This window comes from Gopherus flavomarginatus, chromosome 21 (genome assembly GCF_025201925.1).
Source record: "Gopherus flavomarginatus isolate rGopFla2 chromosome 21, rGopFla2.mat.asm, whole genome shotgun sequence".
Classification (NCBI taxonomy): Eukaryota; Metazoa; Chordata; order Testudines; family Testudinidae; genus Gopherus; species Gopherus flavomarginatus.
The window spans coordinates 5,086,960-6,055,286 of NC_066637.1; the positions used below are offsets into that span (position 1 = coordinate 5,086,960).

The window sequence follows — 968,327 nt, forward strand, 5'->3', positions numbered from 1 at the left end:
CCTGGGGCTTGAGAATGTGGGGTTGAATTCTCTGCGCTGCCACAGACTTCCTGCGTGACCTTGGGCAAGCCAGTTAGTAAAATAATGGACTTGGAGACAAATAAGGATCATAGCACTGCCCTGCCTCCCAGGGGTGTCGTGCAGATAAGTGTGTTACAGGCAGTGAGGTGCTCAGCTATTGTAGTGATGGAGGCCATGTCAGTGCCTAGGATAGGCAGCAACACAAGCTCCTTTCGTTTGAAAAGTCTCCTCTTGCAATTACTGTGATGTTGTTAAATTAGCAAAGAGTGTTTCAATGGTCCGTGCAGCTGCACATAGCTGACAAGAAGGAAACCAAGCCAGCAGTTGCACACAAATGCATTTTTATTTCTCTCTACAAACATGTGATACAGATGCATACATAGTATGCACAGAGCCCACAGGGCCATTCCCAGGCATGGGAGAAACTCACCATCCACAATGAATGAAATCGTTCAGTACAGAGAACAATCATTATTATAATAAACATGCTGGAAAGAGCTAGGCTGACAGCCCAAATGTATAACATTGAACTACCAAACCTTGCATCTACTTTCTTTTGTCTTTAATATAAAGCATTAAAATATTATTTTCCTAAACAGAAAAAGCAGCAAAATGGTAGAAATATTCCCCATCGTTTTATCTACTGACCTCTTGCTAGCCCTACAGTGTGACGGGTGAATGGAAGCTAGGAATCTATCGTTGCTGCTAAGCAAGAGCTGCAAGCAAAGAGAGGGGAAGATAACTTGGAAAACCATTCATCAACAGTGAGGTACTAAATTCGTCCTAAATCAGAGTGAGAACAGGTTGCTAGGAAAGTGGAAGCAAAGCTGACAGCTTTTACAAGCAAAATTAGAGAATTCTCTCCTACAGAGATTGTTATCTGTTACAGTATTAACACAACTGTAACACTGATAACATTTAGCCACCTACAAAAACCTCCTTCATTATGAAGGCACGTGCCCCTAGACTGGGTGCCCTGGTGTACATTGCTATCACCAGTGTCTGCACAGCTTAAATACCACTCAACAGAATACCTGAACCTTTTCCACAGGATCTCACATGAAACTGAAGAATCAAAAGTATCCCATTCTTTCCACACATAAATAAAATGGGAAATAATATTCCCTACATAGAGAGGATCAGGGTGTGACTATCAGCTGCAGTCACACCCATCCTCTGGAATATAAAAGACAAAGGTCCATAGAGCAAGCGTTTCCTGTCCCCCCTCCCACAGTCTACCAGGGTCTCCAGAGAGCATTGACGTTCTTCAGGGATGCTTGCTTTGGGGTGTTCTGGCTGGAAGGGGAGCAGATGACCTCTGGGGCAGTCAACTGGCTCTTCTGGAAATGACTCAAGAGCTTGCTCTGCGTTTCTGTTTGGACTTTATGGAGAGACAGGAAATGGAAAGCCTCCTGCAGGCACCTAGAGTATCCTTCCTTGAAGTCGAACTGAGAGTTTTTACGGATGGATCCTGCAGCTAGAGAAGGAAAGAGAGAGGGGAGAGAAAAGAGACCATGATTTAGACTCATTCTTCATGTCACTCTCTGGAGCTTCATACAGTACATCACTGCTTTGCACACACCCAGGACTGAGGCCAAGTCTGGATACTCACTCTTTATCTGCAGCTGGCTCTGCTGTTTCAGGTAGCTAACAGTCATCTCCAGGATGTCGGCTTTCTCCAGCTTAGAGTTGGGCTGGTATCTCTGGAACTCCTTCTCCAGCAGGAGTTTCAGCTGCTCAATGCTGCTGTTAATCCGGTCCCGGCGCATTTTCTCCACCACCGGCTTTCTCAGCTGCAAAAAGCAGGACAAAAGATTTGCTTAGAAAACATCCTCACTCTGCCACATCTCTGGACTGTTTGGTCCATAGCTTCAATGCATGTAAGTAGTATGGGCCAGATCCTCAGCTGGTGTAAATTAGCATAGAAATAGAGTTACGCTTATTTGTACCAGCTGAGGCTCTAGCCCCATCAGTTTCACTGAAGCAGCCAGCAAAGCAGACTGTGCTGGTACTTACTTTGTTTTTCTCTTTTGGTGTCAGCAGGTTGTTGTGCTCCATGAAAACAGTGCTGGGGGCCATCTGTCCTGAGCTAAGGAGGCAGATCTCAGTTGTACTGAAGTCCTGTGGAAGTGTGCTGCTGGAAGCTGACTCTGCCCTATATTTATACTGCACAACCTTGTTCAGAATCTGTGGGTCTCTGACTTGGTTGAGTTTCCCACACTCTAGAGCCAATCAGAGATAAGCAGGACAATAGATGAAGCATCTATTCTTGCACGCTCCATTGCCAGTGAATAGCTGGGGGATAATGACCTTCTCCCAGATGAGCAGGTGGGGAGTGTGTGGTACGTGAAAGACTGGGATCCAAATTACGTGTTAGAAGCTGGGAAAGAGCTGGCCCTTAGTGAGAAAAGGCTGCTGTCTGATGCTGCAGATCAATAGCTTTCCGGGCACACACAATATTCAGTTCACATACAATGGTGAATGCGGGGGCCAGTTGCTGATGGTGGGAAAGAAGCTAATCTGTGCAGAGGAAAAGATGGGATTGTATCTTTTTTGAAAACATACACACCAAGGCACACACTTTGGGCGTGAACACACACAGACACAGCAATGAAGGCAAGCAGCACACTTGCTTGGAGATCGCTGGGTTCACTAGTTGCTGAAAATAAACTATAGATTTTATTTTGCTAATTTAAAAACCAGGGTTGTTGTTTTTTGTGGGTTTGTTTTAATAACAATGAGCCAGATTCTGAAGTTCCTCCTCAGCTGACATCAATGTGAGTGTTGCCTGACTCAAAACAGAGTGTGGACTCCATGGTCTGGCTCAGGATAAACAATGCACTTCATTGTGGGTACACACATCTATACAGAGTGTTGTTATTTACTTATTTACACAAAAGACAGTCTTGTGGTTAAGCAGAGGACTGGGAGGAAGTAGATTTGAGTTCTGTTCTCAGATGTCCTGGATGACTTTAGGCACTTCCCTTCTCATCATCTCAACTTCCCTATATGGGAAAAATAGTCATAATAATACTTTATTTATCTGTTCTTAAATAGGAGAGAGAATCCACAGGTAAAAGAGGGAAATCTTAGTGGGTGCTGAATATCTGTAATACTTTTGCATTTATGCATTACCTTCATCCACAGAAATCAAAACATATAATGAACATTAATTTCGCCTCACAACCCACTCCCCTCCATCCCCATCATGAGGCAGGTTTTAGTGTGATTATCCTCATTTTACCAATGGAGAAACTGAGGCACACAGCACAGTCATGCAGCAAGTCAGAAACACAACTGGAAATAGAACCCAGGAGTTCTGACTCTCTTTCTCCTTCTCTAGGCTACAATCCATACTGGGATTTGATTTTACTGGCAGTTTCTGCTCTAGAGAGACCCAGGACTGCACTAGCAAGAGATACTGCTGTTTAGGATATTAAGATGTATTCTTAGAGCTGTGTGTTTCCAATAAATAAAATAATATATAATAATAATAAATAATAATAATACATAATAAATTGCACTACACCTGACCTACACTCTGCCTGCTCAAATAACAAGGAATCCTCACTCACTTTTCTGAGCATTAAATTAACTCTCACAAAGATAAGCTGAGTATCAAACGGAAGCAGACTGATTTCTGCACCATCTGTATGTTTAGTACGTCTTCCATTCCAATTAGTTACATTATAAGGGTAGAGTTAAAGCATGGAGCCAGGCTGCTGAAGCATGGGGTTCTTTTCCCAAATTTGTTCCAGATTCACTGTGTGAACTTAATCAGGTCACTTCACTTCTCTGTGCCTCAGCGTTCCCATCTGTGACAAGGGGATTGTAATATTCCTTTCTCTCACTATTCTTATGTGGCTCAGTTTATATTTGTTAAGACTTGGGGATCCTGCCATGGAATGTGGTATAAAAATGTGTGTAATGTATATGTGTGTAATGTATATGAAAGTGAACACACACACACACACACACACACACACGCACACACACACACAGTCATCTGTCTCTAATTCAGTTATTCTTAAAACCAGGTAAGGCATAAGTGACCTCTTCCAGGATCTGCTTTTCCTTCCTCCATTGTACTGCCCTTGAATAGGCTCACTTCTTTTGTACAGAACAGCAGCTGTTGAGCTCGGAGTCTTTTATGTCAAGTTGTGGGAAAGTTTTGTGACACCATCTCACATGTTTCCTCCAAAGCGTGTGGATTAATTCTGAGCCCATGTAATGCCACCTAGGAACCCCATCGTTTGCTCTCCCGCGCCCTTCTTGGGGACAGCCTCTGAAACAGACCTCTCGAACAGCAAACTCATTTCTAGGGCTGATTAGCCAATGACACATAGGAAGAACCCTGTCAGTTCCCCAGCCCACACATTCACTAACAGCTTTGCCTGAGATCGTTCCTGCTTTGCAGATGAGCTTACTAATAACCAGATATGGGAAGAGCCATAAATTCTCCCTGCAATATCAACCACACACATGCAAGCCCCACGTTTGAATCTAACAAAGCAGTTTTAAGTGTCAGATGCCCCTCCCTGTAATAACCAGTTGTACAGAACAATCAAAGCATTTCCACACTTACCTTCATTTGAGGGGTGGGGAGAGTCCTGTGCCCTGTGAGTTTTCTGGTCCATCTCAGGACTTTTATTTTTGTGGAAGACAAATGAGCTTTCAGTGGTAAAGCCTGTTAGCACAGACGTGGGGGTGGCCAGGTGACTGGTGCTGCATGTGCCTGTTTATCTCAGTTTGGGCTTCCGGCCACTTCTGAGGTCTGGTGCTATGACTCAGAATGCTCTTTCAAACAGAGAACCTAGGGGGTCAGACTCAGAACTGGCCAGATCCTCACAGCTGTCAGTTGACTGTGCTGGGGTAATCAGAGTCACTTTTGTCCCCTTGGTTGGTATAAATCCAAATCATTCCACGGAAGTCAATGGAGCTACACCCATTTGCACCAGCTGAGGATCTGGCCCTTGTTTATAGCACAGGTTCTCAAAATAATAGAATCTGAAAACAGACATTTTACTTCTCAGTTGAAGGTAGCCTGAGTAATCAAAAAAATTACATGGGGACAAATCTTGCCACCTTGAATTGCTATAGTTCCATCGAAATCAATGATAATTTAACTCAATTAAGGACTGCAGAATTTGCCGCATTGGAAAAAAGAACAAAATATCTGCCCCCCCCCACCAGGTCCCCAAGGCTTTTGGAAATTGATCAACACCTGCAGGAAATTAACTGTGTGGAATACAATCCCTGCTTGATTCCCCAAGAACCCTGCCAATAAGCCCTGCAGGGGAATTACTTTCTAGTTCTGTTTGGTTTTTTGGTATGTTTGAAATTTGATGGACCTTTTTGCAAGAGCCATTTGATTATGGCAGAGTTGGGGCTGGGAACTCTTGAATCCCAAGTTCTATCCTTGACTCTGATATAAGCTCTGTGGCCTTGAGTCACTTAACTGCTGTGGGCCTCAGTTGTAAAATAGGGATGATTGTAAGGTCTGTTACACTGGTTTTGTGGGGTTCATCTATTGTCTGTAAAGTAACATAAGTGCAAAGTCTCCCTGACTTGACAGCAGCTTTTCCCTGCCTCCCTCCAAGTCACACAAGGATACTGTAGTTCCTGGAACAAATGTTCTAGTCTCAGGAAAAACAAACTAAAAAAATGACTCCATGGTTTTTTCTGTGGCTTTGCAATCAACAAGGGAAATTAACTAACCAGTGACGAACTAGCTTTGGAGACCGTCACTTTGGCAGGACACCAGAATGAACGGCTGTAACTGCAGTTTAATTTGGAAATCCCAACGAAGGGCAATGAGCCAGATTCATCCGCACTGTAAAGCTATAGGTGTCAATAGAGTTACACCAGGGATCATGAATTTAGAATTAATTTATGTCCCCAACATCGGAATGATTGCTTTCTACTGTAGGACCGGAGCACACGGCATGGGAAAGAAAACAGATGATGACCGTAAGACCCTACATACAGGTACCATACTTGAAATGTGGAGTAAACACTATCCAGTCTCCTGAATCTCTGCCAGATGTTGGCTTTCAAGGCATTTTAAAGGAGCTGCTGCTTTCCCAAGTCTTCAGAGATCATCACTGCTCTGATTGCTTCCTTTCTGATAACTGCTACCCAGATGGCCTTTTGGGAGTAGGGTTTCCCACTGAACACAATGCAAAGTCAAGCACCATTGCTAATGTGGTTTGTAGCCAGGCACACTTCTTTTGTGTGGGGAATGAATATAGTTAAGAAATGGTGTGGGAAACTTTGAGGTACACAAACTTCTACAGCCTTATGTTAATAAGCCGCTTACCATGGTAGGGTACTCAGGAGAAAAGGAACTCTATGTGAGGGATGGGAAAGGCGGCAAGATCTTGGCGGACTTGGATATACAAAGTTAGCACTGAACCCTGGAGACCTTACTCAGGGAAAACTCCCACTGGGCCTTTCCAGGAAGAAACCTTCACTGAAGCCAACGGGAATTTCAGCCTGAGCAGGACTCATGGACTTGATCCATATCCTTTGGCACTTCCAGGGCCATATTCTGATCTCGGCTACACCAGTGTAAATCCGGAGTGATTCCATCATCTTCTAGAGAATTATCTCTGATTTTCACCAGCATAGCTGCAATCAGAATCAGGCTTTTCTATCCAAGCAGCTCAGAGCCCTTTTCAAGCATTTATGAACAAAGAGGGTAGAATATCCCATTTCACAGGGTAACTGAGGAGCCAATAGGCTAAGAGCCTGATTTTCATAAAGATCTGGGCCTACTTTTTTGAGTGTACTTCCCGTGTGTGTGTCCAAATCACATGATTTGCACACGTAGGAGGCTACATAATTGCTTGCGTGTGCAAATCCGCATTTGACCTGTCACACACAGTAAGCACAAATGTAAAGCAGACATACAAGTGGGCATCTACTTTGAAAAAAAAAAAAAAACAAAAAACCCATCAGGCCCTCAGTGACTTTTTAAAGTTCATGCAGGAAGCATGACAGATGTGGCAATAGTCCAGAGGACTCCCATTGCTCACACAGCCATCCTTCCTCTCTGGCTCTGTGAATCAGAGAGCTGCAAAACCTCTGCAGCAAAGCTGTGCAAATCAGGCTCTGGCCTCCACTGCCAGCTCAGGACTCAGCTCGCATCTGGCAATTGTTTTGCTACAACTCACAAACTTTGGGCTCAGTTTGTGGTTTTGCAGGGATGGCCTCCACATGGAAGACGACTCGGCTTTGACTGGGTTTTGAGGACTTTGTGGATTTGAGTTCACTGGGTAAGGACGCAGTGAGCCCCCAACTATGGTGCAAAGCCAGTGGACAAGTGCCACAACATTCAATACTGCTAATACACGGATCTGCTGAGGGTAGCAATGTTTGTTCAGACTGTTCCTGATGACAGCAGCTGTCCTGGCAGAGCTGGGAGTGGTTAGAGCAATGGACTGGCAGTTCAGACTTCTGAACTCTGTCATGGACTGTCATGGGCTCTGTCATGGACTGTGTGGCCTTAAGTAAATCACTTCACTCCTCTGTGCCTCAGTTTCTCCAACTATCAAATAGGGAGAACTACACCTCCAAGAGGGCCAAGCAGCCTGGTTCATTAATATTAGCAAAGGGCTTTGAGCTCTCTGCATGAAAGGGGTCAGACCCCTGGAATGCTGTCATTGCTGTGGCCTCAGCTCTCGCTCTTGCCGCTAAGAGCGGACGTACGGAGCTGCACCGAGGAAACTGTTTGCAAAATCCAGGAACCCATACTGCATACTCTGGAGCAGACAAAGCACTAGGCAGTATGCGTGTATGGATCAGAGAACCTAATACAGGCCCAGCAGTGCAGCTCCACTGAACTCAATGGGACTGTTTCTACGGGCTTGAATGAGTGTGGGATGAAGCCCTAGGTCTGCTGTTTTCCCCTAATCAGTCCCTGTGCTGCTGCTTGTGAGCGAGGGGGGTTTATATATTACTCAGAGCTCCCTGTTTGAATTTCCAGCAATTTCTCTCTGGCTTCAGTAACCTGATTTTTTTTCCACTGGCTTTCCTCTCAACCACCACCCTTCCAGTTTTTTATAATGGGATTTTTCTTTCTGTCATTCTTTCTCTTTGTGTCTACAACAGGCAGATGTGGGACCGAGGACAAGAGTATGTTACAGGCCCTCAGACAGTGAGTTTGAAGTTCCTCTGAGTTTCCCACACTGCTTCTCTATTCACCGCATTCAGGCAGAGGATAATGAAAGTGTGCCATGCTACAAGCTGAATTAGAAATGGTGTTTGACTTCCCTTTGTACTTCATAGAAGCCCTGTTCTGGGTAGACCATCTGCATAGCACTTACTGTGGAGAAAAACATTGATCAAAGTCTGTCAGCCTGAGCTGGGGGAACTTGGGAAAGTAATTCCTTGTGCCACTTCAGTTCTTTAGGGCTTAACATCTGGCCTGGGCAAGGGGGTTTAACAATCTCACTTCCTTTAAAACTTTCTTGACAACATCCAAGTCTGTACACAATAGCCTGAACTTGTGATTCTAATGATGCGGTGAGGGATCACATAACGGGGAATAATATCTAGTGCTTTGCATTTCCAAAATGCTTTACGAATAGTTGCTGATGAAGTCTCGGAACTCCCTTGTGAGTGAGGGTTGTTTAGTAGCTGCATTTTGCAGAAACAGAGAGGATCAACCCAAAAGATACAAAAGCAGCCAGTGGTTTTAGGTGCTCAATTTCACATGCCTGTTTTGCAGAAATGCAAAGCATCCATTTTCATTTTAACTGGGTACTTGATGCTTCTGAAAATGAGGCCCCAAGGTGTCATCAGTTAGGCACCCAAATACCAGTGGCCATTTTTTAAAATTTTAGCTAGAGTGACTAGTTCAAGACCACAGATGGAGTTAGTGTCAGAGCTGGGGTGACAAGGCAGGACTTCCTGGCCCCTAGGGCTATGCTGAAACCTCTCTCTGAACTACACAACGTATTCAGTAACAAGGGACTAAATAGGAAAAGAGTGTAGGTTTTGCTCTGTAAGCACTGATCATAGGCGCCGACTCCGTGGGTGCTCCGGGGCTGGAGCACCCCCGGGAAAAACTGGTGGGTGCAATCCCGCCACCCCACTCCAGCTCTCCTCCGCCTCTGCCCCTAAATGCGCTTTCCTCACTTCTCCTCCCAGCTTGCCACTACAAAACAGCTGTTTCGCGGCGTAACAAGCTGTGGGAAGGAGGGGGGAGGAGCGGGAATGTGGCGTGCTCAGGGGAGGAGGTGAGGAAGAGGCAGGGCTGGGGCGAAGATTTGGGGAAGGAGTCCAATAGGGGCAGGGAGGGGGCAGAATTGGGGCAGGGACTTTGGGGACGGGGTTGGAATGGGGGCGGAGCTGGGGATGAGGGGGGCACAAGCACGCACTGGCGCCAGAAGCTGGTGCCTATGGCACTGATCTCATTCGTTCTCCCAATACACGCTCACATGGATCTGTTAGTAACACCTCATTTTTAATCCCTAGACCTGAAGCTCTTGTGAGTAAAGACTGCAATTTATATTAAATTATGCCAGACCTTTAGCTAGTTGCATGAAATATGTTTTGGCTAGGAACTGGACTAGCCCAGCGTACTGAACAGCCTGCAGATGGTGATGAATTTCTGCTACTAGGGATAGGGCCGGGATTGGAACCAGTGACTTACGGTATGTCTGCACTAGAGACCCTACAGCGTCACTGCTGTAGTGCTATAGTGTACACTTCCTACAGCGACAGGAAGGGTTCTTCTGTCCATGCAGTAAATCTAGGAGGTGGTAACTAAGTCAATGGAAGAATTCTTCCCTGGACTCAGTTCTGTCTACACTTAGTCTTAGGTCGGCTTAGCTACATCTCTCAGGGGTGCACAGTTTTTACACCCCTGAGCGACGTAGCTAGGTTGACCTGACTTACTAGTGCAGATCAGCCCTTAGAGCTGAAAGGCTCCATAGCCCATTACCAGCCTCTGGAGCCATCAAGTGATCAGTACCAGACGCAGCTACTGCGCTAGGAGTGGATTGTGGCTTTATACTGGAGGTCCTGCAGAGGTACACTGCCCTGGTGGCAGCTCCTGGAGGCATTATGCTTGACTCCCCTTGGGGGTGCATACAAAACAGCACCTACTGCTGCAGCTTATTTCGGGGAGCAGGGCTTGCTCACAACCGTGTCATCGATGCTAAAGGAAGCAAGTCAGGATCTTGGCCCCCACCTTCATTCCATCCTGTCCCACTTCTTTATGGGAGTCTGGCTCTATTTAATACACTGGACTCCCCTGGTCTTGTACCCCAGTAGTGCAAGGAGGATTGGTGAGGCAGTCTCTTAGCACACAGCACCCCCTTGCACTCCCACTCAGGGCTGAGCTCTTAGACTGCACAAACTCTTTCAGTGGGAACTACTGCACGCTCCCATGTATTAGAGAGAGTGCTGGGACTCTGGCAGGCTCACAGGCCTGTTCTCTGGCTTTTGAAAGCTCTTCCTGCAAGGCAGCCGTCTGCTCTTAACAGACATAATCTCCTCACTTTATTGCCAGCGGAGCACATGTTCCTGGGTCCCACAAAACCCACCTGCCCAGCAGGGTGAAAAAGACCATTTCACAAGACACACTTCCATTGTTCTCTCCAGCACCGTGACTGACAGCCGCTGAGCATGAGAAAGTGCAGCCATGGAGGAACTCACATGCTGAGATCCAAGCTGGGATACTGGAGGGTTAGGGCCAAGGGGGATTGCCCTGTAACACAAAGGAGGGACTGTCTGGATTAGAAACGAACCTGTCCCAGAGGTGGGTGCCCGTTCTGGAGGCATTGCCTCATACCAATATTCGCCACAGAACTAGCACCTTACATCCAAGGCTCAAAGCACTGTAGGAACATTAACTGATCCCGCCTCAGAAGCCTGCTACGGCTGAGCAGTTTAATATCTGACTCATTCACTATTGGCTATCTGGGAGATAAATCCTGCGCTTTCAGGGGAATGGACTGGATTATCTACCATTAATACACCCTTTTCCCATCACTGACTTCAATATTTCTATGTGGTAATTGGGGATAGAGCCCAGGAGTCCTGACACTAAGTCCACTGCTCTGTAATAATCTCTCATAAGAATGGCCATACTGGGTCAGATCTATGTCCCTCTAGCCCATGATCCCGTCTCCTGACAGTGACCAATGCCGGGTGCTTCAGCGGGAATGAACAGAACAGGGAAATCAATGAGTGACTCCATTCCCTGTCACCCACTCCCAGCATCTGGCAGTCTGATGCTTAGGGACACCCAGAGCATGGGATTGTGTCCCTGACCATCATAGCTCAGAGCCATTGATGGACCTATCCATCATGAATTTATCTCATTCTTTTTTGAGCCCAGTTACACTTTTGGCCTTCACAACATCCTCTGGCAATGAGTTCCACAGGTTGACTGTGTGTTCTATGAAGAAGAACTTCTTTATGTTTGTTTTAAACCTGCTATTAATTTCATTGGGTATCCCCCCAGTTCTTGTGTCATGAGAAGGTGTAAATAACATTTCCTTATACACATTTTCCACACGACTCATGATTCTATCATATCTCCCCTTATGTGGGAATATATGAGACTTTCAGCTTGCTCTCTCACTTAAGAAAGAAAAAAAAGAGAGTTTCTAGCCTGCAGAGAAGAACTTGAAAGTGTGATTCAAATGCAGTCGAAAAGACTCAGAAACCAAGAAGCAAATAAAAAGAACGCCAAATACTTATTTATACACCAAAATAGCTCACATGATTTTAAGCCAATCTTATGATTATTGGGCACCTGATTCGTGATAATCTGGAGCTGGAAATATGGCCAGATCCCAACAGATGCCGAGCACCTGTTGAACAGCTCCATCAAATTCACCACGAGATGCCCAGCATGTGCTCCGTAACTCTTAGGGTTTACCTCAGCATCAGCCATAGGCTATTCTCCTAGTGTGGACAGAGTTCAGGAGGTGAAAGGCTCCACAGCCATCTGTCCCCTAAGATACCCAGGCCCTGCTATAAGTATCTGGGTTTAAAAGATCATTTTAAGGATTGTAGTAGCAATGAAGTTGGCCTGATGAGGATTCAAAGCTACTGCTGTTTTCAAGCATATCACCATCATCATCGTGATGTTCCCATTATGCAAGCATATAGAACTAATTAAATGAAGCACCCAAATTAACCTTCACAAACCGAAGGCTAGGTCTACACTGCACTTTCGTTGGTAAAACTTTTGTTAATCAGGGGTGTGCAAAAACAAAACAAACAAACGAAAAAAACTACCCCTGACTAACAAATTTTACAGATGAAAAGAGCCAGTGTGGACAGGGCTTTGTCTCCCACTGACAAAGCTACTGCCCCTTGTTGGGGTGGTTTTATTTTGTTGGCAGGAGAGCTCTCTCCTGCCGACAAAGAGCAGCCATGCTGCCTAGCTTGCAATGGCACTGTTGTAGCGGCACACCTGTGCTGCTGTAAGGTGTGCCATGTAGACGGAGCCAAAGTTTTAACTGTGTAGCCAGGTCTGTGAACAGAATGTATGTGTGTGTATTGTTAATCAATGACTGCCATCAGTGGGTCTTTGATCTAGAGACAATCACAGATCTCATTAAAGTTGATGGGTATGCTAAGCACCTTTCTTTCATGCTATATGGAAGGAACAATTGAATGTCTCTTGATAGCTGGAAGCCATGGTTCACATGGCAAGGCAAGTAAGCTGTGTAGGCTGAAGGGTTTCCCTGGCACTGATTGCAAATGCAGGGTTTAGGGGACTGATTGGTTGTAAGTGTGTATGCAGAAAGCCAACAGAAAGCGAGAAAAGCAGTAGTGAGTGTGCCTCTGGGAGGAAGCTGTGAGACAGAGCTGCTTTTGGACACAGTACTTGCTGGAGTAACAGACCTGGATTTTCAAGTATGGAAACTGCCTGCTGTTTTTTGCTTTCACTGGATTTGGGGAAACAGGACTTTGAAAACAAACAGGGTTCCCTGGACTTGACTCCATCATCAATTTCTTTTCCTAATGGAACCAACCCAGCAAGGCCTGAATATTGGCGAATCACTCAGGCCTAAAAAGGACTACAATATTTAGGGCACCTCCCCTGACATAATTAAAAAAGGACAAGTCATTGATATGGATAATGCAAACATCCAGTTACATTAGACAGAATGAAATATTGAAAAAGCTACAAAAGCCCTCATGATTCAGGGCAGTTAGCCAACCACTGACTGATAGGGTTAAAAAGAAACTTCCCCTCTAGGCAGGTTATCCCGTGATTGTCCGTTAGGGGGGTTTCTGGCATCTGATACTAGATACTGCCTGTGCCAGGAGGACACTGAGCTAGCTGGACCACTGACCTGATCTGCTCGCTTCCTAGGTTCCAGAGATCATTTCCGTTCCGGATCTGAGGGCTGCTCCCTCTCTTTTTCTCACCAGGCTAAGTTAAGGGCCCAAGGGCCCTGCTGCCAATTACTTACTTGGGGATACAGGGCTCCTTTCTCGTCCCATTTAAGTCAATGGGAGCAGCAATAGAATCATATAATCTTTAACACTTGGGGGGAGGGATAGCTCAGTGGTTTGAGCATTGGCCTGCTAAACCTAGGGTTGTGAGCTCAATCGTTGAGGGGGCCACTTAGGGATCTGGGGCAAAATCAGTACTTGGTCCTGCTAGTGAAGGCAGAGGGCTGGACTTGATGACCTTCCAGCTCTATGAGACAGGTATATTCTCTCTATATATATATTTTTTGTGCTGCCTGTTCAAATCCAGCACAGGTCAGTAATATCAACAAGGCTTTACCATCCCAGGGCTGTTCAGTGGCCTGTGTGGAAGGGGTGTCAATTCAGCTTCTTGGCTGCCACTTCACTTCAACTACCATTACCATCAGAGGGGTAGCCGTGTTAGTCTGGATCTGTAAAAGCAGCAAAGAGTCCTGTGGCACCTTATAGACTAACTACCATGACACTGACTGGCAGCCCTGCAGCAGGGCAGGGCTAAGGGCCACTGGCAGCCCATGCAGAAGGGTAAGTGCCATGCACAGAATATGCAGGAGTGGCCTCGGCTGGGTATAATTCTTGCATTAACCCTTCAAGAACCAATCCTTACCCATGCATGTCTCTTTCACCTTTGCCAGCTTGGGGCTGGGAGGGAAGTTTGCCCTGCTGGTGCCCATGTTTCTATGGATCACTAAAGGATTTCAACCTGGCATCTTTCACTGAGGCCATTTAAAAAATGCACAGAAAGAGGACGGAAGATGCATGGAAATAGATCTCTCTGATTTTGGAGGGGAAGGGGGCCACGGGGGAATAAAAACGTAACATGGCTGCTTTGATAAACCCCTGCTCCCAGGGCAATGTGTTCCTTTGAGATGTAACCAATTCCGGCCATCAGGCACCAGCCTGCTCTCCCAGAGGGTCAGCACTTTCCCACATCCAAACACATTATCCTACAGACCTTGCCTTTTGTATAACACACTCCATCTATTCATGTGCAAAGCAGCTGTAATCCCCAGGCCTTTCAGAGTCAATATACCAGGAAATAATAAATCCTTCTTGTGCACCCTTGAATATACTAAGAGGTGACTTGTGGGAATTTCCACTAGGCAGAAAAAGAATAACTGCTTAATTTTTAATAATTTTTAATACTTGCTGTAAGGAGAATATGTCATTGATCCATTAATATTTCAGGGTCACTCGCTTAAGCAGTTGGGGAAATTGATTTCACCTCTAACTATCTTGGAAATGCAGATCAGGTTGGATCATGCTTTTTGTGTTCCCCAATGATCAAAACCTGCTTGCCTTCCCTTAAGCACCTCAGAATGAGTGTTTCAGGATGCTGGATCCAAAAAGAAACCAAAAGGTTAAACATACAGGGAGAATGGTTTACAGTTGCATTACAAAAAAGGTCTTCCTCATTTATTTTTTTTTTGGTCAGCATTAAAAAACCCTGTACCTGCATCGGGAAGGTGAGAGGAGGAGTCATCCAGATAATGGCATAGTAACAATTAATTATACATAATGGGCCCAATCATCAAGTCTTGTTCTCTGAAAGGGGCAGATTCGGCCACAGTTACACTATGTAAGGTAGCGCACTGGACTGGGTTACCTAGACAGGTGATGGAATCTCCATCCTTAGAGGTTTTTAAGGTCAGGCTTGACAAAGCCCTGGCTGGGATGATTTAGTTGGGAATTAGCAGGTGGTTGGACTAGATGACCTTCTGAGGTCCCTTCCAACCCTGATATTCTATGATTCTACGTGGCTCCATTGGTTTATTTGTGGGGTGAAGTACTACTCAACATGAATGAAAGTGGCAGAATCTGGCCCAGAATGAGGAGTTTTACCTAAGGACCACAGGATCAGGTCTTATATAGCATCTTTCACCCTACAGCACTTCAGAATCTATATTCCATGCACAGTACACGACCACTGAAATAACACCATCTCTGAGCGGGGGGCATTAGCACACTGAAGCAGAGTGGATTTTATCCAACAACACCAGTTTAAACTGCTACTCATATAGAAAGTGCCAAAGGATCGTTAATGGTCATGCACGGTACACAGGAATGATTTCCCTGCCCCGCCAGGTCTCATCCAAGAGACCCTCACGCAGAGTAGAACATGGAACTCAGTCTATCTACCCAGGAAGATGAAGAGCTGAGTTGAATCTGCTGATATTTGACAGTGTCATTCTAAAAATCTAGGAAGCTTAGCCTTAGAGCATTAGTCAGTTAAGTGAGTTGGCTACAATGATGCTAACGCAGGGCTGGCCTAAAATACAAGCAAATGCCTTTTCAGGAGTGCAGCCCAAGCAGGTTCTGCAAGGTTTTTACCACCCATCCAGCTGCAGTGCCAAGGTGAGGCAGAAGAGGTCTCTGTCAGACTCCCCTATGGGGGGAGAAGAGAATTTGCCAGCTGGAACTCTCATGGGTAGGAGGAAGAAGCCACCCATGGCATTTCTATCTCCAGAGAAGTACTTTCCCTACAGACTCTGCTCACACGGTCATCCTCCTTTGGGTCCTATATTCAGCTTGTCTCACCTGCCCCCTCACCTGCCGTATCTGCCCTAGAGGCAGGAAAGGCAACCTGGAGGCACTGCAAAGTTGGGCTCAACACTGAGGCTTGCAGGTAGACCACAGACAGTCGTAGCAGGACCCCTCTGAGGAAAGTCAGTACCATATCCCCATTTCATGGAAGGTAAACCAAGGCAGAACAGCATCTATGGACTAGGCCAAGGTCATAGAGGAGTCAGTGGCAAAGCCTAGATTTTCTGAATTCCAGCCCTATGTGTAAACCAGAGACTGGTGTAATTCTGCACCTTGCCCCACATACTGTCCCTTTCCTTGCTAAACAAGGATCTCTGAGACGCTCCGACCCACATGGCCATCCAAGCACTTTAGTGACGCCCAGAGAAAAATCATGTGAATTCACGGTGCATTGACAGAAGCGCAGGCTCCACAAAGGAGTTATTAGCACCAAGCTGTGTGGGTTTGAATTTCTCTGAGTTTCCCACACTTTCCCCCATTGATAACATTTCTTGTTTGGACAATAGACGTGTGCCTTGCGACTACTTGCAACATTAGTGACGGTGCCTGAGCCTGAATGAATTCAAGGGAAAAAATTCAACTCCCAAAAGACCATCTGGCTAGCAGTTATAATACAGCAATAAAGGTCAGGGCTGCCTCTCAGAAGTTGGGAAAAAGATGCTCTTTGACACTGAAGAGTCTCTTTAACCAGCTTGGTACAACGACTACCTGTCAGACTCTAGCTTCAAGGTCCCTCGCCATCACTCCAGCGCTTTGGGAAAGATGACATTAGATATGGCCTTTTGGAGACGGGGCGGTGAAATGATGCAAGGAAAAGGGCAGCATCTTATTAGAGCTGGCAAAAGCCAGCGGTGCTGGTGAACTGTCACTGGGCTGCATCTTATCTAATGTTTTAATCCTTTGGCTGGATCAAAATGTTCATGAGATGACCTATCTCCTGGCTTTCCCAGAACACGGGGAATAAAAGGCTCTGAGGACATCTGTCCCTAACAAAGAACTAAGCCCATTCAGGCCTATACAATGAAAACCATGAAACTGGCTATTTCCCTGACTTCCCTTCCTGACAAATGCCTATTAAATTCAGGCTTTACTTCAGGGTTTTCCACATAGGCAACAGTCCCTGGCTTTCTTTAACCATTGCTGAGTTCCCACAACTAAAAACAGTTCTGTTTCTCAATTCCTCAGCCTTGCCTCCATGTTCCATGCCCATCGTTTGCAGAGAAAGAAGAGCTCCTATCCTTTAGACAGTATGGAGCAGATCCTGTGCTGGTGTAAATCAGCATAGCTTTACTGAGATCAGCTCCATGTGTAACCCTCTTTAATCCATCTCCATATATACCCCTCTATCATATGTCAATGGAGCCATCCCAGTTTACGCCAGCTGAGGATCTGGCCCTATGCTATTTTCACTGCTGCCTTTAAGATTATGCCCAGGGATCAAATTTATCCAATTGGATAAAAATCAGAACTGACCTGAACATTTGCCCCAATGTGAACTGAACCTAAAGAGAGAGTTCTGAGGCTCAAAAACGTTAGTTTATATTTTAATTAAAAAAATTCTTAGGTGCCTCTGTACTTGCTGATTTCGGGGGTGGGGGGAAAAGAGGACACTCGGCATGCATTTGTCTCCATGCCCTTTACAAAGATAGCTGAGTTAGTGGCAGAATCTAATGGATTCTACTCTGGAACCCAATCCTCTGGACCAGATGGCCTACCTGAGTTATCACTCTACAGTGAAAAAGGGCAATATTGCTAGCCATCCCCATAGGCTCTATCCATCCCCATACACACCCCCACCTAGTCATTCCCATGAGCTCTATTCATCCTCATACACCGCCTTACCCAACCACCCCCATGAGCTCTACCCACCCCCGTAGACACCCCCACCTAGCCATCCAGCAGTCATCACTTAGAATCTCCTCAGCACTTAAGACCTGCTTTTCTAATGGGCCTGTCAATTTACACTTAGGGTATCTCTACATCTACAATTTTGCAGCGCTGGTTGTTACAGCTGTATTAGTACAGCTGTATAGGGCCAGCGCTGCAGAGTGGCCACACTTACAGCAACCAGCGCTGCAAGTGGTGTTAGATGTGGCCACACTGCAGCGCTCTTGGGTGGCTTCAAGGGGGGTTCGGGGAACGCGAGAGCAAACCAGGGAAGGAGACCAGCTTCCCCACGGTTTGCTCTCGCGTTCCCCGAACCCCCCTGCAAACCGCAGGGAAGGAGACCTGCTTGCACGGGGGTTCGGGGAACGCGAGAGCAAACCGCGGGGAAGGAGACCTGCTTGCACGGGGGTTTGGGGAACGCGAGAGCAAACCGCAGGGAAGGAGACCTGCTTGCACGGGGGTTCGGGGAACGCGAGAGCAAACCGGGGAAGGAGACCTGCTTGATTACCAGAGAGGCTTCCTCAGGTATGCTGGGATACCTGCTTATTCCACGGAGGTCAAGAAAAGCGCTGGTAAGTGTCTACACTTGATTACCAGCGCTGGATCACCAGCGCTGGATCCTCTACACCCGAGACAAAACGGGAGTACGGCCAGCGCTGCAAACAGGGAGTTGCAGCGCTGGTGATGCCCTGCAGATGTGTACACCTCCTAAGTTGCAGCGCTGTAACCCCCTCACCAGCGCTGCAACTTTGTGATGTAGACAAGCCCTTAGACAGTATTTTACTTTGCCATTCAGCCAGTACTGGGGAAACCCCAAGTACTCTACAAAAGAAGCATCCTCAGTAGGTAAACTCTGTGATAATGGGGTTGCGTGTTCAATGCTTTCTCTAGAAAGAGCAGAGAGATGGAAGCAGAACTCTTTTTTTAACCCTTAAGGCACTGCCCCCTCCTTTTCCCGCCTTCCCTGAAACGTGTGCCTCCATCCCCAGTATGAATGTGACTGGCACATGCTGTGACTCTGGAATGCAATTGATCCCAGACAACCAGCTGGAGGGTCAGTGCTTTCCCAGATCCTTGTGCAGCCCTGCAGCGCCACATTGCACACTCCACCAGTTGGTTTGGGCAGAAGGTTATTCTCTCTGGGGCATTTACAATCAATGTATCATGCACTAATAGATGCCGCCTCTATTGTTTGACCATGTGCCTGGATTGGCTGAACGAGTGTGGGAAACAGCAACAAGCCTCAGATTCACATATCGGCTTGGCCACTCTGGGTATAAATACAGGCAGTCACACAGCCTTGTGCTCAGCACAGGAACCCCTGATCCACAGATCTGTGGCCCTAACTGGCAAGGATAAGAATGGCTCCCAGCAACAGCTTCATGGCCCATGTGGAGGAGAAACTGCTGCCAAAAAAGAAGAATAAAGTAAGTTAAACAATGGACAGGGCTGGAAAGTGTGTGTTAGGTTATATTCAGTGGGACTCCTAATGCATCTGAAACTTCAGAGTTAGTTGGGTGTTTACCTAACTGATTTTATACAGGAACATGGGAGAAAGAGAATAGATCAGTGAAAATAAGAATAAAGAGATAGAGTAAAAAAGATTTAAAGAACAAGAACAAAGTTTGACGCAAAGATGGCAGATGAACATATAGAGGTAAAAGAGGAAGACGGACAGACAGACAGACACGCCAGGACCATAGACTTCCTACTGAGTAGAAATTTGTCCTAATGTACATGGGTGGAAATAATGGAGATTATGTAAATTGGATCCACCTGTATCCCTAACAAACTGGCCCTTCTCTTGTACAGCTGAGGAAGCCGGTGGTGGAGAAAATGCGCCGGGATCGGATTAACAGCAGCATCGAGCAGCTGAAACTCCTGCTGGAGAAGGAGTTCCAGAGACACCAGCCCAACTCCAAGCTGGAGAAAGCCGACATCCTGGAAGTGGCCGTTGGCTACCTGAAACAGCAGAGCCAGCTGCAGGCACAAAGTGAGTATGCAGCATGCTTTATCACTCACTCACAGATGAGGCTTCTCTGAAGGCCCACTCCTACAAATCTTTGCTCACACAAATAGACTTTACTCCTGCAGGAATTAATGGGACCATTTGCATAAGGACTATCCACATGAGCAAGGATTTGTGGGAGGTACCCCCTCATGTTGATCCCTTCAGGCGTATTTACACTGCTCAGAGTTTGGACAGACCATTAACAGGTTGATTTTCTCTCATTTATTTTCCAGTGGTCAGTCAGAAGAGCCCAGAACAGGATTTTAACACTGGTTACCTGCAGTGCCTGAAGGAAGCTCTGCATTTCCTCTCCTACTGTGAGCCTAAGAAGGAAGCTCAGGCCCGGCTGATCAAGCATTTCTGCAAAGCTCAAACTATTCCAGACAAGCTGTGCTCACCCCCCATGCATAGCTCATATTCATTGCCATGTCTGGTACCAAGGAAGCATCCTTCCCAGAACAACATCCCTGTGGCTGTTGCTGCCATCTGGAGACCATGGTAGACTGGACATTAGTATGTGTGTGCACGTGTGTGTGCTGCAAAACCAAAGGGATCTTTGATTTAAGATCCCTCTTTAAAGTAGGAAACTTTGATTTCCAGGAGGGGGTTTTATTGTTTGTCATGAGAAATGGTCTCTGCAGCAGTTTCCCTTCATAGTGAAGGATGGTGTCTGTATCCTGCAGCAAACATGCTGCTCTTATAGGTGGCTCCTAGCTGAATAGGGGGCCAAGCCCTTTGACACTTTACAGAGCAAATCTCCCATTGGCTTCCATCAGAGTTTAGCTCAATAAGGTCCTCTCTCCAATGCCCTTTGAAGTCAATGGGAAACTTCATGGATTTCTATGGGCATTGATTCAGGAGCTGTTTTGGCCCTATATTAGGCATTGACCTTCAGACAGACGGGGCATTTGAGGATGTAATTTGTATCACAAAGAGAGTCTAGCCTTCACTTTTTGAGTGAAAGATTTGATTCAGAAATATTGATGTTTCTGAAGTTCCTATACTATTTTAGTATAATCTCTTGTGCAAAGTTATTATGATAACGAATGACTGTAGGAGAAATTCTCTTAACATGCAGCATGGGTTAATCTCAGATGAGAGATAATTGATGCCTTTTGTAAAGGAAGTACCTGCTGTGTATCTTAAATAGTGGGGATGGGAGGTGGGAAATGTGTACTCTACACTCATAGACTGAATGTGCTGATGAGCTTAACACGCTTTTATAAAGTTGCCACGTGTTCATCATATGTGATGTTGAAAGTGACATTGGTTCCATCCCTGTAAATGTCAATAAATTTTTTTTTATTTATTGATCTTTTGTTTGAAGTCATTAAAACACAGAATTTTATTGGACAATGTGTAGGGAAAGTCAGGACTTGAAGTGTGTGGGGTGGGAGGAGAATTGCAAGGGATCCTGGGAGATCGAGCAAACACATTTTTTCAGAATCAAGCCAGATTGCTTAGGGTCGGGGTGCTCTTTATGAACGTGGGCCTCTCAGATTACAATAGACCACCCTCCTTTTTTAGTCTATATACAGAATGAGGCTATGTGGGGATGCTGCTGTTTGTAAATGCTGCAAACCCTAACTCTAGTGTGTACACTCATGCAAGCAGCTACACAGATTTCCGTTGGAAGAGAAGCAGGATTTGGCCTAAAAAGATAAATGAAAAAGACTCCAAAATAACAGTGACAAAGGCCTAATGTGTATTAAAGGTGAACTGAAATGCTACAGACGGATGTGTAAGATTCCTTAACAAACCACGCAGAGTTCAAAAATAAAACATCATGTAAAATTTCACTGCCCTCCCTCACCAACCCTATTAATTTATCTATGAAGTCCTGAGTTCAGAGTGCTATGCTTCCATGCTACCCACCCCTGCAGGGCAAGAAAAACACCTTATAAACTATGAAGAATTCAGCTCCTTGCTCTGCTTTAGGGTCTAAACCTGCTCCCACTGAAGTCACTGGCAAAATTCCCATTTCCTTTAACAGGAGAAAATTCAGGAGTCACTTGGTGTTTTGATGTTAGCAACTCCTGTTCACAGAAACCTCATTAGCGGAACGCTGGTCCTCACAGATAACACAAAGCTTCTCCTTCTTCCTTTGAAAGGAAAATTGCAAGTCTATATAATCTGGTAAGGATTTCCTTTTCCAGATAATTTTCTCTTGTTTTCTAAAAGCACTTCACTCTCATCTTTAAGGAACCCAAGTAAGGCTCAGACATTCAGCGTTGTTAGTCCAGGAGGATCAAGCACAGTGCTGGGAATCAAGAGATTTTCGTACTACTCCCTGCTTTACCACTGATTTGCTGAGTGACCTCAGGCGAGTCACTGCACCTCTGTGCTTCGGTTTCCCTATCTGTAGACCTGGGATGATGTTGCCCCACCCTTTCTAAAGCACTTTGCAATCTCTGAATGACAATTGCTAAATGAATGCTAGATGTTATTAACCATACACTTTTAACTTGGGCTAGTTTGCCTCAAGGAATTACTGCCACACTCCAGCAAGCTTTAAAATATTTAACACAAACCCTATTAGCTGAGATATAAAAATGACAGTGACAACATGTCCCCTTTGATCCTTCCCCCATCCCCCAAACACAGAAAACAAATCTCACATGGCCTCCTAAATGAAGGGTTACAAAAGCCTGAAAACCCCACCACATCAATTGGATGACCCAAGCTAAACAAATCCACGGTGCTAGGCTTTTTGTGAAACACAGATGTGGGTGCAGTAGCAACATTACCTAGGTGCTGCCCCAGCCATGTCTGTTCCTGAGAGCAGGCAGAGGATTAAAATTGACAGGTGCTTTGCTTTAGAAGAGGCGGCTTGTCAATTTCACTCCCTGGGCATTGGAAAAGAAGCACAAAGGCAGCATTCTATTCTGTACTAGTCTATAGAGCAGGGGTTGGCAACCTTTCAGAAGTGCTGTGCTGAGTCTTCATTTATTCACTCTGATTTAAGGTTTCGCATGCCAGTAATACCTTCTAAAAACATTTAAAAAGTCTCTTTCTACAAGTCTATAATATATAACTAAACTATTGGTGTATGTAAAGTAAATAAGGTTTTTAAAATGTCTAAGAAGTTTCATATAAATTTAAATTAAAATGCAGAGCTCCCCAGACTAGTGGCCAGGACCTGGCAGTGAGTGCCACTGAAAATCAGCTTGCATACCGCCTTCGGCACACATGCCGTAGGTTGCCTACCCCTGCTATAGAGGTGCCTGTACCACCTCATCACTGTAGCATATATGGCTGTGCATTAAGCGACATGGCTAACATCTGCTACCTGTTTTCTCTATCCTCTGTGCTCTAAAGTGCTGGATGGGGTGGAAGTGTGTCTGTAGTGAGGTGTTTTGGGGGGGCGGGGGTTGAAGGTTTGAGGATCCCCATGCTGCTCTGTGTATTTGTTAGAGCTGACAGGTCAGAGAAGTGAAAGGTGGGGAGGCTTGTGATGGTCTTTTGTGCCTGCAGGAGTTTGTTCCAGAGTCTCAGAGCAGCCCCTGAGAAAGCTCCGTCTCTCGCGAAGATGAGCTTCACCCTTGTGTTAGAAAGTTCTGCTGTGCCTGAGCAGAAGCAGCATTGTCCACCACGGTCACAGGCACACTAGCCTGGGCTTTGAGAGACATTGGGGGGGGGTCAATTCTGATTTGCCACAGACTTACTGAGTGACCTTGGGCAAGTCACTCAGTCTCTATGTCTCAGTCCCCAGCTATAAAATCAGTTTAATAGTAATTACCTGACTCCCCTGGGTGTGCGGAGGACAAGATACATTTTAAATCGTGAGGTGCTCAAATAGTGCACTAGTGGCGGGGAGCGGGGAGGATAGGTACCTTAGAAGAACTTTTATGTCCATCCTTCACTCAATCATCAGGGACAGAGATTAGGGAAGGCTAGGGAAAATGAAGGAAGACCGATGGAGGAGATTTGAGGATGGGAGGAAGAAGTCCCTCCAAGCATGACTTTACTCGGTAACACAAAGCCAGCCTTGAGCACCTCCCACACTCACTCTCTCACAAAAATGTTTTATAGAATTTGTTATGGGTCCAGCCACCATGTGGGCAGGATGGCACTGCAGCACCCAGCCTCGGTTTCCCCCTCCCCTGGGTTTCAATGTAACAAAAGTCCAAACAAACAAGAGTTCTTCCACCCCACTTGGGCTATTCTTTAACTCACTCCCAAGCCTTCCAGCCTGCGGTCTTTCCCCTGCAGGAGCCTCTCTGCCACTCTCCTGCAGCCTGCAACTTTGTGTTCTGCTTCCCAAAGTCAATCTCAACAATGGTGACATAGGGGCAAACCTTCCTCAGGTGTCCCAGTTGCCCACAGGCACAGTATACCTTCTCTAGTCTCCCTATCTGTGGCTACAAATGTTTTCATTTGCAGGCTCCCCAGTAGGGGCTGCTGCTGTTGCTACTCCTCCAAGACTGCCAGCCGTCTTTGCAGATACAACAGCGCCTCCTGCTGCCTCTACATTCCCCAGGAGAACTTCCTGGATTGGCTTGTGCCATCTGTCCACTTTGAAAAACGGGAACAGGAACCGCAGCAGTTACTGCTGACCCCACATACGCCTATTTTAACCACTGCTGCTACTCCTCTTTGGCTTCCTCTCCTCCATCCTCCGCTCCAAGTGATGGGGATTCACAGCACAGATCCTGCTGACTGCACCAGTGTTAGAGGTCATCGCCCACTGACCTAGGGTGCCTCTAGAACAACACAGTATCAGTTCCCTCTCTCAGGGCATCTCAAAGAACCCTGCCGCCCGGTTCGTCTGCTGAGGAGACTTGGCCCTCTGGCTAAGTCATTTAACATCTAGGATATACCCGCCAATACCAAACCAACACACACATACAAATCCACAGCATCTGCAGCCCAGCCTCAAGATGGACCCACCAGTCCTCCTGTCCCGAGGATCTGGTCTGCCTTCCTACTCTTTTACTAAGCACTGGCAGGAACTCGTGCACTTCCTTCTTCCCTGCAGAGAGAGCCCCTCTGCTTCTCTAGGCTCTCTTATCTTTGTTTCCCTAGAGCCAGTCACCCAGTGACACAGCTAAACAGCGATTTCTACAGTCAGTCACTTTCAAACCCCATCCCTTATCTACAATAAGATTTCCCTCACATGTAAGAAGTGCCACTCCTCCAGAGAAATCCCACTCTTTGGCAAGCTCAGCAGGGGATGTTGAGGTTTTATTTTCCCTGCCTACAATTCCCAAGGAAATTAAATCTGCACATACCTGTCAAAAATGCTAGTTTACAATATTATTTCTAAAAGTTACTGTTGGCTCCTGTCCTGTGGTACATTTACGAGGGTCTATGGTAGGGAATCATCTTGCATTGAGAATGGATGATAGATGACCCACCACTGGCTGATCTCCCCTGTAATTCCATGAAAGAGATGTACTTGAAAAGCTACAGACCAGTTAGTTTAACTTCTGTGCCAGGGAAGATAATGGAGCAGGTAATCAAAGAAATCATCTGCAAACACTTGGAAGGTGGTAAGGTGATAGGGAATAGCCAGCATGGATTTGTAAAGAACAAATCGTGTCAAACTAATCTGATAACATTCTTTGATAGGATAACGAACCTTGTGGATAAGGGAGAAGCGGTGGATGTGATATATCTAGACTTCAGTAAGGCATTTGATACAGTCTCGCATGATATTCTTATAGATAAGCTAGGAAAGTACAATTTAGATGGGGCTACTATAAGGTGGGTGCATAACTGGCTGGATAACCGTACTCAGAGAGTAGTTGTTAATGGCTCCCAATCCTGCTGGAAAGGTATAACAAGTGGGGTTCCGCAGGGTTCTGTTTTGGGACCGGTTCTGTTCAATATCTTCATCAACGATTTAGATGTTGGCATAGAAAGTACGCTTATTAAGTTTGCGGACGATACCAAACTGGGAGGGATTGCAACTGCTTTGGAGGACAGGGTCAAAATTCAAAATGATCTGGACAAGTTGGAGAAATGGTCTGAGGTAAACAGGATGAAGTTCAATAAAGATAAATGCAAAGTGCTCCACTTAGGAAGGAACAATCAGTTTCACACATACAGAATGGGAAGAGACTGTCTAGGAAGGAGTATGGCAGAAAGAGATCTCGGGGTCATAGTGGACCACAAGCTTAATATGAGTCAACAGTGTGATACTGTTGCAAAAAAAGCAAACGTGATTCTGGGATGCATTAACAGGTGTGTTGTAAACAAGACACGAGAAGTCATTCTTCCGCTTTACTCTGCGCTGGTTAGGCCTCAACTGGAGTAGTGTGTCCAGTTCTGGGCACCGCATTTCAAGAAAGATGTGGAGAAATTGGAGAGGGTCCAGAGAAGAGCAACAAGAATGATTAAAGGTCTCGAGAACATGACCTATGAAGGAAGGCTGAAGGAATTGGGTTTGTTTAGTTTGGAAAAGAGAAGACTGAGAGGGGACATGATAGCAGTTTTCAGGTATCTAAAAGGGTGTCATCAGGAGGAGGGAGTAAACTTGTTCACCTTAGCCTCCAATGATAGAACAAGAAGCAATGGGCTTAAACTGCAGCAAGGGAGATTTAGGTTGGACATTAGGAAAAAGTTCCTAACTGTCAGGGTAGTTAAACACTGGAATAGATTGCCTAGGGAAGTTGTGGAATCTCCATCTCTGGAGATATTTAAGAGTAGGTTAGATAAATGTCTATCAGGGATGGTCTAGACAGTATTTGGTCCTGCCATGAGGGCAGGGGACTGGACTCGATGACCTCTCGAGGTCCCTTCCAGTCCTAGAGTCTATGAGTCTATGAGCTTAATTTCTACAGAAATTGTTTGTCTTTAAAAACCCAGGGCTAACTGAGCACACCTGGTCTTCTCAGATGGCCTCCCAGCCAAGCACTAGCCAGAATCAATCCTGCTTACTGCCAAAAACCACGACGATTGGCCAGTCACCACCTAGCTTTGGCAAGGAATTCGCAAGAAGTTTGTTACTTTTTTTTGTTCCTTTCCATAAATGTAACCAGCCAATAGAAGAATCGTTTGCATTTCCTCAGTGTGTTTACACGGACCCTTCATGTTATTCTTTTACTAGGGATATAGGAGCTAGCCTCAGTAATTTAATACATTTCCACTTTTCCCCCCTGGTTTTGTGATTAATTGAAGGCTGATCCTGATTTGTGTGACTCGATTAATTATTCACAAGTATTCACCAAACAATTCAAATTGAAGACTCTTCAAACTGTAATGACCCAGACAGATCACGAGCGAGGACTTGGAGACCTGAGTTCTGTTCCTGGCTCATCCCTTGGCCTGCTATGTGAGAATGAGAAAGTCACTCTCTGTGCCTCAGTTACCCCATCTGTAAAATTATTATTATTAATTATTTGGACTACAGCAGCACCTCGGAGCCGCAGTCATGGACATGGGAGATAATTATACATATCCACTCCAAATCTATGATAAAAAACTGCTAAATAAGAGCTAGAAATTATCATTATTTAGCTAGTTGATTGCAAACTATTCCCTATGGCTATTCACTGTTTGTAGTATTTGATTGTTCATAAGGCATATTTTCTGCTTCCAGATTGGCTGAATGAAACTTTAACATGAGAATGGTGAGTAATGAATGCCATGCTTCAGCGCAAATATGAAAATTTTGTGAACATTTTTATAATTACTGGAAGTCACATATATGACAAGTAGGGTGACCCTCTTCCCCAAATTTCAGACGATCAGATTCATATATGTGCTCTCTTTTTTTTTTTAAATCTGTCAACCAACTAATGAATGAAAATTACAAATGAAGACTAGGGACATATATTCCTTCTAGTTAGATCAGAATTACCCCATGTCACCTTCCATCCAATCTGTACTCAATACAGACAGCGACTAGAATCACCTACATTTTTCTTAGATATTATACATTTACTCAGGGCTTATCTACACTGCTCACAGGATCGGCGGGCAGCGATCAATCCAGCAGGGATAGATGCAATAAATCGACCGCTGAGCGCTCTTCCGTCGACTGCAGTACTCCACCAGCACAAGGAGCGCAAACACCGTTGACAGGAGAGTGTCAGCTGTCAACTTACTGCAGTGAAGACACCGCAGTAAGTAGATCTAATTATATCAACTTCAGCTACATGAATAGCATAGCTGAAGTTGTGTATCTTAGATCGACTCTGTGAGGTAGTACAGACAAGCCCTCAGAGTAAACTACTATTATGTATATAACTATCTTATACAACTAACATACATCTACTTGGAGTAAACTGCGCCACAGAACCTTGATAAAAATCACACCGAGCAACATTTTGCATTGATTGAGTTTAAACTGATGAAGTCAGACAGAAAAACAGAAGAGAAAAACTCTGAAAACAACAAGAATTTAGTGACCGCTGGGTCTGAATCTGACCTTGCTTGCGCTGGTTTAAATCAGGAACAAGTCAGAAAAATTACACCTGTGAAAAACTGGCGTGAGATCAGAATCAAGCCCATAAGGCAGGCATCTCCTTCCACTCATCCTGATACAAATCAGGAAGAGCGCCTCTTGCATTTCCACTGCCAGGGTTGTACCTGCTCTGTGGATAAAGAGAGAAGTTCATTCTTCTGGGCTGTGCTTCCAGCATTACATTCACATAACCTCTTTTGCATTTTATGCTACTTCCTGACTTTATGTCACCCTGTCTCATGAAAGGTATCGATATTGCATGTGTGTGTGTTTTAAAAGAACAATCATCATCTTTTTCTGTACCTTAGATATCTTAAAATCTAGCTGACAATCCATCCTCAAGCCACCTATTTAGTGTCAAAGAGCATAACATTCTCAAGTTTTAAAAGGGCCTGGATAATACTGATCGATCAACGTGCTCCTTGGGAAAATAGCCCTCCAGATGGTCTATTGGGACAGGAATTGCTGGTAATCACAATGTGGAGTCAAAGAGTGTCACTAATGGGGGCTGTTGTGAGGCACGCTTCTTTTGTGATCCTCTTGAATGTCATAAATAGGGAAGAAAGTGTGGGAAACTCTGAGAAACTCAGGCCCACACTCTGAGGTTAATAGGGTCTTTGTCAGAAGAGTATCCCTGGGCTGTAGGATCAGCATAATAAACACCATGCTCCCCAAGGGCGGGAGAGTGCTGAGAAAGGAGACAGTCACCCAGGATGAGATGGGAGTTTAAAAAACAAAACAAAACAAAAAAAAAACCACCAGCCCTATATGTATTTGAATGTTATGATTGATAAAATGTTGTGGGCCTGATTCTCATCTACACTAAGGCCTGGCCTTATAGGAGGTGGGAGTCACATGGCCATAGCATACAGGAGACTCAGGCTTTGTGACATCACTGATTTCTGGTGCTAATTTTTAATCAATATAAAATAATGAATGTAACTAGATAGATCAGCCCCTCTATTCTCCTAGGTGATTCTTCTCATACTTTTGAAGCTGTTCTATATTCACAGTGCTGCTATTGACTGTTAACGTGATTCACGATTGAAGAAGGCCACTGAGAAAATGAACGTCACAGGTGCAATGGCTTAAGTGCTCAGCTGCAGTCCATCTCTCAAGATCTTGTCCATATTTCACAGCAATGAAATATTACAGGAAGCATTACAATGAAGAGTGCACTACATGCCCCCAATAGCACCTGTATGGGAGAAACAAGACAATCACTGTGCTCTTGAATGAACTCTCAGAAAAAAATGATTAAAAAAAAAAAAGACAAAAACACTATATCACCTGTGTCAAGTATCAGGGGGTAGCTGTGTTAGTCTGTATCCACAAAAACAACAAGGAGTCTGGTGGCAACTTAAAGACTAACAGATTTATTTGGGCATAAGTTTTCATGGGTAAAAAAACCCCCTCACTTCTTCAGATGCACGGAGTGAAAGTTACAGATGCAGGCACCTGTGGATGAACACTTCTCAGTGATCGCTCTGTATCTGACTTCTCAGTCCTCATCCTCAAACAAAACTTGCACAGCACCTTCAAAAGATGAGCCTGGGAGCTTAAATTAATAATTTTGCTAGACATTAAAAATCATGGACTGTTTAGAGTTACTGGATTTATGGCTTATTACAACAATCCATAACTCACTAACCACCCCTCCCAGCTTTTCCCCTCCTCCTACTCTCCCCCCTGTGACTGGAGAGGTGTTAAAGGCCACTTCACCTAGAACTGGTCCCTTGAAATGTGTGTTAACCACTTATGCTACACAATCTGCTCCACCTTGTATTTAGCTATGACACTCTGAGTACCTTTCCCAGACCTGAGGAAGAGCAGTGTAAGCTCACAAGCTTGTCCAATAAAACATATTACCTCACCCACCTTGTCTATGTAATATCTTAGGATCAACACCGCAGACCACTACTTCATAAAAAGAAGAGGGTAATTATTTAGACCACTGCAGTTAGCAGATCTATAAAAATTGGAAATACCTGATTAGTACAATTTAGATTCCCAGTGTCTTCTGTGCATGTTTTATTTCTTTCAATCTATCATTCCATTAACAACTGGGGGCAGGGGAAGGAATGGGGGGGGGGGAAGAGAGGTGGACTTATAACCATTTTTGTGAGTCTCACACAAAACAAGATTCTCTGCTTCCCCTGCAGTTACTGCTAGTGGAAAGCCACAAACCCCTCCCACAATGGGTGATCTTGGACCATAAGCATGTTTTTAACAGGACAAACTGCTATAGAAACTGAACTTTTCAGCTTCCCTTTAAAAAGCAAAACTAAACAAAAAATAGCCATGTTTGTCAGATGGAAACAAGACAAACATTTTAGTTACTAACCTTTAATAAAAGAGAAATAGATTGTTGACAAGAGAAATTATTTTCTTCCAGAAGGGCAAATATCTTAGATGTCCACAAAAGTTTATGCCCAAATAAATTTGTTAGTCTCTAAGGTGCCACACGGACTTCTCATTGTTTTTGCTGATACAGACTAACAGGGCTACCACTCTGAAACCAATAGATCAGGTTTTTTCATTCAAATGGACTCCTAAAATGTCTTGCAGAGTTAAAGAAAATCAGACAATGACGTTAACTTGGATAAACTGAAAGAAGTTGTGCAAAGGACATTAGAGATAGATAAGACAGATAGAGGTGGGATAAATTTGTCCTTGAGGTAACTTTATTGATGGCAATACCACCAGGAAGAATTTGACCTAGTGAATAGACTACTTACATAAAGATATGTTGATGCACAAAGAAGCTTTGCAGGTGCTCAAATGTAACAGTGAATATTTGGGAGGAGAGGAGAGGATGACTCCAGCTAAAGTACAGTAGTATCCCATTCTAATCACCTTGATGCTCTGATTTCCACCATATTCAGAGGTGATAATGATTATATAGTCAATGTTTGTCTTCCTTGTGGAAATAAATGCAATATACATTACATATGAATCTACTTATGTGGCCGCCTTAAATTCGGGATTTTATTAATCTCAGATTACTATGTGAGGAAATATTCATTCACAAATATTCACTTAACCATAAAGTATTTAGACCTGCATAATAATACAATCAAAGCAAATACAAAAGGAATGGCTCGTTTCTTTGATTTGTCAATAGGTGTGGGTTGGGAGGCGGGAAGCAAAGGGGTTGGTGCTAGAGCTTTGGTCTTTTCCAAGTGATGGGGGGGGGGGAAAGCTGGCGTTTGTAACCCCAGAGGCTTGTTGTTTCGTGCATGCAATGCAAGGCAGCCTGCCTGGTTCACCATTCACCTCAGATGGTGTGAGTCTGGAATTTTGAGAGTTTCCCACACATCGCTCCATTCACAATGTTAAACTGTCAACAATAGAAGTGTGCCTCTGCGGGTCCTGAGCAGAAAGCTAATGCCTTCTATACCATCTGGACAGCACTCGGAGAAAGCTTAAATCAATGAGGGCTGGTTCAGCCCTTTGCGTTCCCGGGCATTGTGCTGGCGAGAGGATGGCATTATTTAAAACCACGCATTTCATATTTCCAGAACTGAAAATTGGATCAAAAGCTTCCCTGGCCAAAGGAAACCTCCCACCTCACGGTGCCCTTCTGCTGCTGAAAACACATCCCTTCTCATCCAGCATGTGGCATGACTTACCGTCCAGTGCATCTGACGTACTGCCAATCCTGGACACAGAGCTTCGAATTATATTTTCACTGTGAGCTACAACTATCAAAGTGTGTGTGGTCCTGTATTGCTAATATAGTGACCTAAGGCAGACTTTTATTGGGACTTGTGTTGCTGAGTCACCCACGTGCTTTGAAAAACAATTTAAAAAAATGAATAAGCTATTAACCTATAACATGCCCTGAGGTAGCTGAGCTATGGAACTCATTGTCACATGAAGTCATGGAGTTAACTACTACAGCAAATGAATTACAAAAACAGCTAGATAACATTATGACAATTTTATGACCAGTATAATAAACTTTTCAGGATTTCAAACTTAAAACAGATTCGCCCTTTCAACAACTCTGTGTGTGTTATTATTTATATGCAGCCATACGTGATACCATTGTTAGCCCCATTTTTCATATGGGGAAACTGAGGTATGGAGAGGTCATACAGTCCGCTTAGAGAAAAAAGGTTTATTTAATTATTCTCTGCATTTTAAAATGTTGACAAAGTGTTAGATGAGGTTTTCATTAACGTCTTTGTAATAATGGGGAAACTGAGGCTTGTAGAAACTCTGGTCCTTAATCTGTGAACAGCAGAGCTGAAGAGCCAGGTTCTGTGAGAGGAAGCCTGGCTCAGGGAATAGAGCCCTGGAGTGCGACGCAGGAGATCAGTATTCTATTCCTGTCTTGACCACTGAGACACTGGATGATTTTAGACTCAGACTTCAAGGCCAGAAGGGACCATCATGATCATCTAGTCTGACCTCCCACACATCACAGGCCACAGAATCTCATCTGCCGTGCAGTAGGCCCATCACCTCTGTCTAAGTTACTGAAGTCCTCAAATCTTGATCTAAGGGTTTCATGTTACAGAGAATCCCCCATTTACTCTAGTTGGGGGGGGGAACACAACCCACAAGTGACCCATGCCCTACACCACAGATGAAGGCTAGGTCACTTCCCCCCTCTTCACCTCAATTTCCCCATCTGTTAAATAGTGATACTGTAAGTGCTACTGCTGAAGAGCACTATATAAGTGTTAGATATTATTTCTGTCTCTGGGTACTCTCTCAGGCCCCAGCTTCCAATTCTGGAATGTGTAGTGCCTGAGAGGACAAATTAGCACACACCAAACCCCACTGAAATGCTATAATGCATCAAACCCCATTTTAGGTGCTCCAAGCAAACATGGCAGTTTGACCAGGCATGATAGAAAGAAGTGGCACCTCTGTCAATACAAGATCTCGCATACTTGCTCTGACATGATTCTAGATTCTAACATCCTGGCTCAGGTCAGCACGTGGCTGTGCCTCTGGTGTGGTAGACAACTAGAGAGTGGAGCTTACTGATATCTCAGACCCTCCCACTCCACTTTAAATGGCATCTTAAACTTTTCCCCCTAAAAAGTGATTCCTTTTTGTTACCATCCCCTGTATTTCCTGTGCGCATGTTGTGTGACTTTAGGAGTGGTTTTTTCAAGTACACTACTTCTGATTGCTCTTTAGGATTACACTATTCAATTGCAGTTCACCCTCTGAACCTATGTGTGTAGCTGTGTGTGTCTCTGATGGAGAATCATAGCAATGTAGGACTGGAGAGGTCATCTAGCCCAGTCCCCTGTGCTGAGGCAGGACTATGTATTATCTGGACCACCTCTGGCCTGCTTTTAAAAACATCCACTGATGTAGCTTCCACAAACTCCCTAGGCAATTTGTTCCAGTGCTTAACTACCCTGACAATGAGGAAGTTTTTCCTAATTTCCAACCTAAACCTCCCTTGCTGTAATTTAAGCTCATTGCTTCTTGTCCTATTCCCCTATTGCACATGGGGGCTGAGGCACAGAAGAATGTTGTGAGGCTTAGTTCATGATCGTTTGTTTAATGCTCTGAGATATCAAATGGAAGATGCCAGGGAAGGGCAAAACTTATTATTATTATTGTACAGATTTGCCAGACCATCATAAAAGGAATTGAGACTGCCCAGAAAAAAAGCAAAAAAAATCAAGATTTAAGTCTTTTAAAGAATAACAGAGGAAACAAAATGTCTATAAAAGATGGAGAGAAAAGCATTTTGAATTGTATCTTTCTTAAAAAGATCCCCTCCCCAAAAACATGTTTTCCCTTTTGATTTTGATCTCAGTTGCCCGAAAATTGACAAGCACTGTATTCATTTAAGTACGGTTTAATGTCAATGAAAATGTTTAGTCTCTCTAATTCTGGACTTTTTCCTTTACAGCTTTTTTTGGGCACAGGAAAGTAGGGGGCATTTTCCTTTCCTGGGAGCTGTCTTCTGTGCTTAATTTCACCACAGCCTGGGAAAAGGCAGCATATTGAGATGTTGACGTTCTCAACATCAGGCACAAGTTTGATTATAATGACGGCGAACGCTTTCCCACGTTCTTATCCTGTCCCTCCAAGGCCAGTCCCTATTGTGTCACACGCTCCCCAGTCCACCTGCTCCGTTGGGAGCAGAGTATTATCCTCAGGCAATTCACAGTCAATTTACCATGCTGTAATAGATGCTTTCTCTATTGTCCTGATAAATGCATGGATTGGCTAGTGAGTGTGGGAAACTCAAAGAAGCTTAGGACCCAGACATTTGTATGCAGCTTATGGGTATAAATAGAAGAGCTTTCCAGCTCCCTTCTGCACTGGCTAAACAGCAAGATCGGAAGTGAAACCTGTACTTGAACGTTTGGGATAATGGCACCCAATACCTTCTCACTGGAAATCCTAACAACCAAAGAGAAAAACAGAGTAAGTATCCACTGCATATTGCAACATGCACTGGCTAAAGGGCAAGCAGCTGATACAGGCTGAGCTGCTTACACAGAGAAGATGGGAAATGGATGGAAAAGAGAAATGCTGTCACTAACTTTCTCTCCCCTCTTGTGTTACAGCTGAGGAAGCCGATTGTAGAGAAGCTGCGCCGGGACCGGATTAACAGCAGCATCGAGCAGCTGAAACTCCTGCTGGAGAAGGAGTTCCAGAGACACCAGCCCAACTCCAAGCTGGAGAAAGCCGATATCCTGGAGATGACTGTCAGCTACTTGAAATACGGTCAAAGTAAGTGCCTTCCCCTTTGCTTTTGAATAACTCCCCTGCGCTGTATATATCCCTGGTCCAAACTCCAGCCTCGATGTCCCTATCTAAAACCCATCTCTGTCTTCTTTCTCTTCCCAGCTTTTGCATCCTCTTCTCCAAGCCTGCAGCAGGATTACAGTGAAGGGTATTCCTGGTGCCTCAAAGAGGCACTGCAGTTCTTGTCTCTCCATTCCACGAACACCGAAACCCAGATGAAACTGCTGTGCCACTTCCAGAGGCCTCAAGTTACAGCCAAGGACTCAAATTCTCCAGCTTCATCCTCTGCAGCCCACCAAAGGTCTGCAAAACAAGCAGCACTGAAACCCACCAGCAGACTTTGGAGGCCCTGGTAGATTAGAAGGACTTTTGTATGGTTTCTGTACATTCACTCATATTCCAGAGGAGACTGTGACTTGCTGTACAAGTCCTCTCACTCCTCTAATGAGTAGGGAAGAATACTTTCCTTTTACAGAGCATACTTATGCTTGGATGTCAGTTTCCCTTCTCCTAGAAGGATCTAAATGCTCCCACCACGGGGAGAGGTAGCTATTTTAAAAGAATGTGCGAAGTAATCCATGGTAGGATGACAAGCATTTGTTCAAAAGGGAATGTTTAATGGTTTTTTAACCTTGCTGAGGTTTTTGAGTGTATTTGTTTAGAAAGAAGTAACTTCTAGGAAGTTTAGGCTACAGTTTTCAAAAATGTCCACTCAACTGGAGTGCCTCTGTTTTTAGCAGCCCAACCTGAGACTCACAGAACATTGATTTTCAAAGCGTGCAGCATCCCACTCCACTTGATTTCAGCTGGAATTGTGGGAGTTCAAAACTTGTGAAAAATCAATGTCCTACGAATCACAAGGTGAGCATCCAATCTTAGTGGCCATCTTTGAAAATCTGGCTCTCATGTTGTTGCTGTAAGGGGTTCTATAATGTTTATAGAGTTTATTGAGTGTACTTGGAAAAATGTTACACCGTAACTCAAGCTATGTAGAGGAGATTCTTCAGGATGTATTACTCTAAAAAGCAGAGTATTGTTTCTTATGTTCAGGATATGCAATGCCTTTTATAAAGGCAGTAACTTGTTTTGTATCCTCATAGGAAGGAAAGTATCAGCTTGTGTTGTCGGTTTTACGAGAAATATTTAGCAAAAGTCTTTCATGAAAGGCAACCGTACAAGTTATATTTACATTTTTGGTACCATAATGTTATGGGAGATAGTCTATTCACTATAATCCTCAGAGGATGCTGTGATGTGTATGTGTCAGGTGCACCGATTGTATGATCTGTGTTTGAAACCATTTTGAATGTCAAAGGTTGCAGAAACTTTGCACACTGTTAAAATAAAATCTGATTACTGAATCTGTATGCAGCAAGTCATTCTCTCCTATGTAGAAATCCCTAACTGATGCCCCTTTGACAGAGGCTTCACAGGATAGTGCTGTTTAAAGAACTGACATAGGAGACCTCACAATAGATACACAAAGATTGCAGTTCAGCTGTGGAGCAGGTTTGCCAAGTTTGGTCTGAGGCACTGTAATCTGAATGACTCCTATTGATTAACATACAGAATGGCACTGACAAGGAGCCATAGTCAGCCTTCCCCAGCTGTGAGGAAGGGTTTGCAGGATCAAGCACTCACATTCTGTATTGCAGCAGCATGCCCATCCTCACTCACTATCCAGAGTCAGGATTTCTTTAATTCAGAGGTGTCTGCTTTTGGGTTTAATAAGGCAAATCCACTGTACTCATAGCTGATATCCCTGTGTTGTTGAGACTGTGCCAGGAGACAGTGAGGGGAAAGCAAAGCCCTCGCTAAGAGGAAGACTCGAATACATATGATTCTATAGCAAACTTCTCATAGATCTCATAATCAGTTAACAAGGCTGCTCACAAATTAGTTCAAAGACTGAGACACTTAACTTTAGTACTGTACTTTTAACTGATCCTTTTGTGGCTTCTTATTCACACGCTAGATATACTTCCTTTAACAAACAAAATCAAACACCTTGCAGACATCCAACAATAATATGAAGCCCTTACATATTACGATTCCCACTTTAGATCTAGAAGCACTGAGACAGAGATTAAAGAAAAAATATTCCAAACAATTCTCTAAACTTCAGATGCCCAACTTCAGACACCTAAGACCTGATTTTCCAAGGTGATAAATACAGTATGCACAGCTTCGCTGACTTCACCTGGAGTTGTGAGCGCTCAGCACGTTCAGAAATCACTCCCAAAAAATGAAGGCAACCAAACATCAGTAGACACTTAGACCCAAGTGACTTACCCAACATCACAGAAAAGGTGAGTGTCACAGCTGGATTTAACTCGGGAGTTCATGGGTCTCAGTCCCATATTCAGACTGATAGGTCCAGGATGGCTCTGATGTATCTATGAATAAGAAAATAAGGGCCATCATTTTAGATGCAGATAATCCATTTCAAGTAAGGAAGAAATAAACTTCCCAAGTGAAAATAAACTTTGCTAGGTACTTAATGTTTAATTCCCTTCTTTTTATATATTAAATAGATGTGGGGCAGCAACAGTTACTGGTAAGACATGCAGCGAAATTTAGATCCAAATAGTTTTCCACATAAAGCAGAAATATTTGTAGCTACTTAATTCATCCTTGCGGGGAAAAGCAAGTATATATGGGGCTTGAACCCGTAACACTGATGTGAATGGGATCAGTATTAGGGCCACAGAGTGGGAAAATTAGAGGCTACAAAACTCAAACTATATGTTAGGCCAACAAGCTATCCCTTTATTCAGAGAAAAAGGAATAATGGGAGCTATTAAGTGGATGATAACCCTTAACTCTCCCTCACTTCAGTTAAACCCAAATGTATCTCCATTCCGCACCAACCTGCCTTTACCTCATATTTGTCAGTGCAAATGTTTTACCTAAGAATGCAGAAGCACATAAAAAAGGAGCTAGAAAATGGTGTTTGCAATAAGGGAATGTATCCCACCTTATCTCTAGCTTGCTTGCTAGCATATATATACCTGCCCCTGGAAATTTCCACTACATGCATCTGAGGAAGTGGGTATTCACCCACGAAAGCTCATGCTCCAAAACGTCTGTTAATCTATAAGGTGCCACAGGACTCTTTGCTGCTTTTACAGATCCAGACTAACACGGCTACCCCTCTGATACTATCCCACCTAGAATCACAGAAATTAGAGGTCTGTCAGGTCTCACCTAATGTGTCTCCTACAGCACATTTGCAAGTATTTTGTCTAGTCCTGTATAAATATCTCAATTGTTGGAGTTTCCAGCTGTAAGCTCTATGTATTGCCACTTCTCTTGTTGTTTGCCCTACTGCTAGTTTATGACAGGGAGAGACTTTTGTTTGACTTTATCTTCCAACAACTCCCGTCTTCTTTACCCACATTGAATCATCACTCATTTTTGACTTATATATTTTCAGGGAGGGATCATGTGATGTTTGCTGCACAAGCAGCACTGTAACCTCCAGCTGTGCTTTGCCACCTGTGGCCCAATTCAAGCACTGTGTCAGTATGAAATAGCAAGACTACTGAAAGTTGCAACACCTTGCTCATTTGGGTGAGTTTGGGGTCTTCAGAGTAGATATAAAAAAAAAAAAATGTGTTACTGAATCCATTAGCAATCATTTGTCCTCAATTTTTTGTGCACTACCTGGAAAAAAATCTCCTTTTCTCTCACCAGAAATGGAGCAGGGGTATGAACTCACTCAAGAGCAGGGAGGATCTGCAAACTACAAGTATTTATTTGGGATGATCTACTGTTAAGTGCAGGATATTATTGTGTACTAGTATTATTAACAATTTATGATCATAAGGTACTTTGAGATCCTTGGATGAGAGATCCCATAGAAAGTATCATTGCTAATAAATGATGATGCTGTTAGAGATGAGGCAAACTGGGATTATTTGTATCCATGTGCCTTTTCCCCCTCAGTAACTTTGGGACTTCAGATGAATGGAACACAAACCCCGCAAACACCCCACCCCTGTTCAGTAACCCTGTGGGCTGAGGATAAAATGAGGCCAGGTGCAAGCCCCTCAGCAACTCTGAGGTGCAAATAAAAACGAATGCAAACCCTGACACACCTGTAACGTTGTGCACCCCAGATCTAGAGCCCTGTAATTTGGGGGGGGAGCAGGGGGGGAGAGTCTTTGGGATGAAGATCCAACCTACCAATAACTTTGTAAGGTAAAAAAACATGGAGCTCAGTTCCACACACACAACCCATAACTTTGTCGGTCGCAGATGAAAGGGGGCTACGATCCACCTCCTCACACCCCTCCCCGGGAAAAAAAGGCTGAATACTGGCAACGCTTAAGGGAGCCCAAGCCCGGCCTCATTTGCATAATATATGCATCATATCAGATTAATATGTAAAATATGCGCATGTATTTGCATGCCGATGAGGCCAGGCAAGGGGTGGGTGGCGTTCAAAATGGCGGAGCGGGGCGGGCGAGGTACCAGCAGCGGCGGTGACAGCAGCCTGGACAAAAGCATCACACTCCCGCCCGACGAGATCTTCCGCAACCTGGAGAACGCCAAGTGCTTCGCCATAGACATCGGTAAGCGGCCGGGTGCCTCGGGGGCGGCAGCGGCCGAGGACGGGGGGTGGCTGGGTCTGCTCTGGAAACCGCCGGGACGGGCAGCGAGTGGCGCGCAGGGCACGTTGGGAAATGCAGTCCCGCTGAGCGCGGCGCGGACTGCCTGGCGCTGGAGACGGACTACGGCTCCCGGAGTGCGCCGCGGTTGGCTGGCGGAGCGGGACGTGACGGGAGTTGTGGTCCAGAGGCGCTCCCGGGGCGAGGCGGAGGGCGGGCAGTAGAACTACGAATCCCAGCATGCCGCCGGGGGCTGCTAACGGACTGGCCGGGGTGGTAAACAGGCTGGAGGGGCCATCCTAGCAGAGGGGCGTGGACCCCATTGAGGGGGCGATTAAAGGGGGCAGGAGGACAGCAGCCTAGGCGGGGGTGGCCCCGGGGAGGGGACCAGGGGATGGACCCCTTTGAGGGAAGCCTCAGCAAGGGAGAGGACTGAAGGGGGTTAGCCCCTGGGGGGGGGTATGAGACACCCCCCCTTACATGGAGGTGCATTCAGTCCCCCGCTTAGTTGTGGGGTCTGTTCAAACCTTAGCCCCGTGGAGTAGCTTGCTGCAGCAAGACTCTCTGACAATGTCTACACTACAGCCTAAACCCAGGGCTCAAATTTAGGCTCAAGCCTAATCCCCTCCCCCATCTACACACATCACGCTAACCCAGGACTTGGCCCCAGGCTCTCACACTGGGACCCAGGGTTCAAGCCTATTGCTTTTCAGTGTAGATGCAGCCCCTCCGGACTTGTGCTCTGGGAGTCCATGGGCTGACTTTCTTTATCCTCTGGCCCATCAAGTTTTCCCATGCTGTACCACAAACAAAGGGCTAGAGCGGTCACATTTTGAGAGGGTGCTAGGAAGTCTGAGATATGCCTGGTTGAACTCTGGGCCGCATAACGCAGTGTAGATGCGGGAGCCCCAGGCTGAGCTAAGGGTTCAACTATTCCTAAACTCAGATTGTAAATTAGTGTAGATACTGAAAAGCTAGGCTAACAACCCTAGGGTCTGCTAACATGAGTTGTACTAACCCTGAGCTTACATTGTAGACAAACTCAGGCTGTTGTCTTCCACTCACCCCCTCAAAAAAACAAACACACACATCCCATTCAGGAGAAAGACGTAGTATTGTTAGCTATGTGTGTTTTTCATGATGTTCCTCCTGCTTTCCCCCTCCCCTTGCTTTAGGGAGAATGTAAGGACTGTGGGGGTGATGGTGGAGGGAGGGCTAATTTCTGAATTTATAGGGTGCCAATAGCCTATCAATATTGACAGCTGACTGCTGCATGTGTGTGCATTTCCCACAGCCACCCAGGGAGATGGGATTTTTCTTCTGTGAAAGTACCAATATGCACTGGTGAAACCCTAATGGGCATATACACAAAGGTCTTGACATCTTGAACCAAGGTGCATAGCATGTCACAATGTAATCAAAAAATGAAAACTTAAATGGGAAGATGAAACTACTATGTTTCATGTTAGAACAATGTTGAACTTTTATGCCAGGGAACAGAGAGGCTCAAGGGATAGATTTCCCCCAGCTTTTCATATTCCTTGCCAGCATTTGATCATTGCAAAAATGGCACAAAGGGAGGCAAGATACTCCTCTAGGTGCAAGTGAAGCAGCTCAGGGTCAAAATCCTGCTTGTAGTAGGGACCACTCCTGCTGCTTTCATAGAAGTCTAGGGGAGTGGAATTGGACCGTTCGCATTTTTCCTCTTACTGTTCCAACTGTTTCAAGTCAGTGAAGTTGTTTGGAGTTCTTTATTAAGCAACGCATTCCCCCTCCCCATTAGATTTGAAGTTAATGTTAAATGCAGACCCTGAATTGAAACTGTCTAGAACTGCAGACTAATCACATGGGGTGTGTCTGTGTCTGTCAGTGTTGGAATGGAAGGGAAGAGGGACAGGGGTGTATTAAAAATTGATCACCCTTTGTAATTCCTCTGAAGGGGACAGTTATTTATTCTTTAATTTTAGTCCCTATTCAGTAAACAATAAATTAGTGTTACCTTTCAGTGAGTCAGAATAGAATTAAAGCAGTGGGTTAGCGATAAACTCCAGGCACAGTGAGTGTCCACCACAGGTTTTTAAGTCTTTACAAACTGGGAAAATAAATCTAAAAGCAATTTAGCTAGATAGGGAATTCCAGTGCAAGGTAGATATCAAGAAATAACTCTCTACTTCTGTAGTTCCTTTCATCTAGGGATCTCAAAGTGCTTTACAAACACCACTTTAATTTCACAGCGTCCCTGTCTCTTGTATTTCCTTATTTTTAGAGGTTGAGAAGGTAAGTGTACCTTCTCAGCAGAGATCCATCAAGCTTGTGTTGATCTCTGAATTTCTTTTTTGAAGTTCAAAATTAGGAGAAGGGTAAAATTATTTTCTTATCAACTGGAAGTGACAGTTTCAGCTGATGCATCAGAATGGGAAGGTCTGAGGGTTATTAAGTTTCACTGCTTTTGTTACCATAGATGGTCATCATTGATCTTATGGAATTAACCATCATATGCTGCTTAATCTATCTGGAACTCAGTGTCGCCTCTGTACCACTTCTTTAAAAAAACAAAACAAACCAAAAAACCACTTTCCTCGTTTGCCTAGATTACAAACGTTTAGTGCTGCAAATTTTAGTTTGCGGAAGCATGACACTGAATTTACCAATGGAATGTGTGCAGTCCAGGAATCAGTTGGTGAAGCAGTATGATATGGTTTAGTGCATACAGATTTTCACTTGGAGTTTGGAAAAAAAATCACAGGCTGTGTCAGAGATTTGGCAGTTCAGCATCCGGAACACTGCTGTGGACCATAAGAGTGCATTGTATGTTTTCTAGGAGAATTGCAGCTCTTAATAAGGGGACACTGATCCAGCTATTTGGTGAGGAGACATAAGGTGGAGAATTAATTGTATAGTTATTTGCAAAACAGCAGCATGAGACCTAGAATCCTCCTAGGCTCTGTTCTAGGAGGAGAGGAGGCACTATCTTCCTTCAGGATCTGTGATTCTGAATTCTTTTCCCTGTGTTGGCTACAGCATATCCCTGGCATCTTTCAGTGCAAGGTTCAAGATGTGTTTCTTTGTATGTAGGTGTGGGGGGTGGAGGGAGGGACTTATGCGATGTGTAGCCCATAATACCTTTTAAATCATATTTTTTACTTGTGGTTAATATAGGGGTTTATTTCCCTCTCAAATTGCCCAGAGGCTTTTGGGCATTGACACCTGTAAATTAACAACTGTCCAAAAGTCAGAAGCTAGAAGAAAATTATGAAGGAAACGGATGTGCTAGTACAGTGGTGGCTTAAGGGTTTTAAAAACTCATTTCCAGTCAGTGCTCAGATTTGGTTCTCTGTGTGTTCTTGGTCATGCTGGGTTTCTTGGGGCAAAGGCAATGCTGATCCATTTTGAAGACAATCAGCTTACCAAAAATCCTCTTGGTGATCAGGCTGTTGAGAAAAGGAATTCAGAAATATGAATTCCTCTTGGTGATCAGGCTGTTGAGAAAAGGAATTCAGAAATATGAATTCCAGTTACAGAGCTTAAAACAAGACTGTTGGTAAGGGTTTATTTTTACATGATGGTAGGAAGAGTGAGCTCTTTACCTGTTTCAGTAGTAGCTCATTCTAGATACATTTGTAACCTTTTGGCAGGTCTAGTAGCTTTCTGATGTGGGTTTTTGTGTGTGTGTGTTTTGGGTGGGGTCTGTCAGAGTGGGTAATCCCTGTATGGGATGGGACTGGAGAAACAGAACAGCAAGAAGGTTGTCTTTGCTCAGTGCAAGAATGTGTGTTAGATAACCAAGAAGCCTTAAAGGTGAACTGAAGTCTACACATTGTTTATTTCACATTTACTGATGGGTTTGAAGCAAACCCTTTTGAAAGCTCCACTTTTACTGGTATGAAGTAAAGTGTTTCCCATGTTCTGGATGACAACCACACTAAATACTGGAAATGTAATCAACTAAAGCAAGAGAAACAGGTTTCATGTGAAGGCATATTTGTAATGTGCCTGTCAAAGTATTTCTATGTAATGCAAAGCAACAAGCACTTACGACATTCTAATCAACAGCCTTAAGAAATTATTATTGTAAAACAAGTAGTCTCAAATTATTTTGGCAGTTATAAAATAGTTAGATGAACAAGTACTTTCCTAAGAACATCTCTTTGTAATTATATTGGCCTTTAATGCAGTTCTATAAACTGTTGGCAAAAATGGCTTGGATACTTGTTAGTTTAAAAGCTTTGTTTTTTTAATCCTCTAATACTCTGTCTAGCGAAAGTCATAATTCATGATGTACAACCTTAAACATGAGCACATTCAGTTTGAAAGCTTGATTTCATTACCTCAGGTAGAGAGCCTGGCTGTGCTAAGGAGTTTTATTTCATAGGGGAAAAAAGCTTTCTGCTTCTAGGGTCAAATCTAAACTTGACCGAGGAAAACCAATAGTTAGCATCAGCAGAACTGTTTTTTGCCTAAGTGAAATGAGTTTGTGGTGTTGCACTTTCAGAACGGAGGCCAAGGGCTGCATGGATACATATACATAGTTCCCCTGGCAAGGCATCTCAGGGGAAGCTGGTACAGTCACTGTCAATGCTGTATTTGTTCTGTGGCTAAGTAGATAAGACATCCTGGATTGTCAGGCCACTATTCGTCAAGGAGTTGTGCATCCTGGGCTAGAAAAAAAGAACGTCAGCCTTCTAAAAGTTGTGTGTATGTTTGGTAGCAATTTTTGCTGAAAGCAGATTTAAATTTATTAGCTAGTCGTGTTGCTTACTGCACTACTGGAATGCACTAAGTCAGAGTGATGAGCGCTGCATGATAAGCTATATAAAAAGAACTCACTATTTAAAATATGCAGTTTCATAGAAAAGGGCTAGAGTGAGATAAGCTTTGGGTGGGGAATCCTTGGGTAAGACAAGTTTCTTGAACACTTACTGCTCGTGCATTATGTGTAAATTTTTCAACATCTAATATCCCTAATGAGTCTGTCAGCGAATCACTCGGACCCAGATGTTTAAGGGGTTGAATCACTCAGTGTTGCAGGGCCTAAGTCTCATTTTCACAAGTGACTTAAGCTTTGCAATACTGTGCAGAGCAATGCCTGAATACCTTTAGAAATCTGAGCTTCGGAGACTGATTCTCTGCATATGTTAGCGCTACTCTTACATCAGTTTAACTCTATTGACTTCAGTGGAGTGACATGGTGTGCACTGGTATAGCTGAGAGGAGAATCAGGCATTTAGGATCTTTACACATGCAAGCTGATGCTTTGGAGGAAACAATGGGATGTACACTGATGTTGTGGTCACCAGAAGTTTGTGACCTCCACGGCCTGGCAGACTTGGGGGAAGCCTCTGGGCCAAAAGCTGAAGTTTTTATTCAGTTTCTACTTGAGCAAAATTCTTAGTGACTCACTGAAAATTAGTGAGTTTTTTGCTTGTGTAAGGACTTCAGGTTTTGGCCCCCTAAAAATATCCAGCTGCATGGAAAAGGGTCTGTTTTTCATTGCCTTTGGTGCTTCATGCAGCTTGTTTCTTTTAGGATGTTGATCAGTTTTGAAGCCAAAAGTAATCCCTCAGCAATGTCGTTATTCAGCATTTAATTTCCTTTATTTTAATAGAAGCAGAGACTTTTTGCAGTGTGTCCTTGAAGATTACTTAATGTTTACTTAAGCGTTTCAAGTGAAACTTTGTTGTTTGAGCAGTATGCCTCATGAACAACAAACATGGCAAACCTATTAATCAAGTTTGTTAAAACATGCAGGATTTTAGACATTTCTTAAACAAGTTTAACAAAGATAAGCAGTGGATGTGTGACTTGTCCCTCCCATCCCTACCCCTCCTTAGAGCTTTGAAGCCCAGGCATAGTCTGAGCACAGACAGGACTGAGTTATAATCCTGCCCTGATATGCTCTCCCCTCATGGCCTTGAGCACCTTCCCTGCCTAGTTTAGCTATCTTGGAGGGGCTGGAGGTTAAAATTCCGATCCTGCAAACCCTTAGTCACCTGAATAGCCCTTACTCAAGCAAGTAGTCTGCTTACATGCATACTGTGAGGTAGCTAGGAAGTGAACTCATGACCTCCGTTCATCTTCAGCCACCCCAGCATCAGTTCGGTTTGAGTGCCTCCTGTGGAGCCTGCACCTTCAAGCAATGCATCTGGGTCTAGCTATGCTAAGACAGTCCCCAAATGACTGTTCTTTGGTTCACTGAATAAAGAGCTTCACCTAATTAGCTTTGCTTGAAGCCACGCCATTCTTAAAACTGTGCTAGGTAACTAATACTCAGAAGTATCTAACTTCTTTCTGTCTGACCCTGAATTTGAGATGAATAATGTCTTGTTTTTGATAACAGGTGGGTCGCTAACCAAGTTGGCTTATTATTCAACTGTGCAGCATAAAGTAGCAAGAGTGAGATCTTTTGATCATTCCGGAAAGGTAAGAATTGCATTATATAGCAAACCAGAACTGCTAATGTGTGCAGTCACGAGAAGAAAAAAAATGGAAATTTGAAACACAGGGCATTTTCCATAATATCAATTTTCAGATGGCACCAGGAATATTTATTAATTATATAGCCCTATAGAAGTGCATGGTACTTCAGAGCACAGCTCTTGCCATGAGTTGCTCATAGTATTAGAGTCCAATCCTGCAAACCCTTCATGGTTCCTACTGTGAGGAGTCCCATTGACCTGAAGCACTGTAATAAGGGCTTACAAGTTTGCACCCTAAATTAAGAGGTGTTAAAAACAAAATGGGAGGCTTAGCACAAGGAAGAATTGTAGGTAATGACAGTAAGGTTGTGTGCTCACTTGGGTGAGTAATGTACGTACAGTATCTGAAATGAAAAACAAGCCTAACATGTCTAAGTTTGTCATCTTGAAGTGGATTTTGAGAATGGGTGGAAGTCAGGCAGCTGGGGGTCAAGAAGGGAATTCCAGGGCAATTGTCCTACTTGAGAGCTTAAATTATCAATTATTGTTGTCCTGCATTATATCTTGTAATGCGGGAAGTTTTGAGTGTGCACCTAACTGCTTGTAGATATTTGCATTTCAGGTTAAACGTGTGTGTGAGACCCTTGTTTTTGTTCACACCTATAGAGTTTAATTCAGTATCTCTGGTGAAACAACCATTTGGCCCAGTTTTGCCAGCTGACTCTCATATTTCATTGTGGAAGCTTATTACAGTTCTAGTCCCAAGCTTGCATGAAGAACACTCATTATGCAAACACAACAAACTTGTTAAAAGGATGTTAAGGCTTCTAAGTCAAGCACTCAAAAGTTAGGAAATGCCAGATCTGATAGTATGTGATCACATAATCAAAGACTACTTTTTTCACAGAACCTCTGCCTCGTTTGATCCCCCCCCCCCGAGTGATAATTTGGACATATTTTCACAAGGATGACAAAAGACACATTCCTGACACAAATTTCAAGTCCCTGGTGTTGGCTCTCATGTATTGAGCCAATGTTCATACATACTGTACTCTTCATGGGCTTGGGTATTAAGGAATGCTTGACTCTATGCAGCTGATGTATGCAACATCAAGGTCACCATCTTATATACAAAATGTAAGACTGCTGAAGTGTGGGAAGGGAGTCAGTCCTAAACACAAGTTCTAGGGAAGATCCTTTCATGGACTGAGAACTGGTTAAAAGACAGGGAACAAAGGGTAGGAATTATGGTAAATTCTCAGAATGGACAGGGGTAACTAGTGGTGTTCCCCAAGGGTCAGTCCTTGGACCAGTCCTATTCAATTCATTCATAAATGATCTGGAGAAAGGGGTAAACAGTGAGGTGGCCAAGTTTGCAGATGATACTAAACTGCTCAAGATAGTTAAGACCAAAGCAGATTGTGAAGAACTTCAGAAAGATCTCACAAAACTAAGTGATTGGGCAACAAAATGGCAAATGAAATTTAATGTGGATAAATGTAAAGTAATGCACACTGGAAAAAATAACCCCAACTATACATACAATATGACGGGGGCTCATTTAGCTGCAACAAGCCAGGAAAAAGATCTTGGCGTCATGGTAGATAGTTCTCTGAAGATGTCCACGCAGTGTGCAGAGGTGGTCAAAAAAGCAAACAGGATGTTAGGAATCATTAAAAAGAGGATAGAGAATAAGACTGAGAATATATTATTGCCCTTATATAAATCCATGGTACGCCAACATCTCGAATACTGTGTACAGATGTGGTCTTCTCATCTCAAAACAATATTCTAGCACTAGAAAAGGTTCAGAAAAGGGCAACTAAAATGATTAGGGGTTTGGAGAGGGTCCCATACGAGGAAAGATTTAAGAGGCTAGGCCTCTTCAGCTTGGAAAAGAGGAGACTAAGGGGGGATATGATAGAGGTATATAAAATCATGAGTGATGTTAAGAAAGTGGATAAGGAAAAGTTATTTACTTATTCCCATAATACAAGAACTAGGGGTCACCAAATGAAATTAATAGATAGCAGGTTTAAAACAAATAAAAGGAAGTTCTTCACACAGTCAACTTGTGGAACTCCTTACCTGAGGAGGTTGTGAAGGCTGGGACTATAACAATGTTTAAAAGGGAAAAAAAAGAAATACTTAAACTCTGAATTTTTTAGGACATAGAACATGAATCCCCATATGAAATCACAGTTCAAGAGGAGATCACAGCTCGACTGCACTTCATTAAATTTGAGAACACTTACATTGAAACCTGCTTAGATTTCATTAAAGACCATCTTGTCAACACAGAAACTAAAGTGCTCAAAGCCACAGGGGGTGGTGCCTACAAATTCAAAGACCTTATTGAGAAGAAGCTTGGACTGAAGTAAGTGGAAACTGCTTGACACTCATTAGGGGATAACTCCTCTTTTTGAAAGATAAAATACTGTCACTAGTAAATGTTAGACTGCAGCCTTATGTGGTTGTACTGTAATCTTCTAGGACCTTATAAGCTTAGCAAGGCTGGGCTTGAATGGGTGACATCAAGGAACAAGCAGCAAAGAGTCCTGTGGCACCTTATAGACTAACAGACGTATTGGAGCATGAGCTTTCGTGGGTGAACACATCCGATGAAGTGGGTATTCACCCACGAAAACTCATGCTCCAATACGTCTGTTAGTCTATAAGGTGCCACAAGACTCTTTGCTGCTTTTACAGATCCAGACTAACATGGCTATCCCTCTGATCAAGGAACAAGTAAGTTCTAGATGATGTGATTGTAATTCAGTAGGAGATACTTCTCCCTCTGTATTGGTACTGAATTTCCCCAGCATGTTGGTAGGGTGTGCTGTGCTGCCATACATGCTATTTTTCAGTTGACAAGTAACTAAGGTCACTAAAGATCTAACAGTGTGACACAATAGGGGTCTTAATCTCAGGGTCCTGGCTAAACTCCAGCATAGTTAGTATATTCTGCTTCCCTAAAACTCTCCCTGCAGTTTCAGCTGCACATGGTAATCATACCTTTGTGTCTTAAACACTGGGTAGCACAACTCTGATGTTAGACAGTTCGACTATCTCAGAGGTGGCTGCATTTCAGTGGTGGGCAAGTGATTCTCTATCAGTTTCTAAAGTGCTTTGGATTCATTTTGAGGATAGTTCCTATCAAAGCTATCATTCCTATCTCTGGAATACCTATCACAGTGGAATAAAAATTTGAAGCTCTATATAAATGCTATCAGTTCCTTAATAACAGGAATTGCAAAGCTCTGGAATCTTTAGCCTGTAACTATTGTATTTTCTCATGTCAATATTTTTCTGTACATAACAAATCTATTTAGTCTGTGTCCAAAATCAAAAGCCATTAAAAGGGATTGTTTTGTTTTCCTGCCAAGTGTTGCTTTTTACTTGTTGTTGGATTTGTGTGAAAAAAGGTAATTTTTAAAGGGCATATTGTCTTTAGGATTATTCTAAGTGTGTGTGTTTTCTCTTCAGGGTGGATAAAGAAGATGTAATGACTTGCCTAATTAAAGGGTGTAACTTTGTGTTAAAAAATATACCCCATGAGGTGTTTGCATACCAGAAAGATTCAGATACTGAATTCCGATTTCAGACAAATCATCCAAATATTTTCCCTTATTTGCTAGTCAATATTGGCTCTGGGGTTTCTATAGTGAAGGTGAGTAAGCCATTAGACTATTCCATTAACTGTGTGTGTGTGTGTGTGAGAGAGAGAGAGATCTACATGTAAGGCTGTCAGATTGACATTTGTTTCCTTTCTGGGTTGATACCAAATTTTAAACAAAAAACCAAAACTGCACAAGTTGACTTCCATTTCTTAACATAATCTTTACCTGCTTTTCCCCTGGACTACATCTGTCCCCTTTTAATTAGATAAGGCTGTGGTTAAAGAGGCTGGTGTAATAGCTGCAAATGACATACATAATACCACCCCCCCCCCCCAAAAAAAAATCATACAACACTTTTGGCAGCCACTTGTGAATAAAACTTAGGGCTGGTCCATGCTGGGAAATCACATCTTCATTGTTACGTCTCTGGGATGAGGTGGATTACCTTTACTGATGAGAGTACCCCCTCCTGTCAGTGTAGGCAGTGTTTAGACTGAAGCACTGCAGCAGCGTAGTTGCACTGCTATAGCATTTCTAGTGTAGACAAGCCTTCAGCCTTGAGATGGATGCTCTGAGCAGAATCAGAATACCTGCTTCTAATTGCTTTGCCTGAACTTCTCAGTATAGAAAGTGGGTATGCGGGGTGGCAATGCTTGCCTGCTTCAGAAGTTTTAGAGGATTGGTTATGATCAAAAGCACTGTACATTGTGTTAGTGACTAAACAGTTTCCAGCTCTCAGCATGTGACAAGGGTTGTGTTGTCATAGTTAATATCCTCTAAATTAAATCTAGTAATCATCCCATGCACATCTGTAGCGGTTAAAATCACGGTCAATCCATTAAAGCAACTCTTTCTGTAAAAGCACATCTGTAGTTCTGTAGAGTGAATCTCTAAGCGCCCTGGGTTAAATAAAAAGCTATATGGTAACCAGTGGGCCAGATACAGAGTGAGAGATTATAGGAGCAATGTAGGATTGCAAAGTCTAACTTGGATATGTAACAAAGACAAGGAATCTCTGCCTACAGATAACTTCTTATATTTTTGTAACTATTGTGGTAGAAGTACCCAAAGGCCTCAATTAAGATTGTGCTGTGATCTGTACGAACATGTTAGACACAGTGGGTAGGTCTGCACTGCAATACAATACTAGTGGCTGGCCCATGTCATCGGGCTGGAGCCCAAAGAGCTACACTGTAATTCTGTAGCCCCTTACCCGAGTCCCATGAGCCTGAGTCAGCTGACTTGGGTCAGCTGCAGGTACTGTATTGCAGCGCAGACATACCCAGTTCTTACAATCTAAAGACAAAGATGCTACAAATTCTTTACATAAGATAATTTTGCCATTGAAATGCTGCCACCTCTGTTGGAGTGTGGCAGCCAAGTGGACAGCTGGCACACTGAACATGTGGGGAGAAAAAAAGGGAGGGAATTTTGGCCAGGGCTCGTAAGGAGTCATCCTGAAGACCATAAACTGAATTTCATGCAGCAAGTCTGTATCTAAAGATAAAGGGCTAAATGGATCCTACTGCGATTGGATCGTGTAGTTCCATGGTGTCCATATGTTTCACACCTGGTATTTAGATCATTAAGCTGCCCTGTTGACAGCATTTATTCACACTGTGTGCATCTGTTCCCTTGCCTGGAGTCCATATGTTAATCTGTTTATAGGTGTGTTGTGTATTAATACATACTTATATCCATGATTGATTGTTTGATAAACTTGTGTTTGACTCATAGGTGGAAACAGGGGACAAATTTGAATGGATTGGAGGGAGTTCAATCGGAGGGGGAACATTCTGGGGTCTTGGAGCTTTACTCACAAAAACAAAGGTATTTGACAGTTGCACTTTAAGTAGAATGGGGAAATACAGGGGTGCTACTAAGAGGCCTTCAGTTGTGTTGATCCTCTTTAGAAAAGAGGAAAAGCCAATCTGGTGGAGAATGATGATTTCTAACCTTGCACATTAAGAACCACTATTCCGCCACAGAATTTTTTTTAATTGCCATTAATGCACTGTGCAGTTTATCTTTATATTCTCTATTAAATGCTCTTTTGTTCCTTGTTGTGTCTGCTGCTGCTATTAAACAACCAACCTGCGCCCCTGAGCTGTGATAACATCCTCTGTGATACTAGTGCATAAATCCAGGCAATACACCAAAAGAGCCCCATTAGAAACACAGAGGACAAAGCAATAAAGAAATACCTGTCAAGTGTGCAAAAGGCTGTCACTGCCTGGGATAGAGGATTTTTTTTCCAGTTTCTAGGATTGTGCGAGGTGTGGGTGTGGTATAATTCCCTTTTATTCTTTAATAGTCTTTTCCCTCACTGTGTACAGTTTGAGTACAGTCTGCTCCATGTTACCTGTTGATTTTCTATGCCCCGTGTTCCAACATGAATGAGCTGCTCAGACCTTGAGATCTGATCTCCAGGTTCAGTTTCAGTCTAAAGTCCTGAAGAGCAGTAAAGTCGAGAGCGCTTGAGTATTGCAGTATATCTGAGGCAAGAGGCGTAGCTCAGTTCCTGTTGCATTTCAGGGGGTTTGTACGTTCAGAGAACTGAAGGCCAATTGCCAATCCACAGCCTAGTCTGGTGCTGCTGTGTTTAACTCAACACCGTTTAAACCAGGTGGTTTTTCCATGTCCCAAGATTCATGTGACTGTAAATGCTAGTTACACAGGAGAGAGTTACATATCAAGAACTTGTCAGGGGAAGGTCAAAGAGAAGAGTTCATATTTGCAGTGTTTTTTTGGATACATTAATTAGTCGGAGACTTTTCAACAAGTCCTCCTTTACTGGACTTGTCGGAGCAACATGTCTAGGCTTCTAACAGGGTTTATAGCTGAACTGTAAGCAGTGGGGGAGCCAAAACGGGCAGGACTAGTCTGCTGCTAGGTTTATTTTATTTTGGTGCTTCCTTTAATAACTCTCTAGCTGGACAGACGGCCTCCCCTTTAGCTTTACTTTTGGAACTAAAATACCCGAGACATAATCCCACTTCATCATATAACTAAGCCCACTCGGCCTCTTCTTCCGCCACCCCACCCCTGGAGTAAGGGATAGGTGCGCTGCCCGTGTGTCGGGCTCTGGCTGGAATTCTATTCATACTGATACCTGAAAGGTTGCTAGGCTACACCAGCAGTCCTAGTAACAAGGGAAGGAATGGAAAAGATGGCTGAGCATTAAGAAGTTGATCCAGAGTAGCTCTTATGAGCTTCACTGCAATTTACTTAGGAACATGTTATCCCTGTAACCAGGGTGAGGTGAAGGCTTTTTGCTAATCTGCTTCTTGAAACATTATAGAATCCCAAGTATCTAGGGCTACTGGGACACATTCTATTTATAGATGCCTGTGCAACCCTATTTGAATTCTGAGCCATTAATGGGAGTTGTTTGGATGAAAGGTGGCATATGTCTTGTTTTGCACCATGCTAGTCTAGGACAGAGTTCTCTGCCAGAGAGCAGCAATACTCTAAAGGGTTGCAAGCAACAAACTTGGAGGACACTCACACATTCCTCATTTCCAGTCTTCGGGGCAGGGTGCAGGGGGGACATCTTTCAACCAGTTACTTGCATAAGGTCATCTGAGGACTGATTCGGAGAGAAGTGGTTACAAGATGAGATTGTGAAGCTCTGCTCTAAGATTAGGCTAGGGAATCAGTCCCGGAGATCTTAAATACAAGGAATGCCTGTTTGTTTGGTGGGAGCTGGGGTTTTTTGAATGACTACTCTTACTAAGAGTTCTGCAGAAGTTTGAGATTCAGACAAGATTATCTGGCAATCCAGAAAACCTGGAGTAACACTTTGCTTTTCTTCTGCAGAAATTTGATGAATTGCTGCAGCTTGCTTCAAAGGGACAGCATACAAATGTTGACATGCTGGTGAAAGATGTGTATGGTGGGGCCTACCAGACACTGGGGCTAAGTGGAAATCTAATAGCTAGCAGCTTTGGGAAATCTGCCACAGCAGATAAAGGTACCAACACAGGGCAGGGGGGGATGAGTCTACTCAAGATTTGCTGTATGGATCATATTATATTTTGCCTGTTGCCCATTTTACTTTAATATGCTGATTGTGTGAATATTTGAGACACTTTCAAATACTGAAAGGATGAGGATGTAGTTACCAGCTTCTCTAGTACTCATTTCCCTGTGTCATGGGATTTTTATGAAGTCCCCACAACCTCACAAGGACCAATGTCTATTGGCCTGATTCTTCAGAGTTCTTCTTTCTAGCTAGTGGAGAGGAATGGATGCAACCATGTCCTTTCTGGCCCTCTGAAGACTAGGTTGGTATCTGTCTCCAAAGGAGTAGGCTAGCTTAAGATCCTCCTTTCCTGTTCTGCTTTAAATGCCTATAAAATCTGTCCCTTGTGCTTTAACTGCACAACTGATGGTAAACAGTTGGTTTTACATCTGTCCTCTTCAGCACTGGGGAACTAGCAGATCAGTTGAGTCCAGTCTCAAATGGACCTAGCAGTGTGTTCATACAGTGCATTATACTGTCACAAGAGTCTTATGGCTGGAGCTATGGGGGGAAGGTCCCAAATATTAAACTGTTTTAGGATTTGCTGCACATATGGCTTTGTGGTCTTATCTGGTTTGAGACATGACATCTAGAAGTCTCAGAAGGGTTAGCTTGGCACTCATTACTTTTAAAGTAGATAAATTGAGTACATGCAATTTACTGTATATGAGTCTTTTAGGTGATACTGTTTCCCTGCAGGGATGTTAAAGATCCCAGAGCACTCTACTTAACTGGTAGTAGCCACACTATCCTTCTTAACAGATTTCCTCTCATCATACATGTATGATCCTGTGTATGTATGTAGAAATAAAAATCACTATACAAAAGTAAAGTTATTAGCTATCAATTTAGCTTTCTATCCTGGAGACTTCCAATAATTTTTCAAACAAAAAAAAAAAAGTGTCCTAATCCCATGAAACCAGCTATTAGAGCTGGGCAGGAAACTCTTTTTCCCCATCCTGTGAAAATCAGATTTTGAAATCAGGAAAAAGAGAAATTTTCACAAACCTAAAAAAGTTGATTTGGATTAATGAAATGTTTCTATTTTGAAATACTTTAAAAGTTTACTATAACTAGCTTCAATTTTAAAAGTCCTTTTGAACCAGAAAATGAGAACTTTTCATTTGGAAAACTTCTAAAGAAACTGACAGTTTCAAAGTTTGTCAATTTTTTTTTTTAGTCAAAAAATTCATTGAAACTGACCCTTTCCCACAGTTTGTTTCAGCTGGTCAGTATTTTCTAATGAAAAAATGTTTTGCTGAAGAATTCCTGACCAACTCCACTAGCCATGTTAATCCCCATGGAAGCAGGAAATGAGCAGTGTGATAGGGCTGAACTTCCTTCCTTGAAGCCAAATTCATCACTATTCTAGTCTAAAGAAGCCAGTGGAGCTACCCTGGGGATAAACTTTGCTCATAGTCTGCCTAAAAATGTCCACTTGGGCATGGTTCAACCATTTTTAATGTGTTTTATTATTTCTTTCCTTTAGAATTTTCTAAAGATGATATGGCAAAGAGTTTACTGCACATGATCAGTAATGACATTGGACAGCTTGCCTGCCTCTATGCTAAACTCCATAACCTACACAAAATTTACTTTGGAGGATTCTTTATTCGGGGTCACCCAGTCACTATGCGCACAATCACCTACAGTATTAACTTCTTCTCCAAGGTAATAAAAACTAAGCTCTCAGGAACACAAGAACAAGTCTTGGGTATCTTTCCCAATTTGCTGCAAGACCTTAACATAGTTGTTTTCAAATGTACCAAGCTGGCAGCATGATCAAAGTAATGCAGTGAATCTGTAACATATGGTTATTTAATAATGAATGGCCACTGACTGGGGCCATCCTTTACTAAAGGTCAAGTACTGCTATAAAGATCAGTTGCAACAGTTATGCAGAGTACTTGTCTGTGGGTTTTCTAACAGTCTCAGTTGTCCTGTAGCTGCTCAGCATTGATCCTTTCCATCTTCCTCACATACTACCATGATTATTCAATTCCTCTTGTAAATTTCAAATTCTCTTGTCAAATTCAGTGTGGGATTGTTCTTCTATGATAAAACCTGCAACTGATATCTGCTTTAAAAAATATCACGGCCATTCCTTTTAAAATAGCTATCTGAAATCATTTCAAAGTGTAATTTTCCCCTTTACAGAGGCTTTCCCTAGTTCCAAAGTTTTGTGACCTGAGAGTGTGGGTGAAATCCAGAGCCAAGAGCTAGTTTTAGATCTGTTGGTTTGCCAGAATGGGGACTAGTCTATATATGTGTGGCAGCTTTATAAACTTAATGGTATTTGGACCCCCTAAGCATTGATGCTTAGATTTTTCACTCTCAACTCTCCAGGGTTGGGTCTCTAGATCTTTTTTCAATTTCTCTCTGATCTCCCTCTGTCATACCCCTGCAATGCCTTTTTATAGACTAGCTGCAAGCTTTAGGAAACTGATAGTTTCCTCCTTAACTACTAGTGTAAGTGAGTTGTGAAGTCAGTGCTGGTCTTTTGCTGTACCCCAAGCAAATGTTAATGTTCTTTTGTGAGCTTCTCTATTGGGGAGCTGATTTTGTCCCCTCTCTCCCTCCCAATTTCCACATTTCTCATTGCCTAGGAAGGTGAGGGCATTTGGTGGATAATGGGTACACCTCATTTGCACTCTAAGATTCCTGCATTGTATTGAGGATGGTCTTGCTTTCTGGTGTTGACAATGAATATCTCCTTGACTGGTTTAATGAAGAGTGTGTGTGTGCAGGTGTATTGGCTCTCTCTATTTGCATGGACATTGCAGTGTGTTCTTGGGTCTTGAGCCAGTGTGATGCGAGAGGGAGTGAAGTAGAGGAAGGAACTGACTGTCATGGTTCTGAGAGACGCACTGCCAAACGTGAATGAATGTGCCAAATGCCGGGACATTAACAGCACTTTTCCTTGGGAAGTTGCAGTAGCTTTCTGTACTGAAGCACTGGCCAATTACAGTTCCATGATTATTCAGTCTTAGAACAAACTGGATATTCCTCCTTGCACCTTCCCTGTCTGCCTCATAATCCTGGGCTGGTAGGTGTAAGTAGCACATGCTGAAAAGAGATGTTTCAAATATGCCTCCTGCAGCACCATTGACATTATTGAAGTGTGTTGGGAATGTAGCATGGACACAATAAAATATTCTAGCTGGTTTATCTGTGTTATACTTAAGTGTAAATTAGTGACAAAGTGCATGTTAGCAATCAGGGGCCATCCAAATGCAATGTTTCATATTGTGGCAGGGAGAGGTTCAGGCATTGTTCCTGAGACATGAAGGCTACCTGGGAGCCATTGGGGCATTTTTAAAAGGAGCTGAACAAGACAGTAAGTACAGCATCACTATGTTCTGTATATGCAGTGTTCTAAAATGTCAGTGTCAGTCCAAGCTTCTTTCAAGAGGCTGCATGTAAATCATTGGTTAATCAAATACATTTGCCATTAACAGCACAGATTTATTTTGTAAACACTTATTTTCTTCTGGCAGGGAGATCTCTCTTTACTCCATTTCCTTGCTCCACTTTGAGGGGCCTGGAGGATTTGCTTATTCTCTCTCCCCTCCCCCAAGAGCAACCTCCTCTCTAAAGGCAGAGGGAATCCAGGTTTCTGATTTATCTCCTCTCCAGGGAGGACACTTTCTGAATATGGCCAGTGTGCTAGTGTAGAAATAATGGAATTATGAAATTGCATTCTTTTGCCCATAAAAATGCCTTAGTAGTTGAAGAGCACATGTCTGCTCTTAGCATTTTTCTGTTACAGGTTGCTTTTGCTGAGTACAGAGCTCCGGTGCTGCACTCTCTGATTAGTTACCACTATTTGTGGTTGCTGTATTGACAAGCCACTCAGTTTGTGTGTTAGGGTGGGAACAGAACCAGACAGATTGAGGTTAATAAAATTTTGTTACTTATCCAGCGATCTCTGCATTTGCAAAGATTATTAAGCCTCATAATACTCCTGTAAAGCAGGAAATTTTCATACCCATTTTACAGAGAGGGAAAACTAAGGTACTAAGAAGCTATGCAAATTGGTAGAGGTTCTGTGGATCTGGGAAGAGTAACTAGGAATCCCCTGCTACACAAGGCATGCTTTTTCTGTAGCTGTATATCCCACACTCTGACTAGTGCATTTTTTCTATTTATTAAAAGAACAAATTCTTCCTAGAAATAACTTTAAAGAGTTTATTAAACTAATTGGTTGCAATGCATTCTTAATAAAAGAATTAAATATTTTTAAAGATTAAGATGTACTAGGTTTGGAAATAAAAATAGGTGCTTGGAGATAAGAGAAAATGTTTGTTTTTTTTCTTCCTGGAATTGACAGTATCTTCTCCCCACCCCACCCCTCTCTTTTTAAAGGTTTACTATATAAAAAGAGATGTAGTGATCATTTCTGAAACTTAGGGTTTCTGCCCCTTCCCAAATTCAGTAAATAAGAAGCCCCAAATTACTAATTAACTGGATGGTTGAGTAACTCTGGACTTTTAAAAACATTATTTCCATGGCTCTTTTTCCTTGCATTTGTCTTTATTTAAAACCTACACAAAGGCATCTAGACATTAAAATCACTCGTGGTATAGACAGTCTTACTTTCAGTTTATGGCCTCCATCTTTGTTCCTCCAGATCCCAACGAGTACAGTTGGGGAGAGAATTATGCTGGGAGTTCGGGCCTTATGAGCACTTCACCCGATCTCTGCCCCATGCAACGTGCAAGGAGTGGCACGGTAAGTTACTGTCTTTCTATAACCAGAAGCTGTCTTCCCTGAGAGATCATTTAGAACCCTCATGAGACTTCAGGACTGTAATAAAACTATCAAACTCCTAACTACCTTCCCTGCACACACACACTGCCCCATCTTAAATAATAGTTCAAGATCTCAAGTAATTAATTTGCAGCCTGATTTCCTCCCCCAAGAAAGTTTGACACCCAGTTGAATGGCTGTCAGTCTTGTCATCACAGTTAATGAGACTGCACATGCAAATCAGTTGTGTACATAGATGGCCACTTAGACCCAGAGTGGTTTGAGTTGCAAATTAGTCCAACAGTTGTGCATAGAGTGTTGCATGTGCAGTTGGTAAAATGTATCTTGAAAACTGAGCCCAGCATTTGCAAGTCAGCTTTTTAAAACCAAGTAAGTGAAAATCAGATCCTCAAGTTGACATTCAAAAAACAGTGTTGGTGTTTCTTCTATAGCCATTGCCACAGTTAATGCCTAAAGCAGTATAAAGGAGTACACTGAACTATTTCAGACGCAAGTAATGTCCTTAATATGATCCATATGCTTGATCTTGAGTCTCAACAGGTGGAAAACCTGTCTGTGTGTGGTGTACTCTTCCTGTCACTCCAGGGAATGGTGATAGGATTCTTTAGTAAAGAAGCCGCAGTCAATGTTAATTTTGCAGTAAAAAACACTTTTTACTTGTATGATTTACACTCAATCTTGGATAATGTTTTAGGAGAATATTTAAATACAAAAAAATTGGGAATTCTCACACACAAGATGTTTGTGAGACATTGAGATGCTATCCAAGGTCCATCAATGTCAACTTCTTGTTGATTATTGCTGTGCCTAGATAAGGAGTAGCATATACACTAGGAATAGTGTTCAGAGGCTGTATGTAAAACCACTGAAATACTTAAGTGCTCAGTTTCTAACCTTTCTAGCTCTTATCTGATTGGGCAAAAATGTAAAGTAGGTGTCTAAGTTGTACATATACATACGTGAGAACAGGTAACTGTGTGTGCAAAATATGCAGTTTCATTTGCAAAAATAAATCTATGCACTTTACTAGGTTTTTTAAAATATGTAGCAGAATATTTGTACAGGTAGAACTGTGTGTGTGTGTGTGTTGCCTGTTCTTAAACTTACCGGAAACATTTGACCCTAAAGGTGGTTTTAAGGCCTCTGGGGGAAGGGCAGCAAACAGGAATGTGTTAGCTGAAATGGAGGGGAAAATGTGTGCTCGAATCTTTCAGAATGATCCCACCTCTCGTTTTACCAGGAAGCTTGTGGGAAGGGGAAAGAAATCGGGGGATTACTAGAAGCTTTTTTTAAATGAAAAACTCCTAAGATGTCAAGGCAAAGCTTTGTCAATTGTGGAAACATTCTTTACTATACTCTATGCACACTCTAATGCAGCTGTCCAGTAAGCTGTAACTACTGTTGGCTAGTCTCATTACACATCAATCTTACTGGACCAGCCTGTTTGAGTTAGTTTAATTAACCTTTATTTTTCCCATCACTTCCCAGTTTGACATGTTCGAAATGGATCGGTTGGAGCGACCGCTTGTTAACCTGCCCTTGCTAAAGGACCCATCCACGTACATCCCTGACACTGTTGACCTCACTGATGATGCCATGGCCAGGAAATATTGGCTCACTTGCTTTGAGGAGGCTTTGGATGGGGTACGGATCACAATGCAATAGTGTATCTAAACATTTTCATGATTTGGCAAATAGATTTTTCTGAGGGCTGACATGGATGAGCTCAGACTGCTAACTTGAGCACACAGTTACACTTATGGATGAATGGAGACTTCTCCTCTTGCAAATCCTATAGATGCATCGGTGGAAGTCCTCTGGACACACTTACCTCAGCACAGTTGGAATTACTTTTTTTTCCTTGTGACCTTTTTTGAACAGTTTTCAAAGCATTTTATTATTTAAATTCCACTGTATGCTCCTGGTTTAAAAACACACACACGAGGGGGCAAAGATGGTAATGCCTAAAGGGCCAAATCCTGCTGTCCTTATTATTTTAAGCAGTCCCACTGACTGCAGTGGAACTATTGGTGTGAGTCAGATGAATATGGTTTGGCCTAACTTAAATGAGTCACATGACTGTCATACTCTTAACTGATTCTGTGTTTATAAATCACTCCTGAATTCCTGTAGCCATAGTATGCAAACCCATCCAAAGAATGTATTAGATATAAAAAGAGTTACCTAAACTGCATGTTAACTAAAGAGCAGATGATCTGAATTTATTGTAGCAGACTGGTAGAATGTTGTATCAGATGTTTCTAGCTTTTGGGATTATCTGGAATGCCCCCCTCTACCTATATTAGTCAAACAGTAGTAAGCACTTATTTTTAGATGACTCTTTCCTCTGAATGCATATCCTTCACCCTACGACTTGAATCTGGGGGAAAAACCTCAAGTCTAAACTTCTTTGGGGGTGGCGTGGGGGCACTGAACAGTACAGAAGGCAGAACAAATATTTCCAAGCCTGAACTTCAGCCATTGAGACTGTTGCCTTCTACCCTCATGTGATGGGTAACGCATCTGGCATCTCTAATCCAGCCTCCCTGTTCCTCTGTCAGGTAGTGAAACGTGCTATGGCCAGTCAGCCAGACTCTGCTGATGCAGCTGAGCGAGCAGAAAAGTTCCGACAGAAGTATTGCAACAAGCTCCAGACACTCAGACAGCAGCCTTTGTAAGTGTGGGCTTTTTCCAGTGAGTACAGTTAACTTCGATGTGATTTAGTAAATGTTTAATATGCATGTGTTAGCAAGCAGCTCACTGTTTTGTAATTCTTTGTTCCCTGCATGTTACATTTATGTCATGTGCATAAGAAATAAAGTTAAAACTACTGATTTTATAGCTTCCTACCCCACAGTAAGCCCCATGCATATAGAGGTGACTCACCAGCCCTTTCCAGGTTGGGTGCAGCATTCCTGGGCCTTCTGCTTGGTTGCCTCCTCCTGATGGCTGTTTAGACCCTCTGTTGATCTGGCTGAGTGACTCGGCCCTCCAGCCAGCTCACACTTAAGAGTTCAGTCCCTTTGCGGGGAATCCAATTCCAGCTGTAACTAGTCAGGCCTTTATTTGGCTTCTTCAACATCCCTTCACGTGGCACCTCCAGGAGCCAGCAGCAAAGTCCTTCCAACTCAAACAGAATTGAACAGATTGACACTCTTCTGTCAATCTCTGGGGACCCCTCAGTAGAACTCAAAACAACAAACAAAGCTAAATTAAGCATCTTTAACCCTTCTCCAGGCTTGAGCCTCTCAGGTTCCTCCGGAGCCCACGGATTGCCTCCCTGGAGCTTGGCCCCTTTTTCCAGTCACCCACCATAGGAGTCACCTCTACAGCTGCAGTCCAGCTGCCACCCCCTGATGCTGGGCTTCCTCCCTTTTTAAATCCTACATCCTGCACGGGTGTGGTGAGGTGAGGCTATCTGAACAGATTGGCTAGCCCAGGGGTTCCTTACCCTTAAAGGGGCAGGCCACCTGTTACAGATGCATATGGGAAGAAATTGGGTTTTTTTTATATAGGATGCTCAGGCTCATTAGTAGGAAACAAAATATTTCTACATCCCAAGAAATCCAAATGACAACTGTCTCCTAGGGTAGGAATCAACATTCCATTGTATGGCCATAAGTAAAGCTTGCTGTAGGCCTCCATTATTGATAATCTTGGCCCATATTAAGAGTAGACTGTGGACTGATATTTCAAGAGGTAATGTATGAAAAATAAGGGTAAGGACCTCTCTAGAGTCAGATGTCCAGCTAATCAGTACTGCGTCTCGTTCTAGCTAATTGTGGGTGCACAAACCACAATGGACAATCTTCTATATGGTAGCCTTTTATACTGTAGTGCCTTCCTAGTATCAGAGGCGCCTGTGCTCCTAGTTAACCATATTGATTTGACCACAATTACTTGAACTTAAAGATATTTAATATTTATAGCACAGTAACCGTGATCGTCTAGACACTGCAACTATCCTAGAAGTAGTCATTACAGTGTTTAATGGCCAGATGAAGATGGTGGGCATGGGGAGAGAAACAATTCTTCCTCCACTCTCTGAAGCAGCTGATCCTCCTTTCTCACTCTTTCTTTCAGTGCCTATGGCACCTTAACAGTGAGAAGTTTGTTGGATACGAGGGAGCATTGTCTAAATGAATTCAACTTTCCAGACCCCTATTCAAAGGTAAGTCCTTCTTGCTTTACAGGGTGGACAAAAATGTAAGTTCAAGAAATTTTTGCATCCTCTCAAACTTGATGTAGGTGGGTAGTTGCTCATGGTGAGGAGTAGGGGACTGGATAGCTTAAGGCAGAATTCTCAGCTGGTGGGTCACTATCCCCAGGGGATCATGAAAGGCAATCGGGGTGATTGCAGGGCATTGAATATTTTTGTTACAATCTAAATCAAAGAAACGTCTTGTTCCCCTATTCCCAGCACACCTTTACCCTTTTAAGTCAGATATTCTGTTAACCTCTCAAAACACACACATTATATCGGCTAATCATTATCATTGGGGTTTTTCACTGTTACATTTATAGTAAATATAAGGAGGATGCATGCATTTTGCAAGGCTGATTATCATGGGGATGCCTTTGCTTAGGCTTGTTTTTGTTTGTTTGTTGTTGATGGCTCACTTGACACTACCTCTTCCTGCTGGCCAAGATCCATTGTCCTGTCACTGTCTTGAAAAGAAACAATAGCAATTTCTGCTCGTTTTCTAGCATTAATACGGTTATTAGCAGCCGAGGAGATATTTTATTTTTACTTGTTCATACTAAGCATGCTGATAACAGTAACTTGTTGGTCCATTAGAGGCCATGAACCTAGAGGAGAATGCTTGGAGGTGGTCTTGGCACTGAGGCAACCAATGATGGGTAAGAATTTTTCATCTATAAATCCAATGTCTCATATCTTTCTTACAGGTAAAGCAGAAAGAAAATGGCATAGCGTTAAAATGTTTTCCAAGCGTAATCGAATCTTTGGATTCATTAGGCTGGGAGGAGAGGCAGTTTGCTCTGGTGAAAGGACTTCTTGCGGGGAATGTCTTTGACTGGGGAGCAAAAGCAGTCTCAGAGTAGGTGCTAAATATTTTAAAAACACCATTTTTAAGACACTAAGTATCCCATCTTTCTTTTAACAAATTCAAGTGCACCAATCCAATTTTAATGGAATAACTTGTATTTCACCTTCATATGCTGATTGTTTATTTGCAAGACTTGTGGTGGTGCAGGAAATTCACCATCACCCCTTAAAATGGGCAGATGTGTCACTATGAATGTTTGAATGCAGTAATAATAATACAGAAGTTCACATTTGAAAGTCTGCCCACTTTGCTTGTAGTGGACATCTTTAGCACTGCTTTGGGTATGTGTTCCACTTAGCTCAGCATTACGTTCCACGGCTATTCTGTGCTGGCCTAGTAGCTTATATCACATGTTCACCGAGTGGTTTGTAATTAGGGATGGCTGAATGGGTTTGGATGGAATGGGAATCAACGTATACTTTGCTCAGACTAAACCTTTATCTGGAAAACTTTTATTAAACTCTTCCACACAAATTCCTCATTCCTGTCAGCCCTAGATACTGTGAGAATGCGGGTATTTAGGTATCTCACGGTTGGCTGCCTTAAACTCAGGAAGTCTGACTTATGGGAGATGCGTATACGAAACTCCCTTTTAAAACCAACAGGAGGTAACCTTGGGCATCTGCCAGGATGATTTGGCTCTTTGGCTTTCTGTATAAGCTTGATATGTTGGGATAGACCCCTTCCAGAAAACACTCTTTGGGAAGTACTTTAAACAGACTTGTATTCTGTGAATGCTTCCATGGCCAATCCGATTTAGCCTAGTATTTCACAGAATTTCAGTTTCTGAAATGACCAACTGTAGTTACTAATATAGATCTGAATACCCACCTATTCATCAGCGCATGTCCTCTTCCCTCAGAGGAGAGGATTAAGGGAAGATGTCCAAGTTAATGTCAAGTATCAGAGGGGTAACCATGTTAGTCTGGATCTGTAAAAAGCGACAGAGTCCTGTGGCACCTTACAGACAGAAGTATTGTGATCAGTGATTCTTGCCTGCATATTTATACCTGCCTCTGGAAATTTCCACCACATGCGTCTGACGATGTGGGTATTCACCCACGAAAGCTTATGCTCCAGTATGCTCCAATACATCTGTTAGTCTATAAGTTTATAAGGTGCCACAGGACTCTTTGTCGCTTTTTACAAGTTAATGTCATTCACAACTGGCTCGAGAAAGGGTCAAGGATGGTGGAGAAACCCAGCAGAGCCCTGAAACATTTCACTGCTGATCACTTGAAATTAAACCAGGCCACCACATATTCCTGAATCGCCATCGCATCATCCACACCACCATTTAACTGTGGTTGGGCTTTTTGCTTAAAATGTCTAGCTGATGGGGAAGTCTGTAATATATTGTCAACCAGTTTTCTAACTTTAAAATGGCTTTGTTTAAAAGAGTGACAGAATGCTCAATACCAGTTCTACTGCTACCTTTAAACTAAACATGGCAAATTACCGCTTACTGTACAAAGATCTCCGAAGTTTGTCTTGCAGTTTGTCATGATTACATATAAATCATAAATAATGTTTACATGAGAATGTAGGTGATACCATTTGATGCTTTCCTTAGAATTTATTGTTAATGACTGCATGTTTTCATAGGGTGCTGGCAGCTTTTTCCTTTGAGCATAAGAGCTCTTATTATTTGAGAATAAATCTTTTGTTTTTAAAAATAATATAAAGCACCTATTGTTCAGCCAGTGGGTCTCTGCACACCCCCACTAAAACTGATGCTATAAAATCCCCATCTGATACTTGTTTGTTCAGTGCAGAGCTGTTTGGACAGGGCACCTATGTGGGATAAACTTGTTTAATGCTGTCCTATTTGTCTGTCTTCTGATGCAGAGTTCTGGAATCTGAACCACAATTTGGATTTGAAGAAGCCAAGGAAAAATTGCAAGGTATAGAGAATCATTCTGTGGCATCTTGCCTTTGTGTGTTGACACAAGAATAAGAATGGAGGTAGGCAAAAAAGTGTCTAGTGGGAGAGAGTTCTGCTACCAAGGAAGGTCACATGAAATCAGTGGTGTCTAGTCTTTATTCCAGATGACTATGCTACAGTACTTCACTGAACTGCTACTATCTGAATTCCAAAGGTGTCAGGGCCCCATTTCCTCTTAGTCCAGAGCACATAAGATTTTTTTTTTTCCAGTGAGCAAAAAGGCTCCAATAAACACTTCCCCTGAATGTCAACCATCTTTGCCTGCTTGCTATTCTAAATATACTTCCTGCTTAGCAACACCAAATAGAAAGTGGTGGTCATGGTTGTCCTACAAGGGGCAATAGTGTGCCACTGGGGACACTGACTCTAATCTCTTATGACTTGTCCCGTATTCTTTATAAAGTGCTAACTGATCTGCTTTCACAGTTATGAGCCCAAGAGTTCTTTGAACATACAAATTTAATATTACAGCATCATCCAGTGCTCAAATGTTTTAATGTTAAAGTAGATAGAAATGTGTATAAACCTGACCTGCCTTTTCTAACAATGCTTGCAAAGATTGCTGTGAGAAAAATGCTAACCTGCTGATTTTGTCAACTCTACAGAGCGCCCATGGCTAGAAGATTCCTACAGTGAGTGGATACAACGACTAAAGGTAGGCTTGGGCCATTGTGACTTTAACTATGAGAGATTTACTTAGATTTATGCAATAGTTATAAAAATTACTCTGATCACCTTTTGAGTTGCCTAATGCAACCAATGTCTCCGGCGTAAATTTCCACCTTAAAAAAAACAAAAACGTCAAGCTCTGTAATTACTGATCAAATTTGTATTTTGTGATCGAGGTTATTAAAGTGGAAAACCTATTACTTGCCTTGTACAACTTAAAAACCCCGAAGCAAAGAAGGTTTGTAACTCCTCATCAAAACCTCAGTCAACGTTTAACGAAAATACTTTAAGCAGCATGAATTGCAGTGCCATAAGACTGGTTTTAAAGTTTCACAGCATCAGAATTGGAATAAATCGAAGGGGAGTGGGACTAGGCCCTAAGCTTGTAATTTTAGTTGCCTAGCACTAAGCCAGCCCAGATCAGTGGTGGAAATGGAGTAGTCACATCTTTGGCTGTTCTGTAGCCTCAGTTGGTATTGATGTGACAAACTGCCCCATTTCACTTTAGTTGGCAGGCCTTCGACTAATTGATCAGAGTCTGAAGATGCTACCCCTAAGGGAATAGGGTAGTTCAAGGCTGCTTTAAACCTCGTTGGCAGGACTGTGTTGTGGAAATCTTGCTCTACTTGTACTGTTTCCAGGGCTGTCAGCGTAGCCCTCTTCAGCAGCAGGGGAGCTGAGCTGCTTCCAAGTAATGGTGACCCATGCAGACATTTGCCAATGAGGTCATTAATTTCTGGATATTTAGAGTCTGGGGATTTGATCTGAATCTTTGTAAATAATTAACACAAATTAGTTATTGAACTTATGAGAACTGGCAACTCAACCCTGAATGCACTGGTTTTCTCTTTCAGGAAGGTCCCCCTCATAAATGTGCCTTAATTTTCGCAGATAACAGTGGAATAGACATCATTTTAGGAGTCTTCCCCTTTGTCAGAGAGCTACTCTCTAGAGGTACAGAGGTGAGTTTGAGCACTCTGGATTATGGATGCTTCATGGTCTTTATAATTTGTCTGAAGTGTTCACTAATAGTGAAAGACTTAACACTACTTCCTGCTAACATCTGCTAAGGCACTTCTGTGCACCAGAAATTCTAATAATGTACCCAACTGAGAGGAATGTGGCCAAGTGATATGTGCAAGGGAATTTAGGAGTCAGGACTTCTGGCTTCTAGCTCCATCTCTGCTCCGACTTAAGAAAATCAGAACCTCTAGCTCCTGAGCTGTAAAATGGGTCTAATAATAACCTACTGCAGGAGAAACTGAGGAATTTTTTGAGGGAGGTGTAAATTAAAAGTGCTATGATCTCTTTAGTTGAAATGTGCTAGAACAGTTTAAGGAGTTACTAAATGGCAGTAAATCTGACAGTGTTGGGTCATTGACTGCTGATAAGGGAGTTGTGAGTGTGGTGACAGGGACCTTAAATGGTGATGGGTAAATTTTAGTAATAAATGGCTGTTAGGTTTGAGGTCCTCAATCCTTTTAAGTAAAGCTAGGGTATCTGAGAAAAAGTTTAGGAAGTCTTGGTAAAAGTAATAACTCTGTGAAATTGGCAACTCCAATCCAAAATGATGATGTATTAGGAGACAGTAGTGGAATAAACTTTGTTTATTCTTTTTAGTCTGATACAACCACTGGCTTTAGCCAACTAAAAATCATGCTTCTATCTGTTTGTGGAAAATATTTAATTTCTAAACTTAGAAGGGAGAATACATGCATGGGTGCAGCTGATGCTGGTTGTGTTGAGTTTCCATGCGGTAATCGGGGAGGGAAAACAAAAAATAGAAAAATGTCATTGTAAAGCCACAGTTTGGCAGGAGCAATTTGAGGGTAGCCATAGAGCGTGAAACAACCCTGATCATCTTTTGAAATTGAGATTTCAGCTAGACATTCTTCCACCTCCATCTGTTTTGATGAATGTGTGAGTATCTTAGATAAGCAGGGAAATCTTCTGGTCTCTTCGCTGCAGGTTATATTGGCTTGTAACTCTGGCCCTGCACTAAATGATGTTACCTACAGTGAATCCTTGATTGTCACTGAGCGGATAGCAGCAATGGATCCCATTATCCAGTAAGTCTCTCTGATCCCTTTTCTGAATTGTGCGAAGAAAAAAGGCCACCTGACCGCATGTATAAATACTTACACTAGAGCCTGCACTTTGACCTGCCCTTAAAAGGAAATACTGTCTGTGCTGAAGGTGTAGAATATGGGATCTACACAAGATCCACTACATCTTAACTGTTAGTGAAGACAGAACCCCCCTGTAATGATTGTAGCTCATACTCAGCCCCATTTGGCTAACGCATGAGAACCAGAACCTGAAATAAATGGAGACTCACTAAAGTGAGACTTAATGAAAACGGAGCGGAAGTTGAAAACTGCCTATTCTGCAACAATAAGCTAGAATTCAAACACTTTCAGCTTTCATGATACAAGATGATAAAACGCCAAAGAAATATTTTAACTGTTCTTGGGGATCCCTTCCATAATGCCACTCAAATCCTTACAGACATTAACGTTTTTGAATTATGAAATGAGAGAAATGCACATTAATGTGGTTACAGAGCATCTCTTCTAGCGCTGCATGAGTGAAATACATCCCCACTGTCCAAGCAACTGCTTCATAACCTTTTAACAGGTTTAGAGTGAAATTCTGGAAAAGGCTGAGTGAGTTGCCCCCCTTTCTAGGTACATAAGATTGTTTCTCAATCATCAGCAACAGGCACTGAGCATCTTGGTGGCAGGGTATGCTGCAGTGTGCAGCCATGTGTCCGGATACTCACAATTCAGCCTTAGTGTCTAGGTTGCCCCATCTGTCTCCATGGAGTAAGCTAGAGCTTGGCTCTGGTCTGCAGGGGGGAGTTAAGCCTTGGATTGTTTCCGACTAATACCAGCCTGGCTGCATTATGGGCCTGGCTTTCACTAGGGTCTTCTTGCCTTCAGGACTTCCTTGTTTAGAGGGTAGTGTAAGAAATCATGTGGTTTGTTTGATTTTATTTTATTTTATTTCCCCCTTCCCCACCCCCCAAAGATCTGCGCTGATGGAAGAGAGGCTGCTGTTGGTACAAACAGGTTCCAGTTCCCCATGTTTAGATCTGAGGTATGTTTACCAGTGGATGAAATGTGTATTGTAAATGCTCTGCCTCTGCCATGCAGTGGAGGTAGATTCTGCACTTTAGTACAGTAACCACCCAACCTCTTTCTTTCAAGAGAAAGCATTTCTATAAAATCCACTATACTTGCTGAAACCTGCAAACAAGCATGTATGATGATGATGATCAGTCTGTGCTGCCTGTCTGAGATCTTAATTCTCTCCTGCTGCAGCAAACACATCTACTTTCACCTTCACAAGTGGATTAAACATTAAAAGCTTTGGCTCAGAATATTCAGCTACTCTGCATTTTTAAGTAACTACATCAGGTAGTTATTGCAGGAAATGAAAAAATGGTTCTTAAGGATAATAGGCCTAATCCTGCTGTCATTGTAGGCAGTTCTGCCTGGATCAGCTTTCTGTCTTAAAGTAGTTGTTTTCTCAGTCACAAGTGCCTTATGTACAGGATGTGGTAGCAAGCACAATCTGCTCTCTGCCATACATGAGGTTAACTTGAGTCCTTGCCCCAGCGTGGAGAAAAGGGGACTTAACCCCAAGATTCAGTCTCTTTGCAGATTCCTATTATCTAGTGCTTAAAACAAAGCTGCAGTAAGATCTTTAACTTGATGCAGAAAGAAAGCGATCCTTTTCAGCAGCCCATTGAGAAACTGAATGCCACTAGTGCTTGGTTTCTTTCTAACATCCTGATCCCATCTGTACTTGGCACAATCAAACATCTTACAGCTTTGTCACTTGCAGAGCTCGATGTAATGCTTTATTTCCTAGCCCTCATGGTGTTGCCTTGGCACCCTTCAGTTTCTCTAAAGTAGTTAACTGGAGCCCTTTGCTTGCATTCGAGCTGCCGTCTCAAAAGACAGGTAGAAAGCAGAGCGCTGTAAGCCTGACTTGAGAAAATTGCAAGGGGAGATGGGAGCTTGAGGACATCTCACAAGCCCTGCTCTGTGTAACTTGGTTTCTCTCAATTGGCAGTGCCAAATGGATTACAAAGAGCCACAATGATGCTCCTGCTCCCTTCTCTTTCCCTAGCTGTAGGACTAATTGCTTTAAAAGAGGAAACAATGCATGGGGAAAGCAAGATAGCCCTCTTGAAAGAATAATCAACCATTTCTAACCTTCCCTGATGGAAGGAGCGAACTATCACCTAGCTGGTCTGCCTAAGTGTATATTTCCATTGAAATCATGGAGTGAGTGCAGCTTGTGTAGCCATACCTGAGCTAGCTTCAATGGTGCTAGCTCAGGTACTGGAGCAGTAAAGCCATGGTAGCATGGGCTAGCTACCTGAGGGTCTGGGGAGGCTGACATCAGTACACTGTTAGCTAGGATGTCTAACACAAGCTGCAACTACAGCCTGTGATTGCAATGTAGACATTAAATCCACCTGCCTGCAGGAGAAAGTCTCTGGAGCCCCTGAAGGTGTTCCCTGCAAGCCATATGGACTTTAGAGCCGTGGATTATCAAGTAATCTTTGGGTGCATCTATACTACACCGGCATAGCAGCTATGCTGGTGTAGCGTAGATACTTCATGCACCCATGGAAGGGGTTTTTCTATCGACGGAGGTAATCCATCTCTAGCTGGTAAGTGGAAAAATTCCTCAGTTGACCTAGCTGCATTGTCAGTGGGAGTTATGTCTACTTTACTATGTCACACAGGGTGACAGATTGGTCACAGCTCTGAGTAACATCATTAGGTCAATCTACACTTTAGATGTAATCAGACCTTACTACATTACTTACGTAACTGGCCAATTACATTTTCTGTCTGCATCTCATTACAGCCGACTGGACAAAGGCCTGGCCCTGCTGGTCAGGGAGCGGAAGACTGACTTGGTTATAATTGAAGGGATGGGCCGCGCTATCCATACAAATTACTATGCAGCTCTGCGGTGCGAGAGCCTCAAACTTGCAGTCATCAAAAACTCTTGGTTGGCTGATCGTCTGGGTGGGAAAATCTTCAGTGTCATCTTTAAGTATGAAGTGCCACGCAAGTGACTGGGGCTGGAGGCCTGAAGCGTGGCAGCAATGGACTTGCACTAGTTTTACTTTAATTGTAAAGAATGTATTTTTATTACGACAGGGAAAATGAGTTCACATGAAATTCCATATTTATATTGTGCTTTGTGACTTAAAGCAACAATATTCATTATATAAAAAAAATACACCCAAAATATATATGTATATCACTCACTGTTTATTTTGGTAAGTGTTTATTTTAATGCTGCAGTATTTGTGATGGAAAGACTTTATTTTTTTGTTCTGTGAGACATTCATATAGAAATATATTTAAATGTCTATGAAATCTTTTTATATATCTCTGCTTACTATGCCAGCAGTGACTTGGCACATACCAAATAGAGTTTTTAAAGTGCTGAAAGCGTTTGACTTTGCATTTGAATATTTTAGTTCATGAAATATTTCAGACCTGTCTAAATTCTCTCTAGTTAAGCTAGGAAGAGACTTACTCCCTGAGCAGTGTTATTTCAGACACACAGGAACCTAGAACAGTAACTGACCTGATCATCAATGAGAGTAGCAGATGGGAGAGTTATTGCTGCTAAGATTTAACCAACTGCTGCAGGGTGAAGTTAAATTCCTGAAGCTTACCCACTTCCATTCTTGGCTCTTATAGTCTTCTGGATCCCAGCTAAATGTGGTAAGGAAAACCAGTCTCTTCAGCTAAATTGTGTAAGTTTGGTTCAGTTCTAAAAAGCAAGCTCAATTCCTCACCTATACAGCTACTTACATTGCAGCAGGAATTAATCTGGAATAAGGACTTCAAGAATTCCCATGTACTCACTTCTTCCATTTGATTTTCCTACCCTAAAGACAGAATCAGCTAACGAACATTTATCTACATCTGGTCTGCTTGTTAAACTCTCCCTTGCAATAAGGTATTAGCCAAACATACACATATCCATGCTAAACTACTTCGCCTTTATTGATTAGCTCAAAGCACTGTACCTGTACAACTAACAAGTGATTTCAAGTCATGCTCACATTCATTTCAGCTCTGCTCCAGTTTCCCTTAAATAAAGACAGGTAATTGGAGTGTTATGGCTAGATCTTCAGCATCAAATAGCCATTCAGAGTGAGTGGTAATGACTCCCACCTAGCCATTCTCCAAAGCTACCTGGGAGAAGATGCCTGTTTCGCCTCTGCTCCTGATATTCTAAAGAGTGGAAAATCTGTAGTAACATAAGCCTGCTAGCTGGTGAAGTTTCCATTAGCTTGTAAAGAAAGATACACCTCTACCTCGATATAACGTGACCCGACATAACACGAATTCAGATATAACACAGTAAAGCAGTGCTTCGGGGAGGTAGGGGGGGGAGGGCTGCGCACTCCAGTGGATCAAAGCAAGTTCAATATAACGCGGTTTCACCTATAATGCAGTAAGATTTTTTTGGCTTCCGAGGACAGCATTATATTGAGGTAGAGGTGTACTCTAGATCCTTCACTGACTTTCACTGCAAAAACGTTAAATATAGCAGCAGTATACTATTGCATCTCGACTCCAACTCCACGCAAGTCTCTCTAAGGTACTTACACACCCACTCCTGTGTTGCATCTAGCAGCTCAAAAAAATTTTAATTTTTTTTTTTTTAAACCAACCAACTGCATGAGAGGGGAAGTACTTCTTCATTTTACTGGTAGACCACTGAGACAGAAATGCCAGGCCAGTGCCTAGACCCCAAGGCCATCCTGCTGCTGCAGGCTACATGAATATGACATTCAGAAGGGACTGAGTACAACCCTGCTACTTCTACTTAACAGGTCCCAATAAGCGCTGGGATGAAAGAGCAAAGTCAACTTGTCATGAACTAATTTAATGTAGTTTTAACTAAGTCACATGCTCTTTTTCAAACTACTTTTTTTTAAGTGAGCAGATTGGTTACCTTTGCAGTGGTGACAGGCTTTCATAGTTTTGTTTTATAGTATTTGCTATGTGGCTCTCAGCCTTGTATTAAAGCACTAGCTTGTTTCTTACAAGAGGAGGGATAGTCTCGGCACAGAAGTCTGCTGTCTCCCTAAAGCACCATGTATTTGCACAGTAAGCCAGAGGGGGAGTATGAACCATAGTCAACATCCTTCTTCTGCCCTCACCACCCAGCCAAACAGTAGGTGAAGGGCCCTTACCTTTCTGGGGGTAGATGGAGATCACCACATACTTTATTCTCCCTTAGATTAGATCCCTTATATCATTCAACCAAAACAAACCACATGGACAGTATCATTGAATGTTTAATTTGAAAATTCCTACTCTGTAATAGCCGGGATTAAACATGTCCTTAAGTAACTTCAACCAAGTGATCAGACTGGACCTCTAACGTTTTTAGCATCCCTTACGCTTTGACAGAACTCTTAGTTGCCAGGTGCAAAGATACTCTCTCCAGGTGTTTTTGCTACCACAAGGCAATGCAGGTTTCTCAAGCTTTGCAGTTGCCAATAGTCAGTATGTTACTGAAACTGACTCTGCCTCTTTACCCTTTCCCACTACACCCAAGCAAAACGAGCAGCAGATACAAGGCAGTATATACAGGAGGGCAATGCATATGCTGTGTAACATGCCACCAAGCCCAGATCTTCTGATATGCTGAAAGGCACGAAAACTCTGCGAAACCAAGCATAATAACAATGCAGTGCAATGTTTGATCACACATTAGTTAAGCTGGGACCCTTTAAATTGGCCCTGCTGGTTTAAGAGCTGGGTTATTTTAGTTGATTTAGCTCATTTTATCTAGTTCAAGCTCAGCATAACTGAAGCTATTACTATTCCATTGCAGTCACTCTTTCCACGGGTGGCTGAAACTGAGTCACTCAATTCGAAAACTGCAGGCAGCAAGATTTGCACCCCCCTCCCTTTGTTTTTTTAATAGGCTGATGCCAATACATTTTCACTGTGAAAAACTCACCTTTGTGTAGTAGGTGAGTGAGACCTGGGAACCTGAGACTGGAAGTTTTGCACGGGAGTGAATCTCAACCTCTGTGCCCTTCAGCATGCTCCTGGCTAGCAGACGGGTTTTGAAATCTCCCTGGGAGGAAGTTATACTGATGAACATTGGCAGGTGCCAGGCAGCTGCATTAACTTAAAAGCTAAATATCACCGTTTGCTTTTTAATACAGTTGTTCCCATGCTCTGGAGCCGAATAAGTGTATTCTGTCCAGCAAAGCTGTTCTTTGATACGTGTTTCGTTTTCAGTACTCAGAGCTCTGTACAGACATGATCTTTGTCATCCTGAAAAATGGCAGGTGGGAACCTACGCAGCACCATGGAAAATGCTGCTCATTCTATTTTATGCTGCTCTGGAAGTCTCATTATAGTTCTAGAATATTCACACTGATCCCACTTCACTCGCAGCTCCAGTTTTGAGCATTTAAAAAAACCAGTTACCACTGATGGAAGTTGCTGGCTTGACAGCCACAATCCTCTGCTTCGTCACAGAGCAGGTACAGCCCAGGGGACAGGGCAGAGACACATCAGCGGCTGTTGCTTATGTGCCTCAACGCTGAGCTGCAGGGTCCACTTCTAAAGGTACGTCTACCCTGCAGCCGAGGGCGGGCCTGGCCCAGACTGTAGACAGACCTGTGCTAGCTGGTACTCGCGCTAGCTTACCCTACACAAGCTGCCAGTCACGTCCCCCGCTGCAGTGCCGCCATATGCTGAGGGTATGTCTACACGGCAGTCAGGTGTGATTGTGGCACACAGACATACCCAAGCTAGCTCAAATAACAAGAGAAGTGAAGCTGTGGCAACATGGGCTAATTGCTTCAAAACATACCCAGCAGCGGGAGGCACTATCCGGCCCGTGCTGCTAAGGCTTCGCTGCTACTGTTAGCTGCTGCAGCCACACCGACAAGTCCAGTGTAGACAGAACCTTTTATGAATGAGGTGCTCACTCACCACGTTTGCTCAGTCCTCAACCTTGAGCTGGGATGGTTTTATGTGGGCCATCTGACAGCCATCAGATGCTGACATCTTCAGTCATCATTGCTAGACTGAATTTAGCGCTCTAGAGCGGCTAGGATCTGGAATCAGTCCTCTGAGCTATGTAGTTCTCTGCATGCGGTTCAATCATTATAGAGACTGACCTTTCCTAGTGCTAGGGAAGCTACACTCTAGGCGTACAGAGATATAGTGCCAGTGCAGAGAAACAGCTACTAGTGAATACACACAGTAGGAAAGAAATTGATTAATACTGAGACTCCACTCCACAAAGAGCTTCTTATGGTTTAACCTTTTCTGGATTCTCTCTTACACCTTCTTTTATTCTGAACCGATGACTCATCTCCTCGCTGAGAACAGAGCAGCAAGATTTCTGAAAGATACGAAGCGGGTGGGGGAAGAGGTGTTCCATGTGACTCAGAAAAGTCCCCTTCAGTGTGCACAGTGTCTCAGCTGTACTAAGGAGTCAGCTGAGCACAACAAGGCTGAGATTCAAGTACAGAAACTGCAAGAGCGGTCTTTTCCTTCCCTTACCTGTCAAAGCATTCGTTGGAATTACTGGTACTTTAGAACAAATTATCATTGCCAAGGAAACAGGACAGAAGTAGCAAATCAAGTGGGTGTACTGCCAAGACTTTCCACTTGCACCAGTTTTACAGCAGCATAACATAAGCAATTCAGTTGATGTTAATTCTGACACACACTCATCCTCTGTCTGTCCACACCCAGCAAGTTAGAAGCCACACGGATACTCACTGATAACTAGAGTTAAACAAAACAATCAAGTTTTTTTCTTATCTCCTCCAGTTTATTCCCTAAATGAATTCATAACCCTCAATGATATCATCACGAATCACAGGCTGTGGAACTGTTAGATCATCGCTCTTGGTGAGGAATAAACACAGTTCTTTCCATAATGGAGATCTTAGTTTTGTGCAAAGATCTGTAGTAATACAGAAAGATTGTTTCTAAGGATACATCTACACTGCAGCTAGAGATGTAATTTCCAGCTTGGGTAGATGTAGCCACACTGGTTTTGATCGAGCACTGGTGTCATGAGCTAACAGCTCATGCACAATCCTGTCTGAGATCCTAGGTACATACTCAGACACTAGCTTTGTAACCTGAGCTGGAAATTACATCTCCAGTTGCAGTGCAGATATACCTTGTGTCAAATGTTTTCCCCCAGGTGGGGACCCGGACACCTCTCTGACTCGCTAGTTACAGCGTACTGGGGGTGGGGATCTAGGTCCACCACATGAGAGCAATGCTGTGCAAAAGTAAGGAGGCATCACAGTGCCACTTACCTTCTCCCGTTCAGCAGCGTGTCGGCTCCTGTTTGACAACTCCACCAAAGCCACAATCACTCCCAGCACGAGGCCGATCGCAAGAACCAGGAAAAGTCCACCCATGGCTTGGGGTTTCAGAGGACTCCATGTGTCTGGGCCCTTATGGAAACAGGTGGTTTCCCACCACTTGTTATGCAGGTAGTCTAGGTTGCCTGATTCGCCCAGTTTCAGGACAGCAAGGGAGAGTTTATTGGCCCAGGGTGATCCTGCAGGGTAGCAGAGAGAAATGAACTGGACCATTATACGACACTTGCACAACTTAATGGTAGCTGCTTAGGCACAACCCATAAATACGCAGCGTGCAGTCGGCTGGCTGCTGCTTACTACCTCTGGGATGGCTGCAGTTCAGGTATATTGTGAGTGTGTAACTGCTGAAGCTCTTTGGCATAACCATGACAGCTAATGTTAAATCTTTGCATTTTAAAAACAAACAGTCATCTCTCAAAACAGCCAAGCAGTAGGAGCGGCTGAGCTGTTGAACAGCTATGCTATCCTCATGCCAGTCCGCCTAAAAAAATAATTAAAGAGATACAGGGAAAGGCAATGTAAAAAGTACAGGCAGCACAGCCATTAAAGAGAACAACCATCAAAGCCTTCCCTGGAGGTGGCAGCAAACTTTTAAAGTCCTCAGAATGCATCGGCTGCTATTCTGGGACGTTGGGGCTACAGAAAAAAATTAACCAATCACTGACTGGCAGAGGATTCTTTAGCCTATAAAGAATGAAAGGTCCATGTCAGAAAGCAAAACTTTGGGAGCCCAAAGTCATCAGAAGAATTAATACGTTGGATACTGACATTGCTTTGGGTCACTGAGCTCCCCTGGCAGGAGAGGCTGTTGGGACCTGGTCCACTGAAGTTGTCCAGTGCCCCATGTGCCAGCAGAAGGGCACTGAAGTGGATCTAGAAATCAGGGGTTCTTAGCTCTGTGGCACAGTTGCTGCAAGTGAGTTGAAAGGAACTGGTGGGGTGGAAACAAAGCAGCAGACATGTCTCACCCTTTGCTGTAGCAATGCCGAATCCCCGTGCTCCAATGACCTCGGGGGCCCTAATCAAATTGCAGTGCCTGGCTGCAAGAAGGTCTTGGGATATGGATTCCCCGATGAAGGCGTAATTCGATTCCAGCACACGCTGAAATGCCTCGTGGTAGTTTTTGACTAAAACGTGGTCTCTCCTCTTGTCCATGTACTCGTAGATCATCTGATGGATGGGATTCCTGGAGTTCTGCAGCCCACAAAGTAAAGTGTCAAACCTCGCAGTGATCACGAGAGCTGCTGTACTAGACCAGGGGGCACCAATTGCAAAATTGCCATCTGGAGAAGACAATTTAAACTCTCTCTCCCTCTGAGCCTCTGTATAGAGCTGCCAATGTCTGGCGGGGAAGTTAACCAGTCTCTCAGGGAGGAACACAGGTTTCAGATAAAAGGTAAAGTGTCACCAGGCAGACCAGGGATACACAGCTTTAAAAGTCAGCAAGAACTGGAGTGGGAACACATCCAACCTATCGAGGAAGCTCACTAGCTAAGCAAAAGAAGCTCATCAAAGCTTGGCTGGCATAAGCTGTCTACGTGCGGAGTCTGACTCTGAGCACAATCACAGCTCCTGGGCTCGTAGGAAATCTACTAGAGGGTCAGGCACCTTGAAGAACTGAAACGTGGAGGAACCTTCTACTGTCCCAAACTCGATCTCTCTCTGCTTCACAAGATCTTCAAAAGTCTGGATCGGAAGCGGCTCGTTCCCAGAGCTCAGCAAGGCGGTGAAATTGGCAATGTAGGCAGCCAGCAGAGAGATGGTGAAAAGCCACCAGATGGTGGCAATTATTCGCCCGGACAGTGCTTTGGGATGAGGTGCTGCACCTGCAGAGGAGAGAAGGCAGCTGCAGGGTTAGCAGCTTGACATGCGCACAAAAGGGACAGCGAGGGCAGCTGGTACCGTACCGTGTACACATGTATTTAAGAAGTGCGTTTCTCTTTATTTAACGACACCCGTCCGAACCGAAACTTCCCCTGCAGCGCTGGAGACCAGCACACACAAGCCTTGTGCTGTGCATGAGCCCTGGCAAGCGACACTGCCTCAGCCCGATTCACCCACCCGCGGCATGGAAACACACTGATGGCCAAAAGCAAAGGAGAGGTTGGCACCCTCCAACCTCAGAAACACCAGTGTTAAGTTAACGTCCCTTCAAACCACCTCACATTGAAGCCAGACTCCCCCGCCCCTGCAGTACTCAAGCAGAGCGATGACTAAGGTGCTGTCTGCGGACAATACTCTGTAGATGGCACCGCCTGTGGGCACAGTTAGTGCTGCTGGGTGTCCGGCAGAAATCAAATGGGCAGGGCAGTCCACAGAGCACAGCATGCCTGCCACACAGCCGCATGCGATGGATGTGGGCCGAAATGGTACATTGGCTCCCTAACAGCTGGAGTTTTATCTGGTCACACCCACAGCCCCACTAGGGTCCTACCTTGCAGGGTAAGAGCTCCCGCTCCAAACCAGAGGCTGTTCAGAAAGGTGAAGTGGTTCTCCTCACTCTTGGGCTCCTTCCATTCACAGGGGCTCAGCCTATGGCAAGAAACCAGGTGTCACAACAGCTCTACCAGCATCAACCGCAGAGAGGCCGGGGTTGTTCCACGCCCCACACAGCTCCAGTCTAGGATTCAGAGTGACTGCGTTCCTGTTTGGAGGACCTTGGAGGCAACCAGCTGATGCTGCCCTTGGCCTGGGGTGCGTCGCAGCAGTGAAGCCTTGGGACGGGGGCATCGCCCAGAAACACAGATGACGAGCCTCGTTCTCCCAACCTGGCCCAGATTGGCAGCCAGCTGGGAGTAACAACTGCTGGGCCGCGAAGCTGGGCTTTCCGCAGGGAGAGAGGCGGCGCTGAAGGAAAAGACCTGGTATAAAGTGAGGTGTGTGGGCCCCAGCACACTGAGTGCACTCAGCCCTGGGGGCTAATGGGAAGGGCATGAATGGTGGCTAATATGCATTGGCACCGGGGCTGCTTAGCTGCCCCAGCCTATACCCAGGCCAAGGTAGAAGAACAAATCCAAGGAGGCAGTTCCAAGTGAGAAAGGAGGGGGAACAGCCCAGACGATCATGAAGGCCTCTGGTTACTGGGGGACTGTGCTAATAGTGGGCCTGTTCACATCCTCAGCTGTACTGACGTAGCAGAGTAGGGTTGTGCAGGGCGCTTGGGATGGGTGACGCAGCTCGTGGATCTGTGATTCCACCGTGAAATCCCAGCACAAGGAACGCAAAGCAGCACTTGCTGTTCTAGCCTGTGGCTGCAGAGGGACTACACTGTAGCTGGCTTGGAAGTGAAGTTCTTCCTCCTGCAACACGCCTGGATATCCCTGCTCAGCATGGGCGTGAAAGGAGAGAGAATTCCACCCACAGAAGCCAGTGGGAGGGAAGTACCCGGAGGTGAAATGCAGCAGGGGAGTTGCGCCTTAGACACAAACATGGTCGGGTTTAAGAGGAGAGAAGTAACGGTGATGAAGGTGAAAGCACAGGGGTGACATTCACGTGTTTAAATGGAGCATCCAAAGCTTCTTACAATGTTAGAGACATGGTGCACTGTGTATCTAGAGGGGAAGAGACCCTGATTTTGCTGTGATCTGTCCACTACCGTGGGCCTTAGGAGAGACACTTTATCTGCACTTTTAGCCCAGTGAGCTGTTCTGAGCTGTGCAGGAGCAAATGCTACCCAGTGCTTTGGCTAGGAGTCAGGATCTGTTCGGTGGCTGGGGAAAGCAATGGGTCCCAGAGAAAGCCAAACACACTGTAGAGAACAGCAGATGTATTTTTACCTGGCTGCAAGAAACAGGCAGAGGCAGGTCAGCAGGTAAGCAACCATCACGCCAGTCCAGGTCTCCTTACTGAAGGGAGCGAGGAAGCCGAAGAGAGAAGCACCCTGGGAGGCAGCCTCCTTCCTGAGCAGGATCCCAATCCCCGTGGCCAGGAATGGCATGGTGAAGGAAATCACCTCGTCTCTCGCTGACGTGATTGTCAAGGGAGCCACAGCGAGGTCTGCTTCCTGCAGGGCAAGCGAGGACGTCTCAGCAGCCCTTGAGACACGAGCTGGGGGCGTCTCAGTTCCCAGTGGACAAATGGCCACCAGACAAACCCCATCACTGTCCTGCTTAGCAGCCTCCTATTTGCCATTGTGGCAAACCACCCCCATTTCGGGAAGAGCCAGGGCTGAGAAGCGAGCTCTGCCTCTCACTTCTCCAGGCTGCAGCATTTACAGGCAGGAGCCAGAGCCAGGATTTGGAGAGCTGCAAGTAGGTACACAGGGCCGGACTCAGGGCAGCGTAGGCTCTAACTTGCAACTTGCCACCAGGTGGCAGCACAGGACAGGACAAGGGCCCATTCACACCTGTCCTAGCTAGTTTCTTGTAATTAACTTAGCTGGATGCATCCAAAGAAGCCGCTTTCTCCCTCCCTCCCTCCTCCAAAATCTACCTGGAGCTCCATACGCTTGGGCTGGCCCTTTATTTCTGGCCCAGCCCTGCCATGTATCCAGATAAATCCATGGAATATGAAGAGCAGGAAGCGTACGGTAAATCCACCCTTGTTGAGCAACTGCTATGACCAAGAGTTTTAAAAGTTACTCATGTCGGTCCCAGGAAATCAGAGATGAGGCAGGTGAGGTCATATCTTTTACTGGACCAACTTCAGGTGGTGAAAGAGACAAGCCTTCGAGCTACAAAGAGCTCTTCTTCAGGTGGAGAAAGCGTGTCTCCTTCCCCAACAGAAGCTGGTCCCAACTATCACCTCCCCCAATTTGTCTCTTTGAAAGCTGACAAGTGAGTTTGTCCTAGCCTCCAAGGTGTTTGCATCAGTTTCATTCTGATCCCACGATGCCAGCCAGCAAGAACGGCACCTCGGGTGTATTTCAGACAATTGTTTGGTTTTAAGACCATTTCCTTTAAAGCTTTTATCTTCAGCACATTAGAGTGAAAGGAACATTGTGGCCACTCGGTTGCAATCCAGTACCTCTCAGCAGTCCAAGAGGCAGCGCAGTCTAGTGGTCTGAGCACAACACAGCAAGCCAGGACCTCCACTTTCCTCTGTGGTCTTGTGCACAGTCACCTCCCAGCTCTGTGCCTCAGTTTCCCTATCTGAGGAATGGGGATAATGCTACTGGCCTACCTCACAGAGAGACCTCCATACCGAATGCTTGCCAAGTGCTGCGTGAAGAGATGGGCTAGGCACTTGGATTGTTAGTGCTGAGGTGAAGTGGGCAGGGTGACAGCTCCCTGGGGTTGTCAGGGAAACCAGAATCCCCGGAGAGGGGGAAACAGGCTGTCACAGACAGCAAATAAATGAACTGCTAATATGGTTGTTTCCACCCCCACGCGTGGGGAAGTTCAGCCCTCCTGAGAAAAGTCACCTGTCTGACGATCTCGCCGACCATCCCTGTCCAGTTCCCGCCGGAGGAGACCGCCCCATAGCGGCCATCTTTCACTATCGTCACCTTATAGTTGAAGTGCAGCATCTTGGCGAGTGCGTCCAGCAGATCTAGGCAGTAGCCCTCCAGCTCTGTGCCTCTTGCCATCGCATAGGGATCTTGCTGCACGCAACGAGGGAGGAGGATGTTTGAAACCAGACAGTTCCACCATCATCAACCAAAGACCGGCTGTGAGATCCCTCCCCATTTCAGCAGCCTCCACCCCCTCGGCCTGCCAACCCCCCACGAGATGGCGACCTGCAGATGCAAGACCTGGTGGCAGAACCCAGGATTTAGCTGTAGTGCTTCCAGGGCCTGGAAATCTGCTCCCCTGGGAGCCTCCCCACACACCTCCTCCCTGGTAAGAGATGCTAAGAGTCACTCGTTCACGTGAAATGTGGAGTTCGTCACCAGCCCCTGTATGGGACTCCCCCACTCTTAAAGCAAAGTGGCCTCATTTTTCACCACTTAGGCTTTCGTTTGCTTTTCAAAGGATCTGTTTCTCGCTGTCTCCCAGCAGTAATGAGCAACAAGTCTGGGCACTACTGACTTCCGCTGCGGGACACGAGCAACTCCTGCTGCGCTCAACAGGTGTTGGCCATGTCTAGCTGGGAACAGGCCTGGCTCTCAAGATAAAATGTGTCTGAAAGAAGCATCCACCCAACCCTCCTGCTGGATTGGGCCTGTTCTGTCCTGGAAGCCACCGGTCACCCTGTGCTAGCTGTACCTGAGTGCCCTAGGAAGGCTCATGGAAAGCAGACAGAGGAAGGGAGTTTGGACTCAAAAACAGACAAAGCCACATGCAAGCCTAGGGACGGGACAAAGAGACTCTGTTACCCCAGCCACTAGCAGCAACACCCTCCTTGGCCTTACCAGGATTGTTGTGACAGTCAGCGTCTGAGGATCCGTTGCCTCTTTTCCTTCCTCATCGTTGCCCTGCAGTGCAAAGCATTCAAGGTGAGTAGCTGGATCTCAGCCATGAAGGGCGTCCGCTCAGCCCGACCTATTGTTATTTGTATTGTACCTTGGGGCCTGGTCATGGACAAGACCCTATAGTGCAAGGTGCTGTACAAACACAGTACACAGACAGTCTCTGTCCCAAGGGCCTTACCATCCTTACGAGACCTGCATTCTATTCTCAGCTCTGCCACTGGCCTGCTGGGTGACTGCTCTGTGCCTCAGTTTCCCCACCTGTAAAATGGGGATGGTGATACTGATCTCCTTCATAAAGCACTTTGAGATCCACCGATAAAAAGTGCTGCATCAAAGCCAGACACTTAACAACACGGCCCTGCAAAGCACTGGATAAATACCCTCTACCCCCACAAGAGTCCATTTAATATCATTATTCCCCATGTGACAGATGGGGAAACAGAGGCACATGGCGATGCCAAGGCCAGAGGAAAAGCAAAGTGTCTCCTTTCAAGGTGCTCAGCGTGGAGATGGGAGAAAGGGCTCGATCCAGCAAAGCAGGCTCGTTGCCGCTTTCTGCACCGGGACTCCGGGGCAAACGCATCTCACAGGCATGTGTTAAATGGCTCTAATAATGGCAGACCCACCGCTGGAGTTTACCCGATTCACATGCTAAACACCTGGCAAGGTCCTCTGAGCCCTTCCCGCTGGCGCAGGCGGGCATCTTGCAGCATCAGAATGCCACACCTCCAAAGTACTAGGTTTTGCAGCAATCCACTTGCCACATGGTTCTGCAGGAGCACAGGCCCCATTCCTCCAGTGCAGTCCCCCGGAAGTCTGAGCACCAGGGGGCCATGTTCAGGGCAGCCAGCACTGAATGTCTAGACTTAAAGGGCCAGATTCTCAGCTGGTGTAAGTTGGCACAACCCCACTGCAGTCAACGAAGCCACACTACTTTTCGCCCGCTGCGGAGCGGACTCAGCAATGCTTCCCCCTTCCCCTTGACTCTGTCACCTGTCACTTGCTCCCCAACGGTAATTAATAAATCACAACCGTTTACTTTATCTCGTGTTGCCAACATATTTTACCCAAACAAAAATCACTTTCAATGTTGTCTCACTTCTTGGGATACACAGCACATACACATTCTTTCAAAAACGATCAATTTACACTGCAGACAAAACAGCTGGAAGCCAATTAAGGCCTCATTAGAGCTCACTTCCAGGAGGCACAGAACAGCGGGGAGCATTAGATAAGGGGGAGGCAAGGAAAGTACAGATTCAGTTCTGCATGGAGCACTGAACAGCATTTTCCAACCTTCACAGCCCTCGCACAGCCACCCTGTCAAGGTGTTAGGGCCAGAACCTGACCTATTCTAAAGCTCTTCTGAGCTTTGCCTGAAAACAGTCCAGGTTCTACACGACTTGTTTACATCTGTATTGCTGCCCAAAGAAAAACCAAGCACTACTATTTTTGCAGGAGGTGCAACAGAAAAAGGGGGTCTAATCTCCCAGGGTATTGAGTGCCCCTGGCATGGAAGGAGCTGGGTACCTCCCAGAATCAGGTCCTGAGTTGAGGGCCATCTGTCAGCAGTTAACTGAGACGCTGTTCTAGAAGCGATGCTGCCACTGCCCCTCTAGCACAAAGCTGTAAACGTCCGACGAGCTGCGTTCGGTCCAGTTCCATTTAAAGAACTGAATGAGCGGAAGAGACAAAAACTTGCCCAACGGGAAGAGTCGTGTTGATAGGGGAGGAAATAAGTGACCCTGCAAGAAGCTGAAGTATTTTTTTTTTTTATCAGCAATCCAGTGACTGAATCAATCTCTTTATCTCCCTACCAGACGCAGCACAATCTGGTGGATAGAGCACCAGCATGGGATTTGGGGCATGTCTTTACTGCAAAGAAGTCCCCCGAACCCCACGGCAACTGCCACGGGCTTGCAAGGCTCATGCTACAAGGCTAAAAATAGCAGTGTACATGTTCCTGCGGAAGCTGGCGCCTGAGCTCCAAAACCCACCCCCTTCGCTGGATTCCAGAGCCGCCTCCCGCCAGAATGGGAGCAACCACACTGCTACGTTTAGCCGCGGAGTGCCAGCCGGAGCCACTGCCCCAGGGGCAGACTGACTGACACAAGGGGTCGTTTTTTTGGAATGTAGTCATAATCCAGGAGAGCTGGGTTCTGTTCCCCACTCTGCCCTACTGTGTAACCTTGGATAATCACTTCCCCTCTCCGTGCCACTGTTTCCCCTCCCTCCCTTTGTGCGTACAGCACCTTGCACAACAGAATCCCTAGCTTGGCTTGGGCCTCTACATACTACCTAATATCAATATGATATAGGGTATGTGTACCCAGCAGTTGGAGTCAGGTAGATACATCCATGCTAGCTTGAATCTGGCTAGCGCGACTCAAACAGCACTGAAGGCCTAACAGCGCGGACCCTGGCTCAGACCAGGAATGCAAGTGTACCCGGGGTTTCAGGCAGGTTCAGGCAGCACATGCCGTCATGCCTTCATTGCCAGCCTTAGCCAGATCACAGCTAGCATGGGGATGCCTACCCGAGCTGCTATCAGACCTGCAGGCTTGGTAGGATTAGATTTAATTAGTAAACATCCTTTAATTGCCTATTTCTTCCTTCATGCAAAAACCTGAGGCACTGTCTCCCCTTTCCCGAGTTATTGTTAATTGAAATTATTGGCAGTTAAAACACAACTTGAGGGCTAAGAACAAGGATTTTGTGCGTGTCTGGCTAAAAAAGCAGCATTCCATCATGCTGAAAAATCAGACTATCCAGTGTTTGTTATGACCCTCAGTGAGGAGTTTATTTCTGTCATCCTGAAATAATAATAGCTGATGGTGGGTTTTTCCTTGAGGCTTATTTGGCTTATTTTGATACAGCAAAAATTAAATCCATTTAAAACATACACACAAACAGATGTCATGACCCATGAAAATTCATTACAAAAATAAATCCTTCCTGAGCGAACTTTATGCACTGAAAACACTAATACCAACAACCCACTCTGGAGTGAAACAGGCCTTTTCACATGAACATTCGCAGCTGTGTATTAACAAACTTTGACGTACCTTACTGACAGCGTTTCCAGTCTCGATAGCTCCTGCAAATACAAACGAGAGGTTTCTGGCGAGGGTTACTCTCAGGACCAGCTCCAGTGTTTTTGGCACCCTATGCGCACGGCCATTTTGCCGCCCCGCACGCTGCTCCCGCGGCTCCGGTGGAGCTGCCGCAGGCGTTCCTGCGGACGGTCCGCTGGTCCCGCGGCTCCGGTGGACCTCAGAGGTGTGCCTGTGGATGCTCCACCGGAGCCGCGGGACCAGCGGACCCTCTGCAGACACGCCTGCGGCAGGTCAACCGGAGCCGCCTGCCACCCCCCCAGCAAAATGCCACCCCCCAATAATCCTGGCGCCCTAGGCGATTGCCTAGGTCGCCTAAATGGAAGCGCCGGCCCTGGTTACTCTGCTTTTAAAGTGAAATTATCACGTTTCCTAGGGGGGATTCGATCCAGGGAATGAATCTCCTTGACTTCAGGGGGCTCTGTATCCAGCTCAGAGTTTGGCATCATGACACTTGGTGGGTTTATTCTGTGTGCTCCCTTGTTCCCATCGCACGGTTAGTGGGCAGCAAATACCTACAGATACATGTGGCCAAATGCCACAATCCCAGCTGCCACCGGCACAGAAAGCCCTAAATGTTCGCTCCAGGAAAGGGTGCTCAGGGACTTCACCTGCATCCCTACGGGAAAGCCCTGTCGCAGCTGATAGTGATGGAGACACGTTCCCTAGTGTTTCTGAATCATCTTCCCTATGAAATTCTGTAGGGGGAGGGAGGGAGTTATTAAAAACCCCCACCCAGACATCAGAGCGAGGCTCCCATGCTCTCCAGTTGTATAGGGCCGGGGCAGCAGAAGGCACCCAGCCATGCAGCCACCAGGAGAGCAGACAGGAATTATTCCCTGCCACACCCCATTGTGGAGAGCCCACTGGCCCTGGCGTAGCATGCGGGCTGGGAAGATGAAGTGTCTTTGAAAAGAGAGTGAAATGAAGACAGACACCCCACTGGGAAGAGAGAAGAACAGACTCCAGCCTGAGCTGTGCCTCACTGTGCCACCCTTGGGAGCACACAGAACAAAATGCCAATTACTGCTGCAGGAGTTGTGTCTGGTGCGTGACAGCACGGCCTAGTGGGCAGGGACTCAGGACACCAGGGCTCTATTCTTGGCTCTGCAACTGGCCTGCTGGGTGATATTGGGCAAGTCATTTCCCTGCCCTGTGCCTCAGTTTCCACATCTGTGAAATGGAGACAACGACCCTGCCTCTATGGTAAAGTGCTTTGAGAGCTGCGGCTGAGATTATTAAAGCTTAAAGCTGGACACTATTATTAATGGAGAGATCAGGACTCCTGGGTTCTATTCCCAGCTCTACCACATGGCCTTGAAAAAGTCCCTTTGCGCCTCAGCTTCTGTTTCTGCAAAAGTCCAGCTAACACTCACCTCCCGCTCCGGATTGCAGGGCTAAATGGAAGTGCTGGACTAAAAGAGTGAACAGTCCAGAGCATCGTTTACTAGTTGCAGAGACTCAGTTTTCCACGGGAAAACACAAGCCTGTGTTTTGGGATGAGAGAGATACTGACCTACCAGCCTGCAAAGCCAAACCCCGAGCAGAATTCAGAGCACTTTCAAATGGAAGCTGCTGGGCTCTTTCATTTAACAAAGGTTCATCAGTTTTGCCTCTTCTGTTCTCAGGCTGAACTCTGGCTTTCTCCAGGGAGCTGAACCTCCTCAAAGGAGCTGGCTTGTTGTTTCAGAGGTTAGAGCCAGCACGAGTTCCTTTGGGCTCCTTTTTGAAGAGTTTCTTGGAACTCTTGAAAGAAAACAAGCGTCTGTACTGAAGTATTCAGGCCCCCCGCAGCGGTGCTGCATGGGGCCGGCCAAAGCCTCACTGTCGGAGCCGCATCCAGCTCTCACCGTGTGCAAGGACCGTAAATAACCGAGCGGGGTAGCACTCGCTCCAGGCCCCGACAGCGCCATTTGCACCCAAATCCACGGCCGGCCCTTGGTGAAACTCCAAGGACACAGCACAAAACGAAGGGGGGAGACAAACGGGAGCTGTGAGCCACCCAGCCACAGAGCAACCAGTGCTGGGGAAGACTGAAGTGCTCCCTGCCCCTTCGACAGCAACAGGCTCTGCTACAGGGCCAAACCACCACAGCCATTTCCCGCCCCTGCGGCGAGGGCGCAGGCCACAGAACGAGACGTGGGTTCAGATTTCGCAGGTTGCAAAGGGTGGGAGGCTCTTGGGGCCAAGCCCGTCTCCAGTGTACCTAGGAGAGGCAGAGAGTGGGAGAAGGGGCAGGATGAGGGACTGCGCTGCAGAGGGGACACGTTCAGCCCCCAGGAGTGGTCTGGGCCTTGTGCGCCACTGGAGGGGGGCTGTGATGGGCACTGACTGTGCATTTAGGGAACAGCACAGCCAGCAGTGCCTTCGTCCGTCCCCCTCCGTGCCCCTGAACTCGAGCCTCTCCCAGCCGCAAGAGGCCATCTCAGCTTCCTCAGCAACAGACCTGAGATCTGAGAACTGCAGGTCTCATATTCTCAGCCCTCACCCCGTCTGGTCGACATGTCACATGGCACAAGGGGCCTGCCAGAGGAGACCTTAGTCCAGGGCTTCTCCGTTCTGCACGGGCAGTAAGAGACTCTGCACCACTGTTCACTGTTCAGAATAGGGGGCTTGACCCAATTTCCTGCCCCCTCCCTGCTTGCCTAGAGCTTGTTACTGAAGCAGAAGACACGGGAGAACCTAGGAAGTGGAAGGAACCTGAGCAGCTGAACAGCCTGGCTGTGCCATCAGCTCCCTTGGCTACACGAGCCCTCTGAGCAGAGGAGAGCAAACTGGCTCCTTGTGCAGAGGGAGGGGTGAACCTACCTGTTCCTCACTGGGCCAAGCCCCTGTTGCTATCTGTGGACAGCACTGGGGGATGCAGCATCAATTATTCACAAACCAACCAGGGCTTTTCTCTCCCTCAAACACCTCCCTGGAACCAGGACCGGAGCTAGGGGTTTGAGCGTCCTAGGCACACGGCAATTTCACCACCCCGCGCCCTGGTCCCATGGCTCCTGTCGAGCTCCCGCAGTGGTGCCTGCGGGGGGTACACCAGAGCTCCACCAGAGCCGCGGACCAGCAGACCCTCCACAGGCACGACTGCAGCAGCTCCACCAGAGCCGCCTGCTGCCCCCTCCGGCAAAATGCCGCCCACCAACAATCCTGGCGCCCTAGGCGATTGCCTAGGCCACCTAAATGGAAGCGCCGGCCCTGCCTGGAGCCCCTGCGTTCCCTCAGGAACACATCATGCCAGGGAGGCCTGTCGGAGCCACTGGTTTCACACTTCCTTTCCAAGATGCTAATAAGTTACATGAACATACCACTGGCAAGGGGCAGTTAGAGTGGGGAATGCTGGGGAGATTTTAGCTACAGGCACCTCACTGATGGGGTTTGGCAAAACCCAGCCTCCCTTCTCAGTTCTCTCCAGCCATAGTTTGCCTCCTGGCCCCACTCATCCCCTCTGCAACCAAAACCGAGTCAGGAGACTCAGCCACGTGTCTTCTAACCAGGTGAGAGCACGGTTACAAGCTGCAGCTAAAGCCTTGGACAGAGCAGACTGCACAAGGGACAGTCCCTTATGCTCCCATCAATGAGGGAGCTGCACAGGTGACCGCATCCCAAGGCAGAGCAAGAATGTCTGCATGGTCCCTACCACTTCTGGGGCAGTCTTTGCTCTCACCTGCCAGGCGCGATCCCCGCAGGAGCAGCAGACCCATCATCACACACAAAGCCAAGCGAAAAGCTTCCTCCATTAGGGCGGAAACAGCTGGTGCTCAGAGGGAGCCCTGCTAGAGACAAAAGGCAGGTAGGGTAAAGTCAGTTTCACAGTTCATTAGGGTTGGGAAAATGTCACCACATCTCGGATTTTCTGCATCGTATTTTTAAAAATCTCTGATTCAAAGGGAGGTCTCCAGGTGAAAATACAACAGCTTATGGGACCTAGACATAACCAATACGCCTGTCTAGGCACCTCAGTGATGGGTCACCAGTGCATTTCACTGCAGCAAAAGGGCCAGGCCACACCACAGCAGGGCTTTCTCCAGTCAGTTCTTGCATCAGTGAGAAGGGGAAACGGGAGGACCTACATTTGCTCCATTGTGGCAATCAGTGTGCCAGAGGCAGAAGGGAAGTGGCTGCAGATGGGTGTGGCAATGAGGTGCTAATGAGGAAGCAATGCTCCTCATTAGCCTGCTTGGGCTGGCAGGGAGAGTGAGCACAGAGCAACTGGACACAGGCCAACCACTGAAATCTTGCTGGTTTGTGCTGCAGCCTGAGTCACAATTAGGGCAGGATAAACAACAAAAAAAGTGGGATTTATTTTCTGGGAAAAGAGTCAGAATTACAAGTGTCAGCTTGATGCAAAACTTTTCAGGGATTTTTCACCACAATGCTTTGAAGTGAAACATTTTCATTCTGCACCAAACAACAGTGAACAAATTTCATTTTGAATTGTTTCCTCACAAAACTGGAAACGTTAGAACATTATGAAATGATTATTTTTTTTTACAGAAGTTTTCCTATAGTTTGAAAAGTCGTTTGTCATTGAAAAACTCGGATGAAAAATTTGCAATCAGCTGTAATTGCAATGACAGATGCAATGGTGCTGTATTACGCCAAGTCACAGACCATTGCAACAGCCTCTATTCCCTCTACTGCCATAGCAGGAAACCACAAAGCCAGTGCCTGCCCCAGAGAGCTCACACTCCAGATTAGACCGGAGAGAGGGCAAGGTGCTGTAACCTTGGAAACGAAATTCTATGATTCTATGAATCGCTCCCTTAGTGGTTTGAGCAGAAACTGGTTAAGAGACACGGCAAGGGGAGGGATCTCTGGTTCCCGTCCATAGAAAATAGGGCACAGCAACTAGCTAAGGCCAAGATTTTCAGAAGCATCTTGTTATTTTGGGGGCTCAATTTGGTGCATTTTAAAGGGCGTGATCTGCAGATAATGGAGCACTTGCCCTCTGGAGCTCAGGACCCCTGGTGGTGCCGCACGCAGGGTGCTCAGTATCCAAGCACTCAAAATGACTAGCCACTTAAAAATCTGAACACGCTTTTCCAAGGCCCTGCTCACACTGCTGAGTTACCAGGGCACAGTTTGGTAGCATCAGCAGCCTGTGGGGTTCCCACCACCATCACCTCAGATCTTGCTGGAGAGGGTAGATGGAATTCTCTGGCCCTGACACACAGCCCAGGCCTCCTCTCTGCGGAGAAAAATAGGTTTTTCCCCCCAAAGCTGATTCGCTCTAAAACCCCACCTCACTGGCTGAATGAACTGGGTCTGCACAGCCTTCCAGATCAGCTCCTGGCCCCCCTATCCCTAGTTCAACCCTTAGCCCAGGGAAGGGACCTGTGTCTCAAATTTGCCTTGCTCCAAACAGCTCACCTCCTTTTTCAACTGGACAAACAGGCAGCAGCTCCTCGTGTTTGAATGCTGAGCTCAGGACTCATGGGCCAGTTCACACAGGTCAGATCTTGAGAGAGGGCTGGATCCAGGGAGGTGCTGAGTGGCTTCAGTTCCCATTAACAGAGAAACTTAGCCCACTCAGGATCCAGTCCAGAGAGACTGTCAGCTTGGCAGCCAAGAGGGTCCCAGCACGTCTTGGTGCTGGACAGACTTACAAAGCTCCCACAGCTATTACCCTAGTGTGGGAACTCAGTAGGGGAAGGGACCCAGGGCTAAAACAACAAATTCAGTCCTCAAGGACTAGCAGCTGGAGAGCTCCCACAGTGGCTCATTCAGCACCTGTGCTTCTCAAACTGCCTCTTAAATGCTTCCATTTATTTTTTACTTCTTCCTCCGAGCTCTAGTGGAGCTCACCCCCAGCCCAGGATCCCACACACATTCTCGACAATACAAAGACACGGTTGTTTCCCTAGCGGATTCTCTCTGGGTTTTCCTCCTCCCCTCCAAAGAGAACAAGAGGAGTTGAAAGAAACCAAAGCTGATGCAAAAGCAGCCCTTCAGGAGTAAACATTACAGCTGCCCTTCTTCATAAAGAGACTTCAAAAGTGGGGTTTTATTGTTAAAATCTCAAAGGAAGGGGCCAGAATTCAGTCTGGGGTTCACACCTGAGTTTCTGGAAAATCACTGCAGGGTGGAGACTGATTAGCAGCTGCAGTTAGCCATTGCCAGAACACCAGGTAAATCAACCACCACTGCACATAAGGGAAAACAGCCCCTCCCTTCTCCCAGGTTACACTGCAAATTGAGCTCTCGGCCGTTTACAACAGAGCACATACAGAAAAGTCCTGGATTTATTTCTATATTTCCACACACACCTCGCCTCAAGGAATAAACTGGATTTGCGCTGGCAGTGAATTGCCTGTGCCAGCCATAAGGCAAACAGCCTGGTGAAATGCTGGTTATCAGGAACAGATTCCAGATGCTTACACTCAGGGATAAAACCCAGGAAGGCCAGGCAAACATGTGTCATGCTCCACTAGGAAACAGCATGTGATATGGTCCCAGTAAGCTCAGGCCCAAGGGGAAGGAAAGCCCCAAGCGGTTTCAGGGCATCCCAGTCTACAGAAAGCTAGAGAGGGGCTGGAGCGACACAGCTCTAGGGCATGGTGGCTTGCAGTTAGCATGGGAGAGGGCTAGTCACTTCACTAGAAGCAGGAGGGGAGACAAGCAGAGCTGGAATGCAATCTTCAGGGGCTCTCGCCTTCTACAAAAAGTTAAACACCAACGCTGCCAGTATTACCAGCTCCACCGTTCGCAGAGTTCTTGCAAATTGCCATGTTCACTGCCAAGTCCAGCTGGCAGGATAGAGGAGCCCAGCGGATGAAGCTGAACAGACAGTGGTTAGCAAACAGCCAGCTCACATATGCCCTTTCAGCTAAACAAGAAGAGGAGCAATTCAAGGTAGCATCTCACTTACAGCGTTTGCCTTTGCCTCTCCTAAGCTGGTTTGTCTGCCGTGGGACCTCAGCAGAACCGACTCTGAGCTGGGATAAATCGAATATGCAGGCTGGCTCGCCCCTTCCCCTAGATAAAGGGTCGGACTCAGGTAGGAGGAGCCAGGCGAAGGGGACTCCAGCGGGGAGAGTGCTAGCTATTGGCAGCAAGATCCCCTTGCTGCTGGGAGGGAGAGAGGGGGCTCAGCCCTGTCCCCCATGCAGTGTCATACCAACAAAGCGGAGGCTGAGAAGCAGCGTGCTCCAGCAGGCAGGGTGCTGGGCTCGCACTCAGCAGACTTGGGTTTGGTTCTGGCTCTGCCACTGGCCTGCTGAGCGAGCCTAGGCAAGGTGCTTCCCCCACTCTGTGCCTCAGTTTTCCCTCCTGCTCTTTGGCTGGCTTGTCTCCTTACACAAGTTCATCGGGGCACATCAAAGCCTCTAAGGCTTTGGGCTGGGGCATCTGATTGGTCTGTTATTTACCACCGTGCCCAGGCCTCCCCACAGCATCAGGACCCTGTTACGCTAGGTGCAAACACAGATACAGTCCCTGTGCTGAAGGGCTTCCAGCGTAAGGCTACAACACGTGGCCTACAAAGCCTGGGGGAGCCAATCAGATGCGTAGAACATACTTCCCAGGATCGAACCCCCTCGCTGCAATAACGCGCCAGGAGACAGGCAAGCTGTCCCACATCAAAGGGCCCACAGCTTTCACAGACGAGCCAGGGCCTGCTCCAGCAGTGAGTTCAGTGTTTTTGCAAAGGAAAAACTGACTTGCAGCAGGCGGGTCTTGCCTCTAGCTTCACGTTAACAGCCCAAATTTCAGCCACGTAAAGCACACTCAGACACCAAGGTGACAGTCATCTTAGGAAAACTGTAAAATAACAAGCTGATAAAGCAAGGTATGGTTTGCTGGACGCTCCTTGCTGAGCATCAGGCTACTGGGAGGCCCTCATTACTATCTGAAGCCTTGGTACCCCTCATTAACCAACTGTTTAAGTGAGGAATGAAATTGTTTTTATTAAAGATTTTATTATGATGATATATTAAAAACTGGCAAAATGATTGAGAGTTTGTAGGCGTACTCGCCAAAGCGTTTTGAAACATGCTGTAAAATATCTGATCACACACAGATTTGTGTGAAATCCTGCCCCTGCCATGTCTCCTTTACCAATTTCCACTTCAGAAAGAGCCCCCCTGGAGCACAGCGCTAGCCATGCAGAAACTCTGCTGTGCCCGGTAACGTAGATACATGACCCCTGGAAGTTTAAATTGCTACCCATTTGCAGGAACAGAGCCTCCCTTTCATAGGGAACGCAATGCAATCTGTGCAACTCACCTTGCAAGGCAGTTGACGTTTGAAGGCTCCAGACCTGGATTAGAAGGCACAATTCCTGCTCCAGGGAGCTGCTGCCCCTTCTGCTGACACCAGGGTTCTGTTCTGACGCCAGTGTCACCCCTTTGTTGGGTGGTGCCGGGATGGCCACGGCCTTGCAGGTTGGCTTCCCAGAGGACGATAAATCAGTGCTGTGGAGGCTGAGTGTACGTTACGTATACCTGGCTTTAGATACACACATACAGCAGAGAGGGGACAGGGCAACCCCTCGTGGTAAGATGAGGCCCTGAAACACAAACCCTTGTACCAGAGGCCCGGTATAAGGCTTAAGGCCTGAACTAAAGTAATGGTCAAGGCTTTGCTAACATAAAGCAGAGTTAAGCTGTGAGCTAGAGGCAGGCCCTGCTCACAGAAGCTGGCAAGGAAAGGGCTGATGCTGCAAAAACACACATACCTAAAAAGTACTGGACACTAGAGATATAAACATGTGCCAGGATGGTACTAGAACACTGATACTTGCATGTTCCACACAGATAACAAGGAACAGGCTGACCCATCCTAAAGACAAGGCAAAAGGGTAATGTGATGGGTAGAGTTGTTTTGTTTGAACCAACATGTACCAGGTGAGAGCTGGCACCTTACGACGTAGAGGGGTTGTACCTCAATGCGTCAGGAGTGAGGTGCAACTTGATTGTACCTGTGTATAAGAATTTACCCCCGAGGAGTTGCCTTGTCTGGCCTAGGGGGCAGTGGTGAGTCCCGACACTGACTGAGTCGGTCAATTGTCAGGGAGCACATATGTACTAGCAGAACTGTAGACATCTGATCCGGGGAGCCAGAGACTGTGTTTTGTTTGGCAATAAACCTGGCCGGGTGCCTTCGGCGTCTGTGGTCACTGGGGGGTTCTCTCAGGCTCTGCTGTGTCAGCGATCTGCACAGAGCCGGGGCAGCACACACAGGGAACACATCCATGCAGCCGACTGTTATCAACATTGAACAGAGCAGAGCACCACACTGGTGACGTCTGATAACACCCCTTCTTCCAGGAATCTTGGCCCACCACCGTTCCTAGGATGCAACTCTGCCTCCAGCCCTGGCTCTACTCAGAGACCAAGGCAGAGAACAAACTCTCCTCCAGAGCTGCCTCTGCACACACCTTTGCCTAACAGAACTGTCAATTCAAGGGCATAAGCCAAAGCCCACTGAAATCAATGCGAGTCTTTCTAGTATCGTCACTGGGTTTTGGATCTGGCCCTCCATTGAGGAGACCGCACAAGGAATGACAAGAGACTACGGTGGATGAAAGCAGGGGCAGGGAGAGAAAATGCTCAAATGTTTTCTCATTCTTATGGCTGCAGAGAACCCTGAGAAGCTCCGTCAGCCATCTCTCTCTCTCCTCCTGGCTCCCCTTCAGGGTCAGTCCCCAGCTCCTGTGGTTGGCACCAACACCCTTCCCCTGCAGCTTAGTGTCAAGGCTAATAAGACCATCGCCCAATTTGTTTTCCACTCTGCTCCCAGGAGTCAAGCAAGAATCCAAGCAATTGTGGAGGTGCGGGGCAATAAGCAGCTTCATGCTGGTTCTTGTGAACATTTTCCGGGCTATAAGAAGATGCAAATTATGTGCAGGATTATGCCCAGCTGGTGGCAAGTGAGGGATAATCAGCTAATAAGTGCAACAAGGGGCTGCTGCGCAAGTTTTGCTTTGCCAGGATCAGTCTTTAAAAATACAATGACGTGCTCACCATCGGCAACACCAAACCCTGAGCTACAGGAGGGGCTGGACGACAAACCCTCAAACTCTGCAGGGTAAATAGCTTGTAAAGTGGAAACCTTGGTCCTAGTCGCAGGGGTTCAATGAACTGAGCAGCATGCAAGGCCTCATGGGAAGAACTGAGGGCAGGAGAAAACTCTTGCTGTCTCCACACTGGCTGCTGGCTGTTCAATGCAATGCTTTTGCCTTTTTCAGCAAGCTGTAGTGCTGGGTGCATGGAACACCTTACCAAAAGGAGCTACAAGGGATGAAGAGCCCAGTATTCAGAAGCCTTGCTCTGAAGACCCCACTGCTGTGTCTGGTCCAAATGTCCAGCACGGGATGGATCACTTGGTGATTACCTGTTCTGTTCATTCCCTCTGAAGCACCTGGCACTGGCCACTGTAGGCAGACAGGATACTGGGCTAGATGGACCTTTGGTCTGACCCAGTACTGCCGTTCTTCTGGGCTCCAGAGCAAACAGTTTCCTTTTTTGGTGTTTAGAGGGATGAAATATTTTATTCTAAAGGTGGGGGTGATATCACAGCACTGAGGCAAAACACACTGCAAAATACTTGCTTGCATAGGAAACCCTGTAGGCAGCAAGATGACTCTAGATACCCCATTCGTCACACCTGCTCTTGTGATTCTACCTAACTCCCCTGTCCCTTGGCATCATAGCAACAGATGGCGAAGACCCTGTTTCTTTCCTGGGAGACAGACACAGCTGCTCAAGGCCTCCATTCCCTATTGCAGAACTGGGGTAAGAATACATCCCTGGGATGCTGCAAGGCCTAGATAGGACGTAGAATAGAAATGGATCCAACCCACAAAACTCAGATCCAAGCTTCCTCAAAGTGGAGAGGTGCTTGGATTTGGGGTGTGACCGATAATCCAGTCTTATGTTTACATAGGGCCCAGCCTCCAAGCTTGGGTCTAGGTTCAGATCTGTATTACAGGAGCAGAACTAGAATTTGTATTCAGACCCATCTGTGGCAGTCTGGGACTCTTAGGAGAAAGATACTGTACCGAAGGGCAAAGCGCTGGCTCCTGCTCCCTTCTGACAATTCCAGTCTCCCGCTGCGTTTATAACGAACTTTGGAAAATTCCAATAACCATAATACCGACGGATGATACACTGAACTTGGGAGAGGTGGGGAGACAGCGGTAACTCAGCATCCACACACTCACAGGGGAGATGGAAAGCAAGACCACAGGAAGCTCACAGAGCAACGGATGTGCAACACTGTATTTATTTCCTCCTGTGCCTGGCGGATGCCAGGGTCTCTGAGGGGTGCGCCAGCCCCTGGTGATTGTATGAGCGTGACTGAGTTATTACATACAGCACTGGGCAGCAACTCTCACAGTGCAACGTCCTCAGGGTTTATTTCAGCTTCCTTGCCTGTGCTGCTCTCTCTCTACATGCCCTCGGAGTAGTTGTATTTATTTTGGGCCCAGCTGACCCGTATCGCTTTTCTGACTTGTGCCTCAGTAACAACATTGTTAATACTGTTCCATCTGCAAGGCCAAGTTCTGCATTCGGTTACCCCTGTGCCAATGCTCAGATAGCAATGCATTGGCCTGGGTTTGACTTGGGGACAAATTAGTAGTCTATGAGGTCTGCCTGTTAGTAACTGAGGATGGAATTTGACCTGCAGGGTCTTAATTAGCGATGACGATGCTTCAGCCAGAATGAACTCCATCTCTGATCACAAGCAGAGGTTGCAGGATTGATGCTTGTCATTTTTTTAAACTTGTAAACCAGGAAGGCTGGAGCTGGAAGTCAGTGGAAAGTACTGAGCCAACACGATGATATTGTAGGACTCACATCTCAGAGCAGAAAGGCAGCGTTCGCTCTCTGGCCTTTCCATTACTGGCCTTATGGAAGGATGCTGAATTCACCTGCCCTTGCTGCTTATTCCCCCTCTGAACTCCTGCTGCCATTCCATCTCTGGCCCATGCTTATTCCAGACCTGAAGGCAGGCTGCTATTCTGCTGCACAACAATCCAAATGGGCCCTGGCAAACCAGGGTGTGTGCAGTATCTGCCAGGGCTTTAGGCTGTTACATGGAGTTAACAATATAACAGGGATAGCTTCTTATATCTCCCCTATGGCTCTCTGAGGCCAGAGTGCGCTATAGAACCACTTCACCTGTTATAGTAATGGGAATGTTTGCAGCTACTGACTGGTCATAATTATTATTGATTACTGCAGATGTGTGGGAGTGAATGCTGCCGGCAAGGCAGGGGGTGTCCTGTGACTGCTGCTTATCATCACCAGCATCAGGCTGTTAATTTGTGCTCTATTTGTGGTATCCACCCTTTCTTAAATGTTGATTGTAACCTCCATCAGGCAGGGCCTGCCTATTCACTGTGTCTGCTGGTATACTGATGGAAGGGGAGACTGATCAAAGGCAGGTAGTGGAATTAGGCGCCTGCCAACTCCCAGTGGAAGTCAGTGGGGTTTGAGGACCTGACTCCCACTTGTATCTTGAAAAATCCCCCCCCACCCATCTCACAATTGTTTAGGCAATATGGTGAGTGACAGCACTTCCCCAACTTCCCTCCGCAGATCAGCTCTGGACAGCAGCATCCAACCAACCGAGCAAGAATGCAGAAGAGGACGCAGAGAAACCAGTGTGCCAGCCAACAAGATTAAACGCAAGGAGAGAAGTTAAGGCAGCTTATTAAACTTCTGTAGACACCATGAAAGAAAACTCCCTAGAATAGCTACTTGAACACATCATTAAAAGTCTTCTGTGTAGCAGCATTCACTGTCCCCTGGGTTTACCGGAACATAGCGAACCGTCCAAATATGCTTAAGAGACAGCTGCTATAGACCTACAAGCAGGTGACAAAATCCAAATAAACCAGAGGGTGTTAAAACAAGATGCAGGTTTCATAACTGTGAAAGAAGACAAGAGGCTGGAAGTGGTTCATGGTTTTAGCTTGCATATTGTGCGTTGGTTAAATAAAATGGTACTTAATATGACATGAATACAGAGAATCAGATTATTAAACTAGATTAAAAAAACCCCAAACTAAAATGTGTTTTAAATGCCTCTTCTCATTTCTTACATTAACCCAGCAGGGAGCTTAAAATAAACTATTAACATTCTCAGACCAACACACTCTGCTTTATGTACGTATAAAAGACATACAGCTTTTCAGCCCAATGATAAATGGTGTTAGAGTCCAACTTGGTGTCTCGTGAATATTAATGAAAGCGGTTTTGTGTCGGTGACAGTGCAGGACGAGTCCTGGCAAGCCATGCATTCCGCTTTGCCAATCGGCATTATTTTTCAGAGATTCAAAAGGCCCCATTGGGTCACTTCAATAAGTGTTACCATAGTCCCTGTGCCCTAGGAGTCTAGCAAACCTTTTGTCCAATTGGCAGTTGGAGTGATAAGATTTCCATATGGGAGATTTAAGGATGTTGGACTTTTTCAAGGTCACTTTAAAAGCTCTGTCGGAGAAGCTAGCCACCCCTAAGCCGTCCCTCTATGCACTGTGATCAAGTCACTAGCTATCATCTGATACGGTGGCTTTATGATCCAATATCCAGGTTTGAAATGCTTGTGGCCAAATTGACCCCTACTATCTGTGGGTCTGACTCCATTAGTATTGGATACCCTGCAACACAAAGGAGGTTTATTGTCCGTCCAGTGTAAATAGTGTGAACTGAGCAATATGCACCTTACTGCACACGAGGGGGGGCATTTTTGTATGAAACCCACAGAGACATTAAAGAGCAAAGACCAAGGGCCCTTCGCAATAAGAACGGAGGTTTGCTACTATGTCTTCAGTCAAGCTTCACCTCACCTCCACCACTGCAACACTGCTTCACAGAGAAAACAGCCCAAGTTTACCTTCCCTCCGTTCTACTCAACACGCACAGCTTTGGCTGTCATGGAACAGCTCTTACAAATGAACGATCCAGAAGGTTGCAGCTGCCCAGGACTGGATCTTGCACATTTTAGCAGGAGGCTCCAAAGCAGCAATAGAGACACTTCATCGAACAGCTTGGCAGCCATTGAGGATATCTACAGGAATGAGCCAAATCTCAGTGCCTTCAGTGGGAGTCTTCCATTGACTTCAGTGGACTTTACATTACGTCTTTGGTTCAGGCCTTTACAGAGGGGGAAGATACAGGGCCACCTAGAACAGTAATCTAGAGGCACCCCCATCCCTTTGAACCCCACCCCAAGTAATGATTGTGAGGATATGTAACGCAGCAGGAGGCCACCCTCCAACCAGAGTGGGCTGCATTTCGGTGGAACTGATGGACATAAGTTGTGTGGGATCCAAAATGGGTGGCCCCTCGGAAAGGTGGTACATCAAAAGGCATGTATCATGCAAGTGAGAAAAGAGGAATTAGCCACATTTCCATAACAAACTTATAGGGAGTATAAGAAACCCTGGGAATTTCTCTTGTTTAGCTGCAGCTAAACAGTTCAGAAGCTGAAAAAGGTTAAATGCTTTTATTTGAGTAGTGTCAGACGGCTTTACAAATAGATTTTAAAATTTTGAACTATCCAGAGAGGAATCATTACAAACAAAAACAAAAATATCCCCAATAAAAGGGATTAGGCAGACTGAAAATAAAATTAAAACTTTAGCTCCACTTTAAAAACACATCTCGACAAACATTCTCCTTCCCCACCAATAAAATGTACATCTAGTCTCAAACAAAAAGTGATAATGCTAACAAAAATAAACTAAAAATAAAAAAGGTTAAAAAAATGAAAAAATTATTCCATTTAGGTTGGGTTTAATTCTAAATATGTTCATCTAAAAATCTGTATATATATATATATATATATATCTGTATCTATATCTCTCTTTTTAAAACATATGCTCAAAAATCTTGTATGGCAGTGCATAACAGAAAAATTCATCCTGAAGGTGCTATGTACAGCAGCATGGTTAAAATCTCACCTAAAAGGGTCAATTCTCTTTTCAAAGGAATAGTAGCATTCATTTTAGCTATTGCAGAGCTAAACAAAGTCAATAGAAGACATTTCCTGTCTGTTTTCTAGCACCTTCCTCCTCCCTCAAAATTAGGTTCTGAAACAATAACTCAACACAGTTTGTATACGTGGACAGACTGGGTTAAAAAGCACTGCTTCTGAACATGGAGAGATTTCTCTTTCTCAGCTTAAAAGAATGAGGCAACGGGGACTTTCACTGGAACATACAAGACCAGGCTGGGTGGTGGACTCTGCTGTCTAGATTATTAACACAGAAAACAGCTACACTGTGGTTTTGACTATCTCAGAGTGCCTCTGCCTCTTCTGAAAAACAGCCAGGGGCCAGATTTTAAAGCTAGGCCTCCCTTTATGGACCGCAGTTTGCAGGAGCAAGTAGCTGTGGGCACAACTAATGTCACACAGAGGTTTACCTGGAAGGCAGAGGCAACATAGCTTGAGCGCACAGATAACTGCAGGTGCAAATTGGTGGCCAGATAGAAAAAAAAGGCCAGATTAGAGGCTGCCAAAACAAAACAAGGCACCCAAAACCCCAGACCCTTAAAACTGAAACCGTATCTGCAAGCCACTGACTCCACTGGGCCTGCCCTAATTCTGGACGTCCAATACGCTGTCATCCATCTCTTCACAGCCCATCTCTTTGGTTGCTTTATCTTTAATGAGGGCGAAGAAATGTTATCTCGTGTGTGGGCATTTCATGCCTCTTGGGTTTCCGAGTTTTGCTTGGACAGGAATGTAAATATCGACCTTGTTCAGCGCTTCCCAGCATTAGAGTTTCAGCATGAAGAAGACCTCAGTGTCCTGGTTAAAATCCGTTTGGTTCTTTAGCTGGGGTGTAAACAGACTGGGGGAAGCTGAATCCGTACAAACTCCTTTTGCAATGCAGCAGGCTCCCTCAGGGTTTCCCCTCTCCTCAATGGGGCTCCCGTTGATCTGACCCAGGCTCTGCAGCCGCTGCCTCTCCTGGGCTTGCTTGGCTCGGTTGGCAATGTACCGCACCCTGCTCTGGCTGCGAGAGGATGACCTGCGGAGGAGCAAGCCCTCCTCTTCCTCCTCGAATTCAACTGGCTCGAGGCTAGTGGGGGAGGTGATGTCGTTTTCCTCCTGAAAGGCTGTCAGCTTCTTCAGCTGCTCAGTCAGTTGGTCCTGGGGCTTGGCCGAGGACTTCATGCCTGAGGAGCGGCGTTGCTCTCGCATCGACTTAGTGACGAAGCTTCTGCTGATGCTCCGGTACTTGCTTTCAAAAGTGCACACGATGTCATCGGAGGTGAGATCCCCAAGGCTTTTGGATTTTGCCTGGCTGGTCCCTGCTTTATCCTGGGCTTTGGACTTGACAGAAGACTGTTTGAGACTTTCCATGTAGAGCCTGCTCCAGGTATGCCTCCTCGGGATGGAGGCTAATGCATCTTGAGGAACCCTGGCCAGCGGCCTGGGGTGCAGCTCATCAATTGACATCTGACCGGCCCGCAGGTTGGGATTGGATTTGCTCTTGGTCACTACTGGCATTTCATTACCAGACGTCGTAGCAGACCGGGGGCGCATGCCCTTTCTCACAGCAACAGTCTCAATGTTTTCATGACGGGTTCCTAGATCTGGAAGGCTTTTGCGAGCTAGGTTGGGCAGAGAGAGGTCTATCACAGTGTCGTTGGATGACATGCTGGAGGAGGAAGACATGCTGTCCCGATGACTGCTGGAATCTAGCTTGCTCCAGATCTGGTCATGAACAGTGGCATCAGAGTACACTTCTGCTGCCGGGGACAGGCTACTTGGATTTTTCATTAAGGCTGAGTAGTCGAAATTCTTGTGCCCTTCGCTCTTTGACCTCCTCACTAACATGTGAGAGCTGGTCAGAGAAACAGAAGCAGCTGGAGCCCAGGCAGGCTGGATTCTCTGGAAAGCATCTGGAGGCAAAGTCGGCTGGGTGCTGTTACTCAGGTGGCTTGGTCGTGGTGGGCTGGTTGTGGCACCATCCTTCTGGCTTATGGGTTCGGCAATGCAGTTCACATCTGGTAACATTTGATCTACATGGTCTTGTTGCTTCTGACAGTTTTCAGTGGAATGGACTGAAGTATCCCTTGGTGCCAACATCCCCCAGGTTCTTTGAGGATACACTGCCAAACCAGACTGATCTTCTCTGCTACCCTGGATCTTTTCCCTGTCACCCCCACCTTCGAGTGGTCCCTTTGTGCTTCTACTTTCATCTTCCTGGCCCAACATGCTTGTGGCTGCTGTCCCTGGAGTTACGAGCACTTGGTCTTCTGAAGCCAAGCCTGCTCGTGGTTCATGAGCAAGAGGAGCTTTCTCAGGTTGGTCTGTTGGGCTACTTCCTGCCAATCTAGATTCACTGGAATGATGAGACACAGACCCTTGTTCAGAATCATTGCTGGGGTTAACAGGCTGAGGGATGCAAGAACCAGCATGTTGTTTTTCATTGGCAATGATGGGCTCTTCGGTCATAGTTTCTAGGCTGCATAAAGTAGTGACTGACCTCTGCCTTGAGAGCTGGCAGACACCTAATGGGAGGGAGAGAAAGGAAAAAATACATGGGCGATGCAAAGGTTAATCAAACTATAACAATGCTGATTCACTTACAGATGTATATTCTACACAATATCCCTTTGCTATGAAAGCTGTCATTTGTAAGAAACGTTGGCCAAGATTTTCAAAAGTAACTCATGGTGATGCTGGGTTCCCAACTGAAGACATGCAGTTTTCAGAAAGCGATGAGCATCCAATGAGACATACAAAAATCACTAGTCACTTCTGACCATATTTGTAGCATGTTACTTCACTGATTATACATATCCAAAGAAGAAAAACGTATGCTTGTCTTTGTACTGATGCCTACAATCCTAACCCCATCCCCCATCTGTTTGAACTGTTCTATCCTTCGGCAGAACTGAGAACGGCCAGCATGAAATAAAAGTCAGAAGATCACTGCTTGATCAACTGGTGATGTGTTTGGCATCCACTATATTTCAAGAGGAAGGTGGTGCTGGAGCAGCAGAGGAGATGAAAACCCAAGTGATTTAAAAAAAATCTTTTTAAGCAATTTGCCCATTTTGTTACTTATCAGCGATCACAACCTTATTTTGACAAATGAATTGGTTATTTCTTTTTTAAAGACCACACACAAAGGCATGCTGATGAAAACAAAGTCGACAGTCCACTCTTGAGAAGTCACTGGAGTAGCCAGTTGCCTGAACAAAACAGATGCTTGGGTTACTTTCTTTATCTTGTATATCCTAACATACAAAACAATCATGCCAAAAAAACAACAACAAAAAAGGCTGCCCGCTGACCAAAATGCAAACATGCTCCAAGAACTAGCAAAGCAGCAGAAAGAAGCCAGGCAGCAGTTTTAGGAGGACAAGGAGGAGGTAATTATAAGATGCCTGGAAACTAAAAAGGAGCACAGGCAACACAATGCTTGCATTAGCGACACTCAATAAACAGTTACCTTGAACTTGCTTGTCCTGTCAGTTCTTAACTACAGAGAGAGAGAGTGTGCATGTGGAATAGGATAGAACAGAGGAAAAAATCCAGTTAATTTATGGAAGGCAGGAGCAGATAAAAGGATCATTTAGTGGGGAGGGAGAGGAAAATAGACACAGACAGCAATACATTTTTTGTAGGATCCTAAGAATTTTTGACCAACCAGAGCACACAATGGATTGCATAAATTGGACCCAGACCAAAGGTTTTTGTATTAAAAAGAAGTTGGCCAATTTGTAACTGTTCAAGGAAGTTTTGGAAACACGTAGCCCAAGTCTGAAAGCCCCTGTGATTTTTACCTTACTTGACATTCTAGAGTTGCTATAAAAGCACAAATGAGCTTTCCAGCAGATGCGAGTTATCTTGAGGTGAGCAGAACGTAACACCAGCACATAGCTGCCCGACGGACACACACAGAAAAGACGTATCACACAAGCAGGGCATGCATGCAGCAAGGTTAATCAACAACAGGTCTAGACATATCTGACAGATTCAGAGGTAGGTTCCTTGTCATCTGGATGTTGCCCATTCATCCATCTCCAGCCATAGTTCCTAGCTGACTGGGGGATCAGTCTAGTGATCTAGCGGCATGAAAGCAGATGCCTTGCCAAGAGTCAGCCTTGCTGGTTTCTATGAGGACCGTTAAGTAGCTTCAACTTTCTCCCCTCTCCAGCCCTTTTCCTCCCAGGTAGAAGAAAAAGTCCCAAAGGCCCAAATCTGCTCCACTGAAATCAATGGCAAAGCTGCCACTTATGTCAGCATCCCTGGACCTGGCCCAAATCAGTATGTTTCCTAGACTGCCTAGGGGCAGGCAAGGACTCTAGGTGCTTTCATAGCCCCTAGGCCAGAGGGGAGCCACATCTGGCCCGCAGGACCCTTCCCTCTGGCCCCTGAGCTCCTGCCAGGGAGCAGGATCAGGAAAGGCTTGCGGCGGAGCCAGTCCAACTTCCTGGCAGCACGGTGAGCGGGGCGGAGGCTAGCCCCTGGCCCCTCTCCTTCTGCTCCCCTCGCTCCCTCGCAGTCACAGTTCCCCCAGCACCTGGGCTGCATAGCTGCAGCTCCAGCCGGGCGGAACGGCCACAGAGCTGCCAGACCTGGTGCAGGACGGCGTAGTCAGGGGGCAGGAGCAGAGGAGGTTCCAGGGGGAGAGGGGCAGGGGTGGTTGTATGGGGGTAGTCAAGGGGCCTGGGCCCTGCTGCCGGGGACAGGGGCAGAGCAAGCCAGGGCTCCACTCCACACCCAGCATGCTTGGCCCCCATCCCCAGCAGCCAAGCCCAGACAGGGAGAGAGCGACTGCCAGGAAGAGCAGCCAAACGAGTGGGAAGCCCAGGGGGGACAGTCAGGGAGTGGGGAGCAGGGGGGACTGGATAGGGGTGGGCGTCCTGGGGGCTGTCAGGAGCTGGGGAGCACGGGGGATTGGATAGGGGACGGGCGTCCCAGGGGGATGGTCAGGGCAGAGAGCAGGGGTGTTTGGATAGGATGTGGGAGTCCGGGGGGGCAGTAAGGGTGGAGAGCAAGAGGGATTGGATAGGGATGGAGTTTCCAGGGGGCTGGATGGGGGCAGGGGCCAGGCCACACCTCACTGTTTGGGGAGGCATAGCCTCTCGCAGCCTTCCCTACTCGGCCCTGCGTGTCATAAACAGATAGCTAAGGGTTAATGTCTCTTTCACCTGAAGCACCTGACCAGAGGACCAATCAGGAAACCGGATTTTTTCAACTTTGGATGGAGGGAAGGTTGTGTCTGAGTCTTTGTTTTCTGTCTGCCTGCTTTCTCTGAGCTTTGGAGAAGTAGTTTCTGCTTTCTAATCTTCTGTTTCTAAGTGTAAGGACAAAGAGATCAGATAGTAAGTTATATGGTTTCTTTTCTTTGGTATTTGCATAAATATAAGGGCTGAAGTGCTTTAATTTGTATTCTTTTTAAATAAGGCTGTTTATTCAATATTCTTTAAAGCAATTGACCCTGTATTTGTCACCTTAATACAAAAAGACCATTTGTATGTAGGTGACCAATACAGGGTCAATTGCTTTAAAGAATATTGAATAAACAGCCTTATTTAAAAAGAATACAAATTAAAGCACTTCAGCCCTTATATTTATGCAAATACCAAAGAAAAGAAACCATATAACTTACTATCTGATCTCTTTGTCCTTACACTTAGAAACAGAAGATTAGAAAGCAGAAACTACTTCTCCAAAGCTCAGAAAAAGCAGGCAGACAAAAAACAAAGACTCAAACACAACCTTCCCTCCACCCAAAGTTGAAAAAATCCGGTTTCCTAATTGGTCCTCTGGTCAGGTGCTTCAGGTAAAAGAGACATTAACCCTTAGCTATCTGTTTATGACAGCCCTCCATACAATTTCTGTACCCGATGTGGCCCTAGGGCCAAAAAATTTACCCATCCCTGCCCTGGACCACGTTAGTGGCTGCACACCGACTCCACGCCATGCCATCAGGCTGGAGGAAGTGCCACGGGCTGAACATTGACTGTCCTGTTAGTGTGGGCTGAGGCACGCTAGCACGGCAAAAGAACCAAGGCTCACAAGGTTGCTGCCAGAACTCTCCCTATTCCGTGGCACAAACAATGGTAAATGGTTCCATATGTCTTGGAGCTTATGAAAAATCTAGATACACAAAGGGTTCTGCAGTTTTGGTTTAATTTCATGCTATGCGACTTGGCGATAAAATATAATCCAGATGTTCAGAGCAGATCCTTTAAAACAAAAGTAAAAACTGAAATTAAACAAAAGATTCAAACAGCAGCCTAATTCATGGAGGGCAAATGTGTCTGGGCTTCCCCTAGAAGCTCTTTAGGCTTTGGCTGGGGCTCTCAAAGGAGCCTGAAATAAACTACAGTGAAATTTAACAGGGGTTGGCAGTAATCTTTTCAAAAGCACCTAAATTACACGTTCCTGAAATTTCACCCTGGATGTCTAACTCTATTAGCTGCTTTAGAAATCCCAGACATACAACCTTAAGATGGCAGATGGCAAAGACAGGGAATGGTATTGTTTGGAAATAAAAAATGTTTCCATTTTAATAATCTATGATGTCATCAGCAAGATAAGCAGATTAAAAAAAAACAAAGAAATAGAATAAATTTTAGTCTTGACAGTGTCCTTTAAGAGAATTAAAGAGGACATCCATGGTAGGCTCCCACCTTGCAACACACAAATACTTCACTTTAAAGCATGTGTGTAAGTTGCACTGAAATCACATGCTTAAAGTTAAGCAGGTGCTTACGTATTTGCATTGTTGAGGGGCTTATAGATTCATAGGGTTTAAGACCAGAAGGGACTATTATGTTCATCTAGTCCAGTGGTTCCCAAACTTTAACAACCTGTGAACCCCTTTCACTATAATGTCAAGTCTCGTGAACCCCCTCCTAAAAATGAATATTTCCAGGGATTTTCTCCTTCATCTGAGTATAAATTATAAAAGCAGGGATCTTGGAAATATAAAATTTGTTTTTATGACATGCTTATTACACACTATTTTGTATTATTATTTATCACTGCAGTATTTTTATTACATTATGAAAATGGCAACACTCTTCTAAGATCTCACTTTCATACCTTGTATCACTTTGAATAAGGCTGTTATAAGACAAGGCTCCTATGTTTCATCAAGGAGTATCAGATGTGAAACAGAATGAAGGTATTTAAGAAGCCAACTCAGAGTTCCTCCTCCACAAGCATTCAGGTCTTGAGCAATCCAGGCAAACAACGCACATTACAACAAAGCTTAAACTTGTTCTTCATAATAATTTAAAAAACAATACTAGCTGCCCATTTAATTTTAAAAACAGCAAAAAATATCCACCTCCCTTTCCATTTCTTATATGGAGTCTTGAATTTTCAATCTCCTCAGTGTGATAGATATGCTCGCTTTGATCTGCTTAGCTCTTGGAAGTCCAAGGGCTCTGGGCTGCTGATCCCATTCTCCCTAGGGACAGCTCTGTCCGCCATTAGGGAATTGTTTCCCCAAGAACCTCACGAACTCCCAGGGGTTCATGAACTCCAGTTTGGGAACCACTGATCTAGTCTGACCTCCTGCATAGCCCAGGCAAGACAACCTTACCCAGTAATTCCTGCATGTAGCCTATAACTAGTAGCTGAACAAGACACTATCTAGACTGTAAGCTCCTTGGGGCTGGGACTATCTTTAATTGTGTGTTTGTACAGTGCCTAGCATAACTAAGTCCCTGTGCACTCTACTGCAATACAGATCACAATGCCAGTGAGGATGACAATAGTTAGGGTGGACAGCAGTGCTGCTTTCCCCATTCAATCTCTAAGCAATGCTCTGGTTGGGAGTCTCAAAATTTACTTAGTATCATACTAGATTCAGGATTAAAATCTCCACTCCACATTCATGGATGACAGATGGATGTGCTACTGCAGATCGTTTGCTAGTATGGAAAGGACCAGTCTAGATCAGTCACAACTAGGGAACAAAAAGCACATTTATGCAGAAATGTTTTTCTTTCACTGAAAAAAACAAAATGAGCTACGGTGGCAAAATAAAAATGTGGGAGCGTCTAAGGGGAGGAGCTATGAGGATGCCAAGACAATGAGGTGATGATCTAAGGCAAATGGGGTGAAAAAAATCTGGTCTTACCAGTAAAGAATATAGGGGATTTACTTCGAATTTCCTCCAATTTTTGAACAAACAAGGCATTCATTTCCCTCTGAAGGGTGCCCACTTGCCTTCGGGAGTTCTCAGACAAGCGCTTGGGGAATTCTGGGCTTCCAAGACTCTCTAGACTGCTGGAGTTGGAGGATATTGAGCCATTGCTGGCTGTCACCAAGTTGACAGTGCTTCCATACTTGCCACCTGATTGGCACTGCCACCTCTGCCGGGGATGACCTTTCATCCCATGACATTTAGTTTCACCATTTTTCTTCCCTGGAGTCACAAAAGACTGAGTGCTCCTTGGTTGATCACTGGCCGTTCCAAGGCTGCTGCAAGTCTGAAAATCTGACCGAGGCCTGGGTTGCTCTGTTATACCCCAATTTTTTAGTTCTAACCTCTCGTCTCCCGTTATACTGCTATATTGGTCATGGTGCAGCAGATCTTTAGCGACTGGCCTGGTAGCATGGTCACTCCACTTGCATTCTAGATCGGGGCTCTCCTTGGAACCAATCATGCATTTCATGCAATTGGTTGCCACTCCGATCCTACCAGAGCCATTGATGGCGCAACGTGCAAAGACGCTCTGTTTCTCCTGCTGGTGCTCCTGAAGACGGACTCTGTTGGACCTCCGTGTGGGCTCACTGAAAGTTGCACCCCCGTGAGTACGAGTTTGGTGTTTACCTTTACCAGAACTATCAGCCTTACCTTTCAACCCTTTGCCATGTACCTCTCCGTTGGCCCCCTCTCTGGGAGCCAGCGATGGAGAGGAGCTTTCCGGCTCTTTGTCAAAGCGAGGCTGTGAAGAATCTTCCAGTTCGCGGTCTTCACTTGCCCCTTCAGAGCTGTTGTCTTTGGCGTCGATAACAATCTCAGGAAAGCCTTTCTTGTTCTTCTTCTGACTCTTGGTAGGGGCGCTGGCCGTCCGCCGTAAGATGTGGCTGCTAAAGGAGTGTTTGCGATGGAGCTGACCAGCAGCATGACTGTCTAGCGAGGCCTGTTTTGGATTTCTGAGAAATAGACCTTTTAAGCCCAGAGCTTGCTTGACCTGGAAAATAAAAGAAACCCCCATAATAGAAGAATTGCATGTCTGCCCTGGCGCACAAGTACTTGAGGTGCAGTAAAGTACAAAGGAGTGTCCCCCTCCCCAATTCTTACGAAATTGTCACTGCCCAGCACCATAGCAGTTTGGAAAATGAGAGGGATAGAGAAGGCAAATGGGTTTGCAGAATTTCATCGCTGTTTTTCATTGAAATGTTGTTTTCATTTTTCCAACCAGCTTTATTCTTGTATTAATGACCCTTCCTTTAGCTTTATTCTTGTATTAGTACTACGCATCTCCTTACAAGGAAATCCACAGGGGTAAGATACTGGGAGGAAAAACACTAAGGACCTGAATTCTGAAAGGTGCAGAGTACCCCAATGCCTACTGAAAGCAGCAAGCTTTGGGGTACTTGGAAATGTACAGACCAAGGATGAATTTCAAGGAACTTTTTCAAAATACTAGTTATTGTTTTGCTATCTCCATGGCAGAGCTGGTGGGTCAGCCCTCCAATGTGCCCACAAGTGTGAATGGTTCACCCCCACAGGCTCACTATGAGGACGCAGAGCAGAACTTGGGGGTGAGGGGAGAAGAGGCAATCAACTCATCAGTGGAATCCAGGGTAAGTAGAGACTTACAAATTTAGTGCTTTCCTTTAACAAAATAAAAGTTCTTAAAATCATTAATTTATATTTAATTTTAACAAACCCCGAATGTGTTTTAATATTTAAAAATACTTTAACAGTAGTAATACCAAATGTAAAAAACATATTAAGAATGTACATCACAGCAACTTTGAATGTCTCTGGTTACCCTGATCAGCCAGTTTCTTGAGTCCCACAATGATGGCACTCAACAAACGGACAACAATATTACACCTGTAGTGTTCACCGCAACTTCTTCGCCGAGTGATAGTTATGGGTCTGATCCAACTCCTATTTCAGTCCACAGGATTCTTCCCCTGACCACAATGGAAGTTGGATGAGCACCTTAAACAAAAAGTAGTGGGTATCGTGAGTGAGTTACTCTCTAGCATATTACATTGCCGTATCTATCTATCTAAGGCAAGCCATTAACCCACGCCCTGGCTCTCCAATGCAAAGCTTCCTAGAAATGGGGCAGGCTATTACTCAACAAAATAAAGACATCAGCTATGCGCGTCCAGGGAACAGCTTGCTGTTCTTTCACTGCAGTGTTTTACGCAGCTGGCTTATCTGAGCACCACGTTCATCCCCGCTCTCTGCTACAGGAGAGAAGGAAAGGGGAAATAGCCAATGGAAAGAGTCCCTAGGGGCTGCCCGTGTCAATTTGTGAGCCTACACACTGTGCGGCACTTTTTAAAATCAGAGGCTCCCTGAACATCTCAGTGGACCTTTCGCTAACCCACTGGGGTTGGCAGAGCCCTTGCCTCACTAAGCCAGTGATGACAGCAGGGATTTAGCCAGCCTGAGTGACTGTCCCAAGCCTCTTTCCTTTCACCCTCATCCTGGGCCACCTTTTCCTTGGCTACGGACCAAGGCCATTCCCCTTGTGCCCGCTGCCACCAGGAAAGACACAAAGTCTCAGAGGAGAAGGCTGCGTCACCCTGCAGAGCAGTACTGCATGTAGTGGCACAGGGCTTCGCCTAGGCCCGACCAGAATACAAATAAAACTAATAATATAGATTGCAAACAAACACTTATTTTAAAAGGGTCACTTCATCGAGGCTAGGCCAGTCTGGCAGAAAAACTCAATACAGGTTTTTTTAAAAAGTCATTAAAAATATTTTTGCTATTAAATAAGTCACCTGTAATACTGGAAACCCAGACACAACAGCGCCGGGCTCCTGCAAGAGTACCAGGCATAAAAAGTGAATAGAAACAGGGGGCCTGTATCTCCACCGTCTTTCATCTTGTGCTGTCAGTTAACAACTGTGCAGAGTGGGTGTCAAATGCTTCCAGTCAGAATTCTCCCCTCTCTAAAGCCTTGTTTACAAGGCCACTTACAGCACTGAAACTCTTTGCTCGTGGGTGTGAAACGCCCCTCCCCCCCAAGTGCTACAAGTTTCAGCGCTGTAAAGTGCCTGTGTAGACAGTGCACCAGCACTGGGAGCTATTCCCCTCACGGAGGTGGTTTTATTACAGCACTGGGAGAGCTCTCCCCTCGCACTGGAGCCGCAACCACACAGCTGCATAGACAAACCCTGACACTTTGCACAGGAGTAACTGAGCACATGATGTGCAAGGGAGGGGAGAGTCAGGGTCCAAAGCAGAACTGAGAGGTGCAGACCGACTGACACGCAACAGCTGAAAACACAAACAACAGAAATGGGGTCAAGCTAAAACTGTATTTTCAAAAATCATTCCAATTTTAATCAGCCAAGGCATTCTTAGTAACATGGGTGAGGTTTCAATTTTTAAGCTGACAGTTTAATCAGACAATGCCCCTTCAATTAAAAAAACCCCCCACATTCCTCATCAAAAACCAAAATAACCCTGTAATTCAAATTGATCTTTACATTTTTTTATACCTGTAGGGAAGTCTAAAACAGCTATAAAATGCCACATTTTGTTCTATACATACATAAGACTATCACGGGTGCCATAATAATAGCATACAGGAGACCAGGTATCCAGGCTCCAGCACCAGAAATGTTCCCGTCTCAAGGACAGATTCTGTCCCTCCCCACCCATATGAGTGCATTTTAATCAATTCCTACCAGACAACCTCCTCATCCAATGTCCCTCATGCACATTTTCATCAGTGGAGAAACATTATAAATAAGCAAAGGCAGTCATAGCCATAATAGATACATTTCAATGCTTATCCAAATGTTAAAACACAGACAATTCCCCACACCCTCCCACAGTTGATTTACAATCCAGTGAATTTTACAAAGCTTCAGCATTCCTATAAACATTCCAGGTGCACTTGCCAACCTTGAAGTAACAAGCTGCCCGTACATAATAAAGGGCTCCTTTGGTTCTGATTGTGTGCTCAGAGCATCTTGTACATAACTTGCTTCTGTTGATCTGCTTTAAGAATTTCTCCTCTAACCAGTTCATCCCTCCCTGAACTCTGTCACTGCAGTTTGATCAGATTCTCCTGAAGTAGCAGGATAATTTCTGTCCTCTATCTGGGGTGTAAAGAGGAGCACACGTGCTCTTATCAGAGGCCCCACAGGCCAGGGCTTGAAATTTATCAGCTATGAGATAGAGGTTGCAACTGATTCAGTGTCGCTACCAGCTAGAAGTCAGCTTGCAGTCACCTTGGATCTTTTGCCCTGTGATGTCACAGAGGAGGTCACGTTTCTACAATACCATTTGTAAGTGCAGAAGTGTCAAATTTAAGTGATTTACCTTCCTGCCCCAGAACACATGGTCAGATCACCAGCATGCTCTGCTTGCTCTGTATGGCTTCAGAGCTAGGAAGCAGCTGCACACCCAGTTCAACCAGCCAGCAAGGCTGGGTTTAAAGCTGCTCTGTGCAATCCTATAAACCGAGCCCATAAAAATCATAGGTTAAGGGCCTGATCCAAAACCCACTGAAGTCAACGGTAATGTCTCTTTCAACTTCAGTGGGGTTTGGATCAGCCTTATACCTGGCAAGAGTAACCATGTTTCTGAGTGAAGAAGAGATAAGCAAGAGAAACGTACCTGTTTAAAGAAAGAAGACGGGGACCAATTATTCCCATAAGCCAACAAGGGCAGTGCAAACAGTATAGGGCAGGGAAAACTGAGGTTAAATATCAATAAGCTCTGTGTGGGTAAAAGAGACCCGAAGAGCTTTGTGTAGCTCCAGACTCTCTTTCTCCAACAGAAGGTGGTCAATAAAAGAGAATACCTCACCCACCTTGTCTCTCTAATATCCTGGGACCAACTGGGCGATAAACAACACTACAAACAAATACAGCCTCTGTGATATTTAGGGCAAGAGAACAAGCTGTTAAGGGAGGTTGCGGACTCACCATCACTGGAGAAATTCAAAGCTAGGTTAAACATTTGTTGTTGAGCAACCGCATCTGCTAATAACTAGAGCGGGAAAGAAATTATACAGTCAAAATATGAAGTTTCCAAGCAGAATCCAATTGAGACAAGTTGGCAAGTGCACTCATTTACTAAATGATAATCAGACCCATTATAAAATACTTGCAAAATTCAGAAAAATCTCCAAACACACACACACAAATAACCCCAATTAAAATGAAAGAAAGTGGCCCACTGATGGAATGGGTGATGTGCAGTGAAGGGCCCCAGGTATCATTCTAGCTTATCTGGTGCATCTTTGTTAGACTCGCCATTAATGCTTGAATCAAATTACCGATTCAAGATCCCAAATCCAGTGCAAATTTGGTTTAAAAAAAATAAAAAGGTAAAAACAAGAGTCATTTAGAAGAAGATCCAGAATATTTGCTTTCAGCTCCAATTCTAGCTTTTGAAAACAGTGCTGGCCATTTCCTTCTCCAAAGCAGACCTACAGAAATCAGCACCAGAGCCTTTGGTCCTTACAGTTGACTTTCCGAAAACTTAACCACATTACGTTAAATGATATCACATACAACTGAAGGAACCGGTTTGAACTGTAGTTTAAAAAAATGAACAAAAAAAGGTATTAGGATGTAGGAGAAGAGACAGCATGTGAGAGAGAGAGAGAGAGAGAAAAAAAAAAAAAGAGAAAGATTTTTATCCTGGATCTGCTTCATAAATGGTGGGCTCTCTGGCTGATCAATGACCCGACAAAACTGACCAAGTAAAACGTCACAATCCATGTTATATGAGTTGAACAGTTTCAAAATGCTAATAAGGAAACACCAATGCTAATGAGTTCACTGGTTAGAGGCATGCAGGTGTGTGGTGGTGCTCACTACACCTTCCTGAGTCAGGAGGGGGTACCTTCAAGGCTCCTAAAAATGCTCTGCTTCTAAAAGTAGACTTTTTTTGACATAGAGAAGTCCACTGAAATCACAAACAGACAGAGTAAAGGCAAGTAAGACACAAAACAACATTGAGGGAGGATCTAAGAGATATGCACATCTAGAAAAACATGAGAAATTCCACAATACGTGAATAGACTACAGAAGAGACAGAAACAGAAGATCAAATCTAGGAGACAGAATGGTCCATACAGAGGTTTTAGGTTAACTAGAAGTGCTGGGACACCCTGGGACACCCTATTTTTGCAATTATGAATTATCGAAGAAACTACAATACCTAAGTTTAGGAGAATGCCAGTGAAGAACAACATTTGCACTGGAGCAAATGGATCAGTAAGAATAGGCAAAACCAGGGGTTGATTATGTTGTCTGGAGACACGTGACATGGCTTTCACCCAGGTGTATGGGGAAATAGTCAGATATGCGGTTCTGGTTTTGACCCATCGCTACTGATTGATAATTGTTTTTGAAAATTTGTTTGTTCCAATAATATAAATACAGCACAGAACCACCCAAAATTAACATGATCAAGGCATTTGCACAGGTTTCTACCACAGGTCAACTCAGGGTTCATTTTCAAGTAAAGTTGGTTGGAAAATGCCAAGAGGGGGAGATTAAATTTTTTATCTAAGAATGTTCCCAATTTTTGGACAAAAATAATAAGAAGAAAACAACTCAAAGATTTTCCAACCATCTCTATTTATAAGCAACATCAGATATAAAGAGCTTGATTTTCAGAAGCACCCTCCCATTTGGTTCTTGAATAGAAACATGGGGACATTTTCTAGTACACAGATGTCTAACACCAGCAAATATTAATGCCTGCAAAGTCTTTTAGCATTTATATCCAGACAGACTTCTGCTCCACTCCATGTTTCTTTCTGAAAAACTGGAGTCAACATCCTTTCAGTTTAAAGGTTCATTCTCAGTTGGTATAAAACAGAATAGCTTCACTGGCGTCAATAAGCCAATTCCCCAGCAGGTGTAAACTGGGCATAGCTCCAATGAATACTCTGATTTACACCATCTCATGACCTTGCCCTAAATCTAAACAATAGGAACTGATCCAGTGATTTGAGACCAGACAAAACCACAGAGACCTGAAGCAACATTGCTGAAAGGCTGAAATGCAGGAGACTTCAACTCTAACCATTAGCAAAGCAGACAAACAGAAGTTGATCCAAGCATATAAGCAAGAAGTCTGAGTTAACAAGAGGTGCAGGGGTTCCGATGGAGGCTACAGAAGTCTTGTTGACTATAGTCTTTATAATCAACTGGGAAGTGTTCCAGATGTAGATTGTGGGTCAGATACTTCCATTTTTGCTCTTGTTGAGTCTAAATGTACTCATCCGCAGGTCTGTTGATTCTAATGAGTCTGCTTACATGTCAAGGTACTACCTAACATGAGAGAAGCAGAATGTGGTCCTAAGAGACTGGGGTGAGCAGGTGTTGTGCGAGGTGGAGACACAGGGCTGGCTGGAGGTATTTTGTCTCACATTCCGTAGAATATGTGATTGGAAGTGTCCACAGGCTCATTAAAAAGCTGTGTCTTCCGGAGGTGAGATCTTAGTATTACCATATGCACACGGCAAAGCTAAGGAGGCCGAGGTGGTAATGAGAGGCAACAAGAGGCATGTGCAATATACTGAGAACATGAAAAGGAAATAAAGCAATCAGAAAACAAATCAGCTCAGTAGACTGGAAGCTAAGAGATAAAGACAGGGATGAAACAGCAAGACACAACACGGGTCCTTTGATGTGCTTAACGATAACTACTTGTGTAAGACAGCGGAGAAAAATCCAACCACCCAAAAGTTCCTGTAAAGGTTTAAACAGATGAGTCACCCTGCTGCAAATTAAAATGATCTATCAGCAAGTTACTCAAGGGGAAAAAGGAGAAATCAAGAGAAGCAAATAATTATGCGAGACTGACCAAGGATATAATAACAGCGAGTGCCTGCCTTCAATTAAAGAAAGGCAAATTTAGATATGAAATAGTTTCCTAGGAGCAGTTAAACCAAGAAACAGCCACACAAGAGGGGGCTAAGGACACTTCAGAGGAAACATTCACCAAGATTAGGGATGACTATGATTTAGGAGGTTATCTTCCGCTTGCTGTAACAAACAGGGTGCACTGAGGAGAGACCGTAGAACTTGACCTGTAGATGAGCAGGGCTGAAGAGACCACTTCTCTGCATCTAAGAATTATATAAGGCAAACGGATACAAAACCAGAGACCACATGCCAGTCCACCGGCAGCAAGAGGATAGAAGGAAGTGGGCACCTTAGAAAGAAATTTAACTGTAAATTAAATGCCTTCATCTTATTGCTCTCCCTTTCCATCCCCTCTGATCCCAGCACGTGGCTGGCCAGGTGGGCACTTCCCTTCCCCATCCTCTGTGGCTGTTGCCAGGCAACACTTGAAAGAGTTTTACCCTCACACCATCAGAGGCTGGCATCAGATGCTCTCAAGCTTCCCCTCGGACTTCTTTGAACTGATACAAAGTCTTTATTGTTTATTTCGTTATTTCTTGCTGCCCTAATTAAAATCTCCTGTCACTTTCTCCAGCCTTTAATTAGGACTATGTTTAAAAGAAAAAGAAAAGAAAACCACACATTTAAGCTTTTTTTAAAAAAAGAAAGGAAAAAAGAGTTGAAAATATGCCCTCTGAATTTAACTGATGTCCAAGTTTGAGAATGGCTGGGCATTGAAAAACAGCCCCCTGGAGGATAATGACAAAGCTCCCATTGACTTGAAGGGAGCCAAGATTTCACTCAATAAGAGAAGAATCGTAGGCTATGTCTACGCTACACCATGCTGCGTCACTACAGCAGTGCTGCTAAAAGGTGCGCAGTGTAGGCGCTGTTTGTTGGCTCTCGTGCTAACAAAAAACGTCTACCCCTAACGAGCGGCGTTAGCATTGTCGGCAGGAGAGCGCTCTGGCTGACAAAGCACTGTTCACACCAGCGCTTGTCGTCAACAAAACTTGTGTCTTTCAGTGGGGGTGTTCTTTTAACACCTATGAACGACAGAAGTTTTGTCTTTCACTTGTCAGTGTAGACAAAGCCTTTGATGGCTCTGGGAAAGTTGGAACAGGAAGGGTATATGAGGCCTTTCACCTTCGTAGGTATATGTACAAAAGCTATAGCCTACGGTTGTTTTAAAAGTCTCTTCTTTCTTATCTCCCACTCTCATCCCCAGGTTTGTTTTCATTCTTGGCATCTTCAGATGGACAAAAACTAGCCTATCTCCTTTTGCCTGTTACAGAAGAAAGGGCCAGACGTGAACTAACTCTTATAAAGAGGGAGGAAACTCAGGAAGTAACAGAAACAGAGTAATCTCTTGATGGAACATTCCTTCTCTGTACATCCCCTCTCCAATCACCTGGGGCCATAGATAAAGCCCTGATGCTCCCCCCTCTACACCCTACAACCCCCCACCATTGCGGAGCTTGCAGTAATTAAGTGCTAAGTAGTATTTGGGAAGCACAGGATTTAAGCTCCAGAAGCTGCTTCTTCTGTAACAGGCAAAATTTTCTGGAGCTAAATAATCACCTGGGCACTACGATCTGCAGCACTGGTAATCGTTTGGCCTTTTTCTCTCCCTTGTTTTGGGTTTGCAGCAAGGATAGCAGCAGCCGTTCCTTTCTGGGGGCGTTTTTGGCAGGAGGATGCGGGGGGAAAGATGGCAGGTCAAATATGAAGTGGACCATTCTGGGAACTGCTCCAACAACTGAGGCCCAAAAGCAAACACAATTAAACAGGTTTATAGTGGCAGGGGAGTTGTGAGTTGTGCCATCACTGACAGTCTCAGAGGCTCGGGGCCATCTCCAATTCAGCAAAGCATCTGCACCACAGCTAAGAAGTTACAACAGGGTCTCATGGGAACCAACAGACACTCTCGGGACATTTCCAGTGTTTCCTAGCTCAGGCTGGGTCAGAAATAGCAGACTCATATTTATGGAACTGCCTAAGCAACAGAGGTCTCACAGCCGGCCACAGCAACAGTGTCCCTGAAAGGAGCACGAGAAAGGAGGGGGTCTGGGCAGCTTAGCCAGACACCTTATGGTCTACACTGCAATTAAAAAAGCTACGGCTGTCCTGTGACAGCTAACCTGGGCTCAGGCTAAGGGTCTGTTTAATTGCGGTGTAGACAGGCTGCAGCCCAAGCTCTGTGACCGTCCCACCTCAAATGTCTACACTGCAATTAAGCTTCTCCCTAGCCCAAGTCAGTGGGCAATGAGCCAGCCGCGTGTGTGTCTAACTGCAGCGTAGACATATGCACAGCGTCCTCTGATGGAGGGCAACATATTCCACGATCCCTCTAGCACACAGTAGCTGTAGCAGCACAAACACACATTGCATCAGGAGGGAGGGAAGAATGTACCTGTTTTGTAGCATTATGACTGGGGCAGGGAGGAGAATCTGCATTTAGAAAATGTTTTGCTTTGGTAAATTCTATCACTTCTCTTTCCATGACCGGCCTTCAGTAGAGTTAACACGGAGAGCTGCGGGTTGGCTGGGAGGGACATTCAGCTCAGTAGCCGGGCTAGTGGAGCAGAGAGGCACTGTTAGGCGATTGCAGGTCAGTGCAAGGGGTGCAGTCCTGAGATGCTTTGTTTCACCTTCGTGGCCCATGTCGGCATGCACCGGCCACTGTCCTGAGGGCCCTAACCATCTGTCTCTTCCAGTCTAGGTATGTGGTGGGGCAAGAGGGGCCAGGGAAAGAGGCAATCAACCTGCACATAGTGACCCCGGAATCAAAAAGAGGTTTGTGGGGTAAAACTGAATGATGCTGCTTGAATCAAAGCCAGGGAGCATGTATCTGAAAGCAGGTCCGTGGGGCAAACCACACTCTTCACCACAGAATTATAGAAGGCTAAATAAGGTCTGATTTACACCATGTGCAACTGCTTTGATCTCAGGCACTTAGCAGCGGTAGCTCAGGCAGAATCAGTCTCGTAATAGCTATTCTCAGCCTGTCATTTATTCTCCTGTTCCTGGAGACTGGCATTAACTGGCGTGGGCATTACCAACATGTGGATGGGCTAGGCACACCACAGACTGGAGCGCCGAACACTGACCATGTTACTGCTCATTACCTAGCACCAGCCGCTTCCCTCTCATCCAAAGCTTTCAGGTCTCCTGCTCCTGAGAGCCATGCTCCTCTCATGAGGAAAATGACATCCTGGATCAGATGCTGCAGACAAGGCTGCCAGTGAAGTCAGAAAGGAGGGAGCTGTGCCTGCCGGAACGCTGTCAATTCAGGCATTAGATACCTGGGCAGTAATAGCCTGACACTCCTCTCCTTGTAGGGGCATTAACTGAAATGAGCAGTGGGATATCCCTACCTGAAACCCACCCTCTTTCTACGCTCCAAAGTGCAGCTCTCCCATGAGTTATCCCAACTCTTTCCTATTTTAGAATTCACCTAAAATAGCTACATTACTTTAAAAAAAATATCCTAAAATGAGCAACACTAGAAACCTTTAGGACTCCTGGCCTGTTCAATACTGCCTCCTGCTGTCCGAATGCCGGTATTTCAGCCTGCTGCCCCTCTTTTGATCACCTTATACAAAACAACAGTTGCTGTTTCCAAAGCACTGCAGGGATTTAGCCACGTGGGAGATGTGTAACTAAACGCTATGGACTGCAGAGGAAAGAGTCTCCGACCCAGCTATGGGGGAAGCTTAAAGTTCTTAGGCTGTACTTTCAACCTGGGAACTGTTGATATGAAATCAGAACATGTCATCAAGGCAGTTCTATTTTGACTGCATGTGAAGCAAGCCAAAGGCTGGACAGATGGATGCAGGTGAGGAGCGACCACTGAGCACCACAACCCAGGAGGGAGGCCACTTTGTGTACTTCTCAGCGCAACAAGAGTCAAAGACAGACCCGAAAATGAAAGTGCAGCAGCAGGGATCCAGTCTCCAAGCTGGCAACTCTTCAGCGCTATGTTTAAAATGCTAAAGCATCAGGGAGGCAGAGCGACAGAGCATTCCTGGCATAAATTCTGCAGCCAGAAAGCCTCAACAATTCAGGTCTGCACTTTTAATTTAGGAGCACCAAACCAGCACCAAATGCATCAGACACACCCATATATACGCACACACATGTGCTGAAGTGCTATACCCCTGCCTATAAAACACTATCACTCGCCAGGGTGCTGCCAACCTCTTTTGGCCCTTCTGGAGCTCTCCACCAATTACACAATGCGTCAGGGGTGGGTGCTTTAGGGGTCCTTCATTTTGCATGAGTGTTTGTATCAGTGTTACAATGGGGGGTGTTCAGAAACCACCAGAAGATGCGTTATGTAATGTATAGACAGCCTGACACATTTTTATATGGTCTAAATGCTCCATTTTCTTCGGATTCCCCCACAAGGACTGGAAGACATGCCTAGTGCCTGGAGAGGCGTGTGGTGATGGAGAGAGAGCACCTGCTCACTGAACAAGCAGTTTCTCGCCAGTTTGTGCTGCTGCATCTGGCTGCATTGATAGCAGGACACTTAAGCGAAATCCCGAAGGCCTTGCTCAGACAATGGGCTGAATTCTGCCATTTCAATGCAGCCACTTCAGAGTTACACCAGAGCTCCTAGCCCAGTTTTGTCCAGTAGCCGTAAGGAGTAAGAACTGCGTCAGGATTTGTCCTTCACTAGGAGCAATATGGAGTGGGAAGCGATGAAAGAATGCCCCAGAACCGAAGCACTGTAAGGGGAGTATCTAGATAGGAATCTAATAGCCGTGCAATGGGGGTTCCTTATCTGGTTGTGCCACCTGCTTATGCTACATGGATGTTTAAAGAGATCTCAGGCTACTATAAAAACCTCAGAGCGGCAGTTACTTGGATTCCACAAATGGGTTAGCTTGGGCCCCACCCCAGGCTCTCCCCCTCCCTGCATGGTACAAACCCCGCCAGCATGACTACAAACGCAGGCCGCATTACAGCACTGAAGTCCGTCACTCACCTTACCACAGATGTCATTAATAGCTACATGAACGAAGATGGACGCTTCTTCTATGCCTTCCAGGTACACATGCCGATAGCCTGAAACACAGCGCGAGCAGAGATGAAGGCCTCCTGTTGCGACAGACTTTCCATTTCTAACTACGGGGGTGGGGGGGGGCAATGTTACAAGCTTTCTCCCGGCCATATCTAACCACTGAGCACTCAGGCTTGTACATCATCTTGCCACACTTGATTTGTGTAAGAGACACACACCATTTACAAAGTTTACTGGTGTTTTCCCCTGTCCATTCCTTATTAAAAAATAAAAAAGGCACACTATTTTTTTCCACTTTACACTCTTGCTGCTGTCAATTCTGCAATGTATAATTGATTAGCTTGTCCCCGGCAGGCTTGGGGCCATTATTAATACTTCAGCAGACGTTACAATCATTACCCAGATAGGGGTTGTGGGGTCCCCCCCTAAATAAACCTAAGATTCCTCTGCTCTGATGGATAAAGAAAAACGCTGCACACAGGATGCTTTTATGTGAAATAAGACTGCACAAAAAGCAGGAAATAGACAGAAAAAAAACCAAAAACCAAAATACCCGAAAAATAATAACAAACAAATCCCCAGATCTCACCAGCAGCCCAACTAGCAGCCTGCTTTACATTCAACTAGCACCGGCAGTAATTGTGGCCACTAGTGAGCTGTCAGCAAACACGAGACCAAGTGCGACTCCAGCTTTGCTCAGGAAGGCTTTTGAAGTTTGCCCCACTGTATCTCATTTACACCGTCAAAAGCCCCAAAGCTGCCAAATAAAAATAATACATTTGAGAAAAAAAAATAAAAAAGTTGTAGAACAACGGGACAGAAAGAAATAGATCATTTACTATAGCCGTTCCAGTCCAGCATGCTTAGCTATATAGTGCTTCCTTAGGTCCCTCCTGGTCCTCTGCACTTCTACCCACTAGCACTTTTAAACCTAAGCATCGTAAGACATTCATTCATTAAGCTGCAGAACATGCCTCTGATAGAGACAAGGATTAGCACCCCCATTTTACAAGTGGGAAAACTGAAGCACAAGGGACCATATTTTCAAATTAGCTCAACACCAGTGTCCATATAAGTGAGAACTTCTGGACACTGAGCACCTCTGAAAATCTGACCCGAGGAGGTTAAGTGACTTGGTCATGGTCACACGATGAGTCAGTGGTAGATGTGGGTACAGAATCCAGGAGTCCTGACTACCCAGTCTCCTGCTCTAGCCACCGGCTCACAACAACTCCCCAGTGCAGATGCACATTTGTGTGCACACATGGTAAAGCTACACTGGGAGATATTTTCCTTGTCACAATAAAGGAATTTTATAGAACAAGGCCTCAGCCAATCGATCCTGTATGTCATCAAACAGAGAGCACGGCCTTACCTGGCATCATGCTGGCAAAAGCTATCGTCCTCTGGCCAATGAAATCCCGCCCAATTGGATCATGATCCCACACCAGAAAGCGAACCAGTGCAATCTCCGGCATGTGCACTGTGAACACCAGAGTCTCCTCCCACATTGGATTGAAACCTGGGAAATGGAGCATCAGCTTTTGTTATTTATACTGCAGTAGCACCAAACAACCCCAGCGATGGACCAGAAACCCTTTCAGTCCTTTCTATGTTGTTCTGAAGATACATCAATTCCTACATAATAATGGTCACTCTAATTGACCATAAAGGCTGGTTCTGTATTCCTTACACATTCGGAACTCCCACTCCTATCAGTGGGAGCTGCAATGTGTAAGAAACACAGGATTTTAATGTCTCTCAAACATTTTTATCTTCTCCGAAGGTCCACCAAATGCCAGAACAAGGAGTGATAGACCTGAGAAGTCTGGTCTGCTGGCTTCCAGTCTCCTGTTGTGACCACTACCCTTCTCTAATGAAGAGGAGTGTGATATAAATAAACAGATTGATCTGTGTGTCTGATCTCATTGCATCAAGACTGTAATTACACAACACTCTCTTACCTAGGCCCTGATTCAGCAAAACACATAGGAACATGTGTCATTCTCATTGAAGTTAACAACATTTAAGCATGTGCTAAATGCTTTGCTGCAATGGGTCCCAAGTTTGGCCCATTTTACCTCCATGTGACAAAATGACCCTTCGAACGTCATGTCCAAGTGTGTACGAGATGGCAAAAGTGAAACAAAAAACAAACAAACACCCAAACCACGGACTTACCATTATCATCAACTACTCTAGTTTGCTCTTTGTAGCAGTCCACTGGTAACCCTATGATCTCTACCTCTACAAATGGATCTATAATCTGGAAACGAGAAAGGAAACAATATTTTAAAAAATGAAAACAAGAGAGAAATCAAGTAATATCCTTATCTTCACCACGCGAGCATCACACGCTATTGCAGATGAAACAGGAAGGGTCATATGGGTAACTTGCTGCTTTGCTGCTAAAAGATGCAGGACTATATCACATTAAAAAAATATAATAACCTTCATCATCATCATCATGTGACCACTTCCCCATTGATTCAAAATGGGTGTTACAGCTAACAGCAAGTTAACAGTTCTCTCTGTTTGAATATCTTTCAACTCAGTGTACGTCTAAACAGAAGCTTTAAAAATGTCTTCAGGGTGGTCACCATTGCAAATCAGTTGTAAAGAGACAACTTGCAAGACAACATAAACTGAGCGAGTGCAGGGAACGTCTGGTCGTGGAAGATCTGGGTGACTAGGGAAGCAGCCTGGTCCAGTGGATAAAACAATGGACTATGACTCAGGACATGCAGGTTCTGTTCAAGTCTCTGACTGTGGGCAAATTACTACTGCTCTCTGTGCCTCCGTTCCCACTCCTGCTATCTGTTTAGACTTAAGATCTTCATGACAGGGCATGTGTCTTGCTGGGTGTTTATACCTGCCTAGAACAATGGAGCCGTGATCTCAGTTGGGACCTCTACAAACTAAAATTAACAATAGTGGAGATGAAGAATAGTAACTCAGCAATTAGTTAGACCCTAGGAAAGCTGGCTACTGCTTTCAGTCAGTGTATGCTGAACACAGAGCGTGTACAACCACCAGGCAATACAGTCCCAGGAAGGGGAAGAGCCTTTCAAGTAATTGCTGCCCACAAAACTGACAAAAACGATAAGGAAGCATCTCAAATCTGAGACCAACTAAACTGGGATGACAAAACAAACAAACAAAACCACAGAGTGGCTGGACTGAGTAATGGTTGAATGCCAGAGTTTTGGTGTTCAGCAGAAAACAAATCTTCAGCACAGGGGATACTTTGTCACTGCAGAAAAACACAAGCGTCTTAGCTCCCTTCCTTACTGCTTTCAAGAAAGCTGAATATTCAGTATATATGATCCTTGTTCATATAACTGTATTCTGCAAAAGACTCTGGGGCAGGGCCTCTCTTTTCACAACATGTATATAGTACCTAGCAGAACGAGGCCCATATAATTGATTGGGGCCTCTAGGTCCTACCATCTGGCCAATAAAATAAAGGGTGGGGTTTCCGAAAGCAGCTAAGGGCTTGTTTACACTTGAAATTCTACAGCAGCGCAGCTGCAGCATGTCACTGGAGACATTACCTGTGCCAATGGGAGGGGTTCTCCCATCCCTGTAGTTAATCTACCTCTTTGAGAGACAGTAGCTAGGTCAACGGAAGAATTCTTTCATTGACCCAGCACTGTCTGCACAGGGAAGTTAGGTGGGCTTAGCTACATTGGGCAGGGGTGGGTGTTTTTCCATGCCCTGAGCAACGTAGCTAGGTCAACCGAACTTTAGGGTAGGTCAGGCCTAAGGGACTTTAGGGCACATGGGTCAATGGTGTTTCTAAGTCATTTAGGGTATGTCTATGCTGCAGTTAAACACCCACAGCTGGCCCGTGCCAGCTGACTCAGGCTTGTGGGGCTGTTCCATTCCATTCAAACTGGAATTTTAAAATTCTTGACGTTTCAGTGAAAGCCTTGACGCCCTGCTATATTTCAGGACAATGCACTGTGTAAAGATTGACCTGAGCTGTGAAACTGGGATCCTTAAAGATTAGAGTTAGTCGAAAATTTTCTGACAGAACTATTTGCTGCTAGAAAAAGCAGATATCTACCAGATATAATGACCATCACGGGTGTTGGAATCTGGAGTTTTGGGGCAACACCCGCTCATTATTTTTTGCTTTTCTCCACCCTCAACCTTTTCTCTGTTTTATTTTTAAAACTTTATTAGGAAACTATCCCTGCCAAAAGGACCCACTTGTCACCACCCTCTGCTTGGGACACCACAAACCCCTCCAGAAAATCTAACTGTGATGTCACAAAGTGAGGTTTGCCTCACTTGAGGGTGGGGAATACACAGGCAGGAGAGAAAGGAGATGAACATTCTCTCTGAGGAGAAGACAATCTGTGCACAGCCTAAGTGCCCTTGGCAATTAAAAAGGGAAGTGAAAGAAAGATGTTGACTCATTATTTTCTATGTGGAGCCCATGGCCCATTAATCTTTCAATATTAGCAGCTCCTCCCATCCCACCAATAAATACCATTTCTACTACAGGAGCACCTAGAGGCTGCAACTGAGATCAAGGCCCCATTGTGCTAGGTGCTACACAGATGCAGAGACAGTCCCTATCCCAAAGAGCTTTCGCCCTCTGCACACAAGACAGACAAAAGGCGGGAAAAAGGGAGACTATTATCCCCGCTTCACAGACGGGGACCTGAGGCACAGGGAGATTATGTGACTTGCCCAACAGGGAGTTTGTGGAAAGCAACAACCCAACAATTCAACCGCACACCATCCTGCTGCTTCTGGCCAGAATCTTCTTTTGGATTATGAAAGCCATTCCAGCCTCGCAGCTGGATTATGACAGCCATTCCAGATTGATCCATCTCTCAACACTAAGCATTCAGGGAAAGAGTATTTCAAAGTATTCGTGCCAAATCCAAGCATTTCAGAACCACTCAGAGGTTCCGTTCTAGTTCTAATTCTAATGGGCTAAAGGTTCCAGGGGAAGTCTTACTTGGAGCCAGTTGTTCGCTGTTCGTCTTTCCTGAAGACTAATGTTTAATTAATAAAGGCACACTGGCCACACTCCACAACCTTCAATTCAGAGCAGCAGAAGAAATTAAAAGCCCCAACACTGTCAAGAGGCTAAATTTTTTGCTCATTACAGGCTGGCTGATTCTGCTTCAATCAGAGTTGCCAGAGGCTTTCAAAGAACAAAATAAACTGCCACAAAATACACACACACACTAAGCCAAACCAAACCAAAGGGGGTGAGCAGAGAAGGCACACAATGCGCTGTGCTGGGGAGTGGGAGGCTGGGAATAGCATTCACACAGGCAGAGGACAAGAGGGACCCTCAAGTAGCTTCATTTGTCTTGCTGACGAGCTCAGCAGTTCTGTGCACTTTTAGGGGACGCAGGGTTTTGCTGGCTCTGTCTGGGAGTTTAAGTGCGCTGCAGTGAATAGGGACCCATCACAGTGATTGAGCATCTTGGCTTTTCCTACATATCCTAGAGGCACCGTATGAGAATAAAGCAAAACAGACTAGCTCTATAATGCTTAAGGGAGGAAAGGCACCTGGTGCTCTTGGAAGCTAATGAGCTGCATGATATATTCGAAGTGAAGCTCAGTGTTTCCCATAGAAACAAATGCAAAAAGTTAAGGCCTTGTCCAGAGCAGCTCCCAAACAGACACTCTCAGTTATGAGAGCCTCATTCCCCGCTCAGCATTCCCCACCTCTCCTCTGTCTCCCAGCATGGAGTCCCGGGGCTTCGGTAGCTGTTGCCCGCTGATTATCCTCAACACCAGCTGCTTCTTCAACTGATTGGGGAGCGGGTCTTCAGAATTTGGGTTAAAGACACCTGTGGGGGCAAGAATCAACATAAAGGAGGACTGGCACTATTTTATGGATGGTGACATTTTCCTCAAGCTCTTCCTCTCTCTTTTCCCTGTGTATTTGACTCTACAACCAGTTGTTACAAACTGTACTTAGGAAGGTGCCCCACCCAGTCCCCTCAAGCACCTATAGGTACAAACATCCAAAAATGCACCATAGTCATTAACATCTTTACAAGCAGGTAACACACTGGCACAGTATTTTGGATACTTTTCAGCATAGGGAACACCAAGGACAAGTTAATTGCTTACAAAGGCCATTGGAAAGAGCTTTAGATGCAAACACTGCATGTTACCAAATTAATCACCAGGTAGTAGGTTACTGATCTGGTGGCACTGAGGCCACGTCCACACTACAGAGTAAAATCGAAATTAATAAAATCGATTTTATAAAACAGGTTTTATAAAATCGATTTTACGCGTCCACACTAGGGCACATTACTTCGGTGGTGTGCGTCCATGGTCCCAGGCTACCATCGATTTCCGGAGCAGTGCACTCTGGGTAGCTCAGTAAAAGAATGGGACCAATAACTTCGATTTCCGTCCACACTAATCCTAAATCGATATAGTAATATCGATTTTAGGGTTACTCCTCTCGTTGAGCAGGAGTACAGAAATAGATTTTAAGACCCCTTAAAATCGATTTTAAGTGCCTTGTAGTGTGGACGGGTACAGCGTTAAATCGATTTAACGCTGTTTAAATCGATTTAATGTTGTAATGTGGACCAGGCCTGAGAGGTGGGGCCAAACCGAAAGTTGGATCTGAACAACCCATAATTTTGTGTGGTGGATTTCATACAAGGGCTGTTTAATTGCAGGGTAGACATTCTGGCCTGGGCTGCAGCCTGACCCCTGGGACTCTCCCACCTCGCAGGCTCCAGACTGATCCTCAACGTCTACACTGCAATTAAACAGCCCCTTTGTCCAAGCCTCGTGAGCCTGAGTCAGCTGTTGCAGTCCAGCCACAGGTTTTTAACTGTGGTGTAGACATTCCCTCTGTTACTTAGAAACCCAAGTCCTGCTGACTTTCAATAGGACTTGTGGCTCCTACATCACTCAAGTGGTTTTGAAAACCCCACCCCAAAGTCTGATGATTATTATGACAAACAATTATATAAACCCACATGCAGCAGGACCAAGAGATGTGTCTCCTGTGAGGGCTGGGTCCCAATCCTTGTACCACTTTGGATACCCATCAATGCTATTCCAGCTTTATTTACTACGGAATCTCTCCAGTAGGATGACGTTTGGTTCCCTGTGCTATGTTTTGTGGATTTAGATGGAGAGCAATTTGTCACCCCTCGAGGCTGCAGAGCCTGTCCAACTTACATATACCCGTCAGCTGATTCTCTTTAACGAATCCCAATTTAGAATAAGGACAGTGCTGTGGGGGTTTGTGAATTCTTGCCTGACCTGGCTGGGCTGAAGGGGAGAAGATGGTGCCTTACAGAGTGAAAGCCTTATAGAGATCCAGGAAAGGGATATTTGATATACTGAGCCCAACCCCTCTATCACTGTGGATGCGAGCAGTGGTTAGTGTGTAGTGGCGGGTGTGTAGGTTCCTTGCTGCAGTCATGCATACTAAGACACCATCCCTGGAGCAATACAATCCAAACTCCATTCAGGGGAAAACCATCACAACCCCAGCCAATGGAAATCTGGATGCTGTAGAGAGGATGAGTCTTTCTCGTGTGTGGGGAGAAACATGGGCCTCATTTAGCTTTCAGTTACCTGTGACTACCTTAGATGATGTTTCATGTGCCTATAGTTACACACAGCCCATGTGACAGTACACGCAGTCTCTACTTTCAAGAAGTAATAACGAATAGTCTATGGTGCATGTACTGCAGGAAAATTAATCCATCCCAATGCCTTCAGAGACACTTGGGGATACTGGGCCAAACCTGCTCTCACTTGCACCAGTGTAATTCAGGAACAACTTCACTCATGTCAACGGTGCTCACGCCAGCGTAAGAGCAGGGTAAGGCCTGAAGTTTCAAAGGGCTTCCTAAAGCTGGAGGAAAGCGCCCAGCAGCTGTACACGTACTGTACACGTACACTCCCCTACCACTCGCACAACTTCGGAAACCGCTGGAAAAATCAAGCCCGAACATAACGAGTTACTGACTCTACTGCTTCCATTCCCATCGTTTGCTGGCACATCCCACAATGCATAGTAGTGCCACGCATCTTTCCCGCATAAAGTACCGTTCCCAAACCCAGGAACCTTCGTCTCCCTCTGCAGTCCTCACTGGCTGGCTTTTCCTTACCTTGACACATGCACTTCGGTTTGAGGATATAGCCACAATTCCCATTGGCATTGAACTTGGCCCGGTTCAGCTGCAGCATTCTCCCCTCTGACTGATAGTTTAATGCAACTGTTGCAAAGAAGGACGCAATGACATTAAGTCTGTTGAGAGCATTCACAGGAAAGAAAACCTATGCATGTTTTAAACTTTGTTCTCTGGTGACAGAGAGACACATATGTTGGAACAGGGACTCTCTTCTCCTTGTAAACCGAAGATAACATAGCTCCAGGGATAGAGACTCCCAAGAAGAGTTTTTCCTCCTGTCTGTAGGGTTTCTTGCATGTGGGCAGGAGGGCATTGCTTTCCATGTCTCAGCCACCAGTTGCCACTAGGCATATGCATACTCAAGGCTTCCTACCCTAGAGACATAGACAATACCCCAGGTACCAAAGACCCAGATGTCAAGAGAGCTGGATGATCAGGTAACCCAGGGGTCTTTGCTGGGGCTTTCTGTTCAGCCTCTCTTTTAAAGAAAGATTCTGGGACCTCATTCATGCATGAGACTTCCACCTAGTTAAAAAAAATAAAATAAAACAGCACGTCCTTTTTGCTTACCCATCTGGCAGCCAGCGTTCCAGAAGGGCTGGGGATTGTAATTGCTGGAATCTACACGATAGGAAGACGGATAGATGCGGGACAACTGGTGCTGGTTGAAACGCAGATATTGTGCTGGCTTTTGCTGGAGTATCTGGTGGGCCTTTGTCTCGCTGAAAGATGAGACCTGCCAACTGGAAGAAACTGCAAGGAGAGAAGAAAGTTAGAAGGGGATGACTTCCCCTTAAAAACAAATACCTCCAACAACAGCCCATCAGTTACTAATAATTCTCTTGAAAACACAACCTGATCAGATATGGTTTTCTCTCTCCATCACCACATTTTGTTTCATGCATGGAAGAGTTAGAGGTGGGAAATCCAGGTCAGGTACAATAAGTGATCTCAACCATCACACAGAACTTGACCTAAATCTTTTAGGTTTGGGGATGGCTTGAGGAAAGTTTAAATCCCCTAATCCCTCAATATTTCTCTCTGCTATAGGTGACGTGGACTTCCTGGTTCTGCTCAGGATCAGGTGCAGAAAACATACAAGGAGGGCTAAAATCCCCAAGCAGTTGCATTTTGCAGAATCAACTGTTTTGAAGCAGCACCTGAATTTTCATATACTTAGCCAAAGTTCTGAAGATTTTCCTATTGCTTTGTAATGAAGATTAAAATTTCTTATGTAGTGATTCCTCTCCAAAACACCAAATTCTAGTTGGGAGCAGCATAAATGTCCTTTCAGAATTGTCCTGCTTCTTAAAGTGTAAACTGTCACATAGCAGCCTTTCTAGCAATTGGCAGTAGCCAATGGGTTCCTACATCATGTGGTTATTTTTATCCACTTTAATGAAGTTCCTGCACAAATCCAGATTCACGTTGCAGACTCCAAGTCTTAACAAATGATGACTGGCCACTTCGAAATGACACAGATTTATTGCATGCAGCTCTACTGTCAACTTCCTCTTGGACTAAAGCGTTTATAATCAAAATTAGGTGCAAGAACATAAACCTTCCGTGCCAGTTTCCAAGCTCTATGCACAGCAGTGAGTTCAACCTACTTTCAGTTTCAACATCATGGATCCCAACAGACTTTGTATACTTCACCAGGTCAGAGAGAGCCCGGGAAAGCTTCATTGTTTTCTTCTGTCTGCTCATCCTGGGTGAATAAAACAAACCATTTCCCATAAACTGATCAAGGGGCGAATTCCTCCCCACTCCCCAAAACTTTAGTTTTTTTAAATAATTGGCAGGGTAATGAAATACAGGGAGGAGTCTCTTCTAATAAGGAGTGCTGCCATGCCCAGTCTGTCCATTCCCTCTGGGCACCTGGCACTGGCCACTGTCGGAAGACGGAATACTGGGCTAGATGGACCTTTGGTCTGACCCTGTATGGCCATTCTTATTTTCTTATGCCATAGTTGTAGGGACACCACATGAAGACTCATTGTAACAGTACAGGCTTCTGGTTAAACCAGCACTGGAAGCACCCAGAAAGACTGTCAATGGGCTGTTGGCTCCTGAGCACCTAAATCCCTTTGGAAGATGAGACTTTGGCATCACAACACTGAACACAGTAATGCCTAAATATCTTTTAAAATTTGGGCCAAAGAGCCTCATCTTCTTGTATGTTAATGGCCAAGAAAAGACTTGAACTTCTGGCTAAGAGTTATAATTTAAGATCTGATATGTTGCAGATACTCTATGCTGCTAGGCAGGAGGTTGAACTGTGGACTTTCCCTTTAAAAGGTCTTTTTCACCTCCAGCTGATATGATAAGATAGTCCTTAAAGGACGTATATTTTAAATATCAAAGAATTTGGTGCCCTGATCCTTCCCATTTGCTTCAGATTACCACCACAATGTGCCAAGTGGGCTTATGATCTCAGCATGGAGCTCTCTGACAATGCTGCTGGCTGCTCCACTGGCATTTTTCCAACACACCCTCTTCTGCCCTCCATTCAGCTCTCCTGGTAGCCCCAATAAATCTCTCCTAAGCATCCCAACCTGATTTCCATCTGACCTCTTGCTTCCAGTGTCTGGAACCTATCAGACAATCTCATTAAAAAATCTTTGGCTTTAGGTGTTTTGAAGGGCTGATTTTCAAAAGCAAAATCAAAGCAGCACTTTGACCCTTTGGTGCTATGCCATTTAACAAATTAAACAGCCATGGGCTTCGTGCTCTCACCACAAACCCCCTGTGCCTCAGGAAGGCTACCAGGGCTAAAATGCTACTCCAACTTAAAAGACATCTTCACACTAGAGCTGGGAGAAGTAGCGAAACCTCAAGCCAGGTCTGAACAACATGTCTGGCTCAGTCGTCCACTGACAAATTAGGAAGAGCCATATCAGGAGAATAATCTGATGATGGAGCCACAAACATTTTGGATCTACCTTTACATGGGCTTCCCATCATATGGTTATAGCTCCCAAACTTGCTACACTTGTGTACACACCTTTGTAGAGTACTAAATTGCCAGGATTCCTTGTTACCAACCTGCTATAATGCACCGCGCCCCTGGCTAAGTTTCCTTGACAGTCTAGGTCATCTTCACCTTCTTCCAGGCTGGATGCCTTTTTCAATTTGCTTCCTTTTTTCTGCATAAAGGAAACAAAGCCATGGTACAAAACATGCATCACTGTTCAGCAGAGGTTTATGTAAACATTTAAAGGGTGGTGTGTGTGAAAAACGAAAACAGATTTAGTCATGTGTGCCCGAGTGCTACGAGCAGAGCAGAGCAAACCTCCTAGGATTTGTTCTGAAAAGTTGTATGCAGGGGAGCAACGAAACAGATGTCTGCAAAATTCTAAGCGGGACTAGAAAAGGAAAAGGGTGATAAAAGGGCGAAGCCTTTTTCAGAGGATGGATCAGCTAGTCTGGGGTTAACCATTCACATGCAAGCAAGCCATGTTGGTGGTGCAATTGCATATGGTGGCAAATAATTCTGGACCCAGATTTTCAAAAGTGACTAGAGATTTATGGGTGCCCAACTTGAGGAACTTTAAAAGGGGCCCAGATTTTGAGCACGCATTTTGTGAAGAATTTTAGTCATCTTTGAAAATTCTGGCACAGGAGTTGATCCAGGCCAGCTAGATTTTAAAGCCACATCCATCAGACTAGCTGATCAGGCTGCCCCATGCAATTCTGCTTCATTCTTTCAAGGAGCATGTTTCCTCCAAGGAATGGGAAATGGTAACCTTTTACTACAAGAGATTGCACTATGCCAGAACTGATCTGTGCACACATGGACGAAACAGCCCGGGGTTAGAGCCTTTCATGATGGGACTAGAGACGCTAGCATGAAAGGTGCTGTCTAAAGGGGAATTATTATTGGGGCTACTATGATTACTATGATCAGAGAGGGCATGAGAAAAGGATTAGCTTGTTCCATTGTTACTCGAAGTCACGTTGCAATATACTGCTCTACGAGAGTTTAAATTAACCTTATTGCTTTTCAGGTTGGATCTGATAGCTGGAGATTGTCAGCATTTGCTGTGAATTTAAGCAAGTTGTTAAGAATAAAGGCGACTGGTCATCTTGCCTGCTTGGCCATTGGAGTGGGACTCTGTCAGACTGTGTGTATTATATCTTCCTTCTCTCTCTCCCCTCTCCTCCCTCCCCACATCTGGGAGCTCAGTGCTTCTTCTGCTACCCAGTACAAGTTATCTGTTGAGAGACTAACCTTGCGTTTGGAAAAGCTGCCCATCAGCGATCGGCTGTACCGTTTGTTGGTGCTTGAGTCTTCCCCAGATTCCACTTCATCCTCAAGTTTGTTCTACAGCAAGAAGAGAGCAAGAGAGACTATGAAAGGATAGCAGACAGGACAGCAGTGCTGCAGAGAACCACACTGAAATACATCCAGAAGTTTGAAAAATTCATCCTAAAACCTCAATATAACTCAGATTTATACCAACGTCTCCCCTACCAGTTCAACGCAATACCTTTGAAGTCAGCAGCATGATCTTATTAACTGCTCTTTTCTGCTGTTGTAGTCACAGTCCATGGGCACTTTCACAAGAATCACATAAAGTACCCATGCACCAGTCTCTGGTAACTTCATTACGTTGTTCATTGTGGCAAAAACTGGGCGACAAACTGTGTGTCATGCACCAGTATTCGATTGTTTTGCAAGGCAAACACTGCTCGGATTTACTTCTCTCACAATAGCTAAGCTGTCTACTCTTTAGGATTAACAGGATTAGGTCAAACAATTCTGCTTATTCTTTGAGTGGCTGTATTTTTGCTAAGAGGTGTAATGATAGAATACCTCACAGTAAGGAAAAGAATTTTCTTATGACTCTAAAGGGAGGTTCTTCACTGAGGCCACTGGATGCAGACAAGAACCTGGGGTTCTCTGTCTCACTGATTGGCTCAACACAGCCTGTTCTGCCTAGTGCAGTCCCTGACCTGGACTACACTCCACGATACATTGCAAAACCAGCTAGGTTTAAAAGTATGCACAAACTCAAGCCCTAGCAAGACTTGGGAAGCAGAGTTCTGTTTCTAAGCCTAGCTTAGCTTTAGTTCCAAGATGCTTACTAAGTAACCTGTCTAGAACATTTCTAATTTGCATGTAACAACCTTCCCTAAGCCCTTTGTGGCTAATTATAAACTCTAAAGTGGCAGTGCTTCAAGTTCATGCAGCTTAGTCAGTGGGCTGAGTACATTTTTATAAATAACTGTTATTACAAAATTAAAAGTGTGAAATAACAGAATAGACACTTTTTTCTTACACAAAAAGCCCAAATTTTTAAATGCACTTTATAATGGAAAACAAATTCTGTTTGCTCGAAAGAAAAAAAGTCACCTGTGTATATTTCACGCTCCAGTTGCCTTGTGCTGGAGCCAGGAAAAAAGCTCTGTGTCTCTGACAATGCTGCTCACCTGGCATCATCATTAACTGTGTGCATTCAGCTATGGAAGCTGAAGTCATTTATAAACAATTTATACAGAACGCTAATAAAATCCAACAAAGTCGATTGCTAAACACCTTTTCCTCCATAGTTCCAATCTGCATTTCCAAAGACTGCCACACTCCATTATTCATGTACAATGAAAGATTATCCTCCTGTATCAAGCATTCACTATAAAAATTGCTAATAAAAATATCTCATCCTTAAAAAGCAGAAAGATGCCTCTAAATGGACATCAACAGGAGAGACATTTTTCTTCATAAATAGCTTTTACATAAACAACATAAAGTATCAACAAAGACCCATGACAAAACATTACAGCAGAGGGAAACATGCTTTTCCTTTCTATTTTCTTAATATTCTCAGTCAGAAGGAAATCTTGGAGTGTGGTAAGAGTGGAACAACTCCAGTGGAGTACCTCTGGATTTATAAGCGTCCAAGAGCAGACTATGTCCTGTCTCTGGGTGCAGACAAAAAGAAACCAAACAGCACAGGTAGGTAAAAGTACAGTTAAATAGAACAAGCAGGGCTGCTGGCATACCTTTGGCCAATGAAGATAGGGGACATTAATATCCTGAGACTGAAATAGGGAGGATATACCTTAGGGACATTCATATTGGTCCTTACATGTTACATCACATGACTGATATTTGACAGGATTCCAATATATGAAGTAAGCCTTGTCTTTGCTTCATTCTGTTATTTCCAGTACATATTTTGCTGCTCCTGATACATATAGTCCCACTTTTTAGGGGTCCCTCTAGTGCAGCAATGATCATGGCAGCAAACCAAGCAGTGGGTCACGATGAGCACAAGGAGAAAGATGGTGACAGGCAGGAACTATTCTCAGGTGTCTTTTGATTTAACCAACATTTGCTGGTTTGGATGCATCTTTATTTCACTAGTACAAAACTGGTGTATACCAGATAAAACCTAAAGCTTACACTGTGCATTAGACCCATCAGCTGTGGTCAGCAAAACGCTTTCACATCCAACTCAATGCCAACCCAACAGCTTTCCAAAATAGAGAGGGAATAAACTTCGCTGGATAACCTAAAGACACCCAGGGTGCCCTGCAAACCAACTGAAGAAATCTAAAATGTTCCAAGTTATATGGAAAAGTCCTACAGAATTGAGTAGTGATGAAGCCAATAGTGTTGATCTAGAGCTATAAAAATGAATATCAAATTTCAAATGTAAGCTTGGAGCATTCTATAGCATGGAGAGAATTCTTTAGAAAGCTTCACAACCCCCCAGAGAACAGCTATTTTCTATTAAAATCTACAGGACAGTTCCCTAAGGGAGGCTTAGACTATCCTCACTCTTAATGGAGCACACAACAGAGTTTTCTAGGCTAAGAAAGCTTTGTGCCTCTAGAGGGCACTGGTCCTACGCAAAGAAAGCTATACCACTTACAGAGCGGCCATTGACAGTGTGAGGGATGAGGTGTGGGGGGACGAGACCATGCTTTTAAAAAATAAATATCAAGAAAGAAGGTCTAGGTGGGTGAGGTAATATCTTTTACTGCACCAGCTTCTGTTGGTGAGAGAGACAAGCTTTTGATCCATACAGCGCTCTTCTTCAGGGCTCGGAGAGGTACTCAGAGTGTCAAGACAGAACAGATTATCTAGCATAAGTAGTTAATACATATTTCAAGGGCCCATTCCCGGTGAAGTGGCCCATTAACACCACTTGTGTAGCTTGAAAGCTTGTTTCTCTCACCAGCGGAAGTTGCTCCAATAAAAGATATTACCTCACCCACCTTGTGTCTTTAATATCCTGGCATCAACCCTGCAAACAAAGAAAGAAGGTATCCAATTACTGGGATAACCAGGAGTCCGGTGGCACCTTAAAGACTAACAGATTTATTTGGACATAAGCTTTTGTGGGTAAAAAACGCACTTTTTCAGATGCATGGAGTGAAAATTACAGATGCAGGCATTATTATACTGACATATGAAGAGAACAGGCCCAAATACCCATGAAAGTTTATGCCCAAATAAATCTGTTAGTCTTTAAGGTGTCACCAGATTCCTTGTTGTTTTGGGGGCTACAGACTAACACGGCTACCCCAATACTTAATTACAGGGATAGCTTCTCTTAGGTCTGACCTACATTAACTTTCAAGAATCTCCCTCCTCTCTAAACAGGGCCGGCTCCAGCTTTTTTGCCACCCCAAGCGGCAAAGCGGGGAAGGGGAGGGAGGAAATAAAGCCGTGACTGGCAGCACTTCAGCGGCAGCTCTACCGCGCCACTTCATTCTTCAGCAGCAATTTGGTGGTGGGTCCTTCGCTCCAAGAGGCACTGAGGGACCCACCGCCAAATTGCCGCAGAAGAACTGGACATGCCGTCCCTTTCCATTGGCCATCCCAAGCACCTGCTTTCTTCGCTGGTGCCTGGAGCCGGCCTGGTCTCTAAAAAGCCGAGACATCACATCTCTTCCATACACAGCTACTGCATTTTTAGAACAGAGAGAACACCTATCCTACATATATCGGCAAATTTGGGGTTTGAACTACTTAAATGGTTTTCTTCTTTAATATTAAAAATGGCTTTTAAAAATGGCTATTTCTAGTTATAAAATATTTATTAAGATCTCTTTAATAACTTACAAAAGCATATTACAAAACTGCATTATTTATAAATAGTTGATTCCTGACAATCTGTCAGAGCAGGTGTAGATGTTGTTAAAATAAATGCTCGTGTGCACTGAACACACGGAGACAGGCTGTTTAACCATGTTATACAGCTGCAGACAGCTGACAAATCAATAGTGATCTGACCTAGCCAAGAACCGGGGGTCAAGTCTGGAATCAAAAGCAACGGAAAATTCTAGAGCCTAAGCTAAAGTTAATTATCTCTGCTCAGCCGGGGGTTCTTGGGTGCCACCACAAATAGAACTGGATCACAGTCTTTGGTTCACTAGCAATTCCAAAAACAATTAAAAAAATTAGTTTAGGGTTGAACCAAAATCAACATTTTTCAAAATTTTCAGCAAAATAATTTTAAAAATCATTTTTGGTCAAAGAACGTTTAGACAAAACCAAAACGTTTCATTTGGATTTCAACCATTTTTAGATAATTTTATTTAAAAAAATCAAAAATAGGAGAAATGTTGACATAAAAACTTGTTTTGAACCCAAAAAATTGAAACATGGTGTTTAGAAAATGTTGAAATGAAATATTTTTATTATTTTAGACTATTTTTCTCAGGATTTTTTTGACCAAAAACGATTTGGCAGAATCAGCATGAATTTACTAAGTGTTCCAGTGGCACTTTATCTGCATTTCTGCAAAAAAGGTAACCCAGCTCTACCCAAAAGTATTCAGAGTCTCTGTAAAAGCATAATCTAGGATCTCTGCTCCTGCAAACTGTGACATTTTCAGGATCAGGAGAATTTTTCCATGCTAGGGAAGTGGTCTTGGAAATTGCATGGAGTCCATGGAACACAGGATCTGAGAGCCCAGCCCCTCTCCAAAAGGTGGGTGGCAGGAAGCCAGGACCCCCAGAGCGCCTGCTCTCATTGCTCAGTCAGGAAGCATTAGAGGTTACAAATAGGGTCTGTCAAACATTTTCAAATCCTCCAACAACATAATGTCAGGGCAAGACTTTCAAGCCCGAGTTGTCAGCTTTGTGTGCCCTTTGAACTGCCGCAATCTCAAAGGAGTAATTCTCTTGTCTCTGACAAGAAGGAACAGTCAGGACAGAGTGGAGTGGACAGCTCTAAAGGCTCAGGAGTCCCCTCACAACGGTTTATCAACAACTGCAGGGTGACAGGCAAACCCCGCAGGTTGCGGGCTCATCTCTGACTGAAGTCACCAGAACATTTGGATGTTTATCCCAGTGCGTGGGCCCCTGGGGACACGAGAGAGAGTTCTACATGAGAATGAACTGCAGAAAAGGTAGCGACGGTGCTTCTATTTACCCTCCCGCGTGATACAATAACATGCAGACGCAGCAAGGTTCAAACTGATGGGAGAGGAAATACCCCTGTCCAGTGCTATGAGCTAGCCTGTGGAATTCACAGCCACAACACACTCTGGAGGCTCAAGAGTTTAACAGTTTAACCATCCTCACACACAATAGTCTTCTGATTTTGGAAACACAAACTCATCTCTTTAAAACAAGTCCATCTGTGTACTTTTATCATAACAGACAATTCACCAGAACAGCCTCTTCCACAGTATTTCTGCCTTTTCCTGCCTCTCTCAGTGTTTCAGCACTTCCATTTCCAAATGGCACTAGACAGGGCAGCCTAGCACAAGGAGGAGAAATGGTGACAGGTCACTGAAGCACATGTTTCAGGTGAAGGGCTGACTTGGGTTAATCTGCATTGTCTTGCTCATTCCTAGCTGGATAATTTTTGCATTTTGGCAATTCCTACCAGATTCTGTGCAAGTTCTTCCTCTATTTATTTCCAGTGGGGTAGCTCACCAGGGTGTGCCTGGGTCTTACAGACCAGACCAGAGCTGATTCCAGCCTGTAGCATCCAAATTGCCAGATGTGATATCTCAGTAGAGAAGTTTATGAAAGCAAAATACAGAGAGGGACAGGAATACCTCAGTGGACTTAAAACAAAGGAAGTAAATGAGCATTAGATACAGATCCTAGTGAAAGATAAGTGCCTCTGATGAACAGGGGTGAAACATGTTAAATAAAAGGCATGTAAGCCATTTACCATAAGGTCATAGAATCAAAGAGTATCAGGGTTGGAAGGGACTGCACAGCGTGATCAAGCCACAACATCAGTAGGGTGTAAGGAACCTGCTATTCATGTCCTCGAGGGTTTCTAGACCAAAATGGCAATGTTTCCTATATCAGATTAAACGAATCATTTCACATGCACACGCTTGGACAGAGATGTGGGAGGGAAGAAATTATTTTCTTCCCTTCTTTCATGAATTAGATTTAGGACAGTTAGAAATTTCTTCCTCTGAGACAAGAGCCCCAAGATGAAGATTAAATCTGAAACGGAGAGGTTTCAAAGGTGGAGGAGGAGCTTTGGGATGGAGTCTCAAACTCGCACCCTTCTATCAAAAGGATCCCAGAGAGGAAGGAGGGTCTTGATTGCAGCTCATGAAGTTGAGCTCATTTCCTAGATCTGTCACAAACTCACTGTGTGACCTTAGGAAAAAGTCACTCGATCCGTCTATGCCTCAGTTTCCCCATCTGTAAATAGGGATAATAATCCTGCCTCTCTCTGTTTTGTCTATTTAGATTGGAAAGTCTCAGGGCAGGAACAATCACTTCCTGCAGCAAGAGGAGTGGCTCAGCTTTAGCAATGATGGATTATCCTATAGCTTCATCAGTGCTAGTGGCCTCAGGTTGACAGAGTCAATTCAACACCAATTTCCACCTGATGTTCAGTTGCTGCCAGAATAGATAAATGATACCAACGGACAAGGTGATGGAACATCTCCCTTCGTCACCACTTCATACTGTCAGCCTTTTACTTCTCTCTCCAAAGTGTTCTGTCAGAGCTGGGCAAAGAAATTATTCTATTTCAGGGAGGATTTTTATATTTTGAAATTTAGCTTTGTTCTGATTCAGGACAAACCCCCAAACTTTAGACATTCTCCATGAATGGGATTGGAACCCTGGAGCCAAAGTAGTCTATGTGGCACACTGCCCCACACCCTGGAAGCCCAAGAGTGCAGGCTGCTAAGGAGCTGTGATCCTGGGAGCCGGGCTTCCAATCCCTGGCATCCCACCAGGTGGGTTGCTGAGAAGCCAGGCAAGCAAGCGGGCAGGAAACCAGACAAGACTCCACTGAAATCCTGCCTGGGTTCGGTCACAACTTCACTGAAATCAAACTGTCTCCATGAAATGTTTCACTTCTGATGAAGAGGCGTTCTCAGATGGAAAATGTTCCGTCAGAATTTCTAACCAATTCCCTACTTCCCATGTCTGCATTGTAGGTCCTGTCTCCCATGAGTCACAGCCAGCCTAGGGAGCCTACTGACGCCCTCGGACAGCCAAGAGTCAGACCCCAGTTCTAACCCTGAAGCACAGCTCTCCTTTTACTTACTCCACTGCCAAGAACAGAGTTTTCCTGACACAGGGATGCACTGAATATGTAAGATCACATTCAACCCCTAATCCAGTGAAAACTGGAGATACAGAGAGGAGTAAATGTTCCATCCCAGGGGTACAGAAAGCCATTACTTCACATCTGAACAGCTTTATTTTCTGCTGCCAAGAAAGGGGAAGAAGAGGTTTGCAATGATTTGATGTGAAGCTGCAGCAGCAGAACATCGCAGTGCTGCCTCCTGCAAAGCTACAGACTAAAAATATTCACATTGCAAGTTTCCTCCTGCTGGAATGCGGTTCCTAGCTTATGGGCTATTGTTATTTAGCATTATGTAATGCAGGATCCCATTTGTGCAAATCAGTACCGAGGCCTCCAAGCGCTTGAATGTTTAAATGACAGCCACTGTATCTCTGCAGGCTGAGCCCTTCTGCACTGTTCCTAGCGCTGCGCCTCATCCCGAGACTGAATTATTTACTAGAACAAGGCTATCGGTAGCAGCTGCCCTTCAAAGTAGAGGCAATTCCCCCTCCCCTCTTTATACGTAGGACTGAAGCGGTGCAAAAAGTAATCAATTAATTTGTCCATTGTGCCTTCCATAAATAGCTCTTCCCAGTAGGATTCTTTAGGAGAGGAGCCCTCATTTTAATGCTGTGCTACTACAGTGCTTTGTATCATTTGATGTAGTGACTGTTATGGGATGCAGTTCAAACAGTGACTTGTTTGAAGATGGACGGCGGGGCATCCTTACGCAAAAGATTAATTGACTCCATCTTCTCTCCCTGCCTTCTTCACCCCCAAATCCCCATCCAAAGAGAGCCAGGGGATGCACAGTGGTTTTGGTGGTGATGGGAATGAAGAAAGAGGGTATGTTTATTATTGTTTCTATTACAATACCACCTGCAGGTTCCAGTCAAGATCAGGACCACATTGTGTAGGAGCTGTACAAACACACAGGCAGAGTGTGTCTGCTTCAGACAGCTTGCAATCTCAATAGACAAGACAAAGAGGGGGAGAAAGAAATTGTTCATATCTACATTCCACAGACAGGGAAACTGAGGCAGAACTTTTTTTTTAAATTAAGGCTGGGATTTTCTAAGGAGCTGGACACCCAGCTTCTTTAAGCACCTTTGAAAATCCTAGCATGAGTCACTTTGCTGAAGGTCACACAGGGAGTCACTAGAAGCAGTGGGAACTAAACCCAGATCTGCTGAGTCCCACTCCAATGCTTTAGCCGTGACGTCATCCTTCCTCCCAACAAGGCAAAGGGCTAACACTTAGTTTTTCTAATCTGGATAGCTCTGTTCTATCCCTCTAGTACAGTGGTTTCCATCCTTGGGGCCACAGACTATGTCTAAGATTTGTAAAGGGGGCTGCACCTGCATTCAACAATTTTAGGGGTCTGCAAATAAAAAAAAAAAAAGAGGTGAAAACTGTTGCATTAGAAGCATGTCTCCCCACTGCATTCGCAGCACAAACACAGCTCTGACCAGCACACAGAATGTGAGACCATTTTTTCTTTCCCCTCCTTTTACAAGCAAACCTCCAGCCATCCAGCAAAGTGGCAGAGATTGCTCACAACAGCCTCATCCATAAAAACAACAGGCACAACTTCTAAAAGTGCACACACAGCACCCCCATCTATTATCCATAAGCCAAAGCCTGAGAGGAGCACAGCATTTATCGGTGCAAATCATTTTTCTCCATTACTCACCAGCTCTGGGCCAGGCTGTTAGCTCCCACCCAGTGCTCTTTCCTCATCTTTCTTCTTTAATGAGACAACCTGGCAATATTTTATTTATATCCTTTTTATAAAGCTGGACTGGACTTGCCATGCACACTGCCATTTACAGATACCAACCCTTCAACAAAACTCAACCTGGCCGGCCTCTTTCTCCCAGCCCCTCCCAGAAACGGGTGTGAGCAGTTTGCCACCTCCTAGTCCTGAACAAAAGTTTCCAGTAACAATTGGGGTTTTGAATGAAATTAACTCTATCTCTCTCTCTCCTTTCCTCCTCTGCCCAGAGGGAAACATATTCCCTGCTTCCTACCTGGTGCAGTGGCAAGGGCTGTGTGTGTGCCGAAAAGTGATATTAATGGTTTATTACAGGAAAATGAAAGGCTTTGCATGCCTCACTGCACTCGAAGCATCTGATGCCGCATGCTAAATGATGACGGTGGATGTGGACCGACAAATATTTATTATGATTAAGGGGAAAGCCAAACAGTGCTATTAACGCTCCAAGCTAAATTAGCACCATGCGGCAAAACTTATTCCCCACCATCATTCAGGATTAACGGTGATTATGTGCCTGACTCCATCATCATAGAAAGCCTCCCAAATAATAAAACATGGACTTACAAACTAAAACCCCCTCAGACTCGTGCTGTGTCTGCTGAAACGTACTCTTTGCCCCTTGCAAAACCAGACAACCCCCTCTGCCCAGTGACACGATTATTTAAGAGGCGGGTCTCATATGAACTCAAGTGACAATGCGCTTGGCACCATATGAAACAGAACCGGGTTTCAGGCAGAGACGGAAAGACTGACCAGAAAGCCTCAGAGTGCTTTCCTTATGCAAGTCGCCACACCTTTTACATTACTGAAAGGCAGCTATGGATGTACTGAGGCCTGGTCTACACTACACGTTTAAACCAATTTTAGCAGCGTTAAACCGATTTAAAGCCGCACCCGTCCACACTACGAGGCCCTTTATATCGATGTAAAGGGCTCTTTAAATCGGTTTCTGTACTCCTCCCCAACAAGAGGAGTAGCACTAAAATCAGTATTACCATATCGGATTAGGGTTAGTGTGGCCGCAAATCGATGGTATTGGCTTCCGGGAGGTATCCCACAGTGCACCACTGTGACCGCTCTGGACAGCAATCTGAACTCGGATGCACTGGCCAGGTAGACAGGAAAAGCCCCATGAACTTTTGAATTTCATTTCCTGTTTGCCCAGCGTGGAGCTCTGATCAGCACGGGTGGCGATGCAGTCTCAAATCCAAAAAGAGATCCAGCATGGACCGTATGGGAGATACTGGATCTGATCGCTGTAGGGGGAGACAAATCTGTTCTATCACAGCTCCGTTACAGAAGACAAAATGCCAAAGTGTTTGAAAAAAATCTCCAAGCTACACAGTGCTGCATGACAAGTGTAACGGAAAGCCAAAGAATCTAATGGACGCTCATGGAGGAAGGGAGGGGGTACTGAGGACTCCAGCTATCCCACAGTCCACAGCAGTCTCCGAAAAGTATTTGCATTCTTGGCTGAGCTCCCAGTACCTGTAGGTTCAAACACATTGTCCAGCGTGATTCAGGGTATAGCTCGTCAATTTACTCCATTCCCCCCCACGTGAAAGAAAAGGGAAAAAAATAGTTTCTTGACTTTTTTTAATGTCACCCTATGTGTACTGAATGCTGCTGGTAGATGTGATGCTGCGGCAGTAAAGAGCAGTATCCGCTCCTCTTCCCTCTCCCGCGGCAGACGGTACAATATGCTTGATAGCTGCTGAGTACTCCTGGCTGGCCTCAGGTGAGGCTGGCCGGGGGCGCCTGGGTAAAAATAGGAATGATTCCCGGTCATTCCCAGTAGATGGTACAGAATGGCTGGTAACCGTCTTCATCCTAACAACTGGGGGCTGAGCTCCATCAGCCCCCTCCCTTTCATGTGTAAAGAAAAGATTCTGTGCTGCCTGGACTATCATAGCAGCGGGATGCTGGGCTCCTCTCCCCCACACCGCTTAATGTCCTGCCTGGACTATCACAGCAGCTGGAGGCTGCCTCCCCCTCATTTTATCTCACTAACAAGTCAGTGTTTCTTATTCCTGCATTCTTTATTACTTCATGACACAAATGGGGAGGACACTGCCACTGTAGCCCAGGAAGGTTGGGGGAAGGGGGAAGCAACAGGTGGGGTTGTTGCAGGGGCACCCCTCGTGAATGGCATGCAGCTCATCATTTCTGAGGGATCTGACACGGAGTGGCTGTGCTCTCTGGTTCTCTGATACACTGGTTCTCTAGTACACTTGCCCCATATTCTAGGCAGGACTGACTCTATTTTTAGATACCATAAAGGAGGGATTGACTCGGGAAGTCATTCCCAGTTTTACCTTTGCGCCCCAGGCCGACCTCAGCCGGGGCACCCATAATAGCAGCAGACGGTACAGAACGACAGATAATCGTCTCTGCTATCATGCAAAAGAAAATGAATGCTGCTGTGTAGTGCTACAGCATCGCGTCTGTCAGCGGCATCCAGTACACATACAGTGACAGTGACAAAAGGCAAAACAGGCTCCATGGTTGCCATGCTATGGTGTCTGCCAGGGCAATCCAGGGAAAAAGGGTGCGAAATGATTGTCTGCCGTTGCTTTCCCGGAGGAAGGAATGACTGACGACATTTACCCAGAACCCCGCGACTATGATTTTTGCCCCATCAGGCACTGGGATCTCAACCCAGAATTCCAAGGGGCGGGGGAGACTGCGGGAACTATGGGATAGCTACGGAATAGCTACCCACAGTGCAACGCTCCGGAAATCGAAGCTAGCCTCGGTACGTGGATGTACACCGCCGAATTAATGTGCTTAGTGTGGCCGCGTGCACTCGACTTTATACAATCTGTTTTACAAAACCGGTTTATGTAAAATCGGAATAATTCTGTAGTGTAGACGTACCCTGAGTGAAGTGCAGACGGGACTTCCCCTACACATCTCTAGGAACCCCTCCTGCATTCCCTCAGCTTTTCCACTCCCAGCTCCTATGCAGCTGATTTGCGGCTCTTCCTGCCCCAGTGATCGTGAGCAACCAGATCCCTGCTATTTTAGTCTCAAACAGGGACTGCCTGCTCTATGGCAATTCTGTGATGGGCGCAGGTGTGAAACAGGACGAGACTCAAGAGTCTTCCACTTGGGACACTGGACGCTTTCGCTGCAGTCATTGCCACAGCAACCGCCTGTGCTGCCACAGAATGATAGAACTGATTCCAGCTGCAGGGTCCGATGCAGAACCCAGCTTTGCGGTGGGGTCCACGTTGCACCGAACTCCCCAGCAGCCAGATTGAGGAAGTCTTCAAGAAGCAGAGATCCTGTTTCCATGACAGGAAAGCAAAGTATAGGAAAGTAGGATCGAAATATCAACCCCTGGGATTTAACTTCCCTCAATTTTTATTCCTTATGACACTGACATGAAAACAGGGACATGACTGCCTAGTAATCCCATGTAACCCAGCTCCCTCTTGCTCCAAATGCGTCACAGTTCTGTTTGAAACTGCAGCCTTCTCCACATCAGCCACATGCGGAGCAGCCTTCTCTGCTAAGTGGTTGAAGCATAGGAGCCAGGAGAACTGGCTTTCTGCTTCATACTCTGCCCCAGACTTTTCTATGAACAAGTCAGCATTGTGCCTTGTTTCCCCATTTGCAAACTGCAGATGGGATTTACTAGCATAACACTTGGGCTGTGAAGATTCATTTGTTAATGGTTGCAAAGGGCTTTGAGATCTAGGGATGGAAAGCACTAGGGAAGGCAAAGTATTATCATTAGAGCAGTCAACAGACAGAGCCTGCTAAGGAACAAAAGGAGCTCTTTGCAACAGAATGTCCCCATGCATCAAAGCAGAAAGCCACCCCCCAGGAACTGAAATACCAGAGTATGACATAAGAGCCGAGCTGCCTTATATAGAAGGGTTTTCAGAGCTCTCTGGGTAGCTTCAGTTGCTCTGTAAGATTAAGCAACATGTGGGTGTCCCTATTTACAAACAAAAGCATGCTGTTACTCTAAAAATACAGCCCAGCAGCTCTCTTGTAGTCGGCTACTAATACAACTCACACTAATAAAACCAGCCACCTCCACTCGCCCTGCATTTGGCAGCTCAGGCAGGTGTGTCACACAGGGTACGGTTGCACTGCAGGCTTAACTCCAGGCTCTCACCTCGGTTTTGGCCCAATCCCACTACTGTCCACACACACACACAACCCATAAAACCGGGTTTACCTGAGCTCATTCGCTCAGTTGGGGGTATAGCTTAGAGCCAGGCAGGACAGGCTCTGACCTGTCTACTCTGCAACATGATGCAGCTGAAGATAGATTGCAGAGCTTCCGTTTTGACAGCTCTCCAATGCCATCCCAGGCCTGTAATTTTCCCACTCTTCCACCTACTTACTTCCCAATCACCTCTACGTACTGGAAGCTTCCTGTTGGTTAATATACACATTGTCAAGGCTGCTTTAGACTTACATGCAAGAGACCAAGGGGCTGTGGGATAGAGACAGACAGACAGAGAGGCTGTTTTGGGAATGATATCTGCCAGTTATAACAAACTGTCAACCTACTGCAGCTAGGTCCTTCATGGGCATATGGAAGGACATGCAGGATGGAGATATTACAGGCTTTCCTGATGACTCACTCCTAAGAGCCTGGCTACTTCCATGACATTAACTGGAGCCAATCAGAAAAAGAGATTCACTGAAGTTTTTACTTCTCCCAATTTCACAAGCACCCCTATAGTTAATTAAAGTTAGGGTCAATCAGAGGAGTAAATCACAGTGATTTCCATGCAACTTAATTGCATGATTAAGGACACCAGAACAATAATTAATAGAAATCTCCCAAGAAAGCTGGCTGTCTAGAACTCCTGGGTGTTGCCAACTCCTGACATGTTATTGCAAGTCTGTCTGTAAAGGCCTAGCTTCTGGAGTCATGTGATTAGACGAGAATCTACACCTTCCTTAATAAAAGGTAAGTTTTTAGATCTCACGATTGCAGAGAGAAGCTGGATAATGTGAATCATAAAGGCTCAAAATCAGAAGGCAAATAAAAAGAAACTCAAAAGTATTACAAAAATTCATAATTTGGGGTGGAGGAGAAGGGCCAACACCTGATTTTTTAATGCTTGAGGTTCCCAGTATGGTTTCTTTCCAATTTCTGATCCCAAGAGCTTTGAGATCAGCATCTGACTTTTTTAAAAAGAGGCAGGTTTGGCCTTATTTGCCACAGTTTTTGGGGTGGTGAGGGTTCAACCATTGTTAATTAATATGGTTTATCATTCCCCCTCACTGAAGTCAAACTAGAACTGGAGTTTTGCCACGGATTTCAAACAAGAGCAGGCTTTAGCTGCTGATTCTTTAAATTTCCATGATGAGATGTCTTTGCAAATACAAAGAGCGATTCCGGTCTATATTTAGCTATTGCATATGGTGAAGTTCAACACAGCGCATTCAACATGAGGCACAAATTTGTTATGTAGCCAGCAAGGACATCTCCCAGGCACACAACGGCTACTGCAGCACACACTCAGAGAAGAAACAAGGGATTCCAGTGGGACTTGGCATCAACAGCTGGAATATTATTAGTTTTTTCGTGGTCTTGTCTGCTGCAGAAAGCACCACAGAACTACAATTCTGCAAAATTAATATTCAAATGGGCAGTCAAGGCTCCCATGCAGCCAGCATTTTTAATAAGGAAAAATATCAATCACAGTAACCTATACTTTTTTATAAAAAGTTTCATGATTTATAAGTTGAGATCAACACACTTTGGAATGCTCCCAAATCAAAAGTCATGCTGGTTATTACAGTAACACACCTTCTTCAGGCTAAAAGACTATTGGTTTTTAAAAGGAAAGAACAAGACACACCGATTAAGCCAAAAAAGGGAAAGAGGGCAGAGCTGAGGGCCTGAAGTTAGGCTTCTAAATCCATATCCAATCGCCCAAATAGAAGAGATCTAATTTAATAAAGGGGTTGTGCATGCTCCAATCCCATGGGTGTCATGAGAGTTGCAGGTGCTCAGCACTCGTAAGCCAAGTCAGTTCAATTTGGGAGTCTGACTGTGTGTTTAGAAGCCTGTAAGCATGCAGCTCTGGAAATGTAGACCTTTATTATTCTTAAAATTTATTGTACTAATGTATATCAGGGGAAGAGAGAGAAAACTGAAAAGTCAACTCTGATATGGGTTGAGAAAGACAAAGGATTTTCACCTTCTTGATGTCGGACTTTTGGCTGAGTTTCCCAGATGGTGGCAGAGTGGTGACTGTAAAATTGTTTGGATCTTCACAGTCACGGATTTTGGATTCCTTTATCAGTGAGTCAAGTTTCTTCTTTGCTATATTCTCTACTCGCTTCCGATTGGTAGAAGCCTATCAATGAAATATGGTCATTAAACAAGGGCACAACAAGAGGCAACACAAACTAAAACAGTACATCAAGGGGGAAAAATAAGAAGAAAATGAGGCAAAAGAAATGGACTGAGGCTTTGCTCTAATGGACTATTATTAACTACTGCTCCCCATGCTAATAGCCCAGCCGCCTCTTAGTTTGTACACTATGAAATACAGTAACATTGTCAGTTATCTGCAATTATAAGAGTGCCCAGTGTTGGGCTTCACAGCAGATACGTGTGAAGCCCTAACCTGAAGCCACAATGGAATGAAAGTTAAACATTTTGCAAATTAAATAAATAAATAAAAATGTAACAACTTCTAGTTGAATGGAATCAAAATCGCTTGTCAGCAAGGCTGCTCATGTGGCATGGACTCTGTTACCAAACCATTGATATGCTACCTGGAAATGGCTGGTATTGAGGTGATTCCTTGGAGACCTGACTAGTGCAGGCTCCATTCTGTAGTATTCACTTCCAAAAAGTCTGATCTATTTCATGACAGTGACTGCACTTTGCCATTCTCAAGGCAGTTCAAGTTTTGCACACCCACAAAGGCTGAATAAAACATGGCATTTCTATTGCACATCAAGTCTGAGGGAATATAAAGAGCTCAAAACCACTAACTATTTGCTATGGAAGAGCTTGTGTCTGCAGCCACAGTGCCTGCAGGATTCAACTGGAATGGGAGCAGCTGGAGAATCAGGCCTTCCACAGTTAAAAGGCAGGATTTATTGCATGTTCCTGCTCCCTTCTTCCATTCAGGCTGCTGAACGACTGAGGTGAGGAGTAGTCTGGGGGAACAGAGATGGAAACACGGTTCCCTTCTCTAGCAATGCAGTTTACATGGAGCAACTCCCAGCTTCAGATCTTTGGAAGGTTTTAAACACCCCCCCACACACACACAGTTTGTGTTTGCTTAATGGGCCTTAGAATGTCCTGATTAATTCCATCAGGAGACAAGTTGTCATTTCCCATGCTTTCCAAAGCCTCACTCTAATGTGAGCCGGGTCTAGCAAATCTGGAATCCCAGATGTTGGTACAAGTCAGACTAAAACAAATTGTTAGTTAATGAAGACAAAGATGTAAGCAAGGCAGGGGCTTTATGGAAAGTAATGTGCCCAGCTCTAAGATGTAGCAGGGAAAGCAGCCGAGTCTCTTTATAAGGAAGAATGTTTCTCTTACTAGCTTCCAGCTCTCTCTGCCTGTTTGAAGAAGGAAAACTTCCTTCTTTTAGACAAAAGCTCACGTGAGAGCTGTGTCAAAGAGGGCTTGAGAAAAGCTACCAATGGGAGAGTTACAAAAGTTTGCTTTTGACCAAGCATCCAGAAACACGAGTGTTTACTTGAACTGTCTAATAAAGGAGGCCGGAAAGCCTGCGAGAACAGGCTCTTGAAACACTTCCTGGTTCCAGCAGGGATGTGGAACTGGCTCCCTTGTTGCTTTCTGATACGGGACGAGTCCAGCGAACGGAGACAAAGGCAGGTGGGAAAACAGGAGGGAGAAGAACAACAAACTGCATGAACCTGGCCAATGGCAGTAAAAAAACTCAGTTCAGTTTGGGTTGAAGTCTGCAGACGTGGGTATCTCTAGCTCCTCCGTATACACAACCATAAAGGCCGGGGGATCAGATTGTCTAGTTCATGTGACTGTGGGACTTGTAGTACAATTTGGTTTGCTTTTCACCTCAATACCCTCCAACAATTTTTTCTTCCCTGCTCCACATGTTCACTCCCTGGTAACAGGACTGATTCCAGAATAAGGGCTGGCAGCCTAACCTCTACCACCACTGTAGGTGTACAGTACCTTCCACTTTGAATGGATGTAATGCCAGGCAGAGGGAGACACAAAAACCATAGGAGCAAAGTGTCAAAACATCGCAGATCTCAAGATTAAGAGGAAAAAATTAAGCGTGCTACAGTAGAAATATAACTAAACAAAACCAATTCTCCTCCTTAAGATGGATTTCAAGGTCCTCCCCCTCTTCCATGCTAGCACGGCTCTAAGGAGAGGTTTCTCTTCTAGTCCTAAAACAAAACAATTGCACCCACAATAGGAGAGAAGGAAATAGTCTAAAGGACAAAAATAAAGGGCCGCAAATGTGACACATGTCCAAGGCAATTTTGTTTAATGTTATTAAAGGTTTCTGCTGACCCTTTTATATTAAGTTTCCATAAGCTGCAATGCCATACTCACTGCATGCCAGAAGAGCAAGTGTCAGAAGAATTTTACTTCTAAAAAGGGACGAATGAATAAGGTGTTTTCAGGCTGAAGTAAGCAGAAATTACTTATTTTCCTTTTAACACTTTTGTACAGTTAAAGCCAACTAAGCACAGCATTCGGCATGTCAAAAAGTGCTCAATAAAAGGACCACTGAAGCTGGGGAATTTATTCTCCAGAGAAGGCCCAGTTTGAGATGGGATGGGAAGCACTGAAAGGGGACTCAAATTTTTTGGACGAATACTCCACTATACAACCCACCAAGGTACCAAGCAACCTGCACGCGCACGCACACACACACGCACACACACACACCCCTTAAAAACAGTCTCACAAACTTTGAGAACCCTATCTGCCTGAACCTACTTTCTCATTCCAGAACTCAGCATTCATCCCACCGCAGTGGAACAGGGCAATATACATTTGTATTCATGTATCCGTTTCACTTACATCTCCATTCATTAGTTTGCAGTCATCATCAATCTCATCAGCACTGTCCTCATCAGACACTTCCCCTTCCTCTGCATCATCACTGATGGTGGCTGGAAGTTTCTTGCCCTGGGAAACAAAAGGATTAGACAGGCAGGTCAAGATGCATCTCTTGGTACGATGAGAGGAAAATGATAATGTGCAACTGAAGACATGAGAATGGCTGGGAGTCCAGACAGGTTTTCTGGGGTCTGTGGAGTCCATATATCATGGGTTCAATTAAGTTTAAGGTTGTCAAGTGACCCGCTCAAGAACAAGAAAGGACTCTCTTTTAGTCTGTATTGTAGGGAAGAAAGCATTCCACCTTCTTGGTCCTTTTGCTGTAATTCTTGCCTTGGCCCAAGGTGGACTGAACTAATGCAAGAAACCTAGTCAGGGAGGAAATGGTTATGAGGAGAGCTGCTGCTTGGGGCCAGATTTTCAGAAGAGTTCAGTGTCCAGCCACTCCAGAGGTTCCCAATAGGAGCTCACACATGATGAGCAGTTCTGAAGGTCTGGCAATGGAATCTCAGACCAGAAAGGGGACAGAATCCTTCACTGGTGAGTGGACATGGCTTGGAAAAGCCTAGCTTCCTTCTCACATTACATATACACCTAGAAAAAGGATAGTGCCCATCTATCCTGCCTGCCCAAAGGAGATACTTTCCCTTCCATTGCTGCCCATCTCCCTCTCCTTCCTCTAAACCTAGCTGCTACTGCCTCTCACAGCAGCTGCTATGAGTGGGGACTCCAGACATCATAGCATTCTTCTACATGTGCCCCAACTCACAGAGTAAAGGGTGGCAGAGGGGAATGAGCCTGAATTACAGCTTCAGGCAGTGATCTGGACAGATGCTTGAAAGTTTGAAAGTGACTTGGAGCTTTTTCAAGAAAGGGTAGAATCATGGAACCTTTCAGAGCCTTCTGGACTAAGAGTCATCGCTGCTGCTGAAGGGCAGGATTTAATGGGGGCTTAAATCTCCTCAACGGATGCCGATCACCATTTGCAGTAGCTGAAATGGCAGCAAAAGGACGAGCAGGAGCTGGTGATATTATTTAAACAGCTGAGTCTCCAGCTGCCCTCTCCGTTCAGTCCACACAGAAAAGGGATTTCATTTCATCCAAAAGGGCAGTCACCAATACTTGCCAGCATAAAAGCAAACTCAGCATGTACAATTAAACCAATTACCTGTACAGCTCCAGCAGAAACTCTTTGACCTACTAAGAAAACATTCACACCACCAGAAGTACAGAGTGTGTCAGCCCAGTGCCCCAGCATTTCTGACTCTACGAGAATAGCAGCAAAGGTAAAGTAATTCATATTGAAACTGCGGACGTTTAACAGATAAATGTGATATTCTGTGATTCTGTGAAAGATAAGTAATATCAGCTGCAGTGCGATTATTCCTGAAGACAGGTACTTATAGCCTTGCTGAACTGAGCTGGGCAAGCAGCATTCATTTCTGGATCAGTCTGAGGTGAAGGCTTGGTTTGAGACCATCATGCCACTCTATGGCAGTTCATCCCCTGCACAGAACCATATGTCTCATGAGATTCCTTGCACTTCTTTGGTATGGGGTAAGTCAGAAATGCCACAAGAAAATCTTCTTAGGGCATTTCCACTTGGGTACAAAACTTGAAGCGAGAAGGATGTGAAGAATACAGGGGATAGAGAAATAAATCCATAGAAATAGGTTGCCCCAGGGTTTTTTTCAAACCTCAAAGATTGGCACAAGTTTCGAGTGGTCAGCCTTGATCTAAGCCAGGTGGCCATCCCAACTCAGAGAGTAGCTGATTGGAGCCTAGCTCATCTCAGTCCCAGGGCACTCACCACAATATCTGCACTCAACAGTGTGTCTCTCTGCTTCATTCTGTGTTATATTAGGCCTGGTCTACACTTAAAAATTAGATTGATCTACCTATGTTGCTCAGGGCTATGAAAAAATATCATGCCCTGAGAACTGCAGTTAGGTTGACCTAACCCCTTGTGTAGACGTGGCTAGATTGATGAAATAATTCTTCTGCTGACCTAGCTACCGCCTCTCCGAGAGGTGGACTTCCTACATCAATGGAAAAACCCCTTTCATTGGTGTAGGATGCATCTACACTATGGTGATATAGCAGCACAATTGTGCCGCCATAGCATACCCTTAACCCATTTGTTCTGGTTTCATTCCATCTCTAAAAACATCCCTGACATTTCCAGTGGCCCTTTGGATAGATTAGCCTTGAATAAGTTAAAAGCAGCTGAAAGTTATTTCTTGTTAGCAGGTGCCTAGGAAATGACAAGATTTGAGGAACTTGTGCTAAGTATCTAATGGACTCTAATAGTCTGGAGATTCACCTATTGCATCTGTTATGGAGATGCCAGTGTCTTGTGCACCAGAAATGAAACCCAGACCTAAGCAGGTTAAAAGAAACAAAGAAAAACTCCATCTTTGAACCATGGAACCAGTTCAAGTACATGGCAGGCAACGTAGGTATAGCACAGAGAGGTTTGAGTTAACTAACAAATAGTTGTAAAGTTATTTGGATTCCCAGGATAAAAGAGGTGCTAAAAACCCATTATCATTCTTGACTGGAGAGGAGGAGAAAGGCTGGCAGAATGGAGTGAGGAAGGCTGCATGGCTGCATTAATATTTAAACCTCCACAAACAAAAGTGATTTATTTTTTAGTGTTTGGGGCCTGCACTCAGCACCATGTAAAATGAATCTCCCTCATGAGCTACACTGGAAACCTACCATTAAATGTTGAGAGTAGGGTAAAGAAAAATCATTTCTATTTCCACCCTTACATTGCTATGTTTGACTTACCATCTTGTAAATCTAAGAACATACATGGACTTCAGGAGACTTTGTTTTTATACATTTAGTTTTTCCAGTAAAAGGTGCAGAATGGCTGGGATGGCTGGTTTGGATGCACATCTGGAATCTACTGCCAGTCATGGCTAGCATCCTACTGTGCCTCTGCCCTGTTACTTGCACAACACGTAGATAACAGGAACCCAATCGGGAATGAAGAGACAAGTTAGCCAAGCACAGAGATGAAAAAAAATATACTGTTGATCCAAGACTGGCCCTGCCCTCCGGAGGCAAATTTTACAGGCTACTTCACACATGGCATTAGCTCTTGATTGATGCTGGAAGGATTCCACAGAGATGCTGAATTTAGCTGTAGTCAAAGAGTTATTTATCTAGACAGGTAAAACCTACTTTAAGCAGCGACTATTTATAGTGCCTTAAGGAAGAGTCAGATGGATCAGCCCTGGCTTTGAAAAGAACTAGGGACCAAATACAAACACTCCATTTAACCAGGCAATGGATGCGGCTGTGCACATCGTCATCCGGCTGCACAGGTAAGCTCTATGTCCATGCACGAGGGGCGAAGTATGGCGGGGGGGGGGGGGAAAGCAGTCCTACTTTGGGAAGTGGTTGGCCTAGGTGCCTCAGTGGGTGAGAGATAGAGCCAGGGGCTGACCCCAGAGCTCTTCTCTGGCTCTAACATTGCTTAGACCACAAACCTTCCCTTCAACGAAGCCTTCAGTCTGAAATTGCATCCATACAACAAACTTGTGCAAGGCAACAGCTTGGGCAGTAAGTCACAAGGGGCAACTATCAGCTTTACACTGTATGATTTACCACCTTAGATTCTGTTTCAGAAGTGGCGTCAGAGGTAGTCACAATCACGGATCCCCCCCTTTTCTGCATCCCACCCCTCCACACATAGGCGACCCTTAACAGATCAGATCACTCGGAGCCTTCTTCAGCAAGAGAAAACACACCCCTTCTCCCACACATGAGTTCCTCTGAGGGGAACCCAGGTACTCCTTAAGCTATCGTGAGCAAAGGACAGAAGTTTGACCCTGGTGTTCCAATGAAGCCACAAGACCTGCCAAATTAGCACCCTTCCCTTTCATCTGGACTGTAAGAAAGCACCTACAATAGACCTAAAAGTTTAAGACATTTCCAAAATGAGACGGAACAGCTTTGGAGGTAAGGAAAACTGTTTACATGGAAAACGCCTCATTGAAAGTTTCATTTCAGTGACTGCATTACTGGGCCAATAGATAACACAGGCTCCCTGAAACAGCTACACTGCTTTACACTTAACAGAGAACAGCTCTTATATTACGTCAGCCTGAGGGGCCGTTCATGCCAGTTAGGAACATATCCCTCTCAATGAGACATTAGCATTAAAAGCACTTACATGCTCCTCCCCCAAGGAAGCAGAAAAGATATCAGCCAGAGTCTTGGTGCAAGAAAACATTCTTACAAACAATTTGTTAAAATAATTTACAGCATGAGCAGGTGCAGTGAACCAGGATTCTAAATCCTATAACCTTGTCACCTCTTATTTATTTCCCCCCCACCAAAAGATACCCAGAGGCATCAGAGTCGACATCACAAACTACCGGCCTGAAAAATGTTCACTCGTATAAAACACAAACACACACATACAGGTGACATCTTCCAATTCACAGAAGAGCAACTTAATATCTAAGCGAGAAACTGTGATGTTTTGTGCAAATGTAAAATGAATACAGAAAACATCAAGCCTACAGTGAGAGCCGGCCAGACATATTTACCTTAATTTGGGTTATAAAAACAGAACCTCCTAGTTGAGTTGAGTGAACGATGCTCTGATCACCACCCTACCATAGCAAAGGCAGCAGGCAGTGCAAGAACAGAGCAACAGGCACTCAATTACCCACTGATAAAAGGTGATGGGGAGGGTGCAAAGGGATGGTATGACAAGCACATTCAAGTCCTTCTTCCTACCGTCCCCATTAGCTGTGTTTCATCTGGATCATCACCTGGGTTTTTACCAGCCTTAGAAGTGAGAAAAGCTGTATCATGTATTATGAGTAGAGCTGGTTGAACTTTTCCAAATTGCAATTTTCTGTTGACACTTTTTGGCTGAAATTTCAGTTTTCAAAACTGCAAAAATAATTCAACAAAAAGTTGACAAATTTTTCAGGAAAGTCTGGCTGTAGGTGCTATGTCAGGGGAAGTTCTCTTCAGCCAGAGCTACACTAAAAATAAAAAACAAACCTCCCCCCGGAGATTGCTCTTCAGCCCCACCTGAGACAGCGTGATGGACATTTTTCCACACCCTTTGTACAGCTGGCAGGTCCTTCCCACACAGCCTGGTTGCAAAAATATTGGTGGTTCAGCTGCAGCGGAGAGCTATTTTCGAAGCGCACTCACTCCAAAGACTGTGCCCACGGAGCTTCCCTAGGCACCGCCGTGAGAAACGTCAGCTTTGAGCCTCTCCCCAGTCATCGGACAGTAAATCAGCTCCAGTTATGGACACAGTCATCGTCTGACAGTGAGCCTAATATCACAGTCTCTTGGGACATCTGTGCCCATTTTCAGTCCTTCCCAGTGCTAGGAACTACCCCTGCCAGGTGCTGAGCTTCTCCCACAATCCAAACCCAAGAGTGTGGCTCAGAATCCAAACCCGGACCCCAGTGTGAATAATGGCTACTCGTTCTAGAGAGAGGAACCAAAATCCCAGGTGGAATTTTGAGCGATTTGAAATCTGGATCCAAGTTCTGTGACTTGAGAGCACCTCTAATGAGCTGATTTAAGTGAAGCTGCAAGGGGTTCATAACCCAAAAAGAGCTTAAAACCACCAAAGAAGAGAACTAGAGAGCAAACACAAGCAGGTCTTTTACCTTCACTAATATCTTTCCTTTAAGACTTTCTGGGGAAGGCAGTTTGGTGGAATCCTCATTGCGCACTGAAGACAGGTCCAGCTTGTCCCCTAGGATTTCGATCAGATACTGAGCCATCTTCTTCTGCTGGAGAACGCTGCAGTGGTTCTCAATGGATAAAACAACAGGATACCTGGAAAAGAACCAACCAGGAAACATCATCTGCACAGTCAGCTTTTTACAGAGCTGATGGAGAAAGAACCATTTAAATCCAACCAGTTCAGCAGCTCAGTCTGACTAGGGACAGTTACTGATACTCTTATGGGATTGATTCAGCCAACCAGGGTACAGGGTAGTGTTCTGTTACAGATCCAAAACTAATTGCAACCTCTCAGCATATCTTGGTTTTCATGTCTGGGAAAAACGTTTGCCTATGTGCTTCTCACAAAATGGTTCCGTGGAGACTGTTCCTGGATTTGAGAGAATAAAAGCACAATAGAAAGTGTTACGTTTAATAGTCACTCATCTAGAGATTTTCATCCATAAATCTACAGGTGCTTTTACCAAGGAAAGTCAGCATCATTATCCTGTATTGGGAAACTGAGGCAGTGAGCAGTAAAGTGACTTGCCCAAGCTTTTCTAAATGCCAGACCTGCATCCTATTCACTTGACCACACTACTAATCATCATACACTTTGGTACAAAGTCATTTTTACTTGTTTTTTTAGGTTTGCAACAAACAATTTCATTTCATTTGTTAAAAAATCAAAATTATTTTCAGTCGGTATTCCGGCCCCCAAAGGATTCTTCTATTACAGTGGTTCCCAAACTGGGGTTCGTGAACCCCTGGAGGGTTTGCGAAATGTTACAGGGGGTTCTCAGGAAACAATTCCCTAATGGCGGACAGAGCTTTCCCTAGGGATCCTGGGCAGCACAGAGTCAGCAGCACGGAGCCCCTGGACTTCCAAGAGCTAAGCAGATCAAAGCAAGCATATCTATCACACTGAGGAGATTTAAACTTCAAGACTCCTTAAAAGAAATGGAAAGGGAGGTGGATATTTTTTCCTGTTTTTAAATTTAAATGGGCAGCTAGTATTGTTTTAAAAATTATTATGAAGAATGAGTTTAAGCTTTGTTGTAATGTGCGTTGTTTGCCTGGACTGCTGAAGCCCTGAATGCTTGTGGAGGAGGAACTCTGAGTTCTCTTCTTAAATACCTTCATTCTGTTTCACATCTGATACTCCTTGATGAAACACAGGAGCCTTGTCTTATAACAGCCTTATTCAAAGTGATACAAGCTAAGAAAGTGAGATCTTGGAAGAGTGTTGCTGTTTCCATAATGTAATAAAAATATTGCAATGATAAATAATAATTAATACTAAATAGTGTGTAATAAACATGTCATAAAAACAAATTTTATATTTCCAAGATCACTGCTTTTATAATTTATACTCAGGTGAAGGAGAAAATCCCTGGAAATATTCATTTTTAGGAGGGGGTTCGCGAGACTTGACATTATAGTGAAAGGGGTTCACAGGTTGTTAAAGTTTGGGAACACTGTTCTATTAAAATGCTTACCACTCATCTGGTCTCTAACAGCCTCACTTTACTCATAGCATATTTCATTGTCTGACAATTGCATAATAGCGACAGGAGTCATAAGTAGCTTGTTGACAAGTACACAGGCAAATTCTAATGGTGCCTTATTCATGATCACGGCAGGGCTCCAAGCCCATTTAAAAAAAACAGATATGAATCACTCTTCCAAAGACAAGACATTCAGAGGTGATAAACAGTGAGATGGAAAGTCCCATAAAAATGATGGCAGCTCGATAAACAGAGTATGAAATACCACCCAATTTATCCAGCACAGACATTCTCAGGTCTTATAATCAGCCACCTCACTATAGAAATGGAAAGTGGGCAAACCAGAGCCAACAGACACTTTTTATATGACACCATTCATTTGGATGTTCTTGGGGATGCATGCTTCTGCTAACAGATCAGTGATCTTTGGAGCAGTTTAAGTCAGTGAGAGCATTTCTATGGACTTCAATGGGCTTTGGACCATGTCTAGAGTTCTTCCATTTTTTTCCAAACTGGAAATACAGACAGAAGGTTTAGGATTTGGAAAGATTAAGTCCAGACTGCTTCCAAACGGGAACAGTATCAAAGATATGTGGACCACCTACAACAGCACATTGTTACTTGGAGAGCAGGACTCAGTTTGAAGCTAAACTCTAGATTATTGTTAAGTAAAGACCACCAAAAAGAAACATACACACAAGTGGAACTACTGCCAAAACAAGTTCATTATCAAGGTCTAACAACCTAGACAGCATCCTGTAAAGGGCACACCTTGGAAGCCCATCAATTTCCAGCGTTATTTTTCATTTTCAGCATCTATTTTTGGGTCCTTCTGGCTGAGGCTAGGAAATCACATTGCACTCCTTAGAACTCGTCAAGGAGAATTCACAGAATTTTGAAACCAAGGTGATCGGCACTATATATAAACCAAAGCCAGATGGATTCCTGTTTAGCTTACAGGTGACATGATTCTGGGACAAGTGCAGAATCCAACACACAAAGGGATTTTTTTTTAAAGTGTGATTTCTGAAAGTAACGCAGATGGTGGGATACAAGTGTCTGCTCTATCACCTAGCACCTCAAAGCACTGCATTAGAAGGAGAAATTACATTTTGACCTGGACAAAAAACACACAGGACAAACCCCCAGACTGGTAGTTAATTTGACCTCAGAGCTTTTGCCAAAAGCTTGCATCTTAGTTTGATTTTGCACCAGTCTGTACTGTCCTAGGAGATTTGCACTGGGGAGGAAAAGACCCATAAATCCCAATGCCTTTGCTTTTCTCTGGAAAGCCAACTGTTGGTCCTTACTAACAAATAAATAAAACATAAATAATTAATGGTAACAAGGTCCCAGTTACCCCCCAAAGAGGCATCTTTCCTTAATGGCACTAGGAGTTACCAGCATTTTAAAGGCATTTTGGAAGCTAACTTTGTTGCCTTCTGTTCTTTTGTATCCCAAAACCCTCTTGCAAACAGCGGGGATTTTTCAAGTCACCAGCATGTATAGTAACGTTGCTTTAGCTGAGATGTCAGGAACAGCTTAGCTCTATTAAGGATAGCTGACTGGCTTCAGGGCACACTTAGGGACCTAAATCAATGCTCAATGAAGTCAACAGTGATTTCCAATTGACCTCAGTGAGCTCTGGCTCAGATTATCAGACTCTTAAAATCCCTAGTAGGCCAGCACCTGTTTGACAAAACTTCATTTAGACAAAGCCCAAATGTTTTGGAGAGCGGGCTGTTCTGACAGGAAGGTTTTTGGGAGGGAAGGAAGAAAGCCAAAGAGTCTCTCTCATATTTTAGCCTAGTGGTTTGGGCACTGGCCTGGGAGGTTGGAGACCCCAGTTCAACTCTCCCTGCTCACTCTGAATCAGATAGATGCAGGATGCAAAACTCTACTCTGAACCAGGTAGAGTAAGGATTTATAAACCAGGTTTCTCACAGCCCAGGTCTAACCCCCACATGACAGAGAGACACACCAGCACATAAAACTGCCTTCCTGAACCAAAAAGCTTGGGCTTTCATCAGAAAATGGACATTTTGACACTATTCTGTTTTGCAGACATGTTAGAAAGGTCTGGCTTCCCTTCCAGCGTCGAATGAAAACAAGATTTGAAACCTCCAAAACCTGCTGCCAAATGGAATCAGCACCCACGGGCCTGCTCTAAAAAGTACTGAGTAAGGGCTAGTATCAGCAGGAACCTCCTCCCCTAATGCTCTCTCCACTGAGGCACATCATGCCCTCCACTGAAAAGACAAAGATATGTGGCTGGTGGTATATGGGATACGGCTGAAAACATCCACTGCCTATAAGCTGAACACCATGAACAACGTACTGGGGAGGAAACATGGCACTGCAAACACTGGCGCTTCTGCAGAAGTGTGCTACCTAAACCAGCTGCCTAAACAGGGATCTAGGACCATGCAGCCAGGGGATACCACAGGAGGTAGCAGCAGGCTGGGTACGTACTCATTCCTGATGAAGGCATATTTGTTGATGGTTTCAATCACATCTTTGAAGAGTATCTTGGAGGTGAGGGTGTATCCATGGTGGACAATTGGCTCGCCGTCTGGCCCGTCCCAGCAGTCAACTGCAGAGGGGAAACAAAGGTCTCATTTATCTTTAAATCTTAGGATCATAGATCATCCAGGGGTGGCCAAACCATGGCTCGCAAGCTGCATGCGTCTCTTTTACAGTTAAAGTGCGGCTCGCGGAGCCCCCCATGCTCTCCCTGTTCTCCCCTTAAAAGACGGTGTGTGTGGGGGAGGCCTGGGACCTCTGCCTTGCAACGAGGTGGTGGGATAGGGCCTTCTACCCAGTGAGGAGGAGGGTCTCATGGCTTCAGCCCCACACAGCACTCCTCCCCGGGCTCAGGGCTTTTGCAGGAGCGGGGCTGAAACCCTGAGCCTCAGCAGGTGCACCCCAGCTCTTGAACTTCTGAAGATTATCATATGCGGTTCAGCATGTTTGGCCATCCCTGTTATAACACATAATTCAGACAGACAGACTGACTCAAACCCATTAAAAAGAGAGCCAGAGATTTTCCTGGTACTGGGTGCATCTTGCCAAACAGCATAACCACCCATTACAGTAGCGTCATCCTGCCAAGAGTGACTTGGGGCCATGCCTCTGCGAAAGGTTCTGAGAACCTGCAAGCCAGCCACAGCACCTGCCCCCACTGTCTCGCAGCTGAGTGCGGGCTTGCCTCCCCCCACCAACTCATGCGTGTCTCTCCCTATAGATCGCTGAGCAGTTTCCTCTGCAGGCACTTGCTTGCCATGAAATTCTGTTGTGAACAGATGACCCAGATCCCTTCAGTTGAGAAAGCCCCAAGCAAAAAAGATGTTCTTTTGTGAGTGCGGAGGAATATCTTCCTGGGGAAAGATATTAAAGCATAAAAATCCCATTCGAATTCAGCACTAGAACAGAGAGCAGATTCTCAGCAGAGCTCCTCAGGGTAGCAGTAATACCAAGATCTAAGCACCTCCGTCCCTCCCGTGAATTTTCCCTATCCTTAGACACACCTACAGGCATATTTCCATGTAATGTTTCATTCCCCTGAAAATGTGTTACCACATCCACAGACCTCGACCTGAGCAGGCTGCCATGCTTACTTCCTGGAGACTGACCCTCTATATAGTGGTCAAGACCTTGGAGACAGGGACAACATGGGTACTGCTACCTAGAGGATAGTAAGCTAATAGACTCCACGACTGATTCCCCAACAACAAAGAACAGACCCACTGCGGAGTGCAAGGGCTGTCACAACGTTTTCATAGCTTGACGCCCTTTTCCATACCTGGGACTCCCTCCAACTCAGCCACAAGGCTGCAAATCCCTGGCTAGTATGTATGTGCACCAATGCCCTGTATGAGAGGGAATCAGAATGGCTCAACCATACACCACAAGCCCTGGGCAGCGAATGGAGAACTAGCACAGAATAGCTTTGGAAAAAGAGCCTTCTCCCTTAAAAGATGGATTCATAATTTTTTATGAGTATAAACAACAACACTGACCTCAAGCCTCTTCCTACTGCTGTGTCATGGAAAGCGTACCAGCAAGGAGGCCATAAATACTGCTGTCATAGAAACCCTGTCTTGCCATTGCTTATACAGGAAATGCACATTGTGCAAAACCTTTCCCCCAACCCGTCTACTTTGTTCTCATGGTTCTTATCCTAAAAGACAAGACACACAAACTATGGAGCCTCCTGATTACCTCACAGTTATTCCCTTCTGTCTTTACCTTCCACGCAGCGGCAGCCAGACTGCAGCACCCAGGCGTACATGTCCACCCTAGACTGAGACATCAGCTGATCCCCCATGAGGTAGGTGTTATGGGAAGAGGTGATGAAGTAGTGGCTCAAAGGCTGGGTCATGTCCTGGTTCACCTGGTAGTGTTCTGGATTGAAGATGTCCCCCGATGGGCTCCGTGTGTAATTGGTGAAGCCTGTAGGAAAAACCGATAGGCCAGCATCAGCATTTGTTGTTCTGTTTGAGAGCAGAATGTGAATCAGAGATTGCTCCATATAAATTCTCCCTTATCTACATTCTTCCTCTTTCCCAACACACACCAGTCTGATACAAACACCTCTGCACCCCATCTGCTGTGAAACAGTCTGAACATCAAATTCTCATGAGAGCAGTGGTGAGTTTTCCTTTTACAGGATGGAGGATTTGGACTCTTTCCATGTCTAACGGGCTCATTGAGACTCAAGAAAAAGCAAGCAGAGAAATTGGGAGGCCAAGATCACCTAATTTCATAGTTCAAAATCAGCAATCAGAGAGAAGCCACAGTCATACAGCTGTCAAAGTCCTTTTGAATTATGCAGTCTAAACCTCGGCCACTGACCATTTTGGCAGCCTATCAGCTTCGGCTCCATGAAGACAACATTTCTACAGCCATCAGGCCAATGACCCCCAAATGGCAACACCAAGTGGTTCCAATCCCCTGACCTGGGGAAAAACCAGCCCCAGTTTAAGAGAACTCCTGGTTATGTTGGTATCCAAGATGATGGTACAGAAGCAAAACCAAGATGCTCTGCATCTGACAAAGTGGGTATTCACCCACGAAAGCTCATGCTCCAAAACGTCTGTTAGTCTATAAGGTGCCACAGGATTCTTTGCTGCTTTTACAAGATGCTCTGGTTCTTTTCCTATATGATGCCTTTCAGAAACCCTTACTTTCCTTTGCAAAATGACAGCTTACTGATGGGAATTACTCAGCATATGGGTCTGTACAAACAATGAGACAAATGCACCCACTTGAAGAGAAATCATGTCTGCATTTATAATGTGTAAATGAAAAGGTTATTCATGCTTTTCTGCTCCCTCTGTGTTTATTCCCAATGTCCACTGTTATTCCTGGAGGTCACCAGAGATGATGCTGCGAAGCTGCTAACCCCAGAGGAAAGGAACTACACTGCAGACAGATTGTTAGGTAGAGTCGCTAGGCCTTCCTTCTCCTATAACCCCACTGAACAGGCTTTTTAAATACTCCATTTTGAGGTCAAGAGCGTATCAGGATGCAATAAAGGAATGAACATTTATACTGATAAGAAGAACATTCAGAGTTTCAAGAGCAACGATTTTAAGACACATTTTGGAAGGAATATAAACCTCTCTACTTCAGGGCTTGATTCCTATTGGGAAACTTTCTTCAGGGATAAGTGATCCCATAAGTCCCAATACAGGGTTTCTTGCACCTTCTGTGGAGCATGTGGTATGGGTCACAGTTGGAGTCAGGATACTACACGAGACAGACCTCAATCCTCGGATCCATTTGATTCAGCCTGGCTGTACCTACGAATGTTGTTTTACTCCTCTCAGTGAGATTTGAACAACAGCTCAGAATGGTCTCACTCGCATATCCCTCTGCACTCCTAGAAGGGTAACATGTTCCTCTTGCCGTCTTTCACATACCTAGAAATTGCCAAACTAGACCAGACCCAAGGTCCATCTAGTTCAATATCCTGCTCCAGGTGTGGCCAGTACCAGATGTTTCAGAAGAAGGTGCAAAGAACCCCTGCAGTACCATATATGGGGTAAACTGTCCCGTACATTAGGTCTCATCCTGGTCTCTAATAATTAGGAATTGGCTTAAACCCTGAAGCAGGAGGTGAAATATCTCTTCCAAACAATTTTCAAATTAATTGGAATAACTCTGGCCAAGGGGATTAGAATCAGGATGGAGATCTTTTCTCCAAAAGGTAGCCAGTCCAGGTTAGGTGTTACTAACCTGATTCAGCTCAGGCTAGGTGTTACTATTAGACTTAGAATGTAAATTCTTCTGGGCAAATACAGTCTTTTTGTTACATGTCTGCACAGCACCTAGTATCATAGGGCCCTAGCATCTCGGTGCTAGAAAAATATAAGCAATATATCATAACAGCAGCGATAGGATAGGTGGCCTATGTGACACAAAGTTAGCTGGGCAACAGAACTGGAAGCCATGTGAAAGTAATCTGGTTTTATGTCACGGTATTAATTCAGACCAGGTTCATTAAGGCTTGTGTACTCTGGCCCACAGTTTTGCTCATCATTCATGACAGAGTGTGTCCAGGTTCCATTTGAGAGACTAATCCTAATTCCTACCGATCAACTGGGTTATCTCCACGACTGACTTCTGACAATTAATGTCCTCTACGGACAGTATGTGCCACAACTGACTTGTGATCTCCAATACTCCAATACAGTAGCAGCCAGCTCTATGGAGATTTAATTAGACTAGAAAGGCTGACCCAAATGTCAGATTTGGAAGTGAAAGACTGCAAGAAAAATCCGAGTTACAGAACTCCTAAGTATATAACTATATTAAGAATCTGAAACGTATCTGGCACGGTCACAAATGCTAGCATTCCATCCAGAGCAGCGGATGCTTTCTCTCTGGCAAAAGTACTATAAAGCTACAAACAGTTGATAATTGGTCTTAAATACAGGTTCTGACACAACACACAAGTCCATAAGCCTTCCATCAGCCTGTCCTAATATTCCTTTTACTTTTCAGTTGCGGCTTCTGTATCTCTTCAGCTTTCTGATGCTGCTTGGTCTAGCTCAGGGGTTGGCAACCTTTCAGAAGTGGTGTGCTGAGTCTTCATTTATTCACTCTGATTTATAGTTTCGTGTGCCAGTAAAACATTTTAACGTTTTTAGAAGGTCTCTCTCTGTAAGTCTATAATATATAACTAAACTATTGTTGTATGTAAAGTAAATAAGGTTTTAAAAATGTTTAAGAAGCTTCATTTAAAATTAAATTAAAATGCAGAGCCCCCTGGACCAGTGGCCAAGACCCCAGCAGTGTGAGTGTCACTGAAAATCAGCTCGCGTGCCATAGGTTGCCTACCCCTGGTCTAGCTATATCCTAATGTTCCCAACAGTGCTACTCTTTGACTTTGTGTCTATGCTTGGACTGTGACAGATTTGTCAGTTTTGTTGCTGTAACCTTCGGAGCAAGCAGTCCTTAAATGTGTTTTTGAATTCACCTAGAAGGTCTGCAGTTTAAAAAAACAAAAAATTAAAAACCAGACCCCAGCATAGACAGAACTCAAAACTGGCACATGGCTAGAGTCTGATCATTAGTTTTGAGGATGTATTGTTTAGAGTTTGTTTACTGCCTAGATTTGATGATTCAGGTTCATTTTATTAAACAGATGCTGGCCAAGGGTTGAGCAGATGGAAGCCTCTGGAGACCTTTGCGTATCAGTGAGATGAGTTTCGGGGACAGTAGTCTCATCCCAGTCCCTTGGGGACATGACAAACCCACACTACTACTTGGCACATTCAGAGCCCCCCCAAGCCAGGAATTAGATATTGAGAGAGCAGTGTTGCATGTCAGGAGTAAGGGTCATATGAGATTGTCTGGACCAAACCTTGTCCCCCTAACTTAGCAAATCCAGTGTGGGTTCACTCCACAAAGAGAGGCAGGATTTGAGGACCCATCTCTCAGGGGCTGCTGGCATCCTGCACATTACAGAGTGCTGTTCCACAGGTGTTCCCTGCATCAGTGTCTGGAGTATGAAGGTTTCTGGTTGGTTGAGCCATGATTACATAGATGCACTGGCCATTCTCCTACAAGCAGAGGGAGAGTAACAGATGCAGGGGTTACTGTCATCCATGCAGACAGGCTCCGATGCCTGTCCACAGCCTCCAACGTGAAAGGATTCCTCTCTTTCCTCCAACTCCCATGAGAGCCTTCCCGAGAAAGTCTCAGCACCCAACCCATCTGGCATGGCTGTGCATTGGTTCTTGGTCTCCCCTTCAGTAGGAGGGCAGCATGCCTGGCTCCTGCAGACAGACACTTTAATCCCTAACTTTAACAGGCCACCATGTTTCCACATGTGCACACTGACAAGAAAGAGGCCAGCACATTACTGTCTGTATCTTTATCAAGCTTGCAGGTCGCAGAAACACTGTGGATTCGGCACCATGCCGCTCGTTAGCAGGACTAGGCACAGAGATGCTACCTGAAGAATTAGCTTCCCAAAGCGATGGAATCTTTGTTGATCATGCAGACTCCTCACCTTGAAGGACACTGCACAATGATCCATGGCATCTTCTGTCCCTTTTCAGAACTAGGGGGGAAGAAGGGACTGGTGAAGTAGCTTTGGGACACTGATTTTCTCCCATAGTTGAACTGTTGCCTCACATCCCAATGCGTGCAGAAGAGAGGATTATTAAAAACCATAACTTTCATCCCAAGTGTCCCATAAATTCAGACAGATTTTGTTCATCTCCACTGAAATGTGGTATGTTCCCCATTTGCAACTGGGTCTTAACAACTCTCCACAACAACGAGGACTTTATTCCTTGGGATCTCTGCTTCGTCATGAATCATTCCCCTTACTTTCCTTATGGACTAATGAGAGAAATGTGAGGACTATATAAAGATGCTGCTACTTCCTAAATGAATTAGCATGCTCCCCTGTTGGGGTCGGTCCTGATTTGAGTAGGGGGTTGGACTAGATGACCTCCTGAGGTCTCTTCCAACCCTGATATTCTAGGATTCTACTGAAACAATACATTAGTCTGTCACGGAGTTAGAGGACTACTCAGGAAATTAAAACGCAAAGAAACAATCATCTGAATCAGCCTCCCAAGACTGGCCTTCAAGCTGCAGGGAAAATTAACTTGGGGATAAATTGCTGCAAAAACATTTCTTTTATGATGGTTCTTGCTGGTTTCAAATTCTGACTGAGTGTTAATTAAATAAGCTTATTAAACTGAACTGTTAAACACAGGCCACAACCAGAACTTTGGTTAAGTGCTGAATAATCCACCCTGAGACAGCTCTGGAAAGCCTCAACATAGCCCGAGTGCAGTCCCTGCTGGGGTAGGCTCTAAACCAAAGCACGGCTCTTTGACACAGGCTTAACTTGAAGCAGACAAGTGATCCCATGAGCACACACTAAGTGCTGTGCTGAATCAGGGGTTCCTACACAACTCTGCAAATGGACATCAACCCCAGCAGGGCACCTCACATTTCCCCCTTTCATAATGGCGTGCAAAGCCCGCCAGTCCTGCCTCCCTAGAAATAAGGTAGACCAGAAGCAAACACTTGCATAAAAAAAAAAAAAAATTTAAGAGTGCAACACAGTCATTTTAGCTCAGATACCTCCTTACTGGTAAAAACAAAGGCAACGAATGGGAAAAACTGAATTTCCACTAGGGACAAAGTGTAATTTTTCAGATGTTTGTCTCCACGGGGATTTTAATTTTTCCTGCAAGGGAAATCCCTGTATACGCCATCTTAGATGCCAAAAGTTTCACCTTCAAAACAAAGTCTGTAAGATTTGCAAAAATGTAGTAACGCTCCTAGCAGAGATGGTCAGTTGCATTCAGCTGTGTCCTCCCTTTCCATACAATTCCATAGGACGTATCACGAAGGTTCAAGAACTAAGGGTACGTCTTCACTACCAGCCGTATCGGCGGGTAGCAATCGATTGCTCGGGGATCGATATATCGCGTCTCATCTAGACGCGATATATCGATCCCCGAACGCGCTTATATCGATTCCGTAAATCCACCAACCCGAACGGAGTTGCGGAATCGACAGGGGGAGCCGTGGACATCGATCTTGCGCCGTGAGGACGGTGAGTAATTTGATCTTAGATACTTCAACTTCAGCTACGTTATTCACGTAGCTGAAGTTGCGTATCTAAGATCTATTTTTCCCCCTTAGTGTAGACCAGCCCTAATAAGCTAGGTCACACTACTCTTATGGAAGAGTTCTATGGGAGGGAATGGAAAAGAGTAACACTTTCACAGGCTTTCCAGCCATCCCGTAGACCAGTGGTACTCAAACCTTTCCTGTCACTCTCCCCTCTTACCAGTAATAGAATAAATTCATGTCCCTTTCTGGTCCTGCACAGTTGGCTCAGAGGAGTTTGAGCTGAAGGCAGAGCTGGGGGGAGAACTGGGGATGGGGAGGAACTGGGGCTAGAGGCAGAGCTGGACTGGGGGTGGAGAGGAGTTGCAGCTGAGGGCAGAGCTGGGCAGTGCTCCCTCTGCACCCCCCCATGGGGGCTGGCCCAGGGCCCGATGCATCCCCCCAAAACGTTCTTCAGTGCCCACCCCCCAGGGGTGCATACCCCACAGCTTGGGAACCACTGCAATAGAATGTAACAGAGAATTCTGTTCCTGCAACAGAGAATTCAAATACCACCTACAGAAAAGGTTCTCATTATTTATTAACATTCGATATGTTACAGTAATTTCTGTGGAACCCAGTTGGTTTAATTCCTATTAAACACAACAGGGACTTTTCCATAAGAGTAACCAGGTTAGTACATGTTGAAAGAAAAACAATTGTTCACTAATTATTATTATATTTAATTGTTCAGTTGTGGATCTGTGAAGATAAACTGATTCCTGAGCTTCATTTATTAAATCATTATATGCTTGGTTTGCATTCATGCCACTTGTTTTTAAAGAAAAATCTATCTTTGCTGGAACTGCAAAAATACCAATGAACTACATAGGCTAGTCACACTGCTACTGCTACCTCTCATGGCAGTGGAGTACAGGAGTCAACGGGAGAGCGCTTGGGGGTCGATTTATCGCATCTAGGACTAGATGCGATAAATTGACCCCCGCTGGATCGATCGCTGCCCGCCAATCTGGCGGGTACTGTAGACACATCCTAAGACACGGCAGCTTTAGGTCAGCTCACAAGAGAATTGAATCAGAACACCTCCTCCAGCAAACCATTACCATAGCTTGAGTAAAAGCAGGAGGCTACCCAAATAAGATCAGCTAGGATGAAAAATCAATAGGATGTATTGCACACTAGCAAAAATAGTACCAGCTGCTCTCAGCAAATTAATCATTCTCTCATTCTGGAAGAGAGATTTGACTGCTGAAGGAATGGTTCTGTGTATCGCTAATTGGGCACCTTGTGAACTGGCCCTGTTGCTTGTTTCATGCACTTGCTGAAGTTTAAGGCTGAAATTGCCATAATTAGCTAACACTAACTGTGACCGTCAGCTCTAGAATGAAGAAAAATGAATGCCTAGGGATGCTGTCAGCAGTGTGAAACAAAGACCTCAAGAGCTTGACTCCATTCTCAGGAAAGCCTCCTGTCACACAAAGTGCTTTATTTTGCTCAACAGCAAACAGTGATCCTATTAAAATTGTCATCTCAGTCCAGTTCCTACTGGTCAGGTGCCACATGACAAGAAGCCACCACTAGGGAGGACATAAATTAGATCCCTACTTGGCAATCTCAACAGATCACCAGGAGCGAATGGGCTCTCCAAGTCATTGGCAGGGAACTTGCACAGCATGGCATGTGGCTGCACTGGTTCTGTGGGCAAACAGAGGACTGCTGTCTCCAGCACTGTTACAGTCCAGCTTCTCTAGCTCGCCCTATTCCAGCTAGCCTTTACAGAGGGCAAGAGAGACTAATGTCTAGATAGCACAAAGCCACAATAAGAACAACTCGGTACTAGATTACATAAATGAAACAGCAGCATTCTGAAGTCTAAGGAGGTTATAAGATTATATAACATTCTATGGTGAAAAAAAAACGTTAAGAGGACACGGGGCTGGCTAGACATATCAGAGTGGACAGCCCTGAAGAATGAACTTTTCCCTGAAGAAGATGCCAATTAAAAAAAGGTAGTGGAGTAAGAGGGAGAATGCTTGGGAAACAACAGCCCTACACACCCCCCCCCCCAGACACTGTCTGAGCAAAAGAGAGGGGCTTTGTCCCCCTCCATCCTTTCTTCATCCTAATGAAAAATAACTCCTGGAGCTCACATATTAGTCTCAGGCCTGGCTATTGCCCATCCTCAGCAAAATCTAGTACTCTGTAAGGTGTGTTCTCAATCCCCCCTTCCCAAACAGATTATCTATTTGATTAGGCATGCGGTTTCTCAAAATCAGGTCACGGGATAAAATATGGGTAAATGAGATGTGTAGACCAGCAGAAAGAATTGCAATAATTGCTATGCTTGCAAACAAGAGCCCTGGATACACATGACTTGTCAGTCTTCTACACATTTCAAAACAGGGTCAGGTGTAAAAGCAGCAAAGAATCCTGTGGCACCTTATAGACTAACAGATGTTTTGGAGCATGAGTTTTCGTGGGTGAATACCCACTTCGTCGGATGCATGTAGTGGAAATTTTCAAGGGCAGGTATATATATATGCAAGCAAGAAGCAAGCTAGAGATAACGAGGTTAGTTCAATCAGGGAAGATGAGGCCCTGTTCCAGCAGTTGAGGTGTGAACACCAACGGAGGAGAAACTGGTTTTGTAGTTGGCAAGACATTCACAATCTTTGTTTAATCCTGAGCTGATGGTGTCAAATTTGCAGATGAACTGAAGCTCAGCAGTTTCTCTTTGAAGTCTGGTCCTGAAGTTTTTTTGCTGCAGTATGGCCACCTTAAGATCTGCTATTGTGTGGCCAGGGAGGCTGAAGTGTTCTCCTACAGGTTTTTGTATATTGCCATTCCTAATATCTGATTTGTGTCCATTTATCCTTTCCCGCAGAGACTGTCCAGGGTCAGGTGTGTATCCTAGATATGCAGCCCAGACAAGACATTTACCAGACTTACTCACACTCTTATCAGTTTTTGACAGACCAAATGCTCAGTCAATACGAGGTAGGATCTTATAACTGCAACCAATTATCAATAAAAAGTTGTAGAGAAATAGAGCACGTTTCATCATAAACTCCTTTAACTATCCAAAGCACTTGTTTTATATTTCGAAATCACAATAATAAAGGGCAATGCTCTGTGCTTCTGTAGCGCCAGGATCTCAAAGTGCTTTATAAAAGATTAGCAAAGTGAAGCTGTAATTCTCTGTATGTATAAATATCTTCTTGCTGTGCATCCGATGAAGTGAGCTGTAGCCCACGAAAGCTTATGCTCAAATAAATTTGTTAGTCGCTAAGGTGCCACAAGGACTCCTGTTCTTTTTAAAGCTTTACAGCCTCCTGGCAAGAATAGAGAGGAGGAGTAATAACTCTGACATTTGCAGGGGGGAAAACTGACACAAGCTAATCTAAAACCAAGGTTACGTGGGGTGTCTGGCACAGAGCTAAGAGTAGAACCCAAGTCTGACTCCCTATTTTGTGCCTTAAGCACAAGAGCATCTTCTCTACCCATAAGAAACTGTATCTACAAAAAGAAAGACAAAGAAATCATATGGAGTCTCTCTGCAATAACTTCTTAAATGAGTACCAAGCTACTGGTTCCTGTGTTAGACTTCAATTTCATGGTAGAGTAACAACTGTGCTCCAAAATCTCTCACAGGAGCACAACCAGCTGTGAGTAATGTAGTTGTGTGCCTCTTGTCAAGGTGACCCCACAGTCTATGCTTTGCCTGTTATGTGTAAGTACTGTTGCTCACAAGCGTGACTTCTCCATAAGCAACGCTTATAGAACCTAACAGGCAATACAATGTCGTTAATATCTGTGCAATCTGTTTTTTGAGCACAGCAACAGATTGCATGGGAGTTACTGCTCACACCACTTTTGAGTTTGACGGTAAGAAGGAACAGAAGTTGTGTTAAAACATAATGAGAACAAAGTTAGATGCTCTCCCTCACCCAGATAACCTGGGTTCAGTACAGGAATTACTCTGTTATACAGGAGATCAGATTAGATGACCACAATGGTCCCTTATTGTCTAACATCTCTAAGTCTCAGATAAGATCAGGCTAACCTCCAGTCGCAAGGCAGCCAAGCAGATGGACCTGATTCTCCGTTCTCACACTCAGGTGAAGTGGTGTAAAGCACAACACATCCCGAACGGAGTGTTTTTCCTGCTGTGCTCAGTTTGCTCTAGTGTAGAAGACGACACAAGGGACAGGGCAACAGAGATTTCAGTCCCCAGAGCAGGAGAGGCCTGAATCCATTATATAGGGACCATTCTTCATCAAAGACAAAGAGGTGACTCCAGGTATTGGAAACTACCCCATTCATTCAAGTAGAACAGACTGTACCAATTTATACTTGGCCGTTCTGCATTAGTTCAACACAGCCACAGAAGTGGATACTATGTTGTTTTTTTTAAAACATGACTCAAGACCCTTCCCGTACAATCTATTACCAAACAACATTTCCAGGGCCTGACTAGCGCTTCCTGTTTGCTTTTGGAGTTGATGGGACCTCTGTGGATAAAGGGGCCACTATATTGAGTCAGGGATTCAGAATCAGCCCTAAAGCAACATGTACCATCTTGTCACCATTGAAGTCTTGTTCAGCGAGAGCCCATCACCACCGGGCCTGCTGAGTATGTGCTTCTTGGGGCGACATTATTTACCACTCCCATTGTAAATTTTGACACATGCTCAGAACATTGCTTTTATTAAAACTCTAACATTTGTTGTTCATTGGGGGGGGGAGGATTAATATTTTTGCTGGGATTGTCACAGAAGCCTAGGGGAGTTAAGTGTCAAATCTCATTGCATTTCAATAGGACCCGGGGAGAGACTTTCAAAGGCATATATGACAGACAGGCATCCAACCCCCATTGACTTGCAGTGACAGGAGCTTCATCCCTCTGGGTGTCTAACTCCCTTAGGCTCATTTGAAAATCCCAGCCCACATCAATAACATTAACAGAAAAGCACAGGCAAAGCATCCCCTATGCAAGGTGACACCATACAGTACTCACACCAGTGTCAAATTCAAACGAGCATTTAGCCTCCATTGGGCATTTTCCATAACAGCAGCAAAAAACAACTTACCGTCTATTCCCAGAGCCCCCTGCTTCTTGTTCTCCAAACACGGTTCAAACTGATTGATAATTTCCAGGCAGTACTCCTTGGTCACATTGGTCATCTAGAAAGGACACAAAACATGAAGCAGAAAACATCTTATTAACTAAATAATCAGCCACTGCTCCCCTAGTTCTCTTCTCTGTATATAGTTTGAGAACTGGCTGTATTTTCCACACTAGCACTAGGATTTTTACACTGTTCACTAAAATTCCCACTCCTGCCACTCAGTGTCAGGTCAGATAAGAATCAGGCAGCTTAGTGAAAAGTTAGTCCCATTGGCAGCTGTCTGATTGCACACAATAAAACACAGAGCCCGATGTCTGCTTTGTAGGTCAATTTTGTTTAGTGTTTTTAAGCCCACAGGGCAGCCAAACAGCACATGTTTTGCTATGGCCCAATAGGGTCTTTCGGCTGCAGGATTAATTTGTATTGTCAAAAGATTCTCACTTTAGAGGCAAGCAACAAAACAGAACTTCAGGAGCCAGTGGAGAGAAGGATGAATTACAATAATTGGCCACGTATCAGAAGGACAGGAGATTATTGGAAGCGTTTCTAGGGCGTCCGTTACTTTGATGAATGGCAGGATTTCATTCTGATCTTCAAGATGTGTGCACAGAGAAAATTCTGCATGTTCTGAGACATTGGCAATTAAAAGTCAGGACATTTATGGTTAGCTCCGTTTCTGTTAAAAAAAGGAATTATACAGCCCTGCACTATGTAAACAGAGCTGGGTGACCAATTATTTACTACACCTGTTGTCAGTAGTGCTACAAATCAGGATCAAGGCTTCATTGTGCGAGGTGCTGCGTGCGCACACGTGACCATATGGTGCCTGTCCCAAAGAGCAGCTCAGATGAAAAAGCCAAGCAGAATCTTTCAAAAATACGCACGTAAAACCAAAGTAAAGCATAAACAAGAGGGACAAGGAATTAACATCTCATGGAAGATGCTGGGAGCTGGGCATTTTCCATCCAGCTGCAGAAGAGCTATAGCATGACAGCAGCAGTGCAAGCTTCTCTGGAAGTGCACAAACAGAACTGTTTCCTGCCGAGGAGGAACCACTTGCAAGGGGACTTCAGAGTGCACGGACCATTCCGTCCTTGCCCTCTCTACTGAGCCTGCCAACAAAGGAACTAATTACGGTGGCAGGTTGGCCAACGTGGACCCATGCCCAAAGGGTCAGCACTTTTGACACTGCTCTGGAGCCTTCTCATGGGGAGGTTCAAAACACAACAGAATCAGGAGCATGAAAAAAGCACTGTCCCTCCACTGGATGCCCTGGCTAGGCTGGAATGGGCTGAGACACAAAAGCTCAGAAGTCTCCCTACCAAAACACAGTTCTTGCAGTATTCACATTTTGGCCATGACCAGCAAAGGCAGGATCTCATAAGAAAGCTGGTTTTCATGAGATTTCTAGTCCCAATCCCACAGCAAGGCTTTTTCCTGCTCCTAGCTCAGCAGGGCTGCTGCATGCTTTTGTTCTGTTTTTACAAGGCTCAAACCTACCCTTGCTCTACACATACTGCATTACAGAAGGCAGCACAGTGCCAGTGATTAGCTGAACTGATTGAGTCCTGTGGCTGAAGTTAATTTGTTCTCTGAGCATGAGGAGGATCAATAGGTCCAGTGAAAGAGAAACACAGCCTAACTCATTTAAAGAGACAACAAGCACAAAGGGATGAGTCTTCATTTATTTCATTTGCAGGTGACTCATGAGACTCTATTAGCGCATGAAAAGCAGAAGCACATGGACAGAGACAGCCTAACCTAGGAGTTCTCATGTTGACATCACCATTACTGTCCATCATATTTTTTCTTTCCGACCCCATCTACTTCTACAATTCTGGCGAGAAAAAAAAAAAGTCCTGGCTGAGCTATTATTTTGCTGCCTCCTATGCCACCAAGAAATGCCTCAGCCTGGTCCTGACAGAAGTACAGGAGAGAAGGGGTTTTATATCTGGTGGGGTGGGATAGGACTAATGGGCAATAGAAATGCTCCCTTTCTACTGAGGACGTCAAAGTGGGCAGAGAGACATAAAACAACTTCACTAAAATCTCAGTCTTAATTAAATCTTTGAAAGATTTCACTGGAATCCCTCTTTCCTTTATGAAAAGAAATACTCTGAACTGCAGGGTTCTCTGGTTGGATTTTACCGTAGTTTCATGGCTCATCTTCCTTTGGGGCCATACTGACCCAAGAGCATGTTTTCTTCAGCTTCTGGCATCCGCCTTCCCTCTCCCCTTTCATTTAAGCATTGCAATATGGTTTTTTATTACACGTTCCTTCGGTTACATTTGTAGTGGGCTGGTTTCCCTGTCCACACTGCTAGCAGCACTCTAGCTTACTAAATCTCTCCTCTATTACCAGCCGACTTAAAATAACCACCAGCCTCTTCATTGCAATAAGCTTTAACTTTCCCAGAATAGACCAGCCAACAACCTTGCAGTTCGAAGGTTTTAGACAGCTATGCATTAGAAACCACTCAGAAGCCGGTAAGAGGAAGTAGTAAGGTACAGGTACAGTAAAGCACATTCCCATTAAGCAACAGATGAATGGGTCACAAAATCTGGTTAATTGGCACTTCTGGCAAGGTCTGCCAGCTATTTGCAGCAGTCATCAGCACATACCGGCGTTTGCTGCCATAGCTGCCCTACGAGGTGGCACCCTTTGTTCAGTGCTTGTGGCTGCTGAGAGAGAGAGAGGTGATATTAGCTGTCCAATAACATCTGTATTTTTCCATCATTCAGGGCTTATTTTAAAATGATCAACCCAGTGAAGCCACCAATAACCAAGACGATCACTTCACTAGCTGGCAGCTGGCTGTTCCCACCAAGGTAAGTATAGTTGAGATTTGATGCAGAAGATGGAATAGATCAGTGCATTTGTATACACATATGTATGTATGTGTACAGAGAGGAAGCTAGTGTTAGCCATGAGAAAATAAAAGCATGGTACACCTCGATTTGTTTCCTTTTCACAAAAGCCTACAGGAGCTGTCAGGAAAGGGAGCCAGCATCTCTAATCTGCAGCCATGGTTGATGGATAAGTGACTAATATGCATAAAGAATGCAAACCTTCCTGTTTAGCCCTCGTCCACATGGAGCAAATAATTAATTCCACGGTATGTAGCAGCTCCTGCAACAGGATGCATGGGGATTATTTTGCTGCTATTTAACTGAAGCCCATCGATAACTATGACAAGGGCGTCTAGGTCAAATTCAATATTTGACTAGTAAAGCTTATAAACCCAGGAGTTAACATCTCTGAAGACCTACGAAACGTCTGATTTTATGAACAGTGTTAGGTGTAATGCCTGCCGTTTGGTACTGGCCAAGAATAAAACTCTTCTAATAGAGAACCTCCTGTTCCGTTGGACCATAAACTCTTCATCTCTCTCAAATCAGATGAACTGATAGAACAGTGTGTGGTTTGTAACACCCACTAGAGTGGCAAGAGAAGGACCAAATAGTTAGTACTTTCCTCTCCAAAGTGCTGTCCAAGCCAGCAGTGAATCCTCTCAACAACCCTGGGAAACATGGCCACCCTCCAGTGGGCAAATCACGTCATTACTCTACCCCCAAGGCCAGGCAGCGAGACAGAGGTATCAGGCTGCCTCACACTGGGAAGGTGTTAACTGGAGAAGTGTTAACAGTTGAATGGTCCCTTACAATGCGTATTAACTACTTACACTAAACAATCTGTTACATCTTGTATTTAGCTGGATACTCAGGGCATCTTTCCCAGACCTGACGAAGAGCTCTGTGCAGCTTGAAAGCTTGTCTCTCTCTCTCACCAACAGATGTTGGCCCAATAAAAGATATTACTTCATCCCCCCACCCCACCTGCATCTCTCATACTGGGAAGAGTCAAATGTCTCCATCTAGCCAGCTGTCTACAGAATTTTTTTAAAGGAAAAGTAAGGGGAAGGAGGGAAGCTATAGCAGAATGATCTGCATTAGGGAGCTAGGGAGGGAATAAGGAGATTCCAGGAAACATTCACACCAGGCCTGAAGTGGTATCAGCAGTCATATTAAAATTTCAGTGGCTTTTGTCTAAGTCATCCAATTGTCTGAGTGCCCCACACGCCCCGGGATTGGACTGGCCGGACACAGGTAGCTATTCGACTTTCCAATTGCATCTCAGAAATGCTCTCTACTTTAAACAAATTAAAAATTCATTCCACCCACAGAATTAAAACAGGGCAGATTTAGAACCCAGGGGGCAGTCAGAAACCTCTCAGTAAGGCTTAGTTATAAAGCTAGCTAGCCATTTATTTTTTCAGTAATAAATGTCTAGTAGAGTAAAAGCTATTGTGAACCAAGCTTGTGAGGCGGTGCCCATCAAAGCAGCTAGTAGGTGTGAAACTGCAAAACACATTCCTACAGTGACAATTGCTCATTCAACAATATTACAGTCCTCAGCGTGAAACTAAATCTTTATTCAAATAATCACTGAAAATGGGAAAGGTGAATTCAGTGGTCTGAAGTGGACAGTGATGCATTTTTCTAGGCCATATGGAGTTTGGCCTGATCAGAAGGAGTACCTTGTGATGCATTTTCAGACATATGAATGGCATGTTTGTATAGTACCTGCCCATCTCCTGCCTGCTTCTGGCCAGTTCTATTTGTCCTTCTCTTTTACAAGCACTAAATTAACATAAAACAGTATTAGGAAGGCGCCTTGAACCAAACATATGGCAAGCATTAAATTTTGCTTGGATTATTCCCTCTGCCACCAAAAGTCATGCCTATGCTCTGCTGTGCACAATTAAAGCGCTCGGTTATTACTGCTTTAAAAATATTAAATTAAAAAATAGAAGCTCCACTTAGCACTCAACCCACAAGCTGTCCAGTGCATACAGAGTATGCTATATACAATGACATCCAATTTTGAGATTAGGTGGGGTGTGCAAATTATGACCATTAAGAAATCAACATACCAGGCGAGATGCACAGGAGTAAAACACAATCCATCTTCCATGCTAAATTAGATGGTTAGCCCATCTTTGCTCTCCCAGTTTATGGAGAGTATTAATTTCCCCAATGTTCCCTATATGAGTAGGCCGATTATTCAAACCTGCCAAGAGTGCTGTATGTAAAGAGAAAGAGAGGCAGCACTAGCTTATCAGAGTCCTCTTCCCATTTTAAGACATCAAAACCAAGAACCCAGCTGGGATAAATAATATTGAGTGGCAACAGGCTTTAAGTTTCTGTGCACAGGTTTGGAAATGCTCCAAAACCTTTGCAGGTAACCTTGTTGTCATTTTATGTGATAAGGTTTGATAGGATTTCAATCCACCTTGGGAAGAAGCCACGAGCGAAACATTAAAAGGTCATCTTTAAATGGAAAGTTGGAACATTGTAGCTTTCTAAGGGAGAAAAAACAGGGTTCTGCATCCAAGCTGCAATTCTCTCCCTGGTGTTCACCTACCTTTTGCTCAATCTCAAGGAAGCGCTTCAGGTCATCCGCATCCAGATAGTCCTTGTGGTTGCTGTAGGTGAGCATGAGCAGGTACAGATCACGCCGCGTCGACATCATCTTGTAGAAGGCGCAGAACTCATCGAAGCCCAGCGTGCCCTGGTTATCGTCCGTATCAGCCTCCTGCGATACGCAACAGCAAGGTGGCATTAAGGTGCCCCGGTTCCCAGAAAGATAATTACAATTGAAGGAATTGAAAAAGAAACCAAAACTAAAACCAAAACACACAACCCCTTGCGTTTTACAAAAACGTTGTTTTTAACCTGAACACAGTCTCACCTAGCAACGCACTGCTCAGGAAGATTTGGTTCACCAGGCTGAAACTGGCATCATGAATGGCTTGCAACCCCACTCCCCTACACACACACACACACACCTCTTTTAGCCTTCCCAAATATCTGCATTTTAATGCAGGTTTCCAGAGCTCGCTTTCCCAGAGGCAGCAGTGTCCACTAGGTCTCCCACATCAGGAAAGTTCTCCCATCTATGGCAGTGAGGCAGGGCAATACGTAATTGAGGACTGGGGAGAGGACATGCAGGTGTCCAGGAGAAAGGGGCCACTTGTGGTGTCTTGGGAAGGTCACTAGAAACAACATCATCCCATCGAGAAGCCCATGGCTCAGGAGCATACCTGTGAATTCCTAGGGCAGAGATACATACCCGCATGTTAATTTAATAGGGTCCTACGGAGGAAATAAAGCAGCAGCAAAATACACCGTCCTCAGGCACCCAGCCTATTAAGTGTATGCATCTCAGCGGTTCTCCACTCTTTGACCAATTGCACCAGCCTACCAGGCACAAAACCTTCCCCTCGATCATAGCTGAAAGGGAGCTGTTCCAGACCAGTCTCATGCAGGTCAGGACACCAGTGGGGCCCAGCACAGAAGCTTATCACTGAGGTGGGCATGATCCTTAGAGCACCACCAATTGCGTGCATGTCTGTGACTGGAGGCCACTGAGATACACATCGTATTACAGCAGTGCCTGCCTAGAGGTCGCAGCAGAGTTCCTGCACCCGTCACGCTAGATGCTGTACAAACACATGAGACGAGAGGGCCTCCCTGCCCAGACAGCTTACAATCTAAACAGGCCAGACAAAAGATGGAACAGCAAATATTTCCTGCGTTTTACTGAAGGGGAATAAGGCACACAAAGTATACCACAGAGCCGACGATAGACACAGATCCTCTGCCTCTCAGGCCAGTGCCTTAAACACAAGGCCATACTTCTGCTGTATGGCTATAGGATTCAGCGCATAATTCGCAGAGACAGTGAGCCACACACACCATCTCCGGAGATGTTCTACATTCATTTGGCATGTTTCTCCCTGGGCACACTTTGTGAAAACACTACTGAAAAAAGTCGTTATTCATCGATTAGAAATACGTGGAGATACAGGAGTGTGAAAATTTCCCTTAGAGCAAACTATCCATTTAAAAACAAAAATCCAAAACAAACCACACCGCAGAAAATGACCCAATTCTCCCCAATTATCCTCTGATGTAGTGGTTCTTCACCTATTTACCTATGTGGGCAGCATACAATACTACCTGTATAGCCCTGAGGATGTCACATGGGCAGCAGCTGTGTGCTGACTGGGCCGCAGACGGGCTGCGGGTTGAGAACCACTGATCTGAGGTTTCAAAGGGGACAAGCACTTTTTCCCCTTTATGACCCATCAACAACAGGATTCTTCACAGGGTTTTAAACCTGGATTAAGTGCAAATATAGTCCCCTGTCAGCAAACGCCATTATATCAGAGCCTGTTGGACTTCACCTTTGACAATACCAAAAAGAAACCCCACATCAGTTTGGATTAGCAATTTCACATTGTATCTTAACTACACCGGTTTATTAAGAGTTGTTTTACACCTATAACTGCTTTGAGTACAATAATCTGATTCCATTTTCACTCTGCCATCACGTAGGCCTCACACTCCATTAGATTTCAGTGGCGCTAATGACTCAGAACTCCTGTGCGATAATGCTTTCTGATGTCCTCTGGAATATAGATCAGCTCCCATTTCTGTTACAGGTCTCAAGCAGTATTGTCACTCTTGGTCCTCTCCTTCCCTTCAGTCTTTTTGCTCTCTATTAAAGGGAGCCTCGGCTTTTTGGATGCATGGATCCCAAAACTAGAGGGGAGCATGATAGGAGAAGTGTGGAGAATTACAGACGGACAAAAGGTTTGGCATTTGGATTACCATTAACGATGCACCGCTAGCACGCCTTTCATCCAGCAGTCTCAAAAGCCCTTTATAGGCATTAAGCCTCACAAGAACATGTTAAGTAAATACATTACAGCCAGCAATTCTACAGATGAGTGAAATGAGTCCCAGGGATGTCTATGGAGTCAGTGGAACAACCATGATCAGAACCAAACAAAACTCAGCTCCGTGCCCTAGGCAAGAGTCTCAATGATTTTCCTACTGATTTTGGGGAAGTAGGGGGTGGTGGGTAGGAGGGGTAATTTGCATGAGATATGATTTTTAAAGGGTAACTATTTTTGGTAGACAAAACATGCAATGGCAAAAATTGCACCTGTGAAGTCCAGCCACGCAGGGCCTATGCATCTGATTTGTGACTGCAGCTAGGTACCTGTCCATTAAAGTACTCAGATTTCTACTCACAACAAGCTGCAAGCCTAAAGAATGCATACACAGAAATTCTGCAGGTGTGTATTGTAGCACTATTCCCCTTGACCCCACTGACGCACCCACAAAAGTGGCCCGTGTAAATATAGCTGTTAATTTGCATGTCAGTTTATGGGAGCTAGCTGTGAAAAGACCCCTCACGCTCACAAACTGAATAAAGGAGAGCTCCACTGCCATAAAGTGTCTCATAAAAAAGAACAACTGATGTGAGACATAAGGTTTTGTGCCTAATGAAAAGGACTAATCAAATCTCCCAGAGCTGCTGGGCTGAGCAATACCAATGGCATAGCTTTAAAAAGATTATTCAGAACTAATGGTCCACCCTTCCCTCAGGTAATCCCTCTCTAAAAATTAATTCTGAACAGTCTATGATGGGCAGATGGAGGGAAAAATACTTTGTACAATGCAGGCATATGAAATATGCAAAACGAGCTCTGTTTAATGAGCAGGGCAGATAAGGCAGAGTAAAGTCAATACAATGGCATAAGACAACTTTGGGGTATAATGAAAAAAAGGCATTCATCCAGAACAGACAGCAGCAGATCTCCTGAACAGCGAGAGTAATCCTAATGCAGCTCAGTGCTTCAGTCTAGAGTTGACCACATCAACACTGAAGTTTCAATTATAGTTGAGCAGCCGTTACGAAGAGGAGAGGAGAGAGAAGGGAAAAAAAAAACCAACTAGTAAATCATAAGGATTAAAAACAGCCCCTTGAAGGCCTTAGGGTTCAGTTGCTTTGTCTGAAGACACATTATCTGATTGTATCTGGGTGATGCTTCGGAATGAGCTCCGAAGTTTCCAGTAAGGCATACATACCGATGATGCCAGGGGAAAAGATAAGACAGCTGCTGAATACTTTTGTAGTACTGCTGATCTGAGTCAGCCGGTGCACATCTCCGCTGCAGTGTCTGTAAAAATCAGGACCACTATCAGCCATAGACGAACTTTGAGAAACGTTGGAAGGCAAAACACTCAGACATCAGCCTGAATCAAAAAATTCAGAGACCAGAACCCATCAAAAGCTTAAGAGTGTTCAAAATCCAAACTCAGAACTGAATTTTGTTTGCTGAGCATGGCCCCTCAAAAAACACTCTTATGGAAGATCTCAGTCCAATGAACATCTCCCACCAAAGGCGCAGCGGTCAGGTCAGACCTCACCAAGCATTCAAATGGAGAAGGGTCCTGTAGATGGTTTAGGAAACAGCTAGTCCAGCATCGTCAAACTCGATCAGTCACACAAGTCTGGGAATGCTGAGCTACTTCGGGTATGCCTACACTGCAATCAGGCGGCGTGACTGCAGCACGGGTAGGTTAACGCCACCTACCTGAACTAACAATAACAGTACAACTACTGCTTAAGTATGTAGCCACAGTGCAGGGAGCCACCTATGCTGTTGTGACTTCATTGCTATTGTTACTGGAGCTAGATCCGGGTATGTCTACACACCTCCTCACTGTGGCGCGATCATACCCTTAGGTTACAACAACTCCAGACGCCTCCATTCCAGACTATGAGAAAATGCAGCTGGCAGTTTGGCAGATGGCAGGCAGAACAACGCACTATCCAGCCAGATGCCACATGTGCTGATCTTTTAGGATAGCTCTGAATCAGCACCTCCCATCCTTAGTCTCACTTGGTCCCATTCTTATGGACATGCCTGTCAGCGAGGATGGAGAATTAACTCCTTGACTTGACAAAATGGGAAATGTGTCTTGTTGCAGAGGCATGAGAGAGAGAGAGAGAGGGAGAGCTGAGAATCAAAATTGCTCAGTAATTATCTTGCTAGGGTGGTGCTAACTGACTCCTTTCCTGAAGGGAGCTCTGTGTAGCTGGGCAGCTTGTCTCTCTCACCAACAGAAGTTGGTCCAATAAAAGATATAACCTCACCCACCTGGTCTCTCTCATATCCTGGGACTGACACAGCTACAACAACATTGCATACATTCTTTCCCAGTGTCAGACACCTGTGCTCATTTACCATACAGAGCTTACCCACCCCTTTCAGACATTGTCCTTTGGAATTAAACTGCTGCATTATCAAGCCAGGATGTACGTCTCTCGCATAGTATCAGGACTGAAGATCCCACAGACCTGTTTCAATGTTGAGCTCCTCCCACATCCCCCACTTTGTTTTCCAGCAATTGAGTTGTCAGCCAGTTGCTTTGCACATTTTTGCTGTAGACAAGCCTAAGCACATTACAAATCAGAGACCGAAAGTTTCAGGCTTCTTGTACAGTCCAGATAACACTTCTTCACTGCATTCCCTTGACCTGGTGCCAGGAAGGCTGCAGTTTTATCAGTTAGTTGGGAAAGGTCTCAGGGAACATAACACACCAAGACCACGGACAACAGCACCGAACTAACAGCACAAATTCCATTTAGAAGTCCCAGGGTTCAGTACCCATGCATAGCTAGCTCTCCAAGAACAGGGCAAAACTGAAAATCCTTGGTTTACCCAGAGAGAGACTCTCAATATGTTATCAGCGATACATTATCAGCTTCCTAGTCTATTCTCAGTCCCCAAGGAATCCACACACACTTTCTAACTCTTGCTTGCCCTCGATGTTAGATTTCTATTTAGCAGCTGACACTTTACCAACTCTTGAATTGTAGCAACCACAACACTGAAGCCAAATTTTGTGTAGGCTCTGAAATGGTTAATAGAATTAGGTGCCAGTGTAAAACAGGTCAATCAATGCAGAGACACTGAACTTAAAGGAGCCCAGTGAAACTTATCTGAATGTACTTGTAAGCAAAACCTTGCTAATAATAAAATTGCACTCTTCCCTCCTCCCACCATGAATGAATGGAGGGGAGGTGCAGCAAACATACAACACTAATCTCCTTTAAAAATAAAGTTCCGGGTAGAATTAAAACACACCACTTTAATAAAAGCAGGCATTCATCTGAGTCAGTGAAAAGATATTAATTAGAAAAACTGAACCCAAGGGGACTGCCTTCAAACCCCATGTATGATGTACAATGTTAGTTTTACCAACATACTGTTTAGTTCTTTCGTTAGCCAAGACAGAGATTTCTGCTTTGATTAGGCAATTCAAGACTGCTTAATATCAGGAATTTTATATCACAGAACACCAATTACATCCACAATTCAGACCAGGCTGCTCTCATTTACACACTTCCATATGGAAAAGGCACATCCATTTTTTCCTCCCTTAACAGGATTTCTAAAGTGCCTGGCATATATAATTATTGCCATTCATCTGAAACTATTAAGACAAGAGTCTAGCATGCTACTAACAGAAACCCGTACTCTAGTCACAGAGGTTTTACCAGTCTCTACCCTTTGGCTCCCATCAATCTGAATGAGTTACCCTAGAAAGCGACTCCCTTTAATCCACTAATTTTAATGAGTTTCTGAAATTTCGTTTTCCACAGTGCTGCATTTGTGAGCGTGGTATTTGCTGGCATCACAAAGAAGTTTTATTAAAACATTATTAAAATGTTCTGCCAGGTACAGAGACACCATCTCCCCCCTTCCCAAAAAGCCTCATTACAATCCAGCCCAATTGATGAAAGGACAGGATTCTCAGTGGAGCAGAAGTAGATGGTGCACAGGGTCGAATAACACAGGTATCAGCAGATTATAGTGCTGCCAGGTGAAATGCATATTAATAGATGTATGAGTATTATCTTCCCACTGCCAAAGGAGGGAAGAGCCTTTGTTCTCCAACAAGCTTTTGACAAGGGCCTCTTGTGTGCGCGGACACGTACATGTTTCTACAAAGCTTTTTAGCCTGGCATCTGCCCTCAAATGGAAGTAAATGCACTGAAGTGTATGGGACCATTGGGCTAAAGGTGGGGTAACTAGATGCATGTGCACACCCGTGTGCTCAAGTGGACTCAGCACACTTGCTTTAAGCTAAATGTAAAGATGCTCACGAGGAATTCAGGCCCCATCTGGTTGGAGGCATTCAGGTCCTGAATGTGGCTCAGCAGAATGCACTGGGGAGAAGCTGCTTCTTTGCCTTCTACAACACTGCATCAGGCAGCAACATCACCACCGCGCTCCCATCTAGCGCTTTTTATCAGGCCAGCTCAGAGCGCTGTATAAGGGAGGCTAGCATCATCACCCTCCTTTTGCAGGTGGGGAAACTGAGGCATAAGGGCAAATGACTTGCCCAAGGTAACCCAGCAGGCCAGTGACAGGGCCAGCAATAGAACCCAGACCTCCTGTGCCCCAGTCCAGTGGTCAGTCCACTAAGTAGCAATGCCTCCTGAAGTGCAGGGGGAGCATGGTGCCTGTAACATCCATTCAAGGGGAGCAGAATGAAGCCAGGCACTGAGGTAAGACAGTTACCAGACACAGTAACACATACTCCTTGGAGATGGACCTGGACTCCTTCCCTCCAGCTGGCCTGGGATTTTTAGAGGTCAGGGAACTCTCCCTTAGCTGATGGTAGCAGGGCAGCCACTAGAGGATGACATGATTCCACAGGCCAGCATTTAATGGCCTTCTGTGGCATGTGTTAGGGTCAGAAGCCCTACCACACCCGCTAAGGAGCCCAGCACCCCCAGAGGTGCTACAGACCCTCTTAGTGCTCAGACACTGCAAGGACATGGATGCAAGTGTGTCAGGAATACTGTGTGGGGAGGATGGGGAAAACCTTTACGCTAATGTGCAGGGCTGGCCATAACCTAACTAGGTTGCCAGGGTTTCCATGCAGCTCAAGCTTATTTCTCAGTTAAGAGGTATCCCCTGCAGTGCTGTGAGACCGGACTTTGCACTAGTGCACAAGTCCCAGAACAAACCTAATAAGTTTCAATTTGCACGTGTGTTTGATTCATCTGAAACAGCGCAGATGGTTATAAATATCAGGGCTATGATAGCCAAAGCTGACCAGGGGAACAGAGTGCCCAATTCTCCTGGGCATCTTTGGAAAAAAGTCTCAGCCCAGAGTTTTAAAATCCCTCCTATTTTATTCATCCTAGACTTTATTCAGTAACACAGACAAACTAGCTGAGTGTGTGAGGTTTACAGTTGAAAGACATCACTATAAGCAGCTCCTGTCCTGGTTTTTCCATCTTTTAGCTGTGAGCTGTTATCAATGCAGCAATTTCTATACCTGCAAGACACTGAAGTTATAGGTACAATATATGCCCATGTATATGCTAGGGTAACCTGTATTTTTCAGTTGCTGGAGGTTTCTCAGCCTCTGCAATAGCTTCTCCGTCCCTCACCCCGTCCCTGCGCTCCTGCAAGCCACAGAACCATTCTGTTTTCCACGCTCCAGTTGAGCAAATCCTACCATTGTATATCCATAGAGGAATCTACACTGGACACAAGAGACAGCAGGGCAGGCTTTAGCATCAGCTGTCAGCAGGATGAAGAAAATATAGCAGGAAAAGTTGCAGGCTAAAAATATTTTCTGCCCGGAGGCACCAGAATAAATCTGCTACCACAGTAAGGAGGCAGGGGAAGGAATTCAGAGGCGGCGTCTTCTCTCCCCACGATCAAGCCAGATCATTTCCAAAGTACCACCTTGCCCCCGCCTCCCCTCCACCTTTTCCTATAAAACTCAAGGGGAAAACCAAAATCATAAGCCATAAATCCTCAAAGGCTGCTTGTGGTGGGTGTGAGGGTAATGCTGCCTTCCAGTAAGCAAGGGGTTAACTTTGCCTTCCTTTCCCTCCCCAGTTGCATGGGCACTCTAGCGAAGAGCAGAAGGAGAGGAATCCAGAATGGCACGCACATGGGTACCGAGGGCTGGGAAACCCAGCTGGGCAGGGGTGTTTTTGTACTGGCTGGGATGTCTGTAAAACAGATTGATTGACTTGATTTCTGCTGGGTCACACCAGCAGTTAGGGTATGTCTCCACTACCCGCCAGATCAGCGGGAAGTGATCCATCTATCGGGAATGGATTTATCACGTGTAATCGATCCCCAGTCACTCTCCCGTCGACTGCTGAACTCCAGCTCGGCGAGAAGCAGAAGCAAAGTCGACAGGGGAGCCACGGCCGTTGATCCAATGCCACGAGGACGCGAAGTAAGTAATTTTAATTCGCTCTAAGATACATCGACTTCAGCTACACTATTCTCGTAGCTGAAGTTGTGCATCTTAGATCGACACTCCCCTCCCCCAGTGTAGACCAGGCCTGTGAGTAACAACAATACAGGCAGCTCAGGCAGGGGCAGTAAGTGCTATCCGTGAAGATACCTATTCACACAGGGTCTGCATTGCAAGGGAAAATCTAACTCTGCTCCCACCCTAGGGCAATGTTACAACTAGTTGTTAATGTTCCTAGTGCCTTTCATTCGAGGATCTCCATGCACTGCCCAGACAGCGAACCTATGCACCACTCAAGTCCTGCCAATAGGATTTAAGCAGTGTCTAGCCCTCTGCACAGGGTTGCATTTCACCCACAGACATGCAGTGCGTCAGTGGTAGAGCTGGTCAAAGAACGCAGAAGCCCCAGTTACGGAAGTCCCTAGACAACATGCCAGGGAACACTAGACTACAGAGATTGGCACTGAATGGTTACAGGAAGATCATTTTTGGGCTCCTCCCAACTGAGACACAAAGCATCAGAGCTCAGTCAAGGAAGGTCTCACGGCACAGTGACCACCACACTAGGATTTCAAAGGAATCTGGTAGCAGTTCAAACCGTACTGTGCCTCAGCTGCATTTCCCCTGACTGCAGTTTGGAATGATTTTCACCCAACTGATTACATATACAGGTCAAAAGCAGTTTAACACTGGCAATGACTCCAAGATTCCTTGTTTGTCTAGCTACAGAGCAAGAGGAGAGGCTCACTATGTCAAGGCAGATTCATTCCAGTCCTATTGGACCAACACAAGCACAGAGAGTCCAGAAGGCTGGACAGAAAAACTCTAGGAGGATGAAGGGATGGACTTGGAGAGAAATCTTTCACCACTGAGTCTTAAACCGGTTGCAGTCTGTACAAGAGCTGTACAAGTCTGCACAAGAGCTGGAGACACTACCTGGACAAACAGTAAGAGAGGAAGGATGGTCTAGTGGTTAGGGCACTAATCTAGAACTTGGTAGACCTGGGTTCAATTCCCTGCTCTGCCACAGATTTCCCATGTGACCTTGGACAAGTGTAAAATGAGGATAATAGCACTGCCCTACTCCACTTGGGTGTTCTGAGGGTAACAACATTAAAGACTGAGGTGTCCAAAATCTCAGAGGGTCATTGGGAACTGAGTGCCTCGCTCCTTTGAAATCCCACCATTTAGATTTTTTTAAAACGTCCTTTCTCTCCAATTTCCAGCACATCAACAACAGCAAGGCCGCCTCTTTAAAATTCTGCTACTGTTGGCATGTTTCTGAGTGAGGCACATGGCATACAGCAAAGGCTGTAGTTATTTGCCTATTATAAAAACACCACACTGACTTAATTCCCATCAGGGTACCGTGCAAATCAGCTTTTTGATCATTGGTGTGGAGGCAAAGATGTATCTTTAATCCTCTCCTATTCAATTAGACAATAAATTGGGTCAAGGACAACAGCAGAACTAATTGCAAAGGAGTAGCTATCTGCATTGCAACAGACATGTATGCAGTGTTGTTGTAGCTATGTCAACATGACATATATGGGTATCTGCATACTTGATACAACACTCCAACAAAAATAGAGATAGTAGCAGGTGTGATCGGAGGAGACCAAGTCAGTGACTGGACTTCAGATCAACAGGTTTGTCAAGAAAGATTTCTCTGCAATAGTCATACAGACACATGCTTTGGCCATATCTAGCAATGTTATCTTTGATATCTGGCTGCCTCAACAAGAAACCCTGATAAAGCAATTTAGCAGAAAGTTATCTGATATTGAATGGGCTTCAATTTTTTTATTATTTTTTTTTTTTTGCCAGTGAATGTCTTTGGATATAAAAGAACCAGACTTTACACTTCTCTGCAGAGAAGTCTATCACCAAACCAGACTTTAAGAAACCAATTTTTACAGTGCTGCTGTATAAATGGGAGATATGACTTGTTAAGTTCTCCACTACGAAGGCTTCAGAGGACAGATCCTCAGCTGATGTCAATGGAACTAGGACAGTAACACCACCTGAGGACCTGACCCCAGGACAGGATGTGATGCTAAAACACATGCACCTTACAAATGTCCTTCCTTGATCAGAGAAGTTTTGGAGGAATCCTCTGCATCTTACCAGCAGAGTAGATTTTAAACAAAATATGTGAGACCCAGAGGTCAGCAACATCTCATTCCAATGAACAAAGATCTTATTGTAGTCAAGTTTCCTAACTGCTTTTGTTTTTCCAGCAGCCATCTGTTAAGTGAGGACTTAATTTAGGATGTAAGCTATGTTTTCTGTTAATGTCTTGGCATGCTTTGGGGCTTTTTAAAGGGAAATTATTATAGTCAAGCTACAGTTTCCAAAATGAATTTGGTCCATATTCTACAAGACAGGTTAGTGCACAAGTCCCAGGATGATGGTCAGAACAGGCACAGCCCAACAGAACTAGACAGTAGATCTCAGATTCAGGACTCCTGAAAAAACACCAATGCCACCTCTTTAAAAAAAAAGAAAAAAAAAGTCTCTACATTCACTATAATCCCTGGGGTGATGGCTCATGTCTAGTCTGAATTTTAATTAAAAACTAGCTTAATAGGTTCACCACCACACCAAGTAGCTGCCCACGTACACAGAATTCACCACGAGGACCACAATTCAGCTCCTAAGGAGACTAACCCCTTCTCACCCAATCTTGCACATACAAAAAGAGGGTCCCATTGGTGGGCTTCTGGGTTTACTGCCTGGCAGCTTAAGGGCATATTTTCAACAGCAGGATAAAAATAGCAGGAATTTGGACAGCCATTTATCCCCTGTATTAAGCCAATCACATTCCCAATCTCTCTTATGCACACTCTCCCTCTCCTCACAGACAATCAATTCCTTTCACCTCACTCATTGCTCCCCGTAGCCGGAACCTCTACAAGGGCATTTTAGCCCAACTCAAGTGGACATTTAAACAAAGATCAACTTCAAGCCCAGCCACAGATCTTTTCCTTCTCCACTGACTATAAGTAACATATTCTGGGCTAAGCACCCAGCATGTAGGAGGAGAAAGGTTGGGCACTTTACTGGGCATCCCATAATTTACCCACTAGAAGCAGTGCAATTCACAGAGTGCTGTGCGAAAGGGAGCGTGGCAGTCATAATTACTCAACAGAGATTTGGCAGGAGGATTAAGACATCATTTGAAAGAACAGTCAGAGCACTTTGGAGAAAGGAGGAAATGCCAAGAGAGATCCCTGGAGTCAAGAGGGAGATAACATCTTAACAACTCATGTGACCTAATTCTAGGCCAAACTTAAAGAAGATGAGGGACAGTGAAGAGGGAGGAAAGGGAGTGACAGAGAAGGAAAGTGAAGCCACAGCCCCACTGTTGCACACAGTAATCACCCCAAGCAGCTGTCCACAGCAATGCAATGACTTCCCTGTTTGCCAACAGCCTGGCATCATGAATGAGTCACTTCACTCTATTTAGCAACAGCACTTTGCTAGACCATTAAAAATTAGGACAATTAGCTTGGTGAAATGGGGATTTAGCTACAGATCAGGTCACTGGAAACTGAGTCCCTCAGAGTGGGTAACTTTCAAAGTCATTGGACCTAAATCCAGGTTTTGCTAATTAAGGTGTTTCTCAGTCAATCCATAGGATCTTTAAGTTTGTATCTACATTTCCCTCCCATAATACTCCTTCGGAGTCATTTCTTCCTTTCAAACTTGGGAATGGCACCCCAGTTATTTGTAGAGCAATAATTCTGCTCACAGAAGTTACTTGGTGAGAGGCAGCAGCTGGCTTTTGGAAGAAGCACGTGGTTTGCGAGCACAGTCCACCTAGTCACCATCACCAAAGGAGCAGTCCATTGCACGTGGAAGAATGCCCATTTCACTCCACAGCTGGAAATGATCATGGATAATCAATGACCATAGAAGACCAGGTTTATAACAATACTGGTCAAATTTTGATACTCTGTGAGAGAAAGGGTATCATCCTACTCCATGAGTGGTCCCAACAAGTTCGTTACTTCTGGAGTTAGAGGAATCATCAGACTGGAAGGGACTTCAATAGGTCATCTAATCCAGTCTCCTGCAGTCATGGCAGGGCTAAGTATTATCTAGACCGTTCCTGACAGGTGTTTGTCTAACCTGCTCTTAAAAATCTCCAATGATGGAGATTGAGATTCCTCCAATGAGGAAGGCATGGTTCAATGCAAGTAAGGGTATGGAAATCTGGCCCCAAGCATAGGAGGGTAGGGCATGGAAGCTGAGAGAGACAGATGCACTTTTCTTGTCCTTACACTGTAAAACTCCAGAAGCAACTTGGTGCAAGTATCTTTTCCCTTTGCAGCTAAGAATTTACTCATGACCCCTTTGTTTCCAGAGTTCTCTCTGACTTGCTGAAATGCACAATGCGGCATCCAGTGAGGGTACAAAAAGGAATTTGCTAGCGAAGCATTTACTCTCTCTCCTGTCGTGTTGCACATTAGATCTCTGCAGCTCAGCCCCTTCCCCCTTAGAAATAATCATTCTCAGTTCTTACCTTAAACATTTGCTTGACTTTCTGTCGGGGGAGGTTCACATTCAGTTTGTGCATCAGCTGGAGCACCTCGTTAATACTCAAACTGCCATCACCATTTTTATCAGCCTCATCAAAGGTTTGCTTCAACCACATTTAATTGGAGTTAAGAAAGGCAATGGAGCATCAAGGGACCTTACTGGACACTATTTGGGCCAGGTCTATACCTGAAATGTTCGTGGACCTAATTCATACCCCTGAGAGATGTTGATACTTGATATTTCCATTGACCACTAAAATGTTCTGTTGACCTAACTACCACCTCTCAAGATGGTACATCTACTAGAGTGGTGGAAAGACCCCCTTCGTCACCGCAGAAAGTGTCAACTCTGCAGGTGCTACAGCAGCAGCACTACACATTAGTGGACTTCCTACTGAAACTATAAACCACACATAAAAATCAAAGAAATAGAGCTGAAAGGGATCTCAAGATGTCATCAAGTCTGACCCCCTGTGCTGAGGCAGGACCACGTAAACCTAGAGCATCCCAACAGGTGTTTGTCTAACCTGTTCTTAAAAATCTCCATTGACAGGGATTCCACAGCTTCCCTTGGAAGCTTTTTCAGGAGCTTAACTGCACTTACAGTTAGAAAGATTTTCTTAATATCTAACCTAAGATAGTTTAACTAGAAAAACAATAAAGCAGCTCTATTGCCCATGGACTAGATTTGTCACTGGGAGTTCTGAAAGCCTAAGCCGGATATAAAACCCCCCTAATCCAAATGATGCAAATGCACCTCAGGTGCTGTACACAAGCTTTCAACAGGTTCCCAGCACCTTTCCTCGCTGGCACTCGTTAAACAGATTATTGGTCCCAAAAAGAGCTGAAGTTCTTTGCAGCCTTCCTGAAGGCTGACAGTTTATCACATACCTTGTTATGGTGCCTCTTTCCCAGGCTAGGATCTCAGACTGCTCAACCTAACGCTGCCTTGAGCTGTTAGCTAAAGGGACCCCAATGCCCTTTTCTTCTCACCAGCACAAGAACATTCCCCCATAAAGGGAAATAATAGCTGGCTACATGCAATAGTAGGGGACAGGCTTTCCTTTACAGAATAGGATCTAATAAGCAGCAAAGGCCTCCTACCTGCCAGAGTTAACATCAGAGATACCGTACAGTGGCCATCACCAAAGAGACAATATTTGGCAAGTCTATCATCTGTTTCCTAGTCTAAGGACAGGGAAAGAAAATGATGGCATCTCGGAGAGATCTCACTGTGTGGTCACTAGCAGCAAATTCGGTCTTGCAGTGGTGATCACAGTAGACACTCTGCAATAGACCAGCATAGCGGAGCGATCCAGGTATTGCAATAAGCAGATATCGATGGTGCTTTTAGCATCTCAGCAGCAGCCCAGGGCCAGGATCTCACTGCCTAATTTGGGGTTTGATGTAGTTTTGTCCATGCAGACAATTTCCTCCTGTCCCTGATGTTAAGGTGTGGGAAGAGGATTTTGGTCTGCCTGCGCATGAGCTTTAAATGATGCCTATTAAAATCCTGCTCACGTGAATCTTCTCAGCAGCAGCACTGGCTATTTACCCACAAATACACAATGAGAAAAGACTTTAAGCTCTGAACAAATATGAAATTAGGGTTGAATTCTGCAACCTGCAGACATGAATAAGGCTGTACAGGGTCTAACTGAAGGCAGAATGTGGCCTTTAATTTTTTAAAATTCCATTCTCCCTCCATCATATGCCTAGCACAGGCCTCTAATCCTCTTGAAGGACTTTTGACATGCAAAGTGTCAGCTGTTGAGACTTTCCTGCAGGATGACAACTGGTGATAAGACACAGCACCCACTTTCTCCACTCCCCAGCCTCTCTCACTCATTTGCCCCTTATTCTCAGCTCCGAAGGCTGAAAACTACCCGCTAAGGGTATTGTCAAAGACACAAAGAGCAGGTAGAAGCCCATCTGCCACTGAACGTCAATGGGAGTCATGCACCTAATTTGTGCCTTTGAAAATATCCCTCTGGCTTTTTCAGGATGTGCGTGAGTGAAAAACAGAAAACAGGAGAGCGGGTGTGTGGGCTGAACTGGAGGAGGGGGTCCAAATGGGAGTGCGCAGAAGGGAGAAATCTCCTCTGGGATGAAACAGAGCATGGACCGCTGCACCTCATACTCAGGTGTGTAGGCCCCTTTGGGAACAGGCGCATGTGATAGGACCCATTGTGCAACTCTATGCCTCACACTTGCTGCCCGTGAAATAAGCACTAAGGACAGCTTCACAAATCCCTTTAGGAGTGATACTGCCCCCCCCCCCCCCCCCCGCTAGACACCCTTCCCCACAGCACAGAAGGATATTGGTCTCTGGTCCTCTGCCGTTTTGATAGGCTGTCTTCATCGCTGATCCCTGCCATCAGGTACTTGAGCCCCGTGATCCAGGTGCGCGCCTCCTCCCCGCTGGAGGACACCAGGTCGAGAGACTCCATGTGGTCTCCATAGTAGATGCTGAAGCAGCAGTTGGGGTCGAAGCTGCCATCGGCATAGCGCTGGAAGATCTCCGACTGCTTCCCCTCACACACCTCCTGCATGGAGTCAATGGAGACTAGAAGAACAAGAGAGGCAAGTGGCTCGTTACAGATGGTCAGTGGAAGATTATTAGTGTGTGTTAGTTACAATCAGACTCTTGGACGGAAAAGGATCCTTTTTTTTGTCCTAGAAAAACAAATCACCCCCTTTATCCTCATTGCTGAGCATTACCACTTGGCCAAGGACTTAACAAATGAGAGCTTTGCCACTGGGGGGCGAGGCATGGGGGAATGATTTGTAAGAAAATGTGCTCAGACGAGCAGCCAGATCTTATTTTAGTCTGAGAAGGTGAAGGGGCACGAGGTAATCTGCATATTAATACAACAGGCTCTTATGACACACAGTTTAGTTTCCAGTACTCTCGTGCCTTTCCTTTAAGCTTTTGTAACCTGTCTGTATTGACATTCAATTGTTAGTGACTCTTTTCCACTATTCTTTGTGGACGTATTCAGGTTTCTATATTCTCCAGCTAGATATAAAATCAAACACAGTTTGCACATTACAGTGGTTTCCCTATACCCAATCCATTGTAAAGAGAGCCTACACATTGTCTATGAAGGAGTCAGAAGCACATGCAGCCAGCCAGCCCCCGCCATGTCCTCACCAGCGTTTACACAGGCATATGGAAATAGACAGGCTTTCTAAACACACACAGTATATTTTACAGTTTATCATGAAATGCAGCTGGATGCTATTTACGTAGATCCACCCAAATTTAGCCAGTCTTGCTACTTGGTTTCCTTTTTGCTGTTTCCACAGCACATGGGATTTCTTCATTCCTGTCCTTCATAGAGATAGACCCAAGCTGCAAAGTTTTGAGGCGGGATTCCCCAAAGGTCAGATCTCGGGGTGTTGGCTTGAGCTCCATCTTCTCTCTCGAAGTGCAGTGCAGCGGCATCTTTTATTATTTTAATGCTTCTTCTCTGTAGTGCTTTTACCTTAAGAATAAACTAGGCTTGCATAAAAAGAGCTGTGTGGCATCTATAGCTCTGGGCACTTCATACTGTTGACCATCTCTGGAGAAAAAGCAGGCAGGCCTGCTTGGGAAGCCTGTCTTTGCTGGGAACACCACAGTACAGGCCAGGAACAGCTCAGCCTGGAGATACCCCAGCCAGAAGGGAGAGATGTGCGTCTCCACCCAAGAGAGAAGTGATGGCAGGGTTGCCAGAAGCCTATGAGTGGGTGCCTTTACTGAAGGGAAATATAGGGGCAGTTACACTGCATTCTGACCTAAGTCATTTAGGGTGACAGCATGTTGACCTCTAGGGAAGGATGAGCAGAGAGGAGATGGGGTCTTGTTATGCTGGGGTCATTAATGGGAACCCATCAACTAGTTGTTTGATCTACAAACACAATTGCAGAGATGCTTGAGGCCTGAGGCTGTGGCTGTGGAAAGAGCTGGCAGAGGTGTCCTACTGTCCCCATTTCTCTCCCTTTCTCCAAATCAGTAGGGTTCTAGCCACTGATACCTAGAACATGCTGTGAGGTTTGGAATGGATCACTAGGTTGGCAGGAGGGCTTCACCACCTCAAGAGCCAGGGCCTACACTGAAGGGAGAAGCAACACCGTCCACGTAGTAGTGTCTTCACCAAGTGCTACAGCGGCGCAGCTCCACCGGTTCAGCTGCAGCGCTGTAAATGTAGACAAGCCCAGAGCTGTTCTTCAGGTCTGGGAAAGGTCCTCTCAGTGTCACAAGAAAATGCAAATACTGAACAATCTGTTCCCCCTTGCATTTTGCTGTGACGCTCGGAGGACCTTTCCCAGACTCGAAGAAGAGCTCTGTGTGCCTTGAAAGCCTGTCTTGTTAACCAGCAGAAGTTGGTCCAGTAAAAGATATTACCTCACCCACCTTGTCTCTCTAATATTATAAATAGAGAAATGCTGCTGAGTTGGGTTTAAGGCCTTTGCAAGCTCAGCCAACAAGGGACACAGGCAGCAACAGAAGAGGCACATCCTAGTCTGTTGTGAAGCATCCTGTAAATCTTCTTGGATAAGATTAAACACAGTATCAGTAGAACATCTCTAATAATGATAGTGCTTAGAGCCCTCAAGTGGGATCCATTGCGATAGGCACTGTACATAGACAGAGAGACAGTCTCTGCACTGAGGAGCTTATGATCTAAATAGACAAGACAGGCAAAGGGAGACAAAACAGAGAGGTGAAGTAACTTGCCCAGGTCACACAATAGCTCAGTGGCAGAGCCAGGATCAGAACCCAGGAACCCTGACTCTCAGACTATCCACTGAACCACACTGCCTTTCCTATATCCTAGTGCCATTTACTCAGGAACGAATTCTTGCCTTTGCAGGACTTGATCCAACTGATAATTAACAACTCTAGCTACCAGGTTCCTTCCTACATCTAGGTTTGGGAGTAAATTACCAAGATATTGGTAACGTTTGTCAACCCGCATTCCTCTTCCCCTTGAATATACAAATCTTGAAAAGGTACAGAATGCCCTTCCGTGTAATGAACCAGCGTCTAGCATCCGCATGCACTCAGAGCCAGCACATCCCAGAATTATTTAAACAATTTGTTTCCCTTCTAAAGATCCTAGATCCGGAGCATCAAGAAGAGAAATTTTAACAATAAAATAAACCCCAGCACAGAATGTAATTTTGCAGATTACAGTGTCCTCCTGAGATTACAAGAAGCGTGGCTCTCCCTAGAAGCAGACATCTGTCTGCTATGGTATGTGTACTGTGCAGCTAGAGAGTATACATTACACAGATCTACACATGCCAAAAGTTTAAAAGATTTTAAAAAGGAAAAGTGTTGCAGCAGGGCAAAAATCCAAACTGCACCATTAACTGTTTCTAGGGGGAAAGCAGTTTAGCTCAAGATGACATAAGGAGAACATTTAAAATCCAACACAGACTCCAGTCCCAGGCAGAATTTCTTCATTTTAAATTAAACTAAGCAGAAAACACCAAATTTGTGTTTTGTTATATCACTGCCCTCTGGACTTACTGTTATTTAGCAAGGGGGTATGGAACAGTCACAGACACACACACAGCTCAAATAGCATTAGACAAAGCAAATGTCAAAACAGGAAATGCAAAAAAAAAGACTTAACATCCGGCTTATGAGCTTTCTGTGCTTGCTGACAGCACAACTCACGCCAAGGACAACGTAAACGCCAATCACAGCCTTTAATATTCCAGAGCAGTCTATTTATGTGCAGTCATTTTACAAAATGGGGCAAAAATTTAATACGTTGGACATTATCCAGGTGGCTCGGTACACTAGTCAAAACTGGAAAGGGGCCGCACTTTCAAATGCTCATAAACCTCTCCCAGAGATGGTGGGCACTTTTGAAAAATCTATGCTAAAACAGACAAAGGAAGTATTATTATTCCCATTTCACAGATGGAAAACCTGAAACACAGAGAGATTAAATGACTTATCAGAGGTCATAAAGCAAGCTTATTGCAGAGCCAAGAATTGAACCTAGATCTTCTACATCCTAGTCCACTATGTCCCTAACAACTATGCAAGCACCCCTCTCAGACCAGCTGTCCTCCCTGTGCATCTTTATGTGCCAACAAACAGGTCACATGCAGAGATGCAGATTGTGCCAACATTGACATTCATATTTGTAGTTATAAAAGGGGAAACAATAAGGTTAATTTGGTCCCCAAGCTCTCCGTCTCCCTGCTCCTCCTCTCAACATGATGGTTGTCAGACAGCTCTATGCAGCGTTTCCTTACCAGCACAGTTTCACACATCTCATTAAGTAGCTCTTGTTAAACAAATAATTGAAGTCCCTGTTTTCTTGCAGGTTACAACTTGTGTCTGTGAAGCAATCATTGCTTTTCAATCATTTATGCTTTCATTGGAGTTGATCAGCCACCATCTGGTGAAAAGAGACACTGAAAAAAACACAAACGCACACATGCACACATATTTGGGGAAAATATTACAAAGCAGCCCCCGTTAAAGAATGAAAGTCCCGACAGGAAACCCCCCTTATCCTTAGGCCACTGGGAGATGGGGTGGGGCCAAAAATGAGATGCAGCGTAGTCTAGTGGGTAGGGCACTGGCCCAGGACTCAGGAGAACTGAGCTCTGTTACTGACTCTGCACTGACCGGCTGGGAGACCTTGAGCAAGTTCCCTGTGCTTCCCTTCTCAACCTTTGTCTTGTCTATTTCAATTGCAAGTCCCTTGTGGCAGGGAGCCTCTCACTATCTTTTTCTCCAGCATCTAGCACAACTGAGCCTCGATTTCAGTGAGGGGGCTTTCAGCATGACTGTAATAAAACACAACATGTAGCTGAATGCAGAGACATATCAGCCCTTAGAGCCAGAACACACAGCAGGTTCTGCGAGGGTAGAACCCTGTGTCTGAATGGATCCTGATGGACTCTAATGGGGTTTTGTCCACATAGGCCTGGTTGCAGGACTGGGGATCTTTATTTGAAAACCAATAATCCCTGTCTTTCTGGTGAATGATAAACCCTACAAAAGCAGCCTCAACCCATCACGCAGCTGGTCCACGTGACCTCAGATCCTGCCTCCAGCAATGACCACTAGCAGGTGCTTCAGAGGAACGTTGCTTCAACCATAAATACAGCTAGTGAGCCGTGCTGTATGGGATATGGAGGTGGAGGGGAATATCCCTTCCTTCTCCCACAGACATTTTTAGTGAAGACCCAAACCTCCAACTGCAGACACTCCTAAATCTGGGGTTATTCACACAGAATTTGCTTGGAGCTCATCTCCAAGTGTCGGGTTATTTTAGCCCTCAACTAGCAGAAGTGTTAACAACATTCATACAAGTCAGGCACAGTCCTGTCAATCCAGTCACAGGATTTGCCTTGGTCATCTTCCATGTTACCGAACCCCTCATGTCAGCTGTTCAGTACCAATGCAAACCTCTCATTCTCAGCAGAAAGGCCTGGGTGGCCGGCACTTACTTTTGGCTTTCTCATTCTTTCGCGATGGTCTCCAGCGAATACACGACTTGTGCTCATCAAGGTAATAGAAGCGAACTAGTCCTTTGGAACTGCCCCGGAGTTTGATCATCTGGGTACCAGCTTGCATAGAGCTCATACATCTTTCCACTGGAGAGAGAAAAATAAAAGACAGCCTGAGTTAGACACAAGACTGAAATTCTTCAAAATTGTGAAAGGCACAACCTGCAGTTAGGCACTCAAATGCCCCAGGAAGTCAAAATGGGAGGTTCTTTGGCCTCAGTAGCACAGGAAGTCAGACCAGATGTTCACAGGGATCCCTTCTGGATGACAGCTCCCAGCCGTGCCTCTGAAAAGCTCCACCTACATGTCTAAGGTGGCATCCACTGCAGCGCAGGTCAGCACAAGGTCTAGGCACCACTTAACTTGGACTTTTATGATGTCTAGGCCTTCTGCTGACTCTGCACAGGGGGGAATTTCAACCTTTAGGTCAAATGATCAGCAGATATAAAACTGACATAACTGTTACCATCAGTGGAGCTACACAGATTTACACCAACCAGCTGAGAGCTGACCTTTAAACTTCCAATTGCTTCTTTGGCAAAAAGATAACCCCCCCATCCCCCCATTTCTCACTGCAAAGTCAGAAGTTTTGGGCAGCAGCATCCCCAGTTAGAAATAAATTTGCTTCCTGGGAAGTGGCTGAATTAGCATCCTGCCTACCCAGAGCCCAATTAACTAAAGGGAAAAAAATTTAATTACCCAACTTGGCCACTCAGAATATAGCAAATATTCTGGAACCCAATAAATAATTCACAAAAGTCCTTAGTGTACAAATTGCTTTAGAAATAAACTGTTTTTCACTATAGAGAGGAGGCATTAAAAATTAACAGCACAAAGGTGATTAGAAACACATACTGGATTCAATTTATTTATTTATTTTTTGAAAGGACCATCTGCTAAGATGAAGGCTGCCTCAGAGGCTATATTCTTATAAAATAGTCTGCAGTTATCTTCTGTGTAATGCTAAGTGCCTTGTACGATAGCCAGAGAGATGCACAGCTGAACAAAGCATTCCAAAACAGTTCCCTCCACCTCCCTAAATGTGCTGCTCTTTGAAAAAGCAACAAACCAACTTTGCTCTATTGCTACCTCCTGCATCCCATCATTAGGAACCGAACAGCGAAAGCTGTGAGTCATTTTGATGCTCAAGTGATTACTACTAGAGCTTGGTAATTGTTCGCAGCTCACCACAGTACTAATACTGCCACCATGCTCATTCTCATTATGCATCATATACTTCCGTAAGATTTAAAAAAAAATCCCAACATGCATCACTCTCTGCACTGCTGTGAGTCAGATGCCAATATTCTCAGGCTCATTTCATGTTAACGGGCCATCTGAGCCCAATGTTAAGGTAAGTTAGTAGATAAAAATGAGACAGATTTATTAATAAAAAACAGCAATACGAAGCAGTGGCTAAGTCTGTGAGGGGGTGAGTTTCTAATGTGCCAACTTAAAAAAAAATAAAAATTGAAGATAAAGATGCAGTTGCCTCTCTCTGAATGCTCTGGTTACAGCTCCGAGCTCTGAACTCCAGCAGACAATAAAGCACTCCCATCTGCTGCTGAACTATTCAAGGGAGGATCATTAAACTTTGTCTGCTTACAGCTGTGACAGTCAGATAGCAAAAAGCAGCACAAGCTGGCTTCTCCGAGAATATTTAATCCAGTTCAAGGTGCTCAATGGCCTGGGCCCAGGGTATCTAAAAGATCAACTAAAGCTCCAGGATGAAGATTGTGGTCGACAGCTCCGCTCCTCAAGCGCACTGGAACTTTCTACCATTGGGGAAATAAAGCTTATTTGTGCAGGAGACAGAGCTTTCTCAGGAGCCAGCCCAAGACTTTAGCCTGAACTGTCCCAGGGACTAAGGATCCAAACCGGTCCTCCTTCTACGCAGTGCTGTGCTTCGCACTTTTCCTTGAGCTCCTTTCTCTAACAAACAGAGCAAGGTGTGTAATATATATTTTAAAAACATCCAAACCATAAAAAACAAAAAACCTCAACTGCACCCTCTTCTCCGGCTGGGCAGAGGAGGAGAGAACAAAACACGGGACACATGCTAGCCACGTTGCTTGATGCCCTGATTGGAAGGCACTCAGATACTGCAGTGATGAGCACCTATAAGAACCTATACAGGATAGAAAACAAGAAAAAGCAGTAAGAAAAATCAAAACCCCACATCTGTTTTAATGCAGATTTGAAAAATAGGAGTTCGTGGAACACTTTATAGTTAGAGTGAAAGTATTAAAATGTTGACTGAATGCCCAGTAGTGCACGAGGCCCAGAGTGAAGACAGTCCTTGCCCAAAAAGCCCTTCAAGTCTAGAACCCAGATCCTGCAAACACTTACACAAATTAGTCAACTTTTAGCATGTGAGCAGTCCCAGTAAAACGTCTCATGTTGCTTAGGTATTTGCAAGTCTGGAGCCTAAAGTCTAGTGGTCCAATACTATGTAACGTACTGTACGTAATTAAAGCTTAGAAGACAAACGTTTATCCCCCCCTCCCTGATGTCTGCAGATTTGAGTAGAAGAGAAACCACATCAGAGAACCACTGTGATAAGTGGAATAGAACAGAACCACCCCTAGGTTTGCAATACTAAAAATATTTCCAAATGTTGGCAAGTCTCAGCTAAACTCACTCCCATAATTTAGGGCAAGATCAGGAGAAAACATTAAGCTGTTAGAAGTTTCTGGCATAAAATGCATGAAAGTTCAGAGGCAAGACTGATTTGCAGTCCTCAACTTGTCTGGTAGCACACTAGGGTACTCCAGCATGCACTGCACTTTGTAACAAAGTTTGTAAAGAAGAAATAAAATTAGGAATATTTTGGTGTGGTTTGAAAGGAGAGAATAAATAAAATCAATAAAAATATAAAAAAGAATCGGGAACAAGCTTAATGTGAATTTATCAGCAATATTATGTTGGAAATTCCTTTTTGTCTGTTTGATAAGCAATGGAACAAAGATATGATTCTTTCCAAGTTAAGAAAAATCTTCAAATGTTGCACCCAATGCAGAAGTCAAGACACCTGTACCTGTGTAACATTCAGGCCACCCAGAGTCACAGAGGCGTTTCTTGTGCAACACTTTTATTTGTCATTCATGGGGCAGATTTTCAGAGGCATAAAAAAGATAGCGAGGCATTAGGTGCTTAACTGCTATTGAAAGTCAATCTGAGCGGGAGCCTAACTGCTCTTGTGTATTTGAACATCTATTCCCCCAGCCGTCTGGATTGGTGCAGGAGCTCCAGTAATAAGAGTTTTACTCAATGGTCATGTTTTGACTTTGACTCAAAGAAGCCAAGATTCAGAGGGGGTGGGGGGGAAATAAGGCTCTTTTAGGTTAGACCATTAATGCTCTGGAAAGCCAAACTGGATTATCAGCTTTTCTTCTCCTCGCTTCTATGGATTAACGCAAGTCAGTGAACCTCATATGTGTTGCTAGAGGCTTCAGAAGGAGAATGACTTTTTTCCTTCTTTCAAAGAACTCAAAAATGTCCACATTTGGGGTGAACAGGAGACAGCCTTTTCCCCATGGCACACACTGACTACGCTGATGGAGGCTGTAGAGGACTCTAAAGACCATCAAAGGCTTTACTGCAGGGCATGAAGAGGTAGTGCAGCACTTTGCCCCAGTAATTGTCAGAATCAATAGCTTATCTGTCACCGGACAGGGTATACTTTATACCAAGGTGTTTTATGAGGAGGGGGACGGAGCACCGAGAACGATAGTTCAAGCGGAAAGGATAGGTGCGAATATCATAGCGAAAGCTGCTCTTCTGTAATGTAATGAGTAGAAGTTAGGAGGGACCTATACAAGTGCCAAGCAAGGGTTATTATTGCAATGTATCAAGAAACTCTGCATGCTTAACCACCCATTAGGGCCTGGAAGACATTCCACCACACCTGGACAGCATGGTCCAGGTGCTCGCATGAATGGGAGGCAGAAGAAACAAGTTCTATTCCTGCTTCTGATTTCCTACTTAACCTTAGCAAGCCACTTAACTCTTCGGTGCCTTGTTTCCACTGCCCCCACCCCATCAGAAAATGGGGAGAATCACAATGCTCACCCTCCTTCATACAGTGCTTGGAGCACTATAACTGCAAGGAAAGATTAAAAATCCAGTGCCCACCTGAATGCTCTAGAAAGGAAAGATGGACCAAACACACCACACTTGAGTCAAACACTCCAAGCTGGCAGGTGCGAATCTGATGATTCAGGCCCATCTTTCAACCGACAAAAGCAACAGTCCCACAGAGAAAATTAACAAGGCAGGCTATAGACAAATACTACACGAGAAGAGGCACCTCTGGGATGCTAAAGCCTCCAAGCTCAAAAAAGCCAGACAACTTCAGATCACTTTCTTGGGCCAAGATTTCCCATTACAGATTAGTTTTTGTTGACAAATTATCAATATTTCTAGAAAATTTAGACTTTAAGGCTCAACACTTTGGGCTGTTCTATTTACTTTAAAGAAGTATATTTGGGTGGATTTTTGCTTTTAAAGGACAGGCAACATAATCCCTTGTATAAATTATATTTAAAAGCTGGCCCCTTGACCTTAATCAGAACATGCGTTAGCAACATAGTTAGAGTCCAAGTCGTCACACTGTATTACCACTCACGCTCAGCGCAGACCTTACAGGGATTAACTACAGCATTACACTACAATGCTTCAGGGAGGACTCAGTTTCCCCATTTGCCCTCAGAATGTAATAAATATAAACCTTATTTTACGGAGTGAGGATAATAAACATGGGAGACATCTCTACACATAAAGAAGTGCCATACAGAAGAAACAAGCGGCACTGAAAGGCATTGCACAAAATAAAAGTTCAGATAAATGTATGTAGTGCAGGGATTGTGTTACCTTGATGTGATTATGGAAACTCTGGATATATGTTTATTGAGTTGAATATTGCCCCAGCTTTGATTATTTTTAAATGTATCCGGCAATAGCTCTTCCTGAAAAGGTCACTCATTCCTTCTGAGGGACTGTTGACCAAATCCACCCACAGTGTACGATACCTCAATATCCATTCAGCTGACAGTTCTGTTTAGTTTGAAATATTGCACTACTCTTCGGATGGTTCACTGCACAAATTACCGTTTGTGCACCAAACCCAGAGTTCAGACTGAAGCACCTCTTCGGCTTGCCTGGGAATAGATCAGTCAGACATCTAGAGGCTCTTACAGTCTTGCTTGCTTTGCTGTCTGAATTTGAGAGACAGGAGGAAGGGAGAATAAGAAAGTGTCTCATTCATGCTTTAGGGGAAAGAGATCCAAATTCTTACTAATGGTGGAAAGAAGGCAGCCCTGGGGAGGTTTGGGGGTAGAGGTGAAGGGGCGTGCTAGAGAGGGCAGAGGAATTTCTGGGGTAGAGTGGGGAGCCCAAACATACAAACACACTCCTTTCTTAGGGACCTCCTAAGGTCTAGTGCTCCTTCCCCTAGAGGAGATGTGCAGCTGCGTGGAAAGGACTTCCATGGTGGTATTTATACCAAGGAAAGTTACAGGCAGAAAAATCTTAAGAATATATGAGAACAGTCATGAAAAGGTGGATAAATATTCCTATTTGCTCAGAGCTCAGCCACCTTCCTTAACTGTTCATTTCTGCCCTTTCACTAAACCCCCCACAGCACCTTCCTGCAAACGCTAATTCAGCTTCACAATACTCTTGTGATACAGGGATGCAGCCCTACTTTACAGATTGAGAAACCCAGAGAAAGAGATTACACAATCTGCCACAGGTTAGAAAGAAAGGCAGAAGCAGAGCAAGGAATAGAAACCCAGGTCACTCAGTGCCTACTCCTGTACGTGAACTAGACATAAAAAAGGTTCTTGATAAGGAAGATATAGCTTCCCAAGGGGCAGGAAGTGGCAGCCGTAGAGGAACAATAACTGATTTGATGGGAACAATAAGAAATCACCAGATTTTATGTCCTTGAGGATCTCCCCACATGTGAGAATAGGCCCTAGTTCCATGATTGTGACTTGACACATGCTCTGATCTCTCTTTCTCTGGAGTTGTTTCAATGGAATTATCTTTCCTACAAGGGGGGTGGGGGGAGGAGACTGCCTGTAGCAGATGCAAGGGAGAAGTTGTGTATCTTCACACCTGGGCTCAGATTTCTCAGAACATTCGGGAACAGAGCTTGGCCCGGTTGCATCATGCAGCTTTGCTAGCACAGTCAGTCTCCCTAGGAAGGTCAGAAGCCCAGCCGCTTCCAACTCTGCTGAACTTTTCAGCCCAGTTTTGTTAACAGAGTCTGACTTGGAACCTACAAAGTGCATGTTTTCGGCATCCTGCATGACAACGGCTCATCTGTACGCTGCAGGGGGTGGCGGAGACAGAGAGAGCACGCACTTAATGAGAGTCTCATTTCCCTTTCAGGGATCTCCAAGCACGTGACATTTGCCAGCTCGAAGCAGCCCCTGCATGGTCTAATGCACACGCCAGCCTTACAGCTGTAGTCTCATTGCCCTCAGCAACATTAGTCCCAATTTACACCGGGGGGAGGAGGAATGAGGCCCACATACAATTTAGACCCCAGTGGCTTACTCCAGCTCTGAGAATTCCACTCCATTGAAGGGCCACAGAACTGGAGGACATATTAAAAAGCCAACCCACTAGCGGCACAGTGGCTTCCTGGGAGCTAGTCCTTTCCCTGGCCAGGGCCATCCAGAGGATTCAGGAGGCCTGGGGCAAAGCAATTTCAGTGGCCCCTTCCATAAAAAAAAGTTGCAATACTATAGAATACTATATTCTCGTGGGGGCCAAATTGCCCCACTTGCCCCCCCCCCCATGAGCACCCTGTCCCTGGCAACTCACCTTAGAGCGCTCAGTGTAAGGTGCCTTGCATTCCACTCACTCTTACTCTGCAGAAATTCACCCCGAGTTCTGTTACTACAGAAATGTGATGATCTGCCACTGGCTGCAGAGAGTGGCTTTTGCCACCAGCGGCAGACGCCCCTATGCTGATGGTGGGCATTCATAGCACTGCCTGCTGCTCAGGACGCTGCCTGAGGAGTTACTTTAGACAACTCTGTAACCGAGAGCCTTTGAGGCTCTGTACACAAATGGAAGTGGAAGACAGACGTTCTGTAAATGCTTTTCTTTGCAGCATTAACGGAGAGGGGAAATCTCTTTTTACACAACGCATGGGCTGCTGTTCACTGGGCTGACTTCATTTCAGACAGAGAGCAGGGTATTGCGTTGCAGTGGCTGGTACAGGCAGTGGGCCGAGCCAAGGATACTCACTTATGTCAGAGCTGCACCAGGCACAGAGACCTGCCTTGATAGCAATTTGCACACTTGATTCCAGGACCCAGCTCAGTAATTGCCTTTCTCAGACGTCTTCAGCTTCCCTCTGCCTGGTTTCTCTTTGTACTCCTGCCTCTCTGTTCCCTCAGTGCTGGACAAACAGGTCTCCTTTGTCCCTGCACACTGTCTCGTCACTCTTGGTGCAAGAGCCTTCTTCTCTGAAGTTCTTGCCTGCATTGACTCATGTCTCATTTCAAATCTCAGCTGAACCCCATTTCCCCTTGGCTGACAGCCCTTAAAACATCAGGGAGAGGGGAACTGAGCTTGGGGCTCTTTAAACCTGCAAGTGGAGGGCTGGGCAGTGTTTGTACAAATGGTACTATACAAAGCAGAGTGTACTGGACTGCATCCATTATTAAAGCGCAAAATCATTAACAATGAGAAGTTAATGTGAGAAGAGACACTGGAAATGCTGCAAAAATTAAAAAGCTTAATTTATAGGCAATCCGTTGATTCTGCAGTTGCTCTTCTGGGCTGGAACATCCATTCAACCACCTAGAGGCGGGGCACTGCCAAGGCATTGTGCTCAACCCATGATGGTGCTTCTGGCCAGAGTTAAAGCAACTAGCTCTGATCAGTTTTCAAGCAAGCCCTAACCCAGGTTTCCTTGTAAGGAGTAGATCTTTGAACAGTGTAAGTGATAGAATGCTCTGCAGGCAAACCCCTTTCTACAGAGTCTCGGTTACGTCTGGGTAAGCCCACTGTTATCAAGTGACAATGCACCAATGTAACAGGAGGCTTTGTTTGTTCTATCACATTACTATACTGTACCATGCAGATATTTATGATACCATTTCTAGCCAGGTGTCCCCTTTTTATTCCCTAAAGAACAAAGTGCTCTCATCTCATCCAGCTAGTGCAGAATTTCAACCCTGAGGTCAAAGGATTGTGCCATGGCTTATCAGCACTTACAACTAAGCACCCATGAAGGGATCTGAACCTGGGAAAAGAAAACGCGTCTCCTTCAAATACACAAGGGTGAAGGATTCAGTTTGCTGAAAATGGACAGAGTGTGAAAAGCAATGAACCAGGAGGAATGGTTCACACTGCACAAACTCTTGCTGCTAACACCAGATCTGCCCAGTCAACCAACTTACTTTACTTTTTTGGAGGAGGTGCTGGGGGCAGGGAGGGAAATCTATGGCAAAAATAAAATAGGGATTTTCAAAGTCCACGCGTGTTAAGGTGCACACATTTTATTCAGATTGTCATAAAAAGTGAAAGTGAAATCAAGAGTCAAAATATAATTCAGAAGTTCTTGAATCTTTCACAAAAATAGAGAGATATGCCGGGAACTCATAAAGCAATGCAAAAATAAAAGAACATTGGGGCTGCACGCTCTGCAAATGTGTGTCAACATCCTCCTCCCCACCCCAGCTACAGCTAGACAAAGCTGTCATTAAATAAGATGTAAATGTGAAAGCCTTTAAGATGCTATTGTCTTATGCAATTAAGCATCAGGGACTCTGACATTCTCTGTCTTACCAATCTGGCCCATCTTCCATTTTGGCGTAGCCACGATGCTACCCCCAATCCAGAAAAACTCCTCGGCCAAGCAGGCGACCGAAAACTTATTTTGAAGCAAGGGAGATTTGGAGGTGTCCATGTTGGAGACAAAAGGGAGCTTCTGCATTGTATGCCAGGGCTCCAAGGAGCTCTCCCCCTCAGCGGAGGCCAATGTTCTATAGTTGCAATTTCCAGTACACCACCATAAAAAAAAAATCTTCACGCTAATCAGTGAAATAAAGAGTCCGATGTTTCTTCAGGCTGTTTTCTTACACAGCAATTTCATGGTTTAATTTAGATTCTTCCCACCTGCTGCAAAACTTTGAATATTAAAATACACTCAGTTGTCATTCTATATGATGGGGTTTGGGTTTTTTTAAATCGCTCAGTTAAGAAGGTGTTTTTTCAAGTTTTCTATTTTAAAGTAGAGACCCGAAGGGCTCCAACAGTCCCATGAGGTAAGGCAGCAGTTGGAAGAATGCATTCAAGGTGCACAGAAAGACCTCTCAGGCATATTTTTATTTTCTTTCCAAAAGTCATTAGCTGTTGGGAACCCAGTGTGCCATTACACTAGCCCTCAGCTGTCAGGAGTCTGCATGACACTTCCCCCTTTCAACTGCGATTTTACACACAGGTGACTTTATCCTCATACATGCTGGATTTGTAAAGCACTTGAAGTCTCGCTCCTGCAAGGATCAGCCTCTATCTCCGACATTCATGAACAATAATGTCTGTCGGAATAAACATAAAGGACACTGTTCAGAACATCTTCCCCGCCACGAGTCCATCCAGGTGCCTGAGTTCTTCATTCTCTTTCCATCTCTGTACGCTCATGTGTCCTTCTCATATAGCTCTTTCAAAGCCTTGCCTCAAACCTTCCTCCCTTTCAAGCCTCAGACGGGCCTTTTGAATATTCTAACCGGCATGTTTAGAAGAGGAAGACTATTTCTTTCCAGCAAGGAGAAACTACACACAATTCAAATACAGCAATACATGTCCGCCTGTAATCCTAAATCCTCCATACGCACTAATCCTAAAGCTCTGGCTTCTGCCCTATCCAGTCATGGCATTTAGGGGGCATGTGCTGCAGCCACAGAAAAAGGAGAAGGGGGAGGGAAAAGAAAAACCACCACCACAACAAAACCTCAGATTAATTTTCCTCCAGTCTAACTGCACAGCCCATTCAAGAGTGCCAAGCCCTAATGAATGGACAGCCCCACAAAAGAAGCCTGCTCAGGACACCAGCCAGCCAGCACAGCACAAGCACTGCTAGCGGGGAGTGGAAAGGGCATTCCAAGTGCCAGGAAACAGGCAGAGCTCAAAACTGGTAACAAGGTTATTTTAAACCATAAAGCTGCCATTTCTCATCCTGTGGGAGCCTTCCAGGAGAAATATCACCCTAAACCTTCAGCGTGGCTGCATTCACCTTTTGGAATGGTGTCAAATCTTTTGTGCCTACAGTAGATCATGGACACGCAGCCAGTTCGCTCCTGCCATCCCTGGGCCAGATGGGGAGTATAATATGCATCTTACAGCTTCAGTGGCAGCGGGGCTCTGCCTGTCAGTTCTGCTTAAGAACAGATCCACTTACCTCTTGGGTGCCTAGAAAGACCTTTGCATATTAAGCAGCACTAATTAAAATATCCTCAGTGGAGCTGCAGAATAGCTAAACCTAGAAAGAAGTGACTCAAAAAGGGGGAGTTTGATGGTCTTTTTGCCTCAAGTCCAGAGTTCACATCCCAGGCCAGGGTCAGAAGTTGGGGTGGGCTGCTGGTCTCCCAGTTTAGAGATTTGTTCTTAGCAGAATCCGGCACAGCAGATTGGGAAGATTGCTGATTGGGACTGGAGGGAGGGTGAGGAGCAGATGGATGTGCTCATGAGCTTGCCACAAACACCTTGCAGCTGCCTGCTGCTCAGCCACACCAGGAGTAAAGCACTCTAGCAATATCCTTCCTGCTGTCTCATGTCATTTCTCAGGACAGAGACAGCGGATACCGCACCAGACTACAGTCAGGAAACCTGGTTCTACAGCTGGCTCTGCCACGGACTTAAGTGCGTGACCTTGGGCAAGTCATTCCTCTCCCACCTTCTGGGTCTCAGGCTCCCCGTCTTTGTGGTATGCTCCAAGACCTATGGATGAAAACCTGCTGCACTGGAGACAAAGAGGCAGGATCCACACAACCTGGTTCTAAAGACACTTCAATCCCTTTCTGAGGGGAATAAGAGCCCAGTGGTCAGGGCACTAGTCTGGGACTTCGGAGAGCAGGGTTCAATTCCCTACCCAAGCAGAGAGTTCCTGGGTGCTGCTAGGCAACCTTCTTAGCCTCTCTGGGCCTCAGTTCCCTCATCTGTACAATGGGGATAACTCTTCCCTGCCACACACCACTGTTGGGAGGGTAACTACATTAAGGACTGAACTGCTCATCTACTACACTGATGGTGGTAGCAAAGATGTAATATACCCAAGACCCTGTCTATGCTCGCAGCAACATATAGAGTGCCTGTCGCTACACGCTGCAGTGAAAGGCTCCAGCAAGGTGGAGGCAGCAGAGAAAAGCTCTGGTAGCAGGACACTCTGCTGCTCAAAACTAGAAGCGTGTAGGGAACACACCCTGTGAGTCAGGTGTGTCATGCATTCTTCTCACTGCAGCAGTGCCTCACCATCTGCACTGCTAGCTGAGCGTGCAGTGTCAGCGCTCACCTTTAGACAGTGCTTACGTAAAACAATCTGAAATGCCCGGGCCACAGTATTATATAACATTGTGCGTGTGGTACTGAGCTAAGATTTAGGATTATGCTCACCTGCTCCCCCCTCCTCTCCCGAGGAAAGAAAGGGTATCCCATCGAGCGCCTTCATTCCCATGCACCATTCCCATGGCAAGTTTGACTCTCCGGGGAGAATAGGTTGGCAGTGCTCTGAGCGGCCTGGAGTGCCAAATCCTGGTAGCTGGCTCACCTTGCACGAGGAGCAGCACTCATTCTAAACAGCAGCATTTGCAGCAGGGACATCCTAGATTCAGCATTAACCATTCATGTGATATCAATCCCGGGAGAGGGAGGGAGGTGGAACAAAGCTCCTATAGGAGCATTACACAAGATATTACGTTGACAGCAGTCCTGAGCTGGAATCCCTTCAACAAGAGCCTTCAGATATTGGGTTTGGTATTTCCAGAGCTCAGAACTAAGAAATGCTGGTGGCTTTGAACCCAGCAGGGGTGAGGTGTGGAAAAAGCCATCTTCAGATACAGCTAACGCTAGATTTGTAAGACACGGTTAGGAGGAAGCTTTCCATCAACGTAATCATTGTAGTTGACAATCAATCAGTCCTTCAGGTCACTTACAAAGAGGATCACACAGACAGCAAACACAAATACAATATTTTAAAAAATGCAAACAAAAGCTCCTCCATCCACTGATCACCCACGGCGGGCACTGGGCAACCATGCAGGGAGGAGATCGGAAATCAAAAAGGGTTAAATGTGACAAAATCCCTCCCCTAACTTCTTCATAGAGCATATTGAGCTGAAGTACTTAGGACATAAGCCTATTGAAAAGGGTTTCTATTCTTGCCTCATTTGACATCCTTAGAAAAATCTTCCTCGAGTGACAACACATAGATTAAAGCCTTGTTTCCATGGCACTCTTAGAGACTTCCCATTATTCCCAGCAGACACCAGAGGCTTTTCATGGCATGAACAGTATATATTTTTTTTAATGGAAGTGACCAACTTTGCCCTGTGGCCATAGATAGTAGCAGAATTCTAAAGTCTTCAAAAGCAGCACTGTGTGTTGGGCAGTCTTGCTAGAGAAGTCACTTAGATTAAGAGTTAAGGAAAGGGGTAGTTTCCTAAGGGAGACATGAGCGCCTTTGAGAAGATACATGATCCTGGCTGATGCACTGTAAGAAAAGGACAAGGAATGGAGATTCCTAAGGGTGAGTGGGTACGTGACATGATTCACCCATCAATGCTTGGGGTATGTCCAAAATGCTGGTTCTGAAGCTTCCTGAGATTTCTAGACACATCTCCTCTCCCTTCAGGAGAGTTTCAAGAGAACAAAGAAGAATTCACCATGTTTCTGGAACTTCCTAGTCAGAAATACAGCCCAAATAGCCTCTCGGCTTTTTACAGGTCTCCAAGGGACAGCAAGGAGGCACTCACTCATGCCATCCTAGAGGTTCTCTCTCTCAGTTTATTGTTGTCATCTATGCAGTAAGATTCCAGGAATGTCACTCTGGAATCTAAAATGTCTGTTGAGTCCGTATGGCTGCTTCCACCACTTCAGAAGCACAGTTGAGAGCTCTTTTTGTTCAGAACAGCATCAGGTTCAATCATCACTGGGACCCACTGTCTGTCACTGGCCAGTTTTAAAAGTTCTCAGCCATTTTTCTTCCTCCCTCTTCCCCCATATGCACGTGACTTTACACATTGCTACCCATGTGACAGCACTGTCTTTCAGTTACTAGTTCCTTGCATTATGGTAACATCAGGAGACCCTAACTGAGCTCACAACTAATCCCCATTGTGCTAGATACACCCCTGCCCCAAAGAGATTACAATCTAAATAGACAGAACAGTCAAAGAGTGGGAGACAAGAAGTATCATTTCCTTCATGCTAAATATGGAGAACAGAGGCAGAAAGGAGGTTGAGGGCCTGATCCAATTGCTATTGAAGTAAATGGAAAAAGCTACCAGGGACTTCAAGCAAAGCACGTGCTTGGTTTGCTAGTGCCTAGAGCTGGTCCTGGTAGGACTTGGATCAGGCCCTAAATGATTTACCCAAGGACACACAGAAAACCTGTGACAGAATTTGAATGCAGGTCTCATTTAATCAATCACAGATCAGGACCTACCAAAGGCCTCCATCTGGAAGGGAAGGCATGTAGCTTTCCAAAGCCATTTTGCAGACCTACCAGCTCACCCTATCCAAATTTCAATACAGAATATGCATAGGGCCAGTTTCTGATCTCTCACATACCAATTTAAATCAAGATTAAATCAAATGAAGTCAACAGAATAAAGCCAACCTAAGTGAGAAGGAGAATTCGGCCCACAACATAGTATCAAGAAGTGTCCATTTAGATTTACTTTAGGCACCCATCTTTACAAATGCAGAAACCATCACGCTCATTCTGCAGACTGTTCGGGAAAGGAGACTGAATCAGAACCTGCAATTTAGATGAAAACTTGAATTCATTAAAACCTCGAAAGAAAAAACAATTGTCTCACTAAACACAGAAAAATGTAAAAGCTCTTCCAAGTAGAGAGCCCATGACCCACAGAAGAGCACTGGAAACTGTAGCCATTAACGGTTGGTGGGTACCCCAATTGTGACAGAAATTATATCTAAGAGAGAGACTGGAGGGGAGGAGGAAGAGAGCCTGGTTAGAAGTGGCGGCATCACCCATAAAATGAAGTAGCAGCATGTCAAATGTGTAATCAAAAAACTAGGAAGTTAAATGCAAGAGTTTCAAAGTAGCAACATTTCAAATGAATAAATATGAGAGATGATAACTTAGCCAAGATACATAAGAGATTTTGAAATCCAATAGAGTGGAAACATTTTCTTAAAAACGCACCACCAGTAAATGCAGATATTTTTCTAAACTGTTTCTAATTAACTAAGGCACAGATCCAGGTCCACCTTCTTCCACCAAAAAAATCACAAAATTATGTCCATATTGACTGTCCTCTCACAGCAGAAACAGTCATGCCAGGAGCACAAGACAGATTGACCTGGTCACCTAAAGTCATGACACTAGTGCGAGCTTTCAAAATGCAGGGTTTCCATTTCCGCCTTTTCCCAGGAGAAACCATCTTCCCATTCCTGATAATGCAAGCAAGCGCCTCTCAGACAGCGAAGGAGAGCAGCATCTCCTCTTTTCAGCCACTCTTCTGTCAGGCTGGTTATCCTGGAGTCGTTTCCCCTGTTGTGTGTTCAGCATGTCCTCATTCCAATACCCTTTTGTCTCACAGAAAGGGGAGTAAGGGGGTGTAATGTAGACAATGACTAGGCAATCCAGGGCAGGAGTTAGGGAAAACCCTGTCTGGTGGCACCAGGCAGCACAAACTGAGAGCCTCCAGGAGCTACAGAGCCAGAAGGAACCACCAGCAGCAATAATGACCATTACGGATTTTTTTTTAATTTATTCTTTTCTGTGAGAGTTCTAACTTCTCTCTACAAGAGACTTCAGGGGAAGTCATCACATGTGCCTGTGACAAATCCATCACTGCGTTGGCCACTGGGTCCCTCAGAGGAACAGGTACTGTCAGTGCTGCAGCCCTTGCTATGGGAGGGAGTGGATTAAGGAAAAAGAAATGCCATCAGGGAACCAAGGCTTTTAATTGGTTACATTTGTAGTTTAGTTTCTTTCTGGGCAAAGCAACCACGATCATGCACTTAAGTAAATAGACGTATGTTATTCCCAGTCTGGATACCGAATAGTTATCTCAGTTTAAAAGCTCCTCGGCGCTGTCACTTTCACACAGCTCCGTCAACTCCCAGGGGGAAAGTACCAACAGATGTCTGAAAACACATGCGGAGTCATGGCTGGGTTTCCTGCACCTCCAGGTTCATGAATTCACAGGGCTGAGAAGGCATTTTCACAGGACCAGCTGGGTCACAGCAATACCATGACAATTTATAAGCTGCTTTTTCTTTAACTCGAACATTTAGAAGTGTTATAGGTCTTTAAATGAACTTCAGCATAGACACAATCAGAGTAATATCCAACTACAAACTGTGACACCAGATGGGCAGCAGCGCTAAGCACTCTAATCAATCCATGCTCATGCCTGAAGCCACATATCTCCACATGGCAGGTGAGGATTGTGTTGTTTACTGTCTCATACACATTCACCCAGTTTTTAATCCCACATGAACTCAGCCAGAGCCCAGCAACCTCACGAAGAGCCAGCGCTGACCTAAGTAGCTCAGATATATCACACAACACACCTCTTTAGTTTGCGCAAATGTAAATGGCAAGCAGTCCCACTGAGAGCAGTGTTACAGCTGTAGCCCGACACATTCCATTGTGCATTCTGAAGCCTAAGACAACTTCAGCACTGGAATTCGTGACAGGGAAAACCTCCGGAAGGTCGCTTCAGATGAGTGGCCGTAAGTTTGGAGATGTTCAGTGCTTCCTGATTTCAGCCAAAGTTGGAAATGTTATGCGTAACGAGTCTCCTGCATGGTATTTTTGCTCGCGGCTTCTGCACATCCTAGCTTTGGCAGAAACACAGGGAAATTCCAATTTTACAATAAATAAATAAAAATAGATAAGTATGTATTGAGCTGAGCCTTGCAAAACTCTACTTAATCAGACTCATGTTGGGTGAGTAATTTTTTATTTTATACAAATGGAGGCAATTTTCATTAAGTAGTTTTCTTGTAACGGTAGAGGCCAGGTAAGCAGATTTTGTGCCTAGGTTACGTGAATTTTCGAAGGCTGATTACGACAAATGCTGAGTCATCCAAGATCTCCCAGTTGTCACTGGGCTGCGCAGTGTGGCCACTCAGCACTCCAATCAACCTGCTCTGGGATCAGACTAGGGAATGTGACACACAGCTGAGCACTTCCACTTCCATTCGGAAGAGGACAATGATATGCACACACTGTTTCACCACATACACAGGGCATGATCATGATCTAGTTTTAACCACTCCACTTGTCCCATCTCTTACAGGAAGGATTTATCCTAATTACCCTACTGGTCACATCACCAAGAACTCCAGGTCAGGAAGCAGTTTAGAGAGGAGGGAGCCAGTGCTGAGGCATGGCATTAGTGAGCAGCTGTCTTCTCTGAGATTATTTAAACCTTCTTTCCAATGAGCTCCTGTCACCAGGGAGCTTTCTCTGACAAGAGGAGCAGGTTCCACAACCGTATGTACATAGGGCTGGCTTAGCTGACATGAGCAGGCCCAAGTTAAGACAAGACATGCCTGAATGAGCAACTGCTGAACAAACTCCAGCAACTACTGTGAATACATTTATAGTAAATAAGGGAGGCAGAAACACACACAACAAAGTAGGCAGAAACACTCTAAACTGGTAAGCTTGCGTTGGGCAACTTGCAAAGCAATTGGTCTTTACATGGAAGAACTGTAAATATATACATCTTTCCTTGCTACTAACAAACTGTGTGGTGTGTGACATGAATAAGAAGTGTGGTATTGCCCTGTACCTAAACCACCTGTGTCTGGACCTAGCCAGTCAGGCTGAGAGCAGTTACGTACCTAATAAAGTAACCTGAGCGATGAGCCAGAGCTGAACCGAGTTTGTTGCGTCTCAGAGATCTGGAGGAAGTGTTCTCCCAGAACTGGATGAGGTCATGGATAAGGTCTTGGTGTGAATCCCAACAGTGTAAAAAGAGGTTTGAGCCAGAGAAATGCTGGATGGGTGGACTAGCTGGTAACTGCTCATTAAGTCAGTGTGCCCATCATATGCCTCCAGTTACAAGGGCCAGTAGAAAAGGCATGTGTGGAGTTAACTAGCCATTGTCTGTTTTTCCGCCTTTAGAGAGCAGTGCAGCACGCATCTCACTGGGAGGATGACACTGTTTCTTAAGTTGGAAGAGAAGAAAGACTCCTAAAACTTGCAAATAAGCAAGGGATTGGTGCCAGGAAACAGACAATGCACTATGGGACCAAAATGCACCCTCAAAGCATCACCTGGTCATCTAGCAGCCCCGGAGCAATTATCCTCCGTGGAACAGCAAAAAAGTTGGTGAGATATTAAATTATCTGAATCTGGAGGGGACTGATGTGATACAAGGATACAGCTGCAATCAGTCATCCGAGACTTTCAACAGGCAGTGATCCAATGGCCCACTCTGCAGTAATGGGGGCTTGGTTATGGACAGGCTGGGCTGGGAGGCTCACCCCTTACTCAAGGAGGAGCTCCAGCTGAACTGGAGAGGTTTGAGGTTGAGAAAAACCCGAGTTTATGCACCAGCAGCCAGATATTAGTGGCATCTCCTGCTTTTGACCCCTTCTCTGTTGGGGTAGGATGAGCTGACAAGGTTCACTTTATTTTATTCAGTGCTGCAGAGTCTTAGTTACATTTTCTAATGGCTTGGTGAGTGCCTTGGTGGGGGGCAGGGGAAGACTACGGCAGGATATTGTGCCAGTATAGACAGTGTGGAGCTAAGAGAAGACAGAGTTAAAGGCAATATATCCTCCCCTCAACCCTCCAAAAACGAGATAAACCAAGTTCTACAGTTGCTTATATATTACTCACACTGCCATCTTCCAGAAGAGAACTCCTTCATTAATCCCCCATCTATTCCTCTTTCATATGATCCTGCCCTGCCCAGGTCCTTTTGCCTGTCCAATTAAGAAACCCATCGCATTTAGCTGTCTATCACTCCTCCCACCCCCCGAACAATAAAAAGCGAGCAGGAAACATTCCCTCACTCACCAGCAAAAGTTCTAGCGTCCAGGACTAATGCTTAAAGTGCTATACATGTAATGACAGGAGCTGCTGCCTTTACTTAATGAGCACATAACCAATATCTAATTCACCATTGACTTCATTAGGAAGGTTTTGTAACATACTTTGGGATCTGAAAGATGCTTTGACACCCATGTTCTAGTCCATGGGTAACATCACCTAAAAGGCAACACCGAGCCAGTTCAATGCGCAGGGGAATTTGGGGGAGGTTGGGAATTACTCTAATGGGGAGATACAGCTAAGTAAATTCCCATTGCCAACCCAGAAACAAGGGTGGAGGGTAGAACCAGTCAGGAATTTTCCCATTAAACATTTCTCTCCCTAATCGGAAAATAGCAATTTTCCATATCTTAAATGGTTTATGGATAGGGTCGGTTTTGACAAATCTCTGATTAAAATAATTTTTTAAAACAAGTTTTGAAATGGTCAAAACCTCCTGTTTCAATGTTTTTGAAATGAAAAGTTTGGGTTATTTTTTTAAATCCAAAATGACTCTGTTTTGTAATGTTAGTTAATTTATACCAAGGTAAAAAACATTACAATGATTTTATATATAATAAAAAGATCAGAAAGGTCAGAATTAATATAAAATGTTTTGACTGATCAGATTCAAAATTTTCATGAACTGATAATTGGGGCAGGGGGAGGGAAATGAGGTTTTTCAGTTTTCATCTTGATTTACAAAGGGAAAAAGAAATCAACATTCCTCATGGGACAGGAAAATGATTTCCAGCCCAACTCCAGTGGAGGCATTTTCAAAATATTTGGGGTGTTAGTACAAAATAAATAAAACCCATTTCACAGTCATATGCTGTGCGTCTTTATTGCCTTGTCTGACTCTGGGTTTGAAAACTGACACTCCAATTACTGTGATGCATCACTCTCTGAGGATTAGAGCCAGCACTCCTTAGCACAGAAGTGAAGGAATACGGCTGGCTGACACCACGAGAGCACCCACATCTCTCACTCTTGGCGGGGATGTGAATGGAAATCTTATAGTTGCAAGTCATCTGAATGCACTGAAACATTTGTCATATTCCCTTGCAACCCTTTGTGGAGTGCAGATGTGTGCAACACAATCCGAGTGTTCAGAAACTGCTAGCCTCATTCTTAAAGACTATATATTTGAGTGGCAGAGTTTCCATTGACATCGGGTACATACATTTGTAATAACAGCCAAAGATCATGCAAATCTCGGATTGGACTATTCAGTCCCATGAGACAGTGCAAACTATCTACATCACAGGCTGCAATTCCTGCTGTCTCTAGTAGACGAGAGGATGCCAACCAGTAGCAATTTGACAAAGAGAGTGAGACAAAGAACGAACAGAATATGGGTCGGAAGAGTTCTGACACCCTTGGATGGCCTGTGCCAGAGCTACCATATCAAAGAAGCCCACACAGACAGACCTCCTTAAAGACATCAAACCCAAGTATTGATTTTTTTAAATCTATATTATCTAATTCTTTTTAGAAACCCAGATAAAATAGAGACCCTCCTGCACACACAAACATACCTGCTACCCACTTGACCCACTTCATTGCTAAAGGATTAGAAAGAATTAACCTATAATGGTCCAGTAAGTAGGTCGGCTAATAAGAATATTCTCTACCAGCCCCCGAGAAGCCAATTGTTAAAGTGAAGAATGAGAAAGGGGACTATAATTACCAGTGCAAGATCACAGGGTGTTCTCAACAACAGATGCATTTTGCCCTCCTTATTTAGCTGTAAAGCTAAGGCCAGACTGTAACTGGTGTCTTCTGCTAAAGATTTTTCTGTCACAAAATAAAAATGCAGGAGCTAGGGATGAGGTTGTGGACAACACTCCTAGAAAAATATGCTGGGCTCTTTCAGCCTCCTCTCTCTTAGAGGAGAAAGTGTCTTTCATCATCCTTTCCCCTCTCTGTATGGGGCCGATAAACTGTAACCTCTCTGTTCCCCCAAAAGAGACCCCACAACACTTCCTCTTGGCAGCTAACTCACACTTTTTTTTAGAAAGCAAAAATATCCCGGACAGGCAGATCCTTCAGTGAGATGTACACTCTGCGGTATCTCTGCCACAGCCTGAGTCCCCAAGTAAGGTGTATGCCTTCTTATGGGCATGCTGCGCCCATATACAAAGCTATATCCCCTTTATGTGCAGTATTATGTAGAGACTTATGCGAGGAATCTGTTTGACAGCTGAAAAATATGGACCAAATCAGCAGAGAAAGATTTTTCAGGCTTTCGAGTATTGAAGAATGGAAGGTAACGTACAAGAATTAGGCTTCAAAACCACATGGCCCTAAAAGTAGAGCTAGCAGGGGCCTGGCCCGTGCTCCAATGGACTGCATGGCCCTGGAGGACTTTTTCCTGTGTGATTCCAATGATTGTAGCAGAAGAAGGGAATGTTGCAATCTCTCTCCACACATTCAGTAAACTTTTGGAGGTGGATTTTATTTCCCCCAGCGCATCCATTCTTTATAAGGATTTCTAGTGTATTCCCTGTTATTTGGGGGAAGTTGGAAAGGAAACCCCGCTTAAAGAATGAGAGCGAAGTACTGTGTGGATGGACAGAGAGATGGAAGCAGTGATCTTCATTTCTATGGGAGTTAATTGAGAGAAGATTCACCAGAATTGCAGCTTATGTAACCCATCACCCACCGCAGCAGCCCAACTTACAAGGGCTCTGCAAACAGTGAGACAATACTGGGTTGGGGGGACGACACAGGGAGAATTATCAGTTTAATTCCTTGGCAACACTTCAGGCTAACAGGAGTTCCACGTCATGTGCCATCACAAAGTACTTACGTTTCCTTTTTAGCTTGGTTTCATTCTTTTATGGGCTTGGACATGAAGCAATTATGCAAGCACCAGGACAGATTTTAGACTGTGGTGCCATTGGCGATGCCCCTATCGTAAGCACCGTGACATGGCCTCAGCAGATTGTTCAAAGCAGAGAGTATTTTTATAGCAACATATGCACAGGGGTCAGTCAGTCTCCAGCTGTGACTGCCCCCCCAGAGCTAGAGAATTCCTTCCCTTATCCCAATGACAATCCAGGAAGTGGATTTAACCACATTAGGAAGTTCCTTTTCAGGGCTCAGTGACTTTATTTATGCTTGTCACCTATCAATTTTTAAAAAAGTTTCTCCTCTCATTTTACACGTCATTCAATCTATAGGCATTTGATTATAAATCAGTTTTTCGGGGCCTGGTCCTTGATTCTGGAACTTGCCCTCTAGGGGTCAGGTAGATGGGCTTTCATGCTGCGAAGCTTACCTCCCCCAGCTCCAAGTGTCTGCTGGGAAAGGGGGCTGGATGGCCTGACAGGGTCACGTCCTACTGTGGCTGGTTTTGGGAAGCTTTTGTATTTTGAACGTTAGTGATGCACACAAATTGGGAATGTGAGTAGAAGTGCCTCCTCAGGGCTGATGGGAGCATTTTTAAATAAATAAAAGAATAGTGAAAGTACCTGGTATTGTGTAGCAAGGCAAGATATGCATGCAGAGTGGGACTTTCAAGAGAGCCCATGGGAGTTTCAGAGTCATTGCGATTTGGGCATTTAACTCTCTCAGGCTCCTCTGAAAATCCCAGTCAAACTGCACAGATAACAGGAATTCTTACAGGAAGCTGTTATTCTTTCTAGCAAGTTAGTGGAAGGGCAACAGAGTCACATTCCATATCACCAGATTATGTCAATCTTTATAGCCTGCACAGTCAAGGCAAGGACTGTGTGATCAGACAGCAAACTGCCTGCAAAGCAGAGCCTAAGAAGGTTATAGGAGCTAAGGTCCCAATCCTACAATGAGCCACGTAGGCAGACTCTTGTCTTTTAAGAGCAGACGTAATGAGTTGTGTAAAGAAAAATCAACTGCAGAGCACACAAGAACAAGCTTTATTGGTCCAATAAATCCCAGGAATTACACCGAATTTCCTGAGTGACATTTCCTGGTACCTTAACTATTTACATATACATAGATATTGGGGTAACGGTAACGGTGCCTGCGATCAGCCCCACTGACTACCAGCAGAGCTCCCGGCCAGAGCGGGGGCCTGTCCTTGCAGAGCACACTGCAGGACCAGGGCCTATCCTGTCTTGTTCTGGACAGTGAGAGCAGCACAGTTCACGGCTCCTCTCTGGCCAGGTTAGAGTCATGCAACAGAGGGCTAGGAAATAACACAACGTATTCGTTATTCAGGGCAGCTCCTTCCAAACACACACACACAGCTAATCGCATACATTCCACAAAAATGAAAACCTAGTGAGATCCAGTCACTTCCTGCAAAGGTTTCCTTGTTTTCAGTTGTCAGAAAAAATAAAGCTCAGTTTGCCAACTTATTTTTTGTATATTAAAAAGCCCCAAACAAAGCTTTTCCCTCATTCTTAACACACACATTTAAGTAAAATGCAGTCCCTGATCCTGCAGTCACTGAGCCCCATGTGTAAATTTACTCTCAGGAGTAGCCCCATGCAATGGTTAAGCATTTGCAGGATCAAGATCTGTTATCGATATATCCATTTAATAATCACAGTGGATTTCCCACCTCCATAGCATCCAAAATACTCCAACACATTCACATAAATAAAAATCCCGAATTTATCTTAAGTAAGTGTTTAGCCCTGGCTTTTAAAGTCTCCAAATAGCTTCTCTGGCCTAGAAGAAGGCTGCTGCTTTAATAAATACATCCCAAGGTTTTTATCGTGTTTTACCAATTAAGCACTAAAGGTGTGCCATGGATTTGTCCCTCAGGCATTAAAAAAAAAGGGGGGAGGAAACAGGGTCTGACATTTTAAAATGTCTTAATTAAATTTTGTTACCAGTACAAACAGCATTATCCCTTTTCCATTTAAAATATACATCAGCCTTGCAATATTTCTCTAGCTTTCTGCCTCCAAAGATATAAAAAGAGAGAACTACTGATGAACTCCACTAAGAATTCTGAAGCTATTTGATAGAAAGAGTTCAGCTTTCAAGATCTCTTTAGTGAAACAGTGAACAAAATGTGTATTAACTATTTTACATGAAAATTTTAAAAGTGCAATTTTGCATGTTTGCAAGAGAAATGCCAGGATAAAATATTCTTTTCCCCCTCTATGCCTGTAGTAGGAACTATAAATCCTGCTCTAAGGTCACCTTGTTTGCCAACCTCTCGCTGATATAAGAAGACACCCTACACCATCACCGAGGTAAGATCTTAAACTCTTTACATCCACAGATCGTACAACACTTTACCATCTGTTCAGTGACGCGAGTAACAAACATGGGAAGGGAGATTTAAATTAGAAGAAAATCAATCCATCACCGTTACTGAACCATTAGCCACTTTTAAAAAGTGGAACAAAGTCAGAGGAAGAGCTCAAGACAGAGTTAAGATAAAAAGCAAAGCCCCTCTTCCACACAGATGCACTACACTTGCCCACCACTACAGGTCTCACTAGCTTTGCTCACCTCGCTGGGAGAATGGCTTCCTGAATCTAGTGCACATGGAGTCAGCTTGGTCAGGGAACAAACCTGCTGCTCAAGTCGCCATTCCCAAAGGCAGCACTCTGGGTAGCCCCCACCAACTCCCCTGGGGGATTTGCAGCTGCACTACCTTCAAGGAAACAGGAATCCCACACATGCTGCAGCTTTATTCCACCTGTAACAACTCTCTCCTTCAGGCCTTTTATACCAAGTTTTATGCCTCATCAAAAAGGAACAAAGACTGTGAATCATCAGAGGACTGAGACACTAAGTGGAAGCTCCAAACTGCAAGGAGTCAGACGAGGCTTGAACTACTGTCTAGGGCAGGCTGTGAGAACTCAGACTTCTTACCTGTGTTTCCCCTATGCCAGAGACTGAGGCACTCTCACTCTCCACCCTCCCTGAGTGCACTCCCTAGCTCTTGTATTACCCAGGAGCCAGCCATCTCACGGAGACACTCTCAGGGCTGCTGGCTTTCCCCCCTGCTGTAGATCTAGATGCAGTACTAGAAAGCTTCATGCTGCAGGTCCTAAAAGCCCAGGGATTGACACTTCCCAGCTCCAGGACTGTAATGGGGCTATTTGGGCCCCTTGGGTTAGTGGTTTATATAACTCAATTGTGGCTATTTGCTTTTAACTGGTGCTTGACAGACAGTGCAAGACTGGAGAACAAGGAGGAGAGAGCATGGAGAATGCCAGTGAAACACAAACATAGGCAGCTTCTTGCAAAAAGTAAGTCACTTAATGGATTTTTACGTGAATTAAAACCTCACAGTGTGCAGACCAGGGCTAAGGAATAGCACGGAGGTCCCCACTATTCCCTGGAGGGGCTGAATGCACTGGCTTTCCTTTGCTGCTAGCAAGAGACCCAGTACAGTGGCCAAAGACAGGTGCTGGTGTGAAGGGTGTCGGCTGCTAGACCAGCTTCTCTCCCTTACACCTGGTTTTCTGAGCAGCAAAGGACATGAGCTCTGTTTGGATTGGGCCTACATCCGGCTTGCAAATTTGACCAGTTACACTAGTCCCTGAACTTGCACAGCTCGAGCTCTCTGAGCCTCTGCCAGCCTGAATCAAACCTGCATCTCCCTGGTGGCACAGCATTAACCAGCACGCAGGGAGAGCTCCTTTCTTCCCCCAGCAGCAGAGGGAATGAGTAATAGGTGGGACTGCGTACTGAATGAAAACATGTCTGCAAAGCAAACCACGGAAGTGCAAATACCCCCCATCCCCCACCCCACTTAAGTCATCAGCAAGATTGGACCAAGATGGACTTACTTTGCAAAAAACACGAGCTTCTTCCACTAGAGCTAAAAGTGTTACTCTAGCCGGTAGCTGTAGTAGGCTGTTATCCTACAGTGTCCCACCCCTCCCTCCTCCAAGGGGTATGTGACTCACACTTTGTGTGGGTCAGACAAAGAATCGAGTCTTTTCCCTCCACTGACTCATTCCCATTTTCTGGAATTAGGGAATTCCATATTGAGGGCCTCGTTTTCCTCACCTTCTCTTTCTAGGCTCGTCACCAGATTCCTTAGTCCTCCCTGTTTTATTTATACATCTGTGTTATCGCAGCTCCCTCTCCCCCATGTGAGGGATCTAGGACTCTCTCTGCAATGATACATAGCACATGGATTGTATTTAATTCATCTTGGAGTTGCAGGGTCCTGTCTGTGTCCACCTCAATAAAGAATCCCCCTCTCTACTCATTACAATCAAGTCCTGTCTCTTTTCCACTACAATGGACTTTACAAGGGTCTTGCCTTCTGTTGCACAGCCTTGCTAGCAGGCAGTATCAACCAGAACCACTGATCTGAATTGTTCAAACTGCAGTGGGTTGGGTAAAAGGGAATTGAGCTCTGATGCACCCCTGCATTCTGGATTTAACGCAACCAAAACCACTCTAATCTTGCCCATCCTACTGCCAACTACCCTAGGGACTGTGGCTGATACCTGGTTTAGGCATTTCTCTCTGCCTGTTTTAGGAGACAGGGTGTTCACAGCATCATTCTTACTAGTTATGAATACACTGAGCTGACGCATTCTTTAGTTCCTCATCTGCAATGTTATGTCAGGCTCGGGTTCATGTCCCTCGTTTACATTTTAATGGGTGATCACTCGTGATGCTGGCATAATAGGATAGAGCAGGAAACGTATAATCTCAGTCTACGGGATGGTTTATAATGTCCTACTGATAACGTTTATTCTGAGCAAAAGCGGAGCATGCAGCATTCAGAGCAACGGAAAGAAAAATGGGATCTCAAAATGCAGGCACTCCCTACACATTTTCTTAACAGATGTGTCCACGGCAGCGTTGATATTCTGTCACTGACCAACAGAAATTCAAGCTGTTTTAGCACATAGGTTCTCAGCTGGGGAAAACATTAATTAACTACCTGTCTTGCTGGCTGAGTCAACCCCTTGTAGGTATTCCCTGTAAGTACAGGACATACAGTGCTGGGAGACCGCGTGATATAGTGGATGCCGCATGATACAGACCACCAGGACCTGAGTTCTGATCCCGGCTCTGCCTGTGACCTGCTCTGCAGTCTTAGGCAATGGCTTAGGAACCAGTCCTGCTCCTGCTGAAATTAAGGGGCCTGATTCTCCTCACACACCAGTGCCACTCCCTTGAGTCCAATGGAGTCACTTCAGTTTTATGCCCGTGTAACCAAGAGCAGGGGTGGCCGTAAGGAGCTTTCCCATTGACTTCTTGGAGAGCAGAACTAGGCTAAATCCTGCTTGCCCTGCTCATTGCCATTCATTCAGTGACTAAGAGGAGAAGGAATTGACCCTTTGTCAATAAAGTCCTTTTAATCATCCACAGAGCAGCTGCACCAGGGGCTTCAGTACTGCAAGCTTCCCCCATTGCTGCCCCATCGCTATGTTCCAGGAATCCGCTCTAGGAACAAGAGGGGAAGTCAGCCTCCATAGCCTAGTCTGTCCTTGGCCCCTTGGCTGCCAGTGGTGGTACCATCAGATGCCAGGCGAGAGAGTGCTTCTGAGAGCGTGAATGCCTGTTGGCTAGAACTTATGCATTCCTCAGCGCTCACCAGACCATACCAGTAACTTCCAACAGCAACACCTTGATCTCTGTTCCCCTAGTGAAGTTAAAAAGCTTTGTAACCCTTTACCAATCCCCTTTACCATCTAGTATGCCCCGTACTGGCCTTCTGAGCCCTACGGCCAGATTACTCACCCCAGCAGAGGGTTACATTCCTGTTCTACACTGCTGCTCAGCATCGTACTCAGGCAAAAGCTCCCCCTGACTCTAGAGCTCACCATTCACTGCCTTTCTTTGCTATTTAAGCCTAAGCCTGGCATTAAATGTAAATACAAGGTAGGATTTTCAAGGGAGCCAAAGTGATTTGGGAACACAATTCCCACAGAAAGTCAATGTGACTTGTGCTCCTAAATCACATAGGCTCTTTAGAAAATCATACCCCTAGTATTCATCATGCTGAAGTCCTTCACCAGTTTTTATTCAGTCCTTACTCAGGCACAGCTCCCATTGGACCGAGTTTTACACCAGCGAGGAATTCTTCCTGCCAGTCTGGCGGTTTCCCTTGGGCGGTGCAGCCCTGGGCCTGTTCAGCACAAAGTATATGCTGAGCTATCTACTCTCCAGTGCAGCAGCCTCAGGAAGTGAAGGGAAATCTCCAGAGACGTTCACTGGGGAAGCAGTTTTGCCAAGAGCGGCAGAAGTCTCCCTAGCAAGAGGTGTTGGGGGGAAGCTGCGACTTCTCTAATACTGCCTTCCTTCCCCTGCAGGCAGCACAAATCCTGAACCAGCTGAGCCATAAACTCACTTCATGCATTTGCAGAAACTATTTTGGGATTTTCAAAGGCAGCCCAGCTCTGAGCTGCTCTCGCATTGACATGATGCCCTCAGGTACCAAAACTAGTCTGAGTGGATTGCTGCTATAACAGTTTTATAATGACAGCCTGTCCTGTTAAATGCTCCCATCTGATATTCAGATTGGTTCTTTGGCATGTCCACTCCCAGGTGCATACTGAAAACCTGTCAATCAGACACTCTAAAACAGGAGTAGCCAACCTATGGCACACAAAACGAAGGTGGCACACAAGCTGATTTTCAGCGGCACTCACACTGCCCAGGTCCTGGCCACTGGTCCGGAGGGCTCTGCATTTTAATTTAATTTTAAATGAAGCTTCTTAAACATTTTTAAAACCTTATTTACTTTACATACACCAATAGTTAGTTCTATATTATAGACTTGTAGAAAGAGACTTTTTAAATGTTTTTAGAAGGTATTAGTGGCATGCGAAACCTTAAATCAGAGTGAATAAATGAAGACTCGGCACAGCACTTCTGAAAGATTGCCGACCCCTGCTCTAAAAGCATGTGTGTCAATTTTTAACAAGGCCTCAGTGTCACCTTGTACAAAGGCAGCCATTAGATGATGCATAATCCAAACAACATCTCCAGCATGAGATGACCCTCATAGTGCCAAGACATCAGATTAGGCTTGCAGGCTTTGTTACAAGGGATCTACCTTGGCTTGTGCTCCATGGGCCGGAGCCTTGGCCCGTGTTCAACTCAGCTGTTACATATTAAACAGAGTTGGGCTGGATCAGCACTTGTATGGGGGACCCGCTAAGTGCAGAGAGCTCCAGCAGTGGGGCATGTGTTTGTATAGTTCTTCTCTACAACTCAGCACTGAACACGAGGCCCAGCCTGGTGTTAGCAACTGAAATCTTCCTCACCAAATGTGCCCATTAAAGAACCCACGATACACTGAACAAGAGCAGGGTTGCTAGTCTTGCCCACATTCCAAACTGTACTCGCTTACTCTGCAGCTTCAACTGACTTCAGTGTTTCTGCTGCTGCCTAGCATTGCTGTGTGCTGCTGAACATCAGTGGCTGGATTCTCCCCTGCCTTGTACCTTATGTTGTCATGTAAAGTGCTACCAAACCAGAACTCTCAACTCGTTTGCCCCACTAGTAGCACCTTATGCCCACACTACGATCCCTTAGCAAAGGTACAAGCGGCTGCACAACAGGCAAGGAAGCTCCTAAGTGCAATGCACCAGCTCAGTTCCACCCCATAGGTGGCTGCATTTCAGTGAGGGGTGAGGTGATTCAGGGACTTGTGATGAAAGGTTCACTGTGGGATGTTGTTTGTCATGATTTTACTGTCAGCTAATGCCTGTACTTTGGATCTTTCTAAGGAAAATGCTTCCTTGCCAGCAATTCTATTATATGTGTGTGTGCCTTGTTTGCTGCAGATGATCACAAACTCCTCTCTGCATTTTCTTTCTTTGTATTAACCCATCTTGGAAATGGAATATGCAAAGACCTGAAGTTTGGCAGTGAGCAGAGACTTTGGGGATAAAACACAGAATAGCATTGTACAGACATTTCAGATGCAACACATAAAGGCCCCGGATGTTACAAAGATCTAATTATTACTCCTAGGAAAGAGTCCTTCGTTAATTCATCATGCTCACTAATTGGGGGTGGGCATCAAGGTATGATTGAACAGGGAGCCAGGAAAAAGGACTCTTGGCTTCTAATCCCAGCTCTGACACTAACTGCTGTGTAACCTTGAGCAATTCATTTCACTGCTCTGTGCCTCAGTTTCCTCATCTGTAAAATGTGGATAATAATGCTTCCCTACCTCACTATGCTGTGAGGTTTAATTCACACTTGTAAAGTGCTTTGCAGTCCTTGGATGGAAAGTGCCAGCAACATACACTGCCTTTATTATGATTAATGATAATCAACTAATCCCTTCCCAAAATAACAGCCAAAAATGCATCCTCAAGGGAAGCCCATGCTGACATGAAAGGAAGATTTTTATATATCTTCCAGATCCTGGAGATGGGTCCATTGCTGTTTCAGACCAATAGGGCTTCTTAACTTAAGACCAGAGTGTGCAAGGTGCTGAGCACTCATACATACTCATACTCGTGCACACCACAAAACAGCTGATCAGGAGGTGCAGGGAGGGAGGGGGTGGCACTGACTTGGGGGGCTGCTGGTAGGTGGGAGGCGCTAGGAGCTGATGGGGAGTTGCTGACGTATTACTGTGGCTCTTTGGCAATGTACATTGGTAAATTCTGGCTCCTTCTCAGGCTCAGGTTGGCCACCCAGCTCTAAAGGGCCCATCCAACACCCACTGAAATTAATGGAAAGGCTCCGACTGATTCGAAGGGCTTTGGATCAGGCCCTAAATGTTGTGCTGAAGCTTCAGTTCTGACAGGCACAGCACGTTCCCTCACTCTGCAGCCTAGATAAGCAACTGTTTGGTTCACAAAGTGCTAAAATCCAGGCCTAGGTTTTCTATCTCCACAAAACAATCTATTTCATCCCCTTGATAAAAATCAAGAATTGAGAAACACCCTTGACCACCTCAATCCACCTCAAGGAGTTATGATTAAATCTGAGCGCAGCTACTGATGGCTCCAATCTTCAGGCCGGGAGGGAAAGCAATTTTCCTTTAACCACAGTATCACTCGGGGTTCAGAGGCCGTCCCGGTCTCTGGCACGACACCGCCATCTCGGCTTCATCTCAACCTTGTCAGTGCAGATTACAGATTCACTGGAGCATCTCAGCAGCACTCCTGAATCCACGAGATTTACAGGTCTCTGTCTCCTAGTTAAGGATCAAGTGAGACAGAACGCAAGCAGGTACCTTACAAAGGGATGGGGTCGTTTTCCAGGAAGCTGCTTTGCAGAGTTAATTGCAGTGCACAGCCAATCTCAGATGGATGTGGGGCCAGTATTGGAAACATGCATTTTGTTTGTTTATTTTGGTGCAAAGCCATTTTCACCACTTGTGAGAAATAGCTTAGTTTACTTTTTGATATCACGAACACAGGTTATAACACTTTTCTCTAGCATCCTTCATCTAATAAACTCAAATATAGCTTAAAAAAAAAAAGAACACGATGTAGCTAAGTATTTTCCTAATGTTAGGCACCTACATCCATATTTTGGCCATGAGTAAGTCAATGGGAAATGAGTGTGCTGACTGCACTTCTAAAAATCAACCCATTTATTTAGATGTCTGACTATGGATTTAAGTGGTAAACTGAAGGCACCCAAGTTTGAACATGCAGACTCAGTTGGAATTTTCAAAGAATCAAACTGACTTTCAATGGGAGATGGGTAGCTAAATCCTTTGGGCTGCTCTGTAAATTCCAGCAGAGCTACTTGTGCTGGGATGCACAGGTAGGTAGAAATAAAATCCAGGAGTTCTGAAACCCTGATCCTAAACATTTCACTAAACACACCCCCTTACCCCCCCCAGCAAAACTCGCCCTGGTGAATCTTCATTTCCTAGAAATTATGAAGGGTAAACCATCCAAATCGAACTACACATAAGAGTACATCTCCTTGATGTCTAAACAGCTAAACTTCCAAAATGTTTTCAGGAGTTTAGAATGAACAGAGTGACTCATACAGGATTACAAAAAGCAACATCAAAGCAAATGTAAGTGTCTGTGCTATCCATATAATCCATATATACAGGGTGGATCTGTGGCCATTATGTCTGTTTGAGTCATATTACTGAACCTAATTAGCACTTTTAGTTTCCAGCTAAGGTACTTGCTCTGCAGGAAACTGCATCCTCTTGATATGGCTCCTGTGAAATATTTGAAGCAGAACCTTCTATTAAATTACAGAGACAGACATAAACAAAAATGCAATATGTGTCTCAGGACAGAACAATCAGCACAAACCAGGATGCTGAGAGATGCTCCCAAAGCTTTACCAACAACTGACACAGGCAGCAAATCTGCCTTCTACACTAAACACAAAATCAGGGCGAGTTCCTTCCTGACTTTTAATTTAGCTTTGGACCTTTAATAGGAAGTAATTAAAATATTCCAGTATAAGAGGAAAACCACAAGACTTTGGCTGCATTATGCTATACTGCAGCCATCCAGATGCTCTCCCTCCCTCCTGCCAGTCTCACCTGGTGCGTTAGATCCACAACGTTAGGTGTGTGTGATCTGCTTCCCTTTAACAAAGTTTGTGTCTATTGACCGTCTAGGAAGGAGGAATGGTCTGGTGGTTAATGCACCAGACTAAGCCACGGGAGAGTTCATCCCTATTCCGCGAAGAACATCGGCATGTGCGCAAGTCCCAGTGACACTGGGATTTAGGCACATGCACAAAGTTAAGCATGTGCTTTGCTGAATCGGGGCCTTGGTATTACAGTGATGGCTGTTACAGAGACACCTAACATGGATGGAGAGACAGACAGAATCCTAATGAGATAAAACTCCCATGTGTCCGGAGATCTAGCAGCAGGGGCAGTTCACACCCCAGTGGAAAAGGCTCACTCTGAAGTCTGACATTGATTTCAGTGAGGGCAAGATCAAGCCCTAAAAGGGACCATTCTCTTTTGGGTGCAGCTGGTTTCTCTCCTGTTTGTTTTAAACCATCTGTCTCTGTGTCTTGGATAATACATTCTCCTGGAACACCTTGAATGGAGCTGGCTGCCCTAAAAGGTCACATCCAATTTCTACGGTCCTTTGTGGGTTGATGAAGATGGAGGACTGGCTTCAGTAGGAATTCACCATTTCCCCCTTAAAAAACACAATCCAGCTGAAATCCTAAATCTGAGAGAACAGAGATTCAAATCCTCATGTGGTGAAAATCATCCTGACTCCATTAAAGTCAATGGCACCATGCCGTTTTACCTAGCCGAGGAGCCAACTTGTCCTGTGTAATTAACCAGCATTTCTTCAAGGTGATTAATACATACAGCAAAGCAATGGATCGACCTGTGGGTCTGCTAAAACATTATTTCTTATACAAACTTTTAATTGGCAACTACCTCTTTTTCTGAGACAATACTTGGAGGAAAATGATGTATTGCAGGATCTATTTATTTATTGCAGTGTTGTATTAGCACCTGCTTGAGAGTTTGTTCATGTTCTCATTAGAACACTATTTATTTTCAAAGATCCGTAAAATCTCAAACATTTTTCCAGGCTGAAATTTGATGTAAAAGCTTTCCAGAGATGGAAAGGTCCCTTAATTTTGTTAACCGTTTTTACAAGAAATCTGTCCATTTCAACAAGAATGTCACTTTGCTCCTTGTGAAAGGTACAAGGTGCAGAGTCCTGGAAAATTAAATCCTCTGTTCATCCATGCAACGAGTACAATGTGTGCATCACCACTGGCTTCCCCACACACTGGCTCCTGCCAAGCTCATTCCTTCCATTGGCTCAAATCTTTGTGTGCCTTGAACTGTCAACAAATCCTGGGCCTCCCTGCTGAGACTCCCAGCAAGGGTACCAAACAGTGCCCGGGACCACACTGCATATGACGGGTGTTACAGTAGTGCCTGGAGGGAACAGCTGAGATTGAAGCCCTGCTAGCTGCTGTACAGAGACACAGTGTGAGGCAGTCCCTCTCCCAATAGACCCGACAGACACAGGGTGCAGGAATATCATTATCCCCATTTTACAAACCGGGAACTGAGGCTCAGAGACAACCAAGTGACTTGTCCAAGGTGACTCAGGGAGTCTGTGGCAGAGCCAGGAATTGAACCAATGTCTCCTTTGCCAAAACATTACCTGCAAGACTAGCTTTTCCCTCTCTGTGCCACAGACACCCATTCACTGGGACCATAAAGCTCAGCCCATCGTTAACTATCTAAGTAATGAGAAAGAATCATTTTTCATTAAGATGTTTGGTGTCAAATTGCTTCTCAGGCCTGACCTTCAGCATCTCCTGTCTGAGCCCTCTGCAGACACAGAGCATGAGGCAGACTGAATGGTACCAAACCATGTGGCACTTTGGAGACAGGCAAAAAGAATGAGCCAACCAAGCACACTGACACTTGTGACCACGATGAGCCAGGACAGGAGTGTGGAGATGTTAACTAACTTGGATCCTTTCAGTCTAGCAAGGGCCATGACCAGCCCTCATTCTGCCCAGATGGCTCTCTGCGATGTCAGCAGAAGCGGCACATTTGGATCAAGGGCAGCATATGGCTCTGTTCTCCATGTCTTTTACCAGAACTCCACATGAGGACTAATAAAACCAGGTGGAATGGATTTCACATTCTGACTCTGTAATATTGTGTGCTCCTGCACGCACACAGCCATGGCACACAACAGAGTGGTCCCACATGGTGAGCTTTTCCCGTGGATGCTATGGATGCATGTAAAGAATTGATTCTTGTTCCTACTCTAATGCATGTAATTAAATGCATGTTGCTAAACTAATGCACGTGAAGAATTCATCCTCGTTCTTATGCCAATCTCCACGAGATTGCAGAAAATGTCCCCAGGCGCCTGGCTTCCCAAGTCCTCCCTTTTCTTAATTTGAATGCTACACATTAAAATATACCTGCTCCTTCCCACCCCCAATACTGCTGGGGCCTCCAGTTCCTGAGGGAAAGAGGTAAAAAGCATGGCAGGATTTTTATATAGGGATTAGACGTTTATATAAATGATAAAAGAACCCCATCACCCCCAGTTAGCCTGGTTAGGATATGCAGGCCTGTTCCAACAGAGAGACTCCCATAGATTTTAGTGGTTTTGGATTAGGGGCTAAATTCATAAACTCTCCTGATGCAAGGCACTAGCCAACCTTCTCTCCCAGGGTTAGAGAGAAACTTCCTCCAAAGGCATGTTATTACAACTCCCTCTGGACTGGAGCATCTAGAAATGGCCACAGTTGGAGTCAAGGCTAGATAGAGCATGTATTTGACTAGTTCCTGTGCTCCGATGGAAAACAAGTGAGACCTTAGCTATCACTAGGAGACAGTGGCAAGAGCTGTCAAGGTAATCGGCTGCAAACCCAAGGCATATCCAGGTGTCTTAGGAAGAAAAGAAATGTGCTTTTAACTTTAGCTATGACTTCCTTATTTATGTGGATTTATGTCACATCAGATTTTTTTGGTGTACTGCTGCTCAGATATTGGCGTTTTCCTTCACGTTAGCCCTTTGGAGCTATGAATATTAATGTTTTTACTTAATGAGCCAACAATTCATCAAACCAATACAGAGCGGTACTGATCTTTCTTCTAAAAAGTGCAGAGAAATGTGTAGATCTGCATGTGTCTCCTCCTGGGGAAAGTATTTTTCTATTAGCCTCATGGGAAACACTACACTTAATTAATGCAATCAATGATATTCTGAAATAAAACTATCGACCCGCTGTGAGACCTCAGGCCCCTGCAAATTGATTGTATGCATTAATTTCAGTGAATTTAGCACTTGTGAATAGTACACTGGTTGAAAATTTTCTTGCAAAACATTTTTTTAACCAAAATGAATATTTCCACCTAAGATTTTTTCTTGGTCAAAATTTTCTGGTTTTATAACCAAAAAGCCCTCTGAAATCCAAAAGAGATTTAGGAAAACAATTCCGTTTTTGCTAAAAATGTCTGACTTACAAAAACTGATCATTTTAACCAACCTCCCCTGACTTTTGTTTTAACTGAAAATGGCTTTTCAAAAAATGATAATTCCACAGGCAAAATTCTTTTTAAAAATTTCCTCCCAAAACTAAGTGACAGTCTTGGACGAGCTCCAGGGAACGGAGCTGAAGACTTCTGCCATAGAACTGGTGTGGGGAAAAGCTACCCGGCCAACTAGTCCCTCCTGGTGTACTTCAGCCTGCTATCAAAGGACCACCATTGGAGTTGGTCATTTCATTCTTCATATCCATTCTCTTCTGGGCCTCACTTGCTGAGTATGCCAGCAAGAAAACCAATTGCAAAGTGGACACCAGTCCACATGGAACACCCAGTTCATGCCATACCAGCCACAAAACAACTTTCCGATGAAACAACAATTTATCACTGCTGACCTGGTTAGGACAATTATCAGTGGCCTGAGACTCCCTAGAAGTTTCTGTGTCAAACACATTTCTTCAGATGCAGAATATGTATAAATCATGGATTCAGTGTTTACCTCTCATGGCTCATAATTTTTCACTGGATGCTAATGGACAGTTCACTATTCTAGTTTCCTGCATTTTTGGCAACAGTAACAAATTAGATTTATCGCTTTGGAACTTGGTTGTGTTACAGGCCCATCAAGCAGAATTCATGGCTTTTTTATATGCTGTGTAGTTTTTTAATTGGGCGAATCTCATGCTCATAAAAATGAATGACTGATGGCAGCAGCTAAAACCGGCCACGGTCCAGGCAGGCACTCTGCTGGCTTCCTCCAGATACTTCTGCTAGCACATCTCAGTCCTTCTACTCTAAACCCCTCTGCTCTGCTGGGTTCCCAGATCTACAAATGCACCTCAGTCCTGCATGCCTCCATGGCTGCTGTCCCATAACTGGCCTTAGGGTCCTCCCAAGCTTAGGGCTGCCCTGTGCCAAGTAGAATCTGCAAGAGCCTCAGGAAGACATCTACAGCCTGCTCAGTCTGATGTGGGTGTTTGGGAAACTGTCAACTGAGTGGGACTTCATGGTACTTTTTACTCCAGGAACTGGGAGGGATTCAATAGCTGTGATCAGGGTGCCGGACTGGGGAGTTATAAGGAAGAGGATGCTGGGAGCATTGGACTCCAAAAAGCATGAGATTAGACTCAGGAAATGGCTAGGATCGACCTTTCTCATGGCTCTGCCAACAACCCCTCTAACGTCACTTGCAATTTCCTTCCTTTTCCAGGTCCCATGTGTCTCCTGAGCTGATGGCCACCTGGGCTGAATTGAGTGGTGGTTTCATGCTGTGCACAAATGTCCAGACAAGCCCATTTCCATCTGGGAGCATTACCTGCAGGTCCTCCCGGAGAGGAACATTATTTAACATTTTGATCAAACGCTTTTGAAAACCAGCTATCCAGCAATTTCTTATTTATTTCTTTGTCACAAAAATATTACACTTTTGAGAAGCCAGAATCTGCAGCTCTTGGGAATCGATCACAGGTCTTTTTGTAATAATTTGGATGAAGGATACAACTGTACTTTATCCTGCCTTTAGCAGCAATCATCTATTGTATTCCCAAAGTGAAAATGTTAACAAAATTATATGAGATATGATTGATGTGGTAGAAAAGGTGAATTCTGATTCTTCCCACTGTGGCTCAAACCGATAACAAATAAAGCCTTAGCCCTCCGTATCTGACATTTGCGAGTTCAAGTCCCATCACTGTCTCAATGCCTGCAAGTCAATAAAGCTCACGGCAGAATATTTATGAGGCTGGGATGCAGTAGTTAGAGTATTCACAGAGGAGGGAAAACAATTGCTTCTGGGCTCTTAAGGGAAAAGTCTTCCTATTTTTTGCAAGGTCCCCCAATAACCCCTTCAGTTTGAAGCTTAGCTGTCAGGCAGACATTCCCCTCTGGGCTGCAGGAGCAGAAGATAGGCAGCTAGTTGCAGCTTGGAGAGAGTCGTTGCTGGCTGAACTGTGAAAGTAGGCTCCTTGGGAACAAAACTTAGCAGAGATCCAGATTTTACAGAATTGCTGAACTTCCTTGGTTCCAGAACATCCGGTCACAGGCATACATTGCTCCCCCATCAGATGGAATCATTAGATTTGCACATACCAACACTAATTACAGCTCTCGTGCTCTCTCCAGGCAAGGAGAGCTTTCTCTCCTTGCAGCCTGCACCTTTCCCAGAGCAGGGAGCACTCTCTCTCTCACATTCTCCCTGAGCAGAGAGCTCTCCCTTTCTTATTGCAGCTGGCACACTGTCCCAGGGCAGCGGGTAGCATAGGCTGTGCCTCCCCAAATACCAGGCATGGCCCTGCCCATGCTCCACCCCAGCTCACCCATCCTGCTTCCCATTCCAGGACTGGGGGGGCTGCAGCTGTGCACCGCCCGCTCCCCCAGCGCTCTGGGACTGGGGCAGGGGGTGCTAGCCTGTGGGGGGCAGAAGGGGCAGGGCTAAGGGCTAGTCTCCCCCAGTCAGCAGGAGAGCTCTCTCTCTCGTTGCAACCTCCTCTCTAGAAGTTGAAATGTTGTTTCCACGGCACTTGTATCTCCTGCTGGCCTAGGGAGACAGAGATGGACCAAGGAATCCAATCCAGGTGTCTCAAGAGCAATGGCCACAAGGACTTGAGCCTGCCTATGTTAAAGCTTTCTCCTTGCTAAAGGAGAGCTGTGCGGGGAGGAGCCCCAGGCTCCCTGCAGCGGTTAATGCAGGGAAGAAGGCAGACTTTGGTAACTGCAAACTCATCTCCCATTCTTCACAAGCAAACACAAGAATGACACTTGCTGCACGGAAATTCGCTCTGAAACATTTATTTATGTATGCAAAAATGAAGGAGAGAAATGTGCACACCTCTTTGAACTTCAGGCCACAATTACAGTGCAATGTGTGTGTGTTCTTGGGTACTAACAAATCATCAGTTGATAAGATGCCATGGGGGAAAGGGGAAAAGAGAACAGTTGTGCACTGATTCTGTGTGGCAACCTAGCCTTCAAAAATAATCACCTTGATTTTTTCGACTGCTCACTGCAAGCCTTTCAAAGGACCTTTGCAAAGAGCAGAGCAGGAGAAATGTTTGATAAGGGGGCTTGTACGCTATAAAGCAGTCTCGGGTAAGCCAACTTAATTCAAAGCCATGTGAGTCGGTTGAGCTGGGGAGCAAACTCCTTTCTCCCTGCTTTAATCAACTCAGAATAAAGTAAGTACAAACAGCAACAATGGTGACAAGAAAATCCTTGTAAAGAAATTCTCTCTGAAAATCAAAGCTGTAAGCACACGAAAAATCAAGACATCCCATAATATTAAACTGTAACAAGCTGATAATTCAACCAGAACATGCTGAAATCTGGGTATTCCTGTGCTGCAATCCCGCCTCCAAAAGCACCAATTATTTCAAAATTAAAACTCCTTTGAAACTAAGAGCAACAAAAGTGCTGAGTTTGGCATATTTAAAGGGAACAACTATTGCTAGCTGGTGATTTATTAAAGGAACAACAAACACATCCTCCTCCCTCACCCCGCTGACGTTAAAGTGGTGTAATTCAGTGGTCAACCAAGCAATGCTTGACAATAGCTGATCATCTGGCATGCTGTGACTGATGCTTGACACTAATCACCGTCATCTCACTGTTACCTTGTGTTCCCCCGCCTGATGGTTATCTCTTGTAATGTACCTAGGGCTTGTCTGTACATGAAAATTAGTCTGGAATAAGGGAGGGTATGAATTTAAGGTGGATTAACTATTCCTGATTAACTCTATGTGTGAAAGCTGTTATTCTGGAGTAAGAGTGCCTTATTCTGAATTTGCGTAATCCTCTTCCATAGTAGATGTAGATCCACTTCTGGCATTAATTGTGCAAATATGCACTCTCCCAGCTCTACTAAAAGTAATATTACTTGGCACTTTTCCTTCAAGGACCTGAACACACTTTACAAATATGAATTACCCCAAGTGAGGGTATCATCCTCATAGTGATGGGCCCAGGGTCACATGTGTAGTCAATAGCAAAGTCAGAAACAGAAGCCCATGCTCTAAGCATATATGGAGTGTCCCGTCTCAAGGATGCACCTATGTGTGTGAGTGGATTCCCTCTAGACAGAACCTTGAGTCTCAATGAAGACTTTTAAATGCCTGTTAAACCTTTTCACGGGTTTCTGCATTTCATGTAATTAAGGTTTTACTCATATCTGGTAACTTTCTTCAGAATTTGGCATTTTTGTCGATGATTAACCTTTTTAAAAAAATCCTTTCTTTTATAAAACTCCTCTGGGGAGATCTGCAGCATGTAGCCAGGTTCAGCACAGACAGCATTCTTGTTCACATTAATCATGTTCGACAGGCCCATCAAGACTAAACTGACTCTATAAATAGCCCATTTCACAGCTTTATGCACTGCCTGATTCCTCATATTAATAACCCTCCACTAGATTCTGTCATAAGCATCAGTTACACTCGCTTTCCCTGGGATTCTGTGCTCATCCCTCCTCCACTGTATTCATTCACAAGGCTATAAAACACAAGCTCAAAGGGCAGCACTGATTGTATTACTCACTCTTGATTTATAGCCCATCTGATGGCAGACAGAGAGGCCTCTATCAGAGTCTTCTAAAGTCTTTCCTTGGCATTCAAAATGTGTCCCACTAAAAGACAAGACCTCTGAAGTCCCATCAGATGGTTTATACACTTTGGGTTACCTAGTGGTTATAGCAGGAGAGTGAGCGTTTTATTTCCAGAGCTGGCACTCACCTTGCAAGGTGAATTCAGCCATTTCACTTGTCTTCTCTGGGCCTCCGTTTCTCTGTCTGTAATAAGATGTAGCACTCCAGTGACACACACCAGGGCTCACCCCTGCTTGGAACCCTGGGCCTGTGCTCGTACAGCTGCTGGCAGCGGGGTCCGTGCTGCCATAACCTCACTAGCTAGATAAAGCTAGTGTGAGTATCCCTCCCCTGAACTGCAATCACCCCTCCAACTGCAGTGGAGCCAAATCCCCAGTCTCTAGATCTGTCGACCCAGGACCTTTCATCCACACTGGATGTATCTGCTTAGAAACCACAGGCAATGGTGTCTTCTGTTCAGCAGGAATTTGAGCAGGATTTGCCTTACATTGCCTTGGATCAAGTCTGTTTTCTGTATCTGGCCTATGCTTGAGGCTTCCAAGGAAACCAAGACCACTCCCACTCATGCACATTGCTATGTTACAACTGGGAAAAGACAAATTCCTTCCTGACCCCTGAGATTGGCTTCACTATCTTAGGGCTCAGTCACATCAGGTCCTGAGCAGTCTGTCCTCAATGCAGCAAAGCACTTACGCATATGCTTAACACTATGCATCTGAAGAAGTGAGCTGTAGCCCAGGAAAGCTCATGCTGAAATAAATCTGTTAGTCTCTAAGGTGCCACAGGTACTCCTGTTCACTATGCATGTGAGTAGCTTCAATGCCCTCACGGTACTCAGCACATTTATTATTATCATATACTCATATTACCATAGCACTGGGACTCAAATGAGGTCAGGGCTCATTGCATTACAAATAATAGGACATCCCTGACCCAAGCATCTTACAGTCTAAATAGACAAGACAAGAAAAGGGGAGGATGGGAAACAGGCGCAGAGAGGCAAAGTGACTTGTTTAAGGTAACAAGGCATCTTATGGCAAAGACAGACCAAACTGCCTCCCAAGGATGTCAGTCGGGGCTACCCCAGGGACTGTCTTCTCGTTGCAATAACTAGAAACGGAATTGTTGCTCATAAAACATTTTCCTGTTCACTCCAGTTGGGTTTTTAATTTACTACTGATTCCTCTTTTATTAGCACAAAGCTCTACAAAGCCAAGAGAAAATTATCAACATTCATTTTGCAAAACAGCTCCCAGCCACCAGCAACAAATAAAAACAGTGAAATAATAAAGAAACAACAACAGTAGCACAGCCAAATTCAGTGCTGATGCACACCCTGTGTAAGCCAGCTATAGCAGTGGTTCTCAAACTTTTGCATTGGCGACCCCTTTCACACAGCAAGCTTCCGAGTGCAACCCTCCTTATAAATTAAAAACACATTTTTTATACTTAACTCTATTATAAAAGCTGGAGGAGAAGCAGGGTTTGGAGTGGAGGCTGACAGCTCGTGACCCTCCATGTAATAACCTCATGACCCCCAGTTTGAGAACCCCTGAACTAGAGTCAGCACAGATTCAGCCCATGATATTTATACCAGAAATGAACTCTCAAAGCCTATGTGTTGTATAGAAACCCCGACTTGGCAGCCAACATCTTGCTCTTTTATCAATACAAGTCAATCCTGTGGGCCAGAAAGATGTAGCTATGGTGAATAATTCAGACTTTCTGGTGATGCAATTGGACAGGACTTTCCAGATCATCTGGTTCAATCCTGTAAATCTAGCACGTTATCAAAGGGGTCTCTTACAGCCCAATCATCTGTGATTTATGGGAAGCCTCAAAAGGGTCAGAGATCTGGTTCAGGTCAGCATCCAGAGGTCTGGATGCTTCTGTGAACTATCCAGACATGAAAGGCTCAAGGGCAGAGCTGTGTGAATAATGGAGTCTTTAGTTTGAAGGAAATTCCAAAAACGAACTTTAAAAAAGAGTTCTGGGTTGAGCCAAATTTTTTTGGCAAATCGAAAAGTTGAAGAAAAGAATGATTTCAGTTCACATGAAATGTTTCATTTAGATTCCGACCATTTTAAAGTGTTTTGGATTCGTTTTGTACAAAATCAAAGGAAATTCTGAAATGAAGAGTAATTTTAAACCAAAAAATCACATTTCATTTTGAAAATGTCAAACAATGAAACATTTCCACTTTGTCAGAATTTGTTTGTTTTCCTTTTCTTTTTTAACTGAAACTATTTGGCAAAACAGACACAAATTTGTGAAATGTTCTGGTGTTACCAAATGTGCATTTTTCCCTGAAAAAAAGATTCAGCCAAAAACCTTTGCTCAGCTGTACTCCTGGGAGCCTAAGTTTTCCGCATCTTCCTGCTTGTATCTAGGGCAGAAATACATGAAAACAGCATTTCTCATTTCTACCTACACTTCCCATCTCAGCCAGAACCCGGAGGCAAAAGCCTAACAAAGTGACTGAACATCTACTATCTGCTCAGGCTTAGTCTGAGTTTTTGATGAAGGTCCCAGTTGGTTTTTATTTCATCTGTACTCATTCATTCATCTGCAGTCCAGAGAGAACTGAGTCTCCCCAAGATAGCTGTCTGCATGGTGCCTTGTGATAGAAGATTGGTCAAAAATTCAGAGGAGGCCTGCAGCTAATTGGCTGCAGGAAGCAATGTGGAATCTGGGCTGGAGATTTTCCTTGATTGCCTGTAGGATATGAAAGCTCCATGAAGCCTTCACTAGAGGAGGAAAAGCTGAGTGCCAAAGGAGAAATTTGTCCCTTGCTAATACAACCCTGCTCATGGTTTCAGATGGGAGCAAAGCACAAAACACAGTTTCATTCACTATTTCATTATATATTATTCCTCAGCCAAAACTTGACTCATAAAGGTACAAGTCCACAAGTGATGAATTCCATCGTTCTGTATACCTGTTCTGGTATTATTATTGATTTATTTGCATTGCAGTGGAACCTAAAGGTCTGTCTAGATGGCAACCAGAAATGCACAGCGGTGAGTCTCAGAGCCTGGGTCCACACATTCAGGCTTGCAGGGCTCACTCTAGGGTTATAAAAATAGCTGTGTGGACCTTCGGGCTCAGACTGGCTCTCAGAACCTGAAGCCCACCTCCTCCCTAGGCTTCAGAGCCCAAGCTCCAGTTTGAGCCCAAACATCTACACAGGTATTTTTAGTGCCATAGTGTGAGCCCTGCAAGCCTGATTCTGTAGGCTCTGAGACTCACTGCTGTGGGGTTCTGCTAACCATGTAGACATATCCTAAGAGCCTCAGTCATGGACAAGGATCCTGTGGTGCTAAGCAGGGTAGAAACACAAAGCAAACAATGGTGCCTGCCACAAAGAACTTACACTCTAAGTGTAAGAGAAGAGAAAATAGGTGGATAGACAGACAGAGGTGGTGGAGCACAAGGAAACAATGAGGCAATATGGATCAATATGACCAGCAGCAGTTTCATCACACCAGTTCCTAACCATCATCATTTTTTTTTGTCGGCATCACAGTAAAGGAGACTTGTAAAAGGGATGTAAAAAGGACAAGGCAGTAGCTCTGCGGATGCTTACTGGAAGCTCATTCTAAGCGTGAAGGGGAGCACAGAGGTGTGGGTTTGAGAATGTAACAAGTGGGTCAACAACTCGATAGCAGATGAGAAATGATAGGTGGGATCAGGATATACTGAGAGGGACCCTGAACGGGAAGACACGTAGTTTGGTCTGATGTGATGCAGAAGGAGGAGCCACACAATGTATAGCCGTCAAAAGAAGGGTGATATGGTTAAAGCAATGAGCTATGGATATGATCTTTGCAGCAGCATTCTGAATGAACTGAACAGGGCAAGATTGCATTTGTCAAGGCCAGACAGAAGGATGGTGCAGTAGTTGAGGTGTGAGATGAGAGGCTGGACACATGTTTTAGCTGTGTGGATGTGTAGCATGGTGGTGCCTAGGGGCTCCGGCCTCATGGTGGTAGGCACCATACAAACAAATTACAGAGACAGTCTCTGCCTTGAAGAACTTACAATCTACACATAAAACTACAGGCAACAGGTGGATAGAATAGATAGAGGAAGCACATATAGCACGCCCATCCCCATGGTCTCTGAGCTGAGAACAACACCACAAGCAAGTTGTAACTATAAGAAATTTAATATGTGCATATAAAAAAGGCAACTGAAATCAGCCAAGCGTGAGTTTCTTGTAAAGGAGGATATAGCACGCCATGTGTTAGGTCCTAATCCTTTGAGGTGCTGAGCACCCTTGTCTTCCATTGAAGCCAGTGGGAGCTGTGGTAATGTTATCTGATGTTTTGTCTGAAACAGGTTTGAATGGCTGAGGAATAGCAAGCTCTGAAACATGTAACCAGAGACTGGAACCAAAGGTAAACTTTACTCTCCCACAATGACTCCGACAGCATCTTAAGAGTGGACAGAAAGACTCACAAGGAGCTCTTTGCAAGCTCAAATATACGAATGGAAATAAGGAAACCAGCAAGTGAGCTGATGGGTCAATTGTTTAACTTCTGAGTAATATCTGAGCACGGCCCTGAAATAGGAGGTGGTAAGTTGAGCAGACGTCCTTTATCAGATCAAGGTCCATTTTGGAACATAATGTCTTGGGCCCTGATTGATAGAGCCCTGCAAATCTGTGCATATGTACTTTATATCCATGGCCGGGTTTGGAGATCACGGATGGATGTGGATATCCACGGACCATGTTTGTGGATCGCGGATCGGACGCAGATACCAATTTTGTATCCGCGCAGGGCTCTAATAACAGAACGTTCTCCGGCTATCTCTGTTTTATATCTCAAGCTGCTGACTGAATGTTAAAGACTCCACCCATCACATGAAATGACTCTGACTCTCATAAACTCTTATACTCGCTTTACCAGTTGATTTCCCTGAAAGAACTTCCCCTGGATGTGGATCGTTTTCCTCATTAGACCGGAAAACCAGAGAGCTGGGGATTGTTAATTAGCGATGGGAAGACTGGCTGGGACACAATCAAAATTGATCTTGAACCTTCCCCATAACGTGTACCTAACTCTTCCTGATGTTTTAAAAAGTTTAGTAAACTTGGAAAAATCTCTGTGTGGTCTCTGCACTAGCTGGCTTGGGCTGGTATGGGAAGTGGAAATGCTAAACTCTCATGAAAGAGGCTATTTTTGCAATACTGCCAACTGGCCTGTAACTTGTAGTTGCCAGAAATCTCCTGAGAGCCTCAGGATGCTTTTATGGGAGTTGTGACCTGAATTCAAGACCAAAGAGATCCAGAGAAATCTGGACAATTATTCAGACTCTTGGATTTGAAACAAACCTCCACATTCTTTGAGGTCGACCCATCCTCATAATTCAATTCTTGGGGCATGATTCTCCTGTCATTTACATCAGTAATTCTGGAGTTACTCCCTTGTTATAAAGAAGAGTGAGATCAGAATCAGATCCTTGAGCTTAGCTCAAGGGCCATGATGTGATCTAATCTCAGAAGAAATTTGTCCAGAATGTCAGTTTCCTGGGAAGCTTGTATCCTATTCCCCACCACTCAGTCTCAGGGAACATACTAACCATAAAGGGTGTGCATGGCCTAACGGAGTCTAAAATCCTTTGGGATCTAAAAATCTTTTTAAATGTAAAGAGCTAAGAGTTGCATTATTCAGTTCATTTAGTTACCGTTTAAGAGGTCTGAGAAGAATAGCTAGAGGGTTTTTAAGCTCCTGGAAGGAAATGGTGCATATATCACAGCAACAAGGATCTCTCCTATTCTTTCATATCCTACTAAAGATAATGACTGATCTTGATTTACACCAAAGACGGTAAAATTTCTCCACTGAGAAATCCTGATTTACAGTCCTAAAGCTAGACAAAGATTCCCAGCAGCTACTGTGCATTATTATGAGTGACAGTACATTCCTCCTCTCAAAAGCAGGACATTCATCATTTCCTTTCCTTCCAGTGCGAAAGACTTCTACTTAAATGGGCCAAATTAAACAACCAAAGGGAGAAAAGATAGTTTGCCCTGAATGTCTGATTCTTCCTTCATCCAATCCAGTGGTTTATGTGCAATGAATCAAGCAGTCACACAATGATCTCCCCAGCTAAGTCTTGATTACAGATAGATCTGGGAGAGAATAAGGAAAATATCCTTTTTGACAAGAATTCACTTTGCGATGCTCATACCCATTTTGTGCATGTTTCCCATAGATAGTCACACAATAAAAGTAGTCAGAAAGCGAATTTCAAGCTTACATATGTGAACATTCACAGAAACCAAACATGGAATTTATACATAAGAGAATCTGTGTTGGAAGTGCTTGCCTGCTCATCCAATCAGGGAGCAGTACACATTGTCTTATCTGGCCAATCAAAATTAAGCAACCCAGAGGAATGTAAAGTATCTGTGACCAATCCCCGGAGAAGAAAATCAGAAAAGGTATCTGTTGATTAAATTGGACAGAGAAATACATTTAACAGCATTGCCACCTGTGAAGATAAAAGGAGGCTAAATCTGAAGAAATTATTATTTGCAGGTTATTTGCTTAGTTTATGGGATGCTGCATAACACAGACTGTGAAGTTTTGCTGTCAATCATCTTTAAAAATCAGACTCCCCTATAAAGTGTAAAAATCTTGAATGAGCAGCATTCATGTGTATTTGATTGCTGTATGGTTATAGTTATAGTTCACTGTCCTCTACAAACAAGTCCAATTTGCTCACAACAATAACAAAAGAAAAAAACAGCACAAGAAGAAGTTAATTTCAGCTAGAATTTTTTACTAACTTTGATTCATGAACTCTAGTTGTTGCAGAGCCACTGAAATCCAGGTAGAGTCCAAAGGCCAGGTTCTGATCTCAGTTATACAAATTCTCAAATCACCACAGTGAACAAAGACAAGCACCAGTCGTAGGCATCACTTAAAACCTATTTTGCAGGCCTAAATATATGGAGATGTACCTATCTCATAGAACTGGAAAGGACCCTGAAAGGTCATTGAGTCCAGACCCCTGCCTTCACTAGCAGGACCAAGTACTGATTTTACACCAGATCCCTAAGTGGCCCCCTCAAGGATTCAACTCACGACCTTGGCTTTAGCAGGCCAATGCTCAAACCACTGAGCTATCCCGCCCCAAACTTAAGCGGGGAATTATGTGGTGTATTATCCCCTCTGAATAGGGATGAATTTCACCCAGGTAATCTGGCTTGGCTATGTTTCTCTTTAATAAGTTCAGTGTAATGTATTCAGAGGGCTCCTCCTCCCTCTTTCTCAACACCGTTTCCCTCAGCCCTCTCCCCATTTTGTTGTTTTATGAATAAAGTATTTCCTCCCTTTCGTTCCTCCATAATGCAGGATATATAATCTTTCAAAATTGCATTTTATCTCCTTATCCATTGCCTGGCAAACTGCTTGATTCAATACATGTATTATTAATAAGGAAAGTCAGCTTTTTTTGAGGCAATAAATACACTGATAATATGTTTAAAGCAGGGAGTGGAGTGTAAATAGTACAGCTAATGTGTGTAGAAATGTAGATTTATGTTAAATTATCTCCCAGAGGCCCACAAAGGGTCAAGATTCTGAGAATTATCCCTTATATGCTGCTTAGGGACGTCATTAAATGACAAACACACCAATTTGTTGTGCTTTTGGTATTAACTTGTGCTTTCTCCTTTTTTAACAGTTCTATAAATTTTAGACTACAAATTATAGTAGCTATCTTCCATAGATGTTATACACAAAACAGTTATGTTAAAAGAATATTAAGCTTGCAAAGCCAAGCCCTGTAAAGTTAGGGAATGTCAGAAATAAGGTTGTCTGCGTAATCTTAATTCAACCCTCTTGTGCATATGAATTACGATACCGTCTTTAACTATAGGATCACGTACTATTTTTTCCAGGCCTTCTGCCTCATTCAGTGCACAGAATTGATGGTGCTCACTTAATGAGAACCTATGTAATATTTTGTTTTCTCCTTTTTGTTCAATGTGGGGCCTTATGCCTTATTTACTGCACACTGTTTAAACCCTGCTACGAAGAGTTACAAAGGTCCTCGATGGTTTTTCTATGGCACTCAGCACTATGATGTATCAGTGCTTCATAAACATTAACTTACCTTCCCAGCACCCTGGTGAGGTAAGGGGGTGCTATTTTATAGATGGGGATCTGTAGCACAGGGAGTGCTTAGGTGCCCAATTGAGACCTTATTTTTCAGAGTCCTTACCATTATACAGCACTTTATTTGTTCCAAGCACAGCTCCCACGGCCTTCACTTGCAGCTACGAGTACTCGGCAATCAGATCACAAGTCTGACACCCAGAAAATGAGAAACACAGTTAGTGGCCCCCTGTGAAAAGTCTGGTTTAAGCAGTTTGCCCAGCATCACACAGGAACACTGACAGAGGCAGGGATAGAATCCTGTTCTCCATTCAGCTGCCTTAGCCATGAGACTATCCTTTCTCCTCCTGCAGTCCCTGCGACATACCACTTCCTCCGACTTCTACAAGAAACAAAACTGGGGTCCTGCACACAACAGTCTCCTTAACTACACAGTCCTGATTCATTCCCAGAGCAGGTCCATTCTGTGCACTGACTGTGGCAGTGGACAAAATAGTATGTGATCATATAATTAAAGACGATCATAACGCATGCACACAAGAGGTGCGAATTAAGTTTGCTCAGACAATCTTAATTCTGGCATTTCAGAGATTTTAGCTTCTAAAATCTAAGTCTCTGCTGAGCATGTGCAAACTGAGATTCTTCCAAGGCTTATAACTAAGGCTATGATTTTATTATGGACATTTTTAGTAAAAGTCATGGACAGGTCATGGGCAATTCACAAAAATTCAGGGAAGCCGTGACCTGTCCCTGACTTTTACTAAAATTGTCCATGATAAAAATGGGCCTGGAAGAGAGTCCAGCACCCAGGGCCGCCCAGAGGATTCAGGGGGCCTGGGGTCTTCAGTGATGGGGGGTCCCCACGGCCGAATTGCCGCTGAAGACCCGGCACTTCGGCAGCGGGTCCCGGGGAGGAAGAACCCTCACGCCACAGGTCTTTGGGGCACTTCGGTGGCAGGTCCCAGAGTGGAAGTACTCTCCACCGCCGAATTACCGCCGAAGACCCGGCACTTTGGCGGCGGGTCCCGAGGCGGAAGAACGCTCACGCCGCAGGTCTTTGGGGCAATTCGGTGGCGGGTCCCGGAGCGGAAGGACCCCCTGCCGCCAAAGACCTAGAGCAGAAGAAGCTCCAGGGTCCCGGGCCCTGCGAGAGTTTTCCGGGGTCCCCGGAGCAAGTAAAGGATCCTGCTCCCGGGGCCCCAAAAAACTCTCGTGGGGGCCCCTGTGGGGCCCGGGGCAAATTGCCCCACTTGCCCCCCGCTCTGGGCGGCCCTGCCAGCAGCCTGCTCTGATGTGGCAGGGAGCTGCAGTCCCTGCCCTGTGGCTGGGAGGGACCCCGCCTGTGGGGACTGGGGACCTCCAGGGGATTTCCCCCACACCCACAGTGGCTGAGGAGCTGTGAGGGACTGCACCACTCCAGGCAGCAGGAGTACCCCGAAGCTTCTGGCCACCAGGAGAGGTGGGGGTAGCCTGCAGCTCCCAGCTGCTGTGGGTTGAAGTCACAGAATCCATGACTTCCGCAACCTCCGTGACCAAATCGTAGCCTTACTTAGAACCAAGGGAGCTGGAACAATTTGTATAGTGGGGTGCTGAGAGCCACTGAACCAAACTGCGAACCCTGTATATGATGGAAACCGCTTCAAGCCAGGGGGTGCAGCCCCAGCACTCCTAGTTCCAGCACCTGTGTTTACAACATGCTCAAATGTGGGCAGATTTTCACCGGGAAGGCAAAAAGCATATCTCTGATATAAAGGTACCTGCCTGCCAAATTTCCAGTCCCTGTTTGAAAGCATCGAGACTCCAGAGCTTTACAAAGGAAAGGTTACCTGATTTATTGAGTTATTTATTGCATTGCAAAGCAACATATTTTTCCTTAGCCTCATTGTCATAAACAACTGAACCATTCAGGCTACAAATTTCAAAATTCTCCTGAGGCAGACACCCTCCATGGAAAATTTCAGCCCGAACTGTTAAAAGTTTGGCAAAGTTATAAGTAACTCAAAATAGGGTCTTACACTGGGAAGTGTCAGGCAACCTTAATATTAGGTGGTGCTACTAACTCCACTCATGATGCAACAGCAGGGCCAACCATGTAATTCAGATTCGGACAGAATAATTTTTTTTACACATTTACAGTACTAGCTACCTATCTGGTCCCCCATTCTCTGCTCCTCTGCACTTTGTGTCAGCTGTTATGTCTGTGCAAAGTGGGTGTGAAAATGCTATCACTTGCTGTGAGTGGAGAACTCAGATCAGGTAACTTTTTAAAACCACTGTTTACAGCAGGGGTTCTCAAACTGGGGGTCGGGACCCCTCAGGGAGTCATGAGGTTATTACATGGGGGGTCATGAGCTGTCAGCCTCCACCCCAAACCCCACTTTGCCTCCAGCATTTATAATGGTGTTAAATTTCTAAAAAAGTGTTTTTAATTTATAAGGGGGGTCGCACTCAGAGGCTTGCTATATGAAAGGAGTCGCCAGTACAAACGTTTGAGAACCACTGGTTTACAGCTACAAATGACCACACAAAGTGCAAGGTCACAGAGAATTAGGCCCAAATGTTTCCTAAAGATAAAAATAAATTCCTCCACCTTAATTAATTCACTGACCGTTGGCAAGTGTAATAGGCTCTTGGATGTATCAGATTTATTGTTTATCTCACTTCGACACACATCATGCAAGCAGATCAGGGAGGGCTGTGCCTACTTCTTCAAGTGGGATTTTGTCATTCCTTCACTTTTCACACCAAAAAGTGACTAGCACAAACCTCCTCCACAGATGGACTATCAGAAATATTCCTCCCCATCATAAATTAGAGTGTTTCCTCTTTAGACACTGATCCTGCTAAGACCCTGCAAGAACAAATAGTGCAGTAAACTCACCCATAAGAACCCACTGAACCTAGTTTATAAATCAACTTATCTAGACCCTCCTCACCATAGTAACAGTGCAGCTTCCAGTCATTAATGGGCTTTGTCATCTCAAAACTCCACTATGTAGTAGGGAGGCATCATCCCCTGTTGACCAATGATTCTGACCTGACCTTAGACGGTTTATTGTCTTGGGTAAATTATAATTTCTTTGTTAAGCATACTTAATGGAAGGTATCAAAGCTGTAACAGCAAGCAGGAGAACAAATAATTAGACTATTAGGCTTTGCTGTAGTTAAAGACCTGTGCTATTAGTGTGAAGCCTTGTGAGAGCAGTCATGCTAAAGGCTGAAGTTTAGGGTTAAAAGCCAACAGGCCCAAGAAGATAACCCCAGGTCACAAATTCTGCACTCTCATTTCGAGACAAACAAGTAACCACAGAAAGTGCAGCACGCTGCAGAATTCTGCAAGAAGGGAGTTTGGGGAGAGAAGGGGGGAGGAATCCGGTTACTAGGCTGTAACTAGGTAGTTAGACCGTAATAATGTATAGGAATTATTCAGAAATGTGTGATATATTTTAGCAATATTCATGATTAAAGGCATAGCTATGGAAAGCTGGAATGCCACATATGGATAAGGGGCAGGTATTAATCTTGTTGCATGCATGGAAATTGATCAAAGAAGGACGATAAATCTAGTTTCTATTTTTTAATTCATTGGCTCCCTGAGACAGTGTAAACCAAATCAGGACTTCCCTGCTGATGAGCTCCACTTACTTTTCATACTGTCTTTGTTTCCAATGATCTCCATAAAGTTGTAAGTATACACAATTCAAGATTACAAATATAAACAATGCTGGAAACCATATGACTGTACTTCTTATTCTTATATTTATGTATACTGATTTTTTTATTATTTCGATTATATTTGTCTGTATGAAGTAAAGCTCAAAGTTTGTGTAGGTGTTTCACCAAATTTCATCTTCTCCATTAACTCTAAGTAGCCACCTGAAAAAAGAACTGTCACATGTGACAAGTGCATGTTGCACCTCGATAATGATCTGGTAAGTGCAATCATTGATTAGGCTACATCCCATCTGATAGATGGGGAACCGAGGCTCAGTCTAAACTAAGCAACTTGCCCTAAGTCAGGAATTGGAAATTGAATTCAGGTGTGCCAAAACCCAGACTCGTGCTCTACTCGATAGACCATCCTTCCTCCCCGATGTCTTTCTCCGTTGGAAGAGAAATATATTGCATCAATTACCATAGCTGGATGAAAATGGAAGCTACATGTATAAGACTGAGTGGAGTGCGTGATGCAGATCCATGAGAGGTGACAATTTTACCCATAATGGAAGAGACCAACTATGTATTTATCTCCTACTAAAGACGGGACCCAAATCCAATCCTGCCCCAATGCTTTTGGCTGAGGATCCAAGCCAGGAAGGAGTCTGTTCAGACTGGATTCAGCTCAAAAGGGCAAAAATATCACAAAAGCAGCTGTTCTTATAGATTGCTGTAATTTGGGAGCAACAACCTTGCAGCAGCTCATGAGATTTCATCACCATCAAATCCAAGCCATCCTTCAGTCTCAAACCATGAATCCCAGTCTCAGACGAACACCAGCTCTCTGGCCCGACCTTACTTCACATCAATAAAGCTTGTTATCAGATTCCATTTCTGGGAGTAATGCAAACAGGACCATGTTGCTCTTGTGAGGTGTGTAGTAAGTAAAAAGTTTCAAAATAGAATCTGATCCTGGAGTGCTACTTCAAAGTGTCCTGTCAGCTAGCTCGGTACCACTGCTAGATAGATTGATAGGAGAGGACATTGAGCACCACAACAGGCATTTTCTGCCTGACACTAGCTAAACTGACAGCCGGGACTGAGTACAGTGAGATGAATGTCAGGGAGCAGCAAAGAGACAGCTAACTAATAGGAGCAACGAGGATGTCCATAAAAGATGCCCATTCATATCTGATAAATTGGCTCCCAGCCCATTGTATGCTGGGGGCCTAATTCTGCTCTCAGTTAAGATGGTGTAAATCCACAGCAGCTCCATTCACTTCAGTGAAGTTACTCAGATTTACCTCAGTGTGGAATATTGGTGTTTCCCAAATTACAGCTGTGTGATCACTGCTGGAATTCCAGCTTGATTCTGTGGTCACATCTAATGGGAATATATATTTGACTTCCTAACCAACCCCCTAGATCTGACCCACAAGGTGCTGCCTATCAGGGCAGTGGGGAGTCTTACCAATGCCATATGGAAAGGAAATTCCTAATACTGTAAAGTCCCTTCCACAGATTTTGGTCTCTACTACCTGAGGGCCCAATCCTGCTCCCACTGATGCTTGTTTCCAATCTCCCTTGTGTCCTGAGCAATTGCTCAGAGTTTGGGAGTCTGCTGCCTAGCAGTGCAGCATTGTTTTTCTAAACAATTATGGGGTGATCTTACAGTGTTTCTGCAGGGAAAAAGCTCTCTGTTTCTTACCGACTTGTGGGTCACTCGCGGGCTTTGGCCTGGAGACCTGTTGAGCTGGCACCTTTCATCACTACCAGGCTGTAATTCAGGAATACAAAACATTCCAGTCAGGGGCTGGTTCTACTCTCTCCTATCCTAGTGTAACTCCACTGGCTCCAGTGCAGCCATCCCTGCTTTACACTAGGGTAAGTAGAGTAGGGGCGTAAGGGGATGAGAGCTAAGGAAGCGTTCTTCTAAGTCAGCCATGAAAGTGTTGCCATATTGTGGGGCCATGCGGGTGCCCATAGCAGTGCCGCTGACTTGAAGGTATATATTGTCTCCAAATGTGCAATAGTTGTGGGGGAGGACAAAATCACAAAGTTCAGCCACCAGTTTTGCCGTGACATTATCAGGGATACTGTTCCTGACGGCTTGTAGTCCATCTTTGTGTGGCATGTTGGTGTAGAGGGCTTCTACATCCATAGTGGCCAGGATGGTGTTTTCTGGGAGATCACCGATGGATTGTAGTTTCCTCGGGAAGTCAGTGGTGTCTCAAAGATAGCTGGGAATGCTGGTAGCATAGGGCCTGAGGAGAGAGTCCACATAGCCAGACAATCCCGATGTCAGGGTGCCAATGCCTGAGATGATGAGGCGTCCAGGATTTCCAAGTTTATGGATCTTGGGTAGCAAATAGAATAGTCCTGGTTGGGGTTCTAGGCATGTGTCTGTACAGATCTGTTCCTGTGCTTTTTCAGGGAGTTTCTTGAGCAGATGGTGTAGTTTATTTTGGTAATCCTCAGTGGGGTCAGAGGGTAATGGCCTCTAGAATGTGGAGTTAGAGAGCTGCCTAGCAGCCTCTTGTTCATATTCCAACTTATTCATGATGACGACAGCACCTCCTTTGTCAGCCTTGTTGATTGTGATGTCAGAGTTTTTCCTGAGGCTGTTGATGGCGTTGTGTTCAGCACGGCTGAGGTTATGGGGTAGGTGATGCTGCTTTTCCACAATTTCAGCCCGTGCACATTGATGGAAGCAATCTATGCAGAAGTCCAGTCTGTTGTTTCGGCCTTAAGGAGGAGTCCACGCAGAATCCTTCTTTTTGTAGTGCTGGTAGAAAGGATTCTGTGGGTTAGTATGTTGTTGAGAGGTGTGTTGCATCTGATGAAGTGGGTTTTAGCCCACGAAAGCTTATGCTCAAATAAATTTGTTAGTCTCTACAGTGCCACAAGTACTCCTGTTCTTTTTACAGATACAGACTAACACGGCTGCTACTCTGAAACCTGTCACTAAGGTAAGTGAGAGGAGAATCAGGTTCTCAATTAACACAAAGTGATAGTAAGGAAACACCTGCCCAGTACAAAAGAAACACAATGTAATGGCCTTGCTGCTAGCCTTACAGCAGAGGCTTGTAGTACCTTTGCTCTTTCTTCTTGCTCCAGCACCCTTTGCTTCCAAGATACTTCCTATCGCTGGCTTAGAATGACACCCGCTGGCAAAAACGGAGACTTGGTGAATATCCACAAACCACAGTTGGAAAATGCTGGGGCTTAAACCACGAAACTCAAATAAGTAACTGCGATTGACTGCTTCCCTGCGGCCTGGGAGATGAAAGTCTGAGAACTCATCCCTCCAATGTGCCCCAAATCTGTTCTTCCCAGACAGACTAACAAGCAGTAGCAAGGTTGCTATTAAGAGGTTACGGTGCTGCAGATGGTATGCTTCCCACTCCACCACTGCTTCCCCAGGGGACATTTCCTAGGTGTGGAGTGGCTGACCTTGGAGAGCAAAGATTAGGCCCAATCCTGAAACATGGGGAGTACTCTCAACCTCTAGTCAGGTTACCAGGAATCGGGGGCACTCAGTATCTTCCTGGAGGCAGTCAACACTAGAATTGGTTGGGAATCTTCCAACAAAACATGCTGTCATGGGAAATGATGATCTGTCAAAACTGAAACTTTTGACAACTCCCCCGTTTCAGAACAATTTTGAAAAAAGAAAGTTTCAAATGGTTGAAATGTCCATTTCAAAAGTTCTGGGGTTTGGTTCAAAATGGCCTCTCAATTAGAAATTTAAGTTAATTTATCAAATTTTTAAAAAGGTTGAAATTGAAACTTTTCAAAACTGTCTAAACAAAATGTTTCAATTGACACAATTCAAAAATTCTCTCAGATTTTTGGGACTGACTTTTTGTCACAGTTTGGGAGAGGAATTTTTTAAATCTCGAAAATTCTTATGGAACTGGGAAACCATTTCCCACTCAGCTCTCCTTAGCACCTGTAATCAAGTGACCAGGGAGACTGAAGTGTTCACCAACTGTTTTTTGAATGTTATAATTCTTGATGTCTGATTTGTGTCCATTTGTGTCCATTTATTCTTTTCCATAGACACTGTCTGGTTTGGCCAATGTACATGGCAGAGGGGCATTGCTGCACATGGAGAACACTTCAGTCTCCCCGGTCACTCAATTACAGACCTAAAAGTCACAATATTACAACAAAAAAACTTCAGAAACAGACTCCAATGAGAGACTGCTGAATTGGAATTAATATGCAAACTGGACACCATTAAATTAGGCTTGAATAAAGATTCGGAGTGGATGGGTCATTACACAAAGTAAAACTATTTCCCCATGTTTATTTCCCCCCACACACACACACGGTTCCTCACACCTTCTTGTCAACTGCTGAAAAGGGCAATTTTCATTACCACTACAAAAAGTTTGTTCTCTCTCCTGCTGGTAATAGCTCACCTTAACTGATCACTCTCCTTATAGTGTGTATGGTAACACCCATTGTTTCATGTTCCCTGTGTATATATGTATCTTCCTACTGTATTTTCCACTGCATGCATCCAGTGAAGTGGGTTTTAGCCCACGAAAGTTCATGCTCAAATAAACTTGTTAGTCTCTAAGGTGCCACAAATACTCCTGTTCTTTTTGCGCATACAGACTAACACGGCTGCTACTCTGAAACCACTCAGAGTTAAGTTGATGTAATCATTAAAGCATGTCCCCCTGTTGAATCTCAAATACTTCTATCATTTTGTTTAATACTTTGCAGACCCCATGGGACAGTGGTTACAGCTTAGGTAGTCTTCAGGAATTTTGCTGGGCATCCAAGCCACCTGGGTTCAGACTGTGAGCTTCACTGTAGTTAACTGAATTACTTGGGTGAGTACTGTACAGCTCAACACTGTGAGTAAGGGGCCCACAGTCTGGCCGTTTACTCTCTTAACATGTCAGATCGTAGGTGACGTTCCCCAGACTTCCCTTGTTATTCTAACGCTGCTGAAATGATGCAGTATAGCCAGGCTTTTAAAATCCAGTTGGCTTTAATTTTCAAATCCACATCTTTGGGTTGCCAAAGCATCAGCCGCTTCAGTGATGAATGACTGAAATGGTCCCAGCCACATTGATCTGAGCCTTTCTAACTTTGGGGAAGTTAGAATCTGGATGTGAATTTTCCAGCCAGTACCCATCTTTAGTGGTGTGAAAGGGACGCCCGGTGAATATGTCCTTGGTCTGGTGTGGCAAATCTAGGGAATCATGCCCACTGCGGGCATTCCAACAGATGTGAAGGAGATAACTGACATACTGCACCCAGTGCACACAGAGAAGCCATAGAAGTCACTGCAAAACAGTTATAAAACTGTATAGCTACCAGGCATAAAATACAGTGCTATAAAATATGTAGAGATAAGTAGTTAGTCATTTGACTCCATTAATGTAATGTTACAGCAACTCAGGGTTGCTGTCACTGGCCTCTTTCCAAAGAAGTCAATAACAATTATACAGTTTTAAAAATAAAGAGAGAGGGGATGGTCTATACTAGGCAGTTAAGTCAGATAACTACAACACTCAGGACTGTGAAAAGTCCACACCCGTGACTGATGCAGTTAAACTAACCTCACCCCTAATGTAGACAGCTTTGTTGAGGGGAGAATTCTCCCACTGACATAGCTCCCACCTCTCTGGGAGGTGGATTACCTACACCGAACGGAGAAACCCTCCCCTCAGCGCAGTAGTATCTACACTGAAGTACTACAGTGGTGCCGCTGTAACATTTTAAGTGTAGATCTGCCCAGATACTGCACACGTTTCTGCTCAAATTATTATAATTTCTCTAGGTAACCGTAGGAGCTGAGGGTATGACCCCCAAATTCATGTGACTGGGAACGTCTGCAGCAGCATCAAACCAGCTGGAGGCAACTCATAGAGAGGACCTCATGTTCCATCAGGGATGAGTATGACTCAGTGTGTTTCTAAGGACTCTAGCCTGGTAGGTTTAAAAGAAACTGTATAAAATTAAAAACTAATCACACATATTCTCTGAAAAGCAAACAGCTGAATCGCAATAGTTCTGGGAGCCTTTTTTTCCTCTTCTGCTGTGGGTAGCAAAAGGTCTGAGGATAAAAATGGAAATTTCTTCTTTATAGTGAGAGCCAGCTATCTAGGCAACAGAAAAGGGAGACAGATAGAACTTGTGCTTCCTCTCTGCTCATCGGTGAGAAGCAGACCCTGGCTACAAACAAATGTGTGCGCGTGTGTGTATGTGTACATTTATTAAGGTTTGTTGGAAACGTCAGGAAAAGCCAAGTTACTGCAAAGACTCACTCAAGAAACTGCTACATCTTTGCACTAGACATCTCAGTTTGAATAAAACATAATATCAACTCCGAATGTAGGCTGAACTAAGCATTCCTTCTCAGTGTAACTAAATCTTTGAAAAGGTTACAAACAAAAATCTTCCCTTACCTTTATCTTGACTGAGGCATCTAATGGTGCTTACATCGTCCATAGTCCAGCCGGACTCAAGTGAAAGAAACAGCAAAGGAAGCAATGAAGACCAAAGCAATGCTCATCACTGAGCCTTTAAAAGCATCCTCTAAAATAATAATAATAATAATAGTAATGCATGCACATTGGTCTTTAATGCAAGATCAGAAAGTTCCTAAGAATGCTTTCTTCTTCCTCTGGACTGTGCAGGCTCATTTCACTCCCCGTACAGTATGTCAGGAGCCGTTGACAGGTAGAAACCAGCACAGGAGTTAAATGAATTTTACCAGCCTTTCACTGCAACTCAAGTGTTCAGCCACCTGGGATAATCGGGAATTAACTCTTTGCTCCCTACTCTTAACTGAGATAGGGGAGCCTGTTTTGCTTGGTTCCCTTATGAAAGTGCCATGGGAAAGGATGGTGGATGTTGCAAAATAAATAATAAACAGGTAACACAGTCATGTTCCCCTGAGACCTGTTTCATTCAGTAGGCAGCTGTCACCAGTTTCACTTCTCACCAGCAGGACGTCAGTTCATTTTTTAATCTTAGCGTTACTTTGGTCTTCATTGATGCTCTGGTGTTTTATGCTTTAACACCTCCCCTGCACCAGCTCTGTACCCTACAGCCTGTTAAGATCCTCTCTCCTACTCGGCTAGTTTTCAGAATGCAAGTGTAGAGTTACTCATAGAGACATGCAAGCTGTTGTCTTTGGACTTTTGTCTCGTTTATTTTATTTTTTTAATTTTTTGGCAAATAACTCGTGTTTCTCTCCTTTTTTATTTTGCCAGGAAAATATTCACTCAGAACTGATGGACACTAACCAGTGAATGATGCAAATGCTTGGCACTCTGTTTGCTGTGTCCCAACAAGATGGGCACAAACCTCTGTGTCCTGGCTAACTTGTAACTGGAATAAATACATTCCGCCTCACTAATTGATCGTACGCGAAAAGCTTACTGGCCCCAACCTAGAACGGGCCCCCATTGTGCTAGGTGCTGTACATATACACAGAACGAGACAGTTCTTGCTTCAAAGAGCACACCATCTAAATAGGCAAGGCAGACAAAGGAAGTGTGACTATCCCTGTTTTACAGAAGGGAAACTGAGGCACAGGGCGATGAAGTGACTTGCCTAGAGTCACACAGGAAGTCCATGGCTGAGCCTGGAACTGAGCCCAGGTCTCCTCGCCCCCTGTAGATTTCAACAGGTCTGGAGTTCTCTTCACCGCAATCCTGAGAGGGGCTGAGAACTCAGCTTCCACTGATTTCAGTGAGTGAGAAGGAGGATGATTCACATGGGCTCATAGCATCCCACAGGTAAGACACACTCATTTCCTTTCAGGATCAGGCCATTCCTTCTCTGACTGGCTGTGTAGTGTTGTTATAATGCTGTTGCATCTCATTTCTGAGGTGTCTGCATTGCAATGGTGGACATAAGAAAGTCTGTGAAGGCCTGTGGGGTCCTTTGGGTTGAAAGACACTAGGGAGTGAGGACTATATTCAGCCTTGTCAAACTAGAGGAATGGCAAGAAATGCACACATATTTCTCTCCATTGTTAGAGTCTGATGGCTCTGCTGGGTTTTCATTCTATTTCATCTGTTTCAGGCACTCATCACTGTAAGGTCTGGTTATCGCCACTGGCTGAGACAGGAGACTAGACAGCTCATGGGTCTGTCTAATCTGATATGGCAATTCCTACGTGCTGCTCCATCCTCATGCATGCGACACTCCTGCTGACATCATTGCCCATCAGTGCAAGGCTGTCAGGACTTGGCTCATGCATGCATAGCTGCATGAAAACAGAATCTCTGCTGCTTACTGTTCCCCTAAAGCCACCATGCCTCTGAGACATTGCAACTATCTCCACAGCAACCTATTACCATAGGAGCACTTATTGCAGGAGGCCTCTGGGACATCATGCACTCACACTGTTCAGCATTTGTTTTGTTTCCTATTGTAGCTGCTGGGCCTTTTAATAATGGGAGCTCCTCAGGGCAGGGGCCTGCCAACTCCTGGCATGCCTCGCCCATTGTACACACGGTACACACTCAGGGTTCCATATGAATAATAACTTAGTTTCACAAACAGTGGATTATAACTTAAGTGGAGAAATAAGCAGCAGCAGCAGGTGAAGTGTTTGAGCTGCACCTGTTTGCATGTAGGTGACTTGCATAAGGCAAAAACCACAGCAGGAGAAATGCTGACCAATAGAGCAGATCCCTACACAGAACGCCGTGCCAAGTTTTTAAAGGGATGTAATCATTACATGAGTGATTATGGGGTTTGCTCTCCCATTGGCTTACTGGAGATTTAAGGATGAAAAGGAACATCTCTCCTGAATTCTCCACGCAGCAATGGAAGAGCAGAACACATCTCACCTACCCTTCACTCGTCCTGCTGGGCTGCTAAATGAACTGCTGTTAGTACATGCTGATCCCCGTCAAGGGTAAGGCTAGAAAAGGGGACGGTTTTGTTATTTAAACATGAAGTGTGAGAACCTTATGCTGTCTGGAAGCCCAGGTCATCCCTCTGTCCTGCTGAAGGAGAGAAGATGAGTTCCTTGCAGCTTAGTGGAGGGGGATCTTTCAGATGTCTATGTCCCACATAATTAACCCAAGTTAGCTAACACGAGAGACGAGGTGTGTGTGTGGAGGGGGAGGGGGTATTATCTTTTATTACACCCACCTTGTCTCTCCAGTGTCCTGGGACCAACACTGCAAACAGTGAACACAAGTCAATTATGTGGCACATGGCACTTGAACGTTTCCAGAACTCAGGAAGAAAACTCAACCCCACAGAATGAGACTTAGATTCTTGAAGCAAGATGTCGCTAAAACAAGCAGTCAGGCAGAAATGTTTTATCCTTCGCAGCTTCCAGATTTCGATGAGGCTTAAAATGATTTACTCTTTGATTGTATTTTCAAAGCTTCCAAGCAAGTCAACATCAAATGATGGTCAATGTAATAAAGTTATTAATGAGTCTGACCTTAATGCATACAAGTGAAGATCCTAATTTCTTGGAGCACAAATCTGGGATGGAGTTTTGCTTTGATTTTGGATGTGGTACAAAAATACGTCTATGTCCACATGCTACTTTATCTTGCTGGCAGCCCCATGGCTGTTTCTTTATTTGGCTAGATACGGATAAACTTACAAAGCAGTTTTTCCTATCTCGTTGTGTTTTCCTTTGTCTCTGTATTGTGTAAACTATAGTCTATTTGTTATGTTGTCTGGAGGGGAACAATCCATAATAAACACCCTAGGTTCTTTCTGGGCATTAAAGCTCCTAGAGCACTTCTGGGGAGAGTCAGCCTGTAGCCAAATGACCTTGGCTAAATCTACCCATACCCTTACAGATGTGCAGAGTGTTGCACAGCAGTTGCCGTCAAGCCTGCTGCCCTCCACCTCTTAGGCCGCTGCATTCTGGCAGTGGCTGACGTGTGCCCTCTCTGGATACAGTCTGTAAAATGCCTTGTGATGAAAGGTGCTCTCTAAAGGCTAGGCTGTGATTCAAGCAAGACTATTTGCCTCCTTGCTCCTTTCCTGGAGTAGGTGGGCAGGGAGTGGACAGGAAGGGGTGGGAAAACAGCTGGAGTAAGCTGAGCCAACACATGGGCAGGGTGCTGTAGGCAACCAATGAATGACTGCTCCCCTTGGCAGGGGAGGTGAAGGGCAGGGGTTGCAACTCTCAGGAGTGCCTTTGAGGCACAGCACCTCTGGGGCACCGAAAGAAACAAGCTTGCCCTCAGTAGATTATTATTCTGTGCAAGTTTGCTCAGAGACAGAGAAAATGAAAAGACACCAGCTCCAAATCTCTGGGGCTAATTCACTCTCAGGTTAGCATCTAATTTCAAACTCATCAACGTTTGCTGCTTTTTTGGGTGGGTGTGGGGGAACAGTTTGTTTTTAAATGGTAACATCTAACTAGGAGGACAATATATATTCAGAATCAGTATGGGTTATTAGAGATCTACATATAAATATTCAAAACACTGCAAGGGAAAGGGTTTCTCTCTCTGTGGTTATAAAAGGGTCACACAGCAAATGTGTCACAAACATTTTGATGCAGGGCAATGTTTTGCATGCAAAGAGAAAACAGGCTGCCCTATTATGATCATTCTTCAACCGAAGATGCCCTCCATGGACAGCAAGATGATGGTTTTAAGCATGGGAGATTTATGCAGAAAGAGCCTACTTCAGCAGTTCTCAAGCTGTGGGTCACGACCCCATTTTAATGGGGTCGCCAGGGCTGGCGTTAAGACTTGCTGAAGCCCAACCTCCACCACCTGGGGCCAAAATCAAAGCCTGAGGCCTGCTGCCTGGGGCTCAGGATTCAGTTTCGGCCCTGGGTACAGGGCCTCAGGTTACAGGCCCTCCCGACCCGGGGCTGAACCCCTTGGGCAGCAGGGCGTGGGCAGGCCCAGGCTTCAGTCCCCCCTCCTGGGGTCATGTAGTCATTTTTGTTCTCAGAAGGAGGTCATGGTGCAATGAAGTTTGAGAACCCCTGGCCTACTCCAATCTCCCTTGATATCAATGGAAGGCTATCCACTGGCTTGGAATCTGGCCCAAAGGAACAGCATGGGGCAGTGGGTGGAAAGGGGCTGGCAGCTGCTCTTAGAGGATCTCTAGCTCACAAAGTGCTGTGCTTAGCAGAACACAAGCCTGCGCCACCCCAATACCCTCTGCATCTGCCCAGCCCCACTGACCAGGGAGAAGGCGTGTCTTGAGGGATGGCCTTGCCACACTTGCATTCTCCTTCCTGTCCTCTTTATGGTATCCATGCCAGACTCCCCCATCCATTTATGCCATGAGCATAAGGGCTTGGATCTTGGGCAGATGAACTTAGAGAGTAAAGGGTCCTGGCATCCTTCTCTCCTTTCACACCCATCTACCCCAGGCACAATCTACCCCTGGCTGTATCAACTAGGGGGAGGGATAGCTCAGTGGTTTGAGCATTGACCTGCTAAACCCAGGGTTGTGAGTTCAGTCCTTGAGGGGGCCATTTAGGGATCTGGGGCAAAAAATGTCTGGGGATTGGTCCTGCTTGGAGCAGGGGGTTGGACTAGATGACCTCCTGAGGTCCCTTCCAACCCTGATATTCTATGATTCTATGGCTACTACAGCTAATTAGAATAGAGCCACACTGGTCTGTAACCCACTGAGGGCCTGATCCTGTTTTCTACTGACAGCATAAGGCAAACCCCCCCATTGACATCAATGATGTAGGATTGGGTCCTAAGGGCCCAATCCTGTGAAGTGCTCAGTTCCCACAGTTACTGAATGTAATCACTGGAATGACTATGCAAATGACTGCTTTGATCTGAAGAGCCTTTGAGACATGGCATGGATATGAAAGGCCAGGAATAAAGGGAGGGAAAGGAGCGTTTCCCTGAAGTGAACTCCTCCCACTCTAAAAGAGGGTTGGAATCTGTTAGAGACTCTAACCCAGTAAAGATCAGAGAGGGAGAGACACCAGCTTCCAGCAGTGCCAAAGGGAACTCTGCAAATGGTATCCTGTGGCCACTGCAAATCCATCTTCTCCCTCTATTTTTTCCTCACGTCACAGCTGTTAAGTTTAGCAAAAACCTAATTCTGCCACACTGGCAGACAGTAAGTAGCATGGTCACCTCAGGACTAAGGGGCTATTCAGCATAAGGTTAGCAGAATCTGGCCCTATTTTTATTTTATTTTTTTTAACCAGGAATGGGCAAAAAACAACCTAGATCTTCACTCAAAAACCAAGCCAAACCCAAACCCTTCCTGGAGACTCAGAAGAGTTTGATTAACATATGTTTCAGTTTATTTTTCATGGTTGTGGAATTATACATTCCAGCCAGCTGGATCCAGATATGCCAAAACATCATAGGGAAAGCAGGTCTTGCAGTGTTTCTGGCAATACTGCACAAGACCCCTTGCTGCAAACCAATCTATAACAGTTTGGAAAGATCTCTAGATTTCAGAGCAGGATGCTGGAGTGCAGTTCTGCTCTGGTTGCTTAGCGGGCGTCAAGTCCTCTGATAAGCATGGTTTACTCCTTCCACCTCAAACTATTCACCCTGGCTTTCCTATACTGCTCTGCCCTGCAGCTCTAGAGTGCGTGCAACTGAGTCATTAAAAGACCTCCTTCCGTTTTTCACTGGAGCCCTACTGATGCATCAGAAATTAAATTCTAGATGTACAGTTTCAAACGATGTCCTTGGGAGCAAGCTAAGCAAAAAAAGATTGAGAAAGCAATCAGAGGAGACACAGACTGACACAAACAAATGATCTACACCATAACAAAGCAACTGTTCAGATGAGGCTCCTAATACTTTGCAGAAATTTTAATAAGATATTATGAAACAGAGAAATAATTAAATCTCTGCCTTCTTAAGCACTTAATGGCTGTCATGCAAACAGCTGTCAAGCAAATAATGTTTACGCTTTCAATAAACTCTGACACATTCAGAATACATCACATGGACTTTCTCCATCTCACAACATGTCTTTTATGAACGAATCCAAAGGGATTGATCTTCTCCACTTGCCTCAAACCTGCTATAGTCACTTACACCTGTGTAAAGTGAGGTTAGATGCAGCCACTGTGATAGGGTAGTGTTTTGCACACGTGTAAATGACAACACAAGGTGGGTAACAATGGAGAATCAGGCCCAAAGCATTTCCTGAAAACCAGTTTGTAACAGTCATTCTTTGAAACTGCCTAGCTTCTCCCAGCTGAGGATCTGAAAATATCCTACCAATGTTCTCTGCTTAAGCCTTGGAATCCCTGGAACTAAAGCTAGAACCCTGCAGATGGCAGGATAATGCTATGGGGGTACAACATGCAGAGGTGGAAAAATTGTTCTCCATCTTGATTAAAAGCGCAAATCTTTCAAGTGACACTATCTGCACTGCCCAGTCAGTTTTGCTGATTATGTCACCATAACTCTTGCTATTTTAATAAGCAGCAGTCTCTCATGCACATCCAGCAAGTCTTTAGCTTGTGCACTCCCATTCTCTTTTATGGGGATGTATTCCCTCCCCGCTTACAATGTGATCCAGTTTCTGAGCCTACAGATCTCAGACCCACTTCAGACTGTTTGGTTACACAGGCACTTGATAAGAAAATTATAGGCCAGCACTTGTGAGACAAAAGCTTTCCCTCCCACTTCAACAGATCTGGGAGGGAAGAGATTACATGACGGAAGATATGTTTAGATGAGTGGGTCCCCCAAGGGAAGTTTGTGGACACTTTCTTGAAAGACTAAGAAGCAAAGAACAAACAACAGAGGATTAAGATGGGTTTTCCCATTGGCTCAGATCTGCTCTACAAGCCAGGTTGCAAGCCCTGAGGTCTTGCTCATAAAAACAGGAGCATAGGTTAATACAATCTCTGGGTTATTGTTTTAAAAGAGTCTAGTTTCTTTTACGCAGCTCTAAAGCAATCTGAGGTTTTCATTATCTGTATGAGTCTCTTCCTTTCCTTGTTCCCTCCTTTCTTTTCTTTCAGCCTTTTATGGGACTTGTAATTATTTTTACATAGCGATAATGGCTGACGACCTTCTAAGGAACAACTTGGAAAGTCAGGTCCCTATATCAGTTGGGAGCCTTGTCTCTTGTCTTAGACACTGCACAGGATTCAATTAGGAGAAAGCTTTGCCTATCCCATAAGACAAACTTCATCATCTGAAAGAGCTGGATGGCTTTAGACCATTAAATATATTTGTGGCTAAAAATAATGGCTATCAAATACCGGTCTATAAACTCAACATCCCCAAGGCCCTAATAGATCATAGATGGATCTGTTGAGAGAATGCCTCAAATACAGTGGGACATGATGGAGTCCTACAAAGGGTCGATTTAAAAAGCAGGCACCTGACTCACTTCTGTTGGAAGGAAAAAGAAAGAAAGATAGAAACAAAAATTTTCTAGTGTGTGATGATGCCAAACTGATGTCATGCCAAGCTCCACTCCATTATATGATGTGACATTTTACCCTCGTGTCTGCACAGAATACAAAAACAAACAAATATCTGCAGAATTAAGATTAAATAATTTCTCAAATGCTGCCAGTCCAGAGCCACTGAACTGAAATAAAGAGAGAGATTATGTCATTTATGATAGTCCCTGTGATTAAGGCATCTAATTTAGAAATGGCATGCTAAATTTTATATTAATTTCCTTAAAATTCTGAGGCTGTCAATGTTCTTCCTGAGTATTTAAGCTATATCTTGTCTTTGAGGGTAAAATGCCATCAATTAATTATCATTGACTGCTTGATGACTGAGTGGTTTACAAAATAGATGGGAAAATAAACCATGTCATCTGGAAAGATAACCTGTTGGGCTTGTGAGGATTTTAATTTTCAGTGTTTCATCTTTCTTTAGGGGGACGTCCCCAGTGCAGGATAAATAACCTGCACAGGAAAAAATATAGTCTGCAAAATAAGGGCCAAATCCTGCCGCTCTCACAACAAATAGTACTTAGGAGCTCTTTGTGGAGAAAAATATTGCAGTGTAAGGTTAGTGGGATTTGGTCCTATATAAATAACTGCTCCTTTAGGGCTAGACTGAGGGCCAAATTCTGGCCCCCAGTCCAGCCTCCACATGTCACTCTGGCAGCGTATGGGGACTGTCCCATAAAGGAAACACAATGGGCTCTGGGGAATTATCCTAGCAGGGGGGCAGTACAGACCCAGGCAGCCACCTTGCAATAGTGGCATGGTGGAACAGGGCTGGGGTGGGACATGGACTGTCGATGAGCCCACTAGGAAGATTAGCTTGTGAGGAGGCTTTAAAGCCTCTTTTGCTCCTGGAAGGAGCAGAACTGCCTTTGCTCCAAGCCCCAAGTACTGAGCAGCGCTTGGCTATGCCGCTCCAAGAGGGGATCTGGAAAGGAATTATATAATGCTGAGAGATCCAATTACTACGCCTTTGCTCCAGAGGGGAAGTGGGATGCTACAGCCCTTAACAAAGAACGGATTATTTGACAGCTCAGCAAGGCTCATGCGGGGGGAACTGGGTGCTCTTCCTTCTACCCCATGCCCAGACCTTCAATGTGGGGAGCTCTCCTGCGCAGTACAGAGATCTGGGGTGCTCCCTCCAATTCTCAGTCAAAATATAGCCTTTAAAGATACCAGGCTAATCAATCCACTGGATGGCTATTGAAATACACCACAGAAAGTTTGCATTTTATTTTCTTTGGGAGGAAATAATCTCTGTCCGTTAGAGCTGGAAGCGATATCTTTACACAAAATGATCTGACAAATGTAGCAAGCGCTGACATGCAAATGTGGAATCCATCCCACAGAGCAGAGAAGGTGCTGTCTGCATGACACAATGTGACATGCTGTCTCCTGATGTCAATTTACCTTTGGCCACCTGCCTGCAGGAGATAGCTTTCCCCTTCTGCAGCCTTTTCTAAACAAGGGCTAACTTCAGCTGGTTTGCGTGGCTCTGTATCAAGACTTTACGGCTTTGTACCCATAGGAAACCTAACCCTCGCTCCAAGTGCCCTACCCTTAGGAACCCTAACCCTAGCTCCAAGTGCCCTACCCTTAGGAACACCAACCCTAGGTCGGGAAGCCCTACCTATAGGGAACCCTAAACCTAGCTCCAAATGCCCTACCCTTAGAATCCCTAACTCTAGCTCCAAGTGCCCTACCCATAGGAACCCTAACCCTAAGGCGGGAAGCCCAACCCATAGGAACCCTAACCCTAGGGCGGGAAGGCCTACTCATAGGAACCCTAACCCTAGCTCCAAGTGCCCTACCCATAGGAACCCTAACCCTAGGTCGGGAAGCCCTACCTATAGGAACCCTAACCCTAGCTCCAAGTGCTCTACCCCTAGGATCCCTAACCCTACCTCCAAGTGCCCTACCCATAGGAATCCTAACCCTATCTCCAAGTGCCCCACCCTTAGGAACCCTAACCCTAGGGCAGGAAGGCCTACCCATAGGAACCCTAACCCTAGCTCCAAATGCCCTACCCATGGGAACCATAACCCTCGGGCGTGGCGCCCTACCCATAGGAATCCTAACCCTAGCTCCAAGTGCCCTACCCTTAGGAACCCTAACCCTAGGGTGATAAGCCCTACACATAGGAACCCTAACCCTAGCTCCAAGTGCCCTATCCATAGGAACCCTAACCCTAGGGTGGGAAAACCTACCCATAGGAATCCTAACCCTAGGGCGGGGCGCCCTACCCACAGGAACCCTAACCCTAGCTCCAAGTGCCCTACCTATAGGAACTCTAACCCTAGCTCCAAGTGCCCTACCCTTAGGAACCCAGCCCTAGGGCGGGAAGCCCCAACCTTAGGAACCCTAACCCTAGCTCCAATTGCCCTACCTCTAGGAATCCTAAACAGAGCCCCAAAGTGTCCTACCCTAAGAAACTCTAATCCTAGGGCGGGAAGCCCTACCCATAGCAACCCTAACCCAAGCTCCAGGTGCCCTACCCATAGGAACCACAACCCTAGCTCCATGTGCCCTACCCATAGGAACCCTAACCCTAGCTCCAAGTGCCCTACCCATAGGAACCCTAACCCTACCGTGGGAAGCCCTACTCTTAGAAACCCTAACCCTAGCTCCAAGTGACCTACCCATAGGAACTCTAGCCCTAGGTCCAAGTGACCTACCCATAGGAACCCTAACCCTAGCTCCAAGTACTCTACCCTTAGGAACCCTAACCCTAGGGCGGGAAGCCCTACCCATAGGAACCCTAACCCTTCCTGCAAGTGTTCTACCCTCAGGAACCCTAACCCTAGGGTGGGAAGCCCTACCCATAGGAACCCTAACCCTAGCTCCAATTGCCCTATCCTTAGGAACCCTAACCCTATGCTGGAAGCCCTACCCATAGGAACCGTAAACCCAGCTCCAAGTGCCCTACCCATAGGAACACTAACCCTAGGGCGGGGCACCCTACCCATAGGAACCCTAACCCTAGGGCGGGGCACCCTACCCATAGGAACCCTAACCCTAGGGCGGGAAGGCCTACTCATAGGAACCCTAACCCTAGCTCCAAATGCCCTACCCTTAGGAACCCTAATGCAGTCAGGGGACAGGAAAGGGGGGTGGATGTGGCAGGGGTCCGGGTGGGGGGGACTGTCAAGGAACGTGGGGCGTTGGATGGGGCAGGAATCCCGAGGGGGCATGACCCCCTCATGGGGTGAGGGGGAGGGAACCAGTTGTTAATATTTTGGCAGCTCATCACTGGCTATTACCATTTATCTATTTTCCTTTGCAGGATGACATAAAATATATTCAATTAAAAAATTATGATAAATGATTTCAGCAACTTCAGTTGTTACTTACAGGGGGCTTGGTTACCACTTTGAATGCTCACTAAATAACTATCATCTTATCAGCAGCAGGATACAAAGAGACAAGAATCATTTGTCCTCTTGCAAGAAGCAGGCTAGGGATGCTGAAACACCGTGGATGGCTCCACTCCAGTGATTGAACAAACAGCATGTGACAGGTGTTAGTCATGTTGCTTAACGCACTGCTGGAAGGTACTCAGATACTAAGATGAGAAGAGTGGTATAAAAACATATATAGAATAGAATAGAATACCCCTTTCCTCGAATTGCCCTTGTTCACACCATTCTGAACCTTTCCCTATGGCTTCCTGGTGAAAAGACCCCTTTTCCCAGAGTGAATCTTTTGAGCGCACTGCTGTCAGTTTAGTGGGAATGATCCACATTGGAGATCATGATTCCATGAGATCTTGCACAGCAGCTGCGACAGTCATGTGTTGAATTGTACCGTCCCATCATGTCAAGGCCTTATCTGTTCTAGCACCACAGAGCGATCTGTGGATGCATTCTCCACTGAGCAGAGAGTAAGGAAAGTTGTCTAGCTTCCACACCTATTAAGTCTGCTTTGATAACACATACAGGACACAGTACAATGTCTCTGCACACACTAGTAGCTGAAATAGTTTATCTGCCAGCAGAAGTATACTGAAATTCTGAGATCCTTCAGTAGGAGGCACTAGACAAGGGCAAACATTGGGACAGAAGCTGTCCTGGGCAGAACTACAGATTGATTTGGTCTGGAAGGGGAACAGGAGCAGATAGATGGGATACAGAACTGATTTTCATCATTCTGCTAGTGATGATGGGACTTGGCTCTGTGTCTCATTATGATGCTATGATGTTCTTCAATTCCCCAGACACCACATCCAGCATAATTCTGTGTGTGTTTGATTGAATCAGTGCTCGTTTACTTAGCTTGGCCCTAGTAAACCTTGGGATTCCTGGAGAGGATTTGGCCAAGTGGTTTTACTTCCTGCATTCTTGTGCAGCAAGCATCTACCCTGGGGCAAGGGTTTTAGCCTTGAGCTTGGGCAGCAGAAAGCTTTAATCCATCACTAGTTTCCATCAGTGTTCCTGTTTCAGTTTAATCCAGGGAGCCCTAGAAAGCTTTCTTCATCTCAGGAGATTTCCACATCTGCTGCTGTGCAGACTTGTCTGGAGAAACAGCTGAATCTTGAGGGCTTTGGAGGCCCTGTCCTTTGCTGGTGTGAACACATCTTCCTACCACCACAGTGCCCCAGAGACATGCAGATGAGATCCTGGTCTCTTGGTACTGCTTTCTCTGTCTCCATCTCTGCCTCCCCATGGCATGGCTGGGGTTCCAGTGCATTGCTCTGAGGTGCTGGATTGCTCAGCCTGCCCAGCAACGACAGAACAGAACAGACCAACAGCTCAGCCTGGTGTTGGCTGAGTGAGCACGGGGAGGTCTCATTTCCTCCCAACGTTGCGTCTGCTGTCTTTGAGATGTCACCTCCAAAAATCTCCACTCACCCTGAATCGGGACTGCGGTGAAGGGCTGGGATAGCTGCAATCCACAGTGTGACTCAGTGATATAACATGCCTCCCCGTGCTGCAGAACAGAGTGCCACTCCTGCTCTCTGGGCAGACCCACCCACACTGCTCTGGGCACACGATCTGTCTTCATGCCCCCTCCCTCTGCCCAGATGACAGGCCCTGTGACACACCTCCTCCTCCACTCTCCCCTTTGCATGCTCGCCGCCCTGACAGCCCCACGCAGGGAGAGGTGTCAGGCAATAGCGGGGACACAGCCCAGGCCATAGCAGAGACAGATGCAGGTATTTCAATTTCCATCATTCTTTCGATCTTTCAAACCAGCCAAGCAGGACACTTCATCTTCTCGGAGAGAGACTAGACACCGCAACACAAGGGAGAGGAGTGTGGAGCTCGCGCCAAAGGCAGCTGCCGTCAGAACAAACACCAGAGACAGGGAAGAAGAATCCACGGACCTTGTGCTTGCCGGACACTTGTATACTCTGTATTCAACTGCTGAAACACGTGGCTCCATACCTGGTGCACAGCTTCTCCTTTATTTGGAACCACAGCGATTCTCTACATCTCAGTAGTCATAACTCCCGTTCTGATATTCACCGTTACTGCTGAATGTGTGTTACAGGTCACCTTCCATGCCTAATGCACACAGGATGAGAGTCTGCTACAGCTCTCAGCTAGCGAGCTGGGCTCTTCAGCTCCAGCAGCTCAAGCTTTTATCTCTAGAGCCATGTATGCGACAACTCCACACCAGAGGTCGAACTGGGGTCCCTCTAGAGCTGAAAGCATAAGCAATGCTCGCCAGGTGGCACCATAACAGACTCATATCCCCCGTGGATCAGGGACATGTGACACACGACTGGATTACATAAGCACTTGTCTATCTATTCTCCTACATGCCTTTGGCACTTTCCCACCAAAGCCCCCCAAAGTGCACTGCAAGCTGGCATGACCCGCAGTCCATCAGAAGTTTCTGCCATTCAGTATCATGCTCAGAGCCCTACTTTGCACAACTCTCCTGCCACAAAGAGGCAGAAATCATTTCCATGCTGCCACCATTGGAGCAAAACATGGCAGCTGGTTGATAGAGCACAGCAACACCACTACAGGTTAGGACAGAAAGTGGAGAACATCAGATCTACTCTTTAGTGGGATTTTTTAAGACAACTTAAGCGAGTTAGACACCTAGCTCCTACAGAAAGCTGCTGAATCCCATCCCAGACCTCACAATTCATGGCATCACTTCAAAACCCTTTTATAAACTGACTTGGTTTGGCGCATGTGGGTGTCGCAAAGTCCCCCCATACCAACGGTACTTTTGTTCCCATAGTTACGAGTGTACTTCAGAGGGGGGAAAGCAGTGGGCAGCTAAAAAAAATTGCACAAAATATATAAGCAAAACACAGGGCAGCAACAAAACATGTTACGAATGGGGAGGTTCCAGAAAAGGATTTCATTGCCAAATGTTTAGCAAAAGCTGTGAAACTACCCCAGAAGCAATGCACTCGGTCCAGCAACCTGCAGCATCGCCCAGGGGCTAATGTATTTACCACCTGAGAGTAATTTCACAAGCTGCCAATACATCTACACATTTGCAGAGTTGAGTTTGACAGAGCAACGTGCCCTGTGATATAGCATAACAGCATCTGATATCCCATGTAAAACCTCTGTGACTTTTTTGCTTTTAAATAAGGAATTTCCTGTGCTTTTGCTGCAGTGTCCAAAAGTTCTGCTGTTGCATGGGAAGAACAAAGAGAAACATGTTGGGGACATGAAACCAACCTAAAAAGATTGCGGATAAACAGCAAGAGGGATGTGACCTTGCTAGGCAGGGGACAAATACTGAAGATTCTGATCTGGGAAGGACTGGGGTCTGAGTGTCAGAAGTAGTAAGCTGCACGTGAACTGTGCATATGATAAACTACTGGTTTATTATTAATAGGGTTCTGTGGCATGTACAAGCCACTCAAACTCGCCATGTCTTCCAGAGACTCTCCCTCACTCTTACATAGTCCTTTGTTTCTCTCACCTTTCTCCCTCCACCCCTCTCCTGTCTGATCAAGTGAGTTCCCAGAGTGAAGGCAGATGGCAGCAGAGTAACATTAGCATGTCCTAATTCCAGTGCAGTCACTGCCGGTCACTCTCTCTGCTATGCTCTCCCGGGTTAGTTACCCCTACAGTTCATGGTCACACGCCATCTAGTCACTTCGCAAGGAACTGCAGCATCTCATTGACTGTTCAGGAATGACTAAGACAACTCCTACTGTCTGTTCTTCCTGTGCACTGTTGGAATTGCCCTCCAGCCATCTCCGCATTCTTGACACACGGCCATCCCATCTTCTTTATGTGCCCTCCCTTGACAATGGCTCTCCAATGGGTCCGATTCAGCTCTGAGGTGGAAGGGAAGTAGCCCATCTATGCATTTCGGGCCACACATTGCAGTCAATGGGAGTCTTTCCATTGGCTTCAGGAGGCTTTGGATCAAGCCACTTCTAAAAACGTTTGTTTGGAATGGGGGTAGGAAAGAGGTCATAGCAGAAGGATGAAGGTGGTTTAAAATTGCAGAGCTCCACCTCTTGCTGATCATTCCATTCAGGAGGAAGCCCTAAAGCATATCAGAGGTGGTATGGGGTAGTGGCTGGAAGAAGGGACTGAGAGTCAGGACTCCTGGGTTCTATTCCTAGCTCTGCCACTGACTGCCCATTAAAACTTGGACAAGTCACTTAAAACTCTGTGTGCATCCTCTGATAATGATATTGAGGTACCTCCCAGTGTGAGACTAAACGTATTGCTCTGGGTGAAAGCAAATCATTGTGGGATCCTCTAATAGAAGATGTCATATGAGCCAAATTCTGCCTTCACATAGGCATGTACAGGTCCCTTGATCAAACATGGAAAAGCATGTGACTATCGGAGGTTAGAATCCAATCCTATAAGGGACATTAGTATCTCACCTAGTACAGAGCTAGCCAAAGGGAAGGAAACATTTTTCTCCTTCAAGAAGTCCTGCTCAAAACCTCCCAAGGAATCTATTCTGAACCAAAAGGCAGAAGTGTATAAATCCCAGACATTCCCAAAGACAAGGCGGCCCAGCTAACAGGTTACAAGCTTAACAACTTCCCGGTCTGACAAGTCACTCCATCCTCATCCTCCTATGCTGCTGGCACTGCAAGCGATGACTCTCTCTCATCTGGAAGCTGTGTACGTGCATTGAGACAAAGGATGATCACGGAGAGCAGCATCCTGCTGTTCTGCTAGTTACACAGCAAAGGCAGGGAGGGGATTTTCAGTGCAATTATTGATTATTCAAATGAATTAATGATGTTTAAATACAGAAACTCTGTTTGGAATAAAATAAGGCACAGGGCTTCTCTTCTCCTTGGAAGCCAGCTCTCCCAGAGCATCAGTGCTCATATGGTGGGGCAGAATTTTAACCACTTAGCTGGGGGTACCAGAGAAATTTGCCTATCCACCACATGTACCCTGGACAAGAAAAAAAGCAAGGGGACAGAGGCTGCTTTTAACACACAGCACCGTCTACTGGCCCATCATACTTCCTGGGCATCAACAGAGGCCCTTGCCTGAAGATCCCTTACCTTCAACTGGTGCCCACCTCTCCTGCCCACCAGCTGCCCAAGAGCCCTGCTCAGACAGGGAAGGAAAGTGCACTGCATGATGGGCGACACCACTCACGTGGCTGCAATAACGACTTTCTACTTGCCCTGCAGATCTGGGAGAACCATCTGGACCCATCGCCCAATCACAGCCCAGGGCTCCCTTTAGGTCGGGTGACCAGATGTCCCGTTTTTAAAGGGACAGTCCCGTTTTTTGGGACATTTTCTTAAACAGGCGCCTGTTACCCCCTATCCTGTTTCTTCCCAGTTGCTATCTGGTCACCCTACCTTTAGGGGCTTATATGGGGTTCAATGGAAACAGGAAGCACAGGCTGGAATCAGCACTGCTCCTGCCCCCCCACAGCCCCAGAGCCCCTCATCAGCCAGCTGCATGGGGTTGGGCTCCTCTGCACTCACGGAAGCAACTATTATCCTGGAGCCTCTGATTTCTCCACACAAACGAGCACTAGCAGAATGCACTGAATCCCACAGCTCTCATTTGCACACAGTATCCCTCAGACTTTGGGAAATTCAAGAAACTTGCACCTAACATTTAATGAGGATTTTTAAAATATTTTTTGGTAAATAAAATAAGGGGGTATTCTACAGCGTGAACCCGCTACTACAATTCTGAGGTTTCTGGTTCTGGCTTCTATTCTACATAAACCTCCAGGGAAACAATTCCTAATAATCTGCCAGGATGAAATATGATTCATCGCACCAACCAAATTCTGCCTCAGACTTCATCCGCTGCCGTTCCTGTTACTTAGAAAGCAAAGGAGATGAGCTGAGGACATTTATAAATTGCTGTTCCAAGGTGCTCAGATAGGTTAAGGGGCATGCAGAACTAGGGACATGTTATGAAAATGCAGCCACAAAAATTCCTTGGAGAGCAAGGGAGGAGTGAACTAGCAGTAGCACACAGGGCTGGGAGTCGGGATTCCTGGGCTCAACTCCTGTTTCCGGGAAGAAGTGCTAGTATTTAGAGCAGGGAAGAGACAGCGTCAGAACTCCTGGGTTCTACTCCTGACTCACTTGCTTCACCACCTGTAATAACCTTAGTCCCAGATTTGGACCTTAGCGTCCAAAATATGGGGGTTAGCATGAAAACCTCCAAGCTTAGTTACCAGCTTGGACCTGGTACCTGCTGCCACCACCCAAAAAATTAGAGTGTTTTGGGGCACTCTGGTCCCTCTGAAAAACCTTCCCTGGGGACCCCAAGACCCAAATCCCTTGAGTCTCACAACCAAGGGAAATAATCCTTTTTCCCTTCCCCCCTCCAGGTGCTCCTGGAGAGATACACAGACACAAGCTCTGTGAAACTACACAGAGGGACTCCCCCTCTCCGTTCCCAATCCTGGAAACAAAAGTACTTTCCTATTTCCCCAGAGGGAATGCAAAATCAGGCTAGCGATCCAACACACAAATCTCCCCTTGATTTCTTCCTCCCACCAATTCCCTGGTGAGTACAGACTCAATTTCCCTGAAGTAAAGAAAAACTCCAACAGGTCTTAAAAGAAAGCTTTATATAAAAAGAAAGAAAAATAAGTACAAATGTTCTCTCTGTATTAAGATGATACAACACAGGGTCAATTTCTTAAAAGAATATTGAATAAACAGCCCTATTCCAAAAGAATACAAATCAAAGCACTCCAGCACTTATATTCATGCAAATACCAAAGAAAAGAAACCATAGAACTTACTATCTGATCTCTTTGTCCTTACACTTAGAAACAGAAAATAAGAAAGTAGAGCTACTTCTCCAAAGCTCAGAGAAAGCAGGCAGGCAGGCAGACAAAAGACAAAGACCTCAGACACAAAATTCCCTCCACCCAAAGTTGAAAAAATCCGGTTTTCTGATTGGTCCTCTGGTCAGGTGCTTCAGGTGAAAGAGACATTAACCCTTAGCTATCTGTTTATGACACCACCGCACTGCCTTGAAAATGAGGTTACAAACACTAACCAACTTCACAGGAAAAGGAGGAAATTAATTATTTTGAAAATGCTTTGAAATCCTTATCTTTAAGGAACATAGATGGGGAAAGAATTATTTTATCATTACTGTTTTTATTAAAAAAAACCATTACTTGACTCTTTACTCCTTCTAATCTAAAATTAATTAAGATTAATAAATACATTTTGGGAAACAACCACACAACTGAATTACTTAATAAAAATAATATTTATCCTGCAAGTGAAGAGAAGTCAATTCACTTCTTGGCAAATGAAGGAGTCCATGTTTAATTGCTAATAATTAGTAAACACTACAATCAATAACTTGTATAATGGCCTGATTCTTTTATGACTATTAAGACTCTCAGCTGCTAATTCGATGTAATTGTGATTGTTTTTTTCCCATGGGTTTTCTTCTTTCCAAGAAATATCCACAGACTTTGCTGTCTGAGGAAACTCTATTTGCACTTTGGTACAGCAGGGCAGAACTCAAAGAACTGGGGGCATGGCCCCCAAATCACAGCCAAAGCAACAGAAACCATCCACTTGCTGCAGATTGTGGTCTTATGCACCTAACTCCATAATTGCTGACGATCTGCCACGCTTCTCCCCAGCGCTGGCAAGATGGCAGGCTCACTTACCATGTTCACACTGCTCTCCAAGTGTCAGCCATGCTTATATGATGCATCATGATAATGCAGGATGAATCCAAACAGCACTGTGAATTCTACTGCTTTAAGGCAGAGAACATGCTGTGTTGTGCAGCTGACTCTTCCCCCTTTTGCCACAGATTTTCTCAAAGGTGGAGATGCTGCGAAGGGGCTGTTACGTGCAGCCATGACGTAGCGGATTCTACACAGTCTGTATCTACAACATTACAGACATTTTATTCACTTCTGGGTCTCAGACTGGACAACTGTTAAATCTTTTGTTAAAAGGAACTATGCACTAACCACTAGCTCTGGCCAATATTTTTCATGGGCTTTCTGCAGAGAAACAGTGAGGAAGGTAAAAGCCCAGCTACATAGAGAGCAGCAAATTTAGGTTTCTTGCAATGGAATTATCCCTGTGATAGAAAAATAACAGTGAAAGCACATCCAAACACTCTGTTTGCCCAACATAACAATTTCCTTGAAGGTTCCTGTCAAAGCCATCATTGACTGCAAGCCACTACCTTTGCTATTTTCAACTAAGAGAGAGGTAAAATGCTGTGACATGTTACCCTGAGATAAAATGTGCTTCAAATAACATCACGTCTGGAATTCATTTGCAATGTCTCTTGCCTCATTCATACAAATAAAATAAGATCACTTGGTACTGCCCCATTGTTCATGGCCTTTTGCTTTTATCAGAGATGGATAAGGATTGAGACTAAAGCTAACCCCAAGTCCAATGACTACAGAAAGGTTTCAGGGCAGGAATGATGATGAGCTTTTAATTAAGGCACTGCCTTGGGACTCAGATTTGGATTCAGGCTCTGTTGCAAGTTCCCATGGCGATGTCTACACAGCAAGCAGCAGCCCATGGCATTGAGTCTCAGAGCCTAGGTTGACCGACTCAGGTTCACAGGGCTTGCGCTAAGGTGCTAAAAATAGCTGTGTAGACATTACAGCTTAGGTTGGAGCTTGGGCTCTGAAGCCTAGGAATTGGCATTCAGTCTTCCTATGTACAATTATCATCAGCTCCAGCGGCCACTGGCCTCTGAAACATCCAACCTACAAAGCTCCTATGTTTTCCTGTCTGCTGCATACATCTGACTTTGGTTTCACAGAAGTAGGTCACATTGTCTTTACTTCCCCCACTGACTTTAGGCAGCACAAATTACCATCTCCCTAAACGCTTCCACGGTAGGAGGCTACATGGCTACAGATTTGCTGCGAGTGTATTTTCGAAGCCACCCCTCTGCTTTTACAAACTGCTGCTCCCTCAGAGGAATGAGACTCTCTGAAAACAAAGGCACAACTTAAAACAAACAACTTATAAGCAAGAGAGTTTCCAGACCATATGAATCTATTTCTTCTTTTTATTCATATTTACCATAGACAGACCATCAAGGACAAGAGCTGAGATTTCAGATTCACACTCCTCCTCCATTTGCTGAGGGATGTATGGATATGTGGCCACATCATCCTGAGGCACTTCTGCAGATCTCTTGCAATCAGATTAATTTGGTGGGTGTCAATAACAAAGGGGAAAGGAAAAGATCAGTAGAAGATATCTGTCTTTAAGTCAGTCACACATGACCAAATAAAGTCAGTGAACTGGGGACAACGTAGGCAAGGTACAACAGCAGGAGGGGAAGGTAGCCCCCAACTTAAACCACTGCCTGTCATTTCCTGACATCCAGACTTTTATAGCTCTTCAATTATTTATTTAATTTGCACCAATGTGACCTACATTTCATAGTAAATTTGCCCATGAGACTAACTAGATTATTTGTTAAACTGGATGGCTGTGGAGAGGAAAAAGAGAGCCATAAAAAGTCACAAACACTGCAGATTTGGGACACAAAAATAGGGTAGTGAAAATATTGATCAAACAGGTGCATGAAAAGGCACCTTCAGATACTTACAGCAAGGACCAGAGGCTTCAGTGTGATTGCCATCCTACTGAAAGCAATGCCTCAGGACTAGTTAGCACTCCGAGCTTTTCTTCAGTAACACATTTTGCAACTCAGGCTACTATCGGACCTCAGATTTGATAGATCACCTCTAAAGCACTCGTGGTCTGATTTTCAGAGGCTTCAACTTGAGAGGTTTGGACTCAGTAGCTCTGAATGCGAGGTCATTAAAGGATAGTATCATGGATAGCAAGAATATTCCAAGTTGTTATAATTATGACAAACATACATTTTGGAAGGGATATTAAACTTCATGCTTTAGGGTTGAAACCAATCTCTGACTACCATAGATGAGGATCAGATCTAATGTAGGGAACAGATTATCCCTCTATTGTGGCAATGTCTCTGTTTGCTAAGATATTTCATATTGCGGTAAAGACTCTGCTCTCACTGACACTAATGTAAATCAGGAGCAACTCCAATGAAATCTATGGACTTGGGTAGATATAAGTGGCAAACTGTAAGTGAGATCAATATCAGTCCTAGAGCTGATTGAAACTTGGAATTTCTGTGCCATGGGAAATTCTGACATTTCAAAAATTTTTATCCTGAATTGGAACAAAAACAAAAAAAAATTGAAATTGCCTGAGAACACAATTCTGAAATAAAATTTTCAATCCAATCAAAACATTTGGTTTGATAAAATCTTAATACTTTGTTCCAATTTTGACTTGTTAATAACATTATATAAAATTATAAAACATGAAACAAAAAGATGTTTCAAAACAGAAAACAGAAATGTTCCATTTCAAAAAGGTTGTTCTGTTTCAAAATTATCTAAACAAAATTTCATCAAAATCTATGTTTCCAAAAAGCATTTTGATGAAATGGCGTTTTCCAATGGCAAAATGCAGAGTCAGAACATTTCCAGCTGCCCTAATCATGCCCTATAATTTTCCTGTCAGATGTACAGCAATACAGAAACCTTGGGCCAAAGTAATCTAGAGTACAGGCCATTTCAGCGATCATCTAGTCTGACCTCCTGTATAATAGAGGCCACAGAACTTCCCCAAAATAATTCCTAGAGCAGATCTTTGAGAAAAAACATCCAATCTTGATTTAACAATTGACACTGACAGAGAATCATTTTACTTTCAATATGCTTGAGGGACCTGTTGGACAGACGATGGACGCACTCACTTTCGCTCCATCTATTCGTTGTGTTTCTCTCCTTGGGACTTTCGCTATTTGCACCGCACGAAACAATACTTCAATGTGTGCATTGATTTAACGCTTCTAAATGTCACTGATATCGCATGGCTGCAATGGGCTTTTATAAACAATAGGAAGGCTGACAAGAAAATGAATAGCTTTTTGCCATTTTGGTTCTGCAGGCTGTTGTTTTACTGAGACAGAGATCCAGAACCAGCCCAGTATAAGCCCCCACAGCTCCAGTGAAGGCAGTGGAATGGGGTCGGCTTATGCCAGAGATGAATGTGGTCCACAGGCATGGTTTAACTGTGTAACCAAGATAGAAATGCCTATTGAAAAGGCATTATTTACTGAATCATGCTCAGATTCCTGCCCGAGTTATTGTTCCAGTTTATGCCTAAGAAGAGTAATATCCAGCAGCAGAATTCTCATGGCTCTGCTCTACTTCTGTTTATGCATGCATGTACTAGTCAAAAGAGTCCACAAGAGATGCACTGGGTTGTTTCTACTTTGAGGTACCATCTGAGGTAAGGGAAGGCTTGTCTTGAAGCAAATGAGAAAGTCTGTGTTATGTTCACGGCTCTTCCACAGACTTCCTGAGGACCTTGGGTACATCCTTTAACTCCATAAACTTCCTGTACCAGAGAGCTAATCAGCCTACTGTATCTCATAGCAGCATTGGAAGGCTCATCAAGTGCTGAACCTTGAAGGGATGTTGCTTTGGAAATTTCTGGAAACCAAGCAGTGCTGCCAGCTCTTGAGATTTCATTGCAAGTCTTGCAATACTTGTCTTTTTCTTAAAGCTCCAGGTCCTGGAGTTATGTGATATGTGAATGTCAGCTTTCCCTACAAAAAGTAAGGTTCCAGCCTTCTGGTTGCAGAGAAAAGCTTGAAAACACAAAGCAGATGTACCCTAAAGGCTCAAAAAAGGAGGTAAATAAAAAGCACCCAAAATAAATTATATTTAAAAAAAACTCATTATTTTTGAACAGTTGGGGTTGGCAATAGTGTATAGAATGTATAAACTATTAATAATTATTGCTGTTGTATGTTAATACCGTTCATTAATACCAATTGATGTTAGCACATTAACTTTAATGCCAACCAATTAATGGTTAATTGCTACATACTGTTACGTATTTGGGGCAGTAAAACAGCTGAATCTAAGGCTCAAAGGGGGTTTCTGATTTCCTTGATTACACAGGCAATGGCTGGATTCAAAATGGTATATAATGTGTTGTGCTCCAGCAAAAGTCCAAACACGGTACCAAACTGTGAAAGGATCCAGGGCAAGACTAGGGTAGACTCTGCTTACACTTAAGGTGTTGCATTCAGGAGGGTTGGTGAGAGATTTTTTCCTGCCTCTCTCAAGGTTACAAAAGTTTATATCCCATCACATGTCAGAATGTCAGAATTTACTGACTCCCCTGAGTTTACAGTCCCACAGTCCAAACCATATACAAAACCTGGATACGATTCAGTCTGAACCTGGATCAGACTAGATGTTAGTGGAGGGATGAAATGGGCAAGACAGTTTCTGACACAGATTGCTGGGACATTTTAATGCCCTGGATTTATTCAACATAGAAAGGATCCTCTAATCCTAGAAATTAATGAGCAATAGTTTCATAACAGTGTTAATCCTAGAAGTGATCACTAAGAATATAGCAACTCTGCTTAACTTGCCCCCTCCCCTTTTCCCACCCCTGAAATTTTCTTTGTCTGGCTCCCATTAATAAGAGAAATGAATGAACTATTTCTTTCCAGCTCACGAATGTAGCTCCTGCGTGTATCAAATGGACATTCAGGACTTGAGCCCATCAGAAGGTAACAGTCTAACTAAGCATGTCATGTCCCGGTCTTGTGGCTGATCTACATGCAGGATAAGAAACTACTGTTGGTACCAGTTAATAAATTAAGTTGCCCCTTTAGATCAAACAACAAAGGAGAATGCTAGTGATGTTGAAGTTCCCAGGTTCTCTTTGCATTGATGATCTTGGAAGAAGGACACTACAAGACACTCCAATCTATACACTGTGCTTTCTGCATAATCTAACAGTTGCATTATCAGCTCAGTTCACAAAGGGGAAGGGGACAAAAAAAATGCCAACAATATTTTCATATTAGCAGCAAATGTAGCTTATAGCAGCTGGAAATTGATTTCTGAACGGTGCTGGCAAGCGTTGACATTTAGAGAATGTTATTAGAGCTTTGGAAAGCTTCCAGGTTATTCATAAAATAGTAATGCATGACAATGACCATCCATAAATCTCAGGGTTTTCACAGAGGTGGGCAAGTATCAACATTTCCATTGGAGAGATGGGGAATCTCAGTCATAGAAAGGTTAAGTCCCTTGCCCAAGGTCACACATTGGGTCAGTGGTGACTAAACCACAAGTTTCTTGAGGCCGTGCTACCCAGTGGATGGAGAACTGGACTGAGATTCAAGAAACCCGGGTTCTAATCCCTGCTTTGCCAATGGCTTGAAGGGTGTCCTTGGGAAAATCACTACTCCTTTTTGTAACTCAGTTTCCCCAGCTGTTAAATGGGGATAATGAGACTGACGTCCTTTGTAAAGTATTTTGAGATGAAAAGTGCTGCATAAGAGGTCAGGATTGTTATTACCTGGCCACCGGATGGCCAAAGAAACAGACAGTTTCCAAGATGCTGTCCGGATATGAAACTTATTCAACGACTCTCAAAATCAATGGTGGTCACTGGAGATGGAAACACCACTTAGATAAAAGTAAGATGCCCTGCAACTTTTGTTCATTTCTGGAATGAAACATGAACTGAACCTTTTAAAAGTTGTCAACACATTGGGAAAGAGGGACTCTTCTGTTCTTTTTACATCTGGTGCGTGGACCGGACTGACATTCCGTAAGGCCTGTTCTCATGAGACTACTGCTTCTGCAGTGTCAAGGGGCTCCAACGCCTCTGAGAATCAGCTGACTATCGGATGTTCACCCAAGCTGAACGCAGATGCCAAGCTTTTTAAGGCTCACCCTCAATGAGAGCTCAGTGCCACCCTGCCACACAGAGTTGTCCTGACTTGCTAAAGTTAATGTTTGCATAAGTAAAGGCTACTCACAAGAGTATGGGTATTTTTAGAGCTCCCTCTACAGGGGAAACAATGCCACAGCAAGAAGTCTAATACAGATTTTTACAACATTAGAAAAAGAAAATGAACGGAGAGCTGTTCTCTCCTGTTACAATCCGTGCAGCAATGGCGTGTGCAATACCTACATCAACAGTCAGTGTTCAAGCAGCTGCCATTCAGATGAAGTGCTAATGGAATCTACTGACATTATCCCAGCCTTTTAACTGAGGTTTGATAGTATTCACCACAAGTGTGGCAACCCCTGTTTGGTGGTTACTGTGAAGATGTATTATCCACATACTGTCAGCAGTGTACAAGAAAATCTGGGGTGAAACTTCAGTGTGGAAGGATAACCCTACACACAGTGTGGATTAAGGCACAGATACAGTAGGACCATGCCTACAGCCCAGCCCCTACAGTCAAGTGATGAGATCAGAATTTCAGTTTTCTTTTCTTTTCTTTTTTTTAAGTTTCTAACCCTAATAGATGCAAAGGAAAAAAAAAAGCCTGATAACATACACCAAGTGCAAATGATGCCTGCCTGAGCATGCAGACAGGTATGACCTGCCTTATTCATTTTACACTGAACCCTACTGCAACCCAGAGAGAGGCAATCTCAGCACAAGGACTGGCCCATGGGAGGCCTGATAAGGGGTGTGTCTGGGAGGGCAATCTGTTGCCTTCATTGGACTCTGAGTACACCCAGGAATTTCTCCATCCCACCACAGGAAGAGAGTCTGTTGTTTTACTGTGTTGCGGATTCAGTCAGATTCAGTGAGAAGGACCTGATTTCTTGTGATCTTTACCTCCAAGTGATCACAACAAGCAGATCCATGAAATCATGAGCTGTCCCTAGAAGGGAAGAGAGGACAGCAAGGTACACCATTCTGCAGGGATGGCAGGTGTTCTATTAGACATGTTAATGCTCGAATGGTCAGTCAAATTACCATCGGATCTGCAACACACTTCTAAAATGAGACATACTTTAACTGAAGCCAGGCAAAAATGTCAAGTGAAGCACTTCTAACCTGAGCCTGACGGGTGAACAACCCCACAGATGAGTATAATTAGGGGCACACACAACACACTAGCTTCTGGAAGGTAAGTTTGGATGCACACAGCCAAAGGAACACTGCAAGCAGCAATCCACAATAATCCTGTGATGCAAAGTACATGATCTATTTGAGAAAGTGAGCTGGAATCCCAAATCAGCATAAGCTCAGTGATCCATAGTCTCGCTGTTAAATGAATAACTAACAGGTCTGCACATATTTAACACGCCCATAAAAAGAAATCTAAAATCTAATGGAAAGGAGGAGAAGCAATTCAGGTGCCCCAAGAAAAGTGCTGCTTGAACTACTTGGCCACCTTGTAGGTATTGCGAGCTGGAAGGCACCTGCAGTGCTGTCAGACATTCCAGGGATGCCCAGGTAAAACACATTTGCAGAGATGGTGTATAACTGGCATGTCCAAACAGCAGTGAGTGGCTGTTGCCGGAGACACCAGCAGCACGCGGGTTAATGGGCCTGCTCTTCGCAGCCTTGTTTAAAACTCACACATTTTTAGTCAAAAGGATTTTACAGTCTTCCAAAGTCCTTTACAAACTATTGCCCACGGCTTTTTCATTCACCAAATCTGTCTCCTAAGCCCTGTTGGAATAAAACCTTCTTTTTCAGTGCAGAAATCTATTACTGACACAGGCTTCATTTAATAGACTCCGGATTAATTAAAATACCTTACGCTGCTTCTGCTGCTAACATCTTAGTGACAACAAAGATGCTTTGCTCCTGTGCATTTTCATTACAATATCCTAGCTGCAGAGCCCTCCTCCACAAACAGGGTGCACAACTCTGGCCTTAGATAAATGATAAAATGTTTCCCTTGCTGTCCATGAGGAATGTGGGCGATAGGAATATGCTACAGCAGGGAGCGTAGAGTGGAGGTGATGGCCCCACACCCCTCCTCACTAGCCTGGGGAGCTAAAGCAATGTTGTGGGACCATGCCCTGAAGGCTTTCATTGGATGCTCTGCTCTGCTCTGCTCTCACCCACAGTATCAGTAGGCCCTTGAATGGCCCCATCACCACAGTGTCCCATGCTGTAATGAGGCAGGCATGGGTTACAATCCCCATTTTGCAGATGGGATAACTGAGGCCCTGAGAGACTGGATACCTGATCCAAAGTTCTCTGAAGCCAGTTGGAGTCTTTCCAGTGACTTCAATGGGCTCTGGATCAAGTCTGAACTGATTCAGCCAAGCTCAGGCAGGGAGTCTGTGACAAAGCTGGGAACTGAACAAGAAGAACTCCTGAGTCCCAGTCCAGTGCATTAACCACTACATCATCCTTCCCTCATGGATGTAGCTCTTGATCGATATTGGCATAAGTGAGATCAGAAGCAGGCCCCATTGAGCCTGAGCTAGGCACAACAGGTCACATTCTGCTTCAGTACACAAGCATAAATCCAAAGGGGCTCCGCTGACTGTGGTGGAGATAGCCAGGATTAACACCCATGTGGCAGAGAGGAGATTCTGGCCCAGCTTCCCTAGGAGTTCCTCTTGAAGCTGTGCTCCTCTCTTCCAACCCCAACTGGCTGCAGTGGGTTTCCGCCACCATTTGGTTCTCAGTCTAGTTATTATTCATATCTTTCCATCCAAGGCCTAAGTACATCCTTGTAGTTTTTCTCCAGGCATCTTCTGAAACCGGGATGCCCCTTATATAGCTGGGCCTCTAGAACACTGGACTAAAAGTGGGGTGTGTTTTCTCCCCAAACTCATCAGCTCTACATTCCTCTGGCTGAACAGAAGGCTGCTCTTCATGACTGCTGCTTCTGGTGCGTTTTCCTCCTAGAACTGACTGAGGTACCAACTAATCTCTAAAGCTGCAGGGTACCCTTGTGAGCCGCAGGGCAGCTTTCCTTCTGAATTTTAAGTTGTGAGCAAAATCCTGGCTTATTGACCAGTTTCGCTGGAGAAATAATGCCAATAAGGTAAACAAGCGGTTAGCCTACAGCAGGCTGCCAGGACCCCACCGCTGGGCTGGCAGTGGCAGCCAGAGAATGGGTAAAAAACATATAAAATAAAAGGCAGCAGGAGTGGAGAGAAAGCAGGTGCTAAAACAGAGAAGGAAGAAGAGACGCAATGTGGGATGCTAAAAGGATGGAACTCCTAAAGGGAAAAGATGAGTTGAACCTAGAGAAAACAATCTGCCTAATCTCTCTTTCTGTCCCCTCCCATATCCGTCTCCTACTGCGCCCATCACCCCCTGAGCACATTTGTGATTAGAGCCTGCACAGAGTAGCTGCTGGTTAGTCATGGGAGAGTGGCAGAACCTCTGCAGCACAGGGAATAACACACTAAAGTCTTCTGGCAGAAGAGGGGACGTCTATACAGCAAAACCAGCCTATGGCAGTGAGTCTCAGAGCCCAGGTCCACTGATTGGGGCTCACGCTACAGTGCTAAAAAGGGCAGTGTAGAGGTCTGGGTTTGGGCTGGAGCCCGGGCTCTGAAACCTGGCGAGTGGGAAGGTCTCAGAGAGCCCCGATTCCAGCCTGAGCCTGAACGTCTACACTGCTGTTTTTAGCCCTGCAGGATGAGCCAGTTGACCCAGGCACTAAGACTCAATGCCATAGGTTTTTTGTTGGTGGTAAGTTTTTGTTTTTTGCTGAATATATGTACCTAGAATGAACTACTACTACTAAGATAGGGCCTGATCCTTTTCACACTGGAGTCAATGGCAAAACTCTCAATGACTTCAGTGGAAGCAAGAGTGGGCCCACTGTCACTACATTCAATGCATATCTATTCAAAATCCAATAAATTAAACCCCTGCTAAACCCTGTAAACAACTGTGAGGCTGTCCTGATTGGACAGCACGGCCCTGTTCTTTAGATTATAGCATGTCTTGAGTGTGTCAGAGTGGGGGCAGCTTTCAAATCATCTCAGCTTTATTTCCTTTCCCAATTCAGAAACAAAAGAAAGCATCTTAATAGTTGTCTGCATTATTTTTAGCAAAGATACACAACCGTACCTGGCCATCCAAGGATCTCAGGCCATTTACGTCTTCCAAATTAACCTATATTAAAGAAAGAAAGAAAGAAAGAAAGAAAGAAAGAAAGAAAGAAAGAAAGAAAGAAAGAAGGCCCACCACCCCCAGTTTTCAAGTCCACAGGCACTGAAACTGAATCCAAGAGAAGATCACACAAATCCCAGTGAACCCAAACTGCTGAGTTTTGCTCAATTCTGGTGATGAAGAGAGTGGAAAGATCCTGTGTTTTGTGACCATAGTGGCACCTAATGCCATGAGCTCCTGTCCTGGTCTTCTTAGTTCACTTCACTACTGGAAACCATGTTGTTTTATAAGCAAGTTTCCCACCAATGTTAATACTAACGACTAAGAATTGAGTGGTGACAGCAGGATGTTTATTTGGGTGTTTACCTTGTTTAAGCAGGGGATCACCTCTAGAGATTTCTGGCAAAGTTTACAGAAGATAAAGGAGAGGCTGCAGATGTTCTAATCACAGCCACACAGAGACAGATCCAGGGCACAGTCTACTTCCTGCTGGGTTGTGTGCTGCTTTCTTTAAGGATGTTAAAGAGAAAAATGTAAAAACCCTGGTTTGCTCTTAGTTCTCACACTATTCCGAGCCCCCACTCCACACACAGCTGTATAGTTAACAAGTCAAATGTGGTTTGATATTTCTCTGGAGACAGCAAATGCTCCCAGAGGAGCATCAATAAATACCCATCTATAGCAGACTACAGTTGGTCTGTTCTTGACCATGAAAAAAATCAATCACAGGAAACCACAGGAAGGACGATCGTATGCAGATACCTGTGACACCACTGCCTCCAGTTAGGGCTGATTTTGAAAATACAATAAGTACTGTACATCTGCAGAAACCCTGCCGTTCACAGGCAGACACCCACTGCCTTTATGTTTCCAAGACCTGGGGCACACCTGTGTTTACAGCAAGGAACTGGATTTGGAATACAGACCTGCACTGCGATATTTTGAATGTCTATATTTAACTGGAGGGGGAGGAGAGGGAACCAGGTCTCTTTTTGCAAGGAAGAGAAGTATTAACTTTGGGATGCTCCTGCAGCACCTTAAGATGCTAATGGCTCTGAACAAAATCGAGCAGCCTAATGAAAACCTGGGGACATTTCCCAAAAGAGAAGAAGTTCTTCCTTCAGCCACTGTAATTCTGCTGCCACTTGTATTTGAATTAGAAACCACTAGGGCTAGGTTTTTTGTGGGGCACGGAGGGGTTTCAAATGTATCATGCTCAGAAATGTAGCCTTAGTGGCTTTGCTTTGCAATGGTGCATGTGAACACTTTATTCAACTATGGGTAATACTAAGAGAAGAAGGGTAATGCTAAGCTTTTGCTAATACTAAGAGATGAAGTGGTTCGGGTGGTAGCCTGGGACTCTATAAACATGGGTTCAATTCCCTGCTCAGCCACAGCCTTCATGTGTGACCTTGGGCATGTCACTTGGTCTCTTTGTGTTCTAGTTTCCCAGCTGGGAATGGGGGATGATAGCACTTTCATACCTCAGAGTGTTGTGAGACAGGATGCTAATGGAGGCCATACAAGTTGCATTTGCCAAGTTTTAGGTCAAAAACACGTAGGAAAACTAACTTGTGACAGTTCCATTTTGCCTGTTTGGGGCTGAAGCCCCGTAATCCACTAACTTTACATGACATATGTCTCGTTTTGATTCACAGCCTGCTCTGGCAAAGGCTAAGCACCAGGAGCTCCTTGATTGGCAACCAAACCAGGAGTCCAAGGAAACCAAATCTGCTTTCCCTATCCCACATTTAACCAATCACAAAAAGCAAGATCAGAATTCATGGTGTCTTCCACTAGTTGTACGGTTCTCATCTCTGTGGCCTTTGTTAGCATTTGGACAGACTGTATTAAGCATCAGGCTGATAGCCTCACAGCATGTGAAGCAGCTTGTGGGCAGCAACGCAAGTCTGGAGGGGGACTTGAAGTCTACCCTGATGAAGGAATCAGTGTGGTCTAGTGAGCAGAGCAATGGACTAGAAACTGGGTTCTATTCCTGGCTCAGCGACTGGCTCTCCGTGAGACCTTCCCCTCTCTGTGCCACTGGTTCCCCTCTGGTCTTGTCTATTTAGATTTGTAAACTCTTCTGTTCAAGGGCTGTCTTTCTCTCCATATACGTACAGCACTTAGCATGGTAGAGGCCTGATCTTGGTTGGGGCCTGAAGGTGCTACTATAAGACAGAGAGACAGACAAGAGTTCACAGATATTTAACATCAAGTGACCTTAAACTCCTGTATCCCTCCGTTTAACCTTTTATTTTTCTTTAAGAAACATAAAACTACAACTTACTTGGACAGCACATGCAGCAGATTGTTTAGATTCTACCTTCCTCTGATAGTAGTGGAGTATGGAGCAGGGGATAAGGTGAACATTGCTCTAAGTTCCCCTTCCCATATTTGCTACTACAGCACCATGGGGAGGGTGGAAAACCATCACAGGTATCGCTGCTGCCAGAGCCACACAAAATAGCCCTTCGAGAACGGCCATATTAACATACCTCCCAGTTTATTGTATCTAGGCTGCATAACAGAGATACCGTGTTTTTTAAAAACCAAAGACAGGAGTGGCTCATTCACAGAATAGCCTATTATTATTTTTCAAAAAAAGCAGACAGACATAATAGCATTAAACAATAAATACAGCAATGTCTTCTGGGGACAAGTGTATGCTGTGGGGAAAGGAGGTCAGCAATGACATGTGCTCAGAGCTAAGAGTTCTCTTTGCAGAATCCTAATACCTAGTTCATCCACAGTGACACCGGTAACCTGGCTCTCCCACACAGCAATTGCTAGACTAGGTCAGACCAGTGGTTTGTTCACATAGCCTGGTATCCTCTCTCTGACTGTGCTCAGTACCGGATGCTTACAACAAAATCCCACAGCAGACAATTATGAAATAACCTGTGTATAGAGGACCTTTCTTCCTGCTCACATCAGTTAACAGACGGCCTGTAGCCTACAACAGAAAAGTTTATACAAACAGTATTTATTGTTACTAGCATAACTGGATGTCTTTGCTACCCAGATAAGTGTCTGCAAGATATCTACAGTGTCTTGTGAAAGGTAAATATATATACATGTTTTGGGTCCTTCAACAGCTGGGCTACTAACACTTACTGAATATACAGCAGTGTTGTTCCAAACCCAAGTTACCTATGGAACAGAACGTGTTTGGGTGCATGCAGCATTTGCACAATGCTCAATTTCATCCCCCCAAATAGACTGACAAGAGAGACAGAGAAATGTTGTTCTGCGTCAGCACTGAGTGGATGGATTCATGCTCTGTTACTCCCTGCAAACACTGGAGGGTGTTTAAAATTATGATGTGTGTAAGATTAAGCAGATTTGTTTTAATTGTGATCTGAATGTAATAAACACTTCGGTGCATTTCATTTCCAGCTCTAGAGGAAGAGAAAAAGTCCTTCCTAAGCAGACCCCTCATTAGCAATATTTACATTTAAAAAATCAATGTGGTGGGTCTTGTGGGAAACCAAAAACGCTTTGAGTAATGCAACTGCTCTGAAATAACTGGTAATGCTTTATTTTACACAGCACCATTATCCTGCCTCTCGACTTACAGCTCCTAGTAACTGTGATCACCACAGGATTAACAGCAGTGGCCACAATGGGACCAATTATCAAAGTGCCAAGGACCTGCAAACAAGCAAAGTTAGTGGGAACTTTGGGTATTCTGCCCTAGAGCTGTTTGGATAAAGGGCTTTTCCCCCATGGAAAATTTAAACTTTTCATCAAAGAAACAAAACCTGAAATTTTTCAGTTTTCAGGTTTTCTGTTTTTCTACAAAAAGTCAAAATTTTCTATGGAAATCAGATACTTTTTGTGGAAATTTTACTTCTCCTTCAAAAATGCAATTTTTCATCAGAAAACAGTTTCAATGGGTAGTTTCTGACCAGCTCTACTCAGCACCTTTCTACTCAGCACCAAATTTACCTTCTGTAAACTTTGAAAATTAAGCTGCAGTAAAAATGGTTGCAAAATGGTTTCCATTATAAAGCCCTACTCTCAGATGGCCATAACTCCATGAAACAGTCACCTTTTGGGCTAACATTTTCCGAGACTGGTTTTGGAAAGTTTGGGCAAAACTGATTCCAGTCATTTTTGAACAAAGAGAAGAGTGGGGGGAAATACAGTTTTCTCTATGATAAAACAGTTCTTCATGACCTCTTATTAAACAGCTCAGGCTTGAGAGGGATAACTTGGCACGGAAAAAGAACCCCTTATGGAGCAGTGAATGGCCTGGGGTCAGAAAAAAATGGGTTCTGACTGGGCACATGTGCTAGTGGTTTTGTTCTACACCCTGATTGGAACACGGGGCATTGCTAAATGAAATGGAGAATAAGCTGGGTAGTTCCTAGACTCCCATGAGAACAGACACCTTTCCAAATGTTTTTGAAACCCAGGGTCTTAAAGGTATATCTGATTGGGAAATACACCTCTACCTCGATATAACGTGACCCGATATAACACAAATTTGGATATAACGCGGTAAAGCAGCGCTCCCGTGGTGGGAGGGGAGGCTGCGCACTCCGGTGGATCAAAGCAAGTTCGATATAGCGCGGTTTCATCTACAACACGGTAAGATTTTTTGGCTCCTGAGGACGTTATATCGGGGTAGAGGTGTAGCTTTTGTTCCCATGAAAAATTTTGAGATAAATGGAAATGTTTTCAGATTTCTGTTAAATAAACATTTCTCATTGAAAAAAACTTTCAAATGAAAAATTTCAACTAGTCTTACTTAAAAGGGCCTCTCCTTCCGCAGCTTAACCATCATGCTTTCCCCTTAGCCTTGTGGAATGTGCACAGTCTTAATGCCAAGAGAGCCTAAGTTCTCATCTCACTTCTTCCACCTTGTATAAGTCTCTGCATTTCCTGACGGTCTGCAAACAGCTAGTTATTGTGAGTTATGCAGGCGAATCAAGTAGAGAATAAAAGCAGTCATAGTAAATACCAGGGTACAGATTTGTTATTTCTGTTTTTAGGCAACTACTGTCAAAGGGGAATTACTTTTGGACATAAAGTGTAAGTGACAGGCAGTCTCTTAGATCACATATGCACTTACGTGTAGAGCCCTGCACAGATACAATATTTTTATCTGCATCAGATCCGCAATCCACAAACATGGTCCGTGGATATAAAGCAGATATCCGCAGATTTGCAGAGCTCTACCTATACGGTCACTATCAAGTAAAGTCCAAAGAGTTGCTCTGTACTCAGAACACAAATCAAGATAGATTTATGTTCCACAACCCAGGCTTTAGGAGTGTAAATGGGAGCTGATTCAATTCTTTACACTTATCCACTCTGAAAAGAAAAGTCACAAACTAGGGACTGACTTGTGTTCCCATTTGCACTGGAGTAAATCAGGAGCTTCTCCACTGAAATCAGTGGAGTAACAATGATAAAAAGTGCATGAGCTGTACGGGAAGACTTTGGCAAACCAGTAAAGTGCCTAAAACCACTATAGCTTATTGTTAAAAGGCGACCTAGTCAGCAAGCTGTAAATTAGCCATTCAGCAATCTCAGCTTGACCAAGGCAGGAGGGGAGGGGGGTTTGGGTGCCACAGACAGGGCAGCTTGACCCCGCATCCTTCCTGATAAGAATTGTGTCGAAGTTGCTGATATGCCCCAGAAATGTCTATTGGGATCTCAAGGCTGCAGACTCTGGAAAAACCCACATGTGGTTAATCAATAATCAGAAGAAACTTCTTGCTTTATCATTGAAATGCTGACTTAACAAGGTTTCTTTAAGAGGCATGGCATTCTATTACTAATGTATAAATAAGGGGGAAAAGCTTGAGATAGCAGGACTCATCTGGGGACTTTTTGGGACTGGTCTCTCCCTCTGGATGCATCTTGTGTTCCCCACCAGCAGACAGGCTGCAGCGGTGTCACTCGAGAGCCACACTCAGCTTTGGTAATTATCAAGGGTTGGGGGTGTTTTACTAATCTTGTTGCGGACGTGTGTAAGTGCTTGAGATTAGTAAAGTTTAGCTTTAAGTAAAAGCACTCTTGTGTTGTCCTGTTTGTGCCAGCCATCTATCGGTCAGACGGCGTGTCTCCCCTGATTTATTTCCTGACACCTCCTTGCACAGAGTAAAAGTTACCAAGAGCTTTGGGTTGAAAGTACCTGGGGTAACAGAGTGACTGCAATCAGCATCTACTGAACTGCCATCCCTAATGACCCCCATTAGGCTGCTCTAAAATTGGGGATAAAGAACTTTCAACAACAAAATTTGCATTTTCAAAACCACAAAGGAAAAAAAAAAACTCAAAGCTTCCTAATTTAGCTCACTTAAGCATTATTCTCTTTGTAATGAAGAGAGATGATCTAAAGATGTTTTGAGGGAATAAACAATTACTGCAGCACAGATCAGATCCGTACTAATTATGGATAATCAGGACCATAAGGAGTACTACATTAAAGGGATACGCTAAGTTTAAAAATCATGGGCTTGATTTTACAAAGCCTAAAGGTTGAGCCAAATTCAAACTTCTGGTTTTCCTTTAAGCTTTTGACTATAAGACATATTTCAATGCTAGTCTAGTCTAGTCTAGTCTAATATTGCCATCCCAAGCAGTCAAAAATCATGGGTTGCCCCGCCCACCCCAAATCATAAGATTGACTTAAAAATCATGAGATTAAAAATACATTTTGGATTCCTTGTATTTACCCTCTGGTTTTCCAGCATGTAGGATACTCTCAAATTGTGTTTTCAAGCTTTCCTCTTCAACCAGGAGAGCTAGAAACTTCCTTTTTTTTTTTTTAAGTTAAGATTATCTTGTCATCACATGACCCTAGGGGCTGAGGCTTTAAATAAAACATATCATGAGACTAATGATAATATCATGACTGAGGATATTAACTCTGAGTATATTCCAACTTCAAGGCCCTTCTTACTCCAACGCATGGCATTTGGATGAGCTTGAAATTTCTGCCTCCCCACATCTTGAAATCTGGGATTTGATTACAAGAGTCTAAAATAATTCACCTCTTTGTTACAGATCATATGGATTTTTGATGATCATTTTTATTTTGAAATCAGCACAACTCAATCTGAAGAGCGATTCTACAGAATTCTTAGACTCCAACCACCTTGTAAATATTAATTAATTGATCAAAAGACCAAAGAAACAGAGTTGGAAAAATAAAGTTAAACAAACTTTTTCTAGCCTAAAAAAGTCTTCAGGCTTGCAATTGTCTGTCTCTCTCTCTCTTTCTTTCTTTCTCACACACGTTTTCACAGAAAAATTTCATTTTGGTCAAAACAAGAAATAGAAAACACAAATTTTTAAATCAAAAACAGTGGGAAAATTGGAACATTTTACAGGAAATTTTGAAAGAACAATCAAATTGCCCACATCAAATAATTGGCATTTTCCAACTAGCTCTCCCTGAGATGCTTTGTAATTTCTCACCAGGAGCACAGGTTGAGTAACATCTCCAGAGGGTCAGTGCTTGAGATGTCTGAGGACTGTGACCTTCTGGATGGTAGTGACTGCGAGAAGACTAAACAACTTTATCAAGCTATAGGTCAGAACCCTAGACATAATTTTCACCAGGCAAAGAGTTAAATATTATCAGCTGTGTAAGAAGCAGAGAGAGAAAGTGCTTCACCTTCATTTAGCCCTCAGAGGCAAATGTTTCAGTAGCTTCTATTTTTGAAAGAAAAAATATTTAAGAACCACCGTGAGTAAAGTTTCTTTTAAGAAATCCCTCGGGGAGGAAAAGTCACTTTGTCAGACTGAAAACCTAACAGTGCAGCTAAAATCTCCCTCCACGCTCCTCATGTCACATTTATTCTCTTTTCTTGTAAGGATTTTGGTTGGAGCAGGAGTTAAGGGAAATCAGTGCTCCTCTTACCTCACAGAATAAATACATTAAAGATCATTTGCAGTGTTTTAGCCATGATTGTGCAGGGGTGGGAAAGGGTGGGCAGATAAGCACCAAAACAGAGAAAGAGAATTGCCAAGGACAGCCTCGTTTAAGGGATCAGTGGACATATGTGGAGTAACAAATAAAGATTAAAAAGAAATTATTATGCATTTTGGCTTGGATTGTCAGAGGTGCCTAAGGCCGAGAGAGACCCAAATCCCACTGAAATTCAGTGGAGATTGGAGATCGCTGTTGAGGTTTCTTCAATGGGAGCTGGACCCTAAGGTGAGATTTCTAAAAGTATGTAGGTGTCGCTGTGCTCAGTGTTGCAATGCCAAACTACTTCAGGAGCCTAAATTTAGGAGTGTCTAAATCCCTTTTGAAAATTAGATTTAGGATCCTGAATTAGCTAGGCAATGGCACAGCAATGCACAAACACCTTTAAAAATGCCTGTCAAAAATCTCAGCCTGAATCAGGATTAGCTTCCACCGCAGTTAGATGCTGGTTCATTGAGAGTCATTGTCATTTGGAGGGGGCTGGACAGAGACCTCCTGCCTGATCACGTGTATCCACATTCTCTATAAAGAGGACAGAAATGTTTAAAACACTGCAGAATTGTTTTATCAATTGATCCTATGCAATAATTGAAAGCACAGTTTCTGCTAATATGAAGATTTATACAGAACAGGCTCTGTCTGCTCATCTCTGTGAAAGGAGATGACAAAATATACATTATCCAGCATTAAATGCATTTAAAGATTTAGGAACTTTTTTTGTGCTATGCTGAAAATAATTATCACATAAACCATAGAGATTAAATCAAAAATGAGATCCCGGTGCTTGCACACTGCTTGAGAAGTGCTGGCTGGCTGGGGTTGAGTTCAGTTTTGAATGTATTTGTTCTGGTTATCACAACAAGGTAAATATGGGCTTTCCATACTAATGTTATCATCCATGGCAATGCATCTGCAGAAAACTCCAGAATCTCTGCGTTTCTTAGTTAGGGGGAAAAACCCAGCTACAGAAGGATTTTCAGACAGAGATGGTATCTGCAAAGGAGTATGGGCAGAGCACAAATACCCAAGTTCTGTTCATTTGTGTGACCATATAGCAGGCACCTCTGGAATTCTGATGAAACCCTTCTCCCAGGCTGCTCTGTAAGCAATGTACAATTCAGATGTAGCTGCTTGAAATATGGTGAATACTCCGTCTTTGAACAAGGACTGCAGAGCAATTAGAATTTCATAAACAAAGGGCTTGGGATAGGTTTACCATATAGGCCCCTGAAAATCTGCCAAAGTCAGGCCTTTGAATGCATTGCTGTATGTATTCAAAACGGATTTGCTAAATAAGAAAATTATGCCTGATTCTCAAGTTCTTACAGGCTTCATTTGCCGTGATTCTTTCCTCACTTTAGCCCCATTCAGGTCTGACATTGTTATTTCCAAGATCATTGTTTACAACTGTTATACTCCAAAGGAAAATATAAATAACTGGGCATTCTCATGCCTAGCTAGGAAAGACTCCATCATTTCTCATGGTGTTTCCCATCATGCTTCCCATCATCTTCCCCAAGGATGCAAATCTGCCAGCCATTTCAGAAGTGCATAACTGAAGTCAGTGGAGTCACACCTGGACTTGGTATGGCCCTATGTGATTCTGCAGGCTTCTAACCGGGTTAGGTTAATCAAAGATAGACCAACCTATGTCTCTACCCAGCATCCTGCCATCTGATCCAGAGTTCTGAATGCTTAGTCTCAACTGTGACCTGCAGAATTTGCTATCTCATCTCTTTGGACAGCTTCTTCCAACATGGCTATGGTGATGCTCCACTCTGGATTCACCTAATTACAAGGCCACAAGCCAGAAATAATGGAAAGGTAAAAGGTAACCATAACCACCATTCTTTCCTAAATTCTGCCTTGGATGGAAGCAATAAAATATCGTTGCTATATTGGAGGCTTGCTCGTTTGTTTGATAAGGTGGACAATAGCACAGCTGGCATGCATACACAGTGCCCGCTCACTGCATATTAATGACAGAGAATCAAGTATAGGCAGGAAGCAAAAGTTACGTTAAAGGAGGTAACTCATTGGGACTCATAGTTCCATTCCTCCAGGCTTTGGAACATATCAATCCTCCACCAGGCTGCTCAGAGGCATAAAACACTAGCAGAATATGCAAGAAAGATCATGCATCAGTCACAAATAAAATGTGAACTTGGAGGATAACCAAAACTTTCACAACACTTGGGTTTTAGAATCTCAGAAGACACTTGAGCTACAATCTGGACAAGAGACACAAAGGCATTTTGGATTTAAGAGAGTTTCCTATTTTATATTTTTAAAAGTTCATTTTTTCCCTAAAGAAGATACCAATCATAAATTATTTTTAAATTACACATTGTGATTGACTCATACATCAGATCCAACGGGATTAGCTTAAGCCTTTGCAATAAGCTCTTTACATTGTTTTATGCATTTGCAGCCTTACACTTTACAAACAAGACACCAATGTTGCATATAGCTAGGCACAAATGTACTGTAAATTGCTTTGCTCTGTTCTTCCACAGAGCCATGGGGATCCCTCAGATATCATAACTCCTTTACATCTAGATCTGACATGGCATTTCCAGGGTCTGTCTACTCTATGACTAAAGGTGTGATTGTTGCGTGGCTAGGCATACCCAGGTAACAACAGTAGTGTAGATATAGCAGTATGGGCTTCAGCATAGACTAGCAACTTGAGTACAAACCCATCAGGAATCATTGGTACGTACTGTGGATGCTAAATTATGCCACCATGTCTACACTACTATTGAATACCCACGCTGGCTAGAGTAAAGCCAACACACATATGCCTATCTGTGCTACAATAATACCTTCACTTGCAGCATCGACATACGCTAAAAGTTTCTAGATAACTATACAGAGCAGCATGTGCCCTCTCTCCTCCCATACACTCTCATGTCAAGGCCTCTTCAGTTTTTAGGGTGGGAATATGAACTGAGAGGAAACTGAAGTCCAGCTCCAGCAAAATACTTAAGCATGTGCCAAATTATTACATGCAAGTGGTTCCGCTGAGTTATTGTGGCTGCTTTCCAACTTAAGTGCCCACGCAGAAGCGCTTTGCAGGACGAAGGCCTAAAACTTCCATTTTTCACTTAAATGTCACCAGAATTTGAGATGGTGTGATCCAGATGTGCATATTTCCCGGAAGGAAGGGTTGTCATTTTCTGTTAAGTAAGGGTCCAATCCTGTGAGGTGCTGAGCACCCCTTCCATTTAAAACAATAGCAGTCAATAGCCCTCATCTTCATGAGATCAAGCCTTTAAATGGGGCTTGTTGCAGAGATGGGCAGGGGCAAAGCCTGGATCTTTCCGAGAATTCTGGTCTGTGCAGATCCAGAGTCCATTTCTATTAAGCTTCATCCATTTTACCCTGTCTAATCCTTGGGCATTTCCCCCCTTTAACCTCCTTTCTGTGTCCTCACATCTTTTAATCACCCACTGTTTTAGACTCAGTCATTGTTCCTGTTTTCTTTACTATTATCCTCTCTACATCAGCACCTCAGCTTCTCTTCCCTCCAATAACAACAATAAACTACTATCATCATCTTTTCTCTCATGGCCCCAGGGAGGCCCCGTGTGGCCACAAACATTTGCTTTCATCTTTTCTCTTTCCTAACCTGTTTCCATTCTGCAGTTCACATGCTGATGCAGCAGCAGCTTTAGCTCCTGCTATTAGGCCTCCTGTTAGCTCAAGTTCCTGTGGATTGGGTCACATTAAGCAGCAGAGTATGATGCACAGAACAACTGAGAATCCATCTTTGGACACGGGTGTCACTTAGTTGCCCTCTGTCTGGTTAGGATATTAAGATTTTGCCTGGCTTGGCTCAGCGTGCTCTAATACTGCAGCGTGTGAGTGCAATGGAAAGATGCTGACAATGGCTGTTCTCCCACAAGACTGGTGCTGAATCCAACACCTTTCAAGTTACTTCAAATGCACTTCTTACCATTTAGCTGGCTCCCTGACAGAGCATCTCCATCTCCAGAGAGAGACAGCGGATGTTCCTCATTTCTCTTCTGTCTCGAGCTTCTTTTTCTAAGATGAAGCACAAGGGCTGCCAGTGGAGCCAGTCTCTGCACAGAGATTTCGATGTAATGCGAGCTGCTCTGAGCTCACTGTGACTACCCAGTTCATTTCGTTTCCTAGCAGAGCCAGGGCCCTTTAAAGAAAGAGACTTGGAATGCTTCCCTTTGTGGGTGGGCAGAGGCGTGTATGAACCAGAGAGGGAACACCCCAGGCAGATTTAGGAGCCAGAATGTGACTTGAATTACACAACCATATGGAGGAGTAAGGCCACACCCTATACGCCTACCAGCTAGCTGAGCTTAGGGGCCTGACACAGTTCCTCACGTCCTGGAGCAGGTGGGCAGAGAGAGGCATTGGCTCCAGCCTCCCCCATGCTCTGGATAACATAGCTGACCCAGCACAGGAGGAATCATAACTGCGCTGGTATAGTTACCCCACTGACTTCAGTGCAGTTACTTTGGATTCCCACATGGCCCTGAGATAGAGTTGCCAACTTTCTAATCGCACAAAACCAAACACCTCTGCCCCGCCCCTGCCCCAAGACCCCGCTCCACCCCACCCCTTCTCTGAGACCCCACCCCTGCTCATTCCATCCCCTCGTCCCTCCATCGCTCGCTCTCTCTCACCCTCACTCACTTTCTCTGGGCTGGGACAGGGGTTAGGGGTGAGGGGGTGGGAGGGGCGGGAGGGCTCCGGCTGGGGGTGCAGGCTCTGCAGTGGGTCCAGGGATGATGTGTTTTGGGTGAAGGAGGGGGCTCCTGGCTGCGGCTGAGGGGTTCAGAGTGCAGGAGCGGGGGCGGGCTCTGGGGTGGGGCTGGGGATCAGGGGTTTGGGATACAGGAGGGGGGTCCAGGCTGGGGCAGGGTGTTGGTGGGATGCAGGCTCCAAGAGGGAGTTTGGGTGTGGGAGGGGACTCCGGGCTGGGGCAGGGGGTTGGAGGTGTGGGATCCTGGCAGCGCTTACCGCAGCTCCCAGGAAGCAGCTGCCAGGTCCCTGCAGTGCAGCCCCTAGGTGCATGGGCGGCCAGGGAGGCTCTGCACATTGCCCTTGCAATCACTGGCACCACCCCCACAGCTCCCATCGGTCACAGCTCCCGGCCAATGGGAGCTCTGGAGCCGGCACTAGAGGCAGGGGCAGTGCGTGGAGCCTCCCTGGCTGCCCATGTGCCTAGGGGCCACAAGGGTCTGGTGGCCATTTCTGGGGGCTGTATGGAGCCAGGGCAGGCAGGGAGCTTGCCTTAGCCCCAGGCCCCCGCTGCGCCACTGACTGGACTTTTAATGGCAGTGCCAACCAGAGCCACCAGGGTCCCTTTTCGACCAGGCATTCCGGTCAAAAACCAGTCACCTGGCAACCCTACCCTGAGAACTCACTGCTCCAGCCCTCAGTGTCAACGCAACGTCAATGCCAAGCCTGTGGATTGGTCTTTCAGCAGCTACGGTGCTGAGGGACAGAGTATAAGAACAGGAGAGCTGTCCTTGGTAACTATTTTCCATTCATGTCCCAAATACAGTCAACCTTTATGTTACAACGTTTTGTAGATGGACAGAATTTGTATTCACTGCTTTGTCCCATCATTCTTACCATTCTCTGTCTTAAACTGGGGGAGACTAAATGAGGAAGGAGTGGGCGAATGCTCCATCTAGTTGATTCCGTCTCCTGCATTGTACAAGAATACATGCATGCTAACAGCCAACACGTACAATCACTTCTAACAGCGCGTGCTTGAATTGGGATTACCAGGGGAAAGAGAGATGAGAAGCTCTTTGAGTGATCAGTTAGTCTCTGCTCAATGACAACAATCTACAGCTAGATCTGTCCAGGTTATACATTCTTTGGGGCAGGACCCTCTTGTCTTGCACCTGTCAGTGAAGTGCCTTAGCATACTTTTGGCACCAGGGAAATAAAATATTAAACTTGGAGCTCCCTCTGGTTCTGCTGCATAATTAAACAGCTCACCGAGAGTGGATGACTAGTCCTAGTTACTGCATCTTTAAATGCTGTCAGCTCAGTTATTACTCCTGTGTGGCTGTGTGCTCCTGTGAACTCTGGACCCAGAAGGGGGGGAATGTGTAAAGCCTCCTGGGTTTTGTCTTAAGCAGTCCTAACTTCCCCAAAGAGGCCATTGGAATGAGGCTGGTGACCTGAGCACTCCCAGCTTTGCTCTTTATGCCGCTTGTTTGCTGCATCATTTGTTTTGATATATTTTTTCAGCAAAATAGGGGGGCGGGGTAATCAGAGACATGCTGCCATGTGTTTCTAAAATTAGCATCCCCTGCCTCCTGTGAACCCTTATGGAGATTGTTAAAACTGAATTTCTCTGAGAGAAGGCAGGGATTTTTAAGAAAGGAGATTCTGCTGTGTGTAGCTAAAATCTGGAGCTGTATCTTGCCCTTAAAAATGGATCCTTCTCTCTTTCTCCCCCTCCTCTCTCCGTTTCCAGTTGTCAATCACAGATCATTCTCCTATTATGCAAAGTCCCTTTATATTAAATAACATGCCCATTTACCAGCTTAGCCCTCATCCCAAATCACCCATGTGACTTCTTTTACAGGGCCTCCTGTCATGGTACAACCTCTGTGACCTCATCCAGGATGCCCCTAGCCTGACCTCATTTAGGTCCCTCTTACAGACCCACTTCTGGTACCTACAGTGAGTTGAGAGAACTGTCCACTGCCTACTGTCTTCATGCTTTCCCCCTAAACTTCTATTCGTCTGTCCTCAGGTTGTGAGCTCCTCAGGTTGTGAGCTGTACCCTTCTTGAGTGTCTGGAAAGCACCAAGCGCAAGGGGAAGGAACCCGTAGGATGTTCACTGTTCTCTTTTGAAGCTCTGCTCTCAGGAAATACGGTACTTAAGTTTAGTATTTAGTGAGATATACTCCAGAAGGAGCTGCAGATGCTCAGCACCTCTCAGGATCAAGTCCCTATGGAAGACAACCCCATCCTTGCCGGCGTCTGCACAAGTGAGTCAGGGTGTGGAAACCAAACAATCAGTTTCATGAGAATCCATGTCAAATCAAGGTTGTGCAAAGATCTGCTGTTAATAATCAAGCAAAAAGGGGTTGATGCCCCATGTGAGTTGCACAGCTCCATTAATGACGGGGATCATAAAGACTCTGCATTTGGGTAGCATTCCTCACTTGTGTGTCACATCTGTGTTTCCTTTCAGTGTGCTGCATGTCTGTTAAGTGTTGAATGCCTAGCAGGTGCTGGTCTTGTTCAATACATAACAATGTAGCGCTGATGGAGGAAGGAACATTTACCAATGCTGACTGGGCCAACAGGCGGGTTTGTATCTGGGTCATTTAGAGCTACAAGCATGAGCTTCTACTGCTGAGCAAGGGACTAAATGCCCTACAGGCAGCATGAGACTCTTACGTCCTAACCAGCCACTAAAGGCAGACAAACACCTGCCCTCTCTTAGAGACGGTTACGAATGCACCACTTGTGTCAACACAGGACACAGTCCTTAAAATAAGATGTGCTCACTACTGTACCATTGCTAACCACAAAACAGCATTACACAGATACACGTATAGATATGTTTGCAGTTGTTGTTTTTTTTTTAATATTTTTTCATGAAAACTGAATTTAAAAAATAACATTTTGATCCTTGTTATTTTATCATGGAAACCTAGTTTTGCAAAAGAAAACAAAAAATATTAACTAATTTTCAAGGCAATAATTGCAGTGTTATGGCATTTTGGTTAAATTAGGGCGAGAAATAGGATTTTTTTTTCTCCCTGAAAACAAGACGCAGAAATCTGACCTTTAAAGATGGAAACAAGCTCTATCAGAGCAGCAAATAAGTTGTGCTGCTGGAGAAACTCAAACGAAGAGCAATGTTCCCCTGGATGGAATGGTAAATTACAGATTACAAAACTTCACAACTATATTAATCACAAAGCCAACAACAATCCTTCATGTGAGAGATTTCTGATCACAGCTGGACAGCACAATCTATGCCATGCCTATTCCTGAGTTTCTAGGACTCTGATCTCACGCCTGTGTATTCTGCAGGGGAACAGCGCTGTACTGACAGCTCCTAAAGAATTCAGTCTGCACATGAGGCAGCTGGTCTTTCATTTTCCCAGGAGAGAGATTCTGCTAGGAGCAAAAGGCAAGTTCAAACTATGGCTGACTCAGTCCTGGGCATCTCTGCTTAGACCACCAGAGGTTAGTCCCAGGCACGATGTGGACATTTGTCTACCAAGAATTAGTCTGATCACCAACTCATTTTCCATAAACTGCTTTAGATGGCAGCAACCAGCGGCCCAATCCTGAGAAGCACTGAGCCCCGGCAAGGCCAGCAAGCCACAGGTTTGATTTGACCCAGCATCTTATCATCAGTCCCCTCTGCCTTCAAGCCTGAAGCTCCTTAGAAACTACCCTCTTCACCCTTCACGTGGACACACATGGCACATGGATAGTGAAGCAGACATTTATTCCTTTTTGTACACTCAACTGTATCATCCAGGCCAATGGGAATTATTTTTAACATATTCAGGCACCAGTGAAGGGACAGAATAGTGAGAGATAATGTATCTCTTTATTTTCCTTTGCAGCATCACAATTTTAGAAATATGCATGACTTTGTCCAGTAGCACGACAGACAGGAGCTGCTAAGGTCTGGGACACCATCACACTGAATGACAGGAAAAGGGAATTATTTGTTCTCCTGCAAACTTCTCCAATCCCACCATTTAGCTCAAACTGCAACATTCAGGATTTAAGAGTTTGTTTGCTTTATTATTATTATCAAGAAGGGTGCCCTTCAGGTTGCATTAGGAAGCAAAGTCTGTCCTTTGCCAAAGGCAGCTGCTCGCATGGCATGGTGCCCAGGCTTTCGCTTTGCCTCAGTGCAGGAAATTCTGATCACATAGCCTACTGGTAATCAAAATGTTTCCTGATTTGGGCAGCCAGCTCATCCTATAGCCTTGACCCTGCAGCAAGGATCTCATCAGGAAGGTGCTGAGTGCCCTCAATCTGATTACACTCAATGGCATTCACCACCTCAGAGGAGGAGCTGGGCACCTGGCAACAGTGGCCCACAAATTCAGACGTTTCCCAATAAAGTTCAATGGAGTTTTACAGCTGAAAGCTCTTAAAGGTCTAGAGGTTTCAAGTGTTAGTGGGTTGGGTTGGGTTGGGTTGGGTTGGGTAGGGTAGGGTAGGGTGGGAGTTATCTGGAAGAATGACCTACTCCAGTGGTAGGGTGTGAGGCTGGGACTAGGGAGATGAGGTTCAATTCCCTGCTCTGACACAGACTCCCTGTGTGACCCTTGGCAGGTCACTTCAACTTTCTGTGATCAAAGCCAGCTCTGATGGGAGACTGGAGTGTTGCTAGCTGCATCCCTGACCCAAGCAATCTGACTTGTGTGCTGGCTGGTTGAGTCTGCTCTTCATCTGCATTATGCTCACGATCTCGCCAATCCCTCCTGGAAGCACCATGGGACAGTGCAGTTCTGAACAGCCCCCAGTGCAGGACTGTAATTATCTGCCACAAACTGACCCTGCATGCTTACCACCAGGGCACAGGGGGCAGGAGGAATTCCCTTGCTGCCATCACTCCACTTGTGTGAGCTGAGCCTTCCAAAAAGACAAAATCCCTCCCTGGTGCAGCTCTGCTGCCTTCTTTGCCTGTAGAGCCTTGATGTAAACAGCAGCCTGGTGACTGAGAGAGTCTGCTAATGACATGCGTTTTCACACTTCCTTTTGCTCTAAATATTGAAGGAGGCTCATGCTGTTTGAAACTAGCAGGGTTCAGAGAATGTGATGTCCCATGCTTTAAGGAATTAAACATTTAAAGAGCTCAGTCTCTGAAGTGCCGTTGGTGGCATTACCAGCTGAATTATTGACCCAGGCAGAGGGAAGCCAGCAGCCCTATTAATTCCAATCAAGTATACAAAATCTTGTGTCTTTCTGGTGATCTCAGAGCTGCTGAACAGACGGCCCATAATCTTCATGCTCTCCTGTTTCAGATCTGGAAATTCCAGGGATTATGCCAGCTCAGTCTCTGTGTTTTAGGGGTTCTGATGCAGGCAAAGTCTCATGCCAAGCAGAAGAAGAATCCTATCACGTGGAGCAATGTAGGGAGTTGCTGGTCACTAGATAATGAGAAGAGACTGCAATGTTTCATTCCATAATGCATCTCTTTTCATGACAAAGTAAGGGGTAAACCTGAGCTTCACCAAACCAGAACACTACTCGGAGGGGATGGATGTCTGCTCTGCACTCAGGGCTGTGACTGCAGCAGGCACAGACATACCCAAGCTAGCTTTGATCTAGCTAGCTTGAAAACAATAGCAGCAAAGCCACAACAGCACATGCTGTACAACTCCACTCAGGATCCTGGCTATGTATTCCAGCAGCTAGTCCAGGGGTGGCCAACTTGTGGTTCCGAAGCCACATGCCGCTCTTCAGAAGTTAATATGCAGCTCCTTGTATAGGCCAGGCACCAACTCTGGGGCTGGAGCTACAGGTGCCAACTTTCCAATGTGCGGGGGCGGGGGAGCCTCACTGCTCAACGTCTGGCTCTGCCACAGGCCCTGCCCCAACTCCAGCCCTTCCCGCCCCCTGCCCATAGCTTGCCATGCCCTCCCTCCTCCCCCTGCCTCCCAGAGTCTCCTGCACAACACAAAACAGCTGATCAGGAGGTGCGGGAAGGGAGGGAGAGGCACTGATCAGGGGGGCTGCTGGTGAGCGGAAGGCACTGGGAGCAGGGGGGAGCTGATGCAGGGGCTGCTGACGTATTACTGTGGCTCTCTGGCAATGTACATTGTTAATTCTGGCTCCTTCTCAGGCTCAGGTTGGCCACCCCTGAGCTAGTCCATGATACAGCACTGCCGTTATTTGAGCGAGATACATTAAAGCTAGCTGGGGTACGTCTACACCTGCTGCAGTCACAACCCTGACCGCAGTGTAGACATACACCAGAGATGAATTTGACTCTTAGGGTAAGTGGGTGCTACTTCAGTGGCTTCAGCAGGACTTGCAACTGTTTAGGTCATGGCTGAATGTGATTCACTATTTCATTAGTTGTTCCATAACACTGTAACCATCTCATGGCTGTCTAAGAGCATGTGTGAAATGAGTTTGGTGGGTCTCAGCCCAGTTCCTAATGGCCTAGTGTCAACACACAAAAACCACCACGCTTAGCTCTAGTTGGTAACTGTCAGCACTTGGCAGCTGAAGCAGAGATACCAAGAGCTGAATGAGCATAGAGAACGAACAACCATTGACATCCTTTCTGGGCAGGGTTAAGGCACAGGGGCAGGGCAGTTTGGGAGAAGTGTGCCCTGCTGCTGATGCATGCTGTACCAGTTAGGGGGATAAAGACAGACTGCAGTCTACAGAGCTCTCACTCCAGCACTTTTCACACAGTACTAAATTCACTAATTTCTATTTAATAATCTGGTATTTTTAAAACACAAAAGCTTAATATTCTACATAGAGCTGGTGAGAAAAAATTTGGTTTTGTCAAAACGTTCTGTGGAAAAGTTTGACTTTTTGTCAATTAAATTTTATTTTATTTCGGCAGCTGAACCCCCTCCAAAATTTGGCCAAAATCTGAAAAAGTTTTTGGGTAGAACTGTTGAAAACTAAAAAAAAGTGATGTTTTCATCTGAAAAACTTCAATGAAAGATGGAACATTCCAGGCAAAGCAGACACTTGCAGTAAACATTTTCATTTTGTTAAAACCTCCAGTTTCCACTGGGAGAAAAATTGATGGAAAAATTTCAACCTGCCCTAATTCTTAACATGGGCTAAATAAATTCACAGGGAAGCTGTACTGCAATTTAACCAGACCCTCTAGAAAATAAGTTTTCTGCCCACGAGATGTTTTGAAAAGCATAAAACCTAAAATTGGGTGGAAAACAGCCACATGCCCTCTGTGTTACAGACAGAGGTGGCTGAGTTTATCACAAACATACATGAACCCAGCAATCTGTTAGAATATCACGAGCACTGCCATTAAGGAAAGGAGGATGGAGCAGAAAAATCTGAGCAGGAGCAGGAAACAAGTATAAGCAGCTCTTCAATGGGTATTAGCGCATGTTCATCCCTAATCATGTAAGCCCATAGCTGTCGCAATTTGGAATGGAACTTCACATGTGGGCAATTCTTATAAAGATTCCTAATTTGTGTCTCTCCATCAGAGCAGTCAATGTAACTTCACCTACATAAACGAGGCACTGAACAAATAGCTTGGATGAGGCCAATGGCACAGCTATTTGCAAATTCTGTCATGATTTATTTTATTCTGCAACGTATCAAGGTCCTGACTGATCAAATATTCATGGGTAGGGCTTCCAAGAGCACTCTCTGCTGGTCTCACCATAGACCTCAACAGTAAAAGATTTAATTAAGAGTAAAGTCAAGTCTATGCTCTGTGCTTTTGAAAATTCCACCATATGTGATCATTAATAATAGCATAACATATAAAGAGCCTATCTGAAAGAGAGAGAGAGAGAGAGAGAGAGAGCATGAGCATGCATTACATTGGAGGCCCCCCAAATGAAAGTTGCTCTCTTCTACAGGGATTTCGCTTGTATTTTTTCTTGAGTTTTGGACTGCTCTTCTGATCCTGGGAATCTCCAGGAGGAAAAGAGGAGAAGTGAGGGAATTAAAAGGTAAGAGCAAAGGAAAGGAAGATAGATCAGAAAGGGAGGAACACACAAAAGGGAAGATGACAGCTATCAAAACAGTCTAACTGTAAAGTCTTCAGGATTCTATTCTTCACAATAGTTGACACTCAAAAGCCACACATTGGTTTTAAATCACCAGCTAAGCCTTTCTCTGCCCGTGTCTCATTTTGCTATTCGGGACAGGGGTAGAATAGGGCTAGAATGGGGATTCTGAAATCTTAGCAGGCACAGCCAGTCAGTCACTCTCTTCTTCACTATCCCTCCTTAATTCATGAGAGTAAAAGGAAGATAAATAGATGTTCTAAGCAGCCTGAGGGCATACAGAATCAAACGTGCATTAGACAGACAGACAATAGGAAGGGGAGATGGATGCTGGGACAAAGAGGAAGGATGGATGTATGGATAGATATACTTTAATGATCACACGCTATTTTTTGGCAGCAAATGAAACATTTTTTTCCAATTATCCAGTAACTAGTTAGAACACATTTCAGCTGTGGCCTCATTTTCCACATTACTATGTGCATAAGCCTCTCTGCTCTTGGTCAGGGCCTTCTGTCACTGGATCAAGTTTCTTTTCTTTCCACTCCCCCAGCCACTTTGCGTGTGTTGGAAATTATTCAGTATGTGAATGAAGATCTGAAATTCCTTGGTCTTAATTTCACACACAAATTAGACAAAACAAAAAGCTGTTACAAGGCGATATGAAATTCATATTGATAATATTTTACTGCACTAAACCTGGCCTTCAGGGCACAATTAGAACATTTCAATAAACCACCAGGTCTAACCTTATTAACACTATCACACCACGCTATTTCTATCTAATGCAAAACCTCACCAAACAATAACACCCCCTTGACAACGTTCAGCTTGATTTATCATCCAGCCATTGGAACTGCCCTTATGAATTGAAAATATAAGAATTCTCAAATCATACTGAGCTCAAAATAACATCCATAACACATCATCTCCTGAATTCCCAAGGAGAAACTGGCCCTGACAAAGCTGCATTCTAAAACTTTCTTGCAAAATACATGATCAAATACCTTGTCAATCTTTATCACTCAGCTGCTAAGTTCATAAAGACTAGTTAAAATGCTGTGGTGGGTACCTGAAGTGTAAAATAACAATTTCATGATGCAGCATATTGGGTGCAAATAAAAATATAATAATAAAAGCAGCATAGTAGTTCTCAGGCAGTGGAGGCAAACTTGATTCTAAATCCCTAGGACTTAGGATTTATACAGCATTTTCCCGTCCTTAGGCCACAAACACTTTGCAAGTATGTTAAGTGGAACTATCAGTACTGCCAACCCCAAGAGTTCAAAAGTCATGCCAAGGATGATGGTGGCCTTTTGTGGTTTGGAGATTTTTGTCCATCAAGAACCATCCCTGGGAGCACCAATTTATTTCATGTAAAACACCGTACAGCCTTTGGTTACCCTCAGACTGAGCTGGATTTGCCCTGTGCAGTAAGCATGAAAGGCTTCATATACCATGATCAGTCTCCTGAGCCCCTCTATGTAGGTCAAACTTTTCAAGCTTGGGTGTAAGAAGTTAGCACACAAAGGTGAGTTTTTCAAAAGCATCCAAGTGATTTAGGAACATAAGTCGCATTGAAAGCCAAGAGAATTTGTACTCCGAAATTACTCGGGTGCTTCTGAAAACCCCTGCCTAAATTCATGTCTGGGTACCAAAAGAAAAGCCATCTTTTTAAGGATGCTGAAAACCTGCAGCTCCCCTAGATTTCAATGGGATTTGTGGGTACTCAGCACCTCTGAAAATCAGGCCACTGTATTGAGATGCCTGAATATGAGGCACCCAAGTATGAAAATGTGCCTGTGATACATACATCTGTTCTCACTTTTAATGCTCGTTTTTAAACCAAAGTTGTTCTCTCCCTTTCAGTGTTTTTCCTTCTTTTTTCTCTCTGAAGAGTGAAGATGCCCTGATCTCCAGTGTGAAGGAAAGGGCTTGTTGCCTAAGGAGGTGGATAATGGGAGCAAGGCTGTCACCGCTATCTGCGGGGCCCCTGCTGAGCTGCTCTGGTCTGAACGCAACGTGGTAGCAGCCGCTTCTTGACTGACGAAAACGATGGAACTCCAGCTGGGTAGCCGTGATGAGAGCTCTAGCTGTTTCTATCCTAACAGACCACATGCAGGGTTTGCCTATGTAGCTTGCAGGCCTTTTGGTGGAATCAGGAACTTTGATGACCCTTCACAGTGAGCCTGCTAAGTGTTTTAACCTGTTTGTTACGCTTCTCTGCTCGTGACTCTCAAAAGAAAGCAGATGCTGCATGGAGCCAGAGATTCAGAGTAACCATGTTCTTTTTGCTTCTGGAAGATGGTGTAAGGCTGGGTGGCAAGGGACAGCCAAGCAGTAACACGGCAACAGGAAAAGAGGTCTGTCCAGCAGGGGACAATCAGGAGAAACCCAAATCAGAACCAGGTAACACAAGCACTAGGAACAGCCAACAAAACCTTCTCCAGCTTGGGGCTCTACAAAACCCTCAAATCAGAGCTGAGCAGAGCCTGCCCTGCACTGCTCTTCCTCACTCCCAGATATTCTAATTCTGGTCCCCACCAGCCTTTCTTCTGAACAGCTGTGCAAAAAGAGGGAGAGGGATGCAGCAGGAGTCAACCCTTTGTGTGTCAGGGCACTGGCAGTGCCCTTGCACCCTGTTGCAGATGATTTATCCTTTTATCCTGGAGAACGTACACTGCTCTGCTTCTGATCAATGAAAAACAGGCACAAGCAATCAATGATTAGTTACAATAAATGAGTGACCTTTTTGGCTGGGGTCCTATGCTGTCTGTGCACATGTGTATACATTTACATGTGATACTGACCTCTACAGCTGAGCCACAGAGAGGATGCCAACTGCTACCAGTTATCAGATTTTTTTTAAGGAACGGCCTGGCCCCACTGAAGTCAATGAGATTTTGCCTTTTAGTCCGGGGGAGCCAACATTGCACCGCTGGTCTCAATCTAGTGACCTATCAAGCATCTGCTGTCTGCAACACGGTTCCATTGCTGTTCTGACCTCATGCTCTCTATGGAGGCTGATTTTTCATTCTTTATATCTCAGGTCCCTTCTAAAGGCCAGGGCAAGCTATTGTCCAGTCAAGTCATGTATTATTATTAATTCTTTCTAACGTGGTAGTATCATACTAGGAACTCCATCATGGACCAAGACACCATTGTGCTAGGTGCTGTACAAAACACAGAACAGAAAGACGGCCCCAACAAGCTCTGCACATAAATATGTTGGCACCTCGGAGAAAGCCTTATCCCCACTGATACTAAACTGGGAGGAGTGGTAGATACGCTGGAGAGTAGGGATAGGATACAAAGGGACCTAGACAAATTTGAGGATTGGGCCAAAAGAAATCTGATGAGGTTCAACAAGGACAAGTGCAGAGTCCTGCACTTAGGACAGAAGAATCCCACGCACTGCTACAGACTAGGGACCGAATGGTTAGGCAGCAGTTCTGCAGAAGAGGACCTAGGGGTTACAGTGGACGAGAAGCTGGATATAAGTCAACAGTATGCCCTTGTTGCCAAGAAGGCTAATGGCATTTTGGGCTGTATTAAGTAGGGGCATTGCCAGCAGATTGAGGAATGTGATCATCCCCCTCTATTCGACATTGGTGAGGCCTCATCTGGAGTACTGTGTCCAGTCTGGGACCCCACACTAAAAGAAGGCTGTGGGAAAATTGAAAAGAGTCCAATGGAGGGCAACAAAAATGATTAGGGCGCTGGAGCACATGACTTATGAGGAGAGGCTGAGGGAACTGTTGTTGTTTAGTCTTCAGAAGAGAAGAATGAGGGGGGATTTGATAGCTGCTTTCAACTACCTGAAAGGGGGTTCCAAAGAGGATGGATCTAGACTGTTCTCAGTGGTACCAGATGACAGAACAAGGAGTAATGGTCTCAAGTTGCAGTGGGAGAGGTTTAGGTTGGATATTAGGAAAAACTTTTTCACTAGGAGGGTGGTGAAGCACTGGAATGGGTTACCTAGGGAGGTGGTGGAATCTCCTTCCTTAGAGGTTTTTAAGGTCAGGCTTGACGAAGCCCTGGCAGGAATGATTTAGTTGAGGACTGGTCCTGCTTTGAGCAGGGGGTTGGACTAGATGATTTCCTGAAGTCCCTTCCAATCCTGATATTCTATGATTCTATGATTCATCTTGTTAACACCCACAAAGAAGTCCATTCTGAAAAACTGGACGGAATTCAGCTGCTGAGACAGCACCCCTTGGTTAAACCGAGATAACTGAATTCTGTACTCAGTTACACCACCGTAAATCCAAAGTCAGCGAAGTTACTCCAGCCTTACACTGGCACATCCATGAGCAGAATTTGGCCCACATTGCTGTGTCAAGCTGGGCACCTGTGATGTGTATTTGAAAATGTGCCCCAGTGAGTTCTTTGTGATCATGTAGGAATATTTCTTCCTATGTTACCTGTAGGAGGAACAATGTTCTAGTGCATAAGGTGCTAGCCTGGAACCTGTGAGAACTAGGCTCAGTTACCTGCTTTGCCTAGAACTACCAGGGTGACCTTGGGCAAGTCACTTAGTCTCTTCATGCCTCAGTTCCCTATGTGTGCTGTGAGGACAAGTCCAGTAAAGACTGAGAGGTGCACAGATACTATGGAAATGGGGCCATAAGTACCTAAGAAAAATAGATTCCTATCCACAATAAGAGCTCTGTGGCACGTAAAACAGACACAACAGGTGCCTTAGAAATATGACTGGCCAGATCAGATACTGTGATATAAACAGCATAACTAATTGCAGATTCCATTCCAGGATCTATACATGTTCCATTGCTCATTTTTACAGTAAAATGTAATTTTGGGTGAAATGAACAAAACAAACTATTTTTCTATTGCCTATACAGTCTCAAAACTATGTGAATACAACCAGAAACCCCTCTGGAAAATCTGGTTATGGCCAAAAAGTGATTCTCTTCCTGATGCTTGTCTCAGTTCTATGCACAGCTCCCAACCCATCAAGACTGAAAGGTGACACACTGGCCTTTGAAATACGTGACAAAGACCCCCAGTGACATTGCAGATACATTAGCAGAGGATGGAGCTGGGAGTGATATGCCATAAACTTTTCCATAACCTCAGTCTCAAGATTCCGCCTTTCAGCTGAAATCACTTAAAGCACTGAAATAAACCATGAGGCGACAGCAGGTTTTTGTGGGCTGGAGGTAAATTTGGGCCTGAAGTAAGTGACGTACCCAGTGAGGCGTAGCGGAGAGGTACGCTCCTTCCTTTGCCTCTCCTGAGTCAGATCTACTCAGGGTGCAACAAAAACAACTTTCTCCTCCTGTCAGCACGGCAGAGTTGACGGAGCTGCCACAAGAGCATAATGTGGATGCTGTTCTGCCTCTCTCTTCACTAGCAAAGTTCTCTCTGGCTCCACAGCTCTAGTCACATTACATCTAGCAGGATCGAGGGGAAATCACTGGTGCAGGGGCTCAAAGTCCTTGATTTTCCTTCTTCCCCCTCACTGTGTTGTCCCACATTGGCCCCTCTCCAGGGAGTCCAGGCTTCTCTTCCCTGTGGTGTCTCCAGGCTGCTCTGTAAGGCATGAGGAACCTGCCGAGCCATTTTTCCAGAGGTCTTTCTTCCCCATGTACTAAGTAGGAAGAACACGGCTTGGTTTTTCAGACACCAGACCTGGCTGGCAGACAAAAAAACCTTGTTTTGAGCACTAAGCAAAACTAATATGTAAATCGTCAAGAGAGAACAAAATACAGGATCTTGTTATATCACTTAACACCGCTGCTTTCTTGACCTAATGGTGCTTTAGGGATTTTGATTGGGATGCTAAAAATATAGTGGATACGTCTGGAAGACACATCTATTCTGTTTATATTTGGAGAGTGGCTGTTTATTGCCATCCCAGTGAGGGTTTGGGCATACCGAAAAGGGACCCTTAAAACTGGCTGCTTAACGGAGGTGGATCTTCTACTGAAAGTGCATGAGAATGGTTCTTAGTGGGCCTGTCTGTCTGTGACATTACCCCAGCCATTAACATAAGTTGAATTACACCAGCATAAAAGCAGTGTGAGTGAGATGGACTCAAAACTAGTCCACTTGTGGAGCTCTCTTCAGACAGAGGGCCTGCTACTAGGGATCTCTCTCCTATACTGGAAATCTGCCCTTATTTCCTCTGTGTGAAAGAGCTGAACACTGGGAGAGCAAATCCATTTCAGACCACTCTGTTCTGTAATACAATATGGTAGCAGTATTTCCCTATGTGTAAATTGTGGATATTTGAGCTTAGGACATCTCCAGTTCCCCCACACACCGTTTTTTTTTTACATCAATGATTTGGGGCAAAGTTCCTACTGGGCCAAATACACCCCAAGTGTAAGTCCAATGAAGTCAACAGGAATCACCAGAGAGGACTAGCATCCTGCTAGCATCATCGGTAATTGTGTCTAAGTAAGGGATACAGGATAAAACCCAATATTCACGCCAATAATTCCTTATACTCTTTCTTCTATACTAGCCATAGTTTGGCAATAGGCTATTCCATTTCTGAGCGCTGTTTATAAAGTGCAGGAATGTGCTATGCTTCACTTTACCTATCGGGGAATTGACATGGAAGCAGACAGCAATCCCAATGCTACCACAGGGTTTATTAGGACAACGAGGTTTTCTAAATCACAGACCTTCTCTGAGTGACAAATAGGGAGAAAAATCTGCATTTGCCAATTACTGCCCCTACTCCACGGTAAGAACAAGCCACCAGATTATTCTTCACCGGGATAACATCTGACGTGTGCTGAGAAGTTTAACGTTCATGGGGCCTTACAATGAAATGAGCCTGCCAACAATGCTTAAATGTCAACTGAGGTTTTGCATTAGATACACTGCACTCGTCTGGCAACATGGCATTGACCTGGAAGACTGGATGGGTTGGAGGTTGCTTAAGGGATTATGAAGTTTCAAACCTAGGTCACCGATTTAAAACCAGCCAGTCTAGGTCAGCTGCCGCTAAGAAGTTACCACCACCAATGGTAGTTTGGTGGCCTTTATGAAATGAGTGAGTGGTCTCAATCTACTACCTAGTGCTGAGCTTTGCAGATCCCTTGCTGGTGGCTGTAGAACGCTGGCTGGACAGAGAAAGGTAAATGTTCTCTCCAGAATACGTAGGCCCAGATCCTCAGCTGGTGCAAATCAGCATAGATCTATTGACTTGATTATTACCCCATCCAATAAATCCAGGGTCACTGATTCCAGTGGAGTTACACCAGTTTATATCAGCCAAACATCTCACTCTTACTCTTTTGCCATTCTCCTAATCTGATATTCAGTTACTGGCACTAATTTTTTCTGCACAAAGGATCAGCCCAAATTCACACACCCCCTGCAACAGGTTCCACATCCACTCTGGCTCACCTTGAAGTATCGCTCCAAAATAGTTAGCTCCCAGTGATTTCCACCCCAACTCCCTTTCTAAGATCCTTTCTGATCACAACCCATGAGAAAAGACACCTATAATTGCAACCTTCCTGTCTCCTCCCAGAATTCTTTAAGAAACCGATTGACTGAGTAACAGACAACTAACAAAGGGAAAAAAATAAAATAAATCCCTGCCCCTGAAAAACCCAGCTTTCAATTTACAAAAGGGAAAACATTCCTTAATCACCAGAGAATACATTCTATTTTCTACGAGCACATTTAGCTCCAATCTCTTGGTTATAAATTAATTTGGTATGTTGGGGTCACCTCCCATTTGCAAAAGATGCATCTCCAATTACCATTATGCACCGTAGAGGACAACTCAAGTTTGTCCATTGCTATACTGGTACAACTCCATTGACTGCAGTGGGGTTATGTAGGTCTAACGGAGGATGGAATTTACTCCTTGATGCAGCTGAAACTATCTACCAACATTTGTTCTAAATTTGACTACAACTGTGAAATCCATGCTATGCAATCAGTTACATCACAGAGTATTTCTTGGATGCACAAATACATGGTGCCACCCAAAATAAAGACCTTGATATGCTCTGTAGGCGATTTAAGAAATGGGATGGATTTGTCAATGGGACAGAAAATATGGTAACCAATTTTTGTATTTTCTGGACCTTTAGCTCCCAAGCTAATGTAATTAGTCACTGATTTTCAAAAAACTGGTTAAGAGTGGAATTATATGTGCCATTCCCCACATCCCTCCCCCTAAGGATACCGCTATATTTGATGGAGCCTATAATTGTATTGTTCCCTTCAATCCAGTCACTGTCAGTGCTCCACTCTGTCTAGAATTGTTATAATTCAACAGCATGCCCATTGCCCACATGTTTCCAAAAATAAGGCAGTAATTATCTTTATAATAAACCAGGTAGTGAGAATTACTATTTCAATTAATTCTAATTAAGGAATGTACATGCTAAAAGTATCAAAAAAAAACGTGATGCATTGTACTGTATAAAGCAACTCAACTACAATGCTCAGAGGTATGTTAATCTTATCTAAAGCAATCATTCTAGTGTCATTAACAGCCATTATTTTTTGGCAGATTTGTACTAATGCACATACACAATCAGTTCATTTGTTTGATTTAACAGTAATATATTGTAGCGCTCATTAAATCAAGAAGTTCAGTGTATTAGAGTAACTTCGGCACTGCTTTCCAGCAGAGACCATGGACTAAATGGACATGATAGCCTGAACTCTCCCTTGGCTTGTGGTAATCCCTTGTCTAAACGTATAGAAAGTAGAAGGATTTTGGCTGGTTGGTTTCGGTGTCAGTTTAACTGACAGTATATTTTGGCCACTAAGGTCTTCATTTCCCCTCCAACCAGTCTTTGAGTTTTGTAGATGCAATTTTATGCCTGCAAAAAGGGAAACTGCCCCCAAATCTCACTCCCACTATAAACTGCAGGTGGAATCTGTAGCATGTAGATATCTCTGCTCAGGTAGCTAGTTGTCTAAAAGCTATGTAAGATGCCCACACTTAACTGTGGGTGCAAAATAGCTCTGGAAGTGCAAGATGCTTCTCAATGTCATGTTCTCCATGAACATGCAGATTTCACTTATGTCAAAATGTGTTTAAAAAAGTCTTCCACCCTGAAATTTGAAAGCCACAAACCACGAAACTCCACCTTCCTTTGCATTTTGATAGCCAGGGAAGTTTGCTTTTCTCTTTCCAGTTTCTGAGTCAAAGCAGCAAAATACCACAGATGGGAGAGAAAGCTAAACCACAGTCCTCCAGGCCTTCAAATTGCTTGCAAAGGAATGAGCACGTTGCGCTCCAGACAATCCATGAAACATAACAAAAATCTTTCTCAACTCCCAAAAGCTTTCCACGGATCCCATAATACAAAAGATCCAACAATCAGCTGGGCTTGGTGGCTCATCACACCTAACATGTTCTAGATTCATAAAACATAATCTGCACCATCTGTTCTCCAAAATGAGAACGAGGGGGTATTACAGTTAAACAGCAGAGCTTCAAAAGAATTAGTTGCTCAGCCTGGTTAGGATATGACAATCTCTTCTTTACACTCCCAAACATAAAGTGACTGCCCATCCAACTGTCACAAGAAGAGATGTTGCAAAGCCATGGGCTAGCCGGCTAATCCACTGAAAATGTTCACACTTCCAGCAAAGACAGCCATCTGAGCAACTTAAATACTGGTCATCTTACTATAGAACTTTTGTCAAGATTACTACAAGGGCAGTAAGATTTAGTTAATCTGGACTTGATGTTATCTAGGTACCTGAGACGCTGACCCAGTAATAGGTCTTTAGAAGTTCAATCATTTGAACTTTTTCTTAAAAATTATAAACATGGAGTCCACACACTGATGTGAATTAACTCAGCTGTGAGTGCCTACTGGACTTCCTGGTGCCTGGACATCCTATATGGGGCTTGCACTGCTGTTTTACCATACCTGGGCCGAATGTTAACTTTGATCTTTGCATTCTACTATAAAGAGATCGATTTTCATTTTCATCTGAAGTTATTAGCATGCCGTGCCTTCTAAAAAGCCATTCATGTCTCCAAAAGAATTAATAATATTCTATTAGGAAATCAATGGCTTTCTTATCGCCATTCACAATATACTGTCATACAGATATGAAAGCATCTTTGTCCTTAACTATGCAGCACTGAGTGAATGTATTAAATTATTTCAGTGAGAATGCACATTGTTGTATTCCATTGTCAGCCTTGTTATTTGCAGTGAAAACCCATTCACCATCTTTGCAGAAATTCCAAACATGTCCAGTGACACCCAAGTTAAAAATAACACAGACAGAGCTGTATTCACTGTGGATGGATAGATCCACAATGCATTTGATAAAGAAGGGCGCTCAGCACACAAAGGGCTCTATTCAATTGAACGTAGGCTCTCTGGGTGCACAGAGCAAGAAAGCAGCAGATCATTTAGACAGGAAAAGTGCAAGACAGAAAAATCTGTCTTCCCCATGCTATTTCCCTGCAGTGGAACTCAGTGGTTCAGATTAGGAGGCAAATTTTCAAAGTAGCCTCTGAAACTGCACCTAGAGACCACTCTGTGCATGCAATTACCCATTTGGGACAATCACAGGTACATGCCCCGTGCTGTTATACTAGGAAGAAGACTCTACTAATTGCATTATTTCTTTTCATATTCAGGCCAGTAAAATGCTGCTATGGAAGGAACCTGAAACTGGCACACACATTTCATAGAGGAATACAATCCTGCACAGCTCTGCTGCAGAAACCTGGGGGTGAAGGCACAGAATGCAGGTATACTGAGCCTGTGTCCAGACCAGATGCAGAACATGCCATAGGAAACTGCACAAACACATTTCATTAGACTTGCTCTACTTAGGATATGTCTATACTACTTCTGCATTCCCTGGACCCAAATTCTGTACCAGGGGCCTCTGATCTCTGCTGCACAGCCATGTTGAACTCTGAGGCACAATTCTCTGATGGAAAAGGCTAGTGCATGAAAAAAAAAAGCAGTGTTTAATCTAAAGAACTTCAAGAGTCAGGTTCTCCCCATGACACAGCCCTTTGCTCCAGTTCACCAGTGCGAAGGGGTTCAACAAAGCCAGTACACCCAGGCAGCTGGGTGGAATAGAGCCAGCTATGCTGGATATTACAGCATATTCTCTGGCACACAGGGCGTAGCCAGAACGCTGCTACCTTTAATCCCCAGCGGATAAGGCAGCTGCTTGTGGTTATACTGACCTAGCACAGTTTAGAGCAGCCCTGAACTATTTGTACCTGAAATCTGTTCAACTCCAAATCCAAGACAAGGGAGCCACAGACAGCTCCCTTACAGTCCCCCTCTGCTACACTCAGCTCAGTGCAGCTGACTATCTGGCCCAAAGGTTTCATCCTAGTACTGAGTGGAAATGTACCCAAACTGCCAAGGCTTGTCTATACACTGAGTTAGCCCATACCAGAGAGGGGTAAGGTGTAGTGTGCACTAGCATGCTGTGCTAACTGGCAGGACTACGTTGATAAGCACAATGGAACTTTTAGTGCATGCCAGCTGGGTCCACACGGGCCAGTTAGTGCGTGGCACACTAGTGCAGACTAAAATGTACACCCCTTCCCGGTCCAGACAAAAGCACCATGTAGACAAGCCCAAAGTCTATCTTATTCAGATTCCCTCGACAATTTCCCATAAGCCTCCAGCAATCCTGTGGAGAGCATCCTGAGCCTCTTGGAGTGCTCAATATGATAAGTAACAATAGTAATAAAAACAGTGCAGCTTTTGGGGAGAGAACTGAAAGATTCTTCTTCAATTTCATGTTTGTTTCTGGCTTCTGGGGAGGGATGGAAGGCAGTTAATCAGTATCTCTTTGGGAAGGCTGATTACTTGCCTTGGAGACACTTTATATAAAGTCTCATTTTCCTGATGGATTTTTGTACCTTGGAAGGTTCCGGCAATAAAATACAGATTTTTGTTTTATGACCTCAATATTTTCCAGTGGCAATGCTGGCTGGAGTGAACACAGACTATGTCATGTTGACATGGAGGTTCACTTGGGAATTAGGAGAAAATTTTCTGTGCCCTACCCACAACGTGAAATGATACAATAAGATATTTAAAACCTGAAGTGGGAGGCATCTGTTATCTGAAAGGAGGCTGCAGTTTCTATCTCTCATACTGAGTATTATTCCTACACAGATCCAAGGAGGCAGGAATGGATCCAGAGCCCCAAGAAGATGCAGGGTGCCACACTCAAGGAAGCACAAAGTTAATTACCTACTGACTGAAAGCCCTTTGATGTACCCAATACGCAGGGGTCCTTTCATCATTGTAAGGTTAGCTGGAACAGTTTACAAGACGCACCTGATGGGACCTGAGGTGTTATGAATCAAAGCACTGCAGAATGTTTGTGTCAGGTTTCCTAGAGCTTTGGTGGCATGAGGAGGCAGCTGGATGACTCAGTCATCAGCATGCCAGGATGCCAAGCAAAAGACCTGCATGTTGAGAGATCTGGCTGACAGCTTTGCTAAAGGTGCTCTGAATGCCCAAGGGGAGGATGGGAAGAATTCATCGGCATTGCTCTCCAGTTCTGTTTGGAGGCCAGAATGCAACAATTAGGGCTGAGCACAAAACAAGAATTCCATTTTGTTAATAGTTTGGAGCTTTTGCCATTCGATTGTGTTCCACACTGGGACAAAACGGAGACCTTGTAAAATGTCTCCTGAGAAGAGATCCCACCTGAGTGGTTAGGGCACTCAGCCGGGATGTGAGAAACCTAGGTTCAAAGTCCTGCTCTCCCTGATTCACTAAGTGCCCTCATTACCAGCCTATCAAGTCAGTCTCTCTTTCTAAATCTCTCCTGGTGGAGCTGTTCCATTTTGTATAAATAATTAAATAACCAGCTACCAAAAGAAAGCAACATTGACACTATTAGTCCAGTGCTCAGGGCACTTTAGCTGGGATATAGGAGACCCAGGTTCAAGTCCCTGCCCCAGATCAGGCAGGAGAGGTGAGTATGGGTAGCGCTCTGTCTCAATTTGACCAAAAATTATTATCCTAGACCTGAAAAACTCTCCTGGCAAAAATTTTGTCAAAATTGACCCTTTCCCACAAAACCTCCTGTTCTGACTAACTGGCATTGTCTGACGAAAAACTGTCATAAAATAATTTCCAATCACTGTAGTAATAAGTTTTCTTGCGGTACATTATTCAGCCACTAGCTGCCCCGGTGTACAAAGTTCCCAGGAGGGTGAATAAGAGAGACACAAAGAGTTCACGCTGTGTGGAAGCCTGCTTATTTTGTGTCTGTATTTGCCTTATTAAATAAAAGTCTGTTTAAAATGGACTGTGATTCCATATACCATACCATTATGGAGGAGTGTTCTGCCCACCCAAGTCTACAATGAGGACCACTACGGACAGTGGACTGGCTACAGACCTGCTAACTTATTATCAGTTATATTGCCTTATAGTAACTAGAGGTCAAAAGAGAGGTGCAAGCATCAATACTAGCAGCGACAAATGGGAATTAGACTTTGGGCCTATGAAAAAACCCAGGGTAAAAGTAGCCCGGACAGAAGGGGTAAGTGAGCATCCTAGCACTCCCACTCGGAGGTGAGAACAGTCTGAGTCCTACCAAGGGATGGGCGCTGCACACCTTGCTATTATTATTTCTACTCAGGTAGCACCTAGAGGCTCCAATCAGGATCAGGTGCTGGCAGGGCCGGATTTCCAATTAGGCAAAGTAGGCACATGCCTACAGGTGCTGGCATTCTAGGGGCACCTTAACTCTCTAAAACGGTGTTGTCAAGGTTTCTTTCCCCACTCTGAACTTTAGGGTACAGATGTGGGGACCTGCATGGACACTTCTAAGCCTAATTACTAGCTTAGCTCTGGTACACTGCCACCACCCAGAATTCCAGTGTCTGGGGCACTCTCTGTTCCCCCAAAACTTCGTCCCCTCCCTGGGTTGCCTTGAGGGACTTCACCAATTCCCTGGTGAACACAGATCCAAACCCCTTGGATCTTAAAACAAGGAGAAATTTACCATCCCCCCTCCTTTCCCCTACCAATCCCTGGTGAGTCCAGATCCAATCCCCTTGGATCTTAAAACAAGGAAAAATCAGTCAGGTTCTTAAAAAGAAAGCTTTTAATTAAAGAAGAAAAGGTAAAAATTATCTCTGTAAAATCAGGATGGAAAATGCTTTACAAGGTAATCAGATTTCTATACACCAGAGGGGCCCCCTCTAGCCTTAGGTTTAAAGTTATAGCAAACAGAGGTGAAATCCTTCTAGCAAAAAGAAACATTTACAAGTTGAGGAACCAAAAATAAGACTAACACGCCTTGCCTGGCTAATTACTTACAAGTTTGAAACATGAGAGGCTGATTCAGAAAGATTTGGAGAGCCTGGATGTACGTCTGGTCCTCTTTGTCCCAAGAGCGAACAACAACACCACAAAGAGCACAAACAAAAGACTTCCCTCCACCAAGATTTGAAAGTATTTTGTCCCCCTATTGGTCCTCTGGTCAGGTGTCGGCCAGGTTTACTGAGCTTCTTAACCCTTTACAGGTAAAAGAGACATTAACTCTTAACTATCTGTTTATGACAGGTGTGCAACATGAAGGTCAGCTGTAGGCAGGGTGTGGGGAGGGCGCTGAAGATGCTGTGCATAGAGACGTGTAAGGTGTAAATCCGGCCCTGGGACATACTGAGGAAAACATGGCCTCTGCACTGAGGAGCTTTCAACATGAGGCACTGGTTTCAGTCTTTACATGTGCTAAGTATTATTAAGATTGAACTACAGATCCCATGGGGATACTTCAACTGTCATAAGGCAGGGGAACCTGTTGCAGATGGGTCTCTACATAAGTTTCACTGTGTTAGTAAGATTCCTGCACAGATTGATTTTGTTTGGCAATACCCTGAACTGTTAGGGCCCATCACTAAAGGTAGCACACTCACCCTCTGATCACCAGCAGAGACTGCCCTTGTCCATGGCAGCTGTTTGAGAGCATCAATCCTACTCTTTCTTTAATGAAAAGCCAATCCTGAGTTGATTTTGTCCTCACTCCCTGTCCATAGGCCACTGTGTGCTCACCCTCAGTGATGAATTATGAATGCTGCCCATATGCATCTTCTACTCAGATTGCTAGCTAAATAATATATGAATAAACAAAGAGACTCCAGTGAGTCAAGGGAGCCACTGGGGACTGAACTTTGAATGGTGTGCTACAGCAGCAAGCATCAAAGCTTTGCTATCAGGTCTGACCCCAGCTGATTTTTTTTTAATAAAGGCTAATGCTAAACGTTATGAACATGAATGGCTGGACAGCAGGGGCCCAACATAAAAGTGACTGACTCAGAAAAGATATGGGGAGAAATATATAGGCAGGCACCTAGGGAAGGAAACCTTTGCGGAATCATACAGGATCAAAAGGCTTTGGTATCCTGCACACCAGACTCTAAGCTCTCCTGGAAGGGTCCAATGGAATCAGCCACCTGCATTGTCCAGATATCCTTGTCCGTGAAACAGCAGCAGGGTTATTTGAACAACTGATTTCCAGTAACACAAACAATGTCCCGGCCCCAAAGAGATTAGTAGCTAAAAAGGCAAGGGGGCAAACAGGAAAAAATAAAGGGGGGGAGGGGTTACAAGCAAAGGGGCCAAGTTAAGGGGAAGCCACATCATGTTAATATTTATCTAGCTCAGTGTGGTCTCAATCCTGCTCCCATTGAAGCCATTAGCAATTTTTTTATTAATTTCAGCAGTCCAGGATCAGACCTCCTGAGTTTGTAAACACACATGTGCACAGAAAAGTAGTTTCTATTGTGCCAGATTCCACTGTTGCTTCAGGGAAAATAATCTGCATAAAGATACTGCAAAACAATATGTTATTTGGAGAAAAGAGCTTCCGTTCTGCACGAGCCTCTTTGTAATCCATTAGGCGGCATCTCCACACACAACATATATAAAACATCTCCAAGGCATATTCCTTGAACATCCAATGAAAACATATTAGGGAAGGACATGTTTACCTATAAACCAAATGGGCCAAAGGATGGATGGAGCATCCTGTGGTCAAGAAAGTAAGAAAAGGGGGGACACAGATGGTTTTCCATAGAACAAATTATTTCTCTGTTTGCTTTGGCTCAGTTGCATATTTTGAAATAGCTCATCAGATGCTCTCTGATCCAACAGACTCCATGTCCAACGCGCTATTATGTAGACCTGAAGGTTTGTCTGCTTGCCGAACTCTTCACCAAGATCTTATGCGGGAGAAATCTTTTTTCCTTCTGCTAGTAAGTGGATAGAGCCTGGGGGCACCAATTTAAATCTCATCCCAGGGCAATGGTAAAGCTTAATCCCATTTATCAATCTGGGAGAACCACCTTTAAATCCATCCGTTACACACACCATTATCATCCTCTTTTTCCACAGTAGTGTGAGCACCTGTGGCACTCCTCAGCTCTAGGAAAATATTCTTGTTACATGTAAGATTAATTATTTAATGTTGCTTGGGCTGAACGACATTGTTACCTTTTATTAAATATTGTGGCTATACAGGATATGCCACAGTGGTGAGTTTTCCCTGATGAAGGCAGAATAAAGTATCCATTGTACTTATGCTGGATGCTCCACGGGTGAATGGTGAAATCAGAATGAGAGGCTATTTTGAGTCTCATGATCATAATGAGGCTTTCTGTGATGGTAAGAGCAGTGAGTGGATGGCCTTTGGAAACAGAACATGGCCATCTGGTAACTGTAGCAAGAAGGGTGTATTTAAATGACAGATTTCTCCTCTGAAACTTTCCTTGAAAAAAGGTTTCATGAGGAAGAAAAATCTGGATTATTCTTCCCTGCAATCAGTTATATGCATTCACATATTTCACTTATTCCTCAAGCAGGGAACAAACCTGTTTCTATAAAATTCTTAAATGTTTAAGTGCCAGTATGAATCCTCAGTTGACTATAGCATTTTGGGTTTCCACTTCCAGATTTTTACTAGTTTCGCTCATGACCTACATGCTATTTAACACGTGGACATGTTAATCTATGGATGCTTCCATCTTGGCTTTCCTATGGGCACTCATTTCATTGACTCTTCCATCCATTTGAATATTTCCCAGGTCTCCCATTTATCACAACTCAACATATAACAGAGTCAATAATTAAATCATGGGCTTCAGTCACAGAGGCAGAGTTAGTGACCCAGAAGCATTCCCTCTATTAGCCAAGGTACCTATATGCCCTTCGTTACAATAGCTGAACATCTTGACTTTCTTGCTAGTCAGATATGCTACATGTCCTTTAGTAGCATCACATCAGTTGCTACAATGGTGGGTAAACCTATGTCGCACTTATAATAATTACTATGATGCTTATCACAATAGTATCTGGCCTCCTCATCTAAGTGAGGAACTATTACTACTACATGGGCCAGGTATAGCAGGATCCACTCCTGAGCCAGCCCACGCCTGCTTAGCTTGGAAGAGCTGACTTCCTCAACAGCACAATGTAGTAGAGCTGTACTAAGTCCTTCGATGCATCTTACATAGTAAACATAGCAGGCGAATCTTAGTGGGAAGACAGATGAAGTCATTCAATCTTTCCTTCTATGCTCCCTTGGAGGGATAAAAAGTGCTTCCTTCTATTATTCTGTCACTGACAGAAGCCTAAACTGCAGGTGGCTTTCTGAACAATGGCACCGACGTGATAACCAGTTAATCTGAAATGTTTTCAACCCGATAAAGAGGTCTAGCTCGTGTTATGCTGTTACAATTAAGTCAAAGATGAAATTACATCAATTCCTGCTGCCCTGCGCTCCAGTGCAACATGCTGATTATCCAGATACTCCAGAATGTGATTTCCTCACCTGGCTCGATGGCCTGATTCCTTCCAGACAGTAACTACAACCCTATGAATGCTCAGCTACCACAGGCCAGGATCGATACCCCTTACAGAAGGGTCCTATATCACTCAATAGGATATGGTGTTTGTAAGATGGCACAGGTCCCAGGGGGCATGCTCCTCCAAACATCTCTGTTCCAAGGCTTCAGCCTTACCTGTACCTCCATTAGTATAGGTGATGCAGGACTTCTACGTCTTACAAGGCTATAGTTTATATGGAGCCTGTGGGCTCTGTCAAAGTGAAATAGGGGACCTCACACAGTGGAGTAGACTCTCCAGAGCTCCCAGGTAAAACACACGGGGAGCACAAGTCAGCTAGGAAAGCAAGGGGAGAAAGACTGCAGCTAGGGCTGTGACCCAGCAGGGTGGAAGATTGGTATTAATCACTCAGACTCCCAGAAGGAAGCGTTCTTGTGAAAACACTAGCCATGTGAAGTTTGATTTACTGGGGAAGAAGGCAAACCGAGGCAGCTGCCGTTGGCTGGATTGGCATCCCTGCTACAATTCTGTAGACACTTTAACTGGACACTACAGAAATTCTAAGAGTCTAAAAATCTACAGGGCCAGATCCACAGCAGGTGCAAATGAGCACAGCTCCACTGAAGTGTATAGAGAATGTTAATGTCTCTATAGCAGGGATATCGTTTTAAATCCTACAGCATGGCTAAAAAGCAGGTTTAGATAGACACACAGTGTTGGCAAGAGGGATAATTATCGTGAACTCAGACTGGCTGATCTTTGAAAGGCATAACATTAGGGGCCCGATCCAAAGCACACTGAAGTCAACTAGGCTTTGAATCTGGCCCTATAAAGTCAATTACCACCAGCCCGCAAAGAAAGATTAGCAGTAGCCAGAATTTGCATGTGTTAAGGTACATAAAGATCTATGCCAAAAAAACCCCAAAACAAAAACAAAAAACCACCAACAGGGAGCATTTGTGGTGCAAATAATTTGGCTTCATTTAAACAGTTGTTCAACCACAACAGTCAAACTTATTGCAAATGAAAATATAAACAAATAAAGGCAGAAGGTTACATAAAAACAAGCATATAAGCCAAGTGGAGCAGTGTTAGCAAATCTGTTAATTTACAATATTATTATTATACTCGCTGAACAAGCAAATTCATATGAAATCAAAGTCTGTTCCTGGGTCATTTGCAAATAGAGAAATAGCCTAATGCACCAGATTCACTGTTTGCAATTAATACTTTGTCCAACACTAAATACTACAGCAAAAGGCACTTTAACACCTCCCCCCTCCAAAGATTAGTAGATAGGAAGTAGAGGAGAGAGCTATAATAGATTACATTAATAGAAACTGTAGATAAAAGAAAGAGAAAATTAACAATCAGAGTGATAAGACAGAGGCAGTGTTCTCTAGTGTTCAGTGCATTTGGCTGGGACTCAAAGGGTATGTCTACATTGCAATTAAAAACCCACAGCTGGCCCATACCAGCTGACTCTCTAACTGCAGTGTAGACATACCCACAGAGGCCTGAATTCTGTTCCCAGCTCTGGCTGCCCACTGACCACTCAGGTTTGGCTGCACTGACCCTCTGTCATGACAGGGAGGAAGGAGGGGGGGTGAATGATGTGGCCAAACCTGAGTGAGTGGCATTGTGACCCAGTGAACAGATATCACAGCGCTGCTCAGGTTCAGCCCACAGCTCCCTCCATCACGAAGGAGCCGCAGAGGTGCCGTGACTTCCGTGCACCAGGTCGCAAAGTCACTCTCTTGATTCTGGCCCCACCACTCCTCCTCTCCTCAACATGATGGAGGGCAGCAGAGTCACAAGGGAATGGGCAGTAGGGCGGCCAGCACTGCTCCTCCTAGCCACTGCCGTGGGACTGGCTCTTGGACCAAGGCTTCCCCCCGGGGAGTCTGCACAGCCTCACCCTGCTGCCAGAAGCCTGTGTTCCCTCTGCTTTGCCTGCAGGACTCAGTGACAGCCTCAAGACCTGTAACAAGTACGGGAAGCTGCAGTGAGTGTCCACATGGGGAGCTTCCAGGAAAGAGGTGGCAGGGAGCCCAGAGGAGCTAGACAGGAGGGGGGTTGCCTAGTGCAAGATTTTAAGAAGTGTCTGTGTAGACACTGTGCTAAGCTAAATTGAGAGTGGGTCAGCTGTGCATTCCGTGGGGAAAATTTCTGGGGATGCTTCTGACAAGAGTGTAGCTGATTCCCTCAAAGACTAGGCAGATTCCAGCTCTCTAGTATTCCCTAATAATACAAACCAGAAATTAAATGTATTAGCCTCAGCATTAGATTTGGGTTTAAAACATGCAACAACTGAGTTGTTGCTGAAGCTGTAATACAAGGAAAGTTGGGAACAGAACCTGCCAGGCATTTAATTTCTTGTAGTCAGGCTCCCATAAGTGATACTGCCTATTTAAAATAAGAGTAACTCCCTGGAAAAGTTTCCAGCAGCCTTGGTTCTTGCTCAGCAGATTGGCTGATAATGGTGTGATTCACCTAAAGGAACCAATAAACCAGACTTAAGCTATTACTGGAACCTGCATGTTTAACAATATAAAACCAAGTTATAAGAGTCTCAGCTAACTGAAGTGTCTCCTTAGATTTACCATGTGCCTTGGCCAGTGATGTGGAGTCAGGAGGTGTGGAGTCAGGAAGGTTCGAATCCCAGGATCTGACTCACCACGTGACCATTCTCTTTGCCTCAGTTTCCCACAGGCATAAAAGGGAATAATGATGCACCCAGGTGAATTTTGAGACAATGTTTGTGAAGGACGATGAGGCCCTATGGTGGATGTCCTGGGATCCCAGAGTCCCTAGATTTAAAGGTATCAAGGGGTGGAGGAAGAGACTTTGACTCTGGAATTTGCTATGCTGAAGAAGTGCACAGTATTATTAAGCCAAGTTCCAACCCCTCACTTCTGTATTTCTTCTCTCTCCCCTGCTTCCCCACTGAGCCAAGGTCCACTCCCACCATGTCTCCCTCAGGCTTCATTATTAAGAGCTTATCTTCAAGCTGGTCCTTATCAGAATTTTCTCCAGCGGCAGGGGTTTGCTGCTCTACCAGCATATTTACCTTGCCTGGCAGGAGCGGGAAACTCCCTGCTCCCTGACAAGTTTTGTGATCCCCAAGTGGCAAGCCCTATCATACAAAGCCAAGGCACTTTCCCATGTGTTTCTTCCATTGTTGCATACACTTGTTTCATTTATTGATTTCCAAACTCTGGGATGTCTCAATCCACTCCAACCTTGACCTTCAATATTAAAAGGTATATTGCAATACATCTCTCAGCAGGTAGCCTAACTGATATAACAGTGGAGGAGAAAAACTAGACGTACAACTCTTGTCAGAGTGGATAATTGTGAATTTATCCAGGCAGCAAATTATCCAAGCAGATGAGACTTTATAAACTGTATTTCTGTGCTGGACCCAGGCAGCGAATATCCCATAACACTTTACATGAGGATGTGTTTCTCCCATGTCCTGGCCAAGGTTTCCCCTGCCCCTCACAGCTTTGTGCCAATTTGCTATTTCCCCTTCACCAGTTCAATGGTGAGTATACACTTGAAAAGGGCTTTGAGGTCCCTTAAATATGAAAAGTGCAGCATAAAAATGTACAGGTTATTCTATGATTAACTGTTCAATTACCCAAAACAATGGTCCTTCAAGGTTAGTAAGGATGCAAATCTCCACCAGCCAGTCTAACTCTGTGAAAATCTCCCACTGAAACCAAATACTAAAAATGAGATTTTCCAATATTAAAAGCTCTAACATATGCCATGTTCTCTAACAGAAGCCCAGGCGTTTATTTAGCTCCACAATGATTTACTTTGTAATTGTACAAAATGAAAAGGTTCATCACGAATATAAAAACCACATTTTCAATCTAATTCTCAGATATTTGCATATTCAGAATACATCTATCTCATCAGTCAACTGAATCTCAAACAAGCATCAAATGCAGCAATGGGTAAACTTTAAAAGGTTTTTGTAAACATACCAAAGGCTGGATGTTTTCTCAAACTATCCCAGTATCTACCAAGTTAGTGCCTGGTCCTACGCCTATTGAAGTCAATGGCTAAACTCTTAGCCATTGGCTGCAATGGGGTCAAGATTTCACCCCCATTAGGAGTAGGACAGGGACAAGAGGCTGGTGAACTCATGTGAACAAGCTCAGTCATGAGATTTTTAGTACTTTTGCTTCTAATTGGGAAGGACATACCCTGACAGGGCTGACCTTAGGGGCAGGCAATCACGGTGGTCACCTGGTATGCCAGCTTCCAGGGGAGCCAAGCCAGGGTTGTTGTTGTTTTGCTTGGCCATTCAGAAGGGCATCAAAATCATTTTCCATCCTTGGCAACAAGACACCTAATGCCCAGCCTTGTACCCCAAGAAGAGTCTCACTCCCAATATTTTGGTGCTTCTCTACTGAAAACTCCAACATTATTGAGGAAAGCAGATGTTTTCTGTGAAAATTTTCATTGACTTGTAAACCCAATTTTCCATCTAAAAAAAAAGGCAGAATGAAAATTTCCCCCCAACCTAAATAGTAAAGATTATCCAAAGTTACAAGTTACTTGAACCAAGTCCATGATCTGGCAGGGTATAACAGGGTGTTTGCTCAAACATATAGGGTCAGAGTCTGCCCCTCTTACGCATGCTAAATTGCACCGTGCTACGCAAGCACTCTTACTGGAATCAATAAGAAGGGTGGCAGAAATGGGAATTCAAAAAGCAGTGACGAGCCAAAGAGATCAAAGGAACAAAGCACTTCAAATCTACTAGAGTGAAATCAAGCCAATTAATAAAAACACTAATATTTTACAGTAAGAAAGTCCAGATATTTGATTCCTTGCTATAAGATATGCTAACAGCTTGAGAGCTCTCCAGAACATCCTTAGACAATCTCAATTCAATTCCAGTACATTTGTTGGCATGATACATATCCAAATGATGCCAAAGTCTCACTCTCTCATTACTGGAATACATCATTACTGGGATCCAAACGCTAAACTCTCAAAGACTTTTAAAAAATACATTTCTAGCTTTATTTTTTTTTAATTCTCAGTTAACTGTTATTTTTGGTCATATACTTTTATAAAGCAATTAGCACAGTCGGACTTTAATTTATAACTGATCACCAGCTTGTAATAAAGCAATAGAAATAGCCTCAAATATTTATTTACAAGTTATAAGGTGTGTTGTTATGGAACTATTGCACGCAATTGCCTTTAGAAGCATGCTACAGAACACTGACAAAAGAAATCTCAGTTGGAAATTAAATTTAGTGTTATTATTTATGGAAAAATATGCAGGATCTCCAGAAAGAATAACAAAATATAAATACATATTGAAAATGGCTGGTTTGGAGGCTAGGCAGGCATAACAGTGCTATCGCATATTTGCATATTTAGGAGGCAGTGTAAATTATGTATACAGAAGAGTGCGAAATGTCACATACGGCCTTCCTAGGTGATAGAATTTCAGTGAAAGTACATGCCGTCACCAAAAACCTCCCTGAATTATTTAATCCAATAAATAAATTCAGTCTAAGTTATAGTAACTTTTAGTTTTATTTTGCATCTGAACAGAAGCAAAATCAAACTGGGAATATTACCATTAAAACACTACCTGGTATTCAGATTCATATCTGATTTTATGTATCCATTCCATTTGGATTGGCAGAGATAAGTTTTAGAGTTTTGGGAGATTTCGGTGGGACCACTCACACTCTTAAAGTTAAACACATGCTCCAGCCTGTGCTGGATTGGGGATTTTGGCCTTGGTCCACCGGTGAGTTATAGTACTGTATTACATTTTGCCTAACTGGTATAATGATCCCCTCTGCAGTTTCATTTGGGTGGGGTGCTCCTCACTTCCTTTCCTAAACCGTTCTGAGGTATTAAACAACTATCACACACCATCATAGAGATGTATGTATGTCAGTGCTGGATGTAGTGATTTCTGGGTGCAAGATCCGTGAAAACTTTTGAGATCCTTTATGGTGAAAAACCCCATATAAATACAAGTTACTGATTAGCATAATTTAGGCTAATTCTTTGCAGTATTTAATTTTTAAAAATGGGAAATGGTGAAAAGCAAGTGAATCCAAATGTTTAGCTCTTCGTATGAGCCTATTTATATGGAGTTAACTTTATCTAATAGAGCTGGAGAGCTCATTACATTGGAGGAGGTGCAGAATGGAGACATCTGGAGGTCATCTGCTGTGCCACTTTTTGATGCCTACTGAAGTGCAGCAGAATGACAGCTCTGACTTTCCTGGAGATAATTCTTAGCCATTTGTCTCCACATATATTCAAAGCACAATACTTAATAAAAGTTCAACTCCAGATTCAAATATCTCCAAATTTCAAGGGTATTCTGACCTGGGGATTTCAGTTCTGACCCTCCTCTAAACTGGGTAGAAAATGGGGCTGGGAACACCTCTCTACACCTTCACCTAGTTTTAAAACCAAAACAAGATCTCAATCTTTTTATATAGATAATTATATATAGATTATTAAAGGTTTGCTTAGAGATGAGGAACAAGCTTGTGAGTAAGGGCCTGGGCTGCAATTCGGGAGATCTGGAGTCAATTCCCTGCTCTGCCATCGACTCCCTGTTTGACACTGGGCCTCAATTCCTCATCTGTAAAACAGGGATCATTCTTCCTTTCTCCCATCCAGTCTGTTTTTCTTGTTTATTTAGATGGTGTATGGTAGGGGTTGTCTCTTACTATGTACTTGTACTATGCCTACTTGCGGCTTTTAAGCAAATGCAAATAATAATTAAATTTTCCTGACATTTTATCATTTCACTCCTGCCTCCACTCCCAGATACTGACCAGGTCAAGAATTCTAAGGGCTCAAATACTGCCAAAAAGACTGCACCAAAGGAAGGTGTCTCCAGTGGTATGCCTGGATGCAGGAAGCACTGAACATCTCCTAAGAAAGCCAGTTCTTGTAGGCTTTCCAGCCCAAGTTTTCCAGACTAATCTATGCTCATAACAGATTTCTAGGTGCTCTGTCCACTTTCTCAGCTCTCAGATCTTACCTGCAAATATTTCACACATCATGGGATTTTATATTGCTCTCTTGTTGTTGTTTGTATCATAATGGCACTCACAACATGCTACCCTGTCCACACATATAAGAAGTCCCAGACCCAGTGTGCAACCCAAGGTCAGTAGCAAGATCAAGAAATGCCCAGAGTTAACATTAACCAACTTGTAAGTCGTCATGCCAAAAAAGAATGGCTAGATTCTCATTACCATGTCACTTATAGTGATGTGTCAAACTCATGTCAGGAGAACTTGAAAGCAAAATGTACATGTAAGAAGTAGCAAAAGCAGAAAAGCATCTGCTTAGCTAATGGGCAACACAAATGATATCCCATCTTCCCAGTTCTCCTTATTACCCTATTAGAAAAGAGTGACAGATGTCATGTCCGTGAAATTGACAAGAAATTAACAATATGCATTTGATGACAACTCAATACACTACTAAATGCTCACTGAGCCAACAGAATACAGAACAGTGTTTGCCAGCGAAGCTCCTAGGGAAGCCGGATGACACATACAAGTGATCCCACATTCTTTAGAAATGCACCATGAGCAAGCTTTTTTTTTTTAATTAACAAAATGTTTCTTTTACATTTTCATGAAAGCAAAACAGAAAAAGTGTCCCACAAGACATCTTAGTGTCACAGTCACAGACAATCATGTTTGTCTCTTTTTTTCCTGATGAAATTTTATTAATGGAAAATACAGGCCATACTTATCTGTGTAAAATTATTCATAAATCTGGGAGTTTTCATTACAATATAATGAGATACTAAGTGTGCCGCTTGAGTGATGTGCAGCAATGCAAGATGTAAAACAAGCTTGATACAAATGCTGAGGGAAAAAAAATTATAGACACTTGATGTGCATTGCACACTTCCTCCTGCACTATTTGGGAAAGAGCAAAGCAGTGAAAATTGTGTTGAAATACACATATGGACTTAATCACTGTTACATAAGATGAACATGGAAATCACTCCTTTCCACCAATTTCCTCCCCACCTCCCACATTCACAGCAGCTATAAGTGAAAATACTGAAGAAATTGTTTCTGAGATTTTAGATTGATTCTATTCTAACCGATTTTCATTTCTATCTTAACTGATTTTCAGCTTTAGCTTCTGGGTGAAATATTAAAAATATCTCCTTACAATATTGCACATAAGAAAGGTTGCAGATTGAATTGTCAAAATGAGTTATCTTGCTCATGCTGTTACACCTACTTATACATACAGTGTGGAAATATTATGATCTAGGTCTGGGACTATTTGTTCTTCTGTAATTCAGGAGGATTCTTTGGAAAGTTTAAAACTTTCTTTTTAAACATTTCTCAACTTCAGGGAGAGTGAAAAAAATCTTGTGGAAAACATAAAGGGTGTTAAAGACAGATATAAATATTCCCATACGTGAACCAAAATCTACAATGAACAGGTTTTACTTGAGAATTCTGAAACCAAACATGCAGCAAAATCCCAGCTTGACGTTTATTTTATTTTATTTTTAAATTCTGTAGCCCAAATTCATCTCAGGTGTAATTCCACTGACTTACAGTGTCATGATTTCAGTGATGTCACACCAGGAGTGACTATGATCTAGTGCCTTTGAAATGTTGGAAAACTATGTCTAAACAACACATCATAATGAAGGAAAGGGCTTAAGTTAATTAAATACAAGATGCTAGCATTGAGGTGATCAGCTGACTTCATATCTAAGCACTGTGATTAAGTCACAGACATCCAATAAATATTCACTGTTGCAGGAAGTCAAAGTCAAATGCTGAGGGTGGATTTTAAAAGGAGCTGGATAATTTTGTTACCAATACAACATTTGTGGTTTAACATGTCAAGAGAAGGGTAATAACAGTTTGTATTTCAAGGCATAAACTGACCACCACAAAAGCCAGGAAAGAATTCCCAGCTTCCTCAAAGAATACCACTGCATAATTTACCAGGAGAATCACAGTATAGGGGTTCCCCTTTCTTTGACGCTTCCGGTATAGTCCTCTCTGTAGCGCTGAGATAGCACATAACGGACCATGTAACCCATGTTCCTCCTTCAGCAACGTTTCACAGGCTCAGGTCAGTCTACACAATTAGGTTACTGATCTTACGTATATGAAGCCTCATTTTCAAAAAGAGCCTCCTAAAGTGCACTCTAAAGATCTGTACACAAAAAAACTTGCTTGAGCACATGCAGAAAGAAGTGTGTGTGCATGCAGACAGACAGTGCAGATAAGGTGATTGAAAATATGGCTGAAAATTGGAAATAAAAACAAAAAACCCAACTAAACCAAATGTGTTTGGCTTCTCTCTCTCTCTCTCTGTTATTGATTCATCAGACTTGAGATATACCTGGTAGAAGGGAACATTCTACATTCAGAAGAGTGTGATACAGTGTTGGGTACAGAGCTCGGAATAAACTGTGGCTATTTCTGGTTTTTCCATAAACATTGCAGAGACACTCTATGCCTCAGCAACAGATGCTGGATTCCAAATCCTGTTGCGATCAATTTCACTTCTTGAACGAAAGGACATTTTTCTAATGACTTTATCAGCAGCAAACTAGCAAAGAGAAATGGACTGCTTAGAATGTGCTCAGACTATATTGTATCAAGTAGGCAAGGTACTAATAAGCTTCAACAGGACTTTATTTTTACAGTAGAAACCTCTTTACCAAGCTGCTGCTGCACACTCTGTAACTCTCACTCTGCCTCCTCAACTCCTCCTCCTCCTTCTTGTTTCCTGTCCTTTCAGACTCCCAGCAGCCAGTGCTCCCAGTTCTAATAATTACAAGCACATCGAAACACCACAGACTAGAAGTTAGGATCTCCAGCTCTCCAAATGAGGAGCCATCTCAAGTGAAAACAGCGGACAGTCTGCTCTGTGTATGCCATTGACTTGGCAGAGATACACTGGATTTAAAGGACTGTGGGTGAAGGAAATTTGCCTGTCAAAAAGGGTATTAAATTGTAAATGTAAGAGAGTATTGATTTTCTTTCATAACCTATTACTGACAGAAGCAGTGCATCAAATACAGTTCTCAATATTTGAAGATGATTGTAGATAAACTGCCACTGTCCATACAAAACCCAAAAATAAAAACCTGGCCCCTTCACTTTTCTTTCCCTTCCCCCTCCTCAAGAAAACCTTTAATAATTAAGGGCCAAATTCTCTGCTCACAATGCTCCATCAAAGGCAACAGAATTTCAGAAGTATAGCAGGCCAACTTCTCTGCAAGCATACCTCCATCAAAGGCAATAAAGTTATGGAGGCAGAGAAATTAGCCCAGCGTGCTTCTGAAACATGCCACAATGGCACCTTTGGAGTAAAAAAGATACAGTGTGGGCTTCCTCACCAAAGTGCCCCATGGGACAGTATCCAGGGCCTTTCAGTCCATGACATCCCAGCTGTCAGTGTCATTGCTCAGCATCCGCAACATGGACTTAGCCCATAGGCCTTGAAACAACCACCGGACAGTAACCACTTTTGGCCACTCCAGACCTACTGCTGAACTCAACCAATGATGGGTGTGTCTCCCATCACCGAGCCCTCCTGCACCCCATATAGTTCCACAGCCTCTGCTCTGGACACTGGTCACTACAGATGGAATGAATTAGACCAGCAAATAGCATCAGGAAACAAACCCTCTTTTCCTAAAGCATTTAATTGGTTGTATAAAACACACATAAATTTGCAACCATCAAGGGGCCAATTAGATTTGCATAATCTTTTCCCAATCCCTCCCATCCTCTTGAACCAAACTGAGCAACTTTGAACTTACTTCCTGCTGCCAAGAGCAATTAACTTACAGCAATGTTCTCTCTTTGGTGTTTTTCCCCCCTGCAGATAAAAGGGAAGTGTATGTTTGATTAAAATGAGACTTAAGGCTATATTTACTGACTATAATGCTCTCCGAGAAAACCCCTTTGCTTTGCCCATTGCAGCTGTTAGCAGCGATGGTATGTGTTATTAATAGACAAATTCTTATTAAAGATGGATGATCCATTTATTAAAGCCATCATAAAAGGCGTACAGGAAAGTTAGCTAATGATAAGTGCTGCTTGGGTATTCGTCTTTGTAATAACCTCAGTCCCAGTTCTGGACCTTAGCGTCCAAAATATGGGGGTTAGCATGAAAACCTCCAAGCTTAGCCACCAGCCTGGACCTGGTACCTGCTGCCACCACCCAAAAAATTAGAGTGTTTTGGGGCACTCTGGTCCCTCTGAAAAACCTTCCCTGGGGACCCCAAGACCCAAATCCCTTGAGTCTCACAACAAAGGGAAATAATCCTTTTTCCCTTCCCCCCTCCAGATGCTCCTGGAGAGATACACAGACACAAGCTCTGTGAAACTACACAGAGTGACTCCCCCTCTCTGCTTCCAGTCCTGGAAACAAAAAGTACTTTCCTATTCCCCCAGAGGGAATGCAAAGTCAGGCTAGCAATCCAACACACAAATCTCCCCTTGATTTCTTCCTCCCACCAATTCCCTGGTGAGTACAGACTCAATTTCCCTGAAGTAAAGAAAAACTCCAACAGGTCTTAAAAGAAAGCTTTATATAAAAAAGAAAGAAAAAATACAAATAGTCTCTCTGTATCAAGATGACACAATACAGGGCAATTTCTTAAAAGAATATTGAATAAACAGCCTTATTCAAAAAGAATACAAATCAAAGCACTCCAGCACTTATATTCATGCAAATACCAAAGAAAAGAAAACCATAGAACTTACTATCTGATCTCTTTGTCCTTACACTTAGAAACAGAAGACTAGAAAGTAGAACTACTTCTCCAAAGCTCAGAGAAAGCAGGCAGCCAGAAACAAAGACCTTAGACACTCAATTCCCTCCACCCAAAGTTGAAAAAATCCGGTTTCCTGATTGGTCCTCTGGTCAGGTGCTTCAGGTGAAAGAGACATTAACCCTTAGCTATCTGTTTATGACACGCCCCCCAAATTGCAGACAGTGGGGAAGCTCACTGGCGGCGATTTCCTTCTAGAACTTGAAAATAAACAGATTAATACAACACATACACCTTTACATATACTCCTAAGTATATAACTAACAGACTTTTACATTTTAAGAACACTTTTTAACTACTGAATTCTGGGAAACTCTCACGGGAGAGTGCATCAGCAACTTTATTAGAAGCTCCTGTGATGTGTTGAATTTCAAAATCAAAATCTTGGAGAGCTAAACTCCAACGAAGAAGTTTTTTGTTGTTCCCCTTGGCAGTATGAAGCCACTTTAGTGCAGCATGGTCAGTTTGTAGTTGGAACCGCCGTCCCCAAACATATGGGCGTAGCTTTTCCAGGGCGTACACAATGGCATAGCATTCCTTTTCACTGACTGACCAGTGACTTTCCCTCTCAGACAGTTTTTTGCTGAGAAACACGACAGGATGGAAGTTGTGATCTGTTGCTTCCTGCATGAGCACTGCTCCTATACCACGCTCAGATGCATCTGTGGTTACTAGGAATGGCTTGTCAAAATCCGGGGCCCTGAGCACAGGGTCAGACATGAGCGTTGCCTTAAGTTGGGTAAAGGCCTTTTGACACTCATCAGTCCACTTAACTGCATTTGGCTGGGTCTTTTTGGTCAGGTCGGTCAGTGGGGCAGCGATTTGGCTGTAGTGGGGTACAAATCGCCTGTAGTATCCGGCCAAGCCTAAGAAGGATTGGACCTGCTTCTTGGACCGTGGGACAGGCCACTTTTGGATAGCATCCACCTTGGCCTGTAGGGGTTTTATGGTTCCTCGACCCACCTGGTGCCCCAGGTAAGTCACTCTGTTTTGGCCTATTTGACACTTTTTGGCCTTAACAGTTAGTCCTGCCTGCCTGATGCGCTCAAAGACCTTTTCCAGGTGTAGTAGGTGTTCGGGCCAGGAGTCTGAAAAAATGGCCACATCATCGAGGTAGGCAACTGCAAATTTTCCCAGTCCAGCTAGTAGACCATCTACCAGCCTCTGGAAGGTGGCGGGTGCATTTCGAAGGCCGAAAGGAAGGACATTGAATTCATACACCCCCGCATGGGTGACGAATGCTGACCTCTCCTTGGCAGGTTCATCTAGCGGTACTTGCCAGTACCCCTTGGTTAAGTCTATTGTAGAGATGAACTGGGCCCGTCCCAACTTCTCCAATAGCTCATCGGTGCGTGGCATTGGATAGTTGTCCGGACGAGTTACCGCATTTAGCTTACGGTAGTCCACGCAAAAGCGTATTTCCCCATCTGGTTTGGGTACCAGAACCACTGGAGATGCCCATGCACTGGTAGATGGGCGGATTATACCCATCTGTAGCATGTTCTGGATCTCCCGTTCTATAGCAGCTTGGGCATGAGGAGACACTCGGTAAGGTGGGTTTCTGATTGGGTGAGCATTACCTGTATCAATGGAGTGGTATGCCCGTTCAGTCCGTCCTGGGGTGGCTGAGAACAATGGGGCGAAGCTAGTGCACAGCTCCTTGATTTGTTGCCGCTGCAGACGTTCCAGGGTGGTTGAGAGGTTCACCTCTTCCACGCCACCGTCTTTTTTCCCGTCGTAGTAGACACCGTCAGGCCACTCAGCATCCTCTCCCTGGACTGTAAACTGACAAACCTGTAAATCTCTGGAATAGAAAGGCTTGAGAGAATTAACATGGTACACTTTAGGCTTTAGTGAGGAATTGGGAAATGCTATGAGGTAGTTTACAGCTCCCAGGCGCTCTTGGACCGTGAATGGCCCTTCCCATGATGCTTCCATCTTATGGGCCTGTTGCACCTTCAAGACCATAACCTGGTCTCCTACCTTGAAGGACCGATCTCTGGCATGTCTGTCATACCAGGCCTTTTGCTCTTTTTGAGCATCCTTTAGGTTCTCTCTAGCAAGGGCTAAAGAGTGTTGGAGGGTGCTTTGTAGGTTGCTTACAAAGTCCAGAATGTTAGTTCCTGGAGAAGGCGTAAACCCCTCCCATTGCTGCTTCACCAACTGTAATGGCCCCTTAACCTCGTGACCATACACAAGTTCAAATGGTGAAAACCCTAAACTGGGATGTGGTACAGCCCTGTAGGCAAACAGCAACTGCTGCAACACTAGGTCCCAATTATTGGAGAATTCGTTGATGAATTTTCGTATTATGGCCCCCAAAGTTCCATTGAACCTTTCCACCAGGCCATTGGTTTGATGGTGGTATGGGGTGGCAACCAAGTGATTTACCCCATGAGTTTTCCACAGTTTTTCCATGGTCCCTGCCAGGAAATTAGACCCTGAATCTGTAAGGATGTCGGAGGGCCAACCTACTCTGGCAAAGATGTCTGTTAGGGCCAGGCACACAGTGTTAGCCCTGGTGTTGCCTAGAGCGACTGCTTCTGGCCATCGGGTAGCAAAGTCCACTAAAGTCGGTACGTACTGCTTTCCTCTGGGCGTCTTTTTTGGGAAAGGGCCCAGAATATCCACAGCTACTCGCTGAAATGGGACCTCAATTATGGGGAGTGGCTGGAGAGGGGCCTTGACCTGGTCTTGAGGCTTACCCACTCTTTGGCATACCTCACAAGACCGGACATACTTGGCAACGTCCTTGCCCATCCCCTCCCAGTGGAAGGACTTCCCCAACCGGTCCTTGGTTCTGTTCACCCCAGCATGGCCACTGGGATGATCATGGGCTAAGCTTAAGAGCTTCCCCCGGTACTTAGTTGGAACCACCAACTGTTTTTGCGGCTGCCATTCTTCCCGGTGTCCACCAGAAAGAATTTCCTTGTATAAAAGTCCTTGGTCGATAACAAACCGGGATTGATTAGAAGAGCTGAGAGGCGGTGGGGTGCTCCGTGCCACCGCCCAAGCTTTCTGAAGGCTGTCATCCGCTTCCTGCTCAGTCTGGAACTGTTCCCTTGAGTCTGGGGTCACCAGTTCCTCCTCAGAGTGTGGACTTGGGCTTGGTCCCTCTGGAAGCGATGTAGGTGATGGGGTTGTTTCCAGTGCTGGTGAACCGCTCTCCGCTGGTGCACCTGAGGGTATTTTAGGCTCTGGCTGAGCCTTTTGGGTATGGCTGTCTGTTGCTTCTGCCAGTTTTGGCTCGCTGGCGCCCTCTGGCGTTGAGTTTGAAGATGGGGTTGCACTTGCTGGTGCTGGTTGCTGTTCCAGTTCCGGGCCTGGGACTGGAGATGCTGTGGCTGTTTCAGTGGTAGGCATGGAATCCGGGTCCACTACCTCTGTCTGGGTCTCTGGTAACACAGACGGGGCCTCTGTGGACGGTTCAGGAACAGGAATGGGTCTGGAAGCTTGCCTGGTTTGGCTACGTGTAACCATTCCCACTCTCTTGGCCCGCCTCACCTGGTTGGCCAAGTCTTCCCCCAGTAGCATGGGGATAGGATAATTGTCATAGACTGCAAAAGTCCACATTCCTGACCAGCCTTTGTACTGGACAGGCAGTTGAGCTGTAGGCAAGTCTACAGCTTGTGACATGAAGGGGTAAATTGTAACTTTGGCCTTTGGGTTGATGAATTTGGGGTCAACGAAGGATTGGTGGATAGCTGACACTTGTGCCCCCGTGTCTCTCCACGCAGTAACCTTCTTTCCGCCCACTCTCAAATTTTCCCTTCGCTCCAAGGGTATTTGAGAGGCATCTGGGCCTGGGGATCTTTGGTGTGATGGTGGTGTAATGAATTGCACTCGCATGGTGTTCTTGGGACACTTGGCCTTGATATGTCCCAGTTCATTACACTTAAAGCATCTTCCATCTGATGGGTCACTGGGCCGAGGTGAGTTACTGGAGACTGGTGAGGTTGAAGGGTAGGGTATCTGTGGCTTTACTTGGGTGGTATGTGGGGTCTTTGGCTGTCCTCGGTTGTAGGGTTTATGGTCTGTGTGCCCCCTGGGGTAATCGTTCCCCTTGACAGTAGCTTTCTTGCTTTCTGCCAGTTCCATCCATTTGGCTCCAATCTCCCCCGCCTCAGCGATATTCTTGGGGTTTCCATCTTGTATGTACCGTGTGATGTCTTCAGGAACACCATCCAAGAACTGCTCCATTTGTATGAGGAGGTTCAGTTCTTCCAAGGTTTGAATGTTGTTTCCTGTTAGCCAGGCCTCATAGTTTTTTGCAATGTAGTAGGCGTGTTTGGGAAATGACTCCTCTGGTTTCCACTTTTGGTTTCTGAAACGCCGACGGGCATGATCTGGGGTTATCCCCATCCTGTATCTGGCCTTGGTTAGAAAAAGTTTATAGTCATTCATTTGGTGCTTAGGCATTTCAGCTGCCACCTCTGCTAAAGGTCCACTGAGCTGTGACCTCAATTCTACCATGTACTGGTCTTCGGGAATGCTGTACCCAAGACAGGCTCTTTCAAAATTTTCCAAGAAGGCCTCGGTGTCATCACCTGCCTTGTAGGTGGGAAATTTCCTGTGCTGTGGAGCAATACTTGGCGCCGGGTTGTTAGGGTTGGCTGGCACATGCAGCCCAGCTTTTGCCAACTCCAGTTCATGTTTTCTCTGTTTACCCACTTCACTTTGTCTTATTCTTTTGAGAATTCACTTCCTACACAACATTGTATGACCTGGTAGATTCCAGAAGCACGTATCTAACAACACATCCTCAGCCTGACTCTATGACTGAGGGTTTTTTAACAATATTTGCCATTCAGTTCTTGTTGGCAGCAACTGCAGGACAGCAGGTGCCAGAAATCTACCAAGTGAATGTAACAATTTGGGGGATGCAAAACTGTTTGTGGGACATCATAGCAAGTCTATCTCCTTTCTGCATTCGAGTATCATCTAAATAAGCATTTCAGCCCGGTTCCTACACACTACAGAACCCAACTGAGTTCCACATCTTAGATGGAGCTTACAGCACCAGCAATTATAAAAATAATCTTTTGGGTTGTATACAGAGCAACCATCCTCTTAAAGCCACCGAAACGCAAACATGGACTCTTGCAATGCTATTCTCATTATGACAGCAGTTGACTGAGTGGCAGAAAAGCTAGGTGTTTCATCTGAAGTCCTGGCCCAGTCCAACCATACGTAGTTCACATAAGATGATAAATTGACAGCAAATGTTGGTATGGCTGAGTGAACATCTGTAGCATGTTGTTTTACATAAAGACAGCTCTATTAAAGTAGTTAATTTCCAAACACACACTGTATATATAGATAAGTGAGATTTTTCAAAAGCACACAGCACTGATCTAACTACAACCACTGAAGTCAGTGGAAGAATTCTCAAACTTCACTGGAGGTAGGGTTAAGCCAATGCCTGGCACTTTTGAAAATCTGTATCTTATCAGGCCCCCAAACCTGCCCAGTGGATCACACCTATTCTTTTGATTCACACATGGATCACTAGTATGCTATTTATCTGAGAGAGGGTGCAAGCATTCCCCACCTGAGTGAGCTACTTCTTCAGGGCCTTCACATTAATAGTTGTTTTTAAAATAGTGTGAGTAAATTTAGCGCTACAGCTGTTGCAGAGAAAAAGCCACTTGCTCTCCTGAATTCAGCTCTTAGCAGACAAGCAGAGGTTGGAAATGATTTTCAACTATTTTTCTGCATGGACAATATATTCTATAAGCAAGCTGGAATCTGAACAGGTTATTTATTTTAAGAATTTTCAGTTCACTGCTAAATCTTCATTTTATTACCTCCTCAAGCTCAAACTCAATTCCCAGAGGTGTCAGAAGGAAGGGAAAATCGGTTCTTAAAAAAAAAATCAAAAAAACCAAAATGCAAAATGATGAAATCCAAAGGGCACCAACCCAAAAGGTGTCTCCTTGGAACAGACTCTTCTATTATTATTTAGCCACTACTCTCTTTATGTCTCCATTTGTACCAGTCAGGGACTATATAGCTGAAAACCCGAGTGCTAGAATATTATGAATACAAGGCACTTTCTAAACTGCCAGTCACATGACTGTAGGAGAGCAAGGACTGAGTGAAAGCAAACCTCTTCACTGGTTCTAAATGGGTCCCAAACTGGTAGTGACTGAACGCTGTTTCCATTTGGTGGCTACAGGGCAGCCTATTAACTGCTAGGAAATTAACTGAGACTAGCTGGCACCAACTTACACCCAGGCTCGCAGTCCTGGCAGAGAGGCTGTGGACTGAAAGTTCCTTTTCACTAGCCCAAATCTTTTCCCCTATACAAATGGCTCAATGTACATGAGTAGGGGTGAGGCTAGGGTGACCAGATGTCCTGATTTTATAGGGACAGTCCCGATTTTTAGGTCTTTTTCTTATATAGGCTCCTATTACCCCCTACCCCGTCCCGATTTTTCACATTTGCTGTCTGGTCACCCTAGGTGAGGCACATTGTCAGGAAACAATGGAGACACTCACATTGCCAGTGTGGTCTAAACTGCATCACAGCTCATCTTCAAGGCTCTTAATCTGGCAGCTTTCACAAGCCCTACATACTTTTTTCAGCGAAAGAAATAGGAGAAAGGAAAGGAGCTGGAGGTGCTTTTAAGGCTGTTATGTGTGTGTGTGGGTGTCTCTGTCCAGTCTCCAAAGGGCTCACTTGAACAATCCAAGCAAATCATTTTAGCATCCCCCTAAAATAAATCCCTGCCCCAATCTTCTGAATGCAAATCCGTTCCTCCACCTCTGGCGAACCAGCCTTCATGACAGCTACTTGATGTCTCTATTTTTTACTTGGTTATCCTGATGGCTTAATCATTTCCTGGCTATTCCCAATATATCTAATATCACATCAAACCCAACACCTAAGCATCCTAATCCTAAAAGGAAAAAGGGCCAGCTCCTGATTAGAGGGATGACCTTGAGTCATAGGTAGCTCAGAACACAGGAGCTTGGAGACAGGCAGGCAAGTCAGATGTTTTTGCTACCAACACTTCCCAGGGCAGTGGGTGAGTGGGAGACACCATGTGTTTCATCCTTCCAATCTGCGTGCTCCCAAAGGAACAACGCATCTGGACTGAGACTGTGAATAATGCCTGTCCCAATGGCCAGAGAGGTTATTGGTGCTAACAGTTAACAGATGTTGGATAACAGCTACTAATTTGCTAGCAGATCATTAAAAAGAGGTCAAGACAATATAGCTAATGACTTCACATTACTCTTGCTTTGGTTTACCCTACTGACTGTATCAGAAGGGGTGTTACCAGGCGAGGGACCCAGGAGATCCATTACTCACCTCAGCTGCTGATTCACAGTATGGACTTTGGCAAGTGGCTTATCCTCTCTGTCTCAGTATCGTCAATGCAAGATCTATTCAGGGTTTTGGAAAGTCACCCAACACCAGGCTACCATTTAGTACTTAGCAGATACAGTCTTGGGCCAGTATCTCATTGTGTTCTTAGGTGTACAAATAGAACAAGGACTGGCCCTACTCCGCAGAGCTTACACCTACTCACTCCTTGGTGGGGGTCGTGTGAGTCTTAATAAGTATTTTCAAAGTGCCTTAAGATCCTCCAATGAATGGTGCTCATATTTTCCAGCATTTGAAACGCATCAGTGAAAATTTGAAATGTGTTTTCATTATACTGTAAAACCCAGACAATACGGGGATAGAAAGTGATCCTACATGCACTCAATTTACCAGTGACCAACCAGTGAGGTCATGACTTGCCTGGTATAAAACAGGCCTATGAATAATTCTGATACAAGGAACAGAAAAGGGGGAAGCTGTGGAAGGAAGACGAAAAGGAGGAAGATTTTTTTCCCCCAACTTCGAGCTTCTTCTAGCAATGACCTCTTCTTGTTAGGGATGCAACTCCCATCAGACATTGAAACAGCAGCCCTGGCTCTTGTCCCTCTGTGATGAATGATTTCTTAAGTCATCTCAGCTATGAATTTATTTGACATAAATTCAGGCCAGGATTGATTGCTTTCTGTGTGCGTGTGGGGTTCACACTGAGATTTCCAAACACAGATTGAACCATCACTCTCAAAGGCTAGTCGGGTTCTGCTTTGCAAGAACAGAACATAAAAGACTTCCCCATGACCTGTATATTCTTTACAGGTTTCTAGCAGTCTCTGCAGACATATCTGAATATTCAGAGCCTTTGAATGTAGCAGTCTCAAACCATAAAGAAATTTGTACAATAGGATAAAAATCATAAATATACCTGGAGAATTTTTTTTAAACCCATGGGAGCTACCAATGAGCTACAGAATTCTCTATCTCCCGCCTCTCTTCCCCCCGCCCCCCGCCATGTGTATTATAATAAGTTGGGACAGAAAAAAGGAATTAAATCTTCCTGAATTCTGGAAAGGCAGATCTGAGGATTCAGGGACACAGAATTAACTACGCCAGCTTCTCCCCGAACACTATCAAAACCAGTCATGGAGAGCAGAAAAGAGTGACTGATTTTGGGGAAGTTGGTTGTTTATCTAGCAGTTCTGGTAACAGATTTGTTCTTATTATCATTTGTATTACCATTGTGTTTGGGAACCCTAGTCACAGACCAGACCCCATTGTGCTGGATGCCACGCAAACAGAACAAAAAGATGGTTCAGACCCCAAGGAACTTATAATCCAAGTATAAGACAAAAGACAGCAGGTAGATACAGACAGGAGAGTACAAAGAACCTTTTTTCCCTAATAATAAATTGGTGAAACCCATTCGTAAGGACACTTTTGAATCATATCTGATATTGTTTTCAATAAAAACATAACCAATACTGACTTAGATTAATATTGGAAGCTGCACTGATTTAGTTAAAGTGATTTAGAAACCAATTTGGTTAAAATTGATGCAATTTCCATGTGTCGACCAGCCCTACCATTATCTTCATGTTACAGATGGGGAAACTGAGTAACAGATGGGTGAAGTGACTCCATCAAGGTCACACAGAAGTTCAATGACAGAGCTAGGGATAAAAGCCAAGTGTCCCGTCTCCCGATCCTGGGCCCTATTCATTGGACCACACTTTAGGATGCAGATTCAGAGCCTTTCCCAAGAGGACTCAAAAGAAAGACACTGTCACCATTGCCCTCTACATACTCAGCTGTGTGTCATGCGCTCCATACTGCATGCACAGCTAATGGGGATTCTCCTGTAGCTCGAGTTGGGGTTTGTGCTTCTGAAGCAGTATGCTGTCAGTGGCCACGGTGTGCAGCAAGTGGCCACAGACTAGTTACAGTATCACCAGAGGTGGATTAAGATCTACCAAAGCTTTAGCTCTCCCCCAAAAAGGATCCTGCCTTAATCCACCGCTGGATGCTGCCAAAATAGACTCAATGGTCCTGATTCTTCTCTCACTTAGACCAGTATATTCTTTTTAGCTTCAGTGGAGTCTCTCATCTTTTACAGCAGCTCCATTGGCTTTAATGGAGTCACTCTTCATTTACAGCAGTGTAAGGAAGGGCAGAATCTGGCCTGAGAAGTGCCATTATTTCAGCATCATCATGAAACCAAGACATCAGCTGCAGGCCAGCTGTCCTTCCCAAGTTTCTGAATCCTCTGCACTCCAGCTCTATATGGAAGAGGAGTAGTGACCATCATTTTTAGCAGGGAGACAGGATGATAGAGAATTGACCCTTTGGCCAGTACAACGTATGTCCAGCTGAGGAATCCTTAACAGAGACAATTATGGCATTCCCTTGACGGCCCCATGTGAAACATCAGAGATGTGATTTTAAAGGTCTGAGCCAGAACCCTTGGATGTCGAAGGAAAGAGTCCCATTGGCTTCAATGAGCTTTGAATCAGGCTGTACAATCTGACCATGGACAAGGGCTGGCTTAGGTAAGTCTCACAATGGCAGGTCTACAGAACCCCCAAGCATCAGAGGGGATGGAAAGATGCCTCTAATTATTTCATTGTGAAGGCGGGCACTGCTCTTCAGGGATACAATCCACTGCACAAATTATGATTCTTAAGAGCCTCAAACTGTGCCAACTTCAGCTACTTTCTTCAAGGTGATTGCCAAAGTCTGTTTATTTTTCAGTGCATTCCATTCCTGGGGGTGGCGTACTGCTGATTTTAACAGCAAACAGCTCATCATTACTGTCATTGCACTAATGGTAACTGAAAATATATAAACTGAACCATAGTTCTTAATCTGTTTGAAACATTGAAAATTAAAATCTAATTACAACTATTATTGTAAATGGCCAGTTATTGAGCATGACAATCAATGCAGAGAGACTTCATTATAACCCTGTTTCCGCATCTCTAACACAAGCACAGTAAGCTCGTTATTGTAATCACCCAGTTTGCAAGTTGCTGAGAGGCTAGCCCTGTGCAGGGCAATGTTTTCAAGTCATGCAGTAAACCTTTGAGCATACTACATTGTCTGCAGCCTCCTTCAAAAAACATAAGCATCACTCGGTCAGGTGCTGAGGGCAGGAGACATCACATTTGCTTCTCCACCACAAAAAGGAAGTGGAGCAGAAATTATTTGATACTGCAGAGCCTATTGTTGCTAGAAACAAACGCCTAGGTGCGCTGCAGCAGTGTTATGAAAGGTAGGAACACTGGAGTATCATGGATTCTGGTCAGGAAATAAAAATACACTGGAAATTATTAGACCAGCACCCCGAGAAGCCAAAACATTTCAGATTGATGACTGGATAATCAAAAAGATACTGTTAAATATTATGAGGCAACCACATATTTGGTGTAGCTCCACTGGAGTCAATGCTGTTGCATCAGGGATGGATCTTGGTCCTGTGTTTTACCAAGAAAATGCAGTTACAACATATTTGTTTCTTTAAACTGAAAACATGGTTTCATATTGCACCTTTTTATCATGCTCACTTTAGCATTCTGTCACCTTTGACATGAGTCACGTCAACATTTTAAAATTTGTAAACACACAGATCTTAACCTGCTGGCCTCAGCTACTGTGCTAGTGAGTGTTTAAGGTGTAAAACCACACGGAGATATTTGTAGGGTGGCTAGATCTTACTTTTTATATGGACCCTATCATATCGAAAGATCACAAATCACAGTTAATAATAAATACTTAACTTGTATGTAAGAATCACTTCAACTGCCACTGAAATTCAGCCACCTCTCGGGTAAAATATGGCAGCTGATTAACAGCACACAGCTACACTTCCGGACAGTTCGGACGCTGACGAGAATACTATATCAAAATGAAATTGCAGATGGGGAAACCAAGGCACAGAGCAGTTAAGTGCATTACATAAGGTCACACTTCTAGCCAGAGACAGAGGTAGATAGGGAAATGCAAAACTCTGTGTTCTACCCATAAATCCATCCTCCCCAGCCCCCATTTCTAATAGCACCTTCCCTTTGAATCCTCTCTTATCTTTGTTCCGGTCTCTGAGCTCCTTCTCTCTGTCTCTCCTATAGCGCAGCACCCAGCACTACATGCAGCACTCCAGCTGTGATCTAATCAATGCAGAGGAAAGGGAAAGAACTGTCTTCTTGGTCCTTGTATAGGTACTGTGTGATGGACAGACAGGAGTACTGTCTAAGTCAGGCCTGCACAACATGCGGCCCGCGGGCCGCATGTGGCCCATGGAGGCTCACTGTGCGGCCCGCGGCGGGGAATCAAAGTGCTCTGGGCTGCCCACAGCCGTGGGAAGCCCAGAGCCCTCTAAATCTCAGCCACGGTTGGGATTCATAGGGCTCTGGGCTGCCTGCAGCGGCAGGGAGCCCAGAGCCCTTAAAATCTCAGCCGCGGCTGGGAATCAAAGGGCTCTGGGCTGCCGGCAGCCGCGGGGAGCCCTGAGCCCTTTAAATCTCAGCCACGGCCGGGATTCAAAAGGCTCTGAGCTGCCCAGTGGCGCGGAGCCCAGAGCCCTTTAAATCTCAGCTGTGGCTGGGATTCAAAAGGCTCTGAGCTGCCTGCAGCAGCGGGGAGCCCAGAGCACTTTAAATCTCAGCCGTGGCTGGGAATCGAAGGGTTCTGGGCTGCCCGCAGAGATTCCTGGCTGCGGCTGAGATTTAAAGGGCTCAGGGCTCCCCGACACCACGGGCAGCCCAGAGCCCTTTGAATCCCGGCGGCAGCTCCAGCGGATGGGCTGGGGCTGGGATTTAAAGGGCTCTGGCTCCCCTCGGCGGCAGGAGCTCTGGGCCCTTTAAATCCCTGCCCCAGCCCTGCAAAGCTCCAGGTTCCCCCTGCCGCTGGAGCCCCGGGCCCTTTAATTTGCCCTTGACAGCTCCCAGCCACCTCTTCAGCTGGGAGCCCCTGTTTGATTTAAAATCAAGCATCACCTCCCCACCCCTAACCTTCCTTTTTGGTCCACAGCTGTTTTGGTGGGGCGGCGCTGGGGAAGGAGGGTTTGTTTCTGCAGGGCTGGGCGGTGCTGGGGTGGGGTGTTTCCGCGGGGCCGGGAGGACCTGGGGGAGGGTGTTTCCACGGGGTTTCGGTCCTCAGCTGTTTTCTTTGGAGTAATGTGGCCATCACCGCTTTACGAGTTGTGCAGGCCTGGTCTAAGTCGTTCCTCCTGCACACCTATATATCTTAAGGCAAAATGTACTACCAATCCCCAAGAAATGTTTCTCCTAATATCACAGCCAGCAGGTTTCTCAAGATCAAAAGAGAGTGAGAAAAATCACAGACCAGCTCTGGGACCAGAGCAGCAGAAGTGACTCTCGGAGCAATCTAATGGCAGTACATGATCGATCCTGAAGAAACTGCAGCGCCAGCAAGCAAGCAAAGAAAGAAAGAAAAACAAATTTCATAATGCTTTCATACATCCCATTTTTCTATGCGGAACTATTCCCTGCCTGGTGCTGCAGGGGGTGCTTCCATCCTGCTGAGTGGGAGAGATGGTCGAATAGTGTCAAGCAGAGGACACAAGGGGGAACCATCGATCGCTTGGCAGATGCTCTGTGAGACAAAGCGTCTATCTGACAGCTCACCAGACACACAGCTTCCATTTCAGGACTTGTTAGTGGCAAGGGGCAAAAGGAAATAGATTTACCCACAACAGACATGTTTCCTGCAGGGAGGAATATGGACCCAAACCATTATGTATTTGTTTGTATTACAATGGCACTGGAAGGCTCCACCTGAGGTCAGGGTCCCATTGTGCTGGGTGCTGTACAGAGACATAATAAGTGTCCCTGCCTGGAAGAGCCTACAGTCTAAGCAGACAAGACAACCAAAGGACGACAGAAAGAAAAGAGAGGGACCTGAGGCCCAAGGAGACTCAGTGACCTCCCAGAGTTCACACAGAGTGACCAGGAATTGAACCCAGATCTTCTAAGGACACGTCTACACTGCAGTTAGACACCCACAGCTGGCCCATGCCAGCTGACTTGGGCTCGGCTAAGGGGCAGTTTAATTGTTGTGGACATGTGGGGCTCAGGCTGCAGCCCAAGCTCTGGGACCCTCCCACCCTGCAGGATCCTAGAGCCTGGGCTCTAGCTCAAGCCCAAATGCCTACACTGCAGTCAAACAGCCCCTTAGTCCAAGCCCCATGAGCCTGAGTCAGCTGGCACGGGCCAGCCACAGTGTAGACATACCTGAAGTCCCAGCCCAGCATCTTAGCTACAAAGCCAGCCTTCCCCTCAAGCCACAACACCAGATCCATGCACCACCTTGGAGTCGGTATCCACGACTCCTGCCATCTCCCTAAAGAACCCAGACTGGACTCCGGAATCCCATAACCACAGGCTTCAGGAGAGCTTTTACTCTGAATATTTCAGCCAGGACCCAAACTGATCCTCTGCATTTCTGAAGCTCTTCATGTGCCCAATTCTGTCCCCGGACTCACCCTGAGGTATACCTTCCTCCGCAATGGGACTACTTGGGCGATCAGGGCCTATTCCACACAAAGGTAACCAATCAGCTCTTCAATCGCAGAGCTCTGCAAGCTAGATGCAAGGCTAGATTCTTTGAGCAATGTAAACAACCTGGATTTCGATGGAGTTACTCTGGATTACACTGGTGTGACCAAGAGCAGACTCACCCCCTAACATGCAACGTAACTGGAATGCATCCACCTGTAGGCTGGAGGGCAGCCTCTGGAGTTAGGGAGGATGAGATTTTTCCAGGCTATAAGTGCACTCCGCTGCTCTTCTATAAAGTGCCTGGGGATCTATAATGTCCACACCAAGTAGATGGGACCTCATTAAAAAAAACAATTATAAAGCCCTGCCACTTAGTAAGCAGCATAGTATCCATCTATCTACCACCAAAGGATAAAGAGCTGAGTCCATCCCAGCCAGTTTGAAACTGGGACTTCCTGGGAGCCCTCCAAGAAGGGTTTGTTTTTTTCTTTTAAAATATTCACTTCTGTTTTCAAGTGACGAGGTCGGAGACAGTCAGAACGTTCAAACTTAGAGGGCAGCAGCCCTGATGAAACAGGACACTGCATCTTCACAATCTGGTGACCTTGGGCTGAATTCTCCTCTCACTTACATCAGTGTAAAAAGGAGTGACTCCAATGGAGCAACATCAACCAGTAGAAAAACAATGCAAGCAGGATCAGAACCAGCCCCTTTGAACATACAGGCAGGAACAGCTAACGGATGTAACATCAAACAAGGTAAGAGGCACAGTTCGGCTCTCATGCTGTTTTTATACTCATGTAACGTCACTATCATTGTGCAGTGACTCTGGATTTACATCAGTGCAAATGGGAAAGGCAGCAATGCCCAAAGCCCCTGAGAAGGACCAAATTCTTCTATAGTGTAACTATTGCCTTGAGTGGATTTACTCCACATTTACACCAGCGTAACTGAAAGCAAAGTCCCTTTGATGGGTCTATGCTACTAACTGCCCAAGGGGGGGTGAGGCTCATTTTAAGCCATCCTTTCTAAAGCAGCTCCAGCTGGCCAGATAATTGATTTTTCAGCTCAATGGCTGAACCAAAAAATCCCGGGGGGGGAGGGGGATTTCAGGTCAACTCGGATAAACTATTCACTGAAAAATATTTGCCCAGCTCTACTATCAGTGTCCCCAGTCTGGAGAGGGATGCAGTGATAGTAAGAAATTCAGAACATTAGAAGTAACTTCCTGTGCATACTACTTGGGACAGTTCAAACTAAGTCCTGGTGTGCAGAGAGTCAGGGGAAATCCTGCCCCAGCTGGAGTAGCTAACCTAATATTGGAGCTCCCTTCCATCTCCAATTCCTATGATACTATCATTAACTCATTGGCTCTGCTCTATGTGGGAAATCCAGGTCCTGCATAACTCAATGCTATTTAGTATTGTTTAATAACTTTTACTGTGTAAAATAACTGCAGCTCACTCATTCAGTGGAATCGACTGAGTTACTCTGGATTTACACAGACATATATGATATCAGAATTTAACCCAGAGACTAAAGACCATGGGATGGATTCTTAGCTGGGGTAAACTGGCATAGCCCCATTGAGGACAAACCTACTGAGGATCTAGCCCCACATTTACTGTGGTATCCCCTCGCTGTGATGTGGCACACATACAATACAAACTATTTCCTCCCCTAGTCTCTAAGAATCTAAACTGACCCAGTGTCTGGGTAGGAGTTATCCCTATTTAAAAGGGGCCAGGGGAAACCTATCAATATTTTTTTGGAGAGAGATTAGACATGTCAGTATCATCGGGTCCAAAACACATTAGAAAAATGGAGCAAAATCACTAAAATCAGAAGCCTGAAGGAAAAAGTAAGATGTGAGAAGAGTTGTTCTCCACTGGAAAGGTCTCACTAAGATCACATATGCCTTCTTGACTATGGAGAGAACTATAAGATATCACTCTGTCCTGTGTGAGTCTTGGTGTACATTTCAAACAGTCTTGGGTACTCTAATCTCCCTACTTTGCATTTTGTTAAGAGCTGGCATTACACTGTGCCTTAATGCCTACAGGTGCTGTTACCAGTCAGATGTATTCCATCTGGTAGCTGCAATTTACCTGTCAGTCATTTATTTCTCTAACTATCTACCCAAGATGGCTTATCACATTGCATGCCTGACATTTTACAACCATCACCAAAGATCTGAATGATTTATCTTAAACAAATGCACAGATGTGAAAAATGCTGTCTCCCGGATAATGCCTTGTGTCATATAACATGCAGCCGGCACCCGCATGCGCGCACACACACACACGGTACTGAAGAAGAACCCTCATTTAAGATTTAAGATGTCTATTTAATACTTAAGTGAAATATGTACTATAACTAAAGATAAGAATGTCTGCACAGTCAAAAGGTATCAGCATCGTCTACACGAGCAAAACTACTGCGTAACCACAGAAAGAACGCAGTCACATCTGAGTGACTGCCACACTTGGAATAAAATGCTTTGTCTTTACCAAGTGGCAATGATCATGGACATGCGGTTATTAAATAAAATGTGAACCAACTCACAACCCCCTGCGAATGCAGTGCAAGACTCTTCCTTAAAGCCATCGGACCTTACTTGGCTCCTACTTAGAACCAAATCTTCGCTTCCTCCATGGGTAAAGTTTGCAAGACAAGCTTATATGCTGTCTCTACAGCTGCTGAAACTCCTCTGGAGCAGCTGAAATTTGACATAAAATTTTCACTCACTACAGTGCTTTGCCACCAAGGTTTCATTGCAGCTGCATATATTTGGTTTCTGAGCACTGGAATGGAGTTTCATTTATTTAGCAGAGACTTTTTTTAATCTGGATACCATTGCCATAATTAATAAAACATCTATTTAGAGAAAGAGGAGCTTCTGAAGCAACTCCTGTACTGATGAAATTAAACACAAAACCAAAAAACCTTTACATTCCCAAAAGTAACAGGTATTCTTTCAACTAGACAAATATCTGTGCAGAATAAAAAGAAAAGGGGGTACAAACTGCTCTGCTATCAACCTGAGTAAGGCTACAGAGAACAACTGTGCCATATTTTGCAAGCAGAAGTACAATCTACCCTCTGGCTAAAAATTCAAAAATATATGGTAGAAAGAATAAATCCACCTACTGTGCTTCTGCGGTAGGCTTCCTAAATCCATTGTCTTCTAGAGATAAGACTTTTTTCAATTGCCTAGATTAGAATATAAATACTCCCAGCATTCTCTCCCTCTCTCTCTCCTCTTTTGCTGTAGCTCGTGTGTGTCTCTCTCTCTGTGTTTGTATGAGAAGGTAGTTTAAATTTCATCCCATTTATTAGCTCAGCCACTGAGGAATCACTGTCAGTTTCCCTTTTCTCCCCTTTCTTGATGGTACATGTTCCTTTGCTGTAGACAACACTAGAGCAGAGGGAAGGGGCAGGGTTTTAGCTAAATTACTTTTTGCTAGAATTATTAACCCTTCACAGACTGATGACTATTTCTTAGTGATATGATCTCCAGTGCCTAAGAATCAATTCTTCTAACACAATAGAGAATCTTCCTCTTTTCTCCTTTCTTTTCTTCCTTCTTTTTTTAATGGCAGTTATTTAAGTAGTGCTTCTTCCTTTAAGATCTCTAGTGCATCCCCCTCCATTGCTCAACAGGACTATACGACACAGGTAGCATTGCCAGGACAAATCTACTTAGCGTAGACTGAAAATCTACTTTTTCAATACTACCTAAGTGACACAGGAGCACAAATCCGATTGACTCAGTGCTCATCACTTCCTAAAGGTTAATTGTTTAAAACGTCTCATAGTAACAGCCAGAAGTGCTACCATACAAACTATTCCCCAATAAAGTAACTCACTACTTTAGAAAAAGTAATTTCTTAACATTTTAGGTTCCACATACAGACAGACATGATCAGTCATTAAAATAAAAGGGGGGAGCAAGAAAGTGAGACAGGATAGACAGACCAGAGAGAGAGAGAGAGATGCAATACTTTGCACTTTTATGTACCTTTCATCCAAAGATCTTAAAGCATTTTCCAATCCAAGCTAACAGTGTAGAATAATTTCAATGGAATTACTCCAGATTTACACTGGCATAACTGTAAGTAGGCTTTGCCCCCACTACTCTCACTCTTACATACCTACCAGGCAACATCCCCTACTTACAGGCTTCTACAATGCAGGTACCGTTCACACAATGTCTCAGAAGACACCAACGCTGGCACTTCCCTTTCCTCAGGTGAGTGCAGTCATCCGGAACAGTGGGAGCCTTTGAAATGCAGTATTTTAATGGGAATACTCTACATTTGCGAGAGGTCTGCCTCTCAGTGCAGGGACTCAATTTTGTTTTTAATCCCCATCCCTGGGGAACATTTCTCAGCTGCACTTTTTATGGAGAGCTGAACAAGAAAAATGGGTCAAGAGAAACAGATTGTCTGGAATGACCATTTTGCTCTGGGGAAAGCCTGCTGGATTAAGCATAACAATATAAAAATATATTCTCTCTTGAAATGGTACCTAAATAAAAAATGCTTCTTGTCCCAACATCCCTCATTCAAATCACACGGACTGACTTCCAGGAGATGTCTACTATTGCAGGATGGAACTACAATAATGCATACAGATAGCCGTCGGCAATTACCCACGTAGCACGTGCTACCGCAAGACTGCTCATATGAATTTAGATTTACAGCAAAACAAGCACCTGTTCCATATACATTGTAGGTGTCCATGACATGGAGGTGTCTTTGTCATAGCTTCAATATACTTCAAATGCAGCAGTGACATTTCAGATAACTCACCACCAGTAAGCAACTTAGAGGCTCAAGCCCCCTCCTTGTCCAACAATTACCCACCTATAAATTACAGTTACAGTTTCCTGCTCCACCTTCCTCATATTCACATCTCAGGCGGTGATGGGGGGAGAGAAAGACATGTTTTCAACATGTCTTAAGGTCTTCAGATGCAGGCTCTTCTATACCAAAGGAGAAAGCATGAATTCCAAAGTCAAATGGTCCTCCCAGAATATGGCCGGCCAACAGGACTCTAGCTTGGGCAACTCTACTGTTCCCATTGGGGGAGAGGTGTCTCAGGTAGCTAGGTCCTAAGCTTTGAGTGTTTGTTGTGTTTGGTGAGATATTCAGAGATGTTCAGCTCAAAAACAGCGGCAGATTGCTGAGCGCTTTTGAAAATCGGGCCATATTGTGTTGCTTCCCCTGTGTACTGATTTAATCTGTGCCATTAAGTGTGCATAGCTAGATGGGAAACCACTTCATCCATTCACCTACATTACAGCCAGAGAAGGCTCCCAAGATTCTTTTATTTTTTTGCAGATAGTAATTGACAAATTAGGGTCTGACTAATGGGAGCTTTAGAACTGGAAGTGGTTGAGAATACCATATCCAATTATAAGTGCAAGGGGAAACTAAGGGAGGCAGGATGCAATGCTCAGCTGGAATTTGGTCAAGACAATGAAGACTAACACCCCCATTTCATGCAAGAAGTGCCAAAAGATCATCAATGGGCACAGTCCGCGGCATTGCCGGCTTTGTCTCTCTAACTCTAAATCAAAATTGTGTGGAAAATTATTAACATTTAAAAATAAAGTACTGTAAACAGAACTGCCTCCACGTTTATTTTTTGTGGGTAAGAGAGAAAATCTGTGCTAAGGCACCCCAGGAGCGGCTGTGGGAGGGACTGGAGCTGCATCTGCCATTCTAGAGAAGGGCTGTATAACAAGCAAGTAGATTAACTAGGGACATCATTAATAAGTGCATGTTTGCAGAACAGTGAGCTTCACTTTGGCCATTATAAGCCAACATGCACTGAGCACGTTCCAGGCACGCTTTGTACAAGACCCTCAACTGCTCAGCTAATCATCTCCACTGGCTGATGCCAGGTACTGGTGCTGCTCTGCCAGCCCTTGTCTAGGGGGACTCGGATCAGACAGTGTCCCAGAAGCCTAAGTACAGAGAAAATAACAGTCACATGATTTACCAGCAGAAACCCCTTTGTCACTCGGAACACTGTCGTCCTGCAGAGCTCTGCCTTCTCCCTATCCTACTGTGCTATTCTGGTTGGTGCTAATCTATCTGAGGTGACACTACAGACCAAAGGGGTTATTTGGAATTTATGGGATGAAGCATTTCAGCACCTCACAACCCCAAGGTCCGCAGGGCACTACTCTCTGACCTCAGCACTCACAGCGGAGTTTAATGTTAGGATTCATCTTCAGAGACCTTCCAGAGGGAGAGAAGACATGATTAAATCAACAGGGTGAACTTGGTGCTTCTGCTTTGAAAGCACTGAGCACTAAAGAACGGCCACAATACAAACAATGGCATGGCCAGCTTACAGACAGAGACAGCCACACACACACATCCATCTCCCTACACCAATATGCTTCAAACCTGACCTAGTGGGACTGTGAAAAACCATGTGCTATACAGCCAACAGACAATTGCTAGGTCTGTCACACAGACCTGAGGGAGCTGGAACTATACTCTGGATCCCTCTGCTGAAGCAGGAAGCTCCATCCTTCAGCATGTCCCCTCTGTATGCCACATGAGAGGGATTACTCAAGTGTCACACTCAGTTTAGACCTGAGTGGCACCAATGAGACCTGATTTTTGTATCCAGTTGTTTACGAGTCTTTGGGCTTGATCTAATATAATCCATGAACTGTATTCACCAGCCAGCCTGATCCCCCATCACTGCAGGCATGAGGTCCCAACAGTCACTCTGCTCAATAGATGGGGGATTTTTTAAATAAAACAGAACCGTCCTTTACACTACAGCTATGCTGGGCACACAGGCATTGTACCAGGTTGACAGTGGGCCTCTGCCATACAAGGTGACCAGATGTCCCAATTTTATAGGGCCAGTCCCAATATTTGGGTCTTTTTCTTAGATAGGCACCTATTACCCCACCCCCTGTCCCAATTTTTCATACTTGCTATCTGGTCATCCTATGCCACACTCAGAACAAGGAGTAAATAAAAGCAAAAGTCAAACATAACCAAAAAAATTCCCTTCACTTCAATTCCATGGACCATTCACAGCTATTACTTTCATGCAGAACCTCTTCCAAATGAAGGATTCCTATGAAAGCAGTTGTTATTTCATGGTGACAGCATGGATGCAACTCAGATCCTCCTTCTCGAACATCACAGTTTCATACCATTTGAGATAACTAGAGTCTCCTTTCCCTATTTGCCATATAGGGTCCAGAACACAGTTCAGAAATTCCGATTCCATCCAGCGAAGTGCTGTCACACACATGCATACACACACGGATTAGTTCATTAGTTAGTTAATTACAATTGCAAACCGCCATTATCTGCTCTGGAGGAAATGCAGAAAAAGGAAAATCCTTTTGTTAAACCCACAATGTTTAACTTTAGACCTGTCTGATAAACAAGATTATGAACACAGATAAAAAGAAAAATCCCGATATACAGATGAACGATATTTATATTCTGGCAGGTGAGCAGATCTAGATCTTGGCAGTGTTCCCATTACCACGACCTACAGAGACGGATGGCTTGCATCTTTAAAAGCCATTTACCAAACTTTAAATGCAAATTAGAAGCCAGGCAAGAGTCCATGTTGCAAGGCAAATTTGCTAAGAATAGCTTGGTCGGATCTGCATTCAGTGACTTTTAAAGGACTAAATTCACCAGAACTATCATCAGATACAAATAATTCATGTATAAGAAAATGTCCATGAGGGAGAGAGAGTCGACTTTTATTTACAATACTTACGAATATTAGATATTTTTGCTAGCTGATGTGATTGACAGATTTTTTCACATTTAATGACTAGATCTTAACAACTCCTTAGTGATAATGTCAAAGGAGTAAAACTTTTATCATGGGTAATGGTATTTTCCCCCTTAGACAAAAACAGAGGCTAAGCCTGAGATCTGGCTGACAGACAAGCATCCATGTGTATGTCTTGGCCAGACTTTATTCCAGCAACCTTAAGTTATAGGGACAATGAAACAGAAATCATAAGGTTCATCTTTATTGAAGAGTTACTTTCTGATTGGCTCAGAGAGAAATTATTTCACCATTACTTCAGCCAATCAGAAATTAGCTTATTCATTCCACTGTTTTCTCTAAACAAACTGCACTTATTTTAAGCTTCTGACTGAACATTTTTCCTTATTATTATTTCATCATTTCCTAAAGATCAGACATAGAGAAACGTACCTTCCTGCTGTCATAGACCCATGGTTTATCCTTTAAATATGTTGTCCATTGTCAGGATAGAATAAAGGCTGGAGAACAGTTGGCATATGCAGTAACCCTCGAGAACTGTTGGATACAGTAGCTCCAGAAATATTTCCATCAGTACAAATGGCACTGAGGTAGCATGAGCTTTATCACCTACTCTTTCTAAATCTGAGTATAAAAACAAAACTAAAGATGGAATGAAATCAATACGGCTGACAGAGTAAATGTGAAATTCACAATAATCTAATGTTAGGATGCTTTTTCCCCCCACAAGCAACTGCTCTGAAAAATGTCCTGTTCTTAGATGTAGCACTGGGAAGACCAAAGACAAAATACTTCATTAAATCTTCATTATCTGCACTGCGTGTACTTCAGGAATGCTGCTACAGCAAGGCTACATGTCACAGAGGCATATAGCAACAAGAAAGCAGTGTCAGCATTACTTATTCCTTGTGCTGCAATAGTGATGGGCAGAGAACTTCCCAGCAGGCAGAGTTCAGAAACATCTGTGCCACAAGGAACCTGCAATAAGGGCCACCGATATATAGCTTATCCAGGGGAGGAGCTATCTGTGAACATCTGCAAAGCCATTATATTATTCTCCTTCAAATCACTCTTTAAAATTCAGCTACGCCATTATGTGTACTGAACAATCAACAATGGCTACGCAGCTGTGTGTTGGGACTGCTGCTTGTTACACTACTCCTAAGCATCTCTGGGTTCTTTCCATCCTCCTATCTGCTTGTTCTAGTCTCCTGTTCTCTTTCCCTTTATACTTAGGCTGAAGCTATTTGGGGCAGAGGCTGTTTTAAGTATGCACAGTGGTTAGCATAATGAGGTGTTTCAGCGCTACCACAACACAAATATTAAGCTACAATGTTGTCCCTCTGCTGAGCAATAGAAAAAGTTGGGGTCTTGCAGGTTGATTTCCCAATGGAGGGGAAAAAATAAGGGATGCAGAAATCTGGATATTTTCTTAGTGCAACTTATTTGTTTATATTGTATACACCTGTCCTTGAACTCAAACAGCAATCAGGCAATCCCCCTTTCAGGGATCAAAGCCCACAGTATCAATGCCCGGTTCTAGGAAGCAACTCTTCCCCAAGAATTGACACTAGTTAGAGACATTAAAGCAGAGAGCAATCTCCCTGCTGTTTGCAACAGATCCCCATCAAGTCTCTCCATCACAAAACTAACAACAGTTCAGGATTTCTTCAAAGACTATATAATGCTTGCATGCTAAAAATAACTTGTAAGACTATCAGTGCCATCTAGTGACTCCTACCATAACAATACTACACCCTGGAGCACAACCCTATCTCCTCAGCTTCTGGAGCTCTGTACCGCCTCCTGAGCTAGTGATAGGAGTGCACCCAGACAAGGGAATCTGAAGTGGGTGCAGGAGGAGGAACAGACTCCTGGCTTGAGCACTTCTGGGGTTTCCACGCTCATGACTGCCTGGGGCTGGCATCTCTGCACTCGGGAGGCTCACCTGTCGCTAATGTCAATGCTTTAACAGCTGCAAGGAAGCTTACTAGGAAGTTCATTTCCCCCCCCGCCCTCCCAACTTGCACAAAAACCTGTCAGAGTCTGATTAGTATCACAGATAATTCCTAAATATACTGAAGATTTCATAGCACGCCAAATAAATTACAGCCTGTATCAGACACTAATGTATTGCTCAGTTACATTAACTAAGCACAGCAAGTATTGCTAAGAATGTGATCCCATTTTCTTCAGAGATCACTAGTTTTTAAATGTAGTATATGAACAAAAATCCCTTTCTAGGTAACTGCTTAAGAGTATTTGATATATAAACACCACAAATGACTAATAACTATTATTACTCTACCTCCCTTTAAGAAATTGTGTGTTTTAGACAGACCGCTACGTGTGTTTATCAAATAGGGTAGGTAACATATCTCCTGCTGCATTCACTGTAAACATTAGTACAGGTGATACATTTAAATGCTAGAACAAGCAGAGAGAAGCTGGATACTCACATCTCACTAGCAGTCAGTTATTTTCATGCTGCTGAAGTTCCACTCAAATGACAGGAGCTATTTCCTATATTCCTCTTGCTTGTTTAGGTAATGCTTAGAAAACATAGAGGGCCTGGTTTTACTTGGGGCCTGTCTACACAGCAAGTTACTGGAAAGCAAGCCAGGGTTTGAATGTATGGCCCAATGAAAGACCCAGACCATGGCTTGGCGTAGTAGTCGTCAATGAGTTTTCACTCCAGGTAAAATCTGTTAGTAGCATATGCCGCTGCATTTATCTACTTGTTAAACACACAGTCTTGGTTTTAAACATGATGGATGTTTCTTAAGAAGTGCAGCATTAACTAACTATGTAGCAAAGTAAAACTTACAGAGACCTGCCCGCTGAACTCCTGTCACAGCAGTAGACTGTTCCGGAACTTTCAAAGCGCTGTGACAGTGTCCCCACAGGATGTTACCGCGTGGCAAACTGATGCACTATAGACTCACATCCTGGCTTGCTGCACAGGAACTTGCTGCATAGACAAACCTTATAGTGTAAGAGGTCTGGGGCAGAGACCGTCTTTTTGGGCCTAGCACCACAGGGCCCTGGTCTGTGACTACGTTTTTTGGGTGCTGTCAAACTACAAATAATAATAATAATAATTCTGTTAGGAGAAGGCCTAGCTTGAATTCTGTGGGAATTGGTAGTGATGTGACAGGTGGATTTTAGCTAAAATGTCACTGTAATTTTTACTTTGCTAGCAGTTTAAGCCTATGACATATGAGTCTACATTTAACAGTACTTTTCAAGCAGACTTTTTAACACTCTGCTTCCCACTGCAGGTGGGAAAGGCAATTACTATATGCAGCAGACATACAGAAGAAGGAGAAAGGAAAGGATGCACTTCAGGCATAGGGGTCAGGTGATCCCGATTCTACCACAGATTCCCTACATAACCTTGGGCAAGTCACAAGGTCTGTGCCTCAGTTTCCCCATCTGAAAAAATTGAGGATGACACCACTTCTCCCACATGGATGCTGGGAGAAGAAATCCATTCATATTTCTGTAGTGCTCAGATGCTATGTTGATGAGTGCCATAGGAAGGTCTATAAATAAATCACTATATTTGAAGCCTGCAATAAATGGGTTTAATTTAGTCCAGTGATTAAATATGTCAGGGCAGAAGTCAATTACATCTTTTGCTCTGCCACAAAGTGGTTAGAACCACATAAGGGCTTATTTTTCCATCTATCCCCTAAGGCAATGTTTCCCAAACTTGGGACTATGCTTGTGTAGGGAAAGCCCCTGGCAGGCCAGGCCAGTTTGTTTACCTGCCACATCCGCAGATCTGGCCAATCGTGGCTCCCACTGGCCACGGTTTGCTGCTTCAGGCCAATGGGGGCTGCCGCCGCTTCCCACAGCCAGTGTGAGCCGCGATTGGCTGGTCCCACAGACGGGGCAGGTAAACAAACCGGCCTGGCCCGCCAGGGGCTTTCCCTACACAAGCAGCGTCCCAAGATTGAGAAACACTGCCCTAAGGGGGATGGGGCATAAGGTTACACTGGTCTAAAAGCAGAAGCATCCCCCAAGGTAGAGAGCATCCCACTGGTTCTGAGCTCCAGAAGAGGATTTCCAACCCGCACCAGTAGGTGTCACCGCACAGCAGTAAGAAATCTTATCATCATCGTGAGGCCTTTAGGGAGGGCACACAGATACCAGAAAGAAAAGGAATTAAAATGCAGCTGCAAATCACTGTATTGTACAAATAATTAATTAGCCATTTAGCACGGGCATTGCAGTGACATCAGCAAAGAACCCAGGACACCACTGGAATTAAAAAAGGCCTTTACTTGGTTAAATATGGGATTCTCCTTTATTGGAGAATCAAAGTCTGAATAAATTATGTCTCTCTACAGGAGTGTTGCTTTATCTCAGTGCCAGCAGGCTTTGTTAACAGTCCTTTGTCATGGCCCAGTCTATCTCATGTGTGAATAATTTCACTTGGAAATATGCACCCACACCCACATCCATATAAGTCCTAGAGCAGTTCTCTGTCAGAGATGGGCAAGGGGCTGGGAATCAGAACTCCTTTGGTATTCCTGCCTCGGCCGCTCACTCAGTGGAACATAGTACAAGTCCCCTCTCAGACCATCTGTGTGTGCATGGTTTGAGCAAAGGGGAAAGCAAGAGAGAAACAGATCAGCCCAGGAAAAGTCTTATGTTCAAACATCCCGCAGCCAGGTGATTTCTGGGGAAAGGGGGAGAGCTGAGAGGAAGCAGCAACCAGGAACCGGTCACTGCCCCTGTTGAGGTAGAGTAGTGATTATGGGATGAACAACCTGGAACTTTATCGCAAGTGAAGCATTGATTTAAAAATAGACGTGTGGAAAGAGAACGTAATGAAGAGCCACATTCCCTGTTTATATACCCTCCCTCCAAGGGGCCAGAGAGAGTTTCTTCCATCTAGGTAGATCTATTTCTTTTCATTGCACCTTGCAGTGGCATTAGGTTAACTTTAACACCGCTGGAGCTATTTGCTGGTATTGATTCAGAGCCTCAGCGGTCCATTCAAAATACCAGGCATGGGAGCTTACTGTGAACAATCCTGCAGGACGCTGCAGGAATACAAGAGAAGAGCTTCAGGTGTTAGTCAAATTCTAACAACTCTGCAAAAATATCAACACAGCAAAAGCAACTCTAGGTGCATGCTTCTGATTCCACAGGCACTGATTTAAGCTTACCGGGCCAGATCCTCAGTCAGCATAAATTGGCATAGCCCCAATCCCTTAAATAGCACTACATGGATTTACTGCAGCTGACAATTCAGCTAACAAACCAAATCAGGGGCCAGTTTCAAGTGAAGTTGAGCCCCTTTTAATCTCTGTAGTTTCAACTGAGTTTTGCACTGTGCTTTAGATTTTGTTCAAACATAAAAGTCAGAGTCAAGCTCAAGGGCACAAATCCCTGTGAAGTAAAATTAATGCACTTCACACCGCTCTGCTGGCAATGCCCACAGGAGCCCTGAAATTGTTCTGTGCAAATGATGTTTCTTTTCTGTATAACCAGAGAAAAATGTTATGGCTTTTGGTTTTGGAAATCACTTCTGGCCCATGATAGCCACTTATCCACTATAACTCCATCTGCAGAGAGGTGTGAGCTCTGGCATTATTTCCAAACAGTTCTGTGGAGAGAGGTAATTTTTCTTCTCCTCTTAAAACGGAGCTGGCGCTTTCAAAGTGTGGTAGGAAAAACTATTCCCTGCTGTATGTTATAACTGTGGCGAAGGAGCATTTTTCAGCCATCCCTTCACTATGAATGCCTGACACTGTCAAACGTATATGTATGTGTGAGAGCATGTTATAAAAATACCCACTAATGATCCCATTACTGATATCAAAGCACAGACTGAATGAAATATCCAGAGTGTCGAGGGAGAATTTTAAAGCATGACGCATCTTTTAACCTGCGCATCTCTCCTCCTCCAAAACGCAAAGCAGCATGAAGCAGGCTGCCTGTGTAGCATAAAAAGTGGCAGATACATCACCTGAGAAGGCATAGTGTTAATGGCTAGGGCCCTTGCCAAGCCCTAGTGATGCCAAGGCACTCATGTAGCTTTGGGGTATCATCTGTCTCTTGTGTCTTTTAGTGAGTTCTGTGCAGGTGGAAGGGGTTGACAGCTCTCCTTACCTGTGGAAGAGGTAAATCCTGGACAGTAGAAAGGAGAGCGATCCCCTCCACCGGCTATGTGTCAATTTGCTTTTCAAACCCAAAAGTATCCAGGGCAGCATAAGGATTTAAAATGACAGCACTCAAAATTTGACTAAGACACAGATTTCTCCCATAACAGAGCCATATGGCTATATTTATATGTGTGGCACTGGTGGATATTTTTTAACTTTACAGAAAAAAATGATTCTCCAGCATAAATTCACAGATTTCATTCTATTTTATAACAACTGCCAAATGAGCGAAGAGTCTTATACAGGAGAAATGGAACTAATGCGGGAAACATGGTTAGGTAGGCAAATGGCCTCCATCTTTTTATCAGTCATGTCTGTGCTCTAGACAGATTTTCCCCAAGACTGGGGAGAAAACTACATCTCTCCTACAAATAATGGAGCTCATCTACAAGTTAGTTGACCCCAGCTACTGTCCAAACATCAATCTATCAAGGTACTTTTGTGACACACATTACCATAGTGCTTTAGCGCCTTTAATGTATTTCTCTTCACCACACCCATGTGAAGCAGGGCAGTGTTACTACCACTAATTTTACAGATGCGGAACTAAGGAATGGAAATTAAGGGAAGGTCTACACTTATGGTAGCATGTATAGAATCATAGAATCAGAAAAGATTAGGATTGGAAGGGACCTCGAGAGGTCATCTACCCTGCTCAAAGCAGTACCAACACCAACTAAATCACCTATGCATAGAGTACAGACACTGTATACCCAACTAGCCTAGGTATACACAGCAGTGTAGGCAGTGAGGCACTGCTTAGGTGAGCAGAGCAGAGACACATCAGAACCCTAGGGCATGTACCCTACACAGTTCTCTACGAGCCCAAGCGATGCATCCCTCATCTACACTGCTATTTTTAGCGCTGCAGCGCCCCGAAGCCTTTCCCGCCCACATTGAAAGACTCGGGTGTGGAGAAAATGCTCTGACAGGCAGTAGGGAAAGGCTTCCGCAGGGTGTGGCTATACTTCATAGCCTGCTTTCCCTGCTGTATGTAAGCCACAAGCATAGACAAGGCCTAGGTGGCATGCCCAAGGTCACACAGGAAATCTGTGACAGAACCAGGGCCGGCTCCAGGCACCAGCCTAGGAAGCTGGTGCTTGGGGCGGCCAATTCAAAGGGGTGGCACTCGTCCGGTATCGGGGCGGCACATCTGGGTCTTCGGCAGGAATTCGGCAGCGGGTCCCTCATTCCCTCTCTTCCTCTTTGAGCTGCCGCCAAACTGCCACCAAAGAGGAAGAGAGGGAGGACCCACTGCCAAACTGCCGCTGAAGAGGAAGAGAGGAAGGACCCACCACCGAACTGTCGCCGAAGAGGAAGAGAGGGAGGACCCACTGCCAAACTGCCGCCGAAGAGGAAGAGAGGGAGGACCCACTGCCAAACTGCCGCCGAAGAGGAAGAGAGGGAGGACCCACCACCGAACTGTCGCCGAAGAGGAAGAGAGGGAGGACCCACTGCCAAACTGCCGCCGAAGAGGAAGAGAGGGAGGACCCACTGCCAAACTGCCGCCGAAGAGGAAGAGAGGGAGGACCCACCACCGAACTGTCGCCGAAGAATCGGCGCAACTGAGCTGCCGCTAAAGTGCCGCCACTAATCTTTTTTTTTTTTCTCCTGCTTGGGGCAGCAGAAAAGGTCGAGCTGGCCCTTTCCTTTCCTCTTCTATCTTATTGACTTAATCTAGAGCTTCTTGATGTCAGTTAAAAAAAGTGGAGAAAAACAGTCAAGAGAGATCCAGTTGCCTCACCCCAGAGGCCAGAAAAAGAGTCAATATGGTTAAATGGTAATATCCAAGAACATTTGAGTCAAACCACTATCCTTCACAAAATGGAAATCCAACCCTAGTGATTCCACTGAAAAGGAGCATGAATAACAGCAAGAAAAATGTGTGTCATTCGGTCCACTAGACTACTGGGTCTGGCTTCTCCAAAACCCTGCACCTCATGGCAACATTTACACCAGTGCAAAGTGAGTGTGAAATGTTTCCAAACCAAAAGAGTAACATTTTAAGCTCATGTTATAGGGGGTAAATGATACATGCTGGGAGGAGAATGAGAGCCAAGGACTTCATGGTTTGGCCCTAATACCATTTTGAGGGTTTAGTGGCACAGTGTCTTTTCATTCTTTTGCTGAATGGAAGAATGTGCAGGGACAGTGCAGTATAGGTATATTTATGCTGTGCAGCACGCAAGAGTCCATATTTAAATGTTCTTTGCCTCTATCTACTATCTCTTTTCAAACTTATCAAAGCCTTTTTAGACAATCAAGTGAGAAAGCCTCAGTTCAGATGGCAAGAGAGCAGCCCGTTTGAACCCAAAAGGATGGGTTGTACTGATCACTCTGCTTGATGCATAAGTTACATTACAAAATCAGCTCTGACGGTAGTTCCTGAACTGCAGCTGGCAGTGCTGTTCCTCCTGGTCCTTTGCTCCATGTCCCACCAATTCAGGCTGCATCTGGAGAAGCTTGTCACTTTGAAAAGTCATTCCCTCTGTAACCTGATTCCAGCCATAAAGCAGCTTGAACTCATTAGGTTCTTACTGACTCTTATCAGATGTAGTAGCAATGATGAATATTTGCAGCTGCGTTCAGGGGCATATGAGCATATCTGTGAATGGTGCTAGGGTTGATAAGCTGCTGCAATGACACAAATAAAAGGGGGACTAGTTCTGCTGGGAACAATGTGGGACTTGTAGTGTGCCAATACAGGATTGCATGCAGTGTTGTTGTAGCCATGTCAGTAGCGCTTAATTTGTGCCAGGCCCCCAAAATCTCTAGGCTTGGCAGTTCATAGCCCCAGCACCTCTGGGCTTGCTGCATCAGTTATGAATGTAAAAAAACTGCTTGAGCCCTGGCACTGAATTGCTTGACCCTGGAACCTTTTTCATTACAAATTAAGCAGTGTGTGTCGGTCCCAAGATACTAGAGAGACAAGATGGGTGAGGTATATCTTTTATTGGACCAACTTGTTTGTGGGAGGGACAAGTTTTCGAGCTATACAGAGCTCTTCTTCAGATATGGGAAAGGTCCCCAAATATGTGCCAACTACTTATGCTAAACTAATTATTCCAACATGTATTTAGCTATGACATTCTGAGTGCCTTTCCCAGATGTGAAGAAGAGCTCTGTGTGGCTCAAACTCTTGTCTCTCTCACCAACTGAAGTTGGTCCAATAAAAGATGTTACCTCACCCACCTTGTCTCTCAATACAGGATTGACATTTATCCCATCTTCCCCACATTGTACTTCTCTCACTCCTTCTACAAAAGCTGTAAAAGGAAATGTGAGCAGAACCTTCTTCATGGCATAGTGTATAAAAACTTACATTTATGCCTACAAATCAATTCTCCCCCTGCTACTCAAAATGCATGTGCTAGCACTCACTTGTGCATAATAGTGTATGCATGTGTGGGCAGCCGTATGCACGTAACCCAGTGCACATCTACAAATATTGCAAGTGCAATAAAAGGAGAACTTTTAAAAACATCTCTCTGGTGTCCAGACAATGATTAATGTATAGCAGAGCTCTAATGTGCAGGCAGGGATTTCTTTCTTCAGCCTAGGAAATACGTTTGCATAATCCTGCAATTTGTTACAAACCACTAAAAGCAGATTTTCTTTATTTATGAAAGATGACAGTGCTCAAGGAAGGGGAAGGAGAATACACTGGCTAATGTTAATGAGTATGTCACTGTGGTGCCTCTAATCTACAGCCAAAGACAAACTCATTTACTTTGTATCCTGAAGTTTTAATGAAGATAGACTGTGGATGCAGTTCAGCACAGGGGGACAGAGCCAATTCAATCCCCGGGTGTTGTCACATTTGCACGCTCCAAAATGTTGCTTTAATGTGAATGTAAGAGAAGTAACTTTTTACAGCAAAAATACGAATTTTAGAATATTTTTAATTCAAAGCCCTTTTTACTCTAACATGGGCACAAATTGGCTCTGAAAACAGGTCCACTTCTCAGCAGAAATAGATGCACTTCACTCAAAAAAGCCAAGCAAAGTTTTTAATGCAAATAATCTGAGCAGTAAAATTCCAACCAGTTTTGAACTTGGCTGGAATTTTCCATGTCCCTCCACCAATCAGTGTCCCACAGGTTTGTCGCTATCAAGACAGAACAATACTTCCAATGCACCATTCCCCAGGCTGGTTTTGATACTGCAGAAGGTTTTTAAGTGGACAAAGACAGAGCAAACAGACTATATGTTGCTTCAAACAAAGAAAACAACAATGCTCATTAAGATATACTAATTTTTAATGAATCACAGGCCTTTTTCCTGCAGGTGCAGAGGAGAGTGGAAAACAGAATCAGATGAATGAGGAAGACTGAATAAAAGCAAACTGCAAAATCTCCCAGGAGAAACTGGTAATATGTTTCATAAACTGTGGCATTATTTTTGTTGTTAAGGAAAGTTCCACTTGGGTAAGAGATTTATTTTTAAATTATACACTGCTGCTAGCCAGCAACACAACAAGCTGTCAGATAATACAGAGATAGAAAAATGCTGTTCCTGGGCAGCTAAGCAGCTAGAAAAATCAGTCTTGTATCATCCATCAGGGTCAGTGTACATGCACTGCTGCAGTAGATGCTTTTTTCCTTAATTCCCTTTTCGCCTGTCTGTATCTCTCCCTAGATTAGTACAGTCTAAAGACATGTACAGATGGGTAGGGACAATCATTAATCACTTCCTCTTTGGTGAGTATCACAGAGCTGATTGTTTCTTTGCCATCCTCTGTTGAATGCACTCTTTGGTTGTCATCGTATATGTGCATTTTAACTGGCAATATTTTACTGGCAAACTAATGGCACTTATAACATTCAACCCTCCTATCCAGATCATTGGTGTCTGGCTTGGCATATTACATAGAGTTGTCAGGCATCCGGTTTTCGACCAGAATGCCCGACTGAAAAGGAACCCTGGCGGCTCCAGTTGGCACTGCCGACTAGGGTGTTCAGTCCGGTCAGTGGCACAGCAGGGTAGAGGCTAAGGCAGGCCCCTGCTTGCTCTAGCTCCGCACGGCTCCTGGAAGCAGCTGCCAGGTCCCTGCAGCCCCTAGGCGCAGGGAGGCTCCACGCACTGCCCCCACCCTGAGTGGCGGCTCCACAGCTCCCATTGGCTGAGAACTTCAACCAACGGGAGCTTCGAGGGGCGCGGACTCAGAGAAGGGACAGGGCAGGTGTGTTCAATTTTGTGCAGTTAGAAAGTTAGCAACCCTAATATTACAACACAATCATAGTCATATTTCCATACCTAAGAGTGTAGCTAGGTTGTATTATAAACTTAATTTAATCCTCATTGCATAACCACGTTACTGGGCTTGATGGAAGAATCACTAGGTGAAATTTTAAGGCATGTGTTTTGCAAAAAGATCAGATTAAATTATCACAATGGTCCCTTCTGGCCTTAGAATTTATGAAAAACTGAATTGGCCCGAAATATTCCAGTTTTACTCTGGAGGCAAAAGGTAGTTTTTCTGGAAAGTTTGGTTAAATTGATTTTGAATTGCAGGCCAATAAAGATTACTCCAATCTGAAATATTGCTAGTGTCTACCATCCCTCTAGTTCAAAAATGGCTTGTTAGTACCACTTGAAACTTTCCATATAGTTAAGATAACCTTGTAAACTAGTATGGCGGCTTTAGCTGAAGAAATTAGTTGCAATTAAGCAAAAGTATTAAAATTTAATAATTATTTGCTACAGTTAAAATGCATGTGTGTCTGTCTCAGATATGTGCACACACACTTAGATCCAGGGTCATTACTTTCAAGACTTTTAGAAAAATAGTAATTTTCATGCAAGAAGTTTTCATGAAATTTTCCATTTTTAGGGTTCAAATTTTCAAATTTTGCATTTTTTCCCCCATCTCTAAACTGTAATAAATACTTTGCATTTCTATAGCATCTTCCATCCAATTATCTCCATGTGATCTGATAATTTCTTTAAAAGTGACGCCTCAACTCCCACATTACAGATGGAGAACTTGAGGCAAGCAAAGTTTTTGATACAGTTTCCCAAAAATATTCTTGTCAGCAAGTTAAAGAAGTATGGATTGGAAGAATGGACTATAAGGTGGATAGAAAGCTGGCTAGATCATCAGGCTCAACCGGTAGTGATCAATGGCTCAATGTCTCATTGGCAGCTGGTATCAAGCGGAGTGCCGGGCCAGTTTTGTTCAACATCTTCATTAATGATCTGGAGGATAGCATGGATTGCACTGTGAGCAAATTCACAGATGACACTAAAGTGAGGGGAGAGGTAGATATGCTGGAGGATAGGGACAGGGTCCAGAGTGACTTAAACAAATTGAAGGATTGGGCCAAAAGAAATCAGATGACGTTCAACAAAGACAAGTGCAGAGTCCTGCACTTGGGACGGAAGAATCCCATGCACTGCTACAGGCTGGGGACCGACTGGCTAAGCAGCAGTTCTGCAGAAAAGGACCTAGGGATTATAGTGGACAAGAAGCTGGATATGAGTCAACAGTGTGCCTTTGTTGCCAACAAGGTTAATGGCATATTGGACTGCATTAGTAGAAGCACTGCCAGCAGATTGAGGAAAGTGATTATTCCTCTTTATTCAGCACTGCTGAGGCCACATCTGGAGAACTGCATCCAGTTTTGGGGCCCCCACTACAAAAAGGATGTGGAAAAATTGGAGAGAGTCCAGCAGAGGGCAACAAAAATTATTAGAGGAATGGGGCACATGATTTATAAGGAACGGCTGAGGGAACTGAGCTTATTTAGTCTGCAGAAGAGAATTGTGAGGGGGGATTTGAGAGCAGCCTTCAACTACCTGAAGGGCGGGGTTCCAAAGAGGATGGAAGTCGGCTGTTCTCAGGGGTGGCAGATGACAGAACAAGGAGCAATGGTCTCAAGTTGCAGTGGGGTAGGTCTAGGTTGGATATTAGGAAACACTATTTCACTAGGAGAGTGGTGAAGCACTGGAATGGGTTACCTAGGGAGGTGGTGGAATCTCCATCCTTAGAGGTTATTAAAGTCAGGCTTGACAAAGCCTTTGTTGGGATGATTTCGTTGGGGTTGGTCCTGCTTTGAGCAGGGGTTGGACTAGGTGACCTCTTGAGGTCTCTTCCAACCCTGATATACTATGATTCTAAGTAGCTCTGAAAGGATTTGAGTGTCAGTGTCAGAGCCCAGGCAGAGAACCAGGGAAAGTTTCTTTGCTGAAACATAAGACAATCCTTCCTGCCACGAATCAGTTGCCTGTATTGCACTGCATCATTTCCTTTTGACATAAATACTGTCTATAAGCCAAAAGAGAATTCTTGTTTGTCAAAATCAGTTAAGAGGACTTGTGCCTCTACTTTTCCCGTCCCCCCTCCACATATTATAGAATAACAGATTTCTCTCTTTGTGCGTCACCATCTGTAGACTCAACCATAGGAATTTGGCACTACTTAGGTCTCAATTCAGCCAAGCTCTTAAGCATATATTTTGGTCTCAATGTTTTTCCCCCGGTTACATCCAATTTTATCCATAATAATTAAAAAAAAAAGGGGGGAGGACTAGTTCCAACACAGAAAGAATCAATCCTGCAATTTTCTGTGAACATTTTGTTAATGACTGATGTTTCTCTGACCTTGCCATTTTCATCTGGAACCAGAAGATGAAATCTTTGTAGGGTGTAAAAATCAGCTTTCATGTCATTTCTGGGCCACGCAATTCCACCTGAATTCTCCAGGGTGAACATCGCACCCTTCAGAGAATCAGCCAATCCTGGCAAAAAGCCAAGAATGGAATATAAACCTGACATCTTCCTGCGACGTCCTCCAATACATGGATTGTAACTGTCTGCCCTCTATCTTACTGAACATGGAAATTACAAAGAACACCCCCACCCCCTAGTGTTAATTTAATAGCAAGTATCCCTCTTGCAGTTGCAAAATAAGTGACCCCCAAGGGTCTGATGTTACAGCCTCTCTTCCCCTCTCACCCCCCATGCACACATTACTCATTACAATTATACATCACTTTAAATAAGAGGCCTAATTTATAACGACTTTGGCACCATTTAATGGGAGATTTTCACAGTAGGAAATAAAACAACGTATGGCATGAAGTCTCAGATGATTTTGCATCCGGAACTTACGCTTGCTAGGGGGTCCCATACATTTTGTATCCCACATCAGGAAAAGGTATTTAAAACGAGCTTCAGAGGAAAGATTTTCCTAAACTACAAACAGCAAGTAAATTAATTCAATTACACTATTATTTTCAATTTGCAGGGTCCACCCCCTGCTTATTCCAGGCCAGGAGCTGAGACTGTAATACATTTATTTGTGCCTGCTCATGCAAACCTGAGTCTGTGCTTCTGGCTGCCTCCTTGCATGCATAAACAGATGCACCTGCAAATAGCAGAGGTTGTTTTGTATGAGGCCTGTTGAAAATCTGGCTGGAGCTGTAACGGATAGTTAGAAGCTGCATCAGGAAATGTCAGAAGTATAGCGTCAGTGCACTGCCAGCTAGGGACAGGCCCAAGCAACTGAGTACATATCCAGCACTGGATCCAAACTAACCCAATATTTCATCCCACAGTTGGGGACAGACTCACCATAGACCTGGGGCCTAGCCATAAAGTTCCAGTGTAATTCTGGATCGCAGTTCCCCCTAGATTTGGGGATGTTCAGATCAGAGGGTTAGTTTGGATCCCCCTCTAGTAGTTATCTGGTCTGGATGTGCACACACTATGCATAGCACTTAGGGGGCCATCTCTCACTGTGCAGATAAAACAATCTGTCACTAATTCGGCACGTCACATTAGCAGCCTCAAGGGGGAGGAGGTGTTCCTCCAGTGCAATCACTTTTGATTTCACTTATGACCCATCTCAGTTTTCAATATTCTAGGCCAAATTCTGCTATTTAGCTTCCAGAAAGAAGGGAAGCTGGCTACTTAAAGAGACAGACTGGCCTGTTCCTGTGTGATGAAGAAGGGTCTTCAGTCTGTAATCCTTGGTTGGCAGACAGAAAGGGACTAGGCTGGGACTGTGGACATCTGAGAGAGTTCTCCCAGCTCTGACCTTGGATAAGTCACTTCCCTCTGGGCCTCAGTTTCATTATCCATAAAACGAAGATAAAGACATTGCCTTTGTAAAGTGCTTTGAGGTCTATGGGCCAAAAAAGCTAAGCAACAGCTGGATACTATTATTATTGTAACACTTACTTTGCTTTGGAAAGTTGGTGTGAGTGTGCGTGTGTGGGTGGGGGGGAAGAACCAGCTTTGGGATCTGATGGAAGCTTTGACACTGGGCAAACTTGAGGATTAGAATCTGGGAGTCCCTGGCTCCCAGCCTGATGCTCAGTTCACAAGACTACACAGCCTCTCATAAATGTGGACTGATTGACACGTATTTTAACTCACCTCTGTGTCCCTCTCTGATTTTTACTCTTAATGCTAACAAAAATTAATTGCATTTTTTCCAGTCTTAGCACATCATCTTACTCACAAAATTAGATTAGGCAGCTCTAAACTAAACTGCATGTTACCTAGGATACATAAAGATTTTGGTAAATCAACCTTTGCCTTTTGCAACAGGCTCTTCACTTATTACACAAAGGCATACCGCTGTTTTTCTTGGGAATATACCTCTGGGTCTCTGTAATAGAATCTCTTTGTGTGAGAGGAATGCTTTTCCAACAGCCTCCCTACAACACTTACTCGAAGCTGACCATACTTCTAGTTCTGAAAACCCCACAGGATTCAGTGCATCTTCACAATAGCCTGTAGGTTGGTTCACAAGTGACTGATAATTGACTCAATCCCTGACAATTCCACCTGAAAACGGAACCTCCCAGGAGTCTCCCATTTCTAAATTCTTTGGGTCAAGTCCTGCTATCTCTATTTTTATTTCAGTCCTGGCTAGAGGCCTGTACAAGGATTCGGGCCATCGGCACTGTGCTAACTCACACTAAGACACAGTTGGTGTTTACAATCTAAACAGACTAGACAAAGGATGGGGGAAGAAAGACGAAGTAACTTGCCCAGGATCTGACAAAACAGGGAACAGAACCTGGGCACTACCGACTCACAGTCATGGGCAAACTTTTTAGCCCAAGCGCCACATCGGGGTTGTGAAACTATATGGAGGGCCAGGTAGGGAAGGCTGTTCCTCCCCAAACAGCCTGGCCCCCATCCCCTCCCACTTCCTGCCCCCTGACTGCCCCCCTCAGAACCCTGGAATCATCCAACCCCCCCTGCTCCCTGTCCCGACTGCCTCGACCCCTATCCACACCCACACCCCCTGACAGGCCCCCTGGGACTTCCACCCCTATCCAATCCCCCCTTTCCCTGTCCCCGACTGCCCGTCCCCAGAACCTCCTCCCCATCCAACCGCCCCCTGGTCCCTGTCCTCTGACTGCCCCTGGGACCTCCTGCCCTTTATCCAACTCCCCTGTCCCCCAGCTCCCCACTCCCTTACCGTGCCACTCAGAGCAGCAGGACTGGCTTATTGGAAAGCCTGGGAGGTGGGTGGGTGTAAGCCACGTGTGGCATACCTGCAGGGGAAGGGGGACAGCAGGGGAGGGGCTGGGGGCTAGCTTCCCTGGCCGAGAGCTCAAGGGTTGGGCAGGATGGTCCTGTGGGCCCACCTCTGGTCTCACACCTTATCCACTAGACCAGTGTTTCCCAAACTTGGGACTCCGCTTGTGTAGGGAAAGCCCCTGGCGGGCCGGGCCAGTTTCTTTACCTGCCCTGTCCGCAGGTTTGGCTGACCGCGGCTCCCACTGGCCGCGGTTCGCTGCTCCAGGCCAATGAGAGCTGCTGGAAGCGGTGCAGGCCGAGGGATGTACTGGCCGCCGCTTCCTGCAGCTCCCTTTGGCCTGGAGCAGCTAACCGCGGCAAGTGGGAGCTGCGATCGGCCGGACCTGCGGACACGGCAGGTAAACAAACCAGCCCGGCCCGCCAAGGGCTTTCCCTACACAAGCGGCATCCCAAGTTTGGGAAACATTGCACTAAACTACAGCTGTTACTCTACTTTCATTTAGTCTCTGTTCAGGCAAAATTCTTATTTAAGCCAGTGAGTTTTCTCTGAGTAATGACTGAATAAAGATTTCAGGATTTAGTCCAGGGTGGATTTGATTTAAATCAGCAGTCAGGAAGACTTGATTTAATCGTGGTTTTCTATATAAAAGTGCATTCTTGCTGGTTGTTATAACGTTAATACATAATAATCACAACTCAGAGAGAGATTTAGGTTTCATTTTTAGAAAGTACACACTATACATTTTTAAACATTGATTTATTTTTAAAACTTTTCAAATTAGGTATATCAGAAAATGAATGATTATTTGGTTATTTCATTTACCAAAGGTAGTAGAAGCAGATATTTATGACGTCATTGAAAGGTGAAATATCTCCAGTTCAACAGGCTAATCATTAATATTTGGAGGATTTTCTTGGAGGAGAACATCACCAGACAGGCATTTAAATTGTTTTATTTAACTAAAGCAACAACCTTATGTATTCTGGATTTTTTCTTCAACAGCAAACATAATATTTTAACAAAACAAGCATATGTCCCTGGCGTCTCACATTTATCTCCAGACTTCTTCTTGTCCAGATCTATTCCGCCTCCCACAATCTTCTCTTCATTGAACATTTTGAAACTTTGCACTTTTAGAAAGAGGTAAGGGATTGACTCTGTGTACACAAATTTGCAGAGGGACAATAGAGTTGAGGTCTGTTATTTCTTACCTCTCTATATTATTTATTTATTTAAAAACATTTTTGCTGTTAACAAGCATGTTACCTCTGGAGACACAAATCCAGTCTGAGAACTGCAAAACTAAGCATCTCTAATGGTATCTTCTAGACTGAGCACTGAGTCCCATTGGGTAGACAGAAAAATTAACCTAAATAATCTATACAGAAACTTGTGGAACCCCATAAAATTGGGTCCCTAATCCATGAACTACTGGAACTCATTTACAAAACTTTTCTTAAACATTACATGAAAATATTGTCTCATACTATAGAATTAGAATTCATAATCACTATTCCATGATGAGATATCTTTGAGCTAGAATGTATCTTAATTAAAACGATCTTTAGATAGTTTTTTCCCTCAAAAAGCATTTTATCAAAAAAATCCAATTTAAATAAAAAAATCTGATTTTTTAAAAATCACTGATTTTTATCCACTCTGATTTGGCATTATGATTCTACAGTGTCCATTGACTACACAATAGCAACACAATAAGCTGGTTTCAGCTAAACTGAAACACCCTGGAGAAACTTTACCAATAAAGAGTTGTGTCATCTAATTCTAAGTACTCTCCTGGCTACACACGTCGCTAACACAATCATAGCATTAGTTCAAATCTCACTCCTGACATAGAGGGAGTTCACAATGATCCAACTCCAATTAACATTGTGTTCCGAGAGCTGATGTCAATTCAAACAGCCTTCCATTCATAGCAGATGTACTTCACGCAGCCCTGAATGCGAAAATCTGCTCTGCCAGTGGTATGGCCCATGCAGACAAGCAGTGCACTATCTTCTCAAAGCCAAGGCAGTCTTACCAGTACCTTTCTCTCCTCTGGTGCATGGTAACCCAAAGTGGATGGGGTACTGCATGTCTGTGCATAGTAATCTTTCATCATACCCACAGGGCAAAGTAGGCCCAGACGTGTTAGAGCATATTTTAGAAATAGAGGGTTATTGAATTTGCCACATCTGTCTTAATGTTGACTTTGCTAAAGTACTGCTTTGTTGAGGACACGTAGCTATTAGCAAGAAAACTGATCAGTAGCAGCCCCTTATCCACGTTCATTGTTTTTTACTTACTAATATGGTTGATCAACCAGTTAGTCATGACCCACACAGAAAAGGGGCATTTCCCTCCCTTAGGGCATAACAGCTCTGAAAAGCAGTTGCTGTCTTTATCGATTAAATGGGGGGCAGTGTGGGGGGCGGGCAGAATCACAGCTAACACAGTTTCAAGGCTCTCCCTGAAAGCAATGAATCAAGATGCAGGAGCAGACTGTGGGCATCTGGTGATAATCTGGTTACCATCAATGGAGCTACGTTGATTTATATCAGAGAGGGATCTAACCTTCTACTTTTCCTTCAGCCCTTTCTTGTGCATATGCTCACCTAACTGAGCCAAATGAAGCTTTATATTTCAGAGTATAAATTAATTAATCAACACAGGGTTCTAGAAGTCGTCCCATCTCATCATGTGCCAGATGGAACAACTGGCCTGTTGCATTGTGAGAGGATTTTTTGCCTTCCTCCAAAGAATTAGGAACTGGTTACTGGCAAAGGCAACAGCCCAACAGCGACATTATCACTGCAATGAGAATTGCTTTGCTCTGCACTTATTGTGATGCGAAGGCTGAAATAAGTGAAGGGTGTTGTAGGATGGGGACAGCTACACAACAGTCAGTCTTAGCCACAAAAGCTATTTAGAAATTAAGAACAGAACAGACTCCAGTGGGTGCAAGTAAGGTCATGAGCAGGGCTGCAGAAGGATTGCTCTGTAGAAGGCCAGCTTTTGTTTAGGATCAGGCTCATTTTCCCTGGAATGCTGCAACAGCAGCACAGAGACAATAAAGATACTGTTGGCTCCTTCCAGCTATTTTTCATAGCATCCCTTTACACCCTTTATCCCCCCGCCGCTTATCAAAACACATGTGCATACAGCCATCTGTAATATTTCTACATATAAAAGGCACTTATTGTTTGAGAGGCCCCCAAAATATAATCTGTCCTAAAAATAAAAATATCCTTCTGCAAGATAGTTTATATAATGTAGCATCAAGCAAAATAGCTCTTCTTAATCCTGTGATGCTAGGAGAACGGGGAATGGACTAGATGATCTAATGCATCTTTTTCATCTCTAAATTTCTGTGATTCCATTATCTCTTTTTCAAATCCCTTGCAAACCCAATTTACGAGAGAGAGAGAAAGAAAGCGATCACTGTCAGTGTGGTTAGCAAATGAGAGAGAGGTCTGCAACATCACAGAACTTAATTTGAATAAAATATAAAAATGGACAGAAATCCTAAAGTGAATAAATAATAATAATCAGATCCGTCAGCGGCTGTGCAGCTCTGATCCAAAACCATTTTATTTCAGAAGCTAAAAGCTATTATAGATCTCAGAGGAAACAGGATTTTCAGGGCAGACATAGAATACTGTGTGTTCTAACATCAAAGACATTGACATTCGATTTTTTTAGAAGGTTAATACAACTTACGGTACTCAGTAGGTACAACAAACAGCACTTTATGCTTGTAGCATATACCTAAACTTTGAAAATCTAGAACAACTAATAGCAATATGATAGATATTTGGATAAGGAAGCAATGCTAGACCCCTGAAATTTATTAGATAATCTCAACTCTACCTTGATACTACATGGGGTCACTTTGTAGGCTGCAGCCACTAGGGAGAGACAGTTACATCTGCTCCAGCTGGCATGGAAAGGACATTCCATCCAGTGGAGGGTAGTGACAGAGCATATTATATAGATACTTTGCACATCTCAAAGGGTCTCAAAGCACAAACCTGATAACCCTCCTATGGGGTGGGTGTCCTGAGAATTATCCCAGTTTGTGTATTAGGTAAATGAGCCAAGCTGAGGTCATAGGACCTGATTAAACAAAGTCGGTGGCAGAGATAGGATTAGATCCCAGCAGTCTCAATTTCTAGTCATCTGCTCTGCCCTGGAATCTTCACAAAACTGGGAGTCAGGAGGTCCTGCAGTCTAATCCTGGCTCTACCTCTGACTCATTCTTTAGCCTTGGCAAGCACTTCCCCTTTCTGTGCCTCGGCTTCACCATCTATAAAATGGAGCTACTACTATTTACCCAGCTACCTCACAACAATGCTGTAAGAGACTGAATAGTTAGCTAGGCCCCAATCTTGCAAATATCTCATTGTGTGCATACTTTTCCTCATGAAAGGAGTACCGCTGAAGTTAATGGGACTGCTCACATCAGTGCCTGGGGTCCTGGCTGCCAGCCGCTGTGCCCAGGGACTCTGCTGCCCACCACCAGCCCCTGCAGCCAGTTGCCACAACCAGGGACTCTGCCGCCCATTGCCAGCCCCTGCAGCCCACCACCGTGCCCGGGGTCTCCACTGCCCGCCGCTGCACCCGGAGCAGCAGTTGGAATCCTGGGCTCTAGGGGGCAGCAGAGTTTAGTCGTTAATCGTTAACCAGAACTGATAAGACTGATGCTTATCGTTAACCAGTCAGACTTTTACATTCCTCGCTTAATTCTGTGCTGGAGTGGCCTCCTACATGGGAGTGAATTTCACCAGGCATCCATAACCCTGCAAGGTCTGCATTTAGGGAAGTCTGCCTATTGACTTCTATGGACTTTGGATCAGACACACACTGTTCTGACCACAGAATGCATCAGACAATAAATTGATACACTTTATGGAAATAGCCTATGGAACGAAGGCCCCAGTTCATCAGTGCATTTAAGCATGCTTCAGTCCACCCTGGTTCAGCAAAGCACTTAAGCACAAGCTTAATTTAGACACGTGCTTAAGAGCTTTGCTAATTTGCAATGAAACAAATACAATTCTAGCAGACATTTAATGGGGTTCCAGAAAAATAAACAAACTTTCTATGGAAAGTAATCCAGCGTAGAGAGAATTGAACAGAGATTTACATCACTGCTTGTAACTATAACTATATTGCTATGAGATGGTCTAAAATATCCCACAGAAGGGTTACAATTCTTTATTGAATTCTACGGTATTTTTTCATACGGGACTACACTTAGGCTAAGATCCTGCAAGTACTTCTTCTATTTAAACCACTGGGGCTCCGCACGGATGCAAGGAATCTGCCCGCATGGAACAACTTGCAGGATCAGGGCCTGAATCTTATGGTGGCCATTGAATTATAATCGTATCTTATCTTTCAGAGAGGGGGACAACATGCCTGGGGGGAGACCAGGGAGACAAAGTGTGCATGTCTTCACATGGTAACTTAGAACTGTAATTGCTACTGCAGGAAATTTGGAAACAGTCCATTTCCTCTCACTCTTCAGCGATTACTTTGAAAAAGTAAAAAGCATTGCTGGAATAAGCTGGGGTTCTTTTATGTGGCCAGATGATTATCTTGCATTACACAGAACAAATTACATAGCAGCTTACTAAAGGGTGCAGAATAGCTCACTAGTTACATCTTCCTGTGAACCCAAGAAGCATGTTTAGATGGTGGCTAGCTCTACTTGGGGAGTGGAGAAAACCACCTAGGTAACTAGAGACAAGAATGGCAGAGCTGCCACCACTCATGGATCTATCTTTCCACTGATGTGCTGTAACCAGTGAAGTGAGTTTCATTCCCATCAATATTAGAAGGAGCAACACATGCAGGTCCAGACCCTCAGCTTGTGTAAAAAGGTTGAAGCTACACTGGTTTACACCAAATGGGGATTTGACCCATCAGGTGAAATTCATCCCTGTGCAAGACCGGAACAAGATCTAGGCACAACTTAAACCCTACTATGAGTGCTTTAGCAGTGAATATGCTGATGCACAGGGGTGAATTTCACATCATGGGCTAGATTCAATCAAATGCAGCCTAGCTTTAAGAGGTGCAACTCCCATGGGAAATCTTGGGCTCAGTTCAGTGCTCCTCTTGTGCATCAAGCAACCTGCCCCACTTACTTCAAATCCCTTCTTACAACACACATGAGCCCACAAAGACTTTCAACAAGGGCCACTGGACGATTCCTCTGCTCCCTCAAACTCTGGTCAACAGCTGATGTTTTAAGTTGTGTCTTTAAACATGAGAAACTCTTTAGGGACCACTTCTTCCTCCAAACACACTGACAGCACTCAACAAACAGCAGCAACAGTGAGCGATCATCATTCTTAGGGTAAATATGTAGGCTCTCAACTCAGAAACACCTTAGTGTTAAGGGGCCTGAACATCAGAGGGCATAAATTGAGGTTGCTCCACTGACTTACAGGAAGATTTTCCAAAACACCTAAGGAATGCCGGAGCATAAGTAAGTCCCAATTATCTTCAATCAATTCTCCTAAATAACATAGCAGCTTTTGAAAGTCTTCCCCTAAGTCACTGATTTACACCAGCTGAAGATCTTACTCAGTACCTTTGGCTTTTAAAAAGTAATCATTAGGTTTCACTTGCTCTTCATACTGTCCTCACACCTGGATGATGAGGGGATGATTATTGAAACTCTCTCACAGGTTTCCACCATGCAATGTTCCCTCTGGAACGTATTAAAAATTAGAGAAGAAAATTATTTAAGTGAATTCAGCACTGGTGGCTGAAAGATGCAGTTTGGTAGCCATGGAAGTTGCATTAGCACAAGCCATTAAAAGGGACAAGACAGTGGTAGGCAACCTACGTCTCCGCGACCCGTGCCGCTTCCCGCAGCTCCCATTGGCCAGGAGCTGTGGGCAACTGTGCAAATGGAAACAAACTGTCTGGCAGCCTGCCAGCAGATTACCCTGACGGGCCACGTGTGGCCTGCGGGCCACAGGTTGCCCAATACTGATATAAGGTCATACAATTTTTGACATTTCTTTCTTATTAATATCAACTGCTCTTACCACAAGAAGGGAAACAAACAAACAAGGCCAAAAACCACAGTGAACTTTTGCTCTTCCAAAAGTTTCAGCAGACTTGCAGCTAGACACAGCATGCGTGTCGTTCCCCATCTCAGGAGACCATGAGGGAGCCTGAGGCACACATTTTTACTGCTGACAGTTTGCATGGGGCCAAACCCTGAGTTCTTTATACATTTTTTCACAGACTTTAGGAATACAGAAATTGCCAGACTGCATCTAGCCAAGTATCCTGTATGACAGTGGCCAGGACCAAAGGAAGTTTCAGAGGAAGGTGTAAGAACCCCACAATAGCAGACATGGGGGCAGCTGATCCATATAAGACATCCAATCTCTTTTTAATCTTGCTAAATTCTTCGCCTCCATGATTGTCAAGAGTTCCATGGTGCAATTACACATCGTGTAAAAAGATATTTCTCTTATCTGTACTAAATTTACCCCCTTTTAATTTCATTTATTGTCTCCTTGTTTTTGTAGTGTGAAACAGGGAAAACAGAATCCTTTGATCTACCTTCTCTATTCCATTCATTATTTTATCATGTTCCCTTTTACTCATCTCTTTTCTATAGTAAACAATCCCAGGCTTTCCAATGGCTCAAAACTAAACTAATTTCTATGAGTCCCATGAGCCAATGGGAGTTTAGCAATCAGTAAATAAGTAAGCTAAGATTTGGCCCAAGGTAGATTGAAGGTTAATGCTCCTCTTGAAACAATGACTAGAATTGGCCTCATTTCTTCCTCTCCCATGAGGGCCTCAACAGATCAGAGAGCACAAGACCCAGAAAAGCAGAAACCCCTGAACATGGAGAAAAATGACTGAATTGTGAGCTAAAGGATGGAAAGAATTTGCAAAGCCAGCTACTCAGCCTTGCTGCTGAAATGGAATGACACACTGCTACGATCTCTGGGGCTAAAGAGCAATCAGTTCATTAATGCACTGCATCAGGTCCCCAATTCACATCCTATGTTCACACACAGGCTTTGCAGGCTGTTTGTTTTAACAATTTTGTATTTTCCACAGTTAAATGTAATGCAATTGTATGGATGCTAACCCAAAGATACAGCCTTGCTGACCATACACATACCTAGACAGATTTTTTTTTTTAAGACAGGCTTCTATGCTACTTCCCACTACAGGAGAGGGACGAGCAAACAATTACATTAATCATCCATGTCTTTAAAAAAGATTGAACTCTTGCTACTTATTCATTTGCCAAGCTACCCTTTCAAGGCCAGTCAGATCTGTTAGGACAACGTACCATTTGGTAGCATTCAAAGTTCTCAGTGTTTCCCATCTTATCCTCTTAGGTTGTATCAAGTTTGCCCAAAGCAGAAATTGTTCACCCATTTTATTTATAGTTGACAAATCCCTGAGATCTCAAACATATTTCATTCTGGTGCCACCATACTATTTGCATGAAACATCAATTTTTTTCCCAAAACTTCATACACACTGAGAGAATCCCATACCCCCCCACCCCACACACACACCAAATTGCATCAAGTGCTCCTACATTTACTGACTATTTTAAATTTAACCCTTTTAAGGAGGAGATGCCCAGTAGTTTCTAATGAATATTTTTTGCTGGACAAGACAATGATTTAGGTGTGTAATAGAATTCAACACACCCTGGTTGGATGATTCCATCATTTTCTACGCGTATACCTTCTGACGTCACTGTGTGAACCTGGAATGGAGCTATGTCATCTAAGGATCTAGCCCATTGACTTGATCAGCAGGTCTCACCCCTGTAATCTGATTTCAAGAGCTATCTAGAGTATACATGTTTGGTCCGTTTCCTGTTATTTGCCCAGAACAAGAAATGATGCACATTCCACTGAACTTCTAATGGTGACCTCAAAGGACTGTTTTGACTTGGCCTTAAATTCCCTCTCTCTCATGTGGGGAGAAATCAACTCTCTACCTGTAATTAACTCTCTTCCCAGCTTCATTTTTACATATAATATTAATTGCTTTCAGTCTAGATCAGCTAATTAGCAAAGAGAACGAATCACCAAGTTGCCCACTTTCCAGTGAGGATGTTCCATTTAATTAACTCATTTGTCAGGGGCATCACTGTTAACTAGGCTTCAGCAGCAGATGAACATGTATTGTGAGATATTCACATGGAGACCCTTAACAGGGGCTGTTTAGCTTTTCCCTCAGAAGACTGTTAGCCACTATTAGTCAGATTTACACTTCAGGCCAAACTGTCATAGTAGGAGAAGGGGAGGATGAACAACGAGTTGCCATTGCCTGCTACAACCTGCATTTGGATGCACAAACCAGATATTTAGATGCCTATTGTGTACAGCTGTCAGGTTTTGTATTTGAAAGTGCTTATTTGCATGCGCAAATGCACTGATTTTGTGGCCGCATCAGATGGCATTTGCATTCTTGTGTCTGGAGTAACAGGTGCATGCGTGTGTGTGAGCACGCACACACACAGACACATACACACATCCTTTCTGCAGGTGCAGTAGATGCATCATACGTTTTTGTAGGCATACACAAGGTTTTGCTGGCACATTGGGAATGCTCATGCATTTTGTGGGTACAAGGGCACATGTGCATTTCTCCAGGCACACTCACTGTCCCCACTTTAGGTTTATACTGAACCATTTAGCAAATCAGGGGCCAAATTGCCCCATCTGGTCCAACTGTAGATGTAAGTCACCTCATTTCCCATAAAGACCCATTTCTGTTGCAAAAACACATCCCTCCAAAGAGATGGTGGATCACAGGTGGTTTGATAGCCTCCCTGCCCCATACAGTCCAGTGATCTGTGAAGACTGGTAAGTACATAGGGTACTTTTATTCTGCCTTCCCAAATTCCCTGTGAAATTGGGTACATGCCACTTTTTAGTGCCAGGCTTCCAATTTTGGCACATCAGGGAATGACATCAAATATGGATTGTCATTATAAGACTCCAACAAGCTGGAGTGCCCAGTTTGTGATGTAGGTTAACACTGTGTTAACGCCCTGGTGACCACAGTTTAGTTTCCCATTTATTCAAGTGCATCTCAAAAACATTAAGACAGTCTATTGAGGCCTAAATGTGATTGCCTACATAAAGAGATTATTAGGCCTAACATGGCTCAGGAAGCATCTGAAAGCTTCATTTACTGCTACATGAATCTCTCTTTACAACTACAATAATCTTACGGTACTATGCACCACAAATTCATAACACAATTATCCCACAGATTCTATGGGATGCACTTACGAACACTGACAAAGCAAGCAGCTCTTTTATGCAAAGCAACATATATAAACACAGATCCAACTTCAACCTCCTTAATGATAGCCAGTAACACAGGCATTGAGGGTGAGTTATAGACAAGGGTCTAGCATAACACACTGCAAGCCAAACAAAAGCTGGGTTTTAATCCTGTCTGAAACACAGACACAATGTGCAATTTTGGTCAAATGACTCAATCTTTCCATCCATTAGTTACCATGAGGTTTCTGTGCACTGCACCAACATAAAGACCCAGGCTAAGTAAACCAATTACAGTGTACCCATTCCACTACAGGCGGAGATCCTCCCAGCTCTCCCAAGGTAAGCTGGGCTGGCTTGGGTCAGTACTTGGGCAGGGGGCCTCAAAGGAATGAAGAGAGGCTATGGGAAGTGGTGCTAATGACTTTGCAAGGGGACATTCTTCCCTACAAATTAGAATTGGCCCAGAATAGTGCTATGAAAAATTGTGTTGCTAGGGTTATCATTAGGAGAGCATGTCAAACATAGTCCTTTCAACTCATGATCTCTAAAGATCCTGTGCATCTCTTCGTAAGCATTGGGGGTTAACCGCAGGCATCTGGGCAAGTTCCAGTGCAGATACATTTTGCCTCACCAAGACTCTCTGTTGTTTTAACTGGATTCTGCATCCTTTTTCAGTTCCTTTTACAGTTGTGTGGTGCTGCTGCAATCTTAGAGATGGTAGTGATGCATACTAAATCCTAGGACAGACATCTATCAAACATATGCTGTAAGATGTGATTCCTCTATACCCCTTACCTATCTGAGGCAGGGATCAGAGGTTTTATTCGTTTAGTGCTTTGAGATGCTCGAAAGTTGCTGGAAAGTGTACATTTTAATTTACCCATCTTTACACCAATAGAGGCATGGAAAAGGGCAAGAGGTTTGTCCGAAGCCTCTGTCTGAGTAAGACAGACACAGACTGACTGCCTGGTCTGTTGTGTTTTATACACCACTAAGACTGGTCACAAAAGCCTTTCAGAACATTTACTATTCAGTGAAACTCAAGAGGTGAGATTCTCTGTTGAGTCCTGAGCTATGCCAGTGGTTCATGGTCTCCAAGGGACCATGTACCAGCCTAAGACTGATGGAGCAGATCACATTCTGGCCACTCTGCCTTCATGTTCCAACACATCCCCTCTGCACAGTCTGAGTGGTGCAAAGGGAGTGGGACAGATCAGAGAGTCCGTCCTAATTGTTTGTAAGCCAACCACAGTACAATGCCCAAGTGCATTGGTTCTCAACCTGGAGTATGTATACCCCTGGGGGTACTCAGAGGTCTTCCAGGGGCTACTTCAACTCATCCAGATATTGGCCTAGTTTCACAACAGGTTACATACAAAGCACCAGCGAAGTCAGTACAAACTAAAATTCCATAGACAATTATTTGTTTATACTGCTCTGTATACCATACACTAAAATGTAAGGACAATATTTATATTCTAATTGAGTTATTTTATAATTCTATGGTAAAAATGAGAAAGTCAGCAATTTGTCAGTAATAGAGTGGCTGTGACACTTCTGTATTTTTATGTCTGATTTTGTAAGTTTTTAAATGAGGTGAAGCTTGGGGGTACACAAGATAAATCAGACTCCTGAAAGGGGTACAATAGTCTGGAAAGGCTGAGAGCCACTGCCCTAGTGCAGCCCATAATCAAGAAAACTAGATGCCCCATGTAAGACCACAGCTCCCAAAAGAAAAACCACAAGAAAAGAAGTTTTAAATACCCAACAACAACAAAATCAGGAGCTAATCAGCTTTCACTTACCTACTGCAATGATGTTTGCAGACAGGAAATGGTGACAGTTTTCATTATCAAGTGGTGGCTCTTCTGGTTGCAGCAGGTCCCCCAGCATGGCCTTTGGAGATGCCAGAGCCATTATAGCCTCTCAAAGCTGCCCCTTCGGAATGTCCATTCCAAGCCACGCAGCCTGTTATTTCAGTTGTTAGACTGGAAAATGGAAAATGTCATATTGGCACAAAAGATTCAGTTCCAGTGACAAAAATAATCTTCAGGGAATCAGGAGCTTTCCCCTGCCATTTAGAGGATATTCCCAGGTTCCTACAGAATCCATGCAGAATCTCTTCTCTGGAATTCCAAGCTCGCCTTTGCAGGTGCAGAAGACTGTCCTGTCTCAGTCCGATTGACACCTGCAATACAAGATGGAGGATAGACGTTCAGGTACCGCTGCTAAAGAGAAGTTACTACTGTGTTCTGCCTTTATGCAGTGAATCCCTTGGCCTTTGCATTCCAGGTGGTCAGAGAGTGACAGGAGCTGGAATTCAGCATCTCCTCCCAGTACATACTGCGTGTTACAGACCTAGTGAAGACATTTTTTTTTCAAATAATCGAAATAACCTCATCTATTCTATCATGAAGAGCAAAGCTTACAATAAGACTGTGCTGAATTATCCACAATGGACCAAACTCTGCTCCTGCTTACACACGTTGGGCAGATTGTGATCTCAATTATGCTAGTATAAGGCCAAAGTAACTCCCATCATTCACAGGTGGGAGTGAGAGCAGAGCCCCACTGCACTCTGATATTTCATTCAATTCATGTCATTTAAGAGTGTCGGAGTAGAAGCAGGGAGAGATCAGTTCTGCCAGCTACATGTTTGTAAGACACCATCAGATGTATTTGCAGCAGTAACAGTTTATTACATATATTTCAAATGCAACCATGTTTCAGGAGAAATCAGAGAATACACCACGCCCCTAATGGACACAAATAGCTGGGAGCAGCTTCTGTTAGGATGTTTGTTTGCTCATCCATCCCTCCTCTTAGCTTTCATATCTTCATTTCCCTTTTCTCTTACCTGCTGTCACCTCACCTCTATACCTGCGTCCCACTCCCCCCTTCTAAGCAGACATCTTTTTCACACATGCTGCGGGAAAGGTGGCTTTCTGCTCCGCACACATCTCCCTGGGCCTCCGTCCTCTCAAAGAAATTAAAGCCAGCTCTGATGCAATGATCAGAAAAGGCTGTGGGAGAAAACTCTTCAATTCTTGTATTAACACTGTAACTGTTTGACTCCATGGGAGTCTCCTTCCAGCTTTTAATTACAAGTTGAGCCCTGGAACTTTGTCCGGACAGGTTTTGCTGTAAAAGCAGAGATCTAGTCTGAAGTGAACTTCTGGACAGAGATGGCAATGAGACATCACTACAGAATTCGTAAGAGGGGAGGAGGGAATATTAAGGTGTTTTGCTTGTAGCATAACAAAAATCTAGTTCAAAGGTGTCCCTTTTACAGCGAGTGCCAGTCAAAGTGAGAGGGGCCTTCCACGTTTGCTCCCCCATCCAACTACAGCAGAGAACAGTTTCCTCTCCATACTGCAACACTGCAAGCCTTTTCTCCCCTACTCTGTCTTGCCCAGGTACCTTGGGGGAAGGAACGCCTCAGCCAGCAAACTAATCCTCAGACAGTGAGTTGAATGCACAGTTCCTTCACATACGGGATGTCAGGGCTTAGCAATATTTATGCAGTGGAAAATGTTAATGACACTGAAACCACAGCATTTTTACACCCACATGGGATAGGATCTCACCAGAGACAAGGGCATCCTTTGGGAGTGGGGTTGCTTCACTCAGGAGGGTCTCAGCACCAGGGAACCTTGACCGCAGAGCAGAGATCCCAATACATTGGCATGAGTGTGTGCAAACACAACGCAGACTCTATGAAGTGTCAGGAGTATCAGTGCCACACCCACAATCCCAGCAATCTCCTCCCATCAGCCCATCACCCCCTTCTTATCCCAGGCCAGGACTTGCAGCGACCCCGTTGGTGACGTTCGGTAGCACAAACTGCAATCAGCCTAGGAGCTGGAAAGGCTGAAAGACCCACAGAGCCTGTCTGCATCCAGAAGCCTTGCTCAGGAGAATTGTTATACACTCTTTATATTCAATATGGTCACTCCTGACCCTTCTCCACCACAAGATATGTCTTAGCCACACCCACCTTCCCAACCCACCAGTGTCCTTATAGTTATATTGCAGGCGCTCTCCCCACCCCATCAGCCATTCCCCTTCCATGTTGCCAGGGAAAAGAAGGCAGGACTCTCCATTGATCAGACTCTTCTGCATCATTCCCCCTCCCAAAAATCAACTCTCACTGGGCTGTGATGCTCTTCTGTTTGGACTGAGCTGGCAACATCAGAACCATCTCAGTTCCAGTGGACCTAGCCAAAAGCATTTAATATTTATTATCTATTTAGATGCTCCATCAAGGCTAAAGCCGTTCCTTTCTCAGTGCTTACACGAGGACTGCCTTAATAACATGTGGAGGAGTGGGAGCCGGACAGCATCCATCCTGGAGATAACTTGTGAGAGTCCATTGCAGAGGGAGTAGCTATTGAGCTGTACGCTACACAGCTGCACAGTGACCCAGAGCTGTCTGTAATCTCTTTGGGGTATGGGCCATCTTTTTGGTGCGTGTTTGCACAGCACTTAGCATAATCGGATCCTGGCCCCTGATGGCTGCCTCTAAAAACTACTGCAATACCAAAAAAAGAAAAGAAAAAGATACTTTAAATGGGTGGGTGGTTTTGATCCCACTCCCAGATGCCAGCATCCACACAGCAACACGCAGCTTCATGGATGCCACTAACTGGCCCTCTTGTTGACATTTCCACCAGAGAGGTGAAAAACTGAATGGGTTATGGAGACCAAATTCCACCCCCATCCTCACAGTCAATCCTGGCCTGGTCAGGGCCAAAGCACATGAACAAGGTAGCGTGGGAAACTTGCACTCCCGCTTTCTGGGCTGTGTCTGTTCAGTGGTTGTAAGACTTCAGTCTCCTGGGTTTTCCATCCAGCAGTGCTCAAGGATCCAACACACCAGCCCGGCTCACCTCACTTAACAAACGCTCAGACTCTCCTTCATGCACGTCAACTTTCCAGCTCTTTTTAAAACGTTACTATATACTGCCCCTTGCTTTCCATATACCCAGGGACAGGAAATCTCTGCAAGCTTCAGCTTGTCTCCAAACACCAATCCCTAACCATGTTTTACAGCAAACATAAGAACACAAGAGACTCTGACACACAGCCACTGCCCCACCTCCAACAACCCGTCCTCTGCAACGGCATTTCTGGAGCGCTCCAGAATCCTAAGCAGCTGATAGAGAGGTAGTCAGAGAAAGAATGGCATTGTGTCTGCCTTTCAGTGTGGGAGTCGTGGGGGAACGCAGTGCCTGATCTGTCTGTCACACGCACAGACACATTCTTTCTAGAAAGGGAGGAAAATCTGAAGCTGCTTTTGGTTCAAACTACCATGCATTCTGCAAATTGATCATCAAAATACATAGCCCCATGTAATAAACACATTCCATTGCCTTATTTCTTTGTGCTCCCCCATCTGTATCCACCTGTTATCTTTTATCTTATACTTAGAATGTAAGATCTCTGGAACCGGGGCAGCCTTTTCGTTATCTGTTTGTACAGCACCTAGTGAGTGGGGTCCTGGTCTGGCACTGGGACTCCTAAGTGCTACTGAAATACAAACAGTAATAATATCATGTACAAAAGATAAGAAGTCTCCTTAAGGAACTGTGCAATGGCTGTTACAGGAAAATAATGTTGTGATGAGGTACAAACCGCCCCCCCCCAACAACCTGGAAAAGTTTAGCTGCAATTACTTGTGCAAATCAGGCAATTGTGAGCGCAAATGGAGAGAAGACATTTGTGAGCACAACTGGATACTGGGATGTGCAGTTGCTATAACTGAATGTACACATTAGGCAAGCAATTGTGCATCTGGTTTTTAAAAGTCAGACTCCACATTTGAGGCTGTCAGGCTGTCTTCAGCTTAGGTCTGGGAATTACAGTACATATAATGCTTATCTCACTCTGACTAATCACCCTGTCAGTATCAAACCTTTGCTGTGATCAAAGACCAAGAATGAGTAAAGGATACCCATGCTTACATAGAGACAACAAAGCTCCTACAAAAGCTAACAGTTGCTGAGGCCTGTTAGCAGAAGCACCTTATCCAGAACTGAGACATCGCTAAGGTATGCGAAGGCTGTACAGTAAAACAGAGCTGCTCTTAGGTAATGTTAGCAATATTCAGTACAGGCCAAACCCTTAGCTCCTTGTGTTTGTTTGCACTCAGCCCTTAGTCAGGCAATCTCCCACTGAAATCAGTCAGTTTGCACTGGGAGTGTGCCTCAGCAAAAGCCTCAGGATACGATCCTGTGTCAGGATCTCTCTCTGTGTTGCTCTCACACCTCATGCCTTTCTCATGTTTTGGGAGGTGGCAACAGATTACTCCTTGTCTAATTTTTACACCCCACCCAGTCAGGGGTGGCTACAGGCCCCAGCATGCCAAGCGCGTGCTTGGGGCGGCATGCTGCGAGGGGCACTCTGCCGGTCGCTGGGAGGGCGGCAGGCAGGGTGCCTTCGGTAGCACGCCTGTGGAGGGTCCACTGGTCCCACAGCTCCAGTGGACCTCCCGCAGGTGTACCTCCCGAAGCTGCGGGACCAGCAGACCCTCCGCAGGCACGCCTGTGGGAGGGCCACCAGAGCCGCGGGACCGGCAGAGCGCCGCCCGCGGCATGCCGCCATGCTTGGGGCGGCGAAATGTCTAGAGCCGCCCTGCACCCAGCGGACATCTTCAGAGACTGGCTGAGCCTGCCACAGTGGCCTGGTGTGGGCAATTATCCAGTGAGAGTAAATAAAACCTGGGACAGAAGAGAAGCTGTTGGCCCAAAACAAGAGAGACTGCGCTCACTTATAACTCGGTAACTCCTTTTGCTCCAGTGGAGCGGTTCCTGACTTACATCGATATGAATAAGAAGAGAAAGAGGCCTCAGAGCTTTCTTAGATCTCTAGAGGAGAAATGAGCAGAGGTCAGAAGGTGCCTCCACTGTTCAGCCAAGATGTGTAGGAGACAGAGAGAAAAACATGAAAGTTAAGAGTTGAAGAAGCCAGAAGAGAGTTTAAATGCTTTGCTGCAGCAGTGCTGGCACACTGCTCTATGCATCCGCACAACGAGGACCTGGGCTGAAAAGCATGCCTGGCCTCAGAGCATGAGAGTTTATCTGGTGCCTTCAGTCATTTCAGTAATTTCTCCTCTGAGCCTATTCCACACTGATAGTTGTACACCCACCAGCCACACCAGTGTTGTGGTATGTGTAGACTGCATGTCTAACGAAAGGAACTGTGGCTTCCTGGATGATTCCCAGGGAGAGAAGGAAATGCTTAAAAGTGACTCAGGATCTGTCCATTCACTCTTCAGAGAGCCGAGCTGGGTGGCAATTGCTTTGCCAAACACTCCTAACAGTTTGCTTTAGGATTTGTTCAAGTGGCTCCAGTTACAGGAAGTTCAATCATTGTGACCAATTATACACCAAGCAGTGTGTCCTTCAGTATCAGGGTTGCCCGGGAGGGGCGGGGGGGCGGCAAGTGGGGCAATTTGCCCCAGACCCTGGGCCCCACAGGGGCCCCCATGAAAATGTAGTATTCTATAGTATTGCAACTTTTTTTAAGGAAGGGGCCTCCAAAATTGCTTTGCCCCAGGCCCCCTGAATCCTCTGGGCAGCCCTGTTCAGAATGGGCAAAGTTCAGCAGGCCAGATCCTCTGCTGGTGTCAATTGTCCTCACTAGAGCTCTGTCAATTGTGCTACCATGCTTTATGCCAGTGGAGAATCTTGCAAGGGGTTCACTACTACATTTTCTTTAGATTGGGAGCAGGTGGGGTTCTCACTCCCTGAAATTCACCTTCAGTTCATTTCTCACATTCTGGACCCACAGCCATGAACTGGGCCCATGTTCTTGAGACTGGGCTCAGGTTCTTTCCGGAGCATTGTCAGCCTCACCAAACCTGCTGGAGCTGCAACAAAGCTGAGTGAGCACCTCTGAACACCAAGCATAGCTCTGCCCTCAGCTTCGCCAGGCAGCCACATCTGAGCCAACGGGTCCCAATGGAAGGGTGGACAATTAATCTCTGTAGATAGTTTAACAGAATGCAAATGGCTAGTTTCTTTGATGAGCTCAGAGGATGAAATGTCAGCGAAGTCAGCGGAGCAGTGCCCATTTACACTAGCTGACTATCTGGTCCCTGGTGTCCATATCATAAAACCACCACCACAACTGCTTGCCTCGTTGGAAACCTTGGCAGAAAGGGAGACCGAATGGACTTTGAACTATGCTCGAAGAAATGGTCCCTCATGGTCTGAGCTGAGGTACGATGGTGTGAGGGGAAGCTTGTACTGAGCGGCTCATGCTGTGTCTGTACCAGTGATAACAGAGTACTTTACATCCACGCACTGTTATTAAACTGAGCCATTCACATGCTTCCAGTGCTAGGCTTCATAAGCTTCACTGCAATAAAGCTAAAGCTACATACACATGAACCGTTCCCTTTGCCCTACCATGCAAGATCCACTACCACCCCCTAGTTCTGGTTTAGAGCTTTTCATCATAGAGCACAAAGCAACGAGGTCAGTATCCATTATCCCTGTTTTACATAAGGGGAAATTGAGGCACAGAGAAAGTCACCCAGCAGGTCAGTAGGATATCTGCAAGTAGAACCCAATCTTCTGAGTTCCAGACTGGTGCCCCCTCTTCTAGCCCACACTGCCTAAAAGGAAGTGTTTAAAAAAAGGGATTAACTTTCTGTTTTACCAAATCAATAAGTATTTTCACAAACACCTAGTAACAATGTAAAAAACCCACCCTGTGCAAAGGTGATGAATTGACATCAGCTGGAAAGTGATGTCCCTTCATTCACTCATCCTGACAGGCTAATAATTGCATGCACCCTAGTATTTTAGTCACCCCATCTTATCCACTGGCAACCTGCTTGGCTGTCTCAGCTTCCTCATGTCTTGTGGCTTAGATACAAAATGTTTGGGACAAGGACTGCTATTTATTGTGTTTGTACAGTACCTAGCACAACTGGACCATGCCTGGTTGGCCTGTAAGTACTACTGCAAGACATGAGTGTGGAATTAATATGTGAATCCCCAGAACAGGGACAGATTTGGCACAATTAGAGCACTCCCCCACACCATCCTCTGCTAGCATGGACTGAAGGAGCCGCTACTAATAGTAAGAGAAGTGTTAATTCTGGGCCCATTCTGAGAGCTTCTTGGTTCAGAACATAAACAATTACACAAAGTCTAGTCCCCCAGTTCAGGACATCAATAAGCATGTGCTTAACTTTAAGTATGTGCTACAGGCCCGCTGGCTTTCACGGGAGTTCAGCACATGCTTAAGTGCCCTTCTTGCACTGAATCACAGTCCACAATCATTTTTAGTAACAAGGGCTCTTGCACACTAGGTACTGTCCTGAGGCCCACCAGGTCATTGACACAGGCCACAGAACAGCCAGCAGAGATTAACATTTTTTGATCAGACCCATAAAACCAGGATTTGAACTGGTGACCCTGGCTCAGGGCCATTTCCTACCATCTTTGTCACATCCAACATTCCTTGGGAAGGCAATGTGATTGGAATCCTCATGGCAGGGTACATGAACCTGGGAGATGAAAGGCTGCATATCCCATTACTAATCCCCTCTGCCATTGTTTTGATCACTGCAAATAAAGTATTTAAAATCTCACTTGAAAAAGGCTACATTTTTGTGTTTAGACAGCTACCACATGGTGTCTAATGGCATACAGATCAGCTTTGATTTCCTTCTCAGAGTAAATCATACAATAGCTACCATACGTGACACACACAAAATTTACAAAAACAAGACACCAGGCTAATCTGAATCTGATCAAGAAGCAGATCAAAAGGAAGGGAGATCAAAAAACGATACCAGAGAGATACTTAAAATATTAACAAGTGAAATTTGGGGGTTGTTTTTAACCTCCGCTGCTGTTCCCTATGACACACTATTTACTTCAAAAAATGCAGAATCATTTGTCGGGCAATTACAGTTGAGATATTTACACACCCAGGCAAGTTGTTTCACATCCAAGGCAATTGCAAAAGGAAAGCAGGCTGTTTTAGTCCTCTGGAACAAGTGGGTAAACCCACACCTTAGGGTGTGACGTAGCATTCCATTTCCATGGGGATAGAGCATGCACGCTGTAAACTGCCCTCACACGGAGCCAGATGACAAAATTATTTGGTTAAAAAATAAAATAATCAAACAACATCAAAGGAAAATATGACATTTATTGGAGCATTTCTCCAGCAGCCAGGTCTTTCAGTTAAAACCTAAACACAGTTGATCCATTGTACCTATGGAGAACACCTTCTAAATCTTGGCAGGTCTTTCTTACAGCTAGAGCTGAAGGGGCATGTATACAATGCAGGAGTAGCTCTGCATTTTTGGTGAATGATATAATTACACATACCTTCCTCAAATAATTAAACATGGTTATTAAGCTTAAAGAATATTCAGTCCAGGCTTGAAGAGTCCAATTATACCAATAAGCTTATATAACATGTATTTTAGCATCTGCTTTACAAATCTAAATTTAACATTGTGGCAGTTTTTGGAAGGTGAACCCAGGGAACCGAATATGCAGAAGCCAGCTCTATTTGAATCATCTGATCTGTTTCTTACTTACCAAGAGCTACTGGAAGGCCTCTTGGTGTCTCAGCCTCTCCTTGCTGAAAGACAGCTCACACACATCTTAATCTTGAAATTGACAGGGTGATGCAGCACAATACACAATTGCTAAAGAAGTGATCTCCCAAAAGCACCTGCATTTCTCAGTGGGGACGGGGAGGTAGAGCAGAGGAGGAGACTCGGAAACGTGTATTAGAAGATTGTGCATAGAAAGCACAGGGAATTGGCTGGCAACAAACAAGATGCTGGCTGATAGCTCCTCTTATGAGGCACTTGGAAGTTTCAAGTTTCATTCTGCATGGTACAACATGAAATTTGCAAGATTTCCTGTGAAAAACTTTTATTCCTCTAAGGATTCTAACAGTTTGATATAAGATCTGAGAGCCCATCGGCGACTATATCCCAGGACCAAATTCAGATCTTGATTATACCAACGTAAATCTAGATTTCCACCAATGTCAACGGATGCCCCTAACAGTGCAGACTGCAAGCTGGGGAGAGGAGGAGGGAATTGTGGTTCAAGGGGTTATGTCCTAGCTCAGCTCCTCCTGCAGAAGTGTAGCTACCGGGCTTTGTCAAGCCTGACCTTAAAAACCTCTAAGGAAGGAGATTCCACCACCTCCCTAGGGAACCCAGTCCAGTGCTTCACCACCCTCCTACTGAAAAAGTTTTTCCTAATATCCAACATAAACCTCCCCCACTGCAACTTGAGATTGTTACTCCTTGTTCTGTCATCTGGTACCACTGAGAACAGTCTAGATCCATCCTCTTTGGAACCCCCCCCTTCAGGTAGTTGAAAGCAGCTATCAAATCCCCCCTCATTCTTCTCTTCTGCAGACTAAATAAGCTCAGTTCCCTCAGCCTCTTCTCATAAGTCATGTGCTCCAGCCCCCTAATCATTTTTGTTGCCCTCCACTGGACTCTTTTCAATTTTCCCACAGCCTTCTTTTAGTGTGGGGTCCCAGACTGGACACAGTACTCCAGATGAGGCCTCACCAATGTCAAATAGAGGGGAATGATCACGTCCCTCAATCTGCTGGCAATGCCCATACTTATACAGCCCAAAATGCCATTAGCCTTCTTGGCAACAAGGGCATAATGTTGACTCATATCCAGCTTCTCGTCCACTGTAACCCCTAGGTCCTTTTCTGCAGAACTGCTGCCTAACCATTCGGTCCCTAGTCTATAGCAGTGCATGGGATTCTTCCGTCCTAAGTGCAGAACTCTGCTCTTGTCCTTGTTGAACCTCATCAGATTTCTTTTGGCCCAATCCTCTAACTTGTCTAGATCCCTCTGCATGCTATCCCTACCCTCCAGCGTATCTACCACTCGTTCCAGTTCAGTGTCACCTGCAAACTTGCTGAGGATGCAATCCACGCCATCCTCCAGATCATTTATGAAGATATTGAACAAAACCAGCCACAGGACTGACCCTTGGGGCACTCCGCTTGATACTGGCTGCCAACTAGACATGGAGCCATTGTAAAGTTAGGTGCTTTAAGACATGTCTGATGACAGATCCCTGCCCTGAAGAGCTCACACTTTCAGGAGACAGCACACAAACCCAGGAGAGAAAGGAGGAGGGAAGAGAGAAGCAACACATAACCCCTTTTTCTTGCTTTTCCCTTTTTTTTAAACTTCCCCTTTGCCTTGTTTTGTTTTGGGAGAGTTGTTTTAACCCTCTCTTATTTGCTGTTCTTTCTTTTTTCCTTTCTATTTTTTTTTAAACGCTGCTGTTTACTAGTCAACACTGAAGCCTAGAGAGTGAAGTGATCCTATAACAAGATTCACACAGGGGCCCCCAGAATAAAGGAAAGAAAATCAATCAACATTGTTATCCAGCCTGTAAGGGGTGAACAGGAATTAAGCAGTGCCTTGTGCAGACTCGGGAATCAGAGCAAAGAGAGGCCATCGGTCTCGAGAAGGCTCAGCAATTCTATCTTTTCCCAGGAGTCTTAGGACTGGAGGTACTCCCTAAAATGCTCTTATTCCAGCCATCACTCAGAAGCGCTGGGATGGCTTGGCAGGAGGTGACGTCGGCAAGAAAAATTAGGTTTACATGGCACAAGGGATTAGCAGGTTACATCAGCAGGGTTAGCAGGCTCTAGGTTCTGATGCTGTTTGCATTCAGGGGCACCGTATTTGGATAATATTCATACTCTCCAATACCACTGAAACCTGGCTAGCTGGCTCTGTCCCCCTACTACTTCATCTAAAGAGGAATCTCCATTAGCACAAGGCGGCATATGACATCTAATTGAGCCATTCCAATTCCAGTCCATTACAGTAGCCATTAGTCTCTTGGATATAGAGCAACAGCCTATTCCAGCAATTCAGTAAGTATCCTATATTCCCACTCAAGTCAATAGAAGCAAAGGGCACTCGGCATCCCTCTGAAAGTGCTTAGCACTGGCCAGGATCAGGCCCAACAAGTAAGGGGAATGAGGAGAGCAGAGAGAAAAATAATAAACATTTTGCTAAGTGCTATCACTTTTTTTAAATTGTGTCTATTTTACATCTCCTGAATCTATGCTAAAAAAGAATACATCACCCAACCTGAATACAAGACAAGATCTTTTTTGCAATCTGAAAACTCAATTAAATCAAATTAAAAACCTCTTTGATACACATGAATAGATGTACAAAGCAATCAGAGGTTTAACAACACTGATAATGACTGTGCTTCCTAGCACAGCCTGACAGTCTGAATAGAGCGGATACTTGTATACCTGGAGAGCTTTGATCAGTGCTTATCTGGCCTACTTATACAGAATTGAGAAGGGGTAAAACTTTGGACGTAACGGATCAGGCCAGACCTACAAGACCAGCTTTCGATACCTATAGTCAGTGGTCAGTATTAAACACTAGTGGTGGCCCAAGAGATGGCCAGCAATGCTGGGCAGTGGAACGATGTCTAGTATTAAGTTGAAGTGTAGAATTAGAATCTGAGATTGAAAAACAACAGGTGATTAAAACAAAGTGAGCCCCAAGAGTTCTAGGAGGCTTTTGACCACATTTATGCTCTGTGACGAACTGGGAAAGTTCTTAATGTTTGCTCTGAATACTGTGTTGGTGCCTCAGTGTCCCCATGGCAGTTCTTAAATATCTGGCAGAGCAAAGGGCCAGTGCACCTAAATGCCTGACACTCTGTCTCCTAGCAACTGATGGCCTGGGCCCCTCCTCTGCAAAGGTGCCAGCTGAAGGTGTTGGAGACAAAGGGATCAGGTGACCTCCTGGCCCGGGAAAGGGGCTGAGCAGAGAGGAGGGGCTGGGAGGGGTGGTTAGTCTGGAGCTGGCTGGGGTCAAGGGTGGAGGGCAGACCTGGGGGTCTGGCTCACTGCCCCCCAGAATGGACCCGGCTGAGGGGTCCGGTTCGCTGTATCTACAAGCTCTGTTTTAAACCCTGTTCCTGTCATCGAATAAACCTCTGTTTTACTGGCTGGCTGAGAGTCACGTCTGACTGCAAAGTGGGGGTGCAGAACCCGGTGGCTTCTCCAGGACCCCGCTGGGGTGGACTCGCTGTGGGAAGCGCACGGAGGGGCAGAGGATGCTGAATGCTCCAAGGAGAGACCCAGGAGGTGAAGCCGTGTGAGCTTCTTGCCCTGAACAAGTCTGCTCCAAGGGAGAGGAGGCTCCCCAAAGTCCTGACTGGCTTGGTGGGGAGCAGTTCCAGAGCATCGCCCGGTGACTCCGTGACATGCTCTGAATAGTTCAGCTGGTTATTTTGAATATTTATTATTTGTATTGCAGTTGCACCTAGAGACCACTAGGCACTGTTCAAACATAAAGACAGGGCCAGCCCCAAAAAGCTTGCAAAGATCACCCTGGGTGGAAGTAAAAATCCGAAACAAGAAGTTTTGGGTACGTCTACACTTTGAGCTGAAGGTGTGATTTTCAGCTCAAGGAGAACCGCACTCCTGCTAGCTATGATTGAGCTGGTGTGCTAAAAATAGCTGTACAGCCATGGCAGCCTGGGTGGTGGGAGGGGCTAGTTCCTCTGAATACAATCCCATCTGAGACACTAGGTGTGTACTCAAGCAGTTAGCCCCTCTGCCACCACAACTACACGTCTATTCTTAGCATGCTGCCTCAATCTGAGCTAAGGAAGGTACATCTCCTCAAACTGGAGATTACACCCCTAGTTTGAAGTGTAGACGAAACCTAAAACCAAAAGCTCCGTGTGATGTTAGAAAGTGATTCACTGAGTGAGTTAGGACACAGGAAACCACAGTGTTTGATTCACCTCAGCTTTCACGTGCAAGGGAAGAGAATGGCTTTATTTCCTGTGGAGAGGTGTGAAACAGGGATGATAACAGGACATAACTGGAATGCGCAGTCAGAGTCAGGAGGTAATTCGCAGGAGCCAGTGTCAGACAATCTAACATCTAAGAGTGGGAGGAGGTTAGTAGCTTGCACTTCTGTGATTTGCATTTTCCATAGGAGGATCTCTGAGGGAGAGCCATATCAATATAATTTATAGCAGCACATGCCTATAGTGTAAGAGCCCATGACTCCTAGCCTTCAGAACAGCTGCAAGGAGAACAGTCTAGGTATGGATTAGAGCATAGGACTGGGATGCAAGACTAATGGCAGGCCTACTGTAATTAACTATACTACAACTCTGCCACTAATTTACTATATATCCTTGGGTAAGTCACTTCCCCTCTCTATGCCTGTGTTTGCAGAACTGTCAAATGGGTACATAATATTTCACAATGGGCACTGATGTGAGGCTTAATGAGACTTCTTAGAGAGTTTCCAGATCCCAAGTGAAGAGGTACTGTAGATATGTAAAGCATTGCTTTAATGTGTAAAAACTGCATATGGCTTGCAGGAAAGCCAAAATATAGGTGAGTTATGAGAGACTTCAAAATTGGAGATGATGGTGAGATCAAAATACTGATGTGACCTTCCTGCAATAAGTCCTGCAGAAGAGGGCATGAAAAGAGCGCTGGGTCCGTCCTGAAACACAGACTGTTACAATGCCACCTGAAGAGACTTAAATAGAGGACAGCAGATGGTGTGACGACTGACTGACAGAGTTTGGAAAGAAGAGTCTTTACCAGCAAGCCTTGTGGGGCTGAGGGGTGTCACAGACCTAGACTATTGTGGGCTTGCTTGTTGCTTGAATGTGTGGGCTGAGATTTCTTCAGGGGGTTCAAGTGAGGTTAGAGTCCAAATCACACTGCAGTTTAATGGTCCTTGGTGCCTGGCTCCTTTTGAACATCTCAGCTGTAATCCCTTTCCACTATAGTTAGGGCCAAATATTGCTGTCTCTCCCATTGACAGCTGATTTACATTTACACTCTTATTGTAAAAACACAAATGAGTCAGCTGAATGTGGAGCCCTCATGGTTTGCAATTCAGGCAGCCTGTCCCATAGGTACCTTCAGGCCAAACAGTGCAGAGAGAGGGTGCAGATGGAGTAGTTCTGTGTGTGAGCATTCACTCTCTCCCTTGCCTGTCTTTTTCCACTGCCACCGGCTATTTCTGTCAGCAGCTCCTTCCTTGGCCGTGCAGAGGAAGCTCTATCAGACGGCGTTGCTGTGAAGAGCATTGTGAGAGCTGTGGGTGTGACTCTTTGTTAAGCTACATTTTTCTTTCCTCCCACCTCCCTCGGAGGTGACACAAGCACAGCCTTACAGCAGGGGAGCAGCTAAATGCAAATGAAGCCAGAAGCCATCTCAGAGGGTCCTAGCTCCACAGAAGTTCGCCATTGCTCAGAACTGGCCATCAGTTCTGGAGTGCCTGAACATTCCAGCATCCCCTCTCCATGGGGCCCGGGGTAGCACTGAACTATAGGCATGCATTAAGCCATGCTCCACTACCTGAATAACACTGCTAGAGACTTAAAGAGTTGGACGCAGCAACTCTGTGGAAGATCCTAGAGAGAGAGAGAGAGATTGAGTCGCCATGAGCTGCTACCTGTCACAAGAGGTACATTCATCCAAAATACCATCACGTTAAAAGCCCTGTTGTTTAGTTAGAGTAGCTGGAGGATGGCTGTTTTAGTGAAGAATTCATCCCTGTTTCTCAGATCACTCATGCTCTTCATGTTTGAACACTGCTGCCACTGCAGGTGGATGGATTGCCCCTAGACTCCACGCTAGCTGGAGACAGCCCAACAAGCTGTAGATGGAACAGGAGTACTTGTGGCACCATCACATGCATCCGATGAAGTGAGCTGTAGCCCACGAAAGCTTAGAGACTAACAAATTGATTGTAGCATAAGGTGCCACAAGTACTCCTATTCTTTTTGCAGATACAGACTAACATGGCTACTACTCTGAAAGTTGTAGATGCTTATTATAGCTTCCTCAGAGTCATACTGATAGTCACATTTGGGACAGAGGAGTTTTACCTCAAGTCAGATTGGCACAAACCTTGAGGGTCAGGGGGGTTCGCTTTCCTCTGTAGCATGGAGTATGGCTCTTCTGTTATGATTACCTGGGCAGGAGCCCCAGGCAATGTGACACCTCAGGCTCTCCTGTTCTCTGCCTGTAACACACAACAGTTCAGTCTCCTGAGGACTGAAATGCCTTGAGGTCTATCTAATGTCCCTGGGCTCAACAGAGGAGGTATCTGGGTGAGAATTAATGGCCGGTGATGTGCAAAGGTCAGACTAGAAGATCAGACGGTCTCTTCTGGTGTAAAACGAAACTATCTCAGCCCTTTGAGTACTTCCTGCTTTCTGCCTTGCCAACCCTCTCACTATCTGGGAGCTCTTCTCTGTGAGGCCAGGGAATGACTCACTCTCAGGAGGGGTAGACACAGATAAAGTGTTTAATTACGATTTTCATAGCTGAACCATCCCCACTCCCTACTATGAATAATCCAACTAGAATCAAGAGCATGTTCTCTAAAGGTATGTCTACACCGCAATTAAAAACCCACAGCTGGCCCATGCCAGCTGATTCAGGCTTGCAGACCTTGGACTAAGGGGCTATTTAACTGCAGTGTAGACATTATGGCTTGTGCTGGAGCCCAGGCTCTAGGATCCTGCAAGGAAGAAGGGTCCCAGAGCGCAAGCTCCAGCATAAGCCTGAATGTCTATCCTGCAGTTTAATAGCCCCTTAGCCCAAGCCCCATGAGCCCAAGTCAGCTGGCACGGGCCAGCTGTGGGTGTCTAATTGCTGTGTAGACCCAGCTAAGGCTCAAGTGGGTATCCCCCTGCCCCACCCTGCCATAGTAACATCAACACAGGAAGTGGGCCTTTAAAATAACCATTGCACATGTGTATGTTGCAAGAAATCCATGGCCAGATCTAGGAACTTCACAGCAACAAGTGAAAGAGAGAGAAGCCAAATCCTCTTGCTCCGGAGTTCAGGTTCCTACCATATGAACCAAAGAAGAATCTTCGTTAGTTGTTATCAGTATAGAGCTTATGACACGGCTGAGCAGTTCTAGTTTTGTCCAATAGAGGGCAGGGGCACACAGGAGCATTGGATTTACTATATGAAAGGGAGTTTTAAAGAGGACCAGCCTGTAACTGTCAAAGTATCCCTGTGACTTGCTTTATGGTCCTTGCCATGGACTTTGGTATTTTGCTATGCAATAAAATAAGATGATTACTCTAGTACAGTGATACTCCGACCTCAGTGGTTCAGGAGCCAAATTAGCCATCAACATTACTCAAAAGAGCCACAGTAATGTGAATTCATTGTTTCATTTACTATATATATAAATTATTCTTACAGCAAAATGACCAACCAAGTAGTCTACTTAATAACATAGTTAATACATAGTGAAAGCATCCTGATTGGTTAATAATTAAATCATGCAGTGTTGTGAAATCATGTATTATGTGCTGCAAAGAGCCACAGGAGACACATTCAAGAGCCTCAGTCACTGCTCTAGTAACTTATATGCCACATGGCGCCCATTCAGCCTTCCAAAGAAGATGTGATGTTCTGTCAGCAAAGTCTCTGGAAGGAAGGGAGAGAAAGCTACCATCTGAGCCATTTAACCAGAGATAGACCTGAACTGCAATCACAGACCAGAATCTGCCAGTGGAGAGCGGCATCCTAGTTAAAACATTCAGGCAAAGCATGCCACAGGCCAGGGGCCCCAATCCTATTCTCTTATTCCCTAGCAGTCACATTGAACTATACCAAAAGCTAGCATTGAAAGGGCAAACCATGAGCAGTTATCCTGTCCCCTCCATGGCCCAGAGCCATGGCCCTCTGCAGGTAATGGGAGTGTACTAACTTCAATGGGATTTGGTTCAGGCCCTATGTCAGCATATCAGGCACGTCTTTCCATGCACCACCAGGCCTCTCTGTGCTCTTCCTCTTATGCCGTCATATCCCTGGCACCCAAAGCAAGCAGCAAAATGCATTTCACTGCAATATTTCTGGCACTGGGCTCCCTCCGCAATACAGTTCTCTCACTAGGTCTCCCGGGCTCTCTGCTCTTCCTTTCTCCTCCCCATTTTATTCTACTAGCCCGTAACCCCTCATCCCTCTGCCACTTCCCTTCTCTCAATCCTCCTCCCTGCACCGCCCACCCACTGTCCCTACCCTCCTTCAGCCAAGGCCAGCAGCAGGAATGGGGCCTGCTGCCTCAATATATAGCAAAGAAAGGCTTGATGTGGTCTGCCTCTCCATCCCCTTCCCTCCATAGTCCTCCTCTATTCCTCCATCCCAGCCCCCTTCCATTTTTGCTCACTCCTCCATGAGCTCCCATTCCACCTCCCCCACGTTCCACCCACACAACCCTTAGGAGCCCCATGGGGAGAGAGCTGACATGGCTCTTCTCTTACCTCTGGGATCAGACGGGCCTGTCTTTTCTCCAAGGAGCAAAAGCAGCATCTCCCTCCTCTCTTCCCTCTCTGCCCTGGAAGGAAGAAGGAGCCAGATCTTTCTATGGAGGTCAGGATGGTGGATAGGGGATTCCCAGAATGGGCAACATTTTCTTGTACCATGAAGGTGGCAGTGATGTTGTTCCATCTACTGATGGTGTGGCTGGGGGCACCTGCTCAATACATTATTCCCACTTCAGGAGTCCCTGTATGGTGACCCTTCATCCCACAGATTCAGGGGGAGAGGAGCCCTTCTCCAAGACAGAGCGGGGAGAGAAGGGGTGCTTTTGGCTCCTAAAGACACAGGAGTCAAGTCTGACACATCAGGACAGCTGATCCTCTCTCCAGAGAGCAGATAGAGGGAAGGGATAGCTTAGTGGTTTGAGTATTGGCCTGTTAAACACAGGGTTGTGAGCTCAACCTTTGAGGGGGCCATTTGGGGATATAGTTGGGGATTGGTCCTGCATTGAGCAGGGGGTTGGACTAGATGACTTCCTGAGGTCCCTTCCAACCCTGATAGTCTATGATATAGGACCTGTCTAGGAGGAAGAGCCAGACAATAGATACAGAAACCATAGGGTACAAAGAACAGTTCTCTTCCCAGGGAGCAAAGCCCAACCACAAGTCTGTTCACTCCACCGCTTAGTTATTCTGAAGTGATAAACTTCCATGGCCATAAAGCAACCCTTCCATAGCACCAGTCTCCTATCCAGTTCATATCACTTATCAAGATGCAGCCCTGCATTCTGCTCCCTTCTGTCTATTCCTTTGACACAGTCAATTTTCTGAGTTGACTGTTGTTACCTTACAGAGGTCCCTATGATCTGATTACACCACAGAGAGCAGGAGGCTTTTAAATCAGGCACAAAAAATGTGTGTTAAACCATCGCACAAGGCCATTTCCAGGAAGATAATTCTGAGTAACAACCTCAAAATGCACATGAAACATTTGCTTCCTGCTCTATGTCATTCCCTTGTTATCCATCCCACCTACCGTTGTGTACTCCCCTGATCAAACTGAGATCTTTTACTCTATCAGTGAGCAATTCCACCTAGCAATCAGAGGGTCTAGTTTTCCCCAGTAACTTCTGCCTCAAATGAGTTTTGTGTGTTAGAATTGTGAACTAGTCACACATCCTCAAAAGTGTACAAAGATCTGAAGAAGAATTAGGGGACAATAGCCAGAATCCCTCTTCTTAAAACTGGTTCATAATCTATCCATGGTAAACAATGTTTTATTAATGTGAGAAAGCTATGGAGTGTCTACTGAACTCATTGAAAGCTAAAGAATAAATGTCTGCTTACTTAGCCACAAACCACAACATGGGAAACCCAGAAATGAGTCAATCAGCCCAGCCAAGTCACAGACAAAGCACTAAATACAGGGTTAGCCACACATCTGTGGGGAAAGGCATTATTTTTAACCCTCAGCATCAGTGATCAGAAAGGTTTATCAACTGTTTACCACTTCAGTCCTTATGACAGAAAACAGTTGGAACATTAACAAGCTTTAGAGATCGAATTTCTTTTTTGTTCGTGTTTTTGAAAACATTCTGTCAGTTTAGTAGTCAAAAAATGTGCTATACTGACCATCTCTGGAGATTCCATCCCTCCCATTGGTTCTCACCAGACCTAGCCAGTTTGCCCCACCAACATGACCACATCCTGACAAGGAGGAGCCACCTCTGGGGTGAGCAAGCAAGCTTAGTTTCTCTGACCTTTTCAGTCTTTTGGCCTCTCTGCTGAGAGTGCCACTTGGTGCCAGTTAGGTGGTGGGGTTTGCAATCTGGACACCTGTCTGCTACCAATATGACCTGGGCTTGAATGGCTGACTTACTGGTGAAAGGCTGAAGTGAGATTGTGTCCCCAGTGTTAATGATAGAGCTATTATTATTGCACATCTGTATTTCTCCAGCAATCCATGCCCAGAAGCCTGTGGGAATCTAACCAGATGCAATAAGAGACAAACATATCTTCCGCAAAAGTCAAAGGCAAAGTGGATTACTAAAAATTATCAACATTAAAACAAGAGGGTGCAGAACTAAAAAAAAAAATCTTATTATGACCCACTCTCCAAATCTACAGTAAAAACACACACAAATACCCTAACACTCCCCTCCCATAGTTTTAAGATCATAAGAACGGATACATTGGGTTAGACCAATAGTTCATCTAGCCCAGTGGCTCTCAAACTTTTTTACTGATGACCCCTTTCGCATAGTAAGTCTCTGAGTGCGACCCCCCTTATAAATTAAAAACACTTTTTTTTAATATTTAACACCATTATAAATGCTGAAGGCAAAGCGGGCTTTGGGGTGGAGGTTGACAGCTCCCGACTCCCCTATGTAACTCTGCAACTCCCTGAGGGGTCCTGACCCCCAGTTTGAGAACCCCTGATCTAGCCCAATAACCTGTCTTCCAACAGTGCCCAGTGCTGGATGCTTCAAAAGGAATAAACAGAACAAGGCAGTGATCCATCCCCTGTTGTCCAGCCCCAGCGTCTGGTTTAGGGACACCTGCAGCATAGGGTTTGTGTCCCTGACTATCTTGGCTAATAACTATTGATGGACCTATCCTTCATGAACATAATACTTATTTGAACCAATTTATACTTTTGGCCTTCACAGCATCCCCTAGCAACAAGTGCCACAGGTTAACTGCACTGAGTGAAGACATACTTCCTTATGTTTATTTTAAACCTGCTGCCTATTAATTTCATGGGGCAACCCTGGGCTCTTGTATTATGTGAAGGGGCCTGATGCAAAGCCAATTGAAGTCACTGGAGTCTTGACCTCGGTAGTCTTTGGACAGGCTTAGGAAGCTCAGAGAGGAATACAAACAGCCAAATACATCAAAGAAAAGTGAGGAGATAGGTCCCGTTTGTAGAAGCTGTAACAAATCTACAGTATTCCTTCCTGCTTAGGTTCGCCTTTCAACTGAAGGATCAAAAGAAGCTTTGATTAAACATTCTGGCACTAATGGCCAAGTTTGTATAATATATTTACAGAAAACAGAGACTTTTGTGAATGTAGATATGAAAATGCAGCACTTATGTAGCACCAGTTTTGGGTGGTGGTTGTTGTTGTTTTTTAAAGAACAAAAGAATTGTTACCACAATAATATATTTGTGGCTCTGTTTCACTGAAAGCAGAGGAATATCACAGAAGTGCTGTTTGTTATTTACAATTCTACCAGCTACTGGTCTCAAAAAACAGGAGTTTGAAAAAGTTGGTTTGTTTGTTTCTTAAAAATCCTAAGTTTTATTTTGATGTAATGAAACATGAGTACCACAAAAGAAACCTCCCAATACTGCATCAGTGCACCCCCAGCCCTCAGCTAGTTGTGCTATGGTTAAGAGAAGATGCTGGGAAATCTGGAATCACAGGTGAAATAAAGAGTGCTCCCTTCGAATATTGCAGGGTGACTTGCCCTGGACTGAGCGCCATGGGGAGCCAAGCCCTCAATATCAAACAGGTTCACCATGAGCAGAGGCAATGTAAGTTTCCCCTCAATGCCCCTCAGAAACCTAGATCTGGAGGGAAGGGAGCCCACTCACTAGAGCCCTCGGCCTCTCATGCTTGTTGATGGTCCAGCAGACGCCTTCCCTTCCCCACCTTGTTTCTACTTTAATCCCCAAGGCACTCAGGATCCCATGGCAGCCTGAGGGGAAGCGAGGTGAAGCGTCTACGGCAAAACAGGTTTTCAACCACAGACTCCTGTCAGGAGTGGTGCAGAGCATAACACTCCTAGGGGAGCTCAGGCAGGGATTGAGATTCAGGATAGTTCTTTGGTTGGTGCAAACTGCTTCCCCAGCATGCCCAGCTGTCTCCATAGGCTGCTGCAGAGGGGGCAGGGCCATGCTTACCTTGCCCCCACCCTATTTGTGGCAAATTGTGCTCCCTGGTATATGGATGAAATGCAGGGGCTGTTGCTGTTCCCATCCCTCACTTGGGCACACACAAATAGGGAGCTCCTCAAGCCCTGGACAAGGGTCCGAGACAACCTAGTCCACCACTAGCGTTGGCCCCAATCTAGGCTGCCTCACACTTCGGGGTAGTTCAGACCCAGACTGGAATTGTGCATGGGGCATATTCCATGAGTTGCGTTTTGAATTTCAAATTCAGAAGGAGTGAAAAGCTCACTCAACTCAGCCAAAGCATCTGGGTTTCACGTCAACGGGAAGACACAAGTTTGGGGAGATTTCAGTGCCAAACCAAAGATCTGGGCTTTGAAACCAGGCCCAGGTTAGATCACAGGTTCTGACCAACTGGTCTGAATTTTGTGTTAGTGACAGCTGGGCAATTTGAGCCTGTGTAATAAATACATAAATAAATACCTAGCTCTTCTACAGCACTTATCATCAGTAGATCACACAGCACTTTGCAAAGGAGCTCAGTATCATTACATCCATTTCATGGGTGGGAAAACTGAGCCACAGAGAGTTGAAGCGATTTGCCCAATGTTACCTTGCAGGCCAGTGGCAGAGCTGGCAACAGAATCCAGGTCTCCTAAATCCTAATTCAGTGCTCTATTCCCTAAGCCCCACGGCCCCCCATCCGTGAACATTTTGCACAGCTCCAGTGCAGTTCACCTTTGAAAACACAAACATGTGGATCTTGACTCCAGCTGTCACAGTTCTTTAGTGAGCTCACAAGCATCTTGCTGCACAGTGCAAAGCAACATTCCAGATCCTACTGGAGTGCTGGGCTAGTCATTTGGGTGTCATCACTGAAATTGCCATTGACAGCACACACGCAAACTGTCAAATAGCAGGTTACAGAAAAACAACAGAAAGGGAGGAAGAGAGAGACAGAGAGATTTGTCTTAGCATGAGTAACCGTTTGTGTCAGAATCTACAGCTTTCCAGTTATCCCTCCTCTGTCATTTACAGAGCTCCAGACTGAAAGCATGACAGCCAAGGAGTTTGCTGAGTGCTAAGTTGTGCTAGGTGAAAACACCTCTCACCCCAAAGTCAAACTTGGTAACACAGTGAATAAACGATTTGTAAATTTTCTGCACCACTAGAGTCTATGTTCCAAGTGGTAACCTGACAGAGAGTAGAACATCCTGTTGACTGGCTGCAAACCTAGGCCTGCTGGCTGAGATCAACAACACAAGGGCCACTGTGGCACTGCATTTGGTTAGTGATGGGGTCAGCTGTCCATGAGGAAGTAAACCGAGGCACAGCATTTGCACCACAAAGGCCTCTGAACTGCCATCTGATGGTAACTATTACTGCCTTAAGCCTTCCATACCTGGCCCCATACCCTATTACCGAGCCCATGCCTCGAGGCATTGTTTATAGTCCTACAAGCAACATACAGGACAATCCTGCTGCCAAGGAGTTTTCCCAATAGTTTTCAGTGGCAACAAGTCTCAGCCCACAACTAGGAATAAGGGGATGGAATTAAAAAGAAATTCAAACTAAATGTTGGCAGTAACAGCATAACTGTGAGGTCAGTTAGACTGGGGAATAGTGTCCCAGGCAGAGTGCGGAAGGCTGCATTGCCAATACACTATGGGGACAATTCTGCATTGGCTAGATCTCTGATGGAGTGAGATCCATCTCTGGTGTGACTTTGAGGATAACATGGATGAGCTTAGCCCAGTGTGAATCTTTCTTACTGCTAATGTATTTGATGCTATGATTCAGTAATCACTCATTTCTCCAGTGAAGCTACTTTTAATTCTGAAGTTTACTCCCCCTCCCCAAATACAGTTCTCCTAAAACTATTTGCCAGATGTTTAAATATGACATTTGCTCTTCAGGACAAACTGTGCACTCATTCCAAAATAAACTGAGAAAGGACTATATCATCAAATGGCAAAGGAGATCATTACAAAAAAAGGAAAACACATACACAAGCTGTGTCCAATCCAAATTATAATGCTTTACAATAACAATGTCCGGGAGGATTCTGTTTGCCTGGCATTATCTAAACTGAATTACAGGAATTTTAAGATCAGTGCATTGTTTCCTGATTATTTTCCATCACTGGAATCCAAATGATTTCAGGTCAGTCCAGGTTTTTAAACAGAAGAGAGAAGTTTTTCTCTCCGCAAATAGTTTTTGTTTTATTATTATGTCTGGCTTGAGTACAGAAGAAGGAACAAACAGTCCTCTATCTATATATGGTATGCAATTAGAGTATTATCACATAACAAATTTCCAGACTTCCATCATTTTCTTTTAAAACAAGCTATTTTGACTGAGTGGTAGGGATGTAACTGGAATTTAAATTGAATATATTTAAAGACCTGTTTAGTGAATCAATGATAAATGAAGACAATGTCTCCAGTGGCAACAAGGTTCTTTCTATGAGATATTATGGCCACTTTCCACAGTGATGCAATCTTTGAAAAACAAGAAACTGTACTGAGGGTAAAATTCACCAAGTTTGTGCAGAAAGCCAGCATAAGACTCCTTTGCCCCACTTTAAACCATTAGTGAGAATTGGCACCTAGGCCTTGTGCTGGCCCCCTGACCTGAGGAGAAATTTCACAATGAAAGAAATGACCAGATCTCCAACAATCACCAGGTCTGAGAAAGTCCCTTGCATGTATCTTAGGCCCAGTCCAAAGACACACAAACCTGCCTCAGTTTAAGGCTATGTCTGTACTACATTTAGAGTAGCACAGCTTAATAACTTAATAATGTGGCTTAATAACTCTTACCTTCGTGAGAGGCAGTAGCTATGTTGGTGGGAGGAGCTCTCCTGCCAGCATAGTGCTGTCTACACCAGCACTTAGGTCGAAGTAACTTATGTCGCTCTACAGTGTGGATTATTCATATCCCTGAGCAACACAAGTTATATCGAAGTAATTTGTAATGTAGACATAGAATAACTAAAAGTGCATTTTTAACACTGGTTTAATTACATCTTACTGATTTACACCTTGCTTATAGCTGTTTATGGCTTATAGCTTGCTTGTAGCTCTCTTCTGGCGACAAATGGCAGCTACACTGCGCACCTTACAATGCCATACCATTGTAAGATGCGCAGTGTAGCCGTAGCATAATATAAGCGTGTACGTACTGGAATTGCACTGGGATCATTATTTCAGTGCACATTTGTGTGCAGATCAATTCTTAAATTGGTGCAGCTTCTGTGTTTAGACAAGGCCTTTAAAAGGGATTCTCTAGCAACAACTCAGATGATCCTTCCAAATCTTCTGTTTGACACAGTGAGCAGGGTTAATACCTTCCATTGTTCCCTACTTTAGTATGTCACTTCACGGAATTTTCAGCTAGGCAACTCTCGTGATTTTATTGCAAGTCCTATATAGCATGTGGTAGTTTTATTTAAAGCCCCAGCTCCTGAAGACAAATTACTAGGTGAGAATCTCAGCTTTCATTTTAAGAAGTTTCAAGCCCTCCTGGTTTCAGAGAAAAGCGTGAAAGTGTGACCTAAGATTAAAACTCAATTAAAAAGACCATTTTTACCTGTTTTAGGGTTTTATTCTGCTGCCATCAGTGTAGTTTCTGTCTGAATGCCTTCCACATATTGTAAACTCAATAGCACTAGCAGAGTCCATAATGGATTTAATGGAGTCTCTGGCACTTCTAAGATCAAAACTCTACTTGGTGAAGGGTTTGTTCTTTTTAAAGAGGATTAATTTCCACTTTTTTGGCTTGCAGAAGTTTAGGGGCAAAAGGGGATGTCACCTTCAAGGCAATCTAAGTTTTCGGGGAATCTGACTCATGATTTTTGAGCACTTGGGAGAGGCAAATGCTGGAACAGGCAGTTTAAAACTGTTTCTTTCATAAGTCCTCTCTGCCAATGCATTCTACAGAAACTGTATTTATGGCAAGTAGCTGCAGTATTTATTTATCTGCCTTTTAGCATGATGGATAACAAGCTCGAACAAAATCTTAGTAAATTGAAAAGATGACAGTAAGTAGAGCAGGAATGCTATTCCATATTCCAGTAAAAATACATAAAAAGTAATATAAATCAGTAAACATTACTTACAGATTTATAAACACCGATCAAAACGATTCCACGGAGTAAGCTAGACACACATCTGGTACAATCTGTTTAGAGCAAATATTACAGATTCTTCCTACACCAAGGAGCTAATTAATAATAATCCAGTTTTGCGGTTACATTGCTTTTTCTCTCCACAGATCTGAGGGTACGTTACAGAGAATGCGTGGAGAAGTATTGCTCCCCATTTTACTAGTAGGAAACCAAGTCAAAGAGTTACAGTAGCTTGTACAAGGCCACACGGCAAGTGGAGCTGAGTGTAGAAATCAGTCTCCTCTTGTGCTCCACACACTAGACCACACCTAACTTGTTCAGCTACCAACCTAGGCACCATTTACTGCTAAGGGAATATGAAATTCAAATGTTAACAGGTAATAAACTAGATCTTCCAAATGGTTCATGCCATAGGTAGATGCTGTCCAGGCTTTAGGACTATTAGAGCGATGTGGTCTATGGGCCTGAACACTTCCAAGTTCTAATCATGGCTCTGACACTGACTCCGTCTATTACCTTGGGCAAGTCACTTAATCTCTGTGAGACAGTTTCCACATCTGTAAAATGGGGGATAATGATACTGACCTACCTCACAGTGGCTATTGTGAGTATTAGATTTGGTTAGTAAAGTGCTTTGAAGAGATATAGTTCTAAATAGCAGTAATATTTCTTGTATCTAAAACAACAGCAGATTCCTTCTGCTCCATAAGGAGTCAGGAATAAGCTATTCATTTATTCCAAAAATGGCAATGCATCCTACTTCAGATGCAAAACTTCTTACATATGCAGGCATATCCTACATATCCTTTAGGTGCTCTGCCTTCCAAGACAGAGAAGGGCAGGGATGCTGATGGAGTTGGATAAAGGCAGCACTGACTGTGACCAGGCTACAGAATGCTATAAAGCTTTGGCATCAACCCCATGCAATTAATATTTCTATTTTCATCACACAGGAAAAGAGAAACAGATGCTTAGGATGGAACGAACCTAGACCCTTCCCATAATTCACAGTGCAACCTGTGTACTGTAGCAGTTCACACCCACAAATATTCTAACGCTGTAAGTACAGATCCACCCTTGCTTTGTAGCCTCCAGATGAGGCATTTGGAAAGAAATAAGGAAAGGATTTTAATTTATAAATAAAACACACACATAGACTTAGACACAAGGAAGAATCTTAAACATGCAAGAGCATAACTTTTCCCCTCTGCAATATTGCACAATCTCCTGCACGCTAGTGAAGCCAATGGGGTTTTTGCCTGCATGCCGACTGCAAGCCAGACGTGTCAGCACAGTTCCTCCTCCTATCTCCTGAAGGCAGTAGCTTCCTTGCTATCACCAGGTGAGGCAGGGGTTGTCTTTGTGACTGCAGAAGAGAGCAAACAGAAAAGCGGAGCCGGCATAACTCTGTGTAAATAACTTCTGCCCTCCAGCGACAGTAAACAAGGCACCTTTCGCTATTCAAAAATCAATTATATTTAGGTTGAATACATAATGTTACTGTTAAAGCTATAAAGAAAAAGGAGACTTGTTCCCTCTCACTCCAGTCCCCTTTTAGAATTGCACACGGCCCCCCATTCTGCCCCAGCACACCCCCATTAGACACAGGGAACTGGGGTTTAAACTGTATAAAAGAAAGAGGCTTTGAGATTATGAAAACACATTTTACTACAAAGAAACACACAGATGCACTGAATTTCCTCTCAGTACAGACACAGTCACGCTCACAGACCAGCCTTAAGCATATATTACTATTCTCACAACATGTTCTACGCAGTCAGAGACAGTTCCTGCCCCAAAGAGCGTGCAGACCAGAACACATACCCTCAGAAGGCAGGGCACACTAGGAAACAGGTGGGTGGAGAAGTTACATGTCAGGCCCTCCTCAGGTGGTCCCTCCTCATGGCTGCAACCCCGCAGAGGCCCAGCCTCAGTTTCCTCCCCTCTTGGGGTCACTCTAAACCCTCTCTTGGGCTAAGGATCCCTTGTCATGAGTTAATTTATTATTACACCTCGCGAAGGCATACTCTGAGGTCCCATACTGCAACTCTTGACACCTTGGGCTCTGACACCTTTTGTCACTCTCGACTCTTCTTCACTCCACAATCTTCCTTCAAAACAAAGCAACAAACACCAATATCTTCCTTCCCTGAACTTAATAGAAGTCTCATGTCCTTCTTGACTTCTTTCCAAGCTTGTTCTTTCTCCTCGTGTGGAACAGCTGAACTTTACTAGGCCTTCCTTCACCCCACCACTCATCGACATTGGTAGGAAACATCCACTCTGCACGTCCTCGGTTTTCTTCAGCCTGGGTTCTCTCCCTGCGCCGTCACACTAGGGTCTGTGAAAAATCTCCTTCCCTGCCCCGGTCCTAGGCTCACTCAGGTTCCTTCCCCAGGTCCTTCCCAAAAGAGACTCCTGCCCCACTGAAAGACTTGAGAGCAAAGCAGGTGTAGCTGTTGGGAAATGCCCTACTCTCCCTCAGGTCTCATCCTCAGCCAGCCCTCAGGAAGGAGCAGTCAGTCTAAACCCCTCCCCAGTTACCCTCCTACCGCTGGTCTTTCTTCGAGACCCACAACATGCCCAGGTTTGGTGGAGTGAAGCTAACTGAACAGGGCTGGCTGGCACTTAGCTTCTGGGACTTAAAGGAGAAAGCCACCTTGTCACAGAATGTAGTTTTTGAGTAGTCTTGGCTAGCCTCTCCCTCCCATCATGTATCCACAATCTTCCCCAGGTATTAGCATGCCACAAACACCTTCCCACACCCCCTTGATAAGCTTGGGGAACCAGCACCTCCCTTCCCAAGTGATAAGCACCCCCAGTCAAGACCCAAGTACGTCCTACCAAAGCCTCTAGGAGTCCCTGTGATGAGCATATAACAGTCCCCCGATCACAGCGCTGCTTACAGGTGGCTGCCTGGAGCCCAAGTACTTCTGTTGTCACACAGGGCCTCAAATCCGAGGTTGGGCCTGAAAACAAGGGTTGCCAAAATATGCTGCTGTGGAAACTACCATGCCCTGCAATCTAGGGACTGAATTTCCAGGTTCCTACTCACCCAGTACAAAGTGGATGTGGAATGTTTCCAAATCCGAACGGAAGCCCTTTACACCCACTCTTACATTGATACTGGATGCAGGACAATAGAGAATCAAGCCCCTGGTTTGTGACAGGAGAGCACTCCAGATGCCAGGGAGACTCTGTGACACCAATTCTGCCCCATTATGCCAGGCAGCCTCACTTCATTCAAGAGGACTGTACAAGTGTAAAGGTGATTACAATTTGCCTTTGTCATCAACTAAATTAACTAGGCATGTCTAGACTTTGCCCTCTGCCACCCTGGTATAAAATCAAGAATAATTTCACTGAGTGGTATAGCTCAGAAGAGACTTTGGCACACACTGGTCATTAATTATATCGCATGAAATAATCTCCCTTGCACTTCCACAGCTGAATACCTTGCCATCGCTCTCAGCAGCAAAACCCTTGAGAATCCATTGGGCTCACTCTGAACTGCCCTATGTGTCATTTCAGGACAACACAATAAAATAGAGAACTAAACTGCTGATAGTGCCTGTCTCGAAGGGATTTAATACCAGTCCAAGAGTCATGTGGTAGAGTGATCGTATTCACCTAATTTCATGTTCATTAATCGGACACATCACCCTCTTTGCTAGGCACCCAACAAACAGCAGTAAGTTTCAGGCAGGCTCAGAAAACTCAAGGAGAATATCTTTACAGAAGGGCTGTTCATCCACTTCCTGATTAACACACCCAGATATTACTAATACAGCCATATGCTCCAGTCTGGGCTATTTGCATCCATAACCAGATTCCAATGGCATTTGCAGACAGAATGGTTCCCTTGCATTGTATTTAGGAGTTGAGTGCTTTGCAAATTTCAGTTTAAATCAAGCGAACAACATAATCAAAGCAATTTTAATTATCTCTTGCTAGGCCAGGAGAGGAGTACCTCCATGGCCTTGTGAAAGAGATAAAGCAGAACCTTACAAAGGAACATACAGTATCTCGTGTATTCTTAGCAAGAAGAAAAGGCCCTTTTATAAAAGCTCTCCAGCCTTTCACCTCTCTTGCTGTTCTGCACTCATAAAAAGGAACTCTTGGAAAAGTACTAGGTAGCTTTAAAACAATTTGAAAGGGATACAGCAGAAGCAGCTGGCAGGCGGTGTTTTCACTGGTTTGCTTGAGTTAGAAATTCACGCACACCCTGTCTGACCCGACAAACCTGCGATGGGCAAGTCTGGGGAAAATGTTGGGAAGCCTTTACAATAGGCCAGAGGTGGATCAGTTTCAGGAAGCCCTGGCACAGATGCATGTCTGAAGAAAAAGAAAGCAGCAAGTGATGGGGTGAGAGGACGGAAGTGTTTTTGCCGCTGGCTTTTGCTGAATTGTGGCTGCTATCAACAAGCCTGTGCTGTGGAAAGGGCTCCCAGCAGCGATGCTCACTCAGCTGCCCTCTCACACAGTCTGTGATGAGTCTGGAATGACCAGACTAGACTTTCAGTACAAGGGAGCCAGAACAATGCGTCAGAGGAAGGCAGAGGTCTTTCCAGGTGGCAGGGGCAAATTTAATGGCTCAGTAGCGTGGTAGTAGATCAGACAGTTTCGGTCATGGTTTCAAACTCATCACACAAGTGACCCCAAAGCTAGGAATGACTGAAGGCTGCTTGGTGGCCTATGTGAAAGGAGTTTGGTGAGTCTCAATCCAGTTCCTAGTAGCCAGGTATCATAACAGCCACCAATACCACAAACTCTTGCTAGCAGGCTCAGCAGAGGAACAAAGGATTGAATGGATCAGGATCAGTGATTCCTGCAGGACAGGAGTGAAGCACGTTGACAGCAGCATAGAGGCAACCTTGTACTGCCACTGCACTTGTCCTGGGGCTAGGCAGAGGGCATTACCCTCTAGGGCCCCGAATGCAACACCGTTCATTAGCACAAAACTCACTTAAAATCTTGTTTCTAGTAAACAGGACAGATTGGGTTACAAGGGACCATTCTGATCATTTTATCTTACACCTGCTTAAGCAGGCCAAACAATTTCAATACATGACAGCAGCTGATCCTTCTCCAACACAATCTGTGAGTGGCTGGGAAGCCACTTAATGCTTTCAGTTTCAGCTATGCAGGCCTGTTTCCCAATCATGCAAATATAAGGCAGATATGTGTCTGACAGCGAGATAAGAGGGCCTGTGAACCTGCTGAGCTATTAAATAAAGCACAAAAGCCCACACATAGTTGGACTAAAGTCTCAAATTCTCATAGAATCTGATCCCTCTCTCCTGTATCACACCAGCCCTTGGGAACAGGCAAGCCCTGGTAGCACAAGCATGCACACACTCTCTCTCTCTCTCTTAGCAAAGAGCTGGGAAGTGAGTTAGCAGAGAGGAGACATTTATGCACAGGCAGATGTTCTGCTCTCCACACATTGGTGTTGAGGTCACTACTAGAATGCAGCTCTGGCGGGGATGTAAATTGAGACTCCGTTCAGACTCTCTTGTGTTTACATAATCAGCATACTTCATTTGCAGCAACTGACCTCCTCTCATAATGGATAAAATTCTTGTCCTTTATCTAATCAAACAGTCTCCAACCGTCCCTCACTCTCGTACACAACCAACAACAACAAAACACAGGAATGGTACCCAGGGAGCACTTCCCCTCCCCCTGCCACCACTCACAGCAGAGACTTTCTCTCTTAAATATACACACTTTTATCGCTTTCTCTCCAACAGTTACATGGAATTACAGCTAGATACTGCAGAGAGCCCCAAACAAAAATCTGGGAGTCCAACATCCCCAGCTTTGCAGTGAATCCAAACCCAGATCTGTGCGTTTTTACAGTTGCTCCCCATCTCCACAATGGGTCAAAGCAAGACCATAGAGCTGAATGCTATAGAACTTTGGACACGCTCAAAAGATCCACATCCAAACTTCGCAACTTGAGCTCATCTCCAGGACACACACAACACTGGAGTTTACCTATCCCTGCTTTTGTCGTGTCTCCAACATCCTACTTGCATCCTTGGCATTGGAATGTAACTGGGAATTCCTTCGCCACGCTATATGACGTGCTGTTCAAAGGCAAAAGGGACAAGAAGTGATGGTGGCAGTGATTTCCAAGTTGAGGTTCATTTACTACTCAGTCACAGAGGCAGATTGGCTTGTTTGTTTTCTTTTATCTAGCTGCTACTTGTTCTCTTTATGATCAACTTTTCCCTTTGCAAGTCCACCTTTGCCTGAGCTCAGTGCTCCAAAGTGCCTGGGATTGTCATTTCGAAGAAATGAGTGCACCAAATCTCCTTGTTGGAAAAAGCTGCCCAATAAAAAAAAAAAACACGACCTGCTGATATTATTTTGGTCTATACACAAGTTCAGTCCTCATCCTTCCTATGTGGCTAGAAAAGTTTGAAGCCTAGGGCTGACCCCAATCCAAAGCTTAACACATTTCCTAGCAAGAAAACCATATACAAACGTACATTTAACATCCAAAATGGATGCTTTTCCATGCTATTTTCCTTAGGCAATAGCAGAGGCCAACAGAATTAGCGAGTTCTGTTGCAACCATAAAGCTATCTATATTCCTGCTGCAGCATGTTAGAAGTTTTGAACTAACCTCTCACACCAGAGAACTGAAAAAGTGTTAGAAGTACAAAGAAAAGAATCTAGGCTTGGGGAGAGGGACAGGAGAGAAAAACAAAGAACACACCTTTATCTCTTTTCTCTGGACTGTGCAGAGCCAGTTCTGTTCCAGCCTCTCTGCATTGTGTATCCGGAGTCTTTCATATGTATAACAAACAACAAAAATTTCAGCACAATCTGAAGCTAAAGGCTCCTCCCCTGCATTTTACATGGTAAAGGCTCTCAGCTCACTGATCACAAAGCAACTCTTACAGTCCTTGTTCAAACAGTTCAGCTCCAGGGTAACAAGTTCAGAGTGGGAGGAGGCAAAGGGAAGCAGAGGGTGGTAACAGTCTTGGACAGACTTTAAGCCCCTTTTATATCAAGGGAACCTGTTCTTCAGGTTGGAAATTGAAACATCCGTTTGTTGCCATGTTTGAATATTGCACTCCAAGCCTCTTCCACATTAACAAGCCCATGGAGATAAAACCATATTTAATAAAGCACACTCGGGCAACACATGGGAGAACAAGTTAATCATTAGCGTATTCTGCATTTGTTTTACATTTCAGACTTCCTTGTACAGTTGCTAGTGGAGTAAATCCCCTATCATGTCTGTTGTAGGCAACAGTAGCAAACAAGATGCTAGATTTCAATAGTGATCAGGTCTGCAAAGAGTTCAGTCTTGCACAATTTTGAGTCCTATACTGTGGCAGAATTTTAGAGGGTCTAAATAGTTTTCTGATCAATATTTGCAGTTACAGAGTAAGTGCAAAGGGAAGGGTAAAAAAAATCACTCTTATGCTTCCAGGCATAAAATGATCACCTTGCAGGTCAGGAAGGAACTGTTCCCCCCACCACACATAATACAAAACAATTAGCCAGGTGCATTCAAGGGGGTTTCACCTTCCACTGCAGCATCAGACAATCTTCACTGCTGGAGGGAGGATATATGATGGGCTACGACTGTGATCTGCTGTTGCAATTTCAAATATGTAATATTCAGAATAGCCAAGCTGATTTTGAGCAGATCAGCAGTTGATGTTTGGAATGTACTGGGGGCTAGTCTTATACTACCGCGCTACATCGGCACAGCTGCACCAATGCAGCTGCACCCCTGTAGCGTGGCTGGTGAAGACAGGCTATGCTGACAGAAGAGTGCTCTCCCATCAGAACAATTGCTCCATCTCAAGGAGAGGTGGAAGCTATGTAAGGTGGGAAAGCCTCTCTCGCCGACTGAGCACGGGTGTGGACACCGCTTAGGTCAATGTAACTTGCAGTACTATGGGGGGGGGGGAGCTTTTTCACATCACTTAAGCAGGAGTGTAGACAAACCCTAGGTCTCATGTGCTACATCATATTAGTTCCTCTACCGCAATAGGGGTAAACTACTCTGTGTGCAACTAAGAAAAAGCAATGTGTTCAGTATCTTTTGTAAAGGCCGTATATGTATCTTACTCTAACGTCAGCCTTCTTCTCACTGCAATTCTCACTACAGTATGCTAGTTATATGCTGGCCTAAACACACATAAGCAGCACTAATGTGGGCCCATATTCAGATCAGCCACGCCTCCCTATTCTACATCTTCCAGCGCACAGTGTAATCCTGCCAGGGGAAGGACTTTGTGAGACACATGGGATAGGCAGGTCATGGGGCATCTGATCCGGAAATATGCAGACAATATTCCCAAACCCACCCCAGCCAACTTCCTCTGTAGGGTTCAGAGTGCAAGATTTATGCCCTACAGTCACCTATCAGTCTGGGTTTTTGGGGGGGCATGAGCCCACTTACAGAGATGACCGGAATTTGACCAATTACAGTCTCCTATTGTGTACTTCACCAGACCCTGTCAATGTTGCAACACACACTGGGCCAAATTCTGTTTTCAGTTGCCTCCATACAAACTCAGTGAGGTCCACAGGGATACATGGGCACCTAAGTGCAGAATTTGGTCCCATATCAGCTTCCACAGCATGCAAAATATGAATCAGAAGACAATAACCTTTGCAAATATAGATTGATGTGAATGCATGTCAGTAGACTGCAAACAGAACACCAAAGCCAAATCCTATATAACTTTAGAACCAGAACTAACTTGTGCCATTCATTCACATTGCTACCAAAAGACACTTAATTACTAACCCATTTTATTACAATGACTTTGCTGTTTTAAAGTAATTATTTTTCCAAATGCGGGGGAAGGCGGCAAACACAATTGATAAGTCAACCATCACATTCCAAGCTATTTGCCCCACTGGGGCTATGAATCCATACCTACAAACTGGTATGTAAGTTGACACTGATAGACCTTTCTGTTGGAAAGGCCAGTTTTACAAGAGAAGAACAGCTGCACAGTTGCACTCCCACAGCTCTCCTAGAGAAGAAAAGAGCAGTGATGAGAAATAAGCGGAGAGGAAAACAAGCTGGAGTTTGGATTGACCCCTGCAGCCTGTCATTTGCCCTCAGGGAGGCAGACAGAGAATCTGCTTTTCCATTCCTTCGCTAGCTTGCTCATGAGAGTGGAGAGTCGGGTCTACTGTGATAGGACGGACAGCAAGAAACAAAATGAGGCAGAAAATAAACAGGTAGGCGAGAGCAGGAGGCAACCCACAAGGATATGTTATTTTATTAACTGGGTATCTAGAGTGCTCCTGCGAGGACCATTCAGTTACCTCGCCATGTCACATCTTAACTAGTGGCCCCATCCTGCAACCTTCATGCAAGTTTGCCTTAACTTTAAATATTTTCTGAAATTTGAGCACTTAAATGTTTGTTAGTAAATTTTTACTGGGTTTATGAACTAAGGATCAGGCCATTAACTGCTTACTCCCACTGGGGAGGAGTTACTTGCATGAGTAGCCCCCACTGAAGCTAAGAGGACTAGTCATGCAAATAACTGCTCACCAATGGTACAACAGAGTCACATAACCTGGCTCTAAGTTACAGAGATCTCATTTCCTACCTTCGGATCAGATCACTGATTTCTAGGAAGAAATCTCCAGATTCCCCCATAACAATTGCATTTTCCTTTTGTGTCAAAAGTTGTAAAATATTCACATTCTTATTCCTGTCTGCATAAGAGAAGTTAAGATCTTAAGATAGGAACAGATGAGGAAATGGAAACATTTCTGTTAAATGCCCTCTTCCCCAAAGCTGTCCATATTTAAACTGTTGATGCAACATAAAAGCTACACCTGGTTATATTCCCCAACATGTCTTGCTTTAGGAAGCATTCAGAAGTTGTGTGCATTTGTGATGGGCTATCAGTTGTAGCAATTTTTCATTTTTAAGGCAACTTAGGAAAGTACATTACAAGTCAATGCTGCCCCCTAGGCAGCTCTAGAATGTTGACATCCTTTGTTTTTTAACAAAGTTACAGCACTTAGCCCTCACACAGCACTTCATCTCTTGAGAGCACAGTACAAATATTAACTAACTGGGAGGTTAAACAAGTCCCCTGTACTGCAGATATGGATTAATCCTGTTTTTGTCTCAGTGCACAGGCGTTTTTTATAGTAAAGTAAAACTGTCATTACTGAGCTCTTCACATTCTTTATAACATCATAGTCTCACATTTATACAGTAAGGATTCCAAAACACTGTATAAACTATAGCCCAATCCTCCAATGGCAGCAAGATCTAGCTGATTTGGCAACTGAACTGGTATTCAATAGCCACAGGTTCTATTCCTGGCTCTGCAAATGGACTACTGTGTCACCTTGGGCAAGTTACTTTGTCGCTCCGTGCCTCAGTTTCCCCATCTGTAAAATATGAATATTGATATTGACCTCCACTGTAAAGTACTTTGAGATCTACTGATGAAAAGCATTGTAACATTTAGGTATGATTATATACCCTAGAGACTTCACCCATCACAAATACAACGTCTTCTAGGGCAGAACCCAGCAGCTGTATAACAGTCTACAAGGCTGGAAGTCAACAAATTAAGAAGAATGGGTCCAGTAAAAATCAAAGATGGCAAAAGAGCTACAGCCCTCCATTAGCCTCAGTGCAGGAAAGGTTGCATACAGTATATTTTTCTAAGTGCTTTAACAATCCCACTTCTAAGTGGCCCAAACAATTCTCAGATGACAGCCTTCATTTGCTTTTTAAGATCTGCTGCTCCACTTCTTTTTCTCCTTGCTCTGCCACGGTCACCTACAAGACAATATTGATTATGGAGGACTGTGAAACAGGAGACTCAAACCCAAAAGTGAAACTCAGTTTAAATATGTAAAAAACATGATTTTGTAGGAATCCGATGTGAAATAAAAACTTTGCTCAGGTTCACTCCTACAGTAAATGCAGCACAGCAACCTCACAGAAGGTACAAGCCAATGGTTGAATTCGTAATTTAACCAGAGATCACTGCTTCTTAAGGGCACATGTGGCAGCTGTCTAGGCCTAATGAAGGAGCTATTCTGGGTTATAAACTCACTTTAAAAAAAAGTGCTGAAATTGCCCTTCAGATACGGGTGATTCACATTACTCTAACTGGAGTACACAATTTATATTTAGTAAAGTATCAAACTGCTTAGAAAGGGCCCTGATTCTTCAAAGGCTTACCAATGAGCTTATCTTGATTAAATCCACTGACTTGATGGGATCACTCATATAAAGTTAAGCACTCATGTAAGTCTTTGCAGGATCAGGTCCTTAACAGGTCTGAGCACGATGCTACAATTAACATACATTTTCACAATTACTGAAACAAACATTAATGAGTTCACCCTTAAAGCTGAGTGACTGATGCAGAGAACACACCAAACATACACACACACAAAACCTACAGCACCCTGCATATTCCTGACTGGGACTTTTAGGCACTGTAATAATATAAAATGTCAAATAATTATTTTTATATAGCACCAGCTAAATGCTAGCCACTTGACACAGAAGTGTGAAGATTAAGGTCCCTTACGAGCTGAATTAATGAATACATAATAGACTGTAAGAAATGTCAGCCTGCATGTCGCTGTTACATACATTTTTCTTTCTCTCCCTCTACTCTTTTTAGTACTATCTTTAAAAAGAATGAAGTTCACTGACCAAAAGCAAAAACTCACCACCAATTACCTAATATTATGTGCGCTCAACTTCAATTCACAATAAAAGGGCTGAAAGAAATGCCCTTCAGCAGCCTGCAGTTCTTCTCGGTTTTATAGAATCTGGCAGAGATGTGTTTCTAAGAGATCTGATCAAATGACTAGGAGCCAGGAATTCATGGGCCATAATTCCAGCTTTCACATTGATTCTTCGGGGGGAAGTAACTTAATTAAGTATATGTATTACTGAAGCATCTAGAAGCCATAGTCATGACTAGGAGCCCTGCCTCAGTCTCCCCATCTGTCAAACTGAGAGTGAATGAAACCCACCTGCTTTTACAAAGATCACTAACAGCCTTCACTCAAGATTTCTTTAATAAATGGCACATATTATATAAGACAGAAAAAGGGACTAGGAGAGAAAAACACAGCACTCTAAGCAACCCCCAGACCCTTTCTCTGGCAGCTTGTCATTCTAGCATAGTCTCCAGCTTCAGTCAGACCCAACTGAATGCTAGGATGTTAGTTAACAACCTATCATTGTGTGTCTGTCCCTAGGCCCATTATACACCTACTGTTCTAACTGACCCATGTGCAACTGAGTCAAGAGATAATTAACCCTTTGGTTGCTGGAGAAAAGTACGGCACAAGGTACATACCAAACACCTCTCAGAGATGGTATGAGGATTAAAATGATGAGGGGACAAATTCATCCCACTAGAACTAGACCAGGGATGAATTTGGAGCATTGTTTGTTGAGTGTTTAAAATGTTAGGAATTATTGTTATGGTGTTGCCAAGTCTCACAATTTTATTACGACTCTCAAAATAGTTGGTGTTTTTCTTAAAAACCCAGCTGTTGATATCAGGAGATTGCCTGGGAGTCTCAACTTCCATTTAAAAAAAAAGTATGTTTCTAGCCTTCGTGGTTGCAGAAAAAATGTGGAACTGTGACATGAGTGCAGCCTAAAGGCTCTGAAACCAGAGCATAAATAAAAAAGAACCCCAGATGTATTATTTAAAAAGATCATAATTTTCAAACCAATCTCAGGGTTTTTGGGGTGCAGACTCATTGTTTTTAATGTTTGGAGTTAGCAGTACTGCAATGACAAGCCAAGAATTCAAAGGCTGATGGTTCTTGCCTTCAGTAAGGACCTATTCTAGCACAGGAGGAGCAGGGAAGAGAGGTCATGCTGTTTGCCAAATACTGATCAACCTAGATATTGTATTATTTGAAGCAAGTACCCCACCTACTGTTCTTTTAGAGAAGGGGTTCTCAAACTTTTTCTCACTGTGGACCTTACTTTCATAGCGAGATTGTTTCATGGCTGCTTCCCCACCCATCTACCGCTGAGTGGGCCACATACTCTCCCAAACGTGATCACATAAAATCCTGGCTGCAACTATATCAGTTGCATCCGTGGGAAGGGAATATTAGGGAAGTACTATTACTTATAATTTGTCTGGTGGCAGCACACAGAAGTTCTTCGTGGTTGCTATTTCTTAGCAGCGTAGTGTCTTCTCGCTGCTGGAGTCTTTCCCTGATGCAGGGAGAAGCTCCAACAGTGTGGAAAGGCTGTGGCAGGGGAGGCATTAGGAAAAGGCTCCAGCAGTAGTCAGCCACTGGAGCCTCTCCCCACTGCCAGAGCCTTTCAGACACATGTAGCTACACACCACACCATGACCACAGCTTGCTTTTCACTGTGGCATGAAGCTACATATACCTTATGTGCCTCTGCCAGAGCTGTGCAGCATAGCTGTAGTGTATTATAGTGTAATGTAGTGATTAGTGTGGATGGTAGTACTGTATCTTAGTGCCAAATTGTTGTCTTGTTTTGATATTACATTGTTGTATCTGATCGGGGTGAGGGGACTGATAAGAAGTCTGAGTCCTGCCTGCGTGCAGGGGCTGTTACTTCCGGTATCCCAAAATACCCCTGAATTTTGATAAGCAACTATTACAGTAGGTTTCACTGTAACCTGAACTGCAACTGGTAAATTATCCATTCACCAAATGGCTGTGGAACCACTGATGGAATAAATACAGAATCTTAAAGTGGAACATTTACATTAGTTTATAATCTCATTTTAATAAATTTTAAAATCTGTTCAGAAGAAAAGCACAAACACAGTTTGGCAAATAACAGGCTATGTCAGGTTTTAAGATGTATAATTGTAGTTTATGAGTTTTTCTAAGAATAAATATTGCTATTTTGTTTCCTTTGTGAAAAAGAACCTGATTGTAAGGTGTACATTGTAGAAACATCATACTGTCCATACCGCCATCAGCCTCAAAATGTGTAACATGAGGCTGGCTGTTTTTTTGTTTAACATTTTCTCTGCAGAGTCCAATAAATCATAGTGACCGTGACTTTCTGGACTCTGTCTAGCAGAACATAGTTATTCAAGACCCCACAGTAAGAAACCAGGGATTATGTGATTTGGAGGGTAATTTATCAGCAAAGCTGGTGATTTTAATATTGTTAACATTGATGTTCACTCATCTTTCTGTCTCTTTTTAAGTGCTGTCTTTCATCAATGAATCATTCACATAGAGAAATGGTTCAGGCATTGCACTATGGCAGATGCGTGTTTACTGAAGACAAACAGCCTTGATGCCTTGTCAGAGAGAAACACTATATTCTCAAGGGCTGGATCCCTTTAGGCCACGCAGGAATTAATCTTCAAAGTAAAACCACAAAACCAGCCTCTGAAGCATTGTACCCCAGCACTTCAAAGATCAGGATCTTTGTACGTTTCTTCTAGCTGCTTGCATATTTAATGCAGTAACGTTGAGTGGAGCAGCAGTAGACAGGATGGAGGAACAATCCACGTGAACTGATCCCTGAAATGAGCTTTCCTGATGGATCATTTGCCTGCCAGCACAAGTAACCAGCTTCAGGCAAGTTGCCCCCAGGTTTTTTTTTTTAATAGGTTTTTTCTTCTTTAAGTTTGTCAATAAATCAAGTCTTTGTGAATGTGAGAAGCTAATAGCCAGCGGTGCTCTGACAGCTATTCTGAAGATGTGCAGTATTGCCCAGGTTGAGTGCAGGGCTGCCAAGCCACAAGTCTGAATGAGAGGGACTTAAACACATAATAAGGAAGGATTCAAGTGACTGATTGAAATTAATAAAAAATTCTTCATCACAAAACAGAGAGAGATCTAAAGTTCATATGCAGTGAGTGAGACTTGGGGTCAGGAAACAATTTGTCCACACAACAGCCAAAATAAATTATTTATGAAGGACACAAGAGCTTGGATCTACATTTGGTCATGCCAATGTCACAGCCAGGGCCGGCACTTCCATTTAGGTGACCGCCAGGATTTGGGAGGGTGGCATTTTGCGGCCCTCAGCGGCAATTCGGTGGCCGGGGGTCCTTCTGCGCTCCGGGTCTTCAGCAGCAATTTGGCAGTGGGGGGTCCTTCCGCGCTCCGGGTCTTCGGCGGCAATTCGGCGGCAGGGGGTGTGTGTGCTTCTGCACTCTGGGACCCGCAGCTGAAGTGCCTCGAAGACCGGGAGCATGGAAGAACCCCCACGCCGCTGAATTGCCGCCGACCAGGAGCACGGAAGGACCCCTGCTTAAGGTGCCAAAAACCCTGGCGCCACTCCTGGTCACATATGTGCTCTGCTCTGCAAGCTTCCCACATGCAGTATGAAGATGAAAAACTGCACCACTGTTAAGCCAAATGCTGATGCCTGGATAAAAGAATTTCTAATTGTGGTTCTAATTTCTAATTGAGATCCTGGCCAGTTCCCATTGTAAGAGGCTTGCCCTTGTGAATTCTGTAGCACTGTGAATTCTGTGGCCAGGAATAAAAATAGTCAGCAAGTACTGAGTTTAATTTCAATATTTGTTCAGGAAAAAAAGGGACAAATTTTTCAACAAAAAGTTCCTGTTTGCCGGCCAGCCCTAAACATGCAAAAATTCTACCCCATCTGGGGGCATTGCTCCTACCTACACTTTCAGTGTGGCCAACTCTTCAATTTTATTACAAGTCTTGAGCTAGTCAGTGTTTTTTTAATAAAGCCCTAGCTCCTGGAATCAGGAGAGTGTGTGAGATTTTTAAAGGTAATAAGCATCTTCCCCTCATGGGTTACGCTCCAATTTTGGCATGAAAGTTAACGCTCACAGGAATCATAAATTTGAATAAAGTCCATGACAAGCCCAACTCACACTTGCCCTGTGTCAGTAGCTCCTATCCTTCAGGGCTGGGCCTGGCTCCCCACTCCAGGTGTCATAACCTGGAACATGTCGTTGCAGCACCACTTAGATTTGACCCATCCATCCCTCCGTAGATTGAGACACAGTAGCAGATCCCACACCTGAGTAGGGTTGCAACCATGTGCCCCAGGTTACAACCCCCAGAATGGGGAGTCAGGGCAGGAGCTGCCACTGCCGGGTAAACTCAGTTTCCAATACCCTCAACCTTCTGTGATTCATCATGTCCCCCCACATCTGTCATGAAATTACTAAAAACTTCCATGTCAAATTCATAGCCTTACTCATAGTTGCCTGGAAAAGCTTGAAAACCTAAAGAAAGCACCTTCTACTAGAGGCTGAGAAACTGGAAGGCAAGGGAAAAAGAACCCAAAGTGTATTATCGAAACAAATTTCATTATTTTATTTTTTTTTTTTTAGGGGGAAGGAGGCTAACCCATTTTTTTAACACTTTAAGTTAGCATCATTGGGCTCCTGCCACAGCTAAATTGCTCCCTGCTGAAAGGGTCCAGACACCACATGTTAATAAATAATAGTAACATCTGGCTCTTCTATAGGATTTTCCATCACTGGCTCGCTAAGTGTTTACAAAGAAGGACAGTACCATTACCCCCATTTTACAGAAGGAGGAACTGAGGCATGGAGAAGGGAAGGGAGTTGCCCAAGGTCACCCGGCAGGCCAGTGGCAGGGCTGGAATAGAAGCCAGGTCCCCCAAGTCCCAGTCCAGTGCTCCATCCAGTAGGTCTTGCTGTCTCCTTACCATGGGCCCATCCTGAATGGTGTGCGGGTGTCTTGGCGTCTCTGCGACGCAGCCCAGGGGATGGGCAGGGTGGGCAATGCCAGAGGACATCGCCATGGCAACAGGCCCAGGGCACTGCCATAGAGCTCTGGCAGGAAGAGGCCGCGAGGAATGGTGGGTACCGAGTGCGGTATTGGTTGCGGTAGCACTGAGGCCCCAGCCTGCTCTGCCCCTTTAAGTGGTCCCGCTCCTCCCATCTTGGAAGCGCGGTGATGACGCACAATACTTGCGCCTCGCGAAGCCAGCATATTACGTCAACCTGGGCGTATTACGTATATGTTAGTGGCCTACGTGGTCTTGGTGACGGTGCGTACAGCGGACGGTGACCGGGAGAGGGAACGTTTCCTCCCGTCTCCGCCCCCGCCGCTCAGGATGCCGCTGGCTGCGGCTGGGCCCGCGCACCTGGTGCGCTGCGGGCAGAAGGATGAGCTGTACCGGAGCGGCTTGCGGAGCGGGGCTGGGGCAGCGCTGCAGAGACTGGCGGGTGAGGGGCTAGGACTGGGCGGGGGGGAAGAGAAGGGAGGGGGCTCGCGGGGGGCGGGGAGAGGAGGAGAAGGGAGGGGGCTCGCGGGGGGCGGGGAGAGGAGGAGAAGGGAGGGGGCTCGCGGGGGGGGCCGGGAGGGGAGGAGAAGGGAGGGGGCTCGCGGGGGGGGCCGGGAGGGGAGGAGAAGGGAGGGGGCTCGCGGGGGGGGCCGGGAGGGGAGGAGAAGGGAGGGGGCTCGCGGGGGGGGCCGGGAGGGGAGGAGAAGGGAGGGGGCTCGCGGGGGGGCCGGGAGGGGAAGAGAAGGGAGGGGGCTCGCGTGGGGCTGGGGGGGGAAGAGAAGGGAGCGGGATCGGGGGGGGCGGGGAGAGGAGGAGAAGGGAGCGGGCTCGCGGGGGGGGGCGGGGAGGGGAAGAGAAGGGAGCGGGCTCGCGGGGGGGGGCTCGCGGGGGGGGGGAAGAGAAGGAAGGGGGCCTGGTTCCTGTGCACGGTGCAGTTCCAGAGCTGTACCTGTTTGTTTTCTCCCCCTACCCTAGGTAGTTTTATTGTCACCTTTCAAAGTTTGAGGCCTAGCCAACACCAGCTAGTCTGTGGCTCCCCCTAGCCCTAACAGTCACTGTACGAGGCTGAGAGCTTTACTCATGAGTTTATTAAAAGTACTCCTGGCAAGTGGAATCTTGCTCATTTAAAGGCAAAAGTCATATTCTTGTGTTACTGCCCAGCTGTTCAGGTTATTAAATCTAAAAACGAAACAAACTCCTCTCTTACCTTATGTCTCCCTTCCTTGCCTTTTGCCATGTCTCCTAGTTTGGATAATGAAAATGGAGTAGTCTGGTGCACAGTGCCGCAAAGTTTGGGCAATAATCACTGCTGGGGAGTGTTTTAAATCCAAACTGGTTTTGGAATAAATTTTATATTGTTAATCTTACCTTTTTAGGTACTAAGAAATGGTTGGAGTGGAGGAAAGAGATTGAACTTCTTTCTGATGTAGCATACTTCAGCCTCACCACTTTGTCTGGTAGTGTTCATAAAGTTTAGCCATTTATTTGACATGGTTTGGGGGGAAGGTTGAGGGTATGTTTCTGGTGTGGAGAAAACGGACTCTGTTTCTGTGATTTATTTGTTGGTTGAGTTAATTACCTGCTTACAAGTATGTAATGCTTCTGGGTTGCCATCAGTATTGTAAATATAAAGGGTGGTGGTGGTCCTAGAAGTTTGGTTATTTTTATAGATGCCTCTTTTTGTTAAATGTAGATACAGTGTTAAATATTTAGTTTAAGATACAGTATTTATGTAAAATCCATGTGAAACAACCTATCATTTACCATCTTGTTCCCACTAGCACTATTGGAAGAGTGCTTTCTGAAAACAGGGCCTGTATGATGAAGAATTATGCATTTTGGTAGTAAGCTTGGTGTTTGAGTAATTGCAGGATCGGGCCCATAAAAGATTTACAGTTTAAACATAATAATCACATCATTTGGAACTGAAATTTACGCCACTTTTGGCGTTCCTAAACATGGCATCTTTTTTAACGGAGCATGTCAGTAATGGAAATAAGAATGCCATCTTACCCATCTACTTTTGTCCATGTTATCTTTCAGGTTATCAAACTCTTGGTGAAGAATATGTTAATATTGTCCAAGTTGATTCTTCCAAGAAGAGAATTCCTTCTCTGCTTCGACGAGCCATTCTGATTTCTCTTCATACTGTTTTGCCTTATTTGTTGGACAAAGGATTAATCCATCTGGAACATGAGTTGCAGACAGAAACTAGTGGATTTAGAACCTTGCAGAGCAGTGGTCTATGCAGCAGGACTTTGGTACGAAGCTGGGTGCAGAAACAAGTTGGCAGGCTGACCGAACAGCAGAAGAAAACCTTTTTACAAACTGTGTATGTCCTCAAGCAGTGCATCCCCCTGCTCCGTAGGCTGCATCTGGCAGTGTTTTATATAAATGGCCTCTTCTATCACATTTCTAAAAGGATCACTGGAATATCTTATGTACGTTAAAGAATTAATTGATTTGAAGACACTTTTCTTAACGTAATGTAGTATTTTGGCTTCAGCAACAGTATTGAATGTAAAAGGGATGTAGAATTTGGCCTGTGATGATCAGTGAATGGGGCAGTGCCTAATAGTTTGAGAGTTTTCAATAATTCATGAGAGAGGGTCATGTCCCCCGTCCCTTCCTTTTATTGGTCACTGCTAACAAATCTAGATTAGAGACCAGTTCTGGTCCTAATCTAATTCTAGAAAACAATTGAATCTAGCCAAAACTATATTTGGGGCACATGCATTCACTGCTAGTATGTGTGGAAGCATCAGTAACTAACTAGTGTGATTCTGTTATATGGGAAATCTGATGTGTACGGTCTTAAGTTCTCATTTTTAACTGCCTTTTTCAAGCTAGTGGCTTAATGTAATGTAAAACCGTGTTGTCTTTAGGAAGACGATTATGGGAGGAGGTGGTCAAAACTGAGATACTAGCAGATCCATGGTGAGGCTCATTAATGAAAACATGGCCTTTTGGATGGTAATTTAGTTTCTCTTGTCCTGTCTGAACTATGCAGCTTCGTGTTCCAGGATTGCCTGGAGACGACCAAAGCATTCGATCAAGTTACAAGCTTCTTGGGATAGTTTCACTGCTGCATCTCGTACTAACAGTCAGTGTTCAGATATACAGCTTCCAACAAAGGCAGAGGGCAAGGCAGGAGTGGAAACTACACCGCAACCTCTCATATCCAAAGTATGATGATCCTAACTTGCTGGTAAGGGGGTGGAAACAAGAATAATGGTTGAGGAATTTTATCTGTAACTAATGGGGAAATTCTGTGGTGGAGCTCCAATCACAGCTAAGCACCAAGGTAACATAAATACTATAGGTAGGTGGAAGGGACTTCTTCAGATGCTATGTAGAGATCTGCTGTACCTAATGAGAATGTGTTCAATTACAGTAGCCAGATAGGACACCATTGTGCTAGGTACTGTGCAAACATATATGACAGATTGCCTCAGCCCCCAAAAAGTTTGTAATATTGTAACTTAATGTGAATAAAAAGGTTGGTCTCAGCCCTCCTCCTCCTGGTAAAATGTATCAGAGGTTATGTCTATACTGCATTTTAAAACCTGTGGCAGAAAGGCTCAGAGCCCATGGCTACAGCCTGGCTCAAGCTACGGTGCTCTGCAGCCCCACTCCTTCAGCCTCAGACCCCAAATTCTAGCCCAAGCCTGAATGTCTGCACAGCTGTTCTTCGGCTGTAGAGTCAAGATGAGAGACTTACTGCTACAGGTTTTAAAACTCAGTGTAGATTTAACCACAGACACCCCCTCCCACACACACACAATTAGCTTTAATTGTTGAAAATCTCATCCGACACCAGAGATTAAATGGGTTATGATTGAACTACTCTCTCCTCCAACCAGAGGGGAGCTTTTCAGGGCAGGATTGAGGCATACTTACGGCACAGGCAGCAGTGTATCAGCACTTCCACCTCACTGGCCTTTCCACATGACCCTTAGTGTCAGGCCCTGGACTTATGTAGGGCAACCACTAGCAGCCTGTGTCATGTTGTCCCTCTTTCTCCACTCTCTTTCACCTGTGCAGTGTCTGGGCTATTTTAGGTGCTGCTGTTACATTTTTTTCCAATATGCGACTAAAAACGGTGTTTTCAAAATTGCATATCTGTCACTTTTCTCAAACTTAAATTTTAGCAGATAATTCCCTTTTCGTAGACTATTTAAGTTATCAAATAACTTCACCTTTGGATAAGAAAAATGTTGCCTTGACACTAGTGCTCCTGTTCCTTGTCCCCTTCACTAGAAGCATAGCATGAATAATGGTCCAGGTTGTCTTGGGCATCTCAGGCTGTGTTCCTCATACTTCATTCTATGTCAGTGATACTGACATTTCTGAAATGTTCTTAATGAGGGGAATGTGTAACTCTTGAGCATAAGTGGATTTGTTTCCATATATTATATCAGTAAGGGTGTTTTACAGATTCTGTCAAACGAAAATGTAACTGTAAATTTATTATTCAATCAGAAATCAGACTGAGGAAAAATCTGTTGTATGCAGTTCCCGATGCACATTGTGCTTGGAAAAACGTAGGCATGCAACAGCCACTCCCTGTGGCCATCTGTTCTGTTGGGAATGCATCACAGAATGGTGTAACACCAAAGTAAGTGGGAAGAAGTTGGCTTTGAAAATGTGGAAGAACTATTGCATGATTCTTCTGGAATAATTTTCAGACTCAGTAGTAAACTAGCCTTCCCTTGGTAGTTAAGAGACTCAAAATCCCTATCCACATTTTGGAGGGGCCTGTGCTTGCCAAGGTAACCAGTTGACTTGAGCTGTAAACAAATGTGGAAATGTTCTCTGCATTACAGTAATAAGGGAAACAGGACCTGAGTGGTGCTGTAAACAAATACACTCTGGCTACACAAACTCAGAAGTTTATTGAAGTTGTGAACTTTGATAAATTATGGGATTAGTCATTATATACATCTGGAGATGTGGGTTCCAATCATTATTTAAGTGAACCAAGAAAATAAACTCAGTATTTTCCTGGAGCCCAGTGAGCGTTTGTCCATATTAAACCACCATATAAGTACAACCAGTAAAGCCCAGGAGTGGTGTAGAGTACAGCTAACACCTCCATCCTGGACTCAGCCTGTTAACCCTTCATGGGCCACAAAATTTTGTTCTACTTCTCCTACTTTTAATGACATAAATGGTTGCATTTTGTTATGGATTAATTTTCTGTGCTGTGGCTTCTTTCATGGGATGGTGGTAAGCTTCTTCATGAAAAGCAAAGCTTCCAGTAAATGAATCATAGGGTGGTATTTACAAATTTAAAATGTCTTATTAAAACATTTGGAAAATAAACTTTGTTCTACAAGTGCTTCCAAGCTGATGAACAAATCAATACATCAGTTAAGTCCATAGTAGCTTAAATAATGTGTGTTTTTCATAGGGCTAGGGAAATGCATTTATCCACAGGGCAGCTTGTCTCAGAGATTTTAGGGCATGTCTGCACTATAAGAGAGAAGTGGCATAACAGTACCACTGTAGTAGAAATGCTACAACAACAGAAGGGATTTTTCTATTGTTGCACCCTTGAGAGGCAGTAGCTAGTTGATGAAAGAACTCTTCCATCAACTGAGCTGTCTACACTGGCTCTTAAATCAACCAGTGAAACTTCAGGTTTGAGCACTAGAGAGAGTTAGGTTGACTTAAGTTTTTAGATGTAGATCAGGCCTTAGTGTTAACTTCATAACACGTGTCTGCTATCTATCTCTATGGAGAAGGGTCCGACCCTCCTGATCCTGTGAGTTAAACAGTATCTTTCCCAGGCTCCAAGAATAGTTTATAAACTATTACATGCTAGCCATAGTCTGTTTTTAACCCTTTTCCAAACTGGAAAAGCTGTTCGGCGACTTTGTGTGGGTAACAAGTTGTATGTCTTTTTGTCTTGTCTTATCATTGATGGATTTTGGCACATCCCCCTGGCCCTTTGCTTTGTAAGGCTTTTGGGACAAGTGTTTCTGCTGAAATGAGAGTTTACAGTAGGCCAATGCATGATCTAACCACACTACTTGGGCATCAGAGTTTACTACATGCTGACACTAAATTCAGAGGCTAGCCTGTGACCATTCAGAAAAGTGATATTCCTGAGTAGGGAACATTGTTTGTATATCATATTGGATGGGCCCTTTAGAAGAGCTATTAACCTAGATGTCAATTTTTCCTAACCAGTTATCCCTGTCTTATAGACTCTAGGACTGGAAGGGACCTTGAGAGGTCATCGAGTCCAGTCCCCTGCCCTCATGGCAGGACCAAATACTGTCTAGACTATCCCTGATAGACATTTCTCTAACCTACTCTTAAATATCTCCAGCGATGGAGATTCTACAACCTCCCTAGGCAATTTATTCCAGTGTTGAACTATCCTGACAGTTAAGAAGTTTTTCCTAATGTCCAACCTAAATCTCCCTTGCTGCAGTTTAAGCCCATTGCTTCTTGTTCTATCATTAGAGGCTAAGGTGAACAAGTTTTCTCCCTCCTCCTGATGACACCCTTTTAGATACCTGAAAACTGCTATCATGTCCCCTCTGTCTTCTCTTTTCCAAACTAAATAAACCCAGTTCTTTCAGCCTTCCTTCATAGGTCATGTTCTCAAGACCTTTAATCATTCTTGTTGCTCTGCTCTGGACCCTCTCCAATTTCTCCACATCTTTCTTGAAATGCGGTGCTCAGAACTGGACACAATACTCCAGTTGAGGCCTAACCAGTGCAGAGTAGAGCGGAAGAATGACTTTTCATGTCTTGTTTACAACACACCTGTTAATGCATCCCAGAATCACATTTGCTTGTTTTGCAACAGTATCACACTGTTGACTCATATTTAGCTTCTGGTCCACTATGACCCCGAGATCTTTCTGCCATACTCCTTCCTAGACAGTCTCTTCCCATTCTGTATGTGTGAAACTGATTGTTCCTTCCTAAGTGGAGCACTTTGCATTTGTCTTTATTGAACTTTATCCGGTTTACCTCAGACCATTTCTCCAATTTGTCCAGATCATTTTGAATTTTGACCCTGTCCTCCAAAGCATTTGCAATCCTTCCCAGTTTGGTGGTATCTGCAAACTTAATAAGCGTACTTTCTATGCAAACATCTAAATCGTTGATGAAGATATTGAACAGAGCCGGTCCCAAAACAGACCCCTGCGGAACCCCACTTGTTATACCTTTCCAGCAGGATTGGGAGCCATTAATAACTACTCTGAGTACAGTTATCCAGCCAGTTATGCACCCACCTTATAGTAGCCCCATCTAAATTGCATTTGCCTAGTTTATCGATAAGGATATCATGCGAGACTGTATCAAATACCTTACTAAAGTCTAGGTATACCACATCCACCGCTTCTCCCTTATCCACAAGGCTCGTTATCCTATCAAACAAAGAAAGCTATCAGATTGGTTTGACACCATTTGTTCTTTACAAATCCATGCTGGCTATTCCCTATCACCTTAACACCTTCCAAGTGTTTGCAGATGATTTCTTTAATTACTTGCTCCGTTATCTTCCCTGGCACAGAAGTTAAACTAACTGGTCTGTAGTTTCCTGGGTTGTTTTTATTTCCCTTTTTATAGATGGGCACTGTATTTGCCCTTTTCCAGTCTTCTGGAATCTCTCCCATCTCCCATGACTTTCCAAAGATAATAGCTAGAGGCTCAGATACCTCCTCACTCCCTGAGTATTCTAGGATGCATTTCATCAGGCTCTGGTGACTTGCAGGCATTTAACTTTTATAAGTGATTTTTAACTTGCTCTTTTTTTATTTTATCTTCTAAATCTACCCTCTTCCCATAAGCATTCACTATGTTAGACATTCCTTCAGACTTCTCAGTGAAGACGGAAACAAAGAAGTCATTAAGCATCTCTGCCATTTCCAAGTTTCCTGTTACTGTTTCTCCCTCCTCACTGAGCAATGGGCCTACCCTGTCCTTGGTCTTCCTCTTGCTTCTAATGTACTGATAAAGTCTTCTTGTTTCCCTTTATTCCCATAGCTAGTTTGAGCTCATCTTGTGCTTTGCCTTTCTAATCTTGCCCTTGCATTCCTGAGTTTGCCTATATTCATCCTTTGTAATCTCACCTAGTTTCCATTTTTTATATGACTCCTTTTCTTTTGTAGGTCATGCAAGATCGCATGGTTAAGCCAAGGTGATCTTTTGCCACATTTTCTATCTTTCCTAGCCATCGGAATAGCTTGCTTTTGGGCTCTTAATAGTGTCCCTTTAAAAAACTGCCAACTCTCCTCAGTTGTTTTTCCCCTCAGTCTTGATTCCCATGGGACCTTACCTATCAGCTCTCTGAGCTTACCAAAATCTGCCTTCCTGAAATCCATTGTCTCTATTTTGCTGTACTCCCTTCTACCGTTCCTTAGAATTGCAAACTCTATGATTTCATGATCACTCTCACCCAAGCTTCCTTCTACTTTCAAATTCTCAACGAGTTCCTCCCTATTTGTTAAAATCAAGTCTAGAACAGCTTCCCCCCAGTAGCTTTTTCAACCTTCTGAAATAAAAAGTTGTCTGCAATGCGGTCCAAGAACTTATTGGATAGTCTGTGCCCCGCGGTGTTATTTTCCCAACATATCTGGATAGTTAAGTCCCCCATCACCACCAAATCTTGGGCTTTGTTTAAAAAAAGCCTCATCCACCTGGTTAGGTGGCCTGTAGTAGACTCCTAGCACAACATCACCCTTGTTTTTTACCCCTTTTATCCTAACCCAGAGACTCTCAACACTTCCGTCTCCTATGTCCATCTCCACCTCAGTCCAAGTGTGTACATTTAATATAAGGCAACACCACCTCCCTTTTTCCCGTCTATCCTTCCTGAGCAAACTATACCCATCCACACCAACATTCCAATCATGTGTATTATCCCACCAAGTTTCAGAAGGGGAATACAATTATCTCCTACCCCATGTGTATGCACACTACAAGTAATGAGCTTCCAGTGCATCAGACCTGGTGGAAAATGCAGTGGTGCAGCTAAGTTGATCATATAGGAAAGTATGCCTTTCAGGTCCAGGTATTTGACTGAGCACTTTTTACATACTCATCACTCTTAACCCCAGATTATCCAAGGAAGAAGTGCCTCTAAGTGCTAGCACTTCTGACTCAAAAAGCCAAATTCAGTCCAGCTGTAAGCAGGTGCCATCCATAGATACCACAGGAGCTGTACCTGCTTAAAGTAGATGAAAGTTTAACCCTCAGTGTGATCCAGTATGGTATCGTGAATCACATTGTTTGTGCATTCCTTTTCAAACCTTATTCGACCCTTCAATGACTGTGCAGCATATATGACTGAGCAACTCTTGCAAAACAGAAAAATGGTAACTCCTCTGTATCCCCCCTCTTTTCCTGCAACTGAGTTAGCTTTTACTGTACATCAACACTTCACTACCTACAAGACTAAGCTCTCCTACTTGATGTTGGAGGCTGGTGAAATTCCTAGATGCCAAGTTCACACGCAATAGCCTACTGGCAATTTCACTATCATACACCTAGAGTCCAAAATGGAGAGTGAAACCCAAACACCAAAACTTGTTCAGAGGACTTCTACTTTTGCACCTTCAATCAGCTGTAAATACAAAGATCTAGATACCCACATACCTGATGGTAGGTGGCACATTAGAGGCCCTTTTAAATCAACAGGCAAAGACATGCTTTCTACAAGGCACACTATAGACAAGCATCTTTCCCTAGACAGCTTAGTGAGTAGTATTTCACACTGAAATAGGTCTGACAAATGCCTCCTTAGGGTTGAAGTCCATGTTACAACCTACTTTGAATCAAGTAAATAAATGTAAAGTATTTCTGATCAAATTTGTATATTACCAAATTTTTGGAAGTTAAGTGATTCCAGACTACTATAGACTTGGTCAACTTCTCATCCCCTCACCCTCTTGACATCTTAACCAGGAAGGGGTAGAAGATAACTAAGTTTTTCTATCTTGAGAGCAAACACTATGCAAACTTCAGCACTTCCATGGATGCTTACATTAATTCTGCCACAGATTGTTTCATGTGTCGTGGGTCTGCAAATGCTTCCCTTGTGCCAGCACTAATTGTGGTTTTAGTGTCTGAGCTCAGTAGCCTAGCAAAAGTGATAGCTATTGAGTAGTAAACATGAACTAAATAGTCTAGGCAAAGGAAAGTTCATGCAAGATGGCTCTTTCACACTGGCTATTAGCTAAGGATCCATCTCTTTAAAATTTTGGAGCTTAGTGCATTAGCAAGTATTTTCTTCTTTTAAATGGATGGCAAAAAAAAAAAAAAAGTGGCACTTGTAAGACAGGATCTGGGTGAAATCCAGTGATGACAGATCTCAAGCAATAAGCTGCCTGGAATGTTCAGATGGTTCAAGCAGTCTGACTAATATATAGCACATAACTTGCTCTGCTGGCCTTCTGAGTGCATCACTGATTGATGATTGGTTTTTCAATAACTCTACATTGTAAGATTCTGAATAAGTAAACTGGCCTATAACACACTGAACAAAGTCTGGGTGTAAGTTACTTGAGAGCACTCCTTGAAGAAGATTTAAGTGAATAAGATAAGTCTGAGTTCATGTACAGCTACAAATAAAATTATCTTGAACATCGTGCTACGAGGAAGGTATTTTAGTGTATAGAAGGGAATTAGTTTGTAGTCAAGTGGACATTTCAAGTCTGGAATTAGTGATCTTGGTCTTGGAGGACAAGCCATAGTGTTGCAGTAGTAGCCTACTTGAGGACTGCTTTTGATGGACTTCCCAGAGGGGGCCTGTTCTGCCCACAGGAGGAGGTTGATTCTAGCTTGTAGATGGCACAAAAATTCTTCATCTTAAAGGGACAGGAATCTGGCCTAACACTGTAGGAACAGTCTGCCTCAGCCAGTGGCAGTACTCACATGCATGTAACCTCAGCTGACATCATTTAGGGCTGTTATAGAACCTGCAGGGTCACATGTTAGTGCTTTCTGTAGTTTTATATTGGAACACTCCATTTTCTTTAATCTTCACATGCTTGTACAGTAGCTTCTGTAAGTTTTCACCTCTGTAGTCTGCAACCATTTAAATACAACTCTGCAGCAATTTGGTTTTTAAAAGCCCAAACCTGTAAAGCAGGGGTTCGCAAACTGGGATTTGGGACCTCTGAGGGTTGCAAGGTGATTACATGCAGAGTTGTGAGCTGTCAGCCCCCAACCCAAACCCTGCTTTGCCTCCAGCATTTAATATAATGTTAAATATATTAAAGTGTTTTTTAATTGGGGGGGGGAGTCGCATTCAGAGGCTTGCTATGTGAAAGGGGTCACCAGTATAAAAACTTAAGAGCCACTGCTGTAAACTAACTACATTTACACAGCAGCCAGTGCTTAAATAAAGTAGTGGGTAATTTAGGAATGCAAAAACCCTCAATGTTGCTATCAGAACTTTAACTTTTGCATTTTTAACTCCTTTGTATTGCACATGTATACACTACTCCTAGTTGAGCTATATGTGTTGTGGCTGAGTTAATGCAACTGAGAGAATCCTAACTTGATTTTGCTTTAATATTTTAGTAATAGCTTCCACTTGTCATCACCAGCAATTACATATTTACCTTGAGATCTGAAAGCTGCCTTTCATAATAATTGAAATAATGGAGCAAATTTTTCACTTCAGAATGAGTAAATTGCTTTTTAACTACCTGGGTCTCTTTTAATGAACATTTTCCTATACAATTTTCTTTATATGAATAGCTGAATTAAGATCTCATTGCTCATGAAGCACCAGCAACCTGTTTAATATAACAAGTATTTTTCTCTCTCATGCTTGTGGAGCTAAAGAATGCAGATAAAAGTGATCCTGCCTAGCTGAGAACTAGAGACCTACAAGCTAGCTGAACAGCCAAAAAAAAGACACCGTATGGTTTAACTTGTTGGAAAATACTGTTATTTGGGTAATATTAGGTCTTTCATTTGACATAGGAAAACCAGGGAAATCTCTTTTATATTATAGAAACAGAAAAGGATCACTTCAGTCTTCTCTGCTATAGCTATGAGTCAGCTGGAGCACTTGTATAAACCACTGGCCTCTCACCTAATCTCGGTGGTCTTCCCTTCCATGTTGTACCAGAGAACCTTAACTCTCAGGGGGGAGATAAATGGTGTACCACTTCTACCTTTAGCAGTGGCTTGACTGTGGTTTAAGTTCTCAGAAGGCGGCATTTAACACTAGTCACCCTTTTGAGCGTTTTCATTTAATGTGACGCTTACTTTCTGAACCAAGTAAGTTCTCTGTCGTGTGTTCTTCCTTGTAGCAGTATCAGAAGAGGGTTTTATTGTCTACACAGCTAGTAAAGGTTCACCTTGAGGGGCCATTGTAGTGTACAGCTTGTTCATTAACCATGCATTATAAAGCTTAGTAAGGTCATTTCTTGTACTAATAAAACATTGTCATTTAAATTAGTGCAGTTAAATTGAATAGAGGATAGTGCTTTATACAGTTAACCTTGCCCTAAAAACTAGACAGAAGGAAAGATCAGTGTTTAGAACTAGGTAGGGCTACTCATTTTTATCTAGATTCCTCCAATGTGCTTGTGTTTAATTTTTTTTGGCTTATTAACACTTGGTAACTTAAACTTTCCCTTTTGCAGGCAGAGTGTCCATTATGCAGAGAGAAATTTCATCCTCAGAAACTGATCTATCTGCGGCATTATCGATAACTGTACCAAGCCACTGCTGTTGTCCCTGACAAGATCCTAAGCTGCTTTATCTTTATCAGCCAGCAAAGCCATAATACAGTTTGGCTTAATCCACAAGCAAAACTTTATTTTGAGCCTAAATCTTTTTATAAAACTTAATTGTTTTGTACAAGCAGTAAAAGGTGATACGTCTTATTCCTGTTACAAAATAAACTTGATGTACTTTGGTCTACTGCCTTGTCTTGTACCTCAGACCTTGACCTGCCATGTCAAACACTATTCCCAAAAATTGCTTAGAGCAAGTGCTAACCTTATTTATGCTGTTTATCTGCATTTCACTTTGAACAATGAGGAGAATATTAGACTATTGCCCTTGCTGTCAGTTGCAAATACTGTGGGAGGACTTAAATCCAAACAGCCTTTCGTGGCATGCTTTTAGTATTATGAAAGTTTTAGGATTAAGACTTACATATAAATGTTGGATCCTTGCTCCCTTCCTGTTTTCCTAAAACTACAACAGTCCCTGCTGACGCTTCAGGTGGAAATAGTATGTGTGCATATGCTTAGAGTAGAAGAAATTAGAGTTATGACTAACTGCAGTGGAAATTCTCATAAGAAATATGAATCCTAACAGCACCATTCTATTTTTACAGCATAATTTGGGTTAACAGTAAGAAACTTCTGTGCTTCAATTTAAACTCAAATTCCAATAGAACGTGAGCACACCTTGCACATGTACCTGCTGATGTAAATTGAACACTACAGTGAGAAGTGCTGAAGATCAGGTTAATTTATGTACCACTTAGTTTGTTGTTTCTCACTGCTACAGGACAATACTGTCAGTCCCTATTATCACATTTAAAATAGTCTAGCAATATAAATTAGATTGTTTTACACAGCATATAGAATGCTTTTGTATACACTAAGTTTTAAAACCACTCACTGAATGTACAGTTGTGGGAACAAGTTCAGTAATGGACACTTCCTGTAATAATCATGAAGAATTTATATTAATTCATTATATATACAGACTGCAGTGGTATCTTCCACTGCCCAAAATACAAGATTAGTAAACATCACACTCCTACCCAGAAGCTTTTGGCAACAGGCACTATCAACTCTGCTGATTACACATTTTACAGCACAAATGAAGAGGGATGTTTACAAAAGCATCACTGCTTAAGATTTTTTTCCAGAAACCATTAGTGATTCAATTATCCAAAAAACAAAAGTGTTTTGGGATGAAAAACATAATCAAACATTGTGGTTCATCTTTCTGCTCTTGCATGATAGCTAAAGGTACAACTCAGATTACTATTCACATGCTCTCCGAGGGAAAAAAATCCAAAATTCATCAAATCTTTGGCATGCATAACAAACTAAAAAATAAGCTTTTCACTGAAGTGTCTAAAGGTTAAAAGAAAGCCTTGGAAAATACCTTATTAGATCTTGAATCCATACTAAGTTAAGAGCACTTCTGTTAAAATAACTATACTGCAGAGGTCCTGGCCCTATAGGCAACATATAGCAGGAGTTGTGGACAACCTCTCCCTACAAACTCCCACACAGGTTCCTTCCCCTCACCTACACAGAAAGCCTGAAAGAAGAGATAGGTACTGCTATATGCAGAAGAACAAGACACTTAACTCTGCTGGATAGGTGAGAGACATGAAATACCCTGTCCCTACCCTCCCACCTTTCATATCAAAGGCTTCCTAGGAAAACTCCACCTGAACTTAACTGTCAATACAGCAAAGAGAGAAAGGTGGCCTGAGCCAGGACTCAAGGCATATGCAGCTTTAAAGATCATTGTCAACACATTTAATTACACATAAAAACATGTAGCAAGCTATTACTGATGGTAGAACTTGGATAATGCTGCCAAGAAAGAAGGCAGTTGCAATCTGCACTAGAAAGTTATTCTTGAATCTGTCAAGATCTAGGTTTCTTCGGCCATAATTGATGAAGGCATATAACTTAACACTAAGAAAACATTTAGAAGTGGTTTAAGAAGATGCCTGCTTAAACAGTTTAGAACAGTTAACTCAACCACTGCACAGGTAGTGTGTTTTTGTTATTTTTAAGAGAAACCATGTTCTAGACTTGTTCATGCCTGGGCATGGATACTACTTATTATTTGAACATCGTTAAAATCTCAATGCATAGGAGGCAAGCTACTCCTACCTACAACAGTAAAGAAGAAGGTATTGATCATGAGCTGCCACTGAGAGAAAAACAGCAGCTGAGCAAGGGAACTATATTTCAAATCTGCAATTACAAGCATATTCCTTTTTTACAATTTTAATAGATAAGTCTCTAATTCACCTTTAAGGCTTTATGTTGAAAGGGAGTCAACCAGCCACTTATTTTGTGCCTCCAATACTTCTGTAGGTAAATGAATACAAAGATAATTACTGTTTTTACATATCTTCCTGATTTGCAGGCAGTCAGAAGTGAAACTACAAAAACCGACAGCAAATTGTAAGGCAGTTTCTTAAACTCAGGGCTTTTAGTTTTTCTTGGCAGCAACAGTGTTCATGATTGGCATTTGATAAGGGCTTATGGTTATATGGTATTTTTCAATCACGTTTGCATGAAACTTTAGATTGAACAAATTTACTTTATAAAAAAAACCACCACTGTTTTCCACAATGCTAGTTAAAAAAAACCATAGGACATTTTTCAAGATTACAGCAGGCTGAATCTAATTAATGGTGTACAGGGTTTCCTATTGGCTTTTTCATTCTGCACAAGCAAACAACAAGGGTTCCTTTGTACGCGTTCCATAGTAAGAATCTATTGAAGCTGCCGCTATACTACGTAGTGCATTCAAAGGACTCGTCTCATCCTAGCACCTGAAATATAATTCAACTGAATAAACTCTTAAGAATTAAGTAAATGTGTTACTTGAATAAAAAGAGGAAAATGTGAGCGTTGACACCATTTAAAATGTCAGATCTATAAATATTATTAGCCCAATATATTTCATGTAAAGATGACTAAAACAAGAAAGGGGGACAACTGTCTTTTAATAAAGTTTGGAATTAAAAAGTCACTTAATAAAATTGTTTGTAGCTGTATCACATCAAAAAGTTTACATGCAGGTCATTTATTTCTATATTTTTCATAGAAAATGAAAAGCTGTTAAAATCCACAACGTTTGTCTGCTATGGCCAGTTTGGGTGCGTTCTTAAGGGGCTGCATGAAGCAAACTTAAGTTAACCAAAAAAAAACCCTTAAGTATCAAAAGAAACAAGTCAAAATATTCTCCAACTAATAACAATTAAAATATATATATTTATAATTCCAGGCCCTCAAAAGAAATCATGATAGTTTAAGAACAAAGTTTTGAGACATTATGAATGAGCCCAATTTCAGCATCTGCCATGAGATGCAATGGCGAAACTGGCATTAGAACCTAACAAATAAGTTTCCTTATGAGTATAGTAATCTTTATTTCCCTTCTGCAAAAAACAGAATTTAGGATTTCTTTGTAAAAAAAAAACCCCTATCTACTCTTTACTAACTTGGTTACACTCCAGTGATACCATGCATGTACCCTGTCGGCTGAAATTCTGCATATATTAAGGCCTATCGGACCCGTGTATGAACTTAGCACACAATTATGAAGCAGACAACAGCATCACGTGTGCCAACTTACTATTTTCCTCCACATATGTGCACAGCATTTCAGGATCATACTGGACAGGAACACTATGTAAAAAAGCCTAATTGTAGCCATTAGCCTCCCCAATGCCACAATGATTGCAGTGGACCTTGAAAGCAACACATGATCCCAAATCAATGGGATACCAAAGATTCTCCAACTTGTTATCAAAGATAAATTAACCCAATGCAATTTGGTTAGAATGCCAGTTTCTTCAAGAAACTGATATTTCAGACAAAAAATAGAAACATCCTCTTAAAATGAAAATTCAACTGCTTTGTCACCACCCTCTTAATTACTTTATATGAAGAAAAAAGGCATTGTTACAATGGCTCAAAACCGTTCTTGTAGTTATATGTAGAGTCAGTCAACAGGCTCCATTCAACTTCTAGCTAGCGAAGGTCTTTCCCATGTCTTCCTTCCCTTTGTATTTCCTCTTGCCATGTGTGAAGGGTATATACCTGTACTTTACCATATGCTGTAAACAAAAAGACATCAGTTTAGTTGCTGAACAGAACTGTTTGACAGATCTAATATTTCTATCAAAACACCATAATATGCACTTTAAGTCACAATACACAAAGTCCTTCAGTATAATCACTAATTTACAACTGATAAGATCTACAATGTTTGTTTAACTTCAACAACGTAAGATGCCATTTTCAGTCACAAGCTACACAAAAGATTTAAATGGCACTTTTTTCTGTATTATTTATTAGTATATATGATGCTGGACACTTTAAATGGGGTTGTTTGAGAGTTTGACCCTCGAACTTTACAAAAAAAGATACACAGTATAGAATGGTCAAGATGGTTAATCATTAAAGGATTAAACAGCATAAATGTATTAATATAAATCCCTTAGTCCTCACTTTACAACCATGAATCAAAATATACTACTACAAAATTCAGAATGAGACATTTTCAAAATCTTTATTTTTAATTTCCATTTACAAGCCAACAAGCTATAGAAAATGTATCAAAGCCAACCTGAATACTTTGCTGTGTTTGTCTTTTTAAAAATGCCAAGTTTTTCACAACACCCATCACCAATTTGATCCCAAGAGTCTGCTTTGCACATTATGCTGCAGAAATGCCATGGATGAATGGTGCATATTATCCATTATAAACACTAAATTTACTACTTCAGAAGATATGCTGATATATCTGAATCCTCTGAAGAATGAACATAAGGGGGCTAACAATTTGATATCTAGGTGTCTAAATGGATTTGATTTTCAGGAGTATTGAGCATTTATATTTCCAATTACAGTTTATGCTGAGAAGTGCCTACACTTAGATATTTAAGTTTAAAAATATTGGCCATACTATATATACACACAGATAAACATCCACAGTGATCATTTGGCTGACAACAGGGAAAGACACTCTTAAGCAGTGACATTTTATCATCTTCAAGAAGATTCAGTCCAATCTCAGCACATTACCTTGATTTGTCTCTTCATAGTGATACAGAATAGCATAATGAAGTACATCACAAGGATTGGCCAGAATACCGGAACGTTGAAAGCCTCAAAGAATGTACATACCATTGCAACAAGGATGCCTTTAGTAGCAGAATGCCTTAAAAATAAATTACATAATTAATCCCTTCCACACACTGGAAGTGACTTATTTAACACATTCATGTAAATGCTTTTTATTTTTAAGAGAATGGGCACATGTATCCACTCACCAGAATTTAAACTCTGGCAGCCTTCTAATGAAGGGTCGAAATTCCTCATTTTGTTTTGTGGGTAATGAAGGACCATCATCTGGATAAAAAAAGCAAAAAAATAAAAAATAAAAATCAATCTTTTAAGGTAAATTATCTCTTAATCAGTCTAGTAAATATTCTGTTCTTTCCTACTGTCACTATTATATACAAAGCCTATCTTCAGGATAGAATAGCTCCTTGCAAGAGTTCAAGTTTCCTATTCGTGTAAAATTGATCATGGAAGGACAAGTTGCTAATGCTTGATCAAATAATATTTGTTTTGAGAGTGATACCACGTTTGAACCCAGATCTCCAGAAAAGTCCAGACCATTATGCAATATCTAACCTAGTTCCAGCCTTCAAAAATATTTTTCACTCTGGAGAAGTAATTTTAAAATATCCTAAAACAGATACCATAAACAGACTGAAAGGTAAAATCTGAGGCTACATTAAAGCCCCAATGTGCATTTGGTTGGGAACAGATATGTTAACACATCTACATATGCCACCACTTATAAGCAATGTCAAGGAATAACCTGTAGGAGAAAAATCTATTTAATTCCCAATTACAATGTATTCATATAAACATTCAGTGTACATGCTGTGGTTTTGGACTCTAACAAATAACTGAAGTTATTCAAAAGCTTTAGTGGTCACGTAGTTGAAGTGCAGGGCTGGGAGTCAGGACTCTTGGATTCTATTCTCATCTGACATACTGGCTTTGGGATTTTAGGGCAATAACTTTTTACTTACATCTAAATGAGTTAAAGGAGATGTGTTTTTCAATTTAACTAATCTTACTTGATTACAAAACCCCACCCCCACCTTAAACTGTGTCTACACAGATGTTAATATCTTTTAGAGAGTGGGTCATGTGGTAGCCTACCACAACCAGTATAAAATAATGATGTATTTACACAGATGTTAAGAACTGTGTGTTTTCAGTTGAATTCAGCTCAGTTTTGCCTGTGTAGACAGGTCCTCTGTGCCTCTGTTTGAACCTCAAAAAAGGGTTCAAGTGAAGATAGATGAAACTGGTTAAGTGATTTGGAAAACTGTTTATGTTCAAAATTATAGTAATGAGAGTAATGTCCACTATACCTGAGTCTTCCATTAGAGAAGGATCTACCTTTGGCGACAAGAAAGCTATGAAGAGATTTAGGTGGTAGATTCCCAAAGCATACGTCACGATATACCAACCCTAGGAAAGAACAAAAACCAAAAAAAAAGTCAGACTGAAAACTTCATAAAAAATAGCTTCAAATAATTGTTTTACCTGTTTTTAGTTTCTTCCCCTAATTACTTTTTTATTTGCAAGTGACAAGTCTTCTAGACTCAGTTTTAAAACAGTTGATGTACAATGGGTAAAAGACACTCCACTTGCATGAAACCCAAGTATTTAGACTCTGTGTGAATAGGTAAAAACTACCCATGCTGATCTGATCCAATTGCCAACTGCCCTTTTTGTCCAGTGTTTCTTACTATAACAGAGTAAGCTAAAAATTTACTACGGAATGTTTCTAGCTACTTTCACCTACAGCTCTGTAAAAGAATGACTAAAGGAATTAAAGGGCATGTAAGCAAAGCAGGAAAAATCTGAAAGTGTAGTTAGGCTTGAAATTCAGTTTAGATTTTGTAAATTAAATTTTTATAAAGCGTAACAACAGTAAAGATTTTATGTTATTTAATTGCAAGATGACGCTTAGGATGTAGGGTGTAGTGAGACTTAAACTACTAACCAAAACACAACATTCAGTTTCTTTGTCCAAGTTCAGAGAAACACAAAAAGTACACAACCACAAGAATGATAATACTTTTGCAGTCCTTGCAGGTTTAAGAATCTATGGTGTTTAGTAATGGAAAAGGATATCTGCCACTTTAAAAATAATTATTTTTAAGCCAACTGTGTCCCTTTAAGGAAAATCTAATTTTTGATAAGATGCAGGCATAATGCATTTTGTCTAAGGAGAGGAATATTGAGAAATACATCATTAAAATAAGGAATTAAGGAAGTTACAATATAGCAGAGATCTGTTCCAGCAGCTTAAACTGGAGAGGGCAATTTGCAACAGACCATTTCCAGAAAAATTTGATAAGAAAATAAGTAAAATAAAGTCCCTTAAATCTTGTTGTTATAAGATCAAATATAATTGTCCTAGACTTCTATTTTAGGGTTCATGCAAAGTGTGTTAGTAACACAGTTACTTGCAGCAAATAAACTATACTGGGAACAATAGTCTAACAAGTCTCTGACAGCACATACAGTTATTTCTAGAAATAGCTGTCAGTTTGTATGACAACATATTAGAGAGGCAAGGTGGGTGAGGTAATATCAGCCCAAATTCTGTTGGTGAGAGAGACAAGCTTTGGAGCCACACAGAGCTGAAGAAGAATAATATGTGGCTCCAAAGCTTGTCTCTCTCACCAACAGAAACTGGTCCGATAAAAGATTGTACACCTCTACCACGCTATAACGCGGCCCAATATAACACGGGTTTGCATATAGCATGGTAGCAGCAAGGTTCTGGCGGTGCTTTAAAGGGTCCAGGGCTCTGGCTGCTGCGGGGAGCCCAGGGCCCTTTAAGTCACCGCTGGAGCCCTCCTGCTGCTACCCCGGGGCTGCAACAGCGGGGCTCGGACAGCGCTTTAAAGAGTCCAGGGCTCTGGCTGCTGCGGGAAGTCCAGGGCCCTTTAAATCACCGCTGATGCCCTGCTACCGCTACCCCAGGCTGAGGCAGTGGGGCTCCGCCGGCTATTTAAAAGGCCTGGGGTTCCCCGCGGCTGGAATCACGGGCTTTTTAAATCTCCACTGTAGCCCTGCCACCGCTACGCCAATATAACAGCGTTTCACATATAACGCAGTAGGGATTTTTGGCTCCTCACGACTGCGTTATATCGGGGTAGAGGTGTACCTCACCAACCTTCGTCTCTCTAATATCCTGGAACTGACATGGTTACAACTACACTGCATGCACACAAATGTTTAACACAAACGTTAAAGACATTTAAGGATTACATCACAATGCATGGATATCAGAGCGTAATCTCTTTCAACTGAAATTATTCAGATGTAATTTCTTGTCCTCCTTGAGGAAAAAAATAATAATTATTAAGCTCTAACATACAGATAACATTGCCACAACTCTTGATTCGCTGTCTTCCAAATTTTCCAAAGGCAGCAATACCAGAATAAATTGTATTGTATTCTTTAGATAGGCACTTGAACTTATTAGCCTTTGAATGATTCTAAGTTTACATGGTATATAAATTTGCAGAGTGCTGAGCACTATCAGCTCCTGTTGACCTCTATGTGCGTTGAGGGCACTGGTGCAGATCATCTCCGACGAGATACTTAGTACCTCCAATTCCTACAAAACTCAGTAAGAGTTTAGGACATTCCAGTTCAAATATTTCCCAGATTGCGCCCTAGGAGAGGAATACTAATGCATATGGGCTATATAGCTAATAGCAGCCAAATTTTATATATGAAAACCAGGGCTGGATCATCTGAAAGTTCTTTCAGGAAGGAAAGTACCCGAAGAAAATTCACATAAAAGTTCAAGTGCTCCAGCAGTTATGATGCTGTTATTCAATTTCACAGCCTCCTGCAATTACTTTTGGCACTGTTCTCAGGCTTACAAGTTTTAATCTTTAGAAGGTCAAGAACTCAAACAGGGACACTACTGAAGTTATCAGAAATATGTTACTCTTTGAATATCACCGGGCAACGAAAAAAGAATTGCACTCTTGCTTAGGGCAGCTTTGGGAATACTGGTTCTAAAGTGCTTAACTGAATTTTGCATTGGCATAAAATAGAGAAAACAGGTTAGTGGAGATGCAGTCTGCTGCTTGCCAGTGATAATGCAGAAATTCTTCATAGGTTCGGTACTAGGAGAGGAATGTTGGCACTTGAATGAGATGCAAAGGTTTAAACAGGAAGCTAAAATATGAATGACAGAGTTTTAAGAAGTTTATTACGCAGTTTCATTAGAACCTAACAGTGGCGCTTCCCACCTTCTCCTGCTACAAGACAAAACAGCCAACTTTAACCATCCCTTTCAAGACTGTGTTTCAGCCTAAAGTTTATTAATATGATGTAGCAGCTGAAATTACTATTGCTATTAATTGGAGGAAAAAAACAAGGCACTTTCACTTCACAAAAAGCATACCAAAGCTTTTCCTGGGGAAAAGAGGAGTAGCCAAAAAAAGATACGCATATATACTTGACTATTACTCCTTCATTACACTGAAAGTAGCCGGTTTAGGGATCTGCTTATTCTACCAAACTTGTTTCCATCTTGAAGTTATTATTTCATTACATGTCTATGCATGTAAACTTAAAATATTCTCACTTTGACCCATATGATTCAATATTTCTTAGCAAGTGTTTTAGTGAAATAGATTATTCAATCTAATAAAAAAGTATTCCTTTTAAAGTTACAATGTTATTCTAAACAACATGACAAATGCAATACATTTAGTTTTCCTACCTGTAGTAGATAAACTCTAATCATGTAGATAAAACTCAGACCCAGAGTTACAACCCATCGTACTGCTGTATATGGAGTAGATTTGTCTAACCAGGATTGGTAGATCTAGAAGGAAATGTAAAATGTTTTATACACAAATATGGTTTATTATAGAGTAATCTAAATAAGTGTCAGAAAGACCACAAGTTTTAAGGGACATTTTTTGGTTAAATATCATAGTTTAAAAGATTAAAAACATTTTTTAAGATTCAGGTTTACTTGGCACTATTTAGACTGGTTACTTGCTTACATTTTACTCAGTTAGGTCACACTTTGCTAATAAATTTCACTTTCATTTCTAGTCACTCAATTTCTGGCTCTTCAGCACTAGTATAACTGGCTGCCAGTTTAAGTTGTAACTAGAGAAACTGATCTTTTTTTTTCAGTTTCATAAATAAGTTTCCATTAATGTTATGTTTAAATCTTCTGTTTACAAAATCAGATTTTGAGCCCGAGTTACCCAGAGGGCAAAAAAGATTTTTTTATGGCTCTTGGAAAGCTTATGTTCTAAGTGTTTTAAAAACCATTAGCAAATGTGTGTGTCTAACTTTGAACATCTTAAAGCGAGCAAATGTTTAGAAAGTGCTGAAAACCACCAATAAAAGGGGAAAAAAATCAGGCTTCTTCAAGGTGTTCTTCCAAAAATTTGTGCATCCAAAAATCACGTCACTTTTAAAAATTTGTCTAATCTACATAAGTACTCATGGTTTAGTAATACGTAAAGTTTTAGCTTTTAATAGCAAACAGTAATTGCTTGAATTAATTATGGTTACATGAAGCTTTCTGTCTATTCATCTGAGAGCAACTAGCACGCTGAGGGCATTAATGCAGTAATATTCATACATACTGTTAAACATTCAAACAGTGATAGAGACATTAATTAAATTATGTCTTTGTCATCATGGTTATGAGACCATCCATTTCTAAAAAGCAAAAAGCATTTTCCTTAAAATGAGTTTGAAGTACTCAGTAACTTAATTATTCCTTTTACTGCAACTAAAGGCCACAAGTTAAAAAAAAAAAAAATTGTACAAATCCAGTGATATAAAAACCAACCTGTCCAAGTCTTGTGAAAAATCTATACACAACAGAAGGTTTGCCATGAACAGACTCTCCAATACTGTCCCCTTCGGACATTGTTGCTGTGAAAACAAGACATTTATACAGAAAACATATTAAAAATGATAACTTAATATAGTGAAACTTTAAGATACTTTACATGCATCAGCATTCAGGCGTGTGATTTCGTATCTTGCTTATCTGATATCTTGTTTGAAACAAAAAGGTATCTTCTGTGAAACATTTTTAAAGACAGGACATTCATTCATTGTATTTCAGGGGAAGTATCAAGGAAGGAAAGAGTTAAATATTTTACAAAGGGAGGGAGAGGATCCAAGACATTTTTAGGAAAAATTACAAACAGTAACTAAGGCAAGAGATCAAAGTGATATTCTCACCTTGATATGCCAGAAATCAGAGTAATAATCTGGAAATGATGTATTGTGATACTACCCTTCTCCACCCCCCCCCTTTAGTCTTTAAAGGTAAACTGCAAAACCAAAATTTAAGAAACCTATTTAAGATCCCCCCTCCTTCCAAAATTAGTGACTACATATTTAGATAAACTCAATTCTGGCTTCTGTACTTCGGGTTCCATCCAAGAGCTGGCATCATAAGCACCTAAACTGAAACATTTTCCTGCACCATTTGAAGCATTTGATGTTGTCTGTCATATCTTTGCCAAAATGAACATCTCATATTGCCTTACTCCCTCTCACATGGTAAAAGACAGGACCCAGAACTCAGGTGAAAAACAATATTAATAAATGCACTACTTTTGGATTTAGGATTCTCCTCCACTCCTCCAGTTAACAAACAAACAAGCTCCGCATTTTGCGAACAAAATCATATGGAATCTGAGCAGCAGATGTGCCACATCACCAAAGGTAATACCTCACACTTCCTGGATTCCCATCTCTGAGCAGGACTATGTTGCTCTATGGGATAATGGGAGCAATTTCAGCTCTATAGTAATTAACATTTAGAGACTGTTTTTCAGCTGAAGATCTTAAAGCAATACAGATGGGTGAAATATTAGGAAACCCCAAGGAATATTACTAGTAAATTGTATTAAATGCTGCATTATAGTGACAAATAGATGGAAGGAAGCTCTTGGTCCTAATGACAATCTGGAGATTTATAAAATGTTATAACTCTAAATTTCTCTCTGGGCACACGGTAAAAATCTGAAATTATGTATTATCCCTCTTTTACATGGGAACAATAATTAGTAACGGGAAGGAGTCCCTGTACAATATCAGAAGTAAGAGGATTGATAGTGACAATCCAGAACTCCAGCCCCAGCTCGATCCTAGGTATACCAAAGAAAGTCTCCTAAAATTTGACAATACAAAAGTGTCCTTTTAATATCCAGGGCCAATGAGAGGAAATCAATTTTTCTCTTCAGTTAACTCTGCAGGGTGGGAAGAGGAAATATCATTATAGGAACTGAATGCTATTATTCATAACTTCCTCTATTACTACTACTTTATTATTAGTTTTGAAACTTTTTCAAACCTAGTGAATCTAAAGCAGAACCAGAATGGCTACAACAATGGAAATATTTCATTATGGAAGAAATGTTTCCTTTCTGTCAATGATACCAATATTCATTTGAGTATCTTTAATGTTCTCATTATGTGCTTCTACTCAATCATGAATGGGGACATGGAAAATCAGATCTGCAATAGGATCTAAAACCCCAATCCTGCACACAGTTACACACACTAGGGCCATGTCAACACTAACTTTTCTGTCAGCCAGGGTGGATAATAATCAATGTTTTTTTTGATAAAATGCTTTTTGAGGGAAAAAACTATATAAAGATAGTTTTAATTAAGATACATTCTAGCTCAAAGATATCTCATCATGGAATAGGGATTATAAATTCTAATTCTATAGTATAAGACAATATATTCATGTAATTGTTAAGAAAAGTTTGGTAAATGAGTTCCAATAGTTCATGGATTAGGGACCCAATTTTATGGGGTTCCACGGGTTTCTGTATAGATTATTTAGGTTAATTTTTCTATCTACCCAATGGGACTCAGTGCTCAGTCTAGAAGATACCATCAGAGATGCTTAGTTTTTCAGTTCTCAAACAGTGGATTTGTGTCTCCAGCAAAAATGTTTTTAAATAAATAAATATATAGAGGTGAGAAATAATAGACCTCGACCCTATTGTCCATCTGCAAATTTGTGTACATAGAGTCAATCCCTTATCTCTCTCTAAAAGTGCAAAGTTTCAAAAAGTTCAATGAATAGAAGATTGTTGAGGGTGGAATAGATCTGGACAAGGAGAAGTCTGGAGCTAAACGGGAGAAGAGAGGGATAGGCAGTAGAAACAAAAGTGAAACTGTTTGAACAGCATATTCCAGAAGTCTTGAGGTCTTCCTGAGTGGTCTTCATTGATCTGTGATCTAACATACCAGTCATATTCTCTCACTAGAAAGGAAAACCTATAATGGTAGCAGGCCATAAAAGAGACCCAGTTTTGGAATAAGAACCATTCAAGAAATACATGTTTGCTGATGATGTTTTAAAAACAGTCACACCAGTGAACTGGTAAGCACTTGGATTCAGAGACTGTTGAAGAGATAATCTCACTTTTAACAGCAGTAGCTTCTTCTGCCAGTGTAGGAAAATATCTTCCTTTAGACCAGGGGTCAGCAACCTCTGGCACACAGCTCACCAGGGTAAGCACCCTGGCGGGCCGGGTCAGTTTGTTTACTTGCCGCGTCGGCAGATTCGGCGATTGCGGCTCCCACTGGCCGCAGTTAATCGTACCAAGCCAAATGGGGACGGTGGGAAGCCGTGGCCAGCATATCTCTCGCCCGCGCCGCTTCCCGCAGCCCCCATTGGCCTGGGACGGCGAACTGCAGACAATGGAAGCTGCGATCAGCCAAACCTGCAGATGCGGCAAGTAAACAAACAGGCCTGGCCGCGTGCCAAAGGTTGCTAACCCCTGGTTTAGACCAATTAATTCCAAAATGAGAAATCCTTTGGGACCCAAAAAAGCATGAAAGCTTGTTTTTCTTTTCCAGGTTATGAAGAAACAGGAAAATGAAGGTGAAGATGACTGCGTTAGCTGCAGAAGCCAATATTTTAAGTTTCTCATGTTGACCTGGCTAACATAGTCGATATAATTTGTTTGTTTTTTTAATATTTCATTTAACTATTTTAGTTAAAAACAATTTTAACAAAAACAAACCTGATTTTAAAAAACTTGAATGTTTAACGAAATTAAAAAATTCATATGCTTGTTTTGTTAAAATATTATGTTTGCTGTTGAAGAAAAAAATCCAGAATACAAAATGTTGTTGTTTTAGTTAAATAAAACAATGTATATGTCTGTCTGGTGATGTTCTCTTCCTAATACAACATAGCAAGAAAATCCTCCAAATATTAAATGATTAACCTGTTGAATTGGAGATAGGTGACCTCCCAATGACTTCATAAATAGCTGCTTCAAATCTCTTTGGTAAATGAAATAACCAAACATTCATTTTCTGATATAGCTGTAAAACTAATCTGAATTTTTTTCTAAATAAATTACTTAAATTTATAGTGTGTACTTCTAAAAATGAAACCTACATCTCTGAGTTGTGAAGAATATGCATTAAAGTTATACCAACAAGAATGCACTTTTATGTAGAAATCCATGATTAAATCGAGTCTTCCTGACTAGTGATTTAAATCATGATTTAAATATATTTGATTTAAATCAAATCCACCCTGATGTCAGCAAAACTTGTATCACTCAGGTGCGTGAAAAAACACCTCCTTGAGCAACACAAATTTTGTCAGCATAAGCACTTGTGTGCACAGCGCAACGTCCACGGGAGATGCTCTCACACCAACATAGCTATTGCTATTCCTTGAGCTGGTTTTATTATATTCACAGGAGAGCCCTCTCCTGTTGGCATAACACAGCTACACGAGTGCTCTTACAGTGGCATAGCTGTATTGGTATAGCTGTGCCACAATAAGCTTGTAAGTGTAGACATGGCCTAGTAGTTCCGTTGAAATTAATGGGACCACTTATGCATGAAGTTAAAGACACCTAGTTCTTGCAGGACTGGGGATTTCTTTTGCATTCTGTTCTGCAATATGGGTAGTAAAAAACTTCACATCTGATTAAGAGGTGATTATTATTCAATTTACAAAAAGAAAAGTGCTAGGATGAACATCTGATTAAAATATAAATTATTATTCCAGGGATAATCAGAATGTCTATAGTGTCACTGAAGTTTTTTTAGCACATTAATAGTTTTAAAACCAAATAAAGTATATTTTCCTAATTCATGTTGTTATGAACCTCTCTCAATGCATTTTAAACAGCATAGGTTTGAAATACGTAACATAATATTCCTTGTATGTGTTACAATGTTTAATAAAGATACAAGCAGCGATATTTCAAAACTTACAGAACTTTAGTGGTTAAAACTACAGTTTCTACACACAATATTTTAAAATTCTGCACATTTTATTTGTCAAATAAATGTGGAGGCTCCAAGATGGCATTGGGGAACACAGGTCACCGACAGCACAGAGGTGGGAGATCACTGTGCAGCTCCCCACTGGGACACAGACTCAGCAGTGAGGCTGCACCCAACCCTGACAGCACAAGGACTGGGCCTGCCCCAGAAACACCCCATGGCCCTGCCCCTCCGTGCCAGGTGCACCAGGTGTGGGTAGGTAGGCTCAGCAAGGCAGGATCCAAGTGTGGAGAAGCTTACTGTGGGGGGATCCAGGTGTGCGCTGAGAGGGTTCTGTGCGGGGCAATCTTGGTGCAGGTGGCTCAGCAGGGATCCAGGTGCAGGGGGATGGAATCTGGATGCACAGGGGATTGTTGGGATGTTGTGTGCAATGATAATGGGACTTGGCATGGGGGTCCAGGTGAAGGTGCTTGGGGCTCAGTGGGGGAGGAAGAAGAGGAAGAACAGAGCTCAGCAGGTGAGTCTGGGCATCAGGGGTCCAAATGCTGGGAGAGTGGGGATCCATGTGCAGCTGGTTGGGGTGGGGATCTGGCTGGTGCAGGAGGACTGGGGCTCATCAAGGGGGTTCTGAGCATGGGGCATGAGGCTCAGTGGGAGGGTCTGGGTATGAGGGGGTCTGGATGCATGGGGGCTGGGCAGATAGGGGAGCAGCTCTCTGTACAGGGATCCCTCCCCCTGCAGCTCAGGAGCGATGGGTGCAGAAAGTGGGGGAGTTTGCAGAGCTTCCCGCAGCGAGTGTGTGTGGGGATGAATCTGGGGGTTGGTCTGACCTGGCCCCAGATGCCATCCAAGGGAAGAGGAACTCCCGTCCTCCCCAACCCAGCCAGCACTAGCAGTTGACCCTGGTGCAGGGTAGGAGCCATGAGCTGGGTCTTCTCCAGTCCCGCCCACATCCCACAGTGCTTTACGTCTCTGACAGCTGCCCTGGGCACCTGAAATACACTGCTGGCGAAGACTGCATGACTGCCTCTTGTGGCTTCCCTTTGCTTCACCATCAGGAAGTCATTTTTCTGCTAGGAAGCAAAGAAGTCTGCGGGGGACATAAATTTTGCATATGCACAGTACTGTGGAATTCCCCCAGGACTAAGTATCGCAAGAAGTGTGTCTTGTGAAATTTGCTTTGAAAAGGATTCACAATTACAGACCTAATTCTGATCTCTCATCTGAGAACTGGAAATAAGGCTTAATTTTGATAACACGCCATTCTAACAAGAGCATAAAATTCCTCTCTTACTTACATTATCAAAATCCAGCACTGTAAATAAATCAGTAGCCAGGGAGCAGACTGAAACTAGCCTAATCAACTTAATAGAGTTCAGAGTTTTAAACAGAGTGCTACCAACAAGAAATATGGCTCTATAAAATTATTGTTCTGCCTGAAAAATATATTAACCTTACACACTCATGAGCTATAAGAAGTTACGTTTTCTGGTTTACTAGGTGAGCTTTATCCATCCCTGAATTCTGAAAAAGCAGGGTCTCTTCCTTGTTTATTTTATTTTATGTGTAATGAAGACGTTTCATTCATCTATTCCAATAGCATGCACAGTGTAAATAGGCCAGAACTCTCTGAACATTAAGAAATTTTTCTGACTTAACGACAAAACTAGCAAATAAGGAGAACTGAAGAGAAGGATGCAGTTCCCTGTGCTTGCAGAAGAACATACTTTCATGAGGAATAGCCTAAGATGTTCTGTTAGACAGGCCAGTGGACAGCCAAAGGAATAAGGCAGCCCAGTTGGTCCCAAGTTTTTTAAAACATCGCAGCTTACTTCTGCTTCCCACAAAGTGCAAGTTTTCCTTTTACAACAGATTTGGTTCCTACCCTTCTACCTCATGCACAAATACATTCCCAGCCAAATAAAAGCAGCAGCTCTATGATACCTCTGCAGCCTCACTGTCATGAAATAAACAAACCTCCACCGGGTGTTCGTTAGTTAAATCTTGACACTAATTAAAGGAGGCAACGCAGCAGAGAGGGGGGTCCGTAAAGATAAGTAAACAACGCGAACGCTCATTTGAAGCAGAGGTCAAGGAGCAGGAGCCCCCGAACTGTGACTAGAACCGGCCCCCGTGGGCAGCGGGAGAAGAATCACCGACCCGGCTCTAGGGGGGGCGCACAGGGTGAGGACCCCGAGGCTCCCCGGCCCGGAGCAAGGAGCGCCTCCCCTACCCCCATGCACAGAGTAACGCCTCCCGTGCGGAGGGAGCAGCGTGCTCCTTTCCAGTCACACCCCGAGGCCGTTCCCCCCGGCACCTCTCCTAACGCGCCCGCTCCCGGCTGTCCCAGCGCCCTGTGCGAGAATCCCCGCCCCGGGGGACACCTCACCACCCCCGGCACCGCGGCCGCTGTCGGGGGCCCAGGCCGCATCCAGCCGCTGCCCGGCACGGGACCCCGCTCCCACCTCTGTCCCAAGGGAGGGGGAATCCACTACTCACGGGTGCCGGAGCCGCCGCCGCAGCCGGTGCCAGGTGTCTCCTTCCGCCTTCCCCCCCCACCCTCCGCCACAGCATCCAATATGGCGGAGGAGTCAAAGCCAACTGCTTCCGCTTCCGGGGCAAGGCGGGGGGGCGTGGCTCGCTCCGAAAGGAGGGGCTGCTGGCGAGGGCCCCAGTGGGGATGTGCAGGGCTTGAGGAGTAGGAGTGTTGGGAGGTGGGATTGCAGAGTGGTGGGTATGAGGCACTGGGGTTACAGTCTCTAGGCATTGGGCTCTAGTATTAGGGGGAGGGGTGTCTGGTGGGAGGAGGCACTGAACAAGGATGAGATGGAATTAGCAAGAAGTGGGTTGAGTCTGGAGGGGTCAGTCCCGAGCCCCTGTTCCCTGGGAACATCCAGCAAACGAGCAACGTTCAGGATTAAAAATGGTGATTAAATCCTACGTGCTATGCTATCCGCTTTGTGATCTGAGGCATGCTCTTCATGCATCTGAGATTCTGGGTAAAGTAAATCTAGGCACCAAGTTATTTACCTATTCCATTCTTCCAAACTATACCGTTTTGCTACCTAAAAGTGCAGTTGTAATATGGCTTGAAATATGGCATTTGCAGAGTTTCCCTATTTGTCACCTCTCAGTTTGAGATCACATTTGCTCAGTTTACAAATATAAAAAGATGGATTTTTTTTCTAACTGTAAGACCGGCAAACTCAACAAGGGATCCAAATATCAAACAGGGATTATTTCTTTGTATGCATTATTACCAGTAATAAATATTCTGTGGGACAAAATTTCCCCCTCACATTTGTAACAGAGGAAGCATTTGGAACTACTGTTGCAGTTTAGGCCCAGATCCTGCAGCTGTCTCTGTGCAGTGCAAGAGTCCACCTGCGTGAATCAGGTTTTAGTGATGGGGCCTTAGTTAATAGTGTAGGTAATTCAGTAGCCTGAATAGAATTCAGTTTCCTCTCCCATAGCTGCTTTATCTTTGCAAGGCTAACAGGACAAAAAATTACTCACTATTGTCACTCAAATGAGTAGATCCGACTCAATCTGCAGTGACCAGAACTCCTGAGTAAGAAAATGAAAAATTTTATATCATCACTTCTTGGAGTAGTACTATGCTATGAAGTTTTACTATGACCTTATGAAAATGTCTATTTGAATCTGCCTCTTGAACTGAAATATTGCACTACTGTGTATTCTACATTTCTGAGCTTGAAATAAAACCACAATAAATTTGCCCTTTTAAAGGAAAACTAGAGTGATCAGTTCCAACACCTTGGATAGCTATATAAATATTTATTAGACAAGAATATATCAAAATTACTTTTCTTTAGAAATAATTACCATTCTTTCCTTGGCTTTATAGCTCTGATATTAATGACTCCTAAAAAGATTGAATAAAACTTTTCTTCCTGACTGGTTTTGAAGGATTCTGAATGCAAAATGTTGGTCACTTTGTGACTACGTGGATTCTTCCAGGTTTCAGGAATCCTCTCAAATACCCCATGGCCAAAAAAGTCACCCAAGTAGTAGTGTGTTGATGCAGTCTCTGGATTCTAGCACTATTTTTGTTTCACCTCAGAAATAAAATACAAGATTTCACATAGATATTTTTTAAAATATTCATAAAAAGTTAAGTGGCATAAAATTCATTAAATTATATTTAAGTATTTTTAAGATCACCTAACTGTCTTTTAGTGCAATACTTACCATTTTGGCTTTCTTAGGTTGAGAATTCCCCTTCACATACATAGTTAGCTTTATAAATATATTTAAAAACACTTGGATTATAAGAGAGATAATAAAATCCCTCACCCAGTGCTCTTTGATTAAACCTTAATTTCCAAAATATTTCCCGTTATGTATTGGAATAGTAATAATGGTTTGCATCACTCTATGTCCAGACAGTTAAATCACACTCATTGCTATATCTTTAAACATATATAGCATTTTTCTTCAGAGAATCTCAAAAAATTTTACAAGGTTTATATCCTCACAATACACCTGAGAAGTAGCTAAGCATTATTAGATCCAGTATCCCAAGCACAGAGGGGCTTGTTAGAGGCTCTGTATTAATGTTATATTACAAAAAATAATCATAATTATACAGATGGGGAAAGGTAAAGTAATTTCTCCAAGACCACATCATAAATCAATGGCAGAGCCAGAAATGGATTTGCGGAGCCCTGATTCAAATTTCCCTTTTCTAACCACAACAGCCACTATTGGAGGTGAGGGTTTGCCTTATGCTTTCACTTAGAGCTTGTGAAAAAAACAGAATGAACCATGTTTCAAGTTTGAAACTGAATGCAGGAATCAGAATATGAAAATCCTAGTATTAAAATTTACATTAGAAATAGTCAAACCTCACTGGTTTAAACTGTCCTATTAGCACAGGAGAGGCAGTTTTATCATATGTCTTGTAATATTTGGTATTTTGCTTAAGTTCTGATTTGTTGAGGGTCCTCCTTGGACTACAGGACAATCTTAGTTTGCATTTTTTAAAAAAAGTAAGTTTCCAGCCTTTGTTTGTTGGATGAAAAACAAGAAACAAACAAAACCTTTAAAATCTAATCCCTAAAGGTTCCAAAACCAGAAAGCAAATAATTTTTTTTTCCATTCTGACTCATGATTTTTGAATGTTTGGCATTAATACTGCTAATGTAAATATTAAATAATAGTGGTTCTCTTTCTTTGTATTTCTGTGGACCTCATCACTGCAGTATCTGCTCTTCATTAAACCCTGATCCTGCCACTTATTCCTGTGCCTACATGGAGGCCCAGTGAAGTCAGAAACACCCTCCTCCTGGCACAGGTACTACCTGTGCACAAGCTTGCAGGATCTGGTCCTCAAATTGTAAACTCTTGAGGGCCGGGACCATTTTTTTTCATTATTTGGGGTCTGGATCCTGACAGGGGCCTCCAGGTGCGGCTGTTTTGTATCATTTACACAACATAACAGTAACAGTTCTAAACCTAGGCAGGTTGCAGCACTCGCCCCCTCAGCTGGGAATGTGCTTCCCCAAATCCATGGGGGGAGAGGGGCAGTGAAAATGCTCCCCCATATGCCTGGCCATCCTGTCACCAGAAGGCATGCAGCAGGGCAGGTAAAGACCTTGGAAACCTGGGGCTGAGCGGGGAGAGAGACGCATGCGTACAGCGGGCTAGCTCCGCCCCGCCCCGCCCCGCCATTCTTCGTTGGGGGGGAGAGGGAGAAGTCCCGCCCCTAGCTGCCAGAGAGCCAATGGGCGGCAGGATACGGTTGCCAAGGTCTAGCGTCGCTACTCCCAGGGCAGATGGCGGCCCCCGGGCCTGGTTGCTACTCAGGGGCGGTGAAGGCTCAGCGGCGGGAAGGTGAGGGCTCGGGCCGTTGGTCTGTCTGGCTGCCTGGCAGCACACTCGAGAGCAGGTCCGCCTGCCTGCGTCCAGGAGGAGGGGGGCTGCTCTGTCTCCGGGGGGGAGAGAGAGAGAGAGAGAGAGAGTGTGTGTGTGTGTGTGTGTGTGTGTGTGTGTGTGTGTGTGTGTGTGTGTGTGTGTGTGTGTGTCTGTCTGTCTGTCTGTCTGTCTGTCTGTCTGTCTGTCTGTCTGTCTGTCTGTCTGCCTGCGCGCGCGGGGTCTGTCTGGGCACCAGGCCGGGAGGAGGGGCGGGTGTGTGTGTCTGTCCGGCACCAGGGGTATGTGTGTGTGGGGGGGGGTGTCTGGGCACCAGGCCGGGAGGAGGGGCGGGTGTGTGTGTCTGTCCGGCACCAGGGGTATGTGTGTGGGGGGGTGTCGGGGCACCAGGCCGGGAGGAGGGGCGGGTGTGTGTGTCTGTCCGGCACCAGGGGTATGTGTGTGTGTGTGGGGGGGTGTCTGGGCACCAGGCCGGGAGGAGGGGCGGGTGTGTGTGTCTGTCCGGCAGCAGGGGTATGTGTGTGTGTGTGGGGGGGTGTCGGGGCACCAGGCCGGGAGGAGGGGCGGGTGTGTGTGTCTGTCCGGCACCAGGGGTATGTGTGTGTGTGTGTGTGTGGGGGGGTGTCGGGGCACCAGGCCGGGAGGAGGGGCGGGTGTGTGTGTCTGTCCGGCACCAGGAGTATGTGTGTGGGGGGGTTGTCTGGGCACCAGGCCGGGAGGAGGGGTGGGTGTGTGTGTCTGTCCGGCACCAGGGGTATGTGTGTGTGTGGGGGGGGGGTGTCTTGGCACCAGGCCGAGAGAAGGGGTGGGTGTGTGTGTCTGTCCGGCACCAGGGGTATGTGTGTGTGTGGGGGGGGGGGTGTCGGGGCACCAGGCCGGGAGGAGGGGCGGGTGTGTGTGTCTGTCCGGCACCAGGGGTATTGTGTGTGTGTGTGGGGGGGTGTCGGGGCACCAGGCCGGGAGGAGGGGCGGGTGTGTGTGTCTGTCCGGCACCAGGGGTATGTGTGTGGGGGGGTTGTCTGGGCACCAGGCCGGGAGGAGAGCGTGAGTGTGTGGGAACAGGAGAAGGAGGAGGGCTCTCACTTGGGGGGGCGGGGTGTTCTGTCTGTTGGAGCACTGAGTGGATAGACGGCTCTCTCCATCTGGACTAGGAGTGGGAAAATTTTTTGGCCTGAGGGCCACATCAGGGTGGCGCAACTGTATGGAGGGCCGGCTAGGGAAGGCAGTGCCTCCCTAAACAGCCTGCCCCCCTCCCCCTATCAGCTCCCTTCCGCTTCCTGCCCCCTGTCTGCCCCCCTCAGAACCCCCCAACCCATCCAGCCCCCCCTGTCCCCTGACCGCCCCCTTCCAGGACTTCTGCCCCCTATGCCCCCTGCTCCTTGTCCCTTGACTGCCCTGACCCCTATTAGCCCCCCAGGACTCCCACTCCGAATCCAATCACCCTCTGCTCCTCGTCCCCTGACCACCCTCTCCTGGGACCCCCTGCCCTAATTACCCCCTGGGATCCCACCCCCTTATCCAGCCCCCCCCACTCCCTGTCCCCTGATTGTCCTTCTGACCCCTATCCACATCCCTGCCCACTGACAGGCCCCCTGGGACTCCCACTCCCAACCCTCCCTGTTCCTCATTCCTTGACCGCCCCCCCAGAACCTCCACCCCATCCAACTGCCTCTTCCTCCCTGACTACCCCTCAGGACCCCTGCTCCCTTACCCAACCCCCCTCCCTTTTCCCACCCCCCTACCAGCAGTAGGAGCTCACAGCCACGACACCTGGCCAGAGCCAGCTGTGCTCCCCACTCTGTCCAGAGGGAGTGGCAGGCCAGAGCATGGCCCATGCAGTGGCATGGCTGCGGGGGACAGCCGGGGAGGGACCGGGAACTAAGCTCCCTGGCTGGGAGCTCAGGGGCTGGGCAGGACGGTCCCATGGCCACAGTTTGCCCACGTCTGGTCTGGACACTGGGAGTGGGGTGTGTGTGGGGTGTCTATCCGGACCATAGGCAAAAGCCACAGGGGGCATGTTCATTGAGGGAGTAGACGGATAACTGTATCTGAGCCCCAAATCTGGCCCTCTGTCAATTAAACTGGATTTCTAGCAGGGAACAACTTCATTATATAAACAAGAACTAAACTACTGAGAAGAGGGATCACTAGAAATGATAATACATTAAACTGTTAGCATAGAGAACACACATTACTTTAAAGTCAGTTCTACCCACAACATAATGCTTTTCTAGGAGACAACTTTGAACAAACAGATTTAAGACACAGTACAAGTAGGAAAACTTGTTTCTTGCTAAAATAAAGTGAGAGTGTATCTTTGTTCTGGTATTTAAGCTATTTTAAACAAAATAAAAGTCATTCCCTTACAAAGATTGCTTCATTTTATGTGTGCTTATTCTTGACTTATACAAGTTATGGCATGCCAGATAATATTTTTGACATAGATGGATTAGGTGATACACTCCAAAGCATTTATAATGAGCTCAGCAGTGTAGTATCTAGATGCCTATGTTTATAAGATGTGTATGTAAATAGTAAACAAATTCCTATGTTTATTTTGGTGTAAATGTTATTTAATAATTCAAGATAAAAAATGTCTATGCAGATGTGTATACAAATCTACAGAAAATTACTATTACTTTTCTATTACCAGTTCTTTCAGCATTCGTGTATGACTTTTTTTTTATTCCGCTAAATAGTTCCAGAAATCTCATCTTGTTACCTAATATTTGTCTTGTTTTTCAGGATATGGACTGTATGTTTATCCTAATTCTTTTTTTCAATATGAAGGAGAATGGAAACAAGGAAGAAAACATGGTAAGGGGAAATAGCTTTTGTCCATTGACAATGAAGGGAAACTTTAATTCACTTATCTAACTTTTTTTTAATTTGTAAAATTTCTGTAGAAACACTATTATACACTGAAGCTAAAGTAAGATTAGGTATGACTCTGCTAAGCAACTGAAGCAGCGACAGTGATAATTGGTGTCATGGATGACAAAGAGGTACAGGAACTAATGGAAAAGCAACAGTGACATTTTGGGGTGAAGTACAGTTGTGGTTATCTTCATGTCTAACAGCCCTCCAGGAAGAAATGTCTTGTTTTCAGGAGTTCAGAGAAATTCTCTTCACCAGTCACACAAGCAAAGGGCAGAAACCCAACCAGATGAACACAGCTATGCATTCAATTAAATATGAATGCTTCCATTTTTCCAAATTTATGAGTTAGTTATCTTGATTTCCAATCATTTTACCTTCAGAGCTTAATTGTGATTCATATTGTTTTAGGACTGGTGCTATGACATATCTCCTCCTGCCCCCATTCCTTGGTGGGAGGCCTGTCTCACACCCAGAAGAATATGGCCATCTTTTACAACTTCACTGAGCTCTTTATGGCACTTTACTGATATGGCAGGGGGATGAAAAGTGGGGTGGGGCAACTCTATCTATTTTATTACTCCTGGAGGCTGATTAATGACTCATCTGAGTACTTTGAAGATTCTTGTCCAGTACAAAGGGGTTAAAAAAAAGGAAAAATAGGAAGGTCCCTAGGGTATAGAAAATAAAATACATATTTAATCAATTCAGGCTATTAAGACTTTCCAGATATGCATGGCATGTGCCTGGGAGTCAGAGACATCACAGTCTTTAGTCCTTAAGTGTAAAAAAAATAGACTCTAGGGCCATAAATACACGGGTCTTGGGTATCATAAATCTGGCAGAGAGTCAGCCCTGGAAAAGGGAGAACCTCTACATGGAGCATCCACCACAAAGAGCTCTGCTTAGCCAGAACTGTAACAAGAGAAAATTGTTGTTGTTGTTGTTGTTGTTTTTTCCCCTTCTTCTTCTTCCTGAGTTGGCTAGTTGCATCCAGAGGAAAAATCTGCATAGATCTTCTTTTTTTTTTTTTTTTTTTTTTTTAGTATATAGGATATAGAAAGGTATAAATTCTTTTAGGTGAACAGAGCCTTTTGGCCAAAGGCCACAAATTAGTAACAGAGAAACTGCCCCTTCACCCCACTCTTCATAGATCCCTTTGTGTAGTCCATTATATCCTTGGAATGGGTGTTATCCTTGCTCCTTCCTCACTGTGTGTCGTATGTGCCTGCTCATGTTCCAGCACACTTGAAAGAGTCTTTACTTCTTTCTGAATTGAGTGTATCATACATAATCATTCAGTGTTTAACTTGCTAGAAATATGTGAGGAGTAAGGAGTTAAGAATATTGTTGTTCAAGAGCTCATCTCAATGTTCTCTCATCTTCTGGAAACAAGTGTCACTTGACTGTTCTCTAAAACTTCTTTGTTTATGTTTTACAAATAAAACAAAAAAACAGTAATTTTCTTTCTTTCATCTTCGTACAAATAATGAGAATCTAGTATATTTGCAACCTTATATTAGGTGCTTACAGACTGGTATGAAAACAATGTCCTTGTCTTCCAAAATTTACACTGGAGATGAAATCCTGGTCCCAATGAAGTCAATGGCAAACTTCCCATTGACTTCACTGGGGTCAGGTTTTCACCCTACACATACAATACTTTGCACTTCTGCACTTCCTTTCATCAAGGGACTAGGTTCCTAAACATTATTTTGATAAATGTTAGGAATGCCTAAAATAGATTAAGATTCTTTAAAGGCATGAAATAAGTCTCACAAAGCCCCTGTAAGATAAGTAGATTTATCTCCTTGATTTATCTATCTCTGTGATTCTAAGTAGATTTATCTCCGTTCTGCAGACAGGTAAATCAAGTCACAGAATGGGGCAGTAGCTTGCCCAGGACTGCACAATGAGTCACACAAATTGCTGAGGATGGAATTAAGAAGCCTTGATTCTCACTTTACTGCTCAAACAATTAGATGTAGTGTCTCTGAGATTATAAAAAGTCTTTTTTGTCACTCATTTGAACTGACATATTGTTTCGTAGGTCATGGTAAGCTGTTATTTAAGGATGGGAGTTATTATGAAGGCGAGTTTGTAGATGGAGAAATTATGGGAAATGGATTGCGATACTGGGCATCTACAGGTTAGTTCTTTTCCCTGGAACACACCATATTCTTTTAATATAAATTTTATCTTTTACAAGGATATATAGAAAAAAGTACATTTGATACCTATCTATATTGTAAATTGCCACCTTGCTTTGCTTTAAATAAGAGTTTTTCCGGGTTTCCATTGTAAATCCTATTTTTTGGGTTTTCATGTGTTTGCTGTTTTATACTGGATTATGTTGACTTTTAGTTAACTCCAAGCAAAGTGCATTTAAAAATGGGTGAGGGATAATCGTGTAAATCAGACGCATGTCTCTTACCTTTGATGATAAGGATCTCAGTCCTGCAAGGATTTCCACACAGGCAGATCCTTACACCTGCATCAAACTCCTTCAGCCCTGATCTTGTAAGAAAGTAAAGGATGAATCACCCTGTGATTAGTGAGCAGATCTTGTGTATGTTCTCACACATGGATGTGTCAATGAACCTATACCCCAGCTGGCACACCTCTCCTTTTTCCTTTCTTGAGTAGCAAGAAACTCTTGGGTAAGGAGTAGCTCATGAAAAATTATTTAAGTTCATCTCTAAATGTGGGGCATCGTGTAATTGTGCTGCCCCAGAAGATACTATGGGAAGGAGTTGTAAGTCCTCACCTCTGCTTCCTTTTTGACCTAAGGATAAGTCACTTTCCTTCTACCCCCAGCCCTTGTGATTGGCAGTCTCTGATGTCTGGCATGTAGCGGGTATGGGGTGGAGTCCATGTAACCTTTTTATTCTATGAATAAATAGGGTAATTACTTGACAGAAAAATATAGTTATTTTTCATTCTGAGATGGTATAGGCACGGACAAATTCACTGTACAGTACTGTATTTTTAGTACCAAGCTCCTGATTTCCCAGGCTTCATACAGAAGATTTGAATGACTACATGCTATCAAAAAGCTGTTAAGTTGACTATGAAATTAAAGTCCTTTTTATACATTTCTTAACCATAAAAGAACATATTATGAATCTTCTTTAACAAGTCACTGCCATTTTTAAGATGCCTCAGTTTTAAAGACATGAAGGGATATGGATTATAATTCATTAGTTTTAAGATAAAGACCTAATGAACAGGTTTTTTCTTCATTTGACTGTACTGATAATAAAAAGCCATTATTAATTATTCATTTTATGACTTTTAAAATACCTTCTACCATTGCTCTGTAAGAAAGGTACAGTAGGAACCTTTTTTTTTATTAGCACATCTTAGACTTAAAAAAAAGAGATTATTTAAACCATATTTGACACAGCTATTATTTCTTTTTTCCACTTTATTTTCTCATATATTTGCTTCCAGGAAACACTTATTCAGGTCAGTTTGTTTCTGGAGAGCTCCATGGACATGGAGTCATGCAGTACAAAGATGGTGGGAAATATGAAGGGGAGTTCTCCTATGGAATGAGAGAAGGTAAGTTAAAGTCTGAGAGGAAACTTTGATTAAAATTCACTCTAAAGTAATTGAGGTTCTGATTTTTTTTTATTATTATTATTTTATTTTATACATTATTAATCACATTTATGATAGCAGTGCCTAAGAATCTACCAAGAATGGGGACCAATTGTGCTAGGTATTATACATAGAGAATAGTAGACGGTCTCTGATTCAGCAAGGCTCAGGCCTAACTTTAAGCATGTAAGTGGTTCCACTGAATTCAGTGGATTATGTGCATTTGACATTAATCACATCTATCTTGCTGAAATAGGCCTTATTTACTAATTGGGGTAAAATCCCTTCACTCTGTCTCCCTTCCCCTACCACCAAGAGTGTCTCAAGTAGAGCAGACTTAGTTAGAAAAGTTCATTTACAACAGAATAAACCAAGGACTTGTGCATTTTGGTGGCCAAATTCAGATTAAGTACAACTCCATTGACTTAATTTGAGTTAAATTGCACCTGCTTACACTACAACTGAATTTGGCACTGACTGTTTACACTTTAATTGGCTGGAGCCTGGTAGACTGAATATTTGGGATGATGAGACTAAGTATAACACAAACCTCTAGAGATTTGAAGTAAACCCTTTCTTATATTTATTCAGCTAGAACTAGATAGGTTTTCCTGCAAAATGTGTGGTGCTGTTTTTGAGATAACAAAAGGCCTTATCATGCAATTATTTGCAAAGATGGTAACTCTGCATGCGTGAGTAGTCCCATTTATGCATGCAATTAATCTCATTGAAGTCAAACTACTCACCTGTGTAACTGTTTGCAGGGCTGAGTCCATAGAATGTTCAAAGTTTGGGGACAGGGCCACTGACTTGACTAGAGACACTGTGAGTAGCTCTGATTTTAATGGGACTACTCTCAATGCATAAAAGTTAAGTGTGCATATGTCTTTCTGTAGGATCAGGACGTTAGTTCTTACAGCACCTAGCATGTGGTGGGTGCCACTGAAATAAACAACAATGTCTGACCTGATTTGTAGTCCACCAAAGTTTGGAAAAACTTTGGATAATTAAAACCCAAACTGTTTATTTTTTTTTGCTTAAACCTTCATCAGTTGGCTGTGCCCTGAGTTTGAAGTAGATATTTTCTGTGCAGTTTAGAAGTTAACTACATTAAAAAAACATATATTAAGGGATTTTATTGCAGAGATATGTAAGGATGTTTCCTGTCTCTAGAGATTGTTGGTGTCTGCTGTAGATTTTCTATTTATTATTATTTAGGACATGGATTACTTGTTGACAAAGATGGACAAACTTATCAAGGAACCTTTTACAATAATAAGAAACATGGAGGAGGGAAAATGACCTTCAAGTAAGTTTTTTAATCTTATTGTATTGTTTTGCTCTTGTTAATATAACATTCTGGGGCTGGATTAAACATGCAAAAATTGGGAAAGTGAGTTAAGGTGAAACTCACCCTGTTATGCCTAGATCTAGCCGTTCACATTTTGCATGTATGAAAGATTATCCTTTCATTGGGATCTTATAACAAGTAATTACATCTTCTCCAATATTTAAGTTCGTGCTCAGTTCTGAACGTTATTACATTTGTGTTAAACCACAAACTCTTAGTGCCATTTTTGTTGTCCTTGTTTTATTAAATCAAAACAAGAAAAACTTCTGTGGAAATGTGGAAAGTTTAAAAATTGTCTCAAGCACACTTACATTTGCCTGATCCCTTTTGGAGTTATTACCCTCTGTCCTGCTAATGAATATTGTACATAGAGATTCTTTGGATCCAATTAAGCAAAAACAATCCATGCAGATTCCACATCATGAAAACCTATGCAAGGTTTGGAAGTTGATTTTTCATCTCTTTTGAGGCATTGCATGGACTTCCTCAGCATGGAAGCTGGGCAGAATTTTGTTTGAATTGGTGTTCAGCTGTTGGACATATGTACCGAGTCCACATGCATTACTGACGGACTTTCTGAAAGGGTTCTTTAAAAAGACATAATCAACTTCCATACATGAAATAAATGACCTCGATTTCCCTGCTAGTGCATAAAGGGTTTTAGGTTTTCACAGTGAAATACAGAAGCTATATTTAAATTGCAAGAATGTCAAAAGGCTTTTTTTTTTAAACTAATTAGTACTGCTGTATCTTAAAGATAATTTTCAAATTCATGTGGCTAAGATTTTATATGTGGAATTTCAGTCTATAGCCTAAGATGAGATATTGAACTCCTCAAAAAATGAATTTACACAGGAAATACTGGCAATCACAATCTAAGCATTGCTGCTGTAATTGCTTGTAAATCATCAGTACTTCACTGTGGTACTGCTTTAGCTATGCTAGTAACACACAGCTCTGTCAATAACTGATTAGCTCTGTATCTAACACTTGTTAACATCTTTTTGTTTTTTAGATTAAAAAACTGTCAAAAGTAATGTGATTATCTAAATACAGTATATTTACAATGAAGGTCAGCCTCACCAAAAATCATGCTTGAGCATGACTATCAGTGGCTTTCTGTGTGGACAGGAATTGCTAAATTAAGGTTTTATTTGTCCGGAACTCTGAGTCCTGAAGTTTCAGTTGCTGAGACTCCATGTGCCAATGGCTGTAGAGTCAAAAGATAGTTCAGCAAAACTAATTTACACTTCGGATATATCTAAAGCCTCTGAAGTCAAGGTGGAAATCTTATCATGGACTTCAGTGGGATTTGGATTAGGCTCTGTGCTTATGCTTTGCACTTTGTTTTTCTATTTTCTGTTTCTATATTGGCTATGCATGGATAGTAGCCCCCACTGATCACATACTAGCGTATAAGTAAGCATACAATGAAAGAAGAATAACAATACCAGTAAGGGCTTGACAGCATGGTAGAAGCGGATCAATCATTCTTACTAAGGAACTATAGAGGACTTCTGTTAATAAGAGTCTGCTAACAGGCCATTTCCATAGCTTGTCATACTGATCTACTCTATCTATTGGCTTACCTTGGTTGCAAAGCGAGCTGTACCTTACCTGTGCCTCTGACTCACAAATGTCTCCATGTTTGTGAGCACTTCTTAGAAGGCACCTCGCAGATCAGATTCAATCAGGGAATAAAGGAAAGGGTCTCCTATAGAAATAACTCATGCAATGTATCATCCGTTATCTGTCTCTGGGGTGAAAAGGGTTTGAAGGCCAGTGATGGGAGCTGGCTGAATTAAGCACTTCCAGATGGTCGCCTGCTTCCCAGAGGAAGTGCCAGTTGAAGGTTGTGGGCATTATTATGCTGACTTCGCTGTGACTATGCTTTGCTGCTGCTGTTTACTTTTAATGGCTTATCCTGCAGGTTTGCAAGCCCTGGTTTTCCAGGATAGCACATTATGTTATCTATCAAGTCACAAAGCATGTAAACATTAAGAATTTTCTCCTGGTTGGTTGTTTCAGGAATGGTGATAAGTATGAAGGAGACTGGATCCTGGACCAGCAACAGGGTCATGGGGTGCTGCGCTGTGCCGATGGAACTATATATGAGGTATATAAAAAGGACATGTGAGAAGCAGTAGCGCTGTAACTAGGAAAGCACAAAGGAGGATTGTACAGGGTGCTTCAGGTGAATAGCCCAGAAACTTAATGACTAGAGCTGGGCATATTATTCACAGCAGTCAGCTCCTTTGACAAATTTAGCCCATTTTTGATCATGAATTATCCATTAGTAGAATATCATTTTGGGATTATTTGACATTATTCTACTATTTTTATGTAAATACCATTCAGCCATAGCAGCAAAGAATCCTGTGGCACCTTATAGACTAACAGACGTTTTGGAGCATGAGCTTTTGTGGGTGAATACTCACTTCGTCAGATGCATGTGACGAAGTGGGTATTCACCCACAAAAGCTCATGCTCCAAAACGTCTGTTAGTCTATAAGGTGCCACAGGATTCTTTGCTGCTTTTACAGATCCAGACTAACATGGCTACCCCTCTGATACTTGACACAATTCAGCCATAATTATTTGGGAATTATTCCCTAGGACTACTGGAATATTAGTGATTTACAAATAGCTATTTGCTCTGTATGACTGGTCCTTTAAGACAGTATTACTTCTGCTGCCTGATTGGACACTTGAAAATTTTATAAACAGGATGAGTTAATGAATAATTCACTTTTGTTGTGAAAATCCATATAAACACATTTTGTCGCCACAACCACTGTGCATATGAATAGTCACAGAAAACAGATAAAATTACAGTGTATATAGTAACACTTAAGCAATTGTAAGATGCCACTCATAAACAGTGTTATTACAGCGTTGCTGTAGAATGGGCCTGATTCCCCACTGCCTAGCACCAAAGTGTGTGTTGAGTGCTACCAAGTGATATGTCTCTGCTCAAATACACCTGGTAATATTTTCCCCTAACTTTGCAGACGTGTAAATGGTTATACAAGATGCAAGATAGTGGAAAATCAGGTTTTTTTTTTAATATATATATAATATATATATACACACACACACACAAAAATGATTGGAGTATATACATTGGAGGAATTTAAAAAAACAAAGGAATCCAGTAGCATCTTTGATTCATTTCAAATGAGACAATAGTATGATCAAGTAGTTTCAGTGCTGTGAAATTCTATCCCAGTGTAGCATGAATTGCAAAGGCCCGAAAAATTGCATGTCAAATGTTTCACTTGCTGCTAAACCAGAGAAGGAGAAATTAGTTTGGTGGAAAATGGAAAAAAAATGAAAGCTAGCACCAAGTTCAGCAATGGGGCCCAATTTTCCTCTCACTTTTATACTAGCATGACAACTGATTTTAGTGGAATTGCTCCTTATTTTCACCAGTGTAGGTGAGAACAGAATCAGGCCCCAGTGTAAACAGATGGAGTTTATACCAGGGTTACAGCAGGGCAGAATTAAGCCCCTTCTCTTCTAACTCTGCCTCCAATATATACATGACATTCTACTAAATTTGATGGGTTTGTCTATAATATAAATGACAGCCTAGTAACAAATGCTGATTAAAAGAAATTAGAAGATGCCTGGTCACCTCTTTTTACAATAAGAGGTATTCAGTTGCTTAGGAACTCAATATTCCAACACAGAAAGGTGAGTATCTTTCCAGTGTAAATGAAGCAATAAGATATGGCAGGGTGTGAATAACTTACAAATAGGTGCATTGTCAGGCAAGAGGCTGAAGACCAAGTGCCATCCATATCATGTATAGATGTGAATAATTATACAATAAATAAGGCATAAAGTTTTGTTATTGCAATTATAGAATGTCTGGAGGCTAAAAACAAGTCTCCAGTTTTAAATTTGAGCTGTTAAGGATCTGAACCAGGGCCATTTTATGTGTGTATGTAATGTAGGACCTTTATTTGTTTAAAAAAAAAAAATCACTTTCCTGAAACTTGTTTTACACCACCAGTGTCTGAAGAGACAGGATTGTGATCCAGCAGTGTCTTAGGCTTCAAAGTGTTCTTGTTCATTTAAAATAAAAGCAGTATTTAAAAACATTATCAATTTTTTTTTTCCTCCGCTACTGTATCATTTCTTAGGAAATAATTGAGATGATATAGTATTAGGTGGCTAATTTTCCTGCTTGGAGTGATCTGTGGCTATGTCTATTGCTCTGTTTTACAGCTTAGTTACATAATGTTTAGTGTCTAAACTCAAAGGGTTTTCCATCCAAAGCAAGTGTCCGAAAGCAAGCTCTGTTTTCATCTTCTGAGTGTCTGTCTGTGTCTCTCTCTCTCTCTCTCTCTCTCTTTAATTGACTTTGAGCCTGATCCAACTCACATTGGAGACCATCAGGAATAGTCCCACTGAGTAGGGCCTTTTTTGAAGAAATTTGACAAAAATGGAAGTGCAGATACAATGTGACCACAATAACATTAAACAATCTGGCTATGCATCACAACGCATAGTCTGTTGTGTCTTATTGCTCTGGAAGTACAGAAATGCCACTCGTGCATTAATGTAGGAAATTAGATAATCATTAGGAGCAATTTCTATCTATTTGTCTGTAAACATGTATGCCTTGTTCACATTCTCCAAAATGTTAGTGGGGTTAATTTGAGGGGATATGACAGATTTTTCCTCTTTCCCTCCTAGAAGAAGAATTTGGTGTGTGTGTGTGTGTGTGTGTGTGGAGGGGGTTTGTTCAAAGATCTCTTTCTCAGTTTTTTTAAACTTCAGATAAGTCTGCTAATACCCTTATCCTAACAATACTTTTAGAAGTTAACATTTTAAGGGGAGGGAGGTAGACTAGCATATGGAAGAATACTTATACTATACTTTTGTGGCATATTGTAATGTATTCACTGTCTTATGTATGTGTGTTACTAGTTTAGAGCCTTAGGCCAGATCTACACCTAAAATGTAGGTTGATCTAGATATGTCACTTGGGTGTGAAAAATTGACACCCATAAGAGACATAGTTAAGCCGACCTAAGCCCCAGTGTAGACACAGCTAGGTCAACAGAAGAATTCTTCCATCCACCTAGCTATCGCCTCTGGAGGGGGTGGACTTACAGTCATTGGCAAAAACCCTTCCAATGCTATGGCAAGTGTCTGCATTACAGTGCTACAGTGGCATAGTGCAATGCTGCTGCTGTAGTGCTTGTAGGGTAGGCATAGCCTTTGTCTGTAGGGATGCAAGTGTAGTCCTGTATGAATTTACATTGGGTGTAGTTCTAAAATTCAGCTTTTCAGACACTGAAAGCTAATGTGCAAAACAGCTACAAGACTGTACATAGAAATAAAAAGAAATTAATCAAATATCTCAGATGTACAAGATTTTAGAGAAATTCAGCTCAGGAAACAGGCAAATCAGTATGTGGGTACTCAGCTGACTTTGTCTTAGGAAGAAAAACATGACTTTCCTAGTAAAGCAAGGGATTTTGTATGTCTGTTTTAAAGATAGTGGGGTTGGGCTATCCCAGTGATACTCAAACTGTAGCTCTAGTGTCATATTGACTGTCTCTGCATGGGTGCTGGAGGAGCTCAGAGTTTGATTGCAGCTGCAAATGGGTTGCCTGATGACCGGCACACTGAATGGAACGCTGCCTGATGCATGTGAAGCAGTGTGCTGGGGAGTGCTGGATAACTGGAGAGAAGTCACCAGGATCTCTCCTAGGTCCTGATTCAGCAAAGTATTTAAGCATATACTTAGAGTTGAGAGGCGATTGTGCCAAACGGGGAAGAAGAGATCTGCAAAGTAATTGCAGTATGATGTCCTGACGGTCCAAGGAAATGTTTTCATTGTGATGTATCCACACTTGAAAATTTAGCATTCCAGCAGTTCAGTGTCATACTACAAAATATCACAATGCAATATCAGGACTCTGCAGTATGTTTTTTTTTTTTGTGGGTTTCTGCATCTCCGTTTGATGGAGAAATTGCTCTCCAGAGCTGCAAGCCTAGTCCAAGTGTTCTACTGTGTTTACAGTGGGAGTGTATCTTTTATTCCAAGACAGTGTTTCTTAAATTCAGGAATTTTCAGAGTTTGATGCCAAGGATTCAAAATATCTCCTTTTGAAACTGATTTTAGTGGTCTAATTTTAGACCATAGTGAATACTTGGCCTCCTCAAATACTAGCCCCTACAACACATACAATTAATGAGGCATTATAGAGTATTACTAGTATTCACCTCCAAAGAGGAGCCTGGAATTTGACTACCAAGAGGCAGAAGTGAGGCTGGTGATCTGAACTGCATGGGGAAGGTTGTACAACACCTGTGCTTACTACCTGGCTCTAGCATCCCTCCTCCCACTTGAACACTAAATCTCCACTGAATTCCAGTAATAGAAAGTTAATCAGTGTGTTATTTTATATCATGCAAATGTGGTATATAATTAGTCATGCCTTCCATACTGTTCTCTGTTTGATATCAGGGTTCCTGTGCTGAGAATTCTTTGCCTTTTCAGTTAAAGATGTGTTTCTCAGTTGAATAGAAATGAACACAGTAATTCTTCTCCCTACTCTTATTTCCATGTATGCTTTTTTAAAAAATATAATCAATAGGACAAGCGTCAGTGGGGTAGCTGTGTTACTCTGGATCTGTAAAAAGCAACAAAGAGTCCTGTGGCACCTTATAGACTAACAGATGTATTGGAGCATGAGCTTTCGTGGGTGAATGCCCACTTCGTCAGATGCACGAAAGCTTATGCTCCAATACATCCGTTAGTCTATAAGGTCCACAGGACTCTTTGTTGCTTTTCAATAGGACAAGTAACACTTGCTATTCCTGGGATAGTACAAATTAGTTTGAATTAGATATGGAAACTATTAACAAAAAATGTACCATTACCAGTATGTTTCTGGTCTTAGGTACATGTTGCCTATCCATGTTGTTATGAAACATTGCTAACTGGCAATAAGAAGGGAGTAATTGGCTTGGCATTTTTGATAAATGAGTGTAGCTTATGCATTATTTGCACCACTAGGTGGCTCTCTAACATTTGTTTACAGATTGATCTATTAAACGCCCCAAAGTTTGATTTGCTTACATTATCCTGGACTGCCCCTGCATGGTTGTAAATGTTTAGTATTGTATTTATTTACAATGCATATGAACTCAAACAGAAAAATAGTTTGATAGGAAAAATATCTAACAATTCTATCAACAATACTTTGCTGATTAATTTAGCATTTTAATTGACTCTTAGGCAAGTTTATGAAATGAGCAGATAACAAACAAAAATCCCAACATTGCTATTAGTATTCATCCAACACATACTACTTTAAAGATTTTATACATATTGTGGTAATAAAACACTAAAAGCTAAGGAACTTATAGAAGTTGTTAAACTCTGATATTAAACTTAACTAACATATTGTCTTGTCATTAGGAATGAGCTGCTCAGTCTTCTAGAAGCCTTGTCCAAGTCATCCTAGTGATCTAGATCTTGCAGCTCAATCAGATGGTCAAATCTTTCCACAGTTGCAAGTTGAATTTCTTTCCACACTCTGCTCCTAAAGCCTCATTCCTATGCAGGATAGCAAAATAAACATGTTCCTGTCTGCCTATCTGCCTTGGGCACTTAGGGTGGGATCAATGAAGGGATTTAGGTATTGCAACGTTGAGTGTCATGATGCCTAACTTTTAGGTGCCTAGAAAAATTACAGGAATAACACTGCAATCCACAAAGCCTAAATTAGGGACCTAGACTCCCTGTAATGAATGGAGGGATAGGTACCTTAGACTGCAGTCGTCAAAGCCAGCATGCTAAGTGGGAAGCCACCTAGTGGGAGATCCTGCATTCCTCTCATGGAGATATATGGCTAAATTCAAACTGCATGAAGGCTCCTAGCTCTGCTAGTGATACAGAAACTGAGAGAAGACAGGCACTCGGCCACCTAAACTGTGTGCACGGTTTGACAGTTATGGCAGCAGAGGGGCAGAAGCTGCCTTATAACATTTAGTCTAGTGGATAGAATACTTACCCAGAATGTGGAAGACTCCTAGGTCACCTCCCTCCTGAGGGAGAGAAGGGATTTGAACAAGGGTCTGTTACCTCTCAGGTGAGTGCCCTACCCACTAGGTTTTAGAGTCATTCTAACATGATCTCTTGCCCAAGTAATTGAGGATTAAATGCACAACTTCAGTAGAAGAGACTGAGGGAGCCCCACCCCAGAATACCCTAGAGCTCAGTGATTAGCGCATACAGCTGAGAGGTAGCAGATACCTGTTCAAAACCCTTCTCCCCTTCAGGGGTGAGGTGAGGTGGCAGTGGAATGCAAACCAGGTGTCTCCCACATCCTGGGTGAGTACCCTATTCACAGGGCTAAAGATTATAAGGGAGCTGCTGTTCTTCTGCCCCACTCCGTGGGCTGTTTTGTGTGTGTCTGAGGGGCCTGATCCAATAGAGATGCTTAGAGGCTGCCTCCCAGGCTGGGTGCCCATATGTGACTTGGGCAGCTGAATTCCTTTCTATCAGTTTGTGAATCACGCTGGAGTGTAGGCAGGAGATAGGCATCAGACTGCCTATCATGAGGCGCAGCATACATACTCAGGCAGAAGATAGGGTGAGGCTGCAGTACACATGCCCAGAGGAATAAAACCTAGGCACCAAGCGAGTTTAGGCACTTGCAGCATTAGGTGAGTTTTGTGGCTCAGACAAGTGCCTAAAAATGGGACTTAGGCCTATGTCTCTTAGTGGACCCACCCTTATCCATTGTCTTTGGCTTTGACGTTTCACTTAACATCCAGGTTTACAGTGGGCATTGTCTCTTCCATTCCAAATTGGAAAAAATAGATGATAGATTTTAAGACTACCCATTGTGACCTTACAGAGGTGAGAGGATCCTTTCTATCTCTTGCCTCTGTCAGCTAGTGGCCAGGCTTTAGCGCAGATGTAGACAACTAGCAGAATATACCACTCACTTTGTAAATTTTATGTGTGTACATCTTGAATGTTACCAAGTCACATTTCAACTCAGTGACCCTTATGATTTATATTAAATGGCACTTCCAGGCAACCTGAAAAGAATTTCCCTACTGACCGAGTCAACAGGAACTGTCCCAGCTACAAGCCTCTCTGCACATCTTACAGTGCCATTTGTTAAACCGTGAGCTTTCTCTCATTTTTTTCCCCTCTGCCTTAACCCCACCATCCTGTTCATTCCACATTACAACTAATCTTTTTGGGCTAGGCAAACTAGAGATGAACATTAAGTTCGTCATGTGAAGAAAATCTCTTGTCTAAATTGCTTCAACAAATTATCCTTTGACAGATTCTGTTGAAGGTGTATAGAAATCTGCAGCAAATATTTTTCCACTGTTTAATATTTTAGGCAGTTGTTAATGCAAAATTAGTTTGTGTTGTAGTTATTTACATTAAAAATTATGGGGGTTGAACATTCTTAGATCAGTTACTCATCATATGTAGCACCTCTTATACAATGTATTTTAATGCCTTCCAGGAAGAAAACTGCCAACAATATGGTTAAGATAATTTAGGAAAGCAGACGGAAAAACCTAGTCTTCAGATATTTTTGTAATTGCTGCTGGAAGCAAGGACTGAAGAACTTGAGGTCAAATTTACTCTCAGAATGTTGAGATATCTAAAGGCAGGCTGTGCCCCAACCGTTTGAAGATAGTATCGTGATACAATAACAGCTCAGCTCTTGCTATGCTGAATACACACTTATAAGACAGAAGAGTTAAACAAGATGTGAATTGTAAAAAAAATGAGCAATTAGGTTTTGCAAAACCTAATCAGAGACTGTGTACAGGTAATGAAAAGATTCAAAGCCAGTCATGATGCTAAACAAATCTTGTTATCTGTATCAAGCACAGGGAATCTCAAGCCTCTGTTTTGCCCATGAAAGCTTGTGCCTGTACATTTTCCTGGCATAGTCTTTGGGCATTCAAAATTCTTATGTACACAAGCTTTATTTATTGCAAGTTATCTAGGACTTTACCCAGTTTGCACACAACAGCTTTACTCATGAAGATGGCGGGCTCTCTAGGTTGCTTTTGAAAGGTTATGGTCCTTATTGGGACAATATTTTGAAGAAGCTGAGTGGAGAGTGGATCTAAGAAGCCAAATCAGCCCAGTCATAAAATAACCAATTTAGGAAAATAAGTGCATGGACAAATGTTTCAATCTTTAGTATAGGAGAGGAAGCACTTCTACATGGCAGTATTTTTGAGGTGTCAAAGAACAGATTGAATAAGGGCACGGATGCTACATTTGGTGTATCTGTCCTCTGCGTTTTTGATCTGTAATAACACAACAGCTAGATTTCCTTTTGGACAACCCTTGGAAGGAGAGAAATTAGTAAGTAGGTCAATCTGCTGGTAGCACATTTGGATTTTTCAAAAATGTTTATCTCAGCCAACAGTTTGATTAAACATCAGGTGAACAAGCAGTAGTTAAGACTACACTAATGGAGGAAGCTGTTAATGGCAAAATAACTCAGGTTATCATCTGCATAACCATAAAAAACTAATTTCACACTGGGGGAGGAATGTTGCCAAGAGGTAAGAGTACAGGTACTAAACTGGAATACTGAAAAAATCTATAATGAGACTAGAGCATTGAAAGCTTTAAGGCATAAAAATTCCCATCATTGACCTATATTCTTATGAATTCAATTTGAACATGTGACTGTGTGGACGCAGTTGAGATTGGGAGACAATCTAATGAAATACATATGAAGTTTGCATGGATTAATGAACTAAAGCATTTATTTTTCCACATGAAAAGTGTTTCTTACCTATGATTCCTCTTCTTTCGTGGCTGCATAGGTCCCAGTAAGCAGATGCTGTGTTCCATTCTGTCCCTGTTGCTGATTCTGTGTGTGTTTTGGCTGAGTTTAGTTTGTCTTCTTTCCCAGAGGAAGGCCTGCTGTTTGATACACCTGTTAACTACGCTAACCAGGTGGCTAGCCTTATGGGCTTTTTCACCTGAAATGTTTTTTCTAAGATCCGTTTGAGTTTCATTATCTGTTTTAAAGAGTAATAGCCTCAGTAATTATGCAGATTCTTTAAGTTTAATTGGCTGATATTTAAATTACCAGATTTCAATAGTTCTGATTTATACCACATTCCTGTGGAAAACTGAGAAAGTATAGATACAGTAAAAACTCATCCCCAGTTTGACACTAAGGTAACATAATGATGAGTGCAATTAGAACAACCTAGATCAGTAATGTCAGCAGTGGAAAAGTAGCAATGCATTTTTTAAGTAAATAAAAATTGAAATTGCTGTTGGCATCACTGGCTATTGCTTCACTCATGAATATAACTTATTATTTGTATTCCAGTACTGTCAAGTGTTCACTGACACTTTCCAAACGTATGAATGTGCAGTCTCTCTAATGCTCCGTGACCTTTTGTTACAATCAAAGGCATGTGCATAATGCAATATTCACAAGAATATGCCAGTAGGAGGGTGTAACCAATAATAGTTGTCGGAATACAGACCAGTAATCCAAGAAAAGCTTTCCTCTTACCCCCTTCCTTCAGTTCACTCAAACTTGTATATACCATATAATAGATTAGGATGAGGACTTACAGTAAATATTTTGCATTGTGACAGGATATTTTACCCAGAGAAGCAAAGCTATTTTGCTTACTCAACCTAGCAGTCAGGTCTCATTAGTTCCAACTCAGGAAGATCAACTGTGGAGAGTCTTTGAAGCCAGACAGGGGCCAGCGTGTGAGACAGGTGCTCCTGCAGGGAAAAACCTCTAGAACAGCCAGCTAAGAAGGAAACTTAAGATACAAAGTTTACAGCAGATGTTTTTAAGTTAAAACCTCAGGAAAGGGAATTAAGTTTTGGACACTAAAATGTTTTCTATATTGAGAGCTGGGTGGGGAGTCTGCCAAGTCTGTAGAGAAGATGTCAATGATGTATTTTCCTCCCCCCCACCCCAGCCCATAGTTATTGATTTTTAAATAAAAGGAATATTATGTACATTGCTTATTTCATGGAAGGTGAAATGCAGTTGAAACCTTGATATCTTGCTTGGTAAATGGACATTGAACAGTTTTATCATCTAATTTAACTTAAATAATTTTCTAGGATGATATGCCGTTATTATTTGACACCTGGGAAAAATGAAACATTGTAAACTTTTTGCTATTAATCAATTACTACTAAGAGTGGAGGTCTTGGAATTGTTGTGGATAAATTATAACATTCTGTCAAACAGAGCTTGTAAGAAGAGGAAGATAGGTACAATAAGTCATGACGTATCCAAACATAGGGCCAAATATGCAGTTGGTATAAACTGCTGTAGCTTTACATGCTTCCATGTAGCTACACTAATTTACACCAGCTGGGTACCTGGCCCCTAATGACAGAATCATTTAATGCAATCCATCCTTCAATCATTGTTTGAAGGGCAAAAGAAATATTAGCCTATTGAATAAGAAAACTCCTATACAAATGAAAATGTCTCAATGGATTGAAACTTGATAATGGAGATGTTTGGGCTTTTATCAATCAAATTAGATCATATGGAAATAATATACTGTCAGTAGCATACAAGATGAGACTGAAGTAACCAAAATTAATTATAATAATAGTATAATAGCTACTCATTTAGAAATGGAAACACCATCAATTAACTGGAAATTGCTTCCTGAAATAAAAAATTAAGTACTTGTTTCTTCAGATTCATTGAAAACCCCTTTTCGTTGTTCATAAGCAGATACCTTTCCACCACTGCAGAAAAGAATTAGTATCAAAAATAAAAAAATTCCTAGATCAAAACAGAAAATCTGCACATTAATCAAAATGTGCTGTCAGTGAGGAGGCTGTATAACATTCAACTGCCCCGAGTAGAAAAACACTAGTGCAATTATTCTGCTATTGATTAAGTTTTGTTGAATGGGAGCTAGCTATTTCTGAGTTGTGCATTAGGGCAGATCTCTTAACCTCTCTGTGTCTCAGTTTCCCTATTTGTAAAATGGGGGTGACACCTATTTCACAAGGATGTTATGAGGATTAATGTTATAACATGGTGCTGTGGAAATGTTACTCTGTACAAGTGCTAAATGTTCTTATCTACTTATCAAACATATGTTACTTCCATTTAAAATAGATTTCATATGAATACATTCAGTTTGAACTTCAAAAAAAACTTTGATGGTATTATAAAAATATCAGATTGTAATTCTGGATACTACTGACGGAGCAGGATAAGGGCCCTTCTTCATCTGATAGTTAACTGAGAAATATTATCCCTGATAATCATTTACTTTTAACCAGGAACTATTTTGTTTATTTTTTGGTTTCCGCAAACTGATGGAAATGATACCAAAAATGGTCTTATTGTGTTTAAAAAATAATTTAAAAAAATTAAAAAGCAGAGCTACCTGTTGAGATCAATGAACAGTGAGTTTTACTTACAAACAAAAAGGCAACAAAAACAAACACAATATAGCCCATGTCTGGAAACTTGTGGTCATTTCTCTTTCTTCCTCCCTTCTCTTGCTGTCTGGTGGCTGTTTTCCTTAGGGCCCTTCTGTGGCTCCGGCTGTTAACGCTCTTGGCTGTCCTTAACAACACGTGATGTGTGGATGGCGCTTCTGTGAACGTCAGCATTTCCAAACCTTGCATGTGTTGCATTGCTAAGCAACTTTTAGCAATACTTATCTCCTATCCTTATGCCATCTGGAAGAGAGGATGATGCAAGGAAGTGTGCCAAGGAGAGGTTGAAGGCAAATCAAAGAAAGAGATGGCTTAATTACCTAGCAAAGGGAGTAACCCAAACAGAGAGCACTTGTGACTGTTGGTAGAAAGTAGTTTTTCACCACATATGGGACTTGAACCCACACTCTCTAACTTAGAAAGCCATTGCCTTATCCATAGGCCACTGGGGCTGTTAGTAAAAAGTGGGCAGGCACCTTTATGGGTGAGGATGATGGACCATAAGAACGGTTAGATATCCTGCTACTTTCACATTTTTTTTTAAAGTTTTAAAATCTTACTTGTTGGTAGCTGCTGGAAAAAGGCATACATAAAAGAACTCTATGGCTATGGCAAAGTTGCTGCCCCAGCACACTCCCTCCTGGATGGCTGTTGCACTGCAGCAAGTTTTGTCTCAGTGTCCTCCTACTATCCATTGGTTTACTTCAGCCATAAGATTGTCCAAGCCTTCCAGCCAGACCACTTTGCTGAGTCATGCCCCTTTCCAGGCCACAGAATCCTCTACCAAAGTCCAAAAGAAATGTAAACAAAAATCAAACCTTCAAACAAGCTGGGCTCAGCTGTTCACCTCTTCCTCATATGTGTTCCTCATCCACTACAGTTTACCCCCATGCCTTGTCTCAAGCTCCTATGCCTTTGACAACTCCGCTCTCCAGGGGCTGGCACACTCATCCTCTCTCTTAGGGGTTGAAGCAGGTTACATCTCCTCAGGGCCTGTGTCTCCAGTCAGCCTTCTAGCTTATCCTTAGAGTAGCATGACTGCTCTGCTGCCCTTCTCAGCCTTCTTTCAGGTTGCATACCAGACAGAGGGAAGAACTCTCTGCTCCCTCAGCTGGATCTTTATGAAACAAGCCCTGTTCTCCCCCAGCTGGGCTCTCTCTAATTTGGCCTAGCCCACCCTTCAGGTGTGAGCAGGAAGGTTAATTGGGTTCTCATATTAGCTCTTTACCAGCATGTGTGGGATGAACACCCCATCACAATGGCACACTTGCATGTAGTACAGTAAGATAAGTCTCCTATTATTTCAGTACATCACAATAAACCAATTAGTTTCTAGTTATCGTGAAACCTCTTAAACTTCAGATTTCCCACCATTGCTATCACCAGTTGAGCTCCGCTGGTAGTAGCGGTTACTTTAGTCTAGCACGGAGTGGCTGGCTGACTGACTGACATTTTACTGACTGTGTTATCCAACCTTCCTCAGAGCAGGTGTAGATGACACCATTGTGAAAATGGCAATGCCTGCTCATAGTGTGATTACATTAGTTACCATCATCACTGCCTGGGGTGGAACTACACTGCTGATAGAAATGGTGAGATTTTTTCAGAAGAGTCCACTGCATAGTATTATCTCTTCCCTCTAATCTCATTTTCTCCCTCTCCGCACTTTTACAATTAAAATGATTTATTCTGCTATACATTTCTATTGCAATAATAATAACTTTCCCCTCTGAAGGCTAAACACTAAATCTGAATCATTGCCAAATCCCCATAGGCCTCTGTCATTATTGAGTGACTACATGTTCCCTTGCTTTTCTGTTAATCATGGTCTTTAACTCTCCTAAAAGTAACATAGCAGTGCTGAAGTTACTGGGTTTCCCCAGTACCGCTTCAGAGACTGAATTCACTTCTGTATGGTATCTTTCATACTTTCATATTAGTGAATGTTTAGAAGTGTGAGCACCATTTTAAATGTTGTCATGCTAAGAAGTAGATTTTTTTGGCATATTCAGCATTTTAAAATGATTGCTACATCTTTTCTTTGAGCTGATTATTTTAACTATAGGAAGAGAGGCACTGGTTATACAAGAGCAAAGAGTCACATTCTAACTCATGTTCTATAGCAGGGGTAGGCAAACTATGGCACGTGTGCCAAAGGCAGCACACGAGCTGATTTTCAGTGGCACTCACACTGCCCAGGTCCTGGCCACCGGTCTGGGAGGCTCTGCATTTTAATTTAATTTTAAATGAAGCTTCTTAAACATTTAAAAAACCTGATTTACTTTACATACAACAATAGTTTAGTTACATATTATATACGTATAGAAAGAGACCTTCTAAAAATGTTAAAATGTATGACTGTCATGCAAAACCTTAAATTAGTGTGAATAAATGAAGACTCAGCACAGCACTTCTGAAAGGTTGCTGACCCCTTTTCTATAGTACTTTACTGCATAAATAGTCCCATTGATTTCAGTGGGACTACTTGTGAAATGAAGTGTTACTCAGTGTGAGTAAGGAATCAGAATCAGGCCCAGAACTACAGCTCTGAAAACTACATTTGTATATAGCAAGCAGGTTTACCTTGCTCTATATACAGTATATACATACAGTTTATATACATAGACTGTATTTAGTCCAAACGTACTTCCTTCCTGATATCTGTAGTTGTTGGTAACTCAGCTAATGTTAACAAATATATAAATTTAAGCTTTCTCTTCAAGAATGACTATCCCTGTAGTTTCTCCACTGAAATTTCTCTGTGCAAAAACCCAGTTATTTGTTCAAAGAGCTACTCCCACCTGTCTGTCCCAAATGGAGTTAATGAATTGCACCTGCCACCAACGAATCAACAAAAATAAGCTGGCATCGCCTTGCAGGGTTTCAACACCTGAGAATAGGGTTGGACAACAGAAGAGCCTGCCATCCGGTCCATTATGAAACTTTCACTCCATGCTTTCTAACAATTATACTCTGAAGCAAATTGTTTTCAAATTATTTCCATGGAATGCTTTAAAATAATGAGTGGAAAACTAGAATAAAGTGAGTTGCTGCAGAAACATATTTCTGCAGAACTGTTTTTAACAGCCTGTGCTCGGTCGCTCGTGTTCTCTAATTTGGATACTAGTTGCTAAAGGTGGAAAGAGTGGAAGAATTCTAACCTCTAAATCCATCTGGAATTTGAAGGTGGCTTAGACAAATTTAGAGTTATAGTAGCACTTTGTTTTGTGCAGCCTCCATTTATCATACAGCAGAACCAGAAATTGAACAACCTGCCGTAAAATAAATGTTAATTTGCAGTAGATCAGCATAGCAGAAATGAGATCATGTGAGACTTTAAAACATGTTTATTCTCCAGCTCCTAACACCCTGTTAAGTGTAAGGAGTCAGTGCCATAGAGCAGGAGAGAGCCTGAAACACATACTTTCCCTCTTTTTTTTTTTTTTTTTAACGCTACATATAGCTATTGGCAAATATTATAGAAGTACTACTTCACTTCCCACACTTAAACTTTTGGTTGTCTGTGTGTGTTGTAAGTGTGAATTCCTGCTCCCCTGCCTATGACAGACTGTCTCACCATTCTCCTATTGTCAGCAAATAGCTGTGAAAGCCACTAGAAGAGGGTGTCTGTCTCTCATACCCCTCTAGTGCTGGTCCACACAGAAGATGACAGCCTAATACTGTTACTTTGTGCTGTGGATCTCAAAGTTCCAGTTGCTGAAAGTGACAGAGGTCCTGTGGGAAAAATAATATCTGGTCTTGCAATTAAAGATTTTATCATAAGGCATGCATACCAGGGGCCCAATTACGGTTGCACAGCAGCTCAGTTCTGGCATTCCCTGACTTTTGAGTGCTTGATTTTGCAAACGTAATTTTTCTTTGTGTATAATATTATATATCTTGGGCCAAATTCAGCAGTGGTGTACATCACTGAAATTTTTGGGATTGAATTTGTCCCAGTATATCACTCTTCACAATCTGTATAGGAAATGGTGCGTCATTCTGCATGTGCCAAGTAGTAACTCATTCTCTGCATTTAAGTGCAATGTAATTTCTTCACAGAAGCACCTCTGATAATGGCACCCCACTGTAACAAACCTTCGGCAAGAAATGCTGGATTCTTTTTCTTTAGAGGGTGTATTGTGGAGTGCCACGTAATCCTCGACTGTTGTGTGGTCCCCCATTCAACATGTTCACACAACTGTTGGAAGGGTATTTATAAAGAACCTTGAGGGCCACCCACTTGGCTAATGAGAACCCTCTGGAATAATCCCTTCGATATAAAGTAGCCTGTGTTGCAAATTTGAAATCAATGTGTTTCTATTTGAAGGGACAGTGGAGAAATGATGTGTTCAATGGACAGGGCACTGAAATTCATTGTTCTGGTGTCATCTATGATGGACTGTGGATCAATGGCTACCCTGCTGGTACGTTCATTCATTATGCTATCCAGTTATTAACAAGACTTCAACATAATGCTTTGGCTGTCTCTCTGTTGATTAATATGATCTGGCTATAGTGTTAGCCTCCTCTGTGCACTCAGTTTGCCTGGAACATGTAGTTCATAAGAGAGAAAGCGTAGCTGTTTGAGTGGCACATTTGTATGTGTGTGGGGGGGAAGCTATTAATTCAAATTAAACAGAGCCACAATGAAGTATAAAATGTTACTTTGAAATCTTTTTTGGAGAAAAATGTGCTCTTTTCCTTTTAAAGCAAATCTCACATACGTTTCTGGAGTTAAAGGCTGTTACCTTATTCACAAAAATAATAACATAATAAGTTTAAAAAACAAGTATTAAATTGTCCTGCTCAGAAAGCAGAGGTCACAACTTGAAATTAATCTCTTCCACGGTTAATTATTCAGCATATTCCTGGCTGCTTTCTATACTGTTTCACAAACTGCCCTAGATAAAAATTAACTAGAAGATCAAGTACTATATTTCCAATAAATTCTGATAGATTTTAGAACATAATGTATCATGGTTTCCAAACTGGAAATGGTTGTTGCAATATGTAAGAAGATGTATTTGCTGAAAACCTAATAGAATGTTAGGGCTGGATGGAAGATGAAATTAGAAGAACTGTTTGGGAAGAGAAGACCCTTAGAATTTCTCCATTTTTCTCTTTCAAAGATCATGAGTCAGGCTAGCCTCCTCTTCTAGCTGAGGACTGGATATGGCACAGGAGAGGCACATGGCTTATGGTGTCAGACCTCTAGAAAGAGTTCCAGAATTATCTCCATGACTCATTTTGCAATGGAAAGGGAAGAAGATCTAGGGTAGAGGAAAGCATCTCTTGTGTGAAGCATAGTTACAACACCTTAGAATCCCCTTTGATCACTCATCCAGCTTTTGACTTCTCAGCATTTTCAAAGGTACACATCATCTATACTTGATTGCTCCTCAACCCTTCTGGTATTAGTTGTAAATATCATACAAGAAGTAGGTTTTAAGAAAGGATTTGAAGAGGACAATTTAGTGGCCTATTGGAGCTGTTTGGGGAAGGTGTTCCATGTGGGGGGCAGCATGAAAGAAATCTGAAATGGCTTGGTGGACGAGAATAAGCAGGATACTGTAATTTGTAGAATTATTATCATTTGTATTACTTATTTAAGTATTAGTTATTTAAGTTTAGTACTAATGTAGTCACGAGGACGAATGGGTATAAACTGGATATTAGGAAGTTTAGACTTGAAATTAGACGAAGGTTTCTGACCATTAGGGGAGTGAAGTTCTGGAATAGCCTTCCGAGGGAAGTAGTAGGGGCAAAAGACTTTCCTGGCTTTAAGACAAAGCTTGATAAGTATATGGAGGGGATGTTATGATAGGATCGTTAATTTGGGCAATTGATCTTGAATTACCACCAGACAGGTCTGCTCAATGGTCTGCGGGGTGATGTTGCATGCGATGGGTACTGAGTTGCTGCGGAGAACTCCTTCTTGGGTGCTGGCTGGTGACTCTTGCCCACATGCTCAGGGTTTAGCTGATCGCCATATTTGGGGTCGGGAAGGAATTTTCCTCCAGGGCGGATTGGCAGGTGCCCTGGAGGTTTTTCGCCTTCCCCTGCAGCGTGGGGCACGGGTCGCTTGCTGGTGGTGTCTCTGCAGCTTGAGGTCTTCAAACCATTTTTGAGGATTTCAATAACTCGGTCCTGGGATAGGGGTTGTACAAAATTGGATGGGTGGGGTTCTGTGGCCTGCCTTGTGCAGGAGGTCAGACTAGATGATCAGATTGGTCCCTTCTGACCTATGAGTCTATGAATCTATGAGTCTATGAGAATCCGAGTCATGGAGCAGGACCCCAGTGTCCTAGGCACTGTACAAAGACAGAACAAAAAGACAGTGTCTGTCCCAAAAACTTTGCAGTCTAAGTATGAGATAAGAGACAACACATAGGTAACAGACAGAAGAGGAAATTTAAGGAAAATATGAGACAGTTTTAGTCAGCACGATTGTCTCCGCACACCAGCAGTCTAATGTTGTCAAGTTTTTTGTAGGCATCATGGAAAATTAGAGTTTTAAGGAGAGTTTTGAAGGGATAATGAGTTAGTTTTGCAGATGTTTATGGAAGGTGTCTCCCACACGAGAAATAGCATGAGATAAAGCGTTAAGCTGCTTGCTAGAAGATTATAAAGTGAATGATGAAAACTGGCACAGTACCAATCAGAGGCAGTTGACATCTTGGTACTGAATGGGAGATGATGGGCATGGTGGGGTTAGGCCATGAAGGACACTGAAAGTGAAGAAGAAGTAGCTTATGTTTGAAGCCGTAGAGATGAGAGAGGCAGAGGAAGGATGCAATGAGAGGGGAGATGGTCAAAGCACCAGGGGGAGGAAGTGATCTTTGCAGCACCATTCTGAATGTATCTGAGCAGGGCAAGGCTGAATTTGTCAGGGTCAGAGAGAAGGATGTTGCAATAATCAAAACCTGAGATGATAAAAGCTTGGATGAAATTTTTAGTTGAGTGTATAGATAGGAAAAAATAGTATACATGGCCCTTCCATGTAGTTATACATTTTAATACCTCTAGCCAGGATAATCCTGGATGCATGTAAAATGGAAAAGGATTGGTTTAATTCCTTGACTCTGTGAAATGCACATTAATATTGTTCACTTTTCGAGGAATCTGAAACTGACACAAGGTTAATCCACTCCTAAAAATCAGAGCTAGAAAAGAGCAACAAGGGTCACCTACCTATTCCCCTCCTGGTGGAAGGTTGTCCCTTATGATACAGTCTCATAACCAGCATTGTAAACAAAACAGAGCCTAGACAACTATCATTCCAGTTTTCAGACTGATATCTGATTCACTGACATATCTGTTCATTAGTGCAAAAATCACACCTCTGCTTTCTAATTGTGCTTTACACATAATCCCCAAGTTCTTCACAAATGATATATAAACAACATTACTAAAATGCATCAGTCTCTGTGATGGAAGGAGGCAGTCATGGTACAAAGCACACTTCAGTGAAGGTGGGGAAGGAAACTTTTGACTTAGGACACAAAGATAAAACTATTTAATCTGAAAGTTCTCATCTGAAACTATCACACGCAGAAAATTTAATGGAACTCAGTGCATCTATTTCTGACGCATGAAGTGCTAAATTATCCTCCCTGGGATCTGAAGTTGTGGCTCCTGGGAATCAAGGTAACCATCTCTGGAGCAATACTAGCTGATCCACATCCTGTGGAAACAAATGGAGTCTCCCATTGACTTCAATAGGAGTTAGATTAGGATCCAAGGCGCGCACACCCGGTTTCTGCACATTTTGTTTGGCCTATATCCACTAAAGGGATTGCTTAAATAGGGGCTCATCTTTAACACCACCAATGAGAAGAAGATCTAGAATGAAAGTATAAGCAGTTTGTAAGGCTATTGATGCCTAAGGTCTACTACCAGCAATTCATCAATCTGTTTAGGAGAGAAAATCATAAAAGATGCTCCAGAGCAATGGTTCTTTGAAGGAGGGAGAGCACTTTAAGTCTATTAATAAGAGAAGAACTCAAATATATGTAATGTTGCAGCTCAAGCAAAGAAGATAGTAATTTTGGGCCCAGAAGTTATTGATGTAATCCAAGGGTCTGCTATCACTCTTCATGTCCAGCTACAGAATGAAGAAGGAGAGGTTTGTGAATGTAAGAACATGTTTACAGATATTTTCTGCCATATAAAAATGTTTCACAATTATAAATAGAGAATGAAAATACCAAAACATGGCATTAAATTAAATTTTCCTTTGACAGTTATGATAATTTTTGTTCAAGGTCTTTTATGAGGCCTATAATTTTGCCTTGTACCACTCAGGTATGTGGCTGCCGCCTAAAAGGAAATAGTTTGTGGAACCTTTTAAATTTGGGGTGTGCTGTACTTCTGATATCTTGCCACAGAAGTCATTGCACATGACCCAAAGGTACAAATGTACACACATCTGCACACAGAATCTATACACATCCTACTTTCAGAAAACAATTATATGTAAGTAATCTATGCAATAGGCTATGTTATCATACTGGTAGCATCTCAAGAAATGAAATGTTTGATATATTGATCAAAAAAATCTGTCAATGTCCTTAAAAATTTATGAATTTTACTTCATTTCTGAATTCCATACTTAATATTATATATGCACATAATTCTGTAGACTTATTTCAAAATCTCAAAGCGGAATGTCATTATAGTTAGAATCATGCACAATGTGGGACTGTTGTGTTAAGGAGTTTAATAAAGGGATACAATTTTTCACAGTTAAATCCAGGTCATTAATGACCAAAATTTATAAGCATCTGACAGCTTGTTTGTGGCCTGTGTACATGAGTTGATGGTCTCAGTCCCATATTTAGAGAACATTTAACTGGTCTCTTTGTTGGCAGTCTTAGCAGAAAGGTGAGGGATTGAATAGAGACAAAACTCTCTTCTCAATCCTAGAAGGGTTCTCTCCAGGTCAGTGTTAGGATAAATTAGAAGGGATAAAGTTTGTACTGTACTTTTATTTGCAGAGGGGGAAGACGTCATTTTCCAGTGCTGTCAATCTATGCCCTCTCACAATCAATGCATTCATTTAAATTCTGTATTCAGAAAAGAAAACCTTCCTGTTGACAGTTAAAACTCACTTGGTCTTTGTAACCTTCTATTTAAAATCATTTCTGTGGAAGTCAAGGCTATCCACAGCATTGTGGAGTTAAATGAATGTACCTAGATAAGTATTTCAGAAAATGTGACAGCTTTGTTATAGCTTTTCAAAAATACAAATCAGAGGAGGTTATTTAAAATGAATCCTCTGGAAAGGTTAAACTATGTCTTTGTTCTTTTTCTCACAATTTGAACAGAAAATGTTCAAGGAAACTGAAATATTTATTCACCATATTTGCCTTTACTGGAAATGATGAGCACAAACTCAGTTCCAGCCTGCTGAGAAGAGAAGCTGGCTTTCAAGTTGTGATCTCTCAACTGAAAGTACAAATGACAGTTTTAGCTCTGTTGTTTGCGTGGCGTAGTAAAAGAAGACTCTTGGCAAGTTTCATCTACATGAGGGTTGGAAACTTTGAGTACCTAAAGCCTCTGCAGAATTATGCATGTTTCTTTGAAATTTTGCAAGGGATTCAGCGACTGCTGGGGTTCCTCTGATCATTACTTTTCTCAATCTGCTTTCTTTGGATGCTGAACTACAGAAAGTATAATTTTTCCCACCTTGCCACTGGACTAGTATTTGGCTTCAACTTCTGTGAAATTAAGCCCACACAGAATTTGGCCCTAGTTTTTACCAGACTATCTATTTTTTTCTGTCAGAAGAAAACTGTATTACAATTAATATCAACACATCACAAAAGGAAACCACAATATTGAAGGAACAGACTCAGCATCTGAAAGATGGAAAGACACACCATTTTGATTTTCCAAATAAACAGTATAAGGCTAAGGATTAACAATTGAAATGAATGAGCAAGAAATATTAATGGAGTATTAATCAAAGATATTATTAGATCATGACTGAAATAGCTACAAAGAAAGAGAAGCAAGAACATAACACTGGATTATTCTCTCATGTAGATTCTGATTTCCTAGAGATTTTCTTACACTTAAATCTTAATTTTTTAAAATATTTTCTTCTTCCTTCATCATATATTTTTCTTTTTGAACACCACTGACCACTAGTCTGTTTGACAAAACACTAGGTTTTATTACCATCCTTGCTAACAAGTATGATGAGAGTGTTTTTACTCAGTGGTTGATTCTGAAATTTTGCATAAACTTGTAAGATGATATTGTGCAATTGCAACAAATATTTCAATTTTTTACTGCACAGTTATTAAATTTTAATTGTTTATTTTTCCTGTTTCTCTTTTGATGGGAAGATGAGAATGGTCGACTTTTGGAGATCTGGGCTGGAGTCAAAAACCATCAAATTCCACCAAGTTCTTCTACCAGCTTATTCAAGTTAATTGAAGAAGTTGAAAGGAAGCCAGTGAAAACCCCTTTGTATGTAGTGTGTGGAAAAATCTATTTCATGAAGTTTTTTCTCACGAATAATATACAAGGTGCAGTGACTAAATGTCTTGCAGTCACTCATTGGTGTTTTTCCTGTGTATCGGTGCAGACTTTTCCTTGCAGTACTTGACCTATCATCTAGTTCAAGCCAGATTCTTGGAATTTTCTTGTGCCATCACCACTTACTTTCTATGAATTTCTCCTCTTCCTCCCAAGCCTGTGACTTCCACAAGGCACTGGGAACCTCATTGAAATCAGTAGAAAGAATCCTATTGCCTTCAGTGGCCTTTGGCTCATGACCCTGGGTGATAAGGCTAATTCCTTTCATAAACTCTGACTATATTCCCTCTTACATTACCAGGTCTGCCCAGATGGGAGGGCAAGTGGGGCAATTTTCCCCGGGCCCCACAGGTTTCCCCATGAGAATATAGTATTCTATAGTATTGCACATTTTTTTTATGGAACGGGCCCCTGAAATTGCTTTGCCCCAGGCCCCCTGAATCCTCTGGGCAGCCCTGTACATTACTGCAATCTTTATTGACATTGAGTGTGAGAATCCTGGGGTAGATCTTCTTTAGTCTTTTTTCCCTTGTATATCTGAATTACTTTGCCAGTATTTCTTGATACAGTATTTTGAAAGAAGCCATTTTGTTCTTCAGACATTAAATTCTACAAATATTACTGGTGAGGTAGAAAAAAGATATTGAGTAAGTGTCAAGCCTAAGCCCCATTTTCAGAAATAAATTAGGCACTTAGGCGCCTAAAATGTTGTCTGCATGGGAAAGTTATGCCCGTTTAAACTAAGGTGCGAATTTAAATAGGCAAAGTTCTACTGATATAACTGGTAAAACTTTCCTATGTAGACAAACCCTTAATTCCATTGTAAGTGACTCCTCCTAAATCACTTAGACAACTGTGAAAATTTTACCCTTTGTGACAGTTTTGTTTTAAACCATGTGTTCTGATCACTGGATAGTTTGTTTCTCCATAGTCACTGACTATGTATCCGACGAAGTGGGTATTCACCCACGAAAGCTCATGCTCCAGTACGTCTGTTAGTCTATAAGGTGCCACAGGACTCTTTGCTGCTTTTACAGATCCAGACTAACACGACTACCCCTCTGATACTTCACTGACTATGGTCTTTAAAATGGTCTTTAACAGCTGGCTCTGTCAAAGATTGGTAAATCATGGCTGCCACTGAAAGTTCATTGTTTTTACAATAAACATGTGCATGTGCTGTACTGTCTTTAAAAAAGTAAGTCCCCTAACATTGCTATGTTTTTGAAAATATTGCCCATGGTTGTTTAAGTATGTTTCCGTCAAAACATGACATGGAGTCCTTTGTCTGAGAGGATTTTTTTTTTTAATAGTAAATTATAGCTGCTCAATCAAGGGATTCCTTAACTATGAAAATATAACAGCCACGATTTTCAAAAACAGGAGCCTTAAAGTTAAGCTTCTAAATCCCAATTTAGGATCCTAAATAAGTGATATGATTTTTCTAAGTGCAGATCAACCAGCACCTCCCATTGCAGTTAATGGGAGCTACTAAGTGTTCGGCACTTTTGAAAATCAGCCTGCATATTTAGGATCCTAAATCAGGATTCATGACTGAGATTTTCAGAGCCTATGTGAGTTTGGCACCCAGTTCCCATTGAAATTTGAAGTGGTTTGAACCCTTAACTCCCTTGAAAATCCCAGCCAACATATTGCTCAACATATTTTGTAGAGTAACATATTTCTCTTTTCTCCCTCATGGGTAATGGGTGACCATAGGTGAAAATATTACTCAATATCTTTTATCTAACTAAACACTTAAAATCCTTACTCTCAGCAGCACTCTACGACATGAAATGTAATCCACAGTAAACATTCTCTTTCAAGTTGCTCAGTTTTAATCATTTTATGATGATTATCAGGACAGGTCATCATTGTGATTTTGTGTACCAGTTCACCAAGACCTGACAGACATGAGATAAGTAACCCAAATAAACTTGGTGTACAAAGGTTTAGGGCTACACTGTTTGCTGACAAAATGAGATAGACTAAAGTTATGGGACATCAGCTAGTTTCTCAGTACTGTATGTTATGTTGTATATATCACAATATACATACACAGCTGTAACTTTCATTCACTGGATATTTTATGGCCCTGATGGTAAATTCCATATTATATCTGGATTATTTTATTAAAATCTTAAAACCTATCAGCACAAACAAAATAAAATGTCAACCCTATTTTCTTTCACAGTGGATTTGAGTGTATTAGCTATCCTTTGATGGAGGCTGTGTCTGGAAGCTGGGAAGTGAAAGCTGCTGTCCCTATATCTGGCAAATCTGGATTTGCACTGGCTGATTTACCAATCCCTAAGGGAGATATAGAGCTAGAATCCAAATCAGACACCCTGCTTGGAATGAGAGATGCCCCTAGCACCGAGGATGGTGAGTAGAGATAATGGATTAGTCAACTGCTCAGCTTTTTAGTTAACTGAGAAACAAAAAGTATCTTTACACAGGAGTAAAACAACTCAAAAAAATAGGAGACAGCTTTTGTAATGCAAATAGGTGGCTCTCAAAGCATTTTAACAGCAGAAGTGATTTCCACTGACTTTCTTATAATAAATGGAATAAATTTCATAGAAATATTTAATTTCTGTTTTATAAAAAACAACCTCTTCTCCGAAGCTTCTACTTCAGTTATTTTGTTCAGTCAAAACACACTGGTTCACAATGAATTAGATAAAGGAGCTGCAACAATCACTTAGACAATCTAAGTTCACTCACTGTGGTAGAATGAAAGATGGGCCTAAACCATGAAATGTAAATGTGAATCCAGAATTTTGACCCTCTCTCCCACCGCCAGCATTCAGAGGCGTTGGTGTTGGTTCAGCCCATCTCCAGTAACAACTTTCATTCTGTGACTTCAAATGCAGCAGATGCAGTGTCTTGAGTAAAGTGAAAGTGCCAATTTCAGCAAGAATGGATGTGCTGGATCTTAAAGCTTCTAGCCCCTTTAAGATATTTTTAATTAATTGAAAACAGTTTAAGATAAACACCTTTTAAGTAGAAATATATGTTTCATTTTTTCCCCTCTCAGTTTTGTCCTTGTTGCTTGCAATATGTGGTGTATGGATTTTTGGGAAATGGCCAACAGGTTTTAACCTGAGAGCTTATTTTGAGGCTATGGAACCACAGTCCAGTATTCTCAATCTCATGTTGTCTTAAGTCATGAGATTTAAAAAATAGTAAATTTGGGATCCTTTTATTTGCCTGCTGGGTTTGAGAAATTAGGGTCTATATCTTCAAGCTTTACTTTGTAATTATAAGGACTAGAATGTTCTCCTTTTTAGAAAGTGAAAATTGAGATTTTCACATAATCACCCAGTTTTAGGAGGCAGGGCTTTAAGAAAAACATAGAATAGCTCAAGACTCATATAAAATCACCAGAGTTGGCAACTCTGTTGGTCAGATTTCCCTTAATCTTTCCTGACCATTTCATACATCAGACTCTTGTGTTAATAAAATGAATTATCAAATGTAAAAAGCTTCACAAATAGTTCACTGCTGTGTCCTACCATCTGTGAATGCATGTATGAATCTCATACAGTTCATTCAATTGGAAAAATCCCTCTTTCTTGTGGATGGCACTTCACATACCACCACAAGGGGTGCATTTCAAGGGGAGCCATTTCATCAGAATTTAGGAGGGATGGGAGTACACAGAACAGAGAGAGGGAAAGTTGCTTGTTGTTTTTAAATATTAGGTCTATGAAATAAATAAAATTAAAATAGGAAAATGTGGAGTTACATGACAGTAATTGGAATTAGTCTACTGGTGAAATCATGTACGGTTCTTGGGGTGTAAGACTTCTATTTAAGGTATTTAAGTGGAACCCATTACCATAGTGTCTGAGTGCTTCGCAGTCTTTACGGTATTTATCCTCGCAATACTCCTGTGAGGTAGGCAGTGCTATTATCTCCATTGTATGGTTGGGGCACTGAGGCCCAGAGAGGCTACGTGACTTGCCCATGGTCACACAGGAAGTCTATGATGGATTAGGGACTTGAAGTCCTAAGTCCTATGCTAATGCCCTAACGTCCTCTTGTCCACCTCATTACCTCTTGAAGGAATTATAGCACAGTAAGTTGTAGTTGCATGTTCATCCTATATAACATATATATTCAATACTTAGCTTGTTATTCCATTTTCCTACAGGACAGGGAGTAACGATTGAACTAACACTTTCTTTATAAACATGCTGGTATTGCTTTACCACCCTATTATTCTTGGAATTATTCATGGGAGCCTAATGCTGAGACTTGGGAGTTGAATCAAAGTTTAATCACGGCAGTTTATTGTGAACAGTGATATTAAATCCTCCCATATAACTTGATACATTGTAAATACATGATTTGCATCTTAATATGGTCAGTGGAGTAACAAAGCTGGTGGTAGTTACGAGTTAGTTGAAAAAACAAAATAAACACCATCTATCTTAGAAGTTTATTTTGATAGCCCCAGCTTGTGTGTGACACTGGTTTTCAAAAATTACTACTTTGTGCAATTTTTTTTGTCATTTGTTTTTTAACTCACCAAAGTAAATATTGATAATGAAGAAGAATCCTTATTTACCACATGAACTAATGTTAAATTATCACCACAAGATTAGGGTTATTAAACAAATGTGTCTCACTCTTGCTGGCTCATTCCGGGCCATTTGATTAGTGAATTTTCAGGTCATAGGTAAAAATATTTTTTCCCTTTCATGGGACATTGAAGCAGAGAGAGTCTGGAGTTGAAATCCCTACTACAATATTTGTAACTAACAGCTTTCCTGCTACAAGCATAATCCAGGCTGTTGGCTACCACAGAGGGAGGGTCAGGTAGATGACTGATTCCTGTCATCCTTATAAGTGTGAATTGTAACAGTATTGTATTTTTTTAACTCCTTAGTCACTCTCAACAGAACACACATCACTTTTCTTTTCATCAGAATGGATGGAAGTCTTGCACCTAGTTCAGCTGATTTCGGTTTCTTTAGAGAGAGGGCTAAATGCTCAGCTTCACTGAAGCAGAGCTTATCATGCCTGGCATGGGGGAGACAAATGTGACTCTAAGCAACCTTTCCACCCTAACCTCCTCATCGCGGGACTGCTCTTGGGCCACAGCTCAAATTGGAACAGCCCGAGGGCTGCTTTAACTGTGCCTGTTTGTAATGATCCCTTTGTATGGCCATTACACCAGCGAGGATCTCCAGAGCATGGCACACTCCCTTTTACCCAGAATTCTGCTATGCAGACATGCCATCTGGAGCTATGGTGACATTAACATGGGCCGGGAACTTTTGACTTTTCCCTTAGCTAACCTTTTCATTCACTATGTCTAATGAAGGTATAATCCTTCTACCTACTGCCTACCCATAATTAACAATTCACTTTTCTATTCTTCTTTAACCGTAACTGGAGGATCACATTTGGGCAGAAGCTGGATTGAGCATAAATAGGGGTATCAGCATGTTTTGGGTGATCCCATCAGGATTTGCAGAATCTTGGCTTTTGTTTAAAAGAAAATGAATTTTTAATTCTTCTGGTTCAGAAGAACACCTACTGGATGTGACCCTGTGCAGCAACATCTGCGTGAGTGTGCAGAAGCAGACACAAACAATGGGACAATTCTGCCCTGGTGTAATTTCACCAACTTGTGAGTGGGTTGTGAATCTGACCGACAGGAAAGAAGAGAGAGGTACTAGGGGAAGAGAGTCAGTGATCAGGAAAATTGAGGAAGAAGAGAAAAGAAAGGAGGGCAGGACAATGGGTGAGATTGAGGGGCAGTATACACAATAGAAGAAGAGTGTGATGGCAGGACATGGAACAAGTACTGTACAATATAGAAAAATAAGTGTGGGAGAAATGATCCAGAGAAGAGACACCAAGATAAATAGTATAAAAGGTACATAAAAAAATGGAGTGAAGACATCGGAGAAAGAGAAGGAAGAAAAAGCATGAAAGAGATAAGTCAGATCAGCATTTGTTTGTTAATTAATAATAAATTTAGTGCAAAAATGTTGCAATGACAGACTGTTTGTTTATTAAAAAAAGTGGGGAAAAGAACAGTGGACTGGGAAGCATATAGTGGAATTCACTCAAGGCAGGATCCACATACTGCAGAGATGAGTGCAGAGAGGTGTGTAATAATAATTATTATTACTAATAATAGTTAATAAATTCCCAGGGCCTGCCCTGACGGTAGCTATTTTTAATTAGCACTGCTAGCATAGAGGTCCACTCCTTACAGTGGAACATAGGAACTGCCAGACTGGATCAGACCAGTGTCCAGTCCTGTCTCCAAAAGTGGACTGCACCAGCTGTTCTAGGGGTGACCTGACTCCAAGGACGGTTCCTCCTCCTCCCTATAGTGGGTGCTTTATGCCCTTAAATATGAGGGAGTTTATCCCTTCCAAAAGTCTTGGTGGGTTTGTTGTTTTTGTTTGAATAGGGGAGCAGAGGATTACTCTTGTTAGCCATATAAGGGTATGCCTACACTGCAGTTAAACACCCGAGGCTGGCTCTTGTCAGCTGACTTGGGCTCGCAGGGCTTGATCTTAAAGGACTGTTTTAATTGTGGTGTAGATGTGGTGTATATGTTTGGGCTCCAGCCCAATCCTGAACATCTACACTGGAATTGAACAGCCCCTTAGCCTAAGCCCCATGAGCCTGAGTCAGCTGCTATGGGCGAGCTGCAGGGGTTTAACTGCAGTACAGACATACCCTGAATGTCTAATTCCTTTTCTTAAATCCTGCTACAGTCTTGGCCTCCATTATGTATTGTGGCAGTCAGGTCCACAGTCTAATTACACATTTTGTGAAAAAGTATTTCCTTTTGTTGGTTTTGAATTTGCCCCCCCTTCATTTTCACTGAATGTCTTTTTATACTTGTCTTATGACACAAGAAGATAAATAGAAGATCACATTCTATTTTCATTATTTTGTACACCTTTTATCATGTCACCTTTTAGTGGGGTTTACTACACCAGCATAAAGCCTGACCTTTCCCGTAGCTGCTGTGGATTGGAGCAGCAGCTGCAGCTCCGCCATGCTAGTTGCATAGATATTGAGAGCCACTGGAGCCATCAAAACACAAACCAATGGCCTCTTCTTTATCCTGCGTCATTATGGCTTTTGTGATAGTCTTTGTGAGGATGATGATGATGTGGACACCCTTTGCTTTGTGTGTAGGGGGCTTCACCTGCATTTCCCTGTGCAGCCCTATGTGGAGCTTAACTAGTGCAAAGAACTTAGTGCTGTCAATTTCAGCCAAAATAAATAAGACATAATGTACAACATTGTTGTATGGACAAGTATTGAAAATGTAGTAAGAAGTGGGGCCAAAGCACATCTTTTACATTTTGAATTATTGCTTCCGAAAGGTTCATTTGACTATTAGGTTTGCGACTTTCCGCCATGGAGATTTTTTTCCTGGCCATTGTTTTATTGATTATACTCTCATTCTTCTCAGCAGGTTTCATCTCTGGTTTTGAGAGAAATGCTGTCTAGCTCTCAAAATGCCTCAAGAATAACTTCTGTTGATGAGTAAATTATGAGGTCCTTGAGGCTTTCATGCAGCACAGTCTGGAGTATGGTTGTAATAATGCAATAATGAAAATTCATGCAGTTCTATCCACTATTGATGAACTGTCAGCAAAATAGAATTCGGAAAGGTTCTGTTGTATAGTAGTAACACATATGTACCCTTTTATTTCAAATATGGATGGTTTTCCATATTTCAAAAAGGTAATGAGATCCAAAGTTAGCAAAGATGGATTAGATGTAATTCCTTTGGCGAGTCTCCTTAGTAACTATTTAGTTATACATATTGCAAATTTACCAATTCATTTCTAGCTGTTTCCTGATGTTAGAGAAGTAAATTAGTTCTGTAAAAATGAGTCTTTTTGGTTTTTAGTTTTGTTTTCTTCTTCTAACATCAGTCATAGCAGCAACAGTTTTATGTTGAAATATGAATAATTTTCCGAGGCTCTTTTTGAAAAGTTAATAATGGCTGTTTAAAATAGCACTAGACAAATTACCAAATGGAATCAGAGCAGCAATACTAGTTTGTTTATTTCAGTTTATGTAACACTAATGGAAGTGATGCATGCGTGTTAAGGGAGAATATTCCTCTTACGTTCTTGATGTTTTTACAAGACTTCAAAGTGCAATATAAAAGAGATTTCTAAGCATTGATAATAGCAACATGGTTTTGTCCAGCTTCTCTTAATCCCTCTGATTTAAATTTGGTTTATAGCATCACGGTTTCTGCTACATCAGCTACAATATTTCTCATATTTGTGGAGCGAAGAACTATTTATTGTGTTATATGTCTTACATTTTGGGGAATTTATAAGACAGAGCAACAAGCTTTCAGTTGAAAGCAGGACTAGGAATGCATGGAGCATTCATATTTAGACGTATCACTGATTGATTGTTTAGAAGATTGGAGCTTTTAAAAGTTCAGATTCTCTTTCTCACTGTTTTTGTGCCACTAGTGTTCAGTTTTAATTATTCCATCCTCTAATTCAGGCCTGTTAAAGTTTTACCATACTAGCGCCATTAAATGTGCAATCCTATCCCTCAGTCTGCTGAGTCACAACAAGGAGAGTGTTGTTTTGGTTATTTTTGTTTGTTTGTATTGTTTTATAACACTGTTGGATTCTCTTCTCAGTTCACCAGAATGTCACTTCAAATGATGATATATTGAGCTTAAATAAGAAAAAAAAAAAAGCCATAGAAATCAACTACTGAGCCATCGCTTATTACTCCATCTCTTTAATTAGGGAGACAGAAGAGAGCCCACATGCTGCTAAAATAAGTTACCTCATAGGCAGAAACCAACCATAAAACCAATAAACGATATAGCTAGGAATTCAAACAATTGGAGTTCTTGCCAATCCATGTTATCTTGATTGACAAAATCCAAATACAACAAGCTATATTTCTTTTCATTACACAGTGTCTAAGACCCTGGTCCAGCAAAATTCTTCACCATGTGCATAAACTTTGAGGAATTGGGTCTTAGAAGAGTAGATCTCACTATCAAATCTGTAAAATATGATATTCTATATATCTATATTTAAAATACATTGTTTGTAGCAGTTTTTATACCAAAAGAGTTTCACCAATGGTAGTTCAGTAAAGAATATGTTTGTCTACTAAGGAAGTAATTGGGGAGCATAATATACTTTCATCTTGACTTTCTAATTGTTAATACTGTGTTTGTCTTGTAGAAGTTTTTGACATGTCAACGTGTTGGGGTTAGGGGTGAAGGGAGCGGATGTGGCCAAGGAGTTCCCTTTACCGTATAGTAATTTCTAAACTGATAAAGTAAACCAGAAAAAGGTGGACTGAACATTTACTAAAGAAATATGTTCTGAGAATGTTTTGACAGAAGATGCATAATTTACTGCAACACAAGCATCTGATGGCACATAGATACTTTCTGCATGATATTCAATAAAAAAGTAGTTACTATAACAATTGAATCACCATTCGTATATCCAAGAAAGAGTACATCTTAAAAGAAAATACATGAGGTCACATGCATTCTGTAGTGTTGTTGAAAAACATGTAGCAAAATAAACACATTCTCTCTCACTGATGTTAAGGTTGATTTTTAACAAGTTGTAATTTTGCTAACCAGATTAGGAGACTATACTTTTTTCATTCCTTGAACATTATTAGAAAAAATAGCAGAGAAATGTTGTTTTCTTTTGTTTTAAATAGACCTTGTTTGAGTGTCTCATCTCTAATACCTGTAGAGAGTCATCTGTCTAGACAGCTGACCAGACAGACACTAGTATAAACACTGGTATAAAAAAAATAATCAGGAGCCTTCTCATTCTGCCTTGAAGATTTTTTTTACTTTAAAATAGATTGATCTGAATCTGCTACTTTAAAATTACCATTGAGGGTCTGATTCTGCTCAGATTTGAAGTCAATAGGAGTTTTACCTTTGACTTCTGTATTAGTATGATCAGGCTCTTAATCTGCTTTCTTTACTGCCTGCTGCCAGATCCTCAGAGCTAACATCAAAGCCCACTTCTCCCCATCAATGCTTCCCGCTCCTCCATTGAAGTCCTCAGTGCTAAAACTCTTGACATCATCAATGTAGGTTGCCTCAGGACCATCATTTCTTTGAAGACATGATATTCATTTCCACTACAGACAAACGTTCTGCTGCAAAGGTTTTCAGCTCCACCCTCTATTTCCCCTGGGCCAGGATGAATAAAGAATTCCTAAGAAGTTAGATTATTTGAAATCTCGTACTTACATGTCTCTCCCTCTGAAGAAATTCCGAATTCTACATCCTACAGATATATTTTTAACTTCTCTCCCATTTGTTGCTTTTATTTATAGCTTTGCTTTTACCTGAACTAAATTGTTCAACCAGCATTTGCCACCTATATTGGCCAACCAGTGTCTACTGCCATTTTGATCATACTTCTGTCTATCTAGGTTCTTGTATGCTTCCATCACTGTAGAATCTGATACATTTTGTGTGAAAAATCCTGTTTTTTTCTATATCAGCACTTAATCATCCTTTCTTCTGTGAATGCTGTGGACCAAATCCCATCTGTTTCACAACACTTCCAGTGAAATAAAATGTGTGGGTGAAATTTTGGAACCATTAAAGTCAATAGTAAAACTCCCATTGACTTAAGTAGGGTCAGACTTTCATTCTGCATGTGTAAAGCAAGCAAGATGTAGCCCTATATAGAGTTTTCCCATAGTTACTGAGGCTTCCTAAAGGTTCCGTCTTTTGGGATTCTGTACTCCAGGAAAGCTCAGTAGTTCTTTGAGCTTTACTGGATTTAGAGATCGTCACTATCTCTGTCTTCTCCAGAGATTTTTCTTTCCACTCTGTCAATTGGCAGCTTTTATGCTTTGGACTCTTCTTTCTTGTAAATAAAAGATGCAGGTATCAAAAACTAAGATTTCCTATAGCAACAGGATGAGAAACTAATATACATAATGCCTACAATAATCTTATTCTCTATACATTCCTTCTTGAAAGTTGTTTAAAGAACTTTTATTAGTGTTGTGGCAATGGGGAACTGTTGAAATCCACATAGTTATGAATATTATTTTTGTGTGTGGAACCTTCCCAAGAATCTTTGATCTTCCCATTTGTTTTTCACTATCTTACACCTGAAACCAGGTGGCCTAGGAGCCAAATTCAGATCTGGTGTAAATGAGCTCTAGGAATATTGAGATATACATTTACCACCCTTGAGTGAATTGTAGGAACAAGGAATAGAATGTAATGACACAGCCAGTACAGTAAACCTCATGCAATATTGTGTAATATCTCAAGATATCTCTGTTATGCTCATTAGAGCAAAGTGTGGCTATTGTAATATTTCATTGTTAATCTCATGAGATTTTTCAGTAACACTGGTAATAGCAATACAGCATTTGCCTTTCCCACTGTAATTTCTTTTAATATTGCTTAAAATGACACTGTCAAGGTTTATAAGCACCGCAGTTGACCTATCTTAATATTACAATAGGTGGAGAAAATCTTCTGCATTCTAAATTTCTATAGTTTTAAAAAAATCCGCCACTCAGAAATAACGATAAAAGGCTTATTTTTATGGGACTCACAAAGGACACGTTGAATGCTCGCTCAACTGCCTCTGCAGCAGCTGGAACAAAATATTATAAATGCTGTTCCCAGACCAGTGCTCTTATTTCCACAGTTTTATGTGAACATAAAGAAGTATTTGCATTAGAAGCTTTGTTGGAGGAATGCATAGAGAAAAATTATCCCATGAACTTTGTGTCCATTTACTGCACAGGTAAAACTATGTTTGCAGATTATTTTCCCCTTGCAGATTATTTTTATTTACATGTCTGAAGGAAGTTAAGAATAAAAGGAATTGTAAATACAAATTGTTTCATAATAATAACGTACTTTACAAGTGAGGTAAATATCATTGACTCCATTATACATATGTGGAAACTGAGGCACTGTGAGGTAAAGTTCTTGCCCGTGGTCACCCAGAAGGCCAATGGCAGGAGTATAAATTATGTAGCCTGAGTCTCAGACCAGTATTGTTTCTACTAGGCCTTATTGCTTCTCTTTTTAAAATGTTACTGCTGTGTTATGTACACATCAGAATGCTTTTCATATTGGATTTTATTTACGTTATTATTTGCTACAGTAGCTATCATCCTAGCAGCTAGATGTTTTCATTGCAAAAATTAAAACACATAAATTACATGTATTATTCATGATAGAAGGCAGAAATAAAATAGAAACTACCATCTCTATTCTTTATCGAGAATTGGTATCTTAGCTCTTGGGGGAGAGAAAGACCTGACCCAGAAGCAAAGCACTAAATGAAATAAATGAGTCTCAATCTAATGCCCCCCAGACTCATACTGTAGCAGATGGCCAAAGGGAATCCATTCCAAAGATGAGAAACTCAATTGACAAAATCCTGTCTGCTGACTGGGAAAGATCAACAAAACAGAGCCAACATGCTCTAAACCATTACTTTAGCAAGTGAGATTTCAGCGTAGCATTTTTTCAAGGGAGCAGCTGAGTAAGGACTTTATACAATCAGAGCCCAAAATTGTAGCTTCCAAAGTGTTTCAAAGGCACCTTGTGTGTTGTGTTCGTGGACTGAGTTGTGATTTTAAAAAATATTTAAATGGCAATTATAAAATGCAACTGTATTTTTTCAAGCAAGATAATTTTGTTCTGTCCCAGTATAGATAGTATGTCACCATTCTTTTGTTAGACACACAGCCAAGAAAACATAGCACAAAAAGGATTATGTTATTGTAGTATATGCACTACTTGCTCTGTTTCTGTTCCTGAAAGGATTGAGTGACATTTAAATTCAGGGATTAGTCATTCACCTTACATAGGTGGTCTGATTCAGACCCTTCCCCTTCTTCCCCCCCCCCACTTCCTCCAGTGTTCACAGAGCTGCTAAGGCACAAAATGTATCCAGTAGAGAATAAAAGCACTACCTGCTCTTGTTCAAGATTAATCTCCTTTCCAGGACCAAGGTCTTCTGTAGTGCAGGGAGGTGTGGTTTACACCTCTCTGTGCTAAGCAGAATATAACTGGCCTTTAGCCTTTGAGTCTATGAAAAATGTCTGATCAGCCTGCAGATGCAGTGATTGAATAGAAATATGCTGCACAGCCATGAGAGCTCAAGGTTCAATGCATGATGGTAGCCTGACCCCTGGTCACAAAGGGTCATTCTGATTTCAGGCTAACCCTGGTTCCAGTTAAGACATTAACAAAATGTTCATTGACTTAAATGTAACCAAGATTTGACCTGCTAACCAAAAATTACTGCTAGTGAAAAAATGGTAAATGGCAGTTCTTGAATTCAGAGGGTTAACACTTTTTTGCATTCATTTTTGAGTCCACTCTCCCCTTAAGATTTCTGAGGTTATGAGGTCACTCTCCATCTGTGGTTTGCTCAGTCTTAACATTTGTTAAAAATAAGTACACTGTAATGTTGGGAAATCTTTATGGCAGGCAAGCCATCTGTCCAAAGGGGAAGGGAAATCCTGCTTGTACAGGTTTATATCTGGAAAGCATATAGAAGTTAGTGACCTGGGCCCACATGTGTATAAAAGGATTAAGGGGGGAGGTGGAACAGGAAGAGGAAGCAGCATCTTACAGTAACGTGTGATGTGTCTATATTTCTTTTCTCTGTTTGACTAAAAGTATAAATAAGCTTGTGAGAGTTCCCGTCTGTGACCTCTAATACATTTCTGTAATCTCATTTCTCCACCACAACAACAGGGCTATAAAGTGATGATTAATGTGTTTGCCGATTTTGCAATTAAAAACCCTGGGCTAGTCCTGAACATGCTGATTCTATTAGATTAACAGGGAGTGCCAGAGATGTGGCACTAATTGTGATAAAAGGGGTCTTGGTGTTTCTCAAGCACATCCCCATTAACTCAGTTTAATGAGGCATCACTTTGGAATTAGACTCTTGCTATACAAATTTCTTCTCCGCTTTCACTTATACTGCTACTTTTCTACATAAGATACTTTTTCTAATATTTCTGTCCTGAAAACAACATATAATATGTGTGTGGTGAATTAGAATTTATGATGATACATACTTTCGTGAAATACTTTGGAAAGGTTTGAGTTAGCTTAGAGATAATGCCTTACATTCTGCCTTATAGTGATGGACTTGTGCTCACTTCTCTTTCTGGTCTCTTGTTCCCTGAGATAGCAGGCACTTAGCACTATAGATGCGGGGTCAGGAATGAAGCTCTTCAGGTTACTCCAACTGTGATCCCTCAGACCAGTAAATGAACAGTGAATCTCTGATGGAAGTCCATCCAGTTTTCTTTAGCAAGAAGAATTGTGAATACAACACAAGATCTTGAAATTCATCTTATAATATGAGTGAGATGAAGAATGATGTACACCAGCATCTGACAAACACCATGGGAGACACATGAAGGAGCATGTTAGTCAATGACAGTTGAAATGACTCAATTTTGAAAGACAAAGTCCTCACTAATCTAGGATCAAAGTTCCTGCAGGACCATCTACCACCCTGTGTCCTGTTAAACCAAATTATAACATTGACATAATTATGGACTGGACCAAGAGGCTGGGCCTTGTGTGAGATACTCTGTCCCTGAGAATGGGCATCTAGCATGTCCGTTCCACTGTGGCTGTTTTCAGAAATTAAAACTTCTTTCTGCTTCAGTCATTTTAATAATCAGAATTTAACTTCTCCATTACCGTCTATCCTTCTGTACATAATTCTTGTTCAAGTCATTGAGAGCTTTAGTTGTTCAGCAAAAACAAGGCCTTGAATGTCTAAATGTAGGCCCGCAGAATTAGAGGCCACTTTTGAGAATTTGTCCTATTGTGACTTGATGGAAGGTCCCAGAGGAAATTAGTTTAATATTAGAACTGAGCAGAACCCAGAAATGTCTAGCTTTTAATGCTGTGACCATTATAATACACCTGTCTTTGAATGTCTAGTGAAAAGATTTATACCTTTAATCAGATTCAGTATCTGTCTCCATATTCATTATACAATAGCATGTTGGAATATTTTATTGATATGAAACACTTTAGTTGTTTACGTTTTGTTTCATTTTTAAAAAAACTTTCAGATTGGCTGCTCTGCATTTTGCTTCGAAGAAAAATCTATCTCATTCATATGGAAGATTGCCAGATACTCAAAAACCTATTTTGGTTAAATTACAGTACCCAGATTTTAGTAACAAAGCACATTGATTTTATATTCAAAAAGATTTTTATATTTAGTATGTTAACCTTTTGTAATTTCCACCCACAGCTTTAAACTGTAGAACATTTTTTATGCTAATTGTTGCCAGTAGGGTATCTGCCATGGTCCCTTAGTAATTTAAATCCATTGAATCGTAATGCAGGTGCTGATAATTGCAGAACTGTTATTGTCTGACTGGCTGCAGCATATACATTTCAAACAATTCCTTGCAAATTGGATTTGAGAACGTTAAAAAAAAATCACATCGTTAAAGATAACCTTACATTATAGTAAAAAAAAAAAAAACTAACAAAAACCAACAAACTGAAATTGTATTGCGGAATTGTCTTTCTCATCTGCAAGACAGTTTGAAGTATTTTGGCTTTAAAGCATTCATCAGTGTGACAGTTTCTAGGGGCTTGACAACAATTATGTAATTTAAAAAAAATCCGTATTAGTTCATTCCTATTACAACTGTACTGGAATTTGTAGCTAATGGTTTCTGGAAAATGAAATCAGGTCTTGTATGGCAGCACAGTCCAATGAATAAGGTGCTGGAGTGTGAGTCAGGAGATCTGGGTTTTAGTCTTAGATCTGCTGCTGACCTGCTATGTGACCTGGGACAAATCACTTAACTTCCCCGTATCTCCATTTTCTCAGGTATAAAATGGAAATAATGATAATTACGCTCCTTTTTAAAATACTTTGAGAACTGTCAAGCATCAGAGGGGTAGCCGTGTTAGTCTGGATCTGTAAAAGCAGCAAAGAATCCTGTGGCACCTTATAGACTAACAGACGTTTTGGAGCATGAGCTTTCGTGGGTGAATACCCACTTCTGTGGATCAGGCCCTATAAGAACTAAGTATTAATTTTTTTATTTATTGTATCAGCATCCTCTACCTCAAGTTCAGATGTGACTGTGGCCTTTTAAGAATCCGTATTCTGAGTGGTTAATAAACATCTTATCCTGAAATCACAATGCTTTGAGGTTTAAGTCTGGGAAAATATATATTGTAGAATAATTTTTAATGGATTGTTGACCCCTCTCTCAGTGGAATACTTGTTTTCACAAAGTGCTTTGCTGTGGGAGAAATTCACCTGTGAAAAAGGTGAGAGAGATCTCCAATGCAGTGGATTCAGTGTTCAGCGGAGATGGCAGCTCATTGTGGAGCGAGTGCTCTGTTTTTTTTCATCAAAAATAGGATCTTTTGTGTCTTGTTGTTATTGAAAAAAGATTTCTTCTTTCTTTTAATTTTAGCAAAACATAAATGTTTTTGAAATCCAAAATTTCTGTTCAGTGATTTTTTTGTATTCTCTCAACACAAAATAAACAAGGCTTGGTCTCTACCCTGAAGAGTTCACAATCTAGGTAGAGGTACAATGAGTGTTAGGGAGCAAGGGAAAGAGTTAAAGGTCCCAGGAGGGAATAGGCAGTGAGACCCAGCTTGGGGGACTCAGTGTATTCAAAAGGTGTTGCTACTTCGCTGCTCCTTAGCTCTGGCTATTGAGGTTTCCTCAGGGAGCTCTGGGTTTCTGTGCTCCACCATCGCAAGCCTTGGTACTGGTGGGCATGCTGAGGAGTGGATGCATGGTAGTGGTGATAGAATGCCTGGTTCCAGTGGGTTTGGGGTGAGGTAAAGGAAAGCAATCTGCCTGCCTTTACCTCTGCCCACCTGTAACTGTTCTGCTGGTGGCAGCTGTGGAAATTTCGGAAGACCAAGGGTTTTTTTAACTCTTCCTCTGGCATAGTTGGTGCTGGTGGCCCTGTGTTTTTAAAAATTTTAATTTCGTGTTAGGATGCAAAAGCTGTCATTTTAGTAAGAACTTTATGAAAAACAAAATTTGGTGGCAGTGAAGTGGAATAGAACATTCTCAGCCCTAAGTAAATGTTCACAGATCCATGGGATACAAGCTCCTATGCTGAGTGGTGCATGGCCCCCATCTAGCCAGTGGTCACTACAGTCACAAGAAGACTGTTTATTTAACTCACCTTTTTCAATTCCTATTGTGACACTTCAGAAATTTGTCACAGTGCACCAACACATTGTCCTGCAAGAAAGTTGTATTAAATTACTGCAACTCCCATATGTGGATGCTTATTTCTATTTAACAGTACCTTATATTGATTTAACTAAAGTTGATTCCTTGTCATGTTAAGCTAAATTGATACAAGTCATTCTTAAATCAGAGTAAAATTGTCCACACATGGGGGTTACATTAAGTTAACTAAATGGTTTAAACCCATATAGATAAATTGGTACAACTTTCTCATGTGTAAGACCAAGTTCCAATTCTTTAAAGTACTTTAAATCATTCTCGATGCACATCCTTCTGGCTAAGAGAGTGCCAATGCAGTCATGACAGCTATCCAGTCTTTGAATCTCATCCTGATCAGTTGGTAGTTTTTTTTCCCCCTAACCTTTGTTCATAGGTATTACAACACATACAGTATGTTCAGTAAGCTCCTTTCCCTGTGGCAAGACAACTCGGATTCAACGGCATGAATTAAGGATGGAGTAGCAGCTTTAGCTCTTAATTTCATAGCTTTTGTCAAATTAATTTACAACCTTGCTTTGACATATCATAGGATTTTTTGTTTGTTAATTGATATTAGTTTTGCAGGATTCAAATGGAACATAATTTTGTAAGTTAACGGTTGATTGAAATCTTGGTCTTCATTGTTTCATGCTTTTGAGCCAGCAGTGAAAGCAAACTATTTGTTAAATCTGTTGCCTGTGTTTTACATTAGAGAAGTTTGGGTTTTGCTGTTGGAAACGTGCAGTGTTTTCCTTATGGAAAATCTGGCAGTTTAGCTCTGTGTGGCTCATTTTTATTATAGGCAATTTGAACACTTCTTTCTAACATCAGCTGTATTTTTAAGTGGTACCAAGAGATAAATTCACCTTAATTATAGTTTTAGTTTTTATATATATATACTTTAATTAATAGAATACCAGTTTGGCTATGTCAACAGCTTTTCAAACAGGATTTATGATGAACAAAATGAAACCAGTTTAAGCAGTATCAGCAAACTAGGCATGAGTCCTAGCTAACGATACCAGTCCTGTGCAATTTACACCAGATGGAGCCATTTCAAATGAAAAAAAACAGACAGTGATTAGCCACTAAGGGATCTTTTGTGCCAGGTGCAAATTTTATTCTGGTGGCATCATATTAGATTGATGTAAACTGTTGTCTGGAAAATAAATTAGAAACAGACTTGTCATTTCTCAAAGCTTACACTAACAAACTTGGTCACTAGGTATCAAACAGTTATCTGTCCCAGAAGAAATCTACAGCTGAACTGTATTTGGGATCTTGCCATTTCAGAACATTGGCAAAATACAGTAAGTTTTAAAAAATTAATAGTTTAAACTTATTTGAATGTGTGTACTGTACATGTATTTTCCATTGTTTGGCCCAAATGACATTAGCATTCCACATGTTAGCAACCAGGCATAGCTACAGACATTCTTTAACATTGGCTTAAACAGAATGTTTGTATTTAATATATATTACAGATCAATGTGCAAAATACTAAATTACTCCTTGGCCATTGCCTTCAGTTTCTAATATGGTCTCCAGAGGCTTCCGCTGGCACAGTTTTGCCATTGTCTTTTAACACTTACAGTATTGCCTCCTTGGGTTTCCACTGGCATGTTTTCCATTCAGTGTAATTTGGAATAATCAAATTATCTGACCCTGAAATTGGGGTGTGTAATGGAAACACCAACTTAATTTAAACCCAAAGGCATACAGTAGGCATTACAGGCACCATTATACTATTGGATACATAGCAACTGATTTGTTAGCAGAAGGCCTTTGAAATATGGCCCAAGGGATAGAGAAGTGTTTGAAACTGTGATATAAGGGCCAAAGCCAATATAGTCACTGTTTATCTTTCACTTTTGTTTAAAAAATTGATTAGTGCCAAATGTTTAGCATACATTGGTAAGGAGTAACCTCCCTAACACTAAACACTGCAGAAGTTCAGTTTTATTGTCCCACAATTTTCTAGTGCTCTGCTTATTCATTAACCATGCTATATTGTGGAGTTTGAGATCAGATCTAAGTTGCTGGGTTGAAATTCATTGGCAAAGATGGTGAATTGTATGGGGGAAAGAAATTAAATAGAACATAATATCTTTTCCCCTGTCATGACTGACAGTGAACATACCCTAGAGAATATGCTGTCCATGGTTGAGTGATATGGATATACATATTTTGCCTCAGTGCTTGTATTATCCCAAGCAATCTGGACAGTCTGTTTCTTACTTGACCTTGCTGTGAAAGGTGTTGAGCCATTCCTGCAAGGTGCTGATCATCCTTAACTCCCCTTCACTGCAATGGATATTCAGGGTACTTAGCCACTTTACAGATCAGGTCTCCACGCAGAAGACAATGTTAATCAGTTGTTTCCTTTAGGTTTTGGTAATCTGGAACGTGATCTAAAATGATTTCTGAATTTTGTATCTCATAGCAACAGTTTGTTCCATTTGCCATAGTAAAAGCTGTGCACTGTTAAGCTCCTTTAAATCCAATTTGCCTGGGTTTCTGGAAGCAGTGTGGGAGTGTCAGAAAACTGATGCCTATATTTATTCATGGCATTGTACTTTCTGAATTGAGCCCCAAAGCAGTACCTGTGATTCAGAAGTTGATCCTGACTGTACCTGAATTAAGAGGTTTGCCAACAGAAACGTTTTCTTGTTGCATGTTCCATTTACATCTCTGCCATATCAGAACTCTGGCTGTAAGGCAAGCGCAAACCAGCAGCTTTCTATTATGGTAGTAGAAAAACATAAGTGCAGAATAATCTTGGAAAGAGAGAGCGCTGGTAACTCTGGGTTAGGTGCAGTACAGAATGTACAGCCTTTTTTTTTTTAAAGCAGCTCTTTAAAAGCACAATATCTCTAAAATAATAGAATACTCAAAAAAACCCGTGACAGATGTTAGTCACGTTGCTTAGTGCACTACTGCAAGGTACTCAGGTACTATGGTGATTATTGTGGTGTAAGAATCTATATAAAATACAATACAAGCTTTAGCAGCGTGCTCTTGAAAGTGCAGGTGGAACAAACAGTGCTCTTCCTTTCAGAATACCTTTTAAGAGCCCTGTGCAATGAAAAGCATCTCTTTAGAAACAGTGTACTCTCTGTGTTAAAGAATGGAAAAGAGATCAAGATTGCATTTTGTCTTTTGCAATTCTACAGATTTATTTGAGTTTGCAGCGCTAAGGTTCCTGTTTTAACTCCTTTGAGCCACAGCTCTCCCTTGTGAGCCTGATTCTTGCAAAGTACTGAATGCCTCCTGCATAGTGCTGAGCACTCTGAAATCTGCAGCTTCCAGAAGGAATTCAGTGCCCTACAGAATTGAACCTGATATTAGTGTCTTTGGTACATGAATAGAGACTAACAAATTTATTTGAGCATAAGCTTCAAAACTTCAAAAGCTTTTTTTTCCTTACTTAATTGGCCTCTCAGAGTTGGTAAGACAACTCCCACCTTTTCATGCTCTCTGTATGTGTATATATATCTCCTCAATATATATGTTCCATTCCATGCATCCGAAGAAGTTGGGCTGTAGCCCACAAAAGCTTATGCTCAAATAAATTTGTTAGTCTCTAAGGTGCCACAAGTACTCCTGTTCTTTTTGCAGATGCAGACTAACATGGCTGCTACATCAGTATATCCCATCGTCTGGTTCCAGAAATGCATCTGTACTCCAAGGGTGGAATCTGCAAAAGTACTGATATGATTCAGGAGCACAGAATGCCAGTGACTTTCAGTAGTACTTGTGCTCCTAAGTCACTTGGATACTTCTGAAAATTTCAAACCATGTTGTTTGCTTTGTAATGATGGAAAATGTTGATAGCTGGCATAAAAATAAATATTGTCTTTACCTCCTGTATACGTTAGGCTAAAACCCTATATTGTTAGGAACAATCCTGCACTAGGTAGGAAGGTGGATTAGAAAACTTCTGAATGTTTTCTTTCTTTTTCTAACATCTATGTTGAAGTAAATGAAGCAAGACTCTGAGATTCATTTAACAGAAATTCTTGTGAAAAGAGTTTTGCTATCATTTTGCCATTTTATTGTATGTATAATGTAAAGCAGGGGTCGGCAACCTTTCCAAAGTGGTGTGCCGAGTCTTCATTTATTCACTCTAATTTAAGGTTTTGCGTGCCAGTAGTGCATTTCAACGTTTTTAGAAGGTCTCTTTCTATAAAGTCTATAATATAGAACTAAACTATTGTTGTATGTGAAGTAAATAAGGTTTTTTAAATATTTAAGAAGCTTCATTTACAATTAAATTAAAATGCAGAGCCCCCTGGACCGGTGGCCAGGACCCAGGCAGTGTGAGTGCCACTGAAAATCAGTTTGCGTGCTGCCTTCGGTACACATGCCATATGTTGCCTACCCCGATGTAAAGAGAGGTGGCATTGAATTTGTTCTGGTTTATTTTGTTTCTTTTGGATATAGGACCTGTATAGTGTGCACGCAAACCACATTTACATGTACAAATATGCACTTTTGTCACAGTACTTATGTATATTTTGCACATGCATTTACCTATTTGTACATGCATACCCATACTTTGCAGGCATAACTTGGGTATCATAAGAGTATCATAAATGTAGCTTTTACAATAATATATAGCGCTTTTCAGATTGTCTTATGTTGTAAATCACTGTGTACGTATGTTTAGGGGAATGATCCACATTAATGTATATTCTGCCCATGGGAAAGTTACTGCAGCAACTGTACTGACCAACGCCGCAGAGAATCTTTTTCCATGAGACCAGTATAACATTGAGGTGATCCAATGTTACTAGAGTTAAAGAAATAAAGCTTTATAATACTGTTTTTTCCTAAATTCCACCATATACTTGTTACTTAATTTGTCTTGTGTTCAACTTTTCTCTCCCTTTCCCCGCGCCCCCGACCAATCCTTTCTTTAATGAATGAAGCTTCTTGGTTAATTGAGTCTAGCATTAAAGACTAATGCAGTGTGTCTGGTCACCTTTAAGTGAGACATTTCTATTACCCCTAGGACCGGTAACATTTTATTATTTTTTTTAAAAAGTTCACTTAAATGAAGAAATTATTACAGCATTTAGATTTTGCTATAAACAGCTAATAACTATTTACACCCCATTATTAGGTGTCACATCTGCAGTTTTACGATTCCTGCCTTGTCACTCTAAGTGAGGGTTGCTTATTGCTGATGATTCCTCCCCCACCCTCTCCCACACCTTCTAGCTTGATGTCCTACACAGGTGATTAGTATGCTATAATTGACTTGGTTGTAAAAAGATAATTAATCGACATTTCACTCCCAGAGAGGTCAAGCTGCCCTATCTTCTGTGGTCATTATGAGCCCAGTTATCCTGCTGGCACTCACCCCCCTGAGGTGACAGAATGACCTTTATCTTGCTGATTGAGTCATAATTGTCATAATTAAAATAGACAGGAAGGGAAGATTTAAGGAATGACTTGACAGTTTGGATGGTTTGGCTCTACTTTGCTTTGCTTCAAGGATGTGGAACCCGTGTATGTAAATCTTAATAGGAAATTTGTCTCTGTCTGTGGTATTTCTAATGCATCCTTCATGACAGTATCTCCTCTGTTGTCGATATCTGTTTTGTGTAGTGTTGTCGGCAATCTGGCATTACAGAGATATGAATGAACATTCCTATAAATAAACAAGAACACAATGTTTCTGAGGTGACCAAAATGTGGTATCCTACCTGGCAGTTTGAAATCATAAGCTTTAAACACCTTTCTTTGACCAGTTAGTTTTTTCAATATTGATTCAATCACAGTTTCTCAAATAGTTTTAGGGCATAGACTCCATTTTAATATATAGATGTTAGGGATTCAGCAGATGTCAAGGGGACTCTGAAAAAAGTCAAATAGGGGAATACCACAACTTGAGAGCGATATAAGAAGGCAAGAGGGGCCTGAGGAGGGGAGCTAGGAGAACTTGGTTATAGATGAGGAGGCAGTTGGAGTCACATAGCACCTAGGTAAGTTATAGCTAATTATTACAGTTTTGTATACTTAGGACAGGGGTAGGCAAACTTTTTGGCCCGAGGGCTGCATTGGGTTTCATAAATTGTATGGAGGGTCAGTTAGGGGAGGGGGCCGTGGCTCCCCTCCCCAGACTCCTGCCCCATCCAACCCCCCCTGTTCCCTGATAGCCCCTCTGCGAACCCTGCCCGATCCACACACCCCTGCTCCCTCTTCCCTGACGGCACCCGGACCTCCTCTGCTCCATCCAACCCCTCCTCTCATTCCTGAGGGCCCACCTGGGACGCCTGCTCCATCCAACCACTCCTTCTCCCAGTCCCCTTACTGCCCCTGGAACCGCTTCCCCTGACTGCCCCTTGCCACCCCATCCACTCCCCCATAGGAACCCTAACTGTAGCTCCAAGTGCCCTACCCTTAGGAACCCTAACCCTAGGGCGGGAAGCCCTATCCATAGGAATGCTAAACCTAGCTCCAAGTGCCCTACCCTTAGGAACCCTAACCCTATGCTGGAAGCCCTACCCCTTGGAACCCTAACCCTAGCTCCAAGTGCCCTACCCATAGGAACCCTAACGCTAGGGCGGGAAGACCTAACCATAGGAACCCTAGCCCTAGCTCTAAGTGCCCTACCCATAGGAACCCTAACCGTAGGACGGGGTACCCTACCAATAGGAACCCTAACTCTCGCTCCAAGTGCCCTACCCATAGGAACTCTAACCCTAGGGCAGGGCGCCCAACCCATAGGAGCCCTAACCCTAGGGCGGGAAGTCCTACCCATAGGAACCCTAACCCTAGCTCCAAGTGGCCTACCCATAGGAACCCTAACCATAGCTCCAAGTGTCCTACCCTTAGGTACTCTAACCCTAGGGCAGGAAGCCCTACCCATAGGAACCCTGACCCTAGCTCCAGGTGTCCTACCCATAGGAACCCTAATCCTTGGGCGGGTCACCCTAACCATAGGAACCCTAACCCTAGCTCCAATTTCCTTACACATAGGAATCCTAATCCTAGCTCCAAGTGCAGTACCCGTAGGAACCCTAACCCTCGCGCAGGAAGCCCTACCTATAGGAACCCTAATGCTAGCTCCAAGTACCCTACCCATAGGAACCCTAACCCTAGGGCGGGGCTCCCTACCCATAGGAACTCTAATCCTGCCACCAACTGCCCTACCTATAGGAACCCTAACCATAAGGCGGGAAGCACTACCCATAGGAACCCTAACCCTACCTCCAAGTGCCCTACCCTTAGGAACCCTAGGGCGGGGCTCCCTACCGATAGGAACCCTAACTCTAGCTCCAGGTGCCTTACCCATGGGAACCCTAAGCCTGCCTCCAAGTGCCCTACCCGTAGGAAGCCTCACCCTTGGGCGGGAAGCCCTACCCATAAGAACCCTAATTCTAGCTCCAAGAGCCCTACCCATAGGAACCCACACCCTAGCTCAAAGTGCCCTTCCCTTAGGAACCCTCACTCTAGGGTGGGGAGCCCTACCCATAGGAACCCTCCTTCCTGACTGCCCCCCCGGGATCACTGCCCCCATTCAACCGCCTGTTCCCCCCGATCACCCCTATCCCTATCCTCACCCCTGCCTCATGATCACCACTCTGAACTCCCCTGCCCTCTCTCCACCCTGTTCTCCCTGCCCCCTTACTATGCTGCCTGGAGCACAGATGGCTAGCAGTGCTGGAGCCGGGTCATGCCGCCACCACGTAGCTCAGAGCACTGGGTCAGGCCCGGCTCTGCAGTTGCGTTACTCCAGGAGCTCACAGCCCCGCCACCCAGAGTATTTCACCGGCAGCGGAACGAGTGAGCTGATGCTGTGAGGGGGACAGCAGGGGAGGTGCCAGGAGCTCGGGGGCCTGGCAGTATGGTCCTGCCTGTAGTTTGCCCACCTCTGACTTATTACCAAGCGGAAGAAGGGTTAGATGACTTAATAGACTTTTTTTTTAGGTCTAACAGCTATGGTACTTAGTTCTTTTAAAGCACTTTCTGTGCAGTTAAATAATCCTCAGATCCCTGGTGAGGTAAATCAGTACTATTACTCTGATTTAGAAGTGAGGGAACTGAGGCACAGAGATTGAAACGACTCTCCCAAGGTCACTTAGCGAGTTCTTGTCTCAGCCAGGATTAAAATTCAGGAGTTGCTGACCAAACCACAGTGTTGTGTCTCCTCAGCTCTTAATGCACGGTTTACATATACAAACGTGAAATACATAATGAAGGATAAACATTAGTTATTGGCAAACCTCATGAGGCTTGATTCAAACATTCAGGCAGAGTTTGGAGGTTTATTTGCATTTGGGCCTTCTCCACTTCCTTCCCTGGAAGGTCACTGGCACCTTTTCCCTCCACATGATCCTTCACTATAAAAGGGGCGAGTTTGGTTAAGGCCAGTTATTTTTTCTAAGATTGTTTCCACATCCTTAGTATATATTATACAGGTTCTTCCATTAAAATGCAGTATTAAGGGTCCTTTTCAGTGTTAGATACTTTATTAAAAAAAGTATTGCACAACAGTTGTCAATAAAAGAGGCAGTCAAATTTAGTGGATACAGAGTCCTTATTGAAACTATTAGTGCATTAAGAAACTGAAATTATGCTGCAAGCAATATGGTTCCCATTCATTGCCTGGAACATAAATACTGCTACTACAGCAAAAGCTAATGGAGAGAAAGATGTTAGTTAAAGAATGTCCTTGCAGAAGTAAAGCCTTAACTTTTTATAATGTCATATAATGATAAAATTAACGCACCACAGAGATAACTGCATCACTTGCAAGTAGAGGCACCTTGTTTTAACATTTTCTTCCTAGGATAAAGGATTGTAACTACAAACTACCATATATACTCGTTCATAAGCTGAATTTTTTTAGTAAAAAAGGGAAGCACCAGAGAAGGGGGTCGGCTTATGAACGAGTATAGAGAGGGAGAGGTGGAACACAGCCCCTCCCTCCAGCAGAGGCAGCACAGTTAGCAGTGCCAGAAGGGAAGAGACGGGCCCAGAGTCTCTCCGCTCCTGGCCATGCTGCTCTCCCTCCAGCCTATGAAGCAGCTGCAGCTCCAGGGCTGGCAGGCTGCAGCCATGCCGCTCAGCCCCACCCCCCAGAGCAGGCTGTGGCCACACCACCTGGCCTGTTGGAGCACGCTGCAGTCTTGCCACCCGGCCCAGCCCACTGGAACGTACTGTGGACGTGCCGCCCAGTCTGGCTCGCTGGAGCAGACTGCAACCGCACTGACCACCCTGCCAGAACAGCTCCAGCCAAGCCAGAGACATCCTCCCCTTAGTCCCTTAGCCCTCCCCAGATAAGGTGGGAAGGGATGAGATGGGGAGAGTGGGGGGGGTCCCGGGCTAGGGGTGGGGTCATGTGGGGGGTGGTCACAGAGGTTACTCCCCTGACCCCCAGCTTCTCCCTCCCCAAAAAATTTCCTGCCGAGTTGCTATCCCGGCCCATCAGGGTAAGCAGCTGGTGCATCCGGACACTTTGTTTACTTAGGTTTACCTCCGTGCCTGTGGACACAAGGTAAACAAACGATCTTGGCCTGCCAGCAGCTTAGCCTGATGGCCCAGGAGCCAAAGCTTGCTGACCCCTGAATTATAGAGTCAGCTTATGAACAGGTCAAAATTTTCCATATTTACTTACCATCTTGGGGGGTCGGCTTATAAACGACTATATACAAAAATTGCTTTTTTTTTTCCTAACACTTTTTCAGCTTTGTTCAGGAAATAAGGCAAAGGCAACTTTATTCTGCTCCACCCTATGCACAGCACACCCCAATCCATGCAAATTATTCCTTCCAGGATGAGAAGTTACATGTGAGGACACCTCCCAACTCCTAGACACCATGTTGGAATGTCCCTCCAGAGTTCCACCATGAGAGCAATCTGTCTGCTGGTCCCAGGGGAAGTGGGGTGTAGCCAGAAGAGAGGTAGAACTCTTCTACCCTGTTTTCGTTTCTAGCTACTGCCCTTCTTGTGTGCATGGAAGTATAAATGATGACAGTTTGGTTCTTTTTTGTTTGAAGAGGAGGGGAACTGTTCTATACTTCATGTTCTTATGTTTTAGAAGATGATGACCATAATTTTCACATCTGGCTGCCTACAGTTAGACTTTTAAATCCGCATTTAGGCACTTAAATAAGTGTCCTGATTTTCCAATTTGAAATTTAATTGCAATGAATTGGAGCTTGTAGATGCTCAAATCCTTTGGAAATTAGACTACTTTTATTTAGATCCCCAAATATAAATTTAAGAACTTAACTTTAGTCACTCAACTTTGAACACTTAGGCCAATATATCTGATTCTTCTCTCACATAAATTTTACATCAGCTTAACTTCATTGACTTTGGTGCAGTTATACTGCTGAATTGCACTAGTGGGAGATTAGTATCAGCCCTAATCTGTTAAATAAAGGTAGAAAAAAAGAAGCTTTCACCAAACATCTTTGATTTTTTATTTGAATTTGTTAAATATTTGCACACATGAAAAATTAATATTTGACGTAGTTATGTTATCCACGGAAATGTTAACTTTTCCAATGCTACATTGGATAAAATATTATCAGAGATAATTTATTCCTATTTTTCCATGTCTCAGGTTAGTTTATGAGTGATAAACATGGCCATGCTAGTCTAATGAATGCACCATATACGTTTTGTTGACTTTGTTATTTTAAATAAAAAATGAGGCATCTAATTTCTAGACTTTTTCTTATTTTTCTACATGTTGATGCCCTGACTGACTATGTTATCGCTTTCCTAGTCAGTTGCTGTGGAGGTTGCCATTCTAGAAAGGCAGCCATACAGTTTAACTTGATCACTACTGTATACACAATTTAAGAGAGGCTAAACCAGGCAAACATGGCAGGCATCACTGCTTGAAAACATGAAGCAGTTAACCACCTGTCATCTCAGCATTAACAAAGCAAGTTAAAGAACTAAGGGAAATAATTGTCAGGTGCACATCTGGTTTTCATGGAGGGCTCCATGCTGCAAGGTGCTCAGCATCTCCTGGAGGTACTATTGAAGTCACTTGGAGTTGAGGGCACTCAGAGCCTTGCAGAATTGAATTTATACTGTGTAACTACTGTAATCTTCTTGGATAAATATACTGTAGGGTGCCTGATTTGCATACTGCCACTCATCTTTCCTTATCCTCCCATTTCTATCTCTGTTTCTTTTCTACCAAGCAAGCAATGTTTTTTCCTATAGCATTCCTAGGACTGACAAATCTACAGCACCACCAAATTCCTCACAGCAATACTTTGCCAGAAGAGCTACAATTAAATAGAGATTGAATTCTTTGCATATTGTGTATTTCGAGGAGTGTGCACCCCTTAGCTATAGTTTCCACTTTGCAACGCATCAGTCAAGATGGCCAGCAGAGACCGCCTCCTGTGTAGGGAACTCTCTGCTGGTGGAAGCGGCTTCACTATCCTTCAACTGTCCTCCTTCATTCATCAGTGTAATGGGAAGAAGATGGCATTACAGAGGTGGGGCAGAGCATGGCAGAACAGATCTCTACTACTCCCAATCTTCCACTGGCACAAGGCCTGAGGGTCCTTATGCCAGTGGTGTAAGTTACATCTGTTCCCTTGCTCCTCTAGGATATGCGAGGGCAATGTGGTTTAAATTAGGGAGCCACAACCAGCTCTCCGACAGCCTCCTCTTCACTGTACTGGAGCAGAGCTCATGTAGGATGGAGACTCTGGCCCCATGATTTCTATATCCAGCTATACCACTGAGTAGTTGTGTGACCTTAGTTTATTTACGTAACCCTCAATACCTCAGTTTACATCGCTGTAAGTGGGCCTAATAATATTTATCTGTTCTTTCGGGATGTTGTGCAGCTTATTTAAGGTCTGGAAAGTGTTTTAATATCCCTGAATATATTTATTTATTTGCTGTTGCCGTCACTCTTCATAAAGGGAGTATACATGTAAATCCATATTAGCTTTTTACAAATGTTTGATTTGTTTCTATTATGCAGAAAACACTTACTGTTTCTGAGCATAACTACTAGGTTAAGCAAGCAAAGCATTTTCCAATAGCCTGGCCTTGCCATATCTACTTCAGCCAATTCCAAATGTTGTAGGCAGTGCCATAAATTAGCAATGTAAAACATCTTCTCTCCTGGTCTCTATAAGATACAGATGGTCACAAAGAAGATTCCCCCTCCCTGTCAAATATAAAAACACATCTGCTGAGTGAATTACAAGACTTCAGTAGGGTATTAAATATATAGATACGAATAAAGGAAGGTTTGATACTTGTCTTGGCACTTGCATAAAAGGCAAACAGTTTCATATTGTACAGTACATTTAATTCCTACAATATCTACGGTATATTACTTTGTAAAAAATATAACAGGACCTAATTCTGTCTCCCTTATTTATTTTGAGTAGTATCTTCACTCCTTGAGAAGCGATTATGTTACTTATGGAGTTAAGTATTACTCAGCATGAGTGAGAGTGGCAGAATCAGGCACATAAGGATACATTAACAGTTGTTATGTTAGTTATTTATGCTCATAGCATTTTGTTGCTGGTTTCTTAAATGTGTTTCCTTTGTCATTTTTCAGGATTTGAAGGTGAAAATCTCCATCCTCTAGCCAGTCAGAGAGTGGAGCGTGGCTGTGTTGTTTTCAGAAACATCATGCTTGCACCTCCTCCAGCTAATTATCAACCATTCATGCTTTTGGATGAACTAAACAAGGTAAGAAGACTTCATTATAAAACATTTTTAATTTGACCCAAGCAAACTGGACACTTTATCAGCTGTCTCAGTTCCCTCTGTAAATCAATATTGTTAATTAATCATTGGATAATTCTGCAAGCCCAAGCCCCAGATCTGCTCTTCCACTGTGATGATGTCGGTGGGGAAAAAAATAACTGCTTTGCTCTCACATAAAGAAAAATGCCGGCCATGAACAAGTCAAATTTGGCAGGCAAGAATAACTAATGTTAATTGTTAGTGTTGCACTTCCTAGCAACTTTGTCCCTCCAGATGCCCATGTTAATCAACAGCAGCAAAAGAGAGCAACTGTGAGTTCTTTTGAGAAATCTGGTGCACCATAATATTTTTTCTGATATAAACAAACAAGTAATTAATGATAATTTACCTAAAAATACAGGGAGAGACTGGTTTTGCACATTATCTCCAGTGACACTTTCCAAATGGTGATATTTCTGGAGAAGGCGAACACATTCACCTACATGTTAAACAAAAGATAATGTGAGACCATGATGGTGACGCACTGTTTATTCTCATTTTCTAAATATGATTTGCAAGCCCTCTGAAAGGCCCATCTAACTTTCTGCAAAATCCTGCAGTAGCTAATACTTACTTGTTCTTTTGCAAGTTTTTGGAAAAAAGAAATTACACATGAATTCATAGTTGATGTGAAGTTCATACAGATTAATACAATATTAACAAAGTATACGGCTTTATATGTTCAAAGCATGGGAAAAGGCACTCATCTCTGTAGATTTTCATGTGTGTTCTTGACTCAGCAGCAGCTGTAGAGCCAAAATGAAGAATCCAGAGTATTGATAGGATACTAATGGTGTAAAATTGTGGAGCGTGTTTGAGGAGGAATAGTCTTGTGAATAAGATGCATGACTGAGTTTCAGGAAATCTGGATTCAGTTCCAGCTCTGTCAGCAACAGTGGCAAATCTCTTTTTCTCCCTCCCTTTGTCTGTCTTGCCCATTTAGGTTGTGAGCTCTTCAGGGCAAGAGCTATCTTCTACAATGGGACATTGATCTCAGCCAGGACCTTTAGGCACTGCCATGATAGAAATAATAATAATTAATAAATAACCAGACATGAGCCAAGTAGACCACTCTTCCATATAGAAAACTAGAGTAAAACTACAGCACAAATATATTATTTTTTCAGTGCAAACAGTATTTTGTATGAATAGATAACTACCAAAATCATAACTTTTGACTGGTTAAAAAGCTCTCTTTAGATTAGATTTTAGCCATAGTAAGATATAATGCTGAAAGTTCCTGAAATCTAATTGACTTTAAAATCAACTTAAATAATTGTAATGTTCAGTTGCTAACTATAATATCTGTGATGATAAAAAATACAAGATAACAACATCTCTCCTGTGACAATCACTAGAATAAAAAAAAAAAAAAAAAGGGGAAAAATATCAGACTCAAGTAATGCTCCTGATCATAACTTCCCTGGCTTTGCAATATATTGCTGCAGGATGGGACCCAAAACAATGTTTAAGGGAAAAAAAAAAGAAAAAGACAAGTAAAACTGATCAACCTTTCAGCCTTGTCAAAATCAATGTTACCTGCAGCAGTAACGATAGGCTCTGTATCACAATACAGTGTGAATGTGGAAAAATATTTAAAACAATCATTCATTTTCTTAAGACTTCTAAAAATAATTTCTCCTACTCTACTGATGCTTTAAAAATATCAGCCCAATCAAATACCAAGCTCAAAATTCTGTGATCAGCCATAATGACTTTAATGAAGAAACTGAAAAGAAAACATTAATTTAAAAAAGTGAAATGATATCTGTAGGGTTGTGCACAGAGGTAGAGTTTGGCCTACTGTGGTTTACAAGATACCTTTAAAAGATGGTAGGATCAGGACCAATGGCTTGAAGTTAAAGAAAGAAAAGTTCTAGAGAAGGTTCTTAATAGTTAGTAATGTTGTGGCCAGGACTACACCAAAGGAGGTGGATGAGACTCCATCACTGCAAACAGTCATATACCAATGAGACAAAAACTTAATGGGAATAAAGTAGGCAACATCCTACAAGATGCAGGAACAGTGTCAGACTAGATGATCCAAATTGTCTTAGATTCTTAAAAATACAGAGTTGTATAAACTCATATCCCTTACTGTGATTTGCCTCGGAAATGTAAGGGATGTTGATATTGTAGGTGTAGGGACCAAATTTGGCTTACAGGAATAAATATGTGACATGAAGGTTATAGCAGAATCTGGAGCATATATGCAAATCAAAAGCCACCAAATCCAAGCAATGATGATTTTGCATTAGTAGTTATTTTCAGTTATGAATGCAAAGGAAAACATTAGCACATCATAAATTACAACTCCACTTTTTGGCAGTCCCCTTGAGCAGTGCAGAAATACATTTTCCTTTTTCCGCTCTAGAAAAGAGGCAAAAAGCCAAGTGGAAGGATATCTGCTGAGAAAGCTGAGAAGATGACAGTCTCACAGGAGAAAATTGTAGACAGCAGGTATGTGTGAATCAGTATTTCTACTGCTCAGCTGCAGGATGCTTTCCACTTAAAGCAATGCTTACCTTTATGCAGCAAGCAACAGGTGCTTCTATGATGTGACATGGCTCTGTTTTCTCTTTGTCGACCATTGCCATAATTATCATATAATATTGCCTTTCACACTTTACATCAATATATTTCTAATGTTTTTATAATTTACTTCGAACATACACATTTATAAATATTTGATTTGGATGTGACAGTGAACTGAACCACACGTACCAGGGCACGTTGCACGGGAAGTGTGTGTATATGTTTTAACTTCAACTCTGTTTCTAGATTAAACTCTTTTAAGTTTTTCTCTTTGAAATGTTATAAGTAAAGGAGGATTAGATCATGCTTCTAAAATTGCTCTCATATTTACCAGTCGAGACATAAAATCTATGTTTACTTATTATCAAGGTGATGATGATGATTGGGGTGGGCGGAATGATTTAGAATAAATAAATATATGTTAAAAAAGTGTCTCCTTGAACGGTGTGGCAAGTAAAGTTTTTCAGAGTTGCTTTGGGCAACAGTGATCATGCAGTGATCATATTTTCTTATGGTCTGTGAGGTTGAATTGGGGAAAGAAAAGGAGAGGTACTCTTTCAAGCTCTATACTCCCGTCCAGGGGCGGCTCCAGGCACCAGCATGTGAATCGCATGCCTGGTGCGGCAAGCCACGGGGTGCTCTGCCAGTCGCCGCGAGGGCGGCAGGCAGGTTGCATTTGGCGGCATGCCTGCGGAGGGTCCGCTGGTCCCGCGGCTTCGGCAGACCTCCCATAGGCGTGCCGCCGAATCTGCGGGACTGGGGACGTCCCGCAGGCAAGCCACCGAAGGCAGCCTGCCTGCCGTGCTTGGGGCGGCAAAATACCTAGAGCTGCCCCTGCTCCCGTCATTCAAAATAAAACTTCAAATTGAGACTCTGCTCATGCAGATCTTCCTAGAATGATTGTCATTCTCCTGCGTTGGTCAGCAATGAAATAATGAACAATGCTGATGTTTAATTTGTCAGCTTGATAAGAAATGTGGCACTTCTGTCAGAGCTATTGGTTCAGGCAGACATCAGTACATTAGTTAACCTTAACAAATATAATCTTCATAAACATGAGGCATAGAAAAAAATTATTTTATATGAAGATCTAGATTCTGGAGCAAATTTTCTGCAGCAAGAGATGGGCAAGGGATAGATTCACTGGCTGGGGAATCACAGCACACATATCTCTGATGATAGCTGCTTTCTGTCATAACAAAAATAATTGTGATACTGTAAGGAAAAATCAATAAAGCTACATCATAATGTATTAAAGGAAAAGCAGAGGAAGCCAAGCAATCTCATTGACTCCCAGTCCTGTGGTTACCCAATGTTAGCTGTACTGGTTTCATCACTGAAAAGTTTTGCTATGTCTACAGTATCCAAAAGTAATTGTTGAAAAAGTTTTACCAATGTATGTCATAAAAACATCTGTGACAACATTGAGGCTGCCTACTGTTTCAATCCCCTGTTGTGCTGACTGCGTAGACAGTTCAGAGAATCAGGACACAGCAGCAAATGAACCACAGACACAAGGGACAGATTTTAAGCATCAGGCTGCAACTTTATTAAATTAATGCTTGATGGGGCACTGTTTGCCAACCCCTACTCTTGCATACCCAGCATTTAATGGGATCCAGTGTGGTGGGGTTACAGGGTCCAACCATGTATAAATTGGTGAAAATCCTTCTCAGCCTACCCCTAGGCCTCAGGTGACTTCTGAAACCACACCCCTATGACTACCAAGGGGTTATCTCAGTCCACGAAGACTTCAGGTTTCCCCTTGTCCTACAGGCACAAGGTCCACCACTGAAATACCGGGTCTCAGCTAGGAGGTGGCCCTTTTAGCCTTTATCCACACTAGCCACTGGCTACACATAGTGACGAGTTTAACAGTCTTACCTTTCCTAATATTAAATTTTCAAGTCCTATTCCTTTCAACCCAATTGGGCCTCCATGAGGCTGCGGGAAAGCTGAAAAAGCCCACTGAATCTAGGTCATTTTGGCCTAACAGGAAAAATTCTTTTCTGATCCCCAAATAAGTGATTGTTCAGACCCATAGCATCCTGAAAAACTCAGTTCCTGTACTACAACTAAGTGGAGGGAGGACAGGGCAGCTAAAGGTCTAACAGGCCTTTGAAAAACCCAAGTAGAGTTTAAATATACCTGGCTGACAAACACAAGAACCAGTCAGCCATCCTGGTCCCCCTAGCCTCACCAATGCACTCTCGCCTCCTCCGCTTTCAGGGTACCGTGTCTTATTTCTGTTGGTCCAACCCAACAACCTCTCTTGGGATGGGCACTTGTTATAGAAGACCCAATATTTAGCCCTGTAGCAGGGTGGTTACCCACTCCTGCCTTGCGGGGCCTGAAACAGCCCAGGAGAGGGCTGGTGCTGGGGCTGGGGCAAGATGCCTGGGCTGACTGGGGAAAGTAGGCTCAGCTGTGGCCATGCCCCAATCAGGCACAGCTGGCCCTATAAGAGGCAGTGAGCCAGAAGTCCAGTCAGTTTCCTTCTGCTTGTAGAAGGGCCTGGCTGCAGGGACCTAAGCAAAATACCTAGATTGGGAGCAGGGCTGGGGAAGGGCCAGAGGAGCTGGGAACTCCGGCCTGGAAAGCCCCAGGCTGCAGGCCTGACTGTAGGCCAAGTAGGTCCAGGGTTGCAGTGGGGCAACCCATGAGGAGGCATCGGCAGCAGGTCTGAACCCCTTTGCCTGTGATGAGCGGCTTATACTGCAGTCTGCCCAGTGAACAGGGGCTAGATGGAGACTGGGCAGTAGCCAAGACTGAGGTGAAGTGGGGATAGTGGGTGGGGGTTCCCCTGGGAGGGGAAGACCCAGAACTGTGGGGGTTCTGCCAGGGAGCAGCACTCAGTAAAAGGGTTACCGGGGTCCTGGGAGGGACACAAGGGCCAGCAATGGTAAGGCAGATCACCGGCCTGCAGAGGGCGCTCTGACAGCTGGAGAGCTAATTCCTGAGGCGACCAGCAGGAAGCGCCACTGGGTGAGTCTGCGCACCTCTACAAGCCCCAAAAGGCATTTTTTATCTCATCAGAGCTGAGATTCAGTGACTGTAAAACAAGCCTGTAATGAGGAAAAACAACTTTTCCCCACACAAGTGCCAGATTTTCTGCCAAGCAACTGTCACACAGACAAACCAATAGGAGAAATAAATTATCCCTTTCATGGATTCATAGATTCTAGGACTGAAAGGGACCTCGAGAAGTCATCGAGTGCAGTCCCCTGCCCTCATGGCAGGACCAAATACTGTCTAGACCATCCCGGATAGATATTTATCTAACCTACTCTTAAATATCTCCAGAGATGGAGATTCCACAACCTCCCTAGACAATTTATTCCAGTATTTAACCACCCTGACAGTTAGGAACTTTTTCCTAATGTCCAGCCTAAACTTCTCTTGCTGCAGTTTAAGCCCATTGCTTCTTTTTCTGTCCTTAGAGGCTGAGGTGAACAAGTTTTCTCCCTCCTCCTGATGACACCCTTTTAGATACCTGAAAACTGCTATCATGTCCCCTCTCAGTCTTCTCTTTTCCAAACTAAACAAACTCAATTCTTTCAGCCTTCCTTCATAGGTCATGTTCTCAAGACCTTTAATAATTCTTGTTGCTCTTCTCTGGACCCTCTCCAATTTCTCCACATCTTTCTTGAAATGTGGTGCCCAGAACGGGACACAATACTCCAGTTGAAACCTAACCAGTGCAGAGTGGAAGAATGACTTCTTATGTCTTGCTCACAACACACCTGTTAATGCATCCCAGAATCACGTTTGCTTTTTTTGCAACAGCATCACACTTTTGACTCATATTTAGCTTGTGGTTCACTATGCCATACTCCTTCCTAGACAGTCTCTTCCTATTCTGTATGTGTGAAACTGATTGTTCCTTCCTAAGTGGAGCACTTTGCATTTGTCTTTGTTAAACTTCATCCTGTTTATCTCAGACCATTTCTCCAATTTGTCCAGATCATTTTGAATTATGACCCTATCCTCCAAAGCAGTTGCAATCCCTCCCAGTTTGGTATCATCTGCAAACTTAAGCGTACTTTCTATGCCAATATCTAAGTCGTTGATGAAGATATTGAACAGAGAAGGTCCCAAAACAGACCCCTGCGGAACCCCACTTGTTATACCTTTCCAGCAGGATTGGGAACCATTAATAACTATTCTCTGAGTATAGTTATCCAGCCAGTTAAGCATCCACCTTATAGTAGCTCCATCTAAGATGTATTTGCCTAGTTTATCCATAAGAGTATCATGCGAGACTGTATCAAATGCCTTACTGAAATCTAGGTATACCACATCCATCACTTCTCCCTTATCTACAAGACTTGTTATCTTATCAAAGAAAGCTATCAGATTTATTTGACATGATTTGTTCTTTACAAATCCATACTGGCTATTCCCTATCACCTTACCACCTTCCAAGTGTTTGCAGATGATTTCCTTAATTACTTGCTCAATTATCTTCCCTGGCACAGAAGTTAAACTAACTGGTCTATAGTTTCCTGGGTTGTTTTTATTTTCCTTTTTATAGATGGGCACTATATTTGCCCTTTTCCAGTCTTCTGGAATCTCTCCTGTCTCCCATGATTTTCCAAAGATAATAGCTAGAGGCTCAGATACTGCCTCTATTAGCTCCTTGAGTATTCTAGGATGCTTTTCATCAGGCCCTGGTGACTTGCAGGCATCTAATTTTTCTAAGTGATTACAACATCTCTTCTCTGAATATCCCAGCCTTTATTCTGCCCCATTGGTCTTCCCCTCTGACCGTCTTGGAACTGTTTTGAATTTTAGGGCTATAGGCCCAGGAATATCAGAAAAATCAGTAAAGACAAAAGGGTGGAAGTGTCAGTCTTATTATGTATCTGTTCAGGCAGTTATAGTACAATCCTATTTCTGTTTGTGTCACTCATAGCTGGCAGCCTTCTGTTTATGATAATTATATTTTTCTTTCCTGTTCTAACTCTGGAAGACATTCTCTAAACAAGCTGTGAAGAGCTGTGGAGAGTTTGTAGCTACATTAATCTTTTGTGTGTCCATGTTTTTCAGACGTAACTGTAACCTTTATGTGTAAGTTAAAGAGGGAAAGCTCTTATGCTCTTGTTGCTGAGAGCATAGATGTTCTGTGTACTGTGCATTATCAATAGGCAACATAGTGATTATGTTAAAAGTTGAAAATGTGATGATAGAATTTATATAACTGAAATTCTGGCTCTTAACAAAGAACACATGACACTTACCTACTTCTTAGATCAAGGTGATCCATTCCAGTACAATTGAATTCTGGCATCATATCAGCATTTGGCTCAGTGTATATAAATTACTTCAGATGTTTGTTTGAAATCTAGAGACACTAGTAGAAATTGCTTCCATTAAATAACAATGTCATCTTCAGAATACAAAGCCATGGGTTTGATCCCTGTTGCTTAGATGTGAAATAAGAAAGAAATTTAATTACTATTTCTGGCTTTTGCATAATATTATGCCCCTAGAAATAGCTTTTTTGAAAGGAGTTCCAGAATATGTTACATTTGTCATGTGCAAGCAAAAGCAATTTTATGGATAATTTATTGTCTTTTTGAGATTTTCATTTAAAAGAAAAAACTGTAATATATTGTAGACTTCATTTTTCCTTCAACAGCCTCACCCCTACAGATGTTCTTGCCCAGCTGACCCACTGGAAAAACAGTATTTAAATGCCATAACTTCTTACCCAGGAATAATTACACAATAATTTCAGTACATTGAATCAAACTTTCCTTTGAGTTCCTTTGAAAATGTAGCAGATCAGGAATCTGGTTTCTCAGTTCCATCTAATCCATTTGCAACCTTGAAGGCAAACACTAAGCCTTTTCCATATTCTATCCACAGATGTGACTGCATAAATGCTGTGGTATGAGACAACAGCAAATTAAACTGCAGCAGAAGCAGCAAATATTAGGGGAAAATGAAAACTCCTGACTCAGAGGAGCTGGGCAATGACAGACTCCTCATTATAGATCTTTTCATATGGAGAAGAATGACTGATAAATGAGGTTACTGTGACATAAAGGGGATGAGAACACAGTTGGACGTTCATGCAAAAATTATGCTTTCTGTACAAAACAAATAGAAGAATGGGTGATATCTAATTTGCATCTCTTCTTACCAACAAACTGATTAAGGAGACATCTTCTGGAGCAGATGGTAGAGTTGTCACCTGCAAGATTAAGATACCATGTGTACCCTTTTCCACTCTTTCGGTTGTGATGGAAGTGACATTAGCTGTAATTTTCCTGTTTGTTGCCGGTCGTTTACTATCTCTTTAAGAGGTTACAGTTGATACACATGTAGTTCTTTAAAATCTTGACATTAGGGAAATCTGCCATTGCTCAGAATCCACCTACCCCTTTCTATTACTGAAGAATAGCAAAGCATAAAATAACTATCATGGAACCCTGTCTTGCTTTATCTGCTCATTCTAGTAACTCTTAACTACATGAACAGCTCAGCTCCATTGACTTCAGTGCCAGTAAGAGTTGCAGGCTTAGCCTCTTTGTGATTTGCAGTGGCCTCTAGATATTGAACAAGACACTTCGTCATGACCTTTCAAACTGGTTGAAGAGGACAATCTTGGAGTGCCAAGGCAATGCAGCATGGGCAACAAAAGCTATTAGAGTCATGGAGAGACTTCCATATGAAGAGATATTGAAAAGAAAGGGGATTTTTTTTGTTTAGAGAGGGGCTCCTGTTTACTCTCTCATAATACCAAAGCAATATTCAATACAATTTAAAGGCAATGAATTTGAAAATTATAAAAGGATTTTTTTTGTTGTACATGATTTATAAATTAACCTGTGGAACTCCGTTGCCTCTGGATATTACCAAGGCCAATTCCTCATCAGGATTCAGAAAAGGATTAGACACTTATATGGATTTTGAGGACATTCAGTTACTTTAGATAGTATTTTTAAAAATTATAAAATGAATATTCAGGAATTATGCCAACTCATTCACTGGCACTTATTGAGAAGAAAATTCCCTTATGGCAGGTTATTTTCTGTAACTGTCCACTCTCCATTTTCACCAGTGGTACCCAAACTTTTTACCTCGTGCCTCCCCTTACCTCTGTCCCTTTACCCTCCCGCCCTTTGGGGCTGGGAGCAGGGCCGCAGTCTGGAAGCGGGGGACACAGACAGGGAGCTGAGGCTGGGGCCACACCTGGGGGCAGGGGCAGAGCTGAGGTTGGGGGCCAAGACCAACACCCAGGACCCTGGGCATGGGGCCAGCAGCCAGGGCCAAGAGTGGAGCTGGGTGGCACTCCCTCCCCACCCCCCATGCAGGCTGGCCTGGGCCCCAGCTGCCCCACCCCCACAATATTCCTCCATGCCTCTGTAGAAGGGAATGCCCCACAGTTTGGGGACCTCTGATTTTTCACCTTTCTCTGAAGTATCTGCTATTGGCTACTGTCAGAGATAGGACACTAGACTGGATGAACACTTGCTCTGATGCACTATGGCAATTCCTGTGTTCCTAGTACAAAATATATCATTGCATGAGTACAGTATATTAATGAGCTTAAAGATTTTCAAAACCTTAGGGCACAAAGAAACCTATAATCATCCACCTCTGCTTTCAAAATACAAATGTCTGAGTCATAGAAATCCAGTTTTCAGGTGGGAAATTTTCCTTTTATACCTGTCTGATTTGCATATCTGGACTGTAATGTCTTATCTCATTGTTTTCATCATTGCATTCCATGGTTAATCAAACTAGTATTCCAGGAGGAAGAGAAAGTACTGGGAGAAGATTAATTGAGTGATTCCCTTTCCTTCCACAGCTGGTAGAAAAGAAGACCTACAGAATAACAAAAATAACTACTTTTAAAAGCTTCCAAATCTTTGTAGAGGCTGAACTGAAAGTAAATCTTGTGCCCAAAGGATTAATAATGACAAACATACCTCAGATAAAAGCAGCAAAGAATCCGGTGGCACCTTATAGACTAACAGACATTTTGGAGCATGAGCTTTTGTGGGTGAATACCCACTTCGTCAGATGCATGTAGTGGAAATTTCCAGGGGCAGGTATATGTATGCAGGCAAGCTAGAGATAATGAGGTAGTTCCATCAGGGAGGATGAGGCCCTGTTCTAGCAGTTGAGGTGTGAAAACCAAGGGAGGAGAAACTGGTTCTGTAATTGGCAAGCCATTCACAGTCTTCGTTTACTCCTGAGCTGATGGTGTCAAATTTGCAGATGAACTGAAGCTCAGCAGTTTCTCTTTGAAGTCTGGTCCTGAAGTTTTTTTGCTGCAGGATGGCCAGGGAGGTTCCCTGGCCACACTATAGCAGACCTTAAGGTGGCCATCCTGCAGCAAAAAAACTTCAGGACCAGACTTCAAAGAGAAACTGCTGAGCTTCAGTTCATCTGCAAATTTGACACCATCAGCTCAGGATTAAACAAAGACTGTGAATGGCTTGCCAATTACAGAACCAGTTTCTCCTCCCTTGGTTTTCACACCTCAACTGCTAGAACAGGGCCTCATCCTCCCTGATTGAACTACCTCATTATCTCTAGCTTGCCTGCATATATATACCTGCCCCTGGAAATTTCCACTACATGCATCTGACAAAGTGGGTATTCACCTACGAAAGCTCATGCTCCAAAACCTCTGTTAGTCTATAAGGTGCCACAGGACTCTTTGCTGCTTTTACAGATCCAGACTAACACGGCTACCCCTCTGATACTTGATACCTCAGATAACAGCTGATGGTAGACATTAGGTTTCAGACTGTTGTTCATTCAGTGTTGGGTGCTTTTTGTATGTATATTACACTGTATGCCTTCATAAGCCGAAAGATTCGCAGACCAAAGCTCTCCCAAGCGCTCTATGCTGTATCTACAGAATGTCTTCCACAGATAAGTTTGGAAAGCAAAAACCATCATCATAAACAGCTGCCATTTTGCATAAGCTATTGTCCTGGTTCCTGAACTTCAAGAGTTGATAGAGGACAAGAACTATAAATGAACTTTAAGAGTTGATAGAGGAGCTAAACTCTGGGCCTGAAAATGTACATGATGGAGATAATGCTCAACAGATAGAAAAAAGAAATCAGGGTAAATGGGAATGTAGCTGAATGAGTGAAAGAATATATCAACCTTAGACAAAAACTGCATAGGCAATGTTGGAAGATAAAGACATTGAAAGACCTATCATCTGCTTACCTAGAATTGGCAAATCTACACATGTATTTTGCTAGTAATCAAATTTAGCTTAGAAATATCCCTCCTTGAGAAAATGCATCAGAAATATAAGGCACCAAAGAAACACTGAAAGAGATTAATGAGGAGACAATAAATAAATGGGTGTAAGGACAAAAGTAAATAACAAATCAATATTTAAAGATCAAAAGGAGGAATTTGGAATATCAGATAATAGTTTTAAATATGCCTTGTCCAGTTCTCTTCTTTTCTTACATTATGAACCTGATTTGCAAAAGTGCTAAGCACTTACAATTGCAGTTGAAGTCAATGGGAGCGGTGGGTGCTCAGCATCTCTGAAAATTATTTTTACCACTCCTATTTATTTCTATTGAGGTAGCATGTAGGAGCCCCACTGTTGGACCAGAACCCCATTATGCTGGGTACTGTTCAAAGGCAGAACAGAAAGAAAGATCCTGCCCAAAAGAGCTGATAAATTAAATAAAATCAGCCCCTATGTGTTCTCTGAGTGTAAACCTAACATTTGTTCCAGAAATGGAAAATAAAACCTAGAAAATAGTTCCTGCCATGTCTGGAACTGAACTTTTGAATTTATTTTCTGAGACTGTAATTAGCATACTGGCAGTGATCCTTAAAAAGCTGCTAATGTGTGTCTTGCAGTTTTGTTAATTAGGATGTGCCATTTAATATGAAAATAAAGGTGATCATTATATAGGTCACTATGAGAATTTGTGGATCTGACATGGAGTACAAGCTTGGAAAAAAAGCTTGAGAAATGTTTTTAACTGTGACTACGCCTGTACTTATAAAATCGAAGATATGTCCTATTACACTTGTTGAGTATAAATCAGGCGTCGGCAACCTTTCAGAAGTGGTGTGCCGAGTCTTCATTTGTTCACCCTAATTTAAGGTTTCGCATGCCAGTAATACATTTTAATATTTTTAGAAGGTCTGTTTCTATAGCTCTATAATGTATAACTAACTATTGTTGTATGTAAAGTAAATCAGATTTTTAAATGTTTAAGAAGCTTCATTTACAATTAAATTAAAATGCAGAGCCCCCTGGACCATTGGCCAGGACCTGGGCAGTGTGAGTGCCACTGAAAATCAGCTTGCGTGCCGCCTTTGGCATGCATGCCATAGGTTGCCTACCCTTGGTATAAATCAATATAAGCTTTATGCTGTATTTCAGCTTGAGATGTACTTACAGGCAGAGATCTGTAAAACATTTTTTTCACATAAATATGTGTAGACCCAGGTGTTGCAGGAAATACATCTAATAGAATCAGTTCTGTTGTTCCCTGTATTTTTAAAAATTTCAGTGAAAAAGACACTCTCATGAATTTTTTTCATAAATTTAAATGTCACAGTTGCATTTATCATGGTTTAACTAAGCTTGAAAGCAGATTGTTTTCCTTTGAGTTCTGTGACAATGCATGGATGTAACTGAGAGCATTATTTGGCCCCAAATAATGCAACTGGGAATATCAAATCTATGCCATCGTAAGTGAGAAGTGCAATTAAAAGATTTTTATGACATCTTATTGGCAAACATGCTTAATTGGTTTGTGATATATTCTGAAATTCTTTGCCTGTGTCCACACTATGTGGTGTAATCATGTCTGATGTTGCTTTGAAATATGATTGTAACACTATTTGCATCTGCGCTTAACACTGTTTTGTGTTGTGCCTCTGAGAGGAGGCATAGTGTGAGGGGAAAGTCTGTCTCCGGATCCCAACCATGTTAAAACAACAACAACAAAATAGTCTGTAGCCTTGTTAGAACTAGTTTAGTAAGGCATAGTTTCTGCTACTGCATTTGTCCACACTGGAACCATGCAAACTATCACCATGTTGACAAGAGGTTCACAAGCAGAGTACAGTCAGAACCATGCTTCTTAATTGCCATCATTGTGACTAGCATGGTTCTACTCCCAATATGCGGTCACTTGACAGCTAAGAGGCTCTCTTCATCACTAAGTATTTGCTCTGTAAAGCAACATATTGGTATAGATTTTTCCTTTTGCCCTTTGGATCGAATTCCTCTATACACAGTCAAACTTACGATAGATGTTTAACCATGTTCGATCACTTTGGTTCAAGAACTGAAGAAGTTAGTTGATTAAGTTATGATTTCTGCAAAATACCAGAAATTGGATGCTACAGTTTCTAACCTAACCATAATGTAGTGCTCAGTTGAGTTACACGAGGGATAAATTTGGCCCTTAGTGCTTTTAACTTGGTTTAATTCTTTTTAAACCATCAAAGCTAATGAGTAACCTATATAATCAATGCATGTATGAGAAGAGACTATGCTGGAGTTTCAGACAATTAGGTCACCTAATGTACTTGCAGCTGTCTCATACATTGATCTTCTCCGCTGTCTAGTAATTCTTCGTAACCTACAGCAAGTTATACATTAACTCATTTATTAGCTTCACATAAGAATCAATCTCTGCCCACAGTGGCAGCCACTCCATTATCATCTGGTATATTTCAAACAATAGAAGTGATTGAAACAGGAACTCCTACATTTCTATGAAGATTAAGAATGACACACCACCCTGTAATTTAAGTAGTTGTGCAATAGTTTTTCATTTGCATTAGAAGGGGAGTGCAGATTGTGCTGAATTGTTCCATTTTTTTTAAATAAAATTTCGCTTCAGGTTTTGAAGGATCTTCTCTGACTAATAGGTTACTTATTTTTGGAGTTCACAGGAATTTTATATTTTTAAAAATGCAGGTGTTTTTCTTCTAATGAAAATAAGTTTCATGTTTTTCAGCCAGATTAAGAAATAGTTCATCTTTGAGTTTGGTTATTGTTTTAGGTATTGAAGGTCAAATTAATCCCTTGAGTTATACCTGCTTACATCAGAGCTGAATTCATCCCTCAATAAATCCTATAATTTCTAGGATTTAATATATTATTAAAATAAATCTTCCTTTTTAAGATAACTGCTTTCAGCATCATCAGAGATATGTGGTCACTGATTTTATTTTTCTTCAGTTACTTGGTATGCTGGGTCAAATTTGACTAAAGTTTACAATTTAATTAATTAAAACTAATTGAAATCTGTTTCTGAGATTTGATTGGAGCTGGTAATATAGCAAAATTTCTCAAGTGACTCAAACTGTAATGCTTTTTATATACATTTCATCTAACCTACATGACTTTGAAGAGTTTAGACAGGAGAGCATTTAATCAAGCCAAAAGTATAATCAGAAATTACATAGTCATGACTAAGATTCTTTTCATCTTTTTTGTCCCTGTAATTTCTTCATCCATATTCTGAGCAATAGTCTTGAATCAGTTGGGTATACTCTAAAACAACGTGCCTCACTTTCACAGAAGGATGTGCTTATAGTGAATGTCACTGCAGATTTCTCTCAATCACCATTATAGGCCAGAAGACCAGATTTTTGTAAAGTGGTAATTTATGAAGAAGTCTTAATCCACATCAGCAGATTGGTTTGATTCTAGAGGAACTGAATTAAAGTCTCATCCTACAACTCTAGTTGCTTGAGTAGTCCTCACTTGACTTAATTAAGTTAGACTTATTCGTGGGGATAGTGTTTGCAGGATTGGGCGCTTGCATTGCTATAGTAGTAACCTGTCTATACCTGAAAATGTCAACAAATTGTCTGTTTTTATACGCACACACACAATTTTACAATAGCTTTATTAATTGCTTTAGTTTATATAATAATGTCTTGTATGTAATCTTTAGCATACCGTAATGTTTTTTAGAACTAGTGATATAACATTTTTCCAGTGGCTGAAGGAGTGGTTTGTTAGAACTTGGAGGACAACAGTCAGAGAAAACAATTTTATTTCTATATTACATTTTATACATTGGACTTCCTCTATTGCATTGACACAGCTGTAGCATTTTATATGCAACTCTTCTCATTAAAAAGTATAGGTCATAGGCATGAGTTACATGCAAGTGGAAAGTTGGCTTATTTAATGCTCAAGATGTATCTTTTTTAATCTACTACTTATTTTAATATATTGTTTTAAATAGATTGGGCTCAGCTGTCAAGGGAGAGGGAGTTTGTTATTTTTCCATAGCAAAGGTCACTAAGCATCGGGGCAGTCAAGTGACTAGCCAATAAAATCTAAAATCATCTCTTAATTTTAGACTGCCATCTTCCTTTACTTAAAAGGACTCTTTTTTTCCCCCCCTTTCTTTTTGAGTAGCCTTGTCATTTGATTCATGAGAGAAATTCCTTGCATATTATAGAAATTCATAGCATGATAAGAGATCACTGTCATTTACTGAATAATCTTAAATTGTGTCTGCTGCTGAGAATGGGCCTGATTTAGTAAATATGGCCAGGGGCTTTATCCCACAATATATGAAAGTCCTGCAAGAATCTTTTCACTGGCTTGGGGGATGGGGCAAGAGAGGCGGAAGAAATGTCAACCTCTTTTATTGCTTATTCTCAGCAATCTTAATTACCTGTTTTGTGATGGAAAAATGCAACCACATGCAGAACCCAGTCGAGCACCAAGACCTAATCCAATCAGTCTGATGATGTATGCAGAAAGTTTACACAAAATGACCTTGTGCATAATTACTCATTTGACGGCTGTTAGTAAATGACACAAACGGAATCTGACACACATTGTAACACATTAATGAGCACCTATCTCCCCCCATCCTCTTCTGTACAGAAAAATGGTTTTAATTAAGACTTCCGTGATTAGTCATTTAATCAGTCATTAGCCCAATACAGATGGAGTCAATTAATTTTTTTTACACTTGAATAGACACTTGATGCTACTGCAAACCGTACAATCTATTTTTTAACATTGTATCATGGGCAATTGCTTCACAGTATATCTAGTCAATGTGTCACTCTTTTACAGAGACTGGGTAGCCACAACAGTATGTCAGTAGTACAATTGATATAGGGGTTTCTTATTGCACACATCCAGACTACATGGGCACAGGTTCAGCTGTGAACTCAGTGTGGTATTCCCTTCTCGGGGTTCATCCATTATTTATATTAACCTTAGTGGAATAGTCACCTCTTGAATCAGATATATACAGTAGCTCTACACTTCACACACCCCTGGCATGGGTATAAATAGCAATGTAGACAGCAAGGCACTGAACAGGTGAGCAAAGGCACACCTGAACCCTGTGACTATGTGCCATACACATGGCGAAGCAGGGGCTAAAAATAGCAGTGCAGTGTCCTGCTGCCGTCCTGTTGCCAGAGTCTTTCCCGACCAGAGGGAAAGTCTACAGCAGCAAGGAAAGACTGTGGCAGAGAAGAGACAATGGGGAAAGGCTCGAGCAGTGGGGAGCTGCCTCCATCCTGCCAGAGCCTTTCACTGACATAGGAAGGTACACGCCTCTGTGTGGGCGCAGTCTGCTTTTCACTGCAGCGTTTAGCTACACGTAGCCTTCACAACCACCACCAGAGTAGATGAGGCCACCGTGTCCTACTATAGTCATTAGGTAACACTCTTAAACTGAAAAAGGGATGGATCTTCAGCATAAGTGCATAGTAAATGATTCCATTCTATTCCACTTAACAATTTAAAAATTGCATAGAACTTGTCTGATCCTTTCATTGGGTGGTATCTATTGACTCGCTAAACAACACTGATTGTTCTTTACAGATGTCAATCTGTTGTGTTCTTGTTCTTCTGAAAAACCACAAAAATTTTGAGATTTCTACATATATCTGAGGGTTTTTCTCTGAGAATATATGGTAGACAGAACTGAGACTAAAGAAGATATAAATAGAGGATCAAGGTGCATTAGATTTCTACACTCTTTTTATTCTCTCTTAAAGCAGAAATCTTCACACTTAAGATGAATTAGTAACTGATTTTTAATGGATTAATGAGCATTACAGACTAAGTCCAGTGGTGACCTGAGTCCAGATCTGTGGCTGCAATGACTAGAGAAAATGTTCTTTGCCGTCAATAAGCCTAACTTCACATATGAAATTATTTGCAAATAAGGAGTAAGACCAACTATAATTAATTAAAAGCTGTTTTTTCAGGGAAATGTCAGTTGATGAAATTCTAGAATGAACAAATTATGGTAGGATTTAAAAACAGCAAGGCTATATCTTCTATCTAGTCTGTTATTTTCATTCTTTAAAAGTCTTCTTTCATGGAAAGGAAGGAGCCATTAAAAAAGACTGACATGGATATTGCACAGTTTTTAATCTACCAGTCTTTTTGCATGAATCATGGTCTATACTGAACATGCACTTATATAGCTGGGGTAAGTAATCAGATGGAAACATCCCCAAGTGGATAGATCACATGGAGTCCAATATCCACACCATACCTCTTACCTCTATTCTTACCCACTCAAAAAGGAGAGTGAGTTGTCCTGTTCCTCATTTCCCAAGATTGTGCAGTGTGTCCTGCTGTAGGGCACAGGTTCATACACCACCAGGGGGCAATGAGGTGGAACCAAGGAAGGTCGGGCACAATGCTGGGCAGCCTCCAAACGTGTGTGAATCTGCTCAGGAATTAATACAGTTTTCCAGGGGAGTTCCAGGAATGGCATCCTGTAGGGAGAGCACTATCAGCACAGTCTGGGTCCAGGAGGCAGTGGAGATTGCCTAGCCTCTAGCAGACCCATAGGGTCCAAGAGCTGGAGCTCCTGCTTCTGTGACTGGCGGGTGTAGAGTGGTGATGAAAATCTCACAGTAGTAGGGGAAAAAAGCACATTAAACTAAGTGTGTTTTTGTTTTGTCTGGAGAAGTATATAATGGAAATTTCTGAACTCTGTGTGTACTTGTAAGTCCTGGACCACCACTGCCCCTGCAATTCTAGAACAGATGTAGGGCTTCTGATTTTATGTTTTCACTGATTAACATGGATAAAGAGATTGATATAAATAATAAATACGAAGGAAAAAAACAACAACAAATAATGGAAAAACACCAGAAGCAATTACTCAGTTCATGTTGGTTTCACCTCTTTCCCACTGCATTTTGTTTATATAGATGTCCCTGCTCCCTGGCTTGTACCTCAGGACTTGTCTACATGGAGCAGAATATGAACTATGGGGGTATGATTTCTAAAGCTCACTAATGTGCTACACATTAGTTGGTTCAGATAGACCCTACTGGTGTGCATTAAAGGTTCCCTAGTGTGCTTTAATATAATGCTGTTTGAAACAGTACTGCGTTAAAACACCCTAGGGGACGTGCTAAACTCAGTGGCTCAATAACAAGCATACGAGGCTTAAACTAACATTTAGTCATCTTATATATACATTATAAAAATTAAAGTATATGCTATTTATATAAGAATTTTGGGAAGTACCTAAAAAATATTCTCATTACAGTATCAGAATCCTGAAACCCCCCAGTTTTGTGACATCTACACAGACCTCAAAAATTGCTAAAAATAAACCCTGAAAAATGAAATTAATAAACCCTGGAAAACAAGCTCTAATCATATGCCATACAGCTTACCAAGGAGAACAAAATTTATTGGGGATAAGATTTTTCAAAAGCAGCTAAAGGAAGTAGACCTTCCCCACAACTCCTGTTGACTTTCAGTGCGAGTTGGGTTTCTATTCCCCTAGGTGCTGTTGAAAACCCCACTCTAAGTTTTCAGTCATCAATAATTGTTTGATAAATTAGCACAGTTATTTGGTGAGTGAGGCAGTCCAGCTAGTGAATAGATCCAGAGCGTCAGATTCGGGGAGGGGGTGCAATCAGAATGTCTCCCACACAGTGACTCAATGGATTGCCAGCAAGATGGCTTGCACCGTGAAATGATAGGCTGGTATGTTAGGTGTATGCCACAAGAGCAACTGCAGATGGGAGTGTGAGGATGTTTGTGCAATCAGCCCAAGGTGCATTTGTGTATCTGGTATATGTTTGAAGGGCTGCTTACTAGTAAGTGAAGAGCTAGTAATGAAAATGACTGCATATACTGAAAAGACCATAAAAGGGGGCGCCCTGATAAAAGGCTAGACAGTGACACGGTGGATTTCAGCTAGGAAGGTTTATCAGTCATTGTCTGAAAAATCAACACAGTTATTTGGTGAGCGAGGCAGTCCATGTCCTGAAGAGAGGCAGAGCTCCAAACTGAGAGAGGGGAGTGGTTGGAATGGATACAAACATGCGCCTGGAATGACAGCCTAGGATAAGTAAAAGTGGAGAGCCCTGTAGGAGCCAGGAAAAACCTAAACTAAAGTGAGATCTCTCCCCTCTTCCAAAACCCCTTGTGGTTATTTGCACATCTGAAGCGAAAACTTAACAAACCAATGTAAATGTGCATAAGAAAACTTGCAACAAGAATCTACATTAACAGTAAATCCTTGCAATAGTTACAGTTTCTGCTCCATCGTGAAGTCCCCGCCATGCTGGAGGCACATGCTTTAGGGAGCTGTCCAGCCTCAATATTTGTGTGGCTTCCCAATAGGTCAGAGCCCTGCCATGTCAGTAGTTTGTTTTAATCTCTTCTTGGTGGGCTTTCTCATAGAGGCAAAAGAGAAAGTAATAGATTGATTTCTTTTTCTTTGTTTTTTCTTCTTCTTCCTCTTAAGAGAAGGTTTAAAGATTGAAAAATGAGTCCCGTCTTGTCTTAGCGAGGAATAATAAATAAAAGCAGGTGTGAAGGGTTGGAATTGGAAACAGCTGGATATGACGGATGTGATCTGACTTCTCTGGAGCTTCAGTCTTTAATCCCTGTGGCTCAGTGTGAATATTTCCCTCCTGATGCAATGCAGAAATAATAAATGAAACACAGCATATGGAGGAGTTCCTAAATCAGAAGGAGGAGGGAGGGAGGGAACCACAGTTAACTCCTTATCAGCCTGCTTTTCTACCCTCCACACCTCAGTAATCTTCTGCTGTGTGTGCTACCATTTCTGACTGAGTAAATGTCTGCAATAAGGAATTAGTTGCTAAAAGGGGAAAAGAAGACTGAAGAGGTATGTTGCTGTTTCAAAGCTTCTCCATAGAAACCCCGGGATATTGTATGTTGCAGTTAAACATCTTTTTAAAGTCAGTGTTTGTATTATTTATTTAATGATGTGTAATGGCCCCTTAGCCACACCATCTGGATACTTCTTACCTTATTGGAAACACCCACTGCTGTACTGACAATGTAAATCCCAATAACAACCACCTTACTCCTTGCTATTACAAATGATCTAATTGTCAATCAAAAGCTTGAACAAACAGATAGGACTCACTCTGTGCCTAAAGGTTTGCCAAACCATGGCTCTGACACACTGCCAGATGGAGCAAATTCCAGAGGATTGGGCCATCCACCAAAAACATCCTGCCACCTACCCTGGAGAACACAGTCCAAAGAATGAATAGCAAGAGCAGCTCAGCAGATCAGAGCCATCATGGTGGTACCTAGGGAGGGAGGCAAACTCAGATAACGGGATCCGAGACTTAAGGTTTTATATATTATAACCAATATCTTGAACTGCATCTAGAAGTGATCAGGTAACCAATGCAGAGCATGGATCACTAGTGTTATGTTAAATATCAGAGGGGTAGCCGTGATAGTCTGGATGTGTAAAAAGCAACAAAGAATCCTGTGGCACCTTATAGACTAACAGACGTTTTGGAGCATGAGGTTTCGTGGGTGAATACCCACTTTGTCAGTCGCATGTTATGCTGTTATGATGGCTAACTTCACTCAAGAGACAAGCCAGTGCATTTTCACTACTGGAAATTTCCACATGTTTATCACTGGTAGCATCAAGCAGCAGTCTAGCTGTGGAGTTAGAAAGCTATAGATCACTGTGGTAAGATCTGTATTAAAAAGGAGTGTCTTGTCTGGCTCAGGTTATTACGGTGATAACTAAGCACTAAGGGCTTGGCTACACTCAAAACTTCAAAGTGCTGCTGTGGGAGCGCTCCCGCAGCAGCGCTTTGAAGTGCGAGTGTGGTCTTGGCACCAGCGCTGGGAGAGTGCTCTCCCAGCGCTGCAGGTACTCCACCTCCCTGTGGGGATTAGCTTGCAGCTCTGGGAGCCGTGCTCCCAGCGCTGGGGCACTGTTTACACTGGCGCTTTGCAGCGCTGTAACTTGCTGTGCTCCGGGGTGTGTTTTTTTCACACCCCTGAGCAAGAAAGTTGCAGCGCTGTAAAGCACCAGTGTAGCCATGGCCTAACATTTCTAACCTCTGAGACGATAACAAGGGGATAAAGGCAATATGTGGCATCACTGTGTCTGGGGAATCTACCTATCTCCTTACTTATACCACACTCATCACCATAGTGTCCGATAAGCAGGAGTGGATTGAATTAGGATATTGTCAGGACTGTCTGATGGTTAGAGGCAGGCCTGGGTTCTACTGCTGGGTCTGCCAGTGTCTCTTTCATGGACCTCAAGAAGTCACTGAGGCCCAACTCCTCAACGATTGTTAGGCACCTAACTCTCATTGAAATCAATGAAAGTTGGTTGCTGTGATGGCAGCTGCTTCCCATGCTCATCCTGAAGGGGTTAATGTAGGCCATATGAGCCAATTAACCTATTAGGCTGCAGAGGGCAGGAGATAGAAAAGCTGAGAGGAGAGCCCTGATTAAGGGAAGCTCACTTGTGCAGGAACAGGTGGGGCTTCTATAAAACCAGGGAGCTGAAAGCAGAAAGGAGGCTGCAGGGAGGAGTGCTGCAGTCACTGTCCCTGGGATAAGAGAAAGGGATTTGGACCCAAGAGGAGGGGGTTTGCTAGCAGACCCGGGAGATAGGAGGTTAGCTAGAAGGGTGAGGAATGCGAGCCTGGGTTAGGCAAAGTACGAAGTAGTCCATGGGAGCAACAGGAAGGTTTGTGCTAGTACAGATCTTACCTGCTGGAGATACAGCCCCTGGAATGGAACCCAGCGTAGAGAGTAGACCTGGGTTCCTCTGCCAGCCACTGAATTAGTGGCACGGTCTGGGTAGTGAATTTGAAGACTGTCTGGGTCTATTTGTTCTAGCCACCAAGGGAGTGGATTGGCGAAAGCAGTGGAACTGCCTGGGATGGTGGGAAAGACTGATAATGCTCTGGAATGGGAGGACTCTTGTGGCTTGTCTGGAGGGCTAAGCCATGAAGACTGAAAGAGTGAGACAATGGACCAACGAACCACGAGAAGAGGGTGTCAGGCTGGTAGGGCTAATCCCCAGATGTGGCCAGTAGGAGGTACCACCTGCAATGAGTAGAGGCTCCTGTGACAGGTGCCGAAATACCTTTGAAAAAGTGGGCCTGATCCTCTCTTGGACTCCACGTGAAAAATAGATATGATATACTTACCTACTACACAATGGTTTTTGTTTCTATGTCTGTAAAATGCTTTGAATCCTTGAATGAAAAGTGATGGGTGAATGCAAAGAATTATTATTTATTAAGAAAGCTGCAGTGAATGCCCTTTCTTGAGAATTGGTGTTTGGATTCTTTTCCCCTTGTCAGTTATGTTCCCAGAAGCACGGTAGGATTTTTCAGAGGTTGTCTCACAGTCTATCTAGCCAAGCAGAATATTTTGAAGGGCACTCTACTCCTGGCAATTTTGTCACAGCTTCCAAACAGATTCTGCCAAAAAGGAAATTGTAGGAACTGCTGTTGTAGATGGCATAGTCATCGGTTTATAACAGGGAGTCAGTAGCAAGAATTCATTATACATTCATGCAGCTGCAGATAAAGAGCACCTGAAATTGGATGTCCTGCTCCAGACATCTGTGGTCCTGCTTTATTAGATGTCATTAGTATCATCCTGTGCCAGGGGCTGGAATTATTGCACACATTAGACCAGGGGTTCTCAAACTGGGGGTTGGAACTCCTCAGGGGGTCACGAGGTTATTACATGGGGGGTCGCGAGCTGTCAGCCTCCATCCCAAAACCTGCTTTGCCTCCATTATTTATAATGGTGTTTAATATAAAAAAGTGTTTTTAATTTATAAGGGGGGGGTCACACACAGAGGTTTGCTATGTGAAAGGGGTCACCAGTACAAAAGTTTGAGAACCACTGCATTAGGGCATCTAATTTTTCCCCCCCTACAGAGCCTTGGTTCTGTACAGCAGTTGTGACTAGCAGTTAGAGCAATAGACCTGGAACCCAAGACTCCTGGGCTCTATTCCTAGGTTTGTTTATTGACTTACTGTGCAAACATAAGTCGTTTAACCTCTCTGTCTATTTCCCTCTCTAGAAATAATAACATAATAAATACCCACCTCAAGGAGAGATTGAAGTTTAAATAATTATAGGTGATTCTTTGTTTAAAGGCCTGTTATAACTCAAAAAAGAGTAACCAGTTTTGGTGAAACTTTCAAAACCATTCTCCCTACCCTCCCATGAGGAAATGCACCTTTGGACTGAGATTAGGCGCAAGAAAGTTAATCTGTAAAGGAACATTATTTGGACAGCAGTGGTTTTCAAGTTAAGTTCCTGGCTACTGTGGTGTCATTCTCTGTGGCAGAAAAACTAAGATGTTTATTAGCTAGAGGGAGATTTTCAGCAGCTTTAAGAGGAGTTAGGCACCCAATGGGAGATGGATGCCTAACTCCACTTAGTAGCTCTGAAAATCTCTCTCTCAGCTATCTTCAAGAAGCGATAATTGTTTAAAATGTAAATCAGACAGTGTTGGTTATGTTTTTGAACAATCTCTTTCTGCTTTTGGAATCTGACATCTAAATATTAGCAGGTCACCTTTTAAGAATCACCACAATGGAGGATTCTGCCCCTGATCATTTGGAGCTGGCAGTGCTGCAGCTCTGAGCATCAGTAGCAATGTGTTTGCACGGTGTCGGAAGTCCTGGCTCTCCATGCCAAAGAATTATGTTTGAGGATGAGGGCCAGTAGATTCACTGTTCAGTGTTACAGTTGTGCTGGCCCCTTCTTCCTAATTTGTTAACTTTGTTTGTACTTCTGCTTTCTTTTTTAAAGCAGGGCTTTGAAAAGTGCTCAGTGTTGGCTTAACCCTGTTCCCACTGATGTCAATGGGCTGTTTCTCAATGTCTTGGTGAAAACAGATTTAGGACTTCTGGAAATTCCACCCCAATTATCCCCACAAAATAGCCTTCTAAAAGAGATACAGTATACCCCTTCTCCAAGGTCTCTGGCCTGCCTTCCCCACTCTGGGGTCACTTGGCCCCCAACTTTGATAGCTAGTACCTTTCATCTGTGCAGGATCTTAAAGCTTAGCTACATTTCAGTGCTTGTATCTCTGCAGCTCTAAAAGCTTTCTGCAGTCTTGAACCTTTGCCTTAGCTCACAGCTTCCACTGATGGGAATCAAGAGGGTTGTGTCATAATATGTACCATGTCATCCACACACATTTTTATTCTTCCCCAGGACAGCAATAGAGCTCAGTGTGTGTGTGGAAAAAAGTTTTATGTTACAGATTCTTTACATATTGCCCAACAATCAGGTAGTGACAAGTTTAGGCATTTTGAATATGATGGCAAGAGCTTTTAGAATTGGGCACAAATATTGATAAGCATGTATAACCACCAGTATCAATAGTCTAGCTAGGAGGTGCAGAAGAGGCTTACATAGCTGCAGCATTACACCAGGATAGAAAACTGTCAGGAACTGCCATAAATGTAGTTGACACCCCACAATACATACTGAATTCCACATAGGCTAGGAGTGGGACCTGTGTTGGATACTGTTAACAGATAGACTGTTGCATTTGGTTAGATGAAGATATGTAAATTAATCCCTTGCAGGAACTAATTAAGATTTCTGTATCTAACCAAATGCAATAGTGTATTTGGAGTGTGCTTTAGCAGGCCAGGAGGAACCAGACTCTGCTCCCATTTATACCTGTGCCACCAAACTGAAGTCAAATTGTGATCCAAAGTGACTTCATTGCAGGGGCACTCCAAAGATGAGGTAAGAATCTGACCCAAAGTCTGAAGTGAAAGCAATTCAGTTTCATTAAAATGAGTTGCATAGTGGAAACCAAAGTGCCATGTCAATCCACAGGCAGTTAATTTTCTCATTGACATTCTCTCTAACTTGAAGGAACCACTCCTTCTCAAATGCCATCCATCCTAATGGAGATCCAAACTCTCCTAAGAAAAATGAATAATTTTAAACTGAAAATGTACAAACTACATTGTGAGCAGCGCAGAGCATATTCATGTTTCTAAAGTGTATGATGTCATTTCATTAGCTTGCAGCTGTAAAACCTTATTTCCTAGAATTCTTTATTTTATTCATAGATTCATAGACTCTGGGACTGGAAGGGACCTCGAGAGGTCATTGAGTCCAGTCCCCTGCCCTCATGGCAGGACCGAATACTGTCTAGACCATCCCTGATAGACATTTATCTAACCTACTCTTAAATATCTCCGGAGATGGAGATTCCCTAGGCAATTTATTCCAGTGTTTAACCACCCTAACAGTTAGGAACTTTTTCCTAATGTCCAACCTTTAGATTTTGTTTATTTGTAAATGTAGCTGTATGCAGCTCTGGACATATATACTGAAAGTAAATTATAAAACATACAAACTAGGAGTCAGGTTGTGAACTAATCCTAAACTTGATGGCTCTGAATTGCCACTTGCAAGTCACCTGACTTAAATGGCATCCATAGGGGGTCTCCTGCAATTCCCTGATTCGGTGCTGCGTGGCCCTAACTTTATAGATTAAAACCAATACCTTGAATCTGAATTTTTTGTTCTTGTACTTATTCCTTTTCCCATCCTACAGTCAATTAGCCAGTCCATTAATTTGCAGTTCATACAGTGACACACATTCTAAGGCCAGAAGGGACAATTGTGATCATCTAGTCTGACCTCCTGTAGAACTCAGGCCATAAAACTTCCCCAAAATAATTCCTAGAGCTGAGCTTTTAGAAAAACATCCAATCTTGATTTTAAAAGGGTCAGTGATGAAGAATCCACCAAGGTTCTACATTGCAAGCATCTGTACACAAGATGGCCAGATCTTCAGCTGATGTAAATCAGCATAGCCCTATTGGAGTCAGTGGAGTCATGCTGATTTATAATAGCTCAGGATCTGGCCTATTGGGTCTAATTAAAGCAGAAACCTAGCTACTATGGAGAATAGTCAGAGCCAATCAAATCTGCATTTTTACAGGTCTGCGGGTTACATTTTCAAACCAGTGTGCAGAGAATTATTTGCACAACTCTTGTTCCCTGAACACAATGTTGAAAATTTACCCTAAGTGTTTCAGTAGCCATCATCTGTGAGGACTTAGAGTGCCAGAGAGAGAGGTCACAACAAAATAAAAACCTGCCCCTTGAAAGATTTAACTTGAACCGCAGGGAAAGTTAAAAGTGGAATGCAGATTTTTGTCTGTCGTAAGGGAATTGATAGTTTACTCAGAAGAATTAAGGCAATATTATTCAAAGCTTTATAGGCAAGTACTGTACAAACATTGTGAAAGCAATTAAATATCTAATAGCAGCCCAATTAAGTTATTTTTATTAATAGATGATGAGATATTGGTAGAGTTTATTTGTAGCCAGCGGTTTAAGTACATCCTAAAAGGTTACATACTGTAGCAAAGAATTTAAGTAATCTAGGAGGGTAGCAAACTATGCTTATAAATAATCATTCAATCTGGATTTTTTTAAGAGGCACAAATAAAAATGAAGCATTCCGCTAAGAAATGGGCAATACATTGACTCTCAACATATACTTTCAGCTTCAGAAATGTAATCTACAACGAAAAACCAAAGAAAAATTAACATTAAAATTATGAGTTGGCTAAAAGAGTAAAATCATTGCAATCCTTTAAAAGGTTCTACAAGGGTAATGGTATAGCCCAATAGCCTGCGCCAGTCTGTGCAGTCTGATCTGAATAAACCAAAATGTGTGGTCTGCGTGCTTGTTTGTAGTCACATTCAGTTTCAACACAAGTTAACAGTGAATCTTTATCACCTTTCAGTTTGCTCCCGTATCACAATGGATACCTGCTTTGTGAATTTTTTGCAGTATTTGCTGCATGATGTTTTCAGCAGGAGACAGCATTTGGAAGACTGTTAAGTATTGACAATCTGCCAGTATTCAAATTATTCTGTTTTACATCTCTCCTGATAGAGCACCTTAGCAGGTCAAAGATGGCCCCATCTAGTCAGCAAGGGGTTTTCTGCATCGCTGTGATAATTAAGATTGTGTTTCCAAATTAAAACACCCAGAGGACAAGTTGAAGTGATGAAGAGCACAGCTGAAATACTGAGCCCATTAGGAATCCAGAGTGTGTTTGAAAACGATCACAAGAACACCTGCCTATGGTTACAAACTGAGAACCTGATCTGTACCACTTACTAGGCTCCAAGAGGGCTTGTCCTAAATAAATTCAAACTGAACAAGGCAGTCCCAGAGAGGCCTCCAAACCAAAAAAAAAAAAAAGGCAGTTAGTAGTTTCTGGGTCAAAAGTTGCCAATAGATTTTAGGGATACATTTTCAGTGTAATACATGGGAATAGTATGAATATATGTCATTAACAAGTAAAACGTATTGTGTATGCATAGTAACTACTATACAACACTTTATGTTTATTCCCTAGTAACAGCAGCAAAGACAATTGCTTCCCTTCCACACATATTCATAAGTCACTCCTGATCTGTCACAGAGCTAGCTCCATTTTTCAGGGTGATTTAACTACACTATCTGTTAGTGATTTCTTATGACTTCTTTATTTTTTTTAATTATTATTAAATATAAATATTGCTATTAAACCACATAGCAAATATCTTGACCTAACAGGATATGTGCAAAAGCACATGCAGAAATAACGTACATTTTGACAATTTGCCATAATATTAAAGCACCAGAGGACAAGTATTTATGGTGGACCTAAACCTGTTGATGATTTCACTTGAAGTTGATTCTTCACTGAAATTGAAATATTTAATCTAGGAGGAGAATAGCAAATTTAGCAGGCTTAGCATTAGTTGGATCACCATGGAGCAAGAAGTGATTTCTTCAAAACCAACCTGGCTTTAATGGGAAATCACTGATGCTAGACAAGTTTCCAACATTAATTCCAACTGGACATCAAAGAAGTATACTTTCTCAGCAGTGTGTGGGAGATGTGTAAAATCCATCATATCATTTGTTGTTGTGATTTGTATGTGTGCAAGCTGAATGCTTATAAAAATTTAACCCAGAACATTCAAACCATGTCTATATCAAAAGTAAAAACAAAGCTATTCAGAATCATATTGTCATCTTGGGGTAATGCACGGAAAGCAGCAGAAGATGAACTTAAAATAACTGCCCAGCTATTTACCTGTTCAAGTCCACATATCAGATCCTTTGATTTTTAGAGTGCGTATTGATGACAACAGGATAATAGAATAGGACCATGCTCTTACACTCTGCAATTATGCAGAATTTAGGGATACTGTTGCTTTTCTGCAGAAGTGGTGGAAGCAAACGAGTCCTGTTTCTAAAAGGAAGAGCGCTCAGAAATTTCCCCAAAAGACTTTTATATCATCAATTTTACAAGCATCTGACTCCATTGACATACATGGGGTTTCACCTGATTTATCTCTGTGTTACTGAGATGAGAATTAGACTGGTTATCTGTACAACTATTCCTCATCTTTGGAGAAAGATTCTATTTATATTATTGGTGTTTTCCAGAGAAGTGATCCTGCCTTGTAAGGGGCTCAGGGTTAATCTTTTGACTTTATGTTTCTGCCCACCAAGAGAGAATCCTCCTATTTGGGACAAAGTTTGCAATGAGTAATGCATCAAACTCAGTTTCTTTGTTTGTTCATGGAATATCTGTGAGCAGATTGTGATTCTCACATGTATTTGCTACTTGAAAGCAAAGCGTTCATAACATTTTTCTAAAATTATTTAAATGTCTGTAGATTGATTGTTAACACTTACGTGCTTGAACTGTGTTCCTTAGTTATAATTGGCCAGACAAATCACGTGACTTAGCCTCTGCTCTCTGCATAGATACTGGGAGAAGCACTCTCAGCACAAATTTTTGCATAGCTGAATTTAAAATTCAGGGTCAGTAAATACCTGCCAGACATGACTCTGCCATTCACTTTCAGCAAATGTTTGAGCCAATACCACTGAGTTGCTCATAGTAGGAGTGTGTGTGGCCAAAGTGAACTCATTTAAAAATCTGAGTGCAAGTTAACTGAAAGTCCCCCTCCCACAAAAGTTCTGTATTCACCTAACTCAAGATATAGTACTGGACCTGAAGCAGAAATGACCCCATCCCTTCTACCCAAGCTTTTGCTTATGGGAGAGTCCACAGAGGAAAAAAACATTCCCCCAGAGAAGCTCTTCTCAACCACAGTGAGCGAGTGAGGGCTACAAGGGATTTGTACTGCCATTCTCTCCCATCTCCATTGCTCATGTGTACAGTTCTCTCAGGCCTGAATTATGTTGTTTTTGTTGTTTTTAACTAAACTTGGTGGCTTGTTCTAATACCTTTACTGTGCTGTATGCAATGCATTACTACTAAAGTTTTAACAGACAAAGAGGGAATGATACTCCAGTTCTAATTAAAGAAATAGGCTTCTATTGCTAACAGGCTCTTTCCCTCCGCTCCAGTATTAAGGATCAATGGGCTGTCACATGCATGTCTTTTTAATACATGCCAGCTGAGATGACATTAAAGTGATAGAATGATCACTATAATCAATGCAATTCAAAAGAATTTTGTGGCTTAAACATGAACTTGACTTTCCTCTGAAATTCCTTCTTTAAAAGTAACATTATCGGAACAGCAAAGTACAAGGTTGCATTTTGGTTTGAAAAAAATACAACCTTGGGATGGCAGAATTAAAAAAAAAATCTTCATGTAGCTGTAGGTTTTCTTATTTAACTTATATTTTAAAGCAATTCAAAGGACCTCTGTATTTATTCGTAGTGCCATACTAGACTGAATCAAAAAAGATTCTCTGGTGGAAGGAAATCATACTGAGCTGCCCAAAGAGAAGAGCTAGCAGAGGAGGCATCCTCAAGTTTTTATTTCCATAGTAGTGGTGTATTAAACCATGCAAATTGACACTGCAGCACATAAAAATTATTCATTCTACTCCAAGGCAGCTGTAATTGATCTTTCTTTGCCCTTAAAACATGAAAGTATTGCTTGCCTGAACGGAATGAGCATGTGTGTATTGCTGAATGCCAATACAGGTAATACCAAACAGGCTTATCAGTGTCACTTGAAATTATAAGCTAGTATGTTTTGGCCTCTCCATAAGCACATTCTCTTTGGCCCCGTACAAGCAGATGCATCTATTAAAGAGACAATCATGTTGATGCTGCAGTATACAATTACAGCATGGAAAACAAAACACAAAAGGAACAGCTTAATTTTGAGCTAATGGAATCCATACATACCATTGTTTTCATATTTTAATAAGTGACTTTAAAATCTACTTACACACAATGCTTTTGAACTCTTTTTTTTTGTTCTGGGTTTATTTTTTCAAAGCCCTAGAGGTTTTGTAAAAACTCTTAGGATTCTTGTAAACCCTTTTATTTCTCTTAAAGTTGGCAGACTGACAGGCTTTAGTTATTCTTAGTGCTAAATTATTTATCTTCCTTTCCCCTCCTAGCCCTGACTTCTGAATCTTTAACTTGACTCTTGGGCTATATCTGGGGCTTTTTTCCATTTAAAATAAAGCAGTTTTCATCTTTTGTCTTTAATTTTTTATCATGAAAATTGTACATGCAAAGTTTGAATATCTAAGTATCTTAAAGGTGCAGTGTCTGGATTTTTTTTTAAGTGTCATTTTCAGTAGACAAACCTTACTACATAAAGGACAATTTCAAATTTAACTTGTTCATGACAGCTAGTTCACCATCTGAAATCATTGCAGCAGTTGAAATTTTTTAGGACACCAGTACCATCTTATATAATGTATGCTAGATCAGTCCCAGGGCTATTTCCCCACAAGTCATAAATAAGAAAAAAAGTTACTAAGCCTTTCTTGACAGTATGTATCTTGATATTGTATGATGATAAAACAATAGAATTTGCTATGCCGGAACATACATTTGATCCTTCAAATCCAGCATCCTGCTGAGCCTATTGTTACAGCTCTACTTAGTTTGAGCATATCACTGGGAAGTGATTAATATACTTTAATGAGACTTAAGCACATGCCTAAGTACTTTGCTGAATAGGAATATTATTACTCAAATGCTGAAAGTTATGTACTTTCCTAAGTGCATTGCTGAACTAGGGCCCTAATGACTTCTGGTGGGGAAGTAGGAGCACATAAACTCTGTAGAAGCAAAGATCTTTTCCTGCGAATGTCACTAGTGTTGGAAAAATAGTAACCAGAAATACAGAAAATATTAAATAAACATAACTATAACCTAAAAAACAGTTTTTCAGAGTTAACCGTAGATGTTGATGGATTTTAATGCATATAGCTCCCAGTGCACAAAAACAGGAATATAGCATACTCCCTTGAATGTAAATAACATATTTAGCATTTTAAGGTAGATAGTTTTGTAGTCTGCAGGGTTATATTTTACACTTGTGATCAGTGCAAGACCTGTTAGGTTGATATTTTGAAGAACTGTCTTACTTTACTTTGCGTTTTTGGTGCTATATAAGTAAAGAATGTAAGAGCAACACAGACAAAAAATATTAAATCTCTTTTTGGCGGTAAGAATAAGCATTGCCAAAATACATATTATTTGAAGAATTCCCCCAAATCAGAAACACATATTGTCCAGATTAATAGAAAAGAAATGGAGTATTTTGTATTCTTAGCCTAACCCCTTATTTACAGTTATCTTAAAATATTCTGACATTTAACACAAATAAACTATTACTAGGTTTCCAAAGCAGAGATCTTGGGTCTCTCTGGAATTGCTTGCTTTTGGTGGCAGCTTGTTTTTAGATGATTCTGGAGCTGGTGTGGATTCTGAGTTTTGTTTGGAAGTTGGCATTAATTTTGTATGTAAAAGTGCTACTTCTGGTTATATAATTTAGTCTGGAGGTGAGCTATGTTTTTTAGGTTAGTTAATGAAACTTGTGTCTTCTTGGCTACTTCAGTGCTTTGCTACAAATCTTCTAGCTACTGCTCTCCAAGTTTTTTAATTGGTAGGAAATTTAGTAGCTAAGACCCTGATTCAGCAGAGCACTTAATCACATCTTTAACTTTTAAGCATGTATTTAAGTTTAGCCCTATTCAGCAACACAAACTCCTATTGACTTAAGTGTGACTTAAATATGCTTAAGTGTTTTGCTGAATCAGGGTCTAAATTAGTTGCTAGTTCTAAGTCTTTTGTCATGTTACCCCATTTTGTTTCCTTTTCAACGTGTAGCATGTCCATGTGCAGACTGCCAGTTAGGGCTCTGATTCAATAAAGCAAGAAAGTACATGCTTAAGTACATGAATAATCATATTGACTTCAATATAGAACTTACGCACCTCCTTAACATTAAGCATCTGCTTATGTGCTTTCCTGAATAGGGATGCTTTCCTCAATCAGGGTCAATATGCTTAAAATTAAGCATGTGCTTAAGTACTTTACTGAATCAGGGTGTAAAGAATCACATACATTTGCACATCAGCTAGATACTTGGTTGGTGTAAATCAGTGGAGCTATAACTATTTGCGCAATCTGAAGGTCTGGCTCTATGGGTCTGATTCTCCACTGCCTTCAACCTTATGCATTCATTTACACCGGTGCAATGTGGGCACTTTGTAGGAATTGAGTTACTTTGGTTAATAGTATATTGGAATCATCAACCACTTTTAAAGGTAACCTTGCAAAGTGCACAAAGTAAAACTTGAGGTACCAACAAATACAAACTGAAAGGATCAAGTGTATCAGGTATGAGCTCTGTTATGAGATAGCTGTAAAGTGGTAAAAGCATTCTGAAAATCAGTGTGCACATGAGCCTATGGCGGTTTGATCCTTCATTATGGAAGTTTTGGTAATTATTTCAGTGGGAGCAGGATTGGACTTGTAAAGCACACCTTTGCTTCTGATTTCCTCTAGCCAGTACTGCCTTGATGCTCAGGCCAAGTAGAGTATGTGAGACTAATCGTATTAAATCTAGGGTTTTTGCTTTCTTTTAATGTTCTTATTTTTCCCAAGTCTTGGAGTGTCTCCTTGAAAAGTGGTTCAGAAATGTAAGTTTGATTGATGGCTTTTTTGATTGCTCTATTTGTGAACGTACTTAAGATGGAGATATGTGGGTGGCTGTTTCAAATGCTGCTAGTGGATATGCTATAGAAAAATTAGAAACTGGATAAAGCAGTAGTAAGTCTATTGTAACAGACAGTCCTGTATCTTGTAATGGTGGCTATCCAGCTCTAATTTCTGAGTATCATTATCAGTAGAAGTGTTGTGATAGCTATGCTTTTTTCCTGTGTTCTGCAGGTCTGAAGTGACAGCGAAAGAGTGCAAGTCAAAACAGGATCAGCACTCCATGAAGAACTCTAGGGTATTGCCAGGTAAGGATTTCTAGCTGTCTGCGTTACCATACACATTAAGTGAAGTGTTTTGGAAGCTGAGTAGCAGTATAATGTCAGGATCAAAATAACTAGGTCATGATGATGATCATGACCACTTGTTTTTAGTACATTTTCAGACCATTAAGTGGCAGGCTACTCCTAATTTCCTAGGGCTTTGTTTTAAAACACATAATATCTTCAGCATTTTGTCTATCAAAAAATTATAATAGTTTTGGGTTCCTCCAAAGTGAATCATGATTCTCTTGTTCTTAAATCACTGTTTGTTTGGTGTCCTCCATAACAATTATGATTTATCTTGGATCTGGTTATAAGCAAGGTCATGGAAGCCTTTTAACCTCACACTCTCAGTGACACCAAAAAGAAAACAGAATCACATATGGAAGGGAGCTCTCATAGTAGGAGCTTACTTTAAAAAAATTCAGTGGTTGTGGAGGTGTAGCAATAGCATGGTGATAGACCAGGAAATCTGCATTTGAAGAGATGTTTGCCCTTTCAACCACACTGAAGTAGAATAAGCAATGTATTCTGCTATCTCATGATCTCCTGAGAGATCAGATCTCATGATCTCTTGGGGCTAGATCCTTAGCTGATATAAATAATCTAGCTGAGTTGAATCAGTGGAGCAACACCTATTTACACAAGCCATGGAGTTGGCCCTTGGTGTCCAAGGTGTGTTGGTACGGTGACTGGAGGCAGCACATTATGACCTCCCGATTGAAGGTGAAAGATTGAGGAAGTGTCTTACTGAGATTGGAAAAGATGGGAGAGACTTTTTTTTTTCATATGCTGTAGATAGTTACATTTTTCATGTTAAAAACCAAGTATTCATTATCGTATCCATTTATAAAAACTATTCTTGTGAGTGTTCACCAAAAAGATTGTTGCTATCCTAGTACTCTCACTCTTCTGCTGAAAGTGAAAGATGCTTCTGCAGTTCCATGCTTAAAGCTTCCCAGGCACAGGGACTCAGTGATTAAACGGAAGACCAATTTTTATTAACTACTGTTCTGTTATCAAAGATGTGCATTTTTAAGAGTGAAGGTAATTAACCATTGGAATAGATTGCCAAGGCCTGTGGTAAATTCTCCATCACCTGGAGTCTTTAAACCTGGATCGGATGTCTGTCTAAATTATTCTATAGCTCAATTGTACCAAGTCAGACTATATGATCATAATGGTCCCTTCTACTTAAAAATCTATGTATCTGTGAATTTTAAAATACACAAAAGAATAGCTGTTTCAAAACTTATCTGATTGATCTTGCATATTATAATTCTGACTTTATTGACTCTGTCATTGAAGAGACAGATTTCAGCTCCTGATTTGGCTGGTCTACTGAAAGGATCATTGTCATCTGCAATATTTTCTTTCGTGTGTCTATTTCATTTTTATACTCATTACTATAAAGCTATAACGTTCTTTTTCATGTTTGAAGTTGGTGACCTCTGAAGGTTTTTGCATCTCTGAAAGTTTCATTAATGAAAAAATATTAGGTATCATATTCTGGAAAGCTTATGGCCCATTAACTTATGTCTATTAATGGCTGAAAAATTCATAAACCTTTACATAATGATTTTCTTTAAGTACAGTAGTATTAGTTTTTATGATAATTTTACTGATATTTATGATCCACAAAAATGTCCATTGAAAAGAGAGAGAATCACATAGGAAGCCTAATTTGTAGATACATTAATAGCATATAGTAATTGTTGCAGTCTCTATTAAAGATTAAGGAAGTTACAAAGCCTGTCTTTATAAACTGAGAATAATTCTGTGTAAGGAAAGTTATATTATTAATGGTGGTTTGATGTGATTTCTTGGGGAGCTGCATAATTCATTAATAAATTCCATTCATCTTCTTTATGGTTTGAAAATATTTGTATCTGTACCATCGTGACCTGATTACAGTCCCTTTTTGTCTGTTTGCAGTTATCCTGTGCTTCACACTGATGTTTTTAAAGCTCAGAAATTAGTAGCAAATTCAGTTGCTTTCAGTACAGGAGACTGGTCTGAAGAAACTCAGAGTTTGACTTGTTTGGGACCCACTCATCCGTGATCTGATATCAATGGGAGTTCAGAGCATTTGGCACACACCAAGACTGGGCTCTTAGAGACTGATCCAACAAACGCTATTTCATGTGCTTAACTTTACTTATAAGAGTAGCCCCACTGAAATCTATGGGACTGTTCATGCAAAAAAATTGTGCATATGTTTACGTTTTTGTAGGATCAGCAGTGTAAAGCTGGGCTGGGCAAACAGGGCCGGCTCGAGGCACCAGCTCAGCAAGCAGGTGCTTGGGGCAGCCCAGGGGAACGGGTGGCAAGTCGGGCTTTTTGGCAGCAATTCAGCGGCGGGTCCCGCAGTCCCTCTCGGAGGGAAGGACCTGCTGCCTAATTGGCAGCGAAGAAGAAAGCAGCACGCTGGAGCTGCTGCCGATCGCGATCGCAGCTTTTTTTTTTATTTTGCTGCCGCTTGGGGTGGCAAAAACCCTGGAGCCGGCCCTGGAGGCAAAGTACTACTTGATGTAAGAAACAATTCTGTGCTGGTCCAGTGTAGGGTAAGCGACTAGATGGCCCCAAAACACTATCTTTACATCTCTAATTTATATATTCACACACCCATAGATAGATAGATAGATAGATAGATAGATAGGTAGAACCAATGAAACAGTGGAGACCAAGAATGGGAGAAAAAGCTTGTGCCAAAGAAATTGTAAATGGTCTTTAAGTACTTGTCAGCATAAAGGCTTGCATGCTCTAAAGAAGACTCCTGAGCATTGCTGGTTTATACCTAATGCAGCTGAGACTATCTTATATTTTTAGTTTAGTAATACATTACATGCCCATCTAAATGGCATCTGGAAACATCACATATGGAAGGAAAATATTCACGTATAACTGCTGACAATTTACAGCAGAACTAACCCTTTCCTTATGAGCCACCTGCCCACTCCCACCTCCAGAAACGAGAAAAAACAAACAAAAGAAGAAAGTGCCTTTCTAGTTTTTGATCAGGTCAAGGGAAGGTTTGGCTAAAAAGATGAGCCATGCACCAGACCAAAATAACTTGGTCTCCCTGATGTACCACCAGGGGGAGTGAGTTCTGCAGCCAAAGACTCTCCATTGAGTCTACCCTGCCTTTCAACCTCAGGGATTGTCAGCAAGACCTGATCTCAGCTGCCACAAAGGTGTGCATAGGAAGAGGTGCAAGACTGAATCCTTACCCCCATTGAAATCAATGGGAGTTTTGCCATTGACACCAATCAAGCTAGGATTTCATCCACAGTCTCTTACATAACCATGTCCCCACCAGATAGGGAATTGTACCCAGTGGGGCGCTAGGACAATGTCCAATGTGTCCAGATATGCCATTCTTCCAGCAGTTGGCTACTCTAAGCAGGCCAATTGATGCATTCTGCACTAACATAAGCTTCTGAGTGGTCTTCTAGAGGACTCCCAAATTGCAGTCAATGAAGCTGTAGATGACAAAGACTGTCATTATTAACTCAGATACAGGCTATGATAATTGGATTGCCATACATTTTTATTAGTGAAGGTAAGTTTATAGATATATATAAACCCACATGGCAAAGCTGCTACAGGCCTGAAGTGAATTGTATTTTTTTGCCACATGCCACTTATTCTCTACTTTAATACAAGCCCTCCGTTTGAAAAATAGTACACTGTTGTATTGCTGATACTGCTTGTATGGGAGAAAGCATTCCTTCAAATGTAGAGGGTTTGTCTTTACTGAAAAGTTAACTCAGTCAGAAGTCAAGTGTTGTCCCTAATTCAAGTCCTTTCAACAAACAAAACCCCTTAACTCAAGTATGGTGCTGTTTTTATCTCAATTTGGCTGGCCTGTCAAGGGGCACAGGCTACCACTAAAGTTAGCACAACTCATCAGCTACTACCACAATTGCTGAACAGTAATCCAGCCACTCTGTTCAGCTCAAAAGTTATTTCACAGTATGGCTGCTGTCACTCATGCTAGGCTAATTCAAGAGGTTTTAACTCTAGTGTAGATAACTCTGCAGTGAAGACATAGCTAGAGGAATAAAAGACTGTCTCATTGAATGAATTAAAGTATCTGATATTCCATAACTGAAACAACACCTTTTGGTCCAGACTGTGCAGCTAATTTTTAAACCAAACTCCCCTATTAATCATACTTATGATCTGGCTTTTGTTTATTATTTGAATATTACTATGGGTCAAATTCTCTGCTCGGTTTTACTGCAGTGGAGCTACTCTTCAATTACACTGAAGTAGTAGAGAGAAGTTGAACTGGTGCTGCTAATAAAGAGGATCTCTTGATAAGATGTTCAGGAAGCAGGATTTAAATAAAAATAAATACCTTGCTTCAGATTTTGTCTAGTAAAAACCCAAAAGCTCTTTTAATTAGGCAACTTAAAATAAATAGTTGATATATTTTAAAGTAAATATCAACCCAAAGGTCTTAGGCTCTGGTTTATTAGAAAGTTTTGACTAGTCCTCCACCGATAATTAGCAGTCTTCTTGGGTTTGGGGTTTATTGCAAAAATACTGTATCTTTTATTTTAAGGTTTGTGCAGAACACTTTCCCAGAGCTGATTTTAATTACTCCTCAGAAAGCTGCAGCTGAAAGCAACTCAGAGCACCCCTCCCAACAAAGCCCTTAGTGCAGTCTATTCAGGGATCATTTAACAGTACCTCAAGAATAGGCTTCTTGTGCTGTTTAAAGCTTTTAGCATGACAACCCACAAGTCTGAGTATCAGGCCAATTACATCACATGGCAAAAAGAAAAAAATCTACTTGTTTTTCTCTCATACAAAATCTTTCTTAAAGAAGGAAAGGTGTGCCAGGCAGCTAGCTTAATCCTTATAGACAGATCTGTATTCCAGAGAATGTTCTTAACTGACATATTGTAAAAATAATCACCTCATTCCAAGATAGGATAAACAGTAAAATGTAAAGAGATCTCATGGACAAAAATTGCTAAGATAGCAAATGCATACTTTTTATATATCCAGGGTATACATATTTATTTCAGGGCTCTGCGCTTCACTGTTGTCAAGAAAACACTCCACAACATAGAAATGGCCTTTCTTGACATTGTTGTCAAGAAACCCCTCACCAACGTGTATAAATCATATATAGAATTCCATTCAAATGAATGGGGCTGATCTTGCATATTACAGAATACACTGCCTGCTGTATTTTCCCACACTGTGTTTAGATGGGTTTTAAAAAGTAGCAAAGGTGTTTTATACTGTACTGCTTTGCAGTGCTTTAAAGAAACCAAATTCCAGATCGAGAGAGATGATATTGTATTATTTTTTTCCCTGTTTCAAATGTCATTGTATTTTTTAGAACAGATGGGAGGAGAAATAAGAGTGGGGAAGATTTGTATGCAACAAAACCTAACAGCAGCCTTTCATAGATTAATAAATTCGTAGATTTTTAAGGCCAAAAAGTACCATTATGATCATCGAATCTGATCACCTGCATATCAAAAGCCAGAGAATTTCACCAAATAATTCCTGAATCAAGCCCATAACTTCTATTTAAGCTAGGAAAAACACTTCAAGTGATGGAGAATCCACCACATCCCTAGGTAAGTTGTTCCAAATAGTCGGTTAATGACCTTTGCTGTTGAAAATGTGCATCTTCTCAAGCTGCAGCGCAGGATATCATTTCTGGTACTCCACAGAATGAAAAACTTGAGGACCCAAGCCACGAGAGATTTAGGCACTGAGTAGAGTGATACCATATGGATATCTTTTTCTAAATGTGTTCACAGAATTAAAACATTTGACAACCATTGGTAAGGATATGATTTGGACACAGAGGTAATAGATTCTGTGACTTTAACAGACCTCCATGACTCCTTTGGCTTAACGTCCACGCCAGAGTGGCGGGGCTGGAGTAGCGGCTGGCAGTCAGCTGCCAGGGCTGGAGCAGCCACCAGCACCCCCTTTGTTAGTCCCCCTCATCCCTACACACTATTTTTAGTAAAAGTCAGGGACTGGTCACAGGCTTCCATTAATTTTGTTTATTGCCCACCACCTCTTTCTGACTTTTACTAAAAATACCCATGACAAAATCTTAACCTTAACCATTGGTTTAGTAACACTTGCCATAAGGTTCTGCATATAGTCTGCAAAATCTGACATTTCATCCCAGCTTATGACAAAGTGCTCCAGTCACCGCTGCGATGGCACCTCCTTCTGGCCGTTTTGGGGATTAGCTTCACAAGGTCAATGACCCCTCGCACAGTTGCATGCCATCTCTTCTTGGTCTGCAGTCCCTCTCACTCTGGGTGCTACAGCCTCCTCTTTGTGACTTGGTCCTCTGGCCAGGTCACTATACGTGTTTTCCCCTTCTGGGGTACCAAAGTCTTCTGTCAACAATCCTGAGCAGTCTTCCTATTCACTGTCTCATAGTGCCATTCCCTCAGTGGCTGTCCAGGGAATTCAGCCTGCCCTCTACTCCGGGTTCCAGCTCAGGGACCCTCTAGCCAGCAGTCAAGGTCTGTTCCATCATGGACCTTACTGCCTGTCCCTGAGCCCTTTCCTTACCACCTGGTACTCCCAACTGTAGACTACTTCTCTCTGTAGCCCAAAACCTTCCTCCCTGCTTGCAGGGAGTGACTTCAGTCCATTTCCCATGAGCCCCCCCTGCCAATTTCCTGCCTTTATAAATCCAGCTCAGCTGGTTTCTTATCAGATGGGCTTCCTCACTCATTCAGGGGATTACTTAGCCACCTGACTTCTCTCAGCTGTTGCCTGCCAGGTTATTTAGCCCCCTTCTCAATCCATATAAACTCTTTCCAGGCAAGTGTGGGGTTAACAACCCATCACAAAGCTGTTAGATTTCAGTACACGTAAACTGAGGTTTGTGAGAAAGTCTGTGGAGAAACTGTTATTACTTTAAAGATTGTTTTAAGGCAAAACCTGCTCTTCTTAGCCCAGGGTCACAGAGGGCTATAGCAGGTCTGGATCTGGTACACTGGTGTGAGTCTCAAATGGTAGAACCTAGCACAGAATTTTGCAAATTCTGGATCTGTGGTCTGCTGGACTTCCTGCACTCTGGAGCAGTGATGAAGACAGGCAGAGCTTTTGGATCCATTGTTATATAGCTTAGAGTAGAGGATTCCTTTTCCCTCAGCCGTGGTGCCTGAGGTACACCTAAGTATGCAGCCTCATTCCTCCGACTCTGCACTGAGAACATTTTTGAGACCTTTTATGGGCAGATTTTTTTGGAGGAGAAAGAGTAAAAGGAACATCATGTGTGTGTATGTAAGCAATAAGAGGGAAATAATGAAATTTGCAAATAGAAATATGGAAAGAATATTTGAAAACACAACTGATCTAAGGGCTTCCCTAACCATGGAAAAATGCATTCTAGCTGTCCAGTGCCCATAGTTATGCATTTACAATTAATACCACACCAAGGAACCGGTTTCCAGTTTTTGAAAATAACATTGTCCTGATGGTTATGACCATGGTAATAGCATGCAATTCTAATACTATACAATACAATTCTAGTGTATGAGAAAGATGGGGCTGGGGCCCAACACACACTAATAATTCCCCAGAAATTTTGTTATGCTTCTTAGTTTCAATTAATGAGAGCTGGATTTCAAACAATGTGGCTATTGCAGGAATGTTTGCTAAAGGCACACTGTGTTTAAATAAACAAAAAACAACTGGCAGTGCTAGTGCAGTCTTAAGCCATGAGCCTATAAAGGCTTGTGAATATGCTTATCTTTTTGCACTGAGACTAGCCCTATTGAAGTCAATGGGATCATAGAGTAAAGCATGTCTTTGAGGGATCACAGCTTTATACTAGATCCTGAGAGGACAGCAAATCATGTTTTAAGGTGTAATTTTAAATATTTAAAGATTGTTCCTTACTTGGAAAAACTTTTCTAATGTATTGGGTCAGTTCTTCAACATGTAAAATGTTAGTACTTGGTATTTGTACAATGTTTCAAAGGCTATCACAGCCTCTGTGATATAGAGACAAGCTATGGTGCATATTATTTGACTGCAGAGCTGCTGCATTTTTGGGGAATATTTAATATTTGTGTACTTTGAAAGATATACTGTCAAAATTAAAGTTTTACAGCTTCTCCTTAGCTGGAGAGAACACACTTTTATTAATGCATAAGGCTGGAGAAATGCATTTAACATATTAATTTTTAGGAGTGGATGGTATATAGGAACCATCATTTTAAATTCTTGGAAGGCACTCTGATAATATGCAATGGGGGACCACATAAGAACCAACTCTATCTTTCTGTCTGTCTACTCTGAGTTTTTATAACATTTAGAGCTGAATTTTCAGACTGATCTCTAATTTTTTACTGGGAAACTCAATGTCATGGATTCGCTGTGTTTCTACTTGGGCCCTACGCTAGTTAATATTTTTAGTAATGACCTGGAAGAAAACATAAAATCATCATTGATAAAGTTTGCAGATGACCCCAAAATTGGGGGATTTGTAAACGATTAAGAGGACAGATCACTGATACAGAGAGATCTGGATCACTTAGTAAACTCTGTGCAAGCAAACAGTATGAATTTTAATATGGCTAAATGTAAATTCATACATCCAGAAACAAAGAATGTAGGCCATATATACAGGATGGGGGGTTCTATCCTGGGAAGCAGTGACTCTGAAAAAGATTTGGGGGTTGTGGTGGATAAACAGCTGAACATGAGCTCCCTGCAACGCTGTGGTCAAAAGGGCTAATGGGATCCTTGAATGAATAAACAGGAATCTCGAGTAGGAGTAAGGAGGTTGTTTTACCCTTGTATCTTCCTGCTACCATGTCCAGTACTGGCTACAATTCCAGAAGGATGTTGATAAATTAGAGAGGGTTCAGAAAAGAATGATTAAAGGATAAGAAAATACGCCTTTATAATGATTGACTCCAGGAGCTCAATCTTAACCAAGAGGAGGTTAAGGGGTGACTTGATTACAGTCTATAAGTACCTACATGGGAAACAAATTTAATAACAGGCTCTTCACTCTAGCAGAGAAAGTCTAGCCAGTCCAATGGCTGGAAGCTGAAGCTAGCAAATTCAGACTGGAAATAAGGCCTAAGTGTTTACCAATTAGAGTAATTAACAATTGAAACAATTCACCAAAGGTTATAGTGGATTCTCCATCTCTGACCATTTTTAGATCAAGATGGGATGTTTTTCTAAAAGAATTTTTTGGGGGGAGGTTCCATGGCCTCTGTTATACTGGAGGTCAGACTAGATCCCAATAATCCCTTCTGACCTTGGAACCTATGAATCTATTAAAAAAAGTGGGGGCTATTGTGATATATTAAATCACAGATCTTTCTAACCAAGAATTGTTTATTAACGAATGCAGTTACAACTGCAAACACAAACAGGCTTGCGTGCAGGTTGCATTCCCTTCTTTACCAGGATTCACACAAAGACCTCTTGTAGTTGAATATTATAGTGCAAGCAAACAAATTGTTACATATACCTAATTTCCTGCTTTACACATGTGCATCTCTGAAATGTTGTATGAGCAGTGGTTGCTTTGAAGTTAAGCTGAAAATTTGGCCTCTAAAGTCTTACATCTGCTTTAAGGGTAAAAGAATACACAAGTTTCTTTTTTCCACTACATTCATGTGTGTAACTTCCATCAACATATTAAAGGCCTCATCCTGTTTTCTACTTCAATGAGAATGTTGAAGAAGAGGGTAGAGCTGTAACAATTAGCACAGGTTTAAGTCGTACTGCCTGCCCTGACACTGAAAGAATGGTTCAGAGGGGGTTCAGTGGAGTTTACTTATAGATAAACCTATAGCTCTTATAGGTTCTCCAGAAACTAGGAAGATGAACTCTTCCTCCCCAGCAGGTAGCAATGCTTAGGGTATAGCCTGACTGTGCACAGCCTACTTGGACACACCCCCTGAGGTCCCTGGAGTGCTGCTGGCACTCTAGCCGGCCACTCTATCTATCAAGGAGCGCTTGTGGCAGCATTCTGCATGGTACCGATGAGCTTACACCAGGATACGGAATAAGTCTCCTGTGCTCTCCAGCTTCCCAGTATGACTGTGCAGGGCAAGGTACAATTTAACCCTCTTTATTAATGTAAATGCCCAAGTGCCTCACCTTTTGGAGTTAAATATGAATTATTCTATAAGGGAAATTATAGGAAATCTGCATTATGAAGGACTCAGCCCCAGCAGCATAAGCAACTAAAATATCAAGGAATGGTGCATTTGCTCCTGAATATATGGTGGGTCAGACTTGGCTGTTGGGCGCTGGCCCTTACAGCTGCATCTCACACTGAATTAAAAGGCAATGGAGAGGGTATGTTGCTGTGTTTGTTTCTTCTTTGTATTTTGCCTTGTAACCATATATCTGCATGTTGGGCTCTGACTCTGAGTTCCATGACTTGGCAGCGGGGAGCAGTATTTCTTTCCAGGGGACCTTAGCTACCCATTCTCTAAGTTTGTTGGTCTTTTTTTTTTTTTTGAAGTCCCTTGTCCTTATTCTGCTGCTCTCACTTTTTCCTTTCCTTAGAATCATGAAATCTATCATTTCATGATCACTTTCATCCAAATCGCCTTCCACCTTCAGATTCTAAACCAATTCCTCCCTGTTGGTTAGAATCAAGTCTAAAATGGTGGCCCCGTGGTTAGTCCCTCCACTTTCTGAAACAAAAGTTTGTCCCCAATACATTCCAGGAGCTTATTGAAAATTTTGTGTTTTGCCATATTAATTTTCCAACAGATGTCTGGGTAGTTAAATTCCTCCCATGCTACCAGGTCTTCTGTATTGGATTTGTTATTTGTTCTAAAAATGCCTCATGCATCTCCTCGTCCTGATTTGGTGGTCAATAGAAGACCCCTACCAGGACATCACCCCTATTTTTTCCTTTTACATAGAGACTTTCAGCTGATCTGCCTCTCACTTTCTACAATCATCCTGACATTATGTGTGAAAGGACATTTCATTCCAGGTAATGTGAAATCTGTATGCACTTGATGCAGGATCACACAGCAGCTCTGAGTGTTAGAAGAATACACTTTAAATGCTGCATTACATTGCTACATGGTGCTCGGCTGTATTTTATACTTCTTTCTGGGGATTGGATTGAAAAGCTATCTTTCCCAGCTTTTTGTGTTGTGACTACATATTTCTTTCCATGCTTAGATGCAGTACTAAAAAGGACAATTAAAACTATAGCGCGGGTGCTGAAATGGCCCATTTTTGGTTTTAAATGTTGCTTATCTTTAGTATAGGTTAGTAAGAGTCTCACAGCATTTCTTCCAAGAGTAGGGTGTTAACCCAGGTGTCCTGGCCACATTCCAGCTTCAGTAATAACATCCTGCCTACCTAAATTCCCCCTGTAATTTCAATTTCATGCAGTGTTCTTCACTTCCAGCCCTACATTATTGTGTGGTTCTGTATTTCGTACCAGAAGTGGCTTGGTATCAGCTGTGATTCCAGTGGCCTTTAAATAGTTTGTAAAGTGCTTTGAGATCCTTTACTATAAAAGTCACTATCTGAATATAAAATCATTATCATTGCAATTTTCTTTCCATGCTTGGTCTGCTGACTATGCCCTTCTGTTAATACATTCAGTTTAATAAAGCACCAAGCAATTTTAATCCTTGTGTGGTTTAAATAGAACACTACATAAACTGCATTGTGAGCAATGTAATCATAAATTAACATGTATTTATAAAATCAGTTATTATCTAATCTCAGTCAAAAATTCCATTTCTTGCAAGTGCCTAGATATTTTCTCACCAGTTTAAATAAATTGCATTATGCTGCTACTTTGTGTACACAATCGGTATATGGATCTGTTATACAGATAAAGTTTTGTCTACTTACTCGTCCAAAAAACAGTTTAAACTTATTTAAGAGCTCTCATATCCTAGAGAAATATTCAGCTGGACAGAGAAAAATTCAATGTCCGCAGTCCCAGTGGGTTTTGTTCTATTTTGCAAAAATACATTTGGAGTCATATTCTGGCTTTTGATATGCACCAAGCACACCACTTCCATTGGTATCAATGGGAGCCCCTTGCATCTGCAGCCAGAAAACAGCCCTGGAGTCTTTACACTCTCCCGTGGTGGGAAATTTTCAGGATTAATTGCTCTACACAGAATTAAACTGAATATTTAAGAAGCTTAGTTCTGTTTGCTTGCTCCTTTTTTATGGTGTAACCCATTCCTACAGATATAAGTTTCAATATGCAGAGAAATTCCCAGTCTCCGCAAAAAGAACTATCACCTCCCCTCCCCTCCCCCCACCTTGTTTTAATATGTTTTCTGGTGCCAAAACATACAGAAGGCTAATATGTCACAAAGGAAAAGTAAGAAGAATAAGACTGTTTCTAAGGCAACAAAACGTTTTTATTTTATTTCCCACTCACTTTTATAATGGTTCCTGTTGCTTTGAAGCTCTCCAGGCATTTTGCAGGCAATAAAAGGGGCAAATAACTTTCTTTCCTGAAAGTCTTTTATTTGTGGTGTTTCTTATCTAAGCCAAAACGTAACTGCTTAAATGGCAGATGCAGTTACCCTCTGTTTATACAGCGCCTTAGTGACTGCTTTAAATGCATACACCGATTTTATTACTATTATTAATCCCAATTATACAGCACAGCACTTCATTTTGTATGGTGTTTTTCATGCAAAGTCTCTCCCAAAATGTGTAAAAAAGTTAAATAATGCAAAGTGAAATCCTAGCAGAAGGGAAGAGGAATTCAGAGATATGGGCAAGGGATAAGTGAGAAGTTTTCAGTTAAGATTTGAAAACAGATTGGGCCTGATTCTCATTTACACTGAGGCCCCTTAAACCTGCTCTGGCATTACATTTCAACCCACTTTAAGGCCTCTTTGCATTCCACTGTGTAAACAAGAATCAGGCCCATTGTGTCTGTAAGACAGGATTATATGGGAAGGTTGTTCTAGATGGCAAGAGCTCCAGAATGTGGCTGCCTCAGTAAAGGAAGGGTGGTTGTCTTAAGGGTCAAAGAGGACGGTTGTGCTCAATGAGTCGCTGGAGCGGGGAGGCAGAAGCAAAAGAAGTGGACAGTCTTTAAGGCAGCCTGGAGCAAAATCTATGGAGAATGCTGAAAAGAAAGGCAGTATTGAACTGGGTCCTAAAATGAATGGGGAACCAGGGGAGTAGTCCGAGGATGAGGGGTGATATGGATCAGACTTACTGATACTTATTGATACAGCAATGTTTTGCAAATGCTGGAGTCTCCAAAGTGAAGCCAAGGAGAAGGGAGCTGCCATAGGCAGGGTGAAAGATGAAGGCCTGGGTCAGAATCTCTGCAAAGTGCGTGCCAAGCCTTCACTTTCAGTGAGCTCTGGAACTCACCAAACTCAGCCCAAATGTTAGTACAGAATAATATTTTAAAATATTAACAGATTATTGCAATTATAAGTGAGGTCTTCAATATTATTATGTTCTGAACTCTGTTAATCATATTTCTTCTTCCTTTCTCCTATCATCAGTATATTTTTTTCCACACTTCCCTGATTTCATTCTAAAAGTGTATTTTTGTGCAGTAAAGTATCAGCAAAGCAAGCCTCCTTTAATGCATTTTAAATTATATTGACTAATCCTGGATAATTCTGTTACTGTAATTTGCAAACACTGATAGTCCTTAGTGGCTTGTACAGCCTCATCAAACTTGTGTGTCTGAGAATCTGGTAGTTGTAGAGGCAGCAGGATGAGGTGGAGAAAACTGAGCTATTAACAGTTCATCCTAGGCCCTCTAGTGTTGTTAGTCTACATTTTGGACTTGAAGTAAAGAAAATGAGAAGGATAGCAGTACCAACATTCCCTGATTCTCCTAGCTGTAGGCAAACTTCATTGTAACTGGGTAAAGAAATTTATTTTTAACTAAGTGACTCTATGACATACTAGATTACAACATCCAAAAATAATTGTTCGACTTCTTAAGAACCCAAGTACTCATGGATCCACTTCTTAATGTTTTAGAGAAATGATTTAATATAAGACTTCATCTTTTTTATTTACAGTTCCAAAATACTGCACTTAAAGTGAAAAAGCTAGACAATCAGACTTCACTACTGTCTACCTCACTGGAATACGTGGCCACCACTAGCAACAACTGCAAGCTTTGTTAGTCTAGTTCCAGGCACATACTATAGGTAGCACGGAAATATTTAAAATCAAACCTCTAGTTGGGCATAGGAATGTAACAGAACAGAAATAGACCAGATACTTTCAAGAAGACACAGGGCAAATACACTTTACTTGGATCCTGCTATCTAGTGCCTCTAAAAGTGAAGATCCACACTGCAGATGGGAAAAAAGAAGAGGGCCTTTAGTGTCAGTCAGAATACGACATTCTTTAGGCTGTAACCTGGATATCCTGGGTGTGTTTGCTTGTTTAAATACAGTGCTTTAAAAACCTTCACTTACCACTTGGCCCAGAGGCTTAGTAACAGGATATAGCACCTGCCACTTATAAATTGTCACTTGGAATCCAGCCCAGGTTGATAGTGGCCTGTGTGAAATGAGTTTGGTGGCCATAATCCAGTTACCAGAAGACAAGTGTCCACATCACGGAAGTTGCTGCTTATAACTGGCCCTGAAAATTCTGTATTGTTTTGCTCCATGTGTGGATCTCCATTGAAGTCAGTGGGAGATTTGCATGTGAAAGGACTGTAAGGTCAGATCCTGATTAATCTGTATATAGAGAGTGCCTTGCCCTCCCAGCTGCCAAGCAACATATATAGTAGCTGACAAACATTTATCTCCCAAATGTGTCACCATTATAGTCCCACAGACTGTAGAAAGCAATACTCATTTTAAATTATTTTCAGTACATCTAATTTGATTTTCATGGATTTCCAGGTACTACTTTTCATAGTTCACAAAAGACATCATACTTGTTGATTACAGAGTCAACTCAACCTTTCATTCTTCCGAGGTGGATAAATTGATTGACTTCCATGCAGTTACTTTGTGTTAGTCTCTTTAAGGAAACTTTCAGCCATAGGTCTTGTTCACTCTTTGTAGACATTAGAGAGCCTAAGGAGCTTTTCATAAGAGGCAGGGTCTGCCCCTGTGTCCTGGGTCAAAATTCTCTTCCTCTCCCATTTTGCTTTGTGCTGTGGGTAGGTTCTCCATGTTTCTGGGCACACTTGCCCAGAGGTGGCTGCTTTTCAGTGGGGCTAGATGTATTTAGGTCCTTTTTCAGCTTTACACATGTGCTTAACTTTACACATGTGAAACCATTGAAACCAATGACACTTGTTATGTGCACAAAGACAGCATGTGCACAAGTGCTTGCAGGACCAAAGTCATTGTCTGTTACACTCTTTGAGATCCTATAAAAATATAAAGTATTATTGTAAATCATATTATTTTTATAAATTATATATGATCATAAATTGTCATCTAAATTACATTTGTTGTGAAGATGGGGTTTTTTTGCTATTTTAACTGTGTATTGTTTTGGGAGATTATTGTATATGCTAATCTGCAGTACTGTGAAATGTCAGCACAGATTGTCATACTTGCCAGTAAATGATGAAATCTTTTTTATATATTTATGCTTTAACAAGAATAGAAAACAATAAAAAATATTCATTTTTGCTTTCTATTTTTCATGGACATTGTACACTACTTTTCATATGTGAGAATTAATGTGATGATGGAGGAATGTAGATACAAGGACAATTCTTTCATTGTTCCCTGTGCTTCTTCTTCTTCTTCTTCTTCTTCTTCTTCTGCATTTAAAATGTTTAATTCCCAACTTTCCCTTATCTTTTCCAGGCCAGTATGTGATTATGGTCCATGAAGTGACCATGCCCCCATTCTTGGGCCAGACTCTCCCACCTGCTTTCAAACTTTTGAGGGTTTTGCCAGAGAAAACCAAAGTCAAGAATATTAAAATGGAAACTGTGAAGGCCACCAGCACATAAAGAAGGAACATAAATGTGTAAAGAGTCAGGACCTTTGTCCAGCACCCACTGAAGTCAGTGGAAGTTTTACCATTGAGTACAATGGGAGTTGGATTGAGTTCTTGAGCCTTGATCATGCCCATGCAATTGAGGTTTAAGTTTAAATATTTTGGACTAATCAAAGCAAAGAAATAATTGACCACCAGAGATCCATTTCACACTGGTCCTGTCTTGTAAAATTTTAGAAGACAAATAGATATTTGAGATTGTATTATGAGAAATAGGTAAAAGACTTCAATAAAATCTGTCTTTCATCAGTACAATAGAACCTCAAACTTACGAACACCTCAGGAATGGAGGTTGTTTGTAACTCTGAAATGTTGATAACTCTGAACAAAACATTATGATTGTTCTTTCAAAAGTTTACAATGGAACATTGACTTAATGCAGCTTTGAAACTTTACTATGCAGAAGAAAATATTGCTTTCCCTTTATTTATTTTTTAGTAGTTTACATTTAACACAGCACTGGAATTTTTTTTTATTATTTTTTTTGTCTCTGCTGCTCTCTGATTGTGGGCTTCTGGTTCCAAATGAGGTGTGTGGTTGACTGATCAGTTTATTACTCTGGTGTTCGTAACTCTGAGGTTCTATTGTATATAAATTGTGTGTATTTTAACAGAATTGAATTCAAATGAACTGGAGTTTATGCAACAGTTTGATCAGATAATGATGATGCTATAAAATCTGTTGAACCAGCTGGGCAGCTAATGGATGAAAATGTACGTAGCAAATTAACTTTTATGGCTACTATGAACACCTCTCTAATAACATGTTTACTAATATATTGTTCTGTGCATAAAGTCTTGTTCATTACCTACATATTAAAAATACTTGCCCACTACAGGATGACAACCAGGCTGCTATCTTTTCTCTTGAAACTGGTTCCTGTCATCACCTAAGGAGGATACAAGCTATATTAATTATTCCAAAAATGTCTTTGTTGAATAGTCCAGAAATGAAGCTGACTGGTGATGGTGGTGGTAAAGTGTTGAGTTGAGCCAACTGTAACATTTGTTTTTAGTGGCAGCTACTCTTGGAAATTCAATATAGAATGCCATACTGGATGAAAGGTTCAAGAAGTAGTCATAAAGCACATGAAAGTTAGCCATGCAACAAGAAAAGAACGGAGTTCTTAGTGTAAAAAGGGATCAGATAAAAATAAGGGATTTTTAAAAATGTAACAAGAGCATCTCCTGGAAAAACACAATCATTACTATCTGGCAAAGGTTTATCAGTGTGATTTACTACCAAATGCCAATGTCTAAAATTAAAACTTAAGGGAAAAAGTAGAGCAGGGGGGAAATATGTTAAAACTGAAAATGGGAAATGTTCTTTGATGTGTCTGCTTGTTGATTCAGAATTCCCCATTTTCAATCATCTTAGTTTTTTTAAAATTATTTTTTGAGATTAAAACCTTACCTGATTTTTAGCATTGTATTAAGTGCATTGACTGACTGCAGAGTACAGAGAGCATTGAAGAGGAAAACTATGTACTGATCTCCATAAACTGCTCAGAACTGAGCTCTGTGTAAGCTCCAGCACTTTGTCTTGCACCAGCTGAAGCTGGTCCAATAAAAGATATTACCTCACTTACCTTGTCTCTCACATACTTGAAGGTTTATATATCTCCTGACCAAAAGACTTTCATTATTTCACATCACAAATAAACTGGGGATCCTGTAGATCTCTGTTAAGTCTAATGAGCTCCTGTGCACAGTGGAGATTGATGACATCTGAAGCTAGGCAGACAAAATTAATCCATAAGAATAGGTTCGGCATCTGCTCACAGCACTGAGTCAAGATCATACCATGGACATTAACAACAAGGAGTCTTGTGGCACCTTAAAGACTGACAGATTTATTTGGGCATTATCTTTATCACCTCCACTGAAGTCAACAGTAAAGCTTCTGTTAACTTCAAGCAGAGCCATGTGCGGCATTCAAAACCAGGTAGGCAGTACTCACCCTGAGGAGTCTTTGCTGGGACATTTCTATGATCACCTTGGGAACACAGGTAAGGCTGCAAGGGGTCACTTCAGCTTTCTGTAACCTCTAATAGCTTGTTCAGAGCCGCATGACTCAAATCCTTCATTCCCTTTTACTTTATGAGACCACCATTATTTTCTGTTCCTTGCTTTGTTATAGCCACTATAATTTTGCTGGAGTAGTATTGCTAATTATTACAAATAACAGTAGTTCACCCCTTTCTCGCACTTTTCATCCAAGAATCTCAGCACGTTTCTTGAAGTCATATCCATCAAGTCTTTAAATCAAGATTGGATGTCATTCTAAGAGAGATGCACTAGTTTAGCCAGAAGTCACTGGGAGTGATGCAGGAATCACTGGGGGAAATGTTCTCACCTGTGTTTATGCAGGAGGTCAGATTATGTGATCGTTATGGTCCTTTCTGGCCTTTAAAATCTATGAATCTTAAAGCATTAATGAACTAAGCATCTAAACAACCCTGTAAAGTAGGGAGGTGTTGTTTTTCCCATTTTACAAATGAAGAAACTGAGGCATGGAGCAGTAACTGGGCCACAGCCACGCAGTGGGTCAGTGGTGGCTTGGGAATAGAAACCGGGACTCAGGACTTTGTACTTTATCTTTGTGGTAATATGGTGCTAAGTGCTCTTACTGGTCTCCTTTTTTAATTCATGAGAAAAGCTTCTTAAATCATTCAGCCTCCTTTCTCATGGCTATCTTAGCCTAGCATAGAAAGCTAGAGCATTTACATGCCATCTCTCTTTTGTTGTTTTGTTATATATAAATACATACGCAGCTTACTGGCTGACAAGTTCTTTACCATTAACCAAAAAGGAATCATGGAATATCCCTTATCAAATACATGATCTATTATCACAGCCCAACCAGAAGATAAATCAAACATTGCAATCATAAGTCTTTCTTCTTCTCTAGAATTACCAGATTTTTATCTCTCACCCCCTCTCTGATGAATGTTTCTGTGGTGGACAAACTCCTGGTGTGCTAGGTCTCCATGTCAGTAGACCTTGTTAACCGGCCACTCGCAGTTCCTGTCAGACATCAGAATAATGAGCTACATGTGCTATTGATTTAACAACATCTCTCGCTACTAGGAATCGATCTTATGCTTTCTGTGCACTAAAGCAAATTTAACAATAGGTTCATTCAGGGTTAGCTAACTCTAAAGATCTACAAGCTTTGAGATCATGTTCCCTGTCAGAGTGTGAGTTATACAGTATAAGCCTTTTAGAAGATCAGGACTCTGTCTTTTGAAGTAATCAGTTTAAAAGTCTAATTTCCAAACACTCTAGCCCAGATAAACTGTTATCCCACACTCAACTGCATTGCAATCCCCATTACAGTGAGGCAAGGGGAGCAGGAGTCCTTGAGATTATAAACTACCCCTCTTTTTCTTTTCCTAATAAGACTTGTTGGGTTGCCTGTTATCATTACAGGAAATGAACATGTACATCTAAGTGGGTAGAATGGCTTTGCTCTCAGATAAATTGTCCAAATGTAAATATAAATCCCCTGTAGTGAGATTCTGTACAGTTTCCCAGGAGATGCGGTTCCTTGCTATGAAAGCGGTGCATGCTGTCATACATTAAATAAACATCAACATGTAGCATGTGGGGTAGGCCAGAGAATTATCTTCAGTGGCCCTTGCTGTATGCAATTTTCAAGGCATATGGTCCCCTGGGTGACTCATTTTTGGAAAATTGCTAAAATACAGACAACTCTAACAGCAAGTTTTGGTTTTGTTTCCTTGAAAAGCTGCCCTCACTTTGTTCAGAGTAATATCCTGGGAAATTACCTGGCGAGAAGTACTCACTAACTGTCAACAGTACATGAAAATAAAGTTTTAATTAAAAGTGGCTTTTCTGAATCTCCTGCTGGCTGCCATATTATTGTGAATTTGACATTGTTTATGGCACCAGCAGAAGCCAGAGATCATAAAAAAGATTTGATCTTGCCTGGGAATTTATTTTTGTGTGGTATTTTTGCAGGTTTTAACATCAGAAGAAGAATTTTTACTTTGAAGTTTAAAATAAATGCAAAGTGTTTACAAACAGCAAGTTCTTCTGATCCTTAAGCCATCTGAAAAGCAAGATTGAACATTACCATATAGTTTTAGTGTGAAACAGGACTAGAAAACTGGGGGTTCTGACAAGCTGAAAGCTGCTGGTAAAGATGCATCAGAGTGACAGTTTTTAAATGACTTTGGTGTAGGCTCTAGGACCCAGATCTGCAGAGTTATTTAGGTACTTAATTGCCATTTGACTTCAATACCTTTGAGGATGTGGGCCTAGGTGATCAGTCTTATGGTGCAATCATACAGTTATTCACTCAATGGAGCTACTTGCATCAAAATAGATACAGTTTATTTATGTAGAGATATATATTCTTTTTCTCTTCCTCCTTTGTTCAGCTCTGTCATTATGGAAGGCAGTGATGAGAATAGATGGGTTGTACTACAGATGATCTCCAGCAAGTTTTTACGATAAATGACCTTCCTATATTACAGTGCTTTTAGCGGATTAAAGCCCCTCCTCCCCCCAGAGTGCTGGCAAAATAGCAGACCACAATTGGTGAGATGGGAATTTATTTCTGTAAAGCACGTGTGCGTAGTGCTGCCTCACAAATTGCAGGTTATCGTAGTTGCATTTTTCTCTCTGAAAGAAAAGGCAAATGTATTACCTTGTTAGATGTAGGTTACGTAGTTCCTCCTGCCACAAAGGTTATGAATTGTACTGTGTACCTGTGTCTTTTGCCTTATTAACGTATATTGGGGCCAAATCCAGATCCTATTGAAATCAGTGTTAAAGTTGTCCCAGATATTTGTATTAATTCCATGTATAAGGTAAAACTGTTGCTTTTCAGGCCATAGATTTGTCATTTAAAATGTCAACCAGTTTTGTGCAGACAAAAGGGAGGTTTTGAATACACAAACGGGTCTGCCAATAAGAACTTGGAGCACATTTTGGAGACACTTTAAAAGTTGGCCTCACGACTCATTACTATTATTATTATTTAATATTTATATTGCAGCCATCCTCCATCTTCTCTCTTCTATAAAGGGGGATAATTCTTCCTTTCTCCATCTTGTCTACTTAGTTTGCTTCTTTGGGATAGAGAATGTCATTTTCTGTATGTTTGTACAATGTCCAGAAGAATGATGCTCCAATAATCAACTGAGGCATATAAGCAGTAATATAAATGATTTTTTAAAAATGTTCTGTTTGCTACACATATGTACCACATATTCAATCTGAAGAATGTTTTTATATTACTAAAATTAACTACAAAATATATTCACTAAAAATTAGATCTTTTTTAGTGGCTTTTGGGAAATTTTGGAGAAAAGGTGCCATTTCCATGCCGACAACCACTACTGTGATTTGCTTTCTCTTGTTGTCTCCCAATGAAATGTACATTCCAAATTCTTCTAGTAGAGAACTAGCCTCAGGATTTTATGGGCCCAGAATGTAAAATATATGTTGGGCCAAATTCCCAACTGCTCTAAATTGGCATAGCTCTGTTGAAGTCAATGGCAAAACTCATACTGATTTCAATGGAACCAGGATTTGGTCCTGGTACACATTAACAAGCTACTAGTATATGAAGACAGTTGAGCTACACTGATTTACAGCAACTGGGGATCTGATATTTTACATGCATACACATAACCTACATTTGTTCAGTTTTTTATTATTATTATTTATTATTATTATTATTATTTCAGGTGGTAAACCTAGGAGAGAGAAGTGTGATCATATTTGGATGATTCAAGTAGTGAAAAATATGAACATGATTGCATAAAAATGAAACAGATGTCTGTAAAAACTTTCATACTATCATGCTTTGTAAGTGTTACCCTTTCATCATTCCTTTCTTCTTCTTCTTCCCTTTTTTTTTTTTTTTTTTTGGACTCCACTTTTCCTCAATAGTAGTGCAAAAGTTGGCTTGACTTTATGTTCTCAGCACAAAGAGTGCTCTGTTAACCAGAAAAATGGCAAAGAGGTCTGGCACTGAACTGGATGCTGTCCAGCCTAATCCATCCCAGATACTGGATGGTTGCTCATTTCCAACAGAGCTAGTACCTCTGCACTAATAGAAATCTGCTGTGGGAGATGCAACAGTCTGTCTTTAGTTTTGAATAAAGTAAATAAGTAACTGTTCTGCCCAGTATTTTGAAATACTGGCTTGAGAAATCACAATTACACCTTCGTAGTGTTTCATTGGGCTATGTTTTCTTTATTGGCAGTAGATATGGATTCAGAGTAAGAGGAGAAGGTCCTAACAGGCAAACAGTGATAAAGATGCCCTTGAATTTTGAGTAGTTTTGTATTTTAATGAGTATTTCCCATACCTCTAGTAAGCCTGGGATGAGGCATAAGGGGTGAAAGAACAAGAAAGGAGCAGTATCTTCCACCTCCACCATACACACACACTGTGGGGATGGTGAGGAGACCACGAAGAGTGCATGTAGCACTGCCCCACCCCCAGCCACTCCTGTTTGGTGATCTGCCCCTCCCCAACTGAAGGAGGAAGGGAGGGTGTTTCCATGGCCTCAGGACCCATCAAAGTCACACCCCAGCTAGCAAGGTGAGCATTTGTTAGGAGTATTTCTCACATCTCTACTAAAATTCATGTTAAGTCTGATGTGATTTTTCATATTCTGTGGCAGATAATGGCTATTATCTAAGCAAATCCACAAACAGGCATTTTGCATCAATTCTAAAAATCCCATACCACTGAATTAGTAACTGCAGAAACTAGTGTAATGAAATGGCTGAAATATTCTCCTATAAAGCATACAGTGAAAGCCCATGTGTATTGACTTCCAGTGGCTCTGAGCTGCGTGAGCATGTCCAGCTCCCTTGTTGTCTTTGTAAAGGTCAGCATGTGACGGCACTGAGTTTTCTTTGATGGGAGACTGATTTAAAGTTTTCTACTTGTGTCATATAAGATACGTGATTTTCTTTCTTCCCAAATATGAATGTTTCCTGTAGTTAATGGCAATTCCTGCTCACTTACATTATCAGATACATCATTGTGGTTTTCCGTTCTACTTCATAAGTTTTACTAGGGGAGACCAGGAACACATGACACGTAGCCATGCTCTGTCATGTGGGACAAACTACAGTGTATAAATAGGAAAAATTCTAAAGGCAAGAGGCTGGATTCAGCCCAGGGTAACCTAGTTTTATGGCACGATGTTAGCCCATCACAGTCCATGGAATTACACTGGCCTAATCTTGGGCTAACCCCGTGGGGATTCAGGCAATAGCAATAAAATTGGAGATCACAAAACTCAAATTATTTAGTCTTGAAAGGAAGAGAGCAGTAAAGTGTTAAGGATTAAACTGGGGGGTTAAGATTAAATAAATTACAGAGCAAAATTCTCAGCTTCTCTTTTGCTGTCCCCTCACACAAGAACGGGGTTCAGTCCTTCAAGTACATAGTACCCTCAAATCCTATTGAACGCAGTGGAGTTGAGGGCACTTATCAACTTGCAGGATCAGGCCCCTGGCAGATGAATGGCCTGGAGTTTAACTAGCACTAGCACAGAGGGTTCTGGGTAGTTTCTCAGCCCCAGAGTCCAGTTTGCTAATAGCAGCAGTGGAAGTAGGAGTTTACCTGCTCAGCTACTGCAGGATGGAGTGTGGCTATCCTCCTGCCACCCAAAAGACCTCTCCAGAAAGTGGGGGGAGGGCACAGCAGCCACTCTGTGTGGTACTAAAAGCTGCAGGATGAGAGGAGGAATAGCTAACCAGTGCCCCTGAAGAGCATTGGAGGAGAGGGAGTGAGCCACTTGTTCTGAAAGAGACTGACCAGGGTGGGAGTCACATGCCAGTTAATTCAAGGAACTAAACCCCTGGCTTGAATTCTGGTAAGCCAAACCTGACCAACAAAGTTCTTCCTTGCTTTTGAGTAGCTCTGGTATTTACCAGGTAATCCAAGATTTTCCTTCAATGGTTCCATAACCAGAGAAAGCCTCACTTTCTTAAGTGTAATCATTTACTCAGATACCTTTCAACTACCCTCTTCACTTGGCAGCCCCAGGTTACTGAGAACATGGTGTCGCCAAGCAACTTGCCTGATATTTGGGCACTGGTCTGGGGATGAAACCTAAATTTTAAAAGTCTTTGAAGGGGATTCCCTTAATATTGTGTCAGAACATTTTCTACAAGTCATCATCACATAGTGTCAACCCCAATTCTCCCTTTCAAACAAGAGGAGTGTAGGACCCGAAAAACCTTTCAGCACAATCTCTGAGCAGACGGGAGTGGAGCTCAAGCCAGGAAATTACAGCATCTTCTCTGTGCTGTTGCTGGGTTTGTTTTTTTTCACACAAATCTGTAAATCTACTTAAAATGTGTAGAGCAAAACTTAACTGTTCCTAGGTTTCCTCACAGTCTCTTAAATCTAGTGAAAATCAATTTTCTTTGTGTTTTATGAGCAATTATTATTATTTCTAGGTATTATGTTAGTAGCTAGCGGCCAGGTCCCCATTATGCCAAACCTGGTACAAACATATAAGAAAGAGATGGTCCCTGCTCCAAACAGTTTACATTCTAGGTGGATTATGATGTATTATGTAATGACATAGGCTGCAGTTTTCAAAGAGGCCAAAAGGAGCTAATTTCCTGACTCTTATTACATTTGGGTGCCTAACTCCTCAGGGCCTTTTTACCATGTCAGTTGTTGTGTGTGTGCGACCATAAAGGTAGTGGGGAAGGACAGGCATAGGAGTTGCCACTTTAACCCCATTGAAGTGCATTGGACTTTGAAGAGATTAGTGAAGAAATGGAATGGTTAGTAGGAAATATTTTGCTAAGAATTACTGAGCTGATGTATTTTTCCTGGAAGGTAAATGCATGATTTTTGTGGGTGCCTTGGAACCCAAGTACAGATCACATGATTATTCCTCATGGTCCAGAAACTAGTCTGTTACAACATTGATGCTCACCAATGATATTTCATATTTAAGCATCAAAGCACTTTGCAGACATTGTCTAATGAAGCAACAAGATGCCCACTTTTGGGTAGGTAAATATTGTTATCTTCATTTCCTTAGTGATGGGCCTGAACTAAAACATCACAAACTCTGGGAAAGTTTGGATCCAAATCCAGATCCATCTCTGTGTTTGCAGCTGGGGCCAGACCCAGCACTGACTTAGACCCTGTGGGACAATGGAGAGTTGATGTTGATCAGGCCCAGCGGTAGTAAAGTGATTTGGAATGTGCAGTGCTGTCTAAAAGTAAACATTATTATGATTAGGCAGTGGGTCACCAAGCATAGGGGAACTATAAATAAAACCTAGATAGCTAGTTTTTAACATGTCTGTGTTCTGTAAAACAGTGTTAGACTGTTACCACTCTCCTCGCATGGGCTTGTCCTCAGTCACCGTGTTAAACTACTAGAGGTCTTTATTCGCCTAGATTTCTCACCACAGGTCAACGTTTGGATCACAGCAACGGGTGAGGGACGGAGGGAAAGGTGCACCAACAGATAGTTATTAATAAAGGGCAGATAGTGCCTTATCAGAGGTTAAATTAGGCCATAGACCGTGGCCTGCCAGGTTGTCTTGTGCCTCAACTCCATCATCAAAGAGGAGTTTCTGCACAATATTTGAACACTGCATTTGCCAGGAGTTGTTTTGATTAGTTTTCTCCCTAGAACCTTTCAAACTTAGTCTGTGCTAGGACTGTAAACAGTGGGCCAGATTCCACAGTGACCTGTAGAATGCTATTTGAGGGTAGAATGTGTCCCTGTATAACTTTTGTCTGCGCAAATTACTTATTCAGCTTGCAAAGCAAATCCTATTGAAGGAACCTGGCAGCTTCTTGAAGAGAATGGAAAGGTATGTGTGGGGGGATGGGTGTGATTACATATTTTGTGGGTGTTAAACACACCACCATTTTTAAATACACATCTAAATAATACTTAATCAGAGATCATTCCCACACGCCAACACATAGTTTACACTGTACACTTTTCTTGAAAGATCTCTACTTCCCCTTGGGAATCTTGTAGCATTTATCTCTTCATAGTGATTTCTGATGTTCATTGTACAATACTGCTTGTTAACTAATATGCAGTGGCACTGCATTTCAGAGTGATCATGTGTCTGTGTCTTCTGTGCTAGCCATGAAATTAATTAAACATGTTTCAACAGGACTGTTTGTTCCACAGTTTAGTTAGAGCTATTACAGTTGATAAAGAAATGCTGTGAGTTTGACTTCTTTTGACCTAATATTTAAATTCTATTAGGGAAAGAAAGAGCAAAATCTTAAGCATCAGTCTTCAAGCTTTGACCAACAAAATGACAATAATATGGAGCTGTATGGTAATTAAAAAGCAAGAAACATTATCTCAGGTTTGACTTTTAAATTTTAGGACATGGAAACAAACAACAAACGAAAGCACAAAGTGAAAAAATAATTAAAGGAATCAATAATAGCTCTACTGATTTCTGTAGAGATAGCTACACCAGCTGAGGTTCTGGTCCAAAGATGGAAAAAATGGAACTCTCTTGCTTGGTAAGCTTCCTCATACTGATCTCTTCCTAAATCATACCTAGAAATGGTGTACAAGGTTGGATCCACTGTCTGGAAACCATGTCCCTGCTTCTCTAATCCTATTTATTATTATAAGGAAAATAAAAACAAGAGACAAATGTAGAGAATGTAAGGGCAATGTAGAGAAAATGGATAAATACTACACCATAATGATCAATCAGGAGGAAAATGTTCTTGGAAACTGGAAAACAAATTGTTCCAAAAGCACAAGTTGACATTGGTTAGTGTTTTTCTATAAGGCAAAGCTTTTTGTCTCCGTGGTAGCACACGGGTGCTGTGGTTGCCATGGTAAGGTACATGTTTTGTTATGAATACTATAAATAGTCATGTCATTGGCTAAGAACATAAGTGAGAGATGTTCTGGTCAGACTTCACGTGGGCTCTGGTCATGGCCACGATGGGTTATACGATTGATTACATGGCAAGTTAAATAGGCCCAGGAAGCCTGTCTCTGGATGATTATGGAAGCATTTGTCTCGTTGGCCATTCTCAGGTTAATGCTGCCACCAGGCACCTCTGTGAGTCCTCTACCTTAAGTCCCTTTACTGGAGTATGAACCTGAATTATGCCCTCTTGCCTCCCTTCTCCCGCAGTGCCGTCTTGCCTCCCTTCTCCTGCAACTCCCTCACTGTGATTGAAGCCAAGAGGGAATGGAGTGTGTTTGATGAGGAGAATGGGGAGTCAGGACACCTGTGACAATTTGGGGAATCTAGCTGTGTACAACTTACAAATTTTGGTTATGATATGAAGTTATTATTATGAATTTGTTGTATCATGGAATGCCTCTGTGTTCTGTGGAATCCACCATTTGCTGACAGGACTAAAGTATATCTTTAGTGGGGTTTGATATGTGTTGGCGATGTTTGATATGTTTAGGATGTTTGATATGTATTGGACCTGATCCTGCAGTCTCTATGAGTTGTTCCATTGACTTCAGTGTCTCTATTCTTGTGAGTAAAGGTTGCCAGGATAAGGCCTGTAGGTGCCTGTACATTCCCTGCTCCAATATGTGTAGGAACTAAGCAGAGGACTTCTTTTTCTAGGGCTCTCAATCCAGTACTTTGCATCAGCATTAAGTTCACACTTAAAAAGAAATAGATCGATGGAATGAGCAGAAATGCAGGATTTACTTTGCATGCAATGCATGTTCCTTTGCAAGACCAAACAAGAGAGCATCCACACAACAGAGTTGTTAGAGGACCCCTGTATTGTAACCACATGGCATCCTAAAAAATGAACAGCCAGAATCCCAGCAGATACACTGCTCGCCAGGCAAGGATTTTGGGACCTAAATCTTCCTGTGTCACTCATGAGCATTTCAGATTTGCCTCTCTGAAAATGATGCCTGAACCACAACATCTTCAGGGAGTTTTACAAACTATTTGTTATGGAAACATTTGCCTAATCATTGTCTTGTACATTTGAGAGAAATTAAGAAGACAGCCTGCCACTTAATGCGGGACATTGCAATACAAGCAGCCACAACAGGAGTGATATACAGTGCTCGATATTACTTGTATTCCTGCTATGAAACACATGCTCACTAGGAAGCACGGATGGCAGGGTTCTCACCTTTGGTCCAAGAGCTGGACTTTCTAAATTAACCCTTTTGGGCTGGTTGGTGGAACAAATTCTGGGTCTGACATAAAGGCTAGTGGCATTTCCTAGGTACTCAGCCCCAGGTTCTCTTCCTATTTACACCAGTGTAAATCCAAAGTAACTCCATTGATTGGTGTAACTGAGCAGAATTTGGCCCATAGTTGTAAGAAATCCTTACCCACGCTGCTGGAGGAGAGGGTTACATACATAAAGATTTCCTGTAGCTCAGTATAATCATGAATACAAACAAAAAGCCCTTTTGGGGTGATTATAGCAGACTGCGGGTGGTGCAAGAAGGCTGAAGAGAATTTTGTATCACCAGAGGGTAGTAACCTCATGCTTCCTGGCCACCTCATTGCTCTTATGAAATGGAAATTATATGTAAAAACAAGGAAAGCAAAGCTGTGCAATTACAAGGGACCCTGCTGCAGGTAGGCAAGCGAGGTCATTAGCAGCCAAACCAAAATATCTCATTGGGACCAGAGTGGCACAGGGGACACAGCCTTGACATGAAACAGCCCATCGTGACTCAGTTTCTAGAGATCAGAGAAGGGCCATTCTCTAGGACCATTGTTTCCCAAGCCTTTAATAAAGGGGGCTTCTAATTCAGACATACATCCTGAAATGTATCCATGAACCTGCTCTGACTGAGGGCAGTGAGGTGATGAATGCAGTCAAATGGGATAGATGAGACAGACAGATTAAACGCTTATGAGAATAGTGTGAAGAGGCTAAATTCTGGCCATTAACAGTTCTGCATCTGTATGCTGTGGCACTGGTGTACCTCAGAGCAGAATGGGGACCAAAGTGTTTGTCAAACCAGTTTTACTCACCATTTTCTGCAATGGTGCCCTTCGGTGCAATAGGAAAGGGTCTGTGTAAGTCAATAGGATAATCAGCTGTTCCCTTGGATGCTGAAAGACTGGGCTCTGTTTCCATCGTGCTCAGAATGTTCTTTTAGTGATTGTTTTTGTTTGCTTCTTTCCATTTTTTTTCAAATGTACCCAACTTTGGGTGCATGTTCAGATCTTCAGCAAAATAACAATCAGGTTGACCAGTGCTACCTGAGTACATGAACTGAGCCCAGAAATCAGCTGATAACACATGAAACAAATGAAATATAAATCCTTAGGTGTCTCCACAGACACCAGCCTGCATGCATGTGAGTTATTGTGGGGTTGTAGGGTTGCTCACTAGTGTTGGACTGGCCACCAAGTTTTGTCAGTTTAGAGCTGGAGTGACAGCCCTGGAGATTGCTGATCTGCATTCATCCATTAGATAAGTTCACCATGAGCAGTAGCAGGGCAAGCCTCCCCATCTTGCTTACCAGTGTGCCCCAAGGGAAAGTCTCCAGAGCTCATTCGGTCCTTATCTTCACTGCTAAGATTGCTAGTCCCTGTCAGTGCCAACTGTGACATGAACATCTCTCAGCTGGGAAATGGGTTCAGTCCACCAAGTCACAGTCAATGAGCCACAGAACATTCATCAGTGGTCCAGTCAGTCTTGGCTGTCATTTGGCTCCTTTTAAACAGGCAAACTAGAGGTGGAAAGCTCTGGAGACCTATTATCCAAGCTCCTCAAATAGTTGGACCTAAGCCACCTTTCTACCTCCCCAGTTCTAGGGCTATCAACAGCCTAAAGGCTGCTCTTAGTTGTGCCAGGTGGAGTGAGGAATGCTCTGCTGGCTAAGGATTGGATAGAATTTCATGTACTCTGGCCCTGTCCCAAGCCATTCCCCGGCCCACTGCCCTCTGCCCCCAACAAGCCTACACCAGTGGGGGGAAAGCAGATAATGTAGCTCTATGTCACTTGAGGATTCCCCTGTGTCAAGATTGAGCCCAGCATCCCTTTCCTAATAATAAACTGGGGGGAGGGGAATGTTATGTCTGAGTTACAGATATTCCTGAGCACAATGCAGCCTTCCTCTGTAGCATCTACTCCAAAGAAGAGCTGTGGGCAGATTGAAAAGATTTCCTGCTAGGTGCACACCACGAGAATTATTATGTCTATCTTACATTCCTTATTACATTTCATTGTCTGCAGAGAGTTAAGGGCAAGAGCAGTTGCTAGATAAACTGTTCTGAAAAATGAGGTAACAGTGAGCCTATCTGAAATATATTCTTTCAAAACTTCAGAGTGTTCCCATTAGTGTGTAATTACCAAGAAATACATAATAAAAAAAAAGCCATTTGGCTTCCCAAACTTTGAATCTAATACCAGTTAATAGGTTCAGGTTACAGTTGTTTTAATGTTTTGTACGTAAGGGTCAAAGTTCTAGCAAACATGTTCCTGGAGTTGTTGGCAGCACAGAGAGAAATTCTGCTTTATTGCGCTTTCATAACTGTTCTGATTCCCATAGCCAAGAAAGCACCGTTAGAGTTTTTATTATTTTTAATATTAAAAACACTTTAAAAAATATTACAGAGGGACACCTGCAGGAGCTGAATAATTCTGAAAAATCTTTGGAAACTAACTCTACCTTGGAAAGGATTTTTTTTTTAATGCTAAGAAAAATATGAGGAAAAAAAACTTTAGTTCTGGCTTCATAGGAGCCATAAATTCCATTTAATAAGCCATCCTTTCTCTTTACACCCTCTAGCTTTTGTCTTTGCAAGAACAAGCAAGATCTTCCTTTTCATTGTTACTTCATTCACACTGGAAGCCTTTTAAAAATGTTATCATCCCAAGTTTTAACCCCAAACCAAACTCGCAACACGTACACTTATGCCTGTTGGATTTTTCATTCCATTACATGGGTGGAGAACATTCTCCCCAAAGCAAAGAAATCCAAAAGGAACAAAATAACCCTGATGGAACAGAGTGAACATCTCTACAAGAGAGTCTACAGATGGAACTATCAACTTTTCTCCAATTCAGAGTTATGGAATCACAGAAATTAGGCATGGAAAAGATCATTAAGTGATCTTGTCCATGTCCCCTGCCAGTTCACAGTTGCACTCTGCAGTATGTTCTTCAGTGGTTTGTCTAGTTTAGTTTGGAATAACTGTAGTGAAAGGGCTTCAGGTCTTTCCCCAGGAGGCATAGCACAACAGGGCCTAACTGAGCTACTGGTATTCCTCTAATGCAAATATTAACAACAACAACAGTAGATGTCGTTAGGAAAATTACCTTTGTCATTAGGACCAAACCTGCCATATACCTACTGTTTGTGGTAACTAAAGCTGAGTGAATAATTGTCAGCTAACAGTTTATTCAGTATATTTCTACCATCTGCAAATTGCTTGCAAACAGCTCAGATTTACTGGCAATTTGCTGAATCGTTTCTAGGAAAAATTCTTAATGTGTGCTTCATTTGTAAGCAGTTCTTTGGGAGTGTTCCAGATGTGAAATACAAAATCATTTGATTGGATGCCTAGGTCACATGGTATTTTCTGTGCCCTGATTGGATAAGTGTCAATTTGGGGCTGTGTGAGCAGCAGGCACTGTAGTGGGGAGGAAGTATGCCCAGCATCTAGACCAGGAGACTTAAGTTCTCACCCTAGTTCTGCTGCTGTGGGACTTTAAGCAGGTTATTTAACCTCCCTGTGCCTCAGTTTACAAACCTTACCTGCTGTCACCTGTGTTGAATGACACTGATGCTATTTACCTCACCCTGTTCCATGACTTACCAAACCCAGGGATTTGGAGAAATCTACCTCCATCAAACATTACAGGGTGCTGTGTACGTGCCAGAGAAAAGGCCTAATGCTTTATGATGTCACACCTCAGACAGGGATTGCCTGAATATTTCTGCTCTCTGGAGTAGCAAGTATTTCAGTCAATACCCACTGTGACAGGCTGGGTCACAGAGACTCCATTGGGACTGTCACCAGATGTGCCGAGACTACCTCTGAGCCTGTTTTCCCTTCCAGCTTGGGACTCCAGAACCCTGTCTTGTTGGGCCAGACACACTACTCCACTCCAACACAGACCCAGGGTCTGCACCACATACCCAAAGCTGCAGGCTTTAAACTGAAAATCACTTAGTAGGTACTCCTATCTCCAGCACTCAGACACCCAACTCCCAATGGGATCCCAACCCCAAATAAATCCATTTTACTCTGTATAAAGCTTATACAGGGTAAACTCATAAATTGTCCACCCTCTGTAACACGATAAAGAGATATGCAGAGCTGTTTGCTCCCCCAGGTATTAATTACTTATTCTGGGTTAATTAATAAGCAAAAGTGATTTTATTAAATATAAAAAGTAGTATTTAAGTGGTTCCAAGTAATAACAGACAGAGCAAAGTAAGTTACCAAGCAAATTAAAACAAAACACGCAAGTCTAAGCCTAATACATTAAGAAACTGATTACAGATGAAATCTCACCCCCAGAGATGTTCCAATAAGCTTCTTTCACAGACTAGTCTCCTTCCTAGTCGGGTCTAGCACACCCCTGTAGTTACTGTCCTTTGTTCCAGTTTCTTTCAGGCATCTCTTTGGGGTGGAGAGGCCATCTCTTAAGCCAGCTGAAGGCCAAATAGAAAAGCTTCCAGGGCCTTTTATATTCTCTCTCTTATGGGAGGAAACCCCTTTGTTCGTCTGTGCAAAGTCACAGCAACAAGATGGAGTTTGTAGCCTCCTGGGCAAGTCACATGTCCACAAATGATTCAGCTTTTTGCAAGCTGACACCATTGTTTACATGTTAGTTTGAGCATTCCCAGGAAAGCTCAGACGTGGATTGACGTCTCCCAAAATCCATTGTCAGTTAAGTGTTTCTTGATTGGGCACTTACTGAGAATTGTCCTTTCTCAAGAAGCTGACCAAATGCTTCACTGAGGCTACTTAGAATCAAACACATTGAGATACAAGGACATAGCCAATATTCATAACTTCAAATACAAAAATGATACACACATACAGACAGCATAATCATAACCAGCAAATTACAATCTCTCTATAGACACCTTACTTGTCTTCCTTTGTACAAGATTTGGTGCAACTATGGGACCTTGGTTGCAACAATGATCTATACGGTCACAGCTTACGTCAATAATATCACACTCACTCTTTGTTCAAGTGCTCCCTTTCACTGAATCCTGTGTCTTTCCCCTGGCATTGAGCCGCACATTTATATTATTGTACACTGCTGATTCCTAGAAGTCTGCATGTACTAGGATAGCAGACTGCAGAAATGCTCAGTCCTTGCCACCCACTGGGTGAGAGGGGCTGTTTTCTGCAGGTAGCTATGAAAGGCCAGTTGCTAATTGTCTCTCATAGCTGCTAATTAAAAAGCCCTATTTCACAGGTGGATGAGTGAAGAAGATGCTCTTAGACATGTGAAAGGGAAAGTATGGTGTTTAGGCAGAATTCTGGGGCCCAGTGGTTCAGGTGTCTGCAGGGTTATGGAGGATTACCATGCTAATGAGTAAGTACTGGTGAAAGGGTGTGTGTGCTACAGAGCAAGTCTGGAGGAGACTAAGTATGGTCTAAGCATAGGAACTGAAAAGCCACAGAATCAAATCCCAAGGGTTTAGCTCAGCCTTTCCAGACACTTGCAGTTTACCAGGCTGGGATCTGACAAATGACATCTTCAAAACGGAGTGATGGTTTTGGGTGCCTCAGTTCTTGGAATGTCCAACCTGAGACACCTGCAAGGGGCTGCTTGGTAGACAGTGCTCCCCCTATGGAACGCAAGTCCCTTAACAATGTCTCAGGTTGGGCATCCAAAATCACTGGCGCCATTTGAAAATTTTAGCCTCAGGTCTTGACTCTCTATGCAGACATTAAAGATCCTCTGGGCCTTCTTTTGTAAGAGCAAGAGATTTGTCAATACGTCCTTGGCAAAAACCAGCCCCTCACTTGAGTTCTGTGTGATGTTGGTCTGCCTGGCATCTGCCTCTACCCCACAGATCTTGGGGTATGATTGACCTTATCCTGCTCTCGTTAAAGTCAATAGTAGCTTGTGCCCATGACTTCAGGGGGAGCAGGATGGGTGCCATAGTTTGTAAAGTGATTTGCAGGATAGAGGGAGCTGCAGCAAGTGCTGAAAAGGTCAACTGTTGTTGTCTGTGTGGGAAAGAGGTTGTGAAACAGACACAGTGCCAAATGAATCGTCCTTCCTTCTGCAAGGAAAGGAGCAGAATGGTGTTCAGAACAGCTATTTATCTACATTTTTTTTTAAGAAGTGGGCTCCTTTTATTTAGGAGACTGAGGGTGTGTCTACACTGCAGTGTAAACCCGGGGTTCACACTCAGTTTCAAGCCTAACCCCCTTCTATCTACACAAAAATCATGCTAACCCGGGGTCCAAAGGCCCCACAGGGGTAGAGGATCCAAGCCTGAATCAAGCTGGGACCCAGGATTCAACCCTGTAACTTTGCAATATAGATGCAGCCCCACTGGACTCATCCTCTGGGAATCCATCAGAAATATTCCACAATCCCATGGGCTGACTTCCTAAGGCCTCTCTACAATCAAGTTTTTTTCACACTGCACCATGAACAAAGGGCTAGAGTAGCTACACTTTGGGAGGGTGGTAGAAAGTCTGGAACATGGGTGGTTGGACTTGGGCCCACATAATGTGTGCAGACTTGGAGCCCCAGGTTGAGCTCAGGGTACAACTATTCCTAACCTGGGGTTACAAGTGAGTGTAGATGCTCAAGCCCTAGGTTAATAAACTCAGGGTCCGCTCACTCGGGTTCTATTAACCCTGGGCTTACACTGCAGCATAGACCCTGTTTTACTGTCAGAAGAACATGACTTTTCAAAGGCAGGTGTTAGCAGGTCCTGTGTAGTTTACAGAGAACATAAGAAACCCCTTAAACAGGACATCAACACAAAAATATAGGCAGTGCCCTTACCTCAGACTATGAGGAACATGACTAGGTGCAGGGTCCCTGGCAGAAAGGGAGTTAATTGCCAGATCAGGTCTCATTCCCACACCCACACAGGTGCCAACAGTTGGGGAACTGAGTGCTCAGTCAGGTGCTAAGAGCTGAAACCCCATAAAAGCAGCACCTATGTGACCAGACATTAGCAGTAAACAGGTGGTGTGAGAAGGCTCAGAGGTGATAGGTCTCTATAGCATATGGAAGGGCTGGGTTTGTGTCTTAGCCTAAATGAGCCTATAAATCTCATTATTTTGATCTGAAACCACATGGTGGCTCACTCACACTCTGCTAGAGTTTCCAACTTTCTAATGGCACAAAACCAAACACCCTAGCCCCACCCCTTCCCTGAGGCCCCACCCCCACTCACTACATTCCCCCTCCCTCACCCACTTTCACTGGGCTGGGGCAGGGAGTTAAGGTGCGGGAAGGGGTGAAGGCTCTAACTGTGGGTGCAGGCTCTGGGGTGGGGCCAGAAATGAGGGGATCAGGGTGCAGGAGGGGGCTCCGGACTGGGGCAGGGAATTGGGGTGTGGGAGGGAGTGAGGGCTCTAGCTGGGGGTCTGGGCTCTGGGGTGGGGCTGGGAATGAGGGGTTTGGGATGCAGGAGGGGGCTCCAGGCTTGGGGGTGGGCCCAAGGGATTTGGATGGGGGGGGCTGTGGGTTGAGGCAGGGGGTTAGGGCGTGGGAGGGGGTATGGGCTCTGGACTGGGGGTGCAGGCTCTGGGCTGGGGCCAGGGATGAGGGATTTGGAGTGCAGGAGGGGGCTCCGGGTTTAGGGGGGTCTCAAGGCTGGGGCTTGGGTTTGGGGTACAGGCTTACCTCGGGTGGCTCCCAGTCAGCGGCACAGTGGCGCTAAGGCATGCTGCCTGCCTGTCCTGGCACCGCGCTGCACCCCAGAAGTGGCCAGCAGGTCCAGTTCCTGGGGCGAGGGATGACCAGGAGGCTCCATGCGCTGCGCTTGCCCAGAGGCACTGCCCCTCCAGCTCCCATTGGCCAGACAGGAAGAAGCCAAGGCTACAACATATTTTTCTTACCCTGGTTATAACAGAGCTTGCCTCACCCACAGTGACAGGCCACACCACATCATACCCACATCAACCACAACCACATTCAAGCCATGCTCAAGCCTGGACAATGATCCTGGCAGGTAGCCTAGCCTCACCCTTCTCTCTGTGCTTCTCCTCTCCCACCCCAGTCTAGAGCACTCCACTTTCCAGGCATTGCTGGTGAGGCCTCTCAGTCATGGCTACTGCTCTCCTTCCGCACAGGGAGGTTTCTTAGTTCTGGGGTACATAGCAAGTCCCTTTGGGCTGCAGCCCTTTCATGTCTTTCCCTTCCCCTTCCTTTCTTCCCAGAACACCCAAGCAAGGGGAGTGTGAGTCTGACAGGCAGCAAAGATCAAACACCGGATTGATGGAGCCTTGTCTTCTTTCAGGGTTCTTCCAGACCTAACCTCAGCTCCAAGGGCTCTCGGCAGTCAGCACTGGCAGCTCCTCCTGCCCTGCAGGGCTGCCTAGGCCTGTCCCTTTGTGCTGTGTGTGACTGCCACAAAGGGTTAACCCTCATTAACCAGATGTGTAAATAACTTAGACATTTATCTTCACCAAATCCAACATTGCTCCGTTGTAGGAATATCTTTATTTTAACCCTGTCTGTGCTAGTCCATCTGCCTTGGATTTGCCCAGAATTACCCAAAGTGAGAGGCAGGAGAGCGCTTTGCATTTCAAGAGGGTGGGAGGGGGTGTTCTTGCTCTGGCTAGAAAAGCATTTCTCACTCCCTCCTCCATGACTTTAATTCCACCTCCCTCACACATTTACCTAAGAGCGCAAATGAGAAAGGACATGAAGGATTTATGGGGTTAAACTGCAAAAGCTCTAATGACTGCCCAGAGGGGAAAGGAGTGTGAGTGTGTGAGAGAGCAATTCAGCATTTGGCTGCATCCCAACCCAGAGAGGGTGCAGGGCTCTCTGTGTGCTTCCTGCCGAGGGTGGGGTCACCTCCCATGCCTTCTTCCCCTCCTCCCCAAACTGCTTTCAGCGCCACATTGTTAACATCTGGAGCTAAAAAAAAACCCAACATTGTTTCCTTAGCTAAAGCAGAACATTTTCATGACTGGGGAATTCCTGCAGTTTGAAACCAGCCAAAAAAAGAGTCAAAGGAGTTTTAGCTTCACTTCCCCCAACCTCCTCTTCTTTCAAAATCAGGACAAAGTTTCTCTGGAAATTTGGATTAGACCCACCCTCTCCCCAGAAAAAATTTTATCCAGAGAGATGGGCCCAAGGTGCCAAGCTCAGATCTGAATGTCCCCAGAGGTCAGGGATATGTTGGGATGTGGGGTTTTGGTTTGAGATTCATGGGCTCCTGATAGGCAGTCCTGGGGATATAGTAATGATATTTAGCAAGGCTGTCACAGTTTTAATCTGAAGCATTTTATAAACTCTGTTTAAGGCTCACAAACCCCCTTGGGAAGTATACAGGAGTTGCAGAGGGATCAGCCACCAATGAGAGGAGAGGCAGCAGCATTTGAATTGCACATAACAGTTTAGCATAGGAAGTGAAGAGTCTCATATCCCACTGAGTGGAGTATTCTTTGGTGGCCTCCCGTCCAAGAACTAACCCACATCAACCCTGTACAGTACAAGGTGGTCTGGCTAATGGTAATGTAATTAACATTAGCTGTTTTGCAAAGAAAAGCTTGTTGAATGCACATACTTACAGATTTAACTAAAATCTAATACTATCTGGGCTCATTCTGAACTGTTGCCTTTACAAAAAGGAACATACACACTGGCCTGCCTGGTCTAATACTGTGGGGCTTGGGGATGAGGTTGGACCTCTACAACTACCCAGGTACTTCCTACCAAACAGGATGGTGCTGAAGTTCAGTGGACTGGCAATAATGGATGACTACTCTTTAATCAGGATTTAGGAATGACCAGTCTAGATCAGACCTAAGGACCATCTGATCTAGTGACTTCTTTTTGACTAGTACCTGATGCTTCAGAGGAAGGTGTAAGAACCTCGCAATAGGCTGATGTGGGATGATCAGTTAGAAGTAGAATGGCTGGCAGTAATGAAATAGTGGGAAAGAATAGCCTACCACAATTGCACTGCCAGCTGCATTTTGAAAAGAAACTTTGCTTACTAATATTACCTTATAGAAGCCTTAACAATAGCTAGAGATGATAACTGTATGGTATTGTTCAGATTAGTAACCTGTAGCAAACTTTGTGGCATGACATTTATACAGTGCCAAGTGATTGACAGCTCTCAGCTCCAAAACGGAAGCTGCTCTAGCAACTCTCAGTGACATAGCTTTGTGGTGTAATCAACAGTTGTGTTCTCTTTGCCACACATGGAGACCTTTGCTGCCAGGATGTGATATTGTTCCGACTTTGTTCCCTGATTGGAAGGCTGGGATAACAGATGAAGCTGGTAGAATATAGATTAGGAAGAACACTGCGTGTGTCTGGAAATATCATTCTGAGACTCTCAGCTGTTCCTTTGGTATGACTTGGGTGAGCGAGAGCATGTCCAGTGTTGAGACAGGTGAAGAATGGGTGTCATTTGTATAGAAAATGTGGCCATATTTGAAATGCACATTTGAGCTGTCTTAAATGGAGGAGAAACCCTGTCAATTGCCCATCTGTTTCCAAACTCCATTAACAAACATCCCTTTTCTCCCTTGCCCTAATTCCTCTCTCCCACTCCAGCTATGAGTTTGCTCTGTAATTAAGCTATTTAGGGGCTTGATGCTATGAGGTGCTGATGTTCCACCTCCATCACCCTCTTCCCAGGAATGGGGGATGAGCGGCACCTCTCTCCTTGCTTGTTTCATAAAAATCCATCAAAACAGACATAAGAATAAACTACGAAGGCAACTTCCCTTTCTGCTGTTTTCCAGCTGCTTCCTGGCTCAGGCGGGGCTCAGTTGTCTTCTTCAGCACTTACCATCCCCAAGGTCACCCCCCCACCACTAGAGATGGACAGTCCGTCTGCCCTATTACCCGGCAGAGTGGAGGGAGGTGACCTGTGAGAATATCCCCATCAAAGTCTCTTGAGCCTTTGCACTGAGGAACCATCTGATAGTAGTTCTGCATTTTGATTGGCTGACAGCCTGCTGTGTAAATATTTGCCCATGTATTGGTTGTTGTGTGGAAGGTGCTAAGGCACACAACCAATCTTTTATAGGGTCTCTTTCCTTTTCTGAGCTTTTTCTCCAAGTCATTACTTGGTTTCTGTCTAATTTTATCACTAGCCCTTTGGAAAATCCATTACATTATTCCCTCTTTTAAATGTAGTATATATGATGGCAGCGACCTGCAGAAAGCCAGATGTACTCAGTGAGATCCTAAACCAGGGCACATGCAGGTGTTTGTTGTATCCCAATAGGAAACCACTGGTATCCCATCCAAAGCAAGAATAATATTTAGTTCTGAAGTGGCACTTTTTGTCTTCAGTGTGCTTTGCACACATTAAGCAATTAATCCTCACCATACTCCAGTGAAGTTGCGTTATTATTTGACTATTGCAGATGGGGAAGCAGAATGGGTAAGTGACATGTCCAAGGCCACAGAGGAAGTCAGTAGCAGGGCTGGAATTAGAGTTTGTGGAGAAAGGACGTATTATTATCCTCATTTTACAGATGTAGAACTGAGGCACAGAGAGTTAAGTGACTTGCTCAAGGTTTGTGGCAGAACCGGGAATGGAAATCAGATCTCCTGAGTTCTAGTTCAGTGTCTCTTCCATAAGACCATCCTTCTATTTTTTGCTAACATTAGCACTTTTGTACTATCCATTGGTAGTACTAGTACATGTGGCAGTCTTCCCAAGTAGCACTCCTTTGGCACTATTCTTGGGTACCACTCGTATTTTCACACTCACTCTATATGTAGCAAGTAACTTAATAAATACCTGTGCCTTTTTTAAAGGAATTTTGAATCCTCTTGATTCAATGAACCTTTTGTTGGGAGCTAAAGTGAAATTATCTTAACTCTTCTTGCCAAATGTTTTTAAGACTCAGTCCCTCCTGGACCTTCCTCAATTGTGAAAAGCTGTGTTCAGTTTCTTGGCCTGGTTTTCCATTCACTCAGTTAATCTTTCTTTGACTTCTGATAAACTGCCAGGGAGTTTAAAATCAGCCTTGATAACTCCCATGTAAAAGAGACTGAATTTACCAGAGGTGGTCATTGCAAATTAATTCTCAATTTCCATTCTTCTTTACTTTGCTGCAAGAACTCCCTAAAAAAGAAGAAGCTGGTGAGTGTTATTCTCAGAACCAAAACTGCCATCAGCTTTATAATGAATTCAGCCCTTCTTTCTTGGAGCACAGACATTGTTCTCCTCAGTGTTTCTAATGATCTCGCCCACACTCACTGGGATTCTCATCTCTGTGCTTTCGCAGCTATTGGCTGCTTTGGATATCTTAGCTCATCAAATGTTACTAGACAGACTACATGCTTTATGTAGGTCATTGTGCAATTGCTTTGAATGAGTTTGCTTCGTATCTTAGTCAGCAAACTCAATTCATATGTTTAGACTGAGATTCTTTAGCGCATGTTCACCTTCTTATGGTAGGGTGACCAGATGTCCTGATTTTATAGGGACAGTCCCAATTTTTGAGTCTTTTTCTTATATAGGCCCTATTACCTCTCCCTTTCCCCCCCCTTGATTTTTCACATTTGCTGTCTGGTCACCCCGTCTTACAGGAAGGATCTGCAGTAGTCCATATAGAATTTAAGCCTTTGATATTTATTGTATGCAGTCACAGTACCATTAGCTGATACTATGGGCAGACATAGTTTCACCTACTATACGTTAGGTAAACGACACACCAGTCCAGTTTTCTGCTGCTGCAGATCCACTCAGATGCTCCTTTAAATCTCTCTGTGTTTAGATTTGTAGCTTTTAAGGCCAGAAGGCACCTCTATGATCATCTAATCTGATGTTCTGCATACCAGGCCAGGTGCTTGCTCTCTGGCTGACACCGCCTTTAACCTTTATCATTTATTTTACCTCAGTAGAGGGTGCTAGTGCACTAAAGCACATGTATTCACCAAGATTGTGCACACACAACTGGCAGTTGGGCTCTGCCATCAAGCCGAATGAGACTGTGATTTGGACCCTCATTGTGTTTGTCTACATGTAATAAAAGACCCTTGATACAGATGCACTTGGCCCAGGACAGCTGACTCAGGCTCATGGGGCTCAGGTTCACAGGGTTAAAAAGTGCAGTGTAGACATTCGGGCTTAGGCTGGCGCACAGGCTCTGAAACCCCATGATGGGGGTGTTTCTCACAGTCATGGGTGGCTCTGTGTTTTTTGCTGCCTCAAGCATGGCAGTCAGGCAGCCTTTGCTGGCGTTTCTGCGGGAGGTCTGCCAGTTACGCGGATTTGGTGTCATTTCTGTGGGTGATCTGCCTGTCCCGTGCCTTCGGCACCCACTGCTGAATTACCGCTGAAGCTGCGGGACTGGTGGACCTCCTGCAGGCATGCCGCCGAAGGCTGCGACTGCTGCCCTCACAGCGACCGGCATACCACTCCCCACAGCTTGCCACCCCAGGCACGCACTTTGTGCGCTGGTGCCTGGAGACACCCCTGCTCATAGCCAGGGCTCGAGCCCAAGCCTGAATGCGTACACCGCAATGTTTAGCCCTGCGAGCCCAAGTCGATTGACCCGGGCTCTGAGACTTGGTGCCTTCGGTTTTTATTTCAGTGTAGACGTATCCATTATGAGTTGAAGGGAGGCAGGCCGAGAACTGAGGCTCATTAGGGACCAGTCTGCCTTCCCTCCCATAAGCAATTTTTACTCATGCAAGGAGACACACTGTTTTCAGCGGGAGTCTGGGCGTGCAGGTTGGGGCTTACTAGCAGCCAAAGGGGGCCTATAGAAATCATTACAAAAGGTAGAAATACTGATAGGGGTGATACCCTCCTGTGGTTAGAAGCTGCAGCTGCAGATAATACTGCAATTGTAAATAAATCAAAAGTCTTTCCCGACCTGTGGCTTGGGCAGTATAAACAGCTTGCCACCACAGGAGAAATGGGAATGCTCGAGTCAAATCAGTTCTCATTTACTTACTTCATAGGATTATTGTCTTCAGGATGATTTAAAGAGCTGTGCGGTCACTAATCAAATGCTCAATCCATTTTCATTTGGAGAATATAGTCACGGAAATATGCACAGACAGAACCAGCAGGTCAAACATCCCTCAGTGCTCCACTGGCATCACTGCCCACTCTTGAGAACAAGAGCTGAAAAGCAAACCCCCAGCACGGGGATTGTTGGAGACAGTTGGTCATTGTTAATAATTATTTGTAGTGTATCACAGTAGCACCTAAACAACTCTAAATGTGATCAGGGCCCCATTTCCTAGGCATGAACAGACACATAGTAAGAGAGAGTCCATATCCCAAAGAGCTTACAGACTAAAGAGACACGGCAGAAAAGATCTGTAAGCCTTTTCCTTGCTATTTCAGGATGAAAACCTCACATCCACATCTTCAGCTGCCATGGATATTAATGTTTTTCTTGTGTGTGGATGCATTAAAAAAAACCTAACAATCTACAGTAGCACTGACTCTTGCCATAATTCCTTCTCACACAGCCTAACCCCAGCTCCTTCCAGCATTTCCTGTGCACTTGGAGAGGCTGAGAAAGTATCTGCCACACAGTCAGCCTGGGGCTTGCTTCCTCTTGCTTGTCCTGATGTTGTACGAGCTCAAACATGGAAAAACGCTTCTGCTGCCATTGCTTGCTCTGTAGCCGACATCTTTAACCTTTCATTCTCAGGAGGGAGGACAAGTTCCATCATGTTTAAAACATCCTCGGATTGTTCCCATGCACAACTCTGACGATACTTACTCTGGTTTTCATTAGCAGCCTATTTACTTACCAACCATTGTTTCTAAGGTTTTTAAATGTCCTGGATTGTTGTTTATTTTTAAAGGTCTCTCTGCAACTTTTATTCAGTCCATTGCTGTTCTTTACCACAAAAGAGGAACAGGCGATCTCACTGGGAGTTTGGATTTAATGCAAACTCTAGAGTCTTTTTTGCAAATTGTGGGTTTCACTAAACCTTTTTTGCCTTCCATGGAACATTCACCCTCCTCACCGCTTCATTTAAACCATCATATTCCCAGGAACATTTAAAATTAAAAAGTTTCTTGCTAACTAAATGGGAGCCTGCACTCTGCAAAGAAGAAAGATTTTAGTTTGAAATGACTTTTGCCCTCCTTCTAGGCTGTATGAGGGAATAAAAGAAAACTTGATATTGTTCCCAGAATTCTTTCTGCCAGAGCCAAATGGTGATCAAACTTCAACGGTTCCAAGTTTGGTTGTTAATCTAGAACTCATGGTTTCCAAGCAGTGTTTAGATCTGGTAAAATAATTTCTCCCTTTCATACCCTCTTTCAAACTCCAAAATAAGGGCCTCCATTTTTGGAAGTGACTAGTGATTTCGGGTGCCTTCATTTTTGGGTTCCCAACTTGAGACACTTTAAGGTGCATGATATTTCAGCAGGTGAATGCTGTCTTTAATTGGGCACTGAAAATCACTGGCTGTTTTTGAAAATATAGGCTAAACTCTTCTTCATTGTTCTCTTCTACAGCTCCTGGAGTGACTCCCTTAAGAAAATGGCTGCCCAAGTTCTGTTAGACTAGGGAATTGGGAATTTCTCAATTCTGACGCCCACCCATGCTCAGCATCAATGGCTTTTATTGTGGAACAGTTGCAGCCACAGGATCTAGGCAATCATGACAACAACGCAACGGCAATTCAGGGCTCCAGGTCAGGAGGAAACCTGCCACTCAGCTTTGAATTACAAGAAATCACAACTTGCTCACATCATTCCCCCTATCACAGAGGTTTTAGATAAAATAATCAGCCTGAATCTTCCTTCAAAACTCAAATTAAAGCCTAACTGAACCTGATTTGAACTTTGTAAAAGTTTGGATGTTTTGACTAGTTTTCGTTTTCATGCATCTCCTAGGACAAGAAGCAGAAGTGCCTAAATACCACAAGAAAACTGCTCCAGTGAGATTTCCAACCCAAACTGCAAATACAAGAGGTTCAAGGAAGTACCTGAACTTGTAGATGCTTTTCCAATCCAGACCTCTGAACCTTTTGAAATTTGCATACCCACTAACCTGAGTCCATGGACCATTGACATGTTGCACTTCCCCATTCTCTTCTGCCATCTTGTGACCTACTCCCAAACAAAGCAGATGTTTGGTTCTTTATAAATCTCCCTGTTTTTAAAATGCTGGTGGTATTGAATGAAGCGGCATGTCCAGTTCCTGGATCTAGTGTGTTTGGTAGTAACTAATGAACAGAGGATATTAAAGTTCAAACTCTTTGGAGCTGGGGTACATGAAAATCTAACCTGGGATGTTGCGCAAGACCTTTCGAAGCCCAGAGAGAACTATAAGGGCCAACTAAAACATGCCCAACCTTGCATTCACTTTGCTTTGCTAATCTTGGCATATTACTCACTAGCATGATGTCCACAGCAACAGTTCTGATGTGGGAATTAGCATAAAAATCAGCCTGTCATCCTTTAGATATGGTACATGAACTGTCCTTAATTCTCTAATGAGCTGATGGTGGGCTAATGCTGACACCAGTCTGCAGAGCTTAGCAAACAACATAAAGTATCATCCCCAAACTGCATGATGTGCTAGCACCCCAGTTACAATCCGAAAGCTTTTTTCCCTTCTCTCCTATCTGACTGGAAGATCCCTGCCTGTGCCATGTTCAATTTCAGGTGAGCATTTCAACTTTATCTCAGCTCCATTTGTTCTGCTTTGCAAGATAATATTTGTTCTGCGCTTTGGAATATGAAACACCATAGAAGCTCTCAGTGCTATCATTACTGTTGTTGTTGTTTGCAAGGTGTACCTAAGGTTCTTCCACTCTGCACCATGGCTTGTGGTACTGCTGGTGGCAAGGCTCGGCTGAATGTTCAGTGCCAGCATCACACTGCAGAATGGCTCATCCATTTGGGCTTTCTTTGATGGAGCACAAAGGAAAGAATAGATTAAAAGACTGTAACTCTGGTGCCTTCTAAAAGAACTGTGCTGTGCCTTTGCGGCCAGATCCAAAGCCCAGGGAAGTCAATGGGAGTCTTTGCATTCACTTCAGTGGCCTTCGGAGCAGGGATGCGGAAAGGAAGTACTAGGAATGTCCAGCATTTTGTGACCGAGTCACAGAAACTCACCGTTTTGTTTGGGGTCAATCGTGCTATTTTTTTAAAGTAATTGTGTTTAATGGTGGAGAAGATGCCATGTCAGACCTGGATTAATGGACAACATCTCATGGAAATACCAGGATTTGCAGATAAATGTTGGGGATCAAAAGTATGGGTGCTTTTGCATGACACTTGGGTACGTGGGGGGAGAGAAAGAGGAAAGGCAGACTGACATACACAGTGTGTACTGAGACTGTGCTTAGGGGTGGGAGATAACCAAGCGGTTTGATAAAATAACAACTGACCTGCACCCTTGGCCAACCTTGAGATGAATCAAAGCCAAATCTTTTTTGAAAGGAGATGATCATCCTGTGCCTAAGGTATTTTTTACCTGTTGTTGTACCAAGTAACACCAAAGAGGCTAAAACTGAGAGCTTAGTGGGAAAAGTCCATTGGTGCTATGATGATGGGCTCTACAGAAAGATCTCAGATAGACAGAAAAAGTTCTTTGTCTCCTTTTTCAGTGTTTACTCTATGCATCTAATGGAACTTCAGTTACAATTGACTTAATCGTTGCCCCTATATAGTTCATCAGTTTCCCCTCTTGTTCATGTGGGTCTTTCATAAAGCAACAGGGGTGATAAAATCATATTTTAATAGGAAAATGTGTATGTAAAATAACATACATTCTCAGCGGGTTTCAGCAACTTGTTTAAAACCAGGACATAGTTTTACCTCTTATTTTGACACTCACTAAATGTCAAGCTGATAGTCATTCCTTTAAGGTTTAAAATGTTTCAGTGAACATTCTGTGTGATGTCTGTACTTCTTGAAACTATCTGGGACCAGAAGCAGAAATACTACAACAACATGGAAGAGGATAATTCCTCGGCATTTATAGCTCAAGCTGAAAGCAAGATGTACATAAAATCTCACTTGAGAAGCTGAAGGTCATAAGATGTCCAGAAAAAAGATGTTCAAAGATGGTTTGAGAAACATCCAGGTCTCTGGGTATTTATCGGCAACTGCACCTCTGAACCATTTGAAGTTTAATCAGCTCTAATTATACTGCATGTTCACAGTTTCCAAAAATAACTGCCACCACTGACAGATCTCTTTCAATCAAACCATTTCACCCACTAGGTATGTTGGTTTTGCTTCCTAAATAGGAACAGATGCCATCAAGACATCCCATATTCACAAATGGTGAAATTCACCCAGTACAGAAGGGACTTGAAAGTGGTGCATAGGTCTTTCATGCAAAGGTGAATTTCAATCACTGTGCTTAGCTTTAGAACCAGTAATCTAGGACCCAGTTTGGCAGCAAATATATGAATGATGCTCTGAGATACTGCTAGGGAAAAAATGCAACTGTATTTCCTTTTCTTCTGTATTTACCAATTAAAAATAGTTACACCAGATAGGCTCCTCACGATAAAAAACATCTGGTTAGCAGAAGTGCCCTGTCAGCAGACAGCAGCAATTACACTGAGGCTGAACAACAGCTTAATTACTTACAAGGCAGCTCTACTGACAAAGGGAGCCACTGCAAGCTAAACAAATCCCCCAACCAAAATCATCCCTGAAATTAGAACTATTTAAAAGAAAATCTCCGACCACAAGAAATCAAGTGAAATAGAGGCTAGACCCACACTTAGCTGCAGAGTGGGCAGTGAGTGGAAATGTTCATTTATATTTGCGTTGGTGCTTTTTATTTTTATATTCCCATCACACTGTAAATGGCATGTTTTGGCTCTAGTTGAGGAGGCAGCATATCCCAGCTACTTGGAGGAGCTTTAAAGCGGGTCTTTGACAAGAAAGCAGATGAGAAGGAAGAGACTATTTATACAAAATCCTGTGTGTTTGACCCAGCAGTCTCTCAATTTCCCCTTTTTACTTGCTTCCAATAGCTTACATTTGGGGATGAGCTGTTGATCTCTGTTTCTCTTCATCAGACTCTACATCCACTCTGCTATCTGTCTACCATAGATATTTATACAGTTCCTAGCACTGCGATATCTGAGCCCTCACAATCTCTCTGTCTCTTTAAAAAAAAAAAATAGGGCTGTCAAGTGATTAAAATAATCATGATTAATCAGGCTGTTAAACAATGATAGAATTTATTTACATATTTGTGGATGTTTTCTACACTTTCAAATATATTGATTTCAATTACAACACAGAATACAAAGTGTATAGTGCTCACTTTATATTTATTTTTTATTACAAATATTTGCACTGTAAAAAACAAAAGAAATGGTATTTTTCAATTCACCTAGTACAAGTACTGTAGTACAATCTCTTTATCATGAAAGTTGAACGTACAAATGTAGACTTATGTACAAAACATAACTGCATTCAAAAAGAATCAATGTAAAACTTTTAAGGCCACAAGTCCACTCAGTTCTACTTCTTGTTCAGCCAATCGCTCAGACAAACAGTTTTTGTACATTTGCAAGAGATAATGCTGCCCACTTCTTGTTTACAAAGTCACCTGAAAGTGAAAACAGGCATTTGCATGGCATTGTTGTAGCCTGTGCCCTGAGATATTTACATGCTACCATAATACAAAGAATAATAATATAATCTTATTCTTGAAAGTGATGAGGGAAATGAATGACAAACCAATGTAAGGTAGCTGGGTAGATGCATATTTGAAATATTTCTGCTGATATGCCCCAGCTTCAGTGTCTGTAATGAAATCACAATTAAGAATGGGAGATTGTAGCATTTTGAAGCCATGAACTAAGATCAGAGAACTAGTGCACCACTCTGTCAACCTGGGGAGAGAGCTGTTTAGAAAAGCTATGCATTCTGTACCTAGGAAAAATATGACAAGAGATCTGTGTCAGGCAACCAGGAAAAAAAAGAGCATTGCACAATCTAATCTTGGTAATTCTGGGAATGCAGCCTCTGGCCCAAGCCTCCCTTACATTTGTGAGCACTCGGGATATAGATCCAATACAAACGCAAGAGCATGATTTACTTCTGTGTAATATAAACACCATCGAATAACATTTCGACAACACTGTGCTGACATCACTTTGGAGATCTGATTGGGGTCCCTCAAAGGCAATTAAAAATAAGCCCCATCTCCCCTTCCAAGTTTTATATCACCACAATTCTTTGAGAAGCATGTCAAGGAACATAAACAAAAAATAACTTCCTGGCCGTGCAGTAGGACATAGAGAGGGAAATAACTGACATGTGGAAATGGTTCTAAGGAGTCTCCTGGAGTGAAGCACCTTCAAGCCCAACCCAAGACTGAAAATGTAAAGTATACTGTTTAAATGATCTCTGTTTGTCCGCTGTGCTTCAAAGTATGAGGAGGGACACGCAGAGCTTTAGTCATGCATCTCTAAAGTACGGAGAAATGAATGGATGAGAAATATGAGATGGTCCTGTGGCCAAAGCAGAGGAATGGGTGTTAGGAGACATGGATTCTATTCCTGGCTCTGCTGCTGACTCACTCCGTGACCCTGAGTGAGTCATTTCACTTTCTGTGCACCAGTTTCCCCTCTGTAAAATGGAGATAATGATCCTGGTCCAGCTACTGTTGAAGTCAACAACAGTTTGTCCACTGATTTCAGCAACAACTTGGCCCAGTTCAAGAACTCTCACCTAAAAGACTTAACAAACTGTTTGTCAAGTGCTTTGATAGACTTGATTCTGCAAAGTGTTGTCTAAGGTTCTGAACATCCCTGACTCCACTCACTTCAGCCAGCCAGTACACATGATCTAAATGCTATTAGCAGAAGCAGGCACCAAGAGGTCCTAGCTCAGCTGGAGTGCCTGTAGCAACATTGCAGAGTTGGTGGGAATGGGCCTTTAAAAGGTGGCCAGGTGTTTGCTTCCTCTCGTTTGCCCTGTCCTGTTCTCATTGTGTCTGTCACAGAGAAAACCTCCCAGGGGAAAAGAGGAGATGAGATTTCAGTGTGTGAGATATAAAACCCTCCCCAAAAAATGTGTGACCAATTGCAATGATGAGGTAATGTTGATAGCTTATCCTGCACGCTAGTGAAATGATATCCATGCCCGGAAAAGGCAGAGGCATGAATATCACACCCGCTGTCCACAGCCACGTTCTCAACCATCCAAGCTTATGCTTTCCCTGTGTGTCCCCTAAGATCTGCAACCATAATGAACAGGCCTGGGTTTTCTCTTGCTAACACTTGTGCAAATCAGGAGTTAACCTCATGAAAATCAATGGGAGAGGAGAGCAAAGTCCAGTAAGTGGGAGTGTGGACCAAGGAGATATGACATCAAATATTACTGCTGCTTAAAGTGACTACAGAAATGAAAATAGAAAGGGCTGCCCAGAGACTAGTCTGTGCTTTGGTATGTGCTATAAACACCCTTGGTGAGCTCACAGACAGGGTCTGCCAGAGGAGACCACCACACCCACAAGTCAAAACAACAGTCAAGAAAAAACAGGCCCCAGAAAACTCTAGTCCATTTCTATAGCTTTTTCACTTGTCTTTGTTTGATTACTCAGTCCCAAGTGGTTAGGAAAAAGAGTTTTCTTCCTGCAGCCCCCGGGACCCTACATACCTTCACTTGAAGGGATACACCATAAGTTGGCACAAGGGACAAAGGAGATGGAAGTGTCACTAATAGGCCCTTTCATATCACTGGTGTTAGCCCAAAAGAATTGACTTCTGCCATAGGAAACAGGGAGCCAGCTGAGCAAAGGTGCAAGAGCTATCCTCATCCCAAAAGACCCAGTGCCAAAGCAACCTGGAAAGGTAACAGATGGAGGTACCACAACAGTTAGCCAAGCAATGCTGTTAGAACGCCTTTGAGAACATGGGACATGAAAAGCAAGAACAGCTGCCTGTCTCTGCGGATTTGGCATAAGAGGGCCAATAATTCTCATTTGCTCAGCAGTGCAAGAGAAGCAAACCAAGGGTTTTTTGCAAGATAATCCAGCCGGTAGAGTCTGATCCTGCCTTGCTGCAGGGCCACCAGGAGGCAGGAGTGAGGCCGAACCATGGAAGAAGTCACTAAGTACTTCATTTGCATGCTGAAGATTGTTTAAGGCTTTGCCAATGCAGAGACCCCCATGTTTCCATCCATACCCCACTCCTGTTTCATCCTGTGCTCTTGTGATTGAGGACACAGGCGCATGGCAGTGCAGGGACAGGGGAGTTTGAGACTAAATGTGCAGGACTAAATCTAACATTACTTCCACTTGCACTTTTGCTGGAGCACAGCAGCTACATGTTCTCTGCTGTGCCTTGCACAGGGACTTGTGGGATTGAGGCCATAGTAAGATACATTACCTGGCCCATGCACAAAAGCTTGCTCTCTACGAGAGCTGACACCATCACATATGCGTTGCTCCGCACAGCCTCCTTATCTCATGAACAGCACTAAAGACAATCCAGCAGCTGGCGTGCTGCCTGGTTTCCGAATTCCAGCGTCTGAGCCATTAACATTATGGATGGGGCAGTATTAGGTGGATGCAAAGCAAACGAATTGCAGTCATTCTGAGAAGTGTGTCCAGCCAGGAGGAGATGGTGGGGTTGGTTGGGGGATGCAGAAAGGATGGGAGTCAACAGGAGACACGTAGCAATGTTTAAACAGACTTTGTTTTTTCTTTCTAAACCAAAGAGCAAGCGCCCTTTGAGGCTCTCCCTACGGTTGATCACGGGAAAGAGCGCTCTGCCTTTGATGTCTCTTTGGAAAGCCCAGTTGCCAGTTGAGGAAATGGCAGCAGGAGGACGTTTGAACTAGAGCCTGTACACACAAGTGAGGGTGAGAGAACAGATAACTGTTGAATCCCAAAGGGTTTGCCAAAGCCAAGTCTTCAGCCAGCAATAGAATCTAAGCTGTAGGTTCTCAGATAAAGCAGGTAGAGGACTCTGTAAAAGGTCATCACCAGAACTTCAGTGTCCCACTTGTTTAGATATAGATTGGAGGGGACATGCATCCTATGAAGTGGGTATTCACCCACGAAAGCTCATGCTCCAATACGTCTGTTAGTCTATAAGGTGCCACAGAACTCTTTGCTGCTATTGGAGGGGAAGGCAGCTATTGTCCACAGCTAGCAACGAGCACATAACTCATGAATGGCTGAAAAATGCAGGACCATACAAGTAAGGCATGTGCATCCCTAATACCTAGAGATAAAGGTTTAGATCCAGCTCTGGCACAAGCAGCAGCAATCCCAATGAAGTCAATGGGAGTTCACCCCACTTATTCCAGGGCTGAATTTCACCCAGAGGGTATTATTCCAATAGAGGAACATAAGAGTCACCATACAGATCAGATCAGACCAGCATCTAGTCCACTCTCCTGTCTCCAACTGTGGCCAGCACCAGCTGCTTCCAAAGAAGGGACAAAAAGAACCCTGCAGTTGGAAATTAGAGGAATACCTATCTCCAAGGAAAGTTCCTTCCTATTCCCATTACTTAGAGAGTGGCTCATGTGGGGAAGGAAGAGGGCTTATGCTGTTTATATTATATCTATTGAAGCCCATACTATTCTAACTCTGGCCATTGTATTTCCGTTTTGGCTCTCAGCATTCTCCTTCTTGGGTGTCACTTTTAGACACGTCTGGGTAATTCTAACTGTCTGTACTGAACAGTACTAGGTAAAATATGTAATTGAAACTTTTTTTCAAATAAAATATGGCCTTTGGAAGGAAACAGAAATGTAGATTATAGAGGTTAAAACCAGGACCATTAGATCATCTAGTGTGACCTCCTGTATCCCAGTGGACATTACATTTCACCCACTTACTCCAGTATGGAGTCTAATAGCTTCTGTTTGACTAAAGCATATCTTCCAAAAAGGCCCCTGTCTTGATCTGAGGATATCCTGTGATAGAGAACCCTCCACTTCCCTGGGGAGTTGTTCCAGGGATTAGTCACCCTCACCGTGAAAAATGTGCACCTTATTTCTAACTTGAAGTTGTTTAGCTTCAGCTTCCAGCCACTGATTCTTGTTCTGCCCTTCTCTACTAGGTAAAAGACCCCTTTAGTGTGCAATATTTTCTCCCCATGAAGGTACTATATGTTGTAATCAAGTCAACTCTCCATCTTCTTTTAGATAAGATGAACAGATTGAGGCATGGTAAGGCATTTTCCCCAGTCCTTGAATAATTTTTATGGCTCTTTTCTGCACCTTTTCCAATTTTTCAGCATCCTTTTTAAAATGTATGCACAATATTCCAGTATTGTATCACCAGAGCCATCTACAGAGGTAAAATCATCTCACTCTTCCCCTGTTTATCCATCCCAGAATCAGTTTAGCCACAGCATCACAGTGGCAATTGTTTGTCCAGTGTGACACCTAAATCCTTTTCAGAGTCACTGGTTTCCAGGATACAATCCCCCATCTGTAGGTATGGCCTGCATTCCTTGTTCCTAGATGTATAGCTAAATGCTGTACTAAAATGCATTTTGTTTGACTGGGCCCAGTTTATCAAGCAATCCAGATCACTTGGTATGACAGCCCTGTCCTCATTTATTGAAACAAATAAAACATTTTCATTGTGTTTCAGGTTGGTTTGTGTTTTCCTGCTCTCTATTCTCCTCCCCCATTGCCATGGTAAAAGAGGGAGGGTGAAGAAACCAAAAAACGAACTGAAATGGAAATTTTCAATTCAATTAGTTTCTCTGAAAAATTTTGAATTTTTTCAACCGCCCTTACTTAATATTGGGCTACATATTTTCCTGCTGTGTTTCCTCATGCATTTAGTAATATGGGTTGTTTAAGGGCCCATTTTTTATTGTGCTTGTGGGGCAGATCCTCTGCTGGATGGAATGTGAATAGTTCAACTTTGTCTCATAGATGCTATACTGCTAAGAGTTAATAGAGATTCTCTTTGTGGGAAGTGACGGAGGCCTAAATCTGCATTCTAGCCCTGCTGTTCTGAGTAGCTATGGTGTACAGCATTGTGACAGTTCCTGCATGATCATGAATTTGTTACAGTACTGTAGCATACAAAAGGAAGCCCAATTCTCGGATAACAATGTAAAACACATCAGCTCTTTGTAATATGTATATGTATCTGTTTGCATTCCAAGTGTCACTGGGTGGGGCCATAAGGAAAACCAAAGCAGCTGTGGTGGTGAAACAGAGTGAATAAAAGTTTGAATTATTGTTAACATATGTACCACTATAATAAAACCCCGATCTGATCAGTTACATGAACACAACATATTGCTGAATAACCCCCCTCTGGATACATTTGTATTCCAAAACATGTCATACGGAAAGATTAATGGTTTGGAAATGGATCTTTTCCTTGGGATGCAGATTTCATTTCCTTGCCTGATATTCTTGGAAACTTTTAAAAAGCTGAGGGTGGGGGGGAATAATATGAGGTATTAAACCTGTCCAATGTCCTGTTTAATTAGTACAACAGTCAGGTATAAAGGGGACAAACTGGAAGCAAGGGATGCTCACCTGCTCCCTGGAAGTATCTCTTTTCTCTGATCATTAGCCCCCAAAATAGTATTTTGGGGGTTGGGGTGATTGAACTTGGGGAAGTTTGGAGTTTAGCAAAACGTTTTAGAAGCTGATTAAAGAAACCAATTTTCTCTTCAGTTGAAAATGACTCAGAATGCAACAGAACCAGTTTTCTTAAATAAAGAGGTTGGTTTCCATGCTACAGACTTGAAAGAATCTCAGTTTCAGAGCCTCCCAATCCACTGGAATCTTTAGAAAAATACTTTGATCTGGTGTTTCTCGTCTTTTAAGAGTTGGCCAGATCCCATCCTAAGGTACATCCTTTGCAGCCTGATTCAAGTCAATGGAACAGTTCTTCAACTGGTGTAACTTGCCTATATTTTGCAAGAGACAAGATAATCTTTTCTGGCCTTAAAATCTGTGACTAAATTAAGCCAGTTCCAAGTCAATGTAGCTGTAACCATTTACATTAGCTAAAGATCTGTGGCAATCAGTTTGTCTGTTGCTAAGTTCTTGCTCAGCTGATGGTCTTCTCTCATCTTAAGGTGCAGGGAATTCCCACAGGTAGAACACTCTTGTTAGCATCACTGGATGCTACATACACAACCCTTCCATCAAATTAGGAGGAAGATGCATGCCCTGTGATCATGGTGTGGTCTTATCTATACTGAAGAAGGGTGAAATGGTTCCAATAAAATAAAAATTGGGCCAACCTTTCCTTCAAAATGACTCTCAAGTGCAACTTTTTTGAGGTCATAAAAAAACTTGAGAGCTCCTGCTTTTTTATATTTCCATGCCCCTTTCTGCTTCTGGGTTCTGCCACAGCCCATCAGTTGTGATGCCAAACTACTGCATTCAAGTCCATTCTGATGTGATAGAGAGCTGGGGGTGTTGGAAATTTCATAAGAAAGCTGGGCTCCATCTTGCCGACTCAGGAGATCAGGGCTCTCAGAGAAATATGGGACCAGCTCACATTCCAGCATATCCAACTGCGAATAAGAGCAGGAGAGAGCAGTATCCTTTGGCTGTATGCCCCTATCTGGCAGTGACAACTGGATGGGGAAGGGGTCTGCTCTGCATCCTTAGGTTCACTGAGGACTAGAAACTTCTCAGATGGATCCCACTGATGGAAATGACCCACTAGAACCAGTTCCTTTCAGTCTGGCATGCTTATCCCTAACCACTTGGGCTGTAGTTCTCTTGTTCTCAGTATTTGCTTCCTGCTTTTCTTCCCTATTCCCCGTTTCCCTTTCATCTGATGGGGTGCTGTCGATATCCTCTGAGGCAGCTTGGCTGCAGACTTGGCCCTTCTTGATTTTGACTGGTTTAGAGATGAACTCCCATTCCTTACTTAGAATCGTTCAGGGTTAAAAAGAAGAGACAAGGGCAAAGAGTGCATACATTTGGGCTTAAGACTTGGCATGATGAAGAGTGGGATGAATTTCAAGAGAGAGGTACATGCAGCAGGATGGCTATAAAATCCAATCACCAGTTCTGCAATGGCCTCCATACACCCTCCCTAACCCACCCATCCCCTTGTTACAAATTCTGCTCCTATGACAAGGAGGGCCAGACGAGCAGCATATGTGACCTAGAATTGCCACGTCCTGTTAATGATGCATTAACAATGGAATGAAAATCCCTGTGCAGAGAGTACAACACCACTGTGGTATGTGCTTTAGGCACCCAGCATAGAACTCAGACAGAGAGATGCAGCCTAAACAGCTGATCCCTTCTACAAACCAAGGCAAGAGGAAAACCCTCAGAAAACTGAAATGCAGAGGATTGCTAAATGATATTTCCTCATCTATAGATAAATATTGCCCCCTCCCAGTCTCCAGATAATTGCTAGGGAGCGGAGAGTGGGCATGGGACGGTGAGAAGGCCTGCAGACGGCATTCAGAATTCAGCATCATCTCCCCAGCACGTCGCTAGAGATATTTGAAGATGTCAGCCAATTCTTCTAGCAACCAAAGATGCACCAACGGATTCCTGCAAAATGAGAGCATTGGGAGTGGGGCCTCTGGATGGACAGAGCCCAGTCCATTCGCCAGCTCAGAGCCCGAATGAAAGAAATGAGCTGCAGCTTCAGTCGCTGTGCTCCCCAGCAACACTGCCTTCAGACAATGATTTATTTAACAATGATAATAAAAGAGAATCCTATTGGCTGAACCCTGCCTCCCCGAGGGTCCCAATTTATTACACACTCATGCATTGGCTTTGGATTTCCAGAAAGTTTCTTTCTTAGATATGTGTCGTCTCTTATCAGGCACAATCTGAGCTGTTTCCTCTGTTTCCAAACACACTTTTAAACAATTTGCTAGGGCTGGAAGTTGGCTTTATACAGCAGCTGTCATGCCCAAGGGATCCTGAGGCACTTCAGCCCTGATCCAAAGTCCATTGAAATCCATAGGAGTCCTTCCGTTGACTTCAGTGGTTTTGAATGGGGCCTTCTGAGTTACAGGTCTGATGAATATGCTAACGGGGGCCCACATCTCCTCAAGTCCACCAAATGGGCTTGGGTTTTTGTTGCTTGAGCCTCGAACTGAGCCCCAGATGTGCCATACTGTTGGGATGCATCTGCCCCAGAAAACGTTGGGTCAGTTTTCCAACAATGATGAAACTGCACCTGTGTTAGTAACAGCACTGGTCAGCGCTAGTGTAGCCAGGGCTTGAGCACTGTTGCCACTATGTGACCATCAGCTTTGTGTACCTCAGCAAGGGACGAGTTAACTGGGAGACAGGTGAACATAGACATGAAACACAAAGGTTGCAGAGAGGGTTAGAATAGAGCAGTTGCCCTGTGACAGAATAAAAAAACATTTAAAGCTTGTGACACACAGGACAGCAGCCGCAATTCAGTAAAGCATCCCTCCTTTAATACAACATTTAAGCATGCGATTAACTTTAAGCATGTGCTTTGTGTGTGCTGAACATTAAGCATGTGTTTAAATGCTATTCTGAACCAGAAGGAACTTAAGCATGTGCTTAAACACCTTCCTGTTACAGGGCTGGGGATTAACGGGAAACCCACGGATTAAAGCTAATCTGATTGTAATTACATTCTCCCTAGATGATAATATCTCAGCTATGGAAAAGGTTCACCTACTTAATAACTGTGAGCATAGAATCATAGAACTGGAAGGGACCTTGAGAGATCATCTAGTCCAGTCCTCTACCCTTGTGGCAGGGCTAATTATCTAGATTATCCCTGACAGGTATTTGTCTAACCTGCTCTTAAAAATCTCCAATTATGGAGATTCTACCACCTCCCTAGGCAATTTATTCCAGTGCTTAATCATTCTGACAGTTAGGAAGTTTTTCCTAATGTCCAACCTAAACCTCCCTTGCTGCAGTTTAAGCCCATTGCTTCTTGTCTTTTCCTCAGAAGTTAAGAAAAACAATTTTTCTTCCTCCTCCTTGTAACAACCTTTTACATACTTGAAAACTGTTATCACATCCCCTCTCAGTCTTCTCTTTTTCAGACTAAACAAACCCAATTTTTTCAATCTTCCCTCATAGGTCATATTTTCTAGACCTTTAATCATTTTTGCTGATCTTCTCTGGACTCTCTCTGATTTGTCCACATCCTTCTTGAAATGTGGTGCCTAGAACTGGACACAATACTCCAGCTGAAGCCTAATCAGAGCAGAGTAGAGCAGAAGAATTACTGCTTGTGTCTTGCTTACAACACTGCTGCTAATACAGCTCAGAATGATGTTCGCTTTTTTTGCAACAGTGTTACACTGTTGACTCATATTTAGCTTGTGGTCCACTATGACACCCAGATCCCTTTCCATACTCTTTTCTAGGCAGTCATTTTGCTGTTTGTATGCGTGCAACTGATTGTTCCTTCCTACATGGAGTACTCTGCATTTGTCCTTATTGAATTTCATACTATTTACGTCAGACCATTTCTCCAGTATGTCCAGAGCATTTTGAATTTTAATCCCATCTTCCAGAGCACTTGCAACCCCTCCCAGCTTGGTATCATCTGCAGACTTTATAAGTGTACTCTACTCAGCATGCAGTTATCTAAATCACTGATGAAGATATTGAACAGAACCAGACCCAGAACTGATCCCTGTGGGACCCCACTCGTTATGCCCTTCCAGCAGGACTGTGAACCACTGATAACTATTCTCTGGGAACAGTTTTCCAACCATTTTTGCACCCACCTTATAGTATCTCCATCTATTACCCTTTGCTCATCAACAAATAAAAAAATAATTGCCAGACATTAAATTGCTAATCAAGTTCTTAAGGAGAAGAGAGGATGTCAAAATACTTGTGTGAATGTATTATTATAAATCTCTTTATTATTATTATTATTAATTGTTGAACACTGATGAATATTTATGGGGCCCCATAGGTGTCTTCATGGCACTTCGCAAACCCTCCAGAAACACTGCCCCTTCCATCTGTAATCTAATTCTGCAGTGGAAATATGATATGCGGGATAACAGTGTAATAGTGAGAGGATAACACAGGCATGATGGAAATCAGTGATGGGACCCTGCATAGGAATCCCTCACTTGAGTCATCAAAGGAGTTTGAAACCTGGAGCTTCAGTGCTAAAAGCATGAATCTCCCTCATGAGCTAAAGAAATAACTCCCCCAACCAGCAGCAGTTGTAGACTCTTAGGTGGAGTAGCCACAACAAGTAGACAATGACACATATTTTACTAGGGTGGATGACACAACATAAGAGATGGGTTCTCAGGAGGGATTTAAAGGAGGGCTGGAAATGGGGATCTGTTGTAAGTATAAAAGCAGAGCAAAAGGGAGACATGAAATGGAGTCTTGGGAGAAAACAAAAGGCCAAAATCTGCATGTACTTACAATGGTGAGTCACTTTACTCAAGTGAGCAGTTATGTTGATGTTAATAGAAATGTTCCCATGAGTGGAGTAACTCAGTATCAGGCCCAAAGAGAGTAGTTAGGAGGCAGGGGTGGGATATAGCAAAGATGTGAGGCCTTGAAGATGATGGTGAGGAGCTGGGACTTGATGTGGTAAAAGACAGGAAGCCAGTATGAGTAAACGCAGCTCAGGGTTGTCATTACACTGGATAAACTTTGAAATATGACCTACTAGTTATGGGCAGGATAATATTCTAAACAAGGAGAACATATCTACGGCTGCTCTGAAGTGCATCCAAGACCTTTAAAAGTGTCATATAAGGAAAGCATCTGTCATATGTCGCATGTTTGAAATTCCTGTTATTTGTTCATCACTATACTGTGAGATGCATGCTACTTACCAAGCAGCTCATAAACGTGCCACCAGCATTAACTGAAGACTTTCTGTCCTCTTAAATATATAAGCAGAACAAAGCCCAAATGAAAGGTGGAGCAGCAGCCTTGAGGAGGTGTTAGCATGTAGCTGTGGAGTTGTCATGCCTTTTGTTTTCTGCATACCACATCTTTAAAATCCTGGGTAGAGCTTAGCAATTTGTTATGTTGTGAGAGTTGCTATAGAGAGAGGAGATGCAGACAGCATGTTCTTCCCTGGAAACTGTTTGTTCGTCCTTTCTTACCATCATTTCCCTTAGTCTTAAAAAAAGGACATTTCCCACTGAAAGTGCATATTTTGCTTTTTGTGTATGAAATTATTATGAGTGAAAGGGTGGTGCTGCTTGTATGGATTAATTACTGTCATGATTTTTTGGGGTGGCTGTTATCTTTGCATGGGGTAGATTGAGGAGGGGTTTCCTGCTTGTACCCCTGCCTCCCTCTGTACCCCCATAAACTTCAGAAATCCCATTTGCAGCCTGCAAGATGCCTTTTTTCCCAGCTCTCGGGCCTGAGCTCCCTGCTAATTACAATATTATTATTTTTATTAATTATTATTATTGTTTATTTGTTTATGGTAGCACCTAATGTCCCCAACCAACATTGGGGCCCCATTGTGTTAGGCCCTGTACAAACATAGAGTAAAAGACAATCCCTGCCCTGGAGAATAAAGGAAGTGAGATATAACATACAAGGAGAATGGCCAATGGGATGGTTTGCAGAGAACATGTTGGTGCCATGACTATAAACCTTCATTTTGGCTGTCTTTCTGTTTTATTTTGAGTGGGGTTTAGATAGGCAGGGATCAGCTGAGCAGAGGGACAAACAGAGGAAGAAGCATGCTGAGGGGAGGATGGTAAGTGGAGAAGAGAAAAGAAGGAGAGAGTGTAACATGGAGGGTCAGTAAGAATTAGGCTAAGGTGAAGAGATGCCAGGGGGTTGGAACACACCACAAGTCAGCAGATGGGAGAGAATGTTCATTGAAAGCACTTGTAGTATGATGCTGCGTAGGCACCATACTCACCCTGTGCTTTGCAAGATTGCAGAACAGATTGAAGGCTTGGAAAAGAGTCCTCCAGCTGTTCCGGATTCTCCTCCAGGTCCAAACTCCCCCACTGGTCATGGACATTGGGGTTTGGTTTGGCCCCATGATAGAGATGGGGACTCAGCCCCAAGTTGGAAGGAATTCAGACCTTGTGTCGCTGTTGGTCTCTCTCTAGTTAAAGCATGATTCCAGCTGTAGCATTATGTGTACCAGCATGTATGTTTGTTCCATTCTGAAGACTATTCTATGGAGTCTTGGTGATACTGAAAAGAAAGGGCTCTTGACTAACCCACAGTCCTGACCGACCCATAGGTGCCTCCCTTCCTCTGCTCTATGCTCAGAAGCAAGCCCTGCAGCCATCAGGCTTTCTGTGCCATGTCTGCATTTTTCCTCAGCAGCACTGCAAATGTCCTGAAGTTTGGATAGTTAGAAAGCTAAGCAGGATTGGGCTTGATCAGTATTTGGGTGGGAAACCTGAGCCTCAGAGGGAAGCTAAGGATGCTATGGAAAAAAATAGTGATTCAGTAGGTGGTACTCTTCCTTTTCAGACAGTGATGAACCCAATGTCCTAGCATGCTTTTAGGGAGCTTGTGCCAAACTTCTGTGTAGTGTTATTGAGTGCTATTAAGCAGCTGCTGCCTTCCATTCCAGAGGTGGCTGCACTTCAGTGATGAGAGAAGTCCTCTATATATAGCTTGGAAAGCACTTTGCCTTCCTTTGGGATTAGAAGAGCACAAAAAAAATGGAAGGTATTATTTTGGTGTAATTTGTTCTTTGCACATCTCCTCCTTCAAAATATCTAATCTAATCTATTGCCATCCACACTCTTTATCTGTCTATCTATCTATCTATCTATCCAAAGGGTACCAAATATTCCCCTCTTTCCTAGAATGAACCCTGAAGCGCTGACCTTTGCGGGGGGGGGGGGGGAAGGAGGGGAGGGCTGAGGATGTTTCAGTGCAACCCTTTGAATCTGAGCCTTGTGAGACAAGGAAGAGTCAGCAAGGAAAAGCCTTCATGTGTCCCACAGCTGCCTCACTATCAGAGTCAAGGATCTGATTTCATCCTTGAAAGATCCCATTGTCTCCAGTAAGGACTGTGAAATAGCTACTTGCTGAGTGACAGTGAATGGAAGAGCAGCTGGACAAGTGGGATGGTTCTCCCCTGGACCCCCGCACAGCTGTGCGCTGGAACAGCAGATGTCAGGATTTGATGGGCCCCCCGGAGGAGAGCAAGAGTCAAGGCTCTGCTGCTGTCAGCTTAGACAGGACCCTGCATGGCAAATCCCCTTCCAAATGCAGGTCTGGTCAGCCACTTTCTGCATCTCCCTCTCCATGTAAAGAATATGGTGCCGCCAGCTGCTCTATCACACAGGCCCTTCCCCCAGCAAAATCTCCATTCCAGATTTAGGTTATGAAGGACCCTATTGACTGAGGAGAAAGGTTCCTATGCAATATATTCCAAACAATAACAGCAAGAAATAATGGCTGGGGTTGCATGCACAGCTTGGGGAATATGCATGTGTAAAGGGCTGGTTGGACATATACTTTGCCTTTTGTAGGTACTTTTCCTAGATCCCAGGAGCTGCATTTGGAATTCTGGGTCCATTTTTGCAAGGGCAACTCATGTGCATAAGACATGGGTTTTTTACCCTTTAGCAATTCTTCCACTATGCCTCTTGGGAAATTATTCCAGTGTCCTGGAGATCTCATTTCTACACCACTTTGCCCAGTGTTCAGCTGAAGTTTTTCTATTGCTCTGTTTCATCCCATTCCTCCCAGTTGCATCCTCATGTACATTCATAAGCAATTCCTATCCTTCTTTGGTCTTTGCCCTCTTCAGATACTTGCAAATTGTGATCACACTTCTCCCAACTTACTCGTCATTTGGATGTATAATGAGCCAAAAGTGTCTCAAGGGTAAATATTGGGGACTTTCTGAGGTTTGTACTAGTTGTGAAGTGGAGGAATGTGCTCAACTGCAAAGTAAATTACCCTGAATAAAAATTCAGAGGTCATGCAACAATAATTAACAAATTCTGAAGAAACAGTTCAATGCTTCTTGGTCTGACAGTCAGGGAATTAGAGACAGATAAGATGAGAATAGCAGAGAGATTAAAACTTATTTCACATCTGGTTTTGCAAATGAACAAAGCGATGGACAGTTCAGGGCTTCCCTAAACTGTGCCTCAGATATTTCTGGAGATAGGGGGTGCAGGAGAACATTGGTTAGCAAAAGAGCAGCTCATAATATTGACAAGGGGCCACGTGCACCCCTCTGCTATGGAGAATTGGGGGCAACACATTGGAGCACATTGTGGGTCAAACCTGCAGTGTGTGGGAGAAGGAGCAAGCAGCTTCTGTGTTCCATTATCCCCCCAACCTCTGAGCACATCTCAGGCCATGCATGGGTTTAGGAAGTGAATTAGCTTTCCAATTCTGTAAGGAAACAAGTTCCTCTATCTCCCACAAGACAATTCAAAAGGAATTCCAGAAGTGGAAACTCAGATGCCTCCTGTGCAGGTTTTCTTACATAGCAGTAGCATGTAGCTGATGGATGTGCACAGACTATGATGTGGCTGTGATGTGAAGGCCTACTTGTAGATGAAAAAGGGATGCAGGATAAGAAGGATGCTCTAGCACAGTGTTTCTCAACGGACAGTCTGTGGACTGGCGCCGGTCCCTGAGATCTCCCTGTCACATTTTAGGAAGGCAGCAAGCTGGTCCCTAGTATCAAAAAGGTTGAGAAACACTGGTTTAGCAGACAGGACAGTGGACTGTGATTCTGGAGATATGGGGGTCTGTTCGTGTCTCTGCCATAGATGCCGTCTGTGAAATTGGGCATATCACTTCTTCTCTGTGCCTCAATTCCCCACCAGTAAAGTGGGAATAATCATTCCCTACCTCACAGTGGTGTTGTGAGGATAAAACCCGATAGTGATTGTGAGAGACTCACATACTACGACTAGGGTGAATTCACTAGAGGTCCAAATAACAGGGAGCATGTCCCAGGGTGCTCAGGAAAGTGGAAATGGGAACCAGAACAGCTTTGGGAGCTGTTTTCACCAATTCCTACAGGGCAGAGGGGGAGGCTGGAGAGGAACAAATAGGATGAGCAGAGCTGGAATAGACCTGCTGAGTGAGGAGACTTTCTGGTTCCTTCAAAAGGTTCTACAAATCTGCCAGGGTTATTATGAGCCCAGGGTGAGCTTAATTAATGTTATTAGCAGCAGTGGTGGTTTTTAATTGATTGGCACCCACGGGCCTCTCAGTGCCTTAACTAAATGTACATAAAGCATAATTATAAATACAAGGCAGTATGCCATGGTATCTAACCCAAACAGGAGCTGAGCAAAAGAAACAATATGCCTTTCATTATCCTACACGCCCCACCATGCACACGCAACCTACTGCACAAAACATGCCCTGAAGGATGCCAAGGATGTGATCAGTGTGTGTGTGCGGCCGGGGAAAGAGAGTTCTAGAGCTGTGGACCCTTGATCGGAAAAGTCCTGTCTTCGGCCCTTCAGGCTGGACTTCAGGACTGGCAGCAGTTCTAAGCCAGCCAATCAAAAGTGTCGCTTTTGAAGTGGCGTGTAGCCCATCGGGTGGTGTTCAGCTGATTGTCACATACGTCATAAAGTGCCCTCACATGGTACCTAGCGGACTGTGCAAGTCACAAGTACCCCTGACTGGTGAGGCCCATGGTCAGCCGCACTGGGGAGAGCTACATGTAGAAGTGCTTCTCAAGGGTCACTCTGAATTCAGCTCATCACTGCCTACAGGTCAGGAAGGTGTGAATCTCTGAGCAGAGTCTCACAGCCAGGGGAGAAGGCTTCTGCTTCCCAGTGCAAAAATGTGGGAGGGATTGCATGTGCGAATGCATTAGTCCTGCAGTCACCTCCCCGGAGGTACTGGGGGAGGGGAGGGGTGTGGTCTAACCCACAAAGCTTACACCTCTGCCACCTCCAGATAGTCAAAGACTCTCAAACACTGCCAAAGCATAACCCATTTTCCTCCTCTGAGCCAAGGAAGAAATGCTTAATACTGGCATTTCGAAAAGAGCCTAAGGGGGAAAACAATGTGCCTAGATCCTCTTGACTGGGAGTTGGATGCCTAATTCCCATAGGCTCCTTTGGAAATCCCAGCTGAAAAGCACTGCTTTGCAGCTCAGAAAACTCAAAGAGATCGATACGTAATTGTTTGCAGGAGCTGTCATGGTTCTTTGGCCATGCAGGATATCTTGGTCTAAATAGGAATACAGCTCCAGAGTTAACATCCAAACCACTGTCCACTGGGAGAGAGGAGAACCGCCACTGGCTACAGCTGTACTGGACTTTAAACTCTGTAGGCCAACTGCTGCAAAGACAGACCTAGTTCCCAACACTGGAGCAGATCAGAGGTTCTATCCTGCTATGGGCAGAGCTCACTGCCTGGCTCACCTCGCCTCCCCCAAATCCCTGCCCTCACTTACATTTATGCAGTCCTAAGCAGCTTCTCCAAAACAGAGTTTCTGCATGAGATTTAGAGAGACGGGGGTTACACCAGGGACAAACCTGGCCCTTGTTCTTAGCTTTAGCTGCCAGCAGTATGTTATCTCTGTTCCTGAAACCCACAGTGAGCAAGGCCCATGGTCCTGGGAACAAACTGGATCAAAAGGAGAACTGGATGATGAATGCAAAATACAATGTCCATCACAGAATTAAAACAGCAAATACACTTCAACACACAACTCTCCACAAACACACCTGCACACACCCACATTGTCTGATACACATATCAATAAATACACACAGCCATCCACAGACAAAGGTACAGGCACATGCACTCAGAAACGTCAACACACACACAATCCTCCAAAACATACCAAAACATACATGCAGCCTGAGTTGTAAACAAAAACCACATGCCCATCTATAAACAAAACTACATCTCCCCAATGCACCATTACACAGTCTTTCAGAAACATATAACCTAATGCCACACACTTCAATAAACACACATACCCTGCCACAAACAAACTATACAGACATAGTGACAAACCAACCCGTCACGAGATACGCAGCATGACACCTAGACACAAACAGATCCATAAACACACACTCTCTTCCCCAAACAAGTCTAATCCTACACACACACACACACACACACACACACACACACACACACACACACACACACACACCCCGACTGGACACTTGCACATGCATCAGCAGACAGACTTCCACAAATGAATCTGTACACACACATACAATCCAGATACACGTATCAACAAACATGCTTACAAGTATACACACCACAGCACACACCCAGAAACATACATCAAAAAACATACTTGCATAGACAGTATATACCCACAGATCAACAAACATGCACCCAGCATATGTGTATGCATGTGCACACATATACACACACACACAGAGGACAGGAATCACTCAGCAGCCAGAGTTTGCTCTGGTGGGAGGATGTCAGTCACTGAGCAGCCTGTCTCCAAACAGATGTTTGATTGTTTCAGGGTTGCGGTTTAATTGTTGGATAGCGTTCCAGCACTCAGAGGGGATCGAAAATACTCCAGGTCTGCAGCTGCAGCAAATGCCAGCCTTAAAACAAGGCGGATTCTTGAAATCATTGCTCGGAGGGGAAACTACTTGCACAGGAAACCTTAGTCAAGCCCTGCATTAATAGCACTTTGAAGTCAGAAAATTAATCTCTGCCATTTTAAAACATTGTGTTTTATTTCAGGGGGCTTTGTGAGTTTATTTAAAACAAGCTGATCCCTTCTGGGCATTAGTGACAACATATTTACTTGCCCAGGCCGAATGACTTTATGTGCACTCTCTTTCCTTTCCAAAAATCTTCGCTGTTTTGCCCTGGCCCCTCCTGGAAACTGGTAGCAGCCGGCTGGTCTCCTCACTACCAGTTGTTTTTCATTTCATTAAAAGGCTAAAGTACAAAACAACTGACCTTTGTCGGGAAAGAGAGAAGACAATGGATAATACAAGAATGTAGCAATGCCAGTCAGACCACACAAAGCAGCAGGTAGTGTGGTCTGGACAGACCACTAGAAACAGATATGGGACCTTGAAACCCAGTTTGGAGGAAGGAGGGGGCAGACTACATATCCCTGGGATGCTCCTACCTTTACTGTGGGGTTGTGGGGAAAGAGGATAAAGGGGTGGAGTCTAGCTGTTCTCTCAGGGTCTGGAAATGAGAGGAAGAGGGGGAGGAAGCTGAAGGACTTGGTGTGAGGGGAAGGTGAATTTGAGGGTATTAGCTGGATTTAAAGGGATTGGATGGGTGAGTATCAAGTATTAAGGGGTTTGGATCCCCCAAGGCAAAAAATCCTAAAGTCAGGCCTGCCTCTGACCAACTAGTTCAGACACACGGACACAGGTGGTCGAATGTATTAGCCCACTTGACTGGCATTAGCCTGCATTGTCTTTTAGAATTCAGCTGTTAGACCTACTGGGGATCCTGGTGTGATGTTTCCCTGTGAGAAGGAGCAAGGCTGCTTCCTGGAGTGCTGGGAGTTACCCTGGCATCATGCCCATATGGCTGCTGCGCCACCTTACTACTTCCTTAAAAACATGCTGCGGCGCTTCTCCTGCAAATCCTCCCTGGAGTTTAAGCTGGAGAAGTCTCTTCCTCAAATTTGCTCTGTAGTGTTGAGGTTTCAGGCAGGTGCTTTATTCCTCCCTAGAGGGCACATTATTCCCCCTCTATGTAGAGGAGCAAATTCTGGTTTCCAGACCAGCCCCTATGCATTGCTTCAGAGATGTTCAGGGGCGAAGAGGAGTGCTGGAGTGCTGTAAAGTTGCCATATATGGCTTTGTGCTGCCCGTCTTGGAGCCCCTGGCATAGCAATGGTGCCAGGATGATCCTGGGAAGGGCCATGTCAGGGGTAAGAATGATGTTTCCATAGCACTGAGTGCTATAGAGATTCTCAGTTGATCCAAGGCATAGCACAGTCCACAGGGAACTGGGAAATGCTGTCGTAAATTAAAGTGGCCCTCGGGGCTGCTCTAAATTACACTAGGGATCACATCAGCCCCCAGCTGGCCCAGAATCCAGGCAGCTCAAAGGGGGTGCAGCACAGAGTCTGCCTATAGATTCCACATGATGCTGGGATCCTTTGTGATGAATGGCACTAAATACTCGCCGGTGGTTGTCACTGGTTTCTTTTTGTACACGTGCATTGTTCTGTGGTTCTTGCAGCTGAACTGTCCAGCTCCCAGTCAGTCAGGTTGGTGTGAGAGTGCGGGGGGCAGTATATGCATTGCATGGAACTTCCAAAGCTGCTGTCCTGGGGTCTTCTTAATAAAATAAAGGGTTTGTGATTTAAACCTTTTCTCTCCTCTTCTTCTGATCTAAAATAAGGGGGCATTTCCTATGTATCTGGGGAGGGGAAAGATACAGCCAGCATCAGAAGTGAACCTTTATGGTGCTTTAGGCAGGTGATTCTCAGACTTCCAGCGAGTACATCAACTCATCTAGATATTTGCCTAGTTTTACAGTAGGCTATATAAAAAGTGCTAGCAAAGTCAGTACAGACTAAAATTTCGTACAGAAAATTATGTGTTTATACTGCTCTGTATACTATAAACTGAAATGTTAGTACAATATTTATATTCCAATTGATTTATTTTACAATTATATAGTAAAAATGAGAATGTAAGCAATTTTTCAGTAAGAGTGTGCTGTGTCACTTGTATTTTTATGTCTGATTTTGTAAGCAAGTAATTTTTAAGTGAGGTGTAACTGGGGGTATGCAAGACAAATCAGACTCTTGAAAGGAGTACAGTAGTCTGGAAAGGTTGAGAGCCACTGCTCTAGGTGTAATTGGCCTTAATTGATAGATGCTACCTGAGTGATAATTTATGATTCTTCTGGGTTTTCTAACACTGTCCTAGAATATGCATAGAAACACATACTGAAAAAACAGTCAGGAGCTCAGCAAATACAGCTTCTGTGCAGGCTCTGCTTGCTTCTCAACAATTAAATCCACATGTGTTTGTACAGTATCTGACGCAGTGCTGCCCTTGACAGCTCCACCTTGGAAGTCACAGATTTAGCAGGTGTCAGGAGCAAGGACTGGACCAACAAACTCATTTTTATGGCCCATCAAAGCAAAATATTACATAATGGAAGTTGCTCGGTCAGCCCTGAATTAGCTCACCCTCAGCACAGCTGTCTCAACTAGATTTCCCATTGCGAATTTCCTCGGCTTTGAATTTCGGGCCCTTGTTGGTTTTTCTCGCTGCAGTTTTCCATTCCCCTCCCATCCCTGGAAAAGAATCCACCACAATTAACATTGGGAGAGGTTTCTGGGTTTGCTCCATTTCCAGGGCGAAAGTGGCTACAGCTCCTGGTTGCACTGACTTGCCCAGCTGTTATTCCTCTCAGCTCACACACTGGCCAGAAGTGGGGATTTTTTCAAAATGTAGAATTGGAGATTTTAAACCTTTTGTAAGCATAATTTTGGGAACTTGCTGAGCAGTTTTCATTAGTGGTGTCAGTTGCTTCAGAGACATCTCAGTGTCTCTTTGGGCTCCCACCATTAGTTTATTGTACTCATCTATAGTCTTAGATTGTAAGCTTTTGGGGGTTGGATTGTCTCTGTATCAGTGGCTCTCAAACTTTTTTACTGGTGCCCCTTTCACATAGCAAGCCTCTGAGTGTGACCCCCCCCTTACAAATTAAAAACACTTCTTTATATATTTAGCACCATTATAAATGCTGGAGGCAAAGCGGGATTTGGGGTGAAAGTTGACAGCGCGTGACCCCCCCCATGTAATAACCTTCTGACCTCCTGAGGGGTCCTGACCCCAAGTTTGAGAACCCCTCCTCTATATTATATAATTACTGTCATTATTATTAATTATTATTATTATTATTTATTTGTATTACCATGGGCCTAGGAACCCTAGACATAGACCAAGACCTCACTGTTCTAGGTGCTGTACAAATACAGAATAAAAAAATGGCCTCTGCCCCCAAGGAGTTTATAATCTAAATATAAAACAAGAGACAACAGAAGCATGTACAGTGTTCTTAGGGTGAGCAGAGATCCTGATATTATCGAGATTGTCCCAATATTAGGAGCTTTGTCTTATATAGGCAACTATTACCCCTCTCCCTCTCCCAATTTTTCACACTTGCTATCTGGTCATCCTGAGTGCCCTGGACAATAGGGTCCTGGCCTCTAGGTATTACCACAATGCAAATAAAGAAGTTATTCTTTGTCTCCATCTGCCTTACCCTTTCCCAAGCCTCATGACCCTCCTCAACCTCTTTTGTCATGTCCCATCAGTAGGTCCTTCTCTACTTTCCTCCCCACAACTCTGGATCATGTCACTCCACTATTTGTCTCTCTTAGCTGGCTTCCCCTTGCTATCCAACATCAAGGTCAAGTTTCTCCTCATCATATTCAATACCCTGCACAGCTCTGCCCATGCCCACATCTCTGCTTGCTGTTTCCTATTGCCTTTGCTGTTCTGAGTCCTGCTCTCTTCTGATACTTCCATGCCACACTCCTACCTCCAAAGCTGAAAGCACAAGTCTCTCTAGTTTGAGCTAATGAGTAAAGCTGTCAAGCAAAGAGCTGTACCTGACTTCTATCCTCTGTGGATCAGGGCGCAGAAGGAGACACACAACACTCAAAGACTGGTGGGTTACACTTACTTCAGATCATGACTCAGCCAGTTTAATAAGAGCAATTATTTCTTTAGGTAGATTCAACTGCCAGTGCTCCAATAATAAAGATATAAAGCCAACCCAGCTATAGCAATCAGGTTTGCATAACAGTCTCACTGGAAACTGGGAGACTTTATGTAATCATAGAATCATAGAGTTCGAAGGGACCTCGAGAGGTCATCTAGTCCAGGCCCCTATACTTAAGGCAGGACTAAACATTATCTAGACCATCCCTGACAGGTGTTTGTAGAGTTGGAAGGTGAAGATAGATACTCTCTAGGCAGTCAGTGAGAGAACATCAAAGAAAGTGACATTCTTGAGACAGCAAATATTTGGGAGCTTCACCAGAAATAAAGAAGCTCCTTCAAAACCAAATGTTTCTGTTCCAAAGAAAAGCAAAGAACTACAGTCCAAGAAGCCGGGTTTTTTTGGTTCTTTTTAAATATAGCATTAAACAGTTTAATGACACACATAAAACCCCCCAACAATCTGCAAAAAACTGGAGTTTTCAAGAGCCGTTTTGACAGTTTTCATAAAGTAACTTCACAATTAAAATGAGCAATGGACTGAAGGCTTATGCCACTGCATTAACCCACTATGGTGAAGCATAGGCATTGAACTGGGATTCAAGCAGAATTGAAGTCAGAATGCATGTCAGTCCAGACACAAGTGGATTTCTGACCACTTACAAAAATACTAATATAATCAGTCCCTCAGTGGCTTCTCAGTGTGGAGATGCTTGGATACTCTGATAGACTGGACTTCCCTCTCAGTGGTTTCTCGATGTCAGGGCTGGAGAGAATGGAAGAACCTTACTCGTGTGTGCCTGTTCTCTGGTCAGAGAGCACTTCTGTCTTGCTTTATTCAATCAAGTTAGCTCAATCCAGCTATCCCTGGCTCTAACTCCACCTGCTAAAACTGAGCTAAAGGTGTTCGGCTGTGTCCACAGTGCTGTTAAGAGGGTTTTTCAATTGAGTTAAGCTGGCTTGACTGAGCTAACTCCATTGAAAAAAGCACTATTTCCCCTAGCCAAGGCCCAAAGATTTCAGAGCTCAAATAAAAAAAGACTGAGTTAAGTGAGGCAAAACCACCCTGCTCTTCCAACTGCCTTCCTTGGCACACGTCTCCAAGAAAAGCAAAGCAAACAACATACATGAGAATTCTGCTCTTTGCCTTTTCATGTTGCTAATTGCTTTATTAAGCCAGCCTTTCAAAAGGAAGGGAAATAAAGGAACTGGATTCCTTCCTACACAAACCCCCTACAGGTAGCTTGCTCGAGGTATATATATTTTTTAAACAATTACCTCTAATTCTGGGTTTGTTTTATGCTCTGGGAACTCATTAATCCCTCCATTTTAAGCATGCTTCCCCACAGAACAACTTCACCAGGCCAGGACACCTCCCACCCTGCTACCCAGCACAGGCGTGCAGCTCCCTTCCTTCAAGGTTTTCCTGAGGGTGTATCATCTTGCCAAGCAATGCTCTGCTGTGGTAACATGATGGAGCATTAGTGCATTCTGCCTTCCATGCCAGAGCCTCATTCTGAAAGGGAATGTAGTGCATGTGCTGGCGGCAAGACAGTCCAAGGAGGGGAAGGGCTGACTGATTTATACCTTTTGCTTTAGAGCAGTATCCCAGGCCCCTTTAATACTTTCCTGTTTGTTTTTCTCCCTCCTGTGGCAGCCTTTAGTCATATCCCTGTGCTGGAGCCCAACAAGCCCACAACGTTTTCCAGGATGATCTATGCCATTGTTCCCAAAACAGAACATAGAAATTACAGCTCAGTACACCTAGGACCCATCTTGGGGTTGGGCCATTGGCATTGCTGGTTGCAGAGCATGGTGTTGACAAGGTGTGATGAAGAGGCTGCCCTCTCCCAGAGGATATTCATCGAAACTGCTCTGAGAGTGGAGAATGGAGAATTCTTTGCTACTTTGAGACACGTCTTTACTTTTCTCTTTTTTTCTTTTCTTTTAAATTTGACTTAAGGAAAACATGATGGGCAAAATGTTTGAAGAAGAGATGGGTCTGAGCTGCAAAGCACAGAGTGGCATGGATCTGCATTCCTGCAAAATTTGGGGTATCTACAGGTGTGGATTTTTGGATCAGCTTGTTATAGAGAAAGCTTGAAGTTTAGATCTGAACTGGGGCAAAGATCTGGGGGTGAGTCAGGTTTCTACTTTCATCCAAACTGGTTCATCCTATCTTTAAAAAGTCCAAGCCTACCAGTAACTGGTACTGTCTGCATCTGTCAACTTCTGCCAATAGTATGAAGCAATCCTCCTACTGTAATTCAGGGCCTGATCCAACTTCCATATAAAGACTCCCATTGACTCTGTAGGGGATTTCTTTGGGCTCATAATGGCTTGGGTTAAGGGACCTCATCTGAATCGAATAAAAAATGGATTGCTTTATATGGATTATGATGGGATTAGATTTCTGATCCCTTCCCCCCCATCCCTAGTTAGGCCATCATGCTGTAACAGCCAACACACCTGGCTTTCAAGGACAGTTCAGACTGGCTTTAAAGTTATGCAAGTGGCATATGATCTTTAAGGGAGTCGATTAGGACATTTAAAACACAACAACCAAAGAATGCCCCCCTTGGTCTAAGATATAATGCAACTGTGTTTGGGTAGCTAGGAATATTCCATCGTGTTTAAATGTATGTATATGATTGTTCAAAAATACAGAAAAAGGGGTTTTTTCCTTGTTACAAAAGAGCATAGTTTGCTCTAATGGGATCTAATAACCCTTAATAGCCCTTCGTAAAAGTAATAGTGTTCTTAAATCTCCACTTGGCAATAATCCAGGGCAGAAAAAGTGCATTTTAAAAATGGGAACAGCTCAAGGCTGTATGTTCCCAGCCAGCAATGACAAGCTGAAACAATACAAGGAGTCAAGATAATGAAGCACATGTGTCTTTCCAGTACCCTGCGAATCAACAGCTTCCTCCTTTACGCAATCAAAAGAAGGAAAACTCACCTCCTCCCCACTCTAATCCCAGTACCTGAGGTCAAGGGGTTAGGTTTGCAAAACTCTCCCCAATATTACTGTAAGACAAGACTTAGGGAAGTGAATTCACTCTTTGCTTTATTTTCTTTTCTCCCTTCCCTTCCTTTCCCTCACCCTTTTTCAATAAACACATTTTCCAGTGCAGAGACTGTAGGAAAGTAGAATAAAGCCAGCTCTAATAATTCGTAAAAGCCAAGCAAGGCAGATGGCCAAATGCCTGGCATGAAACACAGGGCCTGATTCATTAAAAAGCACAAAAGTATATATATAAATATAAAAAAGAGGGCTCTGTCCTCAGAGGAGATCACATTATGGTTACTCATTGGGAGCCAGGCTGCCCTGCCACAGAGAGAAACCCCTGAGGCTTCCGGGTTTGCACTTTGCAGGAACCCTTTTGGCATCCACTGCATCAAAATCTGGACCTGGGGCAGACTTGTTCTCTTGCCCATGGAAGGTCCAGTGGCATCTCCCCAGGTGGTTTGCTTTTGCACGGGTCCTTCTGAATGGAAGGAGGGCTATGATACATCAGCCTGGTTTGCAGGCAAAGCAGAAACTTGAAAAATGGATTTTTCTTCCAGGAGTGAGGGAGGATTCCATGGCTTTTGGCAGGCATCTGTAGCACTGCCAGCCTGACAGAGCCTTCACTTAATCTGACCTGGTTTAACAGAAGCTAGCAACATGAACACAGCCACAGTCACAGCAAACCACAACAGGAGAACGAGATAATTAGGAACCAGGCCTGGAGTCCCAGGGAAGAGCTCCCCAGGCCAGGAACCGATCCCCTGGTCTGTTCAATTAATAATTGTAATAACAGCACTGAAATAACATTTTTGCAAAATTCTGAGTTGGATCACATCAAAGTAAGCACGTATCACTGCCCATGTGCTACACACAGCAACACTGAAGCCTATTAGCCTGCCTGGTATATTGAGCATCCTGCTTGAGAGTCTTTGGTCCTGATTTTCAGAAGTGCTGCACATCCATAGCCCCCACTCAGTCTGTGGGTGCTCGGCTCCTCTTCAAAATAGTCCCCAAGAGTCTCATTCTGAGCACTGAAAAATGAAGGCATCCAAACTGAGTGGCTGCTTTGCCCTAAGTGGCTTCCCCAAGGCCACTGAACAAGTCAGTAACAGAACTTAGGTCTCTTGACTGCCAGTTTCAGCTCATATCCATTGAATCACACTGTGTTGCATTAGAACAATGTTATGATCTTTGCCCACTGCTGTAAATTGGCTGTGAGCCTGCACTTTCAGATGTTACCAGCCTGAGGTGAGCTCTATAACCCAGTCCTTCACCCCAGTTCATAAAGAAAGGGATGAAGAAATGACAGAGGCATTTCTGCTTCCTGTCCGGCTCTGTTGGAAGGGAAAACATGCCAGATTTTGAATTTCAGATTTCAAAATCATCTTTCACTTGGAATCAACCCATTTTTGCTCCAAAATTCACACATTACAAGCAAAAAGGTTTAAGATAATGGTAATTTTATTTTTTTATAAAATAGGCTCAGCTTGAGATCCGAACAAAATGTTTAAAACACCCTCAAATTGTGGGTAGTATATTCCCCAGAGCAGTTTGATAATAGAACCCATTACCTGCAACAGCCAAAGGGGAGGTTGGCCAGTGAATGTATTGGTCTTGAAATCTGGAGAGGCCTGGGTATTTCTGAGCAGCTGGTAGCTGCCCTGTTCATAGTCCTGAGGGCAAACACCACACCAAAATTAATCTTTGGTTTGCCAGAAAGCAGACAGCAATGGCACCAGATTTCCACAATTGACTGTGATCCATTGCACTAAGAATTTTATTTTAATCTAAGTGCTTTTCCTCTCCTATCCAAGTGCCTTTATGGTGCAGTTCATGGCAGCAATTAACAGTCCCAGCTGTGTCCGCTGTCTGCTTGATACAGGTTCAGCATAGTGTATTCCATCCCACATTACCTCAGTGAGGATTAGTGCTAGGTAAGCTCGAAAGGTTTGGGAGATTGGGTTTGGATTTGGAGAAACGCCCAAAATGTGGGAGCTTCTCTAGATCTTATCAGAACTTTCTGTTCCTAGTGGATCTGTACCAGGGCCTAAAGGAGATGGAAAGTGGACAGAAAGTCAACATGCCAGCCAAGGAGGAGGGGTACTGCCTATCCAAGAAGGGGAGCTTCCGCAGGAGTGGCTCTACTAATCTGGGCCAAGGAGAGGAAGAGGAGCTTCCCTTCTGTTTAAGAGCAAGAGAGAGAGCAGGGCCTCATCCCACTTTACTTTAATCCCTGGCCTCACCTGCATAATGAGACTGAAAATCTCATGAGAATGGGCTCTCTTGGGAGACTTTTGGTCCTTCTTGTTTCAGGAAATACAGCAAGAAAGGATTTCAGCAAAAAGGTGATGATGATTCTAAGGGCCTCTGGGTGCTTAATACAGGAAAATCATCATCCTCATTCAAGGACAAAGCATGCAGTGTTTTTGCACCTAGGAACATGCACAGTTTGAGCTCTTGATGCAGAGTCAGGGCAGGTTCTTTTGTTGATGTAGTGAAGAGGCTGCAATGTCCAATCAACAGATCTGGTATCTATTCCAGACTCTGTCATTGAATCAGTTGTGTGCCCTTAGGAAGTCACTTACTTCTCTGGGTCTCAGTTTTCCAACTTCTGCAATCCCATGATAGCACTTACCTTTGTAAAATGCTCTGCAAAAACACTTATTATTCAGCAGCATACATAGCACTAAATGCCCCAGCAAAGAACAGAGCCCCATTGTGCTGGATACTGAACACACACAGAAACAGTCCCTGCCCTGGAGAGCTTGCAGTCTAAATAGACAAAGCAAATGAGTGGTGGTGGGGAAACATACACATGGAAAGGTGAAGTTACTTTTCCAAGGTTAGAGAACAAGGCAGTGCCTAAACAAGGACTAGCACCTAAATCTCATGACTCCCAGCTCAATGTCTGCTCCACTAGTGTGCAGCCACTTGTACATTGTATGGCACGGTCACAAGTTTCACTCCTTGCAGAGTCTTAAGCCGTACAGCATTGAACATGAACTTCTGGGGAGCTCATCAATTCTGTACTTCTCTGCATCTCTGCTCCTGGGGGAGCTCAGCAGGAGCTTTGTTTCTGGAATTAGTGAAGTCCTGCAAAAGGGTTGCTAAAGATGGATTAGGGTCATGTGGACCCTTTGAGTCACTGCAACATGGAAATTAACTTTAGCGGCACTGGGAGATTAAAGGAAATCATAGAATCTGTGAGCTCTGCTCTTGAGGAAAAGTCTGCTAGGTCACTTTCCTTTTTTATTTTTATTTATTTGTTCATTTTCAGTTGGAGAAACAAAATAAAGACAAATTGAAGCAACCAGTGAAAATACAGAAAATCAGTGAAGGCTTCAGGGAATTCTCCACATCCCATCCTCCAATAGCAGGAGAACAGGGAAAATGGATCAGTACTTACTCACCATGTCTTTAATTGGAAAGAGAGCATATGCTTTGCTTGGGATTTTTGCTTTTGGAGTTTTTATTTTTTATTTTATTTTATTTGGCTTCTTGCTATTTCTATGTCTAACACTCACAAAAGTTAAATACAGACCTTGCAAGAGCCACGTGTTTATCTGCAATTCTGACTGAAACAATCTGCCACTTGCTTTGGGAGGAGACAGGTAGAGAACACAATACATGTCTTTGGAACAAGGAAAGGCATCATGAGGAGTGGCTCCAGAATCAACACCTAGCCTGGTAGAATGCTTTAGCGTGGGATCAGTGGGCAGCTGTCTGTTAATCTGAGCAAGCCCATGAACAACTGTATGTGCACTTCCCACATCCCAGTGAGGAAGCACTGTTAGAGCAAGGGGCTAGTTCCATCGTCAACTCTGCCAATTACTCACTATGTGGTCTAAGGCGAGTCATTGTACCACTTTGTGTATCAGTTCCTCCATCTGTCAAATGGGGATAACAACATTTTAGCCTCTTTCAAAGGCTCCTTAAAGAGAAGGATCCCTAGGACCAGATGTACGGAACCAGGCAGGTGCTGTGAATGAGATGGCACTCTAGAGATGTGCCTGAGATGTGAAGTTCTGATCAGTGTCCATACTCCTGCAGGGCACAGTGGTCTTTGGCTTCCTGTGGTTCACATCCTGGGCTCCATTGGAGCAGAGCCTGGCAGTCACACCGGAGGGGACGGCTCTGTGAGGCAGACAGTCAGTAATGAGACACCAGCAGGCCCCTTTTCATTTGTGGGACCCAACTTGGATATTTTTTTTAATCAGCTCCCTAGGATCAGAAGGAGGTTCATCAAGCACGCTGCCCTCATGTGATTGTCTACCCAGATGCAATGCCACCCCAGTCCAGTAGAGGAAAGGCAAGCTCCCCTGTAGGTATGTGGAGGGAAAGTGACTCAAAATAATTATGAACATTAGGGTGAGGTGTTCAGTTCTGAGATTCAGTTTGTCTCCATGATGATATCTATAGGGGGAAAAAAATCAGCTGTCCTTATCTTTAAAGATTGTTATATTTTTGCTCAGAACTATATGTGATGTGCTTTCCATGTACATAAATAAGCCAGATTTGCAAAGGAGTTTTACCTCTAAAAAATGTAGGCCCCTAAATTGCTCCCACATTTGCAAACACAAAACCCTGCATTTTGCACACACAATGGGCCCTCACACATAGTGTGATCTGTTTATACAGATGCACATTTGCTTCAGATCTTACACATAATATTAAGGAAGCTACTTTGAACCCGTAGCTTAACACTGAGCTGCAAAATTCAGAGTTGCTTGGAGTCAGAGATTCAACACATCCTCGTCTGCTTCATCCCTGGTGCTTTCATTACTGTTTTATAGCAGAATGTGTATTTTATCTAATATATATAGTATTGTTGTAACCATGTTGGTCCCAGGATACTAAAGGGACAAGGGGGGGGGTGAGTTAATATCTTTTATTGGACCAACTTCACCTTGAATGGTCCCTTGAAATATGTGTTAACTACTTACACTAAAGAATCTGTTCCACATTGAATTTAGCAGTGACACCCCGAGTTAGTGTCCTAGACCTGAGGAAGAGCTCTATGTAGCGCGAAAGCTTGTCTCTCTCACCAACAGAAGTTGGACCAATAAAAGATATGACCTCACTTTGCCATTCTATTTTATCTAATAACGTTCCAACAAAGCCAAGAGCACTGTAACTCAGTAGGGGAGCCATTATGGCGTACCTCATTTATAACCAGCATAGGTATCTGCTGTATTTCATTTTGGAGGCGGCATAGAAAGTAGCAGCCTATAACAAAGCTTGCACACTCAGCTTTTGCCAGATGCTGACTAACATGTACTCATTTATTGCTAACCTCCTCAGGTGACTCATTACCAGCGGTGTATTATCGCCTAGGCCAACAAGGCCTAGGCCTAGGGCGGCAAACTTGCAGGAGCAGCAAATTTGCTCATGATCCCTCCCCTACTCCGCCCCTTCCCCAAACCCCATCCTGCCTCCTCCCCCAGGCACACCGTGCTTCCCTCCTTCCACCGCCCTCCCAGGCTTGCCACGCAAAAGCGCTGGGAGGGAGGGAGAAGCGAGTAGCGGTGCACTTGGAGGAGGCAGAGCAGAGGTGAGCTGGAGCCCACAGGTGTGGGGAGTAACCCGGGGGGGCCGGGAACCACTCCCCGCCCCAGTTCACCTCCACTCCACCGCTGCCATCTCCCGAGTGCGCCACAACTCCCCTTCTCCCCCCTCCCTCCCAGGCTTACCGCGGGGGAGCAGAGGTGAGCTGGCGGGGGGGGGGCAATTCTTTGAGGGCCTAGGGGTGCCAAATTTGTTAATCCTCCACTGCTCATTACAGTTATTTCAGTTTGTATTAGAGTAGTGCCTAGAGGCCTCGACCAAGATCATTGTGATAGGTGCTGTACATACACAGACCCTGTAATCTAAATGCAAAGGCAGACAAAAGGTGAGAGGAGAAACAGAGACAAAGAGACTCACTCAAGGTCACAGAGCAGGTCTGGGAACAACACCAGCATCTTCTGATTCCCAGTCCACTGCTCTATGCACTGGGCCACACTGCCTTTCCTAACAGCACATATAGAGCGAGAGGAAGATTTCCGCATGGACCCCTGAACTTTAGTGGTTTAGCTAAAATTGAATTGGCATCTGCCTCTCATTTTGCTTTTGAAAGTTTCCTCGGCTAATCTTTACTGTTAACACATTTTGGCACCAAAGTCTCCATGTTTTCAGGCAACTAATTAACAGGGCAATATAATGGGAACTTGCTGCTTGAGCATGTTAGAGACAGGATAATTTGACTCCAGAGTTAGATTATACACCAACATATGTACTTTAAATTTGCTCAGAATACTATCAGACTTGACACCGAAAGCACTGCCTTCTAGCACTACCACCACCCACTCTACAGAGTTGAACTAACCAGAAATCTATGCTAAAACCAAAGTCCCACTCATCAACTGGCCATTTTATACCTCCTGTAGAAGTAGGTGGGGTGGAATATCCTGGGTGCTTCACCTCACATGCTCCCCCATATGAATGGGACATCAAGATGCAGCTAGTTTTATGGTTAAGCCTAGTAAGAATTTCCAGCTGTATCATAGAAGATTAGGGTTGAAAGAGACCTCAGGAGATCATCTAGTCCAACCCCCTTCTCAAAGCAGGACCAGTCCCAACTAAATCATCCCAGTCAAGGCTTTGTCAGACCAGGCCTTAAAAACCTCTAAGGATGGAGATTCCACCACCTCCCTAGGTAACCCATTCCAGTACTTCATCACCCTCTTAGTGAAATAGTTTTTCCTAATATCCAACCTAGACCTCCCCCATTGCAACTTGAGACCATTGCTTCTTGTTCTGTCATCTGCCACCACTGATAACAGCATAGCTCCATCCCCTTTGGAACCCCCCTTCAGGTAGTTGAAGGCTGCTATCAAATCCCTCCTCACTCTTCTCTTCTGAAGACTAAATAGTCCCAGTTCCCTCAGCCTCTCTTCATAAGTCATGTGCCCCAACCCCCTAATCATTTTTGTTGCCCTCCGTTGGACTCTTTACAATTTTTCCACATCCTTCTTGTAGTGTGGGGCACAAATCTGGACACAGTACTCCAGATAAGGTGTCACCAATGCCGAATAGGGGGGAATGATCATGTCCCTCGATCTGCTGGCAATGCTCCTACTTATACAGCCCAAAATGCTGTTAGCCTTCTTGGCAACAAGGGCACACTGTTGACTCATATCCAGCTTCTCATCCACTGTAACCCCTAGGTCCTTTTCTGCAGAACTGCTGCCTAGCCATTCGGTCCCTAGTCTGTAGCAGTGCATGGGATTCTTCCATCCTAAGTGCAGGACTCTGCACTTGTCCTTGTTGAACCTCATCAGATTTCTTTTGGCCCAATCCTCCAATTTGTCTAGGTCACCCTGGACTCTATCTCTACCCTCCAGTGTATCTACGTCTGCCCCCAGTTTAGTGTCATCCACAAACTTGCTGAGGGTGCAATCCATCCCATCATCCAGATCATTAATGAAGATGTTGAACAAAACCAGCCCCAGGACCGACCCCTGAGGTACTCCGGTTGATACCAGCTGCCAACTAGATATCGAGCCGTTGATCACTACCCGTTGAGCCTGACAATCTAGCCAGCTTTCTATCCACCTTATAGTCCATTCATCCAATCCACACTCCTTTAATTTGCTGGCAAAAATACTGTGGGAGACCGTATCAAAAGCTTTGCTAAAGTTAAGGTATATCATGGCCACTGCTTTCCCCTCATCCACAGAGCCAGTTATCTCATTACAGAAGGCAATTAGGTTAGTCAGGCATGACTTGCTCTTGGTGAATCCATGTTGACTGTTCCTGATCACCTTCCTCTCCTCAAAGTGCTTGAAAATGGATTCCTTGAGGACCTGCTCCATGATTTTTCCAGGGTCTGAGATGAGGCTGACCAGTCTGTAGTTTGCCCAGATTCTCCTTCTTCCTTTTTTAAAAGATGGGCACTATATTTGCCTTTTTCCAATCATCTAGAACCTCCCCTGATCGCCATGAGTTTTCAAAGATAATGGTCAGTGGCTCTGCAATCACATCAACCAACTCCCTCCGCACCCTCGGATGCATTGCATCCGGCCCCATGGACTCCTGTATGTCCAGCTTTTCTAAATAGTCCTTAACCTGTTCTTTCATCACTGAGGGCTGCTCACTTCCTCCCCATACTGTGCTGCCCAGTGCAGCAGTCTGGGAGCTAACCTTGTCTATGAAGACCGAGGCACAAAAAGCTTTGAGTACTTCAGCTCTTTCCACCTCATCTGTCAATAGGTTGCCTCCCCCATTCAGTAAGTGTTTCGCACTTTCCCTGACCATCTTCTTGTTGCTAATATACCTGTAGAAACCTTCTTGTTACCCTTCACATCCCTTGCTAGCTGCAACTCCAGTTGTGTTTTGTCCTTCCTAATTACAATCATGCATGCTCGAGCAATATTTTTATACTCCTCTCTAGTCATCTGTTCAAGTTTCCACTTCTTGTAAGCTTCCTTTTTTTGTTTAAGCTTACCGAAGGTTTCTCTGCTAAATCAAGCTGATCACCTGCCATATTTGCTATTCTTTCTGCACTTAGGGATGGTCTGTTCTTGTGCCCTCCATAAGTCTTCTTTAAAATACAGCCAACTCTCCTGGACTCCTTTCCCCCTCATTAGCCTCCCAGGGGATCCTACCCATCAGTTCCCTGAGGGAGTCAAAGTCTGCTTTTCTGAAGTCAAGGGTCCATATTCTGCTGCTTTCTTTTCTTCCTTTTGTGAGGATCCTGAACTCAACCATCTCATGGTCACTGCTGCCTAGGTTGCCACCCACTTCTATTTCCCCTACCAATTCTTACCTGTTTGTGAGCAGCAGGTCAAGAGGAGCATGGTCCCTTGTTGGTTCCTCCAGCACTAGGAAGTTATCCCCAACATTCTCCAAAATCTTCCTGGATTGTCTGTTCACTGCTGTATTGCTTTCCCAGCAGATGTCAGGGTGATTGAAGTCCCCCATGAGAACCAGGGCCTGTGATCTGGAAATTTCTGTTAGTTGTCCGAAGAAAGCCTCGTCTACCTCATCCTCCTGGTCTGGTGGTCTATAGCAGACGCCCACTACGACATCATCCTTCTTGCTCTTGCCTCTAAACTTAACTCAAAGACTCTCAACAGACTTTTCTCCAGTTTCATACTGGAGCTCTGAGCAATCATACTGCTCCCTTACATACAGTGCAACTCCTCCACCTTTTCTCCCCCGCCTGTCCTTCCTGAACAGTTTATGCCCATCCATGACAATGCTCCAGTCATGTGAGTTATCCCACCAAGTCTCTGTTATTCCAGTCGCATCATAGTTCCTTGACTGTGCCAGGACTTCCAAATCTTCCTGCTTGTTTTCCAGGCTTCTTGTGTTCATGTACAGGCCTAAGATAACTAGCTGATTGCCCTGCTTTCTCAGTATGAATCAGGAGGCCTCCCCTGTTGCACCCTCCTTCCTGTGTTTCCCCCCAGTATCTCACTTCCCCACTTACCTCAGGGCTTATGTCTCCATTCCCTGGTGAACCTAGTTTCAAGCTTTCCTCACTAGGTTAGCAAGCCTGCCTGCGAAGATGCTCTTCCCCCATCAAATCCAAACCCACCTTCCAGGTGACTCTGCTACAGCAACAGTTAAGCAAGAGGATTCTGTGCTCCAGACAGTCCCTAAATCAGGCTGCAGCATGCAAGGTTATCCTTCCTCTCTCTCTTTTGGGATAACTAGGGTCCTTGCATGTCACTCAAACTGCATAGAGACAAGAATGTCAATAGTGTGTAACACACAGGAGGGTTAACAAGGCATGGCACCAGTCACCTGTCTGATGTCAGGGAGCAGTATTCGTTGGCTAGTTACTCCCATTGCACCGGAGGAAGCTGAATTGAGGCTCAAAGGCGTACTCCTTTAAACACTGGCACTTGCGTGGATTAATAAATTGAATGAAGGGAAGCTGTCCCCTAATTATGCTGCCCATTATTTTGCAGCATTCTGTTTATATGAAGGCAGTAGAGTGGAAAACAGGCTGGATGTTTATGTAGCCTTGGCTGGTAGAAAGAAACCATATTCTCTGCTCATTAAAAAGAGATTCATAGATTTTTGCAGCTTCCAGGTTTATTTTTATGTTAATTATGTTTGCAGTGGTTCATAATGGTTTCCAAAGGGCCTTAACCACTTCAGCTCCCAGGCAGTTTTATGTTCAGTGGAGCAAGTCAAAAATATTTCATCAAAACACCTTTTTTTTCCTTCACTTTGATTGACATTTTCTGGGCTTTTGGAAAACAAAACTTTTTTTTTTAAGTAAAAAAAACTTGGATTTTGGTAAAAAACAAATTTTTTTCTGAAAACACTTTTTGAAAATTTAAAGTAATTTGTTTTTCAGTTTCATTTTTTGTTAAAAAAACAATTGTAGGAAACAACCCTTCTGATGAAAAATAATTGCTAGGGTTTTTTTTACAATCTTCAATGTTAAGGTTGAAGTCAGTACCTGAATATAAAAGATGGATTTGCTTTAAGGCCCATTCCAAATATTGGAGAATAAAACACACACATCAATAATAAAACTGCATGAAGAATGAAGTTTACATAGTTCCAGGTGTATGTGTGTAAGCAAATGAATTGCATATGATTTGTGTCTAATTTAGTAATCAGTAAATCTAAATCTAGCCGTGTCATCTGCGATTTTTAATTCATTTACATAATGGATGTGAGAAATGTTTTATCACTTTGTTTGCTAGCCTGCCTCCAGTTTGTGATTCCTTACTCTCAACGAGGAGAAACTTGTGAATTCAGCAACACTCACCAAGGTTGCAGGGCTTGTTCTGAAACATGCAGAGGGGTATCCTTTCCCCAAGTGGTATGTGGCACACCCTGCACCCTTCCTACCTCAAAAAGAATTTGGAGAAACTTTAGTGGCCAGGCTCGTTCACTGAAATGAGGACCTGAAATCCCATCTGATACCTGCACCCCAGCAGGACCCTTGCTCCACAGCTGCAGGGGCCCTGCTGGTCCTACATGTGAGGGTAGGATCCCCAGAGCCGACGAGGCAGGGGGAAGCCGGTACAAATTACTGGGGCCTGGCGGTCCGGAAGGGGGCCCGGGGCCCAGCTTCCCCAGCTTCATCAGCTTTATTTTGCTGGGGGGCCAGAAAAAAATTTTTCTCCAGGGCCCGAACCCTCTCTCGGCAGCCCTGAGGTTGCCAGGACCTTAGGAAGGGAGTCCACACCCCTTGATTCCCATGTAGCTCCATGTTGGCCCCCTGCACCCAGGAAGGTTATTTGGTAGGGCAAGGACAAGCTGAGGAACATGTGGAGGCAGCACTGGTAGGATAACACTGGCCATTCCACCGGAGTTGGGTGTACAGGAGCCATGGCGACGAAGCTATAGCAGGAAGTATACACTGGCTCTGCTACTTCTCTACAACATGGGGGGCGGGGATTCTTCTCATTGCCCACACATTGTCTTATGGCTTGGCTATGTGCTAGGCCACACAGGGGAGACTAATGAAACCACCTAAGGGATCCCCAGATATTGAGGCCTGACTCCAGTCCATGGGAACCCCTTCCTAAAGGACTGCAAAGTCGGTGTCTGGACTTGGAACAAAGAAGGGTAGAATGCAGCACCAGAAAGCACCCCCCCAGCATTGGGGTGGAAAGATGGCCATTCACACCAAGCCCTTGTATTAATGATGAGGATATGGCTGAGCAGGCTGCTAATTGGTTACACTGAAATGTGCTTCCTACTCGTTTTCACAAGAGCAATGGAGGGAAATTGTGAAATTTAGTCTTGGCTTCTCATAGACTCAGAGACTTTAAGATCAGAAGGGACCATTGTGATCATCTAGTCTGACGTCCTGCACATTGCAGGCCTCAGAACATCACCCACCTACTCCTGTAATAGACTCCTAAGCTCTAGTTAGGCTACTGAAGTCCTCAGATCAGACTTCAACTTACAGAGCATTCACCATTTACACTAGTTCAAACCTGCACATGACCCATGCCCCATGCTGCAGAGGAAGGTGAAAAAGCCTCCAGGGGCTCTGGCAACCTGACTTGGGGAGAAATGCCTTCTCAGTCCCAAATATGGCCATTAGTTAGAACATATGAGCAAGACCTACCAGGCAGATACCTGGGAAAGAATTCTCTGTAGTAACTCAGAGCCTTCCCGTCTAGTGTCCCATCTCTGGCCACTGGAGATTTTTGCTACTAGCAGTTGCCGATGGACCACATGCCATTGTAGGCCGTGCCATCATACTATTCCCTCCATAAACTTATCAAACTCATTCTTTAAGCCAGTTAGGTTTTTTTGCCCCCACTGCTCCCCTTGGAAGGCTGTTCCAGAACTTCACTCCTCTCTGATGGTTAGAAACCTTCGCCTAATTTTGAGCCTAAACTTGTTGAAGGCCAGGTTTTATCCATTTGTTCCTGTGTCCATATTGGTGCTTAACTTAAATGACCTGTCTCCCCCTCTGGTATTTATCCCTCTGCTGTATTTATAGAGAGCAATCGTATCTCCCCTGAGCCTTCTTTGATTAGGCTAAACAAACCAAGCTCTTTGAATCTCCTCTCCTAAAGTAGATTTTCCATTCCTTGAATCATCCTAGTAGCCTTTCTCTGCAACTGTTCCAGTTTGAATTCATCTTTCTTAAACATGGGAGACCAGAATTGCACACGGGATAGAATTAGCTGCCTCCTTTCTGAGAGTGCATCACCAGAGAGGGGCCAAGGAGGATGAGAAATAGCAGGCTCTCCTTTGTGAGTGTTAATTACCATTCCTCATTTGTTCCCTTACTCCTGCTAGCTCAGCTTGCATCGATTAGGGATGGCTAAAATAAATCCTTGTTGTATTACTAGTTTGGTGCCATTAACTCTTCTTTTGTGGAGGTGGCAAAGTGGCAGAGGAGAGAATTCTGAGAACCCCGATGAAAGAAACCATTTTTGCACATATGTGAATTGAAAACACAGAGGGGCCTGAGTCTTCTCTCTCAGTGGTGTAAATCAGGAACAAAGCCTTTGAAGTCCATGGAATTATACTGATGTAAGGGAGAGGAGAATGAGGACCTGAGTGCTTTCTGTGAAGGGAAGGATGGTCGAGTGGTTGAGGCATCGGCTTAGGATGTGGGAAACTCAGGTTAAGTTCCCTGCTTTGCTGTGGACCGCCGTGCTATCCTGGGCAATTTCTTCCCCTTTCTGTGCCTCCCTTCCCCATAATGGGGATAATAATGCTTCCCCACCTCACATGGGAGTTATGAGGATCAATACATTAAAAGATGGTGAAGCGCTTTAAGACCTAGTGTTGAAAAGCACTATATAAGAAATAGGCATTATTATTAAGCTACTCATTACTGTATATACTTCCCTTTCCCCTCCATTAAAAATGAGCTGCTTTCCTTATCCTCCTTGACTATAGATGTGACGCTGTTGTTTATATTCTCTACCCCCTTTCAATCTGCCCTCCCATCCACACTGACCTGCTGCTGTGTAATTTACACACCACTGAATGAGCAGCAGCGGGCTGTGCTGCTCAATGCCTGCGGAGGAGCAGTTGTTGGAGCACTCTGGAATGTTTTCCACTCTTCTGATTTCCAGTTACACTGCATGCTGTGCTCTGCAGGCACAAGGGAGAGTGTGTTCCTGCTCATTGCATGATGGCTCTCTCCTTCTGCCTGCCAGAGACCCCACGTGCCCCCACCATGCATGCCCCATCATCAGCATCCACCAGCATTAAGGCAGGTACTCCTTGCTTTCCTACAATAAAGAGCCACACTTTCCCAGGTTTTGTGGCAAAGCGCCATTCTCACTTGGCTACTGCAAGAGCCACAATCTGCAAAGAGCTGTGGGGGTTAAAAGTATTCTGGGATTGATGCTTTCCCTGTTGCAGAGCAGACAGGCCATGCGGTACACATCCCAACGGGGATCTCTCTGCTCCCTTCAGGAATACCAGTGTTGTGCAAATGCATAATGTGATTTAGCTCAGATACCTGTTGTTTATGCCTCCATTTAATCCTTGCAAATACTTGGAAAAGTCACAGTATTTTTTTAAAGATTTCTAAATTACTAACTTTGCATTTTGATGGCATTTTCATTATTAAATCTTAGATCTCTTTGTACATTTTAATTAACTGAGCCACAGAAAACACATGTGAGGCAGGTAAGTATGATTATCCCCACCTTATCATACAAAATATGGTGTGAGGCAATAGATAGATTTTATGGATGCGTAAAGGAAGGTACCAAGTGACTTTGCCAAGGTCAAAAAATGAAACTGAACAGGGCTGGAAATTGAATCAAGGAATCCTGAGTCTTGGTCCCATGCTCTAAGCACAAAACCTCCCTGCTCTCCTAGAGCTGGGAATGGAAGCCAAAAGTCCTGACTCCCAACCACCACTGTTCTCACTATAAATTAACACTTCCTCCTTTTTCAAAAGAAACATTCATGGAAACAAGAAATATTTACTCTAAAAGCGACTCACTTGGTCAGTCATTCTTAGCACTGGGACAGGGAAATTCCAAATCCCACTCCCATTTTCATTTAAAATTCCAACCTACGGTATTCTATGGCAATCACCCCAAGCATTGCTGTATGGTATTGTATGCTGTAGCATTTGAAACCATGAATATGGAATGCTCTAAGACTTTTATTAGGACAGCCCTTCTACCTATCCTCCTTGAAACACCTGGATGAACAGGCAGGCCCTTGCATTGTCAACAAACTTGTGTTTGTAGACCAACAGGAGGATTGAGTTCCACAACTGAATATGCCCTGCTTTCACTCCCCCAAGTTCAGATCTCAGAACTGTTAGAGCACCTGGGCTGGTCTCAGCTATTTGCACGCCATAGGCGAACAGCACTTGATAAGAAGAGAGGCAATGTCTTTGCAAACCACTCTAAGTGATCCTGGGGCTGTTTTCAAACCCATGTGAGCCAGTTAATGTCCTTATGTTAAAATCATGTGAAACTCATAATTTCTTCTGGCTCAGAGATGAACAATCCAAGTTTTGGGTTTGAATGCCCTGAAACTTTGATGAGAAGAGGTCCGTATCTCAGTGCAGTCTGGATCTGAACTTCTCCTAAAAGAGATTAGCTGGCCCTGAACCAGCAGTGGATTTGGCAAATCAGATCTGGATCCAGATGAAAATTCTTCTTCCCTGACCCATATCCAGTTTCCATGGGAAACAAAGTGAAGCTTGGAGGATTTGACTGTTTCTTTGAAATTGTGCAGTTGATTCGAACCCCAAAGTCTCTGCAAAATTTAGGGATGTGGTTCCACAGGAACTGAAATGGAAGGGGTGGGGCTTATTTGTATGCTGCACCTTGTGCAGCCACTTACACTAGGCAAAGTGAGTGCAAAATTCTATACGAGTGGCATTTGACATTTCCTTTGCACAGGTGTAAATAAGGACGCAAAATGCCAGGCAAGGGAGAATTGGACCCAGTATTTTTGCCAAGCTTTGAAAGGAAAATCTGCCACATTTGTACAGTTCTAGTCAGCAGCCAAAGCCCATGGAGGGGATTGCACGGTGAAGTGTGTCCTAGCAAGTCTGGTAGCTGCAAATGCTCCCCCATGAATAAATGACTAGCACAGCATGCATAGAGATGCTCTGCCTCATTAGAGGAGGTTCCTGATAGCCCAGAATACATCTAAGAATCACCAGCCTAAAAACAACCACCACATCTTTCAGCATAATTTACAGTGGAAATAAAAAACTGTAAAGACAATTGTGTTTCACCTATGAGCTTGAGTCGTGAATGTTTAGTGATCCTGGCCTCCAACTGAGCCTGTTCAGATACTACAGACAGTGCTGCTCCTCTCTGATAGCTTCACACTTTGTGCTCTTGGCAGCAACACTGTTTAGGAAATTATACCAAACTGGAGACATAACATAGACATTGCAAATAGAACTGTTTACATTCCTGTAGTGAGAGCTGCAGCAAAAACTGCCAGGACTGCAAGCTCCAGTGAATGAGATACTTGAGGCTTGTGAGCTTTAGATTTTTCCCCTCTCTGTTAATGCCCTCAATGTATGCTTTAGAAATGAGGTTTGTGTGCGCTCAGCTAAAACATCCTACCTCAGGCCATTTCTCTTAAGTTTACAGAGGGGCCTAGCTCAGTATTCCAAGTCCCAACACCCTCAATGTTTCATGGGGCTCAGATCAGACTTTGCAGCTTGGACCTGTTTCTTCCAGAAATGGAGCCACCTAAACCAGAAGGAAATACACATTGCTCCTAAGACAAAAGCCACTGGAGGAGGTAATGACCAAATGTTTTGACTGTCCCTGTCCAGCAGCATACACCTCTATACCTGTACCCATGATAGCTGTAAGGAGAGCCATGTCATCAGCATAGCCAGGCATGCCTCTTAAGACTCAAGAGAACATTTCTATACTGCATCCAGGAACGAGCCTCCCAGCCCAGGGCCACAGATTTGCGCTTGCAGGGCTTGTGCTAGTGCTCTGAAAATAGCTGTGTAGACACTGTGGCTCAGGCTGGAGCTTGGGCTCTGAAGCCTGGTGGGGACAGGCCTGAGAGCCCAAGTTCCAGCCCAAGCCGCAATCTCGAAGCACCATCTACACAGCTATTTTTAAAGCATTAGTGAAGCCCCGCTAACACAAGTCTGTGGACCCAGACTGGGAGGCTCGCTCCCAGATGCACTGTAGCTATGCACAGACACACTGGATAAGCGGAACTTTACTTGGGAATGTCCATGGAACTCTGAGCTAGAAAAGGTGGCAATCCCCTGGTTGGCTTTATGTAGAGAGAGTCTGAGCTGCAAGGGTTGCTGGATTTCCAGCACCCGTATAGTGGATTGGGGGTTATTCAGACTCAGAATTTCAGTATGGTCCATGATAGCCATAGAAACCATGTGTGAAATGTTGATCAGGGTTAGGAACCGATGTGTTTCCAAGAGACACTTTCTTGGGTTATGAAACATACAGCATGGGGAACTTCATGAGAACCCTTATCCCAGCTGGTATCACTGCTGTGCTGCACTTAATCATCTATGTGTCTTGCAGGGGGTCTCATAGGCCCTGGTTCAGTTACATGTGTTGCTTTGGATAAAAAACATAGAAGTTCTATTCTCTCAGCATGTTAAATGCCACCTCTTCTCACTGTAAAGTGGCTGGTGCTCCTCACTTAACACCCTTAGCTCACATGGTTTCCCAACCATAGGTATGGAAATCCAGCTTTTCTAGCAGTGACTTGACGCTAGGCTATGCTAAGCCTCTGGGTACATCCAGACTACCTGCCGTATCGGTGGGTAGTGATCGATTTATCGGGGATCGATATATCACGTCTCATCTAGATGCGATATAGCGATCCCCAAATACACTCCCCATCGACTCTGGAACTCCATCGGAGCGAGCGGCTGTAGCAGAGTCAGCGGGGGAGCCACAGACTTCGATCCCGCGCGGTGAGGAGGGGAGGTAAGTCGGGATAAGATACTTCGACTTCAGCTACGGTATTCCTGGAGCTGAAGTTGCATATCTTACATTGACACCCCCCCGCCCCGCCAGTGTAGACCAGGCCTCTGTGTTGAGTATTCCACCTCCCATTCAGCCATACATGTGCTAGAGCTGTTCCCAACACCAGTCTCATTATTGTGAACAGCCAGAGTTGCATGACAGCTTAGCTCATGCACAGCTGATAGAGATACAGTATGAGGGCCAGATCCTCAGCTGGTGTAAATCAGCATAGCTACATGTAAATCATCTGACCTCTGCCCAGCAAATAGGTACAGCTACCCAGAAAGGGGAGGGAGCTCATGCTGCTGCTTGCAATGATTGACTTATAAAAATGAATAAAATGAACAGGAAAGAAACCAGGATGTGTGAAGCTCTGTTTAGAGTTAAACAAATTCAGACACAGATTCTTGTATTATTTTTTATTCATTTCAGACTTGAGTGGTGTTACTACCAATGTATCACATGTTATTCTTGGATTGCTTTAGTTCCCACTGTTTTTTCCCTTCTTATATTTCTTTATTTCCTCTAAATTTCACAAACTGAATTTAGGTCTGGAGGCTTCCCCTCCTTCAGTGTCTCTGAAGGGAGAGCAATTGGTCTAATATGTAAAATCATATTAGGAATGTTCTGTATGTATCAGGTAACGCAATATCAGATAATGCAAACCAGATAATGCACCTTTTCCGTGACAGAAGTTACAGCTTTGTTCAGGGAGACTTCTCTGGGCATGTCATTAAGGGTCTGATCTTGCCACACTGAAGTCATTGGGAGTTTTACCATAGCCTTCAGTGCACTCAGGATCAGACCTCAGTATTACTAACACCAAACATTCAAAAACACAAGCCCCCAAAATCATAATATTGGCTTTAAAATAATGAGATTTTAAAAATAATAATTAGTGGGTTCTTTTCATTTGCCTTCCGATTTTGAGACTTTAGGGCTCACAGTTTCAAAGTGTTTTGCAATCTGGAAGGTTAGAAATTTACTCTCTTTTTTCCAAAGGAAAGCTGAGATTTTCACATAATCACATGATGCCAGGAGCTGGGGCTTTAAAACAGCAAGTATTGCAAGACTTTTCATTAAATTGTGAGAGTTGGCAAAACTGAGACCCTAATAGCTTAATCTGGAAACATTCTTAGGAAAGAGAGAGTACTCACAAAAATCTTAATTATAAAGAGACTGATGCAAAGGTCAAAAGCACAAACTGTCTCTTGATATGTGTGTGTACCAGTACTGCCAATCCCAAATGTTTAAAAAGTCATGTCAGAGCCCTGAAAAATCATGCTCTTTTTAAAAATTGGAGTTTCTATTTGCCTTCTGGCATCTGAGTCTTTACTGTGCACTGGGGTCACATTTGCATGGTTTTCGCCATGAACCATTAAGGCTGAAAAATTTTTTTGATGAAAGTTGAAATTCTTGTGTACTTCCATGACTCCAGCAGCTAGGGCTTTAAGCAAAACAGCAGTGATCGTAAGACTTAAGATAAAATCACAAGAATTGGCAACACTGGTATGCTGCCTAGCACAATGAGGTGTCTTTCTTAGGGAGGGCTTCTAGGTGTTACTATATGTGATACAAATAATGATATCCAACTACCATTTATTTATTTATTTATAGTTTGAAGTGCTACCTTCCACCTGCATTTCTGAGTGACTGTGGTGCCAATAAAAGGGCTAAGCTAGAAATGAGAGGAAATCCTATCTCAGCTGCTTTAGCCCCTGTATATCATAGTGTCTCAGAGTATAAATTTTAAAGCACTGAAGATCAGAAGTATCTAACTTATAAACTGCAACCAAATCTGTAACCTTGTTGTACTTACTGTGACAGACTCAGGCCAGTGGGGTGCAAGAGTCTGGTAAAGGGCAAATATACTGGTCACTGGGTGAGTAGTTTTCTGTTCCCTGAGTGACCAGAGCAGGGGCTGCACTAGAGTAGTCAGGAACTTGCTGGAACCAATTAAGACAGACAGGCTGATTAGAACACCTGCAGCCAATCAAGGCAGGCTAATCAGGGCACCTGGGTTTTAAAAGGAGCTCTCTCCAGTTAGATGGGAAGGAGCCAAGGAGAGGAAGTGCTTGTGAGGAGCTGAGAGCAAGAGACATAAGGAGCTGAGACTGAGAGGGTGTGCTGCTGGAGGACTAAGGAGTACAAGCGTTATCAGACACCAGGAGGAAGGTCCTGTGGTGAGGATAAAGAAGGTGTTTGGAGGAGGCCTTGGGGAAGTAGCCCAGGGAGTTGTAGCTGTCACACAGCTGTTACAAGAGGTGCTATAGACAGCTGCAAATCCATAGGGCCCTGGGCTGGAACCTGGAGTAGAGGGTGGGCCTGGGTTCCCCCCAAACCTCCCAATTCCTGATCAGACACAGGAGGAGTTCCTCCAGACTGTGGAGGAGATCACTGAGGTGCACAAATCTGCCAATAAGTGCAGGACCCACTAAGGTAGAGGAGGAACTTTGTCACATTACATGAAGTAATTTCCTTTTGATTGCCTGTTGAGTAAGTCTGATTATTCTTTAAGAGTCACTTTGGAATGGAGCCTGAAGGTACAATATAAAATAATTGAATTGAGTGTAAAGTCCCAGCTGGTAACCTTGTCAGTAATTTGAACAAAGATCTTCTATTTGTAATTTAGAGAGCTCTAAATGTGGAGTGGATTCCACTAATATTGAGTGAATTTATCCTTCCTCCTCCCCCCACCATTAAAACTTCTATTCTTACCACTAAACTCATGTTAATTGAATTAACGTACCAGTTGACTGCCGCACGCTCGAATTAGAACTGTATGGTTGGCTCAGATTTATTTCATGCTATATCACAGTATGAACTTGAGGAATGATTTCCAGGAGACTAATTATCACATTATGCTGAACCGCATCTGTAATTAGTACAAATGGGGAGACAGGATTCTTTTTTATTGTTTCTAAACTGTTTGTTGCAACGTTTTAGCCCCTTAATGAAACTAGAACAAAAAAACCAGAGCTGTAGTCAAAAGCCCTGTAAGAGATAGCAAGAAATACTTTGTGTAAGGCTGAGGCCATGGCATATAAACTCCCCATCTCTGCGGCTTGTGAGGGATGGGGGTTGATAAAGGGATTACCTTACTTCTGATAACTGTGGTCGCTGGGCCAGATGCTGTGCTGGGTTACACTGAAGGCCAAATCCTGGAGGGTATGGGGGAACAAACTGGGTCATCTTAGGGCAGGGGTTCCCAAACTTGATTCATGGCTTGTTCAGGGTAAGCACCTGGCGGGCCACGAGATGCTTTGTTTGCCGGAACGGCCGCTCGCAGCTCCCAATGGCCACATTTTGCCGTTTGTGGGCAACGGGAGCTGCGGGATACGGTGCGAGATGGGCCACTGCTTCCTGTAACTCCCATTGGCCAGGAATGGTGAACCACAGCCACTGGGATCTGTGAGTGGCCATACCTGTGGACACTCAAGCAAACAAAGCGTCTCGCGGCTCGCAGGGGCTTACCCTGAACAAGCCACGAACCAAGTTTGGGAACCCCTGCCTTAGGGTACGTCTTCACTGCAGAGTTAGCTTGGGTTGCCCCTTTCCCATCCACACACAAAACCCTCTTACCTGAGTTTGATAGTGCTTTCATCTCAGTCTGTGCACACCTGAATCCAGATCCACAGTTGATGTCAACTGGTGTGGCTTCTTTGAAATCAGTGCACTTACACTGTCTGAGGATCTTACGCTGTCTGTATCCCTGAATTCAATTTTGGATCCTCTTGAGGATCTGAAATCTATGGTGGAGCTAATAGTGCCTTCCATGACTGCTTAATCTGTGCTAGGATTTAAGGTGACATTGTGGATATGTCTTCACTGCAGAGTTAATCCAGGTTCATATCCAGGTTTTAGCCCAAACCCCCAATATCAACACACAAATCTCTTCAGCTGGGTTTGGAGGTGTGTTAAATCCAGGCTAGCCCAGCTGGTGGTGGGGTCCACTTCAACTCAGGCTGGAAGCTGCAGTTTTCAGTTTGCAGTGAGGATGCCAGCTCTATCTTTTGAGTGCTGATAATCATCCAGTACCTTTCCACAATTCCTCCTGAAGGACAAACAGGGTATCCTGTAATTGACTGGGAAAGAATCAGAGCATTTCATCCCAAAGCACCATGGGATATGCCCCTGGGCACACACAGGGAAGTCCAGAAACTGTGAGGACACAGCAATGCAGATAGGGCTTTGCAGTGAGGTTGCACACACTCAGACTAGGCAAACCAGGGTGACCCAGGTACCACCACCTGGACTAACTGCAGTGAAGATATAACCATGTGGTGACTCTAGACAGCAGAGGCTGTGATGGACAAGTCCTAATTCTCAGGCTATCTGCAGAGCTGCTCCTGTGTAATGTAAGGGAGGATTTTAAACTGATTTAGTTACTAGGGTTGCCAGGTGTCTGGTTTTTGACCAGAATGCCAGGTCTAAAAGGGACCTTGGCGGCTCCAGTTGGCACCGCTGACCGGGCTGTTAAAAGTTCAGTCGGTGGTGCTACAGGGCTAGGGCAGGCTAGTCCCTACCTGTTCTGGCACCACGCTGCACCCCAGAAACAGCCAGCAGGTCTGACTCCTTAGTAGTGGTGGACACAGGGCTCCATGAGCTGCCCTCACCCTGAGCACTGGCTCTGCACTCCCATTTGCCAGGAACCGCAGCCAACTGGAGCTGGGGTGGTGGTGCCTGCAGGCAAGAGCAGCGCATGGAGCCTCCTGGGCCTCCCCTACCTGGGAGCCAGACCTGCTGGCCACTTCTGGGACACAGTGCGGAACCAGGACATGCAGAGATCCTGCCTTAGCCCTGCTGCACTGTTGACCCCTGCCCAGAGCTCCCTCCCACACCCTGTACCCCTCATTTCTGGCCCACCCCAGTTAAAGCCCTCGTCCCTCTCCCCACACCCCAGCCTCCTGCACCAGTCCAGTGAAAGTGAGTGAGGGTGGGGGAGAGTGGGTCACTGAGGTAGGGAGTGGGGCGCAGGGCCTCAGGGAAGGGGTGGGCGGGGTGGGGCCTTGGGAACGGTGTGAGGCGGGGTGTTCAGCTTTGTGCGATTAGAAAGTTGGCAACCCTATTAGTTGCAATGATGTAGATGCCCTTATTTCAATTTTAACCAGGCTTATTTCCATTAAGATGATTAGGCTCAAGGTTAGGCTAATTAGAAACAACCCAATCTTAAACCAAAATGAGTGCTCTGCACAGAGGTTTGCACTAGTTAAATCCATGGAGTTAAACTAAACAGGATAAATTTTGTGTAGACAAAGCCTTAGAAATCCAGAGAACCACAGGGTCTATGTCCAGCAGCCTCAATAAAGAATCTTCATATTCATTGCAGACCAGTCCTGTTCCTTTCCTACTGCACAGAGTCCCCCATCTAGTAAAATGCTTGTTCATAATCTTAATTATATTTGGCTCTTATTGAGCACTTTTTATCACAATACATTACAAAGGAGCGGTGGATGTGGTATTCCTAGACTTTAGTAAGGCATTTGATACGGTCTTGCATGATATTCTTACCAATAAACTAGGCAAATACAACTTAGATGGGGCTACTATAAGGTGGGTGCATAATTGGCTGGATAACTGTACTCGGAGTAGTTATTAATGCTTCCCAATCCTGCTGGAAAGGTATAACAAGTGGGGTTCCTCAGGGGTCTGTTTTGGGACCAGCTCTGTTCAATATCTTCAACAACTTAGATATTGGCATAGAAAGTATGCGTATTAAGTTTGCAAGTGATACCAAACTGGGAGGGATTGCAACTGCTTTGGAGGACAGGGTCATAGTTCAAAACGATCTAGACAAATTGGAGAAATGGTCTGAAGTAAACAGGATGAAGTTTAATAAAGACAAATACAAAGTGCTCCACTTAGGAAGGAACAATCAGTTCACGCATACAGAATAGGAAGAGACTGTCTAGGAAGGAGTACGGCAGAAAGGGATCTAGGGGTTATAGTGGACCACAAGTTAAATATGAGTCAACAGTGTGATGCTGTTGCAAATAAAGCAAACATGATTCTGGGATGCATTAACAGGTGTGTTGTGAGCAAGACCCAAGAAGTCATTCTTCTGCTCTACTCTGTGTTGGTTAGGCCTCAGCTGGAGTATTGTGTCCAGTTCTGGGTACTGCATTTCAAGAAAGATGTGGAGAAATTGAGGAAGGTCCAGAGAAGAGCAACAAGAATGATTAAAGGTCTTGAGAACATGACGTATGAGGGAAGGCTGAAAGAACTGAGTTTGTTTAGTTTGGAAAAGAGAAGACTGAGAGGAGACATGATAGCAGTTTTCAGATATCTAAAAGGGTGTCATAAGGAGGTGGGAGAAAACTTGTTCACCTTAGCCTCTAAGGATAGAAAAAGAAGCAATGGGCTTAAACTGCAGCAAGGGAGGTTTAGGTTGGACATTAGGAAAAAGTTCCTGACTGTCAGGGTGGTTAAATACTGGAATAAACTGCCTAGGGAGGTTGTGGAATCTCCATCTCTGGAGATATTTAAGAGTAGATTAGATAAATGTCTATCAGGGATGGACTAGACAGTATTTGGTCCTGCTATGAGGGCAGGGGACTGTACTTGATGACCTCTCCAGGTCCCTTCCAGCCCTAGAATCTATGAATCAACGAATCCCCCTTTCTCAGGTGGGAAAACTAGAGCAGAGAGGGGACTTGGTGTGCACAAGCTCATACAAGCAATTAAAGAATTGAGTTCCCAATGGGGCTTCATGTAGGCATTTGTAAAGGTCAGCAGAGACCTGCCTGAATTGAACAGTGCAGACAGAACAATAGGATTAGTATCACAATTGTCATATTAAATTGCCATGTAGCAAGGTTGTTCTGACTGCCATATGATGCAACTCAGGACATTTCCTTCCCCTTCAGACACTAAGTGATCACATAAATTGCAATACATTTTGATTCAAATCACCTGACTGCAAAACAGTATAGTGAAGAATCCAAATTTAATCCCATTTGGGGGCATTAAAAATCTATCCAATTCATTTTGCTTTGATTAAATCCTGAATTTCATTAGAAATATCAAATTACCTTTTTAATTTAGGGCTTTTTTTTAAATTTCAGAAACAGTTTCCAGAGGAGAAAAGGATCCAGATATGGAAATTAACCTTGTGCAAACGTCAGGATAAACGGTATGTTACTATGGCATTTTGGATGCCTTCTTATTTACTAAGCTTTTCGACCCTGTGTGTTGCTAAGATGCACAAAACAATAGGCTGTCCTAGACTTGCAATAATAAGGTCAATGTGCAAAGCAAATGGGATGTAATTTTCCATTAATGGAATGTGTTCTGCTTAGGGAGGTTGGATTGAATTTTTTTTTTCATTTTTCTGAAGCCATTTTAAGTAAACTCCCCTGATCAAAACTGGAGAATAGCTATTCCCCCCCCAAGTCACTGCTTTATTTTAATAAATGGTGGATTTGCCATTTTAGGCATGATAACACACACACACACACACACACACACACACACACACACACACACACACAAATCTTACTTACTAATGCATTTCTATTTTGTACACTCCTTGGCCAACTGCCATGATCTACAGCTAGTGACGCCAACACCTTGATTTACTGTCTCCTAGCAGCTATGTCTCATTTCATGAACCACTTTAAGGAAATGGTGCCAACCATTGCATGATGCTGTTATTCCTCCCTCCTCCTTTGATAGCTCCCTTCTCATGCCCCAGCTGGTATTCCTTGGAGCTTTGCCTTTGGTAACCTGCCATATATTCTTTGCAAATATGCCACAGCTATTCACTTTTCCTTCTACAAATAACTCGCATTAGCTTCTATTGTTGCTCTGTGTCACTGTGAATACAGTTCCTTCAACTTGCTGGCTGCGATTATTTTTCTTTAGCTATTTTCCATTTAGATGCATTTCCTCTCAAGTGCTATCAAAAAATCACTCTTCCCCCCCTTACTTAGAGTTTGTAAAGCTTTTCCCATAGATAAATATCTCCCATTGGACTGGTCGGAAAGAATGTGGGTTTTTTCTTCTTTTCCATCTGCAATGCATTTTCTCCCTTAAAATTAAATGTGTGCCTGCACCCCTGGGTGAGGGTAGTATGGGGTATCACTGTGTATTTGGAGTGTATATTGGTGCATGCTTGTATAGGGGCAGTGTATTGTTGGGGCCTCTTGCATGTGTGTGGGTATGAGTGCCTATCTCCGGGGGATGTGCAAGGTGTAAGTATGTGTGTACTAGTGGTTTGTGAACCTATTCTGATCTCCTACTGGTTTCACACTCATGTAACTGTACTGACTTAAATTGGTGTAACACAGTAGTAAATTTGTAGTCACTCCATTAAACATCAGTGAAGAGAGCCTGACATACAAATACAGTAGTGAGTCAATGATGCCTCGCACCAGGATGAGAACAGAATTAAGCTCTCAGAATCCAAGTTCAGCTCAGCAAGTCATCCATACATTTGGATTTTGACGTGAATTATCTAAATCTTTTGAGTGTACAACACTAGGCTGGAAATCTCATAAGAACACAGTTTGTGTGAGAGATTCTCAGTTTTTTGTCGAATTACACAAATACCAAGGGAACCGCCTTTCTCCTGGATTTATACGCTTTCCCAGCCAAAAACCAGAAAATCTATATCCCACTGTGATGGGATGTATTTACCCTACGACACCCAGCCATTTCACAGCCTGAAAACAGTGAGACAGCTTGAGCCTGTATGAGCCTAGGTGCAGAGGCCAGGGTTTGCTGGGACTAGTGGCACCTACGGGGGAGTTAGGAGGACTTCTCACAGATCCTAGTGAGAGGGCTGTAGAAGACTTCTGTAGTCAAGGGAAGAAGGAATGTGACATGCCCTATGACAGGGGAAGGTGAAGTATTTACAGGCCTGAGTATAAGGCTCATGGACAAGTCACCGAAGCAGGCCAGAAGGCATTGGCAGCTGGGTAGAGCTGTGAAAGACGAAGAGGAGACTGGGACAAAGCTGCTGCAATGCCCCACCACATTGTGAGAGGGGGCTCTGGGACAGTGAGCTTTGTAACACAGCTACTGTTTGTGAAACACCTCTAACTGAATGGGAGTCTGGCCTGAGTACCGGAGTATGGACTGCAGAATGTGACCTGTAGTGTCTATGCTGTAATTCCTTATTTTACCCTGAATTCGACTAGTTTAGGAATTCGAATTGGGCACTAAGGTGTTAGGTGTAATGGTTATCTCTGAGGAGCTGCATGCAATCCAGCACCTCATGCTGTGGGACTGAGGAAACACATACCTACATGTAGTCAGACTTACGCATACCGGCCATAGAATTTCATCTAGTAATTCCTTCAGTGGTAGAAGTTGACTTGCTAAGGATTTTTTCTTTAAGGTTTGATCAGGAGGAACCCAGTCAATTTTATGGCAGATAAGTCTCTCCTGAGACAGTTGGAGAGGTGAATTCCATGTAGCGAAGGACTCGCAGGATTTCACTCAATCTGCAGGGAATAGATGAAAGCTGCATTGCACAAAACATTGTTTCCTGCACTGTGAGCTGTCTGAGGTCTGCCAGAAAAGCCTGTGCTTTTCTGCTTACAACAGTAAAAGTAGAAAACAAACCCCACCCAAGTGTATGCTCTCAGGCAGTAAATCTAGGGAGAGTTCTGATGATAATATAAGACCTATGAGACTGAAGCTTGACTGGAATGTACCTTTTACACAGTAAGAGTAAATAAGTATTGTGTGTGTATGCTGTTGTTTGGTTGTAGTGATTGACTGAAACAGACACCAAGTATGAGGTCCCTTTGATTTAAAAAAAAAAAATCATGTTATGCAATCACATAATTTGGAGGAAAGAAAATGAGTTTGCTGTAAAGGAACTGGGCTGGGATGCAGGAGATCTGAGTTCAGTTCCCAATTCTACCACAGACTCCCTGCTGCACTAGCTCTGTATCAATCCAGAACAGCAAAGGGGCTATTTTTCAGATCCTGCTCAGACAATGCTAGACATGATGGAAAGCTTGTGAGAAGAGCTGATCTTCTGAGATTGGCAGAAACAGCCTGAAATTGTGGATCAGGTGAGATTTCTACCATTTGGGGGCAAGATGCTGATGCCAAACCCAGGATTTATAGCTTACCCCTTTGGTGCCCCCAACAAGAATAAATTTGTGTTGCCAATCTCAGAATTTAACTTGCATTGACTAGTAGTGACTAGCTACTGTTGCTATGAGTCACCTAACTTTCAGGGTATTATGCAAAGCATAATCAGACCACTGTTACAAACAGCATAATTCCAATGCAATCACCTTATAGAAACTCCTTTAGTGCAACTCCTACATCAAATACTTGCTCATTAGGCTGGTCAGGTGAGAGACCTGTTGCAATGGGTCGATTGGGGTAGGGTTGGTGGGACACACAGAGCTGATGCAGCCAAAGAAAAGACATTATTCACTCAACCACATGACCAGGCAGAATTGCTCACTGTGAGTCATAATTGTGTGCAACTTACACTAAAGAATGGAAGGTGCTGCCTTACTCTAAACCAATCCATCTCACTCTTTAACACAGGCAGTGCTTCCAAGGTTTGCGTATTTTAAATTACTGTGACATCCTCAGGGCTCCTCTATTTACTCACTTGTCTCAGCATCTCCAAGAAATCAATAGGAGGACTAAAGGCATGAGCACATTCCCTGAGTCCTTTGCAGATGTTGCGATGGCCTGTTCCGAATTAACTTAGGCAGTTGAGTGGGTGTGCTCTTGGTAGCTTGACTGCCTTTGCCTTTGATGTCTTGCCAACAAGCATTGAATGTGCTGGTTTGTGAGGAGAGTGAGGCAGGAAGATGATCCTCATTCCCACCCCCACCTCTCCGCCAAACAATTCTTCCTGTCCCGTTCATGTCTACCCTGCAATCTACCCCCTGCACTAATGCATTCTCACTCCTGGTTCAACCCTCTCCCCCTGTTTTTAATCTGGTTGCACTTCTCATAATGATTCTCCTCTCGAACCAGTTCCTTATCATTGCTGTTTCACTGACATCCACTTTATGTGAGAGGCAAATCCCACCCAATGTGTCTGTCTGCTTCACAGGAGCTGATGGTGCCTTGGCCTCTATCACCACCAATCTGCCCTGCCAGGAGCACTTCATTCTCAGTTAGTTGTCAACTACACTGCTACCTCGATATAACATGAATTTGGATATAACACAGTAAAGCAGCGCTCCGGGGCGAGGCGGGGCTGCACACTCCGGTGGGTCAAAGCAAGTTCGATATAACACAGGTTCACCTATAACGCGGTAAGATTTTTTTGGCTCCCAAGGACAGCGTTATATCGAGGTAGAGGTGTATTTGTTAAGAGCAGGCAATGCAACAACATCTCTCAGCAAGGCATTTGGGTTTATAATCTGCTTTATCGTGACATAAAAAGCCCTCATCCATGATCACCAGTTGGATTGTGTCTCTTTGGCTACAACCATGTGCTAGTAGTTTACATTTCTATCAAGCTCTGGACATTTTTGACCTACAATTTAAAACTTAGGCACATAGGAGATACAAAGTAGCAGCACAGCTTCCTACCACATCAGCTGAGTACCAGTCAAAGGAAAAACTGGGGAGTGTTGGCTGGTTCAACGTCATCACTGGTCTCCCCTTCAGTGTAATGGCTGCACTAATGTATTCACACTCCCCGTTCAGTCCTCTCCTCCAGCGTTTTTAATGTGGCTACACAAAGATGGGTGTGACAGGTGGCACTTCACTCTTCCATTAACTTTTTTGTGCAAACTTTAGTGTTGAAAGAAACTACATTGACACTTCTAAAGCCCAAAGCTCTCTATTTATCTACAGAAAAATCCCAGCACAGACAAGGACAGTGCAGATTTCCCCATGCTTCCCCTCCCCTCTACTGTGGGGCAGGGAGGGGGTAAGAATGAGAAGGCAGTTCACTCTCTGTAGCCCATTCATTGAAAAGCTCACCCTTGTGCGTGAGGTATAGGAACCACTCTTGCTTAAGCACAGCGGGCTTCCATGGACCACAGGCCATCTGCATTGGTGAATGTCACCCTCAGTCCTTGATAGCTCTGCTAAGGAGTCATTGCAAGTGCCAGCTGTGGTTGTGGTGCGGGGGAGTTATATGTGGTCCTTGTCCGCTAAGAACAGGACTGAGACCCCACAAGCTCATTTCACACTAGGCAGAGGGCAGCTTTCCAGTGCTAGTTGCTTTTGGTCACTGAGTACTAAAAGCCTTGCTATGCTCTGAAAAATGCCAGTGCTAAAAGTTTTCAACCCACTCTCCTATAAACAATCAATCTGAAAAACAAGGAATAAAGAAAGGTGCAGCTCTGAGGCCAAAGGTGGACTGCAGCGACGGCTGGAGCTGTAAAATAACATGAACAAGAGAGGTTAGATTTTACCAGTTCAAATCCAGATTCATGGCCACTTTTTCATTTAATTCATTTTAATCAATTAATTGGATGCTTTCCTAAAGCTCTTTTAGTGCTGGCAGATAGGTAGAACAGATGCTTCCAGCCCTTACGTTGATGCTGTTTCTGACAGTTCAAATACATCTGACACCATTTTACCCCAATAGTGGTGGAAATTAAAACATTATCAGGCTTCTAATTGCTCAAATCAAGATCTGGGACCTTCCCTTGGATCTGTGTAATTCAGCCCTGCCTGTTGCAAGTGACAGCAGGCAGAATGGAACAAACCAGGTTCTCAGCTACTTGGGAAAACTGCCTCTCTCTGTTTGAGCAAATCTTTTAAAATGTTAAAAATCTTTATTTGATGCTATTGACTTTAGAGCAGAAAACATCTGTAGTATTGGCTGGAGTGACACTGCCATCACGTGATATGGGAATGTGGCTGATAGGGCATGGGCGGTGGGTATAAGAAGCCAGGAAGGCTCTGCCTTCCTTGGCTGCAGCTGCTGCCCTGGGCCAGATGGCACGGCTGGGGCTGCTTGGGTGGGTCAGCCCTCTGGGGCTGGCCCAGGGCTCCTCTGGTGGTGGTGGGGTTCAGGGTTCTGGCTGGCCACGGGGTTGGGAAGGCTCAGGGCTCCAGCAATGGGGGATGGGGCCTCGTGTAGGGCGGGGGCATGGGACTAGCCTCCCCAAAGGGTGGTCCACCTGCCACTCATGTCATAAGGCAGGGGATGAAACCATTATACTGACCCTGAACATTCCTATGAATCCATAGGCCTGGTTCTGAACTCCCTTACGCTGGTATAGAGCGGGAGTAACTCCACTGAAGTCGATGGTCTTATACTAGTGTGAAACCTGTACAAATGAGAGCAGAATCATGCCATTTTGAGAAGCAGAGTCACAGCAAGCGTTCATCATACAGTGGAGTTCTCACTCACAGGTCCTTCCAGTATCACAAGCTAGTTGCTCACCAAGCGACACTGCAAACATCCAGCAACATAATTACTGCAGAAGGGGGAGGGGGTCAGACATCCATGAGCTCACCCATTTGCATCAGTCCTTCATCGTGTATTCTGGGGGCCACAAGCGCTGAGCTACCTCCACTATGAAGCAAGGGTTGGGCCAGGCATAGAAATGAGGGCAAAGAGGAGAGGGGTATAAACCTCTGTGTACCACAAATAAATGCTTGAATACTGGCAGAGCTCAGATTCAGTTGAGACAGATCAGGAACTCATGAATTATCCAAGCCCCCTGGATCTGGCCTGGAAAGTTGGTGAGAACCAGTGTTCTCTTCAGATTCCTGGTGCTTAATTTCCAGCCCTAACCCATGCTGGAAATGGCAGGAGAAGAGCTTTTCTCAGGTTATGTCAATGCTTAGGGTTTAGTGCAAGGAAGGCTGAAGTCAGTGGAAAAACTCCTGTTGATTTCAGTGGGTGTTGGAGCAAGCCTGACCACAGCCAAACCAGGAAGTGCAGAAGACGAATGATGAGAACAAACGTTGGCCAAACGTTCTGGAACCTCCAAGGCAAGTTTGGTTCAAGTTAGAGTCTCTGGGTGAAGGGTCAGTTAAGGTTTCAGAACTCCTCTTTCCCTTCCTTTACAAAAAAGTACTAAGATAAAAGCATTCAGTGCATTCATTAGAATTGGCTTTCCACAGTGTAGATTCACTTTGTTCTACTTCGGTTTTGTTTCTTTTTAAAAAGGGTTTCCAAGTTTTTTACAGTGTTGTGTTTTTTTTTTTAAATGTTGACCCAAAGTTGTTACTATCTGAAGCTGTTCGGTGTCCTGTGTGAAATGAGTTTCTTGGGTCTCAGCCCAGTTCTAAGTAGATGGATGTCTACATCACAAAACCCCTTCGTCAGACAGTCCCACCAGAGGCCAGGGATCAAAAATTCCTGGAAATGGAATGATCGTGTGACTCCTTGTGGGTTGGGTCATAGGGTATGTTGGTTGAGCAGTGAAGGGGAAGCTTGTTTGCTGTACCTTTCCTGGGGGCAAAGTGAGAATTTCATCACTGCCCATCTGGCACCTTCCACCGGTGCAGTATTCTCTCTTTTAAAAAAGCAGTCCTTTTGCCTTTGCCCTCCATGGCAAAGCGTTTCACTCCCTGGTCTCTAAGCTTTCTAGGTAACACCTCTGGCTGCTGGACAGGTGGTGGAGGCAAGCATGTATCTTGCCTCTTGTCCCCCGTCCGTGTGTGTTGTGCCTCCCCAAGGGATCCTAATGGATTTTCCAGTCCCCAGCCGCAATGCAGCCTGGTACTTTGGCATCTGTAAGTACCCAGGAACTTGGTGTCTTCCTTTCCTGCTTTGTTCTGATATTCTTGCTTTGGCACACAAAAAATGCCAACAGATGCCACTCAGTGTAAAGAGACAGGTGGTGTCAATGCGTCAGAGGAGGGACTTCCTCCAGAAAGATGGCACTTGCTGAGCTATGTAGGCTGCCCATGCAAATCCATAGCATGTGACATCTATCTCCTTGTGAGACAGTTCTCGTGTCCTTGGGAGCAGGCATAATGCCATCCCCAACCCAAGACTACTGTAGGTACACTTCTTTTTCAACAGATTTTAGTTAATCGATTTAGAATTGAGGCCCCACATCCTAATATCGCATTAGGAATCAGTCTGTACAGTGGGTTGGGCAGCAGACTAGGAGTTAGGTGACTGAGGGGCTGTTCCAACTTTGCCACTGACCTGCTGGGTGACCTTGGGCAAGTCACTTCATTGCTCTGTGCCTCAGTTTCCCATCTGCATTAATGGATATGAAGCTTGCCAGACTTTGTAAAGCCTTTTGAGTTCTGCAGTTGAAGAATCATTTTACTGTACTGGAGCTATTATAGAAAAATAAATGCTGAATTTGGAGACTTTTGGTCAAAAAGAATGGGAGGCATGTATGTTGCCTTCCCTCCAGACCACTGTCCCATATACTTCCCCCCCATACCAGGGTCAGTCTCTGCCCTCTCATTCTCCCCCACTCAATTCTTATTTCTTTCTGTTTGGCTGATGTCATTCAGTGTCAATATTTTAAAACTGCTGGGACAATGAGTGCAGTTGAGTTGCGGGGTATTGTAATCCTGGAATATATTAATGGCTGCTATCAACCAATTATTTGATGCATACACAATTACAGAATTGGTTGATCTGCAACCAGATGCCAGGGACTCCATGTGTACCTCTATTTCTTCCTTCCACTTTCCAACTTTCACCAAAATCGATAGGGCTCAGCCCATAGATGTTTAGAATATTCCTTGAAAATGTGGACTTGATTGGATACAAACATTACTGCATCACATGCAAACAGACAGGGAAATGCTGTCAAGTTGAGTGTTTACAGTGTTGTTGTAGCCATTTTTGTCCCAAGATGTGAGAGAGACAAGGTAGGTTAGGAAATACCTCTTTTCTACCAACTTCTGTTGGTGAAAGAGACAGCTCTCTCACCAACAGAAGTCAATCCAATAAAAGACATTACCTCACCCGCCGTGTCTCTCAAATCAAGTTGAATGTACGACCTTGCTTCATTCCGCCAATAATACAGAAGTCAATGAAAAAACTTGGCCAAACATAATTCTGGAAAAGAAAGAATGTTGGGTCAGATCTTCGGCTGCTGTAAGTCAAGCGTACCCTTCAAGCTGTGCAACTTTTCACTACTCAAGAATATGACCTGTAATGCTATCTAGTGACTCTTTGTCCTATGTATGCAATCAGGGCTTCTCTTTCCCCAGTTCCTTTGACTAATGGGTCTTTAGGTGGTTCTTACCCTCAGCTATGGAGCTACCTCCATTGTTGACCCAAACACCTCTCCAGGGACTGTCTAGCAGGTGGTGCCCATGCCTCGATCGTCTTCCTAGAGTCCAAGAGTCAGATCCTCCCATTGACTTCAGTGGAGTTAGTATCTAAATTCCTTTGAGGATCTGGGCCCAAGTGCCTCACTTTCCATGCAGCTGAACTCCTAGAGACCTCCTACAGCAGAAATATAGTACTCTGCAGCGGTAGTCAGGAAGGGCATTAACTGAAGGCTGGAGTTGCAGGTGGGAATGAATAAGCTATCTAATGAGATGGTATACATCCAGCCTGTGCCTATTACCTTCAACCTACAGAGCAGCTTTCAAACCCGAACCATAACGATGCTGGTTGGGACCTGATAGCTACACTGTGACAGTGAATGTGGATTACAGTGGGCTAGCTCTCCTCCACTCAGTTTTGAACTCAGAACAGTTTTTCTCTAGCTGCATGACATAAGTTAAGAGGCACAGAAACAAATGTTGAGTTCTTACCTGCCTAATACTTCTGCTGTAGAAAAGCTAGCCAGCTGTAAGCCTGAACTCTTTGCATAGTGACAGTTACCTGACAAATCCTTTCATGTAGGTATAGCGTAGACCTACTTTTTTAACATGGGCGAGCAGCTTAATTGGACATCCAAATCCCACACATGAACAGGATAATGGTTTTATATGTTTCTGTTGACCTCTGCTGGGGGGTGATTTAGAACTGCTCAACTGTGTGTCATAGGTCCTACACTGCTATTAGCCATGGGTCTGCATGTTAGATTCAGATCATCTTGTCTATCTCAGCTGCCTCAGTGATATTCCAAGTGGCTGAATGGTATGCACATAGTGATAAGTGAAATTTACCCGGCCACAGATTCATTCTTTTTAAAAAATTTATAACTTTTTATTAATTTTTCCAAATACAACAAATATACCAAAATACCAGATTCATCGTAATACACAAAGTAAATTAAGAGGGCTAGGATAAAGGGAGAGAAAGGATCAAAGTTAATCATAGACCTCTAAAATGTCAGCCCAAATTGCTATGAATTTTCTGAGCATTCCCTTTCTGTGGAATGCCAGTCATTCATTAGCTGTGAGGTCAGCCATATCACTGAGCCAGGCATCAATATTTGGAGGGGGTGGACTTTTCCATTTTTGCAGGATTAATTTTTTGCTACCAAAACTGCATGTTGGAACCATGCTACCTTCTTACCAGGGTAATTGCCAAGTATCAAGAATATATCCAAGAATGAAATTTAAGGGGGAGGGATCAAATTTAGCATACAATATCAAATTGATCCTTTGACCCACCTCATACCAGAAATTCTTGATACAGGAGCACTCCCAAAACATATGAGCTAACGTAGCACCAAGGCACAGATTCATTCTAAGCACTAAAGTTATTATGTAACATTTATATGGAAGAATCAGGTTTGGGACTGCATACACAAAGACATAATCCCTGACATGGAGAGCTTACAGTCTGTGAAGACAAGTGACCTTCGGGGGAGAGAGTGGGGAGGAAGGAGGTTACAATCAAATATCTATAGCCACGTACACACTTTCAATTTAAAAATCTATGTATGTAAGTGCCAACCAACCCCTCAAGCCATGTTAGTTGGCTGATTGTTTAAGAGCACACTTCAATGACTAGCTGAGCATGCATGAGTATGTCTACACTGGACAGTCAGTCTGGGATCTTCTGACTCAGGTTTGAGTCCAAGCCTCTCTTCCATCCACACATAAGTCAGTGTGACTCAGTTCAGCAAGTACTCAGAACCTGGGTCCTAGGAACCTGAGAAGGGGGTGGGTCAGAGCCCGAGTCCCAGTGTGACCCAGGTCCAAACCCTGTAATTTTGCAGTATGGACACAGGAGATCAAGCCACAGACCCGAGCCAGAAGGTCTGCATGGAACAATATGGACGTTAGCTGGGCTGTGAGACCTGGATTCAGCAACTGTAAACCCACGTTTACACTGCAGGGTGGACGCTCAAGCGCAGGCTTGGTAATGTGAGTCCACACGCCTTAGTGTGCAGTGTGGACATACCATGAATGTGGGTTGTGTATCTTCTACAGTTGCCTGTGCCCATCTGCCTAGCTCACAATCTCTAAGTTGCCCATCCCATCTTCTTTTCCAGGGCTAGGGGCTAGTTCTGTGCTTTGCTATTACATTCTGTCTTGAAATCCCACTGACTTCTTGAAGTCAGCCATGTTGCAGGAAGTGTAATTAAAGGCAGAACTTGTCCCCGGGAGCTTTGCGAGGAGGTGAAGGACAATCCTCTCACCCTGAAGTTCTCCATTGCTTTCCCGGCGACTGTAATCCGTTGCTAAGGCAGTGCCTGTGCTGTAACACAGTGTTCTCTCCCTCTCATTGTGTTTATGAGCAGGTGGAGCAGAAATTGCTTGTTTTCTACACAAACAGCAACAGAACGAATGTACTAAAGGAAACTAAGGGTGGGCCCCGCAACATTAACGTGAAAATAAAAGATGTGAAAACACTCCAAAGATGAATCATAAATATACACATAGAACTCACCAAGGAGTTGAACAACTCAAAGGAAGGTGGAGTGGCTTAGTGGATAGAACACTGGACTGGGATTCAGGATATCTGGGTTCTAGTGCCAATTCTGCCACTTGCCTGGGTGACCTTAGGCAAGTCATGTCACTGCTCTGTGCCTCAGTTTCCCTATCTGTAAAATGATGATAATGATACGGACTTCGTTTGTAAAGTGCTTTGAGGTCTTCTGATGTCAAATACTATAAAAGAGCCAGGTATTATAATGGATAAGGCAGGTAGCGAGCCGCTGAGGGAGAAGAAAGGACAAGTAGTAGTTTGGAAGGACACACAGGAAAAGAAGCCTGCACTGAAGACAGCTGTAGAAAAGGATTCAGTGGAAAGGTGCTTGAGTCCATCCTTTGTATAATTCCACAAGGCCAGTAGAGCTGAATCCGAGTCCCCTCAAGCCTGTTTACATCACTGTGCTGTAGCTGCAGACGTCTTTACCTTGACATTAATGTATAACAGCTCAGAGAGCTGGCATTAGCGCAGCACGTTTTGCCATGTATCAGACACATTGCACTGCAGAGGAAAACAAAGGCAGATGAAGCGAGAAGTGGGAGTAATGAATCATTTTTAAAAAATAGCACACATACACACACCCCCAGTGTAGGAAGAATGACAGCATTGCCATTCAAAAAGAGTCCTTGCCACCCGACTCCGTTGCAGCCAGCACAACCCGAGGGGATTGTGTGGTTTTTAAAGTTAAATCACTTCTTACATTGCAGGAATCTTCCTTCAGGAGCCATTCTTGTGGCTTGGCAATAGAACTCACATGCCACATTCATCTCATTTCTCCCCAATCCCATCATATCTATCCAGATAGATAGATAGATTCTAAGGCCAGAAGGGACCCTTGTGGTTGTCTGGTTTGACCTTCTGCAGAGCACAGGCCAGAGAACTTTCCCAAAATAATTCCTAGAGCAAATCTTTGAGAGAAACATACAATGTTGAGTTAAAAATTGTAAGTGATAGAGATTCCACCACCACGACCCTTGGTAAATTGCTCCAATTGTTGTTTACTCTCACTGTTAAAAATCTACACCTTATTTCCAGTCTCAGTTTGTCGGGCTTCAACTTCCAGCCATTGGATTATGTTAGATCAGCGGTTCCCAAACTTGTTCCACCGCTTGTTCAGGGAAAGCCCCTGGTGGGCCAGGCTGGTTTGTTTACCTCCCACGTCCGCAGTTCGCTGCTCCAAGCCAATGGGGACTGCGGGAAGCGGCATGGGCCGAGGGACGTACTGGCTGCCACTTCCAGCAGCTCCCATTGGCCTGGAGCAGCGAACCATGGCCACTGGGAGCCACGATTGGCCGAACCTGCAGACATGGCAGGTAAACAAACCGGCCCGGCCTGACAAGGGCTTTCCCTGCACAAGTGACAGAACAAGTTTGGGAACCACTGTGTTAGACCTTTCTCTGCTAACTTTAAGAGACAATTATTAAATAATTGATCCCTGTGTTGTTACCTATAGATTGTAGTCAAGTCGCCCCTTAACCTTCCCTTTGTTAAGCTAAATAGATTGCGCTCCTTGAGTCTAGCACTGTACTATAAGGCATGTTTTCTAATGCTGTAATTGTTCTCGTGGCTCTTCTCTGAACCCTCTCCAATGGTTCTTGACTTGTGGGCACCAAAACTGGACACAATATTCCTGCAGCAGTCACACCAGTGCCAAATACAGAGGGAAAGTAACCTCTTAACTCCTACTCGAGTTTCCCATTTGTGCGTTCCAGGATTGCATTAACTCTTTTGGCCACAGCACCACACTAGGAGCTGTTTATCCAGCAAAAAACCCCAAACCCTTTTTAGTCATTAATTCCCAGGATAGAGTCCCCCATCCTGTAAGTATGACCTGTATTGTTTGTTTCTAGATACATTCTTTGTTCCCATCTAGCTTGGTAATCACTATTATCTATTTTGGTTTATTTTGGTGGTCCTAGGGGCTAATCAAGAGTGGGGCTCTGTTGTGCTACTATGGTATGAGTGGAGAATCCTGATCTGGTAGCATCTCACCATATCCACTTTGTCCAAAAGTAATAGCACAAGGTACAAGGCAGTGGAGAACCAAGCCTATCATTTACTAAATGCCTCTGATTCTTGTCTCATGTGAGTGTCATGCTAGTGTACCTTCTATGTGATTTCAGTGAGCTCCTGCAGATTTAAACCTGTGAAAGTGAGAGGAGAATCAGCCCTTGCTGCCTGGAGCAAAGAGTGGGATACACTATTTAATGCATGACAGGTGAACCTCAGAAGGCTCAGGTTTCTGGTGTGTCATATATGTAGCTATGACACTCTCTTGTTTTTTGAGCAGTAAATCTTTAACATGAGTGCAGAGTTCGGCAGCCATTTTGTTCTCAGAGTCGCTTCTGTTCTGCTAAGAGGTCCACACACTTCTCTTTCACCTAGAAAATTTGCTATTGTTCTATCTCGATGCCTTTTCCTATATATAAAATAAGTTTATTTTAGACCGAATATCCATGTTTTTCTCTTGTGGGTGGAAACACAACAAAGTACGTTTCAGCTCAGCCCCAGCCAGTTTGGGATGGTTACATTGCACGACCATGACATCTCCATTCTAACTCTAGCAAGATACTGCAGTTACTCCTGGTACATGGGGCAGTGAAGTGGAATGTGAATGGTTCTCACTGTCTCTGATGTTCATCTGGGATATTCCCAGCACTTCTGTTGAACATTAATAAGAGAATTCATTTTGAGTTCAGTTCTAGAAAGGGGCTGGGTTTCTGGGCTTTTGTTTTATCTGAATCCTCCTTAATACTAATGGAAATGGTAACCTCTGCCATCAAAAAGAACAGGAGTACTTGTGGCACCGTAGAGACTAACAAATTTATTTGAGCATAAGCTTTCATGGGCTACAGCCCACTTCATCAGATGCATCAAGTTTTCCTGGCTTATCTTCACATGTGGATGTCTTCTCCTGGGTGCTGTGAAACTCAGAATCTTGCCAGAGATGATCCATCAGGGTCTTCTTCCTTCTTTATTAATTGAGATTGTGTGCTGGTTATTATTAGCTTTGAATTGCTCCTGTTTTATCACAGTAGCCCACACAATATTCCCTCCTTGGTCTTAGGCTCTGAACTAGCTCTGAGTTCCATGATCATTTTAACTTTCAATTTAAGAATGTAATTCTTAAGCTGTAGTTTGCTCTCTGAGATATAGGAATTACCTCTTCAAATTTTCTGTCTCCTTGGTTTGTTTTCATTATGTTTTTGTTCATCTGTTTGTTATTTCTATATTATGTAAATTCTGGTTAAGGAGGGAAATAATCAGAACATCAGAAAGAGACAGTGTACCTAGTGCTTAGAGTGTAGTACTGGGAGTCAAGACTCCCAGGTTCTAGTTCTCCCAGTGAGAAGGGAGTGTTTCTAGTGGTTAGAGCAGGAGTTGCTGGATTCTTTTCCCAGTTCTGCCACTGATTTGATGCTGCATCTTGGGAAGTCACTTCACCTATTTGCTTCAGTTTACCCATCTGTACTTTTTTTTTTTACATTTAAAAAAATATGAAGTTTGTATGCATCAATCCCTGTGGTTTCTGAGTGTGTGACACACACTAAAAACAAACACTGCATTACACTGAGCTACCCACAACTCAGAACAGAAATAACCCCTTCCAGTGCCATCCGAGCCCACCCTAAGGAAAAATTCTCTCCTAGTAATGCTCTATAGTCAAATCACTGCCTGACCAAAATGACAAGTCTGTCTTGGTGCTCTAAAGATCAAAATTTGGGACCACCCAAAGGAATGATGGGGACCCTAAATGAAAATGAGAGTCCCTTTTAGAGACTGTGAGATTAGAATGGGCATACAAATACTTACCTCCTGGGTGGGCTGCAAAGTTTAAATTGTTAATTAATGAGTGTAAAGTGATTTAACATCCTTGGCTGAAAGGAGCTAGAGAAGTGCGAAGTGTTGTTAATTAATTTATTTTGTTAATAATAGTAATTAATAATTAATGTTATCAGTGATTTTCCAATTAAGATCATTGGACAACCAAGGTATCTCTCATTGGTAACTGTGTGAAAGGGTAAAATAGGTGAAAGACGATTTATAAATACTAACTAATCCATCACTGAGGCCCTGATCCTGCACCATGAAAGATAAGGGAAGCTTTGTTATTGACTTAACCATAGGCTCAAGCCTTTAATCTCTGGTAAACAAAACCTAAGTGTGAATTTTGCAAGTGTTTTTTTTTTTTAATTAACACTCTAAAACAATTCCTTATTCATTCTGCCACCAGTTAACCCAGGTTTCTGGAGAGGCATGGTGATGCTTCTTTTGCAGGATTTGTGTTGTTTTTAAGGTGTATTGTCACCCTTTGAGACACACTGGTTACTTCATAAACTCTTAGGTTTTAGGTGGGTTTTTTTATTTTTTACTTTACGGGGGAAAAGCAGGTGTGATTACTAAAATGATCCAGTTTGCTTGACATACTGTAGAAGCAAATAGGGGGAAAAAATTGAAATAGCTGAATGCAAGAAAACTGCCAAGACGACATTTTTAACACTTACACCAGACAAACTGTTGGGTTTCAAATTGGCAAACAGTTTGTTATGACAGTCCTTTGATGGAGCATTTCATAGAGAGAAAACTAACAGGGAAACTCAGCTCCAGGGAAGAGGGGCTCTTAGGTGCCAGAGAGCAGATGATGCCTCTCAAATCCAGATCGCTAGAGAATCATGGAATTGTAGCTATAAATGCCCAGTTCCTGCAATCAGATAGCAGGGTTACGTCTTAACGATGGGAAGAGCTTACTTGGCCTTGAAAGCACAAGATGATGCTGAATAACACTGGGCACATAATCAGTAACATAGTTTATTGGCTGAATGGAGCCTTTTTCTGATTGGTGTAAACAAACTATGCACCACCCTACAGCTCAGGTGAAGGGAGGAGTATGGTGGCTTAAGCCACCTTTTATGCCAGGAGCCATTTTGCATCTGAGAATGCAGAGGATGCACTTGGATCGCCCTGAGGGCCTTCCTAAGTTATGGTAGCCCAAAATGAGATGTGTACAATTGCTGCAGGGACTTCTGCTACTGCTCGCTCCTGTTCCTTCATGCCCTAGCTTCCAGTGGGGGCCTGGTAAGATAGTCTGCGGTCTTCACACTCAGTTCCTGACCCATGGCAATTCACCTCCAGCTGGATCAGTCTGTTACAGCCCCTTTTTGCTGCCACAGTAGGAGGGAGAATCCCTCCATACGTTTCTTATTAACGTCTCCTTTCTTCAAAAATTTTTCAGGCAGATGCATTTCATGCTGTGAACTTTGTACAAGCTCAGTATAACCAGCTTTCTTTGTTTAAAAATCATGAGTCAGGCCAGCCAAGTCATGAGAATAACCCTAACCCTGTAAATAATCTTTTATGAGGTTCAGAAGAAGCTCCTCTTCTCCACACATTATTTCTCATTTCTGGTGGAGATAAGCCTGAACCAAAATCCCATATCAAACCTTTGGGAAGTCTTGGATGCAGAGTTGTGTCCACCTTTAGTTTCAGGGCCCTCTGCATGGTCAGGTCCTGTCCAGGAAGTAGAAGTATTCAGATACTACCTGAAAGACTCTTTGTAGACATTTCTAGTCATACTGGAAGGAGCCATAACTAGGAATCTCAAAGAAATTTCATTCCTACCAGATTTCCAGCTCAGTTTGCTGGACTCACGATGGTGCATATGAGCTTCAGACAGAGCTGTCCCTTGGGTAGGGTGAATCTGGGTGATTACTCCGGGCCCCACGCTCTGGGGGGCCTTGCAGGCCGGTGCGATTGGCCAATGAGATCAGTCCCAGAAAAGACTTGCGTCCCAGGCCCCACACCTCCCTAGATACAGCCCTGGCTTCAGATAAACATCCCAGGGTGGTTGGGGAAGGGCTATGCATTGGTGTGAAATCCTCACCCTCCAACAAAAGTCTGCACATACTTTGTGCAAGATTAAAGATGATCCGCTGCCTGGGATTAAACTAAAGAGAATCTCCAGCGTAGACTTTTCCTCAGGTTTTTCATTTTAGGATTCCTCTCTTCAGCCTTGTCTTCATCCAGAAAAAACAGAGTGTTTTTACCACATTAGATAATGTGGCAAAACTCTAAAGCAGCGGTTCTGAACCTATTTACCATTGTGGGCCACACATTCAGCTCTCTATGTGTTATGTGGGCAGCATCCACACAATATATATACTACCTGTATGGCCCTGAGGATGTCACATGGGCCACAGCTGTGTGCTGATTTGGCCACAAGTGGCCTGCGGGTTGAGAATCACTGGCCTAAAGTTTGTAGTTTTTACAAGTATTAGTAGGTTGAGATAAACCTAGACTCTCCACTATTTATCTCAGCCTGCCAACACGTGTGAAAACAACTGTTGCCTCATCCACACAAGGATTTTACCATGTGTTCACTAACATGTGGTTAACCCCACACACATCTGTTTCCTAGTGTGGACACACCTGAGCTGCTACCACCTCTCCTAGCCCTGGTTTCCTTTCTAGAGAGAGAGTTCCATCCCCACCCCACTCCCATTTACAGGGGGCAGTTTAACAAACTATACCTGCTCTAATGAGTCAGCAGTGATTAAATTTTAGCTTCCAACACCTATCAGCAGGCTGGGACAGTCTTGCTACTTATAGCAGGGGCTGTATCTGGACCAAACCTGAACTCTGAACCATTTGTGGATCATGGTTCAGTGGTCAGTATATTACACTGTAGATCTGCAGATATTTGAATGGCACCTCCATGCATCTTCCTTTGGGTCTAATATATCATTACTATCCCACCCAGGAATGGAAGTCCCCTTCAAAAAATATGGCTATCAAGATAGTACCTGGTCTAAAGTCTCTAATCTTGCAATGTGTATTCCCTCTTGAGGTAGAGAAGGCAGACTGATGCATAGACAGAAATGATAACAACATACTGGTTCATGGGCATGACCACTGCCCTCAACTAGAGGGATTGTACAGCCATGTGTCATAAATTCTAAACTGCTAGCAGCAAACTGAGATTCTCCTTTGGATCAAGTTGTAGGGTCCTGTGCTCCTGGGTAGAATGATCTGAGCTCTATTTCTGTTGTTGCCCTGAGATTGTGAGTGGCCCTAGCATGCAGTGTAGTTATAACAAGGGGTAAAAGAGAAGGGGACCTCCATTCCTCTCCCTGGCTTGAGTAGGCAGTGCTCCCCTGGCTCTGTAGTCGGTATGAGGAGAATACCCTCTCCAGTTTCAATCTGCCTGGTTACAACCATAGAATCCCAGTTGTCATAGATTCATGTGAGAGCTTGTGTGCATCTGTATGTACAAAATACCCAAACCCCCTCTCCCATACACACAAGTAGATCTTTGACATCAGGTTCACCAAACCAATGCAATCAATGGGGAAAGAGTGGATGTCAGAAATAACTGATTGATCTGATCAAACCTGCTATTTAGGATAGAAAAGGGAACTTTCCAAATTCCTCGTTGTTTATTGTCCTCATCTCTCTCCATTAAACTTTTCTCCTGATAAACACCAGCCAGGCTGCTCCAACTTTAAATCACTTAAGTGGATGTGTTACACCTACAGCTGAATGAATAATTCAGTTCCTAGTCACTGTCTGACTTTGATAGGAAGAAAAGGGGGAGTCCCCAAGGGTCTGATTATGTGAATCTCAGCTCAGTTGGGGGGAGGGGAAGGCTAATTAATTACACATTTACAGTGGGCAATACTTTAAAAAAAAAAAAAAAAAAGCACCTAAATCCTGGTTTTCCTTGGGCGTTTCTGATCACAGCTGAGAGCATAGTACCAAGGCAACCAGCCTCTTGGAAACTTAACGCTTTCATGTCTGGTTAGAGCACTGGGAAATTGAAAAACAGCAACAACAGAACACCTGGATTGTGTTTCATCTGAAAAACGCCTGAGCTGTGGAATGATTCATCATCTGCTGCTGTTGGATTCATTACTCATGCAGTTGTGAAGGCGATCTTTCTCCTGCCCCCTGTTGTTTTCTATTTCCTGGGAGACTTTGCTTCTGAAAGCAAATGTGGAGCCGGCGGCATCTCCCGAAGCGCTAAGGCAACATGGTAGTATTACCATTGACACTAAAGATGCAAATTATTTTTCGCTTGGCACCAGAAAGATTTGTGCTGCCAACTATCTCTAGATTAAGCTTTTTTTAAATACTGTAAACTATTTTAGTAGCAGCGAATTACTGTTGCTTGGTGGTACATGATCTCTGGCTATTTTTAATGCCCCTGGGACAGATTTGCAACTCTCTTTCCAGTGTACATGTACGGTCATTTTCTGAAGGAATCAAGGCCCCTTTTATAGTTAGACTGTTTCCATTCTCTGCAGAACAGGTGAGAACTGCAGTTTAGAATTATTTTCTCCTCCGGTAGCATATCTCTATAATGTAAAACCTACATTCACAAATGCTTATTGCTTAATGCTTGTCATAACTGCTTTGAGCTTTCCTTTCTCATTCCCATTTGGGTTTGTTATTCTTCCTCATTTCCTGTCCTAAAGAATTGAATGGAGTTGCTGTGTGCTTTGTAAAAAGCTGATCTGTTTTTCCCCAGAGGTGACTGCATTTGGGGTAGGGTGGGGTGAGCAGGGCCGTATTCTGGCTGGTGAGGCCCCATGTTGCACCTGTCTCCAGCAGTGGGAGAGCAGATTGGAAATTGGCAGTCCTGATTCTGTTCCCTTTGCAACATAATTTGCCTCTTTCCAGGCCCTCTGCAGCTATGGAGAGGTTTAACAGGACATGGCCATGAGATAAGGGGACACAGTCTGCAAGGTCATTAATGAGTGTTCCTTCAGCCATGCTGCTTTAGTACAGCATCCACACAGATTTATTCCCAGTCCTAGTAGATTGCAGAGAAAATTTGTGCTATGTACAGATGTGTCCATGGTGAGGAAGGTTATCCCACTTTGCTTCCACTTCCCAAAATCTGGCAATGGCTTGTAAAGTGCTTTGGGTTCCCTTGAGAGGACAGATGTTATATCGAAATGAGAAAGGGCTGGGCCAGATCCTCTAGACTGGCTGTGCCACACTTGCTGCAGGACACAGGTGAGGGCAAAAGGTGGTATTGATCCTGGCATGGCTAGGGAACAATCCAGCCTAAATCTGCTCTAAGTTCTGCCGGTATTTACTGTCCCTCAGGACTGTTCTGCTAGCTGGGGATCACAAGAGCACAACCCCCCTGCCACACTCCCTCCTATGTCTGACCCACTCCCATCATTCCCCTGCTAGAGGGGATGGGCTGGGAGCAGGTCGCATAGAGACAGTAATAGCGGCTTTACTCCCCCTGAGGAGAGTCCCCTGCAACCTCCTGAGCGGTGCAGATCAGCCAGATTGAGAAGGAAGCAAGAGTCTGTATTAATAAAATGGCCTATCAAATAAAACTACATTTCATTAACAGCACTGCGAAAGGAAAAAACCTCTCTCTAGCAAAAGTTCCCTTTGGCATTAGGAATTGGTGGGCGATGGGTGTGTGTGCTTCCTTGATTTATCCTGAGCCCCAGCATGGTGGAGAACAAAAATAACATCAGCACATCCCAGGGATTCGCTCTCCAATTCCAGAAACAGGTGGCAGTGTGTCATGCTACAGCTTTAGTGGCCTCCCGAGTGAAATGGCATCTCGTGCGCAGGGCAGTTTGCCTGTTGCTAGAAAGGCCAGCTCCACTCAGCCTTTCTGTCCCCCCGGCATCACCCATGTTTTCCACCGTCAGCACCTCCAAAAAAACATTGCTTTAAAAAAGGGAAAGTAGTTTCACCACTCTGGGAAGTCCTCTCTTCAAAACACTTCAGAATTTTTCCACCTATTAATTTGGATTATGTGGGAAACCTTTCGGGGATGTTGCAGCTCTTTTGGCGGACAAGTAAATCACCATGGTTTTATTCTGGGGACTGGAGCTGAATGGACAGCCATGTAATCTGATGGGCCATAACCCAGGGCTTTGTTGGTTTATGATCCACCCCTTGGCACCTGTATTGTCACTTTCTCTTGTACAAAGTGATGCTGCACTTTGGCCTTGATTCTCCATTGCGCTGCACCATCAGTAGCCATTTGCACAAAGGTGTCAAATGCTGCTACTGGTGTTGATGGGTGGAGAATGGTGATTTGGTAGCAGTTTACACACACTTCACACAGGTGTAAGAATCTGTCCCCCCGACTCTGCCACTGACTCCCTCTGCAACCCTGGGGAGAATCCTGCCCCCGTCTGCCTCGCTTTCACATCTGTAAAAGGGAGACAATAACACCTGCACTGTTTTTTGGTTAGCCTACAGGAAGCGCTTTGTTGATGTAGCAAGCTAATAAAGTTAAGGATGATTATAAACTGGTGATGAATCTAAAACAAACCCCTGGATCAGAAGCAGAGGGAGTACTAGGGGTGCACCTCCAGTAAAGGAGTTACAGCACTGGACTGGAACTCAGGAGATCTGGATTCAATTTCTGGCTCAGCCACAGACTCCCTGTGTGACCCTGGGTATGTTACTAAGGTCCAGATCCTCAGAGCTATTTAGCTGCCTATCTCCCACTGAAGTTAGACAGGAGTTTGGCACCTAAATACGTTTGAGGATCTGCACTTGAATCTCTTGGTGCCGTGTCTCTCCATCTGTAAAATGGATAATAACCCTTCTTTTCTCTCGGATTTGCCTCTGTGGATAGCAGGCTCTTTGGAGCTAGGACTGTCTGTTACTAGGTGTGTGTACACACCTAGCACAACAGGGCCCTGCATAGATGCCAACTCTGTGGGTGCTCCAGGGTTGGAGCACACATGGGGAAAAAATGGTGTGTGCTATCACCTCCCCCCCAGGACCTCCCTCCCGCTAGCCGGTGCCATGGATTTCAACGACTCCCCCTCCCTCCGCCTCCCGTCAGCCTTCATCAGCTGTTTTGTGGCATGCAGGAGGCTGGGAGGAAGGGAGGAGGAGCAAGGATGTGGCTCGCTTGGGAGAGGGGGCAGGAAGAGGCGGGGTGGGCCCCTTGGGGGAAGGGGTGGAGTGGGGACGGGGTCTGGGACAGAGCCAGAGGTCAAGCACCCCTGGCACTTTGGAAAGTTGGCACCTGTGGGGCCCTGCTCTCAGCTGGGCAATCTAGCTGATGTTCTAATAGAAATGGTTACACTAAAAAGACTCAGGTGCAGTTAGTTCTGGATCAAGACTTGGGTTACAGGGTAGATGACAGTTGTCCCCTATTTCTATTCACTAGACAGGCCAGGCAGCTATCAACCTCTCCCCCTTATTGGGGGTACCCATGTTATTTCAGAACTACTGGACAGCCTCATTGGGGCTTACCTTCCATGATGAGGTCACTTGCAGCCTGGGAGTGCAGTTCTTCCTCATCTTCATTTTAAGTCATAGGATCATTTCTTTTATCTGCTGTTTATTCTGCATCTTGGGCACACTGATGCCTCCAGCAAGCTTTGTGTGCCAGGGAATTATGGGTCCACAGTGTCTACAAATCTGCATCCCAGCCAAAGCCTTTGAAAGCTGCTTCTCTTGAATGCCATGCATTTGGCTGGTTCACCTCCCTTCCCCTCTCTCTCTTTCTCTCCCCTAATCCAGCCTAGTTATCCTGTCAGCACTGATGGGAGACTGTCTGCACTACACAGCTACACAGCGTATAACTTGGTGGGGGTGGAGGTGTCTTCAATTCCTAGCAGATGAGCTCTGAATCCTTCTGCACAAGGCATATAGCACATGGGCTGCGCTCTCCCTGTCTACCCCCAAGGCTAAACACTTTGGGCCTGGCTTTCAGAAGGGCTCTGGCAATCAGGACCACACTTGCCTGACTGCATAGTGCTCAGAAAGACAGGGTGCCCCTCTGCCCTGTTTGCTCCAAAGAAGGAGGGAAGTTGGATCTGATTGTCCTTTCTCCTCCAGTCTTTTTGCTGTTTCTCCTTTTATTTTAAATATTCTTGCTTTGTGGGTTTCTCCAGTAAATCAGAGTGTATACGAAGTGCTAGTTACATGTAGTTAGAAGCTGGCTTCCCCTCTGATGTCCTGCAAGTATTTTTCCCCCTGAAACTGTCTCTTTCCATCTCCCCACCCCCCAAGCTTCAGCAAGCTCAGCTGCACATAATGACATCCAATCTGTTCAGGAAAAGAAAAAAAACAGAAGAGGGAGAATATTTCCCTTTGATTTATAGAGAAGCCAAGCTGGCAGAGAACCCAGCTCAGGGATGGGTGGAAGGGAAACCAAAAAGCAAATTTGTCATGCATAGGCAAACTCTCCCCTTGGGGAGATGCCAGCCAGCACAGCAGCCGCAGCTGAGGAGAAGCTTTGCAGGTTTCATCTATGCACCCAAGGCGTCCTCCTTCCCAGTGCGTTACTGTCTCCACGCAAACACCCCCCCATGGTCTGTGCAAAGCCACACTTGCTAATTTAATTTTAAAATGACATTAGAGCTAATACAACCCAGCTCATTCGCTCTAGACAAAACACACAGATCTCCATGTATGGAGATGGAGACTGAGACCTGGGTGGAGTGGAGAGGCCTGCAGTTCTGATGCTGCTGTTCTCATTCCAAGACACCATCTTTGTGCTCTGGATGAGAAGGATGTGGTTCACTTAGGAACAAGGGAGGAGTGAGATAAACAAAATGGGTCTTGACTTGTGGTTAAGCACTGGACTGGGACTCCCCAGTGTAAATTGGGAGTAACTCCACCAAAGTCAATGGAGTCACACTGGTGTAAAACCATTGTGAGTGAGAGAACAATCAAGTGCACAATGTGCTACAGACTCACTTATCTCTCACACTGCCTGGGGGGTAGATGACAACACAGGGTGCATATTTGGCCCTGACCTGATTTGGGTGTATTTACTCTTTTGATGGTGGGCATGAGTGGGATGGACAGGTAGAGGCAGAAGCATCAGATGTGATGTAACCAGGAGCAGCACAGTTTCCGTACCTCAGTCCTGCGCTCCTATACAATTCTGCTGACACACCTCAGTTCTGATCCTTGTCACCCCACTATTCCACTCTTAAATCTCACACACATAGAGTCCTTTCCATACCCCTCAATCCTGACCTACAGCATCCCTGGCAGTTCTACCTTTCAACACATATGCACAGATAACATTGCTCACGGACCTCAATCTTGACCTGCAGTGCCTCCTGCTTGGAATCCCCTTGAAGAGAGCCTGCCATTGACACTGAGTCAGGCAATGATTTTTCTGGTGTGGTTACATGCCTCACAACTGCCTGCTCCATAAAGGAAACCCAGCAAACTCCTGGATGAGCCAGGCTTCTGGAAAGGAAGGGGTTAATGCATGAATCCACTGCATCTCCTGGCTTCCTCAATCAATTTCATAAGGTCTCTAGGAGAAGACATTCCAATTCCTATGTCATTGTTAACGGAGAGTGTAAACAACTTAACCCAGCTACAAATAATTCCCCTGCTTGTCTCTCTGCTGAAAATCCATTTCTGGAGCTGATAGTGGCTTTGGCATCTGAATCTCAGAGCTACACCCTGCCCTGCCCCAGCAATCCAATTAATAAGCGAGACAGCCCAGAGGATGGCATGTTATTCAGTTTGTTTTGCAGCAGGACAGGATGTGCGGAAAGTAACAGACAAATAAAGCGCTCCTGCCCCCGGCTCCAATGGAAACGGGTGCTTTTCTCATGGGGAAGCCACTGTCAGTTCTGATTGTTCAAGTCCTCTCCAGCTAAGAGGACGATACAGCCTGGCCTGAGGGACAAGGCACAAGATAAACGCCAGCACACCGGCATGAAGGCAGCATCAGCATCTAAACTGCTATAGAAATTAACAGTGTGTGTCTGTTGTTATTAGGTACCTAAACCAGATGACTTGACAGTAATCAAGGGAGAGCTGAACTGAGAGATTCTGGCTTCTTTCAGAGAACCAGCCCTCAAACCCAGCCAGGCTTGCAGAGATTCTGTATCCACTGTACTCTGCAAAGGAGAGAGTATTTGCATTGCATGTCTCTAACAGCTAAGCCAGCAGGAGAGCCTGGAGAGCTGGAACTTGAGGTCTGCGTGGGGACAGTCCCACGGCAGAGCAGGGATACATATGTTCCAGGAAACAATATGCATTGCAAGGTCATTGGTGACTGATTATTGAGAGGTGTTGCCAGAACAGTCTCACTGGCTGGGCTTTTCCTTGGCTCAGACCCAACTGCAGACACAGAGCCAAGTGAGAGCCAGGGCTCTCAGTTCGAGACAGGCTTATCTGCCCTAAGTCACTTCCATGTTTTCAGGCTAAGTACTTTATTGTTAATTGATCCGTAGTGGCTGATTTGGCACAAAAGTCTATTTCCTTTTGCATGCATCATCCTGGTGTTCAGTCCCTGAGTGCCTTTGCACTGAGAGTTGCAGGACTTCCACTGCCTCCATTAATTAACCTCACAACCTCCTGGGAGGCAGGGGAGTGTTATCCTCATTCTCTAGAGAGGCACTAAGACATGTAGACCTGAAGTAACTTTCCAAAGTCACTCAGCAAGTTAGTGGAAGAGCTGGGAGTCAGGACGCCCAGTACCCTGACTGTGTCCAGACATACTGAGTCAGTGACAGACAGACAGATTTCCACGGAAATATAACAGCTCTGGATTAGGCCCTGGGAACAAACTTTCTAGGCAAACAGAGCCAAGCAGCCATTGTACATCCACCAAGAAATTCCCACAGTTTTGGGAGGCACCATTGGTCATGGCAGAGTCTACAGACAACACCTTCCACCCAAACTCACTGCAATATAAAATACAGATTGGCTGAGTCTGCCCCACTTTCTGTATTTCATTTATATTAGCATCAAAGGGCCCCAGTCAAGGTCAGCTAGGTGCTGTACACATGCATATAGCCAGAGACCATCCCTGGCCTGAACAGATTACAAGACAGACAAAGGGCTTGTCTATACTGGCACTTTACAGCGCTGCAACTTTCTCGCTCAGGAGTTTGAAAAAACACCCCCCTCCCCCGAGGGTTGCAAGTTTCAGTGCTGTAAAGGGCCAGCGTAGACAGTGCACCTGCGCTGGGAGCCATTCCCCTCACGAAGGTGGTTTTTTTAGAGTGCTGGGGGACCTCTCTCCCAGCGCCACACAAGCCATGTTAAAGCACTGCCATGACACCCCTTTACTGTTGCTAGTGAAGACATGCCCAAAGACACAGAGGTGCAGAGACTTGCTTGAGGATGCCTGAGCCCCAAGCCAGTGCTCTGTCCACTGGATCATACTGCTTCTCAGTGTCATTTTCACATTCCTCTATTCAATTACTTCCATACTGCAACTTGTTGGTTAGCGGAAGCCAGGGGAAAGGATGTGGTTGTGAGCCTGGCTAAGTTCTGAGAGGGGAACAGCCTGCAAGCTCAGTACTTAGCCACAGCTTGTTCAGTCTTCAAATACCTCTGTTCCCATTTATACCACAGCAGCCCGGCCACCTGCCCAGGGACACTCATTTGTTGTCTGTTCAGGCCTACAGGGACTAAGCTCAACCAAGCCAGATGGCTCAGGGCCAAAAGTGCTGGAAAACTCAATCACTGGCACCACCCACTTCTGCTTTACCCCTGACAGCGGAGATGTGGTTTCAGCACTTCTCTGCTAGATGAGAATAATTAAAACCCCAGCCCACCCTGGCCCAAAGCTTTCCCCTAGGTAAGATTTCAGGCTTACGACACCTACCTCAGCCTAATTATAGGCTAAGAACAACTTGGCTCCCAGTTTTCCACATTGGTTTCTTTTTTTCTCTCTCTCTCGGCAGCTATAAATAAACAGATTAATATTCTGGTAATTGAATTGCAGCCCTCCCAGTGAGCCTCTTGTTCCCATCTCCCTCCAGCAGGATGGTGAGCCAGGATGAAATGCCTCCTTCTTGGTAAGTACCATCCGCAGAGCAGCTGGAGAGCAGAGTATCTGAGGAAAATGCACAAGTGCTGTGGCGTTTCTTTATTTCCTGGTGGCATTTATAGAGGACATGTCTCTGAGCACAAGTGCGCTCACTGTCTGATTGGCTAAACAAGGGGAAACACAAGCATTACAGCGCATCTCTTGTGCCTGAATCCCGCATCCTCCGCCGGGTACACACCCTGTGGCTCTGAAGGCTACTGTCATCCCATCACACATGGTTGCCAGTTGTGGAAAGCACACAAGGATGCAGGCTTGGTGCGGTTGGAGGAGACTGAGCCCTAATTACCCCTGTGTGTCATATGGGGTCTCGGCTCCATGGCTCATCCGACTGAGGACTCTTTGAGGTTGATGGAAAGCTAGTTCCGACCCCCACATGCAGCCCTTTGATGATGGAGGAGGTGATAAGTGGTGTGGGGCAGGAGGGGGAAACAATGTGGTCCGGTGGAAAGAGCAGGGAACTGGGAATCTGGGCTGTAATTCCAGGCTCTGTCAGTGGCTCACATTGTGACCATGGGCAATGACCGTAAATGCTTCAACTTACTTCAGGTGTGTGTTATGAGGGTTAAAGGATGCAGAGGACTGGCAGCACTCAAGGGCCAGGTCTGACAGCAGGCAGGCAGGCCTCCACGGGGCAATGGTGGCCCTCTCTCAAGGCCCAATCCTGCTCACACCTAGCAGAGTCAGGCACTCAAAGAGAAGGGGCTTTTGGCCCAACTCTGATAAAAACTGCCCATCCAGACTCTGCTGGACACCTATCTTGTCTTATTGGCTGACTTGCAGAGATGCACCAGCCAGCCAGCATCTCTTTTAGGCTCTGAGAAATGAGACCTGGTTTAAAACAGGCCCTTGTTTTGCCCTTGCAAATCTGAGACACAGCTGATGAGATTTTGCAAAACTCAAACCACCAGCCTCAGTTTTACCTGTCTCTTGTTGACTGGTGCCATATGATAGCATCTCTGTGCATAGCCAGTTTGTCTGAGGCCAGGGAATCATTCAGATATCTGTGCCAGCCTCCTGTTCTCCTGCTGGGATTAGTAGGACCTGCCAGCACTAATCCAGGATTAATTTTCAAAACAAAAATATTGTTTTGCTGGCTATGTATGCAGGGAGCAAACTCAGTCTCCCCATGACCTCTTGTCTCCTTGTATGTTCTCCCTGTGGAGGTGTCAACAAATTTCTAGAGAATAAGCATTATGCTCAGTTCCTCACTGGATGCTCAGCTCCAGTGCAGTCAGGTTACTCAGTGTGGTTAGTGTGAGGATAAGGGTGATCTGATTTATATGATGAGAGGCAGCAGTCTCTAATGGCTAATTCACAGGACTGTGAGCTAGGACACCTGGGTTCTGCCACTTGCTTACTCTATACCCTTGGGCAAGTCACTCCACCTCAGAGTCTTAGTTTTACCTGCTGTGGAATGGGCACAACAACCTCACAGGGGGGTTGGGAGGATTAATGTTTGCTGTGCTTTGAGTCCTCCAAGGAAAGACTGTACCGAAGAGTATAGTGTTACCATTGATTACACAGCCAGATTCCCATTGACTCCAGCAGGGATTTAGCGGGAGTAAGCAATGAATAAAGCCTCAGTAAGGACTCTTTGGTGAGGAGTTGCACAGTGTTTCTGGACTTCCCCGGTTCCAACCTCCCTCCCCTGTTCTGTACTTCTCCCACGTCCCCGTTTCCTGTAAGCTTTTCAGAGTTCCTCTTTCCATTTAAGCTAATTTTCCACGTGGCAAAGAGTGAAGGTCCAGCTTTTGAGTGATGTATATGCCAGACAGGGACAAGGTTCTCATTGCTTAACACCTGCCCCTCCCTGGCAAGCACCTGACACAGCACTGGGAGGAACCATAACCCTCAGGGGCGGAGGACGACTGCTACTGTGTAGCATTGCTAAATGAAACCAACACCTGTATTTGTCATCCCGTCTCTCTCCTGATTCACACAGAACCCAAGCCTCAGCACCACAGAGACCTCCTGGTGGCTGCCGTCTGAGACACTGACTACAATATTTCCTGTGTCTGTGAGCACCTGTGCCCACAAACACAGCATCTGTGTTGTGCTGGGGTGGGGAGGGGGGAAGAGGAAGGGCTGGGTTGACAGTCCTGCACCAGCAGCAACAACAACAACAAACTCTAGTCTAGAGAGAGCCTGGTTTGATTCCCAACATGCCGTCTGAATCAGAATTGACACATTTGCTCATTAACAGCTCCATTCCACATCTCAACACCCCAGACAGGGGGCTTGATCCACAGAGATCTTTGTTCCCCTTTAGGGGGAAGGGGCTGCAAGAGGAATTAGGAAATGCAGCGCCAACGAGAGTCATTTGGCATTATTCCATCAGCACACGCTGTTTTATTAACAGGAATCACTCACGTCACTGAGACGTGAAGCCAGCCAAACCCTGCAGCCGTGCCAGCCAGCGGGGACTGTCTCCTTGCTGCTGTGGTTCCCACCAGTACATGAGACACATTGATGCACTTGGATGGGGACAGAGTAGAAATGAAAGTGAAGAAGGGCAGAAGGACCTGTTCCATGCAGTGGGTTTATTTAGCGAGATGCAGTCCTTGGGTGGAGCAGCCTTGTACATCGCTCAGGTAGCTCAACTGGCATCTCTTACAGGTGGGATCAGTTTGGCCCTGAGTCAGTTCTGAGGAAGCCAGCATCTCTGCCAGCGGGACACCTCTGGCCTGTTGGGATCTTGAACCCCTAATGTTATACAGAACCCTGGGTTCTGGTGTCTCAGCTCTGCCAATCACGCACTGTGTCATCTCACGCAAGTAACTACATGTGTATCTTAACTACTTACATGGCTCCCCATTGCCATGGTATCTGAGCACTGCCCAGTCCGTACCATATTTATGTACCACTGAGGTAGGGCAGTGCTACTATCCCCATTTTACACTTGGGGAACCGAGGCCCAGAGAGGCTAAGTGACTTGCCCAAGGTCATTCAGGGAGTCTGTGGTAGAGTAGGGAATTGAATGTAGGTCTCCTGAGTCCCAGGCTAGTCCCTAACCACTGGGCCATCCTTCCTCCCCAGCTGATCAATGGGTCTGATGGTGTAATGCTTCCCAGCTTCCAAGAGTGCCAGAAAGGCTCTGAAATCAAAAGACAAATAAAAAGAACTCAAATTTGATTTTATTTTTTTCAACCTTGTGATTTTTTTGGAGCCTGACTCCTGATTTGTGAGTGCTTGTGGTTGCCAGTGCTGCACTGTGCACAGACCTGTGCAGATAACAAAATATGGCCGTTAGAGTAGTGAGCGTCAGCCACGTGGGCTTCATGTAGGCCATCTCCCCACAAGTGATACCCACTTATATTGGAGAGGGCCTGCTTCTCCCTCTGTGCCAGCTTCTCATAGTGCTGTAAGAAGGGTTAGCTGCTACAGGGATACAACCTCATCTTGGGCTAGGTCTCCTCCCTGTTGCTAGCTGCTTTCTGAAGATTAAGGTTTGATCTACTCATGCAGTTGTATCAGTTTAATGGTTTTATTTTATACCAATTTAGAATGTGCAACCACACTTATATTGGTTCAAACCGGATTGTATCAGTTTGGCTAGCATCAGCCAATTTATAGAAATAAGCTAACCCATTTTAAACCAGTCAAAGAGGCGTTCTCTGTGAAGTTGCATCAGTTTATCCTAAGGTTTGAATTTCAACCAGTATAGTTAAGCTAGTGCAAACCTCTGAGTGGATGCTTTTCTTTCAGTATAAGGCCTTGGCTACACTCGCACTTTACAGCGCTGCAACTGGGGTGTGAAAAAACACCCCCCTGAGCGCTGCAAGATACAGCGCTGTAAAGCGTCAGTGTAATCAGGGCAGGCTCCCAGGCTCCCAGCGCTCCCAGCGCTGCACGCTACACCCGTAAGGGATGTGGTTTACATGCAGCGCTGGGAGAGCTCTCTCCCAGCGCTGCCGCTCTGACTACACTCACACTTCAAAGCGCTGCCGCGGCAGCGCTTTGAAATTCCAAATGTAGCCATACCCTTAGGGTTTAAGTTAAACTGCAATAAGCCACTCTTACACTGAAATAAGTATCCACTCATGGGTTTGCACCAGTTTAAGTGTATTGGTTTCACAAGCAATTTAAAATAAACGGATGCAACTTTCCCATGAGACAGTTCAGTACAATTTTGTGTGTTGACTCTCTGGTTTTAACTAAATCAATTCAAGTTAATCCAGTGTCACTTCTATATGTAGACATGCCCCAAGCAGCCAAGGTCTTTGGCCTCTTTACTGACTCCATGTGGGTAGCAGGCAATGGACCCTGTTGACTATTGGCAAAGCCTTCAGTGCTCTAACAACATGTTGCTTGCTACTCCTTCCCCCATTCAGAGATAGATGTCAAGAAACAGAGCCTACCTCTGACTTGTCCTTGCTCCCCACCTGATGAGCACACAACTAACTGACCTTGCCACTATGTCTAGCCCCCCATTCTGCCTCTCATTAGCTTGTGCTCCAGCCTTGGTAATCTTTCACAGGTCTAAATTCACAGCTGGGCCAGCCATGATGTGAATAGTCCCACTCAGTTCGCTGGAGCAAATACTCATAAGTCTTGTAGGATCTGGCCACAAGCTGTATAGACTCCAGTTACTCAGGCCATGGCTACACTAGAGAGTTGCAGCGCTGGTGAGGGGGTTACAGCGCTACAACTTAGGATGTGGCCACACTTGCAAAGCACAGCCAGCGCTGCAACTCCCTGGTTGCAGCGCTGGCTGTACACCCGGTTGAGCCTCGGGTGTAGGGGATCTAGCGCTGGTGATGCAGCGCTGGTCAGCAAGTGTGGACCCCACCAGCGCTTTTATTGACCTCCGGGGTATAAGGAGGTATCCCAGAATTCCTGTCCACAACAAACCGGAAGAAAGGGAGAGCTCGGAGTTCAGCCAAACTGCTTATTTAAAAAACAAACACAGCTCCTGTTTGCTGAGCGAGCGGAGGCAGGCAGGGGAATTACTTTGGAATGTTCACAGCTGTTTGCTTGAAGAGAGAAACAGCACTGTCACACGGCAGAGGGGTGGGGGAAGTCCGTGTTGAGCAGTTGCTTATCTGGTCTGACGGGTATTTAAAAGTACATAATTTGCATTTAGTGAATGAGAGAGCAGTGGGGGAAGGGAGTTAGAACTTTTAAAATGATTGAAGGTAGGCACTGTGTGTCTTCCAGTCCTTAGAACTTGCAAGGCAGGGAGCTGAGAACAGTGTCAACTCCAAAAATCCATTCTGTCTGTCTCCTCCACACTCCCTGTCACATTCCGCCCCACCCCCCTCTTTTGAAAAGCACGTTTCAGCCACTTGAATGCTGGGATAGCTGCCCACAATGCACCACTCCCAACAGCGCTGCAAGTGCTGCAAATGTGGCCACACTGCAGCGCTGGTAGCTGTCAGTGTGGCCACACTGCAGCACTGGCCCTACACAGCTGTACGAACACAGCTGTAACTACCAGCGCTGCAGAACTGTAAGTGTAGCCATGGCCTCAGATATCTCCTAACCCTACAGGGGGGCCAGATCACTAAACACAAGGTAGCAGAGTAGGGAATGTTTAATTCGCCAGCACATGTTCCCCTGCCCCTCGCTTCCTATTTGATTAAAAATATATATACATGCTAAAGGCTTGATATGTCTCATGTGCCCCATTTAGCATCTGCTGAGCATCCCGGAGTTGCCTGCAGTGGAAAACAAGTCACTGGAGGATAAAGTTGATGGAAGGAAAAAACAAAGCAATTGACACCCTCAGGCACCAAAAATCTCCAGACTGATTCTTGCTGACTACAGGCAGCAAAGCAATTTATGGGAACATGGTTGAGAGCTCGCTTTATTTCAGAGACGAAAAACCCCTGCCTGGCACTTATGTTAACACTTCATAAGGCAAAGTCAATGAGCTACTTTGGCTCCCAAGGCCTCAGCTCTGGGGAAGCTCTTAATGGGAGTCAAAAGAGACATTAAACTTTGGAGAGAAATCACCCAAATGTGAAACAGAGATGGAGGTGTAGCATGAGGGCTGAGAAGCTCAATGAAGAGGAAGCAAACTTCCCCTGTGCTGTGGATTCCCTTGCCATTGCATTCCCTCTTTGGACTGGATCCTCAGTGGGAGTGAATCAGCATAGCTCCATCAATGGATATGGTCCTTGAGTCCAATGAATGGAGTGCACTCTGCAGATGGAAGCAGGGGTGTTTGGTAGTTGGCAGCCAGATTTTTTTATTAAGGAGTTATTGCAGTGAGAGACAGGAAAACAGACGGAGGGGGAGAGAGAGAGTAGTGAGTGGTTCATTGGCATCGTTTGTCTGGCACAGCAGGTTCAGCACTTACTTTTGAGCTATGTCTCTCTCCAGATGGTTGGTGGGAGCCAATTACTCAGCTCCCTGCATAGCTCGCTCCATACTGGAAATGTACCGCACCTCTATTTTTTTTTTAACCCCACTGTAACCCATTGGTGAGTGTGTATTATGTTCACATTGTGTGCCTGATCCACAGAGGATATTAATCTGTTCACTCCAGCTCTGGGTCTTTATCTCAAGCTATAGCACCCTAAGCTTTTAGCACTGGAAGTCCCTGGTTCCATTCCTATGTGATGGTTATAAGTATGATCTGCCTGTCTTTCCAATTGCTGCCATTTGCTTTTGTTTTGTCTGAATCATGCCATGCAATAATTCCGCTGGGGGGAAAAAGGATTCACCTTGGTGCACTGGATGCATTTCTCTGAACATACTGCATCCATGCAAACAATTATTAGCAACAAAGGAGGGTGATCTAGAAATTAGAAAAGTAAAAATGGATGGGTCGGTACCATGAACAAAGAATCTTATCAGGAACTTGATTGAATGGCCCTTGGCCAACATATTTTATGTATGTATAGGCTTTTCTGTGGCCCAGATTGCCACAGTAACTGAGAACCAGTGGCAGCTCCAGGCCCCAGCATGCCAAGCGCGTGCTAGGGGCGGCATGCCGCAGGGAGCACTGTGCCAGTCGCCGTGAGGGCGGCAGGCAGGCTGCCTTCGGCGGCATGCCTGCGGAGGGTCCGCTGGTCCCACGGCTTTGGCGGACGTCCGAACCAGCAGATCCTCTGCAGGCAAGCTGCCGAAGGCAGCCTGCCTGCCGTGCTTGGGGCAGCAAAATGCCTAGAGCCACCCCTGCTGAGAACCTCATAAACAATGAGGAGTCTGGTGGCACCTTAATGACTAGCAGATTTAGTTGGGCATAAGCTTTCATGGGTAAAAACCCCACTTCTTTGCCACCAGACTCCTTGTTGTTTTTGTGGATACAGACTAACATGGCTACCCCTCTGATACTTGAGAACCTCATCTACATTAAAGAATTTGCCCTTGCAACACCCCGCTGTTTTACAGTGGAGAAACTGAGGCATTGAAAGATTAAAGGCCTAGTTCACCAGCACTCATATTGACTGGAGTTGTGAGTGCTCAGCCTTTCTGAAAATCAGGTCCTGTGGTATTTGCAGAGGGAGTGTGTAGCAGAGTCAGTACTGGTGCTCTTCTGAGTTCCCATCCAGGGCCTAGACCAAAAAACTTGCCAGCTGCCTCATTCTAGTGAAACTGAATAAAAGGGCCAAATTGTTTCCAATGCAGCACAAAGCACAAAAAACAGCTCAGCTATAGTGAAGCTCTGTTCAGAATTTAAAATGTCTCGCCTCCATAAGGGTGTTGGTGTCACTAAGCATAACCCTACGTAACTCGGGAGGGTGGAAGGCCACAAGAGTATGGAGCCTTCCTGGTTTTAGGCCTCAGCAGACAAGAGTCCCTCCATGTTTGAACTTTAATCGACCTAAAAGGCCAGGTGTAACAGCCGTTATCAGTTGCAACAGTTCTAAGTGGTCTAAAGCAGAAATAATGAGGCCTGTGCACCTTTAGCAGAAGGACAAGATAACTTGCAGAAGGAAAACTTACTAACGAGCTACCGCGGCCAAGATTACTTAATGCACCTGCGCTTACGTAATTGCTACAGGGGGAGGAAGGAGAAGAGGGAGGGGAAACGGGGGATTGCTAGTCAGTGAGGAAAGGTTCTCATGGATATAAAGGAACAGACTGCTTGTTTTAGGGGTGCTTGATCTGAGTTAATCTCCCTGCACCGCTTTGAGATCTCAAATAAACTTGGTTTGCTTCTCCACCCTGGTGTGTTTATTGGCGCGGCACACCAGGCGACGGACCCTCCCGCTGTTGCTTGGCCTCAGGCAGTTATCTGCCGGCAACAGTTCTTGGCGCCCAACGTGGGGCATTGAGGCTAAAATTAGCCTTGCCTGGATCCCTTCTGGTGGTCGACGGATTGCGGCGACGACCGACGCCCAGCGCGCACCGGTGACTTCACCGGGGGCCTCGGCGGAGACGCAGTTCGACTGACCCCAGAGGGCACAACGGTGCAACGCGCTCAAGTAGTGGAGAAGCAGTTGAGGGCGACGGTGAGGAACCGGTCCCTTGGATAAGGTAGGAACAGTCCAGTGGTCTGGATTTTTGCCTGTTATGACCTGGGGACGCCCAGTGTCACCCTAGGATATGGGGCAGGGACAGAGTACAGGCAGGGCACGGTGTACACCCTTAGAATGCATTCTAGCGAATTGGGAAGTGCTTGGATCAGATCCACTAACTAAAAGCAAACTAAAAAGTTCTGTATAGTAGACTGGCCTCAATATCAACTAGAGGACCAGAAAAGGTGGCCACGGGAAGGATCACTTAATTATAACATGATCCTCCAATTACTCCTGTTTTGTCAGTAAATGGGTAGCTTCTGAAGCTGTTTGTATGGAGAGCTCTTGTAAAAATACCCCACTGTAGCTCCAGTTCTTCCCTCTGTCTGGCAGAGTGCAAGGATCCAAAAAGCAGGTTAGGGATAGTGCAGGGACAAAGGAGGGACCTGTTTAGAAAGGGGAGACCCTATGTCCTAGTGCACTCTCTCCCTGTTGTAGCTAAAAAGCAAGATCAGATGCAGAATGGTACTGGGGGCCAGTGTGAGTGACTGTTACCGGAAGACGCCCAGAGTACCCTGTGAAGCAAAAGCTCGTGACCAGGACTACTCTAACGCAAGCCCGGTAACTAGTGGATCTTTAGGAGGTCCGACCCATGGTGGGCTGACTTGGCCTGGCATCGTCCGGTGAGGAAGCTGCCTGGGTCTAGGAGTGTGTGTACCCATCTTCCCTTCCCCTTTCCTTTCCGTGTGGGCTACTGACAGTCTGATCATCTCACTGGATGCAATCAGAGTAAGCGGCGCCGTCTCCCAGAGACTAGCCGACACTCTTTGCTGAAGGGAGGTGTAGGAGGGTCGTGGCCATCCTCGTTAGCTTCTCCTGTGTGAGTACCCTGTAGGGAAAAATCCTTAGTTTATGAGCCGCTAGCGCGGACAGGGCACCCTCCCTGTGTGTGTACGTGGAAAATGGGGAGGGGGACAGTCTAAACATTCCAACTCACCCCCTAGGGTACCCCAGCATATTACATGTACGTACATTATAGTTCAACAACCTACAGGTATTTAGAGAAATGGAATATTTACACGCGTGAAAATCCATCTAAACAATGCCCACTAGAAGGTACTTCAATCTAGATAAGATCATACATCGAAGAGGAGCGTTTAATCACCAAAAAGCCCTGACACAGCGTGAGCAAATTTGTCTATTGAGGAAAGGAACGGGTTAATTTAAAAATCATCTTAGCCTAGGGATGGAAGGGGGGGGGGGGTTGCTCTGCGTTCAGGGTCAGGAATCGGCGCAGACTGTGCTTGGTGTAGGGAGGGGCTGCTTTCGGCCCCAGCTGGCTGTGAAGGAAAAAATACAGACAGAGGCGAACCAAAGGCAATACAAGTTACAGAACTAAGATTACATTTGCAAAGCTTAACTGTCCAGTAAGATCCAACAGTGTGCCTTTGTGACCCCGGAGCCGGTGTGGCTTGGTGACACTGAAGAAGCCGCAGGCAGCTGACCTGGACTGGAATCTCTGAAAGAGACGCTGCAGAAGATTCCAGGGTGCAAGAGAACAGCCCTCCAAAGAGCGGAAGCATGTTAGAAATTCTGGACAAGCTGTATACAGGAAAATCTCCAGTCCACCTCTCCCGCCTTCTCTGAACATTATACACAGAAGTGGCCAGTCTGGACGTACGTGTGTGGGTATGAAAGGGGCTTGGGGCATTAATGTTTTCCTGAGTGATGAGGGAGCGTTCCCAACACTCTCCGTTGTTGTTTTATTATTTTATTAATGGAGCTTTAAAATACAGTTATATGGTGTGTTTTCTTTATCTTCCCCTAACGATCCTGTAGTGTCAGCCTGATCACCTGACACGAGGAATAGATTGGTAACAGAAATTTGTCACAGTTTGGTGAGCAATTAAGAAGGGGGGAGCCCTGCAGAATTTACACCATCTATTTGTTTTACCCTTGTTATTTTGTGTTTGCTTTGCTTGGTACTGTTGGTGTTATATGTTGAGAACTGCATGAGTAAAAGTGAGTCCTAATAGGATAAGAAAACGCTATCTGGTTCTGGTTCTGTTCTGTTTAACCGGTTACTGTTGTTTTCCTGCTCTGTTCATTTGGGCATTAGGAGTGTGGGCGGAACTGAACCTCTCGTTCGTAATTCCTCGGAGTGGAAGCCATGCGTGCGAGGAAGCTCTGAGGTTGAATTGAGATCCTTCTGTCCCGTCCCCTGTAGCGGTCAGTGTATAGAAGTGGGAAAGTCTGGCTTAGACTGTAATTCCCTCTGCTCTCTGTGTAATTCTCTTTTCTGTTTAAGTGTCAAACAGATGAATGAGTCTCTGGGTAAACCCTCTAAGAATAGTCCTTTAAATTATATGTTAAGTAAATGGCCTTTGCCCAATGGGCCATGTGTTTTTGTCCAGGTGGCAAGCCTCATGAAGGAGGACTTGGGTAGTCTTGTGAGTAAGAATGTTTAAGGGAAGAGACCAGGAGGGGTGAGGGCTAGTTGAGAAACCCACCCTCCTAGCTAAACTGGTAGTGGAACAAGTTGGTGCCCATGGAAGGGACGGTTCAGCAAGAAAAGCAGGATCGGGCCCAGGCGGGCAGGCAACAGACAGAGAGATTGGAAAACAGGTTGGAAAACTTTAAGGGTGTAGTGGAAGGAAGGAGTCAGTAAGTGTAAGCATGGAGATTTCAAATCCTAGGACTTACTTGGAATGGTGATTTAAGTTGATAAAAGTGGCTGTTGGGAGACAAGCAAGTGATTTAAGGGAGAGTGAGAAGTTAACTCTGTAGTTGCTGAACGAAACAGCAGTTGAACTTTGTAAAAATGCTAAAGAGAAAAAAAAAGTTTTTGGTGTCTGTTTGTAAATAAATTCAGGCAAAGAAGTTATTGGATTGCAATCATTTGGTTTGGCTATGAACAATTTAGTTGAATTAGCTGAAGAATGTATACAGTGTTATGTAATTCAAAACCTGGGCTGCCTATGAAACAAATACAAGAAACTATGGGGTAATTCCTCTGTTTTGCCTGAAGCCAACAAAAGTATTTGTATATTTCAAGCGATGATTGTCTGCCCAGAAGGGGTGGGTAGACCTCTCTTTTTTTTATCTTTCAGATAATCAGAGAAAACTGATGCCAGCTGAACAGCATTCAACATACCATGCATTTACTGGCACAACAGGAATCATGTTTTGTGTTCTATGTTCTGTCCTGTGGTGTTTGTCTTGTGGCCAGAATTTTTGTGTTTAATATTTTTATAAAATAGTCTAGTTTAAAATCAAACAAAAAGGTTAAATTAAAATGCAGATATTTGTTTTGTTCACCTTGGAATACAAAGTGTTTGGATAAATCAGGAGAATGTGATATACTAAAGTCTAATGCATTTCCTCAAGAAAAAGAAATTTCATTGGCCAAACTGTTAATTGCAAAAATTGTTGTTAAAATTTGCATACCAACAGTCTTTGAAAGCAAAGACATGAAAAGTTAACCCACTCCCCATATTGTACATGGGATCTTTCTGGCTACCTCAGATTTCTAGCCAGAGGGCTGGGGATGGTGAAAGGCTATTGGACTAGAGGTTGTATTGAGTGAACTCCTCAAAGTGGGTGTGCTTGTCCTGGCTTGTTGCTCCAAAGCTCTGTAATAAGGTTATTTTAGTAAAAGGGTGTGTGTGGCATATATTAAATAATAAGACTAATGTACTGTATAATGACAATGTTTATGTCTTCATTGTTGGGAAGAAGGTGTATAAGTAAAAAGTGGAAGTTTCCTTTGCAGGTTAAAAAAAGCCAAGAAGGGAAGGACAAAGAACAGAATGAATTAACTGAAAAAAATAAAATAAAATAGCAAGCTCAGGCTATAGATAAGACACTGACTCCATTCAAGAACACTGCTCACAGTTAAGACTTGGCTAACAACCAGGAAAAGGAGGGCTTGAATTTGCCCACGCAGCTATGAGATTTGCAAAACATTGCCAGGCACTAATGAAATGTTTTAAGTTTCTTTTCTCACAGGTAAAGAAGCGCTACCCAAAGACCCTAGAAGCCCTGCCACTCTTTGGAACCAGGAGACGGGATTGATGTAAAGGTCCACCGACGAAAGTCTGCTCTGGCTCCACCCTGGAAAGGCCCTTAAGTCCCGGTGACTACCAACATCGCTGTAAAATGTCAAAGACTGACTGCATGGACCCAAGATTCTCACTGCAAAAAGACCCCTCCACATCGGGAGAATTCTCCTACTGATAATTAGCCTATTTCACCTTCTAGCTCCACTGTGCCTTCTGGACAGTAGGGAAAAAGTACAAGGATGCTGCACCACAACTGTTTTGGGAAAGAAGAAGGAACACTCGCTCCACTGAAATTGCCAAAGTCCAGGAATTCCTGACTAGAAAGGACATTAAGAACTGACCCTGGTGAAGAAACAAAGAATTATACACTGGCGGGAGGACATTTGTGGGACCCATGCTTGAAAATGTGGTATTGATTGGAGCTTAGGGTTTATTCTACAGGCTGCGCCCTGTGTCCTGGAGTGTGACTAATAATGTAACCCCCCTCCTATGCTATTAATGTTGATGCCTTTTGAAAGTACCTGAAAATAGTTAAATAACAGGTGTATTATAGTACTACACCAAGGAAAGATGGTATTAAATATCATTGAGGCTGGGAAGGCATTGCAGTGGGATCTAGTATGTTTAGGAATTCGGGATTTCCTGAATTACCAGCTGATGGCCATTTGGAGTGATCTTGAATACCAGACTTGGCCCACTGCCCTTACAGACGCATTAGGAATACCATCTGATCTGTGATCATGGAGACATACTTGGACACTTCCTGGGTGGAAGTGTGGCTTCCCAGGGCTGGGTGTGCGCCCTTATAGGGGATGAATGCTGTACTTATGTCCCAGAAGACGCACAGGATATTAACAAGTACATCCTGTCAGCCAAACAGGCTTTTGAACAGTGGAAGGCCCAGGAAAGGAAACTCACTATTTCTGATTCCCTCTGGGGCTGGTTACTCAACCTGGGAGAAATAGGGGAAGGCATTGTTCACCTCCTGCTCACTGGTGTGGTGTTGTGTATTGTTACTCTTCTCTTGCTTGCTTGCTGTAAAGCACTTCAGCTCCCTAGAGCTAAATCACATGTTATCCTTTGAATGTGAGAACACTCAGCCAAAAGTTTGTTGAGTATTCTCAAAGGAGGGAGTTGTTGGTGTCACTAAGCATAACCCTACGTAACTCGGGAGGGTGGAAGGCCACAAGAGTATGGAGCCTTCCTGGTTTTAGGCCTCAGCAGACAAGAGTCCCTCCATGTTTGAACTTTAATCGACCTAAAAGGCCAGGTGTAACAGCCGTTATCAGTTGCAACAGTTCTAAGTGGTCTAAAGCAGAAATAATGAGGCCTGTGCACCTTTAGCAGAAGGACAAGATAACTTGCAGAAGGAAAACTTACTAACGAGCTACCGCGGCCAAGATTACTTAATGCACCTGCGCTTACGTAATTGCTACAGGGGGAGGAAGGAGAAGAGGGAGGGGAAACGGGGGATTGCTAGTCAGTGAGGAAAGGTTCTCATGGATATAAAGGAACAGACTGCTTGTTTTAGGGGTGCTTGATCTGAGTTAATCTCCCTGCACCGCTTTGAGATCTCAAATAAACTTGGTTTGCTTCTCCACCCTGGTGTGTTTATTGGCGCGGCACACCAGGCGACGGACCCTCCCGCTGTTGCTTGGCCTCAGGCAGTTATCTGCCGGCAACAAGGGGCCATTCCCTATATCACATAGATAAATTCCATATATAGGGCAGCTTTGAACAAAGCTAGCAAATGAGCATCCATTCTGCCCAGCATCTGGACTCTCTGACGCAGCCAGATTACTAAGTGCTCCCCAGTTTCATTTGAAATTAGTTAATTTCCTGCCCACAGGAAGACCATGAAGTTGCCATCTTTAATGTGTTCCCAATGTTTTCGGAAGAATTCTCTTTTTAAAAGGCAATTAGTATTTGCTGCATGTGGTTCATTAGGCAAATTAGGGGCAGTTTGTATCCTACTGGCTCCTCTGCAGAAGAGGAGAAAGTTTGGGTTCCTAGAGAGCCTGTCTCATGAGCTGGTTAACCTCAACTCGTTTCTGACTCACCAAGTGAATGACATACTGGGTTCCCCTTTCTCCCCTCCCCCGCTCTTATTTTCCATTTGAAATATGGCATGAGCTGGGAAATGCAATCAGTGGGAAGAACTTACAGGAAATGGAAGCCATAAACAAAGATGATTGGCTGAGTTTAAGTGAAGTCTGGAGCACAGTTGTTGAAACAAACTACTAGCTTTAGATCTGTGCGGATCTCTAGACTGAATGCCTTCGGGATCAAAATGTGGGACAAAGATGGCCTGGGCAGGCTGAGTTTCCTCCTGGGGTGAATGGTTCAGCTATACCTTTCAAAGTGGATTACATGCATCTTCCAGTCTGTTGGACTCAGGAGGGTGTAGAACTTCATTCTGCTTCTGGCTGAAGCCACTGACTTGCTCAGTAACCTTAGATGAGTCACTTTGCCTAGCTGCTCCTGCTGGGCCAGACTTTCAGCAGGACTCAGCAGCCACAACTGGGGCTGTACTTTCCAGAGAACTTGACTCCCATCCAAGCATCTTTAAATCAAGACTAAACCTCATTTGAAAAGATCTGCCAGAGCTCAAACAGCTATGGGTTTGATGCAGAAGTTACAGGGTGACAATCTCTGGGCTGTGCAATGCAGGAAGTCAGACTAGATTATCGTAATTGTTTCTTCTGGCCTTAAAATCTATTAACCTAAATAAATGCTTGGAGTGACCACACCCAGCAGCTTCGCTTGTTCTCAATAGGTGTGGTGGGGCGGGAATTCTCTGTTCTCAATGGGAGCTGCTGGAGACTGGACATTTTTACAGTCTGGACATTTCATTTAAGTGCTAAATGAGGGCTGAGCTCTTAATTCTGACCCTAGTTGTGGATGCAGAGGCCATCTGAGAATTCTGGGCTTAGCTACCCTGACTCTGAAATGGAACTAGTTTGCCTCTTCCACCCCTTTGTAAAGTGCTTTGAGATCTCTGGATGAAAATCCCAGATATCACTCTCATAAGAGCTAATTAAATAAGAAGCTTGTGAATCAAACCATAGTGATAGTGCAATGAACAGAACAACTCTTTTGTTTTCTCATGCTGCCTTATCAATACAGAATAAAGATACTGCACAGGGTTATGTAGTTTGAGAGAAAAGTCTCAAGAAACTATATGTGGAGAGTGGGAATGTTTTAGGGGATCAGAAAAGGGACTGCATTGCAGGACTACTGGGTTCTATTTGCAGCCCTGCCACTGATTTGCTCTGGGACATTAGGCAAGTCATATCACTCCTCTGCCTCCATAAAATACAAAGAATATACCTCACAGGAGGTTTGTGAGGCTTAAAATTAAATGTCTGCAGGGTGTTGTGACTCTTTGGATGTTATTCAAGAGCAAAATATTATTTAAGTTCCATAGTTTCAATTATTTCTTCTGATTGTCAACTTCAAGGGACTCCATGTCTGTCCCAGGGTAGCTCGCCCCTGTGGATAGTCTGAGCCCAGCACCCATGGACGAGAGCAGGTAAGCCCAATCCAGCTAATTCAACAGTGCTGGGCTAAACATGGGCCTATAAAGGTAGCTAGTGGGGAGCTGGGAAAGAAAGACTGAGACAGGATGAGCCCTGGGGAGGAAAAGCTACACAGGAGTAGAACTAGCTCCTGTGGTGGGTCCCTGTAGCAAGGAGTTCAGGGAAGCAGCCCTGCACATGCTTCTTCAGGCAGGGATCAGAGCCTACGGAGACTGGAAGGCTGCCAGGAGCTGGAGTACCAGAGACCCCTGGGTGGGGTGGCCCTGAAGCCTGGGGCCAAGAACTGAGTTAGGATTATTTTCCATTTGATAACCTCCTTGAAAGACTGGGCATAGTGGTGCATGTTTTGGAGCCGGGGAGAAGCACGGCCTGGTGACACATGCTACTAGAAGTGGGATTCTGGCTCGGTGACAGCATCCCTTTAAGGCAGTAGGGTGCATTAGTAACTGTAACCTAGTTGTGAGGAATATGGCTCCTTGCTTGCATGGATATGAGAATTCAAACATGACCCAAAATCTTCCCACTCGAACGGTCTAGGAGCTTTGCCATTGACTTCAGTGAAAGCAGAAGCATGCGCTAAGGCAGTGGTGGGCAATCTGCAGCCCATGCTGCTTCCCGCAGCTCCCACTGGCTGGGAACAGCAAACCGTGGCCACTGGGAGCTGTGGGCGGTGGTGCCTGAGGATGGTCAATGTTAACAAACTGTCTCACAGCCCGCCAGCGGATTACCCTGATGGGCTGTGTGCAGCCCGCGGGCCGCAGGTTGCCCACCACTGCTCTAAGATGTCAGAGCAACAAAGAGCTGTCCAACTTCCAAGGTTCCTAGTTACCTCTGATTGAAATTAACTCTGCTTTCTTCCGTCAACTACTCTCCACCCTTCAGAAAGGAAACTGCAGTAACAAATCCTATTCTTCAGTCATGTACTTCAAGTTTGAGTTTGTTTATTTTTTAAGTCCTGGAGCGAAATCCACCAGCTTTTGAGGGACAACGGGAAAGGGGGGAATGGTGTGGAAGTATATATAATCTCTTTAATATTTTAAAATTTAATTATTTCCAAATTAGGTTAGAGACTGTCAAGAATACTGCATCTAAAGTATGGAGCCCACAGGCAGCATTGGAAAATGAGATGAGAAATTAATAAAAAAAAAAGCTATTGCTTCAAGGCAGCAGACTGGAACGCTGACATTCCATTACTCCGTCTGTCTGCTGAATTCATTTAGCATCTGTGGCCTAAATAGGCTAGTTTAAAGAGGCATGCTCCAGCGCTGGTGGTGGTTTTTGGATTCTGTTTTTTTGCTAGGGAATTTCTCTTTGCAGGAAGCAAACTGTATCTAAAAGAGACAGGAGATTTGCACATCATGGGACTGGAGTATTGCTAATCTGTCATTATTTGTAGTTAAAATGATAGTTTAGTGCCTTTTGTAAAGCTTTACAGAGCGTGGTCTGGATCTTGCAATTGGACTAGTGTGAGCAGACCCCCAAGTGGGTTAGTACATGGCCCCAGGGCTTGCATATTCAGATCCAATTACAAGATTGGACCTAAATCTGTAGAGGAATGACAGCAGCCACCATTGATGTGCAGCCACTTAAGGAGTGTGGGGGTGGGGAAGCAAGCTAGGATGTGACAACTATTTAACAGCTCTTGGCAATGCTGTAGAAAAGTTTGGGACGGGAAGTGAATCAGAGTCCTGTATCCAATTGTAATTTAGGCCTGTACAAGTGTAGTGAGACCAAAGGATCTGACGCCCATACTCTTGAGTGTTTCAAAGTTCCCAAGTGGTCAAGTTGCTCTATATTACATCTCATGCAAAACCACAGCACTCTCTGACTTCAGGCTAGGGCATTGGTTTAATGCTGACTCAGAGAGAAAAGCGCCACCCACCTACAGTGACCAGATGTCCTGATTTTATAGGGACAGTCCAATTTTGGGTCTTTTTCTTACATAGGCTCCTATTACCCCCCACACTCTGTCCTGATTTTGCTCACTTGCTGTCTGGTCACCCTATACCCACCAAAACACCAGCATCAATTCTAGCAGCACCTTTTCCCTCCTGGGGAGCTCCACTGTAAGTTCTGACCCTGTGCTTCCCTGCTTAGCATGCATGAGGATCCAAGATCAAAAGCCTGAAGCTATCTAACTGCAGCATTAGAAAGCTCTCATAAGCATGTACTAGAGCAGTGGTTCTCAACCAGGGGTCCAGGGCCCCCTGGGGGGCCACAAGCGGGTTTCAGGGGGGCCACGAAGCATGACTGGCATTAGACTCGCTAGGGCCCAGGGCAGAAAGCCAAAGCCCCATCACGCAGGACTGCAGCCCAGGGCCCTGAGCCCTGCCACATGGGGCTGAAGCCTAAGCAACTTAGCTTTGCGGCCCCAGGCAATTGCCCTGCTTGCTACCCCCTAACCCTGGTCCTGGCTTTTATGTGCAGAAAAATTGCTGTGGCACAGCTGGGCTGTGGAGTTTTTATAGCATGTTGGGAGAGCCTCAGAAAGAAAAAGGTTGAGAACCCCTGTACTAGAGGCTAGACAGATGGCTTAACAGCAGTCTGGAAAGGAAAGAAGAGAATGATTCTCCACTTTACTGCCAGGAGACTTACAAGTGTTTCACTTCTGGGCATTTTTTAAAACATCTGGATACCAGGAGGATAAAAGATACCAGTGTAACCTCCCACTAAGATCAATTGTTTAAAGCTTTGTATGTATTTCTAGTGTGGCCTTGTTTTCCTTCCCAAGATTTAGAAATAGGTCCATTAATATTCTACAATATAGTGTAATGCTCTATTTATTTTTTTCTTCACTGTGCCTTTTTTATGTAAATAGTCAAATTCTGTATTCCCTTATTTATCATCTTTAAGGCCTTAGAGCAGATCACATAGGAAGGAAACCCATGAATTTCTATGGGGAGGTGTAGCAATATGACTCACCCCTGTGGCACCTCCTGCTGGTCATCTTGGGATTTAGCTCCCCAGCCATCAGAGCACCCTCTGCAGGCTGGTGTCCCACTTTCACTTGGCCCCTGTGTCCCTCCCGAACCTGGTGCCTTGTTGTGTGGTTGATGTCCCCTGGCTGTACACCCCTCAGTCTCAGAGTCTCCCCTCCCCAGGGAACCCCCACCCCTTATCCCCACCTCGCCTCAGTTGTAGGCTACTGCCAGTCACCAATTAGCCCCCGCACCCTGGGGCAGACAGCAGTGTCAGCCACTCATCATAGGCAAGGTTGGGTCTGGACCAGGGGCGGCTCCGGGCACCAGAACAGCAAGAGCATGCCTAGGGTGGCAAGCCACGAGGGGCGGCAGTCAGGCAGGCTTTGGCGGCATGCCTGTGGGAGGTCCCCCGGTCCCATGGCTTCGATGGCAATTCAGCGCGGGACTGGCAGATCACCCGCAGAAACGCCGCCAAATCTGCATGACCAGCAGGGGGCCGCCTGACTGCCGTGCTTGGGGTGGCAAAAAACATAGAGCCGCCCCTGGTCTGGACCTGCTGCCTCTCTCTGCAACCCAGTGCCTCTATGGGGCCTCGACAAGCCCTGCAGCCTGGAGCTTCCCAGCCCCTCTGGCCTTTCACCAGCCCTGCCTCACTTTAGGCACCCTGAGTTTCCCAGCAGCCAGGCCCCTCTCTCTCTCTCTCTGAAGGCAGAGAGAGACTGTCTGTGCATCTGCCCCGCTGGCCTTTTTATACAGGCCAGCTGTGGCCTGATTGGGGCGTGGCCACAGCTGTAGCTGTTTCCCCAATCGGCCGAGGCTTTCCTAGCAGCAGTCCTCTCAGTCTCAGCCCTCTCCCAGGACTGATTTCAAGCCTTTAAGGCCAGGACTGGGTGACCACCCCAATACAGGAGGCATATATAAGATATTAAATTGGCCTCTTCTCCTCCTCATGCTTTGCTCTCAATATGGATTTTATCAAAAGTTGTTGTTGAATGAAATGGAGATTACGGGTGTCCTGATAAAGTTTCAAATGGCTTTACTGATGCAGTCTACCTGGAGATGGCACCCTGGGTTTTGTTTTCAAACATATACGATCTTATCTGGCAAGATTCTCAGGACCTCCTGCAAATTCCCCAGAGCCCTCAACTCTCATTGGCCCACCATCTTGCAGGTCCATGGCTAGGGCACCCTGAGTCACATAATTCCTTCAGAATCTCAGTTTCTACGGGTTTGGGGGGGGGGTTGTTTGCTTTTGTTTTTAAGTATGTTTCTAGTCTTCTGGTTGGAAAGAATAACTTGAAAACATGACTCATGTTGTACTCTCAATATGCTTTGTCTGCCTGAGTCTGTAAAGAGCCTGAAACAATAGCTCTAGGGCAGGGGCATTCATCTCAATAGGGTGTTAACATCAAGACCCATAGTTCTTGGAGACCTTGCCATCCCCACCCAGGGCAGACAGTTTAGTGGATGGCAGTGGGAGAGAATTGCATCCTAGATCGGGGGCAGGTCCCAGATGACTGGGAAAAGGCTACTGTAGTGCCCATCTTTAAAAAAAGGGAAGGAGGAAGATCCGGGGAACTACAGGCCAGTCAGCCTCATCTTAGTCCCTGGAAAAATCATGGAGCAGGTCCTCAGGGAATCAATTTTGAAGCACTTGAAGGAGAGGAAAGTGATTGGGAACAGTCAACATGGTTTCATCAAGGGCAAGTCATGCCTGGCTAATCTAATTGCCTTCTGCCATGAGATAAGTGGCTCTGTGGGTGAGGGAAAAGCAGTGGACATGTTATTCCTTGACTTTAGCAAAGCTTTTGACACAGTCACCCACAGTATTCTTGCCAACAAGTTAAAGTAGTATGCGCTGGATGAATGGACTATAAGATGGATAGAAATCTGGCTAGATTGTTGGGCTCAGCGGGCAGTGATCAATGGCTCCATGTCTAGTTTGCAGCCGGTATCAAGCAGAGTGCCCCAAGGGTCGGTCCTGGGGCTGGTTTTGTTCAAATCTTCATTAATGATCTGGAGGATGGCATGGATTGCACCCTCAGCAAGTGGTAGATATGCTGGAGGGTAGGGATAGGATACAGAGGGACCTAGACAAATTAGAGGATTGGGACAAAAGAAATCTGATGAGGTTCAACAAGGACAAGTGCAGAGTCCTGCACTTAGGATGGAAGAATCCCATGCACTGCTACAGACTAGGGACCGAATGGCTAGGCAGCAGTTCTGCAGAAAAGGACCTAGGGTTTACAGTGGATGAGAAGCTGGATATGAGTCAACAGTGTGCCCTTGTTGCCAAGAAGGCTAACGGTATTTTGGGCTGTGTAAGTAGGAGCATTGCCAGCAGATCGAGGGACATGATCATTCTCCCCTATTCGGCATTGGTGACACCTCATCTGGAGTACTGTGTCCAGATTTGTGCCCCACACTACAAGAAGGATGTGGAAAAATTGTAAAGAGTCCAACGGAGGGCAACAAAAATGATTAGGGGGCTCATGACTTATGAGGAGAGGCTGAGAAAACTGGGATTATTTAGTCTGCGGAAGAGAAGAATGAGAGCGGATTTGATAGCTGCTTTCAACTACTGTACCCGAAAGGGGGTCCTAAAGAGCATGGATCTAGACTGTTCTCAGTGGTACCAGATGACAAAACAAGGAATAATGGTCTCAAGTTGCAGTGGGGGAGATTTAGGTTGGATATTAGGAAAAACTTTTTCACTAGGAGGGTGGTGAAGCACTGGAATGGGTTACCTAGGGAGATGGTGGAATCTCCTTCCTTAGAGGTTTTTAAGGTCAGGCTTGACAAAGCCCTTGCTGGGTTGATTTAGCTGCGGATTGGTCCTGCTTTGAGCAGGGGGTTGGACCAGATGACTTCCTGAGGTCCCTTTCAACCCTGATATTCTATGATATCTACCTTAGCAGCTATCCCAGCAGCTGGGGTTTAAGTATTGTCTCCATTCCCCCTGCTTCTCCTGGGGAAAGGGTTCCTGTTGCCACCCCTGCCGCAGCTCCTGTCTCTGTCTCTCTGGGAGGGAAAGGAACCCACTGCCACACAAAGTGAGGGGTAGAGATGCAGCATGAGGATCTCAAAGCACTTTAGAAGGATAAAACACAATTATCATCATCCTCATCACAGATAGAGGTGCTGAGGCACAGAGAGGTGAAGTGTCTCACCCAAGGGCATGCAGCCAATGGCAGACCACAACTAGAACCTAGGAGTCCTGAATCCCAGTCATATGCTCATTCCTCAAGCCAAAAACCAAGTTATTGTCACTGACTGAGATGAAGATCCATGTGACCACTCACTCATCAGTAGCCAATCCTCAGAGCTCGGCATATGGCTATGCCTCATCTCAGGCAAACATTCCAGAGCTCAGGTCAATGGAGAGTTGAGTCCGGCGTGAGGCAAAGGATAAAACCGAGAGCACGGCAGTACATTTGGCAGAAGCAGCATGGTCTGCAGTCTCCTCTCCCATGACCCAGTTCACAAATTATCATCTCCCTCTGTCAACCATTCACAGACTGATGCTCACTTTTAATCACTCTTGTTCTCCCCACAACTTATGATACTTCTGAAGAATCATGTGTTTCAGTTAAGGAAATGACTCACTCAGCTTTAATGATTTTTCCTATTAATGTGACCAATTAGGAAATTTGAGTTTTTACCATGACCAATGTAGTGACTTTTTCAGCTCTGCTGCTGATGTGCACACTCCCTGGTCATGTTATAATCGGCTGGGTTTTTTAATACTCTCGTAGAATAGAAAGGAGATGTCCCATACTGTGAAATAAAACAGTGCAGTTGTTGAGTTGCCACCCCCTCACTGAGTTTCTGAGTCCGCACCTGAATATCTACGCAGCTATTTTTAGCACCATAGCACAAGCCCGAGTCTGTAGACCCAGGCTCTGAGACTCACTGCCAGGGATTTCTGCTGGCCATGTACCTTAGGTGTGCTGAACATCTGCCCTTAAATGTCACAGTAGGAGCAGATGGATGTTGAACCCCTCTGTAAACCTGGTCCCTATTGAAAATAGAGCTGGGTGAATAATGGATTTTTCAGTCTGCTGGCAATTCTGAGAAGCCAAAAAAAAATTGATCTTGGATTGAACAAAACATTTAGATTTCGAGCATTTTTTTAACACTTCATTTTTTAATCAATGGACATTTCCAAACAAAACCAAAGCAAAAATCAAAATGTGTCCATTAAAAAAAAATTTGTCAAACAATTTGGCAAAACTGACATGTATTCTCTCTCTCTCTCACACACACACACACACACACCCCAAAAGCCAAAAAATGTCACCCACCTCTACTTGAAAATCTCTCCCTCAGCACTTTTGAGAATTTCACTTCCCCTCTCTATGGGACTAAATCAAACCCCTCGATCCAGTGCTCCATGTGAGATACTCTCTAGCTCACTCAGGAGTTCTGAACTTGATGCAGGAATCACTGAATGAGGGTTGATGACCTGTGCTAGATTATCATAATGGTCCCTTCTGGCTTTAATATCTGTGAAACTTTGGGGAGTTTCAAAATCCACTGTTCTCAGCTCAGATCCATTTTATGCCCCCTTGATTGCAGAAGGGCTGCCACCATTGCCAAGCAGGGTATCTTTGAAGTGGAGCTCTCTCAAACACTGTTGTTTCATTCCATGGGCACAGGATTCAGTAGGGTTCAAGAAAGATATGACATTTTTATGGATGACAATGAGAACATCCACACATACATTAGATAGGATGAAAACTTTCAAAATAAGTAATGTAAACCCTCATGCTTCAGAAGCAAAGACAGCCCCTTCCTGCTGGGGATTAGGAACAAACTTCCCCTATGGGCAAGTTTGGGCAAATTATTCTATTGTTACCCCTTATCGAATCATAGAAATTATTATGGGGTTACTTCTTGCTGAAGCATGTGATATGAGCACTGTCCAAGACAGGACACTGAAGCAGAAAACCTCTGTCCTTCTACATGGATCCTAACACTGTGCTGTACTACTCGACAGCTATCTAGAACTTCATAGCAGGACCTGGGCTAGAACTTGGACCTTGCTGCTTTAAAGCATACATCCTTATCACTTGAGCAAAAGGAGAATCTTTTACCTTGTAGCAACCCACAGCTGAGCAATTCTGAGTCCATCCAGGGGAGGGCAGAGATTCACACACACACTGCCAGCTCATTACAATATTTTTATACTGGACTCTTTTTTCCAAACCTTTCCTCTATTTTCTAACTAGATAGAGTATGTTATTCATGGTACATATTTGCTAATGCCTTTCTCATCCAACGTAAAGAACGGACATAAGCCCTCTGGGTAAATAAATGTGCCTGTGAAATTTCTTCAAGAAAGAGACTTAATATAATAACTTGAAAATATGAGCAGTAGTAGTATAGTAATGTACATTTCATCTTTTTAACACTGACAATAAGGGGAAAATATTCTAAAAATCAATTGCAGTTTCTTCACTTGTTTTAAAAAGACTTTTAATGGGATTGCAATTTAACTTTTAAAAGGATGCTAATGGGGATCATTTGCTGCTGGGAACATCTGTGCAGTTAAACATGTTTTATTGTTTTCAGAAGAAAAGCACCTTGCTTACACTGAGGAACCAAACAAGTTTATATTGCTTAAAAATCCTCAGTGTTTTACCATTCTTGTAAATGTTGTTTTACAGAATTGTAAAATTCACTACTTCAGGGGGTGTATTTTTTGTCTCATTGATCTGAACTGACAATTTTCTAAAACTGCCCCTTTCCTGCAACTTGTATGACAAAGCTCTTACCACACAAGTCACCTCACTGAAGGCATGAGGGCAATACTCATGCCAGGTTTGCAAGCTCAGGCTCTGTTACATAGCAAAAAGAATATAGAGGAGATGAATCAATAGATTGTGGCGGTTTTTAACTTTTTTTAAGCATACTTCTCCTGAAATAGAAACAGGATTCAAAAAGTCAATTTAATAAAGAATGGTTCCAGTGCATGCCGAGAATGGCATTTGTTCTATCTGATAGTCTTTAGGGATTTTTACAAGAAAAGGCTTCCATTTTTGTTGTGCTTTTCTGTTAGCAAAACAATAACAAAATCCATTTTCTTCTACAGGTATATGCAGTCAAATGCAATATCTATATACACACACAGTATGGTGCTATAGAAAGATATTAGATTATCAAATATGACCCCAAACCTTTTGAAAGTCTGCCCACAACTGCCACTAGTCCTCAAGTAACTAGGCCACAGCCCCTCCTCGTGTTATGCCTCTCTATCTCATTGTTAATCTCCTCCCACATTACTATGTGTAATGCCAAAAAAAAAAAAGTTTGGTGATTTTGAATGATGATTAAAAAAGGATAAAACAAATCAAGATTCACAGCAACAGTCACTTACCCAATGAATGAAAATAACTTCTTGCCAGGATACTAGTGCGCCTTGGAAAACTCTTCTGGCTGTAAAGAGCATCTCCTCTTGCATCCTTAAGGTGACAGGACCACTTGACTTTGCTTCACTGAGAGCCCTAAAGGAGGCACTCAGAATCACAAGAGCCTTGAACGTACCTACAAGCATATCATAAAGCATTAGAGAAATATTTCCCCATTAGCAGCTTCACTGCAGAGAATGGGCAGAGCTGCCTTTCTTATAGGCAGTGCTGTGGGGTTTAAGACTTCTCGAACCAGCCACACTCATCACCTTGCTAGCTACTATGATGATGATCCTGCTGGTTTCTGATGGATTTAATTTGGCTGATTCTTCAGACTATTTTCATCCATTCACACTCAAAACTGGCATAGACTTCCATGAGGCTTCTCTGGCAAAGCAATAGTGGCAACTGGCCCTAACAGTTTGTTCACTGTCATATTCCTTTTATTGCAAAGTGTTTTCATTTCAATTGTCTATCTTGATTCCTTATTTTACCCCTCTCTGCTATAGAGGAAGAAAGTATTTTCCTTCCTTATTAACACCAAATATTTCTATGGTCTCCACTTTCCGACCCTTCCATTGGTCTGTCTCTCTCTCTCTCTCTCTCTCTCTCTCTCACACACACACTCACACACACACACAGCACTTTGCAAAATCACACCCTTGGGTTGTTTTTAGTGGAGCTTTCTTTGTATTTTCCTTTAACTTTCATATGACAAGCCCCATTACAATGTGCTATGTAGGTCTCTAATATGACATAGGGATTTCGACATCGGGGAACAACAGATTCTCAGCTGGTTTAAATCAGCCTAGCTCCATTTGATTTTAGAGGAGCTATAACAGTTTATACCAGCTAAGGATCTGGCCCAACATTTGGCAATACTTTGATTCCCTGGAGATGCAGGTTTGCATCCCAGCAAGGCCTTGTCTATGCTGCCACTTTACAGTACAAACTTTCTCGCTCAGGGTTGTGAAAAAACACCCCTGAGCGATGCAAGTTTCAGCACTGTAAAGTGCCAGTGTAGACAATGCACCAGCGCTGGGAGCCACTCCTCTCGTGGGGGTGTTTTTTCCCAGCACTGGTGCCACAACTACACAGCCATGTTAAAGCGCTGCCACAGCAGCATTTTCACATTCGTAGTGAAGACATAGACATACCCCAACTTGATCTTAGGATATGTCTACGCTAGACTTTGTTTCACCTCAAGCTAATTGATTGCCAATTAACTGAAGATAATCAACACATTTGTAAGGGCTGTTGTGGACACTTCCCAAATGTTTGTTCCAGGCTACCTTTGTTTTTACCCTAGCACAATCAATTAATTCTTAGATTAAAAGTCTAGTGTAGACAAAACCTTGTGCTTTCAAATGGAATTCTGTGCTGTTTGAGTGTCACTCTTTTGGATGATACCTTAAAAACTGAGCTTCTCTGTGAATGTTTACCATCCGTTGGCCCTGGCTTTGACAATGGGTATGTCTACACTCCAATCGCGGGATGCCACTGCAGTTCAGGTAGATATAACCACAGCTTCAGCACAAGCTAGCTGCCAAAGTAATTATCCAAGTTTCTGGGCAGGCCTGTGTAGCCCAGGAGGCTGTGGCTTCACAGCTATTGGTGCCTGAGCTGGCCACTATTGTGCTGTATGCTAGGTCTCCCAGAGGACACCACCTGAGATATGCCTCCGTTTCAGTGGCACAGAAAGTGAATCAATGACTGTGCATACACGTGTGACAGGAGCACTACCATGAAGTGTCGTTTGCAATGACAGTATGGTAAAGTCATTGAAGGGAAGGGTAGCTAGAGAGGAACCTCCACTAATAAGGTGTATACCTAATATGCTTCCTCCACTGGTCCTTTTCTGCTCATCCTCTTAGATACTGAAGTTGATCCTGAGTCAATAAAAAGAGGCACTTGAGAATGAAGACTGCAGTTATGCCTCTCAATGTTATTCACTTACAGCTCTGCCTTGGCTGCTGTTAGAGCTGTGTACTCTGTAACCTTCCCTGTCTGGTGCCAGGTTTGTTATTTATGCTCCCAGGGGGCTTATCTTCCTTTTTACATACCAACGGAACTGGAAATAAGTACCTGGCCTACAACACTGCAGGCATAGAGCTGCATGGGAGTGTAATTGTGGGGAACCAGCCTCTGGAGATTTGCATTAAAAATATTGTGTTATTTCTCCCTACTCCCATTAGGGTGCTGTTCAGCCCATTTTACCATTGCTGTTACTTGCATATGCCCATTTCCACTTGGATGCTCTTTCTGTCCTGCTTGGCCCTGCCTAAAAGGTCTTTAGGCCTTGGGAGAATTCCCTGAGCATTGGTTAACATGCATTAGAACTTTGTCACCACGAGTCCCCCAAACATCTACTGGGGAGTTTGCTCTCACCGCAAAGGGAAGGCCTGTGTTGTTGGAATAGGATTTGATTTGTAATCCTGCTGTCCCCCCATGACTGGAGTTCACTTATCACTGTGCTTCCTAGGCCCCAGTGACTCCATTGCAGTGTGTTGAAGTGTAAGCAAGAAACTGCAGAGCTTAAAGGTAAACTTCTAAACAAATCTAAAACCTGACTTAATCCCCAATTTCTCTGCTTTCAATCCCCATTGATCAAGCAGTCAGGGGCCATCACTGCAGAAAGAAATGTCAGCTAACTTTGAAGAAAATTCTTTCCCATCTGCAAAAGCCTTTTAGTCCATTCTGGCTGAATGAAGAGATCGCAGAAAGCATCTTTCTGTGGCATCACAAAAACCATGGGTGTTTCCAGGGAACCAGCAGTCCTTTGCCCAACCTCTCACCGCAGTGGTGAACTGCAGCCCTAGTCCAGCCCCTCACTCAGGGGCAAACTGTGTCCTTTGGCTGGCCACTTCCTTCAGTGGCCAGTGTGGCAAAGAGGCGGGGCCCAGGCCCACATACCTGCTACTCTGGGACCCTATAGCTAGCAGCCGCTCACTGCCACTCCTTCCTCTGTGCCACTCTCTGCTTTCCCTGGGCTACTTCCCCATAGCCCCAGCACCTACTTGGCCCCTGTATCAAGGCCACAGTCTGGGAGCCAGCCAGGCTGGAGCTCTGCTTGCTCCCCTGATCCCATCCAGCATTGTCCTGTCCTGTCCTGTCCTGTCCTGTCCTGTCCTGTCCTGTCCTGTCCTGTCTACAGCAGAGGGTCCTTCTCCCTCAAGCTCCAGGAAGAGCCTGAGCTCCTTGCTGCCCTGCAGCTCTTCTTATATGGCCCAGCCTGACCCTGATTGGCTACTTCCAAGCCTTCCTCTGATTGGCTGAGTTCTGTACAGCTGCTCCAAGGGCTGCTATTAAACCTTTGCCAGCCAGTGAGGGGCCGCTGCCTGTCACAGTACCACTGTGTCAAATGCCCCTCTGCTCCCTGATTGGTGGGACTATTCAGCCTGTAAATCCATGTAATTGCAGTGTCACAACTCTGCTACTTCCCTAATCATCCATAGAGGTAGAGTCTTGCAAGGCAAACAGCGTAGATGAAACCCAGATTTCTAAAAGCATTGAAACCAAGCTGAAAAGCCTTGTTTTAAAACAACATTCTCGCCTTTCAAATACATGAAAAAGATGGGGGGAGGTCGTAGGGGAGAGGAGGAGTATGTCACAACCATCCCCCTTATTAAGCCCTTTGAAGAGCACCTTTAATTCAATGGCATGTTTGCCACTCACCTTTAAGGAGCTCTATTAAATGGTCTGTCTCTTTAAAAGATTTCCTTTAGGAAAAGACTTAGCTCATTTTCCTGAAAGGAAGAAGAGACCCCCAAGGTCAGTCTCCTAACTAGGTAATTGCTTGTGGCTCTTCAGGCCTCAGAAACTTGAACAGGTAATTGGCTCCAATTAAGTTTCCTCACAGGTGCTTATGAAGAAGCCTGCTGGAAGGAGCAGCTACTCCTGGAAAGCGAGCTAACCTCTGGAGGAGTGGAGAACATGGCAAGGAATAAAGCACAGGAGGAAATTGTGAGAGCGGTAATGAGTGGTCAATCTCAGCACTATGGCCTCATGTCACAGCTGGCCCGGCCAGGGGTTCACAAGAGGACGGTTGCAGGAGACTCTCTGGAAAACAAGCCTGTGTGAGATGCCTTACTTGCCTGCAGGCATTCAGTAACCACAGGGCTTTGGTCCTCAGGCAGGCAAAGCAGAGCTGCCCAAGGTGACTGTAGCTTCCTGCCCAAGGACAGCATGAAAACCGAAGACCTGATTCTTCTCTTGCATCAGTCATACAGCTCTGTAACTCTGCTGACTTCAGCAGAGCTGCTCCTGGCTCGTAGCAGTGTAACAGAGAGGAGACTCAGGCCCTAGTTCTTTTGCACTGCCCACCCTTCTCCAAGTCACAGCTCTGCTGCCTCTTAGCTTCTCCATCGCAACAGTGGGAGGCAGCCTGGGGACCTGTACTGAAGGAAGCCTGGTAGCAAAAATCACAAGCGTGAGACTGAACCAAATGGAAGGATCCAGGCTTTGAACTTACTCTCTCCCAGGGGTTTGTTTTACCTTCTCGTCTTCATTTCTCGCTCCATGCTCTGCTACACTGTCTCCCTGATTTAGATGCGAGGCAGGGTTCTTGCCTTTAATGTCTCGTCTGTAGTGAACGTTACCCCTCGGTGGCTCTTGCTTAGGTTTGGTTACTGCAGGACCTGTGTTCCTACATTGCACTGGCTCTCAGTTGGTTTGCAGGGCCACTTTGGTTCAAAATGTTGGTTTTATTCTCCTAGGGTGCGGATTTTCAAACAGGCCTATGTGACCTGGAAAGGCAATAGGACTTGTGCCTCTAAGTGGAATACAAGTCCCATTGACTTTCTAGGTCACTTAGGCCATTTTGAAAACCCTACCCCAAGCTTTCATTCGTTGGGCCCTTGCAGAGTGTTTTATAATGTGTCTAGCTGTGATTGGATAACGTTTGTGTCCTTGCCAGAATGTGTCAGTAGATTCATTTTAGACACTGAAAAAATAAATATAAATTAAAAAATCTAGCAACATCCACACTACCCAAAAACAGTGTCCAACAATGAAAACAGATGAGACAACACAGGGCTCGATGACCCCTGCTACAAAGTATGTTATTGAGCTCAATGATATTCACTTACCCAGTATGGAAAAAAGAATTCCCTCCCCAGGAAGAATTACTGGGTGAAATTGTCTGGGCTGGGTCATGCAGGGGGGTCATACTGGATGATTATGATTGTCTCTTCTGGGCTCAACATCCATGACTCTGTAAGACACGTCTGACCTTGCTGTAGCTGCTGCAGTTCCATGCTCTGGCTTTGTATAAAGCTATGTGCATTTGGAGAAAACACTTTAAAACACAACATGTAAATTGACACATTGGAAAGATCAAAAAGCTTCACAGCTGTACATTTCATGGATTCGAGTGTTCCTCTGACATGTCGTCATCTATAAACTCCATTGAACCACAGGTGGTAGAAGACCCTGGAAAAGGCCCAAATTGTTGTGCAGATGGTCATTAGCGGTGAGAAAGGAAAGAGGAGAAGTGAACGCATTTTTCCAGACTTCTAAGGAAGGGAAGGGAGTTGTGACAGCTCAGCCCATTAATGTCAGAGGAATTAAAGCCACTGTTTAACTCAGGAAAAACTTATTTCTTCTGCAATGCAGAAACCCTTAGTCAGACATGGCCTGAAGTGAAATCACAGCTCCAAACACCTCCTGGACTTTGTTAGTTTCAAGTTCTGGATCTGACTTTTGTGATTGATATTGATCTCTATTCTGACCTGACCAGAAGTCTCAGATCCAAATACCCACAAATCAGGGGATGTTTGGATCCAAGTTTTCTATCTCCACTCCCCAGGTCTGGTTCAGGGCTGTAGGAGTGCTCCAAAAGATGCCCCCTTACTTGGGCCACTTAAAAATACACTGGGGCAAGAGGGGGGAACCAAAACACAGTAGTAGAAATTGAACAATAGGGGACTTCCCTGCACTAGCTGGTGAAGGGACAACAGTAGATGAACAGAATGATCTAAGAAGTCTTCTCCGTCTCTAATTTGTGATTCTTTAATAAGCACCCAAGCATAACTAAGCCTCTCTGAGAGTGGGCCTCCTATGAACAGGTTGCCCCAGGAGATATCCAGTGATTTCTGGTGCTGGATGTGATAAGAATTACTGCTATGGCAATCTTAATACTTATCCTTTGGGGTCCAATCCTGCAATTGCACATGCTTAACTTTACTATTTACATATATGAAGTTATTCCTGGGCATAACCGTAGGGGCGAGCCCTCATCACAGATAACAAAGCTGTATCAGTAACAATATTGCCATTATGCCAGATGGGAAAACTGGGGCACCAAGAGCAGAGGGGACTTCCCCAAAGTCACAAAGCAGATCAATGGCACAGCCAGGGACAGAACCTAGTTTTCCTGATTCCCTGAGCCATCTCCCTGACCATACTGCTCCTTGTGACATTTTGTGTGCAGTGTTGTTGTAGCTGTGTTGGTCCCAGTATATTAGAAATACAAGGTGCGGGAGGCAATATCTTTTATTGGACTAGTTTCTGTTGGTGGGAGATATAAGCATTTGAGCTTACACAGAGCTCTTCTTCAGGTCTGGGAAATGTCATCAGCACACCTCTATCTGTCACCTATTACCCCACACTGGAACTCACAGGGTACATCTACACTACCCGACGGGTAGCGATCGATCTATTGGGGATCGATTTATCATGTTTAGTGTAGACACGATAAAATCAATCCCCAATCGCTCTGCCGTCAACTCTGGAACTCCACCGTGGCGGGAGGTGGAAGCAGAGTCGATGGGGGAGCGGCAGCTGTCAACTCGCCGCCATCCTCACGGCCAGGTAAATTGACCTAAGATACGCCGACTTCAGCTACGCAAGTTGCATATCTTAGGTCGACCCCCCCTCCCAGTGTAGACCTAGCCATAGTAACATCAAACAATCCTCGTCCTCAAAGGAAACCTGCAGAACACCTTCAAATGAGGAACCTGGGAGCTTAAATTAATAACTTTGCTAGATACCAAAAATTGTGGACTGAAGAGACCCTGGTCTTACGGCTTATTACAACAACTTATAACCCATTTAACCCTCACCTCTCCCTGCCCCCCCCCCCCCCCCCAGCCTATTTTTTTCTCTCCTTTCCAACTATGACTGGAGAGGTGTTAATGGGCCACTTCACCTCAAATGGTCCTTTGAAATATGTGTTAACTACTCATGCTAAGTGGTCCGTTCCACCTTGTATTTAGCTGTGACATGCTGACCACATTTCCCAGACCTGAAGAGCTCTGTATGAGCTTGAAAACTTGTCTCTCTCACCAACAGAATAATTGGTCCAATAAAAGATATTACCTCACCCACTTTGTGATATGTTGGTCTTTTTACTTCGTGCCCTAACCTGAACCAAGAACTCCATCAACATTCAAACAACAATTGACCAAACTTTTTTAAGGCCCTGATTTAGCAAAGCACTTAAGCATGTGCTTAAATCCATTCCTTTTCAACAAAGCACTTTTGGCCATGTCTACATCAATCAATCAAGAGTCCTGTGGCATCTTATAGACTAACAGACATATTGGAGCATGAGCTTTCGTTGGTGAATACCCACATACATGCATCCGATGAAGTGCGTATTCACCCACGAAAGCTCATGGTCCAATACATCTGTTAATCTATAAGGTGCCACAGGACTCTTTGCTGCTTTTACAGATCCAGACTAACACGGCTACCCCTCTGATACTTGACATCAATCAATCAATCAATACTCTGGTTTGCTTTCAGATTTGAGTTTCAAGCCAGCTCTTATTTTAGTTCAAGCACTTCCTCTAATCTGCTCTGCATCTACACTACAAGCTTGCAAGGGTAACTGTGAATTAGCTTTGTGTACTCAATTTAGCTCAATTTGTACATCTTTCCTGAAGACATTACAAGTGACAGGTTTGTGATCCATGTAGAAATAATTTCACCGAACAGGTTATAATAGACTTCTAAATTCTTCAGAATATGTTGATAGTCTCCTCAGCCCACACATTTCCTCTCTTTAATGTTATTTACATGTTTATGTAAGTGCTAAAAATGATAAACGCTATTGCACAATAACATACAGTAAATGCTGCAACATAACAGACAACAGATTTCTGTGCTGGGAGAGGAAAAAGCTCTCATCCACTCCCATTGTTTGCATTACTGGTCTTTGAACAAGATTTATTTATATATTTTGCCTGGGAGATGTGTATTGGGGTTTTCTTCCTGTTCATCTAGCCCTATTATTCAACCATTATGTAATTAAGCCTTTCACCCATCAGAGTTTGAGTTTATTAAGGGGAAAGATGACAGCCCATCTGCTCTGATTGCAAGAATGGTCATGAGATTGCTGGTTTCTTGTCTGGGTTTTTCTGGTCTCAGACAGACTGTCTCCCTGCAGAGAGGGCCCACAGGAGACTAGGAGAGACCAGGAGGTGGTAACAGACTGGCAGCCAGCAATATTAGATGTAAATATTTTCAAACATGAACCAACTGGGTGAGGGGCAGACCTCTTAGACCCTGCAGATGAAGAAACGTCTGTTTTGTTTTTCTGGTGGCTTATAAAGCGGCAAATTATCACTGTGGTTAGTGACCCAAGCTGCCACTCTCACTTCTGCTTTTCATTCCCTCTTTCCATGGTATAAAATCCAGTGATGGAGATATAGAACTGGCATGTCTGGAGAATGTATAATATTAGGTATAAATTCATGGGCATAGGTTATAGTGCCCTTTTTCATGGTACTTATGTGACTCAGTAAATATTTCTGGCCCCATCCTGCAGCCCTTACCCACTTGAGTAATCCCATTGACTTCAATGGATTTATTCCTGTGGATAAAGACAGCCTCAGTGTGTACTTCTCAACACTGCAGTGTTGCCAATTCTTGCGATTTTATCACAAGCTTCATATTTGCTGTTTCTCTGAAAACCCCTCCTCCTGGAGTCATGGGAAGACACAACAAACTCAGCTTTCATATTAAAAGAAAAAGGAAATTTCTAGCCCTGATTCTAGTGGGAGAATGTCCAGTGAAGCGTTGGCAACCTTTGGTACACGGCTTGCCAGGGTAGGGTGACCATCCCGATATTTAGGCATCCTGACCAATCTTTGGTCCCAATATTTCGTGGTACTTTTTTTTTTTTTTTTTTTTTTTTTTTGCTCAGATGGCAGCACTTGGCTTCTTTTTATTTTTTTCTCCACCGGTGACACCCCGCACATATATCCCAATATTTTCTTCCTCTCATCTGGTCACCCTACGCCGTGGTAAGCACCCTGGCGAGCTGGGCCAGTTTGTTTACCTGCAGCGTCTGCAGGTTCGGCCGATTACGGCTCCCACTGGCCGCTGTTCACTGCTCTGGGGCAATGGGGGTAGCGGGAAGCGGCGCGGGCTGAGGGATGTGCTGGCCACTGCTTCCCGCTGCCCCCATTGGCCTGGGACAGCGAACCACAGCCAGTGGGAGCTGCGATCGGCCAAATCTGTGGACACAGCAGGTAAACAAACCAGCCCAGCCCTGGCGAGCCACGTGCCAAAGGTTGCTGACTCCTGGCCTAGTGAATCCCACTGGGGCTTAAGGATGAGCTGGACGCTGGGCATCAGGATTTAGGTGGTCATGCACATGCCCACTGGCGGAAATGTAGGCGACTAGGGAATTCAAATGCCTACAGGATTAGGTGGCAGCTGAGCAGGGGGGTTGATTTTGCATTTTGGACTCAGGCACCTAAAGTGGCAGTTAGGCATCCACATCCCTTTGTATATCTTTGTATATCTAGCCTTAGCTGCTCAAAAAACAGAAGAGAAATAGAAAGAAACCAAAATGTGTAATTAAAAAAAACATCTCCATTTGTAACCCAGTCCCATGATTTTTGAGTGCTTGGGATTGGCAATGCAGAAATGTGGTTAAAGGCATGGCCCCTAAAACTGCATTCATCAGATGGGAGAAATACACACAGATGCTACTAACTCTGCCTTGCTGCCCCAAACTACTTTTGAAGAAGCAGCAAAGAATCCTGTGGCACCTTATAGACTAACAGACGTTTTGGAGCATGAGCTTTCGTGGGTGAATACCCACTTCCTCAGATGCATGTGGTGGAAATATCCAGGGGCAGGTATATATATGCTAGCAAGCAAGCTAGAGATAACGAGGTCAGTTCAATCAGGGAGGATGAGGCCCTGTTCTAGCAGTTGAGGTGTGAAAACCAAGAGAAGAGAAACTGGTTCTGTAGTTGGCAAGCCATTCACAGTCTTTGTTCAATCCTGAGCTGATGGTGTCAAATTTGCAGATGAACTGAAGCTCAGCAGTTTCTCTTTGAAGTCTGGTCCTGAAGTTTTTTTGCTGCAGGATGGCAGGGTGCCACAGGATTCTTTGCTGCTTTTAAAGATCCAGACTAACACGGCTACCCCTCTGACACTTTTGAAGGAGACTTGGCTTGGAGAGGTTGTGCCAGTCAGGACCAGCTCCCAAAGGGGGATGTTGGATTTTCCTTGGCTGCCTATAACCAAGGAAAAAGAAACATTTTGTCATTTACATAGAATGATAGAGTTGGACAGACCATGATACGAATGGGCCTTTGCAAGGGTAAAATATTTTAGAAATGTTTTAGGGAGCTGGAAAAATGTTTACAGGTTCTTTTTCCATATCTTTTTGCCTGTAAACCCAGATGCTTTATTATCAGAAGTGGGAGAGGAAATTATAACTATGATATTTTTAGAAATGTCTAAAAACAAACAAAAATAGTTTATTCATAGGGAATAATATTGTAATTTAAAGGGCCACTATGTCATGATTTTTCAGGGCTAAAAGCAAAATCTTAATCTTTAGAAATCCAGGAATCTCTCTCTCCAGTGCTGTGATGCACTCTCGCTTCTCACCCTGATTGGTTATGGGTTTGGGAGCTTAAATTTGTCATTGGTCTAGGTCTAAATAGTTCCTAACTTTGTATCTAGGTCAGTCTAATTTTGTGACTCAAGTGTTACACTTTGTGCGGACAACAGGAAAAATGTTGTGGCAGGTGTTTTTAAAAAATGAATAATAAACCAATGGCTGTTGGAAACTCCTCAGCATTTTGGACTGTTAGAAGTCATCTGAGCAAAGCTGGACTGGAGGGTGCAATTAATCAAATGACTCTGCATTTTACCAGCACCGGGTGAGTATGTTTGCTTCCTAGGAGACATACAAATCAAACTAACCTGTAACAACCATACCAAGATCAAAATTCTAATTCCAGACATGGGTGCATCTCAGAAGCTATCACTGCATCTGAAATATATTACACCTGAGATTAGAATCTGGCTTTAAAGATATAGTTTCTCTTATGCCTTGCTCTGTTTGGACTATAATTGTAGTAAAGTGAGTAAGTAGCTGTGCAGATGCTAACCAGATGCAAATATCAAACTACAATTCAGCATGTTTCCTGACAATAATACTACAGTGTTACTATGGTGATAACAGATTCACTAGAGGTTTCATTTAATAAAGCAGGATTGCATGTTAGTATCTGTAGAGTTACCATAGTTTTAGTCAAACAACTGTGCTTCTACTATAGTTTTATGACTGAACTGATAGTATTACCTCTGGACTTAGTTTTTCCTTGAGAATCGTCTATTTTCAAGAGTAAATTTGCTATCTAAGCAGGTCCTGTTAAACTGGCAAACAGAAATATCTATGAATCTAAACATTAAACTCAGTGGCATTGCCATAAAATTGTTAAATACTGAATTAATTTCATGCTGATTGATATTTGGTCAATTGATTTAGATTTCAGTCATGAGTAAGGCTCTTCAAAGAAGCCTAAGAGTTTGGCATAAGCAAAGAACGCAGGATTGGACACTCTTATGTTTGGGGTTTATGTTCTATTATCGTGTCAGTTAGCAACAGACGGGAGCATTCAGTTATCAGCTTCTGCTCAGCCAGAGACCCAAATGTCAAGACTTCTACTTAATTATTTAAAGCTAGTCACTTGTGATCTGATAATTAGGGACAAATTCTGCTCTGGTGTAAATCCAATTAATGTGAATGTTGTCACTCTGGATTTACACCAGTGGAACTAACAGCACATTTTGGCCCTTAAATCCCACTTGAGGTTCTGATCTTCCTTGTCTTACACTTTGTCTAGTCATTTACAGCCGTGCAGAGTGGTTATCGCTGGTGTGAGAGGGGACTTGGCAGCGTTTTCACACTCACTTTGCACAGGAGCGAATGATTACACAAGGTGCAAGACCGTGGCAAATCAGGCCCAGAAATGAACTAAATTCTTCCATCACCTCTGCCCCAATGCTGTCAATGGCAAAACTCTTACTGGCTATAATAGTGTGGACTCCTCTCCTTAATACTAGGGGTGTCATGTCAGAAAATTTCAGGGGAGATGGAGGCAGCAAGGTTGTCTCAGCATATAGAACAGTTGTGGGCAACCTGTGGCCCATTAGGGTAATCCACTGGTGGGCCGCGAGACAGTTTGTTTACATTTGCAGGTCCGTTCCCAGCCAATGGGAGCTGGGGGAAGCGGCGAGGGCCACAGTGACGTACTTGCTGCTGCTTCCTGCAGGTCCCATTGGCTGAGAATGGCGAACTGTGGCAACTGGGAGTTGCCGGCAGCCATGCCTGCAGACAGGATAGGCGATATAAACAAACTGTCTTGCAGCCTGCCAGCGGATTACCCTGACAGGCCGCAGGTTGCCTACCCTGTCCTACAAAATCAGGTGGGGAGCAAAAAGTGGGGCACATAGAGCTATGAAAAATCTGTGGGGTGGAAAACCAAGGCCTGGGAGGAGCAACTGCCCTCCTAGCCCCATAGCAAAGACCCCACTCCCCCCGCTTAATACTCTGCAGCCCCCTTCCCTTTGATGAGGTGGAATGGAATTAACATTTGGGTCCCTTTAACATTCTACAAGACGAAGAGGAGCTGCTGGCTCCTTTTACCCCTGAATAATAAAAATAATACCACTGATAATTAACAATGATGAGGCTAATCCTCCAGCCAAACGTGTACGATCAGCATTGCCTAAGCACTATTCCCAGGCAGAGCTTCATTTGTATTCAGTATGCTGCCATGTCTGTCACTGCTCTGTGCACTCTGGGTCTGGAATCCTCGGGGAGCCTCACAGCTGTCAAATTGACTTCCATCATTTCTTCCTGAGCCGAGAGACAAATTACCCAGCCAGCCATCAGACTAGTCTCTGCGATCAAACCTGCAATTTCTAAGTGATAAAACCCCGCATCCCAGCTTGGACAAAAGGTTCAGCCTGTGCAGGGGGGAGAGGACAGTTGGGGTTGGGAGGGATGGTTTCTCTCTTCCTTTTCTGTTCTTTAGATGTCATTATCGGGCTGGAGATCTCTTTAAAGACAAGAGGCAGAGAGATATGCAGGGGCTAATGACCTGGCAAGCACTGCATGAGTCACAGACATGTCAGTTCAGAACCTCACCTAGAAAGACCAGACCCCTTGGGGTACGTCTACATAGCAAAATAAAACCCAGGGCTGGCCCAGGCTGGCTGACTCAGGCTCGCAGGCCTCGGAGGACTGCAGAGCTGTTTCATTTCTGTGTAGACTTCCAGGCTCAGACTGTCAAGGCTGCTCAGCAGCTCAGGAAGTGCAAACTGCAGTGAGCCACACCACACGTTTAAGAGCCTAGTGCCAGTCACAGGAAGGGGGAACTGCCCCGATCAAGGGGTAGGACTATGAAGTGAATTGAATCCAAGGTAGCTTTTTCATCAGCTTCCTTGACTATGGGCAGGGCTGGCTCCAGGCACCAGCTCAGCAAGCAGTTGCTTGGGGCGGCCAAAGGGAAGGGGCAGTATATCGGGCTCTTCAGGGACGATTTGGTGGCAGGTCCCTTGGTCCCTCTCGGAGGGAAGGACCTGCTGCCGGATTGCCGCCAAAGAAGAAAGTGGCGCAGTGGAGCTGCCACCAATCATGATTGCGGCTTGATTTATTTATTTATTTATTTATTTATTCCCTCCCCCCCCACTGCTTGGAGCGGCAAAAACCCTGGAGCTGGCCCTGACTGTGGGGGAAGCATTTGGAGAAGTTTGTGCTCAGTGCAGAAAAGGGTGTTTGGAAATGGACGCAGCAAATGGAATAACTCCTCTTACCCCCAGATATGGTGAAGGAACTACAATCATCATGTGAGAAATTCATTCAAGGTCTGCAGAGTCAGGGTAGAAATGTTCAACCCCCACAAGCCGCACAGTAATACTAATTCTGCTGATACTCCCCAGCCTGCATTTGGTGGCTCCAATTGGCAGGGGCTTAATGTGAAGGGTTGATTCTTCAGTGTGTCTGAGTGGTCCCAAGGGCTCAGTTCAACTTCTATGTTTTGGGCTGCAAGATGCAGACAACTGGGACTATGGTTCCCTGTATGTAGTAAGGCCTGGAGCCACAAAGGGACGTAGGTGCTAAGGACACTCAGCATTGCAACAATTAATTTGTAGGCACGTAGAAAGTCACTGGAATCCACAAAGCCAGCATTAAGCACCTCTAGGCAGCCGGGGCAAAGCCAGCTGTGCTGGCTCAGGGCTTGGCTACACTGCAGAGCTGCAGCGCTGGTCGTGGGTTTACAGCGCTGCAAATTACTCACCGTCCACACTTGCAAGGCACATATAGTGCTGCATCTCCCTGGCTGCAGCGCTGGCTGTACTCCTGCTCTGCCTGGGGTATAACGATTGCAGCGCTGGTGATGCAGCGCTGCTCCGCCAGTGTGGCCACCAAAAGCGCTGTAATTGGCCTCCAGATGTATTCGGAGGTATCCCAAAATGCCTGTTCAGCCACTCCCAACAGCGCTGCAAATGTAGCCACACTGCAGCATTGGTAGCTGTCAGTGTGGCCACACTGCAGTGCTTTCCCTACACAGCTGTATGAAGACAGCTGTAACTCCCAGCGCTGTACAGCTGCAAGTGTAGCCATACCCTGAGTCTGCTTAGCCTCCTGGAGAAGGTATGAAGCACCAGCCTGCAAGCTGCCATTGTCAATAGGCTGTTTCTCTGTGGTGTGTGTCTGAGATTGAGATCTGACCTGGAAGGAAAGAGCCCAGGCGAAACATAGCACGTTCAAGTACTGATTTGTTTTCCTGGCGATTTCCCTATTAACTTTCATCACGCTATTCCCTGGGGCGGTGGCTTAATAAAATAATGCAGCATGCTCACCTGATGGGTTTTTCCAGACTCTTTTGGTGCTGTCCTTCTAACCTTCTGATTCGTTAGCAGGCCATACTGAGACTAGGTAGTAAAGGAACGAGGCCAACAACTCAGAAACCAAGAACTCAGCCAGTGTTAGAAGAAACATTCTTTCTTCGTTCAGCAGTTTGGCAGTTTCTCCCCATGGACACCTGGCCCCCAGGCTCCAGGATCTGCCCAGGCTGCCCGTTGGCTTTCGGGTGGAATTTAAGGTGTAATTTTTGACCTTTAAAACTATAAACAGTCTGAGATCTGTTTACTTGAATGACCCAACTCCCTCCCTGGGGGATCACACTGCAGTTCTGCTCAGGTGTGCTCCAGATGAAGCCACAAGGAGAAGCTGCTGGCAGGCCATTCCTCCATGAGGGACTTCTGAATTCACTCCAAAATAGCCAAATCTGTTGATCTTTAGGGCATACTGCAAAACCTGTCTATCTGGACAGTGCTTGGGAGTTGAGGTGGGGATGTTTTGTGAAGGCTTTGTTGACACTAAGGTCTGCGTATTGTGTTGGCTGGGATTGGTTGCATAGCAGCTTGCATGGATTGTGTGCCTAAACAGTTGAGGTACCCACAGCTTGGGACAGATGTCTTTGCATTTAAATCTTAAATGAACACACTTGGCATTAGATCACAAACGGATGGACCCTGCTGCATTAGATCAGAAACGGATGGACCCTGCTGCATTAGATCAGAAACGGATGGACCCTGCTGCATTTCACGTTCCACAGTATTTTGAAGTAGGTTAGCGTTGGAATCAGGTAAGAAATGTCTCACAGCTCTGATTCTTCCCTATTCCACTTCTTCCCTCCACTCATCTCTCTCCGTGACAGCCATCAAATACTAAACACTAAATAACCTCATTCCACTTTGTGCCTTTCCAGCCCTGCCTATGCCTCTATCAATGGCTAGCTCCCAAGGTTTCTGAAGTGCAGTTGAATAAGGGAAAGCTTTGAATGGGTCAGAAAGGTTCGTAGATTATTGAAATGTCTCAGCATCCCAGGGATTGGGAAATTAGATATAATTAGTCACAGAACAAATATATTTTTTTAGAAAAAATGCCCCCAACCCAGGCATTCCCAACTAAAAAAAGATCACCTTTAAAACTTTCCCTTGAATTTGCCAAACAGGCCTGAGTAGTAGGAGCGGTGCATGAGTCATTCTCTCTCTCTCTCTGTAGAACAGGAAAGTCTGTGGAGGGTGGAGGCATGTCAGTGCACAGTGTGGTACACTTTAAAATATCAGCTGAAATGACTAGGTTGAAGAAGTAGGAGGCTTGATATTAGTCATAGGGTATTACATACCAGAAAAGATAAGGACAGAAGGAATTACTGGACAGTATATTCACTTCAGTAAATCACTTGGCCCAACTTTTTAATATGAGTATCTCAACTTCAGATCTCTTCATTCTTTCTTCAGAACCTGTCTGTTTGCCTTGCATTGTGAGTGAGACTCATTATCTTAGCCACACAGCAAGCTGCCACTGGCCATCTGTTCTTAATCTGAGCTATAAGGAAAAGGGCAGGCCTAGCCCCATGCACAGAGTATCAGCAACATGCCTCCGTCCCCACAAAACTCACAGATATCCCATTCCCAATCTTGTTACCGCCCATGTCAATAGAGCCAGGCAGGGATTGCTGTAGCCCTGCAGTAACCTCTGCAGCTCCGGTGCAAGCTGGTTGGAAGGATGAGAATTCATGGCAGAATGCTGCAGGTGATAGAGAGCTCATTAGTATGACTTTGCTGCCCCACCGCCAGCAGCTCTGCACCAGCTGTCTACAGGGCAACGGGAGATCATCTCCACTATCAGACTCCATTCCCAGTGTCCTCAGCATTGGCTGGAATGGTGCGTTGCTAGCATACCTGACAAATAAAGGTCCAACACTCTTCTTGCTGCCATGTCACATGGGCCCAGGAGTTGATCAAAGTACAGGTTAGTGCTGCTGCCATGCTTACAGTCCTGGAGATTGAACAAGACCTCAGTACACACAGAGGGACAGAACATGCATTGGCTTGGCAAGCTTCCCAAGCACTATACTGAGAAACCTCAATATCTGTTGCAACCAAGGCCCTGATTCAAAGTCCAGTGTGATCAGGGGGAGTCTTTCCAATGAGTTCAGTGGACTTTGGATCAGACCCCAAATGAGTAATTGTTTACTCTTCTCTAGTGCCTTCCATCCAAGGATCTCCAAGCACTTTACAAACATTAATTATCCTTCACCGTCCCCATCCGCCCAGTCAGTAGGGAGATTCTAAACCAGTTTTATCAATGGGAACTGAGGCACAGGATACAAAACTTTTCTAACGTTACACGAGCTAGTCGGCAGCAAAACCACAAATCAAATCCAGGAATCCTGTCTCCCAGGCTTGTGTGCCAAGCACTGGTCCATGCTACCTCTCAATGTACTGTAGAAAATGTTGAAATAATGAAATAGTTAATAAAAACCCAGATGGCATAAACCCTCAAGTGGATGTAGAATCATTGTAAGAGTCGACTGAACAAGGTAGTACTTAACTAAACACTAGGAGAACAATCCTGTCGTCTGCTGCCCTGTTACAAGCCTGGATGCTTCCAAAGGACTATGCAGTGTGCTGGCTCTTGTACCATCTTCCCCAAGGGGGCGTGATCTGCTGCTCGCCCCACTGCCTGGTTGTGCATATGGTATGCAGCACTTAGCAGCATGTGCTGGCTCAGCCAGAGGCTGTCCCTACTCAGAAAAGCCTTAAATGGTGGGGCTGGCTCCCATCCTGCCTAGGACCTAGCACAATGCAACCCTCAACGGACACCCGTATGTGGCCTCCTCCAAAAAATTGCAGGGCTCTGTCCCTTTATTTATGCATAACAACAAATTGCAGATCCGGCAGCCACTCCACTGGAGCTAATGGGAGCTCCATGCATAAAGCAACTGCAGGATCCAACCCTGTTGTTTTGTTAAATTTTTAACAGAAGGTGTCTCATCAAATAGCCCAAAATCTTGTGTTTTCCATAATGCTTTATCTCTGTAGTGCATCTGCTAACCCGGTGCATCATACTTAGCCAAGCCAAAAATGAAACCTAACACAGGCCTTCCTAGTTGTTTGTGACTAATTTATCCACTTATAGAGCTGGTGGAGCTATTTGTTCTGAATTTAGCACCCAATCCAGATTTTGGCAGAAGTATTCACCAAATGCTTTCAGCCGATAATTTCTGGCCACTTTGCTTTGTGCAAATAGTTTTAAAGATGGTCACAATTTTTCAAATTTCAGTTACATTTTTAATTTTGGAAGTAAAGACAAAAAATTACTGAACATTTTCTCTCCTTTTTGCACCAGCTCTGAAATTCACTGTTAGAAATGTCTCATTTCTGCTCCCTGACTGGGTGACTGGAAAGTGCCTAATGAAGTGCTGTCATGAATTCCCACACAAATATCATTCAGTGGTAAAATGTATGAAGCGTTTGGGCTCTGTGAAGATTATCACAAGCGCGCAGTCGTTCAGATACCCACATGATGAATTTGGGGGAGCTGAACCCATTGCTCTTGTTCAGAAATAGGTTCTAACTGCCAGTATTCTTAGATTAAGTCAGGCCATTCCTTACAGGATCCAGAGCAGTTCGCCCATCCAGAGTGATCAGCTTGTCCTGGAGGTAGGCCACAGCATTCTTACTGATGATACCTATTGAAATCTGCTCCCTCAAGCCATTATTCTTTAGAGAAGCTGGGAAATATCAGGGAAAAAAGGACATTCTCTTGTCTTTTATGCTGACAGATCGTTATTCGAGGGGGTTCGTTAGCCTTTGTGCCTTGCTTCCCCTGGATCAAAAGCATCCCACCCTCTTATTCAAAGGAACAATCAGCTTTGAATTCTGCCCATTCCAACATCAGTTCTGGAACTCGTGGTGAGAAGAGCCGGCAGGTGTGCATGTTGCTAATACTTGGATTTCTGTCTCTCTTGGGGGATGTGGTATGTGCACCTGAAGCATACCAGCAGTGCCACTGGGGGCAGTGTAAGAGGATAACCCCAGATTCCACGATAGCCTTGCTCACATCACCTGTGTTTTCTCATCTGTGCAAGATAACATGTGCTGTTCCCTTGCATGAACCTTTTCTCCCTGTATTTGCAATGACTCCTCACTCATTCTGGTTGAAATATATTTTCTTCCTTCCTCTCAAAGTATAATATTGTACTCCATGTGCTGGTTTTAAATGCAACAACAAAGACATACAGATGCTAAGAGGAGAAGCAGTGGCAAGTGGTGTAAGGAAAAGCATGCCAAGGAGTCAGGCAGTGTGTACCTGCTTCTAACCACAATACCAACAGCGTAAGCTTAGCACCAAGGATGGATAGTTTGCTGAGGACACATGTGCTCCCCTTATGGAAGCTTCTGCTATTCGCCTAATCCTAAAATAAACCATTCCTATTGAAAGGGCCTCTCTGCATTTTAGAGGTCAGATTTTCAAAAGTGCTTACAGCCCATTGGTCACAGTGAGTCACAATGAGAGGCACAGGGCCCTGGGCCCTTTAGAAAGTCCAGCCCTTATTTAGGCGCCTAAATGGGAACTGAACTCTTTGGAAAATTTGGCCCCAATTGTGGGTGCTGAACCCTTGAAAATCTGGACTCTCATATGTTGCGGGAGCAGAGGTGGTTAGAGGTTGGTAAGGCAGTTCCAGCGTGAATTGTTGGTAAGTTTGATTTTTAATTCAGAACATCGACTCCAAACCTTTTCAGGTAGCTGTTCAGCCAGCTGTTGAATTTCACAAGCTTCTTGTGACCGGAGGGCCAGATTCTGATCTGAGTTACTCTGGTGTAAGGACTTACTCTGGATTTACACTGGTGTAACTGAGAGAGTTACACTGGTGAAGCTGATCCTGAGGCCTGGTCTACATTGTGTTTTTTTGCACTAGTGGCTGCACTGATATGAGCCTCTGGTATAGACGCGCCATGTAGGCAAATCCTGCATGGGACTGTGCTAAGTCCACAAAGATCTATTGCAATCAGTGACCGGATGCTATGCTAGGAACCACCCCAGCTGCTAATTTCAACATCAGGCATAAAATAGGTCACTTCTGTAGCTTTGAATTCTCCAGTGTGTCTGTACAGGTGACCTCCCAGCAGTGACCTACAATCAGGAGATGTGGGTTGGAGCAGCAACAATTTCCTCGCAGCATGAACCTGCCAATGCCTTTTCCTGAGGTTTTTTTTCTTCTTTGAAGTAGGTCACTGTGAACTGCTAACTCTGCGGACCTCCATTCATTTTATCACTCTGTCACCCAGCATGGTAGAGAGACTGGCTACTTCCTTGTGGCTGAGCATTGGCATACTGGATGCAACATAAATTCAGTTAGTGCAAGCTCAGATGCTTGCTAGACTAAAATCAGAACAGCCACCCATACAACAACCTACTGTCTTAGCTAAGATACATTACTGCAGGTAGGCGATTTCTTAAAGATCCACTGACACCATCTGGAAAACATTGCGCTTGCAGAAAATTCCCTTTATCCCTCTCTCCTTATCTAATTTACTCTTTTTATTTTTCTAAAACTCCTGTCACTGTGCCACCTAAGCATTTGGACTCTAAGATCCTCAGCTCATGTAAATCAGTGTACCTCCATTGATACCAGTGACTTTATACCAGCTGGGTGTCTGGTCCATCAACATCTACAGAGTTATGACAGCTTACACTAAATTCCGGCCCATTGACTTGAATGGAGCTATGTCAGTTTACCTATGGTCTGTAATTCTGCTCATATCTCATCATTTCTGTTTTCTCTTCTTATTTTTATTGCCACTGATGCTGCATGGAAATACAAGGCAGGTTCAGATGGCAACACCCCCCCATTTCATAGGGGTTCCACCCCAGCAGGGGCGGGAGTGCTCCATCAGACACTCCTTGGCTTAGGGCATGCGATTCTGCTTATGGCAGGTAGGCAGCCAAGGACTGAATTAGTATTTTAAAAATGTAGATTGTTCACATGCATTTTGATCATTGATAGAAGGATCCCTGGAAGGTCTGCGTAATCTGACCTAATTTGGCTTTCTCCAAATCTCTTTGGCCTGGAAGTCATACAAACCCCATGAGATCTTCAGCATCTCCTGATTCCAGATGAGACAGATACACCAGAACTGCTTTGTCTTATGGTATTTTCACTATGCAGTGCTGTAGCCGTGTCGGTCCCAGGATATTAAAGAGACAAGGTACGGGAGGTAATATCTTTTATTGGACAACTTCTGTTAGTGAGAGAGACAAGCGTTCCACAGAGCTCTTCTTTGGGTCTCAATGAGACACATTCGGATTTGTTCACCGACAGATACAGCTGAGTCCATGGAGCTTCAGAATAAATACATTTACTTATTTACTCATTTTCAAATTACCCCAAACTTCACAGAACCTCTGAAGTAGCTTTAAATTTGGGTTGAGTTTGGGGCAAACTTTGTGCTGACTCTTGCTTTCATAAAGCCCTCGGTTTGAAGAGAAAATCTCCTTTAATAAAAGACTAATTGATTTTAAACCAGAAAACACTGATACCACTGTTTCCTCAGTAATGACTGATGTGTCCGGCAGACAGAACTGTAAGAAAGAGATCTTTGTACAGAATGTTGAGTGGCCAGTGTTACATGCTGAGGCTCTCTGGGCAGGAACTGTCTTTTTGTTATGTGTTTGTGTAGCGCCTAGCGCAATGGTCTATGATAAACGTTCCTGTGCACTACCACAATACAAGTAATAATAATATGAGCTGTCCATTTGGCTTCTGCGTCTATTCCTTGGCCCTCTAGAGTTACACTGAACTAGGTCCCTCCTTAAACCGCACTCTGTTTCTGCAGTTCCACTCAGCATAGTATAACAATAGGTCTGAGTCCTAGAGTCCTTGCTCAGGCAAAATTCCTGCTGAAGTAAGTGGGAGTTTTACCTGAGTTAGGTGTGCAGGATCAGGTCTTTACTCTGCATAGCATCATTCAGACCAGTTATATCCCTGAACACACTGCAGAGTTAAGGCTGTGTGAGGCATGTGGTAAATTACAGACATTGGAATGTAAAGCTGTAGTAAAACGAGTAAATTAAGATGTTCATTAATAAGACCAATAACAATTCAACACATTCCTATCAAACAATAAACATCTTTATTTCCAATTGATTTTTCTGGTTTGATTAGACCACTTGAAATTTTTAAAAAATGAATGGAGAGCATCCATGCTCTCCAAAGATGTTATTTTTAAAACATATTGATCATATTCTCTACTAAGGGGCAGGGAATTGTTTTGGCTTTTTGTGAAATCTTAGGTTGACATTTTCACGTCACCTCTTAAATTGGGGCACCTCACTGTTTTTGGAAGCCCAGCTTGAATCACCCACACCATGAGTTTTCAACCTGTGGGTTTTCAGCCTCCAAGGAGGTCTGGACCACCCTTCCCTTCCTATATTACTAAATGGGATAGGGACCCTAGCTAGATCCTGATAGATAGGAAGTGAGGTTTGGGGGGGGCGCAGTATGGAAAAGAAGGCCGTGCTGTAGAAAGGTTAAGAACTATTGGTCTACATTGATTAGGATTACTTAGGACACCTCAATCCATTCCTTTGGGCAGTTCATTTGAAAACTTTGCACTAACATTTTTTAGGGCTATGTTCTGTCTCGTGTGGATCTAGTCACCTGTGCCCTGAAACCTCACTACAGCTACTATTTATACCCTATGTATGTGTGTGTCGCCTGCAGATAATCTTCTGGTCTCACTAGTAAGAGCTATATTCTATCATCCTAAAACACAGAACTGCTGTTCACGCACCAGCCCAGGGCTTTAGCAGTATTATGTAAAATGATTTGATGTCATTGTCCTTGTATCCAAAAAGAAGAAGAAGAAGAAGAACAATAATAAAAGGCAAGAGAACATTGGTTTCTTTTTTCTTCCTTTCCGTTTCCTTGATGTTTCATGGTTTGGCCAGCACCTCACTATTTTTTCCTTTCAGTTGCTACCATACAGCTTTTTACACAGATCTCTTTGGAGCTGTTTTTTGGTGCTTGGAGTACTTAAGCCAAAATTCTGTTCATTTTTTCCTGGCATCAGCTACTTGACAGAGAATAATGTTAATTACAACTTTTAGTTCTTTGAGACAGTGTCTTCAGTTTTCTGTATTAGAAGAGTCAAGCTAGCTAGACCTCTACAGAAGGCACAACCCTATGGAATGACAGTAAGTGACCTGGCACATGTTGAGATATTCAGAACAGATTTGTCAAAATTTGGGCCTAGAACTGGGCATGGAGAGCCATGTTTAGGAACCTAAACAGTGGTCTGATTTTTCAAAATTCCTAAGCGACCGCATCTGCCACTAACTTCAATGGGACTGCACTTACTCTGTAGCATAGAACAATCAGACCAGTTTTATTTAGGTGCCTAACTTTGGGCCCTCCAGTGAGACAATACTGGTCTTAGTATCTTGGTGTCTGGGAGGTCACTTGCGGCCACTCTGACCTGGAACTGGAGAATTGTGCTCACTGAGATCTAGCTGGACTGAGGAAAGCTGGCGGTGGCATGATGAACATCCTCCTAGCCTAAGAACACTGGTCTCTACATCCTATTGCCTGTCCCCAGAGCTACCCACTCTTCATGCTCCTCTTCCTCCATATTTGATTTTAATGCCATGCTTCTCAGATGGGTCTCTGTTTAACATAAGCTCTATTTCAGTACTGCAAGAAGATGACAAAGGAGACCGGTGGAATCTTTGCACACCTTCTTTTGAGAGTCTAATTCCTGGTGATGTCTAACAGAAAATACAGCCACAACTGTATAATAATGTCTTATGGCCCTGTCAGGACGTGTGGCACTTTAGTTTGTCTTTTATTCCTACCTCAGATGAAGATTTCCCATTAGTTCCTACAGCTGCAGTTACCAATCATCGGAATGGCTACAAATTGATACCAGCACCTTACTGGTAACAGGGCAAGTGAAAGTTCAAAACAGAATGAAGATTTTACTTTCCTAACGTGTGGAAATAATAATCCAATTTTGGACCTCTGTAGTAACTTTCATCTCAGGATCTCTGAATTAAATCCCAGTATGCATTAATTAAGCCTTATAATGTCTGTGTGAGGCAGGTAAGCATCAGTATATTCACTATACAGATGGGAAACTCAGACAAAGGTTTGTCAGTGGCTAGGAAAGGGACCCAGGATTCCTGACTCCCAGTCTTCTAATGAATAATAAAATAAGCAATACTATTAAAATAATAATAATAATTAATAAATGATTAGCTCTTATATAGCACTTTAGACTCATAGGTCAGAAGGGACCAATATGATCATCTAGTCTGACCTCCTGCACAAGGCAGGCCACAGAACCCTACCCATCCACTTTTATAACAACCCCTAACCCAGGACTGAGTTATTGAAATCCTCAAAATTGGTTTGAAGACCTCAAGCTGCAGAGAATCCACCAGCAAGCGACCCATGTCCCATGCTGCAGGGGAAGGCGAAAAACCTCCAGGGCCCCTGCCAATCCGCCCTGGAGGAAAATTCCTTCCCGACCCCAAATATGGCGATCAGCTAAACTCTGAGCATGTGGGCAAGGCTCACCAGCCAGCACCCAAGAAGGAATTCTCTGCAGTAACTCAGTTCCCATCCCATCCAACATCTCCCCACAGACCATTGAGCAGACTTATCTGGTGATAATCCAAGCTCAATTGTCCAAATTAAACTATCCTATCATAACATCCCCTCCATATACTTATCAAGCTTAGTCTTAAAGCCAGAAAAGTCTTTTGCCCCCACTACTTCCCTCGGAAGGCTGTTCCAGAACTTCACTCCCCTAATGGTTAGAAACCTTCGTCTAATTTCAAGTCTGAACTTCCTAATATCTAGTTTGTACCCATTCGTCCTCGTGCCTACATTAGTACTAAACTTAAATAATTCCTCTCCCTCCCTAACGTTAACTCCCCTGATATATTTATATAGAGCAAGCATATCCCCCCGCAGCCTTCTTTTGGCCAGGCTAAACAAGCCAAGCTCTTTGAGTCTCCTTTCATAAGGCAGGTTTTCCATTCCTAGGATCATCCTAGTAGCCCGTCTCTGGACCTGTTCCAGTTTGAATTCATCCTTCTTGAACATGGGACACCAGAACTGCACACAATATTCCAGATGGGGTCTCACCAGCGCCTTATATAACGGTAGTAACACCTCCTTATCCTTGCTGGAAATACCTCGCCTGATGCATCCTAAAATCGCATTTGCTTTCTTAACAGCTGTATCACATTGGCGGCTCATAGTCATCCTGTTATCAACCAATACCCCGAGGTCCTTCTCCTCCTCTGTCGTTTCCAACTGATGCGCCCCCAACGTATATCTAAAATTCTTATTATTAATCCTTAAGTGCATGACCTTGCACTTTTCACTATTGTATTTCATCCTATTACTATTACTCCAGTTTACAAGGTGGTCCAGGTCTTCCTGAATAGTATCCCTGTCCTTCTCCGTGTTAGCAATACCCCCCAGCTTTGTGTCATCCGCAAACTTTATTAGCACGTTTCCGCTCTTTGTGCCAAGGTCAGTAATAAAAAGGTTAAATAAGATCGGTCCCAAAACCGATCCTTGAGGGACTCCACTAGTGACCTTCTTCCAGCCTGACAGTTCACCCTTCAATACGACCCTCTGGAGTCTCCCCTTTAACCAGTTCCTTATCCACCTTACAACTTTCATATTCATCCCCATCTTTTCTAATTTAACTAACAGTTCCCCATGTGGAACCGTGTCAAACGCCTTACTGAAATCGAGGTAAATTAGATCTACCGCATTTCCTTTATCTAAGTAATCCGTCACCTTCTCATAGAAGGAGATCAGATTGGTTTGGCACGATCTACCTTTAGTAAATCCATGTTGCAATTCGTCCCAATTACCATTGACCTCTATGTCCTTAACTACTTTCTCCCTTAAAATTTTTTCCAAGACCTTACATACTACAGACGTCAAGCTAACAGGCCTATAATTACCCGGATCACTTTTATTCCCTTTCTTAAAAATAGGAACTACGTTAGCAATCCTCCAGTCGTACGGCACAACCCCCGAGTTTATCGATTGCTTAAAAATTCTCGCTAACGGGCTCGCAATTTCACGTGCCAGTTCCTTTAATATCCTCGGATGGAGATTGTCCGGGCCCTCCGATTTTGTCCCATTAAGCTGTTCAAGTTTGGCCTCTACCTCAGTTGCGGTAATATCCACCTCCATATCCACATTCCCGCTTATCATCCCTCCATCATCGCTAAACTCCTCACTAGTCTTATTAAAAACTGAGGCAAAGTACTTATTTAGATATTGGGCCATGCCTAGGTTATCCTTAACCTCCATTCCATCCTCAGTGTATAGCGGCCCCACTTCTTCTTTCTTTGTTTTCTTCTTATTTATGTGGCTGTAGAACCTTTTACTATTGGTTTTGATTCCCTTTGCAAGGTCCAGTTCAATGCGGCTTTTAGCCTTCCTCACTTTATCCCTACATGTTCTGACCTCACCAAGGTAGCTTCCCTTGCTAATCCTGCCTTTCTTCCACTCCCTGTAAGCTTTCTGCTTTTTTCTAATCCCCTCTCTGAGTTGCTTGCTCATCCAGCTTGGCCTACAACTCCTGCCCATGGTTTTTTTCCCCTTTCTTGGGATGCAGGCTTCCGACAATTTCCGCAGCTGCGACTTAAAGTAATTCCAGGCCTCCTCCGCATTTAAACCTACTAGTTCCTCCGCCCAATCCACTTCTCTAACTAATTTCCACTTTTCTACTAAGTGCTTTACTAAGGACTGCAGGTATCATTTTCCCTATGTTACTGATACAGAAAGACTGAGATATAAAGAGGGGAGGGGACTTGCCAGAGGCCAGCCCAGGAATAGGACTCCTGAATCACTGTTCAGCGCTCTACCTAACAGACTGTGCTGCACAGGAAGCCTTAAGGTGACTGTCTCATTGCAGATAAGCCTGTGTCACTCCATGTTCTGGACTGCACCAGGGACTCAATAAACCATCCTTATTACTAATCCATCTTGCTTCTTCCTTCAGTTGGAATCCTCGTGTCACCACTCCTGTGAGGATGATTTGTGCCTAACAATGGGGAAATCCTGGGTTTCTGGGCAAGCCAATAAAATACCAGACTTGAACGCTTAGAGACCCTGCAGGGGAGGCTGCCTATGGAAGAGACCTCTTTTGGTAGGCAATTAGCTCCATTATCGCAGGAAGCCCGGGGGCTGTTAAGTCAGACCTTACCGGTAGGGGGCTCTGTGGCAGCAGGGAAAATTAGACTGCTTTCCTGGGACTACGAGAGAAAATATAACCTACTCTGGGGAATGAGAAGATGGTGGGGGGGAACAGTGCAAGGAAAATGGTATCATTGGAGCCAAGAATGCAGAAACTCCCTTAATTTGCTCTGTGACTTCAGGTCTCAGCCCAACTGTTTGAGGCTGCAGCTCTCCGTGTTCTGCAGAAGAGGAATAATTTGTTGCCACAATAGCATAATTTGCCCCTGCTGAAAAGCTGCTGATGTTCTTGTGTGAAACGCTAAAGGGAAACAAATCTTGGAGCAGTCTGGCTCAGAGCAGCTGAATGTATTCAAACTCCTGCCTTAGCGGGTCCCTTACGCAGCACAAAGGGCCTGGACCGGACGCTCTTAGGTCTCCCTCCCTTTGCACAAACCACCCCTGTCTTTATCCTGACACCATTGGGCCAGATCCTGAAGTGATGAGAATGTGCACTTCCCCCAAAGTCAATGGGAGCTGCACATGCTCAGCGGCCCTGGGGCTAAGCCCGTTGAATTCAAGGGGATTACTGCATTGAGATCAATGGAAGGAGAACTGGGGCCTATTTATGTTTGCCTGCTGCTATTAAAAATGAGTAGATAATCCATGTATTAATCTGGTTCAGCCAATAGGCATAGAGATGGGGGACATCACCCCAATGCCTTGGATAAAAAATACAACTTTTTTGGCCGTAAATCAAGACTATGCTACAGTTGATCAGAACCAAAAAATGATAAAGTGGGAGGGGAAAGATGCATCTCCTCTCCCAGCTAAGGTTGCTGCAGATAAAAAAGGGATCATGAGCAGGGGAATTTGGAAGAAATTAGGTTATACAAATGTCAGGGTTTTCCATAGCTCCTATAAGTTGCATTGTTTATTGTGGATTTTCTTTTCTTCCCTTTCTCTTTTTGCTCCCTGGGACTGCACAAGTGACAATGTTTTAAATGGGAAGATTTGCAGCAAGCCATCAATCACTGTGCGTGCAGGATATATCTTCTGACATAGTCTTGCTCAAGCGTCTATAAATCAGCATCGCTGGAATATTTGTGGTTGTCTGTAGGAGATTTATGCAGGTGGGAGATTAGAACCAGTCTGTCATTTTTGTGGGGGAAGCGTGAGATGGAAGGAGCTGGGGAATGCTAGCTCACAGGAAGGATTTATGATAACGTCAGCAGATATTTAGGGGTTTCATAGAGGGACAATTAAGAAGAAGTGTGTGTGGTATGCCTCTTTAATTTGGAATCAGGAGGTGGTTGTTTAGATGTGTTGTTTTCAATGAGTCTAGTCAGAGAGAGAAGTTACATGGACATTCATCTTCTTAGGTCTGCCTGGTTTTGGTTTGTTTTTAAATTTAAAGCTTTTTGTTTATGGCTTATGCTTCCTTTAATTTATTTATTTTCATCTAGGCCCTAGTTGCAAATTAGCTTTATAGGTAACTATATCAGGTGAAGTAGTCCTTCTAGCCCGCATCTTGCTGGGTAATTATGCAGTGTAAATATATCTGTCTCAGACAATAAATATAAATATATAGCTTGTCTAATGGGGGAGAAAGGAAATGTGTCTCCTGCTACTTAGAACAAATCCAGGCAAATTCTCAGCTGGTGTAAATCAGAATAGTTAGATTGACCTCAGTGGAGCTATACCATTTTACACCAGCTGAGGATCTGTCCTTCCATGCTTTGCTGAATTTCACATGTATAGTCTAAAAGGTCTTTTCCATCTTTGGTGTTCTATGATCTCAGAATAGAATAAGACATAAAATTAAAGAGACTGGCTTATTTATTTTATGCACCCTTTGCAATTTTTAACCTTAGTTGGTTGCTGGCATCCTAGCGCCTGGTTGCTATAGGCCAGAAGTCGCCCACCAAGAGCGCTGAGAATTGAGTAGCTGTGAGTGTCCATAAGGCCTCTGCCTATTAACCTTCTCTTTGCAGTCTCAGGCAAAGGCCAGGACTGAGCTGTGTGAAGGTCACTGGTGCAGCTTCCCACTTACCTCATATTTAATGAGATCAGCCCTGTTTCTAATTGCTTCCTAGTATAGGCAAGTTTTAGTAGGTAGCTGGGGAGCTTGCAAAGCTCCGGAAGCCTGTAAAATACATTTTGGAAACCTAAAAAAAAAAATACTGCAAAATATATGGTGCCCAAAACATCTCCAGCCTTCTTTCTCTCAGAGTAAAAAATGTCTTTCTGCCTAAGTTGTTTCACCTACCAGTTCCTCACTTCCCTCTTCCCTTTGTAGTTCAGACTGGGCCATAATATGATATTGCTGATCAGCTGCAGCCAGGCAGCCTGCCTTCAAAGTGGGGCCTATGGAGCCATGAATGACTCCAGGAGACATGTCTGCATCATCTGTTTCTGTGGCCTGACTGCCTGCTTCTTTCCTTCCAGCACAAACAGGGTCCCAAGGCGGGGCAAACTCTCCCACAAGTCTCCCAAGATCTACACACTGACCAGTGACACCAGAATCCAACCAGATGAAAAACTATCCTCTCAGTCCATTGAGCCAAAATGTTGGTCTTGAATATTTTCCTAATTGGGGATGGATGCTTACCCAGTAGTTTCTAAGAGAGAGAAAATCTCCATGGTAGGAAATGTTAACTCCTTTATCACAGTACCATTTTCCGTGCTCTGTCATAAACTATCAGGGCATTTTTATTAAACATAAGTAAAAAATACTTTTCAGTGATGTCCAGAGCCTAATGTGAAGAGACATTGACACTATTAATTAGGTCAGATTTTGATATGTCTTTTTTTCCTTTATGCCCCTTTGCTAAGTCCCTAGAACTGTTTGTAATGTTAGAGACAAACTAAATCCGCTAACACTTTCAATAGCAGAAAAGTCAATGAGTACGGACGGTTGACATTTTCTGCTTAAACTTTTTTGATAGAAAATTGGATTTTGACAAAATGAAATTTTCATTAAACATGCCTGTGTTCCATGGAAAATTTGGGGGAGGTTGGTCAAAATATTTTGGCAGAAACAAAGTATTTCAAACAAAAACTTTGTTTTAGGCCTAGAATTTTGATTTTTGAGTTTTAGGCAAAAACTTGAAAATGTCCATGGAAAATTTAACTTTCACTGAAAATTTCCTACCAGAAAACAATATCAGTGACAGCAGCCTAGTGCTGCTTATTAATAATACTACAAACAAGCCTACAATAACAAACCAATGTGTGCATGCAAACAAAAGAAAGCAATTTTGGGGGCAAATGATCAGTGTTTATGTTCAGATTTCCAAGGCATTAATGTTACAGATATCTCTGAGCAGCAAAGTCCAGATCTGAACTTCCACAGGCTGTAGACGGGTTTGGATCCAGGGTTTTAGCTTATCTCAGTATAAGCACCCAGGTATGACATTTGGATCAAAATGCAAACTTTCCCCGAGTGAGCATGGGTGTTTGTATCTGAGACTTCACTTCAGGGCTTAATCTCCAATTACCCTGAAACATGGTAGATTTAATTGTCAGAGATTCATGCAAACCACCTTTTTGGTTGTAATCCACACCGAGTCTTTCTATCTCTGAGTCCTGAGTTCAAATTAACCCTAAACATTCGCAGTGGAGCTTGGCTAAAAGCAAATAAGTTTTAAAGCATGAGTCCATGCAAAATGGTAAAAAGGCACAGGTATGTGCGACAGGATAACAAACTGCAAGATGAGTTACAGATCCTCAGCTCGAGTAAGTTTCCAGCGCTAGCAGATTTCATAATGAAAGTTTGACACTGCTCCATTTATTAACAGTCAGTAATAACTAAACCATTAGCATTTTTATAGCATTTACATTATCTAATTATCACTCCCCGTATGCCTGCAGGGTAGGTCTGTAATATTATTCCCTGAGGCACTAGTGGAGGCCCTGATTCTGTAATTGACTCCATGTGTGCACATCCATGTGCCTGCATGAAATCAAATGGAGGATCTGGCCTAAGTGACTTGCCTCAGGTCACACAAGAGTGCAGAGCACTCTTAAGAGTTTGTCTACACTGAGGCCTTGTCTACACTGGAAACGCTACAGCAGCCTAGTGCTGCCTGTGCTGGGGTTAGGTCGGTTTACCTATGTCACTCAGGGGTATGGATTTTTTACATCCTGTGCAACCATGGCTGGGTTGACTTAAACTTTGCATGTAGACCACGCCTCAAGAAAATTAATCCAAATTAACCAAAGGTCTGAATTTAAAGTATATCAGTTAAACTGCATTAAAACTCCTGTGGTGGATGCTCTTATTAGAATGAAAGGGTGGCCTGCTGAATTCAGTTTTGTTGGAAGTGAATTGAATTAAATTGAATGAAGGCCACTTGAATTCTGAACAAGGATATTGAAACGGGTTTAATGCGGTTTCACTAATGCACTTTATAAATTAATTTGGATTAGTTTTCCTAAGAGTCCCCATGAAGACAAACACTAAATCCCAGGCCACTGCTCAGACCTCTAGACCACACTTCACTGAACTGGTTGCACAGTTGTCCAATTCTTGGAATAATCTTTGCAAAACTATTTTGAGTCCAGAAACTACTGATTTTGTGGAAAACTGTGTACTGTGTCTTCACAGTAGCAGCCTCCACTACAGCTCACACTATTCCATCACCTCCAATTCAAGCAGTGTTCCCAACTTTTATTGCTGGGTCCATGACAATTGGTGCATTACTTAAAACCCCAGCTCCTGGAGTCATGATTATGTAAGAATCTCACCTTTTATTTTTAAAAAGTAAGTTTCTAGACCCTATGGTTGCAACGAAAATGTGACCAAAGTGTAGCCTGAAGGCTGAGAAGCGAGGAGGCAAATAAAAGGACCAACATTTTATTTTTAATCTCATGATTTTTAAGCCGTTCTCATGGGGAGGTTTGAGGCTTGACTTGAGAATTTTGATACTTGAGATTAGTGCTACTGTACTGTACGGTGTAGCCTGGTGGCGAGGACACCAAAGTGGGACTCAGGAGACCTGCGTTCTCTTACCAGCTCTGCTATTGCATGACCTTGGACATCTCACTTCCCTCCTTGGGCCTCAATTTTTCCCATTTGTAAAATGAGAATAACACGAGTGAACTCCTTTCTGAAGCATTCTGAAACCTATAAGAGTTAGGTATTATTATTACAAGCTTCCGGTCCTTCCCTTTCACTAGACCAGTGGCAAATACTGCATTTTAGAAATTGTGTTCTTTGCATGCTTTCTGGACTTATTTACCCCTTTGGCAAAGGTTAAAGAAGTGATTTCTGGTAAAAGAAAGGTTTTCACCTGGTAATTCCTCCTCCCCCGAAAAAATCCCAAATTGAATCAACCGAACTGTGTGTGCAAATACCTCATGAAAATTAAAACAAAGGCAAACCTGTTAAGTTATTAAGACAAACAGCAGATGTAAATAATGGCACCTATATTGGATTTTGTGTTGCCTTTTATTTTTTTTAATTATTAACTTTTTCCCTGGCTGGAGCCTAATCTTCCTCATTCTCAACAGTAAAGCTTAAGTGATTAACCAAACTGATATCTCTTCATAAACCTGAAATACATTGCAAACGGAAAACCAGTGAAATGTATTAACTCCTGACCCTTTACAAGGGTCCCATCAATTGCATAGCAACGTGTGCTGACATGGACAGCTGAGGAAAGGGGTAGCCTGCCTGATTAATTGGCTTAGCTCACACGGGTAGCTGTGGCACTCATCAATAAAAAGGTATATTGGACGAACTCCAGAAGCGCAGATCTGTAACAGGAAAGGCCAGTCTCCATGCACATTTTCCTATCATATCAAATAACATGTTACGATGTGAATAGCTGAAATTCCCCCCCTTCAATCCACACAGTTTAGTCTAATATGTTATTATAGGGTAGTGCCTAGAGACCCTAGCCAGGATCAGAGGCTCATTGTGCTAGGAGCTGTACAAACGTATTGTAAGAGATAGCTCCTGCGCCAGAGTACTTACAGTCTAAGGCCCTGATCTTGCAAACCCATATGGACATACTTAACTTTGACTTCAGTGAGACTACTCACATGTATAAAGTGAAGCATGTGTGTGAGGCTTAGTTTACACTTGAAAGTGATAGTGGCAGGGCTACCTTGGCCGGTGTAGCTATGCCAACCTAATCCTCAGTGTAGATGCAGCTATGTCAACAGAAGCATGTGTCCACTGAGGTAGCTCTCATTCAGGGAGGTAGTGTTCCTTCACTGACAGAAAAATCCCTTCTGCTGGTGTAGGCTGCAGCTTTCTGGCATAGTTGTGTTGGGGGTGGTCTAGCCCTGATCTACACAAGAAAATTAAGTTGGCTTCACGATGTCGCTCAGGGGTGTGAAGGTAAGCCAACCTAACCTGCAGTGTAGACAGTGCTAGTTCAACGAAAAAATTATTCCGTTGACCTAGCTGCCACCTTTCAGGGAGGTGGATTACCTATGCCGATGGGAGAACCTCTCCTATTGGCATAGGTTGTGTCTACACTGAAGAGCTACAGCAGAACACCTGTGATGCTGAGGCATTTCAAGTGTAGACAAGCCCCTATGCGGAAAGGTTACATCGGCATAGCTACTGAAAAGTCCACACCCCGGAGCAAGGGAGCTATGCTGACCTAACCCCCAGTGTTGGCAGTTCGTCCATCGAACTAGCTACTGCCTTTAGGGGAGGTGGGTTAATGACAGTGACGGGAGAACCCCTCCTGTCGTATAGTGTGAATCTACACTGAAGCACTGCAGATGTGCCACAGTAGCTTTTTAAGTGTGGACGTAGCCTCCGTGTCTGACAAATTGAGGCCTAAATAGACAAGACAGATGCAGGCTGGGAGAAAGACGGTATCGTTATCCCCCTTTTGAAAATGGGAAACTGGAGCATTGAAAGATTGAGTGACTTGCTCAAGGACAAGCAGCAAAGCCAGCATTTGATGATAAGTCTCCTGAGATCCAGTCAGTGTCTAAACAACAAGCCTGTCTTTCCTTTTTATTTTATTTTATTAAATGCTTTTCTTTATTGCCCAGCACTGTAGTATCTACTTGCTGAACAAGTAAATTAGCCCTGTGTGGCAGTATCCAAAGGAGACTTCCTAGGGGATTCTGCTTCAAGCTGTTTTTGAAATGATGCTCGAAAAAGATTTGTCCTTGTCTGCTCTTGCAGCCAGATCATATTTAGCACCTCTTTGCTGCACCCATTCCAAACCACAGTATTTTGGTAGTGTAGGCATGGCAAAAATATCTCCATTGTCCTCTTTGTGAGTGGGGATAATCATACTTATCATGCCCTCTCAGGGGTGCTGACGGGTTTAATCAGAGTGTGGAAAGCACGTTGTGATCCGGAGATGGAAATAGGCCAGGATGGACAGAGTACAGTGTTGAATGACCTCGCAGTCTTCTTTCTGTGGGTTAGCACAAGCCATCAGAGTCCCTGGAATGATGACCCAAGCAGGAGCTCAGTGACAACAGACCATGTGTTTATCACTGTAAGAGGAGGACAGGAGCAGCTCCCCCCCTGCTTCTGGTGCTGCTGACTTCCCTCCCTCTCCCTCCTCCCAGGGTCACTTGCTAAGTCAGGACTCCTTCCCCCTTGGAAGGAGCTACACCCTTTAGGGACTGTCTGTGGACGTGCCACACACAGACCCAGCCAGCACCATATCTCTGTTACAATAGTAGAGCCCAAACAAGGGAGACGGGAAGCTCCCCAACACTGCACTCAAATATTGTCTCTCCTCCCAGTAGCATATCCGTGGCTAGTGGTTTTGCTTTGGCTCAGTGCAGGAATAACAACAGAACTTCCTCTCCCTCCTTGGGGACTCTGCAGGTGACCTGCTCATGTCCCTCCTCCACTCGATGCTAATAGCCACTGTTGCTTATTTTGCCATATACATCTCCCCCCTCCCAAAAAAAAGAAGAGCCAAAGGAAGGTAGTGCCCAGGAAAGTTAGCAGCTCATTTACACTTTAAACATTACAAGACAATAAACCTTAATTGTCTCATCACATTTGAAAGTGTTGTGTCAGTGGGTTGGGTTTTTTAAGGAAGTATTTCTGCTCCAGGAAATAATCAATCCCAGAAAAAGCCACTATCTTGGAAAGTGAAAAAGGTAAGATGAGCCAGCCCATATGATGAGCATTCCCTGGGGCGGACTTATTCCTTGTCTGTGCTGGTGTAAATGAGATCACCATCAGCCCTGGTTCCGATATAAGGAAATGCTGCAGAGGGGTCAAATGAAGAGTGATTCCCTAACCCCAAAACCTCAATAGGTGGGCTCTCATTACCAGAGAAAAGGAGATGGTTTGGATTTAGGCCACATTTTCTGCAAGCTCCCAGGGTTCAGGACAGTTCAGCTCATGTTATTAGTACTATTGTTTATTCATATTAGAGGAGGGCCTAGGAACTCTGACCAAGGATCTCCCACTGTGCTAGGTGCTGTACAAACGAGTAACAAGTGAGACAGTTCCTGCCCCAGAGAGCTTGTAATTTCAGTCCATTTCTGGCTGATACCTGGGAAAATGGAAGTTATAGAATAATGGCACACAGAAAGGTCTGGGGCCAGGAGCGGATTTACCATGAAACAAACCATGCAGTGGCACAGGGCCCGCAATGATGGGCCCCCCCAAAATGCAAGACAAATATCTGACAGCCTGCCTCTGAGTCCCAGCCTCCAAATATTGTGTATCTGAGCCTCTTGGGCATCTTTATCTTGTGCCTCCTTTCTCTTTGACATGTACCCATCGCTTTGATATCTGGGCACCAGCAAAATGACATAGAACTTCAGTCTTTCAGCAGGACTATGTTCTTCTACCACTGTTTTTTATCTACGTACTTATGTTACCCTCATCACCAAAATTCCTGCGCATCTTACCCAGGCAACACCCCTGGGAGGTAGCAAATACTGTCCCCATTGTGTCAAGTATCAGAGGGGTAGCCGTGTTAGTCTGGATCTGTAAAAGCAGCAAAGAATCCTGTGGCACCTTATAGACTAACAGACGTTTTGGAGCATGAGCTTTCGTGGGTGAAGAAGTGGGTATTCACTGTCCCCATTGTACAAATAGCAGCACAGGGTAGATAGATTTAGTAATTTACCCATTATCCCCTGGTGAAATCAAGATTTGAGCTAATTACCTGAGTTTGCATCCAGTGCCTAACTCACAAAACCATCCTTATACCCTGGACTAGCCCTGTTATTTAGGGGTATTATATATAATTCTGTGATTGCTTTGTGCCTAAAACTGTTCCTAATGTCTGGGTACCTTCTTTTTGCCCAGCATGCCTTTCTGAGCCTGACCTTTTAAATCTGGCGGAGCTAAGCTGCTGTAGCCCTAAAGTGACTATTTAAAAGTTGTCTGCTGCTGCTCCTCTGCCATATCTAGTAACTCCTGTTTTGATTTCCCTGTCTTATTCTAGAGGAGAAGGCACATTCCCACAATGCTACTGGGAATGCTGGGATTTGTCCTGCAAACTGTTTATCTCAAGCACTGGAGTAGCTCACATTGTTTATCTTGTGATGTTTATAGAGAGATGGCTTGGAAATTGGGCTAGAACTCTCATGCAAGCAAGTTTTCAGTGAGATTTTGGGTGCTTCTTGCTCCAAACTGGCCCAGGATGCCTTTCTGGTGGTATTTTTCTACTTATGCTTGCACTCTTGGTGCATGTCATTTGCTGTGGAGCTAAATGGTGTAATAGCAAAACTTTCTCCTAGTGAGTGTGAAAGGAAATCCCAATAGTCTAGCCCTTCCTTATCTCCCCCATTTCACTCTTCATGCCTTCTTCATCTTTTGGGAATGTGATAACGCTGCCAAACAGACTTTAGCTGGATTGTTTACAAGGCGTTTATTTTAAATTAGTGAAGCTCAGGTGGGTGTAATCATAGCTGATTCCATGCTCAGACACAGCCATCCATTCACTGCAAGTTGAAATGCAAGGCATCAGTCATCCACAATAGAACTTCATATATATTCCCATCTAAAGGGTATTTGTGTGTATATCTATATCGATACAGTGTGTAGCCATATAAATGGCACACAGACACATCCAAGATGGGGAGATGTGTGTGTATAGATGAAGTTATGTATTATGAAAGTTTTGTTCTCAGATTATTTTTATTTTTCCACAAATAGTGCGTGAAGAGCTATTTTAACATTGAAAAACATGTAGAATTTTGTATTTTAGACTGGTTTTGATACAAAGCTCAAAAAGGGGCCTTTGTTCAGAAAATAATTCAAATGCCATGACTGCTGTGAAAACAGAACCACCTTCTGGCTTTGCAATGCAAAAAGCATGAATGCTATGTTATTTCACATGTCCTTGTGAATTTTATGCACACATCTACTATATAGTCAGGCTTCTCTCTATAGTCCCATCCAAGAGAATGCCTTTCAGAGAAAACTGGGGTGTAATAGGGAAGACATCCAATCACTATCCACAGTGACAAAGAGTAAAATCACTTCAGATGTGTTTCAGGATCTTAAATATAGTTAACAATCCAATAGGAAAGCAGCATCTTGCCATTATGATGATGATGATATTGTTTGTTATTTGTATTGTAGCTCCTACAGGCTGTAGTCTGGGAGCAGGGCTGCGTTAGGTGCTGTACATACACATAATAAAAACACAGTTCCTGCCCAGAAACATCTTACAGTTTAGTTTCTACAAATTAATTGGCCTGAGCTCAAACCACTGCGTTCACATGCAGTTCCAGGTAGGTGTAGGGAGATGATGGGCAGATCCATTTGCAAGATCTAGCCATTGGTAGCTGATGAGAGAATGAACAAATGGGGCAGGGGAGGAGTATGGATGAAGAGTAGGACTGAAGGAATCCATTTTGCCATGCAATTGTCAGAACGGTTTAAAGCTGTTGTAACCCTATGTTCTCTCAAATGACTTTTAATTTATTACCTTGACTATAATTGCTGCAGGGATGCTAGAGGGCAGCTGTTTGCTGACCTCCTCTTACGATTCCCTTCATAGATAGGGGGTTGTTTGATTTGTTAATATAAATTAGGGAGGGACATTCACATCTTTGGATCCCAGGAGAGGCAGGTTGGATTCAGGGGCTTGGCTTGGGCCCATCTCTGGTGTGATCTTAAACCAATAACAAAGAAAGGGGGGGTAGTAAATGGGTCTGAGTGATTCTGGGAAACAAGAGCAGCTAGTGCGTTTAGAGAGTATGGTGCTCCGATAATAGGGCAAGGCTGGAAAGCAGGACATGTAATTGAGACACTGGAGAGGTAAACGTTCTAATGATGGGAACCGCACGCTCGCGGGAGGTCTCTCCCCCTGAGCACAAGCTGCTTCTCAGTTCCTTCAAAACAAGACATCAAGCAGATGCCAGTTTCCATGGTGACAGTTACACTCCTGTGCTAATCCTGTGACCTCAGTGAATGCACCAGGCCTAGTTTAAAAAAAAAAAAAAAGGCAGGAGTTGGGTCAGATGCCGGCATCCACTTGGGAGCTGCAAACTCTGCTCTTGTTTGATGGGAAGGAGCAGCTTTGAGCTCTGCTAGATGGCTGCTCCAGAGCCTAATGGGAAGTTGTCCTAGTCCCATCTGTGCACCAGTCAGCCTCTGTTCTGGGGGAAGATAGTTGCCCTCAGAAAGCCCTCCCCACAAAACACTTTCCTGCTGAGTCCTAGGCAAGAAAACAGGTAGCTTTCGAAATAACTCACTTAGGGCTTCATCTGCAGCACCCTGAACTCTATGGGAACCTTTCCAGTGCCTTCAGTAGGCCTTGAATCAAGCCTTGAGAACAGAATTTGGCCCGTTCCATGAAGACTTAGGTAAAACTGCCATAGCAATAAAGTCCCAAGCCTAGCACAAGAAAGTTACCTGGTTTTCATAAGAACCCAAATCGTGGCCTAGTTCAATCTGATAGATTCACCAGGTTTTACAAACCTTTCTGATGAACGTTCGCCATGTTTAAGGGGAATATCTTGCAGGCGGGGCAGATGCAGCGGGAATAGCCATTGTTTCATTGGAAAGCATGAGAAACCACAGAGGTTTTGCTTTGAATTTTTAGGTTTGTTCACAACAGCTGTGGGAAACAACCCCTCTGATAACTGAACCCCATGCCTTTGGCCTGGATATGTAAAACAGCAAATGCAAACATCTCATTGCTGGAGAAATGAAAGAGGCTGATGTTCTATATTTCACTAGGTAACAGGTGGGGTTCTTTAGTGCAATTTGTACCCGAGCACAGAAAGGCTGTCAAGTGATGGAAAGGAAGGGACAACTTATTCCTTTTAGACCCGGGGCTTGGAAAAAGAAAGGCATGTGGGCTGAAATTTTCAAAAGTGGGGACTGATTTGGGTGTGTCCAACTTGAGAAACCTTGAGCTTGTCTGTCAGGAGGTGCTGAGCCTGTTCATCTCTCATTGATCTCAGCTGGCACTAGCCTGTGGGTATCCAGCACCTCAGAATGTCAGACCAAAGATAACGCAAGTTCAGGACCTCCCCAAATTAAAGGCATCTATATTGTAGCAGTGTTGCTATGATTTTGTCATGAGTCTTATGACAGTTATTGTTTTCCCTTAAAGCCCCAGCTCCTGGAGTCAAGTGGAGATGTAATGCTATCAGCCTTCATCCTTAAAGAAAAAGTAAGTTTCTAGCCCTTGTGGCTGTTTTGAAAGCTTCAAAATATGACCGTAGAGCACAATAAAGGCTCAAAAAGCAGAAGGCAAATAACAATCTCTTATTTTTACATAATCTCATTATTTTAAATCCAATCTCGTGCTTTTTGGTGAGCCTGACTCATGATTTTTGAACATTTGGGGTTGGCAATACTGTTGTAGGGGCTTTATAAAATGTGAGTTCTCATATTATCCAACAGAAGTGCAAATAAGTCAGGAAATCTGTGCACCTCCCAGTAAAGCAAGGGCTATATGGGTTGCAAACAAGGCCTGGAACAAACACTAGCGAAACAAAGGTTTTTCTCAAAATCAGTTTTTAAATTCAGAGGAGGAGGGGCTGAGCAGAGAGAGAACTCCTAGCAATCAGAAAGCCTCAGGGCTGGTAGCCACACATGTGCATAAGAAGCTATGAGCACATGTGCCAGCCATACTGCTAGTGACCATGGGCCTAATCCAAAGCCCACTGAAATCATGGGTGTTAGTTCAGGCCTTGTCTGCTCCTGTGGGGCTTTCTGGGTGGGACCTAGAAAAGCAATCAGCATCTTCTTCCCTTTCTTCAGAAAGAACAGGCGTACTTGTGGCACCTTTGGCCTTGGCTACACTGGCACTTTACAGCGCTGCATCTTTCGCGTTCAGGGGTGTGAAAAAACATCCCCCGAGCGCTGCCAGATACAGCGCTGTAAAGCCTCAGTGTAATCAGTGCCGCAGCACTGGGAGCGCGGCTCCCAGCGCTGCAAGCTACACCCATAGAAGATGTGGTTTACATGCAGCGCTGGGAGGGATCTCTCCCAGCACTGGCGCTCCAACCACACTCAGGCCATGGCTACACTCACACTTTACAGCGCTGCAACTTTCGCGCTCAGGGGTGTGAAAAAACACACCCCTGAGCGCTGCAAGATACAGCGCTGTAAAGCGTCAGTGTAATCAGGGTGGCAGCGCTGGGAGCGCGGCTCCCAGCGCTGCACGCTACACCCATAAAGGATGTGGTTTACATGCAGCGCTGGGAGAGCTCTCTCCCAGCGCTGCCACTCCGACTACACTCACACTTCAAATTTTCAAGTGCTCCAAAATTTCAAGTGTAGCCATACCCTTAGAGACTAACAAATTTATTTCAGCATGAGCTGTCATGAGCTACAGTTCACTTCCTTGGATGCTGTAGCTCACGAAAGCTCATGCTGAAATAAATTTGTTAGTCTCTAAGGTGCCACAAGTACTCCTGTTCTTTTTGCAGATACAGACTAACACGGCTGCTACTCTGAAACCTTCCCTTTCTTCAGTTACTCAGAACTGGAGAGAGGTTGTTTTTGAACAAGTGAAACATATGGTTACCAGCAGGTGAGCGAGCATGTGCTAGCTGGGGATCCAGTCGAAAGGACTGGGGGGTGTTTGGCTTGAAGTCTGCTATCTGCCATACCTACCAGTGCAGGACTAGAGCGAGATGCTCTCGCTGCTACCCTAGATGAGAGCATTTCACTCAGTTGCTGCTGAACCGTTTTCAGCTCATTAGCTGAGCTTAAAGCCACTTGAGATTATTTGTTTCCCTGACACTCCTAGGTGTTGCTAGATCCATTTGGAATCATTATTAAGCAGGGTGAGGGGAATTCTGCTGTGCTTCTGCATCTGAGTGTCATAGGATGCCCCCATAGCCACCAGCTAAAAAATTTAGTACAGCAACAATATCATAGCAGTCAGTGCCTCAGCAGGCTCTGCCAGCCATCAGTCTTAGTGCTTGGAAAGGAAATAGTTTGTTATCCACCTAGTGAATGGGTAAGCTGAGGCACAGAGAGGTTCAGCGACATACCCAATAGTGATCCAGGAGCTGGGAATAGAGCCCCCAGGAGCTTAGAGAGAGGGGAGGGTCCTTGGACTGGGGCTCAGAAGATCTGGGTTGTACAGTACTTGCATCTCTGCCACAGGCTTACTGTATAACGTTGGGCTGGTCCCGTTAATCTCTCTGTGCCTTAGTTTACTGACTGTAAAAGAGGGGTGATAATGCAAACTCATCTCAAAGGTATGCAGTGAGGTAATTGCACAGTGTTCAGACTCTAGAATGATGAAGGTCACAGCGTGCCTGGAGGGCGAGACTCCCATCTCCCTAGCTCTGCCCTCTGGACCTTCTGCCACAAACCCAGCAGGTTCCTTTACGGACGAAACCAGGTACAGCCTTGTAGTTTGGCCAGGTCATGGTGATGAGCAAGGCATCGCTGCCCTAGCAGGCCTCAGCTATGGACTCAGTAGGACAGCCCCACAGCAGAATGTGCTATTAACACCCTCAGGCTGCCCTCCAGGGGAAGGGAGAGAGAGTGGTGAGAGTAGAGTAGAGTCACTAAAGCAGCAAGTGCTGGCAGGGAACAACCGCTGCAAAGGAACCAACCTGCCAGAGTGAAAGGGGAAGCCAAGGAAAAGGATTGACAGTGTCTGAGGCCTCCACAGAGAAATTAGACCAGTAATTAATTCAAATGACTCCTCACCTCTCCGTGGTCTTGCCTGGAGAGGGGGAGAGATACCTAGAATGTACTGACTCATTAGTAGCAATCCATCCTACCAGGCAGCCCTGCCTTGCTTCTCCCTGAGTCCCTGCACATGCTGCAGACACTTTCTCATCCACTCTTTTCACTGGTGAAAGCAAGAGCGGGACCAGCCCTTCCCCCACCCACCTCCCTTACCCCTTTACTCTCCATCAGGGCAGGGGAGTGGTGTGTCCGTGAACCCACAAACAGCACTGTGATGTTGCACTCCCTACAGAGTGGTGTTGAGCCTGCAATTCCTGACCCATATTTCAGTTTCCTCATTCTACATGAGCCAGCATCTCACCCACGTTTAGAATACCCCTGGGGCCAGGCCTGAGGTACAGAGGTGAGCTCTGAACCCTCCCCACCAGAAACTCCCTGCAGGTAACCAAAGCTATCTTTGCATGGAGCCATAACTGACTGTCACAACTTAAGGGCTTGCTCCTGCTCCCAGGTGCCCAGGACCTTATGAGATGAGCCATTTCCTTGGTAAATCCACACACTGCCACTGATTGAACATGCACCTGCTGGGTGTCATGGCTGGACTGCAGCCTGGGAGCTGGAGCAGCTGCACCTCAGACAGTGGGAGTGCTCAGAGAACCAGAGCCAGGGGCTTTGTGTGTTGAGGGCTATTTTCAGCTCGCAACTGCAGTGATACCAGCCATATAGACAGTCTCTTTGCCAGAGCTAGAGGCCCTCTCTATCAGCTGCCCCCTTTATCAGGCCAGCCCACATCTCGGGCTGTGCAGGCCACGCCCTGAGCATTGCGTAGGTTAAGGGCCAGACTGCAGCATAGAGTTTGTGGGGAACAATATGGAGCCACCCCACCCTGGTGCACAGTGACAGAGGTGAAGTGCATGGGCTGTCCTCTCCACTGGATAGCACAGAGAATAGTACAGCAAAGTGCTCACTACCAAAATGAAAGGAGTGCCCAGCTGGACCCACATAGACCTGAACCACATCTTACTGAAACCCCATGAACTTCATGAGCCTGAGACATGATTCTTCTCTAATGCCATTCTGAATCAGGAGTAATGCTAGTGAGTCCCACTAGTACAAAGCCAGTGGGAGTTTGAGAAGAAGCAGGCCTATTAAGTTTACACTGGTGCCGTGAGATCAGGCTCTGCCCCTGTACACACTGGGTATCACTGTTATTTTGAATGGATCTTCTTGTTGTGAAAGAAAGAGAAAAAAAAGTTTGGTTTGTTAGAAAACAAGACCCTCCAGTCCCTAAGGTTCCATATTTTCCTTTCTCATCTCTTCCTAGGGTCCCTGCATAGAACTGCCCAGCTAGCCAAAGAAACCATGCCATCTCATCTTCTGTAGGTGCATTTTTCGTTCAGTGACTGCTTTCCTGTGCAATGCTCACAAGTGGTCAGCAGTGTCATCTGCTTTTCTGATGCTGCCTCCAATGATGAATTGCTTGCCTCTGTGCTTTCCTGCCCCTGAAAAGAATCAAGGGCCCTTTTCCAATTACAGCAGCCACAGTTTGTCAGTGCCCTACAGATTTTTTTTTCAACAAACACCCAGAAACAGAGCCAAGTGCAGGCTGTGATTAGATAATAAAGCATTAAACAAATCATATAAGGTACTATTGGGTGTCTGCCCTCAATTCCTATTTAAACCAGTAAGGTTTGAGGTTGCTCAGCACCTTTCAAAACTGCTCAAAAAATTTATGAGGAGGAATAGTGGTTTCTACCAGATGTGTGCTGGGAAACAGTAAATTCATATGTGTGACTGGAAGGACCTTTCTTTCTTCCCATCTACTGAGGCAGCAGTTCTTCTAGAATTATAGAAGATCAGGGTTGGAAAGGACCTCAGGAGGTCATCTAGTCCAAGCCCCTGCTCAAAGCAGGACCAATCCCCAGACAGACTTTTGCCCCAGATCCCTAAATGGTCCCTTGAAGGACTGAATTCACAACCCTGGGTTTAGCAGGCCAATGCTCAAACCACTGAGCTATCCAACAGGGTAGTCTAGCCTGTTGCTGGTTGGAAACCAAAATTTTGGTTCCATGAGACATTCCAAAATGGGGGAAAAAATCATTCCAAATCAGAATGGCAAGCTGAAATTTCCCATGGAATGAAAATTTGGAAACATTTCAATATGGGACCATTTAAATATTGTATATGGGTAGTGTCAAATAATTTCATCTTGCTAAGGTAAAAATTTTTCATTTCAGTAGTCGGTTGATTTTGTTTAGATGTTTATATTATAGTGAAATATTAAACAAAAATTAAATATATAATATAAAATATAATGTTAACATTCATGTTTTACTATCCTATAAAAGTCAAAATGAAATGAATTGGAATGTTTTTACCTTATCAAAACAAAATAGGAAAGTTGAAACAATTTGTTTAGACTCCTTCCTACCTCCACCCCCATCTCAAATTTTACCAAATTTTGTTCACGTAATCTGTCAAAAATTTTCAGAGCAACTGTATTCCAGCCCAGCTAATACAAGTCACTTTCATCTCCTGGGTCAACTATGCATTGGCATAAAACTGTTCTGCTTGAGATTCAGGCAAACATGTCTGTTTATAACTGAATTTGTAAACCTCCTCTGCTTTGTGGGTGTTTTGCCTTCCCCAAGCCTAAATTTGTGGATCAGTTTATTTAAGCATCTCATGAAAAGTTAGTGCGGAGATGTTAGGATTTTTTTAGTACACTAGCACTTAGACTGCACCTCAGAATCAAGCCATCTAATCTCTTAGTCCACGTAGAATTTTTATTTTAGGCTGCCTAAGTATATTCCAGAGGGCCTCAACTCTTAGTGTCCAGCCTAAAAGGCCATGCGTGCTCTTATCTCTACAGCACTGAGTCCTTTGTTGGGATGAATTTTCATTTGTTCTCAGTCAGATAAGCAGTATCCCTGGCACATCCACTTACTACACCCTGTCTCCCTTGACGCGTGCAGCCTGTGCTGTTAGCTCTTATCAGACTGACATGCATGAGTGCATCTGGACACTATCCTGGGGTCTCCAGTATACTATATTAAAGACCTGCCTACTCTATATGCAGTGTTGTTATAGCCATGTTGGCCCCAGGTTATTAGAGGGACAAGGATAAATGTGAATAAATGTAAAGTAATGCACATTGGAAAAAATAACCCCAACTATACATACAATATGATGGGGGCTAATTTAGCTACAAGAAGTCAGGAAAAAGATCTTGGCATCATCGTGGATAGTTCTCTGAAGATGTCCACGCAGTGTGCAGAGGCAGTCAAAAAAGCAAACAAGATGTTAGGAATCATTAAAAAGGGGATAGAGAATAAGACTGAGAATATCTTATTGCCCTTATATAAATCCATGGTACGCCCACATCTCGAATACTGTGTACAGATGTGGTCTCCTCACCTCAAAAAAGATATTCTAGCACTAGAAAATGTTCAGAAAAGGGCAACTAAAATGATTAGGGGTTTGGAGAGGGTCCCATACTAGGAAAGATTTAAGAGGCTAGGCCTCTTCAGCTTGGAAAAGAGGAGACTAAGGGGGGATATGATAGAGGTATATAAAATCATGAGTGATGTTGAGAAAGTGAATAAGGAAAAGTTATTTACTTATTCCCATAATACAAGAACTAGGGGTCACCAAACGAAATTAATAGGTAGCAGGTTTAAAACAAATAAAAGGAAGTAGTTCTTCACACAGCGCACAGTCAACTTGTGGAACTCCTTACCTGAGGAGGTTGTGAAGGCTGGGACTATAACATTGTTTAAAAGAGAACTGGATAAATTCGAGGTGGCTAAGTCCATAAATGGTTATTAGCCAGGAAGGGTAAAGAATGGTGTCCCTAGCCTCTGTTCATCAGAGGATGGAGATGGATGGCAGGAGAGAGATCACTTGATCATTGCCAGTTAGCTTCACTCCCTCTAGGGCACCTGGCATTGGCCACTGTCGGTAGACAGATACTGGGCTAGATGGACCTTTGGTCTGACCTGGTATGGCCATTCTTATGTTCTTAAGGTGGACGAGGTAATATCTTTTATTGGACCAAGTTCTGGTGGTCTCTCTCACCAACAGAAGTTGGTCCAAAAGAAGATATTGCCTCACCCACCTTGTCTGTATATTCTATAGATTATCATCAAGGCCCTTACCCAGAAAAGCACTTAAGTATATGCTTAATGTTAAGCCTGAGAGAGTATTCCCATTTGAAGGCAATGGAACTACTCACATGCTTAAAGTTAAGAATGTGCTTAAATGCTTTCTCTGATCAGGTCCCAGGTTTGTAACCAGAGTGACTCTACACAGACATTTGTGCCCACACTGAAATAGTTAGGGCTTGATTGTCAAACCAGGTGTGCATTCTAACGAGGTTTTTAGGCTAGCCAGGCTGTGTATGTACAACTGGCTTAGTCAGGGGCTCCCAGGTCTATGAGGGGGTGGAAAATCTCAGAGTATTGCACCATGTGAAAAACACAGGCCACGCCCCTGTTCGCTGCTCTCTCCTCCTCCTCCCCCCATGGCCCTGGCTGGAGCAGGGGAGGACTGAGAGCTCGGTCAGGGCCAGGAGGGCAGAGATGAGAACTCAGCCCTGGCCAGGGTCAAGCTGTCAGTCTCTGCTGGGACTGCAGCTGCAGAGCTCTCTGTGCTGGCTGGAGCATCCCCCCTATGGCCCTGCCCATGGCCCCACCCCACAGTCCTAGGACAGGTAGGATGCCTCCCTTAGTACCCCTGCTGTGCTGCTGACAGGGAGCCACTGGAAGTAAGTCTGTGCCCCAACCCCATGCCCTGATTTCCCCCTGCCAACCTGGAATCTCCTCCTGCACCCCAGAGCCTTGACCCCCACCCCAGCCCTGAGCCCCTCCAAACCTAGAGCCCCTCCTGCACCCCAAACTCCTTATCCCCAGCCCCACCCCAGAGGCTCCAGTCCAGAGAGCCCTGACCTCTTCCTGCATGCCAACTCCCTGCCCCAGCCCAAAGCCCCCTCCCATACCCTGAACCCCTCATTCCCAGCCCCAACCCTCTGCCCCAGCCCTGAGCCCCTCCCACACCCCCAAACCTCTCATCCCCAGCTGCATTGGGTCACATGCATCAACAATTTTCTTCAGTGGAGCCCCAGAAAAAAAGTTTGAAAACCACTGGTATAGATGGGGCATAAACGCACCCCCATCTGATCTCATGCTTGGGACAGACTAACAAAAGGGGCAGCTTGATGCTAAACTCTAGTCAGCTTTTCCCACTCACATCTGATTGCTTATTTGAAGCATTTTACTCTTCACATGGGTCTTGGGTTGCTGAGGGCCAGAAATGACACCATGGCTCACTGCACACATGGCCTGTGCAATTAGCACTCCAGGCATATGTTTAGCAAAAGGAACAGTAGGTCACCTGTTCCCTGCCCTGCAGCCTGAACCACTCAACATTTCTCTAATCACTGATGTAATTGAGATAGACAGCTAACCAACAACTGTGGAATTCTTACACTGCGCAAGCTTACGGAGGCGACAGACACTCAGCCCCCGAGAGGGGAGTACTTTGTTACAGGATTTTTCAATATGCAATCAAGGCTGCTATGGGAAAGGTAAAAGAAGGAAGAAAGGCCCAGACCTTCAACAGCAGCTATAAGTCATGACCTATTACAATGAGTGGAAAACATGCTTTGGTGATTCCTGCAGATAATAGTAGCTCAGGGGACTGGCTCCCCAGAATTTCAGCTTCTTGAAAGAAACAAACCAGGTCAGCAGTGAAAAGGGTGGAGGAACTTTCCAGGAGCTAATCATCTGGCTTTGGTGCTTGGTTTTATTGCTTGTGTTGGGGTACAGGGCCTGAGCTGATCAGTGCCTTTGCTCTAAGGTGTCCTGCATGCCTGTGGAGAAGGGAAAGAGCCAAAGAGGCAACTGTATTGGCTGGAATTACGGGTATGCTCAGCAGTTTGGGTTCACTTCTAGTTTTCATGTTTTTCTTGCCAAGCGTTGCAGGGAGTTTGGAGTAAATTTTGTGGCAGAGGAGGGAGAAAATAGTATTTTTAGGTATCCTATTCCATGAGTATATTTCTGTGCCTAAAGACTTTGGGCCTGACTCTGTTTCCTCCATGCATCTTGTGCAGTTATCTATACCCATGCACAGAGGGTGTAAAATGATACCATTCTGACCTGGTAGCATTTAGCAACTGCTTTGCTCTGATGTCAGTCAATGACTGCCCAGTGTGCAGGATAATAAGAGACTCAAGCTCTGGGATATTGATATGGGGGCGAATATCTGTCATGTTGACCTTCTGTTGAGAAGGGAGCAGTGACAGAAAGGACTGATGTGAGGAAAACCTGCTGGAGATTTTGAGGAGCAAAAGGGAGTAGGGCTCTATTGGGGGAGGAGTGGCTGAGAAGGCAGGCACTTGAAGCACTGATTTGTAATGGGGAGCAGAAAGAGGGAACAATCCCAGCTGGGCCTTGGAGAAAGGAAACTGGTGGGGTGATGAGGCAGGTGCTGTTGCTGTCCTAACAGTGCTATGCTAGGTGCTAATGGAACGAAGTATTATGAACATAGAGAGCAATTGGCAGAGCTGATGAGGGCTTGTGAACAATGGGTGCGCTGGCTAAGGGTATGGCTACACTTGAAATTTCAGAGCGCTGCCGCGGCAGCGCTTTGAAGAGTGAGTGTGGTCGGAGCGCCAGTGCTGGGAGAGAGCTCTCCCAGTGCTGCACGTAAACCACATCCTCTACGGGTGTAGCTTGCAGCGCTGGGAGCCGCGCTCCCAGCACTGCAGCACTGATTACACTGAGGCTTTACAGTGCTGTATCTTGCAGCGCTCAGGGGGGTGTTTTTTCACACCCCTGAACGTGAAAGTTGCAGCGCTGTAAAGTGCCAGTGTAGCCATGGCCTAAGAGTGCACATGAGAGCTATTGTGATGGGCTGGTAATTAAGCTGAGGTGCAATAGGTAGGGCACTGGACTTGGCCACCGGACTCCTGGGTTCTGTTCCTGGTTTTGCCCCTGATCTGCTGGGTCATCTTGGGCAAGCCACTTTCCCTTCCCTTTCCTGCTCTTTGTCCATTTTGTCTGTTTAGTTTGTGAACTCTTTGGTGCTCTGTTTGTACAGCACCTAGCACAATGGGCTCCAATCTCACTTGTGAGCGTGCTACCCTAATTTAAATAATCAACAAGGTTGCAAAGGTTGTTCGATATACTTCTCAAGAGCCTGGGTCTCTCTTGATTTCATTTTTCATTCTCTGTTTGATGATGCTTCTGTGGCTGGCTTGAAGCATCTGCTCTGTCTCCATTTGGATTTGGTTTCGGTGTGAAGTTTAGCAGCTGTACCTTCCTTTCATGTGTTCTCTCTCACCACTGCCGCATGTGATATTACAGCTTTCTCTATGACAGACAGTTTTGTACAAGGCAGTGTGAACCAGAAAACACTGCAAAGCCAAACAGGCTGAAAGCTGCATTGTGATTATCTCAGACGAGGGGAGCCTGTAGGACTTGGCACTGTGCTTCTGCACAAAGCTGTGGGAGTTCAGGGGGAAAAGGCAGTTCAGTGTTCAGTTAAATCTGAATAAACCCAAATATCCTGGCACTGGTGTTTATTTTTCATGGGCTTTTTCCCTCCCTCAGGGCCATTTATGGGGTTAAAATTACATGGACTACTCTTCCTATGGCATTTCCACCCGTACAGGAACTGAAATGAGATGACCACATTAGAAGATGATGAGAGGACCACATTATTTCAGCCCTGTGAACTGCTCCGTGAGGCATTACAAAAGCCAAGGAAAAAACATAAACACAAATACTAGACATATGTGTGTCTTTGAGTCAGATCTGCTCACATTTCCTACTCCACAGGGAGAGCTGGTTTGTGCATTTAGGGGAAAGCATGTTGGATTCTATTCTTTCTTGAGCACTATGAAAATTGTCAACTAATTCTTAAGAGTGAAATTGTTACTGATGAAGATGACAAAAGATGCAGTCAGAGCCCAGCTATCTGGTCTCAGGCAGAGTCCCATCAAAACAATAATTTTCCTTGAAAAACTGGTGCAATCTGAAAAACACTGGGTCAGATTCCCTGGTCCTTACTCAGGTCTGACTCACGGACAAAACTCCCATTGACTTCAAAGGGCGGAATAAGGATTGTAGAATCTGGCTCATAGAGAGAATAAACGCAAGAACCACACACTTGTCATTTTTTACCTAGTTACTTTCATAGCTCTAACCCCACACTAGATGTTAGTGTGGCTAAGTGATGACTCATTTCAAACATGAAGGGGGGAAAAAAGATTCATCATAAGGGGAAAATATCTTTTATAACCTGTCAGTATGACTCTCAGAATCCAAGCTTGCTTTGGAGAGTTAATGAACAACACCCTTAGCTTTGGGTCTAACTTTAGTGTGCTTACAAAGTATACGTAATACATTTAAAATCAATTGCACAGCGGGAGAAGTGGGGGGAAGTGTTTCCTCCTGTGATTCATCCTCTCCCATCCTAGGGTCAAATGCAATGTGTCCATTTGCTCTGTGGAGACAGGCATTAACCCAGCTGATCTCTAACATCAGCACTGAAACCTCTCTTATAGCCAGGAGTTTCTCTGAGGGGGTAATTAAAACTCAGTGGTGCACATGCACTGCTGATTGGCCTGGAAATCAGACTGGGAAAATGGGTTAAATGACTTTAAAAAATCCTAGCAAGATTGACCAATAAACATTTTATAGTGGAGCTACACCCAGCCCCCTGATGTGAAAACTACTCCCGCAACCACCAGTGGTGTTTAGAGATAATGCAACATTGAGAAATACTTGATTCAAGCCCTAGAATGAGAGGAAAAGCTGATAAATTCCTTTCATTGAGGGGCTTTCAAAGAACACAGGCATTATCCAAATAGCTTTCTCATATTACAATGCATCTAGTTTGTTTCCTAATATTTGAACTCTCTAGGCTTGTCTTTCCTTCTTTTTTTCTTCTCTAATTTAATTTCATGCGAGATCAGCATGTTTCTCCCCATTTCTCTTACCCACAAGCAGGATGGATTTAGGTGTATTAAGTATGTCCACTTGGATGGTAAGATGGTCTTGTGGTTAAGGCAATGGACTGGGTGTCATGAGAGCTGGGTTCAGTTCTTGGCTGTGCCAAAGATTTTCTGGGTGACCTTGGTCAAGTCATTTCATGTCTCTGTTCCCCCCCCTTGGGAAAAATGGGGATAATAATCCTGGCTGTGCCTGTCCTGTCTATTTAGATTGTAACCTCTCCAGGGTAGGGAAAGTGCATACAGCATCTAGCACAGTGGGGCTGTGATCTCTGCTGATGCCTATAGAGGCACTGGCATACAAATAATAAATAGTGCTTTAAAAATAAAAGGTAGCTTTAAATAGCTTAAGTTGTTAGTGCTGAATAATGTTCTGGACCAAATTCTGCTCTCATGTTAATGTGGAGTATCTCCATGGATTTCAGTGGGGCAGTTTGCATGCCTAGGGCTTCTGTGGGTAAAAGGATGCAGGTCCTTAATAAAAGCTTCAGGATTTGCCCCCTTCTGAATGTAAGTGACAATATTTGGAAGAGATGCTAATTTATAAAACATGCATCTGATTCTTCCTTACTGGAGCTAATGAGAGGAGCAAAGGTGGGCCTGCCTGAGGTCAGCAGCCACTCCAAAAGGGGGAGGGGAGCAGGATTATTTCAAAAGGGGAAGGTAAAGTCTCAGCCTCTCAAAGGTTTCCAGCAAAGTCTTCAGGGCCTCCCTTTCTCTTCCTCTAATCTGAGCTGCTTCCTGGGGATGCAGGTGGATGCATTGCATTGCACTGAGAGTGCAGCAGAATTCCCGAGATGTCTGACAGGGCTGCCAAGATGATTTTGTAGTTGTTTCTATTGGATGGTTTACATTTTGGGAAATACCTGGGTCGTTGTCATATTCAGTCTGCAGAGGACAGGGGCTGGTGATGTTTGCTGGCAAGCCTGTACCTTTTTGGTGCAGTTTATTTAGTGCCTCAACAAGATTTAACATGATTACTCTTTAAATCTTAGCCAACTATTCCGAGAGATAGAATGTCATAAAGGTGTCTGGTAGAAGGGATGTTACGTTCTCTGCAAGCTGCCAGGAAAGCATGCATCATTCTGAGCAGATATGGAAGCAGTGACTTTGGTAGTATTAGCTACTCAGATAACTTATAAAACCTATGCTGCTCTGGCTAGTGTAGGTAGACAGTGCTGAGGGCATCTTTTAGACCAGGGGTTCTCAGACTTTTGTAGTGGTGACCCCTTTCACACAGCAAGTCTGAGTGTGATCCCCCCTTATACATTAAAAACACCTTTTTTATATATATTTAACACCATTAAAAATGCTGGAGGCAAAGTGGGGCTTGGGGTGGAGGCTGACAGCTCACGACCCCCATGTAATAACCTCGCGATCCCCTGAGGGGTCCCGACCCCCAGTTTGAGAGCCCCTGTTTTAGACCATGGTGTGGGGATAATTGAGGCCAAGACACAGCACTCACTTCCTAGTTTGAGCCGTCAAAGTTAATTATTATAAGTAGGGGCGGAAATCTTCTTGGGAGGTTTTAGTCCCAGTGTTAGTGATTCATGCAAAGACTTTAAGCCTACAGCATCCCAGGTGAGTGCCTTAACTGGCTATAGAGTCACCTTCTGTCCTCCTGAGTCTCACTAGCTCCTGGAGAAGCTGTTCCACTTCGTATAAATTATACAGTATATCAGTGAGCTAATGAGCAAGACTGACTCTATAGCCACTGGGAGTCCCCCACCCTAGAATAGCCAATTGCCCGATGGTTAGGACCATTAATCTCAGAGGTGGTAGACTCAGGTTTGAATCCCTGGTCTGAACTGGGGAGATTGCAGACTGGAACCTGGATCTCCCACATCTAGCTGAGAGCCCTGACCACCAAGTTTCAGTTTCAATTAACTGGCATTTTCTGTTGAAAATCTGTTTCATGAAAAATTTCCCAACCAGTTCTTCTAATGACTCAAGGTAGTTCAGGTATGATCTTAACCAATCCCATCTCTAAATCTTCTTAGACTAGTTCAGGACTGGACAGGAATTGCCAGTGTTAGCCTCAGTCTGGGTTTCTTGTGTGAGGAAAGGTCACTGATGATGCAGCTTGCGGTCTTTAGCAGTGAGAGCTTTTAAATGACTGGTTAAGACCGGAGGAGGTGCCTAGATACCACAGCAATGACAACCTATCTCTGGGCATCCTGAAGGACTTTAACCCTGACGATCCCTTTGATGGTGGGGGAAGGGAGTAGATAAGTATTACTAAAGTATTTTACAGGAAAGCACGCAGCCGGATTTTGGGGCTGGCTTTCACAAGGGTTGAGTGCCCCCAGAATCCAGCTGAATTTGTTTCATGATGGGTGCCCCAATTTAGCAGCCTCCCTTAAAAATAAATAAATTGGCCTTAATGTTTTACCCCAAGTTACTCAAGAAGGCAACAGCAAAGTCAAAAACAGAATCCAGGAGCCTTAGTCCCCCAGGCCTTTAATGAGATTGAAGTACATACTGTACATCAAGATAAAAATAAGACCAAAATGTCTAAATATTAGAGGATTGGAGGGCTCTTGGTACAGGTCCCATGCTGCGATACCTGGGGTCAATAGGGTAAGCTAAATGGGGATTTCCACCATGACTGAAGTTCCTGGCTTTTGTGGGTATAATTCAGCTCTTTTTCATTATCTGATCTCTGGGCTCTTTCTTTCTTTTGGTTGGTTATCTATCATATTTGACAGAGAAATTGTGATGACAAAATGCTAACACTCTTGCTCTGGGCTATTTTTAATCTACTGTAGGTGAAAGATCAGAAGGCATTTTTTGAAAGATTTATATGTCGTCAGTATCCTCACGCTGAGCCAGATTGGGTAAATGGGATTTGACAAACTGCAGGACAGGAGATTTAAACTGCTGACCTCTGACCTCAAGAGTCAGAACCACTGTATATTATCATGTTTATGTTCAGAGGCTAAATTCCTTGCTGTAAGGGACTCTCATAAATGTTTAACAGAGCTACAGAAATAGTTGTTGTTCAGCCTTTAAGCTTTATCGGGGTGGTCAATGGTTAAGTCTCTTTTTGGGTTGTTGTGGCATCTAGTGTAAAATATTGTGGCTAATAGTTAAATCTTCTTGATATTTGCAGAGAACAAGACAATTCCGTTCCCTGCTAAACAAGGACCCTGCCTACCCTAATGACAATTCAGTTCCAGCAGACTCCTGCCTTGTGCTGCTCCTTTCATTGTGTCACCTCCCCAAATCCCTTCCCAGCATCTCTAGAGTCTCATGCGATTCGAACCACTCCTGAATCCAAAGCACCTAAGTATGACCCATTGGCTGAAACACTGCTTTAAAATGAAGCACGTGCTTAAGTGCTTTGGTAAATTGAGGCCCAATTTCTGCAGCCCATCATCATGGGTGAGGAAAGGATGGACACGTTATAAAGCCCCCATTACCAACACGAAACAAACTTTGTACCCACTACAGCTTAAGTCAGCATAAGTTAAGTCACTCAAAGGTGTGAATACGCCACCCTCCCCATAGCAAGATAAGTTACACCAACTTAAGCATCAGTGTGCACAGCGCTATGTTGGTGGGAGAGCTTCTCCCACTGATATAGCTACTGCTGCTCTTGGGCCTGGAGTAATTAAGATGATGGGAGAGCTCACTCGTGTCAGCTGAGTGTCTGCACTAGGCTGTAAGCTCTGTATTGTAGCCATAGCATTAGCAATTGTTTGGAAATCACACATTGTGATGCCTAAGGCTCTTGGGCCATTGGCATTACTGCTGGAAGCTATATTGAAATTGAGAAAATGTGGGGAGGAGAGGGGGCAGAAAAAAGGAAGGGAATGAAGAGTGAGAGAGGATGGAGCCATGGAAAGAGGATTGGGGGAGGACTGCAGAGGTGGGGAGAGGCAGGCCTGAGATCCCGTGGCTGTGCCACCAAGGCTGGACTCTGCCCCTTTAGAAGACCATGATGTATCTGCCTTAGACATTGTCTAAGGTTACTCATCCAAGTGTAGCTGGTCCTCTGATCTCAGACAAGCTCCATGCAATATCCATGCATAGTACACAAGGCTTTTCTCCTAAATTATACATCATTGGGGCAAGCAGATAACCAGTTAGTGTACAGATTTGTTCTGCACATGCAAATCTTTTCTTGGGCAAAGTGGCCTTGTGGATAGACTTGGCTAGGGGGGAAAGAAAAAAGTTTAATCTTAAATGGTAATTGTCATCCTCTAGCTAATGATAAACCATATTATAGCCTGCATATCGGCTATAAGTGAGCAGAAAGACACAGCAAGGTGTATGTTGCAGTGAGATAACACAGTGCTCAAAAGCCAATGACCTGTAAAGCACATTATCTCCCAGTTGCACAAGCCCTGTGGAATCATCCTGCGCATGTATTGCCATCAAATCCAAAGTCCTCTTCCTCCCTTTTCAGTATTTGCACATTTCTTGGTATTTTACCCAACTGTTCTTATTTTATTTTGAGAACATTTGCTCCATTTCCTGTGCATTTTTTATCAGTTTTTGTGTATATAACAAGCCTGGCTTGAGAGAGGATAAGCAACCTTCAGCTGGGATTGAGGGCACTTAGCATCTCTTGGCCCAATAACCCTTTGTTAGACAAGTCAATACAGACATACAGGGCCAGATCCTTAGCTGCCGTAAATTGGTGCAGCTCCACAGATGATCTAAGCATGTGCCTGACAGTGTCTAATTTATATAATTTTCATTTGCTATAATTAAAATTGCACATTGTTTTTGAAGGTAGCAGAGAAGGCTTTGAGCTTCAATACATTAGATTAAAATTGTTTCAAGGCAAAATTGACCTTTATGGTTATAATTGATTAGAAAGTGGCAGAGGGCTGAAATTTATCGATACGGTAGCAAGCAAACATTTTAGGAGCTTTGCGTGTGACAGTGATCTCCAACCTTTTTACGCCCAAGATCACTTTTTTGAACCTAAAGTCAACCCAGGATCTACCTTGCCCCTTCCCTGAGGCCCCGCCCCTCTCCACTGCTTGCTGTCCCCCACCCTCACTCACTTTCACTGGGTTGGGGTATGAGGTTGGGGTTTGGGAGTGGATATGGGGTGCAAGCTCTAGGAGGGAGTTTGGGTGTAAAGGGGGCTCTGGGCTGGGGCAGAGTGTTGGAGTGCAGGGAGGGTACACAGTGCTGGCTCTAGGGGGGATCAGGGCTGGGGCAGGGGGTTGGGGTGCAGGAGGGGATGAGGGGTGCAAGCTCTAGGAGGGCATTTGGGTGTAAAGGGGGCTCCGGGCTGGGGCAGAGTGTTGGAGTGCAGGAGGGGGTACACAGTGCTGGCTCGGGGGGGGTCAGGGCTGGGGCAGGGGGTTGGGGTGCAGGAGGGGATATGGGGTGCTGGCTCTGGGAGGGAGCTAAGGGATGGGGGTTGGGGTGTGGCCTCCTGCTGGGCAGCACTTACCTCCAGTGGCTCCCAGTTGGCAGTGGGCACAGCGAGGCTAAGACAGGCTCCCTGCCTACCCCAGCCCCAGGCTGCTCCCAGAAAGAGCAAATGTGCCCCTGTGGCCCCTAGGGGGGGGATGTGGCTCTGTGCGCTGCCCCCCTCTGCCAGCACTGCCCTCGCAGCTCTCCAAGCCAATGGGAGCTGTGGGGGCAGTGCTTGCATGCAGGAGCACCCATGGAGTGGGAGCTGGGGCCGCGGGGTTGTGCTTGCCACTTTCGGGAGCAGTGTGGGGCTGGGGTAGGCAGGGAGTCTGCCTTAGCAGCAGTCACACTGCACAACCAGAGATCACGATCGACTAGGAGATCCTCTAGAATCAACTAGTTGATCACAATCGAGCGGTTGGTGACCTCTGGCATGTGAAGATAGTTCCCAGCCATGTAAAGGTGTTATGCATTTGGAGACAGGGTTCTGTATGATGCAGTTCAGCCACTATTCAATGCATGGAATAGACACAGGCCTGTCCACCAGGGCTGGCACCAGCTTGGAAAAAAATTCTACGAAGGAAATAAGGGAATGAAAATGTCTGATTTCTGTCTCTTTGAGGCTGCAAATGCATTTTCTCTCTTTTTATAGAACTGTAATTGTTTCTTGCTGCACAGTGGGCCAGAATATCTGAGAAAGGTGGAAATGAACTGGCTTCTTGAATGAGACTCTAAGAGCCAAATACATCTCTGGTTGTAATTCCATTAACTTCAGGGATGTATTTTGGTGCAGGAATCCTTGTGTGAATCTAGCACTGAGTACAGGGCACCAGACAATGGGGCCAGGATCATTTCCCCCGGCCAGTATGCCTCCCACCTGACCAGAAGAGACCACCAATAAAGTGGGGGGGGGCAGGGGAGGTCAGTCCATGGCCTCTCTGCTTTGATAGCCGGGAAGGGGGCCAGTTAGCACCAAGTATAATGGCAGTGAAAACACCTGTCCATTGGGCACTGGGCTGAGACCTGCCAGACTCATTTCACACAGCCCACTGGGCATGCTGCTAGCATAGGATAGGGTGTCTTGGTAACCAATGGCAGATGTCATCTGGGTGTAACTGTTGGACCAGGCAAGCTCTTGGTTTAAGAGTCATGCTAGAGAGGTGGGTGGGAGGGAGCTGTCCTTTGTGGAATTTTGTGAGGAAGCCATCTTTTGCTGTTGACAAGAATCGTGGTGGTTTTGAACTCTGGAGTGCTGATTCTCTGTGTCGTGTGCAGCTACTTACACCTCTGCAGAATGGGTATTGTCAAGGTGTTTTTCCCACTTTGAACTTTAGTGTCCAAAAAGTGGGGACCTGCATGTACCCTTCTAAGCTTAATTCCTAGCTTAGATCTGATAGCGCTGCCACCAACCAGAAATTCCAGTGTCTGGTACACTCTCTGTCCCCCAAAACCTTCCCTGGAGGACCCAAGACCCAAACCCCTTCGGTCTTAAAACAAGGAGAAATAAACCCTTCCCCCTCCCAGACTTTCCCCTCCCTGGGTTACCCTGAGAAGCTACACTGATCCAAACTCCTTGGATCTTAAAACAGAGAGGAATTAACCTTTCCCCCCTTTTTCCTCCCACCAATCCCCTGGTGAGTTTAGACCCAATCCCCCTGGGTCTTAAACAAGGGGAAAAAATCAATCAGGTTCTTAAAAAGAAAGCTTTTAATTAAAGAAAGAAAAAGTAAAAATTATCTCTGTAAAACCAGAATGGAAAATGTTTACAGGGTCTTCAGCTTATATAGACTAGAGGGACTCCCTCTCCCTTAGCCTAAGATACAAGTTACAGCAAACAGAGGTAAAAATTCTTCCAGCAAAATACACATTTGCAAGTTAAGAAAACAAGCATAAGACTAATCCGCCTTTTCTAGCTAGTACTTACTATTTTGAACATGAGAGACTGTTTCAGAAAGACTGGAGAAAGACCTGGTTGCACATCTTAGTCCCAAGAGCAAACAACAAACAAACAGCACAAAGAAAGACTTCCCTCCGCCAAGATTTGAAAGTATCTTGTCCCCCCATTGGTCCTCTGGTCAGGTGTCAGCCACTGAGCTTCTTAACCCTTTACAGGGGGTAAAAGAAACATTAACCCTTAACCATCTGTTTATGACAGGTGTAAAATGCTACCAGATCAGCATGGCAGCATTTTATCCCTCCTTTGCGCTCTGCACACGTGTAAATTATTTTTTGACTTTAGGTAGCACCTGGAGACTCCTAATTGCATGGAGCAGAGACAGATTCTTTCCCAGGGTTTGTGCCGCACCCAGCACAGTAGGACCCTGATCTGAGTTGGGGCCGCTGGGTGCTACTGCAATATAAATAAAAAGCACATTTTATAAATAAATGTTAAGTTAGAATTAAAAAAAGAACAGAGAGGCAACGGAAACAGCTGTCTCCTCCTCTTCCTCTGAGTCCCTTTACTTGATGAGACACTGTTTCTGACTACAGCAGCAGCACTGTAAATGCTTGCTAGATGTCTGGGTGATAATCCACTCGAAGCAATTATAGGGACTGAGCCACAGGCCTCTTATCTGGGGAAACTGACGGATGAGAAAAGGGGAGAAAAATCAATGCCTTTCACCAAAATTATATGCCAGATTGAATTAAGCAGCGTGGAAGCCCTGCTTTTCACACTGTGAAAGTCAGAGCTGGAACGGAAGAATCTGTGTGCAGTGCACTTGGCTCACAGGAGTGGCAAGTCACTAATGTACTGACCCCACACTTGCATTTCTTGAGCATCCAAAAACTCCCATTCACCTCAGCAGGACTCTTGTGTGTGAAAGGAATGCAGGATTTGGGTCTGCTGTAATCATCAACCTTATGGTCCTGATTCTAGGGGGGCAGGCCCCATTTCAGCCTTACTAAATCATTATCACTGGATCATAACATTGTCTCGCCACACACCAGAGCCCACAATCTTTTGCAAGTGTAAAGGACCATATGGATTTGGGATACAGAGTGATAGTTCAGCTGTGTTGTTGGGTTACTGGTTTACAGTGTGGAGATGGAAGCTGAGGGGTGACATTTTCAAAAGCATTTGAGTGACTCAGGCTATATCCACACTGCAGACTTCGGTTTACACAGACGAGGGTTGATCCCTGACTGAAAGAGCTGTGCTGGCAAAAACCCCGCACATAGAGACAATTATACCAGCAATTACTGGTCTAGCTTGTCTTGCTCATAGGAGTGGTTTGAGTTTCCCAGTACAGAGCACAGCTTTGCCAGTATAGAACGTCCACTCTGTTTGCTTTGACAGGATAGTATATTAGGCTGCGTCTACACTACAGAACCTATGGCGGCATAGCCCCCTACTGTAGCCCCCTGTGCTGATAGAAGGAAGGACAAGTTCTGCTGGCACTCTACTTTTGACATAGTTGCGTCTACATGGGGGCGTTGCCGGCATAGCTATATGTGATTTTTGTTCCCCACATAACCCCTGTGGGGTTTAGAGAGCATGCCCCTTTAAATCTCTTTCCTGTGGAGGGGGGAGTGCTGGGGTGGAGGGGAGCAGCGAGAGGAGAGAGCCACAGTGTGTGTGTCTGGAGCTGCAGCAAGGAGGCCCTCAGAGTGCAGCAGCCAAGAGCCTGCCCGAAGGGGGAGGGGAACCCCAGGACAGGAGCCAGGAGGGGCAGTATCCCTGCAGCCCAGAGCTGCATGGGGCAGTGAATACTGGGGCTTGTGACTTGGCATTGGGAATGAGCGGGGAGGTGGTCGCTCAGTGTGGCTTTGCAGAGAGCGGTAGAAGATGGCCCCGGAGGGGTTTGCTGGGAGAAGTTCACTAGCACCAAAGAGGGCCAAGGGCACCCAAGACTCATCACTGGACTGGAACCTTGCCCAGGACTCCTGAACTCTGCGTGCAGACACATGGCTCAGTGTCGGCCCTTTCAGACTGTGCTCCCACTGGGCCTGTGGGGCCTTGGCTTGGATGCAGCCCTGTTTTGCAACTCCCCCTATCTTGCCCCTGGTTGGTTTTCTCTTTTCATCCCTCTGTAAGTAAATATTTCCCTTTCCTGTGTTCATTGTACTCTTCCGTGGTGGGTGTGTTCGCTCTGGGGGGAATGCGGGGTTGGAACAGGTGCCCCGGGGTGCAGGGGACTTTCACTGCTGCAGTAAGGTTGCCAACTTTCTACTCACACAAAACCAAACACCCAGGCCCTGCCCCATCTCAGAAGCCCTGTCGCCTCTCCCTCTGTCACTTGCTCTCCCCACCCTGCCTCACTTGCTCAATTTCACCAGGCTGGCTTGGGGGTGAGGGTGTGGGAGTGGGTGAGGGCTCTGGCTGGGGATGCAGACTCTGGGGTGGGGCTGGGGCTGAGAGGTTTGGGGTGCAGGAAGGTGCTCCGGGCTGGAATTCAGGGGTTCAGAGGGCAGGAGGGGGATCGGGGCTGGGATAGGGGGTTGGGGCATGGGTGTGGGAGGCTCAGGTGCAGGCTCTGGACGTCGCTTACCTCAAGCAGCTCCTGGAAGCAGCGGCATGTCCCCGCTCCGGCTCCTACATGGAGATGCGGCTAGGCAGCTCTGTGTGCTGCCTCATCTGCAGGCACTGCCCCCACAGCTCCTGTGGGCCATGATTCCCAGTGCATGGGAGCTGCAGGGGCGGTGCTTGGGGTGAGGGCAGTGTGTGGAGCCCCTTGGCTGCCCCTGTGTGGAGGAGCCAGATTGGAGACATGCAGTGCAGAGGCTAGCAAGGAGCCTGTCAGCCCTGCTGCATGGCACGGCCAATCGGACAGTCAACGGCCTGATCAGTGGTGCTGATTGGAGCCGCCGGGATCCCTTTTCTACTGGGTGTTTTGGTGGAAAATCGGGCATCTGGTCAGCCTATGCTGTATTCTTGCGTGTGCCTTCTCTTGGCCAGAGCTGCATGCAGAGCAGACTCCATCTTGGCCACAAGGGCGCTTGAGTTACATGTGCTTCTAGACAACATACTATACCTCTTCCTAGTATAGACAATGACTTGGAGCCCAACTCCCATTTTCAAAAGTGACTTGGCCACTTCACAGCCTAAGGTTTTGTCTGCACACACACTATACACCCCTTTTACCAGACAGGTGTAGTTAAGGCACAACAACCTCCTACTGTGGATGCAGTAATACTGGCACGACTGTGCTTAGCCTGTGTAATGTACTCCTATACAGGAAGGAGAGTGAACTAATAGCATTCATACCAAATACAACTTCATCCATGCTACAGGTTGTACTAATATAAATATATTGGTAAAAAAATATAAAAAACGATATATAAGAGCTGGCTTTAGGCCCATTGAGAGTCAGTGAGATTTGGGCTCCTACGTCACTTAGATCCTTTTGAAATGTTTACCGCTGGAGATTATTAGTTGTGCAGTTTGGGGGGCATCTGCTGCTGGTTGGGTGAAGGATTGCTGCTTGTACCTGCCTGTGTCCTCGTATGACACTCATCAGCACGGGATCTTTGTTCAGGGAAACCCCAGGTATTGGTGAAGCCTCTGGCGTTTTGATTTCATTGCTACCTCCCCAACTGTCCTACCCTATTTTTTTCAAGGGCTGGTTGAGGATGTAATTAAATCCAAATTTTCTGTCTGTAGGAGACTAGTTCTCTGATGAAGGGATGGTGAGATCCAGGAGGTAGATAAGCAAAGGTATTTATGAGCACTTAGTAAAATTGCCGTCTATAAAATGACACATTCCCCCACTGATTCTGGAATCAATGCTATAAAGGCCACCAGTTCATCTCTGGAGATGCTTGTGAGATGCTGTTGCCTGCTCAATGTATGAGAGAACCACTGGGTAGGTGCTTATGAACGGCAGCAGGAAGCTGCTATAGACAAGGGGTTCTCAACTTTTTTTTTTCCTGAGTCCCTCCCAACCCCCCAAACATGCTCCCACCACCCACCTGTAGCACAACAATTTTTTCTGCATATAAAAGCCAGGGCAAGCATTAGGGGGTGGCAAGCAGGGGAATACCCTGGGGACCCACACCACAGGGGCCCTGCAAAGCTAAGTTGCTTAGATTTTGGCTTCAGCCCCAAGTGATGGGGCTCAGGGCCCTGTGTTTCAGCCCCAGGTGGTGGGGCTTTGGCTTTCTGCCCTGGGCCCCAGGAACTCTAATATCGGCCCTGCTTGGTGGACCCCCTGAAACCTGCTCATGGCCTCCCCAGGGGGCCCTGGACCCTGGTTGAGAACACCTGTTATAGACAACGCAATTGTATAGGGGTGAGCTGGCTTAAAACACGGGCTGTGGGACCATCAGCTTTGCAAATGTAACCTATGCTAATACAGTGTGCTGTGTCCCTTTCTGGAGTCTGGGTCACACAAAGAATAACAGACTGCTACTGTTACCTGCTAAATGAGATGCTTCTGTAGCTGACGTTGTAGAGATCAATGCTGAAGGTCCTGGGTTTGAATTCTGCTGATGGCCCTTAGAGGGATGGTTGTTACAAGACTCAAGACCGCACACAATATGCTCATGAGTTACCTGAGTGTCCTCCCAGCATGGCCACCACTCAGCCTTGGCTCCCCTCTGGTTTGATTTCAAAAATAACAAAGCAGAATATGGGACAAACCACGTGAGACTCCTTAGCTTCCTGTGACAGGGTGGGAGTCATTGCAAACATTTGCTTTTGATGCACCTGGGATAGCAGCCTCTCCCAATTTCCTAATTTCCCCCTTCTCTCTACCTTCTGCCTTCATTCCACAGTGTGGGCAGACCTGTAGGGATTAGAAGGGTCACAGGGGAGGACAGGGGGCACCCTGGCAGGAATGGGCTCTGGGGAAGCACTCAGAAGAATGAGAGATGTCCCCAAGGTCCCAGATTGGAGCTGACTCAATAGAAACCTCTCGCACAAATGAACCTGACACTCTAACCAGCCAAACAAAACATCCGTGCCATATCAAACAATTGGACTAGATCAGTTGAATATGGGGACCCATGGAAACTTTTTTTCCTCCCAAATGCAAGGCTGTGGGAATTTGCATTGTAGTCAGGTATACTTAGAGTGCACATAAACCATCTAATAAAAATTCCACTGGAGTGTACGTCATACAGCTGTGTTTTATTATATTTGCGCTCCCTTCCCACTGACAGCGCCTTTATAACTGGATTACTCACATATCATCATTAACTCTGACACTCCTGGGTTTTTACTGCTTCCCCGCTTTCTATCATCTTCTGCAAGTTTTATCCCTTCCCTGCAGATGTTCTGAAATGTATTTCTTTTAATATCCTTGCAGCAGACGTATATGGGAGTTGGGGAAAAATTGTGGTTTGGATGCCCTGGGCTGCAAGAAGGGCTCACATAATGTTAATAACGCCAACAACTACTCTGCTCTTTTGGTTAGCTTTCCCATAGACAGTGCTCTGTCCATGCAGGTGTGGCTGTGGGGTGGAGGGAGGGGTGCCTAAGATGACCCTGAAGATTAAAATGTATTGGGCTATTGTCTAGCCATAGCAGTATGATTGCATAGCTATTTGCTTGTGCAGCTGTTGCCTTCTGCATTGCTGTCAGTCATGTTAATCAGGTATTCACCCACTGTTGGGAACCAACAGCTTAAAAGTTTGTGCCATCACCCTCTGCCCTGTACGGCATATCAGATTTAAGTTCCAAGAAAGAGTTCTCTCTCTAGTCCTATCTGGGTTTTTGGAATAACCAAAGCAGAGGAAGTCATGGAGGAATCCATCCCAGATTTTACAGAAGACCCAGAGGAACCAAAGACAAGCAATCTGCTTGTGCGTTTGTACATCACCTAGACCACTGGGGTTCTTATCCTGAGTGGGGTCTTTTGGTCCTATGGCAATACAGCTAGTAAAAGATAATCATGCATTACTTCTCCAGCCAGAATGGGTTTAAGCAATAAAACATCTAGTTCTTCATATTAATATTGTTTTAGGGCCCAATTCTATTTTCACTATGACTGATATAGATTCAGGATAACTCCATGTTAGCCAGATAGTAGTTGAAGTCCATGGAGTTTTCACCAAACATACACTAGTGTAACTGAGAGAAGAATCCAGCTCTTCATGAATTCATACGTAGTTCCCCGTTCCTTCGGGTATGTTTATGCTGCAGTCAGGAGTGGTAATTGCAGCATGTGTAGACAGAACCAAGCTAGCTTTGATCAAGTCAGCTTGCTAAAAATAGCAGTGTAGTTGCAGTGTAGGCATACCTGCAGTCAGAAAGAGCTGAGTTTTACAAGGCATGACAGAACTGACTTCTAATGAGATAATCCAGTTGGTTGGGGATGCCCATCAGTATCTCATGTATGAAGACAACGTTTTGTAGTGTGTCACCCTAGAACTGTCACTCCCAAGGGCAGTACTCTTCCACTGGTGTCTGCACAGCATTGATCTAGTAGGTAGGATGTTCGGACTTTGACATTGGCACTCAGGAAACCTTGGGTTTATTCCTGGCTCCCCCATTGACCAGCTAAGTGACCCTAGGCCAAGTCATGTCACTTATTTCTGTCTCTGTTTCCCTTCCTGCCCTTTGTTTGGAAAGCCTATTTAGACTGTAAGCTCTTTGGGTCAGGCACATCCTCCTGCTAATGTTTATACAGCTCCTAGAGCAATGGGCCTGCTACAATGGAAATAATATACAACAATAACTTGCCCAGCAGTGTATGTAATATTACGTCCTGAACAGCTGCTTTCACGAGATAGAGCTTCCTAGTAGTGCTAAGAAAGAAATAGAACTATGTTCAAAGGTTGAGTCCAGTGATAACCCATTTATTTGTGGGAGAGGCACCCATGCTTTACTTTTGGACTTAACATTGATAGAACTGGTCAAGTGCACTTCTGTTTGTCAGACGTCACACAGCGCACGTCCAGACTAACCCGCGGCATCGGCGGGTTAAAATCGATTGCTCGGGGATCGATATATCGCGTCTAGTCTGGACGTGATGTATCGATCCCCGAGCGCGCTTACATCGATTCCGGAACTCCATCAACCCGAACGGAGTTCCGGAATCGACACAGAGAGCCACGGACATCGATGCCGTGCCGTCCAGACGGGTGAGTACCTCGATTTTAGAAATTCGACTTCAGCTACGTTATTCCCGTAGCTGAAGTTGCGTATCTAAAATCGATTTTAATACCTAGTCTGGACGTGGCCACAGTGAGCAAAAGTTATACTTGTAGTAAAGTGGAAGTAAGTCTGTGGGGAGCATAGCACCAACTCAGAATACTCTGAGCAACCCAGTTAACCTCTTGATGACCGCTTTACTACAATACTTGCATGGGGCAGAATGACCCTCACAAAATTCAGTTACTCCCAATAGGTTTCCTAGTCGTTAGAATGAAGCAGTGATTTTTCCATGGCCAGTCTTCAGAATATTTGTTGCTGCATCTATAGTCCTTCAGTGGGTGGCTGTACATAACACTGCTCAGAATTACTTCTCTAAATCTGGGTTTTGTTGCCCAGAAGACGGCATGAAAATGCAGTCACTAGAAGAAAATGACTTTGAGTGGGAGAAAGGGCTCAGCTCCTCAATGCATCACTCTGTTTTGTTCCATGTTGGGATGCAGTCAGGCTCCTCAAAGGGTCACAAGTACAGTTCAGTCTGCGTTCAATCACAATAGGAATTCCAATGGAATTACATGGTGACTTCAGCCTAAAGATGTCATCGTGCCTAATCATTGTTACACCCAATGCCGAAGGAATTTGTAATGATTTGTCAGTTCATTCAGTTTTCTCCTTTTGATTATACTTAGTTTGTGTCATATTTTAGGTGAACAATTTTCTTGCTCTTGAATTTTCTGCGCAAGCTGAGGTGTTGAAGTAATAGGTAGTCATGACCACTGCACATATTGTATCTGTAGCCTCATTGGCAGGTTGCTAGGAAAAGGACTATAAAATCCAGGGCACAAATGGTATGTTGTGGGGCAAGATTTTTACAAGTGATTAGTAATTTTGGGTGCCTTAATTTCTGGGTCCTCAACTGGACACTGTTTACAGGGACCTGTTTTTCTTAAGGTGCTAAGCAACTGTCGTTTGAAAAATCAGGCTTTTATGACTATGTCTCCAGTTGTGGATTCAGAATCACTAACCATTTTTTAAATCCTTGCCCAGGGCATCAAATGAAATTGGCATCCCCTGTTACGCCGCTATGACTGGCAACTTTGACAGGAATTTTTTTTTTCTATATTGTGTTGATGTTGCTTCCAAACAAGTTAGCAGCAGATCTTGATGGCAGTTGGGTTGCTTCCAGGTGCCTGCCAAAACTTACCTACAGCTCAGAAATCAGCCTGAACTTAGGGGACATCTGTCATATGCATCAAATACGCACCTCGGTTCCAAAACATTTAAGCTTAGGATGGCGAGGGAGGCAAATGAAAAACGCAGTTCTTTTGCTCCACGTATGTGTCTGCAATCTAGGTCAGTTTAATAAAGGCTCCCAGAATAAAGTATAGCCAGATAAACTTGGGGAAGCTGAGCAGGGATGAGCCAAGTGTAAAGTGCCTTGTAGAGCTGGAAAGCTAAACACCACTCAGATACAGACTGGAGATTTCCATACTGTGGGCCAATCTCTGGCTGCCAGGTTAGATTTAGCAGACTCCAGAAAGAGCAGGGCCTGATTCTGACTTTGGTTTAAACCTGCAGAAGAGCTAGGTCCCTCTTTCATTCTGAGCTGGCATTTCGGGACTTGTGTGCATGCACTTCCTGACGTGGCCAGGACAGCCAAGCGCCTCGCTCTCCATGCTTCAGCCAGGAAGGCCACAGCAACACAAACTAGAGCTCTGCTTTGGCACGTTATATGTGCAGTCAACCGGGAGCCGTGTACCTGGGCAGAGAGAACTTTGGCCTGATCCCATCCTCCTCACTCAGACCAAAGGCCTTGAAGACTTCAAAGGGAGCCATCCCTGTGTACAGATGGCAGGGTCAGCCTCTTTGGCTCATATTGTGCCAGCTAACACACTGGCAATTAACCTGAAGCATAGACCGGTGTTTCTCAAATGCGGCCATCAGGGCTTTTCTTGTGGCCCCAGTGTCCTGGCAAATGATGGGGAAGGGGCAACGGGGGGTAAAGCAGCAGTCCCTCCCCTGGGGCCACCTGCAGGGTCTGGTCCCTGTCCTCTTTTGAAGCAACAAACACTAGGAGCAGGCAGCTCATCATGACTTCTCCACCTTCTTGGGGACGGTGAGGCTCAGGCTTCAGCCCTGGAGTGGTGGGCAGCAGACTCTGGTCATGCAGCAGCAGGCCTCATCCCCCAGCCGCAGGGCTTCAGGCTCGGCTTCGGGGTCTGGCTCTGGGCTCACCTCCTGCACATCACCCCTGGCCCCTGCTGTTGCCTTCAGTCCCCATCCGTGCAGCAGGACTCCAGGCTCCTGCCCTGAGCTAACCCCCCTCCCATTGTTCCTGACCTCCACTGCCTCCAATCTATCCCCCCCATTGCCCCTTGGCCCCCTATCCACCTCCCCATTTAGGGCTTAATTAGTCCCCCAGCTTGCCAGGGCTGAGTAAGTCTGCTGTGAAAAGTGATATTTGTATGTATGTTTGTTCATATCACTTTTCACAGCCTCCCAGATAGCTAGCAAAAAGTGATATTAACAAATATACAAATGTCATTTTTCACAGTAGCAGACTTACTAACTAGCAAGTCTAAAAAAATTAAAAGCAGCCAAAAAATCAAAACACGCAAAGCTCCTTATTCCTGTTTCTATTCTGTTTAAGTTCAGTAAAGAATAGAGAAAACTGTACATTATTTTTAATTTTTGAGTCTGCAAAAAAAACCCTACATAAATAAATGACAATGATTTGGACATGGATATGTGCATATTTATTTCCTTTTCCTAAAGTTAATTAAGTATTTTAGGAAAAATTGTCAGAGCTGCCACCAGCAAAAGTTGGTGACCACATTCAGAGGCCACCCAAAAATTGGTTGTGAGAACCACTGACATAGACCATGTTTTGCTGTCAACTATGCCAGTGTAAATCTGGATTGATTTCAGTGGAGTGAGTCTGAATTTGCAGCAGAGTAAATGAGGTCAGAACTTACCCCATATTCCACACTGAAAGAAATGTACAATTGCATAGTGCAAAAATGAGCTGGTGAATATTTTAAGGGGAAGGGGAAGCGACTCCTCCTCTCTGCAAGGTAAGAACAGTTATTTTATTTTCTGAAGACTTTTTCTTTTTACAAAAATACTGAAAAGTTCCAAGAACAGGGTGGGTAGAGGGATCTGTAGGTAGATCTGTGTCTGTAGGGGCGGGCAGAGCAGGTATAAAGGTAAAGGGACCGGTATGTGGAACTGTGAATGTAGACCTACAGGTGAAGGGTAGGTCAATTGGGAGTAGAGATGGATGGAAAACCCTATTTCACTGAGGTCCCTGGTTACTTCTTCCTTAATTTGGCTATTGAATTTTTAGGCCTCTGAGGTGCCAATCCCACAAACACACACATGCTTAAGTCCGTGGGACTATTCATGTATGTATGTTTGCAGGCAGAGCCTTAATCCGCATTGTTGTTTGACATAAAAGTATTGAATCTGTCTGTGTTCTGGCATTTGGAAATATCTGTGGGTCAATCTATCTCGGTTCTTTGAAGTGGAAGTGTTTGCAGATTTAGCTTTATGAACTAGAAGACAGGAGCCATACAGCGACAGAGGAATTCAGTTTCTTTCCATTCTCTCATTTCCAGCACTGGGGTTCATATATAGGGCACATACAATTAAATGAAGAGAGCCCTAATATTACATTACTGTTGTGCTGCTGCAGCTTTGGGAATATTTATTTTTAAGGTAATTCCTTGTTATCAAAACTTCTCAGACACCCAGTACTCTGCTCCATGGCCTAAAGAGAACGCCACATAAATTCCTGGGCTGCTGTGGCTAGTTCACACCAACCCTTTTGCATTTCGCAAACATTGAGATCTGTACGTTTCTCCCCGTTGGGAGCTGGAGGAAGAAATGATCTGTTCAGTTCCCATTACTCCTAAACCAGAAATGTCCACTGGCCTCACAAGTGGCTTGTTCATTTTGTTATAGAACCAGGACTGTTCCAATTAACGAGCTTTGCTCTCACTGGCAATTGTCACATTAGTCCTAGAGTACTGCAGAACATATACTAAAAATGTACAGGTGCCAAAAGCTCAAGGACTGTGATGAGGCTCAGGACAAGGCATTAGCAAAAGAGAGACAAACCAGGGGAGAGGTGAGAGTCTTGGATCATGAGAAATTGAAAAGCCTGGTTGTTCTGTTGGCACTTCCTGTTGGCTGAGGGGGACTGGGTCTTTCACTGCTTGGTCATTGGTTTGGATCCAACTCTAGCTATGAGCAAAAGTTGATGCCAACCCAGTGGTCAAAGTGAAATTAGTTTGCAGGGTTCAGAACAGTTCCCACTAGACACATATCCCTGTTGCTAAAAAATCACCACCATAACTGTGTTGGGAATCTCAGCAGACCATGCAGGATAGAATGTGCCATAGACAAAGGAGATGCTTTGCTCCACCATGCTGGTGGGAGGCAGTGTGTGTGGGAAGTTTGACACACTCTCTCCCTTTCTATCACCACCACCAAAAAAAACCAAACAAAAAGTCAAGTGAATGCTCTATGCACGGGGTCATGGTGTGGTTGGTCCCCTTATGCCAGCACTGCTGTCCCATACCTTGTGGGGAGTTCCACCCTCCACAGGAGTGTTCACCAGTTTACTCAGCCCAAGCCAGTTATGCCCACTGGTACCAGCCAGGATGTGCGGGGAGGGAATAGGAACAAACAAAAGGATGAGTCAGAAATATAAGGTAGAATAAAAACAAAACCAAAAGCAAAAAAACCAAACCCAGCCTGCTGATCCTTTTCTGGCTTTTCCAGTGTTTTGCAAGGATCTGCTAAGAAATGGCCCAGTGCTATGGAAATTCTGCTGCCATTTCTCAGAAAAAACATGAGAAGAGTTGCCACAAATTACTTTAACATATGTTTCCATCCTCTTCTTTGTGCCTCTTTCTGTTTTCTATTTCTTTTGTTTTTACATTTCTTTCTTTTTCACAGGGAAATTTTTGCTAAAGTAATTGCATGAGTGTGTTTTCCCCCCTACGTGATATTGTCAGAGGGCTAAACAATTGTCTATGTCTGCATGGTGCCTGTAGAAGCCTGTTCCTAAGCTGTCTGGGATACGACACAGAGAAGGTGCTGCAATAACGCTAAACCCTGTGTTGTCTCTGAGTGTGTGTGTCTTAGAACACATGAGTGTGCATGCAGATTTCTGGTATGCCCAAAGAGACCAAATGCAGCAGGTGCTCAACTTTTTTCTTTTTGAGGTCCCACCAACATGCTGTAAAAACTCCACAGCCCACCTGTGCCACAGGAACTGGGTTTCTGCATATAAAAGCCAGGGCTGGCGTTACGGGGTAGCAAGCAGGGCAATTGCCTGAGGCACTATGCCACAGGGCCCCAGCAAAGCTACAGTCAGCACTGGGCCATAGCAAGTCTTACACTGGCCCTGCTTGGCAGTTTCTCCCCCTTGGAAACCTGAGGGTCCAAGACCCCTGGTTGAGAACCACTGTGCTACAGGGCTATAGATAGCAGTGTAGGCATTCCCTCTCAGGCTGGAGCCCTTGCCGGGATTGCTCCAGCCTGAACCCGAATGGCTACGCTGCTGTTTTTAGCCCTGTAGCATGAGATCTGTGAGCCTGCCTCAGTTTATCTGGACTCTGAGGCTCGTTTTTTGCAGTGTAGCCATTAGCCAGGGCCATGGGAGACATAGTTTTGATTCTCTGCTCTGCCACAGACTCGAGTGACCCTGGGCAAATAACTTAATCCCTGGCTGGGCCTCATTCCCTTCTGTGACATGGAGATAGGAGTCCTACCCTCTGTCCTAGGGGGTGCAGGTAGGATAACTACATTAAGACTGTGTGGGGCTCATATAGTATGGAATTTAGCTAGTTAAAGCTAAAGCTTTCAAATGATCAATACCCACAACTGGGCACAGTTTTTCAAAAGTGCTCAGCACCCAATTTAGCCAGTTATTTTGGTACCTAACTCGGCACTGCGCTTACCTGAAGAGCTGGCTCATAAATCAGGCGTAGGGGTGTGTGTCTGTCTCTTACTTTCTGACTTGTGTAGGTGGCCTAGAACTGGAATGCTCTTTGACTATACTAGTATTTAATCTCACCATTTTTAATCAACCTAAACCATCTAGCTGCAGTTCTTGCACATGAAAGCAATTAATAATGAGACAGAAAGTAAGGGACCCTAGTCGACGGCAGAGTTTAGGGTTCAGTGTGTTCAAATGCATTGTGTTTTCAGAGGGCTGGAACACAAACTATGTAGTGCTATCACTGTATACACTGATGGTCATAGCATGGGAATGGGGGTAATATAGTGTGCCTGAGGCACGCAGGCGTAGCAATAATAATTGGTAGCTCGTATATAGTATCAAGAGTTAGCTGTGTTAGTCTGTATCCACAAAAACGAGTCCAGTGGCACCTTAAAGACTAACAGATTTATTTGGGCATAAGCTTTCATGGGTAAAAACTTCACTTCTTCAGATGCATGGACTGAAAATTACAGATGCAGGCATTATATAATGACACATGAAGTTCTTTACACTATTTTTATCCCCACGTTCCAGATGAGGAAGCTGAGGCACAGTATAGAAACCCTATACTGAAAGAACCCAAGAGGCCAGTCGCTGAACTGTGAACAGAAGCCAGGTCACCTGAGACCCAATGCTATCAGCTTACGGATGTTCAGGAACAAACAAGCTTGGAACCTGGTGAGAATCCATTAGGGCTTGATTTTTTTATTTTTTTTTTACAAGTGGCGAGAATGCACAGTACCTGATAGAACCAGGCCATAAGTCTTTCTGGCTATGATGAGTTGCCTAGTTACATGCGCTGCAGCTTAAATCTGGGCTAGCAGGACTAGGGGAGAGGAAAGAACGCCTGCCTAGCAGGACAGGGATCGCAGGCCATTTTAAAATCTGCATACACTGCAAAAAGGGCCCGCCCGACAAAGGCATGGAGTTGCCTGAAAATATGGGAGTTGGTCACCTTTGAAAATTCCAGACGTATCTCTGTGAGTGAGCCTTCTAACAATGGGGATAAGTCTTTCCCTCCTAGTGCATTTCAAACTCCCTAATTCTCATTCCTTTCCTCCTCCCCATCAGTGAAAAGAGTGATGGAGGATGCTGATTATGGTTATGCAGTGGGTAAGCTAGACCCTGTCAGACATTACAGTGGAGTCACATCATAGGCACATTTAACTTATGCGATTTTAACTATATGCGCTCAGCAAAACAAAACAAAAAAGAGAAAAGTAACTATTTAGATACTGTACTTGTAGTGCAAGCGATTCTGCCTGCCATTCCACTCAATGAGCATTTGACTATACGTGATTTTTACCTTATGTGCTGACTTCAGAACCTAACTCCTGCATAAGATGCAACTTCCCTGTAGTTTTATTCAGGGGAAAATGCTGAAGTCTTTGGGAACACTGGCCATTGTGGGCAGGGAGTTATAGTTCCAGAAATCCTATAGCAACTTTGCTGTACTGCCCCAGAGCCAGTTTGCTGCTGGGACAAAATGATGATATAGTTAAATTTGCGTTAAGTGAAAACTGACAGAACCCACCCTTGTGTGCAGAGTATCCGATGTCACACAATCTTTTTCTTAAATCCTTCAGTTTCCTAACCTAGACAGCTACAAGGCCAATATAAACAGTTGCTCATTTTCTACCCTCTTAGAAATCTTAGGCCATGGCTACACTGGCGCTTTACAGCGCTGCAACTTTGGCGCTCAGGGGTGTGAAAAAAATACCCCCCCGAGCGCTGCAAGATACAGCGCTGTAAAGCCTCAGTGTAATCAGTGCCGCAGTGCTGGGAGCTACACCCGTAAAGGATGTGGAGTACGTGCAGCACTGGGAGAGCTCTCTCCCAGCGCTGGCGCTGCGACCACACTCGAAACTTCAAAGCGCTGCCGTGGCAGCGCTTTGAAGTGCAAGTGTAGCCATACCCTTCGTGCCAAATTCTGGGCACTCTTCTGCCCTAAAATGTCCTTCCTGTTTCTGGTGTTAAAGGTTTTCCTGGCCTTTTGAAATACAGAATGAGAGTAACATGCACATAATAAATAGAGAGGGGTGTGTGTGTGTGGGTCTCAGTATGGTGGGGGCAGCAATCCACCCTCCCTTAGTGCTGAAGTGGAGGGCTGTCCCACACTACAGTCCCAGTCTGGAAATAGAGAACCAGCTTTCATGCAGAGGAACTCTCAACATGGTTTACCAATGATATATACACAGGTGTCACTTCATCTAACATTGTGTGGAAGGCAATCAACTGGCATGGGGGCCCAGGGAAGTGTCCTACTCTACTATCTTCAGTGACCATGCAGACTAGCCAGGACCCTGTTTTTTAAATCCTTCTCTGAAAGACCCATACACAGTAGACAGACAACCTGCATTGGAATGCCATTTACCTACCTCATCAGAACAAGGTGGGGTGGATGGGTAAATTGGCCCTATGGTTCTAGGAGTCTAGGTATATTACAGTGATGTGTGGTCTCTTAATTCACTCCCTCTGCAATCTGTCAGTAGAAGTCAGTCAAGTTTCTTACGAGCTGGTGGTGGGGCATTTTAGGGTGGAGAGTGTGAGGACAATGTTGACCAGTGTTTGTTCTAAGTGCAGCAAGGTTCTCATTATATTTCTCCCATCGCCTATTTTGAGCATGGCTGGAGATTCTAACTGGAAAAATTCCCTTTGCTACTCTGCAATCTGTGCAAACTTTGCTTCCTTCATTCTCTTCTACATCTTTTACTGAGAGCATATTAACACCCAGCCTCTTATTGCCAAGAGTCATGCACTAGCCTGAAGTCCCTCATGCCCTCTCTCAGCCTTTCCCTCCTCTTGCCTTTAAGATGGCCTTATCACCTTCGTTTTGGCATGATCCTGAGTCTTCTTTAATATTAGAGGAGGGGAGTGGCTTTGTGCTAATGGAAGGATCTGCTCCTCAATGTGTATCTTGCTCCCTTTGAATTCAGTGGGAATTTTTTGCTGAGCCCAAACCTTGCATCACTCACAGCTAACAGTGAGGAATAGTAATCTTAGTAAATGTTCACCAGGCTGGAGAGTGTCTCCACAGCACCTAATGTAACAGGGACCTGTCACTGGGACTTTTGGCACTACCATCATAGAAATTCACTTTACTGCACAGGAGTGTGCATACAGGACTATGCCCCATATGAACGTAGGGGCTCTTGAGTGGTGAATAGGATCAGATTTTTGAGCGGAGATGGACTGGGGTGACTATTATTTTGACAGAAGCGATCGGAAATGCTACTGAACGTTTGATGATGTGCCGGTGTGTGAATGAGAGAGAGGGGGACAAACCCACAGGCCTGAATTACCAAGAATGACTCCTGGTTTTGGGTGCCCAAGTGGCAACATGTTAAAGGAGCCTGATTTTCAGTCACTGCCTGCTCAGCACTTTCTGAAATTTAGGCCCCTTTAAACTAACAAGTTAGGTCGCTCCAATGGGAGTTAGGTGCATAAATACCTTTTGAGGAGCTGGGCCTTAGCCACTCTTGAGAATTTAGGCCACCATGCCGGTACTGAGTGATTCAAAGAACATAGCTTATCTATGGTTGTTTTCTGGACAAACAATTTTATTTTAGGTAATGCGTCTATACACTGTACATTCAGTCACTGTGGTATATAAGCATAGCTATTTTCATACATAATCTCATAAAGTCCTTTATTTTACAATATTATCTGTTTCAGGGGAGGGGATGTGGAAAAGGGGATGTAAAAGGACTATCAAGGTACACAGCGCAATAGATAAATATGCCAAGCTTTTTTCTTTTTTTTTTTTAAATCAGGCATTTATAAACAAGAAAGCATACATTAATTACATAAAAATAGTTCTAGAATAGTAGAGTAAGTCATAATATTGTCATTAGCAGCAGCATAGGAGAGACCAGGATAACAAAATGTGCTGAAATGCTATTGGCTATTATAAATGTATAGATTTTTTTCCTCAATTGGAAAAAAAAAAGTCATTTCTGTGAATTCTTTTGATTTTTTTAAAAACAAAAAAACACCTAAAAAAACAAAACTTCCCTCTAAAACACATGAACTGACAGGGGGAAAAATCATTTTTTGTAATAATAAAATACTTTACAATGAAAATAAGGACAAATAAAATGCAAATGATGTTCAAAAGTTAACCCACATTGAAAACTTGCAAAAGTTTTTTTGTTTTGTTTTGTTTTTCCTAACAGACAGCAAAAGTTCTTCTTAGTTAAAAACACAACTCATAAAACAAGACAGCTACCAGGTAAGAAAGTTTTGAAAAAGTAAACACCATATACACTTATAATACAACAGTGTAAAATGAAAAAAAAAAATTATTTACATGTTGAATTTACTTCTTTATTTTTTTTACATTGGCTAGTTCTGTTTGAAAAGCAGAGTATTACGTATACTAGTTAGCTGCTCCATAGATACGAATGTTATTGCTGTTGGTTTTTTTTCTTCCCTTCGTTAAGTCTTCTTTCAGTATAGAAACAGTGAGTAATTAAACTGAATATACAATTATCTAGGTAATATATTTTTTAAGTATAAGGAGAGTCAATAGCCTGTATAAAACACCTCTTCTCCCTTTTAACTTCTTAAAGGAAACTAAATGGCAAATACAAAGGGAGGGGATGTAATCTTACAATTCCTAGGCACCCTACTGACTTGGGCGCACGTGGAATGCAGCTGTGGTCAAAGTAAGAGCAATCCCACCTATGAGGGATTTACTTCAGTGCAATGTTGCATACGCAGAAATTACACACAGAACTCCCTCACTGCGAACAACCATCACAAAAGTTTCTCTCACAAGTGTTACCACCATTATCAACAGAAGTTTTCTAGAATCAAGTGCCTATGAGATGTTGAAAATACCCAGATATCCCCTTTCCCCGATACACTGATTTATAATCCCTGCACAGAAGTTTTGAGTTAAAAAGAAAAGGGCATGCTCTTCAGTGATGCCAAAATTCTACTATTTGCTCATTGCAAAATGTATTTTGGAAAGACGACCAAAAAAATAAAATAAAATAAAATATCAAATCCCATTTTACAGAACTCTCCTATTAATGAGTTGCTGGTGTAGATAGTTTGTTCCCACAGTCTTCTTGCACTAGTAGGGGTGTGGTTCTTAATTTTATTTCCCTACATGGGTTTAAACCTTAATTTAGAGAGATTTTCTAATAAGTTGTTTCCTCCAATTTAAAATAATCCTACTTAGTGCTTGATGTTAATTTGAAACACAGTAAAGCTAGCAGTCAAGAGATTACACTCAACAGATTTATTATAACATATCGTGTGAAAAATCAAAAAATTTAAAACCTAATGGCATGCAGTTTGAATACAGAGAATTTTCTTCCTTGGTATTTCTCGATAAAGCTATTTACGATCTTATTTTTTTCCTTCCCTGAAAAAAATGCAGAGTTCATTCATTTTTGAGGAAAAAGACTTTATACAGACAGGAGAAGTTATGCCAATGAATAAATATACGTGCTGCATAAATACAAGGATGAAATATATGAGGTGCCGCAGGTAAGAAGGTTGTTTTTTCTTGGCTGAGACAGGTAGAGGCTTCAACATGCTGAAAATTTTTGTTAGGTCATAAGGAAAGAGACATTCAAAGGTTAGACGAAACAATAAAAACATTCTGCTTCAAAGAAGCCAGCATGGTGAAAAACAACAGGTTTGTTCTATGTGTAATTTCTTGACCTGGCAATAGAGCACAGCATATGAGAGACCTTCTAAAATATGCAACACTCAGCTAAAGTTAAATTATTTAGTTTCCCTTGAAGAAATAACTGAAAAATACAGATGTGGAAATCATAAGGCTGAGAACAGTTTTATGCATATTGCATAACAAACCCTTTACATAAGACAGTAATAATGCCCATTAATGAATATACATATGGCAGAGATTTTAATTCCATGCATATGATTTTTTTAATAATTGCAGAAAAAAATACAAACAAGCAAAAAAAAAAAAACAAAAAAAAAAAACCACCACATAAAAATACCCCTGCATAAACAATGTTCCTTTTGCATTGCACTTTAGAAGAGGAGATTTCCACCTTAATTCAATCTCCACCATCCCAAACACACAAGGGCAAAATCCCCTGTTTAAACAGACAATTTTAATTTCACGTAATTTACTTGGTATAACAGTTTGTTTGCTCCCCACAGTTCTGCATTGTCCCCATAATTTGATTCCTTTCATATACCTTCTTTCCTTGTACCTAAAACATATATGAACTTTACTTCCCATTAATGCTCACAGTTACAATGGTTATTATAATGGATTCAAGCAAACAGCTCTTGTTTAAAAAAAATTAAAAAATCTTTTATTTCTCTCTAATGCACTGTAAGTAAATACTATAATTTTAGGATTGGCAGCCGCTTTTTGTCTACTGGGAAATAATTTTTCAAGCTTACACAGTTTGCATAAATGTCCAAAAAGAAAATAAGGATGACTAGGAATGTGCTTCACTGAGTATAACTTCTGTTTATAATGACACACAGGTTACCTTTTATTTTCTTTTTTTTAGTTGGGAAAAAAAAGTCAACATTTCCTTTACAAGATGCTGAAAGGAATAATTAGCTGGAAGGCACATCAACAGTCCCAGGTCCAATTTTTACCTTATGCCTTTTAACTTGGGTGCACATTGAGATATGTGTGGTTTTTTTTAATTAAACGATTTCCCTTGTTCAGTAAAGCACTGCATATATATAAACACATGGGGAAAGCCCAAATCTCCACATCCTTCCACTTTGTCGATATGTACAACCATGCAAAGCGAGTATAAAATACTGCTACTAGCATATGTATATGGAAAATCCTGATTTGGTAGCTCAGTCCCTGGTCTGCAGTCACTTTGCCTGGGTGTGAATGATGACTTGAGGTGCCAGGCTGTGGAGAATCGGGTGGATGTTTTGAAGTCTTTAAAGCACGGTTCAACCTAGAATAATCAACCTCTAAACTTTACAACTGTGGAATAAAATGCAGAGGAAGATTTTGACAAAGTGCAGTTCTTTAAAAAAAAAATTAAAAATAAAAAAAGACAAAGTGATGTAATGCTGCATTTTTATTCCAGGGCTGCGGCTTGGATCCCAAAATTAAAGTAATTTCTATTATTTAAAAAAAATAAAAGATGTAGCCTTATTCACAGCAGCAAAAGTGTCATTCTTAGTTTTCTGTAGTATCTGGTGTTGCACTGTCCTCGGGCACAGTAATCCTGACAGACGATGCCGAGTAGGTAAATCAATACTGAATTTATGAAAAGATTGTGTAACAAAGATGAGTTCTCTGGAAAACTGAAGTAAAGATTTCAGAATGACTTCAAAATGCATGTCTGTCTCTCTTCTTTTTTTTCTTTGCTTATCTTTCAACCAACTTAAGTTCATTCACTTTCTTTCTTCTTCCATTCTTTTCCTAAAACTGAAGTGTTCTTGGATGAAGTGAGTCTTTTGAACACATCAGTTAATGACCAATATCTTTAAAAATTATGGCGTGATTTACAAACACTGAAGTCAATAAGGCTGGATTTATCTCTCTCTAGCATACACTCTCCCCACACATGCACTCCCCTCCATCCTCCTTTCTTCCTGGGTTTAGTAGAGGAAAACGAGGATCGTTCATACTAAGAAAAAAAATCAACTTTGAAAAGCACTCTGAAATTCTCATAGAACCACATGACAGTGTTAAAACTGTGATGGCTTCCTAAGGGGTTGAAAATTGCTGATGAAATGGCAATATCACCAGAGGGCTTCTACAATAAGAATCCCAAAGCCTGTAACAAGTCATTTAAAAATTGTGCATCAAGGGTTGGTTTTTTTTTTAATTTGTTTGTTTTTGCTTTTAAAGGTTCCTTATTAAAAAAAAAAATCTTGTTAATTGTTTTAATACCAAGTCTGTATAATGTAATCATTTTAAATAGCTTATAACAAAAAGTTTGTTGGTTTTTTTTGTTTTACATTCCAAAGTGTTCCAGCAAGCACAAGAACAACATCATAGCACTGCCATGGTTGCTTGCCTTATACTCTGGTTTGAGTTGGACGATGCTGCTTGCTTGAAGTTTGCCAGTAGAAAATTTGCAGTGGACTCAAAAGTATTTAGTTTATAAACACTCTGTGTGGTATAGGCACAGTAAGATGTTGTGCTATATGGATTGAGAAAAGAGGCGTAAGTCAGTGCTTCTGTTGTAAAGAGTAACATTTGCCCTCCAACTACTGATAAAGTCCATATTTATAGATGTGTGCAGCGCAGCACACCCCCAGTCACACATGCACGTACACACACACCCTCCCTTACATGTCATTCTGTTTCTAGATCGGACGTTAGTTCTCAGTGTCGTTTGCTGTGTTCTCACTGCTGGGATGATTGCTTGATTTAGGCCACAGTTGTTCCTGAAGTTCCTTGACCACTTTTTCCAAGTGTTCCCGAGCCTCCCTCTCATGCAGCAGGTCAGCTCGGAGCTGTTCCCTGTCAGCCTCGGCATGCTGAAGCTTAACCTGTAGGTCCTCAATCTAGAGGAAAGGAAATGGAGGGAGGAAAACAGTATTTTGGTTCCATTGTGTCTTTGTATATTCAGAAAAGAACCAGATCATTTCAGACCAATAACACAACACAAGTAATTGATATAGGCTATGAGAACAGTAACGTAACCTCGTGCTGCAGGGGATAAGAGGGTCAATGGCAGGACGAAGAAGGAATGTCATCATTCCTACCCTCCCCCGTACAGCTACTATGTGCATTATGGGAACTGTTTGCCTTCTTGGAAGCACTTCACTATTACAAGACAGGGTGGACCAGTGGTATGGTATGAATCTCAGAACTGTTAGAGAGGGGAAAGACCCAGCAGGTCATTTACTGAAGCCCCACCCAGTGCAGTTCTTATGCCCATGGACTTTTAAGGTAGCAATATGCAGGGATGTAACTGCATGCTAACGTGACTAATTTCCATGTGTTTTAGATGAGTTTATTAGCATGATTCTCCAAAAATGCATTCTGATTGGCCAGCTGGACCTTCAAGCTGGTCACAGCCCCCCAAAAAGGCCAACTGTGATCTCATCTTACAGACAAGCAAGAATCCTTACACTTTTATGGTAAATGGAAGGGACTTTGATGAAGGGAAGACAACACTAGTAATGTAGAGGGGCAGCTAGGTTCAAGGTGTGGGGCTGAAGGAGGAAAGAAGTGACCATCTGAAATTTCCCCTGACTCCAGCCACAGGCTGTAGCTCTTTGAACTACTTTGACAAATTCAGACTGGAAATAAGGCCTAAATTTTTAACATGGAGGATAAATTACCCACTGGAACAATTTATCAAAGGGTGTGGTGGATTCTCCAGCCAGGGAAATTTTTAATAAGATTAAGAGCTCTGCTCTAGCTCAAACAGGAATTACTCTGGAGCAGCACCAAGGCCTGGACTACAGCTGGGGGGGGTCAGACTAGAGGACCACAGTGGTCCCTTCAGGCCTTGGTGTGCTGAGGTAAAAGCTAAACTGGCAGCTGATGAAACTCAGTTTTTGACCAGCACAAGCTGTAAGTGCCTGCTGGGCCATAAAATGATGTTGAAAAGGCAGCTGGGCTTCCCCCATAGCAATCTAGCCAAACAGCCCATGGATCCTTACACAAGAGAGGAAGGGCTGGCACCTTGCAGGCGGGAGGGGTGGGGGGTTGGACTCCAAATCTGGGGCTTGCGACTTATGCTGCAGTGGGAAGATGAACCAACACTCATATTCCAGCATCGGGCATCAGCCTGTGACCATCCTCAGCAATCCCAAACGGTAGGAAGAGCTCAGCTCCTCACCGACTCAGGCCCCATAGTCTGAATGTCTGACTCAGAGTGGCAAGTGCAACTTCCAGCAGGGGTGTAGATGGGGATGAGGACTGTGCTGACTTGTAAACTATAACTTAGCCCAGTGGCAGAGGTAACAGAAAACATCTGCAGCCTCATGTCATTTGCCTTGCCTTCCTGGGGCTGAAACCAGACCTGTCATCAGCAGGTGCAGGATCTTTACACCCACTCTGAATTGGGCCCTCTAGGCTAGGCTACAGGAGTTCAGGGCCCAACTTGCCATGCCTTTCACTAGGAGATTGGCCCCTAACTAACTCTTTTAAATTCCTGTCAACAAGCCCACCCCTGGGTTTATTATGTCTTCACATGCTTGTTTGATGCTAGTTCACAGACTAAATCTGGCAAAAGAACTGTGGTTTCTTTGAAATCAAGAACAAATTATGAAAACACATGCACACATACATTCTCTCGCTCTCCCTCTCTTCCTGTGCAAGTTTGGCAGCTACAAAGTAAGGCACAAGGACAAATAGTGTAAAATTTTCAAAAGCAGTTAAGTGACAAGTCCCACTGACTTTCTATAAAATTTTTAGCCTCTTAAGTGCCTAAGTCACTTTTTTAGCATTAGGCTCCTAAGTTATTTAGTTGCTTTTTGCAAATGTTAGCCCTCATGCTAGAGTCATGTAGCTGAAAACCCCACAACTGGGGGTATTATGGGAGATGGGGAGGGAACAAGTCAAATTTTCATCCAGAGCAAAATAGAAGAGAAGACACACCTGCAGCTCGGCAAAGCTCTATCCTGTAATTAAAGAGTTTAGTTTAGTTTATCTGCATGACCTGATGCCTTGGGTTTTTTTTTTCTTTTTTGCTAAACTGGAAGTCAATTGCAGGTAACGCCCAGTGCAACAGAGCTCAGTCTGGGTATGTTTAGTCTGGACACCTCTTATCAGTGAGACATCCTGAGATGCTAGGGAGGAAGCCCACATCATTTCCTGCTTCTCGTCTCCGGATTAGGCATGTCTCAGAATGGTACAATCAGACCACTCCCCTTCCCGTTATTGAGAACCAGGGTTAGACGAATTTAGGGTGTTGCTTTTTCTTTTTTACTTTGAAAGGCTGCCGTTGTAAGTTTTGGTATTTGGGAAGAATGTGACCTGCAATCCAGCCCCAAATATGTGTGTGTAACAACATGCTACATTAGGTATGAACTAATGTGAATACACCTATGTTGATCCATGACCTAATCCTCTAGTAGGTCAAATGCATGTACTTCTATGGTGTTTGCATAGATGTTACATGTATCTCTGCTCTGTGTAGGCCTACGTCTACCAAAGTTCATTATTAATCCTCCCTCAAACAATGCTAAAACAACATAAAACTGGCTGCTTTCTGGGAGCTTTGGGAGACGGATGGGTGGGTGGGTGGGGGGATATAGGAAGTTAGTGTGGAGAGAGGAACCGTGGCAGGAAGTCAGCTGCTTGGACTGGGACTGAAACCTGCCCCATCTCCCTCCTGCCAGAAACTCCCTGTGATCTAGGCTCTCTCTGACCCATCTCCCTTATTAACCATTTATCAGCCAGACTCTTGGACTGAGAACCAGTGGTGGAGATGGTTCAGCAGAAGGTGGTCAAGGAGGGAGCACGTCTGAATAAGGCTAGAAGGCAGTAAGGGGAGGGAATTGGGGAGAAGGGCTAATTGGGTTTTTTTGGAGAGGGTGAGGTTGCGAGAGGGTTAACAAGGATTATGGGGCCTCATTCTTTTAACTGGGAGGGAATTAAGGGCCAATCAGGTTGTTTCAGTGGGAGAGGAAGGGGAGGGGGGCAGAGCACTGCAGCGGACTCCTCTTGACTGGTGTTTCTCACGGAAATCCAGGAGGCTGCCACTCGGCTCTCAGCTCAGCCAGTTATGCTGGGTCATTTCAGGGGGCTTGGAACAGTGGATGGCCTTGCATTCCACATGCCCTGCAAGACCAAGACACAACAAGGTGACTTAAGGACATACAGCCTGAGCTCTTGGGGCCCGTGGCTTTTGTTTGTGTGAATAAGCTGCTGACTGTTTTGTTAGAAGAGAATCTGGCTGGGGGAAGGTGAGAGGGGGCTGGGGTGCGTGTTTTAATTTAAAAGCTTGAAGTGAAACACTCCTCTTGGCTCACAGCAATAAGCAAAACTCCCTCCCAGTGGTGCAGTCCAGCCATGCAGCCTGAGCTACACCTAGCCTTCTGAATCTGCAGGTGATCACTAGGGAAATCCTGTACGGAAAGTGACTGAAAGCTATGGGACTTTGCCGAATACTCTCACTAGATGAAATCACCCCTGTGCAGAGGGACAGCACGTGGCCCATGGGGCTCAACGTGGACTGCAATGGTACTAAACACAGTGCCGGCTCCCTGCACAGGGTGAATTTCACCTGGAAGAAATATTCTTGGCACTGCCTCTAGTTAAAGGCCTGAGTTACCAAGTTTGGCTGTGTGACCTTCCTCAGACCTGGGGAGCGTTTGCAGAGGGCCCAACTCCGGAGAAGGAAAGATGGACTTGTGCATAAAGTGCTGCACTGGGCCTCGAGAGTTGGGTCCATCTCTGCTCTGTCAGACGCTCCCTATGTGACCCTGACAAGTCACCTCTTTGTGCCTCAGTTCCCCATCTGTAAAATGGGAGAAAATTCTTCCCTACGTCTCAGGATGGCCCAAATACTACAGAGGGGCCATGTAGATACCTAGACAGGCAGAGAATATCCCTACTGGAGTCAAGGGGCATACAGGCTGAAGAAGGATGGCACTGACTAACCCTAGAAAGTGGACAGCAGGGAAGCTTGTATGCCAAGCAGCTCTCAAAGGCCTGGCCTTACCTGGGCAGAGTACTTGGCCCGCAGCCTGCCCGCTTCACATCCTTTGTCACACACCCGGATCTGCCTGGCTTGCTCCAGTTCCCGCTTTAGTCGTATCCGCGACTCATTGGCTTCTTTCATTTTCTTCTCGTTCTCAGCTCTAAGACGTTCGATCTCTTTCCTCAAGTTGCGCTTTGCCTCGGTTGCCTCTCTCAGCTTCTCCTTCTTAGCCACACGCAGGAACTCCAGCTCCTGGAAGGCGCAAACAGTTACAGAGTGCCACAGGAACAGGTGCAGCACGTACAAGATTACAGCAAGGAACTGGGCTCAAAAAAAGAATGAGATAAGCTCATGGAGGTTAGGTCCATCAATGGCTATTAGCCAAGATGCTCAGAGATGCAGCCCCATACTCTGGGTTTCCCTAAACCTCTGACTGCCAGAAGCTGAGACTGGATGATGGGATGGGTCACTCACTATTTGCCCTGGTCTGTTCATTGCCTGTGAAGCACCTGGCACTGGCCACTGTCAGAAGACAGGGTTAGAGGGACTGTAGGTCTGCTCATATGTTCTTAAGTGACACTGGAAAGGAGAAATGGATCTAAACCAAACCCTGAGATTCAAACACCACTGCATTTATTTTTTATTTTATTTTATTTTATTTGGGGGGCGGGGGAGGGAAGAAAAGGAGGCTGAAATCTGAACTTGGTTCCAAATTTTGCAAATGACCTAATCCTTCTAGTGGGCAGAATGAAAGTCCTGGGCCCAAGGAACCCAAAAACTCAGGACTTTTAAAAAGCCAGGCTTGATCCAAATTTCTCATCTTACTGTCAAGCAAAATGGCTGTCACTGTCTAATGCTGAATGAAGATGAATTGGAGTTCACTCTTTTGGTGCATTCACTGTTAGTGCTGAATGCTGTACTGGCTGAAAACAACTTTCAGAGAGAAGGATCAAATGAGATAACTCTAATGGCTGCCCTTTATCTGCAGACACGAACTTGAGTCTGCACAAAATGAGGACAATGCAGCCCGTGAGTGCCACTTCTGAAGGGCAAAGCTGGCCAAGAGGCTTTCTACAGCTGTTGCAATCGAGCAACACGCAACTCCATCACAGCTGGTCAGGAAGAGACATATGATGAATGTGAAAATAAGTTACTTATTTTTAATTTCTAACATTAAGCAGCTCTGTTGTATTATCTATGTTTGCGTGCAGTCCTCGGGCTACTGCCAAGTAGCCAACGGAACCTGCTACGGTTAGGAAACCCCTGCAGTAAAAGCGAAGGTAAATCCACCTCCGCTTCATTCAGAAAATGTTTCCCTTCCTGCCATCGAAGTTCTTAGCATGAATGACTAGCATGAAAACTCTCACCCAAGCGAGAGCTGTGAAATCAAATTAAACCAGAGGGAAATGAAAGGGAACAAACGGAGAGGAAAAGGCTAACTGGTAGTTTATGGACACATGCCCACGTTCATGTATCACATGCTTTTCAAATTACAAATATTCTAATCTTAATGCCATGCTTATACATCAATTACTTATGTTTCTCTTTGCAAAAATTGGCTGTGATCTGGCTTTTTAAAGGGTTAAATTAAACGAACTATGGCACATGACTCCTCCCACCCCCTCCCAGAAGCTGGACTTCCTCTCTGTCAGAGGCAAACCCTCACAGCAACTGTGTCTCTGGTAAGTAACACACTGCATTCGGGTCATGGGAAATTCACTCATTTGACAATCTCACTTCCCAGCCAGGCCATTGTTAGCTCAACCTCGACATGGGGGGCGCACATGCACGTACGTCCTAGCTCCGTGGAATCGGAAACCCAGAGCTGCCAAAATGGAAACTGAGGGTCAGACGCCATCCTCTCTCCCGGTCTGACACACTCCTTTGCTTGATTAATCCTGTAAAGCTCAACTTGGGTTCAGCACCTGTTTTACGTAAATGAGGTTTGCTTTTTTATATTATACATAGCTGGCTTCAATGAAACACAAGGAAATCGAGTGGCTTGCCCCTAGGGCGCACACAGTGAGTGAGCAGCTCTGGCTGACAGAAAGCGCTGGACCTCCCTTCCCCTGGAAGCTGATCTTGCAACCTGTGATATCGAAGACTTCCTTACAGGAGCAGTATATTGTGTGAGAGAACGGGCTGCAAATCTGGAGGAGGAGTCAATGCCAGGAGTCAATGCCAACTGGTTGGGCAGACTAATGGAGGAGTCAATGCCAACTGGTTGGGCAGACTTTGGTTCAAATATGAATCAGGTTCACCCAGGCACCTTCCTCCTACTACGGGAACTGTGATAAAACACCTAGGTTCTAATATTGCTTTGTCTTGGTGCAAAGCCTTAGTGCAAACAAATATGAGCCACTGGCCCCCCAAACCTGGCACTTATTGGCTGACAGGAATGTGTGTGCCTGCTTTTGGCAAACAGCAAGAGGGTCTCTGCTACCAGCCCTCTATGCTAAAAATTAACACAACGCTCATTGTTACAGACAATATCCCTGCTCCATTGAACTGGGGGTACAATACCACCTAGTTATGCTTCATATGCAGTATCCTACGAGGAGGTTGCACCCTGGTTACTAGCACACAAATGTAGATAATTACTACAGACTGGCAATCTCAACTCCCCCCGCCCCCCAGCGTGCTGACGCCACCCCATGCCCTGCAGAGATGTGCCTGGGTTGGACAATGGGGAAATTTTACATGCTTCCTAACAGACAAAAGCTCTCAATAGGCCCCTCTTTGAGGAGAGAAACGTGAACAGGCTGGGCCTGGCGAGCTTCTCAAAGGGAAACAGGGAAGTGGTTTCGTTTTGGTTAAAAATTTGGGATTCTCTCTTAAACAGGGGCAGGTGGCCATGTGATACATAGCCAAAGCTCCCATATGCCATGCATTGGCCCTTTTCTGTTCAGAACCAGAACTCCAGGGAATGCTGCTAGCATTCTGGGAAGAGAGGTGAATTATTTTCAACGCGAGACTAGCCAACTGGTTCCCTTTGGAGGTGAATATGCAGACAGTGACAACAGGAAGCTGTTGTCCATCATTACCTGGTGCAGGCTTCGTTTAGCCTGCAAGGCAGCATTTAGCTTCTCCTCCTGCTTCACTCTCATTTTAACCACTTCATGGAGGAATTTCTCTTTGGCTTCTTTAGTATCCAGGCCACTGTCCAGGGCCTGCCTTAGATGCTCCAGTTCAGCTTCCAATCCGCTGCTGTGAGACTCAGCATGGGTGGCAACTTCAAAAGAGTTGCTGACAGTGGCCATGGTTTGCATGCCAGGTGAGCTCATGTCCTTCGCAGAGCTGGATGAAGTAAAGGATGGGGAGGAGAGCGAGGACAGGGATGAGGTGACTGAAACAAACAAACAAAATCCTGAGGTTAACAAATGTTCACAGCAACGTAAGTTAGAATGGGATGAGACCCTTTAAAAAGGAGAAGCCACACAACAGATAATCTTACAAACAGGAGAAAGGAAAGAAACGTTTTATGCCTTGACGTAAGATGGAAATATAGATCTAAGCAATGCACAGGGCTGCAAGGCTCCCATCAAACCCAGTGGAAGTTTCGTCTGAGCACAGACTTTGGGATTCAGCCCACTGAGCTCACTGGCTGCATGCAAACTCTCTGCACTCTCCATCTGGAGAACATTTCCAGTTCTTTGGGGAAGAACTGGACAGGGATATCCCACTAGTCTTGGTGGGTGAAATTCACTGTGTGCAGAGATGCAGCACCAACCCTGTGCACTGCTTAAGGGCTGATCCTACCCTCGCTGAAGTTAAACCATCACAACAGGGCTGAAGTGGGACTTAGGTAATACATAAGTATGTGTTGATTCCTGGAATTTGAAAATGGACCACTTAGGGACACATTTTCCCTCTGAAATAAAACTGTTTGTGTGTGCACAAACCACCATTTGCATGGGAAAAATAGCTGACTGCACATGCAAATCCCAGGGCAGACTTTTTTGACACCAGAGGGCATGGGATGTACAGTATACTCATTTGCATGTGCGTTCACCCATTTTAATGCAAGTGTGAGATTTTGTGGCTGCATCTAAGCGTGTGCTTTTCTGTGAGTGTGCACCGGGGGTGTCCTTCAGTGAAAATTTCACTTGTGACTTGTGCCTCTGTTTCTCACTATTATTTAAGGCTGGGATTTTCAGAGGGGCCTCGGGGAGTTGGGTATTTAGATCATATTAGGCGCTCAACTCCCATTGGAGTTTAACTTCCTTCGACTCCTCTGGAAAACCAAACCCCAAAATTATTTCAGAAAAAAAAAAATAAAGGCAGGTAACTCACACTTACATTCCTCCCGGGTTTCTACTTCAATCTCTGCTTCTGACTCTTTGTCCTCTTCGGTAGCAGTGACAGTGGTCACTGTGTCCGGGACTGCTGGGTTGTCTGTAGTCAGCTTCCTTTTCCGTGGCTGGACTGGGCTGCTCATTGGCTCACTGCTCCGTGACACCACTGTGGCACATGGGGAATTGCTTATAATCTTCTGCTGAGCAGGAGGGGCAAGAGCCACGTTGGGGGCCACAGCATTCTCGAAACTTTTGTAGGAGTAAAAACTGTTTGGGAAGGGGGAGACAAAAGAAAAAGGCAAAATATTCAGTCCCATTCTTGCCTTCAAAATGCCTCCTAACTAGCATCTTAGACTGAAAAACACCAGATCCTCCACTGGTGTAACTCAGCAGAACTGCATTGATTGCAACCCTGATTTACACTAGCTGAGAATCTGGCCCTATGATCTCCACCCATTAAGTGCTCCATGCTCTTATAAGTGCAAGGAGGATTTAGACATGTAACCTCCACTCAGTTCAACAGGAATTACAGGTTAAATAGTGTGAACATGGAAGAGACCAGAGTGTCAAGTCTCCTGTATGTTAAATGCTGTTTCTATATTTCTGTCTCTGGACTTTTATGGATTCTTCCAAGATATGGTGCTTTTACATCTAACCACCCACAATTGCCTTCCAACGTTTGAGATTGCACAGCCTGGAGAAAAGCCAATAGAGTGCCAACAAAATTCTGTAGTGCATAATTAATTTTTGCAGATCACATGTATGCGAATGCGTATATATTATATTACATTCAATGAACTATGTTAAAAGAACATTAAGATTGCAATGTCAAGCACTCAAAATGTTGGTAAGGTTGCCGATGGAGCCTTAATTCAGACCCCTTGCAATTATGCAGTGAGAAACAATCTTTAATTATATGTTAAAGTCTCTACCAAGCATGTGCAAACTAAGATTTTTCAGAGGCTTATAACTGCCAAATTTGGATGAATTTTTGCAGGGACAGCAAGACACATGCTTGAAACCAGGGTGACTACCCAGCCAAATTCCAAGTGCTTTTTTCAAAGCACAGAGTGCTGGAGTGTCTTAAAAAAAAATTCTTAACAACCATTTTGTTAACAGGAGCAAAATATTGTATTTCCCCCAGTCTCTTCTCAGAAAGTTCCTGTTTCCTAACTTTTCCAAAAAATTCAGTCTGAGGCAGACAACTGGCATGAAAGTTGTCAACCTGAGCAGTTCAAGTTTGGCAAAGTTCTAAATAACTAAAAACAGGGACTTATAATGAAACGTGTCAGGCAATTTCAAGTAAGGGCAGCGCTACCACCACTGCCTAGACAAGGACTGATTCTGATCATGCTTGCACCAGTGTAAATCAGGAGTAACTACTACACTTGTATGAAAACGAATGTGAGAGCAGAATCAGGTCCATAACAGCAGCTTTCCAACGATGGCTGTCAAAGCCTCAGCTGCATAATTTGTACATGCAAAAGCAAGTTTTCGTGTACAAGGTGGGTACACATGCAAATAGGGTATACATTTATATACACTGTGCACAACCACAGATTGCAGTCACAACTTCAACACTCTCTGAAAATCTGGACCTCCAGGTGTCAATGGAGATTTCCATGGGCAGCCCCTGTTGCAGTTACAGCCAAACCAACATTCATATATAGATATGCACGCAGACTCACATGGATCTGAGCATGTTTGTACATGTACAGACCCTTCTGTATTCCAAAAAATGAGAGAACTGTACAGAAGGGAGGGGAAAAACAACTGAAATAAAAATCTAAGCAACCAGGTTGGAATGACCACTAAGGCACTGGGGGATCTGCTGAAAGGAGAGGGGGTGGCAGGGCTAGCTAAGAAAAGCTGTTGAAACCTCCCTAAAAATAACAGGGGTAGAATGGGGGGCCTGGGAGACATAAATCATCGACTGATACAGGGGGACAGAATGTTTAAAGCCAGAAGGATGGGAGCAATGGGAAGGATGCTGGAGACCTGAGGTCTGTTCCCAGCTCTGCCCCTGATAAGCTGACTTGTTCAGCATCTTAGTTTCCTCTCCCACTTGTTTTTCTTATCTATTTAGATAGTGGGCTCTTTGGGGCAGGGATTCTTCTCTGTGGATGTTCAGCACCAAGCACAATGGGGCTCCAATCTCTGGTGCTGCTGTAATAATAATAATAATAATCAAGAAAGCAGCAACAGGCAGGGCTTTGGAAGTCAATTCAGTTCATTCCCATAACAATCAGAAGGCCTGTTAATTTCTGAAATACTAGTACATTCACTAAAACGGGTTTAGAACAGTGTGTGTTAGGAAGTACGAAATCAAGATGTCCGGAAGGACAAACCAAACTGATGCCATGAGCCGGAATTTGAGTATTACTAGGGATAGTTGTCTCGGTATATTTCAACAGCGCCTGCCAAAGGGACAAGATTGTAGAGACAGTAAATTTAACAGATGGATACAGTACATGGATAGTGGCTCGAGTGCCTTAAAAAGAATAACTTAAGGGCATGTGAAATGAGCTGTATAGAATGAGGAACAGCAAATGCAGCAGGAGTGGATGCTTCCATGCACCATCTTGCCCAGGGTGTCTCAACCCTGATCTCATGAAACCACTGGTATTGGCCAAGAGGATAGTTTGGGCTCCAAGGCCCATTCAATCCAGGGCATGTCTGCTGAGCCTGCCAACTAGGGAGTCAATGTGTCAGCTCTGGCAGTGGTTTGGTGACAGGGGCACCTGTGTGCTACTGACCTGGGAGGAGACAACTTGAGAGATTTCACAGGGGGCCACCAAAGAGCTGTCTGGTGATAACAACTGGTCCCTACCAACTTGGAGCAGATGCCACCCATCATCCTAGAAGTTGATGGCCAAGCCATCTTTAAACAGCAGATGGGCAAAACTCTAGATCAACTGCACAAAATGCTTGTCTCTTTGCACCACTGAACTAGCAATGATGCATGGACAGATCCTTCATTTCGCAATCTTCTGAGGCACGTTTCACTCAAGAAAACTGAATTACTGTATGTACAAATACTGCCACTTTCTTGTTTTCCCTCCCCAGAATCACTTAAAACTGCGGCTGCAAATGCTTTCACTGCACTGCCAGCACATTGACTTGAACCAAACAACACAGCCACTCATATCAGTGCAAGGAAACACCTGCAAAGGGGCTTGCTGTCATATCAAATTGATTCTCCCTTCCACCCCATAGCTCAAGTCTTCTTACCTGTCTCGGATCAGTATGGGAAGATGTGTTGAGAGATCTTTCTCGTTTGCTGAAACAGCAGGGGACCAAGGCCGGAAAGCAGAGAGGCGTTGACGGGGATGGACACAACCAATACTCTGCAAGGGAGGGAAGGAAAGAAAGGAAGAGAAAAATAAACAAAAATTGGTCACCACTGAGTATATCTTTCAAAAGTATAAACTGCAAAGGAAAGTTATTGACGTGTGTGTGTGTGTGTGTGTGTGTGTGTGTGTGTGTGTGTGTGTGTGTGTGTGTGTGTGTGTGTGTGTGTGTGTGTGTGTGTGTGTGTGTGTGTGTGTGTGTGCGCGCTTGGGTTCTGTTGTCTCTAACACAATTCCCCAACTGGGTCGGCTTTCTGGACCTAACTGCTTAGTGCTTTTCACTGGAAGAGCCAACTTGGATTAGATTTAAAATCCCGTTCAGTTGTTGCTTGCCAACAAATAATATGTGGTTTGCAAGAGACCACCTGGGACTCCAGGGCCTTTCAGGATTCTCATACCTCTGAGGCATTGAGAAACTGCTTATTTCATCCCACAGCCACACTGCCAATGCTCACTGAGAGTCGGCAGGAGAAGGGGAAGGGCAGAGTAATTCACTATTCATCAGGGAAAGATGGAAAACATCTTTCATTTAGGCTAGGTCTACACTAGTGGAGGGGTCGACCTAAGATATGCAACTTCAGCTACACGAATAGCATAACTGAAGTTGGCGTATCTTAGGTCGACTTACCCGGCAGAGTCGACCGCTGCCACTCCCCCGTTGACTCCACTTCCGCTTCTCACCACGTGGAGTTCCGGAGTTAATGGCAGAGTGATCGGGGATCGATTTTATCGCTTCTACACTAGACGTGATAAATCGATCCCCGATAGATCGAGCACGTAGATGTACCCTTAGAGAGCATGGGCCAAAGCCATCCTTGGTGTTGTTCCATTGGCTTCAAAGGAGGGACACCAAGCACAAATTTCCTCCCACCAATCTACTTTAAACAAGGCAAGTGTATTACTTAAGAGTCACCTTATTGGATGAACCAGACAAGGATCGTAACCAACTGGACTGCTTTTCCTTCTCGGCAGAAGTTGGAGACTGGGAAGCAGAGTCATCAGTTTTGGGCTTTTTGGAAGCAGGAGGATCTGAAGGGATCTGAAAGGAAGAGGGGGAGAGGAAGCTAAGATCTAATAATTGTTCTTTTCAGAGTCAGTTTAGTGCCAGAATAAAAGGTGATTTTAAAACAAATATTGATCTTTTCCCACCATCCCTTGAACAGATCTATCATTTCATGACGCAAATGGAAGAGACAAAGGGACAGAGACCAATATATTCCACAACACAACACTAGCTTCATTCATTCATTAAAGCATAAATGGGAAGACACAAAGTTACAATACAAGGGCTAAAATGAAGCCTAAATATAATTGAGCTATTCACACTGTGCTGCTAAGCAGTATCTGCCTTTTTTATTATTATTATTGTATGCAGAAAGGTAAATTTTAATGTGGTTTCTGAATTGGAAAGATTATTTTAAATGAGAACAGAGCAGACTTTGTTATTCTGTTTGCAATGGTTGTTATGCCGATGACTTCACTACCTCACAGCTGCAGTGGATTCTGGGGGCGCTGCCAAGAGCTGCTTTGCCTTTTCCACAAGTGCCTCAGCTTTGCCTATAAATCACCCTCAAGCATAAAATAGTCCTTTGGCAGGCAGGACCCCTTTCCTTCAACACCACGAAGAAATAAAATTCCTACAGTCCCAGTGTGGCTTGCAAAAAAAATTGGTAACTACTGGTTTCACTGGTACGCTGGGGATACCAGACTGAGGCGCCGCCAGCACAAACAAGGCTAGCGGACGGGATCTGGACCTCATTCTGCATGAAGAGTACAAATAATAAAACAAGAACACACCAACTTTCTTTCTTTGAGTTGGAAAACTCACTGCTTTTCCATATTGCTGTCCAACAGGGCTTTTATTGAGATGGCAGCACAATATGGCAATAACCAGTAATAATCCTAATACCGTATGTTTAGACAGAGCTTTTCCATCCCACCACTGCGAAGTATTATACAAAAGCACGTAAGTATCCACCGTCTCTGTTTTATAAATGAGGAAACTGTGGGACAGACAAGTTTTAAGGGCAAGACCTTCACAAGTGTCTACTGATTCTGGGTGTCCAACCTGAGGCCCCTTAAAGAGGCCTGTTGCTCAGCATTATCTGAAAATCAGGCTCCTTTAAGGTATCTCAAGTTGAACACTCAAAACTGAGTCACCCAAAGCCACTATCCTTGGAAATTATACTCTGCGTGATTTACCCAATTTTCAGAAAGGGAGTTTCAGGCAGAACTGAGATTCAAACTCCCTTCTCCAGATGCCCAGCCCAGTCCAATACACTATACACTCTGCTCACAGCAAATCCTGGAGCTGGATGCCATACAAAAACACAGCCCCTTTGCCAGCCTTAATTTGGAAGGAACTCTGACATCCAGTCCATGGTCAATCTGCTGCTTTTATGGCTGGCAGAGCTGTGGGTCAAGCCAATCAGTCCCTAGTTAATCTGGCAGCCTGCGCTGCTAGGACGCTTGTGGTCTTTTACAGCCCGATTCGCGTTTTAACGATCGAACCCGGCACAGATCTCTTACTACAGCATTCTAAGGCGAGCCAGAATCTGGGGCGCCTTCCCATACATAGCAGATGAAGCAGAGCGCGTGCGTGAGTAACCGCGAGTGCAAAATTAGCCCATGCCAGTGTCAGTGGATTTGCAAGAGCCTCTTTTGGCTCAGCGTCAGCCTTTTATTTCTTTGGGCTGACTCTGGAAGTGGCTGTTCCACAGCCCCTCCTCCCTCACCGGCTAGAAGGGGGCACTTTGGAATGCCTTCTGCGGAAAGCACAGGGCAGCAGGTTGGGGAAAGGTTCCTTTCTGCTGTCAGAGATGCCGTCTGTGGAGATGCAGTGACAGCATCAGAATGGTATTTGGCAGGCGAGGCGGCTCCCAGCCCTATCCACCGGGGATGGTGAGCAATGTGGGGCGGGGAGAAGTAGGGGCCTGGAATGAAAAAGGCAACAGGTGGCAAGACTCAGCATGGAGACCAGTCCTCCCCACCCCATCACTGCTACCCTACTCAGCTGCAGGAGAACATTCTGCTCAGGCAGGATGGAGGACAGCCATCCTGTGCCCTGTCCTGCGCACACATGGATAGCGCCGTAATGGGCTTGAACTGGGGGGGCCGGTGTAAAAACAAACAGCTTTTGGGGAACAGAGAGGAAAGTGTCAAGTCTTAAAGGGGCGTGAGAAAAGATATTTAAATAGAATCACCTCATTTGCATTTTCAACCGACACCATGTCTCCTTTTTTCTTCTCCACCTTCCTCCCTTTTTCCCTCTAATCAAGGCTGACATCCAAGGCAGAGGGGGAGCCTGAGCTGCACAATATAGGAGCAGTCAAGCAAAACAATCCATGCCCCTTGCTGCCAGTGGTTAGCGCTGTTCTGTTCCTGTGCACCAAAGCCGTGATGGGAAAGCCCCCCACCCTCCACCGAAGAGAGGAAAAACAGCTGCTGACAGCCCCTGTAGATTGTTCTAAATGAAGCAACATCATCTCCCACCATGTGGTGCTAGCATTCCTGCGAATCAGGCTTGGCTTGTGCGCCGGGCACTGGGCTGTGACTTGGAAGCCCTGCAGTCTATTGCACACCCCAAGCTGCTGTCACTTCACCTCCCACTGCCTTGTTTCCCCTTCCACCCTTGATCTCTCTTGTCTACTTGGATTATTAGCTCTTCAGAGCAGGGTCTGCCCAATCAGAGCTATGGGGTGCTACTCTTAACGCTGCTAATAATAATTGCTTTCTCACCCTCTGTGAATAATAATGAATCAAGAACCAGGGCTGTTCATGAAGAAGTGGGGGTAATGCTTTGAAATCCAAAAAGCAGTGGGTCGCTCTTTGCCCTGTCACACATGCCATTTGGTTACCCTTCTCGTTACATTCATATCTGTCTGGGCAGCCATGGAAAATATTTTTTCCCTCCTCACTGAGCTGCAGCAGCTATGCCATAAATCCACCAAAGGCTCATGTTCTACAGGTGTCAAGAGTGGTCAGCTAGTGACGAATAGGTCCAGCAGAGCCGTCATGCAGGCAGCCAATGAGAAAGCATTATCACATGCCTCTCATCCAAGCATGACTTTTGCTTTGCAAAGCAGAGTCTGCTGATGAAATAGGCAGAATTTGATCTTCCTACCACAAGGGAGTGTGAACAACAGCTCAAAAAAAATCAGGGCTGAGGCGGTGGAAGATTACAAGAAAGGAAAAGAAACATACTCTAGTAGTCTGGACACTGAAATGCAAAAATATGACAAGGCATGTAGTAGAACTCCTCCTTCCACATGATTCACTGGATATACACCAGGCTAGGACAGGCTCTCAGCTGGTAATAAGTAAAACTGACTAAAGTACCACTCTGTCGCTTTCATCGTGGGCAAAGTAGCCAGTATGGGGGAGGCACGGTAGATCGTATCTGGATGAAAATTCTTTTATTTCCATCCAAATATATACACGTACACACTTATAAATAAAATATTAACACAGGTGGCATTTAACGGGGCACTAAAGGATGCTTTTCACATTCTTATAAATGACCTCCCTCGCCCCGCCGATGTATGCAATAAACTCCTAGAAGCTTGAAACAGAAATAGATGTTTCCTTAACCTTATTCCCCTTTGCTTGTGTTGCTCAAGAACAATGGTTTGTTATTGTATAGCTCCGCATAAGCACTTGGGCTTTTCATGATGGTTTGTTGTGGTAAGGTACCTCGTAAAGCCTAGAGCTATGCAAAGTGGCTTGTTATTGTAGAGTTGCTCAATAGCACTGGTATAAGCCGTCTCTTGTTATAGGGGAGTTTAGGGGCACTGTGGCATTTGCTTTGGTAAGGCTAAACACATAGAAAAGTTTATATGGAGCCTAACGAAAAACACAGAAGTGAGATTTTAGGCCTGTTAAACATGATGGCATCCCTTTAAAGTCACCCTGGTATTAATCAGGCTAGTCTGGATTTTGGCCAAATGAGATCACATTTGACATGTCATGCTAGCTCGATTAGATATTGTATTATCAAAGCATGAGATCAGTGGAGATGACCTTTACCCGCTGCTTCTCAGAAACACACCCCTCTCCCTTCCGAATGCTAAATAATAATACTAAAACAAGCAGGCCGGGAGTTAACTAGCAAGCCCGGCCTGGCCCCTAAAAGGTCCTTTTCAGTCCAACACAGAGTGAAAATTGGGCTCTCAGAATAAGACACTTTCAAGCCACTCAAGAGGGGGGTCATTCCTGGGGTATTCTCTCTGGGATCAGTTTCCTCTCTAGCATCTGGGCTGAGTGGACAATTCTTGTTCTCCGGGCTCCTCTCTTCCCCGAGGGTTTCTCTTGAGCACAAAGGGTCTGAGGGGGGGTCTGTGTGTTTGTGTGTCTGCCTAAGCCCCCTGTAATGTGAACAGCTATCCACTATGGGATATGCTCAGATGCTACAGACAAAGCAGTGTCCTTATGTGGAAGAGGAGAGCAACAGAATGGGACAAAGTCTCTGGGAGCACCTTTTGCAATTTGACCCTATACTCAACAAGCCAACAACAAGCAAACATGCCTGTTTCCCAGGTCTCTGAAACCAGACAGCGCCCCAAACCCAACCTCTGCAAACACCCAAGGGATCTGTTCAGAAGCCTGTGCTTCATTCTGGCCCCTCACTCTAGTAATGCTATTGATTTACACTGGTGCAAACGAGAGCAGAATTGGGCCCATTTGCCTAATAGGAGCAGGAAACTTTAGGTGGAGAGTGGTGGGCAGGTGGGTGCGAAGATATTTTAAGGTAGCTACCCAAAACAGATTGCTTAGAGCATGTGGGAACATGAGGGTCCCTGGCTAGAAACATAGAAACTTCTGTACCAGATCACAGCAGTGGTCCACCTAATCCGGTCTCCTCTCTCTGATAGCATCCACCAGCAGATGCTTCGCGGGAAGGTACGGGAAACCTCGTAGACATTTAACAGATGGGTATTAATGGGTGATGCGACCCAAAGTGAAGGTTGGTTTCAGTTTCAGGATGATGCAGATTGGGATTTGCAGGGGTGCACCTGCTTCAAGGAGATCCAATTGAGAAGCAGCCCCCAAAAAGGAAGAGACCCAATTCTCCAGTTCCAATTCAGCTAAATCTAATCCTGACCCAGAACTCCCCAAAAGCCGACTGCAGTTAAAATGGAGGCAACGCCTGCACATTACACTGGGGTTTTAATCCTTCCCAAGATGGGTGTGAATGCAGCGCCCCCACAGCAGGGGGTAAAGCAAGTGAAAAAAGAAAAACTCCAGGGTTTTGCTCTTTGAGTTCAGTGATGCAGGGCAAGCCAGGCCACGATGGCTATTATTGTAGCTTTGAGAATATCTGACAGGCTGGAAGCAGGTGCAGTGACCCACACTGCATGGGGTTACAGATTCATCTTTGCATAGAAATCAGATAGCTAAAGGGACAGAGCACGTTCTGTGCGGAGACTCTCATTAGGCCATAGGGTGTCTTTCCCTCAACCCTGCCCCTTCCCTTTTAAATGGAGCTTGAAATGGATCGGGGACATGGGAACAATACTAGCAGAAATCACTTTATCCTACTTGGCCGGGAACTTCTTTAAAGGGCTGGAGTGTGGCCTGGCTTCATGTGGCTGCAGATGGGCTACGAATAGGACCCATCCGTCCCCACTGCATTGATCACAGTCCTGGGTGTAGGTGGTGGGGGTGCAGGCTCTATGGGGCCACTACTGTGGCCCACAGGGAAAGCTGAGCCTGCACTAAGGGAAGAAGTAACTTGCACCAGGTTACAGGACTCTAGCAGTGGAGGGAGACAGGGAAGGAACAGATTCGCAATTCTGCCCTACGGCCGCTCTGCTACACGCCTCTCCTAACACAGGACTGAGCCCAGAAGGTCCAAGGTTGCCATCAAGAATGAATGATTCAGTACACAGGGGGAGGGAAGGGAGGGTGTGAAAGGGCAATTCAGGAGAGCAAGCCACAGTAATGCATGATTTTTAAATGTACATCTACGCACCCCCGGCAGATAGAGGGGAGAAGCTATGGTCAAGAACTTGGAGCAGATCCTACTGCAAACAAGAGTCTATCTTTTCATGGTAGCTTTAAATGTCCCCCATCACACACAGAGTGATCCAAGAAACCTCTATTTTCATCTCTTTATGTGACTACTAGAAAGGAATCTGAAACTGTGTGTGTCTATGGATTTGATTCTTTATCTCCCTCATATGGGTGTACCTCAGAAATAACACCACCAGAGTCACAGGGGTTACACCACATAAAACCGGGGGAAGCAAAATCCAAAACAGGCCCATAAATCTATGCATAGCATTATAGCATATTGTTCACGCTGCTGCTTTTGCAAAGAGCCAAGTTCAGTTATACCATAAGAAAGGGTGGAGCTTCCTGTCTCGGCAGATACTCAGTTCGGGCGTGAAAATTAAGTGGATTTCTCACAAAGAACAAAAACCACAAGACCAGACGCCAGTCTGATACCGGTTTGTAGAAACCTCAAAGATACACTTCTTGGGGGTTAAAAAAACGTGACAGACACCAAAAGATAAAAATACATTAAAAAATAAAGCAGCAAACAAGTGAGTGGCAGGCAATAAACTATACCATCAGGGTCAGACTTCAGGCCAAATGGGTCAGCAGCACAGGGCAAGGCTGTGACCCAGTTCAGTTGTGCTGCATGAAAGCACTGCTCTTTGTGATGCTGCAGTGAAGGGTCGGTCTAAAACTGGGTCTCGTCCAAAGCCAATGGGAGTCATTCCACTGATTGCAGTGGATTCGGGATCAAAACCTGGTTAAATGATAACCCTAAGTTATCATCTATGGTGTTTATAAATGGCTGCAAATATTAGCTCGGGGTAGAGGGACATGGGTGCTTCTTGACTCACATGTGCATGTTCATCCCAAGGAAACTTGTGATCTCGGCATGTACCTAGACAGGAGACTGACCTTGAGAGAGTGGAATGGCTGTAAAGAAGACACTGCAGTCTACTGGGACCTAGCACATACTCACCAGAGAGGCCAGGACTGTCCTGAAGAGGATGCTAATGTAAGTGACACTCATTGTGCTGTCCTCGGTGTAACTTTTCCCCTCAGCTAGATAGATGATTCAGTACATAGGGCATGGGGCTGGAAGTCAGGAAACCAGGGTTCAGCACTTGGCTCTGACCCTGACTTACTGTGTGGTCTCGGGCAAATCACTTAGCCGCCCCCCCCCCCCCCGCAACATCTGTACGATGGAGTTAATGGCTCCCTACCTCACAGGGATGTTGTGAGGGTAAAACCAATGAATGACTGAGAGAGGCACAGATAATGGGCTACAACATCAGTTACTAGGCGGACCTAATTCAGCCTGCAGTGGGGGTAACTGACAGTAATTACCATTCAGGAGCGCCTTGCTGGCCTACATGAACACGGGAAGTCTGACTAGGTCTTAGTAGATGGGTGCTTATCTTTTTTTTTGTTTTTTGTTTTAAAAGGCATTTGGCCAATGCTTAATTTGTAATGAAAGAGGTGCCAGGGATGAACTGCCAGGCCCAGAGGTACCAGGGCTTGACCCTGGCACAAATTAAGCACTGCATTTGGCCCAATGTAGCACCTGGTTTGGCCTCCTCAGAGAGGCCAAGGACCAAATGGGACAGGATGACCACAGTGGGGAGGATTTTCAAAAGCACCTGTGATGTTTGAGCACAAATAATATATGGAGATAAACCTGTCTCATAGAGCTGGCAGGGACCCTGAAAGGTCATTGAGTTCAGCCCCTGCCTTCACTAGCAGGACCAAGTACTGATTTTGCCCCAGATCCCTAAGTGGCCCCCTCAAGGGCTGAACTCACAATGCTGGGTTTAGCAGGCCAATGCGCAAACCACTGAGCTATCCCTCCACCCTGAATGCCACTGAAGCCAATGGGACTTGTGCTCCCAAGGCCCTGGGGTGCTTCTGAGAGCCCTACCCCAATGTGTGCATGTAGGTTGGGAAGCTTGCCCATTGCTACCTGCAGAGCACCCATCATGTTGCTACCTGAAAAACTTCATTTTCCAGGAGCTGCCAGGCTGGAGATTTTTCCCAGCACTCATTTGAGTTTAAAAGTAAACCTTCCAACCAGCAATTCAGTAGCCAAACAAACAACAATGGTGCATCTAATCTCTCTGTCCAGGCCTCTGCACCATACTCACTGTTGTGGTATCTGAGCATGAGGTGTAACACAGGAATAAGCTGCTGCTGCTTCTTTGACTCAGCAAACTACGAGTGCATCCCTATCAAGATCAGGCTCACCCCTGGTGATACTGTCCTCTTGCAGAAAAAGTGTTGTAGAAAGCACTTAGAGATCTGTCACCAGCTATGTCCCACAGGGGCCCCTGGATGACATGCAACTGATTCAGGAAAGACAGATCCACATGGGATTTTGCTAGACAAAACAGATACCAGAAACTTCTGAGATACAGCCCATGCAGCCACAGCTAGCTCATAGAAAGCCCATGGGTATTCAACCTCAGCCAGGGAGCAAGACTCTTCCATCACCAAGGAACCTTGCAATTAAATTAAAACCAGCCAAATAGAAGATCTGAAAGTGTTGATCCTTCAGGAACTGCTGTGCTTTCCTTAATCAGAGATGAAAAGTGGGTCAGTGCAACTATCCTAACCCATTTGTGTGCTGTGCCACTGCAAAGACTGGAGAAAGAGCCCCAAGACAGCTTCTGTATGCAAGACGTGACATTGAGTGTCTAGTTAGAAGTCAGGACCCCCTGGGGTCCGCTCTGGCCTTGGAAAGGAGTGGTGTAATGCTCAGAGATGGGGACTAGGAGACATGACTTCTAGGTTCTATTCTAAGTGCTACTGCTGATGCATTAAGTCACTTCGATTCAGCTCCTTCATAAAATGGAAATAACCGCCTTACCCACCTGCAAGGACTGTGTCTTGGAAGAAAGTTGGCATAGACAGTATTCTTAAGCAGAATGAAATGACTGTGTCCCATATGGAGTCCCTTCTCCCAATGAAACCCCTAACACTTGTTCATTTTTAAGGATCCTAAGGTTGGTTCAGGCCATTGCACATGCCACCACGGCCACATGTTGCACAGGCCAAATGGCAGGGTGAACAGGACACCCCCAGAGATGCCATGAGTAGCAGTTTGGAGAAGGCATGCATTATGTTACCAACAAGCACTCTAAGCTGCTCCTTCAAGTCAGAGTGCAATCCCCGGGGAACATAGAGGCTGGTGTTACTGCCTTCTCCCCAGGCGTTCTTATGCGAGGTTAGTCTCCTGTGACTTACACCAGTGCAAATCAGGAATAGCTCCGCTGAAGCCAATGGAGCTACACATGCGGTCAAACCAGAGTAAGAGGGGAATCAAACCGTGTGTTTAATTGGCAGGTGCAACACGCTCTGAAGGCACCCAATTGTGAACAAATTCCTGCAAACTCCCAAACCAGGCATAGTTTAGATTCAAGTTCCCTTGCATCCAAATCCTTTAAAACCGTGACACGAGCTCCAATTGCTAGAACACATGCTTTTGGCAACATGGCCAGCTGGTGATTAATAAGGTATTAAGAGGGGGGTCTCTATCAAGGACTGTACTTTCACATGGACTGCGGAAAAATATTTAGTCTGATGCAGACAGATGGGTATAAACGACCTGTCTCAGTGAAACACAGTGAGCTCGGAGCACTGTAATCTGGAGCAGTAGGAAGATTTACTGCATCTTTACTGTATATATTTAAAAGAGAAAAACCTACCACATCTAAACACCAGTTCTAGGAAGCGCTTACTACAGTCTGCCCTTTTTAATTTTTTATTAGGTTTCTGGTTTTGGTGGCAGGAGTCCAGACCGTCACAGCACAGAGCTCTCCATCTCCCCCCGCCCAGCTCTGGTGGAAACAGCAAGTATTCATTCTACCCTGTCATTCTGGGAGGCCTGATGACATGAAGTATTTGCTTTCTATTCCTGCCCTTCCCAGCACGCTCACTGGCTGCCACTGTGTCGCCCTGCGTCTGACCTGCGGGAGGCTTCACAAACCGCAGCTGAAAGCACTTCAGAGAGTGCCTGTTACACCGTGGTTTGAAAAGGTGTTGTGAGAAGCTCCTTGCTGGAGCTGCTGTGCTCACCCTATACCGGAGACCTGACCTGGACTTTCTTTGCCTGCTCTCGGAGGGAGAGCCTCCCCATTGCCTGTAAGCCTTACTACTCAATCGACACCAGTGCAAATGGCATTCCCCGCCCAAGAATGTTATGTAAGATGCAGTGTTTTAGTCATCTGGTACGTGAGAAAGTTCATCTAAAGGATTTGGGAACAAAGGGGCTAATTCTCTCTCATTTCCACCAGCGTAAAGTCCTTTGCCTCCAATGGACTCACTTCAGATTCACAGGAAGGAAGACAGGAATTGGACCCGCTCTGTTTCCCACAAAATGCCTCTCTTTCACACTTCCTCAGCCTAACAGAATTTCTGAACAGAGTATCTTTTGTGAAATGTCTGGAGTGAAGCAACATTAAAACTGTTTTCCAGCCCCTCGACTTCCATTTCCAAACTCCTTGGCCAGCGTGCGGAGGAAGACTTTTCTCCCTCCCCAGCCCTGCTGTCTGAACATTTCTTCCTCCCCCCTGCCCCGATTTTTTTTTTACTGTAAGATTTTAGCCAGGTTCCATTTGGTGGTTGTGCTTGAACTCACAACTAGCCAACAGTGGATCCATATCAAAAATCTCCCAGCCCAATTTCCTAACAGTTTGTTCCAGTTGCTATCACCAAAAAACCCACTGACCCTGCAGCTTGGTTTTAAAATTTCACTGGAAAAAAACAACATATATGTATTTGCGCGATTTGCTTTTCAAAGTGCTCAATACAACTGAGAAACTCCAGAGAGGCTGGGAATTTAGTAAACTGGGTGGATCTTGGCTCCAGTTATGCACAGAAGCATATTTATTAGGACACAAAATGGCCATGATTTGTTATGAACACACCTCCTGGGATACTTTCAGGTTGCTACAGGCTGTAGTATAGCTTGTAAACTTACTTCTGAGGTTAATATTTGGTAGAGGTGTGGTGGTAGAAAGAGCCAGCTATTCCTGCCTTGACATTTACATTCAGAAAAAAACTGCTCTACCAGTTGAACTGGCTCAAAATTATTAGTGAACTCCGGAATTAAACTCTCTTACTCTTCCCCTGCCCCCAGCTGTTAAATTCTTTTTGGGCCTGATCATGCATATTCTGACCAGGGGAAGCCGAGGAGACTTTGCCCATCAGTAATGGTTGGTAGGGATGGGTCCATAGAGCTGGATTTCAAGGTTTGAGGCCCATCACTGACAGCCAGCTAAACACAGAATACAGAAACACTTCTGCAGCTTGTCGTTGGTTTACTGTTTCCTTCAAGGGCACAATTAAGCAACCACTTGGATCCAGATGTGGGTCCTGATAAGGGCACTTCCCTGCCTGCTCGAGCGGTAGGTGCACATTATCTCTGATGGACTGACGTCAGCCAACGAGCACCCCATTCTGCATTGCATTGCATTCAAATCAAAGCCTCTTTCTGCCAGGGTCGGCTCTGGGGTTTTTGCAGCCCGAAGCAAAAAAATTTTTGTCTGCCCCTCTCCCCCCCACACACACACCAGTGCCCTCCCCCACCTGCACCCCCTGCTGCCCAGCCCTGGGCTTTCCCCCTCACCCACCCCACTTGCACCATCTGCCTCCCCTGCACTGGGCTCTCCCCCCCCCGCCACCCCAGCGCTGGGGTCCCCCCACCAGTGCTGACTCTGCCTGTGCCCCCCTTGCCTCCAGCCGGTCTGGCACTGACAGGGTTGGGGTAAACAGTGGGGCTCCTGGGTCACACCTCAGCCCAGGGTCCCTCCAGCCAGGGCTCCCACCTCCAGGACCATCCAGGACCCAGGAGGGCAGAGCCGGGGGGAGGGAGCTGAGGAGCCAGAGCAGGGTAGCCCCAGGGGGAGTGGAGCCGTGGAGAGCGGGCCCCACACCCAACACAGCAGCACCCCACCCTCTATGGCCCAGCTGCTGCTGCTGCTTCTGGCCGCCCTGACACAGTCCCTGGGCAGCTCAGGTCTCTTCGCCCCTGGCTGTGGTGCTGGGGGGCGGCCACCCTGCCGCATCTGCAGGCGGCTCCGTGTGACACCAGCCCAAGTGTCCCCTGCTCGGAGTCTGCCTGGCCCAGCCACAAGATGCGGGCGCTACTCCCCCGCAGCGGCCCCACGGGGTGACGCACTGCTGCTGCCAGGGCCAGCTCTAGGCTTTTGCTGCCTGAAGCAAAAAAAAGGTGGCCAGAATGCCGCCCTTGAAAATGTGCCGCCCCAAGCATGTGCTTGGTTTGCTGGTGCCTAGAGCCGGCCCTGCTCTCTGCAAAGGGTACCATTTTAAACTTTCAACTTTAGTCTACATTAGGGTTCAGAGGCAACTTCACAAAGGAAAATCACAATATATATATGTTAAATAAGCAACAGAGAGTTTCAGCTTGCTGTTCCGAGAAACTCTGAGCCAGACATAAACAGCTCTTATCCTTGAAATCACTCCCAGACCCCTTCCGGGTTTACCAAGCTGACTAAATCTGGGGAGGATTTTAGACATGCAGCCCGATGGGATCCTTGCTCACAACCACATCAAAACACACACACACACACAAAGCCCAGCGAGGTTGCACAGCTGGGATCGGGCAATCAAAAAAACCCAGCGTACTTTTAAAAAAAAAAAAGGATTATGAGTGCAGTTGGAATGCAGCTGCGGATATTATTTTATATAGGGAGGTGTGTGTGTGTGTGTGCATGTGTGTAAATACACATGTGCGTGTGCCTGCGTGCATATGTGTATCTATAATAAATAAGAAGTATTTCACTCTGAGCAATCTGGAAACAATGTACCAAGTGAAATAAGTCTATTTATTTTTAGCCGTAAACTAATTCCTTTTTAGATTCCAGCTGCCATCTAGACTGGGGGGGAAAAACAGCAGACCTCATAGGGCAACGCACTAACGGCTTCACTAGAGCTGGACAGACCAGTCTCAATCCTCACAGCCTGTACTAGCCAGTTGTCTCAAACACATATATAAGAGTCAGAGGTCAGTGCCTGGGTAGGCTGCAGGGGATCCGCTCAACTACAGACGGTTATATTTCTATTACCAAAATAATCCTCATCATAATTAAACACACACACGCGCACGTACACACAGACACTCCTATTCTGAGCTGCTATTTCTGAACCGGGTTTTTTTTTGGGGTGGGGAGGATGATAATGACCCTTCCCTTTCCTTCTGTTTCTTACCCTTCATTTTAAAAAACTGTTTCTAGTGCTTATTGGTGCAGTGATATCTACCTGAATTTGCAGACAGGCTGAAACAGTAGCTCAGGGAATCAGAGAATGGGGTTAACCTGGGGTCACCACACCCCGGGGGGGTTGTGAAAAGATATCAGGGGTTACCTCCAGGCTTCCCTTCACATGTTGCCAAATGGGAAGGGGCTTCTAGGGGATGCCAGTATGGAAAAGATTGAATACCAGTGTTCTGAAACAAAGTGACAAGGTGACTTTAAAAGTATGTTCTCCTCTTTGAATCAGACCTCTGCCTCCAGAAAGCCTTCTATTTTATCAGGATGACAGTTGCAATAAGCATACAGCTTTTTCAACCCAAGGATCTCAAAGCACTTTGCAAGCATTTATTAAATAATTAAGCCTCCTACCTATACCTGTATTATGCAAGAAGTCAAACTACACATCATAGTCACTGCAGGCCTTCGTAATCTATGAACTTACAAGGGTTGCCATTATGAAACCAACATTTATCCATAAGAGCCATCTGAGACTTCATGTTTTTCCAATATGCATGAAATAATCCCACATCTCAGATACCACTAGTAATCACTGTCCATGAACGCTGACTTGATAGTGATGACCAGAGGATGACAGCAGAGATTATTCTCATTGCACAGATGGGGAAACTGAGGCTCTCAATACTCAGCGTAATCAAAGACAGGGCCAAGAATGGAATACAGAGACCTGTGCTGTAATCACTACACTCCGTCCCCAGATAGCAAAGGGAGTATGACCTGAATGTCAAGAATTAAACCTCTGGAGTACAGTGCTCCCACAAGAAAACCTTTGTAAAGAAAGTTCCAAAGAAATAAAGTTGATTTATTTGTTAAGAACTGTACTTGGTTTTTGGCCCTGGTTCGGAGCCTCTTTTCCATTGGCTAAGATTCTGCCTTGCCCTTCCAGTGCAAACTAAAATTATAGCTTGAAAAGAATTCCCTACCCTGTGGTTTGGGTTTTTTAAAAAACAAACAAAACAAAACACACACCCACACACCAATGCTGGAGCAGAGCCAGTCGCTGACTGACACTAGTGCAAACCAGATCAGGGGGACTGAGCAGAAAAAATGGGCCTTTTTCCTCTGGCCGTTTTTGTTGGCAACAGTTGTGTGGGAACTCTTTGAATGCTATATGGATACCGTATGTGTGTGTGCGTGTGCGCATGCACGTGCGTGAGAGAAACTGAGTGTGAGCGTGTGTGCAGGAGGGAGACAGAAGTTGGGAGGAACCTAGGGGCCTTGCTTTGACACCAATGAAGTTGAGGGGAGTTTTGCCGCTGGGTTTCATGGAAGTAGGATTCAACAAGGAAGCAAGTAACCTCCTCTAAACAGCCCTATTCTGCTCGCTTTGAAACACTGGACTGATTCCCTATGGGATCATTGTTCTGGGAACCTAAAAAGCATTTACCAGATATTAACCCTCCCCCCCCTTTTTTAAATTAAAACCAGAATCTGCTGCCCTAACTGCCTGTAAGTTCCATCTTGAAATTCTCTCCAAGGCATCGGTTCCTCTATTGAGGAGCCCACTCTGCCAGCTAAGATTCTCATTTTAATTTCAAACCTCACATAAAAGGGCAAGTATTCCCCTTGTGCCTTCTGCTAATGTTGGCTCTAGCAAGCGTGTTGTTCTTCCTCAAATACCATCTGACACAGAAGAAACTTCAGTGGCCAGGGGTTTATGAACTCGGAAAGGGGTGGGGGGGAGGAGAGAGAGACCCAACATTGACAGAAAACAGATGAGGTTGTTTTGTTGTTTTGTTAATCCCTCCTCCAGTATCTGGGCAGACTGTTAACAAGCTCTAAAACGGACTGATTTGGGGTTTTTCTGATTCCTCTGGTGCCTGTGGTAGTAGCCCACGGTCTCCTAAAAACATATAACCCACCTTTGATTTAAAATGTGAACGTAGCTAACTGCTGCCAGCACCTGGAGAATGCAAACTTACAGGATTCCTCTGCTGCAAACTGTCAATGATACTGTGGATTTTTGCAATTTTAAAAAACTGGTTCCAACATGCTGCATGACAGATTTACCCCCATCCCCCACCCCCGTCTGTGCGATGAAACATCTTGGATGAGGGACAGGCAGAATGTACCACACCATTAAACAAGCAAGCCACCCTGGGAAGCACAGCTGCAAACAAACTGGCAAAGATCTGCAATGGCAACTTAACAAATAACATCCCTTGAATGCATCTCCAAGCTGGAGATGGCTTATTATGTCTGAAGGTAGGCCCTCTGCTGACCTCCACAAACTGCACCACTCACTGGGCTATTCCCTCCATTACAGTGCACACACACAGCTTCCTCTCCCTGCAGCAGGCAAACACACACAACTGTTTTTGCACATGGCAGCTGGTTGCAGCTCTACAGATCTGAATGATGCTCGCATGTCACCATGAGGGCGCTCAGAAGAGCTCTTGGGATGACGCTGAAGCTCCCTTGCCCTCCATATTGACTCATATTTGTTTCCAGATGCCTCCTGGCTTTTCTCTTCCTCGCAAGCTTGTTCCTCTCGCACTAGGGTCTCTCCACCTGGTACCTTTCCAAAGCAGCACCCATGCAAACGCCCCCACCCACGATTAACCTATCAGTGCCGTAGTCTTCCTCAAAGGCAGCTGTTTGTTCCCATCCTGCTAAACTGATGTCTTCATGGTACTATCCTCAAGGCATAATCAGCTTCTCCCAGCGGAGACAGACAACAGTCAGCTTCTAAAGCCAGGATCACCCTGATGCGAACCAAATATGCTAACCGGCAGGCTGCTGCAGCGCTCGGCTGTCAATCACAGTGACATCGCCCATCCATGCCATGTGAACTGGAACGTCAGCCGGAGTTTTACACCCCAAGCCCTGCTGCTTTTGCAGAGAGACGCCTACAGCTAAAAAGTGAATAAAATCCTTTATGGATGGCTGCCAGGATTATGATTTCTTAAAGCATTTTAAATATTTTATTGGTAGAACATTCTGCAAAAGTCAGTGTGGGGAAGGGAGGGGGTTGGTTTTTTTAAATATATAACCATGGAACATAAAGAAAAACAAAACTAACCAATGTAACACAAAGATGCAACATCCCTTCAGGAATCTCTTCTGTCCCTGTTGCAGAGAATTAGGCCTTCACATCTTCTCCCCACTCCTTCTCCAGGCACTTAACCTGATACTTGTGGCAGGCTGGTTTGCTGTCAGGACCCTTGGCAAAACCATGGCACGTGGGCAAGGCCACGTGAAACTGACATGCAGCGGTTGGGGGGCGGGGGAGAGGAGAGAAATAGAACTGAGAGATTCATCAGACTAAGCTAGGAAGAAGTGTCTAAGCACATCACAATGAATTACTTCAAAGTTCAAAGAGCCAGCAGAGAAATGAGACACACTTCTTATACCCTGCAGGTTCACAACGGACAACAGTCAGATACCCTTTCCTGGGGGTACCCAAGGGACCAGAATCATACAATCCTTCCTGTGGTGTCGGTGTTAATAATGTGCGCTATACAGCACTCCTCATCAGAAGAGCTCAAAACCACAATCCTCCGGATAACTATGTCCCTTCCACAGAAAGGTAAAACAGAGGCTGTGGCAGCTTGCTCAAAAGAAGTCACTGTCAGAACTAGAACCAGGAGTATTGACTACCCATTCCCTACTCTAACCAATGGACAACACAGGTTTTATGTCTCATGCTGCTTAAAACGTCTAAAGGAGGAGGATATATTGTCAATTCAGCGATCATGAATTAATGTGTACAAATCCCATTAAGGTTAATGGAAGCTGCAAACGGAAATTCCCACTCCTAATAAACGACAATGTATGCCGTCACCCATCTCTCCAGGGTTTCTTAGGGACTGCCATATTTTTCATCCCAAGAAAACCTATGGTGCAGATTGAAGGGAATGCATTGTGCCTAGACAGGGTAGGACATTTTGGGTACAACTTAGCAGCTAAAATGAGGATTTAAAGTCAATAAAGGGACATCGCTTTTTCTTCCCACCTCTCTTTTCAGTCAAGCCAGGGCCACTGACAAACGCTGCATTCCAGGGAGGTGTCTCCTTCACTACCACACACAGAGTAGAGGGAGAAATCAAATTCTTTGCTTTCAAAATGTTTTTAAAGCTACAGAAAAGACAGACAGATGCTTCTGTAAGTACCAGACAACTAATGCGCTCTGAAGAAAGGTTATGATTCTAGGAAACCCACAAGAAGCTCATCTACTTTAAGTAACCGTTATTACTCCTGAAACCTCCCCAGAGCTCCAAGGATAAAGCCAGACAACCAATTACAGTCTTAGACTTTCAAAGCCTCTTTTGCTGCCTTTAGAAATAAGCATCACGTGCTCTTTGCACCAGACAGTGTGCTTAGGAGGGGAGTTTGTGGGGAGGGGGAAATGGAGGGGGTGGGTGGGAGATGCTCTTCAGTTCAGCCTTTCCAGCATCTCTAAACAACTGCTCCCCTTTTCTTCTGTTTTATTTTAAGTTCCAGTGGGTAACTTGTCTAAACAGAACTAATGTGGCCTGGGACATGCATTTCACAAAGAATGCACTTAAAAAAATACATATGTGACATACTTAAGGTTTTTTTCCTGCAACGTGGCCAGCGGGATTAAAGGAGGGCAAAGATTTGTAACAGTTTTAAAAAATAAAAGCCATCTAGCTAAACCCAACCTACTAACCAGAGAGGATAGACACATACATACTCAGCTCCTAAGGACCAAACTTTGGCAAAGCAGCCCCATCCAAAGGAGACGTTACACACTCATACTTATCTTTAAAAATAGAGTATGTTATTCTCCCCTGCCCCAACTCCTTCTCTATTCCAACATAATAATGATCCTTTCAACCTATAACACTGTAGATGGCAAGATTTTTAAAAAATGCAACCCATATATAGGTACAGATAGAAATTTATATAATATCAAATGCGTAAGGAAAAAGGAATTTAAAAAAACAGAAAGGGGATAGGATGGACACGAAGGGAAAAAACTGGGACACCACAAGAAGGCTTTCAGCTCTTGTATAATGTGATGGATTTTAAGCCTTAAGGGGGAGAACTGGCTAAGCAATATTACAATGCAGCGTGACTGAGCTGCCACATGGATTGTGTCTGCTACAACTCTATTAATAGGATAAAAGTAAAGATAGAAGAGGTTTGGCTATATATACTGCCTGTATCAACCAATACAACTGGCAGTGGGGCTCTCTCTCTCTTTCTTTCTATCTTAGGCCCCAGAACCTTCCAGAGGGTACAGCAGTATCTAATGGCCCAGTCCCACAAACATATACACACAAGTAAACTGTATTCAGCTGAATTAGCTCAATTGATGTTACCTGTGTAAGCATTTGCAGGCCTCAATTCAGAATCCATATCAAAGCACTGAAGTGTGCACATAAGTCTCATTTCAAGTTAACAGGATTTAAGCACATGCTTAACTTTAAGCACATGCTTATGAGCTTTGAGAAATTTGGACCTGAGATGGTAAGTGCACAGATACCTTCCTTCTGTTCAAATAATTAAATATCTGAACATTTACTCCCACCTTTACTATGTTTTCCACTCTCTTCTCATTTTCTTGTTACAATGCAAGTCCTTTTGCACATTCCCATCCCATGTGCGTAATCTGCATGACCCCTATAAAGATGGTCAAATAAATATCTGGTGATCTCACAAGTATGGAAATAAGCTTATTTAAAACAAAAATTATATCTTCAGGGGATTTGGCAATAACTTTCAATTATTTTTAATTGCCTGGAAAATTAAAATAAGAAAATAGCGTGGTATAAATGTTAAGGAACATTATTAAGCAGTTTTCATAACTTCTCAGTCTTAGCTTTATAGACAAAAAGAGACTTTTTTAAGCCTTCCCTCATGGTCATCTGTTCGATATGAATGGACTGTCTGTTCCCATGCGTCCTCAAGGGGGAACTGAACTGAAACGTTCTCTGATAGAAACCAGACTCAGTTTGACCTGGTGGGTAAAAAGAACTCGGGTTTAATTATAAACCACTGTGAAGTCTGGATTGTAGCCTGAAAACAGACATAGGGAAAGGGCTCAGAGAAGGTGCTTTGGAGCTACGAACATCAGCCCTCTTCAGCCCCCTTCAGCATGGGGTGGGGTTTTTTCATCTTCATCAAAATGGATTTATTCACTAACTGCAAAGTAAGCAAGATTTCCAAGGCAATAGTCAAGTTTGTCTTCCTTTCTTCTTGAGCATTCACACTATCAGAAGTCTTTGACATTTCATTCAACATATCATGGGAATCAACAGGGAATTATAACTGAGCCCCCATGTTGTGACTTCAGATTTTCTAATGAAGCCTGTGATGCACTGATTGGAAAACAGAAGACTGAGCAGCATCATTTCTTAAGAAACCTTTCAAGCAATCCAGCTGGAATGCAGTGACCCAAATCTTGCCTGAAAAGTACATGCATACATCCTATGGACTTTAATATTCGCATCCAGAAAAGAACTGGGCTAACTTACGTTTTTAAGATTCTACCCTCACCCCTCTTCCATGCAAAGATATCCTTATTCTTTAATTATTTAATAACATAGGCCTTTGGAAAGTTTACAAGAGAGTGTAATACTTCTGACCTGCTACGAAAACAATATTAACTTGACTCTACTCTTACTTAAATTGGTGTAAATCAGCAATGAAACCTGATCCAAAGCCAACTGAATCAATGGTTGGCTTCAATCGTCTTTGGATCAGGTGCTCACTCCACTGAAATACGCAGAATTACACTCTCCATTTCACTAGTATCTCAGAAGGATATTAAACAGCAACTACTAAAATCAGACATTTTTTAATCATCTGATCCAGATAATTTGCATCCAAGAGTTTTAAAAGAGCTGGCTGAGGAGCTCACTGGACTGTTCATTTTGATTTTTAATAAGTATTGGAACACCGAGGACGTTCCAGAAGACTAGAAGAAAGGTGATGTTATGCCAATACTTAAAGTGGATAAACGTGATGATCTGAGTAATTATAGGTCTATCAGTCTGACACTGATCCTGGACAAGATAACAGAGAGGCTGATCCAGGACTTGATTAATGAAGAATTAAAGAAGAGTAATATAATTAATACACATCAACGTGTCTACAGAAAATAGACCCTGTCAAACTAATTTGTTATTTGTGATACAATTACAAGTTTGTCTGATAAAGGTAATAGCGTTATCGTAATATACTTCTATAAGCATTTGAGTTGGTACCACATGACATTTGTTTAAAAAAACGAGAATGATATAAAATTAACAAGGCACACATTTAATGGATTAAAACTGGCTAACTGATCGGTCTCAAAATGTAATTGTAAATGGGAGATCATCATCGAGAGACTATGTTTCCAGTTGGGTCCCATAACATTTTTATCAGTGACCTGGAAGCAAACAAACTCATCACTAATAAAGTGCACAGATGACTCAAAAATTGGGGGAGTGGTAAATAATGAAGAGGACAGGTCACTGCTGGATTGCTTGGTAAACTGGGCACAAGTTTTTAATATGGCTAAATGTAAATGTATACATTTAGGAACGAAGAACGTAGGCCATTCTTACAGGATGGAGACTCTATCCCAGCCAGCAGCAACTCTGAGTAAGATTTGGGAATGGTACCGGATAATCAGCTGAATAGGAGCTCTCAGTGCAATGTTGTGGCCAAAAGGGTTTATGCAAACCTTGGATGCATAAACGGGTAATCCTGAGTAGGCGCAGAGAGGTTATTTCACTTCTGTATTTGGCACTGGTGGACTGCTGCTGGAATAGTGTGTCCAGTTCTGTTAACTCTCCTCTATGGCTAGAGAGGACTTTTACCTCCTTCTCTCCCTCTGTGCAATGCTATTATGAAAAGCAAAACTCAAGGGAAACAAAGCCACAAATGATACTCGAGGGATGGTTTTCAATCTGTGGTCTGTGGGCCTCTGAGGGACTGCAGACTATGTAAGATTTCCAAAGGGGTCCACACCTCCATTTCAAATTTTTTAGGAGTCCTCAAATGAAAAAAGGTTGAAAACTACTGCATTAGTGAATTTAACGAAAATGCACCATAGCACAGAAATTCAGAATAACCATGAAACTCCAGGCAAACAATCTGTCCTTAAGTCACCCTCCTGTGCCTAGATAATCAAGGATCTTTGACATATGTACCATAATGCACTGTTGCGAGACTTCAGCACCAAAAGGTGAGGTAAGGACAGCATGCCGGTGTCCAGTGTTTCATTTAAGCTCTGAATTTCCCTGTAAGAGTAGCACTTTACCACAGTTTTGTTTGGTTTAAATGGTGCAAAACATTAAAAACAAAACAAACAAACAAAAACGCCACATACAAAGCCATGAGAATAAACTGTCCGGAGGACTTAGCTTATTTGCAAACCACCAGACACTGAAGTGCCTTGTCGCACCCAAACAGCAAACAAGAATGTACAACTTGAACATGTGATTAGAAAGAGGAAGCTGTAACACTCTCCTTTCACTTTTGCATCCCAGCATAAAAGGGAGAGTTTCATTTAGCTTCAGTGGAGAAGGCCATGGCTAAAATGCTGCTGTTATTAATAAGGTGCTGGGGCGGGGTAGAAGGAAAGCTGCATTCTCTAAGGCAGTGGTCACCAGCTGGTCCATCATGATCGACTGGTCGATCCTAGAGGATCTCCCAGTCAATCGTGATCTCTGGCAGTGTAGTGTGGCTGTCACTAAGGCAGGCTTCCTGCCTACTCCGGCCCCACGCTCCCGGAAGTGGCCAGCACAGCCCTTGCGGGGCAGGGGTCTCCCTCCACACGCTGCTCCTGCCTGCAAGCACTGTTCCCCACAGCTCCCACTGGCTAGGAGATCTGCAGGGGAGGTACTTGCAGACAGAAGCAGTGCATAGAGCCAAGTACATCGGGTGTTGGCTTCTTCTGGGAGCGGTGTGGGGCCGGAGTAAGCAGGGGGCCTGCCTTAACCTCACTGCGCCCGCCACCGACCGGGAGCTGCTGGAGGTACTCAACCTCCGGCCCTGAGCCCCCTCCTGGAGCCAGCACCCCATATACCCTCCTGAATCCCAAGCTGCAATCCTGACCACCTCCCAGAGCCAACACCTTGTACCCATTCCTGCACCCAAAACCCATACCACAGCCCTGACCCCCCACCCACAGCCTGCACCCAGCACCCCAACACTCTGCCCCAGCCCAGAGCCGCCTCCTGCACACAAACTCCTTCCCAGAGCTTGCACTCCTCACCCTCTCTAGCACCCCAAACCCCTGCCCCAGGCTCAGCCCAGAGCCCCCTCCTACACTGCAAACCCCCCAAACCCTCACCCCAGCCCAGTGAAAGTGAGTGAGTGTGGGGGAGAGCAAGTGACTGAATTGGGCAAGGGTCAGGTTAGATCCTGGATTGCCCCCCTTAGATTCAAAAAGTGATCTTGGGTGTAAAAAGGTCGAAGATCACTGCTCTAAAGCCTTTTATTATTTTTTTAGCCTTGTGTTTCAGAGATTACAGGTGGATGATCAAAATTGCTAGCAAGTCTCTGACCATCCTACCTCAAGGATGGGTCTCAAGTCTGTGGGTCATGTAAATTTCCCTAGAAGGAGACTCAAACAGAATCTGCGCCGGCTGAAGGCTTAGTGACATATACCACTGCGAGCCTCCTCACAAGACAGGAGCTGGGAGTGCTGCGTGGCTGTTCCCTCAGTCCCTGGGGCAGGGTGACGATGGATGAAGCTACTCATCGCTCTGCAGCATACCCTGACTGATCTGGGGCTCTGGGGATGATGATCATGACACATCACCTTGGGGGCACAGAGCAGGGGGAGATAGGGGAGGGGCTCCAAATGTGAGAAGAGATTTTGCCTCCCCTTGTCTGAGGGGAGAGCAGTCGCTCTGCTAGTACCATGCGCTGCCTACTACACAAGGACTGCTTTACAAGCTACAAAGCGTAAATAAGAGGGGAGGTGGCATTTCGCCCTAGAGAGTCTGCTCAGGTTGTGAGAAATAGCACCGTAAGGAGAGAATCTAGCCAGCCAGTACAGAGGACAAATATTATCTAGCTCCAGGGGAGTTGGGCAAAGGGATCAGGTGGATATAAAACCAATTACTGGATCGAAGGGCCTAAGGCTTCCAAGGCTCCAATCAATCACACTAGGGCATGAACCAAGCTAATTCACAACCATCCTCAGAAGGGGTTTTCAACACGGCTCTTCCAGAGAGCCCTGACGACCGGTTTCAAAGAGGGTTTGCACATTGTTTCCCCGTCCACTCTGAAGAGGGATCACAGTTTAACAAACATGTGAGGTGAAGCCGGGCTGCAGACAAATAACCCCGCCAAGCAGTCTACGGGACGCTTTTAACACCAGGTACCATCTTGCTGCTACTGATGCCAACTGGGAGTTTTCCCACCAACTTCCAGGGAAGCCAGGTCAACCTGCCACAGCAAAGGTCCAAATTCTGCTCTCAAGGAGAGTGGTGCAATGGGCTCATACCAGCGTACAGGATCAGAATTCATCTGCCAAGACTCCAACCAGTTTCAAAACAGGTGGAAAGGGTTTAAGAGAAATTCTCCTATAGCCACCTTAAAAAAAATAGAGAATGAATTTGGTGGGGAAGAAGTTTATCATCTCATCTGCTGCTGCAGGGGAGAGAGAGCAGTGAGGGAAAGGAAGGCAAATAATAAGTCTGGCTCAGCTGTTCGGGGTGGCAGGTGTCCTAAAATCCTTATTGCAGAGAACAAGCCAAGAGGTCACAGGAGTCATGGGTATTTGGAACAGAGTGGAGAAACAATAGGTTTGGGGCCCCCTGTCCCCTTGCCTTTCTTGTCTCCTTTGTTAGTGGTCGCCTTCCCAGAATGGCCGCTAGCTTTATTTTAGGGGGTGTCGGTTTTTTTTATAATCTCCACAGCCTGGTGATTAAAAAAAAAAAAGACACCCCCCCTCGCTTTATTGTCTGATTCTGGCACACATGTCACTACCCCTTTCAGTTGACAAGGGAGGCTGCTGGAGACTTATTCTTCAGTCAGGGCGAGGCAGCGGCCAGAATAACAGGGCCAGATGCAGGGCCAGGCTCCTGAAACTTAATTTTCTTATGCTCCCCCTTTGGTATTGCTCTCTGAATGACCAGCTCAGTGCAAGCTTCGGGGACAATGGTTAAAATGCTAGCAAGTACCATGGCACAGCAAGGGATCGTGCTCTGGTGGAGCTGAATCGTTGGTAGAAACTGTGGGGAAAAGGACAGTCTAGACCAGTGGTCTCCAACCTTTTTTGATAGCCCGAACTGCTGAAGCAACCAACAAAAAAAGGCATTCCTCCTGCCGTGCGCCCCCAAGGATCCTACTGCACACCCCACTTTGGAGACCACTGGTCTAGACAAGACCATTCTCCTTGCACGTGTCACATCCACAGCTAACACAGGTTGTAAAGAAACTGTGCCTCATTGTTCCTGCTGTGAGAACAGATGTGTTCTGAGAGGGTGACCTACTGGTTAAAGCACAGGACAGGCTGTTAGGACTCTAAGATTCTATTCTGGGCTCTATGCTCTCACTCATATGACACCGGGCAAGTCACTTAACTTCTCTCTACCTCACTCATGAGAGCTCTGAAGCTTAATGAATTTGTCAAGGGCTTTGAGGTGGTCATTGTATAAGGGTAAAAAATTGTTCTTGCTTAACCACAGTGTGTACAGGGCCTTGGGGGCAAAACACTGACTTCACCAAAGTTCAGATAAAGGCAGCACAAGGGCCAATTCTCTTCTCACGCAGTTTTACACCCCTGACTTCAAAGGTCCTGAAACTCCTGCTTTTCACCAGTTTGGAGAGCAGAGCAAGGCCTTAACTTTCACTCATGGAAGCGGTGAGATAAGTCAGTTCTCTCAGCTTGAGGGATGAGGTGAAACATTCAGATTCTCAACCATTTTAATTTGGGGTTGGCAGTTGTAGATGGACACATGGGACTGGATTCTGTTCACTTGCAGTGGTGTTTCCTGGAAGTTACACTAGTGTGAATTTACTCTAAGAGGAGAATCAAGCCCTGAATCTACACCGTTCTCAGTGACAAGTTAAGCACCGTTCCTGCATTCACAGTTTCACATACAGCTTTCATTTTGCCCCATGAAACAAGGAGTTTTGCTGTGTGCTGTCAGAGTCCATTTAATAGGATACATCTCATGCTTTAATCTCCATAAAGAGATCCACGTGTGGACTGGAGTGACATCTTGAAAGGAGATTGAGTGTAATAAGAGGGCAGATGGATTGAAAGAAGATTAATACTTCATTTGATTCCAAACTGCCTGACCAAATACACTGACTCGTTTGCCCCTCCCCGTCCGATCTGAATGTGATTCCTGACACCAGGCCACAAAAACAAACCTCAACAAAAAATGGCAGGTTTTATTTTATCATTTGGATTGGTCCCATTAATGTGCATGGGAGATGAGCCTGCAATATAGTTAAACGTTCCTCATTTTGCCATTTGCCATCCAAGGCCTCAATCGCTCCTAGGTTAGACAGGCGCTGTATGATTTACAACACCACAGCATTTTGTGACAGAGATAGGGCAAGCGTCTCTTCTCAAAGGTATTTGGGGCTGTTGTTCTGAATCAGGGTTATTCTCAGGTTCAAGGGGGGAGATATGTTTCTGTAAGCTGATTTCTCTGTGGCAGAGGATTTAATCAGGTCAAAATAGCGATTAAAACCTGGACTATAAACACAACCCTTGAAGGACCAGCTGCAATATTAAGCTTTTTATTTTTTGACTGCAACAAAAATTACTAAATATCTGTCCCTAGCGAACATATCTTTTTCAAAGTTAATCTGAAAATCTGCTAGAATGTGGGCCTCTTTTCCTCCCTGGTGGGGAGGCCAGGCTCTGGAAGGGTATGGCTGTCCAAATACATTTAGCACAGTACTCAATGTGACTGAATTATTCACATCTGGACATGCTTGGTAGGTAGGTTTTTCTGATGCTTGGTTTTCTCCACTCTATGTCTTCTAAATTTTCTGCACAGTAGCCACAACCCTGTAATACTATCTACAGTCTTTTCTCCAGTTTCCAGCTCGCTACAGTGTAGGTCTGTGGTTATTTCCATCCATCCAACGACCACAGTTGTATACCATGATACCATATTTAGAGTGATGAGAAAGAGGAGAAGAAGAAAAAACCCGACACACTAAGCTGCATTTCTCCTCAAGCTTCATACAGACAGAAAAAGGACCACAAAGGCCAAAAATACTTCCTTCGTGAATTCCATGAACAGGATGGTCACTGGGTGAATGAATCAACAAGCTTTGCCATACAATGTGTCAGCCTCCTGCCCATAACGAGACTGAGGAATTCTCATCTTCACATTGTCTTGCCACCACGAACTAATTAATCCTCATGCCACCCTGGGAGATGTCACCATAGCCTCATTTTTATAGTAGGAGAAACTAGGCAGGGAAGGCCACTCCAGGGAGGAAGGAAGTGTGAGGTTCCTGGCTTCTCCTCCTGTGCTCCAGCCATCAGACCACATCCTATAAACCACTGTCCATTTCTATCGGCACGATTCTCAGGGGGGATGAGCAACCACAGCTCCTATGGAAGTTTATGGGAGTTGTAGGTACCGAGTACCCCTGTGAATTAGACCACAGAGGGATATTTTTAAAGGCACTTAAGGGATTTAGAAGCACAACCCCTAGTGAAAGTCAATTGCACTTGTTCTATTTACAGGGCTTGGTTCTTCCTCTCAGATACACCTGTGTGACACTTTTCACTCCAGTAGAGCTACTCCTTCATGGCACAACAGGACATCATCTACACACCAAAAGCATCCAGGATACTGTATTCCTTTCTATTCTCCCCACAACTACTTTTCACATGCTTAACCATTTTAAAGCTAATCTAGGTCTTGTCTAATAGGATTAGATACTAAAACCCCAGCCAGTTGGCATCATTCATTCTAGGACTAAAAGGCCAATGTGGAACACACAGGGTATTGGATTTACGGTGGTTGGGGAGAGTGATACTTACTCTTTCCTCTTCTCCATATTTATAATTGGTACAGAGCTTGGAAAGAGTATCTTTATGCAGCCCCTGGATTTCCCCATGCAGCATCACAATTTTAAAAGCAGGTTCTCCATTAATAGAAGATAATGTGGTTTTGGAGTATTGCTGTCGGTATCCAGGAGCATCAACTAAATAAATGGAACAGTCTAATTTTAAGTTTGCCTGAACTGGACTGGACACTTTAGTTCATTACTTGCATCGTGGTGGGTTTGGTTTTTGTTTTTGTTTTAAACTGTGCTCACAAACCATGGAACTGTATAAAGTTCATTTGTTTCTTGCTATTTTCCGCATCTGGCTCCTGCTAAAGTAAACTGCTCATCCTTTCCTGATTCACAGGAATATTTCAGCATTGAGACAGAGGTTCAAGTAATGAATGTTAAGGACGTCCTAGAGAGCTATAATTGTGCCTGCATCTTGACACCAATTCGACTGTGTCCCTCTGTTTTCATGACATGACATTTAAACGGCAATACATCTGGAGCATGCCCGATGCAGCTGTATGAAGCCCAGTGGAAATAAAATTATGTATGTATGTTACACTGGAGGAAATGTGGTCTCATGGTTAGTGCAAGGCCTGGAATTTAGGGTTACTGGATTCTATTCCTGTTCTACCACTGATTGTTTGTGGGGCTTTAGATAAATCACTTAACTTCTCTGTATCTCAGTTTCTCATTAAATAAAAATACCTGTCTCTTTAGGGTCCTGTGAGTATTAATTAATGTTTATAAAGTGCTTTGAGATCCTCAGATGAAAAGCACTATTGAAATAAGACTAATTGCTCTGGACAAATTACTAACAAAGCTCTATGTAGGAAAAATTCAAAATGTTTCTCACAGTTCCCAGTTAAAACTCTTATATTCTAAGAAATAGCTCTAGATGGGAATTGTGATTTATGTCTTCTATATACTGCAGGACCAACTTTCAAAAGTTAGTGCCTTCATATGACTTTTAAAGGCTCAGATGATCAATTAGGATGAAAATATCCACAGTTTCATTAAAGAGGAGATTTAATGGTGTCTGTATATGTATATATTTTATAAACCCTCTTGCTTCACTTAAAGGAGATTAGGAAGTATTATCTCCAAGACAGGATAGTCCACAGTCCTCCACTATAGTGTGTTTCTTTGTTGGAGGGTGGGGGAGGAAGTTGTTTGTGTTTCTTTGTTGGGGGGTGGGGTGGGGGGAGAAGATTGTTTGTGTTTTTCGTTCGTTTGTTTTTTGCATCTTCTTCTGAAGCATCTGGTATGAGTCACCAGATACCAGACTAAAAGAACATTTGGTCTGATCCAGTGGCAATTCCTGTCTTCCTAGATGTACAAATGGCCATTTTCTGCATCTATGCACTAATTAGAGCATCTATACCTGGGATCTGGATATGCAAACAGACCCTCCTTGTTTGAAACTGGGCACTATGTCTATGATGGAAAACACATTTCCTAGCTATACCAAGGACCACAGGCCAGATTTTCAAAGATAAAGATGCAGAGGCACCTAGTGGATTTTCAAAAGTGCATAGGCACCTAACTCCTTTTGATCTCAATGGAAGTTAGGTACATAGGTGGTTCAGAAACCCCACCAGAGGCCTATCTGCACATGAAAATTCAGCCAGCACTTTTAACAGGCTGAGCCCTGTATGAAAGGACAATATTAAAGGACCTTCAAGATTCCCAGTAGATTTTTTTTCCTCACAACCTCTTCTACCAGCTGACTGATCTTTTCTTAGCCCCTTGGACAGCCAATTAATCAGGTTTCACTGTATGTTACACAACCTGGTTTATGCTTCATAAGAAAGTCAAGGGTTATTCTTGTGATACAATTTCCCTCTGAATGGAATATGTTGAAAAATGCTAAAAGAACAATGAACAAAGAGCCCTTGTACAACTGCTCTTTTATGGTTCCACTGGGGCAGACACAAGCTATTTTCCAATTCAGAACAATAAGTAAACAATATACATTCCTCCCAGCATAAGTGAAGACCGTAGAACTCGGTGGAGAGGGAATGGAAATGAATTCTTGTTGGCTTAGGTGTTTCACCTGTAAATCCGGGAAACAGAAGCCAAAAATGAAACCTAGAATTAGCTGGAAGTAAACGGGTGCTATCATGGGACCCCACATACGCACACACACATGCTGCAGTTTCACTAGTTTTAACTCTCCAGCTCCATGGCAAAATCACTTTACACACTATAGCTGCGATCTTATCTAGCCTGACAGGTTTATTTATAGTGTTCATAAGGGAAGGTTACAATTCTGCAGCAGGCACCAGCCTGGCTAACGTCACTTCTGTAGGTGCAACCTGTTACGGGTGCCAGCTACAAAATCCATCACACAAAGGTATCGTTCATACCCGCTCTCTTCTCTGCTTTGCTTTTCCTGAGAAAGGATTCTTTGAATCTGTGTCCAGAAGAGAAATAGGGCACCCGCGAATTCTCTAAAGTCAAAGTGCTGAGGTTGTGACTTCTCCCTGTCCTCTACTTCCACCTTCCCTTATGTCAGATCACATTAAACTAACAATCAATTTTTCTGTCTGGTCTTTTCCATCCTCTCTCCCTTCTCCCCCCCGAATCGCAGGGAGTCTAGGGAAACCTGGCATATGGCCACAGATTCATCAATAGGCGGCTCCATAGCTGGTGGAATAACCTGGTGACTAAGTCCTTTTTAAAACTTTCATTGGCTTGAGCTCAAGCCTTACACCTGCTCGGTGTGATTACTAAAAAGATTAAAATTTGCACAGGTAGGAAATAAAAATAGCTGACAGCAAGGATGTCACTGTCTTAAAGCACAGGAACAAACCTGAGCAAAACTAACCCTTTCCTGTGATGCTGGCATATGTATATAAAGCATTTGGAATGGTCAGGTAGGCACTGGACAGACAGTGTGCCACTGCCCTGCCAGATGGAGTGCTCTAGCTCATGCACAGAGCTGGTGATGTATTGCCAAAACCGATGTCCATTAGAAACTACCGGCAAGATCCTGCTCTCAGATCTCCAAGAGTGGAGGGATGGTCATATGATCTGCTGTGTTGTGTTCCAGTCCAAATACCTTGGGACTCCCTGGGTGACCCAGGGCGCTAGGTGTCTGAGAGTTGCCTAGGTATCATCTCCATGAGCTTGTTTCCTGACGTGTTTCCCAGGGCTGCTACGAGGCTTGATTCAAGCACCTGAAATGCTCAGATTCGTGGAAGTTCTACAACATGATTCAGCACTAACCGTGTTATAACTCGCGTGTGGATTTCAACTCCAACATTCTGCAGTCCCCCGCTGGAATGGACCCACTGATGTCAGACATGTAGGGAGAATGGAATATCATAGCTCCACTTCCTGTATTTGAGAGGAGCACTGTGCCTGAGCATGGCAGGAAGGAGAGCAGGTCATCAGGACGCAGAACGTTAGACTGTCATCCTGGGGAATGTGCAGTAGTAAGAAGGGCAGTGGTGAAGGGACACTGTTGGGTATTGTGCACAAACTCCCAATTGCGTCTGTGTGCGGAACCTGAGAGGAGCGTTCTAAGAAGGCCACATTTTGAATGGTGTCACCGGCACCCCACAAAACAGTGCATGCACAAACAGGCATTCAGAACCGGTAACTAAGTGTGTAAGGACCTGCTTGTGCACATATATACATAGGGGAGTTTGTGCATGAAAACTGGAGCACATGCAAATGCTGCAGGCACAATGTAAAATGCCTCATTGAAAATATGCCTTTTCCTGAACTCTGGATTCAGATTAAGAACCGGAACTTCTCCAATTAAAGCATCAGTGCTCTGCAACACTGCCCAGTTTACACTGAATGCAGCTAAAGTGCTGCTTCACACTAGGTCAATTGTCTTTAAATACATCACAGGGCTATTTGAATACGTATCAATATTAATTCACACACCCAATCAATCTTTCTAAGGTATTTTAAAACTACATCTATTTTTGGACAAGAGCCCTGCAGTGTAGATATGCTACTTTATAGACTACTAAGAATCTCTAAGACAAAAGTACAAGTGAAATACAAGAAATTCAAATATCTCTTGCTGCTGCTCTGCTGACAAAAATAAATCTACAACTTCCTCAAGGAAACCGAGTCATCTAATTTTCGGTCTGGCCATCTCACCCCCAGAACAACAAACATATTTACTATGGTCAAGCACAGTCTATCCATCTAGCTGCCTGCCTACCTCTAAACAGGCATTTAGAATAAATTAACCTGCTCAGCCTGAATTATAGTGTCACTGCTGATAACAATACTCATTATACAGTTATTCTTGGGCAGGGGGAGGGAGGTATCGTTTGGTGAATGAGGGCATGCTCCAAACAGCGAAGTCCATGGAAGACTCTCTAGTGACCTCAGTGGAGTTTGGATCAGACCCTTAGTGCTGAGGAAAAGTGCCAGGTTCCTGGCCCTGGTCTCTGAAGTCCTCTCGCTAGCCACAAAACAGGTATAGCAACAGTACAAGTTTCATCCAAAGAGGCTTCAAACGTCGATCTCAAAGAGCGAGAGGGGAGCTCAGTCTCCAGAGCCCATTCAGTCCTCTCCTCTCTGCTCAGCCTGCCCAGCCAGGGGGACCCTTAGGGATCATACAAATGTACCCCAATGAGAGGCGCATGAGGAAACCCAACCTCGTCAATCTTTGCTGTTTGACCAAAGCCAATTATTTTGCTCTCTGTCCAGGGCTCAAAGGATCCTAGGAGCTGAACGCAGCAGAGCAGGTGTCTGTCAAAATAAAAAGAAACCACAAAGTCTCCAGGGAGGAAGGGCAAGGAAGAGGAGGGGGAGTTATTGTGGTGGTGAGGCGGGGAACCCTATAAAAGCATGATGACGACAGAGCAGGGTGATAGAGAGGTCAGTCCCTTTCAATAATGCTCTTCTTTCTCGTCCAAATGAGACACTTGGCCATGTCCGTCACTGGAGTTCAATCAGAGGTAAATAATTAGACCAGGGAGCCATAAACAGTCTACAGATGAGATGCTGGGTGGGTCCAGCCTCCTGGCCCCTTCCCCCTTTCTTCTACAAAGGCTGTTTCTATAGCCCCTCCAATTGCCCCTCACAAAAGGAAGTCCTTGTGAACATCACTGGGACAGAGCCAGGTCTTCGGACTATCCCTCCCCTACACCCCGATCCAGCATCTTCTGCTCCCTCCACATCTTCACCACACACACACACACACACACAAAAGGTGTCATTTTCAATAATGAAATGGGTGATTAATCTTGACAGGCATACGGCCCTTAGAATTACTTTTCAGCAGCTAGTGGTAGGTGGTCAAATTATACCTTTCCATCACATTTCACATTGTTGCATATCTGTTCAGTACATTTTCTCATGAAACACTGTAAGGATTCAGAACAATTAAAGCTAACTACTGAGTAATTCCCACACTTTTTTTTCTAAGTATGAAATCACTCCTTCTAGTGCGGTACTGAACTGCTTTAGGGAAATAAAGAGAGAAGCTTGTAAGTGTCAATGCTACATTAAGTCACAGGTTTTTACAGAGAGCCACATGGGATTGGTGATTTGAATTAATCACAAAAAATGGTGCATTATAACCAAAAAAATAAAGCGATGCTTTCTTGTTCCATAGCTTTAGGTGCAAGAGATCATTCAGGGGCCATTTAATGTTTTCATCAATTCATCACAGGTACAGAGGCTTGTAGGAAGTCCTTGTGTAGGAAGAGAGGGCCCCAGCACAACATATATTTTTAGCATTAAAAAAAAAAATGCAGAAATTTTCTGTCTGCCATGAAATTAGCTGCGTTTGGGGGTGGGTCTTTTCTCCTAGCTCACTGAGGGCTACAGTCATGATAGTCTTAACTCATACTAATTACACCTTACTCCATGAGTAGTTCAATTAACTATGCATATATACCATTCAACATTGTAGGAAGATCAGAATCTAGCTTTAAATTATATATTTCTACAAGGAGAAGGTTAAGAAAAATAAAACAAACCCAGCATCCTTCACTGTTCATGATATAATTATTTAAAAAATATCGTGTCTCCTTGATGAGCTCCTTAAAAAGAGTTAAATGGTGTAACTCCTTCCTCTCTTGTGCAGAATTTTATACCTATGCAGGACCCTGAAACCTGGAAAAGAATATTCAAGAACCAAAAAACAATTTTTTTTTTCAGATTCTAAGAAAACAAAACTTCACCCACAACAAATTCTCTGTCCTATTTTTCCCTGGTGACCCTAAGTAAAAATAATGATAGAGCTCCTTTCTGGCTGATCCATATCAGACATTCCAATGACATGATTTGCCTGAGTTAGAGCTGAGGGATACATGAAGGGGAGGAGGGTACTTTGGTTAATGGATTTCCTGCTCTTTGCTGCTCCTCATAAAGGATCGCTTGAAGACGAGCGAACTTTTCCATTCAGAATTAGAGGAAACGCAGAAAAGAGAAAGAAATTCAAAATGAAACACAGGATGTTGTGGTTACTGCACTTGGAAAGTTTATTTACTAGGAATCTGAGTAAATTAAAAAGGAATGCTTTGTAAGAACAGTGAGGAAGTGTGGCTATGTTTATGGCTTCTTGGCTCATGACCTGTTCCTGGGCTCCTTAAGAGTTTTGCTGTTAAAAGGGCCTTAACAAAATGGATGTAGTTTTACCCTCCTTCAGCTTTATATGGTAACATATATCTAGGGATTGTGCTTTGATGGCTGTTTAATAGTTTCTTTGCTGTGAAAAATCTTAAGAGTTAAAGGAGGATCCATGAAGATTCAAGGGAAAACATTACATAGGGGTGGTGCATGGAGATGGCGGAGAAAAGACAATGATTGTAGGGGTGAAGAGAGCACTCAGACAGCAATTATAACAATCCCTTACTGATTTGCAAAGTGCTTTGCAAGCACCAATCAGGCAGGGAAGTGTCATCATCACCACTGAAGAGAGGGAAACTGAGGCACGGATAAAAACATCAGTGGCAGAGCTATCACCAGAAACCTGGATCCTCTAACTCCAAGCCTTGTGATTTAACCTTGTCTCCCAAGGGTGGAATTACACCATCAAATGTTTACCAACAAATCACTAATGTTAATAGATAGGTTGGCAGTAGGATGTTTTCTCTAATAGCCCTTCACGAACATTTGTTCTGTTGTGACTTAGCTTAAAGATCAGGAGAATCGAAAAGATTTTGAGCTGTTAGATTACATAAGCTTGTAGCCACCACCCAGCTGGGTATTTGCACTTACAGCAAAATTTTCTAACCAGACGGCCAGACAGACTGACATCACTCACATTCCAACTCACAGAGACCCAAAAGTAGCACCAAAGCTAAGTCTGCAACCCGGTTTGTACTCTGAATAATCTTTCCAAACCCCGCCTCTAATCCTGCAAAAGGTATTTTTGGTTTATGATCGTTTGCTTCCATTGGGCAACATCTGCCCCAAGCTCTCCTACGATTGTTCATCTGATCCAACCCTCTTTTGCTGAAATGAAGTCCCTGTACAACAAGGCACCTAAGTGCACACTTTGCATAAGGCCTGGTCTACACTACAAAGTTAGGTTGACATAAGCCACCTTACGTCGACCTATTTATGCATGTATCTACGCTACAATTTGTCTCCTGGCAACATAACGGCCCCACTGGGGTTACACAGCAAAACCATCTCACTGAAAAGGGCTGAGTCATGGTCCACCTAAAGAGGTTGACGCAGGGCTAATGTAGACACTGCCTGACCTATGTCAACCCTAACAGCCCTCCAGCAGCTGTCCCCGTAATGCCTGACAGTGACTGCTCCAGTCACAACTGTGACCCCTCTCCCCAAATACCCCCTGTATATTTGAAATGCCTTTCCCCGACTACCCAGCTTGGCAAGCACACTTAGAGCTCTCCCTTGTTGCGTGCAGCTGTCCAACTGACCATGCTGACTCCATGCGCTAGATGTGCTCTTGCCTGCAGTAGACAGGAGGTATTAGATCTTCTGGGCCTGTGAGGAAGAGGAAGCTGTGAAAGCCACAGCTACCGACTAGTTGAGATGCAGTACAACAGGGATCAGCAGCTGTGCCACATGAAAGCAAAGGAACTGCAGCAGACATGCCACAAGGCCAGGGAAGCCAACAGGTGATCTGGTGCTGGGCTGCAGACCTGCCACTTTTATGATAAGCTGCATGCCATACTTGGGGGAGACTCCCAGCGACACCTGCAGACCACTGTAGATATGTTGGTGAAGCTTGAGACAGAGACTTCTGCCATGAGCAGCAAGGAGAAGGAAGAAGAGGAGATGCATCCTTTAGCACTTTAGTTCTGCTGCGTTTTTTTGGTTTTTTTGTTTTGATTTTTTGGGGGTACATTTAAGGAAGAAAAGCCAATGAGAATCAGTGAGAGTGCTGGATTGGATTCAAAAGGTAGAAGCCCCCCTGGTCCCAGCTAAGTCAAATGTACAAACAGACTCCAAAATCTTCTTTCCCCACAAGTGAAGTGAAATACTTATTGGGACTGCAACACGTTTTTAGATCAGGCCATCTCTGAACTGTGGGTGGAGAAGATGAAAGACAGATAGAAAAAGATCAGAAACCACCATTTTAGGTTTTATTTTTGTATTCCAGCCCCTTTTACTCAGCAAAACAGTTTTTTTCTAAATTTAAAAATAAAGGCCCCTGAGATTTGATCTTGTTGCACTGCAGTAGAGCTGCCCAGATTTTCCCATAATGCACTGATGCAAACACTGACAGCCAATGGAGTATGGTGCAGAAGCTCACATACACAGTTGTGATGGCACTAATGTTGCTTTGTGGAGAAGCTAAACCATATTTCAGCCACTTCAGACGACTCTTTCTCTTTGGCTACAATATCACGGTCAAGCTCTGCAGTATGAATTGGGGTCAAATGTGAGGGGAATCAGGCCCAGAGGTGGTGCTATTGATGATGATTAGGATTGCAATAACATTTAGAGGTCAAAGAGAGAGAGTTCTGTCCCAAAGAGCATAGACCCTTTTATCCATCTGTAGCGGGGTGGTTACCCGCTCCTGCCCTTCAGGGCTAAAAACAGCCCAGGAGAGGGCTGTGGCTGGGGCAAGAAGCCTGGGCTGATTGGGAGAAAGCAGGCTCAGCTGTGGCCAGGTTCCAATCAGGCCCAGCTGGCCCCTATAAGAGGCAGTGAGCCAGGAGCCCAGAAAGTCTCCCTCTGCTTGTAGAGGGAGAAGGGCCGGCTGCAGGGAGTTAGACACAGGGTACCTGAGTGGAGCAGGGCTGGGGAAAGGCTGAGGTGCCAGGGAGCTCCGGCCTGAAAAGCCCCAGGCTGCGGCCTAGCATAAGGCCAAGAGGTACTGGGGGCTGCAGAGGGCAGCCCAGGGATAGGCCAAGGCAGCAGGTCCAAATCCAGCCTTGCCAGTGCTGAGTAGGCTGATAACTGCAGTCTGCCCCAGGGCGTGGGGCTAGATGATGACTGGCAGTAGCCTGATATTGAGGTGAAGTGGGGATAGTGGGTGGGGGTTCCCTGGGGAGGGGAGACCTTAGGACTGAGGGGATTACTGCTAGGGAGCAGCACCCCAGGTAAAAGGGCATCGGGCCCGGGAGGGACACAGGGGCCAGAGGACAGGCGGATCACCGGCCTGCTGAGGGCACTCCTGGCTGGAAAAAGTGCTAATTCCCAGGAGTCAACAGCGGGAGGCGCCGCAGGGGTGAGTCCGCAACTCCACACCATCAGAAATGGAATTACATGCTACTTATGTGTTACCAGATGGATCCTGCTCCATTAAATGGGAGTTAGAGACTGGCTTCAGTGACAGCAGGACATGGCCCCAAGTTATTTCACAGGATATTTTCTGTTGCTTTGCTAGGTTTTCCTCCAACTTTGACACTATTTGCTTTAACAGCAGGTCTGCTTCCCAGCAGGGACAAACTTTTACAAAATAGTATTCTCAGAAAATATTACAAATCCCTGATCTCTTCATCCACCTTTTAAAGTAACTTTACACTGAAAGGAAAAGAAATCAGTGGAGTTTAAAATACAGTGCAACTAGTTTTATAAAGTGCTCAGCATCTAAAACCTGACTACAAATACACTTCAGGAATGTTTATTTGCAAAAGAATAAAGTATTTCTGTCCCACCACAAGAATGAAAATAAGCAAGTGTAATCATTACTTAATGGGAGCTACGGGCCAAATTCAAACTGGGCATAAAAGGTGACTGCTTACAACCAACCAAGTGCAGTTTGATCTTTCGCCCATTTAAGTCAATGGCAAAAGTTTCATTGTTCCTTTTGTTATGCTAGCATTTCACCCCAGCATAACAAAAGGAACAATATAAATACATACACACACTCCTAAAACTTGTTCTTACATCTTTAACCATGGGATTAATTCAGACGAGTGACAAAAACCTTGCTGCCCTCCCTACAGATCTGGCAGGAAATTCCTGCATGGGACTTTCTTCTTTTATAAAAATATGTTGCCACTCTCTATGCAAGATCACCAAGTGTTTTAAGGCATGAATCCTCACTCCTCTCTGTGGTGGAGGCAGGTTTTAAAGGAAGGTATGAAGAGGCTTGGAAGGATGAGATTTTTGATTGGTAAATATCAATTTCACCATACACACACAAAAAAAAATATTTCCAACAATCCAACTGAAATTTACAAACAGGCAAAGTAAGAAAAATGCTGCTAGAGAATTTAAGAGTTTGAGTTAGGGATACTGACTTAACATATTTTGACACATGATGTTGATCATTTGTGTTTGAACGGTTATCAAGCTCTACCTTTTTGAATCTCAACACCTACTGTCATTAAATAATTACTGTCTGACATCCAGGTGTTTCCCCACAACTGTGAAAATTAAATAGATTAAAACACTGATAATATCCATCAAAATAAAAACAAAAATAAAATTCTGCCAAGCCTAGTTATGAACTGATCAGACCAGTGGCTATTCCAGGTCAGTATATCTGGTCGCTGTCAGTGCCAAGGCCTAATCTGTACGATGATTTTCCTGTGCACAAGTGGTCTTTCAACTTCCACGTACAATTACAGCACCACATATTAAATATATTAATAATAAAGGTCAGAGCAGGAGGCAAGCAGTTCTGTTCCTGGATTTGCGACTGATGCTGAATGCAACCTTGAGCTAGTCAATAAAACTCCCTTTTAAGACTCAGTTTCTCCATCTGTAAAATGGGAGCGATAATACTTACCTTCCTCATGAAGGAGAGAGGTAGTGAGGCACCATTAATTTAGTATTAGTCAGGTGCTTTGAGATCCTCTAATGGAAAGGGATGTAGAAATGAAAGGCATTACCTTCACCATCATTATTAGTGCACAAGGTATTAGCCAATGGGAAGAGCTATACATTTATTAAACCTTGTGAGGGATGCAAGTAAAAGCAATCTTCCTGACTGATGCAAAATACAGCACCAGGAGGATAGTGCTGGGGTGAGGGGTGGGACGACAGGGACAAAGTAGATGCAAAGAAATAGCTGCAGTGGCCTTTCTAGTGAGCAGTATATTTCTTTAAATCATCCTCTGCACAGAGAAGATGATGGTATTAGTTGTGTCTGGGAAGCTGGCACTCCAAAGCCTGCCAAGTTTCCATGCAAAATAAAACCTTTTATTTGTTCAACTTTCTCCATCTCTCTCTCTCTCTCTCCGTACAAAAGCTTCATGGTTCAGCGCAGCATGATGAATTATACATTACAGCTCAATTATGGTGAAATATGCTGAGGGAAAACCAGAATCTGAAGTGAGAGAGGGAGGAAAGAAAGAAGGAGGGAAGAGAATGCCAGGTAGGAAGAAGAGGGAAAGAAAAAAAAAGAACCCAGGGAGCTTCTGGAAAGTTGAAAAAAAGAAGGGAAGGACGTGCATCTGCTCACAGTTTTAGAAAGAACAGCCAAATTAAACAAAATGAGGAATGAAAGAGTTCAAAGATGTACCGTTCTAGCCCTAAGTTATACATCAAAACCTACTCAAGACAAGAAATCCCCTGCTTATCCTGGAAGTCATCTAAGCAATCTAGAAAAAATAATAATCAAAGTCAGCTTATCTAGGAGTGGTGTGACTGGCACTGGATTCCAGAAGCCTGCTTTACCTGAGCAAAGATGCACTGCAATGGCTTCAGGACCACATGAAGCTTCGCATGTGTAAGTTACTTGCAATGGGGAAAACATCATCCCAGATGCAGTAATCTTCTTTCACTACTTCTCCTTTCCATAACAACTCTTTGTTCTGAAAGGCCACAGCAAAGACATGGACCTGAATTGTAAATACTACCGTGTAAGTTCTGATCTACAGAGCTGTGTGAATAACTGAGTTTTTGGTTCACTAACAATTCTGAAAAATTTGCGGGGAAAGGGAGAAATCATTTCTGGTCAAACAATTTTTTTTTTGAAACTTTCAACTAATTAAAAAGATTGGGGGGAGTTTAAGCTGGAACAAAACATTTCATTTGAAACCAAATGTTTTGCCTGAGCTTTGTACCCCTCTTTTTAAATTTTAAAAATAAAATTATAGGGGATTTCAAAACTAAAAGTCAGTTCATATCCAAAAGTCAAAACATTTCATTTAGAAAATGTCAAAATGAAATGTTTTGACTTTTTTGGAATTTTTAATGGCTTTTTCCCAACCAAAACAATTAGCCAAAATCGACACTAGTTCATGAAACATTTCAGTCAACCCGAAACTGCACTTCGCCCCCCTCCCCCAAAAAAGAGTTGCGCCTGAAAAATTTCTCCCAGCTGTTCTGATTCATTTATACATGGACAGTCTGTGAAACACAAACATTTACACCACTGAAGTCAATGGAATAAGGTGTTACTCAGTATGAATAAGGTCTCACAATATGGCCTATAGTAGTCACAACGACTAACACTAAGATGCATTAAGGTGGCATTCTCCAACTTTTTCATCCCCCAGACCGCTGTGTGAAAGAGATCCCCTCAGACACCTATCTTACCTGTTAGCAACCAAACCCCAAATTCCTTCGTTCTGAAAATATTCCATGCTACGTAGCTCCACAGTTCGTGAGAGAGCAGTTTGAGAATTTCTGCATGACTCACTACAGCATGTGTGAGTAAAGCTCTGCTGTCAGCCACATTTAACATGAAAGGTCCAAAGACACAGTACCAAAGAGGAAGTATCATATTTTACAGGACTTCTTCAAAATGGCCCCTTGTTTTTGTTCAAATCAAACTTCAACTAAAAAAATTAGTTATGCAAATAATTAGAATAGCTAATAGCAGCTGTCATCTCACAGGATTATTGCTGGCAATATCGTGTGTGTGTGTGTGTGGGGGGGGTGATTTTAAATATTAAAAAGGGGTTGTCACTCTAACATTATGGGTTTATTTCACACACACACACACACACACACACACACACACACACACACACACACACGTACGTTCATCCTTCTTTCAGATTCCCATGCTGTACAACATGGAATACCACACTAATGATCCTCATGAGTGCCTTGTTCTAGAAACGGGTAGACAACAGTTATAACTGAGTCATCTTTGCCACCGCTGCCTACACCAGCTCAGAGAAAACTGAATCCCTAGCATCATTGCAGAACTCAGGATCCCTGCCAGACAGGCTCTAGGCCTCAGACCTAGCTGCAATCTGCACAATATGAAAATTATCAGCAGATAAAATCCTGTGAGTCAATTTTTCTATTGAAAAATAGATCACCAATCAACTGAAAGCACTTCTTACACTGAAAATAAGCCCAAGACTGTGCAAGCCAGAAAATGGGTGGGTCCCGGATGAGAAGAAGGGGGCAGACAGACAGACATGGGTTTGTTCATCTTCCCAGGAGAACCCCAAATCCCTTCGTTTATTGGGGAAGAGTGAGCCGAGTGGAGAAACAGCCCACTAACCTTACAGGTTTCAAACATTATTTGTCCAACAGCCTAAATCAGGAGATTTATGTTTCTCTCAAATTAGTATCTTCGCTAATAAATAAATCCTAACATTGTCACCGCAGCAAGTAGCACCTGTAAGAGCTTAAATGTCAGCCTGGGAAGAGAAAACACATTTCTCTCCTGTCCCGTCTCCTTGAATCCAGCTTTACATCACACAATAGCAACTAATGTTTCCTGGCAAAAAAACAAAAACAAAAAAATCCTGTACCTATTTATAAACACAAAATACCACACAGCTCTCCCCCTGCTAAAAAGCCAGTCCTGACTCACTTTATATATTCAGAAAACGTACTTTTTTGAGGTGAAGGATATTTGAAATTACTGCAAAATCCCAAGGTATTTTGGACGGAGGATCTGCTAGAAGCCCAAGGAATGCCATGGAATGCGTTGGGATAATAAACTCCTCTATTTACTTACAGGCACTCTGCTTCACCATGCAGGGGGTTTCCCTGTCCTGACCAGTGTTTCATTACACATCATGTGTCTTATATAATTAATTATCATAATTAAGGGAGGGAAAGAAGGGTCCTTTTGACTAGAGCTATTGAAGACCCATAGGATTTTTTCTAAAGTGAATAATCACCTCACTGCTTCTTTGGCATCCCATCTATGTCCTTCCCTAACCGTCAGAAAAATTCAAATTCACCAGGTACCATGTGTCTCCTGAAATCTGCTTCGCTATGTAAAAACGCCACACTGAATTCTCCAGGAAAGATAAGGAGTCCACTTTCAGGACCATGGGATCACATGCATGTTATTTATAATTAATATGCTAATTCTATTAGGAAAATCAAAATGCAAGTAGCAGAAAATAAATAAATAAATAAAAACAGCCCATTTGTTAGACAGTACAAAATCATCATAAGGAGAAGTAGCTAATGCATTAAAAGTATCTCCTTGAAATGTCAGACACCCTAAGTCAAGGTTAATACAAGTACACGTGGCACACAGCTCTATATATCACTTTGGTGAGCGCTATTCCGGCAAATGTATGAGATGCACCAGGAAGACCTCCAGACAGTGAAACAATTTAATACATACACTATGCAAAGAGGACACTGAGCAACACGTGCTCACACATTTAACTATGCGCTGCAGGACTATCAATTTCTCAGCATTTGTACACAGAAATCATCCTTTACAGCTCTATTATACTACCAAAAACACCTAAAATAAATTCCTGAAGAATGTGAAAATGCTTCATTTTTAAAGACTTCTGTTCATTCAGAGCTAAATCCGTAATAAATGGCTTCATGCATTGGTGAGATTTTTGTCTTGAGATTTTTGTCTGACAAGCCACACCAAAAGGAGATTCTAGCTTACGTATAAGAGATCTTCTACCATATAAATTTCATACTTTGAACTCTGATCCCAGTTTTGAGTACCAGGCTGCCCAGTGAAATGATTTAATCCCTTAAAAAATACACGAGCTGTAATCATTTGTTCATAGACAAAGAGGATCATAGCTTGGCAAAAGATGTTCCTTTATTACTTTGCAGATTTTGAACTGTGCTTAGGAAAATGTAACAAGGAGATTCATTTATACACCAAGAAGCAGCTAGAACCGTTTCAGCATCCAGGCTGAAAGAGAGATATTTCATGAGGAGAATACCTTTTACATAGAACTTTTCATCCACAGATTCCAAGCCACTTTACAAAGCAGGTAATTCTCATTATCCCCATTTCACAGATGAAGCCCAGAGAGGGGGAGCAACTCAGCGGCTGAATGGCAGATCCAGGCACAGAACCATGCTCCTAAGCAAACTTGGTAACAACGCCTTCAAACGTTATAACAAAACACAAAGACCCGCTTCTGCTGTCTGAACTATGTGCGGTCTGTGGAGACGGGTCAAGTCCTTGAAAGAGTGAATATTTCAGACATACAGACAAAATAAACTGCGCCTTGCAACCCAAACATCCAGCACAATGAGACTAAATTGTTGATCATTCCAATAGGCTGAAAAGAATGGCTGATGAAGAAACATCTGTGTAAATTAAAAGGATACTCAAGCCAGAGGAGACTTGTTCGAGGCCTCAGGGTGCATTGTAAACACCCAAAGGAGTAGTCTATAGTCTGTACTAACCCCGGGACAGCTGTTATGTATTTATATTTTGTCAGCATAGTGGCACCACTGGAACTGCTACATAAACAAAGTAATGTAGCAAATATTTTTACTATAAACCATCTATTTCAGGAGTTAATACTTCTGCCCAAATAAAATGTGAACACCCTGAATCACAGTCTCTAAAATTGTAGCCCAGGGGTTAGAGCATGTAATGGAAGGTGGGGTAAATATTTATTCAAAAATATTTTTAATATAGCTGGATGCTGCTGAATTATTAATGTTTAAAAACATCTTAGGTTCTCTGGACACTTTTATGCTCCCCTAAATCAGAATGATCTTACAGAAAACGAAATTTTGCATGCTCTTTTTCCATAATGTAACATTTGGGATGCAACCTTCCAACAATGCTAGTGCAAAACTCTTACCGAAGACTATGAGATTATTGAGTGTGCACAGACAACATGATACAGCCTTAATAAATACAGGTCCCGATCCTCGTGCACTCAGAAATCCCAATAAATGGAAGGCTCTCCTTGAATTTGTCCCTGAAATGGCCACCGTCACCACCTTTAAATCCCACCTCTGCTGGATTGGGTGTCATTCAGAGCAAGCTATTGATATTTATTTTTAAATATTATATATATATATATATATATATGTTTAGTAACTTCAGGAGCCATCAGATTGTGCAATAGCTACCTTTAGAACTGCATCATCTGACTGCTGTTACCTTTGTCCTCCCTCAGTCTCTCTCCTCTTTTGTTTGTCTCACTAATTTGTTGCGTCTTGTCTCAAATTATGAGCTCTCCGGTGCCAGGGCTATTTCTTCCTATGCATTGGCACAGCAGCTCGCACAATTAGCCCTGATTCTGACTGAAGGCTTCGGCCACCACTGCAGTACTAATAATATGAGTCTGGACTTGATATTGGGATCTGAGATATACAAACACATTTCATTGCAGACAACGTAAGACGGGAAAGGAAGCTAATCCATTGCTCCACACTTTGCACAGGTAATGATGAACTTTGAGGGGCAGACTCCAATCCATGTTACACTGGTATAAATCTGCAGTGATTTCAGCAGAGTCATTCCAGATTTACACCATTTTAATTAAGATTGGAATTGGACACTGAGGATAAAAATGTAAGCAGTTCACTTGTCTAGCTTATCTCCATTGCCTCCAAAATGCCCACGAATGGGATACAATGTCAATTTGATTCTTTCCACTCACTCCAGTGAACTTTGGATCAGATCCTTACTGGGATGTCAATCTGGATTAACTCCAAGCCAATGATGGCAAAAATGTATATATAGTTAATTAAAAAACCCACTGGCTCTGAAAAGTTCCTGGAAATGTGCTAAACTCACTAACGCAATGGGTGGAATCACAGACCGTGTTTCTTTCCACAAGTGTTTTTCATTACAGAATCACTGTGTGGATGAGAAACTGTAGAAACTACAAGCAGCAAAGAGTCCTGTGGCACCTTATAGACTAACAGACGTATTGGAGCATGAGCTTTCGTGGGTGAATACCCACTTCGTCGGATGACATGCGTCCGACAAAGTGGGCATTCACCCACGAAAGCTCATGCTCCAATACGTCTGTTAGTCTATAAGGTGCCGTGCCACAGGACTCTGCTGTTTTTACAGATCCAGACTAACATGGCAACCCCTCTGATACTGTAGAAACTAAATCCATGCATTTTTCTCTTCCCTTGCAAAGGACAGAGCTGTCTGTTTAACCAGCTCTGCTTGTTATTATTTTTTTTAATAGCTTACAAACTGAGTCGGGGGACCCATTTTTTTATGCCATTCTTGATAAGAGTTCAGCAAAGACTTTAAACACCTATTTAACACTCAATCTATGAGCTGGTCTACACTGGTGGGGGGGGGGGGGGGAAATCAGTCTAAGATACGCAACTTCAGCTACGTGAATAGCGTAGCTGAAGTCGAAGTATCTTAGACTGAGTTACCTTCCATCCTCACGGCGCGGGATCGACGTCCGCGGCTCCCCTTGTCGACTCCGCTACCGCTGTTCATGTTGGAGGAGTTCCGGAGTCGACAGGAGCTCGTTCGGGGATCGATATATCACATCTAGATGAGACGCGATATATCGATCCCCGAGAAATTGATTGCTACCCGCCAATACGGCGGGTAGTGAAGACGTAGCCTATAAGTCAACACTTAATGCACTGACTCTCTCTCCGGGTTGCTATTTTCTCCCTAGGGCAACAACCGTAGGCACTTAAGGTGCGTGTGTGATAATCTTTGCTGTCTGAACTTTTTCTTTTCTGTCACCAAATGAAAAAAATAAAAATAAATTACCATTAACAATGGGTGCAACCACATCTGCACAATTTTCCACGGGTCAGGGGATGTACATGACAGAGGACCCTCTTGGTTTAGAGAAGGCAAGGGAGGGGAGATTGGGAGGGGGAAAGGAAGTCTGAAAAAAGCAGATTGGGTCTGAAAATCCAACTCCATTTCTGTTCTCTCTCGGAACTCTCTCTCTCTTTTTTTTTTTTAAATATCAATTGTGGCTCAGAATGCTGATGTGTGTGTCTTTTGAAAGTTAACATTTAACAGAGATTTCAGGTCTACTGAATTCCAAGAAATAAAAATAAACTCTTGTCCTGCTTTAGTTGCCAGCTGAGGCCAATGTTTACTGAGGGGAATATTAGGAACCAAGGAGATTTTAGGGTGGAAAAGTTCCAAGCAGACTTGCTGGCCTGTGGCCCTCGACCACCACTCTCTCTCTCCCCTCTCTCCCAAGCGAGCAATTTGGAGCCAACACGATTTTTCTCCCACAGAAACGTGTCTGATTTTTCTCAAATATTATGCAGAGTGCTTATTATTATTAATAATAATCATCATGTTTCTTAAGGGGTGATACATAGGGAGCAACCAAAAATGACTCCCAATCTGCCAGGCCCTGTTGTTTAATGGGATTCTGATCCAGGACTAAGGCTTCCAAACTTGACAATAATACAAACAATAATTACCAATCATAGAAGTGTGTAGGGGGTTCCCTGTCAAACAAATATCCCCACTTCCATCCCAAACGCCACTCTGTAGAACTCCATGCATCACTGCAGCTTAGTCCTTGGTACTCACCAAAACAATGAAACCATAATGTTTTTGTCCGCTAGTCTACAGCCAGTTTGTTGAAACAAGAAGGATTACAACACAGAAGGCATCTCACTCTATAGACCATGTTGTAATTAAAATATATGAAACTGCCTTTTCCTGCTGTTGTATTTTCATTACCTACAAGAAAAACGTGTAGAGATAATCAAGTTTTAACGTTTACATTGTTTAGGGCCTGATCCAAAACCCAATGAAATCAATGGAAAGATTCCCACGGACTTCAATGGGCGCTGGCGCAGGCCCTGCTTTTGTAGGTGTCTCCCAGTGCTGAGATTTGGCCTGTAGCTAAACTGTAGATAATTAATCGATGCTGCACTGTGTCATGAGGCACGGTCACAGCAGGAAGAGTCAAGATTCTAAATAAAATCTGTAGACACAATAAAAACACATTAAAAAAAATCCAGGATATGTGCCATCTTTCAAAAGAAGGTAAAAAGTTTACTTCCCACTAGTTGCAAGGCAGAAGCTGAGCTGCTGCATTCCTTACCCCCAGGTAAAAATACCAGCATACCGACAAGAGATGCAACAGTCTTTTGAAAAGAAAATACTCCATAGCCTAAAAAAGGAGAAAAGAGGCACTGGCGTGCCTGGAGCTAGTGAAGCATATTTGTGTCATGAGTTTGTCTTTAACATGCAATATTCTTCAGTCTCTTTTGTGTGTTCTAAGTAATCGTCTGTCAGTAAAACATATACAAGTGCCCTGTTTTGAAATCATTACTAAGGTTGACTATTACTTACTCATTGAGTCCCATGGGGCTACTCACATGAGTAAATACTACTCAGTGTGAATAAAGGTGGCTGATTGCGTGTATATGACCTTATATATGTAACTCAGATTTGTTTCTCTGGCCTCTCAGACTTCTCTTGGTTTCTAAAGGAAGATGTTGACTCAGATACCTATTGCTCTACCTTCTGAGCCCCAAACACAAGATGCAAAAGCAGCAGCTAAGGAAGTTTTACACAACATTGGATTTTTTCTTTTTTCAAGGCAATGAAATGGTCTTTAAATATCATAAATTGTTCCCAGGTTCCCCAGGCACGCTCCAAAAGAAAAGCTTGTGAACCTTGGTGAACCTATTCCAAGTTTGGGGTTTATAATGAAACTCAAAACCTGGTGGCTTGCATCTGGTTTGAGGTTTAGGTCCAGCTTTGCTAGGAAATATCAAACAGCTCAGCAAAGACCGTGAAACTTCAGAGAGTAAACCCTGGCTTTCCACTAGGAGCAGCTCAGCTTGAGTCATGTGTGATAGGGGATCAGAAGAGAGAGCCCAAAAGGTACAAGACTGAGAGTTCAATCCTGCAAGAGAAGAGAACTTCGAATGAACTCAAGAGAGCTCCCTGAGTGCAGAACTAGTAGGACTGTGTGCTGTCTTTTAGCATGTCTGGAAAGGGATGTTCTCTCCAAGCCAAGCCAAGTGATGGGAATTGGTTACTAAATAAAAACCAAAAAAAATCCCTCCTTTCTCTTCTCCAACAAGAAAACAACAAAAACACAGCAACTCTGAACTAACATACCTAAAAGGTGACGCCTTCCAAGGGAGCAGGGACCAAAGCACTAATCTGGGGATAGGAAAGAGGGATTTGTTTTTGGTTACTCATCTCTCCTCTCAGAAGGCATGTTGCTGGTTCTCCATGTTAGGGGGAGCAGCAGGAGCTCCCAGGTGCGAGGACTTACTATCAAGTCCATCTGCCTGGTTTAAATGGAAAAGGGAACGATGGAAGAGACTCACTCATCCAGATTAACAAGAAGCCTATGGGGATTTGTATTGGAGGCCATGTGGTGGTTGCTACTGGAACATCTGAAACATTGTGAATTGAAAACAAAGTTCTGAGCCCAAATGAAACGACTGTGGACAGGGTTAGCAGTTGGAACTAGCCCCAGAATTCTGGAGCAAAGTGCGCTCCCTTTGCCTAACTCTTCAAAACAGGAACGAAGACAAGAGCCGGCCTGGAACTGTGTGAACAAAACACTCTCTCTGTTAACCTTAAACCCTGAGGACTATCCCATATCTTCTGCTGTAATACCAAGCCACAACGCGCCACACCAATCTAGAGTGGGTGACGCCCCCCACCTCTGCTCCCCACATCCCAAAACACGTTGGGCTAGTTTCATACTGGGCAGCATAGCACACACCAGAATCTCCCTCCTTTCCTCCCAAAACCATCTTTTTTCATAATGCACATATTTCCACTTGGGTTTCAGGCCTGGGGGAGGCAAAAATGCTACATCCAATCCAGGGAAAGAATCCAGATTTCACCTCCAGAGTGCACAAAGATCATATTCTTCTTCGTTTTTCTTCCCTTTTCTGCCCTTTTTATTTTTTTTTAAATACTCTTCCAGGTCTGGCAACCCTAATGTTTTTTTCTCCATAGAAACCGACATAACAGTAAGCTTCAGCCAGTCTCCAGCTCCACAAACACAGGCTGGCCTGAAGCAGACACAAGAGAGAGACAGAGACAAGGAGAGAAGTGTCCAGGGTACCCACCGTCTGCCAAGCACATCTGATCCTTCAAGGTAGCTGGACAAAGGCGACAGCCCCATCTATTCAGCACTGCCCAGCATATCCAGGAAAAAAAAATCATTTTGCACCCTGCTTCCATCCTGCAAATTCAGCCAATTAAAAGAAAGAAATGCTTTGCTTTTATCTGCCTCCCATCTTTGCTCAAGCTGCTGGCATGAGGAGAAACTCTTATGTAAGGGGAGGGGGGGGAGTCAAGTATCCACGTGCGAGTCATACAAGCTCAGCGGGTTTTCCAGGGCACTAGCCAAGCTACAAACGTGCTACGAGGTTTTTAATTATGTGACCTTCCTGCTTTAAATAAAAATCAAAAACACCCTTCTCACCTTTCTCTGTGAAACATGCATCATTCGCATCACTGGTAACATGATTTGTATATAAAATAAACAGAAAGTTTATTTAGATCCTTATACCCCCCACGGCACACTTCAAGCCAGTGTACACTATATAAGGTTTGCCAATATAATTACATTGGCTCCCTGGGCGAAATAAGCTATACCAGCGAAAGCACTTTTTGCCAGTATAACTACGTCTACACTAGGACTTTTGCCAGTATAGAAATGATGCCAAGACATCACACCCCCTAAACAAAACTCCAAAAGTTTCTAGTGTAGACCATTCCTAAGGCAGGCAAATCCCTTTAATTATGATAGCTCTGTTTTGAATAAACCCTAATTCACACCAGAAGAAGGGGCTGGTGTTCGATAGCCAGTCTCAGGGTATGTCTACACTATGATAACAGCAGGGGTGGCTCTAGCTATTTCACCACCCCAAGCATGGCGGCATGCCGCAGAGGGCGCTCTGCCAGTCACCGGTCCCGCGGCTCCAGTGGACCTCCCTCAGGTGTGCCTGCGGAGGGTCCGCTGGTCCCGTGGCTTCGGGACGCCTGCGGGAGGTCCACCGGAGCCGCGGGACCAGCGGACCCTCCGCAGGCATGCCACCGAAGGCAGCCTGCCTGCCGCCTTCCCGGAGACCGGCAGAGCGCCCCCCGCAGCATGCCACCCGAAACACACACTTGGCGTGCTGGGGCCTGGAGCTGTCCCTGAATAACAGACCCGCAGCATGACTGCAACTGGCCAGTGTAGACTGATTCAGGCTTGAGGGCTATAAATTGTCTAGTGGACATCTGAGTCCAGGCTGGAGCCCAGGTTCTGAAACCTAAGCAGGGGGATGGGTCTCAGAGCCAGGGCTCTAGATCCAGTTCAAACATCTCAACTACCGTTATTAGTCACACAGCCTGAGCCCTAAAAGCCCAAGTCAGCTGACATAGGCTCTGAGACCTGGTGCTGCAGGTTTTTTATTGCACTGTAGATGTAACCCTTGGAGACCTGTGGGGGATCATCTTTCTTGGATATAAATATATTCTGATTAACAGAGGAGCAGATCACAAAGCAAAGTCCCGGTGCCCAAAAGGAATATTTACAAAGAGTTTAATCTACCAGCCATGTCTCCTGCTCTGCTGGCTGCTGTGTTTGTCCCTCCACCACAAAGAGCCACCTTTTCTGAAGGTGCCAACCAAAGCTAATGGGGAGAGGCCCCTTTCGAGGTGTTCCTACACATGCTCCATTGGGCAGAGCAGGACTGGTGTGCAGTATCTGCTCTCCCCATCTTTAGGACAGGGCAGCCGAAAAGCTGAGATGCTGAGGGAAACCTTAGAGACTTGCCCAGGACTTGATGGCTCCATTTAATATGCAAGAAAATTTCACACACACACACACACACACACACACAATTTGTGCCTATATCTTTTGAACAGGTGATGAAATTCCTTGCTTCTTGCATTCACCAATCACAAAAGGAACCCGCTGTGGATTGGAATTGCCCTTGCGCTCCAGAGAGTAGCTGTGACCGTATCTTTACGACTCCAGGGGCTCTATTTGGCCCTCAGCAGACTGGCTTTGTGGAGACATGCCATGCTACCAGGCCTCACTATAACTGCCACCCACTTGGGTAATGCAGCAGGACTGCAACTCTCCTACCCTCCCATCCCTAGGCACAAATGATCAAGGGAGCTGTGTGATCTGCCTCTTGTGCACTCCACTCATCAGGGTTGCCAGAAGTAAGGAGCCTCAGGCAGAAATCACACCTAGTACAATTTAGCTGGCTTTCTTCTCACTGCAGCAGCATGTAGGGTCAAGGATCTGTGGCCAAGAAAGGGAACAGCTCACTTGGAAAAGGAAAGGGGGCTGGGAAGAGGTCCTTTCGGATACCCTGCACTCAGTTCTGTATCTTAAACTTGCTGTAGCTTGGATGGTCATTCAATGACATAACCCCACCCATTGATGGGGTTTCTTACAACCGCTTCGTTGCTCGCACCTGCACTAGCCCTGTCAAAGCAGGGATGCAGGGAGACCCAGCCTTTCACAGATGTATAAATCTCTTTATGCTAAGCATCTGAAAGGATGCATTAAATCACCAACTGACCCTAAAATGTGGTTTTATCTGGGCCTCATCCGTCTAACCCAGCTTAGGAAAAGCTTAGTGGTTGCAGCTAACACTTGGATGACATTTTTACTTTTTTTGCTTCAAATACAGAAGTCTCATTGCTGAAAGCAAAGATGGTTGGAGCGCGGCGCACGTTGCCCTGTGGTTATAGCACAGGACTAGGAGTCAGGACTCCTGTGTTCTGCTTCTGGTTTTTCGACTGACTTGGTATGTTGAGACTCTGAGTATGTAATTGAACCTCTCTTTGTCTTGGTTTACCCACCTATAAAATGGGTGTAATGATACTTAAAAGAGTACCTATCGCACAGATAATTAAAGATGAATTCTCAATTGAAAGGTGATACCATGTGCACAGAATTAAATATCACAAAAAAGCAGCTAGTTTGTCTGTGCAATCATTGTTCTGCACTGGTTAACAACTCCCAGTTCTTACATATGACTTCACTCATAGATCTCAAAGCTCCTTATAAAGGATGTAAGATTCATTATCCTCACTTTACGGATGGTGAAACCTAGGCAGAGATATACAAACAGATTTTCCCATTGTCAAACAGCAGAACAGTGGCAGTGCTGGCAATGGTACCCAGCTCTCCTGACTCCCAGCTCAGTGCCCTGTCCACTGCTCAACACTACAGGAATGTGCATCAGAGACCCTATACATGTAATAGAGAAGATCCTTTAGCTACACATCAAGGGTTTATGCTTTTGGAGCAGGAGAATCTGGGTTCTGTTCCCAGAGCTGCCATGAAGTTCCAAGTGGGCATGCTGCATTCTGTGAACACATCCAGGTGAGCACAGATTTGTTACACTATCACGCAGCACATAGCTCAAAAGGCTTCAAGGGACCAATCGAGGAAAGAGGGTAACACTCAAGGAGAAGCAACTGGGAGAATTTCTTACCATGGCTTGAGTTTGTCTTTTATATGTCTAGCTTGTCTCCCAGCCCCAGAGGAGAACTCTCAAACCTCCCAAGCAAAAACTTTCAAAATTTCAGACTGAAAACCCCACAACCCTGCAATATTATAATTACTGCTCTACCACGCTGAGAGAGCAAAACAAACTCACTTCAGAGCAGAGGAAAAGCACCAAGTGGAAAATAATTCCAGCAACCAGAGGCACGCTCAAAACTCCCTTGCTACAGCCTGCCTCTGAGCCAGCAGGCAAGGCTGGCCTCCCCCACGTGCAGGGAAGACAGTAAAGAACAAGAGCACGTTGTGAGTGGCAAGCCAAGGGAGAGCATCTGGTGGGAGAGGAGGAGAAGGGGCCGGGGCTGATGGATGTTACCCTGCAGGCTATGAAAAGCATGCATTCCGGACAAGTTCGATGACTTGTGGGCGACTTCAGGGTAAATGGTTTAGCGGGTGATTCAGTCCTTGGGAAGGAGGAAATTGCAACACGCCCACCCCATGCTGGCTGTGGAGCACCACCGTGGAGGCTGAGTGTACCAGCCTTCAGTTTGCCCTTCCACCCAGATGGAGGAGAGGTGTAGGAAGGGAGCAGAGCTACAGCTCTCAACCAGGCGGCTGCTATGGGACAAATGGCTGGATTCTGCACAGTGCTGGGCACTGCAGTCATCACCAAGCCAAGCATGTAAGCACCTTTAAGCATTGGGGGTGACATTTTACACTTACTCTTCACAGGAGTGCTACTGATGACACAAGGCAGGGAAGAATCAGGACCACAGCTGTTTAAAAGTGGTAGGCAACCTGCAGACCCTGGTCCTGCCTCCCAGCTGCCCTGAGTCGCCATTTACACGTGCATGGGCTGATCAAGGTGCGTTTTGCACCTGCTCAGCACTCGCTGATTGCACAAGGAATGAGGCAGGAGATTAGCTCCCTCCCCTGGGTCCGCTTTAACTCCCTTTGACTTCAGGGAAGTTTCGCACCATTGAAAGCATCGTGAGTGAGATCTGAACTGGCCCAGCTGAGCTGAGCAAACACTGCAACTGGCTCCCATTGTGCAGCTTCTCCCAGGCAACAGCCCAGCACCACATCAGGAAGAATCTGCTTTTGCACCAGCCCCACCACGTGCCCTCTTGCCCCCCACTTCTCCTTCTAAGAAAGAAAGCAGAGTCAAATAAAGTAAAAATCTTTAATGACTCAAATTGTACCACAGAGTCTCTATGGACAGAAATTCCATGCTTGAACGATAAGCGCCTAGCCACAAGAGCTGACCCCCAACCAGGAGAGTGAATGTGATTTCGACATGATTAGAGAGGCTACAAAGGCAGAAATCGCAATAAGAATGGGAGATTCCAATTATCCTCATATTGACTCAGTTCATGTCACCACAGGAAGAGATGCACAGATGAAGTTTCTAGACATTCACCTATCTATTAAAATTCTTTGAGGGAGCCAACAAGTATGTGGACAATGGTGATCTAGTGGGATACAAGTATCAGGGGGGTGGCTGTGTTAGTCTGGATCTGTAAAAAGCAACAAAGAGTCCTGTGGCACCTTATAGACTAACAGATGTATTGGAGCACAAACTTTTGTGGGTGAATACCCACTTCGTCAGATACATGTGGGATACAGTGTTCTTGGAGTTTCAGAAACCTTTTGACAAGGTCTCTCACCAAAGGCTCTTAAGCAAACTAAGTAGTCAGGGGATAAGAAACTAAGATCCTCTCACAGATCAGTAACTGGTTAAAAGACAGGAAACAAAGGGTAGGAATAAATGTTCAGTTTTCACAACGCAGAGAGGTAAATAGCATGGTCTCCCAAAAATCTGTACTGAGAGCAATGCTGTCCAACTTATTCATAATGATCTGGGGAAAGGGGTGAACAGCAAGGTGGCAAAATTTTCAGATATAGATGGTAAAGGGTTACAAATGGATCTCACGAAATATGGTGGCAGGGCGACAAAACGGTGGATGAAATTCAACATTGGTAAGTGCATAGTAATGCACATTGGAAAACACAATCCCATACAAGATGATGGGCTCAATATTAGCTGTTAGCACTCAAGAAAGATCTTGGAGTCATCGTAGATAGTTCTCTGAAACTCTCCACTCAGGCCATGTCTACATCTAAAATTTTGCAGCGCTGGTTGTTACAGCTGTATTAGTACAGCTGTATAGGGCCAGCGCTGCAGAGTGGCCACACTTACAGCAACCAGCGCTGCAAGTGGTGTTAGATGTGGCCACACTGCAGCGCTGTTGGGCGGCTTCAAGGGAGGTTCGGGGAACGCGAGAGCAAACCGCGGCGAAGCTGGTCTCCTTTCCCGGTTTGCTCTCTCGTTCCCCGAACCCCCGAACAAGCAGGTCTCCTTCCCTGCGGTTTGCTGGGTGGTTCGGGGAACGCGAGAGCAAACCCGGGAAAGGAGACCAGCTTCGCCGCGGTTTGCTCTCGCGTTCCCCGAACAAGCAGGTCTCCTTCCCTGCGGTTTGCAGGGTGGTTCCGGGAAACGCGAGAGCAAACCGCGGCGAAGCTGGTCTCCTTTCCCGGTTTGCTCTCGCGTTCCCGGAACCACCCAGCAAACCTCAGGGAAGGAGACCTGCTTGCTCGGGGTTCCGGGAAACGCGAGAGCAAACCGCGGCGAAGCTGGTCTCCTTTCCCGGTTTGCTCTCGCGTTCCCGGAACCACCCAGCAAACCTCAGGGAAGGAGACCTGCTTGCTCGGGGTTCGGGGAACGCGAGAGCAAACCGGGGAAGGAGACCAGCTTGATTACCAGAGGCTTCCTCAGGTATGCTGGGATACCTGCTTATTCCACGGAGGTCAAGAAAAGCGCTGGTAAGTGTCTATATTTGATTACCAGCGCTGGATCACCAGCGCTGGATCCTCTACACCCGAGACAAAACGGGAGTACGGCCAGCGCTGCAAACAGGGAGTTGCAGCGCTGGTGGTGCCCTGCAGATGTGTACACCTCCTAAGTTGCAGCGCTGTAACTCCCTCACCAGCGCTGCAACTTTCTGATGTAGACAAGCCCTCAAAGCAGGTGATCCAGCTTCAAGATGTGTTGTTCTAAATTTCAGCATGACAGCCAGGTTATTAATACTATCACCTGAGAAGCAGAAGATCAGGAAGCACTACTCAGAGATCACAGTAATAAATGTGCAGATAGATAAGATAAGATAAGATAAGAGAGATTTATTTTAAGGACAAGGCATCACACTTCTTAATCTGTTTCTAAACTGATCGCACTTAAAACCTCTAAAAGTAAAGCTGCAATTTAGCTCTGAAAAGAAATCTGCATATAAATAAAAAACAGGAGTACTGATGTCACTAGCTTCTCTCCCCTCCCTGGTCCCCCTCTTTCAGCAGATCATTTAAAATGGGCCAAAATTAGGGAGAAAAGGCTCTTCTGTCTTCAGAGCTAAGATGTACCAGTTTGATTTGGCAGCTGAACAGCCTTCCACTGATTTGACGCCCTCCCCCATCTCCGAATTCTCCCATCCAACTGCAGCTGGAGATGTCGTTAGAGAAAAGAAGAGGCATTTCCTGTGTGGGTTCCCCCCCACACACACATTCTTGGCACAAAAGGGAAGGGGAGAGAGAGAGAGAGAGAGAGAGAGAGAGACACATACACACAAAATGTGTGTGTGCATGGGAGGGAGGTGGAGAGAGAGAGATGAGGGGGAAGCCTACAGACTGGGGGCTTTAGGTATAGAAAAAACATAACATTCCCTTCCATTCCTGAGATTCTCTATAGCAAGTGACCTCAGGGGCCACGAAGATGAAGGACCCATTTGGTATGTGTCGGTGGCTCGACACACGGCAATGGCATTATGTCCTGGTAGGATACTTTCCAAATACTGCAGGGGTGCTGGAGGAGATATCAAGGATATTCCATTTTGAACTCCATACTGTTTTGTTATTTACATCTTAAACCCAGCTGTATTAAAGTCCTAGAGAGTTCTGCAAATATAGAAAATAATCTGGGGAAATACAGAGGCGAGGTTTGCTCTAAAATTGCAGATAAGATAATATGCAGTGGATATTTAACTGGCTAATCCATCACACTAAGCCCTCAACTGTATCTGCTCTGTCTTCTAAAAAAGTGACTAGGCAGTCCACATTAGAGGAGAGAGTCAGTGGCAGGAATCACGGCTCTCATCCCTTGCCCCAATAGCAAGGCCATGCTCCCTCACTGCACCAAGGACAGAGTCTGGTTATCTAACATCCAAGCATTTTCCTTTGTAGGGAAGATCCCCTTTTCTGGAAGGACAGTTCTTGAAGATATCTTGAGCTACCATGCCTGACATTTTTTTTTTAACGTTGCATTACTAGTCACAATGTGCAAGAAGGTGGACAGGCAGCTCCACACAACATGAATAAGATGCCCTGTCCTTCCATGCCAACGTGTATTAAGAAAGCAGTTGCGTCCCCATCACCACCATCGCGCTGCCCTCGAACTGCTTCTAGTGTTCAGAGCTGCTCCTAGTGGGATGGGATGTTCTACAGCAAAAGCCATCAGTTTAGCCATTGCAACCTGATCTCCCTGGTTTCACTTAGTCACTGTTCTCCAATACGGATCAAAAGCCCTTGCAAAGGCTGAGTCAATTTAAACATTCAGTCTGTGAACTAAACACATTCTTTGGTGGGTGGGCAGGGACAGGTGAGTCAGTCTGTCTAAACTTTAACCTACTCTAAAAGCTGATGGACAGGAGAAATATGGAAGGAGGAAAGAGATTAATAGGTGTTTTTTGTTTAAGCTGAGCATCAAACCAGGCCAGCTTTGTGCACCATGCGTTCTGTTGGTGTAAATGTCTCTTTTTCTCATAGGATCTATGTCTCCTCCTGACTCTAACCCTCTCCTGAGATTACACTTTGAGTCTGAGCCTCATACCAGGGAAGGGAAGGGTACCTGGGACAGGTTCATGCATGTGACCCTTACTTAGTCAATATCCTCTTTTGCTCAGCAAGAAGGCAACAGCTTCAGGTCCATTTATTTCCCTTCTGCCCCTCCTTTCCTCCTGGCAATGCGAGGAAAAGAGTCTTCTTCCTTACTAACAACCAGACCCTGCTCTCACTGAAATCAATAAAGGTTTTAACTCATTCTATCCTCAACCTCTTTCTCTTATTATTAGTATAACAGTTGCCCCAACCAAGGTTGAGGCCTATTGTGCTAGATGCTATACGTACGTACACACACACACAGACCATTAGAGCCAGACATTAGAGAGTTTACAATCTAAATAGACAAGACCAACATGGTGCATATGACGTCTCAGAAATATTAAGTGATTTGTCCATAGTCACTCAGCAAGTTCATGACAGAACCAAGAATTGAAGCTGGATCCCCATAGTCCCCGTGCAGCACCTTAACCACCAGGTCATCTTTCCTCCCTGACTTTTATGCACTTAGAACTTTCTCAGTGGGGTTGATCTAGTCTGAAGTCAAGGAGGAGATAAGTGATATACACACAGGAATGATCTGCTTTTTTTGGAACAAATCCTTCAAATACCAAGGGTGTTTTGATCAGCTGCCTCTCTCAGTATGTTCCATCTAGAGTTACCTCCCCCTCACCCCCAAACAAAATGAAAGAGAAAGCAAGATACAGATATTGTATTGATTTGGCTTGCTAGATAAATTGTTACTGACACCTTTACATATACCATCTCATTCCTTTGAGGGCACTAATCTTTTCTTATTCGTAAATGGCTTCAGTACTCAGAGACACGGCGGTAATACGCATTTGGCAGGTGGCGCAGAAATGTCTTAATGCAGTCTGATTTCAAGACGATTTAGTGGGTCACCTCCTACCGTTCCATTCTGCTGGCGCAGAATCTCATTATCATCCTGAAGTTTCGCAAGGAGGCAAAGGGAGGGGGTGGTTTTCAGAAGACCTGCGGTGTTTGAAAGAGTCACTCTGTCCCCAAGCTCACACATTGAGAACCAGTGCCCTGTGTCTTCAGAACTGCACACATGCTTCTTAACGCAAGGAGTAATGTGAACATGCAGGTAACACTAGAGCGGTATGGCTTGCACTTAGTGATAGCCCAAAAAGACTCTCAATGTCAATCACTAAAGAGAATTCAAAGCCTCCAGGAGAAGCACAGGGGAAGCTAGCATTAATGTTACAATAGACAGATAATATTATATCTATAAAGGTAATCTAAATAGCTTTCTACACAGGAAAGGAACCTTTTGGCACAGAATCAAGGGCAATCATTCCCATAAAATAGAGCTCGATTACTTACCTCCCCTTCAGATTCCCCACTCCTGCATCACAGCTCAGGATCCAGCTGCAGGAGCATGGATACGTGCTGAGCAGTAGAGTGAACACCATTTGTCCAGAAAGGAGGTTAGGGATACAATACAGAAAGCAGCTTACATTATTAATGATACAGATCCACATGAGCTGCATCACATTAGCTGGACGTCTCTGCTGGCCATAGAGGACTGGACTGTCAGGTGAACTCTTTTCAGACAGCCTGGGTTAGTCATGCCGAAAATTTGCAACTTTTCTCCTCCAGAAGTCCTTCCCCTCTCTTTTTCTGTACACTGAACAAGAGAAAGTGACCATCTCCCCAAAGCATGTCAAAATGGAACCCACAGCCCCACTGCATAGCAAAAAGAAATGTCACTTCATTTCTAAAGTCTCGAGCGGGCTTGGGCAAAATTCTCCCCTTTTACAGCCATGAAAGCAATGAGAAAGGTGGCCGTGTGACTAGCAGACTTTAGCCCTCCATATGTCCAATAACAGCAAGGGATGGAGATTTCAGAAAGTCTATGTGGGCTACTGAGAAATTTAGGTCCTGCTCAAAATGAGGATAGTGATTTGGCATTTCTACTGGGTTGTTTTCACTGTATAACTAGTGTGGCCCCTAACTTGTATCCCATCCGCATAGAAAAACTCTTAACTCTGTATGGGATTGCTCTTCACTCCAGGTGGCTGACCCATCTGGGGGTGTAAGCTTATGCTCGAGTTAGCACAGCCTGTTAGCTGCTAGCACAACCAATCTGTAGCACAGACACTGTCTAGCTTCTCTCAAACGCCACTAATTTCCAATGCCTTCCCACAATTCTCCACCCCCACCACTATCCCCTGTGTGCCTAGAAAGGACCAACACGTTCTCCCACAGTTCACTGGGAAGCAATTCATAGAGCAGCTCAGTTTACTGCAGTGCAAAGAACAATGGGACCAAAAGTCTTAGTGTAAAGCACGAGTGCAGCACCAGTGCGGACACATCAGAGTGAGTGTTATTTCACACCAAGGCCAGTCTCACTGGAGTTAGGTTGGGTCTAAGCTAAAAAAAGTTGACCCACTTTGCTCAGACATGTAAAAAAAAACCTACACCTCTGAGCAACGTAGCTGACCTAGACAGTGTAGACAGTGCTAGGCTGACAGAATAACTCTTCTGTTGACCTAACTACTGCCTGTCCAGGAGGTGGATTAACTACAGTGTCTACACTGAAGCTGTGCTGCTGTAGTGGTTGGTTTAAGTGTAGACTCAAGAGGACCATTTTAAATGTGGATGACTCGAGTTAATTCTGTGATGAGGACAGACCCTGTAAAGCCTTTCATCTTGAAGGATCCTGAAGTAGTTCAGAAACTTAACACAAGTCATACGCAAACTTCCCATCTCTGTGCCTCAGTTTCCTCACTGATAAAATAGGGATAAGGATAGTGCCTGTCCTTTGTAATCTGCTCTGAGAAGGGGTAAATCAGAGCTAGGTTTTATTATTAAGTGTTTTTTCAAACCCCTTTCCATGGTCCAATATTCAACAATCTATAAGTTATAGATACCAGAGTACTAGGGAAAACACAGGGCACTATATATGACCTACCTCCTCCATAACACAAATGCTGGCTAAAGTGTTTTTAATGGTGCCTTGATAATAAAACAGCTGAGCATCGATCCATTAAATAATGCAGTTTTTCCTTCACAGGTTGCTAATTCTTTACCACTGTTGCCTGTGTGATTAGGTTAGGTTAGGTTAAGAAATCATGGTTCAATATTTGTGGTAATGTTAAGTCAGTGAAAGAAGGTGGTAAACTCAGCAGGGGCTGGGGGGGACTCCACAAAGTCTTCTAGTGCATGCTTAATTTCTCAAGCCTCCTTGATGTAAGGAGCCATGCTCAGTTTGTTCTGTGAAAAATGAGGCAAATACCCTCCTTTTTATAGGCAAATCTCAGTGGTGGTAACCAGATGTGTTGGAGTTTAAGCAGTAATATCCACATGAGATAAACACCCAGACAAAACTGAAGCGTTTATTCATGTGTGTGGGTATTACTGCCAACTACACTCCGATTCTCCCAGCTATTATCGCCATTATTTTGTGTTACAAAAGGGAAAAAAAGCCACAAACTTCCGAACCGCCAGACCAGTATCAGATGACAATGGCTCTTCCTTCAAATGTTAATCACCCAAGCATTTTACACCCGATTACTGAGCCCCAGTAGGCAAGTATACTTGATGTGTCTTCACACTCAGTGACAGACTATAGCACTTAAGCCAATCACCACCCCTTGACAACTGACACATTCCCCCAATGAACCAAACTGGCTTCTGTTTTAGCAGCTCTTTCAGAGTCCCTCTTGTTTCAGAACAACAGCATGCTTGCTGATTCAGTCTGCCTCTCCTTCCTCCCTCTTACCCTGAGGTTACTGTGGGGAGCACAGGGAATGGGGCCAATTAAATGAGGGAGCAGGTGGCAGTCAGGTGGGATCATGGGAAGATACGAAATTTCCTCTCTTCTCAAGGCTGTGCTATCTCTTCACTGAGCCTGTACTTATAAAACAGGTGCTGCTTCACCATATGTCTCAGCATAAGCCACATGACGCAACTCCTGTCTTGTGACAAAAGAAACCCTTTATCTCTGGGCATTCTGCTACACAAGATCCTGGGTCTCTTATCCAAGAGATTCAACAAGCATAAAATATATTGTGGCGCCTTATAGCTGCATGTGCATGGAAATACAATTTTAGTGTGTGTGGTGTGGTGTGTGTGTGTGTGTGTGTGAGAAAGAACCTAGATAGCATAATGATTAGCACTGTGTGAATGACAGATACAGGTTCCGATTCAGACCTACCCCATTTTGTCTCCTTTAGTCGATATATAGCAATAACACAGTGCTCAGACAGAATTATGTTAAACTTTATTAGGAAACCATTAAAAAGTTATCAGGGTCGTTAGAAAGACGTAATAGAAACACTTAAGCTTTCTGCCTACTGTCCTCTCCTTAACCCCTATTCTTGGCCCTTCCTTTGGAGATAAGTATCTTGCACAAACAAAATTACCTTTGACTGCAGCAGCTGAACTTCTGAAAGCATTGAAAAGAAGCTCAGTGACTACAGGGAGTGGGTTGCCACAGACATAAACACCAGAGAGCAGACAAGAAAAACAAGTTTTAATTAAAGCCACTTTTGCATAATCCATTTTCCCTTTTGTATCATGAACTTTTAAGGTGCATCTGAAGTGTCTGACACAATTAACAACTGACATAGGCGGATCCTGTGAATGAGAGTAGGCAGCAGGTTATGAAAAGCCTGATCCTGTGAAGTACTGAGCACCACCCTCAACTCCCAATGGCGTCAGGATCCAGCTATGGGTGGGTAGGTTTGAGCATCAAAACCATGGGCTCTTTGTGCTGTGTTGGGCATGCAGTGTGATATATGAGCATTTCAGGGCAGAGACTAATTTACCTAGACAAGGCAGACATAGGGTGGGAGAGGAAACAGAGAGGTGAAGTGACTTGCCCAAAGTCTCACACCAAGTCAGTGACGGGAAGAGAACCCAGGCCTCCTCACTCCCAGTCCGGTGCTCAAGGCACTCTATGAATCAGAAGAACCTAAATTCTTAAGTGTGAACTAAGGGCCAAATTACTTACATCAGTAGGGATTTGAAACTGAACTGGTGTAAACTCAAAGCAGAATTTGTAACTGCACTTCTATCTGGTGGCGTTTATTTTTAATACATGGATTGAACAGCCAGTACCTATAGTATTTTATTACATACACACATGCACGTACAAAATCAGAGGGTAGAGTATACACATATGGATGCACATACACCCGTATATAACATGACCCAAGCATCATGGTAAAACACTTCTTTCAAACTAAGGATCCACAAAATCTCAGAAGATTTATTATTTTCATAACATGAGAAGGGAGAAAAATCAATCAACAGCACAATAGAGACCCAGAACAATAAAGTGAAACCCCAGCTCATGGGCTGAGTTGTTTTCCTGGGTGAGGAATAGCTTGTGTGGTTTGATTTTAAATCAAGAGCACTAGTGACCCCCCTTTATCCACCCTCTTTTTCCATGTGCACAGTGCCCGTAAAAATTCCTGCGCACTATTTGCAGGCAAGGTCACTGTAAAAGGGCATGGCTGTGAGCCAGGGTGTTTTTCAGCCGAGCTGCAGGGAGGGGAGGGGAAGCTCAGGAACTCAATTATAAGTTTCTGCAGTCTAGCCAGGAGGCTGCAAGCCCAGACTGCGGCTGTTCTGTCCTCTGTGCGCACTCCCTCCTCCTGCTTCCTTCCCCTCCATCTCCCTCAGTCTGCCCAGCTTGTCTGCCGCCTCAGTGTAGCTGACGCATTTCACAGGCATTCTTAAAGTCACAGTAAGGTATTTATGGAGAAAATGCAGTTTTCCCTGATGACCTGATAAATCCATATGTGGTTTTCCGGCATGACATATTGGTATGCAGAATGCACATTACATGTCCTTTCACAGTCATTCTGGCTATTAACAATGGACATTAATATTGTTTTTATAATGCACTCCGTTATGGCAACCCTGCCTAACAATCTGCCAACCTAACAGTATATCTAATAACACAGTCCCATCCTGGTAGCTTTCATTTATGCAGTTGAAAAACTCAGCCACTCCTTTGCAATCCAGAAACTGAGCCAAGTCATCCCTAACAAACAGACAATTAATCCTCTGAAGCCCTGTTGTCTCAAGGCACATGACTGCAGATTAATATTATGCTGATTTGAATACAGATTCTCAACCAAAGGGAACCCTCCCCAAAAATCATCTACACAGTACCCAAATTTAGCTGTGACACTCTGAGTATCTTTTCCAGGCTTGAAGAACAGCTCTTTGTAGCTCGGAAGCTTGTCTCTCTCACCAATCTAAGTTGATCCAATATAAGATATTACCTCACCTACCTTGTTTCGCTAATATCCTGGGACCAACACGGCTACAACACCACTGCCTACAGTTCCCAAAGACACTCCTGGGCCAGGCAAACCCTGACTGGTAGTTTAAGGAAGCATTTAGATAAAAGATGTGGCTGCTTTTTTATATATATTTATTAATTTGTGGTGCTTTATGTTTCAAAAACTTTACCTGTGTCGCTTTTAGGTTCCTGACCTGAATTCACAGCTTACAAACTAGCAGCGGTGCTGTTTGATAGCAAAAGCTGCTACGCAAATGGCAACATCCTGGCATGGAAAGATGCAAACACTGCCTGGGAAGAGAATAAAACAGGAGCCTTTTCACCCCATAAACAAGTCTCCTGCTGCCTTTCAAAAGGCCAGGAAGTCTTATGTATGTACACTGTGCACAAAAAGCACAGCTCCAAAGGATACTCAGCCTACATGCTTTGAATGTTGCAACCCCTAAAACTAATCAGCTTTCAACCTGCATGTCCCAACCTGAAACTGATGGGTTTCTGGGTCACCACCCCAGAAAATAAGTTTTTTCCTGGTAAGAGCGCAGTAACCTCTCGGCGTCACAGTATATATAGATATTCTGAATGTGTAACCCCTCCACCTAGTACTCATTTGGCTAGCTGGAAAACGCACAAGTTCAACCCCTTTAAACAAAGGGTGAATGAAGCTATATGGAGTCTACACAGGTAACATGCCAGCAGCGTTTTCTACCCTGCTTGAAAACAGGGCAGCAATTCAATAATTACACTCTGCTCACATATGTGAACCAACTGCATACATTATTTTAGAACTCCAGAAGCACGGATTTGCTCTACCAAGAGGGTTTCTTCAAGGCCAGATTCTGATCTTATATAGGTAAGCGTAGCTCCTCTGAAGTCAACTCTGACCAGCATATTTGAGAGATCAGAATCCAATGCAGTATTTTTCAGGTCATATTGCTGTAGATTTTTAGATAAAGAAGGCTGAGCACTGCTTGCCTGAGAATGAATTCAGCCAGAGAAGTCCTAAAGGCGTTGTTACATGACAACTGGAGGAAGTGATTAAAAATTAATGCAAGCTGAGAAATACAGAAACCTGAAAGGGTGTGCCCGTAAACCACACTTTCAATCTGTCCTATTAGCAAAAAAATTTTCTCCTCTTCTGCTTTTTATAATCCCAGTCTCACGAGACGCAGCTGGGGCATGAACTCAGTTTTCTCATACAGATTTACCCCTGAACAGCTAAGAACGAGAAACTTCATGTTACCCAGAAGTGGAGGAGGGGGGATATTTCTTTCTTTCTGGGTGGGGATGATTGGGGAGGAAGGGGGAGGCACAGTTGTTCGTGGCAATTACAGCATCAGGATGTGTAATCTCTCCTAATTCTTCTGTAAATGTCTGGTGGTGGGCTGCCCTTGTACAAGTCACTTCTTGGGTTGTTTTTATTATTATTATTGGAAATACATCCTTAAGCAACCTTGAAAGAATCTAGCATATCTGTTTCTCAAGGCTTCTCTGTGGCTAGGCAGTTTGGGCGTAAGACGTAGAACATACACTCAGTGGGAAACTGAAAGGCATATGTATGGTTTCCACTGCGCTAAATGCAAGGTGTAGCCCCTTGTTATATAGCTAGCTATACAGTAAAAGGCACATAAGAACCCTTGCTCAAGGTAATTTATCTGGCTGGCAACATTTAAAGTATTAGTGGAGGAACATCTCTCTCCAGCATCTTAAAATACTGCTTTCCCTCAAGTTGAAAACACATTCACTTTCCCCAGAGCAGCCAACACTGGTTGGAAGTTTCATGGCTTTGTGGATTTTAACAATTTACTTAATAGATGTGGCTTTCTTCTTTGGGATAAGAGCAGGATTCAATCTGATTCTCCTAATCTGTATGACCTGTTTATGAAGAAAAAGCTCTTCATTTTCAGTTTGGACACACAATAAAATGGAGCTGCGAATCACACATTGGTAATTAAATCTGTGGTTAAACTTCACTAGAGTTCACGGAAAGTCTGGACTTTTCCCTCACGCCACTTTCTCCTCCAAGCATTGAAAATCCCAGCATCCGTTATGGTCATTTCACTAACAAGTCAGAGCTGCTTCTGTTCCTCCCAGTTAAGGGTCTTGACCTGTGACCTTTGCCCTTTCCAAGCCCTCTGACTCTTCTATACACCGGCCACTGCCCCTGGGACTTTCCATTTTTATTGCTCCATGTACATTGCTGGCAATAAAATGAGAGTTGAAAGCTGAGTGTAAACAGGGATGATGCTAAATACACTGAGGCCTATACATGGTAATGGAGGCTACACATTATGATAAAGGTACCATGTTATACTGCTGATTGGAATGGCTTGGAAGGAGGTTAGTACTGGACACTTGGATCAAGAACCGATTAGCTAACAGCGGTGCACCTTAGCACTTCAATGGCAAGGAACTGAATCTGCCGCCTCCCCAGAAGGCCACCTTGGAAAAACACTCTGAGACAATGTCCCTGCTGTTCAGTGTTTACTCCAGCCAACATCTCATTGATTTCCAGGGAGTAAAGAACTCAGGAGCATGAGAGTATGATAGCCCCCTAGCAGCATCTCCCCGCCTCTCCCTTTTCAGGTGTAGAGCAGGCTGCTCCTTTTCTTAATTATCCCTGATGTTCCTTGCAGGTTGCATGATTTTGGAACACTGACTGTATCATTTTAAAACTCTGGTTGCCATGGCAGCACAGAATGTGTCTCTTAACTGTACACATTCCTCTGACGGGAGCCTAGCTGCTGCTTCTTCTTTTAAATGTTTCTCCTCTGAGGAAGCTCATGATATAATGACAAAAATCCTTGGGAACAGCAAATGGTGGCTGTGAAAAATAAGGAAAAAAAAAAAGTCGGGCAGAAGAGGCAGCGAGGGCACATCTCTTTTGAAGGCAGAACCTAAGCTGCCCATTTCAGATGGTCACAGGAAGGTTGTAAACCTGGGCAAGTCAAGTCAAATTCTTTGCGGAGGAGGTGGTTAACAGTCCTGTACTCAGCCATTGTTTCCCTTTGAAAGGTCTTACGCTGGCCTGATTGCTCAAACCCAGAACTTTAAACCTTGAGCAAGCTTTCAATGAACGACTGGAGGAGATAAGGGACAGGTTTCCATGCAACCAGGCAGACAAAACGTAACTGGACTGCCCCCTTCCCCCCACCCCCACCACTACTCCCTCCCTTCTCTCTACTCCCTCCTCCCTTCCAACTGTTTGCCAGAGCTGTAAGGGCACAGCAGGAAGTGGGCAGGGCAAAATGCAGTCATTCCTAGAAGAGAACTGATCTATCTGGATGACTGCACTAACAATGAACCCATTGACTCCAGCGTGACCCAGGATTGCATTCTGCACTACATAATCCCTATAGGTAGCATGTAAAGGGTACTGCATGGCTGAGAGACCCAAGATCCTCTTTCTCAGGGATTGTCTATGCACAGAAGTTTCTGATTTGTTCATCTGGGATGTTCTAAGCTAAGCTTCCAGCCCAGCTACCTCCTACATTGACTGGAGCAAAGAGTACTCAGCACCTTACAGAATCAAGCCCCTAAACATTCATGCTGGGTTCAGAGTTTTTGGGTCTTAAAAGCTGGCTGAACATCTCTCATGAGAATTCCCATAGTTCCTGCTTCCAGTCAGGCTACACCTTTCTTGCATTACTTCTGCTGCAGTTAGAATCCAGAAGTGCAGGAGTGTAAAAACATTAAAAATTAAATTTCAAGTTGAATTCTTCCAAAGTTTCAAAAAAAAGTTTAGTTTGAGTCTGGAGTGAAGGTGTGGGTCACAGTTTACCCTTCTCCACCAAACAGTCAATGCAAATAAATAATAATGGTAATGATCAAAAAGTGCTTCATAAAATTGCATAAGCATTATTGTTCCTGTTTGTACAGATGGATTTAACAGACAGGGATTTTAAAGTCAGAGTCAGTAACAGTTCAAAACAGAACCCTCAGACCCGTGCCCAATTCACTAGACTATAATCTACCCTGAACCTAAAGAAAACTAATGATGAGCTGTGTCAGAAAATCAGCCAGTCTGACGTCAAAAAGAGAGACATGCTTGACTAAATGAGGATCAGAATGATACAGCATTATACTGATTTTAACAAGGTCATGAGATGCTGCCCAAAGTAGAATGGCAAAGGAACAGTTTCTCTTTCATGTGACACTGGCTTAAATTTTCAAGAGTAGTTTTGTGCTTGTGTATGCCTGGATCTTTCGGGGCTCAGTTAAGAGTCCCTTTAAATCCTGGCAACTCAACATCTTTTGATAGGTGTCTCCCGCTGCACATGCAAAAAAAATCACAACTCACTTTTGAAAAAGTTTAAGTTAATTTGATACAGTTGCCCAGGGTATCTGCTAGTATTTCCACCCTAGAAATACCTCACACCACATGAAAAACCCGAATACATCTTGGGTTCACTCAGTGACCATCATGTTCAAGAGACAACCCTGGCCCCAAGAGAACTTCATATGATGTGTGCGCAAAATGTAGCAAAGTTAATTATCAAGATCCCAGTTCACTGCATACAATATAAAAGCCTTGTTCACATGTGTAGACCACCAAAGTCTTCTTTAAGAGAAAATAAAGTCTGCTTGTTTCCATGTTTTCCCTTCAAACTCACAACTTATCCAGAACTTTCCAGAAGAAAAGTGGGTAGAGTAACATCATGAAAGGGGTGGCAAACTTAACACGCACGATAAATTATAGGCCTTACGAATAAAAGTATTGTGCCAGGAGTTTTCACCAAGTCAAACTGTTACCATTTCAAAACGAGACACATATCCAGTTTGTGGTTGTGTATAGTATCCCTGCCCCCCCACCGTTCCTCCCTCCAGCACTTCTTGTAGCTTGGTTCCTTGTTGCTACAGCTGCACAGAACAGCCACAGCCTGAGGTCTCAATGACATTGGAAAGGGAAGAGCTTCTGGGGACACATTCTACTGATTAGCTATTTGGCAAGTCTGTGTGAATTGCTGGCCATGGCTAAGCATTTCTGGCTTGAGGGAAATTCATCTCCAGTCAAATTCTGCACAACGATTAAGTGAAACAAAATATACTCTATTCTGCTCTTGCATCAGTTTTTACACGTCACTCCTTTGCTACCAGTGGAGTAACTTACACAGGCATAGAAGGTAAGAAAAATCAGGCCAACATGCTACTAAGAGACCTCTCTCACCAAATAAATAAACTGAGACTCAATTAATTGTATAGTTTTAGGTCACTCGCACTGACCTTCTACGGATCTCCACTATGCACCTTTTTAAAGTTGCTCAACTACTTAAGCCAATTCAGGGCTCTACAGGACAGAATATAATTCTTCTTCCTTGCCATATGCTCACATCTAAAAGTCTAATTACCTCGTTTAAATATTTAGAACAGAGGGAGGTGTGTCGCCTCAACATGAGGCCTGATGCTGCTTTTATTGGTGAAGATTAACACATAAACTGAATTGTGCCCTCTGTTCAGAGTTCAGCCTTATCTACCGTTTGCCTCTTTACACATTCCAAGAGCTTCTTACACCTTGCCAGTCACTCCAGACTGCAACTTTAACCCCTGAACAAGCTTTCAAAGAATTGCTTATGGGTTAGAAGAGGCCACATCTTCATTAGCAAAACAGGCCCTGCTGAAAACTAATTCTTTTCATCTGTACCATCTTCTTTATCCATTCCTACCACCACTAAACAGACATTCTTTTAAATAATAACTATATCCATCACCATTTATCCTGACTTCAATTACTGAATTGGCTAGGGTTACTCTGGCAAAATCCCAGCCACAACTTTACTCTTAAAATTTGCAACTAAATTCTTCAAAGAGGGGAATACATAAAAAGATACACTGGAGTGGGGGGGGGGGGGGGGGGGGAAGAGGTGGAAAGAAGAAAACCTAAGCTCTTGATCTGCAAAAATTCAGCTTCTTTTTTCTCTCTGCTACTTACTCCCTTATCATCCTGCTAAACAATACTGCTCTCCCATTCTTGTCCATCACATCTAATGGAAAGCACTTCTGCCTGCACCTAGATACACATTCACATCACTGAAAATACCAAGTAATCTTGCAACCAAATATCCAGCCACTGGGGACACTAGTACGCTTTCTTGTGCCATTAGTCATACCTGTTTTGAGTGTGTGCAACTTGGAGTCAAACCCGTTCCCAATACTGGAACATAGTTATGATCTGATATGAATATTACTGTGTCACTCTTTCATATAACCCAATAGCGCTACATTTAAAACAGTGATTCCACTTATGAACCCTTCTTTTCAGTGGTTTATGAACTGACCACAGTAAACTTGTAATCTAATTTACAATGACTTGAGTCAAAGAGCCCGACCAAAAAATTAAAGTATTTCTGGACATTTTTAAGATATACACTGTTCTTCTGTAGGGCGTCATCTTGTGCTCCCCTATCTGTCTTCTGTATCCATCAGCAGGGCCGGCTTTAGGCCAATTCCACCAATTCCCCCAAATCGGGCCCCGCGCCTAAGAGGGCCCCGTGCCCAGTGAGAATCTCTTCCCTGGCTAGAGGCGCTTTTTAATTTTTACTCACATGGTGGCGCTCCGGGTCTTCGGCAGCACTTGGGTGCTGGGTCCTTTGCTTGTTTGGGTCTTCAGTGGCGGGTTCTTCAGTGCCGCTGAAGATCTGGAGCGAGTGAAGGACTCACAGCCGAAGACTCGGAGCACTGCTCGGTGAATACAAGCCCCACTTGTTTTTTTTACGTGTCTCTTTTTAATTTTTTTTTGTCTTCCCTGCTGGGGCCCCGTCGAAACTGTTTGAATTGGGCCCTGCACTTCCTAAAGCCGGCCCTGCCCATCAGTTGTCTCTAGTCTTACATGGCAAGCTCTTCAGGGTTGGGACTATCTATTATGTTTGTACAATGGGGCTGGAGCCTCTGGGTGCTACCGCAATACAAATAATAAAGATACATGAAGCGCCCACGATTATTGAAAGTGACGAGTGATTTTGGGTGCTCAATTTGAAATGCCTAAAGATGTCTAAGAGCAGGTACTCAGCACTTTCTGAAAATCAGGCCCCTTTAAGGTGTCTGAAGCTGAACACACACACACACACACACACACACACACACACAGAGGAAAGAAAGCATGAGAGAGAAAGTGTGTGAGATAATATCTTTTATTGGACCAACTTCTGTTGGTAAGAGAGACAAGCTTTCAAGCTTACACAGAAAAAAAATATTACCTCACCCATCTTGTCTCTCTAGTATCCTAGGACAACACAGCTACAACAACACAGCAAACAGACAAACAAACAAAAAAATCACTAGTTACTTTTCAAAATCTTGGCCAGCCTTGCTTTGGGGAGGTAAGACACATACAATCCTTCTTAAGACCTTGAGTATCTGACAAGTGATTAGTCTATAAAATAGTCTAAGCACTATTGATATTTTGTGTACACACACACACACACACACACACACACACACACACACACACACACACACACACACACACACACACACACACAAAAATAGCAGGCAAGATGCTGAGATCTGACTGCCAGTGGTGGGGCATGGATAACAACTTATTCAACTAAAATGTCATACTGTTTACAGTTTATGTATAGCAGCCCAACCAACACTAGACAGGAGACCAACAGTTCCGGCCCACTGGTCCAATCATCTGTGACCCAGCAAAAGATTTATACAGCAGACATCGGATCTGATATCAGGCAACAGATGTTAAGTCAGTCTCCTTTGCACTGGGATAGTCTCTCTTTTTTTTAGTACTAATACATTTGTTTCTTTCAAAAATATGAAAGTCAGAGATACATGAAGCAAAAATCTGATCCCCTAGTGGTAAACCCCAGAAAAGCCCATATTACAAGACCTGCGGCCTAAAGTCAACCAGGTTCCTCAAGAAGAAGGGTTACAATGAAAAACCAAATACCACAACACTAAGATTGCATGGGCTAATGTAGTGTGCATCTTTCCCCTCCTAACGCATGATTCTCAAACTGCACCTTCAGAACAGCCATTTATTTCAGTGCCACCTGCAAGCTCAACTCTGGCAAAAAACCAAACCAACATTTCTAGTCTGGAAGATCCTGAGATTTTCCTGTGAGCATAAAAGGAGAAAATGAAAACGATAACGGGGACATCTGCATATTCTGACTTTCTTGTCATGGCCCTAGTAGCAATTAAAGAGGACTCGTCACTCCACATTTATCTTCTCACTTCCTGGTTTACAATAATTTATAAACTTCACTTTTTCCACGTTTGGGAACAGTGAATACATTTATTTTCTTATTTTTAAGCCAACAAAAATTAATGTTATTCACCACAATGAAAGTTGGATTCTAAAGGCACTTCTGCACGTATGTTACTTTTCATTACTGGTCAAGCCAGGCAACTTTGGCAAAAGACCAAACACTCCTTTTAAAGAATTTCCTATAAGTGGACTGCAATGGATGAGAAATGGGACCTATACATTATATAAGTTAATACAGAATACATTTAGCATGTACTTCTCAAACACTATCCTTGGTAAAAATCATTCTAAATGATCATGGGTCTTATTTCTTTAATGGTGTGCATCTTTTTTCTCAACATGATACACTGAGCAGCAGCTTTGCAAATTCTTTTCCCCTGAGGAGAAATGCATTGATATGGCTGCAACCCTTTCATTTAAGATTAAGTACCCAAAGGATCTATTTAGAAGATAGTGTGCTGCATTAGTTGGAAAGACACTCAGTGATAACTAGGGTTTGATTTCAATGCATAGGCACAATACGCCAGGTGCCTCTCGACAGGAAAAAAACATGCAGCCATAGTGTTCAGGTGATTTACAGAACATCTGATTAGTTTTAGAGGGGTTTTTTTTTTTTCCTAACTACTGCTACTAACAAGCAGAGTCCCAAAGCCACATGGTAATCCCTTGTGAGACATCACACCATTAACATCTAAAGCAGAGCAGATATGCTCCAGCGGATTCTTGTAAGGTCATGTTGAGGCTAAAATATGTTTTCCACTCAGATTGCAAGACGTTTATCTAGCAAGATGCCTCCAATGCCAAAGGATAAAAGGCACAAGTGAACATCACTTACCTGTTCCAAGATCCAGCGGAGAGAGAGATGAACACAAGCAGGGAATGGAAAAAAAAAAGAAACAAAAAGGATGTAAACAATACAAAGTGCATCAAAGAAGCCAGGCATTAGAATTAGATGCCCCCTGCTCACGCAAGTAGCCCTCCTCCCGCCCCACCAAACTGAATGGCAATACTTGCGTGAGAAAGGTGAGCCTTACTGAGGCCAAATTAGCTACATGCTCATACCCCACTTTGGCTAAGTGTGAAGTGTTGTATAAGTGCCAGCATATTAAAGAACAGCTTTACATCGCAAACAAGGGAGGATTTTTGAAAGCAGAGACCTATATCTAATATCCCGTTAAATATTCCACTTGTGTATTGCAGAAAAAAGGTAGTTTTAACTAGCAATAAAGCTCACATTTTAGGTAAACTATTCAACAAACCTAAACACGACCTCAGAAACCCATTAGACAAGGGTCAAGATTTTTGCTGGCATGCTTTCCTGAATCAATTTCCAAAAGGGCTCAGGACCCACCAGCGCCCACTGAAATCAGTGGGAGTTTGCTCTGTACACACTCCTTCTGAACGTCACGTCACTGATTTAGGTCTGTAAATATGGATTTAGGAACCTAACTTGAGGCTATCGCCTGGGAAATACTGGCCATTGTTTTTAGTCAGAATACCTTAAAAGCATTTCATTTGCATCTCCCATGATATGAAGTCACAGCTGTGGTGACAGACCTTACTTGTCATTAATAAGCAGTGGCTATAAAGAATTTTCACTGGGAGGGTGTTTTGTTATGACAGAAAAAAATGCAAAAACACTGCAAAGCGATCCTGACTCCCCCCACATACTTCACTCCATGCTTTTTTCCCCCTGAGCTGTTGATTCAGGCCACTGTAAAGTCTCACAATAGACCTGCCTTTCCGGGTTTTGTGCTGTTTTAAGGTCCTGGCTCTCAAAAGTAAGGTAAATATGCAGCTATCATTAAATAATAAAAAAATGTGTTAAAGGTCAGATGGCTGGGGTTATTTACAGATCTTTCCAATGAGCCTCATAAGAAAGAGATTCTCCTAAAAGACACCAAGTGTCATAAACAAAGAGATAACATCCCTGACCTGTCTGATGCCCTGCCAGGGTTGGGGGTGGTCATGAAATGGGAGTCATGAGAACCAAGCTAAAGGCAGTTAAAAAAAAGTGGGGGGGAGGAGAAGGGGGGCTACGACCTTTTGAACTGTGGGTCTTTACAACAGTGCAGAGCTGCCTTGGCGGAAGGTGCATGTGGTGGTGGAGAGTCTGTGTGGCACTTAGGTCACTTGTAACTAGTGCAGGAGATTCCCTGGGTTTGAAGGAATGGATGACGTGAAAAGGCAAACGGAGAGAAGCAGTGCGCATCACACGGCTATACCTTACTGCTAACTTAATAAATCCCATTCGCACTGACAGCACCATGGCAGGGCGATCACGGGCAGCGGCCCAAACTGAAGTGTGTGGCCAATGAGTGAGTGAATTAACTGGGGGTGGGGGAGGAATGTGAGGCTGAAGGGGATAATCCCCTCCATTGTCTGAATATGGTGAGGACAGATTATTTCAGCTACTTTACGTGGACTATCACCTGTATTTCCCCTCTGCCTCATGCCATCTTTCCATCAGTAACAACCACATCAGTCAAGGATGTGGGCAGGCAGACAATCCCTGGGTATATCTACAATGATCAAGGATGAATGGTCATCCACACCCTTCGCCCTCCAAGAAAAAACTCCCCATCCCCCCATTCCCAGGCTATGGTCCCAACCTTTGAAATGCATCAGTCACCTTTGTTACATCTATGCACCTGAAGAGCAGTTCTTCGTAATAGCTAAACTCACCTTACCCTATCTCCCACAGAGCCACCATTCAAGCCCCAAATGTAGCTATTTTACAGATGAGTATGCGTTTCATGCCTCCTAACATATTTTAAAATAAACTTTCAGACGAGCACTTTCTGCTTGGCCATAGTTTGAAAGCAATTAGCCGATGTTGACGAGGATATTGCTTTGCAACACAGAGCAGGAAAACATATCCATCTGTGCCAAGAAAATGGGCTCAGAATAGTTTTGTTAATAAAGCTCTAGCAGATTCTGCAGCACCCAAATGTTAAGCACGTCTTTAAAATTTTTAATATAACAATCTGGTATAATGTAAAAGAGAAGAACTGCACATAACTGCAGTTGGTTTCTATTAGTGGTAAACACTAGTGTTACAGTACAGAGTTAATTGTTTTATGATTGAAATAATAATAGTGGCTCCTCTTTCCCAGGGTCGAAGTCTGAAAGGCAACATTCAGCTTCAGGGAATCTTTATGTTACTTTTACTTTAATTTTTATCTTTGCACCTAAAAGGGGTTAGGAGAATGTCTCCTCTTCCATTTAGCCCAGGTCATTCAAACGAAGTGACGCATTTTGTATACCAATAGAGCTGTTAAACAGCCAACAGAAATAGTCACAATACAATTGTCATGCAGTCTGAAATACACCCAGTAGGAGATTTAAACTTCCTCTTTAGAGGAGGGGAATGTGTGCTTAAAGAAAGGCCTTGATTATACTTTTGCACTAGTTTAATTTAAATAGTTTTTTAAATCAGTTGAGTTAAGCTGGTTCCAGCCCTGGCATAGACACTTATTTTGGTTTAAGAGTTGCTTATTTCAGTTTAATTTAAATATGTTCCTAAATGAAATAAACTAAAAGAAAAAAAAGCCATTCTTATTAGGAGCATCTACATGTACTGGCTCAACTATATTGGTTTAAATTCACACCTTAGATTAAACCTATGCAACTCCCATGTAGACAAGATTTAAGATGGACACTGGATGCTGATTATAACAGGCAATTCTTCAAACTGCGGTGCATTTTAAATCTTCATTGTCTTCAATGGGAAGGGCACACTCAACACTTCATGAGATCAGGTCTACAGCTCTTGATATTTTTAATTTTTTCCAAGCCTCCCTGCATTTCAAGAGGGCTTCACACGAGTTCTTATTAGCATCAGCTGTCATGCTAACTAGCATGCAATTTATTTCCCTCACTCCCTTTGCTTACCCCTCCTGCTTCCTCCCCCCTGCCCTCCGTACGAAAATTAAAATAAACAGGTGGCAATATTTCAACTACCACCTTAAATAAAACTTGCTGCGTAAGTTTTCACAAGGAGCGTGGAAATTCCATTTCTGCTTAGAATATGAAAGATGATTCAGATTAACAGGACAACACACGCCAGGAAGCTGAGTTATCAACCCTGAGATGCCCATGAAACTGGTGCCAAATGAAAGTTATGCAAAGAAAATGTAAAGCTTTGCAATGGTTTTGGTGGGGAAGTCTGATGCAGCCAATGGGAATGAGGTCAGGCTCCCCAACCACGCCCCCATTTGGAATGTGGCCAGTATGATGACATCCCTACAAGAAGCACATGTCCTGGGAGACCTGTGCTCTTCCTCCATCTTTGAACACCTGTGCATACAGGCAGCCAGATTGTATACCCAAACGTCAAAGTGATACTCAGGGCAGGGTGAGACCATGTGAACTGAAACCAAAGGAAATATTCACACACCCCAAGAAGAAAAACCACTGAGGAGTTTCACAGTGCATCTACCAGTCGCCCTACACAGTACCATAACATAGGCAGAAACTGCATAAGAACCGACCAGTTCTAGACAGAGAAATGGACGTTCAGCCTCTGTGTCCATTCAAGTCCTTGCTCCTCTACATAACAGCAAACTTTAAACAAAACTGATTATTTCATGCCAGAGCAAGATATACTTGTACGTATACCCCAGCGCTTCCTAGATCGCCCATTGATAACAACGGATAAGAAAAGAAACCATGGCACTTGAGGACATAAGGATTCTCTGGACTGGAAAAAGCCACTTGGCCAACAAAGTATGTTGTGACTGGAGGTCTACATAGATTAAGGTAGGTTTTTGTGGTTTCCGGTAGACGGTTGTGACTGACACAATGCTAAGAAATCAGCCCTCCTTCTTCCTCTTCCTGTCCTGTGATCTTTAGCGTCACTTGTTAAAGTTCTGTTGCATGCAAAAACATTAGGAAACCTGCTCTGAAATTGAAAGAGCAAAATACTGTTTCTAGCTCAGGAGCGTCTTGGGCCTTGAACACTGCCATGAAAATGCACCAAATCTGCTCACCTGTCCCTGATAAAGAAAAAAGAGTGATACTTTGGGGCCACGTCCACACTAAAAGGGCTACAGTGGCATAACCCCACAGAGCAGATGCAGCCTACAGCGACAGGAGAGGTTTTTCCATCTGTGTAGGAACACAGCCTCCCCAAGCCACAGTAGCTACATCGACAGAAGAATTCTTTTGTCGTCCTTACTGCGTCTACACCTGGGTTTCGGTCAGCACAGGTACAGCGCTCCAGGGTGTGGATTTTTCACACGCCCCCCTCCCCCCAATTACTCACACTAAGTAAGAATTTGAAAAAGCTTCACTGATCCTGCACTCCAAACTTGGTTCATCCCTGACCTCCCAACCAAAACCCTTTAGGAGGCACATTACCAGCTTTCGGCCTGATTCTGGTAAAAATTACTATTCAGGAAGCACTCTAACATCTGTATAAGACCCACTGATTTCAAGTCCCAGGGACTTAAACACTTGCTTAAAGCTAAACAAGGCGTTAAGCTTTGTCTACACTAGCCCTTTTGTCAGCAAAGCTTCTGTCAGTCAGGGGTGTGGAAAAAACTGTGCTGCTGAAAGATCTGTAGTAGACATAGCCTTAATGATGTCCTGAATTGAACCTTTACCTCTGAAATCTACCCTATCACACCCCTTTTGGCCACAAGACATTTTTTTTTAAATCTCTCACTATTCCTCCTATGGGTGCGCTGCTCTGCCAGTCGGAGGGGTGCTAGCTCAGATAAAGTGGTGGCATTTTAACTACCGTGTCATTCAGACCAGAGCCTGTACCCAATCTTCACCAACCCTGTCACAATTGGAGCACAGCTAGAGCCACCAAGTTTGTAGCAACAGTGCTGAACTTGGAACTTAAGGAAGAAAAAAAAAATTCATAGTTGGTATCCACCCATTGTCTAGTGTGTTGGTAACCCAGAGCCTCCAGGGCAATTGGGAATGAGGCTCTGTATCTGTTATACTGCCTTCTGAGTGCCTCAGCAGGACAGCGCATTGTGCATAAACGGACTGTTTTAATAAAAAGTGCTTGGCAATAGGGGTTTTGTATAATACAAACATTTCTAACACTAAAAACCCAAGGTAGCTCTCTCTGTGCAATTACAGCAGAGTCCACAATAACACAGACCAGATGTGCGCTCCGCATTCCAGGGAACTGGTTAATCGGGAGATTCTGTATTGTGAGCTAAAATAGTCTGTAGAATGATTCATGTTAACTGGGCCCGACTCAATTTTAAAATGGCCTTCGTTATTCTGAAGGAAAAAAAGGCATCCATCTACCAAGACTTCCTTTTAGAAAAAGCTGATTTATCACCTTCAAGACAGTTCACATTCACTTTAACCTCAGTTCACGGCTTTTATACCCCGTTCAAGTGATCTCGCTTTCATCTTACACTTGTACATGCCTGATACATTTCTCTTTGGAGAAACAATGTGAAGGGGCCCATTGTGACTGCTCACTGATTTTACACTGGGGTGGGTCAATGCTATAAACTCACATTGCTATAACTACGTCACTTAGGGGTGTGAAAAATCCACGCCCAAGTACAGTTATACCGACATAGCACTGTCTGCTACACAGAGGGCTATGGTGAGCTTCTCTCGTCAACACAGCTACCGCCTCTCGCAGAGGTAGATTATCTATGCCGACAGGAGAAGCAATCCCTTTGGTGTAGTAGTGTCTTCACTGAAGCTCTCCAGTGGTGTCCTTCTGATACCGGTAACACAAATATACCCATCTAACGAAACACTCTTCTCACTTGCACTGGTGCAGAAAATTGGGAGTAATGCCACTGCAGTGAATGGATTTACACCACTGTGTAACAGATCGATCCACTGCATACAGTGTGTGCACAGCTCCACAGGGGAGGGAATCTTGTAGAGTTGTCCAAATCTATAAGGGGTGAGGTTGTGAAAAAGGATTAAATCGGACACATCTTGTTCTTTTCTACCCAGATGCCTCCTTAAAATGATTTGCTTCTGGGGATAGTGCTCCCCCAAAAGTGCCCAGCTGCCAGCATCCCTCCCAGCATCACTGCAGCTTCTGGAATCCTCATCTCACCCTTTCCCTCCAAAGTCTGGTACGGCAGCACAGCTATCTTTCATAAACTACTGGTTGTGCACAAAGGAAAAAGTAACCGAGAAGTCTGAACTTGCCAGTTCATTGTTCGGGAGCCGGCCTCGCTGCTTCGTCCAACGAGAGCATTTTACAAAGTTCAAGCTGTGTCTAATTTGTCTGTTCTCCAAGTCTTCCAGCAATCAGAGCCTGGCTTGCACAGCCTCCACTCATAACACAGGCAGCAATGTACGGGAGAAGGAAGGAAAGGGGTGGGAGTGGCCGGTCAGGACAAGCCATTTCACAGTGCCTGCATTCCAGCCCCCCTGCCTAACTCCTATCTTTGGGGGAAAAAACTGGACAGCCTGAACTTTTGACCCTCGGTACAGACGCCCAACCAGAGTAGAGAAGAACCATAAAGGTGTCTGGTGAGGGGCATGATCTCATGACAACCGTCTGCAGCTTGTTTCCTCACCATCCTCCTCAAAAAAATGTGTATTGGCCATTTTACGACTGCCAGATGGCAGACCCTACCGACTGCAAATCTTCTATCATCCATGGTGACCATCCAACCCCACATAAAACTGGGAAGCTGAATCTCGCCCTCACCATCCCACCACAAGGGTGTGGAGAGCTGCAAACCTCAAAGAGGCCGATTGTGTTGGTTCCACTCCAACAGTGCATCAATCTGTTTGCAGTCTCATCCAAGGGATTCACACCAAACTGGAAACAGTGTATTAGTAATTATTGTTATTTATTTATACAGCACCAAAGGTGTGTGTCGTGCTTTAAGAGGCAAATAAGAGACAGATCCCTGCCTCGAGGAACTGATCTCCAAATGGAGGCTGTAATGTAAACACCAGGGCTCTACGCACAGAGCACGGGGGTGTTTATTTAAAAGAAAATAAAAAGAATCAGGAGCAAATTGCGGGTTCTTTCCTTGGGTTTCATTCAATGAATGGCCAGTCACAGCACAAACACAACATTGCAACTAGGAAACGAAGGGCTTGTCCACATGGGGAAGTTGACTGGAATAGTATCCCTGTGTGGACACTCTATTCTGGAACAAAAGTCATTTATTCCGGAATAACTAGTGTATCTCCAAAGCAGAGTAACTATTCTGAAACAAAAATATTTTTATTCCACACCCAGAGCTATTCTAGAATTGCTCCTGTGGAATGGCAATACCTATTCCTCGTACACAAGCCCCATGTTCCCACCCACGGCCCTGTGACTAAGGCTAGGCCATTGTACAGACCTGAACCTGGGGCAGACATGATTGCCTCTGGTACATTTCCTGCACGCAACTCTAACTTTTTTAAATAGATCATTCTAGATTTCCCCCTTTTTCCCCACTTCTCGCCTTGACCGATCACCTATTTGTGCAGCATCTAGATTCACCTTTCATCTCCATCTTCAGCCTCAAGATATACTCCAAGACCTTTCTCATCTCTCTCAGATGCACACACAAGGGCAGGGCTCCATGCATGGTGCCCCGGTATGGTTGGAGCCTTCACTCATGACTATATGCAATACTATCAGTTTTTGCTGGCCTAAGATCCCTTATTTCCCGCCAATCCCAGGCACTTAGAGAAAGAGCCAACTTGAAAGACTCCCACTGACAAACAGAAAATCCTACAGACTCATTCTCTTACGGAGCAGAAATCACCCTATGGGGGCAAAGGGTCCATGCATAATTCTATTAGAAGCTCCCGTAATTTTGGTTACTGGCCTGAAACGATCTAACCACCCTTCTTAGGCCACTGTCCTCTCTAAATAGGAATAAAAGCACATCTCATTTTTTCAAGGAAATGTAAAGGGCCAGATCCAGAGCTGATGTACATGGGCATAGCTCGCTGAAGGCAATAGAAACTGCACCCATTAATTGTAATAAACATAGCGCTAAAGCGTGCAGATCTCACTGAATGTTTTCTTACTCTCCAATCAGCACAAAACGCCTACTGAAGTCAAGGATTTGCTAAAAATAAGAGTAAGAACCATAGTTAATAGACTGTCTCTTCCTTTTTTCTAGCCCCATCTCCCAACACCAGTTATGATGGTCAGATTTAGAAGTGTGTCACTTGGGCTTGTTTTGTTACTTTCATTCCTTCTTCCTTGCTGCCACTTTAACTGATAAAGCCCCAAAGTTCACAACCCCGCTGTCCTCAAATTCTCCCCAAATGTAGTGCCTGTCCCTTCCATCAACAATGAAAGAGATTTATAGCCAGGCTGATTGAAGGCCCCTCTCCTCCCTTACCTCCTCCCCCTTACAAACATACCATCATGTTATAAAGTTCAGTCTGACCCTTTTTGTTGTTGTTGTTTACAACGCAGTCCTGCTTTAGCTTCTGTCCTGAACAGTGATCAAGAAGGATAGTTAGACCTAATTGCTCTGAGCGCCTCCTAATGAGCATACTCACCACCTTTTTAATGGCTGAGAGAGAGAAAGAAAGGGGTAAAAAAAAAAAAGAAAAGAAAGAAAGAAGGAACGAACCCAGACATGACTGGGCCTTTCAGAAAAGAAAAAGAAACAAACAAAGTGAGCAAGCTTAAACTCTGGGGTTCTCGTCTCCCAGAGATCTGCACACATAACTCCAATGAAGGTTAGCGGAGATCCACACCCAGAAGATAGCATATAGCTCTGTGATTCGCAGACATGGATGTAATTTGGGGTTGGGGTGTAGAACCTCCCTTCACATCGATGGCATTCCATTGACTGCAGTGGCACTGCTAGTGGTTCACACTGGTCTGAGTGGAAGACTGTAAACCTGAACTGAAATGCTCTCCACTAGGTGGATCCTTTGTCGACGCAGAAATGTTACCGTGTTGTACTTGATTACAGCATGAAGGACAAAATGGGGTCACCAACGGCTACCAGCAAACCACACATTTGTGCATGCAAAATAAGTAATTGCTTCCAGAAGCCTTGTATCTACACGGGTACAATTTCCCATTTAAATGCAGATCTGGCCAGACTCAATGGCCACTTAAATACTCTTCTGCATGTACACCCTTGCCCACATCCCTACATAGTCTAGGTCGCCAGGCAGGTACCTTGGGGATTTAAGGGGATTTCACTTTCTCTCACTCTTGCCCTGCAAATAGTAAGAGTAGCCCTGATCTCTAAATATCAGTTGCAAATTCTAGCTGAAATCCAGAAGAGAGCAGAGCAGATTCTCCTGCAACTTACACCAGTATAAAATCAGGAGTGGCTTCAATGTAGTTACTACTGATTTTATACACCAGAGTTACGGTTGCAATTGACATCAGAAGAAGGTCCAAGTGAACAATGAACATCAGGCCTACCTAGTCCAGTATCCCAGCTCCAACAGACGGAATACTGCTCTAAACCCCTGGGCTGGGATGATTTAGTTGGGGACAGGTCCAGCTTCGAGCAGGGGGTTGGACTAGGTGACCTCCTGAGGTCTCTTCCAACCCTGATATTCTATGACTCTGTGAACAGTGGACAGACCCAGATACCTTCAGAGGAAGCTGAGGGTTTCCTATGCACCAGATTCTGGAATGAATAAACTTTAGCTCTCCTTTCAAAGAAACAAATTCAAGGTCAATATTTCTCCTGGAAAGGAAAAAGCTCCTGAATTTTTAACCAGCCCTGGTTTTCTCTGGAAGAGTCAGTTTTGTCTCTGTCAGCTTTTTTGCCTTTCCCTATTTCCAGGGGTCTGGCTGTATGTTTGGCACTATTCACTCTCCTAACACCAGACTTCAGTGCTGTCACCATAATGAGCTATTGCCCATTGCTGTCTGTTGTAAAATCCGCTTGGGGTTCAACAATAAATTCTTAGCACAAATGGGTTTTTCTGAATTTTTTTTTTCCTTTCCCCTCCAACATCTGGTCAGCAGAAGTGCTGATATATCCCTCTTATTTACTGTGCTTCTGTAATTTACATCCCAATGCTAAACAAAAACCACATGAATGCATCCAATAGTGCCAAAGAGTCTAATACTTAAAAATACTTATAAAAACACAGGAAGTTATTTACTGAATTTAACATGCACATTGCCTATAAATAAGTTAACACTGGGAGAAAAACACAGTGTCTTTTGTTAATTAACACTGGACAGGAAAAGATTTTTTAGAGAGGGGTATGTGGAATCCTGATGTGTTTTACAGTGGTGCCTGCTACAGTTTCTCTAATTTCTATTAGCATTTTTGTTATACATCTCTATTCCCTACATTTCTCTAAACGCCTTCAAGATCCACTACAAGGAATTGGCTAGGTTGGGAGACAGGTTTTTTAATTTGTTTTGTTTAAAAACTTTCACGTCATCTGGAACTACCAAGTTACATAATCGCTAACATACATAACTGCACCATCCTCTCATCCCGACTAGCCTCTTCCCCTCACATTCATGCTGCATCTTGTCTCACAAGCTCTATGGAGTACATGCTGTGTCTTCCTATGGGTTTGTGCAGCACCAAGCATAAACAGAGGCTCTGGCCCTGATTGGGGATTTTCCATGCTACTGCACTACAAATTATAAACCATAACAGCAATGCCAAAATTAAGGGAAGAAAATGAGCATGAACTCTTTTCTTGCACTGGCCAGAATGCAGCCTTCAATGGAGTTACTCCAGATCTACACTAGTGAAACTAAAATTTAAATGTGGCCTATTGTCCTTAAATCACACAGCTTTGCCTTGCAATTGAAAGGTTACTTCCAGACAAGGATCAAATTCTAGCCTCAGTTTCATCCATGCAACCTTCTTGAAGTGGAATGGGAATGACAGCAGCTTTTGGCTGCATTGGCTGACTTCACCTGCACTGTGTTGCAACAACTAAGAACGAAGGGGCATGAGTTAAAGACCCCAGATTTGATCTTCATTACACCACGTGTAAAATCAGAACAATTGATTTCAGTGGAGTTTTTCTGAATTTACATCAGTGTAACTGATATCAGAATGTGACTCCCGTGCCCTGACTTGTGTGCATTTGTCAGGCTGTGGCCGTTATTTGAAACCAGGGGGTTGTATTTGTGGTTTAATAAGAGCAGACCCAAGCCCTGAAACTTGGCTCCATCGAGGCAATTTTTAATTTTTACACAGCCCTGCATGGAAATCTTGGTGGTTTTCCAGCCCATACATGACTCATTTTGAAATACTATAAAATAGCCACAATCCAGTTGGTTGCCTGTGTTCCATTTTGAAGGAAAAACACTATGAAAAATATAAAAGACTCTGCTATTAAAATCCAACACCAGTAGAGCAATGACAGCCTTTATAACAGAAAACCCATGCACATAAAATGTATTTTCAAACTAACTGTCAAAAATGAGATGCATTTAACCTGCTAACTAACATCTCAAGCTAATGCTCCCCTGCAGCATGGGGGTGGGTATGCTTGATGAGAACATCTTGTAATTTTGCTTTCAAAAATTAACCCCATCTTATATTCCACTGTGAATTTAAACAGAAGTATACAGGGCCAGACTTCGATCTCAGTTACGCCAGGGTCTTCCAGGAGTAACTCCAATGCAGTCAGTGGAATGTCCTTAGATTTGTATGAGTGTAAATGAGATGAAGATCAACATTTTCAAAATCTAGGAGTTCCAGTATATGCCATGTAGTAGTAGCCGTGTCAGTTCCAGGGTATTAGAGACACAAGGTGGGTGAGGTAGTATCTTGTGCTGGACCTCTCCCTGACCTGAAGAAGAACTCTGTGCAGCTTGAAAGCTTGTCTCCCTCACCAACAGAAGTTGGTCCAATAAAAGATATTACCTCACCCACCTCGTCTGTACAGGAGTTAGCCACCAAAATAAATGGCTTGATTTTCAGAAGTTCTGAGCACCAGCACTCCCACTGACTCCATTAGCAGCTACGCCCACAACTGTGAGGGCAGAATTAGACTCACGGGATTAAATCCTGATCCTGCTGCAGTCCATGGGAGTTTTGCCATTGACTTCAATGGGGCTGAGATTTTGTCCAAAGACTTATTCTTGATTAGAGTCACAGCTCATACAGGACCCGAACAAACCCCCCTGAACTCAAGTGAGACCTATACACTTCACTAGAGGAAGGAGAATGGTTCCAAAGCTTGCTACAAACCAGAAGAGCTCTGATTTTTTTCCGTGTATTATTTTGAAGCATCAGTTTGTTTATAATCAGTCCCTGATAAAATTACAAGAAGTATAATAAACAAATTAACAAGTGTCTCTTTTAGCACACCCCAAATTACTCCACAAGGCCAAAGAGACTGTCTCACCAATGCCTTCTGCTCCACATCTTACTTCTCACGCAGATCCTCCTTTATAAAAGGGATAAACTGTAAGCATCTTTCCCTAAATATACTGCAGGCTTCTTTGGCCTGCTGAATGTGTTCCACTAGGAAAACACACCATCACTGAAATGTAATGATATACACATTAGTATATGTTCCCCCACACACTTTAAAAACTAAAAAAAGATAAAGAATACTAGAGACCATTTTACGAATAAGTATTGTGGACTTCTGATAACCATCTAAGCTTTTCTCTTTCTCCTCCTACGTCAGGATTAAAGAAGAAATGCACCATGCAACTAATACCCATACCTACCAGGATCTTGTCTATTCTGTCTACAGAGGGAAGAATCAGTATTTCAGGTAACTCTGCAGAGGTAAAGGTAGCATCATGGGTTTTCTTTAAGCTATATTTTCTTCTGCTGCTGAGTGTGAAGTCCACTCAATCCTTTAAACTGGAGTGCCTATCCATCCTTCCACCAGTTTGCAGGAGTGTGGGGAACGGTAGGGAAATCTGAACATTTCATTTGTTCCCTAATCTGCCAAGGAGGCACAAGTATCTATTCAACATGGCTAACAAAAAGCAAAAACAAAAAAAATCAACCACCTAACAAGATCAATGGACAAGTCAGTTGTTTATTGGGAACTAACAAGGCTCAGATGCAAGAATCAATCTGTATGGAGAAGAGACACAGGCACGCACTCTCTCTCTCTCTCTCTCTCACAGACACAGGCACGCACTCTCACTCTCTCTCTCTCTCACACACACACACACACACACAGTTGCACAATTAGCTGAATGCATAGTTCTCCATGTCTGCCAAACATTCATAATTCTTTACCATCACACAATCTCTTCGGATATCTAGACACTTTTACAATTTGGTAATATAGTTTATTAGTTGTAATTCCACCTTAGTTCAGACAAAGGTAAGCGCAAGAGGCATGGAAATAAAGTAAAAGTTTAGAGGCTAAATTCTACAGGCTGAGGCTTTGGTGTAAATCCATAGCAATTCCAATGACATCAACAGAGTGACACCAGTGTAAACATGAGCAGAATTTGGCCTGCAACCCCCACTGGCAACAACAGGACTGTGATGTGCCAATTATACAGCAGGGAACCACAGTGTGGCTTGGAGACCACAGGTCTATGCAGCACATATACATCCAAACAGATGCGTTCACTAGTCCATGCTAATTTTTCAGCCTGTTCCAATGGCCCATTAACTGAGGGCCCCTATCCAACCCTTAAATAATTCTTCTCAATAGGCCACAATGTACAAGCATACAGTTTCAAGGAGAAATACTTACATATAAGTGACCTCAGCTAGAAATCCTCAATACACCTGTTAATTGGGATCTCTAAAGTGACATGCATAACATCTATTTTTATACCTATGTGTTAATTCTGTGTGTTGGGTCAGAGAGGGGGAAAGAGGAGGGGAGCCAAGATAACCCATGCCGAGTTTTGCAATACAATGAATGCATATTTATCAAAAACAGTAACTATATGCGTCTGCCTTTCCTGACTCTTAAATATATATCCCTTTCATTGCAAAAATTAATCAAAGTCAATATAAAAATTGTATGAACACAATATCAGCTTCCGTTAGTTTACTGTAATTCTAAACAAGTTCATTTATTTAACTTATCTATCAAGGTGGCAATTTTAAAATGATTTAAACACCACTGGCCCATAGAAATTAGGATGCAATTTTGATGCAGCACCATGAGTCTTTAGCCATTGCAATGTTAGCAGAGTCAGATTACAAAACTGCTAGTATACATGAGAAGGAAGGGTGAAATTCAAGCCTTGTGCTGGTCCTCAGAACATAGGTGAATTTCATCCTTGATGCCCTAGGTTTCTCACCCACCCCCAATGGACTCAAGTGTCCTTTGCTTCCGGTGGTGACTGCTCTTTAACTGGTTAAAGCAGCTTTAACCTTACTGATTCCTCCACCTTCCCGTTTGCTTTCTGAAGTCAGCTATCACGTTCACCAAGCCTAATCTAAGGAGGCATCCCAGGTGACAATGCTGGGCAACTCCAGCAACGTGCCAGTTTCACTCCATTTGATAATCTGCCATCAGACAAAAGAGAAAGTAGCTGGCAGAAGTAATTCGGACCAACCTTTTATAGAGCGACGAGTGATTTTGGAGGCCTTCATGTTCAGTTTCCCAACCAGAGACCCCTTACATGGGTCTGGTTTTCAGAGAGTGCTGAGCACTAGCCCTCCGAAAAACAGACCCTAGGTGGGCACCCAAAAACAGAAGGATGCAAAGTCACTTTTCATTACTTAGACTTTAAGTCTTGCCCCCTAGATGCCTATTCACCTGGAGTTTGCATGGAGATAAAAATCAGAGCGTATCAGCAGTACTTAGGAAATGGGATAAAACCAGAATCAGCTGCCAACCCTACCTTGAATTCACTGCAAGCTGTTAGATTAACCCCCTCCTGAGCTGCATCTTACCCTTTGGGGTACTGGGGCTACCATCTGCTACTTAAACCAGGGGACTGGGAGCCAGGACAACTGCTATCTTCCATTCCCAGCTGCAGGAACAGGTGGGATCTGGTGGTTACAGCATGAGATTGGGAGTCAAGACTCCTGGGTTCTATTCTGAGCCCTGGGAGGAGCAGTGTAGCTGGAGCCGGATAGCCAGGACTCCAGGATTTTATTCAGGGCTCCGTAGATCAGGTATAATAAACCTCTCCTGCATCACAAAGTTGTGCTAGGATTACTTAATGTCTGTGAAGTACTCCAAGAGTCTTGAACAAGCAGGGTTGGAAGTGCAGAGAATTGCTGTTGGTATTATCGCAACGGGAGCATTGACTGTGTGCAGCGTATCAATGGGACGGGGAAGCTGAACAGCGAGGACATAAAAGCTTTCTACAGGCAAAAACCCAGCTGGCTGCTCTGCGAAAAGGCTGCATGGCTAGCCATGCCTCCTGGTGCAGCCTTGGCTTCCTGCAGCCCTGTCAATCCCCAGAGCTGCATCAGCCTATGTGTTTGTGTGCGCGTGCATGCCTGGTCTCTCCTTTTGAAAAGGGAATCTAACAAATCCTTCCAGACAGCATTAGAGAAGAGAGGAGACATTACCAGATCAAAACAGCCGCCTCAAGTGACCCCTTTTTTGCTTCAGAGACAGTTACATGAGCTTTCTGCAGAAGCAGGAGCTGACAGGAATGCAGGGCGACAGAACAAGAAACCTCTCTCTCATCAACGGCTTCCCTTCTGCTGATTACCTCTCCTGTAAACTCTCTGCCATGCGGGGCGGTACTTTTAAAAGCAGCAGTAACTACCCATGAGCCACTCCTCACCACAGAGGCAGGCTGCACCCAAACATCTTGGAAGTGACGCGTTTGACGGGGAGGCAAGAGAAAAGCTTCTTCATTCAGTATCACGGGCCAGGGGAAGTGCCAGTGCAACAAAACACAGCCCATTAAAGGTTACATTATTCGCCTTCCACAGCTCAGGCCCCAACTGGGCACTTAGCATAGGCACCCATGTCCACACTTACCCAGCCCTGCACTTCAGCAAAGTGCTCGAGTGCCATTTGACTTGTATCAGATTTAGGCACATGTTTAAGTACTATACTGAATAAGGGAGAGTTATTGGCTCAGGACCCAAAGAAGCAGTCTAGAAAAACTTCTACATCAGGCTCAAGATTAAGACTAACAAGATTCAGTAACGTCTCTGGACCTTGTCTAAGCAGACAAGAGTGAGCATGTCAGTGCATGATCTCCCAGCACAGTGTTTCTTCTTGGATACCAACAAGGACCTGATGGAGGAAGGAGGAGGGATGTTCTGAAGATCGTAAACCACTCCTTATTCCATAATTGTTTATAATATGCTCTGGGACTTGCCTGTGAAATTCCTAGGGAAGCCCCACAAAGGTCTGGAAGCCGCAGACTGGGGTAAATAGTGTGTAGTTATGCAACCTATGATCATGCAAATCAAGAGAAACTTACACAGAGGGGAAAAAGGGAAGAAATGCATTTACATGGCTGGGGCAGCTAGTGCATGTTGACAGCCTGGGATCTGTGTGCTTGGGACAATTTTAAAAGAGAGAGTTTAGAGGAGAAGTTGGGGACTTTCTGGAGCTGACTCACTGCCAACAAATCACGTATGTTTGCTAGCTGGCTGTTGCTACCGATATAAAAATCTCTGTTTGTTTTCATCATGATCCAACCTTAATTGCAAGCTGCTCCCAGAAGATATCGGGCCACAGATGCAAGAGTGTTGACGAACGCCTTTTAAGGGCTTTGGCCAGGGGAACTGTGCTGTGGGTAATTTAATTAACGGTTCAGCGTCCGACACACGACTACAGCCAACTTTGATGCTATAAGCCTCCAATCCCCTTGGGGAATGACCTCTGAGTATCCCATAAGAGAGAAAAATCTCCCTTGTTTACTGACCTTTCCAAGGCAAGGTCATTAAGTAGAAAACCAATGTGTTTCTTCCCTGCATTCGTACTCTTATTTCAGAGGGGCTTTTACTGTTATTAAAACCCAGGGCTGGAAGTTTTGCACGTCTGACGACATTCGGCACAAGAGCCAAGGAGACACCACAGCACTGTTCATTAGGCCGCAGCAGTCTAGGCTCTGCCATATTGATTACACCCTTGATTTTAATCAGCAGGGCACAGAAATTCTAAGTGCAGGATATTACAGTGTTTCCAGAAAGGATCTAAAATTAATCATTAGACAGAATCTGGCTGCAGGGATCTGATACTGCGGGTACAGTATGGGTACAGTATTGCTCAGAATTGCTGACCTCTTCTCTCAAAGGGAAAAGCATGGGCAGGATGCATTCTTGCTAAATCCTTTTTCTGCAAAAGCAGAACTGGCACTTCAAGCCTGAAATGAGTGAATCTGCATTTGAGGAGTTCTGCTTTTGCTCTGTCCAAATGGGAAACTAACCATCAAGAGGGAAAGAGACAAAATGAACAGGCTGCTGCCTCTCTTGGTGTTTAAAATAGCCCCCCTCCAAATTCATTAAAATACCTCTAAGCGAGTCACGCTCCTCTCAGTCGAACCACATCCAGGGGGAATGCCGGATGTCATCTTGTAATTCAGGGGAAGAGTGACAGGCCAAGTCTACTCTGAAGAGCAGTTATTTCAAACTTGGCTTCTTTCTCTTTTTAACACGTCTGGATCAGGCTGCCGCAGGAACTTTCTTCTGTATATAGCACACAGCCATAGATCTGTCACAGGCTTTTGTTCCCTGACCATGCTCGCCCCCATGCTGATGATGTGTAGGGACCTAAACAGGAGATTCTGCAGATATCCCAGCAACAGCAACATTCTTTCCTTGTATCAAACTCTGGCAGCTCCCATGAATCGATGATCAAATGCTCTTACCTCGGCCCCCACGTACAAATGGGAGTCAGAAGCACCGTCTTGCTGTCAGCCTAGTGCATTAACACATGATAAATTACCCTGTCATAGGCACCCTGCAGAACGAAGTAATGCAATAAAAAGCAGATTGAAAAGGCTGATGGACCTATTCTACTTTGGTTACACCTGAGCAACGCCACCCACGGGAGCAGTGCTGCACAGGGGTACAGGGCCGGACTTGGGCCATTTTACATATACAAACAAGAACAGAGACTTGCAAAAGTGACCAGTGATCTGGGGTGCTTGAAGCACCCTGATCTTCAGAAAGCTGGTTTAAGGCATCTCTAGTTGGGCACCTAAAAATCAGCACTCTCTTTTGTAAATCTCAGCCAGCGTGCCAAAGTCTGCTCTCTGTTATGCCGGTATCCATCCAAACCTGATTGAGTTTACTCTAGATGTGTGCAGATGGTTACTGAAAGGAGAATCTGGCCCGTTTACTTTCACACCCACTACTGAAGCGTGCTCAACACCTATGTCTGGCACCACGCTGAATGCAAACATGCATTTGGCAATAGCATTAAATGCTGTATGCAGATATTTCAGAGTTGCTATTGTTTTTTTTTCCCTTTAAAGGGAAGGAATTCCCCATCCCCCACCCCCTGAAACGACTCCACCACATTTCCATCTGGCTGACACTGCATTAATGCTAAACCTCCAGCTGGATCCCACAGTATTGGCTTGAACATTTTGTTCCAGCAGAGCTGAACTCTAGGAGACTCTCAGCTCCGAAGACAAATCACAAGGCTTTATGTACATACAAGAGTAGCCTCTAAATAACAGACTGTGCCCTTGGTACCATGGTGGGGAGGCTGGAAATGGGGGCTAGTTCATGGAAGGAGGCCAGTTGTTGTGCTGTGTGGTTTTTTTTGTTTTGGTTTTTAAACACTACCTCTTTTCATTCAGGGCAGACAGACACGGGAGATTTTCTCTCTCCCTCTAACATGGCAGGATTTTTTAACTCTGCTCTTAACACTTTCCTGAGCTGTGGTCTGACTCTGGGAGCTGCTTCTCACACAAAACAACAACAATTTACACGACAGGATTTACTGAACTCAATCTGTGGATTTAAAAATAACCCTGACAGAATTTATAGCTCTACTGATTTGTGTATTTCTGCCCCCTCTAGGAAAATTTCGGACAGCCCTGGGGCCACAATATCCGCCAAAAAAAGAGTAACCTGGGAGGAGAGGGTTTTGAAAGCAGGCTGACCTCTGCAAATGTTCTGGCTCATATTTGGATTTGCAGTTTATGAAGGCAGCTGGATTAGGTTACCAGTTACATGCCCAAACCTGAAAATATTTGCTACCAGGAGCAGTGCCGACTAGCAGGTGTAGTGCCATTGACTTCAATGGGGCTATTCAAGGGAGGAATTACTACACTCCACAGTAAATCAATGCAGGAGAGATGAAATTCTCTGTATCGAATTCTAGAAAAAACCTCCAACACTGGAAACTCAAATGACCCAGTTAAAATCACAATGACACACTTCTGTTATGACGGGAAGGCAGCCTTTGCAATTTCCCCCCAAAAGAGCTAACCAAACGGTTTCCAGTGTCTTAATCAAGCTACGAGTAGTCCCCTTATGCAGCCAGAATCCTTGTATTCATAATAAATAAAAACGTCTTACATTTTTATAGCACATTTCACTCCACTGTATCCCAAAGTGCTTTACAATCAAAGAAAGCACATTACAAAGATACATATAAAGAGTCACTCCACCGTATTAAATATTTCCCACTTGTTCTTAGCAAAACTAAGAACATCAGCATCAAACCTGAGAAGAATAAAAACGCTTTCTCCAGGAAACTCAGGGTGTGTCTACGCTACAGCAGCACAGCAGCTATTCCTCTGCAGCGCCATAGCGTAGACGCTGCCTACATCAATGGCAGGGGTTTTGCCATCGATATAATTAATCCACTTCTCTGAGAGGCAGTACCTAAATTGATGGAAGGATTCCATCAACTTAACATTGACTACCATAGGGGTTAGGTTGATCTAACAACAGGGCTCAAGGAATGAATTTTTTTATCAGTCTAAAGGCTTGTCTATGTTACCTGTTGTATCAATGGGCACATCGATCCACTGGGGGTCAATTTATCACGCCTAGTCTAGATGTGATAACTGACTGCCGAGAGCTCTCCCACAGTTCTCCACCAGGGCGAGAAGCACAGGTGGAGTCGACGGGAGAGTGTCAGCCGTCAACTTACCACAGTGAAGACACCACAGTAAGTAGATCTAAGTACGTCGACTTCAGCTACGTTATTCACGTAGCTGAGGTTGTGTAACTTAAATCGATCCTACACACACACACACACACACACACACACACGTATAGACAAGGCCTAAGTTTTAGGTGTAGACCAGGCTTAAGACTGAACTTCAGTGTAGTATGAAGTGATAACAAGTCTTACTCTGGATGTTAAGAAATTAAGAGCCTGATTCTCACTTACACTAAAGCCCCTTTACACCCTCCTGGCAGTGGGAAGCAGTCATAAAGTGATAGCAAATGTGCTGCACACCCATTTCAAGATGTCTTTAACTAAGAGCCCTTTACGTTGCTGGAGCAAGGTAAAAGGACCTTCATGTAAATGAGAAGCAAGCTCTAAGTGTCAACACACTGCATTTTAAGTACACATGATACGATGGCAATGTGAAAACTTGTCCAAGTGTACCAAACGAGAATGCTAATCAAAGCGTTGGTGTTTAGCAGGGGAATGAGGTATTTATTTCCCTTGCAATTTAAATAAATAAATAAATCTGAATTTTTGGAACCAATTTATGCAATAGAAGGCAAGAGGGGGAGAGGAACAAAAAAAATCTGTTATCCCTTTAAATAGCCACCTCCTACTATATTACATATGTCTCAGTACAGATCACCCCACTGTGATCACGTGACTCTCAGACACTAGGGTTGTGTTGGGGATCAAACAGACACAAAGAGCTGTGACGAATAACAAAAACCTCCTGAACTTTGAAATGAAGAGAGAATTCAGTCAGCAACTCCTGCCCTAGTGAAAACCAACCAGACTGTTTCCTTTTGTGCCCAGCACGTTGCTTGCAGTCTGGGGGAGAATTTACTCTGCACCCAGGGAACAGAGACTTGCTCAACAAAAAAACGGTAATTGATAAAAGGACTACAGTTCATATTGCATTCTTCCTCCTTCCCCATCACAGCTAACTTCTCTTTCCCCAAAGTATAATTCAAATCTCAAGCCAATAAGTAATAAGATACAAGAAGAATATTGTTTTTAGGTAACAAACTGCTGATACAAGTGTGCTTATGTCTTAAAGGTCAAAACATATTCATTTAAAAAAACCCCAAAGTAGAATAACTTCATAAGAATAAACACACCCACCTAGGCCCCGAACCTGCAGACACTTAAGCACATGGACAATTTTACTCACATGAGCAATCCCATTGAAGTCGATAAGAGTAAAGTTATGCACATACTTAGGTATCTGCAGAATCAGAGTAAAAAAATTCTAATGCAATTTCATTAAAGGATTTGTTCAGAAAGAGACAACATGGAATAGGGGAAAAAGAGAAGTCCCCTAAAGAGCCAAAGAGATAACGACCAACCCTGCATTGCAAATACAGATGGGCCCAAGGATCCACACAGGACAAACCCTGCAGGGACACCACATGCTCAGGAGTCGACCTGAGCAGATGCAGGACTAAATGACCTTACTCATCTTTTCCAATCTCCAACTTCTACGATTCCATGACCGAAAAAGCACTGCAACTCCAAAGGCGGCTTGCAGGCAATGCATTTGCCATTGCTCGAGATGTCACATGACTAATAATATGGAGCCAGACCCAGTGGTCCCTGCACATCCAAAACTCCCCCAGAAGGACAATGGGAGCTTGGGGTAAAAACAGTTGCAAGAATGAACACCCGGGGGGTGGGAGGGAGGAAAGGGATTCAGTGGAGGGGGGGAATTCAGTAGTATGTTACAAACCATCATACTGATTTTCAGTATAGTTTGCACCAAAGCCATGATCTGTGGGTACTTTTAGTTAATTTGGGGGATAAAACTGTTTGATGCATCTTTTTTAAAAACCATGCACCAAACGCTCTGCTAATTTAAATACACCTGTATCACAGTCCTCCCATATAACACACTCACAATGTCACTTTCAACTGGACTTGCACAGAGACCATGACTGGAAGAGATACAAGGACAAAGGACTCTTGTACTTCTCAGGGTTGGGGGTACGAGGGTGTGAGTGAGAGAAAGAGAGTGGCTCTTAAGCCACTTCTGTGTTAGCATACGCTTCTTCACATCACTGGATCACTTTTAATTAAATACACTGTGTACCCAAAGAACATGAGGATGAGTCTTGAGAAAATGGGTGAACACCCTGGCCAAAGGCACAAATGCAGAGGTCAGACAGAGAGAGAGAGAGACAGAGAGAGAGAGAGAGACGGAGGGAGGTGCAGGCAAAAAGTCACTCGGCCCCGATCAACACCTAAAATTTAGGTTTGACCTAGCTACGTCACTCAGGGCTGTGAAAAATATCACACCCTGTGCAAGTTAGGTCAACCTAATCTCCGTTGCGGAGGCGGGTAGTTTGATAGAAGAATTCTTCCCTCGACCGAGCTACCACCTCTTGAAGAGACGGATTAACGACACAGGTGGAAAACCCCCTTCAGTCCATGTCGGAAGCATCTACGCTCTGGTGCTACAGCAGCGCTGTGATACAGACATACCCAACTCAAATCGAGACTTTTTATAGGTTTGTAACTGGCCAATGCCTACCTAATCAGTAAACCAGGCTCAGATCCTCTTCAACTGTGAGCTCCCTGAGGCAGGAACCTTGCCTTTGTGTGTGAAGCCAGCACTGTGAGCAGCTGCCAGTACACGTACTACATAGGGAACAACTACACACTTAAGGAGAATGCAGAAAAGTTTACTAAAGAAAATGACTTTGCATCTTTGTAGCATCCATTCTCCTAAAAGGATCTCAAAATTCTTAACACTTGTGGAGCCTGGCAACTGCCTAGTGAAGGAGGGTGTTATTATTGCTCCCATTTTATAGATGGATTAATGGAGGCACAGAAATGTGACTTGATCAAGGGCACAGAGTGAGACAGTGGCAGAGAGATAGGAGCAGAAGGCAGGAGTCCTAAAAACCTTTGCATAATTCCCTGCCTGGTATCATGGGCACCTGTTTAAGTGACAAGAGCCTGTTTCTGGCTGCCTGTGAGCTGCAGCTCTGCCCAGAATCTCTGCGGCCCTATGTGCTGTGGCCACACCCCTGACCTGCCCCTTCCTGTCCCCATTCTCGCCCTCACCATGCCACGGGCTTGGGGGGGGGGGGTCTGTGGTTTCAGGGCTTGCACAAGAGAAATTCTCCCCCCATTGGACACAGGGCTTTTAGGGACCCTTTATAACCCATCAGCCTTTTTACCCAGTGACAAGCATCTGGAGCAGGGGAAAGAACCTCATCCTAGACTTCTTTTGTTGTCATCACAAATCGGTCTCCCCCACCGTGGTAACCTTGACCGTCCTCTTGAAGCGACACAGCTGCAGAGAGGTGTTGATTAAAAGAGGAAGTTTGCCCTGACACTACAAGACTGACGCCCTAGAGACAGCCCTTGTGCAACCTCCTCCTGCGTCTCTGTCTTGCTGGTTCCCCTGCCAAATCTCAGTTGTCAGGATACAAAAATAAAAATAACAAGCAACTTCTCATTAGTATATATTTTTTCTTCCCCTCTTAATGTCCCTCACCAAGACAAGCTAGATTTTAAGGCCGCGCATGGGGCTCTGCAGGAAACGGGTTACCTCTCTGCAGAGGCATCAAGACAAGTCCTCTGGTCTCCAGCAGCAAAGGCTCCCACACTGACTGCGACAATCAAAAAGGGGCCAGATATTTTAATACATGGCCACTGAGAGCTGCGGCACTGACCTGTTCCATCTTACACCACTCGTACACACCCCATGAGTGCAAGACATGTGAGGGGTAAAGCTTCAGTATCACTGTTATAATCTCAAGCCTATCAATAAACAACCACCACCACTTAGCACGCAGCTAGTCCTTTACGTATTCCAAGTGCTTCACAAAGATCCTCCTAACATCCCTGTCAGGTACGGAGCTAAATATTATTATTCTCATTTCACACAGTGACTTGCCCAAGGGCACATAACAAAATGATGGCAAGATGGGACTAGAACCCAGGTCTCTTGACTCGCAATCCTGTGCCCTGGCCATAGTCAACACTGCCTCTCTGTCACTTTAAGAACCTTTACTATGAGAAAGGGAAACCAACACCCCACCCCCAAGGACAAATGATTCCTAACAGCAATTTCAGATGAGGGATGAATGAACTTCTGTGTAGTCTCAAGAACTGATCCAGCCCAGATCTGCCCCCTACACACACAGATTAAAATAAATTAAGTATAAAAATGGGGTCAGATTAACAGAAATCAGGTATTGCAACTGGTGCAAAGTTCAATGGTTTTTGGGTAGAAAAAACATAGCCACCATCTCCCATCTCCAACAACTGCAAAGAGACTTGAACATTCCTGAGTTAAGCACATCTTGCTAACCCAATTTTTCCTGCAAAACCCTCTAAGGTGTGCTTGTTGCCTGTGGAGATTTTCTTGTTACTGCACTGAAGGCAAGAACAGGCTTGATCTTCAAAGAATCCACTGATACCTCACTGGGGGAAGGGGAACGCCACAGCTGATTGACTGCCAGGTTTTGTTTCCCACCCAGAATGTCATTTCTTGATGCTTGAGTTTCACTCTGGAATGAGATGCATGCTGGTACTGACCCCTCTGCTGCCATTCTATAGACTCCTTTGTCTCTCCAGCCCCAGAGCAACCCATTCCCACTCCTCTGCATATATGTTCCCACACGGTCCATCTTTCCACAATGGCTCACAAAGTTTGGAACCCACCATTCTCCTGGAGTTTTCTCACAGCGTTTAGATGTGCATCCTTATGGCTTAGACTGAGATATGTCTTTTTCTTTTTAAAAGTTGAAAACAAACTAACAACCAATTAACCATAAACAAAAATATGCTGTCAGCACAACAGCCTCCTGGAGAGTACTTCACACTTCAAATAAACACAGAAGCAGCTGATTCTGTGCTCCAGTTACACGGCTGTAAGTCAGGAGTAACTCTCCTGAAGTTAATGTAGCTACAACCAGTATAAAACCATTGAAAGCAAAAGCAAAAATTGGGCCCTAAGTGTTTACGTTCATACATAAAACAGATTTATATTTACCCGGAGAGGGCAAAGCACTAAAAACTCTATTATAAGGAACTCATTTCAAGGTTTAGTTCAGCTTTGTTCAATTTAAATTGTATTTCTTTGAGGGGAGAGTTAAATCCAGTTGCTGTTGTTATGCCTAGCCCCCCTGCTTCCCAATCGCCTGGCAGGGGAGGATTTTTGTGCATCTGCGAAGCTGGATATTTGGGAGTCATGGTGCAATGAGCAAGTGCATATTACTAGTCCCATTCCAAGGAAAAATGAGTCAGGGCTGCTAGCCAGAATTTCCACAATCGTTTTGTCATATGTATGTGGCATGGATGTATCATACATCTATCAATGATCACCATGGGATACTGTATCCATGGTTCTTCACCTTATTCATACCAGACCTCACAGCTCTGGCTAACACTGTTGAACTACAGCTGATTTGGGTTCTTTGTTGTAATACTGGGGGAAAGGGTCCAACCATGGGAGATTTCATTTTATTCCCTCACCTGGTATTTTGACTCCCAATAGCTGAGAAGGAACAACTGAAATAAAATAAGGATGGATCTCCCAAAATACTTTGTTTTCATGCTTTAAAATTCTTCAAACAGTCTAGGGACAAGGGAAAGTGTTAATGGAAACGTAGCCTATGTATTTTCATAAAATACTGACCCAAACAAACATTCACATCTAGACTTTATTGGATTTGATGGTATCAGCAAGTACCAGTGACTCAATTAGCCTCTTAGCAGTGTCTAAATGCCACTAATTCAGCATGCTGGCTGCTGTAGCATGTGCACACAAGCTTGTTCCTTTAGATACATTGGTAACAGCACTACTATTCTTCTCATGACAGCACAAGGGGTCCAGACAGTCAGTCTCTCTCTCTCTGTTCTGCCTGTCACACAAAAAAAAAGGACCCCAGGGCTAGCTGCCTACGAGGGTTGAGTCTGAAGACATAGGAAAGGGGAAGACACCATTTCTATTCATTTTAGAGCTTTGAAAAAATATCTTGATGGATTAAATTAAAATTAAAAACATATTCCGAGAAGCGTCATGGTTTAGAGTAACAGCATAATAAAGTGTTAAAAAAAACTGATCTAAATCTTTAATGGACAAATTTTCTGTAAGTAGGAGGACATTTTACTACAGCAAAGCTTTAATGCATCACAGAAACTGGGGGTGAAGAAGTCCTATTGGATTCTATCTAGTTCATGCTTCTCCAAGTGCCAGACTGGCAGACACCACAAAACCTCACTTTTGACTGAAATTTCCGCCTCTATTACAGTTACAAGTAATGTTATTTTCAATTTGCCTATTTTGTGCATTTGACAGCACTTAGATATAGTCAATCTCACCATCCTCTGGTGTCTAATTAATTTGTCAGTTTCTCCCCTTCATGAAAAGGCCCTTATAAACATCAGCAGGGAACAGAAAACCCTGTATAACAAAACAGTGAAAGCACTTGATTCAAATATTGACATCATATTATTTATAAAGGGGCTGGATTTTAAAAAAAAAAATCAAAAACATTCAAACTGACCACGTCCCTATAATATGATTCTGTGGTTTTTATGGCCATATTCCAATTGTGCATGAGATCTGACTTTGCTCTCACATATCCTGGCTTACACTGGGAGTAAATCCATCAAAGCAAATAAGATTGCCCCAGCAGAAAACTGGTGTAACTGAGAGGAAAAATCAGGGCCCATGGTATGTAAGATATGGTTCTGTCTCCTTTCTCACACTGAGTAGTCCTTACTCAATGTAAGCAAGGGGCACAGAATCGAGGCTTGGCCCTGCAAGGTGCTGAGCACTCTTATGAAATGCTCAGGACCCTCAACTCCCACTGAGTCCAGGGCATTCAGCACATTGCAGGATTGAACCCATTAGACCTGTTTTGCTTGATGGTTACTATATTAACGACACAATGGAACTGCAGGCTTGGAGAAAAACACTGGGAATCTCAGAGGAGGTGAAAGCTTTAGTTAACCAGTGCACATGAAGAGCAGAGCATTCTTATCCCATGGGAGAGTGCACAAAGCACCCCCAACCCCAGGTACTCCCCCCTCCAGTTAAAGAGGGATGCTCATTAATGAATGGTCAAAAGCAAAATCATTCTAAGTTTTGGAGCCATGACACTTGCAAAAAGACATTATCCCTTTAAAGCTCTCCCATCAGCTTCTCAGCTGATGTTCGCATGGCATCTAAAAGGCTAGATAAGAGCCTGGCAACCATACAGGATTCCTACAACAATATTTGCAAAACAAAACAAGGGTGGGGAGAGAAGACCCCCATTTCACCCACTAGACATGCAACCAGAACTTACACCTCCCTCCTCTCATTAATATTCAGCAGCTTAAAACAAAGATAGACAAAAGAATGGTAACCTCAGAGCCCGGGGAATTCATTAAACCTTCAGTATTTCGGTTCACCAGCCTCTCAGCTGCAATGGACTGAAACTGGAAAGAAAGTCATTACTCTACATTTAGCTGCAGCCTGAGTTAGAGTGAAGCGAGGCTGATTTCACACTAAGTCACAATGAGGTGCCAGACCTCAGGCTGGGGGATGAATACTTTAATGTCTGATTTTGGCAAAGGGGTGTGGAGGAGAGAGGTGTTTGGTTTTTTTAAAAATAGTTAATTTGGTAGGTGGGAATTAGGGCCAGATACATAGTTGGTGTAAGCCAGTGTAGCTTCATGGATGTCACCAGATTCACGCTGGCTGAGAAGCTGGCCCCCAGCAGCAAATGTCATGCAAAGTTCTCTGAAAGCAAAAAAAAAAAAAGATGCTCTCAGTTTCAGACTGCTGTAGCAATCCTTTGGTTTGATGCCCGGTTTTAAGAAGAAAACAATGTTAACAATAAAAACCCTATGCTTACATAGCATCTCTCCTCCCAAAGGATCCCAAAGCACTTTCCCAAATGCTCTATAAACCACATTCAGGGATCTTCTGCCACTGAAATGCAGCTGCCTCTCTAGCAGGTAGGAATCAGCCTCCTGGTTTAATTTTGCTGCGCTTGTTGATACAGTAAGAAACCACTTAACGTGAAATTGGTCCACTTACAAAGCAACGGAATGGAAGTGCCAAGTTGAATCAAAGCACTGCTGAGTGCAATTCCCGTTACAAGTCGCCCTCCCTCTAAGAGACTGAAATCCTCTCCCCTGTGCAAAGGCTGAGAAAACAGGCAATGCTCAGGGGTGCCCTGTAGATTCAAAGGGTGGGCACAGCCTCTGCAGTTGACAACGGCATGGCCACAGCCACGGTTCCGCCCTTTTCACAATCCTCCTCTGCGGGTTCACAGCACAGGCTCCCATCACCCTCCCCCAGCAGAACCACCCTGGTTCCATGGCACTCAGGGCTTTCAGCAGCTCTCATAGGGACCACTGGCCACATGAGCTCCTGAATTGTAAGAGCCCAACCCTGTAGGGCAGCCCTGAACCACGACACTGGCAAAGCACTCTAGACCCCTTTCCTCTTTGGCAGTACCACATGAACAATCCAAGTGCCGCCTGAATTCAGTGAGCGCTTTGGCTGCACGACGGGGCCTCGGGAAGGATCTATCCAAACAAAGATCGATCCCGGCCACATAGGAAACATAAGCAGAGATTGTTTTAAACACTTATCTTGAGTGGGTGATGTTATCGTGGCTCATGGACATTCTGTCTCTCCTCATCGGAAAGCGGGCTGGCTAATTCATGGGCAGAATGGGAAAGGCAGAGGGCAACCGACAGACGCAGAATACTTAAAGCAGGCATGAGAATGGAGACAAAGCTCCTCTTTCACCTCCTGCTGTTATTTACCATCTGGGCTCCTGAAAAGGGGGTGATGGGTGGGAGCGTGACAGGTCTGGGAAGGGGCAGTATATTTAGTACTTTGTGTGCGCGAGAGGTCATGTGTCAGCGCCTTCACAGCACATGGGAACACAACCCCAGAGAAGCCTCAACAAAAGGGCTGCCTCTTCTGAGGCGGCCAGAAATTCTGTGAATGGAGGTCCTGGCACCACAACAGCAGCCTGCTCAGAATAAGGGAGTGCTTTTTAGAAATTGCACAAGGCTTGGAGAAACATCCTCTAGTGCACACACAATCCCACCCTGAGAGCACAGTGACATGCTGACAGGACACTACCAGGTTAAAAAAATCTTATATAAAAAAAGGCAAAAGCCTTATCTTTTGTTAATAATCCCTTCAATCATCAGAACTGAAATGGCTTTCAAAAGCAAAATTCAATTTCCCTTCTGCAGCGATGCAGCTCATTCAGTTTGGAAAACAAAATAGTAAGTTTTCACATTAGTTTGTAGTTACTTTCACTTTTTGCTTTCCCAACATTGTTTTTAGGTTGCAAACTCTTCAGGGGGATATTTAAAATCCACTGGGTATGTGTGTAGCAAGCACCAGCTTGTGTTGGAGCCTTTTCGTTCACATTTTTATTGATATTAATAAAGAAAGAAGACTAAAATTTGACATCTAGGAAGCACACAAGATTTTTGTTTGTAAAGTTTTTTTGTGATGCGATTTTTATTTCAAAAAATAGCAGTTTTCCAAAAGAAGAGACATGAAATCAGGAGTTCGGGTGTGAGGATGTTTCTCTGCCATTTTTTCCTTTTTCACTCCTAAGGAGGATTCTGAATAGTGTGCGCTCTACATTCAGTGCTACTGTAAATCTTTTAACAGGATCCCTTAGTTAAATGACATGATGGACTATTTGAATGTGAGCATCCTAGCCTCTTGCCCAGACTGGCTGTCTGCTGACGAGAGTGTTTCTAACAATGCTGCTACTGTAGACATTACCCTGTGCATTTGTTAAATTATTTAAAATCTATACCCTGCGAGATGCACATATGTGAGAATCTGTCACCAGAACTAATGCAGCAGTTTTGTTTTCTTTTCTTTTTAAATCCATGTGGCTTTCAAATTCTTTTAGTGGGAACCACTTCTTCCAGGCTAAAAGCTTTAGACTGAGGATAGCTGTTCTGTACCATCAACTGTACAGTAACGGTAATGGAAGTATGTATGTAGTGGAAGAGAAATGAGCATAATTTTTAACTGTGATGATGGAAAGTTAGGACTAAACAGGAGTTTAAAAGAGCTATACAGGATCCTAATGCAATTCTTTAAAAGTCACTAGAGTACGCACCGTAAAACTGTGAGACCCTAACTTGTAAATGAAAATGTTATTCTTCTTGTTCCACCATACACACACACACAATCACAAAACAACTTCACTACCACCAATAAGCACTATAAGGAATTGCAATTAGCATGTTGTTGCAATGCACTGAAACAAACTGGGACTTCCAGATCATTTCAACATATCTAGACTTTCACTCCATCCAAGTTCACAGAGAGGGGAGGAACTGGGGAACACCCCTTCCCTTAATGCAGCCCAACCTACCATCCACAGAAGCTGGTGAAGCAACAGTAGCACCATTTCTGCTCCTGAGTGCCCGTTTGCCTGCACAATGCCTGCTCAGCATGCCAATACACCTTGGGTCGCTCAGCACCATTGCATCAGGGATATTCCATGCCACACACTCACCCCTTCCTGAATGCCACATGTGGAGTTCTGTAAGCCCATGCTCTACAGACAGGTGTTGGGGTGGCTGCCTATGCACTGCAGTTACCGTGATGAAGAATAAATTACTTGTCTGCCTAATAATGAGCAATTCTCCTCAATGGGAGATAAGGTGAGTAGAACAGCCCAACTGCTAACCCCTGCACTTACTACCTGATTGATGCCCGGAGAGATTTTTATAAAATGAGGAGTCCACTATTTTTCTGAACTTTACCTTGTAGTTGGGGGTGGGGGTCATATGCTTAGCATTAGAACAGTATCTCCCATATCGCAAGCTGTGTTTGACGACAGGAGCATGATGCTGGGTTGCAGAATTTCCTACTGCAGCCTATTAGGAGTTAGCATCCTTATTAATCAACGTGTGTGTATACTGGCATCTCCATTAAAGGGCTCAATACTGCATCAAGCAGATGGGGGAGGGAGGGAGAAGAGCAGCACAGGCTGAGTTGCATAATATTCCACAATGCTCTGATCTGAGGTCAATACGCCTGAGTGACGCCAACAGCTAAACTTTGCTTTGCAACAGTCCTGGCTTTGCTACGTTTGTGCAGTTCTAGGGACAAAATATTCTCTGCTGGTATAAATGGGCACAGCTCCACTAAAACCAAGACAGCTGCAGCCATATACACCAGCAGAGCCTGTTTAGTTTGTTCTGGGGTTTGGGTTTTTTTGTTTTGTTTAAATGCATTTTTATTTTGTTGTATGTCAGGAACCTTAGCTGACAGGGAAAAGGGGGGAGGGGAGAGAGAGAGAGAGAGAGGTAGGATTATTTGCTGCCCTGAATCAGGGTAAAGGTGGTTCAGATAATTAAATCTGTCCCGGGACACTAAATAACAGATTCTATTTACATACATTTTCTTTTTACATGGAAAACATGTACCAGTGACTCTTTTCTCCACTCAATCCCCACTCCTTTTTATCCTGATCCACCCCCCACATGCACACATTTACAGGGGTAGGACCAACAAATTCAGCTACATTTTGTATAAACAGGAACACAGTCAAAGACTAGCAAGAATTTCTGAGGGCACAGGGATCTCACTATAGTTGCCACTTTCCTACTGGAGATTTCCTCATCTAAAAACCTCCTTGTCCTGTTGAACTAGTTTTTCTAAAGGGCAGTTCTGTGCGTAGGCTTTTAGCTGCATGAGATCCAAGGCAAGAGACAATTTTAAAATAACAATAACGGCACACGGAGCTTTACAATTCTAAGGTCTGCTCTTACAGTCCTGACATAGGCAGAACTTTTATCAGGAAGAGAGACCTAGGTCAGGTCAACACCAGGAACTTTTGCCAGCATAGCAATGTCAGTTAAAGGTGTGACTTTTTTTTTTTTCAGGCAGCGTTTCTATACCAGCAAAAGCCCTAGCATAGATGCAGATATAAGTACTTTTGCTGGTATAGCTTATTTCACTTGGAGAACCAGTATCAGCGATACTAGCAAAAGCACTTTTTGCCTGCATAAAACACTCCTACACTAGAAGTTAGTGTGGCTAGCACTCTGACCACTGCACCACCCTTCCTTCTCCTTAGGGCTTCCCCATAGCTAACATCTGCGAGTCCTCTACCATCCTTCCCCTGCCTCGTCGCGCGCACGCACACACACACAGACACACACACACACCCAGAGAGAGGCTGCCTGCCTAGCTTCACATTCATCTCTCCACTGCATGCACAGCTCCACCCCAAGTTTTCCCTATCTGTTTTGGTCCCTCACGTTGCACATCATTGTTCTTCAGCATAAGCTTGCAGGGCCTTTGCATGCACTTACTGAATCTATGCTGTGTGTAGTTCAGGCATACCCTAGATTCTGGCCCAGTGACTCCACAGTAGATTCAGCATATACTTGTGCAGGAAAAGCACAATGGATGGGAGCCAGGGCTCCTAGGTTTTCTAAATGGCTCTATCACTCACTCACTCACTGTGTGCCTCTCAATATCATTTCAGTACCAATGAGCTAATTCAACATCCGTGTCTTTAGGAGACGGACAGGTATGAGTCTACGTGTCGACTGTACGTATCGGAGGGTTTCAGTGGTATGTCTAGTTCTGTTGGTTTATGTATCACAAGGATGTGTGACTCAGTACAGGGGGAATCTTCTGTCAATATAGTATCACTTTTGTACATAGAACTGAAAGTTGCATATTGGGCTGGATTCTGCTCTCACAAGAGTTTTACACTGAGCTCATGTGACCGACTTCAACGGGAGTTACTCCGGATTGATACCAGCCTAAATGAAAAAGGACTCGGGAACACAGAGCACAGTCTATCAGTACTAGGAGTTTTATGGTAGGCATGAGTTTTTGATGTGATGATGGTAGCCAGGAGGAGAGGAAACTTTAACTCTCTTTAAATTTATTATTTATAAAGCAGAAAAAAGTGTATGCACTCCCTAAAACCCAGCCAAGGGAAAGTGTCAGGGATGAATGGTACCACTCATTCTCCATGGGGCACACACAACCCTGAGTTCAGATGCTGGTAGGCAAAAAGTTTTCAAAAGGCTCCTTCCAAATGAAAAGGTACTCCTAGCTGCCAGCTAACTATGACCAAAACTCTTTCAGAATTCCCTGCTTTGAAAGTGGTGACTGACACAAACATTATACATGGAGGAATAGTCATTTTTACACACACACAATGAAGAAATGCAAGTAAAATTGTGAGGAGGGGGGAGGAAAATCCCTTCCCTCCTAGATGGAGGATTTTTCAGCCTGAAGTAAATTAAAACAGATGGGTTATAAACCCTTCCAAAAAAGGAGATAAGTGGGGGGTAAGGGGCTTCTCTAATGGAAAAGGCAACTCAGCCCGGGCTGCCAGGCACTGCTTTAATGAAGGCTTGAACTTCGAATGATCTGAGAAGGAGTCCTTTAATCCAGATACTAGGGGCCCTGGGAGGATGACTGCGAGTTCAGAATCCCCAGGAGAGAAGGAGCTGACAGCATGATATATCTGAAAGGGTGAGGAATCCATTAACCAATCCCAGCAACTCCACAAACCAATACCAAAACTCGCAGGTAAAAAGGGAAAGTGGAAATGAAGGAAGCCAGAAAAAGCGACTGACCAGAGCTGGGTTTACAACACTCCTGGGGGTCTGTACAACTGTGGAGCCCTCAGCTTGCACACACTGGGAAGAACAGGCCCCTGTGGGGATCCACAAAACTACAAGCCAGTATGAAAGGGTAGATGTGCAAGGGTAGATGAAGGTTTTCCTGAGGCTTCAGCTATTCTGGACGCCACATAATGTGCTATGGGAAGCGAGAGTGATGAAATGGACTGCACTTCTGGAGGGCAAATTCTCCTTTCACGTGTGCATGTACTGTTCCCATGGACTCAGGAGCTGAAGCCAGCATTCGGCCCAGAAATGTTATAGCAGCTCAAGGATGGGTCTTGCAGCTGATCCCAGGACATGTCAGGACACCTGGATTCCCTCCTCAGCAATACCACTGACTCAACGGGTGCTGCTGGGCAAGTCACGTCTCGTCTCGATGCTTCACTGAATCTACTCCACAAGCTAAATGCATTAATGTCTGCCAAACTCTTTGAGATCCTCAGCTTGATGATGCAGGAGAAAAGTGTTGGCTGATTTCAAAGGGTGGGAGGCAGGGGATTTCCCACATGGGGCATGAAACTGGAGTGCTCTCCCAACTGCTGTTTGCCAGAGAACATCTCAAGCATCAAACAGGACAAGAATCTGACCTTTCTTGTTCCCCTTTCAAGTTGACTTTTATTGTAGGTTTGTTTGTGGTTTTGATACCCTGTGTAGATTGCAGATAACAGGCAAGGCTAGAGATGTTCCTCCCTCCCACTTCTGTATTTGTTTGGGCAGGCTGCCTATTTAGGTTAATTTTGTTTTAATTCTGCATTTCTGTTAAGATGCCTAGAGGTTTTTGGGCAGAGGCGCCCGAGAAATTAAAATCTATTTATTTACTTATTGTTGTCGATAGGAGGTCAGCGCTCAGAGGGGAGGCGGGACAAGCCACAGACGTAGATCTGCACACAGTTCTGCTCTCGGGTCAAACCTCACCTCCACCAATACCAGGTGAACCCCACCCCCTGCATTTAAAGGGAGTAGAGCACTGCAGCAGTACTCAGAACCAACACACAGATCTGACAGTAGTGTCTGATGACCTACAATATTAAAATATTCAGTAGCCTTTCAATTCCACCTGCCTTGGATGGTGGACAGGTGCACATTAGCTCTGCTCAAATTAGCACGCTAAAAGTAGCAGCGTAGCCAGAGAAGAAGGGGTGGCAGAGACAGCTCAGGCTTGCTGCCTGAATACAAACCTGCTAAGACTCCATACATCTTTGGGTGGCACTGAGTTCCTGCAAGATACACTGCCTACAAATCACACAGCCAGCTTAGCCCTGCGCTCAGTCTATGGCCACAGAAAGGAGAGAACAAAGCCCTGACCCTTCTGCACTCAGAAATCTCATGGGTGTCAGATTTCAGAATAGCCTCCATTTTTAAATGAAACACTCAGCAAAATGCAGGGCAGGATTCTGACCTCACACGGGTGGGAATCACCTCTGATGCCCAGGCAGTTAGATCTGTAAAAGCATGAGGATGGAGAAGGGGCTATTTTAAAAGCTAAGAACACAAAGATGCTCAAGGCCAGCCAGGGCTCTAAGTACTGACCTCTTTGTTTGGCAGGATTGCTTTAGGGCTATTGTTCAACCAGAAGGCCAATTCAGGTGATGTCACAGGCACTGTTCATCTCTTCTTTTCTGGACAGTGACCCTTCCCCTCCTCATCTTACTCTTCTAAACCATCAAGGGACAAGGACACCTTCCTCCTCCCCAAGCTAAAGGTGGGTGCCCTTCTAATGTCAGTGTTACCCAGTCAGAAGCTGTCCTCGGAGAACCACAGAGCAGATTGGCACCACTCTCAAAGGCTATGCCATGCCAGAATGGAGTTTTAGAGCCAAGGAACCTGGTCCAGTGCTGGACTTCCAAAAAATTTCACATCAGCATAACACAAAAGGCTTGCCTACAATGGTGTTTTATTTTTTGCATCACTGCAGTTGCACTATTGTTGCTCCATTGCAAACGTCAAGCACACACATAATGCACTGGTGTGAAAAGCAACTTGGGACACCGCAAATCACCTTTTCCAGGGTGGCATAACTACCCTGCAAAATGCAGCAAGTGTAGCTATACAAATGTAGCTACAGCAGCTGAAACCACACACAGCTCAGTATGGACAAGTCACACATTTATTCTTTAAAAAAAGAAAAAAGAGCTAAAGAAATGCAATAAATGCTTTAATCTGAGGCAATTAACAGGAGTTTACTGCCTCGCCACAGCTTCCAAAAGAGCTTTATAAATGGAGACAAAAAAAGCATGAAGGTCTGATGCACTGGGGAAAAGCTCACAGTATTTAAGAATGTTACCCCCCCCCCAAAAAAAAAATCACAGTTTTGATAGTTCTGCAGGAAAAAACTTAGCAAATTTACAACAAAACTGTCAAGTAATTACGGCAAGGCACTTCACACATGAACTTAAACTGCTAATTAAAAACCCCTTGCTTAATTGACTGCATTTGCATTTCATTCAACTCAGAGTATAAAAGGTTTGGGTAACACAAATGCCCCTCCTGGGTAGAGAAAGGCTATAGGTAAAATGAACAGGGGGCATCAAGCAGCAGCATTAGCGGCTTCCGAAGGAACTGGAAGGTGCCATTTGAAATCCTGGATACTCATTTTGCTCTGCAGTACTATGCCTGGGGACTCTGTGCTTCAAATACATTCTGAGATCCAAATATCATACTGAGGACCAAACCCAGCAATAATCACAAATGGGAGCACAGGGCAAAATAAACAGTGGCCCCTGTTGCTCCTCATCACCATGTGCGTCAACACCTGCATCTGGTATACAGCTCCAGTTACTCTCTGGCAGAAGGGTTATTTTTCAACAGACTCAACTGCTGCGTGATCAACTTTGAGCTCCAAGAAGAGGGGCAAGGAGAACCATCAAACCACCGCTCTGCTTTTCTACGAAGTACATGGGGAAGGTAGAGGACAAGGCAGACGAAAGAAGTTGTGCAGCAAAAAATTTCAGCTACACATAAGAAAAAAATATCCTAACTAGACTGTGGAAGGAAAATGGTGGGAGACCCATTGGTTGCATTGTCTATAACGGAACTGGAAAATACAGCCCTACCAGAGGGATGTCAAACTCATTCGCGCGCGCGTGTGTGTGAGAGAGAGATGTCAAACTCATTCGTGCGTGCGTGCGTGTGTGAGAGAGAGAATATCTAGGTTTAATTATAATCATGGTTCGGGGTTTCAAGTCAGGACTGTAAACTCCTCACAATGTATAGGGGAAAGGGAACTTCACTCCTCTGCATCCTTGTCACAGGATTTCTGCAGATTCAGGAAGACATCAGTGCACTGATTACACTCTGCTCACATTTGGAAGGCTATCGCTGCAACCATGATGGCTAGAAACTGACTTTTGGTTTAAAATGAAAGCTAAAATAATCTGAATGCGTCATGAAGGCCATAAACACATCATGTCAGATAGGTGAATGACAGCTCTACAGCACAGCAGGTTTTTCCAATCTCTGTGCACTGGAATTTGTGACCGATACTTTGGAAGTGTAAAATTATCATTATTTCCTAAACTGTGTAAGTTCTAGTCTTTTGCAATGGTGGCTTGAAATGGTAAAAGCCACACACACACAAAAAGAGACATCTGGCTTATTTATCTCAAGGCCGAAGAGATTAAATCTATTGCATTGATTCAGATCTCACACCAATTAAATCAGGAGTGACCCTCTTTAAGTTGATAGTATTACACCAGCATAAAAGCAATGCAAAATGAGATCAGAATCAGACTCTGCAACTCTAAATTTTCCTGAAAAATTAGTTAGCTAATTATTTAATTACTTGTGCCCTTTAATCATTTCCCTACTTACACCACTAACCCAAGAACACACACATTAATTCAGAAGGAATGTCAATAAATTCCTGCTGCGCTACGGACCCAATCCTGGAATGTGCATAACTCCAATCAAAGCCAACAAAGTTGGACCCTAATACCCTAAAACTCCTAGAACCAAAATTACACTATGTATAATGCTGATTTCACCATACAAATCAATGTAACTACCTTAATTTCAATGGAGTTACTAAAAATTTACATGTGTGACTGGGACTAGCAGCCAGCCCCTGGTATTTACATTTTTATAGATAACAGAAGTTGAGTATTAGAATGATAAAAGTTATTTCTAATATACAAAGGCTTCTCAGGCAAAAAAAAAAAAAAAATAACCAAACACCACAACAACCGAATTCAAATAGTGACTCGCCAGTAATCATTATTAGTGTCTGGTTAACCAGACAAATATAAAAAGACAGGTATGCACATTTTATTTAAATTGTCCTTTCTGAATTTAAACCTGTCTCCTGCTGATCTGATGCGAGGGAGTGATGACTGCAGAAGTCAGCAGTGTCAGGAGTAAAATTTAACTCTCCCCCCTCCCCCCAGAATTTTATGGAAACTATAGATCACAGAATTCCAATCACTGGCACAAGGAGAAGCCTTGTATGTACTACTCTCTCCTCTGACTTGCACTGTTTTACACTAGCAGCTCCATTTATTTCAGTGGGAGTTATTCCTGATTTACACTATTGTAAACTAAATCAGAGTCAGGCCATGTTGTCTTTTTATACATACATACATACATAATGAACCAGCTCATTGGGCCTGATTCTAGTCTGATCAGGAGTAACTCCACTCAAGCAATAAAATCTAACGGTACATTCATGGGTGTCCAAAATTATAAAAGTTCCCCCCATTCCCATTAAACAAAAGGACGTTGCCTCCTTTAGCTCATTTTTAAAAGCTCCTGTAAAGTCTGAAATATGTCTGAAATATTAATATTCTCCCCCAAAAAGCCAGCAGCTGCTCTGCTAGCCTGTGACACGGATGGTTTTGTTGAACGCTTTTTTTTTTTTTCTTCTTTTTGGTTCAGTGTGCTTTGCATAAGAAACAGGACATTCCCCATCCATCCCCTCCTAACCTAACAGGGACCTCACTTCCTCCCTATGAAACAAGCAGCCCATTCAGCAAAAGGGAAATCCCAGGATGCACTGGGGTAGAACAGCTAAACAAGAAGCTTGGGGGGGGGGAAAACGAAAAAAGAAGTTTGAGTGTGTCCAAATGAGCAGAACCGAGCTGGTAATTGTGACGTTGCAAACTAGTAATTGAGGATGTGGATCTGCCGTGCCAATCTTTCAAAAAGTTTTCCAAGTAGGCAATTCTGGTCTTTCCCTACAGCAACAGCCCACAAAAGAGATAGTACACAGCAGCAGCAATCCACTGCCAAAATAGAACCACTGATAAATAGCCAGACTGGCAGTGTCCTCTATAATTACAGAACCAGATTCTGCAGGGTAAATCTGGCCTAACTCCATTGTTACTCCACGATGTCCCCAAGAGCAGAATCTGACCTATGGAGCCTCATGGAAAACTCTGAAGAGCAGCTGCTTTGGGCTTCCCCTCCTCCCCCCAAATCCTTTTTATTTCTTCAGTTTGCATAAAAACAGCTCTTCTCCACTCTACATTTCTTCTCTAATGCTTGCTTTGTGACATCACAATTGTCTCCACAACAGCTAATTGTGATGTCACAGAGGATTCTGATTTCAGATGGGGGAAAATAAGCAAAGAGAGAAGGAGAGGGAGCTTCTAAGCAACAAAGGAGCTGTTTTCATGCAAATGTCATAAGGAAGAATACAGCAGCATAAACAGAAGGGCTTTCAAGTCTGCCATGAGGAGGATCAGCTGCTCCTTAAGCAGAACAACATAAAGGTTAGACCAAATGTATGGATTCTGGGTCTGGTTGATTGGTATAAATCCACTGAAAACAAAGTCAAATCAACATAAAATTGGAGAAATGCAATGGTGAATAATGCCCTTTAACTACTGTGATCTTACCTGTTAATTTTTTGAAACTTAAAATTACAATATAATACTTTCATACACAAATTCTGCTCTCAGACTGAAGTAAATCCCAGTAACCCTCGTAAATCCAGTGACTCTTGATTTCCAGCAGTAACTTAAGAGAAGAATTTGACACTCAAACTACAAACCACTGCTGAAAGAGGCCCAACTCCTGAAGCTGTTCAGCGAATTCTGCACTTGGTTAGGATGGTTTAAATCTGGATTAATTCCACTGATGTTGCTGGAGCTACTCTAGTAATACAGAACAGAATTTTACCCAACGTCAGTTTGCCTGAATTAAAGTAAGACGCTTGACCAGGTTCTAATATGACAGAGGGGTCTGATTCAAAGCCAGCTCAAGTCAATGATGGTGTTTCCACTGACTTCAACTGAACTTGGATCAGACCTTAACACAGTTTTTATACCGGCACAACCTGACTGATGTCAGTAGGGTTTACTCCTTATTTACACTAGGCCATAAGTAAAAAGTGAATTAAGGATCCTCAGAATTTGGCCCAGTGAGAACTGTGCTATTTAAAGTACCACACCCTTTTATAGGTGAGACCTGAACGGCAAAGGTAAATCTTTTCCATAACTATCATATATCTTCATATACTGAGACAGTTCACCACTGTGATTCAGAGCCCAGATCTTTCCTATCCTTCCAATACAGCCTGTGTCATGTTTTAAATCTTTTCCATAACATTATCTTTCATCTTGAGCAGTGAACTGCTAAACTCATAAGAAAATAAAAAGAAGCATGAAAATCTGTACTATCGCAAATGCTCCAAATGCCAAGACTAACTTATTTCTAAAAATTAATTCAACTCTTTCATTTCTTAGCTGCAGGCCATTTGCTGCCACTCCTTTTTTCCACCCAAACAAAAGACGAAAGGGATGACTCAAAGGAACTTGAATTTCAAGCTAAAGCCACAAAGCACTGAATGCTTGATCTTAATATTAAACAGGTGTGCAGATGCCATTCATTCAAGACTCATCACGGCTGGGTTTTGTCTTTCTTTTTTAAACTTGAAAAAGCCCTGACTTCCTTAAAGACACATGGACAAATTCGATGATGACATAAGTGGTGGTATAAGTCACATCTTGGGCGTAAGCTGCTCTGAAAATGGGTGAAATTTTACAGTATTGCCAATTCCAAGCATTCAAAAATCATGACTCAGGCCCCTAAAACTCATGAGGCTGATTTAAAAAAGTCATTAGATTTGGGATTCTTTTTCATAGCCTTTTGGTTTTTGAACCATTACTGGGGTCACATTTTACAGCCTTTCTCCACAACCACGTCTAGAAATTTACTTAAAAAAAAAGTGGAGGAGATTTTAAAATAGTCATATGCCTCCAGGAGCTGAGGCTTTAAGAAAACACCAAATATTGTGAGTCTTACACCCTTTGCACCTTTTTGCACACCCACCGAATGCTAAGTTGATACAAGTTACGCCACTTTATCACTTACACCCATTTTATAATACACTTTACTGTTGAACCTGGCGCAGAGATCTGTGTGGAAGATGTGCCTACCTCATCCTCAGTTTAATACCCTTCACTGATTTTGCAAAAACTAAACTCCTGTGACAAAAGAGGAAGGCAAAAAGCCAAGTACAGCTAAACTTTTGCTACAGGAATTCACGGGCTTATTGTACGGTATGTTTCTTATTAGTGACAAAATAGGAATAATGGAATATCAGTAATGGACCTCATGCTGCAGTCTGTACTCATTTATCCTGATTTTCATCTCACTTATGTCAGATTTGCACCATTGTAAATTAATTCATGCCAGCGTAAGAAGAGGACAACCAGGTCCATTGATTTCACTGGGAGTGCTGCTGGGTAAGGGATGGAGAATCAGGTCCATAATGCTGCTGAGTATTTTTAAAACAAATGCCTACTATCTTTGAACTCTAATACATTTATCAAGAAGGAAGACACAAGCATAAAAGGAAACCGCATCTCATGAATGCTAAAGGGACAAATTCTGATCTCAGTAACACCAGAATAAATCTGGAGTAACTTCACTGAAATCAATGAAGGCTGAAAATCACAGCAAAATACTGTCCTCGTACTATAAATTTTGCTTTTCAGGCCCATTAATTAAGGTGTTGATTTCAAGAATTTTCTTTTAATTTTAGGTTACAAACTAGACGCAGTGAAAGCTAAAACGCTTATTTTCCTGTTTAAATACACAGAGCTGATCAACTTTTTTTTTTTTTAAATAAAGGATACTTGTCAAATAAAACACCAAAACAACCTTAGAGAACTGTATCTTCCATAGTGTTGTCTTGCTTTTTTCCTTAAGAGTAATTGATGGTTTCCAGCGTATGCTGTAACAATAATTGTTTCCGTGAGCAACAGCATCACTATGCAATACGTACATTTTAATGCTCCACAGAAATGATTTAGTTAACTAGAAAGATGTTGCAAAAGCATCTGCAAGTTTTATGCATGCAATTCAAGACGCCCAGAGCGCCAATAACATACAGTAAGTCACTACTAGTAAACAACCAGAGACAACAGTGACTAAGGTCCCAATCCTGCAATGTAATCCCTGAATGGGCAGATCCTTTTGCCTGCCCAGAGTTTCAGTGAAGTCAATAAAAACAATGCAGAGTACTTGTGGCACCTTAGAGACTAACAATGGGACTCTGCATGGGTCCTGGGAACCACTGGCGCAGATCAGGCTGAAGTACTGGATCCAGCCAAATAAACACCCTATGGCTTGGGTCAGAGTTGACCTAAAAGATATTTTAGTTTCTTAGGGTACGTCGACACTACAATAAAACACCTATGGCTGCAGGCTCAGGCTCAGGGTCTAGGGCTGCAGGGCAATAGAATTGCCATGTAGTTATTAGAGCTCCAGAACCCCATGGGGCTGAGGCGGGGGTGCAAAGCCCAGGCACCAACCTAAGCCCAAATGTCTACACTGAGATTTTATAGCCCTGCATACCAAGCCTGAGTCAACTGTCATAGGCCAGCTGTGGGTGTTTTACTGCAGTGTAGACATATCCTCAAAAAGTTCTAGCAATAGAAATTTCTCTCTCAACAGAACAATTATCTGACAGAACAAGAAGCAATGGTCTCAAGTTGCAGAGGGGGAGGCTTAGGCTGGATATTAGGAAACACTATTTCACTAGGAGAGTGGTGAAGCACTAGAATGGGTTACCTAGGCAGGTGGTGGAATCTCCATCCTTAGAGGTTTCTAAGGCTCAGCTTGACAAAGCCCTGGCTGGGATGATTTAGTTGGTGTTGGTCCTGCTTTGAGCAGGGGATTGGACAAGATGACCTCCTGAGGTCTCTTCCAACTCTAATATTCTATGAATCCGAGTGCTGGATTCCCACCTGCATCTCTGCACCAAGTAGCATGAAAGGTTTCTAGCCCAATGAAAACAAACAAGACAGTTTTCCACTAATCAAAGAAGAATCACAGAAGTCACTCCAAGCCCTTTCATTATTTACAGGGTCGGAAGCCTCATTCACTGGTCTCTTCTGGCTAACACCAGTAATAAAGGCAACAACTTCCGCATCAAAGCAGGAAAACCCAAAGACTGAGAAAAACTATGTGGTGGTGTTATTTATGATTTTAACAGCACCGTTGACATGTACTGCAGCTATACAGACACGCTGTGAAAAAGAAGAGGTCCCTGCCCAGAGAAGCCTCCAATCTATTGGCCCACTTGACTTTTCCTGGGTATTAGGGTCTGTTCTACACATACTCAGGGCCTATGGTAGACATAATGCAGTGAACGATGGAATTCAATTGGGGGTGGGGAAAGTGTTCATGGGAGAATGAGGGTTATAGCAGTGAAAGACATGGAACTGTTTTCCCTCCCAACGCCAGCAGATGTTGTCCAATTAAAGATGCAAATAAATCATTCTCTGCATTGCAAGTCAGAAAACAAACACACAAAGCTTTCTAAATACATTTCAGTTTAAACTTGCATAATTCTCCCAGTGGAGAAATCATCCTAAACTTATGCAATCCTTAGAAAGAGAGACATTATTACAGCTTGTGTAACAATTTCAGTGCCACCCAGAGAACAGTAATCTGCAAAAGAAATGCAGACACAACCTAGCAGAGAACAACACACATACACAATTATATGTGGGGAGCGTGGTCACCATGGGGGCTAAAACCAGAGACTCCAGCTTCCAGAGCGACTGCTCTGTAATTGAGCTGAAGGGACTGCTCCCTCTGCGCCAGCCAAAAAAGTCTCTGTTATACTTAACCCAGACTTCCTAACACTCGATATCCTGTCTGCTATTTCAATGCCCTTACTCAACGTTTCAGACAGACATTACACAAACTGGCTGGTGAAAAGGGCTTGAGAAATCAAGAACCACTCCAAGTGAATGACCTAATTCTTTAAATTGATACTACTGACTGAGGCTGAGCAGAGGCTAAAGAACAAAGGTACAGAGGTGCAAGTCTTCCTAGCATACCACCTAAATCCTCCACAGGGCAAAATGGAGGATATACAAGGCCACACTATTAAAAATGAATAAATAAACATGTTAACAACCCAGCAATCTTGCTTGCAAGAAAAGGGGTGAGCATACCACACATTCTGAAGCAAAAGAAACATTACTGAAAAGAAAAGAAAACTAAGAAGAGATCCTATTCTCCACAAAGCATGTGCGAAGGTAACTGCATATAAATCAATACACAACAAGGGCAGGTCATTGTTTACTCTAAGCCTAAGGTATAATGCTGCAACAATTACTTATGCACGTAATATGTACTTGCGTATTTCCATTTACTTTAATGGGACTGCTGGGACTACTCGGTGTAAAAAAGAGCTAGAGAATCAGGTCCTTATTGAGCAGACAAGGTGATTATACAGCTTGTCGCTTTAATACTACATCCTCAGCCTGGAAAAGCCCGATTAGACGAGATAGCAGCCAACCATTGACTGAGCCAATGATATGAGCTTCACTCGTGGGAATTCCCATTGGTTTCAAGGGGAGTTCCATTACAGAACAGTGGCAGGAATGGGGCCCAAATTCGTATCAATCTGTGTTTTTGTTCTCTCATCCAAGAACAAGTAAAACCAATACACTTAGCTCAGTGCAGAAAGGCTATTGTCCATCAGCCAGCAGGCTTCCCCATAATTAAGAACATGCCCACTCCAACGAATTATAAAACTACATTTGATACCATCTGCATGCAAGTTTATGGTATCTACATTAGTACTGGAAAAAGTATGGCCCTTACTCCAGCTTTTGAGGGGAGATTTGCTAGGCTCCAAAAATCTCTATTTAACAACTAAAATCTAAACACCTAACAGCAATCTTAAATCCCAATTCCTGCATGTAACACTGTCCTTTCTGTCTGAGGACAGAGGGACAATTTACAGCAGTAAGCACTATCCATCCTTTTACCTTTAGTAAGTGTTTTCACTAGCAGACCCATAGTGCACTTCTGAAAATGAAACCCCAATTTTGATCTGCATTTCCCAAAGCAGATATACTAAAGTAATAACACAGCTCCAGACTCTGCTCTCAGATGTAGCTAATGAGTACCAATGTAAATCCAGAATACTGTCTTCAGCGGAGCTAATCTGGATTCAGATGGGTGTAATGAGATCAAAATCTGCCCCCATGACTCTAGGGCCCCACTCTAGGATGGCTCAACAGTCAAAGTACAGGAAGGAGTTTGATACAACTACAGTATTTCTGTGGTTTGTGGGCAAATAGGCTTCAGTTACTTTGTCTGCTGACTGCATGAGTGAGAACTGTAGAACTAGCCCCAAACTATCCTTATGTCACAGAGACTTGGGATTTTTAAACTATAATCTGAGTTTAAATCTTTGCAAAAAAAAATATTTAAGGAGCTAAGCGGTGGAGGGAGAACACACATATCTTCACTGAGCAGTCACTGTTGCCCATACTGAATTTTATGCATTTCAATAATAATTTTCCAAGGTAAAATAACACAGTATCAACTCAATCCCATTATTTTCCAATCTCTTTGCAGACTGAAGACTACTGTTTACCTTTTAGCTTGGAGCAGCAGAATGAAATGCAAAGATTTTGTGCCCCAAAATGTCAGTGTTTACTGCCCAAATTCAGAAAATATTTTTAAAAATGCATTAAAAAAACCCAACAGTTATGTTTGTTAATAGTCAAATAAATGTCATTTAATAATGAAGCCCACAAGTTCAAACACAAACATGCTAAACTATTACTTTTTTAGATAATGTTTCTTTATCTGGAGGTCAATTTGATTTATGTGCCTTGTCCAGCCAGTCAACCAAAATAAAGTAGTCCTATTGACTGCTAGTATTCTATAACTACACTACCTAGGAAGCAGTGTTATATAAGTCACCAGTGTTCATTCCTTAACTATTTTTCTTTTCCAAGAGCTCAGAGATAGGGTCTCTAAGGCTAAATCCTCCCATTTGAGATAATGATACAACTCCCACTGACTTCAATGGGCGTTGCATCTGGGCAAAGTATTATACTGTAGAGCCCAAAGCTTGCTACTGTCTTTGAAAAGAAGAATTAAACCTGGCTTAGACAGCACTAGGTCTGAATGATGCACTTTGAGATGGATTTTTATGTGTGATATCTAGCCAGAGCATGTGCCAAGCCACCAGTGCGAATTCCCACCATCAGACACGTCACACTGCTAGTGCTGCAGACATGCACAATTTTTGACTGTGCAGAGTTGTGACAGAGGTCCTCTTCAAACTGGAATCAAGATCATGCTAACTACAATTGTGTCAAAACAACATTGCCACTTGAAATGTTCTATAGCATGGTTTCCCCAATCAGAGCAGACACGGATTTTTTATTCCTAAGAACCATGGTAGCCAAAACATGGTCTCATCAATACTAGGGTTAGCTTAAAACTTTCCAGAGTTCTAGCAATGGTGAAAAATGTAGCATAGATAAAGTGCAAGCAGCTGCCAGCATTTTAACCACTGTGTTGTCTAGACATGCTCTGAAGCCTAGTATAGACACCTCCAGATAGTGTATGGCAGGCTTTGGTAACGCCAATCTAAACACAGACCCCAAGAAACAAAAATATGCCCTCACTGGTTAACAAGATCAAGTTAGATCCCTGCCAGCAACAACCATGTTCAAATCCTAAGTAGTAGTTCAGATATTGGGTCCCTGCAATGTAGTCAAGACTAAACTGTGTTTAACTTTGTCCCAAAAGTGTACTGAAGCCTTGGACAGGTCCAAGTCCTGAGTCCATGAGCCACAGAAATGGTGAGTCAGAATAGGCCACATAGAGAACAAATCTCTGCCATTCTAACATTGGGATTTTCCAAAGAGCAGAAGGAAGGGAGTTAGGCACCCAAAATCCCTGCCAAAAAAAATATCAGAGGTCTAACTTCAGTGACTTCTATCAGGGTGAACTAATTTATAGCAACTGAGAACAGAAGTCAGCTCAGAATCCTCATTTCATTATTTGCAAGATATTCACACGCGCGCGCACATCTTACTTCTCAATCCACAACATCTGTAAATCAGTTTCCACTGCTGGGAAAAAAAATAGCTGATGCCTGCTTAAAACACGGACATCTCCACAAATACACAGGATTTTGCTTTAAGCTTGGTATCATTTTTGGAGCTTAGCTTCTGAGACGTAAAATGATACCAAGCTTAAGCTGTAGCTCCAAGCCATTGCTGATTTCTGCTTTGGTGGCCATCTTGGTTTTTATTGAAGATTTTCAAATAACATTTTTAATAGTCAGATAATGCAATGAGTCATTTCAGTGTTATATATAATAATAATGGGCCTAATCCTGCAGTCTTTAGGCAGGCAGAATTCCCCATCGACTTTTATCTAATCCATTTAGTGATGGACTAGATAGTAGTTTGGATGCCATTGCCTGGGCAGAACCACAAGTTCTCTACAGTGCATGTCACAGGCCATATATTCCTAGCAACTGAAAGAGATTCCTCTCTAGGTAGCAGGGACCTGCACCACTGGAGCAGAAGGATCTGGATTTTATCCCTGCTGCCACTGTGAAGTTCTGGGTGGCCCTAGTGTGCAACACAATGACAGCTGTGAAGTACTTAAGTGGCCACAGCTATCTTACAATGTCACTCAGAGCTGCATTATTTCACCGTGACTAATTTCTGTCCTTTGATTTGGCTGCACACTTGACCTGGCTAAACCTTACTGCAGTTGAGAAAGCTCTGTGATGTGGCAGCAACGCTGGATTTGGAGGAACTGCTAAATAAAGTGGAAGGCCTACTGTGCTCATTTACATGTCAATACCCAAAATGCTACTTCTAGCTCACAGCGACTTCATAGAAATGCTGGGATCTGAGCCATGGGAACACTGCAGCACTGGTGTGTGTGGGAGTGTGCACGGATTTCTCTTATCCCCCTAGTCTCTAATTCTATGTAGTTTTGCTAAAAAAAATAATAAAAAAAAAAGTCTAGCTCCGAAATGCAAGGGGAGGGGGGATATTAAAGCATGATCAGGCTGTGCTCAGTTCAAAGACCCACAGAAAGTGTTATGGGGCAGAGGGACAGGATCCCACACTGTTCTACTGGAGACTGTCCACCAATCAAAAAAGATTAAAAGCCCTCTTTTGAGGCTTTAGTAGCTCAGACACTTTGGAGACATGTTGGCATGCAGAAAGCAGACAGACAGCACACCAGGATGGGGCAAGGGGAACAGCCATGGAGCAGGAGAGATGGGGATGGCGATACAGGCCTGGCCTATACTGGCCAGAGGATACCATGGAGGTCTCAACTGAAGTAGTGTGTCCAGTTCTGGGCACCCCACTTCAGGAAAGATGTGGACAAACTGGAGAGGAAAGAAAAATCAGAGGAGAGCAACAAATATGATTAAAGGTCTAGAAAACGTGACATATGTGGAAAGATGAAAAAAATGGGTTTTATTTAGTCTGGAGAAGAGAAGACCGAGGGGGGACATGATAACAGACTCCAAGCACATAAAAGGCTGATATAAAAAGGAAGGTAATAAATTGTTCTCCTTAGCCACTAAAGATAGAACAAGAAGCAATGGGCTTAAATTGCAGCAAGGGAGATTAAGGCTGGACATTAGGAAAAACTTCCTAATGTATTGGGACAAATTAACTAGGGAAGTTGTGAAATCTCTGTCACTGGACATTTGTAAGAACAGGTTAGATAAACATCTGCCAGGGATGGTCTAGATAATACTTAGTGCTGTCTCTGTAGAGGGCACTGGACAAGAAAGCCTATCAAGGTCCCTTCCAGTCCGATGTTTCTATGATTCTATGCAACTATACCAAAAGAAACCATGGCTCTCAATTTATGGAACCCATTTTTGCAGTTCTGGAAGTTTTTAAATCTTAGTTCACAAAACCCAGAACTTGGCCGCCGTGGTTTGAATAGCGCCACTCCAGACACAGTGGGAGGGAAGGGGGAGAGAACAAACTAATGGAGAAAAGGAGAAGAGACTAGGACACACACATAAAACCAAAGGAAGCGGCAGGAGACCAGGAAAGGAGCAGGGAGAACAGAAAACAATGCCAGGAGGAAGTGGGAGAGCAGGGGCAGAGGGGGAGAAACCAGATGACAAGGAGAGGCAGAAGGGGATAGGACAAGGGCAAAGGATGAGGGGAAACAGGAAAGAGCTTAAGAGAAGAGGAAGCTCTGGGAAGTGGTGGGAAGGTGAAGGTTAAGGGTGGAGTGTATGCAAAGAAGCTCACAGGTCAATGCAGAGGGAAAACAGACCAGAGATTAAGGAAATAAAAAGGAATAAAACTAAAAAGAAAAGGGAAGGAAAAAAAGTGACAGACTCGGAGGGACTTGCTCTGCTGTGCTGCAGAGTTCAGAGCTTCCTCAAATCTGTGGCTTTAACCCACTGTCCCCTGCATGAGGCTTTCACCTGCACTGCAGCTCTAGACCAAGCCACTCCTGGGAGGAGCAAAACCACAGACACCACACCTCCTTACACAATCACACAGACAGACATATAGCGCACTTCATACAGTCATGCTGACAGAGCAGCAGAGATACCTCCACCCGCAAACACCCCAGAGACTAGCAGCACACAGACCAACACATATATCCACAGACCCATCATGAAACTGAGACAAAGTAATTCAACCAAATCACAAAAGGCACACATCACACATGTATATGTACACAAATGGATGTATGACAAAACAAAGTGACACAAGCACACACACACACACAAAAAAGCAAGGCAACACAGACACATGTGCTTCACACATTTATCCACAAACAAACACCATACACACAGCCAGAGAGACACACAAACATGCAGGCAGACAGTGATAAACACAACCACACAAAGCCAAAGGCAAGATCTTCCTTTCATTTCCTTGCTGAGGTGACCTAAAATTTACTCCACCGTTATTTGCCTCTGGCCACAGTCTAGCAGCCCTTGAGCTAGACTGAATCTCTCCATAATTATCTGCAAATGCTACAACACAAACGACCTTAACATATGATATCCCGTTGGCTACATCTGATGGAAAAAGGCTGGAGAAAAAGGAAACATAAGTGAACTAAGGCAATTCCAAAACTCTATCTGGTCTGCCAGGTAAGTTGTTGACAGGGTCTCTTCAAGACTGCACTGTATTTATACAGGAGCCCTGAAGCCAACGCAAAAGCCTTGAAACTTAGCCCAGTTCTGCACAGGAACTGAGATAAAATATTCCCCCTTCTCCACCCTATCCCCAGAACACACGGACACCACCCACCCCTTACAATATTGCATTTTGAAAGCCAACACCCTGGGAATTTTATCACATAAATGCATTTTGGCAAAATGTTCCAAAGTAGCCACTGATTATTTAATATTTTTGATGCCAAAATGTTAAGTGCCCTTGATCCTGATTTGTCAGAGGTGCTGTGCACCTTTCCCACAGCCTCATCTGAAGCCAGGAGTGCTCAGCGCTTTCTGAGAAAGTGTAGTCCCTTTTGGGGTGGGATCTCAAGTTGGGCTCCACCCCTAAAAAGAAAAAAAGTCAACAAATCAAAGCACCCCAAGTTCAGTAACCACTTTTGAAAAATGTTGCCTCTTGTGTCTAAACTTGTCGTGCTCCTCCCTCCACCTACCTCCAGTCAAGCATTCTGGATATTGCTAAAAACAGGGTAAAACTCCATAAAAACCATTGTGAGGGAAAAAAATGACACCACTTAAGGTTCGAAATTCATCAAGTGAAAGGGGTCAGCTATGGAAATGGGGTAGGGAATCAACCAATATGGGACTGACCCAGGTAATATTCAAAACACACCTTTCTGGGAGTAGGAGAGGGAAGTGGGGAGAGGTGGTCTGGGCGGGATGTCACAATCATAGCAAGGTTGCTTCACCCCAAAAATCCTGCTTCCTCAGCCTCACAACCCCACCCCCTCCTGTCCCCCCCTTCCCCTCCCCACACATCCGCAGACAGTCAATCCCACCATGCCATCTTAGCGCATGATTAGCAGTGGACAGACAAGCCATTAAAAACACATCCACCTCCAACTATGGCGATAATGTGGCTCATTACAGCACAACACTGCCACAATGGCTCTGACCCTCCAGCTCTGGGGAGGGGAATTGAGGAACCAGAGGTAGGAGGAGTCTAGTTACTGATTTAAAAAAAAGAGAGAAAATCTAGAGGCAAGAAGCTGAATTAACTGGGCCTCCCAAAGATAGCTGGGCCAAGTGCAGCTTTGTGTGCACAGCGCTTCATAAGTCTGGATATTTAAAAAAGGAAGTTAAAGAGAGAGTGTTTAAAACAAGCATTTGGGAAGTGATGAGAATCTCCCTGCCCATTCACAACAGGCTTTAAATGCTTCTCTTTGGGTTTGTCCCTAGCATTGTGCACCCTGCAACTCCAGCAGCTAAAAATCCCCAACAAAATAAGACAAAACCCACCCAACAAGCCAGTGCAGTAGAACTCAAGGGAAGGAGTTAACTCGACTTTTCCTGTTTGCTTTTTTTTTTTTTTTTGGTGTGCGTGTGGGGAGGAAAGGGGGGTGGACAGTATGCTGCTCATCCCACAGTCAATTACACCACCGCCAGTGAGCCAGACATCCTGGTGTCTGCGAGGAAGTTCTCAGGGCCCTGTGGCATTGCTGCCCATTGATCAGGACTGGTGCCAAGGGCCACCACGGCCTGCCACCCACCCACACGCTGGGGATTCAGGCTGCTCAGACTGAAAAAAAAAAAAAAAGAGCAACCTAAAATAAATGTGGTTTAGCAGTCTGGATGGGCAGAGTCAACACGGCATGGCATTTCTTAGAGGCTGCTGCAGTTGGCTCTAGACAGACTCATTCACTGGATGTACACAAAATCCAATACACAAAAGCCAGTCTGCTCGTAGGATTCAGACAATGTGCATAGTCTTCTCCGTTCACACGCCAGTCGCTAATGCAGGCTACTAGTATACTGACCTATTGTCAGAAATTTTCCTATGCACCCCTGTAACCAGTCACATTTCATTCCCATCGATGCGTGGAGATCATTTCGTCTCTGTTCCCAGACCTGATCAATTTATTAACACACACATCAGGAGGGGAGTTGTATGCATTTCTGTAAAGAACAAACTACTCCTGTTATTTGTCCTTGCCACAGCTTCCATGCTTCCCCATTCACGCTCTGACCCCAAAGTCCTGGCCGGTCTCCCAGTGAAAGTATGGGGGGAGCAAGGGCAGCAGGATTAGGTCCCTAGTGTACAATTCAAAGAAGACACAGAAGAGTAGAAGTATTTTAAGTAAAACCTAAAAGGCACCAAGAACAATTTAAGCCTACAAGAAAGCAAAGTGCAGTTTCTAAGAACGCTCTTCCACTTTGATTTCACAGCACGTTTAGACCGCTGCATGCTTTTGAAGGCAAAGGGGCCACCAAAGATGGTTACCGGGAGATCCCTGAAACTGTAGACGAATGTCCCCACCCTCGTCCTCAAAAATCAGGTGCCACTTACCCTGGGTGCTTTTCTCTTGTATTTGTTGCTGTAGTCAAATTTCTCCTTCATTTCATCCAAGAGCTGGCCCAGCCTTGCTTTCTCCTCTTTCCCGGTGTAATCCTGGCTGAGGAGGATATAGGACCTCCAGTTCGCCGAGTCAAAGCCCCAGTGGCAAGTCCTGTTCTCCAAGGATTTATGCGAGTGGACCACAAATTTGTGAGGCGGGTACATGAGCCTGCAGTCCAAGCACTGGATGCAGGCAGCGCTGGGGTTGGTGTACAGCTCTGGCACGAGGAGTCCCTTGCACTTCCCAAAGCACTCGTGGTACACCTTGAAGCTCTTCTCGGTGAGCTCCAGCTCGATGGTGCTGGAAAACTCCTTCTTGCAGTGGGGCGGGTAGGTGCCCCCGTAGAGCAAGGCATTGCAGAGCCTCTCGGCGTCCGTCTTGGTGATGAGCCCGCAGGAGGGGGCCGAGAAGGGCAGGATGCCCATGACTTTCAGGATCTCCAGCTGGTCGGCCGTGCACCTGGAGCAGTAGATGTGCAGCTCGTCGCACACCGAGTTGATCTGCTGCAGGGAGAAGTCCCTGAGCACGGAGTTCAGGATCTGGGGCAGGCAGAGCCGCTTCTCCCCACCCACCACGAAGCAGGAGATGGTCTCCCCTTCCAGGATGGTCTCGCACCGCTCCGTGGAGCGGTCCGACGGCATGAAGAAGGGGCCCGGCATGACGGGCGGGGGCTGGATGGGGGGCAGGTGGAGGACGGGCTCCGCCGGCTCTTTGCCATTGTCCTTCTTGTACATCTCCTGCGCCCAGCGGGCGGAGAAGGCGGCCGGGCCACCCAGCGAGCTCATGGAGCTCAGATGAAACTGTTCCAAGGTCTTCTGCAGCCCGGGATGCGGCTGGAAGCTGCTTCGACTGACAGTCTCCATCTTTCAGCCCCTCACCGCCCCGACCGACAACCAGAGAGAAAGACAGAAAAGCCCCGGGTCCGACTCCACTAAGCCCGGGGCCAACACATGAACCCGCCCTGCCTCGCCTCCGGGGTCAGCCGGCCCCCACCCCCGCTGTCGCTGAGTGTCCCCGCGGGGCGCGTGTGCCCGGCCCCTTCCCTCCGGCCCGGGGGCACTTGCACCAGCGCCGCGTCTCCCCCGCTGCCCCGGCGGAGCAGAGAGTCCAGCCGCCCAGCCCGGCCACCCTCCCGCCTAGCACACCGGGCCCACCCCGCCCCCCACGCCTCCAGCACGCGCTCTCCCGGCCGCCCCCACCCCCAAACAAAACCCCAGGAAAGTCCAGCCCCGGGGGCTCAAACGCGCGCGGGCTGCGGCTCTGCGGCGGCGGCCTCCCGGCTGTCCATATCCAGCGAAGCCGAGGGGAAGGGGGAACCCAAAAAAAGCCTGGTCCGTGCAAGGAGAGGCAAGAGGAAAAAAAAACGTTGCACTATTTTGTTTGTCTTAAAAGCTCCCCCGGCCGCAATCTTTTGCACTTCCAAAAAAAATACAGTGGCGGAGGGGGGGCTGCAGACAGAGGCGGGCTCCTCCCTCCCGCTTTTCCGTGCGGTCCCCGGCTGGCTCGGGAAGGGTTCCTCGGCTTTCAGTTCTTGCTTTGCTCTGCTCCCTCTTCTAGCGGGCTGCGGGGAGCTGCAGGCAGCGAGCGCACATCCTCCCCGCTCCTCTCCCCAGCAGCGACTGCGAGCGCCGGGGAGCGGAGCTCGTGCCGCCGCGCGCTCACTCCTCCCTCCCCGCGCGCCCGCCCGCCCCTGTTTGTTGGTGTCTGCCTCAGCCACTGAATGGCAGCCAAGAATGTGACCAACTCCCCAGGCTGGGCTCTTCCAGGAACCGGGCCGCCTCCCCCCGCGGAGCCTCTCTGCACAGACAAGCCCTGAGCAGCCGGGCTGGAGAAGAGTAAAGTGCTGGGTTCACAGACCTGCCAGCGAGGAAGTAAGGGGGCGGGAGGGCGAGGGCTTTTCTCTGTGGCTTTTCTTTCTGCTTTGTCTTGATTATGTACTGTGTTGGAGGGTGTCTTTTTTTTTAAAAGTGTGTGCCTGACATAAGCACATACACGCAAGGTACCTGCAACAAACACAGGGTACATGCAATTAACACAAAAGTTGCAAAACATACATACACCATGTGTGTGTAATTCAAGACGAGTACACCCGTGACACAAAATATACGCACACGCATGCATGCAACACCAGGATATGCACCTAACGTATAGATGTAACACAAATACGGTCATACACAAATTTTATGCATAACACGTCTTCAAACATAAAACATGTACATTTAATACAAGCACAAAATACAGACACTCATACATGGAATGTGCACAAAACACATGGAATGTGTAAAACAAGACACACACACATATGAATAGTGCAAAACATATGCCCAATGTAAATGCATAATACAAATACACAATGTATAGCTGGAACACACACACACTACATGGCATAGCCTGCTGTAATACAAACACAGTGGAGAACAAACAGAGAAAATACATTTTCAGCTGAAACTGCAGGGGTATTTTAGGACAGAAAAATTAAATTTGTCCAGTCAAAAGGTAGCCTGCAATCTTTAAGGGCCATGACTAATGGAGGACCTCCCTTTCACAACTCATGCGAAAGACCGCAGAGCCACCCTAAGCATTGCTGTACACTGACTCAGAGGAAAGAGCACCCTCTACTGAATCACTAACACCACTTCCTTCAGCACCAAGATTTTCCTAACAAGTCTCCCAGGCAATCACTGACCCCATTCAGCCCTACTTAGTTTGGGAGAACCTACCGGAAGATACCCATGTCCATACACACCATTTTTGCTCGACTCTGAGTTTCTTGCTGTTATGAAAACAAATGAGAACTGGAAGATATTCTCCAGAGTTCAAGGCTTTTCCTACAGAAATCTGTTTTCAATAAGCAAACAATTTTGGTTGAAATGTGTCTGGTTTTTCAATGAATTACACAGCCAAAATTTCAAAATTTTTCGACAATCAAAACTCTTTTTTTATTGTCTTTTCAACCAACTCAAGACACAAACACAAGAAACAAGTTTCAAAAACAAAAAAGAGAGAAACAAGGGATTGTTTCCCCCACCCTTCAGAAATCAACATTTTCCTTTAAATCTAATGTGCAGACAAGAAGAGAGCTGCATGACAAGCGTTATCCAGCCTAGGAACCCCCGTTAGGGACCAGAACCTTGGTGTGCCAGGTGCTGTGAAAACACAAAGCAAAGCAAAAATATAGTTCCTGCCACAGAGATCTTACAATCTAAGTATAAAACAACACAACACGTGGGGGGAATGGGTAAAGAGATGAATGTTCAAATAGATATGTTAAATTTGAAGGATCAACGCAGACACAAAAATAGGAGGAAATCTGGGCAAAATCAATCACTGTGGGAACACAATGCCCTATGGAATTCTATTTAGATACTAAGATTTTGAATTCACATCTGATTTGACAATTTTCAGAGCTCAATCTCAGAGGTTTCAGTCACTCAAAAAAATTTTTTTTGTTACTTTGGTCCAACCGTTTTATTAATTATTATTTTAACATTTATAATTGTGGGACTGCCTACAAGTTAACCAGCTCAGAGCCAATTCAATGAGCCAATATACAAATGAATTTTAAAATTACAGCCCCTACCTTATATTGTTGTCACTGTTATTCTGGCGGTAGCAAAGTGCGGCATGTGCACAAAAGAGGGCTCTGATCCTGCAATTTGAATTAGTAGGGATGGGCCCAGGGGGTCCATTCACATGTATCCAGTTGAATCATCTGGGTTTAAAGTATGAAAAGGGAGTGCAAAGGAAGAAAGAACTTCATGTGCCTAGCATCTGTCATATCACTTCATGCACTACAGAAGGCAGTCCTGGTCTTTGACTGGTGCTCTTAGGTGCTACCGCAATACAAATACATCGCTACCCCAATACACGCAGTTGTGAGGAGCCAAAAATCCCTACCACATTATAAGTGAAATGCCATTATATTGGGGTAGCAGTGGTAGGGCTTCTGCAGTGATTTAAAGAGCCCGGGGCTCTGGCTGCGGGGAGCTCCGGGCCCTTTAAATCGCAGGCGGAGCCCCGCTGCCGCAGCCCTGTGGTAGCAGCGGCAGGATCCAGTGGTAATTTAAAGGGCCCAGGGCTCCCCGCAGCAGCTGGAGCCCCAGACCCTCTAAAGCACTGCCTGAGTCCCGCTGCAGCAGCCACAGGGTAGTGGCAGCATGGCTCCAGCAGTGACTTGAAGGGCCCGGGGCTCCCTGCAGCAGCCGGAGCCCCAGACCCTTTAAAGCGCTGCTGGAGCCCTGCTGCTACCACGCTATATGCGAACCCGTGTTATATCGGGTCACGTTATAGTGGGGTAGCGGTGTATTAAATAATAATAGGGCTTAACAGTACTAATCAGCACCCAGGGCCCTAATGTGCTATGTACTGTACATGTATGCAATTAAAAAACAATCTGTCATGCAAAAAAGCTTACAGATTACTGGCAGAATTCTGGGCTGTATTGCTAGTGATCTATAAAGGCATTGGTTAAGAATATATTATTTTAAATACAAAATTCAATGTGACATGGTTGAAACTGACTGTGTCTGTTACCTCCTGATAATAGGAAGTATGCATGAGATCCACCCACTCACATGTTCTTTTGCTTCCAAATCGTAACGTGTTCTGTATTTGAAGAATAAAGAAAGACCCTTACCCAAGCAGAGTTTTGACGTCAAAAAGAGAGAAGTGCTAAGAACATTGCTAGTGAATTGATTTTATATGGAAGGTGCTCCGATGCTACAGTTGTAGAACACAGAATAATACCCTAAAACAGATTTAATTGCATTTCTATCTGGTTTTAGATACATTAAGATCTAAGAGAAAAATCCAGATGTATTAAAAAACCAACTATAGAGTTCCTGATCCTTTTAAAGAGAAAAAAATATATGCTTAGAAGGAAACTTACTCGTTAATGGACAAGCCACTTTGCTCTGGAAACTGGTTCGTTAGTGTATGTTTAAAAACAAAACAAAAACACAACTAAGGTTCATTTTAAGAGAGGTGGCTCCTCCCAGTCAAGATGGTATCTGCTACTCACATATCCGTTGGATCCTGTAAGGACCTGTTTGTGGGCAAGCTGACACTAACTGGAATTTCTAGAAGAGAGAGGACCATACAAAGGAAAGGGAGGATGGCCTAGTGGCTAAGGCACAGGGCATCTGGGTTCTGTTTCTAGATCTCCCAGAGACTTCCTGTTGCCTTGGGCAAGTCATTTAATCTCTTTTTGCCTCATTTCCTCATCTGTAAAATGGGAGTAATGCTCACTCCCTGAGGGCAGGCAGGCCTGGATTAACCAGGGTGCAGTCGCTGCATGTGCAGAGGGCCCCTGACTACCAGGAAAAACAAAAACAAAAACCACTGTGGCACTGTAACCTCATGTGCCAGGTCACAACATCACTTACTCCAGTTTGGCCCGGCTGCCTCCCTGTCTTAAAGGAGGAGTGATCAAGCAGCGCAGGACTGTGAGTGCAAGGCAGGGAGAGAGTGGAGGTGCTGGACGGTGGGGGATCAGGAAGAGCCGCCCTAGCCTGGAACAGGAGCAGAGTGCTGAGCCGGGGGGCACCAATGAGTGGCCAGGAAGATCCTGGGGTGGGGATAAGGGGCTGGGGTAAGTTGTTGGGGGGCTATGGAGTGAATGGGCAGTGTTGGGAGTGAGTTTGAAGTGAGTGGGATGTTTCTCAGGGCTGCTGGGATAAGTGGGAGCTGATGGAGGGTTGTTGGGGTGTATGTGAGGTGGGAGGAGCATTCTGAGTTTTGTGGGGGGTATGGTGCAGATTGCTATCTTGTTTACGAAAGGTGGGGAGGCCTCCCCATTTCTATAGTGCACAGGCCCCAAAATTCTTTAGTCTGGGCCTGGCCAGGGAGGCTGAGAGGTTAAAATTAATTCATGTTTGTGAGCTGCTGAGATCCTACACTACTGATGGTCACAGAAAGGCTGATAAATAAATGAAGCTGGAGTGGTCTAAGGAGCCTGTGTGTGAGTGAGTTAGGCACTGATCTCCCGAAGACTTGCAATGGGGTCTGGGCACTAACGCCTTTAGACTCTTGACAATCCAACTTACAAATCTCACGCAGTTAATATGAGAGGCCGTTAACAAACATATATGTCCTGCTCGTGATCTCACTCTCACAGAGCCTGCTCCCATTTAGGTCACCTAAACCAGACTGACTTTAACAGCAGCAAAATCAGGCCCTAAATCAGAATCAGTTCCACTGAGGCCAATGAAGACACACTGCTGTAAAAACAGCATCAGGGCCTGATCCTGAGCCCAGCGAAGTAATGGAAAGGCTCCCTCGGACCTCAGCGCACTATAAACCTGGGTCAAGGTGAGATCTGACTCATTTTGCTGAGAGGGGAAATATTGACTGCAAAGAGCAGTTGTGTTGTGGGAGGAGCAGTTCCCTGGCTCCTCCCTAAAGATAAATAATAGGGTAGAAGGAAACTGAGTATGTGAACACTGTCCTCCTATGAGCTGTAGGTGTAGGTGACCCTGGGCAAATCCCTTCCTCATTCTTTGCCTCAGTTTCTCTATCCGCAAGTGTGGATAGTGACCCTGCCCTGTCTCAGAAGGAGGATTAGTTCATGAATGAGTGTAACACACTGAGATCCTCAGACAAGCAGCTTTGGAAAAGGGGAAAGGATTAGCATCAAATTGCTCAATGCTGTGGTTTTTCCTAACAGGTTTAGGCATTAAAAGGTTGGCGCTCACGCCGCCCACAATACAGTAGAACGTCCGTTTGTCTCCCAGAGGCTTTGCAGAGTTAATAGAAGCAGGGAGGTAGTGAGGGGGAGACTGGCCTGGGGAGTAGAGAGAGCTCTCACTTTGGAGTAAGGTGACAGCAGGTTTTGGAGCCTCTTGCCTCCCTGATGAAGGACTGTGAACAGGACCTGTGTTAAAAAAACAAAAAAAACCCCACACCATCTCACACACACATCCCCCTGACACACACCCCCACCGCCCCTCCAACCAATTCAGATCTCTCATGCTCGACAGCGCTCTAGCTGGAGAAAGCAGAAATGGAGCGGGCAGAGTGGAATCTCAGAGGAAGGGCCCTAACACCACACTGTTTTTCTCTCTCTCTCTCGCCCCACCCTCCCTTTGGCTTCAAGGCCAGCAGCTCCTGGAACACAAATGCTCTTGTAAACTTCTGAACCACACAACCCTATGGTGGGTGGGTGTTTGCTCCCTGCCTGCCAGTTCCAATCCACCCACAGATTCCAAAGGCCCAGAAGGAAAAGCAGACTCCATTTTCCATATTTAACAGGCAATTCATTCCATCCACCACTCCACTTCTGGTTCACTTGCAAATCTGTAAGCATTTGGGGACTGGGGAGCATGTTCCTTCATCACTTCCCCAACCCCTTTCATCTTCCCAAGTGGGGAGAGGGATGTGTTTGTGCCTGAAACATTCCACACACAAACATAAAAATAAGCTCCAGTCAGTCCTCTGTGCTGCCGGATGTGCAGCTCATCAGGAAGACAGAGGTTATCAGGAAGAGGACTGCATCTTGCAACTATTTCATAAAACATCTGGGGAGAGTCAGGCTCTGGAGAGTGGGTGGAAGACAGGTGAGATCTGAAAGCACAAAGGCAAAAGGGACATGTAAAGATGCCACTCAGAGCTGGCCAGTTATATGACACTTTATGACACTTTAGTTCTCTAATTTGCATATTTGCAACTAATTAGCATGTGGCCATAATTTGAGCTTAGGCTCAACACGTCCTGCCCCAAGCCGTGGTAGGGCTGGACTGGATGTGGAGCAGCACAAAAGTTGCCAGCTCTGAGGTTGGGGAAGGTGGGGAGGTATCTGAGGATGTGCTGGCAGAGGTATGGGGTAGCAAGGGGGCAGTGCTCTGGTGTCCGAGGTAGCTGGCGGGCTGGATGCTGTCAAAGTAGGTTGGTGGGTGCCGCTAACTGGGGTTTCTAGGCTCCATCTGGGAGGCAGGGGTTGGGTTCTCTCTGTGGGACAAGGTGTCAGGCAAGGGCTGGAGTCTCTCTGGAGGGCAGGGGGTTTAGGGGAGCCTGGAGCTCATATTGACTCCCCCTTCCCTTCTATCCCTGCCTGCCTGTCAGCCTCCTCCTGGATTCAGCAGGGGCAGCAACCAGAAGGTGGCACACAGGAAGGGGGCTGCCTGCTTCAGCGGGACTCCACAGCAACATCTGTAGGTGGTGGGAGAAACTACGGCTCCTGCCAGCAGCTCAGCCATGTGTGCAACATGGAGTCTGAGCAGTGGGCTCAGGGCTGCCCAGCACAGGTGCATCTCGCAAAACGCCCAGCCTGTGGCAGCCCTGTCCGTAAGTGCTGATGGGTGCTGAGCACTTCGGAAAGTCCAGCCTGTCCGGCCTGATCCAAAGCCCATTGAACTCAATAGAAAGATTCTGATTGACTTCCCCAGGCTCTGGATCAGGCCCATAGCAAGGGACTGTCTTTGCCCCAAAGAGTTTACACCTCGATGGGCAAAAAGCAGCAGCCCCAGTCCAGTGCTTTAACTCAGGACCATCCTGCCTCTCTGTTTTGTTTCCTTCCTTCCTGTTGCTTGCTGACTCTGCCTGATGGATCTAGCAGGCCAAGGCCCTGATTCGGCAAAGAACTGAGATTAAAAGGGACTTGAGCAGATTCCATAGATGCATTGATTCCAAGGCCAGAAGGGACCATTGTGATCCTCTTGTCTGATCTCCCGTATAACAGGCCACAGAGCTTCCCCAAAATAATTCCTAGAGCTGATCTTTAGAAAAGCTCCCAATCTTTATTTTAAAATCCCCAGTGACGCCTCAACCCTGGGTGCTTCAGTGCCTTGCCTAACTGGGGCCTTAGCAGTCACTGGGTACCATCAAAACAGGAAACCAACCTCCACCTAAGAGGAGAGTAATTCAGCTATGTGCATTAACTTCAACATTAAGGGTACGTCTACACTACGGGATTATTCCAATTTTACATAAACCAGTTTTGTAAAACAGATTGTATAAAGTTGAGTGCACGTGGCCACACTAAGCACATTAATTCGGCGGTGTACGTCCACGTACCGAGGCTAGCGCTGATTTCCGGAGCGTTGCACTGTGGGTAGCTATCCCATAGTTCCTGCAGTCTCCCCTGCCCATTGGAATTCTGGGTTGAGATCCCAATGCATGATGGTGCAAAAACAGTGTCGCAGATGATTCTGGGTAAATGTCGTCACTCATTCCTTCCTCTGTGAAAGCAATGGCAGACAATCATTTTGCGCCCTTTTTCCCTGGTTTGCCCTGGCAGATGCCATAGCATGGCAACCATGGAGCCCGTTTTGCCTTTTGTCACTGTCACCATATGTGTACTGGATACCGCTGACAGAGGCGGTACTGCAGTGCTACACAGCAGCATTCATTTGCCATTGCAAGGTAGCAGAGATGGTTACTAATTGTTCTGTACCGTCTGCTGTGCCATTGTAAATTGATGATGAGATGACGGTTATCAGTCGTTCTGTACCGTCTGCTGCTGTCATGGGTGCTCGTGGCTGGCCTTAGCTGAGGTCGGCCAGGGGCGCAAAGACAAAAATGAGAATGACTCCCTAAGTCAATCCCTCCTTTATGGTTTATCTAAAAATAGAGTCAGTCCTGCCTAGAATATGGGGCAAGTGTACTAGAGAACCAGTGTATCAGAGAACCAGAGAGCACAGTCGCTCCGTGTCAGATCCCGCAGAAATGATGAGCTGCATGCCATTCACAGGGCTGGTGGCAAACGGTGCCCCTGCAACAACCCCACCCATTGATTCCCTTCTCCCCCAACCTTTCTGGGCTACTGTGGCAGTGTCCCCCATTTGTGTGATGAAGTAATAAAGAATGCAGGAATAAGAAACACTGACTTTTTAGTGAGATAAAATAAGGGGGAGACAGCCTCCAGCTGCTATGATAGTCCAGGCAGGACATTAAACGGTGGGGGAGAGAGGAGCCCAACATCCCGCTGCTATGATAGTCTAGGCAGTACAGAATCTTTTCTTTAGACATGAAAGGGGGGGGCTGATGGAACTCAGCCCCCAGTTGCTATGATGAGGATGGTTACCAGCCGTTCTCTACCATCTACCGGGAATAACCGGGAGTCATTCCTATTTTTACCCAGGCGTCCCCGGCTGACCTCACCTGAGGCCAGCCAGGAGCCCTCATGGGCTGATGATGACGATGGATAGCAGTCATATTGTACCGTTTGCCACCAGGGAGGGGAGGGGAAGGGAAGGGAGAGGATGCTGCTATTCATTGCCGCAGCACCGCATCTACCAGCAGCATGCAGTAGACATAGGGTGACATATAAAAAAGTCAAGAAATGATTTTTTTCCCTTTTCTTTCGGGGGGGGGTGGTGGTAAATTGATGACATAAACCCTGAAACACCCCGGACAATGTGTTTGACCCTACAGGCATTGGGAGCTCAGCCAAGAATGCAAATGCTTTTCGGAGACTGCGGGGACTGTGGGATAGCTGGAGTCCTCAGTACCCCCTCCCTCCCTCCATGAGCGTCCATTTGATTCTTTGGCTTTCCGTTACGCTTATCACACAGCACTGTGCTGTGGCCTCTGTCTATCATAGCCTGGAGATTTTTTCAAATGCTTTCTCATTTTGTCTTCTGTAACGGAACTGTGATAGAACAGATTTGTCTCCCCATACAGCGATCAGATCCAGTATCTCCCGTATGGCCCATGCTGGAGCTCTTTTTGGATTTGGGACTGCATCACCACCCTTGCTGATCAGAGCTCCACGCTGGGCAAACAGGAAATGAAATTCAAAAGTTCGCAGGGCTTTTCCTGTTTACCTGGCCAGTGCATCCGAGTTTGGATTGCTGTCCAGAGCAGTCACAATGGTGCACTGTGGGACACCACCTGAAGGCCAATACCATCAATTTGCGGCCACACTAACCCTAATCCAATATGGAAATACCGATTTCAGCGTTACTCCTCTCTTCGGGGAGGAGTACAGAAACTGGTTTAAAGAGCCCTTTATATCGATATAAAGGGCCTTGTTGTGTGGACGGGTGCAGCGTTAAATCAGTTTAACACTGCTAAAATCGGTTTAAAAACGCATAGTGTAGACCAGGCCTAAGTCTAACTAATAGAATATCAGGGTTGGAAGGGACCTCAGTCCAACCCCCTGCTCATAGCAGGACAAATCACCAGACATTTCTTTGTTACCCCACTTCTCTAAATGACCCCCTCAAGGATTGAACTCACAACTCTGGGTTTAGCAGGCTGATGTTCAAACTATCAGAAAAAACTGGACCCTAAGAAATGCTTCATTGAGACACTTGGGCCCAGTTTTCAGAGGTATTTAACTAGGCTTTTGGTTTTTAATACACTGATTGTTACCAGACTAAAAATGTAACTTTAGCAAAAATACACTAATCCTATTTTTTTCTTTAACTGCAGCCACCAGCTGTTCTCATTTTGTCAGTAAGAACAGGAGACAGTTTTTACAAATCACCAGCCAATTACTCAAAGAGCACACCTTATCCTGGACATGTACTCTCAGTCCATGGTGTACTCTGGTGACCTGCTCTGATCGCCTGCAGTTTCATTACTGCTGCACAGTGAAAGGAGTTCATGGGAAGTGCAGCAGGAACTGCATCTGGGTTCCCCTCTGACCATTCCTGGGGCATCTTCTAACACACACGCTGTATCAGGCAGGCTGCAGGGGAAGTCAGCCGGTATTGCAGTAGGGATCAATAACCTACTGAGCTCAGAGATTAGTGAAGATTTTTGTGTATACAGCCCTCCAGCATTAAGGAAGTTAGAAAAGCAACCACACCCACATCCAAAGCTGAGTCCCCTACATTTTAGTTACTTTCATGTCACTTCACTCAAACAGCTGCACAGGCAAAACAGCATCTTTAATTTTAGTGCAATCCAGCAAACAAGTAGCATGTATAAAGCAAAAACTCCCTGAGGACAGAGTCCACCCCCAACACAGATTTAGTCCCCACTTACTTTGTGCAATTAGAACACTGAGGGGGAAGAAGATAAGTCACTTTTCCCCACTGAGGCTTACTTTTTTTTGCACCTTCACTGGGCTCCACTGGTGAAACTAAGTTAATCAATTACGCTAAGTACCTCCTTCTGGTGCCCATATGCTGGGACAATCCTATAGTGCTGTGCTTCAGAACAATGCAAAGGAGAGTTTAATTTTATGTTTTAAAGGCAGCTTTAATTGAAATTTAAAACAAAAACACATGCAAGTATTTCTAGCCATATTCAGTTTTTTAAATATAATGTATTTAAAGAACATAACCTAAATCTAAGGCCCTTCTCGCAAAAGGGTCAACCCTGGGTTCTAAAGTTACACCCCTAAATTTATATCAGATATTTGAATAATGGGCTTGACTTTCAGATAGGGCAAGGGACCACCATTCCTGCTGATTTTAAAAGGAGTGACTCCGGATTTATATCGGAGATCAGATGGTGGCCCAGAAACATGACAGTAAATGGAGGAATACAGCGAAGCTCTAAGAACTCAGTGTTTCTCTCATCTTTGAGCCAATCTCGAGCAGCAGTGGTTGAAAGGGATTCACGATGAGATAATAAAGCATATCATCTCCCAGCTGGCCCATGCTTGCATGCCTGGCAGGGCTCAAACTGAGGGAAGATGCAGTTCCCACTTGCTAAAATACAAAATAAAGATAGTGACTGAATAAATGCGGAGAGAGGCCCGGAAGGCAGGGGAGTTCCCTCTGGTAGGCTAGTCCTGCTGGAGCCCTGCTGTGTGGTTTCAGTGAAGAAACCCAAGTTGGACAGAGCCCTTTGAGGCTGTGTACTCTGAACCACAGAGGCTGGGGAGCTGCAGAGCTGCGCTGGTGAGTCCCGGGAAGGCAGAGCCACAGACGCAGCTCTGTAGAGTGGGAGGGAAGGTCAAGGCCAGGGAACCAGACAGAGATGATTGCCAAGCCAGAATGAGGGCATAGCAAAAACACCACGCCCTGGGGCACCAGCCCAAGGCAGACATGTGGTAAGCAGGGGAGACCACACACAGTTCCAGGGTCACCCTCTCCTTGCCTGATTATTATTATGCAGACCCAGGGTGGAGAGGACAAAGTAGTTTTCCTCCAGCAGACTGCTCCTTCACGCGGCCTTGTCTTTCACTTCTCCTTTCTAGTTCAGTATCTGCTCAGCACTGCGACAGCAGCATGCTGCGTTGCATCTTTTGGACTCAGCTCTGCTAGCGGTTTTGTTTTACAGGGCTGGACTTGGCTTCTGCTGCTCCCAAGCAGTGTCCCATGGCATCAGAGATGGGGGAGTTGACCCCTTATGAGCATCTCATCTCCACAGTTGTTCCATCCCTCTACAGCCAATCCTGCTTCCCACCCTATCTAGCTATCTCCATGCCTCTCACCTTGTTGTGGATGCACACAAACTAATGTAGCATGATGGTCATTGTGCATCATACATCCCCCTCTGTGCTAAATACACAGAGGAGACAAGTCTATTACAGCCCCCACTGCAGAGACCCATGCTTTAGTTCAGCAGCTCATGCTTTTAGTCTGGAGATCCCCAGTTCAATCACCCGTATGTCAGCCAAGATGTGGCAATCACTTAAGCCAAGGCTTGCAGTGGTTCCTACTTCTGTTGGACCTGGATGAGCTTCCTCCATCCAGGGGGAGTAGGTAACCCACTAGCCGGTGTGTGTTATAGACCCCTGCTCTGCACATGATCCACAGGACCTAGCTCTTAAGCTCAGGTTGTAGACATTCGTGCTTTCTGCTTTAGAGGGCCCCAGCGCCAGCCCCAATGCTAATCAACAGCCTGTTCATAAGCTAAGGCTGAGATTTGTAAACTGCCTGTGGGAACCGGATGCCCAAACCCCATTAATTGTAACAGAAACTGGGTGTCCAAATTCCTTAGGCATCTTTTAACGCCTCAGGTCTAAATCTTTACAGATTCTGCCACCGTTGGCCCTTTTGCTAACAGGCATGTATGGGTGCCTAGCAGAGCTATGCTATCCCTTCACTCTCGCTACTGATTTTAGCATTTACAGGGCAAGAACCCATCAGAGGTGGTGGGGGAGCCTCCCTATAGTGGGTGGTGCTTCAGAGCTCCCCATCCTTGCAGGAGTCTTTTCCAGGTGGCTGGTATGCTGCCCAGGGGCCTCCCCTACCCCACCATACTCTGTCCATACACGCTCCAGCAGATGCCGCCGCACACCTCATTAAAAAGCCAGGCGTGCCTGCCATTGCCAATTAAAAAAAAAAAAAAGTTAATTTACTGGGAGAATTTCGAGGAAGGCATACAAGCTGATTTCCCCAGGATTCCCAAGGGAGCCAGCAGAACAGCCCTGCTAAAGGTTGTCAGGACAGCAAAGACCTTAGGATTTTTACTTTTATACAGCAACTTTCATCCCCAAGCCCGTACGTAAACCACCCCCGGGGAGCAGCTAGTGGCCAAGGCACAGCACTGGGGAGGAGGCTAAGGACTGCCAGCTAAAGTCCTGCTCGTATAAAAGGTATTGGGTCTGTTCCTCCTATCCACATATAATGCAGCAGAGCAGCTCCCAGGTTGCCACTCACTATCAACACCCCAGAGGGGAGAAACTCAATCGTATGATGCACCAGAGACTCAAACCAAGGCTTCCATGCAAGTTGGGCATTTGAAACCTGAAGATTCAGGCTACTAAGGTCTCCCCTTTGGGTCAAAGTCTGCAGCCAGCTGTTCCACACTAAAGTGACTGCTAAAGAGGGGTGTCTCAATCCTGCACCTTGAGAAGTTAGTGGAGTTCTCTCGTTGGCTTCAGCGGGAACAGGATTGGACCCTTTGCCTCCCCGGCTCACTCAATTTTGGGCTTCACCAGAACATGGGCTTCCCATTGTTCAAAGTCCCCACACCATAGGGACCAAGCAAGCAGTCCTTCCACATGCTGCTGGCTTCAGCAGCAGCACCCTAGAAAAAAGGATCTGCAGGACTAGGCCCCAAAGCTGGCATGTTTTGACCCGCAGAAACATATGCTTAGTGGAAATATTTTCTCCCATTCATTTCACATACAGGCCATGCACAAACTGGGGACCAAACCCTGCCTTCTACACAAACACATTAGAGATCCCTCCCTCCTTCTCCCAGCGGACTGTCCCTTTTATGCTAATTTCTTACTTACCTGCATCTGCCTCTCTGACACATGGGCCAGAAAAAAAAGAAAAGAAATTAAGTCCTGGATCCACCAGGTGATCACTGTGGTGATACACAAGTGCTTATGTAATCTCTTGAGTCATTCAGAACATGTGGTCCTCAAATCTCCCTTTTTCTCCACAAGCTCCAGGGGTCTGATCTCATTTCTTATATAGGCATTTCTGTGGTTCCCATCAGCATTGCATCTGGGCACCTTGCTAGCATTAATGACTTTATTGTCACAGGCACCTCATGAGGTAGGGAAGAATAAGTATCCCCATCTTACAGATGGGAAACTGAGGCACTGAGAGGGGAAGCAATGTGCTTGAAGTCAATAGAGGGAGTCTGTGGCGGAGCACAGCTCTTCTGCCAAGTCCCAATCCAAGACCATCCTTCCAGTTCCCTACTGAAATTCCAGCCAAGTTCCCTGGAATTCCTCCCGATTTACACCAAAGCAAGAGAAGAATCTGGTGCTAAATGGCAGGTGGTTCAGGGGTTCCACTGCCCTCTTCCCATGCCCTGCCAATCAAGCCAAGCCATCCCTGGAATCAGCCTCACCATTTCTTATTGTAGCACCAGACTGTGAAAGCATTTTTCAAGACTGCAGCGTTCACCAGAACCTCTGCAGCCCTTCCCCTTCCACCACCCCCTCCTCTTCCTCAGGAAAAGAAGCCATAGTTTGGCATCGGGACAGAAAGCTGCCTGCTTTGAAGAAGTTATCAGGCTAAGTTTTTATGTGAAACTTTTTTTTTGTTTGTTTTTTTTAAAATAGCCACTGGGGGACAGAATTGTTCCGGGGCTGTGAATGGGCAGAGGGCTGAAATCTGCCCCTGAGCAGAACAGCTGCCTCCGAATGTTTCTGTGGAGGTTAGTCACAGCAGGCACCTGTCTCCGGAGCCAAGGAGTATTCACTCTGTAATGGCCTGAGGCTCTAGCAGACCCAGCCAGGTGCCTCCTGCGCCACAGCACCAGGCTGCTCAGAGCTGCCCAAGACTTTTCTTCTATAGGTCTGGGTGTGAGCTCAGAGTGGATGACATGCGCCAGATCCCCACCAGCTCTGGGAGTAGCTCCCAGCGGGAGGCAGAGGTGAGACAGTAGCAGCTGGGTGCCTCATGAGTTTGAAATTACAGGCAAATCTCCACAGCTCTAAAATTCCTTTCTCCACGCATCACCCAGCCCGTACTGCTACAAGTCACCTTAGAGACCCAACAGCCATCAGATGGCAGCAGCTTTCGATCACAGTTTCCCTAAATTGAATTTGAACCTGAAAGCTAAAGGTCAAATGTTACTAATCCCCTGAGTCAGCCAGTCCCTGCAAAGATTGCACAGTTAAAGAGATACTACCTACAAAATATCTGCATGCTCCTATTCAGGGCAGAGTTTGCTCTGCCACACGGTCACCTCATGTACCCTTATTTCTATGCACCTGTTCCATACGGGATCATCCACTGATCTTAATGGGACGCTGCAAGTGATCATGAGTAATCATCATGCCGCATCGTTCAGATCTGGGTTTCTCAGGCTTATCGGAAGGTGCTGGAGACACTGAGATTTTGTAAGATCTAGAATGAGCTGTCCTTGCACCGTTTTTGTTTCTGTTTCACAAGATGGAAGCAAAAAGCGCAGATTTATTTTAGGTTTCAGAGTAGCAGCCGTATTATCTGTATCTGCAAAAAGAACAGGAATACTTGTGTTGTTCCAGCAACATCAGTATTTTTGGATGGGGTTAGGAGAGATTTCATTTTCACTGCACACTATCTGCACACCAGGTCTGGACTATATAGCCATGCAGCTAGAGACCCCTTGTCCCCCTACCATGCCGTATTTCAGAGTTGTTTTTTTTTTAAATAAACATTCAATCAGCCATATGCACACAACTGCAAGACTAATTTACATGGACATTTACCGTGACAGCACATGTAAATCAGGAAACTGCAGACATATGTATGTGCAGCTGACTGGTATATGGAAAGACACAGAAATGACACAAACAACTGTGCCTTTAACTGGTTTGCAAATCTGGCCTACTAATATTGAAAAGTCTGATGTCCAAATGTCCAAACCTCTGAACAGCTCATCATGGCTACTGTTGTTGATTATTATTTGTATTCCCATAGTGCTTCAGGGACCCAACTGAGATCAGGGAGCGTACAGTCACATACACTGCCACTAATATCTTACAGTCTAAACAGACATGAGGTGGGACGGGAAGGAGAAGCACAGAGAAGTAAGGTGACTTGCCCAAGGTCAGTATGTCAATTGCAGAGCCAGAAATAGAATTCAGGTCCCGAGAGACCCAATAAACCTGTTTGTTAAATCATTTCCCTCCTTTAACCAGTATTAAAAGGTTTCCCCTCCCGCACTCTTCAAATAAGGCAGTGGTTTCCCAATATTCTACTGATTTACTTCTCATCCAGGCCACTTGTTCAAATATAGCCGAGGTCAGTAATGACTGAGAGTTTCTGGTTTAATGGCTGGTCTTAGCTCATGTAGCATGAGTTCAGTGGGCGTCGGTTCAGTATCCAATGGACAATTCTCCATATGATCCCAAAATACTACCCTGGTGGTCATTAGCTGTGCCCCATATGGGCAGTCGCTGTAGAGGCCAAGGCTAACAGCCTGTGGAGACTGACACCCCTCCACCCACACGTCTATCGTCACAGTGCCCTCCCAGACTGAAGAAGTGGTACGTGTGCCTGTGCTGCACTGCTCTCTGAATGGTCACTCCATCCCCATCCATGAGCCCTACACTCACATCCAAGGAGGCACAGGGTGTCTATATGGAGAGCATTAGCAACAAGTTGCAATTGTCCAGCCCTCGGAGCAGGCTGGCTAGCTGGCACTGGTCTCGCTTTGCCTCTTCTTTTTCCCAAGTTTCTGCTCGATTTTTTTGGTGCATGTGGCAGGCCTGGGAATGAGACTCCCTCCATTCTGCCCCGTTTCCCGTGTGTAATCCCAAACCCATCCTGATGCAATGACCACAATCTGTACTGTGCATATTCCAGGCATTACCGCTAAGACCCAAGATGCAGTGGGTACTAAGCCAGCTGGCACCTTTCCCTCCCCTCGGCTTTCTCTCCGCAACCATTCTGGGGCTCCTGCTGGACTCACTCTGGACCCACACTGTTCCCGGTAATGCATGCAACCTGTTCTAACCAATGTGAGGCATATTTGTGAGTTCGGAGCAACGGTCGACTGCCTGATATTTCACATTTCTCACTATAAATCTGGGTAACGCTTTATTTTAATTACTGGGACATTTTCTAACTTTTATTGTTTCTGGCAAAGGCATGTGAAATGAGCTCATTCATTATATAAGGCATGTGAGCTATTTCTTCGGGGGAAATGGTGTTCTATACAATTCCTACCATCCAACGTGATGCCATTCACCCCACTGCTTAGTGTCATGAAGCATCATGTAGGCTGGGAACAGTGATCTAACTTGCTCCTGAATGACAGTGGCCTTGGCAATAAATGATCTATCTATCCACCTTGCTACATTTCTAATGCATCCAACACCATAGCATCTAGGAGGCAATACATCATGTGTTTCTTTCATGTCTCTTCCTGCAGCTCTGGGAATGCTGCCTTGAGACATTACTATGATAGCAGACATGGGTCCAAACTGCAAAGTTTGGATCTGAATTTCCCCAGCGTTCAGGGGTATTTGGGTCTTGCAATTTTGATAAAGGCCCATCCTGGTAAGTGAGTTTGCAGGAAGGGGTGAGTAGAGAAGCAATCCAAAAGATGAGTGCCACATCTGGACCAGGATTTAGGAATACAGTGGGTAGAGACAGTAGGCAGGGCACACAGCAGTCAGTCAATCTGGGAGCTAGAGAAAAACACAGGGTTTGTTCTTGTCCTGTAGCCTTAATGAAGAATCCCCTTTGTATCATTAAAGCCAAGTCCTGTCGCTTCTCTACTGTGAAAGTTACTACAGGCTGGAGAGACTAGGACGGACTTTCCAGCAGGAGCAGCGCCAAAAGGCAGGGGTCCTTCCGCGCACCCGGTAGGTGGCAATTCTGCGGCGGGGGGGGGGGGATCCTTCCGCGCTCCCGGTCTTCGGGGCACTTCAGCGGCGGGTCCCGGAGCGAGTGAAGGACCCACCACAGAATTGCTGCCGAAGACCCGGAGCGTGGAAGGACCCACCACCACCGAATTGCCGCCGAGGGTGGCAAAATGCCACCCTCCCAAATCCTGGCACCCGAGGCAACTGCCTAGGTCGCCTAAATGGAAGCGCCGGCCCTGCTCTCCAGTTCCAACTAGAGGAGTTACACTGCAGCAGATGAGGCCCAGCATCCCTAGGCCTGCTGCTGCTCCCACAGCAGTCACTGGCCACAGACTTCAGAGACAGATTAAGACGGACCCTCCGTGTTCAAAAGGAGGCAGAAAAAGGGCAATTGAGGGCCCACATCCAGCAGGTGCTGAGCACTCAGTCAGTGGGAGTTAAGAGCATTCAGTATCTTGTAGGATCAGACCCTAGCTCCTTAGCCAATGATTTGAGGATAGACAGAAGGTGTCATAAGGTAAGCTACCTCTTGGCAATCGTTTGGGTTTAGGAATTGACTCCTGCCCTTTATGCTGTGGAGCAATGCATCTCCCCTTGTCTGTGCATTCCAGCTCTTCCTGGCTCAGACGATACCTTCCTTGTTCATATTGCTGAGTTTAAGATGATGGAATTGGCCACTTGCCCAAGCTGGGGAGGGAGGAAAAAGCAGTTAGCATAATGGAATGGCTTTCTGACTTTCTGAATAAAGTAAGTGAAAATCCCATGCAGATAGCACATGGCGTGTATAATGACTCACGCTCCACATTTTCACCAGGGGAAAATTTAAGGCCTGTGTTCAAAGTTAAAAGATGGAAATTTTTATAAAGACATCCATGGTGATATGTTACCATCTGTTCTGACATAAAACAACCTAATGGAGTAAATTGGCTGATTTTTTTCCTCTCTTTCTGTGGTAAGAGTTTTCTGTTTTATGGATGAGGTGTGAATCTCCGGACTGGAAAGATACTAGCAGATACAGTCCAGCTCAAAGAGACTGGATGTTTGGTCTAACTGCCTACTAGCTAGCATATGAATTTAAGCTCTTAAAAATAGGAGAAAAAAAGCCTTAATTTATAGAATGGAAGATTAAACTGTGATCAACATTGGGGCTCCTCTGTGTGTGCCTCAGCCTGAAAAAGAACTTTTGCTTGAACAGCCTCCATATCTTCTGATGGGAAGATTTTATGAAAGTATTTTCCATCCCTTGCGAACCAAGCCACTGAGAAGTCAGATAAAACATATGTAATAATAATAAAAATGTCCATGTTTTGGTTGGAGAAACCAGAAATCCTTTTCAGCAGCCTTCCTGTTTCTCCCCCACCTCCTTCATTCTTTCTAATAGATTCATAACAACACATAACTTTTTCCTTCTGCTTTTAAGCAAGAACATACATTTCTTTATTTTCAGAGAGTTGAATTCTTGGAACTCATATTATATGCATTTTGCTATTTTTACCCACCCTGCTCCTTCCTGTATCCATGGAGTTTCAGCAAAACATTGGATTCCAGTCTCTAATGACATAACCTTCCCCTTTCCTTCCTGCTCTCGAGTTGCCTCTCATTTTCTCGCTGGGTCCGCTGGCTTCTCTGATTTTGAGGTTGTTTTTTTTTCCTTTCAAGTTTCTTGTTTTCTTTTCTTTTCTTTCTCTGCAGTCCGACTGGGCACCACCACTTTCCCTCTTCTTTACAGAGGGAAAAGGAATGTTATGTACACATCAATAACTAGTTTTTTAGAATTAAAGTAAGTGGGACAGATTCTCTTCTTACACCAGGGTAAGTAACTCCTCTGACTTTAAAGGAGCAATGGGCCAGATTCTGCTCTTACACCAGCATAAAACTGGAGTAATTCCACAGTAGTTAGTGGAATAAAAATAAAACATAGCTGATTTAGCTGTTGTCACAATGTACAGGATTTAAGGCACCTGACAAGATGCATGCACTTTGTTCACTTCGCAGCTTCAGCACAACCCATACATGTTATTAACAAGATGTTAATTCAAGCGAGTGGGAACACAGACAAACCTATGCCACGGGAGCGTCTTTCCCAGGCATACCTAGCATTGTATGCGCCCCAGCATGTCACTGCAAGTTCTGCTCCCATCCGCGGCTGGCAACCTCGAGGAGGGTGCTTGATGTTGCGGGTTAAGGCTGTCCCCTGTGACTCTGTCCTCAAGCTGGAAGCTGTCAGGGGCTGTCATTCCTGATGGCATCACTCAGAGGCTCCTTGTCAGATTTGCTCTCAGTGACACATTCTCAAGGAGACAGCATCTCCGGTTTCAGGGGCACTAAAGTTTGGCCATCTGAGCTCTGCAGTGACACCTTGCCAGGAGCCCCAAGCCCACACATAGAACCTGATCCCTGCATGCACTGAGTACTCTCAATTCCAGTGAAGTCAGTGGCTCAGCATCTCACACGATCAGACTCCTTCCTCTGCACAGCCGTACCTGCAGCACAAACGTGCAGTCCCTGGAGGTTACACATCCCGGACAGCAATGCTCTGCCTAGGCTATATGGCTCCAAGGCAGAGCACTGTGTGCTCCTGGCATGTGTAGCTGCCCCAGGGAGCACCTCCATGTTAAGTGGGAGGGTGGCCATATAGGCCATACCGTAGAACTCCCTGGGCCACTTCTGACTTTTGGGTCATGCTTTCAGCAGCCGTGTGAACACGTAATGCTTTTCACAAGAGCTCGTTCACCAGAAAGTTCATATCTGGGTCTGGAGTTTCCCCAGAGTTTGGGATTGTTCAGATCTGGGGGTTGGATTTGAATTCATCCAAACCTTCCACAAATTTGTGTTTTCATGCTGTTATCCCTCCCTTTCCTCTTGTAGCCACATTACTGAATTTCTAAACCCCCACAAGCAGACAATTCCTATATCAGGTGCCTTAGTGGAAAAGGCCACTGGACTGAAACTAGGGGACTCGAGTTCCATTCCTAACTCTGCCATTGGTTCGCTGAGTGATCTGAGGGGAGTCATAGTCCCTACCTGTGCCTCAGTTTCCCAATCAATACCATGGCGATAATGAAACTGATCTCCTTGGTCCTGCGCTGAGGACAAAGAAGGTGTTGGGAGGAGGCCATGGGGAAGTAGCCCGGGGAATTGTAGCTGTCGTGCAGCTGTACCAGAAGGCACTCTAGACAGCTGCAGTCCACAGGATCCTGGGCTGGAACCCGGGGTAGAGGGTGGGCCCGGGTTCCCCCCAAACCTCTCAACTCCTGATCCAACACAGGAGGTTCCACCAGAGGGGAAGGTCTCTGGTCTGTTCCCCGACCCACATGGTAGATCAGCAGAAACTGCAGGGATTGTTCCTACTCTTTTTTCCCCATACTGACCAGCGATGAGGTTATCTGTGTGAACAGCAGATTTGAGCCATGAAAGGAGCTAAATTGAGGGCTACTGTGACTCTCTGAGGCTAGCAAAATGCACCAATAAGTGTGGGACCCACCAAGGTAGAGGAGGAACTTTATCACACTACACTACAGCATAGCTATGGCGCTAATGTTCCCTTAGTGTAGGCATGGCCTCAGTGTGTCTGTAGAGTGGCCCTGACTTTGGTCAAGGTGTCTAGACACTGCTGTAACCCAACCACCACAAGCAGCTGTAGGGATTGGAGTGCAAAGGCACAGTCTGCTGAGAAGGCTTAACTCTCTGCTATCTCACTATGCTGCTGGCCAGAATGTCCTGGAACTCTCATTCCAGCGCCCACGTTCCCGAGGGTCCAAACTCATCCGATTCTGACTGAGCGCACATCCCTGGGCAAGATGGACCTTTTGTGCGGAGCCTGACACAGGTACCATACACAAGCGAGCCCTAAAAGGGATTAAATCTGACCTCAGGAGGGGACTTCTTATGAATCAGTTTTTGGTTTGCAGCACCTCATTGTGTTTTGGGGTGGGGATTGTACAGAGTTTAGAGGCTGTATTAACTGTTTCTCTAGCAGTGATCTGTATTATTTCAAACCCTCTGCTTCCCCCGACTGCTTTGCTGCTCCATGGCACTGTTTCCTCAGCCAGATGGGTGCATGAGGCTGGGGCCTGGTGGTGGATGTTGCTTTTGTAGAATCATGTGAATGTTGCTAATCCGGTGTGAGTGTTGCTTTCCAGGCTAAATTCTGTGCTCAATTACACCAGTGTAAATTGGCATGACTCACATCCGAGTAGCTCAGTGGAGTCACTCTGATTTACAGTGGCATACTGAGCACAGGATCCACTGCAGAGCAAGCGCAGAAATGATATAAAAAGTGGTGTACATGTCACATTGGAAGCCTGGTTTGGCTCTCACTCCTGATTTACACTGATGTAAGTAATTTCCCTGTAGCCAAGAGGTTCATTAATGTAAACCCAGCTTAAGTTAAATCAGTGTGCATTGGTTAAAAATGGGTGTAAGTGGCAAAGTAGTGTAACTTGTATCAATCTGGTGGCTGTGCAATGGCCATTTTGTATTCAGTGGGGATTATAATTAACCCCGGTATCAAGAGAGAACTCTGTTAACATCAATCCAAGTTGCGTCTGCCTATACCAGAGGCTGAATTCGGCCCTGGTAGCATAAGGTGTGATGTAAGTGAAGTAGCTGGGACTGATTCTACTCTCATAGTGTAAATCAGGAGTAACTCACTGACATCCCTTGAGCGACTCTGGTGTAGCAGAGATCAGACTCAGGACCACTTTTTTTACCTTCAATGCTGTCCCTACTGCCCCTTTCAGCTACCTTTCATGTAATTCACGTTAACTGTCCTTGCCCACTGAACAAATTGGTGCAAGTTACACCACTTTGCTGTTTACACCTGTTTACCAAGGTCACTGCTGAATGTAGCCCATAGAGCACCTTGCAGGGCTGAACTTGGCCCTGATACATCAAGTCACAGACACAGATTTTGTTTTCATTCAAGGAAGATCGAGCCCCACAGAAGAGAAATTTATTCTCGTCCGCATAGCTACAATTCCGGACACTTTGTTCCCAGCACCCTCCACCAATAACTGAGTAACCAAGAGGTTCTACCTGACTCATTTCCAGAGGCAGATGATGAACTGAGATTGCTTGCATTGTTCTCCACCACCTGAGCGAACAGCCATCTAGATTTTTTTAAAAAGAGATTTGGCTGCTATAGGGTTTAATCAAATAGAAACATCCACTCTTTGTGCAACTTCAAAGTGTTATTTGAAAGCACTTCATGTGCATCACAAAAGTTTCCTCATACTTCCACATCCGTCTCGTTTGCCAATACTATTGCAGAGCTGTCTTCCAAAGGAATCTGTCTAAACAAATACACGGGCAGAATGGAGCATTCCCATCTGCTGGACCTTTCCACAGCTGACATTTGGTTGTGACCATCACCTCCTAATGTGTGGATTTCACCTCCAACACAAGATGGTGCCAAGCATGTTCTAATTTCCATGTGTAATATTTAACTTGGAAAGGCTCAGTGACAACTGCAGAGTAGAAGGTAACAACAAGTTTGAATTGCTATTAGCATGCCAGAAGGAGGAGGTGCAGCGGGTGGGGGGAGAATACAAGACCCAATGAGCTGTGGACTGTGAGCAAGAGAGGTCATCTCTGAAAAAAAGAACATGATCCCAATGAGATAAATGGTACAAGAATAACCAGGAGACGGGCTAGTTGTGAAGAGCAGAGGTTACAAATATTCCACGTCAGCACCTAACTGGGAAAGACTAAACCCACTATAGGAATTCCAATTAAAGAAAGAATTCTGGTGGCTGGTGCGATGCAATATACTCAAAGAGAGAGAATCATTTATAGTAGCACAACATAGTTCCAGCATTCTGGTGGTAAACTGGCTCTGAGGGATTATTAGCTGATGCACCAGTGAGCCAATGGGAGAATGTTCTGATGAAAAGCTCATGATTTGTGTTTTCACTGGCTGAGTGCACTGACCCTCAGACACCTGTTGTAGGGCAGTTGTGTAAATGGAGCTCTGGAATGAGTCAGAACTTCCTTGCGCCATCTTACTCCTGAGGGTGACTTTAGCGCTCAAGGAGGAAAAACCAACTGCTTTTGAGTTAGCTTTATTAGCAAGATACAAGGACCTGCTCTGGACACTATCAGAAATGGACCACATCACTCAGCACTTCCATGCTCTGCTAGTAAGGCAACCAGAGGATAGATGGGGCCATGCCAATAACCATTTACAATGTGCTCCACAGAAGAAAGAGAACCTTGGGGGGAAAACAGACAAATGCTTAAAGGATTTATTTTGGCATTATTGTAGATTGTATTAAAGGTGCAACGGTCTTTCAGCAAAGTGAACGGGCCGAGGAAGAAGAAAAACAGGGTAGTGCTTCTGACTTTAAAGACAAAATTGCTCTCTGGTTTACATTCCGGTGAAGTCAGTCGGGGTGCAGATGAGGGGAGAATTTAGTCCTAGGATCTTGGAAGAAACTATACATTAAAAAGGTGGTGACTCAGTTTAATGCAAATAAAAGTCTGGGCAAGATGATCTAGAAATTTGTAGAACAGCAACGCCTTTAATTAGGGGACTGATGTCAATGGAGCTACACGAAATATCTGATCCCTATATTCCCACCATGGCAACTTCCTTCTGCTCTACCTGTGGATGGAGTCATGGTTTGGGAGTGGGGGTGTGGATGGGTTGGAGCCAATGATGCAAATATACAGATTCATTGGCCACTTCCCACCCACATGACATCTGTAGACACTACTGTAACCCGCAGGCTACCATTACACAGCCCGAGAAGAGTGTTCTCTCTCCCACTGCACTCCCAGGAAACTTCCCAGCGCCACTGCCAATTTGCTGGGGCTCAGATCAAAGGGAAGAATTGGGCCTAAAGTGCCTGAGACATTTTAGGACTTTCCAGCAGCTCTGTAAAGGAATGTAGAAAAGAGGAAGAGAACCAGTTTGCTTGAAGAACAATGAAGCAGATTCTGAGACTGAAGGGAATGGGAGAACATTCCCCTTTCCAACTAACTGAGGTTGACAGCCCAGCAAAGAAGCATCTGGTGGAAAATAAATTGGTATTGTCCTCCATCTAAGGGCTGCAAAGCACTTTTCAGAATTTAGCCAGGCAAAGCAAAGCAGAGAGAGGTATAAAGCAACCAACCCTACCCAAGGACACAGAGCAAGTCTGGAAGAGAGCACAGATTTCCTGGAAGAGAACACAGAATTTAACCAGTCGCCAGTGCACCTCCGTCAAGCCCACACATGAAATGGAAACTCACCACTAAATGAGAGTCAAGGATCATAATGCAAGAAAGAGGATGTAGGAAAGATAGGTTAGATTCATCCAGCAACTCACTTAAGCCACAACTTAGAACAGGAAATTTCAGTCAAACTTTCTATTCCCACACCAGGTTAAACCAATCTCAAACAAATACATTTAAAAGCAAGAGCCTTGAATGGAAAAAACAGTCTCTCTCTGTGCCACCCACTACCACAGAGATCATTGTTTGTTCTTGAAGACTATTTCCCTTTGAAATGTGATTTCTATTTACTGTCCTAGGCACTGGCTTCTGCAAATCCCAGCATACCCCCGCAAACCTAGCAGCTCGTGCGGCTAGCAGAAGCCAAAGAATGGGGAGCCAAACATTCTTTGCTCTAAATTTATGGTGGCATTTCAAGATTGCTGTTGACCCCAGGGGATTAGGTAGGGTTCTAAGTCATTCCCAAAACCAATCACATACTCCAATGTTTTCACTACTACTTAGAAATTCACTTCTCCAGTCTCCATCAAGCAATCACATCAGGGGCACAAATACTGCCATTGATTTTTTTTTTCAGATTCTAGCTGCATCTTTAAAGGGACACTGTCAACATCAGAATTATCAGACTGGTCCAATGGTCCATCTAGACTAGAATCTCATTTCCGACAGTGGCTAGTGTCAGCTGGTTCAGAGGAAGGTCTAAAAAATATGGTAGGAGGCAGTTATGGAATAACCTGCCCACTGGAAAAGTCTCTTCCCAACCCCCAGAAAGTAGAGATGTGCTTCAAGGAATAAGCCAAAGGGTTTATTGCACTTCCAAAACTCTTGCTTTAATAATTGTTACTCTAACTCTGGATATTCTTATTACCATATGAATGTACAATTCTTTTCTGAATCCTGCTAAACTCCTGGCCTCAATAGTAGCCTGTGGAACTCCTTGCCACAAGGTAATTGTGACTTCTGCTATCTACTTTTAGGCCCAATTTTTGACTTCCCCCCTAAAAGGCGGGTGGGAATGAGGTGGATACAAGTTTTAGTTTCTTTCATTTTTTCCTGTGACTTCATTGCCAGTGAAGGGTGTCAGATTCAAACCCCTAGAGATCAGAGTCCTTTGTTTATCTACAGAACACAGAACAGGTTCAACACAGGTTGTGGCAGAGTAAACTTCACCCAGGGCCTGTTCGCAATGTGTTTCAGTCCACGATGATTTAGGGTATATCTACACAGAGATAAAAGACCAACGGCATAGCCATGACTGGCTTGGATCAGCTGATTCAGGCTACGGGGCTAACAATTGCTGTGTACAGATTTGGGTTCAGGCTGGAACCCATGCAGGGTCACAGAGCTTGGGCTCCAGACCAAGGCTGAATGTCTACACAGCAATTTTTCAGCCCTGCAAGCCTGAATCAACTGATCTGGGCCAGCCACATTTTTTTTAAACCCCTGCGTAGACATATGCTTAAACTGAGAGACCAGCTGTAAAGGTAAAAGTTTCATTGCCTCCAAGACCATATAGTCCACAGCCCGGTGCTGAGATAGCTACCAAAGGTGCCAATTAGGGGCCAATTGTGTTTGTGGTTTCATTGATGTGGATGCTTGAGAACTGAACTGAGATCGTCAAATTCATTTCACATAGGTCACTAAAGAGCTAGCAGAATGTAGTACCTTTTGATTTCCACTAACAGGCTGGATTTGAAACTGCAACCTACCAATTAAAGTCTCTCATTCAATTATCAATGCACTGAGCAGTTTTACAAAAACCTGGTAAGAACAGAAATGCTTACATTCATTTTCAAAATGTCAATTAAAATGTGTTTTAATCTCTGTCCCCCTGGGAGTTTTGTATTATTCCCCTGCACACCCCAGCAGCAACATCCAGAAAGTGCATGGGAACTAGAAAAAAAAAAAAAAAAAGCAGAATAGAAGACACAAGATGGTCATTTTTACATCATCCACATACAGCAAAATGCTAAAGAGAAACAAGCAATACGCATTGGGAAAAATATTTTTTAATATGTATGTTTTATGCAGCCACTGTTCCTTTAAGGCTGGATTGAGCCTTCCTTTCTTGCCTCAAGGAAAAGTGCAATTTCCCAGGTTCTTTCAGTAAAGTTTTCTTGGGAAAATCCTCATTTCGAAAGCATTGTTTTTATGCTTCTGGTTCATTGGTCATGTGATTTTGCTGATGTTTTAATAATATTTTTATTCCAGGCATGTTTTTAATAATCCATCTATCCTATTTCCTACAGTATCTTCTTCTAAGTATAATTATATCAATATGCCTCTGACATTTTATAATCTGAGTGGTTCCTTTTTTCTAGGCTTTGTTCTCACTTGGGAGATTCAAAACAAGATTTAATTGTACATTCATGGCCTTTGCTATTTTGTGCAAAGGCTGCTGCATAACACAATAAATAACCTAATAAATGTTGGTAGCCTGGGATTATTTTGCAGAGCAATGTTTTTAAAGCTTCCAGCTTTTGTTTTTTAAAAAGCTAGAATAAAAAAGATCAGTAGACATCAGTCACATTTTGCAAGGGGAAAAAAAGATCATGTATGTATTTTGTCTAGTGTCACTTTCACACCAAGAAGTGATGCAAAGGAAGCTGTAATTGGATGTTGTATGAAGAGCTGCTGATACATATCCAGGAATATTTGATATTGCATTTAATAAAGACCTTGACAAGTGCCTGAAATATGTAGGTGCAAAGAGAAACTGCCCAAACATGGCTTCTTATTAAAATTTGTTTATTGACACTACTGAAATCTTATTCTCTTGGTAAGACTGACCAGGCAAATTACAGGGTCTTGCTACTACAACAAAGAAATATTATATAAAACAAGGCCTCATTCTCTCTCCTAGCTGATGTTCTATTTATAATATCATCTGCCTACCTACCTGTTTCTAATGTGCCTGTCATCACTTGGTCCATATTTAGCTCATTCAGGCTGCAATTTCTATCCTTTTCTATTATTACCTAGCACCTAGAGGCCCCTGATGAGATCAGAAACTCATTGTGGTAGGCATGATACTACCAATGGATGATTCCTGCCCTGATGATTTACAAATAAACAGTGTGAGGGGAAACTGAGGCACTGAGTAGTACCATGACTTGTCCAAGGTCACCCGGCAGGTCATTGTCGGAGCCTGGAATAGAACCCAGACTTTCTGAAGTTCAGCCCAGTGATCTAACTAGACTGCCCTGCATCTTGCCCTCATTTTTCAATCTTAAAAGAGATGTGGCTCAGAATAACAGAGCGCCTTGCATGTAATGCAATGTTAATTTCTGCTGATGTTTAAGAATCTGCATGCCCATGCCTGACTGTCCCCCACACAGAGACTGTCTGTTGGAGCGTCGGCTAGTCTCCTCAGAGAGGCTTATTGCTTAAAAATCAAGTTAGGGGAAGTGTAGAGTTGTTTATAAAGGAAACCAGAAGAGTCTTTGATGAGATACAGTCTCGCTCCCTTCCTTTCTCACAGTGCTCACTCTAACTTAGTCTGCAGCAAAGGATTTTTGGTCCTATCCCCCAGTTCTATATGGTGGTCATAGGCTTTCCCAGGGGTTCCGCCCAGGGCATAAGATGCAGCTAGCAACTCCCCCATCATAGATACATTTAGAAGGCATATAAGGTATGCATGAGTGCTCTAGTCTGTCTGGCCTGGTCCACACTACGCTGTTAAACCGATTTTAACAGCGTTAAATCGATTTAATGCTGCACCCGTCCACACTACACTGCTCTTTATATCGATTTAAAGGGCTCTTTAAATCGATTTCTGTACTCCTACAAAACGAGAGGAGTAACGCTAAAATCGATATTACTATATCGGATTAGGGTTAGTGTGGACGCAAATTGACGTTATTGGCCTCATTATTTTACAGTAGCTACCCACAGTGCACCGCTCCAGAAATCGACTCTAGCCTCGGACCATGGGCGCACACCACTGAATTAATGTGCCTAGTGTGGACGCGCACAATCAACTTTATAATATGTTTTATAAAATCGGTTTAAGCTAATTCGAATTTATCCTGTAGTGTAGACGTAGCCCCAGTAAATAATTAACAGACAATACAACAGTAGGTGGCACTCAGGAGTATGCAGGACAGTGCCTGGGTTTTCCAGGGCAATAAAGCTGCTGTCTGTACATGGTGAAATGGCTTTTGTGCAGCTTGTCACAAGGGGTCTTCACTGAGGGACAAGACCCTTCTGCAATGACAATGTGAGAGTGCACATGGGGTAGTGATAATCAGAGGGACTCTGAATTACCAGCCATCCTTCCCAGCTCACTTGTAAAATTGAGCGGAACTGGAGCTGGATTCAATCAACTGCAGAGGTTAATAATCCTCAGGGAGGCCTATCTTCACTAACCAGTTCTCCCCTAAGTGCAAGGGCAAAAACAACTCACTGAGCAATTGTAGGAGTCCTGTGGAAGTGGAGTGCCTGCAGGCTCCTGCTTTATTCAAGAAGGGAACAGGCAGTGTAATGGTGTGTGTCTTCGAGATCACCCTACTGTTGAATCCTGAAACACTGAGCATCGTTGACCAATCTGGTGCAATACAAAACAGGCTGCCAGAGCTCTGCTAGTATTAAACTTGTGTAAGACTGGATTTACCTCCCACCAGACAACAGAAGGGTCTGTTAAGAGGCTGGTAACAATATTTAGAAGCCTGATGTCAGGTTTCATTGGCCCACAATCAAATACCTAAGACGGATTAGACAAGCTGCCCTTTTGTTCCATTATGACACCAGGAGAAACAGACAATCTGAGGTGTGACTGAGCATGTGGCAGACATGTCTACTGCTGTCTCATCCTCATACCAAATGGGTTTATTGTTTCTGTGGGGATGGCTGGTAGGCTAAAGCCAGAAGTTTTGATAACCTATTAATAGACGATCTAACCACACTTTGATACTATATTCTGCAGAAATTAATATACTGAGTTGAAAAATAATACACACCCACATTGTCTAAAAATAAGCACTAAAATTTCCCCTCCTAGTTTCCTTTCTTAGTCTCATTTCCTCTGAGCTGATGGCACGATTCTTCTTTTTCCTTCGGCTTCTTTTTTTTTCTTAATCTTCATCTGTTCTGGGTCATTGACTGTGCTGGGAAGCCTGTCTTAAGCATGACTCTAGCTTTGGGAAGTTATAATGCCTTCTGCTAGACCAGCTTGAAAGCTGAGAAGACATTGGCTGAAGTAAGGAACTGACTCTTCTGAGCCAACAAGATATACAGAGTGCTACAGTCACAGTGGATGTAGAAGTCATTGTGTTGCACCAGACAAACATGAGTAAATCCCGGAGTATTTTCTGCACTACACATGCTGTGTTTAGCTTAGAACATTTTAACTCCCCTCAATCCAGTCCATTTAAAATTCCTACAAAAAACAAGAAGCCAATTTAAATACTAGAAGCTTATTGACTATGGATTGCTTTAAATACTCAGATTTAATGTAGTCCGATTTTCTGCAAACACATGCTTAGATAGAAGCTATAAAGATGGGGCCATAATTTAGCAAGAACGCTGAAGAAACTATTTGCAACCTTTGCTAAGCAGACAAGCCTTAAAAAAAGAGGAGGATGAATAGGGCGGAATCCAAATGGAGCAGTCTGGCATAGCAAGGTAGCAACCCCACAAGACTTTGGGGCAAGTTCTGTACATTCCTCTGTTGTACTGAAACAGTCAGACCCAACACACAGCAGCTTGATTGCGGTGACCAAGGGATTCGGTTCCAGAGCCTGGATTAGAACTCTGGAGTTCCAGGTTCCTATGCTCCAGCACCACCAATTCAGATATTTCTTAGCAGGCAGGGAGGGATGAACAAATTTCTGGTTTCTCTCCTCACCCCCAGAGGGGACCTCATTCCCCTGTGTGGAGAGTCTCCCTTCTCTCTACCACACAGTGCATAAGCCGGTACTGCCAGGAGTCAAGTTCTTAGTGGACTCCCCTGCATCTCACCTTGCCGCACAGGAACAAACAGTTCAACCCAGCTACCCTCAGATGGAGGGGCAACCAGCCCAAATTTGCATGGCATTCAAATGGCATTGTGGCCCCATGCATCAGATCCCTGTACAGAGGGGCGTTGGGGTCAAATTTCAATGGTGGTGTGTCCATGCAGCTGGAGCAATGCTACAAAACAAGCAAGAAAATACGTCATGTTACGAGGTCTTAAGCAGGACTCCCCTGGTGTATGGGCCTTATGCTGACCCTTGGCACAAGGAGTGAATTTCACACTCAGGGAGGAATGTCACGCTGCCCAGATGTACCCCTTCACTCCCAAAAGCAAAACAAACTCTATAGAAACTCATTTTAGCAGGACTATTGTATATACTGTACTTAAAGTGGGTCAGGAGACCGGCAACAAGCCAGCTGCTAGCACGGCCAAGAGGGAAAAGAGCAGGAGGAGGAGAAATATTAAACAAGGTGGTCGTGGTCTCCCAGTCTGAAGCAGACAAGCCTACTATAAGCTGTCCCCATCCTGAGGATAGGACAGCCCAGGCTGATTTATGAGCACAGTATTTATCACTATCACACATGAAATACATTACAGTCAGAAATAACTCTCCCAACATGCACAGGTTCCATTAAGATAAAAGGATGCCTATGGTAAGCTAGGTGGATGCTTGCAGTTAGAAGCACCATACCAAAGCCAGAATGTGTCTTTTGCACTACAGAGACCATTTATTCACACAACTGTCCAGCACCCAACAATACCCTGGAAGCAATGAGATCCAGGATGCCAGAAGGAGGTTCCTCCCATTCCTTTTAAGTGAATTTAGTGCTGCTGAAAGGTTCTGGATCGAGAGCCCCTGGGAGTGAGACACTAACAGAGATTAAGGTGGCCCTTATTGTTAAGCCAGAGACCTGAGTTCAGTTCATGGGCTTGCCACAGGCTCCCTGAATGATCTCTGGTGATTTACTTAATCTCTCTATTTTACAGTTTCCTATCTGTTTAATAGGCTAATACAGTGGTTCTCATCCTTTCCAGTCTAATGTACACCTTTCAGGAGTCTGATTTGTCTTGCATACCCCAAGTTTCACCTCACTTAAACTACTTGCTTACAAAATCAGACATAAAATAGAAGTTTCACAGCCACACTATTATTGAAAATTTGCTTACTTTCTCATTTTGTCTGTATGAAATTTTAGTTTGTACTGACTTTGCTAGTGCTTTTTATGTAGCCTTTTGTAAAACTAGGCAAATATCTAGATGAGTTGATGTACCCCCTGGAAGACCTCTGCATACCCCTGGTTGAGAACCACTGGGCTTCCTCTACCTAGTTCCTAGATTATAAAGCCAGAAGGAACCATTGTGATCACCCAGTCTGACCTCCTGGTCAGAACACAGGCCAGAGAACTTCCCTGAATTAATTCCTAAATATGAACATTATTTAGAATGCAAACTCTTAAGAGCAGGTACTGTCCCTTTCGCAGTCTGTGCAAGGACTAGCACAATGTGACCCTGATTTTGGGTGTAGATTCTAGTTATTACTGCAGTATAAATGAATAACAGTCATCCACAGATCTTGCACACCATAAGCAAGCTTCTCCAAATGCTCCACTTATACCCTTCAAGACTCACCTAGTTTGAGAGGGTATCTCAGCTTCCACTGCTGATTTCATCCTTAGCTTCAATGTGCCAATTTTTATAATTCTCAATTATGTAGTTTCCTGCCCACTAGAATCCAGACTGAGACTCATCAGCTTATTTTATACAGGTCATAAGTGAGCCATCCTCTCTGTCTAAGCCATCCAGTCCTACAGGGCATGTTACTAAATAGACAAATGTATCAATGATTGGGTTTGAACCCTGGAAAGTTACTTTCTGCTTAAGTTTTCCATTCGAGTTGGACAATCTTCTTCACTTCCTGTCCTAAACTGCTGTATGACATCATGGCATGCTGTTCTTGCTGCTACATTCCACCTTGCAGGTGGTCATGACTCAGGCCATGTCTACATCTAAAATTTTGCAGCGCTGGTTGTTACAGCTGTATTAGTACAGCTGTATAGGGCCAGCGCTGCAGAGTGGCCACACTTACAGCAACCAGCGCTGCAAGTGGTGTTAGATGTGGCCACACTGCAGCGCTGTTGGGCGGCTTCAAGGGGTTTTGGGGAAGGCGAGAGCAAACCGGGGAAGGAGACCAGCTTCGCCGCGGTTTGCTCTCGCGTTCCGCGAACCACCCTGCAAACCGCAGGGAAGGAGACCTGCTTGTTCGGGGAACGCGAGAGCAAACCGCGGCGAAGCTGGTCTCCTTCCCCGGTTTGCTCTCGCCTTCCCGGAACCACCCAGCAAACCTCAGGGAAGGAGACCTGCTTGCTCGGGGGTTCGGCGAACGCGAGAGCAAACCGGGGAAGGAGACCAGCTTCGCCGCGGTTTGCTCTCGCGTTCCCCGAACAAGCAGGTCTCCTTCCCTGCGGTTTGCAGGGTGGTTCGCGGAACGCGAGAGCAAACCGCGGCGAAGCTGGTCTCTTTCCCCGGTTTGCTCTCGCGTTCGCCGAACCCCCGAGCAAGCAGGTCTCCTTCCCTGCGGTTTGCAGGGTGGTTCGCGGAACGCGAGAGCAAACCGCGGCGAAGCTGGTCTCCTTCCCCGGTTTGCTCTCGCCTTCCCGGAACCACCCAGCAAACCTCAGGGAAGGAGACCTGCTTGCTCGGGGTTCGGGGAACGCGAGAGCAAGCCGGGGAAGGAGACCAGCTTGATTACCAGAGGCTTCCTCAGGTATGCTGGGATACCTGCTTATTCCACGGAGGTCAAGAAAAGCGCTGGTAAGTGTCTACACTTGATTACCAGCGCTGGATCACCAGCGCTGGATCCTCTACACCCGAGACAAAACGGGAGTACGGCCAGCGCTGCAAACAGGGAGTTGCAGCGCTGGTGGTGCCCTGCAGATGTGTACACCTCCTAAGTTGCAGCGCTGTAACTCCCTCACCAGCGCTGCAACTTTCTGATGTAGACAAGCCCTCAGTGATGCATTGATGACTGTTCCATCGACTGCAATGGAGCTATACCACTTTTTGCCAGCTGACGCTCTAATTAGGGGAGTTGAAGGGGTAGGGAATGGGTTCAGGGAGAGAATCTCTCAGGGGCCAGTTGGAGCAAATCTATTAAAGGCTTTAGAAAGAAGAAGGGCAATTTTTAAATAGGTAGGGAGCCGGAGGAGATATTTCAATGGTTGCACTGCTTCATATGTGACATGGTGGCATACAAGCTGGAATATGAAAAGTTTAGGTTCAGGAAAGTCCCAGAGATGGGAGTTGCAAGGTGAGAGGAGATGAAGGCAACATATTCTATAAGACCTCTAGTCAGGTGCCACTACTTATAGGGGCTGGTATTAAGGGGGTGGAGGTGCTGCTACACTCCCTGGCCTGAAGTCATTTCCATTATATGCAGGGTTTACAGTTTGGTTCAATGGCTCTCAGCACCCCTGCCATTACTGCAGTAGTGAGCTGTATCCTAAGTGCAGGAACTGCTTGATCTCAGTTCAGTGGACTTAAACCAATGTAAATAAGGCAGACTCAGGGCAATATAGGTGTTTGATACAGTGAAGTAGCCATTTATTTTAATCACATGTAAATATCAGTTCTCCTAAGTCAGTCACAGTTTAGGCTCTCTCTTCCCCAGGGTGAAGCCAATGATGGGAGATTGAGAGGTTGAATGCAGAAGGAAGAGTATTTAGAAAGGGAGGAACACATTTTGCAAATATGTTACTGAGATTTGTATTAGTGCAATACAAACGTTACAGTATTAGGGTTCACTCAAAGCCCACTGGATTCAGTGAAGAGACTCCCATGTACTTCAATGGGCTTTGGATCAAACCCTGATAATGGAGCTTGCTGTAATTTAGCACTCCAGCAGGTACTCCATCCAAAGCACAAAACCCTAACTGAGTCTCTAAACCACACTCAGCAATGCACTAAACAGACATTCTTCCTGTGAACAACCTTCTCTTTTCAGCTAACTTTATTACATACTGCCCCAGATAACTAATTATTTGTGTTATGGATGGGATAATAGCACACAAATAGGGAGGTGGGTGTTTCTGTCAGCATTTTAGTCCATCAGTTTAGAGTTTTCACGCCTGTGGAACAAGTCAAGTGGCCTTTCAGCAATGACTGAAGCCATTGCTTAACATTGTACTAAGGCAGTTTTAAACTGAAGAGCCGCACAAAGCAAAGGAGGGAGAGCCCAAGCCCCTATGGCCCATAATACTCCACAACACAGTATTTAAAAAAACAAACACACACACATATATATATGCAAACACAATACTACAACAAATCAAGACTCATATGCAAGCTCAGTAAGCACAGGGAGAGTAATAAGTGCATATCCCCCTCAGGAGAATCATGGGTTGGTCCACAGAATCCAGGGTTTCAAGGCCTGCCAGCCCCTGAACCTAATCATTGTTCAGGATCCAGACTGATCTCTCCAGAAGAGTTTCGGTCCTAGCCCTCAGCAGCACCCCAAGATTATAGTGGAAGTTGAGAGTTTGATTTTCCCTGCCTCACTCACACATTCTCATCCCACACATGTATCAGGACCTGACATAAGAAAACATATACTTGTGGGGAGGGTGCTGGACTAGGACTCGGGCGACCTGTATTCAGTTCATAGCTCTGGGTGTCTTTGAGCAGCTGGTGCCCAAAATAAGTAGCCAGTCAAAAGGCCTCCCCCTCCCCCAACTGCCCAAAGTCTCCCATTCCCCCAAAGACAGCAGCTATTCAGATCCTCTCCTCAGCCAAAATGTCACTTCAGCAGGCAGAGCCTTCACAGTTAGCCTTTTCCTCACAAAGGCAACTCTGTCAGGTAGCATGGTCCCAGCCAAGGACTGACACCTCTGCTGGGCAGCACAGCCCTCTGGGACCCCTCCCTACAGATTCCTCCCCTCCTCCCTCCGGCCATCAAACCCCTGACCAGGCTGCATAGCCCCAGAGCTTCCCCCTCCCCTGAGCTCCATTCCCTCTTCCTACCAGGCTAACTTGCTGCCTCTGCTCTTCACAGTCAAAGGCTGGAGTTGGGTAGTTTGGCTCTTTCCAAAGCAGGCCCCTACTGCAGGACCAGAGCCAGCAGCGGATGTCTGCGCTCAGGCTACCTAGACTTAAAAAAAAAAAAAAGACTCCAAAAAGGCCAGAGAAAGTAGCTTGTGAGCATGCCCAGTCTCAGCCCTGCCCTCATTGTTCCAGTGGAGGGAGGGGCTCTTTTAGAGTTTGGAAATTACTAGCTGATGAGTTCTTCTCCTCCCAGGCACTGCTGGAGGGGTGAGTTGTCTGCTTCTCCCTCCCTAGACTTCACTAGCAGAGAAAGGGGTTTTTGTTTGTTTTGAGCGAAACGGAGAAGGGGACTTGAGGATTTAATTGGTGTGGTTTAGCCCCAATTAGCTTCTAGTTACCAGCTGCCATGACTTGGGCCAGATTTTCACAAGAATTTAGTACTGCTCTGAGCTCTTTTGAAAGTAAGGTCCTGGATCTGTGTGTGTCTTGGTTGCCCATCTATAAAATGCTTCGTTTCTCCCATCCTTTGTCTTTCTTATCTACTTTGATTGAAAGTTCTTTGTGGGAGGGATTGTCCCTTACTATGTGTACCTATGCCCCTGGCACAGTGGGGCCAGCACCTCAGTCAGGGCTGAAATAAAATATTAATGTACTGAGAGAACCAATATATCCAACAACCCCACTGTAGAGATTATCTCTAAGGGGAAACAGACAGGTCCAATCTAAATTGACAACAAACCTATGTATGTAAACTGTGAAGCCAGGGAGCTCTTAATAGCCATCTCCAGTCATGGGAAGTTGATGATGACTGAATGCACCATGCTCTCTCCACTTCATCGGCCAAAGGCAAAGTGATCTCTTCTGTGCGCGTTGTGCCAGCATGCGTAGGCAGCGGTGCTCATAAACTAACAACACGTGCAGAATCTTTTCACGTAATAGTAACAGTCCCCTGGTGCCATCATCTGCCATGGCATTTCATTCACACAGAACACTTGTGGGCACATCACATATGCTTTGCCACTCAATGTATTTTTAAATGTTTCCCAGGCAACTGTTTCAATACAATATGTCTACTTGGCAACCTTGGTGTGCCCGCAAATGCCATGCCAGTCTCCCTGATCCTCTTTAGTTTTTTCCATCCTGGCATATAAATGTCAGCAGGTGTGATTGTGTGTAAAGAGCCACGTGGCACTGAACTTTCATTATGCTCTGAAAAGGTGGACTTCCTGAACGGGAGATAGCACATGTATCATAGACTAACGATCTATGACCATCTACTCTGAAACTGGCATCCCATCTTCAAAGTGGATGGAATACCATAGTAACACATGGTCATGGGAGCAAGCAGGCAAGCACCCATGCCTGAGCAACAGCTGCAGGTTTTATGTTGGGTTCATAAGGCTTTCTCCAATTCAGATTTTGGCCTCCCATCTCTCAGCATTAGACAGCAACCCCTACCTACCATATTGG

The 968,327-nt window shown here is 43.9% G+C and overlaps 10 protein-coding genes across 24 annotated transcripts; 5 read left to right on the forward strand and 5 right to left on the reverse strand.

Moving 5' to 3' along the window:
- Window positions 1-356: 356 nt before the first annotated feature.
- Window positions 357-39,637, reverse strand: LOC127038790 (transcription factor HES-5-like). 2 transcript variants are annotated; one of them, XM_050931741.1, is made up of 5 exons: window positions 4,607-5,010; window positions 2,907-3,026; window positions 2,038-2,541; window positions 1,634-1,814; window positions 357-1,498 (listed from the first exon to the last, which is right to left on the reverse strand). In XM_050931741.1, the coding sequence occupies exons 3-5, from the start codon at window positions 2,098-2,100 to the stop codon at window positions 1,257-1,259; spliced, it is 486 nt and encodes a 161-aa protein (XP_050787698.1). In that variant the 5' UTR covers window positions 2,101-2,541; window positions 2,907-3,026; window positions 4,607-5,010; the 3' UTR covers window positions 357-1,256. The 2 variants fall into 2 exon arrangements, with proteins under 2 accessions (XP_050787698.1, XP_050787699.1); XM_050931742.1 differs by lacking the exons at window positions 2,038-2,541; window positions 2,907-3,026; window positions 4,607-5,010 and adding exons at window positions 37,362-37,465; window positions 39,546-39,637.
- LOC127038878 (transcription factor HES-5-like) lies at window positions 19,207-20,429 on the forward strand. Its single transcript, XM_050931950.1, has 3 exons — window positions 19,207-19,343; window positions 19,729-19,909; window positions 20,161-20,429. The coding sequence occupies exons 1-3, from the start codon at window positions 19,278-19,280 to the stop codon at window positions 20,427-20,429; spliced, it is 516 nt and encodes a 171-aa protein (XP_050787907.1). The 5' UTR covers window positions 19,207-19,277.
- LOC127038791 (transcription factor HES-5-like) lies at window positions 34,649-36,412 on the forward strand. The gene is made up of 3 exons (XM_050931743.1): window positions 34,649-34,745; window positions 34,889-35,054; window positions 35,172-36,412. The coding sequence occupies exons 1-3, from the start codon at window positions 34,692-34,694 to the stop codon at window positions 35,423-35,425; spliced, it is 474 nt and encodes a 157-aa protein (XP_050787700.1). The 5' UTR covers window positions 34,649-34,691; the 3' UTR covers window positions 35,426-36,412.
- PANK4 (pantothenate kinase 4 (inactive)) lies at window positions 39,507-71,678 on the forward strand. Of its 4 annotated transcripts, XM_050931714.1 has the most exons (19): window positions 39,507-39,646; window positions 46,020-46,102; window positions 48,267-48,475; window positions 49,585-49,768; window positions 51,456-51,548; window positions 53,538-53,691; window positions 55,232-55,413; window positions 56,998-57,079; window positions 58,373-58,473; window positions 60,001-60,156; window positions 61,074-61,186; window positions 62,596-62,683; window positions 63,421-63,572; window positions 65,430-65,485; window positions 66,132-66,181; window positions 67,050-67,157; window positions 68,164-68,264; window positions 69,226-69,294; window positions 71,083-71,678. In XM_050931714.1, exons 1-19 carry the CDS (start codon window positions 39,520-39,522, stop codon window positions 71,294-71,296), a joined length of 2,322 nt encoding a protein of 773 aa, XP_050787671.1. In that variant the 5' UTR covers window positions 39,507-39,519; the 3' UTR covers window positions 71,297-71,678. The 4 variants fall into 4 exon arrangements, 3 of the variants coding, with proteins under 3 accessions (XP_050787671.1, XP_050787672.1, XP_050787673.1); XR_007770802.1 differs by lacking the exons at window positions 69,226-69,294; window positions 71,083-71,678 and having other exon boundaries at window positions 67,087-67,157; window positions 68,164-68,258; XM_050931715.1 differs by lacking the exons at window positions 55,232-55,413; window positions 56,998-57,079.
- Window positions 71,679-73,528: 1,850 nt separating this feature from the next.
- LOC127038785 (probable glutamate receptor) lies at window positions 73,529-94,640 on the reverse strand. Of its 3 annotated transcripts, none has more exons than XM_050931722.1 (11): window positions 94,313-94,640; window positions 89,754-89,862; window positions 86,042-86,073; window positions 82,917-82,979; window positions 81,987-82,166; window positions 80,401-80,627; window positions 79,059-79,156; window positions 78,233-78,450; window positions 77,593-77,818; window positions 76,556-76,803; window positions 73,529-75,621 (listed from the first exon to the last, which is right to left on the reverse strand). In XM_050931722.1, exons 2-11 carry the CDS (start codon window positions 89,824-89,826, stop codon window positions 75,529-75,531), a joined length of 1,458 nt encoding a protein of 485 aa, XP_050787679.1. In that variant the 5' UTR covers window positions 89,827-89,862; window positions 94,313-94,640; the 3' UTR covers window positions 73,529-75,528. The 3 variants fall into 3 exon arrangements, with proteins under 3 accessions (XP_050787679.1, XP_050787677.1, XP_050787676.1); XM_050931720.1 differs by lacking the exon at window positions 94,313-94,640 and adding an exon at window positions 92,958-93,064 and having other exon boundaries at window positions 89,754-89,859; XM_050931719.1 differs by lacking the exon at window positions 94,313-94,640 and adding an exon at window positions 92,958-93,047.
- Window positions 94,641-100,525: 5,885 nt separating this feature from the next.
- Window positions 100,526-431,775, reverse strand: PLCH2 (phospholipase C eta 2). The gene is made up of 23 exons (XM_050931745.1): window positions 431,570-431,775; window positions 389,357-389,739; window positions 201,260-201,406; window positions 196,115-196,358; window positions 193,777-193,906; window positions 180,517-180,687; window positions 175,053-175,146; window positions 164,104-164,307; window positions 162,328-162,448; window positions 158,290-158,461; window positions 152,594-152,701; window positions 149,745-149,903; window positions 134,511-134,603; window positions 133,325-133,425; window positions 131,890-131,987; window positions 130,850-131,032; window positions 130,256-130,363; window positions 127,827-127,951; window positions 124,311-124,395; window positions 123,505-123,651; window positions 122,094-122,173; window positions 109,161-110,220; window positions 100,526-103,560 (listed from the first exon to the last, which is right to left on the reverse strand). The coding sequence occupies exons 2-23, from the start codon at window positions 389,466-389,468 to the stop codon at window positions 101,816-101,818; spliced, it is 5,487 nt and encodes a 1,828-aa protein (XP_050787702.1). The 5' UTR covers window positions 389,469-389,739; window positions 431,570-431,775; the 3' UTR covers window positions 100,526-101,815.
- Window positions 431,776-431,785: 10 nt separating this feature from the next.
- Window positions 431,786-444,551, forward strand: PEX10 (peroxisomal biogenesis factor 10). 7 transcript variants are annotated; one of them, XM_050931724.1, is made up of 6 exons: window positions 431,786-431,914; window positions 433,027-433,107; window positions 433,694-434,091; window positions 434,661-434,836; window positions 436,133-436,268; window positions 444,277-444,551. In XM_050931724.1, exons 1-6 carry the CDS (start codon window positions 431,821-431,823, stop codon window positions 444,343-444,345), a joined length of 954 nt encoding a protein of 317 aa, XP_050787681.1. In that variant the 5' UTR covers window positions 431,786-431,820; the 3' UTR covers window positions 444,346-444,551. The 7 variants fall into 7 exon arrangements, with proteins under 7 accessions (XP_050787681.1, XP_050787683.1, XP_050787685.1 ...); XM_050931726.1 differs by having other exon boundaries at window positions 431,786-431,908; XM_050931729.1 differs by having other exon boundaries at window positions 431,818-432,092; window positions 433,694-433,911.
- A 2,782-nt stretch (window positions 444,552-447,333) lies between these two features.
- Window positions 447,334-462,320, reverse strand: RER1 (retention in endoplasmic reticulum sorting receptor 1). Its single transcript, XM_050931739.1, has 7 exons — window positions 462,235-462,320; window positions 455,294-455,379; window positions 454,199-454,303; window positions 450,810-450,909; window positions 449,688-449,766; window positions 449,440-449,575; window positions 447,334-448,469 (listed from the first exon to the last, which is right to left on the reverse strand). Exons 2-7 carry the CDS (start codon window positions 455,372-455,374, stop codon window positions 448,380-448,382), a joined length of 591 nt encoding a protein of 196 aa, XP_050787696.1. The 5' UTR covers window positions 455,375-455,379; window positions 462,235-462,320; the 3' UTR covers window positions 447,334-448,379.
- A 267-nt stretch (window positions 462,321-462,587) lies between these two features.
- MORN1 (MORN repeat containing 1) lies at window positions 462,588-578,901 on the forward strand. Of its 2 annotated transcripts, none has more exons than XM_050931717.1 (14): window positions 462,588-462,734; window positions 468,376-468,447; window positions 470,558-470,656; window positions 471,961-472,071; window positions 473,329-473,419; window positions 475,490-475,577; window positions 491,272-491,368; window positions 494,969-495,079; window positions 497,297-497,420; window positions 499,684-499,874; window positions 527,322-527,455; window positions 529,887-529,972; window positions 561,535-561,608; window positions 577,422-578,901. In XM_050931717.1, exons 1-14 carry the CDS (start codon window positions 462,659-462,661, stop codon window positions 577,568-577,570), a joined length of 1,503 nt encoding a protein of 500 aa, XP_050787674.1. In that variant the 5' UTR covers window positions 462,588-462,658; the 3' UTR covers window positions 577,571-578,901. The 2 variants fall into 2 exon arrangements, with proteins under 2 accessions (XP_050787674.1, XP_050787675.1); XM_050931718.1 differs by lacking the exon at window positions 462,588-462,734 and adding an exon at window positions 465,506-465,591.
- A 212,785-nt stretch (window positions 578,902-791,686) lies between these two features.
- Window positions 791,687-930,614, reverse strand: SKI (SKI proto-oncogene). Of its 2 annotated transcripts, none has more exons than XM_050931747.1 (7): window positions 929,505-930,614; window positions 804,551-804,676; window positions 803,519-803,634; window positions 800,286-800,554; window positions 799,037-799,338; window positions 796,014-796,244; window positions 791,687-791,898 (listed from the first exon to the last, which is right to left on the reverse strand). In XM_050931747.1, exons 1-7 carry the CDS (start codon window positions 930,414-930,416, stop codon window positions 791,710-791,712), a joined length of 2,145 nt encoding a protein of 714 aa, XP_050787704.1. In that variant the 5' UTR covers window positions 930,417-930,614; the 3' UTR covers window positions 791,687-791,709. The 2 variants fall into 2 exon arrangements, with proteins under 2 accessions (XP_050787704.1, XP_050787705.1); XM_050931748.1 differs by having other exon boundaries at window positions 800,292-800,554; window positions 929,505-930,612.
- Window positions 930,615-968,327: the final 37,713 nt, after the last annotated feature.

What these genes read in the sequence shown, in the direction of transcription:
- LOC127038791 (XM_050931743.1), top strand. Translation starts at nt 34,692, where the DNA reads ATGGCACCCAATACCTTCTCACTGGAAATCCTAACAACCAAAGAGAAA. An exon ending in CAACCAAAGAGAAAAACAGA is followed by an intron (nt 34,746 to 34,888) that starts GTAAGTATCCAC and finishes CTTGTGTTACAG; the next exon opens with CTGAGGAAGCCGATTGTAGA. An exon ending in CTACTTGAAATACGGTCAAA is followed by an intron (nt 35,055 to 35,171) that starts GTAAGTGCCTTC and finishes TTCTCTTCCCAG; the next exon opens with CTTTTGCATCCTCTTCTCCA.
- PLCH2 (XM_050931745.1), bottom strand. Translation starts at nt 389,468, where the DNA reads ATGGCTCTGGCATCTCCAAAGGCCATGCTGGGGGACCTGCTGCAACCA. An exon ending in GGCGCGGTGCATTATAGCAG is followed by an intron (nt 131,988 to 133,324) that starts GTTGGTAACAAG and finishes TTATTCACCCAG; the next exon opens with GATGAGCAGACAGAAGAAAA. An exon ending in GAACGCTGGCTGCCAGATGG is followed by an intron (nt 130,364 to 130,849) that starts GTAAGCAAAAAG and finishes TCTTTGCAACAG; the next exon opens with TTGCATTAAACTATCAGTCA.
- MORN1 (XM_050931717.1), top strand. Translation starts at nt 462,659, where the DNA reads ATGGTGATTAAATCCTACGTGCTATGCTATCCGCTTTGTGATCTGAGG. An exon ending in TTTTGGATGAACTAAACAAG is followed by an intron (nt 527,456 to 529,886) that starts GTAAGAAGACTT and finishes TTTCCGCTCTAG; the next exon opens with AAAAGAGGCAAAAAGCCAAG. An exon ending in GAACTCTAGGGTATTGCCAG is followed by an intron (nt 561,609 to 577,421) that starts GTAAGGATTTCT and finishes TATCTTTTCCAG; the next exon opens with GCCAGTATGTGATTATGGTC.
- LOC127038790 (XM_050931741.1), bottom strand. Translation starts at nt 2,100, where the DNA reads ATGGCCCCCAGCACTGTTTTCATGGAGCACAACAACCTGCTGACACCA. An exon ending in CACCAAAAGAGAAAAACAAA is followed by an intron (nt 1,815 to 2,037) that starts GTAAGTACCAGC and finishes TGCTTTTTGCAG; the next exon opens with CTGAGAAAGCCGGTGGTGGA. An exon ending in GAGCCAGCTGCAGATAAAGA is followed by an intron (nt 1,499 to 1,633) that starts GTGAGTATCCAG and finishes TTCCTTCTCTAG; the next exon opens with CTGCAGGATCCATCCGTAAA.
- PEX10 (XM_050931723.1), top strand. Translation starts at nt 431,885, where the DNA reads ATGTTAGTGGCCTACGTGGTCTTGGTGACGGTGCGTACAGCGGACGGT. An exon ending in AGCGCTGCAGAGACTGGCGG is followed by an intron (nt 432,093 to 433,026) that starts GTGAGGGGCTAG and finishes TTACCTTTTTAG; the next exon opens with GTACTAAGAAATGGTTGGAG. An exon ending in GGATCACTGGAATATCTTAT is followed by an intron (nt 434,092 to 434,660) that starts GTACGTTAAAGA and finishes TGAACTATGCAG; the next exon opens with CTTCGTGTTCCAGGATTGCC.
- LOC127038785 (XM_050931722.1), bottom strand. Translation starts at nt 89,826, where the DNA reads ATGGAGGAAGCTTTTCGCTTGGCTTTGTGTGTGATGATGGGTCTGCTG. An exon ending in CTGGAAACGCTGTCAGTAAG is followed by an intron (nt 82,980 to 86,041) that starts GTACGTCAAAGT and finishes TTTGCACTGCAG; the next exon opens with GGCAACGATGAGGAAGGAAA. An exon ending in ACGCTGCTGAACGGGAGAAG is followed by an intron (nt 75,622 to 76,555) that starts GTAAGTGGCACT and finishes CGTATCTTTCAG; the next exon opens with AAATCTTGCTGCTCTGTTCT.
- SKI (XM_050931747.1), bottom strand. Translation starts at nt 930,416, where the DNA reads ATGGAGACTGTCAGTCGAAGCAGCTTCCAGCCGCATCCCGGGCTGCAG. An exon ending in CTAAACGAAGCCTGCACCAG is followed by an intron (nt 796,245 to 799,036) that starts GTAATGATGGAC and finishes TGCGCCTTCCAG; the next exon opens with GAGCTGGAGTTCCTGCGTGT. An exon ending in GGGCCAAGTACTCTGCCCAG is followed by an intron (nt 791,899 to 796,013) that starts GTAAGGCCAGGC and finishes CCTTTCCTCTAG; the next exon opens with ATTGAGGACCTACAGGTTAA.
- LOC127038878 (XM_050931950.1), top strand. Translation starts at nt 19,278, where the DNA reads ATGGCTCCCAGCAACAGCTTCATGGCCCATGTGGAGGAGAAACTGCTG. An exon ending in TGCCAAAAAAGAAGAATAAA is followed by an intron (nt 19,344 to 19,728) that starts GTAAGTTAAACA and finishes TCTCTTGTACAG; the next exon opens with CTGAGGAAGCCGGTGGTGGA. An exon ending in GAGCCAGCTGCAGGCACAAA is followed by an intron (nt 19,910 to 20,160) that starts GTGAGTATGCAG and finishes TTTATTTTCCAG; the next exon opens with TGGTCAGTCAGAAGAGCCCA.
- RER1 (XM_050931739.1), bottom strand. Translation starts at nt 455,374, where the DNA reads ATGTCCGAAGGGGACAGTATTGGAGAGTCTGTTCATGGCAAACCTTCT. An exon ending in TTTTCACAAGACTTGGACAG is followed by an intron (nt 454,304 to 455,293) that starts GTTGGTTTTTAT and finishes ATTTCCTTCTAG; the next exon opens with ATCTACCAATCCTGGTTAGA. An exon ending in TTAGAGTTTATCTACTACAG is followed by an intron (nt 450,910 to 454,198) that starts GTAGGAAAACTA and finishes GTTCTTTCCTAG; the next exon opens with GGTTGGTATATCGTGACGTA.
- PANK4 (XM_050931714.1), top strand. Translation starts at nt 39,520, where the DNA reads ATGGCGGAGCGGGGCGGGCGAGGTACCAGCAGCGGCGGTGACAGCAGC. An exon ending in CTTTTGATCATTCCGGAAAG is followed by an intron (nt 46,103 to 48,266) that starts GTAAGAATTGCA and finishes TGAATTTTTTAG; the next exon opens with GACATAGAACATGAATCCCC. An exon ending in TTGAGGAGGCTTTGGATGGG is followed by an intron (nt 60,157 to 61,073) that starts GTACGGATCACA and finishes TTCCTCTGTCAG; the next exon opens with GTAGTGAAACGTGCTATGGC.